Source organism: Oryctolagus cuniculus, chromosome 12, assembly GCF_964237555.1.
Source record: "Oryctolagus cuniculus chromosome 12, mOryCun1.1, whole genome shotgun sequence".
NCBI classification, from domain to species: domain Eukaryota; kingdom Metazoa; phylum Chordata; class Mammalia; order Lagomorpha; family Leporidae; genus Oryctolagus; species Oryctolagus cuniculus.
In genome coordinates, this window is record NC_091443.1 from 101961121 (window position 1) to 103114553 (window position 1153433).

The 1153433-nt window shown below is 47.2% G+C and overlaps 8 protein-coding genes, 2 long non-coding RNA genes and 1 pseudogene across 24 annotated transcripts; 5 read left to right on the forward strand and 6 right to left on the reverse strand.

The window, feature by feature from the left end:
• The first annotated feature begins 13408 nt into the window (after positions 1 to 13408).
• Positions 13409 to 38478, forward strand: TM6SF1 (transmembrane 6 superfamily member 1). 6 transcript variants are annotated; one of them, XM_051834261.2, is made up of 10 exons: positions 13409 to 13497; positions 19349 to 19452; positions 23048 to 23145; positions 25149 to 25252; positions 25729 to 25811; positions 26418 to 26539; positions 28790 to 28894; positions 30591 to 30683; positions 30829 to 30948; positions 37594 to 38478. In XM_051834261.2, exons 3-10 carry the CDS (start codon positions 23125 to 23127, stop codon positions 37783 to 37785), a joined length of 840 nt encoding a protein of 279 aa, XP_051690221.1. In that variant the 5' UTR covers positions 13409 to 13497; positions 19349 to 19452; positions 23048 to 23124; the 3' UTR covers positions 37786 to 38478. The 6 variants fall into 6 exon arrangements, with proteins under 6 accessions (XP_051690221.1, XP_051690216.1, XP_051690220.1 ...); XM_051834256.2 differs by lacking the exon at positions 13409 to 13497 and adding an exon at positions 13614 to 14015; XM_051834260.2 differs by lacking the exons at positions 13409 to 13497; positions 37594 to 38478 and adding exons at positions 13857 to 14015; positions 31302 to 31490.
• A 960-nt stretch (positions 38479 to 39438) lies between these two features.
• On the reverse strand, positions 39439 to 93299 carry HDGFL3 (HDGF like 3). The gene is made up of 6 exons (XM_008251043.3): positions 92987 to 93299; positions 56065 to 56141; positions 52817 to 52955; positions 52322 to 52480; positions 50018 to 50164; positions 39439 to 40644 (listed from the first exon to the last, which is right to left on the reverse strand). The coding sequence occupies exons 1-6, from the start codon at positions 93068 to 93070 to the stop codon at positions 40639 to 40641; spliced, it is 612 nt and encodes a 203-aa protein (XP_008249265.2). The 5' UTR covers positions 93071 to 93299; the 3' UTR covers positions 39439 to 40638.
• On the forward strand, positions 93160 to 95538 carry LOC108175905 (uncharacterized). The gene is made up of 2 exons (XM_051834265.2): positions 93160 to 93928; positions 94318 to 95538. Exons 1-2 carry the CDS (start codon positions 93409 to 93411, stop codon positions 94713 to 94715), a joined length of 918 nt encoding a protein of 305 aa, XP_051690225.2. The 5' UTR covers positions 93160 to 93408; the 3' UTR covers positions 94716 to 95538.
• Positions 95539 to 162833: 67295 nt separating this feature from the next.
• BNC1 (basonuclin zinc finger protein 1) lies at positions 162834 to 196492 on the reverse strand. The gene is made up of 5 exons (XM_070054574.1): positions 196366 to 196492; positions 177620 to 177719; positions 176393 to 176628; positions 171344 to 173205; positions 162834 to 165080 (listed from the first exon to the last, which is right to left on the reverse strand). The coding sequence occupies exons 1-5, from the start codon at positions 196465 to 196467 to the stop codon at positions 164396 to 164398; spliced, it is 2985 nt and encodes a 994-aa protein (XP_069910675.1). The 5' UTR covers positions 196468 to 196492; the 3' UTR covers positions 162834 to 164395.
• Positions 196493 to 341524: 145032 nt separating this feature from the next.
• SH3GL3 (SH3 domain containing GRB2 like 3, endophilin A3) lies at positions 341525 to 496314 on the forward strand. 8 transcript variants are annotated; one of them, XR_011381066.1, is made up of 10 exons: positions 341559 to 341823; positions 425305 to 425373; positions 426626 to 426698; positions 431449 to 431592; positions 436183 to 436316; positions 438570 to 438728; positions 448987 to 449090; positions 450053 to 450162; positions 473559 to 473752; positions 482359 to 483023. XR_011381066.1 is itself a non-coding variant. In XM_070054575.1 (9 exons), exons 1-9 carry the CDS (start codon positions 341779 to 341781, stop codon positions 496192 to 496194), a joined length of 957 nt encoding a protein of 318 aa, XP_069910676.1. In that variant the 5' UTR covers positions 341533 to 341778; the 3' UTR covers positions 496195 to 496314. The 8 variants fall into 8 exon arrangements, 6 of the variants coding, with proteins under 6 accessions (XP_069910677.1, XP_069910676.1, XP_008273497.2 ...); XR_011381067.1 differs by lacking the exon at positions 482359 to 483023 and adding an exon at positions 478284 to 481138; XM_070054575.1 differs by lacking the exons at positions 473559 to 473752; positions 482359 to 483023 and adding an exon at positions 496076 to 496314 and having other exon boundaries at positions 341533 to 341823.
• Positions 481398 to 486002, reverse strand: LOC138844750 (uncharacterized). Its single transcript, XR_011381068.1, has 2 exons — positions 485247 to 486002; positions 481398 to 483188 (listed from the first exon to the last, which is right to left on the reverse strand). It is a non-coding gene; the product is annotated as an uncharacterized lncRNA (long non-coding RNA).
• Positions 496315 to 507553: 11239 nt separating the features above from the next.
• On the forward strand, positions 507554 to 919260 carry ADAMTSL3 (ADAMTS like 3). Its single transcript, XM_008275279.4, has 30 exons — positions 507554 to 507744; positions 509132 to 509233; positions 557906 to 558025; positions 630901 to 631028; positions 657798 to 657843; positions 663389 to 663625; positions 682818 to 682944; positions 707680 to 707754; positions 716476 to 716633; positions 740466 to 740577; positions 748396 to 748534; positions 749632 to 749682; positions 750302 to 750506; positions 759003 to 759150; positions 761138 to 761222; positions 781708 to 781997; positions 793134 to 793263; positions 812109 to 812301; positions 812400 to 812579; positions 825390 to 825543; positions 841178 to 842249; positions 848414 to 848541; positions 850987 to 851115; positions 890357 to 890539; positions 894613 to 894729; positions 901060 to 901243; positions 904185 to 904389; positions 909974 to 910074; positions 916258 to 916472; positions 917147 to 919260. Exons 2-30 carry the CDS (start codon positions 509165 to 509167, stop codon positions 917251 to 917253), a joined length of 5088 nt encoding a protein of 1695 aa, XP_008273501.2. The 5' UTR covers positions 507554 to 507744; positions 509132 to 509164; the 3' UTR covers positions 917254 to 919260.
• Positions 919261 to 926975: 7715 nt separating this feature from the next.
• Positions 926976 to 950311, reverse strand: SAXO2 (stabilizer of axonemal microtubules 2). Of its 2 annotated transcripts, none has more exons than XM_051834272.2 (4): positions 950174 to 950311; positions 944691 to 944870; positions 939051 to 939253; positions 926976 to 929676 (listed from the first exon to the last, which is right to left on the reverse strand). In XM_051834272.2, exons 1-4 carry the CDS (start codon positions 950209 to 950211, stop codon positions 928733 to 928735), a joined length of 1365 nt encoding a protein of 454 aa, XP_051690232.2. In that variant the 5' UTR covers positions 950212 to 950311; the 3' UTR covers positions 926976 to 928732. The 2 variants fall into 2 exon arrangements, with proteins under 2 accessions (XP_051690232.2, XP_051690233.2); XM_051834273.2 differs by having other exon boundaries at positions 944691 to 944887; positions 950174 to 950301.
• Positions 950312 to 950316: 5 nt separating this feature from the next.
• Positions 950317 to 1093385, forward strand: EFL1 (elongation factor like GTPase 1). Its single transcript, XM_002721464.5, has 20 exons — positions 950317 to 950456; positions 951154 to 951257; positions 955687 to 955754; positions 963029 to 963113; positions 977061 to 977194; positions 978776 to 978913; positions 982577 to 982791; positions 991818 to 991941; positions 994528 to 994604; positions 995644 to 995780; positions 996677 to 996799; positions 998996 to 999095; positions 1003736 to 1003887; positions 1004130 to 1004296; positions 1008937 to 1009075; positions 1057672 to 1057803; positions 1064962 to 1065109; positions 1073290 to 1074257; positions 1084466 to 1084650; positions 1093037 to 1093385. Exons 2-20 carry the CDS (start codon positions 951167 to 951169, stop codon positions 1093223 to 1093225), a joined length of 3372 nt encoding a protein of 1123 aa, XP_002721510.2. The 5' UTR covers positions 950317 to 950456; positions 951154 to 951166; the 3' UTR covers positions 1093226 to 1093385.
• LOC127487735 (calcium load-activated calcium channel-like) lies at positions 1002544 to 1003079 on the reverse strand (annotated as a pseudogene).
• Positions 1093386 to 1115261: 21876 nt separating the features above from the next.
• LOC103352493 (uncharacterized) lies at positions 1115262 to 1116829 on the reverse strand. Of its 2 annotated transcripts, none has more exons than XR_007914820.2 (3): positions 1116196 to 1116829; positions 1115650 to 1115743; positions 1115262 to 1115499 (listed from the first exon to the last, which is right to left on the reverse strand). It is a non-coding gene; the product is annotated as an uncharacterized lncRNA (long non-coding RNA). The 2 variants fall into 2 exon arrangements; XR_007914822.2 differs by having other exon boundaries at positions 1115650 to 1115763.
• Between the last annotated feature and the right edge of the window lie 36604 nt (positions 1116830 to 1153433).

Below are 1153433 nucleotides of genomic sequence, written 5' to 3' on the forward strand. Positions count from 1 at the left end.
CATTATTTTCCAAAGTTAGGTGCCTTTAATAAAAATAATAAGAGGACCAGTGCTGTGGCACAGCGGGTTAAAGCCCTGGCCTGAGGCGCCAGCATCCCATATGGGCGCTGGTTCTATTCCCAGCTCCTCTTCTTCCGATCCAGCTCTCTGCTGTGGCCTGGGGAAGCAGTAGAAGATGGCCCAGGTCCTTGGGCCCTTGCACCCCCATCAGAGACCCAGAAGAAGCTCCTGGCTCCTGGCTTCGGATGTACAGCTCCAGCCATTGTGGCCATCTGGGGAGTGAACCAGCAGATGGAAGACCTCTCTGTCTCTATCTCTCTCTGTAACTCTTTCAAATAAATAAAATAAATCTTTTAAAAATAATAAAAAAAAGTCCCTTCCTCATCTTCCCGATGCCGATTTCTGATCCCAAAGACATTGTCTTGTAAGTCCTGCTGCTGCCCCCGTGTTCCTGCATAGCGTGCTTGTGTGGGCACTTCTCGATCAGATGTTACCCATCAACCTTCTGCTATGGAATGTGCGGGTGTGGGCTTCCTGTCCGTTTCCTCCCAGCACCAGCCTCCAGCTGTCTGGTGAGCGTGTTTGTCTATCATGGGGCGGGAGAACCTGAGGCTTCTTATCTAGCCTGCGTGCCAGCAGAAGCGTGCAGACGGTTTGCAGTGGAGGATGGCCCAAGTGCTTGGGCCCTGCACCCGCGTGGGAGACCAGGAGAAGCACCTGGCTCCTGGCTTCAGATCAGTGTAGCGCGCCAGCTGCAGCACACTGGCCGTAGCGGCCTCTTGGGGGGTGAACCAACGGAAAAAGGAAAACCTTTCTCTCTCTCTCTCTCTCTCACTGTCTATCTCACCAGAATGCTGGTATAGGGCTTATTCAAAATGGGATGGGAACACCCACCAAGTTATCCCGTGAGCTCCATCTGTTCCGTGTTCAGTTGGAGGCAGAGGTTTTCCCATTGGAAAGGTGAGCCAGTGTGCCCAGGATCCCGCTCTGGGCTGCACATGGGTCCAGGCTGCGTTTCCCTCCAAGGGGGCTCACCGCTGGAAGGCACCCTCGTCTGATCAGCTCTGAGTCTCATCCAGCTACAAGGACACTGGTTGAGTGTATCTAGGATTCAAACAGGGTTGGTCATTTTCTTCAGTCTCTGCGGTAACCTAACACTATCTCTTTTTCTGGAGACAGCTGTCCTGAAGCTGCCTCCTCCTGCCCTAGTGGGACTGCTTGCCCTCTAGGGCTGTTGCACAGCTCTGACCCCACACCCCGGGGATCTCTCAGCCACATCCCTGGGCCAACCTCCTGTTTGCCAAATTCCACATCTTCCTCTCTTGTTTTGGTGGAGCGTGTCCTCTAAGAGCTTTCTGAGAAAAGGCTCATGGAAGTAGATTTTTTTATTTAAAGGCCTTAGGCTACCTTTGAACAACTTTCATTTATATTTATTTTACTGGAAAGGCAGAGAGAGAGAGAGAGAGAGAGAGAGAGAGAGAGAGAGAGATCTTTCATCTGCTGGTTTACTCCCCAAATGCCTGTAACTGCTGGAGCTTGGCCAGGCCGAAGCCAAGAGCCTGGAGCTTCTTCTGGGTCTCCCACACGGGTGCAGGGGCCCAAGCAGTTAGGCCATTCTCCACTGCTTTCTTAAGCCATCAGCAGGGAGCTGGATCAGAAGTGGAGCAGCCGAGACTGGAACCAGTGCCCATAAGGGATGCCGGCACCACAGGCAGCAGCTTTACCTGCTATGCCACAATGCCAGCTCCAGCTCTGTTTCTTGTTCTTTTGTAGGAAAACCCAAAGATTTTAGGATTCCCTGTTTCTATCTGGGCTTATGAAATCTTGCCAGAATGGGTCTAGATTTTCAGTCAGTTCAGCAAATATTTCCTGATGCTTCCTGGGTGTCACACACTGATGAAGGCACTGGGCTTCATTAATGCACAAATCAAAGACGCAGGCCTCCTGGAGCCTCCACTGCTTGGGCTATCTGCTGCTGCTCTCCCAGGTGCATTGGCAGGGAGCTGGATCGGAAGTGGAGCAGCCAGGACTTAAACCAGTGCCCATATGGGATTCTGGCATTGCAGGCATTGGCTTAACCTGCTGTGCCGTAATGCTGGTCCTGGTTTGGGTGCTTTCTCTCCCTCATTTTTCTCTCTTCTTTGCTAATGAGACAGCAGTGGGGCCTCCTGGGTCTGTCCCCCATGCTCTTTTTTATTTTTTATTTTTTTTTTATTTTTATTTTTTGACAGGCAGAGTGGACAGTGAGAGAGAGAGAGACAGAGAGAAAGGTCTTCCTTTGCCGTTGGTTCACCCTCCAATGGCCGCCGCGGCTGGCGCGCTGCGGCCGGCGCACGGCGCTGATCCGATGGCAGGAGCCAGGAGCCAGGTGCTTTTCCTGGTCTCCCATGGGGTGCAGGGCCCAAGCACCTGGGCCATCCTCCACTGCACTCCCTGGCCACAGCAGAGGGCTGGCCTGGAAGAGGGGCAACCGGGACAGAATCCGGCGCCCCGACCGGGACTAGAACCCGGTGTGCTGGCGCCGCTAGGCGGAGGATTAGCCTAGTGAGCCGCGGCGCCGGCTCCCATGCTCTTTCATACGTCCTGCCTCTCGGCGTGTCTGCTCTTCCTTCCGTGAGATTTCTTGAGTCCACATCAGCTGTTTGGTCTTTCACTGTGTCTTATTTATGAGTCATCATTTTGTTGAAAGTTTCCTGTTGCGTCTTTGATTGTGCTTTGTTCATAGCCACCTCTGGTTGCCGACTGCAGCGTCTTCCCAAGTTTCTCTGACGATGGTCACTGCAGTTTTTATAAAATCCTTCCTTCTTCCTTTAATCACCTGTGTTTTCCTCCAAGGTCAATTCTCCCGATGGTTCAGCTCAGACCTTCTCTTTGACGCTGTTGGTTTTCCTAGCATATTTTTTTTTTTTTTTTTGATAGGCAGAGTGGACAGTGAGAGAGAGAGACAGAGAGAAAGGTCTTCCTTTTGCCGTTGGTTCACCCTCCAATGGCCGCCGCGGCCGGCGCGCTGCGGCCGGTGCACCGCGCTGATCCGATGGCAGGAGCCAGGAGCCAGGTGCTTTTCCTGGTCTCCCATGGGGTGCAGGGCCCAAGCACCTGGGCCATCCTCCACTGCACTCCCTGGCCACAGCAGAGAGCTGGCCTGGAAGAGGGGCAACCGGGACAGAATCCGGCGCCCCTTCCTAGCATATTGTTGGCTTTCTGCTTACGGTTGTGAATAAAATACTCTGTTAATTAGCATAGGTAATTGCAGATGCGAAGGTCATTGGTAAGCCCCTTCCTTGGCTGACAGAATTGCCTGACAGTTCAATGTTAAGTAGGTCTGTCAAAAGACGGAAATTGTCTTAGGGTGCCTGGGGGGAAGCGAACAGTTGGGTTAGAGGCCCCACAGCAAGTCCCTGTGGCCTGTATTTTAAGGGGTAGAGTTCTTTAGGGTTTCAAACCGAGGTTCTTTCATTTTCAGGCCCTCCTCCATCCTTGAACTTCGCTCCCCAGGCAGAACTCCACTATTTTTAAAAAATATCTATATTTTTAAGATTTATTTTATTTATTTGAAAGGCAGAGTGACAGAGAGAGGAAGAAAAGGAGAGACAGAGAGAGAGAGAGACAGAGAGAGAGAGAGATCTTCCATCGTCTGGTTCACTTCCCATAGAGCCCCCACTGCTAAGGCTGGGCCAGACTGAAGCCAGGAGGCAGGAACTTCATCCTTGTCTCCCTCATGGGTGTCAGGGGCCCAAGCACTTGGACCATCCATGTTCTGCTGCTCTCCCAGGAGTATAAGCAGGAAGCAGGATCAGAAGTGGAGCAGCCGAAACCCCACTCGTCGCTCTGTTAGGGGACGCTGGTGTCACAAGGAGCGGCGTAACCGCCTGCGCCACATCGCTGACCCCTAACCCACTCTTTAGAAAGCAGTTTTCCTGGTGGATCTGGAATGTGAGAGTTGTCACTCCCCGCTGTCACGCCCACGCAGGGGCCCGGACAAGGGCTTACTCCCCGAGACGCCTTTCCTGAGTGAGCACCCACGGCCTCCTTCTCTTTTTCACATTTGCTATCTTTCACCCTGCACCTGCTCCTTGTCTTCCTGGGGAGGAACTTCAAGGTTGCCAGCCAAGGGCCGCGTTTCCTGTGGCCGTTTGAGCTTCCTCCTGGCATGGGGCCTGGGTTCCCAGAAGGAACATTCCATTTCTAAGCACTTAGAAGTCCTTGCTCAGATTTGCTAATGTCTCATGGGTAAAAACAAGGCCAAGCGCAAAGTCAAGTGCTAAGGGAGGTATGGCCCACAGGGTTGATAGTGGCCACACCGTTCTAAGACTCTTCTATGCGGCTTTCACTTTGGGGTCCACTAAGAGCACTGTGTTGTTTCTTCTTCTAAAAACAAATCCAAATATGTGTGTGTGCCCAGGACACCCCTCCCCGTCCCATCCCATTCTCTCTGTTGTATGACAGGCGTGGTCGGAACTCTGCAGCAACCTTGGGTTTCGGTTTGGTCCTTGCCCCAGCCCACGCCTGTTGTAGGATATCAGATTTCCTTCTGTTTGTTTGCCTCTCAGACTGCAATGCTTGGTCATTACTTATCTACATAGAACATTTCCTCTTTTTTGCCTGCCACTGTTACTTTAAACTCTCTATTGCTTCCTTTGTATTAAAATCGTATTATTGAGCTGGTGCCGCGGCTCACTAGGCTAATCCTCCGCCTTGCGGCGCCGGCACACCAGGTTCTAGTCCCGGTCGGGGCGCTGGATTCTGTCCCAGTTGCCCCTCTTCCAGGCCAGCTCTCTGCTGTGGCCAGGGAATGCAGTGGAGGATGGCCCAAGTGCTTGGGGCCTGCACCCCATGGGAGACCAGGATGAGTACCTGGCTCCTGCCATCGGATCAGCTGCTGCGGCCATTGGAGGGTGAACCAATGGCAAAGGAAGACCTTTCTCTCTGTCTCTCTCTCTCACTGTCCACTCTGCCTGTCAAAATAAAATAAAATGAAAAAAATTTGTATTATATAGGGACTGGCCTTGTGGCACAATGGGTTAACCTGTTGCTTGCAATGCCGGTATCCCAGCTTGGTGTTCTGGTTCAGGTCCCAGGTACTCTGCTACTCTGCTTCTGATCCAGCTCCCTGCTAACACACCTGGAAAAGCAACAAGGATGGCCCAAGTGCTTGGGCCCTGCACCCATGTGGGAGACCTGAATAAAGCTCTGGGCTTTCAGCTTCTGCCTGGCCTAACCTCTGCTATTGTGGCCATTTGGGGAGTGAACCAATGGATGGAAGATCTCTTTCTCTCTCTCCCTCTCCCAGTCTCTCTGTCACTTTGACTTTTTTTTTTTTTTGACAGGTAGAGTGGACAGTGAGAGAGAGAGAGAGACAGAGAGAAAGGTCTTCCTTTTGCTGTTGGTTCACCTTCCAATGGCTGCCGCAGCTGGCGTGCTGCAGCCGGCGCACCGCGCTGATCCGATGGCAGGAGCCAGGTGCTTCTCCTGGTCTCCCATGGGGTGCAGGGCCCAAGCACTTGGGCCATCCTCCACTGCACTCCCTGGCCACAGCAGAGAGCTGGCCTGGAAGAGGGGCAACCGGGACAGAATCCGGTGCCCCGACCGGGACTAGAACCCAGTGTGCTGGCGCCACAAGGCGGAGGATTAGCCTAGTGAGCCGCGGCGCCGGCCCACTTTGACTTTCAAACAAAAATAAAATAAATCTTTAAATAAAAATTTGTTATAAGGAATAATAGTCACAGAGCATTGCTCAGAGGAGACGTGAATCCCTGTGATTAGAGTGGGAAGATGAGCTCAAGCTGGTAGGTAAGAAGAAACCTACTAATATGTTGGGAGGAACTAGGAGGTGACGTCCCAGAAAGGAAGAGTTCAGCAATAGATTGGTGATGTCTGCCCTGGGCTTAGACTGGAAGTGACAGCGTGGGTGCCAGGAAGACCTTTGACATCCCAGTACCCATATGTTGTAACTTTTATCATTGAAAACCAAGCCAAATCGTCAGAGATCTCTTACATGCAAGAAATGTTTTTGACCACTTCCATGTACTAAGCGGCATTTGGCAATATGTCAATCACCCACACAGAAGATGTGCTGAATGTGCTGAGGGACAACTGCTTGGAATCTGATTCTATATTTATTGTCGGAATGTTGCTGGGGACGGGCTATACAACACGGTGTTCCCCACCTCCTCGAGAGGAGCCACAGGAGGTGTTTTTTTTTTTTTTTCTTTTTTTCCCTGAGCAACTGCTGTTTTTATCTTATGGACTCCAGGAATGTTATAACTGATTATGTTTCCCTCCTTGCTTTGGTTGCTAGGAAACACAGGACAAAAATTGCAGACCTCCTTTGGCAACTGCACCGGGCCTTCCGTGCGATGATTCTACGTGCAATTATACCTCTCCCTTCATGTCCTTCTCTACCCCTCTTTCCCAGGGAGCTCCTTCCTCTCCTCTCCTCTCGCACTTTTTCTGTGGCTCTTCCTCTCCCGTTTCTCTTCTCTTTGCCCCCGCAGAGTTAACATTAAGTGAGCACTTGCTCTATGTCTGTGTTTGGGGCTGGACCTGGTCCCTGAAATCCATGTGAGGGGTCAGGAGTGACGGGTGGGCCGCCTTCTGCTTTTCCCTCTCTGATCTTTGATCAGGGGGACCCTCCGTGCCCACCCAGCTGCGTCTTTCTTACTTCCCTCTTCTCCCATGACCACGTCCCCAGTGTTCTGCTTTCACTTCCCCTCCCAGGGCAGATGCAGGCACGGTGAGGGGGAGGCGGCCCTCGATTATTTTCCCTCCATGCTACAAAAACCCGAGTCTGTTCAGCTGGCCAGGCGCGATGCAGAACTCCCTCCGACGCCACCTCCCCGCGGGGCTCCCTTTCGACTCTAGGTCTTAGCTGCCGTATTAGCCTTCATGCTTTGCAAGATGGATGCCCCTACAGAAACAAAAATAGAGGACCACACGGCTTCATGGTCTGAATGCCTCTTCCCAAACTTAATCACTACTGGGCTGTTTTGCCCGGCACTGGAGGCCTTACCTCCTGAGCAATAGAGCCAACGGGAGAAATCTGGGGTGCCTCCCCCACCCCTCTTCAATGATATCGTGAGTACAGGGGCCTAAAGTCAGACAACGTGAATTTGGGTTTGCCATTTGACCTTGGGGACGTCATGTAACTTCTTGGGCCCAGGTGTCCCCATCCACAGATGACTCTATGAGTGTATTCCCAGGAGCTGTTGCAAGGATCACAGAAGACCATGTCCTCAGAGTCACTTTGCAAGCTATTGTCGCAGACTGGGGAGACGTTCACCGGGTACAAGACCTCTCATAAGCTCAAGGGAGGCTCCTGTGCACGGCTGTGAGGGGACTTCCAAAAGGTCACGGAAAATAGCGTTACAAGAGAAGTTTGTTTTGGTGCAAGAAGTTCTGAAATGCATGCATACAAAGGGGTCTTCAAAAAGTTAACAACAAATGAGTATTATGAAAACACTATGCATGGATCTCAATGTGTTTAAAGATTTATTTATTTATTTGAAAGAGTTACACAGAGAGAGGAGGAGGAGGAGGTGGAGGAGGAGGAGGAGGAGACAGAGAGAGAGAGATCTTCCATCCACTGGCTCGCTCCCCAAATGGCCACTACGGCTGGCGCGCTATGCTGATCCGAAGCCAGGAGCCAGGAACTTCTTCCTGGTCTCCCATGCGGGCGCAGGGGCCCAAACACTTGAGCCATCCTCTACTGCTTTCCAGGCCATAGCAGAGAGCTGGATCGGAAGAGGAACAGCTGGGACTAGAACTGGCACCCATATGGGATGCTGGCACCGCAGGCGGCGGCTTCACCCGCTACACCACAGCGCTGGCCCTAAGGATCTCAATTTTTTTTAACATCAAAATAAACTTATCTTTTATTTCCATCTTCCTCTGAAAATTTTGAGGTACCACTCCTGTTCTCAGTATAAAGAGAAACTACTGGCCGGCGCTGCGGCTCACTAGGCTAATCCTCCGGCTTGCGGCGCCGGCACACCGGGTTCTAGTCCCAGTCAGGGCACTGGATTCCGTCCTGGTTGCCCCTCTTCCAGGCCAGCTCTCTGCTGTGGCCAGGGAGTGCAGTGGAGGATGGCCCAAGTGCTTGGGGCCTGCACCCCATGGGAGACCAGGAAAAACACCTGGCTCCTGCCATCGGATCAGCGCGGTGCGCCGGCTGCAGCGTGCTGGCCGCGGCAGCCATTGGAGAGTGAACCAACGGCAAAGGAAGACCTTTCTCTCTGTCTCTCTCTCTCACTGTCCACTCTGCCTGTCAAAAAAATAAAAAAATAAAATAAAAATAAGAGAAACTACTGCAAACAGAAGCCGTGTGACTCCAGTCTACGGATCCCCGTATCCCCAGCTTCAGCATGCCCTTGGGGACCTGGTGGGCTCTGAGGGGGCAGCTCTCAGCCCCCGAGTTCCCATGCACAATGGGCGCTCTGCTCGTGGCCAGGCTCTCCAACCCTCTCAGCTGGCTTCTGATCACATGGAAATTCACTTCCTGAATTTCAAGCCCCTCCTCTAAGCTGATGGCTCCCAAGTCTGCATCTACAGCTGCAGCTCTTTTGGTACCACAGACTAGCACCCACAAGGGCGGAGGACAGTCCTGGGAGCCCCTTGGGAACTGAAAAACCAACGAAACCAAGCTCATCTCTAGACCACGGCTCCCAACTTCCTCCCCTGGCTACCCAGGTCTTTCACACCTGTCTCCTCCTCTTCCCCCCCCTTTTTTTTTCTTTTTAAAGATTTATTTATTTATTTGAAAAGCAGAGTTACAGAGAGGCAGAAGCAGAGAGAGAGGGAGAGAGGGAGAGAGAGAGAGATAGAGAGAGAATCTTCCATCTGCTGGTTCATTCCCCAAATGGTTGCAATGGCCAGAGCTGAGCCTATCAGAAGCCAGGAGCCAGGAGCTTCTTCCAGGTCTCCCACACGGGTGCAGGGGCCCAAGGACTTGGACCATCTTCTACTGCTTTCCCAGGCCACAGCAGAGAGCTGGATCGGAAGTGGAGCAGGCAGGACTAGAACTGGTGCCCGTGTTGGGTGCTGGCACTGCAGGCGGTGGCTTTACCCCTACACCACAGCACCAACCCCGTCTCTTCCCTTTCTTTGCCGTTGCATTGGTTCAGGTCCCACAGCCTCTTGCCTCCTGATTGCTCTTCCTGCCTCCCATCTCTCTTCCTTGTAAACACCACCAATTTTCAGGTGGAGCTTCATAGAACCTCTCTGATCAAATCAGGCCCTCCTCCCACATGGAAAACTAAATGGCTCCCCGCACCTGGGCGTCTCTGAGACAGAGGCCCCGCCCACCGCTCCATCTTCCCCTCCCGCCTGATGTCCCAGAGCTCCCGAAGTGAGGTGTTCTCTCACACACTTCTGCCTGTGCCGAGAGCCGTCTTCACCTCTTCTTCTTCCTCATCGGCCTGGCTGGGTTCTACTTCAAGGCACGTCTAGAAAGCCTCACTCCTGCCAGGCTTTGCTGGGCTCCTCCAGACAGACCTGACGGGTTCCTACAATTTGCACAAATGAGGGGCTTTCAAAAAGGTGGTGGAAAATGCAGACCACAAAAAGTTGTGCAGGGATTTCAAAAATTGCTTTTGCGCTCAAGTCAACTTTAATGCGTTTTCCTGGGACTTCTCTCAAGTCCCCTTGCACTGTCTGGTAAATGTGGACGGACCTGTCTGCCTCCTACTAGACTGTGACCTTCTTGGGCGAGAAATATTTGTGGGCCACCTAATTCAATACTTAGCCCATTACTGGAAACACGGTAGGCTCTCTGAGGTTGCTTGTGGAGTAAATAGATTGATCAATGATTCAAATATCTCATCTATTCTTTTTTTTTTTTTCTTCAGATTTTCTTTGGGGCTGCACTGTGGTGCAGCAGGTTAAGCCGCCGGCTGTAGCGCCAGCTTCTCATAGGAGCACCAGTTCGAATCCCTGCTACTCCATTTCTGATCTGGCTCCCTGCTAATGCGCCTGGAAAAAGAGTGGAGGATGGCCCACAGGCTTGGACCCCTGCCACCCATGTAGGAGACCTGGATGGAGTTCTTGGCTCCTGGCTTTGCCTGGCCCAGTCCCGGCCATTGTAGCCATTTGGGGAGAGAACAAGCAGTTGGAAAATCCTCCCCCCCTCTCAGCTCTGCCTTTGACATAAATATCTAAAATAATTTATTTTATTTATGTGAAAGGCAGAGTTATAGAGAAAGAGCAAGCTTTCACCCACTGGTTCTCTTCTCAAATGCCCACAACAATCAGGGCTGGGTCAGGCTGAAGCCGGTAGCCTGGAGCTCCATCTGGGTCTCCCACATGGGTGCAGGGCCCCAAGCACTTGGGCCATCCTCTGCTGCTTTCCCAGGCACATTAGCAGGGAGCTGGATTGGAAGCAGAATAGCAGGGATTTCCTGGTGCTCACGTGGGAAGCTGGCATTGCAGCGGGCAGCTGAACCTGCCACGAGGCCAGTAGCAGAGGGCACGAGTGAAGCCAGTAGGACAGGATGAGGAAGTGTTGAGCGGCGATGTCTAATCCAGAAGCTGCCAGCCACGGTGGCCGTCGAACACTTGCAATGGGAAAGTCTGCATTGAGATAGGCAGAAAACCTAGAATGGAAAAAGGAATAGAAAGCATGTCGATGAGGAGAACGGTACAAGACATACACAGTTTCCTACCTCAGAGAACTTCTATTAGGGTGGGAGGGGCACAGACTAGGAAATAAATGTAGCAGTAGATAGAAGTGCTACAAGGAAAGTAATGGTGCTTCCACCGTGTTTATAGCAGCACTGTTTGCAATGGCCAAAACAGGGAATCAACCAAGGGGAAAGATAAAGAAATATAAAGATATATACCCACTTTTACATATACACAATGTAACATTATTCAGCTATGAAAAAGAATGACATTCTATCATTTGCAGCAAAATGGTTGGAACTGTAGGATATTGTGTTGAGTGAAATAAGCCAGACACAGAAAGACAAATACCACATATTCTCCTTTAGATGTGGGAGCTAAAATTAAAAAAATAAAACTGAACGACCAGCATTGTGGTGTAGCAGGTGGGGCCGCCCCCTGCTGCACTGCCATTCCCATAGGGGCACTGGTTCGAGTCCCAGCTCCTCCTCTTTCAATCCAGCTCCCTGCTAGTGTGCCTGGGAGAGCAGAGGAAGATGACTCAAGTCCTTGTGCCCCTGCATTCATGTGGGAGACCCGGATGAGGCTTCTGGCTTCAGCCTGGCCCAGCCCCAGCCATTGCAGCCATTTGGGGAGTGAACCAGCACATGGAAGATCTCTCTCTCTCTCTCTCTCTCTCTCTCTCTCTCTCTCTCTCTCTTTCTCTCTAACTCTGCCTCACCCTCTCTTTCAAATAAGTACATACATCTTAAAAAATCACAATAAAGAAAGAAATGACTTTGTATATCAATTTTGCTGCAGATACGGTGTACTGTCAAGCTTGCTTTTAAATATTTGTGTAAAAATTGATAGGAATTATATACTGCTGTAGTTTTCATGATTTTGTGACCATTTTAAAATGTGCTCTGTATGAGTGGAGCTGAACGTCTTCGTCTGGTTGTTATTTGTAGCCCTTGCCTGTTTTCCTCCAGAACTAGTCTTTTTACTTTTGTTTGTTGAACACTTTATTTAGTCAGATATTAAGACTTTAAATACAATGTAAATTAAAAATGTTATCTAAAAAATTAAGTTGGAAACAAAAAAGAAAGAAACAGGGGCCAGCGCTGTGGCATGACAGGTAAAGCCACCACCTGTGGTGCTGGCATCCCATATGGGTGCCAGTTCAAGTCCCGGCTGCACCACTTCCAATCCTGCTCCCTGCTAATATGCCTGGGAAAGTATCGGAAGATGGCCCAAATGCTTGGGCCCCTGCACCCACGTGGGAGACCCAGATGAAACTGCTGGCTCCTGGCTTCAGTCTGGCCCAGCCCTGGCCATTGCAGCCATTTGGGGAGTGAACCAGCAGATGGAAGATCTCTCTGTCTCTCCTCTCTAACTCTGCCTTTTATACAAATAAAAATAAATTAAAAAACAGAGGGAGAGAGAGAAAGGAATGGTGCTTGGTGAAGAGGATGGGGAGGTGCAGGAGGTTGGTCAGGTGCAGTGAGGTTGGGGCAGGGAGCCCAGGGTGGAGGCTGGGACATGTCTACTGGGAGGTCGTGTGGACCAGAACCAAGAGGTGGTGCAGAATGGGAGGAGCAAATAGACTTGAGTGACATTTGGAAAGTAACTGTTGTAAGGACAAGAATCTGGGGAGGTGGGGACTGAGGGGGACTCCCCTGTCGCTGGCTTGGGCGGCAGGTGTATGGTGGTGCTGCCGGATGAGTTAAGGCAGGTGGGGGACCCCGTGTTGAGCACAAGGAGGCCCAGGCAGTGATGCCGAGGGAGGAGCCGAGAGCTGGGAAGGATGACGTGGGATCTGCCAGCGTCCACATGGTCAGAAGAACTACGCGTGGACGAGACAAGAAGGAGAAGGTGGCACGTGGGGAGAAAGCTCAGGCCCTGGGGATGCCTGAGCAGGTGTCTGTGGCAGGGATAGGATGCAGAGGGTTCTGGGGGTTCCAGGCACAAAGCAGAGGGAAAAACTGAAACAAGGAGGACTGATGGGGGGGGGCTGGCTTCAGATTAGCAAGAGGGAGGCACAGGGGCTCAGAGATGTCTTCCTCATCGCCTGCAGGGAGGGGTTAAGGAGACCGGTGACCCTCAGCAGTGGTCGTGGAAGAGCGTGATGGGCAGGTCACAGGTGCGGCCACCTCTGGATGAAGCTTTGGCGTCTGGAGCTCAGACGTAGGGAGACCCACCTGCTGAGCCCGGTGGCCCTGGGGCTGTCTGCTTTGTGGCTCATTTCCCCTCATGGCCAACACAAGCCCAGCAGTAAGTCCCCCTGCCCCAAGTACAGACCCGTGCCCCTCTCTTAGGCGCGTCTGAAACTCCCTTCCCCACCCTCCCGCGGCCCCGGGCAGGTCCGGACCCTGGCTGCACCCGGCAGCCACAGCCCCCCCCCCCGCCCCCCCCCAGCAGGAGCTGTGACCGTGACCGCGCTGCGAGGCCCGCCCTGGCCTCCCAGCCTTTGTTCCCCCTCGGGTCCACCGGGCTCCTTTGGTGGCAGCCTGGCCTCCAGCAGCTTCCTGGAATAGAAACCAGCAGAGCCCTACCTACCCCCGCCCCGCAATCGCGCACTGCCCTGGGGGGCAGCTTCATTGCCACCCCCCCCCCCAACCCAGAGACGGGAAGAGCGGGGCAGGGTCCGACTCCAGTGTCCTGCGCAGGGGTGGCCAGCCTGTTTGCTCCCAAGGGCCATTTGGATAATGAGAACATTATCCCGGGCCGTACAAAATCCTCAATTTACAGATTAGCCTGCGGTAGATTCACTGGATTTCGATATCCTAGGCAGCCCCAGGCGCAAGGATTCGGGGCCCTGCGTTCCCTCGCGCTTGCGTGGAGGGGGTGACCACAGGGAAGACACGCACAGAGGTTAAGTCATTTGTCCAAGAGTCACTGCCGGTGAGTGGGCACCCAGGGTTTAAAACCAGGATTCCGATTCTTCGCCCGCTCCTCCCAAGGTCGCCCGAGCGTTGGTCCCGCTGGGGACCCGGTCCCAGGCCCCTCCCGCTCCGACAGCCCCGGGTCCGGCCGCCGCGTGACCGTCAGCTCCGCGGTGCGCCTGGGGCCGCCGTCCCGCCGCGGGCGCGCGCCGGGGGCACCTGTGCCGGGGCGGGGCCGGCGCCAAGGGGCCAGCGGCGAGGCGAGGGCGCCTCCCGGGACTGCACCGCGGCGCTGCTCCGGGCGGCCGGGGACGCGGCGCGGGGCGCGCGGGGCGGGGCGCGGCCGGGGCTCCGAGGGCCGACGCCGCGGGGCGCGGGCGCCGCCGGAAGCGGGCGGGGCGCGGGCGGGATGCGGTGAGGAGCGAGCGGCGCGGCGGCGGCGGCGATGAGTGCTTCGGCGGCCACCGGGGTCTTCGTGCTGTCCCTCTCGGCCATCCCGGTCACCTACGTCTTCAACCACCTGGCGGCCCAGCGCGAGTGAGTGGCGGGCGCCGCGGGGGTCGCGCCCGGGGCCGGCGGGGCGCGGCGGGAGCTCGGGCAACTTTGCGATGGGGCCCCGAGTCCGCCCGCACCGGGACGCAGGGAACCGGGGCCGCCTGGGGGCGCGCGGGCCGGGGTCTACGCCGCCTGCCGGGGGCGGGAGGGGGCGACTGCCGGGTGCCTGCCTCTTGCCTGCCCCGCGCGCGTGGCCGGGTCACGGAGGTCAACGGGGCGATGCCCCTGTCCTTGGGCAGCGCGGTGGGGCGCCGGTGGGGAGCGGACCAACGCGGAGGCGAGGAGCCTGGCCCCGCTGCCAGCCGGCCGCCTCCTCCCCTCCCCATTTCACCGGGAAGTTTCCATGTATGGACTTCCACATACTCACCATTTCTTATTAATTTTAGAAACTACTGTGGCTGACGCGCAGGAGTCGCCCCGAGCCAGCAGGCAGGGCCGTGGGTTCCAGGCCTGGTTTGGGCACTATCGCTGGGGCCTGGCCTCGCTTTTCTCGTCTGCCAAGTGGGCTCTGTTTGCATCCTGTGGTCAGGATGCAGGGAGGCTTGTGTGTGTAGGCGCAGCCGCGAAAGGAGAAGTGGGGACAGGGAGGTGGGTGGGGCCGAAGGAGGGGCCCTGAGCCTGGGTCCGAAGCCCCGCCTGGGGTCTCAGCTCTGCAGGGGCAGCCCAAAGCCCCAGGGGCGCAGAGGGAAAGGGGACAGCTTCAGGGCCTGCCGTGGTGGGGGGAGGCTGGCGGTTGGTGCTAAGGAAATTGCATCAGTCTGCAGGCTGCAGCTGACAGCCGCTGAGTGTCTACAGCAGAGCAGGGACGCCTGTGTGGCGCTGGGGCCACCTTGTCCCCGGAAGCACCTGTACCGGGGGTTCCCTGTGCGCGGGCGGTGCCTGCCCTCCTCCTGCTGCCTCTCCATGCCTCTCCTGTTAAGTGTCTGCCATTGGACTGCCCAAGGGGACCCTGTGCCCCTCAAGTGGCATTATGGGCAGTTCAGTGACTATTTACTGGGTGCCTCCTGTATCCTGGGCTGTTCCAAGTGTGGGGACATAGCCGTGACCAAGCCAGAAAAGGCCGGGGGGGGGGGGGAGCACTGGTGTTCGGCTGAGTGGTGAAGAGCTGTGTCCCACATTGGAACACCTGGGTTTAATTCCTAGCTGCCCCCGACTGCAGCTTCCTGCTAAGGCAGACCCCGGGAGGCAGCAGATGATGGCCCCGGTGATGGGGAGCAGCCTCACATGGGGGAGAGAGAACCTGGATGGTGTTCCTGGCTACGAGTTTCTGTCTGAACCAGCCCTGGCCATTGCATCTGGGGAGTGACCCTGTGGATGGGTCACTTCTGTCTGTGTCTCTGCCCTTCAAAAAAAAAAAAAAAAAAAAGGTTGAGACAGACATCCACAAATGCATGAAGAGATGGGGCGGGAAGGGGGCTGGTGGCCAGGGGAGGTTTCCTGGAGGAGGGGACGCCAGTGCTGGGAAACACGGGGAGCAGAGCGGGAGGAAGTGGGTGCACCTGTCAGGTATCTTGGAGGAGAGCAGGGGGATTTGCAGACGACTCCAGGGTTTCGGCCTCAGCCACTTGGAAGAGACAACGGCATTTGCATCTGCCTTGGTGGGGACAGAACTGGGTACTGCTGGGCCATACGGATCGCGTTGCTAAGCCCTGCCGCGTCTTTGAAGCTTTGGTTCCAGCTGCTCCTCCCGCCCTCCTGTAGGTTAAAATTCCAGTGGCCTCAGACCCTCACTCGCCTCTCGCCACCCCCTGCCCCACAGGTGCAGGGACTGGCCTGGTGTCTGTCCCCTCCCTTCCCTGCTCTGTGGCCCTGGCCCTCTCTGACCTGGCCTGCGGCAGAGGCTCCCAGGTGAGGCCCCACCCACTATGCTAGTGACCTTGCCCCTTGAACCTGCCTGGCCCTCCCCTGCCTCTTTGCTGGGGTGCCGCTTCTCTCCCTGGGGGCACTGACAGTTGAAGACATTGCATGGCCCACACAGAGTAAAACCCCGCCCCTTCCTTTTGTGGCTCTCCCTCCAAGTGAAGGGGTGCCTCTCCTCTTGGAGCAACCCCAGCCTCTGGATCGCACCTTTCCCACAAGAGTTCCTTCCTTGGGGCTGGAACACACCTCCCCAGGCTGTGGCTCACCTTGGTTTTGTCTGCCCAACCCAGCACCTGTGCAGAGTGGGCGCCTGGTTATATTTCAGACTTTGTGAAAGTCTGAAAAACAGAAAAGGCAAATTAGGTGGGAAGGTGGGGAGGAGGTAGGTCAGGAAGGGTTGGACTCTCTCTCTCTCTCTCTCTCTCTCTCTCTCTCACACACACACACACACACACACACACACACGGCTCCTACGCATCCATCCGTGCCCCTCCTTGGGAGGTGTCTGTTCCTGGAAGGGCATCTGTAACCCCCGTCCCTCCGAGACTAACAACCATGTCACTCTGGGCTTGCCTGCCCGAGCCCCTACTTGGCCAGTCCCTCTGTTGGCCACTCCCGCTGACCTGAGCAGATCCTGTGCTTGGCTGCTGCGGGAGGTCTCCAGGGACCTGCCGCCCCAGTTTCCCTTCGCTCTTTCCTCCTCCCTAGAGGTGGCGTGCACAGGGGATGCTGTGAACCAGTTTGCACGGCTTCCCCCTGCTCCACCAGGGCACCGGCCGTGTGACTGTGCTGCCTGTGAAATCGGGCTCTTGGTAGGAGCAGCCCACCACCTGCCTCAGGCTGTTCTTCATGAAAGTGCTGCAGCGTGCCTGACCTCTGACCTCCTCCCTCCCAGGCGCTTCAGCCCAGGGTCATGTTCTTGACCCACATCAGCCTTCCCTTTGGCTCATCCCTAAGGAGGAGCATGGAGCACTCACGGATGTGTACTACCAGGAGCCTCCTAGCTTTTAGATTCGACACGGCCATCCATTCTCATTCTTATCACACAGCTCTCTGTCCTTCCATCCATCCATCCATCCAGATATCCATCCATTAGCTATCATCCATATTATCCACCATCCACCATCCATCCATCCATCTGTCATCCACCATCCATCCATCCATCCATCATCCAACATCCATCCATCACCCACCATCCATCCATCCCCAACATCCATCCATCCATCCATCCATCAATCCGTCATCCACCATCCATCCATCATCTATCCATCCATCCCCACCACCCACCCATCCATTCATCCATCTGTCATCCACCATCCATCCATCCATCCCCACCATCCGTCTATCATCCACCATCCATCCATCTATCCATCATCCACCATCCATCCATCCATCCATCCATCCATCTATCCATCCATCCATCCATCATCCACTATCCATCTATCCCCACCATCCATCCATCCATCCATCCATCATCCACTCTCCATCCATCATCCACCATCCATCCATCCATCCATCATCCACTCTCCATCCATCATTCACCATCAGTCCCTCCATCCACCCATCATCCTACATCCATCCATCCATCCACCCATCATCCAACATCCATCCATCCATCACCCACATCCATCCATCCAACATCCATCCATCATCCACCATCCATCCAACATCCACCTACTCATCCAACATCCATTTCTCTCCCTCCCTCCTTTCCACTTTCGCTCCTAACCTCTTTCCTTCCCGTCCTCTTCCTTTATCCTGGGGCATATGGCAAAGGTTATCCAAAGTCCAGTGTCAGGTTGCCATGTTGGGGTGTGTGTGTGTTGCGTGTGTGCGGGGGGTGGTGTCGGCTCAGGAGAGGCACTTTCTGCAGCTCTGAAGATGGTAAGTCCTGGTGTAGCCATGAAGGCCATTGGCGTGGCCTCAGGTGGTTCTTTGTCTAGAGCTGGGGGCCCTGTTTTTGGAGGTGTGGGAGGGAAGTAACCTCGTGGAGGTGGGAGTTATTGAGGTGGGTTGTCTGTCGCTCCCCATCTTCGTGGAGGAACGACACTAAACCCTGCGCTGTTCTTTTGTCTGCTTGGCCCTTCCCGGGTTTGCTGCTGGTCCTTCCCGGGTTGGCTGCCGACCCCTCCACTCCGTGGAGGGGCAGCTCCCCCTGCCACTTTCCCCACTTCCGCGGGGGAGCGGCACACCGCCGGCCGGCTCTCTCGGGGGCTGCTCAGATGTGGGCTGCTCAGATGTTATCCGGATGTTCCTGGTGCATGTTGTCTCTCTCCTCCTTTATAGTCCTCTTCCACCAATCCCAACTCTGCTGCCCACACGCCGAGCACGCTGCTCTCCTCCAATCAGGAGCAGGATCAGCTCCTGCAGCTTATCAGTCAAATTGGCAAGAGGCAGCTGCGTAGAGGTTGTTTGGTCTCTTTCTCTCAGCGCCATATTGTGGGAGAGCAGATGCATAGAATAAGTCTTAATTCCAGTAACTTAGTCTAGTCTCAGTTGCTCCCCACAGTGGGTCTTCCATGCAGACAGGAGCCCCTTGTATACATGGTGTCCCCAGGACCTGCCACAGAGGCATGCAGGGTACGGATTTTTCTCAGTAGGTTTTTCAGTAAATTAAAAACCAGATGAGTGCAGAGGATGTGACTTTGCCACGGTCACGCAGTTGGAGAGGGCGCCAGGGTCCAGCCTCCTGACTGCCCACGCCCTGCTCTGCGGGGTCTCCCTGCCACCCTGCCTTTCCCGGGAGCAGATCTGGGGTTTGTGCCCCTGGTTTGCTGCTGGAGACCAGGCTGGCCCTGGTGTGGGCTGACTCCACGCTGGCCTCAGGCCTGGCCCACACTCTCCTCCTCCTAGGATTTCCTGGCCTCACCCTCTGGCCTGTTTGGATATACAAGGGGTCTTGAAGAATTTTCTAGAAAACCCATAGTGTATCATGAGAAAAACTATGCATGTGTTTCAAAACTGTTTTGCACTGAAATGAACGTATCTTCAAATTCCATTTTCTCACGAATCATTTGAAGTCCTCTAGTACACGTGACCTTGCCCTTGTGCCCCGGAAGGTGTGTGTGGGGGCAGGGAGCTCTGTCTGTGTATTTCTTCTGGCTGGCCTGGAGGAAGCAAGCGATGGGGCACTGGGGTTGGAAGAGGGTAGGTGGAGCCCGCAAGGGCCAGTGGGGGTGGGGTAGAGGGCGCTCCAGACCTAATGCCTGTGCACAGGAGACTGGTCAGGACACGTGGAGGCTGAGGGCCTGGTGGCTCCCTTCCCCTGAAGTCCCCGGGCTCTGGCCCGGAGGGTGGCAGAGGAATGTCCCTGCCTGTATGGTGACAGAGCTGCAGGCAGAGGCCAAAGGCCGTCCCTGAGGCCCCGGCCGGCCAGTAAATTCAATGGTCAGGAAGTTGCAGGCACCCGGTGTTTGTTTTCCTAAATGACCGCCTCCCTCTTCTGGTTGTTGCAGCTCCTGGACAATTGTAGGGGTGGCTGCCTTCATCCTGCTGCTGGTGGCCTTGCTGGCCCGGGTCCTTGTCAAAAGAAAACCGCCCCGGGACCCGCTGTTCTATGGTACGTCTCCTCCTCGCACCTGTTCCTCTTTGGTTGTGTACCCGCCGGTGACAGCGGCCGGAAGTGGGCGGTGTTTCAGGCGCCTGTCCTCAGCTGTGGCTCCGCCCTCTCGCAGGTGGGACCCTGGAGGAGGGTTTCCGCCAGGGCCACCAAGCCTCATTCCCCCAGCGCCTAGCATGCTGGGGCCCTGACCTCTGACTTCTGGCTTCAGCTCGGGTACCAGCCCCTTCGCGGGCTTCCTGTCCCCCGCCCCCCTAATCTGGCAGAGAAGTGGGGTGCCTCTGTCTGCACAGTTTGTATAAGACAGGAAAACAATAAAGCGAGGGCGCTTCAGAAAGTTTGTGGAAAATGGAATTAGAAGATAAGTTCATTCTGGGATTAAAAAAGGTTCACCAAGTAAAATTGGCTTAGTCTTCAAAAAGTTCATGGAAGCTACTTGTTATGTAAAAACTATGCATGGATTTTACACTTTTTTTTGCACCAAAATTATGCTTTCCTTTTAACTCTATGTTTCCACAAACTTTCTGAGATTCCCCCTTGTACTAACCATGGGGGGGTAAGATGAGGAGGGGGATGGGACAGTTCCCAGCCAGCACGTGTGTGTGAGTGTGGGGGTACGAGAGTGTCATTGTGTGTGATTGTGAGTGTGTGTATGTGTGTGTGAATGTGTGATTGTGATTGCGTGAGTGTGAGTTGTGGGAGTGGGTGTGAGAGTGTGTGATTGTATGTGTGTGGGTGTGTGAATTTGTGATTGTGACTGTGAGTATGTAAGGATGTGTGTTGAGTGTGTGTGTTGTGTGTGTGATTGTGAGTATGTGATTATGAGTCTATGTGATTGCATGTGTGTGATTGAGTGTGTGTATGTGTGTGAGTGTGTGTCAGTTTGTGTGTGTGAATGTGTGATTGTGAGTGTGTGGGAGTGGGTGTGAGAGTATGTGATTGTATGAGTGTGTGAATATGTGATTGTATGTGAGAATGTGTGAGTGTGTGAATATATGAGTGTGTGAGTGTGTGTATGTACATGTGTGTGGGTGTGTGGGTGTGTGTATGTGCATGTGTGTGTATATGTGCGTGTGTGTGTGAGTGTATGTGTGTGTGTGAGTGTATGTGTGTGCGTGTGTGAGTGTGTATGTGCGTGTGTGTATGTGTGTGTGAGTGTGTGTGTGCATGTGTGTGTGTGCGTGTGTGTGTGAGTGTGTATGTGCGTGTGGGTGTGTGAGTGTGTGTGCGTGTGTGTGTGTATGTGCATGTGTGTGGGTGTGTGAGTGTGTATATGTGCGTGTGTATATGTGCGTGTGTGTGAGTGTGTACGTGCGTGGGTGTGGGTGTGTGAGTGTGTGTATGTGCGTGTGTGTGGGTGTGTGAGTGTGTATATGTGTGTGTGAGTGTGTGTATGTGCGTGTGTGTGTGTGTGTGAAATGAAGCAGACTGCCGCCGGTGCTGGCTGAGCACCCGCTGGGCTCTGCAAGGGCTCTGAGCGCTCACTCACACTGTTGTTTTATTTGATCCTCATCACAGTAGCCCTCCATATGCGAAGGAAGATGCTGGCTCAGAGCTGCAGAGCCATGGGATCAAGGTCACAGGGGCCTTGACCTTGAAGCCCATGGCCACGTGTGCCGCCTCCACAAGGCTGCCCTTGGCCTGTGAATGCTTCCTGTGGCCTGCACTTTGCCAGGCGTTTCATGTTGTGTCTACACTCCCCAAATCTCCGGGTCTTCTCGAGGCATCCAGTTTTCTCACTCCTGGGGCTGTGGGTGGGATTCAGGGCTGTTCCCTGCGGCTCCCTGCCTTCAGACAAGCAGCTCCCTCCCCAGAGCCTGCCCTTCTCGCGGTGGGCAGAGCAGCACAGCGGGATGAGAGGAGGGGAAGCCAAGTCACTTAATGCCAGCCGTGCTCTGGAGTGGCCGCTGTCACTCGCGAGGCGGCGGGCTGAGCGCAGGGAGCAGTCTCTGCCCACGGAGGGCCTGGCAGAGGCAGAGCGGGAAGGGAGAGTGGTGAGCCGCGGGCTTCTCCCAGCGCCCGCCCACGGAACTCGGGAGCTGAGAGGAATTGTGCGGCTTGCTGCTGTTTTCATAGCCAGGGAGCAGATGCGCTGGGCCCAGGGACCTCAAGTTCCACATCCTCTTCCTGCCCCACTCCACGCAGCCCACACTTAGCTATGCCAGTGTCCTTGTCTGTTACAGCTTTGAGCGCACGGCGGCCCGAGCCAGGCTCCTCGCCCACTGGAAGCCAGGGACCACATCCTTGTCCTCGGTAACGCGGCATCTGCCAGCCGCGGTAGCATCTGCTGCTGTCGGTAGATTAGACTCTCATCGCCTCCTTCCCTGCTAATCCTGGCGCCTTCCAAAGGAGGAGAGTGAGGAAGTGGGGGCCGGCGCTGTGGCGCAGTGAGCTGAGCCACCCCCTGCAAGGCCGGCATCCGGTATTGGAGTACTGGTTCAAGACCCAGCCACTTGGCTTCTGCTCCAGCTCCCTGCTCATGCTCCCGGGAAGGCAGCTGAGGCTGGCCCCTGCTGTCCGTGCCCAGGGTTCGACACCAATTTGTTCTTACTTAAAATGCGGCTGTCTAGAAAAAATAACAAACACAAAGCTGATTCCCCATAGCCGTTGTCTGTGCCAGCTATGTACACCCCGGCCGGCGACACGGCTTTTTCTCCTGTAATAGCCCACCGTGCCATCTTGGCTTCTATTTTTGTCATCCCTTGGCCTTTTATCCTAAAGCCTCTTGCATAGAGCCCGGCCTGGAGCAGGCAAACAACCGGACACGCGGGGCTGCAGCCTGGCCCCGGGACCCATGAAACGATTCCCCTCTGCTAAGTCACTGTTTTCAGCCCTTGGGTCACCACTGTGCTTCACAGGCCCGTTGGCCGCTGGCTTTGTCCCTGCTGCCCAGTGGGATGCTGGGGTGGCCTGGTGTCATTCCCCACCTTGGGGACGTGCTCCCTACACCCAGGGTGGGCAGCCTGAGACCCACTGGGTGTGCAGCAGGTGTCTGGTCTGTTAGTCTAGGTTGATGACGTCAGCAAGATCTTCTAGAAAACGTGAAGAACATTCCATCTGCTGGTTCACTCCCCAAATACCCACAACAGCCAGGGCTGGAGCCAGGAGCCCAGAACTCCATCTGGGTCTCCTACGTGGGTGGCAGAGGCCCAAGCAATTGAGCCACTATCCCTGCCTCCCATGATTCCCGCTTTTTATTTTTATTTATTTTTTAACATAATGCACCGTATTATGCCTTTACAATTTTTAAAAATATTTATTTATTCATTTGAAGGTCAGTTATGGGGAAACAGGAAGAGACAGAGAAAGAGAGATCTTCCATCTATGGTTCACTCCCCAAATGGCCACAATGCCTGGGGCTGGGCCAGGAGTCAAGAGCTTCTTCCAGGTCTCCCACGTGGGTGCAGGGACCCAAGCACTTGGGCCATCTTCCACTGCTTCCCCAGGTGCATTAGCAGGAAGCAGAATCGGAAGTGGAGCATCCGGAACTCGAACTGGCGCCCATACGGGATGCTGGTGTTGGGGTGCGGCTCTACTGCTGCTCCACAGCGCCGCCCAGAGGCCTGCTTTGTAAACTGCTGCCTCCCTGCCCTAGTGTATGCGGTTTTCGGATTTACGAGCGTGGTGAACCTCATCATCGGGCTGGAGCAAGATGGGATCATCGACGGCTTCATGACCTACTACCTGAGAGAGGTAGGGGCCCCTGGCCGGTGGGCAGCTCACGCCGCGGGCCTGGGCGAGCAGGGCGGCCTGCGCACCTGTCTCCTGCTCCTGCGACTGCATCGTGCCGCCCACCCGCCTCTCCCCTCGACCTATACCTAACATAAATGAGGAACTCGCGAGGCCCTTCATAGAACCTGCGAAAGCCCCCATGTTAAATTTGCTAGGTGCCAAACACAGAGGCATTCAAGGGAGCCATTTGGTTGTGCTGTTTAACCCCCACCTCCCACCCCCTGTGCACACACGCAGCTCAGAGCATCTGGGAGAGAGAGCGAGCGAGCGAGCAAGCTAGAGAGCTGTTTCCTTACTTCTGATGTGACGATGTAGCCGCACAGGGATTCGGGGAGCTTCTCAAGGTCACACAGGGAAGCTTATTCTGCATCTGCATTTCAAATTCTGGACAGATTTCTCTGTGAGCCAAGAGTGTGGACTCCATCCTGTGTGTGGGGGAAGACTTTAAACTGTATTTACTTGAAAGAGCAACAGAGAGAGAGAGTGAGCTTTCACCTGCTGGTTCACTCTCTGAATGCCCACAACAATCAAGGCTGAGCCAGGCTGAAGCCAGGAGCCAGGAGCCCCATCTGGGTCTCCCACGTGGCTGGCAGGGACCCAAGTACTTGAGCCATCACCTGCTGCCTCCCAGCAGGGAGCTGGACCGGAAGTCGAGGCGGCACTTGTTCCCAGGGGTGAGGGAGGATTTTAAATCAGGGCGGGATCGGCCCTCAGGGAGGGGTGAACGTGTTTTTCTGCGTGGCAGGGACACGGCTCTGCCCACACAGAGGAACTGCCGCGTACAGCGGATGGCAAACGCTCCTGGCTACCCAGGGAGGCAGAAGGCACCCAGGGAGGGGACAGCTGGGGCAGAGGAGGGAGCGGACAGGGAGTCCGTGTCTCCCTGGGACACATCCCCACCAGTGGGTGGTGCTGAGGTCCCCTGGGACACGCGGGGGTTTCCAGGGCTCGGGGACATCCACAGGGCTTGATGGGGCTTTGTGCTGAGGGCGGGTCCTGCAGAGCGACTAGGGGCCTGGGACCCCCGGGGCCAGGGGAGGAGACTGGGCTGAGCTTGCTTCCTGCCCTGCTGGGGTGCTAACCCTGATTTGTGGGGAGCACCAGCCATCGGAGAAGGCCCCGCCTGCTTGGCTGACTGCCAGCCTGGTGGATCCGCACCCTTCCTTGCTGGGGAGGGACTTGGGGCATCCTTGGGCGACAGGCGAGGTGAGCCGGGAGAGCAGGAAGGTGGGAGAAAGAGGGAAGGAGACAAGGTGGGGCCAGGACGTCACCTCAAAGCCAGGCACACCTGACAGTGACTTGCCAGCAGCCACACCAGCACGGACGTGCTGTCCGTCATGTAAGATCTCATGTTCATCCCAGTGACGTTTTCTGGCTCTTCCTGGCTGTGCCGTCTCTGCCAGGTGCCAGCTGCGTGATCTCGGGCAAGTCTTGTAAAATCTTCCGGGGCCTCAGTTTCCTTATCTGTGAAATGGAGCCAGCGATGTCCATCCCACAGGGCTGCTGGGAAGGGTAGACGAGGGGCTGTGTGGAGCGCTGGGTTCCCCGCCGCCCGTCTGTGCATGCAAGGGGTCTTCAGAAAACTCACAGGAAATGGAGCAGAAAGATAAGTTCGGGGTGAGTGTTTGGCCTAGTGGTTACGACTTCAGTTAAGATGCCTGGGTTCGAGTCCTGGCTTGGCTTTTGATTCCAGCGTCCTGCGAATGCTGGCCCCGGGAGGCTGCAGGGGATGCCCAAGCATCGGGTCCCTTCCTGCCACCCACACCGGAGACCTGGGTGCAGCTCCCGGCTCCCGGCTTTGGACTCATGCAGCTGTCGTGGTCACTGGGGGAGAGAGCCAGTGAGCGGATGGGAGCTCGCTCGCTCTCTCTCTCTCTATGACTGCCCCCCAGTCAAATTAATTAACTAACTAAAAACCAGCGTTTGAGTCACTCACAGCAGCCTTCCGTCGGATGCCTCCTTAGGGTGAACCCTACCTGAACACCGCCTACGGCCACATGATCTGCTACTGGGACGGCTCGGCGCATTACCTGATGTACCTCGTGATGGTGGCGGCCATAGCCTGGGAGTAAGTCGGTCGCGAGAGCAGGTGAACTGGACGTGGGTGCCAGTTCCGTGGGTGGGAAACAGACCTGGCCTCCTCGTCCCCCCCCCCTCCCCCCCCCCCCCCCCCCCCCGCGCCTGCCCAGTTCACACAAAGCCCCGAGGCTCTGCTAGGTCTCTCTCTCCTCCTATCTCTTCTCACCTCACCTGGCCTGGCCCCAGTCTCCGTACTTCCTGGGACTTTTTTTTTTTTTCCCCTTGTCGTAGCGAGTTTTTTCCGCAGTAGGAAAGGCAGGCGTGCCGTGGCCGTGAGGATGGTGTTTGGTTTCATAGCGCCTCGGTGCACACAGCACCATCTCCCTGTGTGTTTCGTCCCTTGCTCCCAGCTCAGGAAGCTCCGATTCGCGAGCTTTGCTAATGAGAACGCGCAATGTTGAGCGTCTTTGCTCTCCTAAGACAAAGTGCGCCAAGTCAGATTTTTTTTTTTTTCATTTGTTCCAGGGAAAGTTACAGAACCGTCGGCCTCTACTGGGTTGGATCCATTATAATGAGCATTGTTGTCTTCGTGCCCGGGAACATTGTAGGTAAGACACTTTTTCCTCTTTTACGTCTCTGTCCTGGAAACAGGGGCGATCGTCTTTGAGCAGAGGTGCGCTTCCGGTTACGGTAGAGCCGGGAGCCCCCGAGCCTGTGGTGAAAGCGGAATTGCTCCCGTCTGCCTCCTAAACCTCACCCTTGTCTCAAAAGCTGTTTCTGAGTAGTTGTCAGACGTGTGCACGGATCACAGGCAAGGGTTAGGGAGTCTCGATTTCTTCTGGACCTCGCGGGGTGGAGGAGGGTGTTGGTGACGACAGTGGGCAGATACGGTGACGTCACGCGTCGCGAGCACTCAGAAAATGTTCTTGGAAATGGAGACCCCCGAGGGCCGAAGGAAAAAGACCCTGATGCCTACGGGGAATCAGGGTGCTCACTGTTGAGTTCTGAGGACGGGGGGTGCCTGTTAGGAAATGCCTGATGGTTTGAAACGGACATTGCTTTTTCCATCATTCCAAGTCCTGGCGGGTCTATTGCACATTTTCGATGACCGGGGATGGGGGGAGGGGTGTTCGGAGTGTTCGCTTGTGGCCGGTTAGCTGTGCTTTCGGTCAACTTCTGACTTTCTCTTTTTTTTTTTTTTCTCTTTTAAATAGGGAAGTATGGAACACGAATTTGCCCAGCTTTCTTCTTAAGTATACCATACGCGTGTCTTCCTGTCTGGGCTGGTTTCAGAATTTATAATCAGCCGGCAGAAACTTGTAATTATCCCTCAAAGGTGACTGGATTAAGTTTCAATGTAAAACGCGTCCCCAGACCCACGGGGGTCACCTGTGCCTCCGAGGCCCGAGCGCCCGCCGTGTGACGGCGTAGTTACGGGGGCCCAGTGCGGGGGCAGCTGCTGCTGTGGGGGAGGCCGTACTTCCGGGCAGCTCCTGTGCCCCTGGTCCCGCTGGCTCCCCCTCCCGACCCCGCGCCGGCCCACAGCCTGTGGTTTGCCGGGTGCTGTTAATGACACATTGAGCACCTGGGCGCTGCTTCCTTAGCTGGAGAGACAATGCAGCCCACAGAGCCGCAGGCTCTGAGACCCGAGATTTCAGCCCCACGGATGTCTTCCGGGGCACCTCTCTTCCCTGCACAGCCACGGTGGTGACAGTGGACCAGTGCCGGCCTGACAGGTACCCTGGGAAGGTCTTGGTTTTAAGCCCGCGACATCTCTCTCAGTCTCTCTTGCTTTCATAAGTATTAGATCCGTAAGCAGTGGCCTTTAAGCAAAGCTGAATTACTAGAGACAGAACACGATTCCACGAGGTTTACAGAAGCCGCTTACCGGGGCTCATGTACACCTGGTTTGTGAACATTTAGACACCTGCTGAGCAAACACAGGCCGGCACAGTGACCGCCGGCACCCCCTTCAGTCACTCGGAGGAATGAGGTAGTGGTTCAAAAGAAAACAAAAAGAGTGACCTTGGCCTTGGCCTTTACCTCCTCGGCTTTGGAAGGCTCCGCGCCTGAGTGTCGGCAAGAGCGGTCATGCCAGGAGACACAGGGATCTCTTTATTAGCATTGTTTTTAATGCCAAACCGCAGTGCTAACCAGGGGTGACCACACGGTGCTGACAGGTGCACAGTCCAGACTGAGCGTGCAGAGTGGTTTGCATTGTGATCAGCCTTAACAAACACAACGCTTTAACCCAGGGATTTCAATTCTTGGATCCTGTCCTCAGAAAAACCACTAGAGGTGCTGTTAAAGATTCACGTATAAAGTTGTTCTTCATCACATTAAATATAGCAGTTAAAAAAAATGCTTATATGTCCAGTGATGGGAGAGTGGCTAAGGTCTCTTCCCTATGGAATTTTTTAAAAAAATTTTTTGACAGAGAGAGACAGAGAGAAAGGTCTTCCTTTTTCCGTTGGTTCACCCCCCCCCCCCAAGTGGCCGCTACAGCCAGTGTGTTGCGGCCGGCGTGCTGCGCTGATCCGAAGCCAGGAGCCAGGTGCTTCTCCTGGTCTCCCATGGGGTGCAGGGCCCAAGGACCTGGGCCATCCTCCACTGCCTTCCCGGGCCACAGCAGAGAGCTGGCCTGGAAGAGGAGCAACCAGGACAGAATCCGGTGCCCCGACTGGGACTAGAACCCGGTGTGCCGGCGCCACAGGCGGAGGATTAGCCTAGTGAGCCGTGGCGCCGGCCGGAATTATTTTAGTTTTAGAAGAATTTTTAATAATATGGGAAAGTGTTTTTTTTTAAAAAAGATTTATTTATTTGAAAAGCAGAGTTACAGAGAGATGGAGAGACAGAGAGAGTGAGCTTCCGTTTGCTGGCTCACTCCCTAGATGGCCACAGTGGCCAGGGCTGGGCCGTTGGAGCACGCATCCAGGTCTCCTGTGTGGGTAGCAGGGGCCCAAACCCTTGCCCATCTTCCCCTGCTTTCTCCAGGCACCTCAGCCGGGAGCTGGATCGGAAGTGGAGCAGCTGGGTCTTGAACTGGCGTCCATACGGGATGCCAGGGATTGCAGGCAGCAGCTTTACCCGCTTGGCCACCGTGTCAGCCCCACCCGGGAAGAGCTTTTAATATAGGTAGAGGCTGAGGCCAAAAAGAACACATCAAACATTTTTTTAATATCCACGATATCCTAATTTTGTGAAAAAATAGAGATTTTAGGTGTGCCTTTGTATACATAAATGCATGCGACTAGGAAAGTATGCCAGCTGTTGTGGTGGGCAGGCTTATGGTTGACTTCTAGGGCTGTATTTTTCAATGAGCGTAGTTAACATCTGTACTCGTGGAAGTGGCATTTCAGGGAGCAGGCGCCTCCTCGGAGAGCTGCGAGGTGCCGCCTCTCCGTTTCCCAGATGGGGGGCCGTGACTTAGGGGGGATGCCTAGAGTCCCATGGCCAGTGGTTCCAGACGCGGACTGGGGGGGAACATCCTCTCCTCGGCCCTCGCCGTGGCGTCCGCCTCGCCAGTGGATTTCCGATTCTCCTTCGGCACCCGGGGCCTGCTGGCTAGCCGCACGCTCTGTTTCAGGTTGTGCAGGAAGCTCAAGCCAAGGACCTGCTGAGACGCCCGTTTGATTTCGTGCTGGTCCTGTGGCTCCTGCTGGCGACCGGGTTCTGCCTGTTCCGAGGCCTGGTAAGTCCCTGCTGGGCGGCTCCGGCTTGCAGGCGGGGAAGCCAGGCTAATCAGACCCCTGGGCCTCCGTTAGAGCCTGGGGGCCTGCGCCTCTGCTCCCGAGAGGGCTCCTCTGGCTCCTGAGACGTTTCTGATTCGAGTGTAAATGTCTTTGCGCGCGGGCGTGGCGTCCTCGGGAGCGGGGTGGGGGGCGATGGGACTGAGGAAGGGGCAGCAGGTGCCCACAGCCTAGCGGTGCAGGGTCACGTGACTGTCTCACTGGCCAGCACGGTGCTGAGTCCCCCGAGGTCAGGTTTGCAGCCTGTGTATCCAGGGGCCTGATTCACGTGCAGGCATGCGGGCGCCCTCTACCGACGCAAGAGCGCACAGGCGAAGAAAAAGACCTGTGGGCTTGGGAGCTGGGGTCCTGGCCGTGTACTAGATGTGTGGTCCTGGATGCCGGCTGTGCACTAGATGTGTGGTCTAAGGTCTTGGCCAAGTACTAGATGTGTGGTCTGGGATGTCGGCCCTGTACTAGATGTGTGGTCCGGGATCCTGGCCGTGTACTAGATGTGTGGTCTGGGGTCCTGGCCGTGTACTAGATGTGTGGTCCGGGATGCTGTCCGTGTACTAGATGTGTGGTCTGGGGTCCTGGCCGTGTACTAGATGTGTGGTCCGGGATGCTGTCCGTGTACTAGATGTGTGGTCTGGGGTCCTGGCCGTGTACTAGATGTGTGGTCCAGGATCCTGGCCCGTACTAAATGTGTGGTCTTGGACACAGGACTTAACCTCTTGGAACCACAGTTTGCTCCTAAGCTTACGATAATGCACCTCCAACTCTTGGTAGGGGCCTCACACATAGTAAGTGCTCACTGAATGGTGGCTGGGTGACAGGTCGTTCAGGAACCCAGGGCCCCTGGGCTGGGAGAGATCTGTGTGGGCCGAGGCTGGGCAGGACCTCCCCGGAGGAGCCGGCTCACAGCAGCAGGGGCCGCGGCAGGGGAGATGAAAGTGGCCAGGCCGGGAGCTGTGCTCAGACCCCCTCGCTGACACTGGTGTTTGCTTAGCTTGCTGTGTTTGCCACGGTCCAGACCCCAAATCACCAGTCCAGCGGTGTGCTCACATGGTCCCGTCCAGTTCCCCGCACACGGGGAGAGAACCGGGTGCACGTGTGGGGGTGCGGGCCTGGTGAGCGGGGTTTTCACCGTTTGGCTTTGGGGTGGGGCCCATTTGGGGCCCCCTGGTGGGCAGCAGGTGCTTCGGCCTGTGGTCTCGGCGGAGCAGTGCCAGAGCGGGGAGATGAGTCAGAGGGGACCCAGGGCTGTGCTAGAGGGATGCTTGTCTGTTGGATGGCCGGTGCCAGTCACTGTCCTTGAGTGCTCTGGGCGGCAGGGGGAGAGGGGACTCCCACAGTGGTAAGATGAACGCGGTGTGGTATGGGAACGGTTGACCAGTTAGCCGCTTATTCCCACACGCTAAAGCCAGCTGTGCTCTGGCTAGCCCAACCCAGACACTTGACCGCCGCTGCCCAAGGCGAGGGCTCCCCTGCCGTCCTCTGCTCCCCCTCCTTGGAGAGATGCTGCCTTGGCCCCCCCTCCCCCGCAAGGCCACACAGCAGAGCGGCCTGTGCCCGAAGCCGGCACCTTAGCCTTCCTGGCAAACCCGAGGAGCCAGGCGTGACCGCGCGCGTGTGTAACCAGTTCCTCTTTGTCCTCAGATTGCTTTGGATTGCCCCGCGGAGCTCTGCCGACTCTACGCCCAGTTCCAAGAGCCCTACATCAAGGATCCTGCTGCTTACCCTAAGATTCAGGTCAAGGCGTTGTGAAGCCCAGGAGTTTTCTGAAATTCTTTTTTTTTACTCTTAAACCACCACAGTGGGAACAACGCGGTCCCACGGAGGCGGCGAGCCGGCCGAGCGCCCGTGAGGTCGCTGACGGTGTTTCTGTTCCGTACAGATGCTGGCGTCCATGTTCTACTCCGTCCCCTACTTCGTGATCGCGCTGTACGGCTTGGTGGTCCCTGGGTGCTGCTGGATGCCGGACATCACGCTCATACACGCGGGAGGCGTCGCTCAGGTACGAGGCGCACTGCAGCCAGACGGTTTCTCCCCATCTCCCGGCTGCCGCCTGGGGGCTGAGCTATCCAGGGATGCAGAGGAGGGGCCCGGATGTTAAGTGATTTGCCCTAGGTGCAACCCCCCCCCCCGCCCCAGCAAATGGCACGGTGGCTGCATAGGACCACTGCCCAATCTCTAGACACCATGGCTACTAAGAAAGGTTTGGGAGCTGGGAAATCCCAATGCTATCCCTGTTTGAGACCTCAGCATTCTGCTGTTGGCCTCAACCACGAGACACAGAACCAGGGAACGGGCTTAAACATTTTTTTTTCTGCTCCTGAAACGCGAGGCCTGTCATTTCATTCTTCCCAGCCCCGTGCCTGGCCGGGAGGAGCTGTTCCGCGAAATCTTACTGCATGGAACTGAAGTGAAACTGTCCATGGAATTAGCGCACAAAGCGCAAAGGTAGCACTCAGCAAACAAACCGATCTTCTGAACAAAGAGATTAAAGTAATTGTATCCCCTTAACAGAAATTTAAAAATAACTTTAAATTTCATTTTTATAATTATATACTCGTGCTATATAAATAGACAAACTAGAATTTACAGGGTTGAAAAACACAGTATTTGTGGGGGCATATTTGGGTTAAATCCTTCCAATCTGAGGCCCTTTGTTACAAAGTTAGAATATTGGCATCAGAGAAGCGGATGCTGCATCGGAAGTGAGCATTCAGACCTGGGAATTCAGGCCTCCGTCTGGGGGTCTTTGCTTTTGACTTTTCCAGCAGCAGCCGCGAGGGAACGGCTTCCAGTTTCGTTTTTAGCCCCTACTGCTCCCAGGCTCGCATATTTGGTTTCACACTTGGCTGTCTCACAGGCACCTCAGATTTTATGTCTAGAGCAGGACTCCTGTTGATTCTATGTATAAATTATCCCCCCAAAAAACCTCAGGAGTAATTTACACCTGCCATGCGCTCCCCTCCCTGTCGAGCCCCTCTCTAGGTCTGGCTAGTTGTCTCCAGAGTGATTCGCAGATCCATCCATTCTCTCCCAGCTCCGCTGCACTGGCCTGAGTTCTCAGGAGCTCACGCACTTGAGGCTAACCAGACTCCAGCTCTTGCTCCTTTAAAGATCACGGGGTGGGGGTGGTTGGGGGGTGGGGGGGCATTTTCAAGGGCCAGGCCTGGTCAAGGTCATGTGCCGCAAGAGACACAGCCTGACGCACTCATGGTATTACCTTTGCATCTTTTTTTTTTTTTTTTTTTTTAATTTTTAATTCCCTGTTGCAAGATGAGGAAGCCGGGCCCAGGACGGCTTTGGTTCACTTGCCTCAGGTTGCAGGCTCGAAGATGGCAGAGTAGAGACAGGAAATGCTGGCAGAGTGCACGCCCACCTCTGCCCTGCATCCCTGCGCTCTGAGCCGTTAGCTAAGGCCCAAAGGTAGATGCTGGATGTGGCACAGGGCAGTTGAGAGCCTCCAGGGACCGGGGGGGGGGGGGAGGCACCTAAGCTGATCTCTGAGGCTTTATAGGGCCAAGTCTCCCCAGGAAACACCAGGAGGAGGCATTTAGGGGTGGGAGGGAGCAGAGTAAGCCTTGGCTTTGGTTTTCTTGGTCCCCAGATCTGTTCTCCTGTATCCTCCACTACAGGGGGCCTCACATCCATCTCCCTCTGGCTGGCTTTTATTGGTTCTTACTATGCATTTTTATTTATCCAAGACAGAGACACAGAGATCTGCGTGCTGGTTCACTCCCCAAATGCCCTACCAATAGCCAGTGTTGGGCTAGGCTGAAGCCAGGGTCAGGAACTCAATGTGGAGTTTCCCACGTGGGTGGCAATGACCCAGCTGCTTGAGCCATCACCTGCTCCCTCCCAGGGTGCACAGCGCAGGAAGCTGGAATTGGGAGCAAAGCCAGGATGGCAGCCCAGGGCCCAGAGCCCAGCACCAGCCCCACGCCAGGCCTTTCCTCTGCATGCGGTGCGCCCCGGCCTGCCCTGCACTGGCCCCGGGTGCAGCAGCAGCGTTGTCAGCTAGGAGGCTAGCAGAGACGTGGCACCTGGGGCTCCTGCTGGGTGGTGCTGCGAAGGGCAGTGTGGCCCACAGAGCTGCAGCCTCAGGCAGATCTCAGGGCCTGCGGCCACTCCTGGGCTTTGTCCCAAGCTCCTCTCTTGCCAGTGGGTGTCCAGGCCCAGAGCCTGTGACTGTCAGATGGCTCTCCCAGCCCCCCGGGGCACAGCGGCCTAACTCAAGAGTGAGGTGTCGTGCCCGTGGTCCTTGGCCGGGCTCTAACTGATCAATTTCTTGGTACTAATTAGCCTAAGGAAAAAGCAGAGAGGCATGTGATCAGAATCCTGAATTCCTGATCCCAGCAACTTCATCAAAACCTGCTGTTTTGGAAAGACAGCACTCCCGAGACCCATGCAATTTAATAAGAAAAAAAAATCCTTGAAAAACTTTTAGGTCAGTGGAAGACACATCAGATAGTTACTGCATCCTGGAATTCAGATGTAGGAGTTCGTTGGTACTGAAGGCAGGATTTCTGCCTTCAGAAATCCAAAGAGCAATCAAAATGCAAAAAGAAATAGAATAAAGCCAGGACTCAATTTTAGACTTCCACTGGAGACTTACTCATAACAACTATCTTTTTATAAATATTTATTTATAATTTATTCCAAAGGCAGAGTTACACACACAGAGAGGGAGAGAGAGAGAACCAGCCACTGATTCACTCCACAAATGGCCACAACGGCAGGAGCTGGGCTGGTCTGAAGCCAGGAGCTTCTTCCAGGTCTCCCACGTGGATGCAGGGGCCCAAACATTGGGCCGTCTTCTGCTGCTTTCCCAGGTGCATTAGCAGGGAGCTGGATCAGCAGTGGAGCAGCTGAGACATGACCCAGCACCCATATGGAGTGCCGGCGTCACAGGTGGCGGCTTTATCCGCTGCGCCACAGTGCCAGCCCCACCAACTACCTTTTCCTAGCAAATCCTTACTGCAGCACTAAGGTGGCAAGTCTGACCTGGAAAGTCCAGTCCACTTGCTGGCATTGTATGGTTGGCCCTCTGTAGTGGAGGCTCAGCCACCTTTGAATGGAAAATGTAGTTAGGCTAACCGTGGTTTTGCTGCACTGAATAGGCACAGACTTGTTTGGTCCACTCCCTACACAACACAGTCTAAAAACATTCACATAGCACTTACGCTGTCCTGGGCATCCTACATAAATCAGAGACGGCTTGAAGTAGACAGGTTATATGCAAACACCATGCCACTTTATAGAAGGGACTGGAACACCCATGGATCTGGGTGTCTGCTGTGGTACAGGGGGCCAGCAGCACATTCTGTGATGCAATAGCCCTGGAAATCGAATCAGAGGCAACGTGCTCCATATGGCTGGGAGCCTGCGCTCTGGAGGCAGACGGCTTCCAACCCCAGCTGTACTCCCGGGCCCGGTGGCGCCGGCTTCTTCGCCCTAACCCTTTCCTCTCCTGGTGAGTGACGGCAGGAAGAGCTGCCCCCTAGCAGAGTTGCTGAGGATTAAATGGAAGAGTGCTTGGCACACACCAGCTATCTCACTCTTCATCACTGCTGGGAAACCCCTGGTCGCAAGGTTGCAGGAGAAATGCCTCACGTTGCCTAGGTGATGGGTTAGTCTGTAGACAGTGAAACCGACTCCTCAGTGTGTATTGCACATAATTATTACCTGAAACGTCAGCCTCAGGACTTACAGTGCACTCCCTCCTGCCCCTCAGCCGCCCCCACCAGCTCACTCCTGACTGGGAGGCACTTGCCATTCTTGTGTTACCGTTACTACTGAACATCATAGCCTTCACAGTAGCCTTTGGGGTTTACCATCTACATACTTACTGGCCCTCGCTGGAGACTCTTGACAGCCATAAGGTCAACAAGGGGAGTTAGAAACAGCCTAGGTGTCCAGCAAAGGAGAGCAGGGATCCCGGCTGAGCTATGTATGTGTCTGTCCTGAGCGGTCCCCGGCTGGGGGTGGGGTCCACCATGACCGGCTGTCCCAGATGAGGCCGCCAGAGGCGCCATGCCTTGCCCGAGGCCCCGCTGCAGGTTTCTGGTGGAGCTGGGATTTGACTGTAGGTGCCCTGCACCTCTACTATGCTGCTCAGAAAGCTCTTGAGACAGGTAACAGGGTTCTGACCCAACAGCCCTGCGACTGTTCCGTGTTCACGCTGGCTGTTGCTTGTTACTGTTCGGTGTTCACACTGGCTGTTGTTTGTCAGGGTTCGCGGCGACACATTAACACGCTTGCAGCATCTACAGCATTGTGATTTTCAGTCACCCTGTCCAGGCTGCCTCCATAAATATAGGACAGTGCTACTAAAAGTGAACCTTTGGGTGCCTTTAGCGGGTCATTTTCTAATCATCCATTATGGTAAGAAATCAGAGTATATCTCAATGATTTCTGTAAACAGTGATCTTGAACGACATAGAAAAAAATGACTGTTAGGACTCAAGCTCATGTTCCTGAGTTGTGGAGAAATTTCTGGGCCCAGAAACCTTAGGAGGCCCCACAAGCAGGGAAACCACTCCCGTGTCTGCCCCCAGCTGCTGCCTTGGGAAGGGAGGGGTCCTCAGGTGAGACTGCGTTTTGTTTGGAACTTTGCAGCCATGAAAACATAACAGGATTCCACCCGGGGGAGCAAACCGTGTGGCTGGGTGCCCCCCTAAATGCGCCAGAACTCGGCGCAGTCGCAGGAGAGCTTCCTAATTCAGAGCACAGAAAGAGGCTCTGGGGATCTCTTGGACTCCGACAGCCACAAGACCACTGTTGCTGAATGTTTATTGAGCTTGAACAATGCGACACATCAGACACAGGACCTGCCCCGTGGGCTTACAGTCTAAGGACACAAATGAGGCTTTAGTGCTGCTGTCTGTGAGAATGAGGTATTCACTGCCCTGGCGGTGCAGGAAACGGGCCTCCAGGACCCCACTTCCCTATCAGGCGGGCACGACTGCTCGTGTTCTTTGAAAGCTGGTTGGCCTTCCCCAGTTGTGCCGATCTTGTGATGTGAGCAAGTGTTTATAAAGGTAGAGCCACCAGGAACCCCTGCCTCTGAGACCGGCTATATATTCAGAAAAACGCGGCCATTCAAAATAGGCTTTAGGGAAACACAGTGGCCGGAGCCAGGCTCCGCTGCAGCTTTCCTGGAATGTCCACATGGTGGCACCTCAGGAAGCCCCACGTGTGCCCTTGCTTTCTCATGGTCGCCTGTCCTTGTAGCCCGCGGGTGCAGATACACTTGCTGGTTCTGTCTGGGCCTCTGCCTGCGGGAGGCGTGCCAGACGACTTATGTGCTGGTCTTTGGCCACACATCACGGGAACTCCTAGCTCGAGAGAGAAGCGCGGCTGTACCCAGGCGCCGTGAACATGTCGGTGATTTGTACAACTGCAGTCTATTATGGTGTCTGCCACGGATACAAACTCATGAAGGGGGCGCCTGGAAAAGCCCGCCGCGTTCCTGTCGTGGCAGAGTCAACAGGCTGTTATCTTAGCCGACTACACTGACTTCCTATGGAAGGAAACCCAAGTTCTGTGTTGAAGGCCAATCATTTAGCTCTCTTCTTGTCACTTGGGCGACTTCAGATTACAGTATCTTCTGTCTCTTCACCGCGACCCTGCTAAACTAATAATTTACTGCTTGTTATATTTAGATTCCCCATCTCTTACGCACATACATTTTGAATTTTGGCAAGATATAAAATGCAGACTCCAAGGTGGGGTGTGTGTGTGTGTGTGTGTGTGACAAGAAAAGCCTCCTAAGGACATCCTCTCATAGGAGTTTTTAACCTTGCTGCTAGCATTACCCTTTCCAAAAATCTTCCTCTGTGCTTAAGTATAAAAAAAAAAAAAAAAAAAAAAAAAAAACAAAAAAAAAAAACCTGGCACATCCTGAATGTGTGTTCTGAACGAGGACGCGAGTACCCTGGGAAGCCCCTGACTTCCCGTTTGGCAAGCTCACACCTCGGAACACATCCCTCTCTGCACGGTGGCCTGCATGAGCTTCTGCCATCTTATACACGGCAACCGTGCCCCTGCCCCACCGAAGCTGTTAGCAGCCTCATCTTAGAAAATCACCCTTAGTATTTCTTCAGTTGTGTAAAAACCAACCACATGAAGAAACAAACAGAAACTACATCGGAAGGGGTCTAGAGCCCTTGCTCCAAGGTGCGGTTCAGACTGACAGATGAGGTGCAGGTGCTTAGTTTATTATGCTAAAAGCTTTTAGAGATCTGTACTTTGTTTTTATTGGCACACGGTCTGGGAACCACAGCCGAGTCTGTCATGTAGGACCTCCAGAATGCACAGCAGAGTTTAGACTTTTCTGCTGGGTCACTGATGTTTGGAATGTGGCACTGCCTGGGCTGAGGAACACGTGACATGAGGAACCTCGCTGAGGAAGGTATATACTTTATCTGACAGCTGTATCAGGAATCGCCTGCAATTTCATGAAAGACTACATTTAACGGAAGACTACCATATTCACAACTAGATGTGCTGAAGGTGTCGGGCCTGTGGGTGAGCCTGGTTTGCAGGGCACAGGAAAGCAATCTAACCGAACCCTTCAGAACCCATCACGCATCCAACCCAACACGGATTCATGCTTACTCATCTTTTTGTTTTTGTTTTAATGCAACAGGCTCAGTTTTCTCACGTTGGTGCTTCCCTTCATGCTAGAACTGCCTATGTCTACAGAGTCCCTGAAGAAGCGAAAGGCCTTTTTTTAGCATTAAACATAGCATATGGAGTTCTGCCTCAGCTCTTGGCCTATCGTTGCATCTACAAACCAGAGTTCTTCATAAAAACAAAGGGGGATGAAAAAGTGGAGTAAAAATATGACTTCACGTGCTCCCTCTCCACGCTCCTGGTTTTTGTCGCACGGGTACTGGTTTTGCCCCACTGTATTCCCTTTTCATTCACGAATACTTAAGAAGAAATTCTTGCTCTGTACTGTGTGAACTCTAACACGGGATTTTGTAAGTAGACTTCTCCTTGAAGGGGAATTCAAGTTGTTGAGAAAGTTTATTTAAATATATTCAAAGTTATTTGTGAATAAACTTGGCCGTTTATCTCAATGTTCTGTTTGCATATAAGAAACAGTTGCTAAGTATGAAAAATTGTAATTTAATCACCTACAATAGTGAGCATGAAAATGAAACTACTCAAAACTGAATATGGCCCACGCACATAAAAAATTCATAACAGGAAATGAGGGTTGGGGCAATAATTAGTTACCAGACACATGCGCCTTATATGGGCCTCGATATCAAAGTCAAATCATCAGACTGTTTCATAATGCTTGAAAAATGTTTTCCCAAGGAAATATTCACTGCTGTTTTAAAATCTGCTTTTACTAAAATTTTTTCACGTGAATCTTAAGTAGCTAAAGAGAGATTAACTTTCCCATTACCTTTAATTGACACTTGTTTTATTGGTGGCTAGAAATATTTTTATTGTGCTTCCATGTGTATTTTTAATAAAATATTTTTGGCCTTTTATGAAGATAAACCTTATAAATTTGAAATATTTTGTCTTTTTTTTTTTTTTTTTTTTTTTTTACCCATGACAAGTTCTGGCATTTTGTTTAAGTAAATCTGTCAGTTACATAGCCCAGTTCAAAGACGCCGTCGGGGGGGGGGGGGGGGGGGCACATCTGGCCTAGTGACCAGGATGCCCGTCCCCCTGGAGTGCCTGGGTTTCACTCCTGGCTCTGGCTCCTGACCCCGCCGCCCACCAGCGCAGCCCTGGGGAGGCAGTGGTGATGCTCGGGTATTCAGGTCCCTGCCACTCGTGGAGACCTGGAGACTTCCCAGCTCCTGGCTCCAGCCCTGCCAGCTGTGGGCGCCTGCGGAGTGGCCAGCGAATGCAGCCCTGTCTGTCTGTCTGTCTGTCTCTCAGGTGTCTTCTACATTCTCCTATGTTTCAGTGTGAGCGATGAAGAATCCCTTGGTGAACTGATTTTCATTAGTCTCAAAATAAATTGAAGCCATTCAAAATCAAAAAGCACATTTTCAAGAAAAAGAGCTGGACCGGCATCCCTCTTATCTGTTAGCGAACTTCCCATATTTGGAATTGTGTTTAATAGAGAAAATATCTGCTAAATGAGAGAAACAAACCACAAGGACAGTTGCCTCCTCAGTGTCGCTGGTGTGGTTCAGTGCGTTGGCGCGTTCACACCCTGGGCTGTCACCATCCTCATCGTGGCCCTAAGCTTCAACATCTTCTCCCATTTTACCTTCATGCTGTTTATTAGCTCTTCACCAAGATACGCAGACCAAAATCAAATGGGATATAAACGAATGCACGGATGACGGCAAATGTGTGAATGCAGGCCCACTGAGCGGTACAGATTTTCTTACACGTGTGGGCAAATCATGTAATAATCTCCCGTAAGCCCCCCAAGTGTTTCCAAATAGGCAAGAATCCAGAGTGTTTTAAAAAAAGAAAAAGAAAAGCCTCACCTGCACTTGATTCTACCGTCAACTTGCTGTTAACAATTTTTGCTTTAATATATGAATTACATTAATACCTCACATTACATATATGAAGCCAAATCACACTAACTTAGTTGTTTACAGCCTCAAATCTTACTCCCAGTACACATTCCAATAAATTTATTCTGTAAAAACAATACATTTTTTTGTTTTTGATTTTTTTTTTACAGTAAACTTTTCAACTACAAACCTGGAATACGAGAAAGATGTTCCAAGGACAAGCATAATAGGATTGATAAAACCAAACTGACTAAATGTGTTCTCACAATATAAGCTGGCATAAAAATAAATAAAATTCTCTATTATCACAATAGCAACAATAATGTACACATAATAATGGTTTGTCGATGAATGTTAACTATTCTACCTCTAGTTCCAAAAGAAAACAGTTCATTTTAAAAGTCTATATTTAAAAGTCAGTGTTCTGTCTGGTTTCCCACAGGGCTGCTGCTCATTACAGCTGTAAAATGGAAGGACCCACCTTGAGTGATCAGCTCAAATTGTGTTGGCACTGGGAAAAAATAGATCATTGCCTTTATTTTGGAGTAACACAAAGAGACTCACTAACTTCACATACAGAAACTCAGTTTGTGTACATAACAACATGAGTCTTGAGAAGTATAAGCTGTCAACTAGCTATTTCTAATACAGAATAGGTATTTTACAATGTGGTTAAACTTTACACATGGCCTCAAAACTGAAGGACAATTTTAATTCTTCTTCAATATACCAATGTTATGTATCTAGGAATTAGTTCCTGGGTTCATTAAAGAGAGGAAATCCCACCCTTATGCATTATGTTGAGTGGTAATCTAAAAAAATGCAAATTAATATTTAATAAAGTGTTTGGTGATGGTGGGCCAAGGCAGGAAAACGGAGGACATAACTGCCTTGGTCAAAGGATCCTAGACATGTATGAGTCTGTGCAAAAAATCCTGACAATCCTTAGTGGTTAAGGGCAACCTCATGCAGCCAAATAACATGAAATGAAGTCAATAACCTTAAAAAAGGCTAAAATGTCTTTTGTTTCCCAAACACAAACAGGAATGTGAATAATGAACATACAAACTGGGGTTCTGTCAACAACAACAACGACTATGTATTGGTTCATAGTAAATCCAAGAATATCAGACAACCAAACATACAACCTTCTTGTGGTTTCTCTTAATATGCAGCATTCATTCTAGTAGTTAGGTCTGGAAAAAAAGAGAGAGAGAAAATAAACCCTTAGATGATGTAGGGAACTAGCAATGGGGGCTACCCGCACCCACAGAACATAAAACCAGGTTTTCTGAGATGTTCGTCCGCACTGCAGCATCAACAACACGTAGCGAGAGCTTCTAGGGCTTAACACCTGTGAACGCGAACGGAAATACTAAACTTCGCTGTCTGGAGGGCAGTCGTGTGCATTCTGCGCCTGTTGCTGGGACACACAGAGTTAACGGGGAAATGGACTTAAGCCATCTTTGTGGGGACTATGGTGTCAGAAAGGCAAGCCGCACAAAACTGAAGAAGCACTTGGAGTGCACACATGTTAGTCTTCAAAATATTTACAACCTGATTAGTCGTGTCAGGAGTTAACCAAATAAAGATCTATAAAGTCTGACTTCGTGCTTTTGAAAAAATTATAAGGTGAAATAAAATGTAAATATTCCATTTCATGAAGTAATGTGTTTGAATTTGGGACCCACTTTAAATGGAGTCAGGTTATATTTCTCCAAAGGTATCCTATTTTTGTTTTCCTCATCATTAATCCAACTATATCAAACTCCCCAGTAACACTCTCATGGGATGAATGAATGCGAACTCAGGCCCCAAACATCTTTTCAGAAAACAGCCTGTTTCCGTTCTTTCTTCCACTAAAGTGGATGAACTTGTGTTTAAGCACGTGCATGCGCACTCATGGGAATGTTCTCACTTAGACAGCCAAACCTATCCTATTCTGTATATAAATCATTCTAGCCCCTCAAGATGACAGAAATGTTTTTTAGCCTTCCCTGTCTCTCCCAAAATGAGAAAGATAATCTTAAAAAAAATCACTTAAAACCTGTGAACTTGCGAAGTGCAGTGCCCAGCGACTCCTAATTATTTATTAACAAAAACACTCAATGGGTACTGTGGGTGGGGGAATAGAAAAACGGATGCTTGTAAAAGTTAATTATAAAATCAGATTTTTAAAAACTCTGGTACCGGCCGGCGCCGCGGCTCAATAGGCTAATCTTCTGCTTTGCGGCGCCGGCACATGGGGTTCTAGTCCCAGTCGGGGCACCGGATTCTGTCCCAGTTGCCCCTCTTCCAGGCCAGCTCTCTGCTGTGGCCAGGGAGTGCAGTGGAGGATGGCCCAAGTGCTTGGGCCCTGCACCCCATGGGAGACCAGGAGAAGCACCTGGCTCCTGCCTTCAGATCAGCGCGGTGTGCCGGCCGCAGTGCGCCGGCCGTGGCGGCCATTGGAGGGTGAACCAACGGCAAAAAGGAAGACCTTTCTCTCTCTCTCTCTCACTGTCCACTCTGCCTGTCAAAACAAACAAACAAACAAACAAAAACCAACAAACTCTGGCACCATATCACTACATCTATGTACTGAAAAATTTAACTTGTTAATTCATGATGGCAGGTAGTCTGGACATGGTGTTTTAATTGTCTGCCTCTCAGTTGCCATTAGTAGCTCATCCTGCGCCGGTCAGCACGCGCTGTGCCATGCACCCTAGGGAATGGCTGCAGAATCCAATCCCATTCCCTCGGAGACTGCAGGCTGGCGGGAAGCAGGCACTATGAGACGCAGACTCACAGGGTACATGGAGCACCAATTTCATGTGAAAAAATGATGCTCAATATGGCCAGTTAGACTTAGGTATTTGGCGCTTTGTAAAAATAAAGCGACCTATTCAAGGAAAAGAACTGACAGTATTTGTTGCCAATGATAGAATTTGAGTGTTTAAGTGAAAATCAGAATTTTGAATCCTTCATGAGTGACAACTTCCCAACACTTAAAAGACTTTTTTGAAAAGACAGGTGGTAATATTTAAAAAACATTAAAAATATTTGATAATGAAATGTATAACAGCAAACCATTATCTTCCAAATGGGTAAAAGCTATTCAAAGTGCCAGAGAGCCCAGTGGATTTTAACAGAATACAAAAAATTCAGATGGCACACTGCAACTAACTCTTAAGAAATTACTATTTACAGAATTTACGTAATATCAAATAGTAATATCCATAATTATCTGGAAGGACTTCCAACTCCTTGAGTGCGCCTGGAAGAGGCGCCACCCCAGCGGCGCGCTGAGCCTCGCCCTGATCTGAGCCTCTGCTGACGGCTAGCTGCATCTGGGAGAAGCCGAGACACAGGACGCGCAGTTGTACCTGCCTGGACCCCCATCCACAGGAAAGACAACATAGTGAGTGCTGCTTTCAATTTATTTCTAAAAACATTTATTTGAGAGCAAGAGAATGCAAGGGTGCTTCCATCCGCTGGTTTCCTCCCCAAATGCCCCCAACAGCCTGGGACAGGGCTGGGGCTGAAACCAGGAGTCTGGAACTCAATTCAGGTCAATTCAGTGTTAGAGTACATGGGTGCTGGGAACCCAACATTATATGAAGCATCACCACTGCCTCTTAGGGCCTGCTAATCAGCAGGAAGCTGGAGCCAGGAACTGAATCCAGGTTCTCTAATGTGGAATGTGGGTCCAAACCAGCATCCTCGTTTGTTTTTGTGGAGGGAGAAGGAGTGTGAGGGAGCACTCCTATCTACGGGCTCACTCTCCCAGTGCCTCAAGAGGCCCAGAGCTGGGAAGTCCATCCAGGTCTTTCCCATGGGCGGCAGCGACGGTGTCAACTGAGCCATCATCTTGGCTTCCCAAGGTCTGCATTAGCAGGATGCTGGAGTCAGGAGTCAGGACTTGAAAAGGGCATCAGACCCAGGTGCTCTGATATGGATGTGCGTCGTAGCCAGTGCCTGGGCCACCAGGCCAGTTGCCCTGTTAACAAACGCTCCTTTAAGCCCATTAGGTTTTAGGGTAATCTTTTATGCGGCAACAGATAACCAATACAGCAGGCCTAAGCCCATTAGTGCTTGGTGTTCTAGTCACCTCTAACTTTGTATCCACGAGAGGCAAGAGGGGGGCTCCAAGGTGCTCTGGATTAGGCAGCCTGCCCCTCTGCCTCGGGATTCCTGTGGGGGCAAAGAGGGTGCCCTTGTGGAAATTCTCCCTCCCCTGCAGCGCTCAGCCTCAGCCACCACCACCTGCCTGGGACGTCAGGCTCTTCACCTGCACGTCCTTCATCCTCGCTTGCTTCCGAGGCCAGAAGATGGGCTCCAGAGCACCCGCCCCTGCCCGGGCTCTCAGCCCCTGGGAGCTCTGCGCATGCGCTTTTATGACCTCATCGCCCACCCCCTCCTCCCCGCAACGCCTCTTTGCCCCTAGCCCAGTGGAAGTCACAGTTAGCCACGAACATCTCCAACATTCCCAACGTGAACTTCCAAGATATTCCACTCACCAACTTGTTCTAACTGCGGCTGGTTTCCTAAACACTCACATGATGAAGAGTGATTCTACTCACTATACCAATACACCCACACCGTTACCACCAACTGCTGCGACTTTCCATAATTTGATTCGAACAGCTCACTCTTCTATCATCACCTGTGTCTGTAGTTGTTTTTTTTTTGTTTTTTTGTTTTTTTTTTAAAGATTTTATTTATTTGAAAGAGTTATAGAGAGGCAAAAACAGAGAGAGAGGTTTTCCATCTGCTGGTTCACTCCTCAAATGGCCTCAATGGCCGGAGCCAGGAGCTTCTTCTGGGTCTCCCATGTGGGTGCAGGGGCCCAAGGACCTGGACCATCCTCTGCTGCTTTCCCAGGTGCACTAGCAGTGAGCTGGATCGGAACTGGAGCCACCGGGACTTGAACCAGCGCCCATATGGGATGCCAGCACTGCAGGCCAGGGCCTCAACCCACTGCACCACAGCGCCGGTCCCTAGCTCACTCTATCTTATACTCCAACTCCACTAATTCTTTGACATTTACAATCTGTTGATCCAGTCTCTTCCTCAAGTCTACCTTTTTCTTTTTTATGTATTTTGGATGCTCTGGTCCATTGTTACAATAACTTTCTTGCGCTTCTCAATCCCCTGGCTTCAAACTCCTTTCTCTTGGGGTAAGCTTCAGTTCCAGTTAAATTCAGCTCTCTGACTCCCTGTGTAACTGAACACACCTGCAGCACACACACAGCCTCCCCACTGCTCTCTCCGTGCCGGCACGCCCACTGACCAAGAGCCACTGCTCTCACCGTGCCGGCACGCCCACTGACCAAGTCCCCATTGCTCTCTCCGTGCTGGCACGCCCACTGACCAAGACCCACTGCTCTCACCGTGCCGGCACGACCACTGACTGACCACATCCCACTGCTCTCACTGTGCCAGCACGCCCACTGACCACGTCCCACTGCTCTCACTGTACCGTCATGACCACTAAGTGGGCCCCTACTGCTGCCTGCCAATTCAGCTTCATTTCCCAAGTCCATGCACTCTTCTGCTTTTAAGTGACTATTTTGTACATTTTCCTCTCTCTTGAAACTTCCAGTACTTCTTCCTGTTCTTACTCTCAAATGCTGACTTTGTCTCCTAAGGAAATGGAAGTAATCAGATAACTTTTATGTGTTCCACCCCAAGTATCCACACATGTCTCTGTATCCCCAAATACTCTGCCAATCCTGTTGCAATGGATGAAATATGGTGCCCCTGCCTGCCACGGAACGACTTTTATGTCTTTTTGCCTTCTGAAATTCACTGTTTCAGCACTTTTTTCCAGTACATTATAATTGTGTGACAGCTCCTCACTTGGATCATTCTAAGAGCTGTAAATTCTCTCAAGAAAAGTTCCTCGGGACCTCTGTCCCGGACCATGGCTACACAGTTTGAGGCCACGTTCCCTGTGGGATCCTAGCACTCGCTAGAAAACTGCTATCATGAAGAGACCGTGGCACTGACCAAAGGAACAGGAGAGAGAACTCAGAGAGAGACCCATGGATATATAACAGATGACGCTGCAGCTCAGAGAGGCAAGCAAGGAGGGATGAGTCAATAAACAGCAATGGTTCAAATGCTTTGCTTAAACAAGGCAGAAAAATGCTAACCATAAAAAGAAAAGTTTGATAGAGCAGACAATAAAATTAAGACAGTCTATTTTCTATAAAGGTCAGAAAGAAATTGAATAGAGAAGCCACAAACTTCAGACACTGAAGGGCAAATGAAAATCCTTGTTAGTCAGAATCGACAGGCCTTATGAGTTTAAAAAAAAATCCAACAGGAAAATGGGCAGAACCGTAAAACAAGCACTGACCAAAACAGGACACAGGGGTGGTCAAAAACCATGGAAAGAGATGAGACTCCTCCTCACCATGGCTGGAGAACTGCAAATTAACACTTCACAAGACCTACTACATTGGCAAAAACTGAAGAGTCTTGATAATGCAGGTTAATCGCAGAAAGCTCTGACACACTGCTGGTGGCAGTATAAATTGGTCCAACTGTTAAAGAAAAATAACTTGGCATTATCTGGCAGGATTAAAGCCACACACTCAGGACAGCCCCTTCTTTTCTTGCTACATGCCCTCTGGGAACTCTCCTCCATGTGCACTTGCTAACGAGCAGGGGCTGCCTACCACAGCTCCTGACTGCACCACGCTGGAAACACACCAAACGCCCCTCGGCGGAGAGCTGATAAATAGGCTGTGGTACACTCCCAACACCGAGCAGCACACAGCATGGAAAGATGGAGCGACTACTGCTGTAGTTTCGGAGTCCGTGTATTTGAGGCCTTCAAGAAGTTCATGAAAATGTGTATCATGAAAGACTGTACAGAATTAAAAAATGTCTTGCATCAAAATAAGCTTATGTCTTAATTCCATTTTTCCATGAACCCTCTGAAGCACCCCCATATACTGTATACACCTATATGTGAGGTATGGGCTGACATTTTTTTAAAAAAAGATTTATTTATTTGGAAGAGTTACAGAGAGCGGTAGAGACAGAGACAGGTCTTCCATCTACAGGCTCACTCCCCAAATGGCTGCAATGGCCAGAGCTGAGCCAACCCAAAGCCAGGAGCCAGGAGCTTCTTCCGGGTCTCCCACCTGAGTGCAGCAGCCGCCAAGGACTCAGGCCATCCTTTGCTGCTTTCCCAGGTGCATTAGCAGGGAGCTGGATTGGAAATGGAGCAGCTGGGACTTGAACTGGTGCCCATATGGGACACTGGTGCTGTAGGCTGGGGCTTCAAACTGCTGTGCGACAGCATTGGTCCCTGGGCCAACATTTTTAAAATGGAGGCCAGCGCTGTAGCACAGCAGATAAAGCTACTACCTGCAACACCGCCATCCCATATGGGTGCCAGCTTGATTTCCAGCTGCCCCACTGACAGCCCAGCTCCCTGTTAACGGCCTGGGAAAAGCAGTGGAAGCTGACCCACCCATGTAGGAGACCCAAACAGAGCTGACTTCCGCCTGGTTCGGCCATTGTGGCCATCTGAGGAGAGAACCAGAGTATGAAAGATCTCTCTCTTTCTGTCTCTACCTCTCTCTTGGTAACTCTTTCAAAATAAACAAACCTTAAAAAACATTTTTTTAATGAAAGCAAGTAATACACATCTAACAGTGGTGCTCATCTCTGTGCAGAAAGTTGGGATGGAAGGAACATGTGAACCCACACAAGCTGTTGTTTCAGTTCTTGGGGTGTGTGATAGGGCCGCTGGCGTTCACTTTGATACTATGCTCTTTTACATACGTGTGTGTGTGTACGTCCCCTTGCATTTAATAAATATCTTACTAAAAACAGGTTAAAGATAGAAGAGGATCTCAGGCTCTTGCTTTCCCACTGGCTTCTACTAGTGGTGCGCCTGGGTCAATTCTTTTAACCCCAGCTTCCCCAGCTACAAAATGGAGACACGAGCGGCACCTGCCCACTGGGCTGTGTGTGAGCTGAAGGGAGGGCATTCACAGCATCTACGCGGCACGAGCCACAGGGACCGCTGCTGTCTCCAGCACCAGCTGTTTTCCGAGGTGCTTTCAATCTACTAGAGTAGAAATGGTTTCGGGGCGGCACTGTGGCGAAGCAGGTTAAGCCTCCGCCTGCGGTGCCAGCATCCCATATACATGTTGGTTTGAATCCCAGCTGCTTTGCTTCCAATCCAGTTTCCTGCTAATGGCCTGAGAAAGCAGTAGAGGAAGGCAAAAGGGCTTGGGTCCCTGTACCCGCATAGGAGACCTGGAAGAAGCTCCTGGCTCCTGGCTCCTGGCTTTGGATTGGCCCAGCTCCGGCCGTTGCGGCCATTTAGGGAGTGAACCAGTGGATGAAGACTTCTCTTTGCCTCTCCTTCTCTCTAACTCTGCCTCTGAAATAAATCAATCAATCTTTAAAAAAAAGAAAAAGAAACAGTTTCACTAGCCGTTAGAAAAATACATCTACACTGTAGGAAATAGACAGTGGGGACAGTGCTGTGGCACAGCAAGTTAAGCCTCTGCCTTTGTGGTACCGACATTCCATATGGGCAGTGGTTCTCACCCCAGCTGCTCCTCTTCCGGTCCAGCTCTCTGCTGTGGCCTGGGAAAACAATGGAAGATGGCCCAAGTGTTTGGCCCCTGCACGCACAATGGGGAGACCTGGAAGAAGCTACTGGCTCCTGGCTTCAGATTGGCCCAGCTCTGGCTGTTGTGGCCATTTGGAGTGAACCAGCAGATGGAAGATTTCCTCTCTGTTTTTCCCTATCTCTCTCTGTACCTGTGCCTCTCAAATACATAAATCTTTAAAAAAATTAAAACAAGGAGATAGACAGTAATGTATACTAGCTGAGACCACATGAGAGGTAAGACACACAGAGCAAGCTTTCCGAGGAGAGAAGTGTGCAAAGGTGGATGGAAGAAAGGGGCTCTGGAAAGAGACCAGCAGGAACAGGCAGACAAAGCAGACGGGGAGAGAGGAGGAGAAAGTGACTGACAGTATTAAGTGCCACAGAGGTAAAGACAAAGATTAAAGGAGCAACTGGGTCTGGCAGTATCTGGGCCCTTTCAGAGCAGCTGTCAGGGAAGAAAGGAACGCAATGGGTTACAAGTCATGAATCGGAGGAGATAAGGACAGGGAGACTGGGGGAAAACAGCAGTCTTCTAAGAAGGTTAGAGATAAAGAGAAAGTGAGGAGGGAGACAGATCGCTGGAGGTAGGTCTCCAACAGGGGGAAACCTGGGACTGTCTAGAGGCACAGGGGACAGGGACCAAGCCAACGGACAGGAGGGACAAGCAGGTGAGCACGAGCTAGATCCTGGCAATGCCAAGGTACAGATGAGTGCTCCTGGAGCTAACGTGCGTATGACTTACTCGGGGATTTAGTTAAAACGCAGATTATAATTCCTGTCTGGGGTCTGGAGCTGGGCCTGAGATTTGCATTTCTAACAAGCTCCCTCCCATGTGATACTGATGCTGCTCTTCCATGGACTGCACTCTGGCTGTAGAATAACTTCGTGTGTCACAGAAGTGCACTAGAAATAAATTTGGTAGTAAAGGAGACGGAAATTGTGGGCGTGTTTGCTACATGCATATTGAAGCTACCTGGGATGAAGACAGCAGGTGGGATAAGAAAAAACTCAAGCGAGCAGGTATTCAAGCCCTCAGTGATAGACAGCAGGTGTGTGTCCTGGGAAGGCTGCAGGCAAGGACAGAGGACATGTGCTGGGGAGACGCCAGGAGTGGAAGAAGACAGGCGGAGGACAGAGTGAGGGTCAAAGGTCAGACAGCAATTAGGCTCCCACTACTTGACAGTCATTTCAGATAACTAGGATGAAGCAGGAAACAGCTGAGAAGTGGACAGGACCAACTCCAATAGGCAAGAACTCAGCTGAATCTGGAGTTGGACAGACGGCTAGTAGCAACATATTTCATGGCTTACTATTTGAAAATGATTTGACACTGTCCAGCTATTCAGAGAAAAGATGTGTGGAAACTGCTAGGTGAAAACTCTGCCTACATTAACACTGTTCCTAAGGTAGACTTGCCGGTAGCTTTGAAGTTACGAAAAGTTAATGAGTTAAATTAGATAAATTTGACCCTATAGTTATTTCAAGTATTAATATTCCTTGAATACTTAATTATTTAAAGTTCACGTGGATTATGAGGTTACACATACTTCTGGGAAAGAAGTGGTGATACGCAATACTCTATTTTGAACTTATCTTCAATTCTGTGATAAGAGAAACACAGCTGTCCAGTTTCATAATTTCAGTATTTTACACCTCACTTTTAAAAGACTCTGACATTGCTGCAATTAGTTTAAAAGGAACAAACCTGCAGACAGAGCTCCAAATTGACGGCAGGTGTAATTCCTGTTCTGCTGTCTTATTCTCACACTCTAAGCAGCCAATCAGTTACGCAGGAGCTATGAGTGGATGTACTCACATAGCACAGGCCGAGAACACGTCTCCATTTGCCAACACAGTGTTTAATAATGCTGAGACGAGGATGCTGGTTCTGAAGCAAAAGGTCTTCTAATTTAATAGGAAATAAATTATAAGCATATCCTTACCCCCTCACTGGTTTTCTGCAAGTCTGAAGTTGTATTTCTTGTGTCATTGCCAGCATCTCCACCCTCAGAGCTGCTTTTGTTTTCCTCTTCTTTGCAGTCTTTGTCATCTTCATCTCCTGGAGATTTCCTTGACTGTTTAGAGGATTTCTAAATGTTTAGACAAGTTAAAGGTCAGGGTCAAAGGAGAACTACAAATGCACACATGTAAGCAAGAGATGAGAAGCAGCTGACTCGCATCCAGTCTCTGTCTTGACACACATGCAGTGTGCAAGGGTGAGCTAAGTGACACTGGACAAGTCCTTTCACCGCACTGGGGCTCAGTTTGGCCAGCTAGAAAGGCTGCGCAGATGACTAGATGACCTCTTAGTCCTTTCTAGAAGTGTGATATTAAACGCAGGAAATATTCATGCATCCAGAACACTGTCAATGAATAAACACGAGCGTGGGAAAGGTATAGAACGCCATCTTACTATTCCTGATCACGTGTTACATAAGCTAACCTTCATCTTTTAAATTATAGTTACTTAAGAACCCAAGGTTATACTGGTGAACCAGTCCCTTCTGATTCCTAGACTCCATGCTGGACGTCTAAACAGAAATTTGAGGGGTGAGTATCACCACGACGCATGTGAGCAAGCTGTCCATGGGGTTCTGATGCATGTGATGGTCAGAGAACCACTGTGCTAGGGTACGTAGTTGATATTTATAATGTTACGGTTCTTAAGTGATCATGGAAGATACAACCTCGAAGGAAAGCGAAGGAAACTACCCTTCAACTTAAAACAGATCAGCCTTAGGAAGTGAAGCGTGACTTTACTCCCTCATTGCCCCTTACTTCTGGGCTGTACAGTGGCACTGAAAAGCCCCCTCCCATACTACTAAATGTGCAAGTAGTGACATTACACAGAAGCTCAGCAGGCAACTGTAAATTAAATACTATCAAAATTCAAGTGGCTGTTCAAGTGAAGTACAAAGTGTTTTATAAAATCAGCCTAAAAATAATTTTAGTGGAATGTACAATTTGATAGGAAAAAAAATTCTATTTTGTTGTCATTTGCAAACTTTATCCTCACTCAAGGCATCATGTATTTTTCAATAGGTGCACAGAAAATAATGCTGTATTCATACAATTTTTACCGGTATGCCAGTTGGGGGGATTTTATAGACTGCCAAAATAAAACGTAAGTAGTCTGACAAACTCTTGGTAGCTGTTTGTCTCAAGTTTCCTAAGTATATGCAGCCTCTAAAAACAAGAATCTGAATGGAAATAATTTTTATCTATGTATTTAATTGTGTGACAGACCCAATAGTGTGAAACCTGTACAGATCTCTGGTCTTCAAAGATCTATTTATCTTGCTTTCAGTTTCTAAAACGTGAAAGCTTTTTACAACCTCATAGTTTTGAATGACTATATGAAAAACCTAGACTTTCGATCTATTATGTTACTCTTCTGTTTAAAAGCTTTGGTTATGGTTACATTAGGAATAAGATCCAAACTCCCTGATAAGCCCTGAGTGTCCGAATTACTTGGCCTTTGCCTCCTGCCTTGTTTATAATCCTCCAGCCGCACCTGCCTCCTCTCTGTTTAGGAACTTTCACACTCTACCCACCTTGGACTTTTGCACCCTGCCCCTGCCTCTGCCTGCATACCCTTCCTCCAGGTCTGATAAACTCACCTTTGCAGAAACGCCTGGCAACCCTATCTAACAGAGGTCCCGTATTCTGTTTCTCCCCACTCCCGTTCAGGGCCTGCCTGGCCCTTCCGCAACTTGCATTCACTCAGGTTTACTGCGGTTCTCCCATCCTATTCTAAGTTACATGAGGGGAGGGATGCGCTGCATTTGCAACCCTGTACAGTGCTTGTCATAGACCAGCTGATTAGAAGCTGTAAAAACGGAATAAATAAAAAACCCAAAGCACATTCTCTCAGGCAGAAAAACAAGTAAGAATCTACGTATCTGGCACACAGACACAGCATCGAATCATATCGTGTCTCCTGTATTTCTAAATCCTTCCCAACTCCTCTGGAGGGTACCATTCTAGGGAGAGCTACTCATCTGTCTTCCACTGAAGCAGTCCTCCTCCAACGAGCAGGCAGTATTTTCAAGGCCAAATCGGCCCGAAAGCGTCAACAGCCACATTACCCCGACATCTAAGGTGACCTGCCCTATTCCCTCTGCTTGTCTTCTTTAGAGGTAAGAAATTCCACAGACCTAGTCCCTACGAACAAACTGAAAAATTATCCGGAAACTCTCAGTGAACATGCATGCAACGTCAACAACAACAGGCAGCGCCGCAGTAACCTTTGAAGTGTATGACTTTTTCCGTTTTGAGCCTGCTTTTTCATTCTTTCTTTTGCCTTTTCCATCTTCTTCTACTCTATCACCTTCTTCCTCACTGCTGGCATCAGCAGTATTTCCACCTTCTCCCTCCGTTTCCGAGGAGCTCTGTTGCTGAATTGCCTACGAAATAATAAAACACCAGCTAAAATTGTATTTTTGAAAATAAAATAGCAGACTGAAAGGAATCACTCAATTTTAATTTGATAGCATTCAGCTTCCTCTTAAGGTTTTTAAAATAAAGGGCTATCAAAGTCAATATTCCAGCGGTCACTTGACTTGAACTCTTGTCAGTAAAAGAGTTACATCTAACCCAACATGACACTGGGGCCAAAAAGAATTCTCACTTCAAATGAATGCAAGGTGACTTAATACAAAGGACATGTAACAGAGCTGATGAAAAATTTAAACCAAAGGTTGAGACACAGTCAGTGACAACGAAGTAAACTAAACCATTACCTGGTAACCTGTAAACTTTACTCCTGGGTTATTTTCTATTTCCCATAATCCTTCATTAAATCCTTTCCGTTTGTTGGACTTTCCAAACTTGTCTTTGTATTCCTTATATGGAAAAAGGTCTTTGGGACCTAGAAATGCACTGCAGAGATATATTAAAAATAGAATTGACATGCTGAACTTCAGATGTAAGATATTTAAATATCAGTATCAATTAAGGTGTCAGAGCATATTACAGTAAACAAATTTAAATTAAAGGGAATCCTTCTAAGTTAGGCACATATCAAGATGTTTTAGATACATACTTCAGAAAAAATGGACAGGTGGAAAATACTACTAGGTTGCACTACTTTGATTTTACTTTTATTATTTTAAAAAAAGATTTATTTATTTATTTGAAAAGCAGAGTTAGAGAGAGAGAAAGAGGGAGAGACAGAGAGAAAAAGAGAGATCTTACACCTACTGGTACACTTTCCAAATGGTTGCACCAGCAGGGCCTGGGCCAGGAGGAAGCCAGGAGCCTGGAACTCCATTTGGGTCTCCCACATGGGTGGCAGTGGCCCAAATATTTGGGCTATCTTCTTTCCCAGGCTCATTAGCAGGAGCTGTATCAGAAGGCAGAGCAGCCAGGACCTGAACTGGCGCTCAATGGGATGCCAGAGACGCAGATGACGGCTTGATCTGCTGCATCACAACTCTGGCCCAATTTTACTGTTAAATTACCAACATCTTCTTTGTTTTATGTTTACTTCGACCATGTATATCATTTAAACTAAGATATAGCTATGTTAATCTTAACATAGGTAAGGGCTTTGTGAGATTTACAATTAAAGATATTAACACTGGGACCCGTGTTAGGGCACAGTTGGCAAAGCCACTGCCTGTGACACCAGCACCCCGTAAGCGTGCAGGTCTGTGTTCTGGCTGTTCCACTTGCAATTCAGCTTCCTACTAATAGCCTGGGAAAAGCTGCTGAAGAAAGCCCAAGTGTTTGGGCCCCTGGCACCCATGTGGGAGAACTGGATGAAGCTCCTAGCTTTGGCCTGGCCCAACTCTGGCTGTTGTGGCCACGTGGGAAGTGAATCGATGGATGGAAGACCTTCCACTCTCTCTGTAACTCTTTCAAATAAATAACTGAATCTTAAAATACCTGTATCTATCTATCTAGCTACCTATCTATCTATGAACATTGGAATACAAGAGTTCTAACTCTACATACCACATCATTATCTTTATTCACTATTATTTCCATAAATCCTGGCTAACAGACCTGAGCACTCCAGCTAGCATCTTCAGCATTAGACTATGGGGGTGGAGTGACTGAGGGAGCCCCTCAAGCTTACATGTCAAACAGAGCTACACTCATCATTCAGAAAATATTAACTGAACGTCTCCATGTCAAGACATGATTCCAGAGCTGCTGGAGATGCTGCAGGAAACAGAGACAAACATCTCTGCCCTCACAGAACAGGCGTTCTAGTGGGAGGGGCAGGAGTATGGATGATAACAAAGGGAAGTGAAATATACAGTGTGCTAAAATAAGTCACTGCATACATACACCAGAGAAGGAGGGGTGATTTTACAATTTTAGGTACACAGAGCTGGAGAGGCTTCACCAAGAAGATATCCAAGTAATTAACTAAAGGAGGTGAAGGTACAACCCATACACCGAGGTGGGGAAGAGGCTGCAGAGAGACCAAATACAGAAGCTGTGAGGCGGCAGAAAGCCTACCTCATGTGTCTGAGAAAGCCAGGCCACTGTGCCTGCAGTGAGGAGTGGGCCAGATAGGGGTACAGACGACGCAGGACACTGGAGGCCACTACAAAGGTTTTGCAATGATATGAGGCTTAAAACTAGTATCACTCTGGCTGCTGTGTTGAGCAGACTGACTGGGTCATGGGGTGGAGGCAGGAGGACCACCCAGAAGGCTATTGAAGCAGGCCGGTGATTTGCAGCAGAGTATAAGCAGTGAGGCCACCAGTAAGTGGCTGGATCCTGACTTCATCGTCGAGAGCCCAGTGGTTTGTAGATGTGCTGAACACGGCATGTGAAGAAAAGGTGGAACTAAGGGCATCTCCAAGGTTTTAGAGTCAGAAATGAGAGCAGAGTTGGTATTTACTAAGATGGGAAGATTTGGGGGAGGGTAAGATGCAGGGGTAAAAAGCTCAGTTTTGAATGTCAAGTTTGAAATTCCAGTTAGCTATCCGAGCGAAGGTATCAGGTGGGCAGCTGGAAAGATGAATCTGGAGTTAGGGGGAAGGTCTGAGCTGGAAACACACACTTGGAAACCATCAGCAAACAGCTGATATTGACAGCTTCAGACAGCAGGTTTACAAGTTTATAAATTCCATTTTAATGGGCCTCAGTATTGATAATTTACATTGTCCAGCTGATCAAACACTTCAAGTTGACAGACACTCGTGGAAGCTTTTTGACACCAGAGCTGTTTAAGAATCACCAAACCTTTTCTTACTGTTGACCTTTAATTGCTCCGTCAGCTTGATTCCATCACATTAAACCCAGAAATAACCTGTGAACATTTTCATCACAAACACGTCAAAGTCCTACTTCACCAGCTGAATGTGACAAAGAAATGAACGCTATCTGTGGACGCTTCACTGAGAGGGATCTGTCAGGAATGATTAGACTGCGGCTTCCGACCTTCCCAGCCTTTGACTCTACCTACAGGAAATCACCGCGAGGTAAGCTGCCTGTGTTCACGTCAGCCACCGGTGCTAGCCAGAGCACGTCTATGCTCCAATAGTGCCACAAGAGTTGGGATTAATGGTCACGCTTTTCTAACGTAAGACTTAGTCATTTCCAGCCTTCCTTATTTATATCTCATCCCTTATACCACCTTTGGATGTAGGAGACACATGTCTTTCTTACAAATAAACGATATGTTTTTTACTATCACCCTCCAGGAATGACTGACAACTGGCCATGTTATCACGTTCTAGCTGTTGCCAGAGCTATTCTAAAACAAGTGCGGGCTGGCGTCTGGCCTGTGACGAAGACATGGTTGAGACCCCCATGTCCCACATCAGAGCACCGCGGGCGGATGCCCAGCTCTGCCCTGATCGTTAACAATGATGAAAAGTCTTCCTATTAAGAAAAGTATTGCATTAGGTCAGTGATTTGTGTGACTATATGATTTTTGACAACACGTAAGACATTGCAGATAGTCTATAAACAGTGAAGTCTAGCAGAGTCAAGTTACAGCTGTGGAAACTTTACTTCGTTAACTTACGTTTCGTGGGTGCCGAAAAAGAAGATAGGGTATTTGTTTGCTGGAGGCTTCACAGCTCCCTCTGGGAGTTCATCAATCTATTAAACATAAATTTCGTTAGAAAACAGTTACTAGAAACACAATATAAACACTGTTCTGTTAATTTATTGCTAATTTCAAAATAAAATTATTCTAATCAAAATCTTCAGTTTTGCTTAACCTGACAAAATGATTCTAAAGGTCACATCTGGCCCACTACATGGATGTCCATACTCTAAGCTAATTATAAGCAATTATGATAATTCATAAGCAGGAGCCAAAACTACTAATTTCCTTTGACCCAAAAGAATTAGTCCTGGGAAACTGTGCTAGTGAAGTAATTCAGAATAAGAATTTTAAAAAGAATGAATAAGATGTAACTTTTTTTTTTTTTGAGTAATACCAAATACATTCATGTCCGTAGAAACATAAATGTGGTAAGATAGCAGAACTATGGAAAATTAACTTGATGAAATGTCAGGAAATTATTAAACGATGTCATCTCTTGCCTGGACTAGTACAAGTCTTTCTCCTAACTCAGCTGGCATTGTGGTGTACAGTTTCAGCCGGCATCTCATACAGGTGATAGTTCTGAGTCCTGCATGTTCCGCTTCCAATCCAGCTCCCTGCTAATGGCCTGAGAAAGCAGTGGAAGACTGCCCAAGTGCTTGGGCCCCTGTACCCACGTGAGAGACCTGGACGGAGTTCCAGGCTCCTGGCCTCGCAGGCAGCAGCTTCACCCGCGAAGCCACAACGCCAGCCCCAGTGACATCCTTCTTATAAGGTGGCTATGGTCATCAACTGAAGGGCAGTTTAGAATCCCTGGCATGCAATCAGGAGCTTAATAAATGATATAGTTGTTACTGTTACTCAGCTATCAGAGGCACCAGAGAAAGAGCTACTCCTCTGTGGCTTCAAAAAACCTTCCACTGCCAAGCTCTGTTCCTCCATTCCTCTTTCCTGTCAGCTGGGAGCCCAAATTGGTGGCACTATCAGGGTAATCTAATCAGGATACAGGCACAGGACTCCACATAATGGCTCAAGCTTGTATGTGTAGTAACTCGGTGTTTTCATTCATTCAAATGGTAGCTGGGGGTGGTGTGGTGTGGAGGGCAGGAAGTACAAAGGGCCAGGGAGATCAGCATGGATACCAAAGTTCCCCCCGAGGCAAAGTCTTCCCTCAGAACCCTTACTGCATTCAAATACTACTCAAATATCACTTAATCAGACACTTCCTCTATAACCTAACTTTAAAATTGCACCTCTTGGGGTTGGTTTTGTGGCAAGCTGGGTTAAGCTGCCGTTGTGATGCCAGCTTCCAATATCAGAGTGCTGGTTACAGATCTGGCTGCTCTGCTTCTAATATGGCTCCCTGTTAATACAGCTGAGAAAGCAGTAAAGATGGCTCAAGTACTTGAGCCCCTGGCTGAATTTCCCAGCTCCTAGCTTCAGTCTGGCCGACCTGGCTACTGCAGTTATTTGGGGAGTGAACCAGCAGATGGAAGATCTCTCCCTCCCTCCTTCCCTCTCTGTCGCTCTGCCTTTATAAATAGCACCTCTTTCCCTATCATTTTCTATTCCCTATCCTGCTTTATTTTTATTCTTAGCATTTTCCTGACATTGAGTATATGTTTGTTTCTGGACATTAAAATGCTCTCCATTGGTGGGGGGTAGGGAGACTTGGTTGGTTATCACTGTAACCCTACTGCCTGAAGCAGTGCCTGATAACTAACAGGTGAGAAATCAGTATTCCTTGAAGGGATGAAGTTCCTAAGTCTAGTCTCCGTGGGGTTATGCCGTGTGTGTGTGTGTGTGTGTGTGTGTGTGTGTGAGACACAGAGACAAGGAGACAGAGCAGGGGAGGGAAAAGAGAAGTGGTGAGCAGGTGTAAGGACTGCCATGGGGTGGGGTCTAGCTCTACAGCTGGAACAGTGGATATCGAATCTACTACTAGGAACATTTATTCCAGGCTTCAGTAACAGGACAGAGCAAACAACAGACGGCAGACAGCAGGACCAAGGTTTCCTGACTGACTCAAGATCTGACAACCTCTACACTGGCATAGGGAGAGAACCTCCAGCTGTGAGGGGGAAGAGAGAGGACAGCTATGGAACAGTTTCAGTAACAAATTACCGGGAAACACTATTATGAAGATACAGTATACAGCAGTCTCCATGCATAAGAGAAGAAAATGAGGGCAAGCAAACTTGTCTCTGAGTATGCCAATGAGGACTCTTTTTTTTTTTGGGGGGGGGACAGTTACTGGGAAAGGATGGCACAGGAAACCCACCAACTTCGTTTACTTAATGTATGCTAAACTGATCTTCTGTATATAAAGAGAATCGAAAATGAATCTTGATGTGAATGGAAGGGGAGAGGGAGTGAATAAGGGGAGGGTTGTGGGTTGGAGGGACGTTATGGGGGGGAAGCCATTGTAATCAATATTCTGTACTTTGGACATTTATATTCATTAAATAAAAGTTAAAAAAAAACTATAAATAAAGTCATAGAAATATAAAAAAAAGTGTACAAGGTATGGTGAACTAGAATGAAGAAGAAAAAAAAAGTGTACAAGGTATGGTGAACTAGAATGAAGAAGAAAAAAAAAGTGTACAAAGTATGGTGAACTAGAATGAAGAAGACCCAAATTTGTGATCTTATTCTAAAAATGAATTTAGACAAAGAGAAAATCTACAAATAAGTCAAGAAATTTACTGTAAGGGGGGCCACAGCTGTCGCGTAGTGAGTAAAGCTGCCACCGGCAGCGCTGGAATCCCATATTGAGATCCGGCTGCTCCACTTCCGATCCAGCTCCCTGCTATGGCCTGGGAAAGCAGCAGAAGATGGCCCAAGTCCTTGGGCCCCTGCACCCACATGGGAGACCTGGAAGAAGCTCCAGGCTCCTGGCTTTAGTTTGGTACAGCTCCAGCCGATGTGGCCATTTCGGGAGTGGACCAGCACATGGAAGACCCCCCTCTCCCTCTTTCTGCCTCTCTGTAGCTCTGCCTTTCAAATAAATAATCAATCTTTTTTTAAAAAAGGTATTTGGAATATCAGTCCCTAAAGTATACAAAAATCATCACCTACTGGTTGACTGATCAATTTCATAGTGAAAGACATTTTGATTTGATAAAACCTTGAAAAACATTGACATTTTATTTCCGAGGAGTAATAAATAATTGTGAAATGTCTTGATATACTTAGAACTTCTCACTTATGGTAGCATCTGGTAGGGACAGGCCAGATACTGAGGCCCCTCATTAAAATGTACATTGCTGCTTCTGGAAGAAGAATGCATATGGGGAATTAATTCATTCTCCTGGTACATCTGCAGAGAGCCAGTCTCCAACAAGAACTCAGGTTAATCAATGAGAGATTCCGGTTTATGACTGTCGCATGAGATCTTATTTAAGTCTCAATGGGATATTCTCATTCTTGTACATTCCCTCTTCATCCTTCCCTCCATCCCATTCTCACTTTCTTTTAGAATTCTAAAAGAATTTTAAATTGAGTTGTATAGAAATCTAGCATATTACCCTAAATCCCTTTTAATCCCATCAGTTTTCTAAGCAATTGTCCACATAGGTTCAATTTTGAATAGGCATAAAATATACTTCCTTATTTAGAGTTTATTTTCACTTTTGTTGATGTAAAATTTATTTATAGTGAAATGCACTTAAATGTATATTTTACGACAATCTGATAAATGCATATACCCCTATAACTGTCAGCCATTCAAGTACTGTTCAGAACATCTAAGTCATCCCAGCAAGTTTCCCTCTACTTCCTACTAGGTTCTTCCTATCCTTATAATCACTTTTCTAAGTCCTTGAACCAAAATAAAAAGAATCATACAGTAAGAACACTGGCTGGTCATTGGCTTCTCGTGCTCATGTGTTTGAGGTGAATCCAGACTGTATCAGCAGTTCACTCTTGTATATTGCCAAGTAGTAGTCCACTGCCTCAGTCTCCTGCTGATGAACGCCTGCATGACTGCCAGCTTTTGTGTTAGGAGGTAACATCACCAAAATGTGCCATCAACATTTCTGTATGCTTCTTTTTGTGGATATGTACTGCCTTTCTCTTGGGTAAATACCAAGGAGGATTACAAGATAATAGTGGAGGTACATTTTTAACTTTCTAAGAAACTGCCAGACTTTGGTTGATTTCATCCTCCCTCAAGTAAACTACGAGTCTCAGGTGTTCTACATCCTAATCAACAATTGCCAGTCTTTCTCGTTGCAACCATTCTAATAGGTGTGAAGTGCTGTCTAGCATGGATGTCTTTTAACATACTACACTGTACTTATCCAAAAGAAATGACAGCATATGTCCTCACAAAGACTTACTTAAGGATAAGCACATAGCTTTATTTATTATAGTCAGAATAGCTGGACTAGCCCAGGTGTCGATTAACGTGAAAATGCCTACACAAACTGCGGTACATTCATAAAAGGGGATACTATTCAGTAATAAAAATGAATGGTGAACGAGTATTTACAATAACATAGATGAATCTAAAAAACATGCCAAATGAAAGAAGCCTTGGCCAGTGCCGTGGCTCAATAGGTTAATCCTCCGCCTGCGGCGCCGGCACACCGGGTTCTAGTCCCGGTTGGGACGCCGGATTCTGTCCCGGTTACCCCTCTTCCAGGCCAGCTCTCTGCTGTGGCCCGGGAGTGCAGTGGAGGATGGCCCAAGTGCTTGGGCTCTGCACCCGCATGGAAGACCAGGAGAAGCACCTGGCTCCAGGCTTCAGATCAGCATGGTGTGCTGGCTGCGGCGCGCCAGCCATTGGAGGGTAAACCAACGGCAAAGGAAGACCTTCCTCTCACTGTCCACTCTGCCTGTCAAAAAAAAAAAAAAAAAAGAAAGAAAGAAAGAAAGAAGAAGCCTTACACAAAAGAGTGCATATTGTGTGATTTCACTTAAATGAAGTTCCAGAACAGGAAAAGCTAACGCAGAGTTAAACAATCTGAACAGTGATTACCTCTGGGGGAAGCTGTAGGAGGTGACCAAGACTTTTCTGCGGGTGATGGTAATATGTCATATCTTGATAGGGTTTTGGACTATATAAATTTGTCAGAACTCATCAAATAAAAACACTTAACATTTATGCATTCACTGTATGAAAATTTTACTTCAAAGCGTAAATAAATCTAGCTAACTTAATTCAGACTGAAGAGCTTAGAGATGAAATACATTAATCTCTGAAATTGACTTTAAAATATAAAAATAAGATGGATTGATGGATGACTGAAGATTGCTAGGTGGACAGAAATTTGATAAAGCATATTTGGTAAGATACGAATTATAGAATCTAGGTGGCATGCACATGGGTGTTCACTTTCATGTTAAATTTTTCTGTATGTCTGAAATTTTTATACTAATATATTGCTAAAATAGGTAGATGAGCAGGTTAAAAAGGATGAGGTACTATAATAAATTGGATATATTCTTTAAGTTATAAAATCAACAGATTGTTTAGTCAACAAATTAAGATGAAATAGAAAACTTTCATGCTTCATTATAAGCTGGAGCTGATTTTTAAAAATATGTACATATTTGGGGGCCGGCACTGTGGCACAGTAGGTTAATCCTCCACCTGTGGCACCAGCATCCCATATGGGTGCTGGTTCTAGTCCTGACTGCTCCTCTTCCGATCCAGCTCTCTGGTATAGCCTGGGAAAGCAGTGGAAAATGGCCTAAGCACTTGGGCCCCTGCACCTGCGTGGGAGACCGGGAGGAATCTCCTGACTCCTGGTTTTGGATCTGCTCAGCTCCAGTCGTTGCAGCCATTTGGGGAGTGAACCGGCAGATGGAAGACCTCTCTCTGACTCTCCCTTTCACTGTTTGGAACTCTACCCTTCAAATAAATAAATTTAATCCAAATAAATCTCAAAAAATACTTTAAAAAATAACTTCAAACTTGCCAATCACAGGGATTGCATCAATTATATTCCCACCAATAATATGTGAGTCCCTATATCTCTAGATACTCATGACGAGTATTATAAATTTCTTTTCTAAATTTGCTGTGTGAAAAATAGGCCTTTAATTTGCACTTCTTTAAAAAAATTATTTGACAGAGTTATGGACAGTGAGAGAGAGAGAGAGAGAGACAAAGAGAAAGGTCTTCCTTCTGTTGGTTTACTCCCCAAATGGCCGCTACGGCCGGCGCTGCGCTGATCCGAAGCTGGAAGCCAGGTAATTCCTCCTGGTCTCCCATGTGGGTGCAGGGCCCAAGCACTTGGGCCATCCTCCACTGCACTCCCGGGCCACAGCAGAGAGGTGGCCTGGAAGAGGGACAACTGGGACAGAATCCGGTGCCCTAGCTGGGACTAGAACCCGGAGCCCATAGGGGATGCTGGCGCCACAGGTGGAGGATTAACCAAGTGAGTCACTGCACTAGCCCCTTGCACTTTCTTAACTGTACATGTTGTACATCTTTTCAAGTAATAAATTATTTATATTATACTTTCTGTAAACTGCTTTTTCATATCCAATACTATTTTTCTATTGTGTCATGCTCATCTGCTACTGATCTGTAAAAGCTCATTTTATTTTATTTTTTTGACAGATAGAGTTAGACACTAAGAGAGAGAGACAAAGAGAAAGGTCTTCCTTCCATTGGTTCACTCCCCAAATGGCCGCTAGGGCCAGCGCTGCGCTAATCTGAAGTCAGGAGCCAGGTGCTTCCTCCTGGTCTCCCATGCGGGTGCAGGGGCCCAAGCACTTGGGCCATCCTACCCTGCCCTCCTGGGCCACAGCAGAGAGCTGGACTGGAAGAGGACCAACTGGAATAGAACCTGGCACCCATATGGGATGCCAGCGCCACAGGCAGAGGACCAACCAAGTGAGCCACGGCGCCGGCCCCAAAAGCTCATTTTATTATATCACTTTATTTATACATCTCTTGGTATGCACAGAAGACTGGTTTTGGATTTTCTGTGGGTATCACAATCTGTAGATGCTGAAGTTTCTTATACAAAATGGCATATTAATATATAAGCTATGCAATCCTCTATCACACCCTCTCTTAGATTTTAAATCATGTCTAGATTACTTGTAATACCTAATACATATACACAGTTGTGATACTGCATTGTTTAGGAAATAATGACAGAAATAGTCTGCATATTTTCTTTTTTCTAGATTTATTATTTTATTTGAAAATCATAGGTACAGATAGGCAGAGGCAGAGAGAGAGAGAAAGGTCTTCCATCTCCTGGTTCACTCCCCAGATAACCACAACAGCTGGAGCTGTGACAATCCGAAGCCAGGAGCCAGGAGCTTCTTTTGGGTCTCCCATGTGGGTGCAGGGACCCAAGGACTTGGGCCATCTTCTAGTGCTTTTCCAGGCCATATCAGAGATCGGAAGTGGAGCAGCCGGGACCAGAACTGGCGCCCATATGGGATGCTGGCACGGCAGGTGGTGGCTTTACCACAAAGCTGGTCCCTGTATACTTTCAGTATGGATGCATTTTCTGATTTTTTTTTTTTTAATTTGGGAAGAGAGAGCGAGTGAGCTAGCTCCCATCTGTTGGTTTATTTCCCAAAAGCCCAGAAAGGCAGGGGCTGGGCCAGAGTGGAGCCAGGAACTCAATCCAGGTCTCCCCCACACATGGGTGGCAGGAACCCAATTACTCATCACTGCTGTATCCTGTGATTTGCATGAGCAGAAAGCTCAATTCAGGAGCAGAGCTGGGTACTTGCTACTCTGATATGAGATGCAGGCATCACAGCTTGGCTAAAGGCTCGCTCTGAATATTTCTGGTCTTGAAGATGTGGAAATCACGGACGCTGACTGTGCACGTGTATACACAGCTCGGCCCTTTTTCTATTTCATATTCCAAACATCCCCTCCCATTCACTGACTTGACTTCATTTGCAGAATTTTCTAGCAGAAATTAAGGTTTTTTAAGATTTATTCATTTGAAAAGCAGAGGGGGAGGGAGGGAGGGAGAGAGGGAGGGAAGGAGAGGCAGGCACTCTCCATCAGCTGGTTTACTATCCAAATGGCCACAACAGCCAGAACTGGGCCAGGCCAAAGTCAGGAGCCAGGATCCTCCTCCTGGTCTCCCACATAGGAGCAGGGGCCCAAGCACTTGGGCCATCCTCTGCTGCTTTCTCAGGTACATTAGCAGGATCAAAGTGGAACAGCCAGGACTTGAACCAGCACCCCTATGGGATGCCAACACTGTAGGTGGAAGCTTCACCTTCTACACCACAGTGCTGGCCCCAGAAATTATTATTTATATAGTAAAAGCTATTAATCTTTTTCCTGTGTGGCTTACAGGTTTATATCTTGCTTCTGAGATTACCAAAAACTCTCCCCTGTCTTTCCTAGAATTACTTCTGTGGTTTTAATGAATTCTTTTCTTTCTTAAGATTTATATATTTATTTGAAAGGCAGAGTTACAGAGAAAGAAAGAGAGAGAGAGAGAGAGAGAGAGAGAGAGAGACACAGAGAGGAGAGAGAGAGACAGAGAGGAGAGAGAGATCTTCTATCTGCTGGTTTACTCTCCAAATGGCTATGATGACCAGGGCTGGGCCAGGCTGAAGCCAGGACCCCAGAACTCTATCTAGGTCTCCTATATGGATGGTACTTGGGCCATCGTCTGCTGGCTGCTATCCCAAGTACATTAGCAGGGAGCTGGATCAGAAGTGGAGCAGTCGGGACTTGAACTGGCTCCCCCGTGGGATGCTAGCACTGCAAGCGGTGGTTTAACCTGCTCCACCACAACACTGGCCCCTCAATTATTTTTGTAAGCTAGAAATCTGCCTAGTAGTATGTGGAGGGAAATAGTCATCCACAAAAATGATTACTGTTAGGATAAATTGCTACAAGCATTTAAGAAGTTGACATGTCTGTATATACCATAAAATTCAAAATCTACATGCACATGCCCTAACAATTCACTTCTAGGAAACAATTTATCCTAGAGAAATAAAAACATACGTATATAAACAATCCAAGATGTTCACTGGAGCTTTCCTGCCAAAAGCAGCCGCAACTAAAAGGGCCATCAGTGTAAGAATGGCTCAGTTATGGTGTATACTACTGCATATCACACAGCCAAGATCTACAGTACTGACTCAGAAAACTAGTACATATAAAGGAAGTGAAAGAAGGCAAACTACAGAATAAAAAAAAGTAACTCCATAGAGCTGTGTGTGTATTCATTAGGAAGGATATCCACCAAACTAGCAATGACATGGGACCAGCAATGATATGAGTTGAATTTACAATTCAAATACCTCATTTTTAATTCTGCAAGCCTTTCAAATATTTCAAAAACACTATTAAAACAATATTTGTACAATTCCAAGATGATATTTATCTATTTATTCTAATCTAACCCAAGGTAATCTAACACACAGTACTTTCCTTTTTCTTCTTCCCTTTCTCTTTAAAAAATCATTTATTTGAGAGGCAAAGAAGGGGGGAGAAGGGGAAAAGGAGTGGGAGAAAGGCAGGCAAGAGAGACAGGAGAGAAGAGTGAAGAGTGCGGAGAGAGGGGAGAGCGAGCCAGTGAGCACCAGGGCTCCCATCCACTGCTTCCCTCCCCAAATGCCCACAAAGGCAGGGCTGGGTTCAGGCTGCAGCTGGGAGCCAGGAACTCAATTACCTGAATCATTACTGCTGCCAGCCAGCGTCTACATTAAGTCTGGAGCTGGAATTGGGTGCTGAACTCAGGAACTTGGATGTGACAAGCAGCTAGCTGTTGTTAACTGCTAGGCTAACCCCTTGTCCTATTTATTTATTTATTTATCTATCTATCTATCTATCTATCTATCTATCTATCTATCTATCTTATTTGAGAGGCAGAGGGACAAAGAGAAAGCTCTTCCCAGATGCTTGCAATGGTCAGGGCTGGGCCAGACTGAAGCTGGGGGTTGGGAATGCAATCCAGATCTCCAGGTGGGTTGCAGGAACCATAGTTGAACCAACACGCTGCCTCCCAGGGTACGCTTTAGCAGGAAGGAGCTGGAACCAGGCATTGAACCCAGTTAGTCTGATGTGATACAGGCATCTTAGCTGCTGCTGCTCTTTCCTACTCTTAAATTAACCCTTCTTTCATTTTTCTCCAATAGGTTCTACTGTTTGGTTTAAAAATCATTTAATAATCACTTTTCTTGCTACAATGACTTCGGGGAAACTCCCCAGGGCAGATGCTTTCAAACAGAGTAGGAAGAAGGCAAACAGATCAAACAGGATGTCAATAAGGAGCTAGGCAAGAGTCAGCTCCGGCTGAAGTTCAAGCAGTAGATAATACATTCCCCAAAGAGGCGAGCACTCAGCACAGCAGACCCGCAAAGGAGGTGGCCTGAAGGCTCCAAGTCTGCAGCCCTAGCATAGCAAAAACAAAAGCTTAAACCCAACACAAAAAGCAAAATAAAAAGGCAGAAAGCTTGGAGAGAGGGAGAAAGGAGTTGGCATCTATTAGAGGATCTCTGGAGAAAGCTGTAGCATGGCTGGGGTCTCTGCCCTCCTTCCCCAAGGACCTCAACCTCTTCCCTAAGACCACTTGGAGACGCCTTCTAGAGCCTGGGAGTCACAGGAGGCCTCTAATGTTTGATAACTCAGTACTTTTTTTTTTTTTTTAAAGTTTATTTTTATTTATGTGAAAGGCACAATGACACACACACACACACACACATACACACAGAGGCAGGGAGGTAGGGAGGGAGGGAGAGAGGGGGAGATAGATGGATGGAGGGAGGGAGGGAGGGAGGGAGGGAGAGAGAGAGAGAGAGAGAGAATATCTTCTATCTGCTGGTTCACTCCCCAAATGGCCACAATGGCTAGAGCTGGGCCGATCCGAAGCCTAGAGCCAGAAACCTCCAGGTTTCCCACATGGGTGCAGAGGCCCAAGAACTAGGACCATCTTCCACTGCTTTTCCAGGCACATTAGCAGGGAACTGGATCGGAGTGGGGCAGCAGGGACACAAACAGGGGCCCAGATGGGATGCTGGTACTGCAGGCAGTGGTGTTACCTGTTATGCCACAACGCTGGTCCCACATAAGCAGTCTTGAGAGAGCACAGTACTTTCTGGCTGGTTGCTCCCACAGCACAGCGAATTGGGTGATGGTAAATGCACTAAGACTGACTTGAACTTCCAGTTTCTTGTGGTAAAAAAATGCAAATCTTCCATGGCAGATTAGCCAGAGGTACTGTGGGGCTGACTTAAATACTGTCAGAGGGGGCTCCCTAGAGAAAGCCTCCCTAGTGAGGAGGCGACCATAATAGGTAAAGCCTGAAAAGATACTCTGGAGTGTGCAGAGTTATGAGTAACCACTCAAAAGAGATGCAGAGGCTGGCACTGTGGTACACCTTAAGCCACTGCCTGCCATACTGGCATCCCATATGACTGCGAGTTCAAGTCCCAGTTGCTCCACTGCTTTTTTTTTTTTTTTTTTTAAGAGTTATTTATTTATTTATTTGACATGCAGTTGGAGAGACAGGGATCGTCTATCCACTGATTGATTCCCCATATGGCCACAATGGCCAGGGCTGGGCCAGGCCCAAGCCAGGAGCCAGGAGCTTCTTCCAGTTCTCCCATGCCAGTGCACACTTCAGCCATTGTCCACTGCTTTCCCAGGGCACTAGTAGGGAGATGGATCTGAAGTGGAGCAGCTGGGTCTCAAACCAGTGCCCATATAGGATATGGGCATCACAGGTGAGGGCTTTACCTGCTACATCACAATGCCGGGCCTCTAGCTGCTCCACTTCCAAGCCAGCTTCCTGCTAATACACTTGGGAAAGCAGTGGAAGATGACCAAAGTGCTTGGGTCCCTGCCACCCACATGGGAGACCTGGATGGAGTTTCAGGCTCTTGGCTTTGGCCTGGCCCAGCCCTGGCCATTGAGGACATTTGGGGAGTGAACCAGTAGATGGAAGTGCTCTCTATCTCTCTGTAACTGTACCTTTCAAATAAATGAAAATAAATCTTAAAAAAAAATCCTGGATGCCTCTGCCTGTGTATCAGAAGTGAAGATGAGATAATCCCAGGAATGTTGGTGGGGGTGTGTGTGGTAGGATATTTCTAAAAAATCTCCAGTGATCCCCATTCCTGGCATTCGTGCTTTGTGTAAAATTCCCCCTGTGAGCATGGGCTGGAACTAGTTACTTATTTATAATGAATGGAACATAACCAAAGTGCTTGATATCACTTAAAAGATTAGGTTACAAAAGACTGACTTCTGTCCTGCTGACTCTTGCCCTCCTGCCTGTGTCTCTGAGGACCTCGGCTACTGCCAAGGGGCTGTTCAATGAAGCCCACATGGCAGGATCTGGCCAAGAACCCATGAAGAACTGAGGCCTGTCAGTAACTACCTCTGTGACCCTGAAGATGGTTCCACCCTGTCGGCAAGCTCTGGATGACTGTATCCTTGTAACTGACTCAGAGCCAAAGGACCCAGGTAAGCCATGCCTAGATTTTAGAAACCACAGAAACTGTGAAACTGCATTGTTTTAAGTCACTAAGTTTTGCAGCAATGATCAATATGGGGTAGCTCTGAAGAAACGACAACAAGTTTTTATGAGCAGGGCAGGCACTGTGGCACACTGGGTGAAGCTGCTGTCTGGGGCACTCACAGCCTGTACCAGAGCACCTTCTTCCGGTTCCCACTACTCCACAATTCTGATGCCACTTCCTGCTAATGTGCCTGGGAGGTAGCAGATGATGGCTCAACTAGTTGGGTTCCTGTCACTTACTTTGGAGACCCAGCTGGAGTTTCTGGCTCCTGGCTTTGACTTGGCTCATCCATGGCTTTTGTAGGCATTTGGGGAGTGAAATCAGCTGATGGAATTTCTTGCTCTCTGTCACTGCCTTTTAAACAAATGAATGAATTTTTAAAAAGAGTTTATGAATGGAATACTCAGTTGTAGGCAGCTGCCAAGGTCAGACAGCATCAGCATCAAGTCACAGTAATTATTAATCCAGTAAAAATTTTCTGCTACCTCCACCCTACTCCAACTTTGGAGGGCTGGAGAATGTGGTTAGCAAGAAAGTGGGAAGAGGGGTCAGTACTCTAGGTAAGGCCAGAAGCGTCAGCTGACCTCTCCTTTCCTACTGCAGGATCAGGATGCAGGAGGTATAACTTCTTTGGAAGGGATAATTTTGGCTTTAACTAAAGTCTGAACTTTTTAATGATTACACAGAATTAACCATATTAATGATGAACTTGGCTTGTGTGTGTGTGTGTGTATGAGACTAGAACTGATTTGAAGACTTTCATTGGCAGCAAGTGAACAGAACAGTTGTGGGACCTCACCCAGGAGGGAGGAGAGGCAAAGCTGGCAGCACACGGCGGGTCTGAGCAGGGAGCACAGGCTAAACCAAGCTTCAAAGGAGCAAGATGAGGAAAGAAAGCAGCCACAGCAAGCCGTATGTGAAGGTGACACTCAGAGCTACAGCCAGGCTAAGGTGGCACTTAGAGCTACAGCCAGGCTAGACCCAGCACTCTATAAATGTGGCCAGCAAAGCCACAGCTCTCCAAGGTGCCCGGGAGGTTTGCAGTATTAGTGACAGTCATAATGTCTACATCCATTTCCAGCTAAAAATCTGTACATCCAACAGCACAAGGACCGCATCATGCCTACTGAACAAATATGTGTAGCAACAGCAGGTATGAGTTAAGTTGTCCACACTTGAGACAACCAGTTAGGTTTATAGCTGAACCACACTGCTAGCTGCCTGTGGATTTGACTATTATCCTGTTCTTTTATTCTTTGTTTTGCATTACTTATTTTACACCTAGAGCAAAATGTTCAACACTGAAAGCTTAGATAGCAATGAAATATGGAAACAGAAGTTAATGGAAGCATAAAATAACCCTTTAAACTTATTTCAAAATCATCTTTTTCTTTTTTAAATGAATATATATTTATTTGAGAGGCCAAGTTACAGACAAAGAGGGAGAGACAGAAAAAGAGTTCTCCCAACTGCTGGTTCACTCTCATTGCTTGGCTGCAATGACCGGAGTTGGGCCAATCTGAAACCAGGAATTTCTTCTTGAGTCTCCCTGTCCAAGCACTTGGGCCATCTTCCACTGCTTTCTCAGGCCATGAGCAGGGAGCTGGATAGGAAGTGGAGTAGCCGGGACTAGAACTGGTACTCATATGGGGTGCCAGCGACACAGGTGGAGGCTTAACCTACTACAGCACAAGGATGGCCTCAAAATTATCTTTATTCTTTCAGTAAGTTTAACTTATCTGATCAAGATTCTTCATCTGAACCAGAACTGAAAGGTGAAAAAAAATGTTGACAAGCATATTCCAATTTAACATTTTATTTTTAAAAATTAATTATACTTTGGAATTAGTATTCTGTGACTATCTTTTCACATCTTTTATATATATGAATATATGCACATATATCTTACATAAATTGTATATGTCAGATGGACATCATTTTTTGTTGTGGAGATCCTTTTTTTTTTCAAGAGATCTGTGCTTATTGATTGAGTGAGTGGAGGCGTATCTCCCTATCTTTCCTCAGACTTGTCCCCAGGTAATCATTATTTATAACTAAGGATTTTTTCTCCATGTCCATACACAAAATCATATAAACCGGTATTTTATATTTAGCAAAGGTAGGTTCTGTTTTTGTGGGAAGGGGGGTCTAATATCTTCCTCTTGCTCTCACATGGATACCCTACACATGGAAATAAATTTCATACTTGAAGTCAGTTGGCATAGATATAATTAATGTTTATAACTGCTGCATAATAATCCAATGATTAGATCATCTTTAACCTTTCCCCAGGGGGAAGGCATTTACCTTGTTTTCAGTGTTTCTGCCCTTAAAAAAGGCTGCAATGAGAATACTTTTATTTTTTATGCACTGGCGCTATTTGTATGAGATAGATTGCTAGGAGCGATTGTTGCATCACAGATTAGTTATTTTTCATTTTAATATATATCACCAGACTGATTTCAAAAACGGCTCTAATAATTCACACTTCCGCAAAGATATGTAAATGACCTCCCTTCCAATCTTTGACAGTCTTAGATGTTATTGCTCTTTTAAGTTTGCATTTCCATGATTAATGGCAAGGGTAAGCACCTTTTCATAGGTTTATTGGCTATTAGGACTTGCCCTTCAGTGATTGCCTAGTCACATCATTTTTGCATTTCTCTACAGGGTTGTCTTTTTACTATTCATTTGCAATATATTAGGCTTCTATCTACACATCCCACTGCATATACATTTCCCCATTATATTTCAGTTCACTGAAACATTTTCTTCTCTTGAGCTTGAGGACACTACACTCGTGGTGTTCTTCCTGTCTCATCACCCACCTCTTCTCTTCTACCTGCACTCACACCCTCAACCATCTCCTGCAGCTCCATGGTTTTAAATGCCATCTGCATGTTTATGAGTTTCACATTTCTACCCCCAAACTCTACATCTCTTTTCTGAGCTTCAGATTCCTATCTAGTGGTGTCTCATAGGCATTTCAAATTTAAGAATTGTAAAACAACGACAACAAAAAACACTTCATCTTGGGGCCTAACATGCTAATCCTTCAAGATTCACTGTTTGAATAAACGGCATGACTATCCACCCAGCTCTTCCCTCTAGAAACTTAGTAAGTCATTACTGATTTATTCCTCTTCCTCAGATACAGCTCAGCTGTGAGTTCATTCAATTACACTCACAAACACCACCAAACTAACCATTTCTTTCTACATCTGCTGTTACTCTCCCCAAATCCCATCTATTTTATCTACTATCACCCAATGCCTAAACTTCCCCCCCCCAAAAAAAAGCCTTATAATTGGGTCCTTCGCTTCCAGCCCCCTGCCTGCTCCCCAGTAGTCAGTTTTTAGTCCTGAAACATAAACCAGATCATGATACTCTCCTGCTCACAACTCATCGTGCTTGCAAAATTCTAAACTTTTTACTAAAACCATAAGGCCCTGCATGCTAGGGCTATTATCTGTCACACCCCACCCCCTTCACGAACTTACTCTTCATACCCTACTTTTCTTCACTGAGATGTGCAAAATATTATAAAGAAGGGCTTCAGACAATCATAAGGCCTAACACAAATGACTAAAAAGGCTGTGGAAGTAGCAAGAAAAAACAAAGACAGAAAGGAAGATATACTCTTTGCATACTTTGAAATTTAGGATTGCAGCAATTATCCTTAATACTTCTGAAAACAGGGCCTATGCCCTAGACTGGTAACAGACAAAAAGCAACAATTACTGATGGAAGCACAGGAATGATAGTCTAACAATGTATCAAAAACCTCACCTATAGCAGCATTAACAACATCCTAAGAATTCAGAACCATTTGTTAAATGCATCCTAATGTAATTTATGCCTTTCTAAGGATACAGAAGTGAAGATAGTTTTGTCTTTCTGCCAAAAGTTAAAATAAAAAAATAAACAAAACCAAAAAGCTTTGATGGACATATATGTGTTCCTAACAGGATTGCTAAGCGAATATTTAATAACAGAAAGTAAACAGTGGGAAGAAAACGACCAATACATGCCACAGTCAAGAGAGCAGACAGTAGTGAATATTTTGATTAGGAAGCCAGTATTAGTTTTCTGATGGTTCAATGTAACTGACAACAAAATAATAAGAAAAAAAAAAGCACAGAGAGCTAATTTTAATAGATTCGCAAGTAGAAGAGATGACTTGGTTCTTAGAACTAAAATGCCCAGAAAAGGCAGCATGTGAGGAAAGAAGGTGTAGATGAAATCAGAAATTAACGATTTCTCTATCTAAAAGGAGAATGTATTAACAAAAACCACAACTAAAGTTTTTTTGGGAAAATGCCAATAAAGATGACATACCATTGGGCCCAGCACTGTGGCACAGCAGGTAAATCCACCACCTGTTCCACCTACATCCCATATGGGTGCCAGTTCCTGTCCTGGCTGCTCCACTGCCAATCTAGCTTCTTGCTAACAGCCTAGGAAAAGCAGCGGATGACAGCCCAAGTATTTGGGCCCCTGCTACCCACCTGGGAGACCTGGTTGAAGTTCCTGGCTTTGGCCTGGCCTAGCCCCAGCCGTTGTAGCCATCTGTGGAGTGAACCAGCAGATGGAAGATTTCTTTCTCTGTATCTCCCTCTCTCCCTGTTAACTCTGATTTTCAAATAAACAAATAAATAAATCTTTAAGATGATACACCTTTGGCAAGCCTAATTTACAAAAGAAAAAATATACAACTAGCAATGAGAGGCTGTAACTATAATTACTGCAGATTAAAAATTGCAATATTATATTTGGTACTCACCCTATGCAACATACAGAAAGGATTATACATCAGGACCAAGAGGATTTATTCCAAGGCTGGCACTGAGACGCAGTGCGTAAAGTCACTGCCTGAAGTGCCAGCATCCCATATGGGCACCAGTTCAAGTCTCGGCTGCTCCACTTCTGATCCAGCTTTCTGCTATTGGCCTGGGAAAGCAGAAGAGGATGGCCCAAATCTTTGGGTCCCTGCACCTGTGTGGGAGACCTGGAAGAAGCTCCTGGCTCCTGGCTTTGGACTGGCGCAGCTCTGGCCGTTACAGCCATTTGGGTAGTGACCCAGTGGATGGAAGATCTCTCTCTTTCTGCCTCTGCCTCTCTGTAACTCTGCCTTTCAAATAGATAAATAAATCTTTTTTTTTTTCAGAGAGGATTTATTCCAGGAATGGAAAGTTGGTTGAGCATATGAAAATCAAACTATGCAACACACATAGTAATAGAACAAAGGACAAAAACCACATGATCATTTCAGTAAGTAGATGAAAAGCATTTGACAAAATCTAATACCCTTTTATGATAAAAGCACTCAACAAATCAGGAAAAGAAAAGAAAATAGCCTCAACCTGATCACAAGGCACCTACGAAATGCCCACACCCACCATCATATTTTATGGTAAAAGAATAGCTTTCCCTCCGGGTCAGGAACAAGATAAGAAGGTTCATTCTCTCTACTCTGATTCAACATGTACCAGAGGTTCTAGCCAGAGCAATTAGGCTTCTGGGAATGTAAAATGGTGTAGTCCCTTTGGAAAAGAGTCTGCCATTCTCTTAAAGGATTAAAAAGTTATCGGGCCAGCGCCGTGGCATAGTGGGTAAAGCCACCGCCTGCAGTGCCAGCATCCCAAATGGGTGCCGGTTCAAGTCCCGGCTGCTCCACTTCCCATCCGGCTCTCTGCTATGATCTGGGAAAGCAGTAGAAGATGGCTCAAGTCCTCGGGCTCCTGCACCCGCATGGGAGACCCAGAAGCTGCTCCTGGCTTCGGATGGGCACAGCTCCAGCTGTTGTGGCCAACTGGGGAGTGATCCAGCGGATGGAAGACCTCTCTCTCTCTCTGCCTTTCCTTCTCTCTTTTTGTAACTCTTTCAAATAAATAAATAAAGATTAAAAAAAAAAACACCAGAGTTACCATATGACCAGTAATTCTATTCCTAGGTATATTCCAGAAAAATTCAAAACAGAAGTCTACATAACAACTTGTACAAGAATATTCACTGCAGCATCATTCAAGTCAGCCAAAAGCAGAACAACAAAAATGCCCGTTAACTGGTGAAGATTAAACAAATGTGATACACCCAAACAAAGGAATATTACTCAATCATAAAAGGAATCAAGAAGGGGTTGAGATTAGAGGGGAATAAAAATTTCTCTTAAATATGGGGTTACATGTATTGACACATCACATAGTGCTGCATAAATATTTATAACTTATGTATTAAAAATTTAAAAAGATTACTTTAACATGATGAACAGCCATTCAAAACAGCCAAAATACTATGTAATAATAAAATGAGATCTATTTCTAAAAATCAAGTGTAAGACAAGGATGTAAACTATTTCCCATGGTTAACGTTACTATTCTGCAAGTTCTAGTCAACGTACAAAGAGAATTCTCAATCTGCTCACCAAGAAACAAAACATCAGAAGAGATGAGACAAGAATCCTTATTTGTACATGATTTAATAAAAAGTAAATTATTAAGAAAACAGAGAGTTACAGTACAGTAGAATGACAAAGTAAGTAAAAAGCTTTGGTATGTATCACAAAAGGCCAGACTAAAATACAAAAGACAAAGACTGAATTCAAATATTCATTGAATGACTGTGCAAAACACTTACGGGTGCTGAGGACATACCAATAAACAAAAGGCAAGGATCCTTACTTTTTTTGACAGGCAGTGTTAGTGAGAGAGACAGAGAGAAAGGTCTTCCTTCCGTTGGTTCACCCCCCAAATGGCTGCCACAGCCGGCGTGCTACACCGTTCCGAAGCCTGGAGCCAGATACTTCCTCCCGGTCTCCTATGCAGGTGCAGGGCCCAAGGACTTGGGCCATCCTCCACTGCCTTCCCGGGCCACAGCAGAGAGCTGGACTGGAAGAGGAGCAACCGGGACAGAATCCAGTGCCCCGACAGGGACTAGAACCCTGGGTGCCGGCACCGCAGGCAGAGGGTTAGCCCAGTGAGCCGTGGTGCCGGCCAGGATCCTTACTTTTAAAAGGGAAAATAAAATAATAAATAACAACTATAATAAAGAAAAATTCTTGAGTATGCAAGAAAGTAAAAAAAGGCTGTAAAAATAGAGTTAACGATGAAGACTGAGTTTAATTTTAAACAGGGTAGCTTAAAATTTCTCAGTGAGAAAGTGATATTTAAATAAAGACTTGGAAGAGTTTAGGAGATATCTAGGGCAAGAACTTGAGCAAGGTCCCTGAGACAGCAGTACGACTGGCATGGCAGAAGAATACTGATATGACTAGAGTTGAGTGAAGCCAAATCTGTGTATTCTGCTTTAACAGGATCACCATGCCCACTCTGATGAGAAGACTTAGAGAGCACAAGTGGAAATGGGGAGTTAGGAATCCACTAAATAATACAGGGGGAAGACAGTAGCTTAGACCAGGATGCTGATAGTTTAAGTGGGCAGATTTTGGATATACTTTGAACATAAGGTGGGGAATGAGAAAACTTGAATTCAAGGATGTTTCCAAGATTTTTGTCATGTGCAACTAAAATTCAAACTGTAAAAGCACTAACAACAGCAAGTCCAGTAATTAACAACAAAACAGCATGCATCCTTTATGAGGAAAACCAGAACATGCTTTTTTAAAAAAGATTTATTTATTTATTTGAAAGGCAGTTACAGAGAGGCAGAGAGAGAGAGAGAGAGAGAGAGAGAGAGAGGTCTTCCATCCCGTGGTTCACTCCCCAGATGGCCACAAAGGCCAGAGCTGAGCCAATCCGAAGCCAGGAGCCAGGAGCTTCTCCGTGTCTCCCATGCGGGTGCAGTGACCCAAGGACTTGGGCCATCTTCTACTGTTTTCCTAGGCGACAGCAGGGAGCTGGACCGGAAGTGGGGCAGCCGGGACACAAACTGGTGCCCATATGGGATGTCATCACTTCAGGTGGCAGCTTTCCGTGCTCTGCCACAGTGCGAGCCCCCCCAGAAAATCTCAATAAGGTAAAGGGGCTGGCATTATGGAGCAGCGAGGTAAGCCACTGCCTGCAAACCCGACACCCATGCAAACTGCAGTCAGGTCCCGGCTGCTCTACTTCTGATCCAGTTCTCTGCTCATATGCCTGGGAAGTCAACGGAAGATGACCCAAGTGCTTGGGCCTCTCCCACTCACGTGGGAAATGCAGATAAAGCTCCTGGCTTCAGCCTGGCCCAGTCCTGGCTGTTGTGGCTATTTGGGGAGTGAACCAGCTGATGGAAGACCTCTGTCTCTCTAACTGTGCCTTTCAAATAAATAAATCTTTCAGGAGAGTTTAGTAATGTAGGAAAATAAATAGAACCATTTCAAGTTTCTGGATGAAAAGCTTCAACATTGGGAAAAAGGTAATTTCTCCTAGTATTAACTCATAATTGAATTCACTTGAAAATAAAATTCCGGGGCAGGTGCTGTGGCTTAGTGGGTAGGGCTGCTGCCTGCAGTGGCGCCATCCCATAAGGGTGCTGGTTTAAGTCCTGGCTGCTCCACTTCTGATCCAGCTTTCTGCTATGGCCTGGGAAAGCAGTACAAGATGGCCCAAGTCCTTGGGACCCTGCACCTGCGTGGGAGACCTGGAAGAAGCTCCTGGCTCCTGGCTTTGGATCGGCGCAGCTCTAGGAGTTGCAGCTATTTTGGGAGTGAACCAGTGTATGGAAGACCTTTACTCTTTCTCTCTAACTTAACTCTATCTCTGAAATAAATAAATAAATAATTTTGTTTAAAAAGAAAATTCCATTAAGAGATCTTTTGAAACTTAGGTGTTTCTAAAATCAATCTAGAAAAATAACTGAGTAGGGGGCCAGCATTGTGGCACAGCAGGTTAAACCGCTGCCAACGATGCCAGCATTCCATATGGGTACTGGTTCCAGTCCCAGCTGCTCCACTTCCACTCCAGCACCCTGCTAATGTGCTTGGGAAAGCTAAGTGCCTGGGCCCCTCCCACCCACGTGGGAGACCCAGATGGAATTCTAGGCTCTTGGCTTTGGCCTGGCTCAGCCCCAACCACTGTGGCTGTTTGAAGGAGTGAAATAGCAGATGAACAATGTGCTCTCTCTCTAATGTTGCTTTTAAATAGATAATTTTTTAGAAAATTAATTAGGAGAAACATGCTCTTCTCTCAATATTCACATGATTCTCTCCTTAACTTCCTTCAGATCTCTACCAACTCTCCTTTTATCAGAGTTATGAGAGAGGCTTTCTCTGAACATTCTATATAAGACAGAAGCATCTTCTATATACTCCAGACTCCTGCCAACACTCCGTATCCCCCTCAGGTAATCATATTTCTCCTTAGTACTTACCATCATTTGAGAAGTACAGGCATTCAAAAAATAGCTATTCAGGGAGTGGCTGTGCAGAACCTGACAAAACACACAATGTACTGTATGGGTGCTGGCGCCGGGTTCTAGTTTACTATGATTGGAGGCAACCTTGAGGAAGATACTTTTTTTAAAATTTTTTGACAAGCAGAGTGGACAGTGAGAGAGAGAGACAGAGAGAAAGGTCTTCCTCTGCCGTTGGTTCACCCTCCAATGGCCGCCGCGGCCAGCGTGCTGCAGCCGACGCACCACGCTGATTCGAAGCCAGGAGCCAGGTACTTCTCCTGGTCTCCCATGGGGTGCAGGGCCCAAGCACTTGGGCCATCCTCCACTGCACTCCCTGGCCACAGCAGAGAGCTGGCCTGGAAGAGGGGCAACCGGGACAGAATCCGGCGCCCCGACCGGGACTAGAACCCCGTGTGCCGGCGCCGCTAGGTGGAGGATTAGCCTAGTGAGCCGCGGCACCGGCCAGTGGAAGACACTTAAAATCTCTCCAAACTTCAAATTTTTTCATCTGTCAAAAGGTGGGTAATAATACCTATAGGGGTACAAGCTCTCAATGATAAGTACTAAAACTTCCTCTTTTTAAATTGCTTTCCCGTAAAATAAGCTTATTTAAATCAGTTCCCTCTGAATTTCTATCCTTTGATTCTAGTCCCATTCATCTTACAGCTGTCAAAGAAGGAAAGGAATTTTATTATATTTGTTTAGCTTCACTTACATGTTAGGTTCTTTTAATTAACTTACCTCTTTTTGGTTTACCTAATTTCTCTCAACAGCCTTGTGGGGTAGGCAATGAGAGTACTTCAAAAAGTATGTGGAAAAACAGAACTAAAAGACGTTTATTTTGGTGCCCAAAAAGTTGAAGTCCATGCACAGGTTTTTCCCAATATGCACTTTCATGAATATTTTGAAGATCCCTCACACTGTCTCCATCCTAAAGAAGAAAAGGCGGCTACCAGCGATGAATTATCTGCCCAAGTCACAGTTAATTAGTGGTGGAGCTCAGTTAACACTCATGGTCCCCTACTTCTTTTGCTAACTCACATTTCCTACCTCTCCCACATAAGAGTCCTTCAAATATCTGAGAAGCACTATCAGAGCCCTTACAGCTTTTCTTTGACTATAATTCAAATCTACCTCCTCATAGGTCTGTTTCCAAATCCCTTCCTGCAAGCACTCATTCTAGTTTGTTGAGGTCTCTAAAATTATGACGCCTTGAATTAACCATTTTAATTGTAAAAGGGAACAGAATCTTGTAGACCTCCAGCTGTCATAAAATTTTATTGTCAATGTTCTGAAATATGCATAAACTCCTTACGGTGTATGATTATTATAAGCACACATAAAATCCATATTAAATGGAAATAAAATTAGGACACCAATAAAATTCAAATGAATAATATTAATTTAATGTCATATTGTTCTGCTGAGATTATATACTGTTTACACATGAATATGCCTCAGGTTCTCTTGCGTTTAGCATCTTTACCCTGCTCTAAGCTGCATGGTCGATCTAATCTCACACTTTTCCTATTTCACAAGCACTCCAAGGCCTCCACCTGTACAGCCCGTCATAACATCATCAGGTGATCAATAAGAGGGAGGAGTTGAAGAAAAAGGATCAGCTAGGTGGACTGGAGGTCTCTGGTTTTTAGGGTGACTGGCTGGACAATCTAAGACAGGACTGTCTGGGTGGGGAGGGGCAGTAAGTGGCTCTGGTGGGACAGCTAGATGGAGCTGTTTGGTAGGGAAAAGGAGTTAGGAACCTCAAGTTCACAATAGGGGAGTCAGGGCTGAGACAGAGGTATGGAAGGTCCCATGGTGGCTGATGTCAAAGAAGCACCTGCAAAGACATCATCAGAGAAGCAGAGGAATCGAGAAAGGAAGCACAGCAGGGAAGCCACGGCCAAAGAACTTTAAACTGGGGGATTAAATTCCACAGAAGCACAGATCGAAATGAGTTCTCTGGTTGGGCAGGCAATGGGGACTTCTGGGTGAGGAAGACGTGGTGAGGCCAGTTCTTTGGAGCCCGGCTACCACGGGAAGCAGAGAGAGCAGCATCTGAAAGGTAAGACATCATTTCCAATCTGAAGAAGAAGAGCTAGTGGGAGGGAAGAGGCTGACAACCTAAATTATGTGAGAACAAAGCCTTTGTTTAGGCCACTTCTCTATCCCTAGCAACATGAACTTTCTCAAGTACCCTTCTACAGCCAGAAGAAAGAAAGAAAAAAAAAAAAAAGCAGAGAGGGGGCTGGGGGAGGAAAGAGGAAGGGCCGGGAAGGAGGGAGATTCTCATTTATAAGCAAAGGATGGGAAGTTGTAATTCAAACCTGTTGGCATCTATTCTATCAAGTTTGAAGATAAAATTTTGCTACAAATGAGGGGAAAGGAGATGGAAGAGAGTCGTAAGTACCTGTGAAGAGAGTAGGGAGTGCTGACCCAGGACAAGCCAAAGGATAGATGAGCAGTGTTGAGGAAGCCTGGAGTCGCTCCAGTGCACAGAGCTGTGCCGGGGCTGAAGAGGCAGACTGCAAGAGGGACCCAGGAAGGGGAGGCAGCGTGAATGTGTCCAAGTAGAAAGGAGCCCGGAGACTAGAGGGAGAACTGCTCCAGTTACCACGCCTGGTGGAATAAAGCCAGGAAAGGGCTTCTCAGTGCTGCTGAGCAGCAGTGGAGCAAGGGAGGAGCTTTCAATCACAACCAACAAACCATTTCAACCACCCACTCTTGTTAGGTTGCTCTACTTTTGTAATTTGCTTTTACAATCAAAAAGCAAGGGACACATTTGTTCTGGCCACCTGATCCTTTATAGCTAAATAAATCTTTGCCTCAAAGAACCTGTTAAAAATGAAGAATGGGGAGCATCATGTTTCATAACTCCATCAAAGACCTGGTCTTTTCCCTGCTGCCCTGCATAGCACGAGACAGGGACGATAAACCAGCATCGCCACAAAAGGCTGACCTGGAGAACAATCGGAGCTCTGAAACACTTGTCACAACACAAAATTAACTTCACCTCCCTTCTTTTGTTCCAAGATATTGCAATAAGGATAGCAGGGCTATTTCCTGATAGAAATATACTTACTCTGAGTCATTTGGCCAGAAGCGATATAAAATTGTGCCTACTGTTACTTTCAGAAATTGAAGAATGCCTTCATCAGTACTGGGCTCTTTCTACTGAGACTGTACGTAACAGCAGCAAGGAAATCTTTTTGGTTTGACAAAGTGATTAAAAAGGAAATACAGGGGGGCCCGCACTGTGGCGCAGCAGGTTGACACCCTGACCTGAAGCACTGGCATCCCATTTGGGTGCCGGTTCGAGACCCGGCTGCTCCACTTCCAATCCAGCTCTCTGCTGTGGCCTGGGAGGGCAGTGGAGGATGGCCCGGGTACTTGGGCCTCTGCACCCACGTGGGAGACCTGGAGGATACTCCTGGCTCCTGGCTTCGGATTGGCGCAGCTCCAGCCATGGTGGCCAGTTGAGTGACCCAGTGGATGGAGGACCTCCCTCTCTCTCTCTCTGCCTCTCTTTTCTCTGTGTAACTCTTTCAAATAAATAAATAAATCTTAAAAAAAGGAAATACAGAACATTAGAAATATGTTAGTCCCAAAGACTTTACTTCAACTTCAGAGGGTGCCACAAACCTGCCCTAAATATGTCGCCCGAACTTAACTAAACCCCAGTTATTCTCTTGGTCAAGATGGCCTGACACAGACACAGTCTAGTCCCACAAACCCAGGAAAACCCCAGAGTTGCAGTATTATCAGCCAGAACACTTTGGTTAAACAGTGTATATAACGGGGTAGTTGGCCAATGTAGTCCCTGTTATTTGTAGTCTGAGGATCGGAAGGAAGATGAGAATAGAGATGTCTGATCTGTATACACAGCCTTTGAGATCGGGAGAAATATCAGCTTGGATGATTAAAGACCAAACACAGCAGCATGTTCATTCTAATGCCCATGTGACCTTCATGTAAGACTGTGACTACAGCAGAATTACAAGCTCAGGACTGCTAACAACTCATCATCACCTCGGAAGCCCAACTACTGTGTTTTCTAAGCATACAACTCACATGGAGTATATGCCCTTTGGCCTAACAGACGTAATCAGTGCTTTTCAAATTGTAGGTAATAAAATTGATTGAATGGGTTGCAACTTGATTTACACAAAATGAAATACCAAAATGCATCACATATAGGCAGTACAATTTGGTGAAAAAATGTTCTGGTGTGTGTGCAAGTGTGAGCAGACTGGGATGGTAATGAATATTTATTTCTTACAGTGGGTTACATTTAAAAAAAAAAGTGTGAAAGCCACTACACTACCTCAGAGTCAATCAACAATCACTCATTTCTGAAGCCCAAATATTTTTTTCATAATCACTGCCTTAATCTTCATGTAGAAGCCCCAGGAAGAAGAAATTTACCTTGTTTTAAAATAGTTGGTCTCATTTTGAAGGCCAGAGGTCCAGAGGAAAATTATTTTCAATCCATTCAACATGTTAACTCTAAGAAAATTAAGTCAGAATTTATACTACTGCTCCCTCTGAATATGCATGTCCTTCAAAATTACAGATGTAATTAGTACAAAGGTTCTACTTCAGTGTCAAAGAAAAAGGACATACAGATCTAAAGCTGTGAGTTTATTTTCTGACACCCTGCCTACATAAAAAATTTTTGAATCTTCTATGAAACTCATTTTATATGTGCTAACTACTACCAAACCTATCACTTAAACCATTCTCATCTTAAACATATTTTGCAACAGAAACTCAGAGGTTACGGCCATGTTATCAGAATTTTCCGGTCCCTGTGGAGGCAAGCTTGCTCCCTACCACTGACTCCTGTCTTTTGAAAACTGGACACCTCCACTTCTCGGGAGCCTTCCAGACTCTCTAATCAGAGAGTCTGCTCAAAGGCTTGAGTCTCCCTGATCAAATGGGCAGAGCAGTTTACTGACAGGCTCTTTCAGTAGGACAGCATAGTTAGTTTGTCTGGTCCCCACAGACTAAGGCTATGTGGAACCTCTAGAAGTAAATGGCTCACCACGCTCAGGAACCTGAAGGAGGGGTGACAATCGGAAGTTCCCACAAGCCCAGAGCCACAGGAAACTGCTGAAAAGCTTACTTGCCAAGCCACAGAAGCATTTACCAGGACTACTAGATTTCTTGCATGGTATTAACAATTTTAGCATTCCTGGAAGGTAATCATTTGGTAATTAATTAGCAGAGTTCTTTCGTGTACATTTTAACACTGAATCTCTAGGAAAAAAAAAACAAAGTAAGAAATTCTCATCCTATTTTACAAAGAAGTTGTGATAAAAATGATGCCCAATCTAAGAAACGAAGACAATGGCAAAATGAGGTGCCTGTCTTTTGAATTCTAGCCTAGTTCTTGATTCTTATGTTGCAAGACGTCCTCAGAAATCTGGAAGAAGTCTTTCTGAAGACTTGAGTTCAGCAGACATGATATTATTTTTTGTATTAGTACTTTATTTTAAAAGATTTATTTATTTTATTTGAAAGGCAGAGTTACAGAGGCAGAGAGAGAGAGAGAGTCTTCCATCTGCTGGTTTACTCCCCAAATGGCTAGAGCTGCGCCATTTGGAAGCCAGGAGCTTCTTCCAAGTCTCTCATGCAGGTGCAGGGGCCCAAGGACTTGGGACATCTTCCACTGCTATCCCAGGACACAGCAGAGAGCTGGATCAGAAGTGGAGCAGCTAGGACTTGAACTGGCACCCATACGTGATGCTGGCACTGCAGGCAGTGGCTTTACCCAGTACGCCACAGTGTTGGCCCCTGATATGTACTTTTTTTTTTTTTTTTTTTTTTTTTTTTTAGATTTTTTACTTGAAAGAGTTACACAGAGAGAAGGAGAGGCAGAGCCAGAGCTGCACTGATCTGAAGCCAGGAGCCAGGAGCCAGAAGCCATTCCCGGGTCTCCAACGCAGGTGCAGAGGCCCAACGACTTGGGCCATTTTCTACTGCTTTCCCAGGCCATTGCAGAGAGCTGGATGGGGAGTGGAGCAGCCAGGACTTGAACTGGCGCCCATATGGGATGCCGGCACTGCAGGCGGTGGCTTTGCCCAATAAGCCACAGCATCGGCCCATGTATTATTACTATTTTTTAAAAAATGATTTTTTTTATTAGGCAGAATTATACACATAAGGACAGACATAAAGATCTTCCACTCCTGGGCTCACTCTCAAAATGGCCACAATGGCCAGGGCTGGATCCTGCCGAAGGCAGGAGCCTAACTCCATCTGAGTCTCCCATGTGGGTGGCAGGAGCCCAAGCAGTACAGCTATCTTCCACTGCTTTCCCAAGCTTGATGGGAAGCGGAGCAGCTGGGACTTGAACTGGTGCTTATGTGGAGGCCAGTGTTGCAGGCAGTGGCTTAACCCACTGAGTCACAACACTGGCCTCCAGTACTTCTTTTTTTTTTTTTTTAACTTCTATATGATCCCTTGTAATTATACAGATGGTTATTTACAAGGCTAACTGCAATAAAAATTCCCATTGAGGCAAGAAAAAGATATGACAGAAAAATTAATTTACTATCTTTATTTTCAGCACCTGAAAGATTTACCTGTATAAATGACAGTAAAATAACATATGGAAACATTATCAGAACAGGGAAGATGGTAAATGGGCAAAAATCTCCACTAGCTAGTAGCTGTTCTGAAGATTTAGCTTCCAGGCTCCACTGAGCCAGTAGCTTTCCCAATTATCCTACCTGATGTTCAAAGTAAACAGATTCTCTCACATGTAAAGGCTAGGGAAGCTGTGTGTAAGCCAACACCATACTCTGTCTTCAGAGTTAATGCTCCTGGTTCTCTGCTTTCTCTACCAGCATAATTAACATTTTATTTATTTATAAACTTCCTTGTATAGAGGTGCTTTCAAAGAGATACAGGCTAGAGAGATAATCTACTACAATAAATCTTCTCTAAGGTGACCAACTTCATAGCTACTTTCAGGTACCACACACATGGTGTTCTTACAAACTGTCAAATGCCTCTCTAGTCCCTTCACCTAACCTAATGCCACATTTCTTATGTTCTCGTGACATTCTTAGCAGAAATGGGTCAAGACATTTGTTACTGTGTGATCCTGGGTTAATTTCTTCACTTAAGTGTTGGGAATAATATGTCTCACAATAGTGCTATATATATTTACCCTAACTTGTAACCAAGACATATGTACAACCTATGAGTTGATATATTCTCATGTGATCTATCTTTTTATCTAGGCTCAACCTAACTTGTAGGTAAAGAAATTCAGTTAAGTATTTGTATTTATTCAATTGTCAAAAACTTTAAAAATTCTGAACCATATACTTTAAGTAACTATGTAAAAGAACAGGCATTCTCTTATTCTGTTAATGAGTGTGTCAGACATTCAAAATTTTATGAAAGGCAATTTGGCAACGTAAGTCCAAAACTCCAAGATATGCACATACCCCCTGACTCAGAAATATTGTATGTAGAGGTTTTTCCTAGGGAAATAACCAGTGATTTAACAAAAAGAATGTTTCTGAGTCTTGTTTTATAGTTAAAAACTGAAAATTATTTTAAATGTCCTAATAGAAAATGGTTGTAATTTATAATAAATAGGTATATATCATATCATATTATATATATGTATTATATATTATATTATAATAAATAGGTCTATATCATTACCACATAGCTGCTACAAATATTGTTACAGAAGTATATTCACTGCCATTAAAAAATGTTTAAGGGGCCAGTGCTGTGGTGTGGTGGGTTAAGCTGCCATCTGCCTCACCCAGCACCCCCATATGAGTCCCAGTTTGAGTCCTGGCTGCTCCACTTCCAGTTCAGCTCCCTGCTAATGAGCCTGGGAAAACAGAGGAAGATGCCTCAGACACTTGGGCCCCTGCCACTCATGTGGGAGACCCAGACTGAATTCCAGACTCCTGGCTATGATTTGCCCCAATCCTAGCTGTTGTGGCCATTTGGGGTATCTCTTTCTGTCTCTCTCTCTGTGTCATTCTGCCTTTCAAATACATAAATCCAAAAAAAAATCACTTAAAATATATTCTTCTTGTTAAATCTTGACAACATTCTAAACAGTTCGCACTACCAGCACATTGTTTAGGGTTAAGGACCACTACTGGCCTTGAAGGGTTCTTAATGGTCAGCGCTACTACAGCCCTATCTGTGGTGAAGGATTAGCTTTTTGTAAATTACTGCAAACTGATGTTTTTATAAAATATAATAAGAATAAGCTATTAAAAATAAAATACATATATAAAATACAAGCCTCAGTTTTCCAATTAGAATTAGAAACATAAAGTTACTCTAGCAATTGCCCAAAATGTTTCTAAGCCTGTTCTCAATTTCTGTACCTATTTCATTACTGACAGGTAACAGTCAGCAGACCATGCTTCCTGCAGCGCTGCTGGGAGTGATAAGGAAGTCTTTTTCCTATGGACTAATGACCGCAACAAGTGCACTGGAGTCTCACTTAACACCTGGAGACTTTTCTGAGGTAGAAAACACTCTTTAATAAGTAAAAATACTTGGACTCCTCACCTATCATGTTTACTATCCTCATTAGCTTATAATGCTTTTCTAATGCTAACAGATATTTTCAATAAAGTTGTACATGATTTTAAACCATCAGTCATTTTCCAAAAGAACAAATACAACCCTTACAGTGGAAGTCTGCAGAGAATTAATAATATTTCCCAAGTCATGGGGAAACAATAATCACTATGGCATTCCAATAATCACCAAGGAATACAGATTTATGTGACTGAAATGGGAGCATTAAAATTGTACTTATTGGTATTGAGATTTAAATTGCCCATCTGCTCCCAATTTAAGTAGAAGAAAACATGACAATCTGCTAGTTCCTTGGCAAAGTCAACATAGTCCCTGGGGAAAAAGCTGCATGAGCTTGTGCCATATTACCTGAGGACTCAACTACTGATGGATTTCTCTGGACTCAGGCTAAAATAGGCACAGTGGTGTAGTGGGTAAAGCCATCGCTTGGAGTGCCAGCATCCCATATGGGTGCCGGTTGAAGTCCCAGCTGCTCTACTTCTGATCCAGCTCCCTGCTATGTCCTGGGAAAGCAGTAGAAGATGGCCCAAGTCTTTGGGCCCCTGCATCCATGTGGGAGACTGGGAAGAAGTTCCTGGTTCCTGGCTTCAGATTGGCGCAGCTCCAGTGGCCAACTGAGGAGTGAACCAGCAGATGGAAGACCTCTCTCTCTCTCTCTCTGAGTAACTTTGACTTTCAAATAAATAACTAAATCTTGGGGGGGGGGGAGGGGAAGAAGCAGAGAAGCCGGGACACGAACCAGTGTTGCGATGTGGGATCCTCCTATGGTATAGGCTATGGCTTAACCCACTGTGCCACAACGTGGGCCCAACTGTTGGAATTTTAATTTATGGGTAGGAAAGTAAAAAACTTACACCATGTACTGTACTTTACATAAAGTAGGTGGGTGAGCAACAAAAGTTCAGTAGAGGGCAACTCTTCAAGCAGTCTAGAACAGCAAGATTAAATGCTTTATTTCTTTCGTTTTATCAAGTAAGAGGTTGAGAGCTAGTGATTTAGTAAGAAAGGAATAGGAAGACCCTAGTGTGGGAAACAAATAAGACAGAGGCTAAAACCAGAACTAAAAAGAAGCCTGGCCGGCGCCGTGGCTCAACAGGCTAATCCTCCGCCTAGCGGCGCCGGCACACCGGGTTCTAGTCCCGGTCAGGGCGCCGGATTCTGTCCCGGTTGCCCCTCTTCTGGGCCAGCTCTCTGCTATGGCCAGGGAGTGCAGTGGAGGATGGCCCAAGTGCTTGGGCCCTACACCCCATGGGAGACCAGGAGAAGCACCTGGCTCCTGCCTTTGGATCAGCGCGGTGCGCCAGCTGCAGTGCGCAGGCCGCGGCAGCCATTAGAGGGTGAACCAACGGCGAAGGAAGACCTTTCTCTCTGTCTCTCTCTCTCTCACTGTCCACTCTGCCTGTCGGGAAAAACAAACAAACAAAAACCTAAAGATAAAATGTGGAAGTAGTAAATAAAATTTCTAAAATACACAACAGGGAAAAGGAACATACAACTTGGTAGGGCTGAAGACTGAACGGGGGAAAAACTCACTCAAAGCTAAAAATGGTGAAATTTAATCCATGTAGAATCTTGCAGTATTAGATTCTTCTTTCTTCTACCTCAGACAAAACGTGCTTGTAAAAGAGAAGCACAGCGCACAGAGCACAGATCTTAAATGTGCACCTTGATAAAGGTTTACAGATGCACACACCCATGTAGCCACCACCCAAATCAAGACACATTCCCAGGGCCTCCTCCTAGCCAGCGACTTCCCTCTGCCTGCTGCAAACTCATCACCAACGATTGGTTTTGCTTGTTTTTAAATATCACACAAATGGAATCACATAGCATGTATTAGCTTGTGTCACTCAACCTTACAATTCTGAGATTCATCCATGTTTTTGTGGGCATCTGAACGTTGTTCCTTTTTAATGCCAAGTAGTACTCCACTATACAAAGATATTACAAATGTGTTTATTCATTCTGCTGATGGACATTTGGGTTGTTTCCAGTCTTCTGTTATGAATAAAGCTGCTACTTATGGGCATTCTTACCCTAGTGTTTTGGTGGACATAAGCGTTCATTTCACTTGGGTTTCTGCCTATGTATATGCAGACTGCTGGGTCACAAGTAGATTAGGCCAGTTTTCTAAAATGATTCTACCAATGTACTCTCTTACCAGCAATGTTTCAGAGTTCTGATATGAAAGCCTTTAAATTTTAAAAAGCTCTTTAGTTGAAGTACAAGTTTCGAGGCTTTTTGTATTTTTTGTTTGTTTTTCATCTTTTAGAGTAGAAATAACATAAACAATGTGCTCACAAATCTCAGGAGATACATAAGATGATTTTTACGGGGTGTGGAAAGAAAATAGTAGAGTTTCTATTTTAGTTTCTTATTCTTTTTGCCAAAAGGTAAATTGTACTAACACAAATTGACATTAGTGCTCTTCTTCACTTGGTTCTATCACTTATTCACTTTGGGATCATTGTGATTAACTGCCACTTGTGCATGCCCATGCCTGGTTGAGAAGAATCATGGAATATTGACTTCTAATTCAACTAGCTCTCACCAAATAGACAAGCCACTAAAGAGAGTCCTACAAAGACAATACTGATAACCTATGTGCAAGCAACAAGAAAATGGCTGAGTTAGACACTTCTTTTCTAGAAAACTGTAATAGCAGATAAACCTTGTGACCATCTATCTAGTCAGATATGACAAACAAATATTAAAAAATTAAGAATGTTTAAAATATGGACTTAATCTATCACTGTTAATGATATTTTGCCAATAAAAAATTTAAAACATGAAATATTGGGTATAACAGCTGTTATCTCAGTTTTATGTGTTTGTTTCATAGTGTATAATGTATATAATAGCAGTACAAAGTACATGGGTGTAAATTTTAAAGTAAATTTACATACACTAGGGATGTGGTTTGTTTTTTTTTTTTTAACCAACAGTGTTTACATTCAAGAGTTCAGAGGCTCTGTTTTATGTATCAGTTTTTAGAATTAAGCTAGCTAATCCTTTGGCATAGGTGAATTTCTAATTTTTAAAGTCATACATAGTAAAGTACACTCCATTAGAAGAAGCCAGTTGCTATTTAATGTTAAAATACCACATGGGGGTGGTGGGGGTTGGCGATGGAATTCATGCAGAAGAGGCAGGAGAGGACCTGCCCAAGTATTGGTACTGTCCTATACCTTAATAGGGATGGGTGTTATTCCAATGCATACATCAGGCAAATTTAGTGAATGGTACCTTTAAGATAAGTATGTCTCATTCTATGTAAATTTTACCTCAAAAGAAAAACATTTACTTGTAGTTCATGACATACATATTGAAGTGTCCAGGAGCAAATTTTAGTGCCATATGTAACTTACTTCAAAATGCTTTAAACCAAGATGGACAATTGTTTGGAAAAAGAAACGGATGTTAAGAACTGATACGTGATAGGACAAGGGGAGGACAAATGTACAATCTGGGTGGTAGACATACGGGAGTTCACTGTACAATTCTGAAACTTTTCATAAAATATTGGAAAACTCGAGTTGATAACTGAAATTCTAACGATGAAAAATAGTGCAATGACACAAGGGAGAGTTACAAATTCACTATGGAAAATGGTAGGAACATTCAAGTACCACTCTGTGGTGCTTTAAGAAATAGAAGTCCCCCCTGATCTTCAGAGAAGATATTCCAAGTCCCCCCCACCCCGGCCCCACCATGGATGCTGGAGAGCACACAGTCCCAACATGACATGAAACTGTTTTTCCTGTACATATGTACCTATTATAAAGTTTAATTTATAAGTTAGGCACAGTAAGAGATTAACACTCACTAGTAATAAAATAGACAGTAACAATATACTATAATAAAGGTTGTATGAATGAAGTCACTCAAAACACCTGACTCTACTGTATTTTCGGGCTTCAGTTGACCACAGCTAACTGAAACCATGGGAAGTGAACCTGAGTTTAAGGGGAGAAGACTGTGGTTGAGATCTGTGAGGAGGGAACCGCCCCTGCAATACAGACCAGTAACCCGGAATGTATAAAGATTACAGAACACACAAAGGGCGCACGGTGTGAGGCCCAGCCGAGCTGAGCTCCACGTGTTCCATCTCTGATGCCCCTTGCCCCACGTGGCTCACAAGGCGCTGCCTCGCACCCGTCTTCCCGGCAGCTGGAGCTCCTTCTCCAGTCTGGCGTGGTCCGACCAGCTCTGACCGCTGTTAGAAAGCTCCTCCTCACAGCATCAACGGAAATCTGGGCCCCTGTGCTTTTCTTCCTCATCTTGATTCTCTGGGGCCATACAGAATCTAACCCCCTCATAAGTAAGTGCCCTTCATAGCAAAGCGACAGTACTTCCAGTCTGATTAGGTGGGATTTTTTTTTTTCCAGTTAGTTTTTTTAGAACGTGATCATCTATTAAGCCAGAAGTAGATATATAACAGGGGAAATGCCTCACGGACTCGGGATGAAAACGAGAACATACAAGAAGCATACGGAGCTGCGATCAAGGGCAGGGGCTCATGTACTGTTCTCTTCCTAAGGGTCACGTTTCCTTGCAAACTGTACCGTGCCACTCACTAGGATGCTTTTAGTTTGTCTGTTTCTTTAAAGAGTCTTAGGTCCTTCCCTTCCCTTGTTTTATTTTCCACTTTACTTTGGTTTGGAATTATAACTTCCAGGAATCTCAAGCACAATTTGACATACAACTAGGACCACTTCTGTAGCACTTTTCTGTTTGACAAACAACTACAGGTGGCCAACCTGTACCAGCAACACAGTCATGAAATGTTAAGTCTGCTTCCTTTTTGACTCTCAGAAGATATTTTTCAAAGACACGACAAAAGAAAGCTGATGTATTATGAAGAAATGACCAACTGGAGATAATCTTTATTTTTGATCAAGGATATACATATAGGCACTAAAGCTGTTTATTTCTTCCTTGACAAATATATTCAAGGATTCTCTAAGGGACTCCGGGATTCACAAATCTTGCCCCCTTTTAAGCAATACGGTACTACAGCTGGAAAAACACCCAGTTAGGCTAACTCGAAGACTCTGCCTAACTTGAGGACCTACAGTTAGATGTGGAGAAGTTATTTTCACGGTGTAATGGAGCCTGAATGAGACTGTGCCCCTCCTCGTAACATCTGAGGTTGCTGGTGTTGGAAGGGATTCTAGAGGGTTACTCTCTAGTTGCAGACACGGATATGCAGACAGTTGAAGAGGTTAGTCCACAAGCCAGCATGAACCAGACAGCAGTTCCCCCAATTCCCGGCCCAGGGTTCTTGCTATGTTACAATCAGGCCAAACCAAATTAAACAAACAAACAAACACACACAAAGTGATTATGTCCCTCCATGCCCTCAACTTCCAGTCTGGCCACTCATGATGTCACTTCCTTTTGTGAATGGGGGGTATTTTCCCCTCCTTGGTCTGGATCTCTCGCTTCACTACAGGGTAGCATCTCAAAGCTCTCAGCCTGTTCATGCCAAATTTCTCCCATGCCTATTTCTGTTCGGCACAGATGCCAATATCGCCTCCAAGATGCGGCGACTGCACGCCCGACTTCTTCCCGTCCTCTCTCTTATTTCAAGCAACCGACTGCCAACTATTAGAACGTGCAGAATAAGAGGGAGTCATTTTAAAACACAAAGCACACATGGCAGTGTTGTGAGTGCCTTCTCCGTCACTCCGAGGGCCTAAGAAGACATTCTGAACGCTGGGCAAGACAGGCAGATGCTTTCGAGAGAAAACAGCCCCGCGACAACCTCTGCTACCTAGGAAGAGCGAGCGAGCTATTGTGGAGTGCAGCGGGAGGCCAAGAACAAGCTTTGGGATTCCGATCTAAAACAAACATGGAGGTGAAAAGGCACCAGAAGCGGGGCTGGACCCAGCGGTCGGCGGCAGGCTGCGAGCCCTCGGCTTTCGGGGGTCGGTTTCCAGGAACGAGGGGGCACGCACCCAGGACAATGATAGGGCAGGCGGGGCACCCGGAATCGCGCCCAGGGAGAACTCAACAAGTCTGGAAGGCGAAGGATGCGGCGAGGGGCTGGGCAACGGCTGCCAAGCGGCTCCCGCCGGCCTCCGGGTGACCACTGCCCCTGTCCAGGCCGCGGGCCAAGCTGCCCCGACGTCCGCCCGGGTCCGCCCACGACCCCGCCGGAGCCCACGCCTCCGCCCCAGGCCCCCGAGCAAGCGGCGGCGACCCGGGAAGCAGGCGGCGTCGGGCCTGCGGGGGCCGGACCCGCCTTCGGAAGTGGGCGGCAGGGATGGCCGCCCTGGCGGGCGCGGGCGCGGCCCCCGGCCCCGGAGCCCTCGCCTTCGGCGGCCGCGACCCCGTCTGTCTGCCGTGCGCAGCGCCGCCCGAGCCGCGAGCCCTGTCGCCGCGGCCGGGCTCCGGGCCGAGGCGATGGGGAAAGGGGGCGGGCGCGCCATCATGAAGGGGAAAATGGTGGGCGGGCGGGCTCGCGCGCCGCCGCCGCCGCCGCCGCCGTACTCACCCGGGCCGGCCAGTGCGGGTAGCCCTTCATCTTGGCGAACACCAGGTCGCCCGCTTTGTACTCGCGGGGCCGCGGACGCGCCATCCCGGCCGCTCCCCTTTCCCGGTCGTCCTTGGTCGCCGCGAAGATGCCGGGAGGCCGCCCACCCCCCCACCCGCCGCGGGCCGACGGACTGCGCCGCGCTCCCCGCGGGCCTCGAGCCGGGCGGACGAGCGGCCGCTCCGACGAGGGGAAGCGGCGAGGCGGCCGCTGAGGCGAAGGGTGGGCGGGGGGCGCAGCAGGCCCGGCAAATCACGGCCCGGCAGCGGGGGAGGGGAGCCCCCCGGCCGCTCGGCGCTCGCCCGCGTCCGGCCGCGCCGAGGTCCCCGCCGCCGCCGCCGCCGCCGCCGCGCGCTGCTCACAGGCGCCGCGTCGCCTGCCTCATGCCGCCGCCACCGGCCTCTCTCCCGGGCTCCCAGGCGCGGCGCTCGCGCCGGGCCTCGCGCCTCCTCCGAATTCCTCCTCGGGCAGCGACCGCAAACACGATCTTATTATTGTTCTCGCGCGCGCTCAGCATCCCCCCCGCCCCGCTTCCCGCTCCCCTCCCCTCCCGCGCCGGCCGGTTAATTCCTAGGTGCACGGCCGGTTTTCGCGGAGAAACCGAGCGCGCCAGCCCGGCTGCTCGGCGGGCGGGCGGGCGGGCGATGGGTGCGTCCTCCCCCAGGAACGAAGCCCGCGACGGGCGGGAGAGCCTACTCCGAGGACGCCCGCCGCTTGCTCTCTTTTGTTCTTGGCCGGGAGCTGCCTGCCTCAGCCCAGCCAATCACCACCCGGCCGCCCCCCACCCCGCCCGGCCGCGCCACCTTGGGGGGCGCTCCCACCGTGCGCCCCACGCCCACCTCCCGCCAACTCGACCCCCGGCCCCGGCGCCCCCCGGGCCGGCCAGCTCTGCGGTGCTCTCTGGTGAGTGGGGGGACAAAGGCGCTCCGGGCCACGCGAGGAGACCCACCGCCCCCGGAGTCCGCGACCTTGTTGGATTCTTGGCCCCCCCAGGACCTGCCCTTAGCAGTGCCGAGGGACCCACCTGGGGACAGGCGCTTTACCTGGGAGCCACTGGAGGATGTCGCATTTGCCCCCGGTGGCACAGCCGGGATTCGAACCTGGATCGTTCTGCATGAGGCCAGAGTCCGGGAGCGGTCCTGTTTCTCTGGGTTGGGGTTGCATAGACCTGCTGCTTTTGCGGACGGTCTCACTCTGGGAGGTCACTTACTTCCTCCACTCCTGGCGGTATTTGGGACACCGTTTCTGAAATTGGCATGTGACCATGTGGTTGTGGGGGTCTGTGCCTACAGGGCCTGAAGCCTTGGAACAAGCTGAGCACGGACCACTCTTCTACTCTGAGCTTCCTAACAGGCTGTTTTCAAAGACATTTTGGGAGAGAGACGCCGCCCAACACCCTCTTCGTTTCAGAGGAGTAAATAAAATGACGCAAAAAAGTCTTAGAGTCTGGCTGCATCAACCTCCAGCCTGCTTTAAGAGGTCAGCTGGCCGGCCCCTGGGTGCAGCCGACTTCCTGTGGCCTGCACCCTGGCCCAAGGATAATCTGGGCTGGCTCTCCCATCCCTGTCTGCTCTCCCTTTTGCAGGAGCTACACTCTTTTCCCAGCACCGCCTGCCTCTGTTGCGTTGGAGAATCGTGTGTGTGTGTGTGTGTGTGTGTGTGTGTGTGTGTGTGTGGTTGTGTGTTTTAACTCTGGTCTTGTTCCTTAGTGCTGGACTTCCGAAACTGGGGGGCTGCAAAGTTTCAAGACCCCTTCCTCACCTACTCGGCAGGTTCACCTCTTTCTCTTTTCCCACTGGGAAAGGCTGATCTAAGTCCTTTCGCTGTACTAGTTGTCCACTGAGCTGTCTCTCTGTTCTGGTGTCTGCTGTGTGCAGCTGGCATGTCAGGATCCACGCAGGAGCCCGTGGAATGGTTCCTGGGTCCTCTGTGTCAAAGCCAAATCCCTCTGATTACCTGCCGGAGCGGCCAGCTGTCCAAAGCCAGTTCCACCCAACCTGTGTGGGCACAGGTGGGTACCAGGGAGAGGAGAGAAACGAGAGAGGAAATTTTGGAAGGCACAGTAGAGACATGATTATCAGATAGATTATCCTGGCGGCCAGTGCAGAGCTGGATTCGAGGGTAAGAGACTGGAGGTGAGATCCTGGCTGAGGGGTTGTCACGAGGAGAGAGAAGACAGGGCCAAGACAGAGCGTCCGACTTGTTGAGTGGCAGGTAGGACGGAAGAACGAGAGATCAAAAATGAGTCCCTGGTTTCTGACTTAAGCAGTAGGATGACTAGTTTGACCCTCAGCAAAGTGAGGGAATTCATAAAGAGTGGGCAAGATCTGAAACAAGTTCTTGAGTGGTTTTGGATATGTTGAGATTTCCGTGGGCATCCAGAGAGATGTCTAGTGTTCAGCTGAATAATGTAGTTTAGAGAAAGTGATAAAGGCGGAACATAGGGATTGGAGTCATACCAAAACACAAGTGGTGGTTGAAACTTTGGTGGAGGTTGCCGGGGAGGTTGTACAGACCGAGAAAAGGCAGTGCCCAGATTTGGAGCCAGGTAGCACCAGTGTTTAACAGTCAGGCAGAATAGTATAGCATTTCTTGAAGGAAGGAAGTGCACAGATATGTGTGTATACACACACACACACACACACACACACCCCGCAGGGAGGTTAAGACAGGTATGGAAGGAAATGGTCCATTGACTGTGACGGCTGAGAAGTCATTGGAATCTTTCACTGAATGGTAGTAGGAAGAAGCTGGAGGGAGAACAGAGGCTTGAGATGTGAGTGCAGAATGCAGTGTGGCCGCAGGAAGTACACACAACTCATTGCTAGCTGTGGAGAGGGGTAGCGAGAAAGTGTAGGGGGAGAGTTGGTCCATTGTGGCTGTTTGGGGGGTGGGGGGAGTTGGTCCGTTGTGGCTGTTTGACTGGTTTTTAAAGGGAGCAGAACTTTGCATTTGTAATGAGAACAAGCAGGCCATAAAGTGGTTGAAGACGGAGGCCAAAGTGGGTGATGGATGGAGTCTGGTTATTTTGAAAAGGGGCAAATGTCTCCCAGTCTTGGTTTTGGTTTCATGTTTTCAGTTGAGTCTGACTGCTCAGCCCATATCACTTGTGGGACTCCCATGCTTAACCACGCCAGACTCAATAACACACCAGGTGGGCTCCCCGCATGGGCTCCTTCCGGCTGGGCATCAGGAGTGTCCTAATGTCCCTGGCTGAGAGCCTGCCTGACATTGCAGCCAGGTTGGATGCAGACCACCTTGTCGACACGTGGCTGCGGGGGATAAAGCACTGTCCTGAGCTTTCACACAGGTTCCCCGCGTTATGCTGTGGCCATTCCAAGCAGTGCTCTATTCAAATATTTAACAGGTCATATGCAACCCTCTAGAGATATCATTTAGGACCATTAAAGAGCTTGATATATTTTATTTTAGTCTTCTGCTACTTGGGAGAAAATCCATTCACAAATGGTGATAATATCAACTCGATCTGATCCCTTTTGATTTCAACATCCTCAAATCCTTGTGGGCTGAGACTTTACCTTGCCCTTGGCTTCTTGCCATCCTCTCCTCACTCATACACATCCACCTGTTTTAGTGGACTTGGGTTCTGGGTTTTTTTTGTTTGTTTGTTTTGTTTTTTTTACAGGCAGAGTAGACAGTGAGAGAGAGAGAGACAGAGAGAAAGGTCTTCCTTTTCCGTTGGTTCACCCCCCAATGGCAGCTGCGGCCAGCGTAATGTGCTGATCCGAAGCCAGGAGCCAGGTGCTTCTCCTGGTCTCCCATGCAGGTGCAGGGCCCAAGCACTTGGGCCATCCTCCACTGCACTCCCGGGCCACAGCAGAGAGCTGGACTGGAAGAGGAGCAACCGGACAGAATCTGGCGCCCCAACCGGGACTAGAACCCGGGGTGCTGGCACTGGAGGCAGAGGATTAGCCTATTGAGCCGTGGCGCCGGCCTTGGATTCTGTTTTAACCTTTCTCTTTCATATCTTGACTCAGCTTCCTAATACAATGCCTAATAAAACCAGTTCCCTCAAATTCTGCCCCCAGATCCACCCATTACATAACGCTGCAGCTGCCTGAATCTGTCACTGCCCCTTGTGCATGGAATGATGGTTATAAAGAATGTGCCTGGCGCACAGTAAGTGCTCATTAAATATCAGTTGATACTATTACCTTTGTCATGTTGCTATCATAAGATAAAAAAATGAGGAAAGGAAGTCAGGAAAAGTTGGTATTAATCTAACACACACACAGACACACGCACACACACACAACACACTCACACACACACACACACACACACACCATGGTGGAAGAGAGCTCCCTGGCCCTTACATCAGAGTCCACCAGAGTCCACGTCCACTTGTTCCACTCGACTTCTCTCTCATGTCCTCTGGCCCAATCCCAGGGGGACTGATCTCACATTCCTTGAAAAAAAAAAAAAAGGCTGTTAAGGTACTGACACCCCCTTGAGAGACAAAAGAACTGGAAAATACTATTTGCGGTGAAAGAGAGAGCTCCCAACTTGGCGTGGGAGGAGAGAGCAGTTCTTGGCCAAAGGCACCGTGAAGTCAACATGGGGGCCTTGATGGGAGAGGGTCGGGGTCCGAGGCTGGGGTCAGCCCGCATTGCCAGAGCAGGCCTGGGGAGCAGCAGACATGGGGGCCTTGATGGGAGAGGGTCGGGGTCCGAGGCTGGGGTCAGCCCGCATTGCCTGAGCAGGCCTGGGGAGCAGCAGACATGGGGGCCTTGATGGGAGAGGGTCGGGGTCCGAGGCTGGGGTCAGCCCGCATTGCCTGAGCAGGCCTGGGGAGCAGCAGCAACTGTACAGAGAAGCAGCTCCCCAGTAACACCTGCAGAGGCCTGGTCATGGTCTCAACAGAGACTTCTTGAACTGTGACTCTAGGGAAGGAAGAGAGGTTTGCTTCAGCTCCTGGGTGTCCTTCCGAGACTCTGAGGCCAAAGGCCGATGGCACTGAGGTTGTTGGGGTTCTCACCCCTTCACTGTTCCGTCCCAGGCTGAGGAACAAACTGGGTAAACTTAATGAGCTACTGGCTATCTGTGAAGAAGGGTTCAAGCTGTAGAATATGCTAAAGGTTTCTATAATTTGCAAAATTTTCTATTAGTTTTGCTAGCTTTATACATTATACCAATATTGGTGTGTGTGTTGTTGAAGGGAACATTAGGTCAATAGGTAGTTCTTGTTTATTGAACAAACGTTTGTTGAGTACTGCTGTGCACCACTCGCTGCTCCAGGTCTAGGGCCCGTGGAGAGTAAGGAGAAGGATGAAGGAATCAAAACCAGATGAAGGAGTGTTGTGTGTGGGGGGGGGGGTGCTGTGGCACAGCAGGTTAATGCCTTGGCCTGTAGTCCCTGCATTCCATATGGGCACCGGTTCGAGACCCGGCTGCTCCACTTCTGATCCAGCTCTCTGCTGTGGCCTGGGAAAGCAGTAGAAGATGGCCCAAGTCCTTGGGTCCCTGCATCCACGTGGGAAACCTGGAAGAAGCTCCTGGCTTCAGATCAGTGTAGCTCCAGCCATGCGGCCAGTTGGGGAGTGAACCATTGGATGGAAGACATCTCTCTCTCTCTCTCTGCCTCTCCTATCTCTGTGTAACTCTGACTTTCAAATAAATAAATAAATCTAAATAAAAAAGAGGCTAGGATATCCATCTTTCTTTTTTAATCTTTAAGATTTATATATTTCTTTGAAAGGCAGAGTTACAAAGAGAGGAGAGAGAGAGAGAGAGAGAGAGAGAGAGAGAGAGGTCTTCCATCCACTGGTTCACTCCCCAAATGGCCGCAATAGCTGGGGATGGGCCAGGAGCCAAGGGGCCTCCTCTGGGTCTCCCACGTGGGTGCAGGGGCCCAAGGACCTATGCCGTCTTCCACTGCTTTTCCAGGCAAAAAGGAAAGCAGGGAGCTGGTAGGCAGTGGGTGGATGCTGGTGCTGAAGAGGGAGGCTCAACCTGCTGCATGTGTCACAGCCCCAGCCCCAGGATATCCACCTCTAATCATCTCTATGGGGTGGAGGGTGTGGGGGAAATGGTATTTTACTAAATTCTGGTGCTGAGCATGAAGAGGCCTAGCACCTCTTGGAATCTTGACCCTTCGTGTAAAGAATCGTAAATACTCAACTGGTGTGGAGAGGGAGTGGGGCTCACGAAGCGAGACAGGTCCTGGAGAATGAAGAAGTGGGGGCAGCAGTGGTGTCAGGCATGTGAGTGAAGCCGTCATGGCTCCTCCAAGCCTGGTGAAGCTACCGTAGACAGCACCATGTGGCACACAGCGGGCTGTCTCCCTGAACCGTGCTCATCTTGCAGAGTCATGAGCAAGGGCACAGCGGCCGCGTTTGAGTATCCCTCCTCGGAAATGCTTGATTCTGAAGCGTTTCAGATTTTGGATTTTTCCAGATTTGGGGATTTTTGCATATAAATAATGAGATCGCTTAGAAATGGGGGCCCAAGTCTAAACATGAGATTCTTTTATATTTTGCATATACTCGCTTATGTGCATAGCCTATAGGTAATGTTATACAGTACTTTAAATAATTCTGTGTGCTTTGACTGTGACTCACTCTGAGATCCGGAATGGAATTTTCCACTTGTGGTGTTACATTGGCACTCAATAAAGTTTTGAATTTTGAAGGATTTCAGATTTTCAGATTAGAAATTGTCCATCTGTCGTTGTTTGGGGCTACAAAATTTTGGGGTGGGTTGTCAATGTAGGAAAAGACAACTGAAGCAGGATTTATTAAATTAGATACAACGGAAGAGAGTTAATGGCCTGGAAGATAGATCAGAGGGGAAACTATTCAGACTGAAGCCTAGAGAGATAAAAAGGAAGGAAAAGAAAATGCGAAACACCATAGTGTAGACATGCCAACATGCCATTGGCTAGTATTTGCAAGGGACTCTATTTCTATCTTACGAATTTGGTGGAAAAGCCCAGTAGGGAGTCCCAAATCGTGATGATGAAGGAATGAACCATAAACAGCGCTACATACAGCAGTGGTCACAAGAATTTTCCAAAAAAACGATGAAAGCTGTTGCCGTGGGTCGAGTGTATTTCCCCAAAATTCGTGTGTTGAAGCCCTAACCCCCGATGTGACGCTAGTTGGAGATGGAGCCTTTGGGGACTAATCAGGTCAACAGTGCAGAGCCTGTGGTGGGCCGATTGCCTACATCAGAAGAGGTGTAAGAGAGCTTGCTGCCTCTCCCGCTCTTTCTGCCACACGAGACGCACTGAGAAGATGGCATCTGCAAACCAAGCAGAAGACAGTGGGTCTGCCCTCACCGGACGCCAGGTCCGCTGGGGCCTTGCTTAGAAACTTCCCAGCCTCCTGAACTGGGAAGGAGAAGTCTGTGGTCTAAGCCACCCAGCCCATCATACTTTGTTTCAGCGGTCTGAATTGCCTGAGACAGGTATCAAGCCACGCATTGAAAAGCATTTTAAACACCAGTCGAGATAAATGAGAAGAAAACCACACTCAAGAACATTGCAGTAAAACTGGTGAAATCCGTAGGCAAAGAGAATAAGGAAGACAAAGGCAAAAACAAGAAAAAGTGATGGATGACTTGTCGACAGAAAGGATATAGCCAATAACCCGACGTTCTAAACCAAGCAAATATCTGTACAATAAAAGATGAATAAAGACAGTTTTTAGACATATATAAGCCTGAGGGGCTGGTGCTGTGGCTCAGTAGGTTAATCCTCCGCCTGCGGCACTGGCATCCCATATGGGCACTGGTTCGAGTCCCGGCTGCTCCTCTTCTGATCCAGCTCTCTGCTATGGCCTGGGAAGGCAGTGGAAGATGGCCCAGATGCTTGGGCACCTGCACCCACATGGGAGACGCAGAGGAAACTCCTGGCTCCCAGCTTCAGATCAGCACAGCTCTGGCTGTTGCAGCCGTTTGGGAAGTGAACCAGCGGATAGAAGACCTTTCTCTCTGTTTCTTCTCTCACTGTCTGTAAGTCTATCTCTCAAATAAATAAATAAATAAATAAAAACCCTAGAAAACAAAAAAGAACCTGAGAAATCATCAATAACAGACTTGAACGAACTAAATGAAATTCTAAAGGGAATTAAACTTTTCTTTAAATGACCCAGATGGAAGCAGGGAGATATGGGAAGAAATGAGGAACAAGGCAAATAATAAATATTTGAGTAAACCTAAATAAAAATGGATTATCTAAAATTAAGTAGGGATTAGTTTCTTGGGTTATTTATATAGGGAATTAAAAATTCACAAAAAGTTTGAGGTAAATGGAATAAGAAAGTCCTAAGATAATGCAGAAAGTGGCAAAGACACAAACATAGTACATTTTAATAAGTTAAAAACACATGTGTGGGGACTGGCATTGTGGCTCAGTGGGTTAAGCTTTCACCTGAGTTGCTGGCATCCTATATCACAGTGCCAGTTCAAGTCCCTGCTGCTCTGCTTCTGATCCAGCTCCCTGCTGATGCACCTGGGAGAGCAGTGGAGGATGGCTCAAGTTCTCCCGAGTGGGAGGACTGGATAGAGTTCCTGCCTCCTGGCTCCAGGCCTACACCAGCCCTGGCCATTGTGGCCATCTGGGGAGTGAACCAGCAGGTGGAAAATCTCTCTCCTCTCCTCTCCCTCTCTTCTTCTGATGTTCTGCCTTTTAAACAAATAAAGAGATATTTTAAGAAAAAGATTTATTTTATTTATTTGAAAGACAGAGTTACAGAGAGAGGTAGAGACAGAGAGAGGTCTTCTATCCGCTGGTTCACAACCCAGATGGCCGCAACAGCCAGAGCTGTGCCGATCTGAAGCCAGGAGCCAGGAGCTTCCTCCAGGTCTCCCACGTGGGTGCAGGGGCCCAAGGATTTGGGCCATCTTCTACTGCTTTCCCAGGCCACAGCAGAGAGCTGGACTGGAAGAGGCGCAGCCAGGACTAGAACTGGCGTCCATATGGGATGCCGGCACCATAGGCGGTGACTTCACCCGCCATGCCGCAATGCCGACCCCATAAAGAGATCTTTTAAAATACATGTTGTGATCTCTAGGATAACCATTAAAAGAATAATAAAACAGTGCTCAACTAATGGGGAGATAACAACATAATAAATAATCCAAAATGGCAAGAAAGGAGACAAAGAAGTACATAGAACAGTGGATTAAATATGAAGCAGTTACATGGCAAGGTTAAACCCAGATGCATCAGGACCACGGGAACTGAAAAAGGAGCAAATACTACCACTACAGTGAAAAGACTGTCAGACTGAATTAGAAAGACAACTGCACACTGCTGAGCAATGATGTATCTTGAGTAAGGATATCAAAGCTCAAAGTAAAATGATAATGAAAACTTTGCAAGGCCGGCGCCGCGGCTCAATAGGCTAATCCTTGTGGCGCCGGCACACCGGGTTCTAGTCCCAGTCGGGGCGCCGGATTCTGTCCCGGTTGCCCCTCTTCCAGGCCAGCTCTCTGCTGTGGCCAGGGAGTGCAGTGGAGGATGGCCCAGGTGCTTGGGCCCTGCACCCCATGGGAGACCAGGAAAAGCACCTGGCTCTTGGCTTCGGATCAGTGCGGTGCGCCGGCCGAAGCGCACCGGCAGCCATTGGAGGGTGAACCAACGGCAAAGGAAGACCTTTCTCTCTCTCTCTCTCTCTCTCTCTCTCTCTCACTGTTCACTCTGCCTGTCAAAAAAAAAAAAAAAAAAAAGAAAGAAAGAAAAGAAAAAGAAAACTTTGCAAGCACCAACAAGAAGTGACTCAATACCATACAAAATAGACTTGAATGCACAAAGTATCACTAGAAATTAGTGGCTCTCAACCAAGAGCAATTTTGCCCCCAAGAGGACACTTGGCGATGACTGGAGAGATTTCTGGTTGTCACCACTAGGGGTGAGGTGTCACCAACAACCAGGGATGCTGCTGGAGATCGGACCATGCAGGAGACAGTACCTCACACCCAACATGCAATTATCCCGCACAAAACCATGCACAAGTGAGAAATGCTGTTATAAAGAGACACTACATAAAAATAAAAGGGTTCATTCACCAGAAAGATAAAATGCTAGGGGCCAGCATTGAGGCATAGTGGGTATAGTCACTACCTGTGATGCCGGTGTCCATATGGGTGCCATTTTGAGTCCAAACAGCTCCATTTCTGATCTAGTTTCCTGTTAATATGCCTGGAAAAGCACTGGAAGATGGTCCAAGTCCTGGGGCCCTGCACCCACGTGGGAGACCCAGATGAAGCTCCTGGCTCCTGGGTTTGGCCTGGCCCAGTCCTGGTCATTGTAGCCATTTGGGGGAGTGAACCAGCTAATGGAAGATCTCTCTCTCTGTCTCTCTCTTCCTCTGTGTAACTCTGCCTTTAAAATAAATAAATAAATCTTTTAAAAAATGCTCAATTTGTGTGCATAAGATAACATAGTCCCCAATTATGTAAAGTAAGAAATTGACAACTAAAAGGAGACTAGATAAATATGCAATTATGGAGGAAAATTTCAATATAATTCTCTTAGGAACACAGAACAAGTGGGCACAAAAAATCAGCAAAAATTTAGATGGCCAAGATAATAAGTACTAAATATAACTTTAGTGTTATGTTTAGAACACACTAAGTACCAAACATCCATAGAACACATATTACTTCCAAGTATATATGTTAACATTTACCAAAATCAACCATATGCCAGGCCGTAGGATAAGTCCCAACAGCTTCCAGAGGGTTAAAATGAGACATGATGTATTCTCTGGCTGTAGTGGAATTAAGGTAAAAATCAATAACAAAAAGACAAGTAGAGAATTTCCAAGTATTTGGAAATCAAATTATTTTTATTGTTTAATTTTTAATAACCTAGGAGACAAGGAATAAGTAATAATGGAAGTTAAAATATAATTTGAGCTGAATAATACTGGAAACATGTGTATTTAAACTTGTGGGATGAAGGTAAAGCTATTTAGAGTCTTAAATGCATGTATTGGAGGGAAAAAGGATAAAAACAATGATATTTGCATCCACCCAAAGGGTTTGGAAGAGGAACAGAAAATTAAATCCAAAAAAAGAAAGAGGGAAGTTATAAGGAACAAAAATTAATAAGCTATAACATCTATCATAGAAAGGACCAACAAAGCTAAAAATTGGCTTATTAGAGAAACTTATAAAATAAATAAGCCTCTCACGTATGATAAAAAGAAACAGAAAAAAGTACAAATAAAAAGTACAAAGGATGAAAAAGTGGAGATAATTTCAAATCAGAGAGATATTGAACATTATAAGCTGGACAGTGTGGCCAGTCCTGTAGGAATGCGTTTGAAAATTTAGATGGAACGGGCAATGTCCTGGCAAAGCACGTCTTCCCAAAACTGACACAAGAAGAAAGAGAAATGTGAGTAGCCATAAATCTGCTACAGAAAACATTTCATCTGTAATTTAAAATTTTCCTCCAAAGAAGATTCCAGATTGCACTGGCTTTACTGGTGAATCATACCAGACATCTTCAGGAATAAATAGGGCCAATTTCACACAAACTCCTTTGGAGAAGAGAGGGAACACTTTTCAGTTTATCTTATGAGGCCAGCACAATCTTACTACCAAACTCTGAAAAGGGCCACGCAAGGAAGGTAAGCAACACACTACCAGGATCCAAATCCTAATATCTCTCTATCTGCAGAATAATACATCACGACACATTTGAAAATAATCTAAAGAATCCGGGTTGTTTGACATTTGAAAATCAATCAGTGTCATTAGTATACATCTTTTTTAAAACCAGCAAAATAGGAATAGACAGGAGTTTTCTTTTTAAAATTTTTTTCTATTTGAGGAATTTTCTTTTTTAATTTACATACTTTTTATGATTACATTTTAAAAGTTTATTTTATTTGAAAAGTAGAGTTACAGAGGGGGAGAGAGAGAGAGAGAAAGGTCTTCCATCCGCTGGTTCACTCCCCAGATGGCCACAATGGCCGGAACTGCGCCGATCTGAAGCCAGGAGCCAGGAGCTTCCTCTGGGTCTCCCACACGGGTGCAGGGGCCCAAGGACTTGGGCCATCTTCTGCTGCTTTCCCAGGCTACAGCAGAGAGCTGGATCAGAAGTGGGATGCCGGCACTGCAGGCGGCAGCTTCACTGGCTATGCCACAGCGCCGGACCCTATGGTTACATTTTTTATTTATCTGTATTCATTTTATTTGAAAGGCAGAGAGACAGAGAAACATCTCTATCCGTTGATTTCCTCCCCAAATGCCCACATCAGTGGGGCTAGCTTGAAGCTAGGAGCCTGGATCTCAGTCTGGGTTTTCCACGTGGATGGGAGAGGCCCACCTACTTGAACCATTACCTGCTGCTTCTATGGTGTGCACCATCAAGAAGCTGTTAACAGAAGCAGAGCCAGGACTCAACCTAGGCCTTGTGATATGGGATGTGGGCGTCCCAACTACTGCACCAAATGCCTGCCCCAGGAATTTTCTTATTAGAATAAGGGGTATGTACAAAAAAAACTCTATATATAACAATAATACCAAACAGTGACATACTGAAAATTTCCCTAGACTCATGAACAAAGTAAGGGTATATGTTGTCATTCCTCTTCTATTCAAGACTGTACTATGGCCCTTACCGTGTTTAAAGAAAAAAAGTATGAAGTTGGAACATGATAAATACACTGTTATTTTCAAATGACATACTTAACCTGTGCAGTAAGTCTAAAAGAATCTACAGATAAACAATTAGAATTAACAAGTGAATGTGGCAAGTTTATTGAAAAAAAATCAAATGAATCTGTGTAGTCACTGTAGAGGAAGTCAGGTTTGCTGGAAAGAAAAGTCTCAGTGGAGGAGTTTGGCAGTCGGTGAAGTGGGAAGAGACTCGGAGGCCGGGCTGGGGACTCCCGGTGTCCGCACTCAGCCCTCCCGGGCGGACGCTCCCCGGAATCCTGCTCTTCAGGGTGTTCATAAACGGACCTCTCCTGATAGGACTGAAAAGGTAGAATCAAGCGAAGATTCTGTTAGGGAAATGTGTTCTCCCCACAGGCTTGACAAATCGTAGCTTCCAAGTTGAGAACTGGAAACCGTGTCCGCCGCATGTGACTGGAAGAGGGCAGAACTCACGGGCAATGAACTCAATTCCTACTGTGCCTGTCGGCTGTCCTGCTGAGTTCTGCCGGTGTTTGGGTGGGTAATACAATAAGGCCAAACGTGAAATCAGTTATTTTATATTCATTCCACAACACTTATTTCCTTGTCTTTGTTTCAGCAAAATTGAGATTTACACAGCATGCATCTTATTGACAATAATGTGAATTAGGTATACCTAATGTCTGTAATATATGACTCAAATTCTGAAAAACATTATTTCAATTTGGAAAAATATTGCTATGCTGGGGCAATTAACAACTATAATTGTCAATAATATTCTCAAAGCAATACCTAGATTTGCAAGCCAACCAGGAAACTTACATATCAAATATATTGTTATATAAATAATTATTATTGCAGAACACATCACAAAAATAGTTTAATTTTATCATCTATTTATTTATATTTATGTCATGATTAGTACCAAATCCTAATGGAAGATAAATACAGTATTTGTTAATTTCTTTTTTTTTAAGATTTATTTATTTATTTGAAACTCAGAGTTACACAGAGAGAGGAGAGGCAGAGAGAGACAGAGAGAGGTCTTCCATCTGCTGGTTCATTCCCTAATTGGCCACAACGGTCGGAGCTGCGCCGATTCGAAACCAGGAGCCGGGAGCTTCCTCCAGGTATCCCACTTGGGTGCAGGGGCCCAAGGACTTGGGCCATCTTCTACTGCTTTCTCAGGCCATAACAGAGAGCTGGATCAGAACTGGAGCAGCCAGGACTAGAACTGGTGCCCATATGGGATGCTGGCATGGCAGGCAATGGCTTTATCCACTATGCTACAGCACCGGCCCCATGTTAATTTCTTTAAAGATAGTTTTCAATGTTGGGATATTCTAAAGGAAATAGAAATAACAATATTTTGCTTAATTGGTTCAAGTTTCTCTTTAAAAGAGACCACATCATGGGGCTGGTGCTGTGGCATAGTGGGTAAAGCCACCGCCTGCTGTGCCAGCATCCCATATGGGTGCCTGTTAGAGTCCTGGCTGCTCCTCTTCTGATCCAGCTCTCTGCTATGGACTGGGAAAGCAGTAGAGGATGGCCCAAGTCCGTGGGCCCCTGCACTCCTGTGGGAAGACCTGGAAGAAGCTCCTGGCTCCTGGCTTCAGATCGGCCCAGCTCCAGCCATTGTGGCCATTTGGGGAGTGAACCAGCAGACGGAAGACCTCTCTCTCTCTCTCTCTCTCTCTTTCTCTTTCTCTTTCTCTTTCTCTCTCTCTCTCTCTCTCTCTCTCTCTCTCTCTCTCTCTCCTTTGCCTCTCTAACTCTGCCTTTCAAATAAATAAATACATCTTAAAAAAAAGAGACCACATCTTGCCTTCTTTGACAGAAAGTGGTCTCCATTGAATTATCTCCAGTATTATTTGTAGCTAAATCTTCTCCTTCAAAGTAATGCAAACTCTGGTTTCCATCTTCTGGTATCTTAATATTTTGTTGAAATAACATCCTTTTCATATATTTCACATGCAGTTTTTTTAATTTAGAAAAGCAATTTTCTCCAAAATAAAGAAAAATTTGATTATTTAAAAAGTGAGTTTTGGGGCTGGTGCTGTAGTGCAGTGGGTTAAGCTGCTGTCTGTAGTGCCAGTATCCCATATGGGCACCAGTTTGAGTCCCTGCTGCTCCACTTCTGATCCTGCTCCCTGCTAATGCACCTGGGAAAGTAGCAGAAAATGGCCCAAGAACTTGGGCCCTGTTCTCATGTGGGAGACCAGGAAGAAGTTCCTGGCTCCTGACTTCAACCTGGCCCAGCACTGGCCATTGCAGCCATCTGGGGAATAAACCAGTGGATGGGAGATTCTCTTTGTCTATCTTTCTCTCTCTCTCTCTTGCTGTAACTCTGACTTTGAAATAAATAAGTAAATCTTTAAAAAAGTGAGAGTTTTTAACAATAAACTTTTTTCTAGCAATTTTAGAAATAAGCAACAGTTTTTACCAAATAACTGTGTATAGCACAAATTTAAAATTACTTTCTGACAAATAGCATAGTTTATTTTTCACTGTTTTACTGTTCCATTGTTTCATTGAACTCTTTCTGGGAATTCATTGTTTAAATTAAATTTAAGTAAACAATATTCAGTTTGATTATTAATTAGTGTCCTAGAATGGTTTTAAGGACAAATATGATATGTTTTCATCACCTTTGGGTAGACCTAGAAAATCAAATATATAACTTTTGCACTATATCAAAGATTTCCACTGTCAGAATAGCAGAGTTCACATCTTTTTTTATTTTCATTCATTTATTTTTTTAAAGATTTATTTATTTATTTGGAAGGCAGAATTACATAGAGAGAGAAGGAGAGCCAGAGAGAGAGAAAGAGAGAGAGAGAGAGAGAAAGGGAGGTCTTTCATCTACTGGTTCACTCCCCAAATGGTCGCAAGGGCTGGAGTTGTGCCGTTCTGAAGCCAGGAGCCTGGAGCTAAATCCGGATTCCCACTTCTTTCAGGTCTCCCATGCAGATGCAGGGGCCCAAGTCCTTGGACCATCTTCTACTGCTTCCCCAGGCCATAGCAGAGAGCAGGATGGGAAGAGGAGCAGCCGGGACTAGAACTGGCGCCCATATGGGATCTGGCACTTCAGGCCAGGGTGTTAACCCGCTGTGTCACAGCACCGGCCCCGTTGGGCCCCAGTTTTAGCTTATATACTCTTTATTAACCACATTAGTACTCTCAACAATCTTTGCCATTATTATAAAACCACAATTTATTCTTCTTAATTTTAATTAAACCTTACACACAGTTTCACAAAAATAAAATTATTTGCCTTTAGAACAGAAAATGTCCATGAAGTCATCAATGTAAAAGGGTTGGCTTCCGGGGGCCGGTGGTGTGGCACAGCAGGTTAGGCTGCAGCTTGGGACACCGGCACCCCATATCAGAGTGCTTGTTTGTGTCCTAGCTGCTCTGAGTCTGATCCAGCTCCCTACTAATGTGCCTGGGAAGGCACTGGTTGATGGCCCAAGTATTTGGGTTTCTGCCACCCACATGGGAGGTCTGGATGGAGTTCCTGGCTTCCAGCTTTGGCCAGGTCCTGGCTGTTGTGGTTATATGGGGAGTGAACCAGCAGGTGGAGGATCTCTCCCCGTCTCTCTCTCTCTCTCTCCCCCCACCCCGTGTGTGTGTGTGTGTGTATGTGTCCTCTCAGTCACTCTGCATTTTAAATAAATAAGTAAAAGAGATCTTTTTTAAAAATATATTTCAAAGATTTAATTATCCATCTGAAAGGCAGAATTACAGAGAGGCAGAGGCAAAGAGAGAGAGAGGTCTTCCATTCACTGGTACATTCCTCAAATGGCCACAACAGCTGGGACTGCACCAATCTGAAGCTAGGAGCCAGGAGTCTCTTCCAGGTCTCCCACGTGGGTGCAGGGTCCAAGCACTTGGGCCATCCTCTCTTACTTTCCCAGGTCATAGCAGAGAGCTGGGATGGAAGTGGAACAGCCGGGACTCGAACAGTCGCCCATATGGGATGCCAGCGCTTCAGGCCAGGGCTTTAACCCGCTACGCCTGCTGTGTTTTGACACAGTCCCCTTTGGCTTTGAGGATGCAGGCAAGGTGACACAGAGCATCGTGTAGCTGTTCACTAGTGTTTGTTCCACGTGAGGCCAGGCAAGGCTCCCTCTTGCCTGGGTCTGTGACTTGCGACGTGTTCGTAGGTGTTGAGGGGAACAATCTGGTTTCACAATCAGGTAAGAGGGAAATCAGGTAAGTAAAGCCGAATGAAGCCATCTTCCTGCTTGGATTCTTAGAGCCTTTAATACGTTAGCGAATCCAACGAGACGAGGACAGATCTAACAAAACTGAGCATGAGAAAAGACAGAGGACGAAGCTCATCTCAGAGGAACTCACTCACGGGGCCACCGTTGCTGGCACATCTCACAGGTCTGGCGGTGCAGGGAGCGGGGGCTGGGCGGTGCTGCTGCAGCTCAGAGCACAGGGGTCCGTCTCCTGGAGCTGGGGAGGAGGAAGCCCCTGCAGGGCCTTGAGGTGTCTGTGAAGAGGCCCTTTCTTCCACTCACCCCTTAAAGCCAGAGAGCCCCTAAGAGTGTGGCAAAGCCGCTAGGAAGGGGAAGCTGCTGTTTCCATCTCTGATTAGGTGCTTGCTTGAAAAGATGAGTTGCTTGTGCTGCGAGAGCAGGGGAAAACAGCGCTGGGAACGCACGTCGGTAGTCAGAGAAGAGCCAGGACCGCTTGCCCTCCTTCCCAGTAGCCAAAGCTTAGGGAAGAGAGACCCCCACAGCAAGCTAAGGGACCGTGGGTTGCCCCAGACAGCAGATGACACAAGGGAGCTCAAGTCTGCAGGGAAAGGGGAGCCAGGTGGCACGGACCCCTCAGCCATGCAACCTGATGCCACCTGCTGGGGATGCGGGTGAAGATGTGGCCCAAGTGTCCTAGTGGCCCCCCAACCCCGGAGCTGGTCCCTCAGCAGCAGGGCGGGGTGGAGCCCCCACGGTGCACGCCCAGCCAGCAGTGAGCCGGGAGAGGCTGCTCACATGGAGGACCCTGTCTTCCTCTCCATCCTCCTGCCCTGGACAGAGGAGAGGTGGCCGCGACGAGGGTGTGGGATTACATTTGCCCTGCAGCTTCCTCTCGATGATGCTATCGCAGGTGCTGGGCTGAATCTTGAAGGAGGAGGTGATGGAATTTAGGGAATTCAAGTGAAAAGTTAGGAGGCTGGTAGGGAAGCAGCGTCTCTGGAAAAGAAGGCAGAAACACAACTATTTCATAGTGGCTCAAAGCAGATTTTTCTGGTAGGTACCCACATGGAGATGTTGGTTCTGCCTCTTGTGAACGGAGTGAACTTTGATAGGTTATTATTATTATTTTTTTTTGACAGGCAGAATGGACAGTGAGAGAGAGAGACAGAGAGAAAGGTCTTCTTTTTGCCGTTGGTTCACCTTCCAATGGCCGCCACGACTGGCGCATTGCGGCCGGCGCACCGCGCTGATCCGATGGCAGGAGCCAGGTGCTTCTCCTGGTCTCCCATGGGGTGCAGGGCCCAAGCACTTGGGCCATCCTCCACTGCACTCCCTGGCCACAGCAGAGAGCTGGCCTGGAAGAGGGGAAACCGGGACAGAATCCAGTGCCCTGACCAGGACTAGAACCCGGTGTGCTGGCGCTGCAAGGCGGAGGATTAACCTATTGAGCCGTGGCGCCGGCCTGATAGGTTATTTAATTCCTCGAGGTCTCAGTCACCTCATCTGTAAAATGGGGATGACAAGACTATCAATTCTATATGTTTACTTTGAGTTAGCTGTAAAGCATTTGGAGGTATGCCTGGTGGGGCCGGCACTGTGGCACAGTGGGTTAAAGCCTGGGCCTGCCGTGCTGGCATCCCATATGGGTGATGGTTTGAGTCTCAGATGCTCCACTTCCAATCCAGCTCTCTGCTATGGCCTGGGAAAGCAGGAGAAGATGGCCCAAGTCCTTGGGCCCCTGCACCCACATGAGACACCTGGAAGAAGCTCCTGGCTCCTGGCTTCAGATCAGCGCAGCTCCGGCCGTTGCGGCCATCTGGGGAGTGAACCAGCGGATGGAAAACCTCTCTCTCTCTGGCTCTACCTCTCTCTGTAACTATCTTTCAAATAAATAAAATAAATCTTTAAAAAAAGTATGTCTGGCATATAATAATAATAAAATGTGTATAAATATTTGCTAAAAGCCAGAAGGATTTCTTTTTAAAATTGATTTATGTATTTATGACACAGATAACTAGAGAGAGCACCCACTGCTGGTTCACTCCCCACATGCCCGTAATGGCTGGGACTGGGCCAGGGCTGGAGCCAGGACTCGGGAATGCAATCCCGCTCTCCCAGGTGGGTGGCAGGGAGCCAACTACTTGAGCCATCAGCTGCTGCCTCTGCATTAGCAGGGAGCTGGAATTAGGAACCAGAACTGGGGCTCGAAGCCGGGCATTGTGATGCAGGACATGGGCATCCTAACAGCAGAGTCAAAAGCCTGCCTGGTGTTTCTTATAAGCTGGTTATACTCAAATACCTACACGGCTGGGCAGGAAAGGTAAGGGTCTGAAGCAAACTCGGTGTGAGATGAGGAGTGGTGGGGACTAGACCGAGACTGAGAGCCGGCGCCCTGTGCAAGCGGACTGACTGCCACGCTCAGCTGGCTGACCAGTACGGCACTCTAAGGAGGTCCAGCTGTTTCCGTGACTTCTAACTTTTTAAAGAAAGGCTTGAGCATTTCATTCTTACCTGAAATGTCTCTATTTTAAAATTTGAAAACTAATCCAAACCTTTAAAAGTCGCTGCGTGGATCAAACACAACGGTCCGTGAGCTGAACGTGGCTCCCAGTGACCAGTTTGAATTTTGTTAGTTTGTTTGTTTGTTTGAGCTGGGCAGGCCCTGCCTGCAGCAAGGTTTTAGTGCGTAGCAGGGCAAACCAAGTGGAAATGGGTTTGGCTGTGGGCTGTGTCCACTCCAAAGGAATAAGGCGGTCACTAAGACTTTCTTTTTGGCTGGGGTCCTAGACCTGCTCTTTGGAGAGTGCTAAAGGCATGGTATACCCCAGTCTTTTTTTTTTTTTTTAAGATTTTTTTATTTTTTATTTTATTTGAAAGACAGAGTTACAGAGAGAGGTAGAAACAGAAAGAGAGGTCTTCCACCTGCTGGTTCACTCCCTAGTTGCCCACAATGGCTGGAGCTGCCAGGAGTCAGGACGTTCCTCAAGGTCTCCCACGCAGGTGCAGGGACCCAAGGACTTGGGCCATCTTCTAGTGCTTTCCAAGGCCATAGCAGAGAGCTGGATCGGAAGAGGAGCAGACGGAACTAGAACCGGCACCCATGTGGGGTGCTGGCGTTTCAGGCCAGGGCTTTAACCTGCTGCGCCACAGTGCCAGCCCCATCTACCCAGGTCTTAAGTGCAAGGAATCTTACAAAGAACCCTGATGTGCTCTGATGTCAAAGCAATAAGGTGGGCCTAAGAAGAATCTTATAAAAGAATGTTGATTAATAATGATCAATGGATTCCTGGAAATCTGGGGACTGGCTCTGAAGACCTGGTCAAGATGACTTCAAAAAGTTCATGGAGGAAGACAAGCACTTGGTGCCGTGCTGAAGTTTCTGTGTGCTGTGTCTGCGGCGCATCCCTGGGTGTCTGGTTTGAGTCCGGCTGCTCTGCTTCCAAGCCAGCTTCCTGCTGATGCACACCCTGAGAGGCAGCAGGTGAGGGCTCAAGTGCTTGGGTCCCTTCCCCCCACGTGGGAGACCCGGATGAATTCTGGGCTCCTGCTTGTGGCCGGCTCAGCCCTGGCTGTTGTGGGAGTTTGGGAGGTGAACCAGCATATGGAATCTCTCTGTCTGTCTCTCTGCCCTCCAAATAAAATGAAAATACATAAGTAAACAATTTTTAAAAGTTCATGGGGGTGGATGTTTGGGCCAGTAATAAAGATGGTCAAGTGGAAATGCACATTATTAAAAATTATGAATGGATTTCAAAAGTTTGTGAACAAAGGTAAACTTATCATCTAATTCCATTTTCCACATACTTCGCTTTTTTTGAGAAGTATAGAGAGTGACATATACGGGGTGGGGAAGACACACACACACACACACACACACAGAGCTCCCATCTGCTGGTTCACTCCCCCAAATGCACCCAAAGGCAGGGAGCCCAAGCTGAGAACCAGGAATTCATCCGGGTCTCACGTGTATGGCAGAGGCCCAGTCACTCCAGCCATCACTGCTGCCTCCCAGGGCTGTGCCAGCGTGAAGCTAGAATCAGGAGTTGGCGCGGGGCGTGGAGCCCAGGCACTCTGATGCGGACTACACGTGCCTTAACTGCTCGGTCAAGCGCCCGCCCCTCCACAAACTTTTTTGAAGTCCTCTTGTACTTGATCTCTGTTTTTGGCCTTGTTAGGATTGGCAATTAAATATGATTTGCACAAGTGAATAATGATCTGATTATCTCTATATTTTTTGACTGTATAATTCTAAGGCATCATTAACACTTTGGACTAGAATAAAAACCATTCATATTTAAAACTCAGTTAAAAGTCTAAATTGTAACACACAGAAGTACATAAAGTAAAATCCCTTCCTCCCACAACTCTCCAAGACAACTACTCTTTACATGAAAAATCATGAATAATATCATAGTAAACATATGGATCTATAACTTCCGGGTTTCATTTAGCCACCTATGGTAGCACAGGGCTTCAAAACGTTTGTGGAAAAATGGAATTCAAGGATGCAAGTTAATTTTGGGTCAAAATATTTGAAATCTGTACATATGTAAGGTCCTCAAAAAGTTCAAGGAAATGTGTAATAAGAAAAAAAAAATCTGTCCCTGCTACCCATGTGGGAGACCTGGGTGGAGTTTTAGGTTCCTGACTTCAGCCTGAACTGGCACTGGCTGTTGCAGCCATTTGGTGAGTGAACCAGTGGATGGAAGATCTCTCTCTCTCTCTCCCCCCGCCCCCGTCTCTTTCTTTCTGTGACACTGCCTTTCAAATAAATAAATATCCTTTAAAAAAAAAAAAAAAGAAAAGAATGCATGGATTTAAAAAAATTTTTTTAAAGATTTGTTTTTTATTTATTTGAATGGCAGAGTTATAGAAAGACGAGGAGAACCAGAGCCAGAGAGAGATCTTCCATCTGCTGCTTCACTCCCCAAATGACCACAATGGCTGGGGCTGGGCCAGGCTGAAGCTAGAAACCCAGAACTTCTTCCAGGTCTCCCATGTGGGTGCAGGGGCCCAAGGACTTGGGTCATCTTCGGCTGCTTTCCTAGATGCATTAGCCGGGAGCTGGGTCAGAAGTGGAGTAGCCAGGACTCAAACCAGCACCCATATGGGATGCTGGCCCTGCAGACAGCGGCTTAACCCGCTGTGCCACAACTCTGGCCCCTCGAAAATTCTTTATATCGAAATAAACCTCTTAATTCTATTTTCCATGGCCTTTTTGGAATTCCCTCATCTTTATGTGGTTTCTGAGTTTTTCCTACTGCCCATGACTCCTTCATTGCTAACAACAGTGCTACAATGAACATCTTTGTATGTAACACCTTTGTAGGATTGTGGAAATGCTTTTGGATAAAATTCCTAAAATTTACTGGATTACAGGTAAGTGTAATTGAGTTTGTTCCCAATACTGCCTCCAAAAATTTAACAATGGGCCCTTCCAATTACCATACACCTGTTTTACGACATCCTCATCAACACTTACTTTTTTTTTTTTTTTTTTTTTTGGACAGGCAGAGTGGACAGTGAGAGAGAGAGACAGAGAGAAAGGTCTTCCTTTGCTGTTGGTTCACCCTCCAATGGCCGCCGCAGCCGGCGCACCACGCTGATCCAATGGCAAGAGCCAGGTGCTTCTCCTGGTCTCCCATGGGGTGCAGGGCCCAAGCACTTGGGCCATCCTCCACTGCACTCCAGGGCCACAGCAGAGAGCTGGCCTGGAAGAGGGGCAACCGGGACAGAATCCGGCGCCCCGACCGGGACTAGAACCCCGTGTGCTGGCGCCGCAAGGTGGAGGATTAGCCTAGTGAGCCATGGCGCCGGCAACACTTACTTTTAACTCTTTGCCGGCCTTATGACAGATAAATGAACCAGTTGATGTTTGTGGTGGCTGGCCTTGAAGATGGTCTCCCGGGATCCCAGCCTCTTGTTGGGCTTAGAATTGCTCCTCTTTTTGTCTCTTTTCCCGTTGAATTAGAGATGATCTGAGTGACCATGACCAGCTATGTAATTTGTCAGATTCAGTGTAAAGGCAGGAAAAAGTCCTGATGAAGATGTGATTAAAAAAACCTCTTTTATTTCTTCTGACGTGTCTCCCTACTTGTCATGGTATTTTTTATTCGCTCTTTAGTGTCATCCTTAGCAGAGAAAAGTCAACATGTTAAAACATTAGCATTCATCTTTACACTGTACAATGCCAATTTTGATGTAAGAGGACTTAACTTATATATGGAATTACCAACCTCACATAATCCATATTTTATAGCTTACACATGCATGTGTTTTGTTATTACCAGAACTAAATGATGCATGAAATTAACTCTTTTTAATTTGATTTCTTGATACCTGCACCTTCTACCTACACACTGGAAATTAGTAGCTTCCAAAACTCTGTTAGCTTGTATTTGCTTGAACTATCACTAAATTCTGACCAGAATTTTGTACGTTGCTAATGCTGTATGTGAAAGACATGGTAAGGACACACAGTGTGTATAGGAAATTGAAAAGTTCATGGAAAATATGTATTATGGAAACAGCTATGCATGAATTTCAAAAACCTTTGGACCAGAATAAACTTATCTTTGAATTCCACTTTCCATGAACTTTAAAAACATTTTTATTTAATTTTTAACTGGCACATTGAAAGTATACGTTTTTATTCAATGTTTCTATCCATGTATATTCTGCATAATGTCCAATCAGGATAAACGTATATATCTCCTAAACAGGTAACATTCACTTATGATGGTCATTCAAAACTCTCTCTTCTAAGTTTTTTTTTTTTTTTTTTTAGAGAAATACACAGCACATTGTTGTCGTCTATGGTCCCTCTACTGTGCAATAAAACTCCAGAACTTCCTATTCCTATCTTTTTTTTTTTTTTTTTTTTTTTTTTTTTGACAGGCAGAGTGGACAGTGAGAGAGAGAGACAGAGAGAAAGGTCTTCCTTTGCCGTTGGTTCACCCTCCAATGGCCGCCGCGGCCGGCGCGCTGCGGCCGGCGCACCGCGCTGATCCGATGGCAGGAGCCAGGAGCCAGGTGCTTTTCCTGGTCTCCCATGGGGTGCAGGGCCCAAGCACCTGGGCCATCCTCCACTGCACTCCCTGGCCACAGCAGAGGGCTGGCCTGGAAGAGGGGCAACCGGGACAGAATCCGGCACCCCGACCGGGACTAGAACCCGGTGTGCCGGCGCCGCTAGGCGGAGGATTAGCCTAGTGAGCTGCGGCGCCGGCCTCCTATTCCTATCTAACAGTAACTTAGCAACCGCCAATCAACCTCTCCTCACCCCTCCTTCTCTCTGCCATCCTCAGCTATGGTAACCACCATTATATGCTTCAATTCTATGTCAACTTTTTGGATTCCACATACGAGTGACATCATGTGGTACTTTGTCTTGCTGTGCTTGGCTTATTTCATTTAAAATAATGATCTCCAGTTGCATCCCTGCTGTTGCAAATGACAAGATTTCACCCTTTCTTGTGGCTGAATAGTATTCCAGACATACATGTAAATCACATTTTCTTTATTGATCAGCTGATATATATATAATATTTTTTAATGTTTTTATTTATTGAATACAAATTTCATATGTACAGCTTCTAGGAATATAGTGATTCTTCCCACCATTCCCGCCTTCCCACCCCCACTCCCATCCCGCCTCCTACTCCCTCTCTCATTCCATTTTTCATTAAGATTTGTTTTTATATACACTTTATATACAGAAGACCAATTCTCTACTAAGTAGAAATTTGCACTGTTTGGACCCACACAGACACACACAGTATAAATTATTGTTTGAAGACAAGTTTACCATTAATTCTCATAGTACACCTCATTAAGGACAGAGGTCCTACATGGGGAGTAAGTGCACAGTGACTCCTGTTGTTGATTTAACAACGACATTATTTTTGATTTCAGTGAAATCCCGAGGCTTTTGACATGAGCCGCCAAGGCTATGGAAGCCTCTTGAGTCCACAAACTCCGTCGGTATATAGACAGGGCCATGTGCAAAGTGGAAGTTCTCTCCTCCCTTCAGAGAAAAGTACATCCTTCTTTGATAGCTCCTTCTATACAAAATAGTTTTAAATTTCATCAGCTAATGGGCACTTGGGTTGTTCCCTTTTCTTGGCTGTAGTAAACAGTGCTGCAATAAACCTGGGCGTGCAGGTGTCTCTTTGACAGAGTGAATCCGTTTCCGTGGGTATATATCCAAGAGTGGCCTTGCTGCATCACGTGGTGGCTCTGTTGTTAGTGCTCATACCATGATGGCTGCCCTTGTTTACATTCCCACCAACAGTGTGCAAGCGTTTCCTTTCCTCCACATCCTTGCCAACACTCGTTATCTCCTGCTTTTTTGACCGCAGTCCATCTAACTGGAGTGAGGTGATTTGCATTTCCCTGATGATTAGTGATTTGAGCATTCTTTCATGTACCTGTTGGCCATTTGTATGTCTTTGTGAACTTTTTTTTTAAAGATATATTTTATTTATTTGAAAGGCAGAGAGAGAGAGAGAGAGAGAGAGAGAGGGCTTTCATCTGTTGGGTCACTTCCCAAATGACTGCAACAGCCCAGGCACAGTAGCAGGGAGTTAGATAGGAAGTGGAGCAGCCAGGACTTGAACCAGTGCTCATATGGGACGTTGGCCCCTGAGTGTGAATTCTTTGAGGTATCTTTGTGTTTCCTCTGCCCCTACATATACCTATTTCCCCCCTTGGATTCACTTACAAAACAAAATTCAAAGATACAAAAATAAAGAATATCAGTTTGGCAATAGCAGAGCTTCAAACCCACTGCAGGTCTCTTCTGAATGCAGGACCCTGTACGACTGCACAGGTTGCATACCCACGACAGTGGCCCTGTGTGACCAGCAGATTACGGTGGAAGTCATTTGTGTGACTTCAAGGCTAGATCATATCATTGTAGCTTCTGCTTTGAGCTCTTGGATTGCTTGCTGACTGATATACTCTGATATATGTCAGGGTCTCCATTTTTTTTTAAAGATGTATTTATTTAGTTGAAAGGCATAGTTACAGAAGGAGAGAGGAGAGGCAAGGGGATGGAGAGAGAGCGAGAGCGAGAGAGAGAGAGAGATCTTTCATTCACTCCCCAAATGGCCACAGTAGCTGGGGCTGGGCCACCAGGAGCCTGGAGCTTCATCTGGGTCTCTCACATGGGTGCAGGGGCCCAAGCACTTGGGCCATCTTCTGCTGCTTTCCCAGGTGCATTAGCAGGGAGCTGGATTGGAAGTGGGGCCACTTATATGGGATGCCAGCATCACAGGCAGTGGCTTAGCCCACTGTACCATGATCCTGGCCCCAACTAAAGATACATATTTTTTATTATATAAGTTTGAATTTTTACTGTGATTAAATTGATCAGTCTTTCCCATTATACCTTTCAGATTACTTCAAACTTACTGCGTTTTTTTCCCTCATTCTACAGTTATAAAAATGTTTATCCCTGCTTTGTTTTCGTGCTTTGAAGGTTTCATTTTTTCTATTAAAATTGTTATTTCTTAAGAGTTTTTTTTTTTTTTTTTTTGTGGAGAGAGGGGGATAGAACTCTTCCACTTCCCAATAGTTAGATCATTCTACTTTCTTTTTTTTATTTAAAGATTTTATTTATTTTATTTGAGAGTTAAGAGTTACAGACAGGAGAGACAGTAGGAGAGACAGAGAGAAAGGTCTTCCTTCCATTGGTTCACTCCCCAAATGGCCACAATGGCCAGAGCTACGCCAATCCGAAGCCAGGAGCCAGGCACTTCTTCTGGGTCTCCTACGTGGGTGCAAGGGCCCAAGGACTTGGGCCATATTCCACTGCTTTCCCAGGCCATAGCAGAGAGCTGGACTGGAAGAGGAACAGCCTGGACTAGAACCGGCGCCCATATGGGATGCTGGTGCCGCAGGTGGAGGATTAACCTACTGTGGCACAGCGCCAGCCCCAGATCATTTCATTTTCAATGATAAAGTCATCTTTTCCCCCAATTGAACTGAAATATCATCTTTATCATATCCCACACTCCCATCTATCCTTGAGCTTATTTTTATATTCTTGGGTCTCTTCCATTGCTTGTTCTCTTGTTGTACCATTGTTACTCTTCTATTTCTGGATATCCTGGGTCTTTTCATGTGTTTCATTTTTTCCAGTATTATTTTGGAATACTTTTTCAACTTGAAATAAATAAGTGCATCAATGTTGTTTGGTATTATTAATGCACCAAATCTGTGAAATTCAGAGTCCCTTTAAAAAAGAGTAAAGCCTGACTTTCTACGATTTGTGTCTTTTACATTGTTTTTTGATAAGTCTTTCAAGATTTCCTTTATATATATGCTATATATTGCTTATTTTAAAAGCTGAAATATAATTGACAATCAACTGCACGTATTTAAGGTATACAATTTGGTAAATTCTGACAAATGTAAAGAATTACAAAAGCAGCAACACCATCAAGATGATGCACAAATTCACCTTCATAGCCCAAATACTTCTTAGTACTCCTTTGTAATCACCACTGGTTTGCTCTGTTGCTAGGATTACATTTCGCATTTTCTAGAATTTTATTTCCATGGAATCATACAATATGCACCTTTCTTGGTCTTTTTTTACTTGATATAATTATCTTGAGGTTCATCCACGTTGTCCTGTGTATGCATACTTCATTTTTCATTGGTGGTTAGTATTCCATTGCATGTCTGTGCCACAACTATTTATCCATGACAAATTGTGGGAGGTATCCAGGAGTTAGCTACTACTAACAAAGTTGCTATTAATAGTTGTATATATGTCTTTGGGCCTATACTTTCTTTTCTCTTGGGTAAGTACCTTGGAGTGAAATGGCTGGGCCATATGATAGATGTATGCTTAACTTATGAGAGACTGCCAAAGTGTAGTGCATAGTGGCTAGACCATTTTACTTTCCCACGAGCAATGTGTAAGATTATTTTGGATCCTCAGTTTTAGTTTTACAGCCTCATTAAAACAGAGTAAGGACTGGTTTCATTCTAGTTTTTTGGAATTTATGTAGGTTTGCTTTATGGCTTTACAGAAGATTGATCTTTATAAAAGTTATATGTTGGTACTTGGAAAGAAAGTGTTCACTAAGCCCAGGTTATAGAATTCAACTTATTGATTATATAATTCGGGTGCCTTTAGAGGCCTACTTATTTTTTGTGTATTATATCTGTCATGTTCTGAGAGAAATGAATTATAATCTCTTACTGCTATTGTTTTGCCAATTTCTTCTTATTATTTTCTGCAGTTTTGTCCTCTGAATTTTATTTATTGCAAAAAGATTAATGACTGCTTCTAGCTTCATTGTAGATTTTCCCCTTTAACATTTTAAAATCTCTCTGTTTCATAAACTACTTTTTCATTTAATTCAACTTTACCCAATTTTAAACATACTCTACTTGTATTCTTTTTTGCTAAATCTTTACAAATTTTGATCATGGAAAATTTCAAACATATGCAGAAGTCTAACAAAAAGTATAATGCATACACATTGTATCTATTACCCAGTTTCAACAATTGTCATTTGATGTTCAATCGTGTTTGTACTCTGACCTCTTCCTCTTTAACCTGGATGATTTTGAAGCAACTCCCTGATTATAATTTCATCTGTAAATACTTCAGTGTGCATCTCCAAAAGGTCAAGACCCTTAAAGATAACTACTGGGGGTCCGTGCTGTAGCACGTAGGTTAAACCGCTGTCTGCAGTGCTGGCATCCCATATGAGCACTAGTTCGAGTCCTGGCTGCTCCACTTCCCATCCAGCTTCCTGCTAATGGCCTGGGAAAGCAGTGGAAAATGGCCCCAGTACTTGGGGCCTGCACGCACGTAGGAGACCCAGATGAATCTCCTGGTTCCTGGCTTCACCTGGCCCAGCCCTGGCTGATGCAGCCATCTGGGAGTGAACCAGTGTATGCAAGACCTCTCTCTGTCTACTCTGCACCCTGTAATTTTGCTTTTCAAAAATAAATAAATAAAACTTTAAAAAAAGGTAACTATCCTATGACTATCACCCTTAAAACCGACAGTAACTCCCTCAGATCATCTAATAGCCTCCATTTTCAAAGGCACCAAATTGTTTCACAAGCCTTTTATGATCTCAAACGATGAGCCAGAAAAACCCTGCATGGAGTAGTTGTGTCTCTTAAACTATAGGTTTTCTGCTCCATCTCTCTTTTTAAAAATTTTATTTATTTAAGAGGGAGTGAGAGATACAAAGAGAAACAGATCCCCTCTGTTCATTCTTCAAACGATCACAATGGCCAGGAGTGGGCCAGGCCAGTTCTGGGAGCGGGGAACTCAACCCCGGTCTCCCATGTTGGTAGGAGGAACTGAACTACTTGAGACATCATCAGATGCTTCCCAGGGTGTATACTAGCAGGAATCTGGAACTGGGAGCCAGGACTGGGGCTCAAACCCAGGCACTCTGATACGGGCTGGGGGCTTCTTAACTCCTAGGCCGGATGCCTGGCCCTGGTTCTCTTTCTCTTCCTTGAAATATGCTGGCCACAGACCAGATTGTCCTCTGTCGCTTTCTACAGCCTGGACTTTGAAGAGTTCATTCCACAGTCCCTTGTGTTTCCCGTAGCCTGGGAGCTGGGTCTAGAGAGGCTGGGCCAGGCTCAACATTTTGGCAAGAGTATTTCATAGGTGGTGGTATGTGTTTCCCTCAATTAGCATATAGCATCTCCTTATCTATTTTGGAATATCTGATTTTTTAATAATATCTGAATTTTTATGACTCAATGATCGTTCTGGGTTGCAAAATGGTGCACTACATTGTATAATTAGTTCTTCATTTATAAACGTGAATTCTGCTATTAGAAAAAAAAATCTCCTAATCAACTTTTATTTTTCCCTTTGAGGTATAGTTCATATAGGGAAATCAGAGTAAATGGCTGAATTTTTCCATTTATTTAAATTTTTAAAACAATGAATTGTTTACCAAAGAAGTCCATTCATTTCTTCTCTTTTTTTCTTTTGTAATGTCATTATAAACTAGTGGATTTAAACACATTTGACATGTTTCAATTGTTATGTTACCATTTTAATTGTCATTCAGTTGTCCCATTGTTAGCCTTTAAGTGCTCTTGAAGTTATAGCACGAGTGTCTTCAACATACTGGTCATAGAAGTCTTTGGTATATCCCTTTCTGGTACAAAATATATCATTCCGTATCCACCTGTTCTTGTGAATCATTCACTTTTCCAGTAGACACTCATTCTTTTAAATGAAAGAGAGTTCACAATCTGGGAAATAAGGATATTTTAAAAATGATTTATTTATTTATTTATTTGAAAGGCAGAGCTACAGAGAGGCCGAGGCAGAGAGGAGAGATAGAGAGAGAGAGAGAGAGAGAGAGAGAGAGAGATCTTCCATCCGTTGGTTTACTCCCCGGATGGCTGCAATGGCCAGAGCTGGGCCAATCTGAAGCCAGGAGCCAGGAGCTTCCTCCAGGTCTCCCACGCGGGTGCAGGGGCCCAAGGACTTGGGCCGTCTTCTACTGCTTTCCCAGGCCATAGCAGAGAGCTGGATCAGAAGTGGGGCAGCTGGGTCTTGAACCAGTGCCCATAAGGGATACTGGCACTGCAAGAGGCAGCTTGACCTGCTATGCCACAGTGCCAGCCCCAAGGATTGTATTTTTTCATGTTATCATTTGCCTGCTATGTCTATGTCCCTACTTTGACTTTTAAACTTTCAGAGTCATTTTATTTTATGTACACAGATTCGGTTTTGTTCTAAGGTGAACAAAACAAACTGGGTTATCTCCATGGTTCTTTTTAAACATTTATTTATTTATTTGAGAGGCAGAGTTACAGACAGAGAGAGGGAGAGACAGAGAGAGGTCTTCCATTTGCTGCTTCACTTCCCAGATGCCTGCATCTTGGCCAATCTGAAGCCAGGAGCTAGGAGCTTCCTCTGGGTCTCCCATGTGGATGCAGGGGCCCAAGGATTTGGGCCATCTTCCAATGCTTTCTCAGACCATTAGCAGGGATTTGGGTTGGAAGTGGAGCAGCTGGAACTCAAACTGTTGCCCATATGGAATGTTGGCACCACGGACAGAAGCTTAACCTATGATGCCAGCCCCATGGTTCTTGATTATGTAATTGGAGTAACTGTATGTAGCAACTGGAAGAATCCCTGTGTGGTTTCCCTTATCTACTAGAGAAGACTGCATCTTAGGATGCAAAAGGCCAAGTGACATATCTGATAACTCTCCTTCCGGTCCAGGAGGTAAACCACAAACATCTTCAGAAGTCAGTGCCACCATCAAACACTTAAAAGGCATAAGGATGTCGATTCAACTGCATCCCATTTGCCTTGTCTGTTGGTCCTGCAGAGAAGGTGTTTAGGACTTCATAAAGCGACAATCAATTTTTTATGTATTTTATCAGGTGAGGATGCCAACAGCAGTTGTTGGTATACGTGTAATATCTCTCCTGGACCCAACCAACTAAACACGTCATGCTTGGTACATAGGCAAATTGATGTGACAAAATTTTTTTTTCTTTTACGCATTTGCAAGGCTTCCTGAACAGGTTGCAGTCAGCTAGTAGGGATAATGGCACACCTTCACTTGCTTTAGGCCATGCGAAATTCCTGCTCTCTATCATAATATAATCAATTGAAATCTTGGCTGTCTTGATACCCTACAGAAAATCAAAATAGCCTACTACATTGGCGATATACAATAGTCACTGGTTCTGATGAGAAGAAAGTGGCAGGTATATTATTTACTTAATTAGACAAAACACTGTATTGTAGCCAATCTGATCACATACAGCATTTCTTCTTTTTCTTTCTAAATTTTATTTCCCATATTTAAGGAAGGACACACAGTATTTGTCTTTCTGTGTCAGGCTTCTGTCACTCAATGTCATGTCCTCTATTTCCAACCATTTTGCTGCAAATGATAGAATTTCATTCTTTTTATAGTTGAATAATATTCCAGCCGGTGCCGCGGCTCACTAGGCTAATCCTCCGCCTTGTGGTGCCGGCACACCGGGTTCTAGTCCCGGTCAGGGCACCGGATTCTGTCCTGGTTGCCGCTCTTCCAGGCCAGCTCTCTGCTGTGGCCCGGGAGTGCAGTGGAGGATGGCCCAAGTGCTTGGGCCCTGCACCCCATGGGAGACCAGGAGAAGCACCTGGCTCCTGCCATCGGATCAGCGCGGTGCACCGGCCGCAGCGCGCCGGCCGCGGCGGCCATTGGAGGGTGAACCAATGGCAAAGGAAGACCTTTCTCTCTGTCTCTCTCTCTCACTGTCCACTCTGCCTGTCAAAAAAAAAATAGTTGAATAATATTCCACTGTGTACATATACCACATTTTCTTTTTTCACTCATCTAATGATGGACACCTTGATTGATTCCATATTTTGGCTATTGTGAACAGTGCTGCTACAAATATGGTGAAGATGGTATCTCTTTGATACACTGAGTTAATTTCTTTTGTGTATATCTCCAGTAGAGAGATTGCTGGATCATATGGCAGGTCTATTTTTAAGTGTTGAAGAAGTCCCCATACTGTTTTCCACAGTGGCTACACTAATGTGCGTTTCCACCAACAGCGTAAAAGAGTTCCCTTTCTCATGTTCTTGCCAGCATTTATTGCACTGTCTTTTGGATAATAGTCATCCTGACGGGGATGAAGTGATATCTTTTGTAGTTGTGATTTGCATATCCCTGATGGCTAGTGATGTTGAGCATATATTTTTCATATATTTGCTGGTCATTTGTATTTCTTCTTCTGTGAATTGTCCAGTCAGGTCCTTTTCCCATTTCTTAACTGGATTGGTTGTTTGTTATTGAGGCTTTTTTTTTCTTTTTAAGATTTATTTTATTTATTTGAAAGGCAGAGTTACAGATATCTATCTATCTATCTATCTATCTATCTATATATATATATCGAGAGAGTCTTTCATCCACTGTTTTACTCTACGATGCCAGTGCTAGGCCAAGCTGAAGGTAGGAGCCTGGAGCTTCTTCTGAGTCTCCCATTTGGTTGCAGGGGTCACCTACTGCTGTCCCAAGCCATAGCAGAGAGCTGGATCGGAAGTGGAGCAGCCGGGACTCACATCGATACCCATATGGGATGCTGGCACTGCAGGCGATAGCTTAACCTGCAGTGCCCCACACCAGCCCCTGTTGTGGAGTGTTTGGAGCTGCTGATATAGTCTGGATATTAATCATTTGTCAGATATGTAGCATGCAAATGTTTTCTCCCATTTTGTTGGATGTCTTGACTCTATTGATTCCTTTGCTCTGCAGAAGGTTAATTTTTTCTTTTTTAAAAAAGATTTATTTATTTATTTGAACGAGTTGAGAGAGAGAGGATAGAGGTCTTCCACCTGTTGGTTCACTTCTCAAATTGACCTCAACAGCCAGGATTGGGTCAGACTGAAGCCAGGAGCCAGTATTTTCATCTGGGTCTCTCACATGGGTACAGGGTCTCACTAGGGCCACCTTCTGCTGTTTTCCCAGGTGCATTAGCAGAGAGCTGGATTGAAAGTGGAGCAGCTGGGACTCAAACTGGCACCCATGTGGGATGCTAGCATTGTAGGTGGTGGCTTTACCTGCTACGCTACATTGTTGGCCTTATGCAGAGGCTTCTAGTTTCATATAATTCCATATGTCTAGTTTTGTTTTTTGTTGCATGCATTTAGGAGGTCTAATTCAAAATGTCATCACCTACACCAATGTCTTGAAGTATTTTCCCTGCATTTTATTCTAGAAATTTCATAGTCTCAGGTTTTTAAATTTAGGTCTTTTCTTGAGTTGGTGTTTGTATGTGGTGAGAGGCAGGGATCTCATTTCACTTTTATACACTTTTCCAGTTTTCCCAGCACCATTTATTGAAAAGACTATCCTTCCTCCAAGGTATGCTTTGGTAGCTTTCGTCAAAAACCAGATGGCTATATGTATGTGAGTTAACTTCTGGGCTCCTTATTTCTGTTCCACTGATCTATGTGCTGGTTTTTATGCCAATATGATGCTGTTTTACCTTTGTAGGATGCTTTGAAATAAGGTGGTATTGTGATGCCTCCAATTTGACATTTTTGCTCAGGATCACTTTGGCTATTCTGGGTCTTTTGTGATTTCCTATAAATTTTAGGATTGTTTTTCTAATTCTTTTATTTATTTATTTGAAAGGCAGAGTTACACACACACATACATGTGTGTGTGCGTGTACACACACATGCACACACAGAGGTCTTCCATCTGCTGCTTCATTCCCCAAATGGCCACAAACAGCTGGAGCTGGACTGATCCAAAGCCAGGAGCCAGGAGCTTCTTCCGGGTCTCCCATGTGGGTACAGGGGCCCAAGGACTTAGGTCACTTTCAGCTGCCTTACCGGGCCGTTAGCAAGGAGAAGGATTGGAAGTGGAGAAGCCAGGACTCGAACCAGCACCCATATGAGATGCTGGCACTGTAGATGGCATCTTTACCCGCTACGCCACAGTGCCAGCCCTTTATAGAATTTGCTAACTCCATAAAGAATTTTGTTGGTATTTTCATAAGGATTGCATTGAATCTGTAGATTGCTTTAGCTATTATATGCGTTTAAGTGATGTTAATTCTTCCAATCCTTGAAAGGAATATCATTTCACCTTTTGTGTCATTGATGATTTCTTTCACCATAGTTTTCAGAATTTCATCGTAGAGATCTTTGACTTCTTTGGTTTTTATTTATTTATTTATTTATTTGGCAGAGTGGACAGTGAGAGAGAGAGAGAGAGAGAGAGAGAGATAAAGGTCTTCCTTTGCCGTTGGTTCACCCTCCAATGGCCACCGCGGCCGGCGCGCTGCAGCCGGCGCACCGCGCTGATCCGAAGCCAGGAGCCAGGTGCTTCTCCTGGTCTCCCATGGGGTGCAGGGCCCAAGCACTTGGGCCATCCTCCACTGCACTCCCTGGCCACAGCAGAGAGCTGGCCTGGAAGAGGGGCAACCGGGACAGAATCTGGCGCCCCGACTGGGACTAGAACCCGGTGTGCCGGCGCCGCAAGGTGGAGGATTAGCCTAGTGAGCCGCAGCGCTGGCCGGCTTATCAGTTCTAACAGCTTTTTGGTGGTGCTCAGGTTTCTCCATGTATTACATCATGCCATCTGCAAATACGGTTATTTTGATTTCCTCCTTTCTAATTCTGATGCTCTTTATGTATATTTTGCCTCCCTAATTGCTCTTGCTGACACTTTCAGTGGTGAAAGTGGACATTCTTGTCTTTTTCCAGATCTGGGGGGAAATGCTTTCAGTTTTTCTCATTCAGTATGATATTGGTTGTTGGTTTGTCATATGTTGCCTTTATAATTTTGAGGTATGTTCCTTCTACACCTAATTTGTGGAGGGCTTTTTCTCTCATGCAAGGGTATCAAATGTTATCAAATGCTTTCTCTGCATCTATTAAGATGATCATACAGTTTTTGTTCTTCCTTCTGTTGATGTGATTTATGGTGTTTATGGATTTGCAAATGTTGAACCACCCTTGCATTTTTTGGGTAAATCCCACTTCATCATGATGTATGATCTTTGTGATGTAGTGTTGGATTAGGCTTGCTTTAGTATGTTGCTGAGAATTTTTGTATGTATGTTCATCAAGGATAGTGGTCTGTAGTTTTCTTTTTGTGCTGTGTCTTTGTTCAGTTTTGGCATCAGAGTGATGCTGGCTTCATAAAAAGAGTTTGGCAGGGTTTCATCCTGTTCAATGTTTTGAAACAGTTTGAAAAGTATTGGATTCCTCTTTAAATGTTTTGTAGAATTCAGTAGTAAAGCTACCAGGCCCTGGACTTTTCTTTGATGGGAAACTTTTTTTTAAACTTTTATTTAATGAATATAAATTTCCAAAGTACAGCTTATGGATTACAATGGCTTTTTTCACCCCATAACTTCCCTTCCACCCACAACCCTCCTCTCTCCCCCTCCTTCTCCCCTTCCATTCACATCAAGATTCATTTTCAATTCTCTTTATATACAGAAGATCAGTTTAGCATATATTAAGTAAAGCTTTCAACAGTTTGCACCCACACAGAAACGCAAAGTGAAAAATACTGTTTCAGTACTAGTTATAGCATTAATACACATAGTACAGCACATTAAGGACAGAGATCCTACATGAGGAGTAAGTGCACAGTGACTGATGGGAAACTTTTAATTACTGTTTGAATCTCATTGCTTGTTAAGGGTCTGTATTGATTTTCCATATTTTAAAATTTAATCTTCAAAGGTTATATGTATACAGAAATGTATCTGTTTTCTTTGAGGTTTTCCAATTTGTTAGCATATAATTATCGGTAGTTTCTTATGATCCTTGTTATTTCAGTGGTATTTGTTGTAATGGCTTCCTTTTCATCTCTGATTTTATTTATTTGAGTTTTTTCTTCATTAGAATAGCTAAAATTTTGCCTATGTCATTTATCTCCTCAAAAAATCAGCTTTTTGTTTAGTTGATTTTTTTTAGTTTCAACTTCATTTATTTTAGCTCTGATCTTTATTATTTCTCTCCTCCTGGTAAGCTGGGGTTGGTTCTTATTTTTTCAAAGTCCTTTAGATGCATCATTGGATCATCTATTTGAGAACTTTTTTTTTTTTTTGACAGGCAGAGTGGACAGTGAGAGAGAGAGACAGAGAGAAAGGTCTTCCTTTGCCGTTGGCTCACCCTCCAATGGCCGCCGCGACTGGCGCACCACGCTGATCCGATGGCAGGAGCCAGGAGCCAGGTGCTTTTCCTGGTCTCCCATGGGGTGCAGGGCCCAAGCACCTGGGCCATCCTCCACTGCCTTCACGGGCCACAGCAGAGGGCTGGCCTGGAAGAGGGGCAACCGGGACAGAATCCGGTGCCCTGACCGGGACTAGAACCCGGTGTGCCGGCGCCGCTAGGCGGAGGATTAGCCTAGTGAGCCGCGGCGCCGGCTCTATTTTTTTTTATTTTAAAGATTTATTTATTTGAAAGAGTTACACAGAGAGAGGAGAGGCAGAGAGAGAGAGAGACAGAGAGAGAGAGAGAGAGGTCTTCCATCTATTGGCCCACTCCCCAATTGGCCACAACGGCTGGAGCTGAGCTATCCGATGCCAGGAGCTTCTTTCGGGCCTCCCATGTGGGTGAGGGGCCCAAGGACTTGGGCCATCTCCCACTGCCCTCCCAGGCCACAGTAGAGAGCTGGATCAGAAGTGGAGCAGCCGGATCCTGAACCATTGCCCATATGGGATGCTGGTGCTTCAGGCCAGGGTGTTAACCCGGTGCACCACAGCGCCGGCCCCGGGAACTTTCTATTTTTTAATGTTGACACTTTTGCTATAAATTTCCCTCTTAACACTGCTTTTGCTGTATGCCACAAGTTTTGATATGTTCTGTGTTCATTTTCATTTGTTTCCAGAAAGTTTTTGATTTCCTTTTTACACTTCTAAGTTTCAAATTTTAAATTCTTCAGTAACCCATTGATCATTTAGTAGTATGTTGTTTAATTTCTATGTATATGTAAATATTCTATTGTTTTTCTTGTTGATTTCTGGTGTTATTCTTTTGTGTTCTAAAAAGTTATATGGTATGACTTCAATCTTTTTATACTTACTGAGACTTGGTTTGTGAGCCATCCTAGAAAATGTTCCATGTATTGATGAGAATGTGTACTCTGTAGCTGTTGGGTGAAATGTTTTGTAAATGTCTGTTTGGTCCATTTGCTCAATAGTGTGATTCAAATGTGATGTACTTTTGTTGATTTTCTATGAGTGACCTTTCCATTGATGACAGTGGGATGTTGAGGTCCCCTATTATTATTGTATTGGAGTTTATCTCTCTCTTTAGGTCTAATGATATTTGATGTGTGTGTATATGTGTGTGTGTGTGTCTACATGTATCAGAGTGGGTACATATATATTTACATGTGTAGCTTGTGTTGGGTACATATATATTTATATCTTTTTGATGAATTGATCCTTTTATCAGACTATAATATCCTTGTTTGTCTCTTTTTCAGGTTTTGATTTAAAGTCTGTTTTATTTAAAGTCTGTTTTATTCCTGCCTGGTTTTGGTTTCTATTTTCCTTTATCTATTTGCCTGTATCTTTTTAAGCCCTTCACTTTCAGTCTGTGTATATTGTTACTTGTTTTTAAAATTAATTATTTTTAAGGAATACAAATTTCATAAGTACAACTTTAGGAATATAGTTATTCTTCCCACCATACCCACCCTCCCACTCACACTCCCACCCCTCTTCCTCTTCCACCTCTTCCCCTTCCCAGTTCCATTCTCCATTAAGATTCATTTTCAATTAACTTTGTATGCAGAAGACCAACTCTATACAAAAAAAGTTAAGATTTCAACAATTTTCAGACATGCACACACACATAACACAGACAAAACTGTTTGAGAACTAATTTTACAGTTAATTCTCATAATACAACTCATTTAGGACAGAAGTCCTGCATGAGAAGTTAATGTACAGTGACTCCTGTTGTTAATTTAACAATTAACACTCTTATGTATGATGTCAGTGACCACCTGTGGCTCTTGACATGAGCTGCATAGACTATGGAATTCTTTTGAGTCCACAAACTCTGTCAGTATTTAGACAAAGTCATAAGCAAAGTAAAAGTTCTCTCCTCCTTTTAAAGTACATCCTTCTTTGATGGCCACTTCTTTCCGCCAGGGTTTCAATGAGATCCTTCATGTAGAAATATTTTTGCCACAGTTCCTTGGCTTTTCATGCCTGCATTGTTCTCATGGACTTTTCAGCCACAGCCAAGGTCAGAGTGTTACTTAAAGCAATTGTCATTCAGTGGGTCTGCTGTGTGGACTGCTTCCCATGTTCTCTCTTTTTTAATTCTATCTTTTATTATTACCAGACACTTGATTCTATTTATATGTTCACTTTAACATTTAATATGATCACTTTAACACTTAAAATGGCATTTTCACCACCAAGCTTAATGGGATTTGGGGTCTCAGGACAAGTTTTTAAACTGTACCTTTAGAAGTAAGTCCATAGAAATACATGCAGAACTAAACAGCTTCACAGTTACAAACTTCCTCCTTCCACTCTTATTCACACTCTTATTTTTTACTGAGATCCATCCTCAATTGACTTTATACACATATTATTAACTCTATGTTAAGTAAAGAATTCAACAAATAGTATGAAGAAAAACAAACCAAACAAAAAATAAGAAACTCTTCTTTGACAGTCAAGATAAGGGCAGCTCACGTCATCCCTTCTTGAAGTGTCAATTTCACTTCTACAGATTTTATTTTAGGTGCTCTACTAGTTCTCACAGATCAGGGAAAACATACAATATTTTTTCCATTTGGGACTGGCTTATTTCACTAAGTATGATGTTTTCCAGATTCATCCATTTTGTTGTAAATGACCGAACTTCATTTTTTTTTACCGCTGTGTGGTATTCCATAATGTACACATCCCATAATTTCTTTATCCAGCCTTTGCTTGATAGGCATTTAGGTTGATTCCATGTCTTGGCTATTGTGAATTGAGTTGCAATAAACATGGGGGTGCATATAGCTCTTTCATTTCCCTTAGGTAAATTCCTAGGAGTGGGATGGCTGGGTCATATGGTAGGTCTAGATTCAGATTTCTGAGGAATCTTCCGTAGTGGCTTTACCAGTTTACATTCCCACCAATAATGAATTAGGGTACCTTTTTCCCCACATCCTCACCAGCATTTGTTTGTTGATTTCTGTATGAAAACCATTCTGACTGGGGTGGGGTGAAACCTCATTGTGGTTTTGATTTGCATTTCTCTGGCAGCTAGCGATACTGAACATTTTTCCATGTGTCTGTTGGCTGTTTGGATTTCCTTTTTTAAAAAATGTCTGTTTAACTCCTTTGCTCATCTCTTAACTGGATTTTTTTTGTGGAGTTTCTTGATCTATTTATAAATTCTGGTTATTAATCCTTTATCAGTTGCATAGTTTGCAAATAATTTCTCCCATTCTGTCGGTTGCCTCTTCATTTTCCTGAGTGTTTCTTTTGCAGTACAGAAACTTCTCAATTTGATTTAATCCCATTTGTTAACTTTTGCTTTGACTGCCTGTGTCTCTGGGATCTTCTCCAAGAACTCTTTGCCTGTGCCAATGTCTTCCAGGGTTTCCCCAATGTTCTCTAATTATTTGATAGTGTCAGGTCATAGATTTAGATCTTTAATCCATTTTGGTGGATTTTTGTGTAAGGTGTAAGATAGGGGTCTTGCTTCAAATTTCTGCATATGGAAATCCAGTTTTCCCAGCACCATTTGTTGAAGAGACTGTCCTTGCTCCAGGGATTGTTTTCGGCTCCTTGGTCAAATATTAGTTGGTTGTAGATGCTTAGATTGATTTCTAGCCTTTCTATTCTGTTCCATTGGTCTATCCATCTGTTTTTGTACCAGTACCAGGCTGTTTTGATTATAACTGCCTTGTAGTATGTCTTGAAATCTGGAATTGTGATACCTCCGGCTTTGTTTTTGTTGTATAAGATCGCTTTAGCTATTCAGGCTATTCTGTGTTTCCATATGAATTTAAGCATCATCTTTTCTATATCTGAGAAGAATGTCTTCAGTATTTTGATTGGTTTTGCATTGAATCTGTAAATAGCTTTTGGAAGAATGGACATTTTGATGATATTGATTCTTCCAATCTATGAATATGGACGTTTTTCCATATTTTGGTATCTTCTTCTATTTCTTTACTGTTTTGTGATTCTCATCATAGAGATCTTTGATATCCTTGGTTAAATTTATTCCAAGGTAATTGATTCTTTTGTAGCTGTTGTGAATGGGATTGATCTTAGAGGCTCAATTTCAGCATTGGCATTATCTGTGTATAGAAAGGCTGTTGATTTTTGTGTGTTGATTTTATATCCTTCTACTTTACCAAACTCTTCTATGAGTTCCAATAGTCTCTTGGTGGAGTCTCTTGGATTCTCTATATATAGAATCATGTCATCTGAAAATAGGGATAGTTTGACTTCCTCTTTCTCAATTTATATCCCTTTGATTTCTATTTCTTGCCTAATGGCTCTGGCTAAAACTTTCAGGACTACATTGAATAGCAATGGTGAGAGTGGGCACCCTTGTCTGGTACCAGATCTCAGTGGGAATGATTCCAACTTTTCCCCATTCAATGGGATGCTGGCTGTGGGTTTGTCACATATTTCCTTGATTGTGTTGAGGAATGGTCCTTCTATAACCAGTTTGCTTAGAGCTTTCATCATGAAAGGGTGTTGTGTTTTATCAAATGCTTTCTCTGTATCTATTGAGATAATCATATAGTTTTTGTTCTTCAATTTGCTAATGTGATGTATCACATTGATTGATTTGTGAATGTTGAACCACCCCTGCATACCAGGAATAAATCCCACTTGGTTTAGTTGGATGATCTTTCTGATGTGTTGTTGGATTCAATTGACTAGAATTTTGTTGAGGATTTTTGCGTCTGTGTTCATCAGGGAAATTGGTCTGTAATTCTCTTTCTCTGTTGCATTTTTTCAGGTTTAGGAATTAAGGTGATGCTGGCTTCATAGAAAGAATTTGGGGGAATTACATTCCTTTCACTTGTTTTGAATAACTTGAGAAGAATTGGAGTTAGTTCTTCTTTAAATGTCTGGTAGAATTCAGCAGTGAAGCCATCCAGTCCTGAGCTCTTTTTGTTGTTGTTGGGAAGGTCTTTATTATTGATTCAGTTTTCATCGTGGTTATGGCTCTGTTTAGGTTTTCTATGTCTTCATGGCTCAATTTAGGTAGGTTGTATATGTCCAGGAATCTCTCCATTTTTTGTATGTGTTAGCATACAACTCTTTGTAGTAATTTCTGATGACTCTTTTTTATTTCTGTGATATCTGTTGTTACATTTTTGTTTTCATCTCTAATTTTATTGATTTGGGTCTTCTTTCTCTCCTTTTTTTTTCTTTTTGGTTAGTTGGGCCAACGGTGTCTCAATTTTTTTCCCCCAAAAAACCATCCTTTGGTTTTGCTGATCTTTTGTATTTTTTTTGATTCAATTTTATTGATTTCTTCTCTAATTTTAATTATTTCTTTTCTCATAGTAGTTTTGCTGTTTTTTATAGTTGGTTTGCTGTTTTTTTTTTTGGGGGGGTTTCTGACATGCACTGATAAGCTGCTCATTTATTTTGTGCCTTTCTGATTTATTGATGTAGGTGCCAATTGCTATAAATTTCCTCTTAACACTGCTTTTGCTGTATCCAAGAAGTTTTAATATGTTGCATTGTCATCTTCATTTGTTTTCAGAAATTTTTTGATTTCTCTTTTGATTTCTTCTATGACCCACTGTTCATTCAGGAGCATGTTGTTCAGTCTCCATGTGTTTGCATATGTTCTAGAGATTCCTGAATTGTTGATTTCCAGCTTCATTCCATTGTGATCTGAGAAGACCCATTGTATGATTTTGATTTTTTGAATTTGATTGATTTTGATTTTTTTGAATTTGCTGAGACTTGCTTTATGGTCTAGCATGTGGTCAATCCTAGAGAAAGTTCCAAGCACTCCTGAGAAGAATATATATTCTGCAACTGTAGGATGAAAAATTCTATAAGTATCTCTTAGGTCCATTTGGTCTATATTGTTGATTAACTCTGCTGTTTCCTTACTGATTTTCTGCCTGGCTGATCTGTCCACTGCTGAAAGTGGGGCATTGAAGTTCCCTAATACTATTGGATTGTACTCTATGTCTACCTTTTGATCCCTTAACATTTCTTTTTTTTTACAGGCAGAGTGGACAGTGAGAGAGAGAGAGAGACAGAGAGAAAGGTCTTCCTTTGCCGTTGGTTCACCCTCCAATGGCCGCCGCGGCCAGCGCGCTGCAGCCTGCACACCACGCCGATCCGATGGCAGGAGCCAGGTGCTTCTCCTGGTCTCCCATGCGGGTGCAGGGCCCAAGCACCTGGGCCATCCTCCACTGCACTCCCGGACCATAGCAGAGAGCTGGACTGGAAGAGGGGCAACCGGGACAGAATCCGGCACCCTGACCTGGACTAGAACCCGGTGTGCTGGCACCGCGAGGTGGAGGATTAGCCTAGTGAGCCGCGGCGCCGGCCAGCATTTCTTTTAAATAGCCAGGTGCCCTGTAATTAGGTACATATATGTTTATAATAGTGACATCTTCCTGTTGAATTGATCACTTAATCATTACATAGTGCCCTTCTTTGTCTCTTTTAACAGTTTTTATGTTAAAGTCTATTTTGTGTGATATTAGGATGGCTACACCAGCTTTTTTTTTGGTTCTGTTGGCATGGAATATCTTTTTTCCATCCTTTCACTTTCAGTCTGCATGCATCTTTTTTGGTGAGATGTGTTTCTTGTAGACAGCAAATAGATGGGTTTCATTTTTTAATCCATTCAGCAGTCTGTGTCTTTTAACTGGATAGTTGAAGCCATTTGTATTCAAGGTGACTATTGATAAGTAATGACTTTGCCCTGCCATTTTTCCAAAAATATTCATATTTTTTACTTTGAATTTCCTTTGAACTTTTACTGGGAAATTTTCTTCCTTTATGTTCTTTTGTATGATGACCGTGTTTCTTGGTTTTGTGTGTAGTACATCCTTAAGCATCTTTTGTAGGGCTGAATGGGTAGTGACAAATTCTTTCAATTTCTGTTTGACATGGAAGGTCTTTATTTCACCTTCGTTCATAAATGAGAGCTTTGAAGGGTATAGGGTTCTGGGTTGACAATTTTTTTCTCTTAACATTTGGAGTATATCTCGCCATTCTCTCCTAGCTCGTAGGGTTTCTGATGAGAAGTCCACTGTGAGTCTTTTTGGAGATCCTCTGAAAGTAATCTGGTACTTTGTGCATGTTTTAGAATCTTTTCTTTATGTTTTACTATGGTGAGTTGCATCACAATGTGTCGTGGTGAAGACCTTTTCTGGTCATGTCTATTAGGAGTTCTACATGCTTTCTGTACTTGGATGTCCTTTTCTTTCTCCAAAATAGGGAAGTTTTCTGTTATTATTTCACTAAAAAGTTTTTCTAGTACTTTCTTTCCATGCCTTCAGGAATCCTTAGAACCCGTATGTTGGGTTGTTTGATAGTATCCTGTAGATTCCCAACAGTGTTTTTTAGTTTTCTATTTTCCTCTTCTTGTTTTTGATTTAACTGTATAATTTCCTGTGCTTTGTCTTCTAAGTCAGGTATTCTTTTTTCTGCTTCACTGATTCTGTTGTTAAGGCTCTCCATTGCATTTTTTATTTGTTACATTGAATTCATCATTTCATTTTGATTTCTCTTTAAGTTATCAATTTCATGGGAGAAATTTTCTTTCATGTCCTGTATGCATTTCAGTAGTTCATGCATTTGCTTCTGATTACTTCTATGTAATCTTATGATCAATTTTTTGAATTCCATTTCTGGCTTTCTTCAATCTCATCATCTTCACAATCTAGTATGGAAGTATTGTGTTCTTTTCTGGGCATCATGTTGTCTTCCTTATTCTTGTTTCTTGAATTAGTGCACTTGTTATTCAGCATTTGTGGAGATACTCATTGGTTTCTTCTTCTTTTTTTTTTTTTTTCCATTGTGGCAATTTTTGTCTTTGTACTATTTCTCGGTAGAGAAGTGGAGAGTCTGCTTTCAGTTGACTTTCTAGAGGCATGTGGTGGGTATGGCCGGCGAGCTCTGTTCACTGCTCCAGGGTGAAGGTCATATCTAAGGTGACACACCCAGGTCTGGCATGGTAAATCTCTCTCTCTCTCTCTCTCTTTTTTTTAATCAGAGGGAGGTTTATTCTGCTAATCTGTGCTCCTCTCCTTTGAGGAGACCAGTGCCTGAGTGCTAGCCCCAGTGGGTATAATATTCATCCACTCTGCCCCAAGGACCACACAAAGGATCTGTGCAGTCCTCTGTGTAAGCTTGGATTCCCCAGCCATGTCCCTCACCAGGTGACCAGGGAGCCCTGAGCACGTGGAGACTCCTACAGAGACTGCCCCAAGTCCCAGCCACACCCTGAGTCCTCCCACACAGCACGTTTTTTTCACAGTCTGGGCACACGCCTCCCACAGTCATGAGCATCCAGCCCCCTGTTAGTTCTCCTCACCAGAGTTAGAAGTCTCTACTTGGCTGGTTGCTGGGTGCAAACATGAGCTGGTGCAGCTGTTACTTACATACAAAATGGTGCCCGCTCTGTCGGCTTGTTGCAGGAAGCCATTATAAGGTGATTGGGGAGGGAGAAATGTGCCCTCCATTTTTTTCCTCCTCTGCTTTGGCAGGTACACTATCCCCCACAGGGCTCCAAGCCGGGTTCCCTCTAGGCTCCTCCTGCAGCTTTATCACCAGTGGCTTGGGCTGCTGCAGTCTGGTCTCGCCTCCCTCTCCAGTGCTGGTGAGTAGGCTCTCAGTTGCTGGAGTCCTGAGCTGTGGGCATCCACACCCGCCACATAGGTCCACTGTGTCCCTGTAGTTGGCGTTGATTTTCCTCTGCTGTTTTCTCCCCAACTCTTCCCTGAGACTGTGCTCTCTATTTTTTTTTAAAACTATCTTCTAGGCCGGCGCCGCGGCTCAATAGGCTAATCCTCCGCCTTGCAGCGCCGGCACACTGGGTTCTAGTCCCAGTCAGGGCGCTGGATTCTGTCCTGGTTGCCCCTCTTCCAGGCCAGCTCTCTGCTATGGCCAGGGAGTGCAGTGGAGGATGGCCCAAGTGCTTGGGCCCTGCACCTGCATGGGAGACCAGGAGAAGCACCTAGCTCCTGCCTTCAGATCAGCGTGGTGTGCCGGCCGCAGCGGCCTTTGGGGGGTGAACCAACGGCAAAGGAAGACCTTTCTCTCTGTCTCTCTCTCTCTCTCTCTCACTGTCCACTCTGCCTGCCAAAAAAAAAAAAAAAACAAACTATCTTCTCCTAGGCTAGAGCAGTAAGTTCCCTCCTTACTCTGTCATCCTGGAAGCTCCCCCATGTATTTTTACTTGTAAAGTGAGCTTCTTGTAGGCATCATATTGATTTTTTAAAATCTATTCAGCCAACCCATATCATTTGACTGGATAATTTAATCCACTTACATTCAAGGTTAATATTGATACATGAGAACTAACCTCTGTCATTTTGGTGATTGGTTATTGCTTGTATCTGTTCTGCTGGTAAATTTGGTAGTGCCATGTATTTTCATTCCTTCTAAAGTAGGATTCCTTTCAGAATTTCTTCTTTATGGAGTAGGTTTTGTTGGAAAACAGTTTTTTGTTTAGATGGAATGTGGCCTATCACTTGCTTTATTGCTTTAGCTTGGGCTGTAGCTGAGCCTTGAAATGTAACCTCTGAGTAATCTCTTTAGCTTTAATCAGTGTCAGCGGTATCTGTGAGTGCCCAAAGGGTCTAGTCTTCAGCAGTTTGTGGAGGTATAAGTACAACTTTGAAGAGGATGTGGGCTTCCTGGAGTGTGTGTCTTCAGTCCCCAGAGAGTTAGGTGTCAGCTACACCAGGGTTCGTGATAGGCAGAGCCTCATTCTTGGTGCTGAGGGATATAGAGGGGGCTGTCCTTTGTCCCATTGGCCAAGCCTGAGTGATGCTGGGGCTTGTGGTACCAGGATCTAGGACTATACAATGTGGTTGAGACCTTCCCTGGATCTTGTTGTGAGAGCGTAACTGATGCAGCAAAGTCCCTAACCCAGAACGGGGGGATGTGGAGGAGTCTTCGCTCATGTCCTGCATGATGAGTACAAGATACATTGTGGATTTTGCTCTTTCAGGTGTGGGTCTGGAGAGGTGGAATGCAGGCAAGTTCTTCCCTAGGTTCCACAGGGCTGGTTTCTGTGAGTCGGAGCAGTGTAGCACTAATAGTTACAGTCCTAGCACTGCAGGATGCAGTGAGAGTGTTCCCCAGGTCTCACCATGTGAGAGCCAGTTGTGTTGGGGACTGTGGACTGTTTGCCACCAGCTTGAGGCAGAAGAACACAGATAGAGCGAGTGAGTGTGAGTTACTCCAGAGAGTATAAGACCAACACCAATGGTCCCAGATCGGCAATGGATAGAACTGCCTCCACTTAACTCATACCTTGCAAGTGTGATGCTGAGGCTTGTATCCTGGGCTCCCACTGCTGTGAGCTGGGAGGTATAGAGCAGCCTTTCTCAGGTCTGGTCCTCCCAGATGATTTATGGACTGCTGCTGGCGCTAGCCCCAAGAAGCCAAGAGGAACCCCCACTCCCACCCCTGCCAAGTCATGCAGAGTGAGTGAACGTGGCTGCAGGGCTTTTTGCCACAGTTGCAGGGTGCAGGGAGTCCGATTTCCATACTGTAAGTGCACTGACCGTGGCTCTGATGGCCCGTGGCAGCACCAGGGCTGCTTGCTGCCCTGTTAAGCCTTGGCCCCATCACAGTAAATTGGAGTCTGGCACTTTAGGAGAGGAAGGCAATGCAGGTTCCCGTCTCAGAAGCAAAGCAGTTGCTCAGATCCCAGTCAGCTCTCTAGTTTGGACCCAAAGCCGTGAAGCACTGCGGGATTCTCCTGCAGCCAGGGCTGCTGGTCCGTAATGGTGGCAGGGGGTGGAGGCTGTGGCGCCGCCTTCTTACCTTTTCCCGGCAAGATGGTGTCATAGGGACAGTGGCACAGTGGTGTGTGGCTGTCTTCTCTGAACCATTCTGTCCCTTCCTTATTGAAAATTTCCCTCAGTCATTCCCCTGGAAACATAGCCCTTCCTTTGAGGTATGGGTATTTTTTGTGGCTGAAATGAGTGTGGCGTCTCTGTATTCCGCCATCTTGGATCTTGTATCATTATTTTTTTTTTTCAAGTGACAAGTGTTTTAGATGTCACATGAAGACACAGGTGTGCCAGAATTTAGGAGATAAAAGCCACAAAACTTCAAGGCTTTTCCTTGGTGAGGCTTTTTGGTATATCTCCACTGCCACCACCACCACTACCACCACGCTCTGTGCCCAAAGGGACTAACACATCACTGTATGTTCACTGTCCACCATAAAAAAGAGGCACTTTTTTCTTGCTCTTTGGAGGCAACATGCAATGTATGTTACATTTGAATGTGTTCCAGCTCATTGAGAGTATCCCGCCAGTTTTGAAGGGGCCTCCAAGATGAACAGGCTCTGTATCAGGTCCCAGTGGTAATGCAAGCTGCTTTGCTACCTGAACCTTATGTCTCAGATATACTTGAAAGGTTTCTGGCACACAGAGATATTGAATGGAGCCTCTGGAAAGCCCTGAAGGAGAAACACAGCACAGATCTCCAGGATTTCAAAAAAAATCATGCCCTCATTTTTCAGTTGAGAACCTGCTCCTACTGGGTTCTGGCAAAGCTGGAATGTTTAACCATGGGACATCAAGTGGCTGTGTAATCTGAGTTCCCCATTATGAACTAGGAGTTTTCTGACTCATTAAACAATAAGGTTGAGCATGCACAGCAGCAATTGATAATTAAATAGAAATTGTGTAATAGCGGTCAAGATTAAGCAAATCCTGGGGACACAAATAAATGACACAAATGGTTAGACTCACGCGGCACCTACTCCTGCTTCATTGCTTTCTGTCCCCCTATAAATGTATTGGTGAATTTTCTATTGCCAGTTGGTTGAGAAAGAAAAACTCTGTCCTGATGAGACTTGCATCAATAGGATGTAGATGCTGTACCATTTCCACGTGGATTAGAAATAGTCCTAACAGATGGTGTTGAAGAGAAAATTATCTCACCTAGCAGAACTTCAAGTAGCCCATTTCATTGACAATTCAGTCAATGGAAATAATTGGAGGTGAGAATTTATATTGATCTATAGGTAGGTTAAAGAGTTAGCCAGCTGGTCAGGGACTTTGGAATGAATCAGATTGGAAAATTCCAGAGGAGGTCTGGATAAGAGCTATGGGATAGATCTCTCTGATAGAGCCAAGAGTGTGAGGAAATCCGTGCTCATCAGAGGCACTTGCTGTAGAGTAATCATTTAGACAAGATGACAGGCTCTGAATACGTCAGCCAACTGCTTTCCCCAGCTTTTCAGGGCTTACTTAAAGGCTCATGTTCAAGGTGGCTATGTTGGCAGGGATGGGCTCACAACGTAGATTTCAATTCACCAGGGAGGATCTAGCAACCATTGCCTAGTGCCTCACCTGCCAACGGCATCGGCCGGCAGTGATTCCCCAGTGTGGATTGGGTGGTGATTGTGCACCATTGAATCATAATGGATTCTATGGGTATGCCTTGACCTCTCTGTCTGCAACGCTTCCGAAAGTATCCTCCTCCCTGGACTTAGGGAACGCTTTATTTACTATCAATGTATTTCATATGTTACTTGTGGCCAAACAGTTCATTCAACAGAAATAAAAGTCACGATGGGCTCACGCTCTTGTAATTTACCCAAACACCCAGAAACAGCTGGCTGCAGAGAGCAGTGGAATAAACTACTGAAGACAGTTATACTATTAGCTGGCAGACAATACTCTGAAGGTTAGAGTGTATCCTACAAGAGGTAAGTGCATTTTCTAACCAGTGATCAATAGACATACTGTTCTTTTTCTCCAACAGTCAGAATGCCCAGGTTATGGAACGAAAGGGTAGAAGTCAGAGCATTCCCTAAAAAGATGCTCAAAGCACAGCTCATAATTGAAATATAGCAATGATGAATACAGCAACCACTATATGAGGGAACTTCACAGAGTTCATGGAAGATGGAATTAAAAATGTTTAATTTGATGCAAAATATTTTGAAATCCATGCATATGAGGGGGGTCTTCAAAAAGTTAATGTAAAATGCACATAATAAAAAAACTATGCATAAATTTCAATTTTTTTGCATTGAAATAATCTTATGTTTTAATCCACTTTAATTCCACACAGAAAATTTTGAGTACTTTTGTGTAACTAGAAACTCCAGGAGGTATAAGGAGACATAGATAGAAACACACTAGATGCAGATTAAAAATATCTGTAAGTGCTGGCGCCGCGGCTCACTAGGCTAATCCTCTGCCTAGCGGCGCCGGCACACCGGGTTCTAGTCCCGGTCGGGGCGCCGGATTCTGTCCCGGTTGCCCCTCTTCCAGGCCAGCTCTCTGCTGTGGCCCGGGAGTGCAGTGGAGGATGGCCCAAGTGCTTGGGCCCTGCACCCCATGGGAACCAGGAGAAGCACCTGGCTCCTGGCTCCTGCCATCGGATCAGCGCGGTGCGCCGGCCGCAGCGCGCCAGCCACGGCGGCCATTGGAGGGTGAACCAACGGCAAAGGAAGACCTTTCTCTCTGTCTCTCTCTCTCACTGTCCACTCTGCCTGTCAAAAAAAAAAAAAAAAATCTGTAAGTACCAGACAGCTTAAATGATCAAAAGATAAGCACAAATAGTGAACATTTAAATAATATAACTCTTATGAGGGTTTTAGGCATATTTTTCAAACTTTACACATCGATGATAGGAAATATCCCTTCTCAAATACACAAATTATAAGCAAACATTGATCATCCATAAGGTCACAAGAAAACATCATAAAATTTCAAAGAGTACAAAAGTACAATACTCTGTACTCTATCACCATATGGGACAAAATCAGAAGTTAATAATAAAAAATTAAAAGGCCCTTCCACTGAGCAGTTTAAAAATCTTCTATTAAGCCTTTTGTGTAGAAATAGAAAAGCTGATCTTCAAGTGAATATGGGACTGCAGGGGTCCTGAATATTCAAAACAATATTCAAGAAGAAAGCAAAGGGCTGGCACTGGGGCTCAGCAGGTTAATGGGCCAAGTGTTTGGATCCCTGCTACCAACGTGGGAGATCCGGGTGCAGTTCTAGACTGGGATTCAGCCTGGCTCAGCCCCAGCCATTGTGGCCATTTGGGGGTGGAACCAGCGAATGGAATCTCTCTCTCTCTCTCTCTGTCTCTCTCTCTCTGTCTCTCTGTCTCTGTCTCTGTCTCTCTCTCTCTCTCTCTCTGTAACTCTGCCTTTCAAAGAAATAAATGAATCTTAAAAAAAAAAAGAAAGAAAAAGAAAAACAAGAGTAGGAGGACTCAGACTTCTGGGTTTCGAGAATTACAACACAGCCACGGTAATGAAAGCAACATGGCACTGGTGGGATAAGGACAGACAGACCGTGGGAAAGAATCGAGAGTCCAGGAATAAACTCAAATAGTGCAGAAGAAATCAGTTGTACGCGTTCACATTTTAGGGGGAGGGAGAGGAGAAAGGAGGAAGGGAGGAGTAATAAACACGGCAAAATGCCGGGTGGGCGTGGGAGCACAGCAGCTTAAAGCCGCCGCCTAGGACGCCAGCACCCTGGTTCCGAGGGCTGCTTCCCTGAGTCCCAGCTACTCCGCTTCCGACCCAGCTTCTTGTTCACGTGCCTGGAAAGGCAGCAGAAGATAGATCGAACACCTGAATCCCTGCCACCCGCTTGGGAGACCTGGATGGAGTTACAGGCTCTTGGCCCAGCCCTGACTATGGTGACATTTCGGGTACTGAACCAGTGATGGAGTTCTCTCTGCCTGTCTCTCTGTCACTCTGCTTTCAAATAAATAAATAAATTTTTTTTTTTTTTTTAAAGAGGGGCTGGTGTTGTGGCCTAGCAGGTTAAGCCACCACCTGTGACACTGGCATCCCACCTGTTTGTGACCCAGCTGGTCCACTTCCAATCCAGCTCCTTATTAATGGCTTGGGAAAGCAGTGGAAGATAGCCGAAGTACTTGGGCCCCTGTCTTCCACGTGAGAGACCTGGTAGAAGCTCTAGGCCCCTGACTTTGGCCTGGCCTAGCCCTGGTCACTGTGGCCATTTGGGGAGTGAACCGGTAGATGGACAATGTCTTTTTCTCTTCCTCTCCCTCTCACTCATTTGAATAAGTAAATAAATTAAAGGATGAAACCAGGAGCCTGGAATCCTGTCCAGGTCTCCTACATGGATGCAGGGGCCCAAGGACTTGGTCCATCTTGTGCTGCTTTCCCAGGTGCATCAGCATGGAGCTGGATTGGAAGTGGAGCAGCCAGGACACAAACCAGCACCCATATGGGACGCCATCATTGCAGTTGGTGGCTCACCCCCCTGCGTCACAACACTGGCCCCAATAAATAAATCTTTTTTTAAAAAACTACGAAATGCTAATTACTGGAGAAGGTGGGACTTCTTTGTTCTACTGAAACCTTTTCTCTAAGTTTGAAATGCTGTCAAAATGAAAAGTTAAAAAATAAAGCTAAAGAAAGTGTGATCCCGGGGCTGGTGCTGTGGTGTAGCAGGTAAAGCTGCTGCCTGCAATGCTGGCATCCCATACGGGTGCTAGTTCAAGTCCCGGCTGCTCCACTTCCGATCCAACTCTCTGCTATGGCCTGGGAAAGCAGTAGAAGATGGCCCAAGTCCTTGGGTCCCTGCACCCACATGGGAGACCCGGAAGAAGCTCCTGGCTCCTGGCTCCTGGCTCCTGGCTTTGGATCAGCCCAGTTCTGGCCACTGTGGCCATTTGGGGAGTGAACCAGCAGATGGAAGACCTCTCTCTCTCTCTCTCTCTCTCTCTCTCTCCCTCTGCCTCTCTGTAACTCTGCCTTTCAAATAATAAATAAATAAATCTTAAAAAGCATGATCTCCATGAAATATGCCATAAAAACTGAATTGAGCATTTGACTCAGGAAAACCAAAAACAAGCCCAAGAAACACAGGATCAAGGAATCCATAAGGATAAAAACAGAATTCAGTATATTGGTAAATAGAAAAATGAAGCAGTATTATGATAAACAAATTAAAGGAAAAAAAAATCCCAGGTTGTTGGCTGATGTGATAAAGAAAGAAAAAAAAAACATATTTGTAAATGGTTACAATTGGAGAATTACTATTAGAATTGGCAAAGTGAGTGGATTCCTCCCCACCCCCCCATTCTTGGAAGCTCATCAGAAACAGTCACCAAAAAGAACAGGATTTAGGCCTTGCAGCCAGGCACACTGGCACGGGACTGCCTCTGATTTGGAAGAGAGCCCAGAAGGAAGCAGGCGCCATGTGGATTCCATGGCTGGAGATGGCTAGCCCTTGGGCGCTTGGGGCAGAGTTTCCGGCATCCGGTCACAGTGCTGGGGCCCCAGCTGGCACACGGCCATCAGTGGTATTTGCAGGGTGAGCCCTGCTGTGTGGACAGGCAGGCATGGCTACCAGCCATGTGGCCTCCACATCTGAGTCAGTGACTCAGTCAGTGACTGCCCCACCCCCCACAAAGTCTGGTGATCTACTTAGTGCCTTTTGAGAAATTCCTTTGCTGGTTAAAACAGAGAGCCCTGTGTTTGATGAGCAAGAACCCTGGCAGATGTGAGGAAAGAGTCCTGGAAGACCGTGTCTGGGGCAGCATTCTCCAAACCTGTTTTAGATGACAAGATATTAACATAATAAAATGTTTTAGATGCATCCTATTATATGCTACCTTATTCCTCTATAACTTATAAATGAAAGTCTTCAAAAAGTTCATGGAAAATGCATGCTATGAAAACACATAAATTTCAAAACTTTTTGCACCCAAATAAACTGATTTTTAAATCTGCTTTTTCATGAACTTTTTGAAGTATCCTCCTAAAAGTACTGGTACCCTTCCGGATTATGTGATTGATAAAACAAACTAAAATAGAAAAATATAAACTGATGAGATAGAAATAGGCTAAACACTTGTCCCAAAGGGACAAATACCATATGTTCTCCCTGATCTGTGATAACTAACAGAGCACCTAAAAGGTAACCTGCAGAAGTGAAACTGACACTATGAGAAGCAATGACTCGAACAGCCCTTGTCTGGAATGTCGATGAACAGTTTATTATTTCATTTTTATTCATTGTTTCCCACTTAACTCTTTACTTAACATATAATTAATCGTAGGTGCATCAAGTCAATTAAAAATAGATCCCAGTTCAAAATAAGAGTGGGAATGAAAGAGGGAGGAGCTGTACAGATCGGCACACATTCCCACAGACTTACCCCAAAGGGTAAAGCTAAAAACTTGCCGTGGGACTCCAAATCCCATTAAGCTGGCTGGCAATAATCCCATCTTATGTGATAAAGTGATCATATTAAGTGTGCAACTGATCATATAGATAGGACTAAAAGTCAAAGGGATCACATAAATAAGACCAAGTGTCTGGTAGTAGCAATAGATAGAATTACAAAGGGGAGAAAGTTCCAACGTGGGAAGCAGGCCGCACAGCAGATTCATAGAATGACAAACGCCCTAAACAGCCCTCTAACCTCTGAATCAGCTCCTAAGGCATAGTGCCAAGACATAGTGGCAAAAACGGTTCTGCATGAAAGATCTCTGTGAGTAAGACCCCAGTGGATAGAACACACCATCAAAGAAGGATGTACTCTTCTCTGAAGGGAGGAGAGAACTTCTACTTTGCTTATGGCCCTGTCTAAATACTGATGGAGTTTGTGGTCACTAAAGGCTTCCATAACCTAGGCAGCTCATGTCAAGAACCTCAGGTGGTTGGCCGGCGCCGTGGCTCAATAGGCTAATCCTCCGCCTTGTGGTGCCAGCACACCAGGGGTTCTAGTCCCGGTCAGGGCACCGGATTCTGTCCCGGTTGCTCCTCTTCCAGGCCAGCTCTCTGCTGTGGCCAGGGAGTGCAGTGGAGGATGGCCCAAGTGCTTGGGCCCTGCACCCGCATGGGAGACCAGGAGAAGCACCTGGCTCCTGGCTTTGGATCAGCACGGTGTGCTGGCCACAGCAGCCATTGGAGGGTGAACTAATGGCAAAAGGAAGACCTTTCTCTCTGTCTCTCTCTCTCACTGTCCACTCTGCCTTTCAAAAAAAAAAAAAAAAAAAAAAAAAAAGAACCTCAGGTGGTCACTGGTGTCAAAACAAAACAAGAGTGATAATTGTTAAATCAACAACAGGAGTCACTGTGCACTTACTCCCCATGTTGGACCTCTGTCCTTAATGAGATGTACTAGGAGAATTAACAGTACAACTTGTCTTCAAACTGTACTTTATACTTTGTGTGTCTGTGTGGGTACAAACAGTTGAATACTTAGTATGGAGTTGGTCTTCTGTATATGAAATCAATGAAAACAAATCTTAATGAAAAATGGAATGGGAGGGGGAGTAGGAGGTGGGATGGGAGTGGGGGAGAGAGGGCGGGAATGGGGGAAGAATCACTATATTCCTAAAAGCTGTACAGATGAAATTTGTATTCATTAAATAAAGACCTTAAAAAAAAAAGAGGCTAAACAACATTTAAAATGAAATTACCTTCATTTATTAATAGCACATGTTTACCGATACTGGTGTTCAACCTACATTTCAAATACTTTTTTTAAAGATTTATTTGTTTATTTGAAAGGAAGAGTTATGGGGAGAGAGAGAGAGAGAGAGAGAGAGAGAGCGAGCGCACTCCCATCTGCTGGTTCATTCCCTAAATGGCTTCCATGGCCAGGACTGGATCAGGCCAAAGCCAGGAGCCGGGAATTCCATCCTTGTCTCCTGCATGGGTGGCAGGCGTCCAAATAGTTGGGCCATCTTCTGCTGCTTTCCCAGGTACATTAGCAGGGAGCTGGATTGGAAGCGGAGCAGCCAGGACTCAAACCAGCCCTCTGATATGGGATGCTGATGTCATAGGCAGTGGCTTAATCTGGGGAACGGGAGTCAGGGCCAATAAAGCTGCTGCCTTCGACGCTGGCATCCCCTATGGGTGCCGTTCACGTTCTGGCTGCTCCACTTCCAATTCAGCTCCCTGCTAATGGCCTGGGAGAGCAGTGGAAGGTGGCCCAAGCGCTTGGGCCCCTGCACCCATGTGGGGAACCTGGAAGAAGCTCCTGGCTCCTGATTTTGGCCTGGCCCAACCCTGGCTGTTGCTGCCATCTAGTGAGTGAACCAGCGGATGGAAGATCTCTCTTGCTCTCTCTCTCTCTCTCTCTCTCTCTCTCCCCCACTCTCTGTGTAACTCTTTCCCATAAATAAATCTATCTTTTTAAAAAAGCAAACCTGGTGAACCACAATACCAGGCCCTCAAATACTTACTGAAATTTGACTTTCTTGAGGTTGCCTTTTTGATAGATCTGACCAGAGAGTTGTGGTTTATACTTAGTAATGTGCCTGATAAAAGTTCATTTCTAGCAGCCAGAGAGAGCTTACATCTGCCATTGTTTTATTTGTTTGTGTATATCTTATTGTTCTCACTCAAGAGATTTTTTTGTTTGTTTTGCTTTGGCAGGAATTTTCGTAAATTTTTTGCTGGCTTTTTTTTTTTTTTTTTTTTTTTTTTTGACAGGCAGAGTGGACAGTGAGAGAGAGAGACAGAGAGAAAGGTCTTCCTTTGCCGTTGGTTCACCCTCCAATGGCCGCCGCGGCCGGTGCACCGCACTGATCCGATGGCAGGAGCCAGGAGCCAGGTGCTTTTCCTGGTCTCCCATGGGGTGCAGGGCCCAAGCACCTGGGCCATCCTCCACTGCACTCCCTGGCCACAGCAGAGGGCTGGCCTGGAAGAGGGGCAACCGGGACAGAATCCGGCGCCCTGACCGGGACTAGAACCCGGTGTGCCGGCGCCGCTAGGCGGAGGATTAGCCTAGTGAGCCGCGGCGCCGGCCTTTTTTGCTGGCTTTGTACTGGCTGGTGGCATAGATGATCCCCGCCTTCTTTCCAGCAGGAAAAACAAGGAGACAGAGATGCGAGATCACAGGAAACTGGTTAAGAAATTGAGGCAACACAATGCAGGGAAAAAAGAGAAAGAGAGAGAGAAGAACCCACAAGGCTCCTGGACTGGCCAGGAAGCAGTTTTGTTTTGCTTGCTGCGTTCCACCTGCCAGGCTGCTTACCCAGCACGGAGAGGGCTCTCCCTGCCCTGACTTGCCCAGGCAGGGGAAAAGAGAGAGAGAGAGAGCAGGGTGAGGCCCGCTGCCCCAGCCTCCCGCAGCCCTGCCTGTACACCTGCTCCGGTGTTACTGCACCCAACTCACTCACAACGGTGTGTGGTACATTTCACAGTTGCCCACCGTACTGGGCCTGCACTGTGGCACAGTGGGCTAAGCTTCCACTTGCAGTGCCAGCATCCTATATGGGCGCTGGTTCAAGTCTCGGCTGCTCCACTTCCGATGCAGCTCTGCTGTGGCCTGGGAAAGCAGTAGAGGATGGCCCAAGTGCTTGGGCCCCTGCACCCATGTGGGAGACCCAGAGTGTCGCTCCCCCTCTTCGTGGAGGAACGACACAGGACCCTGCGCTGTTCTTTTGTCTGCTCGGCCCTCCCCGGGTTTGCTGCTGGTTCTTCCCTGGTTGGCTACCGACCCTTCCACCTCCATGGAAGGGCGGTTCCCCCCGCCACTTTCCCCACTTCCGCGGGGGAGCGGCACACCGCCGGCCGGCTCTCTCGGGGGCTGCTCAGATGTTCCTTCAGATAGATGTTCCCGGTGCATGTTGTCTCTCTCCTCCTTTATAGTCCTTCCACCAATCCCAACTCTGCTACCCACACGCCGAGTACGCTGCTCTCCTCCAATCAGGAGCAGGTCCTGCTGTTTATTGGTTGAACTGGAGGCAGCTGTGTAGAAGCTATTTCCTCCTCTCCCAGCGCCATATTGTGGGAGAGCAGATGCATAGAATAAGTCTTAATTCCAGTAACTTAGTCTAGTCCGAGTTGCTCCCAGTTGCTCCCCACACCAGAGGAAGCTCCTGGCTCCTGGCTTCAGACTGGCACAGCTCCGGCCATTGCTGCCATCTGGGGAGTGAACCAGCAGAGGTAAGATTCTTTCTGTCTCTCCCTCTCTCTGTCTGTAACTCTATCTCTCAAATAAATAAATAAAATCTTTGTTTAAAAAAAAAAACAGCTTGTTATATCCTGAGATCTCTCCTGGGTGCGGGGCGGGCTTGGATCTTAGAAAGGCCACTTTTTTTTTCTTACTTTTATTGATTTATTTACATTTAATTTGAAAGTCCAAGAAACAGAGACATCTTGCATCTGCTGGTTCACTCCCCAAATACCTGTAACACCTGGGGCTGGACCAGGGTAATTCAGGAGCCTGGAGCTCCATCCAGGTCTCCCCTGTGAGTGGCAGGGACACAGGCACTTGAGCCATCACCTGTTGCCTCCCCGGGCGCACATTAGCAGGAAGCTGGACTTGGGGGTGGAGCGGGGACTCAAACCCACACTCTGTAGAGAATGCAGTGTCCCAGGGGGTGTCTTACCTGCTGCATCACGTGCCTGCCCCTCCTTCCTCCTTTAAGGAAGCCTCATGCTGGCCTCTCATTACATTTTTTTTTTTTTTTTGACAGGCAGAGTGGACAGTGAGAGAGAGAGACAGAGAGAAAGGTCTTCCTTTTGCCATTGGTTCACCCTCCAATGGCCGCCACGGCTGGCGCACTGCGGCAGGCGCACCGCGCTGATCTGAAGGCAGGAGCCAGGTGCTTCTCCTGGTCTCCCATGGGGTGCAGGGCCCAAGCACTTGGGCCATCCTGCACTGCACTCCCTGGCCACAGCAGAGAGCTGGCCTGGAAGAGGGGCAACCGGGACAGAATCCGGCGCCCTGACCAGGACTAGAACCCGGTGTGCTGGCGCCGCAAGGCGGAGGATTAGCCTAGTGAGCCGCGGCGCCGGCCGACCCCATGGTTTTGTCAAGCCTTTCCCTGTAAAAGTTCCCTCGCAGGGCTCATGTGAAGATCAGCTGTGCCAAGCGCTCTGCACACTGCAGGGTGCTTTTCGGAAGCACAGGACAGAGTCATCAATACGGGTAACTGCCAAGGATAAAGCTGACTCTTTCATGACCAAGACAATCGGATCATTCCCAGAAACTGCTGTTGACTCAATTAAAGAGTTTCAATAGGCGTAATGACAACTTTTTTAAAAACGTGTTTTTTTTTGTAAATGCAACAGAGTTTTTTATGTTTGTTTGTTTGTTTGTTTTAAGAAAAAATGGTAGTGGCTGGTGTTGTGGTACAGTGGGTTAAGCCTCTGCTTGCAATGCTGACCTTTCACATCGGAGCCCTGGTTTCAGTCCTGGCTGCTCTGATTTCCACATAGCTCCCTGCTATATGCTTTTTTTTTTTTTTTTTTTGAAAGGCAGAGTTAGACAGTGAGAGAGAGAGACAGAGAGAAAGGTCTTCCTTCCGTTGGTTCACCCCCCCAAATGGCCACCATGGCCGGAGCGCTGCACTGATCCGAAGCCAAGAGCCCGGTCTCCCATGCGAGTGCAGGGCCCAAGCACTTGGGCCATCTTCCACTGCACTCCCGGGCCACAGCAGAGAGCTGGCCTGGAAGAGGAGCAACCAGGACAGAATCCGGCGCCCCGACCGGGACTAGAACCCGGGGTACTGGCATCGCAGGCAGAGGATTAGCCTAGTGTGCAGCGGTGCGGGCCATCTGCTAATGTTTCTGCGAAGGCAGTGGAAGACGGACCAAGTACTCAGGCCCCTGCCACCCACGTGGGAGACCTGGGTGCAGTTCCTGGCTCCTGGCTTCAGCCTGGGCCAGCTCTGGCCATTGCAGCCACTTGGGAGGTGAACCAGCAGGTGGAAGATATTTCTCTGTTTCTCTCTGTGTGTTTCTCTTTGTCGCTTTCTCTCTCTACTTTTCTTTTTTTTTTTTTTTTTTTTTTTTTTTTTTTTTTTTTGACAGGCAGAGTGGACAGTGAGAGAGAGAGACAGAGAGAGAAAGGTCTTCCTTTTGCCGCTGGTTCACCCTCCAATGGCCGCCGCTGCAGCCGGCGCACCGCGCTGATCCTGGCAGGAGCCAGGAGCCAGGTGCTTTTCCTGGTCTCCCATGGGGTGCAGGGCCCAAGCACCTGGGCCATCCTCCACTGCACTCCCTGGCCATAGCAGAGAGCTGGCCTGGAAGAGGGGCAACCGGGACAGAATCCGGCGCCCCAACCGGGACTAGAACCCGGTGTGCCGGCGCCGCAAGGTGGAGGATTAGCCTATTGAGCCACGGCGCCGGCCTCTCTCTCTACTTTTCAAATAAGTGAATCTTTTTTCTTTTAAGAAAGAAAATTGATAATGTCTAGACTTTGCAACAATGGTATAAAAATGTGATTTAGAAATCTGAAGGCATAAATACTGGAAGGAAAAGAGTGCAGATTGGTGCCACCTCACACGGGGCACCAAAAATGTAAGAAAAAGCCCCCACCACGGGGCTGGTGCTGTGGTATAGCCGGTAAAGCTGCCGTCTGCAGTGCCCTGGCCTGAAGCGCCTACATCCCACATGGCGCTGGTTCGAGCTCTCTGCTATGGCCTGGGAAAGCAGTAGAAGATGGCCCATGTCCCTGGGCCCCTGCACATGCGTGGGAGACCTGGAAGAAGCTCCTTGCTCCTGGCTTCAGATCGGCGCAGCTCTGGCCATTGCAGCCAATTGGGGAGTGAACCAGTGGATGAAAGACCTCTCTCTCTCTCTCTCTGCCTAACTCTGACTTCCAAATAAATAAATAAATCTTTAAGAAAAATAAGAAAAAGCGCACAGATCGGAGAGGAGACAGAATACAAACTCGCAGCCAGACTGAATTTATTAATAAACACAGAGGTCAACCAATGCCACCATGCTCATAGACCAAATACGTGGCAGAGGCCCAGACCCCTCTGGCAGGCTGGGCCCTTCTATATCTTAGGTGGGCTAAGGGTGGGGGTGGGGGGCAGTAGGTGGAGATGAACTGCTCCATACTGGTTCTACAAGGTCGGCCCACTGGCTTCCAAACCTGGAGAAGAATGCAGGGGTGCGGTGGGGAGCAATACAGGATGAGAATGAACTTGTCTCTTGAAAGAAGGCAGAGGAAGCAAGAACCTAAAACGGCTGAGGCTTTTTCCATCAGATACCCCTACAAGGGTTTGCATAAAACTGCATAGTGCCTAGAATGCAGGGCCAGCCACTCTGGGGGCTTCAATTTTGACCATGAAACTTGGGAAAAGGTTTACACAACAGAGTGGGCTGTCTCGTCCAGGAACTTCTTGCCACCAGCACTCAAAGGCCAGCACTGGGGAGGCTGAATTTGCTCTGGCCCACACATGCGTTCTTCTTAGAGGAAGCAGCATCACCCTGAGATTGGAAATGAGTTCCTGCGCTTGTGTTAAAGAACCGATTTTGGAAGAAGCCATTCCTAGCATCTGCTTTGGTTGGATGGCGTTCAAGTGAGGAAACAGGATGGCCTCAGCTCTGGCTGTTCTCTTTAGCCTGTCTGGGAATGCAGGGCAGGGTGGGGGGCAGGATGGAGAGACCAAACACATACCGCTACGCTCAGGGCAGGACCCACAGAGGCACTGGAGGGCCTGACTCTGAAAGACTTGAAAGCCAGAGTCACAGAGAGAGAGAGAGAGAGAGAGAGAGAGGGAGAGACAGCAAGAGGTCTTCCATCACTGGTTCACTCCCCAAATGGCCGCAACAGCCAGGACTGGGCCAGGCTGAAGCCAAGAGCCAGGAGCTTCCTCTGGGTCTCCCATGTGGATGCAGGGGCCCAAGGACTTGAGCCATCTTCTACTGCTATCCCAAGTGCATTAGCAGGGAGCTGGATAGAAGTGGAGGAGCCAGGTCTTGAACTGGCATCCATATGGGATGCTGGCTTCGCAGGTGGTGGCTTAGCTTACTATGCCAAAGTGCTGGCCCCTTGACTGTGTTTTTAAAAGATTTCACAAGCCTGTAATGGATATTTAAAATTATTTCTTTGAAAGGAAAAATAACACAGAGAGAGAGAGAGAGCTTATATTCTCTGGTTCACTCCCCAAATGTCCACAACAGCCAGGGCTAGGCCAGGCCAAAGCCAGGGGCTAGAAACCCCATCAGGGTCTCCCTCGTGGTGGCAACGTCCCAGGTACTTGACCGATTACCTCTCAGGGAGTGTATTCAGGGAGTTGCATTGGAAGCTGAGGAGCCAGGATCTGAACCAGCACTCTGATACGGGATGTGGGTGCCCCCAGAGGTAGCTTAGCCTGCTGTCCCACAATGCCCACCCCCGGAAGGACTTCAGAAATCATTTACTGCATAATTTATAAAAGGAAAATATTTTTTTGCTTCTTCTCTCCCTTGCCGCAACCCCCCATTTTTTTTTTTAGTAAAACACAAAGCAAAATATTAAAACTCAGTATAGATGGTCCCTATCTTACTTCCTAGAGGCAGGCTTAAGGCCATTTGGGAAACACGTTCTCTTTGCAGCCAGCCTTGGGATTGGTGGACATGGACTGGGTCATGAGTAGACTTTCCAAACGCATTTCCTAAGTCTGATGGGAAACACACAGTGCCGGTTGCAATAACCAAGAAAGCCCAGCAGAGGGCACAGTTCCCTAACAATCTGAAATGCTAAGCAGCGCATGTAGAAAACTAGGATGCTCCTCCAATTTTTTTTTTTTCTTTTTCAGAATTCCTAGCCCTCTGGAAAAACATAAAGAAAGTATAGCCATTCCGACCAATTAAAACGTACCAACAACTCAGATTTCTAAGATGTAGCGTTATTTTTAAAAAGTTTATTTTCATCTTGAAAGGGAGAGAGAGAGAAAGGGTCTTTCATCTGTTGGCTCACTCTCCAGAGGCCTGCAACAGCCAGGGCTGGGCCAGAGTCAAGTTGGGGTCTAGGAGTAGCACACGCTGTCTCCCAGGATGCATCAGCAGGAAGCCGGGTCGGAAGCAGTGTCCAGGACCCGAGCCCAGTCTCTCTGATATGGCATGAGGGCGTCCTAAGTGGTAACTCAACCCGCTGGGCCACAACGCCGGCCCCTGGAGGATAGCTCCAAAAGTATTTTGTTTCCAGCGCTGGCTCTGTGGCGTAGCGGGCAAAGCTGCCACCTGCAGTGCCAGCATCCCATATGGGCGCCGGTTCGAGTCCCGGCTGCCCCACTTCCTATTCAGCTCTCTGCTATGGGCTGGGAAAGCAGTAGGAGATGGCCCAAGGCCTTGGGCCCCTGAACCTGCGTAGGAGACCCAGAGGAAGCTCCTGGCTCCTGGCTCCTGGCTCCTGGCTTCAGATCCGCACAGCTCTGGCCTTTGCGGACAACTGGGAAGTGAACCAGCGGATGGAAGACCTCTCTCTCTCTCTCTCTCTCTCTCTCTCTCTCTCTCTCTCTGTCTCTCCTTCTCTCTCTGTGTAACTCTGACTTTCAAATAACTAAATAAAGCTATTTAAAAAAAAAGCATTTTGTGTCCACCATTTCTCTTCTTCATACAGTTTGCCTGTAGCAAACTTGTGGCTTAGTGGTTTAAGCCACCATCTGCAACTCTGGTCTTCCATATGGAGGCCGGTTTGAGTGCCAGCTACTCCCCTTCTGATCCAGCTCCCTGCTAATGCACCTGGGAAAGCCGCAGAAGATGGCCCAAGTGTTTGGGCCCCTGTACCCATGTGGAGACCCATGGGTCTCCGGCAGGAGTGGTGGGTGAGGAGGGGTGGCTGATAGGGCCCGGCTCCCTGCTCAGGACCACACAGCTGGTGTCCAGAGCCTCAGACACCTCTCTCTGGCCCTGCCACTACCAGGGAGCTAGGAACAGGTCTCACAAGCTCCTTTGTAAGGCGTCCCAGGGCAGAGGGATGGGAGGAGGAGCTGAACGAGGCAGGGGAGGGGATGAGTGGCAGGGCCCCTCCCTTTTAGGAAGGATTGGGGGCAGCGATTCTCAACTGGGGGCTGTTTGTTTTGTCACTCCGTCCCCCGACCCCCCGCCACCTGCATAGGAGTGATCTGTCCCCCACCCCCCACCCCACGCCCCAGTTAACAGTTTGAGAAACTGTGGTCTAGGCGCAGGACCAGTAATTCTCAAAGGGTGGTTTCTGGGGCCTGGTACAACAGCATCAGGTGGGGCTCATTTCCAAAGTAAAAATAAATAAACAAACAAACAAATAAATAAAAGCCTCAGGTCCGACCTTGGACCTGCTACATCAGAGGCTCGGGGAGCAACCTGTGCTTTAAGGGACCTGGCGGATGGTCTAATGCATACTCTAGCCCAAGAGTCACTTGCACTGGTATATTATCGCTCCAGATCTGTGGTCTGTGTTTGGAAGGTGGCGGTGTGCTGTAGGCTACTGCAAACTGTTACCACGCACGTTCGGAGGGAACGGTAGGTAGAACTCAAATTTTTATTTTATGTAATCCTTCTTTTTTTGTTTTGTTTTGTTTTAAAGATTTATTTATTTGAAGGCAGAGTGACAGAGAGGGAGAGACAGAGACAAAGAGATCTTAAATCCACTGGTTTATTCCCCAAGTGGTTGCAACAGCCAGGGTGGGGCCAGGCCAAAGCCAGGAGCCTGGAACTCCATCTGGGTCTCCACATGGGTGGCAGGGGTCCAAGGACTTGGGCCATCTTCTGCTGCTTTCCCAGGTGCATTAGCAGGGAGCTGGATCAGAAGGGGAGTAGTTGGGGCTCGAATCGACCTCCATATGGAAGGCCAGAGTTGCAGATGGTGGCTTAAACCACTAAGCCACAATGCCGGTCCCAGGATTTTTTTTTTTTTTTTTTTTTTGGGACAGGCAGAGTGGACAGTGAGAGAGAGACAGAGAGAAAGGTCTTCCTTTTGCCGTTGGTTCACCTCCCAAATGGCTGCTATGGCTGGCGCGCTGTGCTGATCCAAAGCCAGGAGCCAGGTGCTTCTCCTGGTCTCCCATGCGGGTGCAGGGCCCAAGCACTTGGGCCATCCTCCACTGCACTCCCGGGCCACAGCAGAGAGCTGGCCTGGAAGAGGAGCAACCGGGACAGAATCCGGCACCCCGACCGGGACTAGAACCCGGTGTGCCGGCCAAGTGAGCTGCAGCGCCGGCCCCAGGATGTCTTTTTAATAAATGCCTTAGAACATTCTCACAGTCAAGCAGATGTGAAAACACAGACTGCGGAGAGCAGGTTCGGGGTCACAGATGAATGACGTCACGTGGCGCCAAGGCCCCCGTGTTCATCTGAGAGGTTCTACACCCAGGTTGGGAAGAGTTCCCCGAGCCAGGCCGCAGACACGAGAAACTGCGACCCGAGGGCGGTTCCCCAGAAGCCGTGCTCTACAAAGCTGTCTAGGCAATCCCGGCGTGCAGCCCCATCTGACAGTCAGTGACCGTAGGAAACAGTCACACCACAGTAACCACCTGCCCCAGAGATCCCCCTCCTGGGAATCCGCCCGAGAGAATGGAGAATGTATGTCCGTGGGAAGACTTGTACGCGAGTGTTCATAGCAGCGCCGAAGTAGAAGCGAGCCGATTCCACTACAGTGTTGGTAGTTGGACAACATTGTGAATATATTAAATGTCTCTGACTTGTACACTTTAAAATGGGTAAAATGGTAAATTGTTATGTTATACAAATCTTATCTCAAAGACAAATAAAATAAAAATTCAGTGGCCTGTGACTTTTTTTTTAAATAATGCCTACTCTTTTTTTTTTTTTTTTTTTTTTTTTTTTGACAGACAGAGTGGACAGTGAGAGAGAGAGAGAGAGAGAGAGAAAGGTCTTCCTTTGCCGTTGGTTCACCCTCCAATGGCCGCTACGGCCGGCGCACTGCGCTGATCCGAAGGCAGGAGCCAGGTGCTTCTCCTGGTCTCCCATGGGGTGCAGGGCCCAAACACTTGGGCCATCCTCCACTGCACTCCCTGGCCACAGCAGAGAGCTGGCCTGGAAGAGGGGCAACCGGGACAGAATCCGGCACCCCGACCGGGACTAGAACCCGGTGTGCCTGCGCCGCAAGGCGGAGGATTAGCCTAGTGAGCCGCGGCGCCGGCCGCCTGTGACTTTCTTAACAGAGGTAGGTTTTAAGAACTCAGGCATGAGCTGGACGTGAGTGGATTGCTCACGTGGGAGGAAATGCCGTACAACAGACACCAAGCCCCATCTGTCCTCCCCTGGCCCTGGCCTCTTGTCGGGGTAGGGAGCAAGTGGCTTTTCAGGACTGGATTGGAGGAGCAGAAAGGTCAAAGCAAAGCAGTTAGCTCTCCCTCTGTCAGTCGGATCAATTGATGGTGGGCTCTGGAAGGCTTGTGCAGAGAAAGCAGCTGGTGAGACCAGCTTTCCCAACGTGTAGTGTGGAGGCACGGATGATTGAATCTGGATACAAACAGAAAGGCGGGATGGCTAGGGACGACCGAAGTTACATTGTGCAGCCCCATGCCTGGCCACGGAGCCTGAGTGCCTACCCTGGAGGAGAAAAGGTCATGGGGAGGTCATGACCCCATGCCCTCAGACGCTCACTAATGGGTTTAGCAGGGCGGGTTCCTATCAAGAGAAGTGGCAAACAGGTCCCCTCTCCTGGGGACTCAGCTCGCATCATCTGGTTACTGCTATTTTTTGTGTAATGTTCGCTTCTCTTGCTGGATTCCAAATTCCGCAAGGGCAGGCGCTGTGTCTATTGTATTTCCCACTGTGTGTTCAGTAGTGCTTGGCACACAGTAGGTGGCTTCTCAGTGCATCTTTGTCGACTGACAACTGGAGGCCCCCAGGTTAAGCCCCTCGGTGAGGGGTGAATGCAAGGCTGCCAAAGTGCGGGGGGATGCTGAGGCCAGTCTGTGAGCAGAGCTTGGCCTCACGGTGCAATGGGTGCAGAGAACCAGGGAAGCAGTGAGAGGCAAGGGGCTTCCTGGAAGTGGTGACGCCTGAGCACTGAGTGTAGGACGGCATCGTATGTAGGGCCTTAGGAGGCTGACCGGTCCTGGGGGCTCAGGGAAGCTGCAGGGGGCAGCCTGGCTGGAACTCCTGAACGCTGATGGTGGTGGGAAGCCACTTGCAGAGGACGAAGACAGGCAGGTCTGTGCTGTGTTGTTAAAGATGCATTTTATTTATTTGAAAGGCAGTGGTAGAGAGAGACAGAAGGACAGACAGAGACCTTCCATCCACTGGTTCACTCCATAAATGTCTATAGCAGCTGGGGCTGGGCCAGGTGGGAGCCAGGAGCCAGGAGCCAGGACTATTTTTATCCTCATTGCACGGATGATGGAACTGCAACTCAGGGAGTCTGCTCCTTGGCCACGTTCATGCGTTACTGTGTGGGTGGTCAAGGTTTGACCTTGGGCAGCTGGACTTGAAGATGCTGGACCATCAGCATGCTGCCCTCAGGTTGGCTGGGTGGGTAACGGTACCACTCTCTCATTGGGGGAAATAGGAGGAAGATGGTGGACTGGCAAGGAAATGCCAAGTTTTGGACAGGTTGAGAAGGAGACGCTGTGGGTTTCTCTGTGATATCCCATGGGCTTATGCTAATCAGTTTGAGAGAGAACCTGCTGGGAGACGAGTGCATGGGAGGCCCAAGTCCAAGGTCAGTCGTCAAAGCCACAGAAACGAACAGGACAACCTAGAAGCCAGCGTGAGAGCGAGAGAAGAGGTCAAAGACAGCACCGGGGGATGCCAAGGAACCAAAGACGTCCTCAGGTGTGGGCATCAGGAAGCTATGGGAACCATGGCGGGAGTGGGGCCCTTATTAGGGTAAGGGAGGAAGCCAGAGGGCAGTGGTTAGAAAACTGGCTGCTATTCTAGGGAGCTCCGTGCAGAAGGAGAAGCGAGCTCTACTAGAAGAGACCAGGGGTCCGCAAGGGTGATGTCTTCTTCCTGTTCATCACTGAGAGAGATCTGCAAACGTTACAGGTGAGATGGGTTCACCTCTCAGTGTGGAGGGTGGGAGAGGAAAGGTGTGACGGAGTGAAACCCTGGAGGCAGCTGCAGGAGTGAGGCCAGGGAATCAACCTTCACAAAGAACACAAATACTTGGGGCCAGTGCTGTGGCGGAGCAGGTGAAGCCACTGCCTGCAGCGCCGGCAAACCATATGGGCACAGGTTCGAGTCCCGGCTGCTCCACTTTCTATCCAGCTCTCTGCTATGGTCTGGGAAAGCAGAAGATGGCCCAAGTCCTTGGGCCCCTGCACCTGTATGGAAGACCGGCTGCGCCACAGCACCGGCCCCAGCTATGCTGCTTTGAAATGGAGGCACCTTTCCACACACTGCAAAGCCAGTGACTCAGTGTGGCATGATACGGTTCCCAGGGGACCTATTCTTGGGTGACATGGGACTGCTCTGTGAGTTGACCTCGTCTCAAGGCCTCACCATGGCCTTGCTGAACTGTCTTGCGTATTCTCAACCTCGCTTCCCTCTCCCCTTCACTGGGGATCGGAACTGCCCTGTGCGTGTGCCTCTCCATGTTTCCTAGCTCCCGTTCTGTTTCACTGCAATGGATTCTTTTTCTAGAACAAAAGACCCCTATTGTTAATTTTTTTTTTCATTTTAGTTGAAAGGCAGGAAAACACAGAGACAGGTGGCCAAATGCCTGCAGCAGCCAGAGCTGGGCCAGGCCGAAGCCAGGAGCCTGGGACCTAACCTGGGCCTCCCACGTTGGTGGCTGGAATCCAACTACTAGAGCTGTCACTTGACGCCTTAGCAGGAAGCAGGATATTGGTCACGAACTCTGTTATGGGGCGTGGCTGTCCTCGGTGGTGACTTAACTGCTGCATTTACCCCTAAACCTTTCATTTATTTGGCACAAGGAGAGGGAGACAGAGAGAGCACTCCCATCCATTGGGTCACCTCCCCCCACCAAACAACTACAATGGTTGGGCCTGGGCAGGAGCCAAAGCTGGGTGCTGGGAATACAATCCAGGTCTCTCATGTGGGTGTTAAGAACCCAATTACTTGAGCCGTCACTGCTACCTCCCAGGTATGCATTGGCAAGAAGCTGGAATCAGGAGCTAGGTCTAGGAACTGAACCCAAGTACTCTCATGTGGGATGCAGGCTTTTTTTTTTTTTTTTTTTAAACAGCTGGCTAAACACCCACTCTTAAAATGTTTCTTATAATAAAAAATTTAATCCTGTTGGTGTCTGGTTAACGGAGACCCCAGACTAACTTAGCTACCTATAGGCACAGGTGGAAACAATCAGAAAGGCTATCGCTCACCTTCCTGTGAAAGGGGTTGAGCTCAGGGAGACCAGAAGGGGTCTGAGTGTTACAGCAAGATGGGTGGTTGCGGATCCTGGTCACTTTTTCAGAGGTTTGTAGCTCAAGTGTGACTGCCCACCAGGCACAAGGGGGGGACCACACGAGGGTGGGTATGATGCACACAGATCAGGGCTCTGGGAATTGAGGGAGAAGCTGAAGGGTTCCAAACCCTAGTATCTGCGAGTAGGAAGTGAGGTCAGCCACTGAGAACAGGATGTGGAATTCTGGAAGTGCTCCTGTGGAGAAAGGAAGAGAAGGCTGACAACGGACGGAATCAGAGGGGCTCTGGAGGAGGATGCAGAACTGGCACAGCTGGGGAGATCTTGTAGGGCCTTGTAGGCCTTGGGAGCATCTGAAATTTTAAAAAACATGGCAGAGTTTGAGGGAGAGATCTTGTATCTGCTGGTCCACTCCCCAAATTGCCACGTGTCCAGTGCTGGGCCAGGCAGAGGCCAGGAGCTCCACCTGGGTCTCCCATGTGGGTGGCAGGGGCCCAAGCACATGGGCCATCTTCTGATGCCTTCCTGGGCACAACAGGAAGCTGGGTGGAAGGTGGAGTAGCTCGGTCTCCAACAGGCGCTCATGGGGTAATGGTGTCATATACACTGGCCCGTGGCCTTTGGATTTTATACTAATTGTGTAGGGTTTTGAGCTGGGCCACATGACCTGATGTCTACCTTAGAGGGCCCACTTTGGCTGCGCAAGGATGTAGGAATAAACAAGAGTCCAGTTGGGCCGTTAGAGGAGAGAGATGGTGTGGAGCGGGTGGGGAATGGCAGGCGCTGGCTGGCAATGATTTCTTTCCCCCAGGTGGACTAAGGAGCCAGGGCAGCACTGGATGGGGGGATGGGAGCGTGCTTGCCCATCTACACATACTAGAAAGAGCGAAAACTGTGAGGACATTAAAAGTTACAAAAATTAAGTTTTCTAAAAGAAAAAAAGCCTTTGCCTATTTCGCAAGAGGCTTCCCTCTTTCACTGCATTCTATTTGGAGCGTTGGTTCTAAGACATATCTTTGATAGCACTGTATTTTTCCTGGCTTTGTAGTTTCCTTGAATGAAGGAGTACTTAGCTCCTCCTTTCTGTGAAGTAACAGCTTCATTTCTTTTCAGACTGGTGACTGTGCACTTCCCATCTCCACACGGCAGGAGTGACCACTACCGTTCCTCGGCCACCCGTCGGCCCTGGGTTTTCAGCTCTGTCAGATTCCCTGGGAGTCTCTGGGTGTACACAATCACACACACAAAAGGCAGTCATGATAAAAATGTCCTCACAAACGTTTGCCTTTTTAAACAAAAGATGTGCCATATATTTTTATTAAATCATAGAAAACATTTGTATACAAATTTTTCCACTCTGGAGAAACTGTATTATTAAACAGCTGGGTAACAAAACAGTTGAAGATACATCTCATTTTAAGCAGAGACAAGTTTTAAGTTGTCACATTTATTTAAAAAAAAACAAAAAACAAAAAACAAAAACCGCTGAAATAATCAGTAACAGTTTTGGCTTTTTTCACCTTCAGGCCAGAGGAGTTATATCTTTTATAATCCTCAATTTTAGGAATTTATTTTATTACTTAAATCAACCATGGAGTTTAAAAGATGAACAGAAAATCAACTTCTTTTTACCTACACAGGCTTTTAGAAGACTGTGAATGCTGAAGTCCAGGAGACAATCTGATTCCACGGGGCTGATTAGGCTTCCTTTCTACAATGGAAAATGTGTACAGTGGTGTGGAATATATTTCAGAATAAGTTAAATATTGAGACATACAGTATGGCGATAATGTCCTACTTGTTTTCCTACCGAGTAAATTCCGAAGTTCATCCTAATCTTACACGTTTATAAAAGAAGCGAGGAAAGGGGTCCAGTGATGCCGACGCCACAGAGCCACCACCAGAACCACACTGTCCAATCACACGCTCCGGCGGACACGCGGCCCTGGCAGGATCGTGCCCCCACTCCTCCACTGAGGATCCAGGTGGGCTGACTGAGGTGCACCTAGAGCAAACGGGCAGTGTTTCTGAAGTTTAAGTGGTCACCTATTCTGTTTCTAAACAGAGATCCGGAGGTGACACTGACATGTCTGCACTCACACAGATACTCACATAACAAACACAAATTAAATATTTTCAAAGTCACTTTAAATTAAATTGAATACCACTATTTTTAAGTGCATGAAGTACTTTCCCCTAGCTTGAATGCATGTTACAGATCCATCATTAATAAGGAACGTGTTGGAGGCCCATCTCTTCCTCCCAGAACGCCCTGGAACAACACATGAGGCCTATGGGGGGGGGGGGGCGGAGCAGGGGGACGAGGCCACGGTAACAATGGAGGGATGGTCTCCGAGTGTCATCTTCCCGAATTCCAGTCTGGATTGCATACTCATCGGAAGAAGAAACTGAAAATGGGCTCGTTGGGCCTGGCGTCTTGCTTGTCTGCAGTCGCCTCCTCTGGAACGCTTCCTTGACCTTTAACACTGCCAGCCACACTAGAAGCTGCTCCCGGGGCCTGGGCCCCCACTGTTGATCTGCAGACCTGGAGTGCTCTCGGGGAACGTGTAAACAAATCCAGGAAAAACCGCGTTTCTGCGTTTTCCTCATGTCAGTGACAAACCTCTCTGGCTGAGAAACAATCTAACGGGGAGGGCTGCCCCAACGTCAGCTTCCCACAGGGCTTGTCCTTTGCTCGTCCTGCTGTAGAAAACTGGAAAGTCAAGTCCTTTTTGCCTGGCTTGTCCCGAACGGTATTAAACAGTCAGAAATGTTTCTTTGGACTACACTTTTCCTGAATTATGGCCGATGCCTATCTGAGCCAGCTTGGTCTGCCTTCTCCTTACTGGAGGGGACTTGGAGACGAGGCCAGGCTTTTGTGCAGGTTGGGGTTCTGGCTGTGCCTGTTCCGACTGCGAACGGATGAGAACATGGTATTGCAACCCGGCACTTTGCATTTGTGCAGCTGGCGGAGGTGCACGGTTTTGTAGTGGGCCCTGAAGGTCCCTTTGTTACTGTACGTCTTTTGGCAGAGGTGACAGGTGATGGGCAGGCCGGAAGGCAGGCTGGCGAGGCTCTGGTCGGCACTGTCCATCAGGACACAGATGGGGTACTCATCTTCGCCGGGGACAAGGCTGGACCCTTCACAGTTCCCGTCGCTGTCTTCCATAAGCACGGTGCCTTCCTCACTCGCCCCTTCAGAGTCCCAAGAGGAGTGGCTGCTGCTCTCTGACTTCATGCTCGAGGTAGTGCTCAGGTCCAGGATGGTGCCCTCACTCAGGGGGCCGGCGCTGTAGCTCTCCAGGTTGGCACTGTGGACTTGGGTTATTGGATAAACCAGACTGCCCATTCGACTTGTTCCCTTGAAGATGACGGATGTCTGGGAGGCTTGCTGTGCGAAAGCCACATCCTGATAGGCCTCCTTGGCCACGTCTTTCAGAAGGTAAGCTGCTCGAAAGTGGTCTTCAGGGCTCTCCACTGCTTCCTGGTCCAGGACTTTCTGGTGGAGGCTTAGGTTTGAACTGTGTCTGCGAGAGTGAAAAGATGGTTAGAAAGGGATCTGGCTGTTGCTTTAGACGGTCATCATTCTGAGTAGAGAGAATTGGTGGGTATCAGGAGAACCCTACAGCCTGGGAGAAGCGATGGTGTGGGCTCAGGTCGCTGTAAGATGTAATGCTGGCTGGCGCCGCGGCTCACTAGGCTAATCCTCCGCCTTGCGGCGCCGGCACACCGCGTTCTAGTCCCGGTTGGGGCGCCGGATTCTGTCCCGGTTGCCCCTCTTCCAGGCCAGCTCTCTGCTGTGGCCCGGGAGTGCAGTGGAGGATGGCCCAAGTGCTTGGGCCCTGCACCCCATGGGAGACCAGGAGAAGCACCTGGCTCCTGGCTCCTGCCATCGGATCAGCGCGGTGCGCCGGCCGCAGCGCGCCGGCCAAGGCGGCCATTGGAGGGTGAACCAACGGCAAAGGAAGACCTTTCTCTCTCTGTCTCTCTCTCTCACTGTCCACTCTGCCTGTCAAAAATAAAAATTAAAAAAAAAAAGATGTAATGCTGCTGTTCATCACTCGTATGAACTTAGCATTCACCGGGAAATGAACAATCTAGACACTGGGAATATATACTTCTATTCAATTTCTACAATCCGATAGATATGGAACTTCCTGTGCCCCATCTACTGGGAATGGCGACTACTTCAACCAGGCCAGTTTAACTGGGACACTGGACCCAGGAGCTACCAAAGGACTTTTTTTTTTAAGAGGCAGAGTAACAGACAGAGAGGGAGAAACAGAGAGAAGGGTCTTCCATCCACTGAGTCACTCCCCAAATGGTTGCAATGGCTGGAACTGGGCCCATCTGAAGCCAGGAGCCAGGAGCTTCTTCCAGGTCTCCCACATGGGTATAGAGGCCCAAGCACTTGGGCCATCCTCTGCTGCTTTTCCAGGCCATATGCAGAGAACTAGATCTGAAGAGGAGCAGCCGGGACATGAACTGGCACCCCCATGGGATGCCGGCACCGCAGGTGGAGGCTTAGCCCACTATGCCACAGTGCTGGCCCCCTAGAGGACTTTATTTTAATGAAACCAGGAAATATTTTCTAGAGCTGCATTCTCCAATATGATACTCACTAGCAGTACAAGACTATGGAGCATCTGAAATACGGCTGGGTTCATAGACTAAAATATTATTTTGGATATATTGAATTAAATATGTTACTAAAGCTTACTTCACCTGTTTCACTTTTTTATTGTGGCTGTTAGAACATTAAAAATTTCTGAGGGTGGGCATTGTGGTCAGTAGGTTAAGCCATCTCTTGTAACACCTGCATCCCATATAAGGGTGCTGGTTTGTATCCTAGCTACTCTGCTTCTGATCCAGCTCCCTGCTAATGTGCCTGGGAAGGCAGTGGAAGGCGGACCAAAGACTTGGGCCCCTGCTGTCCACATGGGAGATTCAGATGGAGTTAAGGCCCCTTGCTTCAGTCTGGCCCAGCTCTGGCTGTTGTGGCCATTTGGGGAGTGAACTACTGAATGGAAGCTTTCTCTTTCTCTGCCACTCTTTTAATCGATCAATTAACCAATATTTAAACATTCTTTTTTCTATGTGGCTTGAATTGTATTTCTATTGGATCATGTTGTCTAGAGTATTTACACACACTTTACAGGTGTAGGAAATTCTGCGCATGGATAGGTGTGTGTGTAGTTTAGAACATATTGGCAGCGTTTCACTATGTGCCAGACAGAAGTTTTGCAAGTGCAGCAGTGTCAGCACACCGCCAATCATCTACCCAGTGATTACTCCTGAAGGGCAGATAATGAACAACCATTATAAAACGCGCCTTTTCCTTACATGTTATCATTTTGATGTAACTTGTAAATCAATGTTGTTCTTGCTTGGAGATTCCCTGCTAACCTCTGACAGGCGAAACCACCCCTTATCAAGGAGTACCATCTTTTTTTTTTTTTTTTTTTTTTTTTTTTTTGACAGGCAGAGTGGACAGTGAGAGAGAGAGAGACAGAGAGAAAGGTCTTCCTTTGCTGTTGGTTCACCCTCCAATGGCCGCCGCGGCCAGCGCACTGCGGCCGGCACACCACGCTGATCCGATGGCAGGAGCCAGGAGCCAGGTACTTCTCCTGGTCTCCCATGGGGTGCAGGGCCCAAGCACTTGGGCCATCCTCCACTGCACTCCCTGGCCACAGCAGAGAGCTGGCCTGGAAGAGGGGCAACCGGGACAGAATCCGGCGCCCTGACTGGGACTAGAACCTGGTGTGCCGGCGCCACAAGGCGGAGGCCTAGTGAGCCGCGGCGCCGGCCCAAGGAGTACCATCTTAAAGTTGTCAGGATAGTATTCCCAAGCAGAGACAATCCCTTCCTCAATACGGGTCAGAATGTATGCCCAGGGTCAAGTTGGGAAGTACAACCTTACCAAACTAAGAACTGGATTTTCTCTTCCAAATCTCCAAAGACATATGTATATGGGAGGGTTAATAGTATTTTTTAAAATGTATAAAATTTACTGCTCAATTTCTTTAATCTCCTTACATTTTTTTTGGACATAATCAGAATTACAGTCCCACTTTGCAAGAAGCTCCTCTCAACTACAACTCTGCCCTGTGATTATGTCAGTGTTCTGGGCTGAAGGGGCTGGTACGTGTCAGCAGAAAACCAGACACAAGATTGACATACAAGTTCCAGTGCACAGAAGTAGTTAAAAAAAAAAAAGTCAGACAAACACAGTTCCTGGAGCCTTGTACTGCAACAAAAGAAATCGCTAGGCCTCCTGGCCAACTCCAGAGTATTCCATGGATACCAAGAGCTAACTGTGGGCTCCTCTACCTCCTCTCAAGCTGACAGGGTTAGATATTCACTAGTTACGCTATTTCCTGTGGTACTGTGTCCCCTAAAACTCTCTGGACCACGCACTGGGCTTTCTGCTCCCAGGGTTTTGCTAATCCTGTGCCCACTGCCCATGTCTTTCTATTTCTCCCCTTTGACCTCTACCACCCCCTCGGACCCCTGTCCCTTGGCTTCTTACAATTCTGATTAGTTGAGACTCGCAGTTCTCAAAGTGTGGTCTGAGTGTTTCCAGTAGTCCCTGGGATACTTTTAGGGGGTTTCCAAACAGAATTTCATGACACTAAGATATTATTTGTTTTTCCACTTTCATTCTCTCATGAGTGTACGGTGGAGTTTTCTAGAGGCTGCCGGGTGTGATACTGCAATAGACTGAATGCAGAAGCAGACAGGACAGCTTGGCTGGTTTCTGCTAAGCCAGACTTTACAGAGCTTTGCAAAAATGTTCTCATCCCACTCAATTTTTACTCTAGCAAATGGAGTTATTGCTCATAAAAATGTTTAATTAGACTAGAATACCTTTATTATTATTAAGTGATACAGTATTTCTTTAGTTTTTAAATTTCTAATATGGAAAACATTGATAGCTATAACCCAAGCAGAGAAAAGCTCTCAGAGTCTGTCATGTTTGCAAAGGGGTTGGCTGTGAGACCGCGAGGTCTGAGAACTTCATCTCCACCCTTCTTCCAGGAGGCCCACACCTAACTCCTCAAGGAGTCTGCACCCCCTCTGCCCAGAGCAGTCTACACCTCCCCTGTGTCTCATAAGACGCATAAAATTTACTCTTCGACTCTTCTATCCTCTTACATTTTTTTTTTTTTTTCTGGGCACGATCAGAGAATTATGCTCCTGCAGACCAGCTCTTCTCAACGACAGCTCTGCCCAAAGGTCTGCGCGCTGTGCTGCGGGCTTCTGTTTCCTGGTCCATCTCCCCTACCACACTGGAGGCTTTTGTGGGCAGGCACCGTGTCCCCGGCACCTCGCACAGAAAGTCCCTCCTAAATAATTGTGGGCACAATCCCAACACCTGCATGATGGGCCCTGTCACTTCTGCTGGTGGCGGCAGTGGAGTGGACGTGAGTTGCCCTTATAGCAACATACTTTAACCTTGGACTCAGAGAAATGGTGGTGGGCCTGGGCCTGTCTCCAAAATCCTATTCTAAATGGTGTCATTTTGTTCTTTTACAATTTTTATTTGAGACGTAGAGTGAAAGAGAGAAGAGAAGATGGGGCAAAGAGAGAGAGGACAAGCAAAACAGTGAGTGCTCCTACCTCCTCTTTCATTCCTCAAATGTCGGCACCAGCCAAGAGCCAGGAGCTGGGAACTCAATCCAGGTCTCCCACACGGGGTATCAGGAACCCAAACACCTGACCCATCACTGCTGCCTTCCATGTCTGCATTTAGCAGGAAGCTGGAGGCAGAGCCAGAAATGGAGATCAAACCCAGTACTTTGACATGGGATGCAGGTGTCCTAACTGGGGTCTTCCCTCTAGGCTAAGTGCCTGTCCTTAAAATGGCATCACTCTCATCAGATCTAGGCACATGCATTCCAAGCTGCAGACTACTGGAATTTGGAGCTTTAATTTAGCATGAAAGACCATTTCCTGTTGTGGTAGTGGTAGGGAGCTACAATATCTACAAATGAGTCAGAACATTAGAAAATATTAGATGATTAAATAAATATCCAATGAAAGAGTATCTTGTACATGCCTCCTAATTGAGCAGATACTGTGGGCTAGAACAGTATCCTAACTGTCAAGGATAATCTGATAGGACTCCCTCTTGTTCGTAACAACAGCTTATTCATGAACAAACAGGAGGGCTGGTTCACTAATTAGGGTACCCCAGGGATTTGGTTTAACATCCTAGCAACAGAAACTGGAATTTTAATATCTCCTGTACTCTATCCTCTCTGCTAAAGACAATGAGAGTGTTCTTATGAGCCCTCTCCAGGAATGTGTGTGGGAGTCTGTACATTTTCACCCTCATAACAAGCGAGGCATTACAGTTTGGATTCAGGTAGTGGTGGTGTTGCGCGGCTGCAAGTCAAGCTTGCTCCAGCGAATGCGCGTTTTGCTGTTCTGTGGCCCACTCGACAGTCGTCAGACGGCTGGCTCTTTCCTTAAGCCTTCTGGGGTCATCTTTTGCTGTGTGTGCTGTCTAGACTTTCATAGCTGGGGAGGAGGGTGACCTGAGGAGTGCCCAGTGACTCCAGTTCTCGAAGAAAAGCACAAGCTGATGGCAAGGCCAGTGTAGTCCCCAGAGTGAAGAGACATGTTCTGCAGGTGGGCTCTCTGTAAAGATTGACGTGTGTGTGTGTGTGCGTGTGTGTGAGAGAGAGAGAGAGAGAGAGAGAGGGAGGGAGGGAGGGAGGGAGGGAGGGAGAAACCCAGCACGTTTCAGTCGTACCTCACAGCCCCTGAAACAACCTGCCAGTTGACTCTATTCTTCAATATCTTAATATTTTGGAAAAATCTTCAATCAGGTAGTTATTTTTCCTTTCAAATGCAGCTAGGAAGCAGAGGAAATTCTTCCTTCCAAGGACTATTATGAAATGGAAATCAGACAAGTTTTGGGAAACGGTGGTGGTAATTTACAACATCCCCTCCTTCCTCCTCTCTGAGTTATCTTCTACCCCAGCTGCCAACCTGAGGTCTGGTTCACAGTTTGTTGTTCCACCACCTCAGGGCCAGATGTGTTGCTGAATTCAGGATTTCTCACACTTCAAAAAGGCAGAATGACCCATACGCTGAAATATCACGTTAATGTTCCTATAACAAATCCATTAATATTCTGAGCTGAATAATGGACATATGTAAAAACCCACTCAAAGGGAGATTGAAACAAAAACAAAAAACAAAAACGGGGCCAGCTCTGTGGCGTAGTAGGCTAAGCCTCTGCCTGTGACACCGGCATTCCATACAGGCGCTGGTCTGTATCCTGGCTGCTCCACTTCCCTACAGCTCTCTACTGTGGCCTGGAAAAGCAGTGGAAGATGGCCCAAGTCCTTGGGCCCCCACACCTGCGTGGTTTCAGATCAGCTCAGTTCCAGCCATTGTGGCCATTTCGGGAGTGAACCAGTGGATGGAAGACCTTTCTGTTTCTCTGTCTCTTAAATAAATAAAATCTTAAAAAAAAAAAATACAAATAGCTTCCCATCATTTCAGGTCAGGTTTTGCAGTCAAATGAATTTATGTTTTTCCAGTTGAAAATCTATGAAAGTGGAAATATGAAAATCCACCAAACAGCCTTTTTCAACCCAGGGCAGCAAAATCACTGTCACAGGGATGCAAGCCCCTGGGCCTTCTCCCAGATCTGCTGAAGCAGAAATCCTGGGGTGGGGCCCAGAGGCCTGTGTCCCAACCACCCTCCGGGCGATTCTGACGGGGGCTGGAATGTAAGAGCGACTGAGCGAGGAGCGACTGCCAGCAGACGCCTTACCGGTCTCTGCTCCTGCGGGAAGGGAAGGTGGCCTTACAGCCCTCCACCGTGCACGCGTGCGCCTCTTTGGAGTGCATGTTCTTGTGGTGCATTTTCACGCTGCACGCGTTTTTGAAGGTCTTCTTGCAGATGTCACACTGGAAGCGATTGTCTTCCTTCTGCCTTGCTAACGCGTGCTGATGACCCAAGTGGTCCAGTTCTTTGGAATCTTCAAGACAAGGGAAAGGCAGGCCCCTGCTGGACAGAGCGCTGAAGAGGCCTCCGGCTAGCAAGTGCTGCTGCAGTCCCACATAGTCAGGAAAAGGAACCCGGGGCTCCAGCCCAGCTGCGAAGTGGTGCTCACGGCCGCCGTCCTTGACCTCCCTCGGCAACATGGTCAGCGCTAGCTTCTCCTCACCCTCCCTCTCCGAGGTGTGTGTGGCCTGCTCGGGGCTTCGGCTGATGGCTCCACTGCACTCCATCATGGATTCGAGATGGCAGGGCCTCTCGCCTTCGGGGAACGGTTTCCCTAAACTTCCTGCCTGCATTGGCTGCTCCTCAGGGGCCCTGTCCGACTGAGGACTGCAGGCCTCTGGCTCATCTTCGCTGACCACCTGCAGGGGCACGTCTTCGTCTGAGCTAAGGGTGCTCCTCTTCTCGTTGGCTATTTCCACAGCTTCCTTCTCTATTTTGATAGGCATGCTGGACTTCCGGGATTTTTTCTTGGGAAGAGCATCAAATGACATTTCGCTGGAAACCAGCTGCTGTGGGATTGAAGATGACAGCAGAGGGAGAGAAGGCAGCATCCCAGGCGTGTTGGCCAGCTCAGCGGGGGTGGCCGGGCTGCGGTAGAAAGGCAGGACCGGCTGGACAGTCTTAAGGTTGGGAAAGAGCACGCCGTTTTGCCCGATGCTTGGGAAGGCTGGCTGGCCTTTGGAATCCTCCCCTGAACCCATGTAGCCGGGGAGCGGCCTGCAGTCTGGAGATACCACGGTGAAAGCTGGGTGCTTGTAGTTCTCAGAGCTGGCCAGGCTCAGGCTGTTCCTGAGATCCTTGTCCCGGTTATTTCTGTTCATCGGCATGTGTAGTCGAGGGTTGGGGTTGGCGCTGTGGCGGTTCCGGCTCCTCAGGGAGCTGAACACCATGTTGCAGCCTTCGATGGTGCACTTGTGCTTGATCTTCAGGTGAACGGCGTTGTAGTGGATCTTGAGGGTGCCTTTGTCGTAGAAGGTCTTCTCGCACGCCGTGCAGAACACCCGGCCCTTCTTTGTGCCCAGGCTGTTCCTCTCGGGCTTCACTTTGGCTTCAGGGGATAGCTGTGTCCTCTCAAGCTTAGCGACGAGGCTGTAGGAGCTGGAGTCACTTAAATGGGCACAGTCTTCCTTTTTGGCAACATCGTCCGGACAGTTTAAGCACTGTTCCTTTTCGATCTGAAAGGGCGTGGAGCTGGAAGTCAAGAAGCTGCTGTTGGCAAATGGCCCGTGGATTTCCTGTTTGGGGTCCTGGCTTTGGTCCGGGGCCTGCTCCAGCATATACTGTTCAGGCAGCGACCCTATCAGGGCAGGAGGCAGAGGGTTGAAGAACTGGAAAGGCAGCATGAAGGTCATGTTGTTTATGAGGCTCTCAAACGGGTGCATACTGCTGGGGTTTCCCCGGTCCACAGCAGCGGGCAGGCTGGAGCTCCTGTGGCTGCAGCTCTCGATGAAAGCCCTGAGATCGGCGGTGGCGGGCGGCATGACAACCGACTGCTCCTCTTTCTCCTGAATCGCCATGAGCTCCACTATGGACTTGGTCTCTCCGAAACGAAGGAACTGCTGCAGGGTGGCCACCTCCTCCTCACTGGTCATGATGCTCCAGTGGTCCAGCACCTTTCCGGATGCGTCCTAAACCCAAACGAGAATTTAAATGTCTGAGAAGGGGAGGGAGCGAAGCGAACTATGGTTAACTTCTGAGAACTGTGCCTATGAAATACACGTGATCTGCTCTCTTTATATCAACAAAGCATGAGATCAATTTATCACTCCTTAGTTTTTTGCTCTAGCAAAGTAGCCATTTGGTTAGGACCATCACCAGACTCTAGGGTTCAGCTCTGAGCGTATCAGAGAAGATGCCGGGCCGGCAGTGTGGCATAGAGAGTAAAGCCAACACCTGCAGTGCTGGCATCCCATATGGGTGCTGGTTCGAGTCCCAGCTTATCCACTTCCGATCCAGCTCTCTGCTATGGCCTGGGAAAGCAGTAGAAGATGGCCCAAGTGCTTGGGCCCCTGCACCCGCATGACAGACCTGGAAGAATCTTCTGGCTCCTGGCTTTGGATCGGCGCAGCTCCAGCCTTTGTGGTCATTTGTAGAATGAACCAGCAGATGGAAGACCTCTCTCTCTCTCTCTCTCTGCCTCTTTGTAACTCTCTCAAATAAATAATTAAAAAAAAAAGATGTCCCCTCGACCCCTCCTAGATGAGAACAGGACTTAGGGAGTTCAGTCCTGCTTTCTCCACTCTGCCAGGCCAGAATCTCTGGGAGAAACATAAACTGCCTACATGTAGGCAGTCGTTGTATAGACAGTTTAGAAGAGAGAAGGAAAACTATATGACTCACACTAAAGCTAGGGAAATGGGGTGATTATTTTCACCTGATTTCAAATGAACTGGTTATCTGCATTAGGCATAATAATTTCTCCCACTAAACTTAAAGTATGTATCATTTGAACAATAGTATCATCTCTATCTAAAGAGTATAGATGGCGCAGTCAGGCCTAGATATGGATCAAGTATTCATTTACTGTGAGGTTAATGATCTTCCCAAGCAACTAACATCAGAAAACAAATGAACCTGTATTGATCTATTGCCCGCGTTCACAGAGCAGAGCTGTAATTACACTGGAGTGTTGGAGATCTTTCAAACTCTAGCAAGGCCTAACTTTTCCCAAAAATACAATAAATATTTTATCACAGAACATGTATTTGATGGCCTACTGAGATTTTTCACAGCGCATGTAAGAGTTTTGAAGATGATGAGGGATGTAACATCATCAATTTTTCATGCACTAGAGGTTCAAGGTAATTGATTCCATATTTTTAATCCTAACACTAGAAAGCAAGATTATTAGGATCATTAAATATTGATCTGTGTCATTATGTAAGATCATAATGCTACTCTCCATAAATGGCTGCCTCTAGCTGGCTGGGGGTCCTGCACAGAGGTGAACAAATGTGATTCCAGGGAAAGCATCCGGGCTCCATAGCTGCACGGAAGCGAGTCCAAATGATGGGTCTGCCACATACTAGTCAATGACTTTTTTTTTTTTTTTGACAGGCAGAGTTAGACAGTGAGAGAGAGAGAGAGAAAAAGGTCTTCCTTCCGTTGGTTCACCCCCCAAATGGCCGCTACAGCCGGTGCTGCGCCGCTCCAAAGCCAGGAGCCAGGTGCCTCTTCCTGGTCTCCCGTGGGGTGCAGGGCCCAAGCACTTGGGCCATCCTCCACTGCACTCCCTGGCCACAGCAGAGAGCTGGCCTGGAAGAGGGGCAACCAGGACAGAATCTGGCGCCCCGACCGGGACTAGAACCTGGGGTGCCGGTGCCACAAGGCGGAGGATTAGCCTAGTGAGCCGCGGTGCCAGCCCAGTCAATGACTTTTACTACATTTTGAAGCACTCTGAGCCTCTGACTTTTCAACTGGAACATGAGGATAACATACCCATCTCATAAGATTACTGGAAGAATACACGGTTGTTGCTAGTGTTTGTCTCAATGATACAGCCTACTTGAGTTAAGATGAAGTCTCCATCAATCTTGGAATCACGTTCATTCCTATTTCACTGAATTTTTTTTGCCAAGATTACTGACATTTTCTGTTGTCCTGGCATGATAAAAAAAATGTGGTGACTGTTTCTTATTTCACAGGAATGTTATAATTCCCTTCAGGAAATATATTAGTTTGCTTTTAAAAACACCTTGATGGCTTCTCTGGTTATGCAACATGTGGCCATATCATGACCTGGGACGAGGTTAACGACTGCAAAATAAAGACAGAAGAGATGAAGACCACAGAACATGGGCGAGCAGAGGAGGTGGCCCAAAGAGGACAGCGGGGAGAGGAGCAAGTGCATGAACACAGGAATAGTTCAAGAAATGGAGACCAGGATAGGCTAATCCTCCGCCTAGCGGCGCCGGCACACCGGGTTCTAGTCCCGGTCGGGGCGCCGGATTCTGTCCCGGTTGCCCCTCTTCCAGGCCAGCCCTCTGCTGTGGCCAGGGAGTGCAGTGGAGGATGGCCCAGGTGCTTGGGCCCTGCACCCCATGGGAGACCAGGAAAAGCACCTGGCTCCTGGCTCCTGCCATCGGATCAGCGCGGTGCGCCGGCCGCAGTGCGCCGGCCGTGGCGGCCATTGGAGGGTGAACCAACGGCAAAGGAAGACCTTTCTCTCTGTCTCTCTCTCTCTCTGTCCACTCTGCCTGTCAAAAAAATTAAAAAAGAAAAACAATAAAAAAATAAAAAAGAAATGGAGACCAGGAAGGAAGTCCAGCGTGGGATGGCGGAGAGCTGTAAAGAACAGGAGTGTGGGTCTGTAACCTAAGTTCCCCTTCTCACCTCCACGCTCTCAGTAAAGCCTGATAAAGACAGTGTCTTGTGTCAGGAGGTAGACTGGGGACAATAAACGAAATGGAGGCAGCACTGAAGATGGGCCAAATGGTTTTCTGTAGAAGAAGTAGCTTTGTAAAACCCATATCACAGAATGCAAGGGCACATCAAAAAGGTCACGGGCAGTGGAATGCAAACATCAGCTTAGTCTGGTACAAAACTGTTTCTGAAATTCACGTATGGATTTTGCCCAACAGAAGACCCCTCACATGGAATGCTCCCACACTGTGAAGTTTCAATGGATATTTTGGGGGAAAGCTCTGGATTCCCTTGAGAACACGAGGCAGGGGCTTAGGTTACTAGAAAAAAAAAACCAAAACATTAAAGGGAAGGATGGCCACCAGTGACCTTCAGGCAGCTGAGTGACACAGGTCAGATAGGCACAGATTTTAGGAGACAAAAGGCAGAATAGGGTCCACGGTTCCTGTGTACCTGCAGCACGTATCCGCGGATGTAATCCTGCAGGGTCCAGTCCAAGGCGTGCAGGATCTGGAGAACCTCATCCTGCTTCAACACGCTGAAGAGACGGTCCAGCAGGATTTTCAGGCGAACCGGAATGGCCTGGGTCCCATACAGCATGAGGCTGCTAATATCAAACACTACATTGGACTGAACAATCTCCACCTGGCTTGTTGGATACACGGGAGGGATCCTCAGCTTACTCAGGGCTGAAAAATCAATTGGAAGAAATACCATTTTTGAAAAGTTCTAATTTTAAGAGAAACATTGTACAGAAAGCACATTAGAGGTAATGCTCAGTTTTCGGTTCTATGGGGCGGGGGATGGATCATAAACACAGAGGTGTCGAAGGGCCCTAAACACTATCAGGCTTCACATTACTCATGGGAGCTTCTAAATCATAACTGGATGGGTCTGAGACTTTTTCCTTTTCCTGTGGCATCCCTAGGAGTGAAACATTCAGAAACAGGGAAGGAGCGAGGAAAAGGGGTGGACACAGAAGTGGCAGGTGCGTACCAAGGGGATGAGCAATTAGGAGCAGAGTCTGGGGGTGAAGAGCCTGGACGTGGGAATCAGACAGATCTGGGTTGGGTCCTCGTCTTTTGTGTTCTGACTGTGGGGACTGACAGATAAAACCTTTCCAGCTGCCAACGTGACAGGCACCAGCCGCATATGGTGACTTAAATTTGCATAGAAGAAGTTATTAAATAGAATTAGAAACTCAACTTTTCAGTCACACTAGCCATACTTCAAGTACCCAGAACCCATGGGTGGCTAGGGTAGGGTTGTCAGATTTGGGAAAGGAATACACAGGACCCCCCAGTTCAATCTGAATATAAATTTTAGATAAACAACAAACCCCTGGGATATACTTATACCTCAAATATTCATTGGGATATAATTAGGCCAAGCAGTATTCACAGTTTATCTGAGATTTGAATTTAGCTGAGCATTCTATATTTTATCTGGCAACCCTTGGCTAGAGGCCACCGTACTGGATAGCATGGAACACTTCCATCATTGTGGAATGATAGTGTCGAAGCACCAGTTTTTACACCTTTAGAATGGAGTCCATAGGACACTTATCCTACAGGTTTGTTAAGATCCAAAAAATATCATACAGAAGTCTCGTTAGCTGACAGTCTTAGATATGAAATCAGGTCCTGAGTAAGGTATTTAGAGGCAGGAAAATAAAATTACCATGGGCCACCCATCCATGCCTGCACTGCTCACACTGGCGGTGGTTTATTTTCCCAGGTTTGAAACTCTGGCAACTACAGTTCAGAGTACAGCCGATAGCCTGCAAAAGAGAGCACAGGTGCACGAGGCATGTGAGGGATGTGTGGAACACACGTTGCACTGACAAAGCATATTCCTCCGTCTGGCAGTGTTCACTGAGCTATGAATGCCCACCCTGAGCCAGGCCCAGAGGTGTGCAGCATGTGCACATCCGGCCCAGACAGTCGGTATTAAGAATGGGCTACACACAGCAAGAAAAGATTACAGGTTAGATGGTATCTCCTGCTCCATTACTAAGGGTACAGAAAAGGCTGAGTGGCACGTGTTTACCGCATCTCTATATTGATCAGAGCAGCAACCTTGAAAGGTGTACGGAGGCCATCCCAAACTGAGTGTAATTCACGTCTCGGATTCGTTATCCTCCTCACACACAGGTACTACAGTAGAGACTGAACTCTAGGCTTGGTAAATGTAACGGCTGAGAGTGCAAAGATGATTCCCTGCCTTTACTCACTGCACTGTGTGGCTGTTGGACGCACACACATGCTGGACGAGTCCTGCATTAATGCCCCAGCTGTGTGTTCTTTAATAGTTGATAATTTTCTTCAAGTCTCTATCTCTTTTTGAAGACCTCATGTTAAAAATCTGTGTGATGCTTTGTTCTTAACATCTAGAGCTTTGTTGGACATGCCCATCCCTGTTTTCTGTTTCAACTATAGATGAGTACTTCAAAAAGTTTGTGGAAAACTGGAATTAAAACTTAAGTACTTTGGCACACACACACAAAAAATGAAATCCCTGCATAGGAGGAGGCCTTCAAAAAGTTCCTGAAAATGCATATTATGAAAAAAACATGGATTTTCAAATTTATTTGCATAAATTTAATTTAGCTTTTCATTCTATTCTCCACTTTTTTGAAGAACCCTCGTATTTTAGTGCACCCCACACCAAACAAGGCACTAGAATATGCAGCTGGTGAGATTCTAAAATGGCACCACCACTTTGGAAAACAGTTTGGCTGTTCTTCAAAAAGCCAAATATCAAGTTGCTGTATGACCCAGAAATTCACTCCAGATACATACACAGAGCACTGAAAACATGCCCACAAAATTGTTCCTAGCAGCATTATCCATGGGCGCTCAGAAGTGGAAACAACCCTGACATCCGCCATATGATGAAACATAGCAGAATGTGCTAAACCTGTGGTACAGCCATAGAGTGGAATATTATTTGTTAATAAAAAGGAATGAAATACTGATAATGCCACGACGTGGAAACATTATGTTAAGTGAAGGGAGCTAAGTATAAAAAGTCACATACTATAGGGTTCCATTTAACATGCAATGTCAAGAAAAGGTCAGTCCATACAGGCAAAAAGATCAGCAGTCCTCAGAGGCCGTGGGAAGCAAGACACAGAAGCAATGTCACTGCTAATGGGAAGGGCTCGTGTTCTTTCTTCTTTCCGTCTTTTCTTAAAAACACAGCTTTATTGTGATGTAATTTGTGTATCACAGAATCCACCCAATTAAAGTAGGCAATTAAATTCTTTTTAGTGAAGCTGACATTCTGGCACAGTGGGTTAAGCCACCGCATATGATGCAGGTTAAAGTCCTGGCTGCTCCATTTCTGATCCAGCTCCCTGCTAATGCATCTGGGAAAGCAGTGGAAGACAGCCCAAGCGATTTGGCCTCTGCAACCTGTGTGGGAGACTTAACTGGAGTTCTGGGCTCCTGGCTTTAGCCTGACCCAGGCCCTGCTTATGCAGTCATTTGGGGAGTGAACCAGTGGATGAAAGATGTCTCTGTCTCTCCCTCAAACTCTGCCTTTTAAACAACAAAAAAATATTTTAATACATTTTTAGTATCTTCACTGAAGTGTGCAACCATTAGTCACAATCTAACTTTAAACATTCTCATTATCCCCTCAAAGACCCTCCTATACAAGTTTATAGTAGACATGTATCTTCATTTCTGTTGGATTTAATCCTACAAGCAGCACTGTTGGGTCATACAGTAATTCTTTTTTTTTTTTTTAAAGATTTAATTTATTTATTTGAAAGAGTTAGAGAGAGAGGTAGAGAGAGAGGTCTTCCATCTGCTGGTTCACTCCCCAGATGGCCACAATGGCCTGAGCTGTGCTGATCCAAAGCCAGGAGCCAGGAGCTTCTTCCAGGTCTCCCACGCAGGTGCAGGGGCCCAAGGACCTGGGCCATCTTCTACTGCTTTCCCAGGCCATAGCAGAAAGCTGGACTGGAAGAGGAGCAGCCGGGACTAGAACTGGCACCCATGTGGGATGCCGGTGCTTCAGGCCAGGGCTTTAACCCGCTGTGCCACAGCGCTGGCCCCAGGTCATACAGTAATTCTATGTTTAACTCAAGGAACTGTTAAACTGGAGCAGGTGCACCACTGTACATTCCTACTAGCAATGTACAAAGGTTCCAATTTTTCCACACCCTTGTCTACAGTGGTTTTTTTATTTTTTTATTTTTTGACAGGCAGAGTGGACAGTGAGAGAGACAGAGAGAAAGGTCTTCCTTTTGCCGTTGGTTCACCCTCCAATGGCCACCACGGCTGGCACGCTGTGGCCGGCGCACTGTGCTGATCCGATGGCAGGAGCCAGGTGCTTCTCCTGGTCTCCCATGGGGTGCAGGGCCCAAGCACTTGGGCCATCCTCCACTGCACTCCAGGGCCACAGCAGAGAGCTGGCCTGGAAGAGGGGCAACTGGGACAGAATCCGGCGCCCCTACTGGGACTAGAACCCGGTGTGCTGGCGCCGCAAGGCGGAGGATTAGCCTAGTGAGCCATGGCACCGGCCCTACAGTGGTTATTGTCCGTTTTTTGTTTTTTTATTATAGCCATCCTAATGGGTGTGAAGTAGTATCTCACTGTGGTTTCGCCTCGTACTTCCCTGACGGCTCATGGTGTTCAGCATTTTTTCATGTGCATATTGGCCATTTATATATCTTCTCTGGAGATGTAGCTACACAGATCCTTTGCCTGTTTGTTAATTGGGTTGTTTGCCTTTTTAGTATTAAGTTGTAAAAATTCTTTATATAGTCTGGCACAAGTCCATTATCAGATATATGATTTGCAAATATTTTCTCCCATCCTTGGATTACAGCTTCACTTCTTTTAAGAAAAAGATTTCTTTATTTATTTTTGAAAGGCCGAGTTAGAGTTAGAGAGATAGAGAGAGGGATGGGGGGGAGGGAGGAGGGGGAGGGGAAAGGGGAGGGAGAGGGAGAAGGGGAGGGAGAAGGAGAAGGGGAGGGAGAGGGGGAGGGGGAGGGGAAAGGGGAGGGAGAGGGAGAAGGGGAGGGAGAGGGGGAGGGGGAGGGGGAGGGGGAGGGGGAGGGGGAGGGAGAGGTGGAGGGAGAAGGGAGAGGGAGAGGGAGAGGGAGAGAGTCTTCCATCTGCTGGTTCACTCCCCAAGTGGCTGCAAGGGCTGGGGCTGGGACAGGCTGAAGCTAGAAGCCAAGGGCTTCATCCAGGTCTCCAACATGGGTGGAAGGGACCCAAGCACTTGGGCCATCTTCTGCTACTTCCCCAGGTGCATTGGCAGGGAGCTGGATCAGAAGCAGAACAGCTAAGACTTGAAAGACACCCATACAGAGAACAGCGGCACTGCAGGTGTCAGCTAACCCGCTATGCCACAGTGCCAGCCCCACATCCTCACTTTCTTAATGATGTCCTTTGAAGCAGAGAGTTTCTATTTTGACCAGGGTTTCTTTCTGAGGTGATGAAAGTGTTCTACAGTTGCACAATATTGATGGCTGTGTGTTGTATTTTAATAAAATGTTAAAAATTAGTGACCCGGGTTACATACAAGTTAAATTTTTTTTTTTGACAGGCAGAATTAGATAGTGAGAGAGAGACACAGAGACAGAGAGAAAGGTCTTCCTTTTTCCATTGGTTCACCCCCCAAGTGGCTGCTACGGCCAGCGCACTGCGCCGATTCGAAGCCAAGAGCCAGGTGCCTCCTCCTGGTCTCCCATGCGGGTGCAGGGCCCAAGGACTTGGGCCATCCTCCACTGCACTCCCTGACCACAGCAGAGAGCTGGACTGGAAGAGGAGCAACCGGACAGAACCGGCGCCCCAACTGGGACTAGAACCCAGGTTACATACAAGTTGAATTTCTACGATTTCACTGTCTTCTGGGATTTCTTTTGCTTCAGGGTTAACCTGAACAGAGCTGCACCTGGGCATTCAGACGAAGGGACAGGGCTGTTCTTCACCAAGGTGTGCAGCACACAGTGACAGGCTGTCGAAAAACAGGAAACACAGGAGAACAGATCTGGCTCTTTGTAAAGTCATGGGATAGGCTACGTGATCCCAACACTGTTTTACCAGAATAGCGCATGTATCCTCATGAGGGGTGATGTCGTCTCCAATGAGTGAGTTACTGGGGAGGGGGTAAACATAGATTGCTCACTTCCTGTATAAAGCACAAGTATACATACATAAACAGATCTACAGCATATGGTGTGATGCTATTTGGTAAACACAATTAGGAAAAAAAATCTCCTTAAGTATGGGGAGTAAAGAAGAAAGACTGAGAAACACCATCCCAATGCTAGAAATTATTTTAGTTTTTTGGTTACACAGTTTCCATTTGTATTTAGGTATACAATTGTATTAAAGGCAGGAACATATACATCTATACCTTTCCCACATAATTATATAGTTGCCTTGAATGGAAGTTAAAGGATAAAAGTGAGTGAGTTTGATTTACATTACACACTCTGTCAAAACAAAAGCTTTAAAAGGCACCCTTAGTTTGTAGAGCAGTTGTCGTTATGCTGTCTAGCATATGTTGGCTATGATCCTCTGAACATCAGTTCACAGATAAACCGATCACCTATTTTGAATAACTACCAGTATACCCAGTAGTAAACCTCTGAAATATTTCACAATCAAGATTCTAAAACTATGACTGTTTTAAAGAACATTTATTTATTTAATTTTTATTTAACAAATATAAATTTCCAAAGTACAGCTTTTGGGTTACAGTGGCTTTTTCCCCCCATAACTTCTCTCACACCCGCAACCATCCCATCTCCCGCTCCCTCTCCCATTCCATTCACATCAAGATTCATTTTCAATTATCTTTATATATAGAAGATCAATTTAGTATATATTAAGATTTCAACAGTTTGCACCCACACAGAAACACAAAGTGTAAAGTACTGTTTGAATACTAGCTATAGCATTAGTTCACATTGTACAACACATTAAGGACAGAGATCCTACATAAGGAGCAAGTTCACAGTGACTCCTGTTGTTGACTTAACAATTGACACTCTTGTTTATGGCGTCAGTAATCACCCCAGGCTCATGTCATGAGTTGCCAAGGCTATGGAAGCCTTTTGAGTTCGCCGACTCTGATCTTATTTAGACAAGGGTCATAGTCAAAGTGGAAGTTCTCTCCTCCCTTCAGAGAAAGGTACTTCCTTCTTTGATGGCCTGTTCTTTCCACTGGGATCTCACTCGCAGAGATCTTTCATTTAGGGTCCCCCCCCCCCCCCCAGAGTGTTTTGGCTTTCCATGCCTAAAATACTCTCATGGGCTCTTCAGCCAGATCTGAATGCCTTAAGGGCTGATTTTGAGGCCAGAGTGCAAGAACATTTTTTTTTAAGAGAGTTTTTATTTTGAACTGTATCCCTCAAGTTGACATTTACTCTTTAAAAGCATAATGTTGGAACTACAGAAGTTATCTCATATTTCATTCATTCAGAAAATAAGATCTACTTTAGCCAGAGACAGACAAAGATCCTTTAGCACATGCTTTCTGACTCTCTGAAGATTGCTCCAAAGGCTCAGCTCATACTAAGTCCTAGGAAACACCAGGTGACTGTGAAACAAGGCTCAGCAGAGCAAAGCCATCACACAGGCAACATTTCCTAGCAGGCAACTGAACCTTATTTTCTGCATCTCTCATCACCCGGTTCAGAATTTCTCAGCTTTGGCACGACTCACATTGTGGGAGGGCTAATTCTTTGTGGCAGGGGCTATCCTGTATGCTGCACAGTGCCTGGTAGCACTTCCGGTCTCTACTCACCAAGATACCCGTAACACACCATTCCCCAATTGTGTCAACCAAAGCTGTCATTTGAGATCGGTAACATACCTTAATTGTTCAACCTTAGCAACTTCCTGTTTGAACATAGAATTTTTAAGCAATTTAATCTGTAATTCCAATGTACAAATGCTGTTTCATAAGAAACATTCATGTGGTTCTACATGAACCCATTTGAATATATTAGGCTTAATAAAGTTCATTAAACATCTCTGGAAATAATTCTCAGAAGAATTATTTATGAACTAAAAAAGCTAATTACAGTGTCTAAGCAAACTTTCAGTATCAAGACTCTTGCCTTTTTCCACCCATCTCAGAATTTCACAATGTAGTAAAATCATAGCAGCATTATCTAAAGATAAATTAAAACTTCTAAAATGAAATCAAACCCAAAAACTCTAATTACGGGACAAAAAGTACTCATGTAAATCACAATGGAAAATTTCAAATTTATATCCTTTCCTTTAGAATCTTAATACTTAATCCGTCCTTCAGAAACATAAAGCAGATGTTCACAACATTCTGGACTCATCAAGACATGATTATTGCTTTTTATGCACTCATCGTAATCAGACTATTTCCGGAATTATTATTAGTCACTTTAATGCAGTACAAATCAGCATTCAAAGTACTGATTTGTTTTCGTAACTATCATTTGCTCATTCATGCATCCGAAAACCACTGACACACCTCGTATGTGACGGATGATCTGGTTATTTGCAGTCAGGGGACAGAAAGTTACAACCTCGCCTCCCAGACACCTCTCTGCCGCCATCAGACGAGGAGATGCAGCTGTGAATTCCTGGCAGCAGCTGGCCCAGGCTCCCAGTGGGTGGATGCACAGACATCCAGCGCTGGATCCTGAAGGTCTCTGGTGGGATGTGAATTATTGGGCTCAAGAAGAAAAGCTGTTTACACCTCTAGTTCACGTCGCTGAAGCTAAATTCAGGGGCTTATCCTTGAGGGACTACACGGAAGCAGGGCGGGACAACGGAAGATGCCTGGGTTCTCAGATTCGCAGCCCTGGCCCTCGGAGAGCAGTCATTTGTGTCCTGGCTGAGGCACAACACTGAACTGCAGACCGACCAGGCAGCCTGGCAGGCTCCAGTTACTTAGTCTGCGCTGTCCATACGGTAGTCACTAGCCACATGTGGCTATCTTGATATAATTAAATCAAAAATTTAGAATTCAGTTCCCTGGTCACACTCCCAGTGCTCAGAAACTGTATGTGAGTAGTGGCTACTGTATAGGATATCCAAGATGAAGAACATTTCCATCTTCATAGAAAATTCTACTGGATAGTGCGGAGTTCAATGGTGAGATCAGCTACTTGCCCTTTGACGTGGTCATGTTCATGTGGAATTAAATGGTGATCCCACTTAATGCTCCAACGTTACCACGAGGAGGGAATTAACCTCCGGAGACTTCAATTTATAGAATATCTGTAACTTGCCCAGGGTCACACAGTTGGTGAGTTTTACTGAGCATTTACTATGTATCACTATATGTGACACATTATACTGAGCAGAGTATGTGTGTTATTTCTTTCTCACAACCAACTAGGGAGGTAGGTTTTACTACACACCCATTTTACAGATGAGGAAGCTGAGGAGATTACAGGCTATCAGGGTAGTTTCAAATCTGGATACTAGGGGTGACTTATATGATGAGATATTTGGGGCTAACTGCAGTTACATGTATGGTTTAAAGTTTATTTTTATTTATTTGAAAGGCAGAGCAACACACACACACACACACACACACACACAGAGTATCTTCCATCCCCAAATGCCCACCACAGCCAGTGCTGGGCCAGACGGAAGCCAGGAGCCTGTAACTCAATCTGGGTCTCCCCTGTGGGTACAGGGACCCAGGTACTTGAGCCACAGTCTGCTGCTTCCCCAGGTGAACACAGTAGGGAGCTGAATCTGAAGTGGAGGTGAGAGTCCACACCAGGCACTCCAATATGGGATGCAGGTGCCCTAAGTGGTGGCTTACCCTGCTGTGCTGAGCTACAAGGCCTGCCCCACATGTGTGGTTTAATATAACGGCCACAGCAGCTTTCAGAGTTATATGAGGGTACTTTAAAAAGTCTGCGGATGGGCCCGGCACTGTGGCACAGCTGGTAAAGCTGCTGCCTGCAGTGCGGGTATCCCATAAGGGTACCAGTTTGAGTCCCAGCTGTTCCACTTCCAATCAGCTCTCTGCTAAGGCCTGGGAAAGCAGTAGAAGACAGCCTGGGTCCTGGGGCCCCTGCACCTGAGTGGGAGACCCCTGGCTCGAATCGGCTCAGCTCACCTATGGTGGTGTGGCCATTTGTGGAGTGAACCAGTGGATGGAAGACCTCTGTCTCTTTGCCTTTCTTTAACTCTTTCAAATAAATAAAAAATCTTTTAAAATTCCTTTAAAATAATATATTAGGAAAAATCCTTTGTGAAAGTTGATCCACAATGAATCACCTGACTGGCTGGCTGATCAGAGCTGCACCATGCTCACCGATCACAGATGTCCACCCCTTATCCTTTTCCCCGATCTGCCTTGGTAAAAGAACTTTTTTAAAAAACTTTTATTTAATAAATATAAATTTCCAAAGTACAGCTTTTGGATTACAGTGGCTTTTCCCCCCATAACCTCCCTCCCACCCACAACCCTCCCATCTCCCGCTCCCTCTCCCATCCCATTCACATCAAGATTCATTTTCAATTATCTCCCTCTCCAGTGCTGGTGCGTAGACTCGGCGGCTGGGGTCCCGAGCCGTGGGCGCCCGTGCCCTCCACGTAGGTCCACCGTGTCCCACTAGTTCTGGAAGAGTTTCCTCTGCAGTTTTTTTCCCCTAACTCTTCTCTGAGACTAGAGATTCTCCACTTTTATTACACTAACTTTTCCCGGACTACCAGTGCACTCCCTCCCTATTCCACCATCTTGGAGCTCCTCGGTAAAAGAACTTTAATTTCCAAGTCTCCACTGGTGGCCAGGCGATGAAGTCCTGGCCAATGGTATACAGCTGAAGGTGTTGCCTGGAGTATCAGAGAAAGCTGCTTTTCTTTTCTTTTTTTTTTTTTTTTTAAGATTTATTTAGGTATTTATTTGAGAAGCAGAGTTAGAGACAGAGAGAGAGACAGAGAGAGAGAGAGAGAGAGAGAGGTCTTCTATCCGCTGGTTCACTCCCCAAATGGCCACAACAGCAGGAGTTGGGCAAATCCCAAGGCAGGAGCCAGGAGCCAGGAGCCGCCACGCGGATGCAGGGGTCAAGCCGTTGGGCCATCCTCTGCTGCATTCCCAGGCCATTAGCAGAGAGCTGGATCAGAAGAGGCGCAGCTGGGACCTGAACCGGCACCACAGGCAGAGGCTTAACCTACTATGCCACAGCGCCGGCCCCCAGAGAAAGCTGCTTATACATGGGAGCTGCTCTCAGCTGAGATTCGTTGGCCTTTTCTTTTCTTCCTTCTTGGAACATGAAGACGATGGCTGAAGTTCAGAGGCTATTTTGAGGCCATGAGGCAAGCTTGTGGTCATGCCCTGAGGATGGCTGAGAGGGATGGCCACTGTTAGCCAGCTGCTCTTTCACTAGCAGCCTCTGGTTTACACACGGATCTTCCTGCTGACCGTGGAGAGTGCCGCCAAAAATCCACGTGGAAACGGCTCACTAGTAGAGATTATACGTCCAAGTTTAGAGACTGTGGTCTTTAACTTGAGAAGTTCTGAGGTGGTCCCAGATTCTCAGTGGTAAAAATCTTAAGTCCTCCAACTTGGAATCAAAGGACCTAGTCTGCAGAACCACAGTCACTTTAAAAAAAAAAAAAAAAAAAGATTTATTTATTTGAAAGAGTTACACAGAGAAAGAGAGACAGAGAGTGAGAGAGAGGTCTTCCATCGCTGGTTCAGTCCCCAACTGGCTGCAATGGCTGGAACTGCCCTGATCCGAAGCCAGGAGCCAGGAGCTTCCTTTGAGTCTCCCATATGGGTGCAGGGGTCCAAGGACTTGGGCCATCTTCTACTGCTTTCCCAGGCCACAGCAAAGAGCTGGATGGGAAGTGGAGCTGCTAGGACCTGAACCGGCACCCATACGGGATGCCGGCGCTACAGGCGATGGCTTTACCTGCTGTGCCACAGCGCGGGCCCCCACAATCACTTTTTAAAAGTCACCAACACTTTGGAAGAAAGACGGAATACAGACAGCTGCTGTTGCTATGTGGACTCATGCCGATCAGGGCACAAACTACAGCTTAGGTTTTTTGTTTTTTTTTGTTTGTTTGTTTTTGTTTTTTTTTTGACAGGCAGAGTGGACAGTGAGAGAGAGAGACAGAGAGAAAGGTCTTCCTTTTGCCATTGGTTCACCCTCCAATGGCCGCCGCGGCTGGCGCGCTGCGATCCGAAGCCAGGAGCCAGGTGCTTCTCCTGGTCTCCCATGGGGTGCAGGGCCCAAGCACCTGGGCCATCCTCCACTGCACTCCTGGGCCACAGCAGAGAGCTGGCCTGGAAGAGGGGCAACCGGGACAGGATCTGGCGCCCCGACCGGGACTAGAACCCGGTGTGCTGGTGCTGCAAGGTGGAGGATTAGCCTAGTGAGCCATGGTGCCAGCCTACAGCTTAGTTTTTAAAGCAGCTGGGTCACCCTCAGCATGTAGGAGAGGGTTTGGTTTCTATTCACCTGCAGCACAAACGTCATTTTCCTTCTCCCTGGTACTACGGAGCCAGTCTTCCTGGTTCAGGAAGCTGCATCACTCACGCCTGGGAGCGCTCTGCTTTTTGTATTTGCTCTGCCTCTTACACACATTCTGTATTTCTCATTTTTCTTCATAGAACGGCATTTTGTTTTGTTCCCCATCTTCTCTCGTTTTTCACTCACTCCTTTCATGGTTTATTTTTTTATTTTATTTTTTTCATGGTTTATTTTTAAAATTGCCACTGTTTTTCTCACACATGCAAACCCACAGAGGTACAACCAGACCTCCAAAAACAGTATTAACTTGTGTCAGGGGCCAGCACCGTGGCTCACTAGGCTAATCCTCCACCTTGCAGCGCCGGCACACAGGGTTCTAGTCCCGGTTGCTCCTCTTCCAGGTCAGCTCTCTGCTGTGGCCCGGGAGGGCAGTGGAGGATGGCCCAGGTGCTTGGGCCCTGCACCCCATGGGAGACCAGGAGAAGCACCTGGCTCCTGGCTTCGGATCAGTGTGGCGCGCCGGCCGCAGCAGCCACTGGAGGATGAACCAAAGGCAAAGGAAGACCTTTCTCTCTGTCTCTCTCTCTCACTGTCCACTCTGCCTGTCAAAAAAAAAAAAAAAAAAAAAGTGTCAGGAAGAGCAGAGAAGAACCTCATGAGGTGTTTCTGTGCGCAGTGGCTTATTTGTGGCTGACAACAGGGCTGCAGCCCACCTGGGGAAACACACACAGACAAGACGCTTGTCACACCGCCATCTTCCATTCAGAGCGTAACAAAGGATAACCAATTATGCAGCAAGTTGTTTTCTGTTTGCTGTTAAACCATCTATCATGTAGCATGTACCATGGCGGGGGGTTCACGGGGGGGGGGGGGTAGAAGATGAGGAACTTATGGCATGGCACGAGGGGAGCACACAGCTTCACTGGGAAGAACAGGCATACAGCTGGGCTGGTCAAGAAAAGCAGAGAGCAAAAAAAAAAAAAAAAAAAAAAAAAAGAAAAGCAGAGAGCGTGATTTGTCAAAAATTAGCCTGAGTCATCAACTATGTTAAAATTCCAAATATACTCCAAAAAAAAAAAAAAAAAAAAAAAGGTGAGCGATTGGCTTAAGCAGTCAAGACACCAGTTAGGATGTCTATACCTCACACCAAAGTGCTTAAGTTCAATGCCCAGCTCAGACTTTTTTTTTAAAGGTTTATTTATTTATTTGAGAGGTAGAGCTACAGAGAGTGAGGGGGAGAGATGGAGAGAGAGGTCTTCCTTCCGTTGGTTCACTCCCCAAATGGCCGCAACAGCTGGAGCTGCGCCTATCCAAAGTCAGGAGCCAGGTGGGTGCTTCTTCCTGGTCTCCCATGCGGGTGCAGTGGCCCAAGCACTTGGGCCATCTTCCACTGCTTTCCCAGGCCATAGCAGAGAGCTGGATTGGAAGAGGAGCAGCTGGGACTAGAACCGTCGCCCATATGGGATGCTGGTGCCACAGTTGGAGGATTAACCTACCGCACCACGGCACCGGCTCCCCCAGCTCTGACTCCTGAACCTGGCTTCCTGATACCTGGGAGCCAACAGATGATGGCATCAGTAACTGGGTCCACACCACCCAGATGGGAGATGCAGATTCAGTCCCCAGCTCCCAGCTTTGGCCCTGGCTGTGTTGTTGTGAACACCTGAGGAGTCAACGAGAGGATGGAAGCTCATGTGCAATTGTTAATAAATTTGAAAAAATTTAATTAAAAATCAATCAAGCACAAAACTCATTGACTACCTTTTAGAGACTACTGGGAAACCAACTATTATTTTGAAAACCGGTAAATAGGAAAAGCATCAAAAATGCATCCTTTTCTACACAATCTATTTCCGGGTAACCAAATCATGAATGATACAGGAATTCCCTCTGAATAGGACTCAGATAAATGAAGAACCAGAATATTATCCTACAACTCCTGAAAAAGACGACCAGGTCATCTGCCGCAGGATGGAAGGTCACATGACACCAGACATTAGGTGCTCTTGCCAAAGAAATTCAAACCAGCACTGGGGCACAGCAGGTAAGCTGCTGCCTGTGAAGCCAGCCTTCCATACAGGAGCGCTGGTTCAAGTCACGGATGCTCCACTTCCAAGCAGCTGCCTGCTACTGCTAACCCTGGGAGGCATCAGATAACGGGTCCAGTGCTTGGGTCCCTGCCGCCCGTGTGGAGCCCTGATGAGTTTCAGGCTCCTGGCTTTGGTCTGGCCCAGAGCTGGCTGCTGGCAGCCACCTGGGAAGTGAACCAGCAGATGGAAGATTGAACTCTCTCCTTCTCCCCCTCCCATCTCTCCCTCACAATTTCTGTTCCTCTGCCTTTCAAATAAATAAATAAATCTTGGCCAGCGCCACGGCTCAATAGGCTAATCCTCCGCCTGTGGTGCTGGCACACCAGGTTCTTGTCCCGGTCGGGGCGCCAGATCCTGTCCCGGTTGCCCCTCTTCCAGGCCAGCTCTCTGCTGTGGCCAGGGAGTGCAGTGGAGGATGGCCCAAGTGCTTGGGCCCTGCACCCCATGGGAGACCAGGAGAAGCACCTGGCTCCTAGCTTTGGATCAGAGCAGTGCGCTGGCCACAGGGCGCCGGCCACGGCGGCCATTGGAGGGTGAACCAACGGCAAAAGGAAGACCTTTCTCTCTGTCTCTCTCTCTCACTGTCCACTCTGCCTGTCAAAAATAAATAAATAAATAAACAAACAAATAAATAAATAAATCTTAAAAAAAAGTTCAAACCTGAATCAGATCAAGGCTCTTGATCAACTCCAATTTAAGAAAATACTCTACGGGGAACAAAGGAATATTAAAATGATTCTATAAAGAAGCCATCCACATCTAGGCAGGGGAGCACCTTACAGGAGATATGACCCCACATTTCAACAGATGAACTGCAAGAAAAAAAATCAAGTATAAACCTACTGACTACAAAACACAATGTATGGACCTTACTTGAATATTAATTTGGGCAAATTAATGATAATAGAAAGTTGAAGAGATAATCAAGGAAATTTGTCCACTGTCTGGAACAACACTAACAAGTTGTTGCTAACTTTTAGGTGCTCTGTGGTATGCTGCTTTTGTTTTAAAAAGATGTTTTTCTATATTTTAGAGCTATATATTAAAATATTTATGACTGAATTATATGATACCTAGGATTTGCTTAAAAGTAATTCAGTGGAGAGAATGGGTAGGGAATATAAACGAAATGATTGGTCCAATGCTGGGAACTGCTGGGACCCCAAGCATATGTTATTACCAAACTTTATCAAACAATTCTAATTGTTTAAAATTTTCTACAATAAAAAGTGAAAAAATAAAACTTGCACTTCTGCCATAATTTGAGAGAGATGACAGAGAGGGACAGGGCAAGCTCTCGTCAGTGCACGCAGGAAATACTGCAGGCCCAGGCACAAAGACAGGGTCACTACACCATCAGGCCCAGGGGCACAGGTCTCTATGATGGGCAGTAACAGTCAACCATGAAAGGCAGTATGGGGTGGGGGCTGGGGTTCATAGGACCATCGGCATTCTGAACAACTGGGGGACACTTTACCACGATCACAGTTGAGAGGGACGGGGGGAAGCTGCAGAGACCAATATACAATGATGCTGACAGAGAAATGACAGAATCTGGTTGTTCATTGCAAACATGGAGATGAAAGGCCAGGCCAGTAAATGGAGACAGCGGGTATGGGGGGCGCAGGTGGGAGGGAAAGCCCCTTCAGGTGACAGATGTTGGGCTGTCTACCTGTGAGTAGAAAGCATGCGTGACACATTTGCGGTGTTCTCTTGCTGCTTAGTTCAAAGAGGGTGATGGGGAAAATACTTGTTCTTTTGATGTCTATAAATCAAAGTATAAACCCTGTGCCAAAATAATTTAACATCTGTGCTTTTTTCTTAAAATTATTAGTTCTGAAGGCTGGAAATACAAAAAATAGTAGAAAGACATGCAAATATTACCTTAGAAACCAAACCAAACATTTCTTCTTTAAAAAAAACTATAGAGACATAAATGATATGGACAGATATTTTTTTCTATCTAAGCCAAATTTGGGAGACCTCAGAAATAATCTTCAGAAACTTATAATACAAAGCCCAGAGAAATTGTTAACTGCATGCATGAGAACTTCTGAACATAGCTGAATCAGACTGGGGAAAAGAACAGAAAAATCAAAGCAAACCAGACACTTAACTTTAGGATTATTTTACTAAGGTGGCCAGTTACACCAGTAAAGCAACTTTGCTGCTTCTGCAAAATAAAGATAAAATCACGAACACTTCTCTAAGTAAAACTTCATAAAGATTTCTTTAAGGAAGTTAATGAAAACAAGATTTTTAAAACTAAGCTTTAAAAAAAGAAAACCCTCTTAATTATGCCATATGGATCTCCCTTTTAAAATTCAGCTTCGTGTTTTCATGAAATGTTAGTTGATGGTACAAAAACTTTACCTTCCTAATGAATAATGCAAGAAACAGAAGACAAGAACATACACAATGCTTCTGGAAGCTGGTGTAGAACTGGAAAATAATTTTGATATGTTTCAATATGTGGTAGGAGCACACAAATAATCTGCAGGAGGAGAAAGTCCAACTAATACCAGTATGAACAAAAAAGTTAGAAGCCCGAATCCGATTTATCCAAGACAAGCACTTCCCTCCACACAGGTCTGTCTGAACCTGGCCTTTACAACACTTTGTTTGTTTTTAACTTTACATTCACTGAGTAAAATTATCATCCCCCCAAGGCAGAGTATTCCTGTGATTCGTTCAGCCAGTTTATAAGAAGGAGCCCATGTGTGGACAGGAACAGTGACCGCCTGCTTGCCCAGGACGGAGAAGTCTGAGAAGGCTCCACACGGGACCCTTGATTAGCTGTCTGCTGTTTATACCCACCCTCTTTGGCTACATATGTGTGGAGAGTGGTGCCACGCCAGAACCTTGGAATTTCCAGAATTAGATAAAAGGACTTCAAAGAATGACAAGATAAGCAAAATAAGGATTTCAGGTGGAAATCAATTTAAAAGAAAAAAAAGAACAAAAACAAAGCCCCCCCTTTCCAGACACTCCTTCTGTACAGAACCCTGTTATCTTTTAACATCTTTCAGGTAACATCACAAAGATATAAAAGAAATAAATAAAACTCTCCAGGACGCTTGGAACAAGGTTATTACAAAAACGCTCTGACTTCCTAAATGTATCTTAGATATCAAAAAGTAAGGGGCACAGTACTGGGATTCCACCTTGGCTAGGGCACTTCTTTCCACAAAGGGCTGTTTCTGACAAAAGTAACTCAGGTTATTTAACATCTCTAACATCTGCAGAGGAGAAAACTCACCCTGGGAAGAAGCAAGCTCCTCCTGCAAGTAATTTACCTTGTGGAACCTCCGGGGCAACTCTTCTAATGGCTACCGTCAAAGCAGCTTCTACAGCCACATACGAAAGCTGAACCACTTCTGCCCCCACTCCGCCCCACAGGCTGCAGCTGACTTTTACTGAAGCACTGAAATTTTCTGTAAAACTCTCCCCTGTTTATATTTATCCTTAGGCATTCATAAACGACAAGTATGTGCTTAAGGGACAATTATTATTTGCTCTACGGGGCGGCCTGTCTGGCTCTTCTCAGCCACTGGTTTGGATGTCTTTCCAAGATGATGATCCTGAGGTAGACTGTGGGCACAGGCCTGGGAGGCAGGCCTAACGGTTGCATGGGGGAAAAGCAGATTAAAAAATAAAATCAAATAACCTTCTATGTAAAACTTAGGCATGTTGGATAATAGTTCTAACGTGCATTTCATTAACAGCAAACGGGTCACTGTTTCCCATCCTGGTGGCTATCAATCGCCATTTAATCATTTCAACCTACCACTTTCTCGCCCACTGATGGAGGGCTGGTCACGGAATCCTTACTAGCTGAAGGGTCTCCATAGGTACAGAAGATAACTCAAGTCGCACAGATGTCTGAACATAATTACGAGTTCCAAAGCACGCGCAGCGTGTGTGCTAAGTGAAGATTTCACCACCTCTTCTCACTCAGCATTTAACTATAACAGGAATATTTTCGACCGACAGTTGAGTGGAAATACAAGCAGTTTCTTGGTGAAATTAAGGCTAGCAAACTTATTAGATGAGAAATCAAATGACTCATATCTTACTCTTTTTAACTCAGAAAGCATGCCAAAAAGAATACAGTTATTTATCAAAGCTCATCATAGCCACGGGGGTAGAGATCTTCTCTCACCTATTTAAAGCAAAAATTAAATGGGGCACAACGTGTAACATGTGCAGTAATGTCCTTTTCTGAGATGTACCAAAATTGTATTTTGACATCTACAATTTTAATGGAGTTTTAATAGTGCTTATCAAAACGAAATCTAGCAGGGGACAATTGAGAAAGCATTGAACAACAGTCTGAACGCACCACCGCTGCTATTTGAAAAGCCCAGAATCTACGAAATCTTACGAAACCATCACGGAAAAATCTAACAGCAAATGAACACAATGAACAAGCCAAGAGGACATTAACAACAACAACAAAAAAACCCAAACATTCAAAACCACACACACCAAAAGACAGATCTGCCAAATGCTGTTTTTCAATCCACTCATTGTCAAGCCAAACTGAGACGAATATAACCGGGAAAAACTTGGGCGACATCTGCTGCGGGGTCCGGTGCAGGAACACATGTTTTCTCACACACACACACACACACACACACACACACACACACACACACACACACATCTCCGCTGACAGGGATTCCCAGGACACCAGCGGGGCCTCTTGTAGGCCCCTTAAGTGTTAACAGCAGAGGCCTGGCTGCGACCAGGCGTCTGGCCCCATTTAAATGCCCTGGTCTTCAGAGAGCTGCGGTGAGCGCAGCCCGGCCATAAAACCGGGGGACACGGGGCCGAGGGTCTGCTCCCCTCCCCCCCAGCCCCCCGACGCCCCCCAGCAGGGCTGCTGGCTGGCATTCTCCATTTAACTGTCAAACGGCCACCGGTGGCAGCGCCGCAGCCCCAAGGAGATGCCTTAAATGAGAAGAACATGTTTCCACACCGCAGTTGAGAAAGTTTGGCTCGGAGCTATGCGCTGATTAATATCAGATCTCCTCCTGCACTCTGCCTCTCCGCAATCTTGTCACATCTGGCTGACAAATCCTTAGGAGCTTACAGGCAAAGCCGGGGCGCCGCGGGGGCTCGGGGTCCGCCCGCGGGGCAGCGGGGACCCCGCGGCCGCCCCTTCCGCCCGCCGCCCTGGCACCGACGGGGCGCTCCCGAGACGGGCGCGCTGCGCTCGCGCGGTCCCCAAGCGGAGGCTCTCAGGGGACCGGGGGGACCCTGGAGGGCGCACTTGCTGGCACTGACAGCTGAATCGCCCCGAGGCGGCCGGACACGGCTGCGGCGGGCTTCGAAGCCGCAACCCGGGGGCGCCTGCCGGTGCGGCGGGGACGCCGCGCCGAACCGTCCCAAGGTCAGCCTCCCGCCGCCCGCATCTCCGCCAGGCTTTCGGACGCGACCGGCCGGACGTCAAAGTGCAGGAGTTTTTAAAAAAAAAAAAAATTTTTTTTTTAAATTAAAACAAAAGATTCGTCCCCCGGGGGACAAGAGCCACTTGCCCGTCTCCGCTACACTCCGCAGACGGCCTGAAAGTTACAACACACTTAGTACCCCCCGAGAGAAACACGCAAGGCACCAACAAGGCAACCAGCTGTCTCGTTCCTCCCGAGGTAAAAAGCGGGGTGCAAAACGGGGGGTGCAGGGGTGCAGGCTGTCCCAACGGCCCGCGCGGGAAACGCCGGCTCCTCCGGGGCGCTCCGGGTCCCCGCGCCCTCGAGGCCCTCGCAGCCGGGGACGACGCCCCCTCCCGCCGCCGCCGCCGCGCAGGTGGTGGCCCCCGGGAGGGTCCCCCACACTCCGAGCGACGCCCCGCGCCCGCCCGCCCGCGCCCCGCTTACCTCAGCCATCCTGCTGCGGCCGCCGCCGTGCCGGGGCTCCCGGCGCGTCTCCCCGGCCCGGGCCGCAGCGCGTCCGCCCCGCCTCGGCGGCCGCCGCCGCATCCAAGCTCCGGCCGTCGGGGCCCGCCGCGGCCAAGTGGGCGGCTCCGCGGGCGCCCCGGCCGCGCCGCGTGTGCCCGCACGCCCGGCCCCCTGCGCCCCGGGGGGCGCCCCCGCCCGCGCCGCCTCCCCGCCTCTCCCCTGCCCCCACCCCCCCAGCGCCGGCGGCCGGAGTCGCGGCCGAGCCCCCCACCCCCCGTCCCCGTCCCCGGGCGACGCCCCCCGGGCTCCGGGGCCGCGGGCGAGCGCGCTAAATCCCCGCAGCTGATGCGAGGCCGTGGCCCCCGCAGACCGCGGAGCCCTCGCCCGCCGCCGGCGCGGAGGTGTCTGCCCCGGCGGGCGGGCTTGAAGGCACTTGTCGGGGAGAGACACAGACGTGTCGGCGTTTGCCTCTCCCGGGGAAGGGCGAGCGCTCTGAAGTTCCCTGGCTCGCGTCAGGCCATGATGCCGCCTAGCCCGGGGCGCCCGCGGGTCCCACTTTGCGTCCGTCCTGTGTGTGTGTGTGTGTGTGTGTGACCTGTCGCAGGCTGTGGAAGAGGGGGTCGCCCCCTGGGGTGAGGAGTTAGAGCCCCGCGGGGACCAAGTGGCCCTCGGAGCCCCAGTTGCTTCCGTTGTAAAACGGGATTGGAAGTTTTGCGGCTCCTGTTAGATGCAGACACACACCCCGGGCAGGTGGAGGAGGGGTCTGCCCAGAAGCAGCTCGCTGGGGCCTGAGGCCAGAGGAGGGTGTCAGGCCCCTGGGGAGCCGACCGAGATGGCCCGCAGCTGCTGAAGCCAGAGCCTGCGACGAATCAGACTGGCTCTCTCCTCCCCTTGCCAGCTCCCTCGAAGGAGTCTTTGCGGGCGAGACGTGGGGAGCCCCCCTCCCCAACAGTTCCCTCCACCTGCCTTGCTGCTGGGGGGAGATCTTGGACAACAAAGGCCTGGCTCCCGACCTGGAAGGCACAGGCAGACAGCAGGCCTGCGCGGGGTAGGAGGAAGAAAGCCAGGGTGTCTAGGTTGCTCCGCTGCTGCCTTGCCACAGGCTGGACCCACGTGGCTGGCCTGTGGGCCAGGCGAGTGTCCCAGCTCTGCAGCCTGCCAGTCACCTGGCCTCGTGGGGTGGGTCTTGCTTGCCACGGTGGCTCATTTCATCATGAAGCTTTGCTTGCCTCCGACCCCCGGGGTTTCTGCCCTTTCTCTCATTCCTCCTCTCTTTGCCCGTTGTCACACAGTGCACCGTTCCAGAATGCTCTTGAACCTCACCCCCTTCGCCGCCGCTTTGGGCGCGTTTGCTTTCCTCTGCCCCCCTAAGCACTTGTTTCTGCTTATTGCAACCTGTCGTGAGGGGTCCTGTCTTACGCTGGTGGCTTCTGTGCTGTGAGCCGCTGTCACCGACGAAGCTCCGGTTTCTGCCGTTAGGTTGACCCAGGCATAGCCTGCTCCCCAGCGACTGGAAACTGGCTGGTGAAATTCAGCTTTCTTGCCCTCCCTATCTTCATCTATAAAATCAGGTATGAAACCCTGTCTCGGGCCAAGTTGGCAGGGCCACATAAAACAGTCTCTGTTCTACAAATGCTGCTCTCCTCCTCTCCTTTCTTCTGCTGCGCCGAAAACTGATTTTTGGATTAATTTGATTTGTTACGAGGGGAACCCTTGGTTTTGATATTATTGAATGGCCATATTATACATACACCAGAATGTCTAAGTCCCAAGCAATGATTCGCCTAAATAAATAACTTTAATCTGTCCAGTTAAAGATTCTGGTCATTAGCTTTGCTTGTTGCACGTGAATTATATTTAGTTTAGCTTTATTTATTTGAGGAGAAAGAGTTCCCATCCATTGGTTCACTCCCCAGATGCCCACCACAGCCAGGGCATGGCACGGCCAAAGCCAGAAGTGGGGACCTCACTCCTGATTTCCCATATGGGTGGAGGAACCCAACATTTGGGCCATCACCTGCACCTACCCAGGGTATGAATTATCAGGAAGCTGGAATTTGGCGTGGAGCTGGGGACCCGAACCCAAGCAGTGATGTGAGTGTCCCCCAATCTGCATCCTAACTACCAGGCCAACTATCTGTCCCTCCCCCCCCAAAAAAAATCCCCTTTATTAAATAGGAAAAATTGAGAAGACACCAAAGAAGAAAATCACAGTGGTTTGATATTAAAGAGGCAAAAATCAGCCCTTTGAAGACTCTGGGCTTGGTTGGGTTGCCCTGCCCCGGACTGAGGCCTTAACCTAGGGTGGGTTTGCTGTGACCCTCTGCCGAAGGGCGGGCAGATAGAGGCGGGAGGCAGGGCAGGAGGAGATGGGTGTAATGAGCTTGAGTCTGTCCGAAGTGGGCCGTTGTTAATCTGCTTATCATCAGCCAGGGATGGGGGCTCCGTTTTGCCAGATTCCCTGCCAGTTTTCAAGAGAAGTTGAAAATATCCTGGTATTTAAAAGCTGGCAGGGAATTCCAATTTTTCATAAATATAGTGTGTGTCAGGCAAAATGTTTGCGAGCTGAATCTGGCCAGTGCGCTGTTGGTGTGTACTCTTGGCTGTATAGTGGTGTCTCTGCGAGGCCTGCTCTCGTAACAGTAAATGTGCAATAAATACTTGCCTGCCTGCATTTTAAACAGAATTCTCCAAAGCCACACTGAGATCAGACGCAACGTTTATGTGTTGGGTTCAGAGTCCACAAATGGGCTCTGAAAATATTTCCAGTATTTACACCCTAGCAGGCCCCTTTCGGTTGTTAATAATTCTGTCAAGTGCAGTTTTTCCCCAGTGGGAAATCTAGGAACTTAAAACGTTTTTTTTAATAAAAAATATTTTTAATCCTGGGAACCGCTGTATTAAAAAGGAAGGAAAAAAACCCACCTTTTGGCTGTGGAGGTCTGGGCAGTAACGATGGGAACATTATATTTCAGTGGCAGGCAGGCAGCTAACCTGCCTGAGGTTAGAGAGGTAGCCGCCTCTCACCTGAGCCCACCAGTGGCCCGGGAGGAGGAGCCAGCCCTGGGGCTGTTGGCAGGGAGAGTGGGTGAAGGCCAAAGGGGCAGGCAGGCAAAGGCTTTCGACAGAGCGGGGCGGGCAGAGCGCTCCAGCCCGGTCAGTGGCCCTCTGCAGTGGCCTCTCACCAGTCCTCTGCATTCCTCCGAGGACAGTGTCGGGAAGCACCAGGAGGCAAGAGTCCCATTTGTGCTGTCACCTCCCGGCCCAGACACAGACACCTGGTGGGGGCAGGTCTGGGCACATCTGTAGCTCCACTCGCTCTGGAGCCTGACTAAGCAGCACTTGGGCCAAGCTGGCCCCCCCACGCAGTTGCCTGCTGGGGCCGCAGGCCGGCCTGCCCCAGGCCTGGCACTGCTGTCGCAACCTCCCTCCTCCAGCCCCAGGACTGCTCCCTGCTGTGGGAGAGGAGATGGGTCCGTGCTGAAGGCAGCTGTGCAGGGTGTTGGTGGTGGAGAATTGTTCCTGTTCCTTCTGGTCTCACACGACGTCTGGGTTGAGGGGGTCAAACTGCCCTGCAGGTCCTGCCACAGGCAGGCAGACGGGCTGTGCCTGGCATTTTGGGTTCTGGTAGCCAAGATTGCCAAATCTCGGAGAGGTGGAGGGAGGGGGTTGCCAGTGAGGATGAGTGATAAACACAATAGTAAATTCCAAAGTGGAAACAAACCCGGGCCTGACTGTAGCTGGTTCCCTGGACATTGTCTGCCAGTGATGCAACCCGTGAGCATCAGTGGGCGCCCACCACAGCGAGAAAAAACATAACTTTTCCCACACGGACGAGCTGAAGGCTTATGGTGACTTTTTCAGTTGTAATCCCTGGAGAAAGTATTGCAAGTTGGGCTTACCCTTGTTTTGGGAAACTGGGGTGTGTGAAGTTAGCTTCGCGTTCGGTCTGTCCTCTGTAGCCTTCAAGTAATTGGCAACAGTCACAAAAAGGCTGTGGCCTGCCTTCCAAACAGCTCATTCTCGCATGACCAAGGGAGTGGGAGGATAATACCAAAGGTGGACTACTTCTTGGACACTTTATTTGGTACCGCAATTACATCTCTGAGCTCAAAGAGCTCCGGTTCTTTCTAATTAAAGTGTGGAAGAACCACTTAGTTGTGGAAAAGCCCTTGGACTGGCACTTTACAGGTTGAGTTGATGAATTTGGGGTGATTTTTTTTAAAGTTTATTTATTTAAAAGGCAGAGTGACAGAGAGAGGGAGAGAGAGAGGAACAGGTCTTCCATCTGCTGATTTACTCCCCAGATGGCTGTGTAAGTTGGAGCTGGGCCAGGCAGAAGCCAGGATCTCCCACATGGATGGCAGGGGCTCAGGTACACTACCTTCCCAGGTGCATTAGCAGGGAGCTGGGTTAGAAGCAGAGCAGCCAAACCTCAAACCGGTGGCTTAACCTGCTGTGCTACAAAGCCAGCCCCCTGGAATGAATTTTATGAGGACAGAGCAGATACTTCTTGAGACTGGTGAATATGCATCAAAAAGATTCATTATGCCTTGGGGCATGATATTTTCTGTAAATTTAATGATCCATTATCCAGGGTGAGGGAGAAAATTTGGGGTTACCAGAACTGAAAATTCATACTACATTTGGAAATTAGGAGGAAAGGGTTAGGGGCTATGGGCCATAGGACAGATTTTAAATCAATTATTTATTAACATCATTTCTATGGGGGTTTCAGTATATTTTTTTAAAGGATTTATTTTATTTATTTGAAAGAGTTACAGAGAGAGGCAGAGCCAGAGAGAGAGAGAAGTCTTCCATTCCATTGTTTTACTCCTAAATGACCCAATAACCAGAGCTGAGCTGATCAGGAGTCAGGAGCTTCTTCTGGGTCTCTCACACAGGTGCAGGGACCCAAGGACTTGGGCTATCTTCTGTTTTCCCAGGCCATAGCAGAGAGTTGGATTGGAAGAAGAGCAGCCGAGACTCAAACCGGCGCCCGTATGGGATGCTGGCACTGCAGGCTGGGGCTTTAACCCACTGCACCACAGCGCTGGCCTCCTCAGTATATTCTTAAAAATGTTTAAGGTGGGTGGACATTTTGGTGCCGTGGGACAGCATCCCATGGCAGAGTGCTGGTTCTAGTCCTGGTTCCAATCCTGTTCCCTGCTAATGCACCTGGGAAGGCAGCAGACGTTGGCCCGAGTACTTGGGTCTCTGCCACTCACATGGGAGTCACAGATGGAGTTCCAGGCTCCTGGTTTCAGCCTGGCCCAGCCCTGGCCATGGCAGCCATTTGAGGAGTGAACCAGCAGGTAGAAGATCTCTTTCTCTGTATTTTTCTCCCTATCTCTTTTGGTCACTCTGCCTTTCAAATAAATGGAATAAATCTTAAAAAGAAAAGTTTAAGGAGATGGAAGCTAAATTGATTTGATCAGCACACATTGAATACATGTTATCAGTTTATCACACTATACCCCCAGGAAAGTATACAATTACAATAAAGGAATGAAACCCAAGGAAAAGAAATGTTCACACAAAGATTTATATATAAATGTTCATTGTAGTGCTAGCCATGATAGCCAAAAATGGTCTTTCAGGGTGGAAAATGAACTGACTAGATTATGATGATAGTATTACACAATTCTGTAAATTTACTACACTCATGAATTGTGTGCCTAACATGGGTGAATTTTATAATACTATATATATATATATGATACCCCAATAAACCTATTTTTTAAAAGTTTCCCATTTTGATTTTATGTGAATTTTTTTAATAAAACCTTTAAATGTCTCACTTAGCAAGTTTAAAGGAAATACATTTAGCTGAGTCTATTTTGAATATTAAATAAAAAGTAATTAGCAAGCCAGACTCTTTGCATTGAAAGGATTGTGGTAGCCACTGTGCTGGGATTGCCTCCTCACCCTTCATTTCATTCCTCCCCCTCTGTGAAGCAGCCGTGTCCTCCACACAGTTACGGAACCCCAAATCCAACCCTGATTGGCTCAGGTAATCCACGCTTAAGCCAATCAGCACCCAGGCACTTTCCTGGCTGCGTGAGTGGTTCCAGGTGGTCCAATCAGCTTAAATCTCAGGACTTTTTGTTTAATGGGTGGGGAAAAAAGGGGAAAAACAGTGGGAACAAGGCTGATGCCTGGAGCTGAGTAGACCTGAGAGAATGGTAAAGAAATTCAGCTGAAGTTCTGTTTAATCCACGCCCGGAGTCCTTAACCTTTTTAGATCTGTGAAAAATTAATCACTTTTCATTATTGTAGCATTTTTTTTGCTTGTCTTAAAATATGTTTGTTTATTTGAAAGGCAGAATGACACCACACACACACACACACACACACACACACGGGGGGTGGGTATTGATTCTACCATCTGCTGGTTCACTCCCCAACAGCCAGGGCCAGGAGTTTCATCAAGGTCTCCCACAGGAGTGGCAGGGGCTCAAGTACTTGAGCCATCATCCACTGCTTTCCCAGGTGCATCAGCAGGAAGTTGGATCAGCTGGGTCAGGAACAGAGCAGCTGGGACTCAAACTGGCACTCTGATATGGGGCGCTGATGTTGCATGTGGCAGCTTAAGCCACTGTGCCATAACACCAGCTTCCTTGTGATTTTTCCCCATTATCTTCAACAGAAAGCAGCTCGATATAGAAACTTACATCCACCATTTCTCCCAGGTTATTCTGGGATGAAGGAGAAATGAATTATCAGGGTGTCCCTTGTCATAGCAATCTTTATTTGCTTTTTGCAGTTTCAGATAATATTGGTAATACAGGATTAGGAACTAATCTCCTAACACAGGCCCACAGCTTACAAATCCTGGACCAAGTGGGGAGATTCTTCCAATTGAAGCATGTTGATGTGTCCTTGTGATTTTCTCTTTGATCTTCAGTAGAATATTTTCCAGAAGTGCACTGGCTGCATACTTTAATTTTTTGAAGACATTTTTCTTCATTGGATTTTGAAATTCTGGAGGGTAGAAACTGTTGATTTTTTTTTTTTTACTATATCTACCACAGGGCACTTCTGTATGCAGTAGGGGCCTCATAAATATGGGCTTTACCTATACATGTATAAATGAAGAGATTTAAACACATATTCCTCACTTGTAGCCCCTTGGAAGTACCTTTTTGCAAATGGTTTAATGGCAGACTTCTAAAAATGTAATTGCTAACTTCACTTGGAAATCCACTTTGTCAAACTGTGGCTTCTAACACCCTGTCTCCACCATGGAATCAGTTTTGATACCGATGTTTCCCAGAGGTGTGGCTTTTAATCCTCAAATTACAACACAAGTTTTAACAGGCCAGTTTTGTCTGTCACTGGGAGTTTAGTAATTAACAAAATGCTCCAGCACTAATGGTTTATCAAAAGACTGGTAAGCAAGGAAGAGACATTATACAGGAAGTAGACCTGGTATGCTTACTGAAAGAACTCATTTAAGGAGCACCACAAGTACACATTACGCTGAATTCAGCCCCGATCCCTGAATCTAAGCAGCTCAGCCTAAGACTTGCAAAAGGGAGGCGAGACGCAAGCTCCGGTTGATAGAGCCGGTGTGTGAGCAAACTCGAGTGGCCTTGGGGTGCCCATCCTGGGACTCATACCCTCAGAGTCATTTTCCCAGCCGTGGGGATTTTGCAATAGCCTTTGTTACAAACGCATTCATAAAAGTTAGTGGTTTTCTTAGGAGTCCAAAACAGGGCGCATAACAGACAGTGAGTAACCTGCAGGTAATGCCCGTGGTGACAATTCTGCTTTGTTCCGTGGGAGTGGAGAGAGCCGAGTCAGGACACAGACCGCTCTCCCTGAGAGCTGGGAAAGGAAGGTCCACACACTCACAGCAGGGAGTGTTCTCTTTATTCGAGGTGGTTGCCAAGTCTTAAACACTAAAACATGTAGGTGTGCTCGAGTGGAGAGGAGGCACTGACGTCTCAAAGATAACTCGATAGGAGACGGGAATAAAAGAGGAACTGGTTGTTTGACGGAGGTGTGGGTTCAGCCTCGGAGAGGTCACCTTCGTTAGAAGCCCGGCGTCCTCCACTCCTGCCAGAGGCCCCGGCAGCCCTCGGGCAGGCGTTTCTACAGAGCAGGCCTTGTGCCTGGACCCCTCCTCTCACTTTCCCTCATCAGGACACCCCTAATGGATTGCAGATGTCCCATTTGGTTAGAAGCACGTTTCAGATCCATCTGCCCCTCTTGCTTTTATGCAAAAAACACCTGCAAATCTTTATCTTTGGTTAGATTTACCACACATTGCAAGCTTTGAAATTTTGGTCCAGGGGAAAGAAGAGCATGTCACCACCCTCCTTCTCAAGTTGAATTCCATACCTGACAATCGCCTTTGGGGAGGATGTTTGCATTTTTCTTTCAGGATAGTAGTCAGAGAGGCTTTAATAGACTCAAAACCAGCCAGCTGAAAGCTAATTAATTTCATTAATCCTCCCGAGTCTGTGGACAAAGCCATGGTGACTATGGGGTGACAGCTAGTGTGTGTGTGTGTGTGTGTGCATGCTTGTATTTCTTCCTGATTCTCTGAGATGAGACCACAGCACCAGAGGAGGAGCAAACAACGAAATGCTGGCGACCTGGGCTAGGATATGCTTACGAGACAGCTTCCTTGAATGTGCTTTGAAAATACATGTGATGGGACTGGTGCTATGGTGTAGAAGGTAAAGCCTCCGCCTGCAGTGCTGGCATCCCACATGGGCGCCGGTTCTAGTCCCGGCTGCTCCTCTTCCAGTCCAGCTCTCTGCTATGGCCTGGGCAAGCAGTAGAGGATGGCCCAAGTCCTTGGGCCCCTGCATTAATGTGGGAAGACCCAAAGGAAGCTCGTGGCTCCTGGCTTCACACAGCTCCAGCCGTTGTAGCCAGTTGGGAAGTGAACCAGCCAATGGAAGACATCTCTCTCTCTCTCTGTCTCTCTCTGCCTCTCCTTCTCTCTCTGTGTAACTCTAACTTTCAAATAAATAAATGAATTTAAAAAATACATGTGCTATAATTCTAATAAGTGAGTAAATTGCTCTAGGCCTCAAGATTCTAACTACTCCCTTTCTTCACTCAACTTTAGGGTATTTCATCCCCTCACCCAAGGAATGACAAATGCCATTTACATAGCTGTGAGATAACAGCATAATGAGTGGCTCTGGGAATGGTGGGAAGGAAGTTCACATTTAGTGTGGTTTTATTGGGAGGCAGGAAGGCTCACTGTGTACCAGCTTTGTGGCTTTGGGCAACACATTTGACCTTTTGGGGCCTCCATTTTCTCATATGTAAAGTGAGGGAGATGGATAAAAGTTATTTGTTTATTCCTCAAATAACTGTTTTTTTTTTTTCCAGATATTTATTTATGAGAGTGAGAAGAGAGAATCTTCCATTCTCAGGTTCATTCCCCCAGTGGCCACAGTGGCTGGAGCTGGTCCAGGCTGAAGCCAGGAGCCTGAAACTCCATCTGGATTTCCCACATGGGTGGCTGGGGCCCAAGCACTCAGACCATCTTTCACTGCCTTTCCAGGTACATTAGCAAGGCATTGGATTGGAAGCAAAGCAAAAGGGACTGAAACTGGCATTTGAATATAGGATGCTGTCATCACAAGTGGTGACCTAACCCACTGTGCCATGATGCACCCCCTCCCCAAATAACTGCTGACACTGAGTGTCTTTGGGCACTACTCTGGCACCTGGGGGCAAAACAGACCCAGTCCTTGTACTCATGAGCTGCCCCTTACCAGCAGTCACTTCCTGGTTAGTCCTCATCTTTCACTGCACCGTTGAGAACTGGCTCAGAACTTTCTGCCCCAGCTTCGCCCTCATTAATTCCAGGTTTTAATGTTCATATACTTTGCTCATCGAGTAATTTAGCCCTGTGGTCTTTGGATCTCTCTGGCTTCAAACGTCTGCTCTCTTTCTCAGTCGTTATTCACAGCATGTTTTGAGCCTCAAGAGACCTCCGGTTTCCTGACTTCTATCTGTCCCCTTCTGGTCTTTCTTATCTATGGACTCACGGCCCTGTTTCTCTTGCTCAGATTCCTCTCTCCTGTTACCCATGATTCCTGCTCCACTTCTGCAGCGCCCACCAACCGAATCTAAACCTGGAGCAACACCCAGTCAGCCGGCTCCTCATCAACACCCATACCGAGTGTTGACAGAGAAGCACAAATGCCAACTCTGTACCGCAGGGCCACATTGCCATGGACAACTCCATCCCCGTTAACCCAAATACATGCAAATCTACTTTTCCCTCTTCCTCCAGTTTTAGAGGATAGTTTTCCTCCCCTGTCACCCACCCAGAGCATCCTTGGGGATCCTATTAGTAATAACCTTTCTTTACTGAGCTTGTGTCTTCAGCATCTCTCTTTCAGTTGGTTCTGTTGGGCTATAAACATTTTAAACTCTCTCCCATGTTAAGGAGAAAAAAACCCGCCCTTATAGTGGACTACTGTATCAATAGACAATCCCCTCTCCAGTACTCCCAGTGTCACACCCTTGTGTAGGTCTCTCCTGCGTGACTGCATCATTTACTTTAGCTAAAAGGTCATCAGCTGTGTAACGCAAGTAGAGGTGCTACACACAAGTTTAAGTCCTTGCACACTGAGCTTATCTCTCTTGGGTTCTTCCCTTTTGGAACCCAGCTACCATGAGTAAGGTATTCCAGTCTGTCCTGATGGAAAGACTGGCCACGTGGACTATGCCCTAGAACATGAGACCACTTTGGGAAGCAGATCCTGAGAGCACATGGAGAAAGAAGCGTAGAGTCCCAGCCAGACAACCCACCAACTAGCTGAAGCTCTGAGTGACCGAAGTGGGGGCCAGTTGAAGAGCTGCTCTTCAACTGGTTGATATCAGGAGTTGATAGATGGTATCCTAGGAAATGATAAATTCTGCTTCAAGCCACAATTAGGCTACTTTTCTATGGAGCAGCAGAACACTAAAACGGCCCCCAAAACAAAACAAAACAAAACAACAAAAACCAGAACAATCCTTTAACCTCATTCCCTCTCCAGTGTCTCTTGTCCAGACTTTTCCAAGCAGTGTTTGCTTGCTGCCTGACTCCCCCAATTTCCGATCTGAAGCTCCTCCTCCCACCCTCTCTGCTGTGCAATCTTTGTGGGCCCATCCTCCTCTGATTTTCACAGCCCCTCAAGCTCCTGCTGCTTCTTACTGCTCTCTCACCAGGTACGTTCCACTCCCTCCATGACCTCCTTTCCCTCCGCCATGTTGCTCAGGGACTGTCCTCAGCCACCTGCTTTTTTTTTTTTTTTTTTTTTTTTAAACACTTCACACTGTGCCTGGGTGATCTCTTTTGCTGTATGATTTCAACCATAAGCATATGCTGATGATCCCTATAAAAAGTGTTGGACATCAGTTTAGTCTGTATGAAAAATCAGGTATAGTCCCGTGTGTGTGTGCACACACACAACAATAGGTTAATTTCCCCTATGTATAAAGATAGGGAAACCTCGGGAAGTATAGGATGCCATAGGACGTTAGAAGGAGAACCTTCAAGGCAGTGCTTCGAAATCATTCCTTGAACACCCACCTATTACTTAGCGCAAATGATACAGTGAGCAGAAGGTTAAACCCTGGGTGATACTAATTTAGTAAAATGTGGTGTTTGCCATCACGGTGCTCAGGTTCCTCTAGCCGGGAAGGAAACACTAACCCTAACCCTAACCCTAACGCTAACGCTAACGCTAACCCTAACCCTAACCCTAACCCTAATCAGGTAGACCCGTGAGTGCGTAACAGTTTCTTGTAAACAGCAAACCATTTCCTGCCTCCAGCCTCCACTCCTGGTCATCTACCTGAGCAGCCCTGCCTGTTGAGGTGGGACATTGCCCTCCACACATCTTTTGAGCGAATTTCTTTTCTTTCTTTAGACTTAGTTCAAGCACATTGTCCTCAAAGAAGCCTTGGTTGACAGCTCCTGTTTTCCCTTTCTGCCATGGGTGAGGTGTCCCCATGCCACGGCTGTCCTCTGAGAATAAATTTCGTTTGCATTCAACACAGTTGACTTGTTCTCACGTGTTCCCTTCCCGGCTAGAGGAACCTGAGCACCGTGATGGCAAACACCACATTTTACTAAATTAGTATCACCCAGGGTTTAACCTTCTGCTCACTGTATCATTTGCGCTAAGTAATAGGTGGGTGTTCAAGGAATGATTTCGAAGCACTGCCTTGAAGGTTCTCCTTCTAACGTCCTATGGCATCCTATACTTCCCGAGGTTTCCCTCTTTATACATAGGGGAAATTAACCTATTGTTGTGTGTGTGTACATAAGCCAATGAAGTTTGGAGTCCATGGGCGTGTTTAATTTGCAAAATCAAACATAGAAGTTACCTTTCTCTACAATTTGACAGCGTTTCCCCATATTTCTGATACCCAGCAGTAAGAGTAGTAGAGGTTTTACTATTTTTTGCTATTTGTTTTCCTCTAAGTTTTCTGTTTCTACCACTTGTTGTTATTTTGTTCATTTTTAGGAAGTAATGGTCATCAAATCACGGTTTTCAAATTCAATAATGCGCAGTTGTGGGCAGTTAGTTATGTAAGATATTATAGCCATTGTGGTATCGCTTGTCTCAATTCTAATTTTGCTTTCTTTTTTTCTTAGAGTTGCCGCTAGATTGTTTATTTGTTCTTTCAACAATGTCTGTTTCCTCTTTATTATCTCCTTACTCTTATTTCCCTAAGGATTTATTTTGTGTTCTATTTCTAGAAATTTAAATGGACCTCTGAGTTCACTTCAAAAAAATCACTTCATAGGTGCTGACCTTAGCCTAGTGGTTAAGATTTACCTTAGCAGGTAAAGCCACAGCCTGCAATGCCAGCATCATGCAAGGGCAATGGCTTGAGTCCCAGCTGCTCCATTTATGATCCATCTCCCTGCTAATGTGCCTGGGAAAGCAGCAGAGGATGGTTCAAGTTCTTAGGCCCCTGTACCCATGTGGGAGACCTGGATGAAGCTCCTGGCTCCTGACTTCAGCCTGGCCCCGCCCTGAGCATTGTGGCCATTTGGGGAGTGAACCAGAAGGTGAAAGATCGATCTCTCTCTCTCTCTCTATCACTCTGATTTTCAAATAAATAAAATATTTTTTTTTAGGAAAAGATAACCACACCCCACATCAGAGTGCCCAGGTTCTATACCCAGCTCCTGATTGCATTTTGCTGCTAATGTGTAACCTGGGAGGCAGTGGGTGATGACTCATTTGGGTTCCTGCTATCCATGGGGGAGGCGTGGATTAAGTTCCCAGCTTTGGACTTTAGCCTTGGCTGTTGTGGGCATTTGGTGAATAGAACAGTGAATGGGAGCACTGTCTTTGAACTGAATAAGTGAGAAAAAAAAACGCAAAATGCCATACAGTCAACTGAGTATTTCTTTAGTATTGCCTGTGTTTACTTACATGATGTTTCATATCAATTTTTTTCTAAATTACTTACTATATTATTATTTTCCTTTGAACATGATATCAGATAAGGCTTTCCAATTTATTGACATTTGTCTTTGGCAAAGTAGTCATTAATCAATGATTTAATTATTATGGTCTTTCACTATTGTACTATGATCAGAAAAGTTATATCAATCAACTTTTGCACTTAACTATCTTCTTGTTATAATTGCTCGTTTGTATCCATTTTCCATCAGATTGGACTGCTTTGCTCATTAAAGTTTTTTCAGTAGGCATTCAATAGGTATTTGTTCACCAAATAATAAATAATACTGGATTCTTGTTTTTAAACTGACATTCCTTGCTTTGTGCAGTGGTGTCTGGTCTAATTGCTACCCTTGTTCTGACTTCAGAGTGTTCACTGCCTGCCTTCTTAGGGTTCCGCTTCCTATTTTCATGCTGACATATGAATTATATCGTTTATTTTTGGCTATTTGGAAGCCAATCACCATGTTGTTAACCCTAGTAATAATTTCCTTAAAGCATCTTTCAATTTATTTTTGTTCTGTAATTAATCAAAGCCTGTATCTATCTTCTTTTCTTTTTTTCTTTCTTTCTTTCTTTTTTTTTTTTTTTTTGATTCACTTTCATGGAAACAAGAAATATTTTTGCCCTTTGGGGGCTTACCTCTTCTTTTCTGCCCTTTCCTCATTCTTCTAAAATTTAAACTAAGGCAGATAACATGTTTATTAGTATTTTGCTGTGTAAAAAGTTTTCCTAAAATTGAGTAGCTTGAAGCAATAAACATCTGTCATCTCCCAGAACGTGGCTCAGCTGGGCCCTCTGGCACAGGGTCTCCTATGATCTGCAGTCAAGGTGTCGACTGTGGTCATCTGGAGGCTCAACCAGGGGAGGATTTGCTCCCAAGCTCACTCACGTGGCTGTTGGCAGCCTCCGAAGATCCACGTCCAAGCTCACTCACATGGCCGTTGGCAGGCGTCAGGTCCTGGCTGGCTGGCTGCCACAGATGTCAGTTTCTTGCCAAATGGGTCTGTCTTTGGGGTAGCTTATAGCATGGCAGTGCTCAGTGGAAGTGGAAGGGGGACAGAGAGAGAGAGAGAGAGAAGCAAGATGGAAACCAGTATCATTTGGTCACTGGATCACAGACATGAGTCCCTCACTCTTGCTGGACTTGGACTTTTGTGTTAGATGTGAGTAGGAATCCAGCCCACGGAGCAGGGCCAATTTCACAAAGGCTGAGCGCGGGGAGGAAGAAATCAGATGCTGCCTACCACAGGATAAAACTCCTCTTTCTGTTCTTTCAAACCATTTTTTCCTTTTTGTCCAATATCTGTTATTTAGACATCAGTAACACTCTTCCAGCTGCTTGCAAAAACCTAACACAGATATTTAGACGTACCTCTGCAACTTGATTTCCATCTCAATCACCATTTCTTTTCAGTCAAAGCTTCCCAACTGATAGTTCTTTCATTAATTCTGACCACAATTTGAATGTCTGTGAGAACTTCTGCATAAATAGAACCGAGCGTGTTAATGCAAATCTTAGAATGCTACCCAGACAAACATAGGAACAACCAAGGCTGGGGACGCAGTCCTTGGGTGTCACAGCTGCCTCTTAGTGAACCGAAGATGCTTCTCATTTCTCTTTTGAGGTGAGCTTCAGAAGCAGGATTTTAACTTACTTGTCTAGGACCTTATCTCTTCTCCTCTTTTTTCTTGAGGTTTATAGACACCAGGATTTGTAGCAATACTGTTTCTGTTGATCTTATCTTGATGAAGTTAAGTCTTCTTGATTTCCAATACCAGCTTCCTCCCACACTCAACTTGTTTTGATGAACATGTCTCAACTATTTGTTTCTCTCTCTCTTTTTAAATATTTATTTATTTATTTGAAAGGCAGAGTTACAGAGAAGCAGAGGCAGAGAGAGAAAGTCTTCCATCTGCTGAACCACCACCCAAATGACTGCAACAACTGGAGTTGGGCCAATCCAAAGCCAAGAGCCAGGAGCTTCCCCCAAGTTCTCCCACGTGGGTGCAGGGGTCCAAGAACTTGGCCATTGTCTGCTGCCTTCCCAGGCCATAGTAGAGAGCTGGATTGGAAGTGGAGCAGCCAGGACTTGAACTGGCACCCACATGGGTGCAGTGCCGGCGGCAGCTTCACCTGCTATGCCATAGTGCCGGTCCCTATTTGTTTCTCTTTGCTCAGTGTGAATGTCCTGCTCTTCATATCTTTCAGGCTTCTTTCGTTGCTGTTAAGGTATTTTATTCACTTATTTTTGTGTTTATTACTCTTGACTGAACATTTATTTGGATGAATAGATTTTTTGTAGTCTTCATGAAGACCCCATTTCAGCCAGCACGGCTATAATTTTGTTGTGCTCTCCTTTCATGCGACCTTCTCATCGACTGATGTGATAGATTCCTTTTGTCTCATTGGAAATATAAAGCAGGTTCATCTTCAAGTTAACCTACTTCAGGAGAAAGATTTTCCTTTGAGGAAATCTTACATATTCTTTTACTGATGCAGAAATTTTTCATAGGTTCCATTTTCCCTTTTCCTTTGAGTTTGATTGTTTCTGAAAGTCTTTACTGTTTTTGTCTGGAAGACTTGAGGGGTTGGATTGCCTAGAAAACCTACATCCCATGATTCATCTGAACACCAAGAGCTCTCTCTGGGACTAATGCCAAAGGTTCAATCAAAAGCTGCCAATGGCTCCCTTAGGAAGTTCCTGGATCCGAAACTGAAGGATTGGCCATGAATAGCTGCAGGTTAGCTAAGCGAAGTCTTCTTTGGACTAAGACTGGACCATAAATCAATCAGTAGATGTAGGTCACTCATCCCTCCTCTGCTGAGTGGCTGACGAAAGAGCATCTGGAGCACACCAACTTCTTTTTGTACTAATGCTGTCAATTATTTCTTTGTACTGGTTCACGTTTCAACATTTCCTCTTTTTCTTATGCTTCTTCGGGTAATTTCTAGCCCAAACTTACAGCCAGTAGTAAATCCACTCGTGTATTTCTCCTATTTTGGATTCTGTGTCTTTCCTTGCATCCCATACCATCACTCTGGGTTCATTTTTCTTCTTGCTGAAGTAAATGCTTCGGTAGTCTTTTCAGGGAGGTTCAAATGCCCTCAGATTTGCTAAATCTGAAAAGGCCTCACGCATGAACATGGCTGTGTGAAGAATTCTAAGCTGATGGCTTCTTTCTTTAGCACACTGATGATAATCCATTATCAGTCTCGTGGTTTCTGATAGTGTTGATGATTGACCTGCTGTTGACCTAACCATCAATACTGGTTGCCAATAATCTATCTTGTCTAGTCTCTGACATGGCTTTAATTTTTCTCTATATCCTTGATTTTCAGCAGTTTCATAAAAGTATGTTTAGGAATGATTTATTGTCAGTGATGCTATTCAGCATTTGGTGTGTTCTTTCTAAATAAGAAGGAATTCCCAGCCAACATTCCTTTGACTGTTGCTCTCCCTCGTGTTCCCTGTCCTCTTACCCCAAAACTACTCTTAGATATATGCTGGACGCTCTCTGCCCATCACCTGGGGTTCTGAATTGCGCTTGGTTGTTTTTTATCTTTATCTTATAGTTCTTAATTCTGAGTAGGTTCCTGGCACTCTCTCTCAATTTGCTGCATTTCATTTTGTGTCCAGTATAGAGGATCTTTTGTCGTCAATGAATATATTTTTCATTTCTGAGATTTATTATAAATTATTATAAATTTCATATTCCCTATTATTTCATTTTTGCCTGTCTTTGCTTTATAACTTTTTCTTCTTTTATAGGGGTTATTCCCTCATTTATCTCTTTGAAGGCCCTACACTGGTTATTATTTTTTTTTGAAGATTTATTTATTTATTTGAAAGGCAGAGTTACAGAGAGGCAGAGGCAGAGAGTGAGCGAGGTCTTCCATCTACTGGTTCACTCCCCAAATGGCCACAACGGCTGGAGCTGTGCTGATCCAAAGCCAGGAGCCAGGAACTTCTTCCGGATCTCCCACGCTGGCCCACTAGTTATTTCAATGTTTTCAGAGTGCTGTATTATTGTCATTTTATCCAGAATGAGTTCATCCACTGATTGTTGATTCAGAACTTCATGTAAGAGTGGGGACCAGACTTATGATCACTATGTAACTCTGAGAGTAAGGTGGGACTCCCCCCCCCCCAAATCCATGAATAAAGCTTAAAAAATACTAAGTCTGCCACCTGGACTTAGAGTTCTTTAGAAAGTCAGGGAGACAGGGGAAACTCCACCTTGCATCCAGGACCTGAGAAAAGCGTCCACTGTCAGCATTTGGATATTCCCTGTCCCACAATGATTGTGACTTTAGGTCATCAACTCTCCTGCGTACTTTTGGACCCATCGACTCTACTCATCACTTGTAAGCTTGTATTCGTGAGAAACGTCCAGTCCAAGAAGGTGTTGATTTTCTTGTTGATTATGGCTTTATATTTGTAGTGTTCCCTTTTTACATTTTATTTGTCATTGTTTGTATAGAATTGGAGAGAGACTCAGAGTAAGAACTCACTTTTGACTTTTAAGTCTTTCCTCCAAATGCATGATTTATGTTAGAAGTTCAGTATCATTCTTATGTCTTCAGTGTCCCATACTTCAATAAGGTGTTCTGATTTCTAATAACAATTTGAAATTCCCTTAAAACAAACACGAGATATGAATCTTCAATGTAAAATTCCTGTTTTATTGCCTATATTAGAAATTAGCACAATCTTGTTACTTTATCCTCCAAACTGCTGTTTCTATCTAAACTTAAATGCCTTATGAATCTTGGAACCGTGGGTGTATGTCAAGCGATGTGACCATTATATTAAACAACTACCAACGTAAGTTCTTCGAGCCCGTGGTTCTTCTTGACTTCGTTGGGTCGCTCAGGCAGAGATGTTTGTTGATGACTTTGCTCCTGGCCCAGTGTAGTACTGGGGCCCGGGGCCATAGTCAGCAGAGGCCCTCTATGCCCCAAGGGTGCTCAGGACCTCAAGCACACGTGTCATTCTCACAGTGTCACCAAATGTCTGTAATAGAACAAAGCACAGGGATAGGGATGATGATGTCCGTGCTGATGACCGGGGGAGGACTGCAGGCGGCACTCACCCAGGTCCCCTCCTTTCCCTCTCACAGTCACCCAAGTATGGTTACAATCTCTTCTCATTGCTTCCTTGGCCAGAGGCGCACGTGCGCATGTGTGTGTGTGTGTGTGTGTGTGTGTGTGTATGTGTGTGTGTGTATCCTCCTCCGTACATCCTTGTAACTGCAAGGTTGTAACACACCTTTCAGAGAGCTGTCTTAGACCCCATTATCCTGGCTTTAACAGGAGGTTAAAGAGAATGAGCTCTGGGCTCATGTCAGGAGCTGGCTCCAAACTCCAGCAGACAATGAAGACGAGTCACAGAGAACTGCATTCCATTTGTTTCTTTTTAATCTGAGAGAGAGAGAGAGAGAGAGAGAGAGAGAGATCGCCCACCTGCTGGTTCACCAGAAATGTCTGTAATGGCTGGGGCTAGGCCCGGCTGAAGCCAGGAACCTGGAACTCAATCCAAGTCTCTCTCGTGAGTGGCAGGGACTCAACTACTTGCGTCATCACCTCCTGCCTCCCAGGGTCTACAGTGGCAGAAAGTGGGAATCGGGAGCCGGAGCCCAGGTATCGAACGTGAGTACTCATACGGGATATGGGCGTCTTAGCTGTTAGCTACACACCCACCCCCGCGTTCTGGTTTTGAGGTCCTCCAGGCCCACGCAGCCGAGGGGACCTGTCCTACCCAGCCAGCCGGTGCATCTTCTGAGACAGATGATACCACAGACTGGAGAATGCGTGGGAGGAAGTGGCCGGGAGAAGCAGCACTTTCTCACGCTGCAGTTCACTTCTGTTTTCTGTGTTGGTGGTTTAAGGTGGGAGGAATCAGGGATTTAAACGCATCGATACCTGCCTTGACACTTGTACTATACGCAGGATAGAGAAGGGATTTGGTGCCTGTCCCTAAGTTCTGGGTACATGGTATAAATTTTCTTTGCTGTTTTGCTAACCTCATCATACTGAAATTCTGACAAGTGACTCTCCCTCTCAATATTTATCCCTGTTACAACCATAGACTCTGATATTTTATTCTGTTCAATTGTACTCTAGCAGAGGTTTTATTTTTTAAGTCTGCAACCACCCTTTAATGAGTGAATGGATAAAAAAATGTGGAACATACATACAAGGGAATATTACTCGGCCTCAAAAAGGGAAGAAATCTGTACCACATTAAACATGGGTGAATCTTGAGAACATTACACCTAGAGAAACAAACTACACACAGAGACACATGCTGTGTGATTCCCTGGTGTCGTCCCATTCGCAGGGAGATAAAGGAGAGAGTGGCTTCCGGGGTGCAGGGGGAGGAAGAGGGGAAGGGGTGTGGAGAAACGTGTAGGTTACTCGGCCTACACGGATAATCAAGGGTACTTTGAAATGTTCGTGGAATTGCATGTTATGCATGGATTTCAAGAATTTCTGCCATAGCATAAACTTATCTTTTCATTCCCTTTTCCCACGAGCTTTTGGAAACACCCTCGAAGCTGAAAGAGTCCTGGAGTTCGGTTGCACAAGAGCATGAATGATCATTTAACTCGTGTACTCAGAAATGCTTATGCTTATACATTTTTTTTTATCATACAGGCTTTTTTTTTTTTTTTTAAACCACAATTTAAAAACACCTAACACAATGCGGTGGAGAATTATGACAAAAGGGGCTTCTGTGGGAACATACAGCAGGGAGACTGCCTAACCTGGGCCAGCCAGGGGGGTCTCCTTGGAGGAGGTGGCATTAAGCCAAGGCCTCAGGGCTGAGTGGAGTTACCCACAGAAGGGTGTGGAGGGCAGGAGCTGACAAGGCCTCTAGACAGCCCCGGGGGTGGGGGTGGGGGACACTACACGGCTGGAGCAGCCACTGCCCAGGCCTTGTGAATCCCTCCGAGGCCTACGGCAGCTTCCTGCTTTCTATCTCTTTCTCCCACCCCGCTGATGCCAGATTCACTTTTTTTTTTAGAACACCACCTGGGTCATGTCACCCTCCCACCTTCCTGGCTAATCTTTCTAGAATTTTTTTTTCTGGCCTGCTCAACAACCCCTCTGCCTGGCACTGCAGGCCCTCTTCACCTGACCCCACCCTGGCTCTCCAGATCGGTTCTTCCTTACTCCCAGGGCGAACGCTCGCACCAGCCATATCCCTTTATCAGTGTTCCCCGAGCATGGCGTATTAGCTCCTGCCCGGCACCTTTGCTTATGCAATGTCTCCTGTGGGGAACCACCCTCCCGTCTTCTGCCCAGCCCTGACCACTTTCGTCCCTGCAAACGCCCTTGTTCACTCCTTGGCGACTGTTCCTTTCTCTTTAACTTTGCCCCCCTCCCTGCTGCCCTCTCCCACCCCCCATTACCTGGGAACCACGGCTCACTCTTGCCTTAGTTCCTAGTGCCAAGGGCTGTGTCCAGGGGGCTAACAACACGTAACACGGAACAGTCACCCACGGATGATTAGTCCTGTGGGCAGCGGCTTATCAGTGGCCAGTGGGAGCTGGCAGACCGGAGGCTGATGCGCACCAGGGAGGCAGCCTGTTTACCCTCAGCGCTGCCCCCATCCCACCTCCAGCGCCCTTGTATCTGCTCCTGACATTCTTGAACAGAACATCTCCAGGCCAGGCGCTCCAGATACTTAACAGGATTATCTGCCTAACAGCACAGCCCTCCCAGGCGAGGGACTCCATCCAGGGAGACGCAGGCACCAAGAGGCGCGTTTGCCCAAAGCTTGGAGGAGGTGGGGGATGGAGGTGGGGAGGGGATCAGGTGGAGGCCCCACGCTTAGAAGCCAAGGCCAGGGAGGAAAGCCACTCTCGCACGTTGGAGTTTGGCACAGCGGTTCACTGCTGAGCTGGTGCTTTGGCCGATGCAACTGTCCTAGTGCGCTGGAGAGAAGTGGGGGCGGGAAGGGGGAGGTGCGGGGGGTTGAGAAATCCACCTGGATGCCATCAGTCTTGCCAGAGTAAACAGAACTGACAGGAGTGCTTGCCGGCAGCCTGGTACAGGTTAGGGGGGGGTCACCGCAGCGGCCCGGTGACCCGCCTGCCTCAAGGTAGAGACGCTCTGGAATCTGTCACGCAGGACAGAGCTGAAAGCTGGTTCCTCCCGAAATGAGCTCGTTTCCTGGCATTCCACACAACTGGGAGCGCGCACACTTTTAAAATGTTTTAAATGTAAATCTGAGCTGGGATCAAATGCACACACTGAAAGCAAAACAAACAAGAAAGGTCCCCCCTCCCCCATCCCGCCGCAACCAGGACCCACGTTATAGATGTCGCCAGCAATGAAAAATAATTTTTCCAAAGCTCCGTCTCCGTTCTCTTGAAGCTTGAGGGTTTGGGACGAAGAGCTGGATTTATAAGGAGAACACTACCACTTCATTATCTAGAATTTCCCAACACATCATCCGAATTTGACTTGGGCTGAGTTCCTTTATTAAAATCCCATAATAATACGGGAGATGGAAGCCGCTCTTCGTAAGAACAAAAATCCCCAAACACTCAAGTCTGTTTAGAGGGCACAGCCGTGCGAGTGATAGCAGTGGGATATTCGCAGCCTTCTGAGAGCTTCCCACAAGCCGTACAGACTTGCGAGAGAGGCCGTCCGGGACCCAGGTGGAGACTCTGAATCGGCAGCGTAGGTCACGTGATCATTTTTCCCTTCCTTCAGCAGGCACCTGGGACACTGGAACAGTGACCGCCAAGGCCACAGGTCCTCCAGCTCGGAAGACACCCAGACGGTGGCGGCGTCTCTGGGGAGGCCGAAGGGAAGCAGTCCCCGCCTGGACCTGCCTGCGCCCTTGTGCCCTGTCCTGCTGATTTGTTATGTGACCCTGGGCAAGTCACTTGCCCAGCCCATGTCTTGTTTCTTCACCTCTTAAACAGAGATAGTAAAACCCTGCTGCCCCCAGGGTATTCCTGGCACTAATGAAGGCTCATAAAGTGCTTTGAGATGCTTAGGATGAAAGTCTCCCCAGAACAGTAAAGCAGGATGATTGTGCTGCCAACATGACATTCCCATGAAAACCCGGGGCAGGCTCCCGCCCCACCTTCTCAGGGAAGCATTAACAGTGGAGACCTGCAGTAGGGCCTGAAAGGACGGAGACCCCCATTACTGCTACGAAATAGGCTGCAGCCAACTAGTGTATGAAGGGCTATTATCATGAATAATTAAGGTCAAGTTCTACTTACGCTTTAATGAACCAAGTGTATGTTGGGATGCGGTGGGTTTTCATTGTGGCTTCCCCCAAGCATCTAATGTCACAGATTTATGTACGTGCAGTGGGTCCTCTGGTCTGCATGGATTAGCAGGGTTACTGAGCAAAACACACCGTCAAAATAAACTCCTGAGGGCTACTTCTATACCGACTCCAAGAAAGAAACCCAATTACAGGTCGCTTCTCAGTGCAGAAGAGGCTCATTAATGGTAATGAGGAGCTGAGCTGCACGAGGCCTTACGTTTGTAATTAATCTTGTACAGACCTTCCCGCTTGAAAATATTGAAGGGTATCAAAGCCATGCATACCACTGCAGGCTCCAAGGCGTGCACGTGACAACGGAGAGCGGGCACATGCACAGACATTTCACCTGATCTTGGACAATGCAACTCCCGGGGAAGGTGTAACCATAATTACATCAAATGGATGCCTTTAGATAACTCGGCAGGTTTGAATATTAAAAGTCCCACAACTTCTGGATTCAACAGCATTTAAAACAAACAAACAAAAAAGATGTCCCGAGCAAGGGACAGGCAGGGCTCAGAGGAATTACAGCACTAAGGTGCAGAGGAAGGACCTGAGTTATAACTGTCTCCAGGCAATTTCAAACAAATATCCAAAGTATTAGTGTTACACTCTGTGTTCCTCTTCTGTGGTTTCTGTCGCTTCCTGTGATTCTTTTTTTGGGGAAAATAATGCCGCCCTTGGAATCAGCCAAGGTAAGTTAATTAACGGCACCAGTGAGTGTATAGAGTGGGAGAGAGAAGAAAAGATTACTTTAGGTGAGAGATAAGGATGCCTCCAGATGCTGGAGTGCTGTTTGAACGGAGAGGCCCTGGGTGACAGATGAGGCACGTCGCCACGGTCAAGATCTCTGTCCCTATGGCTGGGGAATGCATCTGCACCCGACCAGTGGTCCCAACGCTGACAACATGATGAAGATCGTACAGAACCTTTAGGTCCGTAGATCCGCAGGATAAACTGACCTTCAAGGGAATCCGCAGTTCTCCTGACTCAAAGCCAAGTTTCTCAAACCCTTTGCAGTGATACAGCTCCACTCCACCCACCCCCTTTTCTGCCTGGAGAACTCCTACGCATCCTTCAAGCTGCAGGCGGGGGTAGCTCTGGCTCGGTGGGACTTCCTCGGCGTTGCGGAGGGAGAGAGAGGGGCTTTGTGCCATGCCCTCACATCTCCACATCCTGTTGCAAGCATTTCAATGCATTTCTCCTGGCAGCTTGAGCCTGCAAGCCCTGGGCCACCTCTTCATCACCTTAGTTGTTACAGTGGTGATGGGAAAAATTGCTTGGTGCTCGCCCAAGTCTACTGAGTCAAGTATTTACCAACAAGTGTGGCACAGGCGCTGACCAAACAGGGCAGATGATGGCTGCAGACAAGGATCAGGGCTACTGGGATGCACAGACTGCATAGGAGGCGGCGAATGTTTGTTGCCATAAATCCAACGGTAGCCCGAGTCACAGAGTCTATCCCGTGGGGCTTTTATGGCCTTAGAGTACCAGGTGTCACCTTTTCCCCATCTGTGAAATGGGAGAACAACACCTTCTCCATGGTGTTGTTATGTACATCTAAGATGAAGAGTCAAATGGAAAAGTCTCTCATGCCTAATATACGTTGATTGACTCGGTGCCCAAGACCGAATCGCCTGTCGACAATTACAAGTTCTAGAAAAATGACCCTAACCCATCATTTGAAAATGCGGTCATTTTTACCTTCCACATCATCAGGGATGGTTTGGAGAGTCTGGGCAGGAGCGTGTCAGAGATAGCTGACTGTGGGGGCCTTGGTGAGGTGGGTGGCCCCTCTGATGGTCAGGGGCCCAGCCGCAGGTAGAGGAAGCCAGTTTGGAGACAGGTGGTGCCTGGTGGGACACAGCTCAGGGTCACTGGTCTTCAGCCAGCTTACTTTCTCAGAGCTCGCGGTTCTCACATTTTCTGGCACATTGGAATCACCTGGAGGAGCTTCGGAACCTCCCGCTGCTCAGGCTGACTCGGAAGCGAGTTAAATCCGAATCTCGGCGTGTGGGACCCACATGTGGGCAGTTTCCAAAGCTTCCTTGCGTGATTTCAGAGCGGCACTGAGTTTGGGAACCAGAGTCTAGGGCATGCAGGGGGTCGGAGACTTAGGTGTCCCCAGGGGCCCGGCATGGATGAGTCAGTGGGAGGCAGTTGGGATCAGTGCCATTCTTTCTTCCGGAAGCGGCATCTCCCCTCGCGCTATTGTTCATTGGCTTATATTTATTTATTGTATGCGCTTGGGCGTTTCTCTCCAGATGCCTAGAAAATACCGCGGGACACACTGCCACAGCACATGCCTACCAAGGTTGGACTTCATCTTGGCAAAGCAGGTCTTCACGGTGAGTGCTGCCCACCGCGGCTCTTGTTGGAGTTATGGTACCAGTTCTGTTTGTGGATCAGGTCAGCCGCCGACGCTGCAAGCAAAACCGGCCGATGTGCTGCAGGAAGGCGAGAGGTGTTCCCTTTCCTTTTGTACAAGGGGACTTGTACAAAAAGGGCGTGGAAGCATGCAGTGAAAAGATACCTTTCTTTGGTGCAGCAGTGTCTGAAATCCACGCAGAGCTTTTTCGCGGCGCGCCTTTCTCGCGACCCTTTGACAGATTCCTCACATGTCGCTGCAGGAGCAGGCTGACCTTTGACATTTCTTTAAGCCTCCCTCTCGACTTCCTGCCTCTGTCCCAGACTCCGTGCTGTTCTTTGCACGTTTTTGAAGGTTCAGAAGTCGTTGACTAAACTGGGTGTAGCCGGGACAAGGCTGGACGGGTCCTGTCCCATTTTCCTCCCAGCCCGTCCCCACCCGTTATTACTAAGTAATTCCCTTGCCTCGCTGAGCCGAGGTCTCCACCACGTCCTTATCGCAAGGTCACCCCAGTTCTCATCCGATCAATGGTGACCGGGGCATGCCTTCCACAGACCTCCTACACCACCATGGAGGGAATCCATGTCATCCGCTTTCCTTCTGTAATGTCTGAACTAATGTCTAGAAACATCCCCCACTGCTACTGCCTTGCAATCCAGTATCTTTGGCCAATGAAATTACTCAGATCGGGAAGAGCGAAAAACGGCAGTTTGCTGGGATGATGCTCACAGAGGGATAAGCAAATGCACTGGGATGAGTGAGTGAAAGAATGAATGGGTGAATGAGTGCCTCACTCTGGAACACAGTCTCCCTGGGCTGGCACAGGGTAGGGTTCGCTGGGGGACAGATGAGGACAGTATCCACTTACGTGAGCATTTGGGAGCCTCTGTTGGGAGTCAGAGCCAGGGAACAAAGCAGGACAGTAAGTTCCTGCCCTCAGGGGGCCCGCTGACAGTGGGGTGATCTAAGAGCCTGCAGTGCGGGCTCCCTTTAACAAAGGGGTGTATGTACACAGGGCTGAGGGCACACAGGGAGGAAGTGACTAACGATGCCTGAGGGCACAGGGAAAGTCTCAGAAGCTGGGACACCAGGGCTGGGCCTCAGAGACACTCCCTTTCCCAGCAGGAGCCTGACTTCCAAGTTTGGGGACAATGTCTGCCCCAGTGCCAGACACCTTTCTGGGGAGGAAGAGGGCGGAGGCTGTGAAGGCCACTCCCCTTTCTCCCTCCCCCCAAGAAAGACCCTGGTGCCTATCACCTATCACTTGGGGAACCAAGAATGCCAGTGGAGATAGAGTATTGGTGGGGCGAGTGGTCAGTGGTCCCATTCATAAAGAAAACGGTAGAACATTGGGACATCTAAGAATGGAAGCTGTGGTGTTGCAAGGTGGGGGAGTGCTGGTGGGTGGAAGAGGTCCAGTCCACCAGGTTGGAGTCTTTTATCACTGACATTGTTTAGAATTGCTGTTGCATGGAGATAATAAGAAGCAGATAGAGGTTCAGTGAGCTCTCTGTTTTTAAATTCTCTGCAGACAATGCAGTCTCTGAGTCCCTGCACCCCAGGTGGGGTTCTCCCAGGCTCCCCACCCCATTTGTCAAACAGTGAATTAGCTTTCTGAAAGTTCAGACAAAACTGAACATCCAAGATCGGCTCCGGATTTCTGGCAGGTTCTGGCTCTCCATGTGCCCTGTGTGTTGGTGTGCCGTTGGTTCACCCTCCAATGGCCACTGTGGCAGGCGCGCCGCGCTGATCCGATGGCAGGAGCCAGGTGCTTCTCCTGGTCTCCCATGGGGTGCAGGGCCCAAGCACTTGGGCCATCCTCCACTGCACTCCCAGGCCACAGCAGAGAGCTGGCCTGGAAGAGGGGCAACCGGGACAGAATCCGGCGCCCCGAGTGGGACTAGAACCCGGTGTGCCGGCGCCGCAAGGCGGAGGATTAGCCTAGTGAGCCGCGGCGCTGGCCCTTGATCTTCAAATTCTGACACGCGCACCCTCTCCCCTGACCGCTCACCCCCAGTTTGCACCCACCCTGAGGGTACAGTGTCGTGATGCCCATCACGCCCTAGGCCCTGTGGTTGCCCAAGCCCTTCTTGCTTTTTGGAGGTGACCCCATGGGGCACTGGAATTGGGAAATTGGAAAGGAGACAGGGTTCTTAGGAACCCCTCATCTTCAGGGACAGGAGCAGACAAATTTGAGATGATGCAGGCTGTCTCCCAGGGGCCTCTCTGCTTGCCTTAGGAAGACTCATCCTAGCCCCGAGGAGGCCAGGAAACGCCTAAATCACAGTGGCCAGATGTTTCTTTGAACCCCGAAGTACAGAGTTGTGGTGAAAGAGACTGACGAAGCCTCTGAAGACGCTAACAGCCAGGAGGCTTAGGTGTGAGTCCTGTGAGCCTGGGCATGTTACTTAACTCCCCTGGGCCTCGAGCTCCAAGCTAAGATGGGGATAGTCACAGTAGCTGGAGCTGGCGGGGCTGTGGTGAGGATGGAACGAGTTAATATCCGTGAAGTGCTGGGGACTGGGACGGAGCCTGGCGGTGGTAGGCGCAGAGGAAACGCTGTTGCTGCTGGTGGAAGTAGCTTCCCTGGAGGCTGCTCTACTCTGATGTGGCTACCTGCTCCTTTACTCACGGATTTTGGGTTTCTGGATGCTATCCAAGATGAGCTATTTAAGGAAACAAAACCTTTCCCTAAGAACACATGTTACTCTTTAAGATGCATCTTTTCCTGGAAGTTGACAAGTTTTCCTTCAGAGCCAAGCACCTTGGGTTAGCAGAATTACGTGCGATTATGGCAGGAGCACAGCCTAGAGACTATTACTGTAGGAATGCAGCCGAAGGAGTGGGGCCCCCCAAGACCCCCCCCCCCAGTGTATTCTGTGGTTTGCAGCCTTGCGGCTGCTTTCCATTTTTGTACATCAGAGTGGCATCCCAGAAAATGGAGTGGCCACCCCAATGTTATGTTACATTCCTTTTCAAGGTGGAAAGTAATTGTTTCCGTATTACAAAAGCACCATACTTGTGGAGGAAAAAAAAAAAAACAAAAACCAGAGAACTTAAAAAAAAAAAGAACAACCCATCCTCCCTCATCTCCTGACTCAGACACACCGTCTGTGGTACCTGAACGCCCAACCTCCTGGATCTTTTATCTGAGGGGCTTTCAAAAAGTGCGTGGAAAAGGAAATTTAAAGTTAAATTGATTCTGGTATAGATCGATTGTCTCACATAAGAGGATCTTGAAAAGGTTTATGAAAATGCGCATGATGCAAAAACCATGCATGGATTTCACGTGCCAAATCATCTTCCTGGAAATCTGAACCAGTGGCTCTCTCACCTTTGAAGGTATCGTTTTTGTCTTTGCTGATTAGGCCAAAAAAAAAAAAGGTACCTTAATTTAACTCTTATTTTTGGTAGCCATTACATTGAACATTTAAAATATGTTTTCCAGACATGTAAATTTGTACAGCTTGTAAGAACTACTTGTTGGGGTCCTTAGTGCATTTTCTATGGAATGGTTAGTCTTTTTTGACTTTTTAAAACTTTTTTTTAAAGATTTGTTTTATTTATTTGAAAGACAGAGTTACAGAGAGAGGTAGAGACAGAGAGAGACAGATGTCTTCTATCTGCTGGTTACTCCCCAAATGGCAGCAACAGCTGGAGCTGAGCCTATCCAAAGCCAGGAGCCAGGAGCTTCTTCATGGTCTCCCACGTGGGTTCAGGAGCCCAAGGACTTGGGCCATCTTCTACTGCCTTCCCAGGCCATAGCAGAGAGCTGGATCGGAAATGGAGCAGCTGGGTCTGGAACCGGCACCCATATGGGATGCTGGTGCTGCAGGCCAGGGCTTTAACCCGCTGCACCACAGCGCTGGCTCTGAATTTTTTAAAATAATTTGTAAACTCTAGGTTCACAGTTGTTGCCATGTTTGCTGCACATATTGTATTTTAGCTTACTACTCACCTCTCAGTTTTGTCTTAAGGTGAAATTTCGCATGGAGTGAAATCTGTAATCTTTTGCTTTCTAGTTTTAATCCTTACTCCAATATAGAGAGAGCCACTTAAGTTTCTTCTGCTAATACATACAGTTACATTTTTAAAATGGAGACCTGATTCATTTACCGTGAAGCTGTCCGCGTTAGCGTGTAGAATTCCGTGGTCTTTAGCGTGTACTCAAGCTTGTGCAACCCTTACCACCGGCTGATTTCCCAAACGTTTGCGTCACCCCTCGAGGAAACCCCCAATCCATTAGCATCACTCCTCATCCTCCCTTATTCTAAGCTCTTGAAAACCACTAATCTGCCTGCCATCTCCGGAGAGTTGCCTATGTGGGATCCTCCGTATCAATGAAATCACGCAGCTGTGTGGCCTTTCCCGGCCGCCCCCCTCACTTGGCACACTGTTTTCAAGGGTCACCATTGGCGTGTAGGAGGGATTGATATATTGTGCTTTTCCTACTTTCTGTTGTGTGGATGCACTACGTTTTGTTTATCCCTTCATTGATTATATATTTTCCAGTGGGGAATAATGTGCCAGAATGGTTCTTAAAATGTGGCCTTCAACCGCTGCCACGGCTCACTTGGTTAATCCTCCGCCTGTGCAGCCAGCATCCCATATGGACACCGGGTTCTAGTCCCGGTTATTCCTCTTCCAGGCCAGCTCTCTGCTGTGGCCCAGGAGGGCAGTGGAGGATGGCCCAAGTGCTTGGGCCCTGCACCTGCATGGGAGACCAGGAGGAAGCACCTGGTTCCTGGCTTCTGATCGGCATAGCTCCGGCCATAGCGGCCATTTTGGGGGGTGAACCAACAGAGGGAAGACCTTTTTCTCTGTCTCTCTCTCTCACTGTCTAACTCTATCATCTGTCAAATCAAAAACAAAAATAAAAACAAAATGTGGCCCTCAGATGTTCTCATCACCTGGGAACTTGTTAGAAATGCCAATTTTCAGGTCTCACCCTAGACCTTCTGAACTGGAAGTGGAACTCAGTGGTGTTTTAACAAGCCTGGTACATGATGCATGATTGTTTGAGAATTGCTGCTATACCTTATTACTCTTCTTGAACGTTGTCTTGGTTTTAGACATTTATGCATTCCTCTGGCTGAAGTCTAGTATTTCGGCACATATACCCAGGTTCCAAGCGGTGTTATAGTCTTCCTAAAATCTTCTTTTACCCACGCTGTTTGCATTGCTAGGGTCCATAGTTAACTGTTGTTTTAGATTTTCCTCTCCTTGCTCTCTCAGTTTGTAAACTCAGTCTGTAGTTTTAGACCCAAATTAGTATTATTATTATTTTTAAGATGCAGAGTCTTCAAGAAAAAGCATTCACATTTGCATTCAATTTTATTTAATGTGAAAGTTTCTCTGTCTTAGCTAGATTTAGGACTCATCATAATCTCCTACTCTTGGGCTCTTAATTCTCTTTCAAATTCTGAATTACTATAGATCACAAAAACTACAATTCCCAGCATGCCCTGCCACAGAGTTCTTTTGTCTTCACTGCCAAGCTGTAGAGATCACCTCTCCAGGGATACAGTGTGTGCCATCATGTGTTTGCTCCCTTACGGCCAGTGTGGCCCTTGTCTGGGAGGCTGCAGAGAGATGGTGACGGTGCCTGGTGTGTGGGTGAGGGGACACACAAGACAGAGTTGGGCACAGAGCCCAACTCAGGGAGGGTTCGTTGCCTGGTTCTCTGGTGATAATAAGGAAAGTTCGGCCTTCTTTCGTCTCTTCATCCTGTTGGGCTCTCTTTTGAAAAGTGAAGCGGGATCATGCCATGAGATGCAAACTAAAGTTGGAGTACAAAACTTCCTCTTTGCCTGCCTTATGTCTCTATGTCTGTTCTTCCTTGGAAGGAGCATTTGGTGTGGTGGTTAAAGATGCTGCATCCCATATTGGAGAGTTTGGCTTCGAGTCCCAGCTCTGCTTCTGATTCCGTCTTCCTGCTAATGCAGACCCTGGGGAGTAGCAGGTGACAGCTTAAATGGTTGGGTCCCTGCTACCCACCTGGGAGACCCGGGTTGAGTTCCTGCCTTCCAGCTTTGGCCTAGCTGTTGCAAACATTGGGGGAGTGAACCATCGGATGGAACACTATTTCTCTCTCTCTCTCTCACCCCTTGAATAATATAAGTAAATGAATAAATAAATATTTGTTTTTCCAACATTTTATACTTTTTGGTCTTTGTTTCCAGCATTGTGAATTTAAAAATAAAGCCTTCCTCATCTTTTCATGGGCATGTTAGTGACAAGCTGAGAGAGGGTGCATTGGGGTTGGTGGCCAGATGCCCCTTTGAAACAGTGGCCCATTCTCTTCAGGGATCCGCGTCTCAGGAGCCATAGCCTTGCTGCCACTGCATTTTGGTTGGACAATCACACGAGGACTGAAAGGGACTGAGACAGTACAAACCGAAAAGGAGTCTCTGGTCTTTCCAAATTCTGTTGGTGAGAAGAAAGCTGAGCTACATATGCGACTGAAGATATAGGTCACCTTTCCTTGAAAAATATGGACAACTGGAGGATGGAATCAAGAGCCACCAGGGTGAAGCCAAGAGTGGAGAAAGTCCATCCTGATTAGAAATAGGGCCATTGCATCCTAGGACAGGAGCGTCCCACGTTGACCCAGCCAGATTTCCCTCCTGCTATAGACTAACAACTTTTAGCTGTTGTTGGGTAGGAACCTATTGTGGTTTGCCATGCTTGTGCTACCAGTGAACGTGGTGGGTAGGTGCAGAGGGAGAGCAGATAACTGTACCTGTAGGTCATAGGTCTTTGCATTGGGAAGAAGTATACTCAAGGAGCTGTGCTGAGGGACCCACGCCTGAGGAGCCTCAGCCACATCTGGACTTGAGGGAGAAGATGAGAATCTGGACTTGAAGCTGGCGCTCGATTGGGTGAGACTTTGGTGGTCTTGGAAGGTGATGAGTGTCTTTGATGGGGAGGGAGGATGTAAAGAATTTGTGGTCAGAGGGTGGACTTCGGTGATTTAAAAAATAAGTGCGCCAATTTATTGATGCTTTTCCCTGTGAGAGGTGGACCCTCATTCCTCTCCCCTTGAGTGTGGCTGGTCTCAGTTACTTGTTTCTGTGGTATGCAATAGGGAGGTCAATATGTTGTGTTTCCGCTGAGACTAAGTCCTAGGAGACCCTGTGCCTTCTTGCTCGTGTTCCTTCTCACTCACCCTAGGAAGCCAGCTTCCGTGCTGTGTGAGAACGCTCAGGCTCCTCCAGGGAGAGATCCCTGTGGCAAGCAACGAGGCCTCCCTCCTAGTCCCCCGTGACTCAGCTCTTCTATTGGCCATGGATTCATGGGCCTGTTAAGCCTTCTGATGCCTGTCGCTCCTGTCAATGTCTCGCCTACAATCTCCTGAGAGTTCTGAGCTGGCCTTACCCCAGCTCCCAAGTTCCTGAGCAACAGAGGCTACGAGAGAATGAATGTTTGCTATTTGGAGCCACTGTGTTTGGGGATAACTTACTATACAGCAATAGATCATGCATATGCGATCCACTGTTGTTCCACAGAGTTCGATTCCTGACACCTTTTGATTCTAGACACCTATCTGGAGAGAAGTATCCAGAACAAGATCTCTCAGACATGGTACATGCGACAGACATCTTCTCAGAGGGAGGACCTTTGTCATAGCACTCAATACATCTCTACTGAGTAGGATTTGCGTAGCCAGCACCCAATCAAGAAAGAGTTCATTGGGCTGGTGCTGTGGTGTAGTGGGTGAGGCCAGCACCTGCAGTACCGGCATCCCCTACGGTGCCAGTTCTAGTCCCAGCTGCTCCTATTCCGATCCAGCTCTCTACTATGGCCTGGGAAAGCAGTAGAAGATGGCCCAAGTCCTTGGGCCCCTGCACCCGCGTGGGAGACCCGGAGGAGGTTCATGGCTCCTGGCTTTGGATCGGTGCAGTTCCGGCTGTTGTGGCCAATTGGGAGTAAATCAGCGGATGGAAGACCTCTCTCTCTCTCTCTCTCTGCCTCTCCTCTCTCTGTGTACCTCTGACTTTCAAATAAATAAATCTTTAAAAAAAAAAAAAAAAGAAACATTTCACCATCACAGCCCAGAATCCCCTCTCGGGCCTTCTTCTAGCCATTACCATTCCAAGGGCAGCCACTATTTTGACCTCTAACAGAGAATCTTATTTTTGCCTGGTTTTGCACTTTACCTGAATAGACTCACATTCTTTTCTTTCTGGATTCTTTTACATAACATGTGTGTGATATATCCAAATTGTTGCATATAGTTGTAGATCTTTCATTCTCATTGCCCTGTAGTATTCTGTTGTGTGAAATCCGACAGTGTATTTATCATCCGCTCTACTACTGATGGGTACCTGGATGGTTTCCAGTTTGGGACCTATTACACAGGGTCCAGCTATGACGTGTAAAGGTAAGTCTCTCAGAGTGACGGACTATGTAGTTAGTCTCCTACAGCTTCCCTTTCAGACCTGGAAAAGGAGACCCGGAGGTCGTAAGAACCATTGAAATTCACGTTCCCAGGCGCCAAGCTGAGTCACTTCTGCTAGAAGACATCAGGGAAAGGCTCCCGCTGAAATCACTCCTTCCTGCTTATCCACTGGCTGCCCACTGTGTGCAAAGCTCTGCAGGCAGAGCCTGGCTTCTTCTCCAGGAGTTTTCTCATGGCTTAGTCAGGAGACGGAGCAAGCACCCAGGTGGCTGGGACACAGGGCACAGCTCCGTGAAAGCCAAGGAGACGTTATCATGAAGGGAGTTCAAGGGGATCCAGGAGGCTTCCCAGAGAGGGAGGCGCTTGGACAGTAGGCATGAGAAGGCTCTCAGAACTGGGGATGAGATGGAAACAGAATGTGGAAATTCACAGGTAACTGACCTCATTACAAGTGACTTGAAGAACTAAATCCTTGGGGAGAAACCAGCGTGCACTTCAACACTCTCCCTCCCAACACCCCTGTTGTTAAGAGCATAGCAGGCTGGCGCCGCGGCTCACTAGGCTAATCCTCCGCCTTGCGGCGCCGGCACACCGGGTTCTAGTCCCGGTTGGGGCGCCGGATTCTGTCCTGGTTGCCCCTCTTCCAGGCCAGCTCTCTGCTGTGGCCAGGGAGTGCAGTGGAGGATGGCCCAAGTGCTTGGGCCCTGCACCCCATGGGAGACCAGGAGAAGCACCTGGCTCCTGCCATCGGATCAGCGTGGTGCGCCGGCTGCAGCGGCCATCGGAGGGTGAACCAACGGCAAAGGAAGACCTTTCTCTCTGTCTCTCTCTCTCACTATCCACTCTGCCTGTCAAAAAACAAAACAAAACAAAAAACAAAAAACACATAGCAAAGAAACCTCCTATCTGTTGGTTGCGTTTTTTTTTTTTTTCCTCCCAAGTTTATTTCCTCGAAGACTAGTGTGTCTGAGATGGAGATTTGATTAAAGGGAAAAGATGCCAACTCCATTCATGCATCCACTGAATATCTGTTCGACGTGCAAGTGACTGTCCCACACCACTGAGGATGCAGGCGTAGTCGGGATGGCCAGAGGCACACTGATTCCAAACCATCTGCAGCAGCACTGCCGACCACACAGAGTGGTTGTGAAAGGGTTAAGCAGCAAGGTCCTGGGAATCTGTGCCACAGGAAGCTTGGGAAAGTTGATGATGTCTGCATGGTGGAGGAGACATTTTCAAGTTGTTCTCAGCCTGGAAACAGTTCCCTTCATCAAAAAAAAAAAATAAAATAAAAAATAAAAAAAAGATGCTGCCTAACCTCCCTCATGGCCAACGTAGTGATCAGAGATGCAGGCCGCTGAATGAGAAAGTGTTTATGGACAAGCAGAGTGTGACACAAAGACAATACTGAGAGAGCCACGCAGTGGGAATTTTACACTGTATGTGCCAGAACTCAGGGGCTGTGCATAGGTCTGTGCAGTAGCCAGTAGGAACAGGTCTACCCAGAGCCATATGAACTATGTGGATGAAGATGTGCTTAGGGGCTCGTGCTGTGGCATTGTGGGTTAAGCCCCCGCCTACAATGCCAGCATCCCCTATGGATGCCGGTTCCAGTTCCAGTTGCTCCACTTATGATCCAGCTCCCTTCTGGTGGCCTGGGAAAGCAGTGGAAGATGGACCAAGTGCTTGGACCCCTGTACCCGCACGGAAGACCCGGAGGAAGCTCCTGGCTCCTGGCTTTGGACTGATCCAGCTTTGGACATTGCCGTCATCTGGGGAGTGAACCAGCAGATGGAGGACCTCTCTCTGTCTGTCTGTCTGTCTCTCTCTGTAACTCTGCCTCTCAAATAAATAAATAAATAAATAAATCTTTTGTTGTTGTTTTGACAGGCAGAGTTAGTGAGAGAGAGAGACAGACAGAGAAAGGTCTTCCTTTTCCATTGGTTCACCCCCCAAATGGCTGCTACGGCTGGCGCTGTGCTGATCCGAAGCCAGGAGTCAGGTGCTTCTCCTGGTCTCCCATGGGGTGCAGGGCCCAAGCACTTGGGCCATCCTCCACTGCACTCCCAGGCCACAGCAGAGAGCTGGCCTGGAAGAGGGGCAACCGGGACAGAATCCGGTGCCCCGACCAGGACTAGAACCCGGTGTGCCGGCACTGCAGGCGGAGGATTAGCCTAGTGAGCCATGGTGCTGGCCTAATAAATAAATCTTTTTAAAAAAGAAGTATGCTTAGAGGATAAACTCTGAGCAATTGTGGATAGAGAAATCAAAGCCACTTCTGCTGAGATAAAAGCATTGAACAAGGAGAAGAATCTCCAGTGTGGCCCATGTGGCATGTGGCGTGGCATAGGCCCGGAGAGCAGCGTGACAAGCAGTGTGTCCAGGACTTTTCCTTCCACATATGGCTGAGGGCATCAGTGGGCAGAATGGGATATAAACATCAGAACCTCTTATGTTGTAAGGCATTTGTGTTCCAGCACACATATACACACGGGCCCTTCAAAATGCATTCTTTTTGACACTAAAATTATCTTTCAATGCCATTTTTTATGAAATTTTTGAAGTACCTGTGTGTGTGTGTGTGTGTGTCTGTGTCTGGAGGGCGGGTGTGGGTGTGTACACGCCTGTTCCAGTCCAGCTCTACTTCCAATCCAGCTCCCTTCTAATGTGCCTGGGAAGGCAGCAGAGGAGGGTCCTTGCCACCCACCCATGTGAGAGACCAGGATGGAGTTCCTGGCTCCCAGCTTTGGCCTGGTCCGGACATGGTTGTTGTGGGTATTTGGAGAGTGAACCAGCAAATGGAAGAGTTCTTTCTCTCTCTCTTGCTCTGCATTTCAAATCAATCAATCTTTTTTTTTTTTTTTTTTGACAGGCAGAGTGGACAGTGAGTGAGAGAAAGGTTCACCCTCCAATGGCCGCTGTGGCTGGCGCGCTGCGGCCGGCGCATCACGCTGATCAGAAGCCAGGAGCCAGGTGCTTCTCCTAGTCTCCCATGTGGGTGCAGGGCCCAAGGACTTGGGCCACAGCAGAGAGCTGGCCTGGAAGAGGGGCAACCGGGACAGAATCCGGCGCCCCAACCGGGACTAGAACCCGGTGTGCCGGCGCCGCAAGGCGGAGGATTAGCCTAGTGAGCCACGGTGCAGGCCAATCAATCAATCTTACAAATAAAATGCCAAGTAGAGAGGCAAAGCATCTAGTTCCCCAGAAGAGGAGTGTCCTGTTGCAGACATGAGTGTGTCCCGGGTCGGGGTCTCACAGCAATGACTGTTTCCGACCGAGAGCCATTTGTGCGGCCAAGCAGGACGCTGTGTCCCCTCGGTCTGCAGAATGCGGTCTGGGCCTGCGCACACCGCGGAGGGTTTCCTTCTGTCTCCTGCGGCCTTTGCTCTTGGTATTTCCTGAGGACAGAGTGGGGCCTGCAGCAACTAGCTGTGGGTCTGACTAAGCGGTTTTCTGACGAGGAGCAAGCCGCAACGAGGGCCTCATTCCTGGACGGGCGTGAGACCCGGGCAGAGGCAGAGCCAGGATGAGACCCGGGTTGTTGGCCCAGGGCCCGGGTGTCCATCAAAGAGGGGAGAGCCTGAAGACGTGTGGCTGGGCATTTAGGAATGCGTGACCTCGGCTGCAAGATGATGAGCCCTTTCAGACACAGAAACACATCCAGAATTCTTCATGGCCAAAGGCAAAGTGTTTTCTTCCAGGGCCTGGTCTGTCTTAGTGGTGAAATGCGGGTGATTGGAAGAGAAGCCCCTGCCTACAGTAGCACTGGGCTGCTAACAAAACCATTTCATTGGAAGCTTGACCTGGGGTCCCTCATGCAAGGATGTGACAATTTATAAAATTTCTGCTCATTTGTGTATGGTGAGATACTGTTTTTTGGAAAAGGTTTATTTTATTTATTTGAAAGGCAGAGAGAGAGAGAGAGAGAGAGAGAGAGAGAGAGAGAGAGAGAGAATCTTCCATCTACTGGTTCACCCTCCAAATTGCCCCAACAGCCAATGCTGGGCCCTGTTGAAGCCAGGAACCAGGAACTCATGGGGTCTCCCACCTGGGTGGCAGGGGCCCAAGTACTTGGGGCATCTTCTGCTGCTTTCCCAGGCACCTTAGCAGGGAGCTGGATCAGAAGCAAAGCATGGGAGACCAGGAGAAGCACCTGGCTCCTGCCATCAGATCAGCGCGGTGCGCCAGCCGCAGCGTGCCGGCCGTGGCGGCCATTGGAGGGTGAACCAAGGGCAAAAGGAAGACCTTTCTCTCTGTCTCTCTCTCTCTCACTGTCCACTCTGCCTGTATATATATATATATATATATATATATATATATATATATAAAGAAGCAAAGCAGCCCAGACTCAAACCAGTGTTCTGATACCAGATACCAATGTCCCAGGTGGCAGCTTAACCCACCGTGCCACGATGCTGGCCCTGAGATACCTGTTAAGCCAGTAAGACCTCCAAAATGCTTTACCACCACTCTATGGTGATAGTGCCTAGAGCAATCGGACTGTCCACAGGGTGAGGATACCGGAGCCTTCTTCAGAGTCTGGAACGTTCTAAACCTTGGTCCGGGTGGCGGCCCCAGGGACGTGAGCCTGTATAAAAATGAAGTCATCCAGGTGTACACTTAATATTTGTGCCTTTTACTTTATGTAGGTTATGCTTCAGGAAAAGAGGAAAAATAGACATTTCAAATGCTGTTTGCATCGCTTTGAGAAACCACTCATCTGGAATGGGCGCTTTTCTTTCCAAAAGCCAAAGCAGGAGTAACTTACACGATATTTCAAGGCATCCCAGGGCCCTCCCCTAGAATACCTTTTGTGCCTCATAAAACATGACCGGCTTTTAAGGGTCAGAGATGATTTTTCTCCATCTGTCATTCTCATCCGTGGCAAATGTGGACATGTCATTCGGAATGTAGCACGGAGGCCCTGATGGAATTGGAAAAGCATGCGGGGATAAAAATCACTCTGGGATGAATCCAGGCGCCTCCTGCCACTTGCCAGATGTCGCTGAGTTGGAAGCCACCCTCCCGGGGGAAGCGATTCAGCCGGCCTGGGCCAGATGTGTAGGAAGCCGCCACGGAGCCACAGGCTCACACGGTCCCGATTGTGCGGAGCACATGCTTGCAGTCAAGAGTGAAAAATGCAGGCAGGGGCACATGCCAGGAGTCTTTCAAGCATGGCCCACCCGTCGGCCCGCGGCGCGAGGCACTGATGCGTCCAGTCAGCAGATGTGTGTCACCGCCTCGCAGGCTGAGGCCGGTCCCACAGTTCCAGGGCTCAGTGACCTAATGCACACACTCAGCCCTTCCTGGGAACCTGGGCTGCAGTGTCACGGTGTGGGACGCGTGTCAGCTTGATTCTGACGCCGCCTGGGCACCTGCACCGGCACTGCACACGGTGACAGAGACGCCCTCTCCTGCACCCAGCCGTGTGTCACAGAGCTGCAGACTCATAGCTGCGGGTTATTTTCAGTAATCTTGGGTGTGACTGCACTGGCAGGCTGTTTGGGAACACCGGGCTGGTGACCTGGTTCTCGCACTGTGGGGGGGGGGTGGCTGTTCAGGGACCCAGGCTGCCTGTTGGCATGGCCCTCCTCCAATAAGCCTCTGAGGCATCCACCAGCCCTTCCACTTTATAAAAAAAAAAAACCCTGAACGTGGACTTTGTCCAAATCTGCTAGGCTCACTGATTCAGACTTTGCGAGAGTCCCACCTGCTCTCACTAAAAAGGGCTAACGTGCATGGGCATTTGTGCACACACACATATACATAACGGCTGTGCTTAGAAGAAGGCAGAAAACCACACATACAGTGTCCGTCAGAGAGTCACAACCCATCTGTGCACACAAGCCCTTGGCTGGGCAGCAGCCACGAATGTCGCTGCCCTGCGACAGAAGTCGTGGGACGTGGCTCTCACAGGGGAACCTGGGTGAGCGGATGCAGACATGTCTCAGCAGTCCTTCCTACCGGTTGCTCCGAGATCAGGTGACGGGGAGCTCTGCTCCCCAGAGCTGTTATCTGCAGACCTCCCAGTCTCGGTGAAATTCACTAAGGCAGCACAACGACACCGTCCATCGACCTGGAAGTCTGTCATTTTTGGCAAAGGCGCGCACCTGTTCTCTTCCCACCCAGACGCCGGGAAAGCCAAGACGACCTCAATCATCACTTTGGCTCATCAACAGCTACTGCCTTCCTGTCCACACAAAGATCTGTCTTTACAGAATCACAGCTTTGCTTGCGTGAAACTCATTCCCCGCGACGGCAAGCACCGGAGAAGCTGTCGCGTGCAGTCTAGCTCTGTCCTGTAGGTCACGGGCGTGTGCTTGGACTGTGCACCTTTCTTAACTGCCAGCCACCACCCCAGGACCAGTCTAAAATCAGTCACCGAAAACTTGGCGGAAGCTCCCGTTTGTGGGGGTGGATTCCCATCCCCTGGCAGAGAGAATTCTCAGGGGAAAGCAGCGGTCCTGGTAATACATACCTGTGGCTCATCACCAGTCATTTACTTGGCTTTAGAATTTGTTTTTGTGCTTACGCTGGAATACGGGTCTGCCTAAGGCTGTGGGAATTCACAGCCCTTTAGATAAACTAAATGATCTTCCCCTTAAAGACCTGACTCAGGCAGAACTGAAGGTGGCTTGGTCTCCTGTTCTGCCTCCCCTTTCAGAACAGGCCCTCTTCTGCACTGTTTTCCAAGCTCAAGGCAAGACATCAACCCAAGATGGGCTTCCCCCAAAGCCTTGGAAAGACAGACGACACCCAAGTGCAAAAGACTGGCAGTCTGCACCATGGGGAGCTTGCAATTAACTCCTCCTGGGCCAGCGCTGTGGCGCGGTGGGTTAAAGCCCTGGCACTGCAGTGCAGGCATCCCACATGGGCACCGGTTCGAGTCCCAGCTGCTCCACTTCCAATCCAGCTCTCTGCTATGGCCTGGGAAAGCAGTAAAAGATGGCCCAAGTCTTTGGGCCTCTAAACCCGTGTGGGAGACCTGGAAGAACCTCCTGGCTTTCGATCAGCTCAGCTCTGGCTGTTGTGGTCATTTGGGAAGTGAAGCAGCAGCTGGAAGACCCCTCTCTGTCTCTGGCTTTACCTCTCTCTGTAACTCTGTCTTTCAAATAAATAAAATAAATCTTAAAAAATTTTTTTGACAGGCAGAGTGGACAGTGAGAGAGAGAGAGACAGAGAGAAAGGTCTTCCTTTTCCGTTGGTTCACCCCCCAATGGTCTCTGCAGCCGGCACACCGTGCTGATCCGAAGGCAGGAGCCAGGTGCTTCTCCTGGTCTCCCATGGGGTGCAGGGCCCAAGCACCTGGGCCATCCTCCACTGCACTCCCGGGCCACAGCAGAGAGCTGGACTGGAAGAGGGGCAACCGGGACAGAATCCAGTGCCCCAACCGGGACTAGAACCCGGGGTGCTGGCGCCGCAGGCGGAGGAGGATTAGCCTAGTTAAAAAATTAACTCCTCCTGATCCACCCCACCCGGGGTGGGTCTCTACCTCCAACGGGATTTCTTTCCCCCCAAGTTTCTGATTCCTGTTATCATCCCACGATTTCTTTCCATCCTGTTCATACCCACAGGCTTCTGTTTCATTTCCACATCGCGACGGTTGAACTTCATGCCTCAGAGAAGCTGGGCAGTGGTGCCCACTTGTTTGGCCAAACATAACTCCAGATGTCGCTGTCATGTGTGTTGGAGACGTGACAGTGTCTGCCACAGTGGACTTCCGGGAACAGAGGCAGCCCTCCATCATCTCAGAGCACGCGCCTAACCAGCTGGAGGCTGGAAACACAGAGACTGAGTTCCTAGAGAAGCGGGAACTCCGCCTCCATAGGAGTCATGAGCTGCCATCCTGCCCTAAAGATTTCCTGTTTGCCCGCCCCTGCAAGTCCATGAGCCAGTTCCTTAGGGGAAATCTCTCTCTCCTTTCTGTTTCTCTCTGTCTCTCTCTCTCCCTCTCTCTCTCACACACACACACTCTCACACATACACACCCCGTTGGTTTTGCTTCCCTGGAGAACCTGACTGATCCAGCACAGTTGCCATCCCAGGTCCTCAGCTCGTCTCCCTCTGTCCCCCAACACTGCCAGTGTGCCGTTCAGTCCTCCCCTGGACCACCTGCGGCCTCCGTGCCCTCTCTCTGCAGGCATGCTCTGCTCCTTCAGCTCAGCTGTGGGTGGCCTCTCGGAGATCTGTCCCCTTCTGGACACAGCAGTCGGGAAGACGCTTCTCCCCGCAGTCCAGGGAGCACAAATAGGGGTGTCCAGGCTCTGGAAGCTTGAGTCCTGAGCGGCAGGGGATGGGGCAGTGCCCTGTCCCGGCTTCCACGGCGGGGAGCTCCCAGGAGTCAGGCAAGCACAGGGATCTTTGGGAGAAGATCAGAGCTTGGCTGTTGAAGTTGTTGCTGTCCCTCTAACACCTGGTTCCTAAAGAAGCCTCTAGGATTTTTTTTTTTTTTTGGGGGGGAGGGAGGCCGAAAGAGCGAGAAAGGAGAGCCTGCCAGTCTACATCAGTGTTGATTTCAGAGTTGTACCCTGGGGATTTCTGCTTATTTGGTGGAAACTATTTAGACAGCTTGTTGGCTTCAGGGAAAAGGACCAGAGAGGTAAATATAAGGTAGGAAATTATGGGGGAGAGTCGGAACCTGCGAAGGACTATGAGGATACTCAAACACGTTCAAGGAAAATGGAAGCAAAAGCTAAGCTTGTTTTTGGGGCAAGAAAACCCATGCATTGTTTTTTTTTTAATACATGTTTTCTGCAGATTTTTGCAAGACCCTCCATCCCACAGTAATACGCTAACATCCCAAGGGCAGTGGCTTTGTCTTGCTTTGTTTCACCAGCACCTAGTACAGCACGGAGCATCATCTGTCATGTGTTGGATGAAGGAGATCAACTTGTTGAAGCGGCTCTCTCAGGGCCAGCAGCGTGGCACGGTGGGTTAAGCTGCTGCCTGCGGTGTTGGCATCCCACATCGGAGCACTGGTTCAGGACCTGACAGCTCAGTTTCCGATCCAACTCCCTGCTAATGCTCCTGGGAAGGCAGCGGAAGATGATCCAAGTGCTTGGACCCCTGCCACCTGTGTGGGAGACCTGAACGGAGCTCCTGGCTCCTGGCTTTGGCCTGGCCCAGACCTGGCTGTTGCAGCCATTTGGGGGAATGAATAAGATGAAGGATCTCTCTCTCTCTCTCATCTGTGAACACTCTTCGCTGTTCTGCCTTCCAAATAAATAAATAAATAAACTTTTTAAAAGGCTTTTCTATTTCTAATAATCCTGTGATGATCTTTTCTAATTTTTTTAAGATTTATTTATTTATTTGAAAGTTAGAGCTACGAAGAGGAAGAGTTACACACACATACACACAAAGATAGATAGATAGATTTTCTATCCTTTTATTTGTTGGTTCACTCCCCAGATGGCCATAATGGCCAGGCTGGAGTCAAGCTGAAGCCAGGAGCCAGGAGCTTCATCTGGGTCCTCCACAAGGGTGGCAGATTCCCAAGCACTTGGGCCATCTTCTCCTGTTTCTCATAGGTGCATTAGCAGGGAGGTGGATCAGAAGTGGAACGGCCGGGACTCGAACCGGCACCCACATGGGATGCCAGCATCACAGCGATGTTGTTTACTGAACAACAGACAACAAGCAAATGCCCACCTTTCCTCCCTTCCCCACCGAGGAAATGGTAAAGACGGCTACTTGAGTTTGTTTTGTTCTTTCAGTGTAGGTCTCTTACACCCTGGTCATGCGCCAAGCACTGAGCCCACAACCCCTGGGACTTCAGCTGATGAAAGAAGGTGACCCCGCCCTCTGGGAGCTCCCCTCCAATGGCACACAGAGCAGGGCCCTGATAATTACTGCACAATGTGATGAGTGTTCGCCAGTCCTGGAGGGGGCTCCGGAGCCCGGCAGGGAGTGACTCACTCCTGATTGCCTGGGGGCCTCCGGGAAGGCTGGGACTTGACGCCTTAACAGGAGTTCACATGCCTGGTGAGGGGTAGGGAGAGGGAAGGAGTCCAAGTTCTATCTTGGACCACGATTCCATCAGATTACACACTTACCAGGGCTGCTGACACGGAGCCAACTGGACAAGCAAAGGTTGGCTCTTCCTTCCCCTCCTCTCTCCTCCTGAGACACATGCTAACGAGCAGCAGTGGTCAAACGGCAGGTGAGAGTGAAGGAGGAGGAACTGGATCATGATCCAACCGGATGGCAGCTGCCTTCAGACCATGTGGCTGTGGGTGCCCCTGATGTCACCATTGCAGAGTGGGGCCTGATAACCGCATGGCTTCTCCATCCGGCTGAGCCCCTTATCTGTGACATTCGCTGGGCTGACCCCTCTGCAGCCGGCCAGCCAGCCTACTGGTGATTGGGGGAAGGTAGGGGCTGCTTAATCAGGATGGGACTGCATCACCTGATGGACAGGGATTCTTAAGACACAGAGTAACCGCTCCGAAGAGAGTGGGCGCTGCTACAAATGTGTTGCCCGTTAATTGCTGTAGAGTTGAATATGCCAAGCTATCTTAATTCAAATCTTACCTCACCGTGCTAGGGACCTTTTGTTGCTGTAAGTAAGGACCATCCTCGGTTCCAAGAAGAAAATTAAAGAGTGCGCCTGAGATGAGCACAGTCATTTGGATGAAAGAAAACACATGGTTGCATTTAGAGATCAGATCTCGACAAGACGGGGCACCACCTCCTGCCCAGAGAGGAACGGGCCACAGGAGGCAAAGCTGGAATTTATGGGAGCACGCTGCGCCCTTATTATAGCGCCTCCTTATAGCACCTCCAGCGGGGCATCTGGACACATGTCTCGGGCGCTAATTAGCTCTTGCCTCCATTGCCACAAGTGCACGTCGTGTGTGCCCATTTTCCCGACGGGAGGGTTGGCCACGAGGAGATGGCTAGCACAGGTGTTCTCAGAGGGACAGGTGGCTGCGGCTGTGAGAGCCGCCTTAGGAGTTTTGCCTGAGGGCCTTTTGTTACTGCTGAGCTCAGAGTCTCTGCCCTTCAGGGTTTGGTTCTATCACCTGTCGCCAAATGTGGAATGCAACTAGAAAAGTTGGAAGCTACAAGCTCATGTGTGCCACTGCTTCTCAACAGGAGTGCGGTGGTTACTTAAGGACCTGACCCGCACGGCCAGTCTTCCCGCATTCTCACTCACGCACCGCGCTCACTGGCTGCCTGACCTTGGCGAGTTTCCCTAACAGAAGTTCTGCCTCAGTTTCTCTGACTGTCCCATGGACTTGTCGATAATTCTCCTTTCTGCATAGGATCGCCAAGAGGTCTTTGAAACATTCACGGGAAATGTGTTATTACTATGAATGTGTAAACCATGAATGGATTTCAAAATTTTTTTTGCTGCAAAAATAAACATATTCTAATTTCATTTTTCCACAGATTTTTGAAGTCCTTTGGTATTTGCAAAGATTCTGAAATAATAGTTGCCTTGCAGTAAGGAGGAAAATATCAGGCTGATCTATAGGAAAAAAATTGACATCTGACTGCTTCGGACTCATGAAAGTGACAGTTTCATATGGTTTTTATTATTTGTTTACTACTAAAAAAGAGAGTTTATTTAGCTACTATTTATACAGTTGTGTTTACAGTTTTTTATTTTTAAAAATTTATTTATTTATTTGAAAGGCAGAGTTACAAAAAGGCAGAGGCACAGAGAGAGAGAGAGAAAGAGGTCATCCACCCGCTGGTTCACTCCCCAGATGACCACAATGGCTGGAGCTGTGCTGATCCAAACCCAGGAGCCAGGAGCTTCTTTCGGGTCTCTCACATGGGTGCAGGGGCCCAAGCACTTGGGCCATCTTCTACTGCTTTCCCAGGCCATAGCAGAGAGCTGGATCAGAAGTTGAGCAGCTGGGGTTTGAACCAGCACCAAATGGGATGCCAGCACTGCACCAGCCCCTATATTATTATTATTATTATTATTATCAGTTAATCTATGACCATAACACTGTATTTGTTATGTCGGTTTATTTATTTATTTTTTTTGACAGGCAGAGTGGACAGTGAGAGAGAGAGATACAGGGAGAAAGGTCTTCCTTTGCCGTTGGTTCACCCTCCAAAGACCGCTGCAGCTGGCGTGCTGCAGCCGGCACACTGTGCTGATTGGAAGCCAGGAGCCAGGTGCTTCTCCTGGTCTCCCATGGGGTGCAGGGCCCAAGGACTTGGGCCATCCTCCACTGCACTCCCGGGCCACAGCAGAGAGCTGGCCTGGAAGAGGGGCAACCGGGACAGAATCTGGCACCCCGAGTGGGACTAGAACCTGGTGTGCCGGCGCCGCAGGCAGAGGATTAGCCTAGTGAGCCGCGGCGCCGGCCATTATATCGGTTTATAATATACCTATTTATAATTCATTCATCCACTCATTCAAGTATAGTTTGAAAGCAATGTGCAAATTCCCTTTTTTTTCCTTTTTTTAAAGCCATGTTTTTAAAATAATGTTTAGTGTTTTTAAATAGTGTTTTAGATAGTGTTGGGTGGCATCTACTTGTATAGACAACCAAGGTCTACAGCTAAGAAAGGGATCAAGGACCCTCTACATTCTAAAGCTCAAAAACCGTGGCTTTGGGCTGCTGGGGTAACCATATTTAGAATGTGTGGGCATTGTCCTAGCAGCCCCAACCCCTCCACGCTGACTATAAGAGAAGGCTCCTCGCAGAGAAGCCTTCTTGGGAACAGAGGAACTGCTTCCATCTTTGAAGCCAAAGGATGGGGGACTCAGAGCAAACCCTCGTCAGGTTGGCAGGATGTGGGTTCTGTATACTCCTGCTCACGTACGAACCAATGAACACCACTGACCCAGTTTCATGTGGCAATGCCCAGGTCAGGGAGGAGCCCTGGGAGGAGCTGCATGTTGGGGTCCATGGGTAGAGAGGGGACAGGAGTTTCTATCCTAGCTAGCACATACCCGGGAGCCCCATAGTCAGCCCCCAAGGACAGATGAGTTTGGGAGCCGGTGCCCAACAGGGAGTGGGGTCAGAGGCATACAGCAGGACACCGTGTGCCAAAGTAGAAGATACAAGCCCAAAGCCCACCGGGGTCATCAATGGCCATGGTGAGTACACGGGAGGGAGCTCTCCTGGGAGTGCCTGTTGGAGGCACCAGCTGCCAGCATCAGAGTCACAGATGATGGATTTCTGCTGCTGGGAGAGGTTTCCTTGTTGGTTCTGGTGGGCTTATGGATGTCTTTTGCTTCTTTCTCTAGATCCTAATATTGGCCTCAATCTGGAAAGATAAGAGACTGAGCTAAAGATGATGGGAGAACCCACCAGAACTTCAAGCAGAGCTGCAGGTTGAACCTTGTCTGGGAAAGAGGAGGTGGAAAACTGCAAGCTGAGTGTAATAATAGCAAGACTTTCATGGCCTTATTCCTTGTGCCTGGCACTCTCCTAAGCACTTTCATTGTATCTACGTGTTTACCCCTAGCGATGTCCCTGTGAAGTCACTGCTATCCTCACCCCCATTTTGCAGATGAGGAAGTGGAACACAGAGCTTAAGTCACTTGCCCAAGGCGCTCAGCTAGTACGTGGCAGAGCTGGGATTCCAACTCAGGCAGCCGGCTCTAGATCCGGCAGTGTTCTCATCGAACAAGACTTAGAGAAGCAAGATCAGACAGTTGCAAGCAATAACGCAGACTAGCCAACAAAACACAACCGAGAAGTTACAGAACCAGAAGGAAACATCATGAAGGGTGCTAGCATCCAACGGGAGAGGGCATCTGGCAGAGCACAACTGGCGACAAGACGAGGGAAATAAACTGAGTCCTTGTTTATTTGCCCCAGAGAGTTGCGATGCCATGGTGAACCATTTCCTGCAGAATTTTCTGTTTCCTTCTACAAGCCTGTGAGCTAGGAACTGATTTTGTTTTCATTTCACACACACAGGAACCAAGTTTCAGGGAGGTTCACTGGGGTGCCAGGGTCACCCACCTACAAGAAGTGGAGTTGAGTGCTTGAGGCTAGTTCCGTTGACTCTAGAAGCTGAGCTTCGAGTTCCTTGCGTACTGTGCATTTCACCATTTTTTGGGTCCAGTTATACAAAGAAGCAAGCATGACAGAGAACTATGATGTGAGGGAAGATCCATGACACAGTGGTACTCACGTGACATTTTTAAGTGAGTGGAGGAAAGAAGGACTCAAACTTACACCTGCTCAGAGTGAGCAGAATGGGTGGGACTAAGGACCCTGCTAACACAATGCAAGACATTAATGGTGATGGCTACCCTTGCACAACGCTAGAGGCAAAGGGAGCTCCACGTTGTTGCTTCATCTAAGCTTCGTGGTAACCTTAGGAGAGAGGTGGTATCCATTTCATTCTGTGGATGAAGACCTAAGGCCACTTACCCAAGGACACACAGCTCATCAAGAGACAATACAGACTGAAACGAGGTGTGGCTGTTCCTTGGCCTCAATCAGTCCTTCCAGCGTGTGGTTCTTTCCCAAGCACCACTGACAGCTTCCCTCGTGTGAGTCTCGTGAGGATCCTCTCACACGGGAGAGACACTGTTGTTCTCACTTTGCCAGAAAGACGGGCACAAAGCCCTGTCCTGAATGTCTCTTTGGAGTTCAGAGCTGCAGATGCTATGGCTCTGGACAGTCCTCCACGCAGACAGCCCACAGATGCCTCAAGCCCACCGCATCCACAACCATCTCCCTTGAAAACAGTTGCCCTCGTTTTCCCATTCATTCATTGACTCATTCAGTGAATGTTTCCTGGGTTCAGTAGCAAGTGGCACTCTCCACCCCGCTGCCTAAACCAGAGACCTGGAAGTATTCTTGTATTAGCCCAGCCCTTCACATCCAACCATTGAGCAAGCTCTCCCTAGTTCTAGACACCCCTAAAATTCATCTCTGTCTCCTGGGCCTCTGGTATCTCTTGTCTGGATGCTGCACCAACCTCTGGGTGTCCCCCTACTCCAATCTCCTCTCTCTCTCTTTCCTTCCCCTCCAATACACACTCCCTACTACAATCTGGAAGTTTGTTCTAACATGTACATCTGCCTATGTCAATCCCCTCTGCTTAGGACACTTCAACAGCCTCTGAGCCCTGACCCCCAGCCCCAGGATGGCTTCCAAGGCCCTCCAGGGCCTGGTCCTGTCCTTTCTTCTTCGGCTTCAGTGTTCCTCCTCTCCCCTGGTACTTTCTCTTCAATTTTGTTGCACTTGTTTTGGCTTCTGGAGCTTGCTCCCCGTTCCATCCTGGTCTCCCACGCAAGTGGCAGGAACTCAAGTGCTTGAACCATCACCTGCTGCTTTCCAGGTGCACTCATTATCAGAGAGCTGGATCGGAAGTGGAGTAGCTAAGACCTGAGCCAGCACTCCAGTGCGGGGTGTTGATGTCACAAGTGGCAGCTTGACCGGCTGCACCACAATGCTGGCCTTGGATCTCAATTTAAAGTTTCCTCCCCACACCGAAGAACAGTGGGTAATTCAGGCATCCGTGGGAGTGCCAGTCTGTGTGCTGGCTGCTCCATTTCCTAATCAGCTCCCTGCTAGCGGCCTGAGACAAGCAGTGGAAGATGGCCCGAGTGTTGGGGCCCCTGCCACCCATGTGGGAGACCCGACGAAGCTCCTGGCTCCTGGCTTTGGCCTGGCTCAGCCCTGGCTGATGAGGCCATCTGGGGAGTAAACCAGTGGATGAAAGATCTTTCTCTGTCTCTCCCTTTCTGTAATTCTGACTCAAGTAAATAAATACTCTTTAAGATTAAAAAATAATCTTCCCTGGGAGATCTTCCTTGACCCTGTGGGTAGGTGTTTGTTCTTGTCTCCTATCACCCTGCCCATCCCCTACAATCCTAGCCATTGCTATCTTTTTTTTTTTTAAGATTTATTTATTTGAAAGACAGAGTTACAAAGAAAGAGAGAGAGGAGGAGAGACAGAGAAAGATCTTCCATCTACTGATTTACTCCCCAAATGGCTGCAATGGCTGGGGCTGGGGTTGGGCTAGGCTGAAACCAAGAGCCAAGAGCTTCTTCCACGTGGGTGCAGGGGTCCAAGCACCTGGGCCGCCATCTTCCACTGCTTTTTCCAGGCCATAGCAGAGAACTGGATCTGAAGTGGAGCATCTGGGACTCGAACCGGCATCCATATGGGATGCTAGCACTGCAGATAGAGGCTTAACCTGCTATGCCACAGCGCTGGCCCTCAGCCGTTGCTTATTAACGTCTTGACATTCCACACATCTCTGTGAAGATGAAGTTCTCTGTCCTCAGTGGTACTTCCCAGCTGAAGGATCACACAGACAAGTGACTCAGGGAGTGGGTGGATGAAGGCCCAAAGATTAAAGAGCATGGAGAAGTCTGGGAGGAGGAGGTGTCTCTAAGAGCTCCAGCAGAGGATTATGGGAATGGGGGCAGTGATGACAGGTGATGCTGAGTCTTTGTGTTCCTGTCACTTTCTGGGACATCCCCAAAGGGACAGCAGGCAGGGCTGCAGGGAGGGGATGGAGACAGGTTCCCCTTGCTGGCTGCCTTCTTGCCCTCGCCAGTTACAGAGAGGAGAACTGTAGGGGTGGGCATTTGGCCTGGCACTTGGGAGGCTGTTTGGGATGCCTTCATCCCATATCTATGTGCCTGGGTTCAAGTCTTAGCTTTGGCCCCTGCCTTGAACATTCTGCTAATGTACACCCCGAGAGGCAGCAGGTGATGGCTCAAGTGGTTGGATTCCTGCCACATAGAAGACCTGAATTGAATTCCCAACTCCTAACTTTTTTTAAAAAAAAGATTTATTTATTTATTTGAAAGTCAGAGTTACACAGAGAAAGAAGGAGAGGCAGAGAGAGAGACATCTTCCATTGGCTGGTTCATTCCCCAATTGGCCACCAACGACCAGAGCTGTGCCAATCCGAAGCCAGGAACCAGGAGCTTCTTCCGGGTCTCCCGTGTGGGTGCATTGGCCCAAGGACTTAGGCCATCCTCCACTGTTTTCCCAGGCCATAGCAGAGAGCTGGATCAGAAGTGGAGTAGCCGGGACTCTAATTGGTGCCCACATGGGATGCCGGCACTGCAGGCGCCGGCATTACCGCTACGCCACAGCGCTGGCCCCCCAGCTCTTAACTTCAATCTTATCCAGCTCCAGCTGTTGAATGCATCTGGGGATTGAGCCAGCAGGTGGGATCTCTCTCCTGTCCACATCTCAAATATATTTCAAAAAAGATAGAAATGTAAGTGCCATGAGTATTTCTTCCTTGTTTGGTGATGGTGTTGTTAGTGTGTGTACAAATATCTTTGCTTCTTTCCTCTCTCATCTCTTTAGCAGGTAGCAAAAGATTTCATGACTTTGTATCATAGCCTTTGAATATTGTTAACTGTTTACCATAATATTAAGTAATATTAAGTTACAGGAGACCAAGGAGCAGGAAAACACTACCCAGGGTGTTTGCATATTCCTCTGGGGAAAGGTTAGTGCCATTTGGATTGTACATGGGATAGTTGTATCATGTTAGGCAGGAGTAGGACCTTGTCAATGTCTTTACCTGGAGACCAAATATAATTTAAGGATATGTGTATGGATGTCAAGGTGACAGAAGGTGGATTTGTGATCAATTTATTTGTCACCTTGGCTGGCTACAGTGCTCAGGTATTTGGTCAAACATTACTCCAGATGTTTCTATGAGATTCTTTCTTTATTTTTTGGATGAGATTAACATTTGAATCAGTGGACACTGAGTAAAGGAAATTACCCTCCACAATGTGGGTGAGCCTGGTCCCGTTAGTTGACGTCCTTAATAGAACAAATCTGATGCCCCCAGCCTCAAGCATGAAGGTATTCAGCCAGCAGAGGGACTCAGACTGGAACTGCAACATTAGCTCTTCCCTCTCATCTCCAGTCTGCCAACACCAACTCTCCTCACCATGGCTTCCATGTTCCTGTGAGCTGGTTCCTTAAAATCAACCTCTTTCTCACTCTCTCTGCATATCCTGCGTGTTCTGGTTCTCTGGAGAGCCCTGTCCAGACTGTGGGACAAACCAACCTCCCCCCACTGCTGCTGGACTGAGCAGCTCAAGTAGATGAATGGGGACGGGCAGTGAGGAGGCTTTGCAGTCACCTGGTGGTGTTGCTACACACCAGGGTCTGCATCACAGAAGAAGGCCCCTTATTTCCACACCTCCCCAATGCACCCACCAAGTCCTGCAAAGGTTCCCGTAGGAGCCCACTCTTCCATGGCCAGCCCTAGGGAGCCAGAATCCAGTGCTTCCTCCACAGAGAGGGGATGCTAGTCTGGCATTTGCCAAGTAAGATCTTCGTAGAGCACCTGGGCCAACCCCATGAGTTCTCAGATGAGGAACCGGAGGCCCAGGGAGGAAGGGACATACCCAAGTTCACACTTAATTACATTTAAAACTAAGTTGATGACACATTAGAACTGGAACCTCATTGTTGGGTTCTTGCTCGCTTACTTTACCCACGTTTACTTATTGTTTCCCTTAGAACAGGGTCCCTGAACTGAAACTCACAGAAGAGACCTGATTCAGACCCATGCACCCAAAAGGTGAGCTTTTAAGATATTCAAGGTGGGGCCGACACTGTGGTGTGTGTAGTAGGTTAAGCATCCACCTGTGGTGACGGCCTTCCATTTGGTTCCTGGCTCAAGTCCTGGCTGCTCCTCTTCAGATTCAGCTCCCTGCCAATGCTCCTGGCAAAGCAGTGGAGGATGGCCTAAGTGCTTGGGCCCCTGCACCTGTGTGGGAGACCTGGAAGAAGCTCCTGGCTCCTGGCTTCAGATCAGCTCAGCTCTGGCCATCGCGGCCATTTGGAGGGTGAACCAACAGATGGAAGACCTCTCTCTGTTTCTCCCTCTCTGTCTGTAATTCTGCTTCGCAAGTAAATAAATAAATCTTTAATAAAAAAAATTCAAGGGATGACTACTAATCTAAAGGGCTTTACACTCCAGCAAGATAAACACTCAGATTAACAGTGTGGTAATAGGCTGTAATTCATAATGTCATGAGATGGTTAGCAAAAATTTGGAAACATAATCCATGACAAGTACTCTTAAAACAGTTCTAAGTGTAAACACATGCTGTGTTTTGTGTTCTAATGGTAGAAGTGTTTGGAATTTGTCCCACAGCACGCAAAGATTTAATGCTATTTAGGCTAGCACCGGAAACACATTTGAAAAATGACAAGGTTAGCTTGGCAGTTTAATTGGTGATGGCAGAATAGCTGGGGTTCTACAGCCTCTTCTCATATGTTCTCAGGTAGCAGCAGCCTAGATGAGAGGTCTAGATGAGAGGCTCTGGGATCTCTCAGGCCTCCGCAGTGTGTAATTCTGGGTGGGGGATTTCTCATCTTTCCTGAAACCTAACTGTTGAAATCCCAAGATGCTATATGCAGAGAGAGTGTATTCAGTCATTTCTCAGGCCAGGGTTAATGAAATTAATATACCTAGGCTCCCATCTTTTTTATATATAAAGATTTATTTATTTATTTGAGAGGCAGAGTCACTGATAAGGGAGAGGGAGAGACAGAGAGAGAGGTCTTCCATCTGCTGGTTCGCTCCCCAGAAGGCTACAATGGCTGGATCTAGGCTGATCCGAAACCAGGTGCCAGGAGCTTCTTCCGGGTCCCCAATGTGGGTGCAGGGAGCCAAGCACTTGGGCCATCTTCTACTACTTTCCCAGGTGCATTAGCAGGGAGCTGGATCAGAAGTGGAGCAGCTGGGACACGAACCAGTGCCCATAGGGGATGCCGGCACCGCAGGCAGATGCTTAACCTACTATGAAACAGCACCAATCCCTCTCATCTTAAAATAGAAAAAAAAAAGCTGTTGAAATTTTGAAATAATTCTACAACTTTTATTGCTATTGAAAAGGTTTTTGGATTTAGCATTACCATTTTATATCACTAGATTGAGCGATTTCTTTGTCAAGAATTTGTAATGATGCATCCGTTTTCATTCCTGGTATGGATTTATTTGTGCCCTTTTCCTCCTTGATTGATGTTGCCAGGGCTTTATAAATGTTATTGCTTGTTGCATAGCTTCAACTTTTAGCTGTGTTGATCTTCCTAATGGTCCTCTGCTTTCTTATTTCAATGAATGCTACTCTTATCTTTATTATTTCTTGTATTCTACTTTATTTCATTTTAATTTAGTTTTCTCCAATTTTCCCAGGTAACATTCAGGTAATTAATGTTCTTCTTTTCCAACATGTGCATTTAAAGTCACACATTTCTGCTTACTTTTAGCTGCATGCTATAGATTGTGATGTATGAAATATATCCACATACATATTCATCATCACTTAATTCAAATTATCTTACAATACTCATTGTGATTCTTCTTTTATCTATGGATTATTTATAACCGTGTTGTTTAATTTCCAGATATTTAGGGAACTTTAGAAGTTTTATATCTTTTTCTAGATGTGCAGGTACTTTTTATTGTGATCTTACTAAACAGCTTTTGTGAACTCAAATCTTTGAAATTTATTGCGACTCCGTTTTTGACCCAATTTTTTTAAAAAAGGATTTATTTTATTTATTTGAAAGTTAGAGTTACAGAGAGAGCAGAAAGACAGAGAGAGAGAGAGAGAGAGAGAGAGAGAGAGAGAGATCTTCTATCCACTGGTTTGCTCTCCAAATGGCCACAATGGCCAGGGCGAGGCCAGCCTGAAGCCAGGAGACAGGAGCTTCTTCTGGGTCTCCCTTGTGTGTGCAGAGGCTAAAGCACTTGGGCCATTCTCTGTGCATTAGCAGGGAGCTGGATCGGAAGTGCAGCAGCTGGGACTCGAACTGGCACCCATATGGGATGCTGGTGCTGCAGGCTGAGGCTTTACCCTCTACACCACAACGCTGGCACCCTTGACCCAACTTTTTTTGGTGCAATGTCTCATGTACACTTGACAAGCATTCACATTTGCATTAATTTGGTGGTGTGTGAGTGTACTCAGATCAAACCTCCGCAGTACTTACCTTTGGTCTACCCATTCTAGCACTTTCCACAGTGGGAAGTGTGCAGTGTATCTTACCGTGCAGCAAAACCGGGCTTCAGTCTCTGTGCGTTCTCCCCTGCCTTCGCTTCTCCTTATTCCTAGAGTCACGGTCTTGCAGGGGCTCCCCACCAAATCCTGCGTGTTTGCCAGGCTCCCCTGCGTGGTGCTCCCGGACTGATTCTTCCTCCCCATCCCCATGAGCCAGCTGTGAGCTCTATCCCACTTCTCAGCGGCTCCCTCCTGGATTTCTGGACAGCCTCCGCCTTGCCCTTGACAAAGGCCCCGGAGGAAGGCGCCTCTGAGACTCACCTCTCACACCTCCCTCCCCGGCCTTGATCTCCACCGGCCTGCAGAGCTCTCCGCTGCCCTCAAGCAGTGTTTATTTCTTGCGCCACTTTTTCTAGTTGACTTTGACACCAGTCGGGAACAAGTCAGTGTCCCCTTGCTGGAAGTGGAACTGTTCTTCCAGACAATCTTCATGTCTTTAAAAAAATGAGAATTTAAAACTAAAACAATTAAGAGGAAGTTGATCTCAAGTGGGAAGAAGCGCCTTCTTTATGTGGTTCAGCTAAGAGCCTAAACCACAGATGTGGTTAACTGATAGTGTGTTTGTGCGATTTCTCACTTGGTGTCCCTCCTCCCCAATTCTATTTGTTACACAATCAAAAGAAACAGCAGTTAATTACTCATAATATTCTTCTGAGAAACTCATGCTTTTATTTTTCTGTACTTTTATAACATGTGCTTTGTTTGTGCATAAATCCACCTGTGGTATCACAACCTCTATATTATAGTCACCCAACATCACATTATAAAAATATCCCATAAACCTATACAATTCTAATTTTTTTAAAGATTCTTTTTATTTATTTGAAAGTCAAAGTTACAGAGAGAGAGAGAGAGAGAGGAAAAGAGAGAGCGAGGTCTTCCATCGGCTGGTTCACTCCCCAATTGGCCACAATGGCTGGAGCTAGGCCAGTTTGAAGCTGGGACCAGGAGCTTCCTCCAGGTCTTTCCATGTGGGTGGCCAAGGTCTTGGGCCATCTTCTGCTGCATCCAGGCCATAGCAGAGAGCTGGATCAGAAGTGGAGCAGTGGGGACTCGAACCAGCGCCTATATGGAATGCTGCTGTCACAGGAGGTGGCTTTACCTGCTACGCCACAATGGCAGCTCCTAGAATCCTAATTTTTAAAAGCTATGCCACACAGCCTGATATACTTGTTTCAAAATTTACATGAGGTATCATCAAAAAGTTCATATTATGAAAAAAAATCCATGGATTTCAACACTGTTTTTGCACCAACATAAATTTACCTTTTAATTCCATTTTTCCACGTATGTTTTGAGGTACCATTGCATTCCCTATGTAAATTGCCTACATATCTACATATTGGATGGAGGTCGTTATTTTTAAAATTGGGACTACCAAATAAATGACTTCCTTCCCTTTTAAATACATAACTATTTTATTCCTCAAGCTTTTCTTTTTTTTAATACAATTAAATCTGTCATTGTTTCCACCTTGTGATTTCTTCTATTTCACAGAAACCTTTGCTGGCTCCCGCATTTGCTGGAGATATATTCTAGGATTCCTGCATGGCGTGAAGGTCGATGATTGTTACACTGGAACCCTAGCAAGTATAGTGAGGGAGGGGCCCGTGGCCGGCAGGAAGCAAGGGTGAGGATGCATCCCTGCCCTGAGAACCTTGTCCTCGCTGGAGAGCGAGAAATTCCGCTCCCCCGACCCCCTGCCCACGACCGACTTGTGCTAATCCAGCAGTGTATGACGAGCGATGTAACAGAGGCATCAAGAAAGGACCCGAGGGACGGGTGCTTGGCCTAGTGGTTAAGATGCCCACACCTCACATCAGGGTACCAGGGTTCAACATCCCCCTGTGGCCCCGACTCCAGCCTCCGCCCGGTGCAGACCCTGGGAAGCAGTGGTGGTGACGTAAGTAGCTGGGCTCCTGCCATCCACGTGGGAGACCTGGATTGAGTTCCCATGGGAGACCTGGATTGAGTTCCCGGCTCCCAGCTCCAGCCTCAGCCCCGTCTTGGGTGTTACAGGCAGTCAGGCAGTGAACCAGGAATGGGAGCTCTCTTGTTGTCTCTCTGTCTCACACGTACATTAATTTCTTGAAGATTCATTCATTTATTTATATGAAAGGCAGTGTGACACACACACACACACACACACACACACACACACTCACTCTCTTACAGAGAGAGAGAGAGCAAGAGAGAGAGAGAATCTTTCATCTGTGGTGCACTCCCCACATGGCTGTAACAGCCAGAACTGGGCTAGGAACTCCGTCTGAGTCGCCCACATGGGAGGGAGACCCACGGGATCCAAGCCCTTGAGCCATCTTCTGCTGCCTTCCCAGGCACACCAGAGGGGGGTTGGATTGGAAGCAGCTGGGGTTCAAACCAGCTCTGTGATATGAATGCTGGTGTTGCAAGTGGTGGCCTAACCTGCTGCACCACAACAACAGCCTCCTCACCCCCCCCCTTTTTTTTTAAGGAAGGACTGGAGAAAATAGTCCTTAGGGAAAATAAGGTACATTCGCGGGGTTTGGTTGCTAGAATTCCCTGCTGAAACCAAAGTCCTTGGTGCTGAAGGCTCTTGTCTACTTGCGTATAACCTATGCAATCCTCTTGCATACTATAAATAGCCCTAGGCTACTAATGCCTCACCCAATGTAAGTGCTATGTGGAGAATTGTTATGCTGTCCTGTTAAGGGACTATGACAAGAAAAAGTAAGCACACACATGTTCAGTACAGATGCAATTTTTTTTTTCCTTTTTATTTTCCTGTGACTGGATGCAGACGCACTGATAGAGATGGCTCACTGTGAGTGTCCTGTCTCGCAGGTCCTTCGTGCCTGGGGGAGTCCAGGATGACTGTGCGGAGAACTTGAGCGAACAGGAAGTGTCCATGGGGAAGACAACTCCAGGCAATCCCAGGCAGGAGGAAAAGCACCTGCCAAGACGCGGGAGCTGGGCAGTGCACGAGGTTGTCCAGGCACAGCAAGCAAGGCATGCTGGGATTGTGTGTGTATGTGTGTGTGTGTGTGGACAGAGGGAAGTGCTGGCAAGGTGAAGTGGGTCCGAGGTGCAATCCTTCCTTCCATCTTCTCCCAGCCAAAATTCTTCTTTCCAACCACTGACATCACTGCAGGGTTGTCTGGAATGAGGTCGGAGTCTGATTTTTTATCCGGATCAATCTGGCGTAGAGCACGTGGAAAAATTTTTTTTTAATTTTTTTATTTTGAGTGGGAAACTTCCTGTACCTATTCCAGACCCTTCCTTTCCTTTCCTTTCTCTTGCAATTTGGATTCAATAGAAACAAATATTTGTTGCTTAAATTGGCACAGAGAACCATGGGCATAGTCATCAGCCAGTTAATGAGAACCTCTGAATAACTCTTTATTAAGAGAACCGAAATGAAATGTTAACTCTGATTAGTGTTCTCAAATTGCATGTGGCTGTTTCAAGAACTCAAATATTAGCATTACACCATTAAGCTAGATGGCACAGGGCATATAGGGATCATTTGATTATTGCTAATTACAGTTACGAACACTAGGAGTTATGAGAGCAGAATATCATTTCTTCATTTGCTGTGTATGGGAAAACTTTTTAGAAGAAATCAACATTACATTTTTGCCCCTCAAGGTGAATTGTCATCCTTCCTGAATCTTGCTTCTTTCCTCTTAGGACTGTTCTCTGTGTGGCTCCGTTGTCTCTTCCTATGTCCATGGCAGACATCACCAGTTGATCGAGGAGACCTTCCAAGGGAGTCAGGATGGTCTTAGAGGCTTCACAACCTGACTTCCAGGCACTGCAATTGATGGGTTGCACATGCTTGTGAGATTAACCCCACTGACAGCCCTAGCACCATCTCTGCTCTCTCATTCTTTTCTGACATTGGAAAGCGCTCCACAGGAATCTCCAGCTCTGTGGCATTTGGCCATTTCTTTCCAGCTGCTGGTCCCGTTACAATTTAATTTTCTTTAGCCACAAAGGATTCCCCCTACAATCCACATAACAGAAACATCGGTGGCACAGTAGGCAGGTTGGAAATTCCTAGACCAGCAGCAGTCACCTGCACAGCAGTCGTCCAAATCCGAGATGTTTACACATGAACTTGAAAAAAAAAAAAAAAAAAAAAAAAGAGCCCCTTTCCTCCAATTTTCCCAGTTGTGAGAGTCCTTGATTTTTTTTTATTGCAAGTGATGTCAAAGAAATAGCCCTGAGATGGCCCCAGCTTTCTTACAGAAAGCATTTTTTTAAATAACATTTCCTTTTGAACTCACACCAGACTATTTATATGACAAAAATAGCGCATGCTTGTTTATTGTAAAAACAGTCACAAAATAAAAATACAAAGTGAGATGTGGAAGTCCCCACTCTTTTCCAACTCCCTAGAGGTAATTATTGCTTAAAAAAATCTCTCAGAAAGTCTTTTATGCAGTCTTCCTATAAATATTGATGGGTCTTTTCCTGCGTGTAATAAGATTTGTTTTAACAATGAGATTATGCTGTATGTTACTCCATGATTTGCTTTATACCCTCATGTTACTGCTACATGTGTGTAAAGACACATCTCTTTCCACATCGGTCCCCTTGTTTTAGTGGCTGGATAAATTTTCACATGTGGATATATCATAATATTTGAACTCTCTACAATTACTGAACTTTGATACTATGGTGTATAGTGCTGTGAGAGCTGGCTTTATGCACTTGTGTGTGTGTGTGTATTGGTTCACCTGTGTGATTGTTTTATAGGAGAGAAAATGCAATTTCTATGTTTAAGAGTATATGTTGGGACTGATGCTATGGCATAGTGGGTAAAGCCGCCGTCTGCAGCACCGGCATCCCATATGGGCGCCGGTTTGAGTCCTGGCTGCTTCACTTCCGATCAAGCTCTCTGCTGTGGCCTGGAAAAACAGTGGAAAATGACCCAGATCCTTGGGCCCCTGAACCCGTGTGGGAAACCCAGAGGAAATGCCTGACTCCTGGCTTCGGATCAGCACAGCTCCGGCCATTGTGGCTAACTGGGGAGTGAACCATTGGATGGAAGACCTCTCTCTCTCTCTCTCTCTCTCTCTCTGCCTCTCCTTTTCTCTTTGTGTAACTCTGACTCTCAAATAAAATAAATCTTAAAAAAATAAAATAAAAATAAAAAAGAAATACTTCATTATTGTGGGGAGCAACTCGGACTAGACTAAGTTACTGGAATTAAGACTTATTCTATGCATCTGCTCTCCCACAATATGGCGCTGGGAGAGGAGTAAACAACTTCTACGCAGCTGCCTCTTGCCAACTGACTGATGAGCTGCAGGAGCTGATCTTGCTCCTGATTGGAGGAGAGCAGCATGCTCGGCGTGTGGGTAGCAGAGTTGGGATTGGTGGAAGAGGACTATAAAGGAGGAGAGAGACAACATGCACCAGGAACATCCGGATAACATCTGAGCAGCCCCCGAGAGAGCCGGCCGGCGGTGTGCTGCTTCCCCGCGGAAGTGGGGAAAGTGGCGGGGGGAACCGCCCCTCCACGGAGGTGGAAGGGACAGTAGCCAACCCGGGAAGAACCAGCAGCAAACCCGGGGAGGGCCGAGCAGACAAAAGAACAGCGCAGGGTCCTGTGTCGTTCCTCCGCGAATGGGGGAGCAACACATTATCTTTAAAATGAAAAGAGTGTATGTTAGAAGATTTTTATAAGAGCGTGCTCTTCTCTCGATTAACAGTGGATGTTATCCGTCTTCTTAATTTTTGCCAAGATATAAAGTCTGGTGGAGTGCAGGTGTGAAGCCTTAGACTTGCTGCTGAGCCTGATCTGCGGTCTGGGCTGAGAGTCTCAGTCCAGGGGACTTAGGCAGGATGGAGGGCAAGGTCGTGGGCAATGAGAGGCAATGGTGCCGAGAGGTGAGGATTTTGGAAAAATCATTTATCCGTGGTGGCTCTAGTTGGCATATTGGTTTGGGTGTCCCCAAAGGCCCACGTGTTGAAGGTTTGGTCCCCAAAGTCTTATATTAATGATTAACAGATTAATACCAGTGGCTAATGGAGGAAGAGAGGACACTTGATCTGATTAGGATGTCCTGATTTCTAGGAAGTTGGTGCAGCGGGAGTCCCGGGAAGGAGAGCTCTGTCTGTCTCTCTCTCTGTCTCTCTCTCTGCTTCCTCACTGGCCGTGCGATCCTCTCGCTGCAAGCTCTCCACCATCCACTGCCCTTCTCAGACACCAGGCCCGCGGGCCGCCTGGTCTTGCTCTGAGAACCTCCCGAACGCTGAGCAGAAACAAGCCTCCTGCCTCTGTAAATAGCTCCTCGCAGTTGAGTTTCGGTGATGAAAACCTAACGCTACACCGCAGACTGGGCAGCTTATGCCACAGAAGTTTATGTTTTCATGGTTTCAGACGCCAGAAAGTCCAAGATCCTAGTCCAGGGGTGGGGGTGGGCAGTTGGTGTCTCAGGATGGGCTGCCTTCTCCTGCGTCCTCACATGGCAGAGACGGAGAGCCCTGGTTTCTCTTCCTTTTCTTATGAGGGTGCAATCCGACCATGGGCCTCACCCTCATGGCCTCATCTAACCTCATGGTCCCCCCCAAAGGCCCCACCCCCAAATTCCATCATCGCCATTCCCCATGGATACGGCTTCAGCATCCGGATTTGGGGTGGGGAACACACACACACACACACACACACACACACACACTGATCACATAACAGTAGTGTCATTCTGTACTCACTGTTTTTCTGGCTGGGACTGGGTAGGTTTGCTAGTTCATCTTTCCGGTCTGCAGCTCAGACTCGTCTTCTGTGTTCGCACCCCTGGTTCCGTGCGTTCACAGTGGCATCAAAGTCGCAAGCTTGCAGGGCAGCCCGTTCTCCAGCGGTGACTCCCTGATTGGCAGGATAAACCCATACTTGCAGGAGACACAGCTTTTCTACACTGTTTATTCTGTGCTGGCTGTTCTTTCTATACCGTTCATTCCTTAGGCTTAAGCTGCATCTAATCTTGGGCAAATGTGGAGGGGCACAGTCAGGCAGGAGTAGCCTGTTTTGAACAAGGTCCAGGCACAGGCCTCAGAAGCACAGGAAACCCTCAAATCCAACAAGAAGGAAGGCAAGGAGGCCCAGAGCAGTAAAAAAGGAAAGAAAGAAGCAACGTGGGGAAGCGGGATGCGCCTGCGCAAAGCGACCAGAGGGAGGCTCCAGGCCAGCTCTGCCACCAGCCTGGACTGACTTCACCCGCGTCTCTGAGGACCCTTCCAGCATCCAGGCCTTGCATCAGGAAGTGACCTCAACCCCGCGCGCTGCACCTGGCATTGAACTGTCCGTGAACACAGCAGAGTCTCCTTGGGTACCATCTCCCCACTTCATAGGTTTTGTTTGTTTCGCAATGAAATTCTGAAATGAAGAGGAAAGAGGGGGAAGACTGCTTGGAATGTGCCTGGGGTACTAGCACTTGCCAGACAGCCGCTGCTCTGTAGAAGGGCAGTCTACCCTCCAGGGTGGTTAAAGCGCACACCAGCGGCTTTCCAGTGTGACTGTGAAAACAGTGATGGTACGCACCGGGGACGTACAGCCTTCAGAGACGTAAGGGAGGCGCTGCTGAAGGGTGTTTCTGAATGTCCTCCCTCGCTGCTCTCTTCTCGCCTCAAATGCATGGCCTCGTCCGTGCCCCAGGGTGATGAGCAACCAGCTTTCTGTGCCACCGACTTGCCCAGCTGCAGCAGGGACAGTCCTGTGTTCCATTCTTGGCTAAACGGCGACAGCTGGTCAGGTGGCAGACAAAGCATTGAGTATGTGGTAGTAAACGAACAAAAGCCAAAGAATTATAACAGCACACGTATCCCAGTCATTTTAAAAAATATTTTATTTATTTGAGAGGTAGAGTTATAGACAGTGAGAAAGAAAGAGAGAAAGGTCTTCCTTCCATTGGTTCGCTCCCCAATTGGAGCTGCGCTGAGCTGAGGCCAGGAGCCAGGACCTGCTTCCTGGTCTCTCATGCAGGTGCAGGCATCTTCCACTGCTTTCCCAGGACATAGCAGAGAGCTGGTTTGGAAGAGGGGCAGCCGGGACTAGAGCCGGCACCCAAATGGGATGCCAGCGCCACAGGTGGAGGATTAACCTATTGCGCCATGGTGTCAGCCCCCACCCCCAGTCATTTTTTAAATGAATTTTTAAAAATGCACGTGCAACAAGAAATCCTTCACTATACCATGTGCTTAATTCTTTTAACCAATAGCTCCTAAAATTTACTTTGGACACAAATTTCCACATCACCAAAAAGTGGTTCTATTGTATTTTAATATAATAAAATGAAAACATTGAGAATCATGAAATTATTACAAAAAAATTGGGTCTTAACACTCTGGGAACTGGCCATATACGAGGAACTTCAAAAAAGTACAAGGATAAAGGAATTAAAAATAAGTTTATTTGGGTGCAGGAAAATTTTGAAAAAATTCACAGGTAGATTTTTTTGTTAAGACACATTTTCCGTGCACTTTTTGAAGCCCCCCTGTGAGCTCGGCGTGTATTTAAGTGGGCAGTCAGGGCTCAGAGCCAACTTTGGATCATTCTTTCATCTGTCCCTCAGTGGTTTCAGAACAGCATGACTGGAAATGTCTATACAAAGCATTACCTTATGAAAAACGTCTTGTCGCTACAGTAAGATCTATACACACACGTCTCCACTGCTCAGTTCACTGTGCAGCCACACACCGAAGACTCTGGGATAGCCGTGTGAAAGTCCTTGCTTGTGGACCTTCTCACTTAACTTCCACAGCTGCCCTGCGGGGAGGGAAGCCAGTAGTATGATTTCCGGTTCCTGGCCAAGCAAACCGAAGCGCAGGTGGATTCAATAAACGACTTGTCCAGCTCATTTAGCCAGTTAGCGGCATAACTGGGACTTGAACCCTGGTCTCTGGATTCTCCCTGTCGATTACTGGTCTCCATTTTCCATGCTGGGGTGACGTAGCCAGGACTGCTTCAAAATACTCATGAAAAATGGAATGAAAAGATCAATTTAGCTTGGGGCCAACATAATTTGGAAATCAATGCCTGGGAGCCATCTTCAAAATGTTCATGAAAAACCCATGCGTGGGTTTCAAAATGTTTTTGTACAAAAATAAATTTATCTTCGAATTCCCTTTCTCTGCACACTTTGGGACGTGCCCCCTGTAAAGAGCAGAAAGACTGAGAGAGGACGATAGGGCCACTGGGAGAAAGGTTCAGCTAATTTGCTTTCCGTACCAACACACTTTCTGGTATTTAGCACAATGGGACTTCGCCTGAAGGTGTCTCATTAGGGTCACCCTAGGCTATACATGGTAACTTGTCCACCAGTGTCCCCAGGCTGGAATTACACAGGGCAGACACACACCGAGACCCTCGCCAGGGTTAAGACCACAGAGCACAAAAATGTGATGAAGAACACCCAGTGTTTCCCATAGAGACTCTTCGGTTGCTAGGGGCGACCGCACAGCCGGCTGCATTTCCAAAGTGATGCAAGGCTGCCAGGAAGGGGAAAGAGGATCTTTCTAGAGAAAGCCAGGGGGACAGCCCCGAGGAGGCGGGCTTGCATGTGAGCTGCTCCTGGTGCCGGGGCAGGGGGTGCGTTTTGTCCCAGAAATGTGAAGTGGTGGTCCAGGCGCCGGAGAGAAAGCCGGGGACATTCACTCTGGAGCAGGGATTTCTCAACGTGTCTGGGAAGCTGGGCTGAGCGCAGGTCTCGCCCTGGTGCTGTCTCCCACCTGAAACCTCTGCCTGGCACCCCAAGCTGCAGGATCGCCACGCCCACCTTTGCGTAGGCAACCTACCTTCTCCCAAGGAGCCACCTGCGGGATGAGATCCCTGGGCAGACACAGCCCGAGGTCCCAGAGGGAGCCGCTAATAACATCACAGATTCCTAGAGGGAAGGGTAGTCCGTCTGCTCGCAGCTGCAGACGCCTCGCCTCCGGGGGGGGGGGGGGGAGGCACTCAGCCTGCAGCAGCAGATCCGAGTTCTTCCCCGCAACGGGGCTTGGGGTCTCAGTCACCACATCAAGCCTACAGAGGGCCTGCCTCTCGGGGACCTGAGACATCTACAAATGGCCAGAGTCACGGGCGAACGGGTTTCTTCCCACGGTTTCTGGTTGCTGGTTCAGTCTGCCCTTAGGAGATCACGCTCCTGTTGGATTACATTTGAGGGCATCCGTGCAGGTGGGAATTTAAACAACCGTGTCCCCCAGAGAGACATACACACATACTGAACAATGTGCACTTCACTTTAAAAACAGAAACCAGCACAGGACCCAGACTGATAAAATGCTAACAAGTCCAAGTTTGAACAGAATCAGAAGCCAGCTGCCGACAGCTTACGGATGTGTTCATCATAAATACAAGACAGCTTCCAAAAAATCTATAGGACACGGCATTAGAAGAGAAGTTCAGGCCGGCGCCGCGGCTCACTAGGCTAATCCTCCGCCTTGCAGCCCCGGCACACCGGGTTCTAGTCCCGGTTGGGGCGCCGGATTCTGTCCCGGTTGCCCCTCTTCCAGGCCAGCTCTCTGCTGTGGCCAGGGAGTGCAGTGGAGGATGGCCCAAGTGCTTGGGCCCTGCACCCCATGGGAGACCAGGAAAAAGCACCTGGCTCCTGGCTCCTGCCATCGGATCAGCGCGGTGCGCCGGCCATTGGAGGGTGAACCAACGGCAAAGGAAGACCTTTCTCTCTGTCTCTCTCTCTCACTGTCCACTCTGCCTGTCAAAAAAATTAAAAAAAAAAAAAAAAAAAAAAAAGAGAGAAGTTCATTTCGGAGCAAACATTTTCGAACTTTGTGCAAACCGAGGGTCTTCAAAAAGACCATGGGAAATGTGTATGATGGAAAAGCTTCCTTTGAGGGCCTGTGTTGTGACGCAGGGGGTCGACGCCCCGTGGGACACCAGCATCCTTTTTCAGAGCTCAGGTTACAGCCCCTATTACCCTGCCTCTGATCCAGCAGCAGAAGACGGCCCCTGCACGCCTGTGGGAGACCCGGATGGAGTTCCAGGCTCCTGGCGTTGGACCAGCTTGGATCAGGATGCTGTGGGCATTTGGGGAGTGACCCAGCGGATGGACGCTGTCCCTCCTGCCCTCTATCTGTGTCTCCCTTTTTCTCCGTTGCTCTACCTTTCTAATAAATAAGAAAAAATGCATGAATTCCAACAGTTTTGGGCACCAAAAGAGACTTCTCATTTTTCCCCCATGAATTTTCTCAAGTGTCTGTGAACGCTTCAGGCAAGCGCCTCGCGCTGTATCTGCAATCCGTGGGGACGGGTTGAGTGACTGCCTGATTCTAAGCGGCGGAACCAGCACCTGGGCTCCTGACGGAGGCTGAGCAGAGCCTCCCCAGTCGCCTTGGAACGCATCCCAGGGTCTCTTTCGCGCCTGTTTTAACCCACACAGGCCTTTCCCCAGGAAAACTGGAGTTTTAGGAGCTGTAAAAGAAACCCACGTGCACACACCGACGCGTCTTCGCGTCTTCAGAGACTGATGGCCGTTGGACGGTGGCTCAGCCGGGCAGGTGTGGTCAGCATCCTGCGCGCCCCGCGAGCCCCACCTGCGCGGTGACAGAGGCTGACCGTGCGCACAACCACCCCGGAACCCTCCACGCTCCGTCCAGGGGTGCACAGAACCAGGGAGCTGTAGCTCACCCCACGAGGGCCGATTTTTTTCCAACTCGTCCCCCTGCGGGCCCCAGAAGCTCCCTATTGTAAAAATACCCAGCAACACGCACGGCACAGCCCCCTGGAGAGATTTCCTTCTTCTCCCACGTCATCCAGACGGAGTCGGTCTACGCAGCACGGCCACCGTGCGGATGGGGAAGGGTCCGCCAGGGGCTGAGCCTCGCAGCCCCAGCCTCTCGGTGGGAGTCCCTGGGCCTCTCCCCGCCCCCTCCACGCTCCCCTCTTAGCCCTGTGTTGCATGAGAGCCGGGGCCTGTCGGGACAGGACGCAGCCGCAGCCTCCAGGCAAGACTTCCCATAGACGATTTGGCCAAATTCATAAATTAAGTTGAAAATGCGATCCTGCCGGCTGCCAAGCGGGGCTAATTAATTTCTGTAGAGACTGAAGCGCAGGAAGCACACGCTTCGCATTATTTCATCAACAATTAATTCCCTCCGCTCGGATTCATTAGTTTCCTGGCATTCGCCATCCTAAACAGTGTTGGGAAGGTGCGGAGGGAGCCCGGCTATTTTAGGATCACCCTGGGCCTCTCTGCTCCCTGCAGGTGACTTCACGCCCCGGGGAGAGCACTCATTAGGGGCTGTTTGGCAGCTCTGCGAGGCAGGCCTGGGTGGTGCCCCGAACGTTCTGGAACTTTGTGGCCTCCCTGGCAGGGTAAGGCCCTGCTTTGGGTCCCACATGAATCGCTGCCTTGTTAATGAGCTTCGTGCACGCCCCAGGGTGCTCCCAGGGACAGGAAGCTGGATGGGATGCAGCCGCAGCTCGGCCTCCTTCTGGCCGGTCTCCTCCACCCCTCAGATGCCGTCCAGACCAGACCTGCCCATCGGCTAGCACCTGATGCGAAGATGAGGTGCAGTCAGCGAAGGCTTCCTGGAGGAAGCACCATATACATGTTCCGCAAGGGCAGGGACACCTTATCCGCTTTGCTACAGCTGCAAACCCAGCTCCTACCCCAGGCCTTGCGGGCCTTGTGCTCCAGCCCTGGGAGCAGACAGCGGAGCAGGTCTCCTCCACGAACAGTGATTTTTAGGTTTCAGCAGGCTGTGCAGTCACTCACGGAACGTGCCAGCCGTAAAGGGCGGTGCAGAGTCAGATCACGCAGTGCCGTAAAGGGCGGTGGGAGAGTCATCTCATGCCGTAAAGGGTGTCGTGCAGTGCCGTAAAGGACTGCAGACAGTCAACTCGTGCAATGCCGGTGTTACTATTGCGGGGACCTTGGGCCCTCCAGGGAGGCAAAGCCATCTGCCCCGGTAGCAAAGGGGTCAGGGCGCCAAACTTGCCCCGTGAATGGTGCTGCTCAGTGCAAGGCCTCAGGAAACGTTGTCCCCTCTCAGCCGGTGGTGTGGCGACTGGGCAGCTCCGCCCTCGGCGAGTGGCCCCTGGGGATGCTGGCTGGTGGCCCGCTGACCTCCAAGAACTTGAGCAGGGCGGACTGGCTGGAGGGGCCCCCAGGAGAAGGAGGGGGAGTTGGTTTGCAGAGAGTCCTGTCCGCTCGCACAGTCCCCCGGGAAATGGGTGCTACACGAGGGTGCTTCCGAAAGTGCACGGCGGCCCGGCCTTGTGGCACGGCGGGCGACCCTGCCGCTTGCCATGCTGGCAGCCCGTGTTCCAGTCCCCGCCGCTCCAGTTCTGATCCAGCTCCCAGCTACTGTGCCTGGGAAGGCAGCAGAAGACGGCGCCAATGCGTAGGCCCCTGCCATCCACGTGGGAAATCGGGATGGAGTTCCAGGCTCCCGGCTTCGGCCTGGCCCAGCTCTGGCCGTTGCAGCCATTTGGAGAGGGAACCAGTGGATGGAAGACTCACTTTCACGGCGGGTGCCGCGGCTCACTAGGCTAATCCTCCACCTTGTGGCGCCGGCACACCGGGTTCTAGTCCCGGTCGGGGCACTGGATTCTGTCCCGGTTGCCCCTCTTCCAGGCCAGCTCTCTGCTGTGGCCAGGGAGTGCAGTGGAGGATGGCCCGAGTGCTTGGGCCCTGCACCCCATGGGAGAAGGAGAAGCACCTGGCTCCTGGCTTCGGATTAGCGCAGTGTGCTGGCCACTGGAGGGTGAACCAACAGCAAAGGAAGACCTTTCTCTCTCTCTCTCTCACTGTCCACTCTGCCTGTAAAAAAAAAAAAAAAAAAAAAAAAAAAAAAGACTCGCTCTCAGTCTCTCCCTCTTTCAAACATAAATCTTTTTTTAAAAAAAGTCGCAGAAACAGAATTAAAAGATGTGTTTACTTCACTGTACAACATTTTGAAACCTGTGCATTAATATATTGTTTCCATGAGTATCTCAAAAACCATCTCCTATGCGTGGATTTTAACATTTTTGTTTTTGCACCAAAAATAAGTGGATCTTCTCAGCCTAGTTTTCCACGAGCCTTTTAAAGTGCTCTTGTGTGTCGGCATGGGACACACCCAGATGCCGTGATCACTCGGGTAAGGAGCTGCAGGCTGCGCACAGGAGGTGGTCAGGGCGGCTCCCCTGGCCAGCCCCCGCCTGCCTGAAGGAGGAAAGGTCAAGGAGAAGCCCGAAAGGAGATTCTGGCTCTGATTCTTGGTGAGGGCCATGGACTTGACATACTCCCTGCCCCTGAACCTCCTTTTTTGTCTGGGCATAGTAAAGCCCATGGCTAAGGCACGCCTTGGTTCTCCATGGAGCAGAGAAGCCGGAGCCCTGACCAGAGCTTCCAGTGGCAGCCCTGACCCGCTGGGAGCCAGCATCGCAGGGCAGACAGCACTCATAGCTCACCCTTCACTAGGGTTTTGCTCAAAGCTACCTGCACCCCGACATTGTCCCCAGATGCTGCTAGAAACAGGGTTTGAGGGAGGCTCTGACTGTTGCAACATTCACAAAACATGCAGAGAGGATTGTGCTTGCTCCCAAAGGCAGGCAGGAAGATTTCTCTCTCTGACTGCTGCACACAGATGCATCTGGCTTCCTCCTCCTAGCGTACAGTGTTCAAGGGTCATGTAGTTAACAGAAGGACTGTGGCACGTGTCCGTACCTCGCTCCTTTTCCCGGCCGAATAATGTGCTATTGTCTACCTGTGCTATTGTCTGACTTGTGCTTTCATTCATCGATTGACGGACATCTGGGCCGCTTCCCCCTTCCTGCTCTGAGGAACAGTGCTGTCGGGAACATGCCTGGACGTGGGATTGTTCGAGAATGGATTTCACTTCTCCCTGGCTAGAAACCTAGAAGCAGAGCTGAGCAGAACGAGGGCGATTCTACATGTCTCTCTGGAAGAGCTTCCTGTTTTCCAGATTGGCTGCACTGATTGAACAATGCGGCCAGCGATGGTGGACGGTCCTGGACCCTCCACCTCCTCGCTAACAGTGACTCCTGGCCGTCCTTATTATTACGGCCATTGTAGCAGAAGTGAAGTGGTGTTTGTGACCATCTGGTCTTGATTTTTGTTTTTGGAGGGTGGGGAAACAGATCTGAAGAAAACTCTCATTGAACAAGTACCCCAAGAGGCGGCGTGCCGATGGAAAGAGTCTATAAACAGACATAAAGGTGATGATGACAGATAACACTTACGAACAGTAACTAAGCGTCAGACACAAGGTTCTACGTGTTTCAATCCTCACAGACACCCTGTGCGATATAATTATGAGGAAGCTATGTCCAAAAGTTCACAGCAAATTGAAGTAAGAGATACATTTGTTTTGATGCAAAAAAAAAAATGTTGAAATCCAATGCATAAGAGGGAGTCTTGAAAAGGTCAGAGGAAAATGTAAGAGACAGCTACATGTGGGTTTCAAAAATTGTACACAGCATAATCCATGTATCTTTCACTTTCACTTTCTCACCCACTTCTCAAAACACACTCCTGTTACCCCCATTTCATAGACAGAGAAGTGGAAGGTCGGCCAAGTCCAAGGACTTGCACAAGGTGGGAAAAGCAAAGACACACGTCTGAAAAACGTTTATTGCCAAAAATGCATTTTGTGTGGCCTCTGCTTTATTCTCGCTATAAAATTCAGGAATGCTTTCAAGAGACACAACCTGAGTTAAGATGAAAGAAAAAACATAAGGAAGCTGGATGCCATCACGATAAAACGGCCCGAACCTGAAATGCGACGGCGGAGTCCGAGGCCTCAGGAGCAGTGATGAGCAGACTTAACACCGGAGCACCGCAGAGGGGCCCGGAGTCCGTCTGTCCATCCACGGTGGCCCCGCCAGGGGGAGGGCTGAGGTGGGTGGCGTTAGGGTTCAGTATCATTAGATAACCGTCACTGGGACCATGGACACGTTTCCATCTGCCTGGAAAGGCCTGGATTCGATTCCACCAACACGGCAGGGAACCGAGCCAGAAGACTTCTTGGCTCCCACTCCAGCCCTTCCGGCCCGCTCTCCTATCAAGTCCTATAAACGGGTTCTACCCGAAGTCAGGTTTGCGGTAGAGTGATTTGGGGGATAGGGAAACTCAGATTTGTCTACTTTTTCTAGTAGGGGAAAAAAATGCTCTGATATTTAGCATTTTCTGTGGGGTCCCTGCTGCCCCCATCCCAGGCCATGTGTGCTGAGTGGGGGTCACCTTCTTTGCTCCCCAGCCTCCAGCATGGGCACTGGCACCCTTCTATTCCTTTCTCGCTGTGGGGTTGAAAGCTGAGCTGGGACTGCTGCCTTCTGACCTCAAAGGGAGACAGCGTGCGGGAACAGAGTCGGTGCATCGGACGAACGGGGCGGTGCTGAGTACTGACGCCCTGCTGTGCCCACACATGGCCCTACCCTGGTGTTACCTGTCATATAAGTCAATGCATTCCCTTTGGACTGAAGCCAACTCGAGTGGGGTTTTTCTCTCCCTTGGATCCCAAAAGGTTCCAATCGATTCAAAAAGCCACTCTATGCCTCCAGGAATCAGCTGGTGTTGGCGAGGGCATATACATACCCTAGTCACGATCACGGTATGTCGACGTAAGGTCCTCTTCGGGAGCAACCAACAGCAGAGAAATCCATGCATGGTTGGTCCATACACAACTTCTTCACTCACATGTACTTGTAGCATTTTCCTTGTTCTCAGTGCTGCCTGCCTAACCGGGTGATGCACCCTCAAGGCTTCAGACACCAAGGGAAATAAAAGGATGAGAGAGTCCTGACCTCTGATGTTGCCTGACCTCCAATGTCAAGCCCACCCGGTCTGAGGATGAGCCTGTCGGTCCCCCAGGGGGCAGAAACACGGCTTCTCCCACCAGATGCCGTTCTGTGGCTGTGTGGAAGGAGAAGGAGCAAAACGGGAGAGGAGAGTGTCACACCAGCGTCCGCTCTGCGATGGCTGGCATTGTCTGGGCTCGGCTGCACTGCCTCCATGTGGCTCCTTGAATTTCCACGGTTTCTCCTGCACACTGTGGCCTCCATAGCACCAGGCGCAAAGGTCACCAAATGCCTTGCCCATGCAGTGTTGGTCTCTTCCCTCCATCATGAAGGACCACCAGGCAGAGGTCGGGTGGGATCCAGCCTCTCACCTTGGAGGGGCAACCAGCAAGCACTTGATGATGCACAAATGAATGGATGGAGGAACGAGCACCTGCAGTCCTCTGGGGTACAGGAGGATGAAGGGGTGAGTCTCTTCATTCGCGACTTTTGTTTGAGGGTGTTCTTCTTGTAGAGCTTTTTCTTGAATATGCTGTGTATTCAAATCAAATCAAATCAGCTGATTTTGATCCTAGCGCGGAGGAGCCTGGTGGAGGGAGGCAGAAGGGACTTGCTGTGTCTCCTGGGACGTGCTAGCGTGCTACTGGGAGGAAGAAGTGACAGCTGCGCCCACTTGACCGCCAGGAGTCGTGCAGAAAGTGGCTTCTGATTGACGGCTGGCGTGAAAGAGCAGAAATACACGTGTCTTACTTAGAGCTCTCCAATTGGCCGTGACCTGGAACCTCCGCACAATTCTGCGGGAAGTGGAATGTGAAGCAAGCAAAGCAAAGCGGGTCCTTTTCCTCCCTCCCTTCCTTTTTAGATTCTGGGTAGATTCACCATCAGTAGGAGAACAGTTAAGTGCATGGTGTCTCAATCATTGGGGAGTCACATGTGCCGTTTACATAGTTTATAGTAATGTAACACATGATGATGCTATAAAGTCCAGAATCAAAAAAACAAACAAACAAACAAAAAAAAAACAAAACAAAACAAAGACAAAAAGACTCAGAAAGGACCCAAGGTTCCAGCTCTAACGTGATCACCAGCTTGGCTGTCACTCTCCTGGGCGGGGCCTGGCTCACCTCCCCAGCAGTACCTCCCACCTCTTCCTCCTCTTGGAGGCCCTGCCCTCTGCCCTCCCAAACCCACATTCCATCCGCACCCTCTCCCCACTGCCACCTTCCCCTTTCCTGGACAGCTCCCCCGGATTCTGTGGCTCTCCACTGCAAGGACTCTCCCCCTGGAAAGCCCCGGGCAGTGCCCCGGGGTCAAGTCCTTCCCTAGTGTACTTCTTGCAGCTTCCAGGTCAGGCTGGACAATGAGGACCTCTGTCCCCCGAGGCTGTCAGTGCAGCATCCCTAGCACCTGGCACGGCACCTGGAACCGAGTGTCCAACATTATTTATTTGTTGAGCACCCACCTGAAGGAGATGGGCCATAAAGCTGCCAGCGGCTGCCTCCCGGTGCAGCTCATGCTGATCTTTATTGCCTGACCCGTTGAATTTTCTGCAGTAAGTCTGTATTATGTTAATGGCAGAACAATAACAGCTACGCTTGGATTATAAAATCTCTGGCATCATCGACCACGTTTTCTTTTTTAGCAGCAGGACAGTGGGGTTTCATCTCCACTTCTCAGGGTTTCAAGGCACACAAGCGCATCTGGATGGTAAATTCACCAAATCCACAAGAGACCAGTGGGCTGTGGGCTGTGCTGTGACAACTTCTCAGGGAGCCACAGGGCTGGAAGACCCTCCAGGAACCCTCCCAAGGCCCGGAACAGACCAAGCCCTGACTTAGTAAATGTTGAATTCCTTCCTAGCTAAAATTGGTGCACAATAAAACACATTGGGTACCACTGTCCTGGGCGGGCAAGGGGATTGCCCCCTGCTCAGCAGTGGGAGCGCCCGTTGGTAGGCGCCACCTATGTGCACGGTCACACTCCACTTATCTGGAGGTGAGGTGCAAAGTGACCTCAATCTTCCAGATGGTGCCCAAAAACAAAACAAAGGTTTAAAAAAAAGTGTGGGGGGGGGAGAGGAAGGAGTTTCTGAGCATGCTCACAAGTTCACAAAGGCCAGGCTCTCAAGTTCATGCCTTGGGACCCCCCAAGAGCTCTACAGAGCCTCCCTCAGACAGGCACTGAGGCTACAGCCGTAACAAGTGCACCCTTGACTCTCACAAGTCCAGCTCCCTGCAGGCTAGGGGTGCTTGTTCCCCAGGGGCAGGCTGTGCTGCCTCGTCTGTAGCAAACATCAACAGCACAACATCAAAACTGGAACAGGTCTTTATTATTTTTTTAAAGATTTATTTATTTATGTGAAAGGCAGAGTTACAGAGAAGCAGAGAGATATCTTCTATTTGCTGGTTTACTCTTCAAATGGCCATAACGGCCACGGTTAGGCCAGTCCAAAACCAGGAGCCAGGTCTCCCATGTAGATGCGTCTGGGGAGAGAGATGGGGGGACTTGAGCCATTTTCCACTGCTTTCCCAGGTGCATCAGGAGGGAGCTGGATCGGAAGTAGAGCAGCCGGGATATGACGGGATGCCAGCATCGTAAGGTGGAGGCACCACAAGGCTGACCCCTAGGCCTTGAAAGAACGAATAGTGAAGCCCACCCCCTCCTTTCATGGATGAAGAAGCAGAGTCAGAGAGGTTCGTGGGCCTGACCCAGATCACACAGCAATAAGTGAAACTGAGACGCCCAATAAACACACACAGACCTGACTCCCTGGACCCACACAGGTGTTATCCAGGGTCACCGTGACCGAGTGAGAGACAGGAGGGCAGAGCAGTGGGCGCTGGTTTGGAGGGCGATTTCCAACAAGCATTCCTTTACAGTTCTTTTAATTGGTCTGTAAGGATTATCTGAAGGAATGACGGCTGGGCACACTTCCATTGCCCAAAATGACTGCCCAGGAACCGGACTCCTTATTTCCATGTATTTTTGCAAAATGGATTCAGTACCCCGACACGCACACACCTCACATCAGCCCACTAAGCCGCCTGCATGCTTTGGGAAGGCAGCGTCTGGCTCGTTCGCTTCTGCACGGGGCCCTGGCATTCTTTCCAGATGAATGGATCAGTGATGAACACGTGAAAGAACCTCAAGCTCCAGTAGCCGGGCTGTCCCATTTCACGTTCCGTGTAGCACGCCCATGTCTTGAGGCCAATTCTTTAAATCCACATTGTCGATGCATTTGGTGTGACAGGGAGTAATTATAACCAGTGCTGAGCACTTACGGGAACAGGTTGTCAACGCTTATTTTGATAACCGACAGCAAGGTGGAAACTGTCCTTTACCCTTACACAGGGGTATGCTGACACACAGAGACTCACCGTTTCCCTCCGCAGATACCTAGACAAGTCTCTCCTGCCCTCAGTTCCCCTAGTTAGCGCCTCCTCAAAATTCAAGCCATTATTCTTTTAATGAGCAAAATTGGGGGCTATTCTCTCACTCATTTACATCTCCTCCAAGACTACAAATTATCAGGACGGCAGCTCATGTCTAGACACCCGCAGGTGTCATTTGAATCCCTGAGTTAAGCTGTTTACATCCCACGTTGTTTTATTTATCCTTCAACATCAGGGCTCTGTTTAATTAAAATTGACTTTGGTTCTCCAACCCCCACCACCCACCCTTACCCGAGCAGATGCCGGCACCATCCCTGTCCTCCCCCCACCCCCAGCACACATCCTAGTGGTCTTGCTTTGATTAATTTCACCCTCGGCTCTGTCTGCTGGAACCCCAGAGCACTCTGCCCGCCCAAAGCCCCAAGCTTGCTTTCTGGACTGCCGGCCAACGCCAAGGATACCTCCCTTTACAAGCTGTTCTCCAAAGCTCCCGCTGATCTTCCCCAGACGCTAAATCATAATCTTCGTGTTTTTCGTATTTCACATTCTAGCCGCAATTTCAACATCCCATGCCCGTGACATTAGGGATGATAAATCAGAGGTGGGACAGCTCCCCTGTACAGACTGGTACCGCGGCCGGCCGGCTCTGCCAGCGCCGTCCTCCTGCCAGATGCCGGCCCAGGGTTAACCCTTTCCCGCAGGGCTGCCTCTCCCTTCTCATTTCTAACTTCTCCTTTCCTCGCCTTGCCAGGCCTAAGAAGACTTCAAGGCAGATAAAATGTTATTAAACCTCAGACTATGGGAAATAAGGGTGCTTAAAAAAAGAATTCAGGGTAAGTCGAATTTAAAGTTCCACTTATTTTGGGGAAAAATTTTGAAATCTTCAAAAGGTTCCTGGAAATCTGAATCCTGAAAAAAACTTTGTGTGGATTTCAAAAATTCTTTTTTTCACTGAAACCAGCTTATCTTCTAATTCCATTCTCCCTGAACTTTTTATAGATCTCTTGTATACTTTTTTTTTTAAACGAGGGAGTCTTATTAATGCCTTTTGTTCCCTCATGGTACTGGAGGAGGCGGAAGGCAAAAAGGCTTTTTTGAGGGGAGCAGTGTTTCTTGCTGGCTCTTTGTTGATATTTTTAGTTAGCTTTACTGAGGTATAATTTACCTATCAATGAATACAGCCATTTTATGTGTACAACCCAATGGTTTTGAATAGATTGATAGAACAGTGCATAATCTAATTTTAGAATATCTCCACTCCCCTGTCCTCTAGAGAAAACCCCAGTGTCCATTTGCAGAGATTTCTTGTTCGCATCTCCAGCCCCAGGTAACCACTAATCCACCTGCTGTCCCTACGGATTTGCCTTTCCTGGGCATTTTCTACAAATGGAGCCTCCGATAGGTGGTCTTTGGCTTCTTTCACTTAGCCTAATGTCTCTGAAGTTCATTGCTAATGGCTTTCACTCTATGGCAAAGCCCTTTGGAGTGACCAAACTGTCTCAGAAGAATACATCGTGTAATGTGTGCAAACCAGAGTCCACACCGTGTGGACGTGCACCTGCAGCAGGCCGAGGGTACTTGGGGTTGGCTTTGTTTCAGACAGGGAGAACTCCAAAGCGTTCAATGCACCTGTGAACAAAACGACAGCTCAAGGCCACCTATCTGTATTCAAGAGGTACAGGCTTTTGAGGTTTCTCCTTTTTCACATTATCTACTGAAACCATACCAATTACATTTAAATACACATTTCAGGGGCCAGTGCTGTGGCGCAGCGGGTTAATGCCCTGGCCTGAAGTGCAGGCATCCCATATGGGCGCCAGTTCGAGTCCTGGCTGTTCCATTTCAATCCAGCTCTCTGCTATGGCCTGGGAAAGCAGTACAAGATGGCCCAAGGCCTTGGATCCCTGCACTCACGTGGGAGGCCCAGAAGAAGCTCCTGGCTTTGGATCAGGCTGTTGCGGCCAATTGGGGAGTGAACCATTGGATGGAAGACCTCTCTCTCTCTCTTTCTCTGCCTCTCCTCTTTCTGTGTAACTCTGACTCTCAAGTAAAAAATAAATAAAAATCTTTTAAAAAGTAAAATAAATAAATACACATTTCAGCACTTTACATGCTGGAATGATGTACTTGTGTGCAAACTATTTTTTAAAAAAGATTTATTTATTATTTTGAAAGAGTTATTGCGAGAGGAGAAGGAGAGAGAGAGAGAGAGAGAGAGAGAGAGAGAGAGATTTTCTGTCTGCTGGTTCACTCCCCCAGATAGCTGGGCAAGGCTGAAGCTGGGAGCCAGGAGCTTCATCTGGGTCTCCCATGTGGGTGGCAGGGGCCAAAACACCTGGGTCATTTTTCACTCTTTCCCAGGTGCATTAGCAGGGAGCTGGGCCAGAAGAGGAGCAGCCAGGACACGCACCGGCGCCACATGGGATGCTGGTGTCACAGGCATGCCTTTCACAGTGCTGGCTCCTACTTCTGCAGTTGTTAAGGTGTGGTCCACAGCCAACAGCATTAAGGTTTCCTGAGATATAGGGGCTGGGGTTGTGCTGCAGCAGATTAAACAGCCACTTACGACGCCAGCGTCCCATTATCTGGGTGCCACTTTGAGTCCCTGTTGCTCTGCTTCCAATCCAGCTTCCTGCTAATGCGTCTGGGAGTGCGATGGAGGATGGCCCAAGTGCTGGGGTCCCTGCACCCATGTGGGAGACTGGAAGGAGTTCTGGCTTCAACCTGACTTAGGTCAGGCTGTGGCAGCCATTTGGGGAGTGAACCAGTGGATAGAAGATCTCTGTCGCTCTCTCTTGCTCTCTGTGTATGTATGTGTCTCCCTCTCTCTGTCACTCTCCTTTCAAATAAATAAATAAGTCTTTTTTTTTTTTGATAGGCCAAGTGGACAGTGAGAGAGAGAGAGAGAGAGAGAGAGAGAGAAAGGTCTTCCTTTGTCGTTGGTTCACCCTCCAATGGCCGCTGCAGCCGGCACACCGCGCTGATCCGAAGCCAGGAGCCAGGTGCTTCTCCTGGTCTCCCATGCGGGTGCAGGACCCAAGCATTTGGGCCATCCTCCACTGCACTCCCGGGCCACAGCAGAGAGCCGGACTGGAAGAGGAGCGACCAGGACAGAATCCGGCACCCCGACCGGGACTAGAACCCGATGTGCCGGCGCCGCAGGCAGAGGATTAGCCTAATGAGCCGCGGCGCAGGCCAAAAAATAAATCTTAAAAAAAAAAAAAAAAAAAGAATTACCTGAAAACTTGCTAGAAATGCGAATCTCCAGGCCTTAGAGCTAATAAACCAGAAGCTCTGGGGTCAGAGCCCAGCAGTGAGTCTAACAGGCCCTCCAGGTGACGCTGGTGGGCATGCAAGGCTGAGACCCCCGAGCTGCTTCTACCCCTGAGCCTGCTAACGCCTCTGTGGGTGTGTTCCTTCTTCTGGCAGGCCCTCTGCCTGTCTGCCTGCCCATCCACAGCTCTCCGTCAAACTCCTTCAAAACGTTTCTCTGACTCCTTCTACCCAGTGGTGTGCTGGTCAGTGTTTAACACCACTGACCGGCTCTCTAGAGTCTCGACTTACACAGCAGTGGTTCATTTCTTCGCCTGGCCGGTTTCCAGGTTCACGAGTTTCAGGGTGAAGATGATGAAGGCAGAGCTGGGCTCTTGCTGTCTGCTCCCCGCACACCGCTGCTTCTGTCCTGTACTTGACCTGCTGTCGTAAGTATTTGGTTGTCTGTCTTCAGGGCCAGATGGGGACAGCCACACTCACAACTCCACCCTTCAAAATGAACATTGTTCAACCATTAGAGAATTGTTTTAGCTGTCCGAAAATTAAAATGTAGACTGAACATGATAAAATGCACCACCTATATTTTATTACCGGGATTCAGGAGCATGTTAAAGTGAACTCTGACGGTGTTCATTAGAGACTTGGTGAACTAGAAGGATTTTCTTAGCTCAGTTTAAAAGTGCGCACAGAGGCCGGCATTGTGGCACAGTGGGTTAAGCCACTGCCTGAGGTGCTGGCATCCCATCGAGGCACTGGTTCGATTCCTGGCTGTTCCACTTCCTGTCCAGCTCCCTTCTAATGCACCTGGGAAAGTAGTGGAAGGTGGTCCAAGTGCTTAGGTCCCTGCACCCATGTGGGAGACCCAGATGAAGCTCCTGGCTCCTGGCTTCAGCCTGGCCCAGCTCTGGCTGTTGCAGCCATTTGGGGAGTGACCCAGCACATAGAAAATCTCTTTCCTCTGTCTTTCCCTATCTCTCCGTCACTCCACTTCTCAAATAAATAAAATAAATCTTAAAACACAAGTGTGCACAGAGGGTTGGTTTTCAGACTAATAGCAGCTGAGATGCCTGTGTGCCGAATTGGAGGGCCTGGCTTTAAATCCCGGCTCCAGCTTCCTGCGAATGCAGACCCTGGGAGGCAGCAGATAATGGCTCAAGCATTTGGGTTCCTGCCACTCACCTGAAAGACTCACACTGAGTTCCCAGCTCCTGTCTTTGGCCTGGCCCCGTCCTGGCCATTGCAGTCCTTTGGGGGAATGAACCAGCAGATGGAAAGCGCTCTCTCTCTCTCTCTCTCTCTCTCTGCTTTTCTCTCTCTCTCTCATTAAAAGGAAAAGTATGCACAGAAGCAGAGGCTGACCATGGCGCCTCCAGGGGTGCAGACCGGGAGCCCGGGGGTGCCCTGGCTCTGCCACTGGCCTGGGCTCCCAGTTCGCCCAGCCCCCCTCTCCTCTGTAGAGCAGGAAGCTGTGGCATTGGATCAATAGCTCTGAAGATCAGGCTCCCTTGATCCCGCAGCTCTTTTCCTTGAAAAACAACTTCCGGTTCTGCCCCAGGCTTTGCTGATTTAAGACCCTAAGGAATGTGGCAGCACCTTTAAACACTTCCCTATCTGTAATGGCCTGGTTCCTGAAATGCAAATATTAACACAAACGCAAGGGGCTGGCGCTTCACCTACCGAGGTGGCTCCGTGGCTGTTTGATTCCTCCTGGAACTTCAAACCTTGGATTCCGTTGTGGTTCCCTATATTGCCACACTGAGTGACCCGTGATTTCATGATTTCAATGAATGCACTTTATCATCTAAACAATTAGGGAAACACTTTTTCTCAAATCCTTGCATTGCAACCATCTGGGCATTGATTCTGTGGGAAAATGGAATTAAAAGATAAGTAAAAAATAAAATAAAATAAAAATTAAAAAGAAAAAGAAAGATAAGTTTGGGGCCGGCAGTGGGTTAGGCACTGGCTTTCTGTATGTGCGCTGGTTCGAGTCCTGGCTGCTCGGCTTGAGATCCAGTTCCCTGCTCACGTGCCTGGGAGCTTGGATGACCTGAGGGCTTGGGCCGCTGCCACCTACGTGGGCAACCCAGCTGGAGTTCCAGGCTCCTGACTTCGGCCGGGCCCAGCCCTGCCTGTTGTGTCCATTTTGAGGGGAATGAACCGGCAGTTGAGGGATCTTTTTCTGTTCTCTTGCCCGTCTCTTCTGTGCCAGTACAAGAGACCAGAATCCAAAGACTCTCCGGGAAGGCTCGTTTTTTTTGGGCAAGCGGGAGGTGAGAGTTCCGGGGGTCGCTGTGCCTTTTGCAATTCAAACACATAAATTGGGATAATTGTTTTAGAAAACCCTTAGAGCAGGAGATGTACTGATAAGGTGGCGCGCTAATTAAGCAGCGTCTAACCTGCTCCTGCTTTAGCTGAACTTCAGAGCCTCTCCCCTGTAGTGCAGCACCGACAGCCCCAGTGCCTTCCGGATCAGTGTATTATCCACGCATCTGGATTTACAGCTTGGGTTTTTTTTTTTTTTTTTTTTTTTTTTTTAAGATTTATTTATTTGAAAGGTAGAGTAACACACAGAGAGAGGCAGAGGCAGAGATTCTCAAACATCTACAACAGCCATGGCTGGGCCAGGCCAAAGCCAGGAGCCAGGACCTCTACTGGGGTCTCCCACACGGGTAGCAGGGGCCCCAAGCACTTGGGCCGTCTCACTTCGCTTTCCCGGGTGCATTAGCAGGGAGCTGGATCAGAAGTGGAGCAGCTGGGACTCAAACTGGCCCTTTGATAGGGGATGCTGTTGTCCCAAGGGGTGGCTTAACCTACCGCACCACAGCACCTACCCTGCAACTTGGGTTTTAACATTAGGTGAAGGAAAAGAATGAAAGATAATGTTAAATTTTAAAGAATCAGTCTAGAAAGGACTTCAGTAATGCATTTATTCATTTCTCCCTCGAGTCTCCATAGTATGTCAGAATGACAACCTGACAGCTGAATTGACGACTTCACTCACCCAAGGCAGCTAGGACTCTTCCAGTTTCCTCACTGGTCCATCATTCTCCCAGGCGCAGACTCCTGAGGGCTTTGCTTTCTTCATTAAACCCTGCCACCAGGGGCTGGTGCTGTAGAGTAGCAGGTAAGGCTGCCGCCTGCAGTGCCAGCATCCCATATGGGCACTGGTTCAAGTCCTGGCTGCTCCACTTCCGATCCAGCCCTCTGCTATGGCCTAGGAAAGCAGTAGAGGATGGCCCAAGTGCTTGGGCCCCTGTACCCACGTGGGAGATCCGGAAGAAGCTCCTGGCTTTGGATCAGTGCAGCTCTGGCCGTTGCAGCCAATTGGAGAGTGAACCAGCAGGTGGGAAAACCTCTCTTTCTCTCTCTCTCTCTCTGCTTCTCCTCTCTCTGTGTAACTCTGACTTTTAAATAAATAAATAAATCTTAATAAATAAATAATTAAATAAATAAACCCTGCCACTGGCTGTGTGTCCTGGTCTAGCACATATCCTCTGATTCAGGATGTTCGAGGTGGGGACCCATGGACAAGGCAACCAGGTGACCTTGAACCCGAGCAGCGGGAGCCACCTGAAGAGGGGAAGCCGGTCCCAGGCTGCCAGGCCAGCAGGTGGGTGCCCCTCCCCTGCCCTGCCTGGGCAGGAAGGAAGGAGCGGGCAAGGAGGCTTCGAACCTGGGGAGCAGAGAGTGAGAAGCGGCCCCAGGGCCAGTGCTCGGGGCCTCACATCGCTGCTTGGGACCTGTGGCATCTGAGCTTCTACTGAATTCTCATGAAAAAATGTCAGTTGGAAGCCAGAAGCGAGGACCAAGAGCTGAGCTGAGAGCCCTGGGCTGCATCTGGCCCTTGGCTCTCTCGGAAAGAACGTGTCCGTGGAGAGGAGAGAGGGGGTCAAGACGGAGCCCACTTCAACAGCGACTGGGGCAGATGAGCCACAAAAGCAGACACGAGGAAGGAAGCAAAGCCAAGAGCAGAGGGAGTCTGTAGCAAAGAGGAAGTAGTCTCTCGTAGTTGACCGGGGTTTCTGGTACCCTGAGCAGAGCAGGTGCATAATAAATGCTTTCTTTCAAAATGTTATTTATTTATTTTTGTTTATGAGAAAGAGAGAGGCAGAGGCAGAGACGAGATCTCCTATCTACTGGTTCACTCCACAAGTGCTCACAACAGCCAGGCCTGGGCCAGGCTGAAGCTGGGCGCTGGGAGCTGGGAGCTCCATCCAGGCCTCCCATGTGGGTGGCAGGGACCCCACTCCTTGAGCCATCACTGCTGCTTCCCTGGGTCAGCCTGAACAGGAAGTTGGAGTCAGGAGCCGGAGCCCAGAATTGAACCCAGGCGCACCGACACGAGATACAGGCGTCTTCACTGCTGGCCTCATTCCCAAGTAAAGATTTTTCTGAACCGCATGGAAATGGTGCCCAGGCCTGAGGAAGTAAGAGCTCTGTGGGGGAGAGGCTGTGGGTCCCTGGGCAGCAGCCATGGGGTGACAGAGCCCAGCTGGGGGAGGAGGGACCAAGTGGTAGGGCTGTGTGGACACAAATGCACATCGCTGACAGCTATGGGGAGAGATGGGACGTTGAGTGGAAAGCAGAATGGGCAGGAATTTGAATTTGAAGAGAGGGATGTGGGACAGAAGAAGAAACAAGGAAATTCTATTTTGGATACGGGAGCTGGACCTCCTTCCTCCGGCGGGACCACAGCAGGCGGCCCGGGCGGCTGCCTTATCTGTGTGTGCCTTTGTTTTGGTTCAGGTTTTACTTTTTTAAAGAAGCATTTCATTTCAGGCAGAGGCACGGTGATGCCTGCGGTTTTGCCAAAGTTTTGGCCCTCACTCTCCTGAGCCGAGGAGTTCACGGTGGTCCGATGTCGCCTGAGTGTGATGGGTGTCACCAAGAGCCAGGTGCCTTGGGGTCAGAGGACCTGTTCTCAGCCATCCGCTGAGGGATTTGCCCTCCACTGTCTCCTAAGTGATAAGTGGCTACGCTGGGATTCCAGCCTGGCTCGGTCTGACTCAGAAACCTCCCCACCACACCCACCAGCCTGCCCTGGCGCCCACGGCACAAGCACAGATTCTGAAACAACCCGGCCGCTTTTCCCAAAGTTCCTGACCTCTCTACATTCCAGACAGTTCCTTCTAATTGAGGTGTAGTTTCTTCCGTCGCCGCTAAAGGCAATGCCCCAGCAGTTCCGCCCCAGCCTCCCCTCCTGCCTCACCCCCTCCACAAACCGCAGGGCGCTCCGGCTGCCTGGCCGTTCACCTCCCAGAGCCACGTCTGCCCTGCCCAGTGATGTGCCACTTGGCGCCTGTGCCTCAAGACCCAGCCTCATGTGTGGTCCCCCACTCCCACGGAGCCCCTTCCGGCTCAGACAGAAATCACCTTGACTTGCACCCTTGTCCAAGTGCTGGGCACTGGGGTGGGCGTCTGCCTGGTGCATTCATCCCCATTTAATCCACCCAGTGGATTAAAACCGGCTGCTATCCTCCCGTGGTTCATAGGGGGAAATTGAATGTCAGAGAGAGGATAGGTGCCTTCCAGGGACACCAACCTGGGCACCGAGGAGTGGGTGCTGGAGCTTGGATTCAGCTCAGGCTACCGTGTATTCAGACCTCCTTAGGGCACCAGGGTGAAGACACAGTAGCCGGCTCTTCATACTCAGAGCTGGGCTGTTCCAGGAAAAGTGACTGGTTAAGAGAATCTGTCTCTGCCTTGCATGTCTGGGTGAGAATGTAGTGATTTAATGCATCTGTGACTCCCACACTCCTGCAGTGTGCCTCTTTGTGTTTCTCCCTCTTAGTTTCTCCATAGGGAGGGATATTGCTAACTGGAGACATGGCAGGTGGCTTCCCCGTCAGACACATCTGCACAGGAAACACTGGACCCCTGGACCCAACGGACCGGAGCGCAACGAAATCTCAAGGTCAACACAGCTGCTCTCCAAGGCTCCCCTCGACCCTGGTTCACGCTAGAGTTGGAGCAGATTGCACGGTCCTCTCCATGCCAGGCCGAGCAGAGCATTTGGCACACTGGCTGTGGGGCCAGGGGACTCCCCCAGCGCCTCCAGCTGCAGGGCCATGGAGGTGGGGGTGGGCTGAGCCGTGCCAAACCTGTGCCCATTGATACCCAAGCTCTTCTCTGCCCTTTAGATTTGCACTGGGAAGCGGGACAGGTTTACAGACTTCTGAAAGTCTCCATTGGTGGTATTTCCTAGTTCCTTCCAAGGGCGGACAGGACTGCTGGGCGCAGTTCCCCAGAGAGCAACGTGTCCCGCCCCGCCCCCTTCCCCGGGGACAGCATGCTTGGTTATGGTTCCCTCGCCCATGCTACGGCTGCTCTTTCTCCCCCTTGTCCTCTAAGCGCCAGTCACCTCCCCTTCAATGCCTTCACCATCACTGATATTTCTTAGGTATCTGGGCCTGGGCTGAGCTGTTCACATGAATTCTCTCTGTTTCATCCTCAAACCAGCTGATGAGCCCATTCAGTGGACAAGAAGTGGAAGCAGAGGGTGAGAAGCCTGCTCACCTTTACACTAGGGTGGAGCTGGCCCCCAAGCCCAGATTTGAGCCTGGGAAGCCTCTGTCCCTGTATCCTCTGGGGGGGCGCACACACATCCCCTCGCCCACACAATTTCCTCCTGCAAGGACCACCTCTTGTTCTCTTTTCCCACGGGACTGGGAAGGTTCAGTCCTGGCCACGTTCATCCTGGCCTCCCCAACACTGCCACGTTCCTGCTGCGTGGTAGCCATCCGTGGAGTGTTGCAAGGGCCTGAGAAGGAGTGACAGCTGCACAGGCCCGAGGGAGGCCGCAACGGCCACCTCCCCCAGAGCTCCCTCCATTAGGACCCTGGCATTGCGGGGCTCAAGTCCCGCCCCGCTTCCTGGAGCACGAGTGTGCAACCCCAATACCCTCCACGCAGGTCTAGTATCAGGGGCAGGACCCCCACACTCCTAAGGGGCACTGGGTACCCAGCACTTCCACCGTGGGCGCTGGAAACCGCCTGTCCCCTGGGGTGGGGGGAGGCTGGGAGTGAGCTACAGTTGCTGGTATGCACGGGGCTCCCCATTAGGGCTACCCTTCTGTCTCCCCATTCTCCCCACACGGGGAGCCCACCGGGCTTACACCCTCCATTGTGCAAACTTTATTGAGGGAGTTGGCATCACCCAAGCCTGGGAGCTGGGCCCAAGGGAAAGGAGCTGGTTTAAGCCTCACAGGCCATGGGGACCCAGTTTTCCCAGGGTCTCCGAAAACCTAACAGGAGGACAGAGTGGAGCCGTGGCCAGGCCATGGGGGACCCAGGCCCTGGGGCTGCTGGGGTGAAGGTTCCACCTCGCAGTCCTGGGAGTGCTGACCTGGGCCAGGCCCACACTCTATCTCTCTCTACACAGGTGAACCCCCGGCGGGCACACCCTGCACCGTCAGCCTGAGGTCATGCCGCCGAAGGGATTTCCTGTCCCCAAGACGCTGGCTGGAGACTGTGCCCGCCCTCGGCCCGCTCCTCTGGGGGCCTGGGCTCGCCAAGGAACTAGGGTGTTCGTTGCCAGGCGGCACCGGGCCCTGCCCTGCCGGCCACCGCGGACGCGACAGAGGGGCAGCCGCGCCAGGGCGGATTCTGCGGTCCCAGACACGCCCGGGCCACCTCGATGCCACTCACCCAGGGCTCGGGCTGGGCCGGGGCAGGGCAGGCCAGGGATCAATGGGGAAGTTAAGACCTGTGGGCCACAGGTGCGCTGGGGCCCACCCTAAGGGGGCACCCGACTTCCTTAGGGGTGGAGGAGGAGCTTCCCCAAACCGAAGCTGGGCGACCTTGGGCGAGGCGATTAGCAGGTGAATATCAACCCAAGAATGTGGGTATTCACCACCAAGTAATGCAGGTGACACAACCACTCCCTGCCGGGACAGGAGCCAGGGCGGAGGCGCCTGTGTGTGGGCTGGCTTCCATTTTCCAACCGCCACTGCTCACGATGAGACTGTCACACGCCTGTGGGGGCTGTGGCAGCGGCAACAAGGAGTCAGGCTCCCTGCTAGCATCCCGAGTGGGCGGGGCTTTTCTGGACGTGGGGCGCAGGTGGAGGAGTCTTTAGCCAGCACGGTGGGGGATGGGGTGCAGACCCAGGGTAGGGGGCAGGATGAGAGGGTCCAGAAATCCAAGTTCCAGGATCCTGTGTCAGGCTGGAGGAGAGAAGAGCCGCAGGCAGCAGACAGGAGGGGTGTGGGGCAGGAATTCTGGAGGATAATAGGGTCCAGGTGGGTGGGAGTGACCAGCGTGGGCAGGAGACAGCTCCTCACCTCTGGGAGGGGCATAGCTCTGGGTACACCGGGTGCCCTGGGCTTGCCATTTGGAGCTCCAGGAGCCAGCGCCTGGGACCTGCATCACTGTGGGCCGGTCCTTTTGGCCACAGGGTCACCGGCACAGGGGGCAGGCGCCCTCAAGTGGCTTCATAGCAGCATACCTGACAGGGGTGGAGCTGGGAAAAGCGGGCACCAGGAAGCACCTGTGACAGCCTTTCTCTCCGTCCTCCTCCCCACGTCCCAGAAGTAACCTGCAGAGGGAACTCAGCAGGTGGCTAAGAGACACTGGGGCAGGGGTGACTGGTGATGCCCTGCCCTTAGGCTGTGCAGATCTGAGACCTGGAATATTTCAGAACACGCTCTCCCACTCCTCAAGGTTTTGATTCGTCCCCGGACAATAATACTTTCAAAAATAGCATTTACTACGCACCTTCTGATTGCAAGTCAGTATTTGTTTATAACAGGAACCCATACACTATGGACAAATGGCAAAATAAAACTGCAAATGACTCGCTCCTCAGAGGTACCCACTCTACGTGATCTGCTACAGGGTATCCACCTAAAAGCACCTCCTGAATCTTCCCACGTGCCAATCATTGCCCTTTTACATGAGTTTTTTTTTAAGATTTTATTTTTATTTATTTATTTGAAAGATCAGTTACAGAGAAAGGGAGAGACAGAGAGAAAGATCTTTCATCTGCTTCACTGCCCAAATGGCTTCCACAGCTGGAGCTGGGCTGATCCGAAGCCAGGAGCCAAGCTCTTGGGCCACCTTCTGCTGCTTTCCCAGGCCATTAGCAGGGAGCTGGATCAGAAGAGGAGCAGCCGGGACTCAAACTGGCGCCCACATGGGATGCCGGCGCCGCAGATGGAGGCTTAGCCCACTGAGTCACAGTGCCAGCTCCACCTTTTAAGGTTTTTGATCACATCAGCAAATTGCCCTCCTACATAGTAGGCAAATGCCTGTTTTGCCACATTCTCAAATACCCAGGTTTGGTACTTGTGACTTTTTAACTTTTTTTATCAGTTTGAACTTTTCATCAGTGATCACGTTTCATTGATTGAATCCTCACTAATTTGATTACGGGAACCAAGACATCTCTCCACTGCTTTCTTTTCTTCTAATGTAAATTGCCTGATTATAGCATGTGTTTATTTTGTTGAATGTTTATTGGGTACCACAGGCGCGCGCACACACTTCTGGGTGTGTTTAGTTTCTTATCAATTTTCAGGAGTTCTTTATATATGAATATTATTGGCCCCTTGCTTGTCATATCACGAAGAGTTTACTCCTGTTTGTCTTTTAATTTCAAGCATCTTTTTTGACAGGCAGAGTTAGACAGTGAGAGAGAGAGAGAGACAGAGAGAAAGATCTTCCTTCCGTTGGTTCACTCCCCAAATGGCCGCTATGGCTGGCGCACTGTGCCGATCCGAAGCCAGGAGCCAGGTGCTTCCTCCTGGTCTCCCATGGGGTGCAGGGCCCAAGCACCTGGGCCACCCTCCACTGCCTTCCCAGGCCACAGCAGAGAGCTGGACTGGAAGAGGAACAACCGGGACAGAACCCGGCGCCCAAACCGGGACTAGAACCCCCAGGGTGCTGGCACTGCAGGCAGAGGATTAGCCTAGTGAGCTGTGTCGCCGGCCTGCATGTTTTTGCCTTACAGAGATTTAACATGTTTGTGTAGTCAAAACTGTCAACTTGGTGTTGTGTTAAGAAGGATTTTCTCTGCATCAACAATCTAATACCAGGGCCCATCATTACAGGGGCACAGCTGGTTAAGCCACTGCTTTTGACAACGGCATCCGTATAGGAGCACTGGTTCAAGTCCCCGCAGCTCTGCTTCCAATCTAGCTTCTTGCTAATGCTCCTGGGAAAGCAGCAGAAGATGGCCCAAGTCCTTGGACCCCTGCCACCCATGTGGGAGACCCTGAATGAGCACTGGGCTCCTGGTTTTGGCCTGGGGCCATCGTTGGCCAGTCTAGACATTTGTGGAGTGAACCAGTGGATGGAAGAAAATCTATTTCTCCATCTCTCCCTCTCTCTGTGTGTGGCGCTCTGCTTTTCAAATAAATAAAATAAATCTTTAAAAAAGAATATAAGAGCATAATTTTCTATTCTTCCTCTACTTTTTTCCCAGTTTAAAAAATTTTGGTAATACACTTCATACAATTTACCTTTGTAGCCACTTTTAAGTGTACATTTGGAGGTATTAAATACAGTTATAGTGTTGTGCAGCTATCAATGTCATTCATGTTTAAAATTTTTTAAATTGTTTATTTATTTCCATCCACTTGAAAAGAAGGGGGAGGAGAGAATCTTCTGTCTGCTGGCTCACTCTCCAAATGGCTGCAATATCTGGGGCTAGGCCATAGCAGAGCCAGGAGCCAGGAAATCCATCTGAGTCTCCCATGTGGGCGGCCAGGGCCAAGGACTTGGGCCATCATCCACTGCCCCCCAGGCTGCATTAGCAGGAAACTGGATCAGAAACAGAGGAACTGGGATGCTGACCTAGGGTGCAGGTATCCTAAGGAGGGAACAGACCTGCTGTATCCCAACACCAGCCCCGCCATCATTCATCTTTACAACTCTTCTCGTCTTGTAGAACTGAAACTCAATACCCATGGAACGGCAGCTCTCTATCCCATCTGGCCCCCAGCTCCTAAAAACCACCATTCTTTTTGTCGCAAGGATTTTGACTACCCTAAGGGCTTTATACAAACACACTTGCAATCACAGGCTGTTTGTCTTTTTATGACTGACTGATTGCACTCAGCATGGAGTCCTCAAGGTTCATGTTCCTCCTGGACTTGTACAATTTGCTCAGTTACATGTAAGCTTTGAATTATTCTTGCATTTATTTTGATGTCTGATGTAGGGAAGGAACTTAGTTAATGAAAAAAAAAGTTCGGCTGATTTTCTCCACATCATGATGGATGCTCTACCCATCCCCTGAAGATTTGAATTATGACAGGTCTGATTCCTTCCTTGCTTTTCATGTCTACTAACAATTTGATTTCTTCTTTAGTGAATCCCATGCACATTCTTTGCCCATTTTTTGACTAGTGATTTTTTTTTTCTCTTATGGGTTGGAAAGAATGCGTTATATTTTGAAGCTACAAACCTTTGTCACTCATTTGTGTGCAAATGTTTTCCCTAGTTTGCCCTCCAAGAATTAATGCTCATACTTTTCTGGGGGGAGCACACTGAGGTCACCTTAATCTTTTGACTTATGGTCTCTGGATTGGTTATTGTCCTTGGGAAGCCTTCCCATGCCAAGGCATAGACGTTGTCGCCTATAGTTTGTTTCATCTCCTTTTTCCTACCTGCAGCTCTAGCTTATCCATACTGTATTTTGGTTCATTACATCAGGCAGAAATGTATATTTTGCCTTTTCTCTAAAGAATTACCCAATGGTTCTACTATTATTTATTGAATAATCTTTTACTTTCTTATTTGGAATGCCACCTTATCAGACACTAAATTCTTACATGTACCAGGTCCTATTGCTTGCCAATACCCTGCCTCTGCCTTGCATTTAATTCTGAGACTCCCACTCTACAGGATGTTGGTCTTGCACCAATCCAACTCTCTCCTCCGGCTGCCCCTCCCCTTTGCCTGCAGGGAAAAGCTGGGGAAATTCAACCCCAGTGCTTGGTACTGCTCCAAATTCAGTTTGCAGCCTGAGCTGGGCCTTCAGCTTGGTCCTACAGATCCTTCTCCCAATCTTGCAGTAGCTGCTTCAACCCACCGTCTCTGCCCCCTTCACCCGCAGACAACCCACCTGCTACCTGAAGAAAAAACACAAATTGTATTGGGATCTTCTTAACCTCCATCTGCCCACCAACCATTCCTTGAAGAACAGCCATCACCAAACTTGACGGTTGCCTCTGCACCAGTTGCTGTTTTGGCCACTTCCCCTGTGCTTGTCCTCATGACACCCACATGAAATGAGCCCTCGTTCTCTCCATCGGCAACAGGAAAAGGAGTGGAGGTGAAGTCATGTAATTTGCCTAAGCACCCGTGGCTAGTGTTTACTGAATCCTGTTAGGCCTTGAGAACCCGAGTTCTTGACTGCTCCGCTGGGATTCCTTGCCATCTTGCAGAGTTCCAACAGCCTGTCCTTTAGCCTTTGTCCTCTGATGAGACAGTAAGATTACTCCCTCCTTCATTGGTCCAGCAGGTCCACAAATTATTTGAGCATCTTCTGTGTTCTAGGAATTGTGCTAGGGATCCTCAGGAAGCAAACCTAGGCCTGGTCCCTTTCTTCCTAAAACTGATGGTGTATTTGGGGCTGACAGAAATTGGCCAGATCTCGCTAACACCAAGTGTTCTAAAGGTTCAAGGAAAAAGAATTAAAAGTTAAGTTTCTTTTTGGTGAAAACATTTTTTTGAAATTCATGCGTATTAGGGGTTGTGAAAAATGCATTGTTTGAAAAATGAAGCCTGGATTTCAATTTTCTTTGTACCACAATACATGTCTTTTCCTCCTAATTCCAGCTTAGCACAAACTTTTTGCAGTGTGGTGGGCAGAAAAGTCTTGAGGAGGGTGTAGGGGAGAGAGCCTTGCTGAGAAAGTAAACCAGGTGCTGAGGCGGCGCTGTCAGAGGGCTCCGTGCTTGGTTAGTGAGGAGCTGGGAGGCGGAGCTAGAAATACACACAAAGACACAGAATCCCTCTGTGGTCCCCACCCAGGCTCAACCCCCCGCTGCCCAGGCCCCGGTAACTGTGGCTCTCCTGCCTGGGACTTGCTGCACCACCGATGACAGAGAAAGGCCAGCATCGGGCCATGGGCCCCACTGACTTGCTACATGTCCGCAGCCTTTGCTCAAAGGGTCATGGTCCTCTGTGGGCAGAGGACGGACTTCTGTTTCCAAGGGGTTTGGGGAGGGCCCCCCTTTCCCCTGCCTCATGTTGTCTGATGCAGGGTGCTCATTCCCAGGACCCTCCAGCCTCCGGCCCCGCCCCCTGCTGAAGGGCAGAGACCCACCTTTCTCACCTGGCAGGAGTTCATCTATCAACAGCCCATCCTTCCTCCTGCCGTCTCGTCCAGGACCGGTACCAGGCCACCATCCCCACGGAGCACATGCCCACGGCTGACCTGAATGTCCCCTGGGTGGGCTGCCCCAAGGTCTGGGCAGCGCAGTGTAGAGGGGGCATGGACAGAGGGTGCTGGCAAAGCTCTTCTGGCCATGGCTCTATGGACAGCTCGTCAGTGATAAAGCTGTGGAATCAGATCTCTCCGTCTGTGTCTCATAGTCACCAGTCGGTCCTGTCCTTGGGAAAGAACAACATTCAGTAAAATGTACTGAGCCCTAAAAAACCTGTAGGACCCCCACGTAAGGCCTTGCGGCGCTGAAGCAATTGCCCTAACTCAGTGCAGGTGGCCACGATCAAGGTCCACCCTTCTTCCACTCCCTTGTTAGGGTGGGGAGGCTGAATGGGAAATTCGGACATCTCATCTCCGAGCGCCGCATCACGTCTGCAGCTAATTCTCAGCGTGGATGCAGCGTCAGATCTCAGGTCACGGAAACTCCAGCCTGCGTCCGTGGTGTTGGCGCATCCATGCCTCTGCAGCCCCCTCGGTGCAGGTGCGTGGGAGTTGGCGTCTGTGGCACATGTTGCACAACTCACACCGGTCACACAGAGTCCAGACTCACTCCGGCTGAGGATGTGACCGCTCTGATCCGCAGTGAGTCCTCCCTGCCCAGGGCACCAGAGGCTCTGATAGCAGTCTGTCACTCACCATAACCGAAGGTGTAGAAAAATCCACCGGCCCCGGGGAACAGCTGGACTCAGCTGGAGCCGCGGCAGACAAGGGCTGGCACTAGGTACAGCCACTCCACTGCCATAACGGCTGCTAGGGGCCAACAAGAATGAGCCATGGTCCTTTATGAGAAGAGAAGCAGGCACAGGAGAACAAACTTCAGCTTCCCTTCATCGGAGGCCCCAGCAGGGCAGGAGACCAGTTGGCCGGGGGTGGGAGAGAAGAATTACACAGAAACCCTGAAAGGGGCTGGCTCAAACCATTGACTTGGGGCCCCTTTTCAAGTCTGCATTTTGGTGACTTATTGTCTATGAGAGCGAGAGTGAGAGAGAGAGAGAGAGGGAGGCATTGAAGATGACTGACAGGTGTCAAAGCTGCATGCTTGGGAGAAATGCAGAATTGGATTCCTGGTGATCTGGAATGCTTTGTGTTGGTACAGCTAGCCAGGGCTGCCTGTTTTGGAAATCTTGAAAGGGTGCAAGGCATCAGGTAATACCGTCATCCCCAGGCAGCTTTGGTTGTAGAGCAGGGAGGAGGATGGGCGCGAGGCTGAGGTTCAGCTAACAGTGCGTCTGGAGGAAGACCAACTACATACAGCCTCTTGCCTTGGGAAGTAGGGAGCAGCCTGCGTCCAAGTCTATAAATGCCCATCACCCGGTGTCCTTGCTGAGCGCACAGGGGGGCCCACTGGCTGCTCAGCCTCCCTCCTTGGCTCAGCACAGGAGCATTCTTGTCTCAGAGGAGCCTTCAGCAGGGGCCTGGCACCCTCCCCCCACCCCAACACACGCAGACACACAGGCACACACACACACACACAGCCGGTCCCAGCTTGCAAGCGTGCACTTGGGAAGTACAGAGGGAGTGTCCTGACCAACCACATCGTGACGCCTCCCCTGCCTTGATGGCGGAGGCCTCCTGATGATCCCAAGATTCCCCCAGGACCCCTGAATTCCTTCTCTTAAGAAAAAACACCCCCTCCCATAACGTGCCCTGGAGGAAAAGCGCCCTCGGTGAGCAGCACACGTGGGGTCAAATTCAGGTCCAGGACTCAGCCCATCCTCCCAACCAGAGGAGATAATGGCACCGAGAGGGAGCGGAATGCGTGTGTGGGCAGCTGTGCCTTGGCTTATCTTTATTTAAACAGCGGTGATCTGGGCGCCCAGCGCTTGCAGGCTTTTGAGCCCGCTGCAGGGCTCTGGCTCCCACCGGGGTCTGCAAAGGCTTTGCCTCCACCGGGTGGGACGTCCTCTCCAGGGATTTAGGGAAAAGGCAGACCAGGGGCCTTCTGGGACCTTGCTCCTCCTTTCTAGCTGAGATGCTGATGTGCTGAGAAGCAGCAGGGCCATGCTGCCAAACAAGCCCCCTTTTCCAAGCCAACGGGGCAAGCCTAGGACAGCGTGAGACGCTGGGCGGACCAAGTGTCTTGTTTGATACTGAGCGTTACAGGGCTCGCCCAAGCCTCTTCTTCCTCCTTCTGCTCCCCGCACCCTGTGGGGTCCTTCGTGCCACAGGTGTTTGTCTCAGGAGGAAGCGCTCTGAATGCCCACAGTGTCTAAGCAGCTGTTTCAGCTTCCTGAGTGCAGAGTGACACATGTGGCCTCCTTCTCAGGTGACCTTTGAGGGGGATGCTGAGCTGGCCGCCGTCGTGTTTCCAGGAAAGGAGGAGCCCACTCCTTGTGAGGGGCTGTCATGGGGTGGGGGGGTGTCGCGTGAGAAAACTGCGTGCATTTCTAAAACCTTCAACCCCAAATCAACTTCACTGTGAATTCTGTTTTCCACCAACTTTTGGAAGTTCTCCTACACATGTTTTACCCAAAGCTGAGAAAATTCCCACTCAAAGGAAGTCAAACAATAAAGGGATTTATTGGCTCTTGTGGCTTGAAGACTGTAAGAGGGGCCTTCAGAGCTGGTTTGATCCAGTGGTTTAGTGAGGACATTGAGAACGGTGTTTCTGCGGCCAGCACTGTGGCGTGACTGGTAAAGCCACTGCCTGCAGCACCAGGATCCCATATGGGCGCCTGTTTGAGTCCCGGCTGCTCCACTTACCATCCGGCTCCCTGCTAATGCACCTGGGAAAGCAGCAGGTGCTTGGATCAAACAGAACTCCCTCCCCCTTGGATCAGGTCATATAGCTGCTACGCAGTGGGGAACGGGTAAGGAGTGGGTGTTGAGACGTGACCACACGGCCTACCACACCCTCTCTGGCATCCTTGGCTGGCAGTCCCCTGGCTTCCTGAGCTGTGGATGGAAAGCTCGTCACACAGGGTGGCTCACACCGTGGAGGGGCAGCTGGGGCCGTGGCTCTGAGCGGCCTGAAATGTCCACTCCCGCCTCTGCCACCTGCTACCTCACGCACCAAGGCCGGGTCCTCCTTCCAGAGACAGCTCGCCCACCCTCCCTCCCTCCCTCCCTCTCTTCCTTCTTCTTCTTTTTTTTTTTTTTTTGAAAGGCAGAGTTACAGATAGGCAGAGGCAGAGAGAGAGAGAGAGAGAGAGAGAGAGGTCTTCCATCTGCTGGTTCACTCCCCAAACAGCCGCAACGGCTGGAGCTGCGCCGATCCGAAGCCAGGAGCCAGGAGCTTCTTCTGGGTCTCCCACGTAAGTGCAGGGGCCCAAGCACTTGGGCCATCTTCTACTGCTTTCCCAGGCCATAGCAGAGAGCTGTATGGGAAGTGGAGCAGCCAGGACTCGAACCGGCGCCCATATGGGATGCCAGCACTGCAGGCAGCGGCTTTATCCAGTACACCACAGTGCCGACCCCTGGATCTTCTTTCTTAAGAGCTGAGAAAGTGAGTTCTCGAGGATCAGGAGGATTGAGTTTATTGCCCTTCTTCCATGCCTTCCTAAGGGCTCCTCTGCAGGAGGACCACTGTGTTTTGCTTTTGGTTTTTAAGATTTATTTATTTGAAAGGCAGAGTTGGTGGGGGACAGAGAAAGGGATCTTACATCTTCTGGGTCATTCCCCAAATGGCTGCAACAGCCAGGGCTGGGCCAGAACAAAGCCTGGAGCTTCATCCGGGTCTCCCACATGGGGACAGGTGCCCAAGCCCTGGGGCCGTCCTCTGCTGCTTTCCCAAGCGCATTAGCAGGGAGCTGGATTGGGAGTGGAGCGGCCGGGACTTGAACCTGGCACCTAAGGAAGCCTGCTCTAGCAGCAGTGTGTGAGGCCAGCAGCTGTGGCAGGGATAGGCACAGTCTGGAAGATGTTGACCACAGGATGATCTCTGGGTTCCTTGTTCCAGCACAGCCACCCCGGTGGCGCATGGCAAAGCTTGGGTGTGCCCGGAGCCCGGGTCAGATGTCCAGGACTGTGCTGTGTTTAGAGACCATTGTGGTCCTGAAGACCAGGTCCCACCTGGCCTTGTGGTGTGTTATATGCTAAGTTCTATCGTTTCAGGGACAAAAGGAATCACTTCCTGCCCCAGATGTCAACCCACTGACCTCAATGCGTGCCTTCCCCCACCTGCTAAGGCCAAAGTGGGCAACCAACCCATCTGCAAATAATGGCACAGGCCAACTTTATTCCTGCTCTTTTCTCTGCATTTCTTTCTCATGCTTATTGCCTTTGAAGAAACTTCTGCAGTGGATGACCACGGTAACTTCTGGGCAGCACTGCCTTGAAAAGCCAAGATCATTTTTTATCTCATGCTGTGTAGGCCAGCCCCTGGCATCTGGCACAAAGCAAGTGTCAATAATTACTGGAAGCAGGGAGAGAGAGAGAGAGAGAGAGAGAGAGAGTTAGTTCTGTGTTGCTCCTCTCCTTAGAGGAACCACTTCTACCTTCTTTTGGCATCTAAGAGAAGTTTGGCTTTTGTTTTAAAGCAAGTGCTCTTTAAAGTGCTGAAATTCATCAATATTGACTGTATTTTCTCTAAAGGCACTCCCTTGGTTTTGTAGAATTTGAGAGCGAGGCAAAAAACAAACAAACAAACAAAAAAAAAAAACAAAACCTGGGCTTTCTCTCCTATGTTTCTATTAAATAGCCATGAAGATTGACAAGCAGTGGCTGCAGGCACTCAGGATCAGAACAAAGCACAAGGGGCCAGCATTGTGGCACAGCAGGTTAAGCCGCCTGCAGTGCTGGCATCCCGTATGGGCGCCGGTTCAAGTTATGGCAGCTTCGCTTCCAGTCCAGCTCCCTGCTAGTAAGCTTGGGAAAGCAGCAGAAGATGGCCCAAGTGCCCAGGCTGCTGCACCCACGTGGGAGACCCGGAAGAAGCTCCTGGCTTTAGCCTGCCCAGCACTGGCCATTGTGGCCATCTGGGGAGTGAACCAGTGGACGGAAGATCTTTCTCTCTCTCTCTCTCTCTCTCTCTCTCATCTCTAACTCCCCCTTTCAGCTTAAAGAATGAAGCCTGCATCAGAGCTCGGGCAGAGCTGGTACTAAATGTAACTCCAGTGGTGCTGGATTAACAGCTAATTCCTCCATGCCACTGGGGTACAACCACATCGAATAAGGTAGCCGCAGCCTCTCCTGGTCCCCTCTCCCCCCAGGGGGTGGCCAAGGCCCCAGCTGCTGCTGTGCCTGCCGGGCTACCCCTGCCTCCCCAGGGCAGTGCCTGCCTCTGCCTCCCCGCACAGGGAGGACGGCTTTGTGCAGAGGAGGAGGACGCTGGGGCTAAGACAGAGGCGGTGACTACAACCTGCCCAAGAGACACGCACCTGCATGGCTTCCCAGCCCCATGTTTTTCTGAGACAGCACACATGCATGCAGTGGGGTCCCCCTCTCTCTCTCTCCCATCGGTGCTGCGGGGTTGGGGCTCTCTGTTTGGATTAGAGGAATGGGATGGGGTCCAGCCTAGAGCGAAGAAGAAGCTGGCAGGTGACTTTAGCTGGGGACCGCAAGGCTCCACGGTGCTCTCTCAAGGGACCAAGCACATTTCCTGTGCACTGGGTTCCCTCACTCCGCTCTGAGACCTCGTTTATTAAAGAAAGGCACCCCAGAGAAAGAGCCAGCAGGGGGCGCTGTGGAGGAGCAGAAAGGGCCAGGAAGGGGGACTCTTGCGGTCAGTGTTACCCCCAGCTCCCAGGACTGGGCTCAACCCACACAAGCCTGTGAAAGAATGCCACCCGAAAACAGCTCCACAAGGACCTGCTGTGTGTGTGTGTGTGTGTGCGCGCGTCTTAATAAAAGACAAGAAATCATTTTCTCTGCAGGCCATCAACAGCTAAGAACGGGACATTTGAAAAAGCCCAAGCTTCGCACCTGTAAAGCTGACTCTTCTGAGCCACGCGTTGAAATGCGGTTCTGGCCCAGGGGTCTGGGCTGGAGCCTGAGGTTTTACATTTCTAGCCAGGAAACCCAGAAACACAGCCCTGCGCGTGGAAAGGACCCTGCGGTCTTGGAAGCAGCTCGCCCCAGACAGCCATGTTTTTGCACCAAGACGGACAGGTGGCATCCCATGAGTTCCAGAAAGTGTAAGGGATGGGCCGGTGGGGACGCTGGTTATTCTGCAAGTTAAAAATATAGATAGAGCTGGCGCCGCGGCTCACTAGGCTAATCCTCCGCCTTGCGGCGCCGGCACACCGGGTTCTAGTCCCGGTTGGGGCACCGGATTCTGTCCCGGTTGCCCCCTTCCAGTCCAGCTCTCTGCTGTGGCCAGGGAGTGCAGTGGAGGATGGCCCAAGTGCTTGGGCCCTGCACCCCATGGGAGACCAGGAGAAGCACCTGGCTCCTGCCATCGGATCAGCGCGGTGCGCTGGCCGCGGTGGCCATTGGAGGGTGAACCAACGGCAAAGGAAGATCTTTCTCTCTGTCTCTCTCTCTCTCACTGTCCACTCTGCCTGTCAAAAAAAAATTAAAAAAAAAATATAGATAGATAGATGCAGAAAACAATGTATACTTTGACTCAAATACAAAGGAAATGATGTTCTCACGCAGACTTGCTGTTCAGAAACCAAACCTTTTCATCATGCTGTGATTAAAGGTGAGGCGCTTTCCCAGTCGGGATCCATCCGCTGCACAGCTGGACAAATCCCCAAATTATTGCCAAATGGCCTGTGGGATCTCCCTTGCCGGGGTGGTTCACCAATTTGGTTGGAATCCTCTGCCTAGGACAGATGGGTGTTTGGAAAATTGCTTTGCTTCCCTGAGACTGCAGAGCCCGAACCTGGGGGTGATCATTACCCAAACTCCCTAATGAACACTTGCCCGAGTGATGACTCACTCCCCCTGAGCCGGCTCCTCACAGCGGCTGCTCAGCCCAGCCAGTGCTGATCAGTGCTTTTGTCATCTGACTTGCAAGACGGGTGCCTGATCTCCTTTGATATACTGTACATGACATCCCAACAAACCCTTCTCTTTAATCAAAGGAATCAGACGTATGCCACCGTCAGAAGTCGGGGTGGGGCGCACAGGCACAGAGTTCCTGCAGGTCAGACGGAATGAGTGGATTTGGAACATACACTTGGCGCAATCTTTAAATCAACCCTAGGAACTAATTTTAAAATAAAACACCACAGTTTTCACGGGGCAGAGACGTAGCCAGCAGCTTTTAGCAACAGCAAAGAGAGCCAAAAATCTGAGATGATTTTTCATAAATTCATGTCAAAGTGTAAGTATTATGTATGGAAGTTCTTGAGCCAGAAGGTCTCAACTTTTTAGATACCAAAAGAAAAACAATATTCACATTCAAATACCAGAAATGATATAAATCTAGGCATTTTAAGGCAGGCTCAAAGGCAAATGGACTTCAAAAAGTTCATGGAAACTAGAATGAAAAGTTTTTTCTGATGCAGAAATGTTTGAAATTCATGCATAGGAAATGCTTCTTGTGAAACAATGCATGGATGTCAGAATTCATTTGCACCAGAATACAATTTATCTTTCAATTCTATGTTTCCAGGAACTTTGACATTTTTTTTACAATGTAAATATTAAGCTGATATTTACTTGTTTGTTTCAGAGACAGAGTTCCTGTCTATTGGTTCACTCCCCCAAATGGCTGCAGTAGACAGGGGGCCCAGACCCCAGAGCCAAGAACTCAATCCAGGTCTCTCACATGAGTGACAAGGACCCAACTACTTGAGCCATCACTTGTGCCCTCTCAGGGTGTGCATTATAGGAAGCTGCAGTCAGGAGTGGAGCTGGGGCTTGAACCCAGGCCCTCTGATGTGGGGTGTGGGTGTCTTAACTGGGGCCTTGGATGCCAGGCCAAATGACTGCTCTTTCCCTGAACTCTTTTTTTTTTTTTTTAAGATTTATTTATTTAAAAATCAGAGTTACAAAGAGAGGGAGGAGAGAGAGAGATGTCTCCCATATGCTGGTTCACTACCTAAATGGACACAACGGCCAACATTGAGCAAGGCTGAAGCCAGGAGCCAGGAGCTTCTTCCAGGTCTCCCACATGGGTGCAAGGGCCCAAGCACTTGAACCATCTTCCACTGCTTTCCCAGCTTAATTAGCAGGGAGCTGGATTGGAAGTTGAGCAGGTGGGACTTGAACTGGCACTCATATGGGATGCTGGTATTGTAGGCGGTGGCTTTACCCACCGTGCCACAATGCTGGCTCCTCTGTGAACTTTTTGAAGTACCTTCATACTACTTGCCTACAGGTAATTTTGAAAACTCAGATTGTACATTCACAGTGAGGTAGAAATAAGCCAGTGTTCTTTCTCTGACAGTTCATCAGGAGTATTTCACAAGGGCATAGGACCTCCTCAAAGGCTCCGTAATGCTGGACGTGCTCAAGAAGTGCTGAAATGAGATGCAGATGTTGAGCTAGAGGCTGCACTGATTAGCTAGGAAAAGCCCTTCAAAGCCTGTGATGGCTGAGAAGCTGCGTCCACCTGCTCCCTCCACCCCGGCTCAAGGCCACTGCACTTGACCGAGGAAGAGCCTTATGGGATGTGGCTCCCTCGGTCCACTGCCTCCCACACAATCTGCCAGTGCTGCCTCTTCAATGGCAGATCTCCTCCTGCCGGCCCTGGCTCCACCCTGAGCCCACGTTTCCCTGCAAAGGGCCCCTACCTCCTCACAGCTTTTCCATTTTGATCATCAGTGTCAGTTCTGGGCAGGAAGGGATGAATGGAACTGCTCTCATAGAATCTCCTTGATTTTGTTATTTTCCCCTCTAGGAGACATGGTGAGAAAATGGAAAGATGCTATGAGAAAGCTGGGTTGTCTCTCTCCCAGTGACCTGATTGTGTGTATGTGTGTGTGTGTGTGTGTGTGTGTATTTCAATGTGTGTTGAGCTGCATGGCAAGCACTGTGCTGTTTTGTAGTATGGGCCCATGAGTAAGCCTCCATGCCTGCCCACAAGGAATGCATGCACCTGTGGGGGAGTTGGAAAAAACAGGCAGTGGCAATGCAAGTTGAAGGTGACAAAAGCAGGCAAGAGAGCACCCAGGAGGAGCCCCCGCCCAGCCCCATCCTCTCAGAGGAGGCACCTGCTGGTGAGAATGAAGAACCATGAGCCAGGTGAAGGATGGATGGGGAGCAGCAGAGGAGGTGCAGAGCCAGGGACTTGCACACTGTTCACTGTGTCTAAGGCTTGGAAGGGGAGGCATGGAGGGGGTGAGAAAGGAGGCTTTGGAGGCCATCAGAAGCCAGAGCCTAAAGGCCCTCATCGGCTTACGTGTGTGGACACGTAGATGTGCAGGATCTTGACGGGGAAGGGTGAGGATTTGATTCCTCCCTTGCTCCGTCCTGCCCTATTTGTTTCCATGGCAACGCCTATTGCTCTGATTCCAAAACATACCCCAGAGTCTCCCCCTTCTCCGTATCCACTGCCATCTTCCTCTACCTCATTCCAATCCAAACAAGACAAAGCCTGGCTTCTTTGGCCTGCATGAGAGCCACTGATGGTCTCAACTAAAGCTGTGACCTTGAGTGTAAAGAAAAGTGCTGGGGCCAGCGCCATGGCTCACTTGGTTAATCCTCCGCCTGCAGTGCCAGCATCCCATACGGGCGCCGGGTTCTAGTCTCGGTTGCTCCTCTTCTAGTCCAGCTCCCTGCTGCGGCCCGGGAGAGCAGTGGAGGATGGCCCAAATGCTTGGGCCCTGCACCCCATGGGAGACCAGGAGGAAGCACCTGGTTCCTGGCTTTGGATCAGCGTAGCACCGGCTGTAACGGCCATTTGGGGGGTGAACCAATGGAAGGAAGACCTTTCTCTCTGTCTCTCTCTCTCACTATGACCCCACCTGTCAAATAATTTTTTAAAAAAATCATGCTGAAAAAACTGCTAAGATAGCAGCTTCCTGCACAGTGCTGACCACTGGGGGATACACAGGTGGGTCAGACTGTCCATGCTCCCTGCTTCTGTGGGGTTTATTCTCTGGGGGAGACAGAAGCTAAGTCAGTAAATATTCAGTGGCAACCATGACAAGTGCTAGGAAGGTCCTGCTCTGGTGCACAGCATGTGGTACAATCAGTCTTTCTGGAAAGAGACTCTCTAGGAAGCATCCTGGGGAGGTTTTGGTTGAGCTGAAACCTAAGAATAACTAATAGCTCACTTAGTTCAGAAGGGAAGGGGTAGGGGCATTGTACTGGTGCTGTGGCGCAGTAGATTAAGTGGCTGCCTGGGACACCAGCATCTCACATGGGTGCCGGTTCGAGTCCCGGTTGCTCCACTTCCAATCCAGCTCTCTGCTAATGCACCTGGGAAAGCAGCAGAAGATGGCCCAAGTGCTTGGGCCCCTGCCACTCATGTGGGAGACCCAAATGAAGCTCCTGCCTCCTGGCTTCGGCCTGGTCCCACCCTGCTGTTGCAGACTGAACCAGCAGATGGAAGATCTCAGTCTCTCCCTCTCTTTCTCTCTGTGCAACTCTGCCTTTCAAATAAGGTAAATAGATCTTTTTTGGGGGGGAGGAGGAAGGAAGGGGTGGAGTGGGTATTGGAGCCAGTGGTTAAGATGGCGGCATGCTGTATCTGAGGGCCTGGGTTCTAGTCCTGACTCCACTCCCAATTCCAGCTCCGGCTAATGATCATTCTGGGAGGCAGCAGGTGATAGTTCTAGCAGCTGGATTCCTACCACCCACAGTGAGAAACCTGGATTGAGTTCCTAGGCTTATGGCTTGCTCTGGTCCTGCCCCAATTGTTGAAAGTATTTGAGGAGTGAACCAGCAATAGGAGCACTCTCTCTCTCTCTCTCTCTCTCTCTCTCTCAGGGAGTGAAGATCACACTGGCCAGGGTCCGAGAGGAGCAGAGCACAGAGGGGGCTCTGTGGGGACAGAAGAGGCTGGAGAAGAGGGAAGGGGAGCCTGCTGGGCTTCATGCGCCCACTAAGGAGCTCCAGGGTCCCACGTGGAGCAATGAGAAGTCCCAGCTCCCAATAAAGCAGGGGCTGTGATGGAGATGGGCTTGTATTTTGAAAGGCACACTTTCCTCCTATGCCGGGACTCATTTACAAAAGCGAATGGCAGAGGACATGGCGTATGAGTTGGACAGTCTTCCAGAGATGGGACAGGAAGTGCAGCCTGGTTGGGGAGACTGGAACCTGCAGTGTGTGTCCCAGAACTTTGGGAGAAGAAATGGAAAGAGAAGTGCCTGACACAGGGGGAGACCATTGCTAAGTGCCCTGAGTGTGGAAGACAAATGAGCTGTTTAGCATGTGTTCTCTTCCTTTGTCTAAGCAAAATTGAGAGGACCAAGCTCTCCTGCACGGAAGCATTTCCAGATTACAAAATTATCCCAAGAACATACAAAATAGAGCAAGATGCAGAGTGCAGGCACAGGTGTTCAATGCAGCAGTTAAGACACTCTTGGAATGCCCGCATCCCACTGGAGCGCTTGGATTTGAATCCCGGCACCACTTCTGATCCAACTCCCTGCTCCTATAAACCCTGGGAGGCAGCTGGTGATGGCTCAAGGGCTTGGATCCCTGCCTCCCATGTGGGACAGTCACATGGAGTTCCAGGCTCCAGGCTTCAGCCTGGCCCAGTCCCAGCTGTTGGGGAGGTACTGGAGGTGGGGAGGCATTAGGGGAATGAACCAGTGGATAGAAGGTCTCTTTCTCTACCTGTGTCTTTCTCTGTGTGTTGGTCTGCCTTTCAAATGTAAATAAATAAATAAAGGTAGATTTTCCAATTAGAATTTCCCTATTAGAAGCACCAAATCTGTCTGCAATTAGGAAGAAACCTAATGATTTAAGAAAGGAAACCCATTCAGAGCAGCAGGGAGGAGGCAGAGAAAGGAGGATACTCATCCTCCCCCCTTTTTTTAAATATTTATTTTTTATTTGAAAGACAGAGTTACAGAGGGAGGTAGAGACCGAGAAAGAGGTCTTCCATCCGCTGCTCACTCCCCAGATGGCTGCAACGGCCGGAGCTGCACCCATCCAAAGCCAGGAGCCAGGAGATTCCTCCAGGTCTCCCATGTGGGTGCAGAGGCCCAAGGACTTGAGCCATTTTCCACTGCTTTCTTAGGCCATATCAGACAGCTGGATTGGAAGAGGAGCAGCTGGGACTAGAACCGGCGCCCATATGGGATACTGGCACTTCAGGCCAGGGCTTTAACCTGCTGTGCCACAGCGCTGGCCCCTCCCCTGTTATTCTTAATCTGTGTGTCCATCTGCTGCTGTTGTTTCTGTCTTAACAGCAGCAGCAGGAGGAATTGTCCTGTCAGCATCTCTGTGGGACTAGAATTGCAAAGAAATGCATGCCTGCTCTTAGAGCTGTTACTTTGTGTGTGGGCAAGATGACACATGAAACTTTGGAATAACCCCCACATGCATGTAAAAGCCACTTCCTTTTTCCAGAAGGTCATGGGCAACAGTGGAAAAGTCTGTTGGCAGGAAGCCTTGAAGTTACTGAGACCATTAGGCATAACAGACATGATGCGAGCGAACATCTCTCAGTGTTGAACTATGAATGGATAATGGAATCCATGAAAGGAAGACTCAAGGAGGTATCGTAATCTGCAAACACAGAGATGGGCAGATGCCGGGGGGAGCTGTTGCACATTGGAATTACACCTCACCCAGGTTTTATAGAAGCCTTGACTTGGGACAACATGGATTGGCTACACAATGCAGCCATTTAAAAATATTTGAAATATTTTGCATGATTTCACGTTAAGCCAATAGTTCTCAGCCAGAGGAAATTTTGTCTTGGGGAGGGGCAGCTAGAGATACTTTCAGTTGTCATGATTGGCAGGGGCAGGGTAGTTCTGGCCTCTAGATGTTAGGAGCCAGTAGGTTGCTAAACATTCTATAATGGACAAAACTCTTGCCACTCCCCATCACAGTGTCTTGGGATCATCAGTCCAAAATGTCAATAGTGCTGGAGTTGGCATAAAAGCAAAATCACATGAAAGACGAGCCAAATGGGGGCTGGAGTTGTGGTGCAGTGGGTTAAGCCACCACCTACAACACTGGCATCCCATATGAACACTGGTTGAAGTCTGCTCCACTTCCAGTCCAGTTCCCTGCTAATGCACCTGGGAAAGCAGTGGAAGATGGGCCAAGTGCTGGGGCCCCTGTCATTCACAAGGAGACCTGGATGGGGTTCTAGGCTCTTGGCTTTGCCTGGCCCAGCTCAGACCACTTCAGCCATTTGGGGAGCGAACCAGTGGATGGGAGATTTCTCTCTGTCTTTGTCTCTCTCTGTAACTATGCCTTTCAAATAAATCAATCTTTTTAAAAGGGGGGAAGGCAATTAGTATGTGTACCCTACGTCGTGAAGTTTAACCACAGACAAGAAGAGGGAAGGAAGCTGTTCTCTTGCTGTGAAATTCAAGATACAGCAAGAAGAAAAGACTGAGTCTCTGAGGCAGTCCCTGTGGCTGAATTATGTGGTTCACCTGCATCCGCTTCTTGCTGCTAGCTGGCTCTGATAAAATCAACGAGTTTTGAGAATCTGTAACACACAGGCAAGAAAGAGAGAAAACATTCATAAAGCATAAAGAATGTTGCCGTCCGTCCAGGTGAGCTGTTGTACGTCTCTTGGAAGCAGGTTCAAAGGTAGGCTGCAAAGTGATGAGAGTTGGGCTACTGCGTTGTCCAGGTTCCAAGACAGGTCGCATCACTGGGCTGCGTTGTTGGATGGGTTCAGTGTTGTGTGTTTGGCTCAGGATCCCAGCCTGGACCAGGGACAAGCCCACACTTCTACCACCACACAGCAGATGTCTATTCATATCCCCTCCGGCATCTCCAGTTTTATTAATTGTGTCTTCCATACCATGAGGGAAACTCACACATGTTCACAAGACACAAATTAAAGGAGGATTTGGAAGAGCAGGGAATTTGAATTGTCTCAATTCAAACATGTGTTTAAGCTTTCAGATGTCCATGAATAAGCTGTCTGATTTCCTCCTGTGATAGCTAATGGCTCAGCTGCCATCTGCTGCTAAGCTCAGAAGTGGGTCTACATCTTTCTAAGCCAATTCTCACACGTGATCCTGAACCGCGTCTCTCTCGAGCCTTTGCTATGGCCACTATCCTCTTCTTTGTAACTTCTCTTGTTCTTTCTCCTTCATTGGCTCATTCCTTTCTGTTTATCAACAAACCTAAAGCCCCAGCCCCAAGAAACAAATACACAAAACAGCACCTTCTGTCTGGGTCGATGGAATTGTGCAACATGGCTATGCTGTACCTACTTTATGGAGTTGATGTACAGATTAAATGATTTAACATTGTCAAGCTCAGAACAATGGTTAAAACATGCTGCCGGTGCCACAGCTCACTAGGCTAATCTTCTGCCTGCGGTGCCGGCATCCTGGGTTCCAGTCCCTGTTGGGGCACCAGGTTCTGTCCTGGTTGCTCCTCTTCCAGTCCAGCTCTCTGCTGTGGCCCAGGAGTGCAGTAGAGGATGACCCAGGTCCTTGGGCCCTGCATCTGCATGGGAGACCAGGAGGAAGCACCTAGCTCCTGGCTTCAGATTGGCGCAGCACGCCTGCAGTAGCTGCCACTTGGGGGGTGAACCAATGGAAAAAGGAAGACCTTTCTCTCTGTCTCTCTCTCTCTCTCTCTCTGTCTAACTCTGCCTGTCAAAAAAAAATGTTGGCTGTTTATTATGATTTCAATGCTTAGTATATTTTTTTCTATTCCTGAAACACTTGTTTTTTGGATTCATCTTCTGGGTGCCACAAGTTTTTGCTTGCATACTTGAGAATGCTGTTCTGTAGCTTTTCTATTTGGAGGACATCTTAGCTGGTAACAAAACTCTTGAGTAACCTTTTCCTAACACTTCTGTAGACATTTTCACAATATGCTGCTGTGGAAAGATCTGGGTTCAGCCTGATTTCCTGCCTTCATCTATAGTTTTTATTGGCTTTTGACATGCAGATTTCCATAAAGGTCTTACTTTATTCAGCTTTATCCTTGTCACCAAGATGTGTCTTGGTGTTGGCTGTTCTGCATCATTTTTTCCCATTGAGTTCTTTGCATATTAAAATCTATGTCTTTAAATAAGGCAAAAATATTTTCTCTAATATTTTGATTTTTTTCTGTTCTCTTTTTTTAAGGAACACCAAGTTCATTCTATATTTGATTTACTTCACATTCCACGTCTATATTTCCTCAATGATTTAAAAATCCTTATTTTTTTTCTGTTTCATTTTGAGTGATGTCCTTGAGCTTATCTGCATGAAACTGAATATATTTTCAGCCATATTTTCCTGGTTCTGTGATATGTGTTTTTATTTTTTCTTTTGTTTCTTTCTTAAGGTCTTCAACTAAGTTTTTATTCCCTCCTATGGTTGTTTCATCTCTAGTTTGAACTCTTCTATCTCTTTTTTAAAAGATTTATTTATTTATTTGAAAGGCAGAGTTACAGAGAGGCAGAGGCAGAGAGAGAGAGAGAGAGAGAGAGAGAGAGATCCTCCATTCACTGCTTCACTCCCCAAATAGCTGCTACAGCTGGAGCTGAGCTGATCCGAAGCCAGAAGCCTCTTCCAGGTTTCCCACATGGGTGCAGGTGTCCAGGGATTTGGGCCATCTTTTACTGCTTTCCCAGGCCATAGCAGAGAGCTGGATTGGTAGTGGCTCAGCCAGGACTCAAGCTGGTACCCATGCTGATGCCAGTATTGCAAGTTGAGGCTCTACCCCACTATGCCACAGCACTGGCCCTGGACTCTTTTATCTCTTGCATCTCTTTTGAGTCTCCTTTGTGATGATCCATGTTGTTCCATACGTTATTGAGATAATGGAAGATTTTTGTATAAAACCTTATTTTATGTCTGAATAATTATGCTTTGTGATTTATTTTGCATTTTAAATGTGAAGATACAGCTTATATTTCACCTTTTTCTTTGACTATGACTGTGTGATTACTAAGAGGTAGTACAAAATTTTAGGATATCCAACTTTTTCCTCATTTAATTTTCCCTTATTTTTATTTTTTATTTAATTTAAAAAAATTTTTATTCTCCCCAGAAGTGTCAACATCCAAGAGTTTGGGGTCCTTGACAGACAGTCCAGTAGTTCCACTGTCCCTGTTGTGGTCTCACCGCTGCTACCCCTCATCCTCCCCTCATCCCACTGTTTTCTGAGAGCTCCCTCTTCCAGTGGGATTCGTCCACTCAGGGTATGGGAATTATCCATGGCATTGAACTGAGCCTTCCTGGACCTTTGAACAGATCTCAAAGGATCTTTTCACAACATGATAAGAGGTACATTCTAGCCCAGATCTGCCTTCAGAGCTAAAGAATGTCCCTGTCCACTTTCTAGCAGTGCTGCAGGCAAACCACACCTCCTCTAGAGCTGCCTTCTCCCAGCTCATGCTGTTTTCCTAAGGATGCTAAAATCCAGTAACTGGTTGATGTAGGTATTAAGAGTCCAGCTCCCTCACCTGGATTTAGGCCATCTCTGAAGGGCCACCCCAGCCCCAGAGAGCCCCACAGAAAAGCCCAAGGTCTTTGTCAAGAGAGCACTATGGTTCAACTCCTTTCATGCCCCTTCCTGGTTCCCTCCCTTTACATCTGTGGTGTTGACGTCTCCAGCATCCCCAACAACGCTCCTGCACGTTCAACACTGTCTCAGGTTCCGCGGATGCTCACGTGCTGAGATGTATTGGCTCTCAGCACATTCGCTTGGCTCCATCCAGATGCCACAGACGTGGGGAGCTTTGACCCTCAAGTGTCATGTATTTGTCTGCCTTTCTTCCCCGCTGAGTAAATTTAGAGGCCTTGGAGTGGAGTGGAAGATTTCCAATATTATTATATTTAATAGGAATCTCGAGTCAAATCAGCTATCTTTTCTAAATGTTTATTTTAACACAATTTTAGATTTTCAGAAAAGTTCACACAAATAGTACAAAGAACTCGTGTACGCCCTTTATTCAGATTCACCAATTGTTTGTGTGTTGTTGCTATGTGCTGTGTGTTGTTGCTATGTGGTATATCATTATTCCTCCTTCTCTCTGTGGGTATTATTATTTAAACTATATGGAGGGCCATCATTGTGGCATGGTGGGTAAAGCTACCACCTGTGATGTCAGCATCTACTATGGGCACCTGTTGGAGTCTCAGCTGCTCCATTTCCAATCCAGCATCCTGCTAACGGCCTGGGAAGGCAGCAGAAGATGGCCCAGGTATGTGGGCTTCTGCACGCATGTGGGAGACGCTGAAGAAGCTCCTGGCTCTTAGCTTCTGACCAGCTCAGCTCCAGATGCTGCCGTCATTTGGAGAGTGAACCAGCAGAAGGAAGATCTCTTTCCTCTGTCTCTCCCTCCCTCTCTCTCTCTCTGTAACTCAGTTTTTCAAATAAATTAATAAATAAATCTTTAAAACATGAGTGTAAGTAGCTTCCTTATCCCTAAATTCTTCAGGGTATATTTCCTAAGAATCAGGACATTCTCTTACGTACTCACAGGACAATGATCACAGTTGAGAAGTGTAACATATGGACACAGCTCTGTCTGGGTCCAGTCCACACTCTGTATTTAGTTTTGTCAGTTGTCCCAATTATGTCCTTGATAGCTGTTCTTTTCTGGTCCTGAATCATTCTTTGCATTTATTGTCATAAGTATCTTTAATATGTCACAGTTCCTTAGGCTTTTTGTGCCTTTAAAAACATTGACATTTTTGAAGCGTAGGGGACAGTTATTTTATAGAATTGCTCTCTTTTCCTAAGATTTTATTTATTTATTTGAGAGTCAGAGTTACAGTAAGAGGAGAGGCAGCGAGATCTTCCATCCGCTGGTTCACTCCCCAGGTGGCTGCAATGGCCAGGGCTGAGCGAGGCTGAAGCCAGGAGCCAGGAGCTTCATCTGGGTCTCCCACATGGGTGACAGGGGCCCAAGTACTTGGACCATTTTCCACATCTTTTTCCAGGCCATTAGCAGGGAGCTGAATCAGAAGTGGAGCAGATGAGACTTGAACTGGTGCTCATATGGGATGCTGGCATCGCAAGCAGTGGCTTAACCCGCTATGCCATAATGCCAGATCCTAGAGTCTCTCTCTCTCTCTCTCTCTTAATATTTCCTTATGATAAAATTTAGGTTTATCTTTTTTGGAGGGTAACATGCCACAGTAGCAATGTTGTATTATTGTCTGCGTATCATCTGACAAGGGACACGATATCATGTTTCCTCAATGTGGCTATGGTAATTTGGACCACTTGGTTAAGAGGCTGTCTACCACGTTTTTCTCCTCTGTACAGGTACCTTTTCCCCTTTTTCAATGAGCAAGTCCTTAATGGGAAACACCATGAGACTATGTAAATGTCCTCCTATTTTTTGCTGGCTAATCCTAGCACACCTTATACTGCAAACAGTTGTATTCCTTCTACAATTATTATTTCTTCTATGTGTAAGGAAGAAATATCTGTACATATTTATTTATATCATGGTGGACTTGTGGATTCTTATGTTATTAAGTGGGTTGTAATTCATCCAATTTGATGCGCGAATTGTTTCCCTATGATTAGTTAATTTCATGCCCATGACGTTGAAGGTCTGGACAGTGGAAGCCTCTTCAGGTAGGCCCTTCTGTCCAGCAAACATGTTCCCATCATTTTTTTTTAATTTTTTAAAATTTTTTATTTTTTTGACAGGCAGAGTGGACAGTGAGAGAGAGAGACAGAGAGAAAGGTCTTCCTTTGCCGTTGGTTCACCTTCCAATGGCCGCCGCGGCCGATGTGCTGCAGCCGGCGCACCGCGCTGATCCGAAGCCAGGAGCCAGGAGCTTCTCCTGGTCTCCCATGGGGTGCAGGGCCCAAGCACTTGGGCCATCCTCCACTGCACTCCCTGGCCACAGCAGAGAGCTGGCCTGCAAGAGGGGCAACCGGGACAGAATCCGCCCCTCCTGACCGGGACTAGAACCCGGTGTGCCGGCGCCGCAAGGCGGAGGATTAGCCTAGTGATCCGCGGCGCCAGCCAATGTTCCCATCATTTTAAAATCACCTCTGTGCTTTCTTCCCCAACAAGATGTCTCAGATCTATGTTGTGTTTTTCCTGCACCATTCCTGAGACCAACCTGGGAACCATTTTTCTTTTAGTGAAGCTTTGTAGACAGAAATTAAAATCTGGGCACTGGGGGGCCTGTGCTGTGGCATAACAGGTAAATTGCTGCCTGCAGTGCCGGTCTTCCACATGGGTGCTGGTTCGTGTATCGGCTGCTTCACTACCGATCTAGCTCTCTGCTGTGCCCTGGGAAAGCAGTGGAAGATCGCCCAAGTCCTTGGGCCCCTGCACCCGCATGGGGAGACCAGGAGGAAGCTCCTGGATCTTGGCTTTGGATCAGCTCAGCTCTGGCTGTTGCGGCCAAATGGGGAGTGAACCACTGGATGGAAAACCTTTCTCTCTCTGTCTCTCTTTCTCTCTCTGTGTAACTCTTTCGAATAAATTAATAAATCTTTTTTTTTAAAAAAAGAGGATGGGGTACTTATAAACCAGAGCAGCCTTGTGTACAGATAGGCAGAGGCAGAGAGAGAGAGAGAGAGAGAGAGGTCTTCCATCTTCTGGTTCACTCCCCAAACAGCCGCAACAGCTGGAACTGCGCCAATCTGAAGCCAGGAGCCAGGAGCCAGGAGCTTCTTCCGGGTCTCCCACGCAGGTGCAGGGGCCCAAGGACTTGGAAGTGAAGCAGCCGGGACACGAACTGTCGCTCCCCCTCTTCGTGGAGGAACGACACAGGACCCTGCGCTGTTCTTTTGTCTGCTCGGCCCTCCCCGGGTTTGCTGCTGGTTCCTCCCGGGTTGGCTACCGACCCTTCCACTTCCGCGGGGGAGCGGCACACCGCCGGCCGGCTCTCTCGGGGGCTGCACAGGTGTTCCTCTTAGATGTTCCTGGTGCATGTTGTCTCTCTCCTCCTTTATAGTCCTCTTCCACGAATCCCAACTCTGCTACCCACACGCCGAGTACGCTGCTCTCCTCCAATCAGGAGCAGGTCCTGCAGCTTGTCAAGTTGGTGAGAGGCAGCTGTGTAGAAGCTGTTGCCTCCTCTCCCAGCGCCATATTGTGGGAGAGCAGATGCATAGAATAAGTCTTAATTCCAGTAACTTAGTCTAGTCCGAGTTGCTCCCCACACGAACCAGCACCCATATGGGATGCTGGCGCTTCAGGCAGCAGCTTTACCCGCTATGCCGCAGAGCTGGCCTCTTGGTATAATCTTGAGTTGCATTTTGACCCTTTGAATTTCACAAGGTACATATGCAAGTGTGTATGTATGTATGTATGGGCACATTTCAAAGTCATGCAAAATTGAATTAAAAGCAAGTTTCCTTCAGTGCAAAAAGTCTGAAAGCTGTGTATAGTTTTTTCCATAATATGTACTTTCAAGAATTTTTAAAGACCCCTCATATGCGTGGCTTTCAAAGAAAAATTTTTGCACTAAAATAAACTCATGTTATCATTCCATTTCCCGTGAACTTTTTGAAGTGCTCTGTACATGTTTGGACAGCTCTAGTCGTAGAAAGTCCTTTCATTCTGTTTCTGTTGAGCTGAAAGCAACCTCCGACTCCTGCAGGTGCCTCAGATCCGGGCGCAGATGCACAGGTATCATGGACTTAGCTTGGTTCTGGATGAGCTGACAGCGAGGACGATTAGCAAAGGGTATGGGGTTCTCTGTATCTGTTGGCAGGCCAGATCAGGGCTCTTCCGGAAGTTGATTCAATGTGGCTCATGGCACTGGTAGAAAAGGGAAGATTAAACATGGGAAGGAGTACCCAGAGCTAAAACAAGATATTAATATACTGTCATATAACATAATATAGGGAGAGACAGATTATGTACGCCCTGGCTGAAGGGACTGATTATTTGCCAAAGCTGATTATTGGAGAAGGTGACCACTCTAGGCAGATAGCTCCCATGTAAATTTATTTCCCCCAATATCTATGTCTCATTCAGGGCTGAATTTATCGATGTAAAAGACACATAGACCTCCATTCTTGCATCTGATCACTTGTGTGGAAATTTCACTATAGCAGGGAATACCAACAACAATGATATAATCTAAACAAAGCCGCCATTTACTGGGCTGGAACCAACATGGCCATCTGACCTCAGGAAGTTCATGAAAACAGAATTGAAAGTTTATTTTGCACAGTTTCCAGCAGCCTTTTTATTATCTATTTGGGGGGGGAGGAACGGAGAGAGGGAGAGAGGGAGAGAGAGAGAGAGAGAGGAGAGAGGGAGGGAAAGAGAGGGAGGGAGGGAGAGAGAGGAGAGAGGGAGGGAAAGAGAGGGAGGGAGGGAGGGAGGAAGGGAGGGAGAGAGGGAGAGAGGGTGAGAGAGAGAGGAAGAGAGAGATATTGAGAGAGATCTCATCCATTGGTTCACTCTCCAAATTCCCCAAGGCCTGCAGCTGGGGCCACAGCCAGGATCCCAGAACTCAATCCAGGTCCCATACATGGGTGGCAGGGAACCAACTATCATTTGCTGCCTCCCAGGACATGCATTAGCAGGAAGCTGGAGTCAGGAGACAGAGATGGGTATGAACCAAGCCGTTCCAACAGAGGCTACAAGTATCATAACCAGTGTCTTAACTGGTTGGCTAAACACTCCCCACCTACACCCTTTAGAGACAGGTAATATTAGCAATCTTTTGTGGATGAAAACATGAAGTGTTTGAACATCGCAGTGGACCAGGACTGCATGGACAGCAAATGAGAGAGCCTTTGCTGTAAACGCTGTGCCCCGTGGTCTCTCTGCATAGCACTGATCTATATTGACTTTAAATCTCACAGTCTGAGTGCCCCTGGGACCTCGTCATCCTGGGGGAAGCCCTGGTGATGTCTAATTTACCTTCTTGGCAACTTCTCCTCCCCATAAATCTAGACCAAGGCCAGGGTGAGCGCCTCTGTCGGAGTCTGTCTCCACTGTGCCTTAATTAGCCCGGTGGAGATGGAACCCCGTGGCCATCAGGGCTGGAAATTAGACTTGGGAAATCCCTGGGTGGTGTCGAGGCCATTACTACTCAGCCTGGGCCTGCTCCTGGGCTTTTAAGTGCATTAGAGCACTCCGCATGGACCCGACTGGCTGCTCCGCGCTGGCTGACTTGTCAAATTACCTCTCATCTGTACCGTTCACCTGACATGGTCGAAGCAGTTTCCTGGCATCGGGAGTCACGGGTTCATGGGGAGGGGATTGGAGACTCTGCCCCCTTTGGTGAATGGGGGAGCTGAGACCTGGCTGCCTTGAGTCAGTGTGGGGTGATCTTCAAATGCTTTGGGTTTGCAATGGCAGTGATTTTTTTTTTTTTTTAACCTGAAGTTTCAACCTGGGAGTTTACTGGAGCTGAGTGAGGCCATGTTTGGGTATCAAAGGGAAGCAGAGAGAAGACGGAGAGAATGCGCTGGGTTTGGGAGGGTGACAGTCATTATCTGAGGTGCTCCTAGCTCCAGGACTGGTTGGAGCGCTGTGCTCTGGCGCTGGCCACTACAGCCATCTGGGGAGTGAACCAGCAAATGGAAGATAAATAAAGATTTATTTCTTTGAAAGGCAGAGTTACAGAGAGACAGAGCCAGAAAGAGAGAGAGAGAGGTCTTCCAATCCGCTGGTTCACTCCTGAGTTGGCTGCAATGGTCGGAGCTGGGCTGATCTGAAGCCAGGAGCCAGGAGCTTCTTCCAGGTCTCCCATGCGGGTACAGGGGCTCAAGGACTTGGGCCATCTTCCACTGCTTTCCCAGGCCACAGCGGAGAGCTGGATCAGGAGTGGAGCAGCCAGGATGCTGGCACTGCAGGCAGTGGCTTTACCCACTACGCCACAGCTCTAGCCTCTAAATAAATCTTAAAAAAAAAAAAAAGAAAGAAAGACTATCCTTCTAGCTAAATGTATCCACTTACCTCTCTGAATATGCAAACTTCCACTTCTGTAAAGTTCTAAAAATGTAGGTGGACTAAAACGTCATTGCGTTTTGTGGGAGGGGCAATGGCAGTTATGAAAATACGTGTTCTTGAACCTTGACCCTACCAGCTTAGATTCTGCGCATTTGATGTGGGCTCTGGGTACAAGTGGCTCAGGAGTATGCATTTCAACAAGCCAGCCGGGAGATTCGCAGGCGCAGGCATCCATGGAGACATTTTTAGAAACAGCGCTGAATTCCATTGGTCCTCAGCTCTGGCTGATGAAGAAGGGAGTTGCTGGTAGGGTAGCCTCAGCGAAGAGTCCTGAAATACTCTGGCTGCTGGCTGGCGCCGCAGCTCACTAGGCTAATCCTCTGCCTGCGGCACTGGCACCCCGGGTTCTAGTCCCAGTTGGGGTGCCGGGTTCTAGTCCCGGTTGCTCCTTTTCCAGTCCAGCTCTCTGCTGTGGCCCGGGAGTGCAGTGGAGGATGGCCCAGGTGCTTGGGCCCTGCACTTGCATGGGAGACCAGGAGGAAGCACCTGGCTCCTGGCTTCGGATCAGCACAGCGCCGGCCGTAGAGGCCATTTTGGGGGTGAACCAACAGAAAAAGGAAGACCTTTCTCTCTGTCTCTCTCTCACTGTCTAACTCTGCCTGTCAAAAAAAAAAAAAAAAAGAGAAAGAAAAGGAAAGGAAAGGAAAGGAAAGGAAAGGAAAGGAAAGGAAAGGAAAGGAAAGGAAAGGAAAGGAAAGGGAAGGGAAGGGAAGGGAAGGGAAGGGAAGGGAAGGGAAGGGAAGGGAAGGGAAGGGAAGGAAAGGAAAGAAATGCTCTGGCTGCTGCCATCCCAGGCCTGTTTGCCTGTTTGCTAGGCCCCTTGCCTAGACAGTGACCAGTCTTGTGGTCCAGATTCTGTTGTTTAGGTCTCTGCCCTTTACTCCTCAAAGCCTTAGCACCGCACCGCCCTCCCTGATCCAGCCCTCTGCTCACTGCCCCACGCCGCCTTCTAGAACTTGACCACCTGCTGTCAAGTTCCATCCTCGGCCACTTCCGGGACAGCCTGAGTGGACGTCTTGGCCGTGTGACAGTTGACTGCTACTTGCTGAAATGGAGAAACTCTACACGCTGAGGATAGACCTGGACATCTAGGGGCCAGCGTTGTGGCGTAGTGGGTTAAGCTGCTGCGTGTGGACTACTGTTTCCTTTCAGCTGTCCCGCTTCTGATCCAACTGTGTACTAATGCGCCTGGGAAAGCAGTGGAGAATGACCCAAGTACTTGGGCCTCTGGACCCACTTGGGCCTGGCTTCAGCCTGGTCCAACCCTGGATGTTGTGGTCATTTGGGGAGTGAACCAATGGATAGAAAATTCTCTCTCTCTCTCTCTCTCTCTCATTCTGCCTTTCAAATAAATAATAATTTTTTTTAAAAGAAGTGGACACTTAGCCTAGCAGTTAAAATGCATGCATCCCAAATCAGAATACCTGGATTTCATTCCCGGCTCCAGCTCCTGACTCCAGCTTCCTGCTAGTGCACACCCTGGAAGACAGCAATGGTGACTCAAGTAACTGGTTCCAGCCATTCCTGTGGGAGACCTGCCTTGTGTTCCAGCTCCTGCCTCGCCCCCCCCCCTCCCCCAGCCCAGCCTCATCTGTTGCAGGCATCTGGGGAGTGAACCAGCAGATAGGAGCTCCTTTGGTTTATCAGTTTTTCCATGTGTGTCTCTGCCTCTCAGATAAGTAATAAATAAAAATAAAACACGGGGCAGGTGCCGTGGCACAGGTTAATCCTCCACCTGCGGTGCCGGCATCCCATATGGGCGCTGGTTCTAGTCCTGGCTGCTCCACTTCCGATTCAGCTCTCTACTGTGGCCTGGGAAAGCAGTAGAAGATGGCTCAAGTCCTTGGGCCCCTGCACCCACGTGGGAGAACCAGAGGGAGCTCCTGGCTCCTAGCTCGGATTGGCGCAGCTCTGGCCTTTGCGGACATCTGGAGAGTGAACCAGCAGATGGAAGACCTCTCTCTGTTTCTCCCTCTCACTGTAACTACTTTTCAAACAAATAAATCAGATCTTTAAAAAAATAAAAGCTAATAGTCTGGGGAAGATGGTGCTTTATATCCAATTGTGCTATTATTTGATTATTTTAAAAATTATATTATTTATTTGAGAGAGAGAGAGAGAGAGAGATCACTTTTATTCAAGATTCAGTCTTCACCGGTGCCGCAGCTCACTAAGCTAATCCTCTGCCTTTCGGCGCTGGCACACCAGGTTCTAGTCCCGGTCAGGGCACCGGATTCTGTCCCGGGTGCCCCTCTTCCAGGCCAGCTCTCTGCTGTGGCCCAGGAGTGCAGTGGAGGATGGTCCAAGTGCTTAGGCCCTGCACCCCATGGGAGGCCAGGAGAAGCACCTGGCTCCTGCCATCGGATCAGCGCGGTGCGCCGGCCACAGCGCGCCGGCCGCGGCGGCCATTGGAGGGTGAACCAACGGCAAAAGGAAGACCTTTCTCTCTGTCTCTCTCTCTCACTGTCCATTCTGTCAAAAAAAAAAAAAAAAAAAAAGATTCAGTCTTTAAATGTCACAACAGATGGGGCTGGGCCACAGGGCTTGATCCAGAAGCTAGAATGTAACCCATGTGTCCCCTGTGGGTGGCTGGAATCCAATTACTTGACCCATCACCACTGCCTCCCAGGGTCTCTCACCACTGCCTCCCAGGGTCTCCACTGGCAGGAAGCAGGAGTGAGGAGCCTGAACCAGGACTGGAACTCAGGCACTGCTTGTAGGATGTGAGTGTCTTAACTGCTAGGTGAAATGCCCAATTTTAAATCGGTGGTAGAAGATAGATGGCGACATCTTGAGCTATTTCTCTGACTTTTCTTTCGAGGGCATGGCTACGTGTGATTCATTGTGGTACTAAGTCATGGGTAATGACAAAGAAGTTGTGAATTTTGGTTCATAAACCGGGGAATGTATAGGACTCCTAGGAATGCACGTGTTCGTGTTGATCCTATGGTTTACATGAAGAGGTCCTGCCCAGGACACGAGTGTTCTCAAAACTGACCCCTGGAAAGAGAAGCTCTCCACAGAAACACGCCGAGACTACCATTTGAGTGGTTCTGATCTGTGGTCCAGGGAGACACTTGGTGACCTTGAATGCCATCCTGGATTTCCAGAATCCACTGGCCAGTGACTACTCACCTGTCTGTGCCAAACAGCACTGCTCTGGAAGAACAGAGAACAGCAAACATCCTGTGGGAATGCTGGCTGGGTTTACATTAGCAAGATGGGTGTCAGTGCTGGCAAGAGTGATTGGGCAAGAGTGGGCATTTGACAGTGTGTGAGTCAATCATTCGACATCACCTTCATGGTCTCCAGTGATTGGTCTGTTGATGGTGACTCGGCCTAAATTGGACCAATCAGAGCTTTTCTTTGGGGGCATAGTTGCTGCCAGTAGCCATGTTTCCATGAAGCTGGGCTGAGAGAAGGAAACCAACATTTGGGGGAAATCCAGACACTGAAGGTGAGAGATTCCTTGGGGATGCACGTGCTGGGTGGGGCTGCCATAACAAAGAGCTACGCAGCCATGCACCAAAGGCCTTCAGAAAGTCCATGGACAATGCATATCATGAAAAAACTGCATGGATTTCTATTTCTTTCGTGCTAAAGTGAACTTATCCTTTGATTTCATTTTCACATGCATATTTTGAGGTACTTTGCACAGTTAACATGCCCAGCTCCTTTCATTTTCCATCCAGGGCAGCGTGGCCCAGAGCACAGATCCTACAGCAGGGGATGGAGGAGTGGGCGTAGGGGTGGGACCTGGGACTGGAAAATCCTTGGCTGCTCCACCCCTCTGCCATCTGGGGTTGTTAGACACGAGCAGAGACCCACTGTTCTCTGAAGCAGGCTCAGGAAGAGTGATTCTGACCACAGTCATCTCTGTTAGTTCCCATTTGAAAGACATGCCAGGGCCAGTGTTGTGTACTGGGTTAAGCCACTGCTTATAATGCCAGCATCCCATATTGGTGCCGGTTCGAGTCCCAGCTGCTCCACTTCCAATCTAGCTCCCTGCCAATGCTCCTGGGAAAGCAGCAGAAGATGGCCCAAGTCTCTGGACCCCTGAACCCGCGTGGGAGACCTGGATGAAGCTCCTGGCTCTGGGCTTCAGCCTGGCCCAGCCCCAGCTGTTGAGGCCATTTGGGAAGTGAACCAGCAGATGGATGATCTTTCTCTCTCTTTGTCTCTCCCTCTTTCTCTTTCTCTGTAACTCTGCCTTTCAAATAAATAAAATAAATCTTTTTAAAAAAGAAGATAACAATATCTCCACGTGATGTGACTCAGGGTTGATGAAACCGTGTCCTTTGCAAGAGACCAGGCTGCAATGTCAGCCACCGTGGCTGCCTCTTGGGAGGGGTCTGGAGGGTCATCCCAGGGGACTGTGGTGTTTTTGAGCCTCCTCTACCAGACGAGCGTCCTCTGAATAATGGCCACATAGAGTTTCAGATACGGTCAAAGGCGGGGGAGACAGGTAGGACGTCAGTTTGCTCTTCTGTAGTGCAGTGGACTTGACAGTGAAGTCAACCAAGCTCCAGCCTCAGAGCTCTTCATTGGCAGAGCCTGGACTGGCCTGGCTCCTCCAGGGCTCAGGGGAAGAGGAGGCAGCCCCTCTGCGGGGCCCTGCACGCCCCATGAGCCAGGGTTGTTCTCTATGTGTGCAGCATCCCTACTGACAACTTGCTTCCCTGCAAGGCCATCTCCACGTGGTCCCCGACCTCACACCGTGACACCCAGGCCCCTGCTCCAAGTCCTGGAAGAGACTGCGGCTGCAGGGTCGGAGGCGGCATTGTCCACCGAGAATGACCGAGAAGCTCGGTCAGCACTCAGCGGATGCAGCTCCCGACCCCACCCGCCATGCCAGGACTGAGTTGCTTTTTGCTATGATCTGAATGCATGTGTTGAAGTCATAGTCGCCACCACGGTAGTGTTGGGAGGCGATTGGGCTTTGCCAGAGGAGCCCTCATGAAGGAGACCAGCGCCCTGATACAAGAGGCTCCAGGGAGCTGGCTCGCCCCTTCCACCCGAGGGAAGGCACAGTGAGCAGGTGCTCACCTTCTTGGCCTTGGACTTCACAGCTTCTAGGACTAGCAGAAACAAATTTCTGTTGTTTACAGGCCACTCAGATTAGTAGATTGTGATGTGGCAGTCTCACCAGACTGCTTTCTTTCTTTCTTTCTTTCTTTCTTTCTTTCTTTCTTTCTTTCTTTTTTTGTGTGTGTCAAAAAAGAGTTAGACAGTGAGAGACAGAGAGAAAGGTCTTCCTTCTGTTGGTTCACCCCCCAAATGTCTGCTACGGCCGGTGCTGCGCTGATCCGAAGCCAGGAGCCAGGCGCTTCCTCCTGGTCTCCCGCATGGGTGCAGGGCCCAAGCACTTGGGCCATCCTCCACTGCTTTCCCGGGCCACAGCAGAGAGCTGGACTGGAAGAGGAACAACCAGGATAGAATCCGGCACCCCAACTGGGACTAGAACCCCGGGGAGGATTACCCTAGTGGGCCGCGGCGCCAGCCACATTGTTTCTAGCTATAGAAAACAGTATCCAAGGCCACTGTTGTGGAGTAGAGGATTAAGTTGCAGCCTGCAATGCCAGTAAACCATGCAGGTGCCTGTTTGACTCCCGGCTACTCTATTTCTGATCCAGCTCCCTGCTAATTCACCTGGAAAAAGCAGCAGAAGGTGGTTTGGGCCCCTGCACCCCACATGCGAGACCCAGATGAAGCCCTTGGCTCCCCGGCTTCGGCCTGGTCCAGCACTGGCCATTGCGGCCATCTGGCGAGTAAACCAGGTCTCTTTCTCCCTCCATAACTCTGACTTTCAAAAATAAATAAATTGTTTAAAGTCACCTGTTCAAATTCCTTTGTGAGTCTTTTTTTTTTTTTTTTTTTTTTTTTTTTTTTTTTGTCCTGGGGCCAGGCTGAAGCCATAGCCAGGCGCTCCATCCAGGTCTCCCACATGGGTGCAGGGGTCCAAGCACTCAGGCCATCCTCCACTGCCTTCCCAGGCCATTAGCAGGGAGCTGGATCGGAAGTGGAGCAGCCGGGACACGAACTGGCACCCATATGGGATGCTGGCATCTCAGGCAGTGGTTTTACCTGCTACACCACAATGCTGGCACCTGGACTGTTATCTTAGCTATTTACTAGCTCTTAAATTTAAATTTATTTATACTTTTTTTCTTATGCTAAACATATTTACTTTCGTGTGCAATCTTATATTTTCACTATAGTATTCTTTTTTTAAAAAGAGTTTTATAAAAGTTAAGTTGAAAGGCAGATTGACAAAGCAGATGGGGAGAGAGATATTCCATCCACTGGTTCACTCCCCAAACGTCCACAACAGTGGTGGGGTGGGGATGGGCCAAGCCAAAGCCAGGAACCAAGAACTCCATCCAGGTTTCCCATGTGGTGGTAGAAGTCCATCATCTGCTGCCTCCCACGTGCATTGGCAGGAAGCTGAATTGGAAGTGGAGGCAGGGACTCCACCCCAGGTGCTTGGATACCGGATGTGGGTGTCCAGCGGTAGCTTAATCTGCTGTGCCACACACCCAACACTGCACTCGCGTATTTCTTGATAAAAGCCTCCCAAATGATAGAAGCTTCAGGCCCCCACAAAACCCAGATCAGCTGCTGGGTGGGGCACAGGGCTCCAGCAACATCAAGCTGTGTGCGGTGGCTCCCTCCCGCACTCCAGAGAGTCTGGCCAGCTCTGGGCCCCTGCTGTCATAGCTGGTGGCAGACAGTGGAGTGTGACTGACCTGTGGGCCCACAGTGCCTCAAGCAGCCACGGTGATGTTGGTGCATCCTATCCACACCACGAGGTCCCGGGCTAGACATCACGTGCGAGCAAACCCCAGCCTCAGAGTCGGGAGATGTACCCAAGGTCACGGAGAGAAAGCATGTGACAGCCTGGCTGGAACTGGGCTCTCCCGACCCCCAGAGCTCATCCTGGCTGTGAGGAGAGGCGGACATGCGTGGCTCTGAGCGGGACCCAGGCTGCATCCCCACTTCTGGGAATGCCAGGCTTGCTAACCCAGGGCCACGCCTACCTGGAGAACCAGACATTACAAAGCCGCGGACCAAAACTGTGAAAGATGGCAGTGCTGCCAAGGTCCTGGAGGCAGAGGAAAACCTGAACTACAGGGCTAGCACTTGAGGCTCCTTCCCCCAGGAGCATCTGTCTGTTGTAGGAGAAGCACGAATCTGAGCAAAGCCCTGGGCAGCCTCAGGGGCGGGGGATCAAGGCAGACGCCTCCCTCCCCTCCTTCAATCTGTGCCCAGATCCTGTCACTTACTCCTGAGGCTGTCTCCCGAGCCGTTGTCTTCTCCCTGCCTCCCAGAACCACCCTGGCCCAAGCACCAGTGTTCACACCTGAGCTGCTGCCCCATGCTGGCACTTTCCCAGTGGCTTTGCAGCCTGGTGTCCCTCCATAGATGCAGCCATATAACCAAGCTACTCCTCTGCTCGTGGCTTCTCCCCTTGTCAATCATTTTTTTAAAAAAATTATTTTATTTATTTGAAAGACAGAGTTACAGAGAGGTCTTCCATCTGCTGGTTCAATGCCCAAATGGCCACAATGGCCAGGGCTGGGCTGATCTGAAGTCAGGAGCCAGGAGATTCTTCCAGGTCTCCCACATGGTGCAGAGGCTCAAGCACTTGGGCCACCCTCTGCTGCTTTCCCAGGAGCATTAGCAGGGAGCTGGATTGGAAGTGGAGCAGCAGGGACTTGAACCGGCTCCCATGTGGGATGCCAGCACCACAGGCTGGGGCTTTAACCTGCTGCACCACAGTGCTGGCCCCCTCTTCAATCATTTCTTATATAATATTTAGGATTCACACCCAGATTTTTAGCAGGTCCTATTGGTTCTGCATGTTCTGGCTTCAGCGGCTGCTCCAGACTTATTTCATACCAAGCTTCCTCCAAATCTGTGATCCAGTGCCCTGATGGCCTTTCTTGTCTATACCCTGTCCTGTCTCAGGCCCTTTGCACATGCCCTGCTTCTGTCTAGAACTGAACAATTTCACTCTCCATTCTTCAGATTATTCCTTAGCTCCTGTAGGGGAGGGACACACAACTAAAGGAGGAAATGAGTATTCTCTTCCATCTAATTAGCTTTCCACCGGGTGTGTGACCAGCAGAGACAAAACCGAGACGCCACCACCTACCTGGCGCAGGAGAGCTTGAGAGGGCTTACGTGGAAGGAGTTGTACTGGGTACCACGATGTGGACGGGGAGATGCCTGGTGTTGTCTTTGGAAGCTGGTGGTTGTTGCTAACAGAGTGGCTTTTCCCCGACCAGCCAAGCGGGTCTGTCTCAATCCTCCCCCTCCCATCCGAGTTAACGAGGCCCCTGCCGGCTTGTGCCACTGCAGGAATTCTGATGGGCATCCCGGCCACGGAACGTGAAGAAAGACAATTCGGTCACTGCAGCACTTCCGGCTCTGGGGTCTGATTCATTTCTAAGAGATGTGGGACAAGTGCAGAATGGGGAGCAGACCTCCTCTCGGGGGAGTGTTTCTTTAATAAAATCTTTGTTAAGTTGTCCCTCTTGGAGAGCTTGAGCTTGCTGGGACAGCGCTGTCTTCATTAGGAGGAAGCTCACAATGTGGTCAACAGCCAACAAAATTCCTTAAACGCTGCAGCTCCAGTAAGAGGGGGTCTCCAAAAAGTTCGTGGAAATGTGTCTTTTCAGAAAAGTATGCCAGATTTCAAAAAGCTTTTGCACCGAAGTAAACTGATTGTTCAATGCAAGTTTTCTACAAACTTAAAAAAATATATGTATTTATTTAATTTGCTTGAGGGTCAGAAGGAAGAGAGAAGGGGGAGAGGGAGAGATCCCATTTGCCTATTCATTTCCCACATGCCTGCCACATCCCTAAGGCCATGACTGGGAGCTCAGTCCAGGTCTCCTATGTGGGTGGCAGGGGCCCAGCTACTTGGAGCATCAGCTGCTGCCTGCCAGGGTGTGCACCGGCAGGAAGCCGGGGTCTGGAGTGGAGCTGGGACTCGGACTCGGGCTCTTCAACATGGAACGCAGCGTCTCAACGAGCGTCTTATCCACGGGGCAAGATGCCGCTTCCCAGACCTAAGCACCCCTGCAGAGTCGCATTCTGAGTTACGGAGGTGAGGACTTCAACGCACAAATTTCAGGGGACACATTCTGTCCGTAACACAGAGCTGCTTGGATAACGTGGGTTATATATTTCAATAGATTTGGAAAACCGGCCATTACTGTTTCAAATTACTGCTTCAAATATTCTTACTGCTCTCTCCCTGTGGTATGGATATGGGTTGTCCCCACCAAAGCTCGGTGCTCAATGGAGCAGTGTTGAGAGGTGTTGGGGCCTGTAGGAGGGATTAGTGCCTTTCCCAGGGGCTGAGCTCCTGCTCTGGTGCGACTGGATTGGTCCTTGTGAACATGGGTTGTCACCCAGTGTGCTGGGTACCTCCCCTTGGTGTCTTCTACACGCACTTTCTTCCCTGTTAGAGTTGGGGCATTTGGGAGGTAATTATATTTAGACAAGATCAGGAGGGCAGGGCCTTCAGGGTGGGATTAGTGCCCTTGGAAGTAGAGAGAGAGAGGCCCATGTTCTCTCTCTCTCTCCCCCTCTCCCCCCTTCCTCTCTCCCTCTCTCTCTCCCTCCCTCTCTCCCTTCCTCTCTTTCTCCCCCTTCTCTCCCTCTCTCTCTCTCCCCCACCTCCCTCCCTCTCCCCCCTCCTCCTTCTTCTTCTCTCTCTCTCTCTCTCTGACCCTCTCCCTCTCCCTCTCTCCCTCCCTCTCTCTCCCCCCCTCCCTGCCTGCCTCCCTCCCTCCCTCTCTCCCTCCCTCCCTCTCTCTCTCCTCCTCCTCCTTCTTCTTCTCTCTCTCTCCCTCTCCCCCTCTCCCTCCCCCTCCCCCCTCCCTCTCCCTCTCTCTCTCAGGCCCTGTAAGCAAGAAGTAGGACGGTCACCGGACACCTCATCCATAGGCATCTAGATCTTGGATCTTGGATCCAGCCTCTGGATCAGTGAGGATCGAATGTCTTTTGTCTAATTAAATGCCTTTTAAATTAAATACCCAGCAAACCTGAAGCAGGAACAAAGCAAACCACAGTGAGCAGCACCAAAGTTGAATTGCTTGAAAAATGAGCAATAAAGGGAAAAAGGTTCGAGAGACTGGCAGAAATGAAAGGGACATCACCCACACAGGGAGGAATGACTGTCGACTACTGGTCACGGAATACGCAAACCAGAAGGAAATTGAATGATGTCTTTAAAGTGCCAAAAGCTGTCTGTTAACCTAGCATTTTTTTTTTTTTTTGACAGGCAGAGTGGACAGTGAGAGAGAGAGACAGAGAGAAAGGTCTTCCTTTGCCGTTGGTTCACCCTCCAATGGCCACTGCGGCCGGTGTGCTGCGGCCGGCACACCGCGCTGACCCGAAGGCAGGAGCCAGGTGCTTTTCCTGGTCTCCCATGGGGTGCAGGGCCCAAGCACTTGGGCCATCCTCCACTGCACTCCCTGGCCACAGCAGAGAGCTGGCCTGGAAGAGGGGCAACTGGGACAGAATCCGGCGCCCCGACCGGGACTAGAACCTGGTGTGCCGGCACCGCAGGCGGAGGATTAGCCTATTGAGCCACGGCGCCGGCCCAACCTAGCATTTTATGCTTAGTGGAATATCTTTAAAAAATTCGTGTAGAGGGCCGGTGCCATGCTCACTTGGTTAATCCTCTGCCTGTGGTGCCGGCATCCCATATAGGCGCCGGTTCTGTCCCGGTTGCTCCTCTTCCAGTCCAGCTCTCTGCTGTGGCCCAAGGAGGGCAGTGGAGAATGGCGTTGCTGTCTGCACAATCTTTCCCCTTTCCAAGCGACCATTTGTGCTGGGGCTGTGTTTACCCCCGAAAATACTCCTGCTTAGCTGCCGAGATAGGTACCTCGGGCTCCGTTTTATGGAATTCAGATGCGCACAGTAAGAACCCACATCACACTCCCACAGCCCCAGGTGGCTGTGACCTTGACATTGGAGGGAAAGAGTGTACAGCTAGCAAGTCAAATCAGTCACCGGTCAGCTGCCTGGCTCGTCACATGCTGTGATCTTCCCATCCCTGCCTCATGCCCTGGAGAAAGCCACACATCTGCTGGTGATTATGAGAAGCAAAGGGGTGGCCTGACTCCTCCCAGCCCGGAACAGCACGCATGTGCACACACACGCTTAATTCCTAAGAATGTCAACACACTCCCTTTAAAAGTGCGGTTAATTCTCATGGAAGCGATATCCACGCATAATGTAAGAAGTCAGATGATCTGACCTCAATCTCTGCAGCCCAGAAGCAGTGCTTTGAAGTATTTTAGCTTCTTCCTTCTCTCTTTTGCCAAAAATAATTTTTTTCTTAAGTTGTTCCTTTTAAAAGTTATGTATTTGGCTGGCATTGTGGCATAGCAGATAAAGCCGCTGCCTGTAATGCCAGCACCCTATATGGGTGCTGGTTTGCATTCCAGCTGCTCCAATTCTGATCCAGCCCCCTGCTCATGCACCTGAGAAAAGCAGTGGAAGATGGTGCAAGTGCGTGGGCCCACATGGGAGACCAGGGAGAAGCTCCTGGCTCCTAGCATTGACCTGGCTTGGCCCTGGTCATTGCAGCCATCTGGGGAGTGAGCCACCAGATAGAAGATCTCTCTTTCTCTCTCTCTCTCTCTCTCTCGCTCTCGCTCTCGCTCTCTCTCTCCTCTCTCTCTCTCTTCCCCCTCCCCATCTCTCCCTCTCTCTCTGTAACTCTGACTTTCAAATAAAGAAATCAATATTTTTTAAAGTTGTTTATTTAAGAGGCAGAAAGAGACAGAGAGAATAGGACACACACAGGTGAGTGCATACACGCACTCACACACACACACACAGAGAGAGAGAGAGAGAGAGAGAGAGAGAGGAGAGAGGAGAGAGAGATCCCATCTGCTGGTTCACTCCCCAAATGCCAGGAGCTGAGAACTCACTTGAGCCATCACCTGCTGTCTCCCAAGGCACCTTGCAGCAGGGAGCTGGTATCATAAGCAGATCCGGGACTGGAACCCAGGCCCTCTGATGTGGGGTGTGGGTGTCCCAACTGGGGTCTTAACCATTAGGCCAGACTCCAACCTCCTTCTCTTTGTAAACCTTGATATTTCTGCCCACCATGCTTGTATGACTACAAGGGGCTTCTAAATGCTTGTGGGAAATGGGATTAAAAGAGAAACATTTCCCCACAAACTTCTAGAAACCTCCTTCCACTTATGACTTGAAAATCATAGAAGTCACCCATTGACTCCCTATGTTGGAAATCTTATTTTCTGGGGCTGGCGCTGTGGCGTAGTGGGTAAAGCCACGGCTGCTCCACTTCCCATCCAGCTCTCTGCTATTGCCTGGGAATGCAGTGGAAGATGGCCCAAGTCTTTGGGTCCTTGCACCTGCGTGGGAGACCCGGAAGAAGCTCCTGGCTACTGGCTTCAGATTGGTGCAGCGCCGGCTGTTGCGGCCAATTGGGGAGTGAACCAGCAGATGGAAGACCTCTCTCTCTCTCTCTCCCTCTCCTCTCTCTGTGTAACTCTGACTTTCAAGTAAACAAATAAATCTTAGAAAAAAATCTTTTTTCTGAACCACTACACATTCTCTCTTCCCACTATGGTATCACAGTTTTTTGTTAAATGAATGTACCTATTTGCATTGTCATTATTATGATTGTGCAAACATCATTCACATTTAAAACGTGTGTTGTAGTATGATTTAATTTCCCTTGTTATACCATTTAAAATGATTGCCTTACTTTTATTTACTTTGTCTTACAGCAACTGTGACTGATTCAACCCCAAGCGTTCCAAAAGAACTCTAACCCTCCTCTCGTGCCGCCAAACACCCCAAATAACCCCAGCTCCATGCCTTCCCCTGCAGAAGGGCCCTGCAGCCAGAACCCTCAGAACAGAGGCGAGGCGGTAAGAGCAGCAGGAAACCCGACGTTTCTCTGGTTCAGCCTCCTTATAGAAGAAGCCTTCCGGTCTTCAGCTGAGATGGGGAGGGGAGGGTCATTCCCTTGCTTGGGGGTGAGCTGGGCATCTGGGGCCCCTGTGTTCCTTTTCCAGGCTCTACACCACTCCTGCTCGCAGCCTTGCCCTGTGTAACTCCGCCTATCCGCTCCCTCTGCAGGTGCCTGCGCCTCAACCCTGCACCTCCCTGGGCTTGGGCGAGGCAGTTTCTTCTGGCCGGGTTCTCTTCCCTGCGGGCAGCCAGGTCTTTGCTCTCACAGCTCAGCTTAGTCCCGTTCCTTCAATCCCCGTCCACTCCCCACATTTGTTGTCACCTCCTGTCTGTCATCTATTCTCATTCTCTTTCTTGTTCCCTTCATGTCCTTCCACGTGGCTTTGGGAAGACACGGGGATCCGTGTGCACCTGCCTTGTTTCAGTGAAAACCTCCTCGGGTCCATACATAACTTCATCCTTCATCCTTTGGTCTCTTTGGGGTGAAAGGGGGTGGGGGCACTAATCTACCCAGGTCACCCCCTGGACCATTGATGGGTAGAACACCTTATCCCTAGGGCTCAGGCTTATCTGTCTTTTCGGGGTCTCCTCCATGTTTGTCTGGAGTCCCCAAGAACCCTGCTCAGCAGAACAGTTCCTCTTGGCTCTCTTCCTCCTGCTCCTCATCCTTTTGCCCCTCATCTTCTCCTTGAAACAACCACCTGTGGCCATGGCCTTGGGTGTGCATTGCAGGCTTAGGAGGATTTGTCAGGATTAGGCTTTGGGAGTGGATTTCCCTATTTCGCCCAGACCATGGCTGGAGATGGGGTAGACACAGCCTCAGACGCTGCTGGTGGGACGGAAAGAGGCCGTTACGGTCATCTGGTCTCCAGGTGGATTATCTGAAATGCATGAGATCCCTTGTGTTGCTTGCATATCTCCTGTATTTTATTATCCTGCCGACTGTCTGCCTTCTTCCAAGGCTTGGATTATATCACGAGCAACCTTTTCAATAATCTTAGCCTTGCAAGGCCTGGGCTTCAGAAAGAAAAAAGAAGAGAAAAAAAAAAAAAACACAAAAGCAATGTTTAAAATCCAGGCAACTAATGTTGGCTGTATTAATTAGTGTCTCGTGATCCGTAATCCTTTTATTTAAGAATGAAGTGTGAAGGAGCAGAGAGAACTAAGTTATAATCCTTGCCTCTTCATTCTAACCAGCTGGGCAGGACTCACTGACTTCGTAGAAGCCTTCTGCATGTCGGCAGTCTGTGTATTAATTCCCCATGGCGTACCAAGCTCCAGACAATCAGTAAAGGGGCCGGCGTTGTGGCACAGTGGGATAAGCCACCCGCTGCGACACCGGCATCCCACATCTGAATGCCAGTTCCAGTCCTGGCTGCAAACTTCCAGTCCAGCTCCCTGGTAATGCAGAAAATTGCCCAAGTGCTTGGGCCCCTGCACCCATGTAGGAGACCGGATGGAGTTCTTGGTTCTATCTTAGCCCGAGCCATTGCAGCCATCTGGGAAGTAAACCAGCAGGTGGAAGACCTTTCTCTCTCTCTCTCTCTCTGTCACTCTGCTTTTCAAATAAAGAAATCTTTAAAAAGGAAAAAGAATCAGTAAAAACTGGAAATGAGATACTTCAAAGAGATAAAGCATAGGATAAACCTTACAGATTTGTGAAATGCATATTAGAAATGTTGAAATATCCTCAGAAGTATGAGTTAAAATATTTACTTTTTATTTTTTTAAGTTTTTTTTTAAAGATTTATTTATTTATTTGAAAGTCAGAGTTACACACAGAGAGAAGGAAAAGCAGAGAGACAGAGAGAGAGAGAGAGAGGTCTTCTGTCTTCTGGTTCACTCTCCAATTGACTGCAATGGTCGGAGCTGCACCAATCTGAAGCCAGGAGCCAGGAGCTTCCTCCAGGTCTCCCACGTGGGTGCAGGGGCCCAAGGACGCGGGCCATCTTCTACTGCTTTTCCAGGCCACAGCTTGGAGCTGGATTGGAAGTGGAGCAGCCGGGACTAGAACTGGCACCCACATGGGATGCCAGCACTGCAGGCAGCGGCTTTACCCACTACACCACAGCACTGGCCCCTAAAAAAATATTTACTAACATGGTCACACATAGAGGAAGCAGACAGGTTTAAAAGTTACCCAAAACATCTCCAAAAGAATGGAGAGGGGGCCCATGAGCGGTTGTGCAGGCTGTGCCCTGAACGAGGGGCCCAGGCACAGGAACAGGTGCTCGCGCCACTCCCCAGGTTAAGTGCCCACAGGACTCCCATAGATGCTCCGGGGGATAGGGGCAGCTCTGGGGCAGAGGCTCCCTTACCATGTGCCGACCAGAATGGATCCTTCCACCAGGAATGTTAGGCAAATGTGTCACAGAGGGAGCTGACACTGGTGTCTAGGTGGCATGGTGTCCCTAGGAGGGGAGGGGGATCAGGTGGCACCCAGTGCTTCTCTGCTGGACGCTTTACCTGGATCGTGTGAGGGACAGAGAGAAAAGGCTGGTCCTGAGCCTGAGACTGAAGAGCCAAGCTGAGTGAGTTGAGAAGGCTCTAGGTATTCGGGGAAACCCAAGCATCTTAGTGCACTCACTTAGATTAGTTGCTAGAGATTGAACACCGAAACTTCCAAATGCCACTTAAAGCTGGACCCCATCTCCGTCCCGAAAGCAGGGAAATGATGGAATCAATAAAAGGCGAGCTCAGAGACCCCGGGGAGAATCGTGCCGATGCCTCCGAGGGATGAGGAAGAGGTCTGACTCTTTCCCTGGGTTGGAGCCAGGTCTAGAGCCTGCACAGTTGCTGCCAGGGTCTGCGCCCGTCTCCTAGGGGCTGGAGTCAGCGCCAACTCAGCCGCTCAGGCAGCCACGGAGAGTAGAGGAGAGGAGAGGAGAGGAGAGGAGAGGAGAGGGGAGGGGAGGGGAGGGGAGGGGAGAGGAGAGGAGAGGAGAGGAGGGGAGAGGAGAGGAGAGGAGAGGAGACTGGACTCGCCTCCCCACAGTCGGAGGGAAGTGAGGGGAAGAAGCGGGTTCCCAGGATCACATTCAAGTGGAGAGGCGGGGGCCGGAGGGAGCTACCGCCACATGGACTCAATTTTCTATATAAAAATCAGGTGAGGTCATTCGACAAGTGTCAGTGGGGGCAGGGCCGGTACAGAATGGAAAACAGCAGAGCCCAGAGCACCGCTCTGTTTGAAGTTTTTCGCCTTAAATGTATTGCACAGGGGGTGGCCGGGATTAGGTAATGGGTGATTTGTTTTGTTTTTCAACAGAAGTGAAAGACCTGCAGGGTAGAAAATTCGAGGCATTTGTTCCTTGTCGCTGATGTAAGCATTCTGATTTCATTCCTTTCGAGAAAACGGCTGCTACGCAAAGTCTACATCTTTGAAAGCCATGGGCTGTGCCTGATTTCTTTTTGCATCTCGAGAAGCACGCGTCTATGCAGGCTTTGGGCCTGTGAATGTCCATACAGCCAGCCCTCTCTCACGTACACTGCACGCAGACTGGGAAATGCAATGTCAGCAGCAGCACGCACAGCCTGCCCGTGACCCCGTCTCCAGGCTCCGCGGCCCCTCCAGGGGTAACTGGTCCTCTGATTGCTAACAGCTTACACCAGTTGGCCTAAAATGCAACGAATTTCAAGGCCAGTCCATTGCTGCTCTGCAAACACACAGGTTAAGGTCTTGTCATTCACTGGTTTCTCACATTGTGGAGGGGGTCCCGGCTTCCCAGGTTCTGCACTGGGGTGTGTGTGTGTGTGTGTGTGTGTGTTCACACGCGTGCAGAGCTGGCAACGTGAGCCCTGCTTTCCAGAAGCTTGATGGAGGGCAGCTCACAGCATGGGCATCCTGAGCCTCCCGCAGGGCTCCAGCTGCTGTGGCTCCCTTGACCCCCCCCCCCCCCCAGGCATGGGGGAGGGAGAGGGTCAGGAGCAAGGAAAAATCGCAAGGATGGGGGCAGTGCTGCTGGAGCCAGCCCCTGCTTGCTAAACCTTTTCTTCCAGCTCAGAGTCTGGTAGGAGGAGAAAAAGGTACAAAAGTCATAGGCCAGCACCGCGGCTCACTAGGCTAATCCTCCGCCTTGCGGTGCCGGCACACCAGGTTCTAGTCCCGGTCGGGGCACCGGATTCTGTCCCGGTTGCCCCTCTTCCAGGCCAGCTCTCTGCTGTGGCCAGGGAGTGCAGTGGAGGATGGCCCAGGTGCTTGGGCCCTGCACCCCATGGGAGATCAGGAGAAGTACCTGGCTCCTGCCTTCGGATCAGCGCGGTGCGCCGGCTGCGGCGGCCATTGGAGGGTGAACCAATGGCAAAGGAAGACCTTTCTCTCTGTCTCTCTCTCTCTCACTGTTCACTCTGCCTGTCAAAAAAAAAAAAAAAAAAAAGTCAAGTGATACGAGGTATCTCCAAATAGGCACCGTGTGCATGTTCCTCTGGTCAGGACAGCACCTGCTGCAGTCAGTGCCAAGGACCCACTGCACCTTGGTCACTTCACTGGATGCTGGCTGTTCTAGTCCCAGGATCCTGTGGGACACTCCAGGGACACCTGCCCACATTTCAGAGGTCAGCTCCTAAGGGATAAATGTTGGTTCACCACTGGGGGGTGCAAGGTCAGGAATGCACACAGGTGCTCAATAAATGCTCCAGTGGCTGGCGCTGTGGCATAGTGGGTAAGGCCACTGCCTGCAGTGCCAGCATCCCATTCAGGCGCCGGTTCGAGTCCCGGCTGCTCGACTTCTGAACCTGGGAAAAGGAAGTGGAGATGGTCCAAGTTTTTTGGGCTCTTGTACCCACATAGGAAACCAGGAAGAAGCTCCAGGTTGCTGGCTTCCTCTCTCTCTCTCTAACTGCTTTTCAAGTAAAAAAAAAAAAAAGATCTAAAAATAGGTGTGGCTATGAACAGATCCCAGTGTGTGTTACAGCCAGGGATTCTCAAGTGCATCCGAGTCCCAGTTCCCTACCAGGCCGGATGAGACGTGGGTCACTCACATCGGGTTGGCGACACTCCATCTCTCTGAGCTCCATCTGCTCGTCCCTAAGCTGGCCATACACATCTCAAATAGCTGCTGTGTCAGTGCACGGAGCACCTGGCACATCCCACGCATGCTGCAAAGTTTTCCTTCTTGTAGACCCAGGCTCCTCCTTGGCCTTGGGCCATGAGTGGTGGCTTCCAGCCATGAGTGGTGGCTTCTGGCCACTTGATGCGTGCTTCACTGCTGGGGGCACTTTCTACTCTATGGGTAGAATCTGGTCTTGGATCCTACACCCACCTGGGCTAGGGTGACAACACACAATTAGCCTCTAAAGCTTACAAGCAGAGATGTTGAGCCTCAAGGGAGAAAAATGGACCCCCTGTGGCCGACGGCAAGACTTGCCTGGGGTTTAGCTCTTGTCCCCGCTGTCAGCTTATCAGCGCCTAGGAGCTGGTGGCTGTGCATGCCTGGTGTTCACACGAGGTGCGTGTGTGACCTGGAGAAGCTGCACCCTGGTCTCTGTGAGACCGTGGAGGCCTTGTCATTCACATCCTTGCTTCTCGAAGCATGGTTTCTGACCACCAGCGGCAGCGGCAGGAGCTGCATCTGGGAACTTGCTGAAAATGCAGACTCTCGGGCCCCAGGACCTCCTGAAGACCAGGGCGTCAGAACCTGCATGCCAACCAGGGAATTCGAGTGCACACTGAAGGCTGTGAAGCCTGCGTTCCAGAGCGATGGACCTGCGTGGGTCCATGTTCAAGTTCTGTTTTCAGGTTGAGGTCCTCTACTGCCCCCTATCATCCATAATCAGAACAGCAATGGCTCAGCTTGAAAAATACAAGGCACTTCAAAAAGGTCCCGGAAAGTGCAAAGAACAGGTAGGTGGATTTTGATGTAAATTACACAAGAGAGAGACAGAGAGACAGAAAGGGGTCTTCCATCCACTGGTTCACTCCCCAAATGGCCACAATGGCTGGAGCTGAGCTGATCCCAAGCCAGGAGCCAGGAGCTTCTTCTGGGTCTCCCACATGGGTACAGGGACCCAAGCACTTGGGCCATCTTCTGCTGCTTTCCCAGGTGCACTAGCAGGGAGCTGGATCAGAAGAGGAGCAGGCAGGATTTGAACCGGAGCCCATATGGGATTACAGCACCGCAGGTAGCGGCTTTACCCACTATACCACAGCGCCGGCCCCACAAAAATTTTTGAAGTCCATGCCTATAAGATTTCACAGAAATGTGTACTGTGGGAAAAAAAAAAAAAACTATGCACATATTTCAAAATTGTTTTTGCCAAAAACCCCCTTTTTAAAAAAAGATTTATATATTTATTTGAAAGACAGAGTTAGAAAGAGACAGAGAGATCTTCTATCTGCTGGTTCACTCCCTAAAAGGCCACAGAAGCTAGTCTGTGTTAGGCCGAATCTAAGAGCCAGAACTCCATCCGGGTCTCCCACATGGGTGGCAGGGGCCCAGGTCCTTGGTTCATCACCTGCTGCCTTCTCCGGTCCATTAGCAGGGAGCTTGGGAACCGGGGCCCAAACCAGCACTTAGACATGGGATGCCAATGTCACAAGCAGTCGCTTAACCCATTTTGCTGCAACTTCAGCCCTGTTTACTGAGTTTTCTTAGACCAATTCAGTGAAGGACATCTCCAGTAAGCACTGCCTCTTAGCCTTAAGGGCCAGTGTCTTGGGTGTATTCGTGTAGCTCAGGCTATAGAAGGAATTTGACATTTTCCCCTAAAGCAGGATGGGGACCCCAGGCACGGCTAGAGCGCTTGTCCCAGTTGGAGGCTGGAGTGGAGTCAGGCGGAAGAACGTGGACAACCTGGACTGATGTGTGGAGGGACAGCATCTCCCTGGACAATGGGGTCCCCCAGGCTTCTCCACAGCCCCTGGCAGAAGAGGAATCAAGCCAGGCATCATATTGATACTCACAAGAATGTCGAACGCATTTAACAAGGCTTTGCCATGGCTTACAACATAGGGAGGTCCAACCTCATCGTCCATCCTCCCACGAGATCAGGGTCAAGGCCACAGCCAGACAGGAATCTCTGGTCTTCTAGAACAGCTGGGAACTCCTGGCCAGAGGTACCCATGGGAAAACCCCGTTCCTGTGCTTGCCCCTCTGCTGGCCATCTGGGCAACCCCCCACCCCCACCCCAGCCATTTGTCCAACCCCTAGCTGCACAGTCAACTCACACCATTCAGTGGAAGTCAACAATACAGGGACCACTGCTCCCGCGACCTTGGATGTGCAAGAGGACCAGTGAGGCTTCACGTTTCCCTGACCCTTTAACTCCACCTGCTTGAGTAAGCCGTTGGCTTACCTGTTAATGAGCAGCTCTCAGGGTCCAGGTGTCGGGGAGGCTGCTCCCTGGTGTTGGGGAGGCTGCTCCCTGGTGTTGGGGAGGCTGCTTCCTGGTGTTGGGGAGGCTGCGGGGAATCAAGCAGGCCAGGCCCTTGCCTCCTGGAGCGGTGCTGGCGACCCCAGCAGCCACGAGCCATATGTGGCTTCTTACACTGGAATTCCTTGAAATGAAATAAAATGAGAAATGAAGAACCTCAATGGTTGTGTTCAAAGTGACAGTCACAGTTGGCTAGTGGTTACCAGCATTTTTAAAAAAGAATTATCTAGGCCGGCGCCACCGCTCAATAGGCTAATCCTCCACCTAGCAGCACTGGCACACCAGGTTCTAGTCCTGGTCGGGGTGCCGGATTCTGTCCCGGTTGCCCCTCTTCCAGGCCAGCTCTCTGCTGTGGCCAGGGAGTGCAGTGGAGGATGGCCCAAGTGCTTGGGCCCTGCATCCATGGGAGACCAGGAGAAGCACCTGGCTCCTGGCTTCGGATCAGCGCGGTGCGCCGGCCGCAGTGGCCATCGGAGGGTGAACCAACAGCAAAGGAAGACCTTTCTCTCTGTCTCTCTCTCTCACTGTCCACTCTGCCTGTCAAAAAAAAAAAAAAAAAAAAAAAAAAAGAATTATCTGAGAGTGAGAAAGCAGGAGACGGAGACAGAGAGAGAGAGAGCGAGCGAGGAGAGTTCCCACCTGCTGGTTCACTCCCCAAATGTCTTTGATGACTGGGGCCAGGCCAGGCAGAAGCCAGGAGCCTGGAGCTCAATCCAGGTCTCCTATGTGAGTGGTGGGGACTCAATTACTTGAGCCATCATGGCTGCCTCCCAGGGTGCACTTCAGCAGGCAATTGGCACTGGGAGTGAACCGGGACTTTAACCCGGGCACTCCGATATGGAACGTGGGTGTCCCAAACCTGGCTTAACCACAAGGCCAAACACCCATCCCCCGGTTACCAGGGCTGCAGCACATCACAGGAGGTTCTCCCAGACAGCAGGGCCTGGGAGCTTTTATGCAACTCTAGGAATGGGAGAGAAATGGCAAACCATTTAAAACCAGATCTACATTAAAATATCAGGTAGGTAAGTTGCTGTGGCAGGAAATACAGGAAGAAATGGGGCAGAGATAGAAAGGGATGGGACTGGGGTGTCCAGGCTGCTATTGGCCACTTCCTTTTTCTTGAAATGCTTGCCAGGCCACCTGACGCCTTTCTGTAATTAATTTATCCTTCTACCTAACTGAATGGCACCATGGGGGTGGAACAGCCCTGGTGCAGACTCTTAGCAATAAGAACTGCAGCAACATGTTGGCATCAGCACCATGCACATGAGCTGCTGCGTGGAAGCCGTCTTGAAAACCTGGAGCCACAGTCGCACCCACCATCCGGTGGTCTCAGGTTTACGTCGCTCACAGCTTGGTATCACCACTAGGTGGCAGCAGTAGTTTATGAAGCCACCTGCCAGGCTTCTCTAACTACCACCCAAAACACATTTAAGGCATCTATTTATCAGAAGTGAAAAATAATTCCTCTGGGGATGACTACGTAAGTGTAAAATGACACCTGTGTAATTAAGGATAATTGGAATTACGGCATGAGCCAGAACGGTTTAGAGAGTCCAGAATAATATACCTTTGTTCACTAATTATATTCACCAGTACTACTGAGATGAGGCTCTTCACCCAATCCTCATTTCAAACACATGCAAATCCTTCCTTTTGCTGCTCTACTTTTAAAAAAAGATTTATTTATTTATTTATTTTAAAGCCAGAGTTAGAGAGAGAGGAGAGGGAGAGGTAGAGGGAGAGGGAGAGGAGAAAGAGAGGTCCTCCATCCGCTGGTTCCCTCCCCCAAATGGCTTCAGTGGCCAGAGCTGGGCTGATCTGAAGCCAGGAGCTGGCTGGGAGCTTCCTTGGAGTCTCCTATGTGGGTGCAGGGGCCCAAGCACTTGGGTCATCTTCTGCTGCTTTCCCAGGCGCATGAGCAGGGAGGTGGATGGGAAGTGGAGCAGCCACGACTTGAACTGGCGCCCACATGGGATGCTAATGCTGCAGGTTGTGGCTTTACCAGCTGTGCCACAGCACCGGCCCCAGTCTTCTCTGCATTTTAAAAGGAAAAAAAATCCTCTCAGTCTTTTTCTTCACTGATCATTGATTTTCCCTCAGCTTCATGTGAAAACAATAAGTGAGGAAAATCTATACATTTGTTCCTGGTTGTGATCTTGCAAGTTCAAGGCAAATTGCCATGTTCAACATCTGGGACTCATCCTGCCTGCTCTGTGACCTCATTGGCAGGCACACAGCTTCCCCAGATACACCAAGGGAAGGCCTGCATAGTTCCAGGGAAATCCAGACAGCACTGTGCTCCTAGTTATATGCCGCGGCCAGGAACACAAGGATGGTACATGCAGGGGGAGACTGCCTCCAGATCTGGCTCAGCTAAAGCCTTGCACATTGTACAAGTGCCGTGCAGGGGCCTCCCTTGCTCTTCCATGCACAAGTGTCCCGGATACCTCCAGTGGAAGGAGTCTCCGTGACAGCCTGTTCCAGAAAAAAGAGACAGACAGAGCTGGAAATCAAGAGGTTGTGGCTAAATGAACATTTTTTGCAGTTAATGTGCGAAGCTGGTATTTGCATTCAGCTCTCCAGGGACTTGCTGCCAAGAACTGTAATCTGGACCTCAGACCACAGGATGATGGGAATTTTTAAGAAATTATTATTTATTTGAAAGGGAGGGAGGGAGGGAGAGAGAGAGAGAGAGAGAGGTCTTCCATCTGCTGGTTCGCTCTGCAAATGGCTGAAATGGCCACGGGGCTGGGCCAGAATGGAGCCAAGAGCTTGGAACTCCATCTGGGTGTCCCACACAGGAGGCAGGGACTCGGTACTTGGGCCACCCTCCACTGCTTTCACAGCTTGTGAGCAGGGAGCTGATGGGAAGTGGAGCAGCCAGGACTTCAATCTGTGCTCTCCTGTGGGATGCCAGCATCACAGGTGGCAGCTTAACCCGCTGGGCCTAGGCGCCAGTCCTGGGTGATGGGATTTTTATGGACACAGAATTCACCACGAGGCAAATGGAAGGCAAAAACCATGTTCCTTTGCTCCATTTCCCATTTTTACAAAGTGAGGCTTGTCTCTAACAACCTTGTGTTATGCTCTGGGGAGCAATGAAAACTGTACCTTGTGTATGCATCACTTGGCCCTTAGAATTGTCCAAGTCCTTAAAATGCATGGATTTTACAACTCGGAGTCCATCCTAAGGAACTGTTCTCCAATACAGAAACAAAACCATAGCAGGGAAAATGACGCTTAATGTGACAATATTTAAACCATGCAAAATTGGGGGGGCAGGATAGAAACTTTAAGTGTGTGATACTGGCAAATGGACACATGTGGTTTGCTATATCTACACAATTGGTTTAAGTTGTCATGAAAAATATGCTTATGAAGACCAGACAATATGCAAAATGTTCATGTAATTTAGAGAACCACAAAGAAAATGCAGTCTGTTTAGTTAAAATATGAGGGTATTTCAAAAGGCTGGTGGGGGAATGGAATTAAAAGATGAGTTTCTTTTGGTGCAAAAAATATTTGAAATCCATATATGAGGACCTTCAAAAAGCTTTAAAAAGTATATTATGAAGAAACCATGCGGCCGGCGCCGCGGCTCAATAGGCTAATCCTCTACCTTGTGGCGCCGGCACACCGGGTTCTAGTCCCGGTCGGGGCGCCAGATTCTTTCCCGGTTCCTCCTCTTCCAGGCCAGCTCTCTGCTGTGGCCCGGGAGTGCAGTGGAGGATGGCCCAAGTGCTTGGGCCCTGCACCCCATGGGAGACCAGGAAAAGCACCTGGCTCCTGCCATCGGATCAGTGCGGTGTGCTGGCCGCAGCGTGCTAGCCGTGGCAGCCATTGGAGGGTGAACCAATGGCAAAAGGAAGACCTTTCTTTCTGTCTCTCTCTCTCTCACTGTCCACTCTGCCTGTCAAAAAAAAAAAAAAAAAAAAAAAAAAGAAAGAAACCATGCAAGGATTGAAATTTTTTTGCACTGAAATAAACTTAATTGCTTAATTCTATTTTCTATGAACTTTTTTTCTTGAGAAGCAAGGGGGGTGGGGAGAGATAACACTCTCATCTGCTGGTTCACTCCCTCAATAGCCAGGCTTGGACTTGGCCACACTGAGAGCTGAGAACTCCATCCAGATCTGCCAAGTGGGTAGCAGGAATGAAATAACTTGAACCATCACCACTACCCACAGTACCAGGAGAACCGGAATCCAGAGTTTGAACTGGGAACTGAATCCAGGCATTGCATTGTGGGACTTGGGCGTTTTAACCACCAAACCAAACTCTTGCCCTTCCATGAACATTCTGAAGTGCGGGCCCACTATTGTGCTTGCATTTTACCCAGGAAAAATGCTATAAAAGAAAAACACGCCTACACATTGAGAGTAGTCGCTTCAAACGTGACTCCAAAGGTCAAACTCTTCCATCCTTTTCCTTGTTGATAGTTTCCAAATTTTCTTTGATTTACATAATAAAAATATATATAAGGATATGAAAACCTTTATTCTGAACTGAAACCAGTTTTGTGATTCTTTCATCTCAAAATGTGTGTGAATTGTTTTCTTTTCATCTCTGCCTCCCGTCATTACGACCAGAGCCCTGAGCCCCGGTCTCCAGCCGGTTCATTCAGACAGAAGAAACTGGGGTTCTATGGGCCTTTGTCCAAGGCTTCTGCGATGGTCTCAGTGGCCCTGGTCGACGGGTCGTCACCCTGACTCATGATTGATGTCGAGAGAGAATACAAATTCAAATATTTTGTAGTTCAATGGTGACCAGTCCTTGAATAAACATTGTGTCTATACTATCCAAAAGCAAAGGAGGAGGGGAAAAAAAAAGCAAAGACAGGCTGGGTAATAGAATAGATAATAATGATAGGAGAAGAAACCGTAAAGGAAATCAGATCACATACTATGAAATGACTAACACCAAATCATCCTTTCATAATGAACAAGCATGCTTAAATCTCTGTAGGAAAAGGAAAGGCACATTTTGATTCATAAACATAATTATATTTTATTCTGGATAGAGGAGTACATGCCTAAACAAAGTGCAAGGTTAGACATTAAGGACCACGTGCTGGCGGTGTGGTGTAGTGGGTTGAGCCACCGACTGCAACACCGACATCCTACACCAGTGCCAGGTTGAGTCCTGGCTGCTCTGCTTCTGATCCAGCTCCCTGCTAATGCTCCTGGGAAAGCAGAAGATGATGGCCCAAGTGCTTGTGTTCCTGCACTCATGTGGAAGAGCCGGATGGAATTCCTGGCCTCCTGGCTTCAGCCTGGCCCAGCCGCAGCCATTGAGGCCATTTGAGGAGTGAACTAGCAGATGGACAATCTCTCTCTCTCTCTCTAACTCTGCCTTTCAAATAAATAATAAGTAAATCTTTAAAAAGCACATACAAACGACTCATCAGGATACATATAAAGCACATACAAGTGACACATCAGGATACAGATGTGACAAAGCAGAATGAAAGGCAAAAAGCCATAAATAGGACAAGACGTATTTTCCTACAGCTAAAAGGAACAGGCAACAAGGAAGACATGCCTGGCAACCATAAAACCCCCTAGGCACTGAAATGCTGACAGCACAGTCCCCAAACCTAAGGTGAAACAGACGTCATCAAGGATCAGAGCCCCTATCTGTTTTCTGACAAGTGAACTAGGGAACTGGGACACAGAGTATTTGAATCAGCTCAGAAGGCTTGAGTGAGGAGATACTCTCTAAGCAAATGTTTGCAAACACTAACTACTATGTCTCCCTCCCACCACACCCCTACCCAGGATTTGTCTGGTCCCTCCCACACGGACAGATGTGAGTCCCTCACCTAGAGCCAGGGGTGAGAACTACAAATGCTACCCGACGCAGGAGCCGGTCTGAGCACGAGATGGGAAGGTGCCCGTGCTGGACAGCACAGCTCCCCAGAGAGGAGCAAGCCAAGGGCCACAGGAGATGGAGCCTAGGAGAACCCCCAAACCTTGGCCAGAAAGTGAAGCCCCGTGCAGAGAAACCAGAGGAGTCGTGGCATCCCTCGTGTCATTGGGCTGTGAAGGCCACCCCAAGGCTCAGAGAGGACTCAGCTCAGTGTGCAAGATCCTGTCCCCCCCTGGACCCCATCTGTCGCATCATCTGGGACAGGGCACTCAGCTCCCCTTGACCACAGGAGCCCGTGATGGACTGAAGGGGTGATGGTGATGTGATGGGGAAGCCTTGAACTGGCCAGAGTGGCTCCAGTGAGCAGAGACTTGAACTTGAACCAGTCTCTGAGCTGGGAGCTGCGGTATAGCTTGCACTCCTGCTAACAGCAGCGAACTGGAAATCCATGAGCACGAAACAGAACACACAGGGCCGCCACCCCTGGGGTACATAACAGGCTGTATCCATAAGAGGAAAGCCTCAAGACACACTATTGATAATAGCACCACAAGTCTAGAGAGTTTAACACACCAGGAAAAAGTCCACAGAGGTGGAAAAAAGTTTTGAAAACCATGCAGGTCCAGCGCTGTGGTGTAGCGGTAAAGCTGCCGCCTGCAGTGCCAGCATCCCCTGGGGCACTGGTTCGAGTCCCAGCAGCTCCACTTCCCATCCAGCTCTCTGCTGTGGCCTGGGAAAGCAGTGGAAGATGGTCCAAGTCCTTGGGCCTCTGGACCCACGTGAGAGACCTGGAAGAAGCCCCTGGCTCCTGGCTTCGGATCAGTGCGGCTCCGGCCATTGTGGTCATCTGGGGAGTGAACCATTGGATGGAAGACCTCTCTCTCTCTCTCTCTCTCTCTCTCTCTCTCTCTGCCTCTCCTTCTCTCTCTGTGTAACTCTGACTTTCAAATAAATAAACAAATCTTTAAAAAAAAAGAAAACCATGCATAGGAGGGGTCTTCTAAAAGGCCATGGTAAATGCGTATTATGAAAAAATTATGCATGGGCTTCAGCAATTTTTTGCACCAAACAGACATATTTTTAAGGAATGATTATTTTAAAATGCTTATTAATTTTAAAATGGAGAAAGAGAGAAGGAGGGAGAGGAGGAGGGAGGGAAGAGTAGTGAGAGAGATGAGAGAGAGAACGTGTATCTGCTGGTTCCCACCTCAAGTGGCCACAACAGCCGGGGCTGGGCCAGGTGGAAGCCAGGAGCCCAGGACTCAATCTGAGTTTCCCATGTGGGTGTCAGGGACCCAGGTCCTGGAGCCATCCCTGGCACATTAGCAGGAAGCTGGATTGGAAGCGGAGTACCCAGGACATTATGGGATGTAGGGATTGTAAGTTGTAAGTGGCAACTTAATGGCTGTGCCAAATGCCTGCCCGTAAACCTATTTTTTAATTTCATTTTCAATGAACTTTTTGAAGTACTCTTGTGTAATGATTTTTTAAAATAAAAATACCTAAAAAGACTTTGAAACACTGTCCTGGATAACTCTGGATCAAAGAGGAAACAACCATAAATATGGGGCTGGCACTGTGACACAGCAGGGAAAGCCACCTCCCGCGATGTCAGCATTCCATATCAGAGCGCTGGTTCGAGTCCCAGCTGCTCCATTTCTGATCCAGCTCCCTGCCAATGCACCTGGGAAAGCAGCAGAAGATGGCCAAGTGCTTGGACCCCTTTCAGCATATGGGAGGCCAGGAGGGAGTTCCAGGCTACAGTGGCCATTTTGGGAATGAACCAGCTGATGAAAGATCTCTTTCTTTCTCTGTCTCTCTCATTCTCTCTGTCAAATAAGATCTACTTTCTTTATTTTTAAAATAAAGAAATATTTTTCAAGTATTTAAATGAGAATCTATTTAAAAGAAACATAATTACAAGTTTGGAAAATAATCAAAAAACCTATAGTACTTAGGAAAACAGCATTTGATACCAAAGCCACACTGATGAGCAAAATTGTCTTATATGTGCTTAATTATAAAATTTGAGTGAATAAAAATAAATAAACCACGTATTCAAATACAGAGCTTAAGAAAACGCAGACCATAGCGGGCATTTGTCATTGCTCTTTTTAGGTAATATTTTTTAAAAGTATTTACTTATTTATTTATTTTTATTATTTGAACGTCAGAGTTACAGAGAAGGAGAGGCAGAGGCAGAGAGAGGGAGATCTTCCATCCACTGGTTTATTCCCCAAATGTCCTCAATGGCTAGAGCTGTGCCAGGCCGAAGCCCAGAGCTAAGAGCTTCTTTCAGGTCTCCCACATGGGTGCAGGGACCCAGGGCCTTGGGCCATCTTCCTCTGCTTTCCCAGATGCATTAGCAGAGAGCTGGATCAGAAATGGAGCAGCTGGGACTCGAACCAGCACAATGTGGGATGCTAGCACTGCAGTATGCAGCTTAACCCACCAGGCCACAGTGCTGGCCCCCAGCCTATGTTAATTAGACTTGGTTTCTGTTGTTAACGACCTCAACCCCTAACTGGTCTTCTAAGCAAAACAGAAAGAAGGAATGTACAAGAATAAAGAATGAATTTCGAGCCTGTGTTGTGGTACAGGGGGTAAGCCAATGCCTGCAATGCCTGTATCCTAAATGGATGCTGGAACTGGCTGCTCCACTTCCAATCCAGCGCCCTGCTAATGTGCCTGGGAAAGCAGCAGAAGATGACCCAAGTGCTTGGGCCCCTGCATCCACGTGGGAAACTCAGACGGAGTTCCACACTCTTGGCTTTGGGAAGTGAACCAGCAGATGGGAGATTCTCTCTCTCTCTCCCTCTTTCTCTCTCTCTCTCCCTCTCTCCATCTATCTGTAACTCTCTCATTCAAACAAATAAATAAACCTTAAAACAGTAAAAATTAAGGAGAGAAAAGAATCCGAATCACTGCTGAGCAAATTGCAAACCTGCTTTCAAAAACCAGTAAGATTGGCAAACCTCCATGAGTCTCATCACTGAAAAAGAAAAAACACAACTACTTTTACAAAGAAAAACAATGTAAATGAAAAATTCTGAAGTTAAAAATTATGCAAATAGGATCTCCAGTTCTATGCTTGATTAAATTAAAGAGATACATGACCCAGAATGACTGAAGCATGATTCTTGAATATCCTACCAACCATGGAAGGAATGCCTTCAGCTGCTGTAGAAAAATACAAGGAGGGGCCGATGCCTTGGCTCACCTGGTTAATCCTCCGCCTGCGGCGCCAGCATCCCATATGGGCGCCGGGATCTAGTCCCGGTTGCTCCTCTTCCGGTCTAGCTCTCTGCTGTGGCCTGGGAGTGCAGTGGAGGATGGCCCAAGTGCTTGGGCCCTGCACCCCATGGGAGACCAGGAGAAGTACCTGGCTCCTGACTTCAGATCAGCGCGGTGGGCCGGCCGTAGTGGCCGTTTAGGGGGAGAACCAACAGAGGAAAGACCTTTCTCTCTGTCTCTCTCTCTCTCACTGTCTAGCTGTCAAATAAAAAAAAAATACAAGGAGCTGTAAATGCTAACGTACCTGGTTTGGTCAGCACATATAACACAGGTACAAGGCACTTCAACAAGTTTGTGGAAAATGCAATGGAAGAGGTAAGTTTAGGGGTGAGTGCTGGACCTAGCAGTTTAGATGACACATCCCGTTTCAGAGTGTCTGGATTCAGCCCACAATTCTGGCTTCCTGCTAATGCACACCCTGGGAGGCAGGGTGGTGGCTAAGGTGGCTGGGTTCTTGCTACCCACCTGGGAGACCTGGAGTGAGTTCCCAGACCTCAGTTTCAGCCCAGCCCTGGCGACTGCAGGCATCTGGGGAGTGAAGCAGTGGACGGCGTCGGGGTTCACCCAAGTCCACCCCAAGTTCACCCACTTTCCCCCCTACCAGAGGAAGAACACTGGGGGCCCTGACTCTCACCTTCCAAGCCGAGGTGAGGGCACTGAGGCAGAAACTGGCAGTGACTTGCTCAGTCCTCCCAAGGAGGCGGCCAGGGACGAGGACTCTGCTCCTGCCCGGGGACAGTTAGAGCAGAGTGGGCTCCAGGCACAGCTGCAACCCCCGCAGGGTCCAGGGCCAACAGGGGCCAGCGAGAGTCCAGACAGAGGCAGGAGGCCTTGCCAGCAGTGGGACCTGTGAGCCCTCAGGCCCTTGGAGGCCACGTTCAGGGACTAGGCTGGCCTTGGGTCCACGCATTGCTCCGGAGTCCCCGCTGGGCCTCTGACACACCGGTGGGGGCTAGCAAGGGAGCCAGGAGGACGGTGTCCCGGGGAACGCCCCTGGCCACCGAACGCACCAGCTCGTACTTATTAAAATAGACATGACCCCGGAGCTCCAGGGTTCCCAGATGGCCAAAATCGTTCCAGCAAATTGCACGCAGCCGGGCCGCCCAGTGCCCTTGGTCCTGCAGCAGGTCCCCCAGCCTGGTTGCATTCCCCACCCTCTTCTTCTGCTTCCAAAAACGCGCCGGAGGGAGGCGACGTTGCTCTGAGCAAGCGGGTTTCGCACCAAGCCCCAGGAGCTCACAGAGGCGATCCCCATCACCAACCCCTAACCCCCAACCCCCAACCAAGACAATCTCCAAGCAGAAGCATCCCGCCCGCGCGCCGCACGACGCCCGGCGTGGCTCTGCTCCTCCCACCCCAGAGACAGCCCCACGCCAGGCCTGCCTCCCGGCCGCTCCAGCCCTCGGGGTCTCCACGCAACAATGAAGCGTGGGCGGCCCCTGCGGCCTCATTTGCATACCGCCGCGGCTTGGCCAATGGGCTGCGCAGAGGCCTCTGAGCACAGTGTTGCCATCTGCGTGCGCGCGTGTGTGCGAGTGTGACAGCGGCTGTGGCCGTGGCCGTGGCCGTGGGAGGCGGGCCCGGCGGAGCCCAGCGGCGCCGGGACCGGCCCGGCCGCCCGCTCTCCCCGCGCGTCGCGGCCGCGTGGCCCGGCTGAGCCCCGAGACCACCACCCGGCTCGGGCCAGGCGCAGTCGCGATGTCGGTGGCCGGGCTGAAGAAGCAGTTCCACAAAGCCAGCCAGGTAGGGGTGGGGGTGGGGGGTGCCTGGACTGGGGAGGCCGAGGCACCGAAGCTGCCAGGCCTCTGGGGCTCCCGCTCCTCTTGGGAGGGGGGCTCTCTCGCAGCTCCGTTTCTTCCCGCCTCCGGGCGCGCCAAGTGGGTGAGGGGCCGCTGGCTGTCTCCTTGGCTCCCCGGCGCCTCCTCGTTCGCAGCCCAGACCCCCGGCCCGACCCTGGAGGTCGCAGAGGGTCCCCCAGGGAGGGCGCGAGGCGTCCGCAGGATCTGGGGCGCGGGAGAGAGAGTGGGCGTGGGGAGGCCTGGAGGCTTTCCCGGGCGCACCAGGGACTGGGAGTGCGGTGCCTCTGGGACCTCGCTCAAGCCCCCAGTCTCTCGGGTGGGAGCATCCCGGAGTTGGGGGGGCACGTCCTGCTGCCCACGGGCTGCCTTGCTTGCTCCGGCGCCTCCAGGGCTGCGGCGCTCCGGGCGCGGGGCTGGGCCCCACCGCGCTCTCCGCGCGCGCCTCCAAGTGGACCCCGCTGGTCTGCGCCGCGCACCCCCGGGCCCGGCTCTGCGCGGCCGCCCTGCGGCTCCTTGCCGTCTTCGCTTGCTTTGGCCCAGGGGCTGGGGAGCTGACCGTCAGCCGTGGGGACAGGAGACACGCGCGTAAACAAACAGGGCCAGACACATCTCCAGAGACGCAGACGGCGCCGCAGCGGCGTCAGGGAGGGCTTCCCGGAAGAAGTGGTGCGCTCTTAAGAATGACCACAGAGTGGGAGGGGCAAAAGAAGGGTCTTCGGAGCAGAGGAGGCAGGAAAACAGGCGTGTGTGTGTGTGTTCCACATGGCAGGTGCTTCCAGTTGTTGGAGACGCTCGCCTTGCAAAACCCACTCCTCACCAGCACTGCTGGGTTTGTTGCTCCGCCCACTCCCAGCCCCTGCCCCCGCTCCAATTTTGCTGGAACCCAGGTAGAAAGATTTTGTTTGGAATGTACATTAGTGATGAGGTCTTCACCTGCTTCTCCCACGATCTGGCCGGTGAAAAGCGGCTAGAATTTAGAGCATTCTGTTCTAGCTTCAGTCCCCAGCTGAGATGCACTGCTGCCCCCGCACCCACACCCCTTCCAGGAGGCCTGGTGATGGCCAGTGTCCGGTTGGAGGCGCTGGGCGGACAGGGTCACTGGACAGGACTTAAGGCCCAGAGGAGGGGCCGGTTGAGTGAGGGCGCGGACGGTGGTTTCCTCCTGGATTTGGGCATTTGGGAAGGTCAGATGTCACCGTCCTGGCCTAGGGCTCGGGGTGAGGCCAAGACTGGTGCTACAAATTTTTTAGAATTTTCAGCCTAAATAGAGATTTCAAAATGGAAGCATAGAGGACACTGAAAAAAAAATGCAGTGGGTTAATTACAGGCTCAGACTTCTAGACAGTGTTTAGCCCAGTAATGGGTGAGCAGCGACCACTCAGTAAATGTTTATTGAATGAATGAAATTTGGAGGGAGAGCAATTCAAGGAGGAAGGAGCTGGCAGAATACAGGAGAGAGAAAGATGAGTGTCGTGGAAACCCAGGGCCAGCGAGTGTTACAGTGTTAATGGCAGGAGCAATCAACAAGCGCTTTGAGGCATGCTCTTAGCTTGGGCAGACAGGAAACTGCACTCCACAGTGGACAGGACAGGGCCAGGGTCCCCGCCGGCTGGGCTTGGGTCTCTGGCTCCCTTAGCACTGGCAGGGATGCACATCTGCTTTGGAAAATTTTCTGGATATAGGCTCACAGGAGCCAATCTCAGAGGTATCCGACCCCTTGGAAGTTACTGGGGGTGAGGCGTTTGGTATAGCTACTCATAGCCCACTGAAAAGGAAACTCACAGAGGGTAGTTGGGCCCCTTCCTCTCCTCCCCCCCCCCCTTTTTTTTTTTGACAGGCAGAGTTAGACATTGAGGGAGAGAGACATAGAGAAAGGTCTTCCTTTGGCTCACTCCCTAAATGGCCGCCACGGCCGGTGCTGCGCCAATCCGAAGCCAGGAGCCAGGTGCTTCCTCCTGGTCTCCTATGTAGGTGCAGGGCACAAGGACCTGGGCCATCCTCCACTGCCTTCCCAGGCCACAGCAGAGAGCTGGACTGGAAGAGGAGCAACAGGGACAGAATCCGGCGCCCCGACCGGGACTAGAACCCGGTGTGCCAGCGCCGCAGGCGGAGAATTAGCCTAGTGAGCCGCGGCGCCGGCCCTCTCCTCCCTTCTGTAAGAGCTGAAACCTTATCTGAAAACAAGGGATCACAGGTGTTCTCTGGGCGTGCTCACTGCCTCTGGTGGCTAACATGCCCAACAGATACATTTTTAATCCATTCTCGAAGTCCTTCTAAGACATCTTGCGATGCAACAGAGTTGGTGGAGAAATCAGAGTTTAATGTAATCAGAGCACGCACGCTAATAAAAGAGGCCAGATGTTCTGCCCAGGCAGCGTTTTACAGTTGGGGTTTAACTCATCCAGAGCTTTCCCAGGGGGGCAGGGCGGAGGGAGTCCCGGGTGACGTCAGTGGCTAAATGACTCCCAGGGTTTCAGGCCTGGCTCTACCACGGAGCAGCTGTGTGACCTTGGGAATGTGGCATGAACTCCTCTGGGCCTTGATTTTCAATGAGGAGTTGGAAGATTGAAAAGTTGTGTCTCTTCTACAATGGATCATTGTGATTATGTCACAGCGCTGAATATACTAAAAACCGCTGGGTTGGAAACTTTCTTGGTGACTTGTATGATATGTGAATTATATCTCAATAAGGTGTGTGTGCATCACCATCCTAGTTATGATCTTCGAAAAAAATATTTGAAAGACAAAGATGGTGTGTGTGTGTATGTGTGTGTGTGTGTGTGTGTGTGTGTGAGAGAGAGAGAGAGAGAGAGAGAGAGAGAGAAAGAGAGAGAGATCTCCCATGCACTGGTTCAGTCCCTAAGCAACATTCCACACTGGGCTGGGCAGAAACCTGGAAGGAGCCAAGATCTCAGTCCAGGTCTCTACCTAGGTGACAGGAACCTGAGGACCTGAGCCATGCCCTCTGCCTCCCAGGGTCTGCATTAGCAGGAAGCCTAGGACCGGGAGCTGAGCTCCGGCACGCAGACTCAGGACCCGGGCATCTTAACTGTTAGGCTAAGTGCCTGTCCCAGAGATTAATAGGTAATTTCCAGGTAAGGGACCCAGGGCTCTGGCAAGTTGAGATCATTTTTCCCAACAATAGGCAAGATAGAATTACCTACAACCTTGACTGGCGGCTCTGTCCTAATGCCTCACCTGTCTCTGAGGACAGTATCACGGAGAATGAGGAACTGTGCGTTCCAAGGATTTTACATCATTTTGGCAGCATGTGGAAACCAGAAGGAGAGAGGAAGGAGTCAATTAAAATGAGAAGAATGTAAAGTTAGTAAAAAAAATGTTACATGAATTTTTCACTTTAGCATTTGGGACTAGAACCCAAGTTGCCCAAATGCATAATTAATATAGTTTTTCTCTTGATAAGACCTTTAAAAATTATTTATTTATTTTTGTTTTATTTGCGAGAGGGAGAGGCCTTCTAGCCACTGGTTTACTCCCCAGAGGCCCTCAACCGCCGGGGCTGAGCCAAGCTGAAGCCAGGAGCCCCGAACTCCATCCAGGTCTCTTACGTGAGTGGCAGGAGCTTGGTACTTGTGCCGTCACCTGCTGCCTCCCAGGGTCTACACTAGCGGGAAGCTCAAGTCAGGTGCTGGAGTCAGGTGTTGAACCCAGACGCAGACAGGGATATCTTGATATTAACTGGTATCCTGACAATTAGGCCCAATGCCAGCCTTGGCAAGACTTTTTAATAGAGCTGTTTACTCTTGTGGTAGGGCCGTAGCTTGTGCTATTAGAAATAGATACAAATAACCCAGCCGTGCTGTGCTGTGGTTCCTTGGGGACTGTGGTTGACTGACCAATGGTTAACCTCAGGGGTGTGTACTTGTCAAGCCTCTGTGGTAACAGTTTTCTTGACGGTGGTTACTGCTGTTGGAGGGGGCTCAGGCCACACCTCGAGTATGCTTTGTCCTGCTCACTGTGTTAATAGCTGGGTTCTTCCCATTTCCGCCCCTCCCCCCCACCTTCCAGGGCCTTCTTCCACATTCCATACAAGTCTCGGAACCAGTTGCATCGCTCCTATTTGGCTGCTTCTTTCTTGAGACAAACCATCGTGGTTGGCTCTGGGTTAAATCCACTTCTTTCTGCCCTGATGGAGCAGTGCCCTTAAACCTCTCTCAGGCAACACAGCAGGGAGACGGGAAACCCCAAACGCAGCTTTTTGGGTAACGCTTCCCTCTTTCTCTCTGATACCTGAACTAGAAAAATGGCCAGTGTTCCACAGGGCCCGAATGTGTTCCCTGGAACACTGATGGTCCAGGCTGTCCATTTATGGGTAAGTGCTTTGCCGAAGGATATTCTTTATAAATTATGAGGTTCTCCAGGGAGGCATGTTAAGGTCTCTTGTTTCACTTTCTCATTAGAGGGAAATGATAGAAATGCACTTTGCAAAAATCCCACACTGATTTGTTTTTCCTCTTACATGCATCAGAAGATATATTAAAGTGAACACATTTTTGCTTGTTTCCACTTGGACTGTTTGATAAACGAATCCCTAAATCCTAGTGGGTTTATTTGATTTTTTTAAGCTTAGGGTGCTGGGATAAGTGCTCAAACCAAACCGATTCTTATTTTTCTAATATCTGAAGGATACAAGGTAATCCAAACATTTCTTACCACTGGTGACGTTGTGTTCTGTGTAGTGAAAATATCTCCAAGTCACACTCGGAATTTGGTTTGAAAATCCATTTCAAAGCAGGGTCTGCCTCCTCCTGTCGTTTCGGATTAATTTAGCAAACTGAGTGTATGTTATGTTTCCCAAAGTCAAGTGTGTGTGGGGGGGGGAGGAGGTGGGGGAAGGAGGAGGGAGAGGGAGGGAGGGAAGGAGAGAGAGAAGAGAGGGAGAGGGGGAGGGGGGAAAGAGAGAGAAGAGAGGGAGAGGGGGAGGGGGGAGAGAGAGAGGGAGACTGGGCCATGTCAGGAGGTATTTGGGGAAGGATTATTGGCATACTGGACTCAGAATGAGACTGGCCATACATAGGATTGACACACTACTTTGTTTGGCTAAGGAGGAGGGTGACAGGTTCTGAGGATCCTACGCAGGTAAAATGTGCATAATATAATTAGATTTTACTTTGCAGTGGAAGCTTAAAGAAGCAGGGGGGTGGGATAATGGAAAGGACTGGGGGACAGAACAGGTGCGAGGTGGGGGCGTTGCACGGCCACCATTCTTGTTCTTCTTGGAGATGTGCCCCCAGAAGGCCTGCTCTTTGCATGTCCCAGGGTCACCCGTACTTGTCGTCACCACAGGCCCAGCAGCAGTGACCTCTGTGAGCCCTGCGCTTTTCTTTAAATGTGTATTTATTTATCTGAAATGCCCCACAATGGCTGGGGCTGGGCTGGAGCTGGGCCAGGCTGAAACCAGGAGCCGGGACCTTCTTCCAGGTCTCCCACGTGGGTGCGGGGGCCCAAGCGCTTAGGCCGTCTTCCACGGCTTTCCCAGGCCATCTGCCAGGAGCTGGGTTGGAAGTGGAGCAGGCGGGACTGGAAATGATGCTCGTGTGGGATGCTGGTGTCACAGGTGCAGCAGGTTGCCGGCCCCGCCTCTGACTTTCTAATCCTGTGGGTGAGGGCGTCTTTCCCTGGCCCTGGGTAGGTTGCTCTCTGACCCTGGTGCCATTGAGCACTTGGCCTGTGCAACCCTTCATTCCAGGTGGACGCTGCTGCTATTTCTGGCTGGATGACTTGAGCTCTCCTCAGGGAATCTGGTGGCTGAGTCATCTCTCCTAGGGCACACCTGCGCTCTTTCTGCCTAATGGCGTGCAGTAGTTCAGCAGTCCTGAGGGGCCCCGGCCACTCTTGCATAGGTGCTTCTCTGCTTCTTCTAGGGTGACAGGGGACACAGCACACCTGGCTGATCACGTGCAGTAGTTAGCTTTCATCGCTACAATGAGACATCTGCAGTAACTCACTTTATACAAAGAAAAAATTTATGCGCGGAGATTCACAGGCCAAGATCGGGCAGCCTCATTGATTTAGTTTCTGGTGATGTCATTCCTGCTGACAGAGTCTCAGAGTGGCATGGCGTGTCCCATGGCCAGAGACAGGGAGGGTGTGTCTGTGTCTGTATTTTTTTAAGATTTATTTATTTATTTGAAAGTCAGAGTTACACAGAGAGAGGAGAGGCAGAGAGAGAGAGAGAGAGAGAGAGAGGTCTTCCATCTGCTGGTTCACTCCCCAGGTGGCCACAACGGCCGGAGTTGCGCTGATCTGAAGCCAGGAGCCAGGAGCTTCTTCCAGGTCTCCCATGCAGGTGCAGGGGCCCAAGGACTTGGGCCATCTTCTGCTTCTTTCCCAGGCCATAGCAGAGAGCTGGATTGGAAGAGCAGCAGCTGGGACTCGAACCAGCGCCCATATGGGATGCTGGCACTGTAAGGCAGTGGCTTTACCCACTATGCCACAGTGCCAGCCCCATGTGTCTGCGTCTTTGACCGTGTCATTCTTCTACTGGAAGGTGCATCCAGCTGTGCAGAGAATAAAACCCAACCTTCTTGTCTGGCCTGTGGACTTGCAGAACTTTGCTGTCTCCCCGATGATGTTCAGGCTGCGATGGCCTTGTTTAGTTGCCTTCATGTACTGAGGTCTTTCCCTCTTGGGATGTTTTTGGTGGCTGTCCCCTTGGCCCTGGCATGCTGTTCCCTTTGATCTTTTCCAAGTGGTTCCTTCTTGTCCTTCAGGGAGCGTCACAGCTCAAAGGTCATCTCTGAGGAGAAGTTTCTCTGGCACCCAACTCAAGTAGACCTAGAAGCTGTCTCGTGCGGAACTCGTGTTTTTTATTTTTTTTCTACTCTATCACAAACATTTTAATAAGGACAACTGTCCTTCAATATAGTTGGTTTCCTATATGACCCCATGCATTTTTAAAAAATTTATTTATTTATTTGAGAGGCAGAGTTACAGAGAGAGAGAGATAAAGAGAGAGGCAAAGAGAGAGAGAGAGAGGGGTCTTCCATCTGCTGGTTTACTTCCCAAATGGCCTCAACGACTGGAGCTGGGCTGATCTGAAGCCAGGAGCCAGGAGCTTCTTCCAGGTCTCCCACGCAGGTGCAGGGGCCCAAGGACTTAGGCCATCTTCTACTGCTTTCCCAGGCCACAGCAGAGAGCTGGATTGGAAGAGGAGCAGCTGGGACTCGAACCAGTGCCCATATGGGATGCTGACACTGCAGACAGAAGCCCAGCCCTTTATGTCACAGCGCCTGCCCCAACCCCATGCATTTTTAATTACACTTTTTATTTTGAGACAATTGTAGGTTCGCATGAGTTGTAAGAAATAGTTCAGGACACTGCACTCTTTTCCTAGGTTCCCTAAATGGTCACGTCTTGGAAACTTAGGGTGCAGTGCTAAAGCCAGGAGCGTGGGTGCAGTCAGGGTACAGAAAACGACGCATCAGTGCAGGAACCCCTCTTGTCGCCTCTTCATAACCATAACCACCTGCATTTCTCTTGTTCCTGCCACCAACTGCGGCAGCTGCTGACTTGTTCTCCATACTCAGTGACAGAATGTCTATATGGAACGATACCGTCTGCAACTTATTTTTAAATTATTTTTACATTTTCAGCCTACTGTTGTGGACGTGTCTGTCGGTGGTTTGTTCTTGTTCTTTGAGCAGCGTTCCGTGGTATGGGTGTGGCACAGCTGTCCAGTCATTCACCTGCTGAAGGACTTCGGGTCTGTTCCTGATTTTAGACTACAATGAATGGAGCTGCTATGAAGGATTACGCATGGGCTTTTGGGTGAATGTTTGTTTGCATTTCTCTGGGATGAATGCCCAGGTGGGCAACTGTTGGGTCATGCGTGTTGCATGCTTACTTCTTAAAGGCACTGTCAGCTGCTTTTCCAGAGTAGCCATGCCATTTTACTCTCCAACCAGGAAGGTGTGAGTGTTCCAATTTCTCTACATCCTCTCCAGCATTTGTTGCCATTTTTTTTATTTTAGCTGTTCTGATATGTATGTAGTGATAAGACTTTGTGTTCGTAATTGGCATGTCTAATTGTTATGTTGAAAACTTGCCATGTGCTTGTTGCTTTCTGTAGCTTCTCTTAGGTAAAATGTCTGTTCACCTGTAGTCTCTTTTCTACTTGGATGTATAATTTTTAAGTATTTGAGTTGTGAGTTCTTTATATATTCCAGGTACTAGTCCTTTACTGCAAATGTGTTTCACCAGTCTGTAACTTGTCTTTTCATCTTCTTAACTGGGCCTGTCACAGAGCAAAAAAATTTTAAAAATATATTTACTTTTTGAGAAAGGAGAGAGAGAGAGAGAGAGAGAGATACTCCCACCTGCCAGTTCACTCCCCAAGTGTCCATATCAGCTGAGGTGGGCTGGGCCAGAGCCAGGAGCCAGAACTCAATCCAAGTCTCCCATGTGGCTAGCAGGGTCCTAGTTACTTGCGCCAGGATCTGAATCAACAAGAACGTGGAGTCAGGAGCTGGGTGTTGAACCCAGGTACCCCAATATGGCACGTGGCTGCCATAAAACCAATGTCTTAATCTCTGGGCCTGCCCCACAGAGCAAAATTTTGATGAAGTACAATGTAAGAACTTTTCCTCTTTTTGCTTTTGGCGCTTTAACAGTGTTGCCCAGCCCAAGGTCTCAAAGCTTTTCTCATATGCTTGTTTCTAAAAGTTTTATAGTTTTGTGTTTTCTGATACATTTTGAGTAATTTTTGGTAAGGTGTGAGAGTTGCTTAGGCGGAAGGTTCTTTTCTTTGCATGTGGATGTCCTTCTACTCCAGCACCATTTGTTCCTCCCCGCTGAACTGCTTCTGTACCTTTCTCCGATGAGTTAAGCATCTTTGTGTGGCTCTATTCATGCCTTCTCTTGTTCTGTTCCATTGATCTGTGTGTTTGTCCCTTGGCTAATACCATCTGATCCTGACTGCGGCTATCTACGTCTTGAATTAATTAGATTGATTTGTCCTACATTACTCTTTTTTTTTTATTTAAAGATTTATTTATTTATTTGAAAGTCAGAATTACACAGAGAGAAGGAGAGGCAGAGAGAGAGAGAGAGAGAGAGAGAGAGAAGACAGGCCTTCCATCCACTGGTTCACTCCCCAGTTGGCCACAACGGCGAGAGCTGCGCCGATCCAAAGCTAGGAACCAGGAATTTCTTCCAAGTCTCCCATGCAGGTGCAGGGACCCAAGGACTTGGGCCATCTTCTACTGCTTTCCCAGGCCATAGCAGAGAGCTGTACAGGAAGAGGAGCAGCCGGGTCTCCAACCGGCGCCTATATGGGATGCCAGCACCTCAGGCCAGGGTGCTAACCCGCTGCACCAAAGCGCTGGCCCCACATTATTCTTTTTGAAAATTGTTTTAGCTATTCTAGTTCCTTTGCTTTCCATATATATATATATACACACACACATATATATATATAACAATCTTGCCAATACAAAAGGTCTTGCTGGAATTTTGATAGAAATTGTGTTGAACATATATGTATCAATTGGGAAACAATGACATATTTACTTTGTTGAGTCTTAAAATCGGTGCACATGGTGTGTCTCCACGTTTTTTTTTTATTTTTTATTTATTTTTTATTTTTTTGACAGGCAGAATGGACAGTGAGAGAGAGAGAGAGAGAGAAAGGTCTTCCTTTGCCGTTGGTTCACTCTCCAATGGCCGCCATGGCCGGCATGCTGCGGCCGGCACACCGCGCTGATCCGATGGCAGGAGCCAGGTGCTTCTCCTGGTCTCCCATGGGGTGCAGGGCCCAAGCACTTGGGCCATCCTCCACTGCACTCCCTGGCCACAGCAGAGAGCTGGACTGGAATAGGGGCACCCGGGACAGAATCCGGCGCCCCGACCAGGACTAGAACCCAGTGTGCTGGTGACGCAGGCGGAGGATTAGCCTAGTGAGCCATGGTGCTGGCGCTATGATTGACTTTTGTTAAGTTTATCTTGTGGACTTATGACCTTGCTAAACTCATTTCTTCTAGGAGTTTTGCTTAAGATTCCTTGGGATTTTCTATGAAAACAATCTTATTATAGGCAAGTAGTTCAAGTTTTATTTCTGTATTTCCAACTGTTGTGACGTTTACTTCCTTTTCTTGCCTTATTGCATGGGCAGGAGCTCCCAGCATTATTTGATAGGAGTGGTATTTCCTCCTGTTGGAGAAAATTAGTTAATCCTTCACTATTTAATATAATATTAACTTTAGTTTTCTTTTTTTTTTAGTAGATGTTCTTTATCATGTTGAGAGCATTCCCCTGTGTTTCTATTTTTCTATTTTTAATCATGAATGATATTAGTTTTGTCAAATCTTATGTTTTTTCTATATTAGTTGATAAGGTTTTTTCTTTTTTTATTCTGTTCATGTAGTTTATTGCATTAACTAATTTTTGAAAATTGAAGCAGCTTTGTGTTCTTAGAACAAAACCTCCTTGGTCACATTGTATAATTCTTTTTAAATATTGATGAGTTCTATATCTTACTATTTGCCATGGATTTTTGTGTCTATATTTATGTGGGAAATTGGTCTTTAGTTGTCCTGTTTTTGCATTGCTTTGTTTAGTTTTGGTATCAGATGATAGGATCTTAATAAAATGAAGTGGGAAGTGTTTTCTGAAGGAGATTGTGTAGGATTGATATAAATTCTTTTCAGGATTTATTTTTTAAATTTGAGAGGGAAAGAGAGGGAGTGAGCCAGCACACTCCCATCTGCTGGTTCATTCCCCCGAATACCTGCAACAGCTTGGCTGGGCTGGGGCTGTAGCCAGAGCCAGGAGCTGGGAGCTCAATGCAGTTCTCCCATGTAGGTGGCAGGGACCCACTGACTTGAGCCATCATCACCGCCTCCCAGGAGCTGCGCTGGCGGGAAGCTGGAGTCAGGCCCTGCAATGTGGGCTGCAGGTGTAGAACACTCCCTCCCATGCACTAGTTCGAGTCCCGGCTGCTCTACTTCCAGTTCAGCTCCCTGCTATTGGCCTGCGAAAGCAGCAGAAGATGGCCCAAGTGCATGGGCCCCTCTCACCCAGGTGGAGACTGGGATGGAGTTCCTGGCTTCTGGCTTCAACCTGGCCCTGCCCTGATGGTTGGGGCCATTTGGGGAGTGAAACAGCAGGTGGAAAATTCTCTCTCTCTCTCTCTCTCTCTCTCTCTTCTACCCTTCTCTCACTGTCACTCTACCTCTCCAATAAATAAATAAAATCTTTGCGGGATAATTTCACTGGTTCTTTGATCTTGGTGTTGTCATCTGTTGATTATTTTTCTAATTCAAATTAAAGTCTTTTGGTTCTTGGCATGAGGAGTGATTTTGTTTTAAGTTGAAATCTGGGCACCTGGGATCTGATTTAAACTACTTTTGCCTGTTTTGTTTGGCATTGCCTTGTAACTTCTGGGTCCCCCCTCCAGGCTCTGTGCACCCTCAGGGTAGGGGCTTCTCCCTACTGCCCAGGGGCAGGGGGAGCTCTGCGTCCCACCCAGGCCCCCATTGGGAGAGGCAGACAGGTTCCTTGTCACTTGCCCCCCTTGTTTTTTGTTTTTTGTTTTGTTTTGTTTTTTTTTTTTTTTTTTTTTTTTTTGACAGGTAGAGTTAGTGAGAGAGAGAGACAGAGAGAAAGGTCTTCTTTCCGTTGGTTCATCCTCCAAATGGCCGCTATGGCCAGAGCTATGCCGATCCGAAGCCAGGAGCCAGGTGATTCCTCCTGGTCTCCCATGGGGTGCAGAGCCCAAGCACTTGGGCCATCCTCCACTGCCTTCCCGGGCCACAGCAGAGAGCTGGACTGGAAGAGGGGCAACCAGGACTAGAACCCTGCGCCCATATGGGATGCCGGTGCCAGAGGCGGAGGATTAACCAAGTGAGCTGTGGCGCCGGCCCACTTGCTCCCTTCTCGGACAAAACTGATATCACGGAAGGGGACAGCATCATTGCCACCAGGCAGTGGGCGGGGGGTGGCAGCCGTGACTCCCCACCAGGCCTCCCATGACCCCCTACCCCCGTGGGAAACCAGAGGAACACCTCAGTGCTGCTGGTGGGAGCGGGAGGGGCTTTTTCTTTTCTGTGCCCAGGGATACTTCCCTGTTGTCAGCGTCTTCAGCTCCAGGTCTCAGGACTGTGAGGGAAACATAAAACTCAGAGAACGCATCAGTGTGGCCTGAGGTCCCCTGCCGGCGTGCCTTCTCACCGCCTGTCCGAGGCTTGTTAGACTTGTGATGCAGAGGCCCTGCCTTAGCCCACGGCTTTTGGTTGTAGTTCATGGGAGGAATAAGGGACAGCACATACACTCCATCTTCCCTAACCCAGATGTGCTCTGTGCCAGCCAGTGTGAAGTCCTTTGTTGGTGGGTATGATATCAGATGATTCTTGTTCTGTGCATCCCTTAGGGTATCCCAAGCCCTTCAAACCCTGCCTGCCTCCCTGTAGGAACTTGAGAACTCTCTGCTAACGTTGCATGAACATCCGCCAAGTAGTGATGATGGTACGTTGGGACCTCAGTGGCCTGCTTCCGTCACTTCTAGCCTATTGCTTGATGAGATCCTCTTGAGTTTTGGGAGAATGTTTCCAGTCCAGATTTTATGTGAAATTTTCTACTTTTGAAATATTCACAATTTTGATTTTTAAAACCCTGTGCCAGTCCCCCCCCCCCAAAAAAAAAAAAAAAAAAACAAACAAAAACCATGCACCGTGCATTAATGTCGCCCATTGCCAAGTGGTTGGCAGTTTATACTCTGGAGTCTTGGATGACCACGCGTTCCTTGAGGGGTGCATCCCTAGGACCTGTTTCCCAGGTTTGGGAGGTGGAAGGGTGACACCTGCTCTCCTATCGTGTGACTAGTACTTGCTCAGGAGCTGAGCATGATCTATATCGAGACAGCTTTGGGGCACTTTGGGCTGTTCTTGAAGCCTGTGGGAAGGCAGGTTGGACAGAAGAGAACTGCACATTTGCCTGGGTGCTGTTGTGTTGGTCTCCCAAGGGAGCTTGACTAGCATCCCGTGGGCACAGCGACACGATCAGGGATCCGGACTGGGAGCTAGCAAGCCGGGAGACGAATCTGACGGTGCTGAATGGACAGAGCCACAGCATGCAGACTTGGAAATGAGGCGGAGCCTCCTGTGGCTGTGCAAAGCCTGGCAAGGAATGAGGCGAGGCTGGAGCTTTGCTTGTAGTGACCGATTTAAGGAACCTGCGGAGAAGGAGGTGCGAGAATGGACGTGTGAGTCAAGGTTGGAGTCTCTACCGATCGTGGTGGACCTCAGAGGCGGAGGCCTGGTCTGAATGCTGTTTGTGCCATTGTACAGCTGTGTGTGCCGATGTACTCAGCTGGGAGATGGGTGAGCCGATAGCCTTGGAGCTGGTTGTGTGTTGGAATTGGAGTTGGGGAAACTAAGCTTTTTTTAATGTCAAAATATGTGACTTTGGGGGAGTAACCTAACTCTCCTGGCAGTCTGTATTCCTGTCCCTGAGTGGGGATAATGAAACCAATATCAGCTGTTGTCCGAGAGTTTCCACTTATTGGGCACCTTCTGTTTCCATTTTTTAAGTACTTGCACATGCACTTAATTTTCTTTTTTAATTTAGTTAATTAATTTATTTATTTGACAGGCAGAGTTAGATAGTGAGAGAGAGAGAGACAGAGACAAAGGTCTTCCTTTTTCCATTGGTTCACCCCCCAAGTGGCCACTATGGCTGACATGTTGCGGCCGGCACACTGCGCCGATCTGAAGCCAGGAGCCAGGTGCTTCTTCCTGGTCTCCTATGGGGTGCAGGGCCCAAGCACTTGGGCCATCCTCCACTGCACTCCCGGGCCACAGCAGAGAGCTGGCCTGGAAGAGGGGCAACCGGGACAGAATCCGGCGCCCCCACCGGGACTAGAACCCGGTGTGCCGGCGCTGCAAGGCGGAGGATTAGCCTAGTGAGCCGCGGCGCCGGCCTGCACTTAATTTTCACAGCAACCTGCGGAAGTCATTACTTCTCCATTATTTTCACTGTTTTGGCAAATGAGAGAACTTAAGAGACAAAGCCTAGGGGAAGTGTCAGCGCTGCTCCAGCACCTCCCAGTGTTTGAGGGGTGCTCTCAGGTCTTCAGAGCGAGGGCTTGGTCTCACCCATCATGGAGGCCTCTGCACTTGTCCTTCCCTGGGTCAGCAACGCGGTTTCTCAAGAATGAGTGAATGCCCGGGCTGGCAAACCGATCTTCTGTAGGACAGAGGAAAGGTTTGCGGTATGTGAGCCATCAGCATCACTTTTTAAGGAGGAACCAGTGAAAGTGAACTCCTGTTGGAATCTGGTGGTGTGTACGCTTGTTATACTCTCACACGCCAAGGGCCCAGGCATCCTGCAGGGGGCCCATAGGGAGCGAGTGAGTGATGCAACAGTGTGTGGTTCCCGCTGCTTTGGCTGCAGGCCACCCTCGCCCACCCTTCTGAGCGCGTGTGGGAGTGTGTGTACTGTGTAGGGATGCTCTCCTGATGGTTTAATCTTTCCCTGTTCTCTGGCTGGCCGTGGCTTTGAGGCTGGCAGCCATCCCCCCAACCCTTATTGGAGACTAGAGGCCCACGCTATCCATCTCTCCTGCAGCCCCCCACAGTCCTCCCTTCTAGAATGTTCTCATGGCTTCTTCCCTCACTGGCTCCTGTCTTCTTCATCCTCCCAGTCTCAGCGTCCAGCCATGGTTCCTGTGTGGATTCTTCCTCCTAAATACTCGCTCCTCTGTGTCCCTACCCCAAGGATTGCAGCTACCGCCTTAGGGAACTCTGTGCCTGTGGCCACCGGTCTAAATTTCTCCTGTAGGTCTCCTTCCAGGGCTGCCCAGGGCCCCCCAGAGGCATGGTGGGCAAACTCTCGCTTCCTTCGTTGTACTGGGGACCCTCTCCCTCGCTCACATGCCTGGCCTACTACAGCTCACTCAGCATCTAAATTTTAGGCTGTGTCTTTTTCCTCCTTTTCTCCCCCAAAAGCATCAATCCTCTTCCCATCACCTGCATTGCTGCCTGAGCCTTGGCCGTGGACACGCGGGTGATGACACATTTGTTGTAGGGCAGTTCTTTGGCTTCCTTCTTGGGCTGTCCTGCTAGACGCTGCCAGCCGTGGTCCTGACACTCAAGTCTTCAGAGCCAACCACTGTGTGGACAAAGGACTTGTGGTGCCTGCACTCCCTTTGTACTGGTTCAAGCTCCCAACCTCAGCAATCGGAAAGTTGCAGAGGCCTCAGAGCTAACGGGGGCGTTGCCTCAACATCAAAATTTCCTGTATTGCGTTAGCTTTGTGTCTAACTATGGTACTTACTTTGTTTCCAGCTTTGGCTTTTATAAATTAATAATTAGGCGTTCGGGTTTCTGAAAATTTTAGGAAATGCGTGGCAGTCGCCTAACGCGCCCTCGCGTGGGTACCGATCATGAGACTAACAAGTCCTGTTTGGCAGCAGTGCTGGATGCTATGCAAAGCATAGCAATGAGAGACACAGCGGGTTTCACTCTCACACTAATTCCACCCAAAGGGCAGTCGTCTTAGCTTCCTCCTCCAAGGCAGGAACCGAGGCTGGCAAGGCCACACCAAGCTTGCTCAAGGCCCTGCTGTTAGCTGGGGTCTTCCCAGGACAACAGGACCCAGGACAGCCCATGTCACCATCGCGTGAGATCAGGCTATGCTGTCCTCTAGTCTCTTCCCTGGGACTTTGAATCCTTGCATACAGATCAGGTGATGTCATTGTTTATTTGAGCCAGAGGTCACCGGCGTAGACTCCGTTATATCAGCTACTCTAACCTAGGGGATAGAAAACTACAGCTTAGGGGCCAAATGCTTGTTGCTCTACAGCTCCTGAATTCTGAATGGCTTCTGTATTTAAAAAAAAAAAAAAAAAAACTTTTAATGAATCATTTAATTTTCATTTTATTTGAAAGACAGAGTGAGAGAGAGGGAGAGAGAGAGAGGGGTCTTCCATCTGCTGGTTCACTCTCCAGAGGGCCTCAAGGGCCAGGACTGGGTCCTTGCCATGCAGACCCCTCAGAGGGCCAGGAGCAGGGTCACGGGCGCTCGGTGCTTGCCTGGGTGGGCTTCATCTGGAAGGAGCACTCAGGAAGTGGCATTCGCTTGCTCGTTGCCGGGCGTTCTGCCTGGCGAGCCCTCCCTGGGGCCACGGCGCACTCCCCTCCTGGCGTCCCTCCGCTGCTGTCTTTTTCCCTTGCGGATTCCAACCTCACATTGCCCACCCTCACATCGCCTTCTCCTTGGCTTCCTTCAGAAAGCGCCTCCACTTGCTTTCCTTGCCTGTTCTCTTCTCTTACTTATCCCAGGGCCCAAAAGCGGTTCTCGGCGGTGGTGTCCTGCTCCCGTGTCTGCTGCCTCCTGGGCATGGCTTCCATGAAGTGTGTGTATCTGGAGCCAGGTTTGGAGGGAGCTGATCAGCCACGGATAACCCGTGTCGCTTCACACAACAGCAGGGGACTGTTTTGGCTTCCAGTGGGGCCAGCGTGGATTGCACATATCCTATCAGCTTTTCAGAAATTTCATGCACAAATTACAGCAGCCAGATGGTACCCTTTTGAGTTGCCAGACCTGCACGCTTAAAGAAATATGGTACACTTTTTCTCTTGAAGAGACATAAAGAGGATTCTTGGGAAGTGGAAGTTGGCTGCAATTGCCCAAGTTGAAGAATTATTTGGAGATTAGCATCAAACTAAGGAAATGTTCTAGTGGAAGATCAACACAGATTAAAAAAATTGTAAAGATTTATTTATTAGAAAATACAGAGTGACAGAGAGAGAGAGAGAGAGAGAGAGAGGATCGTCCACCTGCTGGTTCACTCCCTAAATGGCTGTAACAGCCAGGGCTGGACCAGGCTGAAGCCAGGAGCCAGGAGCTCCATCTGAAATTCTCTTGTGAGTTGCAGGGATCCATGCAATTGGGCCATCTTGCGTCATCAGCAGGATGCGGGATCAGAAGCAGAGTGGCCGAGACTTGGATTGGCCTTCTGAGGGGGATGTGGACATCACAAGTGCAGTTTAACCCGCTGTGCCACAACACCCGTCCTCCAGCATAGATTGTTAAGGCACAAATACTTGGCTCCTTGACCAGGCTACTGATGTGTCCCCTTCGAGCCCTTTGGGGGTGTCGTGGGCTGTGAGAGCCATGGGTGTGAAGGTGTGCTGAGGGAGCTTGCACAGGTGCCAAGGGTGGCACAGAAATTGAGGACTGATTCACTAAAGCAACCCTGAGGGACAGGATTTGATCACTCTGAGAAGGCAAGACTTGGGAGAACTTGCAGATCATGGAAGGGGCTGCACACGTGGGAGGACATCTACCAGGTTTGCTCCTAGCAGGTGGAGGCTGCAGACCAGCCACGGTCACATCTGAGCATGGCCATCCAGGGATTGCAGGGACAAGGCTGTGTCTTTCTGCAGATCCGAGTTTGACCACAGGGGGAGCCCGAGAGCCCCAGGTGGATAGAGATGGGTGCACCTGCTAGGCTTTCTGCACTGGCGCTGGCAGAGACCTTGTGGGAAGGCTCATTGTTCAGAGCCTCACTTTTCTTACCTGCACAATGGGCTTAGTACCTCAAAGGCCTGATGCATTTCTGCAGCTGACACAGTATTTGCATACTGTGTTATGCAAATTCAGGATGCCCAATTTTAACCTGTAGGCCTCTGGTGAGGATGAGGGATTAGGTAGCAAATTATTTTTTAAAAAGTTTAGTTATTTATTTGAAAGTCAGAGTTACAAGGAGAGAGGACGATCTGCCATCCACTGGCTCACTCCCCAAATAGCTGGAGCATCTAGGGCTGGGCTAGGTGGAAACCAGGAGCCAGGAAATCCATCTGGGTCTCCCATGTGGGTGCAGGGACCCAAGCACTTGGGCCATCTTCCACTGCTTTCCCGGGTGCATTAGTGGGGAGCTGGATTGGAAATGGAGCAGCCAAGACTTGAACCAGCACCCATGTGGGCTGTCAGCATCATAGGCAGCGGCTTAGCCACTACACCACAATGCTGGTCCAGTAGCAGAGTCTGGACATGGGGCATCTGGTTTATCATATGCTGACTTTAGTATGGTAACCATTTAGCAGGGGTTATATAACGCGTTGGTTGAGAACTGGGGTTCAGAGGCAGAGAGACAGAGTGGGAGTCTCCCAGCTCAGCCGTTTTTATAGCTTTGTGGCTGTAAGCATTTCCCTTCCCTCTGTAAACCTCAGTTTGCGTCTCTGTACAATGGGGCAACTCACTGTGAGGGTTATTGAACTCGTGCATGGAGACACTTAGCACAGTACTCAGGATGCAGAAGACCTGCGATAAATGCCCTCCTGCCCGGGATAGAAAATGGAATTCGGCTCCTGACAGCCCTACTAGTCATACTTCATCCCCACAGGTCAGCGGCCCTCCTTCTACCCATCGGGAGCCCTCTGCCGGGTGCCTGGGCAGCAGAAGGTCTGCTGGGTGGGGACTCACGCCTCATGTCGTCTCTGGCCCTTTAAGATGGCACATAGGCACGCAGCACAGTCTGCACTTGCCAGTGACTTCGGGACCCTTCAAAGGGGAGCACACCAGGGATGGGCTCCGAAGGGGCCGCCTCTTAGGACATTCACACTGCGGGTGCAGCCTCGTGGGGGCCGCGCTGGGCTCTCTGCTGCGGTTCCTTGGTTTGGGTTCTTCTGTAAACAATCCTTGGAGACAGGGATTTGTGTAGAGGTCGTCGTTGTTGTTGTTTTTGAGGTAATCCCAGGAAACCCAGCAAGGGAGTAGGGAAGAGAAGGAAGTGGAGAGAGGTGCGCCGGCGGTCAGGGTAGTTCTGTGTGGGGGTGACCCGAGCTCACCACAGCAGAGGCAGGAGGCGGAGCCCTCACCTGCCAGCTGCCCTGTCATTGGCTGGCGGCTGCTGCTGGGCCATCGATATTCCCTGCAGTTCATCCAGCCTATGGGGTAGTGTTGTTCTTTGGGCTAGGACAAGTAACCCTCTCCCAGCCCCTCCTCCCAGCCTGTGTTGTGGTACAGTGGGTTAAGCCACTGCCTGTGATGCCGGCATCCCTCATGGGATCTGATTCGAGTCCCGGCTGCTCCACTTCCCATCCAGCTCCCTTCTAACCTGCCTGGAAAAGCAGCAAAAGATGGCCCAAGTCCTTGGGCCCCTGCACCCACGTGGGAGACCCCACATGGATGCAGGATGAAGCTCCTGGCTTCTGGCTTCTCCCTGGCCCAACCTTGGCCATTGCAGCTATTTGGCGAAGTGAACCAGCAGATGGAAGATTTCTCTGTCTCTCTCTTTCTCTCTCTGTAGCTCTGCCTTTCAAATAGATAAATAAATACATCTTTAAAAAAATAAAACAAAAGCCCCCAGGCTGAAGGTGCCTGAGTTTAGCTTGTGGAGGTGAATCCTAGTGGGCCATGGGTAGCGACTATATCTTCTGTGTCCTCCACACACCACTCTGTGACCTTGGGTCCGCTGCTGATGGTGCCTTACTTTTCTCATCTGTAGAATGGACATAATAATAAATGTTCCTTCCCTCAGCTTGGGACGCGAGTTCACTAAATCCATGAGTATCCAGCCCTTGGGGGAGTGCTTGCCACTTTGCTGAGCAGTGTTGGCTTTGATGATTACTTGATTGGCTGCTAGGTTTCTTTCAGTTCTTCCTCAGTGTGACTGAATTTATCATGTTCCTTGTTATGCGAGATGAAAGCTCTTTAAATGAAAATGTATCCTTACTTGTTTCTTTTGGAATTAAAATAATCTCCATTCTTTTAAAATGTTTATTTACTTATTTTAATCTACTTGAAAGGCAGGGGGAGGGAGAGAGAGAGAGAGAGAGAGAGAGAGAGAGAGAGAGAATGAATGAGAAAGACATCTTATATCTGCAAGTGCCCACAACATCCAGGGCTGGGCCAACAGGAATGGGGCCAGGACCTCCGTCCCAGGATAAGGGACTCAAGCACCTGGGCCATGGTCTGCTACCTCCCGGGATGCATTAGCAGGCAGCTGCATCAGAAGCAGAGGTGCCAGGACTTGAACCCGCACTCCGATAATGGGATGTGGGCATCCCAAGTAGTGGCTAAACCCACCGCGCCACAATGCCTCCCACTCCTCAATTCTTATTTATTTAAACATTTTTCTAACACAAATGAATGTAATTTTTTAAAGGTTTATTTATTTTACTTGAAAGAGTTACACACAGAGAGAAGGAGAGGCAGAGAGAGAGAGAAAGAGAGGTCTTCCACCTGCTGGGTCACTTCTCAATTGGCCGCAATGGCCAGAACTGCACTGATTGGAAGCCAGGAGCTTCTTCTGGATCTCCCATGTGGGTGCAGGGGCCCAAGCACTTGGGCTAGTGCTTGGCCATAGTAGAGAGCTGGATCGGAAGTGGAGCAGCTGGGACTCGAACCAGTGCCCATATGGGATGCTGGCACTACAGGCGGTGGCCTCACCCGCTATGCCACAGTGCTGGCCCCGCAAATGAATATTTTTGAAGTGGAAAAAAAAAAAACTCCCATAATACTACTACTCTTATGCTATTTTAATTTTTTTGATCCTTTGGAGTCTGTTGGTATAAATTTGTTTTTACACTGTTCAATTTGTATTTCTGTAAGGGTGCTTGAGAAAGTTTTTGGAAAATGGACTTCAGAGATAATGCAGCGTGAGTGTTTGGCCTGGTAGTTAAAGATGCCAGTTAAATGCCTGTGTCCCACATCAGGGTACCCACTGGCTTCTGATTCCAGCTTCCTACTTAACGCAGATCCTTGGTGGTAGCAGTGATGGCTCAAATAATTAGGTCCCTGCCACCCACGTGGGAGACCTGGATTGAGTTCCTGGCTCCTGGCTTTGGTCACACCCAGCCTGGGTAGTTGCAGGCAGTTACAGACTATGCCAGTAGGTGGGAACTCCCTCTCTCTCCCTCTGCCTCTCCAATAAACAAACAAACAAACAAACAAATAAAAACACAAAAGGATAATGCACATTTTCCGTGAACTCCTTGAGATGCCTTGTAATTGTTGATAAAATCCATTTTTATCATGTTTGCTCTGAAAATAAAACAGAAACCCTGCACCTGACATAACCTGCAGGGTTTTCATCTCATCCACTTCTCATAACTCTGTAATGACGCTACTGCCTCCATTTTACAGATGAGAAAACCGAGGCACGCAGACAGGAGGTGGCTGTTTTCCCGTCACACGGTGGTGCTCTGCGGAGGCTCTTGGGCCTCCTCTGTACAGGGTCCGGCTCTAGGGCTGAAAACGGAGTCCAGCTGGGACCCACGCGCACTGGGCCCTGCTGCGCAGAGGTCCCTTGGGTTCTCCTCTGGCCCCTGCTCCTTTGTGCTTTGCAAATGAAGGGGGAATAATTCCTCTCCCGGCACGTGGAAACACGCTGAAATAATTTGCTGAAATTGTTTTGCTGGAGCTGACGTTAGAAGCCAGGGGGCTGTGATGGTCAGGGACAGGGCGGACATGGGATTCCTGGTCATGTGTGGGTTTTGCCATCTTGAACTGGAGCCGCCCTGGAACTACTTCCTCCCTGCTGCCGCATCACTACTGTTCACTTTGGCAAGGGCTGGGTTTATTTGCATTTGACTTGAGTTGCATTAAACCCAGCAAAATGTCCTTGGTGAAAGGAATCAAAGCAGTGTTTTCCTTTACCCTCAAAGGATACTAGGGTCCACCATACAAAGGGTGCTTAAACAAATAGTTATTTATTTTTATTTTACTTGAATGGGAGTGAGAGGGAAGGAGAGAGAGAGAGAGAGAGAGAGAGAGAGAGAGAGAGAGAGAGAGAGAAAGTTTGCAAAAAGCCACCAGCAGGGGGAATTGAAATTTGTGGTGGGGGAAGGAGTGCTATTTAATTTTCTCATTAAAAGAATTTCTTTATGAAATGGGGCAACCAGTTCTCATTTATTGCCTGAGAAAAAAAAAATGATGGTTCCACTACAAATTGTACCTCTCTCCAATAATGTTCTAGAATACTTGCTTGCCATCTCCTTGCTGACAGTCGATATGGCCACTCTTCTGAACTGTGTGCCATAGTGATGTTAAAAAAAAAAAAAGCATGGTTGTGATTTGTACCTATTGATTTCACGTCTGTCCAGTGAGAGTTTCCCCAGCAGGTGCACCATGGTGAACCAGGAGCCTGTACACAGGCGCTGAGGCAAGAGGAGGGGGAGATTTTAGGAGTTGTTTTGAACGAATTATCCTTGGCTGTGAGGAGCAATGACAAAGGTGGCGTCAGGCCAGGGCTGGACAGGCGCTAGCCGGGCAGACGTCCTTGGGGAACATTTTCTGTGTGAGCCGCCGTGGCCTTCACCTGGGGTCTTCTGGCACAGTTCCTGTTCTCCGGCATCCTCCTGCACGACCTCGGGGCTTTATCTTTCTTTTGTTAGGCTCTGACATGAGCCACCCCATTTGGATTCCGCCAACATCTGCAGTGCTGACGGCATGCGTTTCTTTTGTATTTTCCATTTTTGATTGTTGTTTCAGATTTAGCTTTATATATGACGTACATTAATTCTGTATTATAGGTCTTGTAAAGATTTACTTACCAGAGCCTCTGTGTTTGTTGCAGATTTTTTTGGTGTTGCATTACTTTTCTGTTTGTTGTTTTGATTGCAAGTTACATCATCCTTTTTTTTTTTTTTTGGACATCAAGGAGCCTTTGTTTGGATGCAGTCTGTTCTATCCTTATGAAATTCTTGTTGTTACGTACATTGTCCCCCATTTCTTCCCCAGGTTCCTTCTCCAAATTTCTTTTCCTTCAACAAACCTGTTAAGTTCTTGTTCAAGTTCTGAGAGAATTTTTTCAAATTTGTCTTCTGGGTGTCTGGGTTTCCGACGGCCTGCAGGCTGGCTTTCCCCAGATGTCCTGGCTTTAATTTTAGCAGTCTTGTTCTTCTCTCGATAGACACCTTGATCTCATTGTAATCTCTTTCTGGAGCTGTGGTGCCATCATCCAGCCCAGAAAGAAGAATAAGTGAACTTTCACCTTCTCTCTCTCTCTCTCTCTCTCTCTCTCTTCAGATTCAGGCAGAGCGGAAGAGAGACAGCGAGAAGCAGAGGCAGAGGTCTTCCAAATGCTGGTTCATTCCCTAAATGCCTGTGACAGCCAGGATGGGGCAAGCCCCAAGTGTGGAGTCTGAAACTCCATTCAGGTCTCCCACATGAGTGGCAGGGGTCTAAGCACTTGGGCCATCTTCCACTGCTTTCTCAGGCCATAGTAGGGAGCTGGATCGGAAGTGGAGCAGCCGGGTCTTGAACTGGCGCCCATATGGGATGCCGGCACTACAGGCAGTGGCTCTACTCACTATGCCACAGCTCCCGGCCTCCAAAGTTTGTCTTAACTACTACACCAAATACTTGTCCCCCTCTTCCTTGCTCTGGTGCGTCCATCAGCAGGTGACCCGTGCTCTGTCAGCCCAAGTGGGATGTGGGGAGAGGCATGACTTGGCCAGTTAGCTTTCTCTAAGGAAGGGTGGTTCCTTAGAATGCAATCCCTGGGTTCCTAAGGCTGCAGTACCTTCAGGGAGCTGGGGGAGCTGTGCTCAGACCAGAGCTGTCTCATCCTGCCTCTGTGATGATGGACAGGACATGGTGTAGGATCTGAGCTGCCTGGTGTGACAGCCGGGCCTTTGAAATGTGGCTGGTGCCACGGAGATGGAGTTCAAACATTGTATTTCCTTTCCACTAATTTCCATTTAAATCAAAAGGTCTGGGAGGTTAACTTTTTACTGCCTGTCTTGTGGGTTTGTTTCCAGTTTTTGTTAGAAAAAAATTTCAAATATACAAACAAAAATCAAGAAGGAAAGACTAAGGCATGAGGGGACTTCAAACGCTTCTTGGAAAAATGGAGTTAAAAGACAAGTTTATTTTGGTGCCAAAAATGTTGAAATCCATGCATGGTTTTTTTCACAATATGTGTTTTTTGGAGGATCTCTTGTATGCATGAATTTCAGAATTATTTTTGCACTAAAAGGAGCAATGGTTATTTCATTTTCAAAAAGATTTACTTTATTTGTTTGAAAGGCAGAGTGACAGAGAGTCAGAGACAGAGAGAGATGTTCCATCCGCTGGTTAACTCCCCAAATAGCCATGATGGTCAGGACTCAGCCAGACCAAAGCCAGGAGTCAGGAGCTTCCTCCGGGTCTCCCACATGGGTGCGGGGACCCAAGGACTTGGGCCATCCTCCACTGCTTTCCCAGGCCACAGCAGAGAGCTGGATCAGAAGGGAGCAGCTGGGACTCGAACCGGCGCCCATATGGGATGCTGCTGTCGCAGGTGGTGGCTTTGCCCACTGAGCCACAGTGCCGGCCCCTGTGAATTCCATTTGCATGAATGTTCTGAGGTGCTCTCCTGTGTAATGTGCTACCCTCATCACATAGATCAACAGCTGTTAACATTTCACCATCTTTGCGTTATCATTTTTTCCTGAAATACTTTACCAGACATCAAAGGTTTCATCTCCAAATACTTGAGAATACACATGTGAAGAATTAGAGCCTTTTCCTCCTTAACCGTCATCATCCTTTGCATTGATTTTTGTTGTTTTTAAGATTTTATTTAGTTATTTGAGAGGTAGAGTTATAGATGGAGAGAGGGAGAGGGAGAGACAGAGACAGAGACGGGGGGGGTGGAGAGAGAGAGAGAGAGAGAGAGAGAGATCTTCCATCCGCTGGTTCACTCCCTAGATGGTGCAGTGGCTGGACTGGGCCCATCTGAAGCCAGGAGCCAGGAGCTTCTTCCGGGTCTCCCATGTGGGTGCAGGGGCCCAAGCACTTGGGCCATGTTCTGTTGCTTTCCCAGGCCATAGCAGAGAGCTGGATTGGAAGAGGAGCAGCCAGGATTCGAACCGGTGCTCATTTGGGATGCCCTGGTCACAGGAGGAGGCTTAGCCCACTGTGCCACAGCACCAAGCCCTGGATGCTGAATCCTGTGACCTGGGACCTGCAGGGGCAGCCTGAGCCTTGTGCCCTCCCTTTGATGGCGTGAGCTCATCTTTAGCAAGGAGTTGACTTGTCATCTAAGTGAAGACACAGGAGCTGCTGTGTGACCCCGAATCTGATCAAAGACCACTTGTTGCATTTGGTTGGTTACATCTTTTCAACCTCTCTTAAAAAATTCGAGGTGAGCCGGTGCCGCGGCTCACTAGGCTAATCCTCCACCTAGTGGCGCCGGCACACCAGGTTCTAGTCCCGGTTGGGGTGCCAGATTCTGTCCCGGTTGCCCCTCTTCCAGGCTAGCTCTCTGCTGTGGCCCGGAAGTGCAGTGGAGGATGGCCCAAGTGCTTGGGCCCTGCACCCCATGGAAGACCAGGAGAAGCACCTGGCTCCTGGCTTCAGATCAGCACGGTGCGCCGGCCGCGGAGGCCATTGGAGGGTGAACCAACAGCAAAGGAAGACCTTTCTCTCTGTCTCTCTCTCTCACTGTCCACTCTGCCTGTCAAAAAAAAAAAAACAAAAAAACAAAAACTCGAGGTGAAATTCACCTGACATCGTTAGTCACTTCAAGGTGGAAAATGCAGTGTTGTTTAGTAATTCACAGCCTGGTGCAGTCATGATGTCTGGCTCCACAAGGTTTTCATCGTCCAAAAGGAAACCCCGTACCCTCCGGGCAGTGACTTTGTATTCCTGCTTCTCCTGCGGCCTCGCAGTCTCGAATCTGCCTCCTGTCCCTGCAGATTCAGCTGGCTGTAATCGCTTCACAGAATCGTATACTGTGTGATCTTCCTTCGCTTTGCCTCATGCCTTCGGAACCCAGCCGTGCTGTAGCGTCTACCCATCGAGTATTTCTTTCCACGGCTGAACACTTCTCCGCTGGAAGAGATACAGCGCCGTGGTGTGTTGTGACGGACGCTGGAGTTGTTCGGCCTTCTGGGCTGTCGTGAAAAGTGCTCCTGTGAAACGCTGTCCCAGCCAGTTAGGGCTGCTCCAAGAAAACATTGCACTGATGGGGAGGCTTCAACAACAGCTTTGACTGCTTACAGTTCTGGGTCTGGGAAGCTTTGGTTCCTGGTGGGAGCCCATTCTTGGCTTGCAGATGGCTAGCTGGTCTCTGTGACCTTATAGGGAATGAGAGATAGGGAAAGGGATAGGGATAGGGATAGGGATAGGGATAGGGATAGGGATAGGGATAGGGATAGGGATAGGGATGGAGATGGAGACGAGATGGGGATGGGGACGGAGAGAGAGAGAGAGAGAGAGAGAGAAATAGCTATCTTTCTTCCTCTTGTTATAGCAACACTAATCCCATTATAGGGTCCATATCCTTGCCACTTTTCTACCTCCCAGGGGCCTCACTTTTAAATATTACACACTGGAGCTAATGGCTTCAACATACGAGTTTTGGAGCTACCTGAGTACCTGTTCTCAATTATATTCCACGAATGGAATTGCTGGGTCCCTCTCAAATCTCTTTTGAACTTGAAGAGTTTCCTTTACGTGTTTTTATTTTCCTGTCGCTTTTTTGTTGTTGTTTTCCATAGCAACAGTCTGTTGACATGGCCAGCCTAGTTTTTGGTTTGGTCTTGCTGTTTCTTCATGTTCCTCTGTGCCTTGCATGTGTTACGATTCGGTTACAGCATTTGAAGAATCATTTATTTATTAATTTTTATTTATTTAAAAAAGAAAGAGGAATTTTTCTGTCCACTAGTTCACTCCCCAGATGGCCTTTCTCGGTCATAGTTGGGTCAGCCTGAAGCCAGGAACCTGGGACATCGTCTGGGTCTCCCACGTGGATGACAGGGACTCAAGGACTTGAGCTATCCTCTGCTGCTTCCCAGGTGCGTTAGCAAAAACTGGATTGGAAGCAGGGCTCAATCCAGGCACGTGGCTTGATGCAGGAATCCTTGGAGGTGGGTTAACCGCCCGCCACCTGGCCATAGCATTTTTAGTTTCTCTGCAGTTTTTACCCCCCTTCAGTTGATTGCCTGTTATATTTTCCTGTTTGTTTTGTGCACGGCCTATTTTGGGGGGATGCACCCCGATTTCCTGTTAGGCATTGACTCTCGCCTGCAGTAACTCTGCATGCAGGAATGTGTTTGCTCTTCTTCAAGGAACGGCTTTTGCCCTCTGATGCCTCACGTTCTGGCTGCGGGCCTCAGTGTGCGTGCGTCTGTCCACGTCCCCCGGCTGAAGGTTGGGCCACAGACCTGACACCTGGCTGCTCACAGAGTGTCACTGACTGACAAAATCCAGGGTTGGAGGCCAGGGTCTGGGCCTGTGGCACCTCCAGTGGACAGTCCTGGCCAGTGGCACATCTCAAGTAGCTCTTTTTGGCTGGCATAGTTTTCTTCTTATCTCCCACTTCTGACAAGACATAAGATGTTAGTTTTCCAGGCCCCAAGGCTGGTTCCCCCTGCCTGCAAGTGCCACTCCCAGGTGGGGAGGCCATGGGCCCAGGCAACATAGCCACCTGCACAAGGCCTAGTAACTTCCAGCCTGTAGATTTGGGCATGAACGGAATTAACGAGAGACTGGAACTTGACCTCGTGGTGTTGTACATGCTTTGGGTGGGGTTCCTTTAGGTCTCTGCAGTCCCTGGGGCCAGGATGGCCATGGGGTCACGGCTAGCCCATATTATGGGCTTCCTCAGCATCCTTTGCTTCCATAAGTGAAAATGGCTGTGCTGTGCTACAGCTGGCTACAGCTGGTCATTTGCTGCCACCTCTGAGCAGTCGGGCAGGGACACACATCCTGGCAGGAGAGGTGCACGCCCTTGGGTGGGGCGCAGGCATTCACCACGTGCCCAGATCGCACGCTGCGCCCACGTAGGGTTTTGTGGCTGAGGCTCCGTGGTCAGTGGCCATGCATCTGGTTGGCTTCTATTTGTATTTTTTCAGAATCATCCCTACCCTCTCTCTCTTTTTCATTAGTTTCCATGGGGACTCAAGTGAGGCCCCGGCCATAGCTCTCTGCCTGCCTCTCCTAGCTTCGAAGGCCCTGGCCAGTTGTGCAGCTACAGTGCTGTGCGTCAGGATTAAGTGGGGAGTTCTGAGAGCCTGGCTTCTGCCCACCCACCTTGTGCAGCACAACGGGGTGTCTTGGAACTCCAGAGCCAGTCTGCTCCCTGCCTTGCAGAAGCCTTTGTCTCTTGAGATTGCGCTCTGCATGCCGGCAGTTGGCACATCGTGGGTGGCTCCTAGGTAATGGGACTGGGCCCGGGTATGTTGTTGGAACTTAGTAGGAATTATCAGAAGTCAGACGAATGGATGGGGGCAGGCAGAAAGATAGATTATAGATAGATAGATAGATAGATAGATAGATAGATAATACACAGGGTGATGGATGGGTGGATGAGTGAATGGATGGATGGATAAGTAGGTAGACAGAAGGATAGGTGTATGGAAGAATGGATGGATGGATAGATATGTAGACTGATGGATGGATAGATGGATGAATGGGTGGATATGTGAATAGATGGATATTTAAGATATAGATGGATGGGTGGATAAATGAATGAATGGGTAAGTAGGTAGATAGGTGGATAGGTAGGTAGGTAGATAGGTATGTAGACAGATGGATGGGTAGGTGGGTGGGTGGGTGGATGGGTGGATGGATGGATGGATGGATAGGTAGATAGGTAGGTAGATAAAAGGAATCTGAACACTGTCTTTGGGGCAGGTCATTTGGCCAGAAAGGGAGAACAGCTTCACTGATAACAGAACGGTGGCCCATAGAGGTCTGCTAAGAGCCTGGAAAGAGGGCGATGACCTTATGTGGGAGCCAGCCTCAGCGGAAAGGGGTGAGGTTGGGGCCCTCAGAGGGGGGTCTCTGGGCTTGGCCTCGGCACGCCCGCGCCCGCCCCTGTGTGGGGCTGGGCTGCCCTCCTTCTGCATCTGCACTGCCCTTCCTGGAAGTGTTGTGTTTGCTTTTCTGTCTGTTTTCAGTTGACCTTACCCAGCCTCTGCTGGTTTTGCTCTATGCTGACGGTCCTAGTTGATTCCTGTGCAGGTCACTGGAGGGTCAAGGCCAGAGGCACATGGGGGTGAAGCCAAGGTGGCCGAATCACAGGTTTTTTTTGGCAAATTAGTGGGCAGAAAAAGTTAATTGTATGTTTGAAATATCTGCCATGGGCGTAAGCGGGGGAGGGGAGGGCGCTATGAAGACAAACAGGAACCGGGTGCCCGTTTCCTTGGCCTGACAGGGATGCACTGCCTCTGTGACGTCACATTTGGCTGGTTGAGTCCAACATGGCGAACGTGAAACGGACGCTGGGTGCCTGTCTGGACGGGGTCACCCTTGCACAGCTGGGAAGCAGACCAACCTAGCACAGGCGCAGTGCTGGCCTCCCGGATTCCCTCACTTTTAGTTACACACTGGTGGGGAGTTGTTAAGACCATATTCCCACCCAGGGGTGTCCTAGACAGAGATAAACGGATGGCACCTAGCTGAGATAGTGCATAAACCGCTTGTGCCTTACCTGCAGCCACGCGCAGGTGATGGGTGGGAGGACAGGTGTTGAGGAAGACGCGTGAGCTTTGCAAAAACCATTTGCCATCAGCACAGAGGCACCGCGAGAGCTTTGCGGCAGAGTGTGGGGGAAGCTCGACTGTGGCAGGGGACGAACTGACAGGACTTGTCGTGTGCTGGGGTAGTCCAGGGCCCTGCAGACACGGAGAAAAGTTAAGAGGCGAGCTGTCCCGCGTGTGTCGAGGGCTAAGGCAGCAAGGTGACTCCAGTGTGAGGCGAGGAGTGCTGCTGCAGAGGCCAACATCTGTTGCGACCCAAGGCTGCTGCTGCTGCTGCTCCTCTGTCTCCATCTCCCTCCTCTTCCTCCTTTTCCTTCTGGGCCAGGCCAAAGCCTGGAGCCAGGAGCCAGGAGCCAGGAGCAGGAGCAGGAGCCAGGAGCTTCTTCCAGATTTCCCACGTGGGTGCAGGGGCCCTAGGACTTGGGCCCATGCTCCACTGCTTTCCCAGGCCATTAGCAGGGAGCTGGATTGGAAGAGGAGCAGGCGGGACTTGAACCGGAATGCTGGCACCACAGGCAGAGCTTAGCCTAGTGCGCCACAGCACCGACCTCCCCTTGCGGCTTCTTGATTACATCACTGAGCCGGTCACTCTGTTAGAAAGCAGGCAGCTGCCGTCATGCGTGTCCAGTCATGTGAAGCCGGCGTAAGGGCTGGACATTGTTTGTTGGGGGCGATGTTGAGGGAGTGGCAGCCCGGTGGAGGTCGAGAGGAACTTTCCACCGCGGCCAGCAGTCCCTGCGCCCACACATCGCGTTTCCTAGGTGAATCGGACAGCGTGGACTGCAGTCTGGGGAAAGCTGAGGGTTGGGAGTGCAGAGGAGTTTGAGCTTGGATGATTTGCTAAAATACAAGGAGGCTTTTTTTTTTTTTTTTTTTTGACAGGCAGAGTGTACAGTGAGAGAGAGAGAGAGAGAGAGAGAGAGGTCTTCCTTTGCCATTGGTTCACCCTCCAATGGCCGCCGTGACCGGTGCACTGTGGCCGGCGCACCGCGCTGATCCGAAGGCAGGAGCCAGGTGCTTCTCCTGGTCTCCCATGGGGTGCAGGGCCCAAGCACTTGGGCCATCCTCCACTGCACTCCCTGGCCAAGGCAGAGAGCTGGCCTGGAAGAGGGGCAACCGGGACAGAATCTAGCTCTCTGACCGGGACTAGAACCTGGTATGCCGGCGCCGCAAGGCGGAGGATTAGCCTAGTGAGTTGCGGCGCCGGCCGGAGGCTCTTTTCTAAACACCCCAACAGCAGGTCTTCACCTTGAGGGTGGGCGCAGTGGCACAGTGGGTCGAGCTGCTTCTTGGGATGCCCACTGCCCGTATCCCAGCATCCGTTTGAGTCCCAGCTGCTCTGATTCCCATTCAGCTCCCTGCTAATGCACCTAGGAAAGCGGTGGAAGATGGCCCAAATTCTTGGGCCCCTGAACCCATGTGGAAGACCCGGTTGAAGCTCCTGGCTCCTGGCTTCAGCCTGGCCCAGCCCAGGCAGCTGTGGCCTTTTGTGGAATGTATCAGCAATGTACCAGCAGATGGAACATCTTGGTTTTTTGGGGGCCTAGTAGACAAGATGTCAGTTGGGATGCCTGCGTCCATTTTTTTTTTAGATTTATTTATTTAATTTGAAAGACAGAATTACAGAGAGGCAGAGGCAGGGAGAGGCAGATAGAGGTTTTCTATCTGCTGGTTCACTCCCCAAATGGCCACAACGGCTGAAACTGAGCTGATTCCAAGCCGGGAGCCAGGAGCTTCTTCTGGGTCTCTCATGCGGGTGCAGAGGCCCAAGCACTTGGGCCGTCTTCTGCTTTCCCAGGCCATAGCAGAGAGCTGGATCGGAAGTGGAGCTGCCGGGACTTGAACTGGCACCTATAGGGGATGCCAGCACTGCAGGCAGCAGCTTTAACTACTAAGTCACAGAATTGGCCCCAAGATCTTGGTTTCCAACTCTGTCTCTGTCACTCTGCCTTTTAAACAAACAAATAATTTTTTTTAAAAGATCTTCATCTTGTCAGTATGGAATCAAGCACCTCATTGGGCTAACTGTTCTCTGAATTTAATTTTATCATTCCTTCCAGAGCCTTGAGCGTGCACTTTGTATGCATTCAAGTGCTAAGACTCTTCTTATGAAATGATGTGGGTGACATTTAGAGAATTTAGAGGATCTGGAATTTGCTGAAGCTAAAGGGTAAACAGGTTCACGCGTCCAGACTTGAGAGTCAGAAATATATGTGCAGTTGTGCGGCTGTGATGTGCAAGTGGGTTTCAAAGGAGCTTGGCATTTGGAAGGTGCTGGAAGATGCGGGAGCCGAAATGCAATCATCAAATGTTCCAAAGACACAAGCAAACTTTGCTCAGAATTGACCACCGAGGCCTGGGAATGACACCGGGCCTCACTTGTCCCCTCCGCTTTGCCCAGCCTCACAGCGTAAGGAGGAAGTTGGCCCATGGTGAATCTGCACGGTTAAAGGCGTAACCAGCCAGCAGAGGGGAGCCCAGCTTGTGTGGAGCCAGGCACAGCTGCCATTTGTTAGGAGCCTGGACCCCAGCATTCTTAGCAGAAAACAGAATTAAGATCTGATCAATCTTCTACTTAGTTTATGGAAAATACAGGCGATGGGGAGCTTATCAAACAACCTCGTGGGGATGCTGTCGGCCATATTTATTTATTTATTTATTTGTAAATATTTATTTTATTTATTTGGGGGGGGGAGAGAGAGAGAGAGAGAGAGAGATCTTCCATCCTCTGGTTCACTCCCCAAATGGCTGCAATGAGCAGAGTTGGGCCAGGCTGAAGCCAGGAGCCAGGAGCCTCTTCTGGGTGTCCCATATGGGTGGCAGGGGCCCAGAGACTTTGTCCATCTTCTGCTGTTTTCCCAGGCACTTCAGAAGGGAGCTGGGTCCAAAATGGTACAGCCGGGACTTGAACTGGTACCCATATGGGATGCTGGAACCCCAGGCTGCTGCTTAACCCACTGTGCCACAGCACCGACTCCTATTTTTTTTAAATGATTTTATTTACTTTACTAGAAAGGAAGAGTGATAGAGAGAGGGAGAGACACAGAGAGATTTCCACCCACTGGTTCATTCCCCAACATGGCTGCAATGGCTGGAGCTGGACCAGGCTAAAGCCAGGAGCTAAGAACTCCATCCGGATTTTCCAGGGGATTGTAGCAGCTCACTTAGGCCATCTTCGGCTGATTTCCCAGGTGCATTAGCAAGGAGCTGGATTCGAAACAGAGAAGCAGTGTTCATCTGGGATGCTGGCATCACAAGTGGTGGCGTAACCCACTGTGCACAACACCATCGCCCTGGGGTTTGCTGTAAGATGATCCAGTGGTGGTGGTGGTGATGGTGGTGGTGGGGAGGTGCCATGGACGGGGGTGCAGGTGACACATGGTTTTGTCTGTTTCTGTGATACGTTCAAAGTCTCCCACAGTAAAACATGAAAACCACAAGAAGTGCAGGGACACGTGAGTTAGTTCCATGTTGCTGGAATGAAGTAGCCGAGGCAGACGGACTCTGGGGACACACTCGGGCCACACCCAGACCTGCCGGAACCCGCCCCCTCCCAGCCCTGCCACCCTCACCCCTGGCAGCTTGGTTTCCAGAGGCTCCGCACGTCGGCAGGTGAGTCGCTGGCGTCTCAGTTCTTGGCCCTGGTCCATGCTGGTGACCTGCATTCCCCCATCCCGTAGCCAGGCTGCACTTGCTCCACCGGGGCGTCTTCAGGCCCATCCTGTGAGCTCCTGCTCTGAACCCCACCTCTTCTCTGGTCCGGTTGCAGCTGCTTTCCAGTCTGTGGCCCCTCATGTGGTTGTAAACCGGGTGATCATGACTGCAAGGTGCCAGTACTTCCTGCTGGGCAGCTGGGCAGGGTTGAACCTGGAGCCCAGGGCTCAAGGCCGGTGGTGGTGGTGGTGGGGCTTTCCTTTTTTAAGAGCGGGCAGCAACTCACGAGAGATAGGTAAGAGGATGTCGTGACTTTGGCCTTGGCCAAGCGTCCCAAAGGTGTTACCGTTGAGAGCAGTTGAGGCGGAAGTGCTGCCGTGGCCCTGTGGGGAGGAATGGGAAGCCCCTGGGGAGGGCTCAGCAGGGAAAGATCTCAGGCCTCAGAGGCAGAAGGCTGAAAGCAGCCGAGCTAACAGGGCATTTGCAAAATGACCTGAATTTTTCCAGAGGGAAGCTGATGTATGGCCGGGAAACGGAGGCAGAAGCCCAGGCCCACATTCTGGGCGCACCGGCCGGTTTCAGGGTGGGTCTCCTGCCCAAGGCTCATTGCCAGTGTTAACGCTTCAGGCAGCAGGAGACATGGCAGACCTCAGATGCCTGGGAACTGGGGCCCGCGCCTGTGGGGCTGCTTTCTGTTGGGCGTGGTCACTGGGAGAGGCAGGTTGAATCTGAAGCCTGAGCAACCTCCCTCTGTCTTGTTTGTCCAGAGGTCTCGGCTTGGGACGGGTTTATGAATTTATTTTTGCTTTTTAATTTTTTTAAAGATACACTTATTTATTTGAAAGGCAGAGTTACAGGGAGAGAAAGGGAGACAGAGGAAGAGAACTCTCATCTGCTGGTTCACTCCCCAAATGGCTGAGCTGGGTGCCTGGACTCTACCTGGGACTTTTCATTTGTCTTTAAGGAAGACCTTGGTGACCTTGACTGGAGTAGATCCACAGACGGGTGGAGGGGAAGGTAGATGACTGAGCTGACAGGCGAGGTGGAAGCCATTGGCAGAAGCCATTGGCAGAGATAGGCTTTGTAGCAGTCTGGCAATAAAGCAAAGAATGAGATGAGACAGAAAGAGGCATGGGAAGGATTTAAAGGAGACGCAGGCTTGACTTCCAGGAAAAGAGAAAGGCTGAAGATGAGGCAGAAGGAGCCAGGACGAATGCCCTGGCGTCTCAAGGGGTCTGGAGAGACTGGAAAGGTCAGCACCAAGAGTGGAGCGCCGTGGCTCTGGCCAAGGTCTCCCCACGCAGGAAAATGGAGTCCAGTTCAACATCGAGGGCGGTGGCGACTGGCACTTCCAGGATGGGCATTTGGCACCGTGGTGAAGCTTTCAGTCCTGGCCCCGCTCCTGAGCAGTGGGGTGAGCGTGACCCGGTCATCCGATTTCCCCGTCTCGGCGTTTACGGCGTTCTCTTGCTGACTTTGCTCCGCTGTGCACTCCGACTTCCTGTCTCTGGGAGCACTTTCTGCCGTGATTCCCACCACAGCTCTTTGCTGCTTCCACTCAGTTATTTTCTGGCCTCCTCCTTATTTATTTTTTATTAAATCTTTTTAAATGTATATAATATTTTTAATTTTTAATTAAAATTAATATATAATATTTTAATTTATATAATGGAACAAATTTCATGTATCTCATACATACAGTTTTAAAGAACATAATGACACTTCCCACCCCATCCTCTCTCCCTCCCTCACTCCCAGCTTTCCTCCTACTTCCTTTCTTGTTTTTCTTTTAATTTTGATGGTAATATACTTTTTTTTCCTTTGAGAACAAGTTTTAGCATTAAGTGGAGAAGCACCTAAGGAAAGAAGCAATGACCTTGGGTCCTTAGGCTTATCTAAAACTTATGAGACATAAGAATATCCTCCACTTAATACACTGAAACAAAGTAAATCTTTGAGAACTAGTTTTACTGTTAGCTCTCATAATACAACCCTTTGAGGACAGAGGTCCCACATGGGGAGTTAGCGCACAGTGACTCCTGTTGTTAATTTAACAATTAACACTCTTATGTATGACCTCAGTGATCACCCAAGGCTCTTGACATGAGCTGCCTAGGCTATGGAAGCCTTTCGAATCCACAATCTCCTTCCATATTTAGACAAGGTCATAAGCAAAGTGTAAGTTCTCTCCTCCCTTCAGAGAAAAATACCACCTTCTTTGATGACCACTTTTTTCCACTGGGGTCTCACTCACAGAGATCCTTCATGTAGGATACTTTTTTCCCCAGTGTCTTGGCTTTCCGTGCCTGAAATGCTCTTGTGGGCTTTTCAGCCAGACCAGAATGCCTTGAGGGCTGATTCTGAGGTCAGAGTACTACTCTAAGGATTGTCTTTCTGTGAGTCGGCTGTATGGACTGCTTCCCATGTTGGAGTGTTAACACCTTTTTAATTCTAACTATTATTATCACTAAATACTTAATCCTATTTGTATGATTGCTTAACACTTAATCCTATTTATATGATCACTTTAACACTTAAAGTGCTTCTCCCCCACACTTTGGGGATTTGGCATCCCATGGCAAGTTTTTAAACTGTACCTTTAAGGCTGTAGGAATGTATGCTGAACTGTAGTTCACATATAGCTTTACAGTTACAAGTTTCATACATTTCATACTTACAACTTTAGGAACATGGTGATTCTTCCCACTGTGCCCACCCTCCCACCAACACTCTCACCCCCCTTCTTCCTCCCTCTCTTATTCCCACTCTTATTTTTTACTAAGATCTATTTTCAGTTAACTTTATGCACATATGATTAACTCTATGTTAAGAGTTCAACAAATAGTATGTAAAACAAACAAACAAACAAACAAACACCTGTTCCTCAACAGTCAAGACAAGGGCTATTCAAGGTCGTTGCTTCTCAAAGTGTCAATTTCAGTTCTACAGATTGTCTTTTAGGTGTTCTATTAATTATCACAGGTCAGGGAGAACATAGGGTATTTGTCCCTTTGGGACTGGCTTATTTCACTAAGTATGGTGTTTTCCAGTTTTGTCCATTTTTTTACAAATAACCAGACTTGATTTCTTTTTACCTCTGTGTAGTATTCCATGCACATGATGTGCATGTCCCATAACTTCTTTATCCAGTCTTCAGTTGATGGGTATTTTGGTTGATTTCATGTTTTATCTATTGTGAACTGAGCTCCAATAAATGTGGGGGTACAGATAACTTTTTTTTTTTTTGACAGGCAGAGTGGACAGTGAGAGAGAGAAAGAGAGAGAGACAGAGAGAAAGGTCTTCCTTTGCTGTTGGTTCACCCTCCAATGGCCACCACGGCTGGCATGCTGCGGCTGGCGCATCGCACTGATCCGAAGCCAGGAGCCAGGTGCCTCTCCTGGTCTCCCATGTGGGTGCAGGGCCCAAGCACTTGGGCCATCCTCCACTGCCCTCCCGGGCCACAGCAGAGAGCTGGTCTGGAAGAGGGGCAACTGGGACAGAACCGACGCCCCGAATGAGACTAGAACCTGGTATGCCGGTGCTGCAAGGCGGAGGATTAGCCTATTGAGCCGCGGTGCTGGCGGGTACAGATAACTTTTTGATATGCTGATTTCATTTCCCCTGGATAAATTCCCAGGAGTAGGATGGCTGGGTCATATGGTAGGTCCATATTCAGATTTCTGAGGTATCTCCATACTGTCTTCCGTAGTGGCTTTACCAGTTTACATTTCCACCAATAGTGGGTTAGGGTGCCCTTTTCCCCCCATCCTCGCCAGCATCTGTTGTTTGTTGATTTCTGTATGAGAGCCATTCTAACTGGGGTGAGGTGAAACCTCATTGTGGTTTTGCTTTTCAATATAGTCCTGGAAGTTTTAGCCAGAGCTATTAGACAAGAAAAAGAAATCAAAGGGATACAATTGGGAAGGAGGAAGTCAGACTATCCCTATTTGTAGATGACATGATCCTATATATAGGGGATCCAAAAGACTCCACTAAGAGACTAATGGAACTCATAGAAGAGTTTGGAAATGTAGCAGGATATAAAATCAACACACAAAAATCAACAGCCTTTGTATACACAGACAATGCCATGGCTGAGAAAGAACTCCTATGATCAATCCCATTCATAATAACTACTAAAAAAATCAAATACCTTGAAATAAATTTAACCAAGGATGTCAAAGATCTCTACGATGAGAACTACAAAACATTAAATAAAGGAATAGAAGAAGATAAAAAAAAGTGGAAAAATCTTCCATGTTCATGGATTGGAAAAATCAATATCATCAAAATGTCCATACTACTACAGATTCAATGTAATACTAATCAAAATACCAAGGACATTCTTAGATATAGAAAAAATGATGCTGAAATTCATATGGAAACACAAGAGACCCCAAATAGTTAAAGCAACCTTATACAATAAAAACAAAGCTGGAGGCATCACAATACCAGATTTCAAGACAAATTACAAGGCAGTTATAATCAAAACAGCCTGGTACTGGTACAAAAACAGTCATGTAGACCAATGGGACAGAATAGAAACACTAGAAATAAACCCAAGCATCTACAACCAACTTATCTTCAACAAAGGAGCTAAAATCAACCCCCGGAGCAAGGACAGTCTCTTCAACAGATGGTGCTGGGACAACTGGATCTCCACATGCAGGGGTATGAAACAAGATACCTACCTTGCACCTTGCACAAAAATCCACTCAAAATGGATTAAAGACTTAAATCTATGACCCAGTAACATAAAATTATTAGAAAACATTGGGGAAACCCTGCAAGACATTGACACAGGCAAAGAGTTCTTGGAAAAGACCCCAGAGGCACAGGCAATCAAATCCAAAATTGACAAATGAGATTATATCAAATAGAGAAGCTTCTGTACTGCAAAAGAAACCCTCAGAAAAGTGAAGAGAATGAGACAAATTATTCACAAGCTTTAGAACTGATAAAAGATTAATAGCCAGACTATAGAAAGAGAGAAAAAACCTCAACAACAACAAAACAAACAACCAAGGTAAGAAATGGGCAAAGGACTTAAACAGGCATTTTTTTAAAAGAGGAAATCCAAATAGCCCATAAACACATGAAAAAATGCTCAGGATCATTAGCCATCAGGGAAATGCAAATCAAAACCACAATGAGGTTTCACCTCCCCCTTGCTAGAATGGCCTCTTCTTTAGAATCAGCAGTTAGATAATTGCCTTGGTCCTCTGCTCACTTCCCTGTGAGGGCTGCCATTGTCCTTATGAAGACCCCTGCAGGCATCCCATTGATAATTCCCAATCTGGTTTTCTGCCTGCTGACACCTCTCATGAGCTTTAAACAGCTTGCGGGGACATCTCCTACAGAACTGGAATCAGTGTTCAAAATTGTGCCTTAAAAACAAGCTCCATGCAAACCTCCTCCTGCTTCCACCACTGGAAACCATAAAGCCAACCTCTTCCTCTTTGCCCAGAGGACCCTAGGGCTTTGATCATGGCAGTTACTCCTCGTACACATGCATGAATGAGCAAGAAGAACATTGCTCGCAGGGATGGCTCATGCACCTATTAACACAATTAGAGCTTTATTTATTAAAAAGTCCTATTCTGCACCCAAACCTCCTGAGTCTCACCAGAATCTCTTCCCTGCTTCCCTTCCAGTCTGTCCTCCCCGGCCACACCTGGGCTGCCCCCTGGCTGGGCTCTCAAGCAGGCCAGAGTTCACATGCAAAGCTCTGGCCATGCTACCTTGCTCTCCACCATTGGTCTTGGATGAAGTACTGCCCCCAGGCCGTAGGCCCAACTTATTGATCGCTGCCTGAGGGCTAGATAGTGACACCCACAGGTGTTGGGTGTCAGATCTGTGTGGAGCCCGTGAGTGGGGCTGGGCAGATCAACTTCCCTTCCTCCCTCTGTTCCATGCACTACCCTCAGGTGAGTTTGCAGCTCTGTCTGAGAGAGATTCATGAATTTTGGGTTTTTTTTTTGGACGCTCTGCATTACTCAAACTTAATTTTTGGAGGGGAGACTGGCTTATGTTGTTAATGATCTGACGACCCTAAATATCACCTTTAAATTGTTTTTCTGTGGTTTTTGAAAAGTACTTCCAGAGTTGTCATACACTTATCAAAATCAAGCAAGAGCTTTGTAATTCATTGAAGGCCAATAGTTTGTAACCCTGTTGACACCACAGTTAACAGCTGTATGAAGTTTGTCAGAGTAAATGGATTAAAGTTCAATTATTGTCTGAAGAAAAATGTGTTTTTACATATTATGCACCTTACCTGGGTAAGAAAACCTAGTTATGAAGGGTAGAGTTTGTATTGCTTGGATTTAGTACATCATAATGTACCTTTTGAGTCATACCTTTTTCACCTTACAATTTTTTGTTTTAAATTCTCTTTGCTAATCATGGTCCTGTTTAATATTCTTGGGAAGATTAGAGGTGGAATTGGAGGGATTGTGGGTATTCAAAGTGCAGCAGACACAGAGGTCTGTGTGTTCGTCTTCATGTTTGGATGCAAGATCTCAGGTGCTTACCCTAGATCCAGAAAATCCATCTTTTTTTAAAGATTTATTTATTTACTTGAAAGTCAGTTACACACAGAGAGAGAGGGAGAGAGAGGAGAGGCAGAGAGAGAGAGAGAGAGAGAGAGACAGGTCTTCCATCCAATAGTTCACTCCCCAGTTGACCACAACGGCTGGAGCTGCACTGATCTGAAGCCAGGAGCAAGGAGCTTCCTCTGGGTCTCCCATACAGGTGCAGGGCCCAAGCACTTTGGCCATCTTCTACTGCCTTCCCAGGCCATAGCAGAGAGCTGGATTGGAAGTGGAGCAGCCAGGACTAGAACCGGCGCCCATATTGGATGCCAGCACTTCAGGCCAGGGCGTTAATCCACTGTGCCACAGCACCGGCCAGAAAATCCATCTTGCATTTAAGACGCGCTGGCTTTAGATACAGTTCCGAGAAAGGAAGAAAACCCAATGACTCATTAGAAGGATAGGTGTTTCATAAATGCTGTTAACTGCAGTTACTTTGCCTGCAGATAAATCTAACAGATTAAGCTTCTCTCTAGGAATAACGGAAACCTTTAATAGAATGATGGCAGTTGTCCCAAGATGTGGTTCTGCTCTTAGACCCAGTGGCAACGCTGCGTCTAAATCAGAGCTTCTTTCCAAGGCTCCAATTTCCTGTTCAGCAGTGACCTGGTCTTGGTGAGGATGTGTCTTCCTGCCAGTCACAGGGCTGAGGGTGGAGACCACTCAGCGAGCAGGACCACCACCAAGGCCGCATCTTCCTTGAGGTCGCCTCAGAACCCAGATGGAGTGGGTGAGCTCTGCCACATGGGGTGGAGCCGAGTGTGGGCATAAAGTGCACAGGAGGAGGCAGGGGGAGGCCGTGTGGTCTCCACCTCCAACTGCACACACATCCTGGATCCCACTGGCTGGTGGTCTTATTTTCGTCCCACCTGCTTCCTGCTCTCTCCAGGATGCATGCCTTGTGCCTGTGTCTCTTGTAGCATCAGGCTGTGCACACTGGAGGCGACCCGTATGTGTGTGAATGAATGAATGAGTGACTAGCTGTGAGTAAGTGACAGGGCCTGAGATTGTCCTGTGCACTATTTGCCAATTGCGTTTATCTCATCAGCGCCTCATTCATGCCTCATGTCTATGCATTCTTGGGAGTAGGAGTATTTTTCTTCTGAATGGGGATGGGCTTGCAGTATATGTCCCCGTGGCTTACGTGACCAGAGACTGAAGGAATGTAGCTGTGTTTCCTTAGGAGCAGTGGTTCACTCTTTGCTAATCCGGTGCAGTGGTTTCATCGTGACTTGACTCCCGAACTCACGCAGAATATTAAACCTTGTAGTCTTGTTAACCGTACCAAGAGGGTGGAAACAACCAGGTATGCTGATTTGAGGTGGGGTCTTGTGGGAGGTCCTTGGGGCACTGGGGACATGCTAGCAAGAAGGTGCTTCTTGTAGGAGGGTTGATTATTAGAAGCCTGGGTCAGGCCCAGCATCCTCTCTGCTTCCTGCTTCGTCTTGTGAGCAGCCTGGCTGTGCACACGCTCCACCATTGAGCCATGGCCGTCTCCACTCTCAACAGGCGCCAATCCAGTGGGGCCACTCCACCTTGGAACTGAACGTCCAGAGCCATGAGCCCAAATAAACCTCTTCCCCCGGAAGTGACTTGTCTCAGGTGTTCTTTTGTAGTGACAAGAAGCCAACCGGCACATTCAGTGTGGGTGGTGCCTCTGTAGACCACAGCCACTCACGGGAGAATGAATGGGGTGGGGTCTTCGGTTCAGGGCCGGTGAGGGATCCAAGGTTGCAGGAGACAGAGCTGCTGTACTCAGGAAGCTCAAGTACATACATGCACTTTTTAAAATGAAGATTTATTTATTTGAAAGGCAGAGAGAGAGAGAGAGAGAGAGAGAGATCTTCCATCTGCTGGTTCACTTCTCAAATGAGTACAAGGGCCAGGGTTGGACCAAGTCAAAGCCAGGAGCCAGGAGCCAGGAGCCAGGAGGCAGGAACTCCATCTGGGCTTGTAGCATGGGTGGCAGGGGCCCAGCGCTTGGGCCATCATCCTCTGTCTTCCCGAACACATTGGCAGTGAGCTGGATCAGAAGCAGAGCATCCGGGTCTCCCACTGGCGCTCCTGTGGATGCCAGCTGTTGCAGGTGGCAGCTTAGCCCACTGTGCCACAATGCCAGCCCCGTACACGCACTGCTGAGCCTCCGTAAAATGCGATAAGGCACGGAAGTCTGCAACCCATGGATGAGAGCATTATGCCCCTCAATTCTCCCGCTTGGTGGTCTGTGTTGCTTCACTTTATAATTAATCATACAGTTCACACATCACCAATGCTCATTGATTAAACATTATAAAATGTAAAGAAGAAGCAAGGGAACAAAGTCAGCCACATTTCATTATTACATGTTTATATGCTCAGTATCTCCAACAGCATTACACTTACATATGTTTGAAAAACGTGAAATTGGTCTTACTGACTTCTAACCTGCTTTTACTATTTAGTAATATATTGTGGGGCCATTGCTGCGATGCTGGCATCCCATATGGGTGCCAGTCCTAGCTGCTTCACTGCTGATCCAGCTCCCTGCAAATGGCCAAGGAAAGCAGTGGAAGATGGCCCAAGTGCTTGTTCCCCTGCCATTCACGTGGCGGACCTGGTTGGAGTTCCAGGTTTCTGGCTTTGCCTGGCCCAGCCCTGGCTGTTTGGGAGTGAACCAGTGGATAGAAGACCTCTCTCTCTCTCTCTCTCTCTCTCTCCCCACCCCATCTCACTGCCACACTCTGTAAATCCACCTTTCATAAATAAGTAAATCTTTTAAAAAACCTAATAGATTATGACCATATTTTTATGCTAACACAGATAGACCCATATCATAATTTTCTAGTTGCTACATAATATGGGTGTATTACAATTCATTTCAAGTCTTTTACTGTTGGGTACTAAAAGTTGTTTTCCATTGTTCCCGTAAAAATAAGTAAAATCCATTGAGTGCTCCCCCCATCTCAGTTGCATTTAAGGTGTTTATATGGAACATGAAGATAACTGGCCACCTCCTTTGAATTCCTGTGGCTCTGTGCTCCATCTCTGAACAGTGTGCTCACAACTCTTGCTTTTCAAAACATTCTCCTGACTGGTTTTTACACTTTCTAAATAAGCTTTAGCATTCCTTGGACGATTCTTCAAAATATTAATGTAAGAATTACTACTGGGGTTGTGTTATAGTTTTGTTTGTATAGAACCAGGCTCATTTGAAATGAATCTTTCTACTTAGGAATGTGAAATATCTTGCTGTTTACTTGAAAATTGTTTTTAATTATTTTTATTTTATTTGAAAGGCAGAGAGAGAGAGAGAGAGGAGAGAGACAGATCTTCCATTAGCTGATTCATACCCCAAATGCTTATAAGAGGCAGAGCTGGACCAGGTCAAAGCCATGAGCCAATCTGGGTTTCCATGTGGGTGGCAGGAACTCCAGTACGTGAGCTGCTGCCTCCCAGGGTGTGCATATCCGAGCTGGACTGGAAGTGGAGGCACCAGGGCTCGATCCCAAGCACTCTGATAGGAGACAGGGGCTGGGGAGTCCCAAGCGACGTCTCCAGGACTGGCCCGAGGTGTGAATTCTTTTAGGTCTTCCAGTAGAATTTTGCAAGGTTTATTTCAATGCAGATCTGACAAATTCTTCTTAGGCTTTCTAAGTCCTCAGCCATTGTTGTTGGTGGTGTGAACTGGCCCATTTCTCCTGTGTCTTCTGTGCTCAGGGTTTTCACACCCCTGCTCCTGTAGAGACCACAGAGGATTGGGCACCTGGGGCATTGCTTTACCCTGATGTTTATTTGTATACATCAATCCCCTTTGCTTAAAAAACGCTTTTTTCCTGACTAGTTATTATTGAAATTTGAAAACCTGTTTTTGTGCATAGCGTTTTTCTTTTAAATTTTTATTTATTTACTTATTTGAGGGGCAGAGAGAGAGCGAGCGAGAGAGAGTGAGAGAGCAAGCTTCATCCACTGGTCCATTCCCCAAATGCCCACAGTGACTGGGGCTGGGCCAGGCTGGGGTCAAAGCTGAGAGGCAAATACTCCACTTGGGTGGCAGGGATCCAGTTACTTGGGCTGTCAGCATTGCCTTGCAGGGTCTGCATTAGCAGGAAGCTGGAATCAGGAGCTGGAGCCGGCCACTGAACCAAGGCACGCTGACATGGGATGCAGGTGCCTTAACTGGCATCTTCGCTCACGGGGCAATCATCCGCCTCTGTGTATACTTACTTTTCGTTAATGACATCTTTTACTGATTTTACTTACTATGTAGTGGTTTCGTCTTGGGTCATCCAAGTGTTCAGCCTTTAATTTATTCCAGCACTATCTACTGAATGCCCCCTAGGCACACATTTCTAGGTGCTTAGAATATGTCTCGGACCAGAATGGACGAATGTATGATATGGAAAACTCAAAAGTGATCAGCTCTATGGAGAGAAATTGTAGCACAAGGGGCAGCTGGATCAGGGGCGCTAGGTGTGGGGAGATGGGGGCCAGGTGCAGTTTGAAATAGGGTGCTCAGCTCAGGCTTCATAGAGAAGGTGACAGTGGAGGTGAGGAAGTCAGCTATGCAGGTGTCTGCTGGAGGTTTGTGCGAGGGGGGGGGGGAATAGCCTTTGCAAAGGCCCTGGGGCAGCCACCTGCCTGAGGCGTCAGAGAAGGATGGGGGTGGTGATTGTGTGGGGCCTTATTGTAAAGGTTTTGGCTCAGATGCTGCATGGAATATGATAATCAGGTGATTAGTCTGATTATTCAGTTGACTTTGGAGGGACCAAGGCAGAAGGAGGGAGAGGACATTGATTGGGATCTTGTACAGGCTCGGATCTCATGGTGCATTAAGCCGATGATGAGATATTATGGAGTTTTTTTTTTTTAATTTATGTTGAACATTTTATTATGCGCTGAGAAACCACACATTTGGGGCAGGCATTTGGTGCGGATGTTAAATCACCACGTGCAATGCCCGCATCCCACATCAGACTGCTTCGGTTGTGGTCCCAGCTCTGTTTCCCATTCCAGCTTCCTGCTAGCACACCTGGGAGGTAGCAGGTGCTGGCTCAGGTACATGGGCCCCTGTCGCACACATGTGAAGACCCAGGTGGAGTTGCAAACTCTTGACTTCAGCCTGGCCCAACCCTGGCTATGCAGGCATCTGGGGAGTAAACCAGCAGATGGAAGATCGCTCTCCAGCTTGCTTTCTGCCTTTCAAATAAAAATGAAAATTAATAAAAAAAAGTTTTACAACCCCACCCATTGGGATGGAAGTGAAATTATCTCTGGGATAGGCCTTTTTGTTCAAGGCGTGGCCTGGGGGAAGAAGCTGGGAGAAGGAGGGTCGGCCCTCCTTGGAGGGGTGGCGTGCGGAGCGTGTCCTGCCTGCTTGGGATCCGGGCACGTGGGCTGCTGGTCCCACCCAGCACCGTGCAGGGCCAGCAGTGGCAGGGCCGTTATGAGGATGGAGCTTTGTACTTTGCTTCCGGGTGATTTCTATGCTTCTCGTCTTTGGATTGCGGTTTGCTTTCCTTCAGTCCAAGTTCAGGGCGCCGCAACCTCTCTATAATTCGTTGCTCAGCAGTGGCAGAAATGGAGAGCTATGTTTTCTTAGGTCTTCATATTCCAAGTGCGGTTTTATTGGTGCGATAGATGTGACTCCTTGTTAAGTTTACGAGGTCGGTCCCTGTGGGCGCCTGTTCAATTGAAGAATGATATTTACATTTTCAAGAGGGCGAACTGACCTTTTGGCGAAGGGAAGGGGGTGGAAATCCTTTAAAAGAATAGACTATCTTTTTTTTTTTTTTTATCACACCCCCCTGATTATCCAGAAATACACAGTGCCCAGTTTCAAGAAGCCTAGTTTAGATTACATCCTTGGAAAAATTCATCCCAAACTCCGCTCCAATAAATTCGGCCCGTTTCCCAGCTCTTGAGCTTGCTGCGTTGACTCTGGGTCCAAGCACGTCAGCATCCCAGGACCTGCCCGGCGCTCAGCTCCTAGGGAATATGCTAATGTCTGTCTGCCTTTCACCGCCTTGTGCTGTGGCCCCAACAGAAGAGACCATCCTAGAAGGCTTCAGGATTGTTTTTTTCTTTTTCTTTTTCTTTTCTTTTTTTTTTTTTTTTGGTGGTACAGAGTGCTTTTTGTTATTTGATGCATGTGCCATCATCAGTCAGCTTCACCCAGAACGCACAGAAATTCTGTAGTATCACTCTGCCTGGTGCAGAATACCTCATTTTGTAGAGCAATGCAGAATTGCTTCATGTCGATGGAATAAAGAGACGCTTTGCGTTATTCACACATGAATAAAACGTCTTTGTTCATGGAAGAGAAAAGGGCCTCTGATTGTTTGGAAGCTGTGTGAATTTTAAATTAAGCTGGTGGGCCACTAGGTTACAGCGTTCAGGGGGGTAGAAAAGTCGCTTTGCTTGTCCACGTTTGGGACCTAACGCCTCATCTGACGGCATAGATGATTTTTGCCTTGAGGTTTGGTTATTGTGTAAAGGATACTGGGTTTGCCACAGCCATCCGCTGTTGATTCATTGTTTTAGCAAATATTTCTAAGTTTAGCTTAAAAAAAGTTTTCGATTTGTGTATGGCCTCTTGTTCCACATAGAAGTTCAAATATCTACTAGGAACTAAAAAAAGAAAAAAAAATACACTGCCAATAAGCACCGTGAGCAGTCAATTCTTGCAGAAGTCTGTAGAGAGGGTATCTATTTCTATTTATTTATTTATTTATTTATTTTTTGGACAGGCAGAGTGGATAGTGAGAGAGAGAGACAGAGAGAAAGGTCTTCCTTTGCCGTTGGTTCACCCTCCAATGGCTGCCACGGCTGGCGCACTGCAGCCAGCGCACCGATCCGAAGGCAGGAGCCAGGTACTTATCCTGGTCTCCCATGGGGTGCAGGGCCCAAGCACCTGGGCCATCCTCCACTGCCTTCCCAGGCCACAGCAGAGAGCTGGCCTGGAAGAGGGGCAACCGGGACAGAATCCGGCGCCCCGACCGGGACTAGAACCCGGTGTGCTGGTGCTGCTAGGTGGAGGATTAGCCTATTGAGCCGTGGCGCTGGCGGAGAGGGTATTTATTTCTCAGTATGGAAAAAGCTCCTGGAATTGCTAGGGTAGATCTGCATATTCGATCCGGAGCTTCCCGACAGCCCGAGTGAGAGAGGGAAGCCATCTTGGTTTCCCGTCCTGGTTTTTGGAAGTTCCCCCAGCCTCTGCAAAGGAATCCTTGAAACACACCCACCACCAAATTGGGTACCGCATCCAGGCTTTCCCAAGAGAGAGGGCCGGTGAATCCCAAGAGCAGGTGGAGTGGGGGGCTGCTGTGGGCCCTGGCGCCCCTCGCGGCTGTGCTCTGAGCCTGGTCCGTGCAGAGGGTACCTGTGTGGCTCCTGCCAGGCCACCAGCATACACAGGGCTGGCACAGCGCCCGGCATCACCACACCGATGCTGCGGTTCCCTGTGCCGGCTCTGACCTTCTTCACAGAATTCTGGAGTTCTTAGCGAAATGAGGAGGGAGAGGATGGGATGGGTAAGACATGAGAGTGAATTTCTTTCAAACTGGAGTTTATTTGGTTCCAGATGTTGTGTTCTCCCTGTGATTTTAGTGTTAAAAAGTCTCTTTTAAAAATGACAGTAGATGGGGCCTGTGCTGTGGCGCAGTGGGTTAACACCCTGGCCTGAAGCACTGGCATCCCATATGAGCGCCAGTTCGAGACCCGGCTGCTCCACTTCTGCTCCAGCTCTCTGCTATGGCCTGGGAAAGCAGTAGAAGATGGTCCAAGGCCTTGGGCCCCTGCCACCCATGTGAGAGACCTGGATGGAGTTCCCGGCTCCTGGCTTTGTCCTGGCCCAGCCCTGGCTGTTGTGGCCATCTAAGGGAGTGAACCAGCAGATGGAATCTCTCTCTCTCTCTCTCTCTCTCTCTCTCTCCTTCTGTAACTCTGACTTTCGAAATAATTAAATACATCTTTAAAAAAAAAGTTGAGCAATGAACACACTTATGGAAACTTGGAAATAAATGCTATGTCATTGAAACATTCTCAGAATTGAAAATTTGGGACTTAATGGAAGAAGGGATTCAGCCCATCCTTGCTTCTACCCAATAGGTGACTTTGTTTTGTTTTGTTTTTCACTCTCCAGTCTCTTTTATTGCAAAGATCTGGGTGGGAAGGTGGGTGAGATTGCATTTCTGTCACCCAAACCCATCAGCAGCAGCCACTTAACCCTGTGAGACTGCTGCTGGCTTTTGCACCCGGCCAGGAGTCACATTGAAATTCAGTCTCCATTGTGAGAGTGGAAACTTAGCTGGAGGAGGGGCGTTTGGCAGGGCGCTGGGATTACATGAGGTCACGATGGTGAGACCCCCGTGCTGGCACTGGCGACATCACAGAAGGAGAAAGGCCCACGCTGGCCCTATCTCGCCCTGGAACGCCCTCTGCCATGACCGGCAGTGACCCAGCAGAAGCCAATGCCGAGAGAGCACTTGGACTTAGAGAACCATGAGTGAAAGAAACCTTTCTTTATATGTGTTGCAGTCTGCAGTGTGGAGTTACAGCAGTGGAAGGCAGACCAAGGCGGGGTTGAAATTAATTAAAAAAAAAAAAAAAAAACTCTACGTATTTCACACCTGTGCATTCGTTTCTTATGATTCCATTCTAGTCCAGGAGTCTCCTGAGCACCCACCTGTGTTCGGAGGATTTGCTTGTGGATGGCAGCCACAGTCTGAAAACCTGCTTCCAGTTCATTCTTTCTTCTTTAAAAAGTTTTTATTTAATTTTTTTTTTTTAATTTGAAAGACAAGAGATCTTCCACCCACTGGTTCATTCTTCCAAATACCCGCAAACAGCCATGGCTGGGCCAGGACAAACCCAGGAGCCCAGAGCTCCATCTTGGTCTCCCACTTGGGTGGCAGGGTCCCAAGTGCTTGAGCCACCACCTGCTGCCGCCCAGGCAGGAAGCTGGAATCAGAAGCAGAGGCAGGCGCTCTGACACAGGATGCGGGCAACCTAAGCGAGCTCTTAACCACTGCTCCAGACACCTGCCCCTGTTTCTGGCTCTGTTGGGAGCTGCTCCTGGTTGGGTTCCCTGCGGGTGAGCTCTGGAAGGTTCCTCTCGTCTCTCCTCCCTCTTCCTCGGCTCCCTCAGCACACTACTTTACCACCTTTGCCTGGCCAGCCCCTCCCTCCCTCTCGCACCCCAGCAGAGTCTTCCAGGTGAGGTGTTATTCTGCGTAGAACACTCAGAGGTACTCATTAACTAGATGAATAAGCCACCAGCAGCATTTGTTTTTATTCTTGCATTTTAGAAAGGTTATATCTTTTTTTTTCCCCTTCCAAATTTCAGAGCAATTTGCAAAGAATCCCTTTGGAACATATATGCATAGCCTGGGTCTTGGTGACAAATGCAGATGCTCCTTTTCTGACAGGTCTCAAGGCCTTTTCCTACGGTGGATCTGTGTTCCTCCGCTGGGTGCGTTTGCAACGCCTCCTCCAGCCTGCCTCCCACTGTGTTAATCTCAGCATGGAGGGGCGGGTGCTGTGGCATGGAGGGTAAAGCCTCCGCCTACCGTGCCAGCATCCCATATGGGTGCCGGTTTGAATCCTGGCTTCTCCACTCCGGATCCAGCTCCCTGCTTATGTGCCTAGGAAAGCCATGGAAGATGGCCCAAGTGCTTGGGCCCCTGCACCCACGTGGGAGACCCAGGTGGAGTTCCTAGCTCCTGACTTCAGCCTGGCCCATCTCTGGCCATTGTAGCCATTTGGGAGAGTGGTGAACCAACATCTCTCTGTCTCTGTCTCTGTCTCTGTCTCTCTCTCTCTCTGCCTCTGCCTCTGCCTCTGCCTCTCTGAAACTCTGCCTTCCCAATAAGTAAGTCCGTCCAGGGTCTTAGAAGCACAGAGAACTGAGTCAAGGTTAAGCTTGTAGGATGGTAATTTCTTGGCAATGAAAGGGACGTTTGTTTTCTGAAAGACCACCCGTGGCTACAGAACAGAGACCACGGTATCCAGAGCTTTCATGGTCCTAACCTCGCGTTTCAAGCCCAGCTCACTCAAACCCTCCACTGCGGAACCACGTCGGATGCATTTGCTTCCATCCCAGACTCGCTGCGTGTCTACATACTCCGGGGCAGGTCTTCCCTTCTTCCTGGGGCGTCATCCCGCGCCTCCTCCGCTGTCCGGCTACTGCTCACTCTGCTTCCTTGTCCACCACACCCTCCTCCTGCCCAGGGCTCTGCCCTCGTCCCCGATGTGGACCTTGTTCTTTGTGTGTGGCTCCTTTTTCCCATTTCTGAACTGATAAAAACAGGACCTGTTGCGTCTTCGCTGTGATCTTCTGAAGCTCTGTTTGTTGTGTTGTGGGAGACTGCACAGTAATTTCTTTTTTTATTTTAAAGATTTATTTGAAAGTCAGAGTTACACAGAGAGAGAAGGAGAGGCAGAGAGAGACAGAGAGAGGTCTTCCATCTGCTGGTTTACTCCCCAATTGGCAGCAATGACCGGCGCTGAGCCAATCCGAAGCCAGGAGCCAGGAGCTTCTTCCAGTCTCCCACGCAGGTGCAGGGGCCCAAGGACTTGGGCCATCTTCTACTGCTTTCCCAGGCCACAGCAGAGAGCTGGATCAGAAGTGGAGCAGCCGGGACTCGAACCGGTGCCCACATGGGATGCTGGGACCTCAGGCAGTGGCTTTACCCACTATGCCCAGTGCTGACCCCTATGGTGATTTCTTGATGTGGCTTCCTGTGGGTGGACTGCTGGGGCTGAAATCTGTGTTTTTTGAAGCTGGTTGAGTTTTTGGTGATTTTTTTTAACAGAAGCCCGAGGAAACAAACCTGGGGGAAGGCTGGGTTTTTCCTCCTGGGGTCTCGGCAGGCGGGAGTGAGGGTGGGCTGCAGCTCCCAGCGTTGCCATCAGCATTTCAGAGTTGTCCCCTGACCCCTAGATCTGCTTTCATATTTTGCTTACTTGCCTGGGCTTCCTGTTGGTCCTGGGCTTTGATCACCTGCTTGACAAGCAGAATGGGAATAAACTCCCCAGGTCCAGTGCTACACAGCCCTTCACAGGAATGTCACACGTGCCTGCCGGGTTGAGTTTAACAGTGCCTGGCTTTAGGTAGCAGGTGTGGTTTTTGTCCCAGACCAAACGGGGGGCATGAGAGCTGAATCCCAGGCGAGGTTTCTCAGGCCCGAGTCAGGTCCACGCCCCTCTGATTATAGGGGACCCTGGGTTGACTTAAACTTCTATTGTTACTTGACTGTGTGTAAGCATAAAACGTGCTGTTACCTTATGGTTCCCAGCTTCAAGACAGCCGTAAACCCCAAGCTCATTGCGAATTAAATACAAGCAAAACTGCAGCCTCAATAAAATTCAGATTAACACTATTGAGTTAATGTCATGGATGATGCTGTTTGGCTCCATCTAAACTGATGTTCTCAGAGTGACTTCACACACATTATCTTTGTTTCAGCTACTTTTGATTCAAAATATTGTGACATTGAAGGAGGCATATGCATCAAAGGAGGGGTTGATTTAAAACCAGGAACGGTTTTCTGATTCTAATGCAAATATTGGTTTTATGTAGGCAAAAACCAAAATCAAGCATGGACGTTTGGCTCGGCCGTTAGGATACCAGTTGGGACACGGGACACCTGCATCCTGTGTTAGAACACCTGGGCTCGAGTTCCCCTCTGCTTCTGATTCCAGCCTCCTGCTGAAGCACACCCTGGGAGTCGGCAGGTGATGGTCAAGAGGTTGGGTCCCTGCCACCCACGTGGGAGACCAGGGTCGAGTTCCCGACTCCCAGGCATTTGGAGAGTGAACCAGCAGATGAGACCTCTCTCTCTCTCTCTCTCTCTCTCTCTCTCTGTCTCTCTCCCTGCCTCTCAAATACATACATTTTAAACAAAAAATTTAAAAAACACACAATCAGGGCAGGGAGAAGCAGCGTATTTGATGATGCATACCTAGGGGATCCGAGTCAGGACAGGGGTGGGCAATGAGGGGAGGGAGCAGGTGGTGCCAAGGAGGGGCCCGTGGTGGGGCTGTGGGCCCCTGGCAAGGTTCAATCTCATGTCCTGGGTATATTGGCTTTGATTGTTTCTTCCTGTGCTCATTTTTAAGGGCACACAAGACATCAGTGTAGAACTATGGGATGACTGGAAAGTGAAAGCTAATGCAGCTCTCTTGAGTTCAAGAAACAGAGGTTGACAGAGCCCCTAAGAGCTGCATCCTACTCTCTGTCCCCCTCCCCGAAATTCACTGCCACCTTCTCTCTGACCTTTTGTGTCAGCCACTGATGGCTTCTGTTTATGGCTTCACTGCCTCCGGAGGCAGCCCTGAGTTACTCTTTCCTTGTCCATGAACTTTATCAGAATGGGATCCTGTCGCATCTCTCTCTGCGTGGCTGTGGCCCACACAGCTTTTCTTGTGGTAAAGACTGCCCAGAGATTTAGCGATGCAGTCTCCTGTTGGAGGACTTCCAGGGTTGAAATCCCGCCACTCTGAGCGTTCTCATCCGCACTCAGCTCTCCTGGGTGACACGCAGGCCTGGAATTGTTATGTCCCACGGTGTGCCTTGCTGGGCGGCGCCCCCACTGCTTTCCAGAATGGGTTTGCAGGGTAGTTTTTCTCTGACTTGGTATTTACCTGATGACAAATGAGGTTGAGAACCTTTTCATGTGTGGACTGGTCACATGGATTTCCTTTTGCAGGCATTTGTGTTCTGGATATAGGCCCTCGTCAGTCTGTGTGTCGATGTTATATTATTTATTACTGCCAACCTATTCTCCCTCTCTGTTGGCGATATCTCTTGATTGGTGGAAGTTCTTCATTTCACTGTAATCCCCCAATTCTCACAGGCCACAGGTGCAGAGGGCCAGGTGGCTGCTCCTGCAGGACTAAATTGTCTGACAAGTGAGAAAGCCCAACCCAGGCTCCTTGAACCTTTGCCTGTGGCCTGGAATTTGCCAGATCTTTGGCCAACAGGGAGACTGGGCAGTACACAAAGCTGCCCTCTTGCTTAAGGAGAGTCATGGAGCTTTAAGGCTATTTGCCATCCAGACATCCTGGAGTAGAGGGTGTAGGACACAGAAGGCCCAGCCTCAGCTTGCAAGACTGGCAGGAGCAGGAGAGACCAGGGAGAATTGTTCCCCACCTAGTTTATGTGTAGCCCAGCTGGTACTAGTTTGTGCATAGTGGGGGCAAAGTGCACCATTTTCCATGCCATTATGAACTCATCCCAGCATCATGTTTGGGAAAAGTGGGGGAATGCTGTTTCCCAAGAGACAGGTGAGTTAGATTGGGGGAAATCAGAGTTACACAGAGAGAGAAGGAGAGGCAGAGAGAGAGAGAGAGAGAGAGAGGGGTCTTTCATCCTCTGGTTCACTTCCCAAATGGCTGCAACAGCCGGTGCTGGGTCATCCGAAGCCAGGAGCCAGAAGCTTCCTCCTGGTCTCCCATGATGCTGCAGGGGCTCAAGCACTTGGGCCATTTTCTTCTGCTTTCTCAGGTCATAGCAGAGAGCTGGATGGGAAGAGGAGCAGCCAGGACACAAACTGGTACCCATATGGGATGCCGGTGCGGCAGGCAGAGACTTAGCCTACTACGCCACAGCACCGTCTCCCCTTCATTGTCTCTTAAAATGTGTGTGTCCACAGAGAGGAGCAGCAGACATTTAACACAGGCATGTATCTTACTGTATAAAGGTCTTCCGAAAGTTCATGGAAATGTTTACAACTTGGAAAGATTTAAACCCACTTTTTACACCAAAGTAAACATCTTTTCATTCCATTTTCCATGGACTTTCTGAAATACCATCATATATGTTTACTCAGCATCAAGCTGTACATGTTACGTACATACAATACAAAACCCAAGTCAAAAATAGGTCTTTGCGTCTCTTAACCTACTAAGTAACTATTCAGTAGGCAGTTGAATTTAGAACTTGAGTGCTTAGTGGGATGGGAGGCCTGCACTGCGGCTCACTAGGCTAATCCTCCGCCTGCGGTGCCGGCACACCGGGTTCTAGTCCCGGTCGGGGCGCCGGATTCTGTCCTGGTTGCTCCTCTTCCAGTCCAGCTCTCTGCTGTGGCCCAAGTCCTTGGGCCCTGCACCCTCAAGGGAGACCAGGAGAAGCACCTGGCTCCTGGCTCCTGGCTTCAGATCAGCGTGGTGCGCCGGCTGCAGCGCGCTGGCCGCAGCGGCCATTGGAGGGTGAACCAATGGAAATGGAAGACCTTTCTCTCTGTCTCTCTCTCACTGTCCACTCTGCCTGTCCAAAAAAAGAAAAAAAAAAAGTGGGATGGGTGGTGGACCTAGCGGCCCCTTCACGTCTAACTGGCCTCTACCTGAGTTTGCTGAAATTGACTCCTCTTATCAGAATTATGGGTAGCCAAACATGGAGCTTTCTTGTTGTGGAAAGTGATATTTTGTGAGGAAAAACCTAAAACAATGATTTATTTATTTGAGAGAGAAGCGTGAGAGCATGAGCTCTTTAACAAAAGAAAATAAACCCTAGAGTGGAGTAGTTGGCTTCCTGCCAGCCACATGGGGGACCTGGGTTGAGTTCCTGGCTCCCAGTTTGTGTCGGACCCAATTCCAGTCATTCAAGCATTTCAGGGGGGCCAACCAGCAGGTGGGAGCTCTGTCTGTCTATCTGCCTGTCTGTCTCTCTATGTCTGTTTTCTCTCTCTGACTCTGTGCCTCTCAAAAAAAAAAAAAAAAAATCAGGATCCAGTTTGATTACAGAAACCATGCTAAGCATTAAACATGAGAGGAATTTCTTGTTTTGGAAAATGGATTTATTTATTTATTTGAAAGGCAGAGCTACAGAGAGAGAAAGAGGTCTTCCATCCACTGGCTTACTCCCCAAATGACTACAACAACCAGGGCTGGGCCAGGCAGAAGCCAGGAGCCCAGAACTCCTGTGCCGTCTTCCACTGCTTTCCCAGGTGCATTAGCAGGGAGCTGGATTGGAAGTTTTGAGTCCCGGCTGCTCCTCTATGGGATGCTATGGCTCCTCTATGGCACCTCTATGGGTGTCACAGGTGGCAGCTGTGCCATGAGGCCGGCCCTGACACCAACTTTTTGAGGTGAGAGGAGCCAGTAGAAGTGAGAAAGACCATTCTAATGGGGTGGGAGGTGGGCCCTTCTTTTGAGTAGGTTATTGGCTGGAAACCTACATCCTGGGTCTTCATTTATTTTCACTGCTGCAGAACCATGATGGAAGCTTAAAGCCCAGACTCCCAAGTATCTGCTTTCACGGACCATCTCCCCCGGCCTCCACCTTCCAGAAAGGGGGATGGGTGAGGGCATAGCTCATGTAGAACATTTGACGGCAGAAGTGGTCATGGGGGCAGCATGCATCCCCTCACCTCCCTGCTCTCTGGGCCTGTCGAGGAAGAGGCCGCCTTTGATTTGCGTACGTTTGCTGGGTGTTTCTCAGGCTTGGTTCCATGCTTCCAAGGTCACGGTGTTGTGACTGCCTTAACTTGGCCCTGGGATTGAGTTTGAACCACTGACCAGGACTTTTTTTTTTTGCTCTATCATTGTAGCTGCACTCTCAAAAGCAACGTTATTAGATTTTTTTTTTTTTTTGAGTCCAGAATTGTAGTTTGGGGAAGAAAAGACAAAACTCAAGAATAGATCAAAAAATTCATGGGAGAAATAGAATTCAAAGACGAGTTTTTTGGAACCAAAATATTTGAAATGCGTGCACAGTTTTTTTTTCATAATTTGCACTTTCCATGAAATTATTGAGGACCCCTGAATACATAAGGCTCTGAAATGTGCTTGGAAACCCCAGATGGGGCTGGTGCTGTGGCACAGCAGGTTAAAGCCCCGGCCTGCAGCACTGGCATCCCATATGTACGCTGGTTCGAGTCTCGGCTGCGCCTCTTCTGATCCAGCTCTCTGCTGTGGCCTGGGAAAGCAGTAGAGGATGGCCCAAGCCCTTGGGCCCCTGCACCCACATGAGAGACCTGGAAGAAGCTCGTGGCTTTGGATCAGCACAGCTCTAGCCGTTGCAGCCATTTGGGGAGTAACCAGCGGATGGACGACCTCTCTCTGTCTCTGTCTCTACCTCTCTCTATAACTCTGTCTTTCAAATAAATAAAAGTAAATCTTTTAAAAAAATCCCAGAAGGGTACTTGTCTGATTTAACTTCCCAATAAAATCCCCTACATGACTTGAAGAGAAAACCTGTGTGGGCTGGACCAGATACAATTGGAAAACTCTCTCTCTCTCTTTTTTTTCTTTTAAATGCCTAATTACATTTTTTGTGAAATTATAGTGGCGTTCAGCATTTTAAGAGAAGCTGAGACACCCCCCTCCTCCCCTTGAATAGACATAAGGGTGATTTCTGCCGTCAGCACACTCTGATTTTAACAAAGGATGCTCTGATGATGTCTTTGAGTGGGCAAGCCTCGAAAGCCAGTTTGAAACATGAAATCATGAAAAGCAGGCTTGTGCGTATTTTCCAAGGACACGTCCTGTGGAGGATGTCATTTGTCAAGTGTCGGAGCGAGGTCGGGAAGGTTTTCATGGGAAGGAAAAGAAGGTCACGGATATTTCTATCTTTCCTTGTCACCAATCAGCCGCTCAAAATAGCCCAACAGCACATTTTATTGTTAATGTCTGTTTGCCTCCCTCCCAACGGTATCTGTCTTGATTTGAGTCTTTCAGCCTAGAAGCTGAAGTGACACCTGCCAACCAGTGGGTCCTGGGAAGACCCTGGCCCTCGGAGACTGGCAGGGTACAATGGGGGGGTGGTGGGGGGTGGTTGCCTGGGAGTGGAGCACAGGGCTGTATTTTTCTTTTGATCTTTTATTTTAACATATTATTTATTTTTGACATTAACATTTTAAATTTACATTATAATCAGAGGCTGAATGGCTCTCCTAAAGAAAGAGTTCAACGGATGAAAAGTTCAAGACCCGTACTTAGTGTGTAGCAGGAACATAACCAATCAGGTGAAAAAGGTTGATCCACTCCACGCATATAAAGCGCATTTTAAAATAGTCGCAACATCGCTGCACGTGTCGTAGTGCACAATTCCCGTCGATCCACTAGACCAGGATTGAAGCCCGGGGCTCTTTGGAGAAGAGGCGGGGGCGTTGCTGAGCCGCGTCTCCCAGGAACCCTGTAGGACCACTTTTTCCTCGCTGGATCTGTCATGCCCAGGAGGAGGCGGGAGCCAGCGCAGGCGACGGTGCGGCATGCCAGCCCTTCCCTCTGAGTTGTGACTTGGTTCATGTCAGCTGGTTCTGGCTCCCTGTGACCACGGTTGGGAAGCTTCTACGGAGCTGCAGATCCAACCTGGACGTAACGCACGCCCGCAAACACTCGTCGCCTGCCCCTTCTTCTGCTTGTCATTCTCATTTCTCAGTAGCCCCGCGTCTCCACAAATAAATGTGGAAGGCATCAGGGCGCATTCTCCTGCCTGGGACCAAGGCGGTGACAAGGGCAGCAACCACCCCCGCAGAGTCAAAGCCTTCCCGTACAATGAGCCGGCAGGCGCCGGTGGGGTGCTTGGCAACCTTAAACACAGCCAAAGCCCAGAGGCGGCAGAGAAAGCAGGAACTGCTGTGGGGATGGATTCTTCTCCACTTGTAGGGAGGTTTCCTGGAAGTCTGGCTTTTCTTGCGTGTTGGGAAGTGAGCAGAGTTAGCTTGGGAGCAGGAGGCAGTGGCTAATGTACACAGGGGCCTTGGAGGGGAAGTGGGCAGTGTATACAGTTAGGCAGTCAGGGGAGCCTTGTGCTCTCTCAAGGTTTCAATCTGTGAGGTGTAGCCTAAATCAGCATTTCCTCTTGAAAGCTTTAGTACACAGAAGTTGCTCATTCCTTGAGTATTCTCAAAAAAAAAAAAAAAAAAAAAAAAGCAAGAAAGAAAGAAAGAAAGGAAAAACCTCAACTTGGGGCTTGCTTTGAATACTGGGCTGGAATCCCATATGAGTGCTGGTTCGAGTCCTAGCTGCTCTGCCTCCAATCCAGCTCTGATACTTATGCACCAGGAAAGGCAGCTGAAGATGGCCCAAGCCCTTGGGCACCCGCACCCAAGTGGGAGATCAGGATAGAGTTCCTGGCTCCTGCCTTCAGCCTGGCCCAGTCCTGGCTATTACAACCATTAGAGGAATGAACCAGTGGACCGAACCACATGCTCTCTCTCTTTCTCTGCACCCCTCCCCCGCCTTCCCAATAAATAAATAAATCTTGAAAACAATTCTGAGCTGTCTAGTCCTTATCATTTGTCATGAAGAATGCCTCTTCTTGTTTGCAAATAAAAATCAAATGGGTCCATACCTTCCACCTACAAGTTCCTGTTCAGCTATTTCTTTTTTTTTTTTTTTAAGATTTATTTATTTATTTGAAAGTCAGAGTTACACAGAGAGAAGGAGAGGCAGAGAGAAAGAGAAGTCTTCCATCTGATGGTTCACTCCCGAGATGGCCACAACGGCTGGAGCTGCAGCGATCCGAAGCCAGGAGCCAGGAACTTCTACCGGGTCTCCCACGCGGGTGCAGGGGCCCAAGGACGTGGGCCATCTTCTATTGCTATCCTAGGCCATAGCAGAGGGCTGGATTGGAAGAGGAGCAGCCGGGACTCGAACCAACGCCCATATGGGATGCCAGCGCTTCAGGCCAGGGCGTTAACCCACTGCACCACAGCGCCGGCCCCTCAGCTATCTTTACAGGTGGACACTTTTCTTTCAGTTTTGTGGAATTAGGTCCTTTATAATATTTGTAAAGTGATCCAGACGAAGTCATAAGCCACTATTTTTTGTGATTTTTTTCTCCCTGAGGTTGCTTTCCTTGATTGATGATCATGTTTTCTGCTTTTTGTTATTTGCTGTCTAGCAGTTGTGTGCTGGGAACTTTCTACACAACTTTTCTGGAGAGCCCCAGGCGGGGGAGCCCACGTTTAGAGACCTTACAGCTAGTTTCTCCCAACCCAGAGGAAGACGGTATAGAGTAGCCAATCCGTCACCCCTGCACCACACTGTCTCAGTCTTATTTCTGTCGCTATAACTAAAAGACACAGACTGGGTCATCTATAAAGAATAAAGGTTAATTTGGTTCACTGTTCTGAGAGCTAGGAAGTTCAAGTTTGGGTGGCTGGCAGGGGGTCTTTTCAGAGTCTCTTCCTGCTCAACCCCCCCCCCCCCCCGGCACACGCTGCACATCGGACTCAGATGGTGGCGCTTCCAACTTGTGGTGGTCGGCAGGGGGTCTGGCCCCTCCGGAGCACGGGGTACTGTGCCGGATCCTCCACCCGTGTTCCTGTGCCCTCACTCTTGGTGACACAAGGGGGTCTGGCAGGACATCCCAGTGGCACTTGAGACTTGAAGGCCCTGTGGGGGTCAGCCGGGTGGAAAAACCTCCCAGGCAGTGGGGACAGCACGGACAAAGGCAGGACAGAACGGGGTGATCCTGGGTGGCTTAGGAGTGGAGGCGTGTGGGTGCTGATGGGGACAGCGGAGGTGAGGGAGGCTGGAGAGAGGACAGGAGCAGGGGGAAGGGGGGCGCTGGTGAGCGAGAGTGGGCTGTGTTTTAAAGGCTGTGGGGAGGCCCTCAATCCGCCTGGGGAAGGATGTGATTCAGATTTTAGGCGAGCTCGCAGCAATAGCATGGAGGGAGGATTTGAGGGGTGCCCGTGGGAGCCGTGGTCGTTCAGGGCGGGACTGAGGGTGCGCTCCTGGGGGTGGAGGGACGCAGGTGCCCCTGAGGGCTCTGGGAGAACGGATAACACTTGGGACATGTGGGAGGTGTGTGTGTTATGTGTGTGTGGTGTGTGTGTGATATGTGTGTGTTTGGGTGTGGGTGTGCATGGGGTATGTGTGTATGCTGTGTGTGTTGTGTGTATGTGGTGTGTGAGAGGTTGTCTGTGTGTGGTGCATGATGTGTGTGTGGGGTGTGTGTGTGGGGTGTGTGTGTGTTGTGTGATGTGTGTGTTGTGTATGTGGGGTATGTTGTGTGTGGGGTGTGTGTGTGGGTATGGGGTATGTGTGTGTGTTGTGTGTATGTGGTGTTTTGTGGGGTATGTCTATGTGTTGTGTGTATGTGGTGTGTGAGAGGTTGTGTGTGGTGCGTGGTGTGTGTGTGGGGTGTGTGTGTGGGGTGTGTGTGTGTGATATGTGTGTTGTGTATGTGGGGTATGTTGTGTGTGGGGTGTGTGTGTGGGTATGGGGTATGTGTGTGTGTTGTGTGTATGTAGTGTTTTGTGGGGTATGTCTATGTGTTGTGTGTTGTGTGTGTGTTGTGTGTGTGAGGGCTATGTGTGTGTGGTGTGTGGTATGTGTGGGGCACGTATGGTATGTGTGTAGTATTTGTGTGTATGTTGTGTGCACTGTGGTGTTTGTGTGGTATGTGTGTAGGTGTGTGTGTAATGTGTTTGTGTGAGTTGTGTGTTGTGTGTGGTGTGTATTTGGGGAGTGTATGTGAGGTATGTGTGTGTGTGGTGTTTGTGTGGTGTGTGTGTGATAGGTGTGTGAGGTATGTGTTGTGTGTGCTATATGCATGGGGAGTGTGTGTGAGGTATGAGTGTGGTGTGTGTGAGGTATGTGTGTATGGTGTGGTGTATGTGCATATGGTGTGTGTAGGGTATGTGTGTGTATGGTGTATGTGTGTGAGGTATGTGTGTGGGGTATGTGTGTGGCATGTGGTGTGTGTGTGTGGTGTGGTGTATGTATGTATGGTGTGTGTGTGTGAGGTATGTGTGTGTGTGGCATGTGGTGTGTATGTGTGGTGTGGTGTATGTGTGTATGCTGTATGCATGTATGGTGTGTGTGTGTGGTGTGTGTGTATGGTGTGTATGTGCATATGGTGTGTGTGGGGTATGTGTGTGTATGGTGTATGTGTGTGGTGTGTATGTGAGGTATGTGTGTGGCGTGTGGTGTGTGTGTGGTGTGGTGTATGTATGTATGGTGTGTGTGGGGTATGTGTGTATATGGTGTGTGTGGTGTGTGTGTGTGTGAGGTATGTGTGTGTGTGGCATGTGGTGTGTATGTGTGGTGTGGTGTATGGTGTGTATGCTGTATGTATGTATGGTGTGCGTGTGTATGGTGTGTGTGTGTGGTGTGTGTGTGTGAGGTATGTGTGTGTGTGGCATGTGGTGTGTATGTGTGGTGTGGTGTATGTGTGTATGCTGTATGTATGTATGGTGTGTGTGTGTGCTGTGTGGAGAAAAGGAAGAGTTGCTGATTTAGTGGCTGTTTTTTGTTTTTAGTCTAAGTTGTCTTTGTTCTTTTTGCTGTTTCTTCATGAAGGGGGCATTTTCAAAGAGAAATGAAATGCATTCATGTCTTTCAGTTATAACTTTCTATTCTGCTGAGTTTTTTGAATAGGAGACTTTATATTCCTGCACACACACACACACACACACAAGGGCATCATAAAGCGTTTATGGGAAATATAATTGAAAGATTAGTTTATTTTAGTGCAAAAAATTTAAATCCATGTGTACATGAGGTCTTCGGAAAGTTCATGAAAAGTGCGTATTATGAAATAATTGGGGCTGGCACTGTGGCTCGGCAGGTTAAAGCCATGGCCCCTGGCATCCCATATGGGTGCTGGTTCGAGTCCCAGCTGCTCCAATTCCAATCCAGCTCCCTGCTAATGCTCCTGGGAAAGCAGCTGAAGATGGCCCAAGTCCTTGGGCCCCTGCTCCCTCGTGGGAGACCCAGAAGAAGCTCCTGGCTCCTGGCCTCAGCCTGGCCCAGCTCTGGCTGTTGTGGCCATTTGGGGAGTGAGCCTGTGAATGGAAAACTTTTCTCTTAGTCTCTCTTCTGTTTCTGTGACTCTGCCTTTCAAGTGAACAAACAAATAAATAAATAAAAAGAAAAAATCATGTGTGGAGTTTTTTGGTATCAAAAGAAGCATCTTGTAATTTGATTTTTCCAGTTAACTTTTTGAAGTACCCATGTATGGTGTGTGTGCATGATGTATGTATGTGGTGTGCAGTGTGTGGTGTGGTGTGTGTAGTGTGTGTGAGTGGTGTGTGTATGTGTGGTGTGGTGTGTCCAATGTGGGTGTGGGTGTGGTGTATGTGTGTGTGTGATGTCTGTGATGTGTATTTGTGGTGTGTGTGTAGTATGTGTGTGATGTGGTGTGTATTTGTGGTGTGAGTGGTGTGTGTGTGGCGTGTGGTATGTGGTGTGAGTGGTGTGTGTGTGGTGTGAATGGTGTGTGCATGGTGTATTTGTGTGTAGTGTGTGTGAGTGGTGTGTGTATGTGTGGTGTGATGTGTCTAGTATGGGTGTGGGTATGCTGTATGTGTGTGGTATGAGGGGTGTGTGTATGTGTGTGTGTGATGTCTGTGGTATGGTGTGTGTGTGTGTGTATGGTATGTGGTGTAGGTGGTATGTGTGTGGTGTGGTGTGTGTGGTATGTGTGTGTATTGTGTGTGGCGTGTGTGGTATGTGTGTGTGGTGTATGTGTGTATTGTGTGTGGTGTGTTGTGTGTGGTGTGATGTGAGTGGTGTGTGTGTGGCGTGTGGTGTGAGGTGTATGTGTATTGTGTGTGGTGTGGTGTATGGGTGTGGTGTGTGTGTGGTATGTGTGTGTATTGTGTGTGGCGTGTGTGTTATGTGTGTGTGGTGTATGTGTGCATTGTGTGTGGTGTGTTGTGTGTGGTGTGGTGTGGTGTGAGTGGTGTGTGTATGGTATGTGGTGTAGGTGGTATGTGTGTGGTGTGATATGTGTGTGTATTATGTGTGGCATGTGTGTTATGTGTGTGTGGTGTATGTGTATTGTGTGTGGTGTGTGTGTGTGGTGTGTGTGGTGTGGTGTGAGGTGTGTATGTGGTGTGTTGTGTGTGTGAGTGCTGTGTGTGTGTGTGAGTGGTGTGGTGTGTGCATGTGTGTGTGTTGTATGAGTGGGGTGTGTGTGAGTGTATGTGGTGTGTGTGTTGTTGGAGGTGTGTGTGTGCGTGCATGTGCCTTGTCTGGGAGTCCCTTAATATTTTTGTGCCCCCAGGACAGCTTGTGGATTCCAGCTTCTCCGTGGTGTGGGTGGTGACCCCAGCTGCTGAGAAGAGAAGGGGATGTAGGCAGGAGGCGGAATGATGATGAGCTTGTGTACTTGGGGTGTGAAGAGTCTTTGGGGGTAGCAAGAGGAAATTTCCAGCAGTGAAAAAAAATGACATTTAGGAGAGAGGAATTTGGGCTGCAGTTGTGGGTTTTCAAGTCAGTGACACACACAGGCAATTAATAAATATGCAGTATTGGACAAAATCACCCACGGGGGTTATTTGGGGCTAGGGGGATGGAAGGCCCTGGTTGGAGAGAGAAGAGCTACGGAGGTAACTGGGGGCTTCTGGGTCCACAGGAGGCGCGCGGGGGAGAAGCCGTTTCGGGGAGGAAGAGGCCGATGGGGTCCGTGAGCCCCAGCGAAGGCTCTGAGCCAAGGGCTGAGGTTTCTTGGGGGGTGCAGGAGTCAGAAGTCCCTGAGCCGCTGAAGCGCACCCAGCCTGTAGGGGGCAGCACTTAGGAGGCAGGAGGCTTGCAAGGAACACAGATCCCAGCCACGGTGGCTCCAGATGGTGGCCCAGAGGCGGGAGGACCGGAACTTGGTGATGTACCAAGGACTTTGCTGTTCTCGAAGGGCTCGGATTGACTGCTGCAGGCTCGCACGCACGAGGCAGGGTGGGGGAGAAATTATGGCATCCTCACAGCGGGAAACCGGGAGCTGCCCGCCAGCCCTCACCGCGCCTGGCTCTGCCTTAGAGCTCCCCATCATCTGGGGACACACAGCTCGCTGTGGCTGGGAGGACGAGGAGTGCTGGCCAGCAGGCAGTGCGCAGGCAGAGTGTCCAGCACGGTGGGTTAAGCTTGCCGTCCCAGCATCCTATATGAGCGCTGGTTCGAGCCCTGGCTGCTCCGCTTCCCATACAGCTCCCTGCTAATGCATTTAGGTTGGCCCAAGTGCTTGGGTCCCTTGTACCTGCGTGAGAGACTCAGATGAAGCTCCTGGCTCCTGGCTTCTGCTTGGCCTTGGATGAAAGATCTCTCCCTCTAACTCTGCCTTTCAAACAAAGAGTTAATCTTTAAAAAAAAAATACAGGGGAAAATAACTGAAGGCAGAAGGCTTGAGGGCCGGACAAGTGAATGGGAGAGGTTGAAGACACTAGGTGACTGTGGCTCCCTGGGGCTATGCCCCGAGACCTGGGAGGGGCCAGGGCCTTGCTTCCTTTTGGTGAAGGGACAGTAGAGGGTGTGTGCATAGGGGACCTTCTGAGGCAAATGGATGTGGGAAAAAACTCATGCAGAGGGTAAGGACCTCTGCGTGTGCTTAGTCCTTAGTTTCATGGGAATTCCAGGCCCCATCTGTTTGCAGTCTGAGCCTTTCCCTTGCCGTAAGTGATGGTTTTGGTTTTGGTTCCATCATTAGAATTTCCTGCTCCCAGTGATCATCGCCACCATTGGGAATTGGCTGGGAGGGAATGGTCTCCCTTTCCCAGGAGGCAGCCCTCAGCCCTGGGGGCCCGCTGTGGTTTCCTGACCTTTGATGGCCCTTGCTCCCCAGTGCCGCAGGCACCCTGTCTATGCCTCTGTCCCCCTCCCCCCTCTGCCTCTGGACTTTGGCATCTGTCCAGAGAGTTTTAACCATTCACAGGCCCACTGACCTGATTCTGAAGCTCATACTAACTCCATGCAGACCAAGACAAATTAATGAGGAAAAACACTGCACTTTCTAAAAAGAAGAAATTAAAAATGCTTAAATAAGGAAAGCAAATTATCTTTAAAAAATTAAAAATTAGCTCCAGTCCTAAACACAACATGTGTAGGAAAAATAGTTACCTACAAATCTTTCCCTCAGACTTGTTCTCCAGCTACTTTTTAAAACAGTAATTAAAAAATAATTATGGCTGGTGCCGTGGCTCACTTGGCTAATCCTCCACCTGTGGCGCCGGCACCCCGGGTTCTAGTCCCAGTTGGGGTGCTGGTTCTGTCCCGGTTGCTCCTCTTCCAGGCCAGCTCTCTGCTGTGGCCCGGGAGTGCAGTGGAGGATGGCCCAAGTCCTTGGGCCCTGCACACGCATGGGAGACTAGGAGGAAGCACCTGGCTCCTGGCTTCAGATCAGCGCAGCACGCTCATTTGGGGGGTGAACCAATGGAAGGAAGACTTTTTTTTTTTTTTTTTTTTTTTTTTTTTTTGACAGGCAAAGAGAGACAGAGAGAAAGGTCTTCCTTTTGCTGTTGGTTCACCCTCCAATGGCCGCCGTGGCCAGCGTGCTGTGGCCGGCGCACCGCACTGATCCATGGCAGGAGCCAGGTGCTTCTCCTGGTCTCCCATGGGGTGCAAGGCCCAAGCACTTGGGCCATCCTCCACTGCCCTCCCGGGCCACAGCAGAGAGCTGGCCTGGAAGAGGGGCAACCGGGACTGAATCCGGCGCCCCGACCGGGACTAGAACCCGGTGTGCCGGCGCCGCAAGGCGGAGGATTAGCCTAGTGAGCCGCGGCGCTGGCCAGGAAGGAAGACCTTTCTCTCTGTCTCTCTCTCACTGTCTAATTCTGCCTGTTTAAAATAAATAAATAAAATAATTAATTAAAAATTAATCAATTTAGAGACGCACAGAGAGACAGAGATAGGAAGAGAGCTTCCATCTGTTGGCTCACTTCCTAAATGCCTATAATAGCCAGGGCCAGGTCAGAGCAAAACCGGGAGCTGGTAACTCAGTTGAGGTCTCCCAAGAGGGTGGCAGGGACCCCAGCACTAGAGCCGTCACCTGCTGCCCCTCAGAGTTTGCACTTGGCGGGAAGCTGGGACTGGAAACCAAGCGCAGGTGCTCCAACGTGGGACGTTGGCATCTTAACCGCTAGGCCAAACGTCCACCCCTTCATGCTGGAAAACAATTGAGGATCTTATAAAGAAATCAATCCTTGTGATAAACTAGACTCCCTGAGACTCTGCCTTCATCACGTGGGGACTTCCGCAAAGAAAATTCTGGAAGACCACAGTGCGCTGTGGAAGGACTGCGACACCAAATACCAGATAGAATCCGACTTTTCAGAAGGTCAGACCCACAGAGGCCTAGAGCTTCGTGTTCACCGGCTTGGGTGACCACTTGGATGTGTGAAAGGCAGCGACGTCATTGGTCAACCCCAGTCGCCGATGGCCAGAGGAAACACACCACTGGGTGGAAACGGGCGTCAGTGCTGAGAACCCGACTTGGAGGAGGTTCACCTGGGCTGAGCCATCGACTTCTTATTCTGAGAAAAAGCACGGTGTGCAGATAGTAAGTAGAGGAGCTCCCCTCCAGGACCTCAGTGGGGGCCCTTAACTTCCAGGTGTGACCCTGGAGGGGCCGGCCTGCACGCACGGGCGACCTTGACTCCGCGTGCAGCCCTTTCTTTGGGGATGCACAACTTAGAAGGAAGCTGCAGGAAGCCCAGGCCACAGGTCTTCTTCCTGATACAGTGGACGGGCATCAAGGAGGTGGGTGGTCCTGGACACCCTCAACCTAGAGGGGCTGGGGGCGAACTTGCGTCTACTCCTCGCCTCTTGTCCTTTCCCTGGGATACTTCCCCGACTCTCATCTCAACTACCTGTTCTGATTTCAGCTTCTCCTTGATTGCCCCTTTTTCATAGAAACCTTTTCTTGTTTGACATGGATAATATCGTCCCAAATGTCTTTGTGTTAAGAAGACTTTTATTTATTTTTTATTTTTTAAAGAGTTACAGAGAGAGGTAGAGACAGAAAGAGAGAGGTCTTCCATCCGCTGGTTCACTCCCCAGATGGCTGCAACAGCCGGAGCTGTGCTGATCCAAAGTCAGGAGCCAGGAGTTTCTTTCAGGTCTCCCATGCGGGTTCAGGGGCCCAAGGACTTGGGTCATCCTCTACTGCTTTCCCAGGCCACAGCAGAGAGCTGGATCAGAAGAGGAGCAGCCGGGACTCAAACCAGTGCCCATATGGGATGCCAGTGCTTTAGGTCAGGGCATTAACCCACTGCACCACTGTGCCGGCCCCAAGGAAGACTTTCAGATGCTTCCCTCTACGCCTCGATTATCTTTATTTCTAAATTTCTAGGTATTCTGAAGTTTCCTCCTTGCTGTCTTCTTCCACGCTCCTGGTTATCCTCACATTTCGGTGGTTCCTGGCTGTCAGTCTGTATATGAATGTGGGAGAGGGTCTGCTGGAGTGGCTTTGTCTGTCTGCCCAGCAGGCCTCCCTCCTAACTGGAAGAGCCAGAGTGGAGGGTGGATGTGGTGATCGGCGGGCTGTACACCAGGGTCGGTGACCATGGGGGACCAGGCAGGAAGGCTGGAAAGAAGGGTTTTACCCACATTGGGCTTTGCTCTCTGTGTTTCCTCTGTTTCTGTTGGGGTGTTTGGAAGGATCTAGAACTTCTCTCAGATGCTCACATGTGGGCGCAGGACTGTCTATGGACAGACACCACAGCTGCCTGTTGCTTAGTGATAATATTAATGGCTGCTATTTCATCAGACACAGTAAGGATGCGTTCCATGCACAAACCCGTATGAGCAAGTGCTACTGGCATGTGCATTTTGCTGATAGGCCCTGAGTGGTGTATAACTTGATGTAGGCACAGAGAGCGTCCACGGCTGACCCAGAGTTACCTTTCAATTTGGCAGTGGGGCAAAGATTCTAACCAAGACATTGCGACTGCAGAATTGGCTTTGGGTATGGAGACAGGGCAGGGGTGTGGGGATGAAGGGGCACCATGGATCCGTCTCACCTTCCACATGGTTCTTTTGTTAAGTCCTCCAATGACTCCCAGGGCTAAGTCCTGGCTTTTTGGAAATGTTTAATTTAGACTTTGAATTTCACCGTGTTATCTTTATCTTGGGAGCAGTTTTCTATCATTGCTTGGCTCTCTCCTCAGCTCTCTCATCCCATCTGCTCTCTGTCTTCTAGGAATTTCTCACTGTTTGTGATCTAATGAGGGCAACCTCTCTGGATTTCCAGCCTTGCTATGGATGTGTCATATGTCCCCTCTCCATGTTTAGAAGTCTATTTAGAGGTACTTGGTATATCAGAGAGGAAGATGTGTGCATTTGGTCCAACATCTTGATTCCATTTTTGCAATATTTACTCCATGCATTTTATGTGTTTACTTCTGTATGGTGAAGTTAATTTTTTAAATCATGCTTTCACAATGGTTGAACTTGAAATGGCACTTAGGATACAAGGGACACCGTCGTAATGTAATAGCCCTTGTATTTATGTTCTTCTGAAGATAAATGTTTAGACTCTGGATAGTTTAGTTGTGATTCTGCTGAACAAGGATTCTGAAATGTAGATTGTCAGATACGAGTGTGGCGGAGCAAGAAGCGGGACAGCACCGCTTGTTAAACTTTCTTCTCGATAATAAGTCAGGATAACTAGAATGTATGTAAACACTAAAGACGTTGAATGCTGGGTTCATGGAAGGGGTAGTTAAACATTTTTAAAATTGAAATAAAACACAGAAGTAGGGAAGTATAGGCCCTGAGTGGTGTATAACTTGATGTACTACTGCATGGCTACTGTTCCATCCGTGTAAATGTCCACGATGTGGGACAATACCAGTCCCCAAAGGCTCCCCACTAACAAGAGGGCAACCACAGTGTTATGGCCTCTCTCATCTTCCATTGGCTTTTCCTGTTTCTGAATTTCATGGGAATGCAATAAGAAGGCACTTGATATAATTAGAATCATGCAGGATGAGCCAGTTTCATTCAGTATTGTGTCTGGAATTTATCCGCCTGCTTGCACATTCTAGAAGCAGTTCCTGCCTTTTAATTCTTATACCTACTGCTACGTTTAGAAGTTCGTGAAGAATGGAATGAAAACAGAAATTTATTTTGGTCCAAATATTTTTGAATCCATGAATCACCTTTTTCATAAAATGCATTTGCCACGAACACCCTGAAGATCTCTTATTATAGAAATAGCTGTAACATATTTACTCATTTAATTACTAGTGAACATTTGAGTGATTTCCAGTATTTGGTTATTACAAATAATGCTGATTGGGCTTGAATTCTGGTGCACATATGTAGGACTTCTGCTGATTGTATGCCCAAAAGTGAATTTACTGAGGGGTATGGCTGTTTTTTTTTTTTTTTTTTTTTTTTTTTTTTTTTTTTTTTTTTAAGATTTATTTTATTTGAAAGGCAGAGTTACAGAAAGAGGTAGAGACAGAGTGAGAGATCTTCCATCCACTGGTTCATTTCCCAAATGGCTGCAGTGGCCGGAGCTGAGCCAATCTGAAGCCAGGAGCCAGGAGCTTCTTCAGGGTCTCCCATGTGGGTGCAGGGGCCCAAGAACTTGGGCCATCTTCCACTTCTTTCCCAGGCCATAGCAGAGAGTTGGATTGGAAGAGGAGCAGCGGGGATTCGAACTGGTGCCCATATGGGTTGCCGGCACTGCAGGCCAGTGCGCCACACATCTGGCCCTGGTATGGCTGTTTTTATGTTCAGCTTGTGCGGCTGGGCGAATGCGTCCTCCCTTCAACAGTGTCCAGGTGTGGTGCTTGCTCCATTAATCTTGGAAACACTTACGCTGTTCTCATTGTGTTAAAATAATTTCCACCCTGCTGTCACCTCCTTGTGGTTTAAGTTGCATTTCCATGACAATCACTTGGGTAAACAATGTTTTTTAACAGTCATTTGTGTATTGTCTTGGTCCTTTTGGGCTGCTACAGCAGAAATTCCCCAGACAGCGTGGCTTGAACAGCACTGAGTTCTCTTAGTGCTGCAGGCAGTGGAGGTCAAAGTCAATGCAGCAGAAGGTTCAGGGTCTGGGATGTCGCTTCCTGGTTCATAGAGGACCATCTTCTGCTTGCGTCCTCGCCTGGCGAGAGGGAATGGAGCTTCATCTCTGGGATCCATTGTGTAAGGGTCCTTGTGCCAGGCATGAGCATTACCTAATCACCTCTCAGAGCCCCTTCAATGCCGTCATGTTTGAGGATTGCACGTTGAAGCCAAAGCAGATACCTTCATTTTATGAAGTTGCCAGTACAAACTTTTGCTGTATATTTATTTTTTGAAATATTGCATCTTTTTCAATATACAGATGTTATTCTTGTTAGGTAGGTGGATGGAAAATATCCTCTTCTTGGTAGCTCCATATTTCACTCTCTCAGTCTCCTCTGGTTTTCGATGGAGTACAGCACATCAGTCCTAATTTACAATTAGCTAATTTACAGTTAGCATGCTGGGACCTGGTTGTCTTATATCCCAAGGTTGTGTTATTTCTTAGAATCTTTAAAGTTTTACTTTGCATATTTATTTATTTATTTTTTAAAGATTTATTTATTTGAAAGTCAGAGTTACAGAGAGAGAGAGAGAGAGAGAGAGAGAGAGGTCTTCTATCCTATGGTTCACTCTCCAATTGGCAGCAATAGCTGGAGCTGTGCTAATCCGAAGCCAGGAACCAGGAGCTTCTTCCAGGTCTGCCACTCGGGTGCAGAGGCCCAAGGACTTGAGCCATCTTCTATTGCTTTCCCAGGCCACAGCAGAGAGCTGGATTGGAGTGGAGCAGCCGGGACTTCAACTGGCACCCATATAGGATGCCGGCACTGCAGGCGTTGGCTGTACCCGCTACCCCACAGCACCAGCCCCTTGTATTTAAGAACAGTGAAGAGTTGTTTGTAATGTGTGGTGTAAAGTAGGGGTCCTGACTTATTTTGAAGACCGTGAAGGAATCCTGATTTTCAAGAGATTTAGAAGTGGTGATAATAGAGCTATAAGAACCCCTTAAAAGAACAGCTTCAGCCACATCCCAGAAGCTTAGATATAGCAGTGTAAGCATATTTAGTATTACTAATTCAAAATATTTTCTAATCTCCATAGTGATTTCATCTCTGACTCAAGCTCTTTCGACAGGTTGCTTAATTTCCAAGAATTTGGAAAATGTCCAGGCATTCATTTCTATATTAATTTCAACTGTGGTCAAGGGACATACGCAGATTTTAGTCTTTGAAATTGTTAAAGGTATGTTTCAGGATGTGGTCTGTTTTGGCAATTGTTCCGTATCTACTCAAAAATAATCCCTTCTGTTAGTTGTTTGCTACGGTGTTCTACATACGACAGTCGCTGTTTCAGATTAAATTGATCTTATACGGTCGCTGTTTCAGATAAAATTTTTTTTTATTGTCACTTACTGAAAGAGGTAGGTGTTGAAATTTTTAAAAAAGTACCTGGTTGGGGGAGTGGCACTGTGGTGTAGTGGGTAAGGTCACCACCTGCAGTGCTGGCATTCCCATATGGGTGCTGGTTCAGGTCCTGGATGCTGCACTTCTGATCCAGCTCTCTGCTGTGGCCTGGGAAAGCAGTGGAAGATGGCCCAAGTCCTTGGACCCCTGTACCTGCATAGGAGCCCTGGAGGAGGCTCCTGGCTCCTGGCTTCAGCTGGGCTCAGCTCCGGCTCTTGGGACCATTTGGGGAGTGAACCAGTGGATGGAGGACCTCTCTTTGTCTCTGCCTTTGTGTAACTCTGACTTTTAAGTAAATAAATAAATATTTAAAAAAAGTATTTGGGATCATTTATTTCCAGTTTTATAATATTTTGCTTTAAATATTTTAAGGCTGTATTATTAAGTCCATACAGATTTAGGATTTTTGGATCTTTGTTTTGGACTGCCTTTATAAGGGTTTAATGTCTTTATTCTACTAGTAATGCTTTTTGTCTGAAAGTCTGTTTGTATGATATTGCATAGCTTCTAAAGGCTTTTATTGCTGGTATTAGTATTTGCCTAACATTACCTTCCCCGTCAGTTTATTTTCCTTCTATGTCTTTATATTAAGTGTACTCCTCTTGTATGCAAAATGCAGCATAACTTGTTTTTATAATCTTGGCTGGTGCTTTTCTTTTAACTGGAATATTTAATCAATTTATATTTAATGTAATTATTGGCATTTTTACATTTAAATTTGCTGTTATTATTTGTTTTGTTTTTCTCATTCTGTTACATTTTTTTTCTCCACTTTTTGCTTTCGATTAACCAGTCTTTAAAATTATTACATTTTACTCTTCCAGTAGCTTGCTAGTTATGTTTTATTTTATGGTTATTTAAGAGGTAATCAGAGATACTATAACATGCATTTTTATGTGGTCCAGTCTTCATTAAATCCGTACTTTATCATTGCCAACCAGTAGAAGGTCTCACAACGGGGTTATTCCTTTAGTGGTGGCTTCCGTGCTGTTGTTTCCATGTTTTGAAAATCGCTGCATATATTTAAAATCTTGTAAGATATTGCACTTTTTAAAAAGATTTATTTATTTGAAAGTCAGAGTTACACAGAGAGAGAAGGAGAGGCAGAGAGAGAGAGAGAGAGTCTTCCATCTGCTGGTTCACTCCCCAAATGGCCACAATGGCTGGAACTGCGCCAATCCAAAGCCAGGAACGAGGAGCCTCCTCCAGGTCTCCCATGCAGGTGCAGGGGCCCAAGGACTTGGGCCATCCTCTACTGCTTTCTCGGGCCATAGCAGAGAGCTGGATCAGAAGTGGAGCAGCCAGGACTAGAACCGGCACCCATATGGGATGCTGACACTGCAGGCAGCGGCTTTACCCGCTATGCCACAGCACCAACCCCAAGATGCTGCATTTTTATGCTGTCAGTATTTTTATTTGTCTTCTGGTACTCTCCATTTCTTTCCACATTTCCCTATCCCATTTGGGGTGTTTCTCTTCTATCTGAAACCCTTTAGTGTTTCTTTTGATGTCTGTTGGCTGGTGAGGAATTCTCTAACGTCTGTGCCTGAATATTTAATTTTTCTTGTATTTATGAAACATATATTCACTGGGCATAGAATTTTTCAGATGACAGGTTACTTTCTGTTCAAGATATCACTTCATTGTCTTGTATCTTCTGTGATTTGCAAATACAGCTAACAATTTTTTGTTGCATTATTTGAATGCGATGTTTATTTTTTGCCTTCTGATTACTTCTAAGTGTCTCTCTTTGTCTTTGGTCCTCAGCTGTATGACTATGAAGCTCTTAGCTATGCTTTTCTTCATGTTTGTCCTGCTTGGAATTCATAGATAAGCTTGAATATGCATCTTAGTATTTTCCCCTATTTTGAATAGTTCTTGGCTTTCTGCTGTTCAAATATTACTTATTTCCCACTAATCTGTTCTCTTATTCTGGAACTGTGAAGTACACTTGTGTTAGGTATTTCCAGTGTCTGAGATGCTTGTAATATTCTCTTTGGTGTTGTAAAATCTTCTTTCCCTTTGTGTTTCAATGTGAATACTTCTTATGGACTTGTCTTCCAGTCACATACTCTGTCATTTACAGCATCTAATTGATACTGAACCCTGATGTTGAACTCAACTTCAATTGTTGAATTTTTCATATAGAATTTTCACTCACCATCTTCTTATGTTTTCCATGTTTTTTTTTTTTTTTTGGTGGGAATTGACATTGTCATCTGTATTTTTTCTTCCTTCCTTCCTTCCTTCCTTCCTTCCTTCCTTCCTTCCTTCCTTCCTCCCTCTCCCCCTCCCCCTCCCCCTCCCCCTCCCTCTCCCTCTCCCTCTCCTCTCCATTTGAAAGGTAGAATGACAGAGAGGGAGGGAGAGACAGAGAGAGAAAGAGATCTTCTATTTGCTGGTTCACTCCTCAAGTGTCTGCAACAGCCAGGACTGAGCCTGGCTGAAGCCAGGAGTCAAGAACTCCATCCTGGTTTCACACTTGCTTGGCAGGGGCTCAAACATTTGGGCCATCATCCATACCTTCCCAGACGCATCAGCAGGGGGAGCTAAATGGAAAGCAGAATAGCCGGGACTTGAACCTGAACTCTGATCTGGGATGTTGGCATGGCAGGTGGCAGCTTAACCTACGGCCCCACAGCATGGGCCCCATCATCTGTTTTCTTGAACGTCTTTGCTGCAGTTACGTTAAAGATTATTTCTTTTTTTATTTTATTTTATTTTTTGACAAATAGAGTTAGACAGTGAGAGAGAGAGACAGAGAGAAAGGTCGTCCTTCCATTGGTTCATCCCCCCAATGGCTGCCACGGCCGGCGCACTGCGCTGATCCAAAGCCAGGAGCCAGGTGCTTCCTCTTGGTCTCCCATGCGGGTGCAGGGCCCAAGCACTTGGGCCATCCTCCACTGCCTTCCCGGGCCACAGCAGAGAGCTGGACTGGAAGAGGAGCAACCGGGACTAGAACCTGGCACCCATATGGGATGCTGGTACTGCAGGAGGAGGATTAATCAAGTGAGCCACTGCGCCGGCCCCTAAAGATTATTTCTGAGATCAATTTTGGGATTATCTGGTGAGTTACCAGTTTTTTTTCTTAGTTTTCCATTTTGGGTTCTGTCTCCTGGAAAAATCGGTGGCAGAACTGTCTGTAAAGCATTGTGGCGGTTCTGGGCGATGCATCTCCCCCCAGAGGTGCTCTGGGTTCATGCTGGCAGATAATGAGGGTCAAGGTGATCTCCTTGGTACAAACAAGGTCTGAAATGATTCGAGTTTGCGTTTCAGGCTTTATGAGCTCCTGCTGCTGTCTGCAGTTACTGTCCTGCTTTCAGCCTTCAGGGGTGAGCAAAGCCCTGGGGAATTTACTGAGGCGCCCCCTCACTGGGCAGCCCTGAGCCGCAGTTTTTGTCCCCTAGGGTCATTGTGATGCTGCAGAAATGTGTGCGGGCAGCATCCTGTGTTGGCTCCCGGGCGCCTCACGCGTGCACTCCGCTTAAGAATCCGCCAAGCCTCGAGAGGAAATGGAGCATTGCCCGTCGGCTTGGCTTCTTTATGTTCCCCCTTTTCCCAGAAATTTGGCCTCTTAGGTCCCGGTTTCCTTGGTTACGGCGCATTCTGATTCTCCTCTCTCACAGCCCAGGGAGGCAGCCACGAGCTCCAGGCTGGGGCTTTCTGCTCCGGCTTCCTGTCCTTGGTTGTAAGACAGAAAAATCCCCCGAAGAGAAGAGGTGGCTGTGGACGCAGGGCTCCTCCTCGCGGTGCGTGTCCCTGCCTCCCAGTACTGGCCCCGCAGAGCCTGGCTGCCTCAGTTGCTCTGAAGTCCTGAGAGATCTTTGTAGAATTTGAAGTGCTGAAAACCATTGCGACTTACAGAAGAGTTGTAAAACCTGAGCAGAGGGCTGGCGGTCGCCCCTCACTCATCTCTCCCTCTTGCTAACAACTTGCAAATAACCTGTATTGTTGGTACTTGAAGTGAGGTTTGCTGTATTTTTTTTTTTTTTTTGAGCTGATAGAAGCAGAGAGTGGCTGTTAACTGGTGGAATGAACAGATGAAGGAACTGGTACAGAAGGCAACATTTTTGGTGCAGGGCTTCCCAAAGGGTGGTCCCCAGACCCCTGCTGCCTGGAGGTCTGGCCCCGTGTTAGACGTCTCCACAGCTCAGTCAAGTGCAAGGCCACACCTTGGAGGTCTGGCCCCATGTTAGACGTCCACAGCTCAGTCAAGGGCAAGGCCACACCTTGGAGGTCTGGCCCCATGTTAGATGTCTCCATGGCTCAGTCAAGTGCAAGGCCACACCTTGGAGGTCTGGCCCCATGTTAGACGTCCACAGCTCAGTCAAGGGCAAGGCCACACCTTGGAGGTCTGGCCCCATGTTAGACCTCTCCACAGCTCAGTCAAGTGCAAGGCCACACTTTGCACGTACACACTTGGAAACTTATAATGCCTGTGCCCACGTGATAGCTTCTGAAGGCGTTTTAACTAAGCTCTCTGTTTAACTTTATTTTGCCTGGGTTTCCCAACTGACATGGTCAGGAGCCGCTCTCCCAGCCTTATTGTCCAGGGTTCTGGGGCACATTCACTGGGCAACATTATTCTGGATGGATTTCTGAGAATCCCGAGGTATAAATTCTGCTTGCCTTTTTTTTTTTTTTTTTTTTTTTACATTTTGTCCTGGGTTCTGGCTTTCTTTCTGTTTCATTTCTTGCTTCATCCAAGGGAAGAACACGGAAAGGCAAGATTTCTCTCAAAACAGATATTCGCACCCAAAGGCGGCCAAGGCTGTGCCAATCACATTTACCCCAGCACACAGCCGAGGCAAAAAAAAAAAAAAACAAAGGCAGCGGCTGGCTTCCTGTTCCCTGGATGAATTCCTGTCGCACGTTGTTAGTGCTCCTATTGACTGAGCTGGCAGGAGCCAGGAGCCAGGAGCTTCTTTCAGGTCTCCCACATGGGTGCAGGGGCCCAAGGACTTGGGCCATCTTCTACTGCTTTCCCAGACCACAGCAAAGAGCTGGATTGGAAGCGAAGCATCCGGGACTTGAACCGGCGCCCATATGGGATGCCGGTGCTGCAGGTGGCGGCTTTACCCACTATGCCACAGTGCTGGCCCCGATTATAGTAATGTAACTTTGGTAGATTTCTCCCTTTATTGTCAGGTTAAGTCTCTATCCCTATTCCTGCTTTGTCTTAGGAAAATATTTCTTGTCTGATATCGTTGTTGTAGGCCTTATTGGAGTACTTTTCTAGTATGTAAGTTTTCACTGTTTTCAGTATATTTCCTGTATGTTTTAACTTAAGTGTGACTCCTAGAAACCGCATGTAGCTGGACTTTTAAAATCCGCTGTATTGAGACTGGCATTGCTGGTTCCTGTCCCAGCTGCTCTACTTGCCATCCAGTCCCCTGCTAATGGCCTGGGAAAGCAGTGGAAGATAGCCCAAGTCCTTGGGCCCCTGCACGTGCATGGGAGATCTGGAGGAAGCCCCTGGCTCCTGGCTATGGCCGTGCTCAGCACTGGCCATTGCATCCATTTGAGGAGTGAACCAGTGGATGGAAGAACCTCTCTCTCTCTCTCTCTTCCTCTTTCTTCCTCCTTCCGTCCCTCCCTCTCTTCCTCCCTCCTTCCCTCTTTCCCTCTCTCTCATCCTCCCTCCCTCTCTCCTTTCCTTCCTTCCTTTTTCTCTCTGTAACTCTGCCTTTCAAATAAATAAATAAATCTTTTAAAAAAATCCACTCTGTTGATTTATCCTGTAATGTGTTGAATTTAATCCCTTTACACAATGATTGCTGATATATTTTGGACTTACTGTCACTGTCTAACTTACCTGGGATTTCTGTTTGCCATTCCTCGTTCTCTCCCCACACCCTTTCTCCTGTCTCCTTTGCAGGGGATGAGATGGAGACTTTGTTGCAGCATACACAGTGCTCTCTGTCCCAGTTTTGTGCTTCCAGTAGTAGCATTTCAGCCAAGTCTTAAGCAATACTGAGTGGCCTCCTCTTAAACACAGGTGAATCTTGGTGTGCTCAAATGATCACAACTCTCAAATGATCACAACAGCCTTCCCCCTCTATATCTTAGTATTGATGAAGGTTTTAGTTTGAGCTGTGGGGAAACTCAGAGCTATTAGTTTGTTTTTAGCCAGTAATGAAATTTACCACCTCATATTGTCCCATTCCACCCTTGTCCAAATTTCCCATGGTCTACACTTTTCCCTTGGTTCAGATTTTGTTTCCTCAAAGACATCTGAAGATGTCTTCATTCTGTTCTCTTTCTTAAGCAGCAGTTTAGGGAAATGTAAAAGTTTAGGTTTTCACTTACTTGCTTCTTTTCCACCGGAAGCCACTCCTCCACCGTCTTCTGGCACCTGCTGTTGCAGGCGAGAAATCTGCCGTCTATCTCACTGCTGTGGCTGTTTGTCCTCCGCCCCGCCCCCTTCATTCTGTAGTTTTAGAAGGTTTTGTTCCTGAGATTGTGACATGAGTGGTGTGGATTAATATTTATCTTGAGTGGAACTTGAGAGCACTTCCAGACTGTGGACTCCTGCCTCCCTTTGGTTGTGGGGTAGAAATAGCTGTTGACTCTTAACATGGCGATTCTTCCGTATTCTGTGCTCTCTTTCTGGGGTGCCTAACAGTACCTCTCAGGGCCCCCCTCTTACTCTCCATACTGATAAACTTTCATTAAAAAAAAGTAAAACTCTTTTTGTCATTGTTCTTCAGGTAATTTGCTCAGAAATGCTTTCCACTTCTGATATTCTTTTCTGATCGTGTATGGAATTTATGCATAGTCATTATTATGACTCTATTTTTTATTTCTAAGATTCTTAATTTTTTATATCTCTTGTTAAATTCTTGTCTTGGGGCTGGGATTTTGGCATGTCAGGTTGGGCCACTGCCAACAACGCGAGCATCCCATATTGGTGCCAGTTTGAGTCCCGGGCATTTGAGGAATGAACCAGCAGGTGGAAGATATTCTCTCTCTCTCTCTCTCTTTCTTTCTCTCTCTCTCTCCCTCGCTCTCTCTATAACTCTGCCTTTCCAAAAAATTAATGTCTTTTTTTTTTTTTTCAAAATAAATTGACATCCTTCTGGTAATCACTTGCTGTTTGCCTGGCTTTGTCATGTTGCTTCGTGGACCTGTTTCCACCTAAAGTGAATGTGTGAATCCATGTTAGCTCACCTGGCCTTGTGGCTCTCTTTCTCCATGCTAGGTTTTATCCCTGTGCTTTAGAGTTTAGCTCCAGGGTACATTTCAATCTGGGGGTGGAAGAGCATCTTTTCATTGCTTTTAGCCACTGTGTGCTCACGATGTTCCACGGGACGTGGCTTCCTCCATCAGCCTCACCAGCCCTCTCTCCAGGACAGGGGGTGCTCTCCTGTGATGAGCTCGTGGGCATCTGCATCTGTCCACAGATAGATTCCTTGTTCTCCAGGGGACAACGTGGTAGCCACAGACAGGGGTTTGCTTCTGGGTTTTACTTCCTGTCCCCAGGCCTTGTGCAAGCCTGAGTCCAGGCCCCCCCTACCCCCGAGGAGCCAGCCTGCTGGCCGCCGTAGCCTGGCTGCAAACCTGAGGCTGCCATGTGCTTTTCATACTGTATTCGTATTCATTTTCAGCTCCAGAGCAAGGTCTTTTTATTTTTTATTTTTTTGACAGGCAGAGTGGACAGTGAGAGAGAGAGAGACAGAGAGAAAGGTCTTCCTTTGCCATTGGTTCACCCTCCAATGGCTGCCACTGCTGGCGCACTGCTGCCGGTGCACCGCGCTGATCTGAAGCCAGGAGCCAGGTGCTTCTCCTGGTCTCCCATGGGGTGCAGGGCCCAAGCACTTGGGCCATCCTCCACTGCACTCCCTGGCCACAGCAGAGAGCTGGCCTGGAAGAGGGGCAACCCGGACAGAATCCGGAGCCCTGACCGGGACTAGAACCCGGTGTGCTGGCGCCGCAGGTGGAGGATTAGCCTATTGAGCCACGGTGCCAGCCCAGAGCAAGGTCTTTATTCCAGCTTTGAGCATTGATCTTATTTCTGTTGTTTTTGTATTTAATCTGTTATTTTCTGTGTATTCAGAGTGCAGAGAGTTAAACTCATACAACCCCCTGATCAGAGTAGAACCTTTGGAATAATTCATATTGAGTTTCCAGCACCTAAGAGAAACAACTTTGTAACCTTGGAATGAGACCAAGGGCCCCGTTAGGGATCATGCCTGTCTTTTTCTTTCTTTTTTTTTTTTTTTAAGATTTATTCATTTATTTAAAAGGTGGAGTTACAGAGGCAGAAGCAGAGAGAGAGAGAGAGAGAGAGAGAGAGAGATCAGTCTGATGGTTCACTCCCCAGATGGCTGCAATGGCCAGAGCTGTGCTGATCCAAAGCCAGGAGCCAGGAGCTTCCTCCGGGTCTCCCACATGGGTGCAGGGGCCCAAGGACTTGGGCCATCTTCTACTGCTTTCCCAGGACATAGCAGAGAGCTGGATCGGAAGAGGAGCAACCGGGACTAGAACTGGCGCCCATATGGGATGCTAGAGCCCTAGGTGGAGGATTAAACTACCTGTACCACAGCACCGGCCCCAAGGCATCTTGCTTTCTGAAAGTAGAGCAGGAATAACCTGAGTGAGTGGGAAGCGACACACATGGAAGAGGGCTCGGATCTCATTCTCAAGCTGAGAGGGAGGGATCCTAAAGGGGATGTTTCCCAGCGGGGGGGTCTCCTGGTGGGATTAGGCATTGAGAGCTTGGCTGTGGGCCAGCAGGCTGGGCGGGCTGCATGGGCTGTGTCAGCTGGATTGGCTGCTCTTGGGTGGGCGCACTCACCTGTCAGCGGCCTGCTTCCGGGGAGCTGGGGTTTCATGGTCTGAGACGGCTCAGCCCGGCAGCAGGTGTCTGCTCCGTGGGATTCTCCACACTCTGGTAACGTGGCTGGGCTATTGCGAGTCCACGGTCTGGCCAGCCCTGATAGCTCTGGAGCACCTAGGAAGTCCAAGCTCAGCACGCACACAGTGTGGCTTACGCTGTATCGTGCCGCGGACCAGAGTGAGCACAGGGTGGTAAGATCGACTGTCTTTCCTAGTGGGAGGAGCTGCCGAGCATCCTGGCTGTGGTTGCCGTCTGCCAGGGCAGCACGGTGTGGGTGCCAGTCCCTCTCCCCATCCTGGAAGAAGATGTGTCCTTTTTTTTTTTCTTTAGCACGTTCAGAATATTACCTCCCAAAATAAGGACTGGTGTTTTCCATGATTGCATTACTCAACAATAACAACAAAAGTGTTCAGGGCATCCAGGTGGATACACCTGCTTATTAAAAATTTAAAGAAAGATATAAGTATTTGAGAGCGAGAAAGAGAGAAGGAGATGGGGGGGAGGGAGGAGAGAGGAAGGGAGAGACAGAGACAGAGAGAGTGAGAGAGAGACAGAGAGAGATCTTCCATCTGCTGGTTCACTCCCCAAATGGCTGCAACAACTGGAGTTGCACCAGGATGAAGCCTGGAGCCAGGAACCCCATGCAGGTCCGTCACATGGGTGGCAGGGACCCAAGCACCTGGGCCGTCTTCTGCTGCCTCCCGGGAGCATCCGCACGGAGCTGGTTGGGTAAAGGAACAGCCGGGACTCAAACCTGCACTCCCATGTGGATTGCAGGCTTCCCAAGCGGTGGCTTAACCCGCTGCGCCACAGCACCTGCCCCCATGCATCTGTTTAGAACACCGCATGGTGTGTGGCAGGCAGTGAGAGTCTTTGATAATTTCTGTTGAAGGTGATACTTTGTATCAGGGCATTAGGCTAACTCTCTTTGATTTCCAATGCCAAACTACATACAAAAAGAAAGAACTCTTGTCTGTTCTATCATTTAGCTTCTTGGGAGTAACAAAACACCCTAAATGTAGTACTTTTTTAAAATAAAGATTTATTTATTTATTTATTTATTTATTTTAAAGTCAGAGTTACTCAGAAGAGAGGCAGAGAGAGGGAGAGAGAGAGAGAGAGACGTCTTCCATCCACTGGTTCACTCCCTAGTTGGCTGCAATGGCCAGAGCTGCGCCGATCCGAAGCCAGGAACTTCCTCCGAGTCTCCCATGTAGGTGCAGGGGCCCAAGGACTTGGGCCATCTTCTACTGCTTTCCCAGGCCATAGCAGAGAGCTAGGTTGGAAGAGGAGCAGCCGGGACTAGAACCGGCGCCCATATGGGATACTGGCACTGCAGGCGGGGGCTTTACCTGCTACTCCACAGTGCTGGCCCCATAGTACTGGTTTTATACAGCACTGTGGGTTGGACTCGTGTGTCCCTGACACCCACATGGGAGACCTGGGTTGAGTTCCTGGTTCCTGGTTCTGGTCCTGACCATCGCAGGCACTTGGAGAGCCAACTGGCAGATGTCTGCTTGTCTGTCTCTTGGACAAAAATGAACTTTAAGGGGCCAGTGCTGTGGCATAGTGGGCTAAGCCTTGGCCTGCGGTGCCAGCATCCCATATGGGTGTCAGTTCCTGTCCTAGATGCTCCTCTTCCGATCCAGCTCTCTGCTATGGGCTGGGAAAGCAGCAGAAGAAGGCCCAAGTGCTTGGGCCTCTGCACCCACATGGGAAACCTGGAAGAAGCTCCTGGCTCCCGGCTTCAGATCAGCCCAGCTGCGGCCATTGCGGCCATTTAGGGAGTGAACCAGAGGTTGGAAGATTCTCTCTCTCTCCCTCTCTTTGTCTGTAACTCTGCCTTCCAAATGAATAAATAAAATCTTTATTAAAAAAAGTAAACTGAAACAAGTCACAGGCCCAGCCTGATGCCCTGATGGAGAGAGAGACTCCTGTTCTCGCCAAGAAAAACTGCAAAGGTAAGGGCAGGTGCACAGAGACCCTGGTCATGGCCTGTGTAAGCATCTCCGTCTGCTCCATGCGAGTCCTCCTTCCCACACCTGAGAGTTAGGTTAGACACGCTCTCCGCATACGTGAGCCTGCTTCAAAGTGTGCTTGGAAAATGGACTTAAAGACCCGGTTGATTTTGGTGCAAAAACACTTGAAATCCATGCAAAGGAGGTGTCTTTTAAAAAGTTCATGGAAAACGTTATGTGATGCAGAAAAGGTCACACGTGTGCACACACACACACGCACACACACGCACATGCACACACACACAGAACTCCCATTTGCTGCTTCAGTCCCCCATCGCCCGCCGCAGTCACGACGGGGTCAGGTGGAAGCCAGGAGCCGGGAGTTCAGTCTGGGTCTCCCATGAGAGTGGCACAGACCCACACACATGGGCATCACTGTCGCCTCCCATGATGCACAGTAGCAGGAAGCTGGAATTGGGTGCAGCGCCAGGACCGGAGCCCAGGACTCCTCAGTGGGGTGCGAGCGTCCCAGGCAGTGTCAGCCGCCCACCGCAGCTCCCGGTCTGCACCATTGCTCTACTGCTCTGTGTCTGGGGCTGTAGGGGCTCCTCTGTCACACCACAGGTGAGGAGACCCATGTGGTCTGCCCGCCGACGGCCTGAAAAGGCTTCATTTCCTACCCGAGCACTTGTCTCCATCGCTGAACAAATTCCCTCCATGAATGGTTCTCAACAGCCTGGAGGCGGTTCAGCCCATCACAGTGGGATGTGTGTGTGCGTGTGTGTATGTCTGTGTCTGTATGTGATGTATGTGTGTCTGTATATGGGCACATGCATGTATATGCATGTTATGTATGTATGTATATTTGTATGTGTATATGGGTGTGTCTGGGAGTTTGTGTATGTGTCCATGTGTGCATGTATGTATATATATGCATGGGTGTGCATGTATGTGTGTATGTATGTATATGTGTATACACACATGTGTGTGTTTGTATGCATGTGCATGTGTTTCCGTATGTGTCTGTGTATGCATATATGTGTATGTGTGTTTGTGTATGTGCCTATGTGTGCATACGTGTATGCATGTATTTTGTGTATGTGTATGCATGTATATGTTTGTATTTGTTTACATATACACGTGTGTGTACATGTATGTGTCTCTCCGTGTATATGTGCATGTATACGTGTATGTGTGGTTTATGTGTATGTGTGTGTATGTGCTTGTGTGTGTGTGTGTGTGTGTTCCTGGCATCTAGTGGGTGAAGACCAGGGATGCTGCTCACCCCGTGTCAGTGACCAGGACAGCCCCTACCTACGACCGAGAATTCCCTGGCCCTCGTATGGGCAGTGCTGAGCTGCGAACACCTGCTGTGGCCGTCCCTGCCCGGGTCTTTCCCGGTGCCTCCTCCTGGAAGGCGCTCCCTTCCAGGCCACACTGAAACGTCCCCTCACCTTAAACAGCCGGTTTCAGTCCTAGTCTCCTAGGAAGCAGGTCCTGGGTGACCCCACGCCAAGGCTGTGGCACTGAAGTGCCTGCCGCTTGCAGTGTGGATGGTGATGTGTAGCTGGTGCCGCCACCGGGATCCCAGCGTGCCTCTCTCTGCCCTGACCCTGGTGCAGCAAAGGTAGAGCAAGCCAGAAACGGGTGTCTGCCCGTGGCCTCCGAGGGGGCAGCCACCCCTTGGAGCGATTTTCTTAAATAGCTCAAATCAAAAATTCCAACAGGTGGAACCTGCGTTTTCCTGCTGTTTTGACTGAGTTAAGCCCAGAACTTCAATAAGAAATGACTGAACAATGCTTGTGTTTATCCCCACAGCTATTTAGCGAGAAAATAAGTGGTGCCGAAGGAACGAAACTAGACGACGAATTTCTTGACATGGAGAGGGTAAGAGCATTTTCCTATGTAAATGGCATTAGAAATGAACTTGGGTTGCGACGGGAGACCCGGGTATTAGAGCGGAGAAGGAAGTGTGCCTACAGAGAGGTCTGCCCCATGGAGCCCACGAGCAGGTGCTACGGTCCTCTCTCAGGGCGCGTGCGTGCTCCAGGCCCTGGGGTGAAGTGGTGCAGCATTTGACAGAGCCAGTGCAGTCCTTCCACATACTTTTAAATTATCTCTAGATTGCTCAAAATACCTAATACAGTGTCAGGCGCTTAAGGACAAGAGTCTGTACGTGTTCAGCCAGATATCCGTCTATCTGTCTAGAGGTATAAAATTTTACATACGTATAAATTTATTTTTGACCCGCAGTTGGTTGAGTCCCTGGCCACACGAACTCTGCGATTCCAGGGGGCTGGCAGTACTGCACTTCCAGCTACAAACTGGATCCGATCCAGATCCAGACAGGTTAAAGGCAGGACATGGAATATAGCTAACTAGTGCCCCCTAGTGGCCAGATGTCAGAATGCTCCTAGATAAGGCAATCTGCCTACAGGCTACAAGGCCAGTGTCTCTGGGACAGGGCCCTGCTGCTACATTTTAGATGCACTGTGTGCCCCATGCATTGCAGCAACTGCACTCAAGTAACTTTCATGCTGTTTCTGGCGCTAGAACTAGTGGTGTGCACTTGCGGAAGCCACTGAAGCCAGGAGCCAGGTGCTTCTCCTGGTCTCCCATGGGGTGCAGGGCCCAAGCACTTGGGCCATCCTCCACTGCACTCCCTGGCCACAGCAGAGAGCTGGCCTGGAAGAGGGGCAACCGGGACAGAATCTGGCGCCCTGACCGGGACTAGAACCCGGGGTGCTGGCGCCACAGGCGGAGGATTAGCCTAGTGAGCTGCGGCGCCGGCCAATACCCATCCATTTAAAAGAACTTTGTGCCTGCCACCCTCCCTGGATTTGAGGTGCTTTAAGAGTTTGTGGAAATAAAATTAAAAGACAACTTTATTTTGGTGCAAGAAATTTTAAATCCATGCATGCATTTCTGGATGAGAGCAGTTGGACTCATGGAAATACTTCCCCCAAAGTGGGGAAGTATTGTCTCTCCTAAAAATGTTGAAAATGTTTATTCTAATTAAGATCAGTATAATGGCGTTTTAAGTGCTGAATGAATGAAAATTAATTTCTCTATTTGTTTTTCTGTGAATTCTTGGAGTTTGACCTGTAATGACATTTCCTGTGTTTGTTTTGTTTTTAAGAAAATCGACGTAACCAATAAGGCTGTCGCAGAAATCCTTTCAAAAGCAACCGAATATCTTCAGCCGAATCCAGGTAAAGTTAGAAAATGTCGTGAAGTTTTCCATTCTTGTTTTTTTACTGCCACAGACTGTGGGAACCCACGCTGGCTTGGTGTTTGACTGATGGGATCTAAGAACAAGGTCCTATATGTCAGATCATCTAGGGTTAAAAATCGAGTCAGCAGTGGCCAGAGGCCGTGGCAGGTGCACTTCTGTGCATCGTGGTTGACATCATTTGGATGGAGTACTGGGCTTAGCCACGAGGCAGCACTGAACAAAGCCTCCCCCCCCCCCTTTTTAAGTTTTCATGTTATTTGAAAAGCAGAGACAAGAGAGAAACTTTCCACCGGCGCCGTGGCTCACTAGGCTAATCCTCCACCTGCGGCGCCAGCACCCCGGGTTCTAGTCCCGGTCGGGGCGCCAGTTCTGTCCCGGTTGCCCCTCTTCCAGGCCAGCTCTCTGCTGTGGCCCGGGAGTGCAGTGGAGGATGGCCCAAGTGCTTGGGCCCTGCACCCCATGGGAGACCAGGAGAAGCACCTGGCTCCTGGCTTACGGATCAGCGCGGTGCACCGGCTGCAGCGCGTTGGCCGAGGCAGCCATTGGAGGGTGAACCAACAGCAAAAAGGAAGACCTTTCTCTCTGTCTCTCTCTCTCTCACTTTCCACTCTGCTTGTCAAAAAAAAAAAAAAAAACAAAAAAAAAACTTTCCATCCGTTGGTTCACTCCCTGGAGGCCTGCAACTGTGCAACCTCTGGGGCTGGGCCAGGCCAAAGCTGGGAGCTCCCACCTCAGTCTGGGTCTCCCTTGTGGGTAGCAGGAGTCCGTCTAAGCCTTCACTGCTATGTCCCAGGGTGCGCAGCCGTGGGAAGCTGGAGTCAGGAGCCAGAACTAAGACCAGAGCCCAGGCTCTCTTTAAACAATTAAGAAAAATAAATTCTGCAGCTTCCAAAGAGGTATTGACTTCGTGGCTCAAATGCCAAAGAAATGAGGCATGATGAATATGGGGGGAAAAAAAAGCCAGTGCTAGAAAGTCCAAGGTCTCCCTGGTCTCTGTACTGCAGCTCTTAGGCTGCCCAGCAGCTCTGGGCAGGGCTTCCTGGGTTGTCAGTTACAGGAACCAACAGAGGGAGCCAAGCTTCAAGGTCATTGCCGGAGCTGCTGTGTTACTGTAATTCTTCTGCTGTGTCGATCATTACAGACCTAGTCTTCTGCAACCTGAGAAATGAAAAGTTTGAGAATTCGTTTGTTCAAGTGAGAGTTCTTCGGAAGTAGAGCAGCCGGGATGCGGCCCAGTGCCCATATGGGATGCTGGTGCGACAGGTTGAGGCTTAGCTTATTATGCCACGACGCTGGCCCCCATATATATATTTTTTTGTAGTATGCATTTTCTGTGGAGTTTCTGAAGATCCCCTGCATGCATGGATTTAAAATATCTTGCACCAAAATAAAGTTGTCTTTTAATTTTATTTCCACAAACTCTTGAACACCTCAAATCCAGGGAGGGTGGCAGGTACAAGGTGCTTTTACCCGGATGGGAATAATTTTAAAAGCCACGATTGTGCATCCTCCGGCTTCATCGCTGATGGAAATTAACCCATTCCTTTTTTTCTTATATATCAGTCAACAAATATTTAGTTTTAAAAATTTATTTGAGAGGGCTGGCACTGTGGCATAGTGGGTAAAGCCGCCGCCTGTGGTGCCGGCACCCCTATGTGCACTGGTTCAAGTCCCGGCTGCTCCACTTCTTATTCAGCTCTCTGCTATGGCCTGGGAAAGCAGTGGAAGATGGCCCAAGTCTTTGGACCCCTGCACCCACATGGGAGGCCCGGAAGAAGCTCCTGGCTTCTGGCTTTGGATCAACACAGTTCTGTGGCCTTTTGGGGAGTGAACCAGCAGATGGAAGACCTCTCTCTCTCTCTCTCTCTCTCTCTGCCTCTGCCTCTCTGTAACTCTGCCTTTCAAATGAATAAATAAATATTTAGTAAAAAATTTATTTGAAAAGCAGAGAGAGCGAGAGAACACTTGTATTCTCTAGTTCAATCTCCAGATATCCACAGTAGCTGGAGCTGAGCCAGGCCAGAGCTGAGAGCAGGGAACTTCACCCAGGTCTCCCATGTGAGTGCAGAGACTCAGCTACTGGAACCATCACCGGCTGCCTCCCGGGCTTTGTATCCACGGGAAGCTGGGATAAGGGGGAGAGCCATTGCTCACGTCCAGGCACTTTGATATGGGACCTGGGCATCCCAAGAGGCGTCTCTCATGCCTAAGCCAAATGCCCGCCTCCTTCGTCAACACGAATTTAATGAGAGCATTTTCCATTCTAGAAGCTTCCATGGGCTGCTGGAACATAGTCAGAGGCCTTGCCCTACAAAGCTGACATTTGAATGGGGTTGGAGGGGCCGGCGTGATGGCACACTAGGTTAATACTCTACCTGCGGCGCCGGCATCCCATATGGGCACCAGGTTCTTGTCCCAGTTGCTCCTCTCTGCAGCTCTCTGCTGTGGCCCAGGAGGGCTGTGGAGGATGGCCCAAGTGCTTGGGCCCCTGCACCTGCGTGGGAGACCAGGAAGAATCTCCTGGCACCTGGCTTTGGATCGGCGTAGCTCCAGCCGTAGTGGCCATTTGGGGAGTGAACCAATGGAAGGAAGACCTTTCTCTCTGTCTCTCTCTCTCTCACTGTCTGTAACTCTACCTGTCAAATAAATAAATAAAAAATCTTTTAAAAAATGAATGGGGTTGGAAGGTGGTGGTCAGCAGTGAAAGTGGTCTTTGTTGGATAGTCCCACAGAAGAAGATGGGAAATGTTGCAGCCTCCCATCAAGTTTAATGGCCCTTACTCACACGCCTGTGACATCCCATAGTTCAGTCTGACAGCGGGAAAGCAGGGTAGTGCGTGTTGTGAGCGCGCGCGCGTGTGTGTGTGTGTGCACATGTGTGGACCTAGCACCTAGAGAGCAAGTGCATTGAGGCTAAGACTGGCAATGCCCTAAAACCGTGCCCCTTGCAGTGTGGTCAAGGGAGCACCAGGACCGGCATCCCCTGAGAGACAGCTGGGCTTGCAGAGTCTGGGGCTCACTGCAGACAGCCGGGATCAGACCTGCGTTTTAAGGAAACTCTTGGGTTATTTGCACTTTACTGGAAGTGTGAGAGGCTTTGGCCGAGAATGCATTAAAAAAAGTATGCAAGGGCCGGCGCTGTGGCTCACTTGGCTAATCCTCCGCCTGCGGTGCCAGCATCCCATATGGGCGCCAGTTCTATCCCGGTTGCTCCTCTTCCAGTCCAGCTCTCTGCTGTGGCCCAGGGGGGCAGTGGAGGATGGCCCAGATGCTTGGGCCCCTGCACCCACATGGGAGACCAGGAAGAAGCACCTGGCTCCTGGCTTCGGACTGGTGCGGTGCCAGCCGTGGCGGCCATTTGGGGAGTGAACCAACGGAAGGAAGACCTTTCTCTCTGTCTCTCACTGTCTATAACTCTAACTGTCAAATAAATAATTAAAAAAAAATTAAAAAAAGAAGCATGCAGTTAGCAAAGTCGAAGAAGATAAAACTTTACCCCTTGAGTAGCTAGAACGATCTCACTGTCCAGCCCCTGGAACGGAAGCCCGAGGCCTTGACGTGGTGTTGAGTTCGCAGTCTCGTTGTCTGCCACCCCTCCCTGTGTCAGTTTCTCCTTGGGTCAGCAAAGTCCCCTACTTCTCTGTTGGTGCTGCACCCCCTCCCTCTGCAACTCATTACCAATTTCCCATAATTTTAAGGGAATCTTTCAATCAATCTTTCCTGGCGTTCTGCTCTCTGTTCTTATCCCTGCCCTACCCCGCACACTGTCCCGTAATTACATTGTAGGAGAAGGAACGGGCATGGACAAGCAACCTAGCACTAAGACACCAGCGAGGTGGCTCACGTCCCACTTGGAGTGCCCGGCTGTTTGATACCCGGCTCCAGCTCCGGAATCCAGCTTCCTAATGCAGTGGATGCTGGGAGGCAGTGGCGATGGCTCAAGTATACCTGGGTTCCTGCCACCCACGTGGGGAGACCTGGGTTGAGTTCCTGTCCCCCAGTCTTGGCCCAACCTAGTGCTGGCTGTTGGCAGGCATTTGGAGAGAGCCAACAGATGGTGCACTCTACATCTTTGCCAGATAGATAGATAGATAATAGATGGATGGATGGATGGATAGATAGATAGATAGATAGATAGATAGATAGAAAAATAACCTGGAGTGGTTAACCCAGTCGAGTGTAGAGGCAAGAGTGGACAAGGAGCAGCAACCTTGTCACCGCCCGTCATGGCTCTGGGAGCCAGGACCAGCCTCCCGGGCCTGCGGTCATGGTGCCTATTACTGGCTCTGCTTCTCAGAGGTGTGCAGCCCACCTGATCCATGGTGTTGGATGGGGTCAGCCTGAGAGAATTCTTGGGAGCAGGGCGAGGGGTGTTAGCGGCCACCTGGTTGCTGGGAGCACCTGCCTGGGCAGTTGTGTTCTGGGCTGCTTGCTTGGTCTGCAGGGGTCTTGCCCTGGGGGGTGGGCTGTTTATCAAGGCCCTGGTTGGTTGCTGCTATCTGGTACTCACAATGTGCACCATGGTTCCCATGCGGTGCGGCCATGTGCCTAGCGCCAGCCTTGGCGATGAACCCAGGAAAGCGCGTGAGGAAGTTAAACAGGGCTGCAGAGCGCTGGCATTTCTGTCTCCGGCAACCTAAATGTTGGCAGCTACATTTGTTACAATGCCTTGCACCTGTCACTGCACCTTGTAACTTTAAGGAATTACAAATGACAACATTTTTAAGCATACAGAGCTAAGCTGGGGATGCTGAACACTGTGTCGAAGATCCGAGGGCAGGTGAAGACCACTGGCTACCCGCAGACAGAGGGCTTGCTGGGAGACTGCATGCTCAAGTACGGGAAGGAGCTCGGGGAAGACTCCACCTTCGGTGAGTGCGCCCCCTGCTGCCAGGCCCGGGTTACGCGCGAAACCTCGCATGCACCTGCTCAATTCATTCTTTCTTCACCTTACCGAGGGGTATTTAAAACGCCGGGGAATATGCAAATTATGAAAAATATATCCAGGCCGGCGCCGCGGCTCACTAGGCTAATCCTCCGCCTTGTGGCGCCGACACACCGGGTTCTAGTCCCGGTCGGGGCGCCGGATTCTGTCCTGGTTGCTCCTCTTCCAGGCCAGCTCTCTGCTGTGGCTGGGAGTGCAGTGGAGGATGGCCCAAGTGCTTGGGCCCTGCACCCCATGGGAGACCAGGAGAAGCACCTGGCTCCTGCCATCGGATCAGCGTGGTGCACCGGCCGCGGCGGCCATTGGAGGGTGAACCAATGGCAAAAGGAAGACCTTTCTCTCTGTCTCTCTCTCTCACTGTCCACTCTGCCTGTAAAAAAAAAAAAAATAAATAAATAAAAAAAAAGAAAAGAAAAATATAAAAATAAAATATATCCATGGGTCTCCAACATCTTTCACAACAAAATAAACGCCCCCCCCTTTGGTTCCGTTTCCCCACACACCCCCTGTCGTTGCAAGATCTAGAAAGCACACAGATGAGTGAGGACAGAGCTGACGTCACTTGTGGGCCCCTCTCCACTGAAAACCCGTGAGGCTTCATGCCGGCTGTCCCTGATGCCTTTGGTTTAGCTTTCTGTGTATTTACTTTTGAAAACGGAGTCTCCAGCGTACGAGGGGGCTTCACAGAGGAAAAGAAGAATTAAAAGATGTGTATTTTGATGCCCACATTTTTTGAAATTCACCCGTAATCCTTTCATAGTACACATTTCCTTGAGCTCTCAAAACCACTTTCGTGTGCACGGGTTTCAAAAATCCATTTGTAGCAGAACAAATTCTCCTTTTGCCCTGTTTTCCACGATTATTTTGAATTACCCTTGGATGTACACTTCTGTCATCTGTCTTTTCCCTCTGTGACTAAATCATGACCTATGCCGTAAATTAATCTCTTTTATATCACTCCATGTATCACAGTGTTTGCAACCAATCCTGTTTCCTGGATAATTATACTTTTTTCTCCATGTGAACTTTTTTTTTTTTACCATAGCATTTATAAAAGGCCATTTTTGGCAGGATCTCCAGCATTGTGTCCTTTGATGTAATTGCTTTGGTGAAATTGCTGGGTGAGTGTCAGCTTTGAAGATCACACCAAGGTCATGGCCCTGCCCGGAGCGCCGGGCGTCCCACACCACCACGAACCCGGGAGTTATCTTCTGAGTTTGCGTTCACTTCTAGAGGGAAGTAACTGATCATTTGACACACACAGTAGAAAAACGCAGCCAACTCTTTGGCTGACGTGTGCGATGGAATTTTTTCCTGTGCGTCCTCATTTTGGAGCCTCCTTTGCTTATTTTCCCACTGGACTGCCTGATTCGTTTCCTCGTTGGTCTGGGCGCTCAGGTTTGCCCTTTGCCTGGGCTATGTCTTGCTGAGGTTTTGCTCCGGGCAGAGGTTCATGCTTCATCTTGTACACGGGGAGTGAGATGGCTGCGCGGTGTGGCTCGTCTTTCTGTACGGCTTTTAGCTTTGACGTCATGTTCAGAAAATCCCTTCCACTCACCTTCCTGTGAATTGTGTACGTTTGTCTGCATTTTCTTCTCATATCTGTTGGGAACTTTTCTTCATTTTCAGTTTTATTTTTTTTTGAAGATGTATTTATTTATTTAAAAGTCAGAGTTACACAGAGAGAGAAGGAGAGGCAGAGAGAGAGAGAGAGAGAGAGGTCTTCCATCTGCTGGTTCACTCCCCAATTGGCCGCAACAGCCAGAGCTGTGCTGATCCAAAGCCAGGAGCCTGGAGCTTCTTCTGGGTCTCCCACATGGGTGCAGGCACCCAAGCACTTGGGGCATCTTCTACTGCTCTCCCAGGCCCTAGCAGAGAGCTGGATTGGAAGTGGAGCAGCCCGGACTCAAACTGGCACCCATATGAGATGCCGGCGCTTCAGGCCAGGGTGTTAACCCGCTGCGCCACAGCGCTGCCCCCCTTTTCAGTTTTCTAAGCACTTGAGTTTGTTGGAGATACGGTGCAATAAATAAAAAGCCAGTTGTGCCACCACTTCTTTGAAAATCTGACTTTTCCTTATTTTTTTTTTTTTTTTGAAGATCTCACTTTCCCTACTGATTTCAAGGGAACTTTTCATTATAGATTTTTTTTGTATTTTAAGTTTATTTTTGGTCTTTCTCATCTGTTTCTTGATCATATTTTATTCTCGTCCAGTGTCATATTGTTTTAAGTATTATAGTATCTTTAAATATATTGTTAAAATTTATTTATTTGAGATGCAGAGGGACAGATAGAGAGAGAGAGACAGAGAGAGAAAGAGCTATCACCCATGGTGAATTCCCTAAATGCTGAGAGAGAAAGAGAGAGAGAGAGCGCACGCGAGTTATCATCCATGGTGCATTCCCTAAATGCTGAGAGAGAGAGAGAGAGAGAGAGAGAGAGAGCTATCACCCATGGTGCATTCCCTAAATGCCCCCAACAGCCAGGACTGGAACATGGCCAAAGCCTGGCACTGGGAGCACAGGTCCAGCCCCCATGTGGGTCCAGGAACCCAACTACCGGAGCCATCACGGCTGCTTCCCGGGATCTGCATTAGCAGGAAGCTGGAGTCAGGAGTCAGAGCTGGGCATTGGACCCCGGCACTCTGCTGTGGGACACGGGCGTCTTAGCTGTTAGGCCAAATGCTGCCCTTAAAATATACTTTAATGGAATCGCCCCACTTGTTTCATTGCAAACACTTTCATGGACGTATGTACTCCTTGTATTTTACCAAATGAGACTCGGTCATCGGAAGTCATCTCTGTTGGAAAACAAGTGCTTTTTAAATCTTCCTTGGCATTGCTTTAAATTAGTGAATTAATTAGGAGTGGATTAACTTTAATGACATCAAGTCTTCCAGGAAAATTGGGCATATATGCTGTTCAGATAATGACAACAAGGCAGGATATGGAAATTGAGAAATCAAATACTTGGCTATATTAGTTATTCTAGGAAGTTGACGAAAAATATCTTTTGCGGTCTTAAAAATAATCTCAGGTTAAAGCATTGATCAGTGGCAGGGTAACAATATCCTACAGAACAATAAAATGTGAACTTTATTTTATTCCATGGGCCTCTATTTTTAAAAAGGACTTTGTTTATTTGACAGAGTGACAGAGAGAGAGAGAGAGAGATCTTCCATCCACTGGTTCACTCCCTAAATACCAACAACAACCAAGGCTGGGTCAGGTGAAAGCCAGGAGCCCAGAACTCCACCTGGTTCTCCCCTGTGAATGGCAGGGACCTGAGATCTTGAACCGACATCCATTGCCTTCTCAGGCATGTTAGCAGGAACAGAATCAGAAGTGGAGCAGCGGGACTCGAATCAGCGCTCCTATATGGGACGCCAGCCTCACAGGGGCGGCTTAGCCCACGGCGCCACAGCACTGGCCCCTGAACTTGACCCTGAAGGTGCAGACATTGGGGGACTGGGGACACTGCCCGGCAGGCCCTGAAATCCAAGGCCATTCCTGCCGTGCACTTGGCTGTGCTGGCTCTCACGGCCGGATCCTGTGGCGGCTTCCCAGGGACCTAGAGTTAAGAATGAGAACTGATGCCCGTGCAGCACCAGGGGCAGGTGGACGTTTGCTGTCCCGAGGAGGAGGCTGGACAGCTGGATTTTGAAACGTCCATGGAGGGGCTGAGCCCTGGGCCCTTGTGCAATTGGACTGTGCTGATAGAGGGGCTCACAGCCGATGCTCAGAGCGTCATCTTCGGAGTCCTTAAAGAAACGTGCATTTAAAAAAAATTTTTTTTTAAACCTACACGTTCTGTTTTCTTGTGAGGCAGCCAAGTGTTGAGTCCCAGGGTGCACATGAGTACACAGCCACTAAATCTATCACCGTTGGAAATGCTGTTTGCTTGGGAGATTTTTGTTAGAAAAACAAAATTTTTAAAAGAATGGCGTTTAACACAAATTTGCACAGCTTCGGCAGAAATGAAAGATGCAGAGTTAAAAAAAAAATGATATCCAGCAGGATAGTAAAACAAAATCTGGCCACAGTGGCACCAGGCTGGGTGCGGTGACCTGAGACCACCTGCCCAGACACAGGGAGTGGCCTCCAGGGTCCACAGCCGGACCCGGATGGCGCTTTGTTCATTTATTTCCATTGTCATGATTACTGGTTAATACTGGGCCCGGTCAACCAATCCTGTCATTGTTTACAAAGAGACCTTTCCTTCTATGGATGGAAGCCTTGGTGCCAGTTTGCAATTTTTTAAAAAGAGCTTTATCTCCACCTAGTGGTCAGAGTTGTAAGTGCGTCTGTCTGTCAGCCTCAGTTTTATTTTAGGTGCTGGGGTAAGTGCCCAAGCCGAGAGAAACATGTAGAAAACAGGAAGACTGTTTTTCTTTTTCTGAGAATGGGCCTCACTGCACCGGCATCCATTCACTTTGGGGCCAGAATTAAACAAATATCATGGATGACCAGGAGTCATTTTCTGAAAAACCATATGTAATGTGTATTTTCCCCCCAAGGCAATGCGTTAATAGAAGTCGGCGAATCCATGAAACTCATGGCTGAGGTGAAAGATTCCCTGGACATCAACGTGAAGCAGACATTCATTGACCCGCTTCAGCTGCTGCAAGACAAAGATTTGAAGGAGATTGGGGTAAGTCTTTGTGGCTGCAGGTGCACCCTGTTGCTGCTTAGAATAATACATTTAAAATCATCGCGATGTGGAATAATATTTATGTTTAAGATCATTGCGACTTAGAATAATATTTGTGTTTAAAATCATTAGGACAGTTCTGCGGGTGCTAAGTGAAGGCATCACTTTATGGTGGGTGGTGACAAAATAACTCCGTTAGATTTCCCTGGATCCACTGGGAGCCAGCATCAGGAGGCATTAACCCCATCTACTGCAGAGGTGGGGCACTGAGGTGGGGACAGTGGGAAGACATGACCATGTTCCTTCAGCTTTAGGATTTCAGAAAAGAGAGAGAGAGAGAGAGAGAGAGAGAGAGAGAGGTCTTCCATCCCCTGGTTCACTCCCCAGATGGCCGCAATGGCCAGAACTGAGCCTATCTGAAGCCAGGAACCAGGAGCTTTTTCCAGGTCTCCCTTGTGGGTGCAGGGGTCCAAGGACTTGGGCCATCTTCCGCTGCTTTCCCTGGCAGGAGCTGGGAGCTGGATCGGAAGTGTAACTCTGAACTTCCACCTCAAAGAGGATCAAGAGTCGAGATCCCAAGATCCAGCGAGCCTGCAGTAGTCCCCGCAAGCTCTGTGCGTGCTGGAAATCAGGGGTCGGAGCCTGTTTGTTTAGCACACGGCTGGCATACTGCTGTCCAGGGAGGGCTGGAGAGGGATTTAGGGGCTTGGCCCAAGGAACAGATAGGCTGGGAGAGACGCGTCTGATCTTTAATCCCATAAGCTCTTTCTGCCTCCTGGTCTGGAAGTCAGAGCCACTTCAATGAATGGTGCCAGTCACCTGATGCTTCTGAGGGGACGGTCAGCTTCCATGGGCGCTCTAGGTACTGCCCATGTGTTTTCCAAGGTCCCAGCAGGAAACTCGTAGCGGCCCCTCCCTTGCCTTGCACAGACTGAATACAAACTGGGAGAGGAGACCCAGTATCCACAAGGCAGGCTGTCTCGTGAATGGACGACTCCACTTGTTATCACTGTTAGATTTTATTAAAGGAATTAGAATGTCGCGTAGAATCCCACCAGTTCAGAGGTTGCCTGTAGCTCCCTCGCCTCTGCAATCATGGGTAGCATTTTTTTTAATGTTCATTTTATTTATTTATAAGTCAGAATTACAGAGAGAAAGGGAGAGACAGAGAGAGAGAGAGAGAGTGAGTGAGCGCGAGAGGTCTTCCATCTGCTGGGTCACTCCCCAGAAGGCTGCATTGGTCTCCCACACCCATGCAGGGGCCCAAGTTTTGGGCTATCTTTCTCTGCTTTTCCAGACCATTAGCACAGAGCTGGCTGGGAAGTGGTGCAGCCAGGACTTGAACCAGTGCCTGTGTGGGATGCTGGTGCTGCAGACGGCAGCTTAACCTGCTGGCCCCCATTGGTAACATTTTATGCAACTTACCTTGTAATTGGGCACTTTATAGAGGATCCGTGCTTTTCCTAGGGGATACCAGAAATGTGTGCCCATGTCTCAACGAGGAGCTGATGACAGCACCAAAGGAATTGTTTTTTTTTTTTTAAACAAAAAACAAATTTCTCCCACTAAATTCTCATCTTGAAAAAAAAAGTGTTTGTGAGACAGACAGAGCTTGCTTTGCGGGCGCATTCCCCAGATGTGGTGGCTGGGGCAGGGCTGGGCTGCAGTGGGAAGCAAGTCTCCCACATGGGTTGCAGTGGCACGGCTATTGGGCCATCACCAGAGCCTCCTGGAGTCTGTATTTGCCAAGAAGCCGGGGTCAGGAGCCAGAGCCGGGCGCTGAGATGGGGCACAGGGCATCTTCACCAGGAGGCCAAGCTCCCGCCCTGCCCCTGTGTTGTGCCCAGCTAATTTGGTTAGAAGCTACCTGAACATTGCAGAATGTTGGAACCTGGTCTCTGAGCAGGGACACGGATCCTGTGCTCCGTATAGACACTCATTCATTCATTACGTCACCCATGCATCCAGCCATCCAGCCATTCATTCATTCAGTTGTGGGGTATTCCTCCACTTGCAGTGTGGGGCGTCTCCAGCAGGTGTACTGAGGTGCACACAGCAGGAAGACAGAGATGGGTCCCTGCCTTTTGGAATTTAAGCCTGGGGGAAAAATAAGGGGGGAGGGGCTACATTCCTAGAAATATAACCAAGAATGTTGGGCGCCATCTTTTGAATGTGACACTTCTCTCAGGGACTCCTCTCTCTCTCTCTCTCTCTCTCTCTCTCTCTCTCTCTCTCTCTCTTTTTTCTTCCCAGCACCACCTGAAAAAGTTGGAAGGCCGCCGCCTGGATTACGACTACAAGAAGAAGCGAGTGGGTAAGATCCCCGACGAAGAAGTCAGACAAGCGGTAGAAAAGTTTGAAGAGTCCAAGGAGCTGGCCGAACGGAGCATGTTCAATTTCCTAGAGAATGACGTAAGTATTGAAACGGACAGGCGGGCTTCATGCAGATAGACAGCAGAGGCCCCTGTGCATCTGGGCTCAGCGTGTTGAGGCACCCCAAGGCCAGGGCTGTTAGGAAAGCCCCCCGAGTTTTTCCGGGACCCTTGTCTCCTGCTAAAGAGGTGGCTTCAGACACCCAGTGAGCTCCAGCTCAGAGCCGCAATCTTGGGAAGACCACCGTTTGGGTCAGGCTTGTTCCATGGATGGGCTGGAGTCGCTGCCCCCGCCAGTGGGGGGCAGGGGAGGCTGCAGGATGGGCAGCCAGAGGCCCCAGCCCTGTGGCTTTGCAGGACGAGGGGAAGCCCAGGGCCCGGGAGCTGCCTGCAGTTTTGTAAGACCGGAAAGCAGGAAAATAGCCCCTGGAGTGGTGGTCACTCAGCGCCAGCATTCAGGGTACCAGGTGGCCTTGAGCAACGAGAAGGCCGTGGGGTACCCCCCTTCCCCGATCCAGCAGTGTCCTCTCGTGCCGGCTCATGCCACCGGCTACTGTGTGATGCGTTCCAGGGGCTGGGCCACTCCCAGCTGGGCAACGTGCAGGCTGGGGTCTCCCTGCCTTTGCTCAGCCTGTGCCCCCACCGTGCGTCTCGTGAGTCCCTGCCTCAGCCGGGGCCTGGAGATGCGGGGGTGTGGTGGGGGGAGCGTCTCAGCCCTGTTTCAGGCCAGCGGGGGAGCCATCAGGGGATCTGTTTATCCTCAACACCACGCTGTACTGAGAACAGTGTATGCAGGCCTTAGCTCTCGAGTCGAGTCATGCGGGGTTGTGAGCACCCTTTGTTTGGGATGGGAGGGGCCGGTGTGGCCAATACGGACAAGGCTGGAGAAGCCAACTTGAACACTGCCGTGTCCAGGAAGCCACAGGAAAACACCTTCTATTCTGTTTCTCCCTGATTTTCTGTTTTGTTTGACATCTGTGGGCAATGGGAGAGGGGTAAGCTTCCTCTTGCTTTCTTTGCCTTCCCTCAAATATGGGGTGGGGGAGCTGCTTCGAGAAGTTCATGGAAAAGCGTGTTATGAGACCTCACAAACATTCTGCCCCAGAATAAACCGCATTCCACGTGCACAAGCCTTCGGAAGTCCCCTCGCGCACACACAGCTTCCTAAGCAGCAGGCGTTCTGTTTTGTTTTATTTGGTTTCAGAGTGCCCTACTTAATTTTTCCAAGGATTTAAAAAGGTTTTTGAAGGCTGACACGCATCAGATACTCCTTAAGGGACCAGAGCAAATGTCACCCTGCCAGCTGCGGGCCCGTCACCAATGGCCTTGAGCTCTGTGGTTGGATCATGTGTGTCAGACAGACCTACTGCCCAACCCAGTGGCAACACTCACCACCTCCGTGCCTGCATTGCAGGGATGACTTGCATTTGTTTTTCATTTATTTTATTTATTTGAAAGGCAGAGAAAGAGAGAGAGAGAGAGAGAGAGAGAGAGAGAGAGAGAGAGAAAGAGAGAGAGAGAGTCTTCTATCTGCTAGTTTGCTCCGTAAATGCCCACACCACAGCCAGACCTGGGGCCGGATCAAAGTTAGGAGCCAGACACTCAATCCAGGTCTCCCACATGGGTGGCAGGGACCCAAGTACTTGGACCATCACCTGCTGCCTCCCCGTGTGCACATTAGCAGGAAGCTGGCCCCAGAAGCGTAGCCAGGACTTGAACCTAGGCACTCCTGTATAGGATGCAGGCATCCCAAATGGCCTGTTAGCTCTGTGCCAAACGCCCCCCAAGGATGGGCTTTTGCAGACCACTGCAAGCTCGCTTCTGTCTCAGCAGCTCGCCCTCTGCACTTGACCCAGGAGACCTCCGGCTTCCCCTCAGTGTCTTTCAAAAGTCAAGGATGCGAGCCCTTCATTACACAGCCTCCGTCCAGGGACCCCACCCCGCCTGGCAGTAGCAGGACCTTGTTCTTAGCCTGAGCTCTGCATGGGACCCTGGCGTTGCTCAGACACAGTGTGAGTGTTTCCTTAGGGCTCCCGGTGGGGAGCTGATCCGCGGGAGAGTAAGGACTACTTCGGGGGTGCCTGGGACCCCTGTCTCCACTGGGAAGGACTCACTGGCTGGCATCGGGGGTGCCCTTGCTGCTTCTGCCCAGCCTGTGGACAGAGGCCCCTGAAAACTGGCCATGGAGGTGGAGGCACCAAGTAATGTGGTGGTGGAGGGGTCCCCGGCTGCCGCGGGACCAGCTCCCTCCGTTTCTCTTCCTTTCCTCTGCGCTGTGGCTGCTGGCTCCTGCAGGAGCGATGATGATGATGGTAGTGAGAAGGAACTGTTGCTGAGCAGCCCGGGACAGGGAGGCCCAGGGACGGGTCCTCCATCATGGCATGCCTGCTTTAACCTCTCCATTCCAGACTGCTAGCCGCGGAGTTAGTATGTAAGATTCAAAGACCGTGGGGGGACCGCCTTGTCCTTTTGCGTGTCAGTGTGACCCATGCCATCCAGGTGAGCTGACAGCGCCTCTCCTCTCTGCCAGGCAAGCTGTAGAAAATCGCCGCCGGTTCATCCCTTGCACCTGCTATGCTAGTGCCGATGCCAGCGTTGCCTGGTGCTTGGGGAGACAGAATGATGGATGTGATTTGCCAGGGAGAGACAAAACTCTAATGGGGTGCAGTGGTGCACACACTGAACTCTCGGCCCTCTCTCTGGCCCATCCCCGATGACCAGGCCAGGGCCAGTGTTCCAAGCCCCAGGACTGACTTCCTGTTCCTACCGGCTCGCCGACCTCATGTGTGACCATCCTCTCTCGGCCTCTTCCAGCCGTGGTGGGGAAGCTCCGAATGACGAGCTGTGCCTCTTTCCTTCCGGAAACTGATCCTGGACCCAAAGAAGCCTGGGGCCTGTGTGATTGACAGTGCTCCCACTGGGCTGGCCCCTGCTGGGGACAGGTGCACAGATGGCCAAACGTGTGGCCTCAAGGAGACAGGCGGCAGGCAGCAGAGGCCCTGATGCTTCCTCAGACACGAGTCCGAGATGCTCACGTTACTGCGGGCTGGAGGTTCAGGGATACCAGTCAGGAAGTTCAGGGATACCAGTCACAGCCATTCATGCTTGGGATTCCAAGGACTTCAGGAATTGGTAGAGAAGCCAGGGTGGAATCAAAGGGCATCTATTCCAGTTAAAGAGAACAGCCGTGAATTGTAAAATACAGACCTTCTGGTCCACAGTGTTGGAAGCTATAGCACAAACTTCAATTCTGGAAAACACTTTCTACTCCTGGTAGCCAGAGAGCTGGTCCCGGTGCAGGGCCAATCTGATCCACCAACGCAGACCCAAACGGAGATGCTGAAACTGCACGGGCGGCTCTCACCTGGCTCTTGGCCAAGCAGAGCCAAATTGTTGGAGCGGAGTAAGCCATCCCATCATTCAGGAACCCGCCAGTCTCCTCCGCAGGAGGAGGGGTGACAAGGAGCTGGAGGGGGGACTCAGAAGTCCCCACTCCAAGATACCTCAGAAATCTGAACAGAGACCCGCCAGAGGATCCGGCCGTCCCACTCCTGGGAACTTACCCAAACCAAAAGAAGTTAGCGCATGGTGATTCATCCGTACCTCTGTGTTCATTGCAGTTCACAATAGCTTAGATGTGGAATCAACCCAGATGTCCATCAGCTGTTGACTGAGTAAAGAAGCTGTGTTGTGGATACACAATGGAATACTACTCAGCCATTAAAAAAAAGAAATTCTGTCTTTTGCAACAAAATGGATGCAACTGGAAACCATTATACTTAGTGTAATAAGCCAGTCCCAAAAAGACAGACATTGTACGTTTTCCTTGATCCGGGGTAATTAATAGAGTTCCTAAAATGTGTAAGTAGCAGAGTGAAATGAACATTTTGAGATTTGATGACTTCCTACAGCCCTTGTCTCTTCTGTTGAGGAACAGTGTTTTTTTCTTCATACTGTTTGTTGAACTCTTCACTTATTGTAGGGTTATCCTTGCAATCAACAAGTAAACTAAAAATAAGTCTTTGTAAAAATTAAGAGTGGGAATAGAAAGAGGAAGAAGAAGGGTTGGAGCATGGATGGGAAACATCACTATGTTTCTACTTCTGTATACCTGAAATATATGATATTTGTATAACAAATTAAATTTAAGAAAAAGGAGTCCCCACTCCAAAGCGGAAGTGCAGGACAGAACCCAGCACTCGGGTGCACCAGCGCCACCCACCCACGCGTCTCTGGCTCCAACCATGCAAAGGCTGGAATCTCACTCTCCAGGCAGCGGCTGGTGCCTTCTCCAGCCCTCACGTCCTGCAGCCCTGGCTGAGACCCAGGAGAAGCTTCCCCAGAGAATGCTGGACACGTTGCCCATGGTCTGGCTTGTTTGAGGAGAGCCGTGAGGGGAGCTCTGGCAGACTCCAGCTTTCTGGGTCTGAATGCAGGTTGCACTTCCCTCCAAGGATCTTCTGGCTAACTGGCCGCACCTGCGGGGTTTCCGGGGTGTAGCTGCTCACCAGGGCTCACATCTGCCTTCTCCCAACTGGGAAACAAACACTGGGAGCCAAACGGGGATGGCGCGCCAGCCCCCTGGCACAGAACAGAGCTTCCTGCAAAATCACGTTGGGAGGGAGAGCATGGTCTGAGCACACGGTTGACGGTCAGTTGGCTCTCCCAGGCCAGACCTTGCCCTTGGACCGCCCACATGGGGACTGTTGGGGACAGAGCAAAAAGCTAAATGCACACATGGTCTCTCAGCCACGTTCTGCAAGAGCCCAAAGCCCAGAGCCAGGCCCCTGTTGTCTTTCGATGCTCGGGGTTGTAAGGCTCAAGTGGGCGCCAGGCCCTTCCATTGCACCAGTGAGATGGAGCAGTCCTCTGCCTTGGATGTGGGAAGGAGGGGGAGATGAGAGTCCTGAAGTGTTGGCTCCAGCATTCCTAAGCAAGAGCTGCATCTGTCTTCCCAGCTGCTTTTGTCAGAATCAGGAATGGGAGCACGCAGATGAGTCTCCTCGGGTTTGCTCAGTAAACCCTGGATTCGAAGTCTTGGGCATCCCATTACTCCCTGCTTGAGACCAAGTAGCTTCATTGATCTAAGGGCAGTGATGCAAGCCGGGAAGTAGTCTGGGCAGTTTTCCAGGGATCCCAGAGAGTGAACCAGGCCAAAATCAATTCCTCCTGCCATGCTAGGCCAGGATGGGCTGGGTCCCCAGGGGCACCTACGGCAGCCCCCCCCTTGGGAAAGGCCACAATCAACTGCGAGAGTGCAGGCAAATCAGAAGGCTGGTTCTGAGCCTTCATTGTCATTTCCTGGCAATAATAAATTGCCCACAGTCTTGTAAACCCTCTCTCTTCTGTTTACATAGAATTTTTTTACTTCTTGTAGGTTGGCATTAGCCAGTGTAGGCTCTCGACGTTAGCAGAAACTAAAGACGCTGCCCCAAGGACGTCTGTTGCGGCCCAGTGAGGTCAGGCACCTGCAGTGGTCGCCATCCTCTTGATCCGAATCCCTCAGCTTCTGGGCGCTCACTCCCCGCCCCCACCTCTGTCCGTGTGGTCACAAGTGGACTGGTTAGAGTCCATAGCCCTGGGTGGCTTCCATGGATCCAGAGTGCAGAGTGGCATCTTCCAAAACCCATTCCATGGGGTGTTAGCGTGTGTTGTGTGTCTCCACCATAAAATCGGATTGGGGACCCTGAGCCAAACTGGGTTTCTTTATTACAAGCCTCTTGATGTTCTTTCTGTGATTATAGGAAAGATTAACCCCTTGCACACCATTATTGAATTTATTGGATAATGGAACTTCTCGACGCTGTTACTGTTGGGGCTGTTGTTACGGGCATTTCTGTGATGTGTAGGATAGGATACATCACACAGTAGTCAGCAGACCCAGCAAGGGGTGAAAGACGTGGATTCTGGCTCTGCGTCTGCTTAGGTATGTGGCCTGGGAAAGTCGTCTTGCCCTGACAACACTTAGGCAGATGAGCAAGCGCGTTTGAGAAATTCTTTGGAAGTAGAAGGCGGGAGGAAAAGACTAAGGGATGCCTGCCTGTGGTGTTAATTTAATTGCCTCTCTTACGCTGTCTCAGACGCTTTGGCCCTAGGGGACCAACCAGGCTGCAGAGTTCATGAGACCTTTTTTTTTTTTTTTTTTTTTTTTTTTGACAGGCATAGTGGACAGTGAGAGAGAGTGAGAGACAGAGAGAAAGGTCTTCCTTTGCCGTTGGTTCACCCTCCAATGACCACCGCGGCCAGCGCATCGCGCTGTTCCAGGAGCCAGGTGCTTCTCCTGGTCTCCCATGGGGTGCAGGGCCCAAGCACTTGGGCCATCCTCCACTGCACTCCCTGGCCACAGCAGAGAGCTGGCCTGGAAGAGGGGCAACCGGGACTAGAACCCGGTGTGCCGGCGCTGCAAGGCGGAGAATTAGCCTAGTGAGCTGCGCGGCGCCGGCCCTCGTGAGACCTTTAACTCTGGCCTCGCCAAGAGATCCGAAAGCATGAGAGGTCTTGGATGCAGTAGAGAAATGTGTATTGTTGCGACTTAAACTGAAGACGGTGTCATTTCCATGGGGGGGGGTGGGGAGGAGCTTGTGGTCTTATGCTCACTTCAGGTAGGGCTCTGCCCACTCGCCTCCCCGTTCTCTCCCTGCCTTCACCGTGGTGGTGCCGGGAGACACCTGTCCGCTTGCCTGGCTGCTACCCTGTGCCCTGGGGAAGGGTGTGAAGGGGAGGTGTCACAGCACGGCTCCTCCTGCAGCCACCCCAGTTCCATAGTCCTCTCGCCGAAGAGTTGGTCCCAGGGGCCCTAACTGGTCTATGCAGGCCCTCAGGAGTGGCCCAAGTCCTTTGCGACTGATGCAGAAGATCAGACCAATGGCCCTGGCCCAGCTCCAGAGGTCCTGGGGTATCCACAGCTCCCAGGAACTTCCAGTGCCTTGATGCTCTGAGATGGGAAAAATCTGCACTTTGCCTGCATCTCCAAGGCTCACGTACTCCCAGCAGCCTCACACGCTGCAGCTACACGAGAACCTCTGGACTCCAGTGTGTTACAGTGACACGAGGTGTTAGGCCATGTGCACAATCGGCCACCGAAGGGACGCTGAATCCATCTCCTTTTATTTATTTATTTATTTATTTATTTGACAGGTAGAGTTGGACAGTGAGAGAGAGAGACAGACAGAAAGGTCTTCCTTCCATTGGTTCACCCCCCAAATGGCTGCTACAGCTGGAGCTACGCCGATCTGAAGCCAGAAGCCAGGTGCTTCCTCCTGGTCTCCCATGCGGGTGCAGGGCCCAAGCACCTGGGCCATTCTCCACTGCCCTCCTGGGCCACAGCAGAGAGCTGGACTGGAATAGGAGCAACCGGGACTAGAACCTGGCGCCCATATGGGATGTTGGCGCCACAGGCAGAGGATTAACCTAGTGAGCCATAACGTCGGCCCCCCATCTCCTTTTTTAAAATAAGATTTATTTATTTGCAAGAGAGCACGCGAGAGAGCATGAGAGTGCGCAGCCATGGAGTATACCTGAGGCAGCAGTGACGTCCCCGCCCCAGCCACAATGGGCTCATCATCCTATAATTAACGAGTCCTGATGAGTCTCCAGGCAACAGCTCCATCCCCAGCAACCAGGGATCCCCGAGCAGCACTAACCCTATTGCTAGGTTTTGTGTGGGCTGAGGCGGCTCCGTGTCAGTTCCCTGTGGCTGCTCTAGCAGATGACCACAGCGTGACTCAGCAGCACAGTTTTATTATGCTGTAGCCTGGAGATCAGGAGTCCTGAAAATCAAGGTATTGGCAGGGCTGTCTTCCTTCTGGAAATTCCAGAGGGAAAGATCAGTTTCTGTGCCTTTTCCAGCTTCTAGAAGCCACTTGCATCCCTGTGCATCCTCTTAGATCCCACAGTCCTTTTTTTTTTTTTTTTTTTTTGACAGGCAGAGTGGACAGTGAGAGACAGAGAGAGAAAGGTCTTCCTTTGCCGTTGTTTCACACTCCAATGGCCGCTGCCGCTGGCGTGCTGCGGCCGGCGCACCACGCTGATCCGAAGCCAGGAGCCAGGTACTTCTCCTGGTCTCCCATGGGGTGCAGGGCCCAAGCACTTGGGCCATCCTCCACTGTACTCCCTGGCCACAGCAGAGAGCTGGCCTGGAAGAGGGGCAACCGGGACAGAATCTGGTGCCTCGACTGGGACTAGAACCCGGTGTGCCGGCGCCACAAGGCAGAGGATTAGCCTAGTGAGCCGCGGCGCCGGCCTTTACCACAGTCCTGTTTTTATCAGAGAGAGAACAGCTGGTGACCCCAGACTCTGCCTCTTGCCCCACATGTCCTTGGAGGAATCATCACATTGCTTTCAGTGCTCTTTTAAAAAATCACAAAATGTCAAAGACATTTTGAGGCCAGCGCTTTTGTGTAGTGGGTAAAGCTGCTGCCTGCAGTGGTGGCATCCCATAGGGGCGCTGGTTCGGGTCCCAGCTGCTCCACTTCTGATCCAGCTCTCTGTTATGGCCTGGGATAGCAGTAGAAGATGGCCCAAGTCCGTGGGCCCCTGCACCCATGTGGGAGAGCTGGAGGAAGCTCCTGGCTTCAGATTGGCACAGCTTCAGCTGTTGCAGCCAACTGGGGAGTGGACCAGTGGATAGAGGACCTCTCTCTCTCTCTTTCTCTCTCTTTCTCTCTGCCTCTCTGCCTCTCCTTCTTTCTCTGTGTAACTCTGACTTTCAAATAAATAAATAAATCTTAAAAAAATGTCAAAGCCATTTCAAAGTGGAGGTCATAACCTAGGACAAAGGGAATTTGACTCAAGGCAGAGGTGTGCTTGGATACTACTAGGCACTTGTCTCTGTAGCACTGTAGCAAAGAAAAATTCTTTGCTGTCATAAATTCTACCGTGATCTTGTTGGGCTGTGGTGCTGGAGCTATTTGAAAGCGTGTGTGAAAGCAAAAGAGGTGAAATTTAAGAAATCCTTAGGATTTCGCCGGGGCCAGACTGTCTTTGTTTTGTTTATTGGGTTTTTGGAAATTTAAGTCTTAGGCTCCTTGTTTTTCCAGCCACAGCGGAGGGCAAAAGCCCTGGGATTTCCCTAATTGGCTGCTGACCGTGGCTGGGGATCCTGTGTGTATCCCACACGCACCCGGAGCTCGTGCTGAACGCGATGTCCACGGGCAAGGGAAATGAAAGAGCAGGCAGCGGAAGAAGGGTTTGCAACAACGCAGAGAACAGCTCCCACCCTGGAAGGAGGCGGGGCTGTGGCTGGTTCTGCAGGGGGAGATCTGTGAAGGAGAAAGCAGGCAGACTTTGGCCTCCACGCTGGACGGGAACAGGAGGCAGTGATGCGCAGGCTTGGGGGAGGCCTGGGAAGAGCAGAGGTCCAGATCCACGCGTGTATGGGATTCACCCTTGGTTGGTTGGGGCGGGGGCGGGGCATCGCTTCAGCCCTCTGGGGCTTCCAGAGAGAAGCTTAATTCATCCGTATTTCCTGTGGCAGTCCCAGGGACATGTGGGGAGGCAGGAAAGCGCTCAATCCCTTACCCCACCCACCACCTCCCGGGAGATGTGGCTCTTTCTCAAATGATGCATTCCCAGGCCTACGCTTCCTATGTGTGGGTTTTTTATTTATTTATTTATTTATTTATTTATTTATTTATTTATTTTACATCTGCTATATGTTGGCCACTGATTTCATGAGTGTCGCGATTTGTGGGAAAGAGAGATCCCAGAGTCTTTCTAGTTCATTCCTTCGGGCTGTATATTGCAGGGAAAACAGAGGGCCCGGTGTGTGTAGGTCCCTGACACCCCTGTCTTATCCGAGAACAGGTTAATTCATTTCTTGATTTGGCTTAGGGCGCTGTATATTGCAGGGAAAACAGAGGGCCCGGTGTGTGTAGGTCCCTGACACCCCTGTCTTATCCGAGAACAGGTTAATTCATTTCTTGATTTGGCTTAGGGCGGAAGTGAGCAGTTGAGTTCCTAGATGCCGACTGTACTTACCGGAAAAGCTTTATCTCTCTGTTTGCAGATGGATGAGTTTTATGGCGTAAAAGCTCCTGAGAGTATCATCTAATTGGAACAGCGGGGATTTTATTGAGTGCAGTCAAACTCATAATCACAAATACACCAGAACATGGTTTCTCCCCCCTCCCCCCCCCCCGGCATCTGCAGCTTCATCCCAACAGCCTGTGTGAGTCCCAGGCAAGGCGCTGAGATGCAGTGCAATGCAATGGACCGCAGCCAGGCGGACGCTGGGTGTTTGTGGCTGGACGTTCCGTGGACTCCAGCCTCCATGGAGTGATTTTCCACTTGTGCTGTAGGTAGAGCAGGTCAACCAGCTGGCCGTGTTTGTGGAGGCGGCACTGGATTACCACAAACAGTCCACGGAGATCCTGCAGGAGCTGCACAACAAGCTACAGATCCGGTGAGGCCCCCGCGTCGCCTGCCTCCCCTCCCCCTCCTTCTCCTTGACCCACTCTGTCTTGGCTTTTGCGCTGGGTGTGGGATGGGCGGGAGAGAGTGAATGCCCGGCTTTGGCCAGTGGGGCAGACCTGGGAAAAGGGACTAAGCAGCCTGCCTCTGTTTTCTTGTCATTGAAGTCCCCTTTGGGCGCCCCGTGTTTAGTGCAACAGAGCAGAGGTGGGGATCGGCCACAGCCTGGGTTCCCATTCACAGCTGTGGGTGGCCATGATGTATCTGTTGTGGGGGGGTGGAGAAGAGTGAGATGATATTCAGAAAGTATGTAAATATCTGTTAAAAAAAAGAGAGATCTTTATGTCACCAGGACAATTATCAGACTGTTTTCATAAAACTGACTCTGAGAGACTTTGGAAGGTCAGATGATCACACAAATGATCCAAAAAAGGTTGCCGATTCCTGGTGGCTTTAATGATAGCTGTATCCTGTATTTTTCTGAAAATTAGTTATAGTATGTATAGCATGCATAGCAACCCTACTAATTAAAATCTGGGGCCAAAAAAAAAAAAAGGAGACCCTGCTTTTTGGACTGGATTCGATCCTAGAAAAGTGCTTCCCTATACAAGATTATTTATGGTCATGAATACGTACGGAGGGATTTGCACTAAAATCGAGGCCAGCGTGATGGAGAGAAGACCAAAGGTGTGTGCATCCGGGCAGCCTGGGTCTGCCCACAGGCAGCTGCTTGGTCTGGGGCTCACACGGTCCCGTCAGTGGTCCTGCCTGGGCAGAGGGTGGGAAGCAGAGGGGTGAGGTGTTGGGTGCTGCCGCGTCCTTGTCCTTGCGGCACATCTCAGAGCCTCACCCTGGGGACCAGCACCCGGCACCTGAGTGCGGACGCTCATGGCGGCAGCGTGGACGTGGGTTGCTCGACACGAGCCCGACTCAGCTTCCCCCTGTGTGTTACAGAATATCGGCTGCATCCAACATCCCCAGACGGGAGTACAGGCCGAGGCCCGTGAAAAGGAGCTCGAGTGAGCTCAATGGGGTTCCCACCTCGTCCACGGCAAAGACTTCCGGTGAGTTGACCCTCACAGGTGTGCGCCTGCTTGGAAACCGGTTTTGGCCGCTTGAGCCTGGATCTTTCTGGGGGGTACGCCCAGACCTGGGACTTCCCTATTTGGTTGTTTGGTGAATCCCATTTGTCCCCGATAATGTCTCCTGCTTCCTGGTCTTACACACGCAGGAGAGGTCTTCAAAACATTCATGGAAAATGTGTATTATTTAAAGATGCACAGAATTTAATTTTTTTCTGCCCAAATAAGCTGACTTTTTAATTCTGTTTTCCACACTCTATTTGAAGTTCCTGGGTGTATCCAGGTATGAAAGCCAGCATTGGGAGGAATTGCATCCTATTAACGCCTCCTAATGGGGCACTTATACCTTGGCCAAAATCATGATTGCCATGCAGCTCTTTATACATACATATTTTTTTTTACTCTTTTTTTTTTTTTTTTTTTTTGACAGGCAGAGTGGACAGTGAGAGAGAGAGACAGAGAGAAAGGTCTTCCTTTGCCGTTCGTTCACCCTCCAATGGCCGCCGCGGTAGGCGCGCTGCGGCCGGCGCACCGCGCTGATCCGATGGCAGGAGCCAGGAGCCAGGTGCTTTTCCTGGTCTCCCATGGGGTGCAGGGCCCAAGCACCTGGGCCATCCTCCACTGCACTCCCTGGCCACAGCAGAGGGCTGGCCTGGAAGAGGGGCAACCGGGACAGAATCCGGCGCCCCGACCGGGACTAGAACCCGGTGTGCCGGCGCCGCTAGGCGGAGGATTAGCCTAGTGAGCCGCGGCGCCGGCCTATACATACATATTTTTAACCCTTTCAAAAGGTCTTACCCTTTTTTTTCAACTTTGAATTAGCATTTATCGAGCACCTGCTTTGTAGTGGCCACTGTCTTAAATGCTGCATCATTGTTTGCGAATAGCAAAAGACACAAAATATTCTTGCGTAAAATAAACTGAGAAAAAAATTCGTTCTGTCGTCTCCTGCGGTCACCTGCTCCATCCATGTCTGCTCCACTATTAACAATTTGGTATTAATATTGTCAGCTGTATTTACGTACACAGATGAGGGACCTTTAAAATGTTTATCATGAAACAACTTTGTGTAGATTTCAAAATTTTTGCACCAAAATAAACTTGTCTTTTAATTCCGTTTTTCATGAACTTTTGGAAGTACCCTCTTTTTTTAAAAAAAGGTTTATTTGTTTATTTGAAAGTCAGGGTTATACAGAGAGAGAAAGAGAGGGAGAGAGAGAGAGAGAGAGAGAGGTCTTCCATTCGATGGCTCACTCCCCAGTTGGCTGCAATGGCTGGAGTTGTGTAGATCCCGACCTAGGAGACAGGACCTTCTTCTGGGTCTCCCACCTGAATGCAGGGCCCCACGGACTTGGGCCATCTTCTACTGCTTTCCTAGGTCATAGCAGAGAGCTGGATCAGAAGTGGAGCAGCCGGGTCTTGAACCGGTGCCTGTATAGGATGCCAGTGCTGGAGGCAGCGGCTTTACCTGCTCTGCCACAGTGCCGGCCCCTAGAAGTACCCTCTTGTAGACACACAGTTTTAGATTTTTGTTTTTCTGTTTTATTTTTAAATGCAAGATCACCCGAAGTGGATTGTTCCGCAGCTTCCTTTTTTGAATGCCGTATTATTTCTTACGGTTATTTCGGCGTCATGCGTACCACATTTGAACAGTTTCATAGCTTTCCATTTGTTAGCTCCCGTTTCCCTGCGAGTGGACATGAAAAGGGCTCAGTGATTTGCACATTGACTTCCTTTATTCGCCCCATAGGCTGATGAGCAATCTCTCTAGAAAATGATGCTGCAGATTAGAGTGATTACACGTTTTAAATGACAGTGGACATTGCCAAATCACCCTCCAAAATGCCCCACTGCCAAGGCCATTACCTTGTGAATACTTGCTTCTCCATACCCGTGTCGGTGGGCTCCAGTTTCTTCCGAGCACTCGTGGGTACAGAGTGACCCACTCTTAATTTGCCTTTCCCAGTTACTTGTCAGGTTAAGCAGTTTTTCCCCCTGTATTTTGATTTGCCATTTATGCTTCCTTATGTTTGTCTACATCATTTGTTCCTTTTCCTTTGGGTGGTTATCTTTGTCTTATTGTTTCATAGGAATTCTTTATATTTGAGGATATTAATAATTCTCCCACAGTTTGCCACTAATCTTTGAGCTGCGTATGGAGTGTTTTGTTTGCTTTTCATTTTTGTTATTGTTATTTAGTTTGTTTAATTTTTAGTATTTAACAGCTTTTATTTTGATGGAATCAAATTTTTCAATCTTTTTATTTTGTGCCCTGTTGAGAAGAGTTACTGTAGTTTTGCGATAGTTTTTGTTAAGGGTTTTCTTTTTTTTTAAAAGATTTATTTATTTACTTGCAAGTCAAAGTTACAGAGACAAAGAGTGAGATCTTCCACCTGCTGGTTCCCTCCCCAGTGACCGCGTGGCCAGGGCTGACCCAGACTGAAGCCAGGACCCAGAAGCTTCCTCTGGGTCTCCCATGTGAGTGCTGGGGCCTGTGTAGTTGAGCTGTCTTCCCAGCTACCTTTTCCAGGCCATAGCAGAGAGCTGGATCGGAAGTGGAGCAGCTGGGACTTGAACCGGCGTCCCTATGGGATGCCGGCACTGCAGGTGGTGACTTTTCCAAGCTACACCACAGCCCTGGCCCCTAAAATATTTTCTTAATACTCGGATCTTTATCATATGGACTTTATTTTTATAAATCACACTTCCACATTTTCAGAGCAGCTGTACCGGTTTACAGTGTGTGAGTGAGCCAGTTCTCCGTGTTCCTGCTGCCGTTTGGTGTTGTCCCTATATTTTATTTTAGATATTCTGATGGATGTGCAGTGATATCTCAACTGCGGTTTTATTTTTAAAAAAATATTTATTTATTTGAAAGGAAGAATTAACAGAGAGAGAGAGAGAGATAAAGAGAGAGAAAGAGAGAGAGAGAGAAAGAGAGAGAGAAAGAGAGAGGAGAGAGAGACAGAGAGAATCTTCTATCCACTGGCTCACTCCCAAAATGTCTTCAAAGGCCTGGACTGATCCAGGAAGAAGCCAAGGGCCCAGAAGTCCATCCAAGTCTCCCAAGCACTCAGACTACCTTCTGATGCCTTCCTGGGTGCAGTAGGAGGGAGCTGGATCAGAAGTGGGATGTGAGTGTTGCAGGTGGTGGCTTAATGCACTGTGCTGCAATGGCTGGCGGCCTCCCAGCTGTGGTTTTAATTTGCATTTACTTAGTGACTGATGATGTTGAGCATCGTTTCTTGTACTTGCCTGCATCTGATTATCCTCTTTGGTGAAGGGTCTCTATGTCTTTTTCCCATTTTCTAATTGGGTTGTATTTTTGCTGGCAACGGCTAGGGCTAGGCCAGGCCCATGCCAGGAGCTAGGAGCTTTATTTGGGGCTTGCATGTGGGTGCAGGGGCCCAAGAACTTGGGCCATCCTCTGCTGCCTTCCCAGGTGCATTAGCACGCAGCTGGAATGAAAGTGGATCAGCCGGGACTTGAACCAGTGCCCATATGGGATGCCAGCATTGCAGGTGGCAGCTCAACTCACTATGCCACAACGCCAGCCCAGGCCCATATATTCCAAATATATGTCTTTTTTCATCTGTGTGGTTCGCGAAATATATCCTCTCGCACAGTAGCTTATCTGTTTATTCTTTAGACAGGGTCTTAAAGATCAGAAGATTACAATTTTGATAAACTGAAGCAGCATTTATTGGCTTTTCCTGTTACAGATTGTGCGTTTGGTACAGACCCTAAACGCATTCCTTGCCTGGCCTGGGTGCAGGATTTTCTCCTGTGTTATCTCTGAAGCCCGCGGTCTTGGGAGAAGAATGAGACGGAGATTGAGGGCCACTTACCCTGCCCGTGGCTGTCCAGTTGTCCTCCAACACACACGCACTGCTCACAAGCTGCATTCTCCGGCTTCCTTCCAAACTCGATATCCATCCTTTAAGGTGTTTCTCAACTCAACATGAAAACTGTCAGGCTAACACGTGCATATAGCTTGGAAAGCTGCTGCCACGGGGTCAGCATGTGTGAAACACTGCGGTCTCCCTAGGCTTCCTCAGGGGGCACCCTTTCACCTCTCTGAACCCATTTCGTTTGGTACTTAATGCTAGTATTTTACATCAGACGCTTATGTTGCTATTTCTTGGTTTTTCCAGTTTTGGGTCATATCTCTGGTTTCCTGATGTGAAAGATGAGGATTTAGATGTTGGTCTTCAGTGTGTTGTACACTGTCTCCCCCCATCACTCCAGCTCACTTAGAATCACTTTTTTTTTTTAATAAATGACTATTTATTATCTGAAAGATAGAGAGTTACAGAGAGGAGAGGCAGAGAGAGCTTTTCCACCTGCTGGTTCACTCCCCAAATGGCTGTAGCAGCCAGGGCTGAGCCAGGCCAAAGCCAGGAGCCAGGAGTTTCATCTGGGTCTTCCATGTAGGTGCAGGGGCCCAAGCACTTAGGCCAAACTCCGCTGCTTTCCCAGGCACGTTAGCAGGGAGCTTGATTGGAGGTGGAGCAGCTGAGACTCAAAGCCGCACCCAGACAGGATGCTTGCGCTGCAGGCTGGGTCTTTAGCCCACTCGGCCACAGCACTGGCCCCCATACAGTCACTCTTTTGGTTAAATATTCGTTGCCTAACCATCAACCCATCCTCTTGATTTTTTTTTTTTTTTTTGACAGGCAGTGTGGACAGTGAGAGAGAGAGACAGAGAGAAAGGTCTTCCTTTTGCCGTTGGTTCACCCTCCAATGGCCGCTGTGGCCGGCGTGCTGCGCTGATCCGAAGGCAGGAGCCAGGTGCTTCTCCTGGTCTCCCATGGGGTGCAGGGCCCAAGCACTTGGGCCATCCTCCACTGCACTCCCTGGCCACAGCAGAGAGCTGGCCTGGAAGAGGGGCAACCGGGACAGAATCCGGGGTGCCCGTGCCGCAGGCGGAGGATTAACCTAGTGAGCCACGGCGCCAGCTCTTTTTTTTTTTTCTATCCCCTGCAAGTTCATGTCCACAGAGGGATTGCATCCTGTACAGGAGTACAGTTTCGTTTCCAGTCCTGTACAGCTGTTGTCTGGATTGCTGTATCGGTTAAGCCCTGGTGTCAGAAGAGGGTAGATCCTCTAACTGCGGTTTTCTTTCTCAACGTTTCTCGACCATTCTCGTTTCTTTGCATGTCCATGTGATTTGTAGGATCAGCTTGTCGATTGGTACAAAAATGAACAGGCTCAGAGCTTGAGTTGGATTCAGTTGAATCTGTAGACAAGTTTAGGGGACATTGAAGCCTTAACAGTATTGAGTGTTCTAACCTTGAACCCGATCTAGTTTATTTTCCCTTTATTCAGGTCTCCTTTAATTTCTCTCGGCATTGTCTTGCTCTTTTCAGAAGATAGGTCTTTCACATTTTCCATCTGTCTGTAAGCATTTCATATTTTGATATTATTGTAAATGCATTTTCATAGATTTCCTTTTGCACTGTTTTCATTGCTAGTCTGCATTTTTGTTTTCATAGCTAAAAGTGCACTTGATTTTTGTGTATTGATCTTGTATCTAGCCATATTGCTAAATTCGCTTAGTTTTAGTGGCTTTTTAAAATATTTCTGGAGTTTTTGTTTATAGATGATTTGACATCTACAAATAATGGCATTTTTACTGCATGTCTGGATGATTCTTACTTGTATGGTAGCTGTGGGATTTTCACCTTCGTCTTAGATTGAACCAATGCCCTCCCAGCTTTCTGAGTTTTCATCAGGAACAGGGTTTTTTTTTTTTTTTTTTTTTTTTTTTTTTTTTTTTTTGCATTTTTTGTCAAATTTTTTTTTTGGCACCTGTTGAGTTGATCATTTCTTTTTTTTATGTCTAGTTTAGTGAACATGATGAATTGCATTAAATTAATGATATCAGCATTGCATTCCTGGAATAAGCCTTCTGCAGGAAGGCTTTTTAAAAATAAACATTTAAAAAATGTTTCAGACTTACAGGAAAAACACCAAGTGTTCCATAGTGTCCCTTCCCCTGTGATTATTAACAACGTATTCACATGGTGTGTTTGTTAGAATCCACGGCCTGAGTTGGTATGTTACTATTACTGGAAGTCCCTGCTTTCCTTAGGCTTTGGATGGCGTCCTTTTTCTGCTCCAGGGTCCCAGCCAGGGCGCCTGGACTTCACTCCCCAGGCCTGCTGAGGCTCCTCTCGGGGGGGCAGTTTCTAAGACTTGCCTGTTTTTAAGGAGCCCGACAGCTCTGGAGAGTCCTGTTCAGATATTCTGTAGCACGTCTCCAACTTGGGATCTATCCAGGGTTTTGTCTTGATGAGTCTGGGGCATTGTGTCCGTGGAAGACCTTGGACATAAAGTGCCATTCTCATCACAGGATAATCGAGTACATCTTGTGGATGTGAGCGACCACTGTCAGTGTGAGTGACCAGTGTCGGTGCTGATCTTGGTCAGCCTAGGGGTGTTTGTCAGAGTTCTCTTCGTTAAGGTTTCACCTTTCTTTTTTATGTGAAGGTTTTAGCAACAAATCAATTCTCTCTCTCTCTCTCTCTCTCTCTCTCTCTTTCTCTCTCTCTCCCTGCCCCTCTCTCTCTTTCTCTCTGACTCTCTCTCTCTCTCTCTCTCTCTCTCTCTCTAACCTATTGAGGCTTTCTATTTCTTACTGAGTGAGCTTTGGAACTTTGTGTCTTTCCAAGCACATGTGCATTTCATCTGTGTTGTCAGATCTGCTGGCCTCCAGTTGTTGACCTCATTAAGATGCATAGAATTTGTCCTCATGCCACCTCCCTCATTCATTTTTTTTTTTTTTTTTGACAGGCAGAGTGGACAGTGAGAGAGAGAGACAGAGAGAAAGGTCTTCCTTTTGCCGTTGGTTCACCCTCCAATGGCCACCACGGCTGGCGTGCTGCGGCCGGCGCACCGCGCTGATCCGAAGCCAGGAGCCAGGTGCTTTTCCTGGTCTCCCATGGGGTGCAGGGCCCAAGCACTTGGGCCATCCTCCACTGCACTCCTGGGCCACAGCAGAGAGCTGGCCTGGAAGAGGGGCAACCGGGACAGAATCCGGCGCCCCGACCGGGACTAGAACCCGGTGTGCCGGCACCGCTAGGCGGAGGATTAGCCTAGTGAGCCGCGGCGCCGGCCTCATTCATTTCTGAACTTTGTACATTGTGCCTTCCCTCTTTTCTTGATCATTTTATCAACTGTGTTGAACTTCTCAAAGAAGTTCTCTCTGCTGCATTGATACCTGCTTTGATGTTCTGATTGCGTTGGATGTCGTTTGCTCTTCCTCGAGTGTCTGGTGGCAGCTCTGAGCTCACTGAGTCCCTTCTTCTTTCCTGGTGTTGTAAATGTGTTCAGTGTACTCGGTTCCCCTGTAAGTTCTACATCAGCTGCATCTCTCGGGTTTCAATGTTGTGCTTTCATTTCTCCCCTTGATTCAAAAGACTTTCTTGGGGCCAGTGCTGTGGCTAAGCCCCCACCTGTGGTGCCGGCATCCCATCCCATTTGGGTGCTGATTCAGGTCCCGGCTGCTCCTCTTCTGATCCACCTCTCTGCTGTGGCCTGGGAAAGAAGCAGAAGATGGCCCAGGTCCTTGGGCCCCTGCACCTGCGTGGGAGACCTGGAAGAAGCTCCTGGCTCCTGGCTTCAGATCAGCCCAGCTCTGGCTGTGGTAGCCATCTGGGGAGTGAACCAGCGGATGGAAGACTCTCTCTCTCTCCTTCTCTCTGTTTGTAACTCTATCTCTCAAATAAATAAATGAAATCTTAAAAAAAAAAAAAAGAGAGACTTTCTAATTTCACTTTGATATTTTCCCTAACTCCTGGTTTTTTTGAAGGGTGTTATTTTGTTTCCATATATGTGGGTATTTTCCAGATATCTCTCTTAGATTTCTAATTAATTCCATTTTTGGTCAGATAACAGTTCTCTCAGACTTTTTGAAACTTGCTTTATGGCTCAGACTGGGATCCATCTTGGTAAAAGTTCTCTGTGCACTTGAAAAGAAGTGTGTTCTCTTCTTGTTGAGTGGAGCATTCTATACATGTCGATCAGGAAAAAATGTCAATTATGTCAAGTTGTATGATATTGTTGTTCAAGCCTTACACATCCTTACCGGCTTTCTCGCGTTTCTTTTCTATTATGTTAGGGTAAGAAATATTGAAATCTCTGGTGATAACTGTGGGTTATCCCGTTTTTCCTAGAAGGTGTGTCAGGAGTGTGGCGAGACTGGTGGCATTCCCTCCCTTCCTGCGGGCTCCTCGACCCTTGTAGTTTAATTGCCATATTGTTTTAAATACGGGGCTTATTCTTCCCTTCCATAAATGCCTGCTTCTCTGTTCTCTTGATTTGCCCACCTTTGAACTCCAGGTAGAAGCTGAAACTTCTGGCTTCCTCCCTGGGTCTCGCCCTCTCCTGCTTTTCCATCTGGGTCCTCTGAGGAAGTGTCTGTCGCCTTTGCGTTTCGTTTGGATCGCACCATTCAGTTACTTAGCCCATCTGCCGAATTTCTTGGTCTGGTTGTATTAGTTTCGCATGGGAACCAATGTGGCTGAAGATAACACAAGTGTATGCTCTGTATTACACTTCCGGGGTGGGGGGTCACATCTCCCTGCCTCCCTCTGACTCCTCATCCTTAACTGATGGGCTCGTGTGATTGCATCAGGCCCTCACACGTGATTCTCTGATTACTTTGGGCCAGGCTCCACACTCGGGTGGAACCTCCCCCTCTCAAAGTCTGTCCTGTAATCCTGTCTACACATTCTGCTTTTGCAATGTAAGGCAACATGGTCACACATTCTGAAGGTTAGGAAGTGGACGTTTTGGGAAGGCCTACCACCCCAGTGTTCACATTTCTAAGATTTTTATTATATGAGTAATTACATTACACTTTTTTTTTTTTTTTGACAGGCAGAGTGGATAGTGAGAGAGAGAGAGAGACAGAGAGAAAGGTCTTCCTTTTGCCGTTGGTTCACCCTCCAATGGCCACCATGGCCGGCGCGCTGCGGCAGGCGCATCGCGATGATCCGAAGCCAGGAGCCAGGTGCTTTTCCTGGTCTCCCATGGGGTGCAGGGCCCAAGGACTTGAGCCATCCTTCACTGCACTCCCTGGCCACAGCAGAGAGCTGGCCTGGAAGAGGGGCAACCGGGACAGAATCCGGTGCCCTGACTGGGACTAGAACTCAATGTGCCGGCGCCGCAAGGCGGAGGATTAGCCTAGTGAGCCGCGGCGCCGGCCACATTACACTTCTAAGAAGTCTCCTGTTGGTGCCTGCATTGCTTCTTATCCCCTTGTACGGTTGTTCAGATCTGGTATCTACCTGTGAACATTTGTTTTTTGTTTTATTTGAAAGACGGAGAGACAGGGGAGGGGGCTCAGGGAGGGAGATCTTTGATCTACTGGCTCACTCTTCAATGCCTGTGATGGCAAGGATTGAGCCAGGCAGAAACCAGAAGCCTGGAACTCAGGCTGGGTCTCCCACGTGAATGACAAGGACCCGAGCGCTTGAGCCCTCACCTGCTGCCTCCAGGGTGCACATTAGCAGGAAGCTGGATTGGAAGCAGAGTAGCAGGGCTCAAACCAGGCACTTGGGTATAAGATGTGGGCATCCACATCTTTATCTGATGCACCAAAGCCCGCCCCTCTGACGTCTACTTCAGAAGGTTTTGTTCATAGTACACATTTTTCAGAACTTTTTGAAGACCTGGTGTATGCATGGATTTCAGAATTTTTTTGCACTAGAATCAACTAATCTTTTACTTCTATTTTCCATGGACTTTTTAAAAAATATTTCAAAACGTATTTGAAGGGCAAAATTACAGAGACAGAGATAGATGGCTAGAGATAGAGATAAAGATAGAGAGATATAGATAGAGAGACTAAGAGAGAGAGAGAGGGAATCTTCCCTCGCTGGTTCACTCCCCAAGTGACTGCATGGCTATTGTTGAGCCAGGCTGAAGCCAGGATCCTGGAACTCCATCCGGGAGTGGTGCAGGAGCCCAAGCACTTGAGCCATCTTCCATTGTATTCCCAGGCCATTAGCAGAGAGCTGGATCAGAGGAGGAGCAGCCAGGACCCGAATCGGTGCCCATATGGGATACTGGTGCTGCAGGCAGAGGCTTAGCCTACCACACCACAGTGCTGGCCCCCAGAGCCACAATTTTGACGTGGAATGTTTTTAATGTCCAGTTTTAGCAGAGAATGCAGGCCTCAGGTTTAGAGCCTTTTGCAGGCAATAGTATCTAAGTCAACTTAATAAAACTGCACATTTTCCATCATCATCGCTGTCACAGTCGCAGTCTCTTTAAAACACATGGTACTAATTTTCACTTTACATTTTTTAAAGATGTATTTATTTATTGACAGGCAGATTTAGACAGTGAGAGAGAGAGAGAGAGAGAGAGAGAGATCTTACTTCCATTGGTTCACCCCCCAAATGGCCGCTACGGCTGGCACACTGTGCCGATCTGAAGCCAGGAGCCAGGTGCTTCCTCCTGGTCTCCCATGCGGGCACAGGGCCCAGGCACTTGGGCCATCCTCCACCGCCCTCCTGGGCCACAGCGGAGAGCTGGACTGGAAGAGGAGCAGCCGGGACTAGAACCCGGCGCCCATATGGGATGCTGGCACCACAGGCAGAGGATTAACCAAGTGAGCCACGGCGCCGGCCCAAGGCTGTTTCTTAACTGTAGCTCTTTTGACCACTCCATGTCTCTCCTTGCTTGTCTAACTCATGTGCAGCTCTCGTTCGGAGGCTACTTGGAGACCACTGAGACAACATAGTTGAATGGGAAGGCAATGGCTTTAACCTTTGCCACTCAACTGGCTTCCTATGTTCTTTTTTCAAAGGTTTATTTATTTATTTGAGATGCAGAGGAGAGAGGGAGAGAGGGAGAGAGGGAGAGAGGGAGAGAGGGAGAGAGAGAGAGAGAGAGAGAGAGAGGAGCTCTTTCATCTGCTGATTCATTCCCCAAATGGCTGCAATGGCCAGGGCTGGGCCAGGTGGAAGCCAGCAGCCAGGAGCTCCATCCAGGTCTCCCACGTGGGTGGCAGGGGCCCAAGTACTTGAGCCATCATTGCTGCTTTCCCAGACATGTTATCAGAAAGCCGCATCAGAAGCAGAGCAGCCAGGAAGCCGGGACACGAACAGGTACTCCCATCTGGGAGGCTGGCATTGCAAGTAGGAGCTAAACCCGCTGTGCCACAGTGCCTGCCTGGGCTTCCTTTGTTCCCTGGAGGACTCTCAGAGCAACTTGGGACAGCAACCCGTGCACCTTCTTATTCTTCGGGGACAGAAGCAGGGGGCCTTGCTGGTGTGCCAGGACCCGGCCTCAGATCGTTCCTTCTCCTCTTTATCTTGACTTGCAAACTGCACAGGGCCTGTGTTTCCTGCAGTAAGTTGCTGGGCACATCAACGAGGAGCTCATGCTCACCAGCGTTCGGCCTTTATCTGACTCCTGTCTTTAGAGCGCTTGGTAGGTGGTCCGCTTTCAAAGTTCCCATAAGCAAACGTTTTAGCAAATGTGTGGCCGTACCCCAGGAGGGGTCACCGGCTTCCACATGTTTCCTCTCCACCACTGCCTGCCCACTGAGTCACCGCCTCCAGGTTTAGATCACGTGTTGGCAACACCCCACTTCTGGTGCTGGTTTCTGTAATACTTTGGGGTGGTGGTAGCTACTGTAGACTCGAGAAAGAAAAGGTTCAAACAAGATAGGGATTAAGCGTGGAAGCTCACGACCAGAGATTGATTCTTTTTAAAATGATTTTTATGTATTAATTTATTTGGGAGGTGGAGAGAGAGTGAGTGGACAGAGAGCAAGCTTGCACCCACTGTTCTCTCCCCGAACGCTCTCAACAGGGGCTGGACTTCGGCTGAAGCTGGGGTCCTAGAACTCAGTCCCAGTCTGCTGTGGGGATAACAGGGACCCAACTACTTGAGGCATCACCCCCTGCCTCCCAAGGCCTGAATTAGCAGAAAGCTGGAGCGAGGAGCTGGAACTGGAAGGTGAACCCAGGTAGTCAGAGGTGGGACAATGGTGTCTCAAGCACTAGGCCAAATGCCCAGCCCAGAGATTTGCTCTTTAAAAATATATACATATGTATTTATAAATATATATAGATATATAAATTTATATATATTTTAAAGATTTATTTATTTATTTGAAAGTCATAGTTACACACAGAGAGAAGGAGAGGGAGAGAGAGAAAGAGAGAGAGAGGTTGAGAAAGGGGGGGGGGGTCTTCCATCCACTCATTCACTCTCCAGTTGGCTGCAATGGCCGGAGCTGCACCGATCCAAAGCCAGGAGCCAGGAGCATCTTCTGGGTCTCCCATGTGGGCGCAGGGGTCCAAAGACTTGGGCCATCTTCCACTGCTTTCCCAGGCCATAGCAGAGAGCTGGATCAGAAGTGGAGTAGCTGGGACTTGAACCTGCGCCCATATGGGATGCCACCACTGCAGGCAGCAGCTTTACCCACTACACCACAGCACTGGCCCCCAGAGATTTATTCTTAGGGAAATGAGTCTGATGTGGCTCTCCCCACTCCACTCCCATCCCACAGGCAAGGACTCAGTCATGTGACACACCTGGCTGCAAAGGCTGTGGGGAGGCGAGCTGGACACTCCCCCTCCTGACCATGATCGCAGCGCTGTAGGAGAAAGGAGAAGGCGTGGGTGGCCAGCTGGCTCTCTGTAGTAGAGACATTTACTCCAGACTTATCGTGGAAGAAAATGCCTGTCTGTCACTCACTGCCCTCCCCGTAGGGTTCCAAATAATTCGTTTCTGTTAGAATGTGGTACCGGGTGCATTCCCAAAAGCAATGTTGGGATGTATATTAGGATAGCTTTCTAGGTACAGGATCCCAGAGTGAACATTTTAGGATTCATGCTCCTCCTTTTTTTTTTTTTTTAAGCTTTATTTTATTTATTTGAAAGACAGAGTTACAGAGAGAGGAAGAGACAGAGAGAGAGAGAGGTCTTCCATCTGCTGGTTCACTCCCCAGATGGCCGCAATGGCTGGAGCTGGGCCGATCTGAAGCCAGGAGCCAGGAGCTTCTTCTGGGTCTCCTACGTGGGTGCAGGGGCCCAAGGACTTGGGCCATCTTCTACTGCTTTCCCAGGCCATAGCAGAGAGCTGGATCAGAAGAGGAGCAGCCGGGGCTAGAACCTGCGCCCATATGGGATGCCGGCCCTGCAGGCCAGGGCTTTAACCCGCTATGCCACAGTGCCGGCCCCTTCATGGTCCTTCTGAGCAATACCGTCACTGTTACACCAACTCAACTCTGTTGGCATAACGCATAAGCATCCACAGACAATATATAAATGAACAGGCGTGACTGCGTTGCATTAAAATATTATCTAGGGGCAGGCATTGGCCTGCGGTTAAGACACGGCTTGGGACATGTGCATCCCACACTGCAGTGCCTGGGCTCCAAGACTGCCTCCTGCTCTGAAAGATACCTTCCTGCCGACGCACACCGTGGGCAGCAGCAGTGCTGACCTCCGTGACTGGTCCCCACCACCCACCTGGGAGACCTAGAGGAGTCCCTGGCTCCCGGCTTAGGCTGAAGCCAGAGGCTGCTGTAAGCATGTGGAGAATGAACCAGTGAAAAGGAGTGTGCCCTCACTCTCGGTCTCTCAAATAAATAGAATTGTAAAAAGCGTTAGAGGGGCCGGGGCTGTGGCGCAGCGGGTGAAGCTGCTGCCTGCAGTGCCAGCATCCCATATGGGCGCCGGTTCGAGTCCCGGTTGCTCCACTTCCAATCCAGCTCTCTGCTGTGGCCTGGGAAGGCAGCGGAGGGTGTCCCGGGTGCTTGGGCCCTTGTACCCATGTGGGGGACCAGGAGGAATCTCCTGGCTCCTGGCTTCGGATCAGCTCAGCTCCAACCATTGTGGCCAACTAAGGAGTAAACCAGTGGATGGAAGACCTCTCTCTCTGCCTCTCCTCTCTCTGTGTAACTCCGACTTTCAAATAAATAAATAAATCTTAAAAAAAAGGAAAAAAGCATTAGAAACCATTAGTTGGCTCTGCCACAATTTGCTAACCCTTGACATATGTCATTATAGCATCTGTCAAATGCTTATGCATCCTTAATAGCTTCCTTCCTGGAAATGTATCCTAAGGATGTGTTTAAATGAAGTGCATTCTTACATATTTGTTATAGCACTATCTAGAAGACTAAGGTGATAAAAATGGGAACAACCTAACAGCAACTCTTATTTAGATATACTTACCAATGGTAGGCTAATAGGCCAGCAGATTATGTATATCACATGGGATATTGTGCCACTATTCAAATGTGTTAATATGGGGATTATATTGAAACATGAACATATTGATGGTATGGCAGATGGAAAAGAAAGACACAAAATTATAAGAGTATCATGATGACACTTCCTTTTTTTTTTTTTTTTTTTTTTTTTGACAAGCAGAGTGGACAGTGAGAGAGAGAGACAGAGAGAAAGGTCTTCCTTTGCTGTTGGTTCACCCTCCAATGGCTGCCGCGGCCAGTGCACTGCGGCCAGTGCACCGCGCTGATCCGATGGCAGGAGCCAGGTACTTCTCCTGGTCTCCCATGGGGTGCAGGGCCCAAGGACTTGGGTCATCCTCCACTGCACTCCCGGGCCACAGCAGAGAGCTGGCCTGGAAGAGGGGCCACCGGGACAGAATCCGGCGCCCCAACCGGGGCTAGAACCCGGTGTGCCGGTGCCGCAGGCAGAGGATTAGCCTAGTGAGCTGCAGCGCTGACAGCACACTTCCTTTAAAGACATGATGGACCCCATCTTAGTCTCCATCGGCCTTGGCTACCGGGAAGCTCAATGTCAAGTGTAAGGGGCCGGCCCAGCATCGTCTGAGAGATGGCTGTTAGCACCTCTGCTTCCCCTGCCCCTCTGATCAGGACAACCGTGCACTCTGCTTGGCCTGGGACAGTCCCAGTGTCCATGGCTCCACTATCATTTTTTAATAATGTCCCCTTTCATCTCAGAGTTTTGTAATTGTTTCTTTATTTTTTGTGGCTTTTCCTTTCTATGTATTGTCTGAAAACCTTATTTTGAATATGGATATTACTACAATCACATCAAAAATTTCTGTTTAGAAAGTAGTTGGATATAAAGAAGTTAAATAAGAACCTTGCGTGTGAGTCCACCTCCAGCCTCCTCTAACCCCGATGAATTGGAGTGAGGCTGAACCCAGGACCCCAGAGCCCAGTCCACGCCCGGCTGTCTCCACCCCCTCCCAGGCAGGGGCGGCTTCTTAGAGACAGGACCTGGAGCCAGGCTCCCCAGACACCACGCTCTCCTTTGCCACAGGAGGGAGTGCAGCTTTCCTGTGATTTGACCTCTCATCCTGATGGCGTGGAGAGTGGTGAGCCCTAAATTAGAAGAATTTTGATTTCAAGTGTCACTTAAGGGCATGGGGAGCTGGCATATGAGCGTGCAACAAGCCAGCTCTTATTTTTCTGATGTTTTATTTAGGAAAGAAGCTCATGGATAAAGTTCATGGAAAAAAAATGAAATGAAAAAGTACATTTATTTGGATGCAAAAAAAATTTGAAATCTATGCATAAACAAGGAATCCTCAAAAAGTTCATGGTGAATATGTGTCGTGAAAAATATGCATGGATTTTAAATTCTTTTGCAAACAGAAAAACTTACCTTTTAACTTTATTTCTCCATGAAGTTTTTGAAGTATCCTTGTCCACAACTTATTTCATCTTCATAACCAGCCTACAAAGAAGTGATAATAAAAATGAAGCAGTGGGGCCGGCGCCGCAGCTCACTAGGCTAATCCTCCGCCTGTGGCGCTGGCACACCGGGTTCTAGTCCTGGTCGGGGCGCCGGATTCTGTCCCGGTTGCCCCTCTTCCAGGCCAGCTCTCTGCTGTGGCCAGGGAGTGCAGTGGAGGATGGCCCAAGTGCTTGGGCCCTACACCCGCATGGGAGACCAGGAGAAGCACCTGGCTCGTGCCTTCGGGTCCTCGCGGTGCGCCGGCCGAAGCGCGCCGGCCGAAGCGGCCATTGGAGGGTGAACCAACGGCAAAGGAAGACCTTTCTCTCTGTCTCTCTCTTACTGTCCACTCTGCCTGTAAAAAAAAAAAAAGAAAGAAAAAAAAGAAAGAAACAGTAAAAAATAATAATATAATGATAATTGCAGCTACACTTACAGAGTACTTAATGCAGGTTAGATTTTGAACTGAGTATTTAACTCCTAAGTCTATTTTATACCCATTTTTCAGATCAGTAAGTTGAGGCACAGAGAAGTTAAATGAGATTTTTCTTAAGGTCACAGAGCCAGCAAGTAGCAGATCTGGATGCCTCACCTTCCGGATGTTTTATTTTATGTCATTAAGAAGGAATTCTTGGGGGGGGGGGTGCCGCACTGTGGCATAGTGGGCAAAGTTTCTGCCTGCAGTGCCGGCATCCAATATGGGCATCGGTTCGAGTCCCGGCTGCTCCTCTCTGGATCCAGCTCTCTGCTATGGCCTGGGAAAACAGTGGAAGATGACCCAGGTCCTTGGGCCCCTGCATCCAAGTGAGAGACTGGGAAGAATCTCCTGGCTCCTGGCTTTGGATTCGTTCAACTCCGACCACTGTGGCCATTTGAGGAGTGACCCAGTGGATGGGAGACCTCTCTCTCTGTTTCTCCCTTCCCCTGTCTGTAATTCTACCTCTCAAATAAACAAATAAAATATTTTTAAAAGAAGGAATACTGAGAACAAAATACTGGTGACAAAATGTTCAAGAGCCTGGCTAAGATTCATGACAACAGGGAGTCTGTGTTCAGCACGTGGTCGCAAAGGGATTTGGCTGTGTGCGTCAGGCTTGGAAGAAGCAAACAGTGATAGGACAGTGAGTTCTTTGGCTTCTCCATCCGGGCTGTGTGGGCCAGCACTTCTGTCCCCTCCTTCTTGGCCAGTAGCTCAGTCCCCGGGCGGATTAAGTTGTTAGAAGGGCGCTGCTCAGCCAGAGATCACAGATGTACAAAGGAGGCTTTGCAGGACGCTCCGTGTGCAGCCACCGGATCCCCTGCGTGCCACCGTGTGCCTCTGTGGCGTGTCCCCTGGGCTGTGCCTGCGAAGCTGTCCTTGGCCCTCATCTGAGTCCCGTCTCACACATGCAGTGCAAGCACTTTGGGTAGAATCTGCGAGTCAAAAGGGGCCCCCAGTACTGTTTGTTCCTGAGGCACCGATTCAAAAGAAAATGGCATTTTACAGCCTGCATTTAATGGGAAATCACTTTCCTAAGGATCCTGAATGATTTGCACATAATGTTTATAAAGCAAAGGAAAAATGTCAAGCATCTCACTAACAATTTAAAGCAAAGCTCGCAAGACTTTGCCAGAAATGAATTCCAAGAACATTTTCTTCATCATTTCTTCTTTCTAAAGAAACAAAAGAGAGAAGGGAGAAGAAAGGACGGACGGAGGCCACCGGGGCCGGGTGCACGGTGGGACGAGATGGAATCTTTGATAAAGGCACTGCTGGCTGGTTACGGGAAGGAGCAACGTGGGCCAGGGAGAGAGGAGGGGGAGCCCCACCGTTGAGATGATGGATTGCAGACAAAATCCAAGTGCAGGCCTTGGCTGGGAGAACCAGCTGCCTGTCCAAGCCCGTGAGCCTGGGGTCATGCTGCTGCATCAGCACAAAGTCTCTCTGTCCCCAAAGGGGCGAGGCGGCCAGGCACATGGAAGCACACAGGCCCTTGAGAGGGGTGCTCCGGTATCTTCCCCACCCCTTCGGGGAAGCCTTGTCAGCCCCCAAGTTCTGCCTTCCTGAATGATAAATTTCATGGCTTTTTTTTTAAGATATTTATTTATTTATTTGAAAGACAGAGTTATAGAGAGGGAGAGAGAGAGAGAGAGAGAGAGAGAGAAAGAGAGATGTCTTCCATCCACTGGTTCTCTCCCCAAATGGCCTCAATGGCTGGAGCTGGGCTGATCTGCAGCCAGGAGCCAGGAGCCAGGAGCCAGGAGCTTCTTCTGGGTCTCCCATGCGAGTGCAGGGGCCCAAGGACCTGGGCTGTCCTCTGCTGCCCTCCCAGGCATATTAGCAGGGAGCTGGATCAGAAGTGGAGCAGTCAGGCCTTGAACCAGTGTCCATGTGGGATACAGGTGCTGCCAATGGCAGTGCAACCTGCTATGCTACAGCGCCGGCCCCCTGAATTACAAATTTCTGCATCAGATGACAAAGTCCCCTTATGTTCTTTACCAACTGATTCATTTATGAAAGTTTTTTATTTTTCTGATCTTAAAAAGTTACCACTTCATCCAAGACTACTTCAAAAAGTTTGTGCAAATTAAATGAAAAGACAGCCGTATTTTGATGCACAGATATTTTTGAAATCCATGCACAGTTTTATTTTCATACTACGCATTTTCCATGAACTCTTTGATGACCCCTAGGTTAATCACAACTAAAGGTTAATACGCTTTAAACTGGAGTCAATTTAAAAATGGGGTAGGCCGAGACCGATACACAAATGTGTCGCAAGCATGTCAGAGCGAGTCAGAGTAAATCTCTCCAATGACTTGTATTAAGACATTCTAGCCCTCGTTCAGTATAAAAGGGGCTTTTATAAATTTCTCGACACTCGTGTGGGCTCCCCTCACTCCCCTCACTGGAGTAAAATCTCTAGGATTACATTAGAAAATAAACATTTACTCCAAAGTGAAATGTGAAGTTTGAAGAGTAAGGAAGGCATGTGCTTTGCAAATAGAAATCTGTGCATTTTCAGCCTGAATTTCCAAAGAGGAAATTAAAAATTTCACAGAGTGCTGACAGGTGGCTGCTCACTCAGCAGGTGCACCCTGTTTCTCTTCCTTCCTACCCTCTTTTCCTTTTGGACCTCCCCCACCTCCCTCTCTCTCTCTCTCTCTCTCTCTCTCTCAACACACACACACACACACACACACACACACACACACGCTGTGTTAGCCCCACATCCATGTCTTCATAGTCTCAGCAGTGGCTCTGAGTCATTGACAAGAGAGAAACAAACCAGCAAACAGGAGTCCCAGGTCCTGGTTCAGATTCTGCCAGTTATTAGCTGTGTGATTGTGGGTGAGTTTCTTAGTATCTCTGAGCCAATTTGTTCCTAAACGAAGGCATCAGACTGAAAACATTTCATTGTACTTATCAGCTCTAAATTCTGTGGCTACAATCTCTCCATCTTATTAATTCTCAGTCTTTTTGTAAAATTTGAAAAGTACTCAGGTTGTACCGTAAACTTTTCTATATTTAACATTTTTTAAGAAGTGAACTGTGATTGTTACTGTTGATTGGTAGCCATTGATGCAAGAAAGGGTAAGGGGCCCTTTCTTATTTTTCTGAATTGACACTTCCGAAGGAAGCTTTAGAAGGTTGGGTTTCTCACTGTGGAGTATGGTTTCCTTGAACTTGAAATAGGCTGTGAGAAGAGTTTTTGACAACTCTTAAGATGTAACTTCTAAATTGTGGGAATTTTGATACTACTTAGCTGAAGTAGTTGTGTGACTATGTTATCTCACATTTAAAAATTTTTCCTTTTTTTATTTAGTAAATATAAATTTCCAAAGTACATCTTATGGATTACAGTGGCTTCCCCCCCCATAATTTCCCTCCCCCTCGCACCTCTCCCATCTCCCACTCCCTCTCCCATTCCATTCACATCAAGATTCATTTTCAATTATATTTATATACAGAAGATCGATTTAGTATATATTAAGTAAAGATTTCATCAGTTTGCACCCACACAGAAACACAAAGTGTAAAAATACTGTTTCAGTACTAGTTATAGCATTACTTCACATTGGACAACACATTAAGGACAGATCCCACATGAGGAGTAAGTATACAGTGACTCCTGTTGTTGACTTAACAATTTGACACTCTTGTTTATGGCGTCAGTAATCTCCCTAGGCTCTAGTCATGAGTTGCCAAGGCTATGGAAGCCTTTTGGGTTCGCTGACTTCGATCTTATTCCGACAGGGTCATAGTCAAAGTGGAAGTTCTCTCCTCCCTTCAGAGAAAGGTACCTCCTTCTTTGATGGCCCTGTTCTTTCCACTGGGATCTCACTCACTGAGATCTTTCATTTAGGTCTTCTTTTTTTTTTTTTTTTTTTTTTTTTCCCCAGAGTGTCTTGGCTTTCTATGCCTAAAATACTCTCATGGGCTCTTCAGCCAGATCCGAATGCCTTAAGGGATGATTCTGAGGCCAGAGTGCTATTTAGGACATCTGCCATTCTATAAGTCTGCTGTGTATCCCGCTTCCCATGATGGATCGTTCCCTCCCTTTTTGATTCTATCAGTTAGTATTAGCAGACACTAGTCTTGTTTGTGTGATCCCTTTGACTCTTAGACCTATCAGTGTGATCAATTGTGAACTGAAATTGATCACTTGGACCAGTGAGATGGCATTGGTACTTGCCACCTTGATGGGATTGTACTGGAATCCCCTGGCACGTTTCTAACTCCACCATTTGGGGCAAGTCCGATTGAGCATGTCCCAAATTGTGCATCTCCTCCCTCTCTTATTCCCACTCTTATATTTAACAGAGATCACTTTTCAGTTAAAATTTAAACACCTAAGAATAATTGTGTGTTAATTATAGAGTTCAACCAATAGTACTAGAACAAAAAAAATACTAAAATGGATAAAGTATTACATTGTACATCAACAGTCAGGACAAGAGCTGATCAAGTCACTGTTTCTAATATATATTCTGTAATGGTACTTTTGATCTGCAAACTAAAATTTCGAATACCATCCTCTACGTATGAGTATGAGGGTGCTTCAGGAAGTTCATGGCCAATGGAATTAAAAGACAAATTAATTTGGTGCAGAAAATTTTGAAACTCATGTATGGTGTTTTGATAACATGCATCTTCCATGAACTTGTTGAAGATCTTTCATAGGCATGGATTTCAAAGGTTTGTCCACCAAAGTATACTTATCTTTTAATTCCATTTTCCATGAACTTTTTTAACTATCCCATACCATCACCTAAATATTAATTTTTAGATACTCATAATTCTGTATAAATGACTGCATCTAAAAGATAGCATAAAAGTCGATTGTTTCTGGATAGCAGCAGTCCAGTTCCATAGAACTCCCTGCATGTGTCCACCTGACCGACAGACACCCTCTGGAGTTAGTTGTCCACTGAGTGTGTCTGCAGGTGCCACCTCTAATGCCAGGTTATGGGAGTGAGAGGCAGGACGGGGATGAGAAGACAGGGCCAGCCAGGGGTGAGCGAGTGGCTGACACCAAGCTCCACATCAGGAGCATGACAGAGACCAGTCTGTCCTCAACTATAACCCACTCGCCCTGTCTGGAGGCGGCGGCCAATGGCCCACCACCACCCTCTCCCGAGAAAGTGGGCCCAGGGTAACCAGCCTTCCTGAATTTTCAAGAGAAGCCAGAAATCACCTTTTTGCAAAATCCCCTGATTTTTAAGTACTGGTAACTTTATCTAAATTTATCTATTATATAAATATATTAAAAAATTATATTAAAAGGCTGGCGCCGTGGCTCAATAGGCTAATCCTCCACCTTGCGGCGCCGGCACACCGGGTTCTAGTCCCGGTCGGGGCGCCGGATTCTGTCCCGGTTGCCCCTCTTCCAGGCCAGCTCTCTGCTATGGCCAGGGAGTGCAGTGGAGGATGGCCCAGGTGCTTGGGCCCTGCACCCCATGGGAGACCAGGAAAAGCACCTGGATCCTGGCTCCTGCCATCGGATCAGCGCGGTGCGCCGGCTGCAGCGGCGGCCATTGGAGGGTGAACCAACGGCAAAGGAAGACCTTTCTCTCTCTGTCTCTCTCTCACTGTCCACTCTGCCTGTCAAAAAAAAAAAAATTTATATTAAAAAAAAACCCAAGGAGCAGGCCAAAGAGAGCTCCATCTGCAAGCTGATAGCCACACGAGCCACCAGAAAACCACCCCCCTATTCCCTCTGATGGCTGTTCTCTGTCGTTCCCTTTGCTGTCACCCGGAGTGACCAAAGCAATCCACAAACGTAGGGCCCAGTGGTGGTAGAGGGGTCGCCTCCCAGAAGCGCTGATACATCAATTAAACAAGCTGCAGCTTCCGCAGTGTCTGAAGATGTCGTCTCAGTGGCCATGGCTTGCAAAGGTGCAGGCTGGGACTTGGTGGGTGACAGCCACCTGCTGCCACCTGTGTAAACGGAGGAGGATTGATATGAAATAATGAGGGAGCCAGAGTTCCACTGATGAGTGGTTTCAATCCATCCCGTCTCCCGCGGAGAAACGCTGGGCTGTCACTTCTAGAAAGACACCTCGCAGCCTTTTTTTTTTTTTTTTTGAAGATTTATTTTATTTATTTGAAAGACAGGGTTACACAGAGAGAGGTAGAGACAGAGAGAAAGGTCTTCCATCAGCTGGTCCATTCCCCAGATGGGCGCAACGGCCGGAGCTACGCTGATCCGAAGCCAGGAGCTTCCTCCAGGTCTCCCATGTGGGTGCGGGGGCCCAAGGACTTGGGCCATCTTCTACTGCTTTCCCAGGCCATAGCAGAGAGCTGGATTGGAAGAGAAGCAGCTGGGACTCAAACCGGCGCCATATGGGATGCTGGCGATTCAGGCCAGGGTTTTAACCCGCTGCGCCACAGCACTGGCCCCACCTCGCAGCCCTTTACTAGGCTTTCCCCCATGGTTTACTACTACTTAGCCCTCATACATGCAGACTAAAAGTCTGCAGACAAGAAAGTCAGAACCGGAGGTCACCTACACCAGAGCTAGGACCCAGGGATCTGGAGTTCCCAACGGGAGACGAGTAGAGCGAAATAAGCTTTGTGATATTTATCAGAATTAGGCACCAGTGTGTGTCCCGGTCAGCTAACGGGAGAGGACGAGACTCCTTCCAGAAGTTCATGGAAAATGCATCTTCTGAACCAAACTATTCGTGGATCTCAAAAGAAAAAAAAAATGTTTGCACCAATCTCAATTTAACGTTCAATACCGTTTTCCATGAGCTTTTGGAAGTATGCTTGTATGAGTTTCAAAATAACGTTGCTACCAAAGGGTGAGATCCTACACTGGGAAAGTGAAGGGAGTTGGGGCTGCATAGACTCATTCCGGTTCCGGAAAGAGGGTGTCTCACAGGTGAGCACCCACCCGTGTCTGACAGTGGTCTGACCTGGCAGTGGACTTCGAAGTCCCAAGGCTGGTTTTCACCCAGCTTGGCAGGAGATGAACTCCTGAGTTGGACGGAGCAGCTGCGGTCAGATCTGGGGGCTCCCAGGTGCCAGCTCTGTCATCTCATCCCTCTGAGCTTCCCTTCGTCATCCCTACGCACAGGATTCTCTTAAGGATTAAACTAGATCATGTAAATTAGCTGAGCAGCATACTCACTACAGAGTAAGAGCCCCGGCAGAGCGGCTACTGATGTTACATAACCGGTTATCTGATTTCCCAGCCTACAGCAGACTGGAGCCAGCAGATTAGGAAGTCCCGGGGGACTGCTTCGGGAAGGCCCACTGACAGCAGGAACAGTGGCAGGTGGCAACCCGATCGCCAGGGAGGCGAGAGAGAAACTATAAAAAGCGGGAACAAAACTCAAAAAGGCACAGCGGTGTGGGGCATTTTACTAAGACCAAGAGCCCCCCTCAGGTCAGTAGCTTCCGGGGGACTCCATACCTCATGTTGAGACAGTGGTTGTATGCCTGACTTCTCTCTTCCACCCCACGGGGGTGCCCAGACCAGTGGCTTCCAAAGTCAAGGCCAGCAGAGGGGAAGAAGGGAGTCAGTGGGATCCTTTGATGGTCTTAAAATAACCCAAGGTCAAGTACAACAAAAGAGCTGGTGACTTCAGCGCTCCTTTCACGTATCCTTCCCTTGAGAACAGCTTGTGTGTCCTGGCGTAGGGCAGAGACAGAGAGGGAGGAGGGCAGGGGACATAGAGAGAATGAGAGTGAATGACTATGAATGAGAAACCCGGGCTGTCTCTTGTACCACGTGGCATGGTCAAAGCCTTGACCCATCAAAGTCTTGAAGCAGGAGCTCAGACAAAGAAAGACAGCACAGAGGCAGAGCCCTGTGGGCCGGGTGGGCCGGCGGGGACCTGGGCAGAGCCCCCTGGGGATCAGGTGAGGTGTAGGGAGAGTGTGCTACTGGGGAGCATTGCCGAGGCCTGGGAGCCCTTGGCTGAGAAATGGGTGGGGAGAAACTCCCAGCGGTCCATGCCAGAGCGGTCAAGAGCAAACACCCCAGCCCTGGTCGGAGGTAGAACCTCGGCCCTTCTGCTTCAGTTGGATCAAACCTCTGACTGTCTCCGTTTTTCTACCTCTCCACTGGGGGTGCAGATCACGGAGCCCAATTGTAGGCTGTCTCCAGGAGTTAAATGCTGAGTGCCTCTGAAGCAGTTAGAATTTTTTACAAGATTTTTTTTTAAAAGATTTATTTATTTATTTTCAAATCAGAGTTACAGAGAGAGAGAGAGAGAGAGAGAGAGAGAGAGGTTTTCCATCTGTTGTTTCACTCCCCAATTGGCCGCCGATCTGAAGCCAGGAGCCAGGAGCTTCTTCCCGATCTCCCACTCAGGTGCAGGGGCCCAAGCTCTTGGGCCATCTTCCACTGCTTTCCCAGGCCATAGCAGAGACCTGGATTGGAAGAGGGGTAGCCAGGACATGAACCTGCATCCCTATAGGATGCTGGTGCCACAGGCAGAGGCCTAGCCTACTACACCACAGCGCCAGCCCCAGCAGTTAGAATTTTTGTTCTGGCACAGTCAAAACCATACCCTGAGAGTTATCACTTGGGCCCTAGAGCTGAGCCAGGCCCAAGACTTGTAGGACTGGACTTTTCACTACCTGCACAGAGTGAGTCACACACAGTGTGTCTGTCCGAGTCACAAAGCTCACCGACACTGCATTTTATATATAAATATCTATATTTATACATAGATATAAAGACATTTAGATTTCAAAAAAAATTGCACCAAACTAAGCTTATCTTTGAATTCCATGTTCCCGCAAACTCTGGGAGGTACCTTTGTAGGTTTGGGTGAACCTTTGCAGGAGCATGTGGAATTGGAGGAAGCATTCTGCAAAGAGTTTTCTGCAGGTCAACTAGGAGGAGACCCTGTCTGGTTAGAAAACGGAGCAGGGCCAGCGCTGCGGCTCACTAGGCTAATCCTCCACCTAGCGGCGCCAGCACACCGGGTTCTAGTCCCGGTCGGGGTGCCGGATTCTGTCCCGGTTGCCCCCCTTCCAGGCCAGCTCTCTGCTGTGGCCAGGGAGTGCAGTGGAGGATGGCCCAAGTGCTCGGGCCCTGCACCCCATGGGAGACCAGGAGAAGCACCTGGCTCCTGCCATGGGATCAGCACAGTGCGCCGGCCGTGGCGGCCATTGGAAGGTGAACCAACGGCAAAGGGAGTCCTTTCTCTCTGTCTCTCTCTCTCACTGTCCACTCTGCCTGTCAAAAAAAAAAAAAAAAAGACCAAATTGTTGCCAAGAGGGAAGTGACACTTACATGACTTATAGGGGGAGGGCCTGGCTTCCACCTATTGGATGTTGCTGGCCTGGTACTTACTGCCTGGCTTTCTTAAAACTACTGTGGGTCGAGTCTCTCTCTCTCTCCCTCTCTCTCTCTCCCACCCTCCCTCTCTTTCTCTTCTCTCTCTTTTTTTCTCTCTCTCTCTTCCTAATGGTGTGGAACAGAGCTTTAATAGTAAATATTTCACAGGGACATGCCCCTCTTCTCTGTTAGAATAATCTTGGCTTCCATACTGGACAAGGGCAATCAGCTCTTTCACACCTCTGCCCTCCTGGTACTTGAAAGCCGAGGAATCCCAGAGGACAACCCAGGATCCGATGGGGAGGGCAGGCGGGCAGGAGGCGGCTCCAGGCGTCCCCATCCCCACCGGAAGGGAAGGCAGCGAGCTGGGGCATGTCAGCTTCGGCTCTGCAGCACTAGAGCACCTGCTCTTATTCTCATTGTATTTAGATGCCAACCACTGAGTGAGAGGGGGGAGGGAACGGACAAGGGTGCAGCCCTAGAGGAGAAAAGGACTGGGGTGGTCAGCAGGGGCAGGGTGCTAAATAGGACTTGCGTTTCCAGCAAGGGTGCTGGCTCAGGTGCTGGCAAATGCTTGCGTCTAACGGGCTGTGAGAGCTTCCCCAGGGAACCGGAGTCTTCTCGGTCAGGACACTGGGGTTCCCTCCGCGATGGCTCGGACTCACCGTCTGTGTCGAGAGAAAAGCCTCCATGCCACGCCTCGGGTGGGCAGACCTAGTTCTCTCGAGCTCAACTCAACTTGCTTCTGAGCCTCCATTTAGACCAACAGCGGAAGCAGCTTAATCTTTTTTCCGTTTCTCCTGTTGGCCAAAAAAAAAATATTAATCTTTTTTCCATTTCTTCTAATGGTGGAAAGAAAACGTAATCTGGGCACTTCAAGGTAACTCGGTCTCTTCTAATAGAAACCATAGCCTCTCCGTGTCTTGCTTTACTGGGTTCGGGCTCTGCGCAGTGGAGATGCCCTTAGCAGGACTGTTGGCTTCTCTTGGAATCTCTCTCCTCCCTGCTGTCTATCCTGGGATGAGGCCTGGGTGCAAGAGGGAGCTGACAGGACCTCGTGGGGGCCAGTGGTAGGGCGACTGCCTCAGCTGGGGGGATCTGCTGACACACCTGTGGCCCCAGAGTAGGGAATGTCTGCATCCCGGGCCCCGTGCACCTGCCCACAGGCAGCGTCCACCCCCAACAGGCCGCTGAGCACATCCTTACCTCCTGCTGGGACGTGAAGGGGCGCCTGGGGCTGGGCTGGCTCCCCCGGGGCTCCCTCTCTGTTTAATTATAAAACCCGACCATTTCCTGGGCCTCTAGGCCCCCCTGTGGATCTGGAGCATTTTGGAATTCCACTGGGAATTGGGCCCTAGACCCCAGTGGAATCCAGTAGGCTTGTCCACTGTTGTCTCGCCTATTCTCTTCTCTCTCGGGCACCTCCCCCGTTCTCTTCTCTCTCGGCCCCTCCCCCACTTGTCTTCCATTGGGGGCAGGAGCCAGCCCCTCCCTCTTCGCTGCTTGTAATAAAATCTTGAGCCTGTGAGTTCTCCCAGTCCTGGTTCCTTGGAACCCAGGAGTCTCTCTGTCTGCCTCTCTCTCTCTCTCTCTCTTTTAAATCTCATAAAAACCTACCTCACTCCGGCAGGAAAGCCAGAAAGCCTTAGCTTTCACATTGTACAACTGAAATGGCATTGTTTGGGAACCTAAAAGCAAAACATGGACTGCTTTGTCCGTTATCTGGGTTCTGCCCGGCCCCCTCCTGTTAGGAAGGCCACAGCCCACTGGATTCAATAAAAGCGGCCCCCAATGGACAGTGCATGGAGTGAACTGTGTCATTCAGGACAGCCCGTCTGAGCCCTGTGCGTGTGGGCGGCAATGCAGGTGATGTGCCAGGTAGGGGGAGAGCCAGGAGCAAATGCGTTCCGCCAGCTAGGGAGTGCGTGCGGGGTGTCTCCGCGCGGTGGTGTCTGGGGGAACGCGGGGTCTTGGGTTTGTGGCTGATGGAGTGTGACGTGAATGCTGGTCCCTCTGCTGCTCCCAGAGTCTGGCAGGTGGGCGACATGGCAGTGGTCCCTGGCCTGGAATGAATGAAGTGAGAAGTGAGCCACGTGCGTTCCCCCTGACTCGTTGGGAGGGTGCGGGTGTGAGTGCAACGTGCACGGGTTTGTGCACGTAGGTGACAGTTTGGGCAAGTTCACGCCTGCCCCTTAGTTTTATTTGGGTTTTTACAGGTGGGGACAGTCCAACAGAGGGGGAGACTGTGTGGTGACCCCGTAGTCAGGGTGCTGGCCCACAGACTGTCTTGGCAACGTGTCATCAATCAAGTCCAAGGTGGGGGACAGCTTGGGGTCTGGAGCCTGGCGTCTCACTATGGTTTGGCCAGTGATCCTGAGGCCAGGCTACCGTGAGCTGGGAGAGCCACTGCTGCCAACCTCTTTCAAAAGAGGGTGGGGGTGGGGTGGGCTGGGGAGGGCTCCTGGAAGGTGGCCAAAATCCCTTCCCGTGTTAACATTCGGCATTCAAGGAAACGCTTCCCAAAAGTACCCAGTGGTTTGGCCTCTGGTTCCTCCTCTGTTAAAGACTGGTCGTGGGAGAAATGCTAAAAGAACACTAATCATTTTTATGTACCACATTAAAACAGTTGCACGTGAATAAAATCGACTTTGACTCATGGCTCAAGCGGCCCGGCCCTCGCACGCCCACCCAGACACGCACGGTGCAAGGGGAGGAAAAGGAGAGGTTCTGCACTCCCAGCCCTCGCTTTGGAATCACTGAATGTGATTGTTCAACCTCGAGGCCGTGAACTGGAGCTCCAGGATTTAAATCCTGCCGTTCCCCAGCTCCCATCATTAAGACAAAAGGAATATACACGAACATGGGTGGGTGGGTGTGGGGTCTGTCGTGGAAGGGGCCGGAAACCTCAGGGAAATGCTGGAGGCTAGGGTGCAGGTGGCTCCAGACAGACACGGCTGTCCCACCTCTGAGTCACCCCAGGGGAGCGCTCAGCTGGCCTCCTGCAGAGGAAGAGGGACTCCCCCAGTCTTCCTCACCACCCGAAAGTCCTTGTTGATGCCTCTTGCTCTGGCAAAAGAAAATCAAGAGGGAAAGAGCCGGTTTGCTGGTGACTCGTGACCTCCCCTGAACATTGGGAAGACCTGGAAAACGTGTAAAATTCTGCTGCCCAGGTCTCATTGCCAGAGCCGCTGGCTTACGTGGTCTTGGGGGCTGTTTAACAAACCTCTGCCATCCAGTTGGGAGCCACTGCCCTTGAATGCGATGGGACCAGCCCGCCATGCTTGGGGGACTTTCACTGCCGACAGTTTCCGGGCTTGGCGCACCCACCCACCTGGACACCCAAAGGGCCGGCACTGTGGAGGTGGGTGGTACTTAGGAAGATGGCCAGAGAGCAGGGGCTGATCAGGGAGCGTCTCGCCTCCAGGACAAACACCGAAGACCCTTCCCTCCCACCAGTGGGGCTTCTCATGTCGCCGGTCACAAACGTGGCTTAGCTCACCCTCTCTTTCCTTAGCCCAAAAGGATTTAGCCAAGATGGAGCATAATTCCTAGCAGAAGATGTTCTAACTCTCCCTGGAAATCCAAGAGGGTGGGGGGCTAGGAGGGACGCTTCGTAACAATAGAAAAAGCAAATAGAAAGCAAAAAATAGGATGGCAGAAACAAGACAAGATATGTCAGCTGTTCCAGTGATGGGGGAGGGCTGCAACCACTGTTTACAAAATTTTTACTTATTTATTTGAGACACAGAGATATGGACAAAGAGATATCTTCCATCTACTGGTTCAATCCCCAAATGCCCACCACAGCAGGGGCTCTGCTAGGCAGGAGCCGGGAGCCCAGAACTCACTCCAGGTCTCCCACATGGGTGGCAGGGATCCAGCTACTTGAACCATCACTGCTGCCCCCCACCCCAGGGCACACATTAGCAGGGAGCTGGACTCTCTAGGGCAGAGCTGGGACTTGAATCTGGGGACTCCGGTAGGGGATATGATGCATCCCAAGCAGGGTCTTTTTTTTTTTTTTTTTTTTTTTTGACAGGCAGAGTGGACAGTGAGAGAGAGAGAGAGACAGAGAGAAAGGTCTTCCTTTGCCATTGGTTCACCCTCCAGTGGCTGCCACGGCCAGCGCATTGTGCTATTCCAGGAGCTAGTTGCTTCTCCTGGTCTCCCATGGGGTGCAGGGCCCAAGCACTTGGGTCATCCTCCACTGCACTCCCTGTCCACAGCAGAGAGCTGGCCTGGAAGAGGGGCCACCGGGACAGAATCCGGCGCCCCGACTGGGACTAGAACCCGGTGTGCCGGCGCTGCAAGGCGGAGGATTAGCCTAGTGAGCTGCGGCGTCGGCCCCAAGCAGGGTCTTAACCACGGGGCTGGACAGCTGCCCCTAAAGCCGCTTGTTAAAGGACAACAGCTGGAAACGTAGTGGTGCCTTGCCCTGGGGTCCCGCGTGCCTTCCCTCGTCTGCTGGCGTTGGGGACAGAGTAGAACCTGGTGGCTCCTCTTCCTTAGTGAACAGGAGTGGGGTGACCCCATTCCCTCCCCACTCAGTCATCACCCTAAGCTACCCTATCCAGCACCTGATCTCCTGACACCCATAGACCCTGATATTCTGGGAATTTTTTCCCCAAAATTTCAAGATGTGAATGTTTTTTAAAAGAATATTCAATTTTTTAAATAAAGGTAACATGACTCTGATACCAAAACCTGACTAGAATTTAAAAAGAAAATCCCTTCACTTTTAAGTACAGGGGCAAACATCTTAAATAATAACAAACTCAATCTAGCCGTAGCATAAAAGCTAACAAACTCAATCTAGCCGTAGCATAAAAGCTAACAAACTCAATCTAGCTGTAGCATAAAAGCATCACACATGAACCAGTGTGGTTTCTTGAAGTTGTCACCATTCAAAAACATCTTACTAATAAAGAAAAATGCATGATCCAGTCAAAATGGAAGTGAGCTTTTTTGTTGAGGAAAATTTGATACATTGATACTAAAGTTTCCCTAGCTAATGATTTTATGAGAACAGTTAGGGGATTTTGAGGTAGAAGGATAATGAACAGAAACTTATATTTTGAATACTTACTTTCAAGCTATATTATTTAAGTTGATATGTTACTGAAACAGACCTATGGAAAAAAATAGAAAATTCTAAAATACAGCCAGGTGCCCATGGTAATTAAATATATGATACAGATAAAGGTAGTATTTGAAATCAGTGGGGGAAAATGGATTATTTAAGAAACCACGTTGGTTTAACTACTTAAACATGTTTTAAAAATAATAAATACTCCACTCATGTTGCCAAAATCCAAATGTAAAAGTTCTGCCGTGCTAAAAATGACATAAAAATACTATAATAAAATACAGTTGAATACGTATGATGGTGGAGGATAAACCATGAAGGAAAATTTAATTTGACTTTTCATACTGTTTTAAATTTCCGAATATTTGGAAAAAAACACAAACCCCAGCCCCAGCCCCATCCCCAACACGAACTCCATAAACAAAATGAGAAAACCAGAAGATTTGCTGGGAATAATGCTTGCACCAAACATGACAGATAACGGGTCAGTGTTCGGGGTATAAAGGAGTTCCTTAATGTTTTAAGAAAAATAATGGTAGAAAAGTAAGTCGACAGCAGCTGTCAACATCTTGGAAAAATTCTTATCCTGTGATCATCAAACCACTTTGGAGGAATTTATCCTTAAGGATGACTTGTGCGCATTTATAGATAGAGATGTATAAACAATGTTTTTTTTTTTTTTAAAAAGTCTGTGAAATTCAAGAGTGAGTTAAAGAGAGGGAAAGAAGGAGTAATAAAGGAGGAGGGAGAGAGGGGGTGAGGGAGGGAGGGTGAGAAGAAAGGGCCCTAACTGCCCACAACCAGTGATTAAAGAGATGATGATGATTGATGGAGCTGCCAGCCAGTCGGTATCCAAAAGTCCTCTGGGAAGCTGTTCACAATGGTATGCCCAAGAAGATTCCTGAATGAGAAAGACTACATAAATTTATCCACCAATAAAATACAGATATACCCACAAATCTATTCTCCGAGGTATAGAATCTGAAGGCTTCACGTTGGTTCTCTTGAGTTAATGGCAATGGACTTGGTTCAAGTTTACATGCATGCATGTCTCTATATTTTTTTGCAAATACCATACATTAATTTTGAACAAAGATATTTTTTCATGTTCTGAGGACCCTTGGCTCGGCACCTTGGTGTATCCCAAGGTGTTTTAGGCTGGTCTGTGAATGTTCTCCTGATTCCTGCCCTGGTTCCTGTCTCCCGTCTGTGGCCTGCTGGGTAGCAGCCCCTGGTCGCCAGCCCCTGGGAGAGCTCCCGGACCACCGAGGGCTTCCAGCTGCTCTCTCCCGACAGCTTCTGCACCAGCTCCTTTGTCCCTGGCCTGTTTCGTGGGCACTACCGCCACATAGGGACTGGAAGCTCCCGGGGTGGGAGATCGTGTCTTGGGTTTTTCTGCTACATCTACAGAGGCTGGGATCCTCTGTCTGGGACAACTGATGAGGCAGACGCTGAGCCCAGTGCTCAGCTGGGGCGGCTGCAGAGCAGATACAACCTCAGCGGGTCCGGGGCTGCTGCCTGTGGTCTCTCCCAATTCCCCCTCCTCCCTAGCTTCTCCTGGATCATGAATTCATCAGGTTAACCTGTGCTTTTTGTCTCCATGTCATGTGGACAGGTTCTAACGCTACCATGGACCAGCCCTGCTGTCGTGGTCTCTATGACTTTGAGCCAGAGAACCAAGGAGAATTAGGATTTAAAGAAGGGGACATCATTACGTTAACCAATCAGATAGACGAAAACTGGTATGAAGGAATCATTCACGGGGAGTCTGGATTCTTCCCCATTAATTATGTCGAAGTGATTGTGCCTTTACCGCAGTGAGCGTGCACCTGCGCCTCCAGACGTCTTTTCGTAACTGAAATCAATACACAGTGTTCTCCCCGTGTGGCGTTCTGTGATCTGCTTGCTCTCTGGACCACCTCCTGACTTTTGTATGCGTGTCTTCTCTTTCTAATGTAATTTTGTACCACTTTCATTTGTATAAATGATTTTTTTCTTGTCCTAGCTCCATGCAAACAGTTTTTCTTTCTTTGCTTCTTGTCCTGCTCGTCATTGGGTTAAATGTCTGTGCTTCCTGTCGCTGAAAACAAACTGGCCCCACTGCAGCCTCGTCAGCCGGCTGCCCTCAGCTGCCCGGGGGGACACGACGTTTGACATCAAGAAACGCTCCAGTGTTTTGTTTCTTGACCTGACTGATGGCATCTGGTCTCTTCCCTGCGTCGTGTTTTAAGCTTACCTGTGAATAACCCAATAAATACGGCACACTGTCTTGGCAAAAGACCTCGGTTATTTTCAGTGTTGCATTGATTTGTGGGCAGTCTTGCTCCCTGGATGACTGTGGGCCGAGTCACAGTGTTCCTCTTAGATGATGGCTCCTGACCCACATCAGCAGGCTCCTTTTCCACCTGATGGGACATCCTTCCTTCATTCTTCTTTCAAGATGATCTGTAATAAAGAACCCAATTCAAGTTTCGTGGGCGGCCAGATATTGGGTGGGTTTTTCCAGGGTGGATGAAAAAACCTGGTGTGGGTGCTTGGGAGTTATCATGGTCAAGGGTTGGGGTCTGTGCCCAACAAACAGTATGATCACCTAGGCTCAATGAGCCAGCCCCTGGCTTTGCCTGGGGTGTCCACTTGCTTGTTGTGTCCTTGGGCCCCCTGGGATCCACACAGTTGTACTAGAGTGAGCGGCAGGCCTGAGAGTCATTGAACCGCTTGCCCAGGATCCAAGCGCCAAATTCAGACTGTTCACTGTCCATATAAGTGCTCCCCACGTCACTTGGAAAGGTGTGACTGTTCGTTGGCATTTGTCACACAAGTGCCAGAAGGCAATGGGCCTCTAAACCAGGTTTCCAAGTCTTCCAAGTCCATGGTACCTTGGTAAGTTTACAATGACATGCTTTCCCATAGGCCACACACACACATGCACATGGCACACACATACATGCACATGACACACACATGCACACATAGATACATGCACACATATGTACATACACACATATATGCACACACATGTATACCCACACACATGCACAAACACGTGTGCACACATACACACAAGTGCACACACATGCACACTTGTGCACATGCATATTCACACACATGCACGCATAGATACATTTTCTCCAAAAGAGAGGTTTTCAGTGTCTCTAATGAAATGATGGTAACAGCTACCATTTATTGTGTGCTCCAGGTGCCATTCCAAGTATTTTACATAAATAAGGCCCTTTAATTGTCCTAAGTAAGTCTCTGGGGTCAGTTAGATACCCACTATCAGATAAGGGAACTGAAATAAGGCTAAGTAACTTTGCCCACAGCCACACAGTCAATTAAATGGCAGAGCTGGGAGCCTCACCACAACAGTCTCCTTCTTACACCCACAATCGTCTCTGTTCTCCCAGACAACCTCTCCTAAGAGCCCCAACTCTCCTGCTGCCACACTAGAAATTTACTAAAGGGGGCACCCATGTTGTGTAACAGCATACGGTACAGCTGACGTCTCCAGTGCCAGCATCCCATATGGACACCAGTTCATGTCTTGGCTGATCCACTTCCCATCCAGCTCCCTGCTAATGGCCTGGGAAAAGTAGAGGAAGATGAACCAAGTATTTGGGCCCCTGCCACCCACGTGAGAGACCCAGATGAAGCTCCTGGCTTCAGCCTGGCCCAGGGCTGGCTGTTACAGCTATCTGGGGAATGAACCAGCAGGTGGAAGCTCTCTCTCTCTCTCTCTCTCTCTGTCTGTCTCTCCCTCTCTATAACTATGACTTTGAAAAGAAATATTTTCGAAAAGAAATTTACCAAGAGGAATGAGAGATGGAGGACGACTCTCATTGTCTATGATATGCTTTGGGACCTTGTTGGGAGCCACAGTCACTGACATTAATTGGGAGCTATAGACTAAACTTCTCTTCAGTGATAACCAAAGGGGGACCAAAAGGGTAGGCAATTTATATTAGATTCCTTGTGTGGGTAGCAAACCTTTTTTTTTTCTGCCAAGGGCCACTGGATATTTATAACATCATGCACAACTCATACACAACTATTAACTTAAAAATAGCCTCTGATATGGGTTTATTGAATTTTGGGTCCTTCCTGCGGTTGCCTTGGCAGGGACAGAACCAATGATTTCATGGGCCTTCTGTGGCCCAGGGCCTGGGTGTTCTCCACCCCTGCTAGAGGAATTGAAATGCAGCTGTGTCATTGCCAGGGCGGGGCTCAGGAGGAGACGTGAGAACGATGACCTGGTACCCAGCTGCAGGAATGTGCAGTTCCTGTGCCGGTCATCGGCCTGTGGGCCCAGCGTGTCCTTCAGGGTCTCCGTCTCCACAGGCTACCCTCAGATGCTTAGCAACCCCCTGGTCCACTGGCGACACTGTGACACCAGAGGCTTGGCTTCCCTTCATCCAGTTCTCCTCTCAAGTCTACTGCCACCTGCAGGTACCTCCCTCCCTCTGGCTGTCATGGCTGCTGCTGGATCTCCCTTGCTCCGTTGGGTACCTGCTGCTGGATCTCCCTTGCTCCGCTGGGTACCGCCCGGCTGCTTGCAGAGAACATTACGCCTGAGGCAGTGGGAACTTTGCTACCTCCAGACCACCTGCCACCTTCTCTTGGGAAATGCAGAAGAATGTTGCTCCTGCTGCCTGCGTTGCTTCCTGTAGGAAGGCCCCAAAGCGAGTATGCTCGGGCATCACTGTTTCATGAAGATTAATACGATAGTTCCTTCGGTTCTGCCTTTAGACTGTAATTTATAGCTTTTCAGCGTGAGTGCAGATAGCAGCTATACCAGAAGAGGAATATGAGTGGTAGACACCCCCACACCTTAACCTTTCTCTGATGATAGGATGGTGTGATTACATGAATTATCTATCGCCACATAATGCTGGGTAACAATCCACCCCCCAAATTAATGACTTCATAATACACACTTATTACATAACACAGCTAAGCCAGCTACCAGGCTAGGGATTCAGTCTGCTGGTTATTCGTGTCATGCATAGGAAGGGAAGAGAGAGCTGGCTGTTGGCTGGGGTGACCCAGTTCTGTCCACACGCGTCCCTGCAGCAGGCTAGCCCAGGGATGCCCTCATGGTGAAGACAGAGCTGCAAGAGCACAAACAGAAGGGCTGAACTTTTTTTTAAGTCTGTTGACCGCTAGCTGCAACCTTCCATGGGCCAAACAAGTCACCACAAGGCTGGGAGGGTTCTCCATCATCAGCTTCCTCAAAGGGTGAAGTTGGACATCCACTGGCCACAGTTGTAGATATCCACGGGTGTTGACTAGTCTTAGGTTGTGTTTATCATCTGGCTGCTTCTCCCTCGAGACTGTGTTCTTCTGAGACTCCTCGGTCCTCTCACAGACTCCTCACAGGCACACGGGCCAGAGGTTTTTGACCTTCAACATCGGCTGCTTTCTGAGATTCAGAATCCTAGCCTCGCCTTCTTCCCCCAGTAGCTCTCTCTTGTTTTGCCACTGACTCAACAGGATCAAGTCCCAGAAGACTCACCTAGGGTCTTCTTAGGAGACAACAACACCCATGTGCATGGACTTGACTCCAGAGAATTGGATTTTGTTTAAATCTCCACCCAACTCCTTCCCTGCACCGGCGTGGAACAAGGTCATCTCTAGATCTGACCCACGGGAGCATCTGGAGCTTACAACTTAGTCTTAGCCTTTATTTCTCCTTTTTTTTTTTTAGTTTTAGACTTTATTTCTATCCTTTAACATTGATTTATTTCACATGTAAAAGCTCATTTATATTAGGTTTAGGTGTTTTCAAGCATGATGCCACTTTCAATTTTTCCTTATCTTGGAGCTCTGTTAGTCCGACCCTCCTAGAACAGAAGTGACAGGTTAGGAGGAGCAGCATGCATTCCCTTGGGATGTGATTTGTATGCAGTCAGCCTGGGTTCTGAAACACTCTTGGCCTTGCCATGAACTTAGCCTTGAAGACCCTGCTCTGTGGGTGAGGTCTGGAGCCTTCTCTGGGTGGGTAAGTCTTTGGCTCTGGGGCTGAGGAAGAACGCACGCTTGCGTGGAGATCCGAGCCATGTTTCCCACTACTGGCTTCTCCAGTTTTAAGATAGCATCTTCATTTATGCATTTTCCCCCCATCTTTTTGTCTTCTATCTCAATTGGATTTTGTTTGAACCTGGCCTGTTTGTGCAGGATGCAGCGGGAGAGCCCTCAGGGAGTGGAGTAGCGAGTGGGAGAGGCTTGCATGGGACCAGGGCGTGTGTCTGGGCCTTGGTGTGCTGCACTTGTGTCTCTGTTCCTGACAGTTTTCTGCCGACTTGCTTTGGAATACCTTCTGTGTTCAGCCATGCAGAGGTTGCTCAAGTTCAACAGTGTTTCCTCCCTCTGTTGTGTTTTGTCACTTAGGTATAGCGATCGTTATGGTCATCTCTCCTGGATGACAAACAACACAGAAATATCAACATTCCCTCTCTGGCTGCACTCCCCACACATTAGTTTTCAGATCCAGAATGTGGTTTTATCAATATAAAACCAGGTGGGCTGGGGTGAATGTTGCTGTAAGGCTATTGATCTGGGATCAAGTCTCACCTCTGATTCTTATCCAACCTTCTTGACAATGAGCACGGGAGGCAGCAGGTGATGGCTCAAGTACTTGGGGTCCTGCCGCCCACCTGAGAGGCTGGGATGGAGTTCCTGGCTCCTGGCTTTGGCTTAGCCCATCCCTGGCTGTTGTAGGCATTTGAGGAAAAATTGATCTCTCTCCCTCCCTCTTCTCTCTCCCTCTTTCTTTGCACTCTGCACTTCAAAGGAACATTTTTTTTTAGTTTTTAAAGACAAGCTTTAATAAAACACAATGTTCCCTTTTTGTGTCTTTACAAGTCACTTACCAAGAACAGTTATTCTCTTCCCTCTAATCACTGTCTAGTGACTGTTCACTCCATCCCCAACTCTAATCATGCTGTTAGTGTTGATTTTGAGCACAAAGGCTCTTAAATGTGGTTTGCACATATTTCTATCTAAAGCTCCAAATAAATCCAGAATCTTGACAACTTAATGCTAAGTGAATCAAGCTTAAAAAGTAGAGATGTGGTGGACTTTATTATCTGATAATAACAGCAGGGTTAATTAGAAATAAAAGCTGTATTTCCCCTGTGCTAGTCTTGGGAATTAGGTTGCTCCCAAAGCATAGGAAGCTGTCAAGAAGAGAGAGAGTTCAGACGTGTTAGCTAAGTGGGTCTCACTCCTCTTGTGCATTAGAATATGGGCAGCATTTTGGTAATGTGTCTATTCTTCACCCCTACAGTTTGAATTAATTTATGAGAGGTAAGCCTGAGCCTGGGTGGCTTTTAAAAGCCCCTGAAATGAGTCCAAGACACATCCAGTGTTGTGAACAGCGCTGTAGATACACAGAGGCATCAGTGAGGTAGGGAAGCCTTGTTCCAGCAAGCAGAACCCCTCTCTCCATCTGAATTCTGAACAAACCAAGGCACAACACGCGGGTTAAAACAGAGGGTAGTCTGTATATGATCTGTGCCATGAAAGGTAAGTCACAGCGTGGAACTAGGATGAGATCCGAAAGATCCACTGACTACTCTGAATGGTCACAATACTCACCATGTCCAGGGAGTCCTGGACCACCACCTTCTCCCCCACCAGGGACAGAGCCTTTCCCATCAGACCTAGTGTGTAACTGAAGGCAATCGATCAGCTCCAAGGGCGGGGGGGGGCTGCGATGCTCACTCACTCGCAGAGCCTCGGCTGACTCCCAGGAGCGCTGTGAGAAAATCCCTCCTTGTGGAAACCAGAAGGGAGAAGCAGTGTTGCTCTCTAACTCTGAAGAGTGCAAATGAGGAAGGCGTGACGGGACTCCAGAGCATGCATGGAAATAATGGGATTAAGAGGTTGTGGTGCAGCAGGTTGAGCTGCGCCTGCAACACGTCCAGTATTCCATAAGGAAACAGGAGTTCAGACCAGGCTGCTCTGCTTCCCATCCAGCTTCCTGCTAACGCACCTGGAAAAGCAGAGAAAGATGGCCTAAGGTACATGTGTCGCTACCATCAGCGTGGGAGACTGGGATGCAGTTCCTGGCTCCTGGTGTCAGCCTTTCCCAGCCCTGGCTGTACCGGCTGTTTGGGGACTGAACACTGCATGGATGATTACTCTTTTCCTGTCTCTCTCTGTAACATGGCCTTTCAAATGAATAAATAAATATGAAAGATTGGTATATTTTGGTGCAAAAATTAAAAATCATGTAGTTTTTCCATATTATATATTTTCCATGAACTTAAAAAGAAGATTTATTTATTTATTTGAAAGGCAGAGTTACAGAGAGGCAAAGGCGGAAGCAGAGAGAGAAGTCTTCCATCCACTGGTTCACTCCCCAAATGGCTGCAACGGCTGGAGCTGGGCTGATCTGAAGCCAGGAGCCAGCAGCTTCTTCCAGGTCTCCCACATGGGGTGCAGGGGCCCAAGCACTTGGGTCATCTTGTACTGCTTTCCCAGGCCACAGCAGAGAACTGGATTGGAAGTGGAGCAGCCAGGACTCAAACCGGCGCCTATATGGGATGCCAGCACTGCAGGTAGCAACTTTACCCGCTATGCCGCAGCACCAGCCCCTCCGTGAAACTTCTGAAGAACACTTGCGTGCATGGATTTCAATATGTTTTGCACCAAAATAAACTTGTTTTTTTTTTAGCTCTATTTTCCGTGAACTTTTTAAAGTGCACTCACACTTCAAAGAAGAGAGGCCAAAACTGACCTATGTGAAAGAGAAAATGGGACATGTAAATATATATACAAATGTGTCCTCTATAGCTGCTTGTAAAGTGTATTTTGGTATGAAAAACAAGAAAAAACATAAATTGCCTGAACATTGGAAAACCAATAAATAAAATCGTGTATTTGTAGAAAACAGGATTGAATATATAGAAAATTAAGTAATCTACAGAAAAAAACTAGTAGAACTTAAAAACAAGATTACTAAGGTCATGAAACAAATTCAACATGCAAATATCAACTATGTTCTTATATACTGCCAACAATTATTATAAATTACATTTACTATTAAGATAATAGTAACAATAGTAACATGCCATTTGCAATGGTTTCAGAAGGCATAAAATTCTTACAGGCGTTTTAACAGAAGATATGTAAGACCTTTATGTTGAAAATATAAAAAAAAATTGCACATACAAATAAACATCTTAGTTGGAGAGATATTATGAAAGTGTCTGTTATGCCCTCATTTGGTTACCAATCCAATGTATTTTTTTTTTTTTTTGGACAGGCAGAGTGGACAGTGAGAGAGAGAGACAGAGAGAAAGGACTTCCTTTGCCGTTGGTTCACCCTCCAATGGCTGCCGCGGCCGGCGCTGCGGCCCGCGCACCCCGCTGATCCGATGGCAGGAGCCAGGTGCTTCTCCTGGTCTCCCATGGGGTGCAGGGCCCAAGCACTTGGGCCATCCTCCACTGCACTCCCGGCCACAGCAGAGAGCTGGCCTGGAAGAGGGGCAACCGGGACAGAATCCGGCGCCCCGACCGGGACTAGAACCCGGTGTGCCGGCGCCGCAAGGCAGAGGATTAGCCTAGTGAGCCGCGGCGCCGGCTCCCAATGTATTTCTAATAAAAATGCCAACCACCCGCTTTATTGATTCTAAACTTAGGTGGAAACACAACTCTCCTCGAACAGCTAAAACAAGGAGAAGAACTATAAAGTATCAGATTTTCAAGACAGCATAAAGTCACAATAATCAAAAGTGTGAAATTAGCATTATGTTAGATAAACAGGCCAAGAAAATAACACAGGGAATCTAGAAATTGGCTCACATTGTCAATTTGTCTTTAACAAACATACTGAGGTGATTCAGTGGGGGAAAGAAAAGCTGTTCTCTGCAAAATAAAAAAAATCAACTTTTACCCTACTTCACACCATACATTAGTTCAAAATTTATCACAGACCTAAACAGCTAAAATCTTAAAGCTTTTGAAGGAAAACATGGAGGGGCTGGTGCTGTGGCGTAGCCGGTAAAGCTGCCACCTGCAGTGCCGGCATCCCATATGGGCGCTGGTTCGAGACCCAGCTGCTCCACTTCCGATCATTAGCTCTCTGCTATGGCCTGGGAAAGCAGTAGAAGATGGCCCAAGTGCTTGGGTCCCCTGCACCCACGTGGGAGACCTGGAAGAAGCTGCTGGCTCCTGGCTTTGGATCGGCCCAGCTCCAGCCGTTGCGGCCAATTGGAGAGTGAACCAGCGGATGGAGGATCTCTCTCTCTGCCTCTCCTTCTCTCTCTGTAACTCTGACTTTCAAATAAATAAATAAATATTTTTTAAAAAAGAAAAGAAATAAAACATGGAAAAAATCTTTAAAATCTAAGGTAGGCATAGTTTTAAAAACTTTATTTATTTGAGAAGGAGTTACAGAACAGAGAGGGAGAGACAGAGACTGAGATAGAGGTCTTCCATTCGCTGGTTCACTGTCCAAAAGGCCACAATGGTAGGAGCTGGGCCAATCTGAAGCCAGGAGCCAGGAGTTTCCCCCAGGTCTCCCCTGTGGGTGCAGGGGCCCAAGGACTTGGGCCATCTTCTACTGCTTTCCCAGGCCACAGCAGAGAGCTGGATCAGAAGAACAGCAGCCAGGGCATAAACCAGCACCCATATGGGATGCCGGCGCTGTAAGTGGAAGCTTAGTTTACTATGCCACAGCACTGGCCCCAAGGTGGGCATAATTTCAAAGGGTGCAAACAGCACCAACAGCAAAAGATGCAATTGATAAACAGGATTTCACTAAAATTAAAAATGTCTAGGGCCAGCATTGTGGTATAACGGGTTAAGCCACTGCTTGTAATGCCAGCATCCCATATGGGCGCTGGTTTGAGTCCCAGCTGCTCCACTTCTGATCCAGCTCCCTGTGAATGTACCTGGGAAAGCAGTGGAAGATGCCCCAAGTACTTGGGCCCCTGCAACCACATGGGAGACCAGTAAGTTTCCTGGCTCCTGGCCCAGCCCTGGTCATTGCAGCCATTTCAGGAGTGAACCAGTGGATGAAAAATTTCTCTCTCTCTCTCTCTCTCTCTCTCTTTAACTGTGCCTTTCAGATAAATAAAATCTTTTATTTTTTAAAAAATGTCTGCTCGAGGATTGGCAGGATAGTCAAATATAAGGGCCCAACTTTAGCCTCCTCCTTCACAAAGAAGAATCAGAAATAATCAGAAATAAACAGCTGTATTCTGAGGTCAGTAGCACCGAACACAAGCAAGAGAAAAGCAGGAACCCAGTAAGACACTCACCTTGGATAGCAGCAGCCAATTTAGTTCTCAACAAAGGTGCCAAAAACATACCCTGGAGAAAGAACAGTCTCTTCTATAAACGGTGTTGGGAAAATTTAATATTTGTATGCAAAATATTGATGCTTTTCCTTCCTTCTCACCCTATACAAAGATCAACTTGAGATGGATCAAACACCTACATGTAGGAAGTGAAACTGTGAAACTACTAGAGGAAAACATAAGGGAGACATTTCAAAACATTGGTATAGGTTGCAATTTGAAGGGGCAAAGGCCCAAAGCACAGGCAACAAATGCAAAACGAGACAAACGACAAAAAATATTCATCAATTATTGAAAAGATAATATATAAGGAACTCAAAAAAACTTAACAAAAATCGAATTAAATGGGTGAATGATCTTCTCAAAAGAAGAAATACAAATGGCCATCCAATACAAAAAGATGCTCAATACCATTAGCCATGAGGGAGATGCAAATAAAAACCATAATGAGATATCATCTCACCCCAGTTAGAATGCCTATTAATAAAAAGACAAAAACAAAGCGAGAAAAAGAGAGCATGTGGAAAAAGGAAACTGTACATTGTTGGTGGGAATGTAAGCTAGTACAGCATAGAGATTCCTCAAAAAACTTAAAATAAGTCTACCATAGGACCCAGCTGTCTCTCTTCTGTATATATCCAAAGGAAAATAGATCAGCGTATCAAAGAGATGCATGTATTGCCATGTTTAGTGTGGCTGTATTCACAATAGCCAAGATACGGAATCAACCTACGTGCCCAATAACAGATGAACGGATGAAGAAAATGTGCTATGTATACACAGCGGAATATTGTTCAGACCCAATGAAGGAAGAAATCCCATCATTTGCAGCCAAAGGATTGGAGCTGAACATTATGTCGCATGAAATGAAACAGGTGCAGAAAGACAAATGCCACATTTCTGTCTCATAGGGGAAGATTGAAAAAAGTTTATTTGAATGTAAAATAGTGATTGCCAGAGGTTGGGAAGTGATGGGGAGGGGAGAGGGAAAAGGGAGGTTGACTTCATAGGTTCCCAGAGAGATAGAAGGAATAAGTCCACCCTAGCTGTTATATATTTCATGAAGAACTAGAAAAAATGGGCTTGAAGGCTCCAAACATAAGGAAATTATAAGGAGATGAAAATACCAATCACCGGGGCCGGCGCTGTGGCGCAGTGGGTTAAAGCCCTGGCCTGAAGTGCTGACATCCCATATGGGTGCCGGTTCGAGACCTGGCTGCTCCACTTCTGATCATTAGCTCTCTGCTATGGCCTGGGAAAGCAGTAGAAGATGGCCCAAGTCTTTGGGCCCCTGCACCCACATGAGAGACCCAGAAGAAGCTCCTGGCTCCTGGTTTCGGATAGGCTCAGCTCCGGCCATTGCGGCCATCTGGGGAGTGGACCAGCAGATGGAAGACCTCTCTCTCTCTCTGCCTCTCCTCTCTCTGTGTAACTCTGACTTTCAAATAAATACATCTTTTTAAAAAAAGAAAATACTAATCACCATGATTTGAAGAGTATACATTGTATAAATGTCTCTAAAATCACATTGTATCAATTAAACTTGTATAATTATTACATGTTAATTGAAAAATGCTAAACCTCTTGTAGAATATAAAAAATTAAAATCTGCTTGTCTAAAGAAAAGCACCTCTAGAGACATGAAAGACAAATCACAGACTAAAAGAAAATATTCGTAGTACCTATATCTGATGATAGTTCTCTGTACTAAATATATAAAGAATTCTCACAAGTCAATAATAACCAATCTTAAGTGATCCAAAGATTTGGAAGGGCACTTCACAAAATGAGATGTACAAATTCCCAATAAGCACGTGACAAAGCACACAGCACCATTAGTCATCAGGAAAATGCCAATTCAAATCACAAAATAACCCTACAGATGGACTGATTAGGATGGCTATGACGGAAAAGACTCAGCACGCCGAGTGTTCGTGAGGAAGTGGGGCAACTGAAATTTTCATTCATTGCTGGCAAGATAAAATGACACAACATAGATGGATGTGGAAAGGAAGCTGGGAAGACCAGATGGAAAGTGGCGTGGTGATCAGACAATGTGAGTGCTGCACTTGACTATGAGAGACCAGGGCAAGCAATTCACGGCTTTAACCACAAACAGGATGACTCAAGCTAGGAGATATTTCCCCTGTGTATATTACTGGGGATGAAGGATAAGCTGCTGAAACAAACAAATCCAATGATATTCTTACTTGAAGATAATAGAGCTTTATTTCTGTCTTGTATAACAGTCCTGATACAAGCAATCCAGATGTGAGGGCCAGCCCTACTTCATGTAGCCATTCAAGTTCTCAGATTCCTTAATGCTTGACCGTTCCGGGAGATGTTATCACCATCTGCATAGTCAGAGTTGGGATGCTGTCGTACGTGCATTTCAGCCATGGAGGAGGAGGTAAGTTCCTGTACTGAGCACATCCAGTGACTTATGCACCATGTCGTTACAGCTCATATGAACCCGAACTTGCTCTATCCGTGGCGCCAAGGCCAAGCAGAGAACTGCTGTCTTTACTATACACCTGAGACTTGTCTCAGAAAACTACAGCCGCCTGTCCAGGCTTGCTGAGGAACCAGGTGATGCTGAATCTTCCACCAGATACCCACAGAGAAGGTCACAGACAGCATAGTGAGCCTGGTTCTTAGAAGAGGGTTTATACCAATCTGCTTCCAGCCCATGGTTGGAAACAAAGTTGCGTAAAGTACCTCTGCCCTATAGCTCTGAGTTTTGCACAAGAAGTTCTCTGTACAGCTTGCATCAAGTCATCTTTTTTTCCTATTTTTAAAAAATCCATGCAAATTTTATCTTTCATTGTAAAATATATCCAGGACTTTTCATATGTCAAAACCATTTCAAAGGTGGACTTGTGGTGCAGTGGGTTAAGCTGTCATTTGGGATGCCCTCATTCCATATTGGAATGCCAGTCCAAGTCCCAACGACTTTGCTTCTGCTCCAGCTTCCTGCTAATGCATTCCAAGAGGCAGCAGGCGATGGCTCAAGTGGGAGACACAGATGGAATTTCTGGCTCCTGGTTTCAGCCTGGCCCAGCCCCAGCTGTTGTGGGCAACCAGCGAAAGAAAGATCTCTCTCTCTCTTTCTCTATGTGTGTGTGTGTGTGTGTTTAGTTTTTTTTTTTTTTTAATTTAGTTATTTATTTGAGAGGTAGAGTTACAGACCATGAGAGGGAAAGACAGAGAGAAAGGTCTTCCTTCCAATGGTTCACTCCCCAAATGGCTACAACGGCTGGAGCTGCAGCAATCCGAAGCCAGGAGCCAGGAGCTTCTTCCTGGTCTCCCACATAAGTGGTGGGGCCCAAATACTTGGACCATTTTCTACTGCTTTCCCAGGCCATAGCAGAGAGCTGGATTGGAAGAGAAGCAGTCGGGACTAGAACCAGTGACCATAGGGATGTCAGTACCGCAGGTGGAGGATTAACCTACTGTGCCACAGTGTCGGCCCCTAGTGTGTTTCTATATTGGTCTGCCCTTCAAGTACATGAAAATAAATGAATAAACATTAAAAAGCATTTATGAAGTTGGAGTAGTTTTATTTTTCTAATTTTAAAAGTAATATTAGGGTGCTTAGAAAAGTTCATGGGAAATGGAATTAAAAATGTTTATTTTGGTGCAAAATGATTAAATAATTTGAAATTCATGCATAGTTTTTCACAATATACACTTTCTATGAACTTTATGAAGACCTCTTGTATAGATATATTATAGAAAAAATTCAGAATGTGTATAAATTCATAAGAATAAGTCTCCTTTTATCCTGCAACCTCAAATAATTACTAGTGTCAATATTTTATGTATCTAATTCCAATTCTTGTCCATGAATATGTATATATTCATATATATTATTTCATACAATTGGAAGCATGTATGTAGTGATTTTATCTCTATATATTAATAATTACAGATCTAAATCTATGGTTTATTGATTATGTATATTTTATTGTATGGCTATAGTGTAACATATAAGCAGGCTCTTACTGTTATACATTTCTTGTATTACAGAAAAAGACGTTACACCTCTTACAGAAAAAGACGCTATACCCAACATTCTTGTTTATTGTGTCAATTATTTCCTTATGGGACTGGTATTGTGGAACAGTGGGTTAAGCCACCACTTGTGAAACCAACATCCCACATCAGAGTTCCTGTTCAAGTCCTGGCTGCTGCTCTTCTGATCCAGATCCTGCGAGTGCACCTGAGAAAGAGTGGGAAACGGCCTAAATACTCGAGTCCCTGCCTCTCACATAGGAGATCTGATGGAGTTCCTGGCTCTTGGCTCCAACCTGGCTCAGTTCCAGCCATTGCGGCAATTTGGGAAGTGAACCAGCAGATGGAAGATCTCTCTCTCTCTCTCTCCCTATCTCTCTCTGTCACTTTTTTTTTTTTTTAATTTACTTGACAGGTAGAGTTATAGACAGTGAGAGAGAGACAGAGACAGAGAGAAAGGTCTTCCATCCATTGGTTCACTCCCCAAATAGCCACCACGGCCGGCGCTGTGCCCATCCAAAGCCAGGAGCCAAGTGCTTCCTCCTGGTATCCCAGGCGGGCACAGGGGCCCAAGCACTTGGGCCATCCTCCACTGCCCTCCTGGGCCACAGCAGAGAGCTGAACTGGAAGAGGAGCAACCGGGACAGAATCCAGCACCCATGTGGGATGCCGGCGCCGCAGGCAGAGGACTAACTAGTGAGCCTTGGCGCCGGCCCCCATGAATACGAATGAATGAACAAATAAATATATAAAATAAATGAATAAATAAACAAATATGCCTTTAAATATTTCCTTATGATACATTTCTAAAACTTGAAAAATGAGTCAAAAGGACAAACATTGGACTTAGATATGTTTAAATTTGATATGTTAAATTATCTCATTATAGTACCTCAACTTCTCAAAACTTGTACCAACTTATATTTCTTATACCAATATGTTGGATATTCATTTCCTTTTATCCTTGTTAATTCTGGTAAAAAAGTTATTGAACTTTGTCCTCCAGGCTTTGAATTTCTTGGGCCAGTGTTGTGGTACAGCAGGTTAAGCAGCCATCTGCAATGCTAGCATCCCATAGGAGCTCCACTTCCAATCCAGCTTCCTGCTAATGCACCTGGGGAAACAGCAGAAGACAGACCAACTGCATGGGTCCCTGCCACTCATAGGGGAGATCCGGATGGGGTCCCAGGCTCCTGATTTTGGCCTGGCCCAACTCTGGCCATTGTGGCCCTTTGGGGAGTAAACCAACAGATGTAAAATCTCTCTTGGTGTCTTTCCTTCTCTCTCTGTAACTGTACCTTTCAAATATAAATGTATCTAAAAACAAATAATATATTTATTTTTATTATTTATTATTTATATAAATAAATATTTATAGAATATTTATTATTAATAAATAATATAATAAATTATAAATAAATCTTAAAAAGTAATTTTAATTTCTTTGCTTACTCGTGAGGTTTATATTCTCATATCTTTATTGGCCATTTTTAGTTTTATTTTAGCCATTGCTTTGTTTCTTTAATATTCACTTCTGATTTTTAAGAGTTCTTTTATTGTTAGTGTTAATTCCTTATTTATTATATATGATGATTCTTCATAGGCCCATCTATGGCTTTCTTCAACATTTTTCTTTCTTTTTGTTCCTCTGATTGAATAATTTCAAATGATCTTTGAGTTCATAGATTTTTTTCTCTTACTTGGAACTTTACTTTTATCATTTTTCTGCCTTCTCTTGCCCCAGAAAAGCCAGAATGGTGTCAAGAGCCACCTGGTTATTTTCCAGGGACATTTTCAGATTCTGCGCCTTTTCCCACAACAGCAGGGTCAAGGCAACCGTTGAGACCTGCACCTGCTATTGCAATCTCTGTGCTGTCTGTGGGAGCTTCTGCAGGCTGTGCATGGCAATGCCCAGGGTGTCATCCAGAGAGAGTGCACGGGGTGCATGAGGCATGTGGTGGCTGTTGCCCGGGGGACAGGGAGTCCTCGGATGAGCAGCACCGTGGAGTGCTTGGGAAGGCTTCGTGATGGAGGTCGTGAGCTGTTACGCAGGATCTCAGCCGCTAAGCGGGCTGCCATTGAGAACTGCATGCTTTCTGCTTCGCACTCCCTTCCCTTCTCCCTGTTGCTCATCATGCCCGGGTGACTCAGCCACACTGATTCCCTCAGTGTTCTGGGTGGAGCGAGACACACGTGGGTCTTGAGCAATCTCCTGAATGGTGGTGGTGGGGGCGGGGGGACTGGGCACTCACTTCACTCTCATTTCCTCTGGGAGAAACTGCAGGGCAAAGGGGCCTCACTCAGCTCCAAGTGGGTACAGGGATGCAGGTAAAGTGAAACTGCTCTTGAGTTCTTTTCTTTTTGTCCACATCCCAGGGGTGCTGGAACCTCAGCCAGACTGTGGGCTCCTACAGAGATGTATTCTCATCCGTGGGCTGTTGTCAAAACCCCATGTTTCGTGTGTGAAGGGGCGAGAACTGAACCTCTCGTTCTGCACTCTCAAGTCTTTTTAAACCCAACCTTCTACCTCCCTCTTCCCTGAGCCCCAGTCGTCACTACAGACAGTCATCAGATCGTCGCGTGATCTCTCAAACCTCACAAGTTGCTTTTGCCTACCTGGAAATTTCTCTTTTTCTGGCCTCCCAGATCCTTTCATTTCTAGGTTGTTTCATGCACACACAAGCGTGTGTGTGGTGTGTGTGTGTGTGTGTGTGTATTTTGTGTTGACTAAGCAGTTCTTCTTGTCTACTCTAAGTCCAAGAGAAGGATCAGCGCTGATTGAGCAAGTAAGAGAATTACTCCATCTTTGAAGGCAAAGGGGACAGCGCTTGCAAGCTGTGCTGGTGACTCTCTCTTCTTTTGTCCTCGTCACTCTGTACTTACAGTGTTCACGTCCCTTTCTGGCAGAGTCCAGAAAAGGCACTCAAAGGACACAGTTTTTTCTTCATTGCAAGGACCGCTGTAATCAGAGCATTGGCTACCACTGAGTTCAGCAACCTTCTGAGTCCCAGTTATGCAGATGACTCGCCTTCCCAGTTTCCAGCAAATTCTATGATCTCAATTGGTAATTTCAGTAAGGGAGTGGCTGGTTTGAGCAAAACATTTGAGCCCAAGCTATCGTCTGGAATTGCAAGACTCTACCTGACCTGAAATTTCATGTCAGTATCAATTTTTAAATCCCCTTTCCATTTTCCTTAGTTAGACTTTGTACAACACTAGATGCTTTGCTCTCCAGGTTCCTGTTTCCATAAATGAATTTGGAGATAATTTGCTTTACAAAATCTTTTGGTTTCTTTCTTAATAATACACTGTCCTGGCACACATTTGCTGAAATAGCATTAGGCAATTTCATGGGAAATGCTAAGTAAGTCTCACTCTCGCTTTCATGGTTAACCCAAGACCCAGGCTAGGATTAAATAGCAGACTTGCCTTGGAGGAATCTGGGTGTATCGTTCAAGTTGAAGTTGATGATGGAAGAGGAGAGCTGGGAAAAGTTCGCTCAAGCCAGAGCTCCCGAGTCAGATGAGAACGTGATGAAGATCCAGGCAGGAGTCCAAAGGGACTCATCGTGACGGCTTCTCAGCTTTGATTTTGGAGAAAAAGATATACACTTCTGGTGTTTTCACTTTTTGGGGTAAAAGATACATGTATTATATGCACAAAATAGCAATTCTTTTCCTTACGCACAGACCTGTGGAAAGATGGTAGATGAACAGGTAGCTAACTATTATTACCATCAACTTCTTTTTTTTTTTAGCATTAATTAAACACCTAAGAGTAATTGTGTATTAATTACAGAGTTCAACCAATAGTTTTTTTTTTTTTTTTTTTGACAGTCAGAGTGGACAGTGAGAGAGAGAGACAGAGAGAAAGGTCTTCCTTTTGCTGTTGGTTCACCCTCCAGTGGCCGCCGCGGCCGGCGCACCATGCTGATCCGATGGCAGGAGCCAGGTACTTATCCTGGTCTCCCATGGGGTGCAGGGCCCAAGGACTTGGGCCATCCTCCACTGCATTCCCGGGCCACAGCAGAGAGCTGGCCTGGAAGAGGGGCAACTGGGACAGAATCCAGCACCCCGACCAGGACTAGAACCCGGTGTGCCGGCGCTGCAAGGCGGAGGATTAACCTAGTGAGCCGCGGCGCCGGCTCAACTTATTTTTTTTAAAGATTTATTTTATGTATTTGAAAGACAGAGTTACAGAGTGAGGTAGAGACAGAAAGAGAGGTCTTCCATCTGCTGGTTCACTCCCCAGACGGCCACAACGCTTGGAACTATACCGATCCGAAGCCAGGAGCCAGGAGCTTCCTCCAGGTCTCCCATGTGGGTGCAGGGGCCCAAAGACGTGGGTCATCTTCCACTGCTTTCCCAGGCCATAGCAAGGAGCTGGGTCAGAAGAGGAGCAGCCAGGACTAGAATGGGCACCCATATGGGATGTCAGCACTTCAGGCCAGGGCTTTAACCCTCTGTGCCACAGCGCTGGCCCCACTGTCAACTTCTACAGCTTCAACTATCACTCATGTGCCAATGAGTCATAAGTATGAATCTCTAGCTTGGGGTTTGTTTCTGATTCTAGATCCAAAGGCATTTCCAACTAAAAAAGTCCCAGATGAAGCCATGAACTCTGAACTGCCCTCTCAGCCAACACTCCCTTCTTTCTCCTCCATTCCCATATCAGTGAATGACATTCCAACCACCTGTCAGGTCAGAGACCAAAGATCCAGCCTTGACTCACCTCTCCTCAGTACCTTATTCTTTATTACTTTAAAAAATTTCATGTAGAGGCCAGCACTGTGGTGTAGCAGGTGGCCTGAAGTGCTGGCATCTCATGTGGGTGCCGGTTCGAGTCCTGGATGCACTACTTCTGATCCAGTTCCCTGATAATGCACCTGAGAAAGCAGTGGAGGATGGCTCAAATATTTGGGCCCCTGCACCCATGTGGAAGATCCAAAAGTAGCTCCTGGCTCCTGGCTTCGGATTGGCCCGGCTCTGGCTGTTATAGCCATTTGGGGAGTGAACCAAGCAGATGGAAAACCTTTCTCTCTCTCTCTCCCTCTCTCTGTCTGTAATTCTACCTCTCAAATAAATAAATAAATAAATCCTTAAAAAATTATTGACTCTTTTCCAGAACTACCTCCCCATGAATATTTATGCTATTTTAAAACACACATTTGAAACTGTAGATTGTTTTGCATCGGAGAAAAACCACAGAAGAATAAATTTTTGGAATTTTTTTTTTTACAGATACATGCTTCTGTTTATACTTTAGTTCTCAACTGAATATCATTTTTCTTAGGAAGACTTTAACATTGCTGTCCTACCCACTGTGCATGTAGCTTCCTGTTATCACACCTCTGGGAGCATTCAGCACACTGGATCCACTTGCTCCCACAAAGCAGGCACACTTCCCTGTCATGTCATTGTGTCCACCAGACGTAGCACCTGTATGACAAAGGGAGATGGTCAATCAATATGCATGGCATTAAATCGCATGGGCTTGACTTTTCTTTAGGTTTCAGCTGACCTGATGTGTATGGTAGGGTCTGAGGAAATTGGTTCTTCACACTCACTCACAGAACATTTTTGCCTGAGAAAAGAAGGGATCAAAATGCTTAATAGGCCATCAAAATCCTCCCAAAGTTAATGTGTTTTGTAAAGCTTAATACATAGAAACGTTTTTATTGAACTTACAGTTGAAAAAAAAAGACTTTTCAAGTTTTCCTTTGTGGTGCTTCCAAGCCAAATATTGCCCAGGCGAGAGTGTAAGGAATATGTAGGGAAGCAGACTAAACAGGCGGGCTTCAATCTGCAGTGCACGGTGAGTGACGTGTAACACAGCCCTAGAGAAAATGTGTCTTCTTGATGGGCTATAGGAAAATCACATTTTCACACCATAAAGCGTACAGTGTCTAGAGCCATCCACTTTGTTACCTTATACTTTGTTCTTTATGCTCTAATCAGTCCCTTCTGGACATGTTCTAGCATTGTCAAAATGATGTGCTAGATGCTGAGGTTTTCAGAATTTCCAGGGTCAACACGTAAAGGAATGCAGGTTGCTTGGTTGTGCTTTCCTTTTCCTAAAGGGCAGCCTCTGTGAGTGCGTATCTTCCTGGACCTCCACACATTCATAAACACAGCGTTTCCATAACCCGGATGCATGAACAGGAACACAGCTCTGTGCGATGCTGCTGCCTTCTCGGGCTTCCCTGAGGGGATGAAGCCATTCCAGACCAGAGCAATTTTTGACTTATTTGGTGACTTTTCTAGTTTTCTGTAGACCCTTTATGCTGTCAGAAGGCAGCTTCTTGGCAGAGATTCTGACCCTTTCTCATATATAACCTCTAACTCACTCTCGCAAATGGGATGAACAAACTTGTTAGGACTGCGTGTGAAGTGAGTCGATGGTCTTGAGTGAGATCCTAGTGTTTGTTTATTTGCGAAATGCTTGAAGTGAAGGCTCAGAGGTCCTTTTGATGACTGGTTGGGTTGTGGAGAGACGAGGAGCTTCCCAGAGGTAAGCTGCAGATTAGAGAGAGATTGCTACAATATACAAGCAAATTATGAAAGCAACCTCAGAAGTTGCCATGGAAGGAACTATTGCAACTTTATAATGTCTACACTTCAAAAAATCAGGGGAAAACTTGATGCTTGAGCAAGTGCAGAGACTGCCCAGAATCCCCCAATGTGTGTGGCCAAGTCTGGACCAGAACTGAGTTTCTGGACTACAGCTCCATGTTCCTCTACAGCAACTTTGTGCCTGTCAGGGGAAAAAGATAGAGGGATCTACTGAGTGACACTAGCAAATCTATTCTTACCAGGCTCTGTATTGTCTGCTGTGTTCCACAGTGGAGTCTATGCAGATACATGCCCATGGGTATGTGCAGATTATCAGGGTTATCTCCAAGACTAAGTCAAGTCAGCAACTTCCTAGCCCTGGAGAACAGACAAGAGGCAGCCTCAGGTTTGGGATCTGGAGAGTTTTGCTTGTCCTGGAAAGGTCATCAAATCCCAACTCTGTCCTTTACAATACTTTAGGGGACTCCAGTCTTCCCTGTCCCACCCCCAATATCTGGAACTGTGTAGAGAGAGCCTTCTCTACACCACCCCCACCTGCCTGACATATTTTGGTTGGCTCAGCCCTCCAGTGCTGCAGCAATGTGAATTCTGAAGGTCCTGGCTTGACATCGCAGACCTGCTTGGTCTAGGACGCCGAGAAACTCCTTGGGGAACTCAGTGCAGGCTGAAGTGAAAAACCAAGCTCAAGGGCAATGCCAAAACTCACGGAGCCCCTCACCAAGTGGAACTACCTTCTGTCACAACCACTCCTCCCATGGGCACCTTTTGCTTACGAGACAGAAAAGCAAAAGGATGGAGAGTTGAACATTTTGTCAAGCAAATTTCCATGTAAAAGAACAACTCATTCTGGAGAGAGATGGGGAACTGTCAGCACTGACTGAGCCTGTCTTCTGTGTGGAGCTTGGCACATGTGGTAGATGCTGTCAGTGAGGACCTCCTGCTTCCATACTCCTTTGCCAGCAGGTTCATCTGCCCCCAGCACGTGCGATGGCGCAGCTAACAGCTTACACCCAATACCTTTCTGGACCATTGTCCTTGCTATGGGGGTGGCCTTGGTTGAGAGTATACCCTTTTGTGCCTGCTTCAGTCCACTCTACTTTCTGCAGGGTTTGCCTCCAAGTCCTCCTTTTCTCCAAGCCTCCAACACTGCCTTGAGTTTGCTTCCCAAGTCCACTTCACAATCCTCCAATCAGAAAGAATAATTATGTATCAAGAAGAAATTAAGACTGATACTTCGGCCGGCGCCGCGGCTCACTGGGCTAATCTTCCACCTGCGGCACCGGTACCCCAGGTTCTAGTCCCGGTTAGGAAGCCGGATTCTGTCCCGGTTGTTCCTCTTCCAGTCCAGCTCTCTGCTGTGGCCTGGGAAGGCAGTGGAGGATGGTGCAAGTCCTTGGGCCCTGCGCCCGCATAGGAGACCAGGAAGAAGCACCTGGCTTTGGATAGGTGCAACGCGCTGGCCGTAGCGGCCATTGAGGGGTGAACCAACAGAAGGAAGACCTTTCTCTCTGTCTCTCTCTCTCACTGTCTAACTCTGCCTGTCCAAAAATAAATAAATAAACAAATAAATAAATAAATAAATAAAAAGACTGATACTTCTTCCCTCTTAGGGTGAAACATACTCACACCTGACACCTCCATGGCCAATACTTTCTCTCTGTATTTCTTTCCTATGAATGTTGCACTCTTGTGCCTTTTTGTTGGGTTGATAGATGATACTGGGAGTAGTGGTAGGAATCTGGGATGCATCCAGGAAGCAGATCCTGAGATAGATGACAGGCAGGAGAAACGCAAGAAATGGATCTCAGGCAGGAAATGGAACACGGGTTCCTAGACCTGAAATTCACTGCCATTGTCACCAGTAGTGGGGTTCTCATGGGTAGTCTGGAAGTTAGACAGGGAGGGGCCTGACCCACCACTTTGGAGATAGATTGGGTGGGGAGCTGCAGCCAATGCTCAGACCCGCCAGACTGATTCCTTTGGGGTTCACTTGCTCCTGTTTACAATCTTATGGCTTTTGCAGTGTCTTATTTAAGCATCTGGGACAGGTCTCAGGGAAGGGGATGAAGAGTAGGAGAAAATATTCGGTGGGTGACTGAGGTGAGAGTTGGTGTCTCCATTTGGGTGGAGTGGTGAAGGAGAGTGTTAGTGCGGAAGGAAGTGAGGCTGTGAATGTGGGGGCAATATCTGGGGGTCCAGCCAGCAACTCACCCATTCCTCCATGGAGTCTGTCTTCCACGGCTCTGTTTCCGGAACTCAGAGCACTTCAGCCAACTTCGTAGGACTGCTTGACCTGCTGGAGTTGAAAGGAGCACAGAACTTCCATGCAATTTTTCTCTTCTGCTTTTTGCTTCTGACCAGCTAGCTGCTCTTTTAGAGTGGCTGGCCTGATGTTAGATGGAACCTACAAGAGAGAAAGGCTCAGTCCTGGCCTTATTGCTGATTGTGGGGCACTCCTTGGAGGCTGCCCATGGGAAAGGAGACAGGAAGTCCGGATCAGACATTAATATCTTAATGCTCCCAACCATGTCCCCCAACTCCAAGCCTTCTTAATGCCTTCCTGAGTGGTAGACACTGGGGGCACAGCTCAATGCAGCAGTCACAGCACAAGCATCCAATTTCTTTTGAGTTCTCCATTTCCTCTTGAATATTCATGTGATTTTTGCAATTGACTCCATGATAGGTCAGGGCTGGTTTTAGGATGGAAATAACCCAAGAAGCGGGATAATGCAGTTGCTAAGACCATGCGATGCTTAAACTTTACTAGGTTAGTCTCCTCATTTGCAAAATGAGACTCTAAAGAATATCAATCTTATAAGCTGTTGCAATGACTAAGTGAGCTAATACAAGTAAAGTACCAGCACAATGCCCAGGGCATGGGAAGTGTTTAGAAATGTTCACAAGTTGATCCTTCTACTCTACTCGACATAAGACCACCCCGTCAATCCTTGTTATTTCCAGTTTTGCTATCTGTGAATTCGCCTCCTTGAAATAATTTATTTGTAGCACTAAAAGCGGTATTTGCAGCACTTTTAGAGAGTCCATTCGACAAATGGGGAAACTTCTGAGTAGCTTGCAACGCTTGTTTCCAAGGCAACACTGGGCCTTCTTATTTCGGCTGGCACACTGTCCACAGTGGCCTGGAGGTGTCTTTGTGGCCACGTGTTCACACTTTCACCTCTTTTGTTGATTTCACTGTTTAAAACAGCGCTGAGCACAGGGCAGAAGTGCATCCTGGTGTTCCCATGTGGAAGAAAGCCGTGTCCTGCCCTGGGAAGAAAACACGAGTGTTGGATAAACCTCATGGGGGCAATCGTTGTAATGTGCTGGCCATGGGCTCGGTGTTAACGAATTGACCACGTATGTCAAATCAGGTGCCTTGAAATGGAAACACACATAAAATGAAGTGATGTGTTGATTGACAAAAATGTTGTGGCCAGAGGCTGGCAGCAACCTAACTCTGCACGTCCCCCTAGGGGGTGATGGCTCAGCATTCAGAGTCATTACTCGGGAGACTTGACAGCCAGGTGAGTAAGCACAGTCGTCTGTACCGAGGTGAGTTCTGGTTGAGCCCAGCCCTGACCTATGTGCTCGGCTTACTTCCCAGGTGGAGAGGCAGTCCTGGGGCCCTCCTTTGAAGGCAGAGGAGAACAGATGAGCAAAGCGCGCAGGGCCAGCTCCTCCAGCAGAAGCGCCCCCTGCAGGTGTAAGGTGCCAGCCACAGTACAGGCAGGGGAGCGCTGCCAGGGGGGCTGGAGAAGCCCGGGGCTCCAGCCATGGCTTCTCCCTTCATCCTCAGATCCTCAGATCCCTAGTAGGAGAAACGAGATGATGATGCTGACTACTGCCACAAGGCCTTGGGTGAAAATCAGATGCTGACAGAGACGGGTACACGCGGAAATGGCTGTGATGGTACTAGGGTGAGGGCGGAAGGCAGACTTCAAAATGAATTCCCTAGCCCTTGGCTTAGACCGCCAAGACCAGGCCAAGGCCAGGGCCAGATGCCTCTCCCGACTTAACTTCTGGAAGCCCGCAGGGCAGCTGCTGTCGCTGTTCCTCCTGTCTCTGACTCAACCAAATCCTCTGCAAATCCCGGGTCCGGGCATTGCATTTTCCCTGCAGCCCTGGAGCTCCGTTACCCAAACCTGCCTTCTACGAGGGGGCGCCAGGTGCCCAGCCAAGTCGCTGGTGGTGGCCGGCAGCCCAGTGTCCGAGGGCCCTCGGGGCGGTGAGCAAGCGCCAGTGAGTCCACGCGCCCGGGTGTTAGCCCTGTGCGTGGGGCGCCGCGGGGGGCCGTGGCGGCGCAGGCCTGGAGGGGGCCACCGGGCTCCGGCTTGGGTCCCGCCTGGCCCGGCGCGCCTAAGACTCTCAGGCACGAGCCAGCGGTTCCGGGCAAGCCTCCGTGTGGCCGCTGGGCCTGACTGCAGAGCCGGCGCCCGCGCCCGGGCGGGGTGGGTGGAGGCTCTGGGAGTGGGGCGGCCGGCATCCCTGCTCCGGCTGAGGCGGGGCGGCCCGGCTGGCTCGCGGCGCAGCGGCCGCCTTTCCCCAGCGCGCCTGACGGCGGCGGCGGCGGTGGCGGCGTCGGCAATCCCGGCTATTGGCACCACGCCTGGCGGCCGGCCCAGGGCGAGGAGTGGCTTCCAGGAAGCGGGCGGAGGAGCGTTCCAGCCGAGTCTCGCCGTCGCCGCGGCCCCGCGCGCTCCGGGCAGCCCGGAGCCGGCCCCTCGCGCGGTCTCTTCGCGCCCCCAGCGCCCCTGGCGCAGCCCGAGGGCGCGGTGCCGGCGCGCGGGCCGACGGACGCTCGGGCGCGCAGTGCACTTGCCGGGCGGTGCAGGTGGCGGCGCGCGCCCTCCGCCTCTGGGCCGGGGCCAGCGCTGCGCTCTGCGCGCCCGGAGGGGGCGGGAGAGGCGGGGCGGCCCCCGTCCCAGCCCCATTTAACTTCGCGGCGGCGGCGACTGCGGCGCCGCGGGCTGGAGGCCGGCGTCGGGGAAGGTCCCGGTCCCGGATTCCGCACGAGGTGTTGACGGGGCGGCTGTGCCGGCCTCTCTCCAGCGCGCGCCCTGAGCCCACGCAGCCCCGGGCTGCACGTCCCTGACGCCGCCGAGGCGCAAGGTGGGTGCCCCGAGCCGGGCGCAGCGGGGTCCCCTCAGGGACCCAGAAAAGGGTCTCCCCAGGGGGAGAGAGGCTCGGGTGCAGGGGGCCTCAGAAGCAAGTGGGCGAGGGGATGGCTTATGCGGGGCGAGCGCAGGACTAGGGCGCCCCTCAGGTTTTGGAGACTGGTGCAAACGTGCTCCCTTGTGTCCCAAGGATCCGGGGAGGCTTGGGAATCTCCACAGGCTTGGGGTTGCTCAGGACCGGGGGGTTCACAGGTAGCGCGCGGGCTGACGGCGGCGCGTAGCCTCGAGCGTCCGAAGGTCCTGGCTGTTGGCACCGGGTCGCGGGCGCCTGGAGCGCGGAGGGCTGGGGCGCGGCGCGCGCGGTGGGAAGTGGGCGTGGGGGCGGTGGGGACGCTGCTGGAGCAACTGCGAGGCCCCGGGGCGGAGGGAAGAGAGCGCGCAGGGGAAGGCCGGTGCGAGCAGCTAGCGAGCAGGGGGCGCACAGCCCCGGGGCCGGCACCCGCCGCCTCGCCTGCAGCCCCGAGTCGCCGCCTCAGGTCGGAAACAGCAGCACATTTGCGGATCGCATTAGGCCAGGCCCTTAATGCTTTCTCCAGATGGAGAGAAGCCACCGACCCGCCCCCGGACACCGGCTCCGCCAAGGCGCCCGCGAGGCGAAGGGAGAGTCGAGTGTGACCTCGGCTTTTCCAGTCCCGACTCGTTCGGATTTCTCTGTAAATTGACAGGCACACTCATTAAAAAAAAAAAAAAAAAAGCCACACGCACGGCCTGGTCCTTTCCCGCTGACCTCTGCTGGTTTGTCCTAACAGGGAGCGGTGCCCCCCAAGCTCCCTCTACCTCAGCTCCCAGCCCTCTCTGGCTGCAGGTCCCGACGTGGAGGGCGCGCACTGTCAGCTACCGGGGAACACCTTGTAGGGTCAGAAGCCCTGCACTCTCGACCTACAATGTTACTACTTTGCTGTGTGACCTTAGTCAGCTCCCTTCCCTCTCGGGGCTGGCTTTGGTGCTCCCTGGCTCGTCTTCCCCTCCAGCTGCGGATGCTGGCAGGTGCCCATCCGTTGGCTCTATCTAGGCTGGCTCCCTGAGTCTGATGCCAGCAACCACACCCTGCTACTGCTGTCAGACGGGCTGGGGGACACAGCTGGTGCAGCTTCTGGAAGGCTGGGAATGTGAGGTGCCCACTGGAGGCAGATCCAGCCCCCTCCTTGATGTGACCCATGCTAAAGAGAGCCCTAGAGAGCGTGCACCCTGCAGCAGGCATCCCTATTCTGCACCAACACAACCCTGTCTGAGGTTTTTGTCTGGGCTTCTGGGTCCCAGTTAGAGTCACGGGTACTGTCGCTGTGCTCAGAGCTGGTTGGAAACTATCTCCTCTTTTGTAGGCTGCAAGTAAGACCCTTGTGGGGGCAGACCCCATGGCTGCCTGGAAGAACCCCTGGTGGTTTCTGGTGTGGCTGGCCCTCAAGGATGCTACCCTTTTACAGGTAATGGGAGGGGAGTGGAATGGTGGACACCCCTTTGTTTGCTTAGGATCAATATTCTAGACCCACCGTGATACCATTCGTGTTAATCCTACCCCAGAGAACCCAGCTTTCTCCCGTGTCTCCAGCCAATGGTGTTTCTGGTTGCTGTAAGGATGTGCCAGCTCCCTTGTGTCCTTTCTGGATCCCGAGCAGAGCTTGGACACCGCCGTGGGGCCTGTGCAGCAGCAGCGCAGACTAGAATTGCTCTCTGCATGTGCCCAGGTGAAATGCTGGAGGCCAGGACGTGGCGTATGGGCAGAGCCGGGTTCTGGTCCTAGCTTGGCCACTGAGTAAGCAGTCTGAGTTTCCTTCTGTCAACACATGTCCCACTGTTGTGCAGTCCTCTCTTTAGACACCTGTCCCCCCCAGCCACCTTGGGAAGACCCAGCTCGTGCCTTGCTTCCTAATTTGCCTCTTGGGCTGACTCCAACAAAGGAGGAAGTTCGCATTGCCTAAGAGATAACAGGGAGTGCTGAGGACAGTGTGGGGGGCACACGCTCCATCTGTTCAGAGCAGCCTGACCTCAGGCCCAGCTGGTCATTGCTAAGCGAGCACACAAGGCCAGGCTGGCCAGATCTTATTTTATTTTCCCCATGAGCAGGATCATCCGGATTTCTTCCAGAATCTTCCAGTTTTTAAAGCACTGAAAGCCAGACAGAACTGGTAGCCCGATTCGGCCAAGCACTGTGCAGCCCCAGACCTAAAGCTGCAAAGCATATCTGTGTCAGGGTTGCGTCCTCAGAGTGGCAGCTGGTTCCGTGCGGGGTATCTCGTGTGAGAGTGAGTAAGGCAGCCCTCAGGCACGTGGCTTGGTGACCTGTGTGCCTCCAGGATCTCACAAAGGGCATATTGCATAAGTGCTCAGTGTCTGTGAAATAAGCCTGCATGCGTGAGTGAAGATACACCTTGGGGTCAATTAATCAGACATCTCTGCCTCTTATTTTATCTTCTTCAAGCCCCCTGTGAATTCTCTGGCTCACCCAGATCTGGTTGCATCACCTGCCCCATCATCCACTTAGCGGATGCTGCTGCATCATCACATTTTAATCGACATCTTTTGTTGGAACCAAAGAGAAGTCTTCTCAGGGTGATATAGGGTTTCTCTGGCCAGTGGTGTGTTGGGGCGGAAGGGCGGATGCTTCCTTTCCTGTCCCATCAGTGGGTGTGGGCCAGGCTACACGCGCTTCAGCCCTTAGCCCCTGGTTGAAGAGAGCCAGGGCTTTAAGGTCTTCTTGCACCCTATAAAACTCCAGTGTGCTATGAGGCAGACTACTGACCTTTGGCCAAGGGCAGCGTTTGCCCAGTTTGAATCATTCCCTGACCTCTTTCGGATTTTTCCACCTCTGTGTGCCTGTGGCAGTGCGGCTTCCACGCATCGAGGCAGCGTGCACAGAAGGTCGTAAAAGGAGACTGCAGTCACTGTCCGAATCCCAGCTGCACAGTGTCGTGACTGCGTCATACAGACGATCCTGCAGTGTGCTCCAGTTTCCACATCTGTGGAGGGGAGGCAGTGACAGTATCTGCCTCGTGGAGTTTTGGGGGGAAGGAGCCCATGCACTGTGAAATGGGTGGAAAAAAAGTGAATAAAAACAGTGTCTGGCAGGGAAGAAATGCAGGATTGATGTGTCCATTAGCATTCGAGGTTTGAAGCCAGCACCGGGCCTGCATTTTCAGCTGTCGGCCTGCTGGGGGCGCTCATGAGGCATCAGAGACGACGTTGCAGAGTTGAAGAGGTGGTACAGGGGAGACTCCTGCAGGTGTGGCCTGTGCTGCCTCCCCATGGGCCCTGCGAGAATGTTCTAATGGAGCCAGGGTCCACCTGGGCTTGACTCCAAGCTGCCGCTTCTGATTCTGGTGTTTGGGTGGGGCCTAAGGGGTTCTGTCCTGTCTTCCCTTGCTTCAAAAGTGCTGGCTGGTAGAAAACCGATCGACGACGTGTGAGACTGAGCTGTAAGGAGCCTGGGATGTTCCAACTAATTAGGAAAAGTCAGATCTTCATTCAATCGGCTAAAGCTTCAACCCTGACCACATAAGTCGCTAGGAGAGATTACAGCAGACGGAGCTGTCAATGTTTTGTTTTTCTAACTCTCTCTTGACCATTCCTGGAGCAGCACACTGTCCGCCTCATCCAGACAGCTGGACAGGCCTCCTTTCTTCCTGTCTCACAGGCCCTGGAAGCTTCCTGTTGCTCCAGCCCTCTCCCTGGGGACTGTGGTCTTCCCAGAGAGGACAGCAGCTGCGGCACCGACTCTCCTGCCCCAGCCTGGAGCCCGTCAGGCTCTCTCCTCCTACCCTGACCCGAGGCTGCTGAATGCTGTGCCGGCTGCCCCCTGAATCTCAACACACCCCTCATTTTCCTCTTTTGTCCAAGAGAAGGCAAAACCGTCTGTCTACTAATGCAGTAGTCATACATAGGGTAGCTTCCTGGCTTTCTAGAAAGTTCCTCCAGAAATGGTTTTGACATTGGTCATGTAACTTGCTATCCTTACCTCTTAGACCATCAGATCAAGGTGGCCTTGTGCACATCCGAGTGCCCTCCCATCCCTTAAATTCTCTGGCAAATCCAATTCCCCTTGTCCCCTGAGTCTGGCTGGGGTGACCTCTGGTCAAGAATGACTTGATCTGTGACCATCCCTTGCCAAGTTCATAGAAGTGCTTGCGCTGGAACCGGTCCCTTAAGGTGACAGTTTTGAAAGTCAAGGGAGACATTTGGATGAAGAAGTTCTTGAAGGCTTGAGGGTTGTCCTAAAACTCTGTAGTGACTTCATATTCAGAGAGAAGGATTTTGAAAATTTCAGAACACAACTTGTAAAATAGGCAATATCTGACTTGGCTCAGATTCTGTCCTCTGGGTCTTGTTTTTGCCTAAGTATGAGACAGCATGGTTTCATGTTGGGTTTCTGACCATAAGGCTGGAAGTTGGTGTGGGAGGCTGATTCTGCAGAGGGCCTGGAGGCAGGGTGGCCTGCGAGGGCCAAGTGGTCTTGGGTAGATGCCCTTGATCTTGATATCAGTGGAGCTTCTGGTCACAGAGTGTGGAAGCCTTTGGAATGTGTGGAAGGCTGAATAATGGCTTCTGAGTATGTCTTCGTCCTAGCCCTGCAAAACCCATAAATGTTCCTTTAGATAGTAAAAGGAACCTTGCAGATGTGGGGTGGGGAGGTGAACCTGAATTATACAGTTGCAACATTGCTCCGATTCGGAGGCTGGAGAGACGCTACCAGGAAGCCAGAGGCTGGAGCCAGGGAGTGCCTGCAGCCTCCAGACACTGGAGGAGGCAAGGGATGGATTCGCCCCTGGAGTCTTCAGAAGTGACCGGCAGGGCAGGCCTTTAGTGCGCCAGTTAGGATGCTGCTTGGAATGCCCGTGTCCCATATCAGAGTACCTGGGTTTGAGTCCCACCTCCTCTGCCAATCCAGCGTCCTGCTAATGTGGTCCCTGGGAGGCAGCAAGTGATGACTCAAGTGTTTGGGTCCCTGCCACTAACCATGGGTGACTCAGATTGAGTTCCTGGCTCCCAGCTTTGGTCTGGCCCAGCCTTGGCTGTTGCTTATGTTTGGGGAGTTGAGATCTCTCTCCCTCTCCCTCTCCCTCTCCCTCTCCCTCTCCCTCTCTCCCTCTCCCTCTCTCCCTCTCCCTCCCTCCCTCTCCCTCTCCCCCCTCCCTCTCCCTCTCTCCCTCTCCCCCTCTCCCTCTCCTCTCCTCTCCTCTCCTCTCCTCTCCCCTCCCCTCCCCCCTCCCCTCCCCTCTCCTCTCCTCTCCTCTCCTCTCCTCTCCTCTCTCTCTCTCTCTCTCTCTCCCCCTTCTCTCACCCTGCTCCCTTTTTCTGTCTTTTTAATAGAACAAAAAGAAGTAACTGGCCCTGGTGACCCATTGATTTTAGTTCTGTAAAAACTCATTTCAGATTCACTTTTTATAATGCCACTATTTTGCTTTTTTTTTTTTTTTTTTACAGAACACAAGCAGAAAAGTTACACTTTTAATTACATTAAAAGTTCTTACAGTGTTCCCTCTTCGGTCTAGCTACCTTCAACATTCAGCACACAAAATGCTTGTAGGAATTCAGTACAACCAGCAAATAAGCCTACCACTCCCAAGTTCTGTGTGTCCACCCCTCTTGCCACTTGGGCCACGCAGCCCATCATTTGGAAGCAACTCTACCTCTATCCATGCCTTTGGGGGAGAAGCTAGTGTTCCATCTCAGCCAACACCAGAATCTGTGCCATCAGGAAATCTTCCTGTTCGCGAAATTCACATCCTTTATGTCAGTCTGATGCTTCCGAAGCGCCAGGATTTAGACCGTCATTACAGAGACTCACCTGCTCCATCTCTCAGGTGTTGTCGATATGGACTCGCCTTCTACACATTTGGGAAGCTTTGCCTCCACCCTTTCAGGAGGTCAGATTGTAGGGACCGGGAGCATCCTTTGGAGGAGCACCTGCAGTGGCTAACTTTAACAGACAGTGTTTTCTTCACTTTAGTTGGTGGACTCTGTGTTTATTCTTTCAGAGTTCTGGCATCTCAAACTGTAAGAGAACAAACTTGTGTGTTGTCGTAAGACACTAAATTCCTGGTAATTGTTATGGCAGAAGAGGAGGCTAATGCGGGATATCCAGGTGGGATTCCAATCTTGCTTCTCTTTCCTGCTACCAACACAGGCGTCTGCTCTCTGTCCCCAGTAACACAGATGCAATCAAAGGTTTGGACAGAGGTGGGTGGAGTCCCAGAGACAGCACGAGGGCAAAAGACATGCCGTTGAGTGCTGGCGGCCATAACAGTTGTGTTCCACAATGGATCTAGCCCACACCCATCCTCCCCGATCACGCTTGATCCTGTCGGTGGTGGGCAGTGAGGAAAGCAGCCCTGGATGGGGGTTTAGAGGAGTTACTGTGTGAGGAGGTCAGCTCAGGGTCGCCCTGACTCTGACATGGCACTCAGCTCTCTGTGGGCCAGCCTGAATTTGTCCGAGTTTGGTCCATGGTGTGTATTTCCCCCATTTTGGTCGAATCTCCTGGATTAGTGGGGGCATAAACATGGTGCTGATCATTTAGTCCAACCACGCCTCAGCAGATTCCACTTCCCATCCATCCCTTAGTGAAACTTGGGAAGATTCGAGGTCAGTCATTTTTTTTAAAGATTTATTTATTTATTTGAAAGTCAGAGTTACACACAGAGAGGAGGAGAGGCAGAGAGAGAGAGAGAGAGAGAGATAAAGAGAGAGAGAGAGATAGAGAGAGGTCTTCCATCCACTGGTTCACTCCCCAGTTGGCCTCAATAGCTGGAGCTGTGCTGATCCGAAGCCAGGAGCCAGGAGCTTCTTCCAGGTCTCCCACATGGGTGAAGGGGCCCAAGGACTTGGGCCATCTCCTACTGCTTTCTCAGGCCACAGCGGAGAGCTGGATCAGAAGTGGAGCAGCTGGGTCTCAAACTGGTGCCCATGTGGGATGCTGGCACTGCAGGCGGTGGCTTTACCCACTATGCTATTAAAAGTCCAGTTCAATTTAAACACGTGGTTCTCAAGTTGACTTAAATCTCATCTCCCTCCTCTCGAGTCTGGGCTTGGTGCATGACACCAGCACCTGAAGTGAAACAGGTCTGAGGTCGACTCTCTTCTTCCCCTTTCACGGGGTGGCGGGGGAATGACTCTGAGATACCTCTTCCTTTGCTTTCTTCTGGAGCGAGAAACAAGGAGAGGGGAAGGCCACGAGGACAGACAGCTCTTTACTGCTGCTCCGGTCTCCCTGACCACTCTGCCATCCTGGGCAGCAGGTGTAGTTCTACAGCGGGCTCTAGAGGACCTTCCCTACAGACTGTGTCTGTCTCCGCGGGCAGCCCGATCTCTGTATTGCTCTTCCCCTCCATCTTCATTTCTTAAGGCTATGTTCTGTTATCCCTTTGGATATACCCTGATGCCACACTTTGTTTAAAAATATTATTTCTTTTTTTGCATTTTTGGGTTGCTTTCTGGATGGTTTGTCACTCATGGTCAGCCATTTGTAGTGGACACCGCATGCTCACGTCTCTGCCCACCGGATCCACGCTATGATGTTCCTCCTCCTCGGCCTGTTTCAGTTCTGGGTAGAGTTTTCCCTGAACTCTGCGTTTTTACGTCATCAATGTGCTTCCTGTGTGATCTCGTTCTCTACAGAGATTTTGGATAAACATTATAAGCTGTGTGGACGCTGGCGATGGATGGAGTCTGAGCAGAAAGACCGAAGCTTGTCTTGTCTTGAGGGCAGACTTCATGTGTTGCCCCATTGCATCCATAGCCTGACAATCTGCAACACAGGGAGACTGATAGATACAGTGACAGCCCCGGGGGAATGGGTGGGACTTTCTCCTTGCTTGTGACATCTACGCTGCTCTCTTCTTATTGCTCTGTGCTTTCCATCTCACAGTCCTTCTGTGGCTCATCCACGCCCTTTAAAATATTTATTTTTATTTTTTGAGAGGTAGAGAAGCACACAGAGAGAGAGAGAGAGAGAGAGAGAGAGAATCTCCCACCCACTTGTTCACTCCCAAATTCCCAAAACAGCCACAGCGAGGACTGGGCTGGGCCAGGCTGCAGCTACAAGCCAATAATCCAATCCAGTTCTCCCACATGGGTGGCAGGAACCCAGTAACTCGAGCCGTCTTCACTGCTTCCTGGGGTGTGCATTAGCAGGAAGCTCAAATCGGGAATGGAACTGGGACTCCATCCTAGGATCTGCAGTATGGGATGTGGGTGTCCCGAGCGGTGGCTTACCTGCTGTGCCAAATGCCGGCCCGGCCCGTGGCTCTTTCTAAATGCTGCTTCCTCCCAGAGCCGGCTCTTCACTGCTTTCTGTCCCTCCACCCTGTCCCCAGGCAGCCTCAGCCACTGCTCTGCTTTCTCCGCAGAGGTACTCACCTGGCGTCCGGTGCGTGGAAACCCATGTCTCACAGCGGTGCAGCCTTTCCAATTTACGCTTTTGATGATCTTTCAAATGAGTGCTGCATCTACACACAAAACATGGAAAGTTGACCATTATTTTTACAGAAACTAAAAATCCAAACTTTGAACATAAAATAGACACTCTGGAAGGTGCTGGTTTTGCTTTTTCTTAAATCCAGGGCCCCTCCAAATGGAAGAGGCCCAGAATTTCTGGGAGGTTGTTGTCTGTCTCTTTCTTTCTTTTTTTTTTTTTTTTTTTTTTTTTTGACAGGCGGAGTGGACAGTGAGAGAGAGACAGAGAGAAAGGTCTTCCTTTACCGTTGGTTCACCCTCCAATGGCTGCCGCGGCCGGCATACCACGCTGATCCGAAGCCAGGAGCCAGGTGCTTCTCCTGGTCTCCCATGGGGTGCAGGGCCCAAGCACTTGGGCCATCCTCCACTGCACTCCCGGGCCACAGCAGAGAGCTGGCCTGGAAGAGGGGCAACCGGGACAGAATCCGGCGCCCCTATTGGGACTAGAACCCGGTGTGCCAGCACCGCAAGGCAGAGGATTAGCCTAGTGAGCCGTGGTGCCGGCTGCTGTCTGTCTCTTTCATGAGAGGCATGTCAGTGTGTCCGTGAGCTACCCTGCACCTTCACAGAAGGTCCAAATCAAAAGTCCCTACTCCTCACCCCACCTCTCACCCCTCACCCCTCACTCCTCACCCCTCACCCCTCACCCAGCTCTTTCAGTGCCTAGATTCTCCACCAACACTCACTTGGGCCAGAAGCCTGGAGTTACTCTATTTTTTTTTTTATTTTATTTATTTATTTGAGAGGTAGAATTACACAGAGAGAGGTCTTCCATCCACTGGCTCACACCCCAAATGGCCTCAATGGCCGCAGCTATGCTGATTGGAAGCCAGGAGCCAGGAGCTTCTTCTGGGTCTCCCACAAGAGTACAGGGGCCCGAGCACCTGGGCCATCTTCTACTGCTTTCCCAGGGCATAAGCAGGGAGCTGGATCGGAAGAGGAGCAGCCGGGACTAGAACCGGTGGCGCCAGCACCACAGGAGGAGGCTTAGCCTACTACACCACAGTGCCTGACTGGGGTCACTCTGAATGTCTTCTCTGTGGCCCTGTCCTGTACCCACTGAGCCCATTTGTTCTACCCAGAAATGCGTCTTCAATCTGTCTCTTCTCCTGGGTTTCTGTTTGCAGAGCAGGGTCCACAGCAGCGGGGGGCGTGAGATGAGGGTGAATGAAGAGCTGTGACTCTCAGGGGCAGAGCTGGCCTCATCCAGCTGGGCTGCGTGGAGGCCCGGGGAGGGGCGCGGTCACCAGGACAGGCTGAGTGGGATCTTCAGCCTCCCCTGGACCCCTGGGGGTGCCCTCGGAAAAAGGAGACTCGAGAGGCCTCTGGTTCTAGTCCAGGCTGGCGACTGATGAATCCTGAGCGTAGACAAAGGGATGTAAATGTGGGAACGATTTTGGAATCTGAGGGATGGAGCCTGATTATGTGGGATTGAAGGAGAGAGAAGAATGGAAATTTCCTGCAGGTTTTGAACAGGTTTTCGAGGCACACGAAGCCCAGACGTCCCCCCTGGTCTTGGGAAATGACTCGTTGTGTTTGCAGGAGTTTTGGGGGTTGATGTGGATTTCAGAAGGTAAGGCCGTGCGAAACATTGTTCCATAGCAAATAGGAGCCACGGAGAGGCTGCACTTCAGTATGCATACTCCTAAGGAGAAACGGCCAGCACAAAGGCAGGGATTAAAGCTAGGAGGGGAAAAAACCAATTATCCGTAATTGTTTCATAACAGAACAAAACTAGGCAGTCTTCCTCTGTGGCATTACTAATGGAGCTGAGAGCAGCAGAGCTAACATCTTATGGAAACCACATTTCAAGGTTTATGATTGTGATTGCTCTCAGTTTATTTTTACAAAGATGCTAATTTCCATAAATAGCATGGAAGCATAAAGCGATTTCCTCTCCAAGTATTTTATGCAATTACTTTCTGGAATTTGTCAGCACTGCACAGTTCCAGCCAATGTATGTTAGAAATTATTGTGGTCAAATCCTCAGAAACACATTTGTCCTCCAAGCCTTTACTTGTAAATATAATAGCATTTTGTTTTGAAACTAATTTTAATATGAAGAAGAATAATTGCTTTACTAATAAAGATAATTTACTGTATTAAGGGACCCATGAAATTCTCTTCACTTTTCTTCTCACTTCTGAAATTCCCTCTGTGTGTTTTTTTTTTTTTCCTTATTTAAATCCATATTCAGGGCCAGCACTGTGGCGTAGAAGGTTAAGCCTCTGCCTGCAGTGTCAGCATCTGATGTGGGCACCGGTTCAAGTCCCGGCTGCTCCACTTCTGATCCAGTTCACTGCTAATGTGCCTGGGAAAGCAGTGGAAGATGGCCCAAGTGCTTGGGCCCCTGCACCCATGCAGGAGACCCGGAAGAAGCTCCTGGCTCTTGGCTTTGGCCTGGCCCAGCCCTGGCCACTGTGGGGAGTGAACCAGCAGATGGGAGACCTCTCTCTCTCTCTCTGCCTTTCAAATAAATAAATAACATCTTTAAAAAAACAAAATAAAATAAAAAAGAACCACATTTATTCTAAAAATATGGAAAAACGCAGAAAAGAACCCAGATGAAAATAAATATTGCCTTTATTTATATCAATTGTTATTTTATATATATATTTCCAAGTCTTCTTAGAATGTTTATATCTCTTTAAATAATTATACTCTATTTTGATAACCTTTAAAAATTTGTCAATATGAAGAATGTTTTAAGGCCATTAAGTATTGTTCTACACTAATATTTATTATATTCATAGTATTGCATGCATGCTTTATTAATTAATCCCTCACGGTTGGACATTTACGCTGGACACAGTCGTTTTGCTGCTGCAGGCAATGCTGCTGTAAATATACTTGCAGATCTGTCTTTGCTCATGTTTGTGATGTTTTCCTATGAATACGTGTCTAGGAAAAATGTATTTGTTGAATTTTCAGGTTAAAAACTGTGTGAAAGTTTTTTTTAAAAGATTTTATTTATTTATTTGAATGGTAGAGTTACATAGAGAGGAAGAGACAGAGAGAGAGGTCTTCCATCCGCTGGTTCACTCCCCAAATGGCCACAATGGCCAGAGCTGGGATGATCTGAAGCCAGGAGCCAGGAGCTTCCTCTGAGTCTCCCATGTGGGTGAAAGGGCCCAAGCACTTGGGCCATCTTCAACTGCATTCTCAAGCCACAGCAGAGAGCTGAATGGGAAGAGGAGCAGCTGGGACATGAACCAGCGCCCATATGGACTGTCGGCGCTGCAGGCAGAGCCTAGCCCACTACCCCACAGCGCTGGCCCCTGTGTGAAGTGTTAAGACCTTTGATTTATACTCTCAGACTGCCTTCCAGAAAGTTCCTATCCTTCCCTGGCAAGGAAACTTTACTTGTGAGAATATAAAAAAAATTTATGTGTTTAAGAAATGGGGGAAGGGGATGGAAATGAGAGAGAGAGAGAGAGAGAGAGAGGTCTTCCTTTGGCTGGTTCACTCCGCAAATGCCCACAACAGCTGAGGCTGAGCCAGGTCAAAGCCAGGATGCCAGGACTCCATCCAGATCTCTCACGTGGGTGTTAGAAATCCAAGTCCTTGAGCCATCACCTGCTGCCTCCAAGGGCGCACAGGGTCAGGAAGCTAGAATGGGGAGTCCTGTGCAGCAGCTTGGCCCTGGGCACTTTGGTGGGGGATGTGGGCGTTCTAAGCAGTATCTGAACTGCTGTGCCAAACACCCACCCCTGAGAGATCCTGTCGCTCATTTGTTTTGCTGCTTTTGTGCAGTTTCCTTCAGACATTAGAAACAAAGCAACAGATTTTTGTCCTTCATACCTTTGCCAACATTTCTGTTGGGAATTTCTTGTTAATACATTAATATCTTTATCTTCCTTTTGTGTATTGCCAATACTTTTCGCGTTTTGTCATTTACCTTTTTTAAACTCATGTTTGTGACCCACTGCCGTTTAAATGTTCAAGTTGTCTTCTCTAGGAATTTCTGTTTTTGAAATTCTCTGCCTTTGAATTATGCTTAGAAATAACCTCAGATTGAGAGAAAAATATAGGTACACCTACGTTGTCTTATGTTTCTTTGTAGATATTCAAATATTTGTTTTAGAATGTATTTGGTCAGTTAATCTGCCATCTTTACCTTTTTTTTTTTTTTTGACAGGTAGAGTTATAGACAGTAAGCGAGAGAGACAGAAAGAAAGGTCTTCCTTCCGTTGGTTCACTCCCCAAATGGCCGCTATGGCCGGCGCTGCGCCGATCTGAAGCCAGGAGCCAGGTGCTTCTTCCTGGTCTCCCATGCGGGTGCAGGGCCCAAGCACTTGGGCCATCCTCCACTGCACTCTTGGGCCACAGCAGAGAGCTGGACTGGAAGAGGAGCAACTGGGACAGAATCCGGTGCCCCGACCGGGACTAGAACCCAGGGTACCAGCGCCGCAGGCAGAGGATTAGCCTAGTGAGCCGTGGCGCTGGCCATCTTTACCTTTCTTAATTCATGCTTGTGAAGTTACTGTACATTTGCAAGGTGTTCAGCATCTCCTAAGACAGAACCTCCCCTTATTATCCTACTTTTGGCTAGGTCCTGTTTCAGAGCAAAACATCTTGTTGTTTGCAGCGACCTGTGCTATAATGGAGGTGTAAGCTAAGTCCCTTCTCTGAAACTACGTAAAACAAAGAAACAGCACAAAAAGAGCGCAGTTTATCTCCAGTGACACCAGGAAATGGCCCCAGGCCCCTAACACAAACTCTGAGCATGGTTCCTGAGCCCTGTAAAGTCTGTATCCTGGAGACTGACCGGTGTCGCCTGGGACTCTAAGCTGAGCGGGACAGACTTCTGTAAGGATGCCTGTCACAGAGGTGCCTGCTTAAGAAACTTTTGATAAGAACCATGCGAATGGAGCCCTCTGGGATTTGTGGGTGTGGTCCACAAAGAAGCCCAGTGTGACACCAAAAATGGCCAGGCGCATAGTGCGGGCAAGGAAGCCGTGTTGATGCAGAGTCTTCATCGTCTGCTGTGCAGTCTGGCCTCCGATAGATGGAGATTGCTGGAGGTGAAGTGGGCAAGGGGTGGGTGGGGAAGGGGTGCCGACGTTTCCAGAACAAATTGCCTAGAGGTTAGCAGTTTCTGGGGAACCTCACTGGCTTTGGACTGCTCGATTGAAAGGACAACGTGACGTCAGAGAAAAGGAAATAATATGTAGGGAGATGGTGAGCCAGAGCCAAAGCAGACCTGAGGCTAGGGAAGACTCGAGTGCACTTTCTCATACCTGTGTTCTTGTTATGCTGCTGTCTACAGCACCCGGCTGCATTAGAAACAACAAAATTATACACTGTGGGATGAGCAACTGGGGGCATGCTGGACAGAATGAGTATCCTACAAGATACAATGTCCAAAAACCAAAAAGATACAAGTGATTATAGAGAACCAACAGATGCGTAGTTAATATTTCTGAAAAAAAAAATAGAAAAAATATTCAACAATATAGTTAAAGAAAATGGTTCTTACTTTTCCTTCAGGTCTTTGTAAACGTTGACCTTGTATGTTTTGACGTTGAGTTTTACTTAAGAGAAGTCTGGGATCAGCCTGGTGTTTCCTGTGTATTTGCCTTACTTTGCCATGATGCCTACATGGTTTCTTTTTTAATCTGGTAGCCCCATGTTTTCATCAGAATATGATGGGAATACTTTTTTAAATATTACTATTTGCTTTCTGTTTTATCTTTTTTAGTACAACAATCTGAAGTTCTGCACTATTTTAAAAAGGTTATTTATTTGAGAGGTAGAGTTACTGACAGAGAGAGGGAGAGGCAGAGAGAGAGGTCTTCCATCCACTGGTTCACTCCCTAGATGGCCACATGGCCGAAGCTGGGCCCATCTGAAGCCAGGAGCCAGCAGCTTCTTCTGGGTCTCCCATGGGGGTGCAAGGGCCCTAGCACTTGGGTCATTTTATTTTGCATTCCCAGGCCATAGCAGAGAGCTGTATCAGAAGGGGATCAGCTGGGACTTGAACCGGTGCTCATATGGGATGCCAGCACAGCAGGTGGAGGCTTAACCTACTATACCACAGTACCAGCCGTGGAAACAATTTTTATGTAAATAAATTTTTATCTTCATGAGTTTATGTTTTTTTCCCTGTCTTTCAGGAAAATATTTTTTAAAATGTGGTCATCAGATAGGCAACATTTTTATTTTTTTATTTTTGCCTTTAATTTCTTCAGCTCACCTTTTCTGTTGTCTTTAAATATTTCCTTTAGACTCTCATTGTTCTTTTGACGTTGGTTCATCCTCCAATGGCCACCTGGCTGGTGCACCGCGCTGATCCGAAAGCAGGAGCCAGGTACTTCTCCTGGTCTCCCATGGGGTGCAGGGCCCAAGCACTTGGGCCATCCTCCACTGCACTCCCGGGCCACAGCAGAGAGCTGGCCTGGAAGAGGGGCAACCGGGACAGAATCTGGCGCCCCACCGGGATTCAAACCCGGTGTGCCGGCGCCACAAGGCGGAGGATTAGCCTAGTGAGCCCCGGCGCCGGCCCCCATAATTTACCTGTGATTTATCTTGAGTTGCATGTGTCTTGTGTTGCATGTGCTTTGATTACGTTTTGCTTGTGTTCCAGTTTTGTGTGTGTGTGCTTGTGTTTGTTTTATATGTGTTGATTTTGTGAAAGTTTTGTTCTGATAGACAATCTCTGCTTTTTTTAAAAAAAATAGTTATTTCAGAGGGAGGGAGGGAGGACTTTTTGAGCCCCCAAATCCATGTATTGATCAGGGCTGGAGCCAGGAACTCAGTCTGGATCTCCTGTATGTTGTCAGGAACAAAACCACTTGATCCATCACCTGCTGCCTTCCTGTGTCTGCTGGGGTTGGAAACAGACCTGGGACTTGAACCCCAGTACTCTGATATGGGATGTGTTCCCCAGCCCGGCATCTTAACTGCTGAATCAAATACCCACCCCCAGAATTTTCTTCTTAATTGGGCTCCACTGCACATGTTTGCTCACCTCCTTGGGCCAGTAGGCTGTCCAGAGCAGTCTCTTCTCTCAGAGGTGGTAGAGCTACGTGAGAGCATGACCAAAGGCAAAGGGTCTTTAAGCCCCTACTTCTTTCTTTCCTTTTTTAAAGATTTATTTATTTGAAAGGCATAGTTACAGAGAGACAGAGACAGAGGGAGACAGAGAGAGAGACAGAGAGAGAGAGATCTTCCATCCATTGATTTACTCCCTAGTTGGTGGCAATGGCCGAAGCTGCACCGATCTGAAGCCAGGAGCCTGGAGCTTCTTCCAGTCTCCCACACAGGTGCACGGGCCTAAGGACTTGGGCCATCTTCTACTGCTTTCGCAGGCCACAGCAGAGAGCTGGGTCCAAATGTGGCACTGCAGATGGTGGCTTTACCCTGGGTGCTGACCCCGCCCCTACTTATTCCAATTCTGCTCATATTCCACTGCCCATAGCAACCCAACATAACTGAAGATCAGGGATGGGGAAAAACACCCATGTACTGTTCACATAAGACCACAAGGAATTCTTTGGTCAAGACCCCAATCACTGGGACAGGGAAGTATGTTCCTCCCATAGAGATTTTGTGTGTGTGTGTGTGTGTGTGTGTGTGGCAGGAACTGGAGAGGGTAGGAGTGAGTATTTTTGAAAAATAGTCTAATCCACCACTGTAACAAAACCAGGCTTTTCATTGAGGCAATATAGTTCCAGAAAACATGCTTTAATCATTACATTCACGTTGACCCTCAGAAACTAGCATTACTGGATTGAGGAGGTGTTGACACGAGTGGGAGATTGTAGGCGAGTCTTGTTTCACATGTGCTGCAGGTTTACTTCATGAGGTAGACACGCATACAAGATGCAAAGAGGCTTTGATGCCGTCTTCATTGTCTCACTCATAGTCCTAACTCTAACCCTACATGTGCATCTGTAGCAATAGAAACCCAGAAAGGATTCCTCTCAACTCCATAGTTCAGTGATGATTGTAGACTTTTTGGACTGTGACTCATGGGAAGAAATGCATTTTATATAGCTGTCTGTCTATCTGTCTGTCTGTTTATCTATCTATCCATCCATCTATCATCTCTGTATCCCCTTACCTACCTATCTATAATTTTTTCATATTCTGTAAATGTTTCAGGAAAAAATACTTATTTAACCTTTCTATGATGATTTCATTCCATTCCATGAAAACATGGCTGATGAAGACCTAATCAATTACTTTTGTGATCACTGATGGGGAGGTATTCCATTTTGAAACTCTGCTCTGGTTAATAGACACCAGTCTCTCTCTCTCTCTCTCTCTCTCTCTGTGTGTGTGTGTGTGTGTGTTGGAGTTGATGTTTTTTGTTTTTGTTTTTGTTTTTGTTTTTTGACAGGCAGAGTGGACAGTGAGAGAGAGAGACAGAGAGAAAGGTCTTCCTTTTGCCGTTGGTTCACCCTCCAATGGCCGCCGCGGTCAGCGCGCTGATTCGATGGCAGGAGCCAGGTGCTTCTCCTGGTCTCCCATCAGGTGCAGGGCCCAAGCACTTGGGCCATCCTCCACTGCCCTCCCAGGCCACAGCAGAGAGCTGGCCTGGAAGAGGGGCAACTGGGACAGAATCCGGCACCCCGACCGGACTAGAACCCGGTGTGCCGGCGCTGCAAGGAGGAGGATTAGCCTAGTGAGCCGTTGCGCCGGCAGGGAGTTGATGTTTGCTAAGACTCAGCAACAATTCAGTGACCCCGGATGGCCGTTGCCTACTGTAACTGCTCTCTCGGGGTCACGTGTTCCCCAAGTGATCAGATGCTGCCAACAGTGTACACATAAAGTATTGCTTTCCAGCGTGTCTGGTGATCGGGGTTCTTCAAAGCAATCTATATGATCATGTTCTTTTACTCCTCTGACTTAGTAACATGAGGAATCATAATAATAGGTTTCCTAACATTGAATCATCCTTGTTTTCCTGGCATTAACTGTACTTGGCTATGATAGATTGTCTTTTTAATATTCATCTGGATTTGGTTTGCAAATATTTTATTGAAAATTACTACATCAGTATTCATAAGATGTTGGTTTGTACTATATTTTTCAGATTTTTTATATCAAGATTTTTGTTAGTCTCATAAAATGAATTGGGACACTTTCTATAGTTTTCTTTTTCTGTGTTTTTAAATAGCACAGATAGTCCGTTCCATGAATGTTTGAAAGAACTTTCCAATAAAATGAAGGCACAAGACTTTTTTGGGGAGCATTTCTTTGATAACTTCTTTACCTTTTATACAACTATTGGTATTTCAGCCCTTTTCCTGCTTCTTTAATCAGTTTTTTTTTTAAAGATTTTTATTTGTTTCTTTGAGAGGTAGAGTTACACACAGAGAGAGGGAGAGACAGAGAGAAGTCTTCCATCTGCTGGTTCACTCTCAAATGGCTGCAATAGATTCGAAGCCAGGAGCCAGGAGCTTCCTCCAGGTCTCCCATGTGGGTGCAGGAGCCCAAGGACTTGGGCAATCTTCTACTGCTTTTCCAGGCCACAGCAGAGAGCTGGATTGGAAGAGGAGCAGCCAGGACACAAACCGGCACCCTTATGGGATGCTGGCACTGCAGGTGTAGGCTTAGCCTGCTATGACACAGCACTGGCCTCTTAATCAGTTTTTATAATTTACATTTTTCCTTGAAACTTTCTGTTATTACCCTGTCATTTAAAAAATAAATTATTTTACTAATTTCTGATTTATTCCCTCTTCAGAGATTATGGTGTTTTAAGATTTTCATTTTTGGGGCCAGCACTGTGGGGCAGTGGGTTAACGCCCTGGCCTGAAGCGCTGGCATCCCATATGGGTGCTGGTTCTAGTCCCAGCTGCTCCTCTTCTGATCCAGCTCTCTGCTATGGCCTAGGAAAGCAGTAGAAGATGGCCCAAGTCCTTGGGCCCCTGCACCCATGTGGGTGACCTGGAAGAAGCTCCTGGCTCCTGGCCTCCATTGTGGCCAATTGGGGAGTGAAGACCCCTCAATCAGATGGAAGACCTCGCTCTCTCTCTCTCTCTCTCTCCTCTCTGTGTGCAACTCTGACTTTCAAATAAAATAAATAAATCTTTAAAAAAAGATTTTCATTTTTGAAATATGTTAAAGTGCTCAATTTTAAGTGTGTCCCAACTTGACAAATTTGTCTATAAGTTGCATTTTCTGAATTGGAGAAAAGTGTTCTACTGCCCCATTCTCCTCCCTGACTCTTGCGCTCCTGTGTTTCCTTACTCATCCCATATCAGAGCACTGATTTGAGGTCCAGCTTCTCGGCTTTAGATCCAGCCTCCCTCTAATGAGCCTGGGAAGATGGTTCCAAGTACTTGGGCCTCTGTCACCCACATACAATACCCAGACGGAGTTCCAGCCTCCTGGCTTTGGCCTGACCCAACCTTGGCTGTTGCAGCTATTTGGGGGGACTGAATCAGTGGATGGAAGCTCTCTCTGCTTGTTTTCCCCCTTCTGTTTCTGCTACTCTTCCTTTCAAATATGTAGATCATTCTTTTTTTGTTGTTTTTAAAAATGAAACAGATATGCTATGAATCTGTTATTTATGAAATGAGAGATTAGCGTATGTTAGGGTCCAGAAATAAGGTGTTGACTGATGAAGGGGTGAGGCTAACAGTGTAAACCAAACCTGTTGATGCTCAGGGAAGTCTGGGAAAAAGAACTCCAAGTGAGTTTGAAAAGTAGAACCCTCTGGTAGGCTGGTGTGTGGGCTGAAGATTCCTCCCTTTGCCCGCTTGGGTTGGTTCTGCTCTGTGGGGCTGAAGCATGACCTGCTCATTTGCTGGAAGTAAATATTGAAGGGAGTGCTGCAAAGGAGCCAGCCTGTGTGTGTTGAGGCCTGACTGTCCCCCTGGAGGAAGCGCTGTCCACCTGTTACCGTGGTTTGTGGTCATCTTCACTCAGGGTGAGAGAAGGGGAAATGTGTGAAGCAGGTCCAGTGCCCTGTAGCCACTCAAACCAAGTTCCTTGCAGTGCCATCCCTTCACTTGTAGGGTCACAAGGTCTCCGTTCCATGGAGTGGTGGTTGGTGGGACAATTGCAACACACACTCCCTCCCAACAAGGCCCTCCCACCCCTTGGTCAGGCCTTTGCTGGGGGCCTGGGTGATGGCCTGACTTCTCAGGATGGGCTTTGTGGCCTTGCTTCCTGGAGGTCACCTGGTGGCTTTATGCTGACCTTGGAGGCCTCCTTTCCATCTCTGGGAGGTCCAGCATGTGGCAGGCATCAAGTCATTGTTCGCAGCTTCAGAGGCAAAGCACTTCTGCTGAACACTCTGTAAACACTTTCTGGGATGCATTAGCACTGGCGCTCAGAGCAGGGGCAGAATGCATGGAGAGGCAGATGGCCATGCTGTGGCCAGCTTAGTTTAGGCCTTCTTCATTCAAGATGGGACTATTTCCCAAGTAGTGCCCTCTGTGTACCTGGCTGATAACCACTGATTTCTGGAAGATGCTTAGCAACCAGACATTTTAAAGGATAAATGAAAGCTTTTAGGGGAAGGAAGAAGAACCAAATCCATGCTGTGATCTATTATGGACTAACCATCCTTTTTGAAACAGCTAATTGATGATACAAGCAGTAGGGACACATGCCTCTTGTGCACACCCAGAGCAACACAGGTGGTTTACTGATGTAGTAACCCCCAGTCCTTCCTCAGTGGAGTGATCCTGAGTCCTTCGAGTGTAACAGGCCAGAGTGATGGCTCTGTCCTTGTTGGCCTCATCGCCAGAATCTTCAGTTGTGTCTGCTGATCGTCTTCGACATTCATCCCAGGGAACAGAGTGTATTAAGTAAGCCTTGGCTCCCAAGTTCCTTCCTTGGCCAGTCCTGGAGTGGCGTCCTAGATAGAAGTTAACAGTTTTTCCACTCTGCGAATAACCAACGGATGCTTGTCCTTCAAATGGGCAGATGGCATGCAGGACAGAGGCATTTTTTAAAAACGTCATATGGAAATACTCACAGAGCCCAGAGCTCTGTTTTGTAAAAGAAGACTTTGGGATTAGCACATCATTCAGAGATTCAGTTAATGAATCCATTGACTGACAACCTCGGATGAGGTCAAGAAAGAAAGGGATCTTAATGGAAATTAATACGGGACTGGAGTTGGCAGCAGAATACCAGTGGAGTCTTCCTCTGTGCTCAGCATTAGAATTCGTGGGTTCTTGCCTGCTTTCTCTTTGTAAGGTGGGTATCTACAAAAGGATTTTAGCTTCTTTGGTATGCTAAGATTCCCTTTATGACATATGTGGTTGCAAACATTTTCTCCTGGTTTGTAGCTTGATTTTTCATCCTCTTATTAGGATCTTTGGCAGACCAAAAGTTTTAAATTTCTATGAAGTACAACTTTCCCATTTTTTTCCCACTTTAAATGCCATGGCAAAGAACTCTGCCTAGACATAGGTCCTGAAAATGTATCTGATTTTTTTTTTCTAAAAGTCTTACAGTTTTGCATTTAAGTTCATGGTCAATTTTGACTTAATTTTGTATAAAATGTGAAGTTTAGATTGAGACTCACTTTTGCCTATGGATGTCCAATTTGTAACAGCATCATCTTTTGTTGAAAAGACTCTTGCTTATTTTTAATTACTTTTGCTTCTTTGTCAAATATGGGTTGGAAATGGGTGAGTATTGCACTCAGTCTTTAAGACACTGGTTAGCGTGCCTGCCTTCCATACTGGAGACTCTGGTTCAAGTCCTGGCTCTCAATCTAATCGCTTAGATTAATGCATAGTCTGAAGCAGTGAGTTACGGCTCAACTAGTTGGGTCTCTACGGCCCATGGGGCAATTTGGATTGGGTTCTGGACACCTGGTTTTGGCCTGTGTTGTAAGGATTGGGGAAGTGAATCACTGGATGGACGATTTCTCTCTCTCTCTCTGCCTCTCTTTCAAAGTGGAAGTTGATAATTAAAAAGGCTTAATAATTAGCTGGGGGTGTTTGTGTGAGTCTAGTTCCAGACTCTGTATTTTGTCCCATTGATCATCGTGTCTGTATGACCTCCAGTGCTACGCTATCTTGATTACTGTAGCTCTGCGGTAGGTTTCTACATTAAATAGAATGATTTCTCTTATTTTGTTCTTCTATATTAACATTATTTTAGCTATTCTAGTTCCTTTTCCTTTACATTTCCGTATTAGCTTTTGAATAAGCTTGTTTATATATATGAAATACTATGCTGAGATTTTGATAGGAGTTGGGTTGAACCTCTTGCTGTGGTTTGGATGTGGTTTCAGTGTGTCCCTCAAAGGTTCATGTGCTAGAAGCTTGCTCCCCAGGATGGTGGTGCTACTTTAAGAAACGGGGCTTCGTGGAAACACTCTGCCTTCAGAAGGAATCAATGCTGACCTTGCAGAGTGGACTACCTCTCAAGAGAATGGGTTAGAAAGCAAGGTTGTCTGTCTCAGCTCTCTTCCTTCCTTCCTATGTCTCCATGTAATTTCTCCTTCTTGTATATGCTCCTGCCATGATGCCATCTGGCATATGGTGACCTCACCATAGCCCAGCAGATGCCAGCATCATGTTCTAGGATCTCCACAACGATGAGCTACCTAGAACTCATTTCTTTATAAGATATCCAGTATCAGGTATTCTGTTATAGTAACAGAAAATGAATTGAAACACTTACAGATAAGTTCAATGAAGTATTAACATCTTTACCATGCTGACTCTTCCAATCCATGAACATAGTCTGTCTCTTCATTATTTAGATTTTTTTTACTTCTTTCATAAACATTTTATTAAATCCTGAATTGTGTTGTTAGAATTGTACCTAAGTATGGTTTGAATGTCCCTTATCTGAAATGTTTGGGACCAGAAGCATTTCTGATTTCAAACTATATCAAATTTTGGAGTATTTGCATATACATAATGAGGTATTTGGGGGATGGGACCCAAATTTAGACATGAAATTACTTATCTTTCATATGTACATTCTCCACATAACTTGAAGGTAATTATAGACAATCTTCTGACAGTTTTGTGAACAGTTTCATTGTGTATTTTCTACTCATGGCATCATGTCAATGCTCAGAAGTTTCAGATTTCAGAACATTTTGGATTTTGGGATTTTGTATCAGGGATGCTCACCTGTATGTTACATTTTTGTTTGGGAGTGTTTGTTAATAGTGTCGGGCTTTTCATTTAACTGATCATCTGCTAGTTGTTAATACACAGAAATAGAAAAATCAGCAACAGTATAAAGGAACTAAACAACCATATCAACCAACAACATCTAATGGACAGCTACAGAACACTCCACTCAACAGCAGCAGAGTCCACATCTTTTCAAGAGGGCCATGGGACAGTCACCAAAATAGACATAAAGCAAGCATCAATAAGTTTAGAAGAATTAAAGCCATATGGAGTGTGTTTTCTGACCACAACAGAATAAAACTAGAAATCAGGTATAGAAAAAAAATAGCAGGGAAAACTCCAAACAGTTGGAAACTAGTTAACTGATTCCTAAATGATCTGTGAGCCAAGGGGAAATCCTCCAAGTGTCGTAGTCCATTTGGGCTGCTGTGACCAATGTCACAGACTGGATGTCCATAACCGATTTATTAAGCAGTTTATTTTTCACAGATTTGGAGGTGAGTCTAAGACCAAGGTGCTGGCAGGTGCAGTATCTGGTGAGGACTCACCCTCTGGCTCACAGATGATACCTTCTTGCTGTATCTTCACGTGGCTGCGAAAGAGGCAAATCAACTCCCTTTGGCTACTTGATAAGGGCACTAATCTTGTTCATGTGCTGTGACCTCCATAGGCACCAAGCCCTAATAACCTCACCTTGGTGGTCGGGATTTTAACACATGAATTTAGGGAGGGGGAGACAAACATTCTAATGACAGTGCGGAGAAATGAATGCAAATGAAAGTAAAACATCAGATTTGGTGGAATATTGCAAAGCCAGTTACAGGGGGCGATTTATAGCACTAAATGCTTATGTTAGATAAAGGAAATACCTCAAACTTATAATCAAATCCCTTCCCCAAGAAAACAGAAAGCCAAGAGATAAAAAAACAAACAAACCCTTAGGCAACTTGAAGGAAGAAAATAATGATGAGAGCAGAAATCACTGAAATAGAAAATAGAAAAATAGAGGAAATCAATGAAGAAAAACCTAATGTGCTCAAAGTGTATGAAATAAGACAAAATCAAATAAATAAAATAATAAAGTAAAATAATGCCTGACCAGAAAAGTAAGCAATAGTAGAAGAATAAAAGATAGTGTCAATTAGCAATATCAGGATTGAAACAAAATATCACCATGGATCCCACAATTATGAAAAAGATTAACATATGAAAATGCAGCAAATAACAATTCAAGCATAAATTCAACAATTCTGATGAACTGGACCTATTCTTTCAAAAACAGAAACTACCAAAATTCACCCAATATAAAATAGATAAGTTGACTAGAGTACTGTAACTAAATAGAGGTAATAGTTTAAAACCTGTCCAAAAAAAATCTCCAAGTCACGTCTTCACTGGAGAATTATACTGAACATTTAAAGAATTAATACAAATGCTACATAATCTTTTCAGAAAACAGAAGAGGAAGAAACATTCCTCAAATCATTTTATGAATATAGGAGGAGGGTCCGTCAAGAATTTGGTGAAAAATGAAATTAAAAGATGTTCATTTTGTTGCAAAAAAACATTGAAATCTGTGAAGATTTTTTCATAGTACACATATTCCATTAACTTTTAAAGACTATATTAAAAATAGACAATGACAGTGCAAAGAAAACGCAGGTAATAACTCTTGCAAATGTAGATATAAAAATCCTCAAAAATTCTTGATAAATACAATTCAGCAATGAATAAGAAGGATGACACAATATTTTACTTTTTTCTCTTTGTCTCTCCTTGTTGGCATTTCTGAGTTTCAGGGTTCTCTAGCTCCCAGTCCCCATGAATATCTGGAATGCAAACGGAAAGCTGAGGGAATCCACGTCTGTGTTGTTCCTCAAGTTCTGGGGTTCTTGGCTATTGTGCCTATTTCTTTCCATCTTTCAGAGTCCTGTGACTTTTTCTTTACTAGCAGGTGGGGCAGGGAGACATGTATACACCATTTATCCATAAGCCGACATCATTTTATACCTTTGAAAAATTCAGTAATGTCACTAGAATATGAGTAAGTTCTGATTTTTGATCTGTACGTTTTCATTGTTCCCTTTGAATTGGGGGGTATTTTATTTTAATATATCTTTATTTTTCCATTTATCTGTTTTCTTCCTTAGGAACATTAATAATCCATATCCATATATCCATCATCCTTTCTCCTTATCTGTCTTCTTTTTTACTTCTTGAATTTTTCTTTTCATTTCTGACACTCACACTTGTCTGTTACTTTGCAGATTCCTAATTTTCTATGATATAATTTCTTTTTTTTTTTTAAATTTTTTGACAGGCAGAGTGGACAGTGAGAGAGAGAGAGACAGAGAGAAAGGTCTTCCTTTTTTGCCGTTGGTTCACCCTCCAATAGCCGCTGCGGCCGGTGCATCGCGCTGATCCGAAGCCAGGAGCCAGGTGCTTCTCCTGGTCTCCCATGGGGTGCAGGGCCCAAGCACTTGGGCCATCCTCCACTGCACTCCCTGGCCACAGCAGAGAGCTGGCGTGGAAGAGGGGCAACCGGGACAGAATCCGGCACCCCGACCGGGACTAGAACCTGGTGTGCCAGCGCCTCAGGCGGAGGATTAGCCTAGTGAGCCGGGGCACCGGCCTATGATATAATTTCTACTTTGTACTTCTAATGTTTAAGACACTAATTTGTTGTGTTATTTTTATTCCAGCTCTTATTGTACTATCAGCTCATTTTTTCATATCTTATTCCTCAAAGTTTAGTTTGATTCAAAGCAAATGTTATGTAAAATTTAGTTTATTTTCTAGAGTAAAATTTCAAAGAATTTTAGCTCTTACATGTTTTCTTATTTTTTGAAAAGATTTATTTATTTATTTTTATTTGAAAAGCAGAGTTACAGAGAGAGAGAGGGACAGACAGAGAGAGGTCTTCCTTCCATTGGTCACTCCCCACTGGCTGCCACCAGCTGGACCAGGCCAGCTGGTTAGGAGCTTTTTCTGGATTTCCCACAAGGGTGCAGGGGCCCAAGCACTTAGACTATCTTCTACTGCTATCCCAGCCACACTAGCAGAGAACTAGATCAGAAGTGGAGCAGCCAGGAAACAAACCAGCGCCCATGTAGGATGCTGGCGTTGCAGGTAGAGGCTAAAATGGCTACACTACGGTACTGGCCCCATTACTATTTTTTAATGCTGCAGGGGCTTATAATTTTCAAGTTGGTTTTATTGTTTTTTTTTTATTTGCCTTTTTTTTTTTTTTTTTTTTTTTTTTTTTTTTTTTTTACAGGCAGAGTGGACAGTGAGAGAGAGAGAGAGACAGAGAGAAAGGTCTTCCTTTTGCCTTTGGTTCACCCTCCAATGGCCACTGCAGCCGGCACACCGTGCTGATCCAATGGCAGGAGCCAGGTGCTTCTCCTGGTCTCCCATGGGGTGCAGGGCCCAAGCACTTGGGCCATCCTCCACTGCACTCCCAGCCACAGCAGAGAGCTGGCCTGGAAGAGGGGCAACCGGGACAGAATCCGGCGCTCCGACCGGGACTAGAACTCGGTGTGCTGGCGCCACAAGGCGGAGGATTAGCCTAGTGAGCCGCAGCGCCTGCCTGTTTGCTTTGTTTTAATTCAAGAGAAAGAGAGAGAGAGAGAGAGAGAGAGAGAGAGGGAGAGAGATCCCCTCTGCCATTTCACTCCCCTAAAACCTGCCAAGACTGGGCTTGGCCAGAGCAGAGAATTCGATCCAGGTTTCCCACATGGGTGGCAGCACCCCAACTACCTGCACCATTATTGCTGTCCCCCAGAGTCTGTACTGGAAGAATGCTGGAACTGGGAGCTGGAGCTGGGACTAGAACCCAGGGACTCTGATGTGGAATGTGGTGTCTTGAACTACGGTCTGTACCATGAGGTCACCCCTGTTAGCTTGTTCTTAAATGAGCGTCTGAAATAGATCTAATTTTCAAGCTTCAAGCCAGTGAGGCCCATCTCCCTTGGGTCTACTATCAGTCAGGAGAGGGCAGATCATGCCATGGTGATCATACAGTAACCCAAAGTAAAACATAGGAACCAACAGGCAAAACATCTCAGCATAAAACACAAGGAATTTTTCTCACTCATTTATGTCTGAAGGTACTTTAAAAAGTTCATGGAAAAGAAAATTAAAAGACAAGTCTGGCACAAAAAGAATCGAATCCATGCAAATGAGAGTCTTTAGGAAGCTCGTAGAAAATGCCCATTATGAGGAAACTATGCATGGAATCCAAGATTCTGTAGCACCAAAATAAATTTATCTTTTCATTCAATTTTTCCATGGACGTTTAGAGATTCCATTGCATGTATTGCATTTCTCTCCACTGTTTTTGCTATTTGAAGCACTGCAGATGGCCACATCAGAGGAAGAAACAAAACGTGGCAAACTGGACCCCCGTTCTTAAAGACTTCTCACTAGAAGTGACGTGAGCCGCTCACATCTTACCGCGAAAGCAAGTTGCACAGGCACAGCTAACTCCAAAAGCGTGGGGGCCGTGCATTTCTACCATAGACCCGGGAGGAGACCTGGAAATACTTAGTGAAGAGCAGCAACAGTTGCCCTAGGTCTCCTTGTCATTTGCTTGTGTACCCTAGACACTTGACATCTTTAAGGAGTAGATCTCGGATTAATCTTGGGCAAACACCTACCAATCTGGTCACATCGTGGTTACACCTGGCATGATTACTTGGCGCCTGTGCCTTACTGGTTATTTCATATTTTGAATATCATTCTTGATTATATAGTTTTCTATTGGAAATTTATTCATCAGCCTAAAGGGCTGATTGTGGAAGCTGGGCTCCTGGGTTGCTCTATCTGCAGACTCTTATTTTGCTATGGCCAGTTATTTCCCCAGCTCTTGGTCCATGTTTAAAGGAACACCTCAAATAAAGTTGTTGCTGTCTCCCCTGTGCTCGTCTGTGGTCTTCAGCTATCAATCCTCTGTAGCACAAGTTCCTCTAAAATCTCATTTTCTCAAACACACACCGCATTTTTAAGAATGGACATTTAGAGGCTGTGCTGTGGTGTAGTGGGTAAAGCCACCGCCTGCGTGCCAACATCACGTATGGGCGCCAGTTCGAATCCCAGCTGTTCTACTTCCAATCCAGCTCTCTGATCTGGCCTGGAAAAGCAGTAAAAGATGGCCCAGGTCCTTGGGCCCCTGCACTCACGTGGGAGACCTGGAAGAAGCTCCTGGCTCTTGACTTCAGATCGGTGCTGCTCCGGTTATTGCGGCCAACTGGGGAGTGAACCAGAGGATGGAAGACCTCTCTTTCTTTCTCTCTGCCTCTCCTCTCTCTATGTAACTCTTTCAAATAAACAGTAAATCTTTAAAAATAAAAAGAATGGACATTTAAACATTTGTCTGTAGCAACTTCTTTTCTATCTGGTTCTTCCTGTACTTTGTCTAGCAAAACATCCTTAAAATTTGTGTCATACGGATGGTGTCGTTTCCAGTTTCAAAGCTATTGTTGATATCCCTCCCCCCATTTTTTGGTCATTTGGAACAGTGTCTGGGTAAGGGGGCTTGGTCATCAGTTACTTGAATGCTAATGCTTTGACTCTGAGTCATGAGTAAGGCTCTTGGTTGTAGCAACTTTCTGTGTATTTTCCATGGCATAGTCAGTTGGTGGGCCAACTGTCACAGATTCAGGGATTGGGCAAACAGAATGCCAGAGAATATGGTGCCCCAAATGGAACACACAAAGTGAGGGTCAGAGCTAAGAGCAGACCTTTGCTCTGGACGACTATGGCCTTAGCATCGTTGGATAGCAGCTGAATTACTCACCCGTCACTACCTCTGGCACGTCTTCTTTTCCTCCCCTTTATTTTCTGATTCTTTCACCTGCGCCCTTTTGTTCCCCTCCTTCCTCAGTAATTTTCCATAATTTTTTTTGAAAAATCATTTATTTATTTTCTTGTATGGCAGAGAGAGAGAGAGAGAGAGAGAGAGAGAGAGAGAAAGAGATATGCTCTATCTACTGGTTTATTCCCTAAATGACCATAATGGCCAGGCCTGGGCCAAGACAAAGCCAAGAGCCAGCAACTCTATCTGGGTCTCCCACGTGTGTGCAGGGGCCCAAGTACTTAGATCATCCTCTGCTGCTTTCCCATATGCATTAGCAGAGAGCTGGATCAGAAGTGGGGCAGCTGGGGACATGAACAGGTACCCTTATGGGATGCCGGCATTGTAGTTGTTGGCTTAACCCACTGTGTCACATGCTGATCCCATGTTTTCCATGAGCTTTTAAATGAAAAAAGCCATGTATGGATTTCTTTTGTTTTTGCACCACAATCAGCTTATCTTTTAATTCTATTTTAACAAAATTTTAAAGTACTGTCATATGCTAGATGTTCCAATATTTCTTGTCTTTGCTGGTGGCCTTATGGGCTGAATACATTACAATAGTGCTCCTTGGATACATTCCAAGACCCGCAGTGGATGTCTGAAACTCTGTATAGTTTCAAACCCTATGTGTTTTCCCTATTTATAATGATAATGTTTGATTTATAAATTAGGCACAATAAGAGATCAACAGTAATAGAACAGTTATAACAATATCCTGGAATACAGGTTATGTGAACATGGTCTCTCTGTCTCAATCTCCTATCACGCTATATTCACACTTTTTATGAGGGTGTGAGTTGATGCAATGTTTGTGTGATGAGATGAAGCGAGATTAGTGACATAAGCATTGTGTAGAGTCGGGCTTCTGTGTAAGGGTTACTTGAACACAAGCACGGTAATATCTCAATGACTGATTTGATAACAACGATGAACACCGAGTAAGTAAGGGACAAGTAGCGTACATGGCGTGGATACGTTGGGCAAAGGGATGATTCTTGGCCAGGGCAAGATGGAGCCAGGGCATAGGAGATTACACCACACAAATTTGAATGGCCCATAATTCAAAACCCATGAATTGTTTATTCCTGGAATTTTCTACTTACTTCAAGATGAGTGGTAACAGAAACCTTGGAAAGCAAAGCACAAATAAGTTTTCATTTGTACTACTGTGCTGATATATTGGAAGAGGGGAGAACTTGGTGTCTTTTTGGAGAACATTGGTGTTAAAGGGTAAAGACATTTAGTGCTTGTTTATTGTACAAGGAAGCGTGATAGTGCTCTAGTCTAAATAAAACGAACTGGTCTCTCCTTTGGGTTGGCTGGAATCACGCTGTTTTCCATAAATTTTCCATCAGAGAGCAGATGTCATCTAATTACTTTCCTGCAAATGTTTGCTTTTGTAGAAGTGAGCTATGTTTATTTCTTCGGTTACAAAAATGTGTTGTTTATAACTCATAAAGAAACGTGGCCGTCCGGATTTGCCCCCCAACATATTTTCCTCCCTGGGCCCATTACCCAGCCTGTTGTCAGGTGGACCGCCTGCCTAGCCCCGGAGGACAGCAGCCCAGACAGGCTTTCAGAGACTGCACGATCTTTTTCAGAGGTCTAGGAGTGCGAGACTCATTTGGAAATATGTGGACTTGGGCCACAAATTCTGTTTCAGTGTTGGCTCCTTAAAGCCAGTGATGCCTTTGAGCCAAGAAGGACAGGGACTAGTGGGGCGAAGGAGAGAAAGCAGACACTTGATCAGACCTTCTGTTTGTGACCCCCAGGATAGGGACTGCTGAATTCTTCCTCTGCTCTTGTGTGTGGCCTGCTGTTTCCTCCTAATAGTGTGGTTGACCAGGTACCCAAACTACCCAAACTGAATTTCACCTGCACCACGTTTCCTCCTCTTACTCTCCCCTCTTCTCAATCCTTTCTCCATCTGCCCCCTCTTCTTAAATCTGCCATCCTTCAAGACTCACAACATCCACAAATTCTTCAGTCCCATTAATTTCCCCATAACCAAGTTATTCCTGTACATGTCTTTTCTCCATCACTGGACTTCCCAGTTGAGGGTTCGTCCCCATTTCTGAGGGCTCTGTCTGCTTTACTTTGGGCTCCACACATGGTCCAGCACAGAGCTGGGGAGAGAGTGAGCGCTCGGGGAGGACACACTGTCTGTCCTGGAAGGAGTTCACTTTGCCCTGGGTAGGTAAGTGGACAGCAGCACGTGGGTCACACAGAGCAGTTCCTGGTATAGCTTTACCTTGATCCTGTGCCTCGGAGGTCAGTAGGGCTCTTTCAGATGACCACTAAATGGCCCCTTCAGTGCTTTTCTCACTTTCAGAGGCTGAGCCTCCCCTTGAGGGGCAGACACAGACTTCTCAGCTGGTGGCACCTGTCTGTTTACCCCGGGACATCCTAAAGGCACGACTTAGCCATTGACAGCCACCAGTGTTTTCTGACTCCAGGCTATTTTCACATTCACAGCTGTGAACTTCATGCTGGTGTTCTGATCTTAGGGCCTCCTAGAATGTTGGAAATCGAAAGCAAAGGTGATGCATTCACAGCTTCTCAGTGACAGAATTACCTTCTCAGCATCCTCGCTTGTGTCTTGCAGATGTTCCACTTTTTCTGTTTTTGAGCTTTCTGCTTAGTTCCCTAAACTTGGGAGCAGGCATTTAGCCTAGTGGGTAAAGACACCCGTGTCGCACAGCAGAGTGCCTGGGCTTGGTTCCTGGCTCTGCCTCCTGATTCCAGCTTCCTGCTAATGTACACCCTGAGAAGCAGCAGCTGATGGCTCAGTGATGGGTCCCTGCCACCCATGGAGCAGATCTGGATTGAGTTTCTGGGTCCTGGCTCTGGCTTCCGTCCAGCCTTGGCTGTTGCAAGAATTTGGGGAGTGAATCAGTGGATGGAAGATCTCTCTCTCTCTCTCTGCCTTTCAAATACATTTAAAAATTAAAAATGAAATAAAATAAATTAAAAAACACAGTATGCACTCATGTACCATCTCCCAACTTAAGAAATAAAGAATATAAGAAACACAGAGTCCTAGGTACATTTTTCCTTTTTTCCCCCTCCTTCTTGTCCCCAGAAGAAATGACTGCCCTGAATTTTGAGTTCCTTTCCCTTTGTTTATATTTTTACTGCATGTTCCTAAACAAAATATGTAATGTTTTTGTACTTTTAAAATTTTATGTACATGGAATAAATAAAACAACTTGCTTTATTTGCTTAAATTGCTAGTGAGATTCATCCATGTTATTAAATGTAATTTTTAAAAATAATATTATATCTACTTTCCTGGTTTTATTTATTTAATTTTACTTTTAAAAGGTTTATTTATTTGAATGTTAGACCAAGAATGAGAGTGAGAATGAAAGAGAGAGATCAATCTTCCATTCCCTGGTTCACTCCTAAATGCCACAAGAGCCAAGTCTAGGTCAGGCAGAGGCCAGGAGCCAGGAACTCCTTCCTGGTCTCCCACATGGGTGGCAGGGGCCTAAGTACTCGGGCCGTCGTCTGATGCTTTCCCAGGCACATTAGCAGGGAGTTGGATTGGAAGTGGCACAGCCAGGATTTGAATTGGTGCTTTAACATGGGATGCTGGCATGGCAAGTGGTAGTTTAACCTGCTGCCATGATGCCAGTCCCTGAAAAAAATTTTTTAAGATTTATATATTTATTTATTTATTTGAAAGGCAGAGTTACAGAGAGGTAGAGGCAGAGACAGAGAGAGATCTTCCATTTAGTGGTCACTCCTCAAATGGCTGCAATGGCCAGATGGAGCTGCGCTGATCTGAAGCCAGGAGCCAAGAGATTCTCCCAGGTCTTCCACGTGGGTGCAGGGGCCCAGGGACTTGGGCCATCTTCTACTGCTTTCCCAAACCATAGCAGAGAGCTGGATTGGAACTGGAGCAGCCAGGACTCAAACTGGCACCCACATGGAGTGCCAGTACTGCAGTCAGCGGCTTTATCTGCTATGCCACAGTACCGCCCTCCCCCCGAAATATATTTTTAGTGCAGAGTATTTCACTGCATGAAGACATCAGAACTTAACTATGCTGTCCTGTAAGCACCTAGTTGTTTCAATTTTGTTTTTTACGAACAGTTCTGTGTATCTGTCCACTGGTTTTTCTAAGGTCTATATTTGGGAGTGGGAGAGCTTGGTGAAATGATTGGTCCATGTTCAGCCTTACTAGCTATAGCAAATGTTATTATGAAAATTGTGATATCAATTTATAGTCTAACTAAAAGATTAAGAATCATTTTTGAACCACATTATCTCCAATTAGTGATATCATCAGGCTTTTTCATTTTTGTCAGTTTCATAGTTACAAAGTGGCATCTCTGATGTTACAGTTTAAATTTCTCTGATTACTAACATAGTACTCATTGTTTCATGCTTTCTGGCATTTCATTTTCTACTTCTCTGAATTGCTTATTCATATCTTTTGCTCATGAAGACTTTTTTTGTTTTTTGTGTTTTTCTTCCTTTTTGTTTGTAGGCATCACTTACATATTCTGGGTACTTTTTTGTTGGTTATATATCTTTTCTCAATTTATTGACTATGTTTTTAACTTTTCAAAAAAAATTTATTTATTTATTTGAAAGTCAGAGAGAGGCAGAGATGTTGAAAGAGAACTTCCAACCACTGGTTCACTTTATCAGATGACTGCAACAGCCAGGGTTGAGCCAGGCCGAAGTCAGGAGCCAGGAGCTTCCTACAGGTTTCTGATAAGGGTTGCGGGGTCCAAGCGCTTGTGCCATCTTCTTCTGCTTTTTCCAGGCCACTAGTAGGGAACGGGATTGGAAACGGAGCAGCTGTTAGGCCGGTGCTGTGGTGCAGTGGGTTAACGCCCTGGCCTGAAGCGCCAGCATCCCATATGGGCGCCGGTTCAAGACCTGGCTGCTCCACTGCCAATCCAGCTCTCTGCTATGGCCTGGGAAAGCAGTAGAAGATGGCCCAAGACCATGGACTCCTGCACCCATGTGGAAGACCTGGGAGAAGCTCCTGGCTTCTGGCTTCGGATCGGCACAGCTCTGGCCATTGCGGCCAACTGGGGAGTAAACCATCGGATGGAAGACCTCTCCTCTCTCTGTAACTCTGACTTTCAAATAAATAAATAAATCTTAAAAAAAAAAAAAAAAGGAAGTGAAGCAGCTGGGACTTGAACTGTTGACCATGTGGAGTGCCAGCACCACAGGCAGTGACTTTACCTGCTACACCACAACACCAGCCCCAGATGTTTTTAACTTTTATGGTGAACAAAAATGTCGATTTGAATGCGGTTTCTCTTTATAATATATGCTCTTGGAGAGCAGGAATTTTAGTCTCTTGTCCATCACTGTATCCTAAGTGCCCAGAGTAGTGTATAACGCTGTTACAATATATTTGTCAAAATTAGGACTGGAAAGATGACTATGCAACTTGTCTTCTTAAGAAATTATCTATTTATTTGAGAGGGCAAGGAAGGAGGGCACTCTCCTATGCACTGGTTCACACCCCCGTTTCCCCCCCAGGGTCTGCATTTCCAGGTAGCTGGAATCAGAACCTGGAGCCAGGACTCCAACCCAGCCACCCTGATGTGGGAAATGAGTGTCCTAACCCCTAAACCTGCCCGCATCTTGTCTGTCAGAGTTGGCCTTTTGGGTGTCTTTTATTTTTTAAGATTTATTTTATTTATTTGAAAGAGTTAGAGAGAGACAGAGACACAGGGAGAGGTCTTCCATCTGCTGGCTCACTCCCCAGTTGGCTGTAACGGCCGGAGCTGCGCTGATCCGAAGCCAGGAGCCAGGAACTTCCTCTGGGTCCCCCACGTGGGTGCAGGGACCTAAGCACTTGGGCCATCTTCCACTGTTTTCCCAGGCCATAGCAAAGAGCTAGATCGGAAGAGGAGCAGCCGGGACTTGAACCAGAGCCCATATGGGATGCCAGTGCTTTAGGCCAGGGCATTAACCAGCTGCACCACAGCGCCAGCCCCCCAGGTGTCTTTCTAAAGAAGCCCCCTCTTACCTCGATGCCACACCAGCTTCCTCCTGCAGTTTCACCTAGACGTTCAGGCTCTCGTATTAGTTGCCCAGGATCATTCCCTAGCCTGTGTGGCTCCGGAAGAGGAGATGAGCGAGGTTCCTGGGCACGTTCTGCCACAGGGATTCGACAGCTCCCTGTACCTCCAGCATCTCAGTGAGCTGTAGCCTTCCTTTTTCACACAAATGGATGATATTAACGAGTTTCCCGAGCGTTAAGTGCAATGAATCCAGTCGCCCTGCTGGGCACCGCGCATGCGCCTGGCACACCCTGGGCAGTCCTTTGGTGCTTCTCTTTGTCTTCATGGAGGACGGCTCTGGGAGCCTGTAATGGCCTTCGTCTGTGACTTCCGCACGGACAGGGACATGGAGGCGCCCCGGGACGGGCTCGCTCCAGCTGCGTCCTGGCAGTGCGTCCTGCTCCCTCCTCCTTCCTCCTGCTCTGGCCTCCCCTCTCCAGCCTGGGTTTCTGCTTCTGTTTTACAGCCTGTCACGGGCCTCTGAGCAGACGCAGGCAAGTGTTCGAGTGGTTACCCCATTTTCCCGTCTGAACACTTAGCGGCACTTTCTCATCAGAAACAGAGCAGCGTTGAAACAGGGACACAGATGGGCTCACCCTCTGTGCACATCTCAGTTCTCTGGGCACAGGGTGAGCACTGGCTGCCACAGGAGGGACCCACAGGTGTGTGGGGACCAAGGCATCCTGGAAGAGTCTAAAGACATAGGTACAGTCACACCGCCTGCATTAAACCTGCAGGGCAGCTGCTGAATACAAAAAGTTTCGTGTCTTTGGTGTCACACAAAAGCTTGGTTTAAAGGTCCGGGCTCTCGTATGGCTGCCTGTTCAGGAATCAAGTGATTGAGTTGTTCAGCTTCATTGTGGGGCTGGAATGTGGCATTTTTCTGTGGTGTTACGTCTTTCCCCTGGTTTAAGGTGGGTAGTCATTCGCATCAGAGCCATTGACAGAAGGGGAAGCCCTTCTGAGCCATGAGGTCTGCAGTGCCGTGAGGTCTTGATTATCCTGCTCTGAAACCCCTTTAGATGGCAAATTCTTTTAGAGAAAATATTTGATAAACAGAGAGTGTGCATGCTCCTGTCTGTTGTTTACTCTCCAAACACCTGCAACAGCAGGGCCTGCACCGGGCAGAAGTCAGGAGCCCAAAACTCAATCCTGATCTCCCACGTGGATGGCAGAAACATCACCTGCTGCCCCACCCCCACCCCCTGTGCTCGACCTCCCACCAGGGTTTTCATTAGCAAAAAGCTGGAATCAGCAGGTGCAGGGGCCCAAGCACTTGGGCCATCTTCCACTGCTTTCTCAGGCCATTAGCAGAGAGCTGGATTGGAAGAGGAGCAGGTGGGACTGGAACAGACGCCCATATGGGATGCCTGCATTGCAGGCAGCGGCTTTACCTGCTATGCCACAGCACCGTAGAGGATGCTGGTGCCACAGGCGGAGGCTTAGCCCATTTTGCCACAGCACTGGCCGCAGAAAAAGTAACTTAGGGTGGGTAACAGACCTTTCTTTCATAATTCTTGATCCTAGAAAATGGTAGAACTATATATATTCTTTTTTTTTTTTTTTTTTTTTTGACAGGCAGAGTGGACAGTGAGAGAGACAGAGAGAAAGGTCTTCCTTTGCCATTGGTTCACCTTCCAATGGCCGCTGCAGCCGGCATGCGCTGATCCGATGGCAGGAGCCAGGTACTTCTCCTGGTCTCCCATGGGGTGCAGGGCCCAAGCACCTGGGCCATCCTCCACTGCCCTCCCTGGCCACTGCAGAGAGCTGGCCTGGAAGAGGGGCAACCGGGACAGAATCCGGCGCCCCGACCAGGACTAGAACCCCATGTGCCGGCGCCGCAAGGCGGAGAATTCGCCTAGTGAGCCATGGCGCCGGCCAGAATTATATATATTCTAACCTGTGCATTTGTTACCCATATGGAATTGATTTGATTGACCTGATTGATCTATTTTTACATACTTTCCTGCTTATGTACTTATTGTGTGGAAGAATTGATTGAATAATCCATCATTTTCCTTTTGGTAGAAAAGACTCTATTTATGTAGTGCTAAATATAAAAACATGGAAATAGACCTTCAGGCCCAATTTAAAACTTATCTGATTACAAACCCCATATCCAAACGAATTTATATTCCATGATGTTTAGCGGAAGGTTGCCATGTGCATTTGTGTAGCGCTGTAGATGAGATGCCCTAAGAGTGATGACGTCATGAGTGCCTATGAAATGGGACGCTCTCAATACCCCTGACCGCTCACAACGCTGTTCCTCGTTGCATCCTCCTTTCTGCTCAGAAGTAACCATGGTAACAGATGACAATGACACTTCCTCTACTCGACTTTATTGTTTAGCCAAGTATGTATTGTTAAATGACATTGCATTGGTGTTATCCTCGTTTTTGTGGGATTTTGTATAAATGAAATCACTCTGTGTCTATCTGCTCAGTGTTAGGGTTTTAAGTTTCAACTCTCTTGATGTGCGAGGTTGAGGTCATTCATTTTCCCTGCTCTGCTATGTCTGAGTGCACAGCCGCTCCACAATTTATTGATCCATTCTGCTGCTGATGGCTTCTATTGGTACACTGGATTTGTTTTGCTTATATTTTATTTAGGAAATTTTCAGGAGTGAGGTTTATATTTTAAGAGTGGTGTTCCTTCCGGTATTATTCTTGTCTGATTTTGTTGTTAAGATGGTAATCTCATAAAATGAATTATTGGGTAGTCCCTTTTTATTATTCTTTGAAATATTTTTTAAAGATTTGAATTATTTATATTTATAGTTGGAAAGTTTTGTAGAACTCACCTCCAAAACTCTGTGGTTCTATTCTTTTCTGCAAGGGAATAGTGTTGAGTACTGCTTCTATTTCTGTAACACCTAAAGGACCGTGGAGAATTTCCTTTTGTTTGGAGTTAGTTTTTATTTTAATGATTATTTTTATTTATTTATTTATTTGAAAGGATGAGAGAGGAAAAAAAGAGGGGGAGAGAGAGCGCGTGTGCACTCCCATCCATAGTTCACTCCCCAGATACCCTCAATACTTGGGGTTGGGCTGGGGCCAAGCTGGGAGCCAGGAACTCAATCCAGGACTCCTATACAGGTGGCAGGAACCCATCTCCCTGAGCCATCACTGCTGCCTTCCCGGCTCTGCAATAACAGGAAGCTGGAGTCGAGAATTAAGCTGTGGCATTCTGATATGAGGTGCAAACATATTAGCCAATGTCTTAAGCGCTAGGCTGAATGCCTACCCTTGCTACGAGTTAGTTTTGATTACACACACACATCACCATTTCTCCCAGTATTTCACCTATATTGGGACACAGTTTTCTCCTCTGGAATTCTGAGATGGTTTTCATTACGGGCCCTTTCTCTCAATCCTCATGCCGTCATTTGCCCCTGCCTTGTGTCTCATTTGCCCCTCATGCATTCTCTGTAATAACAATTTCACTTCTTTACTTAATACCTTTCCAGTGCTTCCCCAGGATGCACATGGACTTCGTGATCTGCTTTCCAGATCACATTCAAGGTCTGGCCTGTGTCTGTCTCTGCTACTTCTCGTCTCTTCACTTCTCTGACATTCTGTACTCCAGAGCTGTGCACTTGACTTGCCCTGTTCTCTCTGGACTGGATCTTTGTCCATGTTATTAGCATGCCTGTGTTTTTCTAGAAGGCTCTGCCCCTCCATCCTTCTCTTTGTTTTCCTAATTTCTACTTGCTGTTTACAGGGTGTGTGGTGGTCACTGCCTCTGTGTCGCTTCCCCCGGGCCTCGGCTATATAGCGCCCCGTTCTTCCCTCTCTTGGACACCCCTGAGCACACGACTTTGTAGTGGCTGACCTATTGGTCTGTTCCTCAGCCCACACCTGACCCCAGAAGGCTGCAGGCTCTCTGTGAGCAGGGGGCCAGCTCAGCATCTGCACCTCGAAGGCATTCAACACACGCATGTTTTCATGCTTGAATTACAAACTTGGTTTGGGGGCATGGCGAGCACAGCAGTCACTGTACTGTACATTTGCCCAGCTTCTTCCGATTTGCACCATCATGTGCCTACTTTTATTAACTAGTCCAGCGATTCTGGGAAGTAGAATGCTTTCAGCTCCACTTTGCAAATGAGGAAAGTGTGCAGCAAATGTGCCCGTCAGGGTGTGCAGGCTGCCTCCTCTCCTGATCCCCCGCCCCTGCAGTAGGCTGAAGTCTGCAGTGTGGACTCTCTATTCTGAGGTTGTCCTTTGTCTCTGTTGCATCACAGAGCTGAGTGCGGCTGTCTGCGTGGGCCCCCTGAGTCGGTGAGAGCTGTCCCGAAGCACTTCTCCTCTCTCAGCTCTGCTTTTGGTTGCAGAAAGTGCATTGACTCTGATGACAAAAGATATTACGGTTTTACTTCTTTGACTTCTGGGTATTTTTCTGCCCCAGGGACTTTTTCTAAATTCACACCCACAGTATTACTATGGCAATTTAAAAATACAGTACAGAAACAAAGCTGCTACACTGTCATCCTGCCTGCCTGCTTTGCCTCCTGCCTTGGGGAGTCGTGAAGCTCACGGAGCATGGTCTCCCCTGTTTAGTGACTTGGGGGTAAGGTCCGGAGACCTGAAGGGACGTGCAGAGAGTCACAGGATCCCTTTCTTGCAGATGCAGGTTGGAGCCCCGGTTCCCTACTGCAGGTCTGGCCCCTTTCCCACATTGGAGCAGCCGTCACTAGGTGTAACAGGTGTCTGGTGTCTCCAAACTTGTCTCCTTTATGAATGTGATTTTCCATGCATCCGGTACCCTTGCTAAAACTAATCCAGTGTTTATTCAGGACTTAAAACTTCATGACATTTTCATGTCAAACAATATGGGATGGTTTGTTGATGTTTTAAACATTCAAAAGGAAATTATTTATAACTCCATGTATCATTAAGAAATTTAAATTATACCTTAAAAATAAATCAGCTTAAATCCAGAAACCCGTATGGCACCCAGCATCCCAATTGGATTGGACTATAACTTGCATTCTTCCCTTTTTTTCCGTTTTAAACAAAAGGCAGCATGCAATAATTTCTCATGCTGATTTATGGCTCCACTATGGTGGTGGTAACCGTTGTACTGCAGGAATTGATGCCAGCATCCTTTTGTTCAAAAGCATCATCTTTTGTTTTTTAAAAAGTCCTCAACATTTTCTGATAAGTCCAAGGGTTTTTGTCTTTTTTGGAGTTTATTGAAATTTGAGTGATGCCATTTTGCACACTGGGAGTCAGAAATTCACTATCTCCCTGGCAGAAGAATTCTGAAAAACACAGCATCCAAACAGCAAATTTGGCAGCTCCGTTGACGTGTTCACACCGAACACTTCCTGCCCTGCAGAGCTTAGAAAAACAAACCGGCGTAGGATGAATATAAATGTTTTTCAGGGTATGTGCAAACAGCACATTTCTGTCTTTTTCTTCTCTTGGAAGGCTGCGTTCTGCAAGCCTGTATGCTTTCAAGCCACACAGACGAGCTGTTTCCTGAAAGGCACGGAGCTGGAGGGGTGAGAAAGACCTTGAATAAACATGAGTATGTCCCTGACGTGTTTCTGGACTTTGTCAGGTTGGGTGGTGTCTCACTGCCAAATTAGGAAGAGCTGGTAATGCTTTTTTTTTTTTTTTTTGCTACTGAATTAACACAAATTCATATACGAGGAATAGATACAGGAACGGGCTTTGAGGTTGGCAACCAAGAGCACCCTGCCTGCCTGCATCATGGGTCCCTTGCCCCCGGTGGGTGTTTTCTACACTCGTATGTTGCACTGGGTTATTAGGGTGAGGCAGTGTCAGGCAGAAGAACAGCCAGAACAACAGGCAGGCATGGTCGGTGGCAGAGGCGACATGGAGAGGGGCAGAGGTGCTGGGAGGCAGGAGCAGGGGGCGGGGCTGCCCCGGTTGGAGTGCCAGGGCTGGGAGTGAGCAGTGCTTGGGCTAAGGAGGACAGGGTGACCTGTGACCTGTCATAGAGGCAGAAACACCAGAGCCCTGGGGGTTCCTAGAGAGGACAGACATTCTGAGACTTTAAAGGAAAATGGCGAGATCTAATTTGCCAGTTTAGAAAATCAGAGAAAGTAATGATTCTCTAAGGAAGTCTGCCCTGCCTTAGGCTACCCTAATCACTCTTTTTAAACTAATTTATTTTTAAAATTTTAAAAACATTTAATTTTATTTTTATTTCAATGAGAGAGAGAGTTATAGACAGTGAGAGAGAGAGACAGAAAGAAAGGCCTCCCATCCGCTGGTTCACTCCCCAAATGGCTGCAACGGCCAGAGCTGTGCTGTTCCGAAGCCAGGAGCCAGGTGCTTCCTCCTGGTCTCCCACATGGATGCAGGGGCCGAAGGACTTGGGCCATCCTCCACTGCCTTCCCAGGCCATAGCAGGGAGCTGGATCGGAAGAGGGGCAGCCAGGACTAGAACTGGTGCCCACACGGGATGCCGGCACTGCAGGCAGAGGACTAACTAGTGAGCCACAGCACCAGCCCCTATTTTCAATTTTTAAGAATGTTTTATTTTATTTATTTAAGAAAGGGGGGGGGGGGAGAGAGAGAGAGAGAGAGAGAGAGAGACTGACTTTCAATCCACTGGTTCAATCCCTAAATGGCCATGACTGGCTGCGGGGGGGCCCAGGATGAAGCCAGGAGTCATAACTTCCACCTGGGTCTCCCACGTGGGTGGCAGCTGTCCAAGTTGTTGGGCCATCACCTGCTGCCCTCCCAGGTGCATTAGCAGGGAGCTGGATTGGAAGAGGAACAGCTGGGACTTGAACCAGTGCTCCAGTTTGGGATGCCGACATTGTCGGTAGTGGCTTAACCTGCTGTGCCACTACCCTGACCCCTATTTTTATGTTTACTTTTTAAGAACTTCATTTATTTGAAAGTGAGAGCTAGAGAAAGAGCATGCTCCCATCCGCTGGTTCATTCCACAAATGCCCTTGATGGCCACGACTGGGCCTGGCTCACACTAGGAGCTGGGCACTTGACCTAGATCTTCCACGTGATTGGCGAGGACCCAATGGATCACCTGTTGCCTCCCAGGGTCTGCATTAGCAGGAAGCTGGAATCAGGAGTTGGAACCGGGACTCAAACCCGTAACTGCTCGGCCAAACACCTGTCCCAGACCACTCCACTTAAAACTGCAAATTATATCCTAACCCCAGCACCTCCAGTCCCTTTACACAGGGCATGGTATACAGTCTGCTTCCCTCTTATACTCATTTTCTGCCTGAGATCTTTGGGAAAGGTGCTTCTTGTCTGCTTCGTTGACTGCAGAACTCTCTGAGTCGGTGATAGTACATGACGCATGGTAGGTGCCTAATGATTGCGTGCTGTCTGAATGCACCTGTGGACCCACAGAGTTCCTTGGGCACTCCATGCTTTGGGGATGGCCCCTTCTGTGCCCCTACTTTGAAAACTGAAACACTGATTTCTTAATTGAAGGCAAAGCGGTCTTTTGTCTACGCGAGATAATGATGAGTGTTCGTGGTGAAAAGGCTGTGGGAAAATACATGTTTCACTTTCGGATCAAAGTGCAGATTCCAGCTTAGCCCTGAGAGAGTGCTCCTCTCAAAGCAGAATTCCTGTCAGGGGTGGGAGTGGTTCCCGGGACATGGGACAGGGACCCTCACTCTGCAGGATGCCCTGTTTCCTGGGAGTGGTTCCCGGGACACAGGGACAGGGACCCTCACTCTGCAGGATGCCCCGTTTCCTGGAAGTGGTTCCCGGGACATGGGACAGGGACCCTCACTCTGCAGGATGCCCCGTTTCCTGGGAGTGGTTCCCGGGACACAGGGACAGAGACCCTCACTCTGCAGGGCGCCCCCTGTAGGCGTTTGAAACCTCACAGTACATGGGCAGAGGTATACTCAGACGTTCAAAACGTTAGCTCTTTAGCTGGATGGTACCAGAACACACAGTTGATGATGAACACAGAAAAATAATCTAAAACTCTAGAATTAATTTTTAAAAACCCAGAAAAAACATGCAAACTCCTTCCTCGCCCCTCCTTCCAACCCTGTCTGAGTCGATGCATTTTCTATTTCATGAGGAAGTTTTTGGACACCCAAGTCTTGGGATGACGACATCCTCCTTAAAAAAACAAAATAACCCGGAAAATTTCTTTTTTAACCTTGGCTTCAGGTTCAGGAATCGAAATGCATGCGGTGGTTTGGAGAGGAGACATGCGCCTGGTACACTGAGTTTAAGTAGTACTGGTCCAACTGGATGTTCCTTCATGGGCTTGGGAAGTCGCAAACTGAAGCCCTCGCCATCTTGGCCAGGAGCAGTCACGCATAGACGCCCCACAGAGCGCGTCTTTCCTGCAGAGGGTGTTGGCTCTGGGCTTGGGGCTTCTGCCTGCTGCCCCTGGGAAGTGCCCCTCAGAGCCACCCATTGTTAGCGATCAAAGGCACCTTCCCCCTGGGGCAGTGGCCCCAGCCTCCCCTCTGGATGTGGGTCTCTCCCTGGCAGGTTGCCATTAATAGAGACTGACTTATCTGCGTAGTAGTGTTCCTGACAGTGACCTCAGAAGCCCTCTGCTAAGTCCTGGTGTCTGGGGAGCGTCCAGCGCTTTGCCTCCTTGGCAGTTAGCCTCTGTTCCAAACTATTTAGAGCTACTGGCATCTCAGTTCTTCCATCGAACACATCACTTTTTTCTGTTGCTTGTGTCGCTGTGGATCGGAAGCATCTGACAAGGTGTTTCTGGAATCCCTGGTGGCCCATGTGGAGACATCTGAAATGAGCAGGCTGTAATTAGGTCAGCCTTGTTCCTGCTGTAGTAGGGACAAGCGGGTGTGGATAGAGTTCCAATTTGGGCTGACGGGAAGCAGGAAGAATGTAATGTGTATGCAGGTAGATTGGGATCCCAAGCAGGCTTAGCAGCCTGGGAAGACGGACCGAATGGAAAGACTTGTGAGTGACAGGAAATTGTTCAGTGCGGCTCTCAGTCCTGAGCACAACCGTGCGGCTTAAGGGTAGCTAGAGGGGAAGCGACTTGGCCCTCAATTCTGCAGAGGTTGGTGATGCTGTGTTTGGCTGTGCATCTCAGCTGTAAGGCCCAGACCAAGCCAGCAGGATTGTTCAGGTGGCTTGTGGAACTCAGTAGCAAACCCATGGTATGTACCTTAGCTGGTGGGTACTTGATTTTTGGGGTCACATCCCCTGTTGGAGGGACACTCATGTGTCCCCTTCTTTCCTTTTCCCCGTTATAGCAGTCCTGTTTTCCCTGGTGACTCGGAAGCTGTGGACAGTGGCTGGAGGGGACTGTCTCTTCTCACTCTGTTCCCCACCCAACCCAACACCCTAATATTTCTCTCAACACGCCAAGCACGTCTCCAGCTGCGTGCTCTCTCATGCAGTTCATGTCTGACACTTGTCTACTTGGAGACACATCTGGCACCTCAGGCTAAGGGCTCAAGTCCCATAGACAGCTCATTGCAAGTAGGCTGTCACCTGTACCTCCGACTGACGCGCTTGTCCAGGCTCCCACTGTCCCCCTGCCTTGAAGAGAAGTCAGGGAAGCACTCTGCCCGTGACCTAATCAGTTTGCTCATGAAAGACACAGCCAAGGACACAGACACACAGCCCCGTGAAAAGATGCATAGGTGAGGTCTGGGAGGTGCAGGAGCTGGTTCCCTAACTTGGAAGTGAAAGAGGTGCAGGAGATGCCTTCACTAACTTGGACGTTCACTGATCTCAGTTTTTAGGTTGTTCGGGGGCCTTCGTTACTTACCTACTCATGGTTCACTATCTCATTGGCCACTGGTTGCAACTCAGCTTCCAGTCCCTTGCCTGTTCCCAGAGGTTTCGGGATGAAACTGAATATTCCAACTCTGTAATCCCATGGTTGGTTGCCCTGACAACCAGCCCCCATCCTGAGTCTATTCAGGACACCCCCCCCCAACAAGAGTCACCACATTAGAACAAAAGCTGCTTGTGTTACCCCTGTTGTTTTGGAAATTACAAGGGTTTTGGGAGATGTACATCAGGGAAGGTAGTTAGAGACCAAATATGTATGTCTTGTCGTATCACAATCAGCCAAACCTTTCCCCCCGTCTTGACAGTTCTTCTTGGACTTTTATAGGGTGCAGAGCACTGACATCTTGTTCTTGAATAGCCATCCCATCTTCCTCCTGCCACGGTCGAAGCCTTCAGCTGGAGGGGGAGATGGAGACACAGCTGTATCTCCATGTCTCAGATTCACAGCCCCTGGAGGAGCCGTCTGGATTCCTGCTTCCCTAGTGCCTTCTGCAGCTGTGCACGGTGGCTGGTGGAGACGACGCGTTCTGGCAGCTTGTCTCCCAGGCGCTGGCCCCGTGCCCTGGGAAGATTGCACATGTCCATATCCGGCCTCCCTCCTCCTAACTTTCCTCCAAGCCTTGCCTCTTTGGTGGCCCCATCCTGGGAGGAGCTGCACGCTACCAAGTCTCCCTAAGCAGTTAGGATGTCAACTCCCATGTGGGTGGAAGTATCTGCTGTGGGTTCCATGTGAGCCTTGCCCTCTGAAGCGAAACGTCAAATCAGCCACGTCTCCTAAAGGAAGCATCAGGTTTTCTTTAAAATAAAAACATTCTATTTTTATTTGAAAGGGAGAGAGGAAGACAGGAAGAGAGCAGGGGAGAGAAAGAGAGAGAGAGGGAGGGAGAGAGAGAGAGAGATTGATTTCACATTTGCTGGGTCACTCTCCAAATACCCGTAATACTCGGGCAGGCCAAGCCAAAGCCAAGAGCCTGGACCTGCATCTGAGTCTCCCATGTGGGTGGCAGGCACTCAAGCACTTGGACTATCATGTGCTGCCCCCCAGGGCACACGCACATTAGTAGGAAACTCGAATCAGAAGTGGAGTCAGGATTCAAACCCAGCCATTCAGTTATGAGTTGTTGGCATCCCAAGTGGCATCCTGACCACTGAGCCAGCACTTGCTTGGAGATCCAGCTTTTTTTTTGACAGGCAGAGTTAGACAGTGAGAGAGAGAGAGGTCTTCCTTCCGTTGGTTCACCCCCCAAATGGCCGCTATGGCGCCGATCCGAAGCCAGGAGTCAGTGCTTCCTCCTGGTCTCTGATGTGGATGCAGAGCCCAAGCACCTGGGCCATCCTCCACTGCCTTCCTGGGCCACAGCAGAGAGCTGGACTGGAAGAGGAGCAACAGGGACAGAACCGTCGCCCTGACCGGGACTAGACCCCGGGGTGCCAGTGCCGCAGGCGGAGGATTAGCCTAGTGAGCTGCTGCGCTGGCCAGAGATCCAGCTTTTCTAAAAATCCTTTCCACCAGTGAGGGGATGAAGGTGAAGTTTCACTGGGCAGCTGGGGGTTTGAGAGTCCTTGGCTGAATGACCTGGGTCTTGGTGTCTCCATGTGTGAAATCAGGCTAATGGCAGCCACCTCACGGAGTAGTTGTGAGAACAGGTGAGTTGTGAGGACAGGGTCCTCCAAGCCTTCCTTTCCTTCTCTGCCGTCTTCCTCTTGGGAATTTCCAGCCACTGGGAATACTGCAGAAATAATTCCTGCTGTGGAGACCAGGGGATTTTTAGATAGTCTGTGAAGTTGCTTCCAATTCTGCAACTCTATGGCTCAGATAATGGTCTTTCCTGGATCCCATACTTTCCTGTCTCTAGAATCCAACTCTACGTGTATATGTGGGGGTGGGGGTGGGGAGGAATGGGTGGGAGAAAGGTGCTGTGGGCCAGGGTAGCTCAGTTGGAGAGGAGTCAGCAAAGAAACATAACCTGGTGTGGACTTCCATGGACCAGACACCCTCATCTTTGCAAAAGCCAAACTCTGTGTGTAATGTGGATCCCACCTCTTCCTTCTCAACTGCCTTATTCCTGAAGCTCTCTCTCTCTGTTCTCTTTCTCACTACTGGATTATCCCTGTAACCAAACACACATGTCGCAATAGCTCTCTTTAAAAATTCACCCTGCAAACATTGCCCTCTAGTGATGACCCCATTCGAAGTCTCCCTTCCTGGCCTTGCACTGCTTCTCCTCCCGGTCACCCCCTCAGACCCATGGCAGTTGTCCTCAATACTGCAGGGCAATTGCTCTCATCAAGATCAACAGTGACCTCTTCGTGGCCAGAACCAGTGGGAACTTCTCGAGCTTCCTGTTTCCGAATCTCTTAGCAGCGTTCGAGATGGTTGACTACTGTCTCTGATGCTGAATCCTTCCATGGGCCAATATTTTTTCCCTTTATCCTATTGTAATTGTTGATCATTTGATGTCTCTTGCTAGCTCTTTCTTGTTCACTCACTTTAAGTGACAAGAGGTCCTCTTGTCTGCCACACTGTTTTTCTTCCTGGTACCATGACTGAATATATATGCATGTCCATAGATATGTATGAAAATGTGAAGTGGTGACACCCAAATCTCTCTACCCAGGTTCATCCCTGCTTTCTGAGCTGTAGAGTTGCATATGGAGTAGCCAACTCAACATCCCCACGGAGGTGTCTCAGATGACTCAAACAGAGCTGTTGACTCTTGACCCTTCCCAGCACATCCTGCCTTGCCTTAGGAATACCAATCTGTTGCATTTCCTAACAACCAGTTGCTCAACCAAAAACCCAAAAGCCATCTTTGGTTCTTCCCTTTATCTCCCTCATCAGCAAGTTCTGTTGGTTCTTCTGTCCATCTACCTTCTGCTCCCCCAGGGAGATAATGATACCAGTCCCAGGAGCCATGGCTTCTCACATGGATTGAAATCAGCAGCCTTCTAACTGGTCATTCTGACTCCGTAGTGCCTCCTTCTAGCCCATTCTCCACAAAGCAGTCAGTACTGTTCAAATCCTCTACTGGGGTTCTCCGACCCCCTTGCCATGGCCCACAAGGCTTTGAATGAGCTGACTTCACCAACGCTGACCTCTTTCCATTTCTGGACTTTGTACTTGCTCCTCTTTTGTGCAGTTATATTAATCCTTGGCTTTTTGCACAACTGGTTCTTTATGCTTTAGGTATTAGTTTAAATCTCATCTTCTTGGGATGGCCTTTGCTGATCATCTGATCTAAAATTGAATCACCCTGTCATATCACCTTATTATTTCCTTTATAGCACTTAGAGACTTTAATTTTCTTGTCTTTGTATTTTTTACTTATTTTATTATTTATTGTTTTATTATTCTATTTTACTTATTTTATTATGTATCTCCTTTCAAAAGAATGTAACCTCTGTGAAAATAGTGATCTTATTTTTCTTGTTCTTAATTATATCTGTAGTGCTTCAAACAGTGTCAGGCACATAGTAGATCCTCAATAAATATGAAAGATCATGGAGAATGCATTTTATGAACAAATTATGGATGGATACCAACTTTTTTTTGCAGTACAATAAACTTTAAATGTTTTTTATTTTTATTTTTTGACAGGCAGAGTGGATAGTGAGAGAGAGAGACAGAGAGAAAGGTCTTCCTTTGCCATTGGTTCACCCTCCAATGGCCACCGCTGCCGGCGCGCTGCGGCAGGCGCACTACGCTGATCCGATGGCAGGAGCCAGGTACTTATCCTGGTCTCCCACGGGGTGCAGGGCCCAAGTACTTGGGCCATCCTCCACTGCACTCCCTGGCCACAGCAGAGAGCTGGCCTGGAAGAGGGGCAACCGGGACAGAATCCGGCGCCCCGACCGGGACTAGAACCCGGTGTGCCGGTGCCGCAAGGCGGAGATTAGCCTAGTGAGCCGTGGCGCCGGCCGAAACTTTACTTCTAAAAAGAGACAGAAACAGTCAGAGAGAGAGAGAGAGAGAGAGAGAGAGAGGTTTTTCATCTTTGGTTCATTCTTTGTATACCCACAACAGCCAGGACTGGGCCCGGCCAAAGTCAGGAGCCAGGAACTCAATTTGGGTCTTCCATGTGGGTGGCAGGGACTCAGATACTTGGGCCATTACCTCCTGCCTCCCAAGGTATGGATTAGCAGGAAGCTGGATCAAAAGTGGAGTAGCCAGGACTTCAACCTAGGCACTCTGATAATGAGATGCAGGTGTCCCAAGTGGGGTGTTAACCACTATGTGAAATGCCTGCCTGTAAACTTATCTCTTAATTGTCTCTTCCCATGTACCTTTTGAAGTCTTCTCACATGTGTTGCATGCATGGTCAGCTACACTTAAGCAGTGTACCAGAAACCTTGTATTCAGGAAGTTGCACTGCCCCCACTCTAACAGGTTCCAGTCCTGTTCCAGTCTCCCATTCTTAGATGCTTAGTTTGCTTGCTTGTAAAATAAGGAGTTTAATCTAGATGACTTCAAAGGTCTCCTTAGGCGTTTAAAAATTATGATTCTGTGGAGCTCTGGAGCCGATAGAAGGAGAGAACTAGTGGTACTGCATCTCCTGCATCAGCAGAGTTAATAAGACAATCTTGAAGTTCTTGGAACAGTCTGGTGCTGTCTGGACCAGCTAGTCTAGTGGAGCTTCTCTACTTTGTGCCTTGACAAAGATCTGCCATATTGGTTTCTCCGTTCAAAGTGCAAGATTCAAATGGTTGCTTTTGTTTCTACCAGAGCTCCTGTTGCAGGTTGGGAATGAGACCACTGGGGCAACAGTGGAGTTAGAGGAGTGCGTTCATTCCCCGCTCCTCCTGTCTGCACAGAACGACTTCCTTACAGTAACACGTGTGGCCTCTTTCTCTATTTCCTACCAACCCTGCCCAAGCTGGGGGGTTGAGGTGCCCAGTTAGGGCACAGGCGTTGATCTGCATGAGACTGAGCTCTGGGTGTTGTGCCCGTTTTCATCACTTTCCTGCTTGAAACAATAAGGCAGAGGTCCTGGTAAGCACTGTGCACTCTCAGACTTCTGCTGGTGAGGATGCAGGCCACCATGTCCAAGGCGTGTTCTCCAACAGGCCTTGTCCATCTAGTGATGGGCACGTAGGCCCAGGGATTCAGAAACCAGGATATGAGCTTTCCATGAAGCAAGCAGAGTCTTTCTGCACAACTCATGCCTATTTAACCTTGGATACTTATGTAAACATGCAAACCGTATGAAAGAAAAAAACTTAAGAGAAATATACCAAAGGACACCCAAGTGGTTATTGTAGGTTTAAGGGATTGTGGGTGATTTTTATTGTCTTTTGTGTTCATTTGAAGTTTCTATAATAAACATGCATTTCTGTTGTAATATGGTAAAAAAATGATTTCGTCTTTCCTTCACCAAAAAGAAAAAGGGAAGAAAAGGAAGGAAGGAAGGAAGGAATGAAGGAAGGAAGGGAGGAAGGGAGGGAGGAAGGAAGGGAGGGAGGGTGGGAGGGAGAGAGGGAGGGAAGGAAGGGAGGAAGGGAGGAAGGGAGGAAGGGAGGAAGGGAGGAAGGAAGGAAGGAAGGAAGGGAGGGAGGGAGGGAGGGAGGGAATAAAATCCTGAATGTGGTGGATTTGTAATCACAAAACTGAAGTGAGTTAATGACTCTGGCTAAGTTGCTGAGAGTGGAGCGTGGAGGAAGGAAGGGGAGAGAGAAGGACAGGTGTCAGGGGATGATACCACTGAGGCCAGTTTGTGACGGGCCAGTGTGATGTCCTGGTCCAGGAGTGTTCCCACCCTGGGGACCTGATGTGTTTCCCCTTGGTCTTGGCCAAGAAAGGCCACTTCCCAGTTCTTCGCTGGCAACAGCGTTTGGTGGGTGGGTTCTCCCGGAACGCCTCTTTTGGACTGTGCCAGTCCGGGAGTTCTTCCTGGAGCCTTGCTTGTGACTGGGCCGTCTTGCCTTGTAGACCGCAGCAGAGAAGTCTCCCGGAGCCTACTTCCTGCCCGAGTTTGCACTCTCTCCTCAAGGAAGTTTCCTGGAAGACACAACAGGGGAGCAGTTCCTCACGTATCGCTATGACGACCAGGTAAGAAAGCTGCGAAAGCACTTACCTCTGGCTTTGTGGGCAGGATGCGGTGTCTCAAAACCACCTTCTAAATGGCTCTCTTTTCCCCTTGGCGCTGTTAGTACAATAGACAGCCTCGAACAGTCCCAGGACCTCTGGATCGCCCACGCTCGCGTGCCGTTCCCTACCCAATGTGCAGTTCAGGCTCTGAGAATCATTATTTATTATTTGCATCAGAAATATAGGATGGACTCATCATTTTTAACCATCACCCGATTATCATTGCATTCTGAAATTGCCCAAAAATTCCGGCATTTTTCATTTCGTTCACTAGCAGCAACATGTGTGTGTGTGTGTGTGTGTGTGTGAGTGTGTGGTTTTCTAAGCCTAGAAAGACATTCTCCAACAAGGGGGACGAAGTGTGTGAGTGTGTGTGTGTGTGTTTGTGTGTATCTTTCAATCACTCCATGACCTTCTAACCAAAGAGTAAGGCTGTGTGTTGCTGAGAAGTGGACGCTGGGCGTTTGCCTTCATGAACCCTTCCACTGTCCAGTCCTCTTGATATTTTAACCAGCACTTAACGATGACACACGTCATTGAAATCCCAATTCCTCAGCACAGAGGAGCGTCCTTTGCCAATGTAGAGGTTTCTGGGCAGTGGAGCCTGTGTCCGCAGGGCAGAAGACTGAAGATGACGCGGGACTTGGTTGTGCTGAACAGCGGATGGGGAGCTGGACACAGCAGCCCTCCTCTCATGGTACACGGTGGCATTGGGGGAGACGACCCAGTGATTGAGAACAGCTGTCTGTCGTAAAGGCATGGCCAGAGGCTGCACAGAGACCTTGATGGGGGCAAAAGGCAGTGGCTCAGAGGCACTTGATCTGTCGACGTGAGTCAGTCCAAAAGCGACTCCAGGCAGTGGGTTCCAATGCTGTGCTGGCTGGAGCCGGGCAGGGGCTGGAGTTGCACTGGGTGGAGGACTGGAGCCTTGCCCAGCAGAGCAGTCAGGACCCAGAGCAGGGCAGAGCAGTCTGCTCTTCATACTCTGATCCCAGCTTGTTTTCATCCTATGGAACCTGCCCTTGGTAGGTTTAGCTCTGGAGCTGGGGCCAAGGTGAGGGTTGGGACCCAGCAGGCTTTCCATGGGCAGGGGCCACACAGGTCACAGGGGCAAGATTGGGATGAGGCCAATATTTCTTTTAATTGAAAATTGCAATGTTCAATCATTTTTCTGAGTTTCTTGAAAAGCGAAGGCATAAATAGTTATTGTAGGGGCTGGCACTGTGGCCTAGCAGGTAAAGCCGCTGCCTGCAATGCTGGCCTCCCATATGGGCGCTGGTTTAAGTCCGGCTACCCCACTTCTGATCCAGCTCCTTGTTATGACTTGGGAAAGCGGTGGAAGATGGCCCAAATACTTGGACCCCTGCACCCACGTAGGAGACCTGGAAGAAGCTCCAGGATCCTGGCTTCAGATTGGTGCAGCTCTGGCCATTGCAGCCAGTTGGGAAGTGAACCAGTGGATGGAAAACGTCTCTCTCTCTCTCTCTCTCTCTCTATCTTCTCTCTCTCTCTCTCTCTCTCTCTCTGCCTCTACCTCTCTGTAACTCTTTCAAATAAATAAATATAAATATTTTAAAAAATAGTTCTTGTGGGGGTGATTCTGTGCTCACACCATGACGCCCAGGCACTGGAACCTGGCTGCTAACAGGGCCTCAGATATTACTAAGTCACTTTATGTCTTTCTCCTTAATGGATTTTTAGAGGGTCTGTAATTTATAGCTCTGTTTAATCTAGGAATCAGTGATCCAACAGGTTTTCATAGGAGAACTTCAGAGAAACTAATTGAGAAGGCAGTAAAAGATAAAAAAGGGTGTCTGGGCAATCATAGGCCATGTATTTTATAATTAAAGAGTGGTTAATGCCTCCTCCAGCGTCCACAGATATGCTATATTGAATATAATAACAATATAAAAGCTAGAAAAAGAGGAGAACAAGTCCCTGTGGTCTTTTCAAAAAGGTCTGAAGCAGATTTTAAGAGTGCATGGCATGCCATGGAAATTTTATCACGGGACACGTTATTCCCAAAAGCCCCAGTGACCAGCACGTAAAACCCTTCTGTGTTGCCCCCACGGTGTGTTTATTTGAAGGGAAAGGAACAAGGTGAAACTACAACAGCCCATAATAGCACCCACCCTTCTCTGCTAATAGCAGAGAAAGTAAGACTGTGCACTAAACTAAATGTATCTCCTGAAGGAAACTTAAAAATTTAATCAGCTAGAGGTGGGGCCAGCACTGTGGCGCAGTGGGTTAAAGCCCTGGCCTGAGGCGCTGGCATCCCATATGGGCGCCAGTTCAAGTCCTGGCTGCTCCTCTTCCAATCCAGCTCTCTGCTGTAGTGGGGGAAAGCAGTAGAGATGGTCCAAGTCCCTGGGCCCCTGCACCCATGTGGGAGACCCAGAAGAAGCTCCTGGCTCAGATCGGCACAGAACCAGCGGATGGAAGACCTCTCTCTCTCTCTGTCCCTACCTCTCTCTATTACTCTGTCTTTCAAATAAAGAAATAAATCTTAAAAAAAAATTTAAGCAGCTAGAGGTTATTATCCCAGCGCCCAAGCCTCATTCTCTTTCGTCTTAATGCTGAACATGCACACTGCCTTGTAATGCTAACATGTTTCTCAGACACAGAGAACAAGGCAGAACCGATCACACATGATCAAACTTGACAAAGAAATTTCCTTATCCCACAGCATGTGACAAAATATTAAGGTCAATGAAGAACACAGGTTCTGGAGTTGGACTACTCTGGATTTGAGTCCCAGTTTCACTCTTGAATTTGCTGTGTGGCTTTGGGCCAGTTACTTCACTTCTCTGTGTCTCAGTTTTCTCATCTGTGAAATGGACATATAGATGGCATCTACCTCGTGGTGGTGTTGTGACTACTTGAAGGAGACCATTCATATAAGTTTCCCCTCCGAGGACTTGGCACGTAGAAGCATTTGATCAGGCTGTTGATATTACTAATATTTGCAAACACTCAATTCAGAGACTAAGATGTGCTTAGGCTAAACAAAAATAAGAAATATATTCTCTATTTGTATCAGGGGACCCTGCACAACATTTAAAAATTATCTATTTCAGAACAGGGAGAGAGAGAGAGAGAGAGAGAGAGAGAGATAGGGTGCAACCATTAGCATAAGCAAGCTCCCGTCTGCTGGTTCACTCTCCAAAAATCTGCAACAGCTGGGGTTGCATCAGGCATGAAGCTGGGAGCCAAGAACTCCATCCAAGTGTCCCATGTGGGTGGTAGAGATCCAGTTACTTCAGCCATCATCACTGCCTCCCACGATCTACCTTAGCAGGAAGCCAGAATCAGGAGTGGAGCCAGGTGTTGAACCCAGGAACTCTGATATGGGGCATGCGTGCCTTAAGCAGTTGGGTTGTGATTGTCTTAACCCTAATCCATGCCTGTCCCACACAACATTTTAAATCGAACTTTTATTGAGGGCTAACATATGTATAGCAAAATGCACACATGTCTGAAGTCTAGAGCTTGGTGAATTTTTAAATAGTTTTACACTTGCGTAACTGCTGCTCAGTTCAAGAAATCAAAATTTCTTGCACCCTGAAAGCCTCCTTGTGGCCCCTTCCTCCCGGTATTTCCCACCCAAGAAGTAACCACCATTCTGGCTTCTATCACTATTACAGATTAGTTTTGTCTGCTTTTCATTTTTACTTTTAATTTTATATAAATTGAGTCATACAGCACGTACTCATTTGTGTCTGGCTTCTTTCACACATCATTATGGCTGAGAGATTCAAACAAGTGGTTGGATCCGACATAATATAAAGCTTAATGTCTAGCAGTCATTTGTACTCTTTGGAACAAATTGTCTCTTGCGGATGAATTCTGAGGTGGTCCTTAGAAGACTTTCAGGGCTGTCTCACCAAAGATTCCATATCTGGGGAAGAAATGGGGACAGTTTTCCAGTGTAGGCTTTGTCACGCCCCAGCTGGCTCTGCACAGCCAGAAATAGGTGCACGGTAGGGTGAGCCACCACCAGGGCAGACAGAATCAGTTGGGTGGCTTGGGTGCCTACTTGTGCCATTTGCATATTCTTGGGAATCTTCGAGGAGTTCGTAGAAAATCAGTATTATGAAGAAACTATGTTTGCATTTCCAGTTGTTTTGTGCCAAAATCTACTTGTCTTTTAATTCCATTTTCCATGAACATTCTGAAGTACCTGTTTCGCCATTCTGTTTCGCCAAAAAGTGCCAGAGTAGCAATGGAGGCTGCACGTTGCTTTCTCAAGGGGCTGGGTTAGAGGTGGGATCTTCCTACCTGCCTATCGGATACTCGCTTGCTGGACTGAGAAACAGACGGATGCTGTGTAGGTATCTGCGCTCTTGGGCAACCCTCGTAGGACATTTTAAAGCATTTTATCCTGGGCATATTGTCACAGAGACCCTCAGGGCCCTCTTCAGATGTCCCCTGGGTGAGGTGCCTGGAAAGCTAATAACCCTGAGGCCGGTCAGGCATGGCTGTGATGTAGGCTGCGTTTAATGAGACACATAAAAGCCCGGCTATGGATTATATGGGGGCTGAAGCAGCTTCCATGGAAAATCAGTCTGGAGCCAACTGGGAAACTGTGTGAGTGAGTCCAGACAAGGCTCCTCAGGCAGACTTCAACTGGCTTCTACCATTAATTAGCTTGTAATTTAACAGATATTTAATATCTTCATTTAAAAAAAAAGTGGCTGGATTTCATGATCTTAACTCCTTCCACTCTCAAATAGTTTTTTTTTTGGGGGGGGGTGTTAGGTACAGATAGAATATTCCACATTGCAGAGGGTTAACTGTATTATTCTAATTATTGAAATGGTTTTGCCAGCAAATGCAGTGAACTATTACTTAGAGACTATTTAGGTTTGCAACTGCTGGAGATTTGGCCCAAATGCCTCATTTTTACAAGTTGATAAAAAAATGACAAACTCTGAATGTGCAAATGACTTACTCAAGGAGATGGTTATTTTAAAAACTAGACCAGGGCTGGACTTGTGGCGAAGCTGGTTAAACTATTCATCAATGCCAGCATTCCATATTGGAGTACAGGTTGGAGTCCTGACTGCTCTCCTTCCAATTCAGCTCCCTGCTAAAGTGCTTGGGAAAGCAGTGGAAGATGGCCCAAGTGCTTGGGCCCCATCACTCCCATGGGAGACCCTGATGGAGTTCCAGGCTCCTGTAGACTGCTGTAGTCAGTGATGTTCTCGGGGTCTTAGAAGACTGCAGAGAATGACTGAACCTCAGTGGCTTGCTTGTTCAACTCCTTCCCGGATCCTTTGGGAATTTGGCATTACCTGGGGTGCAAGAGCATTTGTAAGCATGGTGTTCCTCCCCAGTTTGTCATAAAAATCACATTTATTTTCAAAGTCTGCAGGAAACATACTGGTTGAAATGAAAATGACACTGACTTCCCGTTGGGCGAACATGTCCTTACAAAGACAGCATTCTAACACTTGGTTGCATCAGACCTCTGCAGAAGCTAGAATGTGTTAGTTTGTGGTTGAGTTATTAGCCGGCCGGTCTCTGGGTAGATTCTTGTGCCCTTCCTCATAGTGGTTTTGGAGTTTTGACCCACAGAGGACCTGTTCAGAGGCAAATGGCTCGGTGTTGGTCAGTTCTAAGGAGCAGGGTCCCAAATCCCGCACTTTGTTCTTCTCCCATTGGTGACTAAGGCAGTACTTGGAGAGCTGCTCTGTGCTTTTTCTGGGAAAAGAGGATGCTGAATCTGCATCCCTGACCGTATTCAACTCCCCAAAGATTTGAACTTGGGGTTTCCTTGTGGACACTGATTTAAAAGTCTGAGATGGGATCAGTGTTTCTCAGTGGGAGGTCATTTATTTTTTCAAACAATTAGGAAAACTCTTGTTTTTGCGCAATTACTGTTAACAGTTGTTAGGGGTAGAACGATATGAGAGGTGGGTTTGTTGGGATGGCTTCCTTCCCTCCAGCAACCACAGTGGGATGAAGCAGTGGAAATTAGTGCCTCTGCGATATTTTTCTCCAGCACATGATTTGTCTTTATGAATGGCCATGTCGGTGTCCATGTCCACCCTGTCACTTTTAAAGGTTACCAGAAGGCAGGAGAACAAGTTAATAGCTTGGAATCAAAGCACTCAGGCTGAGGCTGAGAGTTCAGTAAATGGTGGGTTCCAATTTTCCTAAAATGATCCAAGGATAAATCCCACCGTCAGCTTGGAGCCATTTAGAACAGAGCCCCCTTGGGCCAGTGTTGTGGCACAGCAGGTTAAGCTGCCACCCGCTATGCCAGCATCCCATATGAGTGCTGGTTTGAGTCCCGGCTGTTCCACTTCCAATCCAGCTCCCTGCTAATGTGCCTGGGAAGGCAGTAGCTGATGGCCCAAGTATTTGGGCCCCTGCCACTCACATGGGGGGTTCTGGATGGAGTTCCTGGCCATTTGGGGAGTGCTTCAGTGGATGGAAGATCTCTCTGTCTCTTTTTCTGTAACTCTTCCTTTCAGATAAATAAATAAATCTTCACAAAAATAAACAAGAGTTCCCTCGGCTTCACGTTGGAGATGTCCTTTCGTATCTGTTTATATTCACTTCTCCCCTGTTCCTTTCTCTTTCTTCTGTTGACTCCAAGGAGAGGGGCTCCTAACTAATTTAGTATTTATTTTGTCTCTTCCTGGAAAGATATTTTCCAGATTTATTTATTTTTTAAAGATTTATTTATTTATTTAAGAAGCAGAATTACAGACAGACAGACAGAGAGGGGGAGAGAGAGAGAGAGAGAGAGAGAGATCTTGCATTCACTGAAGCACTCCCCGAATGGCAGCAATGGCTGGAGCTGGGCTGATCAATAGCCAGGGTTCCCCACGTAGGTGCAGGGGTCCAATCACCTGGGCCGTCTTCCACTGCTTTCCCAGGCCATTCACAGGGAGCTGGATTGGAAGTGGAGCAGCTGTGACTCAAACCAGCACTCATACGGGCTGCTGGCATAGCGGGTGGCAGCTTAACCTGCTTTGCCACAGCGCCGGCCCCTAATTTCCAGATTTAAATGCTTTTGCCTGTCCTCTGACCTCCACTGCTTTCAGGGGACACTTGATGTTCAAGTTCTTTCTGTCTCCTACAATTGTCTTTATCTCACTTGTTTTTACTCCTTAGATCCAAACTTCTGGTGTCTCCTCCAACTCCTTCTCCCTTCTTAAAAACAGCAGCCTTGTTAAGAATGTCAGTTACCTTCTTGAAGTCCCATCCAGAGTCTGGTGCGAATCAGTCTGCATTTGTAAAATCTGTGTTTGCAAAAATCTAAGGCCTTATGGCATTGTGGAGGAAGTCAGAGTCGATTTTTCTTCCCTTTCTTGGATGTCAGTCGTGTGCCTGCTTATCTCAAATGCCTCTTCCCATTTGCATTTTCTTGACTGTTTGCATTGTCAGAGAGGGACTGGGCTGGGTGTGTGGCCCTGACAGGCATGTGGAGTTACACTGAAAGGAAGCCCAAGCATTCTCCTTCCTCAGGTGAGAAATCTACACCCCAGAGAGAACCAGTGTCTCGTCCAAGGTCACACACCCAGGCAGCAGCAAAGCCAAGTGCCTGTTCTTTGCCCTTAAGCTCAGTGAAGACATTTTCACATCTAATCTGTGGGCAGGAAAAGTATGAGAGAAATGTTTGAATGGATGTTTAATACTGGTAATAACAAGAGCCTATTAATCGTGGCGTTGTTGTGTCGTTTTATTTTGAACCTTCTTTTAAATGTCCTTTTCCTTTTGCTTTTATGACAACCCTAATTTTCCCTTTCCTTATTCAACTATTGATTTATGCATTCTTTCTGAGGAGAAGAAATCTGTTTGCTGTGAAGACGTCTTTCCTCAAACTAACTTCTTCTGAACTTTTCATGAATATCTTGGCCGGGAGCTCCGTTGTGGTTAAACTGTTGGCAGGCCTCAGAAATATCACTTGATGCTTCCAAGTTATTTATGTAATAGCTTTTAGCTTGGAAAGTGTACACCAACTTCTGGAAATTCTGTAACAGGAAGGTGGACACAGCGTTTGGGTCTGCAGGCTATTGTCATCTTCTTCATGGATCAAAATGAGCCACTTACATGTTCTCCACATGGGAGAGTTTCCGTGTTGTTTCTGGCGCATGTGTATACTGTTTTAAAGCAGCAAGCCATTTGAGTTTGAGTACTTCATTCCTTTGTTAGTGAGTAATCTTGGTTAAATGTAGCTATGCTCCTTAAATATTCCAAAGAAGAGCGATCTAACGAGAGTGCAAGCTCGTGCATTCTTATGAGAAGACAAGAACACATGAATTGGAATAACGCGCACTGTGCTCTAGTTCAGGCACAAAGCAAACACAGAAACTTCGCACATGCAATACTAGTACACGCTGTTCTGATTGACTGGGGCACGTGTGTACTCTGAGCTTCTCCCAAGTCCGCTATAATCAGATCCATTGATAGAGGTTCCATTTCTAGCTTTTGAACTCCGTGGACAATTTTTTTTCCTGTGCTGTCTTCCCACACTCACTTTCAGCATGCTGTGTGATTTCTTAGACCACTTTTCACCGTATAGGTGATGGTGGCTAGAGGGTGGTGAAGTTCAATGCAGCACCCCCTAGAAGCAGCTTGCTGTAGTCAAGAAGGCTGAGAGAGAGAGATCTCAACCTCCCAGAACCCTTGCTGCTGTCCCTCCATGGTTGCTTCTCTCAGAGATCAGACAAACGCCTTCTCAAAGATTCTCCAAATCTTCATGGTTTTTGTGGCCAGGTCATTTTGAGCAGCCCAGCTCTGTCACCCACAATCCCTGGATGAAGAAGCAGGTGGGCTCTCCTCTCTTCCCTCATTCCTGCATTTTTTGCTTTGCTATTCTTCCTCCTGCTCTATCCTCTGTGTATAGACGTCCCTCCCCTCCCATCCACTGTCCTCATATGGTCCACAAAGCTCCATGCCCCAGCTTCCCACTTTCTGCCTCAGCTGAAAACTGGCCTTGGCCAGCTCATGCCTCCCTGCTGGTCTCACAGGTGGAGGCTACTGAGATCGGCCTTTGATGAGCCCCTGCTGCTACTTCCTGGCCAGTCCCCTCCCTTCCCCCCTCCCTTCTTCCCCTCCCTTCCTCTCCCTTCCCTTCTTCCTCTCCCCTCCCCTCCTCTCCTCTCCCTGGAGGCTCATGTCATTGAGCGTTCACAGTGTCCTTATGACCCAAGCATCACTTTCTCTTTTTTCTTCCGAAGTCCTGCCATGATCTTAGGAGACTTCAGGGATCAAAGACAACCCGGGCTTCTGTTTCTTTCCGGAGTCTCTGGCTCTCTCCCTGGCTCCAGTAACCTTCACCCAAATTCCACTTCAGCCACACCTTCCAAGTGCCCAACTTCCAAGTGTCCATCCAAGAGGGACCTTGTTATTCTTCAAACTACTCTGCCTTAGAAATATTCAATTCCTCCCGCCTCTCTGATTCCAGTCTTCTCTTCTTCAAGTTCTCCTGTGCCTACTTTTTGATCTCAGAGGGAGGTCCAGACCTCTTAGTCCGCAGCTTCTTCCAGGCAATCAGCCACCTTCCAGCGTCCCTAAGCCTCCTACCCTGTGGGTTCTGCTATCAGTGTTGTCCTTCTTTGCAGGGATAGTTTTTCTGGAGTTTCAGTCCAGCAGAAACTTATACCTGGCTCTGTACAGTTTGGTAGTTTCCTTCCTTCCTTCCTTCCTTCCTTCCTTCCTTCCTTCCTTCCTTCCTTCCTTCCTTCCTTCCTAAAAAGATTTATTTATTTATTTGAAAGTCAGAGCTACAGCGAGACAGGGAAAGACTGGGTAGGGGGACGGCACTGTGGTGCAGTAGGTTAATCCTCTGCCTGCGGCACCGGCATCCCATATAGGCGCCAGTTCGGGTCCCAGCTGCTCCACTTCCAATCCAGCTCTCTGCTGTGGCCTGGGAGAGCAGTAGGTGATGACCCAATTGCTGGAGCCCCTGCACCCATGTGGGAGTACTCACGTGGGGGACCCAGAGAAGGATCCTGGCTCCTGGCTTTGGATCAGCCAGCTTTGGCTGTTGCAGCCATCTGGGGAGTGAACCAGCAGATGGAAGACCTCTCTCTCTGTCTCTCACTCTCACTGTCTGTAACTCTACCTCTCAAAGAAATAAATAAAATCTTTAAACAAACAACAAACAAAAGACACAGAGAGATTATCCCTCTGCTGGTTCACTCCCCAGATGGCCACAATGGCCAGCTCTGGTCTAGGCCAAAGCCAAGAGCTTCTTCCGGATCTCCCACATTGGTGCAGGGGCCCAAGCTCCTGGGTCATCTTCTGCTGCTTTCCCAGGCGCATTCACAGGGAGCTGGATTGGAACTGGAGCAGCCAGGACACGCACCAGCATCTTTACGGATGCCAATGCTGCAGGCTGAAGCTTTTTCCGCTTTGGTAGCTTTTCTTGCCTGATACTCAGATGGTCTCTGAGCCCTGCTGAAGGAAGTACTCTCCCATGAAGTGCAGCCTCCTGTCCCAGGGACACCCTCCATGTCGCCTTTGATCGTCAGCAGTGTTTTATTGCCACCATTTTTGTCACTCCCTCCTGCGACACAACCCCTCTGCTACTGAATGCATGCTCTCCTATGCGAATGCCAGGCTTGTGGTCTGCACTCTTCAGGCCTAGAAAGGGGAGTGCAGTTTATTAGTGCCTGCTGTCTTGGGAAACTGCAGCACTTGGGCTTGCAGATTTGCTAGAAAGACAGGGAATAATGGCAGGTGGAGGCCTGGAGGGTAGCACTTTCTCTTCTCTTGTCAAGGTGTGAAGCAGAGATCAACAGAGCTACTAAGGTGAGTCAGTTTTCTGGCCAGGGAAGAGCGCGCCAGGCACTTCAGGCAAGAAAAGACCTTGTTGCTTCTCTCCAAGCTGAATCTGGAAGGGCTGGAAGTAGAAGCAATAGCGGAATTTATTCCCCGTCACAGGGGATTTGAAGCATTATATTTTGATTGGCTCATCTGGAGTTTGGAAATGTTTCCTTTTGTTTGGCCGGTCCTGGCCGACACCACAGAAGTGCAGGCGTGGTTTGCAAAGAGGTTCCTGGCGGGCTCCGCTCTCTGGGGTTCAGGTCGTTCAGTGGATGGCTTTGTCTGCTCATGCTTGGGGTTTCAGTCTCTGGACTGTGTTTTTTGTGGTTCTGGACTTGGGGGAGTTGAGGCATCTTGAGGGTTTTCCCGGAGGGTGGGGAACATGGTCCCCGCCCCATGGATGAATGGGGTCAAAGGGAGAACCATCTTAAAAAGCATCCATTGCATTGTTCTCTATGTTCAATTACCTTCTGTAATGCTCTCCATCCGAGTCTTAGTGACCAGTGGGATGGAAGCAGTCCCATTTTTCAACCCACATTCCTGCCTAGAGCATGCTGTACTGTGTACTCTCAGGGTAGGGCTGAGTTTTGCTGGTGAGCCCAGTAGCACTGAGCTCAGGGTGCTGCTGGCCTCTGCAGTTGGTGGGCCATCCCAGGGCCAACTGGAGTGCAGGTGTGTAGCTGTTAGGGACGCCCCACTTGGACCCTCTATTGTCAATGCCAACTGGCAGCATTCTGGGGCGAGAGTTAGTGAGGAAGCCGTCATGGTTCCTTTCCCATCTCAGTGCCCTTTCTCAACTGAAGGCTGCACACACGTGGCCCTCATTGCCTTGGGCACCCCTCTGCTTCTTATGGCCCAGTCCCTCCCCTGCCATCTTTGTCTAAACCTGAGTCATCCTCCTCAATTGTTACTTCCCGGATACCTGCCTCATCTTCACTTCCCACCTCCCGATGAGGCTCTCGCTTGCAGGTGAGATTAGGTCTGGGTGCACTTGGCTTTTGTGCCCTCTGCCCTTCCTCCTGTCCACATCCTGGGGTTTTTGTCCTATTTTCTGCCTCGTCACCTGCTGTAACCCCTCTCTGCATGGTGGGAGGAGGGAGTGAGGCAGGAGCAGGAGCTGGGTGTGGTGAAGCAGTGCCTTCGCTCAGTCTGCATTTCTCGCACTAGTCTGGGTGACTTACTTATCCAAACAGCAGGCTCTGTGGGGGTTCTGCCTCAAGAGCTGTTACGAGAAGACACGATCCAGGATTTGAGGTATGTGGCAGGTTCTCCTGAGCCACGTGTCGCCAGGGTCAGCAGTGATACCTCAGGACGGTGACTGATGGCCCCCAGATACCGCCCCGTCTCAGAAACGGTTTCGGTTGTCTGTATGTCTGCACATCAACAAATGCATGGTTGTTTTTGACAGATTTCTATTTCTAAAAGTTAGCCGTGCACGCCGCCTCCATCTGAGTTATGTGGAGATGAACAGCCATAGAGTAACCTCGGCCGCCCTTCCCGGAGCTGGGTTCTACTGCATATTTTCTCCTTCAAGTCTTGCTCCTCCGACCCCAGGTCCTCACGCTGGCTTCCCCTCCTCTGCTTCCCACACAGTAATTCTTCCCTCCCCTGTCTTTGACCGGGTTCTGAGCACCTTCAGGGCAAGACTGCCTTCTTAGTACCATAGTCCCCTGGCCACACTATACAGCCTGGCACAGAGTAAATGCACAACCAATGGAGTTTTGTGAAAACCACATCCCTTGTCTCAAACCCCAGGTGGGTCCCTGTCTCCTGCTCCGAAAGAGCTCATTCCCCAAGCAGCATTCCACCCCTACCCAGTTACCTCTCTTCCTTTATCCCCTGTGCTCTGGCCAAGCTGGCACTTTGGACCCTTGGCCTGCAAAGCTGTTCCTCAAATGTCTGTGCTGCCTGCTTTAGCTCCTGCCTCCTCCAGGTAGCTTCCAGAGAAGTCCGAAGCTTCAAGGTCTTCCTTCCCTGTCTCAGCTCGTCCTTGCTGATGGCCAGACAGCCCCACCTGGCTTCTGATTATTTCTGAGGGTATCATGTCTGTTCAGTTGGAGGCAGATGCATTTCCAAGCAGGTCACTGCGACTTTTCTGCATACTCCCGTGGGCACAGACTAGTCAGCACAGCTGCTTCCAGGAGTGACATGATCAGGGTACATTCTGAAACCCTAATTTCTGACTTTCTATCAGGGGTAAAGTAAGTCTCTCACAAATGTTAATTATCCTTTGTCACAACGAAGAGTCTAGCCTTTATTACTTCTAGTATGTGTGCAGCTTTTTTTTTTTTTTAAAGATTTATTTATTTAGTTGAAAGTCCAAGTTGCACAGAGAGAGAAGGAAAGGCAGAGAGAGAGAGAAAGAGAGAGAGAGAGAAAGAGAGAGGTCTTCCATTCACTGGTTCACTCCCCAGATGGCCGCAATGGCCGGAGCTGGGCCGATCCAAAGCCAAGAGCCAGGAGCTCCTTCCAGGTCTCCCATGCAGGTGCAGGGCCCCAAGTACCAGGGACATCTTCTACTGCTTTCCCAGGCCATAGCAGAGAGCCGGATGGGAAGTGGAGCAGCCAGGACTCAAACTGGTGCCCATATGGGATGCTGGCACTGCAGGTGGTGGCTTTACCTGCTACGCCACAGTGCTGGCCCCACAGCTTTGTTTTTATTTTTGAATGTTGCTTACAACGGTGGGGAAATAATATTCTTTCTTCCAAACATGGTTAGTCCAAAGGCTGGGTTGGGGAATCTGATTGTTAGTTTTTAAAGACTTATTTATTTATTTAAAAGGCAGAGAGAGAGAGACAGACAGACAAAAGAGACAGAGAGGTCTTCCATCTGCTGCTTTACTCCCCAAATAGCTGCAGTAGCCAGGCTGGGCCAGGCCAAAGCCAGGAGTCAGGAGCTGTATCCGGGTCTCCCTCATAAGTGGCGGACACAAGCAGTTGGGCCATCATCTGCTGCCTTCCCGGGTGCATTAGCAGGAAGTTTGATTGAAAGCAGAGCAGTTGGGACTTGAGTTGGCACTGTGATAAGGGACACCGGTGTTGTAGCCGCAGCCTAACTCACCACACCACAGCTGTCCCCGGTGAATATTGATAGAATCTCAACAGTGCGCCACACGTTGTGCTGGAGGTTAGGTGTAGTGATTGTCAAGTGGTTCTGTGTTCTGAATTATTCCTGCACCTTTAGTCTTGTGTGAGGGCTGATGAAGAGGCTTTCTCTTTTTAAAGTGAGACCAAGGTTATAGCTCTATAGCCATCCTTTCCATTGTTAAAGATTTATTTATTTATTTATTAGAAAACTTTTATTTAATAAATATGAATTCCAAAAGTACAACTTTTGGATTATAGTAGTTTTTCCCCCATAACCACCCTCCTACCCGCAAACCATCCCATCTCCTACTTCCTCTCCCATCCCATTCTTCATTAAGATTCATTTTTAATTATCTTTATATATGGAAAATCAATTTAGTATATACTAAGTAAAGATTTCAACAGATTGCACCCACACAGACACACAACGTGTACAGTACTGTTTGAGTACTAGTTTTACCATTAATTTGCATAGTACAACACATTAAGGACAGAGATCCTACATGGGGAGTAAGTGCACAGTGACTCCTGTTGTTGATTTAACAATTGACACTCTTATTTATGATGTCAGTAATCACCCGAGGCTCTTGTCATGAGCTGCCAAGGCTACGGAAGCCTCTTGAGTTCACAAACTCAGACCTTATTTAGACAAGGCCATAAGCAAAGTGGTTTTCTTTCCTCCCTTCAGAGAAAGGTACCTCCTTCTTTGATGGCCTATTCTTTCCACTGGGATCTCACTCCCAGAGAAAGATTTATTTTTTATTTATTTAAAAATCAGAGCTGTAGAAAGAGGAGGAGAAACAAAGGGAGGGGGAGAGAGGGAGGGAGGGAGGGAGGGAGGGGGAGAGAGAGAGAGAGAGAGAGAGAGAATCTCATCCTCTAGCTCGCTCTCCCCAAATGGCCACAGTAGCAACAGCTGGGCCAGGCCAAATCCAGGAGCCCAGAAATCCATCTGGGTCTCCCATAGGGGTGCAGGGGCCCAAGCAGTTAGACTGGTTTTCCGCTGCTTTCCCAGGTCATTAACAGGGAGCTGGATGGGAAGTGGAGCGGCCGGGTCTTGAACCAGCACCCATAGGGAATGCCTGCATCTCAGGCGGAGACTTAACTTGCTATACCACTACCCTCTCTTAAGCAAATGTCAAGTGAAAGAACTCTACCAATGTCGCACCTGCGTTATAATTCCAGTTTACTGATGGATCTGAGCATTGAATAACAGTGTAGGCTCAATAGGCTAATCCTCCACCTTGCGGCGCCGGCACACCGGGTTCTAGTCCCGGTCAGGGCACCAGATTCTGTCCCGGTTGCCCCTCTTCCAGGCCAGCTCTCTGCTGTGGCCCAGGAGTGCAGTGGAGGATGGCTCAAGTGCTTGGGCCCTGCACCCCATGGGAGACCAGGAGAAGCACCTGGCTCCTGGCTTCGGATCAGCGCGATGCACCGGCCGCAGCGCACTGGCCGCGGTGGCCATTGGAGGGTGAACCAACAGCAAAGGAAGACCTTTCTCTCTGTCTCTCTCTCTCGCTGTCCACTCTGCCTGTCAAAAAAAAAAAAAAAAAAAAAAAGAATAACAATGTCAACTGCTAACGTCCAAACACAGCACCTCTGTGTCTTGGGGAAAAACACAACACTACCTATGAAATATTCTTGCCCTTGGTGCTTCCCAGTCCCTCCAGAATCAAGGCTGTAGACCTGACTGCCCATTGACAAGGCACAGTTGCCCAGAAAACCTTGTTAAACCAAGCCACCAACATCCAGATGGTGGGAACTTTTGCAGAATAAACAACCTGGTTTGTTCAGCAAATAAATTGCGAAGGGAAAAGAAGGCTAGATAGGGAATCAGAGATTAAACAAAACTTAGAAATTTATCAACCAGTTGTAATATGTGAGCTTTATTTGGATCTTGGTTGAAACAAACAAAAGACCAACTACAATGCCAGTTATGACATTTATAAGATAATTGGGAAGTTAATATTTTATTATTGGTTGTTGATTTTTTGAAGTGTCAAAGTAGTGTGATAAACATGCTTTTAAGTGTAACTTTTTTAAGTGGAAATGAAAATATTTATTGGTGATTGAAACGTTTTCTTCAAGATAGTGAGGGAGGGTGGATAGTGGATGGTGAAAGATTGGCCTGGGGTTGATGATTGTGGTGCATGGTGATGGATGGGTGCTTGGAGTTCATTGTACAGTTCTGCTCACCTTTATGTATATTTCAAATCTCATGTATATATTTGTATATAAATATACATATTTTATATGTATATATATGTATTTTATATATAAACATATATATATAAAATCTACATGTAGAGCTGAAGAAGAGAAGCTGGTTGGCTCCAATGAGGAGGTGGGGATGCTAATTCCCTTATTGATCAGTTTTCCCTGTCTGCATATGCTGAAATATTGCACCATGTTCCATAAACATGTACAAATATCGCATGTCCAAGAATATTTTAGGGGCAGGCAGTGTGGCTCAGTGGATTAAGCTGCCACGTGAGATGCCTGCATTTCATATCAAAGTGTCAGAGTCCCAGCTCCTCTGCATGTGATCCAGCTTTCTGCTAATGTGCCTGGGCCATCTTCCACTGCCTTTCCTGGCACCAGGGAGCTGGATTGGAAGTGGAGCAGCCGAGACCTGAACCAGTGCCCATATAGGATGCTGGCACAGCAGGCAGTGGCTTTACTCACTACACCCCAGTGCTGGCCTCTGTAGATATTTCTTAAATCTCTGGCCTTGGACTTTTCTTAAATCTCTGGCCTTGGACTTTTTTGCTACATAAAAGTATGATATAACACAGTATTTGATGTGTTCCAAAGTTCTATGTGCAGTAATTTAAAGCTGAGTTTGTTGATATCCTATGGGGCTTTGAAAAGGCATCCCATGCTGATTCACACATTGTGACACCAGAATATTTGAGAGGTATGTGGTTGATGACAAAGTCTTTTTACACATTCAATAAATACAAGGGTACATCAAAAAGTTTATGGAAGCATGGAATTAAAACATTTGTTTATTTTGGTGTAGAACATTCTGAAATCTGTGCATGTGAGAAATCTTGTAAAGGTTCATGGAAACTGGGTTACGAAAAGACTATCTATGGATTTCGATTTTCTTCTTTTTGCACCAAAATCAGCTTACCTTTTAGTTTAACCTTTTGAAGTATCCTCATGCAAAGGTTGGAATGTGTCCTGGGCATCACAAGCTGAATAGCTATGTTAAGCACTGAAATATTTTTATGACAAAAAGTGCACCCTGCTGTTGGCCGTGAAAGTGTTACCATTAGCATATTTTACAAGTTAAGTCTATTTTGTGTTCTAACTTGAAGCAGCTTTATTTCCTGCTCCATTGCTGGATGGTGCCCTTATAATATAAAATGTGTCCCCAGTTCAACTCATTTTAAGACATGGATTTATAATGCCATGAACTTGGTGCAAACTTCTAACTAAAATGCTTTAAAACAATCTTTTTTCATAGTTTTTAAGCCTTAAATTATTCCATTCATGGTTTTTAACTTTAAAAAATCTTCCTAAAGTTGCCAAATTTTATTGTAAAATATTTGAATAGGAAACTTAGAAAAGTAAATGCACAAAACAGTTTGTTGTTTCGTGAGTTCAGTTGATGAATATAGAAATCTTTTTTTTATTGTGCAGCTTTGTTAGCAAGTTTTACGTTTTTATTTTTTGTTATGCTTTGTTTAAAAACAGCATATGTGCTTTTCTGAGCTAGCAACATTGCACCTTATCTGGGACTGGAATGATTTGGCTGAACTACAGGAAGTTGCCTTGAAATTCCGTTTTGTCTGCCAGGTGTGATCTTGTCATGACTCCATTCCACACCTCTGTATTAGGCCTGACTCTTGCCACAGAGCACAAAAAACCTTGTTTGGAAAACACCAGAGTTCATCAGCATTTTCATGAAATACCAGACTTGCCTTGTCATTTGTGAGCATTAAGCTGTGCTGGGACTCATGTCCCCTTGTTCCCTGTACACCCACAGAAAGCTGTGGCCATTCAGACCTTGGGGCCTGATGGGGTGAGTACGGTGCCATTTGCCAAGTGCTCCGGAGACCCCTGTTCTACTCCAATGCACTTGCAGTCCAGTTCTTGGCAGATTCACCTCTGTAAGAGAGTTTCAACAGTGGGGTACCAGGGAACCTGTGAAACATTCCCTACTTTGAGAGGAGGGACTCTGCAACTCTTCAACTCTTTAAACACTCTAGCTGTTGCCTCCTACCCAAATAGATTTATAACAAGAAACCTGTGAAACACATAGCACTAATGGTGTGTGTTTTAAGAAAGCTTTTATTTAATGAATACAAATGTCATGGGTACAGCTTTAGGAATATAGTATCCCCCCCAAACCCACCCTCCACCCCCATTCCCATCCCACCTCCAACTTCAATACCCTCACATCCCATTCTTCATTAAGATTTGTTTTTAATTAACTTTATATACAGAAGATCAACTCTATACTAAGTAGATTTCAACAGTTTGCACCCACACAGACACACAAAGTATAAAGTAATGTTTGAGAACAAGTTTTACCAATAATTCTCATAACACAACTCATTAAGGACAGAGGTCCTACATGGGAAGCAAGTGCACAGTGGCTCCTGTTGCTGATTTAACTTTTATTTATTTGACAGGTAGAGTCATAGACAGTGAGAGAGAGAGACAGAGAGAAAGGTCTTCCTTCCGTTGGTTCAGTCCCCAAATGGCCACCACGGCCAGTGCTGTGCCAATCTGAAGCCAGGAGCCAGGTGCTTCTTCCTGGTCTCCCATGTGGGTGCAGGGCCCAAGCACTTGGGCCATCCTCCACTGCCCTCCTGGGCCACAGCAGAGAGCTGGACTGGAAGAGGAGCAACCGGGACTAGAACCCGGCACCCATATGGGATGCTGGTGCTCCAGGCTCTCATTTTTGACGTCAGTGATCACCCAAGGCTCTTGTCATGAGTTGCCAAGGCTATAGAAGCTTTTTGAGTCCACAGAATCAGTCAGTATTTAGACAGGGCCATAAGCAAAGTGGAAGTTCTCTCCTCCCTTCAGAGAAAAGTACATCCTTCTTTGATGGCCCCTTCTTTCCACTGGGTTCTCACAGAGTTCCTTCATGTAGAACATTTTTTGCCACAGTGTCTTGGCTTTCCATGCCTTAAATGCTCTCATGGGCTTTTCAGCCAGATCCGAATGCCTTAAGGGCTGATTCTGAGGTCAGAGTGCTGTTTAGGGCGTTTGTCATTCTATGAGCCTGCTGTGTGGACTGCTTCCCATGTTGGAACTTTCTCTCCTTTTTAATTCTATCTATTGAATTTGTGTTTTTAAGAGGCTATCGCCTGTCTGAACTAGCTTAGACTCATGAGGTCGAGAGGAGCAAAGACTGAAGAAGATGGAAAGCAAAGTTTGGAAGTGAAATCTAGTGGCAGGAGGTGCCAGGTGTTCTGGATTCAGGAGAGAAACGAGTTAGTGAAAACAAATTCGAAAAGTTCAGTTACAGAGGAAAAGCACAGGGGAAGACAGTTGATGAGAAAAAGCTTATAGTTGTGTTGGAAGGAGCTCAGAGATTCACTGTAGGAACTCGCAGGAGAGAGCAAATGGAGAAGAAATTAAGTAAATGCTGTAAGATGTCTTGGATTTACTAAAGTCTTTGTGGAAAAATATCTCAAACTATCATAAATGGATATGCTGATTGTATTTTGTGTTGTATTCCAAGGTCAATGAGTGAGAAGTTAATGGGGATCAGCATTAGAATTTAGGAAACACAGAAAGAAAAAAAGAAAAACCCAGTGTATGAGAATTGGCTGCTGAGGGTAGACAGTGTGAAGAGAGAAAGAAGAGGCAGACAATTCAGGATCACACGAAGTGTAATTTAGTGGGGCTGCTGCAAGACAGCGGAGCCCCATACTGAGAGGCAGGGGAGAAGGGTTTGTGACCAAGGTGGCCTGTGGCTCCCCTGAATGCCCCTGGACCTTTACAGATTATATTAACATCAATAGGATACTCCTAGGCATCTGATAAGAGCAGAGGGCTGTTTACTCCAGAGGGTCGCCTCGAGGGCTCGCTGGTGGTTTTGTCCAGGATGGCTGACATCATATCAAACTGAATCCCTGCAATGGGGCACAGGAAGTTAAGGGCAGTGAAATGACTCTGTATTGACACTGTAATGCTGGATATATGTCACTATGCAGTTGTACAAACCCATAAAATGTGCACATGAAGAATGAACCTCGGCTGGCGCCGCAGCTCACTAGGCTAATCCTCCACCTGCGGCGCCGGCACCCTGGGTTCTAGTCCCGGTTGGGGCGCCGGATTCTGTCCCGGTTACCCCTCTTCCAGGCCAGCTCTCTGCTGTGGCCCTGGAGTGCAGTGGAGGATGGCCCAAGTGCTTGGGCCCTGCACCCACATGGGAGACCAGGAGAGGCACCTGGCTCCTGGCTTTGGATCAGTGTGGTGCGCCGGCCACAGCGGCCATTGGAGGGTGAACCAATGGTAAAAGGAAGACCTTTCTCTCTGTCTCTCTCTCTCTCACTGTCTACTCTGCCTGTCAACAAAAAATTAAAAAAAAAAAAAAAGAATGAATCCCAGCATCAACTGTGGACTCTTGGTGATCACAATGGACGAATAGGGGCTCCTTAAGATGAGCAAATGCACTTCCCCACGGCAGGAACTGATAATGTGCGAGAAGTCAAGTGTATGTGGGAATTCTGTATTTTCCACTCAATTCTGCCACAGATCCAAACTGGTCTAAAGAATAAAGTTGTTTTTAGAATAATGAAAAGGACACAGAAATTGATACATACCATATTTTCTGAATGTAAGTAATCAAAATCAACAGTAAAATATGCTTTAAGCAAACTCTGTAAACTTAGCACCTTTAAAACATTATCCTAGGCCGGCGCCGCGGCTCACTAGGCTAATCCTCCTCCTTGCGGCGCCGGCACACCGGGTTCTAGTCCCGGTTGGGGCGCCGGATTCTGTCCCGGTTGCCCCTCTTCCAGGCCAGCTCTCTGCTGTGGCCAGGGAGTGCAGTGGAGGATGGCCCAAGTCCTTGGGCCCTGCACCCCATGGGAGACCAGGAGAAGCACCTGGCTCCTGCCATCGGATCAGCGTGGTGCGCCGGCCGCAGCGCGCCGGCCGCGGCGGCCATTGGAGGGTGAACCAACGGAAAAGGAAGACCTTTCTCTCTGTCTCTCTCTCTCTCTCACTGTCCACTCTGCCTGTCAAAAAAAAAAAATTATCCTAAAGCAGTTATTGATGAAGAAGAAATGAAAAAAATAATACCCAATATGTAGAAAATAACAAACATGAGACTATTTATCTCCAAAGTTATCAAATGGCTATACTTTTTTTTAAACTTTTATTTAGCAAATATAAATTTCCAAAGTACAACTTACGGATTACAATGGCTCCCCCCTCCATAACTTCCCTCCGGCCTGCACCCCTCCCATCTCCCGCTCCCTCTCCCATTCCATTCACATCAAGATTCATTTTAAATTATCTTTATATACAGAAGATCAATTTAGTATATATTAAGTAAAGATTTCAACAGTTTGCACCCACACAGAACATAAAGTATAAAATACTGTTTGAGTACTAGTTATAGCATTGAGATAAACCTATAATATCAAGTATTTTCAATGAATGCAAGCATTCAGTAAATGATACTGAAGCAATTTGGTTGACTATTTAGAGAAAGTTAATTTAAATCTTTGCCATATACCACAATAAATTACAGCTGAGTCAAAGAGTTCAGTAAAAGTAAACCATAGAAATATAAAATATATAAAAGTAAATATTTCTCAAATTTTTAGTGGAGGAGTCTAAAATGAATGAAAAGTGGGGTGTATTGATGGGTTTAACTACTTAGAAGGCTTAAAATGTATGCTTGTTGAAAAACATCCAACTGAAAAGTTAAAGTAAAATAATATGTAATAAGATTATGTTAAAATACCATATGACGGTGGAGACAGCATTGTGGCTCAGTCCAACATTAGTGACACCTTTCTCCTGGCCCAGCCTTGGTGAGTGAATCAGCAAATGGAAGATCTGTATGCCTGTGTGTGTGTGTGTGTGTGTACGTGTGCATGCCCCCCTCTCTCTGTGTCACTCTGCCTTTCAAATAAATAAAAAATTAAATAAAAAAAATTCTGGCCAGCGCCGTGGCTCACTAGACTAATCCTCCGCCTGCAGCGCTGGCACTCTGGGTTCTAGATCTGGTTGGGGTGCCAGTTCTGTCCAGGTTGCTCCTCTTCCAGGCCAGCTCTCTGCTGTGGCCCAGGAGTGCAATGGAGGATGGCCCAAGTGCTTGGGCCCTGCACCCGCATGGGAGACCAGGAGGAAGTGCCTGGCTCCTGGCTTTGGATTGGCGCAGCGCGCCGGCCATAGCGGCCATTTGTGGGGGTGAACCAACGGAAGGAAGACCTTTCTCTCTGTCTCTCTCTCTCTCTAACTCTGCCTGTCAAAAAAAATTCTATGTGAAATACTTCACAGAAAGAGAAGGAAAATAGTAGGTGAAAAGTTAAACGAACATCATTTAGTATTTTAAAAAAGAAGGCAAGTGACTGATTAGCAGCCATATGGAAAAATCCCACCTCATTTATGATTAATAAAAGGCAAATAAAAGTAATGGCCCAATAACATTTCCCCCCTAGCATTATTTAAGAAAGAAAGAGTGGAAAGCCCAGTGCTAGTGACTATGATGGGACAAGTCAGTCTTGTATGGTGCTGTGGAATATGTGAAAGTGCAGTGTTTCTGATAAATGGTTTTGCAACATGGATTAAGGTCCTCAAAAATATCTTCACTTTTCCAATTAGGAAATATCTTCTGAGAACTTCCCAAGAGAGTATTCTAAGGAAAAACAAAAACCAAAAAACAAAAAAGTACCTTGTGTAAAAAGTCATTGATATCATTATTTATGTATTTGAATGTCAGAAACATTCTAAATATGAATCCATAAGGAAGTGACTAAGTAAATAATGGGGTTTCTGAGATGGAATATTACAAATTTTTATTATGTTTATACTTTGAAGTTACATAGGAAGTACTAATAGCACATCTTTGGTTAAACTATCAGCTCACAAATCAAGTAGCCAGTGTCCAATGTTATTTGTATGTGGACACAAAGGAAGACTTCAGGACAGAGCCCAAAATCTTAAGAGCATTTATCTCGGGTTGTGGAATTATGTTTTGATTTAAAAAAAAAATGTAGTTTTCATGTTTCATGAGCATGTAATGTTTTAATCATGACAACAGTATAAATATTCTCTTTTTTTAAGATTTATTTTATTTATTTGAAAAGCAAACTGACAGCAGGAAAGGTGGAAGAGAGAGACAGACATCTTCCATCTGCTGGGTTATTCCCCAAATGGCCATACAATAGCTACTGCTGGGCCAGGCCAAAGCCAGGAACCCAGAACTCCATCTGGGTCCCCCGTGTGGGTGCAGGGGCCCAAGCACTTGGGCCATCCTCTGCTGCTTTCCCAGGTGCGTTAGCAGGGAGCTGGATCAGAAGCAGAGCAGCCAGGACTCTGACATGGGATACCTGCTGTGCCACAGCTCCAGCCCACATTCTCTCTTAGGAGTGATGGTGAAGCTCTCAGGGCCTGTGACTGATAACAATGGGCTGCTGTGGGCAGTTTTCATAATCAGGAAGAGTTGGGAGTGGAGACCCCAGGTGGGGGGGTGGATGCCCACTTTTGTCTACTTTTGATTGTGATTGCTCTTCTTGTTTTTCCTTAAAGAGCTTTGCTGAGAGATGGAAGATCTTAAATTTCCACTTTTCTTCTGTAGACAAACCTTGTTTTCTTGCAGAAACCTTTTTGTCTTATTTCCCAGAGCAGACAAGCCTCCAGGATTCCACCTAGGGAGATGCCCATGGTGTCAGTGTCCCCTACACAAACCCACACACACCCTTCCTTCTCCATTTGGGTGACATCACACTGTACAGTGAATATGAATATATACATTAATCTAGAGAAAAGTTGGTGTGAAATCATAATCTGCTTTCCTTGTTAAATGTGCTCATGAAAAATTATTCAATAGAATATTTTTGTGATCACAAAAGTATAAAAAATTGAAGTAGAAGTTGCTCTAACCCCCTAGAAATATTCCCGTGCAGCAAGGCCCAAGCATGTGCACCCTGGTTTGGAAAATACTGCATTAACATCAAAACACAGTCACTAGGAGTCCTCAGTCCACTTGAGTATAACCACTGATGCAAACACAAGTGAGGGCAGGGACATTGCTTGGCTGAAATGCACCCCAACTCTTGGATAAGCCCCAGGTGCTTGGGCTGTCTTTTCAGGTTATTTCTGAAATAAAAACTCAGCATTGAACATTCCACTGGGAATAGATTCTCTGTCCCTGCAGATCTCGATGTGTGGGACAGAATTGTTACAGGACAGGTAACTGCAGAGGGCTGTGACGTGCAGGTCCTGATTGTTTTCAGTAAGACATGGATAATGTTTACAAATGGAAGTTAGAAATGTGTTGCTTAAGGCATGGAACATGTTGGAAGGACTTGGATCACTCATGAGTCCTGATTGCTCAGAGGAGGTGATATGGACAAGGCCAAGGGCACAGAGCATCCAAGCAGGCAGGAACTCCAGGAAGGCAGTCTGCAGGGCTGGGGAGCCAAGAATGACTGAAGCTGAAGGATCCTCTGTGGAACAGGGTCCAGGTCACGCCGTGTGGCAAAGGCAAATGGTTGCCTTTTCTTTGTGTTGATTTCGTCGGTGTCATATCCAAAAAATTATTTCCAAGACCAATGTCAAGGAGTTGTCCTCTGTGTTTTCTTTTAGGAGTTTTGTGCTCAAGTCTCACATTTAGGTCTTTAATCCAATTGAGTTGATTTTTATGTATGGTATAAGATAAAGGTCCTGACACCAATCTTTAAGAGATCATCTTTTCCCTGTTGTGTATTCTTGGCCCTTGTCAAAAATTAGTTGGTAACATATATAGGGGTGTGTTTGTAGACTGTTCTGTTTCGTTGGTCTGTGTGTCTGTTTTCCTATCAGTACAATACTGTTTTGATCACTATAGGTCTGTAACATAATTTGAAGTGACCAACCCAATTAAAAAATGGGCAAAGGATCTCTCTCAAAAGATGTGCAGATGGGCAACAGATATGTGAAAAGGTGCTCAACACCCAGGAACTGCATACAGAAACCACAATGAGGAGCAGATGTTTAGCAAGGAATTTAAGACACCTGTTTTCCCTATAGGAGTGCTCAGGATTGATTCCTGGGTCTCATTCCTGCTTTTGGCGACCCTGGTAGGCAGAAGTGATGGCTCAAGTCCTTGGGTTCCTGTCACTCATGTGGAAGACCTGGACTGAGTTCCCAGCTTCTGTCTTCTGCCCTGGCTTAGCCCCAGTTGTTATGGGCATTCAGGGAGTGAACCAGTGGGTAGGGGCTCTTTCTGTCTCTCAAATAAAAAGTCACAATAAGACGTCACTTCACATCTTTTATGATGACTTATCAAAAAGACAAGCAATCACAAGTGGTGGTGAGGGTGTTGGTGCTGGTGGAAATATAGATTCCTACAGCTATTATGAAATACAGTATGGAGAGTCCTCAAAAAATTAAAAATAGAACTACTGTGTGATCCAGTAACCCTGCTTCTAGACATAAATCCAGAAGAGATAAAATCAACATCCCAAAGAGGTACCTGCACTCCCACGTTTACCGCATCATTGTCTACAACAGCCAGGGTATGGAAGCAACCTCTGTGTCCATTGACAGATAATGAAAATGTTGTGTACACTCATACACACAATGGGATATTATTCTGCCACAGTATAAATGGACCTGGAGGACATTGTGCTATATGAAATAAGCCAGACCCAGAAAACAAAATACCACAACCTCTGTTACACACGGACTCTCAAGGGCATCCCGTGAAATGAGGTAGGACAGTGACTACCAGGGGCAGGCAGGTGGAGGAGCTGGGGAGAGGAGGGTTCATGAGAGAGAGTGAAGTTGTACGGGATGGTTGAGGCCAGAGATCTAACGCACAGTGTGAGACTGCAGTGGCTACTACTGCATTGTATGCTGGGAATTTGCCACGAGAGTAGATTTCAGGTGCCTCCCATCCCCAAGTTACTAGGTGAGGAGGTGGATTTGCTGGTTTCCTCAGCTGGAATAAATTATGTGACGCTGTGTAAGTGTGCTAGAATCTTGTGTTATATGTCCTAAATATGTACAACTTTGATTTTTAAGTCAAAGAATCACAGCAAATGGACCCATTGCTTTTATAGCAGTTGGTGTTCACAGAAACACGGTGAGCACCAAGGGGTTGCTAAATTATTTTCTAGGTCCCTAGTTTAAATATTATTTTGTTTAAAAAGAATTCAACTAAAAATACTGCTCTGAAAGAGCATTCTTTATTACGTGGAAAATAGCTAATTTCCCTCCTGGTGTCAGATAAGTGAGTCATCACCGTCCATTTTATTCCTCTAGCAGGTGCTTCCTTTCACAGATCAAAGCATACATGAGTAAAACTGAAATTTAAAGGAACAGACAAGTCTACTCTGTTTGAATAATTATGAGTAATAATGTATACCAGGACTATTGCTTTCACATTCATTCATGAATTTACATTTAGAAATACTCTCGAACACCTTTGGAAGCTGTGTAAACAGTGCTCAGCTCTACTTTGACCAGCTGACTGCATTTCATAAACCATTTCTTTTATTCCATTGACATTTTGTGGAGATGGAATTCACTGAATTTTCCTCATTTAGGCTAGATTGCCTTTCCAGTTCTTGTATAGGATTGGCTCTTCTTCAGAGCATTGCACGTGCCTGTTGGTCCTTCTTTGTGGGAAAGGGTTGTGTTTCTTAGAAACAGCCAGCTTAGGATATGGTGTCACCCTGTGGGTGATTGCTGTCAGACTACAGTGAGCACAGGTAATGGATATTGTCACAAATGACTTGTGTTCGTTAGACTCTGTCTAAACGGGTTGGGTAAATGATGGCCCTTGGAAAGAGCACAATGCTGCATTGTACCAGGGGAAACCCACTTGTGCGGGATTCCTGAGCTGGTATTTATTAGGACCTGCCACATCATTTCTATTTTCTGCATTTCATTAAATGCACTGCCTGCGTGTAATCACGAGAGTGAAATGGAAAAGGAGATTGTAAAATATATCCCGAAACCCACCTCAACAGAAATGAACCAAATCATTCATTCAACCCAGACACAAGGAGCACCCACCCACCCTCGGGGACAGAAACAAGTCACAACACAGCCACTCTTTTCAGCGAGGTCTCAGCCCAGCATCGGGGAAGAGACTGGTGAACAAAACTAAAGTGATGTTATCGTGGAGGTGTTGATGGATACTGGAGAGGAGGGCCCTGGGGTGAGAGGCTTAGTCATGGGTGTCTACAATCCTGGGACCCACCATGTTGGGAGAGAACGTGAGTCAGTGGCCCCCAGTGTGATTGGAATTCTGGGGCTGGTGCTCCATCAGGGGTCCTTTGGCATTTTTGTGGGCTGCACGCATTACATGGGTGGAACTTAACGTCGTTTTAACTCGCCAGGGAAAGCTTGCGGGTCTAGAGGTTTGGGAAACAACGGGCGGGCTCTGTCCTGTGCTACATGCTCATGCAAATCTTTCAGATGGCTGTGCCACACTCAGGAAGCTTTGTGTGGAGCAGGCTTTGTCCCTGTCTGGAGGAATTGGTGTTGATTACATTTGCAGGGGGATGACTTGATTTAAAAAAATCTCCTCTAGTTTGTTGTCAGCGCGCATGGTTTATGAGACACAGTGCACGATCATGAATTTCATGTGGGTGAACAATTATTAGTTTTGACGTCTATTTTGACGCTTTAGATCATTTGTTTGGCTAAGTGCCCAGAGAAAGTTGGAAAGTGACTGGGACTTGAACTGAAAAAAAAAAAAAAAGGGCTCCAAGACCCCTTCCCGCTGGGTAGACATTGGAATGGGATATGGGAGCAGGAATTGCTGGCGGACATGTAATTAAAGACTGGTCTTTAGACTGGAGGGGCGGTGTGGTAAGCTTCTCCACCTAAAGGGAACAGTGAGTGTCTGAAACAAAAATGGTTAAAATTTTTTATGTGTATTTTATAATGGTACTTTACAGCTTGAAACATTTTAACCATAAAATATAGACTATGAACTCATAACTGCATTAAGTCCGCACAGTAATTTTATGGCAACGATTTATGATGCATTGGTGTGGGTTCTTTAGAAGTGGAAAGTCTTCAACATACATTTTGCAATTGGCAAAAAAAGTTTTTTTTCTCTTGAGTCTAGAATCTGGGTGAATATAGCAATTGTAAGGGTTTTATTGAGCCGTCTATTATGCTAATCTGGATTTTCAGACATTATTCCATAGTTAATAACACTGGCAAGAATCGGGGTCTAAAACAATAACATTCTGTTAAGTTTTAAAAGCGTTTTCATCCTGGAGCTGTCACTGAGTTGGTGTTGGCATAATTAGGGAAGAGCCAGGAAAGCCGGGGTTGGATGCCCGGGTTCACTGGGCCGGGGGTTGTTCCTACAGGAGCTCCTTGGCTCAACAGCTGTAACCGTGCAGTACTGCAGCACCTGTGAGAGCGGCCTCTGCTCACTTCCACCTGCCAGCTCAGAGGCGTAAGCCAATTCTGGAAGCAGGGGATGCTCAACAAGTGGTCTCTTGGCACCAAGGAGCTAGCAGGCACCCAGCCCCACTCCCACCCCAACCAGGCAAGCATCAGCCATTTCTTAAGGAATTTGTTAATGCACTTGATTGTCAGGTCACAGCAAATACATGCTAATTATTCTAACATAATTCTCAATTCTCATGTTAATGGGGTAGTAATGTAAAGAGAACTACAATTCATAGAATATAATGATCTTTCTGTTTCTTCCTTTTTTAATTTTTGAGATAACATATTTTTAATTTACATTATAGTCAAAAGCATAATGCTCCACTAAATAAATAAAGAGTTCAACAAGTAAAAATTAAAAAGCCTATAGTTCAGCAGGAATTCAGGGAATGGTTATAAACAATAATCAGATGAAAAGATGTCAATTTCACTCATATACAATGAATTTTAAAATAATCACAGATCATTAAAACTATAGTAGTATATCTATCTCTCTATATATATTCAATTCCACAAGTAAGAGGAAACATGATATTTTTATTTTTCGGTCTGGTGCATTTCACTTAGTATAATGATCTCTAGTTTCATCTATTTGTTTGCAAATGTCACAATTTCATTCTTTTCATGGCTGAGTAATATTTCATCATGTGTATATATATATATGTATGTGTATATATATATGTATATATACACACACACACAACACAATTTCTTTATCCAGTCATCAGTTAATGGATATCCAAATTGGTTCCAGATCTTAGCTATTGCTAATTGAGCGGCTATAAACATGGGAATGTGGGTAACTGCTTTCATGGCCTTTGGCTGTATTCCAAGGAATGGCATAGCTGGGTCTTATGGTAGATATATTTTTGGATTTCTGAGGCATCTCCATACTGTCTTCCATACTGGTTTTACATTCCACCAACAATGTGTTAGGGTAACTTTTCTGCACACCAGCTGGAGTGAGGTGATACCTCATTGTGGTTTTGATTTGCATTTCCCTGATGGCTAGCGGTCCTTAGCATTTTTTCCTATGTCTGTTGGCCACTTATGTTTCCTCTTTTGAAAAATGCCTGTTTATATTCTTTGCCCATTTCTTAACTGGGTTATTTGCTTTGTTGTTGTTGAGTTTCTTGAGCTTCTTACATATTCTGGATATTAATCCTTTATCAGATGCACAACTTGCAAATATTTTCTCCAGTTCTGTTGGTGGCCTCTTCATTTTGTTGATTGTTTCCTTTGCTGTGCACAGTTTCTTGGGTTGCTCTAATCCCAGTTGTCCATTTTTGTTTTATCACCTGTGCTTTTGGGGTCTTATCCACAATGTCTTTGCCTAGGCCAATGTCTTACAGTGTCTCCTCTATGTTTTCCTCTAGTAATTTGGTGGTAGCAGGTCATAGATTTAGATCCTGAATCTATTGTGAGTTGATTTTCATACAGTGTATAAGGTAGGGGTCTTATTTCATACTTCGGCATGCAGAAATTCAGTTTTCCAAACTCCATTTATTGATGAGACTGTTCTTTCTCTAAGAAATGATTTTAGCTCATTTGCCAAAGATTTGTTGGTTGTAGATGCATGGATTCATGTCGGAGGTTTCTATTCTGTTCCATCGGTCTACACTTCTATCTTTGTGCCAGTGCCAGGCTGTTTTGATTATAACTGCCCGGTGGCATGTCTAGAAATTTGGTATTGTGATGCCTTCAGCTTTGTGTTTTTTTAAAGATTTATTTATGTATTTGAAAGTCAGAGTTAGAGAGGCAGAAGAGAGAGAGAGAGAGAGAGAGAGAGACAGAGAGGTCTTCCATCCGCTGGTTCACTCCCCAGATGGCCACAATGGCTGGAGCTACACCAATCTGAAACCAGGAGACAGGAACTTCTTTTGGGTCTCCCACGCAAGTACAGGGGCCCAGTGACTTGGGCCATCTTCCACTGCTTTCCCAGGCCATAGCAGAGAGCTGGATTGGAACAGAGGCAGCCGGGAATGGAACAGGTGCCCATATGGGATGCTGGCACCTCAGGCAGTGACTTTACCTGCTATGCCACAGCACCAGCACCCAGCTTTGTTTTTATTCTTTAATATGCTTTGACTTTTTGGGTTCTATTGTTTTTCCATATGAATTTCAGTATCTTTTTTTTTTCTAAATTTGTGAAGAATGTCCTTGGTGTTTTGACTGGGATGGCATTAAATCTGTTCATTGCTTTGGGTAGTATAGACATTTTGATGAGAGTAATTCTTCCAATTCATGAAGATGGAAGATTTTCCCATTGTTTTGTGTCTTCTTCTCTTTCTTTCATTAAATGTTTTGTGGTTTTCATTGTAGAAATCTTTGACTTTCTTGGTTGACTTTATCTTAAGGTACTTAAAATTTTTCAGAAGCTATAGAGCATGCAACTGATTTTACAAGTTCTTTCTCAGCCAGAGCCTTGTTCTTGGGTAAGAATGGTATTGATTTTGGGTGTTGATTTTGTATGCTGCACCTTTTTCAAGTTCTCATGAGTTCCAGTAGTCCCTTAGTGGAGTTTTTTGGTTCCCCCTTATAAAAGATCATGTCATGTGCAAGCATGGATAATTTGACTTCCTCCTTTCCAATATGTGATATGGTCTCTCTGATATGAGGTTATCTGGGTGCTCTTTGAACCCCACTGGGAAGTGCAGAGCTTGGACCCCCATACTAGTTTTCTGATATCATTGTGCTATTTGCTGAGCGCTGCCTGTAGTTATGTTGGTTCACTTGACGGACAGTAAAACTGTCTGGAAGCCTCGCTATGCAGCTATTATAGAACGACTTTTATTTGATACTTTAATTTATAAGATTAAGCAAGGCAGCCTATAAGAAGATAAAGAATCTGTTTTAAAAGAAAACAAAATTGGGTGACAAAGACAAGAAAATATTTTATATGACTTATGATGCAACAAAAGTGAAAGTGTACAATGCTGGGCCCTGTATACGTACTGCAGGATGGGAAAGGCACAGATATGATTCTGAGCTTCCTAGTAGCCAACTTGGAAAGCAAAACACAGTCATTTACAATAGTTCACGGGGTCTGCAAGATAATAAATAAACAGTACTTGTCAGAAGCAACAGAACTCTATTTTTAGATAGAAAAAGTTCCCGATTTTAATAAGAAAAATAACATGCAGTCCACAAGATCAGGATATTTGACCTCGAACAATAGATATTTCCCTGTTGGGTTTCCTAAACTTTTTTTACCTGGTTCATATCCAAATTTAAGGACATTTTGGGGGTAAATGGGAAATTCTCAATAAAGGGCAGCATATGTGTTTTTTTGACATCTTGGTAACTTAGGGGTTAGTTTGTTGGTTTTGATTTGATGTAGATTGATTGCTACTGGAGGACTTTTTGTCAAAACAGCTAACAAGAGGATGGGGTACAGGGCCAGCACTGTGGCATGGCGGGTTAAGTCGCTGCTGCCTACAGTGCCAGCATCCCATATGGGTGCCAGTTTAAGTCCTGGCTACTCCACTTCCGATCTAGCTCTCTGCTATGGCCTGGGAATGCAGTAGAAGATGGCCCAAGTCTTTGGGCCCCTGCACCCGTGTGGGGAGACCGGGAAGAAGCTCCTGGCTCCTGGCTTTGGATCAGCTCAGCTCCGGCTGTTGCAGCCAGTTGGGGAGTGAACCACTGGGTAGAAAACCTCTCTTTCTCTGCCTCTCTTTCTCTCTCTGTGTAACTCTTTCAAATAAATTAATAAATTAAAAAAAAAAAAAGAGGATGGGGTACTTATAAACCAGAGCGGCCTTGTGTATCCATCATCTGTCGTTGACAAGAGGGGACGCCTCACCTTGAAGACACATGAAGTAAAATTTTAAGGGATCGTTGTCTAGAAAGAGGTCATGGATAAAGTTTGAAAATGTCTCAGTCTCTACTACTTAGGTCTAATTACACGACAGAGGGGAGTTAGGAAAGCTGTGCCTGCATTGGAAACAAGGGAGAAATCATCCCCTTTGACTTGATTTGCGATAGTCGCTCTAGGCACAGGATGGAGAAAACTTGACTAAACATAGTATACTCTATATTGCTAAGACACGAATTGGCAATATTGATAACATTTCTCCCATGTTATGTGATAAGCTAATGTTCAAGCCGAGGAAAGTGGTCCTTGCCTTCTTTGGCATTCTTAATGGGATTGCACTGGAGTTTTTCATCAATCCTGACATTTAGGTCTGCCCAAGTGATCAGCAGTTCTGAGGGAGTATGTAGAATTCTTAACGATTAAATACTTAAATTTAAAAAAATTAGACCTCATGTCAAAGAAAATAAAATATTGGACATTATTTGCAAGAAATTTAGGAGAAGACACAGGATTTTGGAGAAAGATGATGGTAAATAATATTTCATCTACTTCATGGCATATTGCAGATCTCATGGAGTAATCTCAGAGATGTGTGAAGAGTAAGAACTGTATGATAGTCCTGGGAAAAAAAAAGAAAAGTTATACAACAAACTAGAACTTCTGAGAAATTCCTAAAAGATAAAAAGTAGGCAGCTCACATTTATAGAGAAATAGGACAGTGGGAAATCAGCCCATAATATATTACATATCCAGGAGAAATTCTGTAGTGAGACTTATCTGAGGAGGCCCCAAACCTAGAGTCCGCAGATAAGAAGGATGTGGGAGGAGAGAGGGCCTGTTTGTACTGAGCGGGACATGGAAGATCATTTTCCCCTGGGTAGCAGTAAGTGGCATAGTGCGGCCAGTCTCAAGCTCTGGGTTTGCCAGTAACCTCTTGAAGAGGCAAGGAGCCCTATTGAGAAGACAGACTACCAACCTGTTTCACCAGACCACGTATACCCTCCTTCCTCCCAACCACCAGGAGTAGGCTGGAGTGAATGGAGTTAGCATTCATGGCGAGAGGATGCCTGAGTACAAGGAGAAGAAAGTAGTAACCAGGCTATGACGTCACAGAGGAGGAGCACCCACCCCACCAAGAGGCGACACCCATAGAGACGGAGCTGCCGGAGGAAGCAAGGCTTTGAAAGCACAGTTAGTTTCTGTCCTTAGCTGATGTTAAGGAAGCTGTTATAGCCCAGAACGGAAATAATGGAATACATTAGACATTAGTGCAAATAGCTTAGGTCATGTGAACGCAGTGGGCAGTTGAACCAAGTGACTCTTCCAGAGTCCAGTTTGGCTAAGTTCAGTATTCTAGATTAAAACTCATCTTTCTCAGCCACAGCAAGACCTTCGACCCTTTCTGAAATAATTCATCCAGGATGTACCTAGCAACGGAATATTATCACACAAACAAGAATCTAAGAAAAAGGAAAACAAGAGACTCAAGAAACAGGGAGGCGGCATTGTGGCGTAGAAGGATAGGCTGTGGCTCGGGCAACCTGTGTGGGTGCCAGTTCAAGACCCGGCTGCTCCACTTCTGATCCAGCTCCCTGCTAATGTGCCTGGGAAAGCAGCTGAAGACGGTCCAAGTGCTTGGGCCCCTGCATCCATTTGGATGACCCAGAAGAAGATCCAGGCTCCTGGCTTCGGCCTGGCCCAGTGCTGCCCTTTGCGTTCATTTGAGGAGTGAACCAGCAGATGGAAAATCTCTTGTTCTTTGCTCTCCCTCTCTCTTTCTAACTCTGTCTTTCAATTAAATAAAAAAAAAAAGAAAAGAAGAGAGACAGGGACAAGCAAAGAAGATGTTAAGACTTGGAGCATGTAACATAGTATACAGTTCAAAAATGAAAGTGCACAGAGTGATATTCAGAAGGTTTCCTCTCAAAGGAGGCCAATGCTATCAGTTCTTGAATCTCCTTTGGAGATATTTTATGTATGTACATGCATGTTGTATCTGTGTTTATGTATGTCACTTCCAGGTTTTAAATTAGATGGCAGCAGACCACATGCAATGTTTTAAACCTTCTAAAATTCTTTTTGAAAATGAACAATGAGAAGTGAAAAATTGCCAATGTTCTCTTTCTTTTGTTTGTTTGGGAAAAGGATATAGACCCTCATAACTCTAGACATAAAGAAAAAGTCAGTTTAATTTGTTTAAATCAGTATTCAAAATTATAAAACTGTGAGACGTGTTTTAATTGCTCACACACGTATTTCAAAGTTTCTGGAAAGTGGAATTAAAGTATAACTTAATTTTGCTTCAAAATATGTAGAAATCCATGCATAAAAAGTTCATGGAAGATGTTTATTATTTGAAAACTGTGCACTGATTTGTAAAGTACTTTGTGTGTTACATAAAAGCTATGCGTAGGTAGATATAGTACTCTGTACCCAAAAGATACTACATGCTTATTTTAAACACAGAACCAGTTACAAAAATTGACTACATATTAATAAATATTCAAAAAATAATAAATTTCAGAAAGCAAAAATCATGGTTTATTTTCTCTGACCTCATTACAAGAAAATTATACATTTACCACAAAAAATAGCCAAACCAAACTAAATCTGTCCATTTGGAATTTTAAAATACACTTTATTGCCTGAAAAGGAATCCAAACTGAAATTACCAATTACTCGGAAATGAAAGATTTAAGACAACTGTATATCAAGACTTGCAAGGTTTTGCCAAAAAGAGTACTGAGGGACCACTTTATGGCTTTGAAGACATCATCCAAACTCGAAAAGAAAATGGTGAACACATGTTCAACTGAATAAAAGTGTAAGAGGTTAGAAGAAAAACACAAAAGAGAGTGAAGGTAAAAGCAAAAACGATGAAATGCAAAACAATATAGTTTATCCGTATAGCTTAAAAGTGTGCATTTGAGAACATCAATAAAATGTACCAATTTTGGAAAGTCTGACACACAGAAAAAGACACAAATGTCAAACAAATTGGATAGACTCACAGATTTTAAAAGGATTATAAATTAGGAGCAGCTACTATGTATAATTTGTAATAACAAAATTGAGTCATTAGATACAATGGATATTTTAAAAATAAAATCCAAATTCTGAAGAAAGAAAAAAATAAAAAAGCTGAATAGAACACTAACTGTTGAAAACGTTGGAAAGGAAGCCATGTTGATTCCTTGGAAGAACACCGGCAAGGGTGTTTTTCTGTGTGAAGTTGAACAGCCGTTCAAGAGGACACACATTTCCTATGTGTGTTCCTACGCAATAGTAGTTGTTCCAGAGCACAGAGCTGTTCCAGGGATAGAAAACTTGCTAAAAGACCTGTACAACACGAGTCCCGAGCACCAAAGGTAGTGCAGAAAAAGAAAATCCCACTCCAATCTCATAAACCAAATGCTAGCATCCTAAACATATTACATTAACATCAATGAGTTAATACTATATTAAGTATTATGTTAGTAAATGCAATCCAACAGATTTTTGTTTTCTTTTTAGGTTAATACATCAAAACCAAGTGTGGTTTTTCTTGGAGATGAAAGATTAGCTTAACTTTCAGTTACTGACAGAGTAAAAAGTCAGTTAGTAACTGATTGTACAATTATCTCAACAACTGACATGAAAGCAAGTGATAAAATTCAATATAGAATATTAATAATGCTTTAACACATGAGGCCTATAAGGAAAATTTTATAGTGAATATTATCAAACTAGCATCACACTTAATGTTAAAATAGTGCATTGAAATGAGGAAGGGGATGAGAGAATCCTATAATAGTATTAATATTACATTGGAATACCTAGCTGATACAATATGAAAAGGAAAAGAAATAAGTGATTGTAAGACTATAAAGGAAGATACAGAACTATAACTTACTTGAAGAAGTTTTGATCAATCTAAACATGAAATTGGCTAAGTGGACCAAAAAAGTCAATGCACAAACCATTGAAACTACAAGGTGAGACTAGCAAGGTGGATATAAAACAGAATAGATTATTTTTTAAAAAAATATTTATTTATTTATTTGAAAGGCAGAGTTACTGAGAGGCAGAGGCAGAGAGAGAGAGAGAGAGAGAGAGAGAGTGTCTTCCATCCTCTGGTTCACTCTCCAGAAGGCCACAACAGCTGGAGCTGTACCGATCCGAAGCCAGGAGCTTCCTCCCAGTCTCCCCACACGAGTGCAGGGGCCCAAGGACTTGGGCCATCCTCCACTGCTTTCCTAGGCCATAACTGAGAGCTGGATCAGAAGTGGAGCAGCCAGGATTCGAACTGGCGCCCATATGGGATGCTGGCACTATAGGCAGCAGCTTTACCCACTACGTCACAGCGTTGGTCCCTAAATCAGAATATATTCAACAGAGTCCTTAATTTTTTTTATGATGGAATAAAATTAGAAGCATCTAACAAAAGTAGTGATGAAATAAATGCAGCCATTTTTAAATTGAAGGAAGAACTCTTTACTACACAACACTTATTGGATAAAAAAGAAACAAAATCTGTTATTCTAAGTGATCTAGAAAGTAATGAAAATTAAATAAAAAATCTCAATAACCTTATTTTAAACCTATGGCCTAAGTTGACTGCAGCTTAAACTCTAATTAAAGAAAACTTCTTAGGAAAGAATGTATATAAATGATCTACACATTCAACTCATGATGTTAGAAAATCAAAAGCCGGCGCCGCAGCTCTCTAGGCTAATCCTCCGCCTTGCGGTGCCGGCACACCGGGTTCTAGTCCCGGTCGGGGCGCCGGATTCTGTCCTGGTTGCCCCTCTTCCAGGCCAGCTCTCTGCTGTGGCCAGGGAGTGCAGTGGAGGATGGCCCAAGTGCCTGGGCCCTGCACCCCATGGGAGACCAGGAGAAGTACCTGGCTCCTGCCATCGGATCAGCGCAGTGCGCCGGCCGCAGCGCACCAGCCGCGGTGGCCATTTGGAGGGTGAACCAACGGCAAAGGAAGACCTTTCTCTCTGTCTCTCTCTCTCACTGTCCACTCTGCCTGTCAAAACAAAAAACAAAAAACAAAAAAAAAAAAAAAAGAAAGAAAAAAGAAAGAAAATCAAAATATGTATAGGAATTTCAGAAGGAAAAAATCAATATAAATGAAAACAGAATTTAATGAATTCGAAGAGCTAAAAGTTTTGGAAGACTTAAATTAAACCTAGTCATGTTAGGGAAAGATTAATACCATGGATAAACCACTAGATGGTCCTAGCAAGAAAGCAGCACGGAAATAAAGTCTACAAAATTAGAAATAACAAAGTAAAACAACAACAACAACAACAACAACAAATCCTTGGTCATCGTGCATTTTGATAGTTTATGGATTAGTTCTAAATCCTTGTGTTTCAGGAATTTAGCCTGAATGGATTCCTCCGAAGGCTTCTTTCTGATGCTTTTGCCTAAAATGGGATGAGGCTCCTCAGTCTGCCTGTGGAGATGTAACGAGCTCAGAGAAGTTTCTTTCTATTACAGTTAGAAGCACTGGTTATGTGTGAGAAAGTCCTTTGACCTCCTTGTTGTCGCTCCCCCTCTTCGTGGAGGAACAACACAGGACCCTGCGCTGTTCTTTCGTCTGCTCGGCCCTCCCCGGGTTTGCTGCTGGTTCTTCCCGGGTTGGCTACCGACCCTTCCACCTCCGTGGAATGGCGGTTCCCCCTGCCACATTCCCCACTTCCGCAGGGGAGCAGCACACCGCCGGCCGGCTCTCTCGGGGGCTGCACAGGTGTTCCCCTTAGATGTTCCCCTTAGATGTTCCTCCTGCATGCCGTCTCTCTCCTCCTTTATAGTCCTCTTCGGCCAATCCCAACTCTGCTACCCACACGCCGAGTACGCTGCTCTCCTCCAATCAGGAGCAGGTCCTACAGTTTATTGGTTGAACTGGAGGTAGCTGTGTAGAAGTTGTTTACTCCTCTCCCAGCGCCATATTGTGGGAGAGCAGATGCATAGAATAAGTCTTAATTCCAGTAACTCAGTCTAGTCCGAGTTGCTCCCCACACTTGTCTATTATTTTCCCACTTGTTGCTTTAATTTCCTTATTCTTTTCCTCACCACTTTGCAGGAAACGTTACTCTCTGCCTGTTCCTTATGTGGTTCTGACTTGTGAATTTTCTCTTTGGTTTGTTAGTGCTTGTGTCTGGTTCTCAACATCCTAGGGTGTAGGGGGCCTGCATCCTGGCTTGACCCACATCAGGTCCGCTTTTGCAAGGCTGTCTTACACCTCGTCATTCCATTGTTACTCATTCCCATTGTGCCCATTTCCTTGAATTAAACAGCACACAGTGGGGCATCTTGCATTTACTTGGTTTGATTTTAACACATCTTTTGAAAATGGCCCACTATTTTGTTTTCCTTGTAGCTACAAAGATATCTACACTTCTGGATAATTTCTCCATCAGTGATGGAGAAAGGCAAGGAAACTGATTCAAAAGGGGATGAGTGACTAAACTCTAACAGTGGGAGGCCGGCGCTGTGGTGCAGAGGGTTAAAGCCCTGGCCTGAAGCACTGGCATCTCATATGGGCGCCGGTTCGAGACCTGGCTGCTCCACTTCCAATCCAGATCTCTGCTATGGCCTGGGAAAGCAGTAGAAGATGGCCCAAGTCCTTGGGCCCCTGCACCTGAGTGGGAGACCCGGAGGAATCTCCTGGCTCCTGGCTTCAGATCAGCACAGCTCCGGCCGTTGCAGCCAACTGGAGAGTGAACCATTGGGTGGAAAACCTCTCTCTCTCTCTCTGCCTCTCCTCTCTGTGTAACTCTTTCAAATAAATAAATCTTAAAAAAATCTAACAGTGGTTCTGAAGATAGAAGAAGCGTGAGGACACTGGCTGGGAGTATGTCAGCCAGTGCTGTCTCTCACCCTAATCATTGGTGTCTATACCAGTAATGGAGTCAGCGAGAAAGGATTTCCTTAATCCACGTTGTACCGAAGTAGACCAACCTCTTCATGTGGACAGTTCTTCCCTGCTGCACAGTTAATTCTGGTTGTTCTGCAACATTAGAGAAAGACTGAACCACATTCATGACTTAATACCAAAGAACAAAGTAAACTTACATTCACATGTACATAATTCAGAGTCCATGATTTTCTTATTCTTGACCTGTGTAAACTTGAATTTTTTTCAAGTATGAAAATGAATTCTCATCTCATGGGCACTCAAGTGAATGTTGTCTCTGAATATTATTCTTTTTAAAAAATTAATTAGCAAATGCAAATTATATCCATGTGCAGTTTTCTTTTTTCATAATATGCATTTTCCTGAACTTTTTGATTCACTTCCTGGGATTCTGTTGCCAAAGAAGAGAGGTGTGGATATTGAAGATCAATCATTGTTGTCTATCAAAAATCCTATGCTGTATCTGCTTTGACCATGAAAAAGTTCAGGTTGAAATAGGCTAAATTACTGGGCCCAAATCCATCACTTTGGTGACCATGTGAGCATTTCAACTCAAGACTGTTGCTCTTGTTCCTGACCATGATGCCATAAACCAGGGTCATTCCATGAAGGTCTTTGATAATGAATAGTCACATGGTAGCCTCATGTGAAAACAGTACACTTCAGGTTTGGAGTTTATAATTTTTTAAAAGTGAAGTGAACTATGAAGTTTTCTTACTATCCAAAGAAATACTCAATTTCTAGTATTGTAAGGCAAAGTTTTGTTGTGGATTTTCTGGGGGAAAATTAAAGGGTGAGAGAAAGAGAGGTCTTCCATCTATCAGTTCACTCCCCAGATGGCTGCAGTGGCTGGGGCTGGGCCAGGCTGAAGCCAGGAGCCAGGAGCTTCTAACCAGTCTCCCAAGAGGGTGCAGGGACCCAAACACTTGGGCCATCCTCCACTGCATTTCCAGGCACATCCGCAGGGAGCTGGATCGGAAGTGGAGCAGCCCACATGGGATGCTGGCACTGCAGCCTGTGGCTTTACCTGCTACACCACAGTGCCAGTCCCTTCTTATAATTTATCTCTATTTTGAGACCAAGAAAATGCCAAAGCTTGCAGGAGTGTTGGACCAGACTGGATTTGAAAGGAAACTGCCCAGATGATGGGTGGTGCAGGTGTCTCTTGGAAATTAACTTACACGAGGAGGTGCTGGGCTGTTCCCTTGCTGCAAGTATCTGAGATTGTCCAGTTCCAGAATGCCACCCTTGTATCCTGCTCCTGTTTTGCTCTCTGTCTTTCGCTTCCTCTTTCCTCACCTGGGAAGAGTGTTGAAGCAACTTTTCAGTGTTTGGCACCATGAAGCAGTTCGTTGGGTCCCTACTTTGGACTGTTCCTGCCCTGGCAGAAAAACTGATTTCAGTAAGTTTTTCCATTTCCCACTCGTTAGATTTCCTGCCGGGGACCCAGCCCAGATCTATCCACAAGTGTGAGAGCAGGGTTGGATGCTGTGTCTCTCACTACTGCTCAGGACAACGGAGGAAGTGACCCTGGCTGAAGGACATCTCCAAGGTTAGAGCTCAAGTTTTCTTCTGGAAGATGAGGAGTGTTCTCTCCAATTTCCAGAAAATGTTCACATGTCACAGAATTCAAAACTTGGCTCTAACTGCTCATGATGGGTTCTTGTTTATCTTTTGTCTGCTTCATCAGAGTCACCAGGCTCTGGTTTTGTTATGAAGACAAACCTACATCTCCCAAACTTTCCTTGCTCTCCGTGAGAAAGGATCAAAAGGAATAGTTTTGCTTGGCCGCTGAAGGATGGAAAAGCAGCTCCTATTTCAGAATCTGGGTCGTTCTAGGCAGATGAGGGCAGCTCGGGTGGAGCAGCCATCAGATCTGGCTCATCCAGACTTGCTGGCACCTGAGTGGCACCTCCGGGCGAGTGTTTGTGTGGCATCTTCTGGAGTCTTTGTGGTGCGGAAGAAAGACCTTGTGCAACATTCCCTGAATGTCATTCCTTTTTAACAAACTTTCTTCTGCTTCCCTTTCTCTCCTCTCTCGTTCCTGAGAATACAAAGGCAACCTTACACTCTCCTTTATTCTGGAGGGGCTAGCACGTTACCAGTGCAGTGCTTGCTGTAAGACATCAATGGGCAGAGTAGAGCTGGACTGTTGATTCCAGATCTGTCACAGCTTCAGTACTGTAAACATTGTCACTATGCACCGATCACTCACAGTGTCCATTGTGGGGAGCAACTGAGACTAGACTAAGTTACTGGAATTAAGACTTATTCTATGCATCTGCTTTCCCACAATATGGCGTTGAGAGAGAGAGCAAACAACCTCTACGCAGCTGCCTCATCAGTCTGAAAAGCTGCAGGAGCTGATCCTGCTCCTGATTGGAGGAGAGCAGCGTGCTCGGAGTGTGGGTAGCAGAGTTGGGATTGGTGGAAGAGGACTATAAAGGAGGAGAGAGACAACATGCACCAGGAACATCTGAAGGAACACCTGAGCAGCCCCCGAGAGAGCCGGCAGAGAGCCGGCCGGCGGTGTGCCGCTCCCCCGAGGAAGCAGGGAAAGTGGCAGGGGGGCCCGCCCCTCCACGGAGGTGGAAGGGTCAGCAGCCAACCCGGGAAGGGCCGAGCAGACAAAAGAACAGCGCAGGGTCCTGTGTCGTTCCTCTGCGAATGGGGGAGCGACAGTCCATGGCATGGTGTTTCTATCCCCAGTTCTTGGGGATATCAGCAGGTATGAAACACAGCCGGCACTTGGGAGAGTTAACTCATGGATATGAGTTGTTTCATATAAATAAGTAAATGTAGCAAGATGGGCAGAGGGGAAAGTTGAACTGCAATATGGAACCCAAGACTGCTTGGCCACTTCTTTAAGGAAATCCAGAGAAGCATGGCTGGTATTTAGATTGTCCCATGTTGGGCTGAGATAGCCAGGGATGTACACTCACTGGGATATCCACAGTCAACAGAAGAATTGGATGCAGTGCCTCTCACCATTTCAGAGCAGTAATCCCTGGCTGAAAGGAGTTCTCCGAGGTTAGCTTTTAGTAGTTTTCCTTTGGTCAGGGGTGTGACCCAAAGAGAGATGGCTTTCTGCAGCTCAGTCAATTGCTGGAAGAGCTGATGGCTGAAGGCTATTTGATAACACGCTTGCAGCAGAGGGAGCAAAGGGGATTCTGGGTAGCTATCAACATGTCAGCTTAGGGGAAATGACATGAGCAGATGCATGCAGAGCCGCTGTGATGAGCTGTGAGGAACAGAAGGACTGGCTGCGATGGCTGTCACCTGTGGGAGTATAGCACGAGGTTAAGGAAGTGGGACATGACGGCAGGAGGCAGGAGATAGGGTGTCTTGACTGCTAGACAGAGGACTTTGAACCTCCTCCTGTGGATATTAGGAATATAATAAGTAGTTTGATTAGGGTGGACCTAAAATTGTTTCAAAGGGACATATCAGGCTTAGATATACTCATAGGTAAGGGCACTTCAAAAAAGATTATGAAGGGGCAGGTGTTTGGCCTCGTGGGTGAGATGCTTGCTTCCCACACTGGAGTACTTTGGGTTCAGGTCCCAGTTCTGGCTCCCCCTGTTTCCTGACAATGCAAACCCTGGGAAGCAGCAGTGATGGCTCAGGAAATTGGGTTCCTGCCACTCAGGTGGGAGATCTGGATTGCATTTCCAGCTCCTGGCTCTAGCCTGGCTTATTTCTAGCCACTGGGGACAATTTCTGAGTGAACCAGCAGGTGAGAGATCTCTGTCAGTTTGTCTTTCTTTTTGACCCTGGCAGAAAAAAGCTTTGTGTAAAAATCAAATTAAAGAGGTTGGAACTATGGCACAATGGGTTCATATGAGCTGAAGTTCAAGTCCTAGCTTCCCAGCCAGCTGCCTGCTAATGTGCCTGGAAAAAAAACAGAAGATGGCTCAAGTACTTGGGCCCCTGTCTCCCACATGGGAGACCAGGATGGAGTCCCAGGCTCCTGGCTTTGGCCTGGCCCAGCCCCAGCCACTGCGACCATTTGGGGAGTGGACCTGCAGATGGAAGATCGCTCCCTTTCTGTAACTCTGTCTTTCAAATAAATAAATAAGTCTTAAAAAATCAAAAATAAAGTGTCAGTTTATTGTGTTGTGTGAAAAAAGCTTGGAATTCATGCATAGTTTTCCATAACGCATATTTCTATGAACTTTTTAAAGTACCTTTGTAATAGTGGAAGGAGGTTAGGGCAGGAGCACCACCATAGACCAGTAATGCTTGAAAGTGAGTGTTGTGGTTTGTGAAGTGCGGCTTGAACTTGGAAATAAGTCAGTCCTCATCCAAACCTCCCATCACTGAATTGACTAGGTAGCTCCTCCCTTCACCATCTGTGAAAATGCTAAGCCTGAAAATCCTTTTCCAACTCTGACAATCTGTGATTCTGCATTAAAGTTATCTGTTCATTTGTATTCCTTAAACTGTAACCTTAGGAAAGATGTTGAAGGCTAGTTTAGTGTAAAACCAGACTTCTGAAACCTTTGGTTTGGGTATTTGTGTATTAATTCGTTCTTCCACTCTCATGGCCTTCCAAATCCCCTGATTTTCACACAAATCCTGAAGCCAATGGATTATGGGTCGTGTATCAGCTATTACAAGCCTGAGGGTTTTGTTTCTTAATCAATTACAACATATCCGGTAACTCAACCCAGCTGCGCCGAAGACAGACTTAGCTTCCCTTACGGCACAGAGACGGAATGTCTTCATCTAATCTTCTGCTTAAACAAGAATGAAAAGAGGCTTAACCCTGGCAATAAAGCCTGAGCCATTTTGCGCTCATTCTTGTCAAGGACTCGATAGAGTAGGATATACTTCCTTCTCCTTTGTGAGTTCTGGCCCAGAGTGTGGTGTCACACCCACACAATCAACAGCTAATCTAGTAAAGGACAAAAATACGACAGTAAGCAGGAAGACATAAACTCTTGGGTCAGGACTCTGGTCCTCTTCTCTTCCCAAATGATTCACAGAGAAATTTTTTGATGTTGAGGAAATTTTAATTCCTTGATTCACTGAATCAAGACATGATTTTTTCTAGAAATCCATTTATTTCTGAATGCATTCTGTCTATATGTTGGTTCATTAACTCAATTATTAATACATGCATTTGTTTAGTAAATATATTTATTTACTTTTTGTGTGTTCAGGCTAATGGCTGCAGGTAAAATAAGATAGAAGCTCAATTTTTATGGAGCTTACAGTCTAGTCAATGAGACAGACATTCATCAGTCACACGGTTTACTTTGTGATTGCAAACTGAAGTCTGATAATGTTTCTTTGATTCAACTGAGAAATGACAGATGAACACTCAGTGGAGTTAGTCATCTGGGTGAATTTGGATTGGAGCTTTGAGTCATTGATGAGTGTAATTCCAAAGTTATTAAAATATTTCCTTCAAATCCCCATAGACTGACTTAACTGAGTGTGGGAGGCCATCCTATAGGTTGGAAGCAGAGCCAAATTTACTGTTGCCTTGCGATTCAGTCTTAAGTGACAGAGAGAGGGACGTGATCCTGCTAGAAGCCTCAATGGCTGCTATGGGTTAGCGGAATCTGGAAGCTCCAGGCAAATCAAGCATAAGAGGGGCCAGAAAGAACATAAACCTGTGGGTGTTTGTGCTTTTCTCTGATCTAGATTTTCCCCAGTGTGGCAGAGGTGGCAGGAATTTGATTGTTATGGTATGAAGACTGGTGTGAAAAAGGTATACACTTGGGCCACCCTTCACTGCTCTTCCCAGGCCACCAGCAGGGAGCTGGACTGGAAGTGGAGCAGTTGGGACCTGAATGGGCGCCCACACATAATGCGGGTGTCTCGGGCTGTTGCCTCACCTGCTATGCTACAACACTGGCCCCTAATTTCAGCTTGATTCCTCCCCTGCTCCTCGTTTACCCCTAATCAAGGCGTAAGGAAATTTCCCATAGTGGCCAGATGAGCAGTGAGAACCTACCCTCCCAGTGATAATCCACCCACAGTGTATGGGGAATAAACACCAGCCTATGATAGATGGTAACTTATCTGAGGAGTAAAATCATTAATAATAATATGAGAAATGTGAAGAAGATTTTGCATCATAGCAAAAAATTCTATACCCAACGGATAAGGAAAGAATGTCTAGAAAGTAATTTATTGCAGGAAGCAAATGCATTTTTAATAACGTTTGCTTTGGTGATTGATGAACTTGAAACAAACATTGAGTGTAAGAACAAAACATGAGATGAGAAGGGGCTCAAAGAAGGTGAATGGTTTAATAGGACTTATTTATTTTTTAATTTTTAAAAATTTATTTGACAGGTAGAGTTATAGACAATGAGAGAGAGAGACAGAGAGAAAGGTCTTCTGTCCGTTGGTTCACCCCAAAATGGCCGCTACGGCTGGCGCTGCGCTGATCCAAAGCCAGGGGCCAGGTGCTTCTTCCTTGTCTCCCACGCAGGTGCAGGGGCACAAGCACTTCGCCACCTTCCGCTGTCTTCCTGGGCCACAGCAGAGAGCTGGACTGGAAGAGGAGCAACCGGGACTAGAACCGGTGCCCATATGGGATGCCGGTGCCGCAGGCAGAGGATTAACCAAGTGAGCGCCGGCCCCTTAATATGATTTAGACAGCACTAGAAGTAGTCAAGACAAAGATTAACACTGTAAAAAAACTCATGGAATACAAAAACATGGAAAAACATGGAATACAAAACTGTACTGAAAAGAGGTGGTGCCTTGTTTTGTTTATGTTTCCTCTCATTGCTGTTTGGTTTATTCCTTTAGCATGCTTGTATTTTTTGTTTTTTTCATGGAGCATCAGCATTTCCTTTGTTTTTTTTTTTTTGTTTGTTTGTTTTTTTTTTTTTTTATTTTGCTATCTGTGTAACAGATTTTGGCTGAAATTTTCCATTTGGTGATTTTGGAAGTTTAAATTTTCTTTTAAAATGTCTAATACTGGGGCCGGCGCCGCGGCTCACTAGGCTAATCCTCCGCCTTGCGGCGCCGGCACACCGGGTTCTAGTCCCTGTCGGGGCGCCGGATTCTGTCCCGGTTGCTCCTCTTTCAGGCCAGCTCTCTGCTGTGGCCCGGGAGTGCAGTGGAGGATGGCCCAAGTGCTTGGGCCCTGCACCCATATGGGAGACCAGGAGAAGCACCTGGCTCCTGGCTTCGGATCAGCACGATGCTCCGGCCGTAACGCACCGGCCGCGGCGGCCATTGGAGGGTGAACCAATGGCAAAGGAAGACCTTTCTCTCTGTCTCTCTCTCTCACTGTCCACTCTGCCTGTCAAAAAAAAAAAAATATATATATATATATATATAAAGCAGTCTAGTAAGCTTAAAAAAAAAGAGTCTAATACTGGGAGCTGGTGCTGTGGCATAGTTGGTAAAGCCACCGCCTGCAGTGCCGGCGTCCCATATGGGCGCCAGTTCAAGTCCCGGCTGCTCCACTTCCCATCCAGCTCTCTGCTATGACCTGGGAAAGCAATAGAAGATGGCCCAAGTCCTTGGGCCTCTGCACCTGTGTGGGAGACCTGGAAGAAGTTCCTGGCTCCTGCCTTCGGATCAGTGTATCTCCAACAGTTGTGGCCAATTGCGGAGTAAACCAGCGGATGGGAAGATCTCTCTCTCTCTCTCTCTCTGTCACTCTGCCTCTCCTCTCTCTGTAACTCTGATTTTCAAATAAATAAATCAATTTAAAAAAAATCTTTTACCGTGAGCTGATGCTGTGGGCGTAGCAGGTAAAGCTGCCGCCTGTGATGTCAGCATTCTGTGTGGACACCGGTTTGAGTCCCAGCTGCTCTACTTCCAATACAGCTCCCTGCTAATGTGCTTGGGAAAGCAGCAGAAGATGGTACAAGTGCTTGGACCCCTGCACCCATGTGGGAGACCCAAAGGAAGCTCTTAGCTCCTGGCTTCGGCCTGGCCCAGTCCTGGTCATTTGTGGCCATTTGGGGCATGAACCAGTGGATGGAAGACCTCTCTCTCTCTCTCATCCTCTCTCTCTCTGCAACTCTGACTTTCAAATAAATAAAATAAGTCTTTTGTAAAAAAAATACTGGATACTTTCAGTCTGTCAAATACATAATTACATTAAATAAGTGATTAATGTGTTGTGCAGTTGTATTATAAAGTCATAGGTTTGTGTGTATGCATTGATGTGCACACATGTAAATTTTACTTCTCTAAGAAAATTTTTGGCTTTGCTTTTAATTTTTGACCATAACACTGATAGTTATTTTTGTTGTTGATATCTAATTGAACTTAAGAAATAATAGAAATGTATTCATGGTTATTCCCTGTATTGATACCACTTAATGTGGCAGCCACGTGGCATAGTAAGTGCTTGAAATGTGGATGGAGTGTAAGTTTAAGGTTATATTGGGGCCGGCGCCGCGGCTCACTAGGCTAATCCTCCGCCTGCGGCGCCGGCACACCGGGTTCTAGTCCCGGTCGGGGCGTCGGATTCTGTCCCGGTTGCCCCTCTTCCAGGCCAGCTCTCTGCTGTGGCCAGGGAGTGCAGTGGAGGATGGCCCAGGTGCTTGGGTCCTGCACCCCATGGGAGACCAGGAGAAGCACTTGGCTCCCGGCTTCGGATCAGCGCGGTGTGCCGGCTGCAGCGGCCATTGGAGGGTGAACCAACGGCAAAAGGAAGACCTTTCTCTCTGTCTCTCTCTCTCTCACTGTCTAACTCTGCCTGTCACAAAAAAAAAAAAAAAAAAAAAAAAAAAAGGTTATATTGGAAAGGTGGATAAAGGAATCCAACACAGATGTTACAACTCTTTAGACGCTACCTTGTTCCTTTGATAACTCCCTGCAGAGCCCACTAGAGTTTACACAAACCTCCCTCTTCTCTTTCCTATCCCCTTCTCTGCAAAATTATAGGAACTGCTCTATGCTTACTGTTTAGGTTTGCTAAACTCTGATTTTTTTCTCCTATTTTATTTGAAAGGGAGGAAGAGAGAGAGAGAGAAAGAGAGAGAGAAAGAGAGAGGGAGAGAGGGAGAGGGGAGAGAGGGAGAGAGAAAGAATACTGCATCCACTGGTTCACTCCTCAAATGCCCACAACCGTTAAGGCTGTCCCAACCTGAAGCCAGGAGCCAGGAACTCAATCCGGGCCTCTCTTGAGAGTGGAAGGAGCCTGCGTACTTGGAGCCATCATCCACTGCTTCCCAGGGTCTGCTTTAGCAGGAAGCTGGAACTGGGAGTGGAGCTGGAACTCAACCCAGGCGCTCTGATATGGAGTGCAGGCATTCCAAGTGGCATCTCAACGTCTGTGCCAAACCCCCACCCAACTGCTCTTCTCATTCATTAGGGTTCAGCCCAAGTGACACACGTTCCATTGGCTACTGCTCTGACATCCCAGGCTGAGGAGCAGTCACCCTTCCGTCTTTCAACACTCGATGCCTCCTTGCAATCACTGGTTTTCCTTTATCTTCCAACTGGATTAACCATTTGGAGGGCTAAATGGGGCTTGGTGAATGTAGTTGAATGGGGGAAATGAGCTTTAATTTTGTTTAGCCTGCCAGACCTTGGCTGACGCTGCTGAAGACTTGATGGTTCTGAACCCTAACCATGTGGTAGTCATTTGCACGAGGCCATTATTACCTAACCAGGCAGGCTCGTCTACCATTCTCAGGGAATTGGGATTTTGCTGTCAGCTTTTCCGGTCTTTGTACCACCAGCCTTAGGTGTGCAGAAACCCCTGTCCCAGTTATCCCTCTTCTCTTGGGATGACACACCGCTTGAGCGATGGCCCAGAGCTTGCAGATTGCCGACCCGTCCCAGGGGAGCAGGAGGTAGAAACAACACACAGGCTTCTTTTGGGACTCGCTTTAGTAGCTGTCAAATAATATTTCTTGTGGGAGTTTGTTTAAAGCCTCTGCCCCTAAAATGTGGTCTGGGCAGCATTCTTGATGACTTGTTGGCACAAAACCTGTGTTTTTCTTTGTGAAAATGGCTAACCGTGGATGGAAGTAAATCACTAAGAAAAGTCAAAAAAGAATTACCAAAAAAAAAAAAAATTCGAAAAACGAAAAACTTGATAGCATTACACTTGAAAACCTAAGCTTACTTTTTCCTTGGAGTGAAAGTTCATTGTGGGTCATCAATAGGAGTGCGTCGAATACGGCTTGAGCCGTGTTGAAATTAGGAGCCTCATAAGACGACTTTGTGTTTGTTGCTGGAGGGTAAACACACACACCCAACGATCTAAAGAAACCTGCCTGGAAATGGAGAAAGACATGGTGCACACACAGTCTCCTATTTGCTCCAAGGTGATGAGCAAAAGTAAAGCAGCTTACATTGTTGGAACCTCACGCGAATCAGGTTGAGGATTTTCAGAATGCATCGTTGTTACATTGATTTGCAAAGATGATTGGGAGAGTGAAGAGGCTTGGTTGTGTGGGCACGCATTCCTCAGGATTGCTGGCCACTGTCCATAGTGGCACTCAGATCCTCCTTTGTTGTGGAAGCCACCCGGGGCACTGTAGGCTCCTTGGTGGCACTTCTGGACTCTGCCCTTTAAGGCCAGCGGCAGCTGCCTCACCCCAGCTGCAACAGCCAAAAAATGTCTGTAGACATCTCCAAATGTTCTTTGAGAGACAGGACTGTCTGAGAAGCACCACGCTGGAAGATTTGTTGAACTGTGTGGGGCTGGAAGTTAATAATCTGTAGCATCTGGCTGTGGGCCTTGTTCATTCAACCTTGAGGTGCCCTGAGGCAGTTTCCATAAATACTGCTCACTGGAACGCTGGCCACCAAGACAGGCTCCTTGGCAAACGGTCACCAGGGAGACCCTGACTTGCTTTGAGTTTTGCGAACACATGGGATGATTTCACTGGACCTGGGTTGGATTGATTTATTTGTCAGCATAATTAATGTTTTTAAAAATGTTAGACTTGTTATTTTGAAAATCCAGCAGGTTGGAAAAAGTACAAAGAAGTCTGCAAATTACCCTGTATCCCACTTTTTAGAAATAATGAATACTCATATTTGGTAAATAACATTCTGAATACTTTCACACGTGCACACACACATGACACATCAGAGAGGATTATGGATAGGATAATTACATATGTATATTTCTATAAAATACTATCACATAATGCATGTCATTTTAGATTAAAAATATTTAGTTCCCTGTGAATTTAATACCAACTGGAGATAATGGTTCATCACAAAATAAGATTTCTCTCAATATATGACAATAGATGATAAAACGCTAGGATTTTGGAGTTATATTTTAAAAATTCATGTTTAGGGGCTGGCTGTGGGACATAGCAGTTAAGCCACCGACTGCAATGCTGGCATCCCATGTGGGCACCAGTTTGATTCCCTGCTGTTCCACTTCTGATCCAGTTTCTTGCCAATGGCCTGGGAAAAGCAGCAGCAGAAGATGGCCCAAGTGCTTGGGCCCCCGTACCCATATGGAAGACCCAGATGAAGCTCCTGGCTCCTGGCTTCTGCCTGGTCCAGCCCTGGCTGTTGTGACCATTTGGAGAGTGAACCAGTGGATGGAAGATCTCTTGCAATCTGTCTCTCCCTCTCTCTCTGTAACTCTGACCTTCAAATAAAATACAATCTTAGAAGAAATTTCATCTCGAGCATTCAATTATTGTTTCTTGACTTCCTTTCACCTTTTTAAATTCATCTCTCAATTTTAATTCATTTTATTATGCATCCGAGTTATTATAGTATGTGTTCTGTTTCTACAGTTCTGATTTTCATATTGTTTACTCAAGATTCCATATCTACATGGATTGCATGCTATCACCATTCCTTTTACATAACTTCTATAATCCTGCTTTTAACACTTGGAATCATCTCCTAGTTGGTTGGATTTAGTCATCCGGTTTTTAGAGGAAGACTCCATTTCTGGAGGATTTTTTTATGTGAAAATGTTGATGTTGCCTGTGTCCTTTTTATTATCATTGTGGTAAAATATATAGGACATAAATGTTACCATTAAAGTTCAGTGGCATCACGTATGTTCTCTCTTTGTGCAGCCATCAGCAGCACCCATCTCCAGAACTTGTTTTCATCTTGCAAAAATAATGTGGCTCATTGCACAATAACTGCTCATTCTCTTTCCCCCAGAGCTCTGGAATCCATGTTGTAGCTCGTATCAGAATTTCATTCCTTCTTAAAATTAGGTAATATTCCACAGTGTGCATATATAATATTTTGTTTATCTATTGTTTTTCAATGGACATTTGGATTTTCACCTCTTCTTGGTTATTGTAAAATAATGCTTCTATAAACGTGGGTGTTCAAATACCTGTTTGAGTCTCTACTTTTCATTATTTTTGGTTTATATTCAGAAGTGAAATTGCTGGATCAATAATTGTATACTTATTTTCTGAGTCACTGCCACACAGTTTTATTTTTTTAGATTTATTTATTTATTTGTTTGAAAGGCAGAGTTACAGAGAGGCAGAGGCAGAGAGAGACAGAGAGAGAGAGAGAGAGTCTTCCATCCATTGGTTCACTCCTCAAATCTCCGCAACAGCTAGAGCTGTGCTGATCCAAAGCCAGGAGCCAGGAGCTTCTTCCGGGTCTCCCATGGTGCAGGGATCCAAGGACTTGGGCCATCTTCTACTGCTTTCCCAGGCCATAGCAGAGAGCTGGATCAGAGGTGGAGCAGCTGGGTTTCGAACTGGCGCCCATATGGGATGTTGGCACTGCCAATGGCAGCTTTACCTACTATGTCTCAGCGCCCCGCCCCTGCATAGCTTTCCATAGTAGTTGCAACATTTTATATTCCCCCCAGCAATGGACAAGAGTTGTGATTTCTTCATATTCTAACCAACACTTGTTGCTTTCTTGTTTGTTTGTTTTATCATAGTCATCCTAATGTGTGTTAAACAACATCACATTTTGATTTTCATTTGTGTTTCCCTAATGATTGGTGATGTTGACTGTATTTTCACATCTTATTGACCTTCTGTATGTCTGTTGTCTATTTCAGGTCTTTTCCCAATTTTAACAGGGCTGTTTGTTTTTCTGTTTTTTGTTGAGTTGTAGGAGCTCTTTATGTATTATGGATATGAACAAAATCTCTTACCAGATATGAGATTTGCAAACACTTTCTCCCATTCTGTGGGCTCCTTTTCACCCTATTACTATTGCTTTTTGATTCATAGATGTTTTGATTTTGATGAAGTGCCTTTATTATTGAATAGGGCATAGCTGGTGGTATAATAAGTCTTGGATCCTCTTCCTCCTCTTAGTTCACATGGGGGCCCCTTGCCTGGGAATAGGAAACACATTAACACAAGATGGATTAACAAGAGGAAAGCACAGGAGTTTTATTGATTTTGCATGTGCACGGGCATCTTCCTGAGTAAAATGCGAAGATAGGTGCTTTCATTCTCCCTAGAGAATGATACATTTGCCAAGAAATGACAGGAAAAGGGATATTGCTAAGCTGGTGCAAGTTAGTGAGATTATTTATCTACGCCCATGACAATCAAAATGATCAATCTCTAGAGGTAAAATCTATTTTTCTGCCCTTGTGTGGAGAAGACACTCATCCTAGAGGAAACCACGGGCTGGTGCATACATAAAAGAGAGGTCAGCCAGCCCTTCCTGCAGTCAGTGGTTTCAGTGGGAAATAATCAATATTCCAGGTCAGCCTGTTGTAGGAGAGCAGGTCTTTAACTACCTCAGGTAATTTGTAGATTTGCTTCCCTGTTTCCTGCCATCCGAGTTGCTGTGAGGAAGGCGGACCTCTCCTCTCGCCGTTGACTTGCTCCTTGCTTGAACACCTTGGGAACTCTTCCTAGCCGTAGGCTTGGATTTTGTTCAGAGCAATAATGAAAGAGAAAATAAACATCAGAGGCTCCCAGGGGATCACATGTATCTGCCACTCACGGTTTACCAACAACAGATTATCCAATCTGCTCCACGTTTTTTTTTTTTTTTTTTTTTTTTTTTTTTTTTTTTTTTTCAATCAGTGTTTTTGCATGCACGCAGTCTAAGGAATTTCTTGGGTTGGGTTCGGAGAAGCAGAACCCGAGGCGAGGGGTTGTATTCAAGTGGTTTATTCAGCAAGGTCCTTCCAGGGGACCCAATTAGGGAGCGAGAGAAACTGGCGGGGAAGCGGAAGTAGGGGAGCAGTGCAGCAAAGGTGGAATTTCGGGTGAAGTCCTGGATACAACCTCGTGTCGCGAGGACCCTGGAGGGTAGATTCTTTGGCAAAGTCCATACTATTGCAAGGCCGAGGAGCAGGGCCTGCATCTAAATTTTGAAAGATATTAATGTACAGGTGTCTTCTTCCATCCTACACATCTGGGAGTTTGCAGAGCCGGAAGCGGTGTCCTGCATTTCATTCTTGGAACTGATTTTCGCAACTTTAAATTATCATGTTCTTCACTGTTCCTCCCAAGGAATTTATTACTTTTCTGGGTATTTACAATGTTTTTAGATTTTTAAAAAAATTCGTTAGGCCTCTTGCTCGCTGTTTGTTATTTCGTCATTACTGTTCCTATCTTTACTCTTTTCCTTGTGCTTTCTTGAGGTATCATTTACCGTCATTTTTTCAAATGTCTTTAAAATGTTTGAGATGGATTTTTCAAACTTTCCTCTTTTCAAATGTGTTTCCTTAAAATTAAAATTTGTCTCTACCCAAAGTTTAGGCTGCTTTCCCTAAGTTCTGGTATGCCATATCTTCACTTTTATTTATTAACATTATTTTATACTTTCCATGCGTGTGTTTCTTTTTAAAAATTTATTTATTTATTTGAAAGGCAGAGTTATGAGAGAGAGAGAAAGAAAGAGAGAGAGAGGTCTTCCATCTGCTGGTTTATTCCCTAGATGGCCAGAATGGCCAAGGCTGTGTAAGGCTAAAGCCGGGAGCCAGGAGCTTCTTCCAGGTTTCCCAGGTGGGTGCAGGGGCCCAAGCACTTGGGCCATCTTCTGTTGCTTTCCCAGGTACATTAGCAGGGATCTGGATCAGAAGTGGAGCAGGTGGGACTCGAACCTGTGCCCATATGCAATGCCAGCACCGCCGCAGGCAGCATCTTTACCCAGTGTGTCGTAGTGCTGGCCCCGTCCATTTTTTTCTTGTGAGTCATTTAAAAAAATATGTCTTAATTTCCCAATGTTTGGGAATTTTCTGGTTTTCTTTTTTTTAATTAAGTTTTAGCTTAATTGCTTTGTGGGCAGAGAAAATACTTGCATTTTTCCAAGCCTTTGAATTTCTGAAATATAGCTCTATTTTTGATCAATTTTTGTTACTGTTTTATAAATACAAAGAATCTGGCCGGTGCCGTGGCTCACTAGGCTAATCCTCCACCTGCGGCGCTGGCACACCGGGTTCTAGTCCTGGTTGGGGCGCTGGATTCTGTCCCGGTTGCCCCTTTTCCAGTCCAGCTCTCTGCCGTGGCCAGGGAAGTACAGTGGAGGATGGCCCAAGTGCTTGGGCCCTGCACCCCATGGGAGACCAGGAGAAGTACCTGGCTCCTGCCATCAGATCAGCGCGGTGCGCCGGCCGCAGCGGCCATTAGAGGGTGACCCGCCGGTAAAGGAAGACTTATCTCTCTGTCTCTCTCTCTCTCACTGTCCACTCTGCCTGTCTAAATAAATAAAGAAATACAAAGAATCTATATTCTGTGTGGCTTGTTGTTGCCTATGAATATTAGTTCAGTTTTTAACTGAAATGTTTCAGTATCCTGTACCAGTATTGATGTTTCTCATGTGTTTGGTAAGTTAACAGAGAGCTGTATATAAACCTCCCACTGTGATTGTGTATTTCTCCATTTTCACTTAGACTGTCAGGTTTTGCTTTATAGATTTTGAAGTTATTCGTACGTTTACTTTTAAAATTTTTATTCCATGCTGGTGCATACAAATTTCCAATATCATGAAATGTGTTGCTTTGTCTTTTTATCACAGGTCTATTTTGTCTGGTTAGTGTAATTAAAACAGATGTGTTTTGGTGGGTAGCTTTATGGTATATCTTTTACAAATATTTCATGTTGGGGCCGGTGCTGTGGTGTAGCAGGTAAAGCTGCCACCTGCAATGCTGGCATCCCAGTTTGTGCCACGGTAGCTCCACTTCTGATCCAGCTCTCTGCTATGGTCTGAGAAAGCAGTGGAAGATGGCCCAACTTCTCAGGCCCCTGCATCCACATAGGACCTGGAGGAGGCTCCTGGCTCCTGGCTTCGGATCTGCACAGGTCCAGCCATTGTGGCCAATTTGGGAGTGAACCAGCAGATGGAGGACCTCTCTCGCCCTCTCTGTCTCTCCTTCTCTCTCTATGTAACCCTTACTTTCAAATAAATACATAAATCCTTAAAAAAAATTTCTTGACATGAATTTTAAAGAATATCTTAAACAAAATTTAATTAAATTTTAAAATTCATCCTGACAACCTTTGTCTTTTTTTGTAAAGATTTATTTTATTTATTTGAAAGACAGATTTACAGAGAGAGGTAGAGCCAGAGAGAGAGAGAGAGGTCTTCCATTCCACTGGTTCACTTCCTAAATGACCTCAATGGCCAGAGCTGAGCTGATCTGAAGCCAGGAGCCAGGAACTTCTTCCCAGTCTCCCACATGGGTGCAAGGGCCCAAAGACTTGGGCCATCTTCTACTGCTTTCCCAGGCCAGAGCAGACAGCTGGAGCGGAAGTGGGCAGCCACTGGGATGCCAGCATGGCAGGCTGGGGCTTTAACCTGCTGCACCACAGCGCCTGCCCCAATCTTTGTCTTTGTACATTTATTCTATTTGAATTCAGTGTAATTATTGATATATTTGCATTTAAATCCTTCACTTTACCAGGTGCTTCTTAAATTTACCCCTCCTGTGTTTTTTTTTCTCACCACGTTTTCCTTCTTCTGGATAGATTTAATGTTTCCTTATCAGATCTTTCTCCCTAAGTGTTAATTTGGAAGTTACACACTTTTCGATTCTTTCAGTGGTTCCTCTAGCGTGTGTCTTTTATGTGTCCTTGAAAATTAACTGATGCTTTTGTCCAGTTTCTGGATGACGCAAGGATCTTAGGGTCCTGTAATGCCATTTATCCCACATTGATTCACATGCTGTGGCTGTCAGCTATCTGAATATTCATCCCATGTAACTATGTAAAACACCACAGCCATTATACCTGCTGTTTGCACCGCTCTTCCTTTAGGTTTGTCCACATGTTTACCATGCTCATTTTTACTCTTCGTTTTTCCCTTCATTTCCAAGCTTCCTTTAATCCAAAAAGCATCCCTAGGCTTTCTTTTAAGATTTGTCTGCTGCTCGTGAACTCTCGCTTTAGTATCAAAACATCTTCATGTTGCTTCTGTTCGTGGAGGGTACATTTGCTTTCCTGGTTGTCCTAAGTGGAGTTGCTTTTTTTTATTTTTCTATTTTTATTTTTTTTTAATTTTTAAAATTTTATTTAGAGTATAAAAATTTTATGTATTTCATTGAAACAGGTTTAGGTACACAGTGATACTTCCCACCTTACTCTCTCTCCCGCCTGTGTTCCCACCTTTCCTCCTCCTTCCTCTTCTATTCCCTCTCTTAATTTTAACAATGATCTGCTTTCAGTTTACTTTATACTCATAAATAAAGAGTTCAACAAATAGTAAGAAGGAAAAAAATAAAACTATCCAGGGCTATAAACAGTCATTAAAGCTCAAAATGTCAATTTCACTTCCATACATTACATTTTTGGTAATCTGTTACCACAGATCAGGGGAAACATATGGTATTTGTCTTTTGGGGACTGGCTTATTTCACTAAGTATAATGGTTTCCAGTTCTATCTATTTTGTTGCAAAAGATAATATTTCAGTCCTTTTACGGCAGAGTAGTATTCCATATTTACACCATAATTTCTTTATCCAGTAATTAGTTAATGAACATCTAGGCTGACTCCATATCTTAGCTATTGTGAATTGAGCAGCAATAAACATGGGGTACAGATACCTCTTCCATATGCTGATTTCATTTCCTTTGGGTCAATTCCAGGAGTGGGATGTCTGGGTCCTAGGGTGGGTCTGTATTCAGATTTCTGTCTTCTACAGTGGCTTTCCTAGTCTACATTCCCACCAGCAGTGGATTAGGGTACCTTTTCCCGACATCCTCATCAGCACTTGCTGTTTGTTGATTTCTGTTTGAGAACCATTCTAACTGGGGTGAGCTGAAACCTCATTGTGGTTTGATGTGCACTTCTCTGATGGCTAGTGATCCTGAGGATTTTTTCATGTGTCTGTTGGCAATTTGAATTTCTTCTTTTGAAAAATGTCTGTTCAAATCCTTTGCCCATTTTTTAACTGGATTGTTTTGTTGTTGTTGACTTTCTTGAGCTCTTTGTAGATTCTGGATAGTAATCCATTGTCAATTTCATAGCTTTATGTAATTCCATTTGTCTGTTTTGGCTTTGGTTGCCTGTGCTTCTGGGGTGTTTCCCAAGAAGTCTGTGCCTGTGCCAATGTCTTGCAGAGTTTCCCCGATGTTCTTCTCTAGTAGTTTGATGGTTTCTGGTCATAGATTTAGATCCTTGATCCATGTTGAGTTGATTTTTATATAAGGTGTGAACTAGGAGTCTTATTTCATACTTGAGCTCACAGAATTGATTTTTCCAGACTGTCCTTTCTCTAGGCATTGATTTTAGCTACTTTGTCAAGGATTAGCTGGTAGTAGAAGCATGGATTGATTTCTGGAGTTTCTATTCTGCTCCATTGTCTACATGTCTTTTTGTGCCAGTACCAGGCTCTTTTGATTGTAACTGCCTGGTAGTAGGTCTTGAAATCTGGTATTGTGATGCCTCTGGCTTTGTTTTTATTGTTTTGTTTTTAAGATTTTATTTATTTATTTGAAAGGTAGAGTTACAGACAATGAGAGAGAGAGAGAGAGAGAGAGAGAGAGAGAATGGTCTTCTGTCCGTTGGTTCACTCCCCAAATGACCTCAACGGCCGGAGCTGCGCTGATCCAAAGCCAGGAGCCAGGTGCTTCTTCCTGGTCTCCCATGGGGTGCAGGGCCCAAGCACCTGGATCATACTCCACTGCACTCCCGGGCCACAGCAGAGAGCTGGACTGGAAGAGGAGCAACCAGGATTAGAACTGGCACCCATATGGGATGCCGGCGCCGCAGGCAGAGGATTAACCTAGTGCGCTGTGGCGCTGGCCCCTGTTTTTATTGTTTAATGTTGCTTTAGCTATTTGGGGTCTCTTGTGTTTCCATATTGATTTTACATAGTTTTTTTTTTCTAGATCTGAAAAGAATGTTATTGATATTTTGATTGGGATCACATTGAATCTGTAAATTGTTTTCAATAGGGTGGGCATTTTTGACACTATTAATTCTTCTAATCCACGAACATAAATTTTTCTATTCTTATGTCTTCTTCTATTTTTTTTTTTTGACAGGCAGAGTGGACAGTGAGAGAGAGAGACAGAGAGAAAGGTCTTCCTTTGCCGTTGGTTCATCCTCCAGTGGCAGTCATGGCCGGCGCACTGCGCTGATGCGATGGCAGGAGCCAGGTACTTCTCCTGGTCTCCCATGGGGTGCAGGGCCCAAGCACTTGGGCCATCCTCCACTGCACTCCCTGGCCACAGCAGAGAGCTGGCCTGGAAGAGGGGCAACCGGGACAGAATCCGGCGCCCCGACTGGGACTAGAACCTGGTGTGCTGGCGCTGCAAGGCGGAGGATTAGCCTAGTGAGCCGCGGCGCCAGCCTTCTTCTATTTCTTTCATTGATGGTTTGCAGTATTCATCGTGAGATCTTTCACCTCCTTGGTTAAATGTATTCCAAGGTATTTAATTTGTTTGTAGCTATTGTGAATGGGATTGATCTTAGAAGTTTTTTTTTTTTTTTTTTTTTTTTTTTTTTTTTTTGACAGGCAGAGTGGACAGTGAGAGAGAGAGAGACAGAGAGAAAGGTCTTCCTTTTGCCGTTGGTTCACCCTCCAATGGCCGCTGCGGCCAGTGCGCTGCGGCCAGCACACCGTGCTGATCCGATGGCAGGAGCCAGGTGCTTCTCCTGGTCTCCCATGTAGGTGCAGGGCCCAAGGACTTGGGCCATCCTCCACTGCACTCCCAGGGCCACAGCAGAGAGCTGGCTTGGAAGAGGAGCAACCGGGACAGAATCCGGTGCCCCGACCGGGACTAGAACCTGGTGTGCCGACGCTGCAAGGTGGAGGATTAGCCTATTGAGCCACGGTGCCGGCCTCTTAGAAGTTCTTTTTCAGCCATTGCATTGCCTGTATATACAAAGGCTATTGATTTTTGTGTGTTATTTTTATATCTTGGGGGCTGGTGCTGTGGCGCAGTGGGTGAATGCCCCGGCCTGAAGTGCCGGCATCCCATATGGGCGCCGGTTGTAGTCCCAGCTGCTCTATTTCCGATCCAGCTCTCTGCTATTGCCTGGGATAGCAGTGGAAAATGGCCCAAGTGCTTGGGCCCCTGCACCCGCGTGGGAGGCCTGGAAGAAGCTCCTGACTCCTGGCTTCGGATTGACACAGCTCCAGCCATTGTGGCCATCTAGGGAGTGAACCATCGGATGGAGGACCTCTCTCTCTCTCTGACTTTCAAATAAATAAATAAATCTAAAAAAAATTTTATATCTTGCTACATTACGAAACTCTTATGAGTTCCAATAATCTCTTAGGGAAGTCTTTTGATTCCCCTATATATAGAATCATGATATCTGCAAACAGGGATCATTTGACTTCCTCCTTTCCAATTTTTATCCCTTTGATTTCTTTTTCTTGCCTAATGGTTCTGGCTAAAACTTCCAGGACTGTATTGAATAGCAATGGTGAAAGCGGGCATCCTTGTCTGGTTCCAGATCTTAGTGGAAATGCTTCCAGTTTTTCCCCATTAAATAAGATGCTGGCTGTGGGTTTGTCATAAATTGCCTTGATTGTGTTGAGGAATGTTCCTTCTATATCTAGTTTGCTTAAGGTTTTCATCATGAAAGGATGTTGTATTTTCCCAAAATGCTTTCTCTGCCTCTATTGAGATAATCATATGATTTTGATTCTTCAGTTTGTTGATGTGATTTATCACATTTATTGACTTATGGATGTTGAAACTTTCCTACATTCCAGAATCTATTAAGAGCTCAAGATTCTCAACAACAAAACATACAATCCAGTTAAAAAATGGGCAAAGGATTTGAACAGACATTTTTCAAAAGAAGAAATTCAAATGGCCAACAGACATATGAAAAAATGCTCAGGATCACTAGCCATCAGAGAAGTGCACATCAAACCCACAATGAAGCCAGGAGCCAGGAGCTTCTTCTGGGTCTCCCATGTGAGTGCAGGGGCTCAAGTCTTTGGGCCATCCTCCGCTGCTTTCCCAGGTACATTAACAAGGAGATGGATTGGAAGTGGAGTACCTGGGACTTGAACTGGAGCGCATACGGAATGCTGGCATTTCAGGTGTTGGTTTAACCTGCTATGTCACAATGCCAGCCCCTACATTTTAAAAATTAATATAAAGAGAGCAGATATAATGTAGTTCATGAATACAATTCTAAGAAGGCAATGATACTTCCCTTCCTACTTCTGTCACTCCTTCCCTTCTTTTAAATTTTTGCGATAGCATTTTAACTTTACTTTATAGTCAAAGATTTAATCCTCCACTAAGTAAAGAGATCAACAAGTAAAAACAGAGCATTGTTTAGCTGGGATATAGACAAGGAGTATAAATAATACTCAAATCCAAAGATGTCAATTTCATTTATACACATTCATTTTTTTGTACTTCCTCTATGTAGTAACCACCACAAATCGGAGAAAACATGTGATACTTGTCTTTTGGGGTCTGGCTTGTTTCACTAAGCATAATAGTCTTTATATTTAAGAATTTATTTCTTTAAAACAACAGGGTGGAAACCAAACAAACCCTCACTATGTCTGACATCTACATATCTGTTGTTACAGCCTAGAGGACTTGGCTATGATTCTTCGGAAAGAAAAGTAAGAAGCTACTTGTCTAGGAGCTGTAAGCATTGCATTCTTTGGGAAGAAACAACCGAGGTGGTCTCGTGTGTGGGTTTGGTTTGTTACTGGGCAGGTTGCCTTGTGATGTCTGCCCTGGGCAGGACCCAGGCTGTCCTGTACGCTAATGTCTAAGACATGATTAGTCTGCACTCTGGGAGTTTTTATATGAGCTTCTGAAATGCACTGATGTCTTGTATCTGAAATACCCCATCTGTGCAGAGCAAGGCAGGTGTAGACACTAGACATCATGGAATAGTTTCTTATACCCCGTTTCTGGGTCAACATCACTGATCTTAGTGTGCAGTAAGGCAACTGGCTCCATTCACTTGTGCAGCTGTAACAAAATCTCTGAAATTGGGCAATTTATAAAGAATAGAAATTTATTTCTTCATGGTTCTAGGGGTTGGGAAGTCCAAATTCAAGGCTCTAGAAAGTGAGGTATCTGGTGAGGCTGCTTCCTCCGCTTCCAGGGTGGCACCTGTCAAATGCTGTGTCTTCTCCTGGCACAGAGCAGAAGAGAGCAAACCCAGCATCTCAAGGCCTTCACAGGGGCCCTCCTCCCACCCACAAGAGCACTGCCCTCAAGACCTAATCTCCCGGAAGCCCCTCCTGTGGAATGCAGCCCCTCTGAGCGATGAGGTTTCAACACAGACGTTTTGAAGAATACATTGAGACCATAGTGACAACCAAGTGCCCTTTGGTTTAGTTTTAGTTACATGCGTGTGTTTCTTGTTGGAAAACAATGCTGTTCTGTACAAGACCGTGAAGAATCTAATCTCAGTTACAAGTGCACGTGTGTATTGATTTGCTTTCAAAATGGTAGCCAGTCCTCACCAGCAGGCTTCCCGTCATCTGGCCCATGGGGACCTGGCACATACACAAACAAGTGGAAGGGCACACACCCCTTAAAAATTGGGCGGCCATTCTTAGTTTTAATTATTGCCCAAATGGGATGTGAGTCCTATTTTGATTTCCTCATGTTTTTCTGAGAAGTCAGAAATCTATGTTTATGTGTGGAATCTCCATATGTTTAAATCTTAGCAGATTATTATTATTATTTGGAAAATACACAACTCTAGTTAGATGAATTAGACTTGCAGGACATAGCTCTCCCTCCCCCTCCCCACCAAGGGACCACCAACCCACTTCCTTTATCTCAGCCTTATCAAGGGCATTGAGCCCCCTCCCCCACCACATACAGCCCACCAGGGTGAGGGTGAGGATGGTCATGAAGTTTGAATGTGACTGGCATTTGTCACAAGGGTCCTTCAAGAAGTTCATGGGAAAATGGAATGAAAAGATAAGTTTACTTTGGTGCAAAACATTTTGCAGCCCATTCACAGTCTATTCATAGTATGCATTTTCACGAACGTCTTGAAATTATATGTGTGGAATTTCAAATTTTTATGTCAAAATGAACTGTTAATTCCACTTTCCATAAACTTTAAAAAAAGGTATTGAGAAGCAGAGACACAGACAGACAGAACAACAGGCACCTCCCACCTGCTGGTTCACTGCCCACATGCCCACAGTAGCAAGGATGGGGCCAGCCCAGAGCCAGGAGCTGGGGACCCAGTCCCGGTCTCCCACATGCGTGGCGGGGACTCAGCTACCTGAGCCATCACCTGCTGCTCCCAGAGTGTGCATTAGCAGGAAGCTGGAATCAGAAGCAGAGCTGGGTGCAGGTTTCTCTAGATGCTTGGGCAAATGCCTGCTTCTCCGTGAGCTGTCTGAAGAAACCTGAGAGCTGTCCTCACCTCCTTTCTCCCTGCATCTGCTCAGTTGCCAGGTCCTGTTGATTCTAACTCCTGTAGACTTGGCGTCTGCCCTCCGCTTCCAGGTGCTGGAAACGTCAAGCCTAGGCTCTGGTCCCCTTCCAGCTCTGCTCTCTGATGTGAGACCCTGCTTCCTCAACCCTCCCCCATGCTCCTACCAGAGTAGTTTTTCCACAATACAGTCTGCCAAAGGTGCTCCTTTGTTCCCCAGAGTCAGCAAGTTACTATGCTAGGGACCCCTTTTCCACCCTGCACTGCACCCCCCAGGCCGCTGACCCTGTAGACAACATCGTTGGTCCCCACTGCCCCCTGACTGCGTATCAGTGGTGGGCACTGCGGGGGATCCCAGAGAGGGAGGAGAAGGTGTGTTTATTTCCCCGGTTTCTTGCGTTGTGGGGTGCTGTGGGCTGTGACTCTTCACCCACAGCCTTAGCTCTTCTCAGACAGCACTTTGCACACAGCCCTTCCTGCCTGTGCCTGCTGCATTGGACCAGCTGGGCCAGCCAGAGCAAGGGGACCCTCAATGTCAGAGTCTGGGGAGGGGGCTGCGCTGGTCCGATGGTTTCCCTCTCCCCTGTCCACACCTTAGCAAATAGGGTGCTTTGAAAATGCTCCTCGAGTGGGACTCGGCGGATGTGTTTGTGTTTGGGGAGCACGGGGAGAGGTGTGAGCAGGAGCCAGGAGCCAGGGGCAGTGGAGCTGGAGACAGACATGGGGCAGGTCTTGGAAGGTATGGTGCGTTTGTCCTGAGGAATTAATGAAGGACTTTGAAAGCAGTAACACAGTCAGGAACACACTGGGATGAGAAAGGTTCACCACATGCTAGACACCACTGATTATCAGGGTAAAGGGCATGGGGTACGGGGTGAGCATTTAGCACAGTGGTTGAGACACTGCTTGGGATGCCCGCATACTCTATGGGAGCGCCTGCTCCAGGTCTTGCTCTTCTGCCTCGGATGCAGCTTCCCGCCTCCCCGGAAGGCAGCAGATGATGGCTCGAGGACTTGCATGGGGAGCTGGACAGAGTTACAGTGGAGTCCCAGATTCCTGGCTTCAGCCTGGCCCAGCCTTGGCTGCTGGGTAATTTGGGGAGTGAAGCAGCAGATGGAGGACCCCAGTGTGTCTCTGCCTTTGAAATAAAATTAAAACATTAAGGGGCCTGTGTTGTGGTGCAGCAGGTTAAACCCTTGCCTGTGGCGCTGGCATCCCACACGGGCGACTGTTGGTGTCTCAGCTTCTCCACTTCCCATCCAGCTCCCTGCTAATGCACCTGGGAAAGCAGCAGAAGACGGCCCACGTGCTTAGGCCTCTGCACCCACCTGGGAGACCTGGAGGGAGTTCCAGGCTCCTGGCTTCTGCCTGGCCCAGCCCTGGCTGTTGTGGCCATTTGGGGAGTGAACCTTGGGATGCATATTTTTCCCAGTAGAGGGAGTAGAATGGACCAGAGAAGTGCGCAGTAAGACCTGGGGAAGTGGAGATTTCTCTGAAGTACCCACTTATCACACGGCTTCACATCCAGTGGTGTTTCACAGATCCTGGTGGAACTGAATTGTTCTGTCTGAGCGACAGCTGGAGTGACATTTTTATGTCATTTACCCAATTCATATTTAAACGTTTTTGTTGTTAAAGACCTTAAGGTGGTATTAACCTGAAAGAATGTATTTACTGTTCATGGAATCTGAGTTGTGGGAGATCTCCTTAAATAACCTTTGTGGTCACATTGGAATGAACATTTATTTGATGTCTGGGAAGTAATGTCCCAGTGGAACTCATTTTCTTTTGTTTTTTCTTTTTTTTTAAATATGGAGCTGTTAATATAGCATTTCCAATAAGTGACCTTATATGTGAAATCTGTGTTTAATTACTAATGTTTTAGCAAGACTAGTAGAAATGTACCATTCATTATAAGTTGTAGATTTAAGGACTTGTCAGGAAAATGTTTTATGAGTTGATTTATGCATAGGGACCCAAGAAAGGCAAACAATGCTGAAATCTTTATGAGATTGGGAGCACGCTTACTCCTACGCTATTTTTGGCTTTAACCCGTAGTATTATATAATGAATAAACAATATCTTTTTTGAGTTTTTCATCCAAACTATTCCCTAGCTAGAACTTTACTTAGGAAAATAAAATTTCCTAAGTGAGATCTTTACGTCTGATATCTTAACCCAGCAACACAAGTGGAATCTTGCTTCATGGGATGTGATTTCAATAGGTTTCCTTTTCTTGCCTTTCTTTTGTTTTTAAGACAAAAGAACTGTTCTTGGGTTAGTTTCAGTATCTGGTGTATAACATTAGAAAATATAGATGAGCAAAAAGAAGGAAATGATAGTTTTTTAAGATAATTTCATCACAACTAGAACATAAAAATGAGCACAAAATGGCAACTCACACGGAACCCATCAGTGATGGCAGTGACATGTGTGGTTCTGTCCATGGTCCCAGAGAACCGGTGTGACTTGTGGGATGTGCGGGTGGAAGGCGCTCCCATTGCAGGGTGTCCTGACCCCGGGCCCTTTGTGTCTGCTGCTCTTGACAACTACAAGTTGACACTTGGGGCAGGTGTGGTCCAGTTGGTTAAACTGCCACGTGGGATGCCCACGTCCCAGAGTGGAGTGCCTGGGTCGATTTGCACCTCTGTTTCTGAGCCAGCTTCCTGCTAACGCACCTGCAAGGCAACAGATAGGCTCCATGACTTGTGTTCCTCTTTCGAATCTCTGGCTCCTGGGTTTGGCCTGGCCCAGCCCTGGGTATTGCAGGCATTAAGAGGAGTGAACCAGTGGATGGAAGATCTCTCTCTCTCTCTCTCTCTCTCTCTCTCTCTTTATCTCTCCCCTTCTCTTTGTCACTCTGTCTCTCAAATAACAAAAATAAATAAATAAATAAAAAGAGATGATGCTGCCATACCAGATGTCTCTGCTTCCCTCACCTGCTGCCTGCTGATATGTAAGCTACGTAAGGGCCACATTGGACTCCCACACTGTCTTCCCAGGGCATGAAACCCTGAACCTAACTAAGGTTCAGCAAGCCTTTGGTATATGTCCATGTGAGAAAATGAGCAAATGCATTTTGAGTCCACAAACATTGAACAGGAGTGCATATTCCTCATGAAACAACTTGGATTAAAAGAAACACATTTGTGAAACAGAACTGTGGCTCTGCCTGTCATAAGGGGTGGAGGGAGTGAACGACTTCATTGAGATATTGAAAAAATGCTGTGGTCAAGTGGATCCAAGCAGCAGATGTATGTGATGTGAGACGCGAAATGCTAACGGGGAGTGACGAGAGCTCCACTTCTGTATTTGACTGAACTCCCGTTTGGGAAGGGAAGCGAGCATCCCTGGAGAAAACACAGGACTTATCTGGGATAACACAGAGGGGAAGAGTTCTGCCCAGGCCCCGATGCCTTTGAACGCATGTTGTCCCCAAAGTGGCAACTGCTCACCTATAACATGCAGATGGTGACATCCACCTCCAGGGCTTGGTTAGAGAGTGTAGGAAAAGCACTGGCCGGCAGTAGTCGCTCCATGGATAAACAGAAGCCACTTCGTTGCAGGACAAGACACTCCAGGTTTTCCTCCGTGCTGTTGCCTGGAGCCTGGCCACAAGTAGGGTCACCGAGAGGCATAAAGTTGGTTGACTCAGACTTGGATTGAGTTCAGACAGCAGTGTACCTTATAAAGTAAGCATAATTGAAGACCGCTTAAAGAGGTGTTTCAAAAGAGGGGGTTGGGAATGGTCATATCCAGCTCCTAGACATAGAAGTTTCCCTTCTAGATCACCATGAGGCCAAAGACGGAGCTGGGACCAGCAGCTGCATCCCCTGTCACTATAGTTCGGGGTTGGGGCTGGCCAGAGTGGAGCTGCGTTCCCTATTCTCTCTCGAGACTCACTTCCTCCACCATGCACTCTGAGCGCCGACTCCACCCTGCCCCATCCACCTCCTGCCAACACTGAGTCCTACCCTCCCCATGATCCTTCCTGCCTCCTGACACTTAATGAAGCTCATTGGTCTTATTTCATGGTTGTAAAATTAAACTCTGTCCACAGATGCTGAGTCCGATTAGTTGGCTGCTTTCTTGGCATAGTGGCCTGCCTAGTATTTTAATGCAGAAACACGCATTAGTGCAACTCTGTAAGGTTATAGAGCTATGTCCAGCATGCTTATCAGTGGCTGGAGTGAGCACGTAGAAGCAGCAAAGCCTCAGGGTTCAAACAGATCTCAGCAGGTTGGTACTGTGGGCCAAAGCCAACAAGAGAAAGTCAGTGGTGATTAATGTTAAGCTCAAATGGGAGGGAGCTAACTGGCTCTATTCTCAACATTTCGAAAAAAAAAAAACAGCAATCACACCAACTACATTTATTGAGATGCTATCTGAGTTAATTTATTGGGGCTGTTTTATTTAAACCCTGTTTGGTTAAAGATTATCATCTTTATTTTATAGATGCGTTTTAGAAGGTTTAAAGAACTGATTCAGAGTCAAGTGGCTATTAATCATTCTGTGATACTCCATCCATAGTGCGTTCCAATAAAAGATGTGGCTGACAAAGAAAGAAGGAAGACAAGGAGGGGGTAAGACAGGGAGGAAGGGAGGCACGGTAGCTCCGGTTTCACCAAAGAAACCTGGATCACAGGGGCAATGTGTGGTCTGTGTTCTTTCTAGGTACAGTACTGTATTGTGGACATCACACTTTAAAAAAATATGCAAACTGCAGCAGGTGTTTGGCCTACTAGATGAGATGCCAAAGACGACACCAGCACCCTATATCAAATTGCCTGGGTTTGAGTTCCAGCCGCTGACCCCAGCTTCCTCCAATGCAGAGTCTGGGAGGAAGTGGTGATGGAAGTGGTTGGATCCCTGCCAGCCATCTGGGAGACCTGAGTTGAGTCCCTGGTTCCTGGCTTTGACCCCTGCCCGCCCCAGCCATTGTGGACAGTTAGGGAGTGAACAGGTGGATGGGAGCCCTCTACCACTGACCAACCACCCCCACCTCTCAAATATTTTTTTTAACATGCAAACTTAAATGTGCACAGAAAGAGTGTAGTTGTGAAGGAGATGGGAGAGTAGGAGACACTGAAAGTGTTACCCAGATCTTGGAGACTTTGAGAAAGCATGAGAAGATCTTTTCTGCAGAATTGTAAGCGACTGAACTCCCAATTGCTCTGAAGGGATGGAAGTACCAGGAAGCAGGGTATTTTTTTTTTTTTTTTGCTAGCAGGAAAAAGATGCAAATATGTATTTTCAGAAAGGACTCTTCATTCTGTTTCAACAGAATTCATGATTTCAAGTGTTTGGGCTATCATCAGGCTGCTAGAGTCAAAGGGAAGAGATGAGAGCTGAGTGGAAGTCAGGAAGCTCATTGCTACTCTGTGGATAAAGACGCATGCATGAAAAGCATAGGAGGACTGGCTGGGAGGAGACAGCATCAGGATTTCAAAACAAAGCCCAGGCTCATTCCTGGCTAAGGAGAGGAGAAAAGCTGGAAGACTCCTCTTTAAGATGCTGTTTTCTGGGGCCAGCACTGTGGCTCAGAGGGTTAATGCCCTGGCCTGAAGCCCCAGCATCCCATATGGGCGCTACTTCTAGTCCCGGCTGCTCCTCTTCCAATCCAGCTCTCTGCTTTGGCTTGGGAAAGCAGTAGAAGATGGCCCAAGTCCTTGGGCCCCTGCACTCGTGTGGGAGACCCAGAAGAAGCTCCTGGCTCCTGGTTTCAGATTGGCGCAGTTCTGGCCGTTGCAGCCAATTGGAGAGTGGACCATCGGATGGAAGACCTCTCTCTCTCTCTGCCTCTCCTCTCTCTGTGTAACTCTGACTCTCAAGTAAAATATAAATAAATCTTTTAAAAAAAATGCTGTTTTCTAAGGGTGGGGGAGAGGAATACTCTACTGATCCAACCAGAGAAACCCAATGCTTGCATTTTATAGCATGCCTATTTTTGGTTATTTTAGAATCAGAATCTTTTTCTTCTTTTTTTTTTATAAGCAAAGGTGGAGAAGTTATGGAAAGAAACCTGATTCTAACTATAAACTGAACAGATGGGATGGTGGGAATAAAAACAAATTAAAACAATATTGCAGAGAACTCTCAACTTTCATTTTAAAATATATATGATGATGTTTTTCAACTTTTCACATTCGACCTATCAGTATATCGAGTGACAAAATGAAAAATCAAACTCAGCTGTGTATATTTTAAACATTTACCTAAATGATTTGAACTCACCCAACCTGAAAGTCCAGATGAATGTATTAAACTGCTTATTGTATTTTTTATGAATTAAACTTTATATTTTATATTATGTTATAGACAGAACACAGTTATGGTGGGTGACATTTAGGGTAGAAAATTGAATTGAGCAGAGGTCTAATTAGAACAGTAAATAGTATGGGTTTAATTAGCCCCTATTGCTGATGACAGATTTGATCAGTCACCAGATATGTATCCTTTCCTTTCACTTGACTGTTACTGAGAATTGCCTCCGGTAGGACTGCTTACTGTGCTGTGCGTAGGGAGCTTGGCAAATGGCCATAAAACCCACTGACCGGTGAGCCCTGCATGAAAATTATTGGAAAAAATAACCCTCTTTGCTTTTAGTCATTATTTTCTTCATTTCACTTTTGAAGGTCCCCTTCTACAGATCCCTCTCTTAATTTAATTTTTTATTTTGGTTGGATGAGGTCACTTGCCTAAGGGCTTAAGGAAACCTGTGCAATATCTCGTTCAGTCACAGGCCGCAGTTTATTAGCATGTCAAGGTTTCCCTCATAAACCTCACTGCTCTTCAGCTTCGAGCTTGCCTACTAAATTCTGTGTGACTTGAACTTCGCTGCATGCTGAGAGGATGTGGGTTTTTTGTTTGTTTGCTTGCTTGTCTTTTTAAAAAAAATATTTATATAAAGGGAACAAATTTCATGTACTTCTTACACACAGCTTAAGAACATACGTACTTTCCACCCTCCTGCCATCTCTCCCAGCATCCCTCCTCCTTCCTCTCTTATTTTTCTGTTTCTTTTTGCAATGACACACTTTCAATATACTTTATAATCACAGGCCTAATACTCCACTAAATATAGTATTCAACAAACAAGAAGTAGAAAGACCACTGCTCCACAGGACTATAGACAAAGGCTAAATGATAATCAGATCATAAGGTGTCAGTTTCCCTCTTACACATTCAGGATTTTATTTTTTTGTACTCTATATATTAGCTACCACAAGTCAGAGAAAACATTTGATATTTGTGTTTTGTGGTCTGACTTATTTCACTAAGCATAATGGTATCCGGTTGCATCTATTTTGTTGCAAAAGACAGGATTTCATTCATGTTTATGGCTGAATAGTATTCCGTTGTGTCTGTGTACTGTATTTTCTTTATCCAAGTCATTAGCTGATGGATATCTGGATTGGTTTCACAGCTTAGCTATGGTGACTTGAGCTGCTAGAAGCATGGAGGTACAGATAACTTCTCCATATTCTGATTTAATTTCCTTTGAGTAAATTCCTAGGAGTGGGATGGCTGGATCATACAGTAGATGTACTTTCAGCTTTCTGAGGGATCGCCAAACTGCCTTCCATAATGATTATACCAGTTTACATCTCTACCAACAGCATATTAGGACACCTTTTTCTCCATATCCTTGTCAGCATTTGGTTGGTTTTTGATTTTTTGATGATAGCCATTCTGATTGGGGTGAGGGGAAACCTCACTGCTGTTTTCATTTGCATTTCCCTGATGGCTAGTTTTCCTGGGCATTTGTTCTGGTGTCTTTTGGACATTTGTATGTGATCCTTTGAAAACGTCTATTCATATCCATAGCCTGTTTCTTAACTGGATTGTTTGTTATTGTTGAGTTTTCTGAGCTCCTTATATATTCTAGAAATTAATCCTTTATCAGATGCACAGTCTGCAAATATTTTCTCCCATTCGGTTGGTTGCCTCTTCACTTTGCTGAGTGTTTCCATTGTTGTGTAAACGCTTCTTAGATTGATGTAATCCCAATTTGCCCACTTTTCTTGTATTGCTTGTGGTTTTTAGCCAAGAAGTTTTTGCCTATGCAAATGTCTTATAGTGTTTCCCCTATGTTTTTCTCTAGTAATTTAATGGTATCAGCTCATGGATTTAGATCCTTGATCCACTGAGTTGATTTTTATATAGAGTTTAAGGTAGGGGTCTTGTTTCATAATTCTGCATACAGAGATCCAGTTTTCCCAACACCATTGTTGAAGAGATGGTCCTTTCTCTGGGGAGTGATTCAACTTGCTTGTCAAAGACTATTTGGTTGTTTAATGCATGGATTAATTTCTGGGGCTTCTATTCTGTTCCATTGGTTCACATGTCTATTTCTGAGCCAGTACCATGCTGTTTTTTTTTCTTTTTTATTTATTTATTTATTTATTTATTTATTTTTTGACAGGCAGAGTGGACAGTGAGAGAGAGAGACAGAGAGAAAGGTCTTCCTTTGCCGTTGGTTCACCCTCCAATGGCCGGCGCGGCCGGCGCGCTGCGGCCAGCGCACCGCACTGATCCGATGGCAGGAGCCAGGAGCCAGGTGCTTTTCCTGGTCTCCCATGGGGTGCAGGGCCCAAGCACCTGGGCCATCCTCCACTGCACTCCCGGGCCACAGCAGAGGGCTGGCCTGGAAGAGGGGCAACCGGGACAGAATCCGGCGCCCCGACCGGGACTAGAACCCGGTGTGCCGGCGCCGCTAGGCGGAGGATTAGCCTAGTGAGCCGCGGCGCCGGCCACCATGCTGTTTTGATTATAATTGTCCTGGTGTGTATGTCTTGAGATCCAGTATTGTGCTGCCTCCAGCTTTGTTTTTGTTGTTTAAGATTGCTTTAGCTATTTGGGGGTCTCTTGTGTTTGCATATGAATTTTAGGATTTTTTTTCTAGATTTGAGAAGAATGTTCTTGGTATTCTGATTGGGATCACATAGCTTTGGGTAGTATGGACATTTTGATGATATTAATTCTTCCAGTCTGTGAACACAGATTTTTTTTCATTGTGGAGATCTTTCATCTTCTTGGTTTAATTTATTCCAAGGTATTTAACTTTTTTGTAGCTATAGTGAATGGGACCGATCTTACAAGTTCTTTCTTAGCCATGGCCTTGTTTATATATACAAAGGCTATTTATTTTTGTGTGTTGATTTTATATTCTGCGATTTTTCCAAACCGTGAGTCTCTTTGTTGAGACTGTTTTGGTTCCTGTATGTATAGGATCACGTCATCTGCAAATGGGGATAATTTGACTTCCTCTTTTCCAATTTGTATCCCTTTGATTTCTTTTTCTTGCCTAATGGCTCTGGCTAAAACTTCCAGAAATATACTGAATAGTAAGGTGAGAATGGTCTTCCCTTGTTACTGAAGCAATTTAACATTCATTTGCAGTTTGTTCTAAACTTGTAGGAAAAAGAAACATATAACATGAGATATACTCTCAACAAAAATTTTTGAAAAGATTTATTTGAAAGGCAGAGTGACAAACAGAGAGAGAGAGAGAGAAAGGGATCTTCCATCCGCTGGTTCATTTCCCAAATGACCACAACTTTCGGGTCTGAGCCAGGACAAAGGCAGGAACCAGGAACTCTATTTGGGTCTCCCACATGGGACCCAAACTCTTGGGCCATTTTCTGCTACCTTCCAGGCACATTAGCAGGAAGCGGGACTGGTGGGCTGGCACAGGTACAGATGCCCAGGTTTCAAGCAATGGCTTCACACACTGTGTCGCAATGCCAGCCTTTGAAGTACGGACTGCTCGTGTTGTCAGCTAGCAGCGGGATGTTTACGCCAGGTCTCTAGCACTTTCTCATGTTGCCTAACTGAGTCTTTGCTTTCTGTTTAGAGCTAGAAGATTTGGGCATAACTGGGAAGCAGTGGGATATGCCCACCACACTTGTCCATAATTTTTTTTTTCTCACATTTAGACCTCAAGAAACACTCGCTCCGATGAAGACAAAGATGGCAACTGGGACGCTTGGGGCGACTGGAGTGACTGCTCCCGGACCTGCGGAGGAGGGGCCTCCTATTCTCTGCGCAGGTGTCTGACAGGGAGGTCAGTGGTGGCATGAGGGCTCCGGTGTGTGTGAAGGGTCAGTGCCTCTGGTGGGGGAGGCGCAGAGGAAGGGGGATGACTCTACTTGGGGAAATACAAGGAAGGTCTTCAAAGAGCTAATGGAAAATGTATACAATGAAAAAAGTAGGGATGAATAAAAAAATTGCACCAGGACTGGCCTTGTGGCATAGTGGGTTAAGCTGCCGCCTGGAGTGCTGGTGTCCCATATGCGCACAGTTTTGAGTCCTGGCTGCCCCACTGCCAGCTCTCTGCTATGGCCTGGGAAAGCAGCAGAAGATGGTCCAAGTGTTTGGGCCCCTGAACCCACGTGGGGGACTGGGAAGCAGCTCCTGGATCCTGGCTTTGGATCAGCACAGCCTTTATGGCCATTTGAGGAGGGAACCAGCAGATGGAAGATCTCTTTTTCTGTCTCTCCCTCTCTCTCTCTCTCTGTAATCCTGCCTTCCAAATAAATACAATAAATCTTTAAAAAAAATTTTTTTTGACAGGCAGAGTGGACAGTGAGAGAAAGCGACAGAGAGAAAGGTCTTCCTTTGCCGGTGGTTCACCCTCCAATGGCCGCCGCGGCTGGCGTGCTGCGGCTGGCGCACTGCACTGATCCGATGGCAGGAGCCAGGTGCTTCTCCTGGTCTCCCATGGGGTGCAGGGCCCAAGCACTTGGGCCATCCTCCACTGCACTCCCTGGCCATAGCAGAGAGCTGGCCTGGAAGAGGGGCAACTGGGACAGAATCCGGCGCCCTGACCGGGACTAGAACCCGGTGTGCAGGCGCCGCAAGGCAGAGGATTAGCCTAGTGAGCCGTGGCGCCCGCCCAATCTTTTAAAAATTTAAAAATGCACCAAAATGAACTTACTTTTTAATTCCACTTTCCATGAACTTTTTGAAGTCTCCTTGCTCTATGATGGTGATTTAACACCTGTTTTGTCTGACTATTAACCAACCTCAAATTAACCTGTTTAAATAGCTGTTGTTTCAATTTCATGGGTGTGACCAAATCTCACCCACATGAGGCTCCCAGCTCATGGAAGAGGCATCAAGGACTTTGGCTTTGAGGAGAGAAAGCCTGGCATATTAAGTCACTGGTTGGAGTTGTCAGGTCTTAAAGCAAGAGTTAAGTCTGATGGATTCTGCCTTTCAGTGGCTGCAGTTTTATTCCTGGTTCACTTACTCAGGACAATCCATTGGCTAACAAGGTAATATAGGGAGCAGGAGTCATGTCATAGAGCATTAAGCCGTCACTTTCGATGCCAGTATCCTATCCCATAATCACACCGATGGCTGGAGTCCTGGCTGCTCTGCTTCTGATCCCACTCCCTGCTAATGCACCTGGAAGGCAGCAGAAGATGGCCCAAGTGCTTGGGCCCCTGTTACCTATGTGGGAAACTCATATGAAGTGGCTGGCTCTGGAGGCTTTGGCATGGCCCAGACCTGGCTGTTGTGGTCATTTAGGGAGTGAACCTATAGATGGAAAGTTTTCTCTCTCTCTCTCTCTGTCTTTCTTTCTCTTTCTCTCTCTCTCTCTCTCTCTGTCATTTTGTCTTTTGAATAAATAAATAAGTACATAAATAAATCTTTTAAAAATAAGTTAAAGCAAGTTCTGTTTTCATGTCTTAGATATGCTTACATGAAATAGCATTTGCTAAAATGCAAGGTTAGCTTACTTAAAAAAAAATGAATTTGTAGTAAGCCAGCACTTACCAATTCTTTTGAGAAAATGTGAGGTCATTCTTCATGTGGCAACTTAAAATCCCACCAGGAATTTTTTAAATATTATTTGAGGGTCAGAGGAAGAGAGAGAGAGAGAGAGAGAGAGAGTGAGTGAGCAAGCTCCCATCACCTGGCTCATTCTCTAAATGTCCTCAATAGCCAGGACTGGACCAGGCCAGAGCCAGGAGCCTAGAATCAGTCCAACTACCTGAGCCAGCACCTGTTGTCTCCCAGGATCTTCAATAGCAGGGAGATAGGATTGGGAGCAGAACTTGATGTTGAACCCAAGTACTCTGAAGTGGAATACCGACACCTTAGCCACTAGGTCAAATGATTCCACCCCTGCCCCCTAAAATTCTATTTCAGCTCCGAGGTAAGACCGAGCCCCCTGGCCCTGGGCAGAAGAAGCCTCCATCCTCTTGGCAGCCGCCCTCAGAGTGTGGCTGTTGTTGGGTGAAAGAATGAATTGGCTTTTACTGATGAGCTTCAAGGTATGGCGCAGAAATGCAGGGAGGACCTATTTTGGCTCGGATTCGGAATTCACTGTGGTCACAGTTAAATACACCATAAAACAGGATGAAACAATGACTAATGTGTCCTGCAGTTTCCTGAGACTACGTGCAGCAGGGCAGATGAGAGATCGTACACGTGGCCTTGGAGGGGGAGATCTCCTGGCCCACTCCGGGAACTGTGGTCTCCTGGTCCCTGCGCGGGTTCTGACTCACAGCACTGAAATGGAAGCGAATGGTTTATAGCATTGAGAGCAGGGATTAGCTCAGTGAAGACAAAGTGGTGTGTCTGCTTCCTCGAGTTCTTGCCTGTCAGGCTGTGTACCACTTAGCATTATTGGGATATATGGGGCTAATATATATCGGGATATATATTATTGCCAGCTGAGCCTGGCAGGAGGAGGGCCACAGCCCTGGGCAGGTTGTGGGGGGCAGGCATCCTCTGTACCGGGTAGATCCTGTCCCAGTGCTGGTCACTGCTGGGAGAAGGGGTTGGCCCGGAAGCTGTAGTGGGGACCTCAGGACTTTGGCACCTGCCCCCAAACCTTGAGTCTGAGGATTCTGCGTAACTTGGACTTAATGGTGAAGTCAGAAGGGGAAAAGTGTGGGGTTTATTGGCATTTGTCTTTTTTCTTTTTTCTAATAGTTTGTACTTGGTTTGTGAAAAGGAGTCTAGAGGAATGTATTAAGAACCATAAAGGGGGGCTGGCGCTGTGCCACGGTGGGTTAAAGCCCCATCCTGCAGTGCCGGCATTCCATGTGGGTGCTGGTTCAGGTCCCGGCTGCTCCTCTTCCGATCTGGCTCTCTGCTGTGGCCTGGGAAAGCAGTGGAAGATGGCCCAGGGCCTTAGGACCCTGTACCCGCGTGGGAGACATGGAAGAAGGTCCTGGCTCTGCTCTGGCCATTGCGGTCATCTGGGGAGTGGGCCAGTGGAATGGAAGACCACTCTTTCTCTGCCTCTGCCTCTCTCCATAACTCTTTCAAACAAATAAATAAAATAAATCTTTTAATAAAAGAACCATAAAGGTTCACTTTCATCCTATTGTCATACAACTAAAATGTTTACAATTTATTTATTATTTGACTTAGTCTTGAATTATTTTTATTTTGCTTGGAATGTAATTTTGACAAGTGATGTATCTCAGAATGCATGTGAACTTTCATCTTCTCTCTTTTTTTTTTAAAGATTTGTTTATTTATTTTAAAGGCAGAGCATGAGAGAGAGAGAGAGAGAGAGAGAGAGAGAGAGATTGATTTTCCATCCACTGGTCCACTCCCCACATAGCCGTAAGAATCGGGCCTGGGTGAGGCGGAAGCCAGGAGCCCGGTCCTCCATGCTGGTCTTGCATGTGGGTGGCCGGGCTCTGCTCCCTTCTCTGGTGCATTAGCAGAGAGAAGACATGGCAGTGGAGCAGCCAGGACTCAGCGTGGTGCTGCCATGTGGGATGGGGACATCGCGAGCAGCAGCTTTCTCTTCTGTGCGCCGTCTTCTCTTTCCTAACTGGGCCCCCCTGCGCTCGCGGATGCTGCTGGTCAGACAGGGTGCTTGTTTTCCACTCCTTTCCAGAAAGGGAGATTCCAGCAAGAGAAGAGGGAAGGGAAGGCAGCGGAGCTCTGACTTGACTTCATCGTTGCGCGTAGATGCTGGCGCTCTTTGGCTTAGCAGATGTGGAAACCTGGCTGGGTGGCTTTCTCTGAGACACTGCCCTAGCCCTCTCAAGTCCCTTGGGGTCTCTTGCCGCCAGGCCCTCAGATTTGCGGCAGTAGGAGGGCCACAGCCCTCCTTGCAACGCTTTGCATGGAAATACTGTTCTTCCCCCAACTCTTGGACAGCTCTGTGTGCACCAGCTCCACCCTGTTGACATGCAGTCACCTCTGGCTGCCCTGGCGAGTTCCTTAGACAACCCCAACACGGAGCTCCTCCTCCATGTGGCCCACATCTGGTTTCCAGGAAGCCTTCATGTGAACTGTGCTAAGCAAACTGCTGAAGCTCAGGGAACCAGCGCGGCAACACCTGTTCTGCTTACGTGGGCTGCCGCCTCTGGGCCGTCAGCCCTTACGGTTCTTGCATGTGAATTAAGACACTGATTTTGTGCCCCCTGGCCCACCAGTTGTACGGGACAAATATTGACCTCTTCAAGCCGTGTCCCTAAAGTTTCTTTTTAATTTGTAGTTATCAAACTGAGGTCCCCATCTCCTCTCCTGCTTGCTGGCACAGAGGGAGAGGTGGGCCCACAGCATAGCTTGCCCAGTGAAGTCTTCAGGAGTCTCCAGTTCCAGAACCTTCTTTTAGCCTTGACCTGGATAAGGAGTTTAAAATTCAGGTAACATAGATCCACATGGTTCTTACAACCCGAGGAGACAGCAGCCAACAGCGAAACAATCAAATGATGAACAATTAAAAGCTACGTCAAGAGGATGGATGAAGCTCTCTATGCTACAGGCATAATTATGATTAGGACAAAAAACTAGTGTATAAAGGCCAGGAGGAGGAGAAGAAAAGAAGCTTTTTGCCTGGACAGTGGCATTAAAGAGAGAAAGCAGAATGGGTCAGTGCTGAAGAGGAAGACAGATTTGTGAGCCAGGCTACAGGGTTGGATTCTATGACTTTTGATTTTCAAACACTATTAATGTTTTAGAACAGACTATTTTTTTTACTTTATTTATTTATTTTTTTATTTTTTGACAGGCAGAGTGGACAGTGAGAGAGAGACAGAGAGAAAGGTCTTCCTTTGCCGTTGGTTCACCCTCCAATGGCCGCCGCAGCCGGCGCGCTGCGGCCAGCGCACCGCGCTGATCCAATGGCAGGAGCCAGGTGCTTCTCCTGGTCTCCCATGGGGTGCAGGGCCCAAGCACTTGGGCCATCCACTCCCTGGGCCACAGCAGAGAGCTGGCCTGGAAGAGGGGCAACCGGGACAGAATCCGGCGCCCCGACCGGGACTAGAACCTGGTGTGCCGGCACCGCAAGGCAGAGGATTAGCTTAGTGAGCCGCGGCGCCGGCTGCTCAAGGATTTGAGTCCCGGCCACCCATGTGAAAAAATCTGGAGTGAGTTCCAGAATTCTGTCTTTGTTCTGGCCAAGTGCTGGCTGTTCCAGGCATTTGGAGAGTGAACCAGTGGATGGAAGATGTCTCTGTCTCTGTCTCTCTCTTTTGTCTTTTAAATAAATAAATTTTAAAATTTGACATTTATGTTGACACTGTTAAAATACATAAAATAGAATCAAATGGCAATTTTATAACAGAATCATAGCATAAATAAAGTAATGAGCTAAGTAGATGAGCAGATTATAAACAGCAAAAAGGTGTATAGGTTTGTAGGAAATAACCAGGCTCAATCACATAGAGAAAGAACACAGAAAATAGAATGAGCTCTATGGAGCGAAGTGAAAAGACCTAACACATATGTAATTAGAAACCTGAAAAGAATTCATGAATGGAGAATAGGGAAGGAACACTTTTTGACGAAATAGTAATTTAGGGGCCAGTGCTGTGGTGCAGCAGGTAAAGCCACCGCCTGCAGTGCCAGCACCCATATGGGTGCCGGTTTGAATCCCGGCTGCTCCGCTTCTTATCCAACTCTCTGTTATGGCCTGAGAAAGCAGTAGAAGATAGTCCAAGTGCTTGGGCCCCTGCACCTGTGTGGCAGACCCAGAAGAAGCTCCTGGCTCTTGGCTTTGGATCGGCACAGATCTGGCTGATACGACCAATTGGGGAGTGACCATGTGGATGGAAGACCTCTCTCTCTCTCTCCTTCTTTCTCTCTCTGCCTCTCTTTCTGTGTGTAACTCTGACTTTCAAATAAAGAGCTAAATCTATTTTCAAAAAAAGAAATAGTAACTTAGAATCTCCCAACATGAATCAGCCTACCAAACCGCAAATTCAAGAAATTCTTCAAGCTTCAAGCAGAAAAAATAGGAATAAGCACATCATAGTAAAATCTTAAAAGAAGTCAAAGAGAAAAGTTACTTTCAAAGGTGCAAAAAATAAGACTGAAAAAATAAGGCTGGCTGCCAACTTCGTGTTAGAAGGTGATGTGATGACAAGTTTACATCTTGAAAGAAAAGAACCACTGCGCTAGAATTCGCTACCTAGCCAAAACATCCTTCAGTGAAATGAAGATATTTCTGGAGAAACAAAACTCAGTCGAGTTCTTCACTGGCTGGCTGTGCTAACAGAAGTACTAAAGGGAGTCTTGCAGGAAAAAGGAAAAGACCCCACCTGGACGGTGAACACGCAGCATGAAGAGAAGTGCAATGCAGACTGCAAATACGAGTGCGCATGAGCTGTGAAACAGTCCTCGTCATGTTTTGTGAAGCTTAAGTATTTGCAGAGTTTAACATTTTTGGTGTATTTATTGTCAATTTATTTTAAAGGTAGAGGGAGACAGAGAGAGACCAGAGATCTTCCATCCACTGATTTATTCCCCCAAACCCCACTATACAGATTGGGTCAGGCTGAAACCAGGAGCTTGGAACTCAATCTGGGTCTCCCATATGTGTAGTGGGTAGCCAATTGCTTGAGCCATCATGTGCTGTCTCCCAGGGTGTGCGTTAGCAAGAAACTGGCAAGCAGCAGAACCCATGCCCTTTGATATGGGATGCAGGTGTCCAAAACTGCATCTTTTTTTAAAAGATTTTATTTATTTATTTGAGAGGTAGAATTGCAGACAGTGAGAGAGAGAGAGACAGAGAGAAATGTCTTCCACCCACAGGTTCACTCCCCAAATGGCTGCAATGGCTGGAGCTGGGCCAATCCAGAACCAGGAGCCAGGAGCTTCTTCTAGGTCTCCCACGTGGGTGCAGGGGCCCAAGGACTTGGGCCATCTTCTGCTGCTTTCCTAGCCCACAGCAGAGAGATGAATCAGAAGAGAAGCAGCAGGGATTAGAACCAGTGACCATATGGGTTGCCGGTAGAGGACTAACCTACTGTGCCACAGCACTGTCCCCGCCAAACAGCATCTTAAACACTGTACCAAACTGTCTACCTCTGTCTAGAGTTTTTTAAAAGTGGGGAAACAGTAATATAAAATATGAGAATGGAGTTAAAATGTTCAAACATCCTTGAATTGCCCAGGAAATGGTAAAAGGAACTAAATTACATTAAAATTTTCAAACTCAGGGATGCACATTTAATTTCTAGAGTAATTATCCAAAAACATAGTAAAACATGTGTAACCAACAAGCTATTATAAAGGGGGCTATAAAATACCAATAAAATATTTGATTGATTCAAATGAGCTCAATAAAGAAGAAAAATGGAACATACAGCAACTGTAACAAGTAGAAGAGAAATGGTGAGATGACACATCTGAACCCCTGTATATGACATGTCTTCAGAAATTCACTGATGGTGCACATTATGAAAAAACTATGCATGGATCTCAAAATATTTTGTACCAAAATAAACTCATCTTTCAATTGCATTTTTCATAAACTTTTTGAATTACCCTGATGTATCAGTTTTTACATTATTTGTAAATGGACTAAGTGTTCCAGTTAAAAGACAGAGATTGGTAGGCTGTAAAGAAGTTAAATGTATTTACTAGAGACAAGCCTTAAATGGAAGGACACTGAAAGACTGAAAATAAAGGAATGGTAGAAAAAGCTGTTGGGGCTGGCGCTGTGACTCAGCGAGTTAACACCCTGGCCTGCAGCGCTGGCATCCCATATGGGCGTCAGTTTGAAACCCAGCCGCTCCACTTCCAATCCCGCTCTCTGCTGTAGCCTGGGAAAGCAGTGGAAGTTGGCTCAAGTCTTTGGGCCCCTGAACCCACGTGGGAGACCCAGAAGAAGCTCCTGGCTCCTGGCTTCGGGTCGGCGCAGTTCCAGCCCCGTTGCGGCCATCTGGGAGTGAACCGGCAGATGGAAGACCTCTCTCTCTCTGCCTCTCCTCTCTCTATGTAACTCTAACTTTCAAATAAATAAATCAGTATTAAAAAAAATAAAGCTAGAACCTGTGAACATTATTTAAAAGAAAATTGGTATAGCAGTGCTAACATCACACAAAGTAGAATTTAAGGAAAGAATCATTACCAGGAATAAAGGAGAATTATAAAAATGCAGCTTAGCAAAACTTGGAGGCTGTATCTAAATTCATTCTTATTTGGTAAAAGCAAACAACCCAATGATGTATGCTTCCACTTAAAGTGTTAGAAGAGTAAATTTTAAAGCTATCTATAAATGGGGATATTTCAGAAAGTTCATGGAAAGATAGAATTAAAGGATAAATGCAGAGTTTTTTAGATCAAAAACATAGCTTTTCCCCAGTATACATTTTCCACAAACTTTGTTCTTAAAAGATTTACTTATTTATTTGAAAGTCAGAGTTAGGGGGGAGAGAGAGAGAGAGAGAGAGAGAAACCTCCTATTCCTTGGTCTACTCCCCAGATGGCTGCAATGGCCAGGGCTGGGCCTGGTGGATGCCAGTAGCTAGAAGCTTCATCCAGGTCTCCCACGTGGGTGCAAGGGCCCAAGCACTTGGGCCATCTTCCACTGTCCTTCCCAGGCCACTAAAAGGGAGCTCAATCAGAAGTGGAGAAGGCCGGGACGTGAACTGGACCCTTACAGGATGCTGACGTCAGAGGTGGTGGCTTCACCTGCTATGCCACAATGCTAGCCCCTTTCCACAAACTTTTTTTTGAAGGCCCTGAATATGCATGAATTTCAAAATTCTGCACAAAAGATAAACTTATATTTAATTCCATTTTCCAAGAACTTTTTGAAGTACCCTAACGTGTGGATAAGTGAACATTTATACATACACATACATGTATGTGTGCATGTGTTTACCTCCAAGTCCCTATGCTCCACATGTCAGGGACCTGGATTAGAGTCAGAGCTGGACCAGTTCCTAATCCTTTCCTAATTCAGTTTGGCTCTCCATGCGAGAAACGTCCGTTCTGTCTAAGTAGGAATCACTGCTTTAGGTCTGTTGCAGCTTTGCATCATCGTAGAGAGTGACCTAGAGGCTCAGTTGACAACGTTCATAGGAAGGGACATTGTCTTTGTGTTAAGGACTGATTTTTTGTGGATTTCTTTTATTTGGAGATAGCCTCTGCAGCAACTCCATTTTTCTTAAATTTTCTGAACACCTCACCCATACAGGCACTATGCATGTTACAAGGAACCGCCTCCAGTCCTGGTCTGGAGGGGATCTCATGTGTGTCTACAGCTGCTGATAGCCAACAACTGGCTGCGGCATCTGTCGCTCTTAGTTGAGTGGATGTGGGTGGGTTCTGTCTTGTATGTCTTTCTCTTACCCCAGAGTTAGAAATCTTTGTGCTCAGTGCATAGTAGGTTTCTGTGCTCTCCATTAGTTCAGCCTTGCTTACTCTATACAGAGCAAAAGTGACTTGAAGTTCTAGCTTGTGTGCAGTTTCTATGAGTTTCCAGGTGTTATAGAGAGGTGTTCATTTGTTAATAAACTTGGTCGGTCCTTGCACTAGGATGTGTAAGGAGGAAGGAGTTCAATGGATGTGCTCAAGTTACAGTATTTTTTTTTTTTTTGACAGGCAGAGTGGACAGTGAGAGAGAGAGACAGAGAGAAAGGTCTTCCTTTTCCGTTGGTTCACCCCGCAGTGGCCGCTGCGGCCGGCATGCTGTGGCCGTCAAGTTACAATTTTTTAAAATCTTTTTTTTTAAAATCTTTCTTTTCTTTGATATTTCTCTTTAAATTTCACCTCTAATAATTTGGAATTACTTATATCTTATTTTTAAATTATAAGGTTTTAAAACTATATTTTAATAATTATTTTATAACTACAAGTTCCATTAGTAGTTTCTTTTGATTTCTCCTTATGTAAGATGATGAATATTTTATGCCTTTCTTCTTCATTCTCCTCTCTTGGGATTTGTTATTAGAATTTGGGATTCTATTCCCAGTTTTTTGGCCCAGCTTTTTTTTTTTCTCTTTTCTATCTTTTATTTCACAATCATACTTCAAACCATTGTTGAAGTTTATTTGTGTGCATTATTTCAAGGTTTATTGTCAGTCTTTTGTGTTCTACATTTTGAGTCATTATTTCGTTGGCAGAAACATGTTTTGGGCTGCGCCCTGGAATGTTAATGTGCTTGCGAATCAGCTGGGGATCTCATTACAATGTGGATTTTGATGCAGTAGAACTGAGCGAGGCCCGGGAGCCTTCATTTCTGACAGATTCCCAGGTGGTGTCAATGCTGTGTACCCATGGCCCACTTGGAGCACCAAAGGTTGTAACCTTTTTAATTTCAGGATAAATGTGTGGATCTTACAGTTTATGAGTTCTTACGTCTCTTTCTCTTGCTTTCACATGTAAACAGTGAATGTCTTATTTGGGTATAACATTCTTGACACACAGTCATTCTCTGTTGAGATGGTTCTTTATAAAGTCGGGTGTACAGTGTTAATCATAGAGCTGTCAGACTAGCTTATGCTTTTGTTCTTTTGTAGTTGACCTATTACTCAGGTGCCAAAAGCATTCTTTTCTCTCTTTTTTAAGGTTTATTTTACTTATTTAAAAGGTAGAGTTATGGAGAGGTAGAGGCAGAGAGAGAGAGAGAGAAGTCTTCTATCTGCTGGTTCACTCCCCAAATGACTGCAGTGGCCTAGTTGGGCAGATCTGAAGCCAGGAGCCAGGAGCTTCTTCCTGGTCTCCCACGTGGGTGCAGTGACCCAAGACTTGGGCATCTTCCACTGCTTTCCCAGGCCATAGCAGAGAGCTGGATCAGAAGAGGAGCAGCTGGGACTCGAACTGGCATCCATATGGGATGCCGGCACTGCAGGTTGCAGCTTTATCTGCTACACCACAGCACCAGCTCCACCAGGAGGATTCTTTAAAGTTAAGAGTTTCCTTCAAGATTAAGTGTTTACAAAGCTGCATCTAGCTATCAGTCTCATTTTATTACATGGTAAACACTTTTTTTTTTGGACAGGCAGAGTGGACAGTGAGAGAGAGAGATACAGAGAGAAAGGTCTTCCTTTTGCTGTTGGTTCACCCTCCAATGGCCGCTGCAGCCGGTGCACTGCACTGATCTGATGGCAGGAGCCAGGTGCTTCTCCTGGTCTCCCATGGGGTGCAGGGCCCAAGGACTTGGGCCATCCTCCACTGCACTCCCTGGCCACAGCAGAGAGCTGGCCTGGAAGAGGAGCAACCGGGACAGAATCTGGTGCCCCGACCGGGACTAGAACCCGGTGTGCCAACACCGCAAGGCAGAGGATTAGCCTATTGAGCCGCGGCGCCAGCCTAAAAATTATTTATTTGTTTATTTGAAAGGTAGAGTTAGAGAGAGAGAGAGAGAGAGAGAGAGAGAGAGATCTTCCATCTGCTGGTGCGCTTCCCAGATGGCCACAACTGGCGGAGCTGCACTGATCTGAAGCCAGGAGCCAGGAGCTTCTTCCGGGTCTCCCATGCGAGTGCAGGGGCCCAAGCACTTGGGCCATCTTCCACTGCTTTCCCAGGCCATAGCAGAGAGCTGGATCGGAAGAGGAGCAGCCGGGACTAGAACCAGCGCCCATATGGGATGTCAGTGCTGTAGGCGAAGGCTTAGCCCTCTATGCCACAGCGCTGGCCCCTTCCCTTCAATCTTGAACTTGAAGATTTCTTTTTCTTATTTTCCTTTATTTTTGTTTGTTGAAACTCCTACTATTCATATAGTAGATTTTCTCTTTTTCTGTATTTGCCCTAGTTTCTAGGGAGATTAACCTAAAATTATTTTCCAGATGTCCTGCTAAATGTTTTATTTCTCTTCTCTATTTTTTTCTGACATACTTTTTGTTCATTGCAACTTTAAAAGTAGCATTCTATCCCCTGAATCTCAGATACGGTGTCTTTGGTTTTGTGTCTGACAGTGTGAATAAATGTTTGGGGCAGACATTTTCTTCTCCTTGCATAGTCTCAGTCCTGTCCAAACTGCTGTTGCCTGGCTTGTGTGTTCATTTGTGTTGTTGCTCTAAGTTATGCTAGAGGCATTTCCAGTTTAAGATGCTTGCTTGGGCAATTTACAGAAAGGAGCTGTGAGTTTAATTAGCCAGAGATATGCTGGTCCCTCCTATTTCCTTTTGAGGTCTTTCGGTGTTTTATTTTGGAGTGTTCTTATTTATAAGCTTGATCCAATTTCTTTTAAAATCACAAAAAGCAAATATTTTTTGTGGATATAAATTAATTATTCCAAATTTTATATAGAAAAGCGTAGATTCTAAAAGAGTTTAAAAAAGAATTGAGTTATTGGGCCGGCACTGTGGTGTAAAGCCACCACCTGCAGTGTCGGCATCCCATATGGGCCCCAGTTCAAGTACCAGTTGCTCCACTTCCAATCCAGCTCTCTGCTATGGCCTGGGAAAGCAGAAGAAGATGACCCAAATCCTTGGGCCCCTGCACTCATGTGGGAGACCCAGAAGAAGCTCCTGGCTCTTGGCTTCGCATCAGCCCAGCTCCAGCTGTTGCAGCCATTTGGAGAGTGAGCCAGCAGATGGAAGACCTCTCTCTTTCTTGCTCTCTCTCCCTCTCGCTCTCTCTGCCCCTGCTTCTCTCTCTCTGTGTAACTCTGACTTTCAAATAAATTAAAATAAATCTTAAAAAAAGAATAGAGTTAGAATAATCAGTTTATTTGACATTTAGACTGATTATATAGCTGCAGTCATCAGAGTGGTGTATTGGTGGAAGTATAAACATTAGATCAATGGGAGGAAATATTTGAAATCCATGTATCTAGCAAAAGAATAGTATCTATGTTAAGAACTCTTTAAAATCAAGTCAAAAATGAATACCTAATTAGAAAGTGAACAAAAGACACAGACAGATATGTTACCAAAAGGTTGTACAGTAGACAAATAAATGCATGGAAAGATGTTCCCCATAGCTAAGGAAGTCATGATGAAATAGTAGTGAGATGCATCCCATGCCTGTCAGGAGGGTAAAGCCAAGGTGACCACATGAAATGCTGTCGAGCTTCAGAGAAACTGTGTCACTCGCACATTGGTGGTGGTGATGAGTGTCGGTAAGCTACACTGGAAAGCAGGCAGTTTCTTTAAATAATATGCGTGCAACTACCATACAGCTCCTAGCATTTGTCCCAGAGAAATGAAGACCTGGGTTCACATGAAAACCTGTATATGAGTGTTTATAGTACTTACAGTCTTAAGAGCCCCTACATGGAAACAACCTGGATGCCATTTATTGGGTGAAGAGTTGAACAGTTTGTGGCACATCCACACCACGGAACATTATGAAACAATAAAAAGAAATGAACCATTGTTTTAATGCAACAACCTTAAAGAAGCTCTAGAAACATATGAGGTTAAAACTGCCCATGTCCAAAGGTTATATACCACATGGTTCTATTTATAGAATATTCTTTGTAGGATAACAATTACAGAAATGGAGAGCAGATTAGTGATTGTCAGGTGACAAGGAAGCAGATGAGATGGGAGGGAAGGAGATACAGCTATGCAAGGCAACATGTGATGATAGAAATGTTCTGTGCTTTAACTGTGTTGATGCCAATATCCTGGCTGTGCTGTGCACTCCAGTTTTGCATGATGTTTGTTATCATTGGAGGAAACTGGGCAAAGGCAACATAGGGGTCTCTTCATCATGTCTTTAAAATGCATGTGATTTGCACTGATAAAAGATGTTATTTCATTTTTTTAAAAACTAGAAATTCAGGGTAAAATAAGGGACACATCCTTTGAAAAGTAACATTGGTGGCATACATTTGGCCTCGTGGTAAGACACCACTTTGGATGCCCATAGTCCATATCAGAGTACCTGGGTCTGATATGCAACCCTGCTCCTGATTACAGCTTCCTGCTGGTACCTACACTGTAAGTGAGCAGGTAGCTGGCTTCCTGTCACCCATGTGGGAGACCTGGGTTGAGTTCCTTACTCCTGGTATTTGGTGAATGAACCAGTGGATGGGAGCTCTCTATCTGTCTTTCTGCTTCTCAGAAATAAATAAATACATACATAAATACACAGTACAGACTGAAAAATATAAAATTGAAGCTACAAGAAATTCACAGAACTAAAAAATGAGGAAACTGAAGGCCACACCAGTAAGTGCATATCCGATTCTGTGTTCCGGTGATAGAGATGGGATTTATGATGTATTGTCGTCTTCATTCGTTTTCAGAGATTCCTTGATTTCTCTGCTGATTTCTTCTTGTTCATTCAGGAGCACATTGTTCCGTCTCCATCCGTTTGCATATATTCTAGAGATCCTTGAGTCTCAATTCATTGTGGTCATATCAACTGATATGATTTCAGTTTTTTTGAATTTGCTTAGACTAGCTTTATGGCCTAGCATATGATCTATCCTAGAGAAAATCCCATGCACTGATGAGAAGAATGTGTATTCTGCATCTCTGGGATGAAAAGTACTATAGATATCAATTAGGTCCAGTTTGTCCAAAGTATCTATTGGCTCTGTTGTTTCTTTGTTGATTTTTTGTCTAGTTTATGTGTCCTTTGGTGAAAGTAGGATGTAGAAGTCCCTGCTACTATTGTAATGGAGTGTATGTCTCCTTTTAGATCCATTAACATTTCTTTTGAATTACGCCCAGTAATTGGGTGCATATGTATTTATTATAGTCCCATCTTCCCATTGAATTATGCCTTAAGCATTACATAGTGTCCTTTATCTCTTTTAACAATTTTTATGTTAACGTCTATTTTGTCCTATATTAGGATAGCTACACCTGCCCTTTTATGCTTTCCTTTCGCATGGGATATCTTTTTCCTTCCTTTCACTTTCAGTTTGCATGTATCTTTGTTGGTGAGTTGTGTTTCTTGTAGATAGAAATAATTGGGCCTTATTTTTTAGTCCATTCAGATAGTGTCTTTTATTGGAGAGTTTTGGCCACTTACATTCAAGGTTACCATTGATAAGTAACAATTTAGCCCTGTCACTTTTCCATAAATATTCCTATGGTTTACTTTAGATTTCCTTTATACTTTTACTAGGAGATTTTTTTCCCTTCACATTCTTTCAAAATGGTGATCTTCTGTTTATTTTACTGTGTGCAGCACATCCTTAAGCCTCTTTCATAAGACTGGATGAGTGGTGACAAAGTGTTTCAATTCTTTCCATTTCTTTTTGTATGGAAGGTCTTTATTTCACCTTCAATCATATACGAGAGCTTTACAGAATTCTGGGTTGACAGTTTTTTTCTCTTAAGACTTGGACTATGTCTCTCCGTCCTCTTCTAGCCTGTAGAGTTTCTGACTGTGCTCTGTGACTCAATGGAATGTCTGTGCTTTCAATGAAGACCCAGAGGTGTGTGCTGGGTGTGGCTAGGGAGCTTAGTCAGTGCTCTAGGGTGGGACGAGTATCCAGGTGACACACAAGTTGGCATGGTAGACCTCTTGTTACCATGTTAACAGAAGGGGGTGGGTATGGGCACCTCTGTGGGTGTGGTCTCACCCTCACTCCTCTCGTCCAAGGTGATCAGTGGGATATCAGTGGAAGCTCTCAGTGGGTCAGTACTCATCTGAGCTCTTGTATGAACCACACAAAGGATCTGTGCCGTCCTCACTGTGAGCATGGATCCCGCTGCAATGACCCACCCCAGGCAATCGGGGAGCTCTGAGCACATGGACCCCCACACAGTGATTGCCCAGAGACCCAGCTACACCCTGTGCCCCCTTGTGCAGCAGAATCCCCACAGTCTCAGCACACAAGGCTCCCACCGTCACGGGGTACAGAGGACCCACCCTGCCTTGACAGCCTGCATGGTCCACGGAGAAGCAGAGTTCCCAGATCCAGCTGTGAGTTTGAGCCCTGAAGCCTGTGGTATATGGGGAGGTGGGGGACACCTCACAGACCTACATTGGTACCCAGCCCCTGTCAGTCCTCCCAGCCAGACTCAAAGTGGTGGGGAATGTGGATTTTCCCTCTGCTAGACTCTCTGAACTTCATGTGTACACACGAGCCTCTGGCCAGATGTTGCCTTCTCCCTGCCAGTTGCACTGGAGCTGCTGCCACCAGCACTGTTGGCGTGATGTCCTGTCTCAGCCGGTTGCTGTGAGCTTAAACAAGGGTAGCACGTGGCTGCCCAAAATGGCGTCCACCCTCTCTCAGCCAGTTGCCAGGAAAGGGGGAACGACGGGGGGAGAGAACTGTGCCCTTTTTTTCCCACTGGGTTCATGGGTACCCTCTCCTTCTTAGGACTCCAGGCTGGACTCAGGCCACGCTCTTCCTCTGGCTCTATCAGCAGTGGCAGTGGTTACCACAGTCTGCTCCCACCTCGGTCTCCAAAGCTGGTGCTTTCTTGGGCTCTCAGCTACTGGATTGTGTGTTGTGTCTGTGTTCAGGCTGCACATCTTATTCCTTCTGTAGAACCTGCACTGCAGGCCGGCGCCGCGGCTCAGTAGGCTAATCCTCCGCCTGCGGCGCCGGCATACCAGGTTCTAGTCCCAGTCGGAGCGCCGGATTCTGTCCCGGTTGCCCCTCTTCCAGGCCAGCTCTCTGCTGTGGCCCGGGAGTGCAGTGGAGGATGGCCCAGGTGCTTGGGCCCTGCACCCCATGGGAGACCAGGAGAAGCACCTGGCTCCTGCCTTCGGATCAGCGCGGTGCGCCTGCTGCAGCGCGCCAACTGCGGCGGCCATTGGAGGGTGAACCAACGGCAAAAGGAAGACCTTTCTCTCTGTCTCTCTCTCTCTCACTGTCCACTCTGCCTGTCAAAAAAAAAAAAAAAAAAAGAGAGAGAGAGAGAGAGAATTTGCACTGCAGTTTTCTACGTATCCCCTGAGAAGGTACTTCCTACACTTTTTTTTTTCTTTTTTACACTACTTATCCCTAGCCTACCGCTGAGCACTGTTCCCAATTCGGCCATCTTGGAATTGCCAAAGCCAACATGATTTGATCATGGGCTCCTCCCTAGCAACCTAATCCAGCCCAATTCAATCACTTCCTAAAGGTCCCGATTCAGACACCATAATTGGATAGAGCCTCCCCCTGAATCCATCAGCCGTTAATGCACTTGGACTTTGGATTCAAAAATCTGCACGAGTTTGGGAGCCATATTTTGTTCTATTTGTGAAAATAGGTTACTATTTTCTCAGTTATTTCTCTCCTTTCTGAAGTCGTACTTGCTTAACTTGTTCATTCTGCAGGGAGCTTACATAATATTTAGTTTGTGTCTTTACAAGTCTTAACCTGTATTCTGAAATGTGCCTTTTAGGTCTGGGAATCTCAAATTCTCCCACTCCATGAGTTCCTCTAATTCAAACAGTGAGGCTAGAAAGACTCCTAAGGCAAATATATATTTTTAAAAACTAGGTGAGAGAATAGTACATTCCCGGGTATTTACAGTAGATAAGGAAATGACAGTAAATCCATTTGCAGCTTGGTTCCTGGCGTGAGGCCAGAGCTGTGCCATATCCACTTATTTCATGCCTAAGACGCAGAGACAATAACCTCATTTTTCTGCATAAAAGTGAAATTAAGTTGACTCAACAGAAAGGTAACAAGTTAATAATTCACTCATTCCTGCTCGCCACATTTGAGGCAGGCACAAATCTTCGTCATTCCTGACCCACTGCCATTTTAAGAATATTCACTGTAATTTTTGAAGTTCTCTGAGATTTTTAAGAAGGAAACCTACTTCCCCTAGAAGACTTATCAGGTCTCTTTATCCTTGAACAGCCTTAGAGACTTATTAAATCTTCATAAATTTGAGCACTTGTGGTCAGTTTTTCTTGGAAAAGGAATGTGGAAAGGTTAATACAAAACCAAACATAAAGGCATCCCAATATTTTCTGAAGCATTTCTGTGTCTTCTCTTTTTATCAGTTTTCTTTAACTTCATGATTTAGGGAAGAGGGAAAATGTAGCTATTTTGCTAATTTATTTGACTGTGGATAAAGGTATTTCAGCATTTGATTGCACTTAAATACACAGCCAGTTCTTTTGTACTGCAAACCGTATGCCAGGCGGAATGTCTCTCTGTTTTGCAGAAATGAGTAACTTAATATTGCAGTCATGGGAAACGCAGGTTTAAGTTAACTACTATTTTAAAAATTAATATATTTTTATTCTTCAAAACACATGCTTCTCAGTCTTTATGACACTAGTATTTGAGTCAATATATCATCATATGAATATTATAAATCATAGTGCTATGAACTCCAGGGAAATTTTATTAATGTTTTAAATGTATCCTCATGTGGAATCAACATATGTTTTTTATATATTCATAAATTTATGGCTTCGAAAATATTCAGTTTCAGGGTGTTATGAATGTTGTAATGGGCAGAAAATACATAATTGTGAAATGATGTTCCTGAATTTTCATATCCTCCTGATAACCATTAGCTCTTGCATATACTAATTAGAATAAAATTAAAAACTTGTAGTAATATTTCTGCAGCTCAGTTTTCTCTGGGCCAACGGAATTATTTCCAGAATAAGCTGGCAGGTTCCTGCCTGGGGAATTAGGACTCCAGTGTCCTTAACTTTAAAATAACTTGCATTTCATTTCATGCCTGTTTCATAAAGTAGTCATTCATTTTCATGCTAAAATGTAACCAAAGCATGCTATATCAATAGGACCAGTCAGTGGATTTCATGTATATAAGGTTGGACAAAGTGAATACAGTGCTAAAAATGGTGGCCAGGTGGTTGGCTTTAAAAGATCTCACTATGCTGCCCAGCGATGTGGTGTAGTGGGTGAATCTGCTGCTTGAGACGCCTGCATCCCGTATAGGTGAGGTTTTGTATCCTGGCTGCTCCACTTCCCATCCAGGTCCCTGCTACTGGCCTGAGTGTGTGGGCTTCTACCCCCCATGAAGGAGCTCCTGGCTCCTGGCTCTCCTTCTCTCTCTGTGTAACTCTGACTTTGAAATAAATAAATAAATCTTTTAAAGAAATTAGCAGACATACACTCACACACACAGGGAGGGGAGGGAGAGAGAATGAGAGAGAGAGAGAGAGAGAGACCAAGAGATCTCGCATGTACTGTTTTACTCTCCAAATGTTGGCAACAGTAAGGGTAAGCCGGGCTGAAGCCAGAGGCCAGGAACTCAGTCCAGGTCTCTCACATGGGTGGGCAGAGACTGAAGTACCTGAGCCATCACTGTTGTCTCCCAGGTTGTGCAGTAGTTGGAAACTGGAATCCGGAGCAGAGGTAGGGCTCAGACCCGGGCATGTGGGCATTCCAGGTGTGGAATTAACCACTAGACCAAACACTTACTCCTCTATTCCAAATCAGTTTGTCCCAGTTGTAGTGAAAATTGTAATGGGGATGTACTTTGTAGGTTTAGATTCACAGGCTACACACTGTTACTCCTGGATACTCACTTTATGGCTCAGTTACATACAGCAGGTGGCTTTGGGATATAGATCATGGCTGTAGGGTCCACACAGTAGGCCTTGGACCCAACACTAGATAGCTTCAATGGATATGCTCTTTCTTTTCCTTTTAGTCTTAAATTTCTTTTTACAAAAATAGCATTTTAATTTAAATAACTAAAGTTAAAAATTACCAAAAAAGCATCTGAAAAATGATTTCGAAAGTTATAGGACACTTTTGAAAGAAAATGCCATTCCTTTTAAGTTTCAACGGTTTTTGTATTCTAATGTTGCCATCAATTCAAATAATCTTAAATTGTGTGCCCCCTTGAAACTGGAATCAAGAAGGTTTTAGGGCTGTAAGTCAGCATGATTCAAAAAGCTACCGGTTTTCACTACCCTAATCTATTAGCAGCTTTGATACTTTGGGCTTTTCCAAAAAAAGCAAAGAATTTAAGTCACCCTTTCACTTTTCCTGTTGTTTTCTTCTTTTATCCACATATGATAATGAGACTGGCTGTGTAAATGAATGGCCTTGTCCACATGCAGAGCTATTTTTGTTTTAAGATTTATTTATTTGAAAGTCAGAATTACAGAGAGAGAGAGAGAGAAAGAGAGAGAGAGATCTTCCATCCGCTGATTCACTCCCCAAATGGCCGAAGTGGCCAGAGCTGGGCCAGTCAGAAGCCTGGAGCCAGGAGTTTCTTCTGGGTCGCCTTTGCAGATGTGGGAGCCCAAAACTTGAGCTATCTTCCACTGCTTTCGCAGGTGTAGTAGCAGGGAGTTGGATCAGAAGTGGATCAGTTGGGACTCGAACCAGCACCGTATGGGATGCTGGCACCGCAGGCACCCTATGCCACAGTGCTGGCCTCCATGCATAGCTCTTGATTCCCGGGAGAGTGGAGTCATTTCCCCTTGACCAACAGAAAGACTTATGTCTGCACCACAGTAGTTTTCCTGCCAGCCTCCTGGTTTAGTGCTTCTTGAGTGTTTAAAATTTGATGTTATCTCATCAAGATTTGGATGTCAGATTAAAAAAATGGGCATACACATGTTATAAAATATTAAGGGCTGGTCAACTCATTGTGACATTTTATTTTTTTTTAAAGATTTTTATTTAGAGTTAGAGAGGGAGGGAGGGAGGGAGAGAGAGAGAGAGAGAGAGAGAGATCTTCCATTCTGCTGGTTCTCTCCCCAAATGACCACAACAGCAGGAGCTGAGCTGGAGCCAGGAGCCAAGAGCTTCTTCCGGGTCTCCCACGCGGATACAGGGGCCCAAGGACTTGGGCCATCTTCCACTGCTTTCCCAGACCACAGCAGAGAGCCGGACAGGAAGTGGAGCAGCTGGGTCATGAACCAGTGCCCATATGGGATGCCGGCACTTCAGGCCAGGGCGTTAACCCACTGCGCCACAGAGTCAGCCCCAAGAGAATTATATTTTAAAAAAGCAACTAATCGGATACAATTTCTGTTTTTAAGTTTGGAAATTTAGTTACCTTTTAGGTCATCCTTATGGAAGCAGCTCTTTTTTAAAAAATTTTTAATTAATATAAGGAGAACCGATTTCATGTATTTCATACAGACAATTCTAAGAAGATAATCAAACTTCCCACCCTCCCTCTTTCCCTCCCTCCCTCAATCCCCTTCCTTCCTTCCTTTTTTTCTTTAATTTTTGCAAAAATATAATTTCAATCCACTCTATCATCAAAGGCTTATGCACCACTAACCATAAGATTCAACAAGTAAAAAGTAGGAAGACCACTGTTCCACAAGAGTATAAACAAGGGCTACAAACAACAATCAGATCACAGTATGTACATGTCATCTCTATCCATTTTTGTGTTCTATAATAACTATTAGATATCAAAGAAAACATGTATTTGTCTTTATGGAACTGGCTTATTTCACTAAGCATAATGGCTTCCAGTTGCATCCATTTTGTTGACAAAGACAAGATTTCATTCTTTTTTAATGTCTGAGAAGTATTATCTAGTATATATGTATATACCACATTTTCTTTATCCAGTCATCAGCTAATGAACATCTGGGTTGATTCTGTATCTTAGCTATTGTGAATTGAGCTTCAGTAAACATGGGGGTAACAGGTAACTCTTTCATGTGCTGTTTCATTTCATTTGGGGGCAGTTCGGATGCTGTTCCAGTCATTCTAAACCTTCTTTCTCCCAAAGCCCTATCAATCCAATCAGGGATTGTACCTTCCAAGAAACACAAGATAAAAAGAGGATTATGGGTGAGGATGAAATGTGAAATGAAAATGGAAAAGAGTGAATTTGACAAGGAGTGAAAAGAAAGAAAAGTGAAAAATTAGTACAAAAGTTTCTAAGATGCAAGCATATGGCTTAGTGGTTAAGACACTAAGACATTGGCTGGAACACCGGCGTCTCTTATCCGAGTGCCTGGGTTTGAGTCTTGGCTCTGTTCCTGATTCCAGCCTCCTGCTAGTGCAACCCTGGGAGACACTGGTGATGGCTCAAGTACTTGAGCCCCTGCTACCCACATGAGTGACCTGGATTGAGTTTCTAGCTCCTGGTCCAGTAATTGAGGGCTTCTGAGGAGTAAACCAGCAGATGGGAACTCTGTCTGTCTGCCTGCCTCTGAAATACATAAAATAAATTTAAGAGGCATATCAGACACAATAAAATACAGAGAAAAATCTCTACAGAAAAATAAATTCTGCCCTGTGAAGGAATAGCTAGAGAGGATTTCTTGGAAGTACAAGAAAAGCTCAAAGAAATGAGACATATACAATGTGGGCCTTCTGTTCAAGGTCCTTGCCCCCATGGAGATAAGAATTCAAAGTGGAGGCATCTGTCTGTCTGTCCGTCTATCTATTCATCAATCTATCTATCTATTGCACAAGTGAGAACAGGATTTATTTATATTTATGTTATTTATAAACATAATTCATGTATGAGAGTAAGCCACCCCACATGGAGAAATACCCATCGTGAGAGGCCAGAGAATTGCAAGTGGAAGAGAGAGAGAAAATGAGAGCAGTGCCTTCGAGCATGGCCTTTGGAGAAAAGAGACCTCTCCCTAGTTTTCACCCTCCTTATTGAGGCAGGGGTGGTACCTTAACTGGATAAGTAAATGGGGTGTGGTCTTAGCATGTACCCCAGTCCCAGATGAGACAGTTGCATCCTGGGAAGGTGGGTTTATCAAGTCAACAGTAAAAGATGAACATGACATTGCAGGACTGCAGAATTCCAGCTCCTCTAGACTTAATTAACTGCTTATCATATACCATTTAGAAAAGGAAGCCATGAGTGGGTTGATAGAGATTTAATGGGTATAGAAAGAGGAAGCTCTAACCTCAGAATGACAGACATTTCAAAACAAGAGAAATAATCAAATTCACAATCTTAAGAATATTCAGCAACACTGAAAATAAAAACCTTAAACATTCCATTCGAAAGGTCTCACCATTTTCATTAACGTTGATGAAAACAAAGCCACAGAAGTAGATATAATCCAACAGTAACTTTTACTTTAAATAGGAAGACAACAAAAGCAGGACAAAACAAAGCAAAATAAAAAAAAAAAAAACCTGCAATCTTCGAGACAGAAAGTAAAGTATATGTGGGAAAGTACAGAAATCAGACTTCTCTGCAAGTCTAAATATCAGCTGTCAATGAAACAAATCTACAGTGTTGAAGAAAGGAATCATGTAAACAGTAACAGTGTATCTTGGTGCAACCTTGCTTCTTTGCGGAATACCAAGGTTCATAGATATACCGGCCATGCAAATTTCTTGAAAAAGTAACCAATTACATGTACTTAGCCAACCAAGAGGTAAGAACTCACACATGAACAAATCATATTACAAAAGGACTGGAATTTGTTACTCACTTCTAGATAATGTAGTCTAAGCACGAACAAAATAAAAGCAAAGACCTTTAGCAGAGGATGTTTGTGTTCTGTGAAAAGCAGCAGGCTCACCAGTCCCCGTCTGGGCATTTGTACAAGAGAAATGAAACTTTGTGTTCACCTGCATGTGCATGTTTCTAGAAAGTTTTTCTTATAATTTCCAACGACTAGAAACAACTTAAATATCCAACCAGCCAATGAATAAACAACTGTACATGTTTGCATGCACATAGACTACTACTCAGCAACTGAAAAGAAGCAAATTACAGATATCTGCAACCAGAATGAATTTCAAAAGCAGTGTGCTAAAGAGTTAGTCTCAAGGGCTGGCTCCATGGCGCAGTAGGTGAATCCTCTGCCTGCAGCGCCAACATCCCATATGGGCACCGGTTCTAGTCCAGGCTGCTCCTCTTCCAATCCAGCTCTCTGCTACAACTTGGGAAAGCAGTAGAAGACGGTCCAAGTGCTTGGGCCCCTGCACCCACATGGGAGACCAGGAAGAAGCTCCTGGCTCCTGGCTTCGGATTGATGCAGCTCCGGCCTTTGCAGCCATCTGGGGAGTGAGCCAATGGAAGGAAGACCTTTCTCTCTGTCTCTATCTGTAACTCTACCTCTCAAATAAATAAATAAAATCTTTAATAAAAAAAATTAGTCTCAAAAATCCACCTGCTGCATAACTCTATTTTTATGAAATTCATGAAAATAAAATTGTAGGCACAGAACTCTAAAAACAGTAACATCTGCATAATAGACGAATGTGTAATCATTAAAACAATTTTCCCAAAGAATTATCCATGAAATGCTGACGTTAGAGTAAAGCAAATGTAAAGAAGAGTTGGCAGCTTGATTTTCAGCTCTGTAAAGAAATCATGGTAAAAACACCAGAAGATTAAATGCCAGAATATTAACCATCTTAGTGACGGGAGTTTTGATGACTGATTTTCCACCTCTTTACTTCTTAACAGGCTTCTGGTTCTCACTCCTTTTGAAATCAATAAACGTGGTCTCATTGGAAAACACATGCAGTGACTTGCATATTGTTGGCTTTATCAGTCATTTTGTACAGGCTCATATTTAAAGCAAGGATTTTAAAGCAAGATTTATTAGAGTCAAAGACCTCCAGCCAAAGTGGCATGGAGGGAGGAATCCAAGAGAGAAAGGCAGAAACCCAAGGAGGCTGTTGGTACTGGGTTTTTTTTTTTTTTAAACTTTTATTTAATGAATATAAATTTCCAAAGTAAGGCTTATGGATTACAATGGCTTCCCCCCCATACCGTCCCTCCCACCCGCAACCCTCCCCTTTCCCACTCCCTCTCCCCTTCCATTCACATCAAGATTCATTTTTGATTCTCTTAATATACAGAAGATCAGGTACTGGGGTTTTTAAGCACAATTTTGGAGAAGAAAAAAACTCGACATTCAGTTACAAGGCGGGGTGGGGGGTTGGGGGAGTACCCATCAAAAGACCTGATATGCAATCTTTTTTTTTTTTGGTCAGGCTGAGTGGACAGTGAGAGAGAGAGAGAAAGAGAAAGGTCTTCCTTTACTGTTGGTTCACCCTCCAATGGCGCACTGTGGCCGGTGCATTGCGCTGATCCGAAGGCAGGAGCCAGGTGCTTCTCCTGGTCTCCCATGCGGGTGCAGGGCCCAAGCACTTGGGCCATCCTCCACTGCACTCCCGGGCCACAGCAGAGAGCTGGCCTGGAAGAGGGGCAACTGGGACAGACTCGGGTGCCCCGACCGGGACTAGAACCTGGTGTGCCGGCGCCTCAAGGCAAGGCGGAGGATTAGCCTAGTGAGCTGTGGTGCAGGCCTCTGATTTGCAATCCTTTATCCTGTCTGGCTTGTTCAAGATAAAACAAAAGGAGCCATCAGATGGTGGGATACCTAATTTACTTCACAATAAACTGGGAGCTAAGAAGGAATCTCCAGCCCCTTGTTATTCTCTTGATGAGCTTGGAAGTTTTCAAGGAGTGGGCAGGCAGGCACTTTTGACCTTGCTAAAGATTTTGCACCATCAATTTCCACTAGGACCACCTGACTCCCTACTAACCCATCTTCACCCCCTATAAGAATGGACTCTAACTTCTGTTAGGGGAACTGGGTGATGACTGCTCTGGCTGCTTCATGCTGAAAAGAGGAACAGGCTTATGTTAAATTACACCAGCAAAAAATGACCTCCTCAGATCCATTAAGAAATTGATAGACCATGTACTGACTTTTAATCCATGACCATGATTTAGGCCTGTTTAACTTTACTTGCTTCAAATATGCCATTGAGTTGACCAGGAGAAAAACATGTGACTCCCTTGAAACAGGGGGAAAGCAGTTACTAGATCAGCTATTCTTCAAGTTTATGCAAAATATAGAACAGCAAGTTCTGGTCTCAGAAAAGCATCTCCTTGATATGATTCTAACATTTATAGGAACAAGTATTCCTGGAGAGTGAGTGGTGGCTCCCAGAGCTGGTGGCTGGAGGGAAGGCCAGGTCAGTGGTGGTCAACCTTGGAGGATTTTCCACCCACCAATATTGGCATCCCAAGGAAGCTGCCCTAACACTATTTTGTAGCATTCAGTAAGGCTGATGGCTGGAATAAGAAAGAAGCATTGCTTCAGTGCAATTTTTTTTAAAGAACTATTTACTTATTTGAAAGGCAGAGGGAGAGACAGAGAGGTCCTCTGTCTGCTGTTTTACCCCCCCCCCCAAAATGACCTCAGTAGCCAGGTCTGGCCCAGGGGCCTGGAACTCCATCTGATTCTCCCACGTGGGTGGCAGGGACACAGGTACCTGAGCTATCATCTGCTGCTTGCAAAGGTGCATTAACAGGGAGCTGGATTGGAAGCAGAGCAGATGGGACTTGCAGCAGCCCTCCCATATCAGATGCAAACATCAGCTTAAACTGCTGCTCTACAATGCTTGCTCCACTTCAAGCAAGTTTCTAGAAGAGACAGTTGTCCTAAGGGGACAGGGAGTGGACTCTAACAGGGATGGCTGTGGTGAGTGGGCAGAAGAATTTCTCAGAGGGCCAGGATGGACAAATGCTTCTGTCACCACCCCCCCTTCCCTTTTTCCATCACAAAACAAGAGTGTGGGGACAAAGGAAATAAAAGATAAGTTTATTTTTGTGCATTCTGAAATGCAAACCAGGAGTCTTCTGAGAGCTTATGGGAAATGTGTATCTGTTTAATATGACACTTTGGTGAGATTTTTTGGCATACTCGTTATTGAAAGTCAGTTTCTTAGAATTTAAGCTTTGAGCCTTTGATTTAATGTGCACTGGGGAAAATTTCACAGGGAACCAGGACTTTGTGTCTGCTTTAAAAAAGAGTGTTTTTTGTTTGTTTACCACTTCTACAAATCAGTATTTTTTTCCTTTAGGAATTGTGAAGGGCAGAATATTCGATACAAGACATGCAGCAACCATGTAAGTCCTATAACAAAAATACATAATACAATGTTTTAAGTTATAATATTATAATGTGTACTGTCAAAGGAATTTTTCTCTTGGTCACCTTTTGGGGAAATTTGAATATTTCTTTAATACACATGGTCCTTGGGGCCTGAGCTGTGGCTCACTTAGTTAATCCTCCGCCTGTAGCACTGGCATCCCATTTGGGCACCGGGTTCTGGTCCTGGTTGCTCCTCTTCCAGTCCAGCTCTCTACTATGGCCCGGGAGGGCAGTGGAGGATGGCCCACGTCCTTAGGCCCTGCACCCGCGTGGGAGACCAGGAGGAAGCACCTGGCTCCTGGCTTCGGATCAGTGCAGTGCCAGCCGTAGCGGCCATTTGGAGGGTGAACCAACGGCAAAGGAAGACCTTTCTCTCTGTCTCTCTCTCTCATTGTCTATAACTCTACCTGTCAAATAATAAAAAAAAAAAGAAACATCTTAAAAAATATACAATGGTCCTTTATATCTAATACCTTCCATGTATACTTCCTTCTTAGGGCATTTCATATATATGATATATAAGAATTTAATAATTTCTGAATTCATGAAAACCATGTATAAGATCCCTGAGCTCTTTCAGAGTTAAAAGTGCTGTCATGTCCAGCATCTCAAGGGACCTTCATACTGTCTCCTGGATGTGGGCAAACAGGATGTGGTTATTTCTTCTTTGTAAATGAGGGGACTGAGGCAGAGAGAGTAAAATGATTTTCCAAAGGTCACCTAGGAAGGATACAGAGTTGAACTTGGTCTAGCATTTGTTTCTACCTCCCCAAACCACCCATGGCACCCCCTATAAAATATGTTAGTGGTACTCTAAGTGTGTTCATCAGAAAACATCTGGAAAGGGGGATTTTTACACCCTCATTTTGCATCAGTCAACATTAAAACATCAAGTAGTATTTTATTTTACAAGAATGAAGATGCAAAGTAAGCATCATAAGGAACCAGTCTTACTTTACACTTAAGACATTTTCCTCCTTGGTGGTACATACCAACATCAAAATGACAAGAATTAAAAGGCAAGACTGAGAATCTGGAGACTTAATTTAAATGAGATTCAGTTGTTTATTTTATTCACTTTTCTCAGTGGACTCTGATGAATGTATTTTTTCTTCATTTTTCTTTGAAAGGCAGGGGGCAGGGAGTGGCCGACAGAGAGAGAAAGCAAGAGAGGGATCCTGTCCACTAGTTTGTGTGACAAATGGCTGAAATGGCTGGTGCTGGACTGAGCTAAACCTGGGAGCTGAGAATACAATCCATCCTCCTTATCTTTCTCCTTTTTCTCCACTACTTCCTCTTCCTCCTCCTCTTCCTCTCTGTCCTTTCCAGGCTGTCTGTCCCTTCCTGAGATGGACTTCTTTAGATCTAGCAATTATCTCTATCAACTTAGAATCAAATCTTGCTGATCTAGGATTTATTCTTTCCTTACAAACTCTATCTAACCAATTTTATACTTTAACTCTTGGATAACATTTTGTTAGCTTCATTGCAGTCCTAGTGCAAGTCTACAGATAGCAATAACAACACACTGTTTCCATGTGTTTTGTGCACATAGATGCCACACCTCCAATAAGGTAACAAGCTCACTGAGTGCCTGTAGTAGATGATGTTCTTCTTTTGTGGCCCCCACTCATGTGACCTAGGGAAAAGCCATAGAATACATTTACTAAGTAAGTGATGCCTTGAACTTGCTTGGTATGAAGACATGCTTCTTAGGAAGAGAAAATCAGAACCAAGTTTGATGCTTGTGTTTCTTAAACATTACCTGGACTTTGGAGGGCACAAGAATCCCTCCACTGTCCCAAGCAGGGGCACAGCTCCTGGGAGAGCCAAACTATGCAGTTTTAGTGTTGGCATTGGAAGAATATGAAATAAAGAACAGTGTTGGATGTAAGTAGTTGATGTCCCCATGGCTACTAGAAAGTGATATTGTAGAATGCGGAGCTTGTTAACGCGGGAGTCAGTCTTGACTCCGTCATGCGCTAGTTGTGTCTTTGCCTAAACACTTCCCATGTATAAAATGAGGGTAATGGTGAGTCTGACCTACGTAGCTCAGAGGGTGGTAGGGAAAGAGAACCTTAGTAAGTATCTTGGAACACTTACAGATGTTACCCAGATCCTAATTAGGGGTCACCACATGCTTAGGGACAGAAGCCCACTCAGATTAGCTGAGGGAGTCACTTCATGGATGCATGGGCAGTTAGTGGAAATTAAGCATAAGCAGGCCTTGATGGCCTGGAGCCAGGAACCAGCAAGTGAGGAAGACAGCGTCCTTACCGTCATGCCTACCACTTCACTCTGATGCATACAAACAAAAAACCAGCCAGCTCAGCCCCAGATGGATGGAATTCTCAGCCCTGGCCCTTTTGTTGCAATTCCAAATTCAGGTCAGGGAAGGTTGACCTGTTGCGGACGAATGTGTGACTCCAGCAAGGACGAGCTGCAGGCTGACATCTTCAGCTGTCTTATGTTAGTTAGCTCTTACTATATTTTTTTAAAAATTAATTATTTATTTAAAGGCAGAATTACTGCGAGTTGGAAAGAGATCTCCCATTCGCTGGTTCACTCCCCGAATGACAGCAATGGCTGAGGCCGGGCCAGGAGGAAGCTAGGAGCTTGAATTCTGTCCAGTGGCTGCCAGGGGCTCAAATACTGGGGCCATCCTCTGCTAATTCCCCAGGTGCATCAGCGGGGCGCTGCATGGGAAGTGGATCAACCAGGACTCAAACCAGCACTCATATGGGATGCTGACATTCCAGGGAGCAGCATAATTCACTGTGCCACAAGGCTGGCTTCTGTAATTCTTGTTAAGAATCAATCAGCACATTCAGTCCCTGGAGAACACTTGTCACACCAGTGAGCCTAATACAGGGCATTTGCTTATACCCTGCTCTCCTACACACTTCTCTTTGGCTTTAAAGAGTCATACACACACACACACACACACACAAAATTGGCTGTTGGACCAAGTACTGTGGGGTAGCGGGTCAAGCCACCATCTGCAGTGCCAGATCTCATGTGGGCACTGGTTTGAGTCCCGGCTGCTGCACTTCCAATCCACCTCTCTGTTGTTGCCTGGGAAATCAGTAGAATATGGCCCAAGTCCTTAGGCCCCTGCTCCCACATGGGAGACTTGGAAGAAGTTCCAGGCTCCTGGCTTTGGATCAGGCCAGCTCCAGTCATTGTGGCCATTTGGGGAGTAAACCAGCGGATGGAAGACCTCTTTTTTTTTTCTCTCTCTCTCTCTCTCTGCCTTTCAAATAAGTAAATCAATCTTTTAAAAAAACGTGGCCACAATTAGTAAAAGAGGAGGTGATAGAAGCTTATCTTTGATGGTCTTTCCTGTGGTCGGATGGTGAACCACATCCTCATTTCAACAGAAAAACATTGTCCAGTTTCAGCATTTTTTTCATTTTGACTTGCTTCCATAGGTGTGACCTGGGTTAAAATTTAATCTTGTAAGACAACAAAAATGTGGAAGCAATATAGGACTTTGGAATGTTTCACAACAAAATAATACAACTAATCCCAGAGGAAAACTTCTTAATTATATTCTATTCATTCTCTACCGACTTCCAAAAAGGATTTGAGGCAGCTTATAAAGGCCAAACGCCCAAGCACAGGAAAATACAAAAGTCGAGAAGTAAACAGGGGAGAAATGAAAGAAATTATATTTTGAAGTCCCAATTGGAAATTTATTAGTAACTCTGTGTAAAAAAATAGTAAAATCTAATAAAGTTAGATTTCTACTTCACATCATTTGTCTAAATATATTCCAGATATAATCAAGAGTTAAACATGGTTGCTCATCCCTGAAGGCACTAGCAAAATATATTTAAGTATTTATCTGTTCTCAGGGCAGAGTGAGAGCAGTATTTCTAAGCCAAACCTTAAAGGGGAATATTAATCGAGCTGACTGCATAAAAATTTAAAACTTTTTGACTTCACAAAGTTCCAAAAGCAAAATTAAGTGGAAAAACGTTTCCAACAAAAACCAAAGAGTTGATGGCTTCACTATGAAGTGTAATAGTTTCATCTGCTAAAAATAATAAAAGACAAACATTCCAGTTGATAAGTGGATAAAGGACATAAAACAAGAAATCTTTGACGAATTGATACAAAAAAAGCAAACATACCTGAAAAGATACTAAACCTACTTAATACAGAGGGGCATGCATTTGTCACAGCAGTTAAGTCACCACTTGGGATACCCACTTTCCATATTGGATTCCAGTCCAGCTTTGCTAATGTGTACCCTTGGAGGCAGTGGGTGGTGGCTCAAGTACCTGTCACTCACGTGGGGGAACCCAGATTCAGGTCTGGACTCCTGCATTCCAGCTAGCCCAGCCCTGGGGCATTTGAGATGTGAACCAAGAGATGGAAGATCTCTCTGCAGCTATCTCTGTCTCTGTCTAGACCTCCGCCTTTCAAAAAAATGAAAGTCAGCACGTTTTTAAAAATACAAAGGAAATGCAAATGCAAACAATGAAATTCCCTGTTATCTTTTGATTGGAAAAAATTTAGAAAATTATAATTTTCAAAGTGGGCAATTTGGCAGTGTTTTGATTAATCCATAAAGCATGTATACCTTTGATTCAGAAATTTTCTTTCCAGAAATGAGCCCTTGCTTGGGAAATAGTCCAGATTTGTGTAACGATTTCGGTATAAGAGTCTTCATTACTTACTCTTTTTTCGAATAGAAAATATTTCTCACAGTTGTTAACAGTGACCATTTATTACTTTTATAAATAAGAAAAAATATAAAACAACACGTTGCCTTTTCCACATCTGTTTTTCTTTAGTTGGGCAGTTGGGATGCCAAAATTAGATGCTTGATGAGTAAGGTACCAGCACCTCAGTTTGGAAATGTCTGGAGCAGAACTTAGGAGTCATCAATTCTTTTGCAAGAGCTTTTTGTTATTATTATGGGAGCACCCGGAGTGTTTGCTTTGAATCTGTTCGCTTTGATTGTACACAGAACTTCAACAGGCTGCACTATCTGCTTCGCATCTCACAGCCAGTTGAAGGGAGGTAACTGGTACCAAGAAGAACAGTGGCCGGGTGCCTGACACACGGAGGGAGAGGCAGCTCCGTGACCGATGTCGGGAAGCCTCACAGAGCACAGCAATTTGGGGCTAAATTAGGCACAAATAATCCTTTGCGTTGAACCGGCTCCTGAAAATACGAATATGGATTACTTCTATTGGAAAACCTTTAATCACCTGGAGAAATTAAAAAAAAAATTAATTGCTCTTGCTCCTAAAAAGAGATGCATTTGAAAATTTACATCCAAGATGGTCAAAAACAGGCAGGATTTTTGGCCCAAGTATTATGAGCTATGATTTACCTGGGGACAAAATACCTGTGTGGAAGTGCAATCGATTCCCAGGGGGGAGTCTCCCAGCTGTAGTTAGGCTTTGAATTTTTAAGAACTAGGGCTGGAGAGGCGGGGGGAACCTGTGTGGCCACTGTCAGCCCCTCTCATAACAGGTGCATGTGACCCCTTTCCTCTTCCTGCAGGACTGCCCCCCTGATGCGGAAGACTTCAGGGCCCAGCAGTGTTCAGCCTACAACGACGTGCAGTATCAGGGGCGTTATTCTGAGTGGCTCCCGCGGTATAACGATCCCGCTGCCCCGTGCGCTCTCAAGTGTCACGCCCGGGGACAGAACTTGGTGGTGGAGCTGGCCCCCAAGGTGCTGGATGGAACGCGCTGCAACACGCACTCCCTGGACATGTGCATCAGCGGCATCTGTCAGGTCAGCCACACACCTGCTCCCACGCCCCTGGTTCAGGGTGAGCTCTGCCCAACCTCAGGAAAGAGAAGGCATGGTCTCCTGTGCTTTTGCTCATGCAGATAGAGCTGTTTGACCATTTTGGAATGTACCAAATGCCTTAGAGGATGCGGCTAGCCTTTAAGTCACTTTTTTTTCCCCCCACAGGCAGAGTGGATAGTGAGAGAGAGAGACAGAGAGAAAGGTCTTCCTTTTGCCATTGGTTCACCCTCCAATGGCCGCCCACGGCCAGTGCTGCAGCCAGTGCACCACGCTGATCCGATGGCAGGAGCCAGGTACTTCTCCTGGTCTCCCATGGGGTGCAGGGCCCAAGCACTTGGGCCATCCTCCACTGCACTCCCGGGCCACAGCAGAGAGCTGGCCTGGAAGAGGGGCAACTGGGACAGAATCCAACACCCCGACCGGGACTAGAACCCGGTGTGCCGGCGCCACAAGGGGGAGGATTAGCCTAGTGAGCCGCGGCAACAGCCTCATTTTTTCTATACTGTGAATTTTGCCCATGGAGAACTGGAAGGATTGTGATAGTTGTGTGTGACTGCTTGTGATTCCTCGAGATGAGTGAGTCTTCGACTTGAATGTGCTCAGAAACCTTCTGGTGATGCAGAGGGCTGGGCCCACCCGGGAGTTCCTGACCCAGTAGGTCTGAGAATTGCTGTTTCTAACAAGTTAATTCTTTTAGATTCTCTATACAGGCAACCATGCTATCAGTGAAGAAACAGTGTTATTTCCTCCTTATCAATCATTATGCCTCTTCTTTTCTTGTTTTATTGTGTGAGTTAGGGCTTCCTGCATGATGTTGAAACGAGTTGTTTCAAAAGCAAAACTCTTTGCTTTGTTATTGATCTCAGTAGGAAAACATCTAGTTTCTCACCACTGGGACAATGTTAACTGTAGGTTTTTTGGTAAATATTCATTTATCAAGTTGAAATCTCTTTATACTTCTATTTGTAGAGAATTTTTTTTTATCATGACTGGATGTTGGATCTTGTCAAATGCTTTTTCCACATCTATTAATGTAATTATGTGATTTATTCCTCATTTAGCCTGTTAACATGATAGATTGCATTGATTGATTGAACCAGCTTTGCATATCTGTGATACCCCGTATGCTGTGGTGTATACTTCTTCCAATACACTGTTGGATTTTATTACTAATGTTTTGTTGGAGATCTTTGCAGCTCATGAGAGAATGCGTTAGGAAGTATTCCCCCTGCTCTTATCTTTTGGAAGGGATTGCAGAGAACTGGAATTTCTCCCATTAATGGTTTGTTGAACTCACCAGTGAACCCATTTTGGCCCTGTACTTTTTGTTTTAGAAAGTTGTTGGCCGGCACCGCGGCTCACTTGGCTAATCCTCTGCCTGCAGCGCCGGCACCCCAGGTTCTAGTCCCAGTTGGGGCGCCCAAGTCTGTCCCGGTTCTTCCTGGGAAGGCAGTGGAGGATGGCCCAGGTGCTTGGGCCCTGCACCTGCATGGGAGACCAGGAGGAAACACCTGGCTCCTGGCTTCGGATCGGCACAGTGTGCTGGCCGTGGCGGCCATTTGGGGGGTGAACCAACGGAAAAAAGACCTTTCCCTCTGTCTCTCTCACTAACTGCCTGTCCAAAAAATAAAAAATTGTTAATCATTGATTTCATTTCTTTAATGTATTTGTATCAATTCAGCTTATTTATTTTTTCCTTCATGAGTTTTGGGAGATTGTATCTTTCAAGCAATGCTCATTTCATATAGATTATTAAAATTGTGGACATAAAGTTATTCAGAGTATTCCTCTATTATCCTTTTAATAGTCATGGGATCTGATCCGTAATGCTTCTGCTTTTTATTAGTGTTTTTTGCTTTTATAAGTTTTCATCAATGCACATCTATTGCTTTTTTAATGAAAACAAATTGTCCTGAAAAGCGTTTTAGTCAGGGCTGGTATTGTGGTGCAGCAGGTTACGCTGCTGCTGGTGGTGCCAGCCTTGTGTATCGGAGCACTGGTTTGAGTCCCAGCAAGCTGGTCTCCCTGCTAGTGCACCTGGGAGGGCCGCAGAAGATGGCCCAACAACTTGAGTTCCCACCATCAATGTGGGAGAACCGACTGGAGTTTCTGGCTCCTGGTTTTAGCTTGGCCCAGTCCTGGCCATTGCAGCCATCTGGGGAAGTGAACCAGCAGAATGGAAAACCTTTCTCTCTCTCTCGCTCTCTTCCTCTCTCCACCTTTCTGTCTCATTGCCTTTCAAGTAGATTAATAAATCTGTTTTCAAAATTCAAAGAAAGCATATTAGTCTGGCGTCAGGGAGACTACTGTGTGGACTCATCTTGGGAGCCCCTTCACTGTCTCAATAGTGGGGTGATGGCGTTCTTCCCCAAGAAGCACCGGAGACAAGTTTCGGTGAACATGTCTCTTTATTAACAACCAAGCACACCTGTTAAAGGGCAGGCAGAGGGGCCTAGCTAATTCAGGGCAACACTAATTCTATAGGATAAAGCCGATATTGGCGCCACTATGCTTCTCCAATCAGCCTGAAGATCATGTAGCCTATGTAGCCTCCCAGGTGGTCCCGATGGGCCTGGGCCGCACCTGGGGGCTGTTTACCTGATTGGCAATTACAACACCCTTGAAAAGGGGGCGGGAGGCTAGGCAGGCAGTCTCCCAGCCAGGCGGGCACGGGATCACCCACACTACCGTAGATGTGATGTTGCGCACTGAAGTTGGAAGAGTTGAGTAGAGGTTTTATAATACATACATTTAATTCTATAAATTTTCCTTTAAGCACTGCTTTCATTGCATTCCCCATATTTTGATAAATTATGCTTTCCTTATCATTCATTCAGTTCAAAATATTTTAAAATTTCTTTTCAGATTTCTCCTTTAACCATGTGTTACTTAGACGTGTGTTGTCTAATCGCCAAGTATTTTGAAAATTCCCAGACATCCTCTGCTGTTGAGTTATGGTCTGAGAGTAGATCTTGTGTGGTTTCTATTTTACATTTGTGAAGCTGTGTTTTATGGCTCAGAATGTCCTGTATCTTGGTGGATGCCACATGCAGGCTTGAGAAGAACATGTAATCTGCTGTTGTTGGATGAAGTCGTCTGTAGCTGTGAATGATAGCCCTTTGATTGGTGGTGTTGAGTTTAGTTATGCTCTTCTGGATTTTTCTGCGGGCTAGATGTGCCTGTTTCTGATAGAGGGACATGTTGCTTAGTATATTCCACTCTTTCTCCTTGCCGTTCTCAGAGTTTCTGCCTCTCCTATTCTGACGCTCTTTGGTTAAATATGTATGCATTAAGGGTCGTTAGTTCTTCTTGGACCCCTTTATCATTATGTAAATATATATTCTTACCCTGAAAACTTTTCTTGCTTCGAAAACTGTTCTGTCTAAAATTAATGGAGGGGCAGTCGCTGTGGCACAGTGGGTTAGGCTGCTTGTGACACCTCATCCTGTGTTGGAGTGCAGGTTCAAGTCCCTACAACTCCGTTTACCATCCAGCTCCTCGCCAATGCACCTGAGAAGCAATGGATGGTGGCTCAAGTGCTTGAGCGCCTGCCACCCTTTGGGGAGATCTGGATTTGAGTTCCTGGCTCCTGGCTTCAGCCTGGCCTGGCACCAGCTGTTGTTGTAGCCATCTGGGGGAAAGAACCAGTGAATGGAAGCTTTCTCTCTCTGTCTCTCTCTCTCTCTTCTCTCTCTTTCTACCCCCCATTTCTCCTTCTCTCTGTAACTCTTCATTTTTAATAAGTATTGAATCTTAATAAAATTAATAAAGCAATGAAGCCACTCTTGCTTTCTTTTAGTTAGTGTTGGCATGCTATATCTTTTTGCATCCTTTTGCTTTTATTTTAAGATTTATTTATTTATTCGAAAGTCACAAAGAGAGTGGAGAGACAGAGAAGTCTTCCATCTGCTGATTAACTCCCCAGATGGCCACAATGGCCAGACCTGGGCCAGACTGAAGCTAGGAGCCAGTAGCTTCATCCAGGTCTACCATGAGGATACAGGGGCTCAAGCTTTTGGGCCATCCTCCGCTGCTTGCCCAGGCACATTAGCAGGGAGCTGGATGGGAAGTGAAGCAGCCACGGACACAAACTGGTGCCCATATGGAATGCAGGCATTACAGGTAGCAGCTTTACCTGCTATGCCACAACACCAGCCCCCCATCTCTTTACTTTTAATCTGTTTGTGTCTTTATGGTTCAAGTGGGTCTCTGATAGATGACAGATAATTAGTCTTGCTTTTTAGAGTCAGTCTGATAGTCTCTTGCATTTTAACTGGGATATTTAGATTTTGGATGTTCAAAGTGATTATTCATATAATTGTTTTAACTGTCATTAAATTATAGATTGAAATCAGCCAAACTTGTTAGTGTTTTCTATTCATTGCTTTGTTATTTATTCCTGGTTTTGTTCACTCTTTTTCTTTCCTGTTGTGGCTTTAACTCAGCATTTTATATTATTCCATTTTTCTCTCCTCTTAGCATATAAATCCTACTTATTTTTTTTAAAGATTTATTTATTTATTTGAAAGGCAGAGTTACAGAGAGGCAGAGTCAGAGAGAGAGAGAGGTCTTCCATCTGCTGGTTCACTCCCCAAATGGCTGCAATGGCCAGAGCTGGGCTGATCTGAAACCGGGAACCTGGAGCTTCTTTTGGGTCTCCCACATGGGTTCAAGGGAACAAGGACTTGTGCCATCCTCCACTGCTTTCCCAGGCACATTAGCAGAGAGCTGGATTAGAAATGAAGCAGCCGGGATTCCAACCACTGCCCATATGGGATGTCGGCACTGTAGGCTGCAGCTTTACCCGCTACATCACTGTGCCTGTCCCATACTTCTTGTTTTTTTTTTTTTTTTTTTTTTTTAACTTTTTTATATTGACTGTCCTAGAGTTTAAAATATACAACTAATCCAAATGCATTTTCAAATGACATTGTACTTTTTCATGTGTATTGTGTGTGCCTTATACTAACAGAATAATCCTTATTTCTCCTTCCAGTTCCTTATGTCATTACTATAATTAATTTCCTACACTGTTAATATTATTGTTTTGAATAAAGTGTTTTCTGACATCATTTAAAAATAAGAAAAATGAAGCTTTCATTTTACTTTATTCCTTTTCTGACACTCTTCCTTTGTATAAATCTTGGTGCTGGCCTGTGTCATTGCTTTCTCTCTGAAGAACTTCTTCTAGTATTTCTTTCATGGCAGGGATATTAGCAACAAATCCCCTCACCTTTTAGTTGTCTTTATTTCTCTTTTACTTTATAAAACATTCTAGAGGCAAAAAGAGGGAGAGAGCCAAAGAGTGATGGTGAGAGAACGAGAGAGAGAGAGAGAGAGAGAGAGAGAACACTCACATCGGCTGTTTCGTTCTCCTAATGTCCACGACAGCTAGTGCTGGGCCAGGCCGAGGCTAGAAGGCAGGAATGCACTCCAGGTCCACCATGTGAATGGCATGGACACAGCTAATGGCGTCATCACCACATCACCACTTCCGGGACCTGGAGTCGGGAGCGTTGAGGTCCGGTCCTCTGATACAGGTGTCTTAGCCAGTGTCCACACCAGAGGGCCAAATGGCCGCCGCCTCCTTCTCTTTTGATGGACAGTTTTACAGGTAGAGATTATAGGTTGGTGGGATTTTTCTCTCTTCTTTCTTGCATAGTTTCTAAGGAAAAGACACAATTCCTAGCTTTGCTTCTGTAAGGGTAGAATTTTTTTCAAGCTCCTTTTTTTTTTTTTTTTTTTTTGTTATTTTCTATAGTTTGAGCATGTTATGCCCATAATGCTGTTTTGGTGTATGAAAGTGTTTTGTTTTTGCTTTTATGTGTGTATGTGTTTTGCTTTAAATTTTTATTGTACATTTATTTACCTACTTATATAAAGAGAACAGGCTTCATGTATTTCATATATACAGTTTTAAGAACTTAATACTTCCCACCCTCCTTCTCCTCCACCCTCCCTCCTTTCTTACTTTTAATTTTTGTGATAACATTCAATTTACTTGATAATCACAAGCTTAATCCTCCACTAAACAAAGAATTCAGAAAGTAGAAAGTAGAAATACCACTGTTCCACAAGAGTATAGATAAGGTCTATAAACAATAATCAAATCTAAAGATGTCAATTTCACTCATATACATTACATTTTTATACTCTATATATTAGCTACCTCATATCAAAGAAAACATGATATTTTTCTTTTGCAGGGTGGCTTATGTCACTAAGCATAGTGGTCTCTAACTACATCCATTTTATTGCGAAAGATGGGATGTCATTCTTTTTTATGGCTGAGTAGCATTCCATTGTATATATATATATATATATATATATGTATATATGTATATGTGTATATGTGTGTATCTATATCTATATCTATATCTATATACCATCACATTTCTGTTTCTTTACCCAGTCATCAACTGATGGAGATCTGACTTGATTTAATATTTTAGCTACTGTGAATTGAGTTGCTATAAATAAGTTGCTCTCAATAACTCTTTCATATGCTGATTTCATAACCTTTGGGTAAATTCCCAGGAGTGGGATGGCTGTGTCTTGGGGTAGATCTATTAGCAGATTTCTGAAGACCCGCCATACTGTGTTCCATATTGGTTGTACCAGTTTACATTTCCACCAGCAGTGTATTAAAACATCTTTTCTCCACATCCTCACCAGCATCTGTTATTTTTGAATTTTTGGATGATAGCCCTTCTAATTGTGGTGCGATAAAACCTCATTATGGTTTTCATTTGCCTATCTCTGATGGCCAGTAATCCTAAGCATCTTTCCACGTGTCTGCTATCCATTTATCCATTTATATTTCATCCTTCAAAAATTGCCTGTTCATATCTTCATCTCATTTCTTAACTGGATTTTTGTTGTTTGCTGTTGAGTTTCTTGAACTCCTTATATATTGTGGATATTAATCTCTTATCAGATGCATAGCTTGGAAAATATTTTCTCCAATTCTGTTGGTTGCTTCTTCACTTTGTTGAATGTTTCCTTTGCTGTGCACAAGCTTTTTATCTTGATGTAATCCCATTAATCTATTTTTGCTTTTATTGCCTATGCCAATGTTTTACAGTATTTCCTCTGTTTTCCTCTAGCAATTTGATGGTTTCAGGTCTTGGGTTTAGATCCTTGATCCACTGTGCATTGATTTTTGTATAGGGTGTAAGGAAGGGTTCTTGTTTCATAATCTTTTGTATGTGGTGTTCCGAGCTTCCTGGATCTGGGGTTTAGTGTCTGCATTAATTTGGGGGGAAATTCTCAGTCGTTATTCATTGTTGCTTGAAATCTTCTGTTCCCTCCTCTCTTCTCCTTTTGGTATTCCCATCACACGAGTATTCTACCTTTTGCAGTTGTCCCACAGTTCTTGCATGTTCTTTACCTTTTCCTCCATTTTCTCTCTTTGCTTTTCCCTTTGGGAAGTTTCTGTTGCCGTATCTTCTAGCCCAGGGGTTATATTCTCCCTTTTGTGTTGATTTTCAATTCTGGCGAAGGGCCAGACCCTTCCCTGCCATGAAGCACTTACAAGCTGTGCCCACTGCCTTCCACGGATGCTCCTGATGATCTTCTCATCGTCCTGGTATAAACTCAACATCACTCTCTCAGGAGGCTTCTATGATTCCTTTACCTAATTTAGTCCTCCTGTTTCTGTTATAATACCTTTTCATTATTTTATAATTACATATTTATTGGTGTGATTATTGGATTTGTGGCTTTCATCTAGGCAAGATGGTAAGTACTCTGAGGACAGAAATAATGTTTCTTGCTTTTTTTCCATGATACCTACCCTGTGATTAAACAAAAGAATCTTAGTTACTTGCAAACTTGGAGGCTTCAAATCTCTTGGTATCCTTTTTATTTCTCTCTCAACTTCCAACCCTGAGTTTTTGAGCTCCAGTTTGATATTTCTCCAGGGTTTCCATAGACTCCTCCAATTCAGCATGACCCACAGATAAACTGATGCCACCCTCCTCAGCTCCAATAATTCTTCTACCGTTCAGTTTCCTTTCTGTTCGTGGCACCACACTGATCAGTGCTGCCTTCCTGAAGTCACACTGTCACCATTCGCTGGATTTGCTTATGGGGCTCCATCATATCTCACACATTCTACTTTGATTTCTCTCTTTCAATGCGGCATTTTCATTCCAGTTCTGGACTTGCCTGTCTCCCTCAGCTACCTACCCAGTCTCTCTCACTTTATTTCCTACCCCTGCACCATCTCATTTGATGCTTACTGTTGACCATTCTTCCCATGGGCTAAAGCTTACTACTTCATTGTTCCATTTCATACAGTATTGATGGTTTTCCTTTATGCCAACAGTTCACTTTGGGGCTCTTCCCCTAAATGATAATAGTAGTTATTTGGCAGTGGGAGAATTCTTTTTGTTTCAAGACCTTGCCAATGGGCATATAATGTTTTTCTAAATCAAGTAGAAGTTAGATAAACCAAGATGAGGAAGGAAACCACAAGTGTAGGGTGTATGGATATTGAAGAACCTATCACTCATTCTGTAAGCAAAAAGTTTCTATAAGAGAATGCTAGAATATGAGGCTACAAGTATGAGTGAAAACCAGTCATTAGCTATTCAGAAAGCTGTGAGAGAAGCCACTGAATAATTGAATAAGGAATGTGCAGATGGGTTTGGATTTAGGAGGGTTATTGTGGTGGTAAAAGGGGTAGACTCTTTGGGGAGGAGAGGATTCAGACCAACAAGAGAATTCTAGTCTAGGACAACAAGAGAGTAAAGGAGGGCACGAGGTAGGATGGATGAAGAAGCAGAGACAAATTCTACAGACTAAAGAAGCAGATCTTTTAGGGCTGAATGTTTGGAAATGGGCAATGAGAGAGACAGTATAGAATGGGGCCTGGATTTCTGATGTGATCATTATGTAGCCAGTGAGCCCCTTCACCAAGACAGAAAATATTGTGTTTATGGGAAAAAGGTGATAAGTTTGATGTATCTGTGGATAGTTCAGTAGATATATGAATCTAAAACATAGGATAGAGTTTTAGACTAGAAACACAAACCTAGAGGTTGTCATAGGGTCAAATATATTGTCACTGGGAATTGAGTAAGCAGAAAAGATTGCCAGGGACAGAGTTCTGACCCCCATCAATGAAGGAGCAAGCACGGGAAGAAGTGCCCTGGTGGGGACAGAACAGAATAGCCTTCTGTATGTGGAAAGATCATGATAAATAAGAGGAGAGAGAGGGAGAATTTTTTATCCACTGGTTCACTCCCTGAATGGTCACAATGGCCAGGGCTGGGCCAGACCAAAGCCAGAAGCCAGGAGCTTCCCCCTGGTCTCCCATGTGGGAGCTGGGGCTCAAGGACTTGGACCATCCTCCACTGCTTTCCCAGACCAACAGCAGGGAGCTGGATCTGAAGTGGAGCAGCCAGCACTCAAACCGGTGCCCATATGGGGTGCCAGCATCACAGGCTGTGGTTTTACCTGCTATGCCACAATGCTGGTTCCCTTCCCCCTCTTTTAATTCATTTTTAACTACTGGGAGGAAAGAGAGAGAGAGAGAGATTAAGAGCTTCCATCACTGGTTCATCCTCCACATTCCCACGGCAGCCTAGGACAGGTCAGAGTCAGAGCCAGGAGCCTGGAACTCAATCCAGGTCTCCCACCTGGGTGTCAAGGACCAAACTACTTGAGCCATTTGCCTCCAAGAGTGCATATAGGTGAGAAGTTAGAGTCAGGAGCTGGGGCTGGGAATTGAGCCTGGGCACTCTGAAGTGGGACATGGGTGTCTGAACTACTAGAATAAATGCTCTTTTCCCTCCCCTCTTTTTGTAAGGACCCCATCACTGGATTTAGGGCCCACCCTAAATTCAGGATTATTTCATCTCGAGATCCTTAACTTGTTTGCATTAGTAAAGATACCTTTTCCCAATCAGATCACAGTCAAGCGTTCTAAGTGGACATGTCTTTTCAGGGCCTACCATTTCACCCAGTACACATGGTAAGGAATGAATGGGATGCTGAGCATAAAGGAGAGAGAGGGAAAGGTAGAAATCGAGCTGTGGAGGTTGTGAGGCCCAGGGAGAATCTTTCCAGAATGAGAGACAGCTGGGAAAGGACTGGAGTGAAATTCAAAGTGCTCCCTTTATGACAAAGAATAGAGATGTATGGATACAAAGTTGGCACCAAGTGACTATGAAGAATGAAAAACGAAATCCCAATACACGACTCTTCCTGGAGACCCAGGTCCCTTTCTTCTCGAATTTCTTTTGACAGTTTGACAGATTCTTATGTGGAATCCATCCTGGTGTCACCCTGTTCCCCTCCTGGCCTGGAACATTCTGCAGAACCAGCAACTCTGAAGCTCTCTGTCTCTGAAGTTTGGGCTCGTGAACTTTGTAGCATCTCCTCCCATGAGCAAGGATCTGTGTTGCTGGAGGGGGCAGGGTGGGTGGATTATTGAGAAGTAGAAACATGCAATTGATGAAGTTCCTGGGGTGATTAGAGGAGCTGAGAACAGAAGCAAAGAGGAGTTATATATATATATATATATATATATATATATATATATATATAAAACTTATAACAGGTAGGGGGAGGAACACCTCTTTGCTTGAGGCAGGCAGGCAGGAGGGGATGTGGGCCACCAATCAGTTTGTATGGGAATGGACAAGAAAGTGAGACAGTGTTCTGTGTCTTCCAGTAAGATAAATAGACAGCAAAGACATCTAATGAGAATAAGGGTGCAGGATTTGGGAGAGGAGAGAGGAATTTGAGGACGATGTGAGGATAGTGGGGATGAAAAAGTGGTTACAGAAAAATTAGGGAGCTTGAGGAAATGGAAAACCTTTTCCTTGGGCTCAGTTACTGTATGTGGCTTTGGGTCAAGGTCAAGGACCTGTTCGACTGCGGTCATTGCTGTGTAGACTTCAGGTTTAGAATGAGATCTGCATTCAGATTACAATTCTGCAACTAATTGGTTGATGGGCATTTGACTACTTAGCTTAGCCCTAATGTCTGTAAGCTTTGTTTTTTTCTGTAGGTAAAAAGAAGAAAGTAACCTCCTGTAGTTCCTGTTTCACATTATTTCCTTTATCTTTCTTTTTTTTTTGACAGGCAGAGTGGACAGTGAGAGAGAGAGAGAGAGAAAGGTCTTCCTTTGCTGTTGGTTCACCCTCCAATGGCCGCCGCGGCCGGCGCGCTGCAGCCAGCGCACCGCGCTGATCCGATGGCAGGAGCCAGGAGCCAGGTGCTTTTCCTGGTCTCCCATGGGGTGCAGGGCCCAAGCACCTGGGCCATCCTCCACTGCACTCCCTGGCCACAGCAGAGGGCTGGCCTGGAAGAGGGGCAACCGGGACAGAATCCGGTGCCCCAACCGGGACTAGAACCTGGTGTGCCGGCGCCGCTAGGCAGAGGATTAGCCTAGTGAGCCGCGGCGTCGGCCTTATCTTTCTTTTTTTTTTTTTTTTTTTTTTTTTTTGACAGGCAGAGTGGACAGTGAGAGAGAGAGACAGAGAGAAAGGTCTTCCTTTGCCGTTGGTTCACCCTCCAATGGCCACCGCGGCCGGCGCGCTGCGGCCGGCGCACCGCGCTGATCCGATGGCAGGAGCCAGGAGCCAGGTGCTTTTCCTGGTCTCCCATGGGGTGCAGGGCCCAAGCACCTGGGCCATCCTCCACTGCACTCCCGGGCCACAGCAGAGAGCTGGCCTGGAAGAGGGGCAACCGGGACAGAATCCGGCGCCCCAACCGGGACTAGAACCCGGTGTGCCGGCGCCGCTAGGCGGAGGATTAGCCTAGTGAGCCGCGGCGCCAGCCTATCTTTCTTTTTTTAAAAAATATTTTATTTATTTATTTGAGAGGTAGAGTTACAGACAGAGAGAGGGAGAGATAGAGAGAAGGGTCTTCCATCTGCTGGTTCACTCCTCAAGTGGCTACAATGGCCATAGCTGAGTCTATCCAAAGCCAGGAGCCAGGAGCTTTTTCCAGGTCTCCCACATGAGTGCAGGGTCCCAAGGACTTGGGCCGTCTCACACTGCCTTCCCAGGCCATTAGCAGAGAGCTGGATAGGAATAGGAGCAGCCGGGACAAGAACCGGAGCCCATATGGGATGCTTGGGCCGCAGGTTGGGGCTCAGCCCACTGAGCCACAGACCGGCCCTTACATTCATTCTTTCATGAGCAATACTCCGAGTGCCCAGCACAGTAGCCACCACACAAGACACTAGCTCTCTTTCCCTGGCTTCCTCTTTGCTCTCTGGCCACTGTCCCCTCCTCCTGCAAAATTTGCTGCAGGAGTTTACAAGAATTTGAAGGGGCTTGAAGGATAAAGGCGGTGTTCAGTGCTGAATTAGTTCATTTTAAATGAGTGCTTCATGTCATGTGTTTGTGATTGTAACAGGCGAGTCGCTGGTTGCTAAAAGCTAAGTGCTCTTTTGGCCAGGCTATTCTCATAAAAAGAATGGCAGGCACTTGCTCAGAAGTGCTGTAGACACTTCTCAGATGAATTCGGTAGTTTTTCTTTAATAGGATAATGTGCCCATACATCTCCTTCTTGTGCAATGTGCCATGGACCCCAGTACTCATTAGAGGGAGAGAAAATAAACTGTTATTCTCTCTGCTGGTCTCAGGATCCCTGAACTGAGTCCTGACGAGTCCTTGGCACAGCTACAAATCATTTTTGCTGGTGTGTCTCCAGTCTGCTCGTTTAATTGCTTGTGCCGAAGTGTTCTTGGGAACACGTTGCCGTTAGCCTAGGCACAGCAGACAATGCGACCCCTGTGCTCACTGAATGACATTTGTTCCTGCTGCTGCAATGGAGGGCTCCTGTTCTCAGAAGCAGGACCTGGCTGGAACTAGGTGTGCAGAACAAGTTTGGTCGATCACTTAGGTTTGTTGATTCCTTGACTGCTGTTGATAAAGAAAGCAGTTATAACAGAATGATTGTTACTAACACTGGGTGCCTATCAGGGATCGAGCATTGCCTAAGTCCTTTCTATATTAGCTCATCATAACTCCATGAATTAGGTACAATAACTATCCTCACTTTGTGTATGAGGAAGCTGGACCTTGAAGAGGCTAGGTAATTTACCCAGGTTGCAAAGCGTCAGCCTGTTCAGGCGGCTCTAACAAGCTACCATACTCTGGGTGGCTTATAAATAACAGAAATTTACTGCTTATGGTTCTGGAGGCTGGGAAGTGTGAAATCAAAGCACTGGAAGACTTGGTGTCTGCTGAGGGCCTGTATCCTAGTCCATAGATAGCTGTGTCCTCACATGGAAGAAGGGCCAAGGGTGGTCTCCGGGGTTTCTGTCTCTCTCTCTCTCTTTTATTTAAAGATTTATTTAAAGTCAGAGTTACAGGGAAGGAGAGGCAGAGGCAGAGAGCGAGCGAGAGAGAGCAAGAGAGAGCTCTTCCATCCACTGGTTCACTCCCCAAATGGCTGCAACAGCCAGGCAGAAGCCAGGAGCCAGGAGCTTCATCCAGGTCTCCCACATGGGTGCAGGGACCTGAAGACTTAGGCCATCTTCTGCTGCTGTCCCAGGTGCATTAGCAGGGAGCTGGATCAGAAGCGGGGCAGCAGGGACTCCAACTGGCACCCATATGGCACGCTGGTGCTGCAGACTGCGGCTTCACCCGCCATACCACAGCGCTGGCCTGAGGGTTTCTTTTGTAAGGACATTAACCCTAATCAGGAGGGCTCCACTCTCATGAGCTAATCACCACCCAAAGGTGACCCCCCGACACACACACACCACACACCATCACAATGGGGGATAGGTTTCAACATGGGAATTTTGGAGGGGATACAAGCTTCTGGTCTATGGCATATAGCTAGGAAATTGTAGAGCTGGAGTTGAATCCCAGGCAATCTATGTCCCAAGTCTATTCTCTTAACTATTGCAGTGCACTGATACTTTCTGCATGTCTGCAGGTGTTGCTGACCTGGTTCTGTAAAAGTCAGCGCCACAGGTGAATCAAGCCTGGATGGCCGAGTGTAAGGGTTCAGACTCAAATGTCTACACACCACCTGGAAAGGATACTACTCAGGTGTGGCCTTGGGGCTTGGTGAGGGCCGTGGTCATCTGGAGAACACGTGCTCAGTGGGAAGAGGCAACAGGGTGTAAACATGTCAAGGATTTTGTTGTGTTTCTGTTTTTGTCAAGAGAAGCCAGGCATCTGCATCTCCGTGTGAAGCTTCTTAAAAATTATCTTGCTGTTCATGGCCGTGTCTTGGCCTTTAATTGTTCTCCTCTGTCATAGAAGCTAGGTTTTCCAACAGCACCCAGCAATCCCCAAAACTCAGTGGCTTCAAACAACGGTTGCTTCTCCACAATGCTCCCTGCCCACCGTAGGTCAGCAGGGGTCTCCGCTCCTCGTCTCCTGATCTCAGATCACCTTTTGTACATGACAGCTACAGGCAGGAGAAGGGGACCTTGAATTTCCTGTGCTGACCTTTAAGGCTTCTTACAGAAGTGACCCAGGGCCGGTGCCGCAGCTCAATAGGCTAATCCTCCGCCTGTGGCACTGGCACACCGTGTTCTAGTCCCAGTCAGGGCACCGGTTTCTGTCCTGGTTGCCCCTCTTCCAGGCCAGCTCTCTGCTGTGGCCTGGGAGTGCAGTGGAGGATGGCCCAAGTCCTTGGGCCCTGCACCCCATGGGAGACCAGGAGAAGCACATGGCTCCTGGCTTCGGATCAGTGCGATGCGCCAGCTGCAGTGGCCATTGGAGGGTGAACCAATGGTAAAGGAAGACCTTTCTCTCTGTCTCTCACTGTCCACTCTGCCTGTCAAAAAAAAAAAAAAGTGACCCAGATCATTGGGACTCCTATTGCTCTGGTCAAAGACAATCAATGACCACACTAAGTTCTAAAGAGTGGAGCTGTGCAGTCCTTCCCTGGACTGAATGGAGAAGCTAAACATTCTATGAATTCTACTGTAACAACCATGGATCCATGTTAGAATTTTTCTAAGGTAGACCCAGTTTTTGGAGCTCTCCAACAGGAGTTGATTCAAAAAATTGTTTGGTTGTGAAAGGAATACATTTGACTTATCTAGAGAACTGGTGTTTGACTTAATTTGGGTTAATGATATATTCTGTGATTCTTCACTGAAATGATGATTTATAGATGAGAGTTGATTCCAAAAAGAGCTGCTCATGGGTTTACAAGATTTGTTTGTTATCTTCTATCTGTGTAACTTGTCTTATTTAGCCACACTGTAGAATAAGAATCTCATCTAATCAATTTATATGGTAGTGCCTGGTACTGTAGAAAGTGGTTACGTAATAGGTGTTAATAAATTTAATTAATTAATTAATTTTAAATATTTTATTTATTTATTTGACAGGTAGAGTTACAGACAGTGAGAGAGTGAGAGACAGAGAGAAAGGTCTTCCTTCTGTTGTTTCACTCCCCAAATGGCTGCAACAGCCAGAGCTACGCCAATCTGAAGCCAGGAGCCAGGTGCTTCTTCCTGGTCTCCTATGCAGGTGCAGGGGCTCAAGCACTTGGGCCATCTTCTACTGCTTTCCCAGGCCACAGCAGAGAGCTGGACTGGAAGAGGAACAACTGGGACTAGAACCGGCGGCCATATTGGATGCCGGCGCCGCAGGCAGAGGATTAACCTAGTGCGCCATGGCACCGGCCCCTAATTGATATATTTATAAATCAATAGTTTATAAATCATTATAATTAGAGATCTTGATTTCAAGAGATGGCATAGAAGTAGAAAACATCTCAAGAAATTTCTCAACAGTTTCCTACTGTTGATTGTGCAGGGATACGAAAGCCCAAATTCAGTAGTCCCTCAATTTCAAGGGCAGTTTTGTTTTATACTCTATGAATCACAAGGCAACCAGCCCTTCTTTTCAAATATCATTTTTCTGCGATGTTTTCACATGCTTTATTTGGCTGTGAGATTTGGATGAATTCTAATTTTTTAAAAATTATGAAGCAAATATAAGTGCTCGGGGAGGCAGTATTCGATTGCCCAAGATCTTACAAGGCCCTAAACAATCTTCAAAACAAGCCCATCCTAGCTCCTACACCCACACCCTTCCTGGATTGAACAGGGGTGGGTGACTCTCATTCTCATGAAATGCAAAGTGCCCAGGGACATGAACTTGTGAGGACAGAGCTTGGCCCAGGAACAGAGCTTCTATAATTCAATGGTAGAATGACTCCCCTTGGAGAAGGTTGCATGAACACAAGTTACTCATTGGTTGAATCCCAACCATGCAAGTGTGTTTCCAAAATCAATCACCCTTAAGTTGTTCCACATGTACTTGTAAATATTAATATAATGGCCTCTGTAACTGGGTTCTTTGTTATCCATCTGCTGATACTAACGGTAGAAGAAGGTGTAACACAGTGTTAAGAGTCTGGTGTCTGAGGATTTGGGTTTTAAAGCCATTTCTGTCGCTTATGCTAGCTGGGTAATGCCGACAGGTCATCTAACCTCAGTACCCTTTAGATTGCTTATTTGTACAATGGAGATTATCGGTATCACCTGTATCTTAGGATTGCCGGGGATGAAATAAAAGACTGTGTGCGTCAGGTGTGGCGTCATGCCAGCCACATAGTAAACATGCAATAAAAATCAACCAGTATTATTGATATTGTATCACTCTCTTTAGAGAATCATATAGTCACAGTAAAACAGATCTCACAAGTCCTCAGATTCGGCCGCCTCTCCAGTAATTGAATCCCCCTCGGGTCTTCCCACCCAGAAGCCCCAGTCCATGACCAGACTCTTACTATTGACTTTCAGATTCAACTAAACTGCACTTTAACCTGGAGAGTCCCCCACAGCACCTCTTCCTCACGTCAGCCCGTGTGGATTTGAAGCCCAGGCTGTTCCCAAAGCCTTCCTGGGACTTTTCCTCCCTTTCCCGCTCACTTCTATTTGATCTCTCGTCTTCCCTTCAACACCAGCGTTTTGGAAAGCGTCGTCTATAGATGTGGTTTCAGCTCCCTCCAGTTTTATTTTCTCTTCATCGCCTTGGCTATAGAGTTTGATTTAGCAACTCCCTGGGCTAAAGCACAGGGGTGACCCAGGAGTCAAAGCAAAATGAAAACCAGAAACAACGAAAAGTGGCCATCTCCTGTGAAGCCCATTGTAACGTCCTAATCCGTGTACCGAGAGTGCTCTGTGCATTGTCTCACTGGATCCATACGAGGCTCTATGTGGAGTACATTTCACTGTTGTAGGAATCGAGCATCTGAGAGTATGCAGTATGAAGGGGTAGTGGCAGGTGGGGGTGGTGGTCGGGGTCTCTGCGTGGGCTGTCTGCCTCCCAGGTCCCTGTACCTGAACACCAGGCTTAACAATGGAGGTGATGTGTACGGGGACAGATGCTGAGACTAACCACCAGGTGGTTGGTTAATAACGCTCGGGACACACTGTGTAAAGCTCTGCATGTGAAAGGAGTAGAAACAGAAGACATGGCCCCTGTCCTCCTATCAGGAAACCCACAGTCTAGCAATCACACACGCATGCACACACACTGTATACACACACAGTCACACAATACGTACACTATACACACATGCACACACATGTATGCACACACTATATACACACACTACATACATGCACACACCATATGCACAAACTACATATATACACACACATACACACTATATACATGTATGTGCACACACTATATACACATGCACACACATGCACACACATACTATATATTCACATGCACACACATGCACAACTATATACACACACTATATATACACACATGCACACACTACATACACACACTATATACACAAACTACATATATACACACATGCATGCATACACTATACATGTACGCACACACACTATATACACACGCACACATACTGTATATTCACACACACATGCATACACATAAACATACTATATATACATACACTACATATATACACATATACATGCATACACACTATACATACATGTACACACACTATATACACACATACACACATGCACACACATACTATATATTCACATGCACACATATACACACATATACACACTATATACACTATACACGCACACACACTATATATACACACATGCACACACTATATACATACACACACTATATACACAAACTACATATATACACACATGCATACATACACTATACATGTACGCAACACTATATACACACACGCACACACATACTGTATATTCACACACACATGCATACACATATACTATATATACATACACTACATATATACACACATGAATACACACTATACATACATGTACACACACTATATACACATACACATGCACACACATAAATACACTATATATACATATACTACATATATACACGCACACATATACACTATATACACGCATGCACACACATACACACTATATACACACGCACACATGCACACACATACACACTATATACACACGCACACATGCACACACATATAAATGCACTATATATACACACATACACACTATACATGCAGACACATGCACACGCACATACACACACTATATATACAAGTATAAACATGTTCTGTATGCACCATCTATCCTATTAATTCTTATATTTAAATGTGTTTATAAATATACAGACACAATGACAGAGATGGAAGGAGGGAGGTAAAGACAGGAGATCTAAGGATACGGAATGCGGACTCACAGATAAGTGGAAATGGAGAAAGACAAAACTACATTTAAAGTAACACTGTGGACCAGAAGGATAGAAAAAGTGTCTTCAAAACCGCAGAGGAAAAATGCTTCTTATGAGAAAACCACGCGTGGCTTTTGAAAAATGCATCAAAATAAACTTACCTTTTAGTTCCCTTTTCCATGAACATTTTGGAGTTCCCTGTCGCCCAGGTTCAAGGTCGGGGTTGTTTTGGTGAGCAAATGAAAGACCAGGACAAGTGTGGTGATGGAGAGAGGGGAGGAGTGGGAGGGAACATCACCCACAGTGTCCGTTTACTTTATGTACCTAACATTACCTAAGTAAAAAGTAAATTAGACAGACGTGTCAGTCCTCCTCTTCGCGATGTTCTGGCATTCACTCAGACTTAGCCATGTTCTCATCACAGACCGCCCACCCGTGCCTTTCAGGTGGACGACACCGTGACTAGGGCTCTGCATGTGTCCCTGAGTTGCACCTGCCCTGCGTCCTGCCCCTCCTGACCGCCCGGCTTCTCTCCGCAGGCCGTGGGCTGCGACCGGCAACTGGGAAGCAGCGCCAAGGAGGACAACTGTGGCGTGTGTGCCGGCGATGGCGCCACCTGCAGGCTCGTGCGGGGACAGTCCAAGTCGCACGTTTCTCCTGAAAAACGTAGGTTTAAAACCCAATGCTGTGTTTCCAGAAAGATGTTTTCGTTTATTTCCAGAATCACATCTTCCTAATGCTAACGTTATTGTACTTGAAAATAATTTTGACTAGTTTTCTAAAAAATCAGATTTCTTTCAAAAATTGTGTGTCAAAATTTTGTTCCCATTATCTCTTCAAGGCGTGCCTGTTGCTTTGACTCTTGGCTGATACAGACTACTACTGTTTTTAAAATATTTGATGACTTTTCATATATATAGAAAAGTGATTTCTTCTATTTGTCTGGTTTCTGACAAGAGAGACAATATTTTCATATATGTGTTGCCCATTTATAATTCTTCCATTGGCTATTGAGGTCATTAATTCATTTTCCTATTTGGACATTAGCTCATTCCTTACTCTTGTGAAGTTTTAGCGTATCATAAATACTATGCTTTTGCTTGTCATACTTATTTTTTTAATTTTTAAAATTCTATTTTTATTTATTTGACAGGGAGAGAGAGAGACAATGACAGTGAGAGAGACAGAGAGAAAGATTGGCCACCCACTGGTTCACTCCTCCAATGCCAGCAGTTAGCTGGGGCTGGGCCAGGCAGAAGCCAGGAGCCCACAAGTCATTGCAAGTCTCCCATGTGGGTGGCAGAGACCCGAGTACTTGGGTCATCATCTACTACTTCCCAGGGTGTTCATTAGCAGAAAACTGAAATTAAGAGAGGAGCTGGGACTCGATGGGCATCCAAGCGCTGCTCCAAATGCACACCTTTGTCACACGTATTTCAGATGTGATTTCCAGTTTGTCATCTGGCTTTTACATTTGCTTATGTTTTTAGAATTAGTTGTTTCTAAGTTTTATTTAGTTTTCATTTTAGTAATATCTGACTTTTAAACAATCCTTTAATTGTGAGGGCTAGTAAACCTTTTGTGTAAAGGACCATGTAATAAATATGGTAATATTTGCCCTCTGGGGGGCATCTAGTCCTTGGCTCAGCTGCTCACCTCTGCTGTTGGAATGCAAGGGGAGCTGCAGACCACCTGTAGATGAATGGACATGGCTGTGTTCCAATAAAGCTTTATTTACAAAAATAGGATGCTGGCTGAATTTGACCCTCAGGTTGGAGTTTGCTGTTTCCTGCTTTGAAGGGAAAAATTTTTTCCATGCATGTTTTCTGCCAGTACTTTCCTGGCTTTGTTTTTCTACTTTTAAATCCTTTATGCATTTGAGTTTACTTTGATGTAACTTATGAAGTTACTTCTTCTTGGGGAGAACCTCACAGAAAGAATCTTCCATTCGCAGCAAGCACGAAGTCTATGATGAGACACCAGAGAGAAACCCGGCTTTGTTAAGGAGCCATTAAAATTTTGCTCAGGGATGAATGAGTGTGGAGCAGGGTGGAAGATAAGAGAGAGCGGCATTCAGGAGTCAACCATAAAGACCCTCATTGTTGTGTTTTCTATTGTAAGTTAAATAGAGGCATCAAGCAAGTTAGCCAGTGGAATGACACAGGTCTGTGTTTGAGTACTGGAATTCTCGCAGTGTGTGGAGGATGGATTACTTGTGAGGTGAGCCAGGATGCTGGGAGTCCAAATGGGAAGCTTTCTTTTTTTTCTTTTAAATGCTGAAGAGTGTTTGAAATAATGAGGGCCTGATCTAAAGTAGAGGGGCAGGAGAAGTAGAGGAGGGGACAGTTGGAGACAGATTTAGGAGGTGCAATCAGCGGAATCTGGTAATTTTTTGCATGAAGACAATAATAGAGGGGCCAGCGTTGTGGCTCAGTGGGTTAAGCCACTGCCTGCAACACTGGCCTCCCGTATCGAAATGCTGGTTGGAGTTCCAGCTGCTCTGCTTCCAATGCAGCTCCCTGCTGATGCAGCTGGGAAAACAGCAGAAGATGTCCCAAGTGCTTGGCCCTCTGTCACCCATGTGGGAGACCTGGATGGGGTTCCTGACTTTGGCCTGATCTAGCCCCAGCCATTGCAGCCATTTAGGGAGTGAACCAATGGTTGGAAAATCTCTCTCTCTCTCTCTCTCTCTCTCTCTCGTTCTCCCTCTTTCTCTGTCACTCCACCTTTCAAATTAATAAAATAAAATCTTTTAAAAAAAGACTGTAAGAGAAAGAAGAAGCCAGGGTGGTGCAAAGGTTGCAGCTTGAGCAGCTGGGTGGATAGGTTTGTTGTTCCTTCGGGTAAGGAATTCATGCGAAGGAGAAACGTATCAAAGGCCAAGGCCACCTCTCTGCAGTTTGCTATCTTCCAGAATTGTAGCCTCATAAATATTCAGTTTCTTGATAGCTTTCTGATGCCTTCAAACAAGCACTGATTTTATTTTGTCTGTGGTTGGAGAGTTGATCTGAAAAAAAAAAAAAAATGCCAGCTTGTCATGATTGATAGCAAAGTCCCCTTGTTGGTGGGACTGAGTTATAAATACAGGTGAGTCCACCTGAACGGGGGAGGTAGACTGTAACAGGAAGCCAAGAGGAAGCACTGAAGTCAAGGCTCAAGGCAGTTAGCCAGAGAAGAAGCCTAAGGGAATTCAACAGAGCAGCGATGGCAGAAGTGAGTGGGTGAACAGAGAGCTCAGAGCCGTGCTGTGGGAGAGAGGAACGTGCGATTTCAAAGGCAGCCATGCTAAGTGCTCTTCTGAGGTCTGTTGGAACAAGAGTCCACAGATTTGTGCTTGGTAAGTTGAAGGTTATGTTGTCAGGAAGAGTGGTTTCAAGGAGTGTAAGGCTGACACTAAAGCCTGATTGTGATGGGTCCATGAGTGAAGAGGGGGTGAGAATGTGTTGCAAGGAGGATTTGCTACCCACCCATTGGTGGCAAGAACGGAGTAACCACATCGGTGCTGCGGGAGAACACGCGAGAAACTAAGTGTGTGGCCCACGCTATTGGCTCTTTTGACTCTTCACCGGAAGCTAAAGTTGACCGTGGAAATTGAGGGCTCAGGGCCTTGAGGACAGAAGGGCCTCAAATAACATACAAAGTCAGAGGAGTCAGCTGAGATGGGAAAGTGTGGGTTCCTGGAGGTTCAACTCGCTGGGTGTTATTGAGTGATGGTGACCTTGAATGGTGGTCTGTTGGCCAAGAATGCACTCAAGAGGACCACCATTGTAGAGTTGTTGCTAGGATAAAATAAATCCGTCCACGCCAAGCCCTCCAACGGAGTTGGTACCATCAGAGTGCTCAGTGAAGGCTAGATGCATTTTTGTTAGAAATGTTACTCATTTGTGTGTGTGTGTGTGTGTGTGCGTTTAGCCTAGCAGGTAAGATACCTGTGTCCCATATTGGAGTGCCTGGGTTTGATGTCTGCCACCATGACCCCAGCTTCCTGCTAATGCCAACCTTGTGAGGCAGCAGTGATGGCTCAAGTAACTGGGTTCCTGCCACCCATGTGGGAGACCTGCATGGGGTTCCCAGCTCCTGGCTTTGGTCTCAGTCCAACCCCAGCTTTTTTTTTTTTTTTTTTTTTTTTTGACAGGCAGAGTGGATAGTGAGAGAGGGAGAGACAGAGAGAAAGGTCTTCCATTGCCGTTGGTTCACCCTCCAATGGCCACTGCGGCCGGCGCGCTGTGCCAATCTGAAGCCAGGAGCCAGGTGCTTCTCCTGGTCTTCCATGTGGGTGCAGGGCCCAAGTACTTGGGCCATCCTCCACTGCCTTCCCGGGCCACAGCAGAGAGCTGGACTGGAAGAGGAGCAACCGGGACAGAATCCGGCACCCCAACCGGGACTAGAACCCGGAGTGCCAGTGCTGCAGGCGGAGGATTAGCCTGTTGACGCGGTGCCGGCCTCAACCCCAGCTCTTGGGGACATCTAGAGAGTAATCCAATGAATGGGAGCACTCTCTCTCTCTTTCTTTCTTTCTCTCTCTCTCGACTCTAAAATTGATTTTTTTTTTAAATTTTAAAAAGAATTATTACTCGTTTGGATATCAGAGAATGTCACAGCTCTTGTAGGCCTCCAATGTAAATATGGATGTTTGTTAACAGATTTTTAAACACACAATCATTCCATCTGGGCATTGTGTTTAAGAAAGCTGCTGATGGCTAAGGAGGAGATCTTCAGAAGTATCAGAGATCTTCAGAAGTATCAGAGAAGACTGAGTTGTAGGAGAACCCAGAGCTGGAGGGAAGACACGGACCAGGGGAAGTTGGCTGTCCAGGAAGGTTAGCCCAGGAAGGCTTGTGGGCGAAGGGAGGAAGAGGGTGGGGAGGGGCATGAGAGACAGCTCAGGGTGCTGGGAAGTGCCTGGTGTTCGTGCTGGCCGTCCAGTGTTCAGAAATCTCACCAGAAAAGAAGGGACCTGAACTGTCAGAGTCCAAAAGAGAGAGTAGCAATGGGATCATTCTCACTGGACCTGGGGAGAAGCCAAGCGAAACACTCACCAGCACTCTGTGCGGAGGGGCGCAGGGGGAGGGCCTGTTGTCTGGGTTCCTGCTCGTGTGTCATAGGCCCTCGCTCTTTTTTTTTTTTTTTTTTTTTTTGACAGGCAGAGTAGACAGTGAGAGAGAGAGACAGAGAGAAAGGTCTTCCTTTTTTCCATTGGTTCAACCCCCAATGGCCACTGTGGCTGGCGCGCTGTGCCAATCTGAAGCCAGGAGCCAGGTGCTTCTTCTGGTCTCCCATGTGGGTGCAGGGCCCAAGTACTTGGGCCATCCTCCACTGCCTTCCCGGGCCACAGCAGAGAGCTGGACTGGAAGAGGAGCAACCGGGACAGAATCCGGCACCCCAACCGGGACTAGAACCTGGAGTGCCAGCGCTGCAGGCGGAGGATTAGCCTAGTGAGCTGTGGCGCTGGCCGAGCCCTCACTCTTAGTGAGGTTATTCATATTCTCTCCTGCTCATTGATCTTCAGCCTTTGGAAAATAGAAAATAGATCCTTCTGGCAATCTATTGGAACTTATGCATTTTCTCTCCAGGCTTATGCGTCTGAACCTGCATAAGCCCCACATTTGCTATTCTGATTTTTTCGGGGGGGGGGGTGCTGGTTCTCAGATAGATGCCCATTTAGGACATTCTTAATCCCATGTTAAGAACCTGTAAAATGTCTACAATTTAAAAATAGTTATTTCTTTATTTGAAAGGCAGAATGGAACAGAGAGAGGGAGAGAGAGAGAGCTGGCACCCTCTGGTTCATTCCCCAAGTGTCTGAAACAACGAGGTCTGGGCCAGGCTTAGCCCAAGAACCAAGCATGCCATCTGGGTCTCCCATGTGGGCGGCAGGGACCTAGGCACTTGGGCCACCATGCATTGTCTTCCAGGTGCATTAGCAGGGAGCTGGATCAGAAACAGAGTAGCCAGGACTTGAACCAGGCACTCCAAGATAGGATGCAGGCATCTGTAGCAGCCGCTTGTGCCACAATGCCTGCCCCCATGTAATGTCTCTGATCCATTTCTTTTTTTTTTGAAGATTTATTTTATGTATTTGAAATACAGAGTTACAGAGAGAGGTAGAGAGAGAGACAGAGAGGTCTTCAATCTGCTGGTTCACTCCCCAGATGGCTGCAACGGCCAGAGCTGCACCGATCCAAAGCCAGGAGCCAGGAGCCTCCTCTGGGTCTCCCACATGGGTGCAGGGGCCCAAGGACTTGGGCCATCTTCTACTGCTTTCCCAGGCCAAAGCAGAGAGCTGGATGGGAAGAGGAGCAGCTGGGACTAGAACCGGTGCCCATATGGAATGCCGGCGCTTTAGGCCGGGGCTTTAACCCGCTGAGCCACAGCGCCGGCTGCTCTGCTCCATTTCTGTGAAGAAAGGAGAGCTGGAGTGCACAGACGGATCCTTCGAGGCAGGGCGTGAGTGACGTGGCGTAAGCTGGGAGCATCCCACAGGACGCAGACTTTTTCAGCAGGGTCTAAATGCATGTGCTTGCGCTGAGGCTAAAGTTTGCAGCGATTCCTGCTGTTTGAAGATGCAGTGCTCTGAGTTCTGGGTTCTCATCACCATCCCTTCATGTCTGTTTCTGTTCTGCAACTGGCCAGCTAAAAAGCTGCCTTTGGCTGGAATTTTCCTGAAGCCATATGGAAGCACTTCCCTACAATCATGCTTTGTGTGAAAGAAATGTGGGAAAGGAAGCCATGTCTCCCCCTGAGTGTGTATCACTGGGGCCTGCCGTGTCCATGCAGCTCCACTGTCCACACCTTGCCAAGCAATCATTCCTGTCTTCCCTGGGACTCACCCTGAGTCAGGACATGGCAAGGAGACCGATTGGCACAACCGCATGCCGGGGAGAGTGCACAAGGCTGTACACAGGATATCATTTCCATCACGCAGTGAGACAGACACAAGGTGTAGGAGCCTGGAGCCAAAACCTTTGCTATGAGAAAAATCAGAATTTAATCCAAATACAACACACAAATTTCCTGTTCAGAGGGAGAAGGAGAGAGACTGAGCTAACAACTGGCATAGGTAGCTTTGGATGTTGGAAAAGGGAACTGGAGACCGCTCAAATTTAAGAGAGAAAACTCTAAAAACAGCAACAAAAGAAGCAGACACATCTACTTGGAGAGTCTTGCCTTGGCACTGAGGGGCTTAGTTGTATTTTCAGGTTTGTCTCTTATTTTTGGTCTTGTCCATGTAAAGGCACACATGGGTGAGGCCAGTAAACAAGATTGGCTTGCCTATTCTTGTCTTGGCAACTAAGCTTTCAGTAGATACAATGATGCATCAGGCCAACCTGGAACATCAGCCCTTACCCAACTCATGACATTACAAAGACAACCACCTTCTCTTTATGAAGCACCCCTCAGTACCCCTGAAAAAGCAGTCCTGGGCTAGGTGAATGAACCATGGGCTGCCTCACAGGCTGCTGCTTGTGGGTTTTCTAATCTCCACACACTGTTCATTTCTCCTTTGACCATCATTTCCAAAAACAATCCACACATTCAACATATTCCATGATGCAGGGTACTGAATCAGAGTTAAAGGGTTTGCTAACTTAGTATACTGGGTGGTTTTCATTCTTCCTGTCTTCTCACATCATCTCTGTCTCCTCGTTATCTTTCTAGGCCAAGATTATGACTGATAATACCCTTATTCCAGAACTGTGGCTGAAAGGGGCTGTTCAAGCCAAAGGCCCTTGTGTTGTACTGGAGACGAGGTACCATGGTTCGGGACGTTCAGAGTCCAAGATCTGGTGGCCTCTTGGTAGGCCCTGTTAAGAGGGCAGTGGATAGCAGTGTTGGAACACACACTCCAGGGTCTCGTGGCAAGCAGGAAGCAGAGAGAGTGGCTGGACCCAACTCGGCTTTTATAGCCAACCCTCTCATGCCTTCTCAGTGACCTAAGGCCTTCCCACTGGGCCACCTCCAAATGTCATAATTGAATTACATTTCCACTCTCTTAGTGCTATTAACTCATGACTTTGGGATTTAATGTTCTTCATGAGTTTGGGAGTCAAATCAAGGTTAAGCCATAGCAGCCCTGTTACTTTCCATGGGTTATTTCTGTCCCAGTTAATTCAATGAGAGGGAGGGAGGGAGGGAGGGAGGGAGGGAGGGAGAGAGAGAGAGAGAGAGAGAGGGAGAGAGAGAGAGAGAAGGAAAAGAGAGAGAGAAAGAGGGAGGGAGAGAGAGAGAGAGAGAGAGAGAAATGTGGCACAAAAGAAAAACCCTAGGATTGGACATAAAGAGCCCTGGATCCCAGTTCTTGCCTACCTCTCTTGCACATTTTTGTGTGAATTCTAGCCCTGTTCGTGAAGGGAAATAAGAGAAATCGATATCCTTCTGCTGAGAAGGAATGTCATGGATTATGTGCTCCAGACAGACTGTGAACTCCTCAGCCTCTCCATGAATTGCCTTTACACTCATGCTAAAACTCAAAGCCTTGTATCCTCTACCCCAGTGTCCCTTCATGTGCTGTCTCTGTCCCTCATTCAGGCTGTAGTCATACCAGCTTTCTGGAACATTCTAGAATGCCAAGTGCATTCCCCCCACCCCCACGCCTGGAACATGCTTATCCCAGTTCTTAACATAGCTGCCCCTTTCTCACTCATGAATTCAAGTAACACCTTAAGAAGACTTTCTTTGTCCAATCTCCCTCTTTTTCTTTTTCTTTCCTGCTTCGTTTTTATTGCAACAGTTGCTTATTTGTTTCATTTGCCTTTCCAACCAGTAAGACTTTGCAAGAGTGGGTGCCATGTCTACTTTATTCTTAGTGCTAGTACTGAACAGATCCGTGGAACCCAATTAGTGGTGCATGAATGGGTCTGTACCCTTTCCTGGAGATGGTTCTGCTTCCCGTTAAGATTTCCACTGGGACTAAATGGTGTTGTGCAACAGAACTGGACTGGAAGCCAAAGACTGGGATAATAAGCTCAGCTTGGCCCCTGCCCATCTGTGATCTTAGACAAGATCCTTGGCTGGCTCCGTGGCTCTCTCATCTGCACAGTAAGAGTGTTGACACGGATAATTTTGAAGACCATGTTGGCTCAGGAAGTCTCTTAAGCATATCATTAATTCATTTTAAAAAGTGGGTCTTGGGATTGAATAGAGGTGAGAGAAAGAAGACCTTGGGTCCTCTATGAAGACATTTTTCAAAGCTGTAATTGAAAGGTTTGAAAGGTGGCTTTGTCTGGAAGGGGGCAGGAAATGTTCTGTATCCACAAAAGTGAGTTGATGTGGAATCTTCTGATACTGTTACCTATGAATGTGTTACTGTCCCTTCCTACATGGGGAGGGCTTCTGTTTGTGCACTGACCCTCTCACTGGTATGTCAGCTCCTCACGGACATCTCCCACCTGAACTACTACCTGGCAGCTGGTTTGTTTTCAGTAAAGGTAGCTTGACTTGACCTTCACAGAGTTCAAGTGCCTACATGGACCAGATTCCCCACTGTAGCAATCCCCAAGGATACTGAATTCCAAGCAGCCTGTTGGCAGCCAAGCCTTGCCACATTCATTGTGACTCTGGATTGCTGACATCCACTAACCAGACGACAGTGCTGGGATTACCAGTAGTAGTTACCAGGATGATGATCAAAAGAACAGTAGCCTTTACCTGTTGTGTGCTTATAAATGCGCCAGGCGCCATGCCAAGTGTTTCCCAAGCATGGTGTCATGTAGTCCTACTCTAACGCTTCCAGGCAGTTGCTGGAATGACCTCCCTGTCTACATGGATAAATGCACTCGCTGAAATTCAGTACTGTATTTAAGGTCTCCCCACCGGTGAGAGGCCAAGATGGCTCTGCCTTCAGAATCAGCGTGCCTACCACCCTCCAGAGCTGTCTCCCAAGGGTGATTGGATGGAGCATGAGGTGAGAGGTGCACAGTCCTAGGACGATGGGAGATAGAACAAAGGCAGCATGGAAATGCAGCCAAAGTAGGGAGAGGCTGCCTCGGCCACACCTACGCAACTCTCCTTGGGAGAGCCCAGGTCAAGAGTTCTCAATGCAGCCTGCACATCAGGGTGACCTCAAGACCTTACTCTGGTCCTGAGACCCTAGCTTAGAACTTGTGGCGTAACTGTAGGCTTCCCCGGGTCACCCTGGAAACCGTCTGTGCTCTCAGGAGGCAGATGGGTGTTTCCTCCTCACCAGGTTCTTGACTTCTTCAGTGTAGCACGCAGGGTGAAAGACAAGAGCTCCACATCCAGGGCGAGGCCAGGAAACATCTGGACAGAAGTGTGTTAGGAGACGCCGTGTCCCACGGCCCCTCTACTGAGTGCTGTTCAAGCCGAGCCGTGGAATGAGCAGGAGAGCGACAGGACTGGGCCCTGTGCCTGTTGCGCTGCTCTTTTGAGGGAAAAGCATTTTAAGCCAGCAAACAAATAGACCTCCCGGTTGGGAGCAGATGTTTCTGCATAGACATGGGAGTCGTGGCGCGGGATACTCATTTGCAGACTCAGCGAATGGTAGACTTCCGCGATGCACTCTCATGGCTCAGGGCAGGGCGGAGGGACGGCAGTCCGTTTCCCGCTGGTAGCTAGCTACTTGTTCTCACCAAGTCAGCTCCTGGACACGTCCCTTCCCTACGCTGACAAAAATCGCCATTCGTTGCCGACTTGTACACTTCCTACTCTGCTCATTGGCCCATCTCGTTTATTCCAGCTCTGTTTGCAGGAGGTAGTGGAGAGACAGCCGTCCAGTGCAGCCCTGTACCGACTTTCCCCATGCCTGCCACAGCTGACCTTGACGTTGACCTGACTCCCCTGCTTTTCAAGTTGTCAGCTCCTGTTCTGCTCAGTGTCTCACACCTAAGTGATGCCAAATCCTTATAGGTGTGGGAGATCATGAACAAACACCATTTTGTGTCAGTTGACAAAATGCTTTCATGTCCTTGATCTCATTTTTAAAGGAAAATGAGTATTTTTTGCAATTTTCCCAGTAGGTTTTAATTACTGTTAGCATTAGCATTTATTCAGACACCCTTTTTCCTATTTGAAAAAAAAAAGTTGACTTATTTATTTTCATCTACTCGAAAGGCAGAGTGACAGAGAAACAGAGATCTTCTGTCTGCTGTTTTTCATTTAGAGAAATGCCCGCAATAGCAGGGGCTGGGCCAGGCTGACCCAGAAGCCAGGATCTCCACCCACATCTCCTATGTGAGCGTCAGGGTCCCAAGTACTTGGGTTGTCTTCTGATGCTTTCAGGATGTATTTGAGGAAGGTGGACAGTAAGGGTAGGTGGGATAGGAGCCGGGGCAATCCAATGTGAGATGCAGACAGCCCAAGCAGCTGCTTAACCTGCTGTGCCGTGATTCTACCCACTTTTCTTTTCTTTTTCTTCTTTTTTAAACTCTTTTATTTATTGGAAATGGTGTGTGTGTGTGTGCGTTTGAACCTAGAAGGTAGGAGAGAAAATAAATGCAGGGTTAGGAAAAATAACATGAAAAATAATTTATGGAAAATTTTGTTTGGTATATATATATATAAATATATATATATATTTATAAATATATATATATATAAAATCATAACCCAGGAATAGGAAAACAGAGGTGAGATTGTCAAAGTGAGAGAACCCAAGCATGTCTTTTGTTGAATTACCTTGGAATGTGTGTATTTAGGCTGGTGCTGTTCTGGTTTGACTTTGTATTGAAATAAATTGTCTAAGTTTCTGTCCTAGGATGGAACTGATGCTTGTTGATTAGTTAATATTGTGTGGACAGTTTATTTCCTGTACATCTTGCTACCTAGCAAAGCCGTGATGTGCAGCAGGAAATGAGACATAGAAAAAGTATGATGGAACAGCTGGATTTGAGCATGTATGTGTGGGAGGGAGAGTCAGGGGAAGCGAAAGTAATCTTAGGTCAGTCCAGTGATTACAAAAGCAAACAAGTCAAATCCAATAACTTAGGGTATGTAAATGAACACATTTGTGATGGGTCAGTTTGAGGGTTTATAGATAGTGTGAGCTCACAGTAGAAGGGTGAAGGGTGATCACAGATAATAACAACACACTATGTATTTCTCCAAAAAATTAAAAGCTAGAAATCAGGATTCTGAATGTTTTCCCTAGGAAAAAAAAATGCTGAATATTCAGGGAGTACCCTTATTGGACACTGCATTATGTATATATCTATCAGAACATCGCCGGGTACTCCAAATTGTGTGCAGTTTTGTGCATCAGTTAAAAATGAAAAGCATTTAAAAACACAAGAATTGAAAATGTAGTTTTTGGTTCCACTACTTGAAAGTTCTGTGATCTTAGACAAGTCATTTAAACTGGTAAAACGTCGGTTTTCTTAATGGTAGAAACAGATTCTCATCAGAATGGAGGAGGTAACTTATTAGCGTGGTGCCTGGGGGCATGGTTAATACTAACCCTGATTTTAATCATAACTCAGCCCCTAGAGGGTGCCGGGTTCTTTTCTAAGGGCTTTGCATGTTATCCACTGACTACTCACAACACCCCCTTTGGAGCACGTATTCTTATTATCCTCATTTTCCACCTGTAACCGAGGCACGGAGAGGGTAGGCCGAGTGCCCAGGGCCACACAGCAGTTGTGAGTGGCAGCGCTGGTATTCCAATGCAGGCTTTCCCATTCTAGAGTCCGTGATCGCAGCCAGCATTCCATGTTGCCTCTCTCAGTAGTTTGCAGAGTAAAAATAAAGCAAATGGCATTTGAAGAGTGATGAGAAAGAGCCCTGAAACATGCCCTGCAAGATGGCACAGTGAGCGGCCCATCAAGGACCCCCTACCCTCCGTAGAAGGTTCTGGAAGATCCCAAACCATAAATGTGTTCAACAGGAAGCCATTTCCATTACCACCTCCGACAGCAAACCCACGTGCTCCCAGAGGAGGGCTGACTGTCCCGGTGCTCTAGGGTTGGACAGAGCGGCCTTTCCCGCAGCTGACAGGTTTTGGCTGTTGGATCCTGCACCATGAGAAAGTACAGAATTGAAGCAGTCTCGGAAGCACCATCTGCAAGTGTGGGAGCCGGCTTCCTGCTGTATTACAGCCGCTCCTCCCTGCAGCCCATCTCCAGCTCAGACCCAGGCAGGTCTTTCCAGGAGGTGTTTATCTGGGATTTCAAAGTGGCCCATCCCCAAGGGCATAACAAAGAAAGCGTGAGCAGGAGTGGGCCTTTGGCGCAATAGTTGATTTGCTGCTTGGGATCCCTGCATCCCATTTGGGAGAGCTTTGTTCGAGACCTAGAGCCTACACTTCAGATCCGGCTCCCTGCTAATGTGTACCCTGGGAAGCACGGGTGTTATGGCTGTGGCACTTGGGTCTCTGCCTCCTTTTGACTTCAACCTGAGCCAGCCCTGGATGTTCTGGGCATTTGGAGAGTAAATCAGTGGATGGAAGATCTGTCTGTCTGAATGTCTCTCCCTCTCTGTCTCTCTGCCTCTCAGTAAAATGAAAATCAACACAAGTATTTAAAAATTAGAAGAAAACATGGGTGGAAATATTTATATCAGAACTAATAGGATTTCAGGCAAAAAAGAAAAGCATTGTATATCAATAAATAACAACAACAACAAAAAGTTGTGTGAACAAAATACTGTTACATTGAAATATGTATATTTAAAAACTGATAGGAAAATAAGGAAACGCAAATAAAGCTGCTATGGATTTTAACACACTTAAGTCAGTAAAAATTATCAATAGAATCTGCACAATGTAATTACTAATGTTGCATTAATGAGTATGTATGGAGAATTGCATGCTGAAGGAATATACTTTGTTTTAAGCATTTATGGACCATTTAGAAAAACTTATTCTATGCTAGGCTCCAAAGAGGTTTGCAGAAAAAAAATAGCAATAAAACAGAAACCACTAGAAGGAACCTCACCCTGCAGCTGCACCCCTCGCCTCTCTGCTCCCTCCCATCCAAGGCACAAGTGGCTGTCTTCCTGTCCAAGGCTAATTAATCCTCCATCTGTGTCCTGGAGTCCAGCCTCCCCACTTCCTTGGAACTCACTCCACCCATCATCCGCTCACTCCTTTATCTCCTCGTGATCTCTCTGTCAGGGTTAACAGGACTGGGTCTCTCCCTCTTAAATGAAAGCATAGCTTTAAAAATGTGTATGCCTTTCTCTGTCTCTCTCTCTCACTGTCCACTCTGCTTGTCAAAAAAAAAAAAAGTGTATGAATGGGCATATGCATGTCTATTATATATGTAAAAATGAACTTATATTTCTAAACATATGAGCACATAATTTTTACATGTAAAATGTATAAAAATAGTTTTCTTCATCTATATTTAAAACAGAGAGAAAACTCTTAATATACCACGTCTCCAGTTACCACCCTAACCATTCACTTACCCTGTACTGCCAAGTTTTGGAAAAACTGTTTACACTGGCTGTCTCTGCTGTTACATCATTGCTCCCTCAAAGCATAACCTCAGTTGAGTCTGCTTTTACAAGGCTCACTAACAATCTATTTACTCCAAGAGGCGTTTTTGAAAAAAAGATATTTTTATGTAATCAAAAGGCAGAGTGACAGAGAGTCAGTCTCTCTCTGTCACACACACAAATACACACACAGAGAGACAGAGACAGAGATCTATGGTCTGGTTCCCTTCTCAAATGAGTGCAACAACCAGTTGTGGGCCAGGCTGAAGCCAGGAGCCTAGAACTCCATCCTGGAGCCTGGAAATCCCACGTGGGTAGCTGGGGCCCAAGGACTTGTGCCATCTTCTGCTGCCTTCCCAGGTGCAGTAGCAGGGAGCTGGATCAGAAGTGGAGCAGCTGGGTCTTGACCTGGCCTTCTGGTCTGGAAAGCCAACTTTACCCACTGAGCCAAAAACATTTCCGGCTCTGCAAATGGCATTTTTAAGCCCAGATCTGTAGCGCGGTGAATACTACCGGCCCTTCCCTCCTTGATATCCTCTGTCTTACCAGGGGTCTTGCTTTCTTCTGGTCAGAGCTAGAGCTGTGGCCTCTCCTGCAGTTTGGTGAGGCAATGTGGAGAAGTTTCCTCCTTCCCCATGCTTTACGGCCTTGAACTTTACCCCTCTCCACCCTGGATCAGGGCTGCTCAGTGTGGCTCACATTCACACAACATCCACATCTCCTAAGAGGCTGGAATAGGGCAAATTCCTGGGCTGGATCGGGATTGCTGTGGATGGGGTGGGGGCCTGGAATCTGCGATTTAACACGTTTCCCAGTTGATTCATGGGTATGCTAAAATATTTGAGAGGCATTTCCCCGTTAAAATATCATACAGACATCTACAAGTGTAGGAGATTGTACTGGTTGGTCACAGAAATTAAGGGGAATTCCAGCTTTGGAGAAGGCATTTGAAATGGTTAGAATAGATGGCCTTTTCCACAGTCAAAGGATGTTAAACTCTCAAGAGGGATCCCCCTAGAGGATAACCCCAAGTCGCTAACCTTTCTCAGCCACCCTGTGGTGCACATTTCTCTCCAAGGATAATGTTGTGGGCACCTGGAGATTCATTGCTGTGTTCCCCAAGTTGAGCCACTTTAGCTAAAATAAAATGTATGGGGTCCAGGTCTTCAAAGTTTTGCTTGAATGCATAATTGTCAATGGGTTGGCCCCTGGCATATACACACAAGCACAGGACAAATGCTTCCCAAGGTATTCACGACCTTTTACAAGGGAATGCTTAGCTCAGGGAAGCTTCCAAATTTAGATGTATTTGTCAACACAATTAATACGTGATATGCTTATGATGGAACATTCCAGTATCCAGGCAAAGAAAAAGGAATCAGTTACACACTGCCTGGAGATCAGAGCCGCTGTGAAGTTAGTGGGACTAACATGTTTGAGTAGTTGTGTTTTAATCATTTATATCGTAAAGTTCGTGCTTTCCATTAAAAATTCAAAGGACAAAGAAGGATATAAATTGGAAAAGTTCAAGTCACTATCACCCACACACTCCCGATTAGTTCCATTCTTGGCAGGTACTAATATTAGTAACAGTTGCTTGTATTACGGGTAGCTGCTGTTTGTGCACACGTGCGTTTAACAGCTACGCAGTGTGATGTAAACCTCCATATGAAAGCGTATCATTTAGAAAGATGTACAGAATTCATCGTGAGATGTAAATATCTTGAGTGTGCATTTATTCACTGAGGATTTTTGTCTCTCAGTTCTTATAGAAGGGCTTTATTTTTTTTGAATGCTGACATAGAAGTGTTGTAGGCAGGCATGTAGGATAGAATTGATCAGGTTTGTGAGCTGGAAGGCCACGCCTTCATCACGCCCCTGTGTGACCTCATGCCCCTACCTGGCTACACCTGTTCGCCCACTTGCCAATCAGGGTAATTAACCACTCCCCTTTGGAAGTGGATTAAAGGCCTGGAACACAGTGGGCCCGGCCCCTTTTTCCTTTTGCCCTGGACCCCCTTGCTGCCCCGCGCCTTCAGCCCATCCCATGCTTCCTGGCCTGCACGCTCCTCCACGTGGCTGGCTCCTGGTGCTCAGTAAGAATCCAGATTTCCCTTTCTTTCTTAGACAGGGCTCTCACCCTCCTATGCATTCCTCTCACTACATAAAAACCTTAAAACTTACCATGCTGCCTCGTTTATTTGTGCCAGTATTCTGAATTCTTCTCTGAATATTAGGCAAGAACCCGCAGGCTTAGTAAGTCTGAATTTATAATAAGTACCCAGTAACATAAGTGGCACCCCATGCTCCACTATTAGAAGGGCGTATCATCATTTCGTTAACCAGACCCATCGTAGTGAGCATGTAGAGTTTTTTTCTCTGTTTTGCTATACGTTTGTATGTGCAAGTCTGTGTATGTGCGTTTTTGTTTTGAAAAATACAAGCACGCAGCCAGAGGTGAGAGCTCAGAGCCTTCTCGGGTTTTTTCTGGGCATGCACACAGTCCTACCCCTGCCTTCTGGGTTCCCAGCAATTCGTCGGCGCTTTTCAACCCTGCCTGTAGACTTCTCACTCCCATCTTTGCCTTTTAAGCCTTTCGGTTAGCTTATTGTTTTCTCCATCTACCATCCACCCCCTCTTTAGCCTCAGGGTTAAACGGTTACCTCTGCTTGGTTTGGACAAATGCCGTGAGCAGAGGCTGTTTGCACTGGGGCCGCTCCCAGTCAGGTAAAATAAAGACATCCCTGTGAGTGGGGTCTTCCAGGCAGCCAACAGACGGGGCAGAGGATGACAGTCGGGGACCGGACTTTGAGGGGGCTTCCAGCCCAGCCCACCCCCTGCAGTGTTCGGCAAGCTGCTGTTTTCACTGGGACCGTGCGCCCCATGGCTCTCAAGGTTACCATGGGGATAGAGAATGGGGGAGTTCAGAATAACGGACGCAAAGCTTGCTGTTCTTACCAAGTGTTTTTCCTGAACAGTAACCTCCCAGCTTGCTAGGAGCCTTTGGTTAATTTCCAGAGTCCTGAAACTGTTGATGCTGACAGTTTTCTGGAGGCATTTTCAGAAGTCCTCACTCTGTTATTTTTTTTTTTAACTTATTTATTTGTTGGAAAGTCAGAGTTACAGAGAGAGAGGGAGAGCCAGAGAGAGAGGAAGATCTTCCATACACTGCTTCGCGCCCCAAATGGCTGCAGCCCTGGCTGAAACCAAGAGCCAGGAACTCCATCTAGGTCTCCCACGTCAGTGCAGGGGTCCAAACACTTGGACCATCCTCTGCTGCTTTTCCCAGGCCATTAGCAAGGAGCTGGATTGGAAGTGGAGCAGTCAGGACTCTAACCGACCCCCATATGGGATGTTGGTGTCGCTACACCACAATGCCAGCCCCCTTACTCCATTATTTTTGTTTGCCTATTCAAATTAGTCTCCAAATATAGTCTATGTTTTGCATTTGGATGGTTTATCTTTTTTTTTTTTTTTTTTTTTTTTTTTTTTTTTTTTTTTATTTTGACAGGCAGAGTGGACAGTGAGAGAGAGAGACAGAGAGAAAGGTCTTCCTTTGCCGTTGGTTCACCCTCCAATGGCCGCCGCGGCCGGCGCGCTGCGGCCGGCGCAGCGCGCTGATCCGATGGCAGGAGCCAGGAGCCAGGTGCTTTTCCTGGTCTCCCATGGGGTGGAGGGCCCAAGCACCTGGGCCATCCTCCACTGCACTCCCTGGCCACAGCAGAGGGCTGGCCTGGAAGAGGGGCAACCGGGACAGAATCCGGCGCCCCGACCGGGACTAGAACCTGGTGTGCCGGCGCCGCTAGGCGGAGGATTAGCCTAGTGAGCCGCGGCGCCGGCCTGGATGGTTTATCTTTTAATTCTCTGTCAACATTTAAGTGTTTTCTCTTCTTTTTTCCTTGAAATTTATTTTTCTGATTACATCTCCATGGTGTGGTTTACCACGTTCCTTCGTCCCCTACATTTCCTTTAAATAGGCATTTTGATCTGAAGGCTTGACCATGTTCAAGTCTATTAGTTTGGCCAATACATTGGAATTGATCTTCTGTACTTCCTAATGTTGTATATTGGAAGGCCCATAATATGTGACTTTATCTTATTTTGTAATGCTATAGGCACTGAAGATCAATGTGAAACTCACAAAAACTAAAAAAAAGTTCACATTCACTGACAAAATCATAGACACTTCCAACAGTACTTTACCAAATTTAAGTAAAATAAATAAGGAATAAAATTATACTTACAAAGCCCATCTTTCCCCTTGGGGAAACAAAAAAAGTGCTTCTGACCTGTTGCCCCCTATATACAAGCACATATCCAGTAAATTGTTATAAGCTTTTCCAGAGAAAAAAATCCCAACACTGGATTCCAGGATGTATTAACTTTTTACATCAGTGTTGTAAAACCCCCCGAAACTAGTTGGAGGAATTGCTACTGGACCCCAGATCCAGGTGTGCCTGCCTTATAAGAAGAAAGCCAACCAGTGACACCAGGGCGGTAGAAGGAAGTAGTTTATTTGCAGTGCACGGGAGCAAGGAGGCAGGCAGCAATCACTCAGTTCTTGAACTCCTCAAGGAATGACGAGTGGTGACTCTCACAGACTCAAGGGACGGTTGAGCCGTGTGTGCGTGTCACTGATTTTTTTTTTTTTTTAATTTCACAGGCAGAGTTAGACAGTGAGAGAGAGAGAGAGAGAGAGAGAAAGGTCTTCCTTCTGCTGGTTCACTCCCCAAATGGCTGCAACAGCTGGAGCTGCACCGATCCGAAGCCAGGAGCCAGGTGCTTCTTCCTGGTCTCCCATGCAGGTGCAGGGCCCAAGCACTTGGGCCATCCTCCACTGCCCTCCTGGGTCACAGCAGAGAGCTGGACTGGAAGAGGAGCAACTGGGACTAGAACCCAGCACCCACATGGGATGCCGGTGCCACAGGTGGAGGATTAGCCAAGTGAACCATGGCGCCAGCCCCTCTGATTGTTCCTTACTGCCCGTGGCCTTCCTGGGGTTGGGTCAGAAGTAAGAGGCCTTTGTATTTGATGTCCAAGCGGGCTACAGCCCTTCTGGGGTCTGTGCATAGCTTGGTTATTCCTTTCTTTGATCAGAACTTGAAGTTCCTGCAAAGCATCTCAAAACAGAGTCTAGTGGTAGGGTGTTAGCCACAGAGATGACAGTTGAATTCTGAATCTTGCAATCCAGAGTCCTGCACAGCCAGCCCAACTCTTGTTCCACTCACTCAATTTAGTGAGTTAATATTTAATAAGGAGTTGGCTTGTAATCACCACAGAGAATACATCAGAACCTCAAGCTAAGGAGAGAGAGACACTGGGGCCTGAAAAAGTCCACATCAAAGGCATTAGGGATGGAGGCTCGGTTTTGTCAGAACAGCAACTGCTAGTGTGGGCTCAAAAGCATTTCTGGTTTGTATTTGAGAAGACCACTGAACATGTTTCCATAACCCTGAGCACAGGCAAATCTGTGCAGTGTGTTCAGTATCATCTTGCTAAGTTATCAGTACAAGCTAGCACAGATTCCAAAGAAATCAAACCATTAGGAGCACAGTTAATAAGGGGGAGATGTGTGTGGATAACTGGAAGGCTGTTTTGCAAGAGGAGCTGGGATCTTCAACTTCATTTCCTTGTGGTATTGGAACGGCAGACGGCGTGATAGCTGAGCGAAGAAGTCACTACCACAATAAGGTCTTTTTCATCCATAGTCTTTGCCTTATTGTATTCAAAGTATGCTCCTGCCTCCTGTGCTGTTTCTCTTCTTGAAAAAACAGTGGGCCCGCGCCATGGCTCACTAGGCTAATCCTCTGCCTAGCGGCGCCGGCACACTGGGTTCTAGCCCCGGTCAGGGCTCCGGATTCTGTCCTGGTTGCCCCTCTTCCAGGCCAGCTCTCTGCTGTGGCCAGGGAGTGCAGTGGAGGATGGCCCAAGTGCTTGGGCCCTGCACCCCATGGGAGACCAGGAGAAGCACCTGGCTCCTGGCTTCGGATCAGTGTGATGCACCGGCCGCGGCGGCCATTGGAGGGTGAACCAACGGCAAAAAGGAAGACCTTTCTCTCTGTCTCTCTCTCTCTCACTGTCCACTCTGCCTGTAAAAAAAAAAAAAAAAGAAAAAACAGTGCTTGATCCTTTCCAAATTGACCAGAGAAAGAATGAGGCAGGAATGTCTCTTCAGCACTGTCCCACTCAGTCTTGACATGGACAGAAAAGGCTACAGCCAGACTTCAGAGTTCTTGAGATGTCAACCCATAAAATTCACCCATAGCTTGTGCATCTGTTTGTTAATACAACGTCCATAAACAACCACCCCAAACCATGCATCTTAACCATTGCATTGGATTGGAGCCACCTCTGCAGTGGACCATGGCAGTGAGCAAGTGGTGCAATTGATTAGCATTGGTTGCATTGCCTGAAGTGTTAAATAGATGAAGTTCAAAAGGGAAAACTACCCAGTAAGAAAGTTTTATGTTTAGGTGAAGTCGATCCATACACATAAATCTCTTTCTATGTAGAACTAAAATTATGTTAAAGGGGGCTGGCGCTGTGGCGCAGCGGGTTAATGCCCTGGCCTGAAGCGCCGGCATTCCATATGGGCGCTGGTTTGAGACCCGGCTGCTCCACTTCTTACCCAGCTCTCTGCTATGGCCTGGGAAAGCAGTGGAAGATGGCCTAAGTCCTTGGGACCCTGCACCCGCATGGGAGACCCAGAAGAAGCTCCTGGCTCCTGGCTTCGGATCAGTGCAGTTCCAGCTGTTGCGGCCATTTGGCGAGTGAACCAGCGGATGGAAGACCTCTCTCTCTCTCTCTTCCTCTCTCTCTCTTTCTCTCTCTGCCTCTCCTCTCTCTGTGTAACTTTGACTTGCAAAATAAAAAAAAAAAGAACTAGAATTATGGGCAGTTTTTAACTTTGAGCCATATGTGTGCCTCCATGTTGCTGTGACTCTCTGTAGTAAAATTGTGTGTACTGCATAGAATTTCACTGATGCTAAAAAAGTCCAGTAATTGATATGTTTTGTTCCCTGTCAAACAGACTTCCCTAGGGTAAGCAGTTAGCGTGGGGTGGCTGAGGTGCTGGTAAAAACGTCTGACTCCCATGTCAGAGTTTCTGGGTTCAGTTCCTAACTCCAGATTCCAGTTCTAGCTTCCTGCGAATGCTGACTCTGGGAGGCAGCAGATGATGGGCCAAGGACTTGGGAGCCTTCTGGGAGACCCAGTGGACGTTCAGGCTTCTGCTTGCGCCTGGCCTACCTCTGGCTGTTGTTGGCATTTGTGGAGTGAAGTAGCAGATGGAACAACTCTCTCTCTCTTTCTCTGCTTCCATCATTCTGCCTTTCAATGAGATGAAAATAAACAAACATTTAAATAAACAAATAATTTTGAAAAGCTCCCTCTGCCCTGATTATCATTAGGTAAGTGATCTTGAACATAATTTTAGTTCTACACAGAAAGAGATTTATGTGTATGGATCGACTTCACCTAAACCTAAAACTTTCTTACTGGGTAGTTTTTCCTTTTTGAACTTCGTTGTGCCACAAGGCTGGCCCCTGACGTGATATTTTAAAATTGTAGTAAAATATACCTAACATAAAATTCAGTAATTTAACCATTTTAAGTGTGAAGTTCACTGGTATTAAGTGCATTCAAACTGTTGTGCAGCCATCACCACCATCCATCTCCAGAATATTTTCTATCTTGCAAGTTAGAAATTCTTTACCCAATAAAAAAATAACTGCCCAATTCCCTCTCCTCCCAGCTCTCGGCAACTGCCATTCTACTTTTCTATGGACTTGACTGTTCAAGATATCTCATGAAAGTAGAATCATCAATTCCTTGTCCTTTTGTCACTGGCTTATTTCATTTTATTTTTTAATATTTATTTATTTATTTATTTATTTTGACAGGCAGAGTGGACAGTGAGAGAGAGACAGAGAGAAAGGTCTTCCTTTGTCATTGGTTCACCCTCCAATGGCCGCTGTGGCCAGTGTGCTGCGGCCGGCGCACCGCGCTGATCCTAAGGCAGGAGCCAGGTGCTTCTCCTGGTCTCCCATGGGGTGCAGGGCCCAAGCACTTGGGCCATCCTACACTGTACTTCCTGGCCACAGCAGAGAGCTGGCCTGGAAGAGGGGCAACCGGGATAGAATCCGGTGCCCCAACCGGGACTAGAACCTGTTGTGCTGGCGACGTAAGGCGGAGGATTAGCCTACTGGCTTATTTCATGTAGCATAATGTCTTCATAATTCATCCTTGTAGCAGATGTCAGAATGTGTTCTTTGGAAGGCTGAGCAGTATTTCATTGTAGCCAAATACCATGTGCTCTTGACCTGTTTATCCAAGGAGGAACATTTGGGTTACTTCCACCTCCTGGTTATTGTGAATAATACCGCTGCTGTCACTGGTGTGCAAATGTTCGTGTCCCTGCTTTCAATTCTTTGGGTTCTATACTCACAAGTGGAATTGCTGGGTCACGTGTTGATTCTATGTTTAATGGTTTGTGGAACTGCTATACTATTTTCCATAATGGTTGTACCATCTTCCATTCCCATCAGCAGTCCATAAGTGTTCCGGTTTCTCCATATGTTTGCCAATACTTTATTTTTTTGTAAAGAGTATCCTTATTGGTGTGAAGTGGTATCTCACTGTAGTTTTTGTTTTTTGTCTTTCTAATAATTGATGGTATGTTTATTGGAGAAATGTCTATTCAAGTCTATTGTCCATTTTATAAATTTTTTTTTGATTTTTATTTGAGAGCATAGAAGCAGAGAGTGAGAGAGAGACAGGCAGAAACAAAAAGCTGATCTACTCCCCAAGTGCTCACAGAAGGTAGAACTGAGTCGGTCCTAACCTGGGAGGCAGGAACTGAATCCATGTCTCTCCCTTGTGAGGCAGAAGCTCAGCTACTCAAGACATTGCCTGCTGCTTACCAGAGCCTGCATTGGCAGGAAACTGGAATTGGGAGCTTGAGTTGGAATCGACTGGGTAAAGGCATCTTAATTGGTGTCTAAACAGTAGGTAAAACACTGGTTTCCTGCCCCTTGCCCTTTAGTTTGATTAGGTTGGTTGTTGTTGCTGAGTTGTAGATGTTCTTTATGTAATCTAGGTATCAGCCCTTATCCAATCTCTTCTTTTCTGTGTTGCCTTTTCACTCTACTGATAGTATACTTTGATGCAGCCGAATTTGTTTTTGATGTGGTCCAATTGTTAAATTTGTTTCCTGTGCTTTCGGTGTCATATCCAAGAAATGATGAGTGCAGTACATTGTCCCTCCACCTCCTTTTTAAACTTTCTTTCTAAACTCATGTGTGCATATTGGCATATCTTTCCACTTTAGCTCCTATAGCTTCTACTACTTTCTTTTTACTTTTTAAATTTTCATTTTATTTGAAAGTCAGAGAGACAGAGAGATCATCCATTCACTGGTTCACTCTCCAGATGCCTACAACAGCCAGGGCTGGGCCAGGCTGGACCCAGGACCTAGAACTTCAGTCTTGGGCTCAGTCTTGGGTGGCTGGGATCCAAGTACTTGAGCTGTCATTTGTTGCCTCTCCGGGTGCACGTTAACAGGAAGTTGGATCAGAAGCAGAGCCAGGACTTGAATGATGTATTCAGATATGGGATACGGGTAGCCCAAGAATCCAATTAGCTGCTGTGCCAAATGCCCACTGCTTCTTACACTTGTATCATTTGCAGAGTATTTCTTAATATGGATGTTTTTATTTATGGTATTGATGGACATTTAGGTAGAGTTCATTGTTTCCTTTTATGTGTGTCTATATTAAGCATCAACAAAAAAATCCAGAAAGGTCATTCACTGGAGTTTTGGAAGCGATGACCTCAGGGCAGTAGGATTAGATGTACTTTGTCTTTTCTTTCATCTACATTGTCCGATTTTCAATAATAGTTATGTTATTCAATAAAGGCACAAACTTATCAATAAGTAGCCATGACATCTTTTGCTTTACCAGTTTCACTCTGGAGAGTTTATTAAAAAAATTGTTCTCTGGAGCCGGCGCCGTGGCTCAATAGGCTAATCCTCCACCTTGCGGCGCCGGCACACCGGGTTCTAGTCCCGGTTGGGGCGCCGGATTCTGTCCCGGTTGCCCCTCTTCCAGGCCAGCTCTCTGCTATGGCCAGGGAGTGCAGTGGAGGATGGCCCAGGTGCTTGGGCCCTGCACCCCATGGGAGACCAGGAAAAGCACCTGGCTCCTGGCTCCTGCCAGGATCAGCGCGGTGCGCCGGCTGCAGCGGCGGCCATTGGAGGGTGAACCAGCGGCAAAGGAAGACCTTTCTCTCTCTGTCTCTCTCTCTCACTGTCCACTCTGCCTGTCAAAAAAAAAAAAAAAAATTGTTCTCTGTAAGAAAAAATCAGCATCTCATCAGAGTAATTCATGTCATTGCTAACGTTCTAGGATCATTTAGAAATAAAGTTAGTATTCAAATAGTAGACTGGTCGGATAAAATTGCTTATATTATTCCAATTTTTACATTATTATGTGGACATAAAATTAAATTATCAGAACATGTAAAGTTTGAAAAAACACTAGTGAGGACCAGAATTTCTGCTAGGTGATTAATGTAGGCCCAGGATTTTTAGACTTTTGTATCAAGGCCAAGATAGTTTAGACTTTGTGATCCGTATGGTCTGTGTTACTACAACTCTGCCTTTGTAGAGGACAAGCAGCCTTAAATGACTGGGTGTGGCCTGGTTTGGCCTTTAGGCCAAGGATCACTGACCCCATCAGAACACCTGGATGAGGCCTATGGAACAGGAACCTGGAGGCGGGAGGCCAGGGCATTCTCTCTACACTTTCCTTGATGTTATTTTAAATCATATTTACATGAAATTGTGTGAATAGTGTTTAATCTGCCTTATATAAACTTGTCTCTTTGCAAAGGTTTCTTGACCGTAAGATGGAATTGAATCCTTCTTTGAAGATACCCCTAGCTTTGATCATGTGCTCATTGCCATGGGTGTCAGGGGTATGGCACTAGCTGTCCTGTGTCCTTTCCTAGGAGAAGAAAATGTGATTGCTGTGCCTCTGGGAAGTCGGAGTGTGAGAATTACAGTGAAAGGACCTGCTCATCTCTGTAAGTGGAATTTGGTTTTAACAGGTTTTATTTCAGGTCATGCGATGTGCTGAGTACTTTACCTGTGGGAGGGTCTTCAAAAAGCTCAAGAAAAATGCATATTATGAAGAGAAAACTACAAAAGTTTGTGGAAAGAATAAAAAAGACCTAAGCAAATAGAAAGACATCCCATGTTCATGGATCAGAAGACTTAACATGGTTAATTACAGTTTTAAAAAAAATAAACAAAGCATTGCATGGATTTAGCCTGTGACTATAAATTAGTCTGTATCACTGGTAAAATTGCATAGTAACTTTTTTTAATTCTTCCATAAGAGAATAAATCAAGTTTTATGTGAAATAAGATATTTTTATGTGGAGTAAACTAGGATTCAGGAATCTTTTGGAGATGTCAGCAAATTGGGAAAAAAAAAAAAAAAACTCAAGAGAATTTAAACTACAGAAGCTCACTGGTGGCAGTGGCTGAGCAGAGAGGCTAGCCGTAGTGGCCAGCACATCACCATGTCCAGTCTGCGGGGCACTGAAAGTGGACCCAGGTTTCCCAGAACACCAAGCATTTGAAGTGAAGGAGGATGGCAGTCATATCATTCTTTGGCAAAGTGGTGTGGCATATACTCCGTGTTAGTTTTTCCGATTCCTGGAAACTAAAGGAGCTGGAATCACCTATTTCTTTCTTGGCCTCCCAGTGGCCACGGGCAGGACTTTCTTAGTTGTATTCAGAAGAAAATGGGTGTTTGCCTGATCAGCCTCTTGCCTTGGAGATGCCTGCAGGCTTCACCTAACTCTGTCCATAAAAAGTTCAAGGCGCTGTCTACAGCTATTTATAGCCACACAAATCAGGGCCCACTGAACCAAAGTGCTGTCTATTTGCCCTTTTCTCCCTACCTGGGCCACTATCTTAGATTTTTAAAGTCATAAGAATTTCTCAAGGCCAGAAGCATCTCAGTAGTCTCACATTTTTATTAGCTTGTAAGTGGATATGTGTTTGGATCACTTAAATCTAGAGCCAGTAGTCTAGCCAAAAATGTCCTTTGAAAAAAGTTTATGGCAAAAATGTTTAAGGTCATTATCAAATTAAAATCTTGAACAAAAAATTCTATAGAGTATTATGATCTAAGTTAGCAGAACAAGAAAATATCTTTGTGACTCTGAAAATGAATGATTATGCAAAGTTCTTTTTACCCTTAAGTATATATGTGAATTAAGACTAGAAGAGTGACTGATTTTTTAAATAAAATTACTGAAATGCTTACAACCATAAAATAGTCATTTCGTCTGAGGTTTTCTTTGTGATGAAGCATCAGAATACTTATTAAACTTCTTTTTAAAAAGGTTTGAAAGCCCATAACTCTTGATGAGATTTACACTTGACATTTGGAAATAGGTAAAAAAAAAATCCAAATTTTATGAATCATTTGAGTAGTCACACTGTAAGATATTTGGGATTCAGAAATATGAAGTACTGAATATCCATAGCAGCATTATTTGTAATAACTATCAAGTGGAAACAACCCAAATATCCACCAAAGGTTGAATGAATAAGCAGAATGATTATATGTGGAATATTATTTGGCTTCAAAAGGAATGGAATACTGATACGTGCTGCCATATGAGTGATTCTTAAAAACACGCCAGGTGAAAAAAGCCCGTCACAAAAGCCCACAGTGCACAGGGCTCCTTTTGTGGGAAATGTCCTTAATAAGCAGATCTACAGAGATGGAAAGGAGATTGGTAGTTGCATGGCTCCTGGGTATGGGTTTCTTTCAGGGGTGACAAAAGTAATCTAACCTTAGACCCAGTAGTGCATCCCTTCAAAAATCATTGTGATGGCCTTGCTCTGTGAATATACTGAAGTCATTAAAATATATGTTTTGAGTAGGTGAATTGTGTAGCCCGTGAAATGCATATCAAAATGCTAGTTAAGTTGAAGAAGCAGGCTACATAAACAGTAAATAGAATTAACTGAAGGGGAATAATTATTCCTTGACACGTATGTATGTCCTGGAATCTTAAACATAACTTCATATGCGAGACTCCTCTTTTCCCAAGAACAGGGCTCAAAAATGTTCCCATTTCTCCCAAAGTGGCAGCTCTGTTGTTCAGACCATTTCCCCTTCCAAAGAATCTCACAGTTGGCCCTGGAAGTGTTTCAGAGTTGTCCTTCTGCACTGGCTTCATCTACAAAGGATTTCGTTTACATTTCTGAATATCTAAATATAGAAGCAGCTTTGGTGTCTTGATTTATACAACCGTTTGCTTAATATTTATTTGGAGAAAAGATACGCTTCTGAAATAAAACTTACTTTATCATTATAAATCATCCTTTTAAGGTTTATAGTAACTACAACTCCCCAGGAGGCTGCTTGACTAAGAGCTGAGAACACCCAGTCATGTTAATGTCAGTCTCTTTGTGGAATGGAATTTAGTTATGGAATGTGTGTCTTGTGTACTGCCTAGAAGGGTTTAGATCCAAGCCTGGCCACAACATGACGGGGTGCACCCTCCCCCCCACTTTCCAGTACTGCATCCTTTCAGAACCGGAAACCGTAAGAGGATCCCTGCACAAAAGATTTTATAGTAGCAGCATTTCAGCATGACGTCTGTTTGACTAGCAATAAACATTTTCTCCATCACTATAACGAAATACCTGCCACCAGCTAACTTCATACAGGAAAGAGGGGGATTTAGCTCATACTTCTGGAAGTTCAGAATCCAAGAGTACATGGGTCCATTGGTTAGGCCCTTCCACGAGGGCCCAACAGCAGTTGGCATCAAGTGATGGCAGGATTGTGCCCTTGCGTCTTGGACCAGGAAGCTGGAGGCAAGGGGGATGTGAGGAGACCTGAGCTCACTCCTTTCATGACAACCTTCTTTTGGGATCTACCAAGGGGTTGCATAGAACCTAAGGGCTCCCTACTAGGTCCCACCCCTCAAAGGCTCTACCACCTCCAATACCACCACCCAGGATCCAGTCCTCTACTCATGGGCCTCCTAGGGATGCCCAGACCACAGCAAAGTGGATCCCTGCAGAAGATTTGACTGCAGCAAACTCCGGCATTACACGTGTTTGACGAGCAATAAACTTGAGAAAACAAGATGTCGTAAACTAAAAACCTTCATTATCAGTTGGAAGAATACTTTTTTCTTCTAAGTCCTATCTGATGGCCACATACAGAGGTGTGCAAACATAAGCATGAATGATGCACATAGTGACTGATTGAAGGAAATTGATGCCAAATTAAACAAAAAAATACAGCTCTACTGTAAGCATTAAGTTTGGTGTAGTTATAAGTACACTATCAGTGCTGACTACTCATTGCCTGTTTACTTAACAGTATCTTCGTGGCATTTAAGGTTGAGGGAATGTTCCCTGAGATGATTACCCCAGCCCTGCTTTGTTTGAAAGACTCTGGAGCTGGTACTTCTCAATGCCGGTCCTTCAACTAAAGGCAATGAGAAACATCCATCCTCTATCCAGCCATCATTTATTTTTAAAATAAGTAGCATAGATTAAAGTATGTAAAAGCAGGGCCAGCACTGTGGCATAAAGAGTAAAGCAGCCACTTGTAGTGTTGGCATCCCATATGGGCACTGGTTTGAGACCCGGCTGCTCCACTTCCAATACAGCTGTCTCTGCTATGGCCTGGGAAATCAGTAGAAGATGGCCCCAGTCCTTGGGCCCCTGCATCCACATGGGAGACCCAGAGGAAGCTCCTGGCTCCTGGCTTTGGATTGGTGCAGCTCCGGCCATTGCAACTATCAGGGGGAATGAACCAGCAGATGGAAGACCTTTCTCTCTCTCTCTCTGCCTCTGCCTCTCTGTAACTCTGCCTTTCAAATACATAAATAAAAGCTTTAAAAAAATATGTAAAGGTATCTTTTCAGAGTTGAGTTGTGAAATTTGAAGATACAAGAAAATCTTGAATTCTGATTCTGTTTTTTCACAGTTTTAAAAGAATTATTATTTTTATTTATTTAGTTGAAAGGCAGAGTGTCAGAAAGAGGAAGAGACAGAGACAGAGAGATCTTCCATCTGCTGGTTCACTCACCATGTGGCTTTAACCACTGGAGCTGGGCCAGGCAGAAGCCAGGAGCATAGAGCTCTCTCTGGGTCTCCCATGTGGGTGGCAAGGACCCTAGCACTTGGGCCGTCTTCCGATACTTTCCCAGGTGCATTAGCAGGGAGTTTGAACCAACACTCTAATATGGGATGCCAGCATCGCAGGCAGCAGTCTAACTGACTGCACCATAATGCTAGCCCCTTCTTCACCTTTTTTGAGGGTCCCCATGATATGTTTCCCAACACTTCATGCTCTCCACCCAGTCTTAAGCCTGGCGTGGAGAAAGAAATTGGACAGCAAAAAAGACTCATTCTCCCTTCCCTTAGTAGTGATGGGGTCTTCCAAGTACTAACCACTTTGTAGCAGAAACCAAAGAGGTTCTCAAGTTGTAAGAACCAAAGGTCTTTCCTGTGCAGCTCTCACTGGTGGTGAACCCTGGGGCCTGTGGTCAGTGCAGGGTCATGGTGGAAATTCACAGAAACGTCATACACATATCTCCAAGTCAACACATCAGTTGAATTGTTGATTGAAAGCCCACAAATACCTTTTCTGTCATTTATTTTAAGAGATACTTAAAATACTGAAATACTTAAAATACATAAGATACTTACAATAAAAATAAGAGATACTTAGTGCTTCTGTGCTAAGTAGAAGCAAGTTGGCCCCCAGTAAGAAAGGACAATTTGTGAAGAACTACATTGGGCCTCACCTCTCTTTGGCAAATGACTTTGTCAATCTCCGTGAGCAGACTTGTTGGTATCCGTCACTCCCCCAGCACCAGGTGGCTTCACCTGTGTTTAGTCACTCACTTTTGACTTTGCTTATTTATATGCACAACAGAGGTCAGAGCACCTGCTCCCTACCTCCTGGACCTGCAAACAGTGCTTAAGCCGTAGACAACTGGAAGCCTTTTGAAATGACTAAAATAAAGATATTATACAAGAAACATATAGTTCGGTGCAGAAGAATCATTTGGGTAATCCATACATACCTGAAAGTTGAGTTTGCTAGTTGCGTTTTTGTATCCGCATCACTGAAAATCTTTTTTCTTTCACAAAATATAGGTTTAATTTCTACTTTTAACCTTAAAAAACTATCAAAAAAAAAAACAAATATAAGCATTCAGTAAGACTTTCAGTGCTGAATAATATAATGTATTTTCTTTTTTTTTTACCTTTTATTTAATGAATATAAATTTCCAAAGTACATCTTATGGATTACAAATGCTTCCCCCCATAACTTCCCTCCCACCCACAACCCTCCCCTCTCCCTCTCCCTCTCCCCTTCCATTCACATCAAGATTCACTTTCAATTCTCTTTATATACAGAAGATCAGTTTAGCATATATTAAGTAAAGATTTCAACAGTTTGCACCCACATAGAAACATAAAGTGAAAAATACTGTTTGAGTACTAGTTATAGCATTAAATCACAATGTACAGCACATTAAGGACAGAGATCCTACATGAGGAGTAAGTGCACAGTGACTCCTGTTGTTGACTTAACAAATTGACACTCTTGTTTATGGCATCAGTAATCACCCTAAGCTCTTGTCATGAGTTGCCAAGGCTATGGAAGCCTTTTGAGTTCACCGACTCTGATCATATTTAGACAAGGTCATAGTCAAAGTAGAAGTTCTCTCCTCCCTTCAGAGAAAGGTACCTCCTTCTTTGATGACCTGTTCTTTCCACTGGAATCTCACTCATGGAGATCTTTCATTTAGGTTGTTTTTTTTTGTTTTTTTTTTGTTTGTTTTTTGTTTTTGTTTTTGTTTTTGTTTTTTTTGCCAGAGTGTCTTGGCTTTCCATGCTTGAAATACTCTCATGGGCTTTTCAGCCAGATCTGCGTGCCTTTAGGGCTGATTCTGAGGCCAGAGTGCTGTTTAGGACATCTGCCATTCTATGGGTCTGCTGTGTATCTCACTTCCCATGTTGGATCGTTCTCTCCCTTTTTTATTCTATCAGCTAGTATTTGCAGACACTAGTCTTGTTTATGTGCTCCCTTTGGCTCTTAGTCCTCTCATTGTGATCAATTGTGAACAGAAATTGATCATTTGGACTAGTGAGATGGCATTGGTACATGCCACCTTGATGGGATTGAATTGGAATCCCCTGGTATGTTTCTAACTCTACCGTTTGGGGTAAGTCAGCTTGAGCATGTCCCGAATTGCACATCTCTTACCTCTCTTATTCCCACTCTTATATTTACCAGCGATCACTTTTCAGTTAAGTTTCAACACTTACTAGTAACTGTGTATTGATTACAGTATTCAACCAAAAGTATTAAGTAGAACAAACAAAAAAAATACTAAGAGGGATAACGTATTAAGTTGTTCTTAAACACACTTGAAATAATGGAATGAACTCAACATTGACTGTAAAACAAAACACCAATGTACAGAAGTGCTTTCCTTGTTCCTCCTTCATCCCAAATGACCTTCCCAGATCAAACCCTGCGCTGCAATCCAGCATCCCAGTGAGACTTAGAAAGCTAGAATATAGGGTGTTAGCGCAGTGGTGAAACCATTACTATCCCTCCCCCCCAACACAGCCACGGAATCTATTCCACTCTACTTGAACATAAACAAGTTGCTTTAGACCAACTCTCCATTGAGAAACTTGGTGTTGTGTATACCTGCTGTGAGGATGGATTATGTCCAGCTCCCTGGTGTTTTTTCCAATATTTTATTTATTTATTTGAAAATCAGAGTTACACAGAGAAGGAGAGGCAGAGAGAGAGAGAGAGAGAGAGAGGTCTTCCATCCACTGGTTTACTCCCCAACTGGCCGCAACAGCTGGAGCTGCACAGATCTGAAACCAGGAACCAGGAGCTTCTTCCAGGTCTCCCACATGGGTGCAGGGGCCCAAGGACTTGGGCCATCTTCTACTGCTTTCCCAGGCCATAGCAGAGAGCTGGATCGGAAGTGAAGCAGCCAGGACTCGAACCAGCCTCCATATGGGATGCCGGCACTGCAAGTGGCAGCTTTACCTGCTACGCCACAGCACCGGCCCCAGCCTGGTGTGTTTTGATATTATCTTGATGCTCCTTGCTTTTTCTCCTCTACTTCTGAGAATCAGCCCATCCAGGGCAGGACCCACTTCTCTCCAGGTTCCCATCTCATTTTTTTTTTTTTTTTTTTTTTACTGACAACTCACTTTACAACACTCAGTTTTATATCTTCATTGGAACTAGGAAATGAATGTAATCTCACACTTTCCAAAAATCCACCGTGGTCATGGAGATCAGGGCCAACGTGGTGGGGATTTTGTGTGCCTGAAAGTAGCCAGCTTTATTCTTTGACCGCTAATGATTACTCCAGATCATGTCACTCATGTACAGCCTTTGAATTTTCCCAGAAAAGTTCCCAGCCAGCCTGCGAGGAATAACCGGGGTGTCTCCGGATGCCTGGAAGCAGTCTGTCCAGAGCAGGCAAGCTCCTGCAGCTGCTCCAGCAGCAGAGAAAAAAAAATGCAGCAAATGAAAACCACCAAAGCTAGAAGCCTGGGGACTGGTGCTTCCTCATGCTGGTCCTTTTCGTCTTGTTTTTATAGCTTCCCATTTTTAAGCTGGAAACCAAATAGAGTTTGGGTTCTGCTGTGGCCTTTGTCCATGAGAATTGACTGTTACAACACCACTGGATCAAGTGCGGGTTTCAGAGGAGAGTTGGACATAGGGCATTGGTTTCTTTGAGTCCTCATTTTAGAAATAAGGCCATGAATACCAAGGCAGTGAGTTAGAGAAAGAGGTGGGCCAGAAATGTAGGTGTTCCAGCACCTAGCCATATGTGTGAGTGTGTGTGTGTGTATATATATTTATATGTATATACACATATGTTTACCTTAAAAAAGAAGTTTATATATATATAAACTTTATATATATATGTATATATATATATGCACACATGCACACACGCATAGCCTCTCTCTTTAAGGTAAACAAATTTCATGTATTTCATATATACAGATATAGGAACACAATGATACTTCCCACCCCACCCTCCCTCCTGCCCACACTCCCACCGTTCCTCCTCCTTCCTCTTATTCCCTCTCTTGATTTTTACAATGATCTACTTTCAGTTTACTTTATACTCATAGGATTAATCCTACACTAAGTAAAGAGTCCAGCAAATAGTAAGAACGTATCCTCTTAACCTCTGACCATATCTGCTTAGTATGTTCTCTTTCCAAAGAAAAAGAAAAAGGGAAGAAAGAAATCATTTCAATGAGATAGAAATGCTATTTTGCTCAAATTGTGCAGTTTTCTGTAGATTTTAAAAGCCCTACAGTTCTTATAAAAGCAAGCTCCAATAAAAGGATAGCACGCGCAAGGGAGAGCTGGTTTTGCCCAAATCAAAGACCAAGCTTAAGATCTTCCGAAAAGGTAGTAAAGTGAGTAAATTTAGCTTTACTTTGAGTATTAAACAATTTTGAGAACTCTAAGAAAGAAAAATTTTCTCTTTATACCTTTGCTGGCACCTTTGTTTGGAAAACTAAGCATCTGACACATCTCCTCTAGCAACGTGAATCAATGAGTGTAGACTGAGTGGGTGTTATGTCATTGTGCTGGTACCTTACATTGCCCTCACACTTGGCAAATTGTCTCTTGAGATAGAAAGCCATTGGGATCCTTCTCTAACTTAAATTTTATTTTTACATTGTAGTCATAGAATCCAAAACACTTCAAGGAAGCAAAGGAGAACACAGCTTTAGTAGTCCCGGCGTCTTCGTGATAGAAAACACAACGGTTGAGTTTCAGAAGGGCTCTGAGAGGCAAACCTTCAAGATTGCAGGGCCTCTGATGGCTGATTTCATCTTCAAGGTAGGATGCTTCTCTTCATAAACTCCATGAATCTGTAGCCCAGAGCAGCTTGATTTTAAGATGAGTTTGTCCATCAGGAGATCATCAGTCAGCGTTTTATTTTTGAGAGCATGGATGATGGATATTTCCGTCTTGGAAGCCCATTCCTAAAACCTGTTTATCTCTTTAAGTGTCTGCTCCAAAGCTCTAATAGTTAAGAAACAACCTTTGTTTCTACAGGGGAAACACTGGTTTTGTATTTATAACTCCCAGTTGCTGTGTTTGGTTTTAAACCTCTGGATGGAGTTTGGTGAAAATGGCCAATGGTTAAATGCACCCTGTTTTGAACTAGCCCTGTACCCTTGCATGTCTTCTTTGCAAAGGAGCTGAGAGAAACTCACTCCCTATCTTGCTTTACAAGGGATTGTTCCTTCCACCTTAAAATGTGTGGCTGACTCAGATCAGGGTTTCCTTCCCCAGATAATGTTCTATGGTTGGCACGTGTCATAAGGTCTATTTCAGGAGAACTTCTGCTCTCTGGAACCAGGAACCTGTGCCCCTTCTCTGGGTAAACCTGGAGTATCTTCCCTCACTCAAAGAATGTGTATGATGGTGACCAAGTATTTTCTTTTTCTTTTTCACCTAGAAACCTTTTATTTAAGGTGTATAAACTTCATGCATTTCACATATACAAATTTAAGAACATAGTGGTTCTTCACTGTCCCGCCCTCCCACCTGCACTCCCACCCTTTGCCTCTTCCCTCTCCTATATCCATTCCTATCTTTTACAAATATCTATTTTCAATAAACTTTATGCACATAAGGTGAACCCTACACTAAGTAAAGAGTTCAACAAATAATATGGAATAAAACTGTTCCTCAACAGTCAAGACAATGGCTGTTCAAAATCATCACAACTCAAAGTGTCAACTTTACTCCTATAGATTAACTTTTAGGTACTCCATTAGTTACCACAGATCAGGGAGAACACATGGTATTTGTCATTTGGGGACTGTCTTATTTCACTAAGTATAATGGTTTCCAGTTGCATCTATCTTGTTGCAAATGACAGGATTTCATTTTTTTATTTTACCGCTATGTAGTATTCCATGGTGTACATATCCCATAATGTTGATGGACATCTGGGTTGATTCCATATCTCAGCTATTGTGAATTGAGCTACAATAGACATGGGGTTACAGATAAATCTTTCATATGCTGCTGATTTCATTTTATTTGGGTAAATTCCCAGGAGTGGAATCGGTGGGTCATATGGTGGGTCTATATTTAGTTTTCTGAGATATCTCCATACTGTCTTCCACAATGGCTGTACCAATTTACATTCCCACCAACAGTGGATTAAGGTACCTTTTCCCCCACATCCTCATCAGCATTTGCTGTCTGGTGATTTCTGAATGAGAGCCATTCTAACTGGGGTGAAGTGAAATCTCATTGTGGTTTTGATTTGCAGTTCCCTGATGGCTTGAGATCCTGAGCATTTTTTCATGTGTCTGTTGGCCACTTGAATTTCTTCTTTTGAAAAATGTCTTTTTTGCCCATTTTTTAACTGGATTGTTAGTTTTGCTGCTGTTGAGATTCTTGATCTCTTAATAAATTCTGCATATTAATCCTTTATCAGTTGCATAGTTTGCAGATATTTTCTCCCATTCTGTTGGGTGTCTCTTTGCTTTGCTGAGTATTTCTTTTGCAGTGCGGAAGCTTCTCAGCTTGATGTAATCCCATTTGTCAATTTTGGCTTGTGCTTCTGGGGTCTTTTCCAAGAAGTCTTTGCCTATGCCAATGTCTTGCAGGGTTTCCCCTATGTTTTCTAATAATTTGATGGTATTGGATGGGAGATTTAGGTCTTTGATCCATTTTGAGTGGATTTTTCTGTAAGGTGTAAGGTAGGGGTCTTGCTTCACATTTCTGCATGTGGAGATCCAGTTTCCCCAGCACCATTTGTTGAACAGATAGTCCTTGCTCCAGGGATTGATTTTAGCTCCTTTGTCAAAGATAAGTTGGTTGTAGAAGCCTGGGTTGATTTCTGCAGTTTCCATTCTGTTTCAGTGGTCTATCCATATGTTTTTCCCCAATACCAGGCTGTCTTTATTATAACTGCCCTGTAGTATATCCTGAAATCTGGTATTATGATGCCTCTGGCATGGTTTTTGTTATATAAGATTTTTCCATTTTTTGGTGCTTTCTTCTATTTCTTTCTTTAATGTTTCATGATTTTCATTGTAGAGATCTTTGACATCCTTGGTTAAATTTATTCCAAGATATTTAATTTTTTGTAGCTATTGTGAATGGGGTTGATCTTAGAAGTTCTTTCTCAGCTATGGCATTGTCTGTGTATACACAGGGTATTGATTTTTGTGTGTTGATTTTATATCTGCTGTGGGGAGCAACTCGGACTAGACTAAGTTACTGGAATTAAGACTAATTCTATGCATCTGCTCTCCCACAATATGACGCTGGGAGAGGAGTAAACAACTTCCACACAGCTGCCTCTCACCAATTTGACTGATGAGCTGCAGGAGCTGATCTTGCTCCTGATTGGAGGAGAGCAGCGTGCTCGGCGTGTGGGTAGCAGAGTTGGGATTGATGGAAGAGGACTATAAAGGAGGAGAGAGACAACATGCACCAGGAACATCCGGATAACATCTGAGCAGCCCCCGAGAGAGCCGGCCGGCGGTGTGCCGCTCCCCCGAGGAAGCGGGGAAAGTGGCAGGGGGAGCCGCCCCTCCACGGAGGTGGAGGGATTGGCAGCCAACCCGGGAAGGGCCGAGCAGACAAAAGAACAGCACAGGGTCCTGTGTCGTTCCTCTGCGAATGGGGGAGCGACAATCTGCCACTTTACCAAACTCTTTTATGAGTTCAAGTAGTATCTTACTGGAGTCTTTTGGGTTCCCTATATATAGAATCATGTCATCTGCAAGTAGGTATAGTTTGACTTCCTCATTCACAATTTGTATCCCTTCAATTTCTTTTTCTTATGTGTTGCTCTGGCTAACGCTTCCGTGACTATATTGAATAGCAATGGTGAGAGTGGGCATCCTTGTCTGGTTCCAGATCTTAGTGGGAATGCTTCCAACTTTTCCCCTTTCAGAAAGATGCTGGCTGTGGGTTTGTCATAAATTGCCTTGATTGTGTTGAGGAATGTTCCTTCTATACCCAGTTTGCTTAAGATTTTCATCACAAACAGATGTTTTATTTTATCAAATGCTTTCTCTGCATGTATTCAATAATTCTTTAGTTTGTTAATGTGATGTTTCACATTTGTTGATTTGTGGGTTTTGAACCATCCCTGCATTTCAGGGATAAATCCCAGTTGGTCCAGGTGAATGATATTTCTGATGTGTTATTGGATTCAGTTGGCTAGTATTTTTGTGTTTATGTTCATCAGGGAAATTGGTGACCAAATATTTTCAATATCACACAATCTGAAACTTTTCTGACAAATTTAAAAATGCCTAAGAAGTGAAAAGAACGATATTTAGTCAGGTGTTTTTGCCCTATCTTTTTTCATAAACTAATTCCAAAATGAAAATCAAAGAAAGAAAATAGGCCCAAACTGCCAGAAATAATTTTAAATTTTTTGAAAAGTTATTTATTTGAGAGGCAGAGATAAAGAGAGACAGACAGACACAGAGAGCTCCCACCATTGGTTCACTCCCCAAATGACCAAGGCTGGGTCCAGGGCTGGAACCAGAAACTTAATCCAGATCTCCCCTGTGGGTGGCAGGGACCCAACTGCCTCTTTTTTTAAAAAAGATTTTTATTTATTTATTTATTTGAGAGGTAGAGTTTCAGACAGAGAGAGGGAGAGACAGAGAGAGAGGTCTTCCTTCCACTGGTTTACTTCCCAAATGGCTGCAACAGCCGGAGCTGGGCTGATCTGATGCCAGGAGCCAGGAATTTCTTCCGGGTCTCCCACATGGGTGTAGGGGCCCAAGCACCTGGACCATCTTCCACTGCTTTTGCAGGCCATAGCAGAGAGCTGGACTGGAAGAGGAGCAGCCAGGACTCGAACTGGTGCCCATATGGGATGCCTGTGGAGGCCCAGTCCACTAGGCCCAACTAGGGCTAGCGCCAGCCCCTAGGACCCAACTGCTTGAGGCATCGCCTGAGTCTACATTAGCAAGAAGCTGGAATCAAGAGCAGAACCAGGAATCAAAACCAGGCACTCTGATACGGGACCTGAACATCTCAACTGGCATCTTAACTGCTAGCCCACATGCTCACTCTGGGTAGTTTTGTATATGGAAAGAAAAAGAAAAGGGGAAAAAACTCAATACCTTCAAAAGCACTGTGTTCCACATATCAGCTTGCCAAAGAGTGTTTCAGTAAGCCGTGGGTCCTGCCAGCAGAGAGTTACTAACTGATCCAAATTTCTCAAATCCCAATTCAGCCTGGAGTGTGACCAGCCAAGTGTCATCTTGCACAGTATGTTGTTTCATTTTGGAAACTTGCTTCTTCATTGGTCAATACTTAAAATCAGGAGGCATGGCCGGCGCCGCGGCTCACTAGGCTAATCCTCCTCCTGCGGCGCCGGCACACCGGGTTCTAGTCCCGGTTGGGGCGCCGGATTCTGTCCCGGTTGCCCCTCTTCCGGGTCAGCTCTCTGCTGTGGCCCGGGAGTGCAGTGGAGGATGGCATAAGTGCTTGGGCCCTGCACCCGCAAGGGAGACCAGGAGAAGCACCTGGCTCCTGGCTTCAGATCAGAGCGGTGTGCCGGCCGCAGCAGCCATTGGGGGGTGAACCAACGGAAAAGGAAGACCTTTCTCTCTGTCTCTCTCTCTCTCACTGTCCACTCTGCCTGTCAAAAAAAAAATTAATTAATTAATTTAAAAAAAGATGCTTTAGGGGTCAGCGTGGTGGCCAAGCAGGTTAATCCTTTGCCTGAGATGCCAGCATCACATATGGGCGCCAGGTTGAAACCTGGCTGCTCCCCTTCCAATTCAGCTCCCTGATAATGCACCTGGGAAAACAGCAGAAGATGGCCCGAGTACTTGGGTCTTTGTAATCCACATGGGAAACCCACATGGAATTCTAGCCTCCTGGTTTTGGCCTGGCCCAGCCCCAGTTGTTGCAACTTTGGAGAGTGAACCAGTAGAGGAAAGATTTCCTTCTCTCTCTCTCTCTCTCTCTCTCTCTCTGTAACTCTGCCTTTCAAACAAATAAAAAATTAAAAGATGAATCTTTAGGGGCTGGTGCTATGGCGCAGCAGGTTAAAGCCCTAGCCTGAAGCACTTGCATCCCATATGGGCGCCGGTTCGAGACCCAGCTGTTGCTCTTCCGATCCAGCTCTCTGCTGTGGCCTGGGAAGGCAGCAGAAGATGGCTCAAGTCCTTGGGCCCCTGCACCCACGTGGGAGACCCGAAAAAAGCTCCTGGCTCCTGGCTTCGGATCGGCACAGCTCCGTCCATTGCAGCCATCTGGGGAGTGAACCAGCGGATGGAGGACCTCTCTCTGGCTCTACCTCTCTCTGTAACTCTTTCAAATAAATAAAATAAATCTTAAAAAATAAAAATAAAAATGGGAAGCTCTGACTTCTAGCTTGCATTTTACCCTAGCAGCAATACCGCTGGCTGCCGCTGGGTGGCAGCCGTCCTCCGGGGGTGGGGAAGGGGGCTCCTTCTCCAGGGTTGCCGTGGCCCACACCACTCCCTCTTGGATCCCTAGCACTGGAAGTGCCAGAGCTGGTTGTCATTCGTCTCTCTTCGGGCTTTTATTTTATCTGTCCAACCTTGGCGGACATTTGGGTTTGTGACTTCCTTGTCAGGCCCTCAGCGCTGGCATCTTTCCTTGACAGTCAAGTTGAGGAAGGGTTGGGGGAGCCATCCTTGCTGTCTGTCATTCCTTCTCTCTGGCCTGTGGTCATGGCATAGATTCTGTGTTTGCCTTATTGTAGTCAGGACCATGCCACTTCTTCCTCAGGCAGTGACAATCCACGTGCAAACACCCAACCCATGTTTCATTCCCTTGGGCTTACTGTTTTCCCAGGTTGTGTGTTTTTCCCAAGTCAATTTGGAGGTGTCCGACTGAGTAGATGGTAGCTTGATGATCTAGACATTACAGTACCAGCGTGGACGGAACTCAAAGACACAGTTTATTGAGTCCATACAAAAACACATGTAGATACACAAACTATATACTTTCTTCAAGGTGACTTCAAGAAATGTATGGAAAAATGGAATTAAAAGATTTGCTTATTTTGCTGCAAAAAATTTTTGAAGCTCATGCATCCTTTTTTCATAACACTCAATTTTCATGAACTTGTTGAAATGTCCTTGTACACACACGCACACACACACACACACCTGTATTTGTGTGCATATGCCCAGTTTTTAAAAAATATTTGTAAGAATACATCTTATAATGAAAGCAATTATGGCCATTTCAGAGATGATAAATGCTTTCTGGGTATGTGTCTTAGTTTTACGTATAATATCTAATTCTGAAAATAGTTTTTAAAATAGTTTTATATTTTTCATTTTATTTTAAAGACAGAAACAATAGACAGACAGACACAGATATCTTCCATCTGCTGGTTCATTCCCCAAATGCCTGCAAAGAGCCAGGGATGGCTACACCGAAGCCGGGAATCTGTAACTCAATCCTGGTCTCCCAGATGGGTGGCAGGGACTTCTCACTGCTGCCTCCCAGGGTGTGCCCTGCAGGAAGCTGGAATTGCAAGCGAAGCTGGGAGTTGAACCCAGGTCCTCCTATATGGGATGTGAATGTTCCCCGGAGTATCTCAACTGCTGCACCAAATGCCTGCCCTGAAATGTTTAAATTCATAATTTAAATTATGTTATCCTTTCTGGCCCAACTGGCATATTCATCTCCTAATAGAGTGCACTTGAACCACATGTTGTTTGTTCAGTATCTGAATTCGCACTCTTTCTCTGTGTCCCTGTCTCTGCGTGCTGGTTCTCTCAAGACTTCATAAACAGTTCTGGACTTTGGCCTCGGCTCCTGGAAGCTTCTGCTCTCCGTAGACTGAAAGGGATTTAAAACACACATATTTATCAAAGAGGATGTTGCATACAGCTGTCTGACTCACAGAAACATAGAGCCTCGTTTCCATATCCACCACTTTTTGTGTGTGTGTGTGTGGTTGCGTTGTGCTTGGTGAGAGAGACCTTGGCAAAAAATCAGGGGCACTTGTGATGGAGGAGAATGACTTTGCTGTTTTTCTCTGATTTTGGAGTTTGTCCAGATAATGTGGGTTTCTAGGAAACAGGCTTTTCCATCAGTTATTTATTTGCTTTGTTTGGAACGTTGTGGTATTGCCCAGCCTGTGTTGTTGCGAAGATCAGAAACTCTTTGCTCACATCCGTCTCTTTCTGGTCCCTCATACAGTCAAATTACGGCTGTACTTTCAGGAGGATGGGAAAAGTGCACGTGAGGCCACTGTGGACAGCCTGCCCTGTGTTTCCATCACAGCCAACCAGGAGCAGCTGGTGTGAAAATGGAGGATGTGGGACCAGCTTTATGGTGTAGTCCATGTCCCGTGTCAGTGTGCCGGGGTGTGAGTCCCACGTCTGCTTCTGATCCAGCTCCCTGCTAATGCACACCCTGGGAGGTAGCAGGGGATGGATCAAGTAATTGGGTCCCTGCCACCCACACGGGAGACCCAGAAGAAGATCTAGGCTTTTGGCTTTGGCCCTACTGGGGGCATCTGGGATGTGAGCCAGAGGACACAAAATCTCTCTGTCACTCTGCCTTGCAAATAAATGAAAAGTAAATAAAATAGAAGAAATAAGCATGGACGACTTGGCTTCCACCTGGGAGAGGATGCAGTAGGGGAGACTGACCATCGTTCCCCATTGCTCGTTTAGGAGGGCTGAGGACCACCTGTTCACACAGTGCCTGAACTGGACCCTGTCCCGTGGGCCTTTCATAAATGGGTTGTTGAGAACGACTACATTCTTACAGATAGAGTAAAATATGAGGGGACTTCTAAAAGTTCATGGACAACGGAGTTAAAAAGTTTATTTTGGTACAAAAAGTGGTAAGATCCATGCTCGTGAGGAGTCTTCAGAAATGCATACTATGCAGAAAACTGCATGGATTTCAACATTTTTTGCACCAATATAAACTTCTCTTTGAGTTCTATTTTCTACTAACTTTTTGAAGTCCTCACATAAATGGAAATCAGTGGGATGTTAGGATTGTCTTATAATGGTCAATTCTCAGATTCTGATGTTTAGCAACTTAGACACTATTTATAAAATAACCTTTTTTTTCTATTCTTTAAGCAGCTGCATCTTCATAGTTGGACTGTTGGCACTTTTTCCTTTTCCAGTGGATTTCATCCTGAATATTCTTGCTCTCTTGAATAACTCGTTTCTCATGGATGACACTTATCACAGCCCTGCTGTGTGGCGGATATTTTGTATATGAACTCCTGAGTGACTATGTTTCTTCTTCAATGTGCCCAAATTGCCACCAGGGAGCAGTAGAGGGTCTCAACCCAGAGTTGGTGCTGCGAGCTTGCTTCACTGACTGCAAGGTGAAATAGGTGTTAGTTGTTCAGTGAGCATTTGCTGAACACTGGCGTTGGTGAGAAGATGTTTGTGAATATAAATTTTAAGGTTATTCCCATGAGAATACCAAAGTTCTTCAAAAAGTTCTCAGAAAAATGGAATTGAAAGATAACCTGATTTTGGTGCAAAACATTTAAACATTCATGCTTAACACCTTTTCCGTGAGTTTTTTGAATTCCCCCTCATATTTAATAAAACAAAACCCAGTGGCTTTGATGAAGACATCTCTTCCATGGTTAAATTTTAGCTACTACTGGTAGATTTTCCTCTATTTTTATTTTTTTTTATTTATTTTGCTAGGCAGAGTTAGACAGTGAGAGAGAGAGAGAGAGAGAGACAGAGAGAAAGGTCTTCCTTCCTTTGGTTCACCCCGCAAATGGCTGCTATGGCCGGTGCTGCGCTGATCTGAAGCCAGGAGCCAGGTGCTTCCTCCCGGTCGCCCATGCGGGTACAGGGCCCAAGCACTTGAGCCATCCTCCACTGCCTTCCCAGGCCACAGCAGAGAGCTGGACTGGAAGAGGAGCAACGGGACAGAATCTGGCACCCCAACCAGGACTAGAACCTGGTGTGCTGGCGCCACAGGTGGAGGATTAGCCTAGTGAGCTGTGGCACTGGCGATTTTCCTCTCTTTATAAAACAGACATCCACTTTCTGAGGGGTGGGATGCTCTCCTCTTTGTGGCCTGAAGTCGTCCTCTTTCTGTCAGTTGTCTTCTTAGGGAGTCATTTTTCTTCCATGCAGATATATCGTGCTTCTTCAGGAAGACATTTGCTGGTTGCTTTTCCACTTGTTTTCAGCTAAGCAAGCTCTGACTTCTGTTTCTCTGTGCTCCCTACTCGCCAAGTAGTGCTTTTCCTAATTTGTCCAGGCAGGAGAGGCTGTGAGCCCACCAGTTCCCCTTTCTCCCAAAGTAGGTGTTACAGCCTCACCTTGGGGTGCAGCTAGTGGCTAAGTGGATCCGTTCCCACCTGTTCCCAAACATGGCGAGGCACAGCGTTAGAGCCAGGGCGTGCGTTCAGTTCCTGAACCTGCTGTTAGCAGAGCACCACAAGTCAAGGGCATGAGTGGCAGAATGGATTGTCCCATAGTTTTGCAGGCTGGAGGTTCAAGGTCAGGAACTTGGCAGGACCAGCTCCTTCTGAGAGCTGTGAAAAACTCTGTGTGCTGCCCCTCAGGCGTTCCGCTGTGCATGTCTGCTTTCATGCCTCCTTTTGTAAGGACACCAGTCATATTTGAAGAGGGCCCACCATATGGCTTTATCTTAACTCAGTTACATCTGCAAAGTCCCTATTTCCAAATAACATCACATTCGGCGGTGTCTTGGGCAAGGACTTCTGGGTTATCTTTGGGGGTACACAACTCAACCCATAGTCGTGCCAACAGAAAAGAAAATCTACCTATTTCATCATCCCTCTCAAAATCAAGATTCTGCCTCATTTTTTGGAGAAGTTTATTTATTTATTTGAAATACAGAGTTATGGGAGTTGGGGCCAGGGGCAGAGAGAGAAAGAAAGAGAAAGATCTTCCATCTGTTAGTTCACTCCCCAAATGGCTTCAATGGCCAGAACTGAGCCAGGTTGAAGCCAGGAGCCAGGAGCTTCCTCTGGGTTTGCCACATAGTTGACAGGGGCCCAAATACTTGGGCCCTCTTTTGCTGCTTTCCCAGACCATTACTAGGGAGCTGGATCAGAAGTGGAGCAGTGCCCATATGGGATGCTGGTGCTGCAGGCAGCAATTTAACTCGATACGCCACAATGCCAGCCCCTCCATCTCATTTGTTTGCCACTCATCAAAGGTAGAAACTTGAAATTCTACGTAGTTTCCTATAATGTAGCCTGTTGAGGGAATTTTTTGGTTAAAGTAGTTCAAATATTGATTTAGTAGTTACCAAAATTCACAGCTAAGTTACATGCATAAATGTATATGTACTTTGTCTATTGTTATACAAAAATCTGTTCTATAAATTCTCGACAGTATTTTGAAGTGGCCAAATCAGGTAGCTGAATTTGAATTCATTTCCTTATTGTTGTCGTAAAACTCATTTTCCGAAACAGACAGGGGTAATGCAAGAATATTTAAAAGGTTTATGGAATGGAATTAAAAGGTAAGTTTGCTTTGCTGTGAAACAGCATTGTGCTCAACTTTAATGGTTGCCCCTTCATGCCCAGTTTTTTTTTCCCCCTTTAAGGGGACAGGGGCAGTTGGGCTTGTGGAGATGATCAGAGCAATGGGGACAGCCTACCTTCTATGGCTGGCTGGGTCTGTTGTGACTGTACCTCTTAATCCCCAAACAACAACAACAAACCCTTTGGGGGAGAAAAAGACCTTGCAGATTAAAGGAACTTGATTTTTTTCTAAGTTTCAAGTATTAGAGAGAGGGACTGTATATATTTAGCTAATAGTTTTTCTTCATTTTGTATCTTCTATGTTGCTCTCCAAAGATGTTAATATAATGCATTGTTCTTGGAATTTGAGGGACAAACATCCAAATATAGGTTGCTTCTGGGACTAAGACTGTCTTAATTAGTAATTTTCAATGGTAATGCCAAGGGCTTGTCCAAGGAAGAATGATAACATTCATCATATTTCTATGGCATTTGAAGATATTTTACATGGATAAACCTCTGAACAGCTCCTAGATTATTTAAAAAGACCTGTAACTGAAGATTTCATCACAACAGTAGATTCAAACCACCAGTAGGGCATAGCTTAAGGGAAATATATGAATTCACTGATTTATTTTTTTTCAGAATCATGCTGTTGCAAAGAGTGTAAATTATATAATTTTAACCTAATTTTTGATCAAAACAATCCTTTTAAATGGAACATATGTCTGCAAAGAGTCTAGGCAAATTTACATTTTAATATGGTTCTGTTTGAAGTTCACAGCAAGTTTTATTAATCATGCTTTTTAAGGCACAAAGTTGGTGTTGCTGATGTAACCGTGACTGACTCATGGGACCAGTTTAGTTTCTTTACTGTAGGACCAAAGGATCATATGTGCCCTTACACAGCACCTCCTTCCTGACCACGAAGAAATGGCTGACTTAGGGCAAGTGGCATTTGATCCATCTCCATGTCATGGTCACATACCAGATTTCCTATCATTTTTCTCCTTGGTATCCCGACATTTTTACTTTGAAATGCAGAGGAGTCATTTGGGGGCTGTGTGAGGATCCAACCCCAGGAAGCTTTTGACCTAAGGAGTTATTTTTTTTTAATTAAAGTTTTCCTTTCAAGATCTAAAATTCAGTATTTATTTTCTCTGCTAGTTTATAAAACCAACAAAAAACACAAAAACAAAGTAATATAAAACCTTAGTCAGCAGTGGAGTTTACTTTATCTTCATCTATTGCTCATATTAATCAACCATTTCTACTAAGATATGAAAAAATGACTGTTAACAGGGCAGCTGTAAGTACATATGGGAAAAAAATATTTGGGGATTGAGGTTGTGGCACAGCAGGCTAAGTAGCTACTTGTAACACCAGCATGCCGTAGTGGAGCCCTTGTTCAAGTCCTGGCTGGTCCACGTCCCCTCCAAGTCCCTGTCAATGCACCTGGGCAAACAGCAGAAGGTAACCCAGGTGCTAGAGGCCCTAGAAGACCTGCATGGGAGTTCTGGGCTCCTGGCTTAGCCCTCACATTGCAGTAATCTGGGGAGTGAACCAGTGGATGGAAAATATCTTTCTCCCTTTCAAAAAAAAAAAATTAAACCTTTAAAAAAAAAGGAAAACATTATTTGGGACCAGCAAGCAGTGGCTGGTCAGATTCCCATGTCCTTTTCTTGTCAAAGTGCTTGTTGGGCTTCGTCACCTCTGGTCCCCATGGGCAGCTGGTGAAGACCTGGCTGACTGGTCAGGGCTCCTGGGCTCTTCTCCACTGACGGGAGATGCTCACAGAGGGGAGCCATGCACTAGGGACGGATTTCCCGGGCACGGTGTGCAGGAGTTTCTTGCACATTCCCTGTTTGTATTAGCTCATGAAAGGGATCGCAAGGTTATCAGTTATGGATGAGGATGAGGGAGGAGATGGAAGTTTGAGGACTGAGAAAGAAGCATGAACTATGTGTCTTGAAGAGCAAGGACACACACTTGAGGGAAAATGCCTGTGCTTACCCGAAGCGTAAAGACTCCTTGGAGGTTAATGGGCGTGAGTTTAAAGCAACTTGGTGTGCCTCTGCCCCACACTGAGAGTAAAGGGGACGGGTCCGGGTGCCACAGCAGGTAAGAGAATGTCGGGAAGTCGGCCAGGCCTTGGTCTTTCTTGTGAACCTCCTCAACAAGGAGAGCTCTTCCCAGAAGCGTCCCTGGGCACCTGCTACCACCTCTCATCGACAAGGAATGGGCCTCACGTCCACTCCAACCCATGCTCTGGGGAGTTGTCTGGGTCTTCCACGAAGCAGATGCCAGCACAGGACTACAGTGAGGGTTACCTCTTTCTCACCTCTCTCCCTGTCCCCTCCCTCCTTCCCTCCCACCCTTCTCCCCTTCTTCCCTTCTTCCCTTCCCTTCTCTTTCTTGTGTTTTTTTTTTTTTTCTTTTTCTTTGTGGTAGTAATGGAGAGGACTTGGAAACCATTTCAGTTTCTCTTTAGTTTATTTTTTGAGCCAATTTTGCAATTTACATTTTTTAAAGAAGTGTCCAGTTCATCTAATTTTTCAAACTTCACTTTTAAAATGTTTGCTTATCATTAAACAACCTCAGAGGTACCTATCATTATGTCTTTTCATTCCTAAACTTGTTACTTGATTCCTTCTCTAATTTTCCTTTTGTTTGGCTGAGACATCTAAGAGCTACATTTTAGTTTGGACAATTAGTTCTCAGAGTTTTTTTTTTATTTTAAATTCTTTTCAAATGAAAAATTTTAAAGAGATTTGAAAGGCAGATTGACAAAGTGAGAGAGAAAAAGAGAGATAGAGAGCTCTTCCATCCACTTGCTCTCTAGCCAAATGGCTGTAACAGCCAAGGCTGGGCCAGGCCAAAGCCAGGAGCCAGGAACTCCATCCAGGTCATCCAAGGCAGAGACCCAGGTTCTTGGGCCAGCCTCTACTGCCTTCCCAGGCACATTAACGAGGAACTGGATCCGAGTGAAACAGCCAAGACACAAATCAACACTCCAGTAGGCAATGCCAGTATTAGGAACATTGGCTTAACCCACTACACCACAACACTGGCCCCTAAATTTTTATTCACCTTTATATGAGTTTATTTTGGTGTTCTATTTTTAGCTTCCAAAGCCAGTTTCTTCATTCGTCTTATTTTCATTATTTTTCCACTTAGGACTCTATGCAAAATTCTTAATTCTACTGTAGTGTTTGTGTAAAGAAAAGCTGAGACCAGCTGAATTTAACAAATTTAACTTGAGCAAAAAAAAAAAAAATGGTTCGAGCACTGGGCAGCATTGCAGATGGACAATGGGTCAGAATACCTCATCCCAGCGCCTGTACAGGTTGTAGTAACAGCAGAGGAAAGGAAGGGACATTGGCTATGGTCAGTGCTTGCCTTCCATGAACATGGTCTGATTGATGGCTAGGCCAACTGAGACTGGCTGAAGCTTGGCTGTTGTGATTGGCTGAGCTGTGGTTGTTTACTGACAAGGGTGTACTCATAGGTTAAATAAAAGTTTGTTTATACATCAGGTGAGGCTAGAGTTAACCCTGCATGACCGAACTTTATCACTCAAGTAAGGAGGCCAGTGTAGGCCACGTTCGTTTTGGTTTGTATCAGTCTCTAATTATGCTTAGTGCTGTTTGTGTCCTGGTTGAGGAATCATGGTCTCATCCGAAGTCATGAAGATGATCTTCTGTGGTTGCTTCTGCGAGCCTTATGGTTTTTCCTTTCACACCGAGACCTGCAATGCGCTGAGAATTTATTTTTGTACATGTGGTGAAGTCGGATCACTGTTTTTCTTCCACATGACTCTCTAGTTGACTAAGAGCCACTGGGTGAAGGACAGCACTTACTCTATTTGTCCTAAATCTACTGACCGCAACGTGGGTGTTTCTATGGACTCTGCTTTGTCTCATTGACAAATTTGTGGCAGTACCATTGTGATTTATCTGCTGTAGTATTATTAAGTTTCAGTATGTGGCAGCATAAGTTCTTCAGCTTTTTTCTTGAAGATTATCTTGGCTATTCTTGACTCTGCATTTCTGTATCAATAGTGAAATCAGCTTGTCAGTTTTTATAAAATTCTTCTGGATTTTGATTGGAATTGAATACATAGATCAATTTGTGGAAAATTGACACTTTACCAGTACTGAGTCTTCCCATCCATAAATACGGTAGGACCATAAATTTGTTTAGCTCTTTTAAAATTTCCCTCAAGAGGCTGACACTGAGCAATAGCTTGTAAAGCTGCCGCCTGCAGTGCCAGCATCCCCTGTGGGTGCCAATTCAAGTCCCGGCTGCTCCACTTCCAATCCAGCTCCCTGCTAATGTGCCTAGGAAAACAGCAGAAGATGGCCCAAGTCCTTGGGCCTCTGCACTCATTTGGGAGACTCGGAAGAAGCTCCAGGCTCCTGGCTTCAGATGGCTCCAGCTCCTGCCTTTGTGGCAATTTGGGGAGTGAATGGAAGATCTCTCTGTCTCTGTCTCTACTTCTCTCTGTAACTCTTTCAAATAAATAAATATTTTTAAAAAATAAGAATAAAGTTTCCTTCAACATTTACAATTTTTAATGTATGTCTTGCTTATCTTTTTTCAGATTTATTCCCTAGTGTTTGTTATTTTGATGTTGTAAATAGTATCTTTTTTTATTTATTTTTTATTTTTTGACAGGCAGAGTGGACAGTGAGAGAGAGAGACAGAGAAAGGTCTTCCTTTGCCGTTGGTTCACCCTCCAATGGCCGCCGCACTGCGCTGATCCGATGGCAGGAGCCAGGTACTTATCCTGGTCTCCCATGGGGTGCAGGACCCAGGCACTTAGGCCATCCTCCACTGCACTTCCCTGGCCACAGCAGAGAGCTGGCCTGGAAGAGGGGCAACCGGGACAGAATCCGGCGCCCTGACTGGGACTAGAACCCGGTGTGCCGGCGCCACAAGGCAGAGGATTAGCCTAGTGAGCTGCGGCGCCGGCCGTAAATAGTATCTTTATTTCCTTTCTCTAGTGTGTTGCTGGAGGCTGGAAGGCAAATTGCTTTTTGTGTGTTGCCATTTCACTCCTGCTGTATTCACCTATAAATACTACTGGTTGCAGTTTGTGGATTCTTCTAGAACACACACACATACACACACACTTGTGACATCTGCAAATAGTGACCGTTTTCTTTCCCTTTGTTTGCAGTCATCATATGCATTTTTTCCTGATACGCTGCGTTATTGGGGACCTCTGGTTCAGTGCTGAGTGGAGGGAGGCAGCCGTGGGTCTTGCCACGCTTCTCATTTCAGGGCAGAGCTGTCCATGATTCCCCGTTAGGTACATTGGCTGTACACTCTCGTAGATTCTTTATCTGATGAGAGAAATTTTGTTCCTCTAGTTCACTTTGTTCTCACGCACGGTATAAGTGCACAACTTTATCAAATGCTTTTTCTCATCTTGTGAGGTGGTCCTGTGGTTTGCTCTATTTTCTATTTTCATGGAATACATTGTAATGATTTTTCTTCAAATAGTTAGCTAACCATACCTTCCTGTAATAGATCCAACTTGTTCATTATCCTTTTTTATTAGAATTTCTTGGCAGTATTTATTTTATGTTTTATCAAAATGTATACCCTTTTACATATTACTAGATGTGATTTTAAATTGATTTATTTAAATTTTTTCCTATTTATGTCCATGAGAAGTTTTGTGTGTTTATTTTCCTTGAAATGCCCTTTTCATATCTTGGTATGGATTTTATACTGATTTTTTAAAAGAAGTTGAGAGGTTCTCTCTCTTTTCTCATTTTCTAAAATAGTTTGCATAGAATGTTCTTTAGTCTTTACATGTTTGGAAATGTTCACCAAGGAATTTTTAGAATTATGCCTTGTCTTTAAAAGATAGAGCATTCTTCATATTTTCTTATTTCCTTTTTTTTTTTTTTTTTTTTTTTTGACAGGCAGAGTTAGACAGTGAGAGAAAGAGACAGACAGAAAGGTCTCCCTTTTTCCATTGGTTCACCCCCCAAATGGCTGCCTTGGCTGGCGTGCTGTGCCGATCCGAAGCCAGGTACTTCCTCCTGGTCTCCCACGCGGGTGCAGGGCCCAAGCACTTGAGCTATCCTCCACTGCCTTCCCGGGCCACAGCAGAGAGCTGGCCTGGAAGAGGTGCAACCGGGAATGGACTGGCACCCCAACCAGGACTAGAACCCAGGGTGCTGGCACCACAGGTGGAGGATTAGCCTAGTGAGCCGCGGTGCCGGCCATATTTTCTTATTTCATCATGTGTCAGTTTTATTTAAAGAAATTTGTCTATTTCAACAGGCTTTTTAAAAGTCTTTGCCATAATGTTCCCTATTGTGTATTCTATAGTTATAATCATTATATAGTGAGTCCACTTTCACATTGCTGATGGTGGCCATTAGTGCCTACTCTCCTTTCCTTGGTCACTCGTGTTGGAGGGCTATCAAATTTGTTATACTTTTCGCAGCTATTGACTTTGTAAAGACTGTTTTTAATGTAGTTTTATTTCAACATCAATAATGTTTGCTTTCATCTTTGCCATCTCCAGCCTGCTACTTTCTCTGGATTCAATATGCTGATTTTTATAACTTTTTTTGAGGTGATGTTCACATCATTGATTTTATTTTCATCCTTATTTCTTTATTACATATGCATTTAAATCTTTAAATTTACCTCAAAATGTCTATATTTAGTGTCACATGGTTTGATATGTTTTCTTTCATCTCTCAGTGAGATTATTTTGTAATTTTCTTAATGATATATGTTTTAACTTGTGAGTTATTTAGAAATGTAACATTTAAGAATGTTGGATTTTTCCAGTTGTCTTTTATAATGTATTTTTATAGCTTAATCTATTGCAATCAAAGATATACTATATTATTTCAGTCTTTTAAAACTTATAACATTTGATTTTGGATTCAAAATATTGCAAATTTTGGAAGAATGTGATATGTAATCTTTACCTATTGGATGCAATGATATACAAATGAAAATAAGTCATATTTATTAATTGTGATATTCAGGTTACAACTTTCCTGACTTTTGTCTGATCTTTCTTTTTGATTATTTATTTATTTGAAAGATAGAGTTAAGATAGAAAGAGGGAGAGACAGAGAGAAGTCTTCCATCCACTGGTTCACTCTCTAAATGGCTGCAACAGCTGGAGCCGAGATGATCTGAAGCCAGGAGCCAGGAGCTTCTTCCAGGTCTCCCACATGGGTACAGGGGCCCAAGGACCTGGGCCATCCTCCACTGCTTTCTCAGGCCATAGCAGACAGCTAGATCAGAAGAGGAGCAGCCGGGACTTGAACTGGCACCCATATGGGATGTCAGCACTGCAGGAGGTGGCTTTACCCACCAAGCCACAGTGCCCCTTGTCTGATACTTCCATTAGTTACCACGAGAAACGTGCTAACAACACCACTTTTTTTTTTAAGATTTATTTATTTACTTGAGAGGTACAGTTACAGAGAGAGAGAGAACTTCCATTCACTGGTTCACTCCCCCAGTGGCCCCAATGCCAGGAGCTGGGCCTGTCCAAAGCCAGGAGCCAGGAGCTTCTTCCAGGTCCCCCGCGTGGGTGTGGGGGCCCAAACAACCAAGCCATCTTCCACTGCTTTCCCAGGCCCTCAGCAGGGAACTGAATTGGAAGTGGAGCAGCCAGGACTCAAACCAGTGCCCATATGGGATGCAGGTGCTGCAGGTGGGTGGTTAACCCACCACGCCACAGCACCAGCCCCAACACCACCTTAACCATGGATTTTGCACCATGTATTCTGAAACCTGGTTGTTAGGTCACTCACATTTAGAATCCTGCATCTTCCTAGTGAGCTGACCCTTTTGTCACTGTGAACTATTTTCTTTCAGCACTTTGAAGATCTCTCTCCATTGTCTTCTGGCTTCCATTTATTCTGATGAGAAGTCAGCTGTCAATCTTATTCTTGTTCCTTAGAAGGTAATGTGTCCTTTTTCTCCATCTGCTTTTAAGTGTATTCTCTTTGTTTTTGGTCTTCACTGATGTGACTGCAATGTAATTATGACTCTTCAGTTTGAGATCCATAGTACCCATGAGTCTGTGGCTTGATATCCACCATCAGTTTTGGATGATTCTCTTATTTCCTCTTTGAGATATGGCTTCTATCCTATTTTATTTATTTTCTATTTCTAGGGATGCAATTGTACGTTTACCTTTATACCAAATGTATATTTTCCACTTTTTTCTTATCTGTCATTTTGCTGATTTTGTGCTCAGGTATGCCTAATTCACAGATCAGCATATGATAGGCCATCAAACTGATCACCTGATTTTACAAATAAAGATTTATTGAGTCACAGCTGCACCCTTTTGTTTACATAAGTCTATGGCCTCTTTTGCATTGCATTAGCAGAGGTGACTAATTACAGCAGAGGCCATGTAGTCTGAAAACCTAAAATCTTTACTGTGTGGCTCTTTGGGAAAATATTCATCAAACTCCACTCTAATTACTATTAATAATATAATAGATCAATATGGTGTTGATATATTGATCTAAATTATTGTATTTTATTTCTAGAATTTCTGTTTTACTTTTATTACAACTTCTCTGTTTCTAGTGAAATTCTACTCTTATTTGATTTCTTAAACATTTTGATCATAGTATTTATTCCAAGATTACTAAAATTCATAATCCAAGGCATATAGGTGTTGCTAAGCCACTGCAGAGATAAATAAGAATTGAGCAATGTTGGGGCTACAGGAGGTAGCTGTGATATGCTTAAATTTTTATGTAACCATAATGTCAGTATCTATATTTCCTGTAATTATGTTTAGCATGTATGATTTTCACTTTTTGTTGGTTTACATTTTTTCTGTAAACTTCATTTTTATTATTTATTCAAAAGGTGTGCACACACACACAGAGATGGGAGTAGAGGGGGAGAGAGAAAGAGAGAGAGAGAGAGAGATACTGAGATCTCTCATCTACTGGTTCACTCCCCAAATGCCCACATGGCCAGGGCAAGGCTAGGGCTGAAGCCAGGATCCAGGAACACAATTCCAATCTCCCATTTGGGTAAGAAGGACTCGATTACCTGAGCTACCAGTGTTGCTTCCCAGGGTAGGAAGCTGGAGTCAAGAGCTGGAGCCAGATATTGAACCCAGGTACTCCAGTGTGGGATGTGGGCATCTGAACTGTTAGGGTAACCACTTCCCCTGCCTAATTGGTTTTTTTAAAGATTATTACTTATTTGGAAGGCAGAGTCACAGAAAGGCAGAGGTAGGTTCCTCCACTTGATGATTCATTACCCAGATGGTCACAATGGCTGGAGCTGGGCCGATTCGAAGCCAGGAGCCAGGAGTTTCCTCTGGGTCTCCCACAGGGTGCAGGGACCCAAGGACTTCTTCTAGTGCTTTCCCAGGCCACAGCAGAGAGCTGGGTCGGAAGTGGAGCAGCCAGGACTTGAACTGGTGCCCACATTGGATGCTGGCACTGCAGATGGTGGCTTTATCCATTATGCCACAGCACCAGCCCTTCCTAATTAGTTTTAAAGTCCGTACTGTGTGTTAGACATGAGAGATTATAGATATAATTTGGAACTAGAATGTTTTTCTTCTAGAAGACAGCTAAGTCACAAGCCAATCACCTTTATCCAATAAGGAATTGTGAAATAATTTGAGTGCAGGCTTCTTTACCTCTGAAAGCTGATTGATTTCCAGCTGACTTTTATCCATAGCTTAGAGCCTTGTGGGATTCCAGATGAGGGCCTGGGGTGTTTCCTGACACCCCGCACCTTGGCAAGCCTGAGCTCCAACTTTTGCTCCGGTCCCTTGGGTCTGGTGCCAGGTCGACTCGGGTTCTCAGCCTCCAGGAACCACTAGCACACTGGAGAGTGTGGCGAGGGAAAAGGTGCTGCCAGAGCTGTACCAAATGTGTGCTCAGATTTCTGGGCTTCCTTTGTGTCTCAGATCCCGGCCCTGCAAACCCTCATGAGCACGGTGATTCTCTGATGCCCTAACATGCATTTCACAATATTCTATGCAACGCTTTTACTGATTCTCATGGGAAGGGTTTATCAAAAGTGAGGCATTCTGGCCAGCGCTGCGGCTCACTAGGCTAATCCTCCGCCTAGCGGCGCCGGAACACCAGGTTCTAGTCCCGGTCGGGGCGCCAGATTCTGTCCCAGTTGCCCCTCTTCCAGGCCAGCTCTCTGCTGTGGTCCAGGAGTGCAGTGGAGGATGGCCCAAGTGCTTGGGCCCTGCACCCCATGGGAGACCAGGAGAACCACCTGGCTCCTGCCTTCGGATCAGCGTGGTGCGCTGGCCACAGCGCGCCATCCGTGGCGGCCATTGGAGGGTGAACCAACGGCAAAAGGAAGACCTTTCTCTCCGTCTTTCTCTCTCACTATCCACTCTGCCTGTTCAAAAAAAAAAAAAAAAGTCAAAAAAATGAGGCATTCTTGGCTGACGCCGCAGCTCACTAGGCTAATCCTCCGCCTGCGGCACCGGCATCCCAGGTTCTAGTCCCAGTTGGGGCACTGGATTCTGTCCCAGTTGCTCCTCTTCCAGGCCAGCTCTCTGCTGTGGCCCAGGAGTGCAGTGGAGGATGGCCCAAGTGCTTGGGCCCTGAGCCCACATGGGAGACCAGGAGAAGCACCTGGCTCCTGGCTTTGGATCGGCTCAGCCTGCTGGCGGTAGCAGCCATTTGAGGGGTGAACCAATGGGAAAAGGAAGACCTTTCTCTCTGTCTCTCTCTCTCACTGTCTAACTCTGCCTGTCCAAAAAAAGAAAAAAACAGTGAGGCATTCTGTCATAGTCAGAAGCCAAGTTCTTTAGCATTGTGCTCTACCTCTGGAAACCAGTGTTGTCACCATAACCCTGGTCTTGCCTGCCTCCCTACACACACACATACATCTCATGTCTGGAATTTCTGCATAATTTCATAGCAAGTATATCCAAATATTATTTTCAGTCAGTGCTTGTTTGGATTCATTTGTAAGCTTTGCTGATTTATTTCATCAGCATTTCTTCTTGCATCTATTTTCTTTTAAATTTATATTGGTTTCTGTTCTGTGCATCCTTTAGTAGTTTTTTCTGTTTTTTGTTTCCCAGTATCTCCTAGTGGCAAAATTTTACAGATACCTTTGTGTCTGATAAAATCTTTATTTTACTGATTGCTAATTGGTTGTTTGATTATAGGTTGATATTGATCATGGATTATTGATGAATCACTTGGTTATGTCATCCTAGATCCAAAATTCCTTTTTTTAAATTGTCCTTTTAAAAAAAAATTATTTATTTGAAAGTCAGAATTACAGAGAGAGAGAGAGAGAGATAAAGAGAGAGAGAGAGAGAGAGAGAGAGAGAGAGAGAGGAGACAGAGACAGAAACAGAGAGAGATCTTCTATCTACCAGATCACTCTCCAGATGGCTGCAACAGCTGAGGCTGGGCCAGGCTGAAGCCAAGATCCAGGAGCTTCATTTGGATGGCAGGGCCCAAGCACTTGGATCATCTTTTGCTGCTTTTTTGGCCATTAGCAGGGAGCTGGATCAGAAGTGGAGCAGCTAGGACATGCACTGGTGCCCATACAGGATTCTGGTGTCACAGGTGGTAGATTTACCTGCTATACCACAACACTGGCCCAAAGATCCAAAAGTCTTGACCCTCATCACTTTGAAGGTGTGGTTTTATTTTCATGCATTCCATAATACTGATAAGGAATCTGATATCAATCTGATTTTCACTCTTCCATAGATAATAATTTCTTCTTTGTGCTAATTTTAGAATTTGTTTATTTTTGTAGTTCTTTAAATATCTGTTCATAATTAAAGATTTATTTATTTATGTATTTGAAAGAGAAAGAGAGACAGAGAGAGATCTTCCATCCAATGGTTCACTGTCCAAATGCCCACAACAGTAAGGGACTGGGCCAGTCCAAAGACAGAAGCCAGGAACTCCATCCAGGTCTTCTATGAGGGTGGCAAGGGCCCAACTACTTGGGCCATCTTCTGCTGCTTTCCCAGGCGCATTAGCAGGGAGCTGAATTGGAAATGGAGCAGCCGGGACTTGAACCAGGACTCATATGGGATGCCAGCATCCCAGAAGGCAGCTTAATCTGCTGTGCCTCATTGCCAGCCCCTCTTAGCAATCGTCATGTGTCTGATTTAGAATTTCATATGTGTGATGGTGTTCCTTGGACTATGCACTATGGGCTTAACCTTTGTCTTCTCTTTTCCTTTCTTTGTGCTGCATTCTGGGAGTTTTTCCTTAGTTCATGCATCATTCAATCACTAGGGAAGAAAAGGAAGAAGGAGGCAGAGAACTTGTGCTTGAGTAAAACCACCTGAAACTAAATCGACCTCTGTCTCTGAGTGAGAATCCACTCTGACAGTGCCCCGCCCTTCCAGTTTAGAAGCTTGAATGTTCCTGTGTCAATATTTGTACCCTTGGGTTGAGTTTCTGTGAGCAACCCTACATAAAGTCTCAGTCCTTGTTGTCAGGGACATCAAAGTCAAGTGTTTTGGGAGGAAAAAAAAATGTTAACTAGACGAAGCCAAAAAAAAAAAAAAAAAAAAAAAAGCCCTCCTACATTTTGTGAACCATTAACATGCATGGAATTATCTGGAAACTTACTCCAAAGAATTTTGCTGAAGGCCATCTGAGTGCCCATTTATGACAAAGCTAAATAAAATGTCCTCCCATCTTAAATACTTGTAATACCCATGCAGCATAGTTGTTTGTGATTGGTCCAGGGCTGTCTACAGAGGTGGAGAATATTCACCTTATTTTTGATTTTTTTTTTTTTTGACAGGCAGAGTGGACAGTGAGAGAGAGAGACAGAGAGAAAGGTCTTCCTTTGCCGTTGGTTCACCCTCCAATGGCCGCCGCAGCCGGCACGCTGTGGCTGGCGCACCGCGCTGATCCGATGGCAGGAGCCAGGTGGTTCTCCTGGTCTCCCATGGGGTGCAGGGCCCAAGTACTTGGGCCATCCTCCACTGCACTCCCTGGCCACAGCAGAGAGCTGGCCTGGAAGAGGGGCAAGCGGGACAGAATCCGGTGCCCCGACCCGGACTAGAACCCGGTGTGCTGGCGCCGCAAGGCAGAGGATTAGCCTAGTGAGCCGCGGCGCCGGCCATCACCCTATTTTTGAAAGGTGTGGAAAGCACCAGCCACCAGCTCATTGTCTGCAGATGTGTAATCAGGTTTCTCTCTGTCCAGACCAGGTACACTGTGGCCAAAGACAGCGTGGTCCAGTTCTTCTTTTACCAGCCCATCAGTCACCAGTGGAGACAAACTGACTTCTTTCCCTGCACCGTGACATGTGGAGGAGGTGAGAAACAGACTTTGTTCGTGGATATTTAGAGCTGAGCATCAGACAGTACCATGTGCATTTCAAAGCTGACTTTGAAGTTGATTCACCAGTTAGAAACTTCTAGTCACAGGTCCCCTACTTAGCAGCCTGGAGTGTATGTGCCTTTACCCCTATTCTAGAAGATTAGGTAAAAAACTGGATTTTATTTTGTGTTTTTAGTTAAAAAGCTGGAAACATCTCATGTGTTATCACGTTTCTTGTCTTGCTTGTCTTTCAAGTATTCATTATCTTTTTATTTCCTATGAAACAACTGAGAAGCAGAAAGACAGAAGAACTTGCCCAACCTGATCAGGTCATGGACATGTTGGGTTTTTTTTTTTGTATTTTTAAAGATTTATTTATTTGAAAACCAGTTACAGAGGGAGTGATCTTCCATCCGCTGGTTCAGTCTCCAAATGGCCACAACCACCGGGGCTGGGCTAGGCAAATGCCAGGAGCCAGGTGCTCCATCCAAATCTCCCACGTGGGTGCAGGGGCTCAAACACTTGGGCTGTCGTCTGCTGCTTTCTCAGGCACATTAGCAGGGAGCTGGATAGGAAGTGGAGCAGCCAGAACTTGAACCTGTGCCCATATGGGCTGCCAGCATTGTAGGCGGCGGTATAACTCATTGTGCCACATCACTGGCCCAACATGTTGGCTCTAACATTAGATTTCCACCCAGTCTCCCCTCTGGTGCAGGGGCCTTGCTTAAACTTACCAGGAAGAGAAAGGAGCTCCGCTTAGTGCTATGGGGATAGGCCTGCTCGCTGTCTGCCTAGTTCAAGGTTTTCAGGACATCGAGGAAGTTTGAGGGGACAGTGAAATCCAGGGCCTGCATGCATGGAGCATAGAAGTGTGCTTAGGCTCACGTGGAGATGTTAGTTTATTTAATACCAAGCAATAATAATTCCCTGGAGCAAATGAAGTGACTAGAGCCACTGGTGGAATTATTGTCTTTGTCTGAAGTGCACTTTTTTTTTTAAAGATTTATTTATTTATTTGAAAGTTAGAGTTATGCAGAGACAGAAGGAGAGGCGCAGAGAGAGAGGTCTCCCATCCACTGGTTCACTCCCCAGTTGGCCACAACAGCTGGAGCTGTGCCGATCCGAAGCCAGGAGCCAGGAGCTTCTTCCAGGTCTCCCACGCGGGTGCAGGGGCCCAAGGATTTAGGCCATCCTCCACTGCTTTTCCAGGCCACAGCAGAGAGCTGGATCAGAAGTGGAGCAACAGGGACTTGAACCGGCGCCCCTTTGGGATGCTGGCACTGCAGGTGACGGCTTTACCCACTATGCTACAGCGCCGGCCCCTGAAGTGCACTTTTTACATCCTGGAGTTAATGATTCTTTGCCAGTGCCAGCGCAGGAAAGGGAGATACTGGCATGGCCAGCAGCATGTGAGTCGGTGCTTCCCCTAACAGTGCTAGGAAGCAGGACTGGGCATCATACTGTGTGGCAAGCCGTGTGCTAGGGGCTCCTCGTCACTTTTATTCTTCCAGAAAACCCTCAGGAAAGTCTATGTTGTGCCTGTCTCATGTGTGAGCAGACAGCTGGGATCTGGGTCCAGGCCTGTCTGTGCCATGCTCTAGAGGACTTTACCCCTTGAGCCTTCCCTGATCTGACCACCCGACCTGGTACCAGTTTGGAAGACACTGGCTCAGGTATGGTCCTGTTTGAGGAGTTAGAATAAATCCTCCTTCTTCAGCCCAACCCAACCCAGCCCCACACCAAGTCATGTCTCCCTGCAAGGCTATAGAACGTCAAGTTCTCAGAGAGGCAGGAGCTGAGCTAGGGCTCTGGCCTCTCTCTCTTTTCAACACCAGGTGTATCAAGTGGGGCCTCAATGTCACGTTCCTGTGATGCAGGCCAGACCCCCCCTTCTGGGACTTAGGCTCCCCCTGAACGCAGGAGGAAGGTGCTTTTCTTTTCCTTTTCTTTCTTTTTTTTTAAGCTTTCATTTATTGATTTGAAAGGCAGAGAGACAGAGAGATCTTCCATCCACAGTTCACTATCTAAATTGCTGCAATTGCCTGGCCTGGCCCAAGCTGAAGCCAGGAACCTGGAACACCATCCAGATCTCCTCGGTGGGTGGCAGGGACCCCAGCAGCTTCTGACGCTTCCCCAGGCACATTAGCAGGGAGCAGGACCAGAAGTAGAGCAGCCAGGACTTGAACTGGCGCTGTGATGTGGGATGCCAGCATCCCAAGGGCAGCTTAACCCACTGTGCCACAATGCCAGTCCTGAGGCAGGTGCTTTTGTGAGAAGCCCAGCAGAAGTTAGTGTCTCTGGGAAGGGCAAAGAAACGATCCAGGGATTGAAGGGGGCCCTGGAAGGGAAGTAAAAAGCCTTTCTTGTCTTCCGGTTACCTCTCACTAGGGCCTGGCACTGGGCAATAGATGATATCATTATGACTCCAGCAGAGGTTCTCCAAGTGTGTCCCCTGGACCAGCAGCCTAGCCGGCATCTTTGGATGCTGAGCGAAGAGAATTGTTAGGGGTATGTGCATTCTCAGAGGCCAGCTCAGAACTCCTGAGTCTGGGGTGGACTCAGCACTCTGTTGTTTCCAGACACCCTCCCAGAATGAGTGCTGCTCAGCTCTGACAACTGCCACTGCCAGACAGCAATGGCCTTGGATATTGGCTGTGGCATATTAATGTCACTCTGCTGCCATATTGGTGTCACATTTGCAGTATCATTCATTTATGAATTTTTTTTAATATTTATTTTTTATTCATTTAAGAGGCAGAGTTACAGACAAAGAGAAGGAGAGACAGATAGAGAGGTCTTCCATCTACTGGTTCACTCCCCAAATAGCTGCAACAGCCAGAACTGGGCCAATCCAAAGCCAGGAGCCAGGAGCTTCTTCTGAGTCTCCCGTGCAGATGCAGGGGCCCAAGCACTTGGGCCATGCTCCACTGCCTTCCCAGGCCACAGCAGGAAGCTGGATCAGAAGAGGAACAGCCAGTACCCCAATCAGTGCCCAATCGGATGCTGGTGCTGCAGGCGGAAGCTTAACCTACTGCACTACAGTGTCGGCCCCCGGATTTTTTTTTTTTTTTTTGACAGGCAGAATGGATAGTGAGAGAGAGAGACAGAGAGAAAGGTCTTCCTTTGCTGTTGGTTCACCCTCCAATGGCAGCCGCGGCTAGCGCACCGTGCTGATCCAAAGCCAGGAGCCAGGTGCTTCTCCTGGTCTCCCATGGGGTGCAGGGCCCAAGCACTTGGGCCATCCTCCACTGCACTCCTGGGCCACAGCAGAGAGCTGGCCTGGAAGAGGGGCAACCGGGACAGAATCTGGCACCCTGACCGGGACTAGAACCCGGTGTGCCGGTGCCGCAGGCGGAGGATTAGCCTAGTGAGCCGCGGCGCCGGCTCCCCGGATTGTTTTTTAAATGGACTTTCTGAAAACAACCTATCCTCAAAAAGAGTTTTGTATTTCTGTAACTACAAAATGACTGTCTCCTGCCGTCAACAGAACATGGCCACAAAGATAAACATGATGAAAACAAAGCAGTGGGGGAGGTAATGCCGGTGTTCCCCCCCAACCCCCCACTGTCAGTGTTCTCTCCGTTTCCTTCAATTTCTCCTGAACCGTGTTGAACAGTATCAACAGCTTTCTGAGGTTCTGAGGGAAAACACTGTTTTAGAACTCGAGTCACTGCCTCTCCAGTGGCTGTAAGGGAAGATGTCTGAAAGCACTGGACATCTCCTTTTTTTTTAAAAGATTTATTTTTTATTTATTTGAAAGAGTTACAGAGAGGCAAGACAGAGAGAGAGGTCTTCCATCCGCTGGTTCACTCCCCAGATGGCTGCAACGGCCAGAGCTGTGCCGATCTGAAGCCAGGAGCCAGGAGCTTCCTCCAGGTCTCCCACATGGCTGCAGGGGCCTAGCACCAAGGCCATCTTTCACTGCTTTCCCGGAAGCATTAGTAGAGAGCTGGATCAGAAGTGGAACAGCTGGGACTAGAACCGGTGCCCATGTGGGATGCCAGCACTGCAGGCCAGGGCTTTAACCCACTGCGCCACAACTCCGGCCCCAGCATTGGACATCTCTTAAAACTGAAAGAGATAAAAGACAGGTTGGAATCAAGAACCAGGGCTTCAGAAACGTTGGGGCCAATCTCGTTCTCCACTGGGCAACGTCCTGGGGGTGGGCACTTTGATGGGTGAAGCTGCCGCCCAGGATGCCTGCATCCCACATCCAAGTACCTTCGGTCAGATCTCACTCCGCTTCCCAGCCAGCTTCCTGCTAATGTACCTGGGAGGCAATGGATGATGCCTCAAATACTTGGGTGCTTGCCACCCACGTGGGAAACCAGGAAGGAGTTCCTGGCTCCTGAGGGTGTTTGGGGAGTGAACTAGTAGATGGAGGATATCTCTCCATTTCTCCCCAGTCCCCCGCCCCCATCACTCTGGTTTCAAATAAATAAATAAATCTTAAAACAAACAAATCAAGAGGCAGTGTGACCTGGTGGAATAAGCAGTAAAGTGGGAATTTGTAGATCTGATGATGCCACTAATGAGCTCGGAGACCTCTTTGAATCTCTACTTCTCTCCTGTAACTGGGGCTGTTTTGTTTATAGCATTTCAAGGAAGGGGGGGGCAATTATGTGTGTCCGGGGACTTCATGGGTGCCTGACAGTGACTGCACCTCGGGACATAGCTGCTGTATCAGAAGCCTGAATTTTGTTGAAACGCCTTTGCATCACGGACAGATCCTTGGCTGTGCCTCTGCGGGCGTTCTCTGTTACACCAGTCACAAGTGATGTGCAGTGTGGCTGGCTCAGTGCCCACAGGGGGATGCTCTCAGCGTCTGTGAGACACTGCAGGAATATTTTATAGCCAGAAGCTGAATCCCAGCCCTGGACAGTCAGGTCGGCCACGGGGCCAGGGAAGACAAGCATCTCGGGGCAGGTGTTTGCCACCGTACTGGAAATGCCGCTTGGGATGCCCACATCCCAAATCAGAGTGTCTCAGTCTGCTCTCAGTTCCAGCTTCCTGCTAATGTGCATCCAGTGATGATGGTTCAGGCACTTGCTGCAGGGTCTGGCGCCGTGGCCGTGGGCCTATGGAGCTTGCTTCCCTGCCTGTGGGCGGGTTCTCCACACGCAAGGTGGCACAGGCTTTCCTGGGGCTGCGCTGGGTCCCTGCCACTCCCATGGATGCCCTGGATTGAGTTCCTCGTTCCTGGCTTGAACCCAGCTGGGGCTGCAGTGAGCATTTGTGAGCAAAACCAGCAGAAGGAAGATCTCTCTCAATCTGGCTTTCAGATTAATTAACTTATTGCTGAAAAGGCAAGATTCTCTCATAGACTCCAACACAAAAGCAAAGGAATGGTAGGGGTTTTTTGACTGTCCCTGTGTGAGAATATGAACACATCTTTCTTTTTACTCCTTAGGCTCGCACACATCACTCAGCCATTCCAATTTGGACCCATTTGTTAGAAAGATCTGTTCTCCACTGTAGGAGGGAAATTTTACAGTGGGATTCAGCTTGGTTGGTTAACTTCTTGGGAGGAGAATGGGTGCCTCTCATTCTTGGGTGCCCATGAAAGACGGGCACTATCAATATGGGTGGGAGCACCTGTGGTGAGGCCCCCCAAAATAACTGGAGATAAGAAGAGTAGGGAGATTTGAGGTGCCTGCCTTTTTTTTTTTTTCACATTGGCAGAAGTTCAGTAAATGAACTCATAATAGAGGAAGACAGTCTGCCTTGTTTCTTTTGCTTTTAGTTATCTCTAAACATTAGAGGAAAATCCCCAAATTATAAACACCTGTATGCTCCCTGTCTGCTTTTGGAAGTGTGTTTCCATTTAGAACAAAGATTTGCTCTGACTCAACGAGCTGTAAGATCTCTCTATACTTGTTTTGGGGGAAATTAAAATACACACATAAAACCCACAAGGAAAGCATTACCCAAATTTAATTATGGTAGTAATCAAATCTACAGGATTCGCATGAATGGCCTTTCTGTTTGTTGGATAATCACACAAATCAGTGTGTTGGTCTCCATGGTACCACGGGTACTTGGATGGGCTTCGCTGGTCTTCCCTGCGCTGACGTAGGTGGGCACGGAAGCCAGTCTGGAGACGGTACCAAGACTGCTCTTGCCACCCGGCATTGCAGACTTTCTGGCAGTTACTGGCACCTGAGCAACATTTTATTGACTCCATTTGGATTTTCATTTCTGTGGTTTCCGCCTTGCTTTTTTATAATGCGTACCAGTCTGTCCCTCTCCACTCACTTACACCCGAGCCATGCCTTTGAGAAAGCTGTCTAGTGGTATACAAAATCAGATCGTCTCGGGAGTCAGGGCAGTAAATGTATTTTTAGGCATTTAGACTAAATTGGCTGAGGCTGAGAGCTTAGCTTTGGGCATTTTTTTTTTCCTGAGGAGATCATTCTAGTTTTGAAAAGTTATCTTTCTTTAAAATAATAAAAGGGGGTTTAGCAAGACATATCGTGACAGGAAGCCTGGAATCAGATCTGTTAGGAAACAGAAGTGTCATTTTGTGAGTTTCTTTTTTAATGCACAACACCCATTTATGAAGAAGGCACCCTTTTCTCAGATACTGTCCAAATTGGATGTAATAGATTCAAGAAGATCTCTACTCCTTGGAAGGCTCCTGGGAGGTGGGAACAGGGCAATGCCTCTTGTTCCTCCCTGTGTAGATGACATTCAGTCTCCTAGCAAGAGTGCTTATTGATGTTGGAGACAGACCAGATACCCCAGGGCAGCAGAAGAGCAAAGTGTGATCCCTGCAAACCATGGGAACAGTCAACCCAGCCCAAGGGCAGCTCTCAAAGCCAGCCTGCAGTGAGAAAAGTAGAAAACAGAACAAGACTTAGACCACAGTAGCTCCTATTAAGTGAAAAGCAGACATGTGAGGAACAACATGGCATAAGGCAGTTATGCATTTAAGGACATACAACAGCTAATAAAATGGGCAGATTGGGATGGAAGAGGCAGGAGGGAAAAAGAGGGACTATAAGGAATCGAGAGGGGCCTTGCACAGTGCCGTGGTGACGACAATGAGGACAGAAGACAATGAGGTGAGGGCAGTGAACAGCCAACACCTGAGGGCCAAGTGTGTCTTACAAGGAGACTCCTGCAACCTTTGCTTTACAGGGGCTGGGGCCACGGTCAGGTAAGTCGCCATTCTCATGTTGTAGTCATCCTAGAAGAACCTGAGCATCTTTGATTTTAATTTTTTTGATTTGAAAGGGAGAGGGTCAGAGAGAGAGAAAGAGACAGAGACAGAGAGAGAGAGATCTTCCATCTGCTGGTTCACTCCCCAAATGACTACAATGGTCAGGGGTAGGCTAGGCTGAAGCCAGGAACCAGTAACTCCATCCATGTCTTCCACATGGGTAGCAGGGACCCAGCCACTTGAGCCATCTTCTGCTGCCCTCCCAGGCACATGAGCAGGCAGCTGGCTCAGAAGCAGAGGGGCTGGGACTCAGAACTGGCACTCAGATGTGGGATGCTGGCATCACAGGTAGCAGCTTAATCTTCTGCGCTACAGTGCTGGCCCCTCCCCGCCAAGAATCTTTTTTTATTAAAGTGCTGATTTCCTGGACCCCGACTTCAGTGCTTCTGATTTAATTGGACCACAAGAGGCTACTGGTATTGATACATAGGAGAGTTCCCATGTGGTTCTATTATATAACCAGGGTTCAGAACCACGGAGTGAAGTTACTTCAGAAGAGGAAAAAAATACGCATGCAGCAGCAAGTGAGAAGGTTGCCAAATAAACATGAAATGGTTGCAGAATTCATGTCTTCCTCTCCTGCCCCTGTAGGGTATCAGCTCAATTCTGCAGAATGTGTGGATATCCGCTTGAAGAGAGTGGTGCCTGACCACTACTGCCACTACTACCCTGAAAATGTAAAACCCAAACCCAAACTGAAGGAATGCAGCATGGACCCTTGCCCATCCAGGTTTGTGTCATTACCCACGCCCCTTGTACTTTAAAAAGGGACAAATCAGCTACCAACAAATGAACACATCAATAAAAAAGTACAAGTCAATGCAAGGCAATACAGTGCCATTTCCTGACTTTGGACCTAGGCTGGTGGCAGGTGCCGGCATTCATATGTATAACCACAGCCAGCAGGAATGAGGTTACAGTGGCTAGTAGGGTCATTTGGTCTAGCTGCTCTCTTGTGGGCTCTGTGTCCACAAACTCTTCTTAATGAACCTTCTTAAACATCTCTTCATCCCAGCTCAATGTCTAGTTCATCAGCCAGTGATAAGTGTCTTTCACTCCCAATTTTAGCTTTCAAACTAGGTCATCCACGACCGTGTCTTGACTTCTGAAAGTGTTCACATTAAATTCAGTATAAATAATGCATTGTGCAAGGAAGTAGAAAGTTTGAATGCCAAAGCAGAAAAGCTATGCATGAAATATCCTGCTGCATAATTTAGTACCTGCTGACTTGGATTGCCTGGGGAAGTTTCCTGGCTTTACTATAGTATCTTAAAATAACACTACAGTATCAAGTCCCAGAATCCCCTAGTTATCTGCCAGCTGGCTAAGGCGAAAGCGTACAAGTAAAAAAGGAAGCATTCTCCGTGGGCTTCGTTTCCTGTCACTGAGCTGCCCATTTCCTGTCATCTTGGTTGGACATAATTGTTAACAGGGACCTTTCAAAGGCAAATTCTGTGAAATAAAGTGGTTTCATGAATTTCCTACTGACATGACCGTGTGTTAATATCATTAATATATTTTATCAGAATAATGATGCCAAAAAGAACTAAGCAGACTTATCCAAATTAAGAGAATATTTTCCTTTAATTATTATACCTAGAGTTCAGTTTTCTATATTTCCATACACAAATAGGGATGGTTTGTGTCAGGGATCTTTCTGAAAGCTAAAGAGATGGTAGTTGAATTGTAGGGAGTGGTTCATAATTGACATTTTTAGTTTTCCATTTGGAAGAACTCTTTGTCTTGAGATGTCAAATCTGAGTCAGGCAATTGATCAGTATGTTCATTCACTTGAAAATGATATTCTCACCGTGGTTTCCTTTGTAGTGATGGATTTAAAGAGATCATGCCCTATGACCACTTCCAACCTCTCCCTCGGTGAGTTATGAGTTTCTTTGTCTTTCTGTCGTTTACTCGAAGTGATTTGTAAGGAGCTGTAGCATCAGAGTCTACAAAGTAGGAGGGAGAAGAGCCTTTACAAAGCCAGGGACTTCCACTCAACCATAAGAAGGGTCTTTCTAAGAATTGGATGGAAGAGGATGCCTCAAATGGTGATGTTTCCCATTAAGCATGTCTTATGGCTTAGATAGCTGGGCTAAAGCATTGAAATTGATCCAAAAGTTGAATCCTCCTTTACACCTAAGTGATCAGCATGATTCTTTTTGACTTTGAGATTGTAGGAACCTTTAGTCATGTTACCTATAGTTTAAGGATGCTTTCCTACTCTCTCCCCTTTTATAATTCTCACAGCAGATTTATAGAAGGCAACTAGGGTAGGTGTGTTGCTCCCCTTGGTTCAGAAGAGTTAGGTACCTCATGACTCCAGCTTGTGTGTGGCAGTTAAGATTAAAGTTTTTATGACTCCAAGTCCTTTGTTCTTTCCTGTCAAACCACAGATGGCACCTTGAGGCCATACTTTTTACAACCAACTTTACAAACTTGGCACAAACAAGAAAATCACAAGTAATTAATGTATTTTTATTTTTTTGCTTTTGAGCTGGGAACATAACCCTTGGACTGCCTGTTCCGTGTCCTGTGGAGGAGGGATCCAGAGACGGAGCTTCGTGTGTGTGGAGGAATCGATGCATGGAGAGATTCTGCAAGTGGAAGAGTGGAAATGCATGTATGCACCCAAGCCCAAGGTCATGCAAACTTGCAATCTGTTCGATTGCCCCAAATGGATTGCCATGGAGTGGTCTCAGGTAGGCATTGGTAACATGCCACAGTTAGTTCAATCTCAGGTTTGAAGGGGATATCTGCAGTGTGCCCAACATTGCACTCTACAGAAATTGTGGATGGACTTGATACCTACTCCCAAAGAGTTTAGGAAGACAGATGGAGACAACGTAAGAAAGACCGCAAGCATGCATGTAGGGAAGAATAATTGATATGAGGGACTATAGAACTTCTGGAGGGAAATCTTTGTTGCCTCATGGTGCTTAACTCATCTTTGAATATTCATAGAATTTAACAAGACCGAGAGAGAGAACATTGTGGGTGACAACCCAGAAGAGGTGGCTGAGCTAAGCCAGGAGTGGTTTGAGATAATGACAAGTTGGGGAAGGCCCTAGTTCTTCTAGCTTGAAGAGAGAAGTCATTACCCTAAGACTGGAAGATGAAAATGAAAATGATGATGCAACAATAGAAGCATGACCTTCATCCAGGAGTTAGCAAGAAGCTTCACAATTTTGTTGAAGAAAATAGTATATCTTCAGGAATTGAGGCAAGCTAGCCTAACACTGGGCAGGCAACCTATTTGGAAATCATTAAGGGGTCAAGTTGTGGGAATTAAGAAAAGAGAAGAAAGGAAACATCCCCGAGGTAGAACAAGGCCTTATAGGCTTAGATTGACTTAGATTCCACTTTTTAAAAAGATGATGCAGTGAGATCAATCAAATATGGAAAATACAGGCCTTAGCATTTCATATTTTCAGCTTAGCCTTTTAACTTTCTAGATAATAAGACATTACTGATCTAGCTCTTCTGAGTGATCTCTATAGATTTAGCTCAACACATACATGCAATAATGTGAGGAACAGCCTCATCCGTCCACTCTAAGGACAGTCTCAGACTCAGTAAGTACAGCAGAACGAGGCTTTATTAACCATCTTACAAAACCAGGTGCCTGGTGGGCCAGCACACCCCTGGTAGTTTGCAGAAAGCTATTTTCCCTAGCATACAGGTCCCGCCCCCATTCCTCATTGGCTGAGTAAAACAGCGTTACAGTCTTCCCTGTGTTTGCTTCAGCTGTTCTGACCAATCACATCCTGTTTGCCTGAGAACTTTCATATGCATGTAACCTAGCTGTTGTGCTAGCTCCTCGTCTACTCACAGCTAAACATCTCACTTTGAAAACGAACCAAATGGCGACTTCTCACAATTCATATAAGTAGTGATCTATGTGTTCAGTGTTGATACTGTGCTAGGAAGCTTAGAAGCCAGGAGCACAGATGAGGGTGCACAGACAGTTCTGATACTGTGTGTGAATGGAATCAAGGATCCAGCCCTTCAGGGGTACAGAACTACCTTTGGATTTCTTAGGGCAGAATCTATCAAATCCTTTTTGTTTACACACCCCCAAAAGAAGTCTGGAAACTTTCATCCCACACACATATTTAGGTTGACATCTAGACTTTGTATCACAAGTTTAAATAATGGCAAAGAATATCATTTCCAATGTGCTGTGAATGCTGACAATTTAAAATCAAAGTACTGCAGCATTTTCAAAAATGTGTCCAGTGGAATCTAAGTGCCATGATGATTCCCATTCATTCTATCATTCGTGTAAAAAACACACATGGACAAGTACTTCTTTAACAGTTTGTATACTTGCCCATTTTTCCCCTTGAACTCAAATTTTCAATCTACTCTCCCCATGGAATTTTGTCATGATGTAATGGATGTTTATGCTTTGAAGTCTTTTATTGATTACAGTATTCTGCTTCTCTCCATATTTGTATAGTGATTGAAATTAATTTATTATAGTTTCCCGTGGGCCAGAAGACCGAATTGAGTTATTAAATTTAATTTTAATATACAACCAAAACTACATAAATACATTTCAAATTCTGGTAAATAATTATAACTTGTGGAAGGTAGATTGGCATTGGAAATCAGTCTTTCTAGGAGATAAGTCATGCTTAAAAAATAGTCTATATGCACATTGCCAGAATGAGACAGGAGTTCAGCAATAATTTTGTTGTTAAGTGTTCCTGTTGAGTTCCTGTTTTTTTTTTCTTTGTTTGTTTTACATGTACACACCAGGAAAGTTTGTTGACATAAATAAGTAGACTGGAATGGAAGAATGTTATTTCAGCAAGGTGATTTTGTTCCTTGAGCTCCTGAGTTATATGCCAAAAATCATCAAAAATGATTTTTAATGATCTGATGGCTGAAAATGGGATTAAGCCCTCGCTCAGTTTTGTTGAAAGCTAAGAGCTAGCTCAGTTGCAAGAGGATTTGTTACCCGGTCATTAAGGACTTTTGCTTTCTCAGCTCCTGCTCTCGTTGCTTCCACAAACTGTAGAGGTGGTTTTGAGCTCTGTTCAGTCACACCACTCCCTCATCTTTATCATCATTTTATCTTCACTTATCTAGAAACAAAGGATTATTAACCAACCTTCTCTTTTACCATACTTGGCTTCTAATACTTTTCCTTTTTTTTCCCCCCAAAGTCAATCAAATGCATTCTCACACATGAAGATTCTCTATCAGGGAGTATATATCCAGCTCTAAAGAGGAGTGGCATTGGGACCATTGCCGTGGCTCACTTGGTTAATCTTCCACCTGTGGCGCCGGCATCCCATATGGGCGCCGGGTTCTAGTCCCGGTTACTCCTCTTCCACTCCAGCTCTCTGCTGTGGCCCGGGAAGGCAGTGGAGGATGGCCCAAGTGCTTGGGCCCCCACACCCGCATGGGAGACCGGGAGGAAGCACCTGGCTCCTGGCTTCGGATCGGAGTAGTTCCAGCCCTTGCGGCCATTTGGGGGTGAACCGATGGAAGGAAGATCTTTCTCTCTGTCTCTCTGTCTCTCTGTCTCTCTCTCTCACTGTCCAACTCTACCTGTCAAATAAATAATAATAAAAAATAAAAAGGAGTGACATTGCAAACACTAACAGCGTCATTGGGATGAGAATCCTGTGTCCCAGAGAAACTACTTAGAAGGAGACCCCAATCCCTTGGGTTGAATAGCTTTACTATCCAGGGACTTCAAAAGTTTGAGGAAAACTGGAATTAAAAATTAGACAATTTTTTTAAAAGGATAGACTCTATTTCTCAACATAAGCTCCATCAAGTTTAAGACACTTTTTTTTTTTTGGTTTTTAGTACATTCACAAAGTTGTCTAAACAGCTCCACAATTTCAGAACATTTTCAACACTGTCAAAAAAACCCTATATATCCGTTAGTAGTCATTTCTCAGTCCCTACTCTCTACTCTAGTCAACCACTAATCAACTTTCTGTTGATCTTGATATTCTGAATATCCAATATAAATGAAACCATATAGCATGTGGTGTTTTGTGATGAGTTTATTTTCTTTTAAAGATTTATTTATCTTTAGAAAATAGTTTGAAAATATTTAGAAAATAGTTTTGCTGTTCCACAAAAGGATAAACATATAAGGACCCAATGACACAGAAATTTGACTCCTAGGTACACAGAGAAATGAGAATATACATGTACATCCAAAAATTTGTACTTTAATGTTTATAAGAGCATTATTCATAACACCCAAATAGTGGAAATAATCAAAATGCCCATCAACTGATGACTAAACAAAGTAAATATGGTATAACCATATGATGGAATATGATCCAGTAATGAACAGAATAGAGTATTTACTCATAGTGGAAATTTGAGAGCAATATAGTGAATGTAAGGAACTCATCATGGGGGTCAGCATAGCGATTCATGTCCTAGCTGCTCTGCTTCTGATCGGCTCCCCACTAATGGTCTAGGAAAGCAGCAGAGAATGGCCCAAGTGTTTGGGCCCCTGCCACACATGTGGGAGACCTGGATCGAGCTCTTAGCTCCTGGCTTCAGCCAGGCTCAGCCCTGGCCATTGCAGCCATCTGAGGAGTTAACCAGAAGATGGAAGATCAATCTTTCTCTCTCCTTCCCTTCCTCTCTCTCTGTAACCCTAACTTTCAAATAAATAAATAAATAAATAAATCTTTAAAAGACACTTTTATAGGCCCTGATACCAGCTGGTTGTTTTGTCCATCCCTAAAAAACTGAGGGCCTGAAAATTTAACAAGGCACATTCAGTCTTTTTTACATTATTAACTTTAAGGATTCCCCTTAAAGACTTTTTAAGATTTGGAAACAAAAAGAAATCAGAAAAAGCCAAATCAGGACTGTAAGTTGGACTATAAACTCTTACAAAATGTCCCTTGTTGGATGAGGGAAGTAAGCCAGGAGCATTGTTGTGGTGGAGAAAGTCTCTCTGCTGAAATTATCCTGCACATTTTTCTGCAAAAGCTGTGTCTTTCTCAAAACCCTCTCAGAATGAGCATTCATTGGCCTTCAGAGAATCAACAGGCAAAATACCTTGATTGCCCCCCCCCCCCAAATTGTTGCTGAGACCCTTGCTCTTGGCTGATTGACTTTTGCTCTGAGTGGGCCACTTCCACCTCTTGGTAGCCATTACTTTGATTGTGCCTTGTCTTTAGGAACACATTGAGGAAGCCAGGTTTCATCTCCTGTCACAATTCTTGCAAGAAATGCTCCAGCATCTTGATGCCACTTGTTTAAAATTTTCATAGAAAGTCCTGATCTTGTTTGTAGCTGATCTGGGAGCAACAGCTTAGGCACCCCAGAGCAAGAAGTTGGCTCCATTTTCATTCCTCAGTCAGAACCGTGTGATCTGAAGCCATTGAGAGGTTTGCGGTGCTGGTTGGTGTTTCTGCTGTTCACTATTGCTCCACTTTTTTTTTTTTTTTTAAGATTTATTTATTTATTTGAAAGTCAGAGTTACACAGAGAGAGGAGAGGCAGAGAGAGATCTTCCATCCAATGGTTCACTCCCAAATTGGCCACAATAGTTGGAGCTATGCCGATCCAAAGCCAGGAGCCAGGAGCTTCTTCCGGGTCTCCCACATGGTTGAAAGGGCCCAAGGACTTGGGTCATCTTCTTCTGCTTTCCCAGGCCACAGCAGAGAGCTGGATCGGAAGTGGAGCAGCCGTGTCTCAAACCAGTGCCCATATGGGATGCTAGTGCTTCAGGCCAGGGCATTAACCCGCTGATCCACAGCGCCAGCCCCAGCTCCACTTCAATTAGGGCACAAACAAGACTAGTTTTCCTCTCACAAACTGATGGGATTCTGCCACTGCAGGTTTCCTCTTCATCATGTGGTCCCTTCCTTAAGTGGATTGTTTATTTGCATATGGCTGATTCCTCTGGGGATATTGTCCCCATAAACTTTTCATAAAGCATCAGTGGTTTCATCATTCTTCTGCCAATTTGATGTTTGTTCTTGCTTTGATTTTTCCCAGAATTCATGTTGCTGTTTGGTGAAGGCTGTTTCAAATTGCTTCTCATCCTGCTTGCTGACTCACACTAGACCCTGTTCAGACAGGTTCAACAAGTCAGTATCAGTTTATTTGGGTGCAAAACAAGCTTTGAAATCCATGCATAGGTTTTGATATTTTTGCTGCAATACACATTTCCCAACAATTTTGTTTTGAAGATCTCTTGTGTATTGCTTTCTCTCTTTGGGCAGAATTTTTCCTTTCTTTCTTATCCACTATGAATTTAACCTTTCGAGATCATATACATTTCAAACTGATAAGTTTGGGGATAGGTGAGTCAGTTTTTTAGGCAGGGACTAAATTGATTTTTTTAATTTGTTTATTTATTTGAAAGGTAGAGTTACATAGAGAGGAGAGGCAGAGAGCTAGAGAGAGAGAGAGAGGTCTTCCATCCACTGGTTCACTCCCCAAATGGCTGCAACGGCCCGAGCTGTGCCAATCCAAAGCCAGGAGCCAGGAGCTTCTTCCGGGTCTCCCATGTGGGTGCAGGGGCCCAAGGACTTGGACCATCTTCTACTGCTTTCCCAGGCCATTACAGAGAGCTGTATTGGAGGTGGAGCAGCCAGGACTCGAACTGGTGCCAATATGGGTGGCTTCATCCACTATGCCACAGCACCAACACCAATACAGGGTCTAATTTCAAACTTCATTCAACTCATCACAGTATTTGTTCAATGTACTCACAGTGGCCTGGTGAGATAAGAGAAGTATCCCATGATCCTGCCCTTCTGGAGATGTGTGCATGCTGGGAAAAGACCCCTGTCCTTTGCAGAAGTTGACACCCAGGCCTCAGCAGGGCTGGGTACAAGGCTCTTACATGGGGCTGGCATTGTGGCACAGTGGATTTAGCCATAGCCTACAACACAGGCATCCTATATGAGTGCCAGTTCCAGGTCTGGCTGCTCTGCTTCTCATGCAACGCCCTGCTAATGCACCTGAGAAGACAGTAGAAGATGGCCCAAGGGCTTGGGCCCCTGCCATTCTTGTTGGAGACCCAGATGGAGTTCTAGGCTCCTGATTTTGGCCTGGCCTGGCCTGGCTATTGTCACCATTTGGGAAGTAAACCAGTTGATGGAAGATCGATCTCTCTCTCTCTTTCTCCCCCCCCCCCCCGCCTTCCAGATAAATAAATAAATACACCTTTAAAAAATTCTATTAGAGGCTCTGGGAAGAATCTTGCTGCTGTCTGGAGCAGCAGCTCAGCCTTGGCTTGGAGGCAGGGAGCTGGCTCATCTGTCCAATGCAGATGGAGCTGCCGGCCTGCAAGTGTTGGGGGAAGGGTTAGTGGACTCTCCTCCAGGGCTGGGCCTGCCTGCTGCAGGACCACACAAAGACACATCCAGAAGTGCTGAGCCTGACATTGGAGCAGGTTGGAGGGGACTCTTCAAGGAAAAAAGAACATAAGACACAAATATTGAGAATTGAAGGGAATGCCTCTTTAAAGTAAGAAGTCATAGATTTGGAGGCCAGTGTTGGCGCTCAGGGGGTTGAGCTGCCACTTGGAATGCTCACATCCCATATGGGACTGCTGGTTCCAGTGCACTCAGGAGGGCAGCAGGTGATGTACTTGGGCCCCTGCCACCCCCGTGAGGGGACCTGGGTGGAAGTCCTGGCTCCTGGCTCCGACCTGGCCCAGGCATTTGAGGAGTGAACCACCAAATAGAAGATTTTGTGTGTGTGTGTGTGCCTATGTCTCTTCCTCTCCTCTCTTACTCTCTTTCTGTCACTCTGCCTTTCAAATAAATAAAATAAATCTTAAAAAAAGAAATTATACAAATGACAAAGATGACAACTCTGGACTTTAATAATAATGTGCTGATATTGTTTCATTCATGCTAACAAAGTGGAGGGCAGAGAGGAAACTCTGGAAGTTTGTGAGCCGTATCTATGCAAACATGGAAAATAAGGAAATTCATAAAGTAAACATAAAAGATAAGCCCTAAAAATCTTTTGATAAAAAAGTATACACACATCCACCAGGATATTTAAATAAATTGCAAAGGTAGGTCAGATTTTCACATAATATGAAAACACTCATAAACAAGTAATTCAAGAAAAAGTGCTGACAATAAAAGTTTTACAAAAGTCAGAAAAACATAGGATAGTGTACTTAATGAATTTTAACTGCCTAATATTTTTCTTATGAAGGTATTTCAGAAAGTTCATAAAAATGGAATTAAAATATGTTAATTTTGTTGTAAAAAATTTTAACTACATGCATAGATTTTTCATAATACGTATTTTCTTGTGAAAATTTTTTGAAGATAACCCACATACGTGGACTTCAAAATTCTTTGCACCAAAATAAACTTACTTAAAAATTTATCTATGTATATATTTATTTATTTGAGAGAGAGTGGGAGACAGAGAGAGGGAGAAGGTGGGAGCTCCCATCTACCAGTCCACTCCCTAAATAACTGCAAGGGTGTGGGATGGGCCTGTGGGAAGCTGGGAGATGGAGATCCATCCCCGTCTCCCATGGTGGCAAGGACCCAACTACTTGAGCCATCATCACCTGCCGCTCGCCAGGTTGTACATTAGCAGGAATCTGGACTCAGAAGCAGAGTCAGGACTTGAATCCAGGCAGCCTGATATGAGTGTGATGCCCCAGCTGCCATCTTAACTGCTGGGCCCAACGCTCACCCCTACACTTTTAATTCCACTTCCTGTGAGCTTTTTGAAGTTTCCCTGTAGTTGGCTGAGTAAATCTTTGAGGATCTCTCAGTTTTGCGAGATGGATGTGTATAGCCAGCATAGGAAGAAGTTCAGACACATTTCAGTGTCACACATTGTTTTTGGGTAATGTCACGTAAGTTTTTAATCAGATTTGGGGGAAACCTGTCTCAAGTTTTTTTTCATATTCAATTTCATATGACATAAAATGTTATATAAGGTTTCAGGGCATTTTGATTTGGGTTGCACTGTGATCTCATCTTAATACTTTTGGAATTGAGAGTTGGAAGGAAGCTTTGCAAGGGAGGATCCTGACATAAAAGCATCGGGGCAGGTCGGGCTCCAGTCCCTTCCTTATTTCATATTTATCCGAAGGTCGTTTGTGTTTAACACTCCTCCAGCTCAGTAGCTCTTCTTTGCTATGATAAAATGATACTTTAGTGCATCTCCTCGGGAAAAAAAGAAATTCCCTGGCTCCTTTTTCTCTCTTTGAAGTGTACAGTGACTTGCGGCCGGGGGTTACGTTACCGGGTCGTTCTGTGCATCAACCACCGGGGACAGCACGTCGGGGGCTGCAACCCACAGCTGAAGCTCCACATCAAAGAAGAGTGTGTCATTCCCATCCCATGCTATAAACCCAAAGGTAGGTTTGGGCTGCGTTCTTATAAAATTTGTCTTACTGAAAAGTTGCCATAGACCCATCCACATAGATAAAGACGCTGGACACATGGAGGGAACCCTGAGCAGCTATCGACTTAGGACAGGTAGAGAGGCTCTCGTCTGCCTAGGCTTGTACTAGCATCGCCTGATAAAATTATGGGATGCAATCCCTGACCGGAAGAGAAAGGAGGAAGATAGGCAATAGGAGAAAAAGAAGGCATGCAAGGGAAAGTGAGGGGAAGGAGGGAGAGACAGCAGAGCTGGAAGAGGAGAAGTGGAGTGGGGAGGGGGACTCTCTTCTCCCAGGTTTGTTTGTCTTCCCAGTGTTTTTTGTAGCTACCTGCCCGAGTGTAGGTTTCTTGAGGGAGGAAGGAAGGATGTTAGCTGCATCACAGGTCCTGGTGGATGGAATCCATAGAGGCTTTGAGCTCCCGGTTAGGTCGAGGGAATTTAGATTTTTTTTTTTCCTGTGCTTTCTGTTTGTTCTCCATGAACTCCAGGAGTGGGCAGAATCCGTGGGTAGAAGGTCTCAGGGCCGGCGCCATGGCTCACTTGGCTAATCCTCTGCCTGTGGTGCCGGCACCCCGGGTTCTAGTCTGCATGGGAGACCAGGAGGAAGCACCTGGCTCCTGGCTTCAGATGGGTGCAGCGCTGGCTGTAGCGGCCATTTGGGGGGTGAAACAACAGAAGGAAGACCTTTCTCTCTGTTTCTCTCTCTCACTGTCTAACTCTGCCTGTCAAAAAAAAAAGTCTCAGTAGCATCTCTTGAGTATTCACCCCTCTCTCTACATGATTATTTCCATATATGTCAGCAGAATACTTCCAACCTTCATGACAAGGATCTTTCTTCTTGAGATGGGAAAAAAAAAAAAAAAAAAAAACAACAACAACAACAACAACACAAGGTTAATCCCAGCCTCAGTACCTTAGAGAGGATGCTGAAATTCTCCTTTGTGATTTCTGGGTTTAGTAACCATACAAATACCCTCATAACTAACTGTTTGATGAGGTTTTGTTGGACTGAGTCTATTCTACAGGAAAGTCACTGTTTGCTGTGACAGGTGCACAAACTGATCATGTGACTGCATCAGCAAAATCTTTTTTTTCCCTTCATCTTTCACTTGATGGGGCTTTCACAGCCTCCTTCTTAGTGTCTGCGGTTTCTCTGGGCCACCCCGAGTGATTTTCTTTCCACTTACTTTGTAACAGGTTAATTGGCAATCATCTCCCTCAACCACAACAACAACAATAAGAGTTTTAATAAACCATAACACAGCCTCTTTTACCTTCCAACATTATTCACCTCCCTGTTTTTTGCATTTCTCTAATAATTTCTGCAGTCAATCAGCAAAAAAAAAAAAAAAAAAAATTCGTGGCAAAAGAAAATCAGCTGATGTGGTTGAAGTTCGTGATTTAATATGTAAACACTAGAAATTGATGTTGACTTACAGAAGGCATTTTTATGTTAACTTTGAGAGCACATTTAATTGTATCATGGGATCATATGGGTTGTGTCTTAATAATGTATTAATTTAAAAAAATACTACATCATGTATTGGAGTGCCTGGGGTCAAGTCCCAGCTCTGCTTCCAATTCTACCCTGGGTTGGAGGGGAGGGGAGGTGGGCAGCAGGTGGTGGATCAAGTGCTTGAGCTCACATGGGTTCTCGCCGCCCATGTGTGAGTCCTGGATTGAACTCTGGGCTCCTGACTTCGGCCTGGCCCAGCCCTGTGTACTATGGGCTTTTGGGCAGTGAACCAATAGTTAGAATCTCTCTTTGCTGTTCAGATAAATAGCATTTTAAAAATGCTACATACATTTTTATTCATTTCAGGAGCCACCTGTGCTAACACGCATTTGAAAAAATATAACCTCTGCATGTAAAATCTCCTGCCAATAATGACCATGTATCAAACTTGTTTTTGATGAATAGTAATTAAGTTTGTTGTTTATGTTCTTTCTTTTCTTAGAAAAAAGTCCAGTGGAAGCTAAATCACCTTGGCTGAAACAAGCACAAGAACTGGAAGAGACCAGAATAGTAACAGAAGAACCAACGTGAGTCCAGGACCCTTTATGGGTGTCATCAGGGCATGGCCAGTTAACATGATCTATGTAATTTTTGTACTCACTGGAGTACAGTAATACATTCGGTATCCAAATGACCTGGATTTGCAGACTCTAGAGAGCTCGAGCTGGCTAGAGTTTTTCTTTATTTCACAATTCAGCAGTCCTGCTCTGGCAGTGTCTGTGAGAAGTGCAGGATAGAACAGTGTTATTTAACTCAAAGCAGACCCAGTGGTCTGTTACAGTGAAGGGGTCAGGGATCATTCCCAAGTTAACACATATGGTTTGACCAAGGACCATCACAGTATTACACAAATAAGCCAATCGTTCCATGGTGAAGTCATGGCCAGTTGCTGAAAAACCAGCTGAGCTGAAATGTATCAAGGTGCCCGTGGCTGCTGCGGTACAGGGTTGTGGATAGAGCATGGTACTGGGAGTAGGGAGCCTAGAACCACCCCCAGTGACTGTGTGACCTTGGCCAAGTCTCCCCCCTCTGCGCCTCTCTTCCTCCTTATCTATAAAATGGGAGGTTGGGCTTGGTTTCTGCAGGTCCATTGCAGCTGGAAAACCCAGTGACTACTGTCCACATGTGATTTTTTTTTTTGACAGGCAGAATGGACAGAGAGAGAGAGAACCCAGTGACTACTGTCCACACGTGATTTTTTTTTGACAGGCAGAGTGGACGCAGAGAGAGAGGGGAAGAGAGAAAGGTCTTCCTTTACTGTTGGTTCACCCTCCAATGGCTACCGTGGCTGGCGCGCTGTGGCCTGCGCACTGTGCTGATCCGAAGCCAGGAGCCAGGTGCTTCTCCTGGTCTCCCATGGGGTGCAGGGCCCAAGCACCTGGGCCATCTTCCTCTGCACTCCCGGGCCACAGCAGAGAGCTGGCCTGGAAGAGGGGCAACCGGGACAGAATCCGGCACTCCGACCGGGACTAGAACCCGGTGTGCCGGCGCCGCAAGGTGGAGGATTAGCCTAGTGAGCCGCAGCGTCAGCTGTCCACATGTGATTTGAGGAGTCTGCATTGTCATTGTGTCAGTGGAAATGAGGAATCAAGAGCAAATCAACAAAGCATTCTGGAAGCAGAGGTGGAGGGGTGGAAAGAGAGCAAGGAATCAAAGATTCTGTGAGGGGCTGGCACTGTGGTGTAGCAGGTAAAACTGCCACCTGCAATGCCAGCATCCCATATGGGTGCCGGTTCTAGACCTGGCTGCTCCACTTCCAATCCATCTCTCTGCTATGGCCTGGGAAAGTGGAAGATGGCCCAAGTCCTTGGGCTCCTGCACCTTTGTGGGAGACTCAGAAGAAGATCCTGGCTCCTGGCTTCAGATTGGCGCAGCTCCGGCCATTGCAGCCAATTGGGGAGTGAACCAGTGGATAGAAGACCTCTCTCTCTCTGCCTCTCCTCCCTCTGTGTGTAACTCTGACTTTCAAATAAATAAATCTAAAAGAGAGAGAGAGAGAGAGAGAGAGAGAGAGAGAGAGAGATGCTGTGAGATTTCTAGTCCAGGAGTATGCAGGAGCAACAGCACCAGTGACAGGTGCAGTAATTGGACAGGACAGCTGATGCCATGTCAGCCACGCTAAGCCAGCAGTGCTGACAAGCTATAGACAAGGAGAGCAGTTCAGAGAGCATTCCAGGAAGGAGAATCTCAGCAGTCATTGGCCCATTTCCCTCTCAGAGCAGCCATTGCTTCTTCAACACCTTCAGCCACAGGCTGAGTTCACCCCCTTCCGAGACAGTTTGTTGTGTTGAAATCCGGTGGATGCAAAATTACCTTGGCTGGCGCAAGCCCAAGAATTGGAGAGACCAGAATAGCAACAGAACCAGAGTTCTTTGCAAGATTTTTTTTTTCTCTTCTTGAGCCAAAATGGACCTTCTCATTTCTGTTCTCTGAAACAAAACAACACAAAAAGCATATTTATGCGGAATCCCAAGTGACAAGTCCTCAGAAACTCGAAGAAAGCTCGGTGGGTCCCGAGAGCTTGATTTCTCCCCGGGTCATCACTCAACCTTTGCGGCAGTTCTCGTGTGCTGTTGTTTTTAGATCCCTGACTAGCCTTGTTGCTGTTCTCAGAACACACGCTCATTTGTCAATGTCCCTTTCAGTGTGCTGCAGCCCAAGGGTGAGTCCAAGGCCAGCGAGTCCCAGGCCAGTAAGGATCCCTTCTCTGTGTCTAGTAGCATGAGCCAGGAGACCTGGCGCGCCACACTCGGGACAGGAGCAGTACGTCCCACCTCGACGGCTGTCAGACCTAGATCTGACCACAGAAGGAACTGAGGCCATGCAAGGGTGAATGATCTCAGAGTGACAGAGTAAAGAGGGAAGGAGGGGGTGGCACTGTGGCACAGCAGAGAAAGCCGCTGCCTGCAGTATCGGCATCCTACATTGGTTCTGGTTCAAGTCCCATCTGCTTTACTTCCGATCTAGCTCCCTGCTGGTGTACCTGGGGTGGTAGTGAATGATGGCCTAAGTCCTTGGACCCCTGCATCCACATGGGGGACCTGGAGGAGGCTGGCCTAGTTCTGGCTGTTGCTGCTATTTGGGGAGTGAACCTGTGGATGGAAGACCTCTCTCTCTCTTTGCCACTCTCCTTCTCTGTAATTTCGCCTTTTAAATAAATAAATAAATTTTTTAAAAAAGAGGGAAGAAGATGGGGTTCATGGGAGAAGCTCTGAGATCTGAGGAAGAAGGAGAATGGAGCAGAAGAGGCAAGCGGTGAACAGAGGAAGGAGTGAGACTGAGGCAGGGTCGCATCACAGAGACCGATGCACTCTGAGGGCTGCAGGAGGCTTCAGCGAGTGGGGTTCAGATCTTGCAGAAAGTCGAGAGAAACGAGGAAGACTGCCTGGAAGAAGCTGGGTCCATGGATAAGAAGCTCTCTTTCAGTTCAGCTGAGAGTAGCATCCAAAAGATGGAACGGAAAAATCATGGAGATTGATGACATATTGGGGCCAGTGCCATGGCACAGTAGGTTATTCCTCCACCTGCGGCACCAGCATCCCATATGGGCGCCAGGTTAGAGTCCTGGCTGCTCCTCTTCAAATCCAGCTCTCTGCTGTGGCCTGGGAAAGCAGAAGAAGATGGTCCAAGTCCTTGGGCCTCTGCACCCACATGGGAGACCCGGAAGAAGCTCCTGGCTCCTGGCTTTGGATTGGCACAGCTCCGGCCATTGCAGCCATTTGGGGAGTGAACCAATGGAAGGAAGACCTTTCTCTCTTTCCCTCTCACTGTAACTCTACCTCACAAATAAATAAGTAAATAAGTCTTTTTTTTTTTTTTTACTTTTTTTTTTTTTTTGACAGGCAGAGTGGACAGTGAGAGAGAGAGACAGAGAGAAAGGTCTTCCTTTTGTCGTTGGTTCACCCTCCAATGGCCGCCGCAGCCGGCGTGCTGCGGCCGGCGCACCGCGCTGATCTGATGGCAGGAGCCAGGTACTTCTCCTGGTCTCCCATGGGGTGCAGGGCCCAAGCACTTGGGCCATCCTCCACTGCACTCCCGGGCCACAGCAGAGAGCTGGCCTGGAAGAGAGGCAACCGGGACAGAATCCGGCGCCCCAACCGGGACTAGAACCCAGTGTGCTGGCGCCGCTAGGCGGAGGATTAGCCTAGTGAGCCGTGGCGCTGGCCTAAATAAGTCTTTTTTTAAAAAAAGAAGAGATTTATGAAGTAGATTTCTGATTGAGACGGAAATGAGCTGAAAGGTATTTGACTACTAAATAAAAGAGTAAAGATGGGGAATCAAAATGATAGGAACTGCAAAAAGTTCATGGAAGATGGAATCAAAAGATGTTTATTTTGGTGCAAAAATGTTCTGAAATCTGTGCATAGTTTTTTTTCTCATAATACACATTTTATGAACTTTTTGAAGACCCCGTGTATGCATGGATTTCAAGATGTTTTGTACCAAAATAAATTTATCTTTTAAACATTTTTTCCTTATTTATTTTCTTTTTATTTGAAAGACAGGGTGTGTGTAGTGGGGGAGACAAGGGGAGATTTTCTATCTGTTGCTTCATCCCTCAAATGGCCCCAAATTGTCAGGAATGGGCCAGGCCAAAGCCAATAGCAATTCCAAGTCTCCCACATGCATGGCAGGGACCCAAGTGCTTGAGCCATGCTCTGCTGCCTCCCAGGATGCGCCTTAACAGGAAGCAGGGAGGAGGCTGAGGCCAGGGCCAGGAGCTGCACCCCAATCCAGCTGCAGCAGGACCCGTACGTGCAGCAGGAACTCGCTCACGTGAGCCATGGCTGCTTCCTCCCAGGGTCTGCGTGGGTGGGAAGGTGAAGCCATGAGCTAGATCTGGGAATCAAACCTAGGCGCTCCCAGGCATCCTAACAGCTAAGCTGAGTGCCTGCTCCCTCCGCAGACTTTTTGCAGTACCTTCGTGTGGCTGTGTTGTTCTTTGATCTGAAGTTAGGACAGTCTTAAACGTAGTTGAAAGATAAGGGTTTTAGACAAGCCAGTTAGCATCTCAAGACCTCCCAGTGGTACAAGGAGGATGAGAGGTTAAATGTTCCTGGGACCTTCTCCCAGCTCTGATCTCCTGTGATCCTGCAGGGGAAGCAACCTGTCGACAGAAAGCTACCTGAGACACCCGAAAGGGAGTGTGCGGCTTTGACACAAAGAGGGCCAAGAGTTCTTGTTCTAGAACGATATGTTGGACCAGGATCTGGTGGTCTCAGAACACAGATAACAGTTGTTAATCCTCTGTGTGCATTCGCTTGGTTAATAGGGTGGCTGTCTGTCCGATCCCCCAAACTGGAAGTCTGGAGTCTTTCTGGCCTCGTTCTCATTTTCTCATTCTTCCCCTATGTGTATTTTACCAATGAGTTGTGCTGGTTATATTTACTAAGATCTTTCTCAGCTCCAGCTCTTTCTCCCCCTCCCTCCATCCTTTTCCAGGACCTGAAATCACTCACTCAGACGCTGGCAACAGCTTCCTAATTTGCTCCTCCTCCATCCGTTCAAACCCCTCCTTTGCACAGCCAATGTAGTGTAGTTCGGGCCCCAGATCTGACTCTTCCTTTGCAACCTTCAGGATATCCAAGTGTTTTCCATCCCAAATGATGAACACTCTCCTCCACGAGGCCAGCCACTCTGTGCAAGGTGTGGCCCTTCCTGGCCTCCAGCCGCGTCCCTGGCCACGTCCATGCTTTGCCTCGTGGAATGATCCAGCCTGGTCATTGTTCCTTGCCCGTGGTGATGAGCTGCCACATTCCTCACCCCTCTAATCAGGCTCCTGTCTGCACCTGGCTAAGTCATTTTTCAAAGATTTATTTATTTATTTGAAAGGCAGAGTTAGAGAGAGAGAAGGAGAGGGAGAGAGAGAGAGAGAGAGAGAGAGAGAGAGAGAGAGAGAGAGAGAAAGGTCTTCCATCCACTGGTTCACTCCCCAGATGGCTGCAACAGCCAGGGCTGGGCTGGGCCAAGGCCAGAAGCCAGGAGCTTCTTCCAGGTCTCCCATGCGGGTGCAATGGCCCAAGCCCCTGGGCCAGCTTCTGCTGCTTTTCCCAGGCCATTAGCAGGGAATTGCATCAGAAGTGGAGCAGCTTGGACACCAACTGGTGCCCATTTGGGACATCAGCATCAAAGGTGTAGGCTTTTACACATGACGCCACAATGCCAGCCCCGTTAAGTCACTTTTAAAGACATTATTTTTTATTATGGGGAATGGGGGAGAGAACAGTATATAATGAGACTCCAGGTGCTCCTCACCCTGCGTCTCGCTTAGAGCCACCCTTGTCTGTACCACCAAGGCTGCTCCATCCCAGGATCAAATTTGGAGAAAATGCAGAAAGTGCAGAGCGTCACAGGTAAATGTCTCAGTGTGCATCTAAAAGAGAAGGCGTCTTTTCTTTATTACCAAAATGCTGTTTTTAGAGTACAACCTTCATAGCACTTCTATCAGAATCACCCGTGATATTTTTTCTAAATGTGAGGTTTTCTGAATCCACTGAGTCAGGTAGGGCCCTGTCATCATCGTTTTTCTTCCTTTTGGCTTTGCCACATTTTTTTCATTTGTGGTAAGATATACAGAACATAAAGTATATCATTTTAACCTCTTTGTACAGTTCAGTAGCATTAAGGACGTGGACATTGTTTTTGTTTTAACAACAATTAATGATTCATTTGAAATTCAGAATGACAGGGGTGAGGGGAGAGAGAGAGAGAGAGAGAGAGAGAGAGAGAGAGAGAGATGGATCTTCCACCTGCTGGTTCACTCCCCAAATGATTGCAGCAGCCTGGGCTGAACCAGGCAGAAGCCAGGAGCCTGAAACTCCATCTGGTTCTCCCTCACGGCAGGGTCATGGATCAGAATACTAGTGCCATCCTCCACTGCCTTCCCAGGCATAGTAGCAGTAAGCTGCATTAGAAGTGGAGCGGCTGGGACTCAAGCCAGCTCTGGGATACGGAGTGCTGGCTTGTGGCGGCTTAGCCTGTGGTACCCCTGTGCACTGTGTACAAAGCACACTGACCCCTGTACAGTACAGTACCCCTGTGCACTGTGTACACAGCACACTGACCCCTGTACAGTACAGTACCCCGTGCACTGTGTACCCAGCACACTGACCCCTGTACAGTACAGTACCCCTGTGTACTGTGTACACAGCACACTGACCCCTGTACAGTACAGTACCCCTGTGCACTGTGTACACAGCACACTGACCCCTGTACAGTACAGTACCCCTGTGTACTGAGTACCCAGCACACTGACCCCTGTACAGTACAGTACCCCTGTGTACTGTGCACCCAGCACACTGACCCCTGTACAGTACAGTACCCCTGTGCACTGTGCACCCAGCACACTGACCCCTGTACAGTACAGTACCCCAGTACACTGTGTACCCAGTACACTGACCCCTGAACAGTACAGTACCCCTGTGCACTGTGTATGTAGCACACTGACCCCTGTACAGTACAGTACCCCTGTGCACTGTGTACCCAGCACACTGACCCCTGTACAGTACAGTACCCCTGTGCACTGTGCACCCAGTACACTGATCCCTGTACAGTACAGTACCCCTGTGCACTGTGTATGTAGCACACTGACCTCTGTACAGTACAGTACCCCTGTGCACTGTGTATGTAGCACACTGACCCCTGTACAGTACAGTACCCCTGTGCACTGTGTACCCAGCACACTGACCCCTGTCAGTACAGTACCACTGTGCACTGTGTACCCAGCACACTGACCCCAGTACAGTACCCCTGTGCACTGTGTATGTAGCACACTGACCCCTGAACAGTACAGTACCACTGTGCACTGTGTACCCAGCACACTGACCCCTGTACAGTACAGTACCCCTGTGCACTGTGTACCCAGCACACTGACCCCTGTACAGTACAGTGCCCTGAGCACTGTGTACCCAGCACACTGACCCCTGTACAGTACAGTACCCCTGTGCACTGTGTATGTAGCACACACTGACCCCTGTACAGTACAGTACCCCTGTGCACTGTGTACACAGCACACTAACCCCTGTACAGTACAGTACCCCTGTGCACTGTGTACACAGCACACTGACCCCTGTACAGTACAGTACCCCTGTGCACTGTGTACCCAGCACACTGACCCCTGTACAGTACAGTACCCCTGTGCACTGTGTATGTAACACACTGACCCCTGTACAGTACAGTACCCCTGTGCACTGTGTACCCAGCACACTGACCCCTGTACAGTACAGTACCCCTGTGCACTATGTACCCAGTACACTGACCCCTGTACAGTACAGTACCCCTGTGCACTGTGTATGTAGCACACTGACCCCTGTACAGTACAGTACCCCTGTGCACTGTGTACACAGCACACTGACCCCTGTACAGTACAGTACCCCTGTGTACTATGTACCCAGCACACTGACCCCTGAACAGTACAGTACCCCTGTGCACTATGTACCCAGCACACTGACCCCTGTACAGTACAGTACCCCTGTGCACTGTGTACCCAGCACACTGACCCCTGAACAGTACAGTACCCCTGTGCACTATGTACCCAGCACACTGACCCCTGAACAGTACAGTACCCCTGTGCACTGTGTACCCAGCACACTGACCCCTGAACAGTACAGTACCCCTGTGCACTATGTACCCAGCACACTGACCCCTATACAGTACAGTACCCCTGTGCACTGTGTACACAGCACACTGACCTCTGTACAGTACAGTACCCCTGTGCACTGTGTATGTAGCACACTGACCCCTGTACAGTACAGTACCCCTGTGCACTGTGTACCCAGCACACTGACCCCTGAACAGTACAGTACCCGTGCACTGTGTATGTAGCACACTGACCCCTGAACAGTACAGTACCCCTGTGCACTGTGTACACAGCACACTGACCTCTGTACAGTACAGTACCCCTGTGCACTGTGTATGTAGCACACTGACCCCTGTACAGTACAGTACCCCTGTGCACTATGTACCCAGCACACTGACCCCTGAACAGTACAGTACCCCTGTGCACTGTGTACCCAGCACACTGACCTCTGTACAGTACAGTACCCCGTGCACTGTGTACACAGTACACTGACCCCTGTACAGTACAGTACCCCTGTGCACTGTGCACCCAGCACACTGACACTGCTGTGCACCTGTCGCCACTTTCGCTTCCAGAGCCCCTCGTCCCTGACAGAAACTGCGCCTAGTGAGCAGCTCCTCACTCTGCGCCCCCACCTGGCAGCCTGTGCTGTGCTTTCTGCCTCTGTGAATTTCAGTTTTCTGCCTTCTGAGCAAAGGTGACCTTGAGGGTGGGGTTGGGCGTGGGAGGAAGTGGGGAAAGTGCATCAGAATTTGGGAGCCACTGGGTCAAATCCCTCCCAGGTCAGAAAGTATGAGGGGACTTCAAAAAGTTCATGGAGAAATGGAACAAAAAGATAGGTTTATTGTGGTGCAAAAAAAATGAAATTCATACATCATTTCTTTTAAGATTTATTTTTAAAGATTTATTTATTTATTTGAAAGAGTTACACAGAGAGAGAAGGGGATGCAGAGAGAGAAGAAAGAGAGGTCTTCCATCCGCTGGTTCACTCCCCAATTGGCTGCAACGGCCAGAGCTGTGCCAATCCGAAGCCAGGAGCCAGGAGCTTCTTCTGAGTCTCCCATGTGGTGCAGGGACCAAGCACTTGGGCCATCTTCCACTGCTTTCTCAGGCCATAGCAGAGAGCTGGATGGGCAGAGGAGAAGCCAGGACTCAATCAGGCATCCCATCACTGCAGGCGGCGGCTTTACCTGCTATACCACAGCGCGGGCCCCCATGTGTCATTTCTAATATGCATATCCATGGACTTTTTGAAGACCCTCGTGCTGTTCGTTTTGTTGCTTTAGAACAGGGTGGTCATAGAAGCCACAGTGGGTTCAGCCCCGTATTCATCTCCACCTGCATTTTCTGTGGGTCTCACCGGGCCTTGCTGGGGTTGCCCTCCCCTTATTCATAGAGATGTCGATCCAGGCTCTCGGCTCCTGGAGGGCTCCTTTCTCCCCAGAGTGCAGGGCTGAGCTGACGACACCTAGACTAAGCAGCTGCCTTCCGCCCCTCTCTGCCGTCTCTCCATCTCAGTCAGTGGTCTCTCTGTGCAGTTTTCCTGTCCAATTCACACTGAAGTGTCTGGCCTGCTCCTGGCTCGTGGTGTGCAGCTGACAGTTTCTTACCAGCACTTCTGCCTCTCTCATGGGCTCGATTTCCAGGCAAACCTGCAGGCTACCTCAGCTTCCAGGTCATCCTTCCATCCCCCCTTGTCTTTGCGGCTCGTGTGTTGACAATGAGCACCAGGATGAGCCGAGTGTCAGTCAGATCCCCCCGAGCAAAGCCTCCAAACCAGCCTGCAGAAGAGGATCACCGCTGCTGTGGTTTTACCTCGGCCCGAGCTCTGAATTGACATAGCCAGCGGATGTTCAAGGGGCTTTGCTTTAATTAGGAAAATAAAAATCAGAGCTGCTAGAGCTCAGCCGGAGAAACTGCGGCCTTGACCTTCTTAGCTTTCAGCTGTGGAATGTGTTGACAGTTGATACAGATTCTTTTTTTTTTTTTTTTTGACAGGCAGAGTTAGAGAGAGACAGAGAGAAAGGTCTTCTTTTTCCATTGGTTCACCCCTCAAATGGCCGCTGTGGCCGGCGCACTGTGCTGATCCGAAGCCAGGAGCCAGGTGCTTCTCCTGGTCTCCCATGGGGTACAGGGCCCAAGCACTTGGGCCATCCTGCACTGCCCTCCCGGGCCACAGCAGAGAGCTGGACTGGAAGAGGGGCAACCAGGACCAGAACCGGGCGCCCCAATAGGGACTAGAACCCAGGGTGCCAGCACCGCAGGCGGAGGATTAGCCAATTGAGCTGCGGCGCTGGCCCTTGTTGTTTTAAATATTCCTCCTAGGAGCCTGCTTGGAGTCTAGGGGAGTCTCGACACCCTAGCCATCTTGTTGCCCTCCTCCCATTTTTCGTATGCGAACGCTGAGGGAATGGAACAGACATGGGCATACTGTGTGCTTTCTCCCCTGCTGTTTTAGCTTCTCCATTTGTTGGGAAAGTGTGTTTGCTAAAATTAAAGTAGGCTATATATATATATTTCAGCAATTTTTTAAAGAAAGATTTTATTTGAAAAACAGAGTTACAGAGAGAAAGAGAGAGAGAAAATCTTCTGTGTGCTGGGTCTCTCCCCAAATAGCTGCAACAACCAGGGTTGGTCCAGGCTGAAGTCGGGGTGCCTGGAACCCCATCCCAGTCTCCCGCATGGGTGACAGGGTCCCAAGTTCATGGACAACCTGCATTAGCAGGGAGCTGGATTGGAAAAGTAGCAGCCAGGATACAAACCGTCACCCATATAGGATATCGGTGCTGCAGGCAGAGCCTTAGCCCACTACACCACAGCACTGGCCCCAGCAATCTGTTTTTCTTTTTTTTTTCTTTCTTTCTTTTTTTTTTTTTTTTTTTTTTTTTTTTTTTTTTTTTTTTTTTTGACAGGCGGAGTGGACAGTGAGAGAGAGAGAGACAAAGAGAAAGGTCTTCCTTTGCCGTTGGTTCACCCTCCAATGGCCACCGCGGCCGGTGCGCTGCGGCCGGCGCACCGCGCTGATCCCATGGCAGGAGCCAGGTACTTCTCCTGGTCTCCCATGGGGTGCAGGGCCCAAGCACTTGGGCCATCCTCCACTGCACTCCCTGGCCACAGCAGAGAGCTGGCCTGGAAGAGGGGCAACCGGGACAGAATCCGGCGCCCCGACCGGGACTAGAACCCGGTGTGCCGGCGCCCCAAGGTGGAGGATTAGCCTAGTGAGCCGTGGCACCGTCCAGCAATCTGTTTTTCTAACGACGACAGTTAACAGCTAACATTGAACACTTCTTCTCAATGAGTTCATGTTCTAAGTGTTCTACAGGGATGAATTATTTAATTCTCGCAGCAACCCTGTGAGGAAATGTTGCTATCCTCTTTACTTGGCCACTAGGGACATCACCGCACATACAGCAGACGGAATTAGCCATTGAGTCAGAACTACCGAGTGGTGGACATTATGGCACGTGACCCTACAAAGAGCCTCAGTTTCTTGTCAAATAACCCAGATTCGGGTCTCACCCATCCTTAGTAATGGAGTAGGCAGAAGTGGCCGATGGATGGTAATGCAAAATGACTATGTATAGGTTTGGTCGGGCTATTGTCGGGGGTCAGGGCTGGCTTCCTGGGGGAGATGGTACATGAATCAGGTCTTAAATCCTAAGGCAGGTATTTGGGAAGGAGGCTCTTGCGGGTGCTGACAGACCCATCAGAGCCACATCTGATTGAGGCGGTCTGTGTGGTGGGAGGGGGCTGGAGGATTAGGGGGCGGGGCAGCTGTGGCTGTAAGGACGAAGCCGGAGAAGCCTCCACATCTTGCAGGTCTTCAGAGGTGCATCAAGGAGTTTGCACTTGATCTGGAGGCGGGAGGAGCCATGGAAGAATTTCCCCCCGGGAAAATAACATAATCACTGCGTTATTAGGTTCTAGAAGGGTCTCCTAGCTCTTTGTGGTTTGTTTCTGATTGTTCTTCATGACAAAACTGCAGCAAATCGTAAATTGCCCATCGCTATTTGTCCTGTTAGGATGACTTTCTGGGCCAAAAGATAGGCACAGGAGGGGCATTCAGGAAGTCACTGCCAAGTCCCCTCGCCAGGGCGGCCCTCAAACTCACATTCTCTCCCTCACTTTCATCAACATCCAGAAGTTATCTTTTTTTTTTTTTTTTTTTTTTTTGACAGGCAGAGTGGACAGTGAGAGAGAGAGACAGAGAGAAAGGTCTTCCTTTTTGCCATTGGTTCACCCTCCAATGGCTGCTGCGGCTGGAGCGCTATGGCCGGCGCACCACGCTGATCCGATGGCAGGAGCCAGGTGCTTCTCCTGGTCTCCCATGGGGTGCAGGGCCCAAGCACTTGGGCCATCCTCCTCTGCACTCCCAGGCCATAGAGAGAGCTGGACTGGAAGAGGGGCAACCGGGACAGAATCCGGCGCCCTGACCGGGACTAGAACCCGGTGTGCCAGCGCCCCAAGGCAGAGGATTAGCCTAGTGAGCCGCGGCGCTGGCCCCAGAAGTTATCTTTTTAAATACTATTTTCTATTTTTTTATGTTTTAAAATTTTGCACAGCTTTGATTCATGAAGAATTTACTCAGACATGTATCAGACTAACTTAGTATTTTTCCAAATAAATAATAAGTTGCCCTATCACTGGCTACTGAATAATCGAAAACTATCCACTCTGATTTTGTTAAAGATTTATTTATTTATTTGAAAATCAGAGTTATACACAGAGAGAAGGAGAGGCAGAGAGAGAAAAAGAGAGAGAGAGAGGTCTTCCATCTGCTGGTTCATTCCCCAATTGGCTGCAACAGCCAGAGCTGTGCCAATCCAAAGCTAGGAGCCAGGAGCTTCTTCTGGGTCTCCCACATGGGCGCAGGGGCCCAAGGACTTGGGCCATCTTCCACTGCTTTCCCAGGCCATTATCAGAGAGCTGGATTGGAAGTAGAGCAGCTGGGACTTGAACTGACGCCCACATGGGATTGCTGGCACTGCAGGCAGAGGCTTTACCCACTACGCTTCAAGTGCCGGCCCCTCCCCTCTGATTTCAAAATGGCTTCATTGTGTAAACCCGAATACTCCAGTGCCAGGATTGTGTGAGCAGTCTTCAGAGTGTTCAAGGAAAGTGCATACTATGAAGAAAACTACACATGAATTACAAAAGCTTCCTACCCCAAAATAAACATCTTTTAAAAAGACTTATTTATTTTGTTTGAAGGAGTGACCAATTAGAAGAATAGGCACACAGAGGTAGGGGAAGAAGCAGAGAGGTCTTCCATCCACTGGTTCACTCCCCAGGTGCCTGTAAGAGCCAGCGCTGGACCAGGCAAAGGCCAGGAGCCAGGAGCTCCATCCAGGTCGGCCACAGGAGTTGTAGGGAAGCCCAGCCACTTTGGCCGTTACCTGCTGCCTCCAGGACATCAGCAAGGAGCTGGATTGAACGTTCAGAGCAGCCACAGACCTGTCCCTAAATAAACGTATTTCATTATCTTTGAGAATTCTATTTAAGTTATACAACTTTCATTATTTCATATATACAGATTTAGGAAAATAGTGACACTTCCCACTCTACCCTCCCTCCTGCCCGCACTCTCATCCCCTTTCCCCTCCCACTCCCACTAACCTTTACAAAGATCTATTGTCAGTGTACTTTATACCCACACGATCAACCCTAACTAAGCGTTCAACAAATAGTGTGAAGGAAAAAAACCAAACAAGTTGTTTTTCCACAAACATTTTGAAGAATCCTCGAATTATTCGAAATGCTGTGGTTCTCTTTAGTCCTTTTTTCCTACTGTGCTGCGGAATACTCTGTAATCCTCACTGCTTTTCAACGTGCCCTTGACTGTTCTCACCTAACCTTCTGTAAGACTGCAGAGTTGCATTGTCTGTTTCCAACTCCCGCCCCACCCGCCACCAAATTGCCTCAGAGGTCTTGATGGAAGCTGTTTTTCCTAAATTAATCAGGGAGAATGAATATATCTTAGTTTTTTTTAATTTTTAAGATTTATGTTTTATTTTATTTGAAAGACAGAGTAACAGAGAGAGAGAGAGAGAGAGAGAGAGAGAGGTCTTCCATCTTCTGGTTCACTTCCCAGATGGCCACAACAGCTGGATCTGGGCTGGTCTGAAGCCAGGAGCTTCTTCCGGGTCTCCCATGTGGGTGCAGGGGCCCAAGCACATGGGCCATCTTCCACTGCTTTCCCGGCTGCATTAGCAGGGAGCTGGATCGCAAGTGGAGCAGCCGAGACTTGAACTGGCCCCCATATGGGATGCCGGTGCTGCAGGCAGGGGCTTTAATTCACTGCGCCACAGCGCCAGCCCCGATATCTTACAGTTTTATGTCTTCTTACTCAGGACCCTATGGTGCATTCGCCATTGATGAGAATTTTGGGCTGGAGTCCTCTCAGTATTTTCTAGCTTGGTGCTATCAGCTGTGCACATTTCTTATGAAGTATTTATTTACAAACCCAGAGGACTTGGGTGATTTTCCCCCACTTTTAAAGCCTCAGTTTCTCTCATGCCTAAGACCAGGAAAAGAACAATTCTTACTGGTAAAGTTGAGAAAATTGGTTAACTGACACCTGGTGCCTGACAGTGAGTAGTCTTAGTTGGATTTGGGGGAAAGTGAAATTTTAGGATAATAGCTACATATGTATATATACACATAGGTGGACACACACACACACACACGTAGTTTTTTGAAACACACACACACACACACACACACATAGTTGGGGATTAGTTTTTTAAAATCTCTTTTTTTCCCAAAAAAATATTTAGTTAATTTTACTGTTTTTGAGAGTTGCCAGGTCATCTTCAAATAATGGCAGTCTTGTCTGTTCTGTTTACTTTCTCGATTTTTACACTTGCCCTTTGGTTCTTCTATTTTATTCTCAGGTGGATATGTATCTCATTATGTTTATACTTCTGAAGTACTTTCATTTGATCTTCTTTTTTCACTTGAGAGACTGGGCGGCACGGGGAGGGGTGGAGAGACAAATCTTCCATTCGCTGGTTCACTCCCCAGATGTCTGTGGGGTCTGCATTAGCAGGAAGCTGGATCAAGAGCCGGGTCAGAGCTTGAGCACAGGCACTCAGATGGGATATGAGCATCTGTTATGATTGGTATTTGTTTGAAAGGCAGAGGGACAGAGATCTTCCATCTGCTAATTCACGTTCCAACTGCCAGCAACAACCCAGGAGCCTGGAACTCAATCTACCATCTATTATAATTTCATTTTTAGCATGCTTAGTTGATATGATTTTTGAGCATACACATCAAGAATGGTGCAATTTCTGTTGACTTCTCCATTTTTAAAATGAGAAAATTTGTGTTTTATTCTCAACTTATTTCCTCAAACCTCCGATTTTTTGTTATTAAACTCTGTTATTTGGAGCCAAGAAAATTAGTAATAAATTATGGTTATTCCATGCATTTTGTTTTTTGAAAGAAAACTGTTTCCAACCTTTTACCTGGTTTTACATTATATTTTGAATAGTTATTTAGCATTAATTATAGGTCTAAAGTATTTTAATTCTCAGTGCCAGCTTTTATGACACTATTTAAAAGTTTATTTGCTTATTTATTTGTTCATTCATTTACTTGAGATACAGAGAGAGAAAGCTCCCATCCACTGTTTCACTCTTTGAATGCCTGGGAGCTGGGAGTGGAATCCAGGTCTCCCACATGGGTGGCAGGAATCAGCTAACTTGAGGCATAAGAACTGCCTGCTAGGATCAGGCCTGGAGCCAGGAATCAAACCCAGCTCTCTGATGTGGGCTGTGGGCATCCCAGCTGGTGTCTTAACCGCTAGGCCCAACGCCTTCCCCATCACACATCATTTTAAATCCATTTTTAAAATTAAGTTGTCATTGACTTGGAATTGCTCCTTGTTTTTCAGGGAGATTAAATATATGGGTAATTTCTAAGACCCTCTGTACTGAAACTATCTTCCTTATATTTCTCAGATGAGCCGAAGCATGAACTGTTATTTTACAGGCTTTCCTTTTTCCTTTATTAATATGATGAGTATATGGCTCTGAAATTCTCTTTTAATATTGAAAAGGAATGATTTTTAACATCAACTCTTTTTCTCTTTTGAAAACTACTGATTATTTTTTTTTCTGCTTAGATATAAGATTTTTCCAAATACTTTGAGTGTTTCTCTAAATAAATTCTGGTATTATTTTCTTTTCAATAGTTTGGTACATAGTGAGGACTTTTAGGGCTGAATTCAGTTCTTCCTTTGGTACATGAAAGTTTTCTTCTGTTATGTTTATGCATTTAAAAATTAGGTTTCTCATTTGTTCATCATTTATCCGTATTGTCTCTTCCCTATTTTTTTAAAGATTTATTTTATTTATCTGAAAGGCAGAAGTATATAGAGAGAGAGAAAGAGGGAGGAAGAGACAGAGAGAGAGGTCTTCCATCTGCTGATTCACTCCCCAAATGGTCACAACAGCTGAGGCTGACGCAGGCAGAAGCTAGGAACCAGGAACTTCTTCCAGGTCTCCACCACGGGTGCAGGGGCCCAAGCACTTGGACCATCTTCTGCTGCTTTCCCAGGCTCATTACAGGAAGCTGGATCAGAAGTAGAGCAGCCAGAACTAAAACCAGTGCCCATATAGTATGCTGGCATCGTAGGCAGCAGCTCAACCCAATATGCCACAATGCCTGCCCCAAATTTAAAATTCTTAGTACTAAGGATAAAAAAAACCACAAAATTAATGATCATACCAGTAGACTATTCACATGGCTAGAAAATTCAAGTGTCTTAAAAGTGTAAAACAGAAAGTAAAAGCCACCTGTTGATGTACTCCAGTCCCTGACACCTGCAGTTGCTCCAGAAAAGAGAAATGAGACACCAGCATATATGTACAATTATCGTGTACCAGTATTATAGTAATCATATCATTATATTACATAATAGTATATATTTATCTATAATATATCCATACACCAATCACATATTTAATAATTATATAATATATTTAAATTATAGTCATATTTCATTATAATTTTAATCATCGTAAGTAATAATTATGTCATAAATATAAAATTAATAACAATCGTATGTACCTTCCTTTTATTTATTTGTAATAATATTCAAGGTTCTTTTTAATATATTAATATTATATTAGCTGTTAATATATTAAGATTGTTATTGTTTGTTAATTGTTATACATTATAAATATTGTAATATGATATATATGGTGTATATATATTCATACTATGTAGTGTATACATATTCACAATATGTAATATGTTCTATATGTGTGCACATAAAGCATAGAAACCTTTATGTTTACATAAAAGAAAGCACAGTTATGAGTGTGACCTGCCCTGTACTTGCTTCACTTGTAATCTGCAAAAGGAAACTATTCCTCCGCAGTTCCTGTAGACGCCCCTCCTCCTCCTAAGTAGCTGCATATTCTTTTTTTTTTTTTAAGATTTATTTATTTGAAAGTCTAAGTTACACAGAGAGAGGAGAGGCAGAGAGAGAGAGAGAGGTCTTCCATCCACTGGTTTACTCCCCAACTGGCCGCAACGGCTAGAGCTGTGCCAATCTGAACCAGGGGCCAGGAGCTTCATCTGGGTCTCCTGCATGGGTGCAGGGGCCCAAAGACTTGGGCCATCTTCTACTGCTTTCCCAGGCCATAGCAGAGAGCTGGATCAGAAGTGGAGCAGCTGGGACTCGAACCGCGACCATATGGGATGCTGGCACTGCAGGCAGCGGCTTAACCCGCTACGCCACAGTGCTGGCCCCAGTAACTGCATATTCTTCCATGGTGTGGACGCCTCTGCTTAGATGGAACCAGTTTCATTCTTCCCAATTCTACCTTGACGGCAGCCAAAAGAGACCAGAGTACGTGTGTAGTTACTCCAACACTGCTCCACCTGGGGGAGCCAAGCACATCTGCTCACGGAATAGAACTAGAGCTCCCCACTAACAGCTTTCGACTCAGTAGACGAATGTTTGATGGGACTGAGATCTCTGTATGGGGCTCACTTAGAATACTGTGCTTCATTCTGCTGTTGGACACGTGCTGTCACGGGCAGCCAAGTCTGGTCTGGGGAAAGAAGTTAGGAGACTCTGAGAAGCTTACGATCCTTTTTTTTTTTTTTTTTTTTTTGACAGGCAGAGTGGACAGTGAGAGAGAGAGAGACAGAGAGAAAGGTCTTCCTTTTGCTGTTGGTTCACCCTCGATAGCCGCTGCGGCCGGCGTGCTGTGGCCGGCGCATCGCGCTGATCTGAAGCCAGGAGCCAGGTACTTATCCTGGTCTCCCATGCCAGTGCAGGGCCCAAGCACTTGGGCCATCCTCCACTGCACTCCCTGGCCACAGCAGAGAGCTGGCCTGGAAGAGGGGCAACCGGGACAGAATCCGGCACCCCGACCGTGACTAGAACCCGGTGTGCCAGCGCCACAGGTGGAGGATTAGCCTAGTGAGCCGCGGCGCCGGCCAATCCTGTCTTTCTGAGGTGCAAAACAATGAGCTTTGGAACTCCATCTTTTTTTAAAAAAAAAGAAAAGTTTGATTTATTTATTTGATAATAAAATAAAAAAATATTTATTTGGAAATAATGTGAGTTACAGAACGAGAGGCAGTGAGAGAATCCTCCATGTGCTGATTCACTCTCCAAATGGCCACAATGGGCAGAGCTGGTCCAGGCTGAAGCCAGGAGCCTGGAACTCCGTCCAGGTCTCCCACGTGGGTGGCGGGGACCCCAGAACATGGACCGTCTGCTGCTGCTTTCCCAGGCTCATTAACAAGGAGCTGGGCTGGAAGTGGAGAAGCCAGTGCCACAATCAGTGCTCACAGGGTTTGCCGGGTCCCAAGTGGTGGCTTAACCCGCTGCACCAGACACCAGCCCCTGGAACTGCACCTTAAATAAAATTCTCAGTAGCCTTTTCTGTAGCCCATGGAAGTGGGTCTCTATTCATTCATTTCTGTTATGATGCACATCTTCTCCCTTTCTTGGGTGTTTATAACATGCACTCCTACAACACTATCTTTGGAAAAATTGTGCAGTAAACAAACTTGTTGAAAATCATTGAACACAACATTTGCAAAGCTTACTCTGTCACTGAACTCCTTCTCGTCTCTTACCTGTTAGTAACCTCAGGACACCAAGTGTTATTTCAGAGTCTCTTAAATACATCTGTTCCTACTGCATCTATTTTAAAAAATTCAGCACAGGGGCCAATAAGCATTTTTTTGTAAAGGCCCAGATAGTATTTTCTTTAGGCTTTGCAAGCCTACACCATCTTTGTTGCAAATATTCAGCTCTGCCACGTGACACAAAAGCAGCCATGGGTGACAGGTGGCCAAACGTTCCAGTAAATGTTAATTACGGGCACTAAAATTGGAATGTTATGTAATTTCCACATGTCACAAAATGTCATCTCAACAATTTAACATGGCAAAAATCATGCTTAGCTGATGGGTTGTACAAAAACAAGCAGACCAGAGTTGGCCTACGGGTCATAGTTTGATGACGTTTGACTTAGTGGATAATAATTCAAGATAAGAAATAAGTGTTTCATCCAGCCAGATTGTGAAATGCCTTTATATTTTCAAGAATTTTCAGAAGGTTGGCATAATTATATAACACACACAAAAGAATAGTACAGCTTTACCCGCTCTGCAAAAAGCATTTCAACTAAGCCTACAACTTAGCTCCTAGACACTGAGACAGTTTAATAAAATTTTACCTTTTAGAGAGGATAAACTCAAAAAAGATTTGCTGAATGAATATTGGTGAAAATCTCCATAGTGTGAGATAAATCAAATTAGAAATCTCTACATGTTACTAAATCTTTATTTTTAAAATAATCTATTTATTTGAAAGGTAAAATTACAGAGAGAGAGAGATCCTCCATCTGCGGGTTCTTGCCCCACATGGCTAGGCCAGACCAAAGCCAGGAGCTTCATCCAGGTTTCCCACATGGGTGCAGGGACCCAAGCACTTGAACCATCTTCTGCTGTTTTTCCAGGTGCATTAACAGGGAGCTGGATCAGAAGTGGAGCAGCCGGGACTCCAGCCAGCGCCCATATGGGATGCTGGAGACACAGGCGATGGCTTAACCTGCTACACCATAACACTGTCCCTAGTAAATTAAAAAAAAAAAGAAAGAAAGAAAAGAAACAAGAACAAAATCTTTGTAATGATATTTTTGCAAAAGCCACAGCACATAATTTTAATTATAACACAAATGCAAGCATAGAGTGTATTTCCAGGGAAGAATTCTTTCTGTTGCTACTAAGACTTGAAAGTTGGTTAACTACAAAATGCAGCATTCGGAGCGAGTTCATGCCCTCTGAGAGGAGCTGGTCGTGTTGTGCTTTTTGCTTCACTGAAGTTTGGTGTCCCTCCCTTTATGGCCTGTATTTGACGGTCCCTCTTGTCCTCCCCCGTGGCCCCCGGCTCTCCCCAGGTTCATTCCGGAACCCTGGTCTGCCTGCAGTACGACGTGTGGGCCGGGCGTCCAGGTCCGCGAGGTGAAGTGCCGCGTGCTCCTCAAGTTCACGCAGACGGACACGGAGCTGCCAGAGGAGGAGTGTGAGGGCCCCGAGCTGCCCAGCGAGCGCCCTTGCTTCCTGGAAGCCTGTGATGAGAGCCCGGCCTCCCCAGCGCTGGACGCCTCCCTCCAGGGGAAGGACAGCGAGATGACCTACGACTGGGAGTATGCCGGCTTCACTCCCTGCACGGCCACATGCTTGGGAGGTACTGGAAACCTTTGCCTAAGGACAGTTATGTCGTGTGTTAGAACGGTTTGAGAACTTGCTAGCTTGGGTAGACCAGATACACAAACTGGCTAAAGACTAAGGGAAGGGAAGAAATGCAATAATGGGAAATTATGCATTTTCTTCTTTAAAAATTTGTATTTATTTTTATTTGAAAGGCACAGTGCATGCGTGAGAGAGAAAGACCGTCCTCTGGCTTATTCCCCAGATGCTCACAGCCGCTAGGGCTGGGCCAAGCCAAAGTCAACAGCCCAGAATATCTGTGGGTCTCCCACGTGGGTGGCAGAGGCCCAAGTACAAGAACCGTCACCTGCTGCCTCCCAGGGTGAACATTAGCAGGAAGCTGGTTTGGCAAGTCAGGCACCATTCTATGGGATTCTGGCATCACAAGTAGCGGCTTAACCTGCTGCACCTATGCGTTTTCTTCCCTTTATTTCTGGGGTGATTGCTTTAGGAAGGTAAGAAGTAGTAAGACTGTATGCTGACCAAGAGAAAGACGTGTGTTCCTTTGGAGACCGCAGAGTAACTAAGCTGAGACAATCTTAGGCATACGTCTCTTCTTCATATTGAGGCAGCCTGGAATTGCTGCATGCAATGCGGTTCTCACGTAAGCCACCCTCACCAAAGATTTGGTGCACACCTGCAACCAGCGGAGAATGAATGACTCACCATGATCCTGTGTCTCTGGGGAGTGACGTGCGTAGCAGCAGACCTTGCTAGTATTAGAGAGTGGTCGTAGAGCCAGCTGACCCATTCAGGAAGAAGTTGGCTCCAGGGCTGAGTGTCCTGGGATCCAAAGGGAGTGAACAAGTAGGGAGCAGGAGTCTACTCTTGAAGGCTCTGATGAAAAGTGGAAAGACAGGAACAAGCAATGGGAGAGCTAGGTCTTTCACTAGTGGGGAGGAGACTCAGTGTCATGGGGAACCCCAGGCTCCCTGACACTCCGTGCTCTGACTCCTGGCTGTTTGCCTTTGAGCCAGCTGTTGTGGAATGGACTTGGTCCCTGAGCATGCCCCGATGTCAGTTGGTTCCAACCAACAGTGGGAAACACAGAAGGAGCGGCTGTCTTAAAGCTGTTGGCTCAACAGCACACTCCCCTCTGCCTGTTGTTCTGAGCCCGCTACCTGGAACCAGCTCTCAGGTCATGGAGTTCACGGCCCAGTCATTTTACTTGAACCCATCACCCTTTGTTCCCCAGGCTCTTGGTCCTGAATTTTCAATCCTTGCCATCCAGGCTGTGTGACTCAATACAGTCTGTCTTCTTCCTTCCAGGTCTAATTCAACCTCTATCCTGGCTGGCCCTGACACCTGCTCTCTATCATGGCCAGCCTGACAATAAACCCCTGTAAGATGGGATGTGCCTTACCTAGCTACTGGCTACAATATGCTGATACCTAATTTAGGTTGTGGCATATATGTGGGTACTTCAAAAAGGTTTTTTTTTTTGGTAAAATGCACGTTTTCCAAGAAATTTTTGAAGATGCTATTAAGTGCATATGGATTCACTTTGTATGTGAGAGAGGTCGGTGCATGCACAGTGGAGTACAAGAATGTGCTGCTGCAGATAGCATGAATGAAACTTGAATTGGCTCACCAGGGGCTCGTTTTAGCAGACTCCCTGTGGAGATGTGTTCCCGACACGGTACATTAGCAGTCTCTGTGCCGTTCTCCCCGAATGCCTTCAAATCATGACAGGCCTCGGACTGTGCTTCCTTCTGGCTAGTCTGGCTTTCGCTGGGCACTTCCTCTCAGACCCCCCGGGATGGATATGATGCCCTTCATAAGGCCAATGGCTTTCAACAGATCTTTTTTTTTCCTTTTTTTTTATTTAGTAAATATAAATTTCCAAAGTACAGTTTATAGATTACATTGGCTCCCCCCCCATAAATTCCTTCCCACTCACACCCCTCCCATCTTCCGCTCCCTCTCCCATTCCATTCACATCAAGATCCATTTTCAATTATCTTTGTATACAGAAGATCGATTCAGTATATATTAAGTGAAGATTTCATCAGTTTGCACCCACACAGAAACACAAAGTGTAAAAATAATGTTTCAGTACTAGTTATAGCATTACTTCACATTGGACAACACATTAAGGACAGATCCCACATGAGAAGTAAGTACACAGTGACTCCTGTTGTTGACTTAACAATTTGACACTCTTGTTTATGGCGTCAGTAATCTCCCTAGGCTCTAGTCATGAGATGCCAAGGCTATGGAAGCCTTTTGGGTTCGCCGACTTCGATCTTATTCCGACAGGGTCATAGTCAAAGTGGAAGTTCTCTCCTCCCTTCAGAGAAAGTTACCTCCTTCTTTGATGGCCCTGTTCTTTCCACTGGGATCTCACTCACTGAGATCTTTCATTTAGGTCTTCTTTTTTTTTTTTTTTTTCCCAGAGTGTCTTGGCTTTCCATGCCTAAAATACTCTCATGGGCTCTTCAGCCAGATCCGAATGCCTTAAGGGCTGATTCTGAGGCCAGAGTGCTGTTTAGAACATCTGCCATTCTATGAGTCTGCTGTGTATCCCGCTTCCCATTTTGGATCATTCTCTCCCTTTTTGATTCTATCAGTTAGTATTAGCAGACCCTAGTCTTGTTTGTGTAATCCCTTTGACTCTTAGACCTATCAGTGTGATCAATTGTGAACTAAAGTTGATCACTTGGGCTAGTGAGATGGCATTGGTACATGCCACCTTGATGGTATTGTATTGGAATCCCCTGGCACGTTTCTAACTCCACCATTTGGGGCAAGTCCGATTGAGCATGTCCCAAATTGTACATCTCCTCCGTCTCTTATTCCCACTCTTATATTTAACAGGGATCACTTTTCAGTTAAAATTTAAACACCTAAGAATAATTGTGTGTTAATTACAGAGTTCAACCAATAATACTAGGACAAAAATAATACTAAAATGGATAAAGTATTACATTGTACATCAACAGTCAGGACAAGAGCTGATCAAGTCACTGTTTCTCATAGTGTCCATTTCACTTCAACAAGTTTCCCCTTTGGTGCTCAGTTAGTTATCGCCAATCAGGGAGAACATATGATATTTGTCCCTTTGGGACTGGCTTAATTCACTCAGCATAATGTTTTCCAGATTCCTCCATCTTGTTGCAAATGACCGGGTTTCATTGTTTTTGACTGCTGTATAGTATTCTATAGAGTACATGTCCCATAATTTCTTTATCCAGTCTACTGTTGATGGGCATTGGGGTTGGTTCCAGGTCTTAGCTATTGTGAATTGAGTTGCAATAAACATTAATGTGCAGACAGCTTTTTTGTTTGCCAATTTAATTTCCTTTGGGTAAATTCCAAGGAGTGGTATGGCTGGGTTGTATGGTAGGGTTATATTCAGGTTTCTGAGGAATCTCCAGAGTGACTTCCATAGTGGCTTAACCAGTTTGCATTCCCACCAACAGTAGGTTAGTGTCCCTTTTTCCCTACATCCTCTCCAGCATCTATTGTTGGTAGATTTCTGAATGTGAGCCATTCTAACTGGGGTAAGGTGGAACCTCATTGTGGTTTTGATTTGCATTTCCCTAATTGCTAGTGACCTTGAACATTTTTCATGTGTCTGTTGGCCCTTTGGATTTCCTCTTTTGAAAAATGTCTATTGAGGTCCTTGGCCCATCTCTTAAGTGGGTTGTTTGTTTTGATGTTGTGGAGTTTCTTGATTTCTTTGTAGATTCTGGTTATCAACCCTTTATCTGTTGCATAGTTTGAAAATATTTTTTCCCATTCTGTCAGTTGCCTCTTCACTTTCCTGACTGTATCTTTTGAAGTACAGAAACTTCTCAATTTGATGCAATCCCAAATGTTAATTTTGGCTTTGACTGCCTGTGCTTCTGGGGTATTTTCCAATAATTCTTTGCCAGTACCTATGTACCTATATCTTGCATGGTTTCTCCAATGTTCTCTAATAATTTGATGGTGTCGGGTCATAGATTTAAGTCTTTAATCCATGTTGAGTGAATTTTTGTGTAAGGTGAAAGGTAGGGGTCTTGCTTCATGATTCTGCACGTGGAAATCCAATTTTCCCAGCACCATTTATTGAATAGACTGTCCTTACTCCAGGGATTGGTTTTAGATCCTTGATCAAATATAAGTTGGCTGTAGATGTTTGGGTTGATTTCTTGTGTTTCTATTCTGTTCCATTGGTCTATCCATCTGTTTCTGTACCAGTACCATGCTGTTTTGATAACAACTGCCCTGTAGTATGTCCTGAAATCTGGTATTGTGATGCCTCCTGCTTTGTTTTTGTTGTACAAGATTGCTTTAGCTATTCGAGGTCTCCTGTGTCTCCATATGAATTTCAGCATCATTTTTTCTAGATCTGAGAAGAAGGTCTTTGGTATCTTGATTGGTATTGCATTGAATGTATAAACTGCTTTTGGGAGAATGGACATTTTGATGATATTGATTCTTCCAATCCATGAGCATGGAAGATTTTTCCATTTTTTGGTACCCTCTTCTATTTCTTTCTTTAAGGTTTGTAATTTTCATCATAGAGATCTTTAACGTCCTTGGTTAAGTTTATTCCAAGGTATTTGATTGTTTTTGTAGCTATTGTGAATGGGATTTATCTTAGAAGTTCTTCCTCAGCTGTGGCATTGCCTGTGTATACAAAGGCTGTTGATTTTTGTGCATTGATTTTATATCCTGCTACTTTGCCAAACTCTTCTATGAGTTCCAATAGTCTCTTAGTAGAGTTCTTTGGGTCCCCTAAATAAAGAATCATATCATCTGCAAAGAGGGATAGTTTGAGTTCTTCCTTCCCAATTCGTATCCCTTTAATTTCTTTTTCTTGCCTAATAGCTCTGGCTAGAACTTCCATAACTATATTGAATAGTAGTGGTGAGAGTGGGAATCCCTGTCTGGTACCAGATCTCAGTGGAAATGCTTCCAACTTTTCCCCATTCAATGGGATGTTGGCCGTGGGTTTTTCATAGATTGCTTTGATTGTATTGAGGAATGTTCCTTCCATACCAGTTTGCTTAGAGCTTTCATCATGAAAAGGTGTTGTATTTTATCGAATGCTTTCTCTGCATCTATTGAGATCATCACATGGTTTATATTCTGCGGTCTGTTAATGTGGTGTATCATGTTGATTGTTTTGCGCACATTGAACCATCCCTGCATACCAGGGGTAAATCCTACTTGGTCTGGGTGGATGATCTTTCTGATGTGTTGTTGCATTCTATTGGCCAGAATTTTATTGAGGATTTTTGCATCTATGTTCATCAGGGATATTGGTCTGTAATTCTCTTTCAATGCTGCATCTTTTTCCGGCTTAGGAATTAAGGTGATGCTGGCTTCATAGAAAGAATTTGGGAGGATTCCCTCTTTTTCAATTGATCTGAATAGTTTGAGAAGAATTGGAGTTAGTTCTTCTTTAAATGTCTGGTAGAATTCAGCAGTGAATCCATCTGGTCCTGGGCTTTTCTTTGTTGGGAGGGCCTTTATTACTGTTTCAATTTCTGTCTCAGTTATGGGTCTGTTTAGGTTTTCGATGTCTTCCTGGTTCAATTTAGGTAGGTTGCATGTGTCCAGGAATCTATCCATTTCTGATAGGTTTCCCTGTTTGCTGGCATACAAGTCCTTGTAGTAATTTCTGATGATTCTTTTTATTTCTGTGGTGTCTGTTGTTACATTTCCTTTTTCATCTCTGATTTTATTGATTTGGGTCTTTTCTCTTCATTTTTTAGTTAGTTGGATTCTTCATTTCATTATGATTTCTCGTCACTATCACAGTTTCATGTTCTACTTGTTGTTTCATTTCATTTTGATTCCTCCTTAATATTTCATTTTCACGAGAGATTTTCTATCTTGTCCATTAAGGATTTCTGTAGTTCAAGAATTTGTTTTTGAGAACTTCTTAATGTTCTTATCAATTTTTTGAGATCCGCTTCTTGCATTTCTTCTATCTCATCATCTTCATAATCTTGAACTGGGGTGTCTTTTTCATTTGGGGGCATCATAGTGTCTTCCTTGTTCTTGTTACCTTGGTTTCTATGTTTGTTTGGCATTGTGGAGATATTCTTTGGTTTCTTCGCTGTGGTGCTTTTTCTCGTTATTCTACGACTCTAGATTAAGTGGACTGTCTGCTTTTGATGGATCCTTAGAGGCTGTGATGGGTGTGGCCAGAGAGCTCTGTTTGGTTCTTCAGGGTTAAGGGTGTGCCAAAGGTGACTCACCCAGATTGTTCTCTCACTCGCTCACTCGCTTGCTCTCTCTCTCTCTTTTTTTTTTTTTTTTTTTTTGACTCAGTTGGGAAGTAATTCTGCACAGCTGAGTGGGATTGAGGGTAGTTGATGTATGAAATCTGGCCCCTGTGGGTATTCGTCTGCTTACCCCTGGGACCACACAAAGAGTTTATGCAGCCCTCAGTGTGGTCTCAAATTTCTCCGCAGTCTCTCACCGGGTTGCCAAGGTTACCGAGTTTGTGTACTCAGTGAGTTCTCTTGCCCCCCCCTCAGATTTTCACAGTCTCAGTTCGTTAGTTCCACACTTTCACTAGGTCCTAACCTCCTGTTATTTTGCCCCACCAGAGTCAGGTTTTTCTGCTTAGCTAATGGCGGGCACCGCTTTACATACATAAAATGGCGCCAGCTCTTTGTCTTGCTCAGCTTTGTAAGGTGAGTGGAGAGAGAGGCTAGTGTCCGTGCTGGTTCCCCTTATTTATTCGTTTTTTTTTTTCTCTCCTCCAGTCAGCCTGGTGAACTTTCCCCAGTGGGGTTTCAGGCCTTGTTTCTTCTAGGCTCTTTCTGCCTTTCCCCGCCAATGTCTTGGGTTACTGAGGTTTTTGTCTCACCTCCCCTTCCAGCGCTGGCATGCAGACTCTGCAGCTGGGCTTCCATGCGCTGGGCGACCTTGCTCCCCGTAGGTCCTCCGTCTCACATCCACTAGATCCGGAAGAGTTTCCTCTGCAATTTTTTCCTGAGGCTATAGTAACTCCACTTTTATTAAACTATCTTTTCCTGGACTATTAGTGTGCGCCCTCACTATTCCGCCATCTTGGCTCCACCCACTTTCAACAGATCTTAATCCCTACCAGCTGTCTCTCTACTGGTTCTAAAAGGAACTCACCTATTTGCAGTGCTATAAAATGTTTGGTGATGCATGGCACCGTTGTGTGCACTTCTCTGGATCCATAACTCGTTATGTTTTCCTTTTACATTCCTGAGAAGTTTATAGTGCCCCCCCATTCAGGTTTTTAAGCAGAAAAAAATGAATATTAGCTGTTCTTTTCATGCTAGTCCTAGTGTGTGTGTGTGTGTGTGTGTGTGTGTGTGAGAGAGAGAGAGAGAGAGTTATCTGACATGGTGAACTAACAGAGAATCTTGTTTGCAAATGACAGAAACCCAACTCAACTAAACTAACCCCACAAAAGGGACTGTGTTATACCAGTTACTGGCTTTTTTACCCTTTGATCATTAACTTATTTTTTGATGAAGACGTTGAGCACACACACACACACACACACACACATAAGCCTTCACCGGGTAACCACATTGCAAGTCAACGATGGATGGCCTTTGAGACAGTAGTCAGGTAAGATTGTATTACCAAGAGCTGTGCAGCTGTCTTTTGGGTAAGCACCCTCTCTGATGTTCACAACAACAGAATTGCTTAATAACAATTTCTCAGAACCTGTCTCCCTTGTTGTTAAGCATGACTCTAGATATATTTGATTTAAAAATGGCCCTTTTATAACACTGTGAAAGTCAAATGCAAAGTGAAGACTGTTGCTTCACACTATGAGAGGAAATTTTCCGGTGCACTGAGATTTAACACTTGGTTTATTTGATATATCCCATGTATTGTCACAGTTGTCATCTAAATTTTGTTAAACATAAGATGGAGTCAACTTGATTTTTTTAATTTTTACCACGTTTTAAGATTCTGTTTTTGAAGGTGGATGATCGAGTTTCTTGAAGCTGGAAATGTCCACGTCCCATTGTGGGACCTGTTTGTGGAGTGGGAGATATTTTTTGTCCATCTTTGTAAAATACTTCCCACCTCAATAAATACCCTAAATCGTCTAGTGAACTTTTATGTTCTTTTCAGAAAGCTTGCTGTGTGACAGAAAAATGTGTCATGAGTGTTGCAGAAATCCATCCAAAATGGTTAAAAGTAGTACTTTAAGTTCCCCTACACACCTCCAGAGAACTTTCCAGAATAATCTCTGATTGTTAAAGAGTTTTATTACAAATTAAAATACATTGAAAAGATAACTGGATTTTTCTCAGATTAAGAAAAGAAGGAATGAAACCTGCCAAAAAATGATCATTGGTGCCAGTGCTGTGGTGTGGTGGGTAAAGCCACCACCTGCAGTGCCTGAGCATCCCATACATATGCTGGTTCAAGTCCCGGCTGCTCCACTTCCAATCCAGCTCTCTGCTATGGCCTGGGAAAGCCGTAGAAGATGGCCCAAGTCCTTGGGCCCCTGCACCCACATGGGAGACCCAGAGGAAGCTCCTAGCTCCTGGCTTTGGATTGGTGCAGCTCCAGCTGTTGTGGTCATCCAGGGATTGAACCAGCGATCTGGGGATTGTGCCCATTTGGGGAGTGAAGCGGTGGATGGAAGGCTCGTGCACGCTCTCTCTCTCTCTCTCTCTCTCTCTGCCTCTGCCTCTGCCTCTCTATAACTCTGCCTTTCAGTTAAATAAATAAGTCTTTAAAAAAAATGAACATCATACCCCTGTTAGGTCACTGGGGAAGTACTAACATGTGAAAGTAGGAACGAGAGTTATTAAACTTGTCGCAAGGTCTCCTTATACCTCAGCTTAGCCAGTGCTTATTGAACTAGCCCAAGGAAGACACTTGCAGACTTAAGTCAGCACCAAGCTCTGGCAGGGAGCATAAATTACAACTGCAGCCAGCAGAGGGAAATAAATTAGAAAGAGCTGAGTATCACAAATATATAATTTCTAAGTAATTTGGGCCAATTTGGGGCCAGTACTGAAAAATACTATAAAATGGATGAATTGAAACATGGCATCTGGAAAAAAAGAACCACAACCTTGTAACATAATGGAACACACATTCTTGCATGAAACTGAATACATTTGCATATTTCAAATAGCATAGTCAATTGCTAGTATGTTTTCATTTGATATTTTTCATCAAAAATTTGATTTGTATTTTTGTTCAACTCTGATTTCCCAATAACTCTTTTACTGTCTCAACAGACCAAAAATAATGATTGAGAGCATGGACTTTGGGGTCAGACAGTCTTGTCTGAGCTCCAAGGACAGAGATGCCTGTCCTGGCTGGCTCTGCCGCATTGTGGGATCCCAAGCATATTAGAAAAAATGACCACTGCTTAGGAGAAAAGGAATTAACTTTTTAAAAAAAGATTTTTTATGTATTTATTTGAGATGAAGAGTTATAGACATAGAGAAGGAGAGACAGAGAGAGGTCTTCCATCCACTGCTTCACTCCCTAAATGGGCACAACGGCCAGAACTAGGCTGATCCAAAGCCAGGAGCCAGGAGCTGCTTCTGGGTCTCACACAGGTGCAGAGGCCTAAGCACTTTGGCCATCTTCTGCTGCTTTCCCAGGTCACAGCAGAGAGCTGGATCAGAAGAGGAACAGCCAGGACTCAAACCAGCAGTCCTATAGGATGCCAGTGCCACAGGCGGAGGCTTAGCCTACTATGCCACAGCGCTGGCCCCAGGAATTAACTTTTATTTTTGATTCTACCACTTATTGCTGTCACGGTTTCTCTCCCCGCCTGTCTTCTAATTATTAAATTAATCAAATGGAGATAATAGCACCATTGTTTTGGCCTTAGGAGATTATTGTGAGCTCCAATAATGTATCTGACAGCATTTCGTGTACTTTCTCAGCATTGCTTTTGCCAGCAATAGGGATCCTATTAGTTACAATAATGAACAGGAACTCAGGGCCAGCGCTGTGGCGCAGCGGGTTAATGCCCTGGCCTGAACCGCTGGCATCCCATATGGGCATGGGTTCAAGTCCCGGCTGCTCCTCTTCTGATCCAGCTCTCTGCTATAGCCTGGGAAAGCAGTAGAAGATGGCCCAAGTCCTTGGGCCCCTGCACCCACGTGGGAGACCCGTAGGAAGATCCTGGCTCCTGGCTCCTGGCTTCGGATTGGCGCAGTTCTGGCCATTGCGGCCAACTGGGGAGTGAACCATCAGATGGAGGACCTCTTTCTCTACCTCTCTTCTCTGTGTAACTCTGACTTTCAAATAAAATAAATAGGCCGGCGCCGCGGCTCACTAGGCTAATCCTCCGCCTAGCGGCGCCGGCACACCGGGTTCTAGTCCCGGTTGGGGCGCCGGATTCTGTCCCGGTTGCCCCTCTTCCAGGCCAGCCCTCTGCTGTGGCCCGGGAGTGCAGTGGAGGATGGCCCAGGTGCTTGGGCCCTGCACCCCATGGGAGACCAGGAAAAGCACCTGGCTCCTGGCTCCTGCCATCGGATCAGCGCGGTGCGCTGGCCGCAGCGCGCCGGCCGCGGCAGCCATTGGAGGGTGAACCAACGGCAAAAGGAAGACCTTTCCCTCTGTCTCTCTCTCTCACTGTCCACTCTGCCTGTCAAAAAAAATAATAAAATAAAAAATAAAATAAAATAAATAAATCTTAAAAAAAAATAATGAACAGGAACTCAAGTCATCATGAAAATTTACGAAGAGCTGCAGATTGGATTTAGCACACACGCAATGACATAGAGAAACTGTTCTTGAGCAGCTGATAGGAAAATTCCCCTGCAGGAAACTATTGTGTACGCTTGGGAGAGGAAGGAACACTTTGATGAGTCCTCTGGGGGACGTCCCAGCTCTGAGCTCGTTTGGAACGCGGATGGGTCTAGGGGTGGGTGGAGGGTGAGGGATGCTCCTCGCATGTTTCCCAGTGAGCAGAATTGGGAGACAGGGAGTAAAGGGGCCGAGTTTAAAAGATGCAGAGATATCAAGACCTGGGAGACTTTGGATGGTGCAAAGCTGCTCCTTCCCTGGTGTTCCCTGAAATGCACCTGCCGCCCCATGAGAATGGCCTAAGAGCGAGGAGATCCACCACTTTGCGCCCTCGTTTTCCGCAGTAAGTAACTGCATTTTTTTTCTCTGTCTCTCTCTCTCCACCCCACAGGCCGTCAAGAAGCCATCGCCGTGTGTGTACACATCCAGACGCAGCGGACGGTCAACGACAGCTTGTGCGATCTGCTCCACCGCCCTCCTGCAATGAGCCAGGCCTGCAACACGGAGCCCTGCCCGCCCAGGTACGTGCGGCCAGGGCCTCGCCAGATCCAGACGTCTGGATGTCGCGGCCTCCTTGCAGAGAGACCCACCTGTGCATAGAGACGCACAGGTTCCCCTCAGGTGGATCAACCAAACTGCCTCAGAGCTCTCTCTCTCTTCTCTGCGTGGCTTACGCCCCAGCCAGGTGCTTGCGTGGGTGGGCGAACAGGGCCTGCAGCCTGACTTGCTCACGTTAAACACCCAGGAGCACCTGCCGGCCTGCTGCCAGCCGTGCCACCAGGTCAGCAGGTTTGTTCTCTTGGTCTCTTCCAGGACATTTCTTCCCCTAAGGTCTCATCCAAAAGCACAGGATCTGGGGTACAGTTAGTGCTGGCACGCAGTGGGTGCTTAATCCGTATCTGTTCAGTGACTGTATGACCTCCTGTTTGGAGCCTAGGACTCACGGGGGTGTGTTACTACCTTGTGCAGGGACTTGCCTTGGATCTCCAAGTGTGGGATATGTCGTTCCAGGTCCCAAAAGAGCAGGTGAAGGTGACTTTTTTTAGTGTCCTTGTTCTGAAATGTTGAGTTTGAAAGCTAATCTGGGTCCTTGCCTAAACCCTTGGGAGGTGTTGAAGAATTCCATCAGAAGGGGGCGCTCTGTCCCTGTTGGCTACAGAGGATTGTAGCTCCGTGGTTTCCCACACAGATCTTTCCAGATCGAAACCCCAATCTTTACCTGCTCTCTCTCTCTCTCTCACCTCTGTTATCCTGATTACTCTTCTGCATTTAAGAATTAGTTGCCAAAAGATTAGAATGCACTCCTCGCCATTCCCCTCTCTGCAGTATCTTGTCTGGCTCTCTGTTGATCTAGTGCTCATCTAACAAGGCACTGGCACTGGCTGGAGGCACGTGTTGCCCTATCTAGGGGTCTAAGTGACCAGGAAAGGTTCTCGCACCCCTTCCACACTGGGGTATGGATAGCTGCATTTTATGCAAGAAATAGACCGTGCTTCTGGAACTCTCCTGACCTTCGGGATTTGAGTCCGTGAAGTCTCTTGACTGCGTTGACAGTGGTGAGGGTGGGGATCAAATAAGGGGAGGCCGCTCTGGAAATCAGGCCCTCCACACGCTGGCGACAGCAGCTTTTCCTTGTGCGCCATCTCAGGGGAGGCCAGCTCCTCCGTGTGCCTCGTCCTGGCTCAATCTGTATCACAGTGGGGTGGGTACAGTGTGTGTATCTGTAACCATATTCCTGGCTTCTGGGTGGCCTCGGGAAGTGCTGGACCCCTTCTTGGCTTTGTTTCAGAGCCGTATGGCCTAGCTGAGACGATGCCTGAAGACCAGCAGGTGACTTGGTGGGCGAGGCGAGGCCCAGACACAGCGCTGGGGGACATCTGCTTCCTCGCTGTCGCCCGCTCTGCTGCCAGGTTCACTGCACTCCCACGTGACCCATGCGAGGGTGCTGGCTGCAGAAGAGATGAGATGGGGGTGGGGGATGGGGTTAGGGTCTCTATTTTGTCAGGTGTGTCGAGAGCTTTCTGAGCACATCAGTAGAGTGGGTACTTCATAGCCATGTGTTCTGCCTTGGTCAATTCAAACTGACCATGGGGAAAAAAATTAACCTGTATTGGACATGTGCAGACTTTTTTTCCGTGTCATTATTTCGTGAGCAGTACAGTGTAACAGCTACTTACACAGCTCAGTGAGTGATCCAGAGATGACCTGAAGTATACAGGGAGAAGTGTGCAAACACCAGGCCATTTTCTAAAAAGGGTCTTTCACATCCATGGATTTGCACATCCTTGGGGATCTTGGAAGCAATTCCCTGTGATTGCCATGGAACCACTGTGAGTGTGGGGGTAGCGTTGACCATGACACCCTTTTAACAAGATGTATTTATTTGTTTGAAAGGCAGAGTGACAGAGAGATAGAGAGAGATCTTCTGTCCACTGGTTCACTCCCCAGATGGCCATACCAACTGGGGTTGAGCCAGGCTGAAGCCAGGAGCCAGGAACTCCACTCAGGTCTCCCACATGGGTGGCCAGGGCCCAAGGCCTTGGTCCCTCTTCAGCTGCCTTTTCAAGCACAGTTAGCATGCAGCTGGATCAGAAGAGGAACGGCCAGGACTTGAGCCAGCGCTCTGGCATGGGCTGCCATGGGATACCAGTGTCACAAGCCAAGGCCTAGTGTCACACAGGGCCAGCCCAGGAAGAACCTGAGGGTATGAGCCTTAGCAATCCACATTACTTATGTAAGTTTCTCAGTTTTTACTTACGTTAAGTTGGAGCCACTGACTTGGATGTCTTTGGAAAAGCTACAGTCTCTGTTGTCCTCCCCGGCCACCTCCCTCCCCTGGGCAATGGTCTAGCTGAGAGGGCAACCGAGGAGACACAAGAGGAAATCCAAGGAGTGGGGAAAATGTTGTTTTATTTCTCATCATATTGCCCCATGACACTGAACTCGCGGGCTATATCATCTTGTGAGCTGTTTTCTCAAGCTGAGTCTTGGGATGAGGCAGATGTCAGATGTTAAATAAAGAGAAGCATAAAATAAGTACACCACTCATAATACACAGCATAAAGAAAAATAAAATTGCGGCTCAAGAGCGAGAATAGTATGAGGTCCCCATAGGGGTCAGTGGGGTCACGTGCGCACTGGACAGGTGGTCCCGGAAGGCTTCCCCGAGGAAGTTTGTAGGTTGAAACCTAAAAGACGAGTAGTAATTGGTCAGAAGTGTGGAAGGAAGAGTGAGCCAAGAGTATGTGCAAAGGCCCTGGGGGAGGAAAGAGAGCTGTGTGTTCCAGGGACCAGGCGGAAAGGAAATCAGTGCGTTGTGGGTGAGGTCACACACAGGTAGGGGCTGTGGCCAGCACTTGGACTTGGTCCCTAGAGGCCAAGGAAACCACAGAGGGTTTGGGCAATGAAGTGATAAATCAGATTTACATGTTAGAAGCATTACTCAAACCTTGAAGTGGGGAGAACATGGTGGACATGATCAGATCAGTCACATTTTTTAAAAAAGCATTGCTGTAGGGGCAGGTGTTTGGCAGAGCAGTTATTACCTTAACGAAGTGCACAGCCCGCAATTCCGTTTCAGTGTCCCTATTTATGCTTGCTGTTCCCTTTTAACTCCTTCATCAGAAACAGTGGCATCTGGAACAGGTGTTTGGCCTAGCAGGTTAGGTGCCCGTGTGCCGTGTCGGAGTCTGGGGTCAGCGAGTGCCAAGCTCCCCACCTGCCTCCAGTTGCTGGGGGGCAGCAGTGATGGCTGAGGTGACTGAGAGACCTGGGCTCAGTTCTGGGCTCCTGACTCCCAGGCACTGGGGATTGAGTCAGAGGATATGAGCTCTCTCGTTCTATCTATGCCTCTGTGTCCGTCTGCCTCTCAAATAAAAAGAAGATCGTGGAAGCCACTCCTATATCCGTAGGCGCCAACATCACTGTATGTGCACTGTCTTCTCTGGAAATGCTTAGAGCATCCTACAGGAATTCCCGAGTGTGCCTCCCTCTCATTCTGATCCGGGCTTTTGCAGAGGTGTTTTAAGGATTCCACAGTCCATACATCCTTTTCTATGTGCTGTAAACTTTTTTTTTTGACAGGCAGAGTAGACAGTGAGAGAGAGAGAGAGACAGAGAGAAAGGTCTTCCTTCCTTTGGTTCACCCCCCAATGGCTGCTATGGCCAGCACACTGCTCTGATCCGAAGGCAGGAGCCAGGTGCTTCCTCCTGGTCTCCCATGTGGGTGCAGGGCCCAAGCACTTGGGCCATCCTCCATTGCACTCCCTGGCCACAGCAGAGAGCTGGCCTGGAAGAGGGGCAACCGGGACAGAATCCGGCGCCCCAACCGGGACTAGAACCCGGGGTGCTGGCGCCGGATTAGCCTAGTGAGCTGCGGCACCTGCAGCTGTAAACCTCTTAAAACAGGGGAACAAACTTGTCCATTGCTGATGGTTGTGCACAATCAGGGGTTCCGCTCTGTAGAAGTTTGAGTACCACTGCCCTAATGAGTCTCTGCTTGGTAAAAAGTGGCTCACACTCTTCTTATTAGTAACCTCGCATTCTTTCAGAAATTAGGGGAATGAATACATAACCAATTAATGTGCAGGTTTTCTGTATCTGCAAAATGGAGTTTGCATGGTTGTTGACTTACCGATGCACACACACTAAATTATACGAGCATACTTTAAAAGGGTTGTGGAAAAATGAAATGAAAAGATGAATTTATTTTGATGAAAAAAAATCTGAGGAGCCGGCGTTGTGGCTCACTTGGCTAGTCCTCTGCCTGCAGTGCTGGCATCCCATACAGGCACTGGGTTCTAGTCCCGGTTGCCCCTCTTCCAGTCCAGCTCTCTGCTGTGGCCCGGGAAGGCAGTGGAGGATGGCCCAAGTGCTTGGGCCCTGCACCTGCATGGGAGACCAGGAGGAAGTACCTGGCTCTTGGCTTTGGATTGGTGCAGCGCCGGCTGTAGTGGCCATTTGGGGGGAGAACCAATGGAAGGAAGACCTTTCTCTCTGTCTCTCTCTCTCTCACTGTCTAACTCTGCCTGTCAAAAAAAAAAAAAAAATTCTGAAATCCACGTATAGCTATTCTTTCATAATGTGCATTTTCAGTGAACTTCATGCAAACCCTGTGTGTACCACAAAGTAAAGCCCAAACGTGGAGTGTTTCTCTGTAGAGGTCATCTGTCCAGTCCAGACTTGGCCTTGTCCAGGTGGCAGAATGGAAGCAGCAGGAGCCCGCACGGTGCATGACTGACAGAGCTGGCCCTGGACTTCCAGCCCGGTCACGGCCAGCCCCCTCACCCCCCACATCCACACTCACCAGCACTCTCTTTCTGCAAAATCTATCAGTGAAATGGTTTGCCACTTGCGCAGTTAGAAATGGTGACTACAGTCTTAGCGTGAAAGTCTATAGCTCTCAACAAAGAAGAGTAAAAATAAGAAAGCAGAACCCAACAAGCCCAGGTATCTGTGGTTTCTAGTTTCAAATCTTATTCCATGTTCGCATGGACCTCTGTCCTCTGCTTCTAGCCCAGGCACTGACAAGTGAGGACAGGGCAGAGGTAAACCAGGCAGCAGCTAAGACAAAGAGAATGAAAAAGGCGGCAACGTGAAGTGGCCTTCGGGTGGGGACGCTTTGCCTGTCTGCATTGAAAGAAGCCCCAGGACCACTGATACCACGTGCACTGGTCCCTTCCTGTTAGTGACCCTGCTGCACTCTTGCTCTGAAAATGAACATAGCCGGCGTGTGTCAGTGTGTCATATTTTTTTCCCAAAAAGTGTATGCCAAATGCAAAACAATTCACAATTCACTCTCTGTTCATCCTAGGAGTTAGTGCACACAGTTTTGCCATTCATCACAACTGAAGTGAAGTTCAATAGGAGATAAATAGCTGGAGCTGAGATTTTGCAATTTACCTTTTCAAGGCCAAGTCCAATCAAACATTCCTCTCATTTTATCTGAGTTCCCTTTTAGCTGGCATTCACCACCAGTGGCCTTTCCCCCTTTTCTTTCTCTGACGACATGCACCTAGCCTCCTGGACAGTTCACTCCTCAGCACTTTGTGGACCTGTCCTGTCGTAGCCCCGTGGCCACTGCCTTGCTCAGATGGGCTTCCCCTGGGCTGTTTCAGCGGCTTCTAAATGCACCCCTGCCTCTCGTGGTCCTGCTCTGCTCTGTACGCACATGTGTGACTAGCAGAGGACAAGCCGGGACTCTCTAAATGACAGGGCGGCCATGTAAACCTCCTATGGAAAGCCCTCCAGCGACTTCACTTTTGGGTGAAAATCTGCATTCTTTACTTTGGCTTGGGTTTTTGTTTCGGGGCTGTCTTCACCAGGAACCGCAAGCCCAGGGACTTAAAGAACAGAAATCTTATTGTCTCCCACATCAGGAGACCGTGTCCACAAGCCAGGTGTCAGTAGGTGGGTTCCTTCTGAGGGCGGGGGGCTGGAGCCTGTTCCCAGCCAGTCCCGGGCGTGAAGTTCACCGCATCCCGTAGAGCGTGAGTGGCACCCTCCTTGTGCTCATCAGCATTTTCTTTCTGTGAGTCTCTGTGTTCCAAAGCCTCCTTTTTTATAAAGACACCACTTCCTAGTGGATTTGTGCCCACACCAGCAACCTCTGCTGAACTCAGCCGACTGTCTCCAAGCAAGCACTGGAGGTTACAACTTTAGCATCTTTCGGGGGAGAGGAACCGTTCAACACATAACAGCATACAAATTGCTTTGTGACCCCGATTCTAACTTTTTTATTTAAATATTTAAAGATTTATTTATTTATTTGAAAGGCAGAGTTACAGAGACATACCCCCCCCACACACACACACACAAGGAACTTGCTCATTAACCACACTAAATTATTTATTCCCTGCGTCCCATGCTCATGCCTGCTCATGCCACTGGGCCTTTGCACACACTGTATCTTCTCCCTGGAGCCCCTCCGCACCTTGCAGTAAGTTGAGTCTGGTAAAAGGGATCATTGGCTCCTTCTCACTTTTAAAATGAGCTTTAGTGGAATGTGCAGTCAGATCCTTATCTTGGACATGTAACAGAGAAGAAATGTGAACGGTTGAAAGAGAACTGAAATGGATCAGGGACATGGGGTAGAGCCGCCCCCCCCCCCCCCCCCCCCCGTCTGCCTCACAGCGGGTTGCAGGTGCCTCCCGTAGCTCTCTGGCTTAGCTGCTGAAGTGTGAGTAATGGAGAAAGACGTTGAAATTCCTGATCCCCACAGTCCACTGAACTCCAATTTTCATTTTTTTTAAAGATTTATTTATTTGAAAGTCAGAGCTGCACAGAGACAGAAGGAGAGGCCGGGGTCCTCCATCCGCTGGTTCACTCCCCAATTGGCTGCAATGGCCGGAGCTGCGCCGATCTGAAGCCAGGAACCAGGAGCTTCCTTCAGCTCTCCCACATGAGTGCAGGGGCCCAGGGACTTGGGCCATCTTCTTCTGCTTTCCCAGGCCACAGCAGAGAGCTGGATCGGAAGTGGAGCAGCCAGGACTAGAACCGGCACCCATATGGGATACTAGCACTGTAGGCAGCGGGTTAACTGGCTATGCCACAGCACCACCCCCCTCCCCCCATTTTCACTTTCAAGAAGTGCATTTTTTTTTGACAGGCAGAGTGGACAGTGAGAGAGAGAGAGACAGAGAGAAAGGTCTTCCTTTGCCGTTGGTTCACCCTCCAATGGCCGCCGCGGCCGGTGCACCGCACTGATCCAAAGGCAGGAGCCAGGTGCTTCTCCTGGTCTCCCATGCCAGTGCAGGGCCCAAGTACTTGGGCCATCCTCCACTGCACTCCCTGGCCACAGCAGAGAGCTGGCCTGGAAGAGGGGCAACCGGGACAGAATCCAGCGCCCCGACCGGGACTAGAACCCTGTGTGCCCGTGCTGCAGGCGGAGGATTAGCCTAGTGAGCCGCGGTGCCGGCAAGAAGTACATTTTTCACTCCCAGCTTCAGACTCCTCCTGGCCCTTGTCCAGTGACCCCCATGTCCTCACTGGAGTACTGTGAGACGCTCGCGGCTCCTTTTCTAAGAATGACGGCCTATGATTGACCCGGCCAGGAGGTCAGGTTCAGTGTGGTCTGCAGTATTCTCCTTCCTTTGCCCTCAAACCAGAGCAAGATTTAGCAAATCCGGAGACTGTGACGGGGGCTGAAGAGGGCCGACTTGCGTGTTCCTGCCTCATCCTGTGTGCGGGGTCTCCCTGCTCCCAGCCAGAGCTCCCACCTGCTTTCTTCCTTAGAAATCTCTTGCCCACAGAGCTGCCTCGCTAGGAATACCAGAACAGACAATGTGTCTTGGCCACTGTGCAAAATTAAGAGTCTGTTTTTATGTGAAAGGAAATACTACCCCTCATTTCAAAGTTGCAAATTTAATAAACTTGTTGAAGGTTAAGTATTCTATTGGGGAAAAAAAAACAGCAAAGACAAAGGTTTGTTGCCAAAATAAAGGTAAGTTTACAAAAATGTTTTAGGTTCTAGAAACCGCTGGTGTAGGAATAACAGGAACAGGGTGTCGCATAATATTTTCCATACAAATATTTACTGACTCCAAGGGCAATAGCAGTAAAATATCACCCCAGGGTGAAACTTACCGCTGAGACTGGGGTGGACAGCCAGTGGGTCTTTATTTACCCACGGGCAAATGCATTTGATGGATTAGCTGGGACTCTCCTTGGTGGGGTGATGTGGGTTTATTTGTTCTTATGGAGTTCCTCCCCTTGGTCTATCCTGCAACTGCTATTTATGGAGTTTGCTTTTTCCAGGAGTGAGCCAGCAGCCTGTAGAATCCCACAGGGCTGCGTCGTGGGCGCAGTAGTCCGAGGAAGCCTACGGATTTCAGCACAGCTAGTGGGGGACGAAGGGGTAGGAAAGCAAAAGGCGAGGGTGATGTGTTTCTGGTACCTACTTCTGTGTTTGGTTCATGTCTGTCAGTAAGAAACTGTTGCCGGTTCCTTGACTACAAGGAGTTCCATCCCTAGTCCCTTGTGACTCTCGTGATTCTTCGAGCTGTCAACTTTCTTGAAGGATGATCATCCCAAAGTTACGCCAGATAATGTCCATATTTAATTTGCACTGTTTGAACAGTGAAACAGAAACCTTCCAGTTAGTTATCCCTATAACCTGACTGTCTCCAGGATAGAACCTTTACAACCACTGTTGGAGACTCCTCTCACATCCAAAGTTACTGGAATTAAGATATAATCAATATAGTCTAACTAATAGACTTCCAATTAAGATATTGCAACTTCCCAAACTTTTCCAAATACAGCTCACGGACAGAGGCAGTATTAAAGGGGGAAATTAGTGCTACCCCATTTAACCCAACATTAAGGGCTTGCAGTTGATGCCCGCATCCCAGGCCTGAGTTCAAGTCCTGGCTCTAGCTCCTGATTCCTGCTAATACAGACCTTGGAAGCAGCAATGGTCTCTCAAGTTCTTGGGTTCCTGCTGCTCACATGGGAGACCTGGATTGCCTTCCTACGACCTCTGGGGCTTCAGCCCCAACCATTTTTGGCATTTGGAGTGTAAACCAGCAGATGGGAGCTCACTCTCTCTCTCTCTGTCTTTCTGCCTCTCAAATAAACAAAGAAGAAAAATTTAGAAGGAGACATTAAAATAGAGAACAAGGCAATGCCATGGGCTGGGGAGAGAATGGGAGTGGAACTGAATCTGGGGTGCTTGGGCGCATGAGGCCCAGGGGCAGCTGTGGTACATGGGTTGGGTTTCTATGGACAGGAGGGACTGGCATCTTCCTTTTGATTCATAGGAAAGGCCCAGGGTCACTGCTTCCTTCTAAGAGGAAGCTGCTGATGGTTATAACCAGAGTCACAACCGGAAGTCATTGTTTATATGGGGCTGCTCTCCTGGGAGAGTGGGAGACAGACACAACGTTAGCCCAGGGCCAGACACAGCCTGTTGTTCCTGCCTGCTGGTGGGCCCAGTGGCGGGGTCTGCGTGTCTTACAGTGTTTCGGGGCAGTGTTGTCCATGTTAAGAACTGGTTCTAGATGAGGGACCCTAGAGGCAAGCAAAGCTTGTTGAGAAACAAAAATATTAAGGCAGACAGAGAGGGAGAACCCCACCCTTCACACTGAACCTGCAAATCGAAATTCCAAAGCAATGAAAAAAAATCTAATACTGACAAAAGTAGTTGGAAAAGTGATGGTTGAAATTTGGATTCCCAATGAAACTAAAATGCAAGAGCAGTCCAAAAAGGACTTTAAGTGGTATTAGCAACTTTGTAGACATAAATTAATAAATAATACCCATATAAAATTAGAAATTATGAACTAGAAACAGGCAGTAATCCAGTTAAAAAATATTTTAAGGCTGGCTCCGTGGCTCACTAGGCTAATCCTCCGCCTGTGGCACCGGCACACCAGGTTCTAGTCCCGGTCGGGGCACCGGATTCTGTCCCAGTCGCTCCTCTTCCAGGCCAGCTCTCTGCTGTGGCCCGGGAGTGCAGTGGAGGATGGCCCAAGTGCTTGGGTCCTGCACCCGCATAGGAGACCAGGAGAAGCACCTGGCTTCTGGCTTGGATCAGCGCAGTGCACTGGCCACAGCGCACCGGCCACAGTGGCCATTGGAGGGTGAACCAACGGAAAAAGGAAGACCATTCTCTCTGTCTCTCTCTCTCACTGTCCACTCTGCCTGTCAAAAAAAAAATTTTTTTTAATTGGAAATGGAAAAAAATCAAGGAAATATAAGAATTACAAGCAATTAAGTAATTGGTGACTTGAAGATGACACTCAGGGAATCAAATGAATCAAAACACAGAAAGCTGGGACCAGCGTTGTGGCGTAGCAGGTTAAGATGCCATTTCAACTCTGGCATCCTGTATGGCCACTGGTTCGTGTCCCAACTGCTCCATCTCCAATTTAACTCCCCGCTAATGAGCCTAGGAAAGCAGTGGAGGATGGCCCAAGTGCTTGATCTTCTATAACTCATGTGGGAGACCTGGAAGAAGCTCTGAGCTTCAACCCAGCCCAGCCCCAGCCACTGCAGCGATCTGCAAAGTAAATCAGTGGAAGGAAGATATCTCTCTCTCTTTTTCTCTTACACTCTTCCACTCCCTCTCTCCACCTTTCTCTGTAATTCTGACTTTCAAATAAATAAATAAATCTTTTAAAAACGCAGAAAGTTGAAGATTAGGGAAAAGGGACGAAATATAGAGGTAGCAGGTCAGTACTGTGGGACGGTGGGTTAGGCCTGCACTTGGGACACAAACACAAGGGAGTTTTGAACTCCCTTGTCAGAGTGCTGGTCCGAGTCCTGACTACTCCCTTCTGATGCGTCTCCCTGCTAATACGCCTGGGAAAGCAGTGGACGACGGCCCAAGTGCTAGGGCACCTGCCACCTGTGTTGGGGACCGGGATGCAGTTCCAGGCTCCTGGCTTCTTGAACCCACACCTAACTGCTGCAGCCATCTGGGGAGTGAGTGAGCCAGCAGATGGAAGCCATCTCTGTCTCTCTCTGTCTTTCAAGTGAATAAATACATCTTGTTTTAAAAAATACATATAGAAGTAATGTCAGAGGAGTAAGATAGGAAATAATCCGTTCAGTAAGGAAAGATTCCCAATCCTGAAATCAAGAGCAATAAATAAAAAATCCCCATGAAACAGTGAAAGTCCAGAAAAGTGCAGAAAATCAGGAATAATGAGGAATTATTAAAAGCTACCAGGCATGAAGACACAAATCACGCGTTGATAACCAGTTTCCAGAAGACAAAAGAACAGTTTTCCAAGCACTGAGGGACCATCAGGATGAACCTTGCTGTGTGTGTGAACAGTGCACATCCACTTGTGGCCAAGAGCTGGACCAGGTGTCTTCACAGCCCTGCCAACAGGGCTTCTAAAATACTGGGTGAAATATAGAGAACACACCTCCGTGAAGTTTGTAAGAAAGTAAGAGAAATTCTCACAGGCCAAAACCAACCTTGAGCCTGAGTCTGGAATGGAACCCGGTGCTAGTGACCTGGATGTGTGGCTTGAACATGCTTTGCCTGGCAAACAGACAAGTCCGTGGGCCTGCAGAAGGTGAGGAAGAGAAATCTCCATACAGAGTCAGAATCTACCTCCTCGAAAAGGCAAATTACTAAAACTAGGAATAGAAAACATCATCCCCTAAAGAGAGATTGCAAGAGGAGCTCTGTCTTCAGCTAGCCTCTGAACACAAAGAATCCCAAGGTCTCCGGTGCTCCAGTGAGAATCTGAAAACCACACGCAGCCATTCACATGGGAGTGCAGCTTATAGTCACTCCCTCTGACCCCCGAAGGAAGTTCACACTGGTTCTGATGGAGGTAATACAAATCCCATACAGAGGAATGGGTCTCCTGCCCAGGTTGTAAGATTCCCACAAGGAGCTAACAAGAATGAGCTGATAATCAGAAACCAAACAGTAACTCATGAAGAAACAGTGTGTGGGAAGCAGCAGAATCAGATATTGGAATTATCGAGTACAGAATGTTAACATAAATTTAACATTTTATTTCATTTTAAGATTGTTTTATTTGAAAGGCAGAGTTACAGAGGGAGAGAGAGAAAGGGAGAAGGGGAGAGAGACAGACAGACAGACAGACCTTCCATCTTCTGGTTCACTCCCCAAATGGCCACAATGGCTGGGTCTGGGCTAGGTAGAAGCCAGGAGCCCAGAACTCCATCCAGATCTCCCAAATGGGTGCAGGAACCCAAATATTTGGGTCATCTTCTGCTGCTTTCCCAGGTGCATTAGAAGGGAGTAGATGAGAAGTAGAGTTGGCCAGGACTCAATCCTGCTCTCATACAGAATGCTGGTATTGCAGGGGTAGCTGATCCCACTGTGCCCACATGCTGACCTGCTAATGAATGTAGAGATATAAGACCAGGGCTGGTGTAGCTGTTAAAGCCACCAGCTGCAGTGCTGGCATCCCATATGGGCAATGCTTCAAGTCCCGCCTACTCCACTTGCAATCCATCTCTCTGCTGTCCCCTAGGAAAGCAATAGAAGATGGCTCAAGTCCTTGGGTCCCTGCACCTGCATGGGAGACCAGGAAAAAGTTTTGGCTCCAGATCAGCCCATCTTCAGCTGTTGTAGCCATTTGGGGAGTGAAGCAGCGGATGGAAGACCTTTCTTTCTGTCTCTTTCTCTCTCTCTCTCTCTCTCTCTCTCTCTCTCTCTCACCATCCCTCCCTCTCTCTCTCTGCCTCTCTGTAACTCTGCCTTTCAAATAAATAAATAAATCTAAAAAAAGAAGATATGATGGGAGATTAAAAAATCTAAACTAGAAATAATAAATTGTCAAAAACATCTGAAAGATTTTTAAAAGAACACAATTTAGGTTGAAATAAGTGAAGATTCCAATTTGATCAAAGATGGTGAAATTTTGCAAATTCGCATGATTCAGCCTAATGGAATACCTAGAAGCAAAAAATATAATCATTGAAATTGAAAAGCTATGGACTGTGGTGAACTGGAGGAGAGGTCTGAATAAATTACCAAGGTAAAGAGATATGTGAAAAACGTACCAGAAGTAAGACACGGGGGAGTACTCAGAATATCAACCTTATATCTAAATGGAGCTGCACACGGAAAGCAATAGTTAGTATTCAAAGAGATAATAGCTGAGACTATTTCAGAATTAATGGAGAGTATGAGTTGTAAGAATCAGAGCCACAACACATTCCAAGCAGGATAAATGAAAGGACATCTACACCCAGATACATGGCTGTTAAGCTTTTGGACTCCAAAAATAAAGAAAATCTTGAATCCACCAGAGAGAAAAGATTCACAGGAGAAAGAACAGCGAAACCGACCATTTTCTTCTCGTGAGAAATAATGAAATGCTGTCTTCTGGTGGCTCAGAACAAAATAACCACCAACCTACAGTCGTGTGCTTAGTGAAACACTCGCTACCAGGATGAACTAAGGAGACTTTCAGATTGGAGTAGTCAGCGCACTCCAGTCCTGGGATGAGGTATGTGCAGATTAAATGAGTGAAGTGGCACGTGGTGATCAATCAGCATTAACTGCTATTATGTTAGCCTGGCTAGAGGAAGAAAAACGCAAACTTCCACTGAAGACAATGCTTATAGCTTGGATTCATTAAGCAAGCAAATGATCCTGGCAGGAAAGTCTGTGATACAAGAATGAATGATGACCAAAGCACATTGTAAACATCATTGATTTTTTTTGTTTGTTTTCAGAAAAGCCATTGACAGTGAAAATCAATAATAATGACTGATTTACGAGCTTTAAAATAAAAATAATATTGAACAATAAAGCCTTGTAAAACTTTACAACCTGAAGGGGTTGATTACAGTTGGAGTGCTTTTAGCTCTCATAGTGTTTGTGAGGGTAGAAATGATTTTGATGAATCCTAGAGTTGTTGAGTGAGCCCTTTAAAGTATTCCAGTGCTCTGTAAATAAATGACAGCACAGGGACTGGGGCCAGCGTTGTGGCACAGTGGATTAAGCTGCCCCTCACCGCATCAACATCCCATATGAGTGCTGGTTCAAGTCCTGGCTGCTCCACTTCCAATCCAGCTCCCTGCTAATGCGCCTGGGAAAACAGCAGATGACCCAAGTCCTTGGGTCTCTGCCACCCATATGGGAGACTCATATGGAATTGTAGGCTCCTGGCTTCAGCCTGCCCTAGCCCTGGCTGTTGGGGCCATCTGGGGAGTGAACCAGCAAATGAAAGATCTCTCTCTCTCTCTAACTCTGACTTTCAAATAAATAAGTAAATAAATATTAAAAAAAATAGCAGAGGGGAGAGTAGACTCAAAAATATCAAGCAAAATACATACAGAAACAGAGGAAATAATGAAAATATAGTGAAAAACCAACCTGATTTGATCATCACACATCAAGTACGTGTTTCAAATTATCACCCTGTAACACACAAATACGTACAGTTAAAGTAATACTAGTAATAATAAAGCAAAGATGTATGGAAAGAGCCAAGGGAAAAAGAGAATTCTCAACAATAGTAACAGATAAGAGTAGCTCAAGGTTGCTAAAGTTTTTTCATCTTGCTCGACAAAAGTACAGAGATACTGGAGTACTCTAGACTTTGTTCTGAATATTTGCAGTTATGCATGTGCTAAATGAATAGAACTACTAAATTATGTTTACACGTTGTGTTTTTATTAACTGAATTTGTGAAATGTCTAGAATTAAAAGCCAGTTCAAGGGGCAGGCACTCATCTAGTGGTCAGGATGGTGGCGTGAGATGCTCACAGTCCACTTGGGAGGGACTGGACTCTTTTCCCCGCTCTGGCCTCTGACCCCACTTTCCTATCAGTGTGGACCCCGGCAGGACATCAGTGGTGCTCAAGTGGTTGTGTCGCTGCCACCCACAAGGGAGACCTGAATTGAGCTCCTGGCTCCGGGCTCCTGGCTCTGGCCCTGGGCCAACCTCAGGCACTGTGGGATGGGAACCATTGGAGAGGGAACCAGCAGATGGGAGTGTTCTCTGTCTCTCTGTCTCGCAAATAAATAAAAATACAAACATTCAAAGTTTGTATCTCCTTGTAGTAATCAGGCCTTAGACTCTTATTTTTAACCCTTTTTTTTTTAATATGCATTTAAGACTATTGGTTTTCTTCTAATCTTAGTAGGCTTCATCCTACAAATTTTGAACTTTTATACTTTTATTAACATGCATTAAACATGTTATCAAATTTCCATTCTGATTTCTTCTTTGACCCAGGGATGTTTTAAAATATTATTGTATAATTTCTAAATATTGGGGAAATATCTAATTAAGTTCCTTGTAGTCAGGAAGTATAGTATATTCTTCAGCTTGGATTTCCTTAGCAAAATACCACTGGCTGGTGGTTTCAAGAATCAAACTTTATTTTCTTGCAGCTCTGGAGGCTGGGAAACCCAAGATCCAAGTCCAGTAGGAGTCGTTTTCTGAGGGCTCTCCTGCCGGCTTACAGTCCGCTGTGTCCTCATGGGTGGAAACGGAGCAGGCTCCCTGCTGTCTCTTCTCCTAAGGGCGCTAATCCCACCCGCATGATCCATCTAACCCTAGTTACTTCCTGTGAGTTTCATCTCCAAACACTAAGACACTGGGGGAGAGAATCTCAACATAGGGGTTTGGGGGTGGCTCAAACATTCAGTCCACAGTATTAATTTAGTATTGTTTCAGTCTTTTGATTAACTTGCTTTTCTTTTCCTTAGGATTTATAATTTGTTTAGGATTTAGTATTTAATCACATGCAAATTATTTTTCTTTCTATGTCAGAGTTTGTGCTTGGATTTTTGCCAGCTTCGTAATATGCATTAAAACACTTTCAACTTCTACTCTGAAACATTTAAAATAATAGAGAAATTCACCTGCCTCTTGCAAATGTGTTAAACCAGACCACAAAGAGCAGGGGTCGGTATCTTTCTTGAATGAAGCTTTTATAGTTTCCCAAAAATTGTCTTTTTCATCAATATTTTCAAGTGTATTATTAAATTTTCTATGTATTTTTAAAGATTTATTTATTTACTTACTTAAAAGGCAGAGTTATAGAGACAGAGAATTTCCATCTACAGGCTCATTCCCCAAATTTCTACAATGGCCCTATCTAGGCCAAACCAAAGCCAGAAGCCTGGAACTCCATCCAGGTCTCCCACATGGGTGGCAGGGGCCCAAGCACTCGGGCCGCCCTCTGCCATTTTCCCATGTGCATTAGCAGGGAGCTGGATTGGCATTGGAGCAGCTGGGACTTGAACTGGCACTGGTATGGGATGTCACAACACCAACCCCTAAATTTTCTGTATTCTTATTTGTATTTTCCTTACTGATATTCCAAGGGCTTAGAGAAGCATTTTAAAGCTTTAAAAGTTGTAATTATATTTCTGTCCATTTTCCTTATATTTAGTAGCTCACATTTCCTGAATATGAATGTTTTTTCTTCTACCTCCATATTTGTGTATTATGTCTTCACTGAGAAATTTGCCTTTAGTAAACACAAATTTACTTTTTGTCCTATCATATTTGCCTTAAGTGCTCTTCATTGTTCTCTTTGTTTACACAACTAAAATATGTTTATTATAGAAAATTTTCATTTCCCCCTATTTATACAACTAAAAGATCTTTATTATAGAATATTAAAATGAGGAAAACTGAAAATTACCTTTGAAGTTAAAAAACAAAAATCTTATTTGAAAGGCAGAGAGAGAGAGAGAGAGAGGGACAGAGGCAGACAGATAGTGAGTGACCTATTGGCTGGTTCACTTCCCCTAATGCCTTCAACAGCCAGGGTTGGGCCAGGCTGGAGTCAGCAGCCAAGGACTCAGTCTGGGTCTCCCACATGAATGGCAGGGACCCAAGTACTTGAGCCTCCCAGGATACATGTTTATAAGAAGATAGAATCGGAAGTGGAACCAGAACCTGGCCCCAGGTACCCTGGTATGGATGCAGGTGTCTGAAACAGTGTTTTAACTGCTGTGCCAAGCATCTGCACCTGAAAATCACTTTTACATAATAGTAATTCATTTTTTCAGAGAACTAACTTAGCTTTTTTCTGATGAGTTTTTCTTATAATACAAATTTTTAAATACAGCAGGAAATAAAGAACATAAAAATCCTATAATTTTGGGGCCGGCACTGTGGCATAGTGGGTAAAGCCGCAGGCTGAAGCGCCGGCATCCCATATGGGCGCCGGTTTGAGTCCTGGCTGCTCCACTTCCCATCCAGCTCCCTGCTATGGCCTGGAAAAGCAGTGGAAGATGGCCCAAGTCCATGGGCTGCTGCACCCTCGTGGGAGACCCAGAAGAGACTCCTGGCTCCCAGCTTTGGATCAGCACAGCTCCAGCCATTGTGACCATCAAAGTAGTAAACCAGTGCATGGAAGACCACTCTCTCTGCCTCTCTGTAACTTTTTCAAATAAATAAATAAATCTTTTTTAAAAAACCTACCATTTAGATATTATCACTATTAACATTTTGATGTATAACTATCCAAATTTCTTTTCTGTATACACTAATAAATATATAAAAATATATACCATATACATGGTTTTATGACCTGCCTTTCTTTTGTAATAAAAATACAGCATGAATGTATGCATATTTCTATGTTAATAACTATATATCTGCTTTATTATTTTCATGATCACTAGTTTTGTTCTGTATGAGTAGACCTTATTTTGTCCTTTATTGTTAAACATTTGGTGATTTCCTTGCAATTTATAAAAGTTGATTTAATTTTTTCTTTGGTATTACAAACCATCTTTGAGCCAACATCCTCTTAGGTACATGTTTAAGTATTTTAAAATTGTTTCCTCATGATGTATCTCTCCAGTGACTAGTTAAGAGTGCATGTGTGCTAAAAGTTTAATTTGCACAGATTACAACAGCATCATGTATAATTTCTCATCCATCAGATGAGAAGAGACTTTTTAACATGCTACCGTCCCGGGTTGTTGTGGGTATGGAAGACTCGGTGCTCTCCTTGGCTTCTGGTGGGCGAGTGAAGTGGAAGAGTCTTCCTTCAAGGCAGCTTGGAAGCATGCATGGAACGCAGCTGCCTGGCTGTTCATTTTCACAGATGTTTCATGAGAAAATCTGATTTTTTCCAAGATCTTATTGGACAGGAATCACATTACATACTTATGTTATAAACCCAACGTTAACATAAAAGAATCTTCTTAGGGATATTCCAAATAATGAGTCCAGGTGCCCTAAAGATTCCCTGAAGTGTGCTTTCAAGCATTTGAAATCTCTTTTGACACCTACATGAATCACCATTGCCTTGGGACCCTGCCCCAGACAAAACTCAGATTCTACATTTGATATATGGTGGTAGGACAGGAGGGGGAACAAACCTGCTCCTTATTTTTTTTAAAAAAAAATTATTATTTGAAAGGCAGAGTTACATAGGGCAGAGGGTGGGCAGAGAGAGAGAGAGAGAGCGCTTTTATCCTCCTTTATCCCCTGGTTCACTCCCCAATTGGCCACAATGGTCAGGGCTGGGCCAGGATGAAGCCAGGAGTCAGGAACTCCATCCAGGTCTCCTATGTGGGTGGCCGGGGCCCAAGCACTTGGGTCAACTGCTGCTGCCTTCCCGGGAGTATTAGCAGGGAATGGAGCAGCCAGGACTTGAACCAGCATCCATAAGTAATGCCGGCTTTGCAGGCCGTGGCCTAGGGGCTTAGCTCCTTTTGCCACAGTGCTGGCCCCATAAACCTTTTCACTGTGGGCCTTCCCCAGTAAGGTCTTTTAACTCTTCCCTGGCATTTCTCGCCTTTCAATACTATGTCCCGTGTAGGTGTTGAGGCTGCAGAATCTGAATATGGATTCTGGAGTCTGGACATCCAGAAAAGAACTTGAACTTGTTTGTGATCTGATTGTTGCCCGTTGTCTCATTGTTCAACTGTCCCCGCTTGATTTTGGCATAGGTGGCACATGGGCACTTGGGGACCCTGCTCAGCGACCTGTGGCGTTGGCATCCAGACCCGAGACGTGTACTGCCTTCATCCCGAGGAATCGCCAGCCGCCCCTGAGGAATGCAGAGAGGAAAAGCCCCACGCCTTACAAGCTTGCAATCAGTTTGACTGCCCGCCCAGCTGGCACATTGAAGAATGGCGACAGGTAGGGCAGCCGGGGGATACCGAGGCTCACTGTGACTGCTGCGTGGCACCAGCACAAAGCCCGCTGAGCCCCTGCTCCACCTTCTCTCGTCTCCCCAGTGTTCCAGGACGTGCGGCGGGGGCACTCAGAACCGGAGGGTCACCTGTCGGCAGCTGCTGACGGATGGCAGCTTTCTGAACCTCTCGGATGAGCTGTGCCCGGGGCCCAAGGCATCGTCTCACAAGTCCTGTGCCAGAATGGACTGCCCGCCACATTTAGCTGCAGGAAACTGGTCCCAGGTAGGGTTTGTGTGTCAGCCCCTAAGTATCCCGCAGGGTGAGGCTGGGGTTACTGTGAGGTGCGTAGGAGGCTCCCACACACACCGCGGGCTGGGCAGGTGTCCAGACCTAAACACGATGATTTATTTTCAGCTTTGACTTCATATTGTTTAAACAGCTTTCATCATCTTTCTCCCAAACAAGACCCTCCTGGAACTAACAGCACCACAGTCTGGAAGGATAAACTCAAAGTCTTCTTGGTTCCTCTCTTCCTGGTACCCTCTCGTGTGGAATTAATCATTAAATCTTGTATTTTCAACTTTCTGAACAGCTTGCACACCTTCCCTCCCTCCACGTTTTGTTTCCACACCTGCTAATTTTATCCTTTATCATCAGAAGTTTGGATTAGTGCAGGAAGTAGACTTTTAGAACATTGTTGCAGTGTAGGCATGCCAAAACACAGCCTAGTAGTGAATGAAGCTTTATAATTCGTACAGGAGAGATTGAACCTCACCAGCTTAAATAAGCTGCCTGGGCTCCCATAGCTTTAGTCCAAGGGTTCTTTCTATTGTAATTACATTGCCCACTTGATCTCCCTGCTTCTGTATCCCTCTCCCATCTCCAGACCGTTTGACATCCCATAGTATTCTTACCACTGTCTGTCAAGTCACCTGCTTGCTCAGAATCTTCTAAGTCGTGTTGTTGAAGAATCAAGTGTAAGTTAGCCAGAGTAGCCTTTCTTGAGCGGGAAGTACTTTATCCCAGTCCTTTACCCCAATTCCAGCCCTTGGCTGCACCCTCAACTGAGGGTTAGCACAGATTCTGAAGTAGATAATCGAGGTATCTTATCAGTTATGTTATGAGCATTTTGTAATCTCATGTCCCAGCCACCAGATGTAGAGAGCCAACTGCAGCCTCAGAAGTAACCTCAAGAAATAAGAAAGGGCAGTAAGTGGCATTCCCAGAATGCCCCCAAGTCCTCGGGTTCAGTATCGGGCACAGTCATAATCTGCCACCCTCATCTCATACCACAGCAACCCTGGGAGCAGATGGTGTCTCCATCTCTACAATGAGAAGGCATAGGTTCGTTTATTCAGATTAAGAAACCTCCCCTAAGGGCTGGTGCTGAGGCATAGTGGGTAAAGCCACTGCCTGCAATGCCAGCATCCCATATGAGCACCAGTTCAAGTCCTTGCTGCTCATCTTCTAATCCAGCTCCCTGCTATGGCCTGGGAAAGCAGTAGAAGATGGCCTAAATGCTTAGGCCTCTGCACCTGCATGGGAGACCTGGAAGAAGCTCCTGGCTCCTGGCTTCAGGTCAGCCCAGCTCTGGCCATTGTGGCCATTTGGGGAGTGAATCAGTGGATGCAAGACCTCTCTCTCTCTCTCTCTCTCTCTCTCTCTCTCTCTCTGCCTCTGCCTCTCTGTAACTCTGCCTTTCAAATAAATAAATAAATAAATCTTTAAAAAGGAAGGAAGGAAGGGAGGGAGGGAAGGAGGGAGGGAGGGAAGAAGGAAGGAAAGAAAAACTTCCCAAGGGTGGAGATAGGTCTCAAACCCAAGATTGTGTGACCCAAGTTTAGTACAAAGGGTGTGCACTCTCGTCTCCCATGCACTAGCAAGAGTTTTAGTGCCTGCAAGGTGGGTGTTCCCGTGTGAAATTCCTGACCTCTCTGAGCTCCCATGTTCCTCTCTAACTACAGTTATTGTTACAATAATGTAAGAAAGTTGGGCTGGAAGCATCTACTGGAGTTGGCCCTTCCCGCCCACCATGAGGGCAAGTCCACATTTTTGGCTGTAGGGTGAAGTGTGTTCCACTTCCTCTGTTCACCTTACAGGGAACTGGAGATGATGCCACTTGCCAACATTCTCCCCTGGGAGTCAGTGACATGAGGGACAGGAGGACTGTCTGTTCCTCCAGGTGGGTCCTAAACTAAGAGGCGTGGCCGTTCCAGGACAGACAACATCTCCAGCCTAGGCTGGGAAAGAAAGGTCGACATCAGCTTTGTGACCAGAAGCTGGTTTGCTTTCTTTCCCCCTCCTACTTACACAAGCAGCAACATGGGCTCCAAGGCACAATCATTCCTTTGGAAACTCCTTTGAGACTGGGTCAAAAACAGGGGATCTGGGCACAGGTTAGAGAGGAGGGTACCCGACTGGTGGGTAGGCAGTTGTTATAGGTGAAGAATTCACTTGCTGTCTCTGAAAGGTTGAGGCCAGAGCTGCAGCAGGGAAGGGGCCATGCCATTGCTGAAGGAACGAATGGCATTGTGGATGCTTTGCTTCCTTGTACCCTTGGTGTGGCAGAGGACCAATCTGGTGGCCATCAGCTGGGAGCTGGAAGAAATGCAAACTCGCAAGTCCCACCCAGAGCTAAGGAAAGAGTCCGCCTCTCAACCAGATCCTCCTGGTTGGGTACACACTGAAGTTTGAGAAGCATTTCCTTACCGGCCCTTCACCCTTGCTTGGATTGCTTAGTCCATAAGCAATGATCTCTTAGAGCAGTTGCTGCCTTAGCTCAGAGGAAGAGTCAAGAAGAGTGGAGTTGGAGGAGTGCGCAGGGGTTGTTGGAAGAATGGGCACTTGTTTCTGGATGCAGCCAGGGATCAAATTAAGCCACTATCATACCATAAAATACCTCCGCTACAAATTTTACAGTTCCCTCTGGTCTCGTCTTCTGGAAAAACCTCTCCTCACTGGCCTTTTAGAGTGCAGATGCATGGTGACACCATTGCTTTCCTTCCTGGTCCTTTCTCTCAGGGACAAACTGACTGTGCAGCTGCCAGTGACGGGAGACTGAAGCCACATCCTTACCGTGCACCCTTGTGTTTGCCTTCGGGTCTTTGTTTTTGTTGTGGCCCTCACATCATCCTGGGTGCAGCTCTGAGCTTCCTCCTCTGGGAAGTCTTCCACTCCCTAACATCACACAGCAACCCCCACTGGTCACTCACAGTTATGATATTTCAGAGGGTAGCTACTTCCTGGGCATCCATATGGTCTTCTCATCTGGCGTATGCTGTCCTTGAGGCCAGTGGCCAAGTGATTGTGGGAAGGTCCCTGGATGCTACAGAGCCCCACCAGTAAATGCTCTTCCTTAAGAGTCTGCAAAGGGCTGGCGCAGCGGCTCAATAGGCTAATCCTCCGCCTTGCGGTGCCGGCACACCAGGTTCTAGTCCCGGTCGGGGTGCCGGATTCTGTCCCAGTTGCCCCTCTTCCAGGCCAGCTCTCTGCTGTGGCCAGGGAGTGCAGTGGAGGATGGCCCAAGTCCTGGGCCCTGCACCCCATGGGAGACCAGGAGAAGCACCTGGCTCCTGCCTTCGGATCAGCACAGTGCGCTGGCCGCAGCACGCCAGCAGCGGCAGCCATTGGAGGGTGAACCAACGGCAAAAGGAAGACCTTTCTCTTTGTCTCTCTCTCTCACTGTCCACTCTGCCTGTCCAAAAAAAAAAAAAAAAAAAAAAGTCTGCAAAGTCAGAGAAAATTCAGCATAGAGCTGAAGTGGTGTTCTTCCGAAAAGCTCAGACCTGCTAAAGCAAGAGAGGTAAATCACTCAATGAAAGGAGTTTTTGCAGAGAAAAAACAAGAGGAGGAAACAAAAAAGGAGGTTAATCAGGTGATCTGGATGGAACCCAAGGCAGTCAATTTCCTAGCAGCCATGCATCCGAGCAAGGAGCACGTTCTCCTATACCAAGACTTCAACTCAACCAAGACTCCCTCTCACCTCCAGCCAAAGCCACAACTGGAACTCCCAACTGGTAGGAGCATCAGGTGTGCATGCACAGGAAGGCAGAGCCGTAGTCAGCCTGGGACTCCCAAAGCCAGATTCAGTCCAACCGGGCACACGTCCTGCTGCCCGGCACTTTGGGTTTCCTGCCGGGCTCAGTTTTTCTCCATTAGCTGAAATTTCCCTCCATTTCAGAGCTGCTTTGTGTTGGCAGAAACTCTGGCACCAAATTGCCACCGTTCCCTAAAGCTTCCTGCCAGATGGGTAGTTCTGCTGCAGAATGGCTCACTTGGGGGCAGTCATCCATTTTGTGGTTCTGGATGAAGTCTCCCCACATTAAAACTGGCCATTAACCTGGACGCTGAAAGGCTGAGGAGCTGTGCCAGGACCTCCATTCTTCACGGAGCTGGTCCTCTTGGCCCAATAGTCCTCTTGTCCCGACATTCGTTCTGTTCACGGCATGTTTGCGGTTTGTCCATCACTGGCTCAGCAGTTTGCTTCCATTCCTGGACCTGGACCAAGCCTTAGGCAGAAGGGAGCCTTCAGTTCTTACCCACAGTTTATCAAGTTGCAAGAGAGGACCATTGGCTCATGCACGGAGTCTTCCCAAATGGGGAGTCCTGTGATCCACAGACTACACCTGTTTGGTGCCCCTACCCCTGGGCTGAAATCCAGCCTCCTCCTCCTCATTCTGTATTCTCTACACGTTGATGAGACATTTGGCCGTTCTGTCTACCTTCTTCTTTCCCCTTTATGGTATTTCTTGGTGCTTTAGTATTTTTTCCTACAAATCTGACTGCCTCTTTGCTGCTAGCTTGTCTTCTTGCAAGTCTCCCTCTATATTTGACCTTTCGATCTGCATTGCTTTTTTTTTTCTCTGTGGTGGATTCTGTGTCCTAATTTCTTTAACGTCTACAGGAGAGTCTCCAACTCTAGGAATAGATGCCACATCCCCAGCTCTGCAGATATGGAGCCTCAAAAAATTCATGGAAATGTATATTATGGAAGAGCTATCTATGGAACTTTCAATTTTTTGCACCAAAATAATCTTTTCATTGTATTTTCCAATGAAATTTTTGGAGCACCTTCCCCAGCCTGCTTCCCGTCTCTGTCGGTGTACCACCATCTTCCAAATACTTGTAATTATCTGTGACTTATGCACTTCCTATATTCAATTACCTATGCCTGCCAACCCTTCAATTCTTGAAATACATATCCATACACGAAGTAAACAAGAAAAGACTACCATCATTGAGAAATTTTTACAAAGAATAGCTCAAGTTCTGTCCAGGACATGTGGATGTCCTAATATGGCCTTCCAGTTTTTAATGCATTTATTAATCATGACTCATGAAGGCAATAGTGTGTTAGAGCCAGTTCTCATTGGCTGGGGAGAGCCAGTTAAGATCCCCTCCCAGCTTGTGCTCAGTGACATCCGGTGGATAGCTTAAAATCAGCAATGATGGGAGTGTTCATTCCACAAACGTTGGAAAAACAATCAGGGTTCTTTCCCCCGAGGGACCTGTTGTGAAACACTTAGCAGCATACAAGTGCAGGAAAGGTTTATTCACACACACACACACACACACACACTTTCAGCCCATTGGTGGTGCTTAAGATAGAAAGGCTTTCAAAAAATTCTAACCTCTGCACTCCTTTCAACAAAGTCTAAGAGGCTTGGCTGGGCTTCTCTAAGACATTTTCTTATCTTTATCTTCATAAATGGTGTTTGTTGGGGCCAAGGAATAACAGCTCTCTGTTTGACGAACCACTCTGTCAACCCTAATCTTGCAGATTTAGTTTGGTTTTTATCCAGGGTCTTTGATCCAAAAGCATGAACTCTTCATTCAGACGTATCTCCTGTAAATAAAATAGTCCAGCTCTATAGGTTCATTATAAAACTTTCATGCTTTTATTACAATTTTTGTGGTCTTAATTGTGAGTATCTTATTACCAGTCACGATGTAGATAGTCACTCTTGAACTTGAATAACAGTCTTTTGGGATTCAGTCTGATAGTTAACTCATACTTTAACTCATTCAAACTACACTCTGTGCATTCAAGTCCATGCACTCGTACCCGTTCTGCATATTTTAAATCACCCCGCACACACACACACACACACACACACACACTTACAATATGAATGCACCTCACTATCTTGACTGGATTGTAGCTGCCAGAGAGAAAGAACCATTTCTGTATGTACAAACACCTGACTTGGTGCTTGACAAATACTTGCTTCAGGAAAGAGACTTATGAAAGCTTCCATTCAACTGTCTGTGCCTGTTTTCCACAGCCCTGTGTGCTCAGTCATTTAATCCACAGACATTTGCTGAATGCTGCTGTGTTGATAACCCCAGGCACAAAACAATGGACTAAACAAGAATACCGTCTTCAACGAACTCATAGTTTAATCAGGCAAGCAGACGAAATAGTGTTTGTTATTGTGTAAAAAAAAAAAAAAAGTCCAATGAAAGTGTCCTACATACATAGCTATGAGAAAATTAAAGGAAAACATCTAAGTCTCCCTGAATTCCAGGAGAGTGTTATAGGCAATGCTAATTAAAAAATGACTGCAGGGGGTGGTATTTGGTACAGTGGTGTCAGCACCTCGGTTCAGGTCCCAACTCTGCTCCTGATTTCTAGCTTCCTGTTAATGCACTCTTTAGAAGACATCAAATATCTCAAGTACTTGGGTTCCTGCCGTTTGTGTGGGAAACCTGGATGGAGTTCTATGCTCCTGGGATTGGCCCAGCCTATCCTTGGATGTTGCAGGCATTTGAAGATCTGTCTGTCTGTCTCCTTTTTTACTCTCTGTATGCCTTTCAAATGAAATTAAAAAAAAAAAAGTGCAGACTTGTGTGAAATGCAAAGGGGAGGGTTCAACCAGCTTGGGAAAGACTTTGGGTATTTGCATTATCTCTGTGATCACCAAAGGTACAGTGGATGATATTTGAATAGGGAAATCAAATGCAGAGTTGTAGTTGTATAATTCTGGCTGCAGCAGTATTACAGAAAGAAGGAACTGGAGCTTGAGAGACTTTGCAGATAAAGATTTTAATAAAACCAGTGAGGGATGATTAAGCAGTTGGGATAGAGAATAACAGATAACTTTTGAAACCCATGCAGGAAATGTAACTGACCTATTGGGTAATGGAATTGACAGGAAATAAGCAGAAGGGAGAAGTAGTGCAGATTTCTGTCCTGGAAAACTAATGGACAGGTGACGTTCGTTTTAAAGTTAATGATAGAAGAAGCATGCTAAGAAGGTGATATGAAAGGGAGATAAAATGGGTATAGCTTTGAAACATGAACTGTGAGAGTATATAAAGGAATCAATAAAGAATTATAGCTCAGTAGAGATCTACACCCAGGTTATAATTATGGGAATCACCACATGTAAGTGGTGGTGGAAGCCATGGGAGATGAGTACTATGATATCTCATAGTGTATTTTAACACTATTTTCTTTAAAAATTATTAGGAGGGGATGGGTGTTTGGCATAGTGGTTAAGTTTCCCCTTGGAATCCTAACTGGAATGCCTGGTTTGCGTCCCTGGGCTCCCCTGCTTCCAATCCAGCTTCCTGGTGATGCACACCCTCAGAGGCAGCAGGTGATGGCTGTCGAGGTTGGGTACCTGCCATTCATGTGGGTTGAGGTCCTGGCTCCCAGCTTTGTCCAGGCCCAGCCGTGGCTGTTGGGGACATGTGCAGAATGACCCGGTGGATGGGAGATCTGTGTGTGTGTGTGTGTCTGTCTCCATCTTCTTTTCTCTCTGTGCCTTTCTGTTCTTTAAATAAAATGATGAGGCGGCTTTCGGTGAAGCAAAATCATGGTGGTCATATAGTTACTTAATATTCCCAAAGCACTTACCAGAAAACCAACAGAGCAATTGCCCTTGCCAGAGAAAAGGAAAGAAAACACAGACGACTTTAACAGAAAAAGTAATAGAAGTGAATGAGGCCAAGCCACACACAACAGGAGACGGTGTACAGAAACCACAAACACAGCAGCCAGGCAGAGCTAAGAAAAGGAAGACACAAGACCAAGAGCCATGGAGCATGGGAGTCAATCAGTACCACAACAAGGAAGTAATCCTGCTACCAAGGAAAGTAGACCCGAGACCAGAGTGTGAAGCTGCAAGAGGACTCGAGTTTGCAGAGGGTGGCTGAGTGCAAGGACGATCACACAGCCCCAGCCTTAAGAAGACCAGAGAGCACCAGAACGGACTTCCCAGGTAGCTGGGAAAGAGTGTCATGGTCATCATCCCAGGTGTGCAGGAACTCAAGGGCTAAACAAAGGCGTTGTCCCGAGCCGGGGAGTCCAGAAGATGCAAATCTTAGAACTGTGACAAACTGTCGAAGACTCCTTTTTCACCTCTGGAGGAGGGATCCCTTCACAGTGACGATGACTACCCCGACACTCCGCCCCTTACACCCTCCTTTCCTGGGGGTACAGAAGACCACCGATGTTATCTGAGTGGGGCCCTCAGCAGACCCCACGCTGTGATAAGACACCAACATAATGAAATGTGGTCTGGAAGCAGATGGAAACGTAACTTCATATGACAAAATGAGCTGGAAGAAACTAAGAAATCTATGGAAACACATCAGAAACGAGATTGAGGGGAAAATCTGCAGAACACAGCCTAAAGGAGGGGGAACCCAGGAATGAGCAGACATAGACCGTGCCATCAGGCAAACAGAGGAAGAGAGAACTGAAGAGAGTCAAAGAGTAGTAAAAAGTAGTCAAGTGAAAGGGACAGAAATAAAAGAGAGGGAAAGAAAGTCCTATGAATATCAAGTCCCAGGAAAAGAAAACCCCTGAAACAATGCAGAAGAACCAAACTATAAAAAAAACTTCAATTTTCCATGTCAAAAGGGCATTGCATATAGCCTGCAAAAATTGATCCAGAATGGCCAAGATCAAGACATATTCTATTAAAACTACTGGCTTTTTTTTTTTGACAGGCAGGGTGGACAGTGAGAGAGAGAGACAGAGAGAAGGTCTTCCTTTGCCGTTGGTTCACCCTCCAATGGCTGCCGTGGCCAGCACGCTGCGGCCGGTGCACCACGCTGATCTGATGGCAGGAGCCAGGTGCTTTTTCCTGGTCTCCCATGGGGTGCAGGGTCCAAGCACTTGGGCCATCCTCCACTGCACTCCCTGGCCACAGCAGAGAGCTGGCCTGGAAGAGGGGCAACCAGGACAGAATCCAGCGCCCTGACTGGGACTAGAACTTGGTGTGCCAGCGCCACGAGGCAGAGGATTAGCCTAGTGAGCCACGGTGCCAGCCAACTACTGGCTTTTAATGAAAGAAAAAATGTACTTGTGCATGTAGGCAAGAAGGATCAAGTCAGCTGCTGAGGAAGAAAAATCATATTGGCATTGAATTCTTGACAATACCAGTGTATACCATTAAACACTAGAGCAACATATTTAATACTTTCTGTTGTTGTTTGAAGGAGACAGGTGGAGAGATCTTTCATCTGCTGGCTCACTCCCCAAATGCTAATACCACCAGGGCTGGACCAAGCCAAAGCCAGGTTCCTAGAACTCCCTCCCGGTCTCTGCATGGTGGCCGGCAACCTAGTGCTTGAGCCATCATCACCAGCTGCCTCCCAGGGTGTGTCTTAGCAGGAACCTGGAATTGAAAGCAGAGCCGGAACTTGAACCTGAACACTCCAGTGACCTCCCAAACAGCATCTTAACCGCAGTGTCAATGTCCACCCCCAGATTTAAGATAGTGAAGGGAAAGATCATGGAAGACACAGTTGTCGTATTCTACCAAGTCGACCTCCAGGTTTAAAGCCCACTGACAGTTGTGGAGATCTGAGGCTTCAGGCTGTGTTGTTTCCTGAGGAATCTACGGGATGTCTGTAGAATAAACCCTAAGAGAAGCTCTAGTGTAAGTTGCTTTGTGGGTAGTAATGAAAAGAATTGACTGTCACCTTCCCTGTGTGTGAACTGTGAACATTGTCTGATGGCTACCTTACTTAGAACTTGGCAGAAACAAAGTCACATATGACCTTTGTCCAGAGACAGCCTACCACTCATAATGGGGAAAACAGGTCAAATGGGTGTCATAAGAGATGTGTTGTGAGCAGTGATTGGCAGTTGTCTAACCACTCTGTTACATGAACAAAGTTGAGAATATTTTTACTGTGTGGCAGACTCCTAGATTCGATTTGGTTAAAAAATGAAAATTTGAGAAATGATAATTTTAAAGTATCTGTTTGAAAGCCTGAAAAAGCTTTCCTCTGTGCAGAAAAATTATAGTCATTAGAGATTTCTGTTAAGCATCTTGATAAAGGCTCTTTTCAGTTCCATTTTCCTCCTTTGAAACTCAACCAAAAACCCCCAAAGAGAGTGAAAGAAAGAGAACACTCTGTCTTCAATGAACAATGAAATGGCCACAATCCAAAAACTATAAATTATGAAACACACCTGCCAAAGACCTTAAATCTGGACCAAATTGAGAAGGGAGGCCGAGGGTATTTCACTAGTACTTCCTCCAGGGCCAAGCAGAGTGCAGACTTCCCTAGGACAAAGTGTCGCAGTCCCAAATGGATTGCTCCAAGGTACTTGAGTCCAGAGACTGCATGGAGAAATACGAGCTGACCCGGAAAAGACCCAGGATGTCCCTGTAGAACCATGGGGCAGACAGAGCTAAAGGGGAAAACCGTGTCTCCTCATACCAAGCAAAGGTATGCAAAGGCCAGGAGGTCGCTGAATTATCACAGAGTGAGCCGGTTGTTTAAGAGGCTCTTGTCTTAGTCCCGCCACCCAATCCAATGCCAAAATCTGAACACAGATATGAGTGTGTATGGAAAATAAGAGAGTTGGTGATGGTGTTGAAGATAACCAACTGATGTCACCTGCCCTAGCTCATGGCTGGAAGAGACTATATCAGAGCCGTGGAAACGAGAGCCGTGATGTCAGGCCGGCTGTTAGAAGTGATGTTGGATGTGACAGGTAATTGAGGGACAGCAGATGTAAGCTGGACTGGTGTTCAGAAGAACAAACTGAATGGTGCAGAAAAAAATTCGAAGTAAGGGAATTTAGCTCCCCTTCATAAAAACCTTTATCTGCAAGTCACAATAGCACACGTGCCAAGACAACCTGGCCCACTGAGGCACAGCGTGTGTGAGCTGCCAGACTTCAAGGGCTTCTGAGCAAAAAAGGCAAGACAGACAAACCACAAAAACTCACTCCTGGGCCTCAGCCTTCTTCAGAGGAGCGTTCTGTGCGAGACAGTGGCACAGGAGGTGCGCAGTTCTTAGAAAAAGAATGTAGGCCGGCGCCGCGGCTCACTAGGCTAATCCTCCGCCTAGCGGCGCCGGCACACTGGGTTCTAGTCCCGGTCGGGGCGCCGGATTCTGTCCCGGTTGCCCCTCTTCCAGGCCAGCTCTCTGCTGTGGCCCGGGAGTGCAGTGGAGGATGGCCCAAGTGCTTGGGCCCTGCACCCCATGGGAGACCAGGAGAAGCACCTGGCTCCTGGCTCCTGCCATCGGATCAGCATCAGCGCGGTGCGCTGACCGCAGCGCGCCGGCGGCGGTGGCCATTGGAGGGTGAACCAACGGCAAAGGAAGACCTTTCTCTCTGTCTCTCGCTCTCACTGTCCACTCTGCCTGTCAAAAAAAAAAAAAAAAAAAAAAGAATGTACAAGGACCATGAATTCCCTCGTCCTGTTGTTCTTCGTGGAGAAAGGCAACAGACAGGCAGCCAAAGATTGCCATTCTGATCAGCCTTTCTGGGAAACCCTGTAGGGTCATGATGAGACACAAGGATGCCTCAAATCCAGAGATGTGTCAGAAAGATGGAATATGAGTGATGCATTCGTTTTAGGTGCATAAATACATAAGACTAATCAGCTAGCCGCTACAATCTGGAACAGAAGATAAATATCAGAAATTTGACATTATCTAAATGATATAATGAAAGCTAATTGGGAATTTGGAGAGGAGCTGGAGAGCAAATGGTAGTGTGCTGATTTGCTCATCCTTGCTAGTCAGCAAGACGTAGTTACTCGCTCAAGTCCAAGTGTATCATCAAAAAAAAAAAAAAAAAAAAAAAAAAAGAATCACTAACCAGTGGCCAGTGTGGTGGCCCAGGGAGTTAAGCTATGGCCTGAGAGGCCAGGCCGGCATCCCATATAAAAGTGCCAGTTGCTCCCCTTCTGATCCGGCTCCCAGCTAATGCACCTGGGAAAGCAGCAGCAGATGACTTGGGCTCATGCCACTGTGTGGGAGTCCCTGATAGAGTTTCAGCTCCTGGCTTCAGCCTGGCCCGACCCCAGCTGTTGTGGACTTTTGGGGAGTCAGCCAGAGGATGAAAGGCCTTCTCTTTCTTTGCCTCTCTGCCTTTCAAGTAAATAAATAAATCTTTAAAAAAAAAAAAAAAACCATCACTAGCCAAATGCATTATTGGTTTCTTGAATCTTCTTTTAACTTTAGAGTGTTCTTTTGGGAATGTAAACAAGGTTTAAAAAAAAGACATTCAGCAATTCTTTTTACTTTAATTTCTTTTTTCTAATGTACTTAATAAAATTGCATCAGATGTTTGAATTAAAATTACATGTGGACATAATGAAAGTTACTTTGTGTATAGGAGTTGGATTGATTTTTTTTAAAATCTTTTTATACATTTCTATCTCTTGGATTCTTGGCAATGAGGATGAGGTTTTATTAAAAATCATTTTGCCATATAAATAGCTCAAATAAATGGCATAAAATACCTAATAAAAATTAGATAAATTATATGTCATAGTACCAGGAAAATAAGTCCCATGACAATGAATTACTGGAATTTCAGAGAGAATCTGAGAGAGAGAAAAAGAGAGAAGGGAGGGAGGAGGGAGGAAGGGAGGCAGGGCAGAATGAAAAAGAAAAGGAGAGAAAGGAGAAGAGAAGCGAACAGGGGAGGGGAAGAGAAAGGAAGAGGGGGAGTGGAGAGCAGAACGCAGCTCGGGGTATCCTCGGTGAGACCCCAGCCCGGGAAATGGCTTCCTTGCTGCTGGCCCCTGCTGAACCCCCGGGAGGCTCTGGGGCTGCTGGCTGGCTTTGCCCGCTCACACCCCGTTGATGCCTGCACGATTCTCATTGCAGTGCTCCATCAGCTGTGGTGCCGGCACCCAGAGGAGAACGCAGGTGTGTCAGAGGCTGACGGCCAAGGGCCGGCGCGTGGTCCTCAGTGAGGTGATGTGCCGGGGTCTGCCGGGGCTCCCGCTCGTCCGGGCTTGCCAGATGCCTGCGTGCGGCAGTAAGTATGTGACCTGCTGATTTGGGTCAGTTTGTCCCGATGTCTCTTCCAGCACCGACATGTTTCTGAGCTGTGAGTACAGGGGATCGAGCAGAATTCAGAATTGTTTTAGGCAGTAAATGGTAAAATGTGAAACACCGAGTTCTAAGAAAGGCGGTTTTAAGAAGTGTCCGCCCACTCAGCAGATGCACCTTGTAGGCTTCCTCACTTGGATTTGGATCCTCCACTTTCACCAAGACTTCTGCCACTTAGAATTCATGAGCATTTGTCATGGAAGGTAAGCGGAAATGCTACGTGGCTCATGTCACTCGGAATATATTTAGCTTCACTCTACTCAAAGAACTATGTAGTTTTCTGTGTTCCCATGTTTTTTTCTTGTGTATAATTTAATACCAATAAGGATGAAAGCATGATCTAACTCTGTTTGGACACTTCTTCAATTATTTATTTAAAGATTTATTTTTTATTTATTTTGGAAGTCAGAGTTTCAGAGAGAGAGAGGGAGAGACAAAGAGACCTGCCATTCACTGGTTCACTCCCTAAATGGCCATAACATCCAGGGCTGGGCCAGGCCAAGCCAAAGCCAGGAGCCAGGAGTTTCCTCCATGTCTCCCATGTGTGTGCAGGGACCCAAGCAGTTGGGCCATCCTCCTCCGCTTTCCCAGTGCGTTAGTAGAGAGCTGAGTAGGATGTGAAGCAGCCGGGACTCGAATCAGCGCCCACATGGGATGCCAGTGGCGCAGGTGGAGGCTTAACCTGCTATGTTACAGTGGCAGTCACATAGATAATAAGCTTGCCGTAAAGCGTGTCTGTGGCTTCACTGCAGCCGAAGCTAATACACATGTAGCATCCACCTGTGCTTCCAGGGAACATGAGAGGAATGTGTGTTTGTACCTGTGTATGTATATTTTTTTAAATTTTTTTTTTGACAGAGTGGACAGTGAGAGAGAGATAGAGAGACAGAGACAGAGAGAAAGGTCTTCCTTTGCTGTTGGTTCACCCTCCAATGGCCACCGTGGCCCGCGCGCTGCAGCCGGCGCACCGTGCTGATCCGAAGGCAGGAGCCAGGAGCCAGGTGCTTCTCCTGGTCTCCCATGGGGTGCAGGGCCCAAGCACTTGGGCCATCCTCCACTGCACTCCCGGGCCACAGCAGAGAGCTGGCCTGGAAGAGGGGCAACCGGGACAGAATCCGGCGCCCTGACCGGGACTAGAACCCGGTGTGCTGGCGCCGCTAGGCGGAGGGTTAGCCTATTGAGCCGGGGCGCTGGCCTCTGTGTATGTGTATTTCATGTCAGAGGTTCACACAGAGGAGTGGAGGGTTACCAGTGGCAGATGACAGTGAGGCTGCAGAGTGATGATGAGAAGGTAGGCTAGCGAGGTGGGGACAAGCACACGGGGAGTATCAGCGTCTGGGTCTGTTTTCTGTTTGGTTTAGTTATTCAGCTGTAACATCCATTGCCTCGGATAACCTCATCTTATGGTAGAAAAAATCAGAGATGAACAATGCTGATTTTAACACTGCATAGGGAAAATTATGTGTGTATGTTTATACTGTACATGCAAGTATACACACACACACCACATCGCACACACATACGTCATATCCCAATAACAATATATCCATCAGTGGCAAACCTTGGTGTTCTCCTGAAGTGAGAGTGGAGCTGACAAATGCCTGTGCCTAGTGACATCAGAGCCATCTGACATCAGAGCACAGCACACCACTCACCTGTCCATGGTGACGCAGGTGTAAACAAGCCTGCCATACTGCCAGCCCTGTGCAAACGTAGCCCCTACGACGTCGTACAGCACACAGTACGTGATAACAATCAATACTGTGGGGAGCAACTCGGACTAGACTAAGTTACTGGAATTAAGACTTATTCTATGCATCTGTTCTCCCACAATATGGCGCTGAGAAGGGAGAAACAGCTTCTACGCAGCTGCCTCCAGTTCAACCAATAAACTGTAGGACCTACTCCTGATTGGAAGAGAGCAGCGTACTCGGCGTGTGGGTAGCAGAGTTGGGATTGGTGGAAGAGGACTATAAAGGAGGAGAGAGACAACATGCACCAGGAACATCTAAGGGGAACATCTATCTGAAGGAACACCTGTGCAGCCCCCGAGAGGGCCGGCCGGCAGTGTGCCGCTCCCCCGTGGAAGTGGGGAATGTGGCAGGGGGAACCGCCCTTCCACGGAGGTGGAAGGGATGGTAGCCAACCCGGGAAGAACCAGCAGCAAACCCGGGGAGGGCCGAGCAGACGAAAGAACAGCGCAGGGTCCTGTGTCGTTCCTCCATGAAGAGGGGGAGCGACACAATACCGCTATGTTGCTGGTTCAGATACTTATTATAGAATATACCCCTTTTACTTGTAAACATAAAAGTTTACTATGAAACAATTTGTCATGTGGTGCGGGCAGCAGCATCGTATGTCACGTGTTCACCGTGTCTGCCCACTGCATCCTAGTGTTTTATGCTTGACTTAATCTCCTGTTCTTCACCATTACCCCAGGAGCAGTAGGCTCATAGAAACGCCATAGAGCCTGGCTGTGCGGCAGGCTGTGCTCTGTAGGTTAGTGTGAGTACACTCTATGCTGTTTCCACAACAGCAAAATCACCAAACAACACATGTCTCAGAATATGTCTCTCCTTAAGCAGCACATGGCTGTCTATATACATACACACGTAAGTACTTCGAACGCTTGCAGAAAATGGAACTAAAAGACAAGTTTATTTTGGTGCAAAAAAATTTTAAGTCCATGCATGCTTTTCTCGTAATATGTATTTTCCATGAAGTTTTTCAAGAACATGTGTGTGTATGTGTGTCTGTGTATGTAAAACATAGTTTTACAAGTTGCTTTCTTGAAGAAACAAAGCAAAATAAAAAAAACCATAATAATTATATGGTGAATCTGTTCTGACTACAAGGCAAAAAAACTAGAAATAAATAACAAGGAAAAATTGAAACCATACAAATAGAAATTTAAAAGCTTGTTCCCGAACAACCAAGGAAGAAATTAAGAAGGAAATTTCAAAATTTCTTGAAACAAATCAACATGGACATACAAAATACCGAAACTTATGGGATACAGCAAGAGCAGTACTAAGAAAGAAGTTTATAGTAGTCAGCGTCTATATCAAAATACAAAAAGATCCCAAATAAACATCCTAAACCTGCACTGTAAGGAACTAGAAAAACCAGAACAAACCAAACCCCCAAGTTAGTAGAAGAAAACAAATAATACAGAACAGAAATAAAGGAAGTAGACACTAAATGAGAAAATGCAGAAAATTAATGACAAAGAATTCTTTCTTCAAAAAGATAAACAAAAATGAAAAACCCTTAGCTAGAGTGAGGAAAAAGAAGATTCAAATAAATAAAATCAGATATGAAAATGAAGACACTACAACACACCACAGAAATACCAACGATTAATAAGAACAATCATATGCAAAGCTGATAGCCTAGAAGGAATGCACAAATGCCTGGAAAAACACACCTTACCAAGACTGAGTCATAGACTACCTAAACAGATCTGTAACAAGTAGCAAGAGTGAATTAGGGGCAAGCACTGTGGTGTAGCAAGTGAAGCCACCACCTGCAGTGCCGGCATCACATAAGGGCTCCAGCTGCTCCACTTCTAATCCAGCTCTCTGCCGTGGCCTGGAAGGCAGTGAAGGATGGCCCAGGTCCTTGGACCCCTGAACCCATGTGGGATACCTAGAAGAAACTCCTGGCTTCTGGCTCCAGATCAGCACGGCTTCAGCTGCTGTGGCCATTTGGGGAGTGAACCAGCAGATGGAAGACCTCTCTCTCTCTGCTTCTGCCTCTCTGTAACTCTACCTTTCAAATAAAATAAATAAATCTTTTTTAAAAAAAAAAAAAGAATGAAGCAGTAAAAAGTCTCCCATCAAAGAAAAGCCCAAGTTCAAATGGCTGCACTGTAAATCCTACCAAACATTTGAAACAGAACTTATAGCACATCTTCAAGTGTTAAAAAAAAAAAAATAGAAGAGGAAGGAATTCTCTCAAACCCTGATACCAAACCAGAGGACACAACAACAACAAAAGAAAGCTACAGGCAATATCTTTGATGAAGACGGAGGAAAGTTCCCTAACAAAATGCAGGAGACCAAATCCAAGAGCATAGGATTAAGGATGATTCATGGCAGGGATGTAAGAATGGTTAATATATGCAAACAATGGACATGCTACATGGCATCAACAGAATGAGGGATAAAAACCATGTGATCATCTCAATGGTGTCAGAAAAGGCATTTGATAAAATTAAAAATCTCTTCATAATAAAAGCTCTGAACATATTAGACATAGAAAAGAATTGCTGCAATATAGTAAAGTTCATATATAACAAATTAATAGTTAATGTCATATTGAAAGGAAAAGCTGACAGTCTTCTCTCTAATCTGGAAAAAAAACCAAGAATGTACACTTTCACCATTTTTAGTCAACATGGTACTAGAAATCCTACCCAGAGCAATTAGGCAAGAGAAAGAAGTAAACGGCATGCAAATTGTCAAGGAAGAAGTCCAATTGTCATTGTTTTCAGATTACATGATCTAATATGTAGCAAACTCAAAAGACCACCAAAAAACTGTTAAAGCTAATACATTCAACAAAGTTACAAGACACAAAATCACCATTCAAAAATCAGTAGCATTGCTATACACCAAATGACCTGAAAAAGATATCAAGAGAGCAATGTCATTTTCTATAGTTACAAGAAATAAAACTGAAAAGCCTAGGAGTGAATTTAGCCAAAGACAAGATGTATCTCTATAAGGAAAATTATAAAGCATAGATGAAAGACATTGAAGAAAAAAATAAATGGAAAGGCATCCCATGTTCATGGAATGGAAGACTCATTACTGTTAGTTAAAATGTCCATATTGGCCAAAAAAAAAAAAAAAAAAAAAAAACTACAGATTCAGTGTAGTTCCTACCAAAATACCTGTAACATTCTTTCATAACTATAATCTTAAAGTTTATATGGAGCCATAAAAAAATCCCTGATAATCAAAGCAATCTTGACCAAAAAAGAACAAAGCAGGAGGCATTACAATACCTAACTTCAAAGTATCTTACAAAGATACAGTAGTTAAAACCACATGATATTGGCATAGTAACAGACATATGGACCAACAAAAGAACAGAGAGCCGACTGATTTTCAATAGAGGTGCTAAGAACATGCACTGAAGAAAGGGCAGTGTTTTTAATAAGTGGCTCTGGGAAAGGTGGATATGCACACGCAGAAGATGCAATGAAAACCCCTTTCTCTCACTGTCTATAAAATGCAACTCGATATGGAATAAAGACTTAAATATCAGAACTAAAACTATGCATCTACTAGAAGAAAACATGGGGGAAACACTTCAGGACATTGGGATGGGCAAGAATTTTTAGGCTCAGACTCCAAAAGCACAGGAAACAAAAGTAAAACTAGATAAATGGACTTTTATCAAACTAATAAGCATCTACAACACACAGGAAAAAATCAACAAAGTGAAGAGGTTTGCAAGTTATACATTTCTTTTTTTAAAAAAAAAATTTATTTATTTGACAGAGTTACAGACAGAGAGAGAAAGAGAGAGAGAGAAAGAGAGAGAGAGATATAAAGGTCTTCCTTCCATTGGTTCACTCCCCAAATGGCCGCAATGGACAGAGCTACGCCGATCCGAAGCTAAGAGCCAGGTGCTTCCTCCTGGTCTCCCAGGCGGGTGCAGGGGCCCAAGCACTTGGACCATCCTCCACTGCCCTCCCGGGCCATAGCAGAGAGCTGGACTGCAGAGAGCTGGACTAGAAGAGGAGCAACCAGGACTAGAACCTGGCGCCCATATGGGATGTTGGCACCACAGGCTGAGGATTAACCTAGTGCGCCACAGCACCGACCCCTGCAAGTTATACATTTCACGAGGAGTTAATAACTTGAATACATAGGAACTTACAAAATTCACTAGCAGAACAAAAATAAGGTGACAAATAATCTAATAAAAATGAGCCGTGGATCAAATAGACATTTTTTCAGAATAAATACATAAATAAATGGCTTGCAGGTGCATGAAAGAATACTCAACATTACTAAATACCAGGAAAATGCAAATTAAAAGCATGAGATACCACTTCACTCCAGTTACACTGGCAACTAACAAAAACACAAAAAGATAACAGGTGTTGGCAAGTATGTGGAGAAACAGGAGCTCTTGCATACTGTTAACTGGAATATAAATAATACAACCATGTGCAAAACAGTATGGAGGTTCCTCGGAACATTAAAAATAGAACTTCCACATGATCTAGCCATGCTACTATTGGGCATATATCAAAAGGAGATGAAATCAATTTGCCCAAGAGACTTCTGCACTACCGTGTTTATTAAGAAATTAAAAGAAATTAAGAAATTAAAACCACCTAAGTGTCCACACACCAATGAATGCATAAAGGAAGTGTGGTCCCCATGTTCAGTGGAATGACCATAAAAGAGGATAAAATACTGTCATTTGTGGCAACATAGCTGGAACTGGAAGTCACTAGGTAAAATGAAATAACCCAGGCACACAAAGACAAGTATCACCTTGTCTCACTTATATGTGAGAGCATAAAAAAATAAAAATCGGTCTCATAGAAGTTGAAAGCAGAATGGTGGTTACCAGAGGTTGAGAAGGGAGAGGAGGGGGTGAGGAAATGTTGCGATAGGAGAAAGATGCCCTGGCATTCTGCTGCACAGTAGGGTGACTACAGACAATAGTCACACACTGTGTATTTGAGAGGATTGAGTGTTTTCAAAATAAAGAGATGAAAAGTGAGGAGATAGATATGTTGACTCAGGTTTTAACACTATACAATGTATCCACGTATCAAAACATCATATGATACCCCATAAATATTTACCTTTAGGTGTCAGCTAAGAATTTAAAAATTAATGATAAATAAACACAATATTTATTGGGCAGTTACTATGTGCAGTTCCTTGCATGCATTATCTCATTAGTCCTCCAACAGCACAGTGAACAGATATTCTTCCCATTTAGAGATGAAGAGTCCAAGTTGAAGAAGGTCTGAGACTTGCCCAGCCTCTAGTGCTGCCAGGTGGACCCTCCAGCCTGCTAGCCCACAGTCTGATTCCTGAGCCCATACTTAGTGCCTCTGTATATTAATTCCTGAAAAACATACACATTTCCCCCCCCCCCCGGGGATTCTCTGAGGCCATATTTTCAAACTCTTGAGATTGCAAAAGCTTGAGAATTTTGAGATTTAAAGCCTCCTAGAATCCAGGGATGCCTGTGGCATATGGTGTACTGTCATGCTTCGAGCAAGCTGCTTATCTATTTGATTTTTATGCAGTGTGGATGGCTGCATAGCAATGTAGCCAGACTATAAACTGCCTTAGAGGAAAGTGAAATCAGATTCAAGCTGGCAGCTTCCTCTAATCCAATAACAGAATAGCATGTAGGAACACATCATGATTATTAGGGCACTGATGTGGTATGGGATGATATACTTTATTATGGCATGTAGTGATGATTAAGGTAAAAGCATAAGTTTTAGGATGCAAAAAAAAAAATAGAAAAAAGACAGTACTATTTCTCCTTTACCCCACCCTACTCCTGAGCCTGCCAAATATGTAGGTCATGGAAGCAGATGAGAGACAAGAATGCGTACTCCCTGCACAGCCAAGTTATCCTGAGCCGGCTCTTCCACTTCAGCTGTAGCCTGGCCTCAGGCCATCAGCTTTGCTTGATGGATGGCTCGTGCTTGCAGAAGGTTGGCTTCTGCCTCCACGCTCTTCCTCTCTCTCCTGTAGCATCCTCTTCTCCCCACCACCGTATCAAGGCCACGTGATGAGCTTGGCGTGCTCCTGACTCACGCTATCTCTGCACCATTTGGACCTTTGTCTTTGTACACTCAGCATGTACAATGCCCTTAGCCAACCTTCCATGGCAGGTTGTGGAAATCTACTGAACACTGTCTACCTTTCTCCAAGACACACTTCCACCAGGTCAGTTCTTCCTTTCTGACACTGGCCGACATTCAGGACGGCCAGCTGCCTTTCTAACAACTGAAACCCCAGTTTCCCTACCCCTTCTAATCCACTGACCCCCATCGCATTGGCATGGTGATGCCTCCAATTTGCACATTACTGGGTACCCAAAACTAGCTTCCTGCTCTTCTGTGCTTCCCTGCATCTCACAGTGACTGACCCCTGCTTCTCCCATACCTCCCCTTTGTCCCCAAACCTTCTGCACTTGCTCTAGAATCCACTCCTCTCACCTGGCATTCTCTAGCACTGACTTTACCAACTCTATTGCAAGGTCTTGCCCTTCCCTAACCTCCCACCATGATCCCCTGTTTGTCTTCAACCTAGGGATGGCTTTTCAAGTGACTTTTTTTTTTTTTTTTTTTTTTTTTGCTTTGCTCTTCCATGGTCCCTAGCCTGAGCTACTTGAATTTACTAAAGGGAATATCACCATACTGATCAGACATATTTGATATTTAGGCTCTCTAAATATAGCTGGGCTATAGTGATTTCTTTGTACCCATTGTGAACATGTCTTCTCTCCCACTAGGAATATCAGCAGTATAATAGTGCAGCACCCATCTGTTTTCCTCTCCCCTTCACTTCAGATCTGCTCCTTCTCTCTCCAGATTGGAAATGCGCAGTCTTTCTCCATTGTGGAAGGCAGTCTGAAGATAAGAAATACCAAACCCAGTGGTTCCATGACCTTTATTTCCTTCCAAGGCTCCGCTTCTAGAAAATGTTCCCTTCATGGGTGCCTTTGGGTTTGAGTAAAACCTGTGCACTTTGGAGGGATGAATCTTTCCTTGCTCTTTATTCTAACCATTGTGCAATGGGGCCAAGGTGTGTGGGGAAGATAGCTTGTGCTCCCTCTAGAGGCCAGAGGTGCACCATATAGTCTGATTACTGGCTCTGCCTGCTTCTCCAGGAACATCCCCTGCACAGCCACACCGCAAGTTCGTGCGCAGGCTCAAGTTCAAACTTGTGCCATGGCTGGTGACTTACATTCTTCCTGTTCTTGAAGGGTCAACCCAAGCTCTACCTTCCCCGCTAGGCTTGCTCAGTGGCGCTTAATGTGTGAAAGGTCCCGTGACACTATGTGGTTCTGCCAGGACCTCATCATGTGGCATTGCACAAGTTACTTGCTCTGCCTCAGCTTCTTTGTCTGCGACACAGAAATTGTTCTGATAATCGTGGGTTATTAGAAACGATGACAGGTGCATACTGACAGCCCAAAATTACTAGTTATCTTTCATGTCATCACCACCTCTCTCTAATTCCTATTATAACTTCAGGATAGGAAAATAGGTAGTAGGGTAGCCTGTGTTATATCTTCTGGCTCATTAGGGTATCAGCTTTTGTGGGGTGAGTGCACAGTATCTCTGGGTGTTTTTGTTTCTTAATGTACATAGACCCCAAAGTGTTCATCATAATGAAGTGTCCCCGTCCCTTGCTTTTCAAGTATCTCAGATGGGGATGATCCTCACATCACCGTTAGAAATCTACCTGTCTTTGGTGTTCGATCAGGCAACTGAAATACAGTTTTTAGATTTCTTTGTTGTATGTTTTAGTTATTTTATTCTGTAATATATAATTTTTAATTAACACATATAAATCATATATATTTATAGGGTACCAATTTTAGATATTTTTAAAGCATGGCTCTTGGTTTTTAAGATCCTTGAGTTTTGTTGGAGAATTCTGATTTTTCCCCATAGCAAAAAGATCAGGTTTGTCGAGGGAGGGGAGGCACCAGGCTTGCACTTAGGTGATTGAAAAGTCAGGAACAACACGACACAGCTCCCTCCCAGTGTTAGCACAACCCATCCAGCCATGCACAGGCTCACTCATCCCTTGGGCTTGTCACCATCTGCAGAATCTGAGAGCATGGGTGTCACCTTTCTTTTACTCACTCAGAAAGCAGGTGGATAAAGGACAGGAATAACCCCAGAAAGGGAGAAATCTCTAACAGACTTCTGAAAGATAAGTGTCCATTCTTCAGGTCCACACAGAGGAGGAGACACAGTAATTGGGAGGAGAGCAGTGTGGACAAAAGTAGGGGGAGTCAAATGGAGTAGTATGAGGGGACTTGAAGCCATTGCAGAGGATTGGAATGTAGGTTCAAGATGGGTTTTAACAAAACAGAAAGGTGGGCTGGGTAGGGAGGAGTTGGGAGAGGGGGCATTTGGAACACTGGTTAAGATGCCATTTGAGAGATTCACATCCATGTCTGCACGCCTGGTTCAAGTCCTGGCTCCACCTCTCATTCGAGCTTCCTGCTAATGCACACCTTGGAAGGCAGTAGTGGGCTCAAGTATTTGAGTCCTTGCCACGCATGTGAATGACATGGACTGAGCTCTGGGCACTTGACTTTGGCCTGGCCCAGCCCCAGCTATTGATGGCATTTGGGAAGTGAGCCAGCAGATGGAGAATCTCTCTTTCTCTCTCTCTCTCTCTCTCTCTCTCTCCCTCAAATAAAATGAAAATAAATAAATAGAAATCAAAAGAAAAATAGAAAGCTAGGGAGGACCTCAAATCCCATGCTAAACTTAATATTTTATGCAAGAAGAAAATGCCATGGTCAGATTTGATTTTAGTTCATTTCCTCTGACAACTGTGCAGACACGTTGATAACTGTAAAGCTGCAGGCAGAGAGTCAAGATTGGGGAACGTGGAAATACCCAGGTGAGAGCAGAGGCAAGGGGGAGGAAATCTCAGGGGTAGATGTGAGCTTTAGCTGGTGCCTGATGCCGGGCTAGAGTGAGGGACATAAGGACAGGAACAGGGACAGGTTTGGGAATATTTAGCAACCAGCTTTTGGGGTGACATGAGCTAGGGGACAGGTAGACACCATTTGTTGTCTTTGTCAGTTCCTGTGGTGTAAACTCTCCCACTGGGGCCAGTGGCCACCTGCCAGCGTGACATTTTTTGAGGGCCAAATTTGGAATAGATATCAGTGGTCTCATTGGCTTGAGAGTCAGGACAGGTAGGGCCAGCATGTGGGTACCACTGAACAGGGACCTCCATGCTTCTTTGGTTCCTGGCTTGTGGAAGTACTAGGGGATATAGGAAGTGGAGGATAATTAGGGTAAGGGCAGATAATGTGTAAAGATTCTAACATTTTAGTCTTGAGGGACCAGGAAGAGATTTGTAGTAAACAGTGGACAATTTGGGCTGGAGTTCCAGAGATAAATCTTGTATGCCTTGAGTTGAGAGTTAAAACTGCAAGATCATCCAAAGAAAACTATAGACAAGAACGATATCTTGGCCAAGCCAGCAACCCAGGAGTAGAATGAGCTGGTAGGGAACTAGCAATAGACAGTGGTCAGAAAGAACCAGAAAAGAGGGTTTTAAAAACATTAGGGAAGAGAGACTTCTTCATGAAGTGTGTGGTTAGTGGTGCTGATTGTCAGAATGTCAAATAAGAATGAAGTAAGAATTCCAAAAGAAAGGGATGCATTAGTTATGGGGGAATGGGGGCATTGGTGGCCATTCTCAGAGAATTATTAGTGGGGTGCTTGGAGCAAGAGCCAAACTACATTTGGCTGAAAAGTGCAATTGTAAGTGGGAGCCACTCACTATTCATGCTGGCCTGGAATTTACTGGAGCCATCAATCATGGCTCATTTAGCAAGTCCCACCCACAGCATCCCTTGCAGCCTTCTCCCAGCTGCCTGTGTCCCTATCCTCCAAGAAGTCCAAAAAGCAAGTAGAAGAATTGCCCGGTTCTTGATACAGCTTCAGTAGAGCTTGTTGGATCTTCACTCCAGATGGAAAGAAAGTGACCAATTGAGGGCTGGATTCTGATGGGGGTCCAGGTTCCAGCAGGGTAATAGGAAGGCTTAGAGGCTGGTTCACAGCCAAAGCCCGTTAGGGAGTGGCAAGGGTTCAAATGCTGGCGAGCCCAAGTGTGGCAGAATCCTGTCATGGCAGGATGTGATGGAGAGAGCAGGACACCAGCACACGGGGAGCTGGCACAATGGCTGCAGACAATCCCAGGCATCTAGCGCCGGCCTCTGCTGGGTATGGCGGCCTGGCACTGAGACCCAAAAGGAGGGTGTGGAGAAAGATACGTCCATTTTTCTAGAAGAGTCAATCATGGCCAGAACAAAGAGTAGGGCAGCCGGAGGGGATGAGGGGCTTGGGCAGCCCAGAATGAATGATGGAGTCAGTACCTGTCCCCCCTGTGCAGGCTTGGCCAGTGCTGCCATTCTGGGGCACTGACAGACACAGGAAGAAACAGTCACCCCAAGACCAGACCAGTTTCTTGCCCAAAAGCTGTGTCTGGTGACACCACATTCTGGGTGCTGCTGGAAAGAGACTCACAGGGGTCTCAAGAGAGGAACTGCCCAAGCAGTAGAGCTTGGCAGCCCGTGAGTTTCTGTCTCTGGCCGGAATCCCAGTGCACTCCCCAGGTACGTGTGTTGCCTGAACTGCTCTGCACCCCAGTGTGAGCAATTGCCACAGCAGGACAGCAAGAGAAGCCAGCTTGGGCCACAGGGCCTGCCTTCCACTGAATGGGCCTGCGGTCAGAGGGAGTAGCTCACCCAGCCACTCGGGCAGGCTTTTCAACAAGGCCAAGCCCAGTGCTCCATCCGCAAGCTCCATAGCCTGCCTTGGAAGGGGTCAGGTCCCAAGCTCAGCTGAGAGCCATCAGGCTACCAACGGACCTGAAGGTAAGTGGAGTCCCTTTCCACCATGGGTCCAGGGCATCACGCCAGCCGCGGATCATCCCCAGCTGAGCCGTGCAGCCGGATGGCTCCCCATGAAGGCTTTCGCACTATCAGAGGGAGAACAGCAATGTTCACCGCTGGACCCCGTAGCAACCTCTGCGGCCCTGAAATGAGCTCTCCACACGTCTCTCGGATGCACGAATCCAAAAGTCCGACTTTGACCCAATTTCCATTCTGTTAAGAGTGGATTTCAAAGCTATCCACACACACATCCCTCTTGTCTAGAGACCAATAACTAAACAGGGTTTTTAAATGGATCTTTTGAAATAATAATAATAATAAATATGTATAGAGATACATATGTGTACATGTGTGTATGTATTCTATATGCATACCCTACCGTGTTATAATAGGCCACTTAGGGGTGTTTGTGAAATGCAACTAGATTAGTAAAATGAGAAGCAGGTAAGTAATAAAAAGCAAACAAACCAATGACCCAACAAGGCTAATATGGGAGTAGGCCTTGACTTTTATGATCTTGTTTCTTGTGGGCACAAATCTGGCTCTAAACTTGCTAACATAACCATCCTCTTAGAAAAGGCAATATGTCCAAAACACAGTCCAGTGTGCATTAGACAGGAAATGAACTGAATGCTCACTGTAAACTTCAAATAGTTCATGCAAAAATGGAATTGAAAGCTTGAGTGGTTTTTTGGTGCAAAAAAAATTTCTTAATCCAGGTATAGTTTTGTTCATAATATAACATTTTCCATGGATTATGAAAAGAAAGGTTTTGCACTGAAAGAAACTCATGGCTTGGAGTCCCCTGTCCGTAAACTGTTAGCAGTACCTGCACATATTGATTCCTGATGTGAAGACCAGAAAGAAACGCTGCACAAACTTCTTACAGTGCAGGCTCTGAAGTCACTGGTGGGGTTCTTGGGGTCTCACAAACAGCACAGGGCTGTGCCTCACTTTCCCTTCCCTTCCCCCTCGGTGGGCTGCATCCCATTAAATTGTCTTTCGGTCAAAGACTTTGGGTGCCTTTCTCTGCTTCTTGCATTTCATGCAGTAGGGCACCCTAGGGCAGTGGTCCTTGGGTTGGGCTATATATTTCCATCACCTGGTGCTATGCTTTGAATAGAGTTTCTCCTCATCAGAACTCGCGGTGGGGGCTGATCCGCAAAGCAACAATGTTGCGAGGTCTTGGGGCCTGAAGCAGAATTGATGCTTTTCTCATGGGAGTGAGTTCTCACTCCCGGGGTGTTGGATTGGTTGCCACAAGAATTGGTTTCTGGGACACGAGCCTGGCACCTCACCCCGCTCTCTCCCACACACCCCTGCATCTCTTCCACTTTTCCACCGGGAGTTCAACCTCCACGAAGCCCTTACCAGAAGCCGAGCAGCTATTGGTACCAGCTTTGGAACTTCCTTGCCTCCAAAACCTTAGGCCAGAATAAATCTCTTCTTCTTCTAAACCACCCAGTTTGAGTGTTTTATACGGTGATAGAGCAAGACACCGAGGGAGCATTTATAGACTGTGCTGCCCAGGCTGAAGCCCATCCGTCAGGATTTCTGAGGATGCGATCCAGGCCATTGAGGTTATGAAGTAATAACAGGTGATTGGAACGTGCTGCGAAGGTTGAGAGCCCCTTCTGTAAGTTTCTGTGCTCAGTGTTGATATCCAGCTTCTACCCGGCAGTATGCCTTTACTGGTTGTTGAAATAAAGCGTCTGCCCGACCCTCGCCCTGTTTCTGATCTGTGCAGGCCACTCTGCCTGCAACCTCTGACCTCACCGTAATCTGACCACAGTGGGCATAACACTTCCTGCCAAAGGGGCCTCCAAGACCTTGTCCAGTGCTACAGCCAGCACCTGCTGTGGTTGACCCAGCCCCTGCCGTACAGATTAAGGATGTTTAAAACCACATCTGTTGGCCGGCTCTGTGGCTCAATAGGCTAATCCTCTGCCTTGCGGCACCGGCACACCGGGTTCTAGTCCTGGTCAGGGCGCCAGATTCTGTCCCGGTTGCCCCCCTTCCAGGCCAGCTCTCTGCTGTGGCCCGGGAAGGCAGTGGAGTGCTTGGGCCCTGCACCCCGTGGGAGACCAGGAGAAGTACCTGGCTCCTGCCATTGGATCAGCGCACGCCAGCCACAGCGACCATTGGAGGGTAAACCAACAGCAAAGGAAGACCTTTCTCTCTCTCTCTCTCTCACTGTCCACTCTGCCTGTCAAAAAAAAAAAAAAAAAAAACGCACATCTGCCTATAGGAATGGGCGGATTATACATTGGCCAGGAAATTCTCCATTCCCTATATTTCATCATACAGTGAACCTGATACTGCCCCACTTCAAGGCTTTGTAAAATACTGTGCGTATCATTTGCTGCTCAAGTACTAGTTTAGTTTTGAAGGCTAACTTGGTCTGTGGTTGCATAATGTTGTGCATGTTTTAATTCTCAAATGTTTTTAAAAAGATTTATTTCATTTATTTGAAAGAGTTACAGAGAGAGAGAGAGAGAGAGAGAGAGAGAGAGAGAGGGAGCTTCCATCCTCTGGTTCATTCCCCAAATGGCTGTAACAGCCAGAGCTGAGCTGATCCGAAGCCAGAATCCAGGAGCTTCTTCCGGGTCTCCCACGCGGTACAGGGGCCCAAGGACTTGGGCCATCTTCCACTGCTTTCCTAGGCCATAGCAGAGAGCTGGACCGGAAGTGGAGCAGCTGGGACTCGAACCAGTGCCTATATGGGATGCCAGCACTGCAGGCTGCAGCTTTACCCGCTGCGCCATAGCACCGGCCCCTCAACTGTTTTAAAAGAGTAGAACAGATCCATTTGTTGGCTTGTGTTCACCTTGGAAGGGGACCATCACCGCGTTTTTCTTCTTAGGATGTCTGTTTGAATTTGCTTTTCTTTCTTCTCTCCCCTGCAGAAATAAAAGCAGAGATGAAGACAAAACTCGCTGAGCAGCGCCCCCAGATCCTCGGCGTCCAGAGAGTGTACATTCAGACGAGGGAAGAGAAGCGAATTAACCTGACGGTCGGAAGCAGGGCCTACCTGCTCCCCAACACGTCCGTGATAATTAAATGCCCGGTGCGGCGGTTCCAGAAGTCTCTGATCCGGTGGGAGAAGGACGGCCGCTGTCTGCGGAACTCCAAACGGCACGGCATCAGCAAGTCAGGCTCACTGAAAATCCACAGCCTTGCAGCCCCCGACATCGGCGTGTACCGGTGCCTGGCAGGCTCGGCCCAGGAAACAGTGGTTCTCAAGCTCATCGGGACGGACAACCGGCTCATCGCACACCCAGCCCTCAGAGAGCGCGTGAAAGACTTTCCTGGCGTGGACCGCCACGAAGCCAATGGCGTGGGAGCCACGTGGCATAAGATGTGGCAAAAGTGGAGTAACAAAAACGAGCTTTCTCTGCCTGACGGCCACATTCAGAAGCAGCCTTTCTTGAGAGCCCTGTTGGGCCACTGTGGCGACTCTGCAGGCGACGCCGATGCCTGGGAATTTAAGCACAAGCAGTTTGAAGCAGCTGTTAAACAGGGTGCCTATAGCATGGACACAGCGCAGTTTGATGAGCTGATAAGAAACATGAGCCAGCTGCTGGAGACCAGGGAGGTCAGTGATGACCTCGCGTCGCAGGTCATCTATCAGATCGTGGCTGAGTTCGCTAAGGGCCAGCAGACACACGCGCCGTGGGGGGGCATCCAGGAAGAGATGCCTCCTGTGGCGCAGCTCAGGGGGGAGACGGGGAGTGTGCCCCAAAATTTGAACCTGAAAAACTCAGGCAAGCTGACGTTTAAGCCGAAAGACCCTGCTCCTGCAAGGCGAAACCACCCCACCTCAATTTCATTCAATAAAACGATCAATGCGAGAATTGGGAATACCGTGTACATTACACAGAAAACAGAGTTAATCAACATACTGTGTGATCTCACTAGTGCCAGTGAGGCCACATACACGTGGACCAAGGATGGAGCGCTGTTACAGCCCTCAGCAAAGTAAGTAAAATCAGCGTCCGTTCCTCATTTCCCTCGCCCCTTCTTAATGGTTATTCCAGTTTTCTGAAACAGATTTTCAAAGTCTTTCTTCCAAGAGTATATTTCAACAGGGTTCTTTAGGGAAAATGAAAAAAAAAAAAAAAGTTGGGATGTGTTTTTCACATATGCACTGGAATTTTTTAAATTAAGCCACTTTTTACCCAATCACTACCAAATAGGTTTGATACAGGATTGGACACAGTAAGAAAGGATTTAAGTGGGTATAGGTTCCCCCTCTGTTCAGCAATTACTGTTTGCAAATAAAACCAACATAAGGCCGCAACAAAGTAAGTATGTTGGTAACAATCCTACATTATGTTGGGACTGCAACATCAGAATTTACAGCGTGTCTAAGAGCTGTGGAATCCCACTGGAGCAAGTGTTAGCCCCACGAAGGTGGCCAGGCAAGGGCTTGCAGCTTTCTGGTGAGCTCACTGGAAACCAGCATCCCATTACGTCATGACCAGTCAGGACCAGGGGCCGTGTCTCCTGAACACCATCAGCGACACTGAATATCAGGCAGTAGCCTCGAAAGGCTGGGAAGCCCAAGCAATTTCCTGTTATCCTGCAGCTTTGAATGTTAATCTAAAAATAAGGTGACAAGCATCAGAGTTTATTGAGGTGTTCAAAACAATATTCAGTCTTATTTTATTGTGATCTCTGTCAGTGCAAAAAATACCACGTTTCATTCATTTTACGTAAGACAGGAGAGGATAACAGACGTTAATGCACATCTGCGTTCTTTACCGTCTTCACATCTTGCTGTTGGCACTCAAGGGACTGTGGACTTGGTGCTTTCTTCTCCTTTGCATGTAGGAGCTCAAGCTGCACCTTCTATACCTCCAGGGACGGTGAAGAGCCGCAGGCGGAACAGCAGACGTGAAAGTACTCTGCAGTCCATGATACACGTTTTTATTTTAAAAGATTTATTTTATTTATTTGAAAGAATTACAGAGAGAGAGAGAGTGGTCTTCCGTCTGCTGCTTCACTCCCCAAATGGGTGCCAATAGTCAGAGCTGAGCCGATCTGAAGCCAGGAGCCAGGAGCTTCTTCGGGGTCTCCCATGTGGATATAGGGGCCCAGGGACTTGGGCCATCTTCTGCAGCTTTCCCAGGTGCATTAGTAGGGAGCTGGGTCGGAAGTGGAGCAGCCAGGACTGCAGCCGGCACCCTATGGGATGCCTGGACTGCAGGCCGGCTTTAAGCCGCTGCAACACAGTGCCAGGCCCACAAGTTTTATTTTTAACACATTCTTTGTGCATTGAACATAATATTTCTTCTGGGAAGCACCAGAAGAAGTCTAGGTACAATTCACTTTTTGAGATAATGAATTATTAGGCTATGTTTTAAAATAAAAAGGTAGGAAAAAATCCAATTGTTGGAAAATGAAAATGAAATTTAAATGAAATTTTAGCAGTGGAATAAGCTTCAAAGCTTTTGGCTCTCAAACTTGTTGTTCGTAAGGCCCCTTTTAAGCTTAAAAACAATTTAAGGACCCCCAAGATCTTTGGAGAATAGCGTTGTATCTATTGCTATTCACCCTATCAGAAATTAAAACCGACAAACATTTAAAATATCTCTACTAATGCATTTAGAAAAAGCAATAAGCCCATCATATGTTCATGTAAATAACACCTCTTAAAAAACAATATACCGCACCCCAAATCATGGATAGCCACAGAATTACTTTCTATCTTTGCAAATCTAATGTCTGCCTTAGTAAATGACAACTAGGTTCTTATACATGCTTGTGCATTTGTTGTGATATTTTGTTCTAGTTGAAGTATTTGGAGGAAAAAATATCACATACAGATAGGTAAGTTGGAACAAGAAGGGATATTTTAATATTCTTTATAGATTATTGTGAATATTCTTTTTTTAACCCTACATCCAAACCAGCCAAATGACTTTCTCAAAGTTTTCTTGAAATATGGGATTTGAATCTATATTAAACCATATTAGCAAAATGTTGGAAATTAATTCAACGAAGTGTACTGGTTTATCTTGCTTGTTGAATGGACTTTTTTTTCCTATGAAAGAGTTTGTAGCATCATGCCTTGGTCACTCAGAAAATACTGGCTCACTGGGTCATACAGATCTTCCAGATACGGATGCATTTCATTGTACAATAGAAAAAAATGCACATGCAAGAGTGCTTCAAAAAGGTTCAGAGAAAAATAAAAGTAAAAGATAAATGTATTTTGGTGGAAAAATATTTTTTGAATTATCTATGTATATCACTGAACACTCAAGTCTGAATCATAGTATGAACATTTTTGTCACCATTGCTCTGTGATTTCTTCAAGTGGAAATCATATTCCATGAGAAAAGCCGCAGGTTAACTAGCAAGTCCAACAGGGCACCAGTGTGTCTCAGAATATGGCAGAATTACTCTGGGTGTACTTCCTGGTTTGTCCTACAGAACATTAAGAACGGGGGTCGAGGTTTAGTAACTGTGACCGCTTCCATAGGACATTCTTATGTGAAACCAGCATTTTTGTTCTTCTGCAAGTGTGTGGTAGCCCAGCATCCAGTGACTAGGGTACACGTTGACATCACTGCCTTGCTCATGCTAAGGTGCCTGTCGTGTTTCCACTGCTGTCTTTGTGTGATCAGTACAAAGGCCAACACAGTGAAAGCGGCAGACAATGGCCAAAACTATTATAAAAATGGTTTTGACCTCACAGACCCCTGGGGTCCATGGACCTCTCTTTGGAGACTGCTGACCAGAAACAATTACATTTTGTAAGTGGCACTGAGACAGAGGCTGGAAGTTGAAGAGCTGACCCAAGGCCACAGAAGCGCTCCAGGGACGGAGCGGAGTGTGGTCAGTTTAAATAAACACCTGTGAGATGGAGCTGACTTCACTGAGTAGAACTAGCACAGGTTTTTAAGGCTGAGGCTCCAGGAGCTCATCGTATAAAGCAGAGTTTTGGACGTGGCCCAGGTGTGTTTCTGCATATGTAAGGAGCAACCATTCAAAACTGAAGCAATTGCAGAAGCTAGCGTCACGGTGCAGCAGGTTAAGCCACCGTTGGCAACACTGGCATCCCACGTCGGAGTGCCAGTTCAAGTCCCGGCTGCTCTGCTTCTGATCCAGCTCCCTGCTAATGTAGCCGGGAAGGCAGCAGAAGATGGTGCAAGTGTTGCGTCCCTACCATCCCCACAGACGATCGGATGGAGTTCCAGGCTCTAGCTCCGGCTTAACCAACTATTGCGGCCCAGTCATTGTGGCCATTTGGAGAGTGAAGCAGCTGATGGAAAATCTCTTTTTCTCATTGTCTCTTCCTCTCTCTTGGTAACTCTGCCTTTCAAATAAATCTTTAAAAAAATTTTAAGCCATTGCATATGTCTAGTAAAAGTCTTAGTTTTTAGTTTTAGGAGAATAGATCCATTTTTCAATTTCCATTTTTTCTCTGAAACGTACCCAAGTATTCTGTCCAATTTATGTTAATTTTCTTCATGTAGCAAAGATTCTTACCAGCAGGTATATTTTCCTGAGTCTCATAAATCTTTTCACTGGAATAATTCAGAAATGGAACTGTGTGTCTGAGAGCCTTTATTCAATGAGGGGAAAGTATTTCTAATTTCAACAGTTTCTCAGAAAACCATGATTTCTCAAAAGCAAGTCCAGAAAGTTTCTACAAAAAAGGAATTATTTGAGAATTGTGAAATCATACAGATATATATGCAGATGAAAAATATCCTTTAGTATGTTGTTTTTAAATATGCATGGTCCCTACTTATACTTTTGTTGTTATCCTACTATTTCTCCTCATTAGAGATTTTTAAAATTATTTGTTTATTTCATTTTATTTGAAAAGCAGACAGAGAGACATATGGAGAGAGAGGTCTTTCATCCTGGCTCACTCCCCCCAAATGCCCAGGACTGAGCCAGGCTGAAACCAGGAGCCCAGAACTCTTTCTGGGTCTCCCACGTGGGTGGCAGGGACTCAAGTACTCAATACTACATCTCAGGAGGCACATTAGCAAGAAGCTGGAGCAGAAGTAGAATAATCAGGACTTGAACCAGACACTCTGATAGGATATGCCAGCATTCCAAGGGGCAACCTCGCCCCTCTGTCAAACACCTGCCCCCTCCACAGAGATTAGACAGGGAAACTCTAGCCCTGCTGGTAACTAGGTCTGCTGTACTCCTAGGGGAGCTTTCGCTTCCGACTGTTTTTCAGATGTGTGTAGCCAGAGGGTCTTGGATCCTGCATGCGCCTTTATTATTATTTTTTTTTTTGACAGGCAGAGTGGACAGTGAGAGAGAGAGACAGAGAGAAAGGTCTTCCTTGTGCCGTTGGTTCACCCTCCAATGCCGCCGCGGCCGGCGCACCGCGCTGATTCGAAGCCAGGAGCCAGGTGCTTCTCCTGGTCTCCCATGGAGTGCAGGGCCCAAGCACTTGGGCCATCCTACACTGCACTCCCTGGCCACAGCAGAGAGCTGGCCTGGAAGAGGGGCAACCGGGACAGAATCCGGCGCCCCTACCAGGACTAGAACCTGGTGTGCCGGTGCCGCTAGGCGGAGGATTAGCCTAGTGAGCCGCAGCGCTCGCTAACCTTTATTCTTGTCTATTCTAATCACTCATCTATTTGGGCTTTGCACAGTGACTTTTCACAGATGTGAATAAGATTTGTCTGCTGCCCTTTAAAAAAATCACAGCCTAGTGAGTGGGATGAAATAGTTATTTCATCAAATAAATATATGAACCAGAGAAGAAGTCGGGGTGGGGGCAGGGCAGAAAATAACTGTAGGAGCATTGGGGAAATCTTCGTGGAGGGAATTACGTTTGGCCCAGGACTCAGTGGGGAGGTAGGAGTTTGCCAGAAAAGGCAAAGGGCATTTTTCAAATGAAGTGAATAATATGTGCAGGAGCTGGGGGTGATGAAAGATCATGGAATGTTCTGGAAACAGAAGTCCATTTTGGCTGGATCATAGAGCAGGCATCCTGAAGTGATGGGAAATGAAGACGTAGCTGAGCTGAGCTCATGAAGAAGCAAACAGCGTGGGGGGTCGTGGTGGGAGTGGTCTGCATTACTAAGATCTGGAATGGGGGTAGGGAAATAAGGAAAGTAGGGACCATGACACGGATGACTTAGAAGCAGACTCAAATCGGCAAGAAAACAATGAAATTAAGGTAGGACATGCACTCTTCACTGCTCTAACTAACTGATCAGCTAAGATACAGCCGACCAGCTCTGATTCTTGGGGTGGCTTTTACAGCAGGTTTTTAGGGGTGTCAGTGATTGGGAAACCATAAGAGCCCTGATTCCTTACAGCATTGTCCAAATCCAGTAGGGAACACAGCCTTACTGTTGTCACCTCAACTGACTTCATACAAGCAGCAACAGTGAGACGATTGTCCTTGGCAAAGCTGCCCTACCCAAAGCCCACTTACTTCCCTCTCATGTGAAAATCCCCACTGAAAATCCACACCTGCAGTTGGATAGAAAAATTTGGGCAGAAAAGGCAGCTTTGGCATCCAGCAAACTACTCAGTTTGTTATTTTGTCCTTTTAAAAAATGCGGCAGAGGGGAGAGTGTTTGGCAAAGTGGTTACATCCCCTTTTGGGATTCCCTTATCCCATTGTCGGACTGAATACCTGGTTTGAGTCCTGGCTCTGCTTCCAATCCAGCTTCCTGTTAATGCACACCTGGGAAGCAGCGAGTGATGGCTCAAGTACCAGGGTCTTTGCCACCCATGTGAGAGACCCAAGTTGAGTTTTGAGGACTCCTGGCTTTGGTCCGATATGGTTCTGGATGTCTTAGACATTTGCAGAGTGAACCAGAGGATGGAAAATCTCTCGCCATTTGTCTCTGTTTCTCTCTGTCTTTCAAATAAAATAAGACTACATTTTAAAAAACGTAATGTGGTAGATTAAGCATTGAGTCCATCCAGAAAAGTCTATTTTCATGGAAAGTGCAGTGGGAAGACTGATTCTGCAAGCACTATCCAACTCGAATATTCCTGTAAGGCCGAATGCTTGATACATTCATCCTCTGGGATCCCTGCCAGCCCAAACCCAGTGATTTTGTAGCCTTCCATCTCGGTAACCTGCCGTGGTCCTGTAGAAGTTAAACATGTCCCACGAGTGCCTCCTCTTTTTGACTGTCCTACAGAGTAATTTTCGATGGAACTGGGAAAATACAGATAAGGAATCCTACACGGAAAGAACAAGGAATATATGAATGCCACGTGGCCAGCCACCTCGGTTCCGATGTGGAAAGCTCTTCTGTGCTTTTTGCAGGTAATGCCTATGCGTGACAGCTGGAATGTCTGCTTTTGCTTTGTTTTTTAACAGTGAACTCCAGAGTAGCGGGTCTCAAACTTCAGCCCTGCAGGGCTTGGCGGAACAGAGCGCTGGACCGCACCCCCAGAGGCTCTGGCTCAGTAGCAGGTTTGGGGTGGAGGCTGAGGATGGGCATCCGTACCCTGTTTCTAGATTGGGCAGATGCTGTTGCTCTGGGGACCACATGTTGAAGCTGGAGTTGGCTTTAAGAAGTGGGAATTAGTGAGACAGGGTTTAACTGCTGGTGTTCATTGTAACGGACTTGGCATTTTTAAAGTTCCGCCAGCCAAGGAGAGAGAATAATTATCATTTAAGGGTTGGCATTGCCAATCCTTAAAAACACCTGCAGAACATTGTAAGTTTAAAGTTAGGGTATGTCTTCCTAGAAGGTAGACAATGTCAGTTTTATATGAAAGTGTGTTTTTGTAATAAAGGAACCATTTTTAGGTGGTGAGATGGTAAGCAGTGCTTGCGTATGGTGGCGTCATGTTCTGGGACTGAAAATAAAACTAAAGAGCTGCACCCCAACTCCCAGCTCCGTGGGCAGAAGAGAAGAGGGACCACATCAGGAATCAGAATCCAGCATTTGGTGAACTAAGTGCTGCACTGTGTGGCAGACGCTTATGGTTCAGTAACTGAGGAGGTGGGACCAGCAGGTTTGAGAAGGTCCTTGGATCTGTTGGAAGACATTAAAGAGATCTTCCAGCTCACTTCTTTTCTTTTGCTGGGATTTGGGCTGAATCCTAGACAGGGGAGATTCGGTCCAAGCACACACACAAGCTTCTTAAAAGAGGGCCAACAAGAATTGTGGCCTCTACCTACCTGTTGTTTCTCCCATACAACTTTGAATGAGCTCTGAGCCCTAATTTTATTCTGGAATCAATGTGTCAGTCTGACTGTGACAGAAAAATCCCCTGAGGGATGATTTAGGTACCACTCTTATATATATATTTTTGAAGTCTTAGATCCTTTTTTTTCTTTTTAGATTTATTTTATTTATTTGAAAGACAGAGTTACAGAGAGAGGTAGAGCCAAAGAGAGAGGTCTTCCATCTGCTGGTTTACTCCCCAAATGACGACAACGGCCAGAGCAGAGCTGATCAGGAGCCAGGAGCTTCTTACAGTTCTCCCACACAGGTGCAGGGACCCAAGGACTTGGGCCATCTTCTACTGCTTTCTCAGGCCATAGCAGGGAGCTGGATTAGAAGTGGAGAGCAGCCGGGATTTGAACCAGTGCCCATATGGGGTGCCAGTGCTGCAGACCGGGGCTTTAATCTGCTGTGCCACAGTGCTGGCCCCCACACTTACATTTTAAACACCTGCTTGAATCTCCTTCTGCACCAATAAGTTTGTGCTTATTAATAGTGGGGATACCTCAGGGCTGGTGCTGTGGCACAGCAGGCTAAGCCTCTGCCTGTGGTGCTGGCATCCCATATGGGCACCGGTTCATGTCCTGGCTGCTCCTCTTTTGATCCAGCTCTCTGCTTGTGGCCTGGGAAAGCAGCAGAAAATGGCCCAAGTGCTTGGGCTACTGCTCCCACATGGGAGAACTGGATTTGGAAGCTCCTGGCTCCTGGCTTCAGATTAGCCCAGCTCCAGCTGTTGTGGCCATTTGGGGGAGTGAACCAGCAGATGGAAAACCTCTCTCTCTCTCTCTCTCTGTCTATAACTCTACCTCTCAAATAAATAAATCAAACCTTTTTAAAAAATAGAGGGATACCTCTTATCTTGTTACTCTGGCGCAGACTGTGGAATGGGCACTTGACAAATGTTTTAGTTGAATAGAAACTTTTAAAATTTGAGGGTCTCCTAGAGGTTTCTCTGCCCAACACAGCTCTACCAGAGGATGGGCAGAATGATGAGGGCCTTGTCCCCTGTCTCTACCAATCCTCTCTCCCAATATCTCACACACCTCCTTCCAGAAAAGAATCATATGGCTCCAGTCCCCTAGTGTGTGTGGGCCCTGCATTAACTTACCCAGGGCTGCGTGACAGAGATGTTTTTCCTATCCTGTACTGATTTCTTTACTTCTTCTGAATATCTTAATTCCTTCTTTTTCAAAGTATCAAAGAGGAATTTATCCTCAGTTTTGGATCTAAAAACAGAATTCTTTCATCATCTGTATGCAGTTTTGCAATATACCACTCATCCATCCTCTTACCCATCCATCCACCTACCTATCCACCTGTCCATCCGTCCACCCATCCAATCTTCCATTTCTCTATCCATCGAGCACCTGTGGCTGTGGCTGTGTGATTCCCCATGGTGCACCATGAAAGATATAGAGAGAACCAGGAATCTACCCTGCTCTCAGAAATCTCAACTATGTTTACCCAATGCAGCACAGTTTGCCAACTAACTAAAGCCTGACCTTAACATAGTTTTATGCTTTCTTTGAATGAAGAGGCACCAGTCATCTTGTCTATTGAAAAAAATATCACGAAGCCAGAGCACAGCCATCTGTCTGTAGTGGTCGGAGGCCTTGTAGAAGCAGCCCTTCAAGCAAATGTGACCATCCAATGTCCTGTAAAAGGTAAGTGTGGTCACTTGCAGTGGGAGGGTGTGCAGCCAGCCCAGTGGCGTCGGGAGATGCCAGCTGGCACTTGGGTGTTCCACATCCCAGCCTGATAGGCTTAAAAATCTGATTTTCCAGCTTTTTAAGTGGACCTAACTCTCAAGGGTGAGCCCACACCCGCTCACAAGACTGAGGTATAAAGTACAATGCCACTTTGTTCGTTCCAGCGTGGACTGTGATTGACACATGCAGTACAGTGCTCATTTGGCAGGACCAGAGCTCCGTCCCTGTGGGTGCATCTACAGGAGACACCAGTCTTTAGTCGGATGGTTGCTTGGTGATGGAGTCAGAACTAAGTTTGTTGGAAATTGTTGATGTGTCCTCCAAGCAGGCAAAAAGCTACAGTGGGCAAAGCCACATAAGGCAGCAGGAATGTCAATGTATCCTGACTTGAGTTTCATCCTGGGAGATTCCTGGGTTGGCATTAGCAGCCTGTGCCTCAATGGCTGTGTTTACACAGCAGACAAACAGCCTTTCTAATGGACACATTCTTCTTTAATAGAAATAGTGTTTTCTGTCTGACCTGGCCGTAACAAAAGGCCATTCTGTCATTAAGCCATGAATTCTGAGTCTCCAAACTGTCGATAAGCATTACAAGGGAAGTTCCAAAAGTTCATGGAAAATGGAATTGAAAGATAAACTTATTTTGGTGCAAAAAAAAAAAAAAAAGTTGAAATCTGTGCACACAAAAGGTCTTCAAACGTGCATGAAAATGCATTTTATGAAAAAAGTATGCATGAATTTCAAAAATATTTTGCACCCAGATAAATGTATCCTTTTAATTCCAACTTCCATGAATGTTTGAAGCACTCACACATATACTGCACCAATGCACATTTACAGGGGCCAGGGAGGGTGGGGGTGAGTGGAGTTTGTGTGAATAGCGTTAAACCAGATCATCAGGGCGATTCATGAATTCCTCAAAATGGACATCTATTATGTTAAGGTGACTCCGTAGCTGCCCTTTGGTTTTGCTGTGTTCAGTTAACACTTTGGACGACTGTATTTCCCTAATTTCTAAGTTCTAATGAGATGCCTGCAGTAGCAGCCACTGATGATGAGTTTTGCTTTTCTGCTGCTCCCAGCGACACAGTGGATGTGCCTGTGATGAGAGGACCCGGGACATACCCACGTGGTTCTTGGGCTCCTTCTCCCCCATCATGTCAGTTACTTGCCTCGCTTCCAGCTCCATAAACTGGAATTTTGCTAACCCTCAAGCTATTATTTTTCACCCCTTGGAGTCCCTAGGGACTATGCAGAGTTTAAAAAAAAAATCTCTGTAGGCTCCCAACTGACTCTACCCACAAATATGTGAGTTTTCTGGCAAAATACACCTGCCATTTCGGCAGAACGGGCCAGCATTCCCTGGCCCCAGCGAGGAGAGAAGCAGAGCGGAGTGTGCAGATGCCAAGCCACAGACGTCTGAAGTTCCTGTGGCCCTGCACCTGCACAGGATTCTGAAATGCAAACCTGGCTTCCACTAGGAGAAACGCCCACTAGCTTTTTTTGTAACCAACTCGTAAAAATTGTACTTGTTTATGGGGTAACGTGATTTTTTGGATACATGTATGTGTTGATGTATAATGTCCAAATTAGGGTATACATATCTGTCCCCTCAAACATTTATCATTTTTTATGGTGAAAACATTCAATTTCCTTTCTCTAGATTTTTTAAAAGAAAAATAAATAGTATGTTGTCATTATCTTGAACCCAGAACGTCTTACGGTGGGAACTTAGTTCCTCTCTTCCCACTGTTTCTCATCCATCACTGCCCTTTCAGATGCACCAAGAGCATGTGTAGAGTGTGTCATTTTCAAAAACCTGTAGAGAAACCTCAGCTGTTAACATGACTTCAAAATTGTTCGTGTCACAGCCTTGCAGAGAGAGGAGTCCCTGAAGGGATGAGGTGTATTATTTGCTATAAGTTAGGGGCTAGAGCAGGTGGAAACTGTTTGGAGAGTAAAGCCTCCTGCCTTACTTTTGTTCTCTCAGGTTGGCCCAAGCACTCCAGCAACGTCCCCTGCCCTGTTCTCTTGTGGGCACAGGGCCCAGCTTCCTCCCTGCAGCCCAGGGCTCAGCTCCCCACTCCCTTCCTCTGCTCTCAGCTCCTCCTAGAACTATCCTGGTCAGTCCTTCTTGGCCTGACAACATCCCCCATGGACTCAGACCGCAGGAACTCATTAGGTCTTACCTTTGTGAAACAAGACCCATCTCTGTCTGAACCACAGCCATCCTGAGCCTGGTACCATTTTGAAGACTTAAAAAAGTATTTGAAAGGGTCAGGAGGAGGGGGAGAGAGAGAGAGAAGCTCCTACCTGCTGGTTCACTCCCCCAAACACCTGTACTGGCGGCTGCTGGGTGGAGGCCAAAGCCCAGAACCAGGAGCTCAGAACAGGTTTCCCACATGGGTGGCAGAAACCCAGCTGCTCGAGTTTTTAAAAAATTATGTTATTTTAGTTATGTGCCATTTTAAACAACCTTATAGTGAACTTACAGTGTTTTCTTAGCCTTCTGTGGATACTTCTTTTTTTTTGACAGGCAGAGTGGACAGTGAGAGATAGAGAGAGACAGAGAGAAAGGTCTTCCTTTTTTTGCTGTTGGTTCACCCTCCAATGGCCTCCGTGGCCAGCACGCTGCGGCCGGCACACCGCACTGATCCTAAGGCAGGAGCCAGGTACTTCTCCTGGTCTCCCATGCGGGTGCAGGGCCCAAGCACTTGGGCCATCCTCCACTGCACTCCCGGGCCACAGCAGAGAGCTGGCCTGGAAGAGGGGCAACCAGGACAGAATCTGGCGCCCCGACCGGGACTAGAACCCGGTGTGCCAGCGCCGCAAAGCGGAGGATTAGCCTAGAGAGCCGCGGCGCCGGCCTGATACTCGTCTTCTTAAAGACAGATGGTGAAGTTGATAACAGGTCAGAAAGCTAGGAGGTCTCTCTCACTAGCTACTATATGAACATAAGCAAGTTGTAGATCTTTCTTGCCCTCATCTCTACAGCAGGAAATATACTGTGTTAGTGGAATAAGGGATTTTGGTTATCATCTAGTCCATCTTCGTTTTATAGACGAGGATATTATAACATAATTTACCTTTTTAAAACATTTTTATTTGTTTGAGAGGCAGAGAGACAAAATGGGACAGAGAGATAGACAGAAGGAACTCCCATAAACTGGTTCACTTCCCCGATGCCTGCAACAACTGGGGCTGGGCAAAACCAGGAGCTGGGATCCCAATCTGGATCTCCCGCATGGGTGGCGGGAACCCAGTTCATTGACCCATCACTGCTGCCTCCCCAGGCTCTGTGTTTGCAGGAAGCTGCGGGCAGGAGCCAGAGGTGGGCGCGGACCCAGACACTCTGACATGGGATGTGGGCATCTCAGCCAGTGGCTTAACTGCAAAATTGAAAGCCACCTTACAAATTACATTTTTATATTGCAAATTAGAATTCCTGTAAATCCGTGAGTTTTCTTTTATGGGTCAGTCATCCTTAAAATGCTTCTCACTGACTATTAGGAACTCAGGTTTGTAGTTCCCTTAGCAAGTGTTCATAACTTCTAGACAAATTTCTATTTCTCTGTTATAGCCAAATGTTTCATTCAACCCATGTACTCAGTCTTAGGGATATTTTCCAGAACCTGAAAATCTTTCTTTAAGGATTAAAAGTTCTAAATTGCAAGTCATTTGTTTTGTCCTTTTTAAAAAAAAATTTTTGTTGGCCGGCGCCGTGGCTCAATAGGCTAATCCTCCACCCACGGCGCCGGCACACCGGGTTCTAGTCCCCGTCGGGGCGCCAGATTCTGTCCCGGTTGCCCCTCTTCCAGGCCAGCTCTCTGCTGTGGCCAGGGAGTGCAGTGGAGGATGGCCCAAGTGCTTGGGCCCTGCACCCCATGGGAGACCAGGATAAGTACCTGGCTCCTGCCATCGGATCAGCGCGGTGCGCCGGCCGCGGCAGCCATTGGAGGGTGAACCAACGGCAAAAAGAAGACCTTTCTCTCTGTCTCTCTCTATCTCTCACTGTCCACTCTGCCTGTCAAAAAAAATTTTTTTTGTCTGTAAAAATGGCTGGGGTAGAGGGCTGAGCTGCACCCTTCCTGGCACCTCCTGGTGATAAAGGAAAAGTCCCGCTCAGGAGGATCACCGATGTGATATCAACAGCGCCATGTTCTGCTCTGCTCATGTGAATGCATAGTAAGGTTTTGTCTGTCCTGCCATTTTCTGTTGTGTGTGCGTTCTGGCTCTTTGTCCTTCATTCCTTACACAGCAGGTGACGGTTCAAGTGCTGGGGTCCTTGCCACCCACACGGGAGACCCATATTGAGTTCTGGCTCTTGACTTCAATCTGGCCCAAGTTGCGAGCGTTTAGGGAGTGAACCAGTGGATGTAAGATCTCGGTATGTCTGTCTCTGAATCTCTGTCTTTCAAATAAATCAAAATTTACTGAAAGACTCATTTTAATGGGGAAACTTTACAGGTTTCCCATTAAAGCACGAGAAAAGTCAGGATACCCTTTACCACTGCACCTGCTCAACTCTGTCTGACAGCACCAGCCAATGAAATAAAACTATGTCGAAAAGAAAATGGGAGTTTAAGAATTGAAAAAGTTTTCTCTTTGCTTATAGACATTTTTTTTTTTGACAGGCAGAATTAGACAGCGAGAGAGAGAGAGAGAGAGACAGAGAGAAAGGTCTTCCTTCCGTTGGTTCACCCCCTAAATGGCCGCCACGGCCAGCATACTGCGCCGGCCTGAAGCCAGGAGCCAGGTGCTTCCTCCTGGTCTCCCATGGGGTGCAGGGCCCAAGCACTTGGGCCATCCTCCACTGCACTCCTGGGCCACAGCAGAGAGCTGGCCTGGAAGAGGAGCAAGCAGGACAGAATCCGGCGCCCCAACAGGGACTAGAACCCGGTGTGCCCGTGCCACAGGCAGAGGATTAGCCTAGTGAGCTGTGGCGCCGACCTCGCTTGTAGACATTTATCTGCATTGAAAACTAAGAAAATATACAAAGCTTTGTATCTATCAATATAAGATAACTTGAATTTTTAAAAAAAGTTCTACAGGATTGCTGGAATTTAGCAAGCTGATTCTAAGAATAATATGAAAGGGCAAGAGGCCAAGCATAGCCTAAACATTTATGAAGAAAACAAGGGTGAGATTTACTCTATAAAACATAAATAGCTCCTATGAAGCTGGAGCAATTACAAAAATGAGGTGCTAGCAGAGGAATAGACAGACAAATGGAATGGAATAGGGCCCACAGCAATCCTAGCATATGTGAAAATTCAAAATGTAATAGCAGTAGAATTAAAAATCAGTAAAGAACAGACTGTTAAGTAAATGGTGATGGGATAGTTGGCTATGAAAACAAAAAACTAAATACCTAACAAAGATCAATTCTAACTGGTCTAAATACCTAAATATTGAAAACATAACTTTTAGATTAAATGCAGGACAGGGGTGGGCATTGTGGTGCTTCTGATTAAATTGCCTCTTGGGATACCCACATGCCCTGTCAGAGGGCCAGTTTGAGTGCCCGCTACTCTGCTTCCAATCCAGCTCCCGGCTCGTGTAGGGGGCAGAAGATAGAACAATTATCTGGGGCCATGACACCCACATAGAAGGTGCAAATGGAGTTCTGGGGTCCTGGCTTTGGCCTGGCCCAACTCTGGCTGTTGTGAGCATTTGGAGAGTGAATCAGTGAATGAAAGATCTCTCTCTCTCTCTCTCACTCTCTTTCTCTCTCTCCTTCTCTCTCTCTGTCTCTTCCTCTCTCTTTCTCTCTCTCTCTCTCCTTTTCTCTCTCTCTTTGTCTCTTTGTCACTCTGACTTTAAAGTAGATGAAAATAACTAACTTTTTGAAAATATTTTAAAAAATAAAATAAAGCACAGATATATCTTTATAGAATATAGGAAGATACAAAAAATAAATGTCATAGAATAAAATATCTGTTAGTGGTGAAGGTTGCAGAATTCTGCAAATATGCTAGAATTACTGAACTGCACACTTTTAAAGGTGTATAATTTCCCAGTATGTGAATCATATTCCAATAAGATGCTTTAAAATATTAATACATATTGCTGTATTAAAATGGTAAAATTCTGACACTTGGAAGACACTGTAAACAAATTTAAGTCAAGCCACATTTCTGGGAAAAAATATTTATTTAAAAAAATTTTTTTTTAATTTATTTGAAAGGCAGAGAGGCAGAGATCTTCTATCTGCTGGTTCACTCCTCAAATGGCTGCAATGGCCAGGGCTGGGCCAGGCTGAAGCCAGGAGCCCAGAACTCCCTCTGGGTCTCTCACATGGATGCAGAGGCCCAAGCACTTGGGCCATCTTCTGCTGCCTTCCCAGGTATCTTGGCAGGAAGCCAAGAAATGGAGTAGCCAAGACTCCAGCTGGTGCTGTGGCTATGGGATGCTAGGGTCACAGGTGGTGGCTTAACCCATTGCACCACAATGCAAGCCCCAGAAAATACATGTTATACAGCATTCAGAATACGTAAGTAACTCCTGTCAGTCAATACAAATAACAAATACCCAATATAAAAATGAGCAGAGGATATAATAGGCAGTTCTCAGAAAGGGAAACCCTGATAGCTAATAAGCATATGAAAATCCTGTCAGGCTCACTAGTAAGGAGATTAAAACAGAAGTGAGATTCCATTTCATTTTCATTTCTATTCAACTTCAAAACCTGAAGAGTTTGCTACTACCAGCTATTGGCCAGGTTGGTGGAGAAATAGCATCTCATGTGCTTTTGGTTACAGTGTGTATTGGAGGAACCAACTTCGGGAAGAATTAGGTAAAATCCCACATCCGAGATGCTCAGGAGCTGATGGAGAGTTAGGCCATCACCTGCAAGGCTGGCATCCCACGGTCTGACTGCTTTGCTTCCCATCCAGCTCCCAGTTAATGCACCGGGGAAAGCAGCAGAAGATGGCCCAAGTGCGTAGGCCCCTGCACCCGTGTGGGGGACGTGAATGAAGTCCCCAGTTCCTGGCTTTGGCCTGGCCCAGTCCTAGCTGCTGTGGCCATTTGGGGAGTAAACCAAGGAAACTAACTCTCCCTCTCTCCCTCCCTCTCTCCCTCCCTCCCTTCCTCCCTCTCTTCCTCCCTCTCCCTCTCTCTCTCTCTCCTTCTCTCTCTCCTTCTCTTTCTTTCTCTGTCTCTCTCTCCCCCACCATTCTGCCTTTCAAATACATAAATCTTAAAAAAAAAAAAAGATGCTCAAAATCAGAAATTCTACTTGTGAATATAGCCCTCGTACCCAAAGAGACAGCTACAAGCATGAATATGGTGACGTTGTTGTCATAGCAGAGAGAAGAAGGATGCATTTCGTGTGTCAGTGTCAGGATTGTTACTACCCCTGGGAGACAAAGGAAGGGAAAGTTTAGGAACAAAATTTGAGCTCTAGCCGGAATGTTTCATTGCTTACCAAGGTCTAAAGCAAAGGTAGCCAAAAATGAATGCTCATTGACTTTGGATGAGACATGTGGCTATCAGTTTTGCTGTTTTCTTGGCCCTCCTCCGGCCCTGCCTCCACATTGCTCTGAGACCTGGGGCCTGTTATGTAGTCTCCTTGCCTGTTGGGTTTTGTTGCACAATGAGAGATTAGGATGCAATGACCAGGAAGATTTCCTCCAGTCCTGAAATTCTGTCTTTGATTTTTGGTCTTTGAAGAAATAGAGAACCAAAGGGTAGTAAAGGTAGGAAAACTGCTGAAACTAAGCCAGCTGGCCAGTCAGAACTTAGAACTCAGTGCTAAGAAGCTTCACCCAACACTGGGTAAGCTAGGAGGAAACCCAGAAATAATCTCTGAGAATAGGCAGAATCAATGTCCTTTAGAAAAGAGTTACTTAGTGCTAGAATACCAACCCATGAAAAACCCAATGATCTCTATCATGCTTTGAAATTTTAAAAAGGAACCAAATCACATAAGAATCTGTGATTCAGTGAAACCAGAATTTAATAGATTTGAAAAAAGGCTTTAATTTACCTGAAAGGTGATGTTTAAGACAAAACAAATTAATGGAAAGAACATGAATATGGAGGGTGAGTGGAGATTCCCGCAACCTTAAATGGAAACAATTCAGGTCTTGGTCTTGTCCCCATGAGCTCAGAATGCACGGATTTTTCTAGACACTGAAACTCCAGCCACTGTGCCCTGTTTACCTGCCTCGAGCAGCCTCACTCTTGCCTCCAAAAAGGCATGAACAAAAACATGGAATAATATCTCCCCTGAGATAAGTAGGTGAGATCTGGTTGAAATAAAATCTTGGGCATTAAACATGGAAGCACCTTAAAAATGCATGCGTGCTGACCCCATCTTTTGCAAATAAGGCCAAGATATTTAAAATTCATAGTAAAGAATGAAGGCACTTTGAAAAGTTTGTGAAAAATGGGATTAAAGGTAAGTTTATTCTGGTACAAACTTATTTTAAAACCATTCATTTTCATGAACTCTTGAAGATTTCTCACATGCATGAGTTTCAAAAGTTTACATCAAGATCAACTTATCTTTTGGTGTTTGAGTTGCATTGTTTTTCTTGTTTTAAAAAATTTATTTACTTAAGAGGCAACTAGATAGAGTGAGTGCCACCATCTGTTCATTCATTCCCCAGATGGCCACAACAGCAAGGTCTGGACCAGGCCATGGCCAGAAGCCAGGTCTCCCAGGTGGCTGGCAGGGACTCAGCTACTTGAGACATCACCCTTGGCATCACAGGGTGTGCATTAATGGAAAGCTGGAACTGGAAGTGGAGCCGGGACTCACACCCCGCACTGCAGTGTGAGATCTGAGTGGCCCAGGCTGTTGTCTTAACTGTTGGGTCAAACACCTCCTCCAAAGTTATCGTTTAATTCCATTTTCCACTTTTTGGAGTACTAGCATATTAAGAGGGAGAAACAATTTTATAACCCCATCAGGAAGTTATAACCATTATTTTAATTTTGCTATATTCCTAAAACCCTTTCTTTGTATTTGAATCATGGAATTTTCCCATGTTATTAAAAAATCATAAATATTATTCAATGACTGCACCAAAGTATCATTGTGTGAATATAGTATATAGGTAAACCATTCCCTTAGTTTTGGAAACTTAAGCTGTTTATACCATTTATCCTAAACCATTTAGACTTCTCTAAAATTACATATGCTAGTAAAGAAACATTTTTGTGCATGTAACTTTTTGTGTCATTTGGATTTTTTTTTTTTATTTGAGAAGTGTAGACTTACAGACAGAGAGAGGGAGAGACAGAGAGAAAAGTTTTCCATCCGCTTGTTCATTCCCCAGATGGCCACAGTGGAGCTGAGCTGATCCCAAGCGAGAAGCCAGAAGCTTCCTCCAAGTCTCCCATGTGGGTGCAGGGGCCCACGCACTTGGGCCATCTTCCACTGCTTTCCCAGGCCATAGCAGAGAGCTAGGTCAAAAGAGGAGCAGTAAGAACACAAAGCGGCACCCATACAGGATGCTGGCACCGCAGGCGGAGGCTTACTACACCACAGCATTGGCCCCATTTGTATCATTTTTTAAAAACAGAGGAATAAGAATTGGAATTCACAGGGAACTTCAGAATTCTTTGTAACTTGACGGGTGTTAAAATGTCTTTAAATATATAATCATAAAATTGCTTTGTAGAAAGTCTGAACCTACTGATGGTATAGGTTTAAGTCTTTCAACCCTATCATTTTATTTTTATTTATTTTTATTTTTTGACAGGCAGAGTGGACAGTGAGAGAGAGAGAGAGACAGAGAGAAAGGTCTTCCTTTGCCGTTGGTTCACCCTCCAATGGCCACCGCAGCTGGCGCGCTGCTGCCGGCGCACCGCGCTGATCCGATGGCAGGAGCCAGGTACTTATCCTGGTCTCCCATGGGGTGCAGGGAACCCTATCATATTTTAAAGATTTATTTATTTATTAAAAAGGTAGAGCAACGGCTTGTTCACTCCCCAGATGGTCACAACAGCCAAGTCTGGGCCAGGCCAAAGCCAGGAGAAAGGAACTCCATCCTGGTCTCACATATAGGTGGCAGGAACCCAGATGCTTAGGCCACCTTCCGCTGTCTTCCCAGGTGCATTAGCAGGAAGCTGGATCAGAAGCAGGGCAGCTGGGACTTGAACCAGCACTTTGACAGGCGATGCCAGGGTTGTAAGCAGCAGCTTAGTCTGCTGCACCACAATACCAGACCCCTATCTTAGCATTTTTTTTTCTTTTCTGCCTAATGACAGGAGTAAATGGAGTAGGGGAGTAGGTAGAAGTTACCCCATACAGTGTCTGTAGACGCAGAGAGTGTGAAACATGGATCTTGTGGGGTTGACGCAGGGCACGCGGCTGCTGCAGGAGATAAATGGAGGCACAGAAGGCCTTTCACATCTGTGGGATGGTGGTCAGTCTCATGAGATATCTAGTCCATAAATCTAAAAGGATTTTCTTAATCAGGATTTTTTGGGGGGAAGTTAAAAATGCGGTGGAATAGACATGGAAATCTTACTGCTGTCTGGCTGAGTTATTAGCTTTCTTCTCTGGGTTTAATAATTTCCTTTTCGGTGCAGGATCTGGAGAAAATAGTTGTGGTGCAGTTGGATTATGTGGTCAAATTCCTAAACGTAGTCTCATCACTCTGACACTTATCTCCCTTCCCCTCGATCGCTGGTTTATACCAGTTACATAGGGTGCAATTTAGAGGTAGCGATTCTCAAAGGTCTGTAAGTCACAAATCCCTTTGACCAATTCAAAGAGGTAAAAAGGAACCAACCACCTGTCCGAAAAATACATTACTGATTTAAAGGCATTTCTCTCCTCTCTCTGGCTCACTTCTGCCTATGGTGGAGAAGTCTACCCATCCCCCTCCTCCCTTCCCCTTGCAATCAAACAGTCAGTTACGGAGGGTTGACAATCCCATCCATCTGGCCATGCATGCAACCAGCTTCCACACGAGTTCCTTAGTGTGCAGACACAAAAGGATCTGGTTTCTACAGCTGTGGAGACCGAGGAGTTACGATGCCATGGCACAAATGCGAAAACAGAAGTGTTTATAAAGTGTAGCAGACTCATGAAAGGAGAGACTAAGGAAGACTTCTCAAGAGCTAGAAGTTTGTACAAGACATGCGTGGCTGCTGGGCCACTTGCAGCAACCAAAGGAAGGGCCTTTGAATCAACACAGCATATATGCAAATACTTAGAAACACCAGAGGGCCTGGCTCATTTATAAAACCACAGCAGAGCCCTGTGATGAGATGGCAGTGGCGGGGGTCTGGAAGAATCTGCAGTTGGGACCAGATTGTGAAGGGCTTTTCGTGTCACGTTCAAGTCCTTGGACTTCATTTCGCTGGCAGTGATGAGATAAAGGTTTTAATCAGGGTGAGCCAATCTGTGTTTTCCAGAGAGCGTTCTGCCTGCGGTATGGCTGGAAGATTAGAGAGGAAAGAAATTGCAGAAAAAACCACACGTTGAACTCAGCCCAAATTGCCTTAGTGGTCGCTGATTGCATTGTTGGGCCTAAAACCTGCCAGTCACGGAAGATATTTAATTGAGATTCCATGCCCCTAATTTATTTAGAAGAGAGCAGAGATATCTCACATCCAGCAATAGATGGGTCATGAGTGAAGGGGCTGGGAGACGAGCGTCCCCAGGCTGTGGCTGGGTATTGGCTGTGTTGCAAAGAGTTCAGGATTATGAGCTGAAAGGCAGCCTCTTGGTAGAGAACCTAGTGAAGAAGCAGCAAAACACGTCATCAAAGGCAACAATCTTGGATGAGCTCCTCATGTGGGTCAGCTTGAGCCATCTGCTACTGAGGAAACAAGAGCAGACTGCACTGCTTGTCCTGGTGTTCTGCACCTAAGCAGGGTGAAAGCTAAGATTCGAACTCGCCTCTGCATCGCTCCAAAGGAACCCAACAGAGGAGACTCTGGGTTTGAGGCAGCAGAATGGGGACCACGTGGTTGGTCTAACCAGAGGGAAGGACGGAACCACGGAAGTGCTTGGGGACAGGAATCAGAGGCTCGGGGAGAGGCGGCAAACCCTGGCCGGACCTTGTCTGGAGAGTTGCCTCCAGGCAGCTGTCTGCAGAGACAGAAAACTTTGAGAGGCTGGCCTCGTGCCCATCTGGCTCAGGCCCAGGCTGCGGGAGTCCCTAGCTAGACCTGTGCAACCACCATTGCTGCAGCAATGGGACAGGAATATGGCAGACTGTGCCCCACCTGGCAATGGCTGCACGCCTGCCCGCCCAGCCCCTGGTGTACTTGGCCCAGACCTCTTGGTGCTCGTATTTGGGGATTCTGGGTTTTGAAGGTTAGAACAATCGCCTGTTCTTGGAAGATCCGCTGCAGCTCTGATCTGAGAAATGATTTGGGGCTCACCTTTTCTCAGTCTCAGTGTCCCATTGGAGGGAAACGCGATCTCTATACAACCAGGAAGTAGAAAGAAAATCTAGAACAAGGTAGCTGGGTATGCAAAATACAAAACGGAAGTGCTGTTTGAGCGACTCTCAAACTGTCAGACGTAGCGCACAAAACCGGGGCTCGGGCTTGTGTGTCGACACCTACTGAGGGTCTCGAAGCATCCAGACCACAGCTACTGTGACCCAGTCCAATCACAGGAACCCCGTTTTACCACCCAGGTATCTACACATGACACCTGTTGTCAGTCCCACCAGCGCTTTTCTCTGTCTTCAAAAATTCTCAGGCTGGCGCCGCGGCTCACTAGGCTAATCCTCCGCCTTGCGGCGCCGGCACACCGGGTTCTAGTCCCGGTCGGGGCGCCGGATTCTGTCCTGGTTGCACCTCTTCCAGTCCAGCTCTCTGCTGTGGCCAGGGAGTGCAGTGGAGGATGGCCCAAGTGCTTGAGCCCTGCACCCGCATGGGAGACCAGGAGAAGCTCCTGGCTCCTGGCTTGGATCAGCTCAGCACACCGGCCGCAGCGGCCATTGGAGGGTGAACCAACGGCAAAAGAAGACCTTTCTCTCTGTCCCTCTCTCTCTCACTGTCCACTCTGCCTGTCAAAAAAAAAAAAAAAGAAATCCTCAGAGACCCGCCTCACGCTAACACCCACAGGCCCTATGTGCTTTAATCACAGACTTCCACGTCGTGGGCCCATTTGTTCTTTATCCGCCACATCGCCGTGGCCCGTTCTTCCCTGCACCATCATGAAACCGTGTCTTCAGGATCCTGGCTGCTGCCGAACCTTAGTTTTCCCCTTGGTGATCGCCTGAAAGCCCAGGCCCCTGGGGAAATGAGCAGCCTTGACTCTGTGAGTCTGAGTGGGGCCGGCTGTCTGTCCTGTGCCCTGTGCTCCCTCGCTCCTTAGATTTACTGCCCAAGCAGGAGCCGGCGTCTGGCTTGTCTGGGGTTTCCCACACCTGTATGAGGTTTTCTAGTCAGCAGCTGGGAGGCCTTTCTGACCGGGCAGTAAAAGGGTTTTAACCACCTCAAGCCGATCCAATCTAGCCTGCCGGCTCTCTGCCTTCCAGGGCCCTCGGCTTTCAGCTCTCTTGCTTTTTGAGAGCCCCGGGCATTTCTGGGAAACAGGGAGCTATGTCTGTTATGTAAACAGAATGGGCCAAAGCCCTTGGATGATTCTGGAGTTCACTCCTGCCGCTTGGACTTGCATGGCGGGGTGGGGAGAGACGAAGAGAGAGACTCACAGAGCCCACACAAGTTGGAGACTGGGAGAGAGGAAATTGCATTGGAATTCCGGCTCCAGAAATGAAAAGAGCAGTCTGAGAAAGGCAGCCAGGACCTTACCGAGGGCAGAAAACTGCGCTGTAGGACAGCACAGCAGGGCCTGGAGGAACTTCAGCGCCCACAGGGGCATCCTCACTTGCGTGCTGCTGTCTTTTGTCTTTTATTTATTCCCCCTGGTTATGATCAGTTCATTCTTGTCACTGTTGCATCATAGAGTAAGGTCATTCACTTGTGATGGAAAATGCCAGTGTAGGCCTGAACATCACCATGGCTTCCTCAGATTAACCCCCGACTGCTGCCTCGAGATTCTGATTTAGTTCATCTACAGTACGGCTTCAGAATCAGTTTTCTTGAGCTCCCCTGCAGATTCTAATGTGCAGCCAAGGTTAAGAACCATGACTTTAGGGGCCGGCACTGTGGCGTAGTGGGTAGGGCCGCCGCCTGCAGTGCCGCCATCCCATGTGGGCACTGGTTCAAGTCCCGGATGCTCCACTTCCGATCCAGCTCTCTGCTATGGCCTGGGACAGCAGTGGAGGATGGACCAAGTCCTCAGGCCCCTGCACCCATGTGGGAGACCTGAGGGAAGCTCCCTGCTCCCGGCTTTGGATCAGTGCAGCTCTGGCCGTTGCAGCCAGTTGGGGAGTGAACCAGCGAATGGAAGACCTCTCTCTCTCTCTCTCTCTGCCTCTCCTTCTCTCTCTGTGTAACTCTGACTTTCAAATAAATAAATCTTTAAAAAAAAAAAAAAAGAACCATGACTTTAGCCAGTACATGAGGCCAAAGAGGCTCCTGGGAATTATCTCAGAAGCTATCTCTGGATACAAAATTACTGAGAGGAGAAACAAATTCTGGTGTCCTGGTGCCCAGCAGGGGGCAGCAGTTAGCAATAATGCATTGTATTTACCAAAATAGCTAGCAGAGGAGTTTTGATATTCTCGTCACAAAGAAACGATGAATGTTTGAGGTGATGGCTATGTCAATGACTCTAATTTGATCATTACACAATATTTCATGTATCACAACATCGTGTACTCCGGGACCATGTGTGTATAATCATGTGCCTGTTGGAAACCAAGAGCTTAGCTAAAGGGGGAAAAAAAAAAAAGCAAAGAACAAATGCAATCTCCAAGTGAAAGACATCCTCAGAGACCAATGCGTATGGCCAGGAATGAACTAGAAGCTGGGGTTCAATGGCAGGACCCAGGTCTGTGTTCTGGCTCATTCTGAAGGTAGAAGCAGGTGTGCCACCTGTTGAGACTTCAGTGTTCAAAGGCCCAAAGAGACAGAAAGAGCTATAGATGCCCGAGAAGCTCAAGATTTTGAGATGGGTTTTTAAGGATGGGTAGGAATTTTCTAGATGCTGAAAGAGAATAGCACATGGAAAACCTGAATGTTCCACCCAGTGTGTTGTGCTTGGAGAGCAGCAAGGTCTCCGGGACTTGGGGGAGGAGCTGTAGTTTGCAATGGAAAAGCCTTCTGTGCGTTCTCCTTTGAGAACTGTAAAAAGCCTCAGAGCTGGGGAAGCTGACGCTTACTCCCCACTGGTCCTGATGAGAAAGGATCCCCAGAAACAGAGTCGGGGGTCAGCTCAGAAGAGCGAACAGCAGAGTCAAGGCCTTGAGGAAGCCGGAAACAGCTGAGACGTCACCGCAGGGCATCAGCAGCCCACACACCAGGGGCCGACAGTGACAGCGGAGGAACCAATGGGAAGATCGTGCACATGGCTGCCAGATAAGCCCTGTGTTTGGCTGTAGTCATTTCTTCCCCAAAATTCTCCCTTCACGGTTTTTCTCGGAGATGGAAATATACAGAACATCGGTATTACCTACAGGCACCCTCCTGTGCAATGGAACCTCGAACCTCTTACTCCACCCCACCTATAGCCTGGTATTCATCAATCAGCGTTGACCAGTTCCTCCCGCCCCACTTCCCTCCCCCAGCTCCTGGGAACCATCATTGTATTTTCAATGCTAATGAGGTCACCTATACTTTAGATTCCACATATGAGTGAGAGTGTGTGATGTCTGTGATTGGGTTATTTCACTTAACAAAGTGATTTCCAGTTCTGCAAGTGACAAGATTTCATCTTTCTGGCTGAGTAGTATTCCACTGTGTCTATGTACATTTTCTTTACCCATGCATTGAGGATAGACAATTAGGTGGTTTGCATTTCTTGGCTGTTGGGAGCAGTGCTGCAATACACATGGGAGTGCAGATGTCACTTTGATGGATGACTTTCATTTCCATGGATGTATACCCAGCAGTGATTTGCTAGATGAGATAGAAGCTCTATTTTCAGTTTTTCTGAGAAGCCTCCATGCTGTTTGCCACAATGGCTGTCCTAATTTCCATTCTTACTTTCCTCCACTCCCTTGGCAGCATGCATTATCTTTTTTTCCTTTTGAAAATAGCCAGTACTACTACTTGAGTGCGGTGATACCTCGTGTTTTTGATACTCATTTTCCTGATGGTTAGAGATGTTGAGCATTTTCTCATGTACCTGTTGACCGTTTGTAGGTCTACCTTTGATAAATGTCTCTTTAGATCTGCTCATTTTTAATTGGATTATTTGGTTTACTTGCTATTGAGTTGCTTGGATTCCTTATACAGTCTGGATGTTAACCCCTTGTCAGATGGATAGCTTGCAAATCTTTTCTCCCATTCTGTAGGTTGTCTCTTCACTCTGTCATTTCCTTTGTTGTACAAAGCTCTTTAGTTTGGTGAAATCCCATTTGCCTATTTTTGCTTTTTTTAAAAATTTATTTGACAGAGTTAGACAGTGAGAGAGAGAGACAGAGAGAAAGGTCTTCCTTCCGTTGGTTCACCCTCCAAACGGCTGCTACGGCCAGAGCTACACCGATCCGAAGCCAGGAGCCAGGTGCTTCTTCCTGGTCTCCCACACGGGTGCAGAGGCCCAAGCACTTGGGCCATCCTCCACTGCCTTCCCAGGCCACAGCAGAGAGCTGGACTAGAGGAGCAACCGGGACTAGAACTGGCGCCCATATGGGATGCCGGCGCCGCAAGCGGAGGATTAGCCAAGTGAGCCACGGCGCCGGCCCCTATTTTTGCTTTTATTTCTTGTGCCAATTTTATTTTATTTCCTGTTTGTTCCCAAAAATCCTTGCCCATTCTAATGTCACGGTATTTGCCTTTAAAACTTTCTTCTTTTTTAAGGTTTATTTATTTGTTTGAAAGACAGAACTACAGAGAGACCCAGGCAGAGAGATTGGGGTCTTCCATCCGCCATTCACTCCCCAAACACCCTCAGTGGCCAGAGCTGCACCAATATGAAGCCAGGAGCTTCTTCCAGGTCTCCCACGTGAGTGCAGGGGCCCAAGGCCTTGGGCCATCTTCTGCTTTCCCAGGCCAAGCAGCGAGCTGGATCAGAAGAGCAGCATCCAGGACTCTAACTGGTGTCCATATGGGATGCTGGCACTGCAGGCAGCATCTTTACCAGCTATGTCACAGCGCTGGCCCCACTTTATGTTTTCTTCTAAGAATTTTGAAGTTTCATGTCTCACTTTTAGGTCCTTAATCCATTTTCAGTTGATTTTTTCACATGGGGAGAGAGAGGGGTCTGCTTTCCTTTTTTTTTTTCCATGTGAATATCCAATTTTCCCAGTAATGTTTATTAAAAAAACTGTCCTCTTTCCAATGCATATTCTTAGTTCTTTTTATCAAACATCCATTGTAGTATATGGCATGAATTTACTCCTAGAATCTATTCCACTCCATTGGTCTATTTATCTGTTTTGATGACTGTAACTTTGTTTTTTTGTTGTTGTTTTAACTTTTATTTAATGAATATAAATTTCCAAAGTACGGCTTATGGATTACAATGGCTTCCCCCCCATAATGTCCCTCCCACCCGCAACCCTCCTCTTTTCCACTCCCTCTCCCCTTCCGTTCACATCAAGATTCATTTTTGATTCTCTTAATATACAGAAGATCAGTTTAGCATACATTAAGTCAAGATTTCAACAGTTTGCTCCCACACAGAAACATAAAGTGAAAAATAATAGATGATTTTTTAAATGATGATGAAATCAGATCAGACCTATTTGATGACTGTAACTTTGTAATATATTTTATATTTTAAGATTTGTGGTTTTTTTTATTTGAAAGGTAGAGTCAGGGATGGAGAGAGAGAGAGAGAGAGAGAGAGAGCGAGAGAGAGCTTCCATCCACTGGTTCATTCCACAAATGACTGCAACAGCTGAAGCTAGGCCAGGCCAAAGTCAGGATCCAGGAACTCCATCCGGGACTCCCACATGGGTGGCAGCGGCCCAAGCACTTGGAGCTGTTTTCCCCATCCATTAGCAGGAAGCTGATACTTGAACTTGCTGTCTAATATGGCATGCCTGGGACATAGGCAGCAGCTTGACCTGCCGCATCACGACACCAGCCCCAGGTAGCGTAACGCCTTCTGCTCTGTTCTTTTTGTTCAAGATCTCTTAGGCTATGCTGGGTAGCTATAACTTTAAAAGAATGGATGGTAGCTGTTAATTCATTGATGATCCAATGTCATATTGATGGATCGCCAAAACTGTCATTTATCAGAAAGGGCATCAGGGCTGTCCATGTCCCTCTTTTATATTGCACATTTCTGTGGGATACAGTGTTCTACTTCAATATGTGTGTATATGCGTAACAAGCAAATCAGGGTAGTTAGCATTTCCACTTCCTTAAACATTAAAAAAATTCATTAATACATAATAATTGTATAGATTCAATGCAATATGGTATTTCAGTTTATGTATACAATGTATTACTGATGAACAATTTCCAGGTGTTAACATTTCCATCTCCTTGTCATTCCTTCACGTTTGGAGTCTTCAATCTCATGTCTTCTGGTTATAAAATATGTGATAGGTTATTGCGAACAGTCATGGCCCCACTGTGTAGCAGGGTGCCAGAACTACTCCTTCCATCTAACTGTGCTTTGTCTACCGGACTCAGTGGTTTCTACCATTGTGTAGCACAGCATGTATTATGCCTGCAGTCTTATTTTGCAGGTTCCATTGGAGGCTTTGGGGTTAGAGATACTATGTGGACTGTTCTCGTAGACACTTCCCAGCCCATAAATGAGACCCTGGAGGGCGATGTCCAGTAGTGAAGTGGGCAGCACTCATGCACTATGACTGGCAGAGTCAGCAAGAACTGGTCAGTCCGTAGCAAAGCAAAAACCCAGGGTACCTGGAGGGACAGAGAAGACTGTGCCAGGAAGAGGACTTGCTGACCCCCGCTCCATGTCCTGAGATATAGATTCAAAAGTTTTGCAGGCAACAACTTTAATTGTGGACTTGGGGAATGGATTCTGTGAACCAGATGATTTTTAAATCCTCAAATCAAATGGCTTGGGCAATGATTATGCCAGTCTGTGCACACCGTTTTTCTAGAGAAGAGAAAGCGTTACCATTCTGTAGATGGTAAAAGCTTCATATTCGAAGATGGTTCTGGCTGTGGCCTCCCTGAGGGATAGTCCTTTGTATCCAAAAGCCACACACAACATATTGCCAAGAAAAACAAAAGTGACCTCGGAAGAGGAGCATTCCTTACAAAATTTACTGTGCCTTGCAGGTCGACCCTGAGGTTAAGATGAGTTTGTTGCTTATTCTAGTAGCTTTGAGTTCACAGAAACCGTGAACTCTTGTTTCTTTGCCTCATTTATCAGTGACAGCTCCCTCTGTGGTTTGTTGTCCACACTGCGTACAGTTTGCCTCTTCTGTTATAAACTGGCAGCATCATTTCTCCCAGCTTCCCTGGAGGTAAAGAACGTTAGCTTAAACCTTCATGTGTCATATCTGAAAAAAAATGCAGAATAGTGTGAGTGTGTGTGTGTGTGTGTATGGGTGTGTGTAGCTGGAGGAAATCAGCAAATGAGCAAAAACATATTTATACAAAGATCCAAACAGTCTGGACAGGCCAAGGATTTTATAGTGTGGAATACTTCATGGGCTCTTCAGGGCTGAGGGCGATTTGTTTTTAAACACTGACTATTTTAAAGACACCCAGAGGTGCAGACTTTGTGCAATGCATATTTCACAGCCCCTCCAGATCTGAACTTTTCTCCACAACGTTGGCCTTCCAAAAACGATTTCAGCATTGTGGAAACAGAATGTTGAATATTGCAGAGCTTGAAGTCTTGTGGGAAATAGCCTGTCTTTGAGGTTAAATAAATAAGTTTAAACTATTCCTGATATTTTATAGCTGTTTCAACAGAGCTAGCGTTTGTAAGTTTGGACGACCATGAGCAGAGAGATAAAGAATGCCGTCTGTATTTCCTCTGGCCTGCACAGACCTTTGAAAATGTTTTTCCATGTAATAACACGTCTAGGCACCGATTCTCTGGGTCACCTCCCTTTGTTGGTGCTCGGGACTTTGGGCTCTCCTTTAAAGCTGAAACCTTGTCAAGTTTTGCTTTGTTTTCTGAAATTCCTAGTATACGTGGAGTACCACTATCTGTATCCACTTCGTGTGATACTCTCTGGCCATTCTGTTATTCTGAAGCTAAGTTCTAGTATAATTCTCTACCCCGATCGGTTCCAGAGTGTGGACATTCCACAGGTTCTGGACGTGACTTCTCGCAGTTCTTGGAGCTTGCACTGTCCTATACCCTCATTCATGTGGCTCCTGTGTCAAGAGGTAGAACCTCTCTTTTTCTTAATTGCATAGCACATGATAACTTTAGACATCCTTCAATATTCCATTCAAGGTAAATTAACTATCTTGTCAAGCATTCTTTATGCTGAAAACATTTAGGAGGGGACGGTGCTGTGATCCAGCTCCCTGCTGATGCACCTGGGAAAGCAGCAGAAGGTGGCCCAAGTTCTCGGGCCCCTGCACCCACTTGGGAGACCTGGAAGAAGCTCCTGGCTTCAGATTAGCCAAGTTCCAGCCATTGTGGCCATTTGGGGAGTGAACCAGTGGATGGAAGACCTTTCTCTCTGTCTCTCCCTCTACCTGTAACTCTGCCTCTCAAATAAATAAACAAAATCTTAAAAAAAAAAACTACATTTAAGGCTCTCATCAAATTTTAGATAAATTTGATTTGAGATAGATGACAAATGATAGATAAATGAGATAGCTAGAGATAGTGTTATTATCTGTAGTCACCCCAGGTTCAATAGAACTCCAGAATTCTCTCTCCTTTTGCTTAGTACCTGTTGATCAGTCTTTCCCTCTCCCTCCCTCCTCCTCTCCCCCAGCCTCTTGTAACCACCATTCCGCTCTCATCTTCGAGGAGAACAACTTTCACAGATTCTACATATGGGTGAGATCATGCAACACCTGTCTTTCCCAGCATGGATTGCAAGTAATTTTATACACACACATTTTTAAGATTTTTTACCCATTCATCAGTTGATGAACACTTAGTTTCCACTTCTTAGGTATTATGAACAGTGCTACAACAACTAAGACAGCAGATGTCTGTTCAACAGATTGATTTCATTTCCCTTGGATATATACCCAGTAGTGGCATGGCTGGATCATATGGTAGTTCTATTTTTAACTTCTTGTGGAACTTTTATGCTGTTTTCCACAATGGCCGTGCTAATTCACATTCCCACCAACAGCATGCAAGGGTTCCCTCCTCTCAACATCCTTGCCGGCTCTTATTACCTTTTGTCTTTTGAATAGTAGTCAGTCTTACTGGAGTGAGGGGATATTGCATTCTGGTTTTGATTTGCATTTTCCTGATGAGGAGTGATACTGAGCATTTTTTCATGTACTCACTACCAATTTTTATTTCTTCCTTTGAAAAATGTCATTTTCATATTGGATTATTTGTTTTTTGTGATTGAGTGGAGTTCCTTAAATGTTTTGATTATTAATTCCTTTCAGATGCATTTTGCAATTAATTTCTCCCATGCTGGGCCACTCGGTTGATTGTTTCTTTTGCTGTGTAGAAGCTTTTAGTGTGATGAAATGCCATGTCTATTTTTTTCAGTTTTCTGTAGTTTTGGGATCTTATCCATAAAATACTTTTCTATTCCAATGCCATAAAGAATTTCTCCTATATTTTCCTAGAGTTTCAAGTCTTACATGCAGGTTTTTCTTGCATTTTGGGGTCTTTTTTAACACAGTTGGAGATGAGGTCTAGGTCCCTACTGCCTCATGTGTACACCCAGTTTTCCCAGCATCACTGAAAAGACTGCCCCTTCTCCAGTGCCTGATCTTCATCGAAGATCACTTGGGCATCGATGTTCAGGCTCACTGCTAGACTGTCTACTCAGTGAGTTTCCTACTTTCTGATATTCTGTTTTTACTTGTTAGTGTCTCTTTCTTTCAGTGGAAAAAAAATCGCTGTGGCATATCTTGCAGGACAGCTGTGATGGTGATACATTCTGTTTTTATTTGTCTGAGAATGCCTGTATCTCGCCTTCAAACCTAAAGGATAGTGTTGCTGGGTACTGTGTTCTTGGTTGCCAGTTTTTGTCCTTTTCTGCTGTGAAAATCTCATCACACTCCCTCTTGCTCTGTAAATTTCTGTTGAGAAATCTAAAGTTGGGCAAATTGTGACACTCTAATGTCCTTCTTTCTTCCTCCTCTTCTTCTTCCTCATCCTCCTCCTCTTCTTCTCCTTCTCTTTCTTCTTCTTTTCACAGGTTTGCAGGTTTTAGCCTTGGCGAGTTTGACTTGGGGTAGATTTTAAGTTAAATCTGAATGGTGACCTCTGATCTTCCTGTATCTGAATAGTTGTGTCTTTCTCTGGGTTTGGGAAGTTTTCTGGTATTGTCCCTTTGAATACACTTTTTACCCCCTTTGACCTCCTCAAGTCTCTCTTGAATCCCAATAACTTTTAATGTCATCCCAAAGTTCCCATAAGCCTTGTTCATTCTTGTTCATTCCTTTCTCTCCTCTGTGTATTTTCAAATAACCTCTGTTTGAACTCACAAATTCTTTCTTTTGTCTATTCTGCTATTGCTACCTTCTATCACCTTTTTAAAAAAGATTTTATTTTTTTTTATTTGAGAGGTAGAGTTGGAGAGAGAGGGAGAGACCAAGAGAAAAGTCTTCCATCTGGTGGTTCAGTCCTCAATTGGCTGCAACAGGTGGACCTGGGCCTATCTGAAGCCAGGAGCCAGGAGCTTCTTCCAGCTCTCCCATGTAGATACAGGGGCCCAAGCACTTGGACCATATTCCACTTTTTTTTCAAGACCATAAGCAGAGAGCTGAATTGGAAGAGGAGCAGCCAGGACACAAACTGGCACCCGAATGGATGCCAGTGCTGCAAGCGGAAACTTAACCCATTATGCGACAGTGCTGGCCCCTTCTATCACCTTTTAAATTTCACTTAATACACTTTTCAGCTCAAGAACTTTTTTGTTTGACTTTTAAAAGTTATTCCCATCTCTGTTAAAGAGTCATTTCTTTCTGTTTTCCTGATTCTCACAGTTTCTTTCTAATAACTATTTTAAACTCTGCATCTGAAAATTTGTATATATCAGTTTCTATCGGCTCAGTTTCTGACACCTGGTTTTGTTCTGATCAGTTGAAGTCATGGCTCCCTGCAAGTTCATGACACTTGTTGGTATGTGATATCATCCATGCGTTGAACGATTGAGAATTTTTTCCAGTTTTCATAATGGCTTTGTTTGTGCCTACCTCCCAGGGATTCTGAACAGTTTACTTATTTTCTCTGAGACTGTTTCCACTGTTTTAGCCCCGAGTGGCACCCTAAATTGAGGCCTACCGCAAGCCTGCTGTTCATGTGTTGTCGCTGTTTCAGCATTTGAACATGCTGCTCGTCCAAGGTTGTTCCGCATCTGTAGTCAGTGTGCTGTTCAGAAAGAATCGCTGAAGGCTCCATCCACAGGCACTGGGCTGGGACGAGAGGCCTTTCTCTGGTTCTGAATCTCATGTGCAAGCCTGCAACTGGGCTCCAAGGCAAAGCCCTGTACTGAATTTCCTGCCCAGCTCTCCAGCTGCTGTAGACGTGCCCCACTGTCTGCTGGAGGCTGGGGGGAGGGTGGTGGAGGCAATCAATCCCTTGGCTACTTGGCTAAGGAGGGTTCGAAGCCTCAGTCTTCAGCTTCTGGCCTGGGGCCTTGGCCTTAAGCCGTGAGGCCCTGTCTGGCGCTGGGTTTCACATGGATTTCAAGTCTAAGACTTATACTTAATTCCCTCTTCCTCCACGCAAGTGGAGAAGTGCTGCTTAGAGCTGTGGAAGGGGTGACATGACCACTCTTCCCTCTGTGCCCGTCTTCATTGCATCTGTTAGTATTATATGAAAGTCAGGCACCATGACTCTCATCTGGCTTCCTTAGCTCTCGTTAACAGACTCCAGTGCTTGGAGAGCTGGTCGAACTGATGTGTCTGTGGAGAGACCATCACTGGCTCCATCTTGATTGGTGACCACGTTGCTCCACCTCCCTGTATGACCTCTCTTTTGCAGAACTCAGCTTCTTGACTGGCTTCCCCTCATAGCAAAGCCTCAATCAATACTAGGCAATTGGAAAATTCTTTAAGTGAAGGCTGAAGATTTGGGGATCACGGCAAAGGCATCCCGTCACATAGCTCTCCCCGCTCTCTGCCCTCCCCGCCTCACCTCTGCTCTTAGATAGCCATGTACAATTCCAAATTCCTCTCTCTTGCCTGTAAAGCCACGTATTCAAACCTTCCAAGAAGTTCTGATGGGAAATGTTTCCCAGTCTTAGGAGACAGCTGGAGTTGTAGGGGGCTAACAACTTCTCTGACTTTTGATCTGATCTATCCAGTTTACTTTAACAAGCCTCCTGTGCAAGGCACTGCCCTGTGACTCCCGCTGTGAGTCCAGCTGATTTTTTTGTGCCAAGTCAGAGGCCCCTAGGGGACACCTCATGAGATTGCTGGAGAAGGAGGCAGAGTCCTGGGTTGGGGGAGCAGGGAGCTCAGCTCTCTGACTCTCCTAAGGGCCCAATGGTGGATGAAGCTGATGTCCAGCATCCCAGCAAAGCTACAATCCCGGCACCCACAGCAGGACTGGTAAACAGTAGGGGCCGACAAAACCCTTGTTGCATGGGTGAATTCTTGATTATTGAACAGGATGGGGGTTGCAGGGTGAACGAGTCACGTGAGGAAAATGTACGTTGTCTGCTATACCTGTAGCTATAAGCAAAGGTGTCAGGGACTGAAAGCAACTAGGAAATAATCAAGCATCACGGTAACTCATGGACTCATTTACGGAGGAGTCTTGGGTGAGTTTTTTGCTCTATTTTTTTTTTTTTGGATGAGCATTAAGTTCTGCTGAGATGCACACCAGGCTGCCAGAGTGCGGCATTCACACCGCAGTCCTCACCAGCCAGCTCTGCACGTCCGTGCTACGGGGGCGGGAAGTGTCTGCAGAGAGCCTGGCACAGGAGCTGGCTCCCCTGCTGGAGCTGGCTGAGAGTCTGACTTCCGGGTGGGAGCTATAGAGGGTGTTTGCTGGTCTCCCCTGAGCCAGGGGAAGTCAATGGCTGGAGCAGGACAGCAGGATGGGAATGGATGCAGGTGGGAATGCAGATGACACCTGCACTTAGGGTCTTGCCTTGATGCCTCACGCCAGCTCAGCCAGGGGCCTAAATACAGCTGCACACATCTGCTGCGATCTTGAGGACAAGTGAATCTTCCTCTAAGGCCATAAACACACTTTCAGTCCAGCAAGCTTTTCTTTTTTTTTTTTTTCTTTTTTCCTTTTTTTTTTTTTTTTAATTTTTTGACAGGCAGAGTGGACAGTGAGAGAGAGAGACAGAGAGAAAGGTCTTCCTTTGCCGTTGGTTCACCCTCCAGTGGCTGCCGCGGCCGGTGCACCGCGCTGATCCGAAGGCAGGAGCCAGGTGCTTCTCCTGGTCTCCCATGGGGTTCAGGGCCCAAGCACTTGGGCCATCCTCCACCGCACTCCCAGGCCACAGCAGGGAACTGGCCTGGAAGAGGGGCAACCGGGACAGAATCCGGTGCCCCGACCAGGACTAGAACCTGGTATGCCAGCACCGCAAGGTGGAGGATTAGCCTAGTGAGCCACGGCGCCGGCCTCAACAAGCTTTTCCCCAGTATGCCGATACCTTTATTGAATGCACCCGGCCCTGACAGCAAGCAGCTCCCAGAGACACTACACTGTGACTGCACCTGTGTCAGTGTGAGTGAAGGTACCATGGGAGCTGGGGTAGGAACTAATGGACTCAGAGTCCCAAGGGCTTCCCGTGAGATATGCACAGGCCGCAAAGAAGGGAGAGTGCCAAACTGAGAAAGGAGGGATGTTCCAGACAGAGTGAAGGACAGACGACCACCAGCCAAGGCAGGCTTGCCCACGGACAGGAAATGGACCACACTGTGAGATGCTGGCAGAAGGGACACAGCAGTGGGGCTTGGAGAATGGGTTACAAATAAGTGACATAGCCATGAGAACGTCAGGGCTTCATGCCCCTGCAGGCACTCAAGGACTGTCGTGGGTTCCTAGACATTTTGCTCCTTTCATGCAAGGTCATACTAAGAGGTTGTTTCAGTAAGGCGTGGAAGAACTATGACCTGAAGCTACAGCTATGACCTTGAACGTGAAGGAGCGGGGTTCAATCCAAGAGAACCATTGCCAATGATGCTTTGACAACCTTCATGACAAATTAGACATGGGGGCTGAAAGGGGAAGAGCTGGGATGGCTCTGAGGCTGGGTTGTTTGGGGAACATGGGTGCTGTGACGATGGTAGGACAAGAGGACGGGGAGGTAGTTCTCTGTGGACCTTCCTGAGGCTGTAGCAGCTTGCATGATTTATGTGAAGGACGTGCTCACGGGAGATGTCCAGGAGTTCCAGATTCAAGGAGGAGGTGAAGATTGGGCAGGTAGATGCGGCAGTTCTCAGCACAGGAACTAACATGTAGTCCTCCAAGTAGACGGAATCACCCCAGGACAATGTGTAAAGTGCGGAAGGAAGGACTCGGCCCCCACACTCTGGTGTGATCTCGTCATTTCAGACTTCCTGTCTCTGACATTTCCTTTTGGAAGGATCTCATGCCAATGTATTTGGAGAAGCTTGTACTGGGGTGGTTATTTTTGCCATCTGGGTTGTCTTCCTATCTAAGTGTTTAGTTCAGACCTAAGGGAGGAAACCTTTAGAGTGGCTTAGGAAACATGGAGAGGGCACTGGCTCAGGAAGCAGAGGAGGCACATCTGGGTCCAGGAACCTAAATGATCCTATTAAGAATGCCCCCTCGGGGCCAGCACTGTGGTGCAGTGAGTTAAACTGCCTGCAATGCTGGCATCTCATATGAGAGCCAGTTCAAGTCCCAGCTGCTGCACTTCTGATCCAGCTCCCTGCTGAGAATACAATAGATGGTAGCTCCCAAGTTCTTGGGCCCCTGACACCCAGTGGGAGACCCAGATGGAGTTCTAGGCTCCTGACTTCAACCTGGTCTAGCACCAACCGTTGCGGCCATTGGGAAGAAATCCAACAGATAGAATCTCTCTCTCTCTCTCTCTCTCTCTCTCTCTCTCTCTCTTTCTCTCTCTCTCCCTCTCTCTGTTTCTCGGCCCTCCCTATCCCCCTCTGTGTAATTCTGCCTTTCAAATAAGTAAAATAAATCTTGAAATAAAAAAAGAATGCCCCTCTCTCTGCTGTCCCCCCCATCCTGTGTTTTGAGGTAGTTTGTAGGGCAGGGATGGGGACAGACTGTGTAGGGCCCCATAAACCACCATTAGCACAGTGGGTGTGAAACCACTGGAGGCTTCTGAGCACAATGATATGATCTCAATGACATTCTAGAAGAAGTGCTCTGGCTACTGTGTTTAGAATACACAGTAGGAAATCAAAGAGTGAAAGGAGAGCAAGGGGCCGGCGCCGCGGCTCACTAGGCTAATCCTCCACCTGCGGCGCCGACACCCTGGGTTCTAGACCCGGTCGGGGCGCCAGATTCTGTCCCAGTTGCCCCTCTTCCAGTCCAGCTCTCTGCTGCGGCCTGGGAGTACAGTGGAGGATGGCCCAAGTGCTTGGGCCCTGCACCCACATGGGAGACCAGGAGAAGCACCTGGCTCCTGGCTTCGGATCAGCGCGGTGCACCAGCCGCAGCGGCCATTGCGGGGTGAACCAACAGAAAAAGGAAGACCTTTCTCTCTCTCTCACTGTCCACTCTGCCTGTCAAAAAAAAAAAAAAAAAAAAAAAGGAGAGCGAGGATGAAGTCAGGGAGCCCATGGCAACACTTTGCAAAGTCCAGACGAGCAGAGCCACCTGGAAACTCTGTGCCCTTCACTCCACCCCTCCCTCCAGCTCCTCCTGCCAACCTCAACTGTCATCACGGGGAAATGCCCCAAGAGTAGTGCCTTGGTCTGTTTCTGTTGCTGTAACAGAACATTATACAGACTGGGTAACTGACAGTGACTGGAAATACATCAGCTCTCGCCTCTGGGGGCTGAGGAGACCAAGATCACAGGGCTGGAGTCTTGAAAGGGGCTTCTTGCTACTCCACCCCATGGTGGAAGGGAAGAGAGACGGAAAGAGGGAGTGAGAGGGTGCCAGCTCATCCTTTAAGGGAAGCTCACTCCTGTGACGATGACATCAATCCACGGTGCCTGACCTCAGAGCTGAAGCACCCCAGACTCAGCTTCCATTTTGTTTTCTACCTGTATTTCCTCCCTTGTTGATCTCTTCCAAGCTCAAGACTTCCAATGCGCCATCTACATGCAGGCAACTCCCCCATTTGTGTTTCCAGCCCAGACCTCTCCCTACACTCTAGATTAACATGTCCCAGTGCCTGCTCACAGATTCCTAATTGGTGCTTCAAATCTAACATGCTCGAAACTGCGCTCCTGAATTTCGCTCCCAGCCTGGCTTCTCTCCTAGTGGCCGCCATCTTGCTGAGTGGCAATGCTATTTTGTCTACTTTACCTGATCTGAAAATCTCGGCGTCATTTTTGACTTGTGCTTTTCTTTCACGTTGTCCCCTTGCCTCCCCACCTTGATCAGATCATGTCTGCTCCACCTTCAAAAGTGTCTCCAGAATCTGGGGCAGGCATTGTGGCCGGCAGGCTAAGCCTCCACTTGGGATGCCGGTAGTCCATATTGGGACACCAGTTGGAGTCCTGGCTGCTCTGCTTCTGATCCAGCTTCCTGCTAATGCTCCTGGGAAGGCAGCAGAAGATGACTCAGGTATTTGGGTCACTGCCACCCATGTGGGAGACCCAGATGGAGCTCTGGGCTCTGGCTTCCCCAGCTGTTTTTGACATTTGGAGAGGGAACCATAGGATGAAAGATCACTCTCTCCCTCTCCCTCTCTCTGTCACTCTGCCTTTTTTTTTCATATAGAGATTTCTTTTTTATTTGACAGGTAGAGTCATAGTGAGAGACAGAGAGAAAGGTCTTCCTTCCGTTGGTTCACCCCCCACATGGCCGCTACGGCCGGCGCTGCACTGATCCAAAGCCAGGAGCCAGGTGCTTCTCCTGGTCTCCCATGCAGGTGCAGGGCCCAAGCACTTGGGCCATCCTCCACTGTACTCCCGGGCCACAGCAGAGAGCTGGCCTGGAAGAGGAGCACCGGGACTAGAACCCAGCGCCCATACGGGATGCTGGAGCAGCAGGCGGAGGATTAACCAAGTGAGCCGCAGCACCGGCCCCCACTCTGCCTTTTAAATAAATAAAATAAATCATTTGTCCTGTATATGCATAGATACACACACACAAGATGTAATCATTTCTCACAACCTCTGCTCCTACCACACTGGTCTAAATCCCCATCACCTCTGGGCTGGATTATTATAGCAGTCTTTTCGCTTGCCCTCTATAATCTGTGTTCTCAACACAGAAATCAAAGCAATCCTTTAAACAGCTAAGCCGGATCATGTCAGACCTCAAAATCATCAGAGCCTTAGGGTGAACCGCAAGACTCTGCCTGCCCTGAGCCCTCCCTCCCCACCTGCCTCTTCTCTGACCTTGTGCCCTACCACCCTGTCCCTGCTCATCCTTGCTGTTTTACATTCCTCCAAAATAAGAGGAGTGTACCCTGGACTCCAGACTGATAAAGCTTATGGGACCACTTCTCAGGATAATATTTTCAAAGGCATAAAAGAAACGTGCTGTATTATCGAGAAAACCAATTGTCATAAAACTACAGAGAGCAAAATGTTAATAAGCCACATGTGAGGTCTAATAATATGTGCACTTCATTCCTGATGTCTCTAACTCAAGGCCTGTACCACTGAGTTCTATAATGGCCATAACCCTGAAATAATGATGACATGAAAGATATTTTGCTAGAATGTGATATGCAAATATCTGTGATTTATATTAGTCACAAAGTGGAAGATTCTGCTTCTTTGGTTTGTTGTTTACATTCATAAGTGATGGAGGTGTTAAATTTGAAGTGCGGTCACAGACCCCTGAATTCCACCCGTGGCTCCACGTAAGGTTCATGGTCGCCATATTGAAAAACCCTGCTTCATGGCCAAAGCATGTTCGGTGCCCCCTCCTGAAACACCGTCTTCTGAGGAGTGCACGTGGCTTGTTGAGCCTGGCTGAAGGCCTGCACCAAAGCTCCTTCCCATTGGGAACTGACAGCACTGTTGGAACTGATGGCACTGTTGGTTACGTGCTTCTTAGCGTGGAGGAGTAACGAATAAGTCAACAAATCTCAGATGGCTTAGGGTCTCTCACTGTCAACGACTTTACGACTTGACAAAAACAAACTCATGCATTTGAGCTGATTGAGGGAGGTAAGTCTGAACTACTAAAGATCTCTAACTTGTAAAATGTTTCCAAACCTATTTTTTGCTTTAAAAAATGTTCAGCACAGATGGCCAAGTAACATGTAAAGAAACGCTCAGTATCACTAGCTGAGAGGAAGGTCAAAGCCACAGTGGGAAGCCATTTCACTCCAGTTAGAATGGCTGTTACCAAAAAGATGATGGACCTTTATACACTGTGGGCAGGAATGCAAATTCATACAGCTCAGGAAACTAAAATAGATCTAGGAGATGACCCAGCTACCCCGCTTCTGGGTATATATCCACGGGAAATGAAATAAGCATTTCAAAGAGACACTGTAGCCCGTGTTCAATGCGGCACCGTTACAATGGCCATGATGTGGAATCAACCTGGGTATCCATGAGTGGCTGAATGAACGAAGGAAATGGGGGACATATACACAATGGCATATTATTAAATCATAAAAAATTACTGAGACGCTGACGTTAGCGGCAAAATGGATGGAACAGCAGGTCACTGTGTTAAGTGAAATAAGCCACACATAGAAAGACAAATGCCGCATATTCTGTCTCACATGTGAGATACAAAAAGTCAACCTGAACTCAAAATAATGATTACTAGAGGCTGGGAAGGGTGAGGGAATCGGGGAGAGAGGAAGTTTCAATAAAGGATACCAAAGCACAGTCATGTAGAAGTAATAAGTGCCAGTAGTCCACAGCACAGTGTGACAGCTAGAGTTTACAGTAATGTACCACATAACGAACTGAGAGAGGAGCCAGCAGGCTCCACATATAAAGAAAAAACAAGGACTTGAACATGCTGATTGCCTGATTTGGTCAGTTTATGGCGTACGCACATGTGTTGAAATATCGCACTCTACCTCAGCACACTGCTAATGTCATGACAATCGAAATTTTAAAAAATAATAATTAATTTTAGAAATGGTCAGTCACTTAAGCAACAAGTGCTTAGTCATTCCCTTAACTGACTATCCTCAGATAGGAAATAACAATTGCAATTTTTTGCTTTTAAAAATTTTTTCAAATCATTTTTTAAATTCACATATGTGTATGTTTGGAGGCCAGTGAAGTGGTTGAAGGAATATCTGAAATGATTTGCACTTTTCTCCAAATGTTTGAGTATTTAAGAAAGTCTTTTTTGAAATGATCTTAGATTCCAAAATAATAATGTCTGAATTTATAAGGATTTTACCACACAGCCAGTGTTTTATTATCTTCCCTGTTTGGAAGAGGATATTGGCATGAATAAATAAAAGATAAAAATACAAGTTACGTTGATGTATCTTTGGTGCAGCATACACTGATCTTCTAGGAAATGAATCCCCTGGTTCATTCCTCCTTGTGTCAGCAGAGATTCACATTCTAATCTGCCAGCCACTGTGCCTGCTCATGATCTACTGGGGAGACCTGAGACCACTGCAATCATAATGCCCTAAAAAGAGTTATGGGGGTGATTCTGGGGCACAGGTAGAATGCCACTTAGAATCCCTGCGCCCTGTGTTGCAGTGCCTGGATTCAGGTCCTGCCCCCACTTCCAATTACAGCTTCCAGCTAATGTGTGCCCTGGGAGGCAGCATGAGATGGCTCAAGTGTTGCCACCCATGTGGGAGACTCGGGGTGAATTCTTGGCTCCTGGCTTTGGCCTAGTCTAGTCTCCGCTGTTGAAGCCATTTGGGGAGTGAACCAGCAGATGGAAGATATATCTCTCTTTCTCTCTCTCTCTCTCTCTTATTGCTTTGCAAATAAATACATAATTTTAAAAGACTTTTAGGAGCAGATATTTGGCTAGGTGGCTAAGTTGCCCACATCCCGTATCAGTACCTTTTCCGAGTTCTAGCTCCCTCTGCTTACAATCCAGCTTCCTGCTAGTGCAGTTTTTGGGAGGCAGCAGATGATAGTTCAAGTGCTTGGGGCCCTGCCTCCCACAGCAGAGATCCAAATGGAGTTCTGGACTTCTGGTTCTGGCCTGACCCAGCCCTGGCTGTTGCAAGCATTTGGGGAGTGAACCAGCCAGTGGATGGAAGATCTCTATCTGTCTCTGTGTGTCTCTGTCTCTCTGTCATTCAAATTAAATGAAATTTTTAAAAAAAGAGTTCTATAAAAGGATAGATCAATGGATGGAAAAATGGATCTTTCTCACACATATCTGAGAACCGAGAAGGATCCCAAGAGATACTTAATATAAAGCTTCTTCCTGACTCATTCTCTTTTTTTTTTTTTTTTTTTTTTTGACAGGCAGAGTGGACAGTGAGAAAGAGAGAGAGAGAGAGAAAGGTCTTCCTTTGCCGTTGGTTCACCCTCCAATGGCCGCCGCAGGGCCGGCGCACCGCGCTGATCCGATGGCAGGAGCCAGGTGCTTCTCCTGGTCTCCCATGGGGTGCATGGCCCAAGGACCTGGGCCATCCTCCACTGCCTTCCCGGGCCACAGCAGAGAGCTGGCCTGGAAGAGCGGCAACTGGGACAGAATCCGGGGCCCTGACCGGGACTAGAACCCGGTGTGCCGGCGCCGCAAGGCGGAGGATTAGCCTAGTGAGCCGCGGCGCCGGCCCTGACTCATTATTTTCATCACTGAGCAATAGGAATTGATGAGAGTTTTAGAAAATTAGAAATAGGGAGGTATGCTTTGCTCTTCCCAGTGTTATCATTTGTGAGATGATAATGAAGTGTGCAAGAGAGATGTCCATCAACATGGCGCTGGAAGCAGGTGTGTTGGCCAGGACCCGAGAGGCTGGGAGGAATGTCTGCTTCTTATAGCACTGAAGCAGAAATCTGAGGTGATGTAACAAAGATGACATGTAGCTAGCATGCAATAGGCCTGTGAAGAACATCACTGTATCCCAAAAATACACTGTAGGTGGAAACTATGTGGTGTCCCCAGTAAGGTCTAGAGAGATGAGATGCCGACAGAAGCAAACTGAGACGCAGAAATGGAAATAAATCTATAGAATGTTTAAAAAGAACGTTCATAGAAGTAAAATCATATCAGAAGCAGAAAATAAGATGCATTATATGAACTTAGTCTACTCGAGGCAGGCTTACGGATTGCTTGCAAAATGCCCTGGGAAAAGAACAGAGTGCTAAAAACAGCCAGACACAGGGTGATGGACATGACAGTCACAGCGTGAGATTGGTGTTCCTGAGCAAGAGAATGGATCGAGAGGAACCAACACAACCTTGCAGAAGAAGGAAGGAAAGAAAGAATGCTTTAGTGAGTGAAAACTCTGCAGTGTGTAGACTATTCCATGCAAATTGTACAAGGTACAATGCTTACCTGACTAGATTGAGGAGAATTTTTGGAAAATTTCAGATTATAGAAAGATTCCTATAAGTATTTTAAAAAATCAAATAAATGACAATAAGAAATAATGTTATTTAAAAGAGAATAAAAAACAGACTTGTTCCAAATTCTTCAAAACATTAAATACTGCATAACCTGGATGGCAGTATATGTTGAATATACACAGAAAAAGTTATAATGTTCCTATCTTGTGTCCAGCTAAGCTGAACTTCTTGGTGAAGAGAAGAGAAAAAGTCTGTATGTGTTCAAGAATTCATAATCTGTCCTGTTCACTGACCAGTCTTTGTGGGGATAAATACTCCAAGATGCTCCACTGTCGACTAAGAAACGAATTCTAGTTAGGACCTCATGAAGACCTGGCAGCATAAAAGAAATGATGAGAAAACATTAAAATAATTTAAAGACAGAATGTAGTCTAAGATTTTTTAACAGTTTAGAAGAGATAACAAAACTCAGAGTATCATTAAAAGAAGGTATGTAATGAAAAAAGTAATAGAAATGTAAAATTGTCTGGATTTCAAATCCCATATTTTATGAGGAAAAAGGTGGTAGACAGATGTCGCAAGAGCTATTCCTCATCCTAAGTGGGTTAGGGAACAAAAAGATACACTTTTACCCATAAATTAATAATCAGATGATTGGGGGGTTATCATTAACTTATAAAACATTGGAAATAGATGAATCAGGTAATATATTTAATCAAGAGGCAAGGCAGCACCCATGAAAAGTCTTGCTCTCTCTCTGGTTCTCACCACCTTATTCGCCAACGTCTCTCCCACATCTGCACTCCCTGTTCCTCCTCGTAGGTGTCTTTCCTGCTTCTCCAGTCTACCCGAGGGGTGGCTGCCAAGCTTGAGTGGCATACAGTGTTCATCTTCATTGTGAGCCTTTGTCTCCCTGTATTGCCGTCAGTGTTCTCCTCCCACAGCCTCCTCTAGAGAAAGTTCCCCGAAGAACTGAGTTATGTCTTTAGGGTCAGCATAGTTTCACACATAGTAAGCACCCACTAAACATTTTTTAAAGTTATTTACTTATAAGAGAAAGAGAGAGAGAGAGAAAGAGAGAGAGAGAGAGAACTCTCATGTGCTTATTCACCCCACAAATGTTTGCAAACTGCTCTAGCTGGGGCTGAAGTCAGGACCTGGGAATTCAATCCAGGTTTCCCACCTGGGTGACAGGAGCCCAATCCCGTGAGCCACAGGGCTGCCTCCCAGGGTCTGCACTATCAGGAAGCTGGGATTCAGAACTGGAGTTGAGCACTGCAGTACAGGTGTGAGAATCTTAACTGGCGTCTTCACCACTAGATCAAATACCTGCACCCATGCGCATTTTTTAACTGAGTGACACAATGACGATAGTTGCATTGCAAAACCTAAGACAGGAGGTGGCCAAAGCTGTTTTAAAAAGAAAATTAATAGCTTTAAAATGAGCAAATTGAACTAAATATTCAACTAAAGACAGAAATTTTCTTGTAAGTTAGGAATAGGAAGACAGTTCTTTGACAAGAAAGCCATGAAAAACCAGAAGAAAATGTCATGTTTAAGGAACAAACATTAGTGATATTACCATTAAAGTTGAAAAGAGGACAAATATGCCTACTGTGTTAAGTCACTGGGGCTGCTATGACAAATATACCATAGACCAGGTGATGTATACACAACAGAAATTTATTTCTTACAGATCTGGAGGCTAGGAAGTAGAAGACTAAGTCACTAGCATATTTGGGGTCTGGTGAGGGCCTGTGTCTTCTCAAAGATGAGGATCATCTTCTCACTCGTCCTTACATGGTGTGAGAGAGAAGAGAACTCTCTGGGAACTCTTGATAAGGGCAGGATGTTCCAAAAGCCCCATGTCCAAACACTATCACATTGGGGATTAAACTTAAACATGAATTTTGGGGGGAACACAATATTCAGTCTATAATAGCTGCTATAGATGTTATTATTCAGCATTGTTCAAGAGGCACTGACAAATACAGCAAGAAAATAAAAAGAAATCGGAGATACAAATATTGGAAAATTATCACTGTGAAAATGTTACAATTGCTTACCCTGAAAAGCAAGAAAATCAATTGAAAAATGATTCAAAATGATAGAATTCAGGAATATGACTGGGTACAAGATAAATACACAAATGGTTATAGCTTTCTTAAGTGTTAATACTAAACAGCTACAAAAAATATTTTCTAAATCTTAATACAACCCCCTCCAAAAAATTCCTATAAGGAATAAATTTATTGAGAAATGTGTAAGATCTACTTGCACCATGGTTAAGAAAGATCCTGTACCAAACTGCACACGTTTGACTCTTAATGCCAGTATTTAATAGCTGGGTAACTTAGGAAGTCTTACCCTCTCTGTGTGGTATGTATTTGTAGAAGAAAAGCTAAAAAGTTCTATGCATGTGATCAGCACCTCTCTGGCTATTTAGGGCCTCGTCGTTTTCATAATCAAATTTAAAATAATCTTTCAGTGACCTTTCTCTTGCTGCTGTAACAAATTATCACAACTTGGAGGCTTCAAACAGCACTCATTTATTATCTCACAGTTCTGTAGCCCACTCTCGGTACAGTGTGGCATCAAAAGCCAAGACCAGAGTACCACCAAGAGTACATTCCTTGCTGGAGGCTCTGAGGATAACTCTGCTTCCGAGAGCCTTGGGGTTGTCGGCTGCCTGCGGCTCCTTGTCGTCGTAGGACTGAAGTGCCCAGTCTCTCGGTAGCGCTGAGCTGAGGCTGCTGTCAGCTCCGAGAGGCCATCAGCATTCCCAGGCTCCTGGTCCCCTCCGACTCCCAAACCAGCAGCAGTGGATCACATCCCTCTCACACATTACATCCCTCTTAACTCCTCTTCTGCCTCACCTCTCCTCCTTTCCCTTTCTCTACCTGGTTGAGCACTTCTTCTGCCCCTCTCTTCTGATTTTAAGGGCTCTGACGATTGCGTTGGGCTCGCCAAGACAATCTCCCTGCTTTAAAGCCAGCTGATGAGTAGCCTTAATCCATCACCAAACACTCTTCACACTTGTACCGAGATTGATATTTGATTGAGTTCCTGGGGGCCAAGAATCTATAATTCTGCCTTCAGCACTTAGACCATGCAAAGCTACAGGACTAAGGACAAAAATGTCCCAGGGGCGGGTATGCAAAGCCTCAGATCTTATATCTGAACACAGGGAGATTCCCGCTGTTATTCCAGATTGTGGTCACAGATGAGAGTTGAAATCTCAGGTGCCCTGCCCAAGGTCACGGCACTCTTAAACATCAAGAAGGGAAACCAAGCCTCCTCACCCCTAGCACAGTGTTTTCGCTCCCCACTCCCTCTGCTTTGACTTAGAGTTGAGTCAACATCTTGAGTTTTCAGGAGATGCTTCAGTGCCAATATTGGTGCTTGGTGTCCCCGAGCAAGTTGAAGCCTCTCTAAGTGGACAGGCTTCTCTCTAGCCACGCGATGCCTGCCTGTATAAGAGACGTGAATAACCATCTTAGGCAGGTGCAGACAGAAGGGCTGGAGCCAAAGTCCAAGGTCTTACCAGCTCCCTGTAGGGGGAGAGAGCTAACGGTGACTCGGGGAAGAGGAATAACGGGGAGAATCGAAGCATCACCAAGTTCACAGAGCATGCGTTTGCCTGCTATCAGCTGCCTGGCGCTGTGGTGATAAGAGCAGTGGCTTCTCTTGTCAGAAAGCTACATGGTGTCTTTCATGTTCTGCAGCCAGAGCACTGCAGGAGGAGAGGACATCCTAAAAAGAAAGAAATCATGTGACACAATCTCGGGTATCACGTGAGACTTCTCCGGCTCTTAAAATCCGTTCCCCAGCCAAGCAAAATAACAGGATCCTCAGGATTTCAGGGAGAGGTAGGCAATATGCATAGTGGGTTCAGCCACCACATGGGATGCCCACATCCCACATCTGAGTGCCACTTGGAGTCCCAGCTACTGCACTTCTGATCCAGCTCCTAGGAAGGCAGGGGAGGACGGCTCATGGACTTGTGCCCCTCCCACCCATGTGGGAGACCCGGATGGAGTCACCAGCTCCTGACTTCAGCCCGGCTGATGCCTGGCTATTGTGGCCATTTGGGGAGTGAACCAGCAGATGGAAGCTCGCTCTCTCTCTCTGTCTCTCTTTCTCTCTCTCTCTGTCTCTGTCACTCTCCTTTGAAAATAAATATTTATTTTATTTGCATATTTATTTAAATAAATATTTAATTTAAAAAGATTTGGGAGAATCAGCTCTTTAACTTCCTCATACGCCCCTCTGTGTCCAGATTCCTGATCTCACAGTATTAACCCAGACTTGAAGCTTCACATTTCTTTTTTTAAAAAGATTTATTATTTATTTGAAAGGCAGAGTTACAGAGAGGCAGAGAGAGAGACAGAAAGAGAGGTCTTCCATTTGCCAGTTCACTCCCTAAATGGCCTCAACAGATGGAGCTAGGCCAATCCAAAGCCAGGAGCCAGTAGCTTCTTCCTGGTCTCCCACCTGGGTGCAGGGACCCGAGGACTTGGGCCATCCTCTGCTGCTTTCCCAGATGCATTAGCAGGGAGCTGGCTTGTAAGTGGAGCAGGCGAGACTCGAAGTGGGGCCTATATGGGATGCTGGCGCTGCAGGCAGTGGCTTTACCTACTATGCCGCAGCACTGGCCCTGAAACTCCACATTCCTGTTTGTTCCTTGAAATTATCCTTTTCTAGAAAAACGTTAATGAACAACATCAGTTTCCGTGAACGTTTTCTGTTCCTCCTGGAGGAGCAATTTTCCTTACCTGAACATAACAAACCCCAAGATCTGTGTTAGATGGTTCGATTGATTTGTTTCCCAAGGCTTTCTTGCGACGACCCAGCACTAGGAATTTCTCTCTCTGGCTCTACCTCCTCCACATTCCTCCAACTTCATCAGCTCCTTTTTCCCAACCACTACGCCATCTACCTTCTCTCACTTCCCAATACAGAGCATCCCAACTATCTTTGGCTCCCATTCCCTAACATGTAAGCATAAATCAGTCAAGGGATCAGTGGACCCAAGCCCTTTTTTTTTTTTTTTTTTTTTTTTTTTTTTTTTTTTTTTGGACAGGTAGAGTAGTGAGAGAGAGAAAGGTCTTCCTTCTGTTGGTTCACCCCCAAAATGGCCACCATGGCCGGTGCGCTGCACTGATCCAAAGCCAGGAGCCAGGTGCTTCCTCCTGGTCTCCCATGCAGGTACAGGGCCCAAGCACTTGGGCCATCCTCCTCTGCTTTCCCGGGCCACAGCAGAGAGCTGGACTGGAAGAGAAGCAACCGAGACAGAATCCGGCGCCCCGAGTGGGACTAGAACCCGGAGTGCCGGCGCCATAGGCGGAGGATTAGCCAAGTGAGCTGCGGTGCTGGCGACCCAAGCCCTTGAACACTATCCTGCACCTGCCATGGAGGAGCTCTCAAAACAGACATAGCCATTTTCCCTATACTATGTTACGAAACGCGTTTGCTGACTGTGGTCAAAATACTCAATGGTATTGTCGCATGGTGCTGTGGCCCTGTTCTTAAAAGAATTGCCTTTGTCATATTTGTTTTTGTTCCCAAGGTGCCCCCCCGCCTAATATAACTTGGTTGAAGAGAGGAGGATCTCTGAGTGACAATGTTTCCTTGCTTTTCAATGGATCCCTGTTGTTGCAGAACGTTTCCCTCGAAAATGAAGGAACCTACGTCTGCACAGCCACCAATGCTCTTGGAAAGGCAGTGGCAACGTCTGTGCTCCACTTGCTGGGTGAGTGTCTCCCTCGCTGGCTCCTCCTGGAATATGTACAAAGCACGGCCCAATTGCGTTGACTCCAGACTCAGAGAATGAACAAGACGGATTTTATTTGGTTTTAACCCTTGCTGCCGGTGTACATGAGACTAAATTGTAACACCCTATCTTATCAGGTCTTCTCTTAGAAGGTCGTACATCTCTTCCACTTAAGAAGCTACACTGGGGTTCAGTGTAGGTATATTTCTGCCCACAAGCAAGACCTTTCTTGTTCTGGTTCCCTGAACGCTTAATGCCTGACCCTTTTTTTTTTTTTTTTTTTTGACAGGCAGAGTGGACAGTGAGAGAGAGAGAGAGAGAAAGGTCTTCCTTTGCCATTGGTTCACCCTCCAATGGCCACTGCGGCCGGCGCACCGCGGTGATCTGATGGCAGGAGCCAGGTGCTTCTCCTGGTCTCCCGTGGGGTGCAGGGCCCAAGCACTTGGGCCATCCTCCACTGCACTCCCGGGCCATAGCAGAGAGCTGGCCTGGAAGAGGGGCAACCGGGACAGAATCCGGCGTCCCGACCGGGACTAGAACCAGTTGTGCCGGCGCCACAAGGCGGAGGATTAGCCTATTGAGCCACAGCGCCGGACCTGACCCTGGTTTTAAGCTGGCCCTGAGCTCTGCTTTAGTCAAGATGGTTTTCTGCATGATGATCCAGCACACACGTGTGCATGCGCGTGCACACACACACACACACACACTGCTCTTCCCTCATAGAAGTGTCCAGGCCTTCTACTCTCCCAGGAAGAGAGAGAGGATTTCTCTTATTGCCTCAAGCCACCCCACCCCTGCGTCCCATGGGAACAACTGAATTCCTGCTTTCTGTGTGAATCCTTCTCGGATTTTGTTTGGCCTCTCTTTTCTCTGGTCTCGCTGCTAGGACCTGATTACGTCCTGGCATATGTTCTTCTCCAATTGTCTCCTCTTTTAAATGCTTTATTTAAGAAGCAGAGTGTTATAGCCAGATAGACACAGAGAGGTCCTCCATCTGCTGGTTCACTCCCCAAATGCACACAACAGCAATAGCTAGGCCAAGGCTGAAGCCAGGAGCCAGGTACTCAGTCTGGGACTTTCTCATGGGTGGCAGGTAGCCAAGTACTTGGGCTATCACTGTCTGCCTCCCAGGATGCACATCAGCAGGAAGCTGAGTCAGCAGCAGAGCTGGGACTCAAAGCCATGTGCTCCAATATGGGATGCAAGCAACCCAAGTGGCCTCTTAACTGCTGTGCCAAGTGCACATCCCATTTCCAATTTTATTCCTGTTTCTCCAACTGAATTTTAGATTCCCTTAAAGGTAGGGAGCACACCTAATGTTTCTTTTGCAGTCCTGAGAAAATAATATGGTCTGAGACATGCAGTTGGTGTGTAGCAAATGCTATTCTATTGAGTTCTAAAATGCCTAGCGGTAGAGTCAGTGTTGTGACTTGGAGGTCATTGCAATGTGGCCTCTCGCACAAGACGAGAAGCTGATCTCTCCTGCTTCCTCGGGCCAGTGTTCTAGAACCTGTCAAGTTCTCATCACCAAAATGGCCTTGAAGTTGCTGGCGTTTTCAGACTCAATAAATAACACCGCTTTTTCCCACCAGAATTCAGAATCAATTGAGAGTTAATCATGGAAGTTTCTAAGATGGACAACAGAGGGCACTTCTTGTTCGCCTCTGTGTCCCCAGCACCAAATGGAGGTTCAGGGTTTCATGAATGAATGAGTCGTGGTGTAACTCATGTCTGATTCTAGAAACCATTGCTGAACCAAGAGGCTCAGGATGTCAAAGAGCTGGCCCTGTGGTTTTCCTTGATGGCAGTCAGAGGAGCCGGGAAACTTAAAGAAATGGGAGGTGGTCCTGCAAGGAGTTAGAATAGTTTTCCTGCACAGGGCGCTTTGCTGTGCATAAGTTCTTTTGAAATTCATGGTGGCTGGCGCCGCGGTTCACTAGGCTAATCCTCCGCCTGCGGCGCTGGCACACCAGGTTCTAGTCCCGGTCGGGGTGCCGGATTCTGTCCTGGTTGCCCCTCTTCCAGGCCAGCTCTCTGCTGTGGCCAGGGAGTGCAGTGGAGGATGGCCCAAGTGCTTGGGCCCTGCACCCCATGGTAGACCAGGAGAAGCACCTGGCTCCTGCCTTCGGATCAGCGCGGTGCGCCGGCCGCAGCGCTCTGGCTGCGGCGGCCATTGGAGGGTGAACCAATGGCAAAAAGGAAGACTTTTCTGTCTCTCTCTCTCACTGTCCACTCACTGTCAAAAATTAAAAAAAAAATAAGAAATTCATGGTGCCACCATGCTGCCGGCAGTATTTCTTAGTCTCTTGCGTTTATGAAGAAACTTGAGGTTGATAGAGAGATTGACCTAGAACCCAAATCGGTGGTCTCCCCTTTCAGAGTTCTTCATATTACCCCTCCTGGGCCCTCAATGCTGGTCAGACAGGCAGTGCTGTATCTCCACGCAGCCCTTCCCAAAGAGTCTCCTTGATCTTCTCAAAGCTTGGAACAGGGGCGAGCACTGTGGTACAGCTGGTGAGGTTTGCACTTCTGACGCCAATACTGGTTCGAGACCTGGCTGATCCGCCTCTGGTCTAGCTTCTTGCTAATACACCTGGGAGGCAGCAGAGGATGGCTCAATATTTGGGCCCCTGCCACCTATGTGGGAGTCTTAGATGGAGTTCCTGTCTGCTGGCTTTGGCCTGGCCCAGCTCCAGCCATTGCAGCCATTCGGGAAATGAACCAGTGGATAAAAGGTATCTCTTTGCTTCTCAGTCGCTCACTGTCACTCTGCCTTTCAAATAACAAACAAGTATTATCTTTGGTTTATTTATTTATTTGAAAGGCAGAGTGACAGTGAGTGAGGGACAGAGCGAGAGCAAGGTGGGTGGGGAGAGGGAGGGAATCTTCCCTCTGCTTCCCAAATGGCTGCAATGACTGGGGCTGAGCCAAGCTGAAGCCAGGAGCTTTATCCAGTTCTCCCATGTGGATGACAAGGACCCAAGTACTTGATCCTTGTTCTATTGCTTTCCCAGGTGCATTAGCAAGGAATTGGTTCAGAAGAGGAGCAGCCAGGACATGAACAGGTGCTCATATGGGATGATGACTTTGCAGACTACAGCTTAACCCACTGTGCCACAACACCAGCCCCAATAAATAAATATCTTTTTTTTCCTAATATTGGAACAGAACAGTTTCAACAGACTCTGTCCAAACTGGCCTGATTCTTCAGAGTCATCTCGATGCTCCCTGAGAAGGCCGAGCCCTGGTTCCTGCCCATTTCAGGCCTGGTTTCTTCTCTGGGAAGTGCCCCAGGCCATGCAGTCCAGGGCTGTGGTGCTTGGCTGGGAGACAGCCCCAGCTCTCCTTCCTCATTGTTCTGCTCTCAGCTCAAGTTCCACAGCATTCTCTGAGCGTGCACTCCTCGTCAGGGAGGCCCCTGTGGGCCATGCCCATTGTCCTGCTCCCCAGAACTCTTGAGGGGAGGGGTCCCCTCCAAGCAGCCTGCTTCCTCCAGGCCATGTGGGGATTCTGGTGAATGAGTTAGGCCATCAGCCCTGAAAACATGCAGGGATGCCATCTGTTCTCAACAACGAAAAACTCTAAATCCTTGTGACATCTCACCCATCCAGCCCTATGAGAATCTGAGCTTCTAGGAACAGAGCATCCTATTTCCTACTAACTTTCTCTGATAATAACCGGTCTGGGACAAGAACTGGGTAATTTGGGGGCCAGCACCTTGGCTCAGTGGTTTATGTGAGATGACTCTGACGCATCATAGCTGAGAGCCAATTTGAAATCTGGCTGCTCCGCTTCCAATCCAGCTCCTTGTTAATGTTCCTGGGAAGGTAGTGGAGGAGTCGCTGCACCCATGTGGGAGATGGAGAGGGAGTTCTGGCTTCGGCCTGGCCCAGACCTACCTGTTGTAACCACTGGGGAGTGAACCAGCCGATGGAAGATCTCTCACCCCACTCCCCATCGCTCTGCCTTTCAAATAAATCAATAAATCTTTGAAAAAGGAATAACTGGATAATTTCTGATTGGTAAAAAGTGTTTGCTTTTTCCTCTTCTAGAACGAAGATGGCCAGGCAGTAAAACTGTATTTCCTAAGGGACATAAAAAGCGTGTTCCACAGACGCCCTACCTTGGAACCAACAGCAGTGAGCCAACAGGAGAACCCCTATCTCAAGGTCTGCGACTTTGACTTTTATGGGATTTGCTGGTGTGAAGAAATGATTCCATATAAAGGTTGTCACTATGCTCTATGTAAAATTATTCCAGGCCTTTGGCCAGCTTTTTTCCTGCTCCTCAGTCTTTGGGGGTTCAACTTATTTCTTTCATAATGAATTTTTTTTAGAAAAGGAAGCTTACAGAGCTAAAATCTCAAATGTGCATCATTATTTGTGATAATGTGGATATTGATTTTACCAGCCTGCTAAATATTGATAGAGAGGAAATTTGCTAAGAGTTTTTCACTTGGTTCATTCAGTTTTCCCTTCCACATTTTTTTGTCATACATGCCTCTTTGTTATACATCAGTGCTTGATCAAGAGACTCCAGTCAACATATCCCGAGCTTGCAATATCTTTAGAAGGCCAAGGGAGCAAGGTAGAATTAGAAGTGCTGGAAGCCATGACTGATGAGCTCATCGCCTTGTAGCTCAAAATGTACAAGTCACAGGACGCATGGAACCTACTGTTAAACCTCACATTTCACTCTCTCCATTGTACAGGAAAAACAGTAGCTATGCCATTTCAACCTCTTGAGTCTTGATCAGTGTCTCTCATTGGCAGACTATACCTTTGCAGGTGGGGATTCTGGGAAATGCAGTCTCCAGGCCCTAATGAAAGATGCCCCAAGTCCTAGGCAAGCGTGCACACTTTGGAGTATGCCAGCCTTCAGTGGAGACTTGGTTAGCATTTCAAAGAGATGCTTCTGTTAATTAACAAATATTGATTGAGTGACAATCAAGTGCCCTGCCCTTGTGTTGAGCAAGACAGTGGTTACGGACTTGGCATTCCAATAGGATAAGATACAAAGGAAGAATGAAATGAAAAATGATGCTGACCTGCTAATCAACAGCCATTCCACTTGTGACATCGTTATCTAGGGGTGTTTATATAACATATTTTTCTCCTCTGTTAGATGTACTGTGGGGAGCAATCCGGACTGGACTAAGTTACTGAAATTAAGACTTATTCTATGCATCTGCTCTCCCACAACATGGCGTTGGGAGAGAAGTAAACAGCTTCCGCACAGCTGCCTCCAGTTCAACTAATAAACTGTAGGACTTGCTCCTGATTGGAGAGCAGCGTACTCGGCGTGTGGGCAGCCGAGTTAGGATTGGCGGAGGAGGACTATAAAGGAGGAGAGAGACGGCATGCACCAGGAACATCTATGGGGAACATCTAAGGGAACCCGTGCAGCCCCCGAGAAGAGCCGGCCAGCGGTGTGCCGCTCCCCTGCGGAAGTGGGGAATGCGGCCAGGGGGAACTGCCCTTCCACGGAGGTGGAAGGGATAGTAGCCAACCCGGGAAGAACCAGCAGCAAACCCGGGGAGGGCCGAGCAGACGAAAGAACAGCGCAGGGTCCTGTGTCATTCCTCCACGAAGAGGGGGAGCGACATGTACTACTAGCATTGTTGGCATGTACTGTTATCCATCCATTCAACAGTCAACAAATGTTTGCCCACTGCTTATTCTTCTAAGGGCTGGGGGTACAGAAATGACCAAGTTCAAGAGAAGCTCACAGTCTATAGGGGAAGGCAGCTATGGAAACACATATTTTGAAGCAGTGTGGGATGACCAAAGGACAGTGGAAGGACTGAAGAAGGGGACCTATCTCTTTTTGGAGAAGTCATCTAAGTTTTCACATTAAAGTGTGGTGTTTGTTATGGGAAAAGGAATGAAGACATTTTCAGTCAACTAAACCAGGACATTCAAAAGAACTCCCCTAGATCGATTCAGGAAAATAGTTGGATACTCGTGAGGCCAAAGTTGCTGGTAAAAGTGAAGCCTTTGGAATAGTGAAGGTCGTTGCAACTTCCTGCATTGTTCCACCTTCACACACACACACACGCACGCACACACGCACATGCACACACACAAATGTATGCATACACACACGTGCACACTATGGAATATGCCAACCTTCCGTGGATCCTCAGCTTAGTGTTTCCAAGAGACTCATTTATAAATTCAACCAACGTTGGTTGAGTGGCACACGGGCCATGCCCTGTCCTACTTCTGTTCAACAAGGCATTGTTTATGGACTTGCTGTTCCAGTAGGACAGATGAATGAGAGACAGATAATGAAATTTATACATACAAGACGTTTCTCTGTGATGAGTGCTGTGAAGGAAGAGACCCAGGCTGATGATGTACACACTCACATACATCTACACACACACTCACACATACATAGTGAACAGGGGTGGCCACTTGGGTGAGGATAGCAAGGATGGTCCTGGGAAAGAGACGGCGTTGAGCCCAGACACAAAGGGTGAGCAGGAGCCGTCCATGCAGAAGGTGAAGGCATGGAGAGCTGCTGAAAACTGAATTGTTCAGCATTTTGAGGATCAAGGTAGACTCAGGAGTTTAATCCAAAAGCTTGGGAGGCCATTGAGGAGTCTTGTATAGGACTGATATATGATCTGCTATTCAAATGCATTTGTGTCAAAAATTACCAATCATAAAACAAAATAATCATCAAATTGGATTTCACCAAAAATTTTAAATGACTGATTTATTTATTTGAAAAGCAGAGTTACAGAGTTACAGAGAGAGAAAGAGAGAGAGAGAAAGAGAGAGAGAGGAAGAGAGAGACAATCTTCCACCCACTGGTTCACTCCCTCAAATGACTGCAAGGCTGGGGCTGGGCCAAGCCAAAGCCAGGAACCTGGCGTTTCATCCAGATCTCCCACACGGGTGCAGGGGCTCAAGCACTTGGGCCGTATTCTGCTGCTTTTCCAGGCACATTAGCAAGGAGCTGTATCAGAAGAAAAGCAGCTCGGACTTGAACTGGCACAGATATGGAATGCAGGCGCCACAGCTGGTAGTTTTACCACAGTGCCAGCCCCAGATTTCATCAAAATTTAGAAGATCTGTCCATGAAAGACATCATTTAAAATAAGAATGGATAAGCCAGACTGGGAAACCTATTGACAGGACATAGGAGTATGTCTGATGAAGAACTATTTAAAACTATACTATCTAGAATGTATGAAGAACTCCTTCTGCGAGTTAGCAGTGAACACCTACACACACACACTCACACACACACACACTCACATACACCTACACTCACACACACTCACATACACCTACACACACTCACACACACATACACACTCACACATACACACTCACATACACCTACACACACTCATCCACACTCACACACATACACACATTCACACACTCACACATACACACACTCACATATACCTACACACACACTCACACACACTCACATACATCTACACACACTCACACATACACCTACACACACTCACATACACACGCTCACACACACATACACTCACACACTCACATACATCTACACACACTCTCACACATACTCACACACTCACATACACCTACACACATACACACACTCACATACACACCTACACACATACACTCACACTCACATACATCTACACACACACTCACATACACACTCTCACACATACACACACACTCACATACACACTCTCACACATACACATACACTCACACTCACATACATCTACACACACACATACACATACACACTCTCACACACACCTACATACATACACACACACTCACATGCACACATACATACACACACTCACACATACACACACTCACATATATCTACACACTCACACACACACTCATACATGTACACACATTCACACACATACACACTCACACACACACTCACATACACCTACACACATACCTGCACTCACACACACTTACACACTCACACACACATATACCTACATACTCACACATACACACACTCACACACTCATACACCTACACACACACATACACACATACACATACACACACTCACATACACACATACACATTCACATACACCTACACACACTCACACATACACATACACCTACACACACTCACACATACACATACACACACACACACTCACACTCACACACTCACACGGTGGCCAAAAACTCGAGTCAGAAACTTCACAGAAGAAGATATACAGATAACATCAGGGAAATGGAAGTTAAACCACAATGAGATACAAGTTCATACCTACCACAGTTGCTGAGAACAGAGAGCTAACAATGCCAAATTTTGGCAAGAATGGGAAGCAACTGAAACCGTCTTACATTGCTCAGTGTGGAAAATGGTAAAGGCATTTTGGAAAAGGGGCACTTTGTAATAAAGCTATGCATAACCTACCCTTGACCCAGCAACTCTGCTCATGGCTGTTTGCCCAAGAGCAATGAAAACGTGCTCACCAGAAGCTGGTTCAGGAATGCTCAGCCTTATTCATAACAGCCCTCAGCAGGACAATACATTTTTAAATGGTGATAGAGCTATACAATCAGGCATCATTCATCCATAAAAGAGAATGGACTACTGATATGCAGAACGTTGCGGATGAATCTCAGTAACATCACACTAAGCAAAAGAAGCCAAATACAAGAGTACACGTGGCATGAAGTCCAGGGACAGATAATATGGATGTGCACTGAAAGAAAAGAGCAGATGATTGTGTGGGAGGGGAGGGGAGTTGTCTGGAAAGAGAAAATAGGAAATTTGGGGAGGTGAGGAAAGCATGTACCTTGCTTTGGATTATGGTTGCATAAATATACACGACTGTGTAATTCATAGCACTGCACACCAGAGACCTAGTGTTTTATTTATTCGATATGATGTATGCCTCAATTTAAAAAGACAACCTTTTTTTTTTTAAAGATTTTGTTTATTTGTTTGAAAGTATTGCAGGGAGAAAGGGAGAGGGAGAAGGGGAGAGAGAGGGGGAGAGAGAGAGAGAGAGAGAGAGAGAGAGAGAGCTTCCATCTGTTGGTTCACTCTCCAGATGGCTGCAAAGACCAAGGCTGGACCAAGCTGAAGCCAGGAGCCAGGAGCTTCATCTGGGTCTCCCACGTGGGTCCAGGGGCCCAAAGACTTGAACCATCTTATGCTGCTAACCCCAGGCCATTAGCAAAGAGCTGCATTGGAAGTGGAGCAGCTGGGACTCGAACTGGTGCCCATATGGGATGCCAGTGTCACAGGCAGAGACTTTACCCACTAGACCACAACGCCGGCCCCCAAAAAGATGTCTTTTTAAAGAAATGCACATGTACCCTGCCTTGAACTGTCCAGATGTCGTGAAATGTGGGATAACAGAGACTTCGAGTCAGATACACTTCAGCTCCAATCCATCTCACAGGTGATAGACCTTGGGCGAGTTCCTTAGCTCCGTTCCATTTTCACCTCTGCAAAATAAATATAAAAACATGACTTCATGAGATGACCAGTGAAAAATTAATCGTAAAATATCTAACCCAGCACTTGTCACCTGGGAGGTTCTCAACAGACTTAGCTATTCTTTAAAGAAAATATTTTAAAATAAACTGTTATCCTGAGGGTCTGGCTAAAAAATGTATTTTACAGTTCTGCTTTGCAAATGATGCCATGTGCAATTCAAGACCCAAATTCAAAAATCAGAAGGAAAACCTGAAAAACAATAAGTTGAAGAAATCCCGCTGCTATGCGCGAGGGCCTGTGGACACAGCTGGTAGCTATCATCATTACAGGAAAATCTGGCGTTTTCTGTGATCGTACACAAATCTGTCATCATCGTGCCCCGCCTCATCTCTTCCCGAGTGTCAGCAGGGAAGGAGAGGGACTGTGTGCGGTGGGGACTGAGATTTTACAAAGCTGTGCCAGGGTTGCCTTCCCTGCGGGGACGCCCCTCTCTCCCTTTCCAGCTGCCTCTGTGAAAAATCTCGGTAGTTTGCGGACTGCTCTGAAGTTTAGATGAAGAATTAATGGAAAAGCAAGAATGGAATTCAAGTGCCTCTTTAACCTCACTGCTTAATCCCTGGTCCCTGCTCCTCCTCCTGCTCCATCTCTCGTTTCTCGGCCTGGCTGAACTCCTTGGAGAGGACACTCCCTCTCTTCCTGTTGGCCCTGGGTGGACAGTTCTGAAGGGGCAGCCTGCAGCCAGGGCCTGTTCCCCTCTCTCTGAATTTTTTTTTTTTTTTTTTGGCAGGTCCAGCTGGCTTACCATAACCCCTCTCCCAGGCTGTGGTCCAAGGACCCCATTTTGGCTGCCCTTCCCCCAATAAGTCAGTTGAGTGGGAAATAAGATTTAAAGGCCTCCCCACCTTGCGCTGGGAGATGGCTTTGTTTCTGTGTGCTACTTCATAGAAGCAGACAAGCAGATTGCCAGAAAGCAGCTCCAGAGGTCTTTGGCCGTGTCACCGCCAGCCCAACACCATTCCTCAGTTGGGGTGCTCCTGACATTTCATTTCCTCTCCGCAGAGCCCTTCTGGGAGGCTGGTGACTGGTCACCTTGTTCTGCCACCTGTGGCCACTTGGGAGTTCGCGTGCAGAGACCTCGGTGTGTGATGGCCACAGGGCAGGAAGCGAGCGAGGTCCGCTGTGGTCACCTCCAGAAGCCGCAGGGTGGGTTTCAGCCCTGTAACATCCGGGACTGCCCCGCCAGGTACGTGGCATTGCTCTTGCTATCGCATCAGGACCAGGCCTTGCTTGTTTTCAAAGGGGCAGTGGTCTGGACCACCTTGCTCAGTAGCTAAGATTGATTTAGCACTTACTCCATCCCCAGGCGGCCTGCCAAGGGCTCTACCTGGATCTCTTCCCATCTGCCCATGAAGTACAGGATGCTGCTTTCTTGTTTTATAAATGAGAAGTCTGTCCCAGGCCACACAGTCACTAGGGCCAGAATCTCAATCGAGAGGCTCTGTTTTCCAAACCTTTGCTTTTTTATTTTATTTTATTTTGATCACAACCCCAGTCTGCCTCCTGCACTCACAGTGCTGTGGGTTCCCTAAGCTCCTGGTGAGGTGGATTTCGCAGGCCTTCCTAGGGGATGGTGCAATGGGCCAGAATCACCAGACTCACAACTTGAAACAGGGTTCTCGCGACACCACCTCTGCAGGTAAAACCATTCATAACCCTTCTAAGTAATCAATGATACAAACCAGTAACTGAAAACAACTCGCACATCAGACTCATCATCTCCACCAACCCTGACCTGTCCCCAGAATTCCAGATCTTAACAAACTGCACCGTGGAGCCCCCCCCTTTCCCTCCACCCACTCTTGTTAATCCCCACTGTGGCCAGCCTCCTTTCTCATGGGGTCTACTCCAGGGGCCTCCCACTCCCCACCTCCCTCCCTACTTTGTCCACCCCCTAATGGTAACCAGCTTTAAAATGAATTTGCTATCATTCTCCTCGGCTTAAAACCCTTCTATGACTTCCCTTTGTTCTCCCAACAAATACCGACATAGGCCAGCACCGCGCCTGTCTCTATCTTGTGTACCTTTTTATCCCCAGTGTCCAAAACAGGTGCCCAACAGGTAGTAGACACTCGATGACTGCTTGTTCCTGTTCATCTGAATTCACCTCAACACACTTGCCGGGAAACTTTCCCTGACCTTAGCCCTCCAAGGAAGAGGCCCCTGATAATATTTTTTTATATATTTCCTCATCATTCTTTATAGCTCTTACCATACTAAGTCTTCCTCTCCCAATAGACTGTAAATTTTAGGAGAGTAATCCCATGGCTATTTTGTCCATGATCTATTTTTAGCACTTAGCACAATGTCTGCCCCAACATAGCCTCTCCATAAATGTTTGTGAAACAAAGGACTGAATGAAGAGTAGAGACTCTAGCAGACTCCATCAAGTGACACCATGAGGCTAATCCTCCACCTGCAGCGCTGGCACACCAGGTTCTAGTCCCGGTCGGGGCGCCGGATTCTGTCCCGGCTGCCCCTCTTCCAGGCCAGCTCTCTGCTGTGGCCCGGGAGTGCAGTGGAGGATGGCCCAAGTGCTTGGGCCCTGCACCCGCATGGGAGACCAGGAGGAAGCACCCGGCTCCTGGCTTCAGATCAGCGCAGTGCCGGCCGTAGCGGCCATTGGGGGATGAACCAACGGAAGGAAGACCTTTCTCTCTGTCTCTTTCTCTCTCACTGTCTAACTCTGCCTGTCAAAAAAAAAAAAAAAAAAAAGCTATTTACTCAGAATGAATCTCCGAGGCAGATGCTGCCTCCAACCCCATTTTGTGGATGAGAAAATAGAGGGATGCTTAATGTTGTACAGCTCCAGGCCCACTCCCAGCCCAATGGCCTGTGCCTGGAGGAGAGTGGGGGCAGGGGCACACTGTAAACAGAACAGTTGCCCTCAGGCATGCTCTGAGAAGGGATGTCAGCATTGCCGGCCCCCTACCGGCCATATCTTCTAGGACCCCTTGTAATTCTTCAAAGGAAAACCTCATGCTGAGACTCATGCCACTAAGTAAGGGCACTCGATCCAAGAAAGCTGCTTTGTGGCAATTCTCGATTTTCAGAAAGTAGAGAGTATCCGCGTGGGGGCGCTCCTCAGCACCTCGCACACCCCTAGAACAGAGCCGTGAGCTGCCCTACCTAGATGAGACCATGGAGGGTGTCTAACCCAAGCTCCCTGTACATCAACTGTCCTTAATGTTTCTGTGCCATAGGCCCCTCCGGTAGTCTACAGACACCTGTGGCTGCCCTCTCAGAACGAGGTTTTTCCAGATGTAAACAAAATACATCCAATTACAAAGACATCAATTACGTTGAAACGCAGTAACTGAGATATCTTAAAATGTGCAATATAGTAAAATATTTGCACCGTTGTGCTGTGATGTGGAAATACCTATTACAGCAAAATCACAGGTATTACAAATATCGCTGTGGTTTGTGGTCTGTATTTTTATAATTCAAGGAAAGGCTAAATTTCAGATATTGCTTAGCGGCGATTGAAAAGTGATTATGTTCCCGTTCAAGCACAAGGGCCCCTTGAATAACCAAGGGCCTCACCTTAGAAGCCCAGCAGAAGCCCAAACCTCTTCAATAAAAGAGCACTCAGGACCTCAAAGGCGTCTGGCTCCAAGTTCAGCCTCTTGTGATCACTAACCCTCGGACTTTAGGGTCAGATTCATCACCTCCGATCCCAGCTCTGTCAGCTATGTGATCATAGTGGATTTAACTCCACGGACATCTGTTTCTTCCCTCTGTAAAGGAGAACCACGTGAGAGTTACATAAGATAACACGTGGGGTCTTGTACAGCAGACAGCGCATAGATGCTCTAGAAATATTTCTCCCCTTCGGTTTCAGTGATTTGAAATTCGCCTTTGAGAAATTTCCACCTAATGTTGCCTTACCTAAAGACAGCTCTAACTCAAAACCCCCATATCAGTGTCTCCGTGCAGTGACCCTGCTGCGCCCCTGAGTGAAAGAAAACCCAGTCAGCAGAGGAGTGAGCTGTGCGGTTGCCCGCTGCCGACAGGGACATGTGGTAGCCCTCACGCAGCGTGGGGATCAGCTTTTTGTCCGCCGAGACTGCCTGCGAGGGCCGGCACACCCGTCCGTACTGAGCGCCTGTGCTTTTTGCTCCTAGGTGGTTCGCGAGTGAGTGGTCGGAGTGCTCTGTGTCTTGCGGTGAAGGATTCCATAGTCGGCAAGTGACGTGCAAGAGGACACGAGCCAATGGGACCGTGCAGGTGGTGTCTCCGAGAGCATGCGCCTCCAAAGACCGGCCTCTCGGAAGGAAACCGTGTACTGGTCACCCGTGTGTCCAGTGGGTCGCTGAGCCAGGGAGCCAGGTAAAGGGGGCAAGTCCAGTGTGTTGACAGTGCTATCAATAACCATCTCTGTGTTTCTAATCACAGTAATAGATATACATATATATTTAATTTTAAGGAGAACATCTGATTGGGCTCTAAAATGAATACGCATCTCTGGCCTCCAGATTTAATTTGGAAATCATGGTATCTCTGTCTTCTGGTACAAAAACCCAGCCAAATTTGGAGCCTTTGGGCACAGTGGTACAATAACCGAGCTCTTAGGTAGATCAGATTAGGGCAGTAGGAATGAGAGCAGCCTTCAGGTAAAAGAGGAAAGGAAAACATTAGTGACGTCTGCACAGAAGACTCAGAACCCGTATCCTGAATGTCGCCTTTAATGATGTGATAGTAAAAATACTAGGAAAAATTAGTTTCATATATAGGAACCCCCAAAGAAAAGACAACACATCGTAGAAACACATAAAAGAAAAGTGAGGCAAATAAAAGGCCTATGATACTCTTTTATGGGAAATCTCAGTACCATGAACGTGTTAACTAAATCTGTAATACACTTATAATTAAAATCATAGTAGAACTCGTTTTTATAGAACTTCAGATAATCAATCCCTATGTTCATATGGGAGAATAAATAAGGACCACAGCTCTTTAGGAAGGCAAATTATTGGGGCTGTCCTTATCCTATGTCAAACCATGGTACAAAGCTACGGTGAGTAAAATAGTGGGTATAATTCACATAGGAATAGACATGGGTTATGGGGTACAAGTCTAGTACAGAAGCACATTACGTGGGCTTACAGGCAGTTAATCATAGGAGAAAGAATGGTTTTGGAAAATAAAGGTTATAATACTATGAAATGTTTTTCAGAAAAATTAAAGAAGGCCTAAATAAATGGAAAGATATCCCCATTCATGAATTGGAAGATTTAATGTTGCTAAAAAAAAAAAACTCCCCAAATTTATCCACAGATTCACTGCAATCCCTATCAAAATCCCAACTGGCTTATTTGCAGAAATGAGCAAGCTAGGTCTAAAATTCATATGAAAATTCAAGAAACATGGTAGCCAAAACAATCTTGAAAAAGACAAAGATGCAGGATCCAGACTTTCTGATTTCAAAACGCACTACAAAGCTGCAGTAATCAAAACGACGTGGTACCGGCATGGGTTGGACACACAGATCCTAGTACAGAATTGAGTCTAGAAATAAACCTGGGTGTCGAAGTCAGCTGACTTCCTATCAGGTTGACAAGACCATCCAATGAATAAAGAATGCTGCAGGAGCGGCGCTGTGGCACAGTGGGTTAAAGCCCAAGCCTGCAGCACCAGCATCCCATATGGGCACCGGTTCGAGTCCCAGCTGCTCCTCTTCTGATCCAGCTCTCTGTGATGGCCTAGAAAAAGCAGTAGAGGATGGCCTAGGTCCTTGGGTCCCTGCACCCATGTGGGAGATCCGGAAGAAGCTCCTGGCTCCTGGCTTCAGATCAGCTCAGCTCTGGCCGTTGAAGTCATTTGGGGAGTGAACCAGTGGAATGCAAGCCCTCTCTCTCTGGCTCTACCTCTCTCTGTATCTTTGTCTTTCAAAAAAAAATAAATAATTCTTTAAAAAAAAAAAAAGAATGTTGCAGGACAAATGGTATCCATCTACAAATTAATTACACAGACCCTCTCCCTCCACTTTATACTGCATATAAAAAATGAACTCAAAATGGATCAAAGACCTAGATTTAAGGTTTAAAACTCCTGGAAGAAAAGATTGATCAACATCTTCGCGACTCAGATTAGGAAATGGCTTATTTTATTTTAAAGAAAAGATTTATTTATTTGAAAGCCAGAGTAACAGAGAGAGAGAGGGAGGGAGGGAGAGAGAGAGAGAGAGAGAGAGAGATGTTCCATATGCCGGTTCACTTCTCAAATGCTCACAACAGCTGGGGCCAGGCCAGGCCAAAGCCAGGAGCCGGGAACTCCATCAGGGTCGCCCACATGAATGGTAGGGTCCATGTATTTGAGTCATTATCTGCTGCCGCCTCCCAGGTGCACTAGTAGGAAGCTGGATCAGAAGCAGAGGTGAGATTCAGTCCATGCAGGCCTCCCAAGTAGGAGCTTAACCCACTGTGTCACAACACCCACCCTAGGAAATGATTTTTTACACAAACATCAAAAACATAAGTAAAAATAACAGCAAAGATGGATAAATCAGTCTATATCACAATTTAAAATTTTTGTATTACAAAGGACATTATCAAGAAAGTAAACAGACAACCCACAGAATGGGAGAAAATATTTAGAAATCACATCTCTGAAAATGAATTTGCACCTAAAATATATTTTTAAAAACCACAACTCTATAATACACAAATAACAACTGAAATATAAACAAAAGTTCTGAATAGATAGTTCTTAATTAAAGATATACAAATGGCCATTGAGGCCAGCGCCGCGACTCAATAGGCTAATCCTCCACCTGTGGTGCCGGCACACCAGGTTCTAGTCCCGGTCGGGGCATCGGCTTCTGTCCCAGTTGCCCCTCTTCCAGGCCAGCTCTCTGCTGTGGCCCCGGAGGGCAGTGGAGGATGGCCCAGGTGCTTGGGCCCTGCACCCCATGGGAGACCAGGAGAAGCACCTGGCTCCTGCCTTCGGATCAGCGTGGTGCGCCGGCTGCAGCGGCCATTAGGGGGTGAACCAACAGCAAAAGAAGACCTTTCTCTCTGTCTGTCAATCTCTCTCTCTCTCTCTCTCTCTCTCACTGTCCACTCTGCCTGTCAAAATAAATAAATAAATAATTAAAAAAATGGCCATTGAGGTCCGGCGCCATGGCTCACTTGGTTAATCCTCTGCCTGTGGTGCCGGCATCCCATATAGGCGCTGGTTCTAGTCTCTGTTGCTCCTCTTCCAGTCCAGCTCTCTGCTGTGGTCCGGAAAGGCAGTGGAAGGTGGCCCAAGTGCTTGGGCCCCTGCATCTGCATGGGAGACCAGGAGGAAGCACCTGGCTCCTGGCTTCGGATTAGCATAGCTCCAGCCGTGGCAGCCATTTGGGGGGTGAACCAACAGAAGGAAGACCTTTCTGTCTCTCTCACTATCTAACTCTCTGTCAAATAAATAAATAAATAAATAAATAAAACAAATGGCCAATGAGTGCATGGAAAGATGCCCTCTGTGTAGCTGATGGTGTGGCTCAGCAGGTTAAGCCCTGTGAGGCCGGCATCCCATATGAGTGCTGGTTTGAGTCCCGGCTGCTCCACTTCCAATTCAGCTCCCTGCTAATGCTCCTGGGAAAGCAGCAGAGGATGGCCCAAGTGCTTGGCCCCTGTCACCCATGTGGTAAACCTGGATGGAGTTCCAGGCTCTTGGCTTCAGTCTGCCCTGGCCATTGTGTCCATTTGGGGAATGAAGCAACAGATGAAAGATTCTCTCTCTCTCTCCCTCTCTCTCTCTCTCTCTCTCCCTCTCTCCCTCTCTCCCTCTCTCCCTCTCTCTCCTTCTCTCTCTGTAACTCTGCCTTTCAAATAAGTCAATCTTTAAAAAAAAGGATACCCATCTTTAGTTATTAGTCATTAGGGAAATTGCAAATCATAACCGTAATGAGATACTGCCTCATGTTGTTATTCAAAAAGAAAGATGGAAACAAATGTTGGTGAGGATATGAAGAAATTGGAGCCTGCATACACTGCTAGTGAGATATAAAGTGTGGAAAACAGCCTGGTACCTCCTAAAATGTTCAGTGTGGAGCTAGTATATGGCCCAGCAATTCCACTGCTGACGAATGGAACCTACACAAATAAGCAACCCAAATCCTAAGAACCCATAATAACCAAAAAGAGGAAACAAGTGGTACGTAAACTGTGGCATGTTCACATCATGGAATATTGTTCAGCCATTAAAAGGGAAACGTACTGATACTTGCCACAACATGGGTGAATCTGAAGACATTCGTCAGTCATGGAAGACATGCACAGAGGACCACACGCGGGATGACACGATTTAGAGAAGTGTGCAGACCAGGTCAGTCTGTAGGGATTCAAAGTAGAACAATGATTATCTAGGTCTCGGGGAGAGGTGATGGGAGGGGTGATTTCTAAAGGGTAGCGGGGCTTCTTTGCAGGGAAGTGATAAAAGTTATACAACTCCAGGGGCCGGCGTTATGGTGGGTAAAGCTGCCACCTGCAGTGCCAGCATCCCATATGGGCGTTGGGTTGAGTCCTGGCTGCTCCGCTTTCGACCCAGCTCCCTGCTAATGCACCTGGGAAAGCTGTGGAGGATGGCCCAAGTGCTTGGGCCCCTGCACCCATGTGGGAGACCTGGATGGAGCTCCTGGCTCCTGACTTCAGCTAGGCCCAGCCCCAGCCATCGCAGCCATCTGGGGGCTGAACCAGCAGTTGGAAGATCTCTCTCTCTCTCTCTCTCTCTCTATCTCTGTGTGTGTCTCTCCCTCTCTCTCTGTAACTCTGCCTTTCAAATAAATAAATAAATCTTTTTAAAAAAGAAGTTATATGACTCTAAAACCAATCAAATTGTTTGCATTAAATGGTGAATTATATGGTATGTAAGTGATACCTGAAGCTGTTATCCAAAGATAAAATGTAGTATGAGAGGAATTAACTAATGTTAAGGAAACAGAAGTACAATAGGAACCCAAACTCAGAACAGTCACCAAAATAAATTCTAAGTTGACTAAAGAGCTAAATGGAAAAGTAATTAAACACAAATAGAGTTACCAACATGGGAAAGATCTTATCAAACATAAAACAAATTGTAAGGAAAAATTAACAAGCATTAAAGCTACATCAAAATTTAAGAACTGCACATCAAAAAAAAAATATTTCTTCTTATAATTGAACCAGCTGTAGCAATGAAACCTTCATTTGTGTTCAGAGCTGAAAAATCCAAACTTGGCAGCCACTTAGGGTTTGATTTTAAAGATTGATTGATTGATTTGAAAGGCAGAGTTACAGAGAGAGGGAGAAGCAGAGGCAGAGAGGGAGGGAGAGAGACATAGAGAGAGGGAGGTCTTCCATCTGCTGGTTCACTTCCCAAATGACCACATCAGCCTGGGTTGCGCCGATCTGAAGCCAGGAGCTTCTTCTGGGTCTCCCACATGGACGCAGGGGCCCAAGCACTTGGACCATCTTCCACTGCTTTCCCAAGCACATTAGCAGGGAGCTGGATCAGAAGTGGAGCAGGCGAGGACTCAAACCAGCAGCCGGTATGGGATGCCGGTGCTACAGGAGGTGGCTTAACCCCCTGTGCCGCGGTGCTGGCTCCCACTTGAGGTTTCAAGCTTAGTCATTTCTACCTGTCAGTCCGATCATGTCAAGGTTGGCTCCGCCCTTCTCTGTTCTCCCCAGAGGTGGTCTGGGGCTGGTGGTGGGGACAGAAGCTTAGGTATCTACCTAGCTCTGAAGGAGGGGTGTCTGGTGGGCAGAGCAGCGGTCTGGGCCCCATCATGCCCCTGGGGACATGCGGTTCCCTCGTGACACGGAGTTCCCTCGTGACATGCGGTTCCATCGTGACATGCGGTTCCATCGTGACTGGTTGCTCACTCCTCCACCTCAGTACACGATGTCTGAGCCCACGGGACTGACACGCAGTTGTGCTTCTGTTGCAGTGTCCTGGCCGTTGCATGGGCCATGCCGTGAGGACACAGCGGCTCCCCACAGCGTGTCAACACCACAACGGCTCCGATTCCAGCTGCAATGACAGACGGAGGTACTGGCCTCGTGGCCCTGGGATACCGCAGTCTCTCTCGCCTCAGTCAGTGACTAAAACTGCCTGAAGGTGGAATGGATTCTAGTTTCTACCACTTCCCCTGATTGATCATTCCTATTAAATTGTCGTTGCTTTAGTATCGCCCTCAATAGTATGCATTATAGCAAAATATTAATGAGGGTGCCATCTTCAATTATAATAATTATATGATTATATGATATGATATTAATATGCATTCATGTTATTGAATATGAGGTCCATTTCTACCACCATTGCCCTTGGCCACGCCACCATCATCTGTCGCTGAGTCCACCACCATAGCCATCCAGCCAGCCTCCCGCCATCCACTCATGCTAATTGGATAAAGCCACCATCGCAACCCTTCTGCCTGCAGGGATAAAACCATGTCAGAGCCGGCGCCATGGCTCACTAGGCTAATCCTCCACCTAACGGTGCCGGCACACCGGGTTCTAGTCCCAGTCGGGGCGCCGGATTCTATCCCGGTTGCCCCTCTTCCAGGCCAGCTCTCTGCTGTGGCCAGGGAGTGCAGTGGAGGATGGCCCAAGTGCTTGGGCCCTGCACCCCATGGGAGACCAAGATAAGTACCTGGCTCCTGCCTTTGGATCAGCGCGGTGCGCCGGCCATAGTACGCTGGCCGTGGCGGCCATTGGAGGGTGAACCAACAGTAAAGGAAGACCTTTCTCTCTGTCTCTCTCTCACTGTCCACTCTGTCAAAAAAAAAAAAAAAAAAAAAAAAAAAAAAAAAAAAACATGTCAGAGGCGTTGCTTCCTCCTAGGAAGATTATCAGGTGCTTAGTGTGGCTCCTGAAGCACCACGCGCCCAAGGCCCGCTTCCCGTCCCTACCTCAGTCAAGACCTCACCCTGGCAGCCCTTGTGCGGCAGCCACACTGTCCCGCAGTTCCTGGGGTGTGCCACGTGCTGGCTAATCCAAGGCCCCAAAAAGAAGCGGCAGAGGATAGAGAAGGCGAAAGGCGTGGAAAGATCTATCCAGAGTTTCAAAAATCTAACTAAGTGCGGCTTTAGACAAGGAGATGTGGAAGTAAGATGAAATTATTCTCATTTAAAAATTATTTATTTTAAAATTATAAAAATTATTTTAAAACAATAATATTATCATCAAATTATTTTATTATATTATAATATATAAATAATCAACAAATATATTAAAATCAATCAATAAATAAATAAAAAATCAATAAATAAAAAAAGATAAGTAATTTAGTTATTAAATTAATAAATGATTGATAATTATTATTTTTAAATAATAGATGAAAATTCCTAGAGCTAGGGAGGGTAGGAGAGATTATTATTCTTCGTTTTCTTCTTCTGTTTCTGTTTCCTCCAAGGTTGGCTGGTTTTTTTTATGCTAGTGCTGTGTTTTCCTGCTGTTATTTTTCCTCAAGTATTTGGAGGTTTTTGTATGGATAAAAGTCTCAGGTGGCTGATAGAGAGAGCTACTGTGGGGGTCTTTTTTTCAGGGTTTATTTGACAGAGTTAACAGAGAAAAGGGAGAGAGAGAGAGAGAGAGAGAGAAATCTTCTACCCACTGGTTCATACCCCAAATGGCTGCAATGGCATGGGCTGGGCCGGGCCAAAGCCAGGCGCCAGGAGCTCCATCCAGTCTTCCATGTGGGTGGCAGGGACCCAAGGACTTGAGCCATCTCCAGTGTTTTTCCTGGGTGCATTAGCAGGGAACTGGATAGGAGGCAGAGAGAGCGGCCAGGACTGACAAGGCAGAAGCTAAGCCGCTCGGCTATGCCACAGTGCCGACTCCTGCTGTGGGTTTCTGCTGCTGTTTTCCAAGACCTCTGCTGCTGAGTCGGTGTGCGGTGGGCTTGTCCAGAGCAGGACAGGCGCTGGAGCTTCCGTTAGCCCGCGTGCGCAGTGGGCCAGGGGCAGGCTGGTGGACAGATCTCTCCCCGCGCCACAGCAGGGCTCCGGGAAGGGGGAGTGCGTGTTTTAGAAATAGCAGTGTTGGTGGGCTAGGCCGAAGCTCCGCGGTGGGCAGGCGGTCTCCCAGCAGTCCCTGGAGGCCCTGGGGAGGGCTTGAGGCGGGAAGGCGGTGCAGTGTGGGGAATGTCGGGGTGGGGGTAGGGCTGGGGCTCACTCAGACCTACAGTGGGAAGGTGACCAGCAGGCCTAAGGAAACGGAAGCATTTGTTTCCCAAAGTGATGATTCCTGGCTTCAGTGATGAGTCAGACCATCTGAAAAATCACTGTAAAATAAAGATTCCTGGCCAGCGCTGTGGCTCAGTAGGCTAATCCTCCGCCTTGTGGCGCCGGCACACCAGGTTCTAGTCCCAGTTGGGGCGCCAGATTCTGTCCCGGTTGCCCCTCTTCCAGGACAGCTCTCTGCTGTGGCCAGGGAGTGCAGTGGAGGATGGCCCAGGTGCTTGGGCCCTGCACCCCATGGGAGACCAGGAGAAGCACCTGGCTCCTGGCTCCTGCCATCGGATCAGCGTGGTACGCAGGCCGTGGCGGCCATTGGAGGGTGAACCAACGGCACAAGGAAGACCTTTCTCTCTGTCTCTCTCTCTCTCACTGTCCACTCTGCCTGTCAAAAAAAAATTTAAAATAAAAAATAAAAAAAAATAAAGGTTCTTGGGCCTCACCTCAGACTTAATGAATCAGAAAAATTGGGGAGATGGCCTGGCAATCTATGTCTTTTTATCTTATTTCACTTTATTTTATTATTTTCTTTTCTTTTACTTTATTTTATATTTTATTTTACTTTATTTCATAATTTAGTTTAGTTGTTTAGTTTGTTTAAAGCACAGTGACAGGGGTTGGGGGGGCAAAGACAGAGAAAGAGGTCTTCTAACTGCTGGTTCACTCCCTGGATGACAGCAACACAGGGTTGGACCAAGCCAAAGCCGAGTCAAGAACTCTATCCAGGTCTCCCACGTGGGTGCAGGGACCCAAGCACTTGGGCCACCTTCCACTGCTCTCCCAGGCTCATTAACAGGGAGCTGGATCGGAAGTGGAGCAGCTGGGACTCGAACCAGCGCGCTGTGTGACAGGCGGCCATGTAACCCACTGTGCGGCCATGCTGGGCCCTCTCTCTCTTTAAAGCTGCCTGCACCTGCCTGTCTCTGATAGGCAGCCATGCTTGGGGTGTGCTCCCCTCAGAATCGGCTTTTCCACCAGGCTGATGGGGAAGGGAGTTAGTTCAGACAGGCGCAGAGCTGGGCTGAACAGAAATGAGAAACTGAAAAAGCTTAGCAAACACAGGGAAGCCCTGTGGTTCCTACTACCGTCTCTGCATTTGTGATTTTCCTTAAAAAACATATGAATGGGGCCGGCGCTGTGGCATAGCGGGTAAAGCTGCCGCCTGCAGTGCTGGCATCTCATATGGGCACCGGTTCAAGTCCCGGCTGCTCCACTTCCGATCCAGCTCTCTGCTATGGCCTGGGGAAGCAGCAGAAGATGGCCCAAGTGCTTGGATCCTTGCGCCCACATGGGAGACCCGGAAGAAGCTCCTGGCTCCTGGCTTTGGATCAGTGCAGCTCCAGCCGTTTTGGCCATCTGGGGAGTGAACCAGCCAATGGAAGACCTCTCTCTCTCTCTCTCTCTCTCTGCCTCTCCTTATCTCTCAGCATAACTCTTTCAAATAAATAAATCTTTAAAAAAAAAAAAGACATATGAATGAGCAAGGCAGATGTTTGATGCAGCAGCGGAAATGCCACTTGGGACACCTGCATTCCGTGTCGGAGGGCCTGGGTTCGAGTCCTGGCTCTGCACCTGCACCCTGGGAGACAGCAGGTGATGGCTCAAGTAGGAGGTTCCCTGCCACACCCGTGGGAGACCTGGGTTGAGTTCCAGTGCCTGGGCATTTGGGGAGTGACCCTGTGGTTGGGAGCTCACTCTCTCTGTCTCTGTCTCAAATAAGTAAACTTTTTTGGAAAACACGTGCTACCCAGTTGTGCCCGTAGTGGTAGTGCCAACCTGGCTCAGGAGTCTGTCCCAACTTGTCTCACCTCTGGCCAAGAGGAAGTGATTTCCTTTGCTAACCAGACTTGCGTTTATTTATTTATTTATGTATGTATTTATTTTACTGTGTCCTCAGTGAGCAGCCTCTGTGCTGTCCTGGGCCACAGCCCTGTGCTGGTCTGTAGCTGCCCGTGTCTCCTTTTCTCCCAGTTGGGAAGTGCTGGGATTCCTTCTGACTCTCCCAGGAGTAGAGCCGCGACTTTGGTCATTAAGGCCATGTGGGCTGGGAGCGCTAAAAGTCTACTCGGAATGACACACACAAAGAGGACGAGGGATATACGAGTCAGACAAGGCCACCCAACACGCGCATGCGGCACTAGGTCTCCTTTTGGGTACATTCTCTGGACATCCTGTGACTATCTGTTCCACCTTTTTCAGTATGTCTGGGTGGAGAGATGGCTGAGGAGTAGGATTTTCTGCTGTGTTGTTCAGAGCTACTCGACCTCTGCAAGTTTCCCTGCTGCGGAAAACAGAAGCACTTAGCAGTCTGCCCTTCCCCTGCACACCTTATTAACAGTTTGGTGGGACAGTAGCAAACCCTTTGATGGAGTCTCCCCCTACTGGCTAATCCAAGTATTGCTTCCAAATATATGCGATACTCGACCTTAGAGGTCATGCCATCCCAGTTCTCTTCATTTTATTACATTCCCAGGGCATTGCCGCACTCCTTATAGACATATGTGCTCTGATGAAGGTAATTTTGTATGAACAAATGTAGAAAACCCAGAAATGCAGGGTCCTTGGGTTTGCGGGTTTTCTGTTTTTATCTCAGAGATCCTTCTTGTTTCTGCTTCCTTCTCTGTTCTTTCTGAAAAGTTTCTTTTTCTTTTTTTTTTTTTTAATCTTTTGGCCCATGTGACAGAAAATGGCCACCCCTGCTCCAAGATCCGGGTTTCCATGTCTTGCTCCAGGTTCCTGGGAGAAAGACAACTGTTGAACCAGCTCAAGTTCAAGCCTCTCCCAGTCATTCTGGGGAGTGGGGAGGGAGGTTCTCCGACAGGACAAATACACGTCCCAGGAGCCTCACCCTAGGAATCCAGGGCAGATGCCAAAGTGGGTCCACCGACGTGGCTCTATCCTCCAGGGCAAATTTCTTTACCAAAAAGCAAAGGATAATCAGGTTACATTCTGTTACAAAGGGCAGGGACATCTGATTGAGACTCTTCTTCCCAAACGGCCTCTGGTGGTTTGTGACGGCTCATCTTGGGTGGTTTCAGTGTACATGTCAGAGCACTTCTCTCAGTGGACCAGCCTGCTCAGATGTGGAGTCACACTTGCACTCATGGTCTGGTTCAAGTGCTTATAACCAGGAAATTTAAGGTTTATTAGCGTACTTGAGCTGGTTTATTGTGGGTCATTGTAGTGAGTAATTCTCTTACTGGCCTAAGTTGATCTGTTCCAGCTCATCAGGACAACACATTTAAAAAAATATTTCATTTATTTGTGGGGGCACAAAGAGAGAGAGGGAGAGAGGGAGAGAGGGAACGAGGGAGGGAGAGAGAGAGAGAGAGGGAGAGGGGGAGAGAGAGAGGGAGAGAGAGAGAGAGGGAGAGGGAGAGAGGGAGAGAAGGAAAGGGGGAGAGAGGGAGAGAGGGAGAGAGAGGGAAAGAGAGAGAGGGAGAGAGAGAGAGAGGGAGAGGGAGAGAGGGAGAGAAGGAAAGGGGGAGAGAGGGAGAGAGGGAGAGAGAGGGAAAGAGAGAGAGGGAGAGAGGGAGAGGGGGGGAGAGGGGGAGAGGGAGAGAGGGAGAGGGAGAGAGGGGGAGAGGGAGAGAGGGAAAGAGAGGGAGGGGAGAGTGAAAGACAGGGATGGGGAGAGAGACAGAGGGAGAGGGAGAGAAGGGGAGAGGGGGAGAGGGGGAGAGGGGGAGAGGGAGAGAGAGGGAGCGAGCTCCCATCCACTGTTTCAGTCTCCAAATGCCCACAACAGCCAGGACTAGGTTGGGCTGACGATGGATGATGGGAACTCCATCCAGGTCTCCCATGTGGGTGGCAGGAATGCAACTACTTGAGCCATCACTGCTGCCTGCACTCCAAGCCGTGAGGACGATTGTCACTACCAAGGTCATTCCAGATGGTGGGGTGGAGGCCGGGGGATGTCTCAGTCCTTGATGGAGGAGTCCAAGGCTCGCACCCCACAAGAAGCCACAGTTCGGTCTTGCTTTTCATTTCAGGCCCACCCTTAGGAGGAACTGCACGGCAGGGGCCTGTGATGTGTGTTGGCGCACAGGCCCCTGGAGGCCGTGCACAGCAGCCTGCGGCCGGGGCTTCCAGTCTCGGAAAGTCGACTGCGTCCACACGCGGAGCTGCAAACCTGTGGCCGAGAGGCACTGCGTGCAGAAGAGGAAACCAGCTTCCTGGAGGCACTGCCTGGGGCCTTCCTGCGACAGTGCGTACCCTGGTCCTGCGTCACCACCGCCCCGAGGTCTTGCCCAGGTGGACCCTTCAGGGTGTCTGCCGCAACCGAGTTGCCTGTGTGGCAGCCTGGGAGTCAGCGCCTGTGTGTGGGTGCAGCTCCGTGCTCTCCACGGGACACACAGCTGAGTAGCGTGCACAGGGCTTGCTTTCCAACAAGCATGGGCGGCCTCTCCACACACTTCCCCTCTGCCCGGCAGCCTGCTTTGCTGTGACAGCAGTCCCATGGTTGGACTCACCAAGGGATGCACGTGGCCAGAAATTGGATATAAAATTCAGTTGTTATGCTGTTTTTCCGGGGAGCAGGTCCAGAGCTTTCAGTTTTCCCAGGGGGCTGTGATCCCACAAAATATAAGTACTGCTTCGTGGAGCACTAACCTGAGTGGCAGGAGTGCAGGGGCTGGGGGTGGGGAGGATGGGGGCCATCAGGTCCCCAGGGAGCAGGGTCAGGTGCCAAGGTCAAGCTGAGACATGAGCACCATGCACTTCCTATTCGGAACAAGGGCCCTAACCTGAGTCTAGTTCGTCCTCACTGTGTGTCCCCCATGTGTGCCTTTACCAGAGGGTATTGTTTGTTTTTTATTATTTTTTTTTTCTCGCTAGGTCTCTAATGAGTCACGTGCTATGGATTTGTTTTCTTTCTTGCAGGAGCCTGCGTAGACACAACCCACTACTGCATGTTTGTAAAGCAACTTAATTTGTGTTCTTTAGACCTTTACAAACGGAGGTGCTGCCAGTCTTGTCAAGAGGGGTAACCCTCTGGAGGGGCCGTGATGCTGCTGTGAAGATAAAAAGAAAACTCTAAATGCGCTCCCCCCACCCCATGTCGCTGGTGCAGAAATGTAGATTTCCTTCCTGAACCACTCCAGATTCCACGTGCAAACACCGCTGTTCAAAGTGTGTAAAGTGAACCTGTTGCACGGCTGGTTTTTAATTCTGATTCCTTTGGGTGATGTAGCCCAGGGTTAACAAAAATACCATAGCCAGCATGCCATTGCCCTTGGGACCTTGTCATGTCCATCTAATCAGGAAACCACCAAGGTCATGAGCACGCCGCCGTCCCCTGCTTCCTCTTTCCTGTGATTCGTCGGCCAGCAGGGAGTAGCACACCCGGAAGCGCTTGGAAGCCCAGCGACGGGTGCCTTCCTCGTCTCTCAAGCTGCAGGGTTTCAACAGGTGGCCAAGGTAGTTACACTTTAGAAGCCCTGGTCAGTAGTTGTGAAGGTGTTGGCACTGATGGGATTTTCGTAGGTCCTCCAGTGTTAGCCTGTGGACAAGAGACAACCTCTCTGGACGGGCGCTTCCCCCTGACTGCTTCGAGGATCCGTGGGCGGAAGCCACCTTGACCTTGCCCTTGGAGCACTCATGGAAGAAGACATGGTATTGCTGCCAGTTTCACAAGGACAGAAACTTCACACCTACAGAAATCGAGCTGGGACCTAACAAGGCATTCTGGGAATGAACGAAGAGGGAAAGTTGACCTTTTCTACTGATTTGGAAGTATAACCGAAGCTTTCTTTTAAGAGCTGTGAATGAAACTTTGTCTAAGCACTATTCTCTTTGCACACAGAAAGCCAAAGCCTTAGTAGACCTAATTTATGCATAAAATTTTTCCTGGAAAAGTTGATTTTGGAAAATGGGTAAGAAAGTAATCTAAAGTAAGAAACACGATAGTTTGAAGGAATTGTTTACGGTGGACAATTACGGTCATGTGAGCTGATTTTTCAGTAAATCCCAAGTGAATTAGGGCAAGGCTGGAGGTGACGCTTAGGACTAGGGTGTAGAGTTAGGATTTGGGAAAAAGGGTTAAGATGAGTTTTACTTTTAGGATTAGAGTCAGGACTGAGTTAGGTGAGAAAGAAAGTTCAGTTAGTGTTAAGGCGAGAGTTGGCTTTAGGGGTTAGGTAGGGCCAGGGCAGGTCAGCATTGGGTTGAGTTTAGACGGAGGCCACGGCTGATTTCCGGACTGTGGCGGGGTGCAGGGTTAGGTTTGGAATAAAGGCTACCACTGCAGTGGGTTCAGGCCAGCATTCAATCCTAAATCCTAACGCTGATGTGGTCATGGGATCCCTACCTGGTGTCCTGCCAGTTACAGTGCGATCAGACTTTATTCAGTGTCCCAGCCGCCTGTGCACCTGCTGCCTTGAGTCTGTCAGTGACACGGTGACCTGAAGCCGGGTGTGCTGGCCCTGGTCCCTGGTTAATAATGAGTGAACGGTCTGTGGCGGCTTTGGATTTGTCTGTGGACGAGCTTGCTGAGTCTCTCTGCCTGTCCTGAGCACCAGGTCTCTTTTGTTCTGACTTCAGCCTCACTGACACTGGCACGAGCACTACTGTACGGAGGGTTTGGTGGTTGGGAGCAGACGGGGGAAAGCGAAGAGGCCACACCAGCCCGTGAGTTGTTACTCATCAATCACATTTGATTGTTGAAGGTTATTAAATTAAAAGAAAGATCATTGTAAAATACTCTTTGTATATATTTATGATATGACGTAAAGGTGCAATATTTTATTTTGTACAGTGTGTAATAAAGACATGGGACATATATTTTTCTTATTAACAAAAGTTCTTATTAAATTGCTTCACCTTTGTATTTAAAGTGAAAATTACTATTTTCCATTTGCTATTGTGCTTTTGTTATCATTCAAATGACATTCCTGTGTACTGTATTTTACTACTGTGTTTTTAACATGAAAGCTGATGTTTCTCTTTCATGATTCTGAACTAATTCAGAAATAAATTTACTCTGATTCTTCCATGCATCCTTAGGAGTGTGGGTGACTTATTTGTGCTACATTGTTGGCAGCCATGGGTGTTGTCACTTTGGCTGTCCCCTTGTTAGCCCTGATGGGTTTGTTGCCCTGGACTGTCCTTTAGAGAGTGTGAATTTCAAGAGTTGGAGCAGAGGGGCCAGCGCTGTGGCGCAGTGGGTTAAGCCAAGGCCTGCAGTGCTGTCATCCCATATGGGCGCCTGTTCAAGTCCTGGCTGCTCCACTTCTGATCGAGCTCCCTGCTGATGCACCTGGGAAAGCAGTGAAAGATGGCTTGAATCCTTGGGCCCCTGCACCCACTTAAGAGACCTGGTTGGGAGTTCCAGGCTCCTTGCTTTGGCTTGGTCCAGCCCCAGTCATTGCAGCCATTTGAAGAGTGAGCCAGCAGAATGGAAGAGCTCTCTTTCTCTATCTCTCCCTCTGTAACTCTGCCTTTCAAATAAATAAATAAATCTTTAAATAAAAATCAGAGCAGATCACAGAGACTCGGCCTCATTCCTTCATCTCAGTTGTTAACATCTTGCAAATCTTATTTAAAAGAATGTCAAGAGGCCGGCGCCGCGGCTCACTAGGCTAATCCTCTGCCTTGCGGCGCTGGCACACCGGGTTCTAGTCCTGGTCGGGGCGCCGGATTCTGTCCCGGTTGCCCCTCTTCCAGGCCAGCCCTCTGCTGTGGCCAGGGAGTGCAGTGGAGGATGGCCCAGGTGCTTGGGCCCTGCACCCCATGGGAGACCAGGAGAAGTACCTGGCTCCTGCCATCGGATCAGCGCGGTACGCCGGCCGCAGCGCGCTGGCTGCAGCGGCCATTGGAGGGTGAACCAACGGCAAAGGAAGACCTTTCTCTCTGTCTCTCTCTCACTGTCCACTCTGCCTGTCAAAAAAAAAAAAAAAAAAAGAATGTCAAGAGCAGAGGAGTTGGAAGGGAGTCCCAAAAAGATAACCTAACACAGGCATAGAAGTTGGCGGCAAAAAGTACTAACACATTTTTAATTACTTTTTAAAGATTTATTTTTAGAGCAGTTATATAGTCACCAAAAATATGAATAGAAAATACAAATATTTTTCCTTATAGCCGCTGTCCCCACACACACATAACCTCCTCCATCATCAACATCACCAGAGTGGTGCAATTGTTAGAACTCACAAACCTGTGCCGACACATGGTAGTAACTCAACACCCAGAGTGTACTTTACGGCTCACTCTTGGTGCAGTCCATGTTGTGGGTTTAGACAAAAGTACAATCGTATCAACTCACACACAGAGGTTTCACTGCATTAGAAATCCTCTTTATGGGGCCAGTGTCGTGGAGCACCAGGTGAAGCCACAGCATCTGTACTGGAGTGCCAGTTCACATCTCGGCGGCTCCATTTCTGATCCAGCTTCCCGCTGCTGCACCTGAGAACACAATGGATGACAGCTCAGGCACTTGGGGTCCTGCCGCCTCCATGGGTGACTTAGATGGAATTCCATACTCTTGGCTTCAGCATGGCTCTGCTCTGGATGTTGTAGCCATCTGGGGAGTGGACCAGTGACTGAAGGCATCTCTCCTTCTCTCTCTCTCTCTCTCTCTCTCTCTCTCTCCCACCCACTCTGTGTGTGTGTGTGTGTGTGTATCTGCCTTCTAAATAAATAAACATTTTTTTAAATCTTCCTTGCTTTGACTTCTGATCCCTCCCCTGCCCACAAACCTCTAGAAACCCCTGGATTTTTCATCATCTCCATAGTTTTGCCTTTTGCAAAATGCCATATAATTGGAAACAGACAGTATACAGGCTTTTCAGATTGGCTTCTTTCTTATACATGTTTTTTTTTTTAAAGATTTATTTAATGGAAACAGAGAGAGAGAGAGAGAGAGAGAGAGAGAGAGAGAAATCTTCCATCTGCTAGTTCACGCCCCAGATGTCAGCAATGGCCAAAGCTGGGCTGATCCGAAGCCAGGATCCCGGAGCCTCGGCTCCTCTTCCACTGCTCTTCTGGACACATTAGCAAGCAGCCGGATTAGAAGTGGAGCAGCAGGGATCCAAACCCCTCTTACTAACACACATTTAACTTTCCTTTCTACCTCTTCATGGTTTGGTAGCTCATTGCTTTTTCGCAGTGAATAATCCCCCATTGTCTGGATGTACAATAGTTTGTTTATCCATTTGTCTATTCAAAATCATCTTGATTGCTTCCAGGTTTTGGTAATTATGCATCAGATTTTTGCATAGAAAGAAGTTTTCAATTTCTTTGGATAAATATCATGGAATGCAATCACTGCATTGTATGATTTATCATTATTGCTTTAATTTGCATTTCCCAATGAAATATCATGTGATGAATCTTTTTATATGCTTACTGTCATCTGGTATCTCTGGTTTTGTATCTGTTAAAGTCTTTGGCCCATTTTTTAATTAGATTGATTCTTTTCTCATTGTTGAGCTTTAAGAGTTTTTTTTATATATATCTATTTTGGCTAACAGCCCTTTGTCAGGTATATCTTTTGCAAATATTTTCTCCCAGTGTGTGGCTTGTCTTCTTATTCTTTTGACTGTGTCTTTCACAGAGCAGAACTCTTTTATTTTATCGAAGTCCAGATTATCAGTTATTTCTTTCATGGGACATGCCTTTAGGGCTGTGTCTAAAAAATAATTGCCACATCCAAAGTCACCTAGATTTTCTCCTCAATGTCCTTTAGTGGCTATTCTTATTCTTTTGGGTTCCCACATAAACTGCAAAACCATTTTGTCAGTATCTACAAAGTAATTTGCTGAGATGTTGACTGGCATTCCACTGAATCTGCAGATCAAGTTTGGAAAAACATAGACCATATCTCTATTGATGTAATTCTTGGAATTCTTTCATCAGAGTTTTGTAGTTTGCTTCACATGAATATTGTACATATTTTGTTAGATTTATACCTTAGTGTTTCAGTTTTTTTGGGGGGGTGCTAATGTAAATGGTATTGTTTTTAATTTCTAATTTCCTCTTTTTTAAAAAATTTTTTTATTTGAAAGTAAGAGTTACACAGAGAGAGGAGAGGCAGAGAGAGAGAGAGAGGTCTTCCATCTGCTGGTTCACTCCCCAGTTGGCCGCAGCAGCTGGAGCTGCACCGATCTGAAGCCAGGAGCCAGGGAGATTCCTCCGGGTCCCCAACGTGGGTGCAGGGCCCCAAAGACTTGGGCCATCTTCTACTGCTTTCCCAGGCCATAGCGGAGAGCTGGATCGGAAGTGGAGCAGTCGGGTCTCAAACCCGGCACCCCTATGGGATGCCAGCGCTTCAGGCCAGGGCATTAACCTGCTGCGCCACAGCGCCGGCCCCTATAACCCCCCTTGTTGATTGCTGGGATCTAGGAAAGTGGTTGACTTTTCTAAATTAACCTAGCATACAACCTTGCTATAATCACTTTAATTGCAGCAAGATTTGTTGTTATTGTTGTTATTGGTTCTTTTAGATTTTCTACACAGATGCCATGCCATGGGCAAGCAAATGTAATTTCTATCTTCCTCCTGAATCCACATGTCTTTCACTTCCTTTTCTTGTCTTATTGTATTAGCTAGCACATCCGGTATAACGCTGCAGATGAATGATAATAGGGGACCCACTGACTAGCTCCTACTTCTTATGGAGTTTCCAACTATTAAGCATGAGAACGGTAGGTGGGTTTGTAGGCATTCCGCATCAGATCCAGGAAGGTTTCCTCTATTCCTGATAGATTTAACACGCATGGCTGTTGGATTTTGTTAAATGCTTTTTCTGCATCTATTGACATGAACATGTGATTTTCTTCGTTGGCCTATTGATGTGCTGAGTTATGCTGTTTCTTTTCAAATGTGGAACCAGACGTGCACAGCTCTGATGGATCCACTTAGTTGTGGGGTGTAATTCAGGATAGTTTGAGCATGCACACTCATAAGACAGTTTAGAATTGCTAGTATACCTCTGTGAGATTTTTTTAAAAAAAAACAACAAACAATTCCCTTTGTGTGCATGTGTTTCTTTGTCTCTAGCTTTATAGTGTCTGTTCTTACCCTGTTTTCCAGTTCCTTAGGTCATGTCCTTTCTTCCTATTCTGGTAGAAGTAGTTATGTGATTAGCTTGTAGGACAGATATACCCACAGTCTGCATTCCTTGTTGGGTTCTCCCCACATCCTAGGTGATGGTTTTTTTTAATAATTACAGAATAAAATTCGCCCTAATACTTTTGACAGTCTAGTTGTACATCTACCACTGGTTCCTGCCATGATACTTACATCCCCCAAACCTCCTCCTACCCTCTGACAGCTGTTAATCTATTTTCTGTCCCTGTAGTTCTGTCGTTTCCAAAATTTCATATAAATGGATCCATACAATGCGTAGTCTTTGGAGTCTGCCTTCTCTCACTCACTAAAACATTGTTTCATGGCTGCTATTGGGTGAATCAACGGTTTGTTTATTGAATTGGCTTTCTCTGGATAGAAGTTTATACCTTTATCAGTTGAAAGGTATCTGGGTTGTTTCCAGTTTGGGGTTATTATGAATAAAGGCTTATGGAGACTTACATACATTTTCTTTAATTAACATACATTTTCTCTCAATAAATACCTAACAGTGGGTTTGCTAGGTCGTATGGGATGTGTGTGTTTACCTTATTAGAAGTCATTAAATTATTTTCCGAAGTGTACCGTTTTGTGTTCTCACCACAATGTCTGAGTGTTCCAGTTGATCGACATCCTTGCCGATAGCTGCGATGGTCAGGACTTCCTGTGTTGTTTTGCTTTCTTAAGCCATTCTAACAGCTGTGTGTGTGATTTTCTCATTGTGGTTTATTATTTAATTATATGAGAGGCAGCAGGAGTGCCTCTGTCTGCTAGTTTACTCCCCCAAGGATCAAGACTAGGCCAAGCCAAGGGTAGGAGCTGAGAGCTCCATGCAGGTCTCCCACATGGGGGACTGGGATCCAGGTACCTGGGCCAGCACTTGCTGTTTCCTGGGGTCCGCTTTGGCAGGAACCTGGAATTGGGAGCTGGAGCTGCAACTCAAACCCAGGTTATCCCACGTGGGACTGGACATCTTGGCCATCAGGTCAAATGTCTTCCCCTCACGGAACTTCCCATGGGCAATGATGCGAGCATCTAATGATGCGTCATCCTTTATGGACTGCATCCCCCAAAAGATGAACTTGGAACTCCCAACACCTGTGAGTGTGACCTTACCGGGAAAGAATCTTTAGGGATGATCGAGTTAACATGAGGTCACCAGGGTGGGCACTCTGCCAATATGACTAGTGACTTCCTAATTGTAAAGGGGAAATTTGAAAACCAATGCCTACGCTCAGAGAGACTGGGATGAGAGCAGAGCTTTACAAGCCAAGAACTCCAAGATTTCTTGAAAACACTAGCAACTAGGAGAGAAGCATTGAACAGGCTTTCCCTGGCAGCCCTTAGAAGGAACTAACCTGCCCAACACCTTTTAGCCACATTTCCTCATTAGCCATTATAGTTCCACAATGGCTACAAATACAGATCTTCATGGGTGGGGCTGTCGGAAGGGGTATTCAAATACCCCTGGCCACTCTAGAGATCAGCTGTCCAGCTGTGTGCTGTCTATGAGTAGGCTGGGGAGGGGTGACGTTGGTGACAGGCCTGTCAGTGACATAGGGCAAAAAAAAAAAAAAAAAAAAATCTACATTTCCATGTAAAAGACCATGGAGTGGACAGAGAGGAAGAAGCTAAAGGCTTAACCAAATGGAAGTTTCTTGATGTTTTGTTGGACACTGTGACTCTCTCACAAGTATGCTATCAGCTCACTTTTTAAACAGCCTAGTTCAAGTGTGCTCACGGGGCTGCAAGGTTCTCTCTCCCCTTCTCTGCTGGATACTAAGAAAAGAAGCCTCCCCCTTTCCTGGGCGTTGTTAGGAAGCTCCTCCTGCCACACACAGTTCCCTGAGAGGGCGTCTGGTTGGAGTTTGTATAAAAGGAAGCCTGCACATTTGAGGTATTAAGAAGATAGGATGTGGGGTTCCTAACATCTAACTGGTAAATACTCCCCTCCTTTCTTTCTGCTGTGAAGGATTTTTTTAAAGATATTTTTCAGAGCAATTTTCAGTTCACAGTACAATTAAGTACAAAGGGTTCCCGTGTCTCCCGTCCCCAGCACGTGCACAGCCTCCTTCCTACATCGGCACATCATCCCCCAGCTCCCTAATTTACCTTAGGGCTTACTCCTTGCGTTGTCCTTGCAAGTTTTAAGATTGATTGATTTGAAAGACAGAGTTATACAGAGAGAGGGAGAGACAGCCAGATATCTTCCATCCACTGGTTCGCTCTCTGCATGGCCACAACAGCAGGGACTGGACCAGGCTGAAGTCAGGAGCCAGGAGCTTCTTCTGGGTCTCCCATGTGGGTGGCAGGGGCCCAGGAACTTGAGCCACGTTCCGCTGCTTTCCCAGGTGCACTAGCAGGGAGCAGAAGTGGAGCAGCCAGGACACGAACCGACACCCATATGAGATGCTGGCACTGCAGGCTGCAGCTTAACCCACTGTGCCACAGTGCCGGTCCACGTTTTATAAACTAAATCCTCTCCTCCCAATTTCTGTGTCTGTGGGCTTACTTTCCACAAAAAGGGTACGCAGGGAGAGGGGGTGGAAATGGGAACTTCCTATTGACTTTTCTTTCTGAATTTCCTCCTTTCAGGTTCTTCTAAGTTTGGCTTAGTGGAAATGCCTCCTGGAATCTGGCCGGTCGATCAAGGATGTTACTAGCTTCAAGGATGTTACTAGCTTTCCGCACTGTTGAAGTGTTGAGTGAATGTGCGCGTGTTCCCGCATAACATCTCCAGGAGGCCTGAGAGGAGGGTGAATCAGGGCTGCCTAGTTTTCCACTGCTGCACCTTGGACTCTGTTCAGCTGCTGCTCGGAGATACAGACCCTGGGCTTATGCTATTCCCACCTCCCCATTTTTCTTTCTTTCTTTCTTTTTTTTTTTTTTTTTTTGGGACAGGCAGAGTGGACAGTGAGAGAGAGAGACAGAGAGAAAGGTCTTCCTTTGCCGTTGGTTCACCCTCCAATGGCCGCCACAGCAGGTGCACCGCGCTGATCCGATGGCAGGAGCCAGGTGCTTCTCCTGGTCTCCCATGGGGTGCAGGGCCCAAGCACTTGGGCCATCCTCCACTGCACTCCCTGGCCACAGCAGAGAGCTGGCCTGGAAGAGGGGCAACTGGGACAGAATCCGGCGCCCTGACCGGGACTAGAACCCGGTGTGCCGGCGCCGCAAGGCGGAGGATTAGCCTAGTGAGCCGGGGCACCGGCTGCCCATTTTTCTTGACCAGGCAAATCCCTACTTAACCTTTCAAACAAAACTTTTAAGGAAGCCTTTCTTGAACTCCTAGGCTAAATGTCTTCAATTTCTATTTCCATGCCTACTGTATTGAGGGCTAGATGACAGGAAAATGCCATTATTTTAAAATTCTCAGTGGGTGGCCAATGGCCTCAGGAAAATTCCAGAAGATATCTATTTTGGGTGTCCTTTTTCCAGGGAGGAGAACACCTATCAACATACAGAGATCTGAATATCCAGCATTGGAATACAGGCCAGGATGAGACAGTGCTGCGATAGCCCCTGATTTTTAATTTAGATTTTATAGTAATGTTTTCTAAGGAAAAAGCAAGAATATCTAAGTATAGGTTAAGTTAAGAGAAGTTTTTATTAAAAAGCTGTCTTTTCCAAAGGAAATAGGGCACAGAAATGATTTCATGAAAATTCATTCCTTTTATTGATGTTTTATTAATGTTGCATAGAAATATAAAATTTTACATGCCATATTTTCCATTAATACATGCAAATATAAGTAAGAACAAATTACTTTCAAATAATCAGAAATTCTTTAACCAAATATTATTTTTATTCCCATAAGGTAGATATTTGGAAACAACTCTAAACTGTAACACATTAGTCTTCTGCACTTTATGCTAAAATAACATTTTCCCAGTCTGTAATCACTGACTCTCCGCACTGGCGCAGCCATGTCGTTTCTGTTGCACTTCCTGGTGTCGCTCCTTCACTCCCTTCGGAGCGCTCATCTCTACACCGGAAGACGTGAGCAGGTGCTTAGGCCCCTGCTGGGCCTGCTTCTGCTACAGAGCAGTGAACCTGTGCATGGCACTTGGGTGTGTAACTACCTAAGATCATCTTGAGGAGTTCTTAAGAGCCGCCAGCCTTCTGAAAACTGCTCCAGCAAATGCTTTTTCCGTTCCGCAAATACTGGGGTTCAAACCACGCGGGTACCCCAGTCCAGGTGCTCCATTCTCTGCAGCAACTTCTCGGGTGCTTGCGAAGCTTAGAGGGCAAGACTGCTCGCAGAAGCACACGCTGCGGCTGACTCAGCACCTTGGCTATTGTGAACAGTACTGCAACAAACGTGAACTACTGGGCTCTCTTTCCTCTGCTGACTTTACTTCCATTCGATATAATCCCCGAAAGTGGAATAGATGGGTACTATGGTAAAGATCTATTTTTAGATTGTTGAGGACTAGCCAGACTGTTTTCCATCACAGTAGGACTACTTTGTATTCCGATGAACGGTGCATTAGCATTCAATATGTATGCATAAATATGTGAAACATTTACATATTAAGCAAGTATGGAAAATATTAAAATTGTTAAATCTAAAACAAAGAAATATCCATTACAAATCAGAAACTCAAAGCAAACAATCCTTGTTGCAGGCCAGATGGTGACTATCAAGAGGGTAGGTAATCATCTCAATTTGTGGAGGAGAGAACAGGTACAAAGAATCCCTTACCTTTGTGCTTTTACTTGAAATTTACTTAAAATGCATCCTATGATCTGATGCTCAGAACAGAATTTGTGTAAGGTAGGGAGAAGAGCTATTCCTTTACAAATGAAGGCTCAGGGGCTTGCAGACACGAGTCACTCGCCGAAGGTGGCACAAACAAGCAGACAGCATTAGAACTTGAACTCGGGTGCTGGGATTCCCACCGCAGTCTTTCCTTAGTGACTGCACACAGTGAGGAGCAGCGCAGCAGTCTCAGACATCACCAACCCAGAGTGCACTGGGGCGCGCCATGCAGATCAGCTGCCTCCAAGTGGCAGGAAAATGAATCCTATCGCCTCGGAAGGGGAACCCCTCTGTCATTCTCAGCGTCGCTCTAGACAGTCCTAACACGCTTGATAGAAGGCACCTGGGATGTGAACAACCATATTTGTAAACAGAAGTAGAAATGATGACAGATTTGCTGATTTCTATGGTACATTAGGTAAACTTCAGAAATATATATTAAAGTATAAGCTTAGCTAAATTATCGATACAAAATGAATCTTAAGATTTTGATCTCCTATAATACATTTTACAATTTTCTCGTTTAAAAATCTAAAAGATGATGTGTCACATCTCTCTCACAATTTTTTTTCACTATACAGAAATTGCGTTCCTTTGGAAAACCAACACCTTGCCAGGTAGCTTCCTTTTGCACACTTTGCTGGTCAGAAGGCCTTCAGTGCAGGTGCGATCCTGCGGAAGCGTCTGTGACCTTGCGGATCTGTAGTTTCAAACACGTAACCTGGAGGAGAGGGGCAGCTAGCTGGGCAGACTTCCTGTTTCTTTGGGGTGTACTCTATGGAGTACGTGGTCGCGTCATCAAAGGGAGCAGCGCTCTGAAGAGCAACCGTGGGAGGTTTGCAGCTCGCTGTGGGGATCAGCTCATGCGGCACATAGTGCGCTCTGAAGGTGCTCACGCCGTCGAATCTTCCAGATGGGCCGGGGATCTGCGGCTGCGGCTGCACGAGGCCTGGACGACGGCTTTCCCACGCTGGGAAATCTTCCTTCGTGGTGCTTCTTCCTTGGAAGGGAACATGGCTGCTGCTCCTAGGAGCACCTGGTCTGATGGGAGCGGCACGGCTGGCTGGATGCGGAACGTAGTCGAGGTGGCTCGTGCTGTGTGACTGCATGCTTCCTGGGGGCGGCACGTACTCTGCTGCCTTCTTCGCGCCAGGGGCTGGCACTTCCCAGGCCTGAAAACTTGCACGGAATTCCGTGCTTCCTGCAAAGGGGGCGTTCGGGGTCACTCTGGTGTATGGGGGCTTGCAGATTTTTGCCATGTCACCAGCAAGACCCTGAAAGTCACACCGATGAGTTGTGAGGTCCTCAAAGGGCCGGTCAGTTGGTTTGTAAACTTCTCTCGGCCTTGCAATCTTGAATTCTAGCTCATGTGGTACATAGTCAAGGCGGTGACTGGTCTCGCCATTGAAAGGGACGGTGGACCGTTTGGGCACAGGGGACGGTTTACAGCTTCGCCTTGGCTTTAGCTCCTGGGGAACGTAGTCATCCTGGAATGTGGTGGCATTTCCGAATTTCACGGTAGGGGGATGATAAGCGTGTTCTGGTTTATAAAGCTCACTTTTCTGAATGTCCCAAGCTCTATAATCATCTTGAAAATGAAACAAACAAACACGTTTAAATGATAAAGAAAACCACACCGTCTAAGAATCATGGCTTCTCGCACTGTGAAACATCCTTGCATTGCTTTAGTGAAGTTCCTGTGGTTCTCCTCAGCTCTGTTCTTTCTATTTCACTTCCTGCACTTCACTCCCCTCCTCTAGGCATCTCCCCATTTTAACACACAGAACTCCCCATCTTCAGACTCATCTGAGTATGTATCAGGGGAATGGCACAGCTGGACCTGGCTGTGGATAATTCTTGAAAGCAAAAAAAAAAAAAAAAAAAAAAAAAATTGTGTTTGTTGTTGGCGAGAGCAGAGTTTAGGAGATTATAATTGTATTCCAAGGAACTGGTCGAGAGTTTTGCCACAACTCACAAAGTTGCTAGGATGAGCCATCAAGTTCAGGTCTTAAGATATAATCAAGTGCCCAGGTGTGAGGGCAAAACGGGTGTGGGTATTCCCCGTGCTTTGAGGGGCTCCTCGAAGGAGAGAACATTTCCACTTCATTGTCCTCTCGGAAAGCTACAGGACCCTATCCAGGATGGAGGGGGACTTGCACAGGCATGGAAAGATCATTGGCTGCAACACGAAAGCTGTATGGGATTTCTAAGTGAAATCCAAATGGTCTTTAAACAATTTATGGGAAATGCATTTTATGAGAAAACTATGCAGGAACTTTTTTTCAAATTTTTTGCACCACAATAAACTTATCTTTTAATTCCTTGCCCTTCAGCCTGCTTCCTGCAGCTTTTCCTAGACCATGCATATTTCAAATGAGGGTTATTTAGGCCTCCCATTGCTAGATGAGAAAAGTAGTAATTTGGGAAATACTACAGAATTGGCTTCACTCAGAAATATATATTTCTAAATATGAAAATTGATTTATAAAAGACAGAAGTTTGCCACACGAGACAATATGTGAAAATCTGGACTGTAGTCCATGTAGTGTTCAATGGCAAGGCCAAACCTCAAACGCTTATTACGTGGATACCTCTTTCAATGGGAAAATTCCTCACCTATAGACGTTTCTGACAAAATGGGCACGTTTTGGACTAAAAGATTAAGTCACCGATGTTTGGATAAGAGCAGAGACCTGTCCCAAGAGCAGACAATCTTTAAGCCGGCAGAGACTTAGGAAACAGACTGGCAATGAAAGAGGAGTTAGACCAAGCATTCGTGTTCTTGTGCACCTGAAGTTGACAATAAGCAGTCCGACAGGGGGAAGCGAACAATCTGAAAGAATGAATGAAGAAGAGTTGGAGAGCCAGAGCAGGCTGCAATCATTTTCAAAACAGACATGGAGAAGAAGTGGGAAGGATACACGAGCAGAGGAAGCTGCGAGTAGGCAGAGTGGTGACGGGGGCAGATTTGCAGACGACGCAAGATGCTATGAGTGAGAGCCGGTAGCCAGCTCATTGCAGAGACAGGAAGCGCAGCTCTGCCCTTAGAGTCCTCTGTGCCCAGTAGCTCTCCATTTCCAGTTCATGAGACTTTACCAGAGTCTCTTTTTCTTACGGTATCGTGGAGCAATCCCTGTTCTTGGCAAATGAAGTATAAAACTCTGATACTATTTTGCAGTGAGTCATAGGAAATCACTGATGTTAAAGAAGGCCTATAGTTCCACACAATCACATAGGGACAGCCCTGGCTGGCGCCAGAGACTCAAAGAAAAAAGATGTTATTTTATGGGCGGAAACAGACCAGAATATTTCTCCCTCACCAAACCAACTTTGGCTTTCAAAATGGAAACAAGAATTTGGAGACTGAGAGCCAAGGTTCGGCAGCACATATTAGGACGAGTATCACTTCTAGATAATGGTAGAATGTTGATATTCTCGCTATAATTACGCCCATACTCGTATGCTTAGATTATTTGTTCTAGAATATCCATTAGTAACATTCTATCAATATATTTAAAACATCAGAGTCTTTTTTAGTGTCATCTGTTTTTAGCATTTTAGGACACGAAAAAAAAAAAAATTCTGCGCTGTCCAGGTCTGACTACAGTCTGTTCATTTCACAGCTGTGTTCACTCCTGCGTGTCTGCTCACCCTTTGTATGCAAAGCTCCTTCCCCCTCCCCCATTTTAATACAGTGAGCTGTTCTAGGTTCTTCTCTGAGGACCAAAGTCTTGAGCTGCTTATGCTAGGTACTCCGCTCTTTGTGGTGTGGAGGTACCGAGGATTGGAAACAACATTTACAAAGTCAGGCGGTCTCATCTCCATCTGCACACCACTAGACTGCTGCCGCAGGCTTAGCTGCTGACTCTCACACTTGAATCTACCACAGGCCTCCATTCAAACACCAGCTCCTTCAGGGTGCCCTCCTATTAGACATCTCTATTTGCCTGGCTGTCCCCAGGCAATCAAAACTCAGTATGCCCCAAATTCACCATCCTACTCAGACTCACATTTCCAAAATCTCGGTTTTTATTATGAATTTCGTATCCCAGGCAAAAATTTCTAACCAGTCTCCTTTCTTTCTCATTACCTTTCAAGCATTTTTCAAATTCTGTTGATAAAATCTCCTAAAGTTTAATTTTTCTCTTCTTGAGGGAAACAAAGAATAGCAACCTGATAAAATTGTCAAGAATTAGAAAAAAGGAAAAGAATAGCAATGCAGAATAAAGGTCCATAAAGTCTGTAATGATGTCACTGCTTTTATTATTAATATTCGTAATTAATGTTTTATTTCAGTTCATTAACTTTATTTTTTAACAGAAAAAATTTTTCTCACTTATTTTGTATCACTTTTCTGTTTTCATTTTCAAATGAATTGACTGCTGCTCTTTTTTTCAGTATTTCTTTCTTTCTGCTTTGCTTTTGATTTAATTGGCTCTTATTTTTGTAGTTTAATTAGATGGAATCTTAAGCTATAAAATTAAGAGTTTCTTTTTTTCTAATAGGAACATTAAATGCTTATAAGTTTCCCCTGAAGCATTGCTCCTGATCCAGCCCGCGTTTTGATAAGCCAATTTTCACTCATTACATTCAAAACATTTTCAAATTTCTATATTACTTCTTAAAATCATTTTTCCTCAACATTTGGAGATTTCCATATTTCTATTATTGATATCTAATTTAATTGCCATGGTCAGGAAATATACATGATTTCAATCACTGTATATTTGTTAATCTTTGTTTTATGGCTCAGAGTGGGGTCTATCTAGACAAATGTCCCACGTGCACTTGAGAAGAATGTGTAGTACTGCCAAGAGTGCTTTACGAATGTCAGTTAAATCACTATCATTGATAGTGCTGTTCAAGATCTTACATCCTTACTAATTTCCTGTCTACATGTTCTATAGATTAAAGGACAATGTTGAAGGATACAACTACAATTTCCAGTTTTTTGTTTTCTTATTTTAGTACTATGTTTTACTTAAGGTATTTTGAAGCTCAAGTATTAGGGGCATACATACTTAGGTTTTGTATATGTGTTTGTCACTTGGTCTTTTTATCCCTAACTAATGTCATTTATGTATGAGTGGTCATGGTTGTGTGTCAATAAATTTTTTTTTTATAAAAAGGCCTTGGTCCACAGGCCATAGTTTGTTGATGCTTAAAGTTGGAAACACACAATTTTAATTAACTACAGTCAATATTCTTTTTTAAAAAATTTATTTTGAAAGTCAGAGTTAGTGGGAGAGAGACCTTTCATCAGCTAGTGCACGCCCCCAGTGGCTGCAACAGACAGGGCTGGGCCAGGCCGCAGCCAGGAGCCAGGGGTTTCATCCAGATCTCTCACATGGATGGCGGGGGCCAAAATGCTCGGGGCATCTTCTACCATATGGCAGTATACTTACAATTTCTACCTCCAACCTTCTGTGCTGTTGTTATGCTTACACATATAATGCAAATCCACAATATTGTGACCAGCTTTGCACCTCCATTTTAACCATTGCTAGTATGCTTATTTCTTTATGTAGAATGAGTTTCTCACTCATATCATATTCCTTCTGCTAAAAGGATTTCCTTTAAAACTTCTTATAATGAAGGTTTACTGAGAATTCTGAAAAAGTCTTATTTACGACAGATATTTTCACTAGGGAGTGAATTTACTTGATAGGTTTTTCCTGCACCCCAAGCCTCAGCGTTTTAAAGATGTAACTTTATTCTCTTCTAATTTGCATAGTTCTCCACATGAAGTCTGGGTATTCTTTCTTTGTTCTATACAAAATGTGTCCTCCGTCCCCTGTCCAACTGTGAAACAGAATCTCTTATTGTTTACTTTCACCTAGAATATGTTTCTAGGTGCTTTCTTTCTTCTTTTTATAAATTTATTGCTTGAGGTTCTCTAAACTTCTTGGATTTGTGCTTTGATACCACTCACTGTTCTTTTCTATTATGTCTTCTGTTAACTATCCTGTCTTGTTCTCTTTATTATTCTTCTAGGATTCCATACATATAAGTTACACCCACTTAAAAGTGTTCCACAGCTTCTGACATTTTGCACTGTTTTATTTATTTCATTTTTCTTTCTCATTGTGTTTTGGTTTAGTCTATGTCTACTGACTTATTTCAAGTTCACTGATTTGTTTCCCCTTGATTGTGTTCAGTCTATCGATATGTCCATGAGAGAAATTTCTTATTTTGATTATCATGGTTTTTCATTTGTAGTATTACCGTTTTATTTTTTATAGTTTCCATCTCTTTGCTGAACTTCTCTACCTATTCATGTAGGTTTCTATTAAAGCTTTTAGAATTAATCATCATTTTCCAGGTTACTTCAGAAATGGGTTTTGATTTGCTATCTTTACCTGCATATTGGCCTCCCTTCAATCCCCCTTCTCAACTTCACCTTCTCCGTCTCCCTCTTTCCCTGCTTTCCTTAGTTTTTCAAAACAGTTCCTTGATAGTTCCAAATTCCTGGTCACTTCTGACCAGATTGTGATTTGATATTTCCTTTATGGCAAGGTTTTCAAATACACTTACAACTTCACAGATCCAATTTCTTTAACAGATATAGGACTATTTTGGCCTTTAATTTCTTCTTGAGTTAGTTTTGATAAATTACATTTTTCAAAGAATTCCTTCCTCTCTTCCCTTCTCATTTTCTTTCTTTCTTTGTATAATTACAGTTTGAGGTTGAAAGAAGCATACTGTGTGTAGCACAGATAAATAATAAATAACACTTATATCCAGAACGGGGCACACTTCTTATCTGATGGGTCTCTAGTGAGTCAGCATAAGGAAGTCCAATCAAGAGTCAGCTGGGTTTGGATTTTGTTGCTGTTGCTGTTAGCTTCAGTACACCTCCAGCTTCAAACTCTTTTCACATTATCTTGGGATTTGCATAGGGGCTGAGTTGCTAGAGGGGTTTTTATCCTCAGTTTTAGGCTTTCTCTTTGCACCTGTATCTCAGAGCAGGTCTCTCTCCCGAGCTTGTTGTTTCCCAAATGCAAACGATGGTTCTTGTTATGTGGTGCTTAGTGATTCAGTGTTGGGTGGGTGGGTGGGTGTGAGGGTGTGGTTTCTTAGGTCTCAAGGGGAAGGCTCCCTCAGTGCTCCTGTCCCTTCCCTTGAGGTGATACATCTTGAGGTTTGGGTCCAGGACAATTTCCTGTTTCTCCCTGATGTTAGAGGTTTGTTTTGCCTTTTTTTTTTTTTTTTTTTTTTCCCTTTTCATTTCCCTAAGCTGCAGTAGAGCCTCACCTGTTCACTGGGATGACAGAGTGATGTGTCAATGCCTTTGTTCTGCAGGTTAGAGGCATTTGAATGGAGCTTCCTGTCTTTCTTCCCACAACATCCATTCCTCCCTCCACACCTGCATCATTAAAGAAAACTTTGCTTGGTTTCCAGTCCTTCTGATGACCGCCTAGTGAATCCACAAAGAGTCTACATTTGGTGTTGAGCTCTTTGTGTCTGAAGCTCTCAGAACTTACATATTCTCGCATTATGCTACACGCAGTCTTTTTCAATTTGTTAAAAATGCAAGTGGATTTTCTTATTTACCATATGTGTACCAGCTAGTCATCATCTGAGGCCTTGCTCCTAGTGAAACTGCTTACATCCTGAATCAACTTGGAAGCAGTTTTCTTTTCTTAGGTTTCAGGCTAATTGGTTGATCGATGATCTCTACTTTCTGCAGGATTCATGAACATTCACAGTTTTGTAGATTATCTGGCCATTCTCTTGGTGTTAGATTGAGGGCATACTTTTTCCAGCTTTCTGTATCCTACACAGAAGACAGAAATCATGACCTTTCCTTTATGGTAAGATTTTTAAATTGCACTTGTAATTTCACAAATCCAATTTCTTGAACAGATACAGGACTACTTTTGCTTTTAATTTCTTCTTTAGTTTTCATAAATTACATTTTTCCAATAATTTGCTCATTTTTGTAAGTTTTAAATTATTGGCATAAGTTTTAATATCTTTTCAGGATATAAAAGATTAATATTTGAGTTTTAGTTTAATTCACTTATGTTTATTGTAATGAATGAGCTTGCATAAGTTGTCTATATTGCTATTTGCTTTTGATTTTTTCCATATTTACTCCATATCCTTATTTTTCTGAATAAAGGATATATTTATTCCATTATTTCTCTATTAGCATTTTAACTATAATTTTCTTTATTTCTAAAATAAAATACATTATTTTGCTATTAAGTTGTTTGAGTCTCATATATTTTGGATATTAACCCTCAGATGATGAATGGTAGCTTGTCTTTTAGTTTTGTTGTTTCTTTGTTGCACAGGAAGCTTTTCACTTGATGTTAGCCCACTTGTCTATTTTTGGTTTTGTGGCCTGGTGTAATTTAAAAAACAAAATCATTGCCAAGGTCAATGTCAAGGAACTTTCCCATGTTTTCTTTGAGGAGTTTTATGGTTTCAGGTTTTATGTCTAAGTCTTTAATGCACGCTGGGTTGATTTTTGTGTACGATATATGATAAGGGTCAAATTTTCTTCAATTTTCCCGTTACCATTTATTGAAGAGACTATTGTTCACCACTGCGTATTTTTGGTATCTTTGTCAAAAGTTAGTTGACTGTATATGCTTGTGTATACTTCTGGGCTCTCTATTCTGTTCCATTGCTCCACCATTTGGTCTTATCACAGTAGTAGCATATGATTTTGATTACTATAGCTTCCTAAGATAATCGGAAATCAGGAAGTATGATGCCTCCGACTTTGTTCTTTTTTCTCAAGATTGCTTTGACTAATTCAGGTCATTCACAGTTCCATATAAATTATTCTTGTCATTGGAATTATGATAGGGGTGGTATTGAACCTATAGAGTGCTTTGGGTAGTATGTACATTTTAACAATGTTAATTATTCTAATCAATAAGCACAAGATATCTTTCCATTTATTTGTTTCATCTTCAATTATTTGCATCATTTCACGGTTTTCAGTGTAAAGATCTTGGTTATCAATTATAAAGTTTATAAATGCTAATGACCATACTGAAATCCAGATCTCTGTATTCCTTAGAATGGCTAGCAAAGAGCAGATTAACCCCTAAAACATATTTATCAAATAAAATACTAACTTATTTAATCATATGTATTTTAATATGCATGTATTTGTAAGCCGAGGCTACTGGGGGCATTGCTGTTGAATTGTATCTGCCTTCTAGTTCATAAAACCACATCTCCAGAATCTGAATGCTTCATTATCATATCCCTTTTCTGTCTTTCCTCTGTCCACTAACCCTTAGCAAACAGTGAAAAAGTCTCTCTCCATTGTGACCTCACTTCAGCTACATTTCTGTTTTTAAGTAGGTATCTACAAATCACAATCACACAAAATAATGATGTACAGCCCTGGCCCTTAGTAGTTCTATTGGTTCATACCTAGAAACCTGGAAATGCAAAATGTGTCCTGTCTTGACTCAGGAATTTCAGGAGCGTGAAGGCCAGAGGGAACCCAGAATTCCTCAACCTTGAATGACGGGAATGAGAGGATGAGAACCCACTGGTGTGAGTGCAGTATGTGCTGTGTGTAAATGTTTACATCATCAGTAGACATCAATATTACTGATTTTTGTTTACAGACCTTGTAAGGGGAAAACAAGGAAAATCTTACTATGGCTAAAAAAAGAAGTCATTTAAATTAAATATCATCAGTCATCTTCATTAATTATCTTTTATGTCAAACTTTGTATAGTACACTAACTTCTAGGCATATAAATAAATACCTCAGCAATTCCTAAATGTTACATTTCATTTTATTTGTTCATTATATGCACAGTCTTCATAATTTGTTGATCTTTTTTTGGTTAGCATCTTATGTACTCACAGCTTTGAAAAAGAGAAATATTATTCCTGACCTCTTTAATAAATGGGCTTATAGATCATAGTATATTGGTACCACAAACTGCCTACTGAACTGGCAAAGTGAAATTTAAAGGAAAAATAGGCATTCACCTGTTACCTAATAAAGCGTGGGTCATTACTTTGTAGAAGTCATCACTTTTCCACATCTGTTCAGCCACTTCACATAACTAATGGAAGTACATAATGGAGAGCCTACATACGCAATTACATTATTAATAAAAGAAAATGCAAAAATAATATCTATAATCAAGATAGCCTATTTAAAAAAAATAAAGATCTCATCCTGTTGCTTCTCCTCTCAGAACGAATCCGCAGCAACATCGTCCTTTAGAAGTAATAGAGTATTTTAAAATAAGGTAGGTTTTTGGAACCCTTTCTTTTGGAAAGAAAGTTGGCTGTGCCTTGCCTGGTAGCTGTTCCTCCAAGTCAGTCGTCAGCAGGGAAGAGGCGTGCTGATGCTTCCTCCTCTGAGGAATTCCTAGAGGAGCGTCCTCTCTATGGCCAACCAGCTTTGTTGCAGGGTGGATAAGCCTATCCCAGCCTGGTGCTGTTTCAGAAACTACCCACCTGGAGAGGGAAGGCTTATCCTCAACACTAGCCTTTGTCAATATAAAGGCAGTATTTTGCTTCTCCATCTGCTAACTCTTTTGCTTCATAGGTTGGTTCAAAACTTTAATAGGGAAGAGAGTTGCTATTTATTTAACTTTCTCAAAGATCTTAGTACAATAGGTAGAGTTCCAACTCACTCTAGGATGGGAGAAAGAACAATACTGATCAAATGTGACAAATATGACAACTCTTATTCAATGCCATCCTTTAAAAAAATGTTTTGAGGTACAGAAAACCAATTAAGTGACTGAATTGGAGAGAAATCCAGGTCTCAGCGCTCTATCAGGTAAATGCAAATTGCCTTTCTTTTTGCATTATAAAATACTTTTTTGACCAAAAAGAAAAATGTTCATTCCTAAGCCACGAAGGTTAACTTTGGCAACACACTAAAACTTTAATTTGGTATTAGATGTCAAAGCAGGAAGTGAACTTTAGTTTTTTGGCTCCTCCATTTTTGAAATGGCAAGTTACCTTTATAGGTTGGGACAGTGTCCAACTTTCCTTTTATAACTTGTTTTCTCTCCAAAGGCTGGACTATTGCCACAGGCTGCACTTTATAAGATTTAAAATCCCGTTTATAGGTGGTACCAAGATCAATCTTCCCTTGTTTGGGTTTATATTCTTCTGGTACACGGCAAGGCTGTTTGACTACTTCATATGGACGATAATCCGATCTGAAATATAGAATTTTGAAACATGGCCTCACAGCTTCTTTTATTTCTAATTATTTTAATGCAATATTGAAAATTTCAAGTTTTTTTTTTCTTGAAAGTCTTGGACAATATTAAAATGATAATAGATTAAAAGATAATTAAAAGAACTAACTGAATTCCTCTGTAAGTTTTTATCTAGTGACTAAATAGCTTGTCAAAAATTCCAGTTTTAAAAACATCATTACAATAGATCTTCAGTTAATTGGATCTTTATTTTTATTATTATTTTTTTATTTTTTTGACAGGCAGAGTGGACAGTGAGAGACAGAGACAGAGAGAAAGATCTTCCTTTGCTGTTGGTTCACCCTCCAATGGCCGCCGCGGCCGGCGCGCTGGCGCACTGTGCTGATCCGATGGCAGGAGCCAGGTGCTTCTCCTGGTCTCCAACGGGGTGCAGGGCCCCAGCACTTGGGCCATCTTCCACTGCACTCCCTGGCCATAGCAGAGAGCTGGCCTGGAAGAGGGGCAACCGGGAGAGAATGCAGCGCCCCGACCGGGACTAGAACCTGGTGTGCCGGCGCCGCAAGGTGGAGGATTAGCCTAGTGAGCCGCGGCGCCGGCCTTAATTGGATCTTTAATAAATAAAATCCTCAAGTAATTGACTTTGTGTAACCTGGAAGGAAATCTCAGGTGCAAGTTTTAATGAATCCATAAACATTAAAACGTATATCCTTCTTGGGTCTACTTTATCAAAATCTTTCTTAATCCTACTTGAGGATTCTAGTAACTATTTGGTATACTTTATTCTGACTGAATAATGCTGTCTTCCTGTTCATTGTTAAATGATCAGTAACTCCACCTTTAAGACATAAATCACAGTCATCGTATGGCTATGACTCCAATACATCTTTGGGTCTCCTGAAGTCTTTGCCATGGAAGGCAGCCAGAGGGTACTGTAGTAGCCACACGGGCATTATAGAACATTCCGAGACAGAGGCAGGACTGCCAACACTGAAGTAGTCTGCCGGAACAACAAAGATGATAGCCCAGACTGATCAGACTGCCTGGCTCCAAATCCTGGCTCTGCCATTCACTAGCTGCATGCCTTTGGATAACTTGGTTACTCTGTCTATGCCATAGTTTCCATATAGACGAGATACCATTTACATCATAGGGTTGTTTTAGGGAAACATTCATATGAGCACATGCTTAGGGCAGTACTTGGTGTATAGAAATATGTCAGCTACTACTGTTACTACCCCAAGTTTTCAAATTGCTTTTTCTTCTGGACTCTATTGGCTGTCACTCATTTGTGACTAAAGAATCTCGTATGAAGTCAGTGTTCACTGTGTATGTCCATAACCTCCAATAGCAAAACAAAAGCTCACTGAATCCCTTCTCTTCACAACATAACTTCTTGGGCTGGTTGATTCTATTTTCTCACCCTCTTCAATCCACTTCAGTCTGGTTTCCAGCATTGTCACGTCTCTAATACACTCTAAGGTGCAGAATGACTTCTGTGTGATTAAACTCACTGGGCACTTTTAGTCCTCATCGTACTTGACCTCTCCAGAAGTAAATGATAGCACAGTTCACTTCATTTCCAAGAAATTCTCTCTTCCTGCCTTCCCGATTTCTCCTCAGGTTCCTATGCAGCTTCCTCCACCTCTGTGCAATCATTACATGCATGCTGGAGTCCCTCAGCCTTGGACCTACAGACTCCTCTCATCTAACGCTTTCTCAGAACTCTGCTCTCACACTTCATTTGTATTCTGCCTACATGGAAGTGACTCTCACGCTGACCTCTCAGCAGCTTAGACCTGTTCTCTGGACTCCGTATCAGAGCTCTTGGATAGTTAACATCACCTCAAAACTCAAAATGCCCCAAATAAAACTTACATGATCCGCTCCCTCAACAAGCCTGGTCCTTTTTGCAGCTCCCTGCTATAGGGAATGGCACGCCATTCCTCGGTTGTATAGTCAGAAACCTAGGGCTCAGGCATTATCTTCACTCTCCCTATCTAGGCCATCATTAACCCCCAGCAATTCTGTCTTTTAAATCTCTCTCATACCCAACCACGTTTTTCCAACTCTGTCACCACTATCATATTCAAGCTTTAATAACAGCTCATTTGAACCACTCCAATAGATTCCTAAACTCACTCACCTACATCAATCCTAGTCCCCTCTCCTATCTTTTTTTCCCACTGTACTCAATTCTTTCACAGGAAAATCTGATCAGGTCATTCTTGCCCTCATCTCCTTGCTTCCTCCTCACCCACTTCTAGCCCACTCCCAACAAACAGACAAAACCGGAAGAAAAACTCGCAATGGCTTCTTCCTGCTGTAAGCTTACAGACAACACTGAACATGGTCTCAGGGTGCGGCCCTGCCTCTCTCACTAGCCTCAACTCATACTGTGCTTCCTCTTGCTCCAGCAGTTGGCCGTTTATTTATTTAGAGAATTTCCTACATGCTGCTTCCTGCTACGTTACTTTCTCCGCCTCAATGCACATCCACCCTGTTAATCCAGCTAACCACTTAACATCCTTCAAGTGTTGGCTCGTTTTTCTAATTTCCCTGATAAAGTCAATTCTCGTGTTCTGGCTGCTAAGGTAGTTTTACCTATTTTTCATAATTTTTACCAGTGCGGCACTTTTGTATTTTGAGTGGCTCTTTAAAAATTGTCAACCCCTCCCTGGAGCATAGTGTCTGTGAGCACAGAGATCATGACTGGCATAGTGCCGGGTGCTTGATAAATGCTTAATATTTATGTAATGGGTAATAGCAGAAATCGCATACCTCAGCTTCTCAAGACACCTGAGCTGTCCTTTACTCCTCCCCAGTACCAGCTAGAGAACAGACTAACATGCAATCAAGGAGGGGGAGAATCCAGCGGAGAACAGAGAGAAAGTTCACAAGTCTCAGTTCCTCTGATTAGACCAGCTAAGGAGCAGAAATCCTACCTCCACACCCAAAGCAACCTTCTATAGAGAAGTGCAAGGCGAATGCAGCCTTATTCATCTGATTTACCCTGAAATGACTGATATATCCAGAACTTAATCCTTCAGGGCAGACTTCCTGCCAACACGGACAGTCATCTAAGCGGGCTGCAGCTGTAATGCTCTGAAAGACCCTAAGTCCTAGACAGTTTCAGACATCTGTTCTTTATTGTTTCTTCTTGCATTATAATAGTATAGATTGACACCTTATTCTTTGTACAGATAAATAAGCCTTCTACTCCTAGACAGCCTGGTCAACATAGGGTAGTCAAGAAGAAGAGTTCCAGGCCTCTGGGTCTCAACTCTTAGAAATGCTGCTGGTTTCCTAGTCAAAACACAAAGAGGAGTTCCAGTGTATTACTAGTTGGAGGAATGGCAACTGAAGAAATGGAATTTTTAGCTTTACTGGGATATTTGGATCTTTGCCATTTGGAACTTTTTGTTTTCTTTTTCAACTATTAAGGGCTACTTGAACAAGACCACTGGGAAAACTCAGAAATGAAAAACAATTATCAGAAAAAAATATGGTAGGTTGGGCCGGCACTAAGGCATAGTGGGTAAAGCAGCTGCCTGCAGTGCCAGGGGCACCGGCTCGAGTCCCGGCTGCTCCACTTCCGATCCAGCTCTCTGCTATGGCCTGGGAAAGCAGAAGAAGATGGCCCAAGTCCTTGGGCCCCTGCACCCACATGGGAGACCCAGAAGCTCCTGGCTCCTGGCTTCGGATTGGCCGTCATGGCCAACTGGGAAGTGAACCAGATGGAAGACCTCTCTCTCTCTCTCTCTCTCTCCTTTCCTTCTCTGTGTAACTCTGACTTTCAAATAAATAAAATCTTTAAAAAAAAAAAAAGGTAGGTAAAAGTTTCTTAATTTTAACATTTAAAACTGCTGACAAGGAAATATATTTAGTTTTGTTTTTAAATATGAATATTCTGAGAATTATTTCAAATCTCTATTATAAGCCAGTAAAGGCACAAAAGAAACAAATTAAGGTGAAGGGGGAAAAAAGTTTGCTCTATCTCAACTAGTTGTTCAATTTGTTTACCTCTTCTCCTGAAACCTATCATTATTTTGGATTTTCACACTTTCAGATTGTATGAAAGTGTACTGAAGTCTGAGGACTATGGAAAATCTTCAAATTTGTGGAAGAGTGACAAACTATAGAAGTAACTAGAGTTATCAACACAATGTTACTTCAAGGTTTTCCAGAAACGTTAAAAGTAGAAATGCTAATTGCTTGAGTGTCCACTTTTGCTTTGTAAGTAGGACGAGCTCTAGCTGAGATGAAATGGAAATGAATGACACTAAAAATGAAAGCTATTACACAACATTCTGAAAACCTCAGATGGCAGATTCTGATATGTGAGTTCCTTGAAAGCAGGAATTTCAATTTACTTGTCTCTCTGTACTTAATGCCTAAGATAGTGTCTTGAATATAGTATACACATGAACGGTTTAAATAAAATGATAGAAGAATTGACCAAGTTGCAAAGTATGAAGAGATAAAACAAAAAAACTAGTTCCACATGAAAAGTTTAAATAAGCTTAAGAGGATTTTTGGTTTTCATCTCCTATAAAATTACTGGGTACCTACTATGTGCTAGTAGGCATTGTACCAGATTTCTGGAGGGAAAAAGGCTGAGATAATATAAGACTTAGTTCTTATTTTCATGACACACTGTACTAAGCTAGTGACAAATCACAAAAAGGTGCTTTGAGAACTCACACAAATTGTACCTAGTCTAACACTGGGTGAGGGGTCAGAGGTGACTTTTCCCAGGGATAACTGAGTTGTGATCTACAGATTAAATGGCTGTTAACTAGGGGAAGTGGGAAGAAAAAGTCCAGGCAAGGAAAACAGCATCCTAGGATGCTTTTAATCAAGTGAAATCTGGCACTTTCAAGCAAATAAAGAATGAATGGCTTATGCTGTGGGAACGAAATACAGTGAAAAGGGCATTGCAATGAAAATAAACTAGGAAAGCAAGCAGGGAACAATAATAAAGAGATGCTGGACAGGAGTTCTATGTTAAACATATGGGAAAGTTTAAGCGCATTTCCAAGCAAGGAAGTGATAGGATTAGATTTGCATTTTTAAAAAGATCATCTTGGCAGGCTAAATCATTGAAAACAGACTCTAGATGAAAAACTAGAGTAGATACAGATACCAGGAAGCTACTGCATTCCTCCAGGCAGGTGATGGGGGAAAGCAGATAAATATAAGACATTTTAGGAGGTTAAAAAATAAACAGAACTTTTAATTTCCCCCTACTCACTCTTTGTCAACTGAACTTAATTTTCATCTTTCCAATTTTTCTCAAGTTGTGACTTAACTACTTTCTTGCTTTTTGGATTGACCCAACTTAAATCACTAAGCCATTCAATTTAAATATTAGAAACCTTTAGTCCAGATGAGTTGGGAGGGAAATAAGTAAAGCAAATAGTTGCCCAATATTTACTTAAATGTAGTTATTCCTTCCATTTTCTCTCGGCATGCGCGGAATTCTTGCTTGGGTTTAAGACTTTGAGGTGGAAGAATATTGCCATGCATAGGATATTTTTCCAAATATTCAGTTGTGGGGCAAGATACGCCAGAATTTTCATAAATTCGCGTGGTTCCATGTGGACAATGGTGCCGCCTGTACAAACAAACAAACTGAAAGATTATTTTTCCTTAAAAAAAATCGTGTAGTAATTACATTTTAATCAGAGGCTTCTAAAACTCAGAATCTATTTTATTTAAAACAACTTTATTTTTTGAAAGGTAAAGAGAAAGATATAGATATAGATTAGACATAGATATAGATATATAGCTATCCCACTCACTGGCTCACTCCCCAAAGGCCCACAAGAGTTAAGGGCTGAACCAGATTGAAAGCAGAGCCAGGAACTCAGTCCAGGTTTCTCATGTGTGTGGCAGGCAACCAACGACTTGAGCTTTCACCTGCTGCCTCCCAAGGTGAGTATTAGCAGGCAGGTGCACTCAGAAGCAGAGCTAAGACTAGAAATAAGTCCTCTGACATTGGATGGCATCTTAACTGCTGCGGACATCCATCCCAGAATCTCTGAATTTTTAGGGCAGCTTTGTTAAGATACAACGAAGTGTTTCCTCTGCAGCGGTATCTTCAGAAACAAGGAATATATTACAGAGAATCCTTTTGTGGTGGAAGTCCTGGTTGTGCTCTTACCTAACTGTCTTGTTGTAGCACAGCAGCTGCAAACAAATGAACTGCCCAGATCTGTTCCAGACAGGGTCCATGTGCAATTTACATTTCACCTATTACATACAGTCACGTAAGATTTTTGAATCAGAACAGAGCTACATAGAAAGAGAGGTAGCATATAACGTCCATTCTGCTTGCATAGACTGTGGTACAGGCAAAGCACAAGGAGCCAGCAGTTGTCCAGATTTGCAAGGTGGTTTGGCAGCTTCCTGGCCTCGGCAGGAGTGGGTGAGTTCTGGAGCTTACAGCTCTTGCAGTTTTCTGATGTGGCAGAAGCAGTGGCTCTCCTGGCAGTCCAGTGCTGTGCTGTAGTGAGATTTCTGGGAATGTTTCCTGGAAGCTTATTTTGAAAATGGCTTTAGTTTTTCCAACTGAACTATATATATACTCCTTAACAAATTCCTTTTTGCCTAAACTAACCAGAGCATATATATGGCTATTTATGTTGCCCATAACTAAAGCCCCTGAACAAAGCTATCAGTTGTTGAAGAGAATAATGTGGTCATTGGAAGATGGCAAGACTTAAAATAGAGAAAAAAAAATGTGCTGTAGCAGAGTACACGCAGGTAAAAGTGATCCTGAATGAGATGCATATGCTTTGTAGATGAATCGCAACCTCTTAGGATACTGGGCTCAACGAACCCTCAGGAATAAAACAAGAGAAATACATTTTTAGAGATTGCTGGACAAGCAGAAAAACTGCAGTACAGAAAGAGTGAAGAGGTGGCGTCAAGGATGTCCTGGAAACTTCAAAGTCAGGGGAGTCAAAAGACTCAAGAACATCAACGTGGAGCCTGTGGGAAAGTGTACATGGTCCAGGACTTGGAAAATTAGATGCAGGGTATGCGGTTCTAACAGGTACAGGCAGGTTCTAATGTAGCTGCACCGAGTCACGAAAATCAAGTCAAAGCTCTCAAATTTCTCATTGATTCTAGTTTTATTTTCCATCAAAGCAATACATTTACAGACTTCACAAATCGCACAGTGCTGAAGAGTTAGGAAAGAAAGCAAAAGCCTCCTGTGTTCACATTTCCAGCCCCCACAGCAACCTACTGTGCTTCGCTGGGCATCACATCTGTGACGCTTGTTTACAGACTCAGAACATCCTGACTTATCGAGCTGCACCGCCAACTTTTAAATCTTAACATAAACAATGTTTAATTTATACCACGTCTGTTTACTTTCTGTTGTATGGGAACGCATTCATTCAGCAAGTGCTTAATGAGTAACAACTGTGGGATAATTTTGGAGCTAGAGCTATTAGGAAAGAAAAAACAAAAACTTCCTCTTCTCCTTGAGCATTCCTGGGGGGGGCAGTGGAGGAGGTGGGGAAGCCAGCAACAAACACAAAAATACATATTATATCACATCACAGCACATCACATCACATCATAAGCACAATGTGAGGAAAAAATGAAGCCAGGAAGTGAAAGAGTGTGAGTGGGGAAAGAAGGCTGCAATTTGGGCAGTGTGACATCTGCGTAAAGATCTGGCCGAGGAAGTTCTATTCTTACTGTAACTTGATTATATATGTATCTTAAACAATACACAGAACACTGAAACTTTTTTTTTAATTCCACTAACTTTAAACAGCATTTCTGGATGCCTGCCTTTGCAAGATGAGCCCATTAATTCCCAGATACTTTAACTCTCCTACTTTGTAATATGATGGAGAAAAATTAGCTCTTAAATATTTTCTACTTCCTTTTCACATTCCACTGCTTGCTACCCATTTTTACATATGATTATATATTTCTACTTTATTTAGGTTTTGCTTTTCAACACAACCAAAGTGCGACTGACTAAACCCCCTCCCCCCCGCGCCCCCACCATCTTGGAAATATTGTAAACGCAGTACACTGTGTTTCCATTACCATGGCTATGAATATTGTTTAATTCTGGGTCCTTTAATGTGCTCACAAAGGTACTCAGAGTGGAGGATTCCTACCTCCTTCTTCTCTTGCTGCTGGGAAGTCAGATCAGAGCCTCACTCGGGCCCTGTTGAGCACACAGGTTTCCATGTGTACTTCGGAACTTGTGAAGTCTGTAAGTCAATGTTCCTTCACCTCTCCTTCTCAAAATCTCTTGAAATGTCATCTGCTAGTAAATCCTCCTTTCATTTCCTTCAGTAATATGGGCTTATTTCTACCTGGGTTTTTATAATTGCATTTCCCCAGATCTTGGGGAAGGAATGAAGAAGTAAGTTCTTCCGATTCGCCATCACAGGCAGGCGCCACCGTGTGCTTTTCTGTCCTGTTAAACATCATCCTGTCTCCTGCCTCCCTCCAATCTCACCTAAGCCTTCTGAACAGGTTCTCAAAGAAAGCTGGTTACTGCTGCAAAGCTTCATTTCCCCCAGTCACCCCACAACTCTGTTTTCAGAAATAAAATAAAATAAAATTCCATCACAGTTTAATTTACATGAAAAATGGTATATACTCCTTGAAGAGGACAAAGATGTTAGAGATGCAGGAAACCATTCAGTCACATAGTGTGAAAAAAGAGAGCCTCAACAGGAAACTGACCACGCAGCAGAAGCAGGTCAAATCCTCCTCATGAGGTCATGACCATCCAGAGCCTGCCGGAGAGAGGCGACTTACTGAAATGTCAACGAGCCCTTCTACCTTATCCCCCTTCTTCATTCCAGTCAGGTAGCCAGGACCTTTGCACTCATATTTTCTCAGTGCAGGGCTATGGTAGGGTGGAGAAGAAAAGCTATCTGAAGCCAACACATTTTCCCGTAATTAAACAAAAACATTTACGGGAGAGATGAAATCAAGTGTTCCTAAGGAAGGAGGTGGTAGGCAGTTGTCTTCTAAGGACTAAAGAGGAAACAAATGGTCCCGGATCACAAAAAGAGCGAGGAAGTAAAGATCTCCCCAGCACACCGAGAAAAGGGGTGAAAGCTAGGGGGCTGTCGGGAGGGGAGAAGGTGGTCTATGCTCCAGCCTATGTCAGCGTCCCAGGAGGCAGCCAAATCTCAGAAGGGTTCGTTGAGTCCAGGTCTCTCGCAGTTCCCAACTTTGCCAAAGATTCTTGCACCTCAAGGATAAGCCTGGAAGGAGCGAAGGCGTCACTCTCAAAGGACACACATGAACTTCAATAAAGGACATTTCTGCGGACATCGCTCCCAGTGTGCTACGCCCAGAGGCGACTCTTCTTGCAAGCAGACTGTCTTAACTCCCTGGACCACCAAACTGAGGAAAGTGGAGTCGCTAACAAAATGAAGACTGAAATTTCATGACCACTGCACGGTAAAGGAGCTTGGGTTGCCTTCAAATTAATTTAAGAGTAGGCAAAAATAAATAAATAAATAAAAAATAAAAAAAAAAAACAAGCAATTTTTCTTGTACACCGGAGTTGGTAGATTCATACCTCAAAGGGTAATTTCCCTGTTAACCTACATCTAGTTACAAACGATGTTTATTAAGAGACTGGCAGAGAAACTGCTTTCCACCACCCTTGGAGAGCATTCCCAACGTAAAGATATTTTCAAAAAGTTCATGAGAAATGCATCTCATGAAAAAGAAGATGCATGGACTTCAGAGTTTTGTTCTGCATCAAAATCAACTTGTCTTTTTTTTTTTGACAGGCAGAGTGGACAGTGAGAGAGAGAGACAGAGAGAGAAAGGTCTTCCTTCGCTGTTGGTTCACCCTCCAATGGCCGCCGCGGCCGGCGCACCGCGCTGATCCGATGGCAGGAGCCAGGAGCCAGGTGCTTTTCCTGGTCTCCCATGGGGTGCAGGGCCCAAGCACCTGGGCCATCCTCCACTGCACTCCCGGGCCACAGCAGAGAGCTGGCCTGGAAGAGGGGCAACCGGGACAGAATCCGGCGCCCCGACCGGGGCTAGAACCCGGTGTGCCGGCGCCGCAGGTGGAGGATTAGCCTAGTGAGCCGCGGTGCCGGTTTAACTTGTCTTAATTCCGTTTCCCACGAACCTGTCCTGATTTATTTAGCAAACAATGAGCTAATCCCCAGGGCAGCAACCGAGCGGAGGAGGAAGTGAGTGTGTGGGCGGCACTGAAGGTTGTCCCCGCGGCCGCCACAGACCCAGGCCAGTGTGCAGGGCGGATCCCGCGGCGGCGGCGCCTGGCCGGGAATGGGGATGGGAGAGGGGCACGGAAAGCTGGCAAGGTAAGAAGGCGCGACACGGCTGCAGAGTTACACCTGGTGCATCATGTCCCTGTTCACGATTTATTTATTTATTTGAAAGGCAGAATTAACAGAGAGCGAGCGAGCGAGCGAGCTACAGAGATCGATCGTCCATCCGCTGGTTCACTTCCCAGGTGGCCGCAACGGCCGGAGCTGAGCCCATCCGAAGCCAGGAGCCAGGAGCTTCCTCCGGGTCTCCCACGCGGGTGCAGGGGCCCAAGGACTTGGGCCATCTTCTACTGCTTTCCCAGGCCACAGCAGGGAGCTGGATCGGGAGCGGAGCAGCCGGGACTGCAGCCCCCGTCGCGCCACAGCGCCAGCCCCGCGGTCCTTTTCAATCCTCTGCTGCTTCCTCTCGCGGTCGGATCTGATCCCGCTGCTGACCAGCCTGACCACTGATAAACACTCTACTCTCTACCCGGCAGTGGGAGAGGGCGAACGTCCCTGGACCGGGGTCCGCGAGAACGGCGGGCGCCCTGCGAGCCCCTTCCCCGGAGCAGGGACTCCCGAGCAGCCGCGTCCGTCCATCGAGGCCCCGGCCCGCCCCACACTAGCGCTTTCTTACCCGCAGGTACAGATCTGACAGAGACACCAGGTCCTCATGCTCCCGGCTCGCACGACCTAGGCGCTCGCCAGCTACACCGACCGCTTCAGCCGTCGTCAAGGCAACCGCGGGATTTCCCGGGAGACGGACGCGGCGCGCTTCCGGGGACGTCAGAGGCGCGCGCCCGGGTCAAAGGGTACGCGTCGGCTCGCCCCGCCCCGCCGGCGCGCGGGTGTTCGGGACTTGACGGAGCGTCCTCGACGGACTGAGGGTGGGAGTGCGGCTGGCCAGACGGCGGGAGACGGTGAGTGCGAGCCCGCGCTCGGGGCTTGGCGCCCTCCGCGGCCAGCCCGGAAGCCGTGCTGGGGGACCCGGCTCGGGGCGGGACGGGACTTGGCGCGAGGGGCGAGCCCAGGTGGGGAGCGGCCATCTGCCCGAGCCCTCGCTTGCATCGCAGCCCCGGGGGGTCCGGGAGTGTGCAGTGGAGGGTTTCCTTCGGGAAAGCAGGAAAGACCCGCTGCAGTGCACCTGCTGGGCCGGTCAGCACGTGGCCCCAAACTTTATTCCGGCTGGCAGGTGTGCGCAGTCGCGAAGCCGCTGGCTGTCCACCTCGGGTGGCCGCGAGCGAGCCTGGGACAGGGAGGGTCGTGGAGGAGCTTGGAGCCGGGGAGAGAGGCCGGCCTCTCTCTTCCCTCCCGCGGACACTCCCCTGGCCCGCAGAAGCGCGCTCGGGCAGAGTCTCCGCACCCGCCCGGCGTGACTCAAGGCTGACGGACAGCCCAGGGGCGGCGCGGCGGTGAACCTGACCTCCGCGCTCGCCCCGGACTTGGGCCCGGCCCACCGAGCGCCATCCGTCAGGGTTCTTAGTTGAAAGACTCCGAGACGTCTCCTGGGCTCTCAGCATTTGCATTATTTGTTCCCTTTGGCCCCTACTTCTCACCTCATGGACCCCCTCTCCCCCACGGCGCGTCTTGTAATACGCTTTGAATTATGACCCACAGGCACCGAGGAACCATGGTGCTCAGTAGCCTGGAGAAGATGATGCAGCTGCAGAAGCGCACTGCCAACATCAGGAACATCTGTGTGTTGGCCCACGTTGACCACGGTGAGAATCCTTGCCCGCTCCGCGGCCAGGCGGGCGCGTCGCAGCGGAGTGAGGCTGTGGACAGTTCGCGGGAGGGGATGCAAGTCTTACTGCTTTTTTTTTTTTTTTTTTTAAGATGTATTTATTTCTTTTTAAGGCAGAGTGACAGAGGGAGAGGGAGAGAGAGAGAGAGCGAAGTCTTTCATCCGCTGGTTCACTTCCCCAATTGGCTGCAACGGCCAGAGCTGCGCTGATCCAAAGCCAGGAGCCAGGAGCTTCTTCCCCGTCTCCCACATGGGTGCAGGGGCCCAAGCGCTTGGGCCATGTTGTACTGCTTTCCCAGGCCATAGCAGAGAGCTGGATCGGAAGTGGAGCAGCCAGGACTTGAACCGGCGCCCATATGGGATGCCGGCACCACAGCCGGCGGCTTTATCCGCCACGCCGCAGTGCTGGCCCTTCTTATATCTTTTTTACAGCTTTTTGTGTGATGTCAGAGAAGCATGCTGTAAAGCATTTGAAATGAATTCACTTACCTGATGCTTCATATCAGATTGTCTTTTAAACCAGAACTTGAGTTTTTGTTAAAATAGAAAAATTGTTTTCTGATTTTTTTTTTACTTATTTTTAAAGATTTATTTATTTATTTGAGAGTGAAAGAGGGCGAGCTCTTCTATGCACTGGTTCACACTCCACGTGACTGCAGTGGGACCAGGAGCTTCATCTGGGTCTCTCACACGGGTGTCGGGCACACCTGGGCAGTCTTTCCCTGTTTTTCCCAGGCCATAACCAGGGAGCTGGGTCAGAAGTGGAGCAGCTGGGTCAGGAACCACTGCCCCTATGGGATGCTGGCATCGCAGGTGATGGCTTAACATGCTATGCCACAGTGCCAGCCCCTATTTTTTTAAATTATATGTATGTATGTGTGTGTGTGTGTGTATGTGTATATATATATAGTTCGTTTGCTTTTTGAGACAGGGAAGATAGAATTCGCATCCCACCAGCTCACTCCTCAAATGCCTGCAAAGAGCCGTGAGCAGGTGCTAGGAGCTGGGAATTCAGTCCAGGGCTCCCATATGGGTAGCAGGGACCCAATCACCTGAGCCGTCACTGCTGTCACCCAAGTCTGCATTAGCAAGACTGGGATGAGGAGCCGAAGATGGGGCTTGAACCCAGGCAGTCTAATATGAGATTCAATTTTAATCACTACACCAAATGCCCAGGCTTGGAAAAAAATTTTAAATAGCTCTGTTTCTAAAATGTCTATAGTCTTGGAGCCTGTATTATGTGTTCCTGTTTAATTCATCAGATATTTATTGAGATCTGCCAAGTTCAAGGTATTTTGCCTGGGATGTCATTAGGTAGAAATTTATGAGGGGAACAGCAGTCCAGCTGTTGAGGCGGTCTTGGGGTAAGGCCTGGGGAAATGAGAGAGATCTGTGAGAAAAACACAGCCTGTAAGGGTTGGGCACGCTTGATGATTGGGGAGCTAGGGGCCTATTAAGTAAAGGCTTCATAGCTAAAGATGACCCTTCGGGGGAGAAGGAAACATGTGGCCGAGGCCCATGGCTCTGGAAGGTCAGGAATAGCTAACGTAGCTGTGTGGACTCTTGATGGCTGTAGCAGTACTTCTTGCTAAGCCTGCTGGGGTTTCTGACTGCTTTGTAGTTTGGGTAGCCACCGCACAGGGACAGGAATGAGCGTGTGAAGTAAAACCTGTTTATCATCCTGAAGGTGAGGATAGGCTGGGCCATAGCTGGGGGAGCTCTGCGTGTAAGATCAAATGCTCCAGCTCTGGACTTAGGCGAGCTGGGTTCAAAATTCTGTTTTCAAGTTGTTTCGTCTTGTGGAGCTTCACTGTACAGCACCTGTAACATAGTCTGAAGACCAAACCTACCTGTAGGCTGGGAAGATCACGCGTGATGATAATGAGAAGCCCTTGGCAGGAAGATAAATGCTTCATCATGAAGAGGATCATTAACACTTTTTATGAGGCAATAGGAAGCCATTGGGCACTGAAAATAAAGCATGGGAATGTGGTCAAGTAGAAAGGTGAGGGCCAGTGTTGTGGTACAGCACTTTAAGCTGCCTGCAGTGCCGGCATGCCATCTGGGTCCCGGTTCAGGTCCCTGCTGCTCGGCTTCCCCTCCAGCTCCCTCCTAATGGCCTGGGAGAGCAGCGGAAGATGGCCCAAGTGCTCGGGCCCCTGCACCCACGTGGGAGACCTCAGTGAAGTTCCTGGCTCGTGGTTTCTGCCTGGCCCAGCCCTGGACATTGCGGCTATTTGGGGAATGAACCTGCAAATAGATGATCTCTCTCTCTTCATCTCCCCCGACTCTGTAACTCTGTCTTTCAAATAAAATAAAAAGAATCCTTTTTTAAAAAATGATTTGGCTGGTAGGAGTGCTTAGGAAGGAATGAAAGGCAGATAAGAGGTTAAGTGGCTGTGCTATCAATAGAACAGTGAAGGGAAAATGTGTAGGGGCAGAAAGAGATAATAGGTCACTTTCTAGGAGAAGCCAACTGAGAATCAATGTTATGTAGAAATCCAGTGAAGAACTGCCCTGTGAGTTTTTATAATTATATTTCTCACATTTTCAAGATAGGAGGTCTGACAAATTTTTTTTTCTTTATGAATTAAATCATGGAAAGTCAACTGTGTGTGTACCAACTCACTTTAAATTTATTCTTTAAATTAGGTTAAACTGTGCCATCCCAGAAAATCTGTGATGTATTCATTTATTTAATAAATATTTATTGGATGTCTCTCAGGTGCCAAACATTGTTCTGTCCTAGGGATATGGCCATGATACCTAATATTCTAGAACAATATATGTTTGAGAATGAATTCTTTATTGGGTAGCAAGAGAATGATGCCGGAGGATTATACACTGCCACACAGTATTTCTGTAGCCAACAAGTGAGCCAGTATTAAAGTTCGTCAGTGTTCCTGCTGATTGGTTAGTGATTCAAACTATGCACAGATTCCATAGCTTTGCTAAAGTTCCCGGAGTAGGATTACAACTTGCCTTGACCGCCTTGCGGCGCCGGCACACCGGGTTCTAGTCCTGGTTGGGGCGCCGGATTCTGTCCCGGTTGCCCCTCTTCCAGGCCAGCTCTCTGCTATGGCCAGGGAGTGCAGTGGAGGATGCCCCAAGTGCTTGGGCCCTGCACCCCATGGGAGACCAGGAGAAGCACCTGGCTCCTGCCTTCGGATAGGCGCGGTGCGCTGGCCGCGGCGGCCATTGGAGGGTGAACCAACGGCAAAAAAAGGAAGACCTTTCTCTCTGTCTCTCTCTCTCACTGTCCACTCTGCCTGTCAAAAAAGAACTTGCCTTGAAGGAAAATACCCTCCTGTTTCAACCCAGCTACTCAGTGGCGTTCTTTAAACCAAGTTAACCGTTTATACCACTTGAAGTGCATAGTCTAGCTGTAATCTGTTTAATGAAGGTAACTATAAATGTTCTTTGAGTATACAAAGAATTTGTTTCATTTATAAGTGGATTCCTAAGGTTTAGGTTTGGATACTAGGTTACATTGGTAGCTACCGTGTAGCTGATGACCTCTGCAAGGCTGTATTGCAAACAGTAGCATATCTGGGTAAATTATTTGAATTTCTTTGCCTAGCTCAAGACAGAGAAACATAGACAGGGACAGGGATCTTCCATCTACTGGTTCTCTTGCAGATGCCTGCAACAGCTGGGACCAGGCCAGGCTACCCAGAGCGTAGCACTCAATCTGGTCTGCTAGTGGGTGGCAGGGACCCAGTACTTGAGCCATCGTCTGAGCCTCCCAGATGCACAGTGATAGAAGCAGATCAAGCATCTGCTACGGGATGTGGGCCTTCCAAGCAATCTCATGAACACTGTGTCAGACAACCCAGCCTTGTGTTGTTTGTTTCATAGACAAAAGTTATTGCTGTCCTGTTGCCATTCCAGGTTATCAGGGCCTAAGTTTATAAGCATGATTGCTATCATAGATATAGAATGATTGATACAATAACTGTGATAAATAGGACCAAATTCTTGAGGCTAGGACAGGTTATAGGAACTATGGAAGTTATTTGTCAGATGTCCGTATTTTGATTTGCCCTATCAGGTAAAAAGTCTGTACATTTTACGCTGTGTAAAGTCTGCCTCAGTTTAAGGAAAATGCTTAGATAAAAGTTGCTTGCCACCTTTTGCGGTGAGGTTGATGAGGTCCACAGGATTGGAGCTAAGATTGCAGCATTGTAGGATTTTAATATCTGTGTCTTTTTAGATGATGTTCTGTCCAGAAGTCTAATAAAACTCTAAAATTTCCCTTATTCCTTCTGTTACCCACGTAGGTAAAAGTAAAATCTTTGCTAAGCCAACTTATGACCAGATATTAAATCTATAGGTACAGTCCATCCTTCTATCCCTTTAAAGATATATAGAAAATACATAGATTTGAACAAATGTTATTTTAACAGGAAAGACTACTCTGGCCGACTGCCTTATATCTAGCAATGGAATCATCTCAAGCCGCCTGGCTGGAAAGGTAAGCTGTTACATCTGTTCAGTGCTGTTATTCCTAAGTCTTAGCTGGCTCTGAAGTGGCAAACCGCTTGCTGTGTTCTTCAGTGATCCAAAAAAGTCTAAAGCATAGTTCTTGAATCTAAGAAGCTACCCGTCTAGTAAGATAAAATAGATGTTGAGAAAAAGTTCCTACTGCTTTGTATTGCTTTTTCAATGCAAAAATGAATTTTTGTAACAAATAAAATGATACATGATTATGGGAGATTTCACAGAAAAAGAAGTTATTCCGAGGTGGTCGAGTTGGGTGATTTGAAGAGAGGGCAGGGAAGGGGGTGGGAAGCAACATGGATAAAGGTCGAGTGTTGTGTTGATTGGAGTGTGGTATATCCCTAGAGACCAGCAAAAAAGAAAACACTGTGATAGAATATCTGATTACAGAAGGAAGACCTTGAAGGGTAACCAAGTACCAAAAAAAAAAAAAGGTTCTTAAGCCTGAGATGCGTAGTGCTTGCAGGAGTACAATCTGGGATCTGTGTTTTTAGTTGTGACGTGAAAGGCCTTCTAATAATTGAGGTAGTGATAGAAAAATTAAAAAAAGGTGTTCCTCTTCTTCATCTAGGCTAGAATCAGGAGGAGTGATCAGGTGACAGGGAGTGGAGAGAAGAGATGGTTAGCAAAGTGGAAACAGCAGAGTAGACCCAGGAGACCTGCAGGTAGCGTGGGGTGTTTGAGGTGGGGGGGGGGGTGGGGATCTAGCTCAGACTGTCTACAGGAGGCTGCAGAACTTAAAAAGTTGGGATGAAATACTGAAGTACTTGTATTTTTCCCATGTGAAAAATTAGAAATTTTCTAAGTACAAGAAGTCTAAAGTAAGTACAAGAAAAGAAATAATAAAATCTAATTAACGAAAAATAATACAGACATTTTATGGAAAGGATCAGTAAAACCACAAGTTACTGAAAAAGATTGACACAGCTAACAAATACAGTATAATCATGCTGGGTGCATGCCATTACTCATTTTAAGAGTGAACTCTAATGGGCTTAATTAATTATAACATGTTAGTGTTGGTTCACCAGTTGTAAAAATATACATCATACCATATGCTGATATAAGATGTAAATTATAGAGAATAGGTAGCATATATGGGAACACATGTACTTTCCAGTCATTCCTTCTGTAAACATAAAAGTACACTAAAAATACAAACCTTACTAACAAAAAAAATTACTAGTAATATATAGGTGATTCATGATTATTTGACAAAACATTTTTTGTTTTGTTTTTAATTAATATTATTGAGTCACCTCTGGTACTTTTTACAAGCTGTTGTCCCTAAAGAGACTCAGTATATTTGGGGAATAAATGAAGTATGGTATGAACATATAAATAAATGCTTTTGAATGAATGACTTTAAAAGACTAATAAGACTGGCAAATATCAGCAGGACTGATGCAGAAGAAGAGAAGGAACGGAAATGAGTGATACTGGGAAAGAATGGTGCTGCAGGTTAGAAAGGTAGTAACAGGGGCCAGTGCTACAGCACAGAAGGCTAAGCCTCTGCCGCCGGAATCCCCTATGGATGCTGATTCATGCCCCCACTGTTCCTCTTCTGATCCAGCTCTCTGCTATGACCAGGGAAGGCTGTAGAAGATAACCCACATGCTTAGGCCCTTAAACCTGTGTGGGAGACCCAGAAGAAGCTCTTGGCGGCCATTGGGTAGTGAACCAATGGATAGAAGACCTTTCTCTTTGTCTCTCCCTCTCTCTTTGTAACTCTACCTCTCAAATAAATAAATGAAATCTTTAAAAAAAATTAATAACAGGACATAATAAATAACTTTATGACCATGAATTGAAAAATGGTGAAATGGAAAAGTCTAACATGTATGGAAAATTATAACTTATTAAAATAGAGTCAAGAATAAACAGAAAACTTGAATAATTCTATAGTCACTTGAAGAAATTAAAAAAGAAGAGAAATTGAATAGGTTGGCAAATGTCTCTTTCCACAGAGCAAAAGCCCAGATACTTTGAAACATCTGGTTCTGTCAAACATTCAGGAAACAAAACAATTTCATTCCTATTTAAATCATTCCAAAATATAGGGAAGAAAACCCCCACAGGGAATATTCCCCAGATCATATGTAGATGACGTAATTTTGATACAAAGGACTGTTAAAGGATAACCAAGACAAGAAAATTGCATGCCAACCTGATGATTGTAGATAAAAAATTATCATTTAACAAAATGAATCCAGTATTGTAAAGATAGAAAAAGATAATGCTTCATAACCAGATTTTATCCTAAGGAACTCAAGATTGGTTTCCTAGTCCTATATCAAAATATTAGTAGATTAAATGAAGAAAATTATGATCATTTCAATACACACAGAAGACATTCAATAAAATTTAACATCTGTTGTGATATAGCCTCTTCACAAAGAAGGTGTAGAGAAGTTTCATAATCTCATGAATATTTACAAAAAGCCTACAGCCGAGGTTAAGCTTAATGATGAAGTGTTGGACCTTTTCTATTTATATTCTTTTTTTTTTTTTTTTTTTTTTTTTGACAGGCAGAGTGGACAGTGAGAGAGAGAGACAGAGAGAAAGGTCTTCCTTTTTTTGCCGTTGGTTCACCCTCCAATGGCCGCCGCGGCTAGTGCGCTGCCACCCTCCAATGGCCGCCGCGGCTAGTGCGCTGCGGCCGGCGCACCGCGCTGATCCGAAGGCAGGAGCCAGGTGCTTCTCCTGGTTTCCCATGGGGTGCAGGGCCCAAGCACTTGGGCCACCCTCCAACTGCCTTCCCAGGCCACAGCAGAGAGCTGGCCTGGAAGAGGGGCAATCGGGACAGAATCCGGTGCCCCGACCGGGACTAGAACCCGGTGTGCTGGCGCCGCAAGGCAGAGGATTAGCCTATTGAGCCGCAGCGCTGGCCTCTATTTATGTTCAGGACAGTTCTGTCAAACCAATCACTTCATTGTATTATAACTTAACATTTACTAGAAATTCTAGCTGCAACAGTAAGGCAAGCAAGAGAAAGAAAGTGAATTTTGGAAAAGAAGATACAGATGTTTTGATAGATAATATGACTTTATAGAAAACTTTAATAGTATGTAGATAAATTGCTAGGATATTAAGCATTTCTAGATACAGAAATCATTGAAATAAATGTATATAAACAATAAATAGAAAATATAGTACAAAAAATGTGTGCCATTTAACCTGAAAATGTATCTATGAGAAATTGAAGAAAATATAAAAGGAAGGTATACCATGTTCATGTATTAACAGGCTCTATATTTACAAAAGTGACAACTTTTCATGTTGCACTAAAGATTTAGCAATTCCTAAGGAATTCTAATAGTTTTTTTTTAAACTTGATATACTGATTTAAAAATCTGAATTGTATAGCAAATGGTAAACTGATAATAACCAAGAAATATCTGAGGAAGAAGGTGGTGTGGAAATGTGTCCTAGTAGATGGCAAGACCTGTTAAGAACATATTGTAACCTGCAGTTTGCAATCAGTAGAGGTGGAAACTTGACTGATAACCTGGAAGATTAGGCCTAAAACCAGATAGATTTGTATGAGCTTCATTTATCACAGAGTTGGCATTGCATTTCAGTGGAAAAAACATGAACCTCTTAATAAATGGACCTTAAGCCATTATCCATGTGAAAAAAGGAAATTGGACTACTGTTGACCACCCCCAAAAAGTCAGTTGTACAGTTAAAATATGTGTATTTGAAAAAGTAGTATAAAGCTTGTAGAAAATAATATAGGAAAATGCTCTCATGGCTTTAAGGGAAGATATCTTAAGATAAAAGTGTGAGGGGCTGGCGCTGTGGTGCAGTGGGTTAAAGCCCTAGCCTGAAGTGCTGGCATCCCATGTGGGCTCTGGTTCTAGTCCCAGTGTTCCACTTCCACTCCAGCTCTCTGCTGTGGCCTGGGAAAGCAGTGGAAGATGGCCCTAGTCCTTGGGCCCCTGCACCCGCATGGGAAACCTGGAGGAGGCTCCTGGCTTCTGATCAGCACAGCTCTGGCCGTTGCGGCCAGTTGGGGGGCGAACCATCAGATGGAAGACCCCTCTCCCTCTCTTCCTTCCCTCCCTCCCTCTCCTTCTCCCTCTCCCTCTCCCTCTCTCCCTCCCTCCCTCCCTCTCTCCCTCCCTCTCTCCCTCCCTCTCTCCCTCTCTCCCTCTCTCCCTCCCTCCCTCTCTCCCTCTCTCCCTCTCTCCCTCTCTCCCTCTCTCCCTCTCCCCCTCTCCCCCTCTCCCCCTCTCCCCCTCTCCCCCTCTCCCCCTCTCCCCCTCTCCCTCTCCCCCTCTCTCCCTCTCTCCCTCTCCCTCTCCCCCTCCCCCTCTCCCTCTCTCTCTGTGTAACTCTGGCTTTCAAATAAATAAGTAAATCTTTAAAAAAAAATAGTCCACTTAAAAAAAAGATAAAAGTGTGAGCTATTATATAAAAAGTTGGCTAATTGAACTACATCAAGAACATCTATTTATCAAAAATAAGGAAAGGAAAAAACCTGGTAACTGGGGGAAAATATTAATAACAAATTTATAGTAATTGACAAAGAACTAGTACTCAGAGACCATAAATAACTCTTACCCAAAACAAAACAAACTTGTAATACAGCCAGTAGAAAGATTCACAAAAATCTAATATAGGAAATTCACAGAAGAGGTGTAACAAATGCTCAATATAATAAACCTATTTTTATTTTAAAGATTTATTTATTTTATTTGAAAGACTTAGAAGGAGAGGCAGAGAGAGACAGGTCTTCCATCCTCTGGTTCACTCTCCAGTTGGCTGCAACGGCCCAAGCACGCCGATCTGAAGCCAGGAGCCAGGAGCTTTTTCTAGGTCTCCCGCGCAGGTGCCGGGGCCCAAGCACTTGGGCCATCTTCTACTGCTTTCCCAGGCTGTCGCAGAGAGCTGGATTGGAAGTGGAGCATCTGGGACTTGAGCCGGTGTTTCTATGGGATGCTGGCATTGCAGGCAGCAGCTTTACCCACTGTACCACAGTGCCGGCCCCACAATAAACTTATAAAAAGATACTCAGCTCCATTAATAATTGGATTGAAGTAACATAAAATCATGAGATACTATGGATAATGTCTAGCGATATCAAGTCTTTTTGACATTTTGCATTGCAAAAGTAATCCGCTACTGTTGAGAGATTAGATCGGTCTAAGTACTTTGGCAAACCATTTGGAAGATGTACAAATGTAATAACTCAAATTCCCTTTCTATGTAGATTCAAGAGATATACCCCCATCTATTCTTATAATAAGAATAATAACTTCTGTTATAGTTGCTCAAAACTGGTGTCAGTTTACATGTCTATCATTCATAGAGTGGAAAAACTAGATGTGGTAGATTTGTAAGGTAGAATCCTATGGTAATGAAAATGAATAAATTCTAACTACATCCATCAATATGGATGAATCTTGGACAAAATGATACAATGTTAACATATAGTATGCTTCCTTTTATGTAAGGCTTAAAATTTGCAACTCTAAGTGATATATTACTCAATGATATAATTCATTTTCAAAAATTATAAAGAAAGCAAGAGAATGATCAAGATCAAATTTCAGGGTAGTGATAACCTATGAGCCTGGTGCAGAGGGGACTTCAAAAATAGCATTAAATAATAATAAATAATTATTATTATATTATTCTTCATTAAATAATAATAAATAGTTTGCTTTTTCCACAGGTGTTCATTGTATTGTTATTATATTTTTACTGATACTCTTATACATGTTGTCCAACAGCTTGGTGCTTAGAAACATTTGGCTATATAAAATGCTGCTTCTAGGTCAACAAAAGTGAACACTGAAAAAGATAATTGCCCTTGGCCAGGTGTCATTGGTGTCTTTGAGAAGTTTTGCCAGAGCTGTGGGAGTGGAAGCCGCGGAGCTGGCAAGGGCTGGGTTCTCCAGGAAGGGGAAGGCACTGCCGTTATTAATGCGTTGCAGAGCCTAGCAAACCACGTACCCGTATTGGTAGGCATTAAAGCTTTAGAAAAGCCATCAACTGCACAGTGATGTTCTTCATTCCTTCTGTATCTGCCTTTCTTTTTTTCTTAAATGTGTTTAAAATCTGTTGATTGGAGAAAAGCGTTAAGGCTTTTCCTGCCGGTAGAGACCTTGTGTTTCAGTGTCCTTAGGCTTTGTCAGACATCCCTTGGCATTGCATTTTTGTGGGGAAAACATGAAAAAGAATGGCAGTGTTCTGATGAGTAGAAGGGAATTCCCCCAAATGCTCCTTGGTGTGCATTATTCTTAGATTGCCCAGACATTCATGGCTGAAATTCGAGTGAACAGCACTCTGGGGAGGGTGTGCGGTCTTTGAGTATGTTCATGAGTTGCTAGTGCGAATATCTTTCAATCTGTCTGTGGGCCGGCGCCGCAGCTCACTAGGCTAATCCTCCGCCTGCAGCACTGGCACACCGGGTTCTAGTCCCGGTCGGGGCGCCGGATTCTGTCCCGGTTGCCCCTCTTCCAGGCCAGCTCTCTGCTGTGGCCCGGGAGTGCAGTGGAGGATGGCCCAAGTCCTTGGGCTGTGCACCTGCATGGGAGACCAGGAGAAGCACCTGGCTCCTGGCTTCGGATCAGTGCGATGTGCCGGCCTCAGTGGGCCTGCCACGGCGGCCATTGCGTGGTGAACCAACGGAAAAAGAAGACCTTTCTCTCTGTCTCTCTCTCTCTCACTGTCCACTCTGCCTGTCCAAAAAAAAAAAAAAAAAAAAAATCTGTTGTGTTCTCTTCCTTTGACCAATTTCTCTTCTTCAACCCTCTGCCCCTTAAAAAGAAAGTCTGTAGTTTAAAATTAAGTATTTGGCCGGCGCCGCGGCTCACTAGGCTAATCCTCCGCCTAGCGGCACCGACACACCGGGTTCTAGTCCCGGTCGGGGCGCCGGATTCTGTCCCGGTTGTCCCTCTTCCAAGCCAGCCCTCTGCTGTGGCCAGGGAGTGCAGTGGAGGATGGCCCAGGTACTTGGGCCCTGCACCCCATGGGAGACCAGGAAAAGCACCTGGCTCCTGGCTCCTGCCATCGGATCAGCGCGGTGCGCCGGCCGCAGCGCGCCGGCCGCGGCGGCCGTTGGAGGGTGAACCAACGGCAAAGGAAGACCTTTCTCTCTGTCTCTCTCTCTCACTGTCCACTCTGCCTGTCAAAAAAAAAAAAAAAAAAAAGTATTTAAGATAAAGCTTAAATCAGCCTATTTTAATGTTATACTTTAATTCATCGGGAAGTAAGGGTGCATGTGTTATGTTTTTCCAGTTACGGTACATGGACAGCAGAGAAGATGAACAGATCCGTGGGATCACTATGAAATCCAGTGCCATTTCACTACATTATACGGAAGGTACATCAAACATCAAAAAAAATAGTTTTGCGTCTTTCACATCTTATTGTAATGGAATGAATTGCATGCCTCAATGCCTGAATTTCTTTGCTTTGTGTTCCACAAATTTCATTCTGGAATCTCCAAATGATCCGTTGCCACAATAAGGCCGTCTAGGCTGGGATGCAGATGAGGGTCTCTGGAGGAGGGCAGTTCCCACCCGCCACCTCCACCTGGTGGATTCTTCACGAGGAAGTCGGGAGCCCTGGGACTTGACTGGCAAAGCCTCATGTTCCACGGCAGCAGTGGGTTGCCATGATCAGTTTCAGCTTGCTGTCCCTAGATGAGGATGTCTTTTGAAGCAGCCCTTCTAGGATTTTATCTGGTAGTCGTACAAATGTGGAAGATACATGTTTGCTCTTATTCAACGAAAAACTTGTATTAGGAAAAAAATGCCAATAATCTAAATGTCAAAAGGAGAATGGTTAAATAAACTGATAAATCCATGCTGTGAAATGCTATTCAGCTGTGAAAACAAATGTTTGATCAATATGTAATTATATAGAAAGAATGTTACATTGAGAGAAAACAAAGTAAGTTGCAGAATATTTTTGTAAGATATGAATGTTTGGGTAATACAAAATATATTATGTATGCAGATAAAGGTGTCTGAAAGGATACAGACCAAGCCCATAACAAGGATTATCTTCAGGGGCTGGATTATAGTGAAACTTGTACTTTTCAAAATATTTATTTTTGTACTGTTTTAAATTTTGCATAAAATGTATATTTTTATAATTAGAATATAATAAAGGTCTATTTCCTTTCCCTGATGGACTGATCTGTAGTACATCTTCACAGTGGCGCTGGCTCCAGGGGAGAGCCTGCGTGGGGCAAGACTGTTCTCTTTGATATCAGTCTAAAAATGTTTTGTACCAGACCAGTGCTGAAGCACACAAATTTCTGATGTTTAATGCTTCATTTCTTTTTTTCTTTTTTTTTTTTTTTTTTGACAGGCAGAGTGGACAGTGAGAGAGAGAGACAGGGAGAAAGGTCTTCCTTTGCCGTTGGTTCACCCTCCAATGGCCGCCGCGGCTGGCGCGCTGCGGCCGGCGCACCGCGCTGATCCGATGGCAGGAGCCAGGAGCCAGGTGCTTTTCCTGGTCTCCCATGGGGTGCAGGGCCCAAGCACCTGGGCCATCCTCCACTGCACTCCCTGGCCACAGCAGAGAGCTGGCCTGGAAGAGGGGCAACCGGGACAGAATCCGGCGCCCCGACCGGGACTAGAACCCGGTGTGCCGGCACCGCTAGGCGGAGGATTAGCCTAGTGAGCTGCGGCGCCGGCCCTAATGCTTCATTTCTAAAACATCACCTCTCAGTTCTAAAGGATTTTTTCTTATTCTGTGATTCAGACAGTGAAGCCGAAGATTTATTTATTTCCTTAAATTTATTTATCCAAGGTTTATCTGAGGGTTTATTTATTTGTTTTTATGCATTTTATTATTTACTTAGATGTTTAGGCTCTTAAACTGAGTTTATACAAGCTGGTAAACCCTGACCAATTACTTTTCCCATGGAACTGTAATCATACATTCACATATATAGTATAAACATGTGGTTGAACTGCAATTAATATACATCTCCATCTTACGATTTTTCACAATAAAACAAATTACCAGGTATGCAGATATTATAAAATATAAAATATTATATGTTAGCTCAACTTGGTAGTAGAAACCCACTTTGATTTTTCCAAGAAAGGTTAGAAAGAAAAAGGAAAAAAAGAATCACACTTCAGACAAAAATGAATTGGTAAAGAACTTTGGGTAAGTATGGAAAAATGTTGTAAGAATTTAAGAGAATTTATGATCAAGAATTGTTTTAAGCCACATACAGTTCTACCTTTTACATATTTAGATTTTCTACAAGTTCTGCACAAGACAAAGGTAACATTTTTCTAAAAATACTGAAGAGCTCCCCCCCCCATTCTTTTTTTCAGCCTCACCCCTACCCTGTTAAACCTCAGAATGCGAACATTAAACTAATTCTAAGGCTTTTCTGCTGGAAACATTAAAGACAGGTTCTTCTGTACAATACACATTTTCAAAACGAAGGTTTTCCTGAATTGTGCAAAATAAGACTTACAGAAAGGTTAAATAATCACCATAAGACATGGCAAAATGAAAAAAAAAAGGGTTAAGCAAACTTGATCTGCATTGGTATGAATGTGGGAGATGTAAACATAAAGTGATCAGGCCGGTGGCCTCTGCTCTTAGTGTTTCAAGGAGTAAACCACAGAAGGCCTAAAGTGTTTGTAGTTCCTGGGATTTTTAATTGTTGAAAAAATTATCTTAGCATTATTTATTTTTATCTTTAAATTTATTTGACAGAGAGTGAGAGAGACAGAGAGAAAGGTCTTCCTTCCATTGGTTCACCCCCCAAATGGCCGCTACAGCTGGCGCTGCGCCGATCTGAAGCTGGGAGCCAGGTACTTATCCTGGTCTCCCATGTGGGTGCAGGTGCCCAAGCACTTGGGCCATCCTCCACTGCCTTCCCGGGCCAAGCAGAGAGCTTGACTGGAAGAGGAGCAACCGGGACTAGAACCTGGTGCCCATATGGGATGCCGGTGCTGCAGGCGGAGGATTAGCCAAGTGAGCCACGGCGCCGGCCCCCAGCATTATTTTTTAATTTAAAAGGCAGAGAGAGAGAGAGGTCTTCCATCTGCTGATTTACTCTTCAAATGCCCACAGCTGGGGCTGGCCAGGCTGAAGCCAGGAGCCCACATCTCAGTCTGGGTCTCCCACATGGGTTGCAGACACCAACCTGCTTGAGCCAGCACTGCTGCCTCCCAGAGGGTACAGTAGCAAGAAGCTGGAATCAGAAGTGGCACCAGGACTTGAACCCAGGCAGGCGAGCACCCCAAGTGGCATTGTAACTGCTGTGCCAAATACCTGTCCTGATTTTAGTTCTTATACTAAAATATACAAGTATTATGCTGGGTATTTTGGTACCTAGTTTTCTAAGTTTCTTATGTGTTGATAAGTTTCTAGTAGGTGAGAAGATAAAACTTGAAGCTGCATCATTTCAGGAAAGGTCACGTGGTCAGATGATAAGCACATTTTAAGTGGGAAACGCCAAGAACCTTTTGCTGCATATCCAGAGAGTTGATCCTTACTCATTCATGGTGGTTGCAATTCTGTCACACCACTTAAGGCCCGATAAAGCAACGGTAAAACTGCCTTCTGATACTCCTTCACCAAGTAACATGCTGGCTAATATGTATAACAAACTAGGTCATATATCAGGTTCCACTTCAAGATTTAACCAGTCATCAACACAGTGAGTCACTGGTGTAGCACCATCATCTGCAGGCCAGTAAGAACATGGATGCCTTCTTTGTTCACAGGAGTCGTCTAAGTTTCTTTCCATACTCCTGCTGTTGTGGTGAAGTCATATGTCTTAATGTCTTCTCTAAGCTTAAGGTTGTTTTGGTTGGGTTGTATGTAATAAGAAATCTCATGTTCTTGTGTGTGACTTCTACATGAGCTAAGTGGTTCATTTGAGCCATGTTAACTTGGGTAAAAACCAGTTAATAGAATTATGAGACTTTCATAAATTGAGTACAGCAATTATGCAGAGAAACTGAAGTCTACCTCACTGTACTCTGCTTGAAATTGTCAATGCTTTGAGTATGAAGTTAGGGATGATGGGAAATGAAATGAGCCTCCTAATAGGGAGCAGCAGTTCTTGTCCAGTAAATAATGGGAGGGAAGTGCGCTGAGGCTTTCCCACCCTGGGCCACACCGAGTAAAGTGCTCCATGGACTTCAGTTCAACACTTTGTCTGGTTGGCCATTTTTTCCACGGGGGCTTTGTGGTAGAATAGTAATAATTTTCCACAGTTCATTGTCTGCACAGTTGTCTTGCATTGCCTGGTAGTGTCTCCATTGCCATCACAAACTCCCTAAATTTGTGACCAAGAGCACCACAGAACTGAGGAATGAATGTGCTCACTGGAGGTTGTGGCCTAGTTGTATAGCTGGTCCCAACCCATTGGGATGGGTGGCAATGTCATTGTCAGTGCAGGTGGTAGCAGGGACACCAGGCTCTACCATGCAGCCTCTTTCTTTCTTGATTGGTTGATAATACAGCCTCTTTCTGTCTTTAAGATAAATGGATGGACGGATTGCTTTGTTTAACAGAGAGGGAGAGATGGAGAGAAAGATATTCAATGTGCTGGTTCATACCCCAGGTGGCCACAATGGCCAGGGCTGGGCCAGGCTGAAAAGAAGCTTCCTCCAGGTCTGCCATATGGGTGGCAGGGGCACAAGCACTTGACCCATCTTCTGTTGTTTTTCCCAGTCCATTTATAGGGAGCTGGATTGGAAGTGGAGCAGCCAGGACACAAACTCACACCCATACGGGATGCCAACATTGCAAGTAACGGCTTTACCCACTGTGCCGTAATGCCAGCCCCTTTTTTCTTACACTTTATAAAGATCTTTAGCCTTCTTCCATACTCATGTTTTTACTCTGTTTTTTGTGAAGATTCTGGTTGTGTCTGTTTTAGTCTTCTACTCCGGACCTTGTTTGTAGTTGGAGCTGTAGACATTTTGATTCTGGATCCAGGATGGCCCTAGAGATCACATACCTGTAAAAGCTTGTGGATCTTCCCTCTGAAACTCCACTGTGGGCATCTGGTTTTGTATCTATTATTCTTTAGTATGTCTTTCTCTTTGCAGCTTTTGCCTATTCCTCTTGCTCTGACTTTATCCAGGTTCCTTATCTTTACACCTCTTTTTTTTCACCTTACTTCTGTTGCTTACTGCTTCACTCTCTTGTGTTTCTGGTCACACAGTCTGAAGAGCAGAATGTGGCCCAGCTCATCTTTATGCCATGGTCCAATTGGTGGTAGCTAGAGTGGAGTTGAAAAGTATCTAATGTGTTTCTCTAAGATCAATGGCATAACTGCCTAGAAGGGACTTTGGACGTTCTGACAATGCTAGTGTTGTTTTCCAACTTTGAAAAGTGGGGATAGAAGTTGGGAATGTTGATTGAGAGACCCAGGCTCTCAGAATACCTGAGAGATGAGGTATGTCCTGTCATGAAGGTGGGACTGTTTGGAGGAGAACCTGGAAGAGGGGAAAGAGACTTGATGGTTGAAAAAACTCACAGATCACAGCTTAACCTTGTGTTCTTCCTTCCATCCCTTGTCCAAGATGAACTCGTAAGTTCAGAATCTGTATACTAAAGGTTAATATCTTTCTCTAAATCTGACTCTCAATTTGACAGGCTTTCAAACTTGTTTCAGGTCCTGATTTGGATTGGAATATATAGAGACCGAGGACATAACAGATTTGTGCAGAAACATCCAAGTATTTGTAGTGTCCTTATATGGTGATGAGCAGGTGGAGAATTTACACCTCTGTTAGTTTCAGCTCTGTGGTTCTCTGTTCTTAGTCCAAAGACAAGACCATGGAGAAACGGATGCATAGGGCCAGCTCATACCAGACATTTTTTCTTATGCAGAGGTGGTGGTGTCCCTGGACTGTGTGAACATTAACCCATGATCCTGATTGTCTTTCAGGAAAGGGGCTAGGAAGGAAGACTTCCACTGTCGCTTGTTTGATTAAGGGTCAGATTCTTTAATCTTATGACAATGTCAGTTTGTGAAACATTCCTTTGATGTCAGACCCAGGAAAATGGGTGCATGATAGTTTTATTCTGAGCAACGTATCTCACATGCCCGATTTTGCCTAATCCTCAACAACAACCCTGTGAGATGGCTATTGTCCTTATTTTACGTATGTGCACAAGGAATTCAAAGAGGTTACAAAATCTCCCCACGTACAGAGAAGTTGCTAACATGTGGCAGTGGTCCTAGGAACTGAGTAATTACATTTCCAGCCTGTTCACTTGGACCCGGAGTCTCTTGGAAGGCAGTCAGTCTGGCTGTGGCTAACTCCTCCTGGAACTTAAATCTCTGCTTTCCAGCTGGGATTGCTGGGCTTACTTATGGACATCTTGTGGCCAACGCCACATCCCTATTGTCCTTGGTCACTGCCCAAGATGTAAGCCACAGGGTCTGGCCTCTTTACGGCCATGTTTCTCTGTGGTTCTAACACCCTCCTTAAACCATCCGTCTTCCCTTCCTTACCAACACTTACTCTAAAAATGTTCCAAGGTCAACAAATATATCCACATCCTCAATGTCTTTTTTATTGACACTCCGTCTTCTTCCTGCTTGGCTTTCTCCTGACAACACTGCTTTCTTTTACTGTTTTCAAATGAGTGCGCTCATTTTTACATGTGTCTCTGGGTTGGGACATGGGGTTGCCATTATTAATTTGTTTTTTTTTTTTTTTTTTTTGTCCTATTTATGTTTCTGAAGCTCAGTCCCCCCCCCCCCCCTTGTTTTCAAACCCCTTTTGAGGCTCCTGCTATCCAATTATCCACCATTCTTTGTTGTTGTCAGCTCCTGGTTATGGTCCCTGCTCACTGTTGAATTTGGCAGCTGCTTCCTCCAGGGTAGCTTTTACCATCTCTGAGAATGACTTCTGCAACAACTCGGCAACAGTGATGTTTATTTAGTTCTCTACTTCACCAACCTGCTGCCACGGCAACTTTGAGGAGTCCAGCATTCTAGCACCTGGAACTATCTGTCGCCGACTTTTAAATTTACATGCTCCCTTCTCCATTGTCTAGCTGTCCCTGCCTGTCGTTGTGGGTAGCCATCCTTTGACATCGTCAGCTTCTTGAGCGTTTTGCGCCCTGATCAGTGTCCTCCTTCATTCACGCCCTGCCTCGGGACAGCCCAGATTCGTCATTTCACTGGCAGTTGCCGTTGTCCTCAGTGTCTTTGCTTCCTTGACCTCTCACACCTCTCCCAACAAAACCCCCATCCTTAATAAAATGAATACACTTTTTTCTTTATTGGTTTGGGTTCCCAGCTGGCAGCCTTTCCACGTCTCCCCTGTTCCTTCTTGCTCATTCTCAACAATCGTTTTCAGCCCTCTCTCTCCTCTTCCAGGCTACTGCTCAGCCCCTCCCCCACGATCACAGCCCACACCCCACCTGGCATTTCACAGAATGCGGAAGCCTTCTCCACTACTTGCTCCCGTAACTCAAGAATGGAACGGTGTTGCCGTCTTTGCTTATCTCCTATCTCAGGGCAGACTCCTGCGCTGTACCCGACTCCTATTGAGCAGCCTTCCTGCTAGATCTTCACTCTTGTTCTACACTGACTCCTCTCGATCAGCTCTTAAGGACGCTCAAGGCCATCTCTGGTCTTAAAAGTATCTATGAGTATGAGGCTATAGACTTTCTTCAGCCCATATGCCCTGCACGGTCATCTTCCTTCCTGGTCGTAGGTATGCCACTGTTATTCTCTCACTTGCCCTGATGTTGGGACCTGTGCCTTACAGTAATGATACGCATTAGCAGTGTCAGACTGCGTACCAGACAGTTCGTCCTGGTCTGTGACACTCCCTCCAAGAGGACGTAAGCATAGAGAGGCTCTGAGCAGTAAGCTTCGATCTTTCTTCACACTAGAGTTTCCTATTCAGATTCTTATTCTTACATCCTTTCAAGTAAAAATGCCAGTAAGTAAAGGCATCGCAGCAGCGTAGACGTGTAAGTACTATATTGTCTGCCTGTGCAGCAGGACATCAGGAGTGGGGAAGTTCTCAGTGGTGTCAGAGTGAGGGCTGAGGCCATGTTACTGGGGTGCTGATTTGGACCAGCATCAGGAGAAACCAGACATGAGTGAGGTAAACCAGAATCACTAGTGGTCCCCACACAGTCTGATGGGTGCCGTTCATGGTTATTTCTAGATCATGGTGCCTTCCCTCCTTTTCTCCTCCTCCTCACTTTTCCCACTTACTCCATCAGTCAGCCATCCACAGCCCTTCTCCTTGTTACATTCCTCTCCTGAGGATGGAGCTTGGTTTCTCCTCCGTGCTGTTTGCTGTGTCTGCACACTGGAGATTTAGTGTAGTGCAAAGTGCTTTACAGCTCTGTCAAATCACAAACTATAATAGTTAATTTGCAACTTTTAAAATATATTGATTTAAAATAGAAAAGGATGGTAGGAGGGAGTGAGTCTTGTGATTCTAGTTGGGGTATAGTTTATGAACATCATTGTTGTTTGTTAATATGTAAGAAGTTTAGTCAGATAACTCAGGTTCTGCCTGTCTTCCTGTTTTTTTCTGTTGTTAGATAAGGTATTTCTACTAATATACAGAAATATAAACGATACTTAAAAAACGTTCAGATCTCTGTCCACAGCTTCAGCTTGTCTTTCTTCCTTTTTTTTTTTTTTTTAAATTATATATTTATTTGAAAGTCAGAGTTAAACAGAGAGAAAAGGAGAGGCAGAGAGAGAGAGAGGTCTTCCATCCGCTGATTCACTCCCCAGTTGGCTGCAACAGCTGGAGCTGTGCCGATCCGAAGCCAGAAGCCAAGAGCTTCTTCCGGGTCTCACACACAGGTGCAGGGGCCCAAGGACTTGGGCCATCTTCTACTGCTTTCCGAGGCCATAGCAGAAAGCTGGATCGAAGTGGAGCAGCTGGGATTCGAACCAGCACCCTTACGAGACGCCAACACTGCAGGCGGTAGCTTTACCCACTACGCCACAGCGCCGGCCCCTCTCTTTTCCTTTATTTCAAGGAAAGTTTTCTCTGTGGAGCTTTGTGTGTGTGCTTTAGTGAACATCTCTAGTGTTCAAGGTATTGAGCACTCAGTTCCTTCCATGAGGTTTCACTGTTCACAGAGGAGACATTTTTGCGGGTGCTGGTGAGGAATAACTGGTTTCTATGAAACAGTGACGTATGGCACTTGAACTGCTTGCAAGGCTCTTTTCGCGAACCCTCAGGAAGCAGCAGAAATTGTCTGGAAGGCATTTCTTGTACTTAACTCATGGCCTTTCAACTTTTTTCTTTTTTTTTCAATTGCCTGGAACATAAAAAAATTGAATTGTTGTTTGACTTATTAGATTAGTCCCTTGAAATGAAGAAATTTATTTTGGAATGCCTGGAAATAAGGCGGTAGAATTTTTTGTCCCTGAATGCCATAGCAGGGATTAATGCAATGCATAGCTCTAGGACCATGTTACCAATCAGAAAGATCATTTGGCATACTTAAAAAATGGTTTCAGGCCAGCGCCGTGGCTCACTTGGTTAATCTTCTGCCTGCGGCGCCAGCATCCCATATGGGTGCTGGGTTCTAGTCCCGATTGCTCCTCTTCCAGTCCAGCTCTCTGCTGTGGCCCGGGAAGGCAGTGGAGGATGGCCCAAGTGCTTGGGCCCCTGCACCTGCATGGGAGACCAGGAGGAAGCACCTGGCTCCTGGCTTCGGATAGGTGTAGCTCTGGCCATAGCGACCATTTGGGGGGTGAACCAACGGAAGGAAGACCTTTCTCTCTGTCTCTCTCTCACTGTCTAACTCTGTCAAAAAAATTCAAAAAAAAAAATGGTTTCTAATTTCTGCTAACAGTTAGTAATAATGTCTATTGTGATAAATCCTATAACTTTTTTAATGTATTTTATTATTTGATCCTTATACATGCAAAGTAGTAGATGACTTTCAAGAAAACAAGTTTTTTTTTTTTTTTTTTTTTTTTATTTTTTGACAGGCAGAGTGGACAGTGAGAGAGAGAGACAGAGAGAAAGGTCTTCCTTTGCCGTTGGTTCACCCTCCAATGGCCGCCGCGGCTGGCGCGCTGTGGCCGGCGCACCGCGCTGATCCGAAGGCAGGAGCCAGGAGCCAGGTGCTTTTCCTGGTCTCCCATGGGGTGCAGGGCCCAAGCACCTGGGCCATCCTCCACTGTACTCCCTGGCCACAGCAGAGAGCTGGCCTGGAAGAGGGGCAACCGGGACAGAATCCGGCACCCCGACCGGGACTAGAACCCGGTGTGCCAGCGCCGCTAGGCGGAGGATTAGCCTAGTGAGCCGCGGCGCCGGCCCAAGAAAACAAGTTTTAAAAAAGCATAATGTGTGGGGCTAGTGTTGTGGCTCATGGCCATCTAATATGCCAGCATCTCATATGGGTGCTGGTTCCAGTCCCAACTGCTCCACTTCTTTTTTTCTTTAAGATTTTTTTTTTTATTTATTTGAAACTCAGAGTTAACACAGAGAGAGAGAGAGGTCTTCAATCCGTTGGTTCACTCCCCAGATGGCCGCAACTGCCGGAGCTGCGCCGATCTGAAGCCAGGAGCCGGGAGCTTCTTCTGGGTCTCTCACACCAGTGCAGGGACCCAAGGACTTGAGCCATCTTCTACTGCTTTCCCAGGCCATAGCAGAGAGCTGGATCAGAAGAGAAGCAGCCAGGACTAGAACTGGCACCCATATAGGATGCCGGCACTTCAGACCAGGGATTTAACCCACTGTACCACGGTGCCGGCCCCTGCTCCACTTCTGATCCAGCTCCCTGCTAATGTGCCCAGGAAAGCAGTGCAAGATGGCCCACATGGGAGTACTGGAAGAAGCTCCTGGTTCCTGTCTTTGGCCTGGCCCAGCCCCTGCCATTGCGGCTGTTGGGGAGTGAATTAGCAGACAGACGATCTCTCTGTCTCTGTCTCTCCCTCTCTTTCTGTAACTCTGCCTTTCGAATAAATAAATCTTTAAAAAATAAAAAGCGTAATGTGGCATTAGCCACATTAGTTGCAGTGGAAGAGCTGTGCTTATGTACCTTGTTTTCTCTTGTGGATGTGGACCTACGTTTACCCCACCTTTGGAATTTAGCCTGAAGAGACTTGGAAGAGTTTGAGATGAAAAAGGCGTCAGTGGAGGAGCTGGAGGCCTGGCTCGGAGCTGAACTCTGCCGTTGTCAGCTGTGGGCCGGGGGCACTCGCTGTTTTTTGCCATTAAGAACATTTCACAGTTGGACAGACTCTTTCATCACAGGGCCTCCTGGACCTTTGGTAGGTTTGTGTGTGGTGAGCCCCAGGCCAGCCTGTATTTTCTTAAATTGATCACATGCTTATTTGTCAGGCTGTAGATTTGCAGGTCGAACACTTGGTGTATCCCGAACTTTCTCTTCCCTTCTAGACCGGAACATGTCATCCATGCATGAATTTCGAACGATCTCGAATTGTATGCATAATTAGGGTGATATAGATCAGAGCTGTATTTTTTTTTGCCCGAGTATTCTCTAAAAAGTCCATGACCCCAATCAAACATATGAGCAATGTTGTCTAGAAAGCCCAAGATTTCTGTATGTGTGCATTTTCAGAATCTGTGAAGACCTGAGAGGAGACCCAGTCTCTGAAAATTCTGGTCAGGTACAGGTGGTATCGCAAAAGACAGATTCCTGCTTATGACTCTCCCACGCTAAAGTCAGTGTTCAGCCAAATGAGCAAGCAAGTGTAGTTTCCCCATCTGCCAAGTATAAAGGAGTTCAAGGCTCAAGAAGTGAATCAGGTCATTAGCTAGACCTGGGTGAGTTTCTGGCTCGCTGCTTTGTGACTTGGGGCCCTAAAGCACTTTTATCTGTGAAAAGAAGGGTTAGGCTAAGAAAATGGTGAGTGATTTCAAGAATCTCACCACTTTGGCCTTAGGTGATAGGACTGTGGACCATACCAGACTTGCTCATGTTTCTCTGGCTTACTTGGTTGCGACTGTGGTGCTTACCCAACAAGTGACTGGGAGAACTGGTGCCGTGAGATATGACACTCACAAGGCTTAGTGAAGGCACAGTGGGTCATTGCTCCAGAGCGTCGGTTCTTTGACTTTCTTTGGAGATGTCCGAGGTCCTTCACTGGTTAGTCTTTGCTGTGGGTGCAGAGAGAGAGCCAGAGTTCCCCTGATCCTCATACAGTTCACACTCCTTAACTCTGTGTTTCAGAAATTCACCTCTAGTAGGATTTTGGCACATGAGGTGAATTTACTTTTTTTCTGCTTGTAGTGCTTAAAGCTATGATCTTTGGAGTCAGAGGTGTTTGAAATTGTACTTTTACCATTTTATGTTGTATTGTTTTATAATCATCCATATCACCTAAAGCACAATGCAATCATTACAATTACGTTGAGGAGGGGGCTGGTGCTGTGGCATAACGGGTAAAGCCATCGCCTGCAGTGCCAGCATCCCACATGGCTGCTGGTTCAAGACCCGGCTGCTCCACTTCTGATCCAGCTCTCTGCTGTGGCATGGGAAAGCAGTGGAGGATGGCCCAAGTTCTTGGGCCCCTGCACCCACATGTGAGACCTGGGGGAAGCTCTTGGCTCCTGGCTTGGGATCAGCGCTGCTCCAGCTCTTGCAGCCATTTGGGGAGTGAACCAGCAGATGGAAGGTGAATCAGCAGATGGAAGACTTTCTCTCTCTCTCTCTCTGTGTAACTGTGACTTTCAAGTAGAATAAATAAATCTTTAAAAAATTACATTGGGGAAGAATTCTTTACACGGCCATAAAAGGTAACATTCAGCCCTTGTAGTAATTCTTAAGAACATTAAAGTTGATACACAGAGGCTGGCGCCGCAGCTCACTAGGCTAATCCTCCGCCTTGCGGCGCCGGCACACCAGGTTCTAGTCCCGGTCGGGGCACCGGATTCTGTCCCGGTTGCCCCTCTTCCAGGCCTGCTCTCTGCTGTGGCCCGGGAGTGCAGTGGAGGATGGCCCAAGTGCTTGGGCCCTGCACCCCATGGGAGACCAGGAGAAGCACCTGGCTCCTGGCTTCGGATCAGCGCCGCTGCGCCAGCCGCAGCGGCCATTGGAGGGTGAACCAACGGCAAAAGGGAGACCTTTCTCTCTGTCTCTCTCTCTCACTGTCAACTCTGCCTGTCAATAAATAAATAAATAAAAGTTGATACACAGAGGTTAAGGAGAGCAGCAAAAGTAGAGTAATATATAATTTGAGCTTTCTAAAATAAAATTATATCAAACTTAGGAATAGACATAGGATTCTATAGTATGACACTTTCTACATGATTTACTAAATTCTTTTTTTTTTTTTTTAAGAATAGTTATTTATTTGAAAGAGTTATAGAGAGGGAGAGGCAGAGGCAGAGAGAGAAGGAAATCTTAAATCTTCCATCCACTGGTTCTCTCCCCAAATGGCTGCAACAGCCAGGGCTGGGCCAGACTGAAGCCAGGAACCAGGAGCTTCTTCCAGGACTCCATGTGGATACAGGGACCCAAGCCCTTGGGCCATCCTCTACTGCTTTTTTAGGTGCATTAGCAGGGAGCTGTATCGGAAATGGAGCAAGCAGGAATCAAACTGGCACCCATATGGGATGCCCCTGGCTTTACCCTCTTCACCACAGCGCCAGCCTCCTAAATTCTGTTTTAACGGTAAAGCTCTGTTAAGGGTGACCAGTTGTTCTGGTCTGCTTGGGAGATGGGATATAGAAATTTTTGTGCTGACGCTGGACAGGTCCGGATGATTGGTTCACCTGCTATAAACCTCATAGATGTTTTTTGTTGTGAATATTAAAGCAAGTAATAGATAGGAAAGCATATAGCAGCTGCTCCTAATGTTTTTGTAGAATTGGGTCTAAGTTTTGATGGAGGTGATCCACGCGTTGCTCCATGAGAAGTTCTAGGGAAGAACTTGGCCGGCTGCTTTGTCTCTTTGGCATCTTGGGGCCCTTGAAACAGCTTTCACTCTTAGCCCTTAGACACTGGTTTCTTTCAGTGTCAGTTTCCTAATCTGAAAATGAGAATAGTGACATTTGTCTCATAGGGATATTGTAAGGATTTAATAACCTGTGATTAGTGTTTCAAGAATATTTAGTGCAGTGCCTGACTCATGCCAAGGCCTTAGTGATTGGTAATAACTTAGAATAATAGGCTTCCAGCATTTTGTACAGATGCTGTTTGACATCCGCCGTCTCATCAGCGGGAAAAGTTGGAATGGCAGCTGTTGGTTGAGCTTTTGCCTCCGTCGTGTTTAGTCTTTTCTGGGGAGCTCTCGTATTCGAGAATGTCTGAGGAACAGTACTGCGCACTTTGCACAAGTTTTCACATTTTGTTTCAGGTGAGGGTGAGTACCTGATTAATCTGATAGACTCTCCCGGACACGTGGACTTCTCCTCGGAGGTGTCGACAGCTGTGCGCATCTGTGACGGGTGCATCATCGTGGTGGATGCCGTGGAGGGAGTCTGTCCACAGGTAACGGCGGCCGAGGGAGAACTGACCGCGGGTCTTCACGTCCACTGGGGCATTTCCCTGACTGCTGGAAATCTGTTCTTATGTTTCACCATCAGCCCCGTTCCAGGCTGCGGTCGAGTTAGATCACCTAGGATCCGAAGGGATCCTAGACACGATGCCTGTCGTGGTAGAGGTTTTCGGATTCAAGTGTGTGATAACCTTCATTTGGATTTAGCCGAAATGGGAAAAATGTTGACTTGGGAGAGGATCCACTGTCATCTGGTGCTACCAAAGGCAGAGAGCTCGCCCTGAGGCCTGAGGGAACATACTCCGATAGGCCTGGTGGAGATGGAGCTGAGTGCCTCTCCAAGTTCATCTTGTTTAATTTTTTTAAGCATATCTTTTTTTTTTTTTTTTAAAAAAAAAGATGTATTGATTGATTTGAAAGGCAGATTTACAGAGAGGAAGAGAAAGAGCGAAGTCTTCCATCTGTTGGTTCACTCCCCAAATGGCTGCAACAGCCAGGGCTGGGCCAATCTGAAGCCAGGAACCAGAAGCTTCCTCCCGGTTTCCCATGCAGGTACAGAGGCCCAAGCACTTGGGCCATCTTCCACTGCTTTCCAAGGCCATAGCAGAGAGCTGGGTCGAAACTTAACATCTTTTAAAATGTCATCTTTGGGCCAGAGCCATGGCTCACTTGGTTAATCCTCTGCCTGTGGCACTGGCATCCCATATGGGCGCTGGGTTCTAGTCCTGGTTGCTCCTCTTCCAGTCCAGCTCTCTGCTGTGGCCCAGGAAGGCAGTGGAGGATGGCCCAAGTGCTTGGGTCCTGCACCTGCATGGGAGACCAGGAGGAAGCACCTGGCTCCTGGCTTTGGATTGGCGCAGCGTGCTGGCCATGGCGGCCATTTGGGGAGTGAACCAACAGAAGAAAGACCTTTCTCTCTGTCTCTCTCTCACTGTATAACTCTACCTGTCAAATAAATAAAATAAAATGTCATCTTTATATTCTATTCCTTACCTTAATATACACATGATTGTATTAATGTCTTTTTAAAAATAACAAATAAATTACTCAGGTGGAAGAAATATAATCCAAGAAGAGGCACTGTGACTATTCTGACACCTGGAAGGCGTAGGCACCCAGTGTGAGAGCATGGCCATAGTCTGAGGTTTCCTGGAGCAAAATCCTCTAAGAGATGAGGTTGTGATCAGTGATGAGGGAGATCCACATGGGCTTTCTGCATCCTGTTTGCTTTTTTTGACCTGTATGCTAGTAGCATGAGTGTTTGTTTTACAGTTATTTAACTAAATGTGTTTTGTATGTGTATGTGAAAATGGAATTAAAACATGAGTTTATTTTGGTGCAAAAAGAAGTGAAATTCATGTGTACAGAGGTCTTTCAGAACATACATGGACATTACATAATATGAAAAAACCCTGGGTCTCATATATATGTATTTTGTGACTGCCTCGTGAATGCATTGTCTGAGTTATGAAGGAGTATAAGAAGTACTGTGTTTGGTTATTAATCAGCGTTTGCAAATGTACTCTAATTATTTCAAATAATAAGTTTAGCATTTTTCATTCTGTTTTTATCAGACCCAGGCGGTTCTGCGACAAGCCTGGCTTGAAAACATCCGTCCTGTTTTGGTGATTAATAAGATAGATCGCTTGATAGTGGAGCTGAAGTTCACCCCACTGGAGGCCTATTCTCACCTAAAGAATATTTTGGAGCAGGTATTCTGTTCTTCGCTGTTTAACTGGTGCTCAGACGACTTGTAGGGAAGTCACTGAGTATGAGACATGGCTGCGGAAAGGTCACTGCTCAGCACTTTTGCACTTCAGATCCGTGTTGGAGCTTTCACGCCATAAGAGAGGCAACAGAGCAGGCATGCTCTCAGGAGCCCCCTCCGTCTTCTGGAAGCAGCCTTCAGTATGCAGTAATCTCGCTCGTTGAGAACTCTGAAGTTTGGTTCCACAGTGAAGCAGTACTAGGAGAGACTCTGGTTACCCTGTTACTTGTCTTCAGATGAAATCTTGCCCAATGCATTCACTCACTTATTCAGCAGATATTTACGCACATGTGTGTTTAATAGGCGAGTCACTGAATAGTCACTGTGTAGGGGCTGTGCACAGAAAGATGGCCTGGTCTGAGTCCCTGTTGTCAAAGAGCCCACTGTGTGGTTAAAAAAGAAGTATTTGGAGAACAATGAGATAAGTCTAGGGTGTGACTTGGGAGCATTGATGAGGGCCACTTCACCCAGTCTGGGTCAGAAGGGAAGAGAGGCAGGAAGCCGTGAGGTGGAAGAAAGGTAAATATTTGCTAGATGTGGAATTAAGGAAAGTGCATTCAAAATAGAAGTGAGTCAGGCAAGGAAAGATAGGACACAATGTTTCATCCAAGGAACTGCAAATTGTTTGTTATAGCTGAAGATCTAGACCATATTGAGCATGGAAAGAGATGAGATAGAGGAATACAGAACTTAGATTTTGGTGGATCTTGTATTCCAAACATGAGAGTTTGAAATTTCTTCTTAAAGAATGTGGAAAACCATTTGATGACAACAACTTAAAAATATTTATTTGCTAAAGGAGGGGGTAAGGGATGATGTTTGAGCAGTAAAAAACAGTGACCTTATGAAACAAGATGCCTACCCCTATGCCCTATACAAAAATGGATGAAGGATCTATACCTAAGACCTGAAACCATCAAATTACTAGAGGAAAACAAGAGAAACACTACAAGACATTGGAATAGGCAAGGACTTCTTCGATAAAACCCCAAAAGCACAGTTAGTAAAAGTAAAAATAGCAAATGGGATTACATCAAGCTAAGAAGCTTCTCTACAGCAAAGGAAATAACAAAGTGAAGGGAGCAACCAACAGAATAGGAGAAAATGTTTGCAAACTATACATCTGATACAGGATTAATATTCACAATATATAAGGAGCTCAAGAAACTCAGCGATAAGAAGCAAACAATCCATTTAAAAAATGAGCTAAATACGTGAACAGTCAGTTGTAATGGCCAACAGGCACATGAAAAAATAAATGCCAGGATCACTAGCCATCAGGGAAATGCAAATGAAAACCACAGTGAGGTTTCACTTCACCCTGGTTAGAATGGCTGCCATCCAAAAGTAAAAAAAATAAAATAAAATGCTGGTGATATGGAAAAAAAGTTAACACTAATACACTGTTGGTGGGAATATAAAGTAGTACAACCATTATGGAACAGTATGAAATTTCCTCAAAAAATCTGAAAGTTGATCTACCATATGACCCAGTCATCCCACTCTTGGGAATCTACTCAGAATATGAAATTAACCTATGAAAGACTTAGCTGTACCACCATGTTTATAGCAGCTCAATTTACAATAACTGAGATATGGAATCAAGACTGATGTCCATCAACTAACAACTGGATAAAGAAAATGTGGTACATGTACATGATGGGATACTATAAAATAGAATGAAAATACTATAACATAGAATGAAATCCTGTCTTTTGCAACAAAATGGATGTAGTTGGAGACCATTATGAAATAAGCCAATTCCCAAAAGACGAGTATCATATATATTCTCTGATTTGTTGTAGCTAATATATACAGTACAAAAAATAATGTATATGAGTGAAATTGCTATCTTTAGACTTGATTATTGTTTATCGCCCTTGTCTGTACTGCTAAGGAGCAGTGGTCTTTCTGCTTTCTACTTGTTGAATTCTTTATTTAATGGCAGATTAAGTTTGTGATTATAAAGTACATTGAAAATGTGTTATTCCAAAATTAAGAAACGCAGGAGGAGAAGGGGTAGATTGTATCATTATATTCTTAAAACTATATATATGAAGTATATGAAATCTCTTCTCTTTATTTCTTTTTAATAAAGAAATCTATTAGAATGACCTCTGGATCTAGTATTCCCATTAAAATAGTCAGAATGGGGACAGATGAAATGCTTCTGCCCCGCAGTGCCAGGAGAAGGTATTTGCTGATATAAATGGGCTTATGAGTTGGAGTGTCAGGAACTTGCAGGAATTGAGTAGTAGGTTTTCATTTTTTTCTCTGAAGTAGGAAATAAGATTACTGATTTGGGAGTGAAATTATTTGGAATTTATGAGTCAGGAGTGGAACCTGCAGAGAGTGGTGGATGTTTTATTTTTAAAGTTTTATTTATTTTTATTTATTTGAAAGACAGGGTGACAGAAAAAGAGAGCACCATCCACTGGTTCATGTCCCCAAAATCCTGGAACAGCCCTGGTTGGACCTCGTTGAAGCCAGGAGCCTGAAATTCCATCTGAGTCTCCCACAAGGGGTTGCAGGGACTCTAATTCTTGAGCCATTTTTCTGCTGCTTCCTGGGGTGTGTATTAGCAGGAGCTGGATCAGAAGTGAAGGTGGGACTTGATGTCAGGCACTCTGTGGAGGGATGTGGCATCCCAGGTGGTAACTTCACCGTATGTGCCACAATGTCTGCTCCAGAGACACTTGTTAAACACTTGTTTAACAGTTGATGTAAGAAATGGGTGGAGGAGTTGACAGCAGTTACAAACTTGACTTATGAGGGTTTAGAAACAGTGAGTTCCTAGATTACAGGCTCCAGAACTGAAAAACAAGGGAGTAACTCAACTGTGTTTACATAAAACCAATCATGTCATCATCATCACACAGACAACCTTTCAAAAGTCTTACATAGTAGCCCCCTCCTAGCCATGATCGGTTGTCCAAATTCCAGGAAATCTAAAATACTGAAAGTACTAAATGGGAAATTCCAGAAGCAGTAAGATTTTAGTTGCATGCCATTCTGAGTAGAGTGGCAAGGTCTCATGCTGTCCCACTCCATCCTGTTTAGTACGTGAGTCAGTTTTTGTCCAACATACCTAAATACCTGCTTGTCCGTCACTTAGTAGCTGTCTCAGATATCAGAGTACTGCTGTGGTGTGTGTATGTCCAAGTAACCCTTGTTTTAATTGATAATAACCCCAAAGAACATGAGTAGTGGAGCTGTCAGTTTTATTATGGTGCATTGTTGCAGTTTTTCTATTTTATTATCAGTTACTGTTGTTAATCTCCTACTGTGTCTAATTGGTAAATTAAACTTTGTGGTAGGCTGGTTTGCATACATTGGGTTTGGTCCTGTGGGAAGTTTCAAGCATCCACTGGGATCTTGGAGTGGATCCCCTGTAGATAAGGAGAGAAGATTGTGATTCAGTTTTGCTGTATTTTTAAAGAATAGGTTAATGATGTGTAAGTTATTCATTGACTGTAAATGTCACCTCCATCCATGTGTGCTTAATGTAAACCCAAACTGTGACTGACGCTTGTCGTTCTCAGAAAGGTTAGACAGTGAGCGTGCCACGCATCTGAATGACCCTCTGCCATTTCACCATCTCTCCTAGATTAATGCACTCACAGGAACTCTTTTTACTTCTAAAGTCCTAGAAGAAAGAGCAGAGAGAGAGACTGAATCCCAGGTGAATCGGAACTCTGAGCAAGGCGAGCAGGTGTATGACTGGAGCGCTGGCTTGGAGGACACGGATGACTCTCACCTTTACTTCTCTCCAGAACAGGGAAATGTGGTGTTTACCAGCGCAATAGATGGGTGGGGCTTTGGGTAAGTCGGAGTGTAAATCTCCTTGTGGATTTTACTTATAACTGATTTTCAGTTAAGCTTTATTCTCAGATAATTGTAGATTCACCTACACTTGTAAGAAATTATACAGAGTTCTCTTGTACTGTGTACCCAGTATCTTTGGACTGTCCCTGTGGTAACTTCTTGTAACACTGTAGTGCAGCATCACAACCAGGACATCGACATTGATAGAATGGAGCTGGAGAGCAGTCGCACCACCACAAGGGCCCCTCGTGTTGCCCTTCCACAGCTGCCATCTGTGTGTTTCCTACCCGTAAGCCCTCCTGGATCCCTGACAGCCCTTTACCTGTTCTCTCCGTCTCTAAAATCTGTTAGTTCAAGAATGTTACTGAAATGGAATCAAAACCATATTGTAGAAATGGAACCCAACAGTATGTTAGCTTTTGGGAACTGGCTTTTTTCCGTTCAGTATAGTTCTGTAGAAACTTAAGAAAGTTGTGCCTATTAATAGTTGGTTTCTCTTTATTGCTCAGTAGTACTTCTTAGTATGAATTTACCTTGCTTTTAGAGTCAAGTTGAGAGCTCTTTGCCTTCCACTGGATCCTGAAGATTTTCTTACTCTTTTTCCTTTAAGACTGCTTTATTTCGCAGTAATTACCACGTAAACTCTGAGACTTGGGTCAAGGTTCATGGTTTCTGCCTCTGGATGTCTAAGCATTTGTTGAAAAGCCTACCGCTCTTGCACTGAGTTACTTTTGTGCCTTTGTTAAAAGCACATTTGCATGGGTATGTTTCTGAGTGTCTTTCTGTTCCACTGGTCTGTCTGTCTGTCTTTCCAGTAGTACCAGTTTGTCTTAATTACTGTTGTCATAAATATGTCTTAAAATAGGGCAGATTGTTTCAACCCCCATTATTTTACTTTTTAAAAAATTGCTTTAAAAAAAAAAAGCTTTTCAAGGGCCTATGTCTTTCCACATAAATTTTCTATAACCTTCTGCAAAACATCTTGCTAGGACTTTGGTGGAATTGTATAAGCCTGTGTGTTAGTTTGGGGAGAATTGGCATGTTTTCTGTGTTGAGTCCAATGTCTCTCCATTAATTTGTTTAGCTATTTTATTTCTTTCATTATCATTTTGTAGGTTTTGGCATATACATCTAGTACATGTTGTGATAGATTCACACATCATTTTTCATCTTTTGAGCAGTTAGAAATGATATATATTCAATTTTTGTGCCCACATATTCATTCCTGGTATGTGGAAATAATATTGATTTATGTTTAGCTCTTAAATCTGTGACTTTGCTGAATTTGCTTTTTAGTCCTAGCAGTTTTTTTGTGAATTCCTTAGGATTTGCTATAAGATAATCATGTCATCTGCAAATAGGAACTGTGTTATTTCTTCTTTTCTGAGGTGTCTGCTGTTTTACCTCAATGCATTGGCTAAAACTTCCAGCACTATTTGAATAAGAGTGGTTATGGTAGACACCCTTGCCTTGTTTCTGATCATAGAGGGAAAACATTTAATCTTTCACCATCAGAAGTAATGTGAGCTGTCAGCTGTTTTTAAATGTTCTTTATCAAGTTGAGGAAGTCCTAAAATATTCCCATTTTTCTGAGTCATTATTATGAGTGAATGTCAGATTTTGTTGTGTGCCTTTCCTGTGTTGATTAATATAATCATGTGGTTTTTCTTCTTTAGCTTGTTAATGTGGCAGATTACATTGGTTTTTGAAAATCAAGCCATTCTATACAGTTGATGTTTTTAAACTTTATTCTTTGAATACATTCAAAATGTACAAAAGTGTTTGGACCACAGGAATTCTCCCACCCTGTCTCTTAGCTCCCTGCATTTTCTGGAAGTGCCTTGTGTATCTTCTTGAGATACTCAAATATACGTTTATCTCGACTTTTATACCAACCCTGGGAGACATTAGTATGGAAAGCAGCTAACCTTATTGAGGATGTACATATACTAGGTTTTGAGTTAGTCACTTTATTTAAATTATTACATTGTATTTTTTGTTAATATTTACTTATTTTTTTCACCTACTTGAAAGGCAGATCAGAGAGAGAGAGAGAGAGAGAGAGAGAGGTCTTCCATCTGTTCTTTCACTCCCCAAAGGCCCACGGTAGTCAGCACTGGGTCACGTTGAAGTCAAGAGTCTGACACTCCATCCAGGTAGCTGGATTGGAAGTGGAGTAGCCAGGATTCGAACCAGGAACTCCCATTTGTGATGCAGGCATCCTAGAGGTGGCTTATCCCAGTAATCTACAATGCCCACCACCATGTGTGACTTTAAGATACATACTGAGAGGTGCGTTAACATGATTTTGACATTGTGTGAACACCATGGAATGTACTTAGACTGCATTTTGTTTAAGTTTTATTTGTTTGAAAAGCAGAAAAAGAGACAGATTTCCTGTCTGCTGATTCACTCCCTAAATGCCCACAACAGCCAAGACTGGGTCAGGATAAAGCTGGGAGCCAGGAACTCCACCTGGGTCTCCCACTTGAGCTATCACCTGCTGCCTCCCAGGGCACACGTTAGCAGGAAGCTAGAATTGGGACTGGAGCTGGCTGGCACTCTGAACTGGGATGCCGGGCTTCCAAGCAGTGTCTTTGCTACTATGCCAAGTAGCTGCTGCTTTCATTAAATTATTGTAATAGTGGTTTGAAATAAATATTAATATTTATTATATAAGACTCAAAAACATTGAGCAACTTGTTTAGCATACTCACGTACTAAGTGGCAGAACTAAGGTTAAAAAGCTTGCTTGACTCCAAAGCTTGTGCTTTTTATTTTTTAAAAAAAGTTAATTTTTTTGTTTTTGAACAGATATTGCCTCGGGCAGTATAATGTCATATAATTTTCCATGTTTGCGGTAAATTATGGAAGCCTTGGTGTACTTAGTACCTGAAAGGTCGTACTGAGCAGACAAGTTCAGATAATGGAGATGTGATAGAAATAGAAGCTGTGAACTTGCTGAGCCTTTGCACTTGCCATTTGTGGCTGCTGGTTTCCCGTTACCACTTTCCCAGTCTCAGCTTCCTCATCTGAAAGGTTGCAGTATTGGAAGATGATCCCTAAGAATCTCTTCCAGTTTAAAAAAAAAAAAAAAAAATGAGGTGATTCATTCAGTCATGCAGCAGAGTGAGAGCCATTGATTTCCTACTGTGAGCATTCTGCCAGTAAGCCACAAGGGGGGAGGCTTGTTCTTTTCTTCTCATGCTTTCCTGACATGATTATTGTTCTATACTAATTTTACTCTAAGTCTCACAACATGCAAAGTTTATTACTGAAGGAGAAGAAATGGACAGAAGGCTAACTGTGCCCCCTTAGAACTGTGCGTGCTTTTAGATCACTTTCCCCACGTTAGACAAGGTGAGATTTAGAGGTGAGCCAGAGCCTGTTTTCAGCAGTGATAAGCTGATATTGGGGGGGAGGGACAGTGATAGGCGAAGTTGGCAGCTGCATGTGTCATGAAAAGTGGAAAATAAGTGCATCCCCGAATTTGACAGACAGAGCCACGGGCTCTCCTACAGTGGGACGGGAGTCGAAGAGTGACTCGAGGCTGGATGGATGTCTGCCCTGTTAGTAGATGTTAATACCAGAGAATCGACTCTGACACACCACTGGAATCTAGGTTCATGCTTTAAATGCATGGGACTTGGGTCCCGACCCTAGACAGCAGGCACAGGGAAGAAGAGCCAGTGGAAAACCTTTCCTAGTAGTTTTCTCTGCATGCATCAGTGCCTTGGAGTCTGCAGTTAGCATTAAGGCACTGGGCAGCTCGGTGGACAGAACGCATGTGCCTCAGTTATTTCCTGTTTGACCACGTTGTCATTCAGGTTAGCAGATGGAGAGCCCAGTGAAGTCTTGGAATGTCCAAGTCTCTCCTGATGGTCTTGCTGGAAGGTACTCTGCAGAGGAAGAGACGCAGACTTCAGGAATAGAGAAGTTCTGCTATAAACTGTCAGTGCTTATAGCTTACCAGTGATGGACAAAGGAATAAAAGGATGTGAATGGTAGACGAGAAGGCTTCGCGAACAGTGACTTAAGCACGTGGGCACAAGCCTTACTGTAATTTATGATTTTGCTGGAGGTTTTAGAGTATTTATGAAATCTTTAAGTTTTCCCCTTGTAGATTTAAAAGCAAGATATTTATCTGACATGTTGTAAAAGATAAAAGAACACGTGACACAGTTTGAATAACACAAATCAACCTTGTGTTAAAATTCCTAAAAACAGGACCAGAAACCACACTGAGAATCCAACTGATCCAAACAGTTGTGGCAGATAATAAATTATGCCGTCCCCCACAAAGGAGGTAGAGTACTTAAGGAAACTTTGTCAGAGAGATATAAATCCAGAAGTTTTTACATAAAAAAACTATAAAGCATAATGAACAGAGGCTTTGGGTCAGATATGTCATTCAAAAATAAAGTAGATTTGGCAGTATTAATGGGAAAATAGAAGTGATGGCAAATGAATTATGGTATAAGGATCAATTTCATATGAATAATTATACATTTCAGAAGTGATTAACTGTCAGCTGTCATAACAAAGAATACAGGACAAAAGTAGAATTGTAAGTTGAACCTATAGGCACATGGTTTGGGGGATATTTTAACATAGGTGTCACTGGCAAACTGTTAAAAGATTAAGTAGACAAAAACTGAAGCCGTACGAATATTATAAATTGAGACAAAATTTGAGTGTGAGTGAAGGATAAGATAAGAAGATGGTGAAAGTTTGATGTACTAGTCAGTCCATCATTATCTTCGTAGTTTTGCCTGCCTGGGTACAGAGCCAAGTTGCCAATATGGAGGGCAGTGGCTCAGCCTTCTTGTGTCACTCCTCACCATCACGGCAGCCTGGGAAGCTAAAGGTGGAGAAAGGACTTCGAAACACAGGCCAGAGGTTGCCCCCTGTCACCTGCCTCCACGTCTAGCCCTTGGACCTGCTCATAATCCTCGGTTAGATCTGCAGATCTGCATAGAGGACTGCAGCCTTCCTGGCAAAATTGGGTGTCATAAAAAGGTCCAGAAAGCAGGCCTCCTGATTGTATCTGAAGAGGTCCTGGGCTCTGCTCTGCATCGCGGAGCCACAGGGAACCAGGGAGGATGCTTCGTTACTGCTCCTTGCAGTAGGCAGCAAGACAGAGCCTGTTTCCTTCTTGAAGCTTAGGAGCTCTGCCCAGGGGATAGGATCTTGATCTTCTCTTCACTTGAGGAGGAGCTGGTAAACTAGAGAAATCAGGAGTTCTCCTTTCTGTGCTCATCTGTTGGGAAAACTGCAGAAGTCTCAAGGCCTGTGAAGTGGGGTGAAGATTTGTGGAGAGAGGATTCTCTCCTTCAAGATGGGAAGAAAACCATATATACGTAAATAATACAAATGTCATGGAAACTAAGATTTTGGAAAATTTAAAAAGAAAAGATTAAAAACTAAATCTCTGCTAAATGAAGAACTATTGGATTAAATGGGAAATGAAGTTTACAATAGCAGATTGCTTAGAAAGTGATGGTTTTTTTTTTTTTTTTTTTTTTTTTTTTGAGAGGTAGAGTTACAGACAGTGAGAGAGAGACACGGAGAGAAAGGTCCTCCCTCCGTTGGTTCACTCCCCAAATGGCTGCTATGGACGATGCTGTGCCAATCTGAAGCCAGGAGCCAGGTGCTTCTCCCTTTGGATACAGGGGCCCAAGCACTTGGACCATCTTCCATTGCTCCCCCAGGCCACAGCAGAGAGCTGGACTGGAAGAGGAGCAACCGGGACTAGAACCCAGTGCCCAAATGGGATGCCGGTGCCACAGGCGGAGGATTAGCCAAGTGAGCCACGGCGCCAGCCCCCAAAAGTGATGGATCCTTAACAGCAGCCTCTGGATATCAATAGCCTGTAACTGTGTCATTTGGATTTTGATTTTTGACTGGGTGTTACTCTGTCCCTCTGTGACAGGTGTCCCTGGGTGTTTGTTTTCTGTAGTGTCTGCTTTTGATCTTCACATTTCTGATTCCCACTGTAGTTAATGACGTCAACTCCTATAGCCTCATGTTCCTACCAGGCTTCCCCTATCATAGCTTAAGTCAGCTGTTTCTGACCACTGGGTCTTCGCAAGAATTGGCTGCAGCGTACTGTTTGTGTTCCTTCTGTAGTCAGGAAAATGGCAGCAATTAAAAATATGTATAGAAAACACACAAACACTTGTTTTCATAGGAAAATTGAGAGGAAGGTACAGAAATTTCACCTACCCCCACACATACATAGATTCCACCATTGTCATTATCCCTCCCCAGTGTTGTACAGTCATTGCAATTGGTGAACTAGCACTGACAGTTACCACCCAAAGATTGCACTCTTACTGTTGTACATTCTGTGGGTCGGCACACATGCATAATGTTGTGAACCCACCAATAATTACAGTGCCACACTGAGTAGTTTCACTGCCCTCAAAATCTTCTGCACTCCGTCTCTTCATTCCTCCCACCCTCCTAACCCCTGGCAACCACTGGTCATTTTACTGTGTCCCTAGTTTTGGCTTTTCCAAAATACCTATGGTAGGAGTCAACAATATGTACCTGTTGAGATTGACTTTTTTCACTTTGTAATATATATCTGTGTTTTCTCCATGACTTCTCATGGCTTGTGATAGCTCATTTGTTATTATTAGTGCTGAGTAACAGTCCGTTGTCTGGATGTATTACACTTCATTCATTTGCCCACTTGAAGGACACCCTGGCTTCTTTCCAGTTCTGGCACTTAGGCATCAAACTACTAATAACATCCATATGCAGTGTTTGTGTGGACATACGTTTTCAACTCAAGTCTTTTTGGTAAATACCAAAGACCATGATTGCTGGATTTATGGCAAGGGGATGTTGAATTTTATGAACAGTTGAAAAACTGTTTTCCAGAGTAGCTGTACCGTTTTGCATTCCCACCAACAGTGAGTGAGAGTTCCTGTGGCTCCACATCCTTGCTAGTGGGTGTTGTCTGTTCTAGATTTCAGCCATTCTGTTAGTGTGCAGAATAGCTCACTACTGTTTGAGTCTGTGTTTCCCTGATGACATTTGCTATTTCCCATCTGTATGTCTTCTTTATTGAGGTGACTGTTAAATCTTTGGCCTATTTGTAAATTCTTTGTTAATTTGTTTTCTTGTTGGATTTTAAGAATTTTTGTATGTTCTGGATAACGATTCTTGTGTGTTTTGCAATAAATTTTTCTCCCAGTCTGTGGCTCATCTTTCATTCTCTTGACAGTGCCTCATATAGCAGAAATTTTTAATTTAAAGAAGTCCAGCTTATTTTTTCTTTCATGGATTGTGCCTTTGGTATTCTGTGTAAAAAGTCATCACCATACCCAGGGCCACCTAGAATTTTTTTCCTGAATTATTTTCAAGGGGTTTTATAGTTCTGTGTTTCACATTTGAGTCTGTGATCCATTTTCAGTTAATTTTTGTGTATGATCAACGTCTAGACATTTTTATAGGTGGGTGTTTAGTTATTCCTGTACTGTTGAAAAACTGTCTTTGCTGCATTATATTGTCTTTACCCCTTTGTCAAAGGTCGGTTGACTGTGCTTATATGGATCTGTTCTTGAGCTCTCTGTTCTGTTTGATCAGTCTGTTTGTCTTTTTGTTCACCACTACCACATGGTCTTCGTCATCAGCTATATAGTAAATCTTGAAGATGGGTATCGTTAGTCCTTCCAGTTCTATTCTTTTGATATTCACTGGGCTCTTGTGGATTTTTTGCCTCTCTTTATACACTTTAAAGTCAGTTTGTTTATATCCACAAAATAAGTTTGAGATTTTGATTGGGATTGCATTGACTCTGTAGATCTACTTGAGAAGAACTGCTATCTCTACACTATGAAGTCTTTCTTACCTGTGAACATGGAATATCTGTTTAGTTCCTCTGATTTCTTTTATTAGATAGATCTTATACTGTTGCTCCCCCTCTTCACGGAGGAGCGACACTAAACCCTGCGCTGTTCTTTTGTCTGCTCGGCCCTCCCCGGGTTTGCTGCTGGTTCTTCCCGGGTTGGCTACCGACCCTTCCACCTCCGTGGAAGGGCGGTTCCCCCTGCCACATTCCCCACTTCCGCGGGGGAGCGGCACACCGCCGGCTGGCTCTCTCGGGGGCTGCTCAGATGTTCCTTCAGATAGATATTCCTGGTGCATGTTGTCTCTCTCCTCCTTTATAGTCCTCTTCCACCAATCCCAACTCTGCTACCCACACGCCGAGTACGCTGCTCTCCTCCAATCAGGAGCAGGTCCTGCTGTTTATTGGTTGAACTGGAGGCAGCTGTGCAGAAGCTGTTTCCTCCTCTCCCAGCACCATATTGTGGGAGAGCAGATGTATAGAATAAGTCTTAATTCCAGTAACAGTCTAGTCCGAGTTGCTCCCAGTTGCTCCCCACATTATACATATTTTGTTCTTTTTCTACCTCAGTATTTCATTTTGGGAATTATCACTGTAAATGATACTGTTTTTAATTTAAAATTCCATTTGATCATTTAGTATGTAGAAAAGTGGTTGACATTTGTATATTTACTTTGTATCTAACCTTCCTATAATATTGCTTATTTGTTCTGATAGTAATTTTGTTGATTCTTTTGGATTTTCTACATAAATGATCATGTCCTATGTGAACGGAAATATTTATTCCTTCCTTCCTAATCAGCATACCGTTTCCTTCTTGTGTCGTTGTATTAGCTTGGGCTTCTGGTGTGATGGTGATATTTTATCTTGTTGTATATACTTAAAAAAGACAACTATTGCATGACTTCTAGAGTCAGATCATTGTAGACTGTGTTGGCCAAGATCATGGGCTTTGGAGCCAGATAGCATGGGTGAGAATCACACTTTCACTGTTTGTATAATGTCTTTGACTTCAGTGTCTTTTTCTGTAAAATAGGAAAATTTGTGGGATAGTTGAAGTGATTAGTTTTAGTAATGCCTGTTGAGAACTTTGAACAGGACCTGTTTCAGAAACATTCTAAGTATTAGCTATAACTCATACTTACCATGACTGGTTTCCTTCCAGAATCGAGCACTTTGCCAAAATATACAGTCAAAAAATTGGCATCAAAAAGGAGGTTCTTTTGAAAACCTTGTGGGGAAATTATTATATAAACATGAAGGCTAAGAAGATTATGAAGGTGGATCAGGTAAAGTGGCGTGTGTTCCTTTTGGTTTTTGGTCACATTCTTACCCTGTGAAAGCTGTTATTAAAACACCTGTCATAAATGTAATTCAGTTTTACTTCACGTGGGTGAATTCAAGAGGGTTTCTTTTTTAGTGTCTGTAAATGGGAAAGGCTTGCAAACCTTATATCCAGGTGTTGTTCATATAGAGAGTTGTTAGGCTTCTTAAATTAATGAAGAACTGCGTTTTTCTTTTTAGAGAACAAAAAAAATCTCAGCTCCTGGGCACTTGAAGGTGGATATTTTGCATCACATGCGTTGTCTCCTTTACCTTAAAGGACTGTCTTTTGTAGAGAGCTCCGTATAGTCTGTGCTGCACTTCCAGCTGCTATGGAGGCCTGGTCTGCCTGCGTGCTGTTTCACTTTGCAGTGCTGGTTGAGAGCAGTGGGTGCTCCCTGCGACCCCGTCCTCTCTAGGTGGAGGAGATGTAGGACTGCTGAGACATGCAGCCTTGAGGGCTGCTCACCTTGAAGCTTTATTATTTTTTTTTCAAAGCAAAATTCAGGATTTTCTGTTCTCATTTAAAATCATGTGTTCCTTCTGGAAGGTACTCACACATATAAAGCCATAAGAAAGAAAAAAGTCAGAGACCAACCCTGTTAGTGATAGGGTTTTAATTTCTTTCATTCTTTTTGAGTTGGTATATTCATCCTTCAATTTGGATCATACTATTTAGATAATGTAGCTGCCTTTTTGCTTAATGGCATATCATGAATGTCTTCCTCTGCCATTAGAAGCTTTTTCTAAACAGTGTATTTAAAAGGAAGTGGGCATATTTACGTAGGAAAGAGCGTGGCTTGAGAGTGAACTCTTTTTGAATCATCTCCTAGGCAGTTACTGTCATTACGTGGAGTAACCCAAGCCAGCTTCTGTGAACAGTTCCTGTCACACCGTCAGCATCCTAATATCGTTTAATTTTGTGAGGGTGCCGGTGCCATCATTAACGTAATTCTTCTAAGATCAGATATAGTTTGTCTTTCAAGTGTTTTCATATTGTAAGTAGAGTTAGGGTTGATATCTGTGCACGGAAGTTTTTATGTCATCATGATAACATTGCTAATCTGGGCATTGAAAGACAACGACTTTTGATTTCCTGTTACTGTTACCAGTAGCCCTTCAGAGAGGAGGTGTCGATTTATCTTCCATCTCATGTAAATGTGAGAGCAGGGACTTCCAGTCACTCTTGCTGTTAATCTGGTAGGAGAAATAGTGGTTTGTTTTTAAAGATGTATTTTGTTTATTTGAAAGGCAAAGTGACAGGGAAGGAGAGACAGATCTTTCGTTCATTTGTTCACTCCCCAAATGGCTACAATGACTGGGGCTGGGCCAGGCTGAAGCCAAGAGCTAGGAATTCCATCCAGGTCTCCCACGAGGATGGTAGGGACCCAAGTGCTTGGGGCTTCCTCTGCTGCTTTCCAGGCACATTAGCAGACAGCTGGATCAGAAGCAGAGTAGGTGTGAGTCGAACCAGCATTCCAATATGAGATGCCAGTGTCATAAGCAGTTCATTAACCCATTGTGTCAGCCTGTTTTTTGGTTTTGTTTTTTAAACTTCCCTGTCCTTGTGACATTTTTCATATGTTTAACAACATTTTATATTGCCTTTAGCATACTTTAGACCACAGTTCATGAGCAAAGCCTGCATGTGCAGAGCGCAACTACCCTAGGCTGGGTAGTTGTAGGTATTTATTATTTATTTATTTATTTAATATACATTTATTTATTTGAAGACAGAGTTACAGAGAGGCAGAGGCAGAGAGGGAGAGGTCTTCCATCTGCTGGTTCATGCCCCAGATGGCTGCAACTGCCGGAGCTGTGCCAATCCGGAGCCAGGAGCTTCTTTTGGGTCTCTCATGCGGGTGCAAGGGCCCAAGGACTTGGGCCATCTTCCACTGCTTTCCCCAGCCATAGCGGGGAGCGGGATCAGAAGTGGAGCAGCCGGCACTCAAACAGGCACCCAAATGAGATGCTGGTACCACAGGCAGCAGCTTTACCCACTATGTCACAGCGCTGGCCCCATGGGTATTTTTTTTGATGGTAGTGGTGGGAAGCCACAGGTACTCTCCCTTCCAGGGGCCTATTTTTTTCTTTTTTCTTTTGTTTAAGGAATATAACTTCATGCATTTAACATACAAAGATTTAGGCACATGATGCTCTCCACCTCCCTCCTACCAATACTCCCACCTTTTTTCCTCCTGACTCTTCCTTTCCCATTCGTATTTTTTTTACAGAGATCAATTTTCAGTTAATTTTTATACTCATAAGATTAATCATACACTAAGTAGAGATTTTCTTCATGCTAATTGGTGAACTCTCTACTGTAGGGTCTGTTGTTTTTAAAGTCCCTTATTCCCTAGGGAAGGGACTGGTAGATAACTGATTGGAGAGTATCAGCTATTTAAAGCATTCTTAGAACCGCTTTCATCTTCTTTATGGCTGAATAAGTATTTCTGAGTCGAAATGAGATGTGATACTGAAGTATGTCAGGAATGAATATGCAAATTCCTGTTACATGTTCAGAAACTTAAGCCCATGTATCTTTTGTACAGGCCAAAGGGAAGAAACCTTTATTCGTACAGTTGATCCTGGAAAATATATGGAGCTTGTATGATGCTGTCTTGAAAAAGTAAGGCTGTTGTGCAGTTGCTTACCTCTGGGCAGTGTAATTGGCCTCACTTTCCAGGTTGAGGAGGCGCACCTAGAGTCTGAGACAGACCGAGGAAGGAGCAGAGCCTTTTGAGATGAGCGGATTACAGAGCTTGGGTGGAATTTAAAGGTGTATATGTAGCTCAAGGAAAGGGGTGGAGGAGGGCCAGGGTGGCGATACTTGTTGTAGAGTGCCGAGATAAAGAGGTAGAAGGATGGAAAGAGACGTTGGGCCTTTGTTTTCACCAGCTCAGTTTTTGTTTTTTCTTTTTCAAAGATTTATTTATTTATTTGAAAGTCAGAGTTATGTAGAGAGAGAGAGCGAGAAAGAGAGAGAGAGAGAGTAGGTCTTCCATCCACTGGTTCACTCCCCAATTGGCCACAATGGCCAGAGCTGGGCCAATCCGAAGCCAGGAGCATGGAACGTCCTCGGGGATCTCCCATGGGGGTGCAGGGGCCCAAGGATTTGGGCCATCTTCTACTGCTTTCCCAGGCCATAGCAGAGAGCTGGATTGGAAGAGGATCTGCCAGGACTTTAACTGGCACCCATATGGGATGCCGGCTCTGCAGACAGCCCCTTTACCCACTCCGCCACAGCACTGGCCCCTAGCAACTCAGTCTTAAAAAGTAGCAATTGTAGTAGAAACGATGTTTGATATCTAGGATCATAAATGGGGCTCTTGGGAAATATTTTGCCTCATACACACAGGAAAGGAAGTTTGCTTTGGTACATTTACCTTCTATGTTACTCCAGAGGTAGAAGAATGACGTGTTAACATTACTACCCCAGTCGGCATAGCTTGTTTAAAGAGGTTGTTGAATGGAGCTCATGGGAAGTGTTGAAGAAGGGCTCCTTCCAAAGTGTAGGAGGACAAGTTGAGGAGTCCCCTTCAATCATTTTCAGCATTTGGGGGGAGAAAGTAATATATTAGGGAAAAACGTGTCAATGTTCTTTTTCCCCACTGTTCATTCATGTCTGTGTATGCCTTTTTTCCCCTCCAATCTTGTATTTACTATAGAGACAAAGAAAAAATTGATAAAATAGTGACTTCTTTAGGATTAAAAATTGGAGCACGGGAGGCGCGGCATTCAGACCCTAAAGTTCAGATCAATGCCATCTGCAGTCAGTGGCTCCCCATATCTCAGGCTGTCCTTGGTATCCTTTATCTTAATGGCTTTTAGTGAAGCAGTTTTGCTGAAACAAGAAAGAAAACCATGTTGTTGACCACCGGGAAACACCTTCGAGAAAAAACATTCCCATTCAAGGTAAATGTTCTATGCTGATTCACTATTCTACCATGAAACGATCTTCACTACTTCAAAACGTATTGTACCAGCATCGGTAAGAATTAATGCTAGTCCTAAGAATCTGCTTTTAAAACAGACATTGCTTTTGGGTTGGGCTTGGTAATCTGGCAGAGTTAAAATGTGCAGAATAAGATTTCTGTGTAAGGAGATGATTTAGGTGTTTGTGTTAGGCCAGTGCTTCATTTTAGGGCCGTAGGTCTCTAGTCTGCTAAGCCCGCCTCTCCTCCTTTGGTCCCGGGCTGTTGGGAGTGTCTGTCTGGAGAGTCCTGCTTGATCTTCAGGGAGTAGTGGGACTCTGAATTGCATTTTAAGCTGTGCTGCATTAAACAGTGTTCCCTTAAGCCCTGGCATTTTCTGTATAGACATACATCGTCACCGCAGCATTTGTATGTATTTCATTTATTTGAGAGGTAGAGGGCTCGTATCCACCAGTTCACTCCCCAGATTCCCATAATAGCTAGGGCCAGGCCAAGCCAAAGCTAGGAGCATGGGTGCCAGGGACTCACCTGCTTGAGCCATCACCTGCTGCCTCTTAGGGTATACATTAGGAGGAAACTGCAGTTAGGAACCAGGCCAGGGCTGGAACCCAGGATTTGATAAGGGATGCAGGTGTCCCAGGTGGCCTCTTGACTGCCAGGCCAAAGTGCCTGCCCATTACCTTGGTATTACTTAGCGCATGCACTGAATCTTTGTTCTGGTGGAGGGCCCTAGCTCAGAGTTTGAGTCCTTAACAGCAGACTTCAGCTATGGTGTGTCAGAAGCTTCCTAGTCCCCTTGACATCACGGCCGAGAGAGTGGAGAAGCTGATGTGCACAGGACCGCAGACGTTTGACTCGTTGCCGTTGGAGACGCAGGCGCTGAAAGCAGGTGAGGTGCAGAGTGTGCTGGGGTGTACCACGCTGCTGGCTGCCCTGCAGCCGCATACTCACTGCCAGTTTGCTAAATGGCCAACTGGCCAGGAGTTCAGCTCCACAGAGAAACAGTTTCGCAAGTGGCCATTCCACCAGTGTTGGTGTCCCCAGTGCCAGACACACAGTTTTATTTCTGCTGCAGCCATTTTGCCCACCAGTGGGATGGAATCCCAGAGACTGCGATTGTCCTTCCTCCTCCGCTGCTCTCGTTTGATGATCATGCCATATTCCTTCCTCCTCGGTGGCCAGGAGTGTGTTCCCTGAGCCACAGCGTCAGTGCCACGGCTACGTCCCCAGGGAGTGTGGGAAAGCGTCACAAGGGCTGTGCTGCTCACGGAAGCCCTGACCGCCCTCCCGTGAGAGGGGGAGCTTCCCTTTCGGCTTCTAGGCTCCATGAAATGCACCTGCTTGTGTTTATGTTCTCCTGTTTTATTTCTCCCACTCTATTGAAATAATTTGTAACGCCTGCCCCCAGAACCATTTTAGTGCCATTCTTGGGCTCCCCAAGGATTTGTACTTTGTACATTGAGGGCAGTTCTTCGTCTTTATCTGTAACGAGAGTGTGACATAGTGGAGCCTGCCTTCCTCCTTGGAAAACTCATTTCCCTTGATTGCAGGCTGCCCTGTTTCCTCTCCTCTCCCGCTCGCCTTGCCTGCTTATTTGCAATCTCTTCTTCTCGTTCCTCTCCGTCTCCCTGACTTTTAACTTTGGGGTACCCCAAGCAAGACTCAGTCTTTGGACCTCCTTTCTTTAATGTGCAGCCCCTCTCGGAAGGTCTTATGCTGTCTCAAGGCTTTAAGTCACAAATGTGTGCTCTCGGTTCCAACGTCTGTGTCTCCAGACCTCAACTGCTTTCTGAACTCCAGGCCTATATCCAGTTCACATCCTCCCTCTCTCCACGCAGCTGAGAAACACCTCCAACGTCACATCTCCCCGCCTGAGCCTTTTATCTGCTAGTCACTCGCATCTCCATTGGTGCTACCTCCTTCCTTTGACTGGCTCAGTCATTTGTGTCACATCCCTACATCCAGCCCACCTGCAAGTCCTGCTTATTCTTTGAAATATGTGCAGAATCCACCTGCTTCCCAGAATGCCCACTGTTCCTCCCTGGGCTGACCAGCCAGCATCTCCACCTGGGTGTTGTAGCCGCTTCCCCGGGCATCCCCACAGCTGCCCTGCCCACGTTTAGTGTCCTCCCACCCCTGCAGGTGAAGGGCACTGATGAAAGGTGAGTCAGGGCGTTCCCTGTGCCCTGCAGACCTGTCACAGTCCCCTGGAAGACTTCTGGTGATTCTGTGATTCTTACTGTTTTGAGGGTTTTGTTGTTTGAATTTTATTGTTGAATTCTTGGTGTACACATTATTTTTACATGGAGTTGATGAAAAATTTTAAGATTACTAATCAATGATTTTATGCTTCCAATGTATTTAAGAAAAATGTCAATATGTTGATACAAAATTGTGTTAAAATGTATATAGTTATGGAGAATTGACATCTTTGGAGTATTGAATCTTTTAAAATAATTTTTGATGAGCATATCATATACGTTCCTTAATGTGGAATCCGATGTAGTATTTCAGCACGTATATAAAGCATACATGGTTAAATGAGGCAGCCAGCTTTTTCAGTTTCTTTTCTTTTTATAGCATTGAATCAATTTCTGAGAACTTTTATTATTATCATGACATAGTATTTTTGACTTATCTGACTTTTTATTGTGGGGGATTAGAAAAGCTATTGATTCTTGTTTTATTAATAATTACTTGGTTTTTAAATTGTTGGCCTATGGTAACACTCCTTAATCCTGTCTTTTCTCCACTGTATATAGTAGAAAAAAATAGTAGAGCTTATTGTCAGTGGTTAACCCCATTCCCTAGCTTTAATTCTGATGTCAGAGCTCCTGTGGCCCCCACCCGTCAGTCTTGCTTGTCATTCCTCGTCTCTGCTAACTCCACTTGCTCTTGTTCTGCTGTCCTTTCCGAACAGTTTGAGAATTTTCTAATTGAAACTTTTATCATGATTTTGAAAAATTTGTAGACTTCTTATATACTTATATGATGCTGTGTTCTAAATATCTTGATTGTTTTCCAGAAATATTTTTTTTTTATTCATGGGAAAAATAGTGACATTTTTAACCCCCTGTTTGTTCAGCTTTTATGAAATGTGGAAGTGAGGACTCCGCCCCAGTTATTATCTTTGTTTCCAAAATGTTTGCAGTTGATGCTAAGGCCTTGCCTCAGAACAAACCAAGGTAAGGAGAGGGAAGCCGCGGGCTGGCTGGGATGGCGCATGTGTGGTGGGGGTGTTGTTGGCTGTGGTGGGGGCAGTGCTTCTCCTCAACCCAGACTTCACACTGAGCCATGCTGAGGGGTTGTGCAGTAACGTGTGCTCTCCTGACACCTCTGTGGGAGAAAGCTGTTGAAATCAGTCCTGGAATATTGGTTTGAACTGAGGTAAATTCCAAGAAGAGTAGTAACGGTAGTCATAGCAACAGTCAACTTTCACTGAAATATCGGGCAGGTTCTAGTCTGAGCCTGTCTGATGTTAACTCTGTCTCCCTCCTAGGCAATGATAAGTGTGTGCGTGTCCTGCATCTCTCTCTGTTAAAGGTATTGGGAGGGAGGGCAAGGTCAGTCTTCAAGTTCCAGAGCCTTGGGGAAGGAAGCTGTGGACTCTGGATTATCTGTTTTCCTGTGTCTTCCCTTCTTCTCACCTCTGCTGCGCCCCTACCTGTTTTGATTCCGACAGTTTTACAGAAATTATTGAAGTAATTTCCTAGCTGGCTCCCCTGCCCAGTATTTCCTTCTACCAATCTGTTTGCTGTATTCCCTTCAGTGATCTTTCTAAGATCCAACTAGGAAGATGTTTCCTGCCTAAAGAAGCCCCTGCGATTCTCACTGCCCTGAGCAGCTTTGCCTAAAGTGTACTAATGGAAATTGAGGAAGAATTGTTCACTTTAGTGTGTATCTATGTATACTGCCTGTTTATGCCAAGTGATCATGCTTTTCTTTTTACAGTAAGACTTCACTTTTTAATTTAACATGTCCATGTAAATGAAATTTCAAGTAAATAATACATAGGTATACAGGAATCATGAAGGTGATACGTCAGTGACTGAAGTTTTGGGATCAGTGGCCTATGAAGCAAACTTGACCTATCATAGTAGCGTGTCAGACCCAGCTTTGCTGTGACCCCCAAATGATTCTTCAACTACATTATTTTTCTAGTATTCCACTATTCCCTAAACAAATCCAGATCATTCCTCCTTCTTGAAAGGTCTTATTTTCTTTTGATGATTGAACATAGGAAAATTCAATCATTTTTACCTTGAGGATCAGTGAAGAAAGGAGTAAATGAAGTGTGAGTGAATGAATATGTGGATGAAGGAATGATAACTGAGTGAACTGGTGAAGGAGTGAGTAGCTGAATGAATGAATGTGTAGTTGAGTAGGCTACTCCCGGATGCTATTTCAGTGCCATCTGCAGAGATTTCTTCATGTCCTAGGAGATTAGGTTGTTTTGGTCACTGGCCGTGTCTTAGACTCTAGTAGAATCCCTTAGAAAATTAGAGAATTAAAAATTTTGCTCTTGGGATCTCAAATGTATGTATTTATATCATTAAAATTCTTGTGTGTACCTATCTTTCATTTTCTTGCTGAAGAATAATACTGAAATCATATAACTCATACTATTAATTACATTCTCTGTAACATTTTTCTTGAAAATTCATATTTTTTCCTAGTTTTCGTGTATTTTTGGTAGTGCACTTAACTCTATTCCATTGGGTTGTTTTACTGTTTTATTTTTGATCTTTTATTTAACCAGTTGCAGGTTCAGCAGTTGCTATATAATAATATAGATTTTTCAAGTATAATTGATTAGGGTTGTCATTATCTTGGTCTTTTGCTGATTACATTTTTAATGTAAGTTATTTTTTAATTTTTTAAGTTACTCATTTTTAATGTAATGTATCTTTTTGGAATTGGGGGATATAGACTTTTGAAAGTTTGATAGCATTCTTATCTCTGCTGTTTCAGATTTACCACAGCAAGAGCAACTGAATATTATTTTCCTTGAGGATAGATTAGGATCTGTTAAGTACAGACACACGCAGAGGAGAAAAGTAAAGGAAGATGGGGGATGGGACGCCCATAAAACCTAGAAGACTTTTCCTTGACTTAATGTGAAGGCTGTCCGTTTTTGTTGTGAAGAAGTTGTGTGGGTGTCTGCCAGGTACAGTCAGCGATGGCTGCAGGCACCTTTAAGGTAGCTCATGCGAAGTGAAAAGTTAGAAGGGTTTCAGGGCATAGAGCAATAGGAACTCCAAGGGTACGTGGCCATTTAGAGGACAGGCAGAATGGCTATCCACGCGAATGCCAGTGCTTCAGGAAGTGCGAGGGAAGATGGCGTGGCGGGGCTGGGAGGTGAGGCTGTGAGGCAGAGGTCAAGTCAGAGACTGAAGAGTAAAGTGGGAATCGTAACGTCATAACAGCAAAGGGGAGGGACAGTGTGGGAGGCAGGCGTACTGTGTGGGACTCAGGCTGAGAGGGCAGCTTCCAGAACTGGGCCCTGACAGTGGGGCCAGAAGATTAGAGTGGGTGGGTCGGCACTCAGACCCAGAGTATGGGGTAAACGTTCTGAAATCCTGCCCACGTGAAGGCAGGTCTTGCTCTTACGTGAGGGCTGAGCACACAGGTGTATTCACAAGGAGCACCACCTGGGAAGGAAGCCAAATCCTGTCTGGTATTGGCCTCTCAGAACCAGCTATCAAACGGAATGCCTATTTTTATTCAATTTAGTACCCCTTGCTGTAAAAGCCTTTTAGTATTAAGGTTCTAAGCACCCCGTCTGTGGTCTGACATTATGCATGACAGCAGCTCTTACGGAAAAGCAGCTCAGTGGGGCAGGCATTGAGGCGTAGTGAGGAAAGCCATGTAAAGCGACCGCCTGCACTGCCGGTGTCCCATAGGAGCGCTAGTTCAAGTCCTGGCTGCTCCGCTTCTGATCTGCCTCGCTGCTAATGGCCTGGGAAAGCAGTGAAAGGTGGCCCACGTTCTTTGGCCCCTGCACCCGTGTGGGAGACCTGGATGAAGCGCCTGGCTCCTGGCTTCAGCCTGGCTCAGCTCTGGCCGTTGCTGCCAGTTGGGGAGTGAATTAGTGGATGGAAGGTCTTTCTGTCTTTCCCCTCCATTCTGTAACTCCTTCAAATAAATAAATAAAAATTTGTTGTGGGTGAAATAGCTAAAAATTCAGCTTTATTGATCTCAAGTGATATATTTAGCTTTAAAAGTACAGCAGATAGTTCCAATTAAGTTTAGTTACACAAACTGAGTTTTTCTTCTAGATTTCCAAATACTCATTCATGGAAAGCCAACTTCCATGTACGTGACGCATATACAGCCTTGAGAGTCAGTCTCACAGAAAACATTTATGCCAGCAAAGCAGGAAAGATGATACTTGTTTAGCATCACCTGAACTTAACTGATGAGTCTGCTTACTTAAGACAGCTCATCTGTGAGCACAAGCACCCTCATATGCTGGGTGCCATTCTCGTTCTAATGACATCCAAAACGCTGAGAAATAACTCAAAAATAGAAAGTGGCCACGTGCTAAGGCTGCCTTGTGGTTCTTGCTATCTACAGATGCCAGTCTGCCTTGCATATCTAAAAACAACAGGAATTAAAGGGTTCTGCTTGACTTCAGGAGAACTTCCCAGAAGGAGGTGGAGGGCCAGGAAACCCACCTGCCTGCTTGTGGCGGGAGCCTGTGAAGGGGCAAGCTTGAGAATCTTGTGGATAGTCTGTTGAACGGGCACACTGCAGAGAACAGACAGGAACATTGTGTCACCCCCCAGCAGGTGTCGATGAGGCCGTCCTTGGGTGAAGGAAAAGGGGTCAGACAGTTTTGCTACAACTCGACCACTGAATATGGAATTGAACGTTCCCATTAGGGCAGGAAAACAAAAGCCCATTGCAAACATGGATTTCATTCGAGCTATTGATCTCTTGTTAGTCTTCCGTTTCTTTTCTTGCCTCTCTATTTTCTTCTTTTTTGTTGTCAACCAGCTGACTCTGTCATCATTTCCTTCTTCCTCTCTCTGCTTTTCCGCTTCTGCCTTCAGCCTCTTGTACTTGTCTGTCCTGTACACCAGGACGCAGGTTAATGCCCTCAGTGAGAAGAGCCGTGCGCACGGAGGTGAAACAATGAGTAGAGTGTCCACGAATGTGGTGCTCATCTCGCAGCTCCGTCCCTCACTTTCACTCAGTAAATAAATCTTAAAGAAAAAAATAATAGAAGCCCGCTTCCTTCCCCTCCCACCTCCACTCACGCTCAGAGTAGCTCCCAGAACACATGCACACAACACGCTGCCTTTCCCGGGTCGGTGCCCCTTGGATCGAGCACAGCCACGATAATTTCAGTTTGACCTTTGAAAGTCCTGCTGATTTGCATGCCAGTCATGAGCCCTGTTTTCCCATGACGATAGAATTTCATACTTGTGGAGCAAACCTGAGCCTTTGTGCTTGTGTGTGGGGAATGCACAGACACCAGGTGTCTGTCCCTCATTCCCTTCCTTCTCCTGGTCCTCTGCCTCTTCCGTGGGCAATATGGATACCTCGGGTTCCACCTTATTGTGCTCGGCTCCACTTGGGAATGCCGGCTGTCACTTGTGCATTCCTGAGCTTAGAGTGGCCAGGCACACAGCATTACTAGAGCCTCGCGGGCCCTTCCTACTCCTGCTGTAGTGAGGGAGAGAGCCTGGAGAACCTGCCTGGATGGCATTTGGGACCTCTCGCCTTCTCCAGCCTCATCACTATTTGCCGTTTCCCTGCATGAGCCAACTGAGAGATGCGTGATGTTGCCGGATGACAAAGCGTTTGTGATGTCCTGTAGGCCTCTCACTCAAGAAGAGATTGCCCAGCGACGCGCGCGTGCAAGACAAAGGCATGCAGAGAAGCTCGCAGCAGCGCAGGGGCAGGCCCCCTTGGAGCCCACCCAAGATGGGAGTGTCCTCGAAACGAGCCCCAGGGGAGACGAGCCAGAAGGTACAGCTTTCCTGCCAGCTTTGAAGCAGGGTGTTTGACTCTCTGCTGAACCTGAGACACTCATCCTTTACCTCTTGCACTTTTAGCTGTACTCATAGTTTTTGTCAATATTCTTTTCATCTTTGCTGTTCCAAACCTTAACCTGGGCCAAACACATCATATTGTCTGATCCTTGTGTTTCCAGGCATTTCCTGGTTTAAAGAGAGCATCCTTGGCACTCATTTTCCTTTTGTTTTTGGCAGGTGATGAGCAACAGGTGGAAAGTATGATCCCACCACCTGGGCCCCAAGAAGAAAACAACCAAGAGTCTTTCATTGCATTTGCTCGAGTGTTCAGTGGGGTAGCTCGAAGAGGAAAGAAAATTTTTGTCCTGGGGCCCAAATACAGTCCTGCTGAGTTTTTGCAACGGGTAAGAACTGGAAGTCAAACGTGAAAATATTGTTTCAAGGGCCTGATAGCTTTGCAGCCTGGCCAGGATTGATGATTGCCTTGTTGGTAGATGTCAGGAAGGTGCACCTGACCAATCCCAAGTCTCCTCGTGGGTCGCTTTGGAACCATTTGGCATTTGTGTCTCACTTAGCAACACTTGGGAAACCAAACCAGTATGTGAAACAGACTTTTCTGCTCTGAAGGCAAGAAGATCTCGTGCGAGCGGATGTTACACGGGGCATTCTAGGGACACAGCTGTAGTGGAATTGCCTGAGTGAGCCTGGGCGTACTAAGAGGATAGTTCTAATCATCCTTTTTCTGATTTGCAGCCCCCAACAGCAGCGTTTACCAGTTCCACACTTTCATCAAAATTCAGTATTGCTCGGCTTTCAGTTTTACCAATTTGATGGCTATAATGTAGGATCTTGTAGTTGTTTTAATTTATATTTCCCTTCTTAACTCTTCCAGTATGTGCACTGATCAGTAGCAGGCCAGTGGCAGATCTTCAGGGAATGTGGAGTTCCAGAGAGTCAGTTGCTCCTGCCAAAGGTGTGAGCAGTAAGCAGGTGACAGATAGGTGCTGGACATCTAGCCAGGAGTGTCCATGAACAGGTGCCCGAGCCAGCATCTAAAAATGCTGGATCCTAAAAGCAAGAAAGGGATCCCAGCTGCCGCTGTCTCAGAACATTTTTGGAAGTAAGCAGGCTATAGACATAGGGTGACAGTGTCTGGTCAGCCAAAAGCAGTACGTCAGGAACTTGTCAGTTGGCAACATGGAGCACTGAACTGACGAGCAGGTGCCCCTGTCCGTGCAGGGGGCGGCCTGTCTGCAGGTACGCCAGGCCAGCTGCCGTACTTGGCTGCAAGTGAGCAGCTGAGGAAAGTCCGTGTCATCGGTGTTTGTCACCTTGAGTGCTTATTCCATCATTCCACCATTCCCGTGGTGGTTAAGCAGTCCTGGGCTGCGGCAGGTTCTGGGTTAGCAAGAAGGACCATAGCACTTGCTGTGCGTAGGATTACATTTTATGGGGAGTTGAAATCGCTGTAATAACATGTGTGAAAGCCCAGTTAGGATTATCATAACATCTTGGCTTGGACATAATTATAGTTTGTCCACTTAGTTTGATCACTGAGAGTTAAGTTTCTGTTACTTTTTTTTCTTCACTCTGTAAACTTTTCAGATGATTAAGAAATTATCTCATGAGACATTTATTGGGCATTCCTGTTCCTCTTCCATGCATAGTGTCTCTTTGCTCTTCCTGGGCTGCAGGTTGAGACCTCCTTCTGTGTCAGTTGCCTGAAGCAGGAATGTCCAAAGTACATCAACAGCATAAATGCCTCCTCTCAGTGATCCAGGCCTCCCTAAAGCTAACTGCAGCCTCCTGTTTGAAACATTCTGGGGTCTTTCCAACCTGCCCCAGCAGTAACCCCAGCTAGAATTTTGTTTACTTTTGTTTACTGCACATTGTAACAAGTTTAGCAGCTTCAAATAATATACATTTTTGTCATCTCACAGTTTTGGTGGGTTAGGAGTCCGGGCATGACTTAACTGGATCTTCCTTAACTGGATCTTCCTTAGGGCTTCACAAAGCTTCAGACAGAACGTTGGCCAGGCTGCAGTCTCCCAGGATGACTGGGGAAGACTCTGCCTCCATGTTCGTGTAGGTTGTAGTTAGAACTCGTGTCTTGGGGGCCGGTGCCGCGGCTCACTAGGCTAATCCTCCGCCTAGCGGCGCCGGCACACCGGGTTCTAGTCCCGGTCGGGGCGCCGGATTCTGTCCCGGTTGCCCCTCTTCCAGGCCAGCTCTCTGCTGTGGCCAGGGAGTGCAGTGGAGGATGGCCCAGGTGCTTGGGCCCTGCACCCCATGGGAGACCAGGAAAAGCACCTGGCTCCTGGCTCCTGCCATCGGATCAGCGCGGCGCGCCGGCCGCAGCGGCCATTGGAGGGTGAACCAACGGCAAAGGAAGACCTTTCTCTCTGTCTCTCTCTCTCACACTGTCCACTCTGCCTGTCAAAAAAAAAAAAAAAAAGAACTCGTGTCTTTGCCCTGTAGTGCCAAGGATCCAGTTTCCTCTCCTGTGAGCTTTGCCAACTGGGAGGCTTCCTTCACTGAGGCATCGAGGAAACGCTGGAGTAGGCGTACTGGCAAGCCCGAGTCTTCATACGACATTGCAGAATCACAGCAGGAGCGTCCCGCCTCCCTAGAAGACGGACGCAGACGCCTCTCATCCTCTGGGGCATGAGCACCAGAAAGCTGGGGCCGTGAAGGAGGCCCCTTTAGTCTGCCTGCACCATTCTTTTCTTTATAGTTTTACAACCTATGTGTGTATTTCTAAAGAATATTGTTAGGTTTGCTTACTTTTAAATTTTGAGTAAGTGAAGTCTTACTACAGTTGTTCTACAACTTGTTTTCTTTTTAACTTAACATCTTGAGAATACTCTGTTAGTGTGTAATCCTGTCATTTGTTTATTGTTCCCTGCTACATCATTGGGTCATTTCTCTCTTTTTCTAATGTGCTTTTTTTTTTAAAAAAAAATGTTAATTTTTAGATGTCCTTTGTATCTTCTGGATTCTATTTTTTTGTCATTTTTAAGTTTTGCAAAGTTTTTCTCAAATCTGGAGCTTGTCTTCACTTTTGGTTTAGCATCCTTTAATGGACAAAAGTTCTTAATTTTAATTTAGCAGAATTCATCACACTTTATGGGTTTTACTTTTTGCATCTTGTTTTAGAAAATGAAAATTGGGACTATAGTGAATTCACAAAATTCTCCTGTGTTTCCTTCTACAATTTAATGTTTTGCCTTTCATGTTTAAATGTGTAATTCAGTATTTGTGCTACAAAGAAGAGACCCAATTTGATTTTTTAACCCATACAAATAGCTGATTGTTCCAGCATCACTGACTTCTGCGTCTTTACCCACTAACCTGCTTTGTTCACTCCGTAATAAATCAGATTTCACTTATGTGGGGCTCTGCTTATGGACTATTAGATTTCATTCTTTTGTCTTTCCCCCTCTAGTCAGTGCTGTTTTTGTTTCTGAATGCCTGGCATGTGACAGGCCATGTTCCTGTGTCTTGTTTTTCCTGTGAGCTTCTTGTTTATTCTCTACTCTTTGCTCCTCCATAGAAAGTTTACAGTCAGCCCGTCAGGTTCCACAGAAGTCTGATGCCACTGCTGTTGTAATCCCCGTCAGTCAGTACATCTAGGGGGCATGAGTCCATACTTTGCAGTGTAACAGCTTTCTGTCCATTGATGTTTTAGATGCATCTATTCATATTGAGTTCATTGTTCATGTTTTTAATTAGTTTCATAGTCTTCTCCATGGAGATCTTTAGTTGCTTTTGTTGGACTTAGTTTTGGCTATCTTAGATACTTTGTTGGCACTCTAAAAGTTACTGTTCTTAAAATATTTATATGTATTCTATAGAAATACAATGAATTATTGTGTATTGATCTTCCATCTTTCCCACCTTGCTAAACTGTCTCGTTGATTATAATTTTTCTGTAGCTTGTTTTAAGTGAGTGGTCATATTTTCTGTGTATAATTATCTTTCTTTCTGTCTAATCCTTGCATTTTAAATTTTTTTCCAAGCTGTCTTTTGTTACTGTGCAGAGCTATTGCTGTATCAAGACATGGACATTCACCTGCCCCATGTGTCTAAAAGGCCATAATTTTCATGAAGTTTCCAGGTATATTCCAACACAGGAGCTGGTTTTTCCCTCTTCTGAGCCTTTGCAGTTTTACTCACCCAATGACATTTTTGTCACCTACTCTATTTGTGATGTTAGTTATCATTGTGTATGTTGTATCTTAGACATTTTTCTCCTTAGAGCACTAGTGCGGCTCTTTGGGCCTGTGAGTACCAAGGATATGCCTATTGGTTGATTGAGGTGCTTTCTGGATACTTGAATTTATATGGAGGATATATTTCTGAAGACTTCCCATAACTCAAAACTTGAATCATTCGAGACAGTATGTCCATCAGAATAAATATGTAGGGTGTTGATACATCTTTTCTGTGTGTAGCGTGGTTGTGCCGTGTATGTGTCCTCTCTCCTCTTTGCTGTTCCCAGTGTTTCACAGTGGGCTCTTGCAGATTAGTGGCGTGGCATGTAATAGTTCTTTGACATGTTTTGTGGCATTTGTGTAACAGCTAACTACCCTTCCAAGGGCACTTCCCTATGTTGCCTGGCATTAACACCAATCCATGGTGAATGTTTGACAGACATTATAATTTGAATGATGATAGCAATAATAAATGTTAAAATAATATCACAGTAGTTACCAAAACTGGTGATGACAGAGTTCACATAAATACCAGCAAGGAGGTAAGAGGATCAGATGAAGTGGCGCTACCAGATCGCACAGAATTTATATTACTTAACTATAGATTATATGATTAAAGTGGGGTTCTGGGTGACTTTTTTGCTGTTTGAAAGGTTTCAGTATTTCAAATTTTATTTGTTAAGTGAGACTTTATTTGTGTTATGCCATTTTAAATCTGTTAATCCCTGGTTTACATGCAGTGAGGTGATCCATATCTTAGCTGATGAATGACGTGACTGTGGGTACCACTTAGTGCTTTCAGGTGCCTCTTACCACTGTTTCTTTGCCAGGTGCCATCGGGCTTCTCGACTCCAGCAGATGACCTTCCCCCGGTCCCCCACCTGGCGTGCTGTACCCTGGAAAGCCTGTACCTCCTGATGGGAAGGGAACTGGAAGATCTAGAGGAAGTGCCTCCAGGAAACGTGCTAGGTAGAGTGCTGCTGTGCCTTCTGTCTGTACTCCACTCCCAGAGATACCTAGCGTCTTGCAGGACGTGGGAGCTTTTGGAAGGGACTGGAACTTCATGTGGGTGCTTTTTTCTGGTGTCTTGTCTTAGTGCATTTGACATACAAGGTTGTGGATCAGCTACTTGCTGTGAGTGACAGTTCTGTTTTAAAAATGTGCTACTTAATCTGTGAATGCTGTACCCTAAGCAGGGTTTCATTTTTGGGGGAGAGGGATAATTTCTATTCACAAAAAATTACACTAGATGACACATTTCTCTTTCTACAGATTTGCTTCTATTGGAAACTGTTCTATTATAAAGATCTCTTTAAGCTCATTGCCTTTTCCCCCCATTTTTTACCCTTTGCATATTGCTTTACTATCAGTAGTTAATCCTTAATTTTTATGCATGTGTGTATTGTTCTTCTCCACCATAGTGTTTATTACTCACTTAACTTCTGCCCTCATGTGTATAATTCACTTTTTGAGGTCCTCAGCCTAACCATAAATATTTATATTGAAGAATTTCTCTTGGATCATCACAGGAATCAGTGTGCACTATGGAATATTGTGTCCCATTATACTTTCAGATTTGGAACCTTGGGGTCATTCCCAACTGTTGTTTCAGAAAAAGCTGGTATATAAGGAAGGGCTGCCAAAGGTGGAAGCTTTGAGAGCAAAGGAGGAGGTAGACAAATCCAGGGTTACACAGCTTGTAATGTATCAGGGACTTACAGGCAGGCGTCTGTCTTGGGTGACTGTAAGACGAGGGCATCCCTGCACCTCAAAGCTGGAGAAAAATAGAAGCTATGCTAGGCAAAACCAGCCAGAATGAATCTGAACTTCTCAGGCATCTGGTGAGAGACATTCCGGCTGCCAGTGTCCAGCACAAAGGGCTCAGCAGATTATCTTAACAACTTTCTTTACCCCGTAAGGTTTCAGATGACTGTCAGGGTCACCTACAGTGCAGGGTGGTGCTTAGGACCATCATGACTGCAGGCAGGAGAAGCTCAGCTCAGAGCGATTTATTGGGTGATTATTAGGGAGTTCTTTTCATTTTGTAGGGGAAAGGTCTAAGTTGTTGGTCCAGGATAGCCACTGTGTGCATCTTGTGGGCTTTAATCCAAGAAATTTGTTGAAGTAGTTTTACCACTCCTCTGTAGAGAACCACTTTTTTTCTTCATTTCTTAATTACTCTGTAACATTTTTTTTTTTTTTTGCATGAAAGTAGAATTTCTAGCTCCTGATGAATGTTACATATTCTTTTCTACCCCTTTGGAAAATGCTATTGAACCTTAACAGTTGATGTAACTATGAGCTGTAGGCTGTACCTTCCTTGGGGTAATCGTAGAGCTCAGAGTCAGTCTTCTTTGTTTCCTGTGGAATAGGAAGTGGAAGATGTCCAACAGGACGCTCAAACAAAAGACAAGGTCTGCTGTTGAGTGACAGACAGCTTTTGTGAAGTCTCTAGATAGGCCTGGTCTGTGTGTTCTTTCCCTAGTAGAAGTTAGGAACACAACATGCATTAGTGTCTGGTGTCCTGCTTTCTTTGTTTCTTTTTTTATGCTAAGGTTTTTTGGTTTTTTGTTTATAATTTTATTTAAGGTAAACAAATTTCATGTATTTCATGTATACAGATTTAGGAACATAGTGATACTTCCCACCCTACACTCCCTTCCACCCGTGCTCCCACCCTTCCTTCTCCTTCTTCTCCCAATCCGTCTCTTAATTTTTAGTGATCTACTTTTGTTTATTTTATACTAATAATATTAGCCCTACACTAAGAGTTAAGAAATAGTAAGAAGGAAAAAAAACAGAAACACAGTTCAGGGCTATAAATAATCATCGAAGCTCAAAATGTCAATTTCACTCCTATACATTACATTTTTTGTACTTTATTGTCACAGATCAGGGAAAATAGATCTACCACATGACCCAGCAGTCTTACTCCCGGGAATTTATTCAAGGGAAATGAAATCAGCACATGAAAGAGTTATCTGTACCCCCAAGTTCATTGCAGCTCAAGTCACAATAGCTAAAATACAGAATCAACCCAGATGAAGACTGGATAAAGAAATTACAGTATATACACACAATGGAATACTACTAAACTATAGAAAAAGAATGAAATCCTGTCTTTTGGAATTAAATGGATGCAACTGGAAACAATTATACTTAGTGAAATAAGCCAGTCCCCAAAACACAAACACTATATGTTTTCCCTGTGTAGATTGATTTCTGGAGTTTCTGTTCTCTTCCATTGGTCTATATTGGTTCTATTTGTTGTATAAGGTTGCTTTAACTGTTTGGGATCTCTTGTTTTCATATGAACTTTAGCATCATTTTTTCTAGGTCTGAGAAGCATGTTGGTATTTTGATTGAGATCGCACTCAATCTATACATTGCTTTTGGTAGTATAGACATTTTGATGATATTGATTCTTCCAGTCCACAAACATGGACGATTTTTTCTGTTTTTCTTTTTGTGTCTTTTATTTTTTTCTTTAATGTTTTGTAATCTTCATCATAAAGAACTTTCACCTCCTTGATTAAATGTATTCCAAGGTATATAATTTGTTTTGTAGCTATTGTGAATGGGATTGATCTTTGAAGTTCTTTCTCAGCCATGACATTGTCTGTGTATACTGAGCTATTGATTATTCTCTGTTAATTTTATACCCTGCCACTTTACAAAGCTCTTTTATGAGTTCCAATAGTCTCTTAGTGGAGTCTTTTGGTTCCCCTATGTATATAGATTTCATGTCATCTGCTAACAGGGATAATTTGACTTCCTTCTCTCCAATTTATATCCCTTTGATTTTTTTTCTTGCCTAATGGCTCTAGCTAACACTTGCAGGACTGTATTGATTAGCAGTAGTTAAAGTGGGCATCCTTATCTGGTTCTAGATCTTAGTGGAAATGCTTCCAACTTTTCTACATTCAGTAGGATGCTGGCTGTGTGTTTATTGTAAGTTACCTTGAAAGGATGTTGTATTTCATCCAGTGCTTTCTCTGCATCCATTGAGATAATCATATGGTGTTTATTCTTCAGTTTGTTCATGTGATTTATTGATTTGAGAGTGCTGGACCATCCCTGCATACCAGAGATAAATCCCACTTGTTCCAGGTGAATGATCTTTCTGATGTGTTGTTGTATTTTATTAGCTAGTATTTTGTTTAGGGTGTTTGCATCTATGTTCACAGTGATATTAGACTATAGTTCTCTTTCTCTGTTGTATGTTTTTTTGGTTTAGGAATTAAGGTGATGCAGGTTTCATAGAAAGAGTTTGGGAGGATTCTGTCCATTTGAATTGTTTTGAATAGCCTGAGAAGAATTGGAATTAGTTATTATTAAAAGTCCAATAGGGGCCGGCGCCGCAGCTCAATAGGCTAATCCTCCACCTGTGGCGCTGACACCTCAGGTTCTAGTCCCAGTTGGGGCACTGGATTCTGTCCTGGTTGCTCCTCTTCCTGTCCAGCTCTCTGCTGTGGCCCAGGAGTGCAGTGGAGGATGGCCCAAGTCCTTGGGCCGTGCACCCGGGATGGCCCAAGTCCTTGGGCTGTGCACCCGCATGGGAGACCAGGAGAAGCACCTGGCTCCTGGCTTTGGATCGGTGCAGTGTACTGGCTGCAGTGCACCAACCACAGCAGCCATTGGGGGGTAAACCAACAGAAAAAGGAAGACCATTCTCTCTGTCTCTCTCTAACTCTGCCTGTCAAAAAAAAAAAAAAAAAAAAAAAAGTCCAATAGAATTCAGCAGTGAAGCTATCTGGTCCTGGGCTTTTCTTTGTGGGGAGCATCTTTATTACTGATTCAGTCTCCATCTTGGTTATTGGTCTGTTTAGGTTTTCTATGTCTTCATGACTCAATTTTAGTAGATTTTATGTATTCTGAAATTATTCATTCTTGTAGCTTTTCCAATTTTGCCATCAAGGTCTTTGTAGTAATTCCTGATGATTCTTTTTATTTATGTGGTATATGTTGTTGAATTTCCTTTTTCATATCTGATTTTATTAATTTGGGTTGGTTGGGCCAATGGTGTATCAATTTTGTTTATTTTTTCAAAAAACCAGCTCTTCATTTCACTGATCTTTATGTTTTGTTGTTGTTGTTGTTTCAATTTTGTTAATTATTTCTTTCCTCCTACTAATTTTGGGTTTGGTTTGTTGTTTTTCTAGGTCCTTGAGAGACACTGATAGCTCATTTGGTCCATAATGTTGATTAGCTCCATTGTTTTTTCTTTGTTGATTTTTTTGTTTACTTGATCTGTCCATGGATGAAAGTGGGGTGTTTAAGTCACCTGTTACTATTTTATTGGGTCCGTGTCTACCTTTAGATATGTTAACATTTGTCTTAAGTAGCTAGACACCTTGATATTGGGTGCCTAGATATTTATTATCATCACATCTTCCTTTTGAATTTATCCCTTTATCATTATATACTGTCCTTTGTCTCTTTTAAGAGGTTTTGAGTTAAAGTTTATTTTGTCTAGTATTGGGATGGCTTTTATGCTTCTTTTTGCTGTCCATTAACATGGAATATCTTTTTCCATGCTTCCACTTTCAGTCTGCATGTGTCTTTGTTGGTTAGGTGTGTTTCTTGTAGGCAGCAAATAGCTGCTTCTTGTTTTTTAATCGACTAAGTCAGTCTTTATCTTCTAATTGGAGAATTTAAGCCATTTACATTCAGGGTTACTATTAATAGGTAATGACTTGGCCCTGCCATTTTCCCTAAATATGCTTCTTGCTTTCTTTGGATTTCCTTTGTAGTTTTATTGGAAGACTTTCTGCCTTCACGTTCTTTCATAATGGTGACTATCCTTCTGTGTTTCTGTGTGTAGCACATCGTTAAGCTTCATTTGTAAGGCTGGGTGAGTGTTGACAAATTCTTTAAATTTCTGTTTGTTATGGAAGATCTTCATTTCACCTTCGTTCATAAATGAGAGCTTTGCAGGTTATAGTATTCTGGGTTGACAGCTTTTTTCTCTTAAGACTTTTAGGATCTTTTGTTTGTGTGTTATTGTTGAAAGTTTGACTACAATATAAAGCGATGAAGATCTTTTCTGGTCATGTCTATTAGGAGTTCTGTGTGCCTTGTGTACCTGGACATCCCTTTCTTTCTCCAAATTATGGAAGTTTTCTGTCATTATTTCACTAATCCATTCTTTCTTTCTACACCTTCAGAAACTCCTAAGACCTGTATGTTGGGTTATTTGATAGTATCACATAAATCTCCAACACTTTAATTTTCCAAGTATCTTCTTCTTTGTTTTGGTCTGAGAAATTTTCACAGATTTGTCTTCTAACTCGGATATTCTTTCTTCTATCTTACCAGGTCTGTTGTTAAGGGCTTCCACTGTATTTTTATTTGACATATTGAATTTCTCATTTCTGATATTTCGGTTTGATTTCTCTTCAAAATCTCAATCTCATGGGAGAATTTTTCTGCCATGCCATGTATGGATTTCTTTAACTTGTCAATATTTTTTTTTAAGATTTATTTATTTACTTGAAAGGCAGAGTTACAGACAGAGAGCAGCAGAGACAGAGACATCTTCTATCTGCTGGTATATTTCCCAAATGGCTACAATGGTCGGAACTGGGCCAACCAGAAGCCAGGATCCAGGAGCTTCTTCCGGGTCTCCCACACTGGTGCAGGGGCTAAGCACTTGGGCCATCCGTGTTTCTCTTAGGAAGCGAGCACTAGGATCAAGGCCTTCCGGTGGGACTCATGTTGTTATTCAGCAAGAAACTCCCCTCCCGGGACTTCTTTATATTCTGATTTTTGTGGTTTTATTGTAAGGCTACCCCTAGCTGCAAGGGAGGCCTGGAGTAAGCATTTTACCCTGACAGTCTCTGTAGTAGAGGCAGAAGCTGTTGACATTGTGAGTGGCTTTCAGATGGCCAGTCCACATTGTCATGTTCCCCTGCCATTGGCCTGGTGATGCCCGAGGCCCATCCATCAGTGTTCCATTTCTTTACATTGTGTAGAAAAGCAGTCTACCAGATGGAGTATGGGTATAATATTGAAAGAGTAAGAACCCTGTTACCACTTGGATTCACCTTTAGAATGGAAACAGATGATGATTGTTTTCCTCCTTGCTAAAATCTGTTTGAGCGCTCTGTATGACTAGAAAGCATGAGTACCAAAATGTCAGCCATCATTTTGCCACTGATCAGTCACATGGCCTTGGCCAGTTGTGTAGCCTTGCTGGGCTTTGGTTTTTCCAATGATTTAGACTGGAGCAGTGAGGACTCATTCCTTTGGTGGAAACAGAGCAGCCACTTGTCACTGTCTTGTAAGAAGGCGGTGGATCTCCAGGGATTCTTCGATTTACCCTAACAGTTGTGTCTGTCATATAGCTTAAACTGAAAGGACAAAACATGAAGTAGCGTTGTGTGGAGTCCACTTGTGGCTGTGACTCTAAGATACTTTGCATTCCTTATACCGTAATGGCAGGGTCACTTCCTGGTGGAGAAGGAGTGAGGTAAGACTTCTTACTGCCTATTTCATGAAAATGTTCCCTGATTACATCCCAGGGTCAGAAAAATTCTGAAGTACATTACGTCCTACTTCTCCGACTTGTGTTTCTTAAAGAAACCCCTTATCTGAGTCGTTGGGTTTTAATAGGTCTCTTGGTTGGATTGATCACCCATTTACCTGACTCCATGGAAACATCTTGAAACAGTTACCAACCTCAGAGTCATAGAATTGCCTTTCCAGGCAGAAAGGAGTGGTTCATTGATTGAAAACACAGACCATATGTTAGCAGTAGCAGCCCTTTCATAAGCCAGGTGTTTAATAAAAGCAACGTTTCAAAGCTAGGAGTAGGTTAAGACAGGACAGCAGCGGGGCCAGAGTGCCGAATGTGTTTAGAGGGGAGAAGCAGACAGCTCGGGAGAGGGCCAGCTGGCAGCCTGGGGTGCCGAACGCCCGCGGGGTGACTGGGACCAGCGTTCTTTTCCTCTGGAACCGGTTTGTCTTCTCAGGTGGGTTTGAAATGGAAAGAGTATCGTGACTGAATTTGGCTGAAGTAATCTATGCGTGTCCCAGTGGCCTGTTTCTGCATAATAATCCACTCAAAGCCCGGTCACTTCACATAAAGATGGCTCTTAGTGCTTTGTGCATCTCCAGTTTGGGTATGGTTTGATGGAGACAACCCATGTGTGTCCGTGCGACGCCTAGGGCCTGGAGTCACAGGAAAGCCTTCTCAGTCAAGTGTCTGGAGGTGTGCTGGCCGTGGCTGAGGCCTTGGCGGTGGCTGCCTGGCTCTTCACCGCACAGTGGCTGGGTGTCACAGGCAGGCGTCCTAACCGGGAGACACAGGTGGCCGCCAGATCCTCTCTGATGACCTAGCCTCCAAGGCCTGCAGCCTGCCTTCTGCCACATTTGGTTTGTAAGAAGTGAGTCATTAAGATAGCCCATATTCAGAGAGGGAGCTGACTCCCCCATTGGATGGGAAGCTTGTCAAAGAGGTTTTAAAATAACCACGCCCCTAATCATAGCTAATTTCTTGTTTTCATTTGCATTTTGGCAGACAGACCCTGGGCAGCACACATTCAGAGAGAGGTGTTCAGAATGATCAGGGCAGGTCTGCAGATGCCTTTTTTTTTTTTTTTTTTTTTTTTTTTAGCTTTTGTTAGCATAGGGAAAAAGTCTTTTCTATTTAATAAGAAAGTAGTAGAACGTGACGTGACGGATACACCCATATGCTCTTCATCAGGAACGATACAGGGTCAGTAACTTTACCAAGTGCAGATGAAAATCTTTTGTTGGAGAAGGAAATGAAAATATTATATGGCATTCTTGGACAATTCAGTGTTGTGTTGTCAAATTCTAAAGAAAAGCTCTTTTATGGGAACTTGAAAAATGCAGATTTCACATTTGAACCCAGCTATAACTCACTTAGAGAACTTACACATACTGATAAGTGTGGAGTAGAATTCGTGGTCTGGAAAGAGTTGATTTAAAGTTGAAAATAGTTTAATTCCAACCTGATGTTTGTGAAGTCGGTATAGATGTAGCCAGAGAGCCTGCACCACGTTGCATACACAATAGTCCTTTGTTCAGTGCCCTACTGAGAGGTCTCTAAAAATAAATGTTTGCTACAGGCGCCTATTAAATGTGAGAGGAAATTGAATTAGAAATCCACATCTTTAGCCTTCTCAAAGATCTCTTCCATATGTTTACATCTTTAAAAGTTCAGAGACGTGTTCTGAGAGGAAACTTGATAGTCTTCTTTTCACAGCATGAGGAAAATAATAAATATTAATTAACCTTTTTCTGAACCAGTTTTAGTTCTGCTGTGGTTGCTTTTTGGTTTGGTGGGAAAGTCAGTGTTGGTAATCAGTGTGGACTGAATGCAGAGGGAGAGAGAAAATACGTGTGTGAGGGAGGCAGAGAAGAGAGGGAGAGGCGGAGCAAGAATCCGTAGTTGTGGGGTAACGTGGGAGTCAGAAACCCTTTAAGAGTTTTATTAGCAAATCTGTTTTAAGGGAAATCTCAACAGTACTGGCTCTTAGCCTTGATGGTGATTTTAATACTTTTAATTTTCTTGCTAGTGAATTTTTTTTAAATGTATTTTGTTCTCAACATTTCCACTTGAAGAGAACCTATTCCACTTCAGTAAAAACTGGTTTGTCCTGGTTGTAATGGATTTCACTTTACAAATGCTTCTCTTCCTTCCTAGTAGTTATGTGTCTGATTTCATTTTGGTTTTGTATTGCTGATGAGAATATGGGAAGTAGTAACAGCCATTGCTGCTGTTCTGTGTGGTTCTTTCCTGACTTTAATGTAAATGCCTCTGGTGTTTTATTTTCATATTTGTTTCTGCTTTTGGATTCATGATATCACTTGCATTGCAAGGAAAGTTTTTCTTTTTAAGTAAAAAAACAAAAAACAAAAAAAAAAAAACAAAAAACAAAAACCAGGAACAGATACTGAGTTTTCCTGGTGCATTCTCAGCACCTGAAGACAAAGTTAAAGGGATTTTCTCATTTCTGTAACTGATGTCATGAGTTGTGTTTAATTTTGTGATTATTAAGATGCCCTTGAATTTCCAGGGCCAGGGGAGGGAGGAACAGCCCTTGACCATTGCATAATTGCATATTATTTTCAAACATTGTTAGGTCACTCGTGTTTTATCCAGATTTTACTTGCATAACAAGTAAAATTTTGCTTTTCTGGTGTCATGTTGGTACCAAAATGGGAAGCTTCCATGTTTTTCACTCTGCAGAGCCACATTGTCTGACTGGAAGCCACTAGCTACATCCAGTTGTTTATACTCAGATAGACTGAAATCAGAAAATGTTTAAGTATAAAGTTTATTTTATCTTTTTGGTTACCAGCATTATACTAGTGTGAAACAAATGAGAAAGTAAGGATGGTTTTCGTTGCTTTCTATTCTGTAGACAGTTTGAAGGGCATAGGCATTTTATGGTCCTTGAAATCTTGATATTGACACCTGTGACACCAGCTATACCTAGTTTGTGAACTCTGATTTGTTAGTATTCTTAGTTGTTATTGTGCCTTTCAGGTTCTTTTTGCTGTTTTTTCTCTTTGTCGGTGATACTTCATACTTTCATAGATAAGCCAATTGATCATTCATTTGCATGGAGACTAATATTAATATTTATTACAACAATAACATCAGCAATTAACATCTATTAGTGATTACTATGTGCGAGAAGCTACACTGAATATTTGAGAATGATTTGCCTTATTTATACCCTGCTGAATGAGATGGATACATTTTACACATGGGAAAATTGACGTTTACAAAGATTTAAGTAACTTTCTGTGGTTCTGGGATAGTTGTCTGCTTCTGTGGCCTGTGGTTATTTAACCTTTTTATTTCTGTATTATTTAGGGGGTTTTCTCTAAATCACTCACGTTAGTGGTTTGTTTTATTGTATCTTTCCTTCTGTCCTTAAAGGACCCATTTCTCATATATTTCAGTTATTTTATTACATTAATTCACACAGCGTGTTTATTAAGGCTTACTTTCTGTCTTTAGGTTGTTTTACATTTCTTACTTAGAAGATAATTCATTTGTTTCTTTTCCAAAGGAAAGCATTAGTGGCATGAATCTTAGTATACGGTGGCTGAATTTCTTTAATCTCTTGTACAGTGATCTTTCCATCATTAGGTCTTTATGTGTGCTGTAATTCAACACCTCCTAACCAGCGGACTGCAGTTGCACTTTGGTACAACAAACGTCAGCTCCCTTACACCCTTGAAGCTTCTGATTGGTTTATGGGAAGACAGGAGTCCCCTTGTCTATCACCTTGTGTGTGTGTGTGTGTTTAAGATTTACTTATTTATTTGAAAATCAGAGTTACACAAAGAGAGGAGGTGCAGAGAGAGAGAGAGGTCTTCCATCCACTGGTTCACTCCCTAGTTGGCTGCAATGGCCGGAGCTGTGCTAATCCAAAGCCAGGAGCTTCTTCTGGTCTTCCACGCAGGTGCAGGGGCCCAAGGACTTGGACCATCTTCTACTGCTTTCCCAGACCATAGCAGAGAGCTGGATTGCAAGTGGAGCAGCTAGGACTCGAACCAGTGCCCATATGGGATGCCGGCACTGCAGGCAGCAGCTTTGCCCGCTACGCCACAGCACCGGCCCTGTCTATCACCTTATATCGGATTCTTAGCATACAGTTTGGTAAAATGCTTTTTATGTTTTTTAAGATGTGTCTGTTAAAACTCTTTTCACTGACTGAAGTGACCGGCTGTGACCACATAACTTGTTAACAACATACATTTATTTATTAATTAATAAAGTCAGAGAGCTCCCACCTGCTGGTTCACTCCCCAAATGCGTGCAATGGCTAGGGTTGGGCTGGGCTGAAGCAAGAGGCTGGAACTCAATCCAGATCTCCCACAGGGGTGGCAAGAACCCAGTTATTTGAGCTACCATTGTGCCTCTCATGTGCACATTGTCAGGAAGCTGGAGTCAGGAGCCAAAGCTGAGAATGAAACCCAGGCTCTACCACATGGGATACAGGCATCCTAACCAGCATCTTAATTACCAGGCTTGATTAGATAATCCAGCCTCATAATCTGAGAACTGCTTGTCTGTTAATAAACACGTCCACTCTGGGCATCATAAGAGACAGCGAGTTATGTTCTTCCCTCCCATCTCCACATAGTAGGTTTCTCTTTCACTCTTTACTAGTGCTTACAAGGTGGAGGCCAGATCTTTAGGGGAGATGAAGCAAGACACAATTGAAACAGTTTTTGCACAAACATGTCAGTTAAAGGAAGGAGAAAAATGGGATAATAGGTTCAAGAAATAGTTGGGTCAGGGAAGAGAGAGAGAGACAGACGCTGGAGTGTAATTATACTTATTTAAATCAGTGAAAAAACGCTGGTGCCGCGGCTCACTAGGCTAATCCTCCACCTTGCGGCGCCAGCACACCGGGTTCTAGTTCCGGTCGGGGCTCCGGATTCTGTCCCGGTTGTTCCTCTTCCAGTCCAGCTCTCTGCTGTGGCCCAGGAGTGCAGTGGAGGATGGCCCAGGTGCTTGGGCCCTGCACCCCATGGGAGACCAGGAGAAGCACCTGGCTCCTGCCATTGGATCAGCGCGGTGCGCCGGCTGCAGCGGCCATTGGGGTAAACCAATGGAAAAGGAAGACCTTTCTCTCTGTCTCTCTCTCTCACCGTCCACTCTGCCTGTCAAAATAAATAAATAAATAAATCAGTGAAAAAGAAGTAGCATAGGGGAAATGAAAGACACAGTGAGAAAGAATGTGCCTCATTTATTTGAGAGACAAGTGGACATTTATTTGAGAGAGGTGTGTTGTGGCATTGAGGGAGGAGAGAAAGCACCGTCCACTGGTTCCCTACCCCAGTGCCCATGAAGCTGGGAGTGAGGGGCTTAGTTCAGGTTTCCCACCTGGGTGACAGAACGCAGCTGTGTAGGCCATCACCCCTGCCTACCGGAGTGTACATTATCAGAAAACTGCAATCAGGAGCCTGAGCCAGGCATCAGACCCAGTGACTTTGATATGGGTGACCTAACCAGAGTCTTAACTGCTCAGCTAGACACTCACCCTTGCACTGAAATTTAAATCACTAGAGACATAGGTGTGTAGCCTCTCCCACCTCAGCACTGTGAAAGCGTGGACATCTAAAAGAGTGAGGCAGGTTTGCAACGTGGCAAGTGCATGGGTGTCGCTCCCCCTCTTCACGGAGGAACGACACAGGACCCTGCGCTGTTCTTTCGTCTTCTCGGCCCTCCCCGGGTTTGCTGCTGGTTCTTCCCAGGTTGGCTACCATCCCTTCCACCTCCGTGGAAGGGCGGTTCCCCCTGCCACCTTCCCCACTTCCGCGGGGGAGCGGCACACCGCCGGCCAGCTCTCTCGGGGGCTGCTCAGGTGTTCCTTCAGATAGATGTTCCCGGTGCATGTTGTCTCTCTCCTTCTTTATAGTCCTCTTCCGCCAATCCCAACTCGGCTACCCACACGCCATGTACGCTGCTCTCCTGCAATCAGGAGCAGGTCCTGCTGTTTATTGGTTGAACTGGAGGCAGCTGTGTAGAAGCTGTTTCCTCCTCTCCCAGCACCGTATTGTGGGAGAGCCGATGCATAGAATAAGTCTTAATTCCAGTAATTCAGTCCAGTCCGGGTTGCTCCCCACACATGGGAAGCTGCAGTGAGCATGTTGTAGCAAGGCATCAGCATCAGCTTGCGTCTTGACTAACCTGGGTTGCTGTGAGGCTCTGGGAAGAGGTAGAGATAGGAAGTTCAGTGAGTATTGTGCAGACATGGAAATGCAAGGCTAGGGGCTGGCGCTGTGGCCTAGCAGGTGAAAGCCACCACCTGCAGTGCCGGCATCCCATATGGATGCCAGTTCAAGTCCCAGCTGCTCCACTTCCGATCCAGCTCCTGGCTTTGCATCGGAGCAGCTCCGGCCGTTGCGGTCATCTGGGAAGTGAACCAGCGGATGAAAGATCTCTCTCTCTCTCTCTCTTTTTTTCTCTCTCTGCCTCTCTCTGTGTAACTGACTTTCAGATAAATAAATAAATCTTTAAAAAAAAAAAAAGAAAGAAATGCAAGACTGACCTAAGGGAAGTACCCGTCAGAGAGGGACTCCAGGCTGCTCTTAGACAGTTTGGGGCTTCCTTGGGTGTAAACTTAGAGGAAGTGTCACTGGGACCATCTTTTCTTCAAGTGTTGGGCCCTCCTGCTTCTGGTTGTAAGGGTATGGGCAGGCTCACCTGCTAGCAGACTCGGCTGATAGGCTTGTGTGTCTTCATTTCCATGTGTGGTTTTGGCCCAAAAACAGTAGTTGAAAAAATGAACAACTATTTTTAGAATTTGCACCTAATAATGACTAGACTGCAGATCATATTCCATTCCAGAGATACACTGGCAAGGTGCTTGTGAAATGAGTATTGAATTGTCATCATAGTTGTCATGCCAACACCGGGCAGGCCAGGGATGCCAAGGACTGGGCTGTAGCTAAACTAATAAGATGATAGATGATCAGATGTAAGAAACTGGAAGCAAGAAAGAACGGATGGTAATGGACCAAACAGAGGTCAGGTTCCAGAAAGTAGCGATGAGCATTTGACCCGACTGTTTTTAGCACTTGACAGAACAGGAGCATAATTGGAATTTTGTTTTTGCTTTGATGAAGATCAGAAGATATATTCTTGAAGCTTCATACAGCAGTCTTCTTGTTGACATGATCAGAACGGATTTTTTTCCAGCAGACAACCAACTGATTGTCAAAGGAGCATTAAAAAAGGTTTAGGGGCAAGTGTTGTGGTACAGTGGGTAAGCTGCCGCTTGATGCCTGCAGCATCTAGTACTTGGGTTCAGCATCAGGGTACTTGGGTTCAAGTCTTGGCTCTGCCTACAGTGTGCACCCTGGGTTGGGGGGCAGAAGGAGGTGGGTGGGCAGCAGGTGATGGCTCAAGTTGTTGGGTCCCTGCCATCACATGAGAGACATAGACTGAGTTCTGTGCTCTTGGCTTAAAAGCATAGCCCGGCCCTCACTCTTGTGAGTATTAGTGGGGTAAACCAGCAAATGGAGGATCTTTCTGTCTTTCTGTCTCTCTGCCTTTCAAATAAATAAAGAGGTGAATTAATTTGAAAAAGAAGACAGTACTTTTCTGGTGTAAGAATTTGGTGTTTATTTATTGAAGTTTTTAAAGTATAATTTAAAAATGCAAGTAGGCCACCAGAACCATTCTGGGTGAAAGCACTCTGTCGTACTAGAGACGTCCATTGAAAGGAGTCCTCCGACAACGTATGTAAAACAGGAATCAGATGCACTTGCTGCTCCGGAAACTCAGACCCTCCCTCTTCCTAGTTATTCAGGGTGATGGGAGGAGTTAGTCTTCCTAAGAATCAAGACAGAGGGTGAATCACAGAAATGCCTGAATTGTGCACAGTGGGGTTGGCACTGAGCTGGGTGGGAGTGGGTCCCCAGGTGGGCACAGAGGCTGGCTCCTGAGTCGCAGGAGGCGAGGTTCTGATGAGAAGCAGGTGCACAGGCTGAGACACCGAGCAGGCAGAGTGACTGGTGTCCTAGCTCCTGGGAGAGCCCATGTGCCTGGTCAGCAAAGCCGTGAGCCGTGTGGGGTAGATGTTTTCTCCAGGAAATCATTAAAGCAGGTATATAATCTCTATGATATTCTGACAAAATACAGACTCACAAATCTAAAGCGGATCAGAAAATTGTGGTATTGTTTTCTTAAGAAGAACTGGATAAATTTTCAAGCTGTCACTTACAAGGAAGATCTTCGTTGGAGCCTCTAGAATTGTGTGAAGAGCAGTAGGGATCGAAAGCCTGCAGGTGCTTCCAGGAACAAAACAAGCCGTGGTCTTTGAAGAAGCACGCGGCCGTCTCTCAGTTTTCTAGGTGGGGACAGCAGAGTCATCTCCCTTGACAGGGAAGGCGTCCCTCTGCAGAGATGAGCACTAAGCTGACGCCTTCCTGGCACTTCACGCAACAGATGCCTTAAGGACTGGGCCCGAGGGCCTCACGCTGTCTTGGTGACCCCCGGGTGTGCAGTGTCCTCTGGTCGCAAGTCTGAATCGTGAATCATTTCATAAGACCGCTGCGCTTAGGCGGGAAAACATTAGCCGTCAGATTAGCATTCGTTGTTTTATTTCCTTCAAAGTTTAACGTGTTCTCAGGTACTTGAGGAAGCCAGAAGGCATGGAAATACTTCTTTAGAAGGGAACAGAGTTGCTGTTCCTCATAAAAATGCTGGAATTTGGTAAATGAGAGCAAACCCCTTCTTGGTGTGAACATTTCTCATCAAAGACTGTCGATGTAGTGACGTTTTCCTGAGATTAGATCATCCGGCCGCAGGGCCAAGAGGAGCTTTGTTTAACTCAGGTGGTGCACAGAACCAACTGCTTCCTCCCGCTCATGTGGCCCCGGGTGTCCTGAGAGGCTGTGCCGGGACAGGGCTGAGAAAGGCAAGGCCGTTTGATTCCTGAGAAGCGCAGACATTAGGGGCTTCCTCAGCTCTTTTCTCATGGCCTGATGCAATCCACAGGAGGGCCCTGTCCCACAGGTTGCCAAGCCACAGATGCCCCCCGCCTCTGCAGCACCCTCCCCGTCTCCGGAGCTGTGCAGGCTCCTAAGGGAAGGTGGAGCCAGTTGCCTGCTCATCTGGAGCCTTGTCTGCCCCAGCTGCTGTTTTGTGCAGTGTCCTCAGAGATGGGTAGGGACCCCTCGCTCCTCTGATGCCTGCCTTCTTTTTCACCTTCTCTTCTTCTCCACTGGATGCTTTGGGAGCAGCTGTGTTTGAGCGTTTTCTGTTGGGTATCTCTCCTGTGCCTGGCTGAGCTCCCAAAGGGCATGGGCCAGGCAACCCGAGAGCCAGGGGGTTCAGCTCCGCGCTCTTCCAGATGGCGCTGTGGAGCCAGCCCGCTGTCCGCTCGCCCCTGCTTGACTTCCGCCTCTGTCACTACTGAACCCCCCGCGGACACGTTCTGGGCTCTGCTTTGTGCCCCGCTGTATTCACCCATCTGTAGTGTTAGATTTTGATGATTTTTATAATACACGCTGGACTCCGGGTTTGTCACCGCCAGTGCCGTGATGCTGGCCCCTGGGCACTGTTATTTTTAACTTCTGGAAAGGCCGGCTGCTGTCTCAGCGGCAGATGAATTCTTGCATACCTGGGTGGCCTTCACTCTAGTTTCATTTCTCCGAGTCTCTGGTATTTGGATGAGACCTTTTCCTGTGTTGACACAGCCTTCCCCTCATTTCTGCCTTTCTTTGGACTGGGCCTGGGGGTAGAGAGATTTGAGGGGAGGGAGGCCTGTTAGGTGTCTTCAATAAGCCTGCCTTTCTCGGGATCCAAAGTGTCTTGAGCAAAAAAAAAAAAAAAAAAAAAGATTTTTATGTTGCATGCAGTGAACTGTTGCTTGCTTGAAAAGGTACACCATCAATTGCGTAATTTTGTAGCCTAGTACATGCATCTGTTTTGTGCTTCTGCCCACTAGGTTAGTCCTCCAGCTGGGTACTTAAATTTCACCTGCCAAGTTGTATATAGGCCCTTTACAGTTCTGATCCCAAACTGGACAGTGGGGCGGCCTCTTATCTGCGCAACAGCAGTAGATCACGGCTGTGGGACACCGGCAAGTTGGCCTCTTGTATGACTGTTTCCAGCCCTGAGTCTCTGTCCACGTACAGAAAATTTAATTAGACGATCCCTCATGGTTCTTCTTTCTGAGCTCATTTTCCAAATCCTTCCCCCACCTTCTCCCTACCCTTGTGGTTTCCAGGACCCTCATTGCACTCCCCTCCCCCTGTGACGGTGACTTTCATGCAGCCCCGTGGACGCAGCCCCAGGTACAGGGCCAGTTGGCACACAACAGCCCAGCCCTGCAGAGGTCTCTTCCAGCCAGGGGCTCTGTTAAAGCACCCCTCCTCCTGACTGCACAGGGCCCGGGGGTCATGACTGTGCCTCCAGAGGGGGCCAGGTCGGCTCTGTTGGAACCCTGACACTTTCTGCAAGCCCAAGCGGCGGTCTCCATGTAGCCCGGCCTCATTTCAGGGCAGAGGTTGAGGAGGCTAGCCCAGGCTCCTGGAGGCCCTCACGGGCTGGGGAAAGCCCTCTTCCTTCTGTTGTTCCTGCTCTGGCCGGGCCTCAACCGCACGGGGTTGAACACAAGAGGGCAGCCTTTCCTGCAGATTTTCATCAAATCAGAAAGCAGGAACAAAGACCCGTTCCTCCGAGAGCTCTGCTCCAGCAAACCGCGTGTAAAATGTGTAGGCTCCAGCTCTGTGTGTGTCGGGAGCATGAAGCTGTGGGAGGAGCCAGAGAGCGCTGAGTAGGTCCTGTGCTTTGCTGGGCTGAGGGGCTGTTCACACAACAAGGCTTCTTGTATGTAGGTGCTGTCCACTCTGTCCTGCTGCTCAGCTCAGAGTTGTGCACATGGCCGGCAGGCAGGCATTCCTTAGGGGCCTCAGAGGAACAGCATCATTAATATAAAGAAGTTGAAATTAGTTCGCCTTTGCTGTTCTAGCCTGAGGAATGATGTCAAAGCAGTCATTTGATTTATTTGGTCCCCTTTTTTCTTTCTCTTCCCTTCTCACCTCTCTTTCAACTACTACAGGCATTGCTTCAGTTACATCTTCCTCCTCCCCACACCCACCCACCGGTTTCTTCATCTTGGTTGTTTCTAGCTGGAAAAAGCATCACTATGAAAATGTATACTGTTTCGTGGGCAATAAAGCAGAATGTAAAATAGCAGAAGTATCCTGATCGCCCATGAAATCAGGAGCACGTTCTCACTGCTTTTGTTTCGTGTTTCTCAGATGGCTGTTACTTTACAGCCATTCAGCACATAATTGCATTGATCAACAGATTTCTAAAGATTGGGTCTCCTGATTCAAGTGCAGAGTTGAGGGGAAGGTTGTTACTCCTCCACTGTTGTATCTAAATTCATCTTACTGTTTGACTGTAAGGGCTGGAAGAAATCAGATATGCTTTGAAAATCAAAAAATAAATTCCCTACATCCTGGGGTGAGGGTGGGGGTGGGGTAGAAAGAGGAACATTTTCTTTGAGGTCTCAACTGTAGCAGCAGTTAGTAGATTTATTGAATAATAATAGTTTCCTTCAAAACCACAACCTTCAGTTTTTCTAAAATGACAATAGAAAACTTCCGTTCTAAACAGTTTACAAAATTTATTTCCTTATATTTGCATATCTTTTGTTAAAAGGTACTAATAGGGATGCCACAGTTGTTAATGTTCTTGAAAGATCTATTAAACTAGATTTAACCAACACATATTTAGCACCTATTGCATGCCGGGTGTTCAGGGAGTCAGTTTTGTGTATTTTCTTACTTAAGCCTCACAACAAATCTTAGTGAAAAGTTTTATTATCTTCATTTTGAAGATGAGAAAACAGAGCAAATTTTGCCCTCCCAGGCATCCCATAATAGTTAGGTTTGTTTTCTAAGTTGTGTTGCTGAGATTGGTTGAAGCACTTCTGTTACTGGTTCTGTCTCCATATGCTCATTAAAAATGAAAATAGGCTGTGATGATTTTTGACAGTGTGCTCGTAGAATCCTTGGATTTCCGTTCCTGTAGTCCATGGCTTTTCTCCTGTAAGTGAGGAAGTGAGGCTCAGAGCACGGCCGGGTCCTCTCTAACCTTGGGTACCTGGTAGTGAGAGTTGAGACTGGAACCCAGGTCTTTAAAAGAGGGAAAACCATTAAAAAGGACAGGAGAAGAAATAGCTGGGCCTCTCAGGGAAGAAGAGAGAAGTAGCGATGGGGATTTGTCAGTTTGGTCCAGTTTGGGCAGAGGCCTGGCGCTGTGTGCCTGCCTCTCCCTCCTGCAGACGTGCGCTTCGCTTCCCCGCCCTCCTGAACACACCTGGTGTGGTGCATCTCACACAGGCTGATCTTCTCCTCAAGTGTTCTTTCTCTGCTGCCTGGGGGACTCGGACTCAAGGCCCAGCCCAAACGGCACCACTTCTCCGAAGCCTTCCACAGGTGCTCTAGACAAATACTTCCCGCTCCTTCCTTCTTTTGAGTTCCTATACTTAGTTTAATGCATTTCCCCTAGAACACTTACTCCATTACGTTGTTTGTTTTCGGCTGGTGACTCAGAGCTCCTTGAGGGATGCCAGGGATCATCCTTCTTCAGGTTTCATCCCTAATGTTGAGTCTGGGCCTGATAGACGTGGACATTTATCACTGGGATGCATGTCCAGGTGCAGGTGGGAGGGAATAAATAGATGGCCCTGTGCACCTGTGCAGGTGTGGGACTCCCTCTGAGCACGGAGGGAGAAGAAAATCCTGCGCAGGAGGACAATGGAGCTGTGAGTAGAAGGTCTGGGAGAGGTTCTCACGGATCGTCACTGGTTTGCTGGCCTTGAACCTCTAGAACGTGCATGCGAAAATCGGAAAACAAGCCAGAAAGGGAGACTGGAGGTCCAGCTGGTTGGGAAAGTTGACCTTCTGGGATGTGGCCACCACGTGGTATCTTGTTTGCTTCTTTGTTACGTCTAATGTTCATTATATTCACCAGGAATTCATTTCTCCCAAGGGCCTACATTAATTTAGAGGTGTAGAACTGGAGTAGGCAACGGTGCTGGGTGCTTGTGCACACGTGTAGGCGTTACGTCAGTCTGCCCAGACACAGGGAACCCTAGTAGTGTTCACAGCCTGAAATCTCATAGCGATAAGCATTGCTGATAAAACAACATTGGTGTTACTCAGATTTTTCAGAATATCTTCACTCTTTGGGATAACTTGGAGTGTCTTACGGATTTCCATTAGGCCCGTTAAAGTTTTATTTCTATAATAATTCTGATACATGTATGGTTGTTTTCAATAATTTGGAAAGCAGTTTTCCTTATGAGGTTAGACAAGCTTAGAACTGACACCAGATTTGGTAAACCTATGCTAAAATACCATCTTTTTTTTTTTTTTAAGTACAAACAAGTGCAAGGTGACAATTTACTATTACAGTTGTAGATCATTTTAATATATTGATATTGAACTCTGAATGAAATCAGATACTTTCTAAGAGCCACAAGACCGTGACCAAACTGTAAGTTTATTTTAAAATGCAGCAAATTTGCAGCTTTTGTCTTTGCACACATCATCGAATATTGTTGTGTATCTTATTTTGTTTCCCCTTTTCTGTAATATGCCTCATAGATGTATAGACTGAAGAAACAAGGCTGCACTGCATCACAGGAAGCTGAGCGTTGGAGCCCACTAATTCTGTCCCTTTCTTTAGCAAACTGAGCTGTTTATTTTTATAACTAGGAAGATCAGGACATCTGGTTCATGCCTCTTCTGCTGGAGAAATTGAGAGTGTGTCCTTTCACTCTTGAAAATCCTAGTTTGAATACTGAATTCCTCTTATGATATACATTTTCTCCTTGATTATTTTATGCCTTGATTTTGATGCTTCCTTAAGTGCTTTTTATTTCTATTAATAGCTGCCTTTTATGTTTTTAAAGTCATTGTTTAACATAAGTCAACACCAGAATGTTATCCTTTAGACACTATAAATTCGTTAAAATGGCACCTGGTTTGTTGTTGTGTCTCTGACGGTGTCTAGTAATGTACTGTGAACAGTAAGTGCTCAAGAAATATTGATGGAGTGGTCCTGGGAACCAGCTTGGCCTTCTGCGCATGAAGAGTGAAATTTGGTCCCGTCCAGAACATTCTAGGCCTGCAGGTAAAGGGACTGAGGAGCCAGGTAGCTCTGCAGTGCTGCAACCCAACTCAGCTCTGGAAGAGGTTCTGACCGCCTTCTTATGTTACCTAGCGACTCCCAGATGGGTTTCCAGAAACTCTTTTTCAATTAAAGTTCTTTTTCTGCAGTGATGCTGTGGCTAAGTATACAGGCAGAGACAGACTGACACGTAGTGTGGTTTGGCCACCGTGACCACTAGCAGGGTTATGTTGGCATTTGCATTGTGTTCCAGAGCTGGAAGGGAGGGATACACCAAGTTGGGAGGGATACACCAGGTGGGTCAGTAGTTTGAGGGACTTGGAAAGAATGCTTGAAAGAGGTTGAAGACTTTTGTGAGTGAATTCAGTTGACTGAGGCATGTGTGTCTCTAAAGAACAGATTTGCTTTAATTTGGAGTCGTCATGCTAATGGAAGGCCTGGTATATTCAGTTGCAGGCCATCACTACTGAGCCAGAGGAGGGAAGAATGGCTTTTTTTTTTTTTTTTTTTTTTAAAGAACCTGCCTGATAAAGTGAGTCTTTTTGCTTTGCCAAATTTTAGCTAAGTGCCTCCAAGTTCGGGCAAAAAAAGGACAAGTTAACCATTCTTAAGTGTAATAATGCTACAGACTTTCAGGAATAAAAGCCTTTGATAATTAGAAAATAGAGTTATTTAGAGTTATTTTTGAGTTTATCTTCAAAGCATAGGGGTTACTTACCTGCAGAGCTAGAGGGCTGTTAGGGAGCTTGTACTCACGTAAGGAAGGGTGTAGATAGATTGGATACAGACATTCCATGTGACCTAAATTAGTAGCTAACTAGGTAGAACACTGTCTAGTACCCAATAATGATCAACAGGCATTCAAATTTCTTTCTCCAGCCTCTGTAAAGTGTATTTGATCATTAAGTTCACTGTTCCATTCTCAGGCTCCGGTGGTCACAAACCATAAGACAAAATTGTATTCATTTTTCTTTTTAAAAGTACATAGTTGAAATTTTTTGTTTAAACAGTAATGCCCAGTCTTTGTTGACAGACTTAGTAAGTTGTTATTTTTAGTTCACTCATTTGAATTTCCAAAGTAGTACATACTTATAGAAATCAAAACTATAAGAAATAAAGTAAAATCAGTGGTCTCCTCATCTCTGCAACCACTTCTCGGATTTAACCATTGATAGCAAGTCAGCATTTATCCTCCCGTAGTCTTTCTTCATTGCACATACAGTGAGCATTTTATCAGCTGGGTGCAATTAGCAGATGCGTGTAGAATTCTTGCTCCCGCTGGGTCAGGAGTGTGCTGTGCCCTGTGACCGTGTGTAATCTCTGCCCTTGGACAGTGCGGCTCAGGCTCCTCCAGCACACTTTGCACTTCGTTACTGTTGCTAAGCCCTTTTTTATCAGTTCAGGAAAGCTGTCCACTTCATGGTGTTGTGAAGCCTGCACGAGGGAATGTGTACCAAGCACTCAGCTAAGCATAAAGAATAAGGTACAGCCAGGGTGATTAATAAATGAGTGTCTCTGGATAATTGGAAGTGTCTTGTTTCTAAAGGGAAAAGTGGCTCATCTGCTTGGATTTTTATTATCTCGGTAGATTCCTTGCATTTTTCAAAGCCCCTGGCTTTACTGCATTTCCTTTACTGTACTTTTTGAGGCAGCATGCCTAACCTTCTTTGCTTCGGCAGATGTTTAAAAGAAATTCTCATTAGTTGCAGGTACCTTCAACAATCCTGTTTTCCCATATTCTTGTTTTTTTCTGATCTGCGAGAGTGAGGTATAAATTTCATTCGGTTAACATGTGTTGAGTGTAAGATTTCTTCTGGTTTGTATTCCACGTCCGTGGTTGTTGTGATTATTTTATCACCAACTAATTAGTTACAGCGGGAGATTTTAACTCGGCCACAGATATAAAGTCCTTCTTTGTCAGAAGGACCACACACAACTCTTGAAAAGTTACTTTCAAATTTGATCGCACAATCTTCAAATGTCCTCCAAGAAAGTAAGCGTGATGGCTTTGAGTGAAAAATTGTGGCGCTTGACCAAAACCTCAGTTTGTTTCTGATCATGTGTGGATAGAGTGAAATTTGATTAAAGCTGACTGGCCTGAAATGATCCCAGTAAGATGTTGGCTGGATCTGGTATACAGTCTCACTGTTTTCTGCCCTCATCCAAGCATTGAGGAATCATTGAAATGAATGAGTCTGGGATTTCATGTCCAAATCCATTTTTAATACTACCACCTTATGTTTTCATAGCACTGTATGCTTTTCAAAATGCTTTTATCTATAGTATTTGATCTGTCCCGTCTGCTTTTAGCTCCTATATTTCAAAGGCCGGCAATGGTTAGGTTGGAAGTAATACCTATTAAAATAGTGACTTTGAAAACTTTTAAATCATTTCCAGGTGTTTTAGGCTACATTTGAATGATGAAACTTTTAAGCTTTGTTTTCTATAACAGAAAACCTTACTGCTTGAAGTAATCTTAGAAATTAGCAACCCCAAAGATTTCAGGGGTTTTCTTCTTTTCTTCCTGTTTGTAATGAATGTGCATAGCTTACTGCAGTGTAGATAATACATAGAATGTGCAGGGAAAGCTATGAAGGTAGCAGAGGAGAAAAGATGGGGCAAAGAAAACTCGGTTTTTCTTAAGTCTCTGGAAATGAATTTTAAGCAGCTTCACAGTAGAAAATCCCCCCACTTTTTTTTACAGTCGACATGCCAATTAAGATGGAAAAAGAACCAAGGGAAATCAGAGATTAAAATAATACCTATGTATTAGTATATATTTGGGGGGCTGTATTGAGATTTTGTGATCTAGTATCTATTTTGTATACATTCCACAGATATTAAAGAGAACTTGCATGTATACATGCATATATTATACATGCATTTTCCCATAAGTATAACAATACTTATAATACACGCATTTATATGCACACATTTATAATATACATATTTATACATATATATAGATACACACATTCATATTGTCCTTATCACTCAAGACATGGAAGGGATTATTATTTGGAGCAAAAGTAAAACTCCTTTTTCTGATTCTAGTTGCCAGTCTGTTCTCATAACGTGCAGATATTTTCATTACCAAGATGGCAGAGAAATTGACAATAAATCTAAATTCTTCCTTTTTTTCTTGGAGTCAAGATTTGAAGAGATACATTTACTATCTGGCATAATGTTTCTCCATTCACTAAACAAAGATGGTACCTTCCTCTCTTAGACTAAACACAGAAGAACCAATGGATATTTGACCAAGAGAAGCAAACGGACCAGTTTAAATCAGACTTCTTGTATGAAACAGTAGAAAACTTGGGAAAATAAATTACCCACAGTAAGATTAAGAGAGTGTACCTCGATTAAAATCAGAGCGGATGGTCGAGAAAAACAAGTGAATGGGAAGTTCCCTGTAGGAAGCACTGCAGTAGCATGAGTGCTTCCGTCCCCTGCTAACCCTCCGAGTGCTATCGCTTGAGCACAGAACAAAAGTCGCTTGCATAAGAAGCTACTAAATCCAAGTGGCACCGCACTTTCTATTCAAGAGTGCAGGGAAATGATAAACAAGCCAGCTCAAGAAGTTAGCCTCAAATGACCACAGCCCGAACTTTTGGTGAGGGGGTGCTCAAAACCTTACAGGTGTGGCGCCTGAGTTATTGGAATTACAGCCATGTGCCATGTGACGACACTTCAGGAGACAGAGCGCATGAACTGCAGTGCCCCCTTAAGATTATAATGGAGCTGAAACATTCCTGTCACCTTGTGATGTCATGGCTGTCACAGTGCCGTCAGGCAACCCGCGACCGTCACGTTTGTGTGTGGTGATGCTGATGTCAGCAAACCCACTGCACTGCCAGCAGCACAGTGTGGCACATGTGGTGATAGACCCGCTGCCGTTCTCGAGGATGGTAATCTGGCTTGTGTGTTTAATGTACTTTTTATTGTTGTCTCAGAGTCTACGCTAACGTTGACTGTAGAACAAAACATTATGCCATGTTACACTGACAGCAGCCTCATCCCGCTTCATGGTCACCGCGTCTCCAGATGGCATAGACCTGTGCCCTCTGCTGTTGTGTGAAGGTACCCTGTGACGTTCCCATAGCGACAACATCCCCAAACAGTGCATTTCTCAGGCAGTGTCCCTGTGGGGTTCAGGGGTACAAGACCATGATTGCACACCATCGTGAATTGGCAATTCCCAGGGAGAAGGGGGCGCCCAAAATTCAGAGTGAAACGAGCCTCAGTCATCCAGGAATTCCGAGTACTGTGAAGGCTGTGTAGACAAAGCGGCCCCAGGAAGAAGAGCAAAGCCAAGTCATGTGACCAGCAGCCTCCAGACAGTTGGAATAGAAAGCTCGGATCTGGAAAATCTGTAACAGGCCCTGGAGGACATGAAAAAGGGAAACTGCTCACTCACAAGAACCAATTGTTAGGTTTTTAGGAATTTTGCCAACCAGTTGTTAAACTTGGCCATTAAATGACATAAAGGTTGAGTTAGTATATTAAAAATAAAGGTAACATACTTTAAATGGGTCAGAAATAAGTGGCTGGTGCTCCTGGTGAGAGCAAAACAGTAACACTAGAACACCTCATTTTTGGAAATGACTCCATTCATGGAAGTGGTCTACAGCTAAGGTCCCCACTCCTTCTGTGTCATTCAGGACAATGCGCGTTTAGGTTGAGTTTCCCTAGACAGCTGCACGGTATAGTATTTCTGTTATGTTAACGACCTTTCCCCCTTTGTAACCTTTTGACCTCACACCCTGCATTTTTGGGGTATTAATTAAAGGAGGTTGCCAAAAGTAGGAGTTGTATATATCAAAGCCTATGGATCAGAGATGGCCTTTGCTTTTTATTATGTAGTGAGACAACTATGCCACTGAGGAGATGAGAGGAAGAGCAGTGCCTCCTCCTGCAAAAATGGGGGTGGAGGTGGAGAAAAGGTCTTAATAAAGAAAGCCCAAAATCTGGATTTCAGCACAGTGCGCTGGAATTGATAGTAGCAGCTGTGTTTTACAGGGTCGCCGTGACGGCCGGATTTCTCGCTGAGGAAGGGGAAGTGAGCATGTGAGAATGAGCAGGGGTGAAGTCACACACTGGTGCCTAAGACGACTCTGCGTGCTTTTCAAGCCTGATTAATTTCTATATGCAAATATACTCCTTAATCTCCTAGAGAAAAATGAAACTGTTTCAAGAATAGTTTTTCGTAGGGTCTGAATGATGGCGATAAATAGTGGTATTGGAGTTTAGCTTAAATTTGTCATTAATTTCAGTAGGTTTCAATACCACTTTGTATACATACTATTAGCCACTTATGTTTCTTCCTTTACTTTTCAAGATTGATTTATTTATTTGAAAGGCAGGAGAGAGAGATTTTCCATCCATTGGGTCTCTCTCCCAAATGCCCATAACAGCTGGGACTACGTCAGACAGAAGCCAGGAGCCGGGAACTCCATCCAGTGCTCCCACGTGGGTGGCAGTGGCCCAGGTGCTTCAGCCATCATCTGCTGCCTTCCAGGGTGTGCATTAGCGGGAAGCTGGGTTATAAATGGAGTAGGTAGGCCTGGAACCAGGCACTCTGATAATGGGGTATGGGTGTTTCAAGTGGCAGCTTAATTCACTGCACCACCATGCCCACTCTATTGTATTTTTGTTTGTTCATTTCTTTTGGCTATATTTGTTAATTGTGGCTTTTTTTTTTTTCAGTTAGCTTATTGAGAAAACTTTTGTGTTTGTTGAAGCTGTTTATCTTTGTTCTGATATATAATTTAAATAATTTTCAGGTTTTGACTTGCTTTCTAATTTCATTATTGTTTTTGCCACAGGAAGGTTACATATGGGTAAAGATGTAAGTTTCCATTTTTTTTAGTAATTTCTTTTGGGTATTTAGAATCTCGATGTAAATTTTCTTTGGTTTTTAGCTTTTTTCTGTTTTCATAATTATATTTAATAGTTGTATGTGTATTTTTTAAATTGATGTGAATTTTTATCCTTGCTTATGTGGTGGGCTATGGGTGTGATCGAATGTTCGAACTGCACAGATGGGGGAGTGGGGACACACACGCCCACAGATATGTGTGCCTTAGTTGGCCCTAAGAATTTCATGGCTTCTGGGAGGAGGAGGTCTTCACATTTGAGTCTGTTTGTGTGCTCAGCAGAACTAAAACTGGGTTTGTCCCTGAGAGCCAGAATCCGCTGTGGCAGGGGATTTTAAGACCAATTTTCCTTTTCTGTCACTCAAGCTTTTGTTTTGTGTTAACACAGTCTAGTGAAGTGACGACTCCTTGTTTCTTAACCCCACTCTCCTGTGTGTCCTCTAATAAGAAAACCTCGTTTCTTTGTTTTTGTGATTACCATAGTGTGACTGTGAGGTGTGTGGCTTTACCCCATTTCATCCAGTCACCTCTGTCAGCCTGTGGGAGTTAGACTCTCCCTCACGATCTGCTTAGCTTCCACTTTGTCTCGAGTGCAGAAAGTGTTCCCAGAAGAACACGAACGTGACCGTGAGCATGAAATGCTGCAGACACAGCTTGGTGGGGCTCCAGAGAACACGGCAGAGGCTCTGTCTGTGCCAGCCTGGACACTGCTCATCATCCCCTTTGGAATGTGGATTTAGCTTAGTTTTGTGGGAGGGTGTAGCAGGGCCCTGATTTAAGATGAAGTGTGACTTAGGGGAGGATAGGAGGAATGGGCTCCATCTCTGAGAGAAATGTCACTGTGGTCATCAACCCCCACTTGTACCAGGAAGCTGAGCTTAATGGCTCCCACGCCACCCTGACTGCAGAGTTTTGTCTGTTCCATTGCAGAGTAACTTTCTTGGAGCTAATGATTGCGCCTGCATCACGGTGGGGTTGCTGCAAGCGTGTGCTACCTAAGCCATGGTCTGAACTTGCCTTCCTCTTACCTTGTGCGTCCACAAGGGACCGGGAGCCGTGTTCACCGTTCAGACTCCTGTGCGTCCGAGCCGCAGATCCTTTGCACAGTAACGTGGCAGTCCGACCTCTCCGAGATGGGTGCTTAGGGTGATGGCTAGCACTTTTCAAAGGCGATGAAATATTTTGATTAAACATAATCACTAACAGCTGATTCTAACGATAGCTGGTAAGAACAGGTCCCTTTTCTTAACCACTGCTCAAGCCTGCTTCGCGTCTCACCCACCTCTGAGGCCCCAGAATGCCACAGCCCTGAAAGGGGAGCCCTCCATTACCAGTGCGCACTGCTGTGTAGTCTGCTCTTGGACTCATCTGATAACCTGGTGTTGTTCTTCTGGGCAGCCTTCCCAGCGTGCTGCACTTTTTAGGGACTCCTGTGCTTAGTCTTGTTTTAATGTTGGCTTCAGTAACTCCCTAAGAGATGGGACCAGCTGCCAACTGACCCTGTTCGCAAACAGAGCACAAGGGCCGATTGTGGACCCAGCGATAGTATGCCGAATGGCTAAACTTTCAGGGCCTCGGAGCTACAGAGTGCATTTTATCGGACCATCCTTAGACATTTGCTATTCTGCCATTTCTTCCAGCTCCTGTCAGATGTAAGGAGAGTGCAGCAAGCTGTCGCTGCACCCATTCTCCTCAGCCGGCCCCTGCTGCTGCCTGCGGCGCGTATCGGGGCAAAGTCAGCACAGGCGCAAGTGGGCCAGCGGCTGTTGATAATGAAAGGTGCCACGCCGGCGCCACGGCTCACTAGGCTAATCCTCCACCTTGCGGCACCAGCACACCGGGTTCTAGTCCCGGTCGGGGTGCCGGATTCTGTCCCGGCTGCCCCTCTTCCAGGCCAGCTCTCTGCTGTGGCCAGGGAGTGCAGTGGAGGATGGCCCAGGTGCTTGGGTTCTGCACCCCATGGGAGACCAGGAGAAGCTGGCTCCTGCTTTTGGAACAGTGCGATGCGCTGGCCGCAGTGCACCTGCCGCGGCGGCCATTGGAGGGTGAACCAACGGCAAAGGAAGACCTTTCTCTCTGTCTCTCTCACTGTCCACTCTGCCTGTCAAAAAAAAAAAAAAAAAAAGAAAAGAAATGATGGGGAAGGTGTGATAGGTGGCTTTCAAGTATTGAAAGGCAAGCACAAATTCAGAAAGAAACTCCGGTGGTACAACAAGGAATATGATTAGAATATCACACAAGAGGAGCCGGCGCCTGTGATGTGCTAGATTAATCCACCTGCGGCGCCGGCGTCCCATATGGGCGCCGATTCTAGTCTCAGCTGCCCCTCTTCCAGTCCAGCTCTCTGCTGTGGCCTGGGAAGGCAGTGGAGGATGGCCCGAATGCTTGGGCCCCTGCACCCACATGGGAGACCAGGATGAAGCTCCTGGCTCCTGGCTTCGGATCAGCGCAGCGCTGGCCATTGCAGCCACTTGGGGAGTGAATCAACGGAGGGAAGACCTTTCTCTCTGTCTCTCTCTCACTGTGACTCTGCCTGTCAAATAAATAAATTAAAAAAAAGCTTAAAAAATAAAAAGGATACCACACAAGAAAGCCAGGAAGAACCTGAAGGGCGCACATGGTGTCATGTTCATTTGTCCACCGGGGAACTCTGTCAAGCAGATGTTTGCACTGAGTGAGTGAATTGATAGCAGCGGGTTAGGATCCATGCTCTTCGTCAGGGAAGTGGGCTGCATGACCGTCTTCTCGTGTGGATATTGTGGGAGAGCCCACGTTGTGGAGAGGTTTTCTTTTCTTTTTCTTTTTCTTTTTTTTTTTTTTTTTTTTTTTTTGACAGGCAGAGTGGACAGTGAGAGAGAGACCAAGAGAAAGGTCTTCCTTTTCCGTTGGTTCACCTCCCAGTGGCTGCTGTGGCTGGCATACTATGGCCGGCGCATCACGCTGATCCGAAGCCAGGAGCCAGGTGCTTCTCCTGGTCTCCCATGCGGGTACAGGGCCCAAGCACTTGGGCCATCCTCCACTGCACTCCCGGGCCACAGCAGAGAGCTGGCCTGGAACAGGGGCAACTGGGACAGAATCCAGCGCCCCAACCGGGACTAGAACCCGGTGTGCTGGGTGGTTTTAAGCAGAGGGACTGTCAGGCTCTTCCACTTCTAGAGCTCTGATTAAAAGTGCTGTTCTGTGTTGTCACTGAGGAGAGCAAATCTGATGTGTATCAGGAAACTGGAATTTTTTTCTTCCTGCATGCAAATCACAAGGCTTTCTTAGATAAGAGGCTTGATAATTACTTTCTTGGAATTGTATGCAAAAAATGCAGAAATACCAGTTAACTATTGGAGACCACTTTTTCCCACAGGCAGTTAAATTTAGGACAAGTCTGTGTATTGATGTTTTATACAGTGCATGAGTGGAAGGAAAACTTCTAATAAAATCATAAGATCCCAGGTGTTCAGAGCTTGAAGGACTTTGGAGTACCATTATATCCATTACATACAAGAATTCTATAGGAGAGACCTGCTTTATGAAAAAACTGACTGACGTTCTTGATGGTTGGTCAGTCAAAATGTTGACTGGGGCGGGTGTTTGGCCTGGTGGTTTAAATGTCAGTTAAGACACTTCTTCCATTTCAGAACACCTGAATTTGAGCTCCAACTCTGGCTGCAGATGCTGGGATACAACAGATGATGGTTCAAGTTCTTGAGTCCCTGCCGTGCACAGGGGAGCCCTGGATTGAGTTTCCAGCTTCCTGCTTTGTCTTGGCCCAGCCTGGCTGCTGGGAAGTGAACCAGCAGTTGGGAGCTCCCTCTCTCTCTCTCTCTCTTTCTCTCTCTCTCTCTGAAAAAACAAAACCAAAAATTTTTTACCTACCTACCATGTATATCTTCATACCAACTATATGAAGATATACCAAGTGTATTTCCTTATATTGAAAGGGGAAAAGATCTCATTCTTATTGTTGTTTTATTCTACCTTATTTAATTTTTTTTTTTTAAATTTTAAAAGCAGAACAACAGAAAGAGAGAAGGAGATCCACTGGTTCATTCTCTGAATAACTACAATGGCAGGGCTGGGCCAGGTTCAAGCCAGCAGCCTAGAACTCCAGCACTGGCATTCCATGTGCATTCTGGTTCAAGTCCTGGGTAGTCCACTTCCAGTTCAGCTCCCCACTAATGTGCCTGGGAAAGCAACAGAAAGGGCCCAAGTGCTTGGGCTCCTGACACCCAATGGGAGACCTGGATGGTGTTCTAGGCTCCTGCCTTTGGCCTGTCCCCAGCCCTGGCCATTGCTGCCATTTGGGGAGTGAACTAGCAGATAGAAAATATCTCTCTTCCTCTGTGTCTGTCTCTGTCTCTCCCTCTCTTTGTAACTCCACCTTTTGAATAGCAATAAAATAAATCTTTATTAAAAATAAGTAAACATATATACCTCAGAATATCTTATTAGTACTGTGTTTCAGAATTTGTTACCACATTCAGGTTTATCATGTTCCTTCTCATGCCTGAATTAATTTTATAGATATACCACAATATTTTTAAAGCAGCCCCTTCCTAATGGAGAATCATCCTGCCGCAGTCACTGTTTCTCCTGTTTCAGGCCGTGTTCCGGTAATGATCTGTGTGCGAGGTGGTGGAGGTGGTGGTGGTTGTGTTTTGGTTTCTTTGTGGAATTTGTTTTTTGCCAGTTTATTCACAGTTGCTGATTCATTTTAATGAACATGTAGCACCACTGGGCTTCATTCATTCAGCAAATATCCTGCTCCATGCCTAGATGCCAGGCGGAGCTGTCATGGTTATGTGAGCAGAGAGGCACCAAGTCTTCAGGGAGTCCCAGTAGGGATGAGGACAGAAGAAAGCACAGTCCCGTGGTGTTAAACACCTGAGAGGCCAGCGTTGACTCAGCAGGTTAAAGCCCCAGCCTGCGGCGCTGGCATCCATGTGGGCACTGGTTCAAGACCCAGCTGCTCCTCTTCCTATCCAGCTTCCTGCTAATGTGCCTGGGAAAGCAGCAGAGGGTGGCCCAAGTGCTTGAGCCCCTGCACCCATGTGGGAGACCTAGAGGAGGCTCCTGGTTCCTGGCATCAGCCTGGCTCACTCCTGGCTGTTGCTGCCATTTGAGGAGTGAACCAATAGACGGAGGATCTTGTCTGTCTCTCCTTCTTTCTCTGTAATTCTACCTTTCAAATGAAAAATAGGCGCAGCAGGTTAACACCCTGGCCTGAAGCGCCGGCATCCCATATGGGCGCCAGTTCGAATCCCGACTGCTCCACTTCCAATCCAGCTCTCTGCTATGGCCTGGGACAGCAGTAGAAGATGGCCCAAGTCCTTGGGCCCCTGCACCCATGCAGGAGACCTGGAAGAAGCTCCTGGCTCCTGGCTTCGTATCGGCACAGCTCCAGCCATTGCGGCTATCTGGGGAGTGAACCAGTGGATAGAAGACCTCTCTGTCTATACCTCTCTGTAACTCTTTCAAATAAATAAATAAATCTTTTAAAAATAAATAAATAAAATTGGCCGGCGCCGCGGCTCAGTAGGCTAATCCTCCGCCTACAGCGCCAGCACCCCGGGTTCTAGTCCCGGTTGGGGCGCTGGATTCTGTCCCTGTTGCTCCTCTTCCAGCCCAGCTCTCTGCTGTGGCCTGGGAGTGCAGTGGAGGATGGCCCAGGTCCTTGGTCCCTGCACCCGCAAGGGAGACCAGGAGAAGCACCTGGCTCCTGGCTTCGGATCAGCGTGATGCGCCGGCCGCAGCAGACATTGGGGGGTGAACCAGTGGCAAAAGGAAGACCTTTCTCTCTGTCTCTCTCTCTCTCTCACTGTCCACTCTGCCTGTCAAAAATAAATAAAAAATAATAAATAACTAAATAAATAAAATAAACAGTTGAGAGTCTAAGTGTTGTCAGTCGAGGGGTTGAAGCTAGGATAGAACATATGAGCAGTTAGTGCAGTCTCCCAGTGTCCTTGCCTGACTGTTTCATCGTCAAGATGCTTTGCCCCTCATTTGTCCCTTCTTCAGTTTTTTGAAAGATTTGATTTATTTGAAAGACAGCATGAAGCAGAGAGGAAAACAGACAAAGACATCTTCCATCTTCCAGTTCTCTCCCCAAATGCCCACAAGTGAGCCAGAACTGGGCCAGGCTGAAGCCAGGAGCCAGGAACTCCATCTGGGTCCCCTACGTGGGTGGCAGGGGCCCAAGTACTTAGGCCACCATCCACTGCCTCCCCAGGCCATTAGCAGAGCAGCCAGGACTCAGATTGGCACTCCAGTATGGCATGCTGCCGTCTCAAGTGGTGGCTTAACCCACTGTGCTACAGCACTGGCCCCTGATATTCTTTTTTAATTTTAATTTTTAATTTGCCTTTAACAGATTCAATGCGCTTTGTAGATACAATTCTCAGAACATAATGATATTCCCTTCCTCCCCCCTCCTTCCTCTCCCTCCCACCCTAGTTCCTTCTTCCTTTCTTTATTTCTAGGTTTTGAGATAACGTATTTTAAATCTACATAAAAGTAAAAAGACTTGATACTTCACTAAGAAGTTTAACAAGTTAAAAAGCAAAAAGACCCAGTTTAGTGGGGATATAGACAAGGGCTATAAAAAATTAAATGGAAAAATGACCATTTCACCCACAAATAGTAAATTTTAAAGTAATCATAGATTGTTACAACTCCAGTAGTATAACATTCTTAACCATTGGTTTCACAAAGGTACAAAGCAGAATTTTATAGAACTAGATTTCTAGCAGTCCTGATGCATACAGACGTTTCTTTTTTCTTTCTTTTTTTTTTTTCTTTTTTCATTTGTCTTCTAAATTTTAGCTCCCACATATAAGTGAAAACAGACCATATTTGTTTTTCTGGGTCCAACTTATTTCACTCAACATTGTGTCCTCCGGTTGCGAATGGTAGAATTTCATTCTTTTTTATAGCTGTGTGTCTAACACATTTTCTGTATCCCTTTGTTTGGTGATGGACACCTTGATGGATTCCATGTTTTGGCTGCTGTGAACCTGGCGGTGCAGGCATCTCTTTGATACATTGTGTCTGAATCTTCTGGGTATATATCCAGTAGTGGGATTGCCGGATCACATGGCAAGTCTGTTTCTAGCTTTTTAAGAAATCTCCACACTGTTTTCCACAGTGGCTGTGCTAATTTACGTTCCCACCAACAGTGTGTAAGTGTTTCCCCTTTGTCCACCTCCTGGCCAGCTTTGGTTACTCCGTGTGTTGGATTTTAGTCGTCCCGACAGCGGACACTCATATCTCATTGTGGTTTTGATTTGCATTTCCCTGATGACTGGCGATGTTGAGTATTTTTTCATATATTTGTTGGCCATTTGTATTTTCTCTTTTGAGAACCGCCTATTGAAGTCTTTTGCCTGTTTCTCAGCTGGATTGGTTGTTTTTTTGTTTTTGAGTTTTTCAAGCTGCTGATATATTTGGGATGTTAATCCTTCATCAGATAAGAAGTTTGCAAATATTTTTTCCCATTCTGTTGGATGTCTCTTCACTCTGTTAATTGTTTCCTTTGCTGTGTAAAAGCTTCTGAGTTTGACATAGCCCCATTTATTTAGTTTTGCTTTTGTCGCCTGTGCTTTGAGGGTCTTGTGCAAGAAGCTGTCCCCTACACCAATGTCTTGGAGTGTTTCCCCTACATTTTATTACAGTAACTTCATAGTCTCAGGTCTTAAATTTAGGTCTCTGGTCCATCTTGTGTTGATTTTTGTATATGACAAGAAGTATGGGTCCAATTTCATTCTTCTACATATGTAAATCCAGTCTTGCCAGCACCATGTGTTGAAGAGACTATCCTTATTCCACTGTATGGTTGGAGCACTTTTGTCAAAAATCATTTGGCTGTATGTATGTGGATTAATTTCTGGTCATGCGATTCTGTTCTGTTAATCTATGTATTGATTTTTTTGTGCCAGTACCATGCTGTTTTAATTACTATAGCTTTGTAGTATGCTTTGAAGTCAGGTATTGTGATGCCTCCAGCTCGATTTTTCTTGTTCAGGATTGCTTTGGTTATTTTGGGTCTTTTGTGATTCCACGTGAATTTTAGGATGGCTTTTTCTAGTTCTGTAAAGAATGTCACTGTTATTTTTATAGGGATTGCATTGAATCTGCAGATTGCTTTAGGTAGTATAGACATTTTAATGATATTGATTCTTATCCATGAGCAAGGACTATTTTAATTTTAAGCTAGTCTCAGCCGTAAGAAGATAGTTGTAGGTAGGACAGTCAATACTTATTTAATTAACCACCCCTTTGCTTTTCTGCAGTGTTGATTCTGGACGTAGATTCTGGGATCTCTGAGAGTTACTGCTTCGTGTCTCCCACTGTGGTGGGAGCTCTGGAGGCAAGAGAGCTGCCGCTGCCTCCTTAGGCCTGCCAGCGCCGCCCCCTCCCCCGTCCCTCCTCTGCCAGCTGTGCTTGGCTGTTTCTTGATCCTCCGTGGAGGGCAGGCCTGTGAATGCCATTTCAGCGATCGTGGAAAAGCATAGAGATACTGTGCGTATTTCCCAGCCTTCGGAGATGCAGCCTTCTTGTCCGGGAGATGTTGGGGAAACGTGGTTTGTGGGAAAATCCCTGGTCTAGAAGTCAGGAAAAATGGGCTTCGTCCGGCCCCGCTGGGGCTGTCGATGTCAGGTCAGCCTCTCCACACTCCACCCTCGGATTCCTCACCAGTGAAGAGCTGGAGCTCCGGGGACCTGCTGGAGCTTACACTGTGTGATTCTGTCTTCAAATCAGGCAGTGTATCTTACAGGCAAACTATAAAACGTGTTTGCAGAGCGTTAAAGAAATCTCTGATGTTAACTACACAGAGGTCATTTTAGAGATCATATGTTTACCTGACGAGGCTCTGGGTCTGGGAGCCTGGCCCGTCCCTGTCTCCCGAAGGCTTGGCCCACTACTTGAGTGTACCTGGTGGTGTTGCTGCCCCCTCCTCTTCTGTCCCAGTACCAGGAGCCGTGTTCTTAACGTAGAGTAGGAATGCGACTAGTTACCCACGAAGGACTGGTGTCCGCAGGCACCGCGTTATCTTCCGGAATTCGCAGGAGAGGCGTTTCCAGAGAGTCATTAGAGCGGGTCCACGAAGGAAATTGAGGTACTAAAGAAGAAGAAACTGGGCAGGAAGGTGACCCAGTAGCCAAGGTTCAGTCTCGAGAGGGAGGAGCAATGATGCCGCTTGATTTACTTGTGGGCCCAGTCCCATTGCTCCCCGGACTGAGGCCTTTGGAAGCCAGAGTGAAACCTGGAAGCGCTGACCTTGGTGAGACGTTGGTCACAGCAGTGCCTTCACACCTGCTGAGAGAGGAGGAGTAGGGAAGAAGTACTTCCACCGCTCCAGAGGTCCCCGCAGAACTTCGGCAACCTCACCACACAGGTGTCCGGGTGTCTGGGGCTCGTGTCTGCTCATGGGCCCGTGAGGAACACCTCTAGGATTTCCAGATGCATTGATTGGACACATTCCAGATAAAGCCCTGCTGGGAACATCGAGCCAGTGGGGTTTGAGGATCATCGTTAACGTAGCTGCACGCGTAAGCATGGGCTGGGAAGCCTGCTGAAAACAGTGTGCGGTAGTTACAGAGTGGTTAGACTTGGCGGTAGCAGAGAGTGAGAGCGGAAGGAGACACTTGGAAATCCTTGGATTTTGTGAAGTATTGGACTTTTACATATACATATATAAGTATATAAAGGTAGTAGTGGAGAAGCATGTGATCTTTGCTGGGAATTGTTTTATTTTCCCGAAAAGTCAGAGGCTGAAACCAAAAAGTTCTCTAAACCGTCTTTGCTTGCCTTCTGGTGGGGATTTATAAAGGTCAAACTCTGTGAACCAAGGAGTGTCTGGGACCAGAGGGCAGGCAGACGTACAGGGCCAGGAGGAAGCTCACTTCCTTCAACAAGGAAGTGAGCTGGACGGGAACAGACATGCTACGGAGGGTCAGCATGAGGACTTTGCAATGGAAGACATATTTTATCCGTCACTGCAGGATGTGGAGGAGAAAGACGGGAGGAGACAAGCCACGTGCTCTTAACGTTGGTGCCAATTCTTTAAAGGTTCCGAAATGGTTTGTCTTTATTAGTTGTAGTTATCATCTCTGAAAGACCCAGAGGCACTTAAAATAGCCATGTGATTTGTGTCAAATAACGTTTTTAAGTAAACTGTGTTACATACTGTGTGCAGAGAAGAGTATGCAGATCTTCAGTGCAGCTTGATGAATTTCCATCAACCGAGCGTATGCCAGTGTAACTGGCAGCCAGATCCAGAGGCAGGGCCTTACCGGCACCCCAGGAGCCAAGCTCGTTTCTAATTGTTGCTGTGTGTACCTCCACCCCTACGGCTGGCTGCTCTCCTGGCTTCTAACACCGCAGACTGAAGTGTACCTGTTTTTCTGCTCTGTACAACTTCAGTCATGCAGGTGGACTCCTGCTGGACTTCTCCCATCCAGCTTTCTGTTGTGAGATTCGCCCACGTCACTGCACGTGGCTTGATGTGTCCGTTCTCATTGCTGTGTTGTGTGACTACCCTGGTATATTTGTCTGCTCTTTAGTTGCTGAGTATGTAAGTAATTTCCAAGGATGGCACTCGGCCTGGCAGGTCAGCCGCCAGTTAGGATGTCTGTGTCCCACTTGGAAGCACCTGGGTTCAGTTCCCAGCTCTGACTCCTCATTCTCGTTTCCTACTAATGCGCTCCCTAGGAGGCAGCAGTAGTGACCCCAATGACTCTTGATTTTTACCCATTTGTGAAATGCCTACTTGGTCTTTACACACTTCTTTTCCTGCCTTTTTCGTTTTGATCTGTAGACGTTCTGTACATATTCTTATCAGACTCCCTGGTTTGGTGTGTATATTGCATCCATATTTTTTCTCACTCTGTGCTGTCTCATGATGTCTTTTAATAAACCAAAGTCCTTAATTTTAATACAGCCCAATATTTTCTTTTGTGATTAGTGCTTTCTGTGTCCCGTTTGAGAATTCTTTGCTTGTGCCAAAGTCACTGAAGGGCCCTGTGTTATTCTTCCATGATCTTTTTCTTTTCTTTTCTTTTCTTTTCTTTTCTTTTCTTTTCTTTTCTTTTCTTTTCTTTTCTTTTCTTTTCTTTTCTTTTCTTTTCTTTTCTCTTCTTTTCTCTTCTCTTCTCTTCTCTTCTTTTCTCTTCTTTTCTTTTCTCTTTCTTTCTTTCTTTCTTTCTTTCTTTCTTTCTTTCTTTCTTTCTTTCTTTCTTTCTTTCTTTCTTTTTTTTGACAGGCAGAGTGGATAGTGAGAGAGAGAGAGAGAGAGAGAAAGGTCTTCCTTTGCCGTTGGTTCACCCTCCAATGGCCGCCGTGGCCGGCGCGCCGTGCTGATCTGAAGCCAGCAGCCAGGTGCTTTTCTTGGTCTCCCATGCGGGTGCAGGGCCCAAGGACTTGGGCCATCCTCCACTGCACTCCCGGGCCATAGCAGAGAGCTGGCCTGGAAGAAGGGCAACCGGGACAGAATCCTGGCGCCCCGACTAGAACCTGGTGTGCTGGCGCCACAAGGCAGAGGATTAGCCTAGTGAGCCACGGCGCCGTCCCCAGATAAATAAATCTTTAATTAAAAAGTAATCACTCAGAATCTTAAGAGTAGTGCTACTACAGTATATGCATTTTTACTTAGTTGTCTTCTATTTTACTTGTGTAATTCTACTTATATAGAATTTTATATTCTACTTCTGAGTAGTCATGAAAATTCAGTTTATTAGTGCCTATGTAGTATTTTGACAGGTGTATCACGTGTAGCCAGTCTTCTATTAGACATTGGATGATCATTATAAAATTAAAACCCATAACTACTGTACATAAAATCTCATTAGTGTTTGAAGTGATTTTAGTGTAGAAAATTCACCTGAAGTTCTCATTCTTTTCTCATGGATCTGTTAAGTGAGAAATGTGAAAGTCACTTGAACAGAACTGCTGGGAAAGTTGCTTTTTCTCACAGGGAAGTAATGTGTGTATTGGATAAGATACTGACTTGAAATGGCCACGTTTGCTTAAAACTTAGCGTCCTCATGCAGTTACTTTTCGCCCTCAGGAATTACATTTCTTTAGCAGGTTTTGATGTCGGCTCTGTGCATGGAAGCTGCGGCACATCAGCATGCAGACACTAGGACTGGAATAAGTAAGCAGCAGTAGTGTGACCAAGTCTCTCAAACACTCTAGCAGCACTTCAAAAACGAAGTGCAGGGAAATCCACTGTGGCTGGCTGTCATTGCTGTGTCTCCAGTGGCACGCGCGACACAGATGTGTAGACACTCAGTGACCAACAGCTACTTAATAAGTCTGCAGAGCACAGAGATTATGTGCAACCCCCCAACAGCTGCTTGGCGCTTGCCCCTAAACAGCCACGGTTAAGAGTCTCCAGGACCCTCCAAAGGCGGAGCCCTTGGAAACGCAGTCGTTGCAGTGGGAAAGGACAGGGGGCTGGCGTCAGGTGACGCAGGTCTCCCTGCTGCCAGGGAGGCCCACGAGTGGATCGGGCCAGATAGGGTCTGCCTGGGGTAACAGGATGGAACCGGCCTCCAGCCTCAGGCCACCAGACTCCTCTCTCTCAGGGCCTTGGTTAACCTCAAGAAATGCCCCAGCTCCTTGTCTGTAGGAAATCCAAGACTCCCTCTGTGCTCACCCAGGCACCAGCAGATCCGAGCCCGGAGATGCAGAGGGGAGCGCGGTTTCGTTTCCCAGGCCCTAAGGTGCTGAATGCAAACGGGATCCCTGCCTGCAGCCCAGGCCCAGGCTGTCGCCCTGTGGTGACTCCAGCACGTGAGCATTCGGGCCACAGAACACAACGGCTGTTCTACCTACTCCTGCTTTCTTTTTTTTTTTTTAAGTCTTTATAAAAATGGTCCATTTGCTGAAACCGTTTGTTTAAATATAGAAAAGCAAAATCAAATGACAGTCGTCTTAATCCCCCCCTCCAGAGATAGCCACCGTTAACATTTTGGAACTTACCCTCGTTCCTTTTTTCTATGCATGTGTAGATATTTTTCTTAAATATTTAGGCATGTCCTGAAAGCTGCCATTTTAAAGTACCTGGTAAAAGGTACACTTTAAACATGAACTCAGTACAAGCTAGTTATTTGCAAATTACAGAAATAAAAAGGTAAAAGTTGTGATCCTGTTATGCAGTAATCATTAGCTTTGTAAAGTTTTGAAATGTTTCAATCATTAATATGATCAACACCACGCACCCACCATCAGTTTTGCTCTCGTTTTAATGCTTTTCCATAGCTGTATCAACTGCAAATCTAATGTAAGCCCTTTTATACTGGTTCTCTCCCTTAACTCCCGCCTTCTCCAGGAGTAATCAGTTGTTTTGTTTTCCTCCTCCAGTGCTTTTATTTGCAACCTTGGTATATGTAAGCAGTGTGTGTGTGTGTGTGTGTGTGTAATTTTTAAACCGCGCATAATAGTAAGTACCTTGCATAGCGTGCTCTTTTTAGACTTTCTGTATGGATTGCACTGTATGACTTTATCATAATGGATTTATCCAGTCTTCTGCTGGTGGGTGTTTGTTGCTTCCAGTTTTGTGCCATCACAGTGTCACAGAACACACTTCCTTGTGCTCACTGGTGAGGTCCCTAGGACAGTGATTCTGCAGCCTGTCGGACCCAGATCATCTTTCTGTTAGGAATATTCTGACGGACTTCCACTGCACCACCCAGAAATGATGAAGAGAGAGTTCTCTTCCTGTCTGGAACTTCAAGTGCATCGGTGTAGTACTTTCTATATTGTGAAGAATAAAGAAGTCGTTTCCAGTAGCTAAGCTGCGTCAGCATGGGAGCATTGCGGTGGGACTCCACCAGCAGGCGTGGTTAAGCCGTTGTTGGCAGCCACCACGTTTGAGACAGTCGTGAACACAGTCTGATACAGAGGCATGGTGTGGGTTCCTCAGATGCAGTGCGTGACTCTTGATAACGTGGTAAGCAGCTCATTTTCAAAACAGATTTATTCTTCCTTTGAGTTACCACAATTCCATTCCTGAAAATTCAGTGTATGTGTGTGTTTATTTAGTTTTAAGTTTTTATTCATTTTATTTGGAAGACAGAGAGAAAGGTAGATAGTAATCTCCCGTGCACTAGTTTTTTCCTGAGCCAGGTCCAAGCTGGGAGCCTGGAATTCAATCTGGGTCACCCCCGTGGGTGGCAGAGACCCAACAACTTGAGCCCCCAGGGTGCACGTTAGCAGGAGGCTAGAACAGGGAGTGAAGCTGGGACTTGAACTGATACTCCTTAGTATGTTGAGGCTATCTTAACTGGTGGGCTAAGCATCCGCCCCCTTCGGTGTATATTAAATTGCAAACAGAACTTTGCTATTGAAGTGCAATCAGATTTAAACTCAGGTTGTTCTCAATATATTTGTCCAGCAGAGTATTCAGAAGCTGTGTACAGGAGGTAATTCCTCCTCTGGGACATTTCCCACATCACCAGGTACTGGCCTCTGCCCTCCAAGTATCACTAGTAGGCCCCACCAGTTGCTGAGTCACCAAATGAGGAGCTATGCTGTTATTTAGGGTGCACTGCTGATACCCTGCTGTCCTATTTAAGCACTGCTCTGAGAAATAAGACATGGGACAGGTGAGCAGCACAGTGGGGCCTTCCTCGCTGAGCAGTGCGGAAGTTTCCTGTCACACAGCTGTAACACCTGCTCCCATCTAACCTGCTTTCTCTGCACAGGTTTGGTGCTGGTGTTTTCTTCACTCACAGCAATTGTGATTATATGAAGTAGTATCTTGTTTTAATTTGCTTTTACCTTATTGTTAATGAACTTGAGATTCTTGAGATTTTGTGTATTTTTTGACTGTCTGGGACCTCTGTTTTTTTTTTTTTTTTTAATGGTCTTCTGGAAACTGCTTCTGTTCCTTACCTGCACTCCTGTTGGTTTGTTTGCCTTTCCCCATGGATTTTTTTTTTTTTTTTTTTGACAGGCAGAGTGGACAGTGAGAGAGAGACAGAAAGAAAGGTCTTCCTTTGCCGTTGGTTCACCCTCCAATGGCCGCTGCGGCCGGCGCACTGTGGCTGGCACACCGCGCTGATCCGAAGCCAGGAGCCAGGTGCTTCTCCTGGTCTCCCATGCGGGTGTAGGGCCCAAGCATTTGGGCCATCCTCCACTGCACTCCCGGGCCACAGCAGAGAGCTGGACTGGAAGAGGGGCAACTGAGACAGAATCCGGCGCCCCAACCGGGACTAGAACCCGTGTGCCAGCGCCGCAAGGTGGAGGATTAGCCTAGTGAGCCACGGCGCCGGTCTCCCCATGGAGTTTTACTGGTTCTTTGTATGTCCTTACAGCTCTCTCGTAGACATGGCAGGCGTTTATGTGGCGCTTTCCACTTTGTTTGTGGTGCCTTGTTTGGGAATTAGCGTAGGATAGTGAGACCCAGGAGCCTGGGAGTCCTGTGCCTTCCATTTGCATGTTCACATCTAGGCCTCTGATCTGCACGGAAGTTATTTTTCTAGATGGTGTTTAGTAGCAGTGTAGGTACGTTACCTCATCCTCTTCGCTCACTGCTGGTTTCAGTGCTGTGTCTTGAACAGGCCCTTCTGCCTTGCCACCGTCGCCCTTCACTGGCCCCGCAGTGTCCGTTCCAGACCACCGCCCGCACTTCCGGTCCACCTTTTCCCCTGAAGTTGGCCTCTCCCTCAAGGAGGGAGTTGGAGTTGGACCTTGGTATTTGTCTTTCACCAGGTGCACGGCTAACAGAAGGAGCTCAGGGCCAAGGCCCTTTCTCTAGCTGCCTCCACTTGTTCAGAGTTTCCTTGGTTTTCTGTTTCTCTGGGCATTTCTGTATATGTGTGCTAATATTATTACATCTAGAAGTGACTCTGTTTTCTCTACGTAATTGGAGATATTTAAGGTCTAAGGAACCCAGTAATGATTTCCTGGTGTATAAAGCCATGTCTCCAGTTTGTCTTAACAATTTTCCAGCATTGGTTTCAATGATGCTAAGTATTTTATGTTCTAACATGCTGAATCTTATATATGTTTCCCATATTTTAAAAAGGTCATTTTTAGGGGCCAGCATTGTGGCCTGTGACACTGGCATCCACAGTCGCCTCACTTCCATCTGGCTCCCTGGTAGTACACCTGGGAAAGCAGTGGAGGATGGCCCAAATAAATACTTGGGCTGCTGCCACCAACATGGGAGACCTGGATGGAGTTCTAGACTCCCGGCTTCCACCCGGCCCAGCCTCGGCCATTGCGGTCATTTGGCGAGCGAACCAGCAGATGGAAGATCCCTCTCTGTTTCTCACTGTAACCTATCTTTCAAGTAAACCAATCAATCTCTCTTAAAATTTTTAAAAATCGCCCCATTTCAGTTGGAATGAAGCACATCTGACAAGAGCAGCGCTTCCAACCAGGTGTTGCTATATGAAATACAAATGTAGGGCAGTGGGTAGGATACAGAGCTCATACATGGGGCTGATCATGAACATGACTTTGTGCTTCACAAAAGTTGTTAAAAGGAGCTTGGGGCCAAGGCCCCCTTTTCTAGCTGCCTTTGTAGTTAGCTAATTAACCATGCAGTTCATATCAAACGCCGAAAGAAATTCCAAGTGTGATTAACAAATCTATTAATGAAACTGCCAGTATGACCTTTTTTTTAATTTATTTATTTGACAGGCAGAGTTAGACAGTGAAAGGCAGAGAGAGACAGAGAGAAAGGTCTTTCTTCCATTGATTCACCCCCTCAATGGCCACTACAGCCGGTGCTGCACCAATCCAAAGCCAGGAGGCAGGTGCTTCCTCCTGGTCTTCCATGTGGGTGCAGGGCCCAAGGACTTGGGCCATCCTCCACTGCCTTCCTGGGCCACAGCAGAGAGCTGGACTGGAAGAGGGGCAACCGGGACTAGAACATGGTGCCCATATGGGATGCTGCGCTGTAGGCGGGGGATTAACCAAGTAAGCCACAGCACCAGCCCCACCAGTATGTCAATTTTAACAACCATTGCCACTACTTCCATTCATTGCGTTAGGTTACAGCTGTAATCAGGCTCAAGTCTCCCTGATTCCTCATCAGCCTTAACACAAACACATACTGACCACAAAAAAAAAAAAAAAAAAAAAAAAAAAAAAAAAAAAAAAGTGCAGTTACACAATCCCCGAGAAGTGGAAATGAATGGGATGAGAATGTCTTTTCTACACCTGTCACTAAGGACACGTGCACCCTAACCCTCCACATCCTTGTCCCCATACTCCTGTGCGGCAGTGTCTCCACAAAGGCTGCCTTCTTTAGTTTCTCTCTCTGCATGATAAAGTGCAAAAACAGTTTCAGCTCCCTGACCTTGTTCTGGACACTGAGGGGCAAGCCTCTACCTGTTTCTCAGATGTGAGCAAAGACAGTAAGCATACACCTGTCTTTTGAAAAGAAAGCTCAAGTCTCCATGTATTCCTTTTCCCCCTTCACTGTAGTCTCCAGAGAAAAGGGCCCACTGATTATGATGTAGCTCTTCTAAGAGCTGCTCTCAGCTTCAGCAGTTCCTATAAGAAGAAAAACAAAATTATGACACAGCGATATCATTGCAGCAAGATTTTTTTCCCCCTGGGGCTTCCAGTAACACAAGAAGCTAAAGGGCAGTTGCTTTAATGGATTCGTGTGGTGTGATGGACAGGACTCGACCCACCTTCCAGAGATACTAGCCAAGCAGGCCATTCTAGTCGGATGGCCTGTCTGCTTCCCTTCCTTCATGACAAGAATTATAAAATGTGGATTCTCTGATACACTCTAGTTGAGACAGAGAGAGCAGGATCTGAGTTTCGGGAAAGGACACAGAACCAGAGCATACAGTGAGAGCCAAAGGACATGGGTGTCTTTGGATATCAAAGGCAGAGGAGCCTAGAGCAGAAGATTCTCTAGGCTCCCCCCAGGGACCTGCACTTTAGGAAAACCACCCCCTGGTTCACGCCCCAGATGGCCACAACAGCCAGGTGTGGGCCAGGCTGTAGCCAGGAGCTTGGAATTGTATCTAAGTCTCTCACTTGGGCTCAAGCACTTGGGCCATCTTCTACTGCTTTCCCAAGTGCATTAGCAGGAAGCTGGATCAGAAGCAGAGCAGCCAGGACTAGAACCAGCTCTCAAATATAAATATGAGATGCCTGCATCTCAAGCAGTGGCTTACCTGGTGTGCCACAACGCTGACCCCACAAAGTTTCCTTGTTTGATGCCAATAATTTTCTTTGATATGGCAATGAAAGAGCACTTTCCAAATCCAGCTTTTCCTGGACGCAGCAATGCTGCTCTCTGTCCAGACAGCTCACAGGCTCCCCTGAAATGCATCGTGTGTTAATGTTTATTCTGCCACCTTCCTCCCTGCCAACAGACTCTCATCTCAGATTGAGTCAACTGTGCACAGCATGTTGTTAACAAAAAAGTTCTTCCATAGAACCCCATCCATCGTGTCATGCCCCAAGCAACACTTCCACCTCCTGCCATACAAGACGCTCCCGTCAATATTGTTCATCTGTGGGGTTCTTTTTAAAGGACAGACTTTGGGACAGACTGGAAAAAATTGGGGCCTGACAGTGTTACAAAATCCTGGGTTTTTTTGATTGAGAAGAATGTGAAGGGGATGGTACCCAGCCCGGCAAGGGCCCCTGTGCCCAGGGGAAGGGCTCAGCAGTGGCGAGCACTTGGATGTCCTCTGTCACCCCAGCCTGTGAGACAGTGTGCAAGCTAACTGATCCAGGTTTACTTGGATCCGAAAGGACAGTTCCTTCTTAGTGTTTATGAAAAAATAAACTGGAATTCTTGGTGTCTAGCAAATTGCTTTTACTCCATATTCCTCAGCCTGTTCTCTTTTTCTGTCTCTCAGAATCATATGCCCTTTTTGATAAACATTAAAAAAAATTCCACCCTCTAACCCTTGAAACTGAAAATAAATTAAATATAATGACGAGAAACAAGTCAGCACCATACTCATTTTGGATTCCCCCCCTTGAGCTATTGCTCCTCCTATCCCAGAAATTCTGAAATGATTCCCCAGAGAGAATATGCCCCTTCTCTCCCAATCCCAGTTGGAAAACACTTTAGAAAATGTACTCTGTGAAAGAATTATTCCTCCTTAATTGTTACCATTTTGACTAAAGCAATGGAACTGAATATCACATGACTTAAGCAGAAAAAGAAGGAAATATAATTATGTGGACATTATAATAGTACCAATTATGTGTGCCAATACAGGAGAACAAGAGAGGAAATACATAAAAATAAAAATAGTGACAACAATAGAATGGCTCGGTTATGGGTTTGCAATTCTTTTTTCAGAATTGTACTTGATGGCATTATTTTTAAAACAACATGGGGCTGGCGCCGTGGCTCACTAGGCTAATCCTCCACCTTGCGGCGTCAGCACACCAGGTTCTAGTCCCGGTCGGCGTGCCGGATTCTGTCCCGGTTACCCCTCTTCCAGGCCAGCTCTCTGCTGTGGCCAGGGAGTGCAGTGGAGGATGGCCCAAGTGCTTGGGCCCTGCACCCCATGGGAGACCAGGAGAAGCACCTGGCTCCTGGCTTCGGATAAGCGCGATGTGCCGGCCGCGGCGGCCATTGGAGGGTGAACCAACAGCAAAAGGAAGACCTTTCTCTCTCTCTTTCTCTTTCTCTCTCTCTTTCTCTCTCACTCTCACTGTCCACTCTGCCTGTCAAAATTAAAAAAAATAAAACCAACATGTATGTTTCAAGCTGTGTTTTGAATGAATATCAAATTGTGCACTTAATAATTATCTCATAATATATCTAGAAATTCACAAAGTGATTTTTAAATCATTTTAATTTGACGTGCCTAGATCCCTTGGTAGTCTTTTTCCTAGATTTTAACATTAAATTAAAAAAAAAATAAATACAAAACAGTGGCATATAGAGCAGGTGGTAGAATTTTTACTCACTTGGTAACAGAGCTTTTCCCATGAGTTTTGAATCTTAACTCGGAAGGTTGTAGTATTGAGCTCCTTCTTTTCTGTTTTGGGGGCAGTCATAACCAAGTTAACAGACTTGGGCATATCTAAATAGCAAGAGTAGATTCGGTTATTGGAGCCGCAAAATGGAAACCAGAAATTCCAAGCGACAGTCTTTAGAATACTCCGGCCCTCTGCATCCTGTGTCCCTGGTGACGCGAGGGGAAGAGCAGCATTGGTCTTTGCATTGAAACCACGCGCTGTGCATGTGCAAGAAGGAAGTGCACGCTGGTGAGAGGTCAGAAGACAGTGGATGAGTTTCCTGAGGGAGTATTTACTGTGGATCTCCCTGAACACCAGGCCTCCCAGGAGATGTTATTTCTGAAAGACATAGACCCAGATCTGTGACATCATGGTTCCAGTGGGAGATGCAAACAAGAAGCCATGGCCAGGCAAAGACCTCTGTGTGCTGGGCCACAAGGTGCAGTAGCGGGCAGTTTAGACGTTGACCAAAGTAGTCCACTGGAAGCCTGGGGGACGCTTAACTCAATGGAAACCGGAGTCTGAAGAGAGCACGCTCAGTTGGCCGTGGAAGCTTTTGAAATCCTGTCCTGAGCTGAACAGAGACAGGACTGATGGTGTTCAAGGGTGAGGCAGGACAGGGTTCAGGGATCTGACAGAGGCTGGCAAAAGCCAGGTGCTGGTTGGTGAGAGTGGAGAAGCACATTTCCCCTGACCCTTGGAGGCTGACCTGAGTGGGGCAAGACAGGGTGAGGCTCTACCACCAGGTGGTGAGCAGTGAACTCTGCAGCCTTCCACACTGCGTGGTCTGACAGCAGGAAGCCTCTCACGGCCTCCCCGCACCTTTGCCTGTTCTATCCCCTGGGGGCAGGAGAGCTGTTCCCTTTGTTTCTTCTCTTCCGTGTCTCTAAGCTCAGATGCAAACGTAGATGCTGACCGAATAGTTGTCACCCTTCCCTGAAGCCACCTCCCCCTCGTAGTTTCATCCTCACGCTGACCCAGAAGCACAGAAGTGGCCCTTGTGCGTGTTTCTTAGTTTGTTCCAAAATGTTGTCTTCTCACACTCTGGGTGTGATTCCATGTGTCCCGCATCTCTCCTCTAGAACGTTCTCTCTGCATCCATCAGTCAGGAGCCTGAACTTGAGAGTGGTAGTGGCTAGGATCCTCCTCTGAAATCAGGGTGGCATAAGGGCCCCTGGGGTCATGACCTTCACATAGTCTGAGTCTGAATTCCCTTTTCCCTTGTGCAGTGGAGCTGGCAGAAGACTGTTTCCGTGAGAGACTCACGTCCATGAAATGATATTTTTAAAAAATCAGAGATAGGCTGGCGCCGCGGCTCACTAGGCTAATCCTCCGCCTGCAGCGCTGGCACCCCGGGTTCTAGTCCCGGTTGGGGTGCCTGTTCTGTGCCGATTGCTCCTCTTCCAGTCCAGCTCTCTGCTGTGGCCCGGGAGTGCAGTGGAGGATGGCCCAAGTGCTTGGGCCCTGCACCCCATGGGAGACCAGGAGGAAGCACTTGGCTCCTGGCTTTGGATTGGCACAGCGCTGGCCGTAACAGCCATTTGGGGGGTGAACCAACGGAAGGAAAACCTTTCTCTCTGTCTCTCTCTCTCAATGTCTAACTCTGCCTGTCCCCCCCCAAAAAAAAATCAGAGTTAAAATTAGAAATATTCAGTTTTCAGACAGAAGTATCCAGAAATGGTCTTTTCTGTGGTCGAATTCGGTAAATATTCGCCCAATGTGATGTACTAGGACTTGTGTATCTGGAAAACAAAAACTGGAAAAAATTTTGCATTTTTTGTCAGCTGCAAACAAAATAACTTCAAAAACTTCAGAGGAAAATGATATTAAAAATTAAGTTTATTTGTGTGAAAAAAATTTTTGGAACTCATGCATAGATTTTTCTCAATGCACATTTTCCACAAAATGTTCTAAGTACCCTCCAGGACTACAAAAGACACAGCATTTTGTCTTTTTCTCCACCCCATTCCTTGCGACGTTTTGGAAGTGTCTGTGACATGCACACTGTGTTGATTCTGTTGGTTTTCCCCGTAAATTCAGAAGCTGTCGTCCTATAATGACCCCTATGTGTCTTCTCCCTGCAGGGATAGGAGGCCTCCAAGACTTTGTGCTGAAGTCCGCAACGCTGTGCAGCCTGCCTTCCTGCCCACCCTTCATCCCCCTCAACTTCGAAGCCACGCCTATCGTGAGAGTTGCCGTGGAGCCGAAACACCCAAGTAAGATGATCCTGTGTTTAAGAGCGTGTAACTTCCATCCTACTTTCTTTCTAAGTCTATGCATGTGATATTTGGTTCCTCGTGATCTGTTTCGGCAACTCTCCAAAGGATATCTAACCCATATCTTGGGAACAGGGCAGGGTCAGGTGCTATGCCATCCCGGGACACCGTGTTCTTGTCAGTGGTAGAGACGGGGTTATCTCTGCGTCTCCGCAGCCCTGTGACCATGGCACAGGAGGGTGGCTCAGCAGAGCTTACGTTTAACGTGAGAGCGTCTTAGCTGGAATCTTACCCAGCTGCTTGCTTGAGAATCCGTCACTGGCCTCTTCCATCGGTTGTGCTGCGTTCTCTGGTCTTTGGGTGTTTCCTTTCTGTTTAGAAACTGCTTCCTGCCCCCTTCCCACTGGCTGCCGAGGCATCCCCATAGTCCCGATCAGAAACTAACAAATCCCTAGTCTTCGGCGAATGCCCTTTTCCCGGCCAGTCCTTATTACTGCTTCTGTTTGGCTTCCTGTGGCTTTCCCTAACCCCTTTTCCTCTGTGACCTCACTGTTCCGTGCTTAGTGTTGGGCACTGAGGAGCCGTCAGACTGTGCTTTAAGGAAGCCGACAAGCAAAGGCATAAAGCGCTGGTTCTCTGTAAGGAGACACACAGCGGCTTCTCTCTCCTGCACTGCGCATCCCACCGCTCCCCAGGTTGAGGCCTTCTAAGACTCACCCTCCCTCAGGTCCTAAGACACGTCCTTAGCATTTGTGGCTCCCTAGAACCCTGGAGCAGATACTTGGAGGACTGCTCCTCTGGCTCGTGGGCCAGTCCTCGTGGACATCCATCTGCCTTGGGCCTCCGAGACGGCGTTGCTTCCTGAGCCCTCCCCGTGGGCTGACGCGGCACCCTGCCTGCCGCAAGGGCTCGCCCTGTTCTGTGTGAAGCCCGCTTCCTCCCTGTGTGCTTGCCCGGATGCTGACCCTTCTCCTGTTCTGCCACTCAGCTGCATCCACACAGGCACAAGGAAGCTCCATCTTAGCTGTGCCTTTGAGTTGGGCAGCCCTGAGTTTCTGGTGCACATGCATGTGTCCTCTCATCCTGGACAGATCCATCGTTACTCCTGAGCAGGACACGTGTCCCCAGGCCTCTTCCTCATGACGGATGAGGTTGATTGGTCCTAAGGACAACATTCTGTCCTCTCGGAAGGAAGCAGATCCTGAGTGTTTGTTCTCCCGTTTTTCTATCTCACGTTTCTCCAAGCCAGGGTGAAAGTGTCATGGTGGGCACCCTCTGTTCCACACCCACAGGGTTTACCCAGAACCAATACAGAGAACTCACAGCTGTCTCAGAGGCGTTGTCTGGTCATCATTGTCCCTTCATGCTAGGGATTAAACATTGATTATCCGTTGAATCCGTTGAATCTCTCCCTAGGGAGTGGCGCACACATTGGTGTCTTCTACGCTGTCAGGTTTACTTGTCGAGCACACATACAAAAATCGATCCTAGCGAACGTGTGAAGTTAGTCAGTACTGCACTTCACTCACGTCGGGCGGGGAGCGCAGAGTCCACTGCGTGGGAAGCTCCCTTCGCTGGGCAGGCGGCCGTCAGGTTTGTCGGTCGCAGTCCCCCCGACCACCTTGCTCACAGTCACTGAGGCAGAGTGCTGCGTGGCTGCTGCCAGTTGGCACAGGTGGACACCTGCTGCCCTGCGGCCAGTGGTGCTGGTGCACTGTGCCAGAGTCCTTCTCCGCCTTTATAGGCCGTGTTCGGGTAGAGTTGTCTCCCTGTCCTTAAGTCCATGAGTCTGTCTGCGTTTGAGATCTCTCTTAGGCACTGAGCCCTGATTCTGTGCATGTGCGATTGGTAAGTCCTTCACTGATGGCATTTGGCTTCTCCAGATTTCAGCGTGGAGTCACTCAGGTCAGTCTTGTTCGTGCTCTGTGCAGGGCTCGTAGTCTAAACTCGCTGGGCCCCCTTGGTGAGGGTAGAGGATGGTGAGAGTGGAATGTCCAGTGAGGCAGGAAGCTGAAAGCAGGAAGCTGCGGCCTGCGTGTGTAAGCAGCCCTTTTGCAAAAGTTACGTTCTGAGGCCATCCCAGTGACTTGAGAACCTCCCATGAGGCCGACCTCTCAAACCCCATTGGTGGAGTAAGTTTCTACCCTCCCAGTGCCAGCAGCACAAGACTCCGGCTTCCGAGTTGAAACAGCTGCGTGGCTGAGGGAGCCGCATCCTGTTCCGGGCAGAGGAAGCCATTGTGTTCACATGATGGGAACTGACGCACAGAGAAGTGAATTAACTTGCCCAAGACAATAGTTAGTAAGTGCCGCTGGCGGGATTCAGACCTCTGCCTCAGAGGTAACTGTTTCTCTTCACTTTTAGGACTTCAGGAAACCCGGTTACCTGAGACCAGAGTCGCTGGTTTCCAGAACCCTTTCATCCTTTACCCATCGTATCCAGTTTGAAAAAAAACAAAAAACATTTGAACCCTGTGTTTACATAGATACATCAGTTTTTTAAAAAGATATTTATATTTGATGGCTGGTGCCGGCTCAATAGGCTAATCCTTTGCCTGCAGCACCGGCACACCGGGTTCTAGTCCCGGTTGGGGCACCGGATTCTGTCCCAGTTGCCCCCTCTTCCAGTCCAGCTCTCTGCTGTGGCCCGGGAGTGCAGTGGAGGATGGCCCAAGTGCTTGGGCCCTGCACCCCATGGGAGACCAGGAGGAGGCACCTGGCTCCTGGCTTCGGATCGGCACAGTGCGCCAGCCGCAGCAGCCAGTGAGGGGTGAACCAACGGAAAAAGGAAGACCTTTCTCTCTGTCTCTCTCTCTCACTGTCCACTCTGCCTGTCAAAAAAATAAAAATAAATATAAATATATTTATTTGAAAGATTGACAAAGAGGAAGAAACAGAGAGAGATCTTCCTTCCATCCACTGGTTCACTCTGCAAACGGCTGCAGCAGCCAGGACTGGGCCAGGCCGAAGCTAGGAGGCAGGAGTTCTGCCCTGTTCTCCCACATGGGTGGCAGGGGCCCAAGTACATTGGCCACCTTCCTCTAGCAAGAAGCTGAATTGGAAGTAGGGTAACCAGATCTTGAACTGGAAATCTGATAGGGAGGTGGTGTCACAAGCTGTGGGTTTACCCACTGCACTACAGTGCCAGCCCCAGATACATGAATTTTTGTGCTAATGGTTCACATACATTATGAAGGACACAAAAATAGAAAATTTTAGTTATTTATTTATTTATTTTAACAACAAGCTCTGGCAAGTTTTTTTTTTTTTTTAAGATTTCTTTTATTTATTTGAAAGGCAGAGTTACAGAGAGAGAGAGAGAGATATCTTCCACCTGCTGGTTTATTCCACAAATGGCTGCAATGGCAGGGCTGGGCCAGGCCAAAGCCAGGAGCCAGGAGCTTCTATCCAGGTCTCCCACGTGAGTGGCAAGGGTTTGAGTACTTGGGCCATCTTTCACTGCTTTCCCAAGAACATTAGGGGAGCTGGATCGAAAGTGCAGCAGCCTAAACGCAAGCCAGCACCCATCTGAGATGCTGACATCACAGGTAGCGGCTTAACCAGCTAAACCACAACGCTGGCCCCATCTGGTAGGTTTTATTAAGGAAACGTTCACGTGGTTACTTTTCAGCAGTTCGTTCTGGCATGTTTCTGATGGTATCAGGGTCACCGTGGATCGGCGTAGCCAGTGTGCACGCTCTGTCGTGTTCTCCACACACTGTGGCCAGTTTGCTGTTGTCACCACTGTCATGATGGGCGCCAGTTTTGGCCAGCACGGTGTAGTTCTTGATTTTGGACTTACTCTGTGCTGGGCCGTTTTTGGTGAGGCACACGAGTTTCCTTTGCCTTGTCTCATCCTCGTCGGAGTGTGCTTGTACCCCAGCACGTACTCCCACTCTCCGTGACAAGCTGGACCCTCGCGTTGACTCCAGTGACCCAGTGACTCTTCCGTCTTCTTTGTGGCCACCAGTTTCCTGCTTTAGATGCAGAATGGCCCCCAGCCAAGAGCAGCCACGAAGATGGAAGGTCAGCAAAACAGGCAAAAACAGAAAATTTTTCAATGAGGGTGTAGGTGTTTGAGGAGTGCCTTTCAAATAAAAAAAAAATGGAATAGCTAATTTTACTTGTATTTGATAGAGATACACACAATATATAAGGTCTGTGTCACAATATAATTGAGTTGTGATTGTGGTTTATACTTGTGTTACTTAACACGTGACTACAGAATTTGGTGGAGTGAAACTACAATGGCCATTTATTTTTTTTCAGACTTTCTTTGGTCAGAAGTTTGGAAAGGGTTCAGCTTGGTGTCTCGGGTGTCTCTGAAGCAGTTTCAGTCTGTTATCACGTTGGGCTGTGTTCCTAGGTGGTTCGCTCATGTGGGCACACAGGTTACTGCTGGCTATCGCGCAGGGGGCCCCCCCGCCATGGCTACGGAGTGTCCTGCCACACAGCATGGAGAGTGGCTTCAGCTGGCGGCCAGAAGCCCACGGCAGACGCTGCGATGCCGTTTGCGATTAAGCCTTAGGACTCAGATGTCAGCCTTCCACAGTGTTCTTTTGTCACCCAGGCCGGCCCCGACTCGCATTGGAGAGGGCTGCTATCATGCACTGGAGAGTGTGACTATCAGGAGGCCAGAGTGATTGGAGCCAGGCTGGAGGCGGACGACCAGAATAGTGCCTCATTGTTGTTTGCATCCTTGCCTTAGCGCTTTGTGATACAGCTGTCCAGAGGTCTGCGTCAAGGTCCCATCTACGGCAACACTGACTCTGGCGGCTGTGGCCACTGGAAATCGCATCCCACGAAGTCCCATAGTGAAAATGGCAGAACGCATCACCAGCTGCCTTTGCTAAGTTATGGCAGCCATTTTCTAAACCCATTTACCAGTTAGCCAAAGATTTTGATGAAATGCAGGATCTTATTTTTCCTGATGTCATCCAGTTTTTATTGTGCTACTCAGGAAATGTAGATTTTTATGTCTTTAGTGAACCATCCGTTTGAAAAATTTTAAAAATAGATAAGGGAAACCACCTTCTAAATTTTAAGAGACTTTTACACGTGGGATGTTTATGTTGTTTTCAGCAACAAAATGGCTGTCAGTGCAAGCGTGTTCAAACATCTAGATTCAGAATGTCTCTGGGCTTCAAATTCTTATGGAAAAGTTGCTTTTCCCTCTAATCTTAAGCTATCATCTTTATCTTGAAGAGATTGATTTTGGCACATATGTGGATAGTCCTTAAAAAACGCTGTGGAAAATGTGTATTATGGGAAAACTATGATTGGATTTCAAAAAAAAAAAATTTTTGCACCAAATCAACTTACATTTTTATTCCATTTTGCTTCCGCAGATTTTTGAAGTACTTTTGAATTGCTGTATATTTCAATGTGTTAAGAGTCCCAGTGTGTGACAGCCCTTGCTTTGTAATTGGACTACTGGAGAGCTGCCTTTTTTTCATTATTATTATTGCTCTCTTGTTGCCTGTGTTATTAATATTACAGTGTTCTCTTTGTAGGAATCCTTTTAAGCTGGGTTTCAAATTCTGTGAAGGTTAAGTTAGTTAATGCTAGATAAGGTCTGTAAATCCACTTCATTAGCCACTGGCAAACCACAGTGCGCTGAACAGGGACAACCCTCAGCCAGTGAGATCCCACTGCCTGTCTCCCCCGAGAGACCCCTGCATCCCGTATGTAGCCTGGGAGGCGCTGCTGTCTCCCAGCTGCTTGTCTTCCAGACCAGGTTCTGCCGCCGAGTGCTCTGTGACTTGGAAAGCACAGTTCCTTAGCTCCTCCACATCTGTTCACTCATCTACAAAATGAGAGCGGATTTAGATCTGCCCCCTAGTTAATGAGTTTGTATATGCAAAGTGCTTGGCACATCGTTATCTCCATAAAGTGTCCGTTATTGTTAGAACTCACTTTCAAGAATAAAAAGGTCTGAAAGTTCAGATATTCATTTCCTGGCCCCCCAGGTAATCAGTTGTTTCTTTTTTTTTCTTTTTTTTTTTTTTTTTTTTTGACAGGCAGAGTGGACAGTGAGAGAGAGAGACAGAGAGAAAGGTCTTCCTTTACCGTTGGTTCACCCCTCAATGGCTGCTGTGGCCGGCGCACCGCGCTGATCCGGTGGCAGGAGCCAGGAGCCAGGTGCTTTTCCTGGTCTCCCACGGGGTGCAGGGCCCAAGCACTTGGGCCATCCTCCACTGCACTCCTGGGCCACAGCAGAGAGCTGGACAGGAAGAGGAGCGACCGGGACTAGAACCTGGTGTGCCGGCGCTGCAGGCGGAGGATTAGCCTATTGAGCCGCGGTGCTGGCCTGTTAATCAGCTTTGTAGTGCATGTTTGGAAACCACTGCAGAACGCTCTCGGGGTTTTAGTGGTTTGGAAGATTGAAAACCAAGCATTGGAGAATTATTACATCTTTTCTGCAAATGTGGAAGTGAAACAAGATTGCCTAAAAATGCCTTGAAATCCAAGGTCTCTGCTTAAGCAGCGGCAAGAGACTTCCTCTGGCCAGCCTTGAGTGAAGAGTGACAGCTGATATGTGGGAAGGGGTGGAAAAGGCAGCTCTACCCCCAAGATGTGGGTTGCCGTCTGTGATTGCCAGGAAAGAGCGACTGTCGTCCAGAATGCACTAGCAGAATGGAGCGCAGGGGTGCCTGGGCTCCCAGGATCTCAGCACTCTTCAGGGTTTGCTCAGTCCCACGGTACTGTCAGGCAGCTTCACAAATAATTACTCCTAATAGAAGACTGTGGTTCAGTCTGTCCAGTATCTAGTAAGCGCTTCTCTGGCTTATTGTGGATTGTATGGGTACTGTTTGAGGAAGCATTCTGTCACATCTCCAGGGACAAAACATAATGCATGTGTGATGGGATTGAAGTACGTTCACAAGTATGGTGATGGTAGTTCTGTCTGCTGACTGTTGGAGAGAGTGGTGTGGGTCAGCTGTGGGCGGGTCTCAGTGATAAACTTGTGAGTATCTCGAGTTAGCTGTCGGCACACACAAAGCACGAGAAGGTAGCGTTCTTCACGTCACTGCATTATTTGCAAGAGCGACAAACTCTCTGTGTGATTCCCGCCTCGGTGGCCATGCCCGTGGTCTTTAGATCGTGCTTATCCTCCTGTCATGCCGTATGTAACCAGTGTTTCATTTTGCTGACCTAGGTGAAATGCCTCAGCTCGTGAAGGGAATGAAGCTGTTAAACCAAGCTGATCCCTGTGTCCAGATTTTAATCCAGGAAACCGGAGAGCACGTGTTAGTCACCGCGGGGGAAGTCCACCTTCAGCGATGCCTGGATGACTTAAAAGAAAGGTTAGGTGAAAATGATAGAAATGGAGAAACTAGTTCCACATTGAATGGGATGTTTTAGTGTTTCCTAAACCAGTTGAACTTAGACTATGGCTTGATCTTGGAGAAAAACGGTAGGCTTGAAATGTTATTAGTTCTTAGATTCAATTTGTAGTAACTGAAAAATATCATTTGCTGCCTACACTTGGATAATTTTATATTTTTAGCTTGCATCGTAAAAAATTTTCATATACTCATATTTTACGTCAGGCACGTTACACATACAACATATCAGGGCAACAAAACAAAATCTGTTTTGTAAATATAGGCTATGATTAGAACAGACATCTTTTCAAATTGATATGGTCTCTAAAATATAAACTTCTGGGAATCTTTAAATTCGTCTATAAATATAATGTGTCATGAAATGGGAAACCCAAATCACTTTTTATAAATAACATGTTTCTTCTTTGTTCCAAAGATAATGTGTGTTTACTGCAGCAATTAGAAAGTACATAAGAATAAAAGGAATCATTTATACATGCAGAAATAACCCCCATTTCTGTTCTGTGCATGTTCAAATAGTGTGCGTATTTCTATACACAGCTCTGATTATTTGGTTAAGATAAACTGCCGAACGTGTTATTGCTGGCCCAAAACACATGCAAAATTTTAAAACTTTGGGTCCATGTTTTCCTCAGGAAAGCCTGTTCCAGTTCACATTGTGACTGACGGAATCTTCCGGAGTGCCTCTTTTCTCCAACTTTCACAGCCTCGCTTTTTACTATTTTTAAAAAAATTTAACCAACCTGGAAAACCAAAGGTCTTCATTGTTAATACACATTTGTACACTTACTAGTGAAAAAAATTGTGACTTGCTGTATAATGCTTCCTTTATTTTTAGGTTTTCTGGGACCGTGATAGAGTGGTAATTATAAATGATCTGTGTCTGCTCGCGTCTGCAGTGACAGTCGCTGTGTTAAGCACTGTTGCTCTCGTTCAGTCCTCCCAGCAGCTCGCTGAAGCTGGTGGAGATGGTCCTGCACCAACAGCTGCTGCTGCCGATGGAGCCGGAGCAGCTGCCACATGGCACCAGCCACGGGGCTTCGTGAGACGCCCCCCACGCTGGGACCCAGCCCAGGCCTGTTCCTCAGTTGTATGGTCTCATGGCTTTTTCCCATTTTCAGTGTCTTTATGGCCAATATTAGTACAAAATTGGAAGGTGGATCTTTCATCTCCATTGCGTTTGTCACCAGTTTCTTAAATTTCTGAAGGCGGTAATGATTAGGAAATAATGCGAATTGGGTAAGATAGAGTATATTTGAAAATAATAACTTAGTTCTCAGAGGATTTCTTAAGACTTTTGTTTGTATATTTGAACTAAATTATGTTCTTGCTTTTCACTTCTCCTTGTTACCAAATTAAAATCCACATTAAATAACCTTATATTTCTCAGGCCATTACTTGCTCTTTAAAAATCATACTGTTTGGTTGTTAGACTCCTATTTCAAGTAATATTACCCCCTTTGGTCTAAAACTGATTTTTATAGAGAGCTATATAGTTAAATTTTTAAAAAAATTTTAGCAATAAAAAATTTCTTAATGATATTGGGGTGTCTTTTAGACATAATGCGATTGCACACTTGATAGGCCACAGCAGAGCGTGAACATGGCCTTTGTGTGCACTGGAAACCCATAAGGTTGATGTGGTTCTCTGTGTTGCACTGTCCGGGAAGGGAGCCTGCAGTCCCTGAGGTGTGCCTGTGCTGATCCTGAGCGTCTTCTCCTGTGCTCACTCGCTGTTCCTGTGTTTTCTTTGAAGTGTCTGCTCAAACCGTTTGCCTGTTTTTAAACGTTGGATTCCTTTCTATTTTTAGAAAGCTTTACCTTTTAATTAACACTTGTACCTTTGTTAGTCTTTCTTCACTTCTGTCTCCGTGGTTTTCACTGTATGAGTCCTTTTTAATCTCAGGAAGGAAAAAAAAAAAAAACCTATGCTTTATAAATAAGAGAAATCAGTTTTCTAGAATATGCCCTTAACATGGCATCAAATTTTTTTAATTAATTAATTTATTTGAAAGGCAGAGTTACAGAGAGATGGGGAGAGACAGAGAGAGGGAGCGAGAGCTTCATCTGCTGGTTCACTCCCCAGATGGCTGTGCCTGCCTGAAGCCAGGATCCTCATCTTCTGCGTGGACGGCAGAGGCCCAGGCACTCGGGTCGTCTTCGGCTTCTTTCTCAGATGCATTAGCAGGGAGCTGGATCAGGACATGAAACCAGCACTCACGTGGGATACCTGCGTTGCAGGCTGTGGCTTAACCCAGTGTGCCACAGTGCCAGCCCCGTTAAATAAATACACTTTCTTTCTGAAAGCCACTTTCTAAGTATCCCTGTCCAAATGCCTAAAAATAGTTTAAACTTATGTTCAATGAGAATAATAAAAGCTATTAACAGAGTTGCTTTAATAAGATATCTTATAAATTTTGAAGTGTGTAACTGCTTTTTCTAAATTCCAGTTTCTGAATGTGCCATTAACCTGGCCCTTAAAAAAAAAAACAACTATTTCCTTTGAACTGTGAACTGGTACCTTGGAAAAATAACTTAAAGTTCAAGGGTCTCCTTCAGACCCAGATCAGTAACCTGGAGCCCAAGTAGAAGAGTAGCCCCCCGTTCCACATGTAAGGGGGCTTCAAAAATGCATGCAAAGTGAAATGAGAAGGTAACCTTTGTTTTCCATGAACATTTTAAAGCTCCCTCACATATGGGCAGTCAGCCATGAAGTCAGCTAGACCAGGCATCAAAGGGAGGAGTGGACAGGTCCACTGGGCCCAGACCAAGTATCAAAGGGAGGAGTGGACAGGTCCACTGGGCCCAGTCAGGTTGTGCGGGCTGTAAGTGCTCTTTCCAAACTGAGCAAACCGACTCTAGTGCCGTTGAGCAGAAGCCATTGCCTCCTCAAGTACTCCATTAAGAGGAGGTGGGAATACCTTACTGAGTTGAGAACAAGAGAGCTTGTCTTGGACCAGGAAGTATAAGAGAATGTTACACACAGCTTCACATGAAACACAGAATGCTGCAGGCTTGACACCTTGATAATCACGTGTTTGGTTTTGGAGCATTCCAGATTTTCCGATTAGAGATGCTCAAACCTGTCTATCCATATACATATTAAGAATATTTAATACAGGAGAGAAGCTGCAGTCCAGAAGAAAAAAGTGAACAGACTGGAACAGGTTACAGGTACCCCGTCACCAAAGAAGGATTCTAAAGGCCAGTAACGTGAGACTAATGGGAATTGGCTAAATGAAAATTAACCAATATATTCACAAGCATATCCACCAGAAATTTAAAAAAAACTTTTTAAAAAGATTTCTTTATTTATTTCAAAGGGTTGCAGAGAGAGAGGGAGAGACAGAAAAAGAGAGAGGTCTTCCATCCACTGGTTCATTCTCTGAATGGCCACAATGGCCAGGACTGAGCTGGGCCAAAGCCAGGAGCTTCAGCCAGGTCTGGGTGGCAGGAATCCAAGCACTCGGGCCATCTTCTGCTGCTTTTCCCAGGCCATTAGCAGGGAGCTGGATCGAAAGTGGAACAGCCATCACACACATGCACACATGAGATGCCATCATCACAGGCAGTGGCTTTACCTACTATGCCACAATGCATTTTTTTTTTTAAGTGACATTATCAAGTGTTGGCAAAGATGTAGAGCAATAGAAATTCACCTACACGAATAGTGTGAATGTGGCTTAGTCTAACTACTTTGGAATATGATTTGATATGATCTACTAAACTAGACGATAGGCAGTTCTGTCGCTTAGCAAATCTCCAAACACAGAGCCAGCAAGATGCACCAAAAATATTCACAGCAACAAAAATTGTAGCCAATGCCTGGGAACAACTCAAACAGTAAAGTGGACAAATAAATTATGGTGTATTCACACAGTGGAATTCTACAAATAATCTCCGGAAACAAAACCGCAGCTATACAAAACGTGGATGGACCTCAGAACATGATGTCAGGCAAAAGAACCCAATTGCAAAAAATTGTTTGATTCTGCTGATATAAACTTTAGAAAGTAATATACTGTGTGATGTAGAGGCGATACGTTTAAGTGATAAAAACAAGAAAAGAAACAAGGGTGAAATTACAGTAAGAGCCAGGGTGTAGTGATGACCTGAGTGCATACAACTTGGAGTGGGTGTCAGGGAGCCTTCCCAGAGCGGCAGTGTTGTTTCTTGGCTTAGGTGGCAGTTTTCACGGGTGTTCATTTTGAGATATGTGATCTTAGATTGGTCAATTTTTGTTCAGGGCCCTGCTCCGTGTGACTGCCAAGTTTCAAATTAAGAACATGTACAACTCTAGAAATTTTTAATTCTCAGAGGGTAGAGCCGGCCTTTTAGTACACTAGAAGCCTGCCCATCAACTCCCGCACTCATTTTCGGAGACAGATGATGTGCAGGAGTGGAGACGGAGACCGCCTGTTGTCTGGATAACAGAGAGACCAGGAGAGTTGTTAGCCTCTAGATCTCAAGGAAGTAATAATAGGGCAGGAAGCCACAAGGAATTGTCTTGACGTAGTCTGAGCCCACTGTGCTTTATTTTGAAGTAGTGACGGGCTCTACACTGCTAGGAGCATTAAAGAACCTTCTGTCTGTTGGCGCCGCGGCTCACTAGGCTAATCCTCCACCTGCGGCACCGGCACCCCGGGGTTCTAGTCCCAGTTGGGGCGCCAGATTCTGTCCCGGTTGCTCCTCTTCCAGTCCAGCTCTCTGCTGTGGCCCAGGAGTGCAGTGGAGGATGGCCCAAGTCCTTGGGCCCTGCACCTGCATGGGAGACCAGGAGGAGGCACCTGGCTCCTGGCTTTGGATCGGCACAGCACGCTGGCCGTAGCAGCCATTTGGGGGGTGAACCAATGGAAGGAAGACCTTTCTCTCTGTTTCTCTCACTGTCTAACTCTGCCTGTTAACAACAACAACAAAAAAACAAGAACCTTCTGTCCTGGGGTGCTTTGTGGGTGTGACTAGCTTACAGTGCCTTCCAAGGTATGGAGTGGCGTTAGTGGATCATGTAAGGGATTACTGTAGCAGACTTTTTAACACAGGGTCAGAGGACAGCCCCGTGGATGCATTCTCTCTCATAGTTTCAGGAACTTTGCAGTTGATTTTCTTGAATGTTCTAAATATATGAACATATTTTTGCTAACAAATAATCATTTAAAGAAAACAATCCTTTCCTGTTCCAAAGATTTCTAAGTGCTTTTCTTTTATAAAAATCTAGAATGGGTGTGGAATTTTATTGAATGCAAGTTTATCACTTTTTAATTACTTTAACTTTTTTTAAAAATAAAGATATATTTATGTATTTGAAAGAGTTACACAGAGAGAAGAGAGGTGGAGAGACAGAGAGAAAGAGAGGTCCTCCATCCGATGGTTCACTCCCCAATTAGCCACAACAGCCAGAGCTGTGCTGATCTGAAGCCAAGAGCCAGGACCTTCTTCCCGGGTCTCCCATGTGGGTACACAGGCCCAAGGACCTGAGCCATCTTCCACTGCTTTCCCAGGCCATAGCAGAGAGCTGGATCAGAAGTGGTGCAGCCAGTTCTGGAACCGGTGCCCATATGGGATGCTGACACCTCAGGCCAGGGCATTAACCCGCTGCGCCACAGTGCCGGCCCCTACTTCAACATTTTTTTTTTTTTTATTTTTTTGACAGGCAGAGTGGACAGTGAGAGAGAGAGACAGAGAGAAAGGTCTTCCTTTGCCGTTGGTTCACCCTCCAATGGCCGCCGCGGCCAGCACGCTGCGGCCGGCGCACCGCACTGATCCGGTGGCAGGAGCCAGGAGCCAGGTGCTTTTCCTGGTCTCCCATGGGGTGCAGGGCCCAAGCACCTGGGCCATCCTCCACTGCACTCCCTGGCCACAGCAGAGAGCTGGCCTGGAAGAGGGGCAACCGGGACAGAATCCGGCGCCCCGACCGGGACTAGAACCCGGTGTGCCGGCGCCGCTAGGCGGGGGATTAGCCTAGTGAGCCGCGGCGCCGGCCTCCTACTTCAACATTTTTAATGTGAAATATTTTAGTAGATCGCCTCATGCAAATTAACTTTTATATAACCTGTGGTAAAAACTAGCCAGTGTTGTAGTAAATTATTCTCCTAATGTGCTGTTCTGATTTTTCAGCATAGCATAGTGGCTGAGAGTGTGAATTCTGAATTCAGGCCTCTGCCTGAATCCTAGATTTTTCCACTTATTAGCCATTGGGAGAAGTTGGTTAATCTTAAAGAGTTTTCTCCTCCATAAAATGAGGATGATGCTAATATGTACTAAAGAAATTATACAGCTGAAACACTTAGCACAGAGCCTCAGGCATAAGAAGTGAGCATTTTAAAAACCACACGCACACACGCACACGCACACGTGTTCCTCCGTTTTGCCTGTGTATGCTACCTGCATCAGGTTTTAGTATCAAAGTAATTTTAAATTAAGACAGTGTCGGGTAGCTTTCCATCTTGTATATTCTGAATCAACATAAAATTATATAGCCTTGAAGTAAGCTAATTGTTGAAAGTGAAAAAGAAACTCACTGGCAAAACCAGAGCTTTCCTTCACAACATTTTAATTTTCTTCCATATGTTATGGTCATTCACATTCTATATTCTAAAATCAATTTTGTTGACATTATTTTCAAAAAAAATCCATCTACTGAGTTTTCACATTTACAAAGAAGTGTAAAATCAGATACCTGCCCTACATCCACAAAATGTAGAAAATAAATCTAGAATCAAATGTAAGCATTTCAAAAATTTTTGTTTATTAACTTAATTGAGGGGCAGAGAGAGAGCAAAACCAGATATCTCTCATCCTCTGGTTCATTCTATAAATGCCTGCAGTCACCAGTGCTGGGCCAGGCTGACGCCAGGAGCTGGAAACTTAATCCAGGTTTCCATGTATGGCTGGGGCCCAGCTGCTTGGACCATCTCGTGCTGCCTTGTAGCGTATGCATTTGTGGGAAGTAGAATTGGGAGCAGAGTTGGGACTCGAACCAGGCACACCAATATGGGATACAGGTTGTCCCAAGTGGCATCTTGACAACCAGGCCAAATACCCCTCAAAGATTTTTAATATTCAGTTTCCTTGCTGTATAACTTTCCCAGGACAAAGCGTTGTTCTGAGATCCCAGAATTTCATGTTACATGCTTATGTACACATACACACATATGCACGCTTTTATACATTTATCCAGCCACATGCTAATAGCAGATGTAGATCAGACCAAAACTTTGGTATTACCTGGGAATGAGTGGGCAGAAAATAAGGGAAGGATTGCCTGGTTTCATCCTCGTCAGAGTCAGTCCATGCCAGTTTCTAGAATCTGCCCTCTGGGAAGTTAGAACTCATTTGGAAGAAAGGCCATCATGAAGGTAAACTTGACACCATGCAGGTAAAGGTGCTCTCTGAGCGTGGTGCCAGACTGGGGCGGGAGACCCGTGCCGTGCAACACAGGTAACAAGTACCCATGTGCACCTGTTAAAGATCAGATTAGTTACAATCAAAATTTAAAACGCAGTTCCTTAATCGTCCACTTTCAGTAGCTACATGTGACTATTTAAGTTCAAATAAAATAAATTATTTCAGTTATGCCAGCCACGCTTCAAGTCCCCAGGCACAGAGATAGAGAACAGTTCCATTATTGCAGAAAGTTCTTTTGGAAAGTGCTGCTCTAGACAAACTCACGTCAGCCCCACCGTGAGCCTCCTCGTCAAAGCCAAGTACAACGAGAGATTTGCCGAGCTGTCCTGAGGTTCTGTAATTCTGTGTTGGTGTAGCATTAGAATCATTGGATTTCTTTTCTGTAGAGTCTCTTAGATTGGCACATATTATTTTAAGGAATTTATGTGGCAGATCCTATTAAAACATTTATTTTCCACTGAAAACATTCTTATCTAAATAGTTGGTTTATTTATCTTGAGAATGAACAAAGCAGTGAAATTTCTGTACAAGCAAAGAACTCCCTGAAGATATATTCCCATTAGAGGTATTCTTTTCACTCTGAAATGAAAGCAGTTTTTGAATTGTGATATAATGTAAATTACAGGTCTTTCATAGTAAATACCTTTTATTTTGCTGTTTCTACATAGTCTTCATTGTGTAATAGGAAGCTTTGATGCTGTTTTGATTATAACCTATCTCTTTTGAATTTGTAGGTTTGCAAAGATTCAGATCAGCGTCTCTGAACCCATTATTCCATTCAGAGAGACAATCACAAAACCCCCCAAAGTTGACATGGTCAATGAAGAAATAGGCAAACAACAAAAAGTTGCAGTCATACACCAAGCCAAAGAAGACCAGAGCAAGGTCCCGGAAGGAGTCCAAGTGGACGCTGATGGGCTGGTCACCATGACAACCCCCAACAAACTCGCCACTCTCAGTGTTCGCGCCATGCCCCTTCCGGAAGAAGTCACTCAGATTCTGGAAGAAAACTGTGATTTGATTCGTTCCATGGAGCAGCTGACGTGCTCTTTGAATGAGGGCAAAAATGGTCAGGCAGTTCATCAGAAAGTCCAAGAGAGAATTCAGGAATTCAAAAGAAAATTGGAGGAGCACCTAACAGGCAGGAAATGGAGGAACACTGTTGACCAAATCTGGTCATTTGGCCCAAGAAAATGTGGGCCCAACATCCTGGTCAGTAAAAGCGAAGACTTCCAGAACTCGGTATGGGCAGGCGCCACCGGCAGAGCCTCGAAGGACGCCAGCAGGCACCGAGATTTGGGCAACAGCATCGTGAGCGGCTTCCAGTTAGCGACCCTCTCGGGCCCCATGTGTGAGGAGCCCCTCATGGGGGTCTGTTTCGTTCTGGAAAAATGGGACCTAAGTAAACTTGAGGAACCAGGAGCAGGTGACAAGCAGAATCAGGAACAAGGCGATCAGGTGGAAGCCGGGCCCCGTTCCAGTGCAGGTGAGGACCAGGCACCACAAGAGGAACGCCCTGAGCCGGGCGAGAAGAGGACTTCCCAGAGAGGAGACTCTTCGCTCGTGGACTGCTACGGGCCCTTCTCAGGACAGCTGATCGCCACCATGAAGGAGGCGTGCCGCTATGCCCTGCAGGTGAAGCCCCAGCGTCTGATGGCCGCCATGTACACCTGCGACATCATGGCCACCGGGGACGTTCTCGGTAAGGAAGGAGCGAGAGTGCGGTGGGGAGTTCCCAGACAGTGACGCTCCCAGCCCAGAAACTTACATTCGTGTAATGCGTTCACAGAAGCTGCCTGGTCTTCTGTACTAAGGAATTCAGCTCTTTGAAAGCCAGAGGCCTTAAGTGTTGAAACCTTTCGGGGAGAAAAAACATGACTACTCAGGATTGTTTATTTTGCAACAAATACTCTCTCTTCTGTAGTGAAAGGGCTGGTAACTGAGGCTTAACCTGCCCGTGTGGGTTCCCGTGCAAAACTAGGCAGCACTTTCTCTCCAGGGAGTGAGCTGGGCGCCTGGGTGACCAGAGTCATCCTGAAAAAGACCAGGGAACATGACCGCGTGGTGTTGCTCCCGACACGAAGGGGCTTCTGTGAATTCTGGTCCTTCCTCAAGAAGAGAAACTACTGGTGACTTCTCTCAAAATCGCAAATTCTCTCTTTTATATATGTGTGTGTGTGTGTGTGTATTTGAGAGGCAGAGTTACAGAGAGAGGGAGAGACAGAGAGAAAGTCTTCCATCCACTGGTTCACTCCCCAAATGGCCACAGCAGCCAATGCTGAGCCAATCCAAAGCCAGGAGCCAGGAGCCAGGAGCTTCTTCCGGGTCTCCCACACGGGTGCTGGGGCCCAAGCACATGAGTCATCCTCCACTGCTTTCCCAGGCCATAGCAGAGAGCTGGATGGGAAGAGGAGCAGCCTAAGTACAAACTGGTGCCCATGTGGGATGCTGGCACCATAGGTGGAGGCTTACCCACTGTGCCGCAGCGCCAGCCCTGCGTGACAGCAAATTCTGCTCCCGAGGCTTCTGTCAGAGGGAAGCAGCCTTTGGGATCCACAAGAGACGTGGAACCCTGACACTTAATGTAGCTATTTTTGACTCTTGGCTGATATTACTTTCCTGAGACTTACCTTCTTCACTGTCAAGAAAAAGAGGGCCATAATTCATTATAGGTCACAATGAGAGTGTGTAGTGCCTGGGAACTTCGTCATTGCTAAGGAGAATGTCAACGAGCGTTGAGCACCAGATGAGAGAGTAGACCAATTTTCAGGTTTCCTCTAGCCCTACAATCTTCTGGGTCAGTATGTGGTTAATTACATTCTTCATAGTAAGGTTCTTGGGTTGGTTAATCCTTGAAAACCCAAACCTACACTACTTTTTTTCCAAGAAGAAATTTGGACTTGCATCCCAGTAAGCTTCCTGTGAGAGGAGCTGAGTGTTCCTAACAGCCTTTCAGAAACAGCTGGGTTAAACAAAGCTACATAGATATGAGAACTGTAAGACTACTGAGCTCTGTGAGTGGACCCTCCAAACAGGAGGTGTGATATTCTGTGTCCTCGACCCCTCTTACATACAGCACACCTGTGAGCATCTCACGGCATCTGTAAATTAGTTGGGGGAGCACCAGTCCTGGCCATTTCCAGATATTCTTCATTTTCACTGCGAATGTCCTTAATACCAGAAGGTAGAGGTAATTAAAATCAAGCGTCTTGATTCTTTCAGATCCTTGAAGAGGACTTAAGAGCTCTTCTCCAGTCTCGCAGCACCGCTATTTGATTGCTTCTCTTGACGGACAGCTCACAGCCAGCGCCATGATGATTAGAATTTCCACTTTTTAGCAAAAAAAAAGCTGTCTCCTGCTATTTCCCAAGCATTCGTATTCACCTCTCTTCTGTGCGGCAGCACTTTGCGTGTTTGAGGATAGCATTAGCGTTCCGGTTGCCTGTCTGGGAGGAAACTCCAGGCCTCCACCCGTGATCGTGTGGCTTTTGTGCCTTTTCACTGTGCTAGCGGCTCTGCCTCGTACCTGCTTTTGTTTGGTATTCCTCTTAAAGGAAGCAAAGGGATTTGAACACAGGGCCTCAGATACCATCCAGCCGGAACGTACCATAGACGCACTGTGAGATACGGCACTCTTCTGTTAATGAAACCTGGGCCTTGCACTGACGTTAACTCATATGGGAAGTCAGCGCCAACCCCATTTTATCTTTTTCTAGAAATAAGCTGTGTCTTCCCATTCTGGTCCCCAAAAAACAAATGTGAATTTTGTTGAATGACTAGACCATAGAAATGATGTGATCTTATGCACTCTTGTATTTTCATATGAATAATCTGAGTCCATGCAATTTTTCTTAATTAAATTTATTACATAATAAACATTATAACAATAGGAAAGCAAAAAACATCATATTAACATCTTAACATATTGATTCTTTTTTCACTTTTTTTACTTTTTTCTTACCTGGTGAGAAATGAAACTCAAGTAGTGAATTGATTTTTTTTAAAGATTTATTTATTTCTTTGAAAGTCAAAGAAAGATCTTCCATCCGCTGGTTCACTCCGCAAATGGCCCCAACAGCAAGGGCTGGGCCAAGCAGAAGCCACGAGCTTCTTCTGGGTCTCCCACATGGGTGCAGGTGCCCAAGCACTAGGGCCTTCTCCTGCTGTTTTCCTAGGCACATCAGCAGGGAGCTGGATCAGAAGTGGAGCAGTCAGGACTTGAACTGGCACCCATATGGGATGCCAGCATTGCAGACAGCGCCTAAACCCACTACGCCAGCCTCCTGAATCAAAATGTTTTGATGAGGTTAAATGCCTTTACACATATAGCATTCTCTTATTACAAACTTCTTTTGTGTTACAAACTCCATGTTGTCTGGGGCCGGCACTGTGGTGTAGCAGGTAAAGCCACTGCCTGCCATGCTGGCATCCCATGTGGGCGCTGGTTCGAGTCCCAGCTGCTGCACTCCCAATCCAGCTCTCTGCTATGGCCTGAGAAAGCAGTGGAAGATGGCCCAAGTGCTTGGGTCCCTGCACCCGCGTGGGAGACCAGAAAGAAGCTCCTAGCTTCGGATCAGCGCAGCTCCAACTGTCATGGCCATCTTGGGAGTGAACCTGCAGATGGAAGACCTCTCTCTCTGCCTCTGCTTCTACCTTTCTGTAACTCTGCCTTTCAAACAAATAAGTAAATCTTAAAAAAAAAGTCCATGGTATCTCCAAAAGTTTACCTTATACTTGTATAAATATATATAAATGGGGTTTTTTTTAATTTTACAAGAGATTAGCATATGACTTTCAGTGTTTTTATCCTCAAGGTCAGTCATTTTTTTTACCTGCATCTGGCACCTACATTACTACCCTTGATTTCTCTCGAGGGCAGATTTCTTTAGAACTGTGAGATACAATTCTGGTCCTTGGGACTTGAACTCGCTTAAGACAGCCAGGAACTTCCTCATCCACTTCTCAGCATCCTGAACGTCGGTGTCCTCTCCTGCATTGCACGTGCTGTCCTTTGGTCACCGTTCTCCTTACTGGGGAAATGGGGGTAGCATAGACGTTGGGACCCCCTGTCTTCTGTTAACCTTCCCCCAGCATCTCCAAGTTGTGGGCACTTCTCCTTATTTTGAACGCAGTGGAAAAGGTCCTTTGCGTTGTATCAAGTCTTGTACCGCTGAAGGCTCGGCTCATTTGAGCATCCTGTACATGCTCCTGACCCGTGTAGGCCGTGCCTATCCCTTCTCTCAAGATAATGGGAACATGTATTTCCTCCCAAAATAATGGGAACACACATTTCCTCCCCAAATTGCCATCACTTCTGCATTATGCATTTCAAGTGGCATTGGTCCTTTGTTTTCTGAGAAAATAAATTTTGAGCACAACCCCTGAAGCCAGAATCAGCTGTTGGTGTAGATCAGACTGCATTTCCCAGCGGACGGGCGAGTTGCCCTTTGAGTCACCCCACTGTGTCCTTTTTTCTCATTTTTGTTAGGGAATCAGCACCTGGCCCCCGCATGTGACCAGGCCAGGCTAGGACAGTCCCTCAGAATGCCATTGGTCATCCTGTCCTCTGATCTATGTGGTAACAGGCCTCTGCTGGCCCTCACACTCAACGCCTGCCACTTTCCAGGGAGCAGTGTCTCCCTGGGCCCTGGCATGGTTTGTTGTCTTCTCTCTCTGGAGCGTCTCTTTCCCGTGCCATGTCCAGGTTCAGGTCCCACTGCCAGGCCTCACTGTCCCCCCGTGCAACCTTTCTTATTTACTGTCTTTGTGGCGACTGTGGCTTGGCTGGTAGTTTCTGTTTGCTTGTCCTTGCCCCTGACTTCCCTGAGACCAACTGACTGCCACACCCAGTGCCTTACAAAGCTGCTCTGTTGAGACTTGGTCTGGATTTCTTCCCCCTGCTGAATTGCCTTGAAGTCCTCTTGCTGAGGCCTGTGTTCTCGATGCTGTTGAGGGACTCTGATATTGGTGGCCAGCGTCTCACTTCCAGGCTCTGTCAGTGTAGCTTCTTCTTGATCACACAGAGTGGAGAGAACTTCTGTGTCCCCGTGGGCCTTCACTTAGGCCGCCTGGGTGTTCGGAGGTCTTGAGAAACTTCCAGACTTTGTCGACTGTTGATTTCATTCTCTAAGAATTGGCACAAGTTGACTTCGGGTTCAAATGAGTTTCCTCCAAGTCTGTTTAAACCTGTTTCCTACACAGATTATTAAAGCAAGAAATCTCTCTATTGATTTGCATATAGTCAAGTAACAAATTTTGTTGGAGAGTAATCATCTCAGTATCATTTTATCTGGGAAAAGAGTCCCAAGAAAATGGGCTTTACTTTTAAACTCCACCTTTTAGAGGTGTGGTTCTTTTATTTTTTCACCCAGGAAAAGTTTAATTAAAGGGCTTGACTGGACCTCAGCAATGCTGGGTGTTTTTGCATGCGTGTCATTTGGCGAGGGAATGGTCTCTTTCTGTATTTCTGCCTTCTAACCTGTTCATCTCTTCGATTTTCGTTTTTGTTTTTTATCTTTGACGATACCCTCACCTTCAACCGTACCTTTTAAAGACTTCTCTTGTTCTAAACCTATTCTTACTCTATATTCTTATTCTTCTTGTATTTCACAAATCAGCAAAGATTTATTGAGGTGCCTATGCCAACACTGTGTTAAGCATGATTGTTGTTCTGAGAGATAAGTTACGGTGATTAACACGTGTATGAAGTTAGTGCGCAAATGTGTTTTCCAGTGAAATGTTAGAAGAAAGTGGGATTAGCGAAATTTGAAACAGAGTGGGCCTCATGACAGTGATGGTACTTTGAAGTGGACTTCGACAGGTAGAGTAAGTTTACCAGCTTCGTGATAAATTGGCTTTCTTCATACCGCACCCGCTGAAGACCACAGCTGAGCTCAAAAGTAAACGGGTTCCCTGTTGTTTTGATAGAAACTGCCCTTTGGGATCACTTCACCAGTCATGGTTGATGGAAGAACCTTGCGTTTATCCATGCTGGCTGTGCCTTGCTGAAGGTAGGCCCTTACCTCCCTATCCTGCTCCAGACAACATATTTGTTGCCCTGCCAGCCTCTTGCCAGCTTTGGCTTTGGCCTTCTGAATCTGTAAGGAGCTGATTGTTGTAGTAAGGACAGAGCTGTGAGCAGAGCCACTGAGGACTCCCTTCCAGGAGGCATCAACTTGTTAGCTGAACTCACCTGTAGAGCAGCGGGAGCCCACCTCCCCCGCTGTGTCCACAGCACACCTCATCTCCCTTTTCCCGGAAGCCCATCCGTGTCCCTGTCCACCATGCTTGCTTGATTTAACAGTTCAGTGTCTGTGAGAAAAGGAAAAAGAGGTTAGTGTGTTCCTCTGTGTGTGTGTGTGTGTGTGTGTGTAACTGAAGTTGTTCCACAGTGTTAGCAACTATAACAGAAATCACAAGATGGAAGAAAGATCTTCCTTGAATGATTTCCTTTCCATCTCATTTTCCATGTTCTTTTGCTATTTTTGTCCAGAGTAGTACATTTTACATAGCTGTCACCTTATGGCAGAAGTAATCTAATATTTTACTTTTTATTTAATTTATTTGGTGTGTCAATGTTGCCAAATGATGCTGCATTTTTTTTCTTGCTTTTAATTTTGTTTATTTATTGATGAGAGAAAGAGTTTCCATCCACTAGGTCCCTCTCTGAAATACCTGCAATGGCCAGGAAGCCAAAGCTGGGAGATAAGAACTCAGTCCAGGTCTCCCATGTGGGTAGCAGGAAGCCAGTAACCTGGGCCATCGGCACTGCCTCCAGCAGGAAGCTGGAGTCAGGAGTCAGACCTGGGACTCAAGCCCAGGGACTCCAGTGTGGGATCAGGTGTCCTAACCAGTGTCGCCACTGTTGGGACAGTTGTTTATTGGTTATTTATTTTATTATTATATTTAATATATTTTTATTTTTATTATATTTATTTATTTATTATATTTATTTTTAATATATTTTTATTATTATATTTTTATTATTTATTTTATGAGCGTGCTTCCATTTGGCTTCTTTGTATTTGTGATGTTCATTTTAAACGCTGCATAACGTCCTGTCAAGTTGATGCATTATAGTTTACTTACCCATCATCCCTAAACTGGAAATTCACATTGTTTCCTGTTGGTTACCTGTTAGAGAAAACATTGCTGTGAACAGCTGCTTCCTTTCTTAAATTCTGAGAAAGACAACAGCATACCTTTAGCTGCCTGACTTCTAGCTTGCAAGACTGTAGAGGGCTGGGTGTTTTGTGCATGGTTAATGTGCTGTTTGACATACCCACATCCCGTATCAGAGCGCCTGGAGTCAAGTCCGGTTTCCTGCTACTGCGTGCCATGAGAGGCAACATGTGGTGCTGCACGTGCTTGGGTTCCTGCTACCAGTGTGGGAAACGTGAATTGAGTTCCTGGCTCCTGACGTTGGCCTGACCCACCTCAGCTGTTATAGACAGTTGAGGAGCGAACTGTTAGATGGAGAACTGTCTGTCTACACTTTTCAAATAAGGGTTTTTTGTTTTTTCTTTTTTTAAACTGTAGAATCTACAAATTAATCTTGCTTACTATTATGGAAAAGAAACATCTGTAGCACCATAAAAGAACAGATGGGATTCAGTGGAGCCCAAATGGGGAAGAGCTTTTTTTTGAACTTGGGTGTTAGAGAAGACACTATGCATCAAGATCTTTTTAATGGGCTTTAAGCGATGAAGAGGACTTGAAAACAGAGTTGAGTTGCGAGTGATTGAAGAAATTGTGAGCTCAGAGTGGAAAAACCCCAGATGTGTAACTGCAGGCAGTCATGGCTTACTGTGGCATGCTCTCTCTACCCTGGAGTCTGGCAGTCACAGGAGCCAACGTAGGGGTGACTGCCAGCCTCAGAGACCCCTGTATTGCAGACATTAAGAACTGAGCCCCAGTCAGGACTATCCCATGTGATTGACCTTTTTGTTGCTGTTTTTGTTCTGACAACGACCTCTTCCCTGGTCCCTTTCACACAGTAGGGCCTTCAATTATCTTTTATTTTTTTTTTTTTTAAAGATTTATTTATCTGAAAGAGTTACAGAGAGGTAGAGAGAGAGAGAGGTCTTCCATCTGCTGGTTCACTCCCCAAATGGCCGCAACAGCCAGAGTTGGACCAATCCAGAGCCAGGAGCTTCTTACAGGTCTTCCTACGCAGGTGCAGGGGCCCAAGGACCTTGGCCATCTTCCACTGCTTTTCCAGGCCGGCTCTGCGTGGCTCGGCTTCGCGCGCTCAGCGGTCTCCACGCCCTTCGCGCCCGCACCACAGCCTTCACGCCAGCCCCATGTTCCCTATCTATTCACGCCCCGCGTGCTCTCTCTGCACGCAGCGGCTTCCGCGAATCACACAGCCTAGCTCACGTTTCCGCCACCGGTATTCAGTCTAAGCTCCCCGGGCTAACCTGGCGAATTCAACCTGGCTCTCGTCTCCGCCTTTCGGTTTGGCTTCCCGTCTTTTGCTCCCCGGGCTAATCTGATGGATTCCAACCTGGCCCACGTCTCCACCTCTGGTTTTTTTAGATTTTCGCCTTTTGTTCCCCGGGCTGACTTGACAATCCCAAGATAGCTTACGTCTCCGCCTCGGCCTGCCCCCGCGGCTGCATCCTCTCTAACATTTTTCTCTACCCGGTATGTTTCCCTAACTTTTCTTCCAACAACAATATTCCCCTCTCATTTCTCCTGGCTTCTCCCCACAGTCCGTATCCGAGTCTATGCCTAGGCTTTCGATAGCTTCTTCCGGCACCTTTTCCGTCCGGCTTTTCCCTAGGCTCTTTGCTAGTCTCTCTCCGGTATTTTCCCACTTCTTCCCGTTTCTTCCCTCCTAGGTTTCCTATCCAAGTCACGGCACCATTATGTCGCTCCCCCTCTTCATGGAGGAACGACACTAAACCCTACCTAGGCTTCCTATCCGAGTCACGGCACCATTATGTCGCTCCCCCTCTTCATGGAGGAGTGACACAGGACCCTGCGCTGTTCTTTCGTCTGCTCGGCCCTCCCCGGGTTTGCTGCTGGTTCTTCCCGGGTTGGCTACCGTCCCTTCCACCTCCGTGGAAGGGCGGTTCCCCCTGGCCACTTTCGCCACTTCCGCGGGGGAGCGGCACACCGCCGGCCGGCTCTCTCGGGGGCTGCACAGGTGTTCCTTCAGATGTTCCTGGTGCATGTTGTCTCTCTCCTCCTTTATAGTCCTCTTCCACCAATCCCAACTCTGCTACCCACACGCTGAGTACGCTGCTCTCCTGCAATCAGGAGCAGGTCCTGCTGTTTATTGGTTGAACTGGAGGCAGCTGTATAGAAGCTGTTTCCTCCTCTCCCAGCGCCATATTGTGGGAGAGCAGATGCATAGAATAAGTCTTAATTCCAGTAACAGTCTAGTCCGAGTTGCTCCCCACAGGGGGGACCCGGATGGAGTTCCTGGCCCCTGCCTTTGGCCTGGCCCAGCCGTGGCTGTTGTGGACTTTTGGGGAGTGACCAGTGGATGGAAGCTCTCTCCCTCTTCCTCCTCCTCCCTTTCCCTCTTCCTCTCTTCTCTCTGTTACTGTGCCTTTCAAGTAAATAGATTAATCATTTTTTATATTTTTAATGTATAAAGAAGATACTGTAGCAGCTGGAGGGGAGGGGAGGGCACAGTGTCAGGGTGGTGGTGGAGAGTTGGGGTCACAGTGGCACCTTTCTTGTCACTCACAGAATTTTTACATTTTTTTTTTTTTTTAATTGAAAGGCAGAGCGAGAGATTGTCCACTTGATTGTTCACACACCAAAAGCTTGCAACAGCCAACGCTGGACCAGACCAAAGCCAGGAGCCTGGAATTCTATCCAGGTCTCTCTTCTGCCTGGCAGGGTGCACGGTAGCGAGAACCTGAAACTGGGTGCAGACCGGGACCTGAACTCAGGCACTCCCTGTCGGGTGCCGGCACCCAAGCAGCGTCTTAACCCCTACTTTGTTTTTAAGCTAAACCTAAAGATGATAAAGGCCCATCAGTTTATGGGATTGGTTGGTTTTAGTTTAAAAATATATTTATTTATTTATTTATTTTGAAAGAGAAGAAGGGAGCTTTGGACTGCTGATTAATTCCTCAGATGGCCCCAACAACCAGAGCTGGGCCAGGCTGAAGCCAGGAGCTTCACCTGGATGTCCGTGTGGGTGCAGGGGTCCACACACTTGGGCCATCTTCCCCTGCTTTTCCCAGGTCATTAGCAGGGAGCTGGATCGGAAATGGAGCAGCCAAGGCACAAACCGGCACCCATACGGGACGCTGGTGTCGCCGGCGGCAGCTCTACCTGCTACGCCAGCACGCTGACCACTGTTTTAACTTCTTAAAGCCTTACAATACATTGAGTTTTCCACCATTTCTTTTTTTCCCTTTATCCTTTCTCATATCCACCACCAGGAGAGAGAAAGGTACAGGGACTCAGATAATTTCATCCTGTGCCTTCAGTCATTCGTTTCAAAAACATACAGGATGAGTGGGTGGCATGCACACCAGATGCCTGGGAGACAGGAGTCCAGGACACAGTGGAGTCTCAGAGGACGCTTCAGCCCTGCTCATCTGCAGAGAGGATCTCTGAGGCTAACGCATGCATGGGTGATTGCTGTAATTACGATTGCCGTTCAAGTAGAAGAAAGGCGGCTTTAGGGAGCGTCTGTGCTAGCTGTCCCAGCTTCTTCACAGTCACCCATGATTCTCTTCTCTTGCTCTTCCTGTTGATTTATAGATCGATCCGTCTCTCACATTTGTCTCTCCCTGCTCTCAAATAGATACATATTGTCAAAAACGTTCCCGTGCTCTTGAAAACCAAAATTACCGATAACAAATTTATACAGGGTGCAGCATGGAGGCAGTCGTGTCCCCGTGTGGCTAAGGCGATGAACTGAAGCCATTTCTGACTTTGCAGGCCGCGTCTATGCTGTCTTGTCGAAGCGAGAAGGTCGAGTGCTTCAAGAAGAGATGAAGGAAGGGACAGACATGTTCATCATCAAGGCCGTGCTGCCCGTGGCCGAGAGCTTCGGTTTCGCCGATGAAATCAGGAAGAGGACCAGCGGCCTGGCCAGCCCGCAGCTGGTGTTCAGCCACTGGGAGGTGAGATCCCCAGTTCCCCAGTCCTCCTCTACATCCCTGGCTGTGCTCCCTGCCAGAGAGGCCCCGGGAGCTACCGGAAGGCCCTGGGCACTCAGATGGACGACAGCAGAGAGCAGGGGGCTTTGCTCATCCGGGTTCAATGGACCTTCGATTCTGCGTGGCTTTTCGTGCGCACTTGGACGCGTTTTTCACCCTCTCTTTTTATTTAGTGTAAAGTGTAGATGCACAACACTTAATCCTCGTGTTCTCCCTGTAAAGTTCTATGTTAGACTTTCACAGGAGCATCACGGATCTTTCGAAAGTGAAACGTCACTTGGGAAAAACTACCTCCGGCGCCCAGAGCAGGAACAGTCCTGCCTCTTGCAAGGGGGAGCTTTAGATCTGCTGTGTTTCGTATTCCTCGGGCCCCATTATGAAGATTCAGGGTGTGTGCAGCTTCCAAGTGCTGTGGAGTGAATGCTCATCAGAGCACTTCCGCGTCGGCGTGGATGAAGGGAGGCGAGAAGATGAGCCGTATCTGTACTCGGGAAGGAAAACTCCACAGGCCCACGTTGCCAGAGAGAAAACAGCTTGGAGCGCAATATTCTTCAGGTCGAGGCGAGACAAGAGCAGGCCGCAGTGAGGTCAGGCCACCCTTCCTGAGCAGGCTCAGGGGGGTGACGCGGGCCTAACGCAGGTTACGTTTCAAGACAGAGCCGAGGGTCAGGAGGAGAATTTTTAAACTAAGAAACATACGCAGAAAGGTTGTTTAAAGAAAACTTTCTAAGTAAGTTCACTTTTTTTTTTGGCTTTCACCATGGAAGTTTGTAGTTTAGTGGAAGAAACATTGACTTGGAATCGGTCCTGGTTTCAGATATTAGTTCTGCCACTTATTTGGACAAATTGTGAGCCTCCCTGAGTGTTTTTGGCCCCTGGATGCGATGTGTCAAGTACCTGACTGAGTGGCTGCCATCGCCACATGCAGGCCGTTGACTGCCATTCTCTGTCCACACCACATTCCTTCTGTGCTCTCAGCAGCGTGGCCCGGCACCAGGCTTCACGCCGAGGTGCAGATTTTTTTCTTCAAGTCTTTTTATTTCCACAAAACTCAGGTTCAGGTTCAGTACTAGTTGTTCTTTCTCTGTGTTTACCCTGATGGGTCCATTTCTCTAGAACACTTTAAATGGAGTTTAAATGTATTTATTTATTTAAGAAGCAAAGAGACAAAGAAAGCGCCCATCTGTTGGTTCACCCCAAAACGGTCTCAACAGCCAAGGCTGGAGCCAGGAGCCCAAAATACAATCCAAGGTCCCCATGTGGATGGCAGGAATCCAGCAACTCGCACTGTCTCACAGGAAGCTGGAGCCCGGTCGCGAACCCGCACTTCAGTGTGGAATGTGGGTATCCCAACCAGGGTCTTCACTGCTAGGCCGAATGTCTGCCCAGAAGGTGTAAATTCAGATAATTAATGGAGAATGAGAGTAGTTGAGAAAGAATCTGCATTTTAAAATTAAACTTAGAATCGGGTCAATCAGTGAAGTAAATGACACTAGAGAAAAACTGACTTTGGCCAAGGTAAATTTGATTTTAATTCTGCAAGTTCATATCATCTAAATTGATACAAGTGAAGTTGCAAGTCCAAAGCATTGGACTTCATCTGCTTAAAAAAACTTACTTTTTAAAAAAAGATTTTTATTTATTTGAAAGAGTGAGAGAGAGAGAGACAAAGAGAGATCTCCCATCCACTGTTTCACTCCCCAAATGGCCGCAACTGCTGGAGCTGGGCCAGGCTAAAGCCAGGAACCAAGAACTCCATCTGGGTCTGGTCTCCCACGTGGGTGCAGGGGTCCAAGGACTTGGCCATCATCTGCTGCTTTCCCAGATGCATTAGCAGGGAGCTGCATCAGAGGTGGAGCAGCCAGGACCCAAACTAGTTCTTTGGTACAGGATGCTGGTGTTGCAAGCTGTGGCCTAACCCATGCACCACAGTGCCGGCTCTAAAAATCACATTCTTAATGCATGGTAGAACCAAGGTTAGTGTTCTGATTTATGTAACTTTTTTCCCCTCAATATAAATTCTATATTTCTTCAGGGACTTACTGTGAAATTTTCTTGAATTTTGCACGTTTGAAACTAAATATTCTTTCAATGGTTTTATTAACTTACGTCTGAGTAGTTATCATTGTTACCTTTCATTTTGTTGAAAACAGTAGCCCCAAAGCATTTATATTTTAATCCTGAAGCTTACAGATAGTAATTTCTTATTTCACAAAAATCCTAGCTTTTTAGCTTTGCTTTCGGCACTCAGCTACCACATGTGAACATAAACAAGTAGGAAGCAGGAGAGACAGGTTATCGCAAACAACACCTGGGAACAAGCGAGGGGTCAGTCACGTAGATGCATTACTGACGTTCACTCTGGGGAATGTCATAGGCGTCCTCTGCCACGGGCGCTAGTGACCAGACCTGCGATCCTGGGCCAGGAGGCTGGACGATACTTAGAACTGGAGAGAGAGCTGTTCACTTCGGTGTAACAACCTAGAGAGGCAAAAACTTTCTTCATTGGCACTGCCTTCAGTGAAAACTGCCTTCAGTTGGCCGGTGCCACGTCTCACTAGGCTAATCCTCCGCCTTGCGGTGCCGGCACACCGGGTTCTAGTCCTGGTCGGGGCGCCGGATTCTGTCCCGGTTGCCCCTCTTCCAGGCCAGCTCTCTGCTGTGGCCCGGGAGTGCAGTGGAGGATGGCCCAAGTGCTTGGGCCCTGCACCCCATGTGAGACCAGAAGCACCTGGCTCCTGGCTTCGGATCAGCGTGGTGCGCTGGCCACGGCAGCCTTTGGAGGGTGAACCAACGGCAAAGGAAGACCTTTCTCTCTGTCTCTCTCTCACTATCCACTCTGCCTGTCAAAAAAAAAAAAAAAAGAAAAAGAAAGAAAACTGCCTTCAGCACTCACAGCTCTGGCTCCATAATATCATAGCAATGACGAGTGTTCTGTCCCATGAGGATGCCTTGCTCAACACTGCAGAACCCGGGGTTGCAGAGAGGGTGTGCGTCCACCGACAACCCCTGTGTCTGCTGTCCGTGAGTGCACGTCCAGAACACACACTCAGAGCTAATGTGAAGGTGGCATCGTGACTGGCAGGACGACACATTTGAGCTCACGTGTTCCGGTTCTTGTTCAAAGATGTCATCATTTTACAGTCTTATCCTTGAAAGTGATCTTACAAAGCACATTTTTAGAAAAGTATAAAGTCCACCTCATTTCCTAATTGGCAAATATACAAGGATACTCCAAAAATTCACGGAACACTGGAATGTAAAGATAAGTTTATTTTAATGCAAAACCATTTTTAAATCAGTGGGTGCATCTTCCAAAAACTTTTTGAGGACCCCTGGTGTTGGTCAGGAAGGGAACCCACAATACAGTGGCCCAAGTAAAGGGGAGACTGTCTCTGGAGGTGGAGGAGGTAGTCCAGGGCTGGCGCGTGGCACTGTGCCAGGAGCCCAGCTCACTCCAGATGGCTGCATTTCTCCACCCTCGGCAGAATTGTGCTGGTGCGCAGGCCGGCTGTTCCGCCTCCCCGTCTCGTCCGCGTTTGAGCCAATAGGCACAGGGCGGGAAGGAGTCAGGAGTGCACCTTCACTGTGCGGACACACACTGCATCTTGCACAACATCACGCCATCCCTTCCTGTTAGCCAGAACCAGTCTTGTGACCAGTCTAACGGAGCCCCACTCCGCAAGGCCAGAACTGCAGCATTTGACCAGGTCAGGGATCAGCCAAGTAGGGTTCCTTTCCTGTTCGGGTAAAGGAATTTTTACTAGAACAAAGCCATACCCATTCATTTGTGTATTTTTCTGTGGCTGCTTTCACGCAGAGCTAAGTACAGAGATCATAAGGCCCATACGGTCTGAAACACTTCCCGTCTGGCTCTTCATGGAGAACGTGTGCCCGCGCCCCTTGAGCCGAGGCCGCCGTGTGCCAGCCGGAACTCCTGCTGCCAAAGAAACCGGGATGGGTGGGCATTTAGGGGCAACTCAGATAAAATCAGTGAGGCTCTTGCAAGTACGTGAGTTTTATTACTTGAAAGCCGAGATGGTTTTCAGTCTCCTTTGTCTCAGAATTGAAATAATTTTTTTTAAATGCTGAAAACTGACCTTATGCAGTTAGTGGTTTTTTTAAAATGCGAGTTTCTGACTTCACTACAGCTTATTATTAAAAATCAGTCTCTTTAATAAATAATTTTAGAGGAGAGACTGCCGTCCATGAAAGTTTTGCCCCAATTTTGAGCCATCCTCCCGTCATCTCTCGGACACCTGTTGTGTTCGTGTTCCCCAAAGCTGACATCTCACAATTAAATGCCATTGATCTGATGTTTCATGGCTGTCTCGGTTCCCCCCGCGCCCCACCCCGTGGTTAGCTTTAGAAATAACACAGTTGTTGAGCTCTGGCTTCTCACTCCAAGGCACTTTTTTTTTCATTTGTATTCTGCCACACCATGTAATTTACAATCAAGGGCTTTTGAGAGAAAGTGCTTCGAGAAACGGAGGAAATAAAATTACAGGCATTTTCCATGAGGAAACCTTTGAAGTCAGCAGTCGCATGATTTCTCTCAAGTTCTACCCTTCTGTGAAAAAGGAAGACAAGGCGCTAATGACAGGCACAGAAAGAGAAACAGCGTCGACCAACGCACTGCGGGGCACGGGGCAGCCCCTGAACAGGGGCTCGCCGGGCGGGGGCACTGCCCGGGGGCCGCCTCAAGTTCACGCAGGGTGAGGGAGAAATGACTCCAGTGGCTCTGAAGAAGTTCATTCTGAACACAGTATTTCCACCTGCCAACCATAATCATGGTGAGAAATTGAGCAAAAAATTGAATTGGGGCCTGGGGTTTTTTGGTTTTGTTTTATTTTGTTTTGTTTTTAAGACCCAGGACAGCAGCTTGCTCAGTGCCTTTCTGTGAATTACAAAATGGCGTCCTTGGGGCCTGTGCTGTGGCGTAGTGGGTAAAGCCCCTGCCTACAGTGCTGGCATCCCATATGGGTACCGGTTCGAGTCCCAGACGTTCCACTTCCGATCCAGCTCTCTGCAATGGCCTGGGAAAGCAGTGGAGGATGGCCCAAGTCCTTGGGCCCTGCACCCATGTGGGAAACCTGGAAGAAGCTCCTGGCTCCTGGGGTCGGGTGGCTCAGCTCCAGCCATTGCAGCCATTTAGAGAGTGAACCAGCAGATGGAAGACCTTTCTCCATCTCTACCCCTCTCTGTAACTTTCAAATAAATAAAATAAATCTTAAAAATCTTTCAAGTAAATAAAATAAATCTTAAAGAAAGCAAGCCATTAACAAGGAGCTGGGTTGGAAGTGGAACAGCTGGGATACGAACCGATGCCCGTGTGAGACGCGGGCACTCAGGAGCTCACAGATAGGAGCACTTGCTCACAGGGGCTTCACTGCATTGCCGGCTCGGGACCCAGCGTGTGCTTCCTAAGGACTTGCCTTCCCTGCTTCTAGAACTCGTGTTAGATACCCCCTGCAATTTCTGTCTCTCTCTGGTAGACTCTGGGAAGTTTCCGAAAGTCTGCCTTTTTTCAATAATAATTTATTGGGCTGAAATTCATAGAGCATAAAGTTAAGAACCGTAAGCAGTTCTGTTGCTTTCAGCACATTCACAATGTGTGCGACCACCACCTTCACTCCAGAGTAAGGCTCCTCACCATCCCAGCGTACCCCAGGCCCCCCGACTACCCGGCTGAGTTCTTTCTCTGTGGGTTAATCTGTTCTGACGTTACATACACAGGGAAGCGTTTAATGTGTGACTGTTTGTGTCTGGGTTCGCATCACACAGTGTTTGGGGGTACCTCTGTGTCGTATCAGCGCTCCGTTCCTGTTTGCGGCTGTTCAGTAGCCGGTTCCGTGGGTGAGCCGTATTTGTTTATCCACTCAGCCACTGCGGACGTTGGAGCCTTCTTCCAGGCGTGAGCTGCAGGTCTGCTGTGACCCTGCGCGTGCATGTACCCGATCCAGTCCTTCTTTCCAGTTCTTGGATCAGTACCGAGGCGTGGAGTGGGGAGTCCAACATTAATTTAACTTCTCAGGGCGCTGCCAGACCTTTTGTCCCGGTCTCTGTGCCGTTCCCCGTTCCCATCCGCAGTGGACGGAGGCTTCCCGTGTCTTGGCATCCCCTGCAGTGTTCGTATCCTCTCTGTTTGCATCATTGCTTCTATCACAGCTGCCCCAGTGGGCGGGACGTGGCACCTTGTGGCGGTGTGGACTTGCCTCTCCCTAGTGCTCTCTTCTCCTGCCCATGTACCGTCTGTATATCTTCATTGGAGAGATGTCTCTTCAGATCTTTGGCCAATTTTTTAATTGGGTTGTTGGCACTTTTATATTATCTTTTTGTTGAGTTGCAAAGGTTCTTTATGTACTCTGCATCCATGTCAGTCTTTTAATTCACTACTTTGCAGCATTACCTGGTCTTCTCGCTGGACGTCTTTTTTACAACTGCCTAATGTTTGCTGGATGCTCGCTGTGCCCTCTGTTTGTCTGCGGGACCCACTGCTCTCTCTCAGGTTCCTTCGATTGCTCTGCTGCCCTTCCCGACCTGCTCATCTGTTCTGCCCTCTGTCGGTTCTGATGGCTGGCCGGGCGCTGGACTCCGTGCTGTGCCTTCGCTCTGTAACTCACGGAAGGTCATCTTCAGGAGTTTACTTGCCGTGTGTCCCGCCGTGGAGGGGCCTCACCAGTCGGTGTTTCAGTCACCTCTTCCTCTGTCCCCCAGTGCGTGGCTCCAACCACGTCCCTTGCCGCGGCTCCCTCGCTGCCCTCGCCAGCGTGGGTGGTGCAGAACCGCAGGTTAGCACGGGCTGCATCTCATCTCCACAGCTGCCTGTGTCTGCCTCGTTTCTGGTCACAGCCTGGGCAGACACGGGTGTCCTGGCTGCAGAGCCGAGCGAGCAGGTGTCTTCCGGGGCACGTGGCTCTGGGCCCTTCATACATGGCTCACACGTGCCGTGGCTGCCTGTGGGCTTGCATGGGTTTACTACTGTGATATTGCCTCTTCTCTCTCCAAAAACTTCTCTCTTCCTGGCCCACAGCAGTTTCCCCTTCCATGTTGAAGAGTGACTGACTTTTTTTTTCATTTCTATATTTTGAATTGAAAAGTGTTGGGGGTTTGTGGCTACCCAATAAATAACCTTCCCCCTAGTTGAGAAATAAAAGAATTATAACAACAGCAACCCTAAGGCAAAGAAAGGCCAGGGTCTCGGCTTCATTACTGATCAAGCTGATCTTGGAGAAGGTGGTCTTTAAGGAGAGGCAAGTGGCTTTCTAACCCTGACAAGTCCAAAGGGGCAGCGTGGGTACAGGCGTCTGTCGTACCCCGGAAGTCAGCCTCTGGGGCATTGGACTCCACTCAGATGGGTCCATGTCCAAGGTCACCACCTTCTTGAATATCCCGATGTGGCTGCTGGCCATCCCTCTACAAAGTCTGGCTTCCAGACTAGCCGGCTCTCTCCTCCTTGCCCTTCTCCAAGCTCTGCCCTCTGCCCTTCCTTTCAAGGAGTGAGGTCAGCAGGGAATTGTCCGAAGCCTGCCGTCCTCTAGGTTTATCTCTCCTCACCACCTTTCTCTGTATGCGTGCAGAGAAAAGGAAGCTACTCATGTCTGCCTCTGGTCCCGCTCACCAGGCACTGCACTGAATTTGAGAGCAAGAACTAATGTGCTTCCAGGAACATGTCGGTCTTTGCTGGGGACAAAGGCAGTGTTGATGAAAAGACACTAACACCCAGATAAATCCTAGTGAAAAGGAAAGTTTTAAATTGTGTTATTGAAAATTAATGGTTTGCCTTCTGTCTTTGTTTCCTGAAACAGCTCCGTGAGCAAAGGATAATGTAGATGGTACAAGCTGGGTTTAATCTACTGCCACTTGGGTTTTTTTTGTTTTTTTTGTTTTTTTTTTTTGTTTTTTTTTTTTTTTTTTTGACAGGCAGAGTTAGACAGTGAGAGAGAGAGAGACAGAGAGAAAGGTCTTCCTTCCGTTGGTTCACCCCCTAAATGGCCGCTACGGCCAGAGCTACGCAGATCTGAAGCCAGGAGCCAGGTGCTTCCTCCTAGTCTCCCATGCAGGTGCAGGGCCCAAGCACCTGGGCCATCCTCCACTGCCTTCCTGGGCCACAGCAGAGAGCTGGCCTGGAAGAGGGGCAACCGGGACAGAACCGGCGCCCCATCTATTGCCACTTGTTCACAGCGCCCCAGATTCTTCACACCGGTTTATTCCCATTCCGCGTAAAGCCTAACTGCCCACCGCCCAGCTTCTCCCGTCGGCTACGACTGTGTGACCTGGGGCCCATAGATGGGGTTTGCCATCGACGTGTGCGTGCCTAACCTCCCACTTTCTGTCCCCTCTCTACAAGATCATTCCCAGCGACCCCTTCTGGGTGCCGACCACCGAGGAGGAGTACTTGCACTTCGGGGAGAAGGCTGACTCCGAGAACCAGGCCCGGAAGTACATGAACGCCGTGCGGAAGCGGAAGGGCCTCCACGTGGAGGAGAAGATTGTGGAGCACGCGGAGAAGCAGAGGACGCTCAGCAAGAACAAGTAGCCCCCCCCGCCCCCGCCCCCAACCCCGCCCGCCCCCACCGGCCAGCGCCTTCCTCGTCAGGACTTGAAGTCAGGGACACCGAGGGGTCGGTCTCAGGAAGGTTTCTCTTTCAATACAGTGGATCCCTATAAATATTTTAAAGAAGATGTCACAAAACACATTTTCAGAGTGTTGTGGTTTTGGGGGTTTTTTTTGTTTTGTTTTTTTAAGCAATCCCGGTTTGAGGCAAGAAGTGACCATAATACTGCAATGGCAACTTGATGTTACCCTGTAAACCCCCTGCCCCTGCAGTGAGCTGTGTTCCGGTTTCAGGGCAGCCTGCTGTGTGCCGGGTGGAGAGGTGCAGACGCCCTCCTGTGCGGTCTCCTCCACCGGGGCCCGCTCTGGCCTCACGGGCTCTGCACCTGCCAGGGCGGCGGCGCACTTCCTCCATCGCGGTGAATTTCTGAGCGGAAGCGTCGCTCCTACCCAGTCACTGAGTCACGGCGGGAAAAGTACGCACCTGAGAGAGCAGAGCTGTGCGGTCCGTTCAGCCAGGCCACTGTCAGAACCGACCCGCCGCCTGGTCCAGCGAAGCAGTGAGCGCCTGTGTGTGTGTGTGTGTGTGTGTGTGTGTGCACACCATCAGAAAATGCGTCGTCCCTTTTAAAACAAGTGTTAATGAAAATTATGGCCCTTTTTCTAAAAAAAAAAAAAACAACCTATAATTTCTCTATTTCCTGCAGCCTCACGGAAGGTTGCCGTCTAATGGCCACGAGGTGGCTGCCTTTGTTGTAAACATTTTCTCTCAGTCTCCTCGGCCGCCTCATCCGGAGTGATCCCCATTTAAGGAACAACGGCAATCCAGTCAAAAATAGACTTTGTTGTCTCTGAGGTTGCATAATAATTTTTATAGCCACTTAAGGATTCCTTTCTTTTTGTAGCATACGATTATCAGACGAGACTTGGCTTTGCGAATGCCTTTAATGAGCTTGCCTAATGAGCTAGGTCGTTCTCCATCCCAGTTGTCACCTTATCTGTCATCTTCAGGGCCCAGCGTGGCCGGTCATGTCTGGCTGACCCAGGCTCTGGGGGAAGCGTCCTAGATAATCCGCCGGGTCTGTTTCAGAGTAACGGGTCGTGATATCTGAATTCGTGGAGGAGAGTGATAGCGTGTGCTGGTTTATTTCCAACTTTGATAGCCCAGGAAAAGCTCGCACGCGGACGGCAGCCTTCAAACTGCGAGCTGCGCTCTGAGTGTTTTCTTGGACTGCACACTTGATCAGCAAATCACGCACGTGAGGGAGGAAAGAGGCCCAGCCCAGGCAGGGTCGGAGCTCTTCCTGCAGTTCTCTGGGGAACGCACGTGTCTGGCTGGGAGCCCGCCTCTCTGTGTTTGGAGGAGACGCTAAGGGGCAGGCCGAGGGGTGTAGCTAGGCGACCGTCTACATCGTCTTCCCTAACGTGGGTCTGGCCATGCGACCCCGGTTGCTGACCACCGTCCCCGTCTGTGACAGCACAGTGAGACTGTCTTCCTCTGTCCCGGTGCCATGCCCAAGTGTTGAATTTATTGGAAGGAAACCAGAAAGCTCTCAGTGTCCACGTGGAAGTGAGAATCCTGTGGTCCTGGGGCAGCCAGAGACTTGGCAGTGGTCTAGGCAGGCTTCAAGGACGGTGCAGAAGGCGAGGCTGGGGAAGCCACAAACCCAGGACCCTCTCCCCTCCCCCTCCCCTCCCGAAGGTTCTTTGCACTGAGGGTCCAGAAACAGCTGTGTATCCGCTCGGGACACAGACCTAAGGGCACCAACCTTTCCCGGCCAGCCCTGGGCCCAGAGTCGGGAAGGGAGGGTGCGGGCAGGCGTGGGGGACTCCAGGACGCGCTGCAGGCGGCAGCCCAGAGCATGAGCACGTTGCACTCCCAGGGGCTGGGAGGGGCCTTTTTCTTGGGCCAGAGTTTCTGTGGGTCAGGGGGGGATGCCCGTCTCGTGGTGTGGATTGCTGGGATGGTGCCCATGTTTATTCGTCTTCTTCATCGTGTCCGGGACGTATATACACAAGGGGACTCCAAAAGGATGTTTGTTTTGATGCTAAAAATACTGATCTCTGTGAGGGGGTTCCTGCAGATTCACAAAGTTTATAAACTTCGCACGGCTATCACAGTTTTTGTATCCCAAAATATCTGTTAGCTCCATTTTCTGTGAACTTGTTGTGCAAGTCCCCTCGTATGGATCGTGTCCTCTGCTGCTTCCACCTGTTACATGAGGCAGGGATAAGGAAACTCATTAGGGCCTGGCAGAGGCTAAGTCCACAGCCCATAGTCACGTGGCTCATTCAGTCGCACCTCTGGGTGCTTGCAAGACTTTGCAGAGGGAGTCCACTGATGATTACGTAATTTGTGTTAGGTCTATCAAGCCATCAAAAGAATGGCAGGGGAGCTGGGGAGGTCTTGGGGGCGTCTGATGTTTGTACTTGGGGCAAAGCCGCCGAAGTTCAAGGGTAATGATTGGTGTTCTAGATTCTTTCTCAGGGTTCTAGAGTCGTTGCCGGTGTTCAGGGTTCCCACACTCAGTGACTAGGTTTATTGTCCGTGTTCTAGATCCATTACCAGCACTCAGATCCATTACTGGTGTTCTAGATTCTTCCTCGGGGTTCTAGATGCATTGCCAGTGTTCAAGATCCACCATCCATACTGGCTCAGAGTTGTGACTGGTAACTTTAGAAAAATAACTGATTTCAGCTGGCGCCACAGCTCAATAGGCTAATCCTCCACCTAGCGGCACTGGCACACCGGGTTCTAGTCCAGTCGGGGCGCCGGATTCTGTCCCGGTTGCCCCTCTTCCAGGCCAGCTCTCTGCTGTGGCCCGGGAGTGCAGTGGAGGATGGCCCAAGTGCTTGGGCCCTGCACCCCATGGGAGACCAGGATAAGTACCTGGCTCCTGCCTTTGGATCAGCGCAGTGCGCCGGCTGCGGCGGCCATTGGAGGGTGAACCAACAGCAAAAGGAAGACCTTTCTCTCTGTCTCTCTCTCTCTCACTGTCCACTCTGCCTGTAAAAAAAAAAAAAAAAAAAAAAAACTGATTTCAGTAAGTAGTCAGCTTGGGTGCTTGGAGCTGCAAATGGAGATCCACATAAGAAGTATTCCTTCCTTCCTTCCTCCTACCTACCTACCAACAAGCAAGTGAGACACGAGCTATGGACAGCTTGTCCCAGGAGCCAAAGCTCCCCAGATGAGTAGATGATTGAAGATGGAAATTAGGCAGTCCTCCATGGTCAACGTGCCAAACCAGCCCTTTCTGGTTAAGGCAAAGGGCACCTTGCACTTTCCACGCTGGAAAAAACTTCAGGAAAGTAATGAAAACCAAGGCATGGGATCAGGTCCTAAACAAGAGAATGAACATCACCTTAAACGCACAAACCAGACTGTGGAAGTCTGAGGGCCTTGCGTTGGGCGTGCTGTTAAATGTACGGAGCCTGGGCCACAGCAGCCCTAGGGCCCAGGCCGAGGTCAGATGCAGCATTCCCCTGGCAGCTCCTGCTACAAGACGGGCAGGAGGAGTGAGGGGCACCACAGGGGAGAGTGCTCCCTGGAGGGGCCGAAATGAAAGAGCCAAGCCCCCCCCCCCCACGTGGATGTCCCCAAAGAGCCCTGGATTCTGCCACCCTGGCTGGGTGACCAGGACGAGGCACCAAGTCTCCTTAAGCCTCGCAGCCCTTGTGCAAGGGGTTCCTGGGACACACACGTGAGCTAATCTTTGTTAGGACACAGTACCTGGTACCTGGTGCCCAACACAGTGAGAGCAGCTGCTGTGGCTGTTTTTGTCCGTTACATTTCCTAGTGCACGTGCGCTGGAAGAGACCTGATGTTTAGACCGGTTAAAGGTTCAGGTGGGGGCCGGTGTTGTAGCATAGTGGGTAAAGCTGCTACTTGCGACGCCTGCATCCCATATGGATGCTGGCTCCTGTCCCGGCTGCTCCACTTCCAACCCAGCCTCCTGTTGATGCACCTGGAACGCAGCGAAAGATGGGCCAAGTATTTGGGATCCTGCCACCCACATGGGAGACCCAGGAGAAGCTTCTGTCTCCCGCCTCCTGGCTTTGGCCTGGCCCAGCCCCAGCTGTTGCTGCCGTTTGGAGAGTGAACCAGCGGGTGGAAGACTCTCTCTCTCTCTCTCTCTCTCTCTCTCTCTCTCTCTCCCCCCCCCTCCTCTCCTTCTCTATAACTCTGACTTTCAAATAAATCTTTAAAAAAATAAAAGAATCAGTTGATCCTATGACAAAAACGCAACCTGCATATCTCACTTCATTCTGCTCTTGAGATTTCTTGCCTTCCTGCTGGTGTTGCGCCATCTGGAACCAAAGAAGAGGATGCCAGCTGGAACCTGCCGTAGGCGCTTTCTGCCTCTCTTCCTTTTCTCGTCTTTCCTTCGGGTTGGACTTCACACAGAGACCGACGCCCCTTGTCAGAGTAGGGGCTGCCTGTCCCCAGCGTTTAGCCAGTGGGGTTGACCGTCCCCGCCCTCCCACCTTCGGGGCTCTCTCGGCACTTGGTCTTTTCTCAGCCACTGATGCTGATGTGGCAGAGTGGCTGGTGCTGCCCAGCCTGACTCCGTCCACATGCACTGGGCCCCTGGGCTGTCTTCACCCTTGACCTGGGAATCCACAACAGTCGCTGGCTACAGCCGGAAGAGGACCTGCTAAAGGGTGCTTAGCCACACTCCAAGGGCCTGGCCCAGCCCAGGTGTCAGCTCTGGTCTCTCTGTTTCCGACCCTAGCAGTCTCAATTCCTGGTCCCCCCCAAGGCCACCTCTCTTGCCCCCATGCTACTATGGAAGCAGCACTCATGGTTCCTATGGATGCTGCCACAGTCCGGGACTGCCCCCACGGCACTGTGCCCCACTCCCACCTTCTCGCGACCCCGACAAGCTCCAGCCCCTGCCACACCACCGCCAACCTCACGTCCCCATCCCACTTTTTACCCTCTTTGCCTTGATTTGCTTCCTTTTCCAGCCTGCAGCTCAAAACCAGTGGCTCCCAAGACTCTGCACTGACCATCTGTCCCGGCCAGCCATGTCTGCCCAAACACAGCCATCCCCACACACCTGCTCCCATCCTGGCCCGGGTCACCTCCCTGCCAGAGCCCAGGTTTGCTCAGTCGGCCCCCTTGCCTGCTCCAGGACCACTGCCCCTGGAAAACCCCTCCCTCCTGTTTTCAAAGAGCAAGCACACAGAAAACCTTGGGGGGCGCCTTCCCAGAAAGGTAGCAGGCGATGATGCTACAGTTTCAAGGGCCAGCCTGGCTCCCCGGGAGGGGGCTGGACCCAGGAAGAACTGGAGCAGCAGCAGTGACTCCTGCTCTGGTCAGTTAAGTGCACAGTGGCACCCCCACGCGACAGGGAAGGACCAGAGCCTCCCAGGAAAATGACTGGGGTTCAAGGCTCAAGAAAATTTGCACAGTGAGTAACCAGTCCCTGCCCTGGCCTGGTTGGATGCTTGGAGATGACAGCTCAGAGTTGACTCTCAAGGCCTGGTCTGGAGGAGCTCACGCCGTACGTGTTCCTAACACTAAACAGTCCCCTGGCAGGGTTCTTCCTGCTGTGGATAGAGGGAGCACAACACAGCACAGAAGCCAGCAGGCACCAGGTCCAGAGTGGCACAGGATAGGGTGCGGGGGACACATGTTCAGCTGGGTCCCCTCTGATTTGCCTACTGAGCCCAAGTTTGGGTTCTTCCTGGCTGTAGTGGCTCCTGACTCTGCTGTGTGGTATCTAGCACCCTACCTTTCTTTCATGAAACTACTTCAAATCTATGCAGCCCATACACTGCGAGTGTGGTCACACATGCTCCCAGGACGCAGGCGTGGACAGTCCGTGTGTGCAAGTCCCTTGGCCTCATTGGCTTGGACATCTGACCCAGGGATGGGTCAGTGAGTACCCACCTCAGGACTTTTGACAAAGATGCAGGAGTTTTTATTAGAGTTGCTTTGCTAGTAATAATAATAAAAGCCAGGACTTTATTTCCTTTGCCACCTGGCCAGGTCCTACCAGAGAACTAAGCTTGCTCAGGAAAGCAGGGCTGAGTGAATCAGGAAAGACCAACTTGTGATAACATTGTTCGGAGTGAGCTCTGTCCCTCACCCCGACTTCCCAGTTGGATGAGGCACTAAGGACTAAGGGGAGTTGCTTGTCGGTGAGCAGCAGGGCAGAGTCCTGGCCAGTGTAACGCCTTTGTGCACGCCCCACTCCTGCTCAGAGGTGGCTCCTGCTTCCCGTCATCCCCACCCTTGGCTGCACCCTCTGTAGCACCATCTCCATCGTACGACACCTTCCTGTGGCTGCCCCACCTGGGGCTTTTCTCCTCTGGTTCCTGTAACACCATTTCGATCTCTTACGGGACCCAGCGTGTTCTGATAAATATGGTAGTATAGGTCGTGTACAGATCTTACCCCAGCTTATTTGAAAACCCCTCAAAGGCGAAGATTTCTCTCCCATTCTAGGCCTTGCACCCAGAGGGCCCAGCAAACCATAGCAGAAGTACAGTGAGTGGCTTAAGACTGTGCATTCGGTTGGGGAGAACAACCTCGGGAAAACAGGTCTCCAGCTCCTGGAATGCCACACGTGCCGAGGGCCATGTCCTAGAGTGGACGTGAAATACAGCAGAGGTTCTCAGTGGGATCCTCAAACACCTAGGAGCCTGTGAGAAATACAGGTTCTCAGGCCCCACCCAAGAACCAGGTGCAACTGGGGAGGAGGCCCAGGAAGCCGAGGCCCAGGGGCGTGCAGGTTGCAACAGACACCGCTTTAAAATTGCACGTTTCACGTTTGGAACTGTTTATTAACTACTGCAGGCTGTTCCTCTTCACTGTGAACTAACCTCTTGCAAGACGTCCTTTGGGACCAGCGCTGCGGCTCACTAGGCTAATCCTCCACCTACCGGCGCCGGCACACCGGGTTCTAGTCCCGGTCGGGGCGCCGGATTCTGTCCTGGTTGCCCCTCTTCCAGGCCAGCTCTCTGCTGTGGCCCGGGAGTGCAGTGGAGGATGGCCCAAGTGCTTGGGCCCTGCACCCCATGGGAGACCAGGAGAAGCACCTGGCTCCTGCCATCGGATCAGTGCGGTGCGCTGGCCGTGGCGGCCATTGGAGGGTGAACCAACGGCAAAAGAAAGACTTTCTCTCTGTCTCTCTCTCTCACTATCCACTCTGCCTGTCACAAAGAAAGAAAGAAAGAAAGAAAGAAAGAAAGAAAGAAAGAAAGAAAGAAAGAAAGAAAGAAAGAAAGAAAGAAAGAAAGAAAGAAAGAAAGAAAGAAAGAAAGAAAGAAAGAAAGAAAGAAAGAAAGAAAGAAAGAAAGAAAGAAAGAAAGAAGAAAGAAAGAAAGAAAGAAAGAAAGAAAGAAAGAAAGAAAGAAAAGAAGAAAGAAAGAAAGAAAGAAAGAAAGAAAGAAAGAAAGAAAGAAAGAAAGAAAGAAAGAAAGAAAGAAAGAAAGAAAGAAAGAAAGAAAGAAAGAAAGAAAGAAAGAAAGAAAGAAAGAAAGAAAGAAAGAAAGAAAGAAAGAAAGAAAGAAAAGAAAGAAAGAAAGAAAGAAAGAAAGAAAGAAAGAAAGAAAGAAAGAAAGAAAGAAAGAAAGAAGAAAGAAAGAAAGAAAGAAAGAAAGAAAGAAAGAAAGAAAGAAAGAAAGAAAGAAAAGAAAGAAAGAAAGAAAGAAAGAAAGAAAGAAAGAAAGAAAGAAAGAAAGAAAGAAAGAAAGAAAGAAAGAAAGAAAGAAAGAAAGAAAGAAAGAAAGAAAGAAAGAAAGAAAGAAAGAAAGAAAGAAAGAAAGAAAGAAAGAAAGAAAGAAAGAAAGAAAGAAAGAAAGAAAGAAAGAAAGAAAGAAAGAAAGAAAGAAAGAAAGAAAGAAAGAAAGAAAGAAAGAAAGAAAGAAAGAAAGAAAGAAAGAAAGAAAGAAAGAAAAGAAAGAAAGAAAGAAAGAAAGAAAGAAAGAAAGAAAGAAAGAAAGAAAGAAAGAAAGAAAGAAAGAAAGAAAGAAAGAAAGAAAGAAAGAAAGAAAGAAAGAAAGAAAGAAAGAAAGAAAGAAAGAAAGAAAGAAAGAAAGAAAGAAAGAAAGAAAGAAAGAAAGAAAGAAAGAAAGAAAGAAAGAAAGAAAGAAAGAAAAAGAAAGAAAGAAAGAAGAAAGAAAGAAAGAAAGAAAGAAAGTCCTTTGGATAATTCATTTCCTTCCACCTTATGGTAGCTGCAGAAATTCTAACGTCTTCCCAGACGTGTCTGCTGTTCTTTTAGGAGAGAACGGACCGAGAGGCTATCTGCTTGGAACTAGAGTGTCCCGCTAGCGATCCTTCTAGTCAGAACGCTGGTGGGCAGAGGAAGGCGTTACTTGCCTGTCAAACCCAGTAAGGGCAAGAAAAGGGAGTAACGGTGTGTCTCTACCAGGAAAGATCTGGCGCACTCAGAAATGTACTTTTAAGGAGGAAGGTTGGATCAAGTTGGAAATGGTTATTTGAACCTCAGATGTAGATGTTTCTTTTTTTATTTGCCCTAATCCAAAAACAAAAACTGTGACCCGATGAGACATCTGGTTGTGAGTTTCTGCTGCTCTGTTATCATTTTTTTTTCTTTTTTAAGAAAGTGCCTAGACAAGTTGGTGTTGGGAGAATTTTCCGTTCTGTGGATCCTATGAGATCATTGAAAATACACTTTTCATTGTCACACTTTTCGCTTTTGTTCACAACATCTTCACTTTAAGAACTAGACGTGGGGGCCGGCGGTATGGCGTAGTAGGATAATCCTCTGCCTGCAGTGCCGGCATCCCATATGAGCGCTGGTTCGAGTCCTGGCTGCTCCTCTTCCGATCCAGCTCTCTGCTGTGGCCTGGGAAAGCAGTGGAAGATGGCCCAGGTCCTTAGGCCCCTGCACCTACAAGGGAGACCCGGAAGAAGCTCCTGGCTCCAGGCTTCAGATTAGCGCAGCACTGGCCATCGCAGCCAATTGGGGAGTGAACCTGCGGATGGAAGACCTCTCTCTGTCTCTCCCTCTCTCTGTCTGTAACTCTACCTCTCAAGTAAATAAATAAAATCTTTTAAATAATAATAAGAAAATGTATTTGGGGATCACTCTTGGTTTATTTCCTATTTGCTATTTAGTGCCCTGAAATTTGTCCTGTTCACTGTCAATGATCAAAATATTTTCAGACCTGCATCGTGAATTATGACAAGCAGCCTTGGTTTCCAAGCGAGTACAGAGAGAGCTCTGACACCCCATTCTACATGGCTTTGCCTGGCTCCGAGCAACATCAGGGGCACTTTCTAAGACGACCCCCCCCCACTGCCGTTAGTTTCTGCAATGAGCTGGCGGCATTGATTAAATTCCCGCCAAGTCCATGCATCAGGTGCAGCAGGGTGGAAACCACTAACTGGACACGACATTGGGGGACGTCGAGGTGAGTGCAACATTCTCTGGCAACGGTGGACTCAACACAGACAAGCAGCCCTATAGAGACACCCAGGCACAGGTGCAGAGATACCCGACCAAGGCAGTGTGGAGTGGCCCCAGAGGGAAAAACTCCAGTGTCCATCAGTGGAGACCCAAGGAAGAGGTACTTCAGCATACCAGTGGCCATTAGGGTGACTGAAGAAGACTTTACCTAATGACACAGAATCCCAAGATATATTGGAAAGTAAAAAGCCGAGCTATAAAACTAAATTTTGTTTGACCGCATGTTTATGATGTATTGATAATATGTGCATCCATTCTTAATAAACCATTTGCTAAGTGCATGCAGTGTTAGCAAAAGTCTGAAAACATTCACAAGCATGTTGAATTTATCATCTCTGTGGGTCTAATTAGGGGGCGCTTTCTCTTCCTACACTGTTTTCCCATAAAGTTTACTTGGCACGTCCAACAAGTGTGATCATCGAGAAGACAGTGGTGCAAGATAAAATGACACAGTGGCCCTGTGCCATCACTTATGGAGGCTGCCACCCCATGGCTGAGGGATCGAAAGCCTTGGTGTCCACGTGTGAGAAAGTGCTTACGCCGTGATGGGTTGGGACAGTGTAGGGAGGCAGAAGGCTTTGAGAGCCTGGCAGGTAGCTATTCAGATGTCCTAGGGCAGTCCTGATGCCTGGAAACCCTCACAGGCAGGGCAGCCCACTCATCCGTGCAACCCACTGCCCTTCCAGGGAATCTGTGGCCCCTTAGCCCCTACTGTGGGGGGAGGGGAGGTCACAGTCCCAGGATGCTCTTGGCCTGGGAGTGGCCATGTCCAGAGCATCATGACTGTGTCACGGGTAGGAAGACCATGAAAACTCATGGCTGGCAATAGCTCTCAGCACCTGGACGGGGAAGCCCGGAGGCAGTTAGCCAGGGGATGAGGAAAAGGTGGGGACAGGAGAGGAGCCCCAGGGGGCAGAGGCGGAGGGAGGTGTCGCTGGAGCCCTCCACCCTCCTCTGACCCTCCACCTCCCAGGCCCCTGTCCTGATGCCAGGTGGCTCCTCCCTCCCCTGGCTGCACCACTGATGTCCTGTCCACCTTGTGTCCCCGTGTGCATGTGAGCCACTCCCACCAGGCCCCTCCTCTTGGAAAGTGAGTGGCTTCTGCTCATCGTGAAATGGGCGCACGTGGAGCCCATCTGACCCCCAAGGTTCTCTCGCTGGCTCTGAGCCTCACACGGAAGTTCCAAGGCACACGAGCGAATCTGCCCGTTTTGGGGCAGGAGTGGATGGTTACTGGGAGGCAGAGGGGAGAGGAGGAGGAGACAGGTGCTCCTGCGGCTGCTCCATGGAGCCCCTGGGGTGTGGAGCCCTTCTGAGAAGGGGCAGCTGTGGCTCCTGCTCTGATGCTCCTCCCATCTCCCCCAGCACTCGCTTAGGTCCCACACAGACAGACAGACTGTGTCTGATTCCACTGCCACACGGCGGACGGTGCGGGCACCCAGTTCAGGTTGCTCTAAGCGCCTCAGGGCCCTCTGCACCTGCGAGGTTGAGATCATCCGGGTACCTTACGGGACAAGCCCCAGGTCTAGACCGAGGACCAGCACGGACCCTGATTCAGTGAACATCAGCCACAGCAGGGAGCTGGCAGAAGGCACCTTCGCAGCCCCGCCGCGGTCCTCCTACCTCGGAGATGGGGCGGTCTCCCGCCCCCCGCACTCTTGCTGACCTGTGTGCTGGGATCCATTGCCCTGGCCACAGAAAGCAGGGGAAGATCAATTCTGAGTTCACGTGCGTTCTGAGCTCCCTCATGCCCTCCTTGGGAGCTGGGAGGAAACCCAGAGAAAGCCACCTTATGAGATCTCTGGGCCCCTGGGAGGTGAACCATGGCCGCCAGCATGGAGCAGAGGCTCCAGCCCCATGCCTGCCTGGGACCCAGCTGGGTCTCAACACCTCGGAGACACTTCCAGGGAACTCTGAGACCAAGCCGGGGCCCCCTCTCCGGGAGCTAAGGGTCCCCCAGTTGCACGTGGACAGGAGCCAGCAGCCTGTCACTAGGCGTTTTCCCCAGAAAGCTGTGTCCTGGCAGAGTGCTGCTACACAGTGGCCTCTCCCAGATCTGAGGGCTCTTAGGGAACACATGCACACACACACACATACGCACACACACGCACACACATGCACACACACCTCCACCTCTGTCTCTCCTTAGAGGTGGGGGCCCTGGGCATGGTCCCTCCCCCCTATACGTTAATGCCAGGGACAGGAAGTCTAGAACTTAAAGAACAAAGGCCCCCATGAGCTCTGACAGAGGCAAAGAGCAAACACCCGGCGGCTCCCTAACACAGCTGAGACCCCTTCTGCCTTAGGTCCCTGTTCTCACACGCAGTGTGCTCACACCCCCACAGCGTGAGTCAGCGCTCTTATGCCAGGAATATGGATCATAAATATTACTTGTGGAGCTCCTGCCTTGTGCCAGACACCGTTCTAAGCACTTTAAAAAATATTTATTTATGTTTATATTTGTTCGAAAGGCAGAATGATGGCAGGGGTGGAGGGATGGGGAGGGAGAGAGAGAGAGAGAGAGAGAGAGAGAGAGAAAGTTCCATCAGCGGGTTCAGTTCTCAAATGGCTGCAACAGCCAGGGCTGGGCCAGGCTGAAACCATTAGCCATGAACTCCATCTGGGTCTCCCACGTGGATGGCAGGACTCAAGGACTTCTTAGGCCACCCTCTGCTGCTTCCCCAGGCACATTAGCAGGGAGCTGGATCAGAAGCAGAGCAGCTGGGATTCAAACCTGCACTCAATACGGGATGCTGGCATCGCAAGCTGCCGCTTGACCCACTGTGCCACAACGCCTCCAACCTCTAAGCACTTGCTATGGATTCCCTCCGCGAAGCCAGACGTCCCCTCAGGGTGGATAAGAAGATTGAAGTACAGACTAAGTAAAGAACTTTCTCAGCATCACAGGCCAGTGTCCCAGAGGCCTGCAGATGCCTGCCTGGTCCCAGCTCTTGTCAGATGGTCCATATAAGGAGCCTGGTGAGAGACAGCAGGTGGCAGGAATGCTGGGGTCCAGCCAAGGCCTTAGCTGTGCCCAGCCGGAGCTCCTAACTTTGCCTCCTGGGCTCTCACAACTTCAGGCCACCATCTTTCACCAGAGAGGAAAAGGTTGGGGCAAATCTGCCTAGCAAGGCAACAATGTATCCTCTACCGGAAAATGCACCTGGGGTTTGACCACTGTTCGTTTCCCGGCTCATCTGCATCTGTCAAGCTGAACCTTAAACACTGGGGTAGAAAGCAATCGGTCCTCTGCTTTCAACTCGGCCGCCTTAAATTTCGGCTGCACCTGTGGTTGAGATGGTCGGATGGAGGGGTTGAGGAGAGCAGACTAAGCGGGACGGGAGAACGCAGGAGTCACAGCCTGGGATGTGTGCGATTCTCTCTCGGTTCTTAGGGTGGTCTCTCCAGGACGCCGCATCCACAACAAGCCGAGCCCTGGGGTTGAGCACGGTGCTGAGCATTTTGCAGCTAATACTCTGGAACAATCACTAATGTACGTCCTGCCAATCACCCTAACGCCTCATGAGAGTCGTCTAGGGCACAGGCAGAGAGGCTGAGACGCCATGCTGGCAAGCCGTGGGGCGGGGGTTTGCAGCCAGGGCCAGAGCTCACGCACCCAAACACCGTCCCAGCTGAACAAGGAAGCATCCTAGTTACAGCCCCACTGGCAGGTGCTGATCTGAGGTCCAGTGAGTTCAGATAAATTCCTTCAAGGCGCACAGGTAATAGAGCAACAGAGACTCAAACCCAGGCAGTCTGACCCCAGCCTTACTCTCAGCCACACCCTGCAGGGCTTCAGCACAGCTCTTTGATGACGAAAACAAGAGCCAGAGAATACAGGAAAGCATCACCAGCCAGGTACGTTCAGGGAGAAACGTTCAACATCATCTTATCGTCGGAAGAAGCACATTGAGAAATACAAGGCGAAGCACATTATTTCCAAGAAATTAATCCGATCGCGTTTTCCCGGGCGAGGTTTGCAGCTGTCAACAGCTGTGGCGTCTGCTCGCTGAGTTCTCATGGTCCAGCCTCGGGGTGTGGGTGGAGGTGCACGTGCCCATTTCTGATGCTAGAGCGTGGCTCGGTGGGGGCGCAAGCAGACAGAGGCGGAAAGCGTTCGCCCACACATGGCCCCCCAGGGTGGAGGTCTGTGTGGGTAGAGAGGGAGAGACGCAGGTGAGGATCCGGGGTGAAACGCTTTTACCCAGTCCAGGCTCGTGTGCCGGGCACTGTGGCAGGCACTGGGGGGATATTGGTGACCTACACGGGAGGCTGAGAGAGAAAACTTCTGTGCAGAAAGGAACCCTTGACCTTTGACCCCAGGCCTGGAAGGGTGAGGAAGTGACCTTCCAGGAAGGAAGAACTACGCATTCCAAGGCCTCCAAATTCTCCTTGAGACTTAACCCCTGAGCAACCGTGCTAAGAGGTAATAAATCCTGAGTAGCATCAGCTGCCCTTGAAAGAGAGCTTGATGGGGGCCAGCTGTGTGGTGTAGTGGGCTAAGCCTCCGCCTGCAGCGCCGGCATCCCACATGGGTGCCGGTTCGAGTCCCAGCTGCTCCACTTGCGATCCAGCTCTCTGCTAATGCACCTGGGAAAGCAGTGGAGGATGGCCCAAGTCCTTGGGCCCCTGCACCCACATGGGAGACCCAGAAGAAGCTCCTGGCTCCTGGCTTTGGATTGGCACAGCTCCAGTCATTGTAGCCCTCTGAGGAGTGAACCAGAGGAGGGAAGACTTCTCTCTCTCTCTGCCTCTCTGTAATTCTGCCTTTCAAATAAATAAATATTAAAAAAGAAAGAAAGAACAAAGACCCTGGAAATCTTCAGGTTCCTGATCTGGGAAAGAGAACGCTGCTCTGACTTTGACCGTGAGGGTGGCAGCCTGCACCCATCCTGTCTGCGGTTTCACCAGCCTTCGGGGCTGGACCCAGTGCGCTTCCAGCTTCCTCCTTCTGAAAATGGAGAAATTGGTGCCCAATTGCTGCCCCATCGCGGCCAGAGTTTGTGGTGTGTCGGTGAGGCTGCTGAGTGCTGTGGAGGTATGTGTGTGCGTGCATGCACTTGGGGGCGCACTTGCACCTGCGTGTGGGTGTAGCCTGAGCAGGGACGCTGTTAAGAGCGAGGTTAGAGCTAGAGAGACACTGACCGATGGTCCACACGTTCCTGCATTCAGTTTCCCATCGATCCCGTCATTCAGCAAACCCGGATGGAGGAGCTATCTGCGTGGGGTGCTGGGCACAGCTTCTGTCCTGCGGAGCTCATAATTTTATCGGGGGGGGGGGGGGGCAGGTATTAATCCAAGAGCTGCAAAGAGGAACGTACAACTCCAGACAGATAAAATGGCTTGCACTGGAGCCGGTTGTGGCGTAGCGGGTAAAGCTGCCGCCTGCAGTGCCGGCATCCCGTATGGGCACAGGTTTGAGTCCCAGCTACTCCACTTCCTATTCTGCTCTCTGCTATGGCCTGGGAAAGCAGTAGAAGATGGCCCAAGTCCTTGGGCCCCTGCACCCACGTGGGAGACCAGGAAGAAGCTCCTGGCTCCTGGCTTCAGATTGGCGTAGCTCCAGCTGTTGCAGCCAATTGGGGAGTGAACCAGTGGATGGAAGACTCTCTCTCTGCCTCTCTTCTCTCTGCGTAACGCTTTCAAGTAAAAATAAATAAATATTTTTTTTAAAAAAATGACTTGCATTATAAAAGCACAGGAGGGAGGGAAAATCAAGCCAAGAGGACCCAAGAAGCTGAGTTTGAAGGCAGGAGAAAAGGAAATGCAAAGGCCCTGTGGCTGAAGGTAGCACAGAACAGCCCCCAGCTGCCCCCCGAAACAGAAGTGCTTCCTACAAGGAAGTCACTGCACAGATGCCAGACCCAGACGGGTGACACAACCCCCACCCCCACCCCCGCCATCCACGCTGGGACTTGGGTCAGGGGAGCCAGGCCACAGGTTCTTTTTTTTTTATCTTTATTTTATTTTATTTATTTTATTTATCTTTTTTTGGCAGGCAGAGTGGACAGTGAGAGAGAGAGAGAGAGAGAGAAAGGTCTTCCTTTGCCGTTGGTTCACCCTCCAATGGTCGCCGCGGCCAGTGCACTGTGGCCGGCGCATCTCGCTGATCCGAAGGCAGGAGCCAGGTGCTTCTCCTGGTCTCCCATGGGGTGCAGGGCCCAAGCACTTGGGCCATCCTCCACTGCACTCCCAGGCCACAGCAGAGAGCTGGCCTGGAAGAGGGGCAACCGGGACAGAATCCGGCGCCCCGACCGGGACTAGAACCCGGTGTGCTGGCGTCACAGGCGGAGGATTAGCCTAGTGAGCCGTGGCGCCGGCCATGGCCACAGGTTCTTAACCCGTTCTCCTCCCTCCTCTGTCTCTCTGCCTTCCACGGTGCGTCAGGAGGAGGTGGCAGGATTCCCGTTTCTTCTTCCTGTCCAGAAGTCTTCTTCCACAAGCCCCGCCCCTCCTCAGCCATCATCCCCAGGACTGCTAGAGGGCACCTTCTCCATGTTCTAGAAGAAACGCCATGGGCTGAGTCTACTGCGGTTGGCAACAGGCGCTGCCCTGGGTAAATACACAGTGACTGGCAGGCTCCTCCAGCCTCCAGTACCACCACTGCTTCTCCCTCTGGTGCAGGCTGGGCCCCACCTGCCCCTGGTTCCCGGCTCTCTGCTCCCCTCTGGTGGAGCCCTGCCGTACCTGTAGCTCCTTGCCCTGCCCCGGTTGACTTCCCGAACAGCTGCCAGTCACAGCCAAGCAGGTGAGTATTCCCATAGGAAATGAGGAAGGGGGTGTGTGTGTTGATCCCTGTATCTGTCGTAGGGATAAAAACAAGGAAATGGGGACCCAGGGGAAGCAGTGTTTATCCAGCCCCTGTGAGCATCAGGCACTGATCGGCCGCTTCACTGTGATGGTTCATGACTGAGGCCGGAGAATTTGAGTGGCTTACCTGAGAGTGAATAGGCAGGATCCGAACACAGGGCCATGGCAAGCCGCTTCCTCTGAAACACAGAGGCGACCCGGCAAAGAGGTGACAGGAGTTCTGGGTACAGCAGGATTGGTCGCCCCCCAACTCACGCAGCTGGGTACACTCTGATGTCTTCCTGTTAATGGCAGGAGGATGAAGGGTGGAGACCTAATTTAATGGTGGCTGTAGTCTAAGGGGTGGGGCCGGTGGGCGGTCTTTGGGTCCTCAGGGGCGTGTCCTCCGAGGGTGGGAAGGAGGGAATGCACTCAACTCCTATAGAGCTTCCTGAATCCAAGGGGAGGGATGTCAGAGGGTTCCTAGAATGCCCAGCAGGGGGGCAGGGTCCTCATCACCTGCTCAACACCGGGGAAGCAACATCTGTCACCTCTAGTTCCAGCCACAGCCGGGTCAGGGAAAGCCTGGTTTGGAAGCAGGGGAGGGGAGGCTTCTGGGAAGGGAGACAGCTCTGGGTCTCCCTGTCTCATCCATCCGAGAGTTCAGGATGACTGTGTCCTGTTCCTGATCCGACCCAAATCCCTGCTCCAACTCTCTGGGGGAAGGCTGCTCCTGGGTGGGGTCTGGGTCATGCATAGGGAAGCACAGTTTATCCCCTAGCTGGAAAACCTGTCTCCCTCCTGGCCCCAAAAGAGCACAGAGGTGGTGCCAAGACCTTGTCCCTCAAGCTGAGAACTTTCTCGTGGGTGCGGTGAGCCAGGTTGCTGGCCACGGGAGGAGGACCCCCAGCCATCATGGCGACTGTGTCCCTGTGGAGCTGGTATGGTGCATTTCCCAAAGACTGCATTCACTCCCAAGCACAGTGCCAGCTGTGTGTGGACATCTGGTCATCGAGGCCCCCGAGGCCCTGGACGTGGCCACCAGTACTTTTAAGAAGCGCCTTGCTGCCGTGGCTCAACAGGCTAATCCTCCGCCTTGCGGCGCCGGCACACCGGGTTCTAGTCCCGGTCGGGGCGCTGGATTCTGTCCCGGTTGCCCCTCTTCCAGGCCAGCTCTCTGCTGTGGCCAGGGAGTGCAGTGGAGGATGGCCCAAGTGCTTGGGCCCTGCACCCCATGGGAGACCAGGAGAAGCACCTGGCTCCTGCCTTCGGATCAGCGCGGTGCGCCGGCCGCAGTGCACCAGCCACGGTGGCCATTGGCCATTGGAGGGTGAACCAACGGCAAAGGAAGACCTTTCTCTCTGTCTCTCTCTCTCACTGTCCACTCTGCCTGTCAAAAAAAAAAAAAAAAAAAAAAAAAAAAAGAAGCGCCTTGCATAGCGTGGGGCTGCGAAGCGGCACTGGTGCAGTCACTGGGTTTGCACTTTTGCAGTATCTGGTGCTCAACTTTTAACTCTCTCTGCATTTTCCAGTGAGATTTGGGCTTGACTAGGCAGACCTGGATTTCAGTTCAGAATCTGGGAAATTTGCATAACTTCCCCGTACTTCAGTTTGACATCTGTAAAAAGGAACAAAACATTGGTTTCCTGCTCAAATGCCCATGGAAAGGATTAAAGCAGATTAAATACATGAGGGCTTCAAAATGCTCATGAGGGGGCTGGCGCTGTAGTTCAGCGGGTAAAGCCACTGCCCACAGTGCTGACATCCCATATGGGTGCCGGTTCGAGTCCCAGCTGCTCCTCTTCCCATCCAGCTCTCTGCTGTGTCCTGGGAAAGCAGTAGAAGATGGCCCAAGAAGAAGCTCCTGGCTCCTGGCTGTTTGGGGAGTGAACCAGCAGATGGAAGACTTCTCTCCCCCTCCCTCTCTCTCTCTTTCTCCCCTCCCCCCACCTCTGCCTCTCTGTAACTCTCTGCCTTTCAAATAAATAAATAAATCTTAAAAAAAAAAAAAAAAAAGCTCATGAGAAAGGAAAGTCAAAGGTAAGCTTATCTTGGTGCAAAGAAATCCGAAATCCACGGCTTCAGTTTTCACGATGTGCGTTTTTCAGGAACATTTCAAGACATCGCCACGTAAACCTCTTAGCCCAGCTCCTGGCATGTAGTAGGTGCCCCGCAAACACAGCCGGACTCCAGCTGAGTTTCACAGTCCATTTTCTCCTTTTCATTTGGGTTTGGTTTTATTTCACTTACGAGAGATTGATTTCCCTGCTGTGGCTCATAACTGACTGCTCCTCTCAGGTCTGACACAGCCTTACTTTTGAGGGTTTCTTTTTTTTTTTTTAAAGATTTATTTATTTATGAGAGAGGGAGAGAGAGCGAGACCTTCCATCTGCTGATTCACTACCCCCAGATGGCCGCAACAGCTGGGGCTGGGCCAGGCTGAAGCCAGGAGCCAGAAGCTTCTTCCAGATCGCCCACCTGGGTGGCAGGGGCCCAAGCCCTTGGGTCATCTTCCGCTGCTTTGCCCAGGCCGTTAGCAGGGAGCTGGGTGGGAAGTGGAGCAGCCGGGACATGAACCGGCGCCCATAAGTCATGCTGGTATCAGAGGTGGTGGCTTTCCCTGCTACACCACAACCTTGGCCCCCACTTTAGAGTTGTGTTTTCGAGGATGATTTGATGGAGTTGGGAAGCAGACAAACCGGTTTTTCCAGCCGTGTCACCGTGCCTTGGCTGCCAGCTTTGCCCGCGGTGGTGCCATGAACATTCCTGGATGGTTCTGAGTGACCCAGTTCCATAAAATGTCTGAAAACTGATCACCGGATGTGCAGAGTGGCAGCTGGTGAAAGGTTCATTCGCCAAATATGTATGTGTGACCTACGATTGAGCAAGGCCCTGGGCTTGCCGTGGGCCCAGTGGCCGGTCTGACGTGGATTCTAGCTTCTGGGGTTTCAGGGTAGGGGCGGGGCCCGCGGGAACCCCTCTGCGTGCCCCCTGGATCTACTCTGGACCCTTCTTCCCGCACTCTGAGCCCAGGGGTCGCCAACCTCGATGGGCCACATGTCCTCTAGTGGGAGGCACCAGCAGGAGCAGGGGAGGTCGGGACACCAGGCACAAGGTTCATGGACTTCTTGTGATAGCGATCGACAAGGGGCCAACACGGAACCCACACAAGATTTATCGGGAACTTACACCCGTGCATGAAGATGACAGCAGCAGAGCAGAAAGAGATCAAGGGGTCTTCAAGGGGCTGGGGAGGTGTGGCCGGGTCCCCTCAGTCTCTGGGCCCTCCCACTCTGCACACGGCACTCCAGTGTGCACCTGGCTCTGTGTCCTGCGCAGGTGCGTTTGCGTCTTTTGCACACTACACACCCAGCCACCTAGGTCCCATTTATTTACTTTTGAAATATTTATTTAAAAGGCAGAATGACAGAGAGGGAAAGGAAGAGACAGAGAGACAAATATCTTCTTCCCTCCTACTGGTTCACTCCCCAAATGGCCACAACAGCCAGGCAGGGCTGCATCAGGCAGACTCCAAGAGCCAGCAACTCCATCCAGGTTTCCCACATGCGTGGCAGGGGTTCAGGGAGCCATCCTGTGCCACCTCCCAGGTGCATTAGGGAAATGAGGAGGGACTGCACTCAGATGGCGCTCTGATATGGGATGCAGGTGCCCCCAGCAGCAGCTTAACCTGCTGAGCCACAGCACCTGCCCGCACCCTCCCCCAACCTGAGGGGAGGGGCTTGCTGGGAGCTCCACCTTAGAACCACGGGGGTAGGAAGAGCAGGTGAGAGAGGGCGGGGAAACAGGGAAGCAAAGCTGGAAAGGCACAGGGGACCAGGCTCTGCAGGTCTTGCGCAGTGGGCAGGGCTTGTCCTATGTTAGTGTGGGAGCTCGCTGCTGGGAAGGCGTGTGTGTGTGACAATGTGTAAGTCTGCATGTGTCTGTGTATATATGCATAGGTGTGTATGTGTGTGTGCATATTTGTGTAGGTGCACGTGTGTACATATGCATGTGTGTATACATATGTCTATGTGTATGTATGTATATGTACGTGTATACCCGTATTTGTGTATATGTGTGTTGTATGTATGTATGTGTATATTTGCACATGCCTGTGTGTATATATGCATATGTGTGTATATTTATGTATTTGTGTGTATGTGTGTTGTACGTGTGTATATATTTGTATGTATATATGTATTTGCATGTATGCATGTGTTTGTGTGTTGTATGCGTGTATATGTGCATGTATGTGTGTAGATGCGTGTAGATGTGTATATGTGTGTATTGTGTATGTGTATGCATGCTTATATGTGTGTGTATGCATGCACATGTGTGTATATAGGTATCTGTGTATATATGCACATATATGTACGTATGTATATATGTATGCATGTATATATGTATGTGTATATATGTGTGCCCTATGTATGTATATGTGTATGTATATGGGTGTATGTATTTATGTATTTGTGTGGATGTGTGTATATGCATGTATATATGTATTTGTGTATATGTGTGCTGTACATATGTAGATGTGTGTATGTATATGTGTATATGTGTAGATGTATATATGTATTTGTATGTAGACATGTATTTGTATGTATGTTGTATGTATTTATGTGTGTATGTTGTGTCTGAGTGTGTGTGTGTGGGCACTGTGTGTGTGTGTGTCCCTGGGCGTGTCTGTGGGCCGAGCAGGGATGCTTTAAGAGTGGGGTTAGAGGCAGAGACATCAGCGGGATTTCCGTGCTGAGGAGAGGACGGCCTAAGCCCTCCTCGGCCCCGTGGGCACCTGGGCCGGGCAACTCTGCTGTGGGAGTTGCCCGGTGCCTGCTGCAGCCTGGCCTCTGCCGATGCCAGCGGCACCCTCAGCTGAATGTGTCCAGAGTCTGTCAAATGCCCCCTGCGGGGCCAGCTCACCGGGGTCGAGAACCCTGCCCTCCGGCCTCCGATCTGGCCGTGACTGTGGGCTGGAACCCGGGCTGCCCGGCTGTGAAGTGAGCCGCGCTGGTTCCAGCCAGCAGGCGTCTCGAGGCTCGGATTGAAAACCGCTCATTGGCAATTCAGTATCGATCGGTCTGGGCAGGCTGCTTTCGGGCACTTTTCCCTGGTGGCCAATTTGTCCAGGTGACACTGTCCCGAGGACGGCGGCTTCCGGAGCTCTAAATAACAGGGTGTGAACAGGGGTGGGGGGAGGCCTGGCTGGGCAGGAAGTGAGTACTCCCAGCAGGTTCTGTCCTCACCCTCGGGGTCCGTGGCTTCCTGGAACATCCTTCCCTGCTGGGCTCACGATCGGTCCTTTACCTTAAAGAGCAGCCACTGGGTAGATGCCCGAATTGGAGACGGAGCCCCCTGCTCCCTGCCCCAAGCTGGGCCACTCCCTTTGGGTGCCTGAGACCACAGCCCGCTTAGTGCACTCAGGTTAGAACAAAACACCATGGCTTGTAAGCAACAGAAACTTCCCCCTCACAGTTCCGGGGACCAGGAAGGCCAAGATCAAGGCCCTGGCGGGTCCGGTGCCTGGTGAGGCTCTGGTACGCGGCCATCTTCCCACACAGGGAGGGGCGGGGGCTCTCGGGGCTCCAGTCCCCTGGTTGATCACCTCTCAGAGGGCCCGGCTCTTAGCCCCAGTGCCTTTCAGGCTGGACTTTAAACACAGGAACTTGATGGAGGGGACACAAATGCTCAGACCACAGCAGAGCCCTGCAGGACACGGGGAGGAGTGGACACACAGCGCTGCTGTTGCATCTGGAAAATCCACGGGAATTCTTTTCTTTTTTTTTTTTTTTAAGATTTACTTATTTATTTGAAAGTCACAGTTACACAGAGAGAGAAGGAGAGGCAGCTGGGGGGGGGGGTGTCTTCCATCCGCTGGTTCACTCCCCAATTGGCCGCAATGGCCGGAGCTGCGCCAATCCAAAGCCAGGAGACAGGAGCTTCTTCCAGGTCTCCCGTGCAGGTGCAGAGGCCCAAGAACTTGGGTCATTTTCCACTGCTTTCCCAGGCCATGGCAGAGAGCTAGATCAGAAGTGGAGCAGCCAGGACTTGAACTGGCGCCCACATGGGATGCCAGCACTGCAGGCGGCGGCTTTACCCGCTACACCACAGCACAGGCCCCTCATTCCCCCTTCTTTTCCCAAGGCTTCAGAGGAGCTGTCCTGAGCCCACCTGTGAATGTAGTATCTTTGTGCAATCCTGGCAGGGAGCGGGGAGGTGGCGACAGATGACAGGGCTGCATCCTTACTAGTTCGCTGCGAACACCCTTTAAAAATTTGTGGAGAGCTGGATCGGAAGTGGAACAGCCAGGTCTCAAACCAGTGCCCATATGGGATGCCGGCACTGTAGGCAGTGGCTTTATCCGCTACACCACAGTGCCAGCCCTGAGTGGTGATTCTTAAACTTGGCCCTCACCAGAATCGGCTGTAAGGCTTGCTAAAACACAGTGCTTCTGATGCGGTGGGTCTGGGGCGCAAGCTCCCTGGTGGTGCGCTGGTGCAGGCACCACGCTGTCAGAAGCACGGCCTTAGACACATCCTAGAGCTAAAAGCCATCTAAGGAGGGATAGAAGGTGGGCCTAGTGGTTAGGACACCGCATCCCACAGCAGGGCACCTGGGCTTGATACTGGGCTCCAGCTCCGGACTCCAGCTTCCTGCCCCTGTGCACCCTGGGAGGCTGGGCTGATGGCTCATGCGTGATGAGTCCCTGCCACTCACCTTGCTCGGGTTCCCGGTTCCAAGCTTTTGGCTTCAGCCTAACCCCTGGCCGCTGGGGCATTTGGGGAACCAGCTGGATGGAAATTCTCTCTGTGCACGGGTCTGTCTCTCAAAAACAAAGACAAACAAACAACAACAACAACAACAAAAACAAAACAAAAAACAAAAGAAACAAAACAAAAAACCGAGAATCCATGTGGTGTGATAAGCAACGCGGAGGATTGGTGCCACCTTGGAAGGCTGCAAGGTTTTGGGGTCCCCATGTGGTAAAGGATGGTTTGTACCTGAAAACGCCCTCCAGCCTTGACCATCGTCGGCCTGGTGTCCTGACTCCTCAGCTGGCTGAAGCCTGGTTCTCCATCCTGGACAGAGGCCCCAGGGCTGCTGCCAGCCCAAGCCCAGGGGGTGAGGGGTGACAGATGCCTGGGACCGGGAGGTTTCCAGGAACGCGGGACTCCTAGTGCTAGAACTCGGAAAGTCCAGGACAAACCCAGAGGAGCTGGGACGAACTGCTCCCTCCCCACTGCTGCGCCCAGCCCCTGGGAGTCCTGCTCCATAGCCCCGCCTCCTGTCCTGCCCATCCAACCAGCAGATAGAAGATCTCTCTCTATCTCCCCCCCACTCCCCATTGCTCTGCCTTTCAAATCCATAAATCTAAAAAAAAAAAAAAAAAAAAAAAAAAAAAAAAAAAAAAAAAAAAAAGTCCCTTCCTCGTCTTCTCTCTGCCTGCCAGCTACGGACTGCAAGTTTGTATCTTCCCGGTATGTTGCAATCCTGACCCCCAATGGAAGGGAGGTGGAGGGTGAAAGAGGCCCAAGGGAGCTGCCTTTCCCCTGTCTGCCACATGAGGGCGCTGCTAGAGGCCATCCTCAAGGAGCCAGAGGGAGCTCTCCCCAAACACCAAGTCTGCTGGGGGCTTGATGCCGCGGAGGGGCGGGGTCCCAGGCTCCAGACCTGTAGGAGAAATTTTTCACACAACCCTCTTCCTTTGTAACCTTTCTATTACAGCAGCTGAATGGACCAAGGGACAGCCTCAGCCTCCGCTTCCCTCCCAGCAGGCCAGTTCCTGTGCGGGTGCCACCAGCGGTGGCCTCCAAGCTCAGATCTTTAGATACGCCTTTCCCTCCTCTGCCGTCCCTGGTGTGCCCTGTCCTGTTTCCTGGGCCTGCTGACCCTTCTCGGGCTTCTGGTCCCCCGTGAGAGTGGACGGGATGGGACGAGGTCATCGATGGCCATGGGTAATGCCAATGGGATTATGAGTCCCTGGACCGTTCGGAGCACAGGAGAGCTGTCCCCTGGATCCTGGAAGGGAAGAGGCCTTTGGATGTTCTAAGGTCAAGCACCACAGGCCATTTGCACTGCTCTGGGAGATCTCCCCCAAGGCCTGTTCCTCTGCCCGGAGCATCCTGGACCTGCTCCCGAGAGAGTCACATCATGGGGATTCTGGAGAGACCTGGGGCTTCTGGAATTTTCCTTCTGAGATTCAGCTTCCTGTGAGTGGCTGCTGGGCAGTAAGCAGAGGCAGGTCCAGGTTTTGGTGGGGCCTGAGAGATCCTCTCTCATAGAACAGACACAAATGTACAGATAGAAAATGCACGCAGGGCCTTGGGAGGGGCCTGGGGTCGGGGGCCCTGGAGTTTAGCTGCATGAGCTTACTGGTCAGCCCACCTGTCCTGGTCAGCAGCCTCCACATGGTTCCCGTCCTCAGGTGATCCTGGGGTCCCGTGCGGTGTGGGAGGGTGCAGGCAGGCGGGCGCGGGACCCAGTCCTGGCTTTGTCCCTGGCCAACTACAGCACCCGAGTCACTCTGTGGGCCTCAGGCTCCTCTTCTGCAATCAGCTGGGGTTGCTCCTGACGTAATTACTCTGCCTCCTGCAGCCTCAGAACTGAATTCAAACGACTCAGGAGCCCCTTGCACCTGCCAGGACAAAAGCAAGTGCTTAAAGTGATGGCCAAAAAAAAAAAAAAGGAAAGCTTTTTGTAACTTAAGGATCCACTTCATAACGTGTCATTTGACGGACCCGCCACACTTGAGAAAAGTGCACTTGACCATGGGCCAGGGAATTCCTCCACTTGTCTCAAGAGAGTCTGGCCTCTGCCATGGTGGCGTCAGTGCCTGGTCCCTGGCGGGGGGGGGGGGGGAGGAGAGGGTTGGAGGCTGCCCCTGCCACCCAGGAGCGTCCCCCACCCCCCCAGAAAGACACGGGGGAGGCAGGGAGGATGAGGAAAGGAAAGAGGGCCGGGGAGGGGTTTTGTCTTCCTATCCTGGGTTCAGGGTGCCCCACAGAGGGGAATCTGGTGTAAGTGGAGTTAAGTGTGGGCATCTCTTTGCTCCTCTTTCTTTGAGGGGGTCCTTTCCTCTATTCCAGACGCTTCCCGTGGTCCCAGTCCCACCCTGCCTCAGCACGCAGGCCTTCCCTCTCTGTAGGGTCACCCTTGACCTCCCAGCTCCCAGCCGAGCCCGCCTCCATCAGTCCCCAGGCCCAGGTGACAGGCAGGTGGGGTGGGAGGTGGAGGGAGCTGACAGAGCTCTGAATGTCCTTCCCGGTACCTTCACTCTCTGGAAAGCAGTTGTATCTAAAAGAATTTCTGTGGCCACCTGCACGGGTTCTCGGGGCAAGGAAGCCAGTCTGAAACCCAGCGGCTGAGGGTCACCCCCAGAGACCACTGCTCTTGGGAGTCCTCGAATTCCCTGAGTGTCGAAATCTAGGCCAGGAAGGAGGGGCACGGTGGGGCAGGGCATGGGGAGGGGGAGGGGAGAGGCTGTTTGCAGGTGCATCTGTTAAGGGGCTGATGCCTGCTGGTTGGAAGGCAAGTCTTTGGGACTGCAGCAGGAGGACTGGCAAGGGTTAGGGAAGTTAGGGGGAGCAGGGTGATGAATGGTGGGGGGCGGGGGAGGGACATGGACATGTCCTCATTTGGTGGGAACTGGGGAATTCCCAAGGCTTTAGAGCCTAAGAGTGCTGCTTTTAGGAACAATGGATCTGCCAGGGATGTGCCTGCTGGGTTGGACAAGGGAGTTCGGTTCCCCAGGGACACAGGGCTGGGTGGGGCACAGCGATGTTGCTCCAGTGCAATTAGGCCTGGGGTCCCAACAGAGCGGCTGGAGAAGACAGTCAAGACCCTCACGGTGGCCGGCGCTGTGGCTCACTAGGCTAATCCTCCACCTTGCGGCACCGGCACACCGGGTTCTAGTCCCGGTGGGGGCGCCAGATTCTGTCCCGGTTGCCCCTCTTCCAGGCCAGCTCTCTGCTGTGGCCCGGGAGTGCAGTGGAGGATGGCCCAAGTGCTTGGGCCCTGCACCCCACGGGAGACCAGGAGAAGCACCTGGCTCCTGCCTTCGGATCAGCGCGGTGCGCCGGCTGCAGCGCACCGGCTGCGGCGGCCATTGGAGGGTGAACCAACGGCAAAGGAAGACCTTTCTCTCTGTCTCTCTCTCACTGTCCACTCTGCCTGTCAAAAAAAAAAAAAAAAAAAAAAAAAAAAAGATCCTCACGGTAATATAAGGATCCCACAGGACGCCGGGGTGGGCTGCCTGCACAGTGATGGGTGGCAAGATTGAGTTGGGGTAGCCGAAGGGATTCTTGGAAGCAGCTGTCTCATTCTTCACTACTGGTCTATTGCAAGTCTTTGTCCATACATCTTTGTAAACTTGTGTGAATTCCAAAACAGCAATTAGCATATCAAAGCATATATGCATGTAAGCTTTTGATAGACTCTGACAACTGTTATTTATTTATTTTACTTAATGAAAACTTTTTTGTTTTTATAGATTTTTGATCTTTGACATATTAATTGTAGCTATTTATGGGGTACGGTGTGACGTTTCAATACGTTGTGTATCGATCAGAACATCCATTACCTTAGACATTTATCATTTCTTTGTGTTGGGAACATTTAAATCCCCTCTACCAGCTACTTGAAATATGCAATTAATTGCTGTCAACCATGGCTACCCTGCTGTGCTAGGGAACATCAGAGGGGCTGGTGCTGTGACTCGACCTTTCAAATAAATAAATATTTTTTTTTTAAAAAGGAACACCCGAATTTACTCCTCCCCACCTGTACCCCTGGGTTACACTCTCTGTTCTCCTTCCCCTACAGCCTCCCCAAGATCTGGTAATCACTATTCTTTTTTTTAAATTATTTATTTGAAAGGTGGAGTTACAGAAAGAGAGAGAGATCAAGCTTCCATCCATTGGTTCACTCCCCAGATGGCTGCAATGGCCAGGGTTGGGCCAGGTCAAAGCCAGGAGGCAGAACTTCTTCCAGGCCCCCCCCCCCCCCGGGTAGCAGGGGTCCACGCACTTAGGCCATCTTCTGCTGCTTTTCCCAGGCCATCAGCAGGAAGCTGGATCAGAAGTGGAGCAGTGGGGACATGCACTGGCGCCCATATGGGATGCTTGCGTCGCGGGGGGTGGGTTTACCTGCTGTGCCCCAGCGCCGGCCCAGGTAACCGCTGTTCCACTCTCTACGTCCATGAGACCGACATTGCAGCTTCCACAGATGAGTGAGAACACGTGGTATTTGCCTTTTGCCTCACATATCTCCCTTAACGCCACGCCCTGCACCCCCACCCGTGTTGCTGCAAGGGACGGGATTTCATCCCCGTGGGGCTGAGTCGTCTTCCTTCCCACCTTTTCTTTCTCCATCTGTCTGTTGATGGACAGCTGGACTGATTCCAGATCTTGCTATCATGAATGCTTCTGCAACAAACACACAGGAGCAGCTGCTGCTGCAACGTGCTGGCTTCGTCTCCTTTTGGATACAAACCCAGGAGTGGGGTTGCTGGACCGCGTGGCAAATGTATTCCCAGTTCTTGGAGGAAATTCTAGACTGTTTCCACGATGGCTGTACTAGCTTGTGTCCCACGACCACAGTACGAGAGCTCCCCTTTCTCTCTCTCCTCGCCAGGATTTGCGATTGTTCGTAGTTTGGACAATGGCCGTGACCGCTGGGATGAGTTGAAGTTTCCTCGGCTGATCTGTGGTTGTCTCCTTGACTTAGCGTTCCCTGATGATGAGCGACGTGGCGCGTTTTTTCATATATTGCATAGACATTGAGAAATGTCTGTCCCATTTTAGATTGGATTACGGTTATTATTATTTGCTGTTGATTTCCTTGGATTTCTGATATGTTCAGGATACCACGCCCTTGTCGGTTTGCAGCTCTTCTCTCCCGTTCCGCAGGCTGTCTCTTCGCTCTGCTGCCTGGTTCTCTCCCTGTGCAGGTGCTTCAGTCTGATGTGACCTGTCAGTCTTCGCTTTCTGTTCCCTGTGCTTTTGGATGCATATAAAAAAAATTGTCAGGCCGGCGCCGTGGCTCACTAGGCTAATTCTCCACCTTGCGGTGCCGGCACACCGGGTTCTAGTCCCGGTCAGGGCGCTGGATTCTGTCCCGGTTGCCCCTCTTCCAGGCCAGCTCTCTGCTGTGGCCCGGGAGTGCAGTGGAGGATGGCCCAAGTGCTTGGGCCCTGCACCCCATGGGAGACCAGGAGAAGCACCTGGCTCCTGCCTTCAGATCAGCGCGGTGCGCCAGCTGCGGCAGCCATTGGAGGGTGAACCAACGGCAAAGGAAGACCTTTATCTCTGTCTTTCTCTCTCACTATCCACTCTGCCTGTCAAAAAAAAAAAAAAAAGTGGAGCAGCTGGGACTCCAATCAGTGCCCATGTGGGATGCTGACATCACAGGTGGCGACTCTACCCACTAGGCCACAATGCCAGCCCCAGGACTTCAGAACTCTTAATAGATAAAGTGTACAGCAATAGATCTGACAGGAATTCTTTGTGTTGGAGAAACATTTTTATTGCAAAGATGAGTGGTATAATACATTTGATTTCATTAAACTAATAATTAATTAAAAGCAATAATTCAGGTTGAGCATTCCTTAATGTGAGAATCTGAACTCCAAAATGCTCTGAATCTGAAATCTGAAACTGACCCTCAAATATTTTCACATTTCAGATTTTGAGCTTAGGAATGTTCAACTGGTAAATTCTACCAAATATTCCAAAATTCCAAAAAAAAAAATTTCCAAAATCTGAAACACTTCTCATCTAAACACTTTGGATAAGGAATACTCAACTTGAACTTGTTACTGTTTGTTGAGAGCTTAGCACATGTCAGGGCCTGGGATGCATGCACTCACATGTTCTCTTGCATAACATATGCTATGCAGTCATATTGTACATTATATACTACATGCTGTTTGCCGTGTTTTACATTACTACATGTCGCATGTTATAGATCACATATTGTAGTCAGGAGGAAACTGGCAGCTGTATCTCTTTTTATCTTATTATTTCTTTATTCAAAAGGCAGAGAAACATAGAAGGGGGTTGCTTAGAGAGAGAAAGAGAGAGATCTCCCACCTGCTGGTTCACTCCCCAAATGCCCACAACAGCCAGCGTTAGGCCAAGCCCAAGCCAGCAGCCAGGAACTCCATCCAGGTCTCCCCCGTGGGCGTCAGGGACCTAAGCACTCGGGCATCTTCTGCTGCCTTCCAGGGTGCGCATTAGCAGAAGGCAGAATTGGAAGCACAGAGTAGCTGGGACTTGAACCAGGTACCCCAGTATAGGATGTGGGTGGCCAAACAGAGGCTTAATCTGCTGAGCCACACTACCTGCTCCTGTATCTCTTTATCTCCCCTTCTTTAGAGAATGTTTTATTTTTAGGAGATTGTCCATGTGTGTGCATGCGTGTGCATATGTACAGTGTATCATGATCGGGCTGATGGGTACATCCAGCCCCTCAGACGTTTGCCGTTGCATTGTGCATTTGTTCCAGGTGACCTGCTAGGGCTCTGCCAGCTCAGGGTGGAGAAGGGAAGGAAGTGACCCGTGGCCTGGGAAGAGTGGTGAGGCTGTGCGGTTGTTGGCTCGGTGGACACCTCAGATGCAGCCCTTCTGGCTCTGAGTGGGGTCACCTTGCATCCTCGTGGTGGGCAGGAATGGAATGCTGGGAGCCATCTTCCACCGCCTTCCTAAGTGCAGTAGTAGGGAGCCGTGTGGGAAGTGGCGCAGCCTGGACTTGAACCAGCACTCCAATATGGGATGCTGATGTTACAGGTGGCGACTCCATGTGCCACAGTGCCTGCTCTCAATTCACCCACCTTGAGGGCTCATCTCCCCCAGGTGTTCCCTGCACCCTCCTTGGCTCTCTTCTGGCTTCGGGTGAGCCCCTCCAAGCTTGCCTGTGATGCTGAGTGGGACTCCCCTCCAGTCCCAGAGTCCTCTGCCCTCCTTCTTGCCGCCCCCAGACAGATCCTGCGATGAAGAAGCATCCATGGCTGACCCCTGCCATCTCCCATCCCAGCCCTTCAGTGGCTCCCGACAACCACTGACGGATCAAAAGCCAAACCGAGCTGGTTATTACGTGCGGGGAGCATGGTGCAGGTGGAGGTGGAGACAGGAAGTAGCACTTCTCCTGGCTGCCTCCTCCCAGCACACACGCCTGATGGGTTTCACCATTTCCATTTGCAAATACGGCTAGAAGGAAGCAAAGCAGATGTTTGCCGGGGGTGCTAGTTAGCGAACAGTATGCTTGGCATTTCCCACGAGGGATGACTGTCAACCCCAGAGAACACACAGCCAGATGCGAGGGTCACAGGGCACTGGGTTCTTCTGGCCCACCCAAGGTGGCACAATCTTTTTATTTATTTATTTGAAATGCAGAGGGGGAAAGAGAGGGAGGGAGAGAGGGAGAGAGAGAGAGAGAGAGAGAGAGAGAGAGAGAGAGAGAGATCTTCCACCTACTGTTTTACTCCCCTAATGGCTACAACAACCAAGGCTGGGCCAGGCTGAAGCCACAAGTCCGGAACTCCAGGTCTCCCATGTAGATGCAGGGGCCCATAAACTTTCCCAGGCGCATCAGCAGGCAGTGGGATCGGAAGTGGAGCAGCCGGGACTTGAACCGTCCTCTGCAGGCAATGCTGGTGTTGCAGGCTGAAGAGACTTAACGCCCTGGCCACAGCGTCGGCCTCGAGTGATCATTTTCTTGCTTGGTGCGCTACGGGACGCTCTCTTCTCTTCCTTTCGTCCTTACTGTTGGCTACCCTTGGCCGTGATCATGACCTCAAATCTGTTTTCATAAACTCCTCGAGGACCAGAGGGCCAAGCACATGGAGCCCCTCCTGCAGGTGACCCAGGGCCAGCAAACGTTTATTCTCTGTTGCACCCGCAGGTTTCCGCGTGGTCATCGCACCCCAGGGAGTGGGAGACACCACGACTCTCGTTTCAGAGATGTTACGAAACTAGGTCAGAACCTCACAGGGTCCACGGAGGGAGCAGGACTGGCACCCAGGCCTCCTCAAGGGGCGATGCTTGTTGAGCTCCACCCCACACCCGTCTCTCCAGGGAGGGTCCAGGCCTCTGGCTCTTTCTCAGGATCCCCTCATTTGAATCCCTCCCTGTGCACTCCTCAGTGCCAAATGCGAGGGGCTTGGAAGCGCACCTGCCCGCTAGACAGTGGAGAACTGGTAACTGAATGATTTTTGCAGCAACAAATCCTGCTTTGTAATCCACTCCCGTGTTAACGCTTGCGTGCGGCAGGAGGGGGGAGGTGTGACTGTGAGGGTTCACGCTCCCTGCCACTGGCTAGCTTTGGAGGATTTTCTATGACATTCAAAACATGAAGGGGAAAAAAAAAACATAACCCCAAACCGCTTTACTTTTATGAGCGAGTAAGCATATTTCTGTATCAGTCTCCTCTTCAAATGTTCCAGTTTGGGCTATGGGTTTTAAAAAAGGCACTTTTTTTTTTTTTTTGGCCTTTTTTTAGAGAAACAAAATGGGCTTTGAATGGTGGCGTCATCTGTCATTCTTTGTCCTGTAAAGAAAAGGCTGCATCTGGACTTGAGAGCTCAGGGTGGCCCATTGCAACCGCGTGAACAGGACTGCAAGAGCCCCTCCAGGGCAGTCCCAGAAAGCAGCGGAGGGCAGCTCACGGGGAAAGCACTGCCGTCACTGGGGCCTGCGGTGCAGCCCACAGACACGTGACCAGGGACCCAGATGAAGCTGGGCTGAGTCAGGCTTTCTGCCGGCCGCGGAGGCACTGGCTAAGCAGAAAGCAGAGCCCCAGGAAGCGCTTCCCTGGCTGGGCCCCCTCCTCCCTGCTCCTGGGCACACCCCAGCCCGAGGCCCGGGCTCAGATCTGCGGCCAAGGCTGCCCCAGTCCTGGGCCTGCCTCCGTGAAGTCTGACCGTGGTGGAGGGAAGAGGGTGCCGAAAGGGAGGAGGGGGAGAGGACCACGGGACTGGTTGTGCATCCACGGCGTGGCTCTGTCCTGGGTGCCTCAAGCTGCCACAAGCCCGTCGGGGAGATGGGTTTCACATTTTCTCCCAAACCCCAGCGGTGGGCCCTGCATTCGGCTTTGGAGGGAGGGTGTGCTCAGCTTTTTCCAGGTCAGCAGTCAGAGAAATGAGGCACTCTGAGATCCACATTCCAGGCGGGTGTTGGCCTTCGCGGTCAAGGTGCTGGTTAAGGTGCCGCAGTCCACAGGGAGGTGCCTGGGTTCAAGTCTTGCCTCTGACTCCAGCTTCCCGGTAATGCAGACCGTGGGAGGCAGTGGGGACGGCTTAAGTGGTTGGGTCCCTGCCACCCACGTGAGACACTGCCTCCGAATTTGGCCTGGCCCAGTTGTGGCTGTGGGAGATCTTTCTGTCTGCCTCTCTCTCATCTATAGATGTACAGAATATAGATAGATATACAGATATGTATAGAATGTAGATAGATCTCTATCTATATATACACACTTATTATACAGCATGTAAATATAATTATATAATATATAAACACATTATGATATATACTATTTACTATACATATACTATATGGATGGTAGACATATATATATACTATATAGAATATATAACAATACATTATTTCATTATATAACAAATATATTTACATATTATACAGTAAACATAATCTACATAAGATGCAAATATGTCTCTATGATATATATGATACATAAGTATTTATGTTATACGTGTAAATGTTTATATACTGTGTTATTTGTAATTTAATATTGATGAATCCTCACTACACAGGGTGTAGACACTTCTCTGTATACAGCACACAAGCAATTTGCAAGTCCGTGCGCCCTGGCCTGGGGGTCCCTCTAGCTCCTGGGTCAGCCGTCTCATCTGAGGCTGCGCAGGGCCCCTGCCAGGCACATCATGACGTCACAACCACAAGTGGAAGTTCCCCTGCGCCGGGGCCCAGCTTAGAGTGCCCCCCGCAGGTGTCACGTCTCAACGTCCACGTTCTACCTGTGGGTTAAATCCCTGCCGGGGTCTCACCCAGGGCCTGGTTCCTTCTTGGTCGCCCCTCGGCTTGGGTCATCTTGGGTACGCCCCTTTCCCTCTCTGACCTGATTTGCGAGTCTGATGGAGCGAATTCTAGAACTTTCCTGTCCGTGAACGTGTTTTCCTGCTGCTGCATAGCTGGTGTCTCGTGAACACTCCGGTTCTTTCTCGCAGCATGGGAAGCGTTTTTCCCACAGGGGCAGCCACAGTGCTTCTTCCTCAGGTTTCTAGGGTGCGGCAGAAGATTTGGGGTATTTTCCCAGCTCGCCCCCTCACTCCCACATCCACCTCCGCGCAGCGGCTGGAGGGCGGGACTCCTGGCCCAGCCCACCAGCCCCTGATCTGGCCACCTGCACCCTGAGCAGCCAGTGGTGAGGGTGGAGACCGAGTCACGGAGCCCCCGAGCCAGGCTGGCCCCTCAGTGGTCCCTCGCTCCTCCACCACAGCTGTCACTCACTCTCTGTGGGTGTTTCCTCTTTAGCACCCTGCCCACCTGCCCCTGGCCTGTAACAGACACACGGTTCAGGCCCCCTGCCCTGCGCAGTTGCCTCTTGCCCGGCTGCTGTCTCCGTCAGCCTCACACATCCACCGCTGTTCTTGCCTACGCCCGTGGGGGCACGAGTATCCCTCCCTTTCCAGGTCATCCCATTCTGCTGGCCACATAGCCTGGCTGACCAATCCCACCCAGCCTCACCTGGCTGCTCCTGCTACAGGCAGGCCAAGTTCAGGGGCCCCTGCCTGAGCCTGGCTCCCACCTCTGCGCCGCTGAGTTCCCCTCCAGGACCTCTTTCCCAGAAGCCTTCTCTGCCCATGGCCCAAGTCAAGAGAATGGGCACCTTGAGTGCCCACCCAAGCCCTCCTCCGTCCCCTTCTCGGTCCTCTCGGGAGAAATGCTGGGGATGTTTGCAATGGGTGAAAGCCCTCTCCCGTTTCCTGCCCTGGAGTTAGGAGGAAGTCCTATGCTAGTGGAAGGGAGAGGGGCCTGGCCGGGTTTTGCAGGCAGAAATCAAATTCTTGTGGCATGAAACACACAAACCAAGCTCAGCAAAAGTCTCGGCACTCGAGAACCCTCTGGCAAAGCGTGGCCGCGAATTGCTGAGTCACTTTGTGGCCCTGAGTTCTGCTTCGGGGTGTTGCTGGGGTGGTAGCCGTTTTGGAAGGAAATGATTGCCCAGAGGAAAGACAGAGCAGTGTCTTACTTATCTCTGTGTCCTCAGTGGCGTCCAGCTGACGTCCCGACCTTTCCCACGCTGTCGTTACCAACGGTGCTCTGCAGTATTGGGGTTTGCAGTTAAAGCCCACACGTCCCGTTCTTGCCCGTGGAGATGGCCGCTGAGAAGTGAGCAAGAGTAGGTAGAGCTTCCGTGAGAGCTGTCTCTAAGGCGTTGGTCCCTTTTGGCCCTTTCCCCTCTTTGCTGCCTGGGGTTGAGTTTCCTGGCTTCCCAGGTGCCAGCCGCGCCTAGGTTGGGTCTTCCCCTTCCACGCTGGCCTTGGGTTCTCTGTGCTTCCCGGGGAACTGTGGGCAAGGGGGGAGGGCTTGCTGGGCTGCCCCACGCCCAAGGAGCAGAATCGCTGTTGGCTGTCTCTGAACGAGGGGAGCTCCGGCTGCCACCCAGGAGCACAGTGTAGGTGCGGGCGTGCAAGGAGTTCATCAGTCGAGTGCCCACGGCTAAGATGACTCTGGAGCTAGAGCTGAATCCTGGCAGCACTGGGTGACTGACGTCCGTGAGGGTTTGAGCAGCCCGCTGGCTGCTTAAAAAGGTACGAGTTAAATAAAGGAGGTGGGCCGTGTCGTGTGCAGTGGGTTCAGCCGGCATCCCATATGGGCACCAGTGTGTGTCCCGGCTGCTCTGCCTCCCATCCGGCTCCCTGCTAATGTGCCTGGGGAAGCAACAGAGGATGGCTTAAGTCCTTGGGTCCCTGCACCCACATGGGAGACCCGGATGCAGTTTCTGGCTCCTGGCTTTGGTCTGGCCCAAACCTGGCTGTTGTGGCCATTTGGAGAATGAAACAGTGGCTAGAAGATCTCTCTCTCTCTCTCTCTCTCTATCTCTCTTTCTCTCTCTTTCCATTGTTCTGCCTTTCAAGCAAATAAACAGATAAATAAGTCTTGTAAAAAGAAGAATATGCTGGGCTGGCGCCATGGCTCACTTGTTAATCCTCCACCTACAGCACCAGCATCCCATATGGGCGCCGGTTCTAGTCCCGGTTGCTCCTCTTCCAGTCCAGCTCTCTGCTGTGGCCCAGGAGGGCAGTGGAGGATGGCCCAAGTGCTTGGGCCCCTGCACCTGCATGGGAGACCAGGAGGGGGCGCCTGGCTCCTGGCTTCGGATCGGCCCAGCGTCGGCCATGGTGGCCATTTGGGGAGTGAACCAACGGAGGGAGGACCTTTCTCTCTCTCTCTCTCTCTCTCTCTCTCTCTCTCTCTCTCACTGTCTATAACTTTGCCTGTCAAATAAAAAAAATTTAAAAAAAGAATATGCTTTCAAAAACATAATGAAAAGTACAACTGCATCACTCTTCAGAAAAAGAAAGGAAGACGTACAGGGGCCTAGAGAGCGCCCACAGAGTGGAAGGAAGTCAGAAGGAGTGGATGAATGATGCAGAGACACAAAAGCTAGCGTGGGTGAGCCCTATCAAGAAAGGCATACGTGCGGCCATATTCTTGCACCTGTGGCCTCTCATTTCAAATTTAGCTGCAAAGGGTCAAGCAAGAAAGACCTGGACTTGGATGTGGGAGCTATAGGACCACACACACAGCAGGGCTGCACACAGTGGGACTACACACAGCAGGGATGCACACAGGGGAACTGCACATGGGGGGCTGCACACAGTGAGACTACACACAGCAAGGCTGCAAACAGTGGGACTACACACAGCATGAATGCACACAGTGGGACTACACACAGCAAGGCTGCAAACAGTGGGACTACACACAGCATGGATGCACACAGTGGGACTACACACAGCAGGGATGCACACAGAGGGACTGCACATGGGGAGGCTGCACACAGTGAGACTACACACAGCAATGCTGCACACAGTGGGGCTGCACAAGGTGGGGCTGCACATAGTAGGACTACACACAGCAGGGATGCACACAGTGGGACTGTACATGGAAGGACTGCATACAGTGGGACTGCACATAGGGGGCTGTATACAGTGGGGTGCACACAGCAAGACTATACACAGTGGAACTACACACAGCAGGGCTGCACACAGTGGGACTGCACACAGTGGGACCACGCATGGCGGGGCTGCACACAGTGGGTCTGCACACGGCAGGCTCTTCTGCACAGACTGGGTGGAGGAGTCCCCAGGCCAAGGCTGGGAGGCACTGCTGTGCCCGTGGGCAGAAGCTGCATTGAGGCACTGTGGAGTGAAGCTGCAGCTTTGGGTGTGCACCTACTTGTAGGCAGGAGCTTGGAGGCACTTCCTCCTCAGGTGCTCTCCGGGGTGCGTGTCACTTGCCTGTGTGTGTAGACAGTGAACAGTTCCATGTGTGCATGTAGGGGTGGGGGTGGAAGAGAAGCCAGGCTCCAAGAGGGGAGACAGCCTGGGCGCGGGTGGTGAGAGGCTAGGGACTGACCAGCAAAGGGAAAGGCAAGGCTGGGGCTGTGTGTTCCTAAGGCAGTGAACTCCGTCCACCACTGCCGTCTGCAGCGAATTCCGTCCACCACTTCCGGCTGCAGTGGACTCCGTCCACCACTTCCGGCTGCCTTCTCCTCGCCTGGCTCCTCCCAGCAGGGGCTGCAAACCTGGGCTCTGCCTCCCGGAGTCCAGCACCTGCTGCACCTGCTGCACCTGCTGCACCTGCTGCACCTGCTGCACCTGCTGCTGTCAGTTCAGGCTCTCAGGGCGGGAGACCCCTGCGAGCAGGCACCTGATCTGATTGCACTTTATTTAACTTCAGGCCGATGCCCTCTCTGTGTTTTTGTTCCATTTCAGATTATTTTAAGTTAGGAACGTTTTGTGTGTTTCTGGTCAAAGCGCGCAGCAAGCCCGGAGCATGCGCTGTGCGAGGCAAAGACCTCCTCCTTTCTCACCACTTCCGCTCCCCAGGTGTAAGTCGGCCACCGCTTGTGGTTTGAGATGGAGACGCGCCCTTTGAGATCTGTGTCTGGGTGTGAGCTCCCATGTAAGCAGAGTGACATTTGACTGTACACATTTCCACCTGCAGCTGTTTGTTTGTTTTAATATCTACCTCCTAATCTTTCCACGTTGATACATAGTTCACTCATTCCTGGTCATCAGCTCCATCATGTTCCATTGTAGGGATGCATGTGGCTTTGCCGAATAAGTCTTGGCCCGAAGTATTTCCAGCCTTCCACTGTTGCAGATAAATACTCTGGAGTGAGAAGCGGGCAGTTTCTTTAACAGAGACTCCTGGGAGTGAAATACACATCTAGGACTGATACAGTAGGCAATGCCAGAATTTGCCAAATTGCCAAAATCTATGTGCCCTTTTTGATGTATTTATTTTATTTATTTGAGAGTCAGAGCCAGGAGAGTAAGAGAAATAGAGAGAGAGAGAGAGAGAGAGAGAGATGCCATTCACTGGTTCATTCCCTTAAATGCCAGCAGCAGCCAGGGCTGGGCACCAGAGCCAGGAATCTGAATCTGAATTCAGGTCTCCCGCGTATGGGTGGCAAGAACTCAACTACTTGAGCCATCATATAGATTGTGCATTAGCAGGAGGCTGGAATTAGGAACAGGGCGGGGCTCGAACCCAGACACTTTGATATGGGCTGTGGGCATCCTAACCAGCGTCTTAGGCTGCTAGGCCAAATGCCCCTCTTCGTGTTCGTCTTCTAATAGCAAGTTTGGCAGGTACCAAGCATGAGTGGGTGCGTCCTGTGCCACACGTTCACTGCCTTTTCCTTGCCGCTGCTGGTTGTCTGCTGACAACTTGACTTTCAGAAGTAGCACCAGGCAGCCCCACAGGTGTTAACCTTGCTGACAGGAGCAGGCCGCACCTGCAGAGTGCTGCCTTTGCCTGGGGTGCCTGCTCCACCTTGTCTGCCCTCCAGGTCCCCCCCAATCCCTGTCCCTGACGCCTCTGCAGATTCTCTCCTGCCCCCCAGCGCCCCACTGCCTCACTCCACAACACTGGAGATCACTTGAGTGTGAACTGGTGACAAAGCCTGCTACACTAGGGCAACAAATGTGGGGATGGAGGTTGGCAAGTGGCCAGCTAGGGAGAGAGGTGATACTGGAATCTTGTGAGTGTGTGGGTCCCCCGGAGGGGAGAAGGGGAGGGATGAGAAGCTTGGTGGAGGCCGGTGCCATGGCTCACTAGGCTAATCCTGCGCCTGCGGCACCAGCACACTGGGTTCTAGTCCCGGTCCGGGCACCGGATTCTGTCCTGGTTGCTCCTCTTCCAGTCCAGCTCTCTGCTGTGGCCCGGGAAGGCAGTGGAGGATGGCCCAAGTGCTTGGGCCCTGCACCCCATGGGAGACCAGGAGGAAGCTCCTGGCTCCTGGCTTCGGATCGGCGCAGCACTGGCCATAGCGGCCATTAGGGGAGTGAACCAACGGAAGGAAGACCTTTCTCTCTCTCTCTCTCTCTCTCTCTCTCTCTCTCTCTCTCACTGTCTAACTCTGCCTGTCAAAAAGAAAAAGAAAAAGAAAAAACTTGATGGAATGGGTGGAGAGAGGAGGACAGAGGGAAGGAGTAGTCCGGGAGGAAAGGCGTCACTTGGGAAAAAAGTTTCAGGCCCAGCTGGAGGGGAGACTTCCTGGGGAGGAAGGGGTCTCAGGTGTCAGGTGGGCGCAGGTTTGAATCCCAGTTCTGCAGCGACAAGCGGTGTGATCTTGAACTTGATATTTAACACGCAGTTTTCTCATGTATAAAATGAGGATAGTATTCTCACCTGCTGGGGTCATCCTGAAGACGGTGAAATAAATTTTCGCACGTCCCTGGCAGGGTGCCTGGTGTCTCTTAACTCTGCTCAGCTCCCAGTTAAGAACAAGTGTTTGTGAGGGTCAAATGACCCACCTGCTCTCTCCCTCAGAAGGCAACTTCAAAACCTCTGCTCAGCTTTCCCCAGACCCTGAGCCCCTTTCTTAGGCTGATGCTGGGACGAGCACTGGTCTTGACTGGGGCTGATGGATGCAGGGAAGCGGGCGCTGGTAGCCACCCGCACCTCACCCCTGCCGGTGGTGGGCATTTAACATTTTACCCTTCATATCCTAATTGGGCTGGTGCCCTATATGATGAGCTTGCGGCCACCAAAAACTCGCAGGCTTCTGTTGGCACAAACCCATTTTTTTGGAGAACGGCAGAACTTTGAGTTGGAAGCTGCCAGTTTGCATCCTATTGGTTGAGACCCTCCTGCCAACTTGCATCCTATTGGTTGATACCCACCTGCCAGCTTGCATCCTATTGGCTGAGACCCACCTGCCAGCTTGCATCCTATTGGCTGAGACCCACCTCAACTCCATTTCAGTCTGGTGAAATGCTCTTGAGTCCTTATCCCGCCCACAGCAGTCTCAGTTAAGATGATTTCTTTGTCCAGACGCAGGGGGGTTGGCGTGGGCCTCTGGCCTAGTGGTCTAGCTTCACACAAAACAGCTCTTTCAGGTCACTGCTTTTTTAGTTTCCACTTCCTGGCTTATTGGGGGCTTCTGCAACATTATTAAAGACTGGCAGCCCAAGAAAGACAAGGTTTTCGTATATTCTCATGTTGAAATCTGCTCTCTTCCATGAGAGAACTTCAGCCCAAACATATCTTTCAGGCAACACTCTTGCAGATATTACTCTCTTAGTTTAAAAAAAATTAGTTATTTGAAAAGCAGAGTTATAGAGGGAGCGAAGCGAGAGAGACAGAGACAGAGATGTCTTGCTTTCTCTGGTTCACTCCCCAACCGGCCACATTGATCAGGACTGGGCCAGGCCAAAGCCTGGAGCCAGGAACTCCACTTGGTTCTCCCACAAGGGTGGCAGGGACCCAAGTATTAAGCCATATTCCGCTATTTCCCAGGTGCATTAGCAAAGAGCTAGAATGGACATGGAGCAGCCAAGGCTAGAACTGGTGCCCAGATGGGATGCCAGTGTCACAGGCAGTGTCTTAACCCTTTGTGCCACAATGTCAGCCCCGGCTTAGTTTTAAGTATGGAGTGCCTCGGTTCCAATATTTTTTTAAAGATGTTATTTATTTATTTATTTGAAAGGTGGAGTTACAGACAGAGAGAGGAGAGACAGAGAGGTCTTCCATCTGCTGGTTCACCCCCCAAATAGCTGCGATGGGCGGAGCTGGGGCGATTCGAAGCCAGGAGCCAGGAGCTTCCTCTGGGTCTCCCATGCAGGAGCAGAGGCCCAAGCACTTGGGCCATCCTCTACTGCTTTCCCAGGCCACAGCAGAGAGTTGTATGGGAAGTGGAGCAGCTGGGACTCAAATCAGCGCCCATATAGGATGCCGGCACCGCAGGCGGGAGCTTAGCCTACTGCGCCACAGTGCCTGAGCATGGGTTCCAATCTTGACTTCTGGCTCCAAGTTCCTGTTAATGCAAAACCTGGAAGGCAGTGGTGATCGGTCAACTACTTGGCTTCCTGCTACCCAAGTGGGAGACCTGGATGGAGTTCCTGGCTCCTGGCTTCGGCCTGGCACATTCCTGGCAATTGTGAACATTTAGGGAAAGAACCTATAGATGTGAGAATCTCTCTCTCTCCCCCCCTCTCTCTCTCCATTCTGAAATTTTAAACAAAGTAAAATGAAACAAAGATAATGGTTTCTGATGCTCTCTGCCGCTTTCCCCGGCCAAGTGTCCCCGAGAGCCCTGGCTGTTGTCCCCGTGCCGGAGCTGGTGTGTCCTGCCCAGCACCAAGCTTGTGAAACTAGGACTCTTCTCTCTGTGAGTGTTCCCTTCTATAGGTTAGCCTGAAATCCGACCCTACTTGGCTTCCAGGGTATTTGTTGTTGAGTGAAATTCTGAGATCTTTCTCATGCAAAACCTTCCATTCATAAAAGCTGCCGCCTGGAAGACCCTGGGCCCTCTTGCAAGTTTAGGAAAAATCCGGCGACTGCTGTAGAGATTTTCTGCTCCCCCACACCCTGCAGATGCTAACCACTGCCTAGTGTTCCTGGAAGGGAACGAGCGAACGGGAGGGTTTGGCCAGGTCTGAGCACAGATGGCTACGGGGGAGCAGTCTGGCAGCCTCCCCCGAGGGAGAAGACCTTCAGTGGGTGATGGATGAGCAGAGCTTAAGACCAAGCCCCAGGGACTGCAAGTCGTCTGGGCAAACAGCGCCCAACAGTGAGTGTTTTGGACCCAGCAGGGGACGCGTGCGCTCCACGAGGCCTCTCCAGGCAGGCATCCGTGGTTAGCACGCGCTGTTGGCTGATGGCCTGCCTTTGGCCCCTTCCCAGTCTTAAATAAACAAAGATGATTTAGCATGTGAGACGAGGGAGTTTCCCTTTGCAAACCGAAAGTCTAGAGCAGTGGGAATACAAGGAAACGCTCCCTGGCTGGGAAAGGAATGAGACCCCGCCCAGCACTGGGGCGGGCTCGAGAGCCTCTGCTCGCCTTTTGTTCTCTAAGAGGTTAGAGTTAGGGAGTGGGAGGTGTCAGGAACAAAGGTGTCCCCTGCAGCTTCCTCTAGAACCATTTCCTTCCCCTGCCAGGAGCACGCTGCCCCGCGCATCTGGCAATGACTCAGCAAGATCCGTCCTCGTCACTCACCGGCCGATGCCGCTGACTGCGGCTGTGTTGTGTGTACATGTGTGCACGCGTGTGGTGCAGGCGAAGACTTCCTCTGGCCAGTGCTGTCCCGGACTCTTGGGGCGACCATGCAAAGGTTCAACAATCCATGCTGTGTGTCAGCCATGTGAGGCTACTGAGCCCTTGAAAAGTGACTGTTGCCAAGGAGAAAACTGACTTTTTAATAGCATTTAAATTCAATGGATTGGGGCTGGCACTGTGGCATACCAGGTACAGCCACCACCTGCAGTGCCGGCATCCCATATGGGTGCCGGTTTGAGTCCTGGCTGCTCCACTTCCGATCCAGCTCTCTGCTATGGCCTGGAAAGCAGTAGAGGATGGCCCAAGCCCTTGGGCCCCTGCACCCATGTGGGAGACCTGGAAGAAGCTCCTGGCTCCTGGCTTCAGATTAGTGCAGCTCTGGCCATTGTGGTCATTTGGGGAGTGAACCAGGGGATGGAAGACGTCTCTCTCTCTCTCTCTGCCTCTCTGTAACTCTTTCAAATAAATAAATAAATACTAAAAAAAAAAAAAAAAAAAAAAAGAAGAAGAAAATCAATGAATTTTAAAAGAGTGAGCAAGAGAGCACTCCCATCTACTGGTTTATTCCTCAAATGTCTACAGTGGTTAGGATTGGGCCGGGTTGATGCTGGGAGCTGTAAACTCAATCCGGGTCTTCCACCTGATGGCAGGACCCCAATCACTTGAGCTGTCGTCTGCTGCCCTCCAGAGTCTGCATTAACAGGAAGTTGGAGTCCGGAGCCAGAGCTTGGTCCTGAACCCACGCACTCTGATGTGTGACTCGAATGTCCCAACTGGTGTCTAAACCTCTAGGCCAAACACCCGCCCTCTACATTCAATGAATTTTAATGGAAGTGGCACAGGCCACTGTCCAGGACCGCAGAACAACAGTTTCGCTTGGTTGACTCGCCCACTCCCTATCACCTGTATTCAACTCGAGTACTCTAGGCGGCCTCTGTGCCAGCACAAGGCTCAGGCTTACCGAGGTCCCAGCCACACAGCATGGAGCTCCAGTCCCGTGGAAGCGAGGGGAATGGAAAGAGAGGGTTCTGGGACCTGCAGGATCCAAGTTGTCTACAAAACAGCATTCGGGAAGGAAGGTGAGGATCCCTGTTCCAAGGCCATTCAAAATAAATAAATTAATTTTTAAAAATTTCGCACCAAAATAAACATATTTGACTTCCATTTTGTCATACGCTGTTTGAGACATTCTTATATAAGGAAGTTACAAAGAAAAATAATTAAGGGGACACTTAGGGCCAAGACACTCAGTTCAAGAAATGTGTAATCTACAGGAAGAAAGTAATATATATATGTATATGTATATATATATATATTTGACAGGCAGAGTTAGACAGTGAGAGAGAGAGAGAGAGAGAAAGGTCTTCCTTCCATTGGTTCACCCCCCAAATGGCCGCTAAGGCTAGTGCGCTGCACTGATCCAAAGCCAGGAGCCAGGTGCTTCCTCCTGGTCTCCCATGGGGTTCAGGGCCCAAGCACTTGGGCCATCCTCCACTGCCCTCCTGGGCCACAGCAGAGAGCTGGACTAGAAGAGGAACAACCGGGACTAGAACCCAGCGCCCATATGGGATGCCGGCGCCACAGGTGGAGGATTAACCAAGTGAGCCACGGTGCCGGCCCAGAAAGTAATATATAAAAGGAATATTGTTGTATGCTATCAATATTGAATAAATAAACAACATATTTCATGTGAGAGGGCTAAATGTTATACTGAAAGATGATTTCCCTTATGCGGCATTTATAGGCTATATAACCACACACACAAAGAAAGCTGAGGGCTTTTATTGGAAATACATAAAATGAGAATTTATTTTAAAATACAAAGAGAAAACCATGACGCAATTAGAAATTCAATATTTAAAATACGTTCATGGGGGATGGGTGCTGTGGTGCAGGGGGTTAAGCTCTGTCTGGGGCACCCACGGCCCATATTGGAGTTCAGGTTCAAGTCCCACCTCCTCTGCTTCCAATCCAGCTCCCTGCTGATGTATCTTGGGAGGCAACAGAGGACGGTCCAAGTGCTTGGGACCTTGTACCCATGTGAGAGACCCAGATTGAGTTCTGGGCTCCTGGCTTCAGCCTGGACATCCTTAATTGTTGCAGGCATTTTGGGAGTGAACCAGCAAATGAAAGAGATAAATCTCTCTCTCTCTGTCTCTCCTCCCCCACCCCAGCTCTCTCTCCCTTTCACGTAGATAAAAATAAATAAATAGGGGCCAGCTGTGGCGCAGCGGGTTAAAGCCCTGACCTGAAGTGCCGGCATCCCATGTGGGAGCTGGTCCTAGTCCCGGCTGCTCCACTTCCGATCCAGCTCTCTGCTATGGCCTGGGAAAGCAGTAGAAGATGGCCCAAGTCCTTGGGCCCCTGCGCCTGCATGGGAGACCTAGAAGAAGCTCCTGGCTCCTGGCTTCTGATCGGCACAGCTCTGGCTGTTGCGACCATCTGGGGAGTGAACCAGTGGATGGAAGACCTCTCTCTCTGTCTCTACCTTTCTCTGTAATTCTGTCTTTCAAATAAATAAATCTTTAAAAAAAATAAATAAACTTAAAATTATGTATTTATGAAAATTCAAAGCAAATAAAAATAGGTCAATGAAACAGACTGAAGGACCCAGAACTGAACTCTCCTAATGTAAGACTGTGATGTTTAACATTTTAGAGCAAGAAGGCAACGCGGGGCTATTCGGTCAGTGTTGCTGGCACACCAAAAGAGGTAGAGGGGAACAGCCGGTTCAGACAACACACTGAGTGCTTCCCGGTGCTGCGTGTGCAGCACTCTTAGCCTCCAACACTCACACAGGCAAAATGTGCATAACATCACGAGAATCATGATTTCAGAGTTGGACTTGCCTGGCTTTCAGTCCGGGCCACACTGATTGTTGGTTGCAACATCTTTTAGTCCTGGAGGCTCGGGGCTGTGCCCTCTAGAACAGGGATTCTAATCATACAGCCTTCCACTGGGCCCTGGAAGAGTAAATGAGAACCTAGAGGCCAGGGGTCGGGTCCCAGTGCCTGGTGTGTAGCCAGAGCTCCATGCAAGTGGCTCCTATGTTGACTCCTTCAGGCGATCAAAGAAATACAGAGTAATGTCAACACCACGTCACACCCACTGAACCAGCAGCCACTGTGGGCCCCACACCAGACAGAGAGTGATGAAACTGGTACATCCATAAACTGTCAACCAGTGTGGCTGTTTGGGACAACAGTGTGACAACAGAGACACGGCTAGAGTCCATAGAACTGGACACAACCTATCACCCAGCCCTCCAAAACAAGGGTGTGAATGGAGCCATTGTGTACCATGTGTCTGAAGGGTTTGCGTTTATAAACGAGATTACAAACTGTACTACAAGAGTACTTCAAGAAGTTCGTGGAGCTGGGGGCATTTGGGCTGGTGGTGAAGACACGGGTTAGGATGCCCATGTCCCATATCTGGGGACCTGGATCTGATGGCGGGCTCTGCTAAAGCAGACCCCAGAGGCAGCAAGTGATGGCTCAAGTAATTAGTCTCCTGCACCCATGGGGGGCTTGGATTCCCAGCTCGCAGCTTCAGCCTGGGCCGGCCCCCATCTTTGCGGGCCTTTGGAGAGTGAACCAACAGTTGGGAGATTTCTTTCCCTTCCTTCCTCCTTCCCTCTCTTCTCTTCTTTTCCTTTCTTCTCCTCTTCCCTCCTTCCTCTCTCTCCCTGTCAAATAAATAAATCATAATTGTTATGTTAAATTTCATGGAAGGCAGAATTCAAAACAAGTGTAGTTGGGTGCAAAGAAGTTTAAATTCCTGTCTAGTTTTTTCCTAATGCACATTTTCCATGAACTTTCTGAAGTTCCTGCGTATACCGTCTCAAGAAGCTGCACCTACAAGACCAGGTTCCAGTTTAGAATTTTCTGTGCCTTGGGGTCCCACATTGGGATGCACCAGCATTGGGGGAGCCAGTCGCTGGCCCCCAACTCATTCTCTTCCCAACTTTTAGGTGTGACCAGCACTGGGAGGAGCTTCAGGTATGTGTATGGATACCTTAGCTCACATGTCCAAATACTGTCCATTACCCCGCACCCAGTGGCCACTCCTTGGGGCTAGTTCTGGGTTCTTGGCTGGTGCGGTTGAACCTAAGGGGGAGAGACTTGGGGAGGAGACTATGCAGGCCCTGGGATAGGAGCATGGTGCCACTGGGGCAGGGGCTCCCGGGAGCGCTAGGTACCTGGAGGGTGATCTGAAAGGGGGATTGTGCATTTGGGGTGGCTTGAGGCTTCCTCACCAGGAGGTAGGGACACAGCCAGAGGACAGGCAGGGGGACACTTGTGACCTGATTCTAGTGCAGAGCTGCTTAGAATCTATCCAAGGGAAGTAGGAAGAACTCATTCAGCAGACAACAGCGCTCTCTGCTCATGTCGGCGGCTCTCTCTGCATCGCATCCGACATTGAGACACCAACCTAGCGTTCCCCAGCCAGGAAATGCTGAGACAGAGGTGGTCAAGCCGTTCAGAGGAACAGCGTGCTGCCATTAGCACCGGGAAACGTGGTGCACATGCAGCAACACAGATCCTGTCTGTGTGTATAATGCTAAACCAACACTGCCCACTGGGGGGACATCTGTCCCTCCTGGGGCAGACTTGGACGCAGCTTGCAGAGAGGACGAGAGCTGCCCAAATGAGGGTCAGGCCAGGAAGCAGCTCCTCCCCTGTCGCTGGAGGGAGGCGAGGACTTCAGGGGGACTGGGGTAGGAGAAGAGCTGGCTGATTGGCTGGGTGGGCTTGGGTCACATCCTGGGGAGTTGGAGGTAGGAACCTGCTCCCCGCCACACGGAAGCAGAAAAAGCCCTTAAAGGATGGTGCTTCTGTCTGCTTGGGTTGACCGTGACCTTGAGCTCAGAGCCCTTTTCCAAACCATCCCGCCTGCAGGTGACAGCGCACACTCAAAAGCCAGGCACGCAGTGTCTGCTTTGCTTACTCATAGTGATCTTCGCCGCACTCACTGAGCATCTGTTGTGTCCTGGGTGGGGTGGGTGCTCTATTTCTCTGGATCCTGGCTACCGCTGGTGACGTGTGTGCCTCGGCTTGGCCCAACAGCTGGAAGCAGAGAAGCCAGACTCGGAACCTCTGTGCTTCTATTTGAGCCAATGTTCCCCTCCTGGCTACAGACTGCTCTTTCCAGTGTCCCCAGGATCTAGGGGGGCTCTATCACGGTGGGGTTTCCACAGATGTGGGACAGTGGTGGTGCTGATAAATCAGCAATGGCCTCTCTGGGGCCCCAGTGCCATCTCTGTGTTTTTTTTTTTTTTTTTTTTTTTTTTTTTTTTTTGACAGGCAGAGTGGACAGTGAGAGAGAGAGAGACAGAGGACAGAGAGAAAGGTCTTCCTTTTGCCGTTGGTTCACCCTCCAATGGCCACCACGGCCGGCGCACAGCGCTGATCCGAAGCCAGGAGCCAGGTGCTTCTCCTGGTCTCCAGTGGGGTGCAGGGCCCAAGCACTTGGGCTATCCTCCACTGCACTCCCGGGCCACAGCAGAGAGCTGGCCTGGAAGAGGGGCAACCAGGACAGAATCTGGCGCCGCAACCGGGACTAGAACCCGGTGTGCCGGCGCCGCAAGGCGGAGGATTAGCCTAGTGAGCCGCGGCACCCGCCAATCTCTGTGGTTCTAACAATGAAGACATGCTGATACTTCATTTCCATTTTTCAGGAGTGAAAAGAAATTTGATGATGGTCTTAGGTAAGCAAGAACCAGGTATAGCACGGAGCAGGGGGTGGCAAACCAGGCCAGGAGTCGACTCTGGCCTCCTGCTTGTTCCTGTACAGTCCATGATCGGAGACTGGATTTCACAGTTCTCAATCGTTGCCCGGGGTGTGGGGGCGGGGGGGCGGCAGGTGAAAATGATATGAAATTCAAATTTTTGTCGCTGTAAATGAAGTTTTACTGGAACACAACCACACCCATTTGTCCCTGTACACACAAGGGTACTTAACACACTTCATAGAAAATGCACAAGGCCTTTTTCTTCAAGAGGTAGAGAGACAGAGAACTCCCCAGCCACTGCTCTGTTCCCCAGATTCTCACGATGGCCAGGGCTGAGCCAACATTGGGAGGCCAGAACTCATTCTGCCTCCCAGGGTGTGCATTAGCAGGAAGCTGGAGTCGGGAGCTGAGGCTGGGACGCAAACGCAAGCACTCCAGTGTGAACTATGCGGCTGCATGCCCACTTGTGTGTTATCTTGCAATTCTATTTTTTCAAGGCCTGTTTGCAGTACCACCTTGTGTTGTCTACAGTGGCTTTTGTGCCACACCAGTGGAGCTGAGTAGTTGCAACAGACAGAGCATGTGGTCTGCAGAGCCCAAAATATTTACAACGAGTCCTTTGCAGAAGGACTTTGCTGACCGCGCTGTGGACAAGACTAACACCAGCTATTTAGCAGTAATTGGGCATAGAGCACTCGTGTGCTGAGCACTTCTGTGCCAGTTGTTAAGCTCTGCTTATGTAGATTATTTCAGATCCTACAAGAACATCTTATTGATTCCCCGAGCAGAGCTGGGATATTAGCCAAAGCCTGCACCTCTTCAGGATCATGAGCTCATGTTGTGGTGGTGCTGCGGCACAGTGGGCTACCACTTCCAGTCCCGGCCGCTCCACTTCCCATCCAGCTCCCTGCTAGTGCACCTGGGAAAGCAGCAGAAGATGGCCCAAGCCCTTGGGTCCCTACCATCCACATGGGAGCCCGGAATGGATTTCTTGGCTCTTGACTTCAGCCTGGCCCAGCCCTGACTGTTGGGGCCATTTGCAGAATGAACCTATGAATAGACGATCTCTCTGTTTCATCATCCTCTCCCGGGCCTCTCTACCTTTCAAATAAAGCAAATAAGTCTGTCTTTCTTTCTTTCTTTCTTTCTTTCTTTCTTTCTTTCTTTCTTTCTTTCTTTCTTTCTCTCTCTCTCTCTTTCTCTCTCTCTCTTTCTCTCTCTCTTTCTTTTTCTCTCTTTCTTTCTCTCTCTCTCTCTTTCTCTCTTTCTCTTTCTCTTTCTCTCTCTCTCTCTTTCTCTTTCTTTCTTTCTCTTTCATTTTTTTAGAAAAAGGAATCCTACCTAAGGCAGGAATATTAGAATCAGGGGCCCTGAATCCTGGAGACAGCCTAGTGTGCTCTCGCAACCAACCACCCTAGTACGTAGTTCAACCTGCAAAGCATCAGCAAACTCACAAAGTGGAAGCAAGTCCCACGCAGTTCCAAGTTCCTCATGGTAACTGTAGGCTTTTCTCAAATAGCAACCATCAAATTACGTCATAAGAAGTCTCAGCGCCCCGGCTCTGCCGCAGCCTAGGTGTGTGAGTGCACTTGCTCTGTCTACTGAGTGAGAAAGCCCGATCTGTCTGGCACTGACTGGCCTTGTATGACTGAGGTCAGGGGACAGAGGAGGGGTCTCAGGATGACGATGGCCGGACGGGGTGGAGCTGTGTTCATTTTCCGAGGAAAGAAGCCATCCATCACAGAGAAGTTCCTTTTGACTCCAGGCAGTAGAACACATGAGGCTGTTACGAAAGGTTCATGGAGAATGGGATTAAAAGATGCGGATATTTCGGTGCAAACACTTCACAATCCATGCGTACAAAGGGGCTCCAAAAACATCACAGAAAGTGCATATCATGAAAAAACTAGGCATGGGTTTCAATTCCTTTTTTGCACCCTCCAAAGACCTATGTTTTAATTCCGTTTTCCAAAGCCCCACAAACTTTTTGAAGTACTGTTGCATTTACTCAGAAAATCACGAGGGCACCTGAGCCAAGCACGGGCCAGACCCTCTCCCTGGCCAGGGGGCGGGGTCTCCCGGAGACCACGCAGTGACCAGAGAGGACCCTCTCCCTGGCCAGGGGGCGGGGTCTCCCGGAGACCACGCAGTGACCAGAGAGGACCCTCTCCCTGGCCAGGGGGCGGGGTCTCCCGGAGACCACGCAGTGACCAGAGAGGACCCTCTCCCTGGCCAGGGGGCGGGGTCTCCCGGAGACCACGCAGTGACCAGAGAGGACCCTCTCCCTGGCCAGGGGGCGGGGTCTCCCGGAGACCACGCAGTGACCAGAGAGGACCCTCTCCCTGGCCAGGGGGCGGGGTCTCCCGGAGACCACGCAGTGACCAGAGAGGACCCTCTCCCTGGCCAGGGGGCGGGGTCTCCCGGAGACCACGCAGTGACCAGAGAGGACCCACTCCCCAGCTGGGAGGCTCTGGACCCCACCTCCCTACTAATGCACACCCTTGGAAGCAGTGGTGATGGCTCAAATCCTCTGGTTCCTGCCTCTCACATGAGCGATCTGGATTGAGCTTCCAGCCACCACCATGGGCCTGCTCCGGTTCCAGCTGGAGTGATCCCGTGAAGGGGAATGCCTTCTCTCCCTCTCTCTCACATAAATAAATTTTAAAAAATGCATACATGATACTTTTAAAAAATAAAAAGCTGGAGAGGGGGAGTGGCATTGTGGCTCAGCGAGTGAAGCCACCGCTTTCAATATCAGTCCCTCATATGGGAGCAGCCAGGTCAAGTCCTGGCTGCTCGGCTTCCGACCCAGCTGCCTGCTAATGTGGCTGGAAAAGCAGCGGACAGGCGATCTCAATCTCCCCCACCCCCAACTCCCGTAACTCTGCCTGCCTTCCTTCCTTCCTTCCTTTCTTCTTTTCTTTTTAAAGATTTTTATTTATTTATTTGACAGGTAGAGTTACAGACAGTGAGAGAGAGAGACAGAGAGAAAGGTCTTCCTTCCTTTGGTTCACTCCCCTAATGGCCGCTACGGCCAGCGCTGCACCGATCCGAAGCCAGGAGCCAGGAGCTTCCTCCGGGTCTCCCACGCGGGTGCAGGCCCCAAGCACTTGGACCATCCTCCACTGTTCTCCCAGGCCGTAGCAGAGAGCTGGATTGTAAGAGGAGCAGTTGGACTAGAATTGGCGCCCATATGGGATGCTGGCACTGCAGGCAGAGGATTAACCTACTATGCCACAGTCTACCCCCTCACCTTTGTTTGTTTTTAAGATTTGTTTATTTATTTGAAAGGCAGAGTTACAGAGAGAGAAGGGTAGAGAGATAGAAAGAGATCTTCCATCCTCCAGTTCACTCCCCAGCTGGCCGCAAAGGCTGGGGCTGCGCTGATCCGAAGCCAGGAGCCGAGAGCTTCTCTTCTGGGTCCCCCACATGGGTGCAGGGCCCAAGCACTCGGGCCGTCTTCCGTTGTTTTCCCAGGCTGATTAGCAGGGAGCAGCTGGGACTCAAACTGGCGGCCACATGGGATTCCGGTACTGCAGGCTTAGGCTTAACCTTCTACACCACAACGCCAACCCTTATGATTTTTTAAAAATTCTCATAGTTAAGCCGGTTTGGAACGGATAGGGAAAATATAATGAAATGAGACTGTGAAGCCATGACACCTGATGCTTACCAAGATAGCACGACGCTACGAGAGAAGGCTTAGGACAGGAGAAGCCCCAGGAACGCCCAGCGGAACAACAGGACGCAAAAGTCTGAGAGGTGCTCTGTTAGTACTCACGGAGTACTAGGAGTTAGTACTCACTTGACTCCTAGGAGTCAAGTGGCCAGGAGACGGAGCCAAACAGATGGTGCCTGTCCCCAGGGAGCTCAGAGTCCAGTGGGAAGACAGACAAAATAGGGGGAAAACTCCAAAGAGAAAAACCAGTGCAGCTTTCCCAACTGTGTGCAAACTATTCACGGATGGGGATCTCTTCAGTGTTGGGCCTCCTGCAGGGAGTAAGTGGTAGCGCCTCTGTCATAGCCTCAGACACAGCGGGTGTTGGAGGACGTGCGCCTGGCGTGGATTCCATGAAAACATCTGGAATGCGAGCAGGAAGAGCCACTGAAGACCCAGGGCAGGTACTGACTTCTGCACAGTGGGGCACACAGAGACAGAGCTCCAGTCTGCTGGTTCACTCCCCATTTGGGTCAGGCCAAAGCAGAGGGGGAGCCAGGAGCTCCATCCAGGTCTCCCATGTGGGTGGCAGGGACCCAAGCACTTGGACCATCACCTGCTGCCTCCCAAGGTGCATAGTAAGAGAAGCCGGGTTTGGGAGCGGAGCCAGGTGCTCTGATGTGGTGTGTGGACACCTTTAACCTCGTCACTAAATGCCTATTTCAGAACATGTTTTCTTTAAGGTGACCCTTGAGCACCTGCAGACAGAGGTGCCAAAAACCTGCCAGCAGCCCTGGTCTGGGGGGACCATGTGTGTCTCTAAAAGCCATACCACAGGTCAGAGGTCAGGGCATCCACCCTAAAGCCAGGACAAGTACCAGTCTGGGACCAGGACACGGATCTGGGGTGGGGACAGAGGATCATGCGAATTGGGCTGTCATTCAGAAAGAGCATTAGGTCTGAAGTGAAGCCAAAGGAGATGTTAAACACTGTTACCGAGAGCCACTGGGGGATTAAAACCACAAAGCTGATCCCACGCTTTTATGCTCAACTGGCTCGACATGATTGTGTGGCCTTTGCTGCGTGTGCATCTTTTTTAAATAAATCATTTACTTACCTGGAAACCAGCACAATTACATTGCATGATCATTGGTCGATGCGAGTATTTAATATATATCCGATAATGATTGTAATTCTACACTGGCATTTCTTCTTCGCATCAACGCATACACTGGGATCCTCCACCACCGGAAATAGTTTAAGCCTCTCTTTGCTCCAGGACGCAGGACTGGGGGTGGGGGGGCTCATTTCCTTAAGGATATTTCTGGGGCCAGAGTTGTGGCGCAGCGAGCTAAGCTTCCACCTCTGACACAGGCAGCTCATATCAGAACGCTGCTTCCGGTCCCAGCCGCTCTGCTTCCCAGCCAGCTCTTTGCTAATGTGCCCAGGAGGCAGTGGAGGATGGCCCAGGTGCTTGGGCCCCTGCTACCCATGTGGGAGGCCCGGAAAGAGTTCCAAGCTCTTGGCTTCTCCCTGGCCCAGCCTGGCCTATTGTTGTTGAGGGTAAACCAGAGGATGGAATATCTCCTGTCTCTGTCTCTCTCCTTCAATAAATTTTAAAATGTTATTTCTGTATAGTTTGTCTTAATTGTTAATTTTATTCCTTCAGCATCCCAGTTAAACAGTGGTTAGGGTTGAGTAAGGAGAGAGGTCACGAAGTGAGGGAGAGCCATCAGGGCCCCTTTCCTGGAACCCCACCGGGGAGCCGCTCTGTGGGAACAGATCCAGGAAGTCCCAGAGAAGGGACCCCAGGGAGCAGCAGCCTTGGCCTGAGTTGTCCTCCTCCTGGTCACTGCCCTCCGGAGTTTTTGCAACAAAGCCTTTTTGGAGTGGGAAAGGAGCTAGAGACCCTGAGCCCTGTTGGCCCTGACCTTGACCCTGGGCCTTCTGTGCCTGCACCAGGGAAGATGCCCCAGGTGGTGCCAAGGGCGCTGCAGCCTGGAACACTGCCCACTGATAGGACACAGAGAACCCATTTGCTCCTTGCCAAAAACCCACTCCTGCAACCCAGACCTTCCCAGGTCGGATTCCACAGGCTCTTGATGCTCATCTTTCTTCCTGACTGCGATGTCCCCCCCACCCCCAGAACCAGAGCTCTAACAACCCGGAACCACAAGCCTCCATGGCGGCAAACACCAAAACCTTCCCAGCAGGGCCAGTGCAGGCGACTTGGCAGCTATACAGGCACCATTCACCATCCTGCAAGCTCTTCGCTCTCAAGACCGTCTCCTGGTGGGTGCCCTGTGCCCATCAGCCCCTTTCCTAGTAAATGAACATTTAATGCTTGCATGTCTCAGTGGAGGGGACCACAGACTCTCTGGCAAGAAGGGACACAACCCCGAGTGCTGAGCAAACATCTCTGACAGATTAAATTCCTTGACCCAGCGGTCTCCTGCATGATCAAACAGCAAGCCATATCCTAACGCTGTATACGGATCTAGAATATGGAACTCCAGTCAAACAAACGAACCAATAATGGGAGAGCAAGCAGGACATGGCTTTGGGTGTGCAAACTAAGTTTTTTTTTTTTTTTTTTTTTTTTTTTTACAGGCAGAGTGGACAGTGAGAGAGAGAGAGACAGAGAGAAAGGTCTTCCTTTTGCCATTGGTTCACCCTCCAATGGCCGCCGTGGCCGGCGCGCTGTAGCCGGCGCACCGCGCTGATCCGATGGCAGGAGCCAGGTGCTTCTCCTGGTCTCCCATGGGGTGCAGGGCCCAAGCACTTGGGCCATCCTCCACTGCACTCCCGGGCCACAGCAGAGAGCTGGCCTGGAAGAGGGGCAACTGGGACAGAATCCGGCGCCCCGACCGGGACTAGAACCCGGTGTGCCAGCGCTGCAAGGCGGAGGATTAGCCCAGTGAGCAGCGGCTCCGGCCGCAAACTAAGTTTTTGTCACCTGTGTGTGGCCTCAGCCTACAAGTGCCCTTCGATCAAGACAAGAGGGACCCTACCTGGCCCCTTTCCCTTGGTCTCCTGCAGGTGTAACCCCCCTCTCGGAGGAGTCTATGGGGCCAGGAAATGTGTTCTCTCCCACTGCACGTTGCTCCCTGGGTGTCAGGGTGCTGGGCTCTCCACCTGGATGCCCTGGGCCCGTTCTAAGTCCTGTTCAGGTTTCTCTGCCAGAGCCGGCGTCCTGGGAACACAGCACGCCGAAGGCTCAGGGGTGAGGAAGGGGCCATTTTCTACAGGTGAGAGGGTTGCAGGTGCGTGGGCCCAGATGCACGCACGCGATGCTTCTTGATGGTGAGACAGAGCTGGAGGGGACCAGGCAGGAAGGGAGGTAGTGCAGGTGCTCATGGCTGCCTCGCTCCAGGCCAGGGCTCTGGCATAAAATTCCAAGCAGCCTGGAAAATTTAAATTTGGATCTGACCTTCTAGGTATATTTTCTTTAAAACTTTTTTTAGGGGGCTGGCGCTGTGCTGTGGTGGGTTAAAGCCCTGGCCTGAAGCGTCAACATCCCATATGGGCGCTGGTTCGAGTCCCAGCTGCTCCACTTCTGATACAGCTTTCTTCTATGGCCTGGGAAAGCAGTGGAAGATGGCCCAAGTCCTTGGGCCCCTGTATCCATGTGGGAGACCCGGAAAAAGCTCCTGGCTCCTGGCTTCGGATCAGCACAGCTCTGGCCACTGTGGCCATCTGGGGAGTGAACCAGCGGATGGAAGACCTCTCTCTCTGCTTCTACTTCTCTCTGTAACTGTCTTTAAAATAAATAAAATAAATCTTTAAAAATGTTTTTAAAATTTATATATTTTTTAAGATTTATTTATTTATTTGTAAGTCAAGAGTTACACACACACACACACACAGAAAGAGAGAGAAAGAGATCTTCCATCTGCTGGTTTGCTCCCCAGATGGCCATAAAGGCCAGGGCTGGGCCAGGCCAAAGCCAGGAGCCAGGAGCTTCTTCTGGGTCTCCCAGGTGGGTAGCAGGGGCCCAGGCATTTGCATCTTTTGCTGCTTTTCCCAGGCCATTAGGAGGGAGCCGGATCGGAATGAAGCAGCCGGAACTCGAGCTGGATCCTGTATGGGATGCTGGCATTGCAGGTGGCAGCGTCGGTCCCTGTCTTAAAACTCTATCATCTGTGGCTGGGTGAGGTCAAAGCCAGGAGCCAGGAGCTCCATCTGGGTCTCCCATGTGGGTGGCAGGGACCCAAGTCCTTGAGCCACACCTGCTGCCTCCCAGAGTGCACATTCACAGGAAGCTGGAGTCAGGGGCAGAACAGGACTCAAACTCACGCAGTGCACTAGGGGATACGGCCGTCCCAAGCTGAGGCTTAGCCACAGGGCCAAAGGCCTATTGCCGCAGGTGACTTTAAGCACTTAGGGGAGGGCTTGTGGCGCATCAGCGTGCCGGTTGGAGTCCCAGGATTTCTGCCTTCCATCCGGTTTCCTGCTAGTGTATCCCGGGAGGCAGTGGGTGATGGCTGACATGTTTGGGCCCCTGCCTCCCACATGGGAGCCCCGGATGGAATCTCAGTCTCCCAGCTTTGGTCTGGACCAGCTGTGGCTGTTGTGTGTGTTTAGGAAGTGAACCCAGCGGATGGAAGATTTCTCTCTCTCTCTCTCTGGCACTTTGTTTTTCAAGCAGCTGAAAATAAATAAATGAACACTTAGCCACACAGTCTGTGGCCTCCACTGTGTTGTTGCTTGGAGTGGCAAACATTAGGAGCCAGCCTGCCTCTGGAGCTGCACCGGAGGCCTAGGGCTCCTGGACAGTACTGGTCGGCCCGGCCTTTCATTCTCTGAGCGCAGGCCAGTGGGGCTGAGCCTGATGGAGAAGAATGCAGGTAATTCTTTCCACGGATGTTTTAGGTGGGATTCTCTTAGAGATGAGCATCCACCTCCAGAGGCTGTAGCTTGAAGCCCCAGCCTCCCACCTGAGAGTGCCTGTTCCAGTCCCAGCTGCTCCACTTCAGATCCAGCTCCCTGCTGATGCACCTGGGAAGGCAGCAGAAGACGGCCCAAGGGCTTGGACCCCTGCTACCCATGTGGGAGATGTGGGTGGAGTTCCAGGCTCCTGGCTTTGGCCCAGACATGCGGAGTGAACTGGTGGATGGAAGATCTCTCAATCTCTCTCTCTCTCTCTCTGCCACTCTGCCTTTCAAATAAAGAAAATAAATCTTTTAAAAAAGTAATTTTTTGGTGCTCTTGCTTCAAATATGTGCATATTTAGTTTCTCAAACAGTGCTGTCCATCACTTGTTTCTGTTTCTTAGTTGTGCTTTTCCCAGTGTCGGCTTCATTCTGAAGCAAGCCAAGATGGCCAGCAGCAAGAGAGCAAGCTCTTTCCTGATAGGTCCAGCCAAAGTCCTAGGTCAGACTCTCATTGGCCCGGCTTGTTCACATGCTCACTCTCAGAACCAATCACCCAGACACACTGACCAGGCAGGTGCAGCGAGAGGAGGATGGCAGTCCCACCTGAGCCATATGGATAGGCTTGGTCTAACAGGGCTTCTGATCCTGGAAGGAGAGGCAGTGGGGGTCAGACAGGCAAAACTAATCGATGTTGCTTCAGCAATGCCTACCACAGGACCCGCGAGAACAAAGGAAGCAGAATGGTACAGATGTTTATGGCAGAGAGAGCCAGGCATAGGATGACGGCATGGTGGAGAGGTATGCTGGAGAAGCCAAGCCCCCAGCCGCAGTGGGCCCTGGTCTGGGGCCCTCTCCTCTTGGCTGCTGCTCGGTGACCCAAGTCGAACCATCCATTTGTCCATGCGATAGGCTCCGGCTCTGGAAAGTTCTGTTAGGGATCTGGATTGAGGCAGTCCCAGGAGAGTAAGACACGTGGTTTGAGAAGACGAAGCAGAAATGCAAAGAGCACGGGAGGCCAGGCAGCCCCAGGGAGACCAAGAGCGGGAGCGCCTCGCCCCCAGCCAGGGGCTCCAGCCGTGTGGATTCCCTGCCCTGGAGGGAGACTCCAGGGGCCCCCAACACATTTCCCTGGTGTGTGCGTGCGTGTGGGCATGAGCCGGTGTGTGCACGTAGGTGCATGAGCCCGCATGTGTGTGTGCATGTGTGGACATGAGCCTGTGTGTGTATGTGGGCAAGTATGTACACGAGCCTGTGTGTGTGCATGAATGTGTGCATGTAGGTGCATGAGCGTGTGTGTGTGTGTGTGTGTGTGTACGTGCTTTGAAGCTGGATTGAATAGTTCCATAAACGACAAGTAACACAAAGCAAAATGAAAACACAAAAGCAAAGTAAGAATGGTCTCCTCAGAGCTCCTCTCCGAGTTTCGGTCAGGCGCTCTCCGAAGGGTTGTGACCCCTGTCTTCATTTTCTGCGAGCACCCGGGCAAGGGGCAGGAGGTGCACTCGTGGAACAGTGAGGCCAGAAGCTCAGGTCACTGCGGCTGTGTGGGCTGGGCTGTGGGGGGATGGCTGCGGGGCGTTCAGCCTGCCCAGGCCATGTCTGTGGCAGCTGGGGCTCTTTTGAGGTGCAAGCTGCACTCCCAGACCTTTGCATGCAAAACCAGTGGTTGTAGGCGAAATCTGATTTCCAGGGCTTCCAGGGACTTACTCTCTTCCGTTATGAGGCTCTTAGATCCCCTTCGGAAAAGTGGAACAATCACTGAATGGCTGCATAAAGTAATATTTAAAAAAAATCAGAAAAATAGGAGCAGGCATTTGGCTTAGCTACGAGGATGACTGTTAGGGGCCCGGGCCTGCAGTGTCCACATCCCATATGGGTGTCAGTTCAAGTCCAGGCTGCTCCACTTCCAACCCAGCTCTCTGCTATGGCCTGGGAAAGCAGTAGAAGATGGCCCAAGGGGCTGGCGCTGTGGCTCAGTGGGTTAAAGCTCTGGTGTGAAGCGCCGGCATCCCATATGGGCGCCGGTTCTGGTCCAGGCTGCTCCTCTTCCCATCCAGCTCTCTGCTATGGCCTGGGAAAGCAGTAGAAGATGGCCCAAGGGGCTGGCGCTGTGGCTCAGTGGGTTAAAGCTCTGGTGTGAAGCGCTAGCATCCCATGTGGGCGCTGGTTCTAGTCCTGGCTGCTCCTCTTCCCATCCAGCTCTCTGCTGTGGCCTGGGATAGCAGTAGAGGATGGCCCAAGTCCTTGGGCCCCTGCACCTGCGTGGGAGACCTGGGCTGAACTCAGGGCTTCTTGCTTCAGCCCAGCCCCAGCCACTGCAAGCATTGGAGGGAGTGAACCGGCAGATGGGAATTCTCTATCTGTCTGTCTCTCCAACTCTTCCTCTCCAGTAAATAAATTTTAAAACCAGGAAGACAAGAACGTTAAAAGCAAGAAAAAGCACAGTAGGTCGGCTGGACAGGCACCTGGGTGGAGCGCCATGTGCAGGCTCAGAGCCAAGCTGGGGCCCCGACTGCAGAGTTGTACTTCTGCAGCCTTCGAATTTCTGTGCCTGGCAGAGACCTCGCTTTTTGAAAGCAAACTGCGTTTTAAAAGCGCCGGGGGACCCGTCTATCTCAAAGAACGATGGGTGAGTGGAGCTCTAATGAGGGGACTCCAGCTTGGGGCTTTGGCTTTGCTGATTTCCTCTGGGTCCCTCGGGCTGGCGGTGCAGGGAATTAACCAGTGCTCTCTGCTGGGGGTTCTTAACCTGGGTGTGGAGCCACAGCCCAGGCCACACGCTCAGGCCCCCTCCCTTCTGTGGTTACTGAAGAAGGGGGAGGGGATGTGAGCTGGAAAAGCCCCCAGACCTTTGTGCTGTGGCTTCCTGTAACCAGGTCTTATTAAAAAAAAAAAAAAAAAAAAGCCAGTTTGAGGGTGGGCATTTGGTACAGTGATTAAGATGTCACTTGAGGGGCCAGCGCTGCGGCGTAGTGGGTAAAGCTGCCGGCTGCGGTACCAGCATCCCATAGGGTCACCGGTTTGAGTCCCGGCTGCTCCACTTCCAATCCAGCTCTCTGCTATGGCCTGGGCAAAGCAACAGCAAACGGCCCAAGGCACCCAGACCTGGCTGAAGCTCCTGGCTCTAGCCTGGCTCAGCCTTAGATGTTGAGGCCATCTGGGGAGTGAACCAGCAGATGGACAATCTCTCTCTCTCTCTCTCTCTCTCTCTCTCCCTCTCTCTCCGTAACTCTTTCAAATAAATGAATAAATCTGAAAAATAAACAAAAGATGCCTCTTGAGACACATGTGTCCTTATGGGAGTGCCTGGGTTGGTTTGTGTCCAGCGCCTTCTCTCCAGCTTCCTGCTAGCGCGCGCCCCGGGGGGCAGCAGGCATAGGTCAGGTACTTGGGTTCCTGCCACCCATGTGGGAGACCTGGATTGAGTTCCAGCTCCTAGCCTGGCCTGGCCCTGCTGTGGGCATTTGGGGAGTGAACCAGAGAATGGGAGATTCTCTCTCTTTCATCTTTCAAAAATAAAAACCAACAAAAGGCCTGGTTTCACCTTCAGCACAATCCATGGCTATAAAAATAAGCCACCTTTGGGGAAGCCAGCAGGCGCCTACCCCAGGAAGACTTTCCCGGCCACAGGGTGCCCCCGACAAGCAGGGCACAGGGACAACTGGCCGGCGGTGGCTTGGCCTCAGCGGCTGGCAGGGAGCTGGGGTGACTCTGGCCAGCCGGCCTTTGGATGAACCCGGCCTGCTATTTCCAAGGGAGAGGTTTGAGAAGCGTGTCTAACGCGCATCAGGAAGGCTACAAAGTTCTCTGAAAAGGCGGGTGGCTGGACTGAGCGCGCGGGCCAGCTCGAGGCCTCTGGGTCTGGCAGGTCCAGCCAGGCGATGCCCCAGCCACAGGAGGCCAGCCCCAGCCCGCGGGTCCGTGCCCC

Bases quoted from the DNA above. Each gene is read 5' to 3' on its own strand.
- BNC1 (XM_070054574.1), bottom strand. From the start codon at position 196,467: ATGCGGCGGCGGCCGCCGAGGCGGGGCGGACGCGCTGCGGCCCGGGCC. The intron at 176,629-177,619 runs GTAATTTTATTT...TTGATTTTTCAG, and splicing joins GCATGGATGGGTGGCCCATG to CCCTGAGTAAGCTGAGGATC. The intron at 173,206-176,392 runs GTACACAGGAAC...GTTTGGGTTTAG, and splicing joins TCCGCGGATACGTGCTGCAG to GACGCATCCGGAAAGGTGCT.
- SH3GL3 (XM_051834254.2), top strand. From the start codon at position 341,779: ATGTCGGTGGCCGGGCTGAAGAAGCAGTTCCACAAAGCCAGCCAG. The intron at 431,593-436,182 runs GTGAGTGCGCCC...TTTCCCCCCAAG, and splicing joins CGGGGAAGACTCCACCTTCG to GCAATGCGTTAATAGAAGTC. The intron at 449,091-450,052 runs GTGAGGCCCCCG...TGTGTGTTACAG, and splicing joins CACAACAAGCTACAGATCCG to AATATCGGCTGCATCCAACA.
- ADAMTSL3 (XM_008275279.4), top strand. From the start codon at position 509,165: ATGGCTGCCTGGAAGAACCCCTGGTGGTTTCTGGTGTGGCTGGCCCTC. The intron at 812,580-825,389 runs GTAGGGTTTGTG...TTCTCATTGCAG, and splicing joins CTGCAGGAAACTGGTCCCAG to TGCTCCATCAGCTGTGGTGC. The intron at 894,730-901,059 runs GTCTGCGACTTT...TCCTCTCCGCAG, and splicing joins AGGAGAACCCCTATCTCAAG to AGCCCTTCTGGGAGGCTGGT.
- SAXO2 (XM_051834272.2), bottom strand. From the start codon at position 950,211: ATGAGGACCTGGTGTCTCTGTCAGATCTGTACCTGCGG. The intron at 944,871-950,173 runs GTAAGAAAGCGC...TTGTTTGTACAG, and splicing joins TGTCAGATCTGTACCTGCGG to GCGGCACCATTGTCCACATG. The intron at 939,254-944,690 runs GTAAATATTGGG...TCTATATTTCAG, and splicing joins GAAGGAATAACTACATTTAA to ATCGGATTATCGTCCATATG.
- TM6SF1 (XM_051834256.2), top strand. From the start codon at position 13,924: ATGAGTGCTTCGGCGGCCACCGGGGTCTTCGTGCTGTCCCTCTCGGCC. The intron at 23,146-25,148 runs GTAGGGGCCCCT...ATGCCTCCTTAG, and splicing joins TGACCTACTACCTGAGAGAG to GGTGAACCCTACCTGAACAC. The intron at 26,540-28,789 runs GTGACTGGATTA...GCTCTGTTTCAG, and splicing joins CTTGTAATTATCCCTCAAAG to GTTGTGCAGGAAGCTCAAGC.
- EFL1 (XM_002721464.5), top strand. From the start codon at position 951,167: ATGGTGCTCAGTAGCCTGGAGAAGATGATGCAGCTGCAGAAGCGCACT. The intron at 991,942-994,527 runs GTAAAGTGGCGT...TCTTTTGTACAG, and splicing joins AGATTATGAAGGTGGATCAG to GCCAAAGGGAAGAAACCTTT. The intron at 1,057,804-1,064,961 runs GTAAGATGATCC...TTGCTGACCTAG, and splicing joins CGTGGAGCCGAAACACCCAA to GTGAAATGCCTCAGCTCGTG.
- HDGFL3 (XM_008251043.3), bottom strand. From the start codon at position 93,070: ATGGCGCGTCCGCGGCCCCGCGAGTACAAAGCGGGCGACCTGGTGTTC. The intron at 52,481-52,816 runs GTAATGGTTTAG...ATTATTTCGTAG, and splicing joins TAAAGTTTACAGGTTACCAG to GCAATTCAGCAACAGAGCTC. The intron at 50,165-52,321 runs GTTACTGCGGCG...CTAAACATTTAG, and splicing joins AAAAGTCATACACTTCAAAG to AAATCCTCTAAACAGTCAAG.
- LOC108175905 (XM_051834265.2), top strand. From the start codon at position 93,409: ATGCCGCCGCCACCGGCCTCTCTCCCGGGCTCCCAGGCGCGGCGCTCG. The intron at 93,929-94,317 runs GTGAGTGGGGGG...CTGTGCCTACAG, and splicing joins CAGCTCTGCGGTGCTCTCTG to GGCCTGAAGCCTTGGAACAA.